The 1,102,585-nt window shown below is 38.3% G+C and overlaps 9 protein-coding genes across 29 annotated transcripts; 5 read left to right on the plus strand and 4 right to left on the minus strand.

The window, feature by feature from the left end:
* The first annotated feature begins 45,653 nt into the window (after positions 1-45,653).
* On the plus strand, positions 45,654-76,972 carry CD99 (CD99 molecule (Xg blood group)). The gene is made up of 12 exons (XM_071568211.1): positions 45,654-45,667; positions 46,939-47,432; positions 67,550-67,585; positions 67,944-68,003; positions 68,471-68,503; positions 69,420-69,461; positions 69,609-69,641; positions 71,015-71,089; positions 72,592-72,633; positions 73,163-73,273; positions 74,105-74,158; positions 75,111-76,972. The coding sequence occupies exons 1-12, from the start codon at positions 45,654-45,656 to the stop codon at positions 75,134-75,136; spliced, it is 1,020 nt and encodes a 339-aa protein (XP_071424312.1). The 3' UTR covers positions 75,137-76,972.
* A 4,295-nt stretch (positions 76,973-81,267) lies between these two features.
* Positions 81,268-101,247, plus strand: XG (Xg glycoprotein (Xg blood group)). 2 transcript variants are annotated; one of them, XM_071548401.1, is made up of 9 exons: positions 81,273-81,632; positions 91,634-91,675; positions 92,003-92,059; positions 93,678-93,713; positions 96,255-96,320; positions 97,180-97,236; positions 97,885-97,923; positions 98,205-98,324; positions 99,494-101,247. In XM_071548401.1, exons 1-9 carry the CDS (start codon positions 81,572-81,574, stop codon positions 99,508-99,510), a joined length of 495 nt encoding a protein of 164 aa, XP_071404502.1. In that variant the 5' UTR covers positions 81,273-81,571; the 3' UTR covers positions 99,511-101,247. The 2 variants fall into 2 exon arrangements, with proteins under 2 accessions (XP_071404512.1, XP_071404502.1); XM_071548411.1 differs by lacking the exon at positions 93,678-93,713 and having other exon boundaries at positions 81,268-81,632.
* A 1,812-nt stretch (positions 101,248-103,059) lies between these two features.
* On the plus strand, positions 103,060-123,959 carry GYG2 (glycogenin 2). 5 transcript variants are annotated; one of them, XM_071548424.1, is made up of 9 exons: positions 103,060-103,433; positions 109,048-109,189; positions 111,622-111,796; positions 112,950-113,112; positions 113,641-113,767; positions 114,656-114,878; positions 117,127-117,267; positions 118,951-119,061; positions 120,929-123,959. In XM_071548424.1, the coding sequence occupies exons 1-9, from the start codon at positions 103,427-103,429 to the stop codon at positions 121,088-121,090; spliced, it is 1,251 nt and encodes a 416-aa protein (XP_071404525.1). In that variant the 5' UTR covers positions 103,060-103,426; the 3' UTR covers positions 121,091-123,959. The 5 variants fall into 5 exon arrangements, with proteins under 5 accessions (XP_071404525.1, XP_071404552.1, XP_071404561.1 ...); XM_071548451.1 differs by having other exon boundaries at positions 118,937-119,061; positions 120,929-121,016; XM_071548432.1 differs by lacking the exon at positions 103,060-103,433 and adding an exon at positions 111,030-111,291 and having other exon boundaries at positions 109,121-109,189; positions 120,929-123,958.
* A 61,825-nt stretch (positions 123,960-185,784) lies between these two features.
* Positions 185,785-214,442, minus strand: LOC139668688 (arylsulfatase D-like). 6 transcript variants are annotated; one of them, XR_011697113.1, is made up of 13 exons: positions 214,279-214,442; positions 211,405-211,474; positions 210,327-210,467; positions 209,716-209,757; positions 209,417-209,538; positions 208,292-208,414; positions 205,706-206,129; positions 205,170-205,306; positions 202,430-202,564; positions 199,274-199,436; positions 198,098-198,219; positions 188,391-190,287; positions 185,785-185,820 (listed from the first exon to the last, which is right to left on the minus strand). XR_011697113.1 is itself a non-coding variant. In XM_071548496.1 (12 exons), exons 2-12 carry the CDS (start codon positions 211,455-211,457, stop codon positions 189,917-189,919), a joined length of 1,815 nt encoding a protein of 604 aa, XP_071404597.1. In that variant the 5' UTR covers positions 211,458-211,474; positions 214,279-214,442; the 3' UTR covers positions 185,970-189,916. The 6 variants fall into 6 exon arrangements, 5 of the variants coding, with proteins under 5 accessions (XP_071404614.1, XP_071404597.1, XP_071404575.1 ...); XM_071548496.1 differs by lacking the exon at positions 185,785-185,820 and having other exon boundaries at positions 185,970-190,287; positions 199,292-199,436; XM_071548474.1 differs by lacking the exon at positions 185,785-185,820 and having other exon boundaries at positions 185,971-190,287.
* A 7,446-nt stretch (positions 214,443-221,888) lies between these two features.
* Positions 221,889-238,678, minus strand: LOC139678951 (arylsulfatase D-like). 3 transcript variants are annotated; one of them, XM_071570246.1, is made up of 11 exons: positions 238,590-238,678; positions 235,965-236,062; positions 235,268-235,417; positions 233,260-233,381; positions 231,736-231,858; positions 228,243-228,666; positions 227,376-227,512; positions 225,962-226,096; positions 225,252-225,414; positions 224,836-224,957; positions 221,889-224,220 (listed from the first exon to the last, which is right to left on the minus strand). In XM_071570246.1, exons 2-11 carry the CDS (start codon positions 235,988-235,990, stop codon positions 223,850-223,852), a joined length of 1,773 nt encoding a protein of 590 aa, XP_071426347.1. In that variant the 5' UTR covers positions 235,991-236,062; positions 238,590-238,678; the 3' UTR covers positions 221,889-223,849. The 3 variants fall into 3 exon arrangements, with proteins under 3 accessions (XP_071426347.1, XP_071426355.1, XP_071426364.1); XM_071570254.1 differs by having other exon boundaries at positions 235,965-236,014; positions 238,590-238,670; XM_071570263.1 differs by lacking the exon at positions 238,590-238,678 and adding an exon at positions 238,122-238,275 and having other exon boundaries at positions 235,965-236,014.
* Positions 238,679-248,296: 9,618 nt separating this feature from the next.
* TNFSF13B (TNF superfamily member 13b) lies at positions 248,297-267,243 on the minus strand. Of its 6 annotated transcripts, none has more exons than XM_071570274.1 (7): positions 267,213-267,243; positions 259,884-261,064; positions 259,709-259,799; positions 251,777-251,833; positions 251,331-251,443; positions 251,083-251,233; positions 248,297-249,423 (listed from the first exon to the last, which is right to left on the minus strand). In XM_071570274.1, exons 2-7 carry the CDS (start codon positions 260,208-260,210, stop codon positions 249,311-249,313), a joined length of 852 nt encoding a protein of 283 aa, XP_071426375.1. In that variant the 5' UTR covers positions 260,211-261,064; positions 267,213-267,243; the 3' UTR covers positions 248,297-249,310. The 6 variants fall into 6 exon arrangements, with proteins under 6 accessions (XP_071426375.1, XP_071426403.1, XP_071426413.1 ...); XM_071570302.1 differs by having other exon boundaries at positions 259,884-260,296; positions 267,213-267,229; XM_071570312.1 differs by lacking the exon at positions 267,213-267,243 and adding an exon at positions 261,548-261,650.
* Positions 267,244-274,321: 7,078 nt separating this feature from the next.
* ABHD13 (abhydrolase domain containing 13) lies at positions 274,322-282,297 on the minus strand. 4 transcript variants are annotated; one of them, XM_071548574.1, is made up of 3 exons: positions 282,140-282,297; positions 280,420-280,455; positions 274,322-275,675 (listed from the first exon to the last, which is right to left on the minus strand). In XM_071548574.1, exon 3 carries the CDS (start codon positions 275,638-275,640, stop codon positions 274,627-274,629), a length of 1,014 nt encoding a protein of 337 aa, XP_071404675.1. In that variant the 5' UTR covers positions 275,641-275,675; positions 280,420-280,455; positions 282,140-282,297; the 3' UTR covers positions 274,322-274,626. The 4 variants fall into 4 exon arrangements, with proteins under 4 accessions (XP_071404675.1, XP_071404642.1, XP_071404664.1 ...); XM_071548541.1 differs by lacking the exon at positions 282,140-282,297 and adding an exon at positions 281,726-282,007; XM_071548563.1 differs by lacking the exon at positions 282,140-282,297 and adding an exon at positions 279,541-279,743 and having other exon boundaries at positions 280,420-280,448.
* Positions 282,298-282,316: 19 nt separating this feature from the next.
* LIG4 (DNA ligase 4) lies at positions 282,317-286,957 on the plus strand. Its single transcript, XM_071548528.1, has 2 exons — positions 282,317-282,427; positions 283,319-286,957. The coding sequence occupies exon 2, from the start codon at positions 283,333-283,335 to the stop codon at positions 286,069-286,071; it is 2,739 nt and encodes a 912-aa protein (XP_071404629.1). The 5' UTR covers positions 282,317-282,427; positions 283,319-283,332; the 3' UTR covers positions 286,072-286,957.
* Positions 286,958-451,086: 164,129 nt separating this feature from the next.
* On the plus strand, positions 451,087-943,814 carry NALF1 (NALCN channel auxiliary factor 1). The gene is made up of 3 exons (XM_071548590.1): positions 451,087-452,826; positions 923,563-923,734; positions 940,008-943,814. Exons 1-3 carry the CDS (start codon positions 452,008-452,010, stop codon positions 940,301-940,303), a joined length of 1,287 nt encoding a protein of 428 aa, XP_071404691.1. The 5' UTR covers positions 451,087-452,007; the 3' UTR covers positions 940,304-943,814.
* The last annotated feature ends 158,771 nt before the right edge of the window (positions 943,815-1,102,585 follow it).

Genomic DNA, 1,102,585 nt, shown 5'->3' on the forward strand with positions numbered 1-1,102,585 from the left:
AACTGCCTGGCAGCTGCCTTTACAGATTTAGTGATTTTTCTGAGTGGATGTGTGTCTATATCATAAGAACATTGATGCAAGTGGCAGTAATTAGATTGGACAAATCCATAGATTACATGTCAGGCTTCAAGTACTGCTTTTTAGGCCAAAAAGTGCTGTTGTTGAGACAGTATCTGTTCTGTGAATTAGAAGAGAGTTATCCATCATCTCATGTTTCATAATGATAGACACAACATAAAAGCCTGGGTAGACATGAACAAGCAGCATGAAGAGCAATCAAACAAACAGAACAAATAACCATCTCAAAAGAGGGAGCCAGAAAGCAAGATCTGAGTTATCAGTAATATTAATTAATGGACTATACTTTGGTCAGCCATTTGGATGAATCAAAGGCCTAAGAAAAATCATAGGCGTTCATAATCCATATGCATTATTCAGAAGATGCAGCTTAACATAAGGGGGTGTAAGACTTTACAGTTTGGACAAATTCACATCAAGGAGAGGTATCAATTAATGGTCATTTATGGGGAGCAAAAAAGGCACTTACTGGCCACAGCAAAGAACATATTAGCTAAGTCCTTAGAACAGCACAGCTTTGAAAAAAAAAAAAAGAAGTTCTTTATAGAATACTTGAGAGTAGAAATGCAGGAAGGAGACAGGAGTTACATATTGTCAGGCTGCATCATGTCAGTAATACCCTCCTGGGGTACTGGAGTTCCACTTTCCAGGTTAGACTGTTTGGGAAAAGAAAGGCAAGAAACAGCAACTGAAATGACTTAAGGCTGTAGGAATGGATCTTTATCAAATCAAAGCCTCAAATTGGGACAGAATATCAGGTAGCTCTACTTTCCCAGACTCTCTTGGAGCTGCTGACACAAGCCTTCCTATCTTTTCGGGGGATATAACAGTAGAGGATGGACAATTCTTTTTGCCTTTGCGTTTACTTAGAGGCCCCCCTGGCCTCTTTCAGGGCATCAGGCAGATACATTTGGGGAAGTTTTGTGCTATTCCCTCACACACTTAGTGTTGGGGCTATCCTTGTGCTGCTCCTGATCCAAACCTGACACCTTGTCCCAGAAAAAGAGGGAAAATGGTTTGTGTGATGACGCAGGAAATCAGGTGACCTGGCCATAGGGACAATGTTGCTGTATTTCCCAGGCTGAATTTTATTCTGTACCTAGCTAAGGCTGCGGTTGATGCCACCTGGATTTCTTCTTGATGTCATTGTCTGCCAGAGTGGCCTGGGGTTTCTGAGAGACCATGAGAGCAAGTTATGTGGCCCTGTGGTTTCACAGTGGGGTTGAGACTTGGGAAAGCTCAGCCCTACTCCTGCCTGTGGTACTGCTTGACTATCCAGGTTTGGGTGATTTATTTTATTCTTCTGTCTGGGAGGTGTAGAAAGTGGATTGCATCGTTGTAATGCTGTGAATGTAACTTTGCTAAATACTGCATGTTCTGGAATATCATCCTTTTTTCATATACCAGCCCCCTGTTAGTGTATCTTAGGGAGAGTAGCATGTGATTTGACAGATACGCTTCCCTGACGAGAAAAGTCAAGCTGTTTAGAGAATGAAGGTACTCTTAAAATTGTCACTTTCACAAGCCTCAGCTGCACTTTTGTTCTTCAATTTTATCAACAGGAATTTGAAAACCTGGAATAAACTCAGCAAGCAAGGAAAAGGAGGGGCAAAGGAGGTATCTCTGACCTAATTGTCAGTGAACACTTTTTGATACATGTCTTTCAGATCAGAGGATGGAATAGAGGCACATGTTAGGCACATATCTATCCTAAGAGGTAACTAATATGGCTCAGCTATGTTTCCATTAGATTTCAAAAGTGAAATCTGATGAAATTCTAATGTATTCTTCTTCCTACATGGTACAATGGTGGAGAAGTCTATAAATAAGTATTTTTCTGTTTGACTCTTTTCAAATATGCTTACCAGTCTTTTTACATTTAGTGCAGCGAGAGAGCGCTAAATAAATTAATTAGACCTTCCCTTTCCCTTCCCTTCCCTTCCCTTCCCTTCCCTTCCCTTCCCTTCCCTTCCCTTCCCTTCCCTTCCCTTCCCTTCTCCTTCCCCTTCCCCTTCCCCCTCCCCTTTCCCTTTCCCTTTCCCTTCTCCTTCCCCTTCCCCCTCCCCTTTCCCTTTCCCTTTCCCTTTCCCTTTCCCTTTCCCTTTCCCTTTCCCTTTCCCTTTCCCTTTCCCTTTCCCTTTCCCTTTCCCTTTCCCTTTCCCTTTCCCTTTCCCTCTCCCTTTCCCTTTCCCTTTCCCTCTCCCTTTCCCCTTTCCCTTCCTTTCCCTAACCTTCCCTTCCCTAACCTTCACTTCCCAAACCTTCCCTTCTTGCCTTCCTTTCACAACACAAGCATTCTGACAGTACCTTGGGTTATGGATTTTTTATTTGTACTGAAATATAAACTGTCCTGTTATACCATGCATTTGGAATGAAAAATCTCCACTGAAAACCAAATCCAAGGTCAACTATTTGGAAAACATCTAGGAATTGCCCAACATCATACTGAAGAGTACCGTGAAACAGCTGGAGGAGAAACTTTCTGGTTTTGCATGCACCTTTAGAGAACCCCCTTTGAGTTAAAGATTCGGTTACTGGACACTGAAACAGAATCTATTCAACCTGAAATTATTTTCTCTAGCCTGTGACCACACAACTGGACTTTCAGGACTAATAGCTCCACTCCCTTGACCACTGGATAAACAATTTTGCTGTGATGGAGATTGACTCCAACAATCAAGCTGTCATTTAAAGAGCAGAAAGATGACCCGAAAAAAAAGTGATAGCTCATGTGCAATGTGAAAAACATCGATATGTTTAACAGAAGGCTCTATTGTGGATCTATTTAAAAGATGAAGAACAATGTATTCTGCAGGGAGTAAACTAGTTTTGTCTTCCACCTGGCTCTTGCTAATAGTAAAGAGAGGTTAGACATGGTCACTGTTAAATGCTGCTACCCTTTAATTGCATATTTATTTTCTATAGATTTCTTCTTTTTTGCAGGAGTTGTAAAAGTGTTTGTGTTTGTCTTGCTCCTTTGTTTCCATGCCATAAAATGTCAAACTGACCAGGTAAGAGAAATGGTTCCCAAGCTTGCTTGAGGAGCAGGTTAACACCCCTGGTTTCATGGTTGTGGGCAATACATTGTACTTTCTGCTCTATGTAGCAGAGTGGTGTTGGTGCCCCCTCATCAGGGCCCCCGGTGTTTTGACCATTTTGTTAAGAGATGGCGTAAGGCAGTCTGTGTTTGGATGAAAGTCAGAGGAAAGCTGAAATGTGCCTACAACAAATAAGGCATTGGGGTAAGTAGGTCAGGGCTGGTCATGACAGAACCACTCGTTTAAACAAATGTGCAGGATTACCAGGGTTTGAACAGATCAGTCCTGAGTGAAACATGTAACTCGACTGGGAAGCTTTGTTTATCACGGTATCTCAGGATCCTCGCAAAGTACCTGTGTTTACTAGCAGGTGCACAGCCATTGACAAAATGAGGTCTTAATAAGCTTAGAGGAGGAGACTTACTAAATAGGAGACTGAATTTATTCAAAGCAAGTAAAAGTTTGGTTTTAAGAAATATAAGAAATTCAGCTAATTGAATTTATTCCCATATAATCACTATCAGAAATTTATAACATCCAATGACCTATTGTGAGACTGATAAAATATTTTTAGGTCGTCTGTAGAAGCCTTTCAGATCCAAGTTTGAAGAAGTATAGCACTCAGAATGGCTGATCTGTCTTTAAGGATTTTGTTATCTTCATTGCTATAGGCTGCACTGTGCTGCAGTAGGGGTGTGTTTTCTGAAGCAGATACTCAAAAAGAAACCATATTGGGATATACAGTACCAGCATCGAGCACTTTTCCAAAAAGATAGATGAAGTCAAGAGAAGTGAATTTATGTTCTCTTCAAAGCATCATGCCCAAATAGCAGATGAAGAAAAGAAAGAGAGCAGTGCATCACTATCAGTAACACATCAGGATTTTGGCTGTGTGAATGCTATTTTCTTATCAAGATCACATTATTTTCCTTCTGAGCCCAGAGCATGTATGCTGACTGTCTTCCCAGGCCCTCCCTTTCAAAGGGGTGGCTCAGCTCTGGATGTGTGGGTCAGATGCAAGTGAAGATACATTCAGGAGGTTTGCATACCTGCAGCCTCCTGAGCAGTAGCATGCTGCCATTCCTCACCAGCATTTTGTGAAGGAAGCACAGTTTGCTGCACAGCAGAGCTTATCATCCAGATTTTGACAAAGCTAGTCACAATAGCTTGACACTTTCAATTGAACTTTATTGAAATCTCAGTAGTTAAGATTGCCTTTTTGTATTTTAACTATGCTGTATTTGGGGGAAATACTGAATCATGAATAAGAGAACATATTTGCCCATTCAAGGGCATGGACACTGGAAAGCTGGAAGGGAATAGAGTGGATAGTTAAGAATTTGCTGCTGGGAAAAATTTTCACAGAAAAAACACTGATCTGCTAAAAATAAGCTCTTGATGGCAAAAATTCAGATTTGGAAAGAGCTTTTTGCTTTACACTGGGAAAATGGGCATGTTGGTTCTGTCATGCCTAGCCAGATGAATCTTACCAGCTGTGTTCTCTGCCTACATGACTTTGTCAGAGACTCGATGTGTGGCACCAAGTGCTTCAGCTCTCCACCATCTTGACCCTTCTCCTGCTTGCTTCTCTGTGATATCTAGGCAAACAGGGTAGGACTGCCTTAGCCTACATTCCCTCTCTTGAAGTTTGAATCAGACCTACGCTCATCTCTTTCTGTAATGTCCCCTTACCTTGAAGTATAGTTCAATGGGCAGAGCTGGGATGCATCACAATTGGGTTCAGTTTCCTCCTCTGCCTTTGGCTCACTGGGTAATGCTAAAGAAGTCACATAGCCAGGAGACATAAAATAGGGATAATAATAGCTCCCTCCATTAGAGTTAAGTGTCTCAGGATAGGTACAGTAGAAGCTATGAGTAGCCTTCTATGACTGGGGATGGAGCATATCAAACCTCAGATTTGTATTATCAGGAGGAACAGGTTCATAGAGAAGAGCTTGATAACTACCTGTAGTTATTAAGGCCATGCTGAAGGCAGGTGACGGAAGGTTAAAAATAAGATGTGCTCTTGATGCTTTGACTCTTTATGCTTTCTGCATCTGAAACGGGTTGTGGAAGATACAGCTGCAGCCACCAAAACCAGTGCTCTTTCCCCAATCTGACCAGAACAATCCTGTTTGTGGTGTCAGAGTCAAGAAAGAAAGGCCAGATCTGACCTGTGACACCTTTCTAATGTCAGCAGCAGGTGCCTGTGGGAAAAATTAAAAGCTTAAAAGATAATCCTGGTCACAAAAATTCCTCTGAGTAACTGCAGAGCAGAATATGGAAGTTAGGGAGAAAGCTTCAGTGTTGGGGAAAGACACCTTTTTTACATTGCAGAAGTCTGTGCTAGTAGGAGAAGATTTCCTTTCATATTGGTGAAGCAAATCCAGAGTAGTGTGTAAAATTAAAGCCTGCCAAATAATGAGGCCAACTGATTTCAACAAAGAAACCAACTTGTTAGTTCTCATGTCTCACAGGCAGTGAATATCATTTATTTCAGTGCAATGTGCTAAATGGTGTTTACTTCAGTATGAGAGAGTACAGGTTTTAAAAAGTCTGAATATGGAACAGAATTTCAGACTGTTCAAGTGTCTACAGAAGATTTTGCAGATAATTTTTGCACAGTAATCTGGAACTAGACATGATATTCAAATGCAAAGTACAAACCACCTTCCACCATCATACCTCACTGGTCATTAAATGATCATATTTCTGTATCAAGGATAAAATTAGGAGATAGGATAAGCTTTACTGAAACGGCCAGTTACAGAGTGTCATGTTTGCCTTCATAAAAGATTAAACTAGCAATATTTAATCAGAATTTAATAGATTAAATTAAATCAATCACTCCTCTTAACTAAGCTGTAAAGTCTAACAGGAAACAGTTCCGAGTCTTTCCTTCCATATATCTCTGGACAATCTCTGTTAATTTCTGTTAATTATGATAATAATCTATATAACACTGTTTTCCTTTTTCCCATTTTGCCAAACACAAGATTTATTTGGCAAAAATACTGACATTTCTAAGTTACTGCAGATAACAAAAAATCAGCATAAGAGACAATAGCCTTAGAAATATATACTCAGCATTCTGTCCTTTGTCATACAGCACTTTACACAGTTATCTTTGTCCTTTCCCTTGTTTAGGAATGGGGAGAGCTACACCAAAACTTTGTAAGAATGTATACATTAAGTACAAAATCAAAACAAGAATAGAAACTAGAATGGGAAAGCAGCAGAAAATCAGGTTGCAAACATTTTGCCATTTGATTTATGCCGTTGTGTCTGCATGGCCAATTTTTCAGCTGAATCCTGTACCATTAATATCAGTGAATTTTCATCAATAATGATCGCATTCCTGCTGGGATTTTCTGATTTTTATGTCTTGCTCTTAATTTCCTTGTCTGCTCTGCTTCTCTGTTTCATAACTATTTCTCTGTCGGTCTGATTATTTATGTTGAAATCAGTGATGCAGCATTCAGCTACCTCCAAAGTTTGCAGTTTGATCTTGGTAATGTGTTAAGCTAATGAAAACCTAGTTGTAGAGGCCAGTTGCTGAGTAATAGTAGTTTTGAAAGCATTTAATAAGCTTTCTAGTTGGATACAAATGAATTCTATCAAGAAGAGAGAGCTCTCGGCGGGGAAAAATACCTGCACAGTACAGTACTAATAATTCCTAAGGATGCCTACTGGGTTGGTTTTTTCATTCATTTCTTCTTGTCTGAGAGCTCCACCTAATGGAACCGAAAAGAAGGTACCTTTCAGAATTTCCATTAAAATCCCTCATTTTATTTCCATGCTGGTGTTTGTGTGTTGCCAGAACAGGGAATGCGGGAAGAAGTGCATCCTTTCACTTTTTCAGTAAAGGACACTTAAAGAACAGGAATTTTGTATTACGTTATCTTCTTTTTTTAGAAATGCAGGGTTTGAACATACTGTGATTTCTATAAGGCAACTTTAATATAGATAAACTAAATGTTTCCCAATTTTTGCACTCAGTTTGCCTATCTGCAAGATCCATTATCTTGCACAGTCAGGGCTTCTTATGCTGTGTGTACCACTACTGCATATCACTGCAGCACTTTTCATGGGTACAAAATAAATAGCTTGCAAGATCAAGGTCCAAATCTGCAAAGAGGATAAATGAAACCATAGGACTACTCATATTCACACAAACTGAGGAGACAATGATATTGTTACGTTAGTGGCAAATCATTCCCTAAGATGAAATTTACACCATCAGTATTGCCCCTGCAACATTCAGAAATAATGAAGTCACATGAAATGATAAATAAAACCTGCGTTTTGTATAACATTGATTCCAGACTTTCAGTTTTGTATTTTTGCTGAAATAATGTTTTCAACCTCTTCTTTGCAATAAAGAGTGGTATAGATTCCCCCTTTTTACAGTGAAAGTTGAGATCCTCACAGTAACCAAGATCCTTTAGCATTCAAGACCTGAGGGACATGATGTAGAACACCATTAAACTTGCAACCTATGAAAATCAAGACAACTGTGTGTAATGTTTTTAATATCATAATTCTGTTATTGACAAAATATTATTTTGCCTAAGCATAAAGAGTTAAATCAAATGGAAGATGTAACAGCCAGCAAGAAAAGCAAAGCAACATGAATCTTTCAAAATGCAGCAAGGTTGATGTTTGTTGTGGAATATGCCTTCCTGATACCTGTTAGACTAGGAACATTTTACTTTCCAAAGTCTAAATATAAGCCAGAGGATGCTATGCTAGAAAGAGGGCTGTGGGTGCTGACAGGTGTCCAAGGAAATAGAGAAAAAAGGCCATCAGCAAACAGGCAGCTTCTCCTGGTGTTGAGAGAGAGCAGCTGAGTCAGATGCTCTGCATTATAGGTTGTAATGAATGGTTGGAGATCAGGTAATGGGGAATATATGTAAACACTTCTGGTGTTTTAAATACCATCAATATACCAGGACTCGCACAGTAGTAGTATAATTATATTGATATTATTGCAACTATTGTATTATAAGCCATGGCAAACTGCCTCAATTCAGCAAGAAAAGAAGCACTGCAATAAAATCCCTACATAGCTTGCTAGAAAAGGTAAGGAGGTCATACTAGTGTAAATTTCAACTCATGAATGAAACTACTTGATTCTGCAGGTGTATGAGAGGGAATGGACTGTGGCTAAAATCAGAGAAAACTGGGAAGTTGTATTCAAATTCTAACAAAATTTATAACAGTACAGAAATTATAAGGTGAAATGCAATTGTTACTTCCTGGATGCAATGCTGTGATTTCAGAGCAAAGCAAGAGAATGTTTACACCCCTCAGTAACAAAAGTATGTATGAGTCACTCAAGCTCCACTCAAAATGTAAAGAAATAGTAAAAAAGTTAAGAATGCAGAGAAATTAGGGAAGACTCCATCATAACCTCTGGGATCAGTCGATGGGTTGAACCTGTCTTCTCCCCCATGGAGAAGCCTATTGGGTAAGAACTTACTTTACATATGGTGAATATTATGTCAAGCTAGGTTTCATGGGCAATTAGAGCTTGTCTGTATATTGCTTTAAATTCAGTTTTGCAGTCATTTACTCTCTTCGAACCTTAACCTGTCACAATTTTCTATTATCAGATATTATCTATTATTATATTAATAAGATGTGTTATTCTGTAAACTGTTCAGCATGTGTCTGTCCTTCAAGGGTGCTAGCAGTCATACTCAATAAAAGTGGAGAGATCCAGGAGGGAGTCCCTCTTTCTAAATTGTAATAAAGGATTCAGCGATGATATATTGTCTGCATGTGTCCCTGAACAAGTTAGTCAAACTGCCCTCCAATACAGCAGACTGATCAGTGGAGTCCCTGTAATGGGATGCTGACAGACTGGTCAGGCAGAAGGGTCCTGGCTTTCCTGAGGTGTTGACAGATAAAACAAACACAAAACAAACCCCCCTTTCATGTGACACTCACATACTTGCCCTAAAGATTTTATCCTGTTGCCACTGCTGGAGTCAGAATACTGGTTGGAGGGATCATTGGGGTGATCCAAGAGGATATTTCTTACATCCCTGTTAAATCTTGTGTTTTTGTACATGTGGATAAGTGCAGAAATAAAGCTTTGTTCTGAAGGCCTTTATTATGTGTCTCTGTAACTCTGTACTTTCTGGAAGACTCAGAAATGGCACATACGGCTATGGCTTACACTTCTAATGTGGTGAAGAAAAAACACGAGGGTGTGAGTCTCCCAGAACACCACTGCTCGTGATTGCTTCTTCCCTTGGGCTGGGGCTAGGAGAGGCTGCTCCTGAAAAGCTGTGAGGAAGCAAAAGGCTACAGGGACTACAGACTTTATTCTTGGCAAGGAGACATAGTCAATTCCTAGAAATGAGTAAGCTGACACCTACATCTAGCAATAGACAAATTTTAAACAATTCTACACATAAAATCTATATAACATCTCATGTCCTGGTTGTGGTACATTCTGATTTGTCAAGTGGACACTCAAGATCAATACTAGAAATAATAATACTTCATTCAACAGTGTTTTCAAGATTAAATGAAAACTGAAACATGCTGTGGGAAATGGAATTCTTTTTAAAGTAAGACTTTGTATTAATTCAACTACAACACATCTTCGATTGCGATGTTCTTATTTCTGGATTATTTTATTCATTATGTAAGGAAACAATGACTGAGCCTCACTTCCTTAACTTTATATATGTCTGCAGTATTGTGACCATGTCTGAAGTATATCTGAACTCCCTTTGCAGTTAATGGAGGGAAATAGGCACTTTCTGGCATACCATTCATTTCAGAAAGTAACTTTAGCATGAGATCACAGAATCACAGATTATTCCAAGCTGGAGAGGACCCACAAGGATCACTGAGTCCCCATGGAACCACCCCCAAGAGTCACACCATGTGGCTGAGAGTATTGTCCAAACACTTCTTGAACTCTGTCAGGCTTGATGCTGTAACCACTTCCCTGGGAAGCCTGTTCCAGCATCCAACCATCCTCTGGATGAAGAACCTCTTTCTAATATCCAACTTAAACCTTCTCTGACACAAATTCAGGCCATTCCCTTGGGTTCTGTCCCTGGTCACCACAGAGAAGAGATCAGTGCCTGTCCCTCCTCTTCCCCTCAAAGAGAAGTTGTGGACTGTGATGAGGTCTCCCCTCAGTCTCCTCTTCTCCAGGCTGGACACACCAAGTGACTTCAGGTGCTCCTCATATGGATTCCCTCCAAGGTCTTTCACCATCTTTGTTGCCCTCCTTTATATGCTCTCCAATAGCTTAATGTCTTTCTTATATTGTGGTCCCGAAAACTGCACACAATATTCAATGTCATGAATCACTTTGCAGAAGCATCTATTTCAGTAAATGATAAAGGGAGTCTAGACAGCTAGTTCGGATCTTTATGTCCACCTTGTTCTGATGAACCATGCTCCTGATACCTACATTAGACTGCCATATACTCTGGGAAGAACATTAGTTTTAATGCAGGACAGCAATTACCTAAGCAATTCCAACTTCCTGGACACACCAGGAGTGTTCTTAATTCAGCTTAATCTTTAAAATAAAGGAAACAAGTCTGTCTAGTTTTGTAGCAATATAATTTCAATAGCTAGATGATTATTAGATATTATGCATACCATTATTTGAATCATTCTTAGCTTGGGGATATAACCATGGGTTCATATTCCACAGTTGTGCTTCACAGTTACTTGTTAATATTTTATAATTACTGGTAGACCAATAAGAGATGCTGCGCTATGCAATAGCTGTATGATGTTCTTAGAAGAGGTTTCTGAATACACACGATGCAAACACTTCTTGTTACTGCCTGAACACTAAAGAGAATGGCAGAGTTTGGGGAAAAAGATAAGCACTGAGCATGGATCAACCCTGCATGGTGTATGGTCCTCTACTACAGAAGCCTGCAAGGAGAGAATTTCATAGGGAAACTAATGAGATTTTCCTGTTGGCTGTAGTAGATTCAGAGAAAAGGCAGCTTTGTCTGAGTCTGCCATCATGACTGTCCCTGCTCCAAGCTCCTGCTGGAGGTGAAACTTTTGAACTACTTGTCAGTTATACACAGAATCTCAAGTCACAGAGAGAAGGGAGAGTTCTGGAGTGCAGCTTCCCGCTTTGAGCCCTTACCTGGGTGGCACATTCACTGGCAGCAACAGAGCCTTTCCCTCACAGGAGGACACTTTGGGGCAGAGCAGCTACTTCTTGGAAGGGAGAGTCCCTCTGGCTGCAGCAGCTTCACTGCATAGAGCAGCTGTTGCACATGTTGATGGTGTTTCAGTTCCGCAGAAGACTTTTGCCTTAACCAAACTATTTTTGCAATCTATGCACTAGGTTGAAACGAGATGGCTGTGGCTTTGCTGCAGTAGATGGTAACTGCCAACATGGAGAAGGGTTTGTGTTTCTGGGTGTTTCAGGGTCACAGGTTTTCAGCTTCAGCCCAGCTGGGCATTGTAGTTTTAATGCAAAAGCACTTAGATTCAATTAGGCCAAACTATAGGAAATCATTATGAGCTCAAAGATTTCTAAATTAGATCTAGCTGAAGGGTGAAATGTACATTTTCAGATAGCAGGCACAGCATCTACCAGGAGAGTTCTGGCAGGGCCATTCCAGCTCCCTGCCTGTAACTCCCTTCTGACAGAAGGAAAAGTTTAGCTGGCTTGAGGCATTATATAAGATCAAAAATAGGGTTAGAATGAAATTACAATTACAGAGTGCTAATTGAATCATGGGCATTGTGATTGCTGGAGCTAATTAGAAAGGGACAGGGATGCCTGTATACCAGTCCCTCACTCAGGATGGGATTTGCCCCAGTTCAGGGGGCATCACTTGATTTCCTCTCAAAGTGGCTACTGGCAAATGGAGAGGTGTTTGGCTAACATAGTTTCCCATCTTGGCATTTTAACATAGAATACTTCAAGGAGACAAGGGTTTCTCAACATGCAGTATTCTTCCATGATAGATTATTCAGTTTAAAACACTGATATACTGCAATTTAGTGCCAGGTGAATAAGAATTGTTCTGCAATTGTACATAGGCATGTCAAACTTTCAATGCTTCAAAGACAGAAGAAACACAAAGCAAAAAGCTTGTTGATCAAGTTAAAGAATAATAACAACAAAATTAAATAATGTTTTCAGCTGTATCCAGTATGGAGAATTAAGCTTCCCTTCTTTATCTTATAATTTGAATAGATATTAATTCTGTTTCATACAGTGCAATATACTTTGAACAACAAAATAAAAAGCACTGCAAAACTCATGGTTACCTTTCTAAAGCATTTTCTGCTTTTATTCTTCTTCTAATGTAGATTCTGTAAAAGACAATCATATGCTGTTATGGACAATTTATTCATATTTGTTTTTTTAAAAAGGTAGGAAATGGCTGTGATATCACTGCAATTTTTGGCTATTTTACATTTGTCATTTTTAGTGTGGAGTAGAGCAGACAAAGCCACTTGCTAAAATAGCAACATCTCTCTCTCCTAAAAGCAGGAAATGGGATGAGGGAAAAGTTGCGTTAAAGGGCTATAAACTGAGGAAAAAATCTCAGCATAACTCCAACCCTGTTAATCAGTTTGAAATAAAAGTGAAATCCTTTACAATTTCTGGGCTTCAGTAATATGTATACTTACTCCAGTATTATGTGTGCTTAGGTATGCACAAAACTGAAGCATGCGTTACATACCACTGTCTTAGAATGACACCTACAGAAATATATAGATATTGACACTGACTGAGAAGGGGGTGAAAGTGGAAGAATTTCATCCACTGTCACCATTAACTCTTAGAGTTTTCCAGTTCAGTAATATGAAAAATGTTGGAGCAGGAACATGCTACACACTTATTAACAATTACCCAGTTTCTACCCATTAATTTGCTTCCAAGGTATCACAGCTCTCTTTTGTTCAGTGTGCTAACCATAACAATAATTGATTTTCATCTCCCCTTTTATAAATCATGCTTGCCAAAGTAAGGAACTTACTGTTATCCTCTTGTTGAAATTATGTGAGTGGAGATTGCCTGTAAAAAGGGTGCTAGGAAGTCAAGAGAGGGACAGTGAAATGACAGAATGACATTGATATACTTGCCAACTTAGTTTTTATTTGCATTGATATTTGTAAATATCAAATATTTATAAACTGTTAAATCAATATTGTGAAGAAAAAACACTCTGTAACTCAAGGAAAAATGAGAACAACTTCTATCATTGGCTGCTTTAACATAGAACCAGGTTATTGCAGCTCTTCCCAGGGAAAGAACTGAATATAATGATGAAACGATGATATCAGAGACATAAGCAGGATGAAATTTTCTAAAAGTTTCTTTAACAGCCCCTAGGAGCCAAGCCATAGACTCAACTATGACTAGGTTAGAAGCTGCATAGGGTTTGAAGACTGTCCCTAAACCAAAGAAATTAGGAAATGTATGTGCTAGAGAGGATACAGCAAGGCTATTAGACTCAAATAGACCTTTTTTTATGGAGTGCCTCTTAAGACAAGCATGTGTAAGATACAGCTTTTTGACCACATTAGGACAAAAAGAGATGACAAAGGAACAGAGAAGATAGAGAAGACAGGGATAGCGTAAGGAACAAATGCTGCTTCCTGTAGGAGAAAGGAACCTCGTCTGCATATGGCTTCATGCCTGAAGACTGAAGAGCTGGTCCTAAATGCACAGGCCTTTGTTAGTGTTTCTTACAAGATTTTTAGGAGTCTTTCTATTTTCGTTAGCAACTTAGAAAATTAAATAAAAGTAGAAATTCAAGCATCATCAAAGTATCTTAGCATAATTATCTGCCTTGAGACCTTCAGAATTTATTTGCTTGCCTATCACAATTTCCAGAAAGATAAGAGAAAAACCAGACTTCTCTAGGTGGACTCAAACAATGCTAAGTAAAGGAAATGTTAGGCAGAAGTGTAATTATGAACTTGATCACATTACTCCAAATATACATTGACTGAAAATACATAAAGTTAAAGCAGGTGATCAGAACAGGCCAATAAAATAAAACAAAAACCATAGGTAAATACAGTTGCTAATTTCCTTACATGTTTGTAAGAGTTAAATATTTCCTGTTTTGTCCTATCAGAGTCAAACAAAAATAATTGTCTTAATCAATTTAATCACCACATTTACAAGTTGGGATTTTAAAACTCATAAGTTTTTTCACAAGCAGTACAAGGGATCGTTGATTTTGCAAGCCTAGTTCCTTTGTATCCTGTCATAATCCCCAGTTTCTTTTCCTATAGTTTTACGGCCCCCCAATGTACTCCAGGCAGTTTGCTTAGTAGCCGTTGCATGATCCTGGCACATCACCCTACAGGTGATTTTCCGGTTTGATTTGTAAGGAGAAATGAAGCTTTCAGCCTTTGATGAGGTTTTACTGAGTTCCTCTAGATGGCACTCTGTAAGGATACAACTAAAACCCCCACAGTAAATCTTCCATCTCGACTTTATGCATTTTGCTAACCAATAAGTCCAACCTTGCTTTAATATGAAGATTATAATACAATATCCTTCTTCAGCAGTGATGAGAGATTAACACAAGGGGGAAGAAAAATAGTATTCACAGTGCTTTGCACATCAAATGGAGTTGGAAAGTTCTTCTGAAGTCATCATCTCATGATCCCTGATCTCTCCTTTCTCTTTTTGATCTTTGTCTATTTACAGATGATCTCTTCTGAATAGTGTCTTGCCGATGGCATAACCACAGCATGTATTGCTGAGCTGTGTTTTTGTTGCAGCAATCTCACAAGCTGGAAGGAAAGCTACTCACTAACAGAGGTTTCCTGCCACTATTTTATGTCTTCTCTTCTTTGGAAAAATAATATTAACAGAGAGGAACACTTTATTTCTTGTTTCTGACACTCCACCAGCCCCAGGAGGGTTTTCCCCTCAGAGATGAGGGTGCTAGATTTCTACGAATCCCCTCTTCTTCATTTTTGCTAATCAACCTCTGAATGCCTAGCTTGCAAGTGTCATACCAAACCAGCATAATTCTAGCCTCAAGGACTAAGAGATGTGTATTTTTCTGTTCAGCCTGAATTCTAAGCATAACCTAGAGGACTATGTGTGGGACTGCAAATGAATCTTCATGCCCGCTTGGCTGCACCTGCTGGTACCCAAGGACATACCACCTTGGGGGACAGGTGGATTTGCAGGGGTGAGGTGCTAGCACAGCACACCCAAAACCTTACTGCCCCCAAAACTCTTGCTCAGAAAAGTGTATTCTGCAAAATCTCTTCATAGCTCAAAAAATGCAGATTGCTTATAATTAAAGGTATGTAGCCAGATGTTAAATTTATTTTCATTAGCATACTCTGTAAAAATAAATCTGAATGATTATGTCCAGTGGCTGCTCTTTTTATACAACATGGGACACAGCAACTGAGAAGAAAATGAAGGAAACAGAGCCTGCCATTTCTAGGAAAAATCTAACCCCTAATTTGCAAACAACTTTCAACCAGTGGCATGCTATGAACTAGAATGAAACACAACAGAACTGAAAGCAACAACATAGAATCATAGAATCATCAGGGTTGGAAGAGACCTTTAAGATCATCAAGTCCAGTCATTAACTCAGCACTATCACTGGAACCCCTAAACCACATCACCCAGCGCCAGATCCAGATGCCTCTTAAACACCTCCAGGAATGGTGACTCCACCATCTCCCTGGACAGCCTGTTCCAATGCTTGACCACTCTAACAGGGAAAAAAATTCTAATATCTAATTTGAATTTCACATGTGTCAGCTTAAGGGTATTTCCTCTGGTCTTCTCACTGCAGGCATAGTAGAAGAGACAAGTTCCCACCTCACTACAACCTCCATTCAGGTACTCACAAAGAGTGATGAGGTCCCTCCTGAGCCTCCTCTTCTCAAGACTAAACAAACCCAGCTGTTCTTCATGAGACATGTCCTCTAGTCCTATCACAAGCCTTGCTGCTCTTGCTGGACATGCTCCAGCACCTCAGTGTCCTTTTTCCAAAGGAGGGGCCCAAAACTGAATGCAGTGCTTAAGGTGCAGCCTCACCGATGCAGAGTACACGGAAGTGATCTCCTCCTTAGTCCTGCTGTCTACAGTATTCTTGATACAAATGATAATTTGTATCAGTGACAACTATTTGCCACAATCTTGAAAATAAAGGTGTTAGAAGGAGAATCACATTATGAAAGAGTGAAAGGTGTAAGAAAGATTCATTTTTTGAAGGTACTGACAACACAGTTTTACCAAAACCAGGGGGAAAAGAATTCTGTCTTGAGGCCCCGGTGGACTCGCTAGGAGTCCAGAAAGCTGAACCATGTGTTAAAGACTGGGTTCATGATGGCAAAGTGCCTTGCTTCTTTCATGTGCAGCTCCTGACACTGGGAACCACTAGGAATCATCAAAGGCTTTTGTCAAAATGGGGAAGAAAGACAACAAAAGACGATAGGGTTAAAGGTACACATAGTTATAGAAGCAAGGCCCACGAAGTCAAAGAAATGGAAAAAAAAACCCACACGAACAATACTGTAATCCTACAATCCCCAGATGATAGAAAGATTTGCCCTCAGCTGTTTGAGTCAGTAAACAGGCTCTCAACATGGAGCAACTGAAAGCAAAGGCTTGTGCAGTGATATGTTTGAAGAATTGAAATATGCTTAAATAATGGATGTTTTGTGTATTACACTTGATCAGCATATTTTTCTTTTTTATCACTTCCAGAAAACCTGACTGCTGTCTCTTGAGAGGCAAATAATTTAGACTGTATCTAGGAGAGCTGCTATCTAAGATAAATTGCTGTCATCAGAGTGATAGAGCCTGAGACAGCATGACCCATAAGAGTCAGGTAGCTTCATGATCGTAGTCTGATTGTTAGTTTGGAGACTCATTCTCTGTGCTAGCATAAGAATAAATTTCTATAAATATGTGGTAGAAAGGGTGCAATTTGTTCTTCACCTAATACCTGTTTTATGCTAAAGTGGAACCAGGTGAGTCACTGAAGTATCAATGCACTGTCACTGCTTTTTTTTAATCAAGTATTTCCATGGACTCTGAAATTGTGTGTGCTTGTAATTATTTTATTATCAAAAATTTTAAGTGAATATTAACACCTAACTTCATGCCAACTGCAGCTGAAAACAAAGAGCTCATGCTAGGTGCTCTCAAAAAAATCAGGCTGCATAGGATTCAGGCTGGACTTTCTAAAACAGTGGAAAGATTTTCGCTGAGTTCTGCATCTCAGTTGCCTCTTGGTCAAATGGGAAGGATACTCATTCCCTCTCCCACAGGAACAATGTGATGGTGAATTCATTCAGTCTGTTGAAGCACCTGTGGCATTGAATACAGAAGGAATCACGGAGAACAGGCATATCATAGAAGTTGGGCTGGGATAATGACCACTGAACAAGCCAAGAGGCCTCCCACGGCCAAAGAAGGTAACAGCTGCTCAGGAAATAATTTCCACCCCACCCGGGCACAGAGTGATATTCCAAGACCATTGGGGAAAAAAAACTATCTTTTTAAGATTTGTATCACGCTACAGATTCCCAAATGGTACAAGGCACCATTTAACAGCTACAAAAAATGTGCACCTCCAGTATATCTTTACTTTTGAGACATTGATTTTGTAACCTTGACAAAGTACCACTAACAAATTGATAACATTAATGAAAACCTCTGTTCACACAGCTATGACAAAGCAAAAACTGGAGTCTTCTTAAACTACAGAGATTAGCCTGTTTAAAACTAACTTTTCAGCTGTGTTTGTCCTGCAAATCCAAAGATGTGTATTTTCCCCTGTTAGAAAGACGCTTACAGCTTTGCACTGAAAAAGCTGTGCAGTCTTGTGCTGCTCTGTCACTATTAATATAAGTTTATGAAGATGTTGCCTACTTCTAAAGGAAAATGTGATAAAACACATTGAAAATTTGTTTAGCCAGTTCCTAGCCCTTATAATGTGCTGCCCCACAGTGAGTGATTGAGGGTCCCTTTTCTGTCTTGCATCAAGGACCAGTGGAAATTACTTTTTACAAGGAAGAGCAGAACCAAAACTGTGAGTGGCACTAGAACAGGAGACATCTGTTATACATAGCTCTGTCCTGTTTTTTGTGATGTTACAGATCCTGAGACACCTTCATCTTGTTTTCATTGACAAGGGATACAATACTAAAAGCACAAACCCCATACCATTTCTTTTATTGCTTTTGCTGAGTAATGGTATGCAAAGTATCCTGATTAGGTATTCTTAAAAATGGCTCTATTGAAATGTAGGGAGGGAAATATTCATGCAGAGAGCTTGGCATAATGCTCAGTGCTGCCTGTGCAGCTCTCCCAACGAGTTCCAATGAGCTTCAGACAGAATAAGGCATTTTGAGATACCACAGATTCCAATGTTCAAAGTACAAACATAAAATAAGCTTTGTCTACAGGGAGATGCAGGCAAGTTCCTAATTCTATGTAGAATCTTCAGATTTATTTTCTTCAGCTAGAAAGGTTTTAGATGCCTTCCAAGGAAGTGTGAGTATAAGGTAACAGCCTTTGTTCATGGAGTCACTTGCTTGATCTACAGAGAGTGCAAGTTCAAATGCTTCCTCAGAGCACTCGTATCCCAGGAGTGCATCGTGGCCAGTGAGTTATGCTCCTCTGAGGTTCCCTCAAACTCTTTTGCTAAAGATTGTTTATATTTTCACTAAATAAGATGAAGAAACAGAGCCAGAGTGATGTAGAAGCCTGCACATTGCATCTGGAGGAGGCATGCTCTCTTTTCTGAAGGCAAGGAGCTTTACTTATTTCATATAAAGTAAAAAAAAACACCAAACTTCAAAATATGGCAGTGAGAGTATCACTATGAAATGATAGCCTCCGGTATATTGATGAAAGTTTTGCAATGCAGGTTATAAATGCTGGTTCAGCTTCCTTTGGTCTTCAGACTGCATTGCATGGAAAGTTACAGAAGGGATCAATAATCTGTGTTCTTTTCTTCTCAATTTCCAGCATATGACACTTGCTCCATTTTGGGTAGAAAGCCTTTTTTTCTTTTCTGTTTTCCTTTGGCCCACACTTCTTTTTCTTTCCCGACATATGCTGAAAGGCCAGGACTACTCTTCTACTTCAGTTCCTGGATCTTTCTCTGACTTCATTAAACATCTGCAGATTTTCCACACCTTAGTTTCTCCATGTTGAGATATCAGAAGCTGCAAAGTAAGAAGAACAGAGTGAGGATACAGGAAGTTTGGAGCTAGCAGAGTTGTATTTCTGGAAATTTTATTTCAAAGCATTATTAAAAAAGCTTGCCAGTCATCCATCTCATTGGTAGCCCAAAGGAATACTGTGCAAAAAGGAGGTATTTTACATATGTAATATAAACTGCACAGCCGGGGAGGGAGGTATCTTAGTGTATTCCTAACAAAGACAATGAAGGAAAGGAGAAAGAAAACACTGCTGATAGGACACACTTAATACTTATAGTATTAAGTGACATTGTTTGCACTGGCCTAGATATGTTTTCTTCTTTCTGCTCTAACTCATACCATTTTTTAAGATTCACCATTACTCTAGTCGGAAGCAGGTGGGGTTTGTAAAACTGGAAAAGCTAATTTTGGAAGAACAGTGAGTGTTTGGCATGAAGCCAGTTATGGTTTGGAAAGGAGAGGCTGAATTATGGAGGAAGTGGTTTTCCTTCTGGTTTTTTGCTTGATGTTGTTGTTGTTGTTGTTTGTTTTTTTTAAATTTAGTCTCCAATGAATAGAGCTGGAGCATGGCAGTTACCACTCAAAAATATCCCTGAAAATATATACAGGACTGTATACAATTCTTTGCATGCTGATGTCAGCTTCCCCTGCTAAGTTTCTACTTTGCAACTTCATCATAAAATTTCACACTTGGTTAAATTTTGGCATGATTCAGGAAAAGATGAGCCAGAAATTAGTGAAAGGGAAGATTCAACAACATGATAACAGGAAACTAATGCTGCTGCTGCTTGAAAAACTGGTATGGAGGAAAAAGGAGAAAGGGAAATACTGTCAACAAAAGACTTTTGCTGTTCTTCCTTTCTTCAGAGATCTATGCCATGTAACTGCAGTTCTCCAAAGAGATCTTTTTATGCCTCTTTATTGTTACCAATAAGACCAGTTGCTTCTGTCATTTCCTTACAGTCTAGTTATCAAAAAACTTCTGAAGTTGTTGAATATCAACTGCTAACTGGAACAAAGTTTTGCTTATAAGCAAGTTAAATGATAATGCCAAATGCAAAGGATGAATAGAGAAGAATTTTTATATTTGTAAAGTTGAGCCCATCCATTACAAATGTCAGTAGAGCAGATCTTTTGTTTCCCCAACCAACAGAGGCATTCACCTCTTTTAAGATTAGTCTCTCTACATCTCTACTACAGCTGGATAATAGAAAAAAGAAGATCTTATAAAAGAAATCCAACAATGCTTTCCTTGGGAATATAAATTCATTACACTGATTGCACAGCACTCTGACTGTGTGTCCTTTTGCTCTTTACTTGTTCTCCAAGGAGTTAGGATTAGTGTTAACATGACATCTCAGCTAGCCTGGCATCTAGTCCCTTATTACAGGTTCTACTCTGCATCTGAGATGAGACTGCATTAAGCACTGGCCTTGTGATGTATGCTAGGAAAGCCCTAATTTTTGTATTTATGAAACAAAGAACAAATCATCTTGTACTGGAGTTCTCTCATAACAAGATTTTGCTGTACAAAATTCTAACTTGTTTCCTCCCTCCATCACTCTTCCAAAGCCTTATCTAACAGCCCACTAAAGTGATTTGTTAAATGCTTGTTAACAGCTTTTCCCTTCCTGTGACCTTCTCCTCATGGGGAAAAGTTAAGTAAAATAATTTTCTGTAAGAGAAAAGCAAATGAGTCATGATTCTTTTTCAATGCATCCTCACTCCTCATACAAGCCATCAGTTTTTATTGTTTGGGCCCTACAATTACCAGTGATGACAAATGCAAAGACAATGAAATTGGCACCTAATTTTGAGGCCTGTTTACCTCTTTAGTACAAAGAAAAATTACCTGCCTGTAAGGACAAGTGTTTTCCATTGTACACATAAACCAGGAAATTGTTGCTGATATAAGCATATATTTTTTGTTCCTCTTAATGATATTCTAACATTTATGTGTATAGTAATAAAAGGTAGCAAGTGAACATTTCTGCATATCCAGTGCTGAAGAGTGTGTGCAGAGCTAGTGGTTTTCATCAGAGTCCTAAATACTCAGACTCTCTCTGTTCAGGTTGTTACAAATTAGTCTGTACATGCTCAGGTTAGGTGACTCCCTACAATGGCTGGTTACTTTTCTTTCCCCGGCAGAATCTCTGTTATGTCAACATTACTAAGTGTTTCCCGGTTAGAAATCTAACATTAATGTTTATAATGCTTTTGGCATCACCTTTTATTAATATACATTTAATTACAGCAATGCTAATAGCAATCTGCGCAAGTTAGAGTGAAGGGGCAGCCATAAGTACATAGTGTGACCACAAATGTAGAGGCCCTTCAAGATCTCTCTTGAAAAGATGTAGGAGAGAATGGGAAAGCGCAAGCCTCCTAGTCTGCCTCTCCCCTGCCTGCTCTCTGTAAAAAGGTGCATCAGAGAAGAAACTGAAGCCACATCTGATGTCACTGATTTGCCATGTCCCACCATTCTGTCAGAAGTCACCATCCGCATCTTCACCTCTAACTTAGCCACATCATGTGGCTCCACAAATGCCAGCCTCTACAGTATGACCAGAGTCGCTTTCCTTCTCCACCAGAAATCCAGCAGTCTTGTATTCAGTTAACAGGGAAATCAGTGACAGACTTGTATGCTGATGGCTCTCATGTGAGGGTGACTTTGCTTGGGACAGGGTGTTGTGCCATAGCCAACTCTCCTTCCATTGCTACAGCAGACATCTGGAGTACTGTTGGGTCAGCTCCTGAATAACTGCAATTTGCAGCATGTATCTTTCTGGTTTATAACCAAGATCTGTCACAATTTTTATGTCTGTAAAAGACAGGTTCAATCACCCACTACATCCAACTGCAAGAAAAATGAAGAGAGGAAAGGATGCAAGTGGCTCACTAATCTTTCTCTCAGACTCCTGCTTCCAATTTGATTGTTTCTTCCAGTCATATGGAAAGATGATGAAACTTTGGAAGACTCAAGTGGTATTGAATAGAGAAGCAGGGCAGAAGTACTGTCCAGAGGAGACATGATGGGAGGAGTCTAAAACAGGAAGATGAAGAGAAACTTTGCTTTTCTTCCTTTTTCCTTGCTGTGAGACTTCAAGAACCTGCCTTGAGATTTACATCTATTGGGCTAGTTATCCTGTACAGGAAAAGCCTGCTCCAGGAATGTCACACATTCCAGCTTCCTAGCAGTAAGTAATGGAAACTGATCTGAGTGAAGGTGTCAGCACATAGGTGTGTTTTATTCCTTTAAGCAAGGAAGTGCAGTCTATTTTTTCTGCTGCCCTGCTGTCATGGTTTAGCCCCAGCCACTAACAAAGTACCACACAGCCACTTGCTCAGTCTCTCTGCCCTGGTGGGATGGGGAAGAGAATCGGAAAAAGCTGAAACCTCTAAGTTTAAATATGAACAGTTTAATAAATGAAGTAATGTAAAATATAATTAATAATCATCATCATTACCATAGTAGTAAAGAAAAGGAGAGAGAGAAAGAAGGGGGGGGGGGGGGGGAATAACCCAAGAAAGACAACTGATGCACAATAGAGTTGCTCAGCACCCGCTGATCGATGCCCAGCCCATCCCTAAGCAGTGATCAGCTTTTCTTGGCCAACTGCCACAGTTTATATGTTCTATAGTATGCAATATCCCTTTAGCCCTTTTGGGTCATCTGTCCTGGCCATGCTTCCTCCTTGCTTCTTCTGCACCTGCACACTGGCAAAATATGGGACACTGAAAAGTCGTTGACTTAGGGTAAGCACTACTGAACAACAATTAAAACATAAAAATCCAAAACAGAGCACTGTAACAGCTACCAGGAAGAAAATTAATTTTATTACTGTCAAAACCTGCTCTTGTGATTTGAAGTATCTTGGCACCTTCAGAAACACTGGGAGGTTGTCTTTTAATTCCACTTGGTAAATAAATTTTATTGGAAAATTCACCTATTAAAATTGACATTTTCTTTTTTTTAGTGAGTGTTTATTGATTACAATTTCTGATTTCCCTCTCCTCATTCAACTCTGACAGCTGGGTCTTTTGGTCAATATCCACTTTCTAGTAGATAATCAACTTTTACTTGCTAAGTTCAGATTTTATTAATTCTTTTAATAAGGTTATTTTCAAGAAAAAAGGAATATAAACATTTCAGCAAATAACACAAAATGAAGCACTTCAAAACCAAATTCACATTAATCTCAGCAATCTTGATCACCATGAAATATTTATTAGTTGGTGGCAATTAGTCTCATTTTCATCAGGACTATGCACCTCTGCCCCATGTGCTTTTACTCAGCCTAGAAGCCTCTGGAGGTTACGTAGCTCCATAGTACAGTTATGGGTGGGAGGACTGCAAGTACCAGTGCAAAGAGAACACTCAGTAGTGCAGTAGTCCTGTCACAGAGCTACAGAGAAAATAAGAATATTTGCAAATCCCTCACTCATACCTCTCTCTTGTCACTGTTGTGGAGTTATGCATTAGAGCAGTGTGAATCTGCGGGGATTCTGTTTGAAAGAAACTGAAGTCGGAAGAAAATACACAGAAAATCAGGATTTAAGAGAGGAAGCTTTTAGAAGAGAATATATTCCTCTAAATTAAGTCCAAAATAACATGCCCTGTATCTGCAAATAAATAGGAGGAGGAAATAACCTATCAGAAGTAAACACATTCTTGGTGAAAAACCTCTTCGAGGTCATCTTGTAAAGTCAGATCAGGTTTACTTTAATAATGCATAAAAAGCCATTTTCAAAGTCAGTAGCATCTTCCTGAATAGGATCTACTAGGAGATTGATAATTCCAGGCAGTCAGCAATATGATGTGAGATGAAAGAATTCATAGTACCCATGGAAATTTTTAAAACCATGTCAGCTTCCTTGGAAATGACATAACATGCTGGTAGAATAGCCAGAGGAGCAAACCTCTAAATGAATTATCCCTACTGACTCCTGCAGTCAAAACTAAGCCCTATAGAGGATCTTTGAAAAAAAAAACAAACACACAACCCAACCAACCAATGAATCTTTAGGCTCTACCGATTCCTTTAACGCTAAGAAACCAACTCCTTTGGATCCTTTGTAAATCCCAGATGCATCGTGCCTTTGATGCTACTCACGTGAGTAGGAAAAGGTCTCCTGTCTCAAGGATCTTTATGGAATACTTATAGCAGTAAGAACAGCTGTTATTAAAAAAAAAACACAACCAACTTCAGGGTGTGGTACATGTAAATAAGGAGGCGGAAAAATGACAGCTATGACAAGCAGAGATGGGGATGAATCACTGAAAGTTATGTGATGGAAATGCAGATGGTATAAGAAAGAATTCCAGAAGAAGCTTCCAGAAGAAGAAAGCACAGAATGCTTATCAACATTTTAAGATTTGATAATTTATCAACATTTCTTCCTCATCTACTGTTTTTGAAGAAATTAAACCATGCCAAGAACCAGTGGAGTGGCCCACTCCTTAAAAAGTCATGATTGTAGCTGAGATTGGCTGTGGCTTCTTCCTAAAACAGTTGCTGACTTTCCTTCCTGAACTGAGCAAAGCCTGAGGAAATTATTGGTCACAGGGTACATTATCTTCACAGTGCAGGTAGTTAATTCATAGCCATTGCTCTGCTAAAGGGCTGGCTGTTAGTTCTACTCTATACAACTTTGTGTGGAGTCTAGAACAGATGTGATATGCTGTGTGCATAATTCAAAAATCTCTGTGTATTTTTTGTCCTAAATTTCATATCTTGGAATCATGTGATTAAAAGAGGACCTCCAGGTTTTTTTCTCAGTTACAATTCTTCATTGTCATGGTTTCAGAGAAACAACTGAAAATAGGAATCATGAATGCTAACTACAGAATCTGGTAAGACTAAAGACATGATTCTAAGTCACTACCATAGGTTGGCTGGTTTTTTGTTGGTTTTTTTTTGTAATCCAACACTTATTCGATGATCAGTATGAAGCTTGTCCTGAGCAGCCTGCTCTGGCTGGTCTTGCTTTAGCATGGGGTTGGACTAGATGATTTCAAGAGATGTTTTCCAGCCTCAGTGATTCTATGATTTTATGTTTGCAATGTCAGACATTTCATTATAATTGTAAAGGAGTTCATCTTATAAACAGTAAAGAGACCTATTGTTTTCTGCTGTGATGTGACGATCCTTTCCCAAATGTTTCCCCCTGTGTATGAGTGCAAACACACACATACTCACCCTCAGTTACAAACACACAAACAGATGGTCCTTGCTCTTATCTAGTCTATATAATGACTTGGGCATGATTGAAAGCACAACTGGAATCTCTTTTAAATATATGTGTCAGAACAATAATGCAAGCCAATATGAAGATGGCATTTCATCAATTGTCTTAAGCCAGTGATAAAGGTGAAAAGTATGAAGGTGCCAGTCTTATAATTCTGTCAAAAGCAGTTCATTATGCACCTCTGACATGTCCTGTGTCCACCAAGGAGATAGTGGGATCTGAAAAATAAGCCTTCATATGCAGCTGACTATCTCGCACTTCCACAGTGATCACGCCTGGCTGTAGATTTGAGAGTCATGGTATTTCAGAAGCCTCTTAGGACACTGGAATACACTTTAACTCAACACTTTCCAAACCAGACATGTCTCAACATATCTTGAGTGCATCAGCTAGAGAGCTTGAGCATTCAGAACCTGAAACACAGTAAGAGATCAGTTGAATCAATTGCATTTTGTGCTGTTTGAGAAAGATAAATCATAGAGTACAACTTGCATCAAAGGTAAGCAACCATACCTTGCCATTTTTCAAAATGTCTTTCATGGTATCTATTAAGTTGCTGAAGCCACTGTCTTCAGAGCTCTAATGAAAATATAATAAGTGGTCTAACATGTACTACTAGTTTTAGGGCATCTCTTTCCAGCATTTTCTTTCTGCTCTGAGCACTATAAAACTAGGGAGTGTATCTCAATTGCCTTTTAATGGTCAAATTTCAGATTTTTTGTTTTAAAATAAAAGCATGGAGAATTGTTTTGAATGCAAATACCTCTTTGAAGCACACTTGAGATTGTGATATACTTATGAATGACAGTAGAAATCTTATTCATAGATAATTTTTTTTAAATTCTTTCATTAAAAGCTGTTACAATATGTTCAATATACTGACTGCTCAGCAAAGAAATCTTGCAGGAGAGAGAACACTAGGTCTAATTATCAAAAATTTGGAGTTCAGAATCCATAGGTATCATACCAAACGCCAAGTGCCAACACAATATTTTTAGAGAATATAATACATTAATTGAAATATTTTTCATACTCTTTTTATGAAAATCCTAGGCTATTATAAAACTTTGCTAGTAAGTAGGTGCTTCGTATTCACAAAACAGCTGAGTACTGAGGGACTATAATGAATCATTGCTCTGCCAGAACCACAGGCCTTAGGAATGAATGGCTTGCAGGGAGTGGGGGAGCAGTAGTCACGTAGTTGTGCAGAACATTTTGCACTTGCTGATCATCTTTCATGAATGTATTTTACCCCTTCTTCCATTCAAAACCAAAGACATTATTTCAAATTCTCAAGTTTCACTAAATAACACACGGAAGGAAAAGGTCACAATCAGAAAAATTGTTAGCATCTGTAAGCATTTTCACTCTTTATCTGAAAAGCTACTGAAACTGTTTCACAAAGATGCTTGCATTATAATTACTTATTTGCTTCCTATGTAAACTTAAATGCTTATTGAAGTTGGCCATAAAAAAATTTATGTCTATGGCTAAAGGAAATATTCCTTAGTTTATGGGCTGTTTGCAAATGAATGTGTATCTGAGACATCAAGACTAACATTTCCCTGATGTATTACACCATGCATTGCAGTGCTTCAACACTGAAAGTATAGAGAATCCACTTAGCTGGTACCTCAGTAAGTCTGTGGCTGGAAATGCTACTTCTATAAGCCTTCTAGTAAACTTTTCATATTTAACATCTGGAACAGCATCAACTTCATCTGACTCTTCCAACAGAAATCCAGCAATGTGAATGCAGCGATCTCTTTGAAAAGCATCATCTATCAAATGGTAGGTTGTTTTACTTGACACATTCAATACATCTATATGGAAAGTTTTACACAGAGGCATCTTCCTGATTTGCCACTCATCTAGCAGAAGTCTTCATATGTTATCATTTTACTGAAAAACAGAACAGTCATTGTAGCTGCAAGGATAACTTTTTTGCTCTAAACTGCTTAAATACTTCTTGTGTGTCCTTTTTTCTTGGGAAAACAAAGTAGCATAAATAAACAAGGACCACAATATTAAGCAGAACAACAATAACTTTTGTCTCTTGTCTATCATATTAATCAAGTGTTAAAGCATTTGTAGTAAATATTTGTGGAATGCTTTCTCTTGTATCCTGGGAACTCAATTGCTGGTACAAGCCAGGATGCCATTGCCCTTCTTGATCACCAGGGCACACTGCTGGCTCATATCCGGACAGCTGTCAATGTGGACCCCCGGGTCATTTTCCACCAGGTTGCTTTCCAGCCACTCTTTCCCAAGCCCATAGCACTGCATAGGACTGTAGTGACCCAAGGGCAGGACTCGTCGCTTTTCTCTGTTGAACCTCATACTATTGGCCTTGACACATTGATCAAGCCTGTCCAGTTCCAACTGCAGAATCTTTAGACCCTTCAGCAGATCAACACTCCCACCCAGCTTGGTGCCATCTGCAAATTGACTGAGAATGCATTCAATCACCTTGTCCAGATTGTCAATAAAGATATTAAACAGGATTGGCCCCAGTACTGAGCCCTGGGGAACACAACTGGTGACCAGCTGCTGACTGGATGTAACTCCATCCACCACCACTCTGTGCTCAGCCATCCAGCCACTTTTTTTACCCAGGGAACAGTGCACTAGCCCAAGCCATGAGCAGCCAGTTTCTCCAGGAGAGTGTTGTGGGAAATGGTGTCAAAGGGTTTACTAAAGTCCAGGAAGACAACATTCCCTCATCCACTTATAGCAAGAGATCAGTTTGGTCAAGCAGGATCTATCTTTCCTAAACCCATGCTGGCTCAGCCTGATCCCAGTTGTACTGCATGTGCCCATCACAGCACTTGAGATGTGTTCCATGACCTTCCCAAGTACCGAGGTCAGGCTGACAGGCTTGTAGCTTCCTGGATCCTCCTTCTGATCCTTCTTGTAGATAGATGTCACATTTGCTAAGGCCAGTCAACTGGAATCTCCCTGGTGAGTCAGGACTGCTGGTAATAGATAGAAAGTGTCTCAATGAGCACTTCCACCAGCTGCCTCATCCAGGTGGTGATGACACAGGCAATGAGGAATAGCAGATATATGGTATCTTACTACTCCTGAATGATTCCGAAAGCATCACAGAAGCAATATACAGAAAAAAGGTAAAAGATAAGAAAATAAGTGTACTTTTTAAAATCTGCTTTCTTCCTTAACTAGTTAGCAACTGGCATCCATGTTATTTTCTCTGAAATGAATTTTCTGCAAGAAAATAAAAATTAAGGCTAAAAGAAGTGGCTACATTTTAACTTTATAAACCTCTTTTTCATGGCAGGAAGGAAACAGGATGATCTCCAAACATCTGTGTGAGTCATAGCATGCTAACAAAAGACAGATGGGCATACTTATTCAGCACAACTTTTTCATAATTCTGTGTAACTATTCTCTTAGCTTTTCCCTTAATTACATTGATAGGAGGTGAAAAGAGCAACGAGTTCCAGGATGTTTGACTTACATTTGCCCTGATTTGTACAACTGTAACAGACAAATATTTCAGGATTTCAAAGGTTAGGACCAGATAAAGCCAGAGATTTAGATAAGCCCATGTTTAGGACTCCATTTCCTTGAATCCCATTTATAAAATACTATATTGAAAAGGGGACTAGAAAAGCTTGGACTCAGTGCTGTTAGTATTGAAAATCTTCTGAAAGCCTGTCATTATCACTTTATAATGTATTTTTAGCACTGTGTTTCACTACTCTCAGTAATGTCAAGCCACCACAAAGCTATGCACACATAGAAGAGCTGGAGGCCCAGCAATAATGTTTAGATATTACAATTTTCCATGAGCTGAAAGGATCTGACCAGTTCAACTACAGTGGAAATGTGTTGTTTGCTATTGCCTCACCCTGCCTCAAGCACCAAAGTTTTGGCTTGCAAATTCTACCAAGAACCTAGGCTTACTTAATATCTTACTTAATATCCTATTATCTAAGAGCAGCACTTTTGTATTCTGCTCACTGCACTGCATGCTCCTCCCAGAAACACAAATCTAGCTTAGCTCCAGTTTAAGAGAAGAAAGGCTGTATCATACAACCAAGGGTCCTCTGGGCAACAGATCTTCCTTTGTTTGCAAGTCTACACTGGGACACAAGTTTAAGGTTTTCTTCTAAACCCATTATCCAAGATGAAAGAAAACCCAAACAACAAACTCAAACCCACCCATGATTTGTCCATGCTTTCAGGGTTTGATTAACTCATTTTGTTATCCAGAAGATGTCTGGGAACAATGAAAATAGAAAGTTGTGCTGGTTTTCAGTCCTCTTCAGATCAGGGCTAGAGACTTAAATAGTCAAGATGCTTTAAAAACTATAGGTACTGTAGAAGCTAAAGCTTTGCCATACATAAATATTACAGAAATAGTACCTGTACTTTTGCAAGACCTTCTGGGCTAGGCTTATTTATTTGGACTTCACTGAGTGTGCAGTTTTAAATGGTGGCCCATAAATTCCAGTTATTGGGTCTTTTTTTTAGATTCTTTAAATAAATAAACGATAACCCATTAAAAGATTAAGAGGTTTTTTCATTGCTAAGTCAGAATCCAGTCAATCAGTGTAGTACTCCAGGTTTCTGCTAGTCAAAAGGCTCTGAAAGACAATTCATAAGTTCATAATGGAGATAATCTCCTTCCAAGGGGATAATAAAATAAACTGTAGTGCTTGGTATAGTGCCATTCAGCATACATTTAGTCAGTACCAGCTAGGACTCAGAATAGTCACTGAGGTTTTGGGGTTTTGCTCTGAAGTCTTCTACCAAATCTGCTGCAAGCAGAAATCCTCTGAGAAGTTGGGTCCTCCACACTGTTGGGAAAACATATACTCCAAAGCTGCTCTACTGCTGAGTGAAGGTTTCTGGTGGAAGAAAGTTCAATCCTTGCTCAGCCAGAAAGTTCAGACCCCTTCACAGATGCAGCTGGGGGCTGTACACTACTCCATGCAGCTGCATCTGGACTAAGCAGGCAGCTGGGATCTGCCTGGGTGTGCAGCAGGAGTGCAGAAAATACCGATGACTAATGCTTGCCACTCACACCCTTGCATTACTTGCAGTTTGACTTAGGCAAGACAACCCTTTTCTGATATTTCATCTTGTCATACCCTCACTCACTTCCAGAAGGTAATTTTTCTGACATGTTGACTTTTGTTATTTAACATTTGATCTTTTCACAAAAGTCAGCATTTGGTCTCCAGGAAGCAGTTTTAGGACTGCTGAAAAGCAGTCTTAGCAATCACAGATGAGATGGTTATATCACACAAAAGCCTTTTTGTGTCATGACTAATTTCAGTTCCTCCCTGTTTCTTATGCAGATTCCAGCCTTGTTCCCTCATACATGGAGATTTAAATTCTATTCCTGCTTTTCCTTCTGGCTTTTTCTCTGGGACACAAGCTTTTTCAGAACAATCAGATGAGTCCAGGATGCATCAGAAAGACATCACCAACAGCACTTGCTACCTACCCTGCAGGACCTCTTTGCATTGCACTGCATGACTGTCCCTGGCACAGAAGTATTACAGGAGACAATCTTCTTCCTATAAGTGCACACTCGGTCAAGGGTCCTCTTTTTTTTCCTCCCTGTTTGCCAAAAAAAGTGTCCTGCTAGGGCAAACTCTAGACTGCACTCTCCTGCCAATGGTGAAATTTTAGCTATCTGTGTTCTGGCTTTGGTAGGAGTTTTACCTACATCAGGTGAGTGAGGATCTCTATAAATCTGCTATATGCAAGTGGTCTTAACTAATATCTGCTGAAGGATATTCCTCTTCCCAAGTGTAGCAGGTGTTGTTAGGGAATTTTATCTGCCCTTTGCACTGCTGTAGCCTCATACCTGCAAATGACTGATAATGGTAAGACAAATCTCAGAGGATGTAAAGAGTACGATTGCCGCCCTATTTATAGTTTGTTATTCTCTAGATAAAACTAGTGTACACACAGGTGTCCTGTTCCCAGGAAGCCATACTCATTATGAAACACAATTCAAACATGAATAATTAATCTATTTTATTTTATCCAATTTGGGGCAAAACAAGACTCCAGAGAGAAAATAAAAGCCAAACAAATACATAGATCCTACTTAAACATTAATTCTGATGGGGCAGCTTTCTTGCAGCTTCTGCTACACTGACTAAATCAGGCATGTGTCTCCCTTCACTGACAGAGTACTGCTTTCAGAAGCAAAACTTGCTTTGATTTCAGCTCACTACTCACATGCCTCTTTCAATATTTTATGAAAGCAACATCTGGTGTGTCAAAAGGCACTCCTTATGGCTGCTTTTGCAATTACAAAGCAAGTATCCTAAATATTATTTTCTCTTTACTTGAGTAGATGAACTCCTTACATAATAAACACATCTTCCGTTTTTGAGCATCCGTGACTATATTTACCTCAAAGGAAAGATATACTTCGCAGCAGGACCATAACATGTTTTGATTCCCAGTCACCCTGATTATGGCATCTCCTGAAAAATTCTGAAACTATCTCCCATGCTTAACTTAAGAGGAGAGATGTTTATCTGGGTTTTCACCTGACTAAATACTGGGATGGTGCAAAGTGGTACATCCAAAGCCTAGGAGTTGGAATCACTCCCAGGCTCCCTTGGTAGAAACACAGCTTGGGAGACTGTTGATGGAATTTTTTCTTCTATTTGAGAAGAAACTTCTACAAATAAAATAGTTTTAAGGATTTGCTCCCATTACTCATCAAGAAGTGCGGATTTTCCTTACAATTCAGCTATCTTTCTGTTGTGCATGCCTATCTCCCTGCTTTCATAAAGACAGACAGTAAGAGTAACAACATACAGTCTTATAATTTGAACATGAGAAAATCAATACTGCTTTTTCCAGGAACACTGGAAGAAAATCTCTTGCATCCAATCTATTACATATTAAACATTAAGGGGGAAAAGTGCTAAAGAAGCTTATGGGTGATCCCCCTTGCCAGTGCCTTCCCTGGACTTTGTTTCAGTCTTGTTGTCATTGCTCTAAGTTTCACCAGATTGTAGGTCCATAACATAGCACCACTGCCAATGATCTCTTCTGGTTCCCCATTTCTAAAGAAAAAAACAAAGCTTGCCTTTGCTTTACAGGTGAGACATCAGCATTGCTTGCCAATCCTAAAGAAGGGCTGGCCTCATTCCCTTAGCCCTCAAGGACCAAGTGCCATTCCCAAATCTCTTTCAGAGCCTTCTTCTAGTATGCTCTTTAATTCAAATCAAAGCTGGCATTGAATTTTTCTTCCTTATCTTGCTCTTGACAGCAGAGGCTAACTTCACTCAGACAACAACAGGAGCCCTCCCTCAGCCCTGTTCTCAGCTGCTTTGAACAACTGCACATTAAACAAAGAAAAAAATTTAAATTCTATGCTAAGCCTGTAGAAATTATTAGAGAAGTATAATAAACCTAAAAAATCACACCCAAATATTACTATTTGAGTATATACACTAAAGAAAGCAAAATCAAAATTACACATATTTTAGGACAGAATTTATAAGAGAGATACAGAAAAACACAGCCAAGCACTATGGGATTTGCCTTACAGCTAAAGATCTGAAAATGTTTGGTCTTTAAACCAAACATTTTGCAACCAACTGTTATTTGGGACTAGCTTTGTTAGTAAGATTCACAACAAATTAAGAAGAAAGGTGCAATAGCCTGAGGCTGGAATTGAGTAATTTTTTCCTACAGTTCCTTTTTCATACTGCATTTAGTCAGAAGATTGCAAGTTCAGTGCAGAAAAAAGAAACAAACCCCACAAAAAATTTTCAGCTTCAGTTGCTCACAGCACAAACTATGCTGACCTTTTCCAGACAATTACATAAACCAGCAATGATAAGCAGTAGGGATCCCTATTAAAATACAGCCCACAGCTTTTGTATGTGTGCATGCCTTTTTTTTGACCCACAGTTACTGGCTACACTGAAAAAGATTTTATGAAGAAAAACAACAGATATGACAAATTCCAACAGCAATCAGCTTCCAAATATGAATGGCAAGCATAACCACAGCTGAATCCAGCATTTGCTTAATTCACCAGGGATGGTCTGAGACATCTTTTATCCTTTATATTCAACTCAAACTAGGCAAGCTAGGGAAACCTCATTAATCTGTTCCATGAGTCATAGGCATCTTTGTTCTATGCACTTTGCTGACAGTTTCCTTTATCTGAGGGTGGAGAATGTGCTTTGTATAAAGTTTCAATTTGTGTGTAAGTTCTCTTTGGCAGAGCGCATGTGCCCTACCAAGAGACCGTTTTCCTGTACCAGATATTGCTACAGCTGGAATCAAGTAAAAATCTCAAGCACGGATCCCTTAATAAGCACTACAGATCCTATTGCTCATTTATTGTTTCTGCTGTAACTTCTGTTTTTTCTCAGTCTTTGAAATGAAATGGAAATAGCTGAGCAGGCCTTTGGTTTCTTGGTTTTTAACCTAGAGGCCAGGTAGTTGTATTTAACAAAGAAAATAAGTAAATCTAGCATCACTGTTTGCTTGTTGGATCACCAATGTAGTGATTGTGGTTGGGAAATGTTATGGTGGCTTTTTTGCACCTTTCTATAGAAAACGAATGCCAACTTATCCAACAGTTTGGAGGGGATCAGATTTCAGTTCACTGGCACTTTGGTTAACTTTTCCAGAAGAGCAGGCATTTCTGAGACATTCCCCAAATAGTGTTTGAGGATGGCAATATAAATGAATTATTCTTTTTCTTGAAAATAGACTCAAATTCACAATCAGTAAAGCACACATAGTCACATAAAAATATATCCACCTCTCAGTGCAAAAAAGACAGTTCTACTTAAGCTTCTGAAGGAACACACTTCTGAGGATGTGTAATTAATTATTTTCTTCCATTCTTCCATTCTCTGCTAAGGAATGTTTCTGAGCTCTAAAATAGCTCCACACAAAATTAATGCTGTTGAATTAATTAAGGGTTTGCAAGTCAGATGCCTGAGAATTTGATCAAGTGATCAAGTGTTGATTTTTTCCTTCCCACATGATAAACTAGAACACCTAAAAAAGAATGCAAGCTTAAATGGTGTAAACTGAAGTAAATGTAAGTGGTATTAGATTACATATATATATACACATCAATATATATAGACACACACACACATATATACACACATATATATATATGTATAATTAGTTGCATATATCAATCTCACCTTTTAGACTGGTAAAATTCTTTTCATCATTATATAAATGCCTCATTGAAGAAATGCTGATAGTAGAGAAGACAATTTATAATATACAGTGAATTACACTGATAATTAAACATATCTGAAAACTCAGAAAACCTCAAGCATTGTAGAAAAAAGTTATATAAATTACTATTTGTAAATAAAGGCAAAGCAGCATGTGCAAAAACAGCATGAACTTGACATTCAGCTGTTGCCAAAACTGGTGTGCTGAGCTGATGTTTTCCTTAAATCCCATTGTGTCGAGTTTAAAAAGTTCACTGCAAAAACACTGACTGAGAACATAACTTGTCAGGTCAGATACATATTTGTCCATTGCTTAACACTCTTCATGCATCCTCTCCTGCCGAGCTCTACTTCTGGAGCAGGAAATTCATTACCACAGGGCAAATTAATAAACAAAGCTTGACTTTCCTTCTCATTAGCTAGCTTTAAGATGTGAACACTAAGGCTGGTGAGTAACGTTATTGCAGAAGAGAAAAATGCTGTGAATCTGGAAGGGTTCCAAAACATTTTCAGCTGCACATAAGACAGTAATACAGAGAGTCTCCTACCTGCCTCTTCATGGTTCTGTCTTCAGAAGAGAAAGTGGCCTAGGAAGCTATTGTAGAGAATGGCTGGCAGAGCACGGAGGACACTTTTGTACAAAGTTAAGCCTTTGGCAATCGGGTTGTTGTTGTTTCTATGTCAGAGAAACAACATATTGTAAAAATTTGGTTTTATTTCTGGAGGTGTCCATTTTGTGATGCCAGATCCCTTCAGCACCAGAATGTAATACAGATGAGACTCACAGTGCTGCATACTCCTGCTATCACAACCTTAGCAAAGATGTTGCAGTAAAGCTTTGGTCAGTTTTTCAGCTGTGCTAATTTCAGCTGGGAAGTCTGAAACCTAGCCTTCATGGTTCTGTACCCAGGAAGACAGAAATTATGTTTATGCCACCTGTGGTTTACTCAAGTCATCCACTCATCTCCATTGGCTGTAGCCAAGGATTGCACCAGGAATTTTTTAGCTTGTTAAAGTAATCAGAGCTAAATTTTAGAAGTTTCAAGGGTGTTATTGTGCTGGTTTAAAGGTGAACCAGCAGGGAAAATGAACTCACCATGAGAGAGATTATAATTCAGAGGCTAAAATTTAATAATAATATTACAATAAATACAGTGACACAAAGAGAAATTGCTTTCAACTCACAAACCTAGCAGTATAACCCAGTGCCCTGGGGCAGAAACCCAAAGGGGTTTGTTAGCCCTGGTGCTGAGACCCGCCTGGTTCCCCCCAAGTCCAAAGCAAAAAGAAGTGAGAAACCTGTTGGTGCAGGTGATGGCTGTAGTCTGGTCGAGAGCGGTGATCTTCTCCTGTTGAGGTCCTGCTGCTCCTCCGTAATCTGACGAGAAGTTCCTGAAGTCTTCTTACCTACCACTTATGTACGTACCCTCAGGGAGCACCCAGTCCCTCCCCCTGGGCGGGGACTCACACAATGGGTGATTAACTCTGAGAGCCAGGGGGTATTGTTGAACCATTGATGGCCCATTAGCAGCTCCGCCCCCTCGGGCTAGGTGTGAAGGTGATAATGTCTCCCTGGGAAGCTGCTGTTAATGGTCCATTGTCCTTGGGGAATGAATAGAGGGGGTAGAATACACAGCTTTGATCACTCTCACACAGTGTTAACTGGTCCTTCCTGCTGAACTAGGACAGTCATTCCACTTGTAGAGTTATGGAAAGCAACTAGAGGAAGAGAGGCTGGTGTTTCAAGATCACAGACCAGGACGAGAAACAGAAATCTCAATTCCTAACCTTCATATTTTCATCACTAAACAATCACCATCTTTGCTTTACACAAACCAAAAATATTTTTGTACTCTAATAAAAAGGCAGTGGAGGTCTGTAGAAATTGGGTACTGTAATTATAAAGGACAGCTCATTCCATTTAATCACACTCCTTCATGGGATATTCACAGAGAGAGGCTAGGCACATCTTTATCTACCTTTCTGTAACGTTCATCTAAACCACAGGACACAGCTGTCCCCAGTGTCCCATTACATGGCAGTGTCCTATAGGAATCCATGCTAGAGGATACATCTGGAGGGAATGGACTGAGGTCACGCAAAACACAGATGTATACATACCATTAGCTCTTACTAATGATCAGGAAAAAAGTAATAATAGACTTCTATATTATTTTGTACCATTAAAAGATTCTCTATGGCATATATATTAGCAGATGTCAACTGGAACCCTAGACCATCTATAATAAAATACATAATCATGGAAGAAATACACTGGACTGATCCATAAACTTTACTTCGCTTCTGTGATATATGATATGACAAACTGATATGTTCTATTTTTTTAGCTAGTTTTAAAGTACTGAAGTCTGTCACCGCACTCGACAGAGTGTAAACTGAAGCATAACAAAACATCCTAGGCATGAAGGTTTGCCCCAGTTTTTCACAAGAAATGCAGTGCAACACAGTCAGTAGCAATGCAAGACCTCATTAATATACATTTGTGCTTTTGATGCCTCCTCCACATCTGATATCAATATGTAGTTTTAGCTTCTTTTAAATTTTGGCAAGCATAAAAGTTCAGATTTTACACTACAAGGCAGCAGGGGAACACTGTCCAGTAAGTCTTAATCTCAGTGTGGTTTTCTCTCTGACTCCACAGTACTAGACATAGCTGAGGGTGCTTCAAACCAAGGCCATGGTGGATTCCTTTGCTGGCTCCTGTCTAGTGCTCTCAGCAGGTAGCAAGGGCAAACTTAAATGATTTTTCCAATTACCCCGATGCAGAAGTAGAAAACAAGGAAACAAAATGGAACAGTATATGGGCAAAAGAAAGTGAAACAATGATAAGAAAGGCCAACAGTTATAACTTTGAGATTTTTGAAAATGGCAATAACAAGCCCCATATGCAAAAATCTGTCTCTATCAGGACCAGTAAGACCCCACTGCAATTCCTCACTCCACCTCCCTGCAAAAAAAGGCAGAAGGATTTTAGGCCATTTGTTCAAGCTTTCCGATAGCACTCTGGGCACTTAGGAAAACAGCAATGTAAAAATAAATGAGTCAGAAAAATGGATGTGGGAATGACAAATGCATGAGCTATTTTTCTCAAGTGACGCTTGCTTTCCACATTTCTTAAATTCTATGGAGAAGTTATTCACAGCTAGTGTTCCCAAGGCAGGAACAGTTATGCTAGCTTGTTTTATTAACTCAGATTTTATGTGTTCAAATGGAAATTGCTGTATTGTCTGACTTAACAACGTTTCCTAAATTACACAGACAGGAAAAAGGGATTTTCCAGCTGTGTGGTTTGTATTTCACAGACTTACCATTTTCCCTTGTATTTCTCTTCCTTTCCCCCCCCTCCCCCTTACTTTTGCAATGCAGTAAAAAATTAGACAATTAAGAGCATTATAATTTTGCTTTAGCAAGTTGCACTTTATTTCTTTCCTCTTAGATAATAAGAGAAAAATATTTGAAAAATACAGTTGTGAATGTTCTTGCTCAGGTTTACAGTATAGAACTGCATCCCCATATCCCAGCATTAATAACAAATCCACATATAAATATGCAAATTTTTATTTCTAAGATATCCTTTAAGGAAATAAAGAGAAATTGAATTACTTAGGCTTACTAAGTGCCTTTCTGTTATATACGCTCTTTTTTTCTGCAAAGGCAGAAAGGCAAAAATGGAAAGGAAGCAAATAATTAGTAGACAGTTGGAGGAAAACACTATTTCCTTCTGCAGCATGGAAAAAAATTACCTACCATGTCCTGACCCTCAACTGACTTTAAATCACTAGTTAAAAAAAAAATCCAAAGATTAATCAAGTTATTAATTTTTGAAACACAGGATCACTCGCTGCAAATTGAAGCATGGAATAATTTAAACTGCTTTTGATTTCTTCTCAGCTGGACCACAATATCAACAACTCCCCAACTTTCTGCCTTTCCACACAAAAAAACATGTAGACTTCCCTATCATTACACCCTTTGTCCACCACTGTTGTAGAGATGGCTGCACAAGAAAGGATACTAAGTCATCTTTTGGGAACTAAACTCAGCAAATCAGCTTTTTTCACCAACAAAATGCATGAGGACAGCCATGTATTTCTGAGTCAAGATCCAAAGAAAGCTCTATGGGCTGAGGAGGAAACCTTGTCAGGTGGCTAATGGGTATCATCGAGCACAAAGACACAGACTGCTACACAGATGACAAAATAAACCACAAGAATGATCCTAAAGCTGGAAATCCACTCCTGAAAATGATTCTTTAAAGAAAAATTTTCAAGTTTTGAAAGGGAAATAAGAATAATGACTTCCTACCCACTTTTGCAGGTACTCACCCCTTAGGAGAGCATTTGACTACTTGGATTCATTTGTTCCTCAGATCATGCATGACTAGCAATGTGTTTAGCCCTCCTGTGTGGGGAAGAAGATTGATTCTGGGCATTCCCATATTTAAAGCATTGCAAGTTTTTCACTGCCATGATTTTGCACTTATTTATACAGCTTTATCTTTTCTAGATCTAGAATACACAGTGCCTACCTGTCTTAGCACACAGGCACCAAATTGAGCATCTTTCCATACACATGCATGACTTAGTGACTTGAGCATCTTTCAGCCACTCAGTCCACAGCCAGGCTATGCAAAGACAGAGGCCACTGTCTTGGGCATTCACTTGGGCTTGAAGTATGAATTTAAAAGCTTTAACCATAGAATGATTTAGGTTGAAAGGGATCTTAAGGATCATCCAGTTCCAACCCCTTGCCATAGGCAGGGACACCTTCTACTAGATCAGATTCCTCTATACTATCCCTTTTCTTCTCATTACAGTCCCTGATAAAGAGTTCTTCCCCGTCTTTCCTGTAGGCCCCTTTAATGCTAAGAGCAACAACAGTACACTTTGTAACATACTGGAGCAGCTGCAACACATGACTAAAATAGTTTATGTCTGTCTTAGACTGTAGATGGCTGAAGTTTCCAGCAGCATTTGCCACAGCATTTTAATGAAGGATTCTTATATGGAGATCTAAGCAAAAAATACAGAGATGTTTTTGTTTTATTGGTGAAGCTCAAAAGGTTTTGCCCTGTTGCAATGCATCTTGTGTTCATATACAAAAATCATTATGAACAAAACACCTTCACAACTGGCTGCTAAATTCTTGCTGTGTTTGTCAGAGCTCCTGCCCTCTTTCAAGAATCCAGCTACACCCTCACCATGTTTACGAAACTGAGCAGTCACCTAACCCATGCTACATAACAGAGGTGGAGATACAGAAGACAATAAACCATAGAAAAATAATTAGATCACATCAAATCTTAGCTTTCTTCCCTGTTCAAAATCAGTTGCTTCTAAGCCAAACAATTAGCATGACACATAACCTGGGGTTATCTCTTTGGATAGCCACTGAAATTCCTAAATCCTGGTCATCTTACGAGTTCTTGTAGTTCAGTAACAACCCTTCAAAAGTAACTGGTCCAGCCCCTGTCCCTGGTGCAGGTGGCCTTTTGGCCCACACTGCAGGAGGCTTCAGCTGCATGGATCAGAAGACATGCAGGAAAGTAAGGAAAAAAAGCCCTAGCAAGCCACAGTTACACAGTGCTGCATTCTCAAGGAAAGGAAAAGAAAGGGAACACACAGTGACATGTACGACTGCTTCCTTCTATTTTTATAGGAAAGATGTTTTAGTAAATGATTCTGAAACAATGATACGTGCAATCTTGAGCTCGAAAGGAAGATTTTCAAGAATAGAAGAACCTTCTGCTTTTTTTACTGTCTAGACAATGTCAGTATTGGGAGTACCACAAACTTCACCCTGTTGCTGAATATGAAGGCATTCCAACTTTTTTTATTTCTTGTGAATATAACACATTATGAAAGTGAGCTATTGTTCCTTTGAGGAGAAAATACAAATAGGAACCAAAGTATTGAATAGCCTATGTTTAGATAATATGGCAAATGACAACAGTATCTGAAGAACTAAATCTTATACTACATGTACCTGTTCTATATAATAAAGCATCTCTAAAATATGTCAGGAGTGCCAAAAGCACACTCGTTCAGACATGGAAGGTTGCAGCTCAATCAAACAGTATAAACTGAACGTGGAACTTACCTGTTTAAGAGCTGTTTCAGTCAGTTTTCTCTTTCTTTTCTCTCTGAAGAGCAGAGACAAGCAAAATTTCACATCAGAGAAAATAACATACAAAACTGGAATTGTTATCATCTTAAAATTATTTTGTTCTTAGAATAAAAAGAAAGATAAAAATTTGGACATCACAGGTTTTTCAAAAGGGACAAACATTTAATTACTAAAAAGGTCACTTTTCCAAAACCAGAGGAAACGTATTGCAGATTTTCTTTTCAGTAATTCAAATGTTTACATTAAAATAAAAGTGACTTAAAATATTCAAAACAAAGTTTTATGGTGAAATACAGAGAGGAGAAACAGGTTTCAAAAGATATGTAGTGAACTGTGAAACCTGAAACTCAGCACTTAAATTACAAAGACAAGTTTATATAGTTAACATAAAAATGAAATATTACTAGAGGAATCAACAGCTCCTATCTGCACAAGATGTACTTTATTGTTCTTGGAAAAAATTACACCACAGCATAATGTACAAGGCTTTATCTAAAAAACAAAAAAAGTGATTTTCACTATAATTAATAGGCCTATTCTACTGGTTTAAAGGTAAACCAGCAGGAGAAACAAACCCAACACAAAAGAAATTATAAATCAGAGTCACAATTTAATAAAAATATTATGATAAATGCAATGACAAAAAGAGAAATTGGTTTTAACCCACAAAACCCAGAAGTATAACCCAGCCACCCGGGGCACAAACAGAATGGTGTTTGTTAGCCCCTGTACTGAGCCCCATGTGATTCCCCTGAGTCCAAAGCAGAAAGAAGGGAAAGAAAATCCTGTTGGTGCAGATGACAGTCGCAGCCTGGTCGAGAGTGGTTGTTGCAGCCTGGTCAAGAGTGGTGGTCACAGTCCCGTTGAGGTTCTCGTCCTCCTCTGGATACAACAAATGGTCCCAGAAGTCCCCAGACCCCAAGATTATATACCCTCTGGTTCAGGTGGAACACCCAGTACCTCTCCTAGGGTGGGGATTTCCACAATGGGTGATCTAACTCTGTGAGTCAAGGAGTATTTTTGGAATCATTGATAGCTCATTAGCAGGCACACCCCCTCAGGCTGGGTGTAGTAGTGCTAATGACTTCATGGAGGGGAGTTATCACAACTCTTATTTCACAGGCTTCTTTAACACCCAGCTTACAGACTGAGGGGGTCAGTGTGCCCTGGGCAGCTGCTGCAAATGGCCCATTGTTAACAGTTCATGAGAAATGACATAGAGGGTTTAGAATACACAGCTTTGGTCACACCCACACAGTGATAAACTGGTCCCGGCTTGGTGAACTAGGACACCTATGTAGATGTCTATACCATCTACTGCTATAGCCAGACTGCTTTCAGCATTTATACAACACTAGATATTTCTAGAGCATACTGTCATGAAGAGAAACTGTTATAAATGGCTCTCTAGACAGAAAAAAGTCAGTACAATTCAGTGAAGATACTATAGTCTAATGGAACAGGAATTAAGAAAAATAAACACGTTGAGGGTTGTTGCTGCAGGCTTTATTTCTTTGAAAAGGTGGTGCAAGAAATAATATATTCTTCTGTTTCTAATAAAATTCAATAAAGCTAAAAAATATTCTTATAAGAGATATAAGTTATTTCATTAATCAATAAGCTGCATTTTCTATTATGGAACTAAGCCTTGATGGCATCCATATAATTTAATATACAGCTAGTGTATAAACAACATTTCACCTAATGTCTCTTCAAATGCAGATCAGTATGTAGAAAAATGATCTATAAAATCACACTTCTTTTTATGAACTACTATAAAAAAAAAAGGACTAGTCTTTGGACATAGAAATGTATTTGCATAGTTACCAAAAGATAAAAATCAACAAAACAAAGTACAAAGCTATGTGGGGAGAATCTGAAAAGGAAACAATACCCAGCTGATAGTAATAGTAGGCCAAATCTCTACAGCAGTAAAAATAAGATGAACTTTAAAGGAGATGGGCTGTCAGTTGCCATAGACCTTGGTGCTGTGCTGTTCAAGCCAGTGGTAGAAGTCAAATACTGCAATAATTGCTGCTACTGGAGGGAGCAAGGGAGAGGACATTTACCACAGGAGAAACTGAGGGTGGCAAAGACCTTTTGCAGAAGTTGTTCAGAATCTCCTAGAGAAACTCCTTCTTTCTGAAACAATCTTTGTTTTCAAACAGGCTGGTTGTAAAGGAATATAGTTTGTTTCCTTGGGAAGAAATCCTTAAGCTGCAGTGTCTTAATGTCTTTTTTGCCCTGCAAAGCAGAGGGGATCAGAAAATAGCACCCAGCTGGGCAGTCAGCAGAGATTCTGGAGCCTCTTTACTCTGGCTTATTCTAAATATACCCTTAGAACTGAAAATTCTACTGATGCTTCTTTAAAAAAATAAACAAGTAAAAAAAACAAACAAACCAATCCCCCCAAGCCCCACAAAAACCCTAATGAAATAAAACCCCAACAAAAATTACGTAGTTTTTATAATTTTTGAGCAGAGATCAAATGGGGCTTAACTATGTTTTTAACATGGTCTTTATATTTAATCCTTTAAAAAAATCCTTATTGTATTGACTGCCTATATATGATATCAGTTTGTTTGTGGCCCGAAAACTACAGTTTGCTGCTAAAATATTATGCTTATTTACAGATTTGTTGTTGGAACAAGCCCCTTCTCACAGCTCAAGATGAAAACATTGTGAGAAAATAAGGTGTCACATGTTTGACTTTTATTTAAAAACATATACAAATATATATCTTCATCACAAAAAGAAACACAAAGATCAGAGCCCATGCTTCAGTAGGTTCCATGACAGAAACCAGAGCTGAAACTCTGCCCTTTGGTTGGATTTCCAATTGAGTGAAAAACATAAGATATGCTTACGGCAGATACTCTTCCAATACATGCTGTTAGATGAAGCCACAACATCAACACACCCAAATACACTGCTTAGATGGGAATGTGTTTTTAGCCTCAGAAACAGTGCACCCGAAATGTCATCATCGCAAAGTATTGCCAAAGTGTGGTGAATAGATAAAAGCAAAAAAGATAACATAATTTCCAGGGTTATTGTTGTATTCACACCAATTTTGTAACACTAACAAAATGCATGTACATCAAAGAATAACTTGCCAATACTGGCCATCTCCTTTCTTTTTTTGCTAGTGTTATCTTTGCCTGTCAGCTTCACCATTCACTGACAGTGGCTGTGGCCCTCTGCTTCCCAAAGGTATCCTAGGGGGACAGAGCAGTAAGGTTTTAACTGCTCCATGAAGACTTGTCTTTTCCCAAATAAAAACCAATTTGTCTTCCCTTTGCTTCTTTGAATGTTTGCAGAGCTATGATGTTACTGGCAAGGTTGAAAACTCATAGGTAAAAGAGGAAGAAAGTTATGGTGAGTCATGGAAAGAGAGCTACAAGGATCTTATTTCAGAAGAGGAATTAGAGGAAACTGAGAAGAACATTCACTTTATAGGTCTTCAGCTGTGCACATTACTGAGTTTGCTCAAGTTTGAACAGTTTCACTTGTATTCCAGCCTTCATTGTCACATTTTTCTTCAGGCGAAACCACAGACCCCGCACCTCTTTTAAAGTTCCTGTTTTTTACAAATAAGGTAATCATTTCTTCTTCCAAGGCATCTTCAGATCAGGCATGCACCCCAGCTGTCTCCAGAGGCTTCCTGGTAGCAGCTATGGACAGGACAGAGACAGAGTGAAAGACCTGCTAGGACAATCATTGCAGGTTGGGCAAGCCAAAGACAGGTGCTACTGGAAGAAGTCGGTCTCAGATTATGAGTGTTATTCATACCATCAGATAAACAGCCTCATTATTAAATTATTTTGATTTTTACAGATGAGTTGGCCTTAAATGTGAAATAAGAAAACCTGGATTTTTTTTCTAAAAATAGATAGTCATAAATCTGGGCAATTTATTAGCCCTAAAGTTGCCATTGACAGCTAACTGTACACTTGCGTCAAAGATCAAATCAAGTGGAAAACAAAAGCTCTAGTATAAAGTGCAGTTATCTCACATCCTTTCTAACAGGAGGTTGCTTTTACCTCATCTGAAGATGGCAGCTTTGATGAAGACTAATTTTGGCAACAGGAAGTTACAGGGCCCTGATCTGACATGGCAATGTCAGTGAGATAACTAGATTTTCTCTGTTCTGCAATTCATGGGTGGGGTTAGTGGTTTAGTATAATGTGATTAATGCAGTGTGCAGCACTCAGAGGAGTACCAATTCTTGTTCTTTTTGGCACGAGAGCAACATCTTCAGAGTTGTTTCACAACAACTATACAAAAACACTCTCTTAAAGGACATCCTTTGAGCAACATTAATAATTTCCTAACTTTAATTAATAACATTAATAATTTTCACATAATAATAACGGCAAGATCCATACTGCTGGATTCCACAATGCATGTGCACTTATTCAATTGTACCTTCTAGGCTTGGAGTCCATTAAAAAAAAGAAACTGCTAACAATATAATAATGTTCACTTCAATACTACTCTTGCAAACCCCAGATATTTTAATGGAAAACCTTATCCTTAATTTAAAACACAGCATAATTTTAAGATTAAGTGTTTTTATTGCTATAGTTAAACTCTTTATTGCCTTAGGGTAAATCTAAAAATGTCTTGACTAGGCACTCTGAAAGAAAAAAATAATACCATCAATTTATGAAGTTGTTACAGTGATTTGCCAACTCTGTGACATTCCATTTTTCCAGCTAGTAAGGTCCTACGAATGCTAAAGAACAGGTATAGACCTCGTTGAGGGAGTTGTAGGCCTATGACCACTGAATCTAAGTCAGCTGCTTATCACCAGTTACCTTCTGATCACACGCTGTCACTAAACTTCTTATTATCCAGTGCATATTTGACTAGTGAAAAATGAGGATTTGGGAGCAGTGTATTTGTCATATATGCCTCTCAGCACAAGTGTCAGTATGGTTCTGACCATGACATGCAGCAGCAGCGCTTCAGGCTGCTACCATAGCACGTGAGGACAGAGTGGCCCTCAACGGAACACATTAAATCACAGAATCATAGAATCGATTGGGGAAAAGACCTCCAAGATCATCAAGTCCAACCCTTGGTCCAACTCCAGTCCACTTACTAGATTATGGCACTCAGTGCCACGTCCAATCTCAGCTTTAAAACCTCCAGGGATGGTGAATCCACCACCTCTCTGGGCAGCCCATTCCAATGCCTGATTATCCAACTTAAATTTCCCCTGGCAGAGCTTGAGCCCATGCCCCCTTGTCCTACTGCTGACTGCCTGGGAGAAGAGACCAACCCCCACCTGGCTAGAACTTCCCTTCAGGTAGTTCTAGACAGTGATGAGATCACCTCTAAGCCTTCTCTTCTCCAGGCTAAACAACCCCAACTCCCAGACTCTCCCCATAGGGCTTATGCTCCAGTCCCTTCACAAGCCTTATTGCTCATCTCTGGACCCGCTCCAGCACCTCAGTATCTTTCCTGAACTGAGGGGCCCAGAACTGAACACAATACTCAAGGTGTGGCCTCACCAGTGCTGAGTACAGGGGAAGGATCACTTCCCTGGTCCTGCTGGCCACGCTATTTTTGTTAGACAGCATCCCACTGGCCTTCTTGGCCACCTGGGTACACTGTTGGCTCATGTTGAGCTTCCTGTCAATTAGTACCCCCAGGTCCCTTTTTGTCTGGCTGTTCTCCAGCCACTCTGTGCCCAGCCTGTAGCGCTGCATGGGGTTGTTGTGGCCTTATTGAACCTCATCCCATTGGAATCAGCCCATCTCTCACATACATGGCACAAAATGGCCATTGGAAAGGGATTTATACGAGAACAGGATCTTTATTGCATGTCTTCCCACAGTGCTGTAGTCCATACAGGTTTATATTTGTTTCTGTCAGCCATGGGGCAGGGCGGCATTGCTTGCCCATACAAAACTCGAAGCTATTGTACTCCACCTGACTACAGAAAAAGCAAGCCTGCCACGGGCAGGATTATTACATGTCCTAGCGCGCTTAACGTTGGGTATTTTCCCGAGGAAAAGCAATGAAAGAGAATGCCTGGGTGAAGAGAGGGCAGTGGTGCCTAAGTGCGCACCTGTGCTCTTAAAATCTGTGGCGAGAGTTTCAGGTCCGCTGCCTCCCTTGGGAGCCTCGCTGCGCGGCAGCGGTCAGGCCCGAGCAGCATCCCGAAGCCCTGCTCCCTCTCCATCCCGCCGGATCCGGGAGAGATCGGCCCAGCCCACACGTAAACTCCGATTCCTGGGCTCCAGCCGGCAGTGCCCGGGACTGTCCCACGGCCGCGGCTGGAGCAGTGTCCCGCGGGATGACCGCGCCCGGCCCGGCAGCGCGGCGGCCCCGGGGCGTGTTGCGGGCGGTGCCGCGGCCCCAGGGGCGGCGCAGGGCGGTGCCCGGCGGCTGTCCGGGCACGGGTGGAGTGTGTGTGTGTGTGTATTTGTGGGGCGGGCAGCCATGCGGCGTTGGAGGCTCCTTCTCTTCCCCGTGCTCCTCGCCGTCCTGGTCCCCGTCAGAGGTGAGCAGGGGCGGGCGGCGGTCCTGCTCGGGGAGGGAGCGCCCCGCTGCCCTCCGCCCGCGGCCGCTCCGCACGGAGCCGGGGCAGGGGCGGCGGCCGGAGCGGTCCCCTTGCTTAGAGGGGCCGGGGAGGGAGACGGGCGAGTCCCCGGCTGCCCAGTCTGTCCGGGGCAGGGAAGCGGCGCTTTCTCCCTCCAACTTTTTTTTTTCTTCCCCCCATTTAAGTAACTGGAAAAGTATTCCTGAGCTTTCTTCCCGCCTTCCGCACTGGAAACCCTGCCTGGTGTTTAATCTGCGGTGAATGCGGTGTTGCCCCGTACGGCCCTTGGGTGCAGCGGGGTCCTCGGAGGAGGCTGGGAGGGGGTTTCAGAGCTCCGGGAAGCTCGGCTGGAGCGCGGCTTCCATTTTAGGAAAGAAAGTGGAGTTACGACGGTCCCAGGGCATCGGATGGTTACTCACCAGAAAACCTACCGTCATACGATACCCTTTAAAAAATTACTATGGCAAAACTGCAGTATTTTCTGATAAGCATTTTGTTGCTTCAGTGTGCGTCAGGGATGATTTTCTTGAACCCTGATCAAAAAACTGTATATGTAATAATAGCACGTTGGTGTTTGGTAAAAGAAAACATGGAGAGGGGGCAAGGGAAGAAAAGTAGCGAGGTCCCCAATACCAAGTTTTTTCGGGAGGAAAACTGCTAAACTGGAATGTGCAGTGCCAACTGTCATTTCCCATTTATATGACTTGTTTCTGAGAAATACCTTTTTCTTTTACTTTGTAAATAAGCATACTTGGTGCTATGCCTAGGTATTTTCTTTCATGTACTTTGTAAAAACAACACTTCAAATCTTAGATATCTATCTCTTCACTGTAAAAGAGAAGGAAAAATTTCTGTTCCTGACTTGGCCTGGAAGCTGTAGATAGCCCATACAGACGCCAAGATAAGCAGTTTGGCATCAAGCCTGCTTGAATTCAGTTCTGTAGCTCTATTGTGGTCTTGACTCCTAGGTTAGCAAACTGAGCTCTTGGAATAATAGTACAATTTTACTGTAACCAGCTTTAAAACTGACAGATGATTCAGGCTGCTAACATTTATCATCTTGGTACTTATGTGGAAAATTTCCTCCACTACCTCTGCAAGCACTCCTCATGGTCATGGATAGCAAGATCTTTGCTGTGATGCTCTTAACAGGTGGAATTATTTGGGGTCACTCAGAAACAGTCTTTCTAAACTTTTCCAAGAAGTCTGAAGATGAAAAGAGATTGTGGTTTTTGCTTCACTAGAGGGAAGGTGCACAAAAACTGCCTTTCGGGGTTTTGTTTTGAATTCTGTGAAAAATTATACCACATTTTGAACAGATTGCTGTTACAAAGTTGGTTAATTTATAAGAGTACTTGTTAATGCCAATAATATGAACTAAGTAGATCACTTATAATTAGTTTGGACACTTTTTCCTTAGGCAAAATGTGTAAGAATTTGAGAAGTGCTGAGAATGTCAGCCTGGGGAGGGTGGGGCCCTCCAGAGGAATTTGAGATCTGTGGTGGTGCAATCTTAAATGACAAGAAAGGCAGAACCTGAATTACATACTCTTGAAAAACTTATTTTCACTGTCAGTACGCTGTCTGTAGTCTGAATGTGCAGAACTGCTGTAAAAAGTTGAGGATGTTACTTTATAAGCAGTTCAGCTGTCCTCTGGCTGTGTGGAGATGACTGGTTTCACTGTTACTGCCCACTTCCATGATTCAAGTAGATGAATCTACTCCAGACTGATAACTTCTTATGGGATCATCCATTTTAGGCACATGAAAACTGTTAGTGTTAAATCAATATTCAGCCTATCATGAGGATTTGAATGCATTCTTAAGCAAGAGTAAACTGTTGTTTGAGCTTGCTTAGAGGAAGAGTTTTAACCTCAAAACTGGTATTGTCTCATTAGTCCAGCATGACCTCTGCCAGTCTGTCTGGAATTTAGATACCCTTTGGGCTGTATCCAGGGGGAGGTCAAATGTGAGTTTTTATACACCAGTTTCTGTGGACAGTCTGACAGCTTGCCCCTGCTAAGGATTGGGATCTTTCTGTTTCTCTCCTCCTGTGGTTGGTCTGGTGCCCACTGGGGCCTGCACTGAGATGATTCAGCTTGATTAGTCAGCAAATGACTAATCTGGTGCGTTCGGTTTGCTCTGCGGAGTGTTTGATAGGTCTTGGTGCCAGCACAAAGGAGTGGCAGGGTAGAGCATTGGAGAGTGGAAATGAGGTGGTGACAGGGGAGGAGAGGACAGGCGGCTTCCTGCTATGAGTGACTGTGAGGTGTGAGACCAGTTCAGTCGTATTATACCTGCAAAACCAGCAGGTTAGCCGAGCATCTAATGGACCAGTAATCTTGGTTTTCAAATACAACAACAAAAAAGGTATTGGGCACCATGCCTTCTGTACAATGTATATGAAGAGCACAGCAGAAGAAGAATTAAACAAAAAAATCCATACATGATACTCCATACATGGACTCAGTGATCTTAGAGGTCTAAAGCAACCTAAATGGTTCTGTGCAATTCTGTGTATGATGAACAGCAAAAGACTGCTTTATGCAGACACAAGGCTCAAAAGCCTCCCTTATCTGCTGTAGAAAGATCAAGGCATGAAAACCTGTGTTCTTATTGAGGATCTAGAGTTTGGACTTGGGGATGTATGGTTTGTGTTGCAAGAAAGTAGAATTTGTTGATTAAAACACAGTTGCCAAAGAACAGTTATAATACTGAACACCTGGAAGTGAGCAAACTATATGCAGGAAACTGAGATATCTATGTTGTAAGATCAGTAGCCTAGGGTGAGTTGCAGGTGGAGATCCCTTCTTTGTAAGACTGCTTTAATTAGAAGGTTCTGAGCAAAGAGAAGGAAACACTTGTGCTCCTGACTTTTTGTTGAAGCAACTCAGTGTTGAGAGAAATGCCTGTCTGTAATCTAGTAGATGGAGTTTTCAGCTGGGGCAGGAAGGTGCTGCAGGGATTCCTGGAGACTGAGCTCTGCTTTTTGCACTGTGGAGTTGTTTGCCTTTTAAATCCAGTGTAAAAAACAAACCAACAAACTGCCACAGAACTTTCAGTTAGAAAAGTTCAGCAGCAGTGCGAGAGTGCATGCATGGCAGCATGAACTTTAAAAGTGTAGCATTTTTCACCATCTTTCTATTTTCTCTAATTTGAAAAGGTTCACAGGCTTTTTTGTTTAATGTGGTGTGTTTTGTATAAAATGGCCACTGCAGTGCTACATCAAAATGTTGTCACTGCAACAATCCTTAAGCTTTCCATAGTTACAGTGCTTTAACTTGGCAAGAGTTAAGGGTGACTCAGCCTACTGCCACCTAGCCAAGACCAATTTCAATATTTTCCTGATGTTACGCTGGTGCATGTGATGGGGTTGCCTGTGCTTGAGAAAGGACTCTGCTTTAACTCTTGATGTGTTGAACTTCTCACTGCAATTACTTTGTATTCCATCAGGTGACAGCTGTGTTAGTAAAATGTAGTAATAATAGTAGTCAGTTAAGATCATCTTGCCAAGGGCATTCGTCTTCTAGCCAAACTGCTTTTCCATGCTCCAGCACAGAAATCTACTCCTTGGAGTCTAATAGAAGTGTTTTGAGATAGTGTTATGAGCAAAACAGTCTCAAGTTGTGGAACTTTTACTTAAATTAGCTTGCTGTCAGTTAACACAAACTTCTACCTATGGATTTGGGACTTGTGAGAAAAAAAGTGATCTATCAAACCCCTAAGATCCTCCTCTTCCCTACTTTAATTTTAAGCCAAACACCCCTACCCCATTTTGGTTTCCTTGGTTATCACTGCAGGTTATACTCAGCGCATCCCCTGCTCGTTCTTTGAGGTGACATGTAAAGCAAGAAGGTTATATACCTAATGGCTTCTTTCTGGTGCTCCTCCATGCCTCCTGCTGGTTTTCCTCTTCTCCTCTTTGCTTCTTGGCGTCCGCTCCCTCTGTGAGGGTCCTTATGGTCCCTCAGGGCTGTCACTGCTCTGGTATGGGCGGCCCTGGTGTGAGTGGTCCACAGTTACAGTCCCTCAGGGGTGTCCTTACCACAGTGTCTCAGGGAGATATCCTGCACAGAGCACATCTCCAGCCACATCTTCTCCCTTCAGTCTCCTGAATTATCTCCTCCATGTGTCTCCTGTCCCTGCTGGCTGATACTCTATGTGTGCTCAAGCAGGAATACTTTGTGCTCCTCTGACCAGCGAAGGTTTGGTGTGGATTGTCAGTGTCAGTGCCAACATGGCATGACTGTAAGTGGCACAGAGCAGTTCATGGTCTCTTCCCAGGCATGGCACCCTGGAGCCCCCTGAAGCCCCTGCCCAGTTCATGCTCTGTACTTTTATAGAATCTTGGAATAGAATCACAGAATGGGTTGGAAGGAACCTTAAAGATCATCTAGTTCCAAACCCCTTCTGTGGGCAGGGACATCCGAGCTTCATAGAGGTGGGATTCCCTCTTCCTGGAGTGCAATTTCAAGTAAGCCATTCTACCTTTTTAGAACGTACATTGTTCCATTCTGTCTTTCCAGATGCCTGGGTATTAGAAGGGATACGATACACTCACTTGACTCCACAATCTTCCCCTCAGTCTTGGACAGCTGTGGTTTTCAAATGGCTACTGCTGTCTGAGACTAGCCAAGGCTGCGTTCCATCAAGCCAACATATGCATACATTTGTTTCACCTAGAATGGTGCCTACATTTTCCTTCCAAGTAGAAAAGCTTCTAGCAATCCCTTTCTGACCTTGCTGCTGTGAGGACACCACTCCTGCTGGTGTTGCTGAAGAGAAGGAGGCTGATCTACTTGCCAGGCTTCTTCAAACTTCCCTTTCCCCCATCAAAAGTATCAGTTCATCATTCATACTTTTCATGCATGTCTTATCATTCCACAGATCTCGCACTGCCTAGTTGCCTGCACTATGGCTTCCTGAGACAGGTCTAAGCTCTGTTCTCTGCCTTACCACACAAGAAGTTTCATGGACCTACCAGGCTAAAAATAGCTTTCCTTTGTGCCCACATCCTAAGCCTCTGCTGGCAGGTGGAGCTAACTGATCAGTCTGTGTTTCTCAAATTGCCTTTGGATTTCAGATATGCTTATTAACACTATGTGTTCAAGTAGATGTTTCTCTGAGTAGCCCTTGTATTACTTTCCATTCTTTTGACGTTGAAAGCAGTTTTCTTCACTGCTGTTGATTATGATTCCAGTCTTTGAGCTGTTTCTGCACTGCATTATGATCGCTTAGGAGTCTGTCTGTATGTATTCTCAGGGCCACTGGTGTTCCTGAACATGTTCCAAGGTGACTCCAAAGGCCATTATTTTTGCCAAACTCATGGCAGCCTCTTCAGCAAATAACTTGTCATATGCTGAGGCATTTTATAGCCAGAGTTCAGCCTTCTTCATGTTGTTCATTTGCTGGCCTCAGACTAATCAGTTCAAGTTGGTCAAAGATGGTGCCCATTACTTAGTACTCTTTTGAGTTTTTCCTATAATCAATAAATTATCAATACAGTAGAAAAATTCTCTAGAGATGTTGTCTTAGAGTTTTGTGGATGATACCATGGCAAATGGTAGGACTGTGTTCCCACCCTTTGTAATAGCCAGTTCCAGATGTATTGACACCATTCCAGGTGAAGGTAGCTGGGGTCTTGCTCCTTCACTGAGAAGGATTGAAAAGAATGCCTTTACAACACCAGTCATATTTTTTGGCTTCAGGGTCATGCAAGAGCTGCAGCACACCTGGAACTAGTTGCTAATGCAGCAGCTGCATCATTCAAAGCTCTGATGTCTGCTGTCAACTGCAGGGATGCTTCTTGACTGGCTGAACAGGACTGCTGTAAGATAAATGTGTTTTGAGTCTCCCTCCTCTTGTCTTTTCCAGGGAATCAGTTCCTAACTACTTTTTAAATCTCACCACTGTCCCCTTAATCAGCTCATTACCTCTTTCAGCAAATTATTCACATTGCTGGGGAAAGAACATCTGGATCTAAGTGCCTGCAACATTGCTGGGGTCAGTAAGAGTCCTTATTATGGTTTGAAATCTTGGCATGCCAAGTGTTCAACCCCACAACAAAGCTCCCTTCCCCTGCTGAGAAAAGGGAGAAAAAACCCCAACACTTAAAACAGAAACTGGTTTATATACTTACACAAAAGAGGGAAAATTAAAAGTAAAATGCAATATAACACATCCACACAGGAATAAAAGATTACAACAATAACTCCCCACTCTCACCGAACACAAATTCCACCACCCCGACCACACATCTTCCAAGAGAGCTCAACCTCCCGAGGGACAGACCCAAGCAAGAGAAACCCAAGAATAAATGTTTTACTTCCCTAAGATAACATAGCAGCAAGCAGCGGTGCCGGGGCCTAAATCAGCAGAACAGCAGCAGCGTCCTGTCTCTACCCCAGCCATGATCAAAAGGAAGGAAACTTCTTTTCCTCATTCCTTTTATACTTGCGATGATGTCAGAATATGGTGTGGAATACCATTGGCCAGTAGAGTCAGCTGTCAGCTGGCCTGACACAGCTTGAGTCAGCTGATAATCCAAGGCTTGCTCTAAAAGCTAAAGCCTGAACTTAGGCCTACCTAAAGCCAGGACAGTCTGTAGCTGGTTCCCTCCAGGACAAAGCACATTGCCTATACCAAAAGCCTATTGTCTTCCTGCTGCTTCTGTCCATCTGCAGTGTCAATCAAGTCAGGCCCAAGAAGGGCAGGGCAATAGGAGCAGTCACAACAGGTAGGGGCTGCTAATCTTGTCTATTCAAACTGAGGCTCCTTTCCAGTAGAGGTAGGATGTGTCCTCCCCATTTACTCTGAGTAACTACTCGTTTGTCACTGCTACACAAGTGCAGTAAGGTGCACTCAGCACCCATATCAATTAGGACACTAGAGATGGGGCAAAGTGCTGCCTGGCTGCCTTACCCAGATAGCCCAGTAAATTTGGTTATCTGCCCCTGCTGCTACTGCAGTGAATTCAGATGTATTGTCAGAACAATGTGCAGTGCAGAGGCTGGGGCAGGAGAAGGCAGTGGTTGAACTGAGCTCCAACTCTGTCCTGTGCTCACAACTCCTCAGCCAGCAATGCTGCATCTCTGAACGGCTATCCTCTCAACTTGATCATACCCTGTCTTTTTTCATTCAGAGGGATCTATAAGTCCCAGCATCTATGACAGGGGCATACAGAATTCCCATTCCTTTCAGGTGTTTTCCCCAAAGATTTATCATATGGATGGAATCTTGATATTAACCTTGGCCTTGCTGTTAATCCCATGGCATGCTCCCTCCTGTTGTACATAGGAGATCATTTCTTGGTCAACAGGGTTCCCACCATGTTATCAGCCTCTGCTACCTGCAAGTTATTCCCAACACAGCAATACAGTGTTCCAGCTTGTGTGTCTTGCCCTTTGCCTGTCTGTGTTTTATCAGCTGTTGCAGGTCTCTGTGCCACCATGCAAAAACACATAGTCGCAGCAACAGCCCTGTGACAGCTTTTCTGCAGACTTGGGACCAATACTGCAAAAGGTAGTGTTTGGAACGAAAACAAGCTAGTTTTAGTTCGCTTTTCATTAAAAAAAAAATTTGTTTGTCTATATGCTTGCAAGTTCTAGTCTGGGAAAGATTTCCCTGCAGGAAGTTTGTTGCCTGCTGCAACAGGTAGATTTCTTACCTGTTGAAAATAAAAATAAATACAGGAATACTCATCACAAAGTATTTTTTTAGCTGGTTTAGTCTCTGCATTTGATGTGACTGTGAAGCCCAGAATAATAGCATCCAGAAGATTTCCTACAAAGAATTCCAAAAAGTCGTAAGGCAAATTCCTGTGACAGTCCAAGAACTTAATTTCTTTGTGTTGTCAGGTCTGTTTACAATAGTTCTTTTAAATATTGAACAGTTTTTCTAAATAGAAACAGCTCCTTAAAATACTTAGTTCACATGTCAAATGTAGGAATCATTCAAACATGTTTTGGTAAAAGGATCATTTTGAAAGAAAATTACGTTTTAAGTTGTCTGATCACACAACATCACTGTCTGCATAACAAATGCATTTGACTTACTTTATACAGATTTCAGTCACTTGTGAAGCATCCATATACTATAAACATCCATGAAATGACATATTTAACAATACTTGTAAAAGGAAGCCCCTTGGCTGAAGCAACTGTTAGTTAATTGCAGGTGTTAATTTGCTCTACTTTTCTCATAGCTTGTCTCCAGTAAAACTCCCATTGGATCTCTTCTTGCTTCAGAATTTTTCACAGGAAATAGTATCCATTTCTTGATGTGTGTAAAGTATCCACAAAGCTCATTTCACTTTGACCTAAAGAGTTTTAATCAAGGTAAAATCAAACTTTGTTTTTAGGATAGCAGTCATTCTTTCATCAGTTAAATGCTATCGCTCAGTTAAAAAGTTAATCTTTTCATGAATTAGAAGGGTTGTTTTATTAATCAATCTAAATGGTAAAAATCTGATTGAAATTATAAAACTGTTTGTATGCTTTTTTGCTTAACCACAGAAAAATGTTGCTTGTATATTTTCTCTTTGTGAAGAAGGCCAATATTCTGAGGAAAATACAAAGTGAAAAATTGTTCAACTGATGTTTTCAGGAAAGCCAATCCTGCAAGTCTGGTTATTTCTTGCAGTATTGGTATTATTACTGGTTTTATATAACTGCCACAAAAATACTACACTCTAAAGCCTTCTCTCTGGAAAAATGGAGTTGGAGTGTTTGTTACCTGTGATTTGGAGGAAAATACTGATCTTATGCAAAGAGAGGAGGCGCTAGTGGTGATAGTAGTTGAAGTAGTAGTGAGATACGGTGAATTAAAAATGAGTGAGGCAAATGTGCTGGGTAGTATACAGTGTTTATTAGAGCTGATGCTATTGTTGGACAAAACAGACGGCTCTGGAGTCACACAAGTCCTTGTTAAATTTAGAAACAAGAAGTTTCAGGATAAGTTTACGGGGAAGGGTTTGGGGAAGCTTACATGGAAAGCTTTTAAATAAGGCCATCTTTTTCTATATTTTACATCTTTATCTTTAGTCTACTGATTCTTCTCTCACCTCTGGCTATCCATGCCTGTCCGTATTTTCCCTCTTTGATGCCAGAAATGTCTGCCTGCCTGCCTCTGTTTCTCAGTATGTCCTGGATGCCAGGCATCTTGCGACTGGATCTCAAATTCAGTAGTTACTTCACCCCCTACTCCCTGCTCTCTCCCTCTCCCACTGTTCAAATGGTTATGAGAGACATCCCTTCATCAGATCAGAGCTGTCGCTGCTTGTCTTAGCCAGCAACTTTGCAATCTGATTTACAATATCCTTTTTCTCCCCCATTCTCACAAAAACCTCCATCTTTCCTTTTTGCAGTTTTGGTCTTCTGTAAAGGTCATCCCTTTTCTGTGCATTCTAAGCAATGATGTGGACTTTCTCAGCAAAACTTCAGCCATGAGCTGTGATTCTGAAGCCCATGGCTGTAGGGAGCTGATAGATCCTCTGCATTTAAACTTACCTCTCTCTCTCCTTCTTCCTCTTCCATGCCCACTGCTGCTTCTGCTCCTTTCTGTTTTGTGTTGCCATTGCGTCTTTGTAGCTGGCTCCACTGCCAGTCCTATGTACAGGCACAGCTCCCTTCAAGTTGCAATTCTTACCTGTCCTACAGACAGTTTTTCCATCCATTCCTATTGCTTTCCCGTGGTACTCTGTGAAATAAGTAAATGTTTAATAAATGAGGAAATTTCTGCTGCAATCTGGATTTTAGAAGGTGATACAGAATCAAAGTGGAGATGATGAAATTATTTCTTAGAGTTGACATGGAGAATTCTTGATAAAGGTTTTGTCTAAATATGACAGAATAGAACTACTTTTACTAGATGCACTTGAACCAGAAATGTGTAATGTTTCACCGTGAGTGCATTCCAGATGTTTTGCTGAGCACATGAACACATTGAAACTCCTTAGAATGTAGCCTTGGTACCAAAGGGAAGATTTGCCTTTTTTCTCAAATAATGTAGGATGGGAAGTTAAAAACTCTTGCCAACTTCTTTTAAATGAGAAAAAAATCTGACAAAACCTATGCCATGTTTCTGGCTTGCCATCAGTCTGTGGCTGCCACTTAGTTGTATGCTAACTAATCAGTTTATTTTATCTGTCTGGTTTGGGTAGATAAAACTAGTCTCATTGACCTGGGTGCATGGTTGTCTTTCAGAAATATTTTTTTGGGAGTAATTTTACGTACATGATAGAAAGTTATTTGAAGTAGAAAACGTGAGCCTTCTGCTGCAGTATTCCACATCACCCAGAGATGCAGGGTGCTGTCACGTCACACGTCCTGTGACTGAAGCTGATCTGCCCATTTCCAAACCGGTGCTGGTGTGATGCAGTGGAGCACAAGCTGTGAAATCCTGGGCCACTGGATTGTTGTATAATGCAACCGTCTCAATAAATCCCTTAATAGTAAATACCTATAGGAAGGAAAGTGTCACTGTTGCTACTGAAACATGTCAATGTTTATTTTGAGTAGAACAATAGGTTTTGATATAAACTGAGCTAATACCAGAAATGGTTCAGTCTTAGAGCAATAGATGAAAATGTGATTTGAATAATTGCCAACACTATACTGAGTACTGAGCCTCGTTTCCTCTATGCTCTGCCTTCCCAAAAGGAAACTGCCAGCAAGACCCAAAGTCTTCCTTTTTTTTTCTTTTTTTTTTTTTTGCAAAAGATGTAGTAGCTCTTTTCAAGAATACAGGTTGAAAAGCCTTAGAAATCTTTAGCTGTAGCTGAACAAGCCCAGTGAAAAAAAGAAGTCACGAAAAGCAAGTCAATTTTACTGTTCATCTCATGCTTCTGGCTAGATTACAGAATTCGTTTGGACTTTACTATTAGTATACAAATTATATTGAACTGATAAGGCTTCTGGTGAGGAACGTAAAAGAAACAAGCTGTGAAATTAATTGTCAGCTTACAGATACTAGCAGACATAAAACAGTCCTGCTTACTAGGAGTCCTCATTTCAGTGCACTGCTGTAAAAATAACAGCATTCTTGATCTGGTTCTGTATACGTTGCAAGTGTATATTTCAAATAAATTTTGAAGAAGGAATTTATAAATGAAAATCTAAGTTTTGTTTACTTGTTCAACATAAATTATAATTTAACTTTTTTTCCTTTGTCAGAGTGAGGATTATTTACCAGTCTAATAGTTGAGGTTTTGGAGCCAATGCCACCTAGTGCAGACCTCCCTAACCTTTCAGCCCCTGAGCTTTGCTGCTTTACTTCCCTTTTCCTCTGAGCCCCCCTGGGAGGGCTCTTTCTTCCTTGCCTTCCTGCCTCAATCCAAGAGGCTACCAGAGATGCAGAGTGTGAGCAAATAAGAATACAGACAAAAGAAAATACTGTTGTTTCCTGACTGTTTGCTGGGGAGGAAAGCCTTCAGTCTGTCATCTTACATACTTTATTGCTCTGTAAAGTATTTTACTGAAGTGGGATAAGCATCAAAAACACACAGCTCTTGAAGTCGCAGCTCAAGACTTTATACAATTGACCTGAAAACATTCTGCCTTTCTCCACACAAGGCTGGGCAGGGCACTGAGTTGAAAAAATGTATATAGAGGTTTTCAGTGCAAAGAGAACGTTGTTATCTGAACAGAAGCTGTCTAGGTAAACTTCTGGTGATAAAATAACATTAGGTTGTTTGATGCCATTGTAGTTACTTTCAGGAGTACCAATGATTTTTGTAAATTGCACAGTATGGAAGAGTTTGCAAACTCCTTGAATGAAACAGTTTTCTTAAATTGAAGACTAATCTTATGACTAACGATTGTTGCAGTCTTTCCAGTGTATATGGCTGTTAATTTTTGATGCTACACTGCAATCTGAGTTGTTATCCCCGTGTGGCTTAATGTGCATGAATCTCTTAACGAAGGCCAGAACACTGGGTGTTTAAAGGACCTTGAATGTATGCACCTTCCCAGCCCCACCATCTCCTCTGGTGTCCATCTTAGTGCCATCAGTGTGTATGTTGCTGTGCATTTTTTGAAGTATAGTTTTGACTGCTTGTGGTGTGGCTGCTGTTTTGAAGTACACACTTCAGAGCAAGATGCTTCATGGCTGTCAGTCAACTGCAGAAAGGTTCCTGTCAGAAACTACTGAAGCTGTTCCTAGATGCAAGTGCAGAAGTCCTCAAGAAGCAACCAGATTCTTTGGCACTGGAGAAGGGAGAGACTTTGACTTCTGGAGTGTGTTATGAAAATTTGCAACAGGCCCTTGCCGAGTGAGGAGAGAGGCTACGATGCAAAATACAGAATTACAAGGGAAAATACTTATGTTTGCACACGAGGAATCCCAGCCAAATTGGGGCACTTCAGTGTGGTTTTACACAGGTTTCTTGTAGCTTTCAAATGCTCAAGTTAACAAAATTTGACTGAGACCCACAGTACTGAATACCAGTTATAGTAAAACTTCAAAAATCACCTATATCTCTTGCTGCTTTTTAACTGATCCAGACATTCTTGAAGTCAGATTCACTTTACTTACTTATCTATGATGACAACTAATTATGGGAGGGTTTCAAAGAGGTGTTAGAGGGGCTAGGATGCTCATATTATTTTGGTGATACAAGCATATATTTTATCCTTCATGGACAGATCTAAGCTTCCAAGAAATAAAATTATTTACAGGGCTGAGGTGTCCTTTGAACAATATCAACATCTTCAGTGAAATCCCACTACCTCACTGCATTACAATGTATAATGTGAACTAATATATGTTAATAAACTTAATATACTTTATTACTACGAAGACTGATATAATAGTTAGGGAAGAGAACTTATGTAACAAGAGTAAATGTGAGCCTTGTGGTAAGAATGCACCTAGTTATGGAAATCTTGGCAATATGATTAGTAGTTGCAAGACTTGTCACCTTTGTGAAAGCTTAACGTCCTGTCTGTCAAGCAGCTTAAACTTTGAAGCTGTAGACTGTGAGCAACATATACCTAAAGAATTTTGGTTTCTTAGGTTTATAAAAAATGAACTACTGACATTTCTTACACCAGGACAGAGTTTCAAATGCGGCTGAATGCAAAGTAGGTACACAGTGCCTTCCTGGTCTTGGTGAGATTTGAGAACATGTTTTCCTGAGACTGCTTCAGAGCTCCTGGTCCAACCCTGTCAGTTTTCTGAAGAGGCAGTGGTGGACGTCAGAGGTGTCTGGACCACTGTGAGCCTCCCTAGGGGAATAGTGATTGTGCTGACACCTGAGACCAGTGAAGAGAGGTAGGGGTACTCCTTGCCTGCTCCAGGGGCCGAAGGGCAGGGCTGGCTTCTGCAGATGCTGTTGGTGCAAGAGAAGGCAGTGGCAGCACTGGCCCCAGGACTGGCCTTGCTGACATAACTTCATGCTTAATGCATAGAGTGACCAGTGTAGTTTAGGGCTGCTATGAGGAAGGGTGCCAGGAACTCAAGACCAGTTACCTAGAAAGGTGAAAATTTCAACCTGCATGTGCAAAGGCTAAACATACAGGCTTTAAAGAACCTAAGGTGAGGCAATACTTAATCAAATACCTGTGGCCTTTGTCAAAGGTATGCTACACATGCATGTGGACAAGACTATACTTCTGTCTGCCAGCTGTATTTTGGCTTAGTCCCTGAATTGACACAGAAGGAAACTTAGTATTTACTTTCTAGAAAGTACTGTATTTAAATACTCACTAATTTTAGTAATTTAGTATTTATACTTGGTAAGGCCAAGCATAGATGACGTAGTAATAAGCATAGTATATTACACTTGCAGTCTTGAATTGTGGTCAAGCCCTCCTGAAGTTACAGGTAAGAAAAAATGAGCGAATATCAAATAAATATGTCCAATAACTTCTTATTTGTTGTCATCTGGATTCAGAACCTTTGCTGCATTTTGCAAAGTCCTCTTCCTCTCTTTCTGCTTCCTATCCCAGTGGTCCAAAAATTCATCTTTTCGTTTCTTGATGAAAGTACCACATTTCTGTCACCTAAATGTTCTTCTAACAGCTTTTGTTAGTGTAGCTTAGGTTTCTACTTAACAAGCTTCAGGAGACAAAGGAATGTGTTTCAGTTCTCATTTGTAAAAAGAATTGCAGATGGGCAGAGTGACTGATTTTATTTTTAGTTCTATGACTTTTGTAGCACAGGCAGTTTAGTCCAGTGGCTAGAATTGGCCCGTGTCACAGAACTGCAGGGTGCTAAGGCTGAAGTACACCTCTGGAGACCTTTCAGTCCCACTCCCTGCTCCAGCAGGATCAGCTACTGAGGCTTGCCCAGGACTGTGGTTAGCCATGTCTTGCTCATTTTGAACATGTGGGGGAGGCACTCTCTTCAAGTAACAATTTTCCCTAAAGCATGGAATATACTTTAGCTCTTTTAAGATGCTGTTAGTGCCTTGGAAGCTTTTTAAGCTTAAGGAGAAGATCTGGGACCTGTGGCTCTGCCATTTGATGTCGTTTTGCCACTGAGGGTTACCACTAAGCATCCCAGCTGTAGATTGAGGGAAAGTGGTCACATCCATTATGGACATAAAGAATTGGAAACTGTAACCAGACTGTAGTAGACTACCCATTAGTAAGTGGGTTGTGATTAAGATGTCAAATATTTGCTTTTATCCTCCCTACGTGAAGGGACTCGCAGGAGTTCTTACTTTTGCATAGCTCTCTTTTACCTCTTTTACCCCTTCTTGTTTCTGTATAAGCAGCTCAGCATTTGTCAGGACTGTTGCCATCACGTTAATTCTTTAGCTTTATGTCTGACTCAGTTCTTCTTTATGCTTTCTGCTGATTTAGAGCTTTTCATTCTGTCCTCTTATTCCTATGTCAAATCCTACCCGGAAAACTCAGCTTATGGTTAATAAGAGCTCTAAGACTCATTGCATTTTCCTACTTTCCATAGCTCAGAGGGGCAACAAAAGTTGCCCAGTATATGGGAAAATTTGAAGCAAGTAAAATTCCCCAAACCATCCTTCAAAATATGTTTTTTTCTTCTCCAGTAAATGGCTTATTTTACCATGTTTGGTAAAAAACCCTCACATGACTACAGTTAAAGTAAATAGTTTTGAGTCAATATGTAGCTGTGTAGGCTTTTAAAGAATATTAAGTTGCCAATTTTGAACAGGAGGAATAGTTACTAATCCAAATATTAAAATAGATCACAAATTAGTCTAACCACTTTTTTCTAACAGCCAGATCACAAAAAGATCAGGCCACATAATTGCCTAGCTTTTTGTGTACTGTGTTTTCAAGACAGGTGCAAATAAAGTCACTTTTCAGGGAAGCAGTTTTTGTATCACTGTATAAAAAATAAGATCATTGTTATGGTAGTCTTACACATCTCTTTGAAGAGGAAATAAATCTTTTTATTGGTTCCAGTGAAGATTTAGCTGACTTTACTCCTATCAGTTACGCTAGTGAATGCTCCAGTGTGCAGAAAGCATACACTCTTCAGATGTAAAAAAATCACCTTTGCTTTTTTGGCTGAGTTACAGTTGTTATTTATGTCTGGGGCTTATTTGTTTTAGGCAGGAAGGGGCTTCATTCCTATTAACAAAATTTTATACAACGTTTTTTGTTTTCTCTTGCTCTGCACAGAAACCAAACTTGAAAGCATCATTGATAGGTGGGTATTTGTAGAGGCACAGGGTTCAAAACCAACAGTGTGGGATTTAATTTCATGAGACTCTGGGCAGGGATAATTATAAACTGCTGCCTAGCAGTGGGAATAAACATCCTATCTGCATTACCTGATGCACAGATCTCACCTGCAAGCCTCTGCACTGGCTGAGGGGAAAGAGTGTTGTTTTAAGTACGTTCTTCCATTAGCTACTTAGCTGGAAGTACTTTTCATGTTCCACGTTCTCCATTTAAAACCTTAGAGATAGAGTTTTTAGGGTAAGATGTGGAGAACCAAGTCATCTTTCTACCAGGTTTTTTGAAATTAAATTGCTTCACTTGGTTTTGTCTTGGACATGCTGGAAAATAACTGTCAAATTGTAAGCTGAGCAATGGAAGTCTTTTATTGTAGATAACTAGTGCTGGTAAGGCAAAACCTGGATTAAAATTAAGTGCTGGTAAGCTTAAAAACAATTGAAAGGGATGTGGTATCTTTGTCCTCTTATTTAAAGCGCTTCTTGAACAAGTTCTGTTGTGTTGTCCTTTCTATATTTTCTATAGATTCTGTTATGGAACTTCTGAATATTTCTAGTTCTTATGTTTTCAGTCCACCAAGGAGAAGGAGTGCAAGGCACATTGTGTAAACTCTGCAGAGATCAGAGGCCTATTTGGGCTCAAGATTTTTTCATATTTTGTGAAAATAAGTGGCTGGGGAGCAGGACAGACATGAACTGGGCAGTCACAGATCATAGGAAATTTGACAAGAGCAAGTGCTGGATTCTGAACCTGAGATGGGATAATCCTGCTTCTGTGTACAGACTGGGGACAAGAGGCTGGAAAGCAACCTTCAGAAAGAGGTCTGGGCAGGTAGGTTCATGGAAAGTTGAAGATGAGTCAAGAGTCTGGTAGCCCGAAGAGCCAGTTGTGCCCTGGAGTGCATCAAGAACAGCAATGCTGGTCGAGAGAGGTGATTGTCCCCCTCTATTCTGCGCTGGTGTGGCCATACCTCAAGTCCTTGTGTACAGTTTTAGGTGCCTCAGTGCAGTAAAGAGATGAAGCTATTGGAGTATGTCCAGAGGATAGTGACCAAGATGGTGAAAAGCTTTGGGACCAAGACTTGCTAGAGTGGCTGCGGTCACCTGGTTTGTTCAGCTTGGAGAAGGGAAGGCTCAGGGGTGATCACATGGCAGTCTACAGCTTCGTCAAGGGTGGCAGCAGAGGCAGAGTTTCTGATCTGCTCTCTCTCTCTACCACAAACAGGATGCAAGGAAATGAAATGAAGCTGCATCAGGGGAAGTTCAGGTTGGGCCTTAGAGCAGGTTCTTCTCTGAGAGGGTGATCAGGCACTGGAACAGGCAGGAAGGAAGTGGTCATGGCACCAAGCCTGACAGAGTCCAGGGAGTGTCTGAATGAGGCTCTTATTCATCTGGTTTGTTTCTAGTTAGTCCTCTGAGTAGCAGGGATTTGGACTTGATGATCCTTATGAATCCCTTCCAACTGGAGATATTCCATGATTAGTCAGCCACTGATGGAGTAGCGGGTGATGTCAGATGGAGACAAGGTGTCCACTGTCACCTGGTCCACTGACATACAACTCGAAGACCAGTTGCAATGTGCAGGCTCTGGGGCACCCTGTGGTGTACAAGGCCCAAGGCAGGGAGGGAAGGAAGGAAGGAAGGGAGAACACTGACATTTTTCAGAAAACAGAATTCAAGCAGTCGATTGCTCAAGTCAGAAAGTTATGTTTGTGGTGATTCATCATAAGTCTCCTTTCTTGGTGTGTCATCATACATGTGACTAATGGAGGAACTTTCCAAAGCTCCTGTCGGCTTCTGCAGTGGAATGTAAATATGACTCATAGTACCAGAGAGGTGATAGGTCTTTGCAAAGGACTCACTTGTATTTGCATAGTTATTTGAATCTCTTGAATCTCCTCCAGCGCTTCAGCTATTCAGAAACCTAGGTTTGCTCTTTTGTTTTACCTACTGTTTTTCCCACAGCTAACACAAACTATGCCAGTTACTAGGGACAGCCTGGTAAAGATCGGACTCTGGACATCTTGGTATTTGAGCTACAGGCATGAAAGGAAAATAGTGGAGACATTTCTGAAATGTTCTTGAATCTGCTCATGCCCCTAGGAGCTGAAAATATCTGCTGTATTTTGCTTTATATGCAGTATATCTGCTTTATTTGTAATGGCTTTGTTTAGACTAAGAAAATGTTCATAAGCTTAGTTGCTCATAAGCTTAAGCCTGTAGGGAGTGCAGGATATTCTTGCTGATTATTTTTTACTTGGATCTTGATATACCTTTATTCTAGTTCTATAACTTTATCTCTTGTTTTCCTGTTATTTCTTTCCTAGGACCACCTGAATCCCTGGTAGCAAGCTTCTCCACTTTCAAGCTAAGCCACTGAATTCTAGTTTAGTTGGACCAACCTATACCAAAAGCTGAACAAGTAGAATTGTAAGAGCAGCTGCTTCAAAGACATAGGAAGGTTTGCCATAAACAGTGGAGAAACACATTTCTTTGTTGAGAAAGCAGACTGCCAGCACCTTAGAGTGCAGATTATTATAGCAAATTTCATAAGCTAGTATTTGACATTTTCTGCTACTTTATCTCAAAAAAGTAATGTGTGTGAGGGGCCTGACCTCTTGCTGCATGCTTGGAAAGCAGAAGTGTGGTTGAAGAATATTGAATAATTAGATTCAATAGAGCATGATCTTTTTCTTTTAGTAACTCTCATATCTTTTGACTGTTTTGACCCTTTTTGACCTGTTAATGTGGAAGTTTCTTGGTGTAGTCTAACCAAGGGGGTAAATTCTGAAGTAACTGGTATTTGGGTCTTAGCACCTGCCCATTTTGCAGAGGTTTTTAAGGTTGTATTGCAAAATGGTGTAGGATTCAGATAAGCAACCCTACTTGGCTGTGAGCAAGGTGGCTCTTGGGTCAAATGTTACATTATAGGAATCCCTGCTTAGGCTTCAGATTTCAGTTTCTGCTGTAGCAGTTCAGTTGGCCAGACTGAATACTTTTTTTATTCCATTCCAGTTATTGTTCCTAGCTCCTCTATTAAAAAAGGAAAAAAAAAGAAAAAGAAATGTATCTTAGTCTCCTTCTTGGAAAAAAATGGCATTATGAGTGCATTATCTGAGAAGTAAAAGGGATTTCAATTTTGACCTCAGTTAAGATGAAAGATGTCACCAACTATAGGAGCATCCATCATTCCTGGTATTAAAGTCATGACTTGTCCTTGTCTTAGTTTGGTCTGTCATGTAAGTGAAAGGAACGTTCTGCTTGTGGTTGTTTGTTTTTATTCGTCTCTTCAGACTCTGCAGTAGCCAGTTCTGATGCCTCTTTGGTAGCTACATTCTTAGGAGAAAAGCCAGACACATCAATGCTTTATGCAGTTACCTTTTGAATTAAAGTAGTTCTGTCTGGAAATAAATTTGACTGTCTTGATTCTGAGTAGGTAGAAAAAATCTGCAACTTCTATGAGGCAAAGCAGTGTATTTGGGTATCTTTTTCTTGAATAGCCGGTATCTACTTTCATGCCATTTTCTTATCCCATGTTTCAGTGAAAGTAGGGATAATGAACAATCAGAAGTATCAGTGGGTTTAGCTGTCCACTTATCTCACAGGCCTCTGCTGCTGAGATTACACTACTATATTTATGCTATGAAACCAGTTTGTATCATGTATATATTGAGTTAGTGTCTTTGCAGTTGGCTGGCTCAGCAGCAGTAGCTCTAGCAACTGACTTAATACAGCAAGAGAAAGTCTTCTCCTAAGGACTGAAAATAGAGTTTAGTCTACCTTGAGTGGAGAGAGCCTGTAGTGGCACCAAATGCATTTACCTGTGTTTTAGGTGCTCAAGGTCATATGTGCTAATATTGTAACCACCTTCATGCTGCTAACCTTTGTTAGGGGGAAAGATAAGTCTTACAAACCCATGAAAATTAATTTTTCATGCCAAGATTTTAAAACCATTACCCAATTACATGACTTCCATAATAGCTTTGTGCTCCAGGGTGCTTCTCCACACTTGAATCTTGTAAATTCTTGTGCATTGGAGCTGTCCCCTGGGTCATTTTGTGATTCAGTGGAAAGAAGACTGGGAAAGAATGGATGGCACTAAGAAAGCACGCAATAGCAGTGGCAAGAATAAAGTCCATTATATTGACTGTAGGAGTGTGTGTTCTGACCCTCTGGGTCCATTCTATAGAGCAAATTCTTAGAGCTGTCCCTTTTTTTTCTGAAGGGATCTGTGGATAGTGATCTGGAGAAACAGAGAAGAATGTCTGTCTTCAACGCTTACTCAAAATATTCTCTTCTGACTCAGGAAGCAGAAAACATAACTCAAGATAGATCAGAGACATGTTTATGACTTTAATGAGTATTGTTTTTGCATAAGAAAAAGTAGTGCCCTTACCGTTTCTTTTATCTTCTGCAGGCAATGTTGATGACTTCAGCTTGGAAGATGCACTTGGTAATTATTGCACTCACATATTTTGGGAGGTAGGCGGGGAAAATAGTGGCTGCTCCCCTGACTTGTTTGTGTCCAACTATCACTACATGACCAAGCATGACACCTTCCCCACATACGGTTTGTTTAAGCCTCAGCAAAATCATTCAGCTGTGGATATGTCAAGATGTTGACCCCATAGAACTCAAATTTGTCTTTGGAATACTTAAGGTTTTCTCTTAAACAGAAATTGTCTTACTGTATAGATTCAATCTTCTGCTTTTTGTTGTATTGACATATACTTACATTTGTTGTTCATGTAGCTTGTGAACAGTGTATTAAATAGTATTTAATTATTTTTTTCCCTAACCATCCCTGACAGAAAAGCCAAAGACGACAAAGAAGCCTTTTCTGTCTCAGAAGACACCACCACCAGATTTAGGTGAGACCTAATTGGCCTCTAACGTCTTTTAGTGTAAAGTCAAGCAGTGTACAGAGAGCCTGAACTTTTCAATTTCGTGGCACACAGGGTTGTGATATTTCTATTAAAAAAACCAGTTCCCTAACAGCAAAAGGATTTCTTCATTTTAGAGTCTTCTGCTAGAGCTTTCACAAATGTACTTTGTGATTTCACAAGCTTAAAGACCCTGTGAGAATCCATTCTGTTGACTTTCAGTATGCATGTTTGGAGGCTCTTGACCTGGCTCTTGACAGGTATTATGATCACCAAAAGCAGCATGTCATTGGCAGATAGTGCCTGGGAACTGTGGGGCTCTTCTGTGGGCCACTGTTGAATGAGCATACTGTGACAGTCTTGGTGAAAACATTGTGAGGTACGTTTTGCATAAAAGTAGTCTAAAGCTAGTTCAGTTTTTGTATTACATTTAAAACTTCCCTCTTTCTTCGTAGATGATTTTAACTTGGATGATGCTCTTCATCCTGGTAAGTATGATGTTTTTCTGCATACTGCTCAAAGGTAGTTTTGCAGTTTCTATCCATCCTTTATGACCTAAATGTAATAAGGGCACTGAGATGATTGGGATGAATAAACATAACCAGACTGCAGTTATTTTACCTTCATTTTTATGGTTCTGTGTCACAAAAACTATATGAATTTCAATAATTTCTTAGCCAAGTCCTACTTGTTTCATTCCTGTGTCTTCACTAGATGGCACTAATTCCATAAACTATTACTTAGGAAAGTAGTTTTTAAATCTCCTCTTTTATAGGAAGTAATTTTAGTAGCACAAGGAAACATCAATATGTTAGAAATAATTTGAGGGAAAGTACTCTTTCTGATGCAAAAATTGTGACCAAATGCAGAGAAAATTACTAAGATCTCTTATTTTCCTATTTTGTAGTAAGCTAAATGAAGTGTCATTGTGGGGACCATATTTTCTATTCTATTCTATGTACTTTGTCTATTCTTTTTGAGCTAGGTACCAACCTTTATTATTGGTTAAAAAATGGTAACTTAAAAAGACAAAATAGCCAAATAATCTGTGCCTGGTAGAGAAATTTAAACTGTTGCAGCCTTTGAAATATGAAATGCAAACTAAAATGCTTTGATATGACATGCAAACTAAAATGCTGTGTAATACTTGAGTTATTCTGTATATGTTCACTTATAGCAAGGGTCTGACATACAGGTTAATATAGCAGAAACACTGAGTTGCATTAAAATACAGTGTTTAGCTAAAATAACCAAACAAATACAGCAATAGTTAGTGAAAGGAAAATGACGTGGGGAAGTTTTTATACCATTTTTTTAGGTCAAGTAGTTTTTAAAGGTCACTGTATGCTCTGCTTTTGGTTTCTTCACGCTAGTAACTTTATTCTAACTCTTGTTTGTCTACAGAGGGTCCCAAGCCAGATCTTCCTGCAAATCCTAGAGACACTGGTAAGACTGACCTAACAGGAATTTCTGAACAGTAGAAGAGTATTTGTTAATCTCTCTTAGTTCCTTTCAGCATTACTGTATTGAAGTCCAGTTTTGATATCTTAACCTAATCTTTTTTTTTAATCTAAATCTCTCTTCTGTGTGTAGATAAACCCAAGAAAGATCAACCTAAAGACACTGGTAAGGCTTCTAACGCAAACACCTGAATCCTGACATGGTCTTCCTGTCTTAATTACACTTGTAATAATTGATCCATATTAATTGGCTGCTATGTATTTCAGAAATGGCACTTGGTAACCACTGAGGATTGAGGAAAAGTTGTCTTGCAAATAAGCTTTGCAGCAGTCTTGAAATTCCATAACAAACCTGTTGAGTCACTTAAAAGCAGGATGGTGTGGGGAGGAGATGGGATGGGGCAGTGTTTGTGTGCTTGGGACAATGCTGTGCTTGGCTGCCTATGGTGGAACACCCATGTACTGTATTGAGTTCTTTAATCTTTACAAACTGAATCCCTTCTAGTCATGCTAAAATCTAAGTAGGAACTGCCTATGATCTTTATTCTTAAAAGATCTAAATGAGAGCTAAACCTCCAAGTTAAAAGAGTTGTTTTGGGGGTTTTTTTGTTTTTTTAAAGGCCCTGTTAAGGAATACAATTATTAGTATTTGGAAGATAAGCCTTAAATACATGTCCTTCCCTGTCTGTTGTGCTTTAGAGGTCTTCTCTGTCTTTGCCTAACTCAGAACAAAACAGATTTAGATGGATGCAGCTGTTAGAATGCCATTATCCACAAACATGGTGGTAAAGAGTCCTTACCTGGAATTCAAGCCCTAGTTCTTATTCTTTGACCTGCCTGATTTGCAGCAGATACTTGAATTTGGGTCTTGCATGCCTCAGTACACTGCTTTTGCCACCCAACTAAAGCATCCTGTCATGCAATACTTTTAATTTTGTTACTTAAAACATACTTGCTTTGCATAAACTAAAGATTCATTTGGCAGCAGAGGGAAGAAGGAGAAGGTCCCATGAGGGAGAAGGGGAGCCCTCTTAAGGAAGGGGTCAGTGGAAATTGAGAGGGACTAGTTCAATGTCTTTCAATAAATCAGAGAAGGAAATTACATTTGGACTGTTTGTGACTTAGAAACTCAGCTGTGAAGAATCATTCACAGTTGCAGCCTTGAAAATAAATGGTCTTTTCCTGTCCATGCCCTTTCTTTGCTTTCACAGGGTAGTAAGACTTGGACTATTCCAGTTAAGTAGCTTATAGGACTTTTGCTTGCTTAGCCTGGTTTGTGCAGTACTACCTGCTCTTCTCTCAGTTGTTCAGGAAGCCCAGAGGCAGTAGTGCTACTGTCAAACTGTGTAGTGCTCACCTGAAGGGATTGACATCGAGAGGGCTTTTAAAATGTGAACGTGGTTGTGATTATGATGCTGAACCTAAAACCACCACAGATTCAGTTGAGCGATCTTGAGAAAATTTCCATGTTATTATGTGCCTTTTTGTGTCTTTTCACTGAGCTTGCAAAAAGTAAGGTAATGCTATTTGCATTTTTAGGGGGCACATTTGAAGATGCAGATCTATTTGATGGTGATTTACCAAAAGGAGGAAGTGATGGTAGTGGCAGTAATGGTAAGATAGCAGGCTGTGCTTCATATTATTCCTATGGCTGCCTGTGTTTTTCATAAAAGCTTTCTCCCAAGCTGGTTAGCATGCTCTAATTTTAACACTTTTGGTTCTGATCTGAAACTTGAGAAAATACCTTTGAGTTCAAAAGTAATTCTGTCCCTACAAAAAAAAAAACAACAAACCAACAAATAAATAATTAAGAGGTAAAACTGGTCCAGAGGTAACACTTTCATGATTTTTACTGTTATATGAAGAAGGATGGCTTTTAAAACTGAGATGTCAATGTGATACTTACTTCAAAATTCACCATGAATATAGTTCTTAAAGTCATCCAGGTGCTGTTTTTAGATCTTATGTGATATATTCTCAGTTTGTTTTAGTTCTTGTAGTTAGGAAGTCTAGGGATGGGCCACAAGAACGTCCACTTGCGTTCTCAAGGATTTTCTGTGTCCCAAAGGATGAACCGATCCTTACACTTGCAAGTAATTCTTAGTCTTCACTTGTTACTGTGAGGATGATGAGGCACTGGAACAGGTTGCCCAGGGAAGTTGTGGATGCCCCATCCCTGGAACTGTTTGAGTCCAGCTTAGATGGAACTCTGATCAACCTGGTCTAGTGGAAGTTGTTTCTGCCCATAGCAGCAGGGTTGGAACTAGATCATCTTTAAGGTCCCTTCCAACCATATGACTCTATGTAGGGTGTATCTACTCTGAGCAAAATAAAACCATAGTTTGCCAATCTTTTTTTAAGTAATTTGACATGTCTGATTGTTATGGCACAGCTCAGTACAGAGATGGTCATTGGAACCAGACTGCAGTAATGGTCATCTTTAGGATGAGGCTATTCATCCCTGTGTGTGTTACTGAAACTTTACTATTTCCAGATCAGAGCTTAAATCTTGATGGGGTTTGAGATGTGCCAGTGCTTACTGACTTCTTCAGAGAGTTGTCCTAGTCAGAGATTACTGGTGTCACTTTTTTGGGTGGCTTTCACTTTTCAAGGTTACTTTGGGGCAGTAGCTTGAAAATTGGTAGGGACAAGAAATATCTGTGGAGACTTGGTGGTGATTTCATCTGCACAGGTTCCTGCCTCAGTGATACAAGGCAGAACTTCTGTCTTGCTTGCAAAGAGAATTGCAAAAGTAGTAAATGAGGCTGGGATTTTAGTAAAAGGTAGTTATTTCCATGGAAATACAGCTGGATGTTATTCTGAAGTTCTATGCTGCTCCTTTCTACTGAGTGTTCTGTGGTGGTGCACAAATTGATAAATCAGATTTTACAAGTGTTCTGTGCTCATTTTGTAGAAGTGCTGAACACTCAAGGCTGGAGTTGGCACCACCATGAGCTGTGCTTTGAAAACAGAAAGTTTGAGTGCCAGAGTTTAGCACTGTATGCAGATAATAGATGGTTTGTAATTTTGCATAATTAATTGATAAAAGGGTTATGAATTATAATCTGACTCTTCTTCAGACATGTAAGATGTAAAATCTATCTTCATTTTTACAGATCGAAGGGGTCAAACTCCAAATAATGGCCAAGAAGATGAGGGTAAATGGATGAATTTGTGTGTATAATGGCATCTGGATGTATGAAGCTTGTTTTCTGGAGGTTTCTTTATTGATTATCTTCTGCTAGAATTGTCACTACTGGGACTGGGTTATAACTTAAAAACTCTTGTTGAATCTGGTATTCTTACCCTCAAGCTCTGCTTTCATCATCCTTTAAAATCTCTATGTTGCAAATAATTCAGAATTATCAAGGTCTCAGAGATGCTGGTGCAGTGATTGCATTCATACAAAGTAGATATGGCCATGAAATGGTACCTTTTTAAATTAGTGGAAATTAGAAGTGGCATGCTTGAGTTCCTTAACAGTAGGCATTGCTAAGAAATCAATGGTTATAAATTGAGAGGAATCACTTTTCATTATAAAAAAAGACAAAAAGAGTTGGTTATTACAGTTTATTATTTCAGTTTAATGGTTTTTGTAAGTGTTCACCGGGTTTACTTTGAGATCATACAAATTTAACATGGCTTTCAATTATGAAAAATATATACAAACCCCTTTGTTTTTTTCAGCTTCTCAGGGAGCTATAGCTGGAATTGTAAGTGCTGTGGCTGCTACTGTAATTGGAGCAGTATCTAGTTTCATTGCTTACCAGAAAAAGAAACTCTGCTTCAAACAAAGTGGTAAGAATTCTGAATTAGTTTTGTTTTCTACTGTCTAGAGAGATACGTTTTTGAATTTATATGGGGACTAGAAATGGATCGTATGCATAAGGTAGTTTTAATTGCCCAGTGAATTTATGTTCACAGTGAGTAACTTGTCTTACTAGTCGTGTAAGGTAAGGTGACTGAAGAATGCCTTGCCCAAAAATTCGACTTTCAGAAGCAGAAGAACTTGAGGTTTTACATTTCTTCAAATAAAAGTGCTTCTTCATAAAAAATAAGCAGGAGAGACGGCAAGAAAATACTTTTTAAGGAAAACCAGGTGGAGGTTGGGGATTAGAGACTATTTGCATCATGAAAAAATACATTGTCATTGCTAATTTTACAGATTTTGCCTTTGTGTCTACACAAGATGTCTGCCTACTTGTTATATGGCAACTACCCCACTGTTCATCCCCAAATGATTCTTCTGCAGTCATCTATTGCTTACTATCTGCTTGCTTTCCACCTAAATTAAGATATAACTTAGATCAGAAAACTTTGGGAATCCTGGGAGTGATAGGAGGGTCAGAAGCTTTAGTTCTGTCTCTTTCAGTCTTTCTGATTGTTTGGTGTGAGATACAGCTGGGATCCAGCCAGGCACTGTTGTTTTGAAATTTGGGAAATTTGGGAACTGAGTAACATCTCTACCATGCATGTTAAAATGAACATGCTGTGAAAACAAGGGCAACACAACTACTATCAGTAGCCCATTTTCTTCAGGACTGTTCCTTCTCTCAAATTATCTCTATTAATCAACAACTTCTAGTATAGGAGAATTTGAATGCTAAACATCTGTTTTTTTCCCAGCAGATGAAGAGAATGTGAATATGGATAGCCATAGGGGAGCACAATCTGAGCCACCTGGTAAGACAAGAATCTAGATGGCAGATCGACTTTATTGGCATCTAACATAGCGGCAAAAACTAAGTGCACTGTTTTGTTTTAAAAAAGTATTTTTAATTATCAGTTCTAAGAGAATATGAGCTGGCAGTGTGTGTCCTGATGACCAAGAAGGCCAATAACATCCTGGATTTTATCAGAAATAGTTTGGCCAGCAGGGCTAGGAAAGTGATTGTCCCTCTGTACTTGGCACTGGTGAAATGTGTAAGATGATGCATAACTAATTTTAATCAATAAAGTCAAACTTGGGATGTTATCATATATGATTACTTCTGCCTACATATTGATGTCATATTACATCCCATATTTCATACCTCTGTTACATTCTGCAGACAAACATGATCATGTTTTGAGGCAAGGAACTGGGCAGCCACAGGCAGCATGTTGTTACTCCTGATCTGAGTTCTGTGAGCCAACAGATGTTTTCTCTGCTTCTAGTAATAGAGTGTTGATGTATCTACATGGCTTCTAGTTAGCAGTGGTCTTTTATTAACCCAGATCACATGGCATGGCAGAATAGATTTGTGTTTCTAAAATCTTACATAGACTTCTCTTTGACTTCCTGAAAATATAGTTAACCTAGACACTTCATTTCAATAATCTACTTTCTATCATTTACACAGTCTATACTCATTTCATGTTGTCATCCACAAAAATGTAAGCCTGAAACTGAATATTGGGTCACAGTGCAAGTGTAGATAGCTTCCCAGTAGGATGTGGTTATTTGAATAAGAAATCTGGGATGTAATATATTTTGGTATGCAGAGTTTTGACTTCACTGAACCAAATTCTGCTTACCTGAAATTATCACAGTCTCAGATGCCTACTGAAACTTTGTTGTCTGCATAAACTATTACGTAACTTAGAACGTATGCTAACTTAGTGTACTAATCTTGATTTGTTTTTCACTTTTTAGTTCAGCGCACACTTCTGGAGAACTAAATGAAAGAAAACATGATGAACAGATCTTTGAAACTGGATAGAGCCTGTATTCTGCCGGAAAAAAAAAGGAAACAAAAAAAGCATAACATAAACAGCAAAGTCTGAAGTTGCATGAGAAAACAGTTCTTGTTTGAAACACCTCTGGGAGTATGACTTAGACCTGAGTACTTCTGTATGGTTAGCCCTGTGAAGCATTGTTGCACACCAATACATGGCCTTAATGACAGGAGTGTAGAAGTATGTTGTGCCTTTACATTCTTCCCTTTACTCCTCTGACAAATGGGTGTGTCTCAAGTGCATTCAGTATGTTTAACTTTTCCTTACCTCTTCAAAAACAATAAGCAATTAAGGTTTTCTTATGTCACTGCTTTCAGGCAGTACAGACTTTTTTTTAATATCCTGTGCGCAGTGAGTGTGCCAACCAACTAACCTGGTGTATGTTGTGGATACTCAAAAGCAAGTGGCTCACTGTATGGATGATGGATTTAGGTGTGGGTGCTACTGATCGAATCTGTGTAGCTGCCTGGGTCAGCCACCAGGGAAGAGATAGTGTTGTTCTTGAGCATTCAAGAACCAAAATTCAGTTTTGTTTTTGCTTTTTTTTTTTTCATTGCATCTGTCTGGTACAGATTGAGAAAACCCAAACTTAATGCATACAGACTCTTCATCCTTTCTGGCTCTTCCTGCTTAGCAAGTGCTGAGCTGGTCAGTTGTGGAAAAGCCTGCATTGCACATGAAAACCATAATTGGATTTTGTATATCTGGCGAAATTGATGTTTGGCATTGTCTAAACAGTTGTGGGTGAAGTATTTGGTGAGTGGGGATTTACATCTTCAGCCTTCGTAACCAAAACCTTAACAGAAAATAATATTGGATTCAGAATGTGTATCATACACATGGAAGGGACAGAAACAGTACTACAGTTCGAAAGTGCAAGATAGACTGACCAGAAGAACCCAGCCTCCACAGGCATACACTGAACAGTACAAGTAGCATACATATGAGAAGTGCTTTTGGACTTGTGAAGGATTGCCCTCAGGATGATGACCTATGATTGCATCCTTATCTGAAAGCACTTGCGAGCTGTGCTGTGGGTCTTAAAAGTGAAAGGAAGGTTTCAAGGATCTGTCGAAACATAGGAAACTGCAACTCATAACTAAAGGACTAAATCTGGAATAACAACTAGTTCTGTCTGGAAGGAATAGTTTGACCGGTTTTGTTGGCTTTCATTCTAATTGTTTCAGTTTTTCCTGCCATTCTGCAATATGTGTCTTACTAATGTGCTTTAGCCACTTGACAAAATTCTACAGGAAGGTGAGATCTCCTGGAACATCTTAGAAGTCATTAATGAATTTGGATATTAAACCTGTAAATATATCTGTACATTCAAATATGAATGTATGCCAGGGATAATTCATTTAAGAATTTCTTGTACATGTTACTTAGCTCGCACAAATTTTAGGATTTTGTTATGGAATTAATTTGTAAGCCTCTTGCCTCACCTCTGTTTTAGTACAAAAGTGCTAAAATCTTTAAGTGTGTTTGAGTGTGCAGAAGTGATTTTTATATAAACATTTGATGTATGTAAATACAAAGAAAAGAAATGTACTGCTTACCTGAATGAATAAACTGGTATCTCATATCAGTGCCAAGTGTGGAGAAAGCAGAAATACGTCAGTGTTTGTTAGGGTTAGAATGGCAGGGGAAGCTCAAAATAGCTTTTAGCTAACCAGACTTTTGAATGCTTTTTCAGCTTTTGCAAGCTTAAAAATTACTTATTAAAACCTCCTATCAACATTGTGATTTTTCTAAAAATAAATAAATAAATAAATAAGAGTTATGTGTTTTTCTCCTTAGTAGTTCTAAAAGTAAAAAACTTTTGGTGCTCAACTAGAGAAGTATCCTTCAAATAGTTTGTCTTCTGACTCCATCAGCAATTCAGATTCATTCCTTACAGATTCATTCCTTACAGATTCATTTCTTAGAGATTCATTTTTTTACAGACATTTTAATCATTTTAGAAGGAAGTTGGTCAGTAGCAATAATGTTTTGAGTTGCTTTCACAGAGTCCTTACCAGTGCAAAGTGCAGAGAAGACATATGTCTATATAAGGACAAGGCATAGCTTTTGAAGATTTGGTAACATAGAACCTGCTGAAAAAATGGACAGCAATAGAAGGCTTAGTATGGGCACACTTAACAGTGTTGAGTGTTTCTCATCCAGATACCATCACATCTTTTAGGAGCAGACGCTTCTGCAGGGCCATGTGTTGCCCCATCTGATGAGAGAGGACTATAACTGAATGAGATGGCAGTGCAGTGGTTGCCAAGTGCTGAAACAGTAACAAATTTACTAAGTTTTATTTTCAGTCTAAACTGCATAAATTTGGAAGCCAGCTGTATTCCACAAAGCAGGCAAACCTAAAGACGATGTTTGGAGGGAAAGCTATTGTAATGCTGATTTCAGCATCTCTCATCTCTGGTTTTGTCCAGTTACACTTCACAGATTGGAGTTGTGGAAGCAAGACTCGCTGCTGCCACCTAGGAAGAAAAGCTTAAAGAGAAGGCTTGAAATTTCAGGCTGTTCTCTAGCGAGAAGCTGCCAATTTATGGGTTCCTGTTATTTACATGTGGATAAAATGTAGCAGTTCACTTGCAGTTATTGGGGTATTAATTGCTACATTGCTATTTGCTTTACTACCTTGGGAGACTTTGATTTTGTTTCTTATGTTACATAGCTAAAAACATTCATAACTAATAAATTTATTGTTTCTCCCATTCCCATATGGGTCAGTAACCACAACAATTACTCATCACCCCAATGAAGCAGTTTTATGGTCATGTCCCACAGATCAACTGCTGCCCATCCTGGCCTCATGAGCAGTCGATGGCTTTCAGATCCAGATTTCTGTACAGGTGTCAGACTGTATAGTGGAATGTAAAAATGCTACCCTTTCTAGGCCCAAACTGCAAGTTCACCTTGGTGAGGTACCTTGACCACTAAACTGAGTTAAAATGGATGGCAACAAAGAGCACTGTCCCATTACTGTGGCACAACCACTTTAGTCTCGTTTTTTTCTCTGGTCTGCCTCCTTTGAAGACAAGGAGGAATTACCATCAGTAATAGGAGGAAAATAATCAAAGCAATATCTTCTTGTAGAAAGATACACCACTTTAGCTTCTACAAGGTTGATGTGGTGGCAGTTCATCCTATCAGTGGAAAAGACTGCTTCAAAACTATTTTGATGTCTTTCAAATGTGATGCTCATTTCAAGTGCTTACCTAAATGAATTCACTGGGCTGTGGAAATGAAAGCAGGCGATTCTTAAACAGGAAATGCAGCAGCTTCTTACTGTGGTTCTCATTTGTTCATCTCATTTCAATATTTGTGCCAAATTTTGAATGCTAAGAGAAACATTTTAGTGCACTTGGGTTTCACCGTCCCTTGGGCGGAATTACACTCTCAGTGCTGCATTTCTGTGCTTTTTTTCACTAATCACTTTAGGCCACCATCTAAACCATGCTGTTCTATGTGTGTTTTTCACTTGACAAGATTATGAAACAAACTTTAACCTTTTCACAAACTGAAAATATTATTTTCTTTTTGCTCTTTTCTGTTGCACAAATGTAAAGGACACATTTGAAAGGAAATATTATTAGAATAGAAAAAGGACTTGAATGGAGCAAAAATACAGTTTTTTCCAAATCTCCACATTTAGACTATTTTGAGAACCACAGAATAAAATACTAAAATTCATGTTCCTCCATCAGCTTGTGAAAAACATTGAAGTTTCAACTAGTGCATAATAATTGTGTTCTGTTGACAAGAAATTGTATCACCAATTCACTTGTGTGTTTGACTTACATTTAAATTAATATCTAATATTACAGGATGCTTCAATATTTTAATTAAAATACTTCTGGTTTTATGACAAAAGATGAGGAGTTAGGATATTAGTGGCTTTCCCAAGTAGTTCTAGTGTACAATTCAGTTCTTTCTTTTCCAGTAGACATATGCAGCAGGTTACCCATGCCAAAGAGAGCAGTGTCTGACCTCTGCCCACAGGAAGCATGGCGCTGCCAATGTGATGAGTTGTGACTGTCCTCTTTTTTTTTTTTTTCTTTTAGCCTCTCTCATCTAAGAGGCCTGATGGGCTAAAAATATGTGGCATAGAGAAAAGACAGATTCACTGACTCCTTTCCTACCTGCATTTGCCATTTGTAAAGTACTGGGGTTTTCCTTGAAAGAACAAATCAAAAACAAATAGGCAGTTCATCCACCTTTTCAGAACTTTTTTCTCCCTTTCAATTGAAGAAGATGGGTCAATGATTTCTCAAAGTGTTCCAACAGCAATTTATGGTCCAGTGTAAGGCCATATATTTCTTTTTAATATTTTTTTATTTGCTATCTTGGGCAAGCAGTTGCATGTTTTTGACAGAACTAAGATTAATAAGTTCCTGCAATGCCCTCAAGAACAGAAGTGGGATAAGTATTCAAGACATCCTGACTCCTACGCTAGATCCACTCCTTTTAGTGCTGCCTTTATGTTGCTATAAGAGCAGTAGCTGGCTTCAGAAGAATTAGACAAGATGTGCATCATCTTCAAACTTCATCTGAGAATGTTCAATGTCACAATGAAATTGTATCACTCAGGTGAGAGCATTTTGAGAAGACTTCACTTACAAGAACAACTGTTTTGAAGTAAAGCTACTGAACATACGTGAGCTGTTTGGACTTACCTGGGACTAGTACATAGCCTTGCTAACTTTCCTGTTCCTTTCAGGCAAATTCAGCACTGACAGGAAGATTAGCACATGCAGTCCTGCTTTTGGCATTCTTGAAAAAAAACCCACAAATACCCCGGATTTAGGGGATTGGGCATTTCACAGTATAGTTCTTGTTTTAACTGGCCAGCAACAACACCTCTTCAACCTAAATGTCCCTAACTCTTTGGAGACTGAGCAATTGGTGCAGACAGAGAGAATGATGATACACAAATTGAACCTTAAAGCTTCTATTAGAAGCTTAAAAATATTTAAGCCATGTGATAAAGTAAGCCAGATCTTTTTCAGTCATTCTGCTGGTTCAAATCTGGGTGGGGGGAGTTGACCTACTTTAACATCAAACTTTTAGAAAATCCAGTATCACCAGGTTCCATCAGTCCTTCTTATGTTGTTGCATCTGGTTTTTGTAGTTAGCTTAAAAGCATGAATTTAGTTGTATGTTCTAGGTAACTCAACAGAAATGCAACTGAGGACAGCCTGTGCTCCGCATCAGACTGAATCATGCAGCAACACCACAGGTATTCAGATGGGCCATTCATGGTAGCAGAGTCCTGAGCTATTTGCTGCCCTAGACAAAACAGCACTGACAAAACCCCATGCAGCTTACCCTCCAGCACAAGGAGAATGCACACCAGTCTCCTTGCTGGCGCCGGTCACCAGCATGATGGCTTCAATCCAGTTCAAAGGACAACAGTGTTGGCATAATGTGTTTGCTAGCGAGAAGCTGTAACAGGATTGGGTTTAATCAGTGATTTTAAGGTATATTTGTGTACAGACAGATGCATGAATTTTGTTCATTTTCCAAAGGTTTGTGTCACCACACTTGGAGCTATCTAACATCCCTCTCCCTACATGTAGGATATGCATGAATATTTATAATTTAAAAACCATTAAAACTAGATGAATGGAAAAAATCCTTATGGGCAATATTTACCTTGAGAAGATAAGCATCCATTGGGAGTTGAGCATGGTTCAGTCTGACATCACATTTTAAGTTTATAAAATTAGATTTTTTTGTCATCCCTCTGTAGCAGTTCCCAAGACTCTGCAAAGCAGATTCTTGGCCTCCACTTCCCTAACATGGCAGCCTGAGTTAGGGGTTAAGACTCTGGCAGAATTGCCTTTATCAGCAATCAGCCAAGAAACAAGCAGGGAAGCGATGCTTTGAGGATAGAGTACATCTGAGTGATTCTTTCAAGCATGCTTCAGAGAAAGATGGTCTCCTCTTACAAGCTACTTGAGCTCTCACAGAACCACACCCTGCTTTGAAGGCAAGTATGTCAAACAGGTTGGTTTTCCCTTCCGGGCAGCAGGTGTGTTCAGAGCGCTCTGGCTCTCCTCATTGGATGCTTCCTGAGCTCTCCATGCTTCCTGTCTGCGTAATAAATAGATTTCTTGGAGCATTGATTGCACTTAAGGTGCTGCTTACAGCTCAGCTCTAGCAGGGTTACTTGCTTTTGTTGCTTGTCTTGTATGCAAAGAGGTTTTCAGGGACTTCTCTTTCTTCTGCATTACATGGGTATGATGGTGACAGACCTCTTTGGAAAGAGCCACTGAGTTCAAGCGCGTCCCTCAAACCCTGACACTGCAGTTGCAACATCACCACTTGGAAAAAAACAGTCAGTGAATCAAGGCACTGCATAGAAGAGCCATGGAGAAATTCAGAAGTACTTTTCTTTTGTGCTTTGGCCTCCTTCTAGTCCACGTAAGAGGTAAGTGATCTTTGCCTTGGCTTATTTCTAGTGCATGATTATTAAAAATGAAACAAACAAACAAAAACAAAAACCCAACCCCCAAAACCTTAAACCCTACCCCTAAAATAAATGTGTTTGTTTATTTGGAAATGCTTGCTGGCATTATTTTTGTTGTTGTTGCTACTGATTCATGAAAAACATTCATGAGTGTTTACAATAAGTACTTCTGCAGTTTTTAAAGAGATATATATCTCCTGGATGATCACTTATAATAGCCATGCTGTTTGTTATAATTTCTTTCAGTGTTGCTCCCATAAAATTATTAACAAGTTTAGGCTTGAATATAAACTTTTTAAATGGAAACTGTAAAATGAGAGCTTCCAGGGGAACTTACAGTTTTCAAAGTGATCCTTAGTCAAATACTGACTTCATGCTTTAAGGCTTTTCTTGGTTATTGATATCTTGAAAACGTATTCATTTTTTTTTGTAAAAACAAATTCTTATTCACTTTAAAAATGTTCATGCTTTTATGTTGGTGGATATGCTTAAATAATTATAAATTAATAATTGATTAACCTTCCACACACAAGCATACTTTTTTCATGCACGATTAGTTAAGAATTGAATACATTTTGTATGTATTTTTTGATGAACAAATAGCAGTCAGAAAAATGTAGCCCTTTCATACTGAGTCATTTTACTATATTCAAACACAACTTCTTGTAGCAAAACATTCTGTTAAACTTTTCTTGATGTCAAACCAAATAGGATCATGCTCGTATGCATCTGCCATTGTAACGTACTTGTAACCTTTTCTTTTTTGTGCATTAGCATTACTTCAGAAACTTGTCGTGCAGTGTTTGGCTGTAGAAAGAAATGTATCATTAATCGCTAGTTCCAAAATAGCTGCTGCTGCTTATCCTCCTATGCCCCGATTTAAACAGAGTCCCTAGGAGATCTTGCAATGATAGGCAGTGAAAAAACCTTACCTTAACTTAGTGCAACATTTTGATTGTAACAAATGAGAAATTAGTTAGAGGTCTTCAGCAAGTAACATTGCATAGAAAGAGCAGAGCAGTAGGACTGTGCTGGCCTGCATGTAGCATGTTAGGAGCAGTGATGATTCATGCAGTCTCTCATCTCTGGCATGCAGATTTTCTTGTTCTGGAGTACTGTCTTATGTTGAGTATTTGAGCATGGGCAAGCCAATTTCCATATACTGTCCCATTTTAATTACAAGAGTAGTCAGCCTAATCATTCTTGATTTATACATGTGTTAATTTAGAGGCTTTTCAGGCCCTGCTTTAGGGAAAAAGTCATTGCTGAAAGTTGCTGTGGGCTTTGGGCACAGTCTTATGACTCTGGAAACTATTTAATCCCCTTTGATGCGCAAAATTAATTATGTTAACTCTACAGCAGCAGACACTGAATTTTACCATCAAAGTATTCACTGTGTTTAAGGGGACATTTACAGGAACCACTTCTCAGTCTCAATCAAGACACAGTATGAGAAAGGCTTGGCCATGCTGGTACAAAACTAGTCTAAGTCCTCATGGTAGGAATGTCTATGGCACAATTCACCTTTTTATATACACCTTTATTATTTTCTAAGCTGCAACCATCTTTGATAACTTCTAGAAACTACTGAGCCACCACAGCCAGACCAGAAGACATTATTCCTCTTGCCATCTAGCAATTCGTTTGTGTCTTGGCTATCTTCAGTTAGTTGGGTAGATTACCTTGATGAACGCATCTCAACAGAAGCATGGCATCAATAAGGACCACATTGTGCAAGGAAAGTGAGAACTGATACAGTTCGGAAACATATATTCACTGCAGTCTTCCATTTTTAGCTAACTTTGGTTTTGTAATTCCCAAGCTTAGGTAGGTTTCATGAAGGCTCCCATGTAAGCTGAGCTGCAACAACTAATTGTCTGAGTGGCTTTTAGCCCGATCCAAATGAAATAAACTTCACAGAAACTTCTGCCACTGAAGTCCATGCTAACATTCTGTGTCAGTTACTGCAGCTGGGCTGACCTGTGGTGATCCAGCTTTGGCTGTGTCTACATTGCCCATTTAGGCTAAATTAGGTTTCTAGCCTTCCAGTAACTGAGATCATTTGAACCACAAATCTGTGTGCACACCTGCAGTGGGGAAGCAGTGCAACCTGAGATATCTCTCCCATGTGGTCCTGGAAAGTGGCTGAGACTCTCACTCAGACTGACTGCTCAGAATGCTCCTCAGGTTCCCAATATAGACATAATCTACATATCCATGGTCTTTAAGGTCAGCTGATAGATCACATGTTTACTTAGTAACAAAGATGGTGAAAAGATTGATGATGTCTGAGATGCCTTAAGTTTGCTCCATCAGGTATTGAATGCTACGCAGGTAAAGTGAGCAACATTTATTGCTAGTCAGTAAGCCAGGTATCACTGCTCAGCTCAGGCTTGCAAACTTTTTGACTCAAGACTAATTTTATTCTTGTTAATTAGCTGGGTACTGTATGGGGAAAAAACTACAGACTTGTTTGGACTTAGGACACTGCATGACATAGTTCTGTGAGCAATGTAGTTTTCACTGGAGTTAAAAGACAGGAGAGATGAAAAAACAGTCCTGTTTTCTGTGTGAGATCCCTATGCACGTGCCGAAGCACTCATGGAATTGGCAGGGAAGTATCAGAAAACAAATTCTCTCCTGTTGATTGCCAAAGCTATTTCTTTCCCAATACCAGAACTGTGATTGTACATAGGCATGTCAGTGCTATCATCCAAGGGTGTGATTGCAGTTTGATAAATTGACATACCTGAACTGGTTGAAACACTTACTGAAATACTAACGGCAGAGATGTTGCAACACCAGAGCTTGGGAAGAGAAAAAAACTGGTGCAGTTACTCAGCTTCTCAAGTTCATTTTTCAAACTTTGCTGCTCATTGCAAGCCTGGCAGCAGTGCCCAACCTGCCCATTTTCAGTATGTATTTTTAAGTCATTTGCATCAACAATTGTCAATCCCTTTCCTTCCCATTGAGGATAATAAACAAATAAAGGTCAGAATTCTTTAAAGATTAGAAATCAATAAAACTAGGCCCTTCGGTGGCATTTTGTCTCATAGTTAGAAAGAGGGAAGTTCAGATTGTTTTGATTAGTCTTCCTTTATTTCCACAGGCTGACATCTATGAATGTTATGGGAAAATACTACCTAAAATCTGATCTGTAGTACAGCATCTCATGAAAGCAAATATTCCATCTGAGCTGAAAGAAAGGACTTAGGTGGGCTATGAAAATATAACAGTCACACTTCCACTGAATAAACTTTGCCTGTCATAAATAGATTTTTAATTGCTGAGGAACACGTGTAGAAGTAAAATCACAGCAATACATTTTCAAAGGACAACAGTGCTCCATGTTAAATGAAAACAAGGCCAGAGTAGGCACTAAGATTAAGAGACAAATTAAAGCAAAGTCCTTCCTTACATCCCAGGTCTTACAACACCAGTGGTGAAGGAACCAGCAGCATGAACTCCACACCAGGAACAGTCCTGAGTTAACAGAAACAGAGCCTCCAGGATCACAATCTATATTGCATTAAAACTGCAACTCCATCTTGCAGGTTACCATCTACAAGGAGCAGAAGTTGAGATATGAGCCAGGTGTTTCTATTCACGAAGGACATACAGACTGTTTTGTTTCTTGAGCATAATGGTAACAGAAAGAAGGCTTGCTCTTTGTTCAGAAATCCAATTCAGATATGCACAGCATTCTATATGACAAGGCTCTTAATTTCTGTTCTCTCCAAAAGTCTAAGCTGCCAGATCATTTTCCAAGTCTGCTTCTGAAATTCAGTGCAAACTGATGCTCCATCATCTTCTGTCCAGGGTCATTCCAAGAGGCTTCTCTGTACACTGTGGTGGCACATGCAGAGGCTTCTTTAGCTCTGAGAAGGAAGCCTAAATGTATTTCTCATTTACTCTACAGAGACTTTGTTGCTGAACAGACCTGCTTGCTTATGTCTAGCAAATCTTTCCAGCACTGTTTTTTTCTGGAAAACATGTTCTTAGTGGCATGAAAGAGAGAAGAGGCTGTCCTTGCGTCTTTGCTGTCTTGCATCTTAAACACACAAGCAAAGAATCTGTTTGAAAGGCCCTGATCATCCATTTCAATTTGGCAATATTATTAACCCCTTTGGAAGCAATATAGATAATTATGCTGATGGGCTACCTTGACTTTAAGGGGCACAGAATTCCTGAAACACATTCAATTTGATGTTAAGTTACAGGTTAGCACTATTGAGATCTATGCTACCTGTATTGAAAATCTAGAGGTATTTTGCATGTATTTTACCAATGTACTTGCTATGTCCAGAGCAAAGCAAAGATCATAGGACTAGGAGATTTTCTTTCATGTTTGATGAAACCATGCTGCACAGAGCTAAAGTAGTACTGCCCCACTTGCTTTATTAGCACATCTAACTTGCTGGTAATTATTTAAATGTGTTCTTGTTTGAGTGAGACAGTCCTTTTAATTTCCCTTGAATTCAAACTATAACCAGATGTGGCCTAGCAAAAAATATGAAGCCCATAATCAAGTCCATATGTTGTGGTCTATATACTGGACCTTGGATCTTAATTATAGATTTTAAAGCATACTCATTTTCCACCCCAGCATTAAGAGGTTGTAATGGCAATCACTGTTTATGAAACTAAAGGGTCATGAAGGAAAAACAAGCTACAGTAACCTCATCAAGAAATATGGATCATGAGGGTATTACATGAAAGAAATAGTATCTACTAATTGAGATTTTGTTCACAGCATCTACTCTGGGGCGTAAACTTTTATGTTCTCCCACAACTTTTCTTAAATGAGTAATTTCCTTTAAACAAAGATCACTGCTTCCTGAATAAAGCTGGATCAGTAAATGGGTATATTCTGAATCACATGCATGGGAAAATCCACCCCATTTTCTCATTACAGAGGAAATAGGTCTCATGATTATATTATAATCAGAAATGTCTGTGCAAAGAATAACTTCTCATTTCAGATAAAAAGAACATAAAATGGGTCTCATGAGTGATTTTGGTAACATATTGTTCCCTTCTAGAAAATTTTTGTTCTCATTTTTTAATCATCCACTTCTTCCTCAGTCTCTGCCAGCTTCATAATATTTTAAGCTCATTGTATTCACAAAACAATTGTTATTTAATTACATGGAAGAAAAAATACCTGTTCATGTATTTAAATATTGTAAAATCAACTTATTTTCCTTTTTATTTCTAGCTCAAAATTTGAAGTTAGTTGCTTCAAATTTATTTGTAAGACAGGTAATCTCATACCAATCATATGACTGCTAGAAATGTACTCAAAACCAATTAGTTTAATCATATTAATTTAATCATATTAAGAACTATTTATCTAATACACATATGCATATATGCATTTTAGGTGGACGTCCATAAACATGTATAAACACATACAGACACATTTTCTCATGGATCTTAGCTTCATCTTTAATACTAGACTTTACATATTGAAAGCCTGAGAAGTTAATTTCATGTGTTGCATAACCTGATTCTCACTTAGTGATATTCATTCTGTCTTATTTAAATATGCATCATTTCAAGGGCTACAAGCTATGTTTGTATGGATTCAGTGCAGGACTGAACCTACTTGAGGAGACTGAAAATTGCAGAGTGATGTCATGGTAGCCTTTTGTCAAAAAACTTTGGACCACAATTGTAATGAACTGTAACACTCACATGCAGAACGCAGCCTTGTTTCTCGTAAATGCTCCTCAAAACCTATTGGACCTCAGACCCTTGTGATCGAACAGCTACATAGTTAAAGGATGATGGATCCATCTAACATTTAGGTTACAAATTAAGCCATAGACAAAAGACACTGCTGTTTCCATTTTAGCAACTGGATATTTGTGTCACATTTTCAGAAAACTGATAAGGGCAAAAGTTTGTGAACATTAAATGCACATGTGCCTGAGCACATGACTATACAGGGGACTGACTGGCTTGCTGAGGTAAGATGACCTCAGTTCCATGATGCTTCAGCAAGGATGTGTCTTATATTCAAGGGAAATTACTTAACATGTCTCAGTATCTCTGTGGCAAACAGCAACCACAACAGTCTCTGTATCACCAGCCCTCCACACATAATATTACAAAGGTTAGGCTGGGTCTACACTTCATTTTTTTACTGGTACAACTACATGTCTCAGATGGGAATGAAGGTATTATATCCCATATAAGATTGGCAGTGCTAGCAAAAGTCCTGCAGTTAGTTTATTGTGTTTGAGAATCTAACATAAACATAATTAAAATAGGTCCTTTCTCAATACAATCCATATATCCATCTGGAAGGCTTGCCTTCTTAGCTTTGTGTTCCCTTGTTTGCAGATGAGGACTGTTTTGCAGAGTTAGGCAGAAGCTTATAAGCACTTTTTTCAAATTCTCTGTTATGAATCATTGAGGACCACCCAATAAAAACCAGTATTACAGTAATTTTCTTTCTTTATCAAAACATGGATACTCCCAAGAAGAAAGGTTAGAAGTTATGCCAAGAAATAGCACACTAGCCCAAAGCAGTAATAACAGAGATAACTCTGTTACCACCTGCATAGCTACATCTCTTCAAAACTATTCAGGTTTCATAACTTTATTCAACCAACAAACCAAACAGCAACAAGAACACACAAAACCCCCAATCAAATAACAACCCCAAGAGGAACAAAGCTGGTTTTGCTCCACAAAAATTTCATTCTCATTTTCATGAGTATATTTCCAGCTGTTTCTATTATGGAAGCTCATTAAAAAAAAAAAAAAAAGAGTCATTTTATATACAGAAAATTAATTTCCTTCAGTCTGTTTATTCTGTGGAGAAGCTTCACTAATTTATTTTCCTTGTCATTTCTTTTCAAAGTTCTTTGAAGTGACTGCAGTTCCTATTGAACTAAATATTCTGAGTTTCTAATGTGGTTTTGCTTTTAGACGCACTATTTTGTGGATGAAGTCTGGGCTGTTCAGATAACCATCTATTATCCTCCGATATTAGATTCTTAAAATGTCTAGGTACAGCCTCATAAATAGTAGTGAACATTTAAAATTCTGCTCCACAACATCCTACTCCTTGTGGCCATTTGATGTTATTATCAGAAGAAGTCCAAGCAATCTTTTGGTTTATTGCAGTATCACTTACCTTGCTGCACAGATGTTCACGTACAAACTGCCCCTCTGTCAAGGTTTATATTTACACAGCCAAAGAGATTTCAGTGTGGATTCCTGTCTTACTCCCAACAGTCCCGTTCTGTGTTGATGTCTGTTTCTTTTTATTGCTTGGTTTATTGCCAGAAATAATTGAAAAAAAAATCAATCAAAAAAATTTCTGCAGGAGATTTTCAGTCTTCTTTTTTTCTTTTCTTAAAGATATAATTTTCTTCTATTTCTCCCTTGCAGTCTCAAAACAATACCTTTTGCCTTTTCCCAGGTTTTTGATAACAGAACAGACGTACAATAGGAGAGGAAAACATCATTGTTGTCCAAGAGAAGGGCAGATGTTAGTAACTGTTTCAGTCTGTTGTTTTTCTTTAGTTATCATGCAATTGAAAGCATTTGCATCATCTTGCTTCAATTCCATCATCTGATTAGATTCTACCTCCTATTTTTATTTTTTTCCTAACTTCAAAGAAATATTTTACCTAAAGTTTTCCAGTCTTTCTTCACAAGAGGATTTTGTCATACTCTCTTTACAGCATTAGGACCTCTGTAGTTGCTTTCCATATTGTTAGCTCCTGCGTGTCAGGACCTGTAAGAAGAAAGCCGGTTTTGCCAATACATGCGGTGTTACAAAATTATTTCTAATGATTAGGGTTACAAAATTGCTTTTAGCCCTGATAGGAGAGTTCTGTGGCAGTGGGGCTCAGGTCAGACAGCCTCCTTCAGGATGTCAATCAAGCGAGCATTTAACCAGAGGACAAAATCAAAGCACAGTCCAGCTTAAGTTGCTTATACTCCTGGCACTGAAGAAATGCTTCAGAAAAAAATAATTTGACTGTATAAGTCAATGCAATGCCAGGATGTCAGCCTGCAGGTAGTGGTCTGCATCGAGATCAAATGTTTCCATGGCTGGGGAGCAGTGTGGTGTGACAGGCCATGGCAGGACTCAGGGCCAGTAAAGGCTCAGTGCTCTGGCAGGGAATATATTCTGATGAAGTAACTTGTCTATTTTATATATTTAAATAGTTAGTGGATTCGTATTTAAAAAGCAATCTGTCAGTGTCTTAGAATATAGCTTTAATAATGGCTTTAAACTGAAAGACCCGATCCAAAGGTTACTGGACTAGGCAAGGTCAGCTGAGTGGCCAAGGCACAGAAGGAGAGGTGTCCAGATGAGGTGACATACCGAGAACAGATCAAATTAGAAGAGATAAAGCACTGCTCTAATAGCAGTAGTGGGAAAGCCTTATGCTGTTATCTCTTTTTCCTTACCAAACAGGAGTTTCTCATAATATTTTATAGGGACAGATTTTCTTTAAAGCCATTTACTACATTGCATTCCAACCTTGTTTTATCTCTTCCATCAGACACCAGCTATAATTAAGTTCACAGATTTACATTAAAATTCTCACAGGAATCAAAACATTTCTACTTATGCTCCTGTGCTGATTGTTATTTGAGGTTCACACAGCATTTCACCAATGATAATTAATGATAATTAATCTTTCTGTGAGGTTTTTGACACAGGCGAGAGCTGTTATTCAAGGACAGTGACTAATGAAAATAATGTCAGGAAGATGTACAGCACCTGTCAAGATCAGGGAACTGAGCTGAAGCCAGAGTACAGTTTTCCTGAAGAACCTCTGACAGCCTCTCTCTGTTCCTCAGTTCCCCTGCTTGAACAACGATGCCTTTTTTGCTGTGAAGTTTTCAAGACTTATCAAGAAAAAAACTTCCCTGAAGGGTTGGGTATTAAAGCTTTATAGATAGGATAATAAACAGGTGCAGATCAAGAGCATCTTGAGGCTTACTTGATACAGCACAGTAATACTTTTCTGTTTAGGGAAGTCATGGCACATCAAGACTTTTTGTGAGTTTGTGACAGCTGATCTTGTATTTGGAATGCTAACACAAGGATGATGCAGTTTCAGCCTGGATGAAAACTAATGGATACATAGTCTGCAAAGAGGTGTTTAATGAAGGCTGTGTATTAAAAGGAAAGTGGCAGATTGTGGAGTTGAAAGTAAAACGCAAATGAATAACCGTGTGAGTTCAGGTCAAACTGAATTACTTCAGATCAGTTTGCTGCAGTATATACATTTTAAACATTTTTCTGTTTTATTTACCTGCTAAATTCAAAAGGCATTGCCCTGTTGTGACATTTACAGACATTATTGTCACCTAACACAGAATAGGCAGGATTATTTTTTCTCCCTTTTCAGATTTTTTAACATACACGGAAATTAAATTAGGCAACACATCCTAATATATTTTACTTCTGGCCTGTGTTACAGGAAGAATTAATAAAGAAAGTTGTTTTGTGTTACAAGTTATCACAGAGCAGGCTTGCCAGTAAAGCTGCTCTTCAAGGCTGAGCTAGTAAAATAATAATGAAGATATTAAGAATTGTCATCTAAGGATTTTGGTTTGCAAATACCATGCTGAATGCTGTTTTCAGCTGTCTCCTGGCAATAGCCCTGTGCCCTATAACAGGCAACCTGTGTTCGTCAAAGGCATGTTTGCACAGCAGGTGAATATAGAAAACATGAGAGAGCAGCTTCTTCTTGCACTATCCAAACAAATAGCTTCTTTGAATTAAATGAGCCTGTGTCTCAGTCGCTCAGGACTGCACGGCTCAGGGATGACAGCTGCCAGCTTGTTCTGTGCCTGCTCCAGTTTTTATGGGTTTTTCTTCTGCCTCTTGCTGGTGTTCTGGCTTTGTCCAGAGCACTCAGGTCAGAGTTCATGGAAACCTGCCCACTGACTTAGTGTCTTTTCTTCTGTCACATTTTTCATAGGTCAAGGAGATTTTGATTTAGCTGATGCCCTGGATCATCCAGGTATGTAAATCTCCCATCCTCATTTTACTATGGCATTTACACCCAATAATTAATCTTAAGTCTTTTTTCATGAGGAATGGAATATGAAGAGGCTACTATTTCAGTTAAAGATATACAGAACTGGAAAATGCTAATTTCAATGTTTCTGTCATAAAATGAAAATATTCTTTAAAACAAACAAAAAATGGCTTTGAAAACACATCCCTTCATTTTTCACTTCTGCTCATCATAAACAAAGATTTATTGAAAGCAGCTGTCTAGATTTGCCAGTATCTGCTTTTGTTAAGTTGAAGCTGTTGTTTATTGGCATGTCATTGTGTCCAACAGATGACATAATTACAAGGAAGCCTACAGTGATCAGAAGACCCACAAGGCCTGTGCTGAGTGAGTAATAACGGGACATAAAACTAATTTTGAGTATGTAAAAACTTGCACGTGAGATTCTTGATCATGTTTGCTACTGTACTTTAGCTGAGATAATTTGTGTGAATAATATCTCTCTTCTTTATGTGACATCAGTGTCTTTTTGACAGTTACCAATTACATGTCTTTACCACTTCAGTAAGTGTGACTGGCCAGTGATGGTATTTTATTTCCTGAAGATCTTCTTCACAATCACACTTTTCCAGACTGTACTGAACTTTCTGAAGAGTATAAAAAATGGGTTACTGTTGCTGAAAATGGCTAATTGATCTACATTTTTCCCACTATTTTTCCTTTTTGCATAATTATTCATGATGCTTGAACAGACTTGGAAAAGAATCAGAAGGAAATTGGATATTCTTTCTTCTCACCATGTATTTACTTCATATTATCTAGTATTGATTGCTACAACAGCCTGTGCCAGAAAGCAAAAAACTCTCTGAACATTTGAGAGAACAAAAGGTTTTAACTGTAGTCCTGAGAATGCCAAACAATGAATTCCAATGAAACCTTGTTAATGTTGAAAAAAACAAATTCCAAACAAGAATAAAACCTCATTTATGATGGAACAATTTGTAATAACATTGAGTTTTTTTCACCTAAAACACACTGAAATAAATTTCTGTCTATCAAACAAAATGCTTGAATTGCAAAATGCTTGGATTCTTGGACTTAGGGCATCCATCTAATGTATTTCTTTCAGGACTTGGCATCACTCTATATATACCTTAAAATATCACCCACATGCTCATAGCCACATCTGCATTTTGGAAACAGAGTCCCTGTTTATGCATCTGCAGCTCATAGACAAATTGTTTGTTGGATGGAAAATTCCATCCCAGGTACAGCGAGTCAGTTGTACAGTGCTGGGGCAAGTTGTAGGGCAAGTTGTAGCCTGTTGCTTTACTGTGTAACACGCGCATGCAGACATTTAACTCTATTTTAAAACATTTAAAGCTCAGGCAAAATAAAATAGACTGTCACCCAACCTCAGACAGGCACACTGGATTGCTTGAAGCAAAACTTTTTATATTACCGTGACCTTCACATAGATTAGTTGATTCAGTCTCTCACTCCAAGTGGGTTTATTTCTTTCTAGTATTTGTTCTTGAAATGGGTATTCAGTTTTTGCAGTTCAATAAATTACACTTAAGCCAAACATACATATACCAGTGTAAGCCACAGACATACATGTTAATAATTTAACATATTTAAAAAATAAGTACAATTCAATATTTTAACATAGCTAGTTGTATTTATGTACTTGCAAATATATTAAACAGGTATTGATCCTGATTCAACTATAAGATTTATTTTGACATTATTTAAAGCAGGAAAAATGTTTATATTTTGAGTAGAAAACATTGCATCATTTGTCAATTAGTGTATGGGGAAAATATTAGATTCTATTAGAGTTTTCAAGAAAAGTGTAATATCTTATTTGAATTTTTGGGACTAACCTGAAAAAACATGCTTGTTAAACATTCAGTTGTGCACATTTTATTAAAACTAACATTTCACTTTCCTCCAGAATTGTATGTAACTCCCTTTAGTACATCTTCTTTCTATTCATTTTTAGACAATGATCTACATTTAGGAGATGCTCTTGGTGGGGGTGAGTAGTCTCTTCTTTCCTCAAATATAATGTTGGGGGTTTTCATAGACTTTTTCTGAACTGTCTAATTTGTGAAAAGAGATTTCAATACTGCAGGAGTAGCTATGGTCATGAGAGTCATTACAACTCATGTACACGCAGCCCTTCTCCATAAGGCCATCATGCAGAGTGGGGTCCACATCTGGTTGCCAGCTACCTGAAAGTTTCCAGACTGCCCCACCTGCATGAACTGAAGTCAGCTGTGGCTTACATGACGGACCACCTCAGGAATGGCTGGGGACCACCTCAGGAATGGCTGGAAGGGAGAAGCGTGGTCCATCCAGTTGTGATGGTTCAGGATGGTGTCCTCTGACAGGTCTCTTCTGTAGTTTCTTCAGCTACCAAAAATTAGTCTGGCTAAGACTAAGAATGATAGGTGACAGTGGATGGAGGGGTTTGAGCTTCTTGTAGCTCTGCTAATGGCAAATTAGAAATTCAGGAAGGAATGTTTCAGAGATGAGCACTGGTCATAAAGCTTAAGCTTGAAGCAGTCAAACTGTTGTAACATGCTGTTAACTTCCAGGTAATTCTGTAATACCCAGACCTGACCTAGGAAGTGTTCACAGCACTGTACTCTAAGGCATATGAAATCCTCAGCTTTGGGATTTTTTACATCACATTTTTTAGTGCATTTAGAGATATACCAAGGATGTGAAATACTCTAGAAAGGTTCTTGTACACTGAAATTATCCAAAATGCAAGTAGTATTGAAACAAAGCCTAAAGTTACACTTGAATCACAGTCACACAAATGAAAAATTACTTCTTAGCCCGTTGCACAGAACCTGTGAATTATGACTCCAGCTGCAGTGATCTGGTTTACTCATGTTTCAATATTAGAGAATGAGACCTTTTATATGGTGTTTTCCAATTTCCAGGATCCCCCCGGCACTTCATGCCTGTTGTTTATTAGTCCATACATTATAAAGATGAATCTAATTTTGTTAATAATTCCCATTTATTCATTTATTTAGTAATTTATTTAGTCATTTATTCCTGCCTGTACTAATTGTTCCATTGCTGCAAGTTTTGAATGAGTATTGTTATGAGAGGATGGGTTAAGTATATTAAGTAAGTTATCAATTAATAGCTTAAGTATCTTCACTAAACCAAATGTTTCCATTTTGAGAATGGCTAATAATGTTTCCCTTTGTTTTTATTTCTTTGTTCCATTTTCTGCTCAGGTTATTAACTGACATTCATACATGGTATAATGAGGTTACGGTTATGTACCTCATTATCACTATTTCTGAAGCAGTTTTTTTCTTACTTATGCCATAGAATATGACTTTTTATGCTTAAAGAAGACTGAATAAGTGCAGCATCACAATAGAAATGAAAAATGGATTGATAGTTTTCTGCTTTTGTGCCATAGCGAGCCTTAGTTCATTACATAAAGAGCTGCAGCGGAACAAGCCTCTTCTATTGAATATAACCTACTGGTCAAAGTTTGATTCAGCAAAGTTTTAAGACTGTACCTAAAATACATTGACTGTAGGCTAAACTCACAGAAGTTAAGCACATATCTAAATAATTTGCTGGATCAGAACCTAAATCTTACTCAGAAACAGAAGCATGGTATTTAGCAGCTAGGCAAGATAAAATATGGTAAAAGGGTATCTGGCATGTTTGAAAGGTAAAAGAAAGATTTAAGGAGGGGTAAGGAAACTGCTATTTATTTTTGTGACCTAATTTTGATTTATTAAGAGTTAAAGTCTCTGTCCAGCTATGAGAACAGCTAAATAAGTGGCTGAACTGATTGAAGAAAGAATTGCAAGAGAGGATCTACTCTACATATGCAGAGCAACAGCTCTGGATGTTAAATTTGAGTGAGGTCTTGCTGCTCCAGCACCATCCGTGCAGTTTGGAAACTGCCATTAGTTGTCAGATCTCCTGCTCTAGCCATTGTCTCTTTCTAATACTTTGGCAACAAGTAAAGCTAAATGCTAGCACAAAGTCCTAAACAACACCAAAGCTGAAGTCCAAGTTCATTTTGCACAGTTCAACAGCAGAAAATTCATCATGCATTAGATAAATTCAGCATCTGTTAGACGAAACTAATCTGCAGATTTTATTAATACCTGCTGATGGCACAGAGATGACCTGTTGCCTCCAGCCCAGCCTGGAACACCAACTTCTCTGTCAGCTCTGCAAAACTGCACCACTGACACACAAGTAATACATTGTGCCTCCTAGCTGTCAGCATTAAAAAATGTTATCACCTGCCAGAGACATATCAAATATTTTCCTTCAAGATTTTTTTGAATTCTTCTCGTTTTAATTTTGAAAACATTTCCTGTTCATTTCCAACTCAATTTTAGTAACTAGCTATTTGTTGATATAGTGCTTAAGTCTTTTTAACTGGCGACAAGGTCCTTTTCTTAATTCACTGGATGACAAATTATAAATAGGAATAAAAAATAAAATCTCAAAATATCGTACTTTTTATTTACAGCTCCCAGTTTTGCCCATTCAACCATCTAACAATATTAATTATCAATAGGTGACATCTCAAGAAAACCTTTATATCCACCTCTTCCACCACGACCGGGAAGTTATAGTAATTCTGGTAAGAATATTTTCTCCTAAGAAAATCTAGCACCATGAGTTGCTCAGAGCAGATATTTTTAAGACTTTATTCTCTTATTTCTTTATTAATAGTTTTTATCATCCTTTCCCATCAGCTCCCTTTTTTAATCCAGTGTTTAGAAGGATTTTCTGAGTTTTAGTGTTGGCACCATAAAGGTTTTCTGTCTGCCCAAAATGTAGGACACTGGCTCCTCAGTGGGATGAGACTAACTTTGTTTGCATTTTCATTTTGTGTATGTATACACTGCACTATGAGAAGGGCCAAATTTGACATCTAGCCACAGGGTGTGGATAAGCCTGTGTTCAAATCCATACTGAGATGCGCAGCTGAGATGGCCCTGGGGCATAGACTATGTGGGATGGGGATGTAGATTTTTATTATTTTGAGTGTGGTCCCAGACACCTAAATAAAGTGGAAGTGGCATATCTATCCTGGCTACCACCATGTACCCTGTATTTAATTCTGGTAAGACTGTAGTGGTGAGCAATGAACAGGTCCTTCTGGAGTCTTTCCTGGAAAGGACCCACTGACTCTCAGCTTCAGGAACCACTGGGATGTCAATATTATATAAGGATTTGTGCTACTGAGAGCCCAAGCCCACATATCCCACAGGTGCAGAACAGGTAGACACCAACAGTGTTAGTGCTTCAGCTTTCAGATGAATTTGGGTAGGTGACCATTCAGGACAAGAAACATGACCCATCCACCCTGTCGAAGCTGGGATTTCAAAGGTCCCTCACCCGTTCCTAGAACATTACAAAAAGGAGTGGACAAATGAGTGGAGGTGTTATCATTTTTAGGTAATTTTCCAACTGGAATCTTAATGTTCATCTTGCAGGAGGTTTTGATGACTCAGATCTCCTTGATGGGAAGCCTTTACCACCAGTGATAACAGGTAACATTTCCCAATTCCCCTTGCAACTTCTTGCTAACACTCATAAATTGGAGCTGTTTGGTTTTTGTTTAGTGGCAATCTTTGAAGGTATAAGCTGTTTTTATTTAGATCAGTTGTTCTTCCAAAAAAAAAAAATTAGTTATGAGCTGGAAGCTAAAACTTGAAACATGTTCCTAAACATTTTGTAGCATTCTGGCACACGCCAGAACCCTGAAGGGTTTATTCCTTGGAATTCAGCTAGGACAGTCCCAAAGCAAGGGGCTTCTGGAGAGAACTGAAAGTAGATGCTCCGGGCCTATGATCCTGACAGAAATTACTGATAAATCATCTGATTGTGTGGCAGCACAGAATAGCCAGAGTATATTGGCCTCCCACTCACTGTGAAATCAGTTTGATGTAGACTTCTAGGTATGATACTTTTATTAGATGATAATATTCTTCAAGAAGAATATTATCAGGAGGATAAATGGTAATTCCTCTGGTCAGCACAGCTGTCAGTGAGGACTAGAAGGGGAGCTCCTCCCTTGTAGTCCTGTCAAGCTGCCCATTTTGCTCTCTGTACAAAAAGACACTTTGCTGAGCAAAAGGCTTAGTTCTCAAAAAAAGCTGACAAACATTTCTGTGATGAAACTTTACCCTCTATTCCAGGAGAAAAGGAGCATCATTTCAATCATGAAGGAAACATAGGTATGGTAAACAATTTATTCTACAGTGTGTTTTTGATCATCATTAAATAGTAAAACAATGTTAGCCTTATAAAAGTAGCACATATACTAAATTAGGCTTTAAGACACCATTTTCACACCAGCTGTAATGTAACATAATTTCTATTCATATGCTTAATTCTGTTGTTTCACCAAACAATACTCATAGTTTGGTAAAAGTAAATTTTAGTAGACAAAATGCTCAAGTCAAACTACTTCAGCGCCTTCAAAAAAACCCCAACCAACCTCTTTCTTTTTCCACAGATTCAGGATTAGTAGCTGGAGTTACATCTCCTGTAATTTCTGCTTTTGTAATACTGGTTGTTGGATCAATAGCAGCATACTCTGCTTACAAGAATAAGAGACTTTGTTTCAAACCACGTGGTAAGACCAAATCAGTCTCCCACTCATTTAGTGCTGAAGTAGATGGGAATTTAACAACCAATATGAGTGGGGGCAGAAACAGGGCAAGGATAAAGGCATTTAACATTTTTTTCCTAGACAACCTCTCTGGTCTGTGAGATACACAGGTAATTAATATTATTCAGCAGGGACAAGCATGGGAAGCCATAACATGCTCAGAGGATGGATGTGTATCACTTTGTGAAGGAATTTACAGGGTATGAGGTCTATGCCACCGCAGAAGTGCTAGGCTGTTGTGGCTGTGTGTGGAAAACAGCCTGGGTGCCCCAGATCAGCCTCACTGGGGGTACCCCACATACCCTCCAGCCGGGGCCCCCATTTCAGCTCAGGCATGGGTGGGCTTCCTGTGCTGGGCTGCACCACACCCCCATACAGGTGTCCCAACCCTGAGCCCGGGTGGCTGGCTGGGTGTCCTGGCCTGGCCTTTGGCCTGCCTAGTTTCCTTGTCTTCACCTGATGATGGCTGGCCTGTCCACGGGGCCCTTCTGCCATCCTCATCCCTTGGTGTGCACCCACCACTGGGGAGGCACCGGCCCGAGCCCCGCAGTGACTGCCCTCGGCTTGCAGCTCTCTGGGGACAGCCCATCCCTCTGCTGTCAGAGAGGGCAATTTAAACCTCTAATTCATGTTATTTATTCCATAAAGGAGCTAATAGCTAAGACACGAGTGAAATGCAGGAGGTGTGTGGAGAAGCTTCACAGGCATTTCTAAGAGATTTGTGTAATCCCCTGGTACTTCAGGAAGCCTGAGTCTAGGGGTGCCATGGCAGGCTCCAGGGCAGCCACTGCTGCTTGGGCACTGGGGGAAGGCTTAGGCAGGGTTAAACAGGGGAAATCCAGGTGGAGGATAGCCCGGGATGCCCTGGAGGAGGCTAGTCAGGCTGTGAAACCTGTTTCGTGTCCTGACAGTCACTCATTTTTCCTTTGTTTCTATGGCCAGAACGAAAGCATGAGGTCAGTGATCCCACAGCCTTCCAGGAGTGGGGAGAAAAATGGGGATGGTTGTCTATGTGTCTCTGGGGATATGATGTTCCACTTGTTGTCTCAAAAGGGCTGAAGCAAAAAAGGCTCAGAAAAGCTGGCAAAGAGTATCCACAGTGGAAATACTGAATGTTCACTCTTAATTTTCAGGTGGAGCTACAGTGTAAACCACTGAAAGAAGAGTTGCCCTTTGGTTGGTGATATTCTACACCATTCTGACAAAAAAAATCTTCTTCTAATGAAAGTTTTCTTGAGACTTTGCAATCATGTTCTCTGTAACCTGATGTCACTTTTGCGCCTTGAGTTTTATGTTATCAAAGATACGTTTAAAACAATCAGGGATTGTATTGCACTACCTAACCTGTCTTCATAAAGGTTAGATATGGATTTTGACTCAGAAGTCATTTTGAACAACAAAGAAATCAAGTTTAATGTAAGCAAATAGTGGAAAGATTTGGTTTGTCAGCATTTGAGTCACAGAACAAATTTCTTTTTCTCTTTTCAAAATTAGCCAAAACACATAATCCTTCTGATAGAATAGGAATAAGGAATTTTCTGTTTTCATTCATGCATGTCATGTTTCTTCAGTATATTTCTGTAATGTTTATAATGCTTAAGGAAAACTTGTACTTGTCTAAAGGATTAAAAATTTTAGTGCCCTTACATTATTTTGTATTTATGTCTATATTCTAGCAAAGTGAAAGGAACCATAGAAAGAAAATTCATTCTTAATTTTATAATATATTGAAAAGAATATAAATGTTGACAAACCAGTGTTTAAAAAATAAAAATAAAAGGAACTTATTTATTTATTTATTTTATTAATTACTGAAATGGTGTTTAGCTCTTCTCAGGAACTAGAATTTTACTTTTTTTTTTCCTCTTGAAAACTTAGGCCTTGCTCTAGGAACCTTTGATAGCATTAATCTGGCAATCTGCCTTTTTTTTTTAAAGGAAACATATTATTCATAACTTCTGAAAAGGGAATATGGGTACAAAGTTTTCTGGTTCATTAAGAATGAGTTTATTACACTTCATTCTCTAAACTCACAACTTTAAAAATTGATACATATGTGTAAGTGTGGTTCACATAGTTTTTCTAACAAGACTGTTTCATCTTTTCCCCTCATTCCTGATCAGCACTGCTGTGCTAACAAATGTCCTCATGTAGATAAATCTATTACAAAAACTAACACTCTTCCAGTCTCTCTGTCTTCATTAAGTTAACTGAACCAAAACACCAGCAAAGGAATGAAATACAGATAAGAGATGGCAAAATTAATAGTGTACTGACATAATTCTGCAATACTTCCATTTTAGCTGACTTTTTAAAGCATAAGGAAATTGGTGTGTTTTTAATCTTCATTTTGTATGCAAAGCATGGTTTTTTACCAAAATTCCATTTAGATGGAGGTAAACATGATTTTGTGTTTATTAAATTGTTGAGAGGAAGATATAAACTGTAAAAGTATTTTTTTCATAAAATATACTATTTATCTAAATTATATTTGAAATGGATATATATCAGTTTCGTAGATTACCACAATCTTTATTTTGATCCTAAAAGTAAGACTTTATAATGAACATCGCTTTAAATATGGCAACATGCTGACAACAAAAACCCCAAACACCTTTGTGGTTAAACACTTTCAGCTTATGAATGAGAAAATATTTTTAATATGGTTTTCAAAGACACTTGTTATTTCTTTTAAAATACCAGGTTTTCAAATTAATAGTTAAAACAAATTGATGTATATTTTTCCAGGTATGCATAAAGTTTTGATTAATGAAATGTTAAGTGCTTTGTTGTTACCACTTCAGTTGTTTGTTTAACCATGAAAATATATATTTTACTTCTTTCTCTTGAAAACTTTCAATAAACACTTACTGTATTTTATCTAAGATGATCAAAGTTTTGTTTGTTTTGTTTGCTACCTTCTGGGACAAATGAGGACTGGTTTCTATAGACAAGTTCAACTATGTTCCACTAGGGCAGAGAAAGAAATACTTCAAACTAAAGAAAAATTACATGGGGAGAAAAAAAAGTTTAACTTTCCATTATTTTCTTTCAGTGAGTGTCTAGAGAAGGATCTATGTGCGTTGTTAATATTTTTCCTTTTTATATACTATGACAATTTATTTAAAATTGTTCATAGTATTTTCAAAATAATTTATTACTTGTGTTAAGTCCAAAAGGAGATTTCTTATGGAGAATTTGAGCAGAACCCAGGTGTTTAACCCTCTGAAGCTCTTTGGTCTAATTACATCATCAGTTAACCAATATACAGTTTTCAGTGTTAATTTCCCTTTTAACTAGGATGATGATGATGATGATGATGATGATGATGATGATGATGATGATGATGATATTAATAACTTTACAATTATTGTAATAATTATTTCTACCATTATTTTTTCAGGTAATTTAGGAGTTATTTAAATCTGGAAGGGAGGGAAGGAAGGAAGGAATATAAACTGGCTGCTGAAACATCAGAACTCTAGCTTGTATTACTGGCTCTGCTATTTAAAATCTATTCTATAATGCATAAAAAGTTGCTGACACACAAGTAAAACAGAAAATCATCTAAAAGTAGACATCTTTTTTATTACCAAGAAAAAGCTTTTTTTGGTCATAAAATCCCCCTACTGAAACAGGACCTGATGGTGAAATTACCTACAATAGCAATCTTGCTACTGGTAAGCATGTTGTGCAACTGATTTGTCTATAGAAGCTGATGAGGAACACAGATCCCCAAGAATTTTGTTTCTGTGGGCTAAGTAAAGTTTGATTTCCTAAGTGTTTATGTTCTTCCTTCCTTAAACATCTCACCCCTACTAGAGCAATGACACCCTCCTTTCCAGTGGACCTTTGGGATTCTCCCAGTGTGTGAGAGAACAAATGCCTCAGCTTGGAGTGCTAATGGTGATCTCTTGCAAATTGTCAGAAATAAAGTTTTAAATGGTTGAGTGGTTCCATTGGGTACTTTCTTGAGTGGCACACTGGCTGAATGAAGTTGTTGCCCTTTGCTCAGTAGCTACTAATGTTCACAGCACATGTTGATGCAAAAAGGCCTCGCTGAATCACATCAGCCTAGAACCACCTTGCAGAGCCCTTCTATGGCTGAATTAAATGTCACAGTTACATTACTTCTAAGTTAGTGGCAGAAACATGTTGTATCAAAAGCTCTGCATTTATTTATGCATTCGTGAAAATATTTATAGCTCTCTGAATAGCACAAGCCCCTGAAAACATCTCCTTGCTTATCTGGCTCACAAGTTATCACACCATGTGTATCTGTAAGGGGGTACGATAGCCCCAGAGACTTTGGGATAGACGCTCTTAAATCACGGTAAACCCCATGCATCTGCGTGCCCGCACGCCACGCTGGAGTCATTGTACTCATGCTCTAAGACCTCGTTTCACACACTGCCACCTTCACCATCACAGGTTTCGCTGTTTCCCTCCGAGGGCTGCGCGGCAGAGTCTCCCTGAACCTACTTTCCTTCCTCTCGGTTCCTACACAGACGTGTGCATGGCTGGGGAGGCTTTGTGCTGCGGCTGAAACCCGCACAGGGCCGTCAGGGAAGCGCAGGCAGAGCAGGCGATGCCCTCCACCAACCGCGGGGTAGGCGCTGCCGCGGGACGGCCAATGGAGCGGGAGCGGGAGAGCCGCGCCCGCTGGAGGTGCCGCCGCGGGGCACGGGGGGGCCGCGGGCAAGTGCGGGGACTGTGTGCGGGGCCGGGCGAGCTCCAAGCTGTGCCCTGCCCAGGAGCGGGGCTGCGGGGACGCACGGCGGGGCCTGGCACCGGGAGAGAGGAGGATGCCTCCCTTGGAGTAAAGCCAGCACCGGGAACAGAGGCGGCGTGCGTGTTGTCAACACCTCCCCCGCGACGGTCTCTGCCGTTAATACCGCTGTTCTGCTGCTGCGCAGGAATCCCTGCGAGTGTAATTCACCTGCCACTGCCTTCAGCAGGAAAGAGCCTAATCCCATTTCGCGATTTAGCGGGCTCGCCGCCAGCAGGTGAGGCAGGGGCAGAGGTGGGCGCCGCGAACCGAGCCTTGCCCGGCTGGCCAGCCCAGGATGCCCGGTGAGTACCTCCGGCCCCGGGGGGTCCGCCCGGAATGCCCGGCGGGTACCTCTGGCCCTCGCAGCCCCTGCCCGGGATGCCCGGTGGGTACCTCCAGTCCCCGCAGCCCCGCCCGGCTTGCGCGGAGCAGACCCTGGGGCGGCGGGGCCGGTGGCAACGCAGGCTGGTGCCCCCTGGGGCTTTTGCCCGTCTCGCACCCACGTGCAGGCGAGGGTCTCTGCTGCTTACTTATCAGCAGAGTATTGGGGTGCAATTAACACCTTTGCACTAGAATTTCAGCTGTTTTGCGATGGGGTAAATTAAACTCGCTTATGTGTTCTGCTTGTACGTATAGGTTGCCCTGCTTGGGTGTCTTTTGTTCTTTCCTGGTGGATCCGTAGGGTTACAGTCTGGGGTTGGCTCCCTCCATCTAAGGAAGGTTCAGAGAAACCCTTCTCATGCCCCTTCTTACAGAACATCGGTATTGATCTTAGTCAGTTATCCTTAAAGGGGTGAGGTGCTGATTTTAGGGCTAACCACACGGGGTGGGTGCAGGTGCTGTTTTGTTTCTTGAACATGCTCTCAAAACCAAGGGAAAAGTTGAGCAGCAGCTCCCCCAAGGCTGGTTTATTGGACCGTTTGAAGGATGTCAGGCATTCGGCCTGATGGATCCCAAGTTTGAATTCATGTATATGGCACCTCAGCACCACTGGAAAGATGCAGAAAGGGAGCCTGCAAATTAAAGTATTGTGGGTTTGTTTGTTGTTTGGGATTTTGATTTTGTTTAAAGGAGGATGTGGAAAGACTGGAAACACATAACCTGATACGTATCAATTCCCCTGTTCTGTCTCTGGATTGCTTAAGCAATTATTACTAATTTTTTTCAAACTGGTATGTAACTATTTTGGGACTGGTTTTGGGTGCTGTGTGTTTGCTTATTTATATATTAGAATATTGTTGGATTTGAGTTTTCATGAAGAACATTTACTATGTTGAATAAAAAACTGCAGGGTTTTGAAGCAGGATGTAACTGTTCTTAACTGAAAAATACATCGTAAAATCTACATAGGCGTGGAATCAAGTCCTCTTCTAACACAACACTCATAATCCTGTCTACTAAAATTCAGTATTGTTTTAATAAAAGATAAGACTGAATCTGGTTTTGGATCAGACAGAATTTCATTAGGTCAAGAGAAATATTGCCTGCTATATAATGGCAATTTATATTTGGTTATGAAAAGGTCTGTGTAAAGTGCTGCTTCTTTGTCTTCATTAGTAATGTAAATGTTTCTACTATTGGACCTAACCTGAGAAAGCTGTCATTTGTTCTTACTAGGCAAGAACTGCCTCTTTACTGAAAACATGCATAACAGTTTCTGATGGTGGTCTGGCACAGGTTGTTGTCTGTCATCATCATTCATTTTTCTACTTTTAAAGACATACTTCTTCATTGCTTGTAAGGTTGTGGGTGTCAGCTGGAGCAGACCTTTCTGTTCCAAGACATGATTGTGCTAAGTCAGAGAAGTGAGAGCCTGAGCTAAAGTGAGCTTGCTTTGTCTTTGTGGTAGTCTAACACATTTTCTCCAAGACATGCTTCTGGGGGAGGATGCATAGAGACCTGTGTGTGGGAGGGGGAGTAACCAATCTGTTGTTAGGGAATGTGCTGTGAGTTGGTGCTGCGTTATATCGTTGTCACTTGGGATTTCAGAAAGGTGCTTTGGGCTCAGTTGGCACAGGTCCAGACTGCTTCTCCTGCAGGTTGTCTGAAGTAGAAGGGGGGAGGTGATGAAAGAGCAACAGAGGGTATTGGGGAGGAATTTAAGAAAGCAATTGTACAATGTTGGTTAGTATGAATGGCAGTACACACTGGGAACCTAACCAGCCTGTTGGATGCTTTTAGCTATTATCTGCTCTTATTTTTATGCATAAAATGACAATGTGTTATTTAGAATATGCTTTTAGAAAAAGCATAGGAGTGTCTGGTCCCCTGTTGCAATTTTGTTGTGGGCATCTTGGCAAATTTGAGTTATTACTCCAAGAGCCACAGCTAGAGCACATTTATCCCTTCTCTATCAGAAGAAGTATCAAAATACATTTAAAAAGCTATGCCTAGTGGATTATGGAGAAAACTCCCTATCCTGTTTAAACTTGTCTTGAAGCTGGCAGGTGCATATCAGTCTCTCAGGGCTTGTTATTATCACTCAGTCCTGATTTTCAAAGTGGGTACCTGGTGTTTGTTCATTTCCCTTTCCCTTTTACTCTTTGAACATCAAAGTGAGCACCACCCTGTCTGCTTGCTCTGTTCATATTCTAAGTCAGGCTTTTAGATGCTCTAGAATTGGTTTTCATGCCTGTTGAAGAATTTTGCTTTTGGCATTGTTTGAGGTACTACTGCTATGAGTGAGTAGCAGAAGAAATTGGTGATCTTGCCTAAAAAAGCTGTAACAAGTTCCACATAAGATCACCCTGACTGTAGTGATTCACATACTTTTGCAGTCTTTTCTGTGTGGCTATCTCTAGCTTCAGAGGGGATTCCAAAATAACTCAGCAAGTTACTTCCTTGAAAATCCTTGTTTTGCTCTAAGAAACTCTTGTTACATAATAAAGCTGAGGAACCACTACTGACGATAATGATTTCTTCATTTGCATCGTCATGTGCTGTGTGGCAGTCCAGATAAGACAAATTAGCAGATTTATAAATGACAGGGTCTTAATGGGATTCTAATCATACACTTACTTTTCTCATAATTTGCTAATAATGATATTAGCCATAAGGCTCCACAACTTGAATATAATTTGCTTGAAAATTTAATACTCTTCACAGTATTGTTGTCCATAAGAAATCCTACTGTCATTCAGCACAAAGAACTGGAAGTTATGCATAATTGTGTTCTTGACACTTAAAAACCAACCAAAACCAAACACCGAGTTACAATGAATTTTAAATACCTACACCTATGGTTTCAACCTTAAAAGATCAAATCTTCTTTTGTAGCATAAGGTCAGTGAGTGAAACCCTATCTACATTAGATTAATGCAGCATTGTCCTGACTTCAGTTAAATGGGGATTTTCAGGTAAACAGTTTACTTTCACAAGTTCATATGAAAACCTGATCCTTAGTTTTCAGTAATAAAAAGTTTACTTTTGGGGATAGTATTCCAAAGAACTTTACCAGCAAGGGAAGTCAAGTAACACTTCTTCCTTGAAAGCAAGGATTAGATGAAATAAAAAGTAATGATACAATATTTTGATTTTAAACCCCCTGTGGACCCTTAATGGATTAGCAATGCCTCTGTATGGTTTTAAAATAGCTAGGACATCCTCCTCTCTTTGCACCAGATGTTGAATAGTTTCAGTCAACACTTTGATTATCTGTTCAATTAATGATTAACTGTATTAAGGCGGCCAAAACATATATCCTACATCTGATTCTCAAACACTTTGTTTCTTTTCTTTGTGCCGTATCAGCTGGAATTTCTTAGAAGAATTGATTCAGCAGTTTGCTTCCCTGTGCTTATGACCACAGCTTTTGCCTCAGAGGTACAGGACATGAAAGCATATCTAGGATGTGGTAATTTGACATACTGGCCTGCTGAACTATTTGATGATTAGCTTGTGTATTTTCGTATGTATTACTTAAGTAGAGATTAGGCTTCTGTAGCTAAAAGTATTTGCAAAAGCAATGCAGAAATCATGTGTTCAGCTTTGTGGTTGTTTTTAAAAACACATTAATAAGATTTAAACTCCCACTCATTTCACAGTTTGCTTTTTGTATTAACATACCTCCCACATTCCTCTCAGTAGCTGTTTTATTAGCTTTCTTTGGCTGAAGATGCTTGTTGCCTAACACAAAAGTGTTTTTCTTTGCTGACTTTTTGTGTCTTTTCAGAGTAATTTTATGGCTAAAGTAGCCTTCAGTGTTTTTTTTTTATATTGGGTTTTATGGATGCTTATATTTATTTCTTTAACCTTTTGAAAAATTGCAGTAGGAACAGTTTCCTTGCACGACTGTCCTTTTAAAGCAACTCTTTATTCATTGTTTTCATGACCACCCATAAATTGTTTAAGCTGTTACAATAACAACAGTTTTGAAAGCTCATTTTTTCACTTGCTTCTTCTGGAAATTGTCATTAGAAATATTATTGGAGTTTGCTTAGCTGTGAGTTCTGCAAACTATTTTAAGTTTGAATGGATGATTTAGGCTTTTTGGCCAAGTTTGACACTACAAGGATTCTTCTGAGATGCAGAGATGTGTTGCAGTGTCAGAAAATGTAAGATATATATGCTTAATTTGAATTCAGATGTGGCCAGAGAGGAGTGAGATGTAGGGCAAAAAGTGGGGAAAGAAGGTAGCACACCTGTGGGTCTGTGCTTTGCTCTGGATTTGGAGGACATGAGAAATGGAAATACTTAGAACTTGTCACAAACACCAACCATACTTTATTGCATACCTTGTTGATAGGTTAGAGGTTTGAGTTTATTCATTTTGGCAGCCTCTGGCTGAGGCAGCCATGGCTGGCTCATTTGTTGGCTTCTCTGCAACTAGTTCTGTGAGATTCTTTCCTAGTGTCTCTCACAGACCCTGGAAACTGTATGACAGGATGTTTATGTTGTTATTGTTTGGTTGGTTTAATTTATTTAATGTAATTGCTTGTCCCTTAAGTTGACGGTGGTTTTAAACTAGTATTTCTGTGCAAGTATTTCAATGCAAGTATTTGTGAAACTCTGTAGAGCTCAGTGGAATTCCCCTCATCTGTGTGATCTGCTTGTCTTGTTCTGGTTAATTTTGAAGCACCGAATGCTGAGATCATCCTTCTGCTCCAGGAAGTCTGTTCACCTTGCTGAGTCACAGGTCCTGAGTCACCCCAGGAGAACTCTGGTAGTGGTGGTCCTGTCAGAGGGCAGAGCTAAAGAAGCACCCCCTGATGACACCAGGCCTGTGGCAATATGTCTACAAAATACATTATGCCTCCTGTTGTGCAGGAGTGTAGCTTTCTTTTTTTATTGTAACTTTTTTCCCATGTGTTTCTTGACAATGAGGGACACTCCTAATTTTCTTGGAGTTACTTGAGGTAAGAATCCTTAGCTTCTTGGAAGGTGTACTAAACTTGGTAACAATTTCTCTGGACTTGTTCAGCCAGTGCCAGTTACTCGAGTTCAAAGAGGACAAAGCAAAGAATTTCTGTTGGTTGATTCAGTGATGTTATGGAAAGAAGGATATTCCTGGCTAGTACTAATCATCTTGTTCTTTTCCTTAGCTTTTGGCACTGTATAAATAGGAACATTTTCCTTACTGGTTGCATTGTATTAGTTAAATCTCAATCCTAAGTATTTACAATTTGGCTTTTTTTGATGGTTATTATTTTTAGGCCATAAGACTTAAGGAATTATTTGTTTAAGGCTAGTCCAAAAACTTCATACCTATTATTATGGCAATCAACAAAATTCAGAAACATACATACTGCAGTCACATTCACTGGATTTTCTATTCAATTATGTCTTCTGGGGGACTTCAGGAGAGAAAAGAGTTTATCACAGAAACTGCGTGTTGTTATTTATCTAGAGGAGGAGGGAATCTGCCAAAGGAGCTTACATTAGAGCTCTAAAGTGAACCTTCTGAATATTTGCTTGCAGTAACAGATCAAGCCTTTGTGACCCTTGCTACTGATGACGTATACTGTCAAGGCGCTCTGGTTCTCGGACAGTCATTAAGGAACCATAGGACTTCTAGAAAATTGGCAGTTCTAATTACTCCAGAGGTTTCGAGTGGGATGAGGTAAGTATTCATGTGTTTTTTGAGATTTGATATTATAGAAGAATAACATGAAAGGTTTTAGTAGGCTTCGTATGGATTTCATAGCATTATATCTATCTTCCCCCTTGGCTAGTGTTTTGCCAGGGGATGAGGGTCAGCACAAAATACACAGACATCAACTTTAAAGAATATGTGTATAAATTCACTATAGTGCAAACCAGCAAAGAATTACAAAAGAAGCAAAGAATTATAAAAGGATAAGCTTAGCAATGCCCCTAATCATTACTACAAAGTGATTAGGAAAGATACATCACCAGTTACCCAGTTAATACATTCCCATCATCCAGACCTGCACATCAGCTGGGGAGTCCCAATCACAGCAAAGGGTCAGAGAACCACTCCCAGGAACTGGGAAATCCTGCATGGTATATCCACTAATAGGTGAGGTCTCTGCTGCAAAAGGGCCCAGCTTTTACACTGTTAAACAACCAAGCTCACATCACATATTTAGTGGGGAAAATATCTGGCTTTCTCTCCCTGGTTTTCACACAAAGCCTGGCCAGGGCTCAGAAGAAAATCAGAGAGTCAATTTGGACCGACTACTGCCAAAAGATGGATACATTCATATCTAATACTTCTATGGCCTTGACTACTCTTTAAATACAGAAAGATAGATACATTCATAATGCATACAAATCTTCACTAATTAAGTGGCATTTTAGCTAATAAGCAAATACATGGCTACATATAACATTAGGTTGGAAGGTTCATCTAGAGGTCAACTCTGGCTCAGGGCCTGTTGTTCAGGCCTCAGCACTTCAGCTAGTGATTTCTGAGAGGAGTTCCAAATAACATCCATGATAAGATCCTAAGCATAATAAGAATTCAGTTGCAGGAGTACAGCTTGTGGCTGGAAGATATCTTAAGCCCATACTTAAAAACATAAACTGAAAATTTTGGAGCTAAGGTATTAGTGTCTTTCTCTTGCACTGAAATAAATGCACTACTGGTTCCACCCTCCCACTGCCAAGTGTTTCTCTTTTTGAAAGAGGAAGATGTACGACCACCTTTAAAATCATAACTCTCCAAAAATCCAAGGGATTATATTTCAGATAAAATACTGGTGCACAGCTATCCTGGTGAGAAATTAATTTCTTCTTGCTTCTTTTTGTTTAAATCACTTTCCAGTTTGGATTGTGATTCTACAGGCACTTCAGAATTGCCTTTACAGCAATCTCATTATATCTGATGAATTCTGGCCCTGTTATTTGGAGGACTGTGTAACTTGTTAAAAGGAACATGCCATGCCGCGATTACTTAAACTCTTAGTGCTGCTATGGCTTAGGCAGCATGCACACTTCTGATTTCTGTATGACATGGGAATGTATTTGCAAGCCATCTGACTCAAGGAACGTTTTCACATTTTCTATGTGACTACATGCACAACAATCTGTTTTTACAGACTTTTTAAAGTATGGATTTTGTTATGTCAGAATACTGTAACCTTCCAGAGGGAATACTGTATCCATTTGACACATGGGGCAATACTAAATCCACAATTTTTTTTCATCCCCATTCAGTGGGATGAAAAACCTTTATAATACAAATTTTTAATCAATGATACCATTTTTAAAAAGTACATCCCTGAACTTCTAAAAATCTGTATCTGCTCTTAGATCTTTCTCAGTTCACTCCTGTCCCTTGAAGATAACTCATGTAAAAGCTAATGTCCCTGACATCTAGATTTCAAACAGCACAGGCTTTTATTTTTCTGTGTTTGTGTGATATTTAGGACTTTGTAGTTAATAGTGTAATGCAAATAAATAACCTGTGTTTAAAAGACTTTTCTTGTTTCTTGTAGGAAAAATACCTTCTTTGGTGTTACCTGTAAAATTCCAATGAGAGACATACATAGAGAAAAGACGTCTTCCTAAAAGTCTCATTTGAGATGATTTGTTGTAATGAGCAAAAGTATATATTGCCTGTTTGAAAAAATGCATCTTTGAAGCTGTGTTTACTTGGGCATAATAGGTGCAAATGACTATGTTGGCACTGCATGTCTCATCCTGTACAATGTAGAGGGAACAAAGTATGGTGCTGTTCTTTAGAATCAATTGTACAAGGTAAAAGCTGCTTTTATTTCTGTTGGTGTTTCTACAGGAGATAAAGGGACTAAAATAAGGATTGTTTTCTCCTTCATACAGCAGCTTTTGCTTTTGAGATGTTCTGGCCCCTGTAGTGGAAGGGGCAATGGTTTGTGGCCTGACTGATAGCTGTTGCTTCAGCAGACTGTTTGCGAGGACTTTTCACTTCTGACTTCTTATTCTAACCAATCAGTCTAGCCTTGATTATTGTCATAATTAATATGGTGCTGTGTGTCACTGTTTCCATGCCTGAAGTGAGCTCTGATGAACATGTCTAAGTTCCCTTCTATCTCTCTTCTACTCTGGTAGGTCAGTCCTCTGCAGTGTATTTGATGAAGTAATCAAGGTGGATGTGCTTGACAGTGCTGACTCAGTCCATTTGGCTCTGATGCAGAGGCCAGAACTGGGTGTAACCTTCACTAAGCTTCATTGTTGGACTCTTACTCATTATAGCAAATGTGTCTTCATGGATGCAGACACTTTGGTGAGTAGAATGGGAGCTGTAGAAGTATTTGTGTCTGTCTCTTGAGTGTGGGATATTCCTTGTCAGGCAGCGTGCTGGCCTGTGAAGTGACCAGATTTGCAGGCAGTCGCAAGGTCACAGGAGCTCCAGCTGGCACGTTTTAGCAATGCTCACAGTTTTGCTGGCTGCATAAAAATAAATTCATTCCTGGAGGAAAGTAGCCTCAGGGCTGTCCTCAAAAGAGATCACAAACTCTATGTATAGGGGCTTCTGGCAGATGTTTAAAATAGTTTTTAGATGTACAGAGATAAAAAATGCCTATAATTTTGGCAAGCACAATCATGTCAGCCTTCCCTTGCACTTTCATGGCTCACTTTGATACATTTTAATTTAATAGGGTTATATTTGAATAGAAACCAATTCAAGTTATTCTTCTTGAGGAGGGAGGCTTATGATTTCCTGATTTCCACTAAAGCTAAAGGAGGAAGGCAAATTTTTGTCTTTGTTTTAAATGCAATTAAATAATCTTTCTCCTAAAAAAATTTTCTTCTGGTTTTCACAGTGGCTCAGCTGTAGGTGGGGTCCTGACTCTCAGTGACTGCACAGCTATCTTTCCACCAACTTTAAAGTGGTCTGGGCCTTAACTTGAGTGATTTTGCCACTTTCATGTGAAGCTTAAAAACCAAAGAAGCACAAACTTTTGAACTTCACTTACATTAGAAAACTTGTAGCAAGAAACAGTTTTTCTACTACCCCTTAAGTCAGTCCGTTGCTATCTCAAATGATTTAGATTCCCAGTTTTCAGTCAGCTCTGTTGCAGTTACTGAGAATGATGAATTATGAAAGGTGAGCTAAGAAAGAAGGAAATTGTGTGTTTTTATGGTAGGTTATAATATTTAAAAGGACCTTTGGATGGTCTCCAAGGTTCACGAAATATCACAGGCTTTGCACTTTTATCAGAGAAATCATGGAGAACCACAATCAATTTTGCATTGTTATATTAAAAATGGAGTTTTTGATCCCTAGCATATTTTACACTGCCACTGCTTTTATGCCCTGCAAGCAATATACTATGCCAAGCTAGCAATTTACTCCATTGGTACTAATTTAGCAACTTGTGTTCTAGACAAACAGTTCCTCTAACATTTTTTCCTCTTTTCCTTCTCTCTCTAAGGTACTCTGCAATGTTGATGAATTGTTTGATCGAGAAGAGTTTTCAGCAGCTCCTGACTCTGGCTGGCCTGACTGCTTTAATAGTGGAGTGTTTGTGTTCCGTCCCTCTTTGAAAACTTACAACCTCCTGCTCCGGTTTGCTGCTGAACATGGCAGCTTTGATGGTAAGGGGCGAGGCATAAGCAATGAGGTGCAAGACATAATTTCCATGCTATCAGGTAGAGTAGAGGAAGGCAGGTATTCTCTGGGCTCTATGTAATTCTGCCCCACAAGAATTAAAGGTGCAGAATTTGCCTCTTATGCTGTATTTAAGAGCCATTGACTTACTGCGTACTGCGCTTCCCAGAAAAGAGCAGTGAAGGGACACTGGGTCTGAATCTTGCTCAGTAAGTTTTAATTTTGCTGTCTGGCTTAGGAGAGAGAAATACATCTGATCTTCAGTCTTCTGCCCTGAGGGAGACCAAACCCTACTCCTTTCTTCATATATTACAATAGGACTTCATTTACACTGAACTTGCATCGGAGTGAATCAGGTATTACTCACTTGTACCTGCTCACGTGGCCATATTTTCAAGTCCAAGTTGCAGTCCCATGAGCACACCAGTCTCACTCCCATCCTTGGATGTCAAATTCTGATATACATTTGAGTATACACATAATTACGGTAATACCATGTTTTATGTATTCTTTAGGAGGTGATCAAGGATTGTTGAATAGCTTCTTCAGCAGCTGGGCAACAGCAGATATTGGCAAACACTTACCTTTCCTCTATAACTTAAGCAGCAGTGCTGTATACTCCTATGTTCCTGCTTTCAATCAGTAAGTAGTAACAATTCTGACTGACTGTAAACCTCTGTAGTTTGTTAACAAACATCCTTTTGTAAAAGAGAATAATAATGGCATATTGTATTGATTATAAATTACACTACTCACAAATGATCTTACATAAAAGTCATACAATAGAAGCTTAAATGCGCTATGAATCTTTTGCATCTGGACACAGGGAGAGTCCCAGAGTTGTCTGCACTATCTCATGTTCTTTCAAAGAAGTTTCTCTCATGTCTGAAAAGATGTAATTTGGCCTTAGGTTTTGACAGCTTTACTTTTAAACTTGTTTCTTTTGTTTCAAGTCATTTCTATGAGAAACAGCTAGAGTTGTTTAATTTTTTTTTTTAACCATCTCTTAGGTTCTTCTTTGAAATGAAATTTGTGCTACTAATTATACGACTTCAGATAATGCAGTTGAGAAACTTCTCCGGTAAAAGGAAAGTTGGATTTAAGGTGTTAGGAATTTCTGTTCCAGTTGCACAATACACTCTTAATGGAAAGTGAACTTAGGTCAATGTATTTATGATTAAATTTTTAGTATAGGATCAGTAATAACCAATTATGTTGATGTAGTATTTGAAGTGGTATTTATTTATGAACAGAGCATGCAGGAGGACTGGAAATGGTACTGCATGAGTCTGTCAGTTTTCTTCATGAGCTTTTCTCCTAGAATGAGCAGCTGGAAGCAAATGGCAATGCAACACTTTCTTTCTGTATTTTAAATGAGGTGACTTAAACTAATAAGATAGAAAAAACTCCATTAAAATATATTCTTACCTTGAATGTGTTACTGTTGCAAAATGTGGAATTACCTCTTGTGAGAGTAAGCATGTTTCTTTGGGCTAAAAGAAATATTTAATGTATGTTTAATCTCTACAGTTTTGGTAGAGATGCCAAAGTTGTTCACTTCCTGGGAGCGACAAAGCCCTGGAACTACAAATACAACCTTCAGACAAAGAGAGTTATGCAGGATGGCACCACCTCTGGATCTTTTCATGAATTGTCATTTCTTGCTCTCTGGTGGAATATATACAGTGCCAGTGTTCTGCCTTTGTTAGAAAAACTTCAAAAGATTGAAGAGTCAGAATCTAAGGAATGCAAGGTAACTGATAAGGAGTTAATGGAATATGTTGGAATAAAACCAAAAATTCTGAAAATTCTATGTGTGCTAGAGTAAGAAATTATGTGATGTGGTGGGCTGATTCTGGCTGGACCCCAGGTGCCCACCAAAGCCACTCTTTCACTCCCCTCCTCAGCTGGACAGGGGAGAGGAAATATAACAAAAGGCTCATGTGGAGAAATCACTTGCCAGGTACTGTCACAGTTGAACCAGGCTACACTTGGGGAAATTAATCAAACTGATTACCACTCAAATCAGAGTAGGATAATGAGAAATAAACCCAAAGCTTAGAACACCTTCTCCTCATCCCTCCTTTCTTGCTGGGCTCAACTTAACTCCCTGTTTTCTCTACCTCCTCCCCTCAGTGGCATATAGGGATGGGGAATGGGGGCTGTGGTCAGTTCGTTGTGTTGTTTCTGCTGCTCCTTCTTCTTCATGGGGAGGACTCCTCACACTCCCTGCTCCAGTGTGGTGTCCCCTCCCACAGGAGACAGTCTTCCATAGACTTTTCCAACATGAATCCTTCCCATGGGCTGCAGTTTTTCATGAACTGCTCCAGCATGGGCTTCCCTTTCATAGGGTGCAGTCCTTCAGGAACAGACTGCTCCAGTGTGAGCCTCCATGGAATCACAAGTCCTGTGAGCAAACCTGAGTGCAGGCTTCTCTCTCCATGGGTCCACAGGTCCTGCCAGGAGTCTGCTCCAGTGTGGGCTTCCCATGAAGTGCAGCTTCCTTCAGGCATCCACAGGGTACTTCATGGACTGTAGATGAATCTCTGCTTCACTGTGGACCTCCATGGGTTGCAGGTGTACAGCTGCCTCACCATGGTCTGAACCACAGGCTGTGGGGGTAGCTCTGTTCTGGCACCTGGAGCACCTCTTCCCCTTCCTTCTTCAGTAACCTCGGTGCATACAAAGTTGTTGCTCTGGCGTATTCTCACTCATCCATCTCCAGCTGTCCAGTTGCGCACCAAATTTTTCTCCTTCTTAAATGTGTTACCCAGAGTTTCTACCATCATCGCTGACGGGCTTGGCCTTGGAAATAGCAGGTCCATCTTGGAGCCATCTAGCATTGGCCCATTGGACATGGAGGAAGCTTCTAGCAGCTTCTCACAGAAGCTACTCCTGTAGCCCCCCTGCTACCATAACCTTCTATATAATCCCAATACATATGAGCCTGTTGATTGGTAGCACTGATTGCTTATAAAACTGCCCAAAATCGCAGTTTGGAAAGCCAATAGTAACAAAAATCCCTCCTAAAGATTTCCTGCAACCCTCTTCTTAATTTATAAACAGTTTTTATGGAAGTGTATGTGCATAGATTCTGCAAATTAAAGACAAAGTATGATGCAAGTGAGCTGGAGAAGGTGATCATCTGGCTGTGAAACAAACAGACTTGATTTTCTTGAAGCTAAGTTGATATACACCATCAAACTAGTCCTGGAATTGTAATAAAATTCAACTTTTCAGAACTGAATGTAACTTGTTTTATGAGGATCATAACAAATAAATCAGGTTTGCGAAAGCAGTGCTAATAACATTTAAGATGTTATATCCAATACTTTTATGTCACCAAACATTTACTAATCTCTTTATGCCTTTTCTTTCCTTTGAAGGAAACCCAGCAATCTGTGTTTTTCATTAATAAAATAAAAATCTGTTGATAAATTAGCTGATTTCTTGGAGACCAACAGCATAAAGTAATGTGTAGAAGTAATTTTTTTAATTTTGTATCCAGACATGACAAATTAGATCCCATTTATGCATATGTAAATATTTCTTAATGTTTTGTTGTGTTAAATTATTGTCATCCTTGAACTAATTGCATAGTTCCATAGGATCAGCTGAACAGTTACCATCAAAGCATCAGAGAATAATTTGGTTTGCTAACCTCATGACAAACTGGAAGGCAGAGGAAGGATTAGGTAGCTTTTGATCTCATACTTTAACATGCTTTAATTTTTAAGACATTGTGCATTAAAGAAATATTTCAACTGTGGTAAAATGGAGGTGGAAATACCTGTGAGATTAACCTCCTGATGGTGCTAGCATGCTTGTCAGTGCAAAAATCTAAATTGCAATGTGCTCTGAATCTAGGACCTCACACTTCTTGTGCATTAACTTATTCCTTTCATGCTGAAATCCCTCTAAGGTAGTCCAACTGTTGTAAATAAGATATTAATTTCCCTCAAAATTGTATTTTAGTGATGAAATGTTCTTGTCTTCATTAGCACAATTACAATGGAGTTGAAATTACACTGAAGAAGGTCAGTCCTTATGTTGCAAATTCGCAGCAAATGCCTGAACTTCCAGAGCAGACAAATGAAATAAATCCCACAGTATGTTCACCTGAGGAACTCACTTTTGAAGCTGTAAGTCTGTTGCATATTACTATTTCCAGTAGCAAAGCAAAATCATGTACTAAAAGGAGATTCTTTCATTTTGTTTCTGATCTGGGAGATTTTATCTTCAGTTTAGCTGTAGCTTTTGAATTTTCTTGCTCGCATCAAAAATAGACTAAAGAGTATTTATTTTCTTTAATCTTTAGTCATATATGCATGAGGTGTCTGGAAGTTGAAAGAGTTTGTACTGTATTTTAGGAAGAGGTTGGTTACTTATTTGAAGTTAGGTACTTAATAAAATGTAATGTAAAAAATCTGTTACCAAAGTAATATTTTGAATATTATTACTCTTGAGAATTAGTATATTTAAAACTAGAATTCTTTCTATCACTCTTCTGTAGAATTTCTTTTCTCCTCAGGTGTTGACCCAGAAAACTTTTCCCCAGATTTCTGTGAACTGAGCAACAAGAAGTCTTGAAAGAATCCACTAATGAGCATTGCAGTCTTCCTACTTCTTTTGTCACTTTTCTTGTATTTGTGTTTCTATTGCAGTGGCTTCCCTTATTTTATGCAGGAATTATGTTTGAAATAATAGCACAATGTTTCTGCAGGTGTAAAGTTGTATGATAAACCATGTTACGCCAAGGTACAATTGGGTAGAAATAAAATTAGTGTTCAAATGTCATCTGCTATTGTAACTTGTGGATTGCTCTCTAGTAAGATGAAGACAACTTTTAATATGTTCAGTGCTTCACCTTTTTAAACTATAGTTACTCCATAAAGTAAAATTGTAGTCTGTCTTTCACTTTCCTTTTCAGGGCGGTTAAGGAAAATTGCGAGCCTTACAGTTCTATAACTTCCAAATAATTGCAAAAAATGTATTTTCTTGTATGCCTCATGCATCTGACTACATTGAAAAAGCTCAAACCAAATAGGGACTAATTATCAAGATGTTTGTTTAGGGTAAAAAATTAAGAATGTTCACTTAAAATAAATGCCACTAAAATTTAAATTTCTATTATTACTTTAATTACTAGGATTGGTTTACCAGAAGACCATGTTAATTGAAAAGAAATAGTCTGATTCTTTTCTTACTTAGGAATACATACCATCACTCCACTTTTTGTTGCTTTGCTTTTGTAGTCTTGTGGGATTGTTTTGGGGGAAAAGACTTCAGAATGGGGTCTGCCTCCTCATTTATATTTTGGTATCTGTCAAATGCAAATATTTGGGACAATATGTTTTGGCAAATCTATTTTGCCTCTGTTTTGGAATACATTGTTCGATTCTTATTTCGTGCATATAAAAAACTTAGGCATCAAAGAGCAAACTGTTATCCTAAAACAAGATTTTTCTTGTTGAGGTTTGACCTTGTGAATGGTAGGCATCAACTGTAAGATTGCTTCCCAGGCTGTATCTGTAGTCACTGAAGAATGACGGCCACTTTGACCCTATTTTAGGATGCAATGCATTGTCGTCTGGCAATACTTGTCCTAGATTGATTATAGTAAGAATTTTGATTCAATGACATATTGATAGCTAAGGCTGGGTGAGCTGAATTTTCGCCTTCGTCATTATGTGATTTCTTGCTTTTCCTCCCATCCACTGCTTTCCCTACCCCAAGACTGAAAGCAATTGTATGGTATGAATTATCATGATAAGGAAACTTTGAAAAAATATTCTCCTAATAAAACCTCAGTGGCTGTATTTTAGCAACCTGTATATGAAGTTGAACCCAGCGATTCTAATGTCCATCTCTCTGAGCCTGACAGACCTTCAGAACTACCTGTATCCCACCCTGCATTTCAGGAAACCTCAGAACTGGTACAAGTAGCTTTGTGCATTGTACATCTGTTGATAATTGCATGCATATCTTTGCTGCTGGTGTTATTTTGGGAAATCTCAACTAATTGTGATGCAATGTGCAAATAAATTCCTTAATCTTTTGGCTATATAATTTCTTAACTGCTTCTAGTACTGGGATATGATCCCTTTCTAGTTTTCTTTTCAAAACTTGGCAGTTTTTAAATGTGTATTTTTGTGTGCTAACCCCCATGTAATCAATGCATGGTGTTAATTTTAGTTCTCCAATTCTAATACATACAAAACTGTTTCGGGTTTTTTGTTTGTTTATTCTGTTTTGTTGTTTTTTTGTGTTTTTTTAATTTACCTGCTGAAGTGCTGTTTCCAAGCAAGTGGAAAGGGAATCTATAGGAGCCTAAGTGACTAGACTTCCTTTGTGATCATGCGCTGCATTTGTGAGCACTTGCACATGTGGGTGACACAGGGACAGACTTGGTTTTGATGTGGTTTAGAGGGTCAAGGATTTTTACGATACACAACACATCCATTTTCCTAATGAGGCCTTTTGTATGACTGCAAAGCACTGTTGTGAAATACTTTAAGACTAAGAAAAAAATCCCTGTAGCTCCCATGCAGCCAGGGCTGCTTGGGCCCTAGCTAAAATTCTTCATTTCTAAAAATATGATCATTCTTCTTGTTAATGGCATCCAGACCTGTTGATAAGACTTACCAATAATAAAGAAATCTTCGTACATGACTACTGCCCAAAAATTAAATACAAATGCATGTTACCTGTTTGTATATATAGGGAGGAAGCATGCTCTTCAGACCATATGCTTATGTTTTGAGTCATGAACAGAGTGGGATGCAGATGGGGATACATATGGAAGGATGCAGTTACCTAAGCCTATAGTGCCATGCTGGCTGTTGGAAATACCTTACCTTGTCTTGCACAAGTCCTGTGCCTTATTTGCACAAAACTGACAGATGGAATGGATTTTCAAGGGCATTTAGGCAGTTTAAGCCACTGCTTCCTGCCCATTAAGTTCTATTCTGAAACACTTGTATATTGAATTTGTGAGGGCTTCCCTAGAAGGGCATTCTAATTGAATGCAATTTTGTTTATGAGATGAGTTGTTTGCCTTTGAGCCTCTTTGAGTGGTACTGAAAGCAGGTTTTCAGTGGCTGCCTTGATTAGTCCTTTTTATATTTCATCTTTATTACAAATTATAATTGCTGGTATGTTCCCTTTTTACTGGCATTGGTCAAGCATGGACACAATTTTTCTTTTATGTGGTTGAAATTATCATTAATAATGTCTTGCATTTGTGCACCTATGATAACTTGACCTTGAACCAGCATTCATGATTTCAGACTGTCATTCAAAATGAACTAGCTATTGGTTTAATGAATAGTGTCAGTCTTTTGAATTAATTTATATGAGCCATGTCTCACATCTGATAAATAATACAGTTCTCACTGGAATTCAGATAAAACAAATGACCAAAATTTCTAGAAACGTATGTTCACATGAAAGCCTGTTGAAAACAAGATTTGCACAACTAAATGGTTACACTTTATTGTGTAAGCTATTCTATTCTAAACAGGCCATATTTGTAATATTTCTATTGTGTTGCTGAATATGCCAAGATCTGAGTTAAAAACAGTAAATAAGTGTTTGGCATGTTCAAAGATGCTATGGCAATTAGTAAAAGCATGGGAAAATGAGCTCACATTATCAAAAGAGAAATGGATGTTTGAATAGTTTGTTTCAGTGTTTTAACTGAGAGTGCACAATGCAGAAGTTTGACATTTAAGGTTTAACTTCACAACACTGAAATGAGGACAGCCAAATGACTATTTTCCCACTGTCTGCTTCTTCCCACAGAACGAGGTTGCAGATTCTGTTTCAGAGCTGTCTATTCACTTCAAACCAGCAAAACCAATTCCAGAAGATGAACGGAGAAAATGGGAGGAAGGGCGTATGGACTATATGGGGAAAGATGCGTTTGAACATATCAAAAAGAAATTGGATGCATTTTTACATTGATAGTGTGTACTGTAATTGGCCATCATGATATATGTTTCTTCTATAAATGCAATTCTTGAACACTTGGCTATCTCACCAGTTTATCTAACACCAGAGGTTATTGTGGATCCTCATACATTCTTGGAGGAGATTAACAGATACAGACTCTTGTTTTTTAACTCATAAGGGTGCCTCATCCTAGTTACTTGTGTCTCATATTCATTGTTCTCCCATAGTGCCTTCTGAAGAATAATGAATGGTATGTTCTGAGTATGAACTCTTCTGTATTTATCACTCTCTCTACTGGTCCCCATAGCATTCTGCAGAAACAATCATGAGTGGGAAACATGTTGGAAATTGAGATTATTTTGAAAGTCGATTTTATTTTCCAGACTGAGATTATTCCCAAAGTACTTATAAAAGATGCTATAAAGCTATTTAAATATAAAACTTTCTAGAAACCAAATTAATGCTTTCACGGGCAACCAGGATGTAGACTTCAATACGAGAAAAAACTGAGGAGATGAAATCCTAACCTCACAGGAGTCTGCAACAAAATATTTAATTTAAATATTTTTAGGATTAGAGGAACTTCAGACTTCGTCTGAGATCACTAGTGGATGTTCTATTTATAGGAAGATGCTCAGCTCCATAACTAGCATGGAAGAGGGGTTTAAAACTCTTAAGACAGACTGATAATGTATGTTAACCTTTTATATTGTTGCTGTAAGATACTGTTGCTTTTTAAAATATTGTTAGCTTTACTTGCATATTCTGAGTTGTGTAGTCAGAGTGAGAAATGCTGACAGTATGGTGTAAGCCTTCTGGTGCTTTTTATCACTTTGTTTACCATACTTCAAACTGCAGCTGATAAAGGCTTTCTTCCTGCTTACCATGGTTGTCCCATATTGCAGGCAATTTGAGTGCAACTGAAAACACAATTGGCACTTGTTTTAGTAAACAGGCCTTTTGAAGATATTTTAAACAAAAACTGTGTGTGGGAAGCAATAAATCTGTGAAGGTTGTTCCAGAAAAAAAATCTATTGATGGGACTCCATTATATTAAGGAGACATACAGGGGATTGTTTCGTGAATTTGGGTATTTAAATTTGACCCATCTCAGCAAGTTTGTTACAATAAACAAGAAAAACTACTTTCTTTCAAAAAACTTTGAAATAAAGAAGCTTGACAGTCATGCTTGTATGATAACAGATTTGACACAGTTATCTGTAACCTCAACATTAGAATAAAAATTCTGCAGTGATTATGCAGGACTTGATACGTTTTGGTGTTAATATGTCACCAATTTTGGTAGAGATATAGCTAATGAAATAACTTGGAATTTGGTTTAAAAACACTGATGTTACCTTATGCATAAAAGGGATTGCCATAGATGCTAGCAGAATAAAAGGCAGGATAGGAGGAAAGAAATTTTTATTTCTTTTTCCTCCATCAAAAAGGATGTGAGGGTGGAACAGAGAATAATTGCACAAATTAGGAAAGGAATGTGAGACTCAAAAAATCTTTTAAAAGAAGAAAAAATATCTTTTGAGTATCTCAGAATTACCTCTTACTATTCACAACAGTAGATTTGGTTTTACTTTTGTATGATTTTTCTGATTTTTATCTAGTTCTCATTTATTTTAAGCACTCTTAAAGTGTGAATCTTATTGGTGTGTCTTCTGCATACAAGTTAGATATTCAGGGTCAAGTTAGATATTCAGGGTCAACAGAGAAATTGAGGCGAATTGCCTGTGTCTTGGAGTAACCTGGGAACCCTTGATAGCCTATGTCTGTCTGGATAGGAAACCTTCCCACGTTAGCACAGGTAGGTGCGTTCTACCTCATGATGCTGTGACCCAGGGCAGCACTGTGGAGATGACAGCAGCTGCAGCGTGCTCTTACTCACGTGGTGTTTGATCTGCTGATTAGCCCTGTTTCTTAGTGATCCTTGTGCCTGTCTGAGAAAGTTCTCTGTTTTATGAGCATTGTTGCTAACATAATTAAAACAGGTTTTGAGGACTATATAAAACTAGTCAGCAACGTGAACTATGTTTCAGGCAGCTGTGCTTTTTACAATAACTACTAGATCTTACTGGGCACATTAATTAGATTATGGGAGAAAAATTACTGGTGTGAAATCAGTAAGTGAAAGGTTTTTAAAATAGGCATATGAATGTAGTAAAAGGAGCATGTGTTCAACATGTGTCAATTTGTTAGTATGTAAAAGGGTACTATGTGGCTTATAAAATGTTTTTCAAAGAATTGTAGTACATGAATGTAATGAAAATTTAAAAAATGGAAAAGACAATGAAGTCATGCTTATCAGATGATGCAGTTACAGGTTGTTTGCACTGTGCCAGGTGTTATTATTTGTGACTGACTAGTTACTTTAATTTTTTTTAATTTTATTTAATTGTTTTTGAGACATTAGCATTACTGGCCAAGCAGAATTAAAAGGTTATGATTATAATTATTTCTACAGACATACATAAGTTTAATGTTTAGGATCTCTTGAATTAACACAACAATATTTTGTTTATTTTTTTTCATGGAAAAGTATAGCTGTTAAAAGGCCTACCCAAGTTTTTGTGTTCTGTCTTCACACACAAAATAAAAGTTGAACTAATTACACATAATATAGTGTTGTAGTGGCTTTTAGCACACAAGTGTTGTCCCCAGAGTGTGAGAATGGAGAGTCTTGTATGTGAATCCAGAATTAGCAAGCGCTGTGCTTCAGGCAGAGTTCTGTGCTTTTATGGACATCATTCTGAAATCCTGGGATCACAGGCAGGTCTGAGGGGTGTTGGGGACTGCATGCTGCCATGAGCCACAGGACTGAGGTTTCCCAACTTGAAACATGATGTGGGAAAAAAAAAACTTAAAAAGCTTTACCTGAAATTTTTTTCCACATTAAACTGTGGTATAGCCCCAAGTATTTTTAGGATAAAGAAACTTAAGAAATGTAGGGGGTTTGGCAGCATTATTTCTCTTTAAATAAGGCCAGACTATGACCTCTTGCTGTGTGGCAGTATTTAAAGAGGACAGCTTGTGTTTAAAACAAAACATGCTGATTCTTCTTTGGTCATTTGCTTTGAGTTATTCATAGCCTGACTCAGAGGGTAATTTTATTTGCCATACAACAATTTTATTGGGTGTATAAACAGGAGATAGTGTGGGTGTGCCACAGGGAAAATTCTTGAAAATTTTAGACATGTGGGTTAATGCACTTTACTAGCCTACAGGAAAAGGAGATTGTTCTTGAAATACTATTTTTCTTATTGTCTGGTGTCTTGTGAGGACTCTTCCAACGGGGTTATTCTTTGTAAATAAGTTTTCTTTGTCTCTCTAGTTCATTCAGCTCACAACAATTGTTTTTCTCAAGCTGATATTTGAAAAAAATGCTTAGTTGTTTCATTTTGGGGTTTTTTTTCACCTTGATTTTTCTGTCTATGAATGGGAGGCTGAGTTAGTAGCAGTGGCAAGATATGTTTGTGTGCTTCGGTAATTATCTAGTTGTTCAACAGCAACAAGTCTGCAGAATGCCTATTTATTCCTTAATGGATGTGATTCTGTTGCTTTCCTAATCTAAACTGTTTTGGTTCCTATGGCTTGAAAAATAACATGAGATGGGCCTGTCTTCTTAATTCACATCTCATTAATTCACATCTCTCCAGTTTTCTTGTCATAATAATATTATTTTTACATATTACATATTTTGCATATTATTTCTGTATTTTATTTATTTTTAATGAGCCTTTTAAATTAGATTAAAGGTGTAGTAGTAAATTCTTAAATAGCCTACAAAAATACATGTTAGTTACTCGTCATTGAAGTAGTCTGCATTGTCAGTATGTTGGCCGCAAAATGTTTCAGTTGAAATTCTGTTCATCCTAAACTGGCTTGCTCATAAATAAGTTTCTTTGGTGCTGACAGTTAACAGGCTGACACTGAAGTTGTGCTTTGCATCCTGGTATAAATGTGCAAGTTTTAGTAACTTCATAATATAATTATATCAAAGGTAGTTAAAACATAGAGTGATATATAATTGACTTAAACATCATAAATAATAATTGTTGAAAATTATATACTATAAATAGGGAAGTGAAAATACAGTTGCAAGATTTTTTTCCCTGAATTTTACTTTGACTGCTGTCAGAACCCTTTCAAATTCAACAAACTGGAAGGATAAAAAAACTAAAGTTCCAAGACAGCCAGCTGCTGACTGATTTTAGTACTTTTCAGGATGGCATGATGTTAACTGCCTTGGAAAAAATGTTTCTTCTATTTTATGGCACTGTACAGTGTTCTAAACAATGATTAATACGTGAAACAATTTGTTTTATTTTAGAGCAGTAAGATTTTCAAAGCCTTCTCATAGTATGAAATATTTGGAACAGAATTGACTAAATGTGATGGCTGAATACCTGTTTTATGTTTTCAGACTTTTTTTTCATTTTTAAACCTCCATAAATTTATTCTGTTTCCAAAACTTTTACTTACACACATGGCAGAGCAGAAGCCAGGGTTTTTTGGGTCCTGTAATTACCTCATTTATTTCAACATGGGGAGTTAGGATTTTTTTTAAATATTTTTTCTTGCTTTCATAATAACCAGTAGCATGGTAATACAAAAAAAGAAGCTAGGTCTTGAATACTTTTTTTACAGACTTGATGAGATGTGACATTACAATCAAAACATTCTAAGAAAATCTTCCAGTATTTTATTGAGTTCAATACTATATATATGCTGCATGTGTGTATTTTAACCTACAACAATGAGCAAAAGGGGTTTTTATATTTACTCCTTTGTCATTTATATAAATGCTTCTAAAATATATGCAGAGTCCTCAGGAATTTCCAACTAGATAAACTCAGTTCAAATTACTTTTCTGACTTTATTTGTTAAAACAATCATTTTTCATCCTTAAATGCACGGGCAGTGCCCGGCCAAGGGGCACAGCCTGAGCCGACCCTTCCCCCCTGACCCGGCGCTCTCTGCAGATGGAAAAGGACGTGAGCAGACGGGCCAAGTACCTGCACCAGGCCCTGCCGTACCTGCAGAGCCCACAGGAGCCCCTGCGAAAGGCGGCCCTCAAGTTCATGGGTGAGCCCCCAGCCCGCGCTGCCTCCCCGCCCGCTGCAGCTCGGCCTCAGCCCCGCCCGCTGCAGCCGCAGCACCAGCCGGCCCAGGGGCTGTGCAGCCTGACAGGCTCGGTGTTCACAGGGCTCGCCAAGTGGCACATGAAAAACCAGCCCAAAGACCTGGGGCGCATCATCAAGGGTGAGTCTGGGCATTGGGCTGGCACTGGGGGCTGGCGGGGACGAGCAGAGGCCCCGGACACGGAGCTGCAGTCCCTGCTTGCTTGCACAAGGCTCTGTTCCCTGCACGGCATGGCCAGGACACGCACAGGATCCAAGGACACAGGGGGATTGGTGGACAGCACCTTCCCGCTCCTCCTCTCGGCTCCTGCTCCCTCCTGGCCATGGCAAGAGCTGCTTGGGATGGCCCCGCCAGGAGGGGCTCCTCGGGTCCTCCCACAACCGGGCTCTGACCGTGGCTCCCTTCCTCTCTCTGCCAGCCCTTGACGGCGCCATGAGTGAGGAAACCTGGCCCACATATACCAACATGCGATTTGCAGTCTGGGACACTTACAGACAGGCAGTAGAAAATTCTTCTGCTGCACCGAGACACCCGACGTCCCAGCGACAGGACCGCATCAAAGCCCCAACGCCACGTCTTTGCGGAGCTGGAGCTCCACCTTCTTCAAAGCTCCAGTGAGGCGGCCGAAGATTAGACACCTCGTGGCCTCTGCGTCACTTATCGATATCTCCCTCCCTTCCATTCCCTTCTCCTGACCCCACTTCATCCTTCCCTTTCCTCATCTCTCTGCACAGCTGCATCCCTCCAGCCTTCACACCCTGCCCCTTCTCTTCTCCTGGCCGCAGCTCATCCCTCCCATTCCCTTCTGCCCAATGCTCCTCAGTCCCCTTCCTTTCTGACCACAGCCTATCCCTCCCATTCCTTCTGCCACAAACTCATCCCTTGCCCCTTCCCTTCTCCTGCCCAGTGCTCATCCTTGCGCCTTCCCTTCTGCCCAAAGCTGATCCCTCCCCTTCCCTTCTTCTTCCCACAGTTCATCCCTGTCCCTTCCCTTCTCCTCCCCACAGTTCATCCCTGTACTTTCCCTTCTCCTGCCCCAAGCTCATCCCTGCCCCTTCCCTTCTCCTTCCCCACACTTCATTCCTCCCCTTCCCCTTATTTCAATAAAGATTATATTTCCCCCACTTCTATGCATCTTTATTACAATCAAAAGACATAAAACCTGAGCCCTGGAGCACACGGGTCTAGAGCTCCACCTCATTCTCGACTCAAGTGAGCCTGACAGTAACACCAGACACCACCAGTCCTCTACAGCGACATGGACAAATCACTCCATTCCACTCCCTTCTCCGCACTCCACTTCATCCCTCCCTTTCCTGGCCTCTCTCTCTGGACAGCTGTCTCCCCCAAGCCCTCAGACCCTGCCCCTTCCCTTCTCCTGCCCTAAGCTCACTCTGCCCCTTCCCTTCTCCTGCCCAGAGCCATTCCCACCCACACCCCGGCACTTGCTGACAGCTCCCCATGGCTGCTCTGGGATCAGCCCAAGCTCCCAAACAAGCAGGGAAAACCTCTCTGCCATGCTCTGAGAGACAGGATTTAGTGACAGCCAGGCACGCTCAGCCTCACAGGCTCCTTCTCCCACATTTGGTGATGCCTCAAAACGCCACAAAGAATCCTCCAACACTCCTTTTTGAGTCTGAGAAAGCAAAGCATTCTTTATTTGCAGCATGCTGGCTGCACAGGAATCCTTTCCACAGCACACCCCCAGGGTTACAGAGGTGCTGTAGTTTTATCCTGCAACACCTGACACTCCATCACCTGTGAACCCACACCCCAAACCAGCCCTCCCACAGCACTGCACTCGCCACGTCTCTGACACGCCCCCAAACCGGGTTGGGGGGCTCAAAAACACCTTTGTCCTTCTCCTCCCCATCTTGTCCCGTTCCTGACCTCGGGCCTTGGGCACAAAACCAGCCTTCTGGAACATCTTCAGGCTCTTTGGACTGCCTTGGTGGGATGTCATGTCTCTTTTTCATGATGTTTTCAGAGATACAGGAGCTTCCTTATCTCATTAGAAATTCCTCTCTGTTGAAACTCTTAACAAAGCATCTTAGAAAATGGGTACAAAGGCATTATTTCCATACCAGGATCTGTGTAATAGAGGTTTTAGGCTCCATTTGCCTCCCTCAGAGACTGAAAAGGATTCCATCCTGTTAAGTCTCTGCTAGTTACAGTTCATGTTGAACCATAAGGGTGAACAATAACTACAACGCTGGATCCCACTGCAGCCTCATCTGCCAACACAAACGAGGAGTACAATTGTCAGGAACAGCTGTTTTATCGGGGCCGATCCCATAACTAGGGATGAAAGTTTGTGGCACATATTTTCAAAACCCTAAAGAGGACTGGATGACTTTTATAGTATAAAGGGACTGACTGCCAGTCACACATCTAGAGGCCTGCTGGGAGCTCAGCCAGAGCACGGGGTGTGTGGAGTTTGGTTCAACACCAAACAGCACCCTGGCCCCATCAGGAGCTCCTAACAGAGAACTTGCATTCTCTGAACGGTTTTCAGGCCCTGTCGGGGCAGACCACCCTGCCACACTCTGCCCCTTGACTGCAGTCAATCGTCTTTACCCCATGGAATGGTAGTGCAGGTACCTCTTGCCTCCATGCCATAAAAGCCTCCTCTGGAGATGTGTGTGTTGTCACAACAACGAGTGACATTGATGTCAAGTGTACACACATAGATGTGCCTCCAATGAACCCCAACACAACAGCTGCATCACAGGAACAGGGAGTCTCATTGCAGCAAGCTGGGTATTTGCTGCAGCCAGGGACAATCTAAACAAATCACCTCATGGGCCATGTTTCCACTTTGTTTCAGACACTGCAAGCAAGATGTGAACATGGACCTCGGGGGGAGCTCCTAAAATCAGTCTCTGCTTGCAGGGACTGGGAGAGCTCCACAGGTTACTCAGACACTTCTTTCTCTTTCACTGGCACTGCTTAGTACAGGATTCTTCTCTGGGGAACTCAGCATTTCCCACATTCCTTGCTCAACACATCAGGCAATTTTACAAAACATCCTGGAGACAAATTTAAAGGGAGACACATTTCAGTTCATAATCACAGGAAACTCTGTGTGGATTCTCCAGCTGAATTCAGGGAGGAATGTCTTTCCCTGCTGCAGCAATCAGAGACAAGATACAAACATTCAAAGCAATGCTGGGGAGAGCCATAGACTGACTGAAAAACTACCAGGACCAAAAATTGACACATCTAAACACTGCAAGTTACCCACAGAGAGTGTATAGAAACGATAAATGCAGCAAAAACAAAGTGTGAGTTTTCCCTTCTGTTCCGTATCATCTTCTCATGCACCCCCTGTAAGAGGAGAAAACTCAGGCCCACTTAGACCTGTTGACAGAGAGCACTGCCCACCTGGCTGTGACTCAATAATCAAACTCACAGGAAAAGGAACCAAAAGACAACAAAGGACAATAATGACAGTCTATAACATAATGAAAATATTTCCAAGTCTCTGGGACTTTAACAACACTACACAAGTTAGAGTAGCTATCCATCCTTTTGGGACCCTTTCAGAATTAGAGAAAAACAGTTTGTGTCAGATTGGCACATGCTGTTAAAGCTTTCTAACCTTTCTATCCTAGTCGGGATTCTCAAAACCTGATCCATATACACACCACCTTTGGAAGCCACAAGCCCATCTACAGCAGCCCAGTTCTGTTTGGCTGCCTTAGGAAAGCTGCTCATTTCCATTTACAATACTTTTTAACCATGAGAGGAGCCTGCTCACAAACTTGCCCTTCGTCTTTCCATGCCCCTCAACTCTTTCAAGCCATGTTTGCTATTCTATGCAAGGTCCTGCTTAGGATGGTTGACTAATCCAGCTACAAATGGCCATGTTATAATACTACAAACCACACTCTGCAAAGGCAAAAGGGAAATCACTTAATGATACTCCTGTCTGGTTCCATTCTGGCTTTATCTGCGGTGAGCTCACTGCTCTCTTCTTCTTCCCTACATCTTGTTTAATTCTTCTCTGACCTGAGATCTCAACTCAGCCATTCTGCTCACAGTCCAAAAGCTTTCTGTGCTGATGCATCCCATGGTCAGGCCCTCGTCTGGATTACCTGAGCTGGAGCTCGTCTGGCAGATTCACTGTCTCGTACCAAACTGTGCCACTCTCAGTGCACATTCTGCACAAGCACCTCCTGCAGATCTGCTCTCCTGGAATAAGTTCAGGAACATCATCATGTTCCAGTAATGCAGCTCGGTGCTGTGTCCTGCTCGGGGACAGCCCATGGCCCTCTCTTTCTTGCAGTCCTGGATGAAGTCCATGCACAGGGATGGAGCAGTGGCTGCTACAGCCCCCACACACCCAGGCCACTCACAAATAACATTGTCCACTGGCTTGGAGAAGGCCCTCGGCTCAGATTTGGACAATTCCCACATCATCTCCTGGCCTAAACATTGTATCCCCACCATCAAGAATCAAAACCCCATTACAATTGTCAAGCCACTCCTCATTAGCCACTGGCCCACCCCAGGAATCTCCAGGAGTGGGGTGTGAAAAAGTTCTTTCCTTCTGTTCACTCATCAATATCTGACACTCCAAAACATTCATCAAATTCCAGGCACTGAGCAGCAGCAGCAAAACTTCACTGTCAACACACAGAAGGCACAGCACATCCCTGGCATGACCCTTACAACTCTCCTCGCATGTATTTAATAACGATGTGCATTGTCTGGCATCTTAAACTCATGTGAACAGTCCCAAAAATACATTTACTCCCAAGATGAAACTTCCAGCATATGAATAAACAAACAGATCCTCATCTTAACTTTGAGGTACTTTCTTACAATAGGTGTAGTTCCAATTCTATATTAGGAAGGAACGGAATAGAGGTTTTAGGCCACAGAAGTGAAACCAAACACAGCAGAGACATCCAGTACAAACTCTTTGCGTGGGCAGAATTTCCTTGTGCCACATCAGTTTTGCTTGGGAATGCCGCAGTGGAAACCATGGGCTGGGATCACTGCATCCCCTCTGGGATCCCACCTCCTTTCCCTGACACCTTGCCTCACACAGACCCAGCTGCCCATATATATTTCTGAAGAAGCTGAGGGTGATGTGGGGTGAGGTTTGAGACACACATGACAAGGAAGAACCTCTGTCCTCCTGGAATCATGGACTGCAAAGTCACCTGGGCACCACCTGCATCATCCAGAGGCTTCCCTGAGCTCAGGACAAACACCATCAGCCTTTATTGGCAGTGATATAAACTCTACACTTTATGTCTTGCCCAAATATTATCCCAGAACTACAGAACACTTTGGGGTGAAGGGATCTCAAAGACCATGCAGTTCCATCCCACGGCAGTGAGCTGCTCAGGGAGCATTGGTGTTTGTGCAAGACCCTCACTTGTTTGGGGTGCCTTTGTAACACTGAGTGAACTTTGGTTTCATGGACAGATTTTATCCCAGCCATCCTGGATGCTTTACAGGACGGATTCCTTTCAACCTGGGACAGGTTGGCCAGGCTGGAGGAGGCCCCAGAACCCTCTGTGACGCGGTGGCCAGCATGGATGGGTTGGGACAGGGCAGAGTGTCCCAGGGCCCTTTGTGACACGGTGGCCATCACCAATGCATTGGAAGGGCAGGGTGTCCAAGGGCCCTTTGTGACACACCCTTATATAGGTGTTGGCACCAACACGGCCACATCACAGTGCTCAGAGCAGGCGACGGGAGAGGACGGGACAGAGCGGTGCCATCAGGAGCTTCCTCACAGCACACGCCTTTCTCGCCCACCCGAAGCTTTTCCCAGAGTTCTCTTTCTAGCCAGTACCCTCGAGGCCACCCCACGGGATTTGGTGACCGGGGCTTTTCCCAGGCCTCACCACTCCCTGTGGAAGGGGCCCTCGAGGCCATCCTCCAGGACCAGGGGCTTTTGAGAGGTGTCCCCCTTGCAGGTACCATCCGGACCACACTGGGCCATGGAAGGGGGATGCTTCAGCCTGTTCCGCCTCTTCCGGAGGAAGAAGAAGAACAGGAAAGGCCCTGGGGCTGCCCCAGCACAGCAACCTGAGGAGGTGCAGCACTTCCAGCCCCAGCAGCAGGGTGAGTGCTGGAGCTGGGCCACAGGGATGGCATGGTGGCTGCAGCCAGCTGGGCCCCTTCCTGGCCCCTGTGCACATGCCCAGGCAAAGGGACGTGCACAGAGGGCCCAAGGCTGATCCCCGCAGCATCCGTGCTCCAGGCACTGCCTGTGCAGGGCTGGGCTGGGCTCTGTTCTGCGGCCTCTCCCGCAGCCCCTCAGCTCTGACTGCGCTCGCTCTTTGCCAGACCCAGCCCGGGACCGGACACAAGAGCAGCACCGTGCCCGTGGCCGCTTCCGCAGAGCTGTTCAGGTACCTGCAGCCATCCCCACCTGGCTGCACCTGCTGGCACTGCTCAGCCTGCCACCGCTGGCACACCACTCCATGGCATTTCCCTCTCTTCCCTGCCCTTTCTTCTCCTGCAGAGATTGCTGAAATTCATGGCAATTCGGCGTAGAACAGCCAGGACCACAGCAGCTGATGCTGTGGCCCAGTCTGACACCAGGCCAAGCGAGCTCGAGGCGAAGCCTGATGTCAGCCCTGCACCTGTTGATGGTGCAGAAAACTGTGACATGGCACCAGCTGATGGCAAGGAAACCTGTGACACGGCACCCATGGATGACACAGCCGACAGTGGCATGGAACCCATTCAGACCACTGCCAACTGTGACATGGCACCAGGTGATGACAAAACAACCCCTGACATGGCACCCACTGATAACACGGCACACAGTGGCATGGAACCAATTCAGGCCACCATCAACTGTGACTCAATACCAGTTGATGGCACAGAAACCTCTGATATGGCATCAAGTGAAGGCACGGCCAACCGTGAGTCAGGACCAACTGATGGTGCCGCAACATCTGCCATGTCACCAAGTGATGGCACAGACAGCTCTGACACCAGCCTGGGCGGTGCCATCACAAATGCTGATCCAGCACCAGAAGATGGAACAGCCATCACTGAAACGTCACCAAGTGATGGCACAGACAACTGTGACATGGAACCCATTGATGCCACAGACAAATGGAATTCCACAGTGATAGAAGGTACAGCCAATTGGGACTCAGCACCAACTGATGGTGCAGAAACATCTGAAATGCCACCAAGTCGTGTCACAGACATCTCTGAAACCAAGCTGAGCAGTGTCATCAAGAACACTGACCCAGAATCAAAAGATGGCAAAGCCACCACTGAAATGGTACGCTTTGATGCTATGGCCGACTGTGACACGACACTGATTGATGGCACAACCAACTGTGACTCAGCAGAGATAGATGGCACAGCCAGCCGTGACTCTGCACCAGTTGATGGCGCAGCACCATCTGACATAGAACCAAGTGCTGGCACAGATATCTCTGACACCAACCTGAGCGATGTCATCACAAACGCTGAAAATGCACCAGAAGATGGAACAGACACAACTGAAACATCACCCACTGATGGCACAGCCAACTGTGGAATGGCACTGATTGGTGTCACTGCCAACTCTGAGTCAGTACCAATTGATGCTACAGCCTATTCTGACTCAATACCAGTTGATGGAACGGAAATTTTTGACATGGCAGAAAGTGATGGCACAGCCAACTCAGTGCCACTTGATGGTGCAGCATCATCTGCCATGCCACCAAGTAGTGGCACAGACATCTCTGACACCAGCCTGAAAGATGTCATGACAAATGATGACCCAGCAGCAGAGGGCAGCACAGTAACCACTGAAATGGCACCTTTTGATGCTACAACCAACTGTGACCCAGTGCCAATTGATGATACAGAAACCTTTGACATGGCACTGAGCAATGGCACTGAAACCACAGAGACAACATCAATTGATGCCACAGCCAAGTGGGACATGGCACTGCTTGATGGTACAGCCAGCTGTGACTCAGCACCAACTGACTGCACAGCAATACTGGACATGGCACCGACAGATGGCACAGCAATCTCTGACAGGGCACCAATTGGTGACACAGCAATGTCTGACACAGCACTGAGTGATGTCATGACAAATGCTGACACCACGCCAAAAGATGACAAAACCAACTGCGACACGCATTGGATTGAGGACATAAGAACCTCTGACACGGCATTGAATGATGGCAAAGACAGCTGTGACTCAGCAGTGATTGATGGTGCAGAAACATCTGACATGTCACCAAGTCGTGGCACTGATATCTCTGACACCAGGCTGAGTGATTTCATGATAAACACTGACCCAGCACCAGAAGACAGAGAAACCACTGAAGTGCCACCCAATGGTGGCACAAACAATTGTGACCCAGCACCAATTGATGGCATAACCTCGGACACCGCTTGGAGTGATGACATGACAAACCCTGACTCTGTGTTGACCGATGACATGACAGACTCTGACACAGCAGCAACTGATGCCATGGCCAAGGATGATGCCATGGCCGAGGGCATAGGAAGCACTGCCTGCACACCCACACAGGCTGTCACTGAGGCACTCAATCCAGAAGATTTCCAGGAGAAAGATGTCCCCAGTGCAAAGCAGGTAAGCAGACACACTGTGGCCAGGGCTCCAGCCCTGCCAGGGCTCTTGTGGCCCCTCAAGTCAGAACCGCTGGGCAAACCCTTTAGCCTTTGAGGCCAGCACAGTGTGGTGGGAAGAGAAGCCCTTCCCAGGGGAAGCTGGGACACTGGCTGGCTCTGGCACCTCACCAACTGTCCCCCTATCCTCCTTCAGGTGCCAGCCATCATCAGGTACATCCACCAGTGGCTCACGTGCCAGGGGTCTCCAGATGTCACGCCGCCCAGGAACATTTGCAGCCTGGCCGACGCACACCCCCATGATGTCGTGACGACTCTCCTGCGCCGTGCCCCATCCTGTGACAGGTACAGGGCCCAGCTGCTTTGCTGGCTCAGGGCTCACCAGCCTTTAGAACCCATCACCTTGCAGAGCCTGTCTCCCATGCTCTGCCAGATACAAACACAGAGTTCCACGCCCCTCTGGCCCCTCCCTTTCCCACCCTGCCATGTCAGCCCCCAGTCCCGCTGCCATGCTCCCTCCTGGCCCCTCAAAGCACTCTGGCTCTGTCCCCTGGGTCCCCACGGCTGCCAAGGCCATGGCACTGTGGCCCAGAGCTCCCTGACACAGAGCTCTGACCCCACAGAGCTGCTGCAATCCTGTGGAGGACCATCGCCTCCTCGGGAACCACAGCGCAGAAGGTGCTGCCAACGCTGCTCGGTGTCATGGAGGACTGGCCCCTGCACAGCACAGCCACCTCCGACGGGGACGACACCCATGTCTGCGCCCTGGCTGTGAGTTTCTGAACTGGCCTTTGCTGCTCCCACATCGCCTCTCCACTGGCTCTCCATCCTCCCCCCCCCACCGCATCTCCCGCCTCGGGCATTGGGCTGCAGCTCTGCCTTAGGGGGCACGTTCAGGGGCACCAGACCTGCTGCTCCCCCTGGGTCTCCCCTGGCCTCTCCCTCCCACACTCGGGCCCTGCCACGTGGACGACCCGGCACTGAGCGTGTCTCCCTGTGGTTCTATTACAGGCAACCCTGGCACTGTGGCTGATGGTCCAGGAGCCCCAGTGCCAGGATGCCCTGAGGATTTATGCCCCCCACCTCCTCCTGGCTCTGCTCAGCCAAGTTCACATGAGCACAGAGCAGATGCCACAGGAGCTCAACACCTTCTGGAGGACATGCCAGGACCAACACGGCCTTCCCACTAACCCCAACAGGTGCTCCATCCCAGTCCTCTCTCCCTCCCACTCCCTCGGGGCTGGGGCCACCGCTCCCACCGTGACCTGGGCTTTGCTCTGCACACAGCTTTGCAGCGCACACCATCAAGGCCCTGCTCTGCTGCCTGCACTGGGACAACGAGGTGGTGTCAGTGGAGCACAAGCGTGGTTGGGACATGCTCCTTTGTGCTGACACCTACCACTATGCAGTGGGTCTGCTGGCCAGGTGAGACCCCCTTCTCCCCACTGCCCCCTCAGCTCTGCCCTGGGCAAGGGGCACCCCACACAGCCCTCCCATGGGTATAAGTCATAATGCCTTGGCACCAGGGGATGGCTGAGCAGAGGTGGGTGCACAGGAGCAGCCACATCCCAAAGCACTCGTGACCCGTCCAGGGCTGGTGGGGAAAGATCTGTGAGTGTGTCCTGGCATAGCTTTGCCCACCCTGCTCAGTGTCCATGGCTGCTTTTTTCCCCCTGACAGGGAGATGAGCCATGTCTTAGTCCCAAGCGATTCCTTGATCCCAACCCACCTGCTGGGGCTGCTCAGCAGGGAGGAGCCGTGCTGGGAGCTCCCTGCCCTGGCGTTCCTGGTGGAGGTGAGCCTGATGGCGAGCGCTGCCTGGCCCAGCTGCCTCCACCTCTCGGCCCTCCCGCAGCCGCAGCTGTCCGGGGACGGTGCCCGCACTCTGGGCGGGTCGGGGCTCCTGCCGGCCGGGCACCCCGTCACTGCTCTGTGCCTTTCAGCTCCTGGACGTCCTGGACATCAGCAAATGGCACCAGAGTGTCCTGCAGGTCCTGTCGAGGCACCTGCGCAGTGAGTGCCCGGAGAGGCGTCGCCTGGCTCTCAGGGGCCTCATGGTGCTCAGCGAGGATCCCTCCATGGTGAGCAGGGGGCTGAAGCCGTGCTGGCAGCCTGGGGCTGGGCAACACAGTCCCTTGGCCTTGGCCGGCCTCGGCGAGCTGTGCCAACTGCTCTCAGCTCTGCTGCTGCCTCCCTCTTCAACTGCCCGTGCCCAGCGGGACAGGCCTTTGGCCTCAGGGCCCTGTGGCAGCAGGGTGGGGGCTGCACTGCCACAGTGGGGCAGCTATTTGGGGCCTCACAGCACAGCATTTTGTTCCACACAGGTCAAAAGCCTCTGCAGCCACTCTGAAAGCCTCCTGGAGCTGCTGTGTGATGGAGACAGAGAGCTGGTCATGATGAGCCTCTCTGTGTTCCTGAATGTGCTCCGGGAGGAGGACAGTAGAGCACTCAGCTCCACTGCCCCCAGGCTGGCTGAGGCGCTCCTGCCTCTCTTTGACAACGTAAGGCTCTGTGTCCCCAGCCACAGGCACTGGGTGCTGCCAGGAAACCTGGTGCCCTGTGCATTTTCAGGCCTGGGCCTGCTCCTGGTGGGCCTGGAGCAGCCAGTGCTGAGGTCTTTCTCTCTTCTTTGGCCCCAGGACAACAGTCATGTGAGGCTGCTCTCCATCTGCCTCTTGCGAGAGCTCGTGGAGTTGCTGGTAGAAGAGGGAGCAAAGGCCTGGAAGACGCTGATGCACCAGAGCCTGGTGCCCCTGTTCTTCCACTGGCATGACAAGAACCAGCGCGTGGCAGAGGTGAGCACTTGTGGGCTCCGGTGTCCCCAGGGGAAGGGGCTGGGATGCCTCCTGCCCTGGGGCCTGGCGGGCTCCGGCCTGCGCCTGGCCTTGCTCCAGGGACGCAGCTCCTGTGCCCTGGGCTCTGGTGCCATGTCCCACTCTCTGCTGCTCTGCAGGCCTCTCGGGGAATGTTGCTTCGTGCTGCAACATTCCTCAAGAGGAGGGATCTGGAGCATCTCCTTAAGACAGAGAAGCCCTTCAAGTTCTGCGACCACCTGGTAGGGACGACCCCAAAGGCCCAGCCCCGGGCTGGACAAGCCCCCAGCCCCCGATGCCCAGTGTGTGGGCTGGCACTGTGCCCCTGCCCACTGCTGCACCCACCTGTGGGACACCAGCCTGGGCTCCACACGCTCCTCCCTTGCCTCGGGCTGTGCGGGCAGGGGAGGCCAGTGCTGGGCACGGGCAGTGCCCGGCCAAGGGGCACAGCCTGAGCCGACCCTTCCCCCCTGCCCTGGTGCTCTCTGCAGATGGAAAAGGACGTGAGCAGACGGGCCAAGTACCTGCACCAGGCCCTGCCGTACCTGCAGAGCCCACAGGAGCCCCTGCGAAAGGCGGCCCTCAAGTTCATGGGTGAGCCCCCAGCCCGCGCTGCCTCCCCGCCCGCTGCAGCTCGGCCTCAGCCCCGCCCGCTGCAGCCGCAGCACCAGCCGGCCCAGGGGCTGTGCAGCCTGACAGGCTCGGTGTTCACAGGGCTCGCCAAGTGGCACATGAAAGACCAGCCCAAAGACCTGGCGCGCATCATCAAGGGTGAGTCAGGGCATTGGGCTGGCACTGGGGGCTGGCGGGGACGAGAACAGGCCCCGGACACGGAGCTGCAGTCCCTGCCTGCTTGCACAAGGCTCTGTTCCCTGCACGGCATGGCCAGGACACACACACACACACAGCATTCAAGAACACAGGGGGATTGGTGGACAGCACCTTCCCGCTCCTCCTCTCGGCTCCTGCTCCCTCCTGGCCATGGCAAGAGCTGCTTGGGATGGCCCTGCCAGGAGGGGCTCCTCGGGTCCCCCCACAACCGGGCTCTGACCGTGGCTCCCGTCCTCTCTCTGCCAGCCCTGGACGACGCCCTGAGCCAGGATGACTGTCCGTCCTACTCAAACATGAGAACCGCAGTGTGGGAAACTTACAGACGGGCAGTAGAAAATTCATCTGTTCCACAAAGACCACTGATGCTCCCGCACCAAAGGAAGGACACCAGGCGTTAGCGGAGCTGGAGCTACACATTGTTCTGGGCTCAAGAGCATTTGAAAGCAAACCCAGACACCTCCTGTCCTCTACAGAGACATCGATAACTCCCTCCCTTGCACTCCCTTCTCCTGACCCCACTTCATCCCTCCCTTTCCTGGCCTCCCTGGACAGTTGCCTCCTTCAAGTCCTCACACCCTGTCCCTGCCCTTTCCTGCCCGCAGCTCATCCCTCCCCTTCCCTTCTGCCCAAAGCTGATCCCTCCCCTTCCCTTCTCCCCACAGTTAATGCCTGTCCCTTCCCTTGTCCTTCCGACAGCTCATCCCTGCACCTTCCCTTGTCTTGCCCAAAGCTTATCCCTGCCTCTTCCCTTCTCCTGCCCAGTGCTCATCCTTGCGTCTTCCCTGCTACCCAAAGTTGATCCCTCCCCTTCCCTTCTCCTTCCCACACTTCATCCCTGTCCCTTCCCTTTTCCTACCCCAACCTCATCCCTACCCCTTCCCTTCTCCTTCCCCACACTTCATCCCTCCCCTTCCCCTTATTTCAATAAAGATTATATTTCCCCCACTTCTATGCATCTCTGTTACACTCAAACGCCATAAAACCTGAGCCTTGGGGCACACATGTCCTCAACGTCCAGTTCCACAACACTGTGCACTTAAACATCCTGCTGGACACACTCAAGGCCCGTAGTCTGAGCCTGAAAAACACACTTGCACAAATAGGCCCTGGGGCTGCAGCGCCTCTTTGGAAAGGACCGCAAGGAAGTCAGACTTGACAGACTTTCTGAAGGGTGAGCTGCTGCTGCCCAAGAAAACTGCCCGTTTGGGTCATCCCTTGGGAGCCAAGGGCCTTGCTTCTCAAGGAAAGTGATTCCCAAAGACTCCTCGCTCAGGTACTTCCAAATGTCTCCCTCTGGCTCTCTGGGCTCCCTTCACTCCCTGTGTCCCACTGCACTTTGCAGAGGGCCAGGGAAAGGGGCACTAAGCAGCCTGTGGGGCAAAGCCCCGCTGGGGCAGCTCACCAGACTGCAAGCACATCTGGCACTCCATGTCCCATGGGAACAGAGCTCCTCTGCCAGACCCTGAGCTCCCAAATCCAAGATACCTGCTGGGAGCAGGGACAAGGGGGCCTAGAGGGCTGGCTCTGGGAGCATCTTGCAGCACAGGCATCCTTGTCTGGGGAACATCCAAGCACATCCCAGCCTGTTGCTGCATCTGCTTTGCCTCCCTGGCTTTTTACAGTGATGCTCCCACGCTGCCCCTTCTCCTGCCACTTCCCAGAGATTTTCATTCTCACTTCCCAGTGCCACTTCCCAGCACCCAGGAGCCCCATTGGCTTTTGTGAGCCAAGACTGCATGAGGGGCATGATGAAGCCTCTCCTGTGTCCATGGACTGCCATTCCCACCCACACCCTGGCACATGCTGCCAGCTCCCCATGGCTGCTCTGGGATCAGCCCAAGCTCCCAAACAAGCAGGGAAAACCTCTCTGCCATGCTCTGAGAGACAGGATTTAGTGACAGCCAGGCACACTCAGCCTCACAGGCTCCTTCTCCCACAGCTGGTGACGCCTCAAAAGGCCACAAAGAATCCTCCAACACTCCTTTTTGAGTCTGAGAAAGCAAAGCATTCTTTATTTGCAGCATGCTGGCTGCACAGGAAGCCTTTCCACAGCACACCCTCAGGGTTACAGATGTGCTGTAGTTTTATCCCGCAACACCTGACACTCCATCAGCTGCGAACCCACACCCCAAACCAGCCCTCCCACAGCACTGCACTCGCCACGTTTCTGACACGCCCCCAAACCGGGTTGGGGGGCTCAAAAACACCTTTGTCCTTCTCCTCCCCATCTTGTCCCGTTCCTGACCTCGGGCCTTGGGCACAAAACCAGCCTTCTGGAACATCTTCAGGCTCTTTGGACTGCCTTGGTGGGATGTCATGTCTCTTTTTCATGATGTTTTCAGAGATACAGGAGCCTTCTTATCTCATTAGAAATGCCTCTCTGTTGAAACTCTTAACAAAGCATCTTAGAAAATGGGTACAGAGGCATTATTTCCATACCAGGATCTGTGTAATAGAGGTTTTAGGCTCCATTTGCCTCCCTCAGAGACTGAAAAGGATTCCATCCTGTTAAGTCTCTGCTAGTTACAGTTCATGTTGAACCATAAGGGTGAACAATAACTACAACGCTGGATCCCACTGCAGCCTCATCTGCCAACACAAACGAGGAGTACAATTGTCAGGAACAGCTGTTTTATCGGGGCCCAATCCCGTAACTAGGGAGGAAGTTTGTGGCACATATTTTCAAAACCCTAAAGAGGACTGGATGACTTTTATAGTATAAAGGGACTGACTGCCAGTCACACATCTAGAGGCCTGCTGGGAGCTCAGCCAGAGCACGGGGTGTGTGGAGTTTGGTTCAACACCAAACAGCACCCTGGCCCCATCAGGAGCTCCTGACAGAGAACTTGCATTCTCTGAACGGTTTTCAGGCCCTGTCGGGGCAGACCACCCTGCCACACTCTGCCCCTTGACTGCAGTCAATCGTCTTTACCCCATGGAATGGTAGTGCAGGTACCTCTTGCCTCCATGCCATAAAAGCCTCCTCTGGAGATGTGTGTGTTGTCACAACAACGAGTGACATTGATGTCAAGTGTACACACATAGATGTGCCTCCAATGAACCCCAACACAACAGCTGCATCACAGGAACAGGGAGTCTCATTGCAGCAAGCTGGGTATTTGCTGCAGCCAGGGACAATCTAAACAAATCACCTCATGGGCCTTGTTTCCACTTTGTTTCAGACACTGCAAGCAAGATGTGAACATGGACCTCGGGGGGACCTCCTAAAATCAGTCTCTGCTTGCAGGGACTGGGAGAGCTCCACAGGTTACTCAGACACTTCTTTCCCTTTCACTGGCACTGCTTAGTACAGGATTCTTCTCTGGGGAACTCAGCATTTCCCACATTCCTTGCTCAACACATCAGGCAATTTTACAAAACATCCTGGAGACAAATTTAAAGGGAGACACATTTCAGTTCATAATCACAGGAAACTCTGTGTGGATTCTCCAGCTGAATTCAGGGAGGAATGTCTTTCCCTGCTGCAGCAATCAGAGACAAGATACAAACATTCAAAGCAATGCTGGGGAGAGCCATAGACTGACTGAAAAACTACCAGGACCAAAAATTGACACATCTAAACACTGCAAGTTACCCACAGAGAGTGTATAGAGACAATCGATGCAGCAAAAACACAGTGTGAGTTTTCTCTTCTGTTCCGTATCATCTTCTCATGCACCCCCTGTAAGAGGAGAAAACTCAGGCCCACTTAGACCTGTTGACAGAGAGCACTGCCCACCTGGCTGTGACTCAATAATCAAACTCACAGGAAAAGGAACCAAAAGACAACAAAGGATAATAATGACAGTCTATAACATAATGAAAATATTTCCAAGTCTCTGGGACTTCAACAACACTACACAAGTTAGAGTAGCTATCCATCCTTTTGGGACCCTTTCAGAATTAGAGAAAAACAGTTTGTGTCAGATTGGCACATGCTGTTAAAGCTTTCTAACCTTTCTATCCTAGTCGGGATTCTCAAAGCCTGATCCATATACACACCACCTTTGGAAGCCACAAGCCCATCTACAGCAGTCCAGTTCTGTTTGGCTGCCTTAGGAAAGCTGCTCGTTTCCATTTACAGTACTTTTTAACCATGAGAGGAGCCTGCTCACAAACTTGCCCTTCTTCTTTCCATGCCCCTCAACTCTTTGAAGCCATGTTTGCTATTCTATGCAAGGTCCTGCTTAGGATGGTTGACTAATCCAGCTACAAATGGCCATGTTATAATACTACAAACCATATTCTGCAAAGGCAAAAGGGAAATCACTTGATGATACTCCTGTCTGATTCCGTTCTGGCTTTTTCTGCAGTGAGCTCACTGCTCTCCTCTTCTTCCCTATGTCTTGTTTACTTCTTCTCTGACCTGAGATCTCAACTCAGCCATTCTGCTCACAGTCCAAAAGCTTTCTGTGCTGATGCATCCCATGATCAGGCCCTCATCTGGATTACCTGAGCTGGAGCTCGTCTGGCAGATTCACTGTCTCGTACCAAACTGTGCCACTCTCAGTGCACATTCTGCACAAGCGCCTCCTGCAGATCTGCTCTCCTGGAATAAGTTCAGGAACATCATCTTGTTCCAATAACGCAGCTCGGTGCTGTGTCCTGCTCGGGGACAGCCCATGGCCCCCTCTTTCTTGCAGTCCTGGATGAAGCCCATGCACAGGGATGGAGCAGTGGCTGCTATAGCCCCCACACACCCAGGCCACTCTCAAATAACATTGTCCACTGGCTTGGAGAAGGCCCTCGGCTCTGATTTGGACAATTCCCACATCATCTCCTGGCCTAAACATTGTATCCCCACCATCAAGAATCAAAACCCCATTACAATTGTCAAGCCACTCCTCATTAGCCACTGGCCCACCCCAGGAATCTCCAGGAGTGGGGTGTGAAAAAGTTCTTTCCTTCTGTTCACTCATCAATATCTGACACTCCAAAACATTCATCTAATTCCAGGCACTGAGCAGCAGCAGCAAAACTTCACTGTGTCAACACACAGAAGGCACAGCACATCCCTGACATGACCCTTACAACTCTCCTCGCATGTATTTAATAACGATGTGCATTGTCTGGCATCTTAAACTCATGTGAACAGTCCCAAAAATACATTTACTCCCAAGATGAAACTTCCAGCATATGAATAAACAAACAGATCCTCATCTTAACTTTGAGGTACTTTCTTACAATAGGTATAGTTCCAATTCTATATTAGGAAGCAATAGAATAGAGGTTTTAGGCCACAGAAGTGAAACCAAACACAGCAGAGACATCCAGTACAAACTCTTTGCGTGGGCAGAATTTCCTTGTGCCACATCAGTTTTGCTTGGGAATGCCGCAGTGGAAACCATGGGCTGGGGTCACTGCATCCCCTCTGGGATCCCACCTCCTTTCCCTGACACTTTGCCTCACACAGACCCAGCTGCCCATATATATTACTGAAGAAGCTGAGGGTGATGTGGGGTGAGGTTTGAGACACACATGACAAGGAAGAACCTCTGTCCTCCTGGAATCATGGACTGCAAAGTCACCTGGGCACCACCTGCATCATCCAGAGGCTTCCCTGAGCTCAGGACAAACACCATCAGCCTTTATTGGCGGTGATATAAACTCTACACTTTATGTCTTGCCCAAATATTATCCCAGAACTACAGAACACTTTGGGGTGAAGGGATCTCAAAGACCATGCAGTTCCATCCCACGGCAGTGTGCTGCTCAGGGAGCATTGGTGTTTGTGCAAGACCCTCACTTGTTTGGGGTGCCTTTGTAACACTGAGTGAACTTTGGTTTCATGGACAGATTTTATCCCAGCCATCCTGGATGCTTTACAGGACGGATTCCTTTCAACCTGGGACAGGTTGGCCAGGCTGGAGGAGGCCCCAGAACCCTTTGTGACGCGGTGGCCAGCATGGATGGGTTGGGACAGGGCAGAGTGTCCCAGGGCCCTTTGTGACACGGTGGCCATCACCAATGCATTGGAAGGGCAGGGTGTCCAAGGGCCCTTTGTGACACACCCTTATATAGGTGTTGGCACCAACACGGCCACATCACAGTGCTCAGAGCAGGCGACGGGAGAGGACGGGACAGAGCGGTGCCATCAGGAGCTTCCTCACAGCACACGCCTTTCTCGCCCACCCGAAGCTTTTCCCAGAGTTCTCTTTCTAGCCAGTACCCTCGAGGCCACCCCACGGGATTTGGTGACCGGGGCTTTTCCCAGGCCTCACCACTCCCTGTGGAAGGGGCCCTCGAGGCCATCCTCCAGGACCAGGGGCTTTTGAGAGGTGTCCCCCTTGCAGGTACCATCCGGACCACACTGGGCCATGGAAGGGGGATGCTTCAGCCTGTTCCGCCTCTTCCGGAGGAAGAAGAAGAACAGGAAAGGCCCTGGGGCTGCCCCAGCACAGCAACCTGAGGAGGTGCAGCACTTCCAGCCCCAGCAGCAGGGTGAGTGCTGGAGCTGGGCCACAGGGATGGCATGGTAGCTGCAGCCAGCTGGGCCCCTTCCTGGCCCCTGTGCACATGCCCAGGCAAAGGGACGTGCACAGAGGGCCCAAGGCTGATCCCCGCAGCATCCGTGCTCCAGGCACTGCCTGTGCAGGGCTGGGCTGGGCTCTGTTCTGCGGCCTCTCCCGCAGCCCCTCAGCTCTGACTGCGCTCGCTCTTTGCCAGACCCAGCCCGGGACCGGACACAAGAGCAGCACCGTGCCCGTGGCCGCTTCCGCAGAGCTGTTCAGGTACCTGCAGCCATCCCCACCTGGCTGCACCTGCTGGCACTGCTCAGCCTGCCACCGCTGGCACACCACTCCATGGCATTTCCCTCTCTTTCCTGCCCTTTCTTCTCCTGCAGAGATTGCTGAAATTCATGGCAATTCGGCGTAGAACAGCCAGGACCACAGCAGCTGATGCTGTGGCCCAGTCTGACACCAGGCCAAGCGAGCTCGAGGCGAAGCCTGATGTCAGCCCTGCACCTGTTGATGGTGCAGAAAACTGTGACATGGCACCAGCTGATGGCAAGGAAACCTGTGACACGGCACCCATGGATGACACAGCCGACAGTGGCATGGAACTCATTCAGACCACTGCCAACTGTGACATGGCACCAGGTGATGACAAAACAACCCCTGACATGGCACCCACTGATAACACGGCACACAGTGGCATGGAACCAATTCAGGCCACCATCAACTGTGACTCAATACCAGTTGATGGCACAGAAACCTCTGATATGGCATCAAGTGAAGGCACGGCCAACCGTGAGTCAGGACCAAGTGATGGTGCCGCAACATCTGCCATGTCACCAAGTGATGGCACAGACAGCTCTGACACCAGCCTGGGCGGTGCCATCACAAATGCTGATCCAGCACCAGAAGATGGAACAGCCATCACTGAAACGTCACCAAGTGATGGCACAGACAACTGTGACATGGAACCCATTGATGCCACAGACAAATGGAATTCCACAGTGATAGAAGGTACAGCCAATTGGGACTCAGCACCAACTGATGGTGCAGAAACATCTGAAATGCCACCAAGTCGTGTCACAGACATCTCTGAAACCAAGCTGAGCAGTGTCATCAAGAACACTGACCCAGAATCAAAAGATGGCAAAGCCACCACTGAAATGGTACGCTTTGATGCTATGGCCGACTGTGACACGACACTGATTGATGGCACAACCAACTGTGACTCAGCAGAGACAGATGGCACAGCCAGCCGTGACTCTGCACCAGTTGATGGCGCAGCACCATCTGACATAGAACCAAGTGCTGGCACAGATATCTCTGACACCAACCTGAGCGATGTCATCACAAACGCTGAAAATGCACCAGAAGATGGAACAGACACAACTGAAACATCACCCACTGATGGCACAGCCAACTGTGGAATGGCACTGATTGGTGTCACTGCCAACTCTGAGTCAGTACCAATTGATGCTACAGCCTATTCTGACTCAATACCAGTTGATGGAACGGAAATTTTTGACATGGCAGAAAGTGATGGCACAGCCAACTCAGTGCCACTTGATGGTGCAGCATCATCTGCCATGCCACCAAGTAGTGGCACAGACATCTCTGACACCAGCCTGAAAGATGTCATGACAAATGATGACCCAGCAGCAGAGGGCAGCACAGTAACCACTGAAATGGCACCTTTTGATGCTACAACCAACTGTGACCCAGTGCCAATTGATGATACAGAAACCTTTGACATGGCACTGAGCAATGGCACTGAAACCACAGAGACAACATCAATTGATGCCACAGCCAAGTGGGACATGGCACTGCTTGATGGTACAGCCAGCTGTGACTCAGCACCAACTGACTGCACAGCAATACTGGACATGGCACCGACAGATGGCACAGCAATCTCTGACAGGGCACCAATTGGTGACACAGCAATGTCTGACACAGCACTGAGTGATGTCATGACAAATGCTGACACCACGCCAAAAGATGACAAAACCAACTGCGACACGCATTGGATTGAGGACATAAGAACCTCTGACACGGCATTGAATGATGGCAAAGACAGCTGTGACTCAGCAGTGATTGATGGTGCAGAAACATCTGACATGTCACCAAGTCGTGGCACTGATATCTCTGACACCAGGCTGAGTGATTTCATGATAAACACTGACCCAGCACCAGAAGACAGAGAAACCACTGAAGTGCCACCCAATGGTGGCACAAACAATTGTGACCCAGCACCAATTGATGGCATAACCTCGGACACCGCTTGGAGTGATGACATGACAAACCCTGACTCTGTGTTGACCGATGACATGACAGACTCTGACACAGCAGCAACTGATGCCATGGCCAAGGATGATGCCATGGCCGAGGGCATAGGAAGCACTGCCTGCACACCCACACAGGCTGTCACTGAGGCACTCAATCCAGAAGATTTCCAGGAGAAAGATGTCCCCAGTGCAAAGCAGGTAAGCAGACACACTGTGGCCAGGGCTCCAGCCCTGCCAGGGCTCTTGTGGCCCCTCAAGTCAGAACCGCTGGGCAAACCCTTTAGCCTTTGAGGCCAGCACAGTGTGGTGGGAAGAGAAGCCCTTCCCAGGGGAAGCTGGGACACTGGCTGGCTCTGGCACCTCACCAACTGTCCCCCTATCCTCCTTCAGGTGCCAGCCATCATCAGGTACATCCACCAGTGGCTCACGTGCCAGGGGTCTCCAGATGTCACGCCGCCCAGGAACATTTGCAGCCTGGCCGACGCACACCCCCATGATGTCGTGACGACTCTCCTGCGCCGTGCCCCATCCTGTGACAGGTACAGGGCCCAGCTGCTTTGCTGGCTCAGGGCTCACCAGCCTTTAGAACCCATCACCTTGCAGAGCCTGTCTCCCATGCTCTGCCAGATACAAACACAGAGTTCCACGCCCCTCTGGCCCCTCCCTTTCCCACCCTGCCATGTCAGCCCCCAGTCCCGCTGCCATGCTCCCTCCTGGCCCCTCAAAGCACTCTGGCTCTGTCCCCTGGGTCCCCACGGCTGCCAAGGCCATGGCACTGTGGCCCAGAGCTCCCTGACACAGAGCTCTGACCCCACAGAGCTGCTGCAATCCTGTGGAGGACCATCGCCTCCTCGGGAACCACAGCGCAGAAGGTGCTGCCAACGCTGCTCGGTGTCATGGAGGACTGGCCCCTGCACAGCACAGCCACCTCCGACGGGGACGACACCCATGTCTGCGCCCTGGCTGTGAGTTTCTGAACTGGCCTTTGCTGCTCCCACATCGCCTCTCCACTGGCTCTCCATCCTCCCCCCCCCACCGCATCTCCCGCCTCGGGCATTGGGCTGCAGCTCTGCCTTAGGGGGCACGTTCAGGGGCACCAGACCTGCTGCTCCCCCTGGGTCTCCCCTGGCCTCTCCCTCCCACACTCGGGCCCTGCCACGTGGACGACCCGGCACTGAGCGTGTCTCCCTGTGGTTCTATTACAGGCAACCCTGGCACTGTGGCTGATGGTCCAGGAGCCCCAGTGCCAGGATGCCCTGAGGATTTATGCCCCCCACCTCCTCCTGGCTCTGCTCAGCCAAGTTCACATGAGCACAGAGCAGATGCCACAGGAGCTCAACACCTTCTGGAGGACATGCCAGGACCAACACGGCCTTCCCACTAACCCCAACAGGTGCTCCATCCCAGTCCTCTCTCCCTCCCACTCCCTCGGGGCTGGGGCCACCGCTCCCACCGTGACCTGGGCTTTGCTCTGCACACAGCTTTGCAGCGCACACCATCAAGGCCCTGCTCTGCTGCCTGCACTGGGACAACGAGGTGGTGTCAGTGGAGCACAAGCGTGGTTGGGACATGCTCCTTTGTGCTGACACCTACCACTATGCAGTGGGTCTGCTGGCCAGGTGAGACCCCCTTCTCCCCACTGCCCCCTCAGCTCTGCCCTGGGCAAGGGGCACCCCACACAGCCCTCCCATGGGTATAAGTCATAATGCCTTGGCACCAGGGGATGGCTGAGCAGAGGTGGGTGCACAGGAGCAGCCACATCCCAAAGCACTCGTGACCCGTCCAGGGCTGGTGGGGAAAGATCTGTGAGTGTGTCCTGGCATAGCTTTGCCCACCCTGCTCAGTGTCCATGGCTGCTTTTTTCCCCCTGACAGGGAGATGAGCCATGTCTTAGTCCCAAGCGATTCCTTGATCCCAACCCACCTGCTGGGGCTGCTCAGCAGGGAGGAGCCGTGCTGGGAGCTCCCTGCCCTGGCGTTCCTGGTGGAGGTGAGCCTGATGGCGAGCGCTGCCTGGCCCAGCTGCCTCCACCTCTCGGCCCTCCCGCAGCCGCAGCTGTCCGGGGACGGTGCCCGCACTCTGGGCGGGTCGGGGCTCCTGCCGGCCGGGCACCCCGTCACTGCTCTGTGCCTTTCAGCTCCTGGACGTCCTGGACATCAGCAAATGGCACCAGAGTGTCCTGCAGGTCCTGTCGAGGCACCTGCGCAGTGAGTGCCCGGAGAGGCGTCGCCTGGCTCTCAGGGGCCTCATGGTGCTCAGCGAGGATCCCTCCATGGTGAGCAGGGGGCTGAAGCCGTGCTGGCAGCCTGGGGCTGGGCAACACAGTCCCTTGGCCTTGGCCGGCCTCGGCGAGCTGTGCCAACTGCTCTCAGCTCTGCTGCTGCCTCCCTCTTCAACTGCCCGTGCCCAGCGGGACAGGCCTTTGGCCTCAGGGCCCTGTGGCAGCAGGGTGGGGGCTGCACTGCCACAGTGGGGCAGCTATTTGGGGCCTCACAGCACAGCATTTTGTTCCACACAGGTCAAAAGCCTCTGCAGCCACTCTGAAAGCCTCCTGGAGCTGCTGTGTGATGGAGACAGAGAGCTGGTCATGATGAGCCTCTCTGTGTTCCTGAATGTGCTCCGGGAGGAGGACAGTAGAGCACTCAGCTCCACTGCCCCCAGGCTGGCTGAGGCGCTCCTGCCTCTCTTTGACAACGTAAGGCTCTGTGTCCCCAGCCACAGGCACTGGGTGCTGCCAGGAAACCTGGTGCCCTGTGCATTTTCAGGCCTGGGCCTGCTCCTGGTGGGCCTGGAGCAGCCAGTGCTGAGGTCTTTCTCTCTTCTTTGGCCCCAGGACAACAGTCATGTGAGGCTGCTCTCCATCTGCCTCTTGCGAGAGCTCGTGGAGTTGCTGGTAGAAGAGGGAGCAAAGGCCTGGAAGACGCTGATGCACCAGAGCCTGGTGCCCCTGTTCTTCCACTGGCATGACAAGAACCAGCGCGTGGCAGAGGTGAGCACTTGTGGGCTCCGGTGTCCCCAGGGGAAGGGGCTGGGATGCCTCCTGCCCTGGGGCCTGGCGGGCTCCGGCCTGCGCCTGGCCTTGCTCCAGGGACGCAGCTCCTGTGCCCTGGGCTCTGGTGCCATGTCCCACTCTCTGCTGCTCTGCAGGCCTCTCGGGGAATGTTGCTTCGTGCTGCAACATTCCTCAAGAGGAGGGATCTGGAGCATCTCCTTAAGACAGAGAAGCCCTTCAAGTTCTGCGACCACCTGGTAGGGACGACCCCAAAGGCCCAGCCCCGGGCTGGACAAGCCCCCAGCCCCCGATGCCCAGTGTGTGGGCTGGCACTGTGCCCCTGCCCACTGCTGCACCCACCTGTGGGACACCAGCCTGGGCTCCACACGCTCCTCCCTTGCCTCGGGCTGTGCGGGCAGGGGAGGCCAGTGCTGGGCACGGGCAGTGCCCGGCCAAGGGGCACAGCCTGAGCCGACCCTTCCCCCCTGCCCTGGTGCTCTCTGCAGATGGAAAAGGACGTGAGCAGACGGGCCAAGTACCTGCACCAGGCCCTGCCGTACCTGCAGAGCCCACAGGAGCCCCTGCGAAAGGCGGCCCTCAAGTTCATGGGTGAGCCCCCAGCCCGCGCTGCCTCCCCGCCCGCTGCAGCTCGGCCTCAGCCCCGCCCGCTGCAGCCGCAGCACCAGCCGGCCCAGGGGCTGTGCAGCCTGACAGGCTCGGTGTTCACAGGGCTCGCCAAGTGGCACATGAAAGACCAGCCCAAAGACCTGGCGCGCATCATCAAGGGTGAGTCAGGGCATTGGGCTGGCACTGGGGGCTGGCGGGGACGAGAACAGGCCCCGGACACGGAGCTGCAGTCCCTGCCTGCTTGCACAAGGCTCTGTTCCCTGCACGGCATGGCCAGGACACACACACACACACAGCATTCAAGAACACAGGGGGATTGGTGGACAGCACCTTCCCGCTCCTCCTCTCGGCTCCTGCTCCCTCCTGGCCATGGCAAGAGCTGCTTGGGATGGCCCTGCCAGGAGGGGCTCCTCGGGTCCCCCCACAACCGGGCTCTGACCGTGGCTCCCGTCCTCTCTCTGCCAGCCCTGGACGACGCCCTGAGCCAGGATGACTGTCCGTCCTACTCAAACATGAGAACCGCAGTGTGGGAAACTTACAGACGGGCAGTAGAAAATTCATCTGTTCCACAAAGACCACTGATGCTTCCGCACCAAAGGAAGGACACCAGGCGTTAGCGGAGCTGGAGCTACACATTGTTCTGGGCTCAAGAGCATTTGAAAGCAAACCCAGACACCTCCTGTCCTCTACAGAGACATCGATAACTCCCTCCCTTGCACTCCCTTCTCCTGACCCCACTTCATCCCTCCCTTTCCTGGCCTCCCTGGACAGTTGCCTCCTTCAAGTCCTCACACCCTGTCCCTGCCCTTTCCTGCCCGCAGCTCATCCCTCCCCTTCCCTTCTGCCCAAAGCTGATCCCTCCCCTTCCCTTCTCCCCACAGTTAATGCCTGTCCCTTCCCTTGTCCTTCCGACAGCTCATCCCTGCACCTTCCCTTGTCTTGCCCAAAGCTTATCCCTGCCTCTTCCCTTCTCCTGCCCAGTGCTCATCCTTGCGTCTTCCCTGCTACCCAAAGTTGATCCCTCCCCTTCCCTTCTCCTTCCCACACTTCACCCTGTCCCTTCCCTTTTCCTGCCCCAACCTCATCCCTACCCCTTCCCTTCTCCTTCCCCACACTTCATCCCTCCCCTTCCCCTTATTTCAATAAAGATTATATTTCCCCCACTTCTATGCATCTCTGTTACACTCAAACGCCATAAAACCTGAGCCTTGGGGCACACATGTCCTCAACGTCCAGTTCCACAACACTGTGCACTTAAACATCCTGCTGGACACACTCAAGGCCCGTAGTCTGAGCCTGAAAAACACACTTGCACAAATAGGCCCTGGGGCTGCAGCGCCTCTTTGGAAAGGACTGCAAGGAAGTCAGACTTGACAGACTTTCTGAAGGGTGAGCTGCTGCTGCCCAAGAAAACTGCCCGTTTGGGTCATCCCTTGGGAGCCAAGGGCCTTGCTTCTCAAGGAAAGTGATTCCCAAAGACTCCTCGCTCAGGTACTTCCAAATGTCTCCCTCTGGCTCTCTGGGCTCCCTTCACTCCCTGTGTCCCACTGCACTTTGCAGAGGGCCAGGGAAAGGGGCACTAAGCAGCCTGTGGGGCAAAGCCCCGCTGGGGCAGCTCACCAGACTGCAAGCACATCTGGCACTCCATGTCCCATGGGAACAGAGCTCCTCTGCCAGACCCTGAGCTCCCAAATCCAAGATACCTGCTGGGAGCAGGGACAAGGGGGCCTAGAGGGCTGGCTCTGGGAGCATCTTGCAGCACAGGCATCCTTGTCTGGGGAACATCCAAGCACATCCCAGCCTGTTGCTGCATCTGCTTTGCCTCCCTGGCTTTTTACAGTGATGCTCCCACGCTGCCCCTTCTCCTGCCACTTCCCAGAGATTTTCATTCTCACTTCCCAGTGCCACTTCCCAGCACCCAGGAGCCCCATTGGCTTTTGTGAGCCAAGACTGCATGAGGGGCATGATGAAGCCTCTCCCTCTGCCCAGGACTGTTCCCATTCCCATCAACAGCAGACGGCCTGTAGCATGGAATCATGGAATCCTTAAGACTGGAAAACACCTCTGAGACCATCAAGTCCAACCATTCCCCCAGCACTGCCGAGCCCACCACTGAACTGTGCTTCCAGCTGGTGATTTTGCAGCTTTTACTTTCACGTTGAATCAGAGAATGTTAGCAGTGGGAAGGGACCTTAAAGATCATCAAGTCCCAAACCCTAATATGTGTATCAAGTGTGAATTTTCCTTAACAGAGTGATTTTGCTGGAAGGTGTGTTTGCCCATGGCAGGGCCATTGGAACAAGATGGTCTTTAAGGCCTCTCCCCACCCAAACCAATTTGGGATTATCTGATTCCAATGGTCGCTTCAGGCCACACCAAATGATGAGGAGGTGAAAGAGCCCACAGGATGAAACCCCACCTTCTTCCCACTGCATTCCCCTCTTTAACACCAGGTTCCTGCTCCTCATGTGTTGCCCTTTGCTGCTGCAGCGTGGCTGGTCCCTGCTCAGCAAAGGGACAGAGCGGGAACTGGAGCTGTGTTGCTTTGCACCACAACCTGCAGCTGCTTCCCTCGAGAAACACCCTGTGTCCATGGACTGCCATTCCCACCCACACCCTGGCACATGCTGCCAGCTCCCCATGGCTGCTCTGGGATCAGCCCAAGCTCCCAAACAAGCAGGGAAAACCTCTCTGCCATGCTCTGAGAGACAGGATTTAGTGACAGCCAGGCACACTCAGCCTCACAGGCTCCTTCTCCCACAGCTGGTGACGCCTCAAAAGGCCACAAAGAATCCTCCAACACTCCTTTTTGAGTCTGAGAAAGCAAAGCATTCTTTATTTGCAGCATGCTGGCTGCACAGGAAGCCTTTCCACAGCACACCCTCAGGGTTACAGATGTGCTGTAGTTTTATCCCGCAACACCTGACACTCCATCAGCTGCGAACCCACACCCCAAACCAGCCCTCCCACAGCACTGCACTCGCCACGTCTCTGACACGCCCCCAAACCGGGTTGGGGGGCTCAAAAACACCTTTGTCCTTCTCCTCCCCATCTTGTCCCGTTCCTGACCTCGGGCCTTGGGCACAAAACCAGCCTTCTGGAACATCTTCAGGCTCTTTGGACTGCCTTGGTGGGATGTCATGTCTCTTTTTCATGATGTTTTCAGAGATACAGGAGCCTTCTTATCTCATTAGAAATGCCTCTCTGTTGAAACTCTTAACAAAGCATCTTAGAAAATGGGTACAGAGGCATTATTTCCATACCAGGATCTGTGTAATAGAGGTTTTAGGCTCCATTTGCCTCCCTCAGAGACTGAAAAGGATTCCATCCTGTTAAGTCTCTGCTAGTTACAGTTCATGTTGAACCATAAGGGTGAACAATAACTACAACGCTGGATCCCACTGCAGCCTCATCTGCCAACACAAACGAGGAGTACAATTGTCAGGAACAGCTGTTTTATCGGGGCCCAATCCCGTAACTAGGGAGGAAGTTTGTGGCACATATTTTCAAAACCCTAAAGAGGACTGGATGACTTTTATAGTATAAAGGGACTGACTGCCAGTCACACATCTAGAGGCCTGCTGGGAGCTCAGCCAGAGCACGGGGTGTGTGGAGTTTGGTTCAACACCAAACAGCACCCTGGCCCCATCAGGAGCTCCTGACAGAGAACTTGCATTCTCTGAACGGTTTTCAGGCCCTGTCGGGGCAGACCACCCTGCCACACTCTGCCCCTTGACTGCAGTCAATCGTCTTTACCCCATGGAATGGTAGTGCAGGTACCTCTTGCCTCCATGCCATAAAAGCCTCCTCTGGAGATGTGTGTGTTGTCACAACAACGAGTGACATTGATGTCAAGTGTACACACATAGATGTGCCTCCAATGAACCCCAACACAACAGCTGCATCACAGGAACAGGGAGTCTCATTGCAGCAAGCTGGGTATTTGCTGCAGCCAGGGACAATCTAAACAAATCACCTCATGGGCCTTGTTTCCACTTTGTTTCAGACACTGCAAGCAAGATGTGAACATGGACCTCGGGGGGAGCTCCTAAAATCAGTCTCTGCTTGCAGGGACTGGGAGAGCTCCACAGGTTACTCAGACACTTCTTTCCCTTTCACTGGCACTGCTTAGTACAGGATTCTTCTCTGGGGAACTCAGCATTTCCCACATTCCTTGCTCAACACATCAGGCAATTTTACAAAACATCCTGGAGACAAATTTAAAGGGAGACACATTTCAGTTCATAATCACAGGAAACTCTGTGTGGATTCTCCAGCTGAATTCAGGGAGGAATGTCTTTCCCTGCTGCAGCAATCAGAGACAAGATACAAACATTCAAAGCAATGCTGGGGAGAGCCATAGACTGACTGAAAAACTACCAGGACCAAAAATTGACACATCTAAACACTGCAAGTTACCCACAGAGAGTGTATAGAGACAATCGATGCAGCAAAAACACAGTGTGAGTTTTCTCTTCTGTTCCGTATCATCTTCTCATGCACCCCCTGTAAGAGGAGAAAACTCAGGCCCACTTAGACCTGTTGACAGAGAGCACTGCCCACCTGGCTGTGACTCAATAATCAAACTCACAGGAAAAGGAACCAAAAGACAACAAAGGACAATAATGACAGTCTATAACATAATGAAAATATTTCCAAGTCTCTGGGACTTCAACAACACTACACAAGTTAGAGTAGCTATCCATCCTTTTGGGACCCTTTCAGAATTAGAGAAAAACAGTTTGTGTCAGATTGGCACATGCTGTTAAAGCTTTCTAACCTTTCTATCCTAGTCGGGATTCTCAAAGCCTGATCCATATACACACCACCTTTGGAAGCCACAAGCCCATCTACAGCAGTCCAGTTCTGTTTGGCTGCCTTAGGAAAGCTGCTCGTTTCCATTTACAGTACTTTTTAACCATGAGAGGAGCCTGCTCACAAACTTGCCCTTCTTCTTTCCATGCCCCTCAACTCTTTGAAGCCATGTTTGCTATTCTATGCAAGGTCCTGCTTAGGATGGTTGACTAATCCAGCTACAAATGGCCATGTTATAATACTACAAACCATATTCTGCAAAGGCAAAAGGGAAATCACTTGATGATACTTCTGTCTGATTCCGTTCTGGCTTTTTCTGCAGTGAGCTCACTGCTCTCCTCTTCTTCCCTATGTCTTGTTTACTTCTTCTCTGACCTGAGATCTCAACTCAGCCATTCTGCTCACAGTCCAAAACTTTCTGTGCTGATGCATCCCATGATCAGGCCCTCATCTGGATTACCTGAGCTGGAGCTCGTCTGGCAGATTCACTGTCTCGTACCAAACTGTGCCACTCTCAGTGCACATTCTGCACAAGCGCCTCCTGCAGATCTGCTCTCCTGGAATAAGTTCAGGAACATCATCTTGTTCCAATAACGCAGCTCGGTGCTGTGTCCTGCTCGGGGACAGCCCATGGCCCCCTCTTTCTTGCAGTCCTGGATGAAGTCCATGCACAGGGATGGAGCAGTGGCTGCTATAGCCCCCACACACCCAGGCCACTCTCAAATAACATTGTCCACTGGCTTGGAGAAGGCCCTCGGCTCTGATTTGGACAATTCCCACATCATCTCCTGGCCTAAACATTGTATCCCCACCATCAAGAATCAAAACCCCATTACAATTGTCAAGCCACTCCTCATTAGCCACTGGCCCACCCCAGGAATCTCCAGGAGTGGGGTGTGAAAAAGTTCTTTCCTTCTGTTCACTCATCAATATCTGACACTCCAAAACATTCATCTAATTCCAGGCACTGAGCAGCAGCAGCAAAACTTCACTGTGTCAACACACAGAAGGCACAGCACATCCCTGACATGACCCTTACAACTCTCCTCGCATGTATTTAATAACGATGTGCATTGTCTGGCATCTTAAACTCATGTGAACAGTCCCAAAAATACATTTACTCCCAAGATGAAACTTCCAGCATATGAATAAACAAACAGATCCTCATCTTAACTTTGAGGTACTTTCTTACAATAGGTATAGTTCCAATTCTATATTAGGAAGCAATAGAATAGAGGTTTTAGGCCACAGAAGTGAAACCAAACACAGCAGAGACATCCAGTACAAACTCTTTGCGTGGGCAGAATTTCCTTGTGCCACATCAGTTTTGCTTGGGAATGCCGCAGTGGAAACCATGGGCTGGGGTCACTGCATCCCCTCTGGGATCCCACCTCCTTTCCCTGACACTTTGCCTCACACAGACCCAGCTGCCCATATATATTACTGAAGAAGCTGAGGGTGATGTGGGGTGAGGTTTGAGACACACATGACAAGGAAGAACCTCTGTCCTCCTGGAATCATGGACTGCAAAGTCACCTGGGCACCACCTGCATCATCCAGAGGCTTCCCTGAGCTCAGGACAAACACCATCAGCCTTTATTGGCGGTGATATAAACTCTACACTTTATGTCTTGCCCAAATATTATCCCAGAACTACAGAACACTTTGGGGTGAAGGGATCTCAAAGACCATGCAGTTCCATCCCACGGCAGTGTGCTGCTCAGGGAGCATTGGTGTTTGTGCAAGACCCTCACTTGTTTGGGGTGCCTTTGTAACACTGAGTGAACTTTGGTTTCATGGACAGATTTTATCCCAGCCATCCTGGATGCTTTACAGGACGGATTCCTTTCAACCTGGGACAGGTTGGCCAGGCTGGAGGAGGCCCCAGAACCCTCTGTGACGCGGTGGCCAGCATGGATGGGTTGGGACAGGGCAGAGTGTCCCAGGGCCCTTTGTGACACGGTGGCCATCACCAATGCATTGGAAGGGCAGGGTGTCCAAGGGCCCTTTGTGACACACCCTTATATAGGTGTTGGCACCAACACGGCCACATCACAGTGCTCAGAGCAGGCGACGGGAGAGGACGGGACAGAGCGGTGCCATCAGGAGCTTCCTCACAGCACACGCCTTTCTCGCCCACCCGAAGCTTTTCCCAGAGTTCTCTTTCTAGCCAGTACCCTCGAGGCCACCCCACGGGATTTGGTGACCGGGGCTTTTCCCAGGCCTCACCACTCCCTGTGGAAGGGGCCCTCGAGGCCATCCTCCAGGACCAGGGGCTTTTGAGAGGTGTCCCCCTTGCAGGTACCATCCGGACCACACTGGGCCATGGAAGGGGGATGCTTCAGCCTGTTCCGCCTCTTCCGGAGGAAGAAGAAGAACAGGAAAGGCCCTGGGGCTGCCCCAGCACAGCAACCTGAGGAGGTGCAGCACTTCCAGCCCCAGCAGCAGGGTGAGTGCTGGAGCTGGGCCACAGGGATGGCATGGTGGCTGCAGCCAGCTGGGCCCCTTCCTGGCCCCTGTGCACATGCCCAGGCAAAGGGACGTGCACAGAGGGCCCAAGGCTGATCCCCGCAGCATCCGTGCTCCAGGCACTGCCTGTGCAGGGCTGGGCTGGGCTCTGTTCTGCGGCCTCTCCCGCAGCCCCTCAGCTCTGACTGCGCTCGCTCTTTGCCAGACCCAGCCCGGGACCGGACACAAGAGCAGCACCGTGCCCGTGGCCGCTTCCGCAGAGCTGTTCAGGTACCTGCAGCCATCCCCACCTGGCTGCACCTGCTGGCACTGCTCAGCCTGCCACCGCTGGCACACCACTCCATGGCATTTCCCTCTCTTCCCTGCCCTTTCTTCTCCTGCAGAGATTGCTGAAATTCATGGCAATTCGGCGTAGAACAGCCAGGACCACAGCAGCTGACGCTGTGGCCCAGTCTGACACCAGGCCAAGCGAGCTCGAGGCGAAGCCTGATGTCAGCCCTGCACCTGTTGATGGTGCAGAAAACTGTGACATGGCACCAGCTGATGGCAAGGAAACCTGTGACACGGCACCCATGGATGACACAGCCGACAGTGGCATGGAACCCATTCAGACCACTGCCAACTGTGACATGGCACCAGGTGATGACAAAACAACCCCTGACATGGCACCCACTGATAACACGGCACACAGTGGCATGGAACCAATTCAGGCCACCATCAACTGTGACTCAATACCAGTTGATGGCACAGAAACCTCTGATATGGCATCAAGTGAAGGCACGGCCAACCGTGAGTCAGGACCAAGTGATGGTGCCGCAACATCTGCCATGTCACCAAGTGATGGCACAGACAGCTCTGACACCAGCCTGGGCGGTGCCATCACAAATGCTGATCCAGCACCAGAAGATGGAACAGCCATCACTGAAACGTCACCAAGTGATGGCACAGACAACTGTGACATGGAACCCATTGATGCCACAGACAAATGGAATTCCACAGTGATAGAAGGTACAGCCAATTGGGACTCAGCACCAACTGATGGTGCAGAAACATCTGAAATGCCACCAAGTCGTGTCACAGACATCTCTGAAACCAAGCTGAGCAGTGTCATCAAGAACACTGACCCAGAATCAAAAGATGGCAAAGCCACCACTGAAATGGTACGCTTTGATGCTATGGCCGACTGTGACACGACACTGATTGATGGCACAACCAACTGTGACTCAGCAGAGATAGATGGCACAGCCAGCCGTGACTCTGCACCAGTTGATGGCGCAGCACCATCTGACATAGAACCAAGTGCTGGCACAGATATCTCTGACACCAACCTGAGCGATGTCATCACAAACGCTGAAAATGCACCAGAAGATGGAACAGACACAACTGAAACATCACCCACTGATGGCACAGCCAACTGTGGAATGGCACTGATTGGTGTCACTGCCAACTCTGAGTCAGTACCAATTGATGCTACAGCCTATTCTGACTCAATACCAGTTGATGGAACGGAAATTTTTGACATGGCAGAAAGTGATGGCACAGCCAACTCAGTGCCACTTGATGGTGCAGCATCATCTGCCATGCCACCAAGTAGTGGCACAGACATCTCTGACACCAGCCTGAAAGATGTCATGACAAATGATGACCCAGCAGCAGAGGGCAGCACAGTAACCACTGAAATGGCACCTTTTGATGCTACAACCAACTGTGACCCAGTGCCAATTGATGATACAGAAACCTTTGACATGGCACTGAGCAATGGCACTGAAACCACAGAGACAACATCAATTGATGCCACAGCCAAGTGGGACATGGCACTGCTTGATGGTACAGCCAGCTGTGACTCAGCACCAACTGACTGCACAGCAATACTGGACATGGCACCGACAGATGGCACAGCAATCTCTGACAGGGCACCAATTGGTGACACAGCAATGTCTGACACAGCACTGAGTGATGTCATGACAAATGCTGACACCACGCCAAAAGATGACAAAACCAACTGCGACACGCATTGGATTGAGGACATAAGAACCTCTGACACGGCATTGAATGATGGCAAAGACAGCTGTGACTCAGCAGTGATTGATGGTGCAGAAACATCTGACATGTCACCAAGTCGTGGCACTGATATCTCTGACACCAGGCTGAGTGATTTCATGATAAACACTGACCCAGCACCAGAAGACAGAGAAACCACTGAAGTGCCACCCAATGGTGGCACAAACAATTGTGACCCAGCACCAATTGATGGCATAACCTCGGACACCGCTTGGAGTGATGACATGACAAACCCTGACTCTGTGTTGACCGATGACATGACAGACTCTGACACAGCAGCAACTGATGCCATGGCCAAGGATGATGCCATGGCCGAGGGCATAGGAAGCACTGCCTGCACACCCACACAGGCTGTCACTGAGGCACTCAATCCAGAAGATTTCCAGGAGAAAGATGTCCCCAGTGCAAAGCAGGTAAGCAGACACACTGTGGCCAGGGCTCCAGCCCTGCCAGGGCTCTTGTGGCCCCTCAAGTCAGAACCGCTGGGCAAACCCTTTAGCCTTTGAGGCCAGCACAGTGTGGTGGGAAGAGAAGCCCTTCCCAGGGGAAGCTGGGACACTGGCTGGCTCTGGCACCTCACCAACTGTCCCCCTATCCTCCTTCAGGTGCCAGCCATCATCAGGTACATCCACCAGTGGCTCACGTGCCAGGGGTCTCCAGATGTCACGCCGCCCAGGAACATTTGCAGCCTGGCCGACGCACACCCCCATGATGTCGTGACGACTCTCCTGCGCTGTGCCCCATCCTGTGACAGGTACAGGGCCCAGCTGCTTTGCTGGCTCAGGGCTCACCAGCCTTTAGAACCCATCACCTTGCAGAGCCTGTCTCCCATGCTCTGCCAGATACAAACACAGAGTTCCACGCCCCTCTGGCCCCTCCCTTTCCCACCCTGCCATGTCAGCCCCCAGTCCCGCTGCCATGCTCCCTCCTGGCCCCTCAAAGCACTCTGGCTCTGTCCCCTGGGTCCCCACGGCTGCCAAGGCCATGGCACTGTGGCCCAGAGCTCCCTGACACAGAGCTCTGACCCCACAGAGCTGCTGCAATCCTGTGGAGGACCATCGCCTCCTCGGGAACCACAGCGCAGAAGGTGCTGCCAACGCTGCTCGGTGTCATGGAGGACTGGCCCCTGCACAGCACAGCCACCTCCGACGGGGACGACACCCATGTCTGCGCCCTGGCTGTGAGTTTCTGAACTGGCCTTTGCTGCTCCCACATCGCCTCTCCACTGGCTCTCCATCCTCCCCCCCCACCGCATCTCCCGCCTCGGGCATTGGGCTGCAGCTCTGCCTTAGGGGCACGTTCAGGGGCACCAGACCTGCTGCTCCCCCTGGGTCTCCCCTGGCCTCTCCCTCCCACACTCGGGCCCTGCCACGTGGACGACCCGGCACTGAGCGTGTCTCCCTGTGGTTCTATTACAGGCAACCCTGGCACTGTGGCTGATGGTCCAGGAGCCCCAGTGCCAGGATGCCCTGAGGATTTATGCCCCCCACCTCCTCCTGGCTCTGCTCAGCCAAGTTCACATGAGCACAGAGCAGATGCCACAGGAGCTCAACACCTTCTGGAGGACATGCCAGGACCAACACGGCCTTCCCACTAACCCCAACAGGTGCTCCATCCCAGTCCTCTCTCCCTCCCACTCCCTCGGGGCTGGGGCCACCGCTCCCACCGTGACCTGGGCTTTGCTCTGCACACAGCTTTGCAGCGCACACCATCAAGGCCCTGCTCTGCTGCCTGCACTGGGACAATGAGGTGGTGTCAGTGGAGCACAAGCGTGGTTGGGACATGCTCCTTTGTGCTGACACCTACCACTATGCAGTGGGTCTGCTGGCCAGGTGAGACCCCCTTCTCCCCACTGCCCCCTCAGCTCTGCCCTGGGCAAGGGGCACCCCACACAGCCCTCCCATGGGTATAAGTCATAATGCCTTGGCACCAGGGGATGGCTGAGCAGAGGTGGGTGCACAGGAGCAGCCACATCCCAAAGCACTCGTGACCCGTCCAGGGCTGGTGGGGAAAGATCTGTGAGTGTGTCCTGGCATAGCTTTGCCCACCCTGCTCAGTGTCCATGGCTGCTTTTTTCCCCCTGACAGGGAGATGAGCCATGTCTTAGTCCCAAGCGATTCCTTGATCCCAACCCACCTGCTGGGGCTGCTCAGCAGGGAGGAGCCGTGCTGGGAGCTCCCTGCCCTGGCGTTCCTGGTGGAGGTGAGCCTGATGGCGAGCGCTGCCTGGCCCAGCTGCCTCCACCTCTCGGCCCTCCCGCAGCCGCAGCTGTCCGGGGACGGTGCCCGCACTCTGGGCGGGTCGGGGCTCCTGCCGGCCGGGCACCCCGTCACTGCTCTGTGCCTTTCAGCTCCTGGACGTCCTGGACATCAGCAAATGGCACCAGAGTGTCCTGCAGGTCCTGTCGAGGCACCTGCGCAGTGAGTGCCCGGAGAGGCGTCGCCTGGCTCTCAGGGGCCTCATGGTGCTCAGCGAGGATCCCTCCATGGTGAGCAGGGGGCTGAAGCCGTGCTGGCAGCCTGGGGCTGGGCAACACAGTCCCTTGGCCTTGGCCGGCCTCGGCGAGCTGTGCCAACTGCTCTCAGCTCTGCTGCTGCCTCCCTCTTCAACTGCCCGTGCCCAGCGGGACAGGCCTTTGGCCTCAGGGCCCTGTGGCAGCAGGGTGGGGGCTGCACTGCCACAGTGGGGCAGCTATTTGGGGCCTCACAGCACAGCATTTTGTTCCACACAGGTCAAAAGCCTCTGCAGCCACTCTGAAAGCCTCCTGGAGCTGCTGTGTGATGGAGACAGAGAGCTGGTCATGATGAGCCTCTCTGTGTTCCTGAATGTGCTCCGGGAGGAGGACAGTAGAGCACTCAGCTCCACTGCCCCCAGGCTGGCTGAGGCGCTCCTGCCTCTCTTTGACAACGTAAGGCTCTGTGTCCCCAGCCACAGGCACTGGGTGCTGCCAGGAAACCTGGTGCCCTGTGCATTTTCAGGCCTGGGCCTGCTCCTGGTGGGCCTGGAGCAGCCAGTGCTGAGGTCTTTCTCTCTTCTTTGGCCCCAGGACAACAGTCATGTGAGGCTGCTCTCCATCTGCCTCTTGCGAGAGCTCGTGGAGTTGCTGGTAGAAGAGGGAGCAAAGGCCTGGAAGACGCTGATGCACCAGAGCCTGGTGCCCCTGTTCTTCCACTGGCATGACAAGAACCAGCGCGTGGCAGAGGTGAGCACTTGTGGGCTCCGGTGTCCCCAGGGGAAGGGGCTGGGATGCCTCCTGCCCTGGGGCCTGGCGGGCTCCGGCCTGCGCCTGGCCTTGCTCCAGGGACGCAGCTCCTGTGCCCTGGGCTCTGGTGCCATGTCCCACTCTCTGCTGCTCTGCAGGCCTCTCGGGGAATGTTGCTTCGTGCTGCAACATTCCTCAAGAGGAGGGATCTGGAGCATCTCCTTAAGACAGAGAAGCCCTTCAAGTTCTGCGACCACCTGGTAGGGACGACCCCAAAGGCCCAGCCCCGGGCTGGACAAGCCCCCAGCCCCCGATGCCCAGTGTGTGGGCTGGCACTGTGCCCCTGCCCACTGCTGCACCCACCTGTGGGACACCAGCCTGGGCTCCACACGCTCCTCCCTTGCCTCGGGCTGTGCGGGCAGGGGAGGCCAGTGCTGGGCACGGGCAGTGCCCGGCCAAGGGGCACAGCCTGAGCCGACCCTTCCCCCCTGCCCTGGTGCTCTCTGCAGATGGAAAAGGACGTGAGCAGACGGGCCAAGTACCTGCACCAGGCCCTGCCGTACCTGCAGAGCCCACAGGAGCCCCTGCGAAAGGCGGCCCTCAAGTTCATGGGTGAGCCCCCAGCCCGCGCTGCCTCCCCGCCCGCTGCAGCTCGGCCTCAGCCCCGCCCGCTGCAGCCGCAGCACCAGCCGGCCCAGGGGCTGTGCAGCCTGACAGGCTCGGTGTTCACAGGGCTCGCCAAGTGGCACATGAAAGACCAGCCCAAAGACCTGGCGCGCATCATCAAGGGTGAGTCAGGGCATTGGGCTGGCACTGGGGGCTGGCGGGGACGAGAACAGGCCCCGGACACGGAGCTGCAGTCCCTGCCTGCTTGCACAAGGCTCTGTTCCCTGCACGGCATGGCCAGGACACACACACACACAGCATTCAAGAAAGAACACAGGGGGATTGGTGGACAGCACCTTCCCGCTCCTCCTCTCGGCTCCTGCTCCCTCCTGGCCATGGCAAGAGCTGCTTGGGATGGCCCTGCCAGGAGGGGCTCCTCGGGTCCCCCCACAACCGGGCTCTGACCGTGGCTCCCGTCCTCTCTCTGCCAGCCCTGGACGACGCCCTGAGCCAGGATGACTGTCCGTCCTACTCAAACATGAGAACCGCAGTGTGGGAAACTTACAGACGGGCAGTAGAAAATTCATCTGTTCCACAAAGACCACTGATGCTCCCGCACCAAAGGAAGGACACCAGGCGTTAGCGGAGCTGGAGCTACACATTGTTCTGGGCTCAAGAGCATTTGAAAGCAAACCCAGACACCTCCTGTCCTCTACAGAGACATCGATAACTCCCTCCCTTGCACTCCCTTCTCCTGACCCCACTTCATCCCTCCCTTTCCTGGCCTCCCTGGACAGTTGCCTCCTTCAAGTCCTCACACCCTGTCCCTGCCCTTTCCTGCCCGCAGCTCATCCCTCCCCTTCCCTTCTGCCCAAAGCTGATCCCTCCTCTTCCCTTCTCCCCACAGTTAATGCCTGTCCCTTCCCTTGTCCTTCCGACAGCTCATCCCTGCACCTTCCCTTGTCTTGCCCAAAGCTTATCCCTGCCTCTTCCCTTCTCCTGCCCAGTGCTCATCCTTGCGTCTTCCCTGCTACCCAAAGTTGATCCCTCCCCTTCCCTTCTCCTTCCCACACTTCATCCCTGTCCCTTCCCTTTTCCTGCCCCAACCTCATCCCTACCCCTTCCCTTCTCCTTCCCCACACTTCATCCCTCCCCTTCCCCTTATTTCAATAAAGATTATATTTCCCCCACTTCTATGCATCTCTGTTACACTCAAACGCCATAAAACCTGAGCCTTGGGGCACACATGTCCTCAATGTCCAGTTCCACAACACTGTGCACTTAAACATCCTGCTGGACACACTCAAGGCCCGTAGTCTGAGCCTGAAAAACACACTTGCACAAATAGGCCCTGGGGCTGCAGCGCCTCTTTGGAAAGGACCGCAAGGAAGTCAGACTTGACAGACTTTCTGAAGGGTGAGCTGCTGCTGCCCAAGAAAACTGCCCGTTTGGGTCATCCCTTGGGAGCCAAGGGCCTTGCTTCTCAAGGAAAGTGATTCCCAAAGACTCCTCGCTCAGGTACTTCCAAATGTCTCCCTCTGGCTCTCTGGGCTCCCTTCACTCCCTGTGTCCCACTGCACTTTGCAGAGGGCCAGGGAAAGGGGCACTAAGCAGCCTGTGGGGCAAAGCCCCGCTGGGGCAGCTCACCAGACTGCAAGCACATCTGGCACTCCATGTCCCATGGGAACAGAGCTCCTCTGCCAGACCCTGAGCTCCCAAATCCAAGATACCTGCTGGGAGCAGGGACAAGGGGGCCTAGAGGGCTGGCTCTGGGAGCATCTTGCAGCACAGGCATCCTTGTCTGGGGAACATCCAAGCACATCCCAGCCTGTTGCTGCATCTGCTTTGCCTCCCTGGCTTTTTACAGTGATGCTCCCACGCTGCCCCTTCTCCTGCCACTTCCCAGAGATTTTCATTCTCACTTCCCAGTGCCACTTCCCAGCACCCAGGAGCCCCATTGGCTTTTGTGAGCCAAGACTGCATGAGGGGCATGATGAAGCCTCTCCCTCTGCCCAGGACTGTTCCCATTCCCATCAACAGCAGACGGCCTGTAGCATGGAATCATGGAATCCTTAAGACTGGAAAACACCTCTGAGACCATCAAGTCCAACCATTCCCCCAGCACTGCCGAGCCCACCACTGAACTGTGCTTCCAGCTGGTGATTTTGCAGCTTTTACTTTCACGTTGAATCAGAGAATGTTAGCAGTGGGAAGGGACCTTAAAGATCATCAAGTCCCAAACCCTAATATGTGTATCAAGTGTGAATTTTCCTCAACAGAGTGATTTTGCTGGAAGGTGTGTTTGCCCATGGCAGGGCCATTGGAACAAGATGGTCTTTAAGGCCTCTCCCCACCCAAACCAATTTGGGATTATCTGATTCCAATGGTCGCTTCAGGCCACACCAAATGATGAGGAGGTGAAAGAGCCCACAGGATGAAACCCCACCTTCTTCCCACTGCATTCCCCTCTTTAACACCAGGTTCCTGCTCCTCATGTGTTGCCCTTTGCTGCTGCAGCGTGGCTGGTCCCTGCTCAGAAAAGGGACAGAGCGGGAACTGGAGCTGTGTTGCTTTGCACCACGACCTGCAGCTGCTTCCCTCGAGAAACACCCTGTGTCCATGGACTGCCATTCCCACCCACACCCTGGCACATGCTGCCAGCTCCCCATGGCTGCTCTGGGATCAGCCCAAGCTCCCAAACAAGCAGGGAAAACCTCTCTGCCATGCTCTGAGAGACAGGATTTAGTGACAGCCAGGCACACTCAGCCTCACAGGCTCCTTCTCCCACAGCTGGTGACGCCTCAAAAGGCCACAAAGAATCCTCCAACACTCCTTTTTGAGTCTGAGAAAGCAAAGCATTCTTTATTTGCAGCATGCTGGCTGCACAGGAATCCTTTCCACAGCACACCCTCAGGGTTACAGATGTGCTGTAGTTTTATCCCGCAACACCTGACACTCCATCAGCTGCGAACCCACACCCCAAACCAGCCCTCCCACAGCACTGCACTCGCCACGTCTCTGACACGCCCCCAAACCGGGTTGGGGGGCTCAAAAACACCTTTGTCCTTCTCCTCCCCATCTTGTCCCGTTCCTGACCTCGGGCCTTGGGCACAAAACCAGCCTTCTGGAACATCTTCAGGCTCTTTGGACTGCCTTGGTGGGATGTCATGTCTCTTTTTCATGATGTTTTCAGAGATACAGGAGCCTTCTTATCTCATTAGAAATGCCTCTCTGTTGAAACTCTTAACAAAGCATCTTAGAAAATGGGTACAAAGGCATTATTTCCATACCAGGATCTGTGTAATAGAGGTTTTAGGCTCCATTTGCCTCCCTCAGAGACTGAAAAGGATTCCATCCTGTTAAGTCTCTGCTAGTTACAGTTCATGTTGAACCATAAGGGTGAACAATAACTACAACGCTGGATCCCACTGCAGCCTCATCTGCCAACACAAACGAGGAGTACAATTGTCAGGAACAGCTGTTTTATCGGGGCCCAATCCCGTAACTAGGGAGGAAGTTTGTGGCACATATTTTCAAAACCCTAAAGAGGACTGGATGACTTTTATAGTATAAAGGGACTGACTGCCAGTCACACATCTAGAGGCCTGCTGGGAGCTCAGCCAGAGCACGGGGTGTGTGGAGTTTGGTTCAACACCAAACAGCACCCTGGCCCCATCAGGAGCTCCTGACAGAGAACTTGCATTCTCTGAACGGTTTTCAGGCCCTGTCGGGGCAGACCACCCTGCCACACTCTGCCCCTTGACTGCAGTCAATCGTCTTTACCCCATGGAATGGTAGTGCAGGTACCTCTTGCCTCCATGCCATAAAAGCCTCCTCTGGAGATGTGTGTGTTGTCACAACAACGAGTGACATTGATGTCAAGTGTACACACATAGATGTGCCTCCAATGAACCCCAACACAACAGCTGCATCACAGGAACAGGGAGTCTCATTGCAGCAAGCTGGGTATTTGCTGCAGCCAGGGACAATCTAAACAAATCACCTCATGGGCCTTGTTTCCACTTTGTTTCAGACATTGCAAGCAAGATGTGAACATGGACCTCGGGGGGAGCTCCTAAAATCAGTCTCTGCTTGCAGGGACTGGGAGAGCTCCACAGGTTACTCAGACACTTCTTTCCCTTTCACTGGCACTGCTTAGTACAGGATTCTTCTCTGGGGAACTCAGCATTTCCCACATTCCTTGCTCAACACATCAGGCAATTTTACAAAACATCCTGGAGACAAATTTAAAGGGAGACACATTTCAGTTCATAATCACAGGAAACTCTGTGTGGATTCTCCAGCTGAATTCAGGGAGGAATGTCTTTCCCTGCTGCAGCAATCAGAGACAAGATACAAACATTCAAAGCAATGCTGGGGAGAGCCACAGACTGACTGAAAAACTACCAGGACCAAAAATTGACACATCTAAACACTGCAAGTTACCCACAGAGAGTGTATAGAGACAATCGATGCAGCAAAAACACAGTGTGAGTTTTCTCTTCTGTTCCGTATCATCTTCTCATGCACCCCCTGTAAGAGGAGAAAACTCAGGCCCACTTAGACCTGTTGACAGAGAGCACTGCCCACCTGGCTGTGACTCAATAATCAAACTCACAGGAAAAGGAACCAAAAGACAACAAAGGACAATAATGACAGTCTATAACATAATGAAAATATTTCCAAGTCTCTGGGACTTTAACAACACTACACAAGTTAGAGTAGCTATCCATCCTTTTGGGACCCTTTCAGAATTAGAGAAAAACAGTTTGTGTCAGATTGGCACATGCTGTTAAAGCTTTCTAACCTTTCTATCCTAGTCTGGATTCTCAAAGCCTGATCCATATACACACCACCTTTGGAAGCCACAAGCCCATCTACAGCAGTCCAGTTCTGTTTGGCTGCCTTAGGAAAGCTGCTCGTTTCCATTTACAGTACTTTTTAACCATGAGAGGAGCCTGCTCACAAACTTGCCCTTCTTCTTTCCATGCCCCTCAACTCTTTGAAGCCATGTTTGCTATTCTATGCAAGGTCCTGCTTAGGATGGTTGACTAATCCAGCTACAAATGGCCATGTTATAATACTACAAACCATATTCTGCAAAGGCAAAAGGGAAATCACTTGATGATACTCCTGTCTGATTCCGTTCTGGCTTTTTCTGCAGTGAGCTCACTGCTCTCCTCTTCTTCCCTATGTCTTGTTTACTTCTTCTCTGACCTGAGATCTCAACTCAGCCATTCTGCTCACAGTCCAAAACTTTCTGTGCTGATGCATCCCATGATCAGGCCCTCATCTGGATTACCTGAGCTGGAGCTCGTCTGGCAGATTCACTGTCTCGTACCAAACTGTGCCACTCTCAGTGCACATTCTGCACAAGCGCCTCCTGCAGATCTGCTCTCCTGGAATAAGTTCAGGAACATCATCTTGTTCCAATAACGCAGCTCGGTGCTGTGTCCTGCTCGGGGACAGCCCATGGCCCCCTCTTTCTTGCAGTCCTGGATGAAGTCCATGCACAGGGATGGAGCAGTGGCTGCTATAGCCCCCACACACCCAGGCCACTCTCAAATAACATTGTCCACTGGCTTGGAGAAGGCCCTCGGCTCTGATTTGGACAATTCCCACATCATCTCCTGGCCTAAACATTGTATCCCCACCATCAAGAATCAAAACCCCATTACAATTGTCAAGCCACTCCTCATTAGCCACTGGCCCACCCCAGGAATCTCCAGGAGTGGGGTGTGAAAAAGTTCTTTCCTTCTGTTCACTCATCAATATCTGACACTCCAAAACATTCATCTAATTCCAGGCACTGAGCAGCAGCAGCAAAACTTCACTGTGTCAACACACAGAAGGCACAGCACATCCCTGACATGACCCTTACAACTCTCCTCGCATGTATTTAATAACAATGTGCATTGTCTGGCATCTTAAACTCATGTGAACAGTCCCAAAAATACATTTACTCCCAAGATGAAACTTCCAGCACATGAATAAACAAACAGATCCGTGTCTTAACTTTGAGGTACTTTTTTACAATAGGTGTAGTTCCAATTCTATATTAGGAAGCAATAGAATAGAGGTTTTAGGCCACAGAAGTGAAACCAAACACAGCAGAGACATCCAGTACAAACTCTTTGCGTGGGCAGAATTTCCTTGTGCCACATCAGTTTTGCTTGGGAATGCCGCAGTGGAAACCATGGGCTGGGATCACTGCATCCCCTCTGGGATCCCACCTCCTTTCCCTGACACCTTGCCTCACACAGACCCAGCTGCCCATATATATTTCTGAAGAAGCTGAGGGTGATGTGGGGTGTGGTTTGAGACACACATGACAAGGAAGAACCTCTGTCCTCCTGGAATCATGGACTGCAAAGTCACCTGGGCACCACCTGCATCATCCAGAGGCTTCCCTGAGCTCAGGACAAACACCATCAGCCTTTATTGGCAGTGATATAAACTCTACACTTTATGTCTTGCCCAAATATTATCCCAGAACTACAGAACACTTTGGGGTGAAGGGATCTCAAAGACCATGCAGTTCCATCCCACGGCAGTGAGCTGCTCAGGGAGCATTGGTGTTTGTGCAAGACCCTCACTTGTTTGGGGTGCCTTTGTAACACTGAGTGAACTTTGGTTTCATGGACAGATTTTATCCCAGCCATCCTGGATGCTTTACAGGACGGATTCCTTTCAACCTGGGACAGGTTGGCCAGGCTGGAGGAGGCCCCAGAACCCTCTGTGATGCGGTGGCCAGCATGGATGGGTTGGGACAGGGCAGGGTGTCCCAGGGCCCTTTGTGACACGGTGGCCATCACCAATGCATTGGAAGGGCAGGGTGTCCAAGGGCCCTTTGTGACACACCCTTATATAGGTGTTGGCACCAACACGGCCACATCACAGTGCTCAGAGCAGGCGACGGGAGAGGACGGGACAGAGCGGTGCCATCAGGAGCTTCCTCACAGCACACGCCTTTCTCGCCCACCCGAAGCTTTTCCCAGAGTTCTCTTTCTAGCCAGTACCCTCGAGGCCACCCCACGGGATTTGGTGACCGGGGCTTTTCCCAGGCCTCACCACTCCCTGTGGAAGGGGCCCTCGAGGCCATCCTCCAGGACCAGGGGCTTTTGAGAGGTGTCCCCCTTGCAGGTACCATCCGGACCACACTGGGCCATGGAAGGGGGATGCTTCAGCCTGTTCCGCCTCTTCCGGAGGAAGAAGAAGAACAGGAAAGGCCCTGGGGCTGCCCCAGCACAGCAACCTGAGGAGGTGCAGCACTTCCAGCCCCAGCAGCAGGGTGAGTGCTGGAGCTGGGCCACAGGGATGGCATGGTGGCTGCAGCCAGCTGGGCCCCTTCCTGGCCCCTGTGCACATGCCCAGGCAAAGGGACGTGCACAGAGGGCCCAAGGCTGATCCCCGCAGCATCCGTGCTCCAGGCACTGCCTGTGCAGGGCTGGGCTGGGCTCTGTTCTGCGGCCTCTCCCGCAGCCCCTCAGCTCTGACTGCGCTCGCTCTTTGCCAGACCCAGCCCGGGACCGGACACAAGAGCAGCACCGTGCCCGTGGCCGCTTCCGCAGAGCTGTTCAGGTACCTGCAGCCATCCCCACCTGGCTGCACCTGCTGGCACTGCTCAGCCTGCCACCGCTGGCACACCACTCCATGGCATTTCCCTCTCTTCCCTGCCCTTTCTTCTCCTGCAGAGATTGCTGAAATTCATGGCAATTCGGCGTAGAACAGCCAGGACCACAGCAGCTGACGCTGTGGCCCAGTCTGACACCAGGCCAAGCGAGCTCGAGGCGAAGCCTGATGTCAGCCCTGCACCTGTTGATGGTGCAGAAAACTGTGACATGGCACCAGCTGATGGCAAGGAAACCTGTGACACGGCACCCATGGATGACACAGCCGACAGTGGCATGGAACCCATTCAGACCACTGCCAACTGTGACATGGCACCAGGTGATGACAAAACAACCCCTGACATGGCACCCACTGATAACACGGCACACAGTGGCATGGAACCAATTCAGGCCACCATCAACTGTGACTCAATACCAGTTGATGGCACAGAAACCTCTGATATGGCATCAAGTGAAGGCACGGCCAACCGTGAGTCAGGACCAACTGATGGTGCCGCAACATCTGCCATGTCACCAAGTGATGGCACAGACAGCTCTGACACCAGCCTGGGCGGTGCCATCACAAATGCTGATCCAGCACCAGAAGATGGAACAGCCATCACTGAAACGTCACCAAGTGATGGCACAGACAACTGTGACATGGAACCCATTGATGCCACAGAGAAATGGAATTCCACAGTGATAGAAGGTACAGCCAATTGGGACTCAGCACCAACTGATGGTGCAGAAACATCTGAAATGCCACCAAGTCGTGTCACAGACATCTCTGAAACCAAGCTGAGCAGTGTCATCAAGAACACTGACCCAGAATCAAAAGATGGCAAAGCCACCACTGAAATGGTACGCTTTGATGCTATGGCCGACTGTGACACGACACTGATTGATGGCACAACCAACTGTGACTCAGCAGAGATAGATGGCACAGCCAGCCGTGACTCTGCACCAGTTGATGGCGCAGCACCATCTGACATAGAACCAAGTGCTGGCACAGATATCTCTGACACCAACCTGAGCGATGTCATCACAAACGCTGAAAATGCACCAGAAGATGGAACAGACACAACTGAAACATCACCCACTGATGGCACAGCCAACTGTGGAATGGCACTGATTGGTGTCACTGCCAACTCTGAGTCAGTACCAATTGATGCTACAGCCTATTCTGACTCAATACCAGTTGATGGAACGGAAATTTTTGACATGGCAGAAAGTGATGGCACAGCCAACTCAGTGCCACTTGATGGTGCAGCATCATCTGCCATGCCACCAAGTAGTGGCACAGACATCTCTGACACCAGCCTGAAAGATGTCATGACAAATGATGACCCAGCAGCAGAGGACAGCACAGTAACCACTGAAATGGCACCTTTTGATGCTACAACCAACTGTGACCCAGTGCCAATTGATGATACAGAAACCTTTGACATGGCACTGAGCAATGGCACTGAAACCACAGAGACAACATCAATTGATGCCACAGCCAAGTGGGACATGGCACTGCTTGATGGTACAGCCAGCTGTGACTCAGCACCAACTGACTGCACAGCAATACTGGACATGGCACCGACAGATGGCACAGCAATCTCTGACAGGGCACCAATTGGTGACACAGCAATGTCTGACACAGCACTGAGTGATGTCATGACAAATGCTGACACCACGCCAAAAGATGACAAAACCAACTGCGACACGCATTGGATTGAGGACATAAGAACCTCTGACACGGCATTGAATGATGGCAAAGACAGCTGTGACTCAGCAGTGATTGATGGTGCAGAAACATCTGACATGTCACCAAGTCGTGGCACTGATATCTCTGACACCAGGCTGAGTGATTTCATGATAAACACTGACCCAGCACCAGAAGACAGAGAAACCACTGAAGTGCCACCCAATGGTGGCACAAACAATTGTGACCCAGCACCAATTGATGGCATAACCTCGGACACCGCTTGGAGTGATGACATGACAAACCCTGACTCTGTGTTGACCGATGACATGACAGACTCTGACACAGCAGCAACTGATGCCATGGCCAAGGATGATGCCATGGCCGAGGGCATAGGAAGCACTGCCTGCACACCCACACAGGCTGTCACTGAGGCACTCAATCCAGAAGATTTCCAGGAGAAAGATGTCCCCAGTGCAAAGCAGGTAAGCAGACACACTGTGGCCAGGGCTCCAGCCCTGCCAGGGCTCTTGTGGCCCCTCAAGTCAGAACCGCTGGGCAAACCCTTTAGCCTTTGTGGCCAGCACAGTGTGGTGGGAAGAGAAGCCCTTCCCAGGGGAAGCTGGGACACTGGCTGGCTCTGGCACCTCACCAACTGTCCCCCTATCCTCCTTCAGGTGCCAGCCATCATCAGGTACATCCACCAGTGGCTCACGTGCCAGGGGTCTCCAGATGTCACGCCGCCCAGGAACATTTGCAGCCTGGCCGACGCACACCCCCATGATGTCGTGACGACTCTCCTGCGCCGTGCCCCATCCTGTGACAGGTACAGGGCCCAGCTGCTTTGCTGGCTCAGGGCTCACCAGCCTTTAGAACCCATCACCTTGCAGAGCCTGTCTCCCATGCTCTGCCAGATACAAACACAGAGTTCCACGCCCCTCTGGCCCCTCCCTTTCCCACCCTGCCATGTCAGCCCCCAGTCCCGCTGCCATGCTCCCTCCTGGCCCCTCAAAGCACTCTGGCTCTGTCCCCTGGGTCCCCACGGCTGCCAAGGCCATGGCACTGTGGCCCAGAGCTCCCTGACACAGAGCTCTGACCCCACAGAGCTGCTGCAATCCTGTGGAGGACCATCGCCTCCTCGGGAACCACAGCGCAGAAGGTGCTGCCAACGCTGCTCGGTGTCATGGAGGACTGGCCCCTGCACAGCACAGCCACCTCCGACGGGGACGACACCCATGTCTGCGCCCTGGCTGTGAGTTTCTGAACTGGCCTTTGCTGCTCCCACATCGCCTCTCCACTGGCTCTCCATCCTCCCCCCCCCACCGCATCTCCCGCCTCGGGCATTGGGCTGCAGCTCTGCCTTAGGGGCACGTTCAGGGGCACCAGACCTGCTGCTCCCCCTGGGTCTCCCCTGGCCTCTCCCTCCCACACTCGGGCCCTGCCACGTGGACGACCCGGCACTGAGCGTGTCTCCCTGTGGTTCTATTACAGGCAACCCTGGCACTGTGGCTGATGGTCCAGGAGCCCCAGTGCCAGGATGCCCTGAGGATTTATGCCCCCCACCTCCTCCTGGCTCTGCTCAGCCAAGTTCACATGAGCACAGAGCAGATGCCACAGGAGCTCAACACCTTCTGGAGGACATGCCAGGACCAACACGGCCTTCCCACTAACCCCAACAGGTGCTCCATCCCAGTCCTCTCTCCCTCCCACTCCCTCGGGGCTGGGGCCACCGCTCCCACCGTGACCTGGGCTTTGCTCTGCACACAGCTTTGCAGCGCACACCATCAAGGCCCTGCTCTGCTGCCTGCACTGGGACAACGAGGTGGTGTCAGTGGAGCACAAGCGTGGTTGGGACATGCTCCTTTGTGCTGACACCTACCACTATGCAGTGGGTCTGCTGGCCAGGTGAGACCCCCTTCTCCCCACTGCCCCCTCAGCTCTGCCCTGGGCAAGGGGCACCCCACACAGCCCTCCCATGGGTATAAGTCATAATGCCTTGGCACCAGGGGATGGCTGAGCAGAGGTGGGTGCACAGGAGCAGCCACATCCCAAAGCACTCGTGACCCGTCCAGGGCTGGTGGGGAAAGATCTGTGAGTGTGTCCTGGCATAGCTTTGCCCACCCTGCTCAGTGTCCATGGCTGCTTTTTTCCCCCTGACAGGGAGATGAGCCATGTCTTAGTCCCAAGCGATTCCTTGATCCCAACCCACCTGCTGGGGCTGCTCAGCAGGGAGGAGCCGTGCTGGGAGCTCCCTGCCCTGGCGTTCCTGGTGGAGGTGAGCCTGATGGCGAGCGCTGCCTGGCCCAGCTGCCTCCACCTCTCGGCCCTCCCGCAGCCGCAGCTGTCCGGGGACGGTGCCCGCACTCTGGGCGGGTCGGGGCTCCTGCCGGCCGGGCACCCCGTCACTGCTCTGTGCCTTTCAGCTCCTGGACGTCCTGGACATCAGCAAATGGCACCAGAGTGTCCTGCAGGTCCTGTCGAGGCACCTGCGCAGTGAGTGCCCGGAGAGGCGTCGCCTGGCTCTCAGGGGCCTCATGGTGCTCAGCGAGGATCCCTCCATGGTGAGCAGGGGGCTGAAGCCGTGCTGGCAGCCTGGGGCTGGGCAACACAGTCCCTTGGCCTTGGCCGGCCTCGGCGAGCTGTGCCAACTGCTCTCAGCTCTGCTGCTGCCTCCCTCTTCAACTGCCCGTGCCCAGCGGGACAGGCCTTTGGCCTCAGGGCCCTGTGGCAGCAGGGTGGGGGCTGCACTGCCACAGTGGGGCAGCTATTTGGGGCCTCACAGCACAGCATTTTGTTCCACACAGGTCAAAAGCCTCTGCAGCCACTCTGAAAGCCTCCTGGAGCTGCTGTGTGATGGAGACAGAGAGCTGGTCATGATGAGCCTCTCTGTGTTCCTGAATGTGCTCCGGGAGGAGGACAGTAGAGCACTCAGCTCCACTGCCCCCAGGCTGGCTGAGGCGCTCCTGCCTCTCTTTGACAACGTAAGGCTCTGTGTCCCCAGCCACAGGCACTGGGTGCTGCCAGGAAACCTGGTGCCCTGTGCATTTTCAGGCCTGGGCCTGCTCCTGGTGGGTCTGGAGCAGCCAGTGCTGAGGTCTTTCTCTCTTCTTTGGCCCCAGGACAACAGTCATGTGAGGCTGCTCTCCATCTGCCTCTTGCGAGAGCTCGTGGAGTTGCTGGTAGAAGAGGGAGCAAAGGCCTGGAAGACGCTGATGCACCAGAGCCTGGTGCCCCTGTTCTTCCACTGGCATGACAAGAACCAGCGCGTGGCAGAGGTGAGCACTTGTGGGCTCCGGTGTCCCCAGGGGAAGGGGCTGGGATGCCTCCTGCCCTGGGGCCTGGCGGGCTCCGGCCTGCGCCTGGCCTTGCTCCAGGGACGCAGCTCCTGTGCCCTGGGCTCTGGTGCCATGTCCCACTCTCTGCTGCTCTGCAGGCCTCTCGGGGAATGTTGCTTCGTGCTGCAACATTCCTCAAGAGGAGGGATCTGGAGCATCTCCTTAAGACAGAGAAGCCCTTCAAGTTCTGCGACCACCTGGTAGGGACGACCCCAAAGGCCCAGCCCCGGGCTGGACAAGCCCCCAGCCCCCGATGCCCAGTGTGTGGGCTGGCACTGTGCCCCTGCCCACTGCTGCACCCACCTGTGGGACACCAGCCTGGGCTCCACACGCTCCTCCCTTGCCTCGGGCTGTGCGGGCAGGGGAGGCCAGTGCTGGGCACGGGCAGTGCCCGGCCAAGGGGCACAGCCTGAGCCGACCCTTCCCCCCTGCCCTGGTGCTCTCTGCAGATGGAAAAGGACGTGAGCAGACGGGCCAAGTACCTGCACCAGGCCCTGCCGTACCTGCAGAGCCCACAGGAGCCCCTGCGAAAGGCGGCCCTCAAGTTCATGGGTGAGCCCCCAGCCCGCGCTGCCTCCCCGCCCGCTGCAGCTCGGCCTCAGCCCCGCCCGCTGCAGCCGCAGCACCAGCCGGCCCAGGGGCTGTGCAGCCTGACAGGCTCGGTGTTCACAGGGCTCGCCAAGTGGCACATGAAAGACCAGCCCAAAGACCTGGCGCGCATCATCAAGGGTGAGTCAGGGCATTGGGCTGGCACTGGGGGCTGGCGGGGACGAGAACAGGCCCCGGACACGGAGCTGCAGTCCCTGCCTGCTTGCACAAGGCTCTGTTCCCTGCACGGCATGGCCAGGACACACACACACACAGCATTCAAGAAAGAACACAGGGGGATTGGTGGACAGCACCTTCCCGCTCCTCCTCTCGGCTCCTGCTCCCTCCTGGCCATGGCAAGAGCTGCTTGGGATGGCCCTGCCAGGAGGGGCTCCTCGGGTCCCCCCACAACCGGGCTCTGACCGTGGCTCCCGTCCTCTCTCTGCCAGCCCTGGACGACGCCCTGAGCCAGGATGACTGTCCGTCCTACTCAAACATGAGAACCGCAGTGTGGGAAACTTACAGACGGGCAGTAGAAAATTCATCTGTTCCACAAAGACCACTGATGCTCCCGCACCAAAGGAAGGACACCAGGCGTTAGCGGAGCTGGAGCTACACATTGTTCTGGGCTCAAGAGCATTTGAAAGCAAACCCAGACACCTCCTGTCCTCTACAGAGACATCGATAACTCCCTCCCTTGCACTCCCTTCTCCTGACCCCACTTCATCCCTCCCTTTCCTGGCCTCCCTGGACAGTTGCCTCCTTCAAGTCCTCACACCCTGTCCCTGCCCTTTCCTGCCCGCAGCTCATCCCTCCCCTTCCCTTCTGCCCAAAGCTGATCCCTCCTCTTCCCTTCTCCCCACAGTTAATGCCTGTCCCTTCCCTTGTCCTTCCGACAGCTCATCCCTGCACCTTCCCTTGTCTTGCCCAAAGCTTATCCCTGCCTCTTCCCTTCTCCTGCCCAGTGCTCATCCTTGCGTCTTCCCTGCTACCCAAAGTTGATCCCTCCCCTTCCCTTCTCCTTCCCACACTTCATCCCTGTCCCTTCCCTTTTCCTGCCCCAACCTCATCCCTACCCCTTCCCTTCTCCTTCCCCACACTTCATCCCTCCCCTTCCCCTTATTTCAATAAAGATTATATTTCCCCCACTTCTATGCATCTCTGTTACACTCAAACGCCATAAAACCTGAGCCTTGGGGCACACATGTCCTCAATGTCCAGTTCCACAACACTGTGCACTTAAACATCCTGCTGGACACACTCAAGGCCCGTAGTCTGAGCCTGAAAAACACACTTGCACAAATAGGCCCTGGGGCTGCAGCGCCTCTTTGGAAAGGACCGCAAGGAAGTCAGACTTGACAGACTTTCTGAAGGGTGAGCTGCTGCTGCCCAAGAAAACTGCCCGTTTGGGTCATCCCTTGGGAGCCAAGGGCCTTGCTTCTCAAGGAAAGTGATTCCCAAAGACTCCTCGCTCAGGTACTTCCAAATGTCTCCCTCTGGCTCTCTGGGCTCCCTTCACTCCCTGTGTCCCACTGCACTTTGCAGAGGGCCAGGGAAAGGGGCACTAAGCAGCCTGTGGGGCAAAGCCCCGCTGGGGCAGCTCACCAGACTGCAAGCACATCTGGCACTCCATGTCCCATGGGAACAGAGCTCCTCTGCCAGACCCTGAGCTCCCAAATCCAAGATACCTGCTGGGAGCAGGGACAAGGGGGCCTAGAGGGCTGGCTCTGGGAGCATCTTGCAGCACAGGCATCCTTGTCTGGGGAACATCCAAGCACATCCCAGCCTGTTGCTGCATCTGCTTTGCCTCCCTGGCTTTTTACAGTGATGCTCCCACGCTGCCCCTTCTCCTGCCACTTCCCAGAGATTTTCATTCTCACTTCCCAGTGCCACTTCCCAGCACCCAGGAGTCCCATTGGCTTTTGTGAGCCAAGACTGCATGAGGGGCATGATGAAGCCTCTCCCTCTGCCCAGGACTGTTCCCATTCCCATCAACAGCAGACGGCCTGTAGCATGGAATCATGGAATCCTTAAGACTGGAAAACACCTCTGAGACCATCAAGTCCAACCATTCCCCCAGCACTGCCGAGCCCACCACTGAACTGTGCTTCCAGCTGGTGATTTTGCAGCTTTTACTTTCACGTTGAATCAGAGAATGTTAGCAGTGGGAAGGGACCTTAAAGATCATCAAGTCCCAAACCCTAATATGTGTATCAAGTGTGAATTTTCCTCAACAGAGTGATTTTGCTGGAAGGTGTGTTTGCCCATGGCAGGGCCATTGGAACAAGATGGTCTTTAAGGCCTCTCCCCACCCAAACCAATTTGGGATTATCTGATTCCAATGGTCGCTTCAGGCCACACCAAATGATGAGGAGGTGAAAGAGCCCACAGGATGAAACCCCACCTTCTTCCCACTGCATTCCCCTCTTTAACACCAGGTTCCTGCTCCTCATGTGTTGCCCTTTGCTGCTGCAGCGTGGCTGGTCCCTGCTCAGCAAAGGGACAGAGCGGGAACTGGAGCTGTGTTGCTTTGCACCACGACCTGCAGCTGCTTCCCTCGAGAAACACCCTGTGTCCATGGACTGCCATTCCCACCCACACCCTGGCACATGCTGCCAGCTCCCCATGGCTGCTCTGGGATCAGCCCAAGCTCCCAAACAAGCAGGGAAAACCTCTCTGCCATGCTCTGAGAGACAGGATTTAGTGACAGCCAGGCACACTCAGCCTCACAGGCTCCTTCTCCCACAGCTGGTGACGCCTCAAAAGGCCACAAAGAATCCTCCAACACTCCTTTTTGAGTCTGAGAAAGCAAAGCATTCTTTATTTGCAGCATGCTGGCTGCACAGGAATCCTTTCCACAGCACACCCTCAGGGTTACAGATGTGCTGTAGTTTTATCCCGCAACACCTGACACTCCATCAGCTGCGAACCCACACCCCAAACCAGCCCTCCCACAGCACTGCACTCGCCACGTCTCTGACACGCCCCCAAACCGGGTTGGGGGGCTCAAAAACACCTTTGTCCTTCTCCTCCCCATCTTGTCCCGTTCCTGACCTCGGGCCTTGGGCACAAAACCAGCCTTCTGGAACATCTTCAGGCTCTTTGGACTGCCTTGGTGGGATGTCATGTCTCTTTTTCATGATGTTTTCAGAGATACAGGAGCCTTCTTATCTCATTAGAAATGCCTCTCTGTTGAAACTCTTAATAAAGCATCTTAGAAAATGGGTACAGAGGCATTATTTCCATACCAGGATCTGTGTAATAGAGGTTTTAGGCTCCATTTGCCTCCCTCAGAGACTGAAAAGGATTCCATCCTGTTAAGTCTCTGCTAGTTACAGTTCATGTTGAACCATAAGGGTGAACAATAACTACAACGCTGGATCCCACTGCAGCCTCATCTGCCAACACAAACGAGGAGTACAATTGTCAGGAACAGCTGTTTTATCGGGGCCCAATCCCGTAACTAGGGAGGAAGTTTGTGGCACATATTTTCAAAACCCTAAAGAGGACTGGATGACTTTTATAGTATAAAGGGACTGACTGCCAGTCACACATCTAGAGGCCTGCTGGGAGCTCAGCCAGAGCACGGGGTGTGTGGAGTTTGGTTCAACACCAAACAGCACCCTGGCCCCATCAGGAGCTCCTGACAGAGAACTTGCATTCTCTGAACGGTTTTCAGGCCCTGTCGGGGCAGACCACCCTGCCACACTCTGCCCCTTGACTGCAGTCAATCGTCTTTACCCCATGGAATGGTAGTGCAGGTACCTCTTGCCTCCATGCCATAAAAGCCTCCTCTGGAGATGTGTGTGTTGTCACAACAACGAGTGACATTGATGTCAAGTGTACACACATAGATGTGCCTCCAATGAACCCCAACACAACAGCTGCATCACAGGAACAGGGAGTCTCATTGCAGCAAGCTGGGTATTTGCTGCAGCCAGGGACAATCTAAACAAATCACCTCATGGGCCTTGTTTCCACTTTGTTTCAGACATTGCAAGCAAGATGTGAACATGGACCTCGGGGGGAGCTCCTAAAATCAGTCTCTGCTTGCAGGGACTGGGAGAGCTCCACAGGTTACTCAGACACTTCTTTCCCTTTCACTGGCACTGCTTAGTACAGGATTCTTCTCTGGGGAACTCAGCATTTCCCACATTCCTTGCTCAACACATCAGGCAATTTTACAAAACATCCTGGAGACAAATTTAAAGGGAGACACATTTCAGTTCATAATCACAGGAAACTCTGTGTGGATTCTCCAGCTGAATTCAGGGAGGAATGTCTTTCCCTGCTGCAGCAATCAGAGACAAGATACAAACATTCAAAGCAATGCTGGGGAGAGCCACAGACTGACTGAAAAACTACCAGGACCAAAAATTGACACATCTAAACACTGCAAGTTACCCACAGAGAGTGTATAGAGACAATCGATGCAGCAAAAACACAGTGTGAGTTTTCTCTTCTGTTCCGTATCATCTTCTCATGCACCCCCTGTAAGAGGAGAAAACTCAGGCCCACTTAGACCTGTTGACAGAGAGCACTGCCCACCTGGCTGTGACTCAATAATCAAACTCACAGGAAAAGGAACCAAAAGACAACAAAGGACAATAATGACAGTCTATAACATAATGAAAATATTTCCAAGTCTCTGGGACTTTAACAACACTACACAAGTTAGAGTAGCTATCCATCCTTTTGGGACCCTTTCAGAATTAGAGAAAAACAGTTTGTGTCAGATTGGCACATGCTGTTAAAGCTTTCTAACCTTTCTATCCTAGTCTGGATTCTCAAAGCCTGATCCATATACACACCACCTTTGGAAGCCACAAGCCCATCTACAGCAGTCCAGTTCTGTTTGGCTGCCTTAGGAAAGCTGCTCGTTTCCATTTACAGTACTTTTTAACCATGAGAGGAGCCTGCTCACAAACTTGCCCTTCTTCTTTCCATGCCCCTCAACTCTTTGAAGCCATGTTTGCTATTCTATGCAAGGTCCTGCTTAGGATGGTTGACTAATCCAGCTACAAATGGCCATGTTATAATACTACAAACCATATTCTGCAAAGGCAAAAGGGAAATCACTTGATGATACTCCTGTCTGATTCCGTTCTGGCTTTTTCTGCAGTGAGCTCACTGCTCTCCTCTTCTTCCCTATGTCTTGTTTACTTCTTCTCTGACCTGAGATCTCAACTCAGCCATTCTGCTCACAGTCCAAAACTTTCTGTGCTGATGCATCCCATGATCAGGCCCTCATCTGGATTACCTGAGCTGGAGCTCGTCTGGCAGATTCACTGTCTCGTACCAAACTGTGCCACTCTCAGTGCACATTCTGCACAAGCGCCTCCTGCAGATCTGCTCTCCTGGAATAAGTTCAGGAACATCATCTTGTTCCAATAACGCAGCTCGGTGCTGTGTCCTGCTCGGGGACAGCCCATGGCCCCCTCTTTCTTGCAGTCCTGGATGAAGTCCATGCACAGGGATGGAGCAGTGGCTGCTATAGCCCCCACACACCCAGGCCACTCTCAAATAACATTGTCCACTGGCTTGGAGAAGGCCCTCGGCTCTGATTTGGACAATTCCCACATCATCTCCTGGCCTAAACATTGTATCCCCACCATCAAGAATCAAAACCCCATTACAATTGTCAAGCCACTCCTCATTAGCCACTGGCCCACCCCAGGAATCTCCAGGAGTGGGGTGTGAAAAAGTTCTTTCCTTCTGTTCACTCATCAAAATCTGACACTCCAAAACATTCATCTACTTCCAGGCACTGAGCAGCAGCAGCAAAACTTCACTGTGTCAACACACAGAAGGCACAGCACATCCCTGACATGACCCTTACAACTCTCCTCGCATGTATTTAATAACGATGTGCATTGTCTGGCATCTTAATCTCATGTGAACAGTCCCAAAAATACATTTACTCCCAAGATGAAACTTCCAGCATATGAATAAACAAACAGATCCTCATCTTAACTTTGAGGTACTTTCTTACAATAGGTATAGTTCCAATTCTATATTAGGAAGCAATAGAATAGAGGTTTTAGGCCACAGAAGTGAAACCAAACACAGCAGAGACATCCAGTACAAACTCTTTGCGTGGGCAGAATTTCCTTGTGCCACATCAGTTTTGCTTGGGAATGCCGCAGTGGAAACCATGGGCTGGGATCACTGCATCCCCTCTGGGATCCCACCTCCTTTCCCTGACACTTTGCCTCACACAGACCCAGCTGCCCATATATATTACTGAAGAAGCTGAGGGTGATGTGGGGTGAGGTTTGAGACACACATGACAAGGAAGAACCTCTGTCCTCCTGGAATCATGGACTGTAAAGTCACCTGGGCACCACCTGCATCATCCAGAGGCTTCCCTGAGCTCAGGACAAACACCATCAGCCTTTATTGGCAGTGATATAAACTCTACACTTTATGTCTTGCCCAAATATTATCCCAGAACTACAGAACACTTTGGGGTGAAGGGATCTCAAAGACCATGCAGTTCCATCCCACGGCAGTGAGCTGCTCAGGGAGCATTGGTGTTTGTGCAAGACCCTCACTTGTTTGGGGTGCCTTTGTAACACTGAGTGAACTTTGGTTTCATGGACAGATTTTATCCCAGCCATCCTGGATGCTTTACAGGACGGATTCCTTTCAACCTGGGACAGGTTGGCCAGGCTGGAGGAGGCCCCAGAACCCTCTGTGACGCGGTGGCCATCGCGGATGGGATGGGACAGGGCAGGGTGTCCCAGGGCCCTTTGTGACACGGTGGCCATCACCAATGGCATTGGAAGGGCAGAGTGTCCAAGGGCCCTTTGTGACACGGTGGCCATCACCAATGGCATTGGAAGGGCAGGGTGTCCAAGGGCCCTTTGTGACACACCCTTATATAGGTGTTGGCACCAACACGGCCACATCACAGTGCTCAGAGCAGGCGACGGGAGAGGACGGGACAGAGCGGTGCCATCAGGAGCTTCCTCACAGCACACGCCTTTCTCGCCCACCCGAAGCTTTTCCCAGAGTTCTCTTTGTAGCCAGTACCCTCGAGGCCACCCCACGGGATTTGGTGACCGGGGCTTTTCCCAGGCCTCACCACTCCCTGTGGAAGGGGCCCTCGAGGCCATTCTCCAGGACCAGGGGCTTTTGAGAGGTGTCCACCTTGCAGGTACCATCCGGACCACACTGGGTCATGGCAGGGGGATGCTTCAGCCTGTTCCGCCTCTTCCGGAGGAAGAAGAAGAACAGGAAAGGCCCTGGGGCTGCCCCAGCACAGCAACCTGAGGAGGTGCAGCACTTCCAGCCCCAGCAGCAGGGTGAGTGCTGGAGCTGGGACACAGGGATGGCATGGTGGCTGCAGCCAGCTGGGCCCCTTCCCGGCCCCTGTGCACATGCCCAGGCAAAGGGACGTGCACAGAGGGCCCAAGGCTGATCCCCGCAGCATTCGTGCTCCAGGCACTGCCTGTGCAGGGCTGGGCTGGGCTCTGTTCTGCGGCCTCTCCCGCAGCCCCTCAGCTCTGACTGCGCTCGCTCTTTGCCAGACCCAGCCCGGGACCGGACACAAGAGCAGCACCGTGCCCGTGGCCGCTTCCGCAGAGCTGTTCAGGTACCTGCAGCCATCCCCACCTGGCTGCACCTGCTGGCACTGCTCAGCCTGCCACCGCTGGCACACCACTCCATGGCATTTCCCTCTCTTCCCTGCCCTTTCTTCTCCTGCAGCGTTTGCTGAAATTCATGGCACAGTCTGACACCTGACGCTGTGGCCCAGTCTGACACCAGGCCAAGCGAGCTCGAGGTGAAGCCTGATGTCAGCCCTGCACCTGTTGCTGGTGCAGAAAACTGTGACATGGCACCAGCTGATGGCAAGGAAACCTGTGACACGGCACCCATGGATGATACAGCCGACAGTGGCATGGAACAAATTCAGGCCACTGCCAAGTGTGACATGGCACCAGGTGATGACAAAACAACCCCTGACATGGCACCCACTGATAACATGGCACAAAGTGACATGTAACCAATTCAGGCCACCATCAACTGTGACTCAATACCAGTTGATGGCACAGAAACCTCTGATATGGCATCAAGTGAAGGCACGGCCAACCGTGAGTCAAGATCAACTGATGGTGCCGCAACATCTGCCATGTCACCAAGTGATGGCACAGACAGCTCTGACACCAGCCTGAGCGATGCCATCACAAATGCTGATCCAGCACCAGAAGATGGAATCTTGTGATCCATATACTGGCATTCCCTTGAGTCCCAGCAGGGAGCAAAGCTATGTGTCTAATATTTAAATATGGTGAAGTGAGGCTTCTTAGAAGCTTATTGTCTCACTCCTGTGAGACTTGACAGAGTCTCTGTTGAGTCAGTCTAATGCAACAATTCCAAATGTCGTTTAATAATGTTCAAACAATTTAAATGCAAGTCAGCTTCATACAACATCAATGTCAAACATTTACGCAGTACAACCGCAGCTCTTTCAGTAAAACAAACTTAATTTGTTACATAGTAATATTCCCTTCTCTATGGTGTCTATATTGAACCATGTGTAGGCACATTCTCGGACGGTTAACACTGGCCTGGAGATTGGCCAGTTGTCTCAGGTTTTCCCAATGGGCCATTTTTATATAATCCTTGCTCCTTTCTACAAAGGGAGAAATTATGAGAAAACAAGGGAGAAAGCATCTAATTTAGATTTTTTCTTATATTAATATATTTTGCAAAAGATCATTATAGATGATTTTTCAAGCAAACCTTGGAAACTGACTTAAGAGTTTCTTTCCTCCAGTGTTATTCAAACAGTTTTTATAACAGCTCTTTTACCTATTAATGCCTGTTATGTGAAAATGTGCATGAGGATAACTCTTGGGTGATGTTGGGTTCACATGCTTTATGGGGAATATACAATTGCTGGGAGATAAGAATAACAGCTTGTGCAAATCTTATATGAGCTGATTAGAGTATATACAGACAAAGAGATCTTCAACCACTCCTCCTAGGATCTTGTCTTGGTTTGAGACAAGCAACTGCCAACCCCCCCAAGCACAGAGAGAAAAGCCTCCCTCCTAACACCAGGGAAAGGGAGGAAAAGAGAGGGGAAAGAAAAAAACCACGTCAAACTGCATTTATACTAAAACTACATATATTTTTCACAGAAAGAAAGAGACAATTAGAAGAGAGTACAAATATACACTCACACAAGTCTGCAACAACAAGTTCCCCACCTCAACTTCTTAACGAACACACAAATTCTACTGTCTTAACTACACATTACTTAAGGAAATACTTATTCCCCAGGGAGACAAACTCAAGCAGAAAGGAGAGACCCAGAACAACACATTTTACTTTCCTGAGATACCCTGTGAGCCAGTGGTGGCCCTGGTCCTCTCCATCCCCCCTGGGGCAGCATCGTGCGTCCTCCCAAGAGGAGGGCTGAGAAGTGACTGCCTTAACCACTCCCACACTGGTTCCTACTTCCCTGGAGATGGTGTCATAATGTGGTATGGAATACAAAATTACTGGCTAGAAGAGGTCAGCTGTTAGCTCAGCCCAGCTCAAGTCAGCTGACAGCTTCAGCCTAGTCCAAACTTCCGAGCCAATATCTAGGCCCACCTAGGTGAACCCATAACAGATCTGCACAAAACAAGTAAAATAATTAACCTCCTTTCCCTGCTTACCACTGTCTCTTCAAAATTTGTATCTTTTAATATACATTTAGCTTGAGACAGCAAAAGGAATTTAGGACTGAAAATAGTCTTCTCTCCTGTCCCCCATATTTTTTTAAGGGATATGCATCCTATTCACCAATTTTCCATTACTTGGTTCTCCTTGTTGCCTGCAGATCACCTCTGTGTGCACTATCTGCCCTCTCCCTCTCTGTATGGGAAAAGCACATTTCCCATTGCTTGTTTGAGGTTTCTTAACAGTTAGTTGACAAAACCTGGTTACTCTGTGCTGCCAGCCCTAATTTCTGCCTGAAAGCCCCTCGGACTTTCCACGGGTGCCAGCCAAGATAAAATTATCTGTGTTTGGATGTCAGGAAGGCAACATGGGTATCTATGTGACTCCTTAGCATCTGACTCTATATGGCAGTGTAGCAAATTTAACTTTCAGAGGAAGTTATACAAATGTGTAATGTTTACATTTATACGGGGTGGTTTTTTTCATACTGCTTTGAAATGGAGTTCAGGGTTTTGCTGATGTATTGGCTTTCCTAATCTGACTTTCTAGAGTTTGGACCTATGCTTACCATGCTGAGTGGTGCTTGAAGACCGACCCATCCCTTCGTAAATGCTCTCATCATGGCCTAGTATGGGACTGGGCATATTTTTGTGTAAGAATATGCTGAGATGGAAGAACCCGTCAGAATCATCAATGCCAACACCTGGCCCTATGCAGGACACCCCAAGAAGCACACCATGTCCCTGAGAGTGTTGTCCAAAGAGTTCTTGAACTCTCAGGCTGGTGGTTGTGATCACTTCCCTGCGAAGCCTGTTCCAGCATTCAACTATCCTCTGGGTGAAAAACTTTCTCCTGCTATTTAATCTAATGGAGTGGGTGAGTGGGGAAAGGCAGTGAAGTGAATTGAGAAAAAGCTTATCCTCATTTTTAACTGACAATGTAGATGCTACTGAACGGACTGGCTTGACTCTAGAGAACAGCTTTTGGTTTTGTTCCCCACTGAGCAGTGAGATTTGTCTTCCATCTCTGAATTGGCCAAACTGGCTTTAAAAATGCTTGGTCTTTTATGCTTTTTTCTCCCTGCATGTATCCAGTGAAATGCAGCTGCTCTGAGTTTGGTCCCTGTCAGCCACAGAAAAAAGTCAAATTTTCTGAGAAGTTCCTAGCAATGCTGATGTGGATTTAAATGCTATCAACAATGAGAACAAATGTATTTTTAGATATCTCTCTCAAGTGTGGCATTGATGTATCCAATCAGTTCATTGCCATATGTGTCCTTTGATTTATGTGGAGTGTTTTCCACATAATTTTGTTGGTGACCTTTCAGAGGAAAGATGAAATGGGAAATAACCTGAAGAAATGCCCAGTCAGCTTTTTGGAGACTTGCATTTAGTGTTGCATCATAGTCACAGCCATGTTTAGAGCTATAAATAGCAATGATTTACCACACTGCTGACCTACTACATCAGAGGTCTAAGTCAGGAGATGCTCTGAAAACACTGCAAGAAGTACATAGTCCAGGCATATACTCACTTCTGTCCTGAGGCTTGTGAAAGAGCTGGGACTTGCTGTGGCAGCTCAAGAGCTGAGAGGGACCTGAGTGGGTCTTTTTATCTCTTCTTGTTTCTAAAAGGGAAAAAATGACAAACAGGCAAACTTGATACTGAATAGAGCTGCACTGATGTGGCTCAGCAAGATGGCTAGCTTTAAGGAAACAAGTCACCTGAAGTACCTGCTCTGCAGCTCTTACCAACCCTTGTTACTTTTAAAACCTGGGTGACCTTTAGCTGTGTGGTACGAATGAATACACATTGTTCAGGAAGGCTTAGAAGCTTGAATCTGAGTGTCTTGCCTACAATCTACTTTTTTTTTTAAAGGAAAAATACAGGAACCTCCATTTAAAAATCAGATTTGACACAAAACCCTGCAAGAGCATGGTTGAGGATTATATACTGAGAGATGAATTTATTTGACTTGAGAGCAGCATGGGAGGATTAAATGTTGTAATCCCCTCCCTTTCCCTAATGACAGCACAGAGTGCTGACACTTGTTTGGCTTGGAGAAGATGACTTGGACACAGAAGTGATTAATGTGTGAGCTGAATTTTTTTAACACCTCCTACTGAGAAGAAAGTGCTTTCTCACAAAACAAAGCATATTTGTCATGGGCCATAATGGCACTCATATGAAATCAGAGTCTTTTCACTCAAGTGGAACATGAAGCTTACGAAATGGTCTCAGGTTGTGAAATTTGGGACCTATCTCCTCAAGGCAAATGGGTGATGATTTTCAATGCTCTTGCAAGTGACATGACATAACTACATAGCAAATGCATGTTGGTAAGAATTGTTGTGGTTTAACATTTCAGAATATCTGTGCTTTGCTGCCAATCTTGAGATGCTAACTTTAGCGATCTAATTTTTAAAACATAATTGTCTGTTCAGTTTTCCCTGGGAATTCTTATGTGATAGAAAAATGAATGTACAGATGAGGCAAAAAAAATTCTGTAAATTAGTAGGTGTTTATTTCTGAGAAGCAAATGCATTTTGGTATGTTTCCAAATTAAATGTGGATTTTTTTTCATTATTTAATTTTTTTTTCATTGTCATCATCATTTCATTTTTATGCAAGAGGGTTTTTTTCATTAAAAAGATAAGGCCTGAATAGGGATACCCTTTGGGACTCGGTCCTGTTGTCTTAATATGCATATTTCCTGTACAAGCATCTACAACTTAAAGTTTACTTTCTTATCAGTTATCATTTGCTTAAATTGAAAATCAGTAAGAGAAAAATATTGTTTCATTTATTTGGGTATTTAATCCAGAATTATGCACTTGAGGGGTAGATTATGTGGGTGACCCCTAATTTTTTTCTTTTTTTTTTAACTATGGGCTTACTGAATTTTTGTGGGTAAGAGGAAAGGTTGAACAAAACCCATCAATAATGTCCCTTTTAGTTATTCCAGTGTAATTTAACCCATATCTCTAATCTCTCTATGATTGTAGTCATGTGAATATGAAAAGTATCAACTTTAAATCTAACTGTACTTTGATTTTGGTATTAAACTATGCTATCTTCTTTGTTATTTTCTTCATGACACCAGCAGAATGGGAACATCCCACAGCATGGCTGCAGCCATGGCTTCCATATATTATTGTAAGGAGACAGCTGTTGTGGGACTGGACTCAGTGTCTTGTGATGCTCTTCCACAGCTTTTCCTATTCTCCTCATCACAGTGCCAAACAAGGGCTCAGCGTCAGCTGATAGAGGATTTCCCTCAGACGGATCTTGTGAGAGATTGAACAGCAGTGGAGGGTCATGATGGGTTACATCATCCCCAAAACATGGGCAAATTCCTCTTCTGAAACAGGCTCCAGAGGTTTCTGGTTGGAATACTGGAGTAGCATAATGAGCTTTCCAGATGTTGCCACCTGTCACAGAAAAAGCATATTTGAACAGCTTAATGACAATGTCTAGGAGATGGGGGTGGGGGTGGGGAGGCTCTGTGTGTGTCCTGAAAGTTTTTAGTTCATGTTTAAGTGATCCACTTTGTCATTCCTAGGGCAAGCTTATGTTACAGTTGTCATACATGGGGAAGGGATGTTGTGGAAGCTGGCAGGAATTCAGATGTTTTTGTGGCTTACGGGTAAACTTTGGCTCTGGGTATATGCAGGGCCCTATACAGTATGTGGATGGTTCACCTAATATTTTGGATAAAGAGGGAATCTTCCACTTTCTTGTGTCCCTTTAGAACTCTACATCCCTCTTGGGAAGGGAAAATGGAGCATGAAGTTCCCAGTTTCTGGGTGCAAGTACTGGTAGGTGGTTCTTCTGCTGCCTGTGTGTATCTGAGTGAAGAAGTACATCTGGGCAGAAACTCATCACAGTTTACTTCCATGTTAACATTCCAGCACACTTTAAAATAGAGTGGTAAGTGCAGGCCACGAAATTTGGAGTTCAGTTTTTAAGTTAACATACTGAAGGCAACTACTTTGCATCTTCAGAGCTTGCACATCATCAAGCTCTTGTACTGACCACAGAAAAAGCACAGGTCTGTAACTTGTAATAAAAAAACAGCAAATGGCTAAACTAAATCTGAATGCCATTCATCAGGACACTACTTCCTCCTCCCTCCTCCTTTTCTCCCTATACCTCACCCTGTATTTAGAATACAGTACAGTGAACTCAGAGGCAAGGATGTACCCAGCAGGAAGACACCAATTAGGTACTATGTCTGAAGAAAGGAAATAAGAAGAAAGGGGACATTCACCACTTGATGACGTTTCTCTAATCCACTGAGCACAAATACTTGACAACTGCATTGTCCAGAATTTTCTTTTTGGTTCAATGGAATCAGCTGAACTTTCCTTCCTTTCTTCTATTTTCCCCAGCGTTGTGCTTTATGGCTGGAGCCTGCAGCTTTATTTCTTTGTCTCTGTCTTGTCACTACTACTAGAACACTATTTTGTTAATAAATAAAATTTTAAAACTTCTGAAAAGGTGAGGGTAAACAACAGATATTAAAGCTCAGGTAATATTTTAGCTTAAAATATCTGGTTGCTGGCTGGCTGACTGTGTATCTTTATTTTCACCCATGGTTTCCATGTCCAGTTAAGCTATGCTTCTGTACTTCGGTGGAGGGATGATGTCTCAATGATTCTGAAATGTTTGGGCATAATAAATCTGTAACATTTCTAAATGTTAGATATCTCAATTTCTGAAATTGTGAGAAAAAGTTTGAAGAAGGTAGATTTCTTGAAGGAAATGGGCTCACTTTACTAAGCACAGATAGATACTCCTTAGGTCTCTTTGATTGTATGCTTTGCAACTGGCTGGATGTGCTCTCTGGGCCTTGCACTTTTTTCTCCCAAACCCATCTGGTAATAATCAATCAGTTTAATGAGCAGAAAGAAATGGACTGTCACTAATGAGACTTATGGTAGGATAAAGGAAAGAACTCTTTAACATATAAACAGGGGTTCTTTTGGCTTCAGTCAGGGTCCTGCCTGGTTGACATCAAGATACAATGACTTCATAACTAGGCTGACCAATAGACAGATGTAAACAGACAATAAATATGTAATAAAGTGTGATTTACTTGTAAACGAACTAAAACAGATTCTAAAACTTCTGTCAGCTCAGTCAGAAGAAATGGTAGTTGGAACAAAGTATCAAAATTTCTGCCTTGGTTGAAAGTTGAGGCACATAATTGATTAGCTACTCTTTCATATGCAGAACATTGTGTTGTTTTCAGGCCTCTTGCTATGAGCAGTTGAGGTTCAATGGGGAAAATTATAGAAAGGCATGCACAGGAAAACTAACTGTGCGCGTGGCTTCATAGGAACATGAAATGCCACAAAATACATCTTGCACCTGCATATTGTATGCAGAGCTACTTATGTAGAACTTCTGTAGCTTAGAAGAACAAGTGATGAATGCTAGGTTAGGAGAACAGGAGTCCTTCAACCTGAAAAGCACTTCTTCAAGTGCACTGCTTGATTGGAGTGTGTATTTAGCCTTTCAGTAGGGAAGTGTGGCATGACTCTGCTAGCAGGAGTTTTCTCCAGGAGTCTGGCAGTCAGACACAGCTTTCTCTGCCCCAGAAACGTTCTGTTTCCAGAAAAAATTGTGCCTTAAAAGGAAACAAAGCAAGATCTCTAAGAATAGTGACTGATTCAGACATAGAAGAATTGTGTTTCTGACTGCTGTTGTGCTCCAGGTAATGTGAACAGATGACTGTGCTTAGGGTTAGAGTGTAGGCCCATGGAATTGTTCCAATTAGGTTGGAAAAGACCCTTAAGATCGTTATGTCCAGCACTGCCAAGTCCAACACTAACCCATGTCCTCAAATGCCACACCTACAATGTCTTAAACACCACCAGGGATGGTGACACAACCACTTCCTTGGTCAGCCTGTTCCAATGCTTGACAATTTCATGAAGAAATTTTTATTAAAATCCAATATAAACCTCTCTTGGAGCAACCTGAGGCCCTTACTTTTGTCCAGTAGCATTACTTTGGGAGAAGACACCAAAGTGCCGAAGCCAACATGCCACCAGCCTGTGACCTGCCCCCTCTCATCCCTGGTGGCAGCTCCCCTCGCTCTGCAGCTCCCTGGCCTGCAGCGTGCAAGGGCAGGAAGGCTCCAAGGGGGAACCCTGAGGTTTCTACCAGGCTGCAGGGGCATGGGCCATGCTCACCCCCTGCCCAGGCTCACAGGGTGCTTCAGGAGGGCACGGGCACCTGGAGTGCTTCGGGAAAGGAGCCGCTGCACGGCGAGTGTGTTGCCCACGCTCCCGCTGCTCTCTCGCTGCTGCGGGTGCCTCTTCATATGCGATGTGAAAATGGAACACGGAGCGGCTGACTGCGCTGCAGGGCCGGGGCGGTTCAGTTTTGATTTGTTTTACTGGGTTTTGTTTCAGCGTTTTTAACCCCCTGGCCCAGGCGCTTGATCCACCTGGCAGGCTATGCTGTCCCCTCGGCGGCGCTTCGGCTCACCTGCCCGGCCCGCCGTGCCCGGCCGCGACCGAGGCTGATTTCGTTTAAACTGCCAGATTATGGGCTTGGCCCTGCTAATGATAGAACCACGAAACTTCTGGGTTGGAATGGACACTAAAGATCACCTAGTTCCTATCCCCCTGCCCTGGGCAGGGACACCTTCCCCTGGCCCGGGTTGCTCATAGCCCCATCCAACCTGGCCTTGAACACCTCCAGGGATGGGGCAGCCACAGATTCTTTAGATAAGCTGTTACAGTGCCCCACCACCTCCACAGCAAAGAACTTCCTCCTAATACTTAATCAGAAGGAAATTTTGAATGCACAGCAACAGGCTGTCCCAGTGTGCCGAAAGGCCAGCCGGAGGGGAAGACGACCAGCTTGGTTAAATAGGGAGATTCTGCAAGAAATCAGGGATAAAAAGAAAGGTTACAGACTATGGAAAAAAGGGCTGGCTACTTATGAAGAATTTACAGATAGTGCTAGGTCATGCAGGAAAAAAATTAGGGAAAGAAAGGTGGAATTTGAAGTAAATTTGGCTATTTCAGTTAGGGATAACAAAATGTCCTTTTATAAATACATTAATAACAAAAGGAGGGGCAAGGAAAACCTCCATTCTCTGTTGGACTTGGAGGGAAATATAGTTAAGGAAGATGAGGAGAAGGCTGAGGTACTTAACACCTACTTTGCCTCAGTTTTCACCAGTAAGACAGGTGGCCCTCAAGACAACTGGCCTCTGGAGCTGGTAGACAGGGAGAGGGAGCTGAATAGCCTTCCTGTATTCCAGGAGGATATAGTTAGTGACTTACTGAGCCAGCTGGATCCTAACAAGTCTATGGGACCAGACGGGATCCATCCCAGGGTGATGAAGGAGCTGGCAGAAGAGCTTGCCAAACCGCTCTCCATCATCTTCCAACAGTCCTGGCTCTCTGGGGAGGTCCCAGATGATTGGAGGTTGGCCAGTGTCACCCCAATCCACAAAAAGGGCTGCAAGCAGGACCCTGGCAACTCCAGGCCTGTCAGCCTGACCTCCGTGCCTGGCAGGGTTATGGATCAGTTCATCCTGAGTGCAATCACACAGCACCTTCAGGGTGGACAAGGGATTAGACCCAGCCAGCATGGGTTTAGGAGGGGCAGGTCCTGTCTGACCAACCTGATCTATTTTACAATCAGGTGACCCACCTGGTGGATGAGGGGAAGGCTGTGGATGTGGTCTATCTGGACTTCAGCAAGGCCTTTGACACTGTCTCCCATAATATACTCCTGGAGAAGCTGGTAGCCCATGGCCTGGACAAGTGTACCCTCTCCTGGATTAAGAGCTGGCTGGAGGGTTGGGCCCAGAGAGTGCTGGTGAACGGAGCTGCATCCAGCTGGCGGCCGGTCACCAGTGGTGTTCCCCAGGGGTCTGTGTTGGGTCTAGTCCTGTTTAACATCTTTATTGATGATTTAGATGAGGGAATTGAGTCCATCATCAGCAAATTTGCTGATGACACCAAGCTGGGAGGGAGTGTTGATCTGCTGGAAGGCAGGAGGGCTCTGCAGAAGGATCTGAATAGACTTGAGAGATGGGCTGATTCCAATGGCATGAAGTTCAATAAGGCCAAGTGCCGGGTCCTGCACTTTGGCCACAACAACCCCCTGCAGCACTACAGGCTGGGCACAGAGTGGCTGGAGAGCAGCCAGGCAGAAAGGGACCTTGGAGCACTAATTGACAGGAAGCTCAACATGAGCCAACAGTGTGCCCAGGTGGCCAAGAAGGCCAATGGGATCCTGGCCTGTATCAAAAATAGCGTGGCCAGCAGGACCAGGGCAGTGATCCTTCCCCTGTACTCTGTGTTGGTGAGGCCACACCTTGAGTACTGTGTTCAGTTCTGGGCCCCTCAGTTCAGAAAGGATATTGAGGTGCTGGAGTGAGTCCAGAGAAGAGCAACAAGGCTGGTGAAGGGACTGGAGCACAAGCCCTATGGGGAGAGGCTGAGGGAGCTGGGGTTGTTTAGCCTGGAGAAGAGGAGGCTCAGAGGTGACCTCATCACTGTCTAGAACTACCTGAAGGGAAGTTATAGCCAGGTGGGGGGGGCTGGTCTCTTCTCCCAGGCACTCAGCAATAGGACAAGGGGGCACGGGCTTAAGCTCTGCCAGGGGAAATTTAAGTTGGATATCAGAAAAAATTTCTTTCCAGAGAGAGTAATCAGGCATTGGAATGGGCTGCCCAGAGAGGTGGTGGATTCACCATCCCTAGAGATTTTTAAACACAGATTGGACGTGGCGCTGAGTGCCATGATCTAGTAAATGGACTAGAGTTGGACCAAGGGTTGGACTCGATGATCTTGGAGGTCTTTTCCATCCCAGTCGATTCTATGATTCTAAAACCTACTTTCTTTTAGTTTGATATAGGGTTGATTTATAATTGCTGCAGAGGCCTGCTCACCACAGGAACAGCAAAGATGCAGAGTGATGATTTACATCCACCATCAGAGATGATGTATTTTTATTGTGGCCAAACTGGGCTCCTCAAGTAAATAATTACTTGATACAGACAAAATGTTGGCCTTCAGCACTTTTCAGTAGATTCCCTCTCTGAGGTCCCCTTGTTTCCCAGTTGTGGTATCAGGCCATTCAAACACCCAGCTCGAGGCATGTAGCAAGAGTGAGCTCTGAGACCAGACCCACGAGCCTGTGGCTGCACCAAGCACCAGCCCTGCAGCAGTTCTGCCCGACTGCAGCAGCCCCAGTAGGACTGTGGAGGCCTTTCCACCCAGCTACAGGCTACAAAGCAGAAGACAAGCACTCCTTTCTTTCACTTTTCTTCCCTTCCTTTCTTCTTTCCTTAATTCTTTCCTTCTTAAGATCCCTTTCCTAATTCTTAGACAAAAATATTGTCAGCATGCTCTGTCTAGGGAAAACAGAGAATGAGGAATCCAAAGAAAAAAAACAAGCAAAACCCTAAAACCAACAAACTTTCTTTGGATTCTCCATTCCGTGGAAGAACTGGATTTATGAAACACCCTTGTACTTAACATTTTCTACTGTATAACTCCTTAATCAGTGTGCATCCTGAATACATTAGCTCTTCAAGCACTATGTGGCTTGCACAGCTTACACATTTTTTATTGAATGAAGTATCCAGATTTATCTTTAGGGATTAAGTACCTAAAAATAAAATTTCACTGCAGCACCTGGCATCATATCCTCACATTTAGTCCTTAGTCCCTTTCCTGTCCGCTAAGCACAGTGACTTCCTGCCCTGGGACCATGCTTCTGTCAAATGTGGTGTGATAATGAGGGCACCAACCTCCAGGTTAAACAGGAAGAATGACTAAAAGTTTGGTATTACAATTCTGGTATGTATGTATTCCTGCCAATAAGAAAGGCAGCCAAGTTCACAGCCATTATCCTTATACTCTCATATGTTTTCTCTCTGTATTTAGGGGAACAGAGAAGTTAATTTTGAAATATTTGCAAGAACAAGTAAGTTTTGCAGTGTTCGTTTGCTGAGGAAATAGATTCCTAGCTTAATACTACCTATACTTTATATTGTCATTGTATCAGAAAGTATCAAAAAGGAAATGTGAATGGGCATGAGAAAGATCAGGCAGTTAACATTGTGACATAAGAAGGATTTCCTGCTGGGCTGCCTGATGTTGTCTCACTCCAAGGCCAGCACACAAAGTAAAGTGCCCTTTGAACAGCCAGCTCCTTTATCAGCATATCAGCTAAATCTGATGGGCTGCTGACAGTGGAATGCCCAACCCTTTGTAACTGTTATCCAGCTACAGTTTCACAAGAACTCCGGAAGTCTTCTTTCACTTCACAAGTAGGGAAAGCAAACACAAAGATTAAAAGGGCTCATTCAAGTCTTTAAAGGATGGGCTGATGAGTAGGCATAGCCTTCTTCATCAGCATCTGCATTTCTCCACCTGTGCAGAATGGAAAAACCTGAATATAGTATTCCTATGAATTTGTTATCTTATTGTCACATCATCCAGTCAAAGAAGGTGCAATTCTTACCAACTAACTTTTATTTATTTTTTATCTGATGTGGTCAGTCTCAGCTCCCTTTTAAATCAGCTGAGAGAATCAAACGTGACTGATCTATCACAGACGTGCTACACAGATGGAAGTGAATCACACCCTATAAATATCTGCATCTCTTCAGTGACTGGAAAACAAGCAGCTCAGATCCAGACACCTGTGTTTGGTCACACAGATTCCATCCTCCATTCTGAGTGGGAATACGGACACAGCTGCCAGTCACTGGCCTGCTCTCTTTTGTAATGGAGGGTGACATCAGCAAAGACCGAGTGCTTGTTTTGGGCTCAGGAAAGCATTAGAGCTGCGGTCACCTTGTCTAATGCCACAGTTGGAAAAAAAAATGAAATAAATAATATAGGACTATTGAAAACAAACAACTACTGCTTAAGATAAAGACTTTACATGCACAGCTCTTTTTTTTCTTCAGTCCTACACTAAAGCTGATCCCGCATGCTTTTGCGGCAAAAGTGATACAAACACTGCAACAAAATGGGGATTCTTGAAGCTATGCTTCCCAGGAAGCAAACCCCTTCATCTCAGACGAGGCAAGACAGCTAACAATGAGGTCATTCTGCACCTTGCAGAAGAACTGAGAGTTTGAGACAATAAACTTACTCCAGATATATGTATGTATATTTTTACATGGTACTCTATTGGAAAGTAGAGGTCATTACATTGTCTCTGATCTGCAGGAGGGGGGTTGTTTATACTCACTCTCCTTCTGGTGCCACCGCACTGCATGCAGAAACACACCGCAGTAGTGAAACATGAACTCATGCCCAGAGTGCTGAACTGCCCCACTCAGCAGAGGCAGCAGAGTGTGCCCATCGATTACCCTAATGGAGACAACCAGAGTCACCAGATAGGTTGAGGATTTCAGTCTGCAGCTGGAGCATGAGCAGTATCCACTCTCTATGTATGCAGCATTAGAATTTCAGATGTCATCTCTAAACCAAGGCACATTTTAGTTAATGAGCCCTGATTTTTAATTGTGTGTATGGGTGGAGATCAGTGATTAGCAGTTACTAGCAGTTTTGGCAAATACAGCTAGTTCACATCCTGCCTTGGGAGATAAGTCACCACTACTGTAATTTTCCTGGAAGTAAGTGATAAGCATAGGTTCACAAGTTTGAATTTTGCTACCTGAAATGGAAGTCACTGAGGTCACTGATAACTGTGAGCTCCAGGCTTTGTGGAAAAAATACCAAAACAAAACAAAAACCAAACCAACCAACAAAACAAACCAAACCCAAGTGACAGTTGGTTTAGTTACACACCATCAGTACATTTATGCTTTTTGCTGAAATGATTTAGCCACCATGCTTTCTCATGTCCTTTAGAGGAGACTAACATAAATAGTACAAATTGTTTACTATTGAGGAAGCTACTTCTTCGGTACTGGCAGAAAAATGCAGGTCATGTTCCATTTGCTCCTCCTTCCCTACCTGTGAATAACCAGGCCTCCTAGGCTTCCTGTTGTAGTACTCAAACAGGACTAACCAACCTTGTGAAAATCTATGGATTTTTCATTTAAAAAAGGGTAAAATTTAAAGGGGAAGCTTTGGTTGTGGGTTTTGGTTTTGTTTGTTGTTTGGTTGTTTGGGGGTTTTTTGGTGTTTTTGTTGGGTTTTTTTACAGTCATCCTAGTGTCTCCAATCAACCTTTTAGTGATTACGGAACTGAGTTAGCTAAATTACACTTGATATAACATACTGGTTTTATCTTTGCCTTTTCCATAGAAGATGGGGAAGACTATGCAAAAAGAAAGTTAGAGAATTGCCTGATTTAGAAACAAACAGAATTTAACATGCGGTGGTTAGAATCCATGATTTAGTTTCAATCTAAATCAAGAAAGGGAAGCAAATATGCTTTATGAAGCCACCTCTGTACCTGTCCTGAGGCACTGACCCTCCAGCCAGATGAACTACTGTAGGATAAATGTCCATAAGGCTTGTAGGTTCATCAATAACTGTCCCTGCAGGCAACACTCCTGGCCATCTAACTATTCCTGGAACACGTATTCCTCCTTCCCAGCCTCCCATTCCTTTTCCACCTGTTAAAGAAGGGAGGAAAAGTGTCAAAAAAAGATAAAAGAAAGTAGATGTTTATTGTGCATGTGTAATAAAAGATTTAAAAACTTTTAGAATATTCATGTAACTTTAATGAAAACACACTAAATCCTGGAGAACAGTAGAGTGACTATAGTGCAAATTCCGTTCTTCAAAAGTAAGTGTTATTAACCTCTTTATTTTGCACTACTTTCTTGGTGGCACATATAACAACCCACTACTAAGCACCATTTTTGGCAAAAGAGGAAGAATTCCAGCCTCCGATGTCTGAGAAATCATTCTGATCCAGAGCTTAAATTGAAGGTCACATCTGAGAATACTCTGCACACTCACTAATAACATGCCCAAGAAAAGAATCTGTTAATAAATAAAGTCTGTTAATTAATAAAAAGCAAACTCTGATTTTCAATGGAATAGAGGTTGCAGTCCCACTTGGTGCCTGAGGAAGAGAAATTAACACAGGGCAACTTTGGTTGTCAGCTCATAATCAGAGACCGTGGGAACATTATTAAAATGAATTGCAGCTCTGGAGGGCAGTGAGGGGAACTGGGATAATGTTTGGTTGCCCTCCAGGAGATTACAGTCCGAAGGATGCTCTAAGGTGGTCCCAAATGGAAGAGTGTAGAACTCACACATTAAATAAGAGAGTGCACTGAATATGATGCAGTAACAAAGACTTTCCACCTGCATTTCTATTGAAATTGTCTTGAGGTAATACAAAAAGACTTTCTTAACTTGGCTTCTCTTGCATTCCTCTGGTCTTCTAAATTCCCTCCTCCATGTAGCCTCTCTTACAAATCAAAATATTCATTGTTTGAATAGTATTTCAAAGTAAGAACCATTAACTAATTACAGGTATAAGTTACAAATGTCAAGGATCAGACTATTAACAAAACAATGTGGTTCAAAGGCAGAACTCCAAGCTTTTGTCACTGTGTTGCAAGGCAGTCATAGGAAGTCTAGAAGAAACATCTAAATGATGCGTGAAAAACTGGAAAACTATATAAAGAAAATAGATGTCAAGATATCTGCCAGTGTTGGCATAGATAATCAGTAGATTGGAACTTTTTGAAATTCAACAAAACTCAATGCAGGGTTCTGGGGATAATAACCTCTTGCACCAGTACAGGCTATGGGCTGACCTGCTGGAAAGCAGCTCTGCAGAGAAGGACTTGAGAGTTCTGGTGGACAACAAGCTGTCCATAAGCCAAGAAGGCCAATGGCATCTTGGAGTCCATTAGGAAGAGCATTGCCAATAGGTTGAGGGAGGTGATCCTGCCCCTCTACTCAGCACTAGTGAGACCACATCTGGAGTGCTGTGTCCAGTTCTGGGCTCCTCAGTACAAAAGAGACATGGAGCTCCTGGAGTGGGTCCAGCAGAGGGCAATAGATATGATCAGGGGTCTAGAGCACCTCACTGATGAGGAAAGGCTGAGGTAGTTGGGCCTGGTCAGCCTTGAGAAGACATGACTGAGAAGGGACCCCATCAATGTCTATAAATATATGAAGAGAGGGTGCCAAGAGGATGCAGCCACACTCTCTTTGGTAGTGCCAAGCAATAGGACAAGAGGCAACAGGCAGAAACGGATTCACAGAAAGTTTCATCTGAACATAAGGAAGGACTTCTTTACAGTGTGGGTGACTGAGCACTGGATTGCCAGAGAAGTGGAGTTTCCCTTACTGAAGATATTCAAGAACTGTCTGGATGCAATCCTGTGCCATGTGCTCTAGGGTGACCCTGCTTGAGCAAGGAGATTGGACCAGATGACCTTACCCATTCTGTGATTCTGTCTTCTGTGAAGGACTGAAGGATTTTTCAAGTGAGACTCCAAACAGTGTGTTCTGGATCTGCATCAGGGCAAGTTCAGACTGGATATTAGGAATAGGTTCTTTGCTGAGAGGGTGGTTGGTCACTAGAATAGGATCCTGAGGGAAGTGGTCACAGTACCAAGGCTGTCAGGGCAGTTAAATGCCTCCCTGACATCCAATCCCGTCAGATCTCAGAAGCTAAGCAGGGTCAGCCCCAGATTAGTACTTGGATGGGAGACCTCCTGGGAAATGCTGAGTGCTGTAGGTTCTAGTCCTGAGGACTTCACTGGCACTGTCCAAGCTCACTCGGCCATGGCAGATGAACCTCAGGACTTAAACGGTGAGGCCAGTTCTGCGCATGCTGTGCCTCACCTAAAAAATCCACTGCGCAGGCTGGAAGGGCACACCCACATGGGGACAGCCCTTCCCAAATCTTTGTTCGCGAAGCTGAGCCACACACACACACACACACACACACACACACCCCCAAGCCTGTCAGAGGTCAAGGAGTATTTGGTCAATGATCGTAGTCATATGGTTAAGTTTTAGCGAGTCTTGTGAGGAGCAGGTAGTTGGACTTGATTATCCATATGGGTTCCTTACACCTTGTGATACTCTGTGATTCTATGATACTACAAGATAAGTAGTGCTTTGGGTGATGGATAAGAAAGCATGCTTACAATATTTAAATATAACACAGAACTACAAGGGGGATTCAAGTATACTGAAGTCTAAAGAAAGGAGGAACAAGGGGGAACAAAACAGCACTGAAATGCATGATGAGCAAGAAAGGAATAATCTCTTCTCTGTAGGTTGGTGAAAAGAGCATGACCTGTTGCTTAAACTGCAGCAAGGACATTTGAGGTAGGTACCTAGAAAAAAACCTCCAGCAGCATAGACTATGAAAACTGGATTTTCTGGGGAATCATGAAAGGTGTTTAACAACTGGGTTAGACAACATAGCTGTCAGGAGTAGCTTTGGTGAAAATGCTGCTGACTGGAGGCCGAAAGATGAAAAGATGACACGCTTAATTTGTTTCAGATCTACAATCCAAGATTATAAACCTAACATATGGTTAATTAAATTTAGTCTGTCTGAATGTATTTTATTCTATAATTTTCTTTTTAAGGGGAAGACTTACGCATGTACACACTTCCAAAATTTTACCTTTATAGATCCCATTCCATCCACCTAACTGAGAATTTCCTCTGTGAGCCTCTAAGGATCCTCCATGATCAGATGCAAAATAAATGAATGTGGTATTCTTCAAGCTTTCTTTGTCAATAACCTCCAGAAGCCTTCCTATAAACAAAGCAAAACATCATAATTACATCAGGAGATGCAGTCAGATTTTTTAAGTCTCGACTCAAAATTCAGTGAAGATGGAGTCTTTCCATTTATCTGAATGAGTTCTGTAATGAACTGTATTCAATGAAAAGAGACCTCGACAGCTAAGTGAGATGGGCAATCACCAACCATGTGAAGTTTAACAAGGGAAATTTCCAGATTCTGCACCGGGGATGGGACAACCCTGGATGTTTGTACAGACTGGGGAATGAGATGCTAGAAAGCAGTGCCACCTAGAGGCAGTTGAGGGTCCTGGCCAAAGGCAAGTTGAAAACGAGTCAGCAGTGTCCTGGCAGCCAGGAGGCCCAACCAACCATGCCCTAGGTGGCATCAGACAAAGCATTTACAGCCGGTTGAGGGAGGGGATTGTCCCACTCTGCTCTGCACTGGTGCAGCCTCACCTTGAATATCGTGTGCAGTTTCGGGCACTGCAATATAAAAAAAGACATTAAGCTATTAGAGAGCATCCAAAAGAGGGCCACAAGGATAATGAAAGGTTTGAAAGGCATGCTGTATGAGGAGCAGCTGAGGTCACTTGGTCTGTTCAGCCTGAAGAAGAGGCGATCTCCTTGTAGTCTTCAACACACTCATGAGGGGAAACAGAGGGGCAAGTACCAACCTCTTCACTCTCGTGACCACTGACAGGACTCGAGGAAACTGCATGAAGCTGTGTCAGGGGAAGTTTAGGTTAGATACCAGGAAAAAGTTTTTCACCCAGAGGGTGGTCAGGCACTGGAACAGACTGCCCAAGAAAGTGGTCACAGTACCAAGCCTGTCTGAGTTCAAGAACTGTTTAGACAATGCTGTCAGGTATGCAGTGTGATTCTTGGGGTGTTCTGTGCAGGGCCAGGAGTTGAATTTAGTCATCCTGTTCGGTCCCTTCCAAGACAGGATATTGTATTATTCTATGATTCTATGAAATAATAAGAGCCCCCAAAAAACTGATGAACATTTATAAAATTTGTTTGTTGTGTATAGAAAAACAGAAAATAAAAAAAATACGATCAGTTGCAAAATAATTAAAACAAACTACTCAGAGTATTCAGTCAACTTTATACTGTAAATTCTCTGAGATAAGGATTGCCCTGACTAGGTAGCCTCAAACATCTTGAATAGCTTAAATAATAGTGATGCCTTGATTACTAACTATAGAAAACTTCAGTGTCTCATGAGGAACTGAACAGGGACTTTGAGAACAGGCTGCATGCTATCAACCAAAATTCTCTCCTGCTGTCAGTGGTAAAAACTTCACAGACTATAATTCAAGCCTAATTTTATAAGGAATGTTTTTGGTACTGATAGCATCAAATCTTTATACAGAATGTTATTTATCTTTGATTGATTGTCTTCATCACCTTCTGCGCCAAATGTATTTGCCTAGAACAGCTTCTGCAGCTATAGAAGCAGCAGCAAAAACTAAATTGCCCAAGGAAAAAGCATAAGCCAGTGATCAGCTCTTTTTTCAATCTCTTCTCCTTTACAGACTTCCTGGGTTTCCTTGGTCAAAGTAGTTATAGATCTTACCTAAAAAACCTTCCCCCCAAAAGAGTTTAGATCAAGTCTAGGCTGGTTCTGAATTAGACCCCAATTCTCTTCATCGTCCAACCCTGGAGACTTCTGCCCTCACTGGCTGCCATCCTTTTTCAACTATCAGGGCATGTTCCTTACATTATTCAATTCTGCTATACAGCTGTGATTACATAGCCTGTGCCTGAAGGTGACTGGAGCCAAAAGTTTGAAAAAGGAGCATGGCAGAGTTCTCTGATTCAACTGGACCTTGCAGGAGCTTTCAGGCTGATCATGAGAAGGAATTGGGCTCCTCTGAAAATAAAATGTTGTAGATGTCATTACTGGGGGAAGAAAAGGTTCAGGGATTGAATCTTCGCCTTGACAGGGGATGGCTGATTACTTTGTCAACGCTTTTTACTTAATATGAACAGTCACTGAAGCAGAAAGCAGAAAGGAACAACTAAGTAAAATTTAGGCTTAGGTTTTTAAACTTAATTAAACCAATTAGGAATTTAACCTGATTGGCACTTAGAGCCTAGATTTAGACTTAAGTGAGTCTTCACTGACTTCACATAATTTATTAAGTGAAACTCCATAGCTTTGTAACTTAGATTTTTGAGTGGAAGAGAGTTCTGGTTTATTATTTTTTGATTAAAATGAATAAGTACACAACCACTGTATAATGCAATATTTAGCAGCAGCACCACTTACATCTTCTAAGACCAGACAGAGCTGAAGCAATGTCATAATTTTGATTAACAGCATGATCAAGGGCACATTTGATTATATGACTGCATTTAACACTTCAGCATAGAAGTGTGTCAATTTAAAAAGATAAAGAACAAATCCTTACAAAGAAATTTTAATCTTTCATCTTAAGAAAGAAAGAAAAAAAGATGTGGTTATGGTATGGCAATCTCTGAAACCAACTGTGTATCCAAGGCAAGATCACTGATTTTTATATATGCAAAAAGGAAATTTGGTGATCACCCCTTTAAGTTCTTTTCCACATTCAAATGAATGAAGAATTTTCTTCAAGACCAACACTTACCCACCATCCAATCCATCTCCTCTACATTATCTCCATACAGGCCATGCCTGCTTCTTCCCTGAAATTTCACTGTGGTAATGAGAGGGGTGTGAACATGTAAAAGGGAAACAAAGAGAAGAAATGGTCTATGCTTGTTCCTGAAATAAAAGAAAACAAGGGTCATTTCTCTTCAAACTGTCACTCAATCCAAAATATAGCAGTGATATTCTAGTTACTATCTCAATATATATTATTATTGTGACCTAAACAATTTTTTACATATTTTTAAATTTTGACATTTTTTTACTTTTGAGGTTTTGGGAGACTGAGGGAATTAAAACATCCCTCAAAGATGTTGGGTTTGTATTGAGATCAAAACCATAATGGGCTCTTTCTTTTTCACATTCCAAGTTAGACACATGGAGAACATTAAATAAACAACGAGGAGAGGTCATAGACAAAAGACTGACACATTATCACAGGCAAGGAGAATAGGACTCATTTGCTTAAACTTCATGATATTATTATTAAAAATCCTTAAAATGTGAGACAATTACCTTTCAATGAACATAATTGCCTCCTTCAGCATCTTAGGTGTAGTTTTGTCTAGGTTCATAGGTTGTTCAGTGATATCATGGTTTCTCATCAGGATACAGTTCCAGTACTTGGTGAAACCATAGCTGGAGAACCAGGAGAGGAAGTGAAGAAGACCACAGATGGCCAGACAGATAATTATTTTCCACTTTACTGGAAAAAGATTGGCAAGTTTTCCAAACACAAGAGTAAATACTGCAAGGATGATCATCTGTGTGTGAAGCCAATAGGTGTCTTGCAAAGATTTGGCCAGTTCAGGGTCATCTGTGCCTTGACACTCATTCACAAGGGTAAAAGGCATGCCATAAAAGTAGTCAAAACCATGATTTAAAGGATGGTGGCAATGATCACGGCGGGTTTTGCAGTTCACACCCATATGCCACTTCCCTGAAAATATAAAACAATGATCTTAAATCTGACATCAGGACTGTTGGGTGCATCTGCCTGTATTTCTAGGAGGTTGGCTGCATCCCTCAGTTAAGGTGCAGCCAAGGGTGGAGCTGGTGTGGAATGGGGACAGACTCAAGGAGCAATAATGCATTTTATCTGTCTAGAACAGCTGCTTCTCCTTGCCTATCTGTTTAAATTTCATGCAGAAAATTGCCCAGCTCAGACACCTCCCTGAATCAGAACAAATAAGATTGCAATAGTTGGTGCTTATTATTTTTTACGTGATGAAGTAGCCATGCATTAACGGGTAACCTGGTGGGGAGAAACTGAAGAAACCCTTGTAAAAGAAAAACCCTTGTGAAAGAAACAGCTAAATGCAAAAGTATTAACTATTTTACACTCAACTTCTATCTGACTTTCACAGTCCAGGAACAAATTTCAGAAAGAAGGTGTACATATTGGCTCTGTGTGGTCATAGTCATCCTAAAATGAGTAGCACAAATTATTCAGTACAATTGGACATATCAGAATATGCCATATACTGATAATGAAGCTTAATGAAGTCATACTACAGGGCAGTGTAATTCTCCTGACATTGAAGGAAAGACAGTCTATAACCATGGGCTTAGGGGCTGCTACCTAGACAAATAACTTCTGAGAACTGCTGACCAGCCCTGCACTTGTGTGTATGAATGTAGTTTACAGTATAAACTATATCAGACTGCACTAAGCAGTGTATGAAGTCAGTACATCACTGAGACTTGCTTCAGTTTAGGAACTAAATGACACCTCAGTGTGCAGAGCTGAGCAGAGATGTGAAAAGCACATTAATTACAACTAAGCACATTACTACTTTGATTACATCAAAAAGAATTTTAAAATGAGAGGTGCTTGAAACACACAGCCTTTAATTGCTGTTCAGGCAAAATTAGCCAAGAGTTAACAGGATTTTCTTTTTTTGGACATGCATTTTGATCCAAGACCCACTGAAGTCAATGGGATTCTTTCAGCTTTTTTGGAAAGAATTTACTTTTGCAGAAGTTAAGGGACTTCTAGCATCATAACTGTGATAATAAGCAGGATGCTTAAATAATATAAAATCTAGCCACAAGATATCACAGAATGGGTAAGGTTGAAAAGGACTACAGTGGGTCATCTGGTCCAACATCCCTACTCAAGCAGGGTTGCGCTGGTATACTGCATAGGATTATATCGACACAGTTCTTGAATGTCTCCAGTGACAGCAGCTCCACAACAGCTCTGGGCAATCTATTCCAATGCACTGTAACCCTCACAGTAAATAAGTTTTTGCTTATGTTCAGATGGAACTTCCTACACATCTGTTTCTGCCCATTGCCTCTTATCCTGTTGCTTGGCACCACTGAGAAGAACATGGCTCCATCCTCTTGGCACTGTCTTTTCAGATACTTATACACATTGATGAAGTCCCCTCTCAGTCATCTCTTCCCAAGGCTGAACAGGCTCAACTGCCTCAGTCTTTCCTCATAAGACAAATGCTTCAGTCCCCTAAGTATCTTCATTAGTGATGAGTAAGTCAAAAAATGCTGGGCCCAGTATTGACCCTTGAAGACACCATTAGTGCCAGGCCTCCAACTAGACCCTCTGATTACAATCCTGCAGGATCTGCCATTCAGCCAGTTCTCAATCTGTCTCAATGTCCACTCATCCAGTCCACACGCCCTGAGTTTTCCTATGAGGATGTTGTGAGAGTCAGTGTCAAAAACCGTGCTGAAGTTGATACAATAAAGACCACTGATGTCTTGGTACCAATCAGCAGACAATGTTTTTCTGCTCTAACAGATCAGTGAATATCTCTGTTGGTTCATCCTGTAATAACCTGTACTGGGCAAACAAGATTTTTTTCCTTTGAGTTTACTTCCATTTTCATTGTATATCTATGTATTCCATATATCCTCATTTTGGATTTTTCAGATATGCTGTGCTGACACTGGGACTTGTGGATAGCATTCTTAAAACTGCTGATTTTGAAAGTGATGCATACAAGAAAATCTAGTTTAACTGATCCTAGACATTTTGACAAAAAACTCCCAAACATTTACAGAAGCAGCCTAATTTGAGTAAGAAGCAATGAAAAGTCTTGTTATACAAGCCAAAGGACAAGTTGCTCTGTCTCATACCTACAAGTGCTGTAGAATAACCTTGCTGGTGCAGTATTCTGGCAAAAGTAGTCTCATTTGGTGGGAGTCCCCCAGAACACCCATTCCAAAAGAGAATCTGCCGTTGAGTGCTGGATGCCATGCCTAGAGAGGAATAAAAGTCTTTAAATAAAACCAGACAGATTTCAGATTGTCAGTCTGATCAGACTGTGCTTTCTAATGAAGGGGACTCAGTTGTCTGAGCCTAGTGCCTTTTTATACACCATTCAGCATGCCCCGGGAATATGCTGATTGACTTCCAGAACGATGTCTCTTCCAAGTCCCATTATATGCTAATCCAATGCAGATGCCTCAGTTATGCTGGGTTATCTACAAATGGCAGGAAGATGCCTATGTTTGGACATTAGGCAGCCTCTTACAATCAGAGTTCTGTCAAAATATAGTGTTATAAAAAAAGTTTTATATTGAACCAGTTATATTGTACAGTTCATGATTACATTTCTCCTTAAGCAAGTCAGAATCACATCAGAGGTGCTACACTGATTACTACTGCCATATGCAGTTATTGAAGTTTTCTGTCAAGAATTTGCATGACTGAAGTAAATTGGGTTTAACACAAAATTACTGAGAACTATTCCACAGTCTGATGAATTTCACTGTGAAAAAGTTTGCCAAAATATTAAAAATATTAAATTTAATATAATCTTAATACCAAAGATAGCATTGACACAATTCTTTTCTTCATTGTTCTACCTCTGGGTGCTTTATGCTGTTTAGATTTTCATCCATTTCCAAGTTGTCATTTAGCCACATTAGATGTGCTTTATGTGGCGATTTTCCCATAGAAATCAATCATTAGTCATCTCTACTTCTTCCCATCTCACTGAGACTCCAAATCCCAAGATTAACTAGTCTTTAAAATAGTTTATTTAAGGGGATTTTTAATATCAATACTAACTAGACTAACTGCAGCAAACCATGACCCTGAGATTAGCTCAGTTTGTTAAAACTTGGTTGTAATAATGCCAAGGTCATGGGTTCAATCCCCTGTGTGGGTCATTGAATTAAGTGTTGGACTCGATGATCCTTGTGGATCCCTTCCAACGCAGAATGGTCTGTGATTCTGTGATTAGAGAGAGGCCCAACCTGATCTGATAGGGTATCTGCCAGTCAGGAAAGAGGCTCTGCTTGGGGTACAGACAGCAGCTGCAGCAATGTGCTGAGTAAGTCTCACTCCTTCCTTTGCCAGGCCATCGATGTTAGGGGTCCTAAAAAGATAAATCCCATTTCTGATAAAAACTTATTACACAGAACTTCATCGTATCCTGCTCCTCCTAGTTTTGTCAAGAGTATCACTATGAAATTTACAAAAATCTGTCTATCTATAACTCAACTAGAAAAGCTCTGTGTCATATATATTATATATATATATATATTTGAGATACCTTGACTCCTTAGAAATGAATTTTCCATGGATACGTACGTTTCTATTAATAACGAAAAAAAAGGGGGTAAAAAAAGAGAAGGTATATCAGGTTTATCCCATATCAAAAGCTCATGTAGCATAGGGAAAAAGAGTCTGTTAATAGATACAGTAGAACACAATATCCAAGACTATAATAGGCTAGAGCAAAGGCAGGATATCTCTACAATCATTCTTCAATCAATCTATATACAGATTGATAACTGCACTAGGGATAAATATATCACATAGTCTAAGCTGTCATTTCATAAAAAGCCTCCTAGAGTTGATAACTGATATTAAATTCTAATCTCAGTCCTTCATATTTCAACTCTAAAGTTGTGGATATTTACATCTTATATGCATGCCTAACAAGTACAGGGCACAGACAAAATGGAAAAATTCTAAGTGCAAGAAAGTTTCTCAAGCATGCCTGTATAATTTTGACTCCAGTAGGAATTACTGTAGGACTATTTTGCACATATGAAAAGAAGTGCATGTAGATAAATTATACAATTAATAATGGAATTTCTAGTACTGTTATCAGTGCTTTTTTTACAGAACTTCACCAGGAAAGGATAATTTATTTCATACCTTATTGTATCATTGCCATAGCAACCCAAATCTCCAATACCAAGATCATCAGCCAGTATCAATAAGAAATTAGGTTTTGAAGGATTTGATACACAGGTTCTTGGAAACAAGCATAAAATTAGCCAAATGTTTAAGCAGCTCCTAAAAGTAAAGAGGTAATATTACAAAAAGCTGTTTCAAGTTTTAGAATAGACTTTATTATTCTTAGTTTTATAGGGACTCAAAACATGCAAACATCAACCAAATAGTGCCAGCAGATGGAGCTCCTGGTTATTTACACAAGACCTTGAGCTTTCTAGTATCAGTAATTTTTAAAAACTATTTTTATTTTTATATTATTGATTTATTTATTATCATTATTTATTCACACAGGATTTTTGTGTCTGCATTTCTTTATTGACATTTACACTGATCTGAGCAGATGTTCTCAGTAGAATGAGTGGTTGGATACTTGCAGGTGTCCTAAGGTACTCCTTGTACAGGGGTGTAGGATGGTTCTGTTAAGGCTCCTGGAATGAGTGGGATAAGAGCACGAAGGTGATGGGTGTGGAGTCACACCAGTCATTATGACAATGCCTTAACTATTACATCTATTGCACCCACTCCTACATACAGTGTCTGAAAAGTGCACCTTTAGCCATAAGGCCATCAGCAAAATTAAGGTGCAGCAACAACTTTAAACTTGATCGCTTTCCTGGAAGACCATAAGAATATCTCCATACATGTTTTACTTGCTCAAGGTAATTGCAATTGGAAGCTTACAGATGCTCACCTCAAGTAAAATACATATACTAGAATATATCTTCTGAGTGCTAGTTCAGTAGTAAATACTACAATGTGATAAATGCATAGTAAGTACTAGTACTAATACACAGTAAGTACTATACTACATATTATATATACTCCTAAACCTCCATGTCTTAGAAAAGTAGGGTAAAAGGTCATGAATAAATCCAAATCTGTATTAGCTGCACTTAGATTGTCAATGACTTTTGGCAGTGGTGACAGGGAGGAAACAAGTGATCTTAAGCACAACATCTAAAAGCCAGGAAAGACCCTCAGTGAATATTTTTCTTACCATTGTTTTCCATGGTAAACTTTATAGTTTTCCCTTGTATGAAACAGGTACATAGTTGGTCATATGAATTCTGGAGAAAAATAAAAAAAACAAACAAACAGATCCCTGCAGTTACAGCGATCTCACATGCAGTTTTGCAAGATCTGGCCTGTTCCCACCTGCTGATGACTCCAGGTGGACTTGTGAGAATTTGGAAAGAAGGCTAAATGTTAATTGCTTTAAAAAGGTGCCAAAGGTTCCTATTACTCAATACATGCACAGAACTATTGGTTTTCACTGAAAGGAAGGTTTTCACCATTTTACAAATGAGGCAATGGTAAGCAAAACTAGTATCTCACTTCATACTTAACCTCAGATCAACTTTAAGGAAAAGAATCTAATCTTTATTTTGAGCTTAGAAACTACAAAAAAACCCTCAAATAAAAGCCATCCGGGAAGTTAATATTTGCAATGTAATTCTTAGGGAAGGGACTGCAATGTTTTAGGTTTAGATGCCATCTAGTACATCCAAAGAGGCGTTTGTCTCTGAATGTTACTAAATCCTATCCTGAAACATACATATATTTATGATTATTTCCTTAAAGGACTCCAAAGCTTAATGCTATTTATAAATTTAATTTACCAGTTTTTCTACCTGCCAACTCTATGAATTAAACTTTTAAAAATCTAAAAATAATATTTCAGTTTCTAAATATTTAATTTTGTCTAGCAAAGCAAATTTTATAAGTGGAAGCAATTTTCTATGCTTGCTGAAATAGAGAGCACACCTAGTCACTTAGGAAAAAAAATGGCTTGGGAAATGCACTCCTTTTCCTTGCGAATGGCCTCAGGAACCTTCAGAAAATGTTGCACTGGAATTGTACAGTCACACAGAGAAGTACATGATAAACTGGCTCCACTGGGGACTGGCACATGCTCACCTTCATGGTGTACACTGAGATAAATTAGATATGCCATTCATTCCTTCATAGTGAAAAGAGATTAAAACACCTAAAATATACTATCCATGCAAAATCCCTGTTTTTTCCACACTTCTTTCCATTTCAAAACAGCACAAGAACAAAAGTGTTGTCAGTTGTATTAAGGAACAGACTGAAAGTAATTATAATATTTACTTTCTATAACAAGTCAAAACACATTTGTGAACCAAAAGTCGCCTCTAAACACAGAGAACTGAAAAGTCTCATCTTGGCTAATGAAAGTCTTGTCAGTTTTTTTCTCCAAAAATGAGCAGGAAAATACAGTATTTTCTGACAATGTTTTTTTCTGCCTTTTTAGTACATAATGATGTTACCTTGAATGTCTGAGGAATACTAAACTGGACAGAATAGAGTATAATCCTGCCCTATACATTTCAAAGGATGAGCCATAAGATAAAAAAATTGTAGATACTGTTATTTGACAGGGACACAGTATTAGAAGAGTCAGAACCTGGGGTCCATTGATGATTTTTCCAAGTAACATCTAGATGCTTGTTTGACTATGGCTAAGACAATATGGGAAATAGAAAACAAAACAAAACCATGATCACCAAAGAAAAAAACCCCAAAACCCCAACAAACAACCCCAAACAAAACCACAAATCCACCAAGAAAAAAACCCACCAAACAAACAACTGTAATTTATGAAATTTTTTGTAGGTTTCATGATGTTTCCATTTGCTGTTGGTGAGATCCTGAAAGGCAGTACTGACAGCTCACCCTCCCTTCCCAGTGTCTGAGTCAAAAATTAATGGGGAAGCAGCAAGACCTCTCTGATCCAATACAGCAGCTGTTTAAAGCAAGACCTTACCATGAATGCAGATGCCAGAGGCACAATATCATGCTTTGAAAAGCAGGATGCATTAACATGAAGAAAAGGACTTTCTAGTAGGATGTCAAATCATTTTGAGATGGCAGTGTAGTGATGTTTCACTATCACAGCCTGGCTGCAGTTCCCCTGAAACCCCAATGAACTATGGTCCCATAGGACAGAGCTGGGGTGGTGATAAGTGAAGTGCATGAAGGGAATAAAGAATGAGTGATTGTTCTGGTCATCATCTATAATGGTGATATGTTTAAGATGCTTTAATCTGCCTTCCCAGCAACTGTTAGGGAGCATTGCATTTAATGAGATTGTGGTACAGTATTAAGCCAAAATTATTGCACTGAAAATGTTCTCATTCTACATAAAGCAACTGAGGATCAAGCAGCCCTTGTGCACTGTAGTGGAGCAAAAAAACCAGACAGATCTGAACATCTAAGAAGTCCCTTGACTTCCCAGGGAATTGATAAGCTTTTCAAGCTGCTACAATAGTTCCGCTGCTGTCCGCTTTCTCCCCACAGGATCTTGCACCACAGCCATCTGGTCACAGCAGGCATGTCAGAATTTAGACTTTGTACAGCCCCTCAAGAAAACAGTGAACTTTGAACCAGGGAGGTGCACAAGTGGTATTAAAAAGACACTTGGGTCTTAATACCATTGGCTGTGGCACCATGTGATTTACTACAGGCCATTTTAGGAACATTGCTCTTAGTGAAGGACTGGAAGAAGTACCACCCTTATTAAAAAATCCCCACAATTTAAATCTGTGTATTCACAGTTCTCTGTTAGGGTCTGATTCCTACTGAAAGCAGAGCTCTCACTGACAGTGCTAGGATGTGATGAATCCAGTACTGGGCCCTAGGGGGGCTTGTCCAGTTTTCTTAACTGTTAAATGAAAAATACCAACCTGATTCATAAAATCTAAGAGCAGCCTCTAGAAATCAGCAGTTTCATACAGAAATACCAAAATAAATCAGACAGTAATTCCTTCTGTAAGTCAGTAAGCCACAGTAAATGATCACCAAGACTAATTAAAAAAGCCAACCTCTATTTAAAATGAGGAAAACAAACCCTTGTCTCAATTATTCTTTTTGTTCCAAAATCCCTCTTGCTCCTTGGTGTGCCGAGAAGTCTTGATCCTCTCTGAAGTGCCTGGGCAAAAGTGGGCTGGGACTTGCTCCTTTTCCTCTTGCTCTCCCTTCTCCAGCACGGACACCACCTGGGATCACTGCCAGCTACAGCCAGCAAACTGGAACTGCTATGCAGGTTTAACATGAATTCCAGGCAGAGTATAAAGTCCTTATTCTTGAACTACTGGCACAACATGGCTATTGCCTTTTCTAGACTCCCTATCCAGTTAATTCAGTGCAAATTTGTATCATATCCATCACTGCTCTATTTCAGTGCTTCAAAGGAGATGCTATAAATAATAACAGATGCTATAAAGGGTTTTGTTTTGCCCACACAGCTTTTCTAGCTTTCCAGATGGGATAAAAGGACTAGCTTGTCCTCCTTCTTTTCTTCTATCATCTTGTCTTTTTGTTTTCATTGCATTTTCTAGAAAGTAGGCATACCTAAATTGCACTTTCTTCCCCCATACCCACACACTGAACATTTAGTGTGCATCTCCCTTCCTTCAGATCTTAACTCTGTTGTAATACATTTTACAGTTCAAAAGGTCTTGAGCAATTACTTGGAGGAGCTCTTTCTGCTTGCTGACATTTTGGTTCTCCAAGTTACTTGAATACAACAACTGCTGAATTTAAGACTGCATTCTAGTGAAGTCAGTAGGACTCAGTGAGTGGGAAAGGCGAAGCAGCATAAACCATTGGATTCATATAATCCAGTTGCAGGAATAACCAGGGTTGGAGGTTTTTTATTTGTTGACCTCCTTGCACATGGAACTACTTTTACTCATATCTATTTAACTATAATACTTTGTATTACTGCTTGACAGCTTGTGATGCTTTGGGTGTAAAGATTTTTCTAGAAAAATTGTATTTCTCAAAAATTACATCATGCTTTGGGGAAAATGGATCTTTGAATGCTGCCAATAACATAAGCATTAATTTTCACCTGGCTTTGGTCCAAATTATGACTAAACTTTCAGTCTTTCTACACTATTTTCATCTTTCTCAGCATGTGCTCACTACTGAAGATGTGTCCATGCTGCTGCTGGCATGACTTAAAAATGCAAACTGATACCCCACCACCCCTCCCCTTGCCCTAAAATCCCACACCTGCAAAGTTTCCCCTGCTAACAAAACTATCTGGAAGCAAAGACCTTATATTCTGTTCCTCATCACTACATTAGTGACTCAGTACAGAGATAACAACTGTGATTACTTGTTGTCTTAACAGAGCTAAATTTTAAACAAAGATTTTACAAACAAAAACAAAAAAGTAACATGTAAGCAGAAAGGAGATGATTTTTATCTCTACAGTTTCAGCCTGCAGTATCTCCTTCTCATCAGCTAACCAGATTTTCACTGTGCCTCAGCACAGGAAGCTGCTGTTTACTCTGTATTCACACAGGCAAATTCTCTGCCAGCAAAAACTTATTTTGGGTCACTGTGTGCTCTATACTGTGGCTTTCTTTCTGGCTTTTTGCACATGTCTGAGTACTAAAAGCAATCACTGGCACAATCATTTAGCCACTTTTCCCTTTGGTGAGCTTTCTGGGTGAACTTAGAGTAATGAAGAACATAAATATTGAAATGATATAGAAAATTTTGTAAAATCACTTCTATGTCACACTTCAGAAAAAATCACTAAGAGCTAAGAAAAGTGTTAACAAACTGAACTAGCTGAGCGAGTAAACTATTTGCAGGCATATTTGATGGGGGAGGCAAAACAACAGACAAACTACAATAACCTTTTTCCATTTACTAAATTCAACCATCAGTTTCTCTAGAGTTCTAGCAGGATGCTTATAATGAACTCTGACTTCATCTACTTCTGCAAAAGTACAGCCGTCAATACAGTTCAAAGCCCTAAACTCTGAGTAGTTTCATTGCAAAATGCAGTGCAAAGTCATGTCTCCTTAGAAAGTCAGGTTAGGGTCACAGCGCTGCAGGTTTTTTGTTTTGTTAGTTTGGGGATTTTTTTGTTTCTTCTTTTTTTTAAACTAGTATTGGCATGATCCCTTTATGCAAGTTGTAGCTGGTAAAAATATTTATACTGCTACTGAACACATTTTACTCTAATAGGACTCAATGAACCTTGTTTTTCTAGAACTGACATTGAAGCAGTGCAAACTATTAATCCAAAAACATTTTTATTAGCATCTTCTATGCAATAAATTTGCTTTTGCTAAATTAGTATGCAGCAGGACCTCTTTCTGAAGAGCAAAATGCTTCTATATCTTTTGTAACTGTTGCAGAGGTATACTGAATATCAACATTGTTTTACCCCACTAAATCTTCAGATCATAAGATCACAACTTGAGGACACTAATAAATCAGATTCACTCAATCTCAGATGTTTTTTCAATATCTCAATAATATTTCTGCAGAGACAACAGAGCAGTATAGGAAGCAGTAATGACTGAAACTACTATGTTTGGATAGAATACAAATTTTTGTGAACTACAGAGACACAGCTGCAATCATCTAGAGTTTAATATGAACCTAGCATTTCTTACTGCTGCCTGCTCAGCACTGTACACTGCCTCTCTGCAGCATTCTCCAACTATATTCCTTGCACAGGCATAAATTAGTCAGAGATTAGGTGTATACCTCTACAGTTTTCTCTTACATGCAAGTCTACAAACCCAGGATTTCCTTAAACCTTTTGCTAGTGTTGAAGAATGGAGGGGAAAACTTTTGATTGACATTTCCTTTCTTTACTTTCATCTACTTTGTTTCCAAGAGAAAAAAAAGACACAATTATTATCTGAGAGCTTCTTCAGCAGAGGACTCAGTGCCACAGGACATGTCATTAGACATGCATCTCATGAAATTTGTGTGCTGTCACCTTCCTTATCACACCAACAGAATAGGAACGTCCCACAGCATGGCTGCAGCCATGGCTTCCACACCACATTGTACACAGAGAGCTGCTCTGGGAGTGGAGTCAGCGCCCTGCAATGCGCTTCCAATCTTCCTTGTTACAGTGTCAAAGAGGGGCTCAGTATCAGCCAAGAGAGGTTTAGCTTCAGAAGGGTCTTGCAAGAGATCAAAGAGCAATGGAGGGTCACACCTTCCCCAAAACATGGGCAAATTCTTTTTCCCTAACAAACTCCAGCTTGGTCTAGCAGAAAAAAAGTAATTCATTCATGAAATCAATAGTGATCTCATTACTGTTAACATTTTCTGACTTTCAAAGATGCATAAATAAATCTGTAGAGTAAGGATGGATTTAACAAACTTAGGAGGTACTTGTAAGAGTCCATAAGTCTAGTCAGTTGGTACCAAAACAACCTCAGCCATCAATTCTTCCCTGAACATGACTGAACCTGAGTTTGAAACTGGCATCTAGTCTTCAGAAGGAAGAACTGCTCACACCGCATGCATGTCTGTGGGCATATATGTGAGAGCTTACTTACTAGTGTAAAATCTCAGGCTAGGCTTGAGGCAAATGAGCATTTGTGGGATCTCCAAGGATTATAACAGTCAATTTTTTAGTCATTAGCTCTCAAGTAGTAAACATCTCCATACCTGTTGTTTGGCAACATTCCTCCAGCCAGATGAACAATTGTGGGGTAAATATCCATGACTCATAGGCTCATCAATAACTGTGCCTGCAGGTAGTACTTCTGACCACCTAAATACTCCTGTCACATGAATTCCTCCTTCCCAGCCTCTCATGACTTTTTCACCTGCAGTAAAATGAATCAACACATGGAACTCAGAGGCAAACACAAACCTCTTCATTGCCCTGTTTCATTTGAAGGTACAGAAGGAGATGCAGTAATGCAGATTCAACTCTTTGCTTGCATTGGACTTCACATGCTTCATATTTCATGTAATTCACAGAAGAAGGGGTAAAGAGTAAGATCCTCTTAGACCAGAAAGACTGTTTTGACTTTATGTCAATCACTGATTTCAGGTAGAAAATAAAAGGATACTAAGAATAAATTGTTGCTGCCCAGGGAAGTTGTGGATTCACTATCCCTGCAGGTATTTAGAAGATGTGTAAATGTGGCACTTAATGACATGGTTAAGTGGTGGACTTGGCAGTGTCAGGGTAACAGCCGGACTTGATCTCTGAGGTCTTTTCTAACCTAAATGATTCTTTGATTTTACCTGAAAGATGTGAGTACCGATGCATTCAAACTGTGTAGTGAACAAAAATGTACTATTTTAAAACTGAAGTGTAAGAACTGGAGAAGAAGGTAGAGAACCACATAAAAATGATTCAAGAGGAAAAATTTATTTTATTTTGAGATAACAAAAGCTCAGTGAAAAACAGTACAGTAAATGACTAATAGTGCGTAAATCTCGGAAAGTTCATCAATTTTGTTGAGAAAAAGCCAGTATTTGGAAGACAAAGTCAAACAAAAAGAGCTATATTTCCTGCTAGCAAGGCTATTTATTGTTCAGTCAGGTTTCCAAGCAGAGTACAACAATATAATCATGACTCTGTACCTTAAGTGAAAGAAAAGTTTTGTAAAGAAATGTAAGTTGTGAGACATATGACTACTCGTGACTGCTCTACCACTTCTTTCTCCAAATCTGTCAATCATTAATGAAGACTTAATGAACTTGCAATATAATTCATTCCACTTGCCAGGAATGCCACAAAGTCTGCAGCTGCCTCAACAGTCACTTGAAGAGATTTAGCAAAAGAAGCTTTTTCTTGGTTTATTAAGTGGCTGAAGTAGGTGGATAAAACTCAAAATGTCTTGGTAAAAACTCCAAATGATGGTATGTAACTTTTTTTAGCCAGCTGCCTTGTTCAGACTTTGGTTTTGGTGTTTTTTTTTCAGCTTTTCTATCGAGTAAGCAAGCTGCAAGCCTGAAACTAGTTCCTTCTTCCCCAAGAACTTGGCTTCAGTAGTTTTGCTATCCTCCAAACATATCACTTATTGAATATATTCCTAGATTAGAGTTAATCTTTACTGATGTCTTACAGTGAAGAATAAAAAAAAGACAAACCTCCACTTCAAAAATATCTCATTGACCAAAATGCTTATTGAGACCAGGCATATCCCATTCTCATCCCCAGAAGATTGGCAATGTCACCATTCCCTGAGCATCCACCAGAGTTGAAAGACTTCTCATTCTTATAAATATTAAGAGAGGTTCAGCTCCAACAGAAGAATTTGGAATAAACTCTTATCAATTAAGCCAAAAGCCTGTAATTGCATGCAGCAAAAGATTTTGTCCTCTTGTTTTCTTTGTCTAACTTCAGATACTGAAAGAAATTATTTGCACACTGTTGCAAAACCAGAACAAAACCCCAGACTCTTTAGCAATTATTTAAATATAACAAAAGTGAATTACAATTATTATATATATATTTATTTATATATATACACACATTAACAGGTGATGTATCCAAGTCTCTTACTGCTTAGCTGTTGATGAAAATAAACAGTTGCTTTCCACATTCTATAAAAACCTGCTACATAATAGCTTCCCCTCATTAAACAATATATTAAAATGTGATTAAAAATGCTAATGTCAGCTTGCATTATGGCTCTGGAAGAAGCACATGCACCATGCCACATGCTGTTCCACCTTGTTGACACGTTCCTCCCTCTCTTCCATAGTTCCTAGTTATCCAAATGTTTAGAAGAGGAGAGACAAGTGGGGAATGAGAGAAATAAGAAATTAAAAATTCTCAGCTGGTGTGAGCACAGTCAGTCACTTTCTCAGTGCTTGCATGAGGTAAGCCAGAAACAGGCACTGTTCATCAACCATAATACAAGGGATGGCCTTGCAAGAAAGATAGATACCCAAATCAGGAGATGATGGATAGTCTGTTGTCTATTTTCCTTTCCATTCTCTACTCTCAGAGTGTCACCTGCAAGAGTGCACCCTGGGGGGGGATATAATTCTAACTGACCTTGATAATATCAATACATATTATCTGGTACCATGGTTACATCATGGCATTACTACTTTGTGTTGTGTATTGTCAATAAGCAATATGCCTATAGCAAGTACCCACATTTTTTAATTTATTATGGCCACCCTGTTCTGGCCTTGCTGCTGCAAGCAACACCCTGCCTTCAAAGCAACAGCAGAAGGGGAGGGTCTGGCCCTAGGCAGTAAATTAGCTGGTATGTTTTCACATTATGATTAACAGCGCCTAGTCTAAATGATGTAATTATGCCTTCTCACTTTAAACTAGTTTTGAACTACTCATCTAGGAATACACACCTTTCCTTCCAGCTCAGGCAAGAGCAGTGCACATGACTTGAAAATCAGAGACAGAAAGAGAGCAGATGGATGAGACAAAAAGAGCAGCAAGCAAGAGCATGGCTGCTAGGGGAATAGTGAAGAACACAGGGAAGCAAACCGGGAGCAAATCATGCTTTGTGTTCATCCCTATAAAGTCACAGCAAAATAGTAATATCCTCCAAAAACTGGAGTTTGTTTTGAAGCACTAAAAAGGGAAGGAAAGCTCAGCTTGTTAATTATTGTGCTCTGCTGATTTCGCTATCAGGGAGAGCACAGCTCTGCGAAGCAGATTTCACTGTTTCAGTGCAACTTCCCAGTACCACCTCATGGGAAGTGGGCCGGAATCTGCCTAGGAAAGCACTGACGTAAGTGGCCACTCCCACCCCAAGCACCACAGTCCCAAGGACAACAGATTGGTGGTAGGTGAGGGCAGTTTCACTCCCCCCCCAAAAGATGGGTCAGCTTTATATAAAGAAAGGAAAAACACAAGGTTTTTTTTTTTTTTTTTGGTGGGGATTTTTTTTGTTTTTGTCTTTGTTTTGTTCTTAGGGTTTTTTAACAACCCACCCAACCAACAACAACAAACAAAAAACATGCAAACTACCAAAACCCCAGACAAACTCCTAATCTTTTACTTACTCCATGGTTACTTACTGTGGGACATTTGTTCTCACTTCACTCTTCACCTCAGGATTTCTGATCTTTGATTCCAAGGAGAGGTTATCAAAAACATGGCTCATATAGTCATATTGGAGTAATTGGCAGGTGTTGGGCTCCTTTAAAATCTCGTCAGAGGCACTTATTTCATCCCACCTGCTACAAGGGAGAGCTTCCCTACTTGCTCCTGATAACAAATGCTGAGTAAGGAAGAGCTGTTTTAAAGCAGAAGCTGGAAGTAGGCTGCTATAACTGTCAAGGCAAATAGAAGAGCTCTAGCAGTAACTGAGGGAACGTACATAAATCCCTGGCAGTGAGACTGTCAGCTACACCACACCATGTGGAAAACCACCCTATGGATGGAAGTAGGAGAGCCATGGCTAATGCAGAGGGTGAGCCAACCAGCCTCCTTGAAATCAAAAATCAATTGTTATACTGTCACGTTGGTGTGTGCATGTCAATTCTGGCAGCCTGGTTAATTCCCTGGTATGTTATTATAGGTCCTCTGTTTCTAAGTTCTCTCCTGTGGCACTACTAATGCACATGTGGTTGCACAGTGTGGCTTGCCATGCAACATTACAGTCCCATGGGGGCACTGAACCCCTCTTTTACTGCTATGTTTGCTTGTGGTAGTCCAAAAAGAGGGTATAAAAATTTCATGCTGTAATCCACTGAAAAAGGGCTTCATTCAATAAAAGGCAGAAAACAGGTTAGAGGTTCTTGCTGTAGATATATATTCTTGTTTGGAGGCCAAAATACAAATACAAAATAGCATAGCAAGGAGGAGAAAACAGAATTTATTAAGCAGATCTTGATAATTATAATGGTAATTTCACAGCATTATTGGTGGGTGCAGTACATGAGTCTTCAAGGGAACATTAGGCTCTTAAATGTTTATCTGCATACACCAGTAGTAACTGCAACATTTTCCTCAAGAACTTCTTCCCAAAGAAGTAATTGGCAGGAGTAATTGAACCTGGGAGAAGCCCATGGAGTGGGGCAAAGAAATGAGAGTGCGAGGAAGAAGCTTTCAGCTCAAATAAGGGCTGAAGGCACTCCTGAGGAAAGGAAAATGCTTGCATGCATGAAGGAGCATTCTTTCTAATGATGGAGGAAGTTAAGCAGCAACTGAAAATAGTGAAGTCATGGATTTACTGAATCTCTTGAAGTTTTCGCAGTAAGACTGAGCACCTTTCCCATCAATAGCACTGATGCAGCATCTGGGTAAATGATGACTGTCTGTGAAATGCATGAAGTCACAGCATAAAAGAAAACTTTGCTTTTAAACTGTGGAATTTTGTTTACCTGCAGATTTCCTGATGGCTGAATTGTGGGAAATGAGGGAGGAAATAAAACCAAAATAAACCAAACATTTATCAAAGAAGATGAACAAGAGAAACAGGCCCTAGCACAGTAGTTAGAAGCACAGTTAAAGACATGTGAACTAAAGCAAATGGGGAAATTCTGTTCTCAGGTGCCTACATATTCAGATATAACAGTGTAAACATGTCTAAGTGAACAGATGAATTTTATGTCCTACAATGAAAAACATTACTTGCAAGGCTACTTAATTAGAAACAACTATTTTAACACAGAGAAGGAAAGAACTACAACAAAAGAAAGAACAAAAGCAGAGATAGACCTAATCAACTCCAACTCTGGTGGAGTCAAAATGCAACTTGTGAAGCAAGAAGTGCCTTTATTCTACATTTCTTTTTTTTTCCCCTAGGTAAATTATTGGTTTTTTTCATCATTAGTCATTGGCATCTTTCAGAGTCTTTTCTGAACCTGCTACTTGTCAGCAAGAACCAGTTATAACTGAGATATGGACAGCAGAGTAACTTGTGCCAATCTTGTGCCCAAATAACTGATTAGCAGTGTGGCCATCAATGCCAAAATGCCCTTGCCTGTGCTGCTTAGGGAGCTGTGTACAACAGGGGCTTTGGAAAGGGAAAATCACTTTCCCTTTTGTGTACTCCATCAAAAGAGGCTGACTCCCATCCATCTCAGAGAGTGCAGACAGCTGCTACCCAGCTTGTCATGTTTCCAAGCTTTATGTCTTGCCCAGGCAAATCAGCTGCCATCATCACTGCTGCTGGAGTGACTAGCTACAAAGAAAGAAGAAAGCCTCTTCTAAGGAAGATTCTGTGAGGATCTATGAGCAAAATTATTTTTAAATTATTTTGGAATCAATAGTCTGCAAAATTTATTATAGGGGAGCCTTATGCATTGCCAGTAAAGATAACAAAATTAAGGGAGACTTCAGTCCAGGAATCACTTAGAAATTCAGCACGAAAGTACCAAAACAAAGCTTTTAAATGTACATTCGTAATCATCAAAACGTAAGTTTTAGCATTACTTGTACAGCTCCAATCTTGACCTGCTTCAGTGCATTTGAACTATTCATTCAGTTGTCAGCAGATGCAAGTTAAAACATGATCTTCAGAGCATTCTGTCTTGATCCCTCCCTGAGAATGTCCAGCCTAAAGTCACCTTTACTAAATACTGTGCCATTCACTGGAACAATTTTTATATAAATGCTCCATTTAGAGAAACAAATAACCCAACAATCAACACCCCCAAAGGAAACACTCTTAATCTAAATAGATCTCTGAGGAATTATCTGCTTCTATCATTTATAGGTCAGCAAGTTTATTACCACCTTCCTTATCACACCAACAGAATGGGAATGTCCCACAGCACGGCTGCAGCCATGGCTTCCAGACCACATTGTACACAGAGAGCTGCTCTGGGACTGGAGTCAGTGTCCTACGATGCTCTTCTATGGCTCTTCCAATCTTCCTTATTACAGTGTCAAAGAGGGGCTCAGTGTCAGCTGAAAGAGGTTTGGCTTCAGAAGGGTCTTGTGAGAGATCAAAGAGCAATGGAGGGTCATGATGGGTCACACCTTCCCCAAAACATGGGCAAACCCCTCTATCATAACAAGCTCCAGCTCCAGGGGGACTGAAGATAGGGGTCACATAATGGGCTTTCCAGATAGCTCCACCTGGCAAGAAAGAAAAAATTACAGAAGGCTTATAATGTTACTGGCAGTATCCACAAGGAAGAGTGAATATTTTTCTAGAGTTCATTTCTGTTTGCACTTCAGCTCTACACTTACTAGTTGATACAGTATTTTAATTTCATTTAAAATTAGGTGCCACAGATTTAAACCAATAATGTAAAATGATTTCTGAATTTTGAAATCTCTCCTGTTTTCAGCAAGACCACCTATCACTCATTTTGCTTTTTATAAAGACTTGAAAAAAAGTTTTGGGGATTCTGTGGCTTGCTTCCTTGTTAAGGTAGCAGGACTGCAGACAAAGGGCTGAGACAAGGACTTCTTTATGAGACAAGGAGGGTATGGACTCCCCAGGCATTATTGCAGGTAGAGATGTGGGTGAGACCCATCCTGAGCTCCATTGGCCTGCCTAGCATGCCACATGCCTTGAAGCCATGAATGAACTCTTTGTTCCATACAATACAGGCAACACTAGCCAGTCCTTTAACACTTTACACTGGGAACAGCTTAGAAAACTGCAATCCCAGAAAAAAACTTGTTAGACTAATGTGTGCTCCTGTAGAGTGGACCTAACTCTTTTGAAAGAATCTCTGTACTCACTGTCTTTCTGGTGCCATCTCACAGCATGTAAGTGAATGCCACAGTAATGAAACAGGAACTCATGCTCTGAGTGTGCGACCTTTCCTTGCAGTAAAGGCATCAGATCCCGGCCATCAATTATCCTAGAAGAAAAATCAGACACCATAAGACTGAGGTGAGCTGTACAGGATTGCATTCCTTCTGCAAATCTCTTGCTGAGACTGGCAACTCTGAAAGAGAAACAGGCTTGTGGAAGATAGCAGGTAGAGACTGAATCTCAAGTGTAGAGAAGAGATGACGGAGCTGTGACAACCTTGATGTGTCTAGAAAAGGAGCAGGACTGAAAAAGAAAACATCTAACTCTTAGAATGTGATTTCAAACTTTATTTTTCATTGTTTTGGGAAAGAAGGAGAAATAAAGATACTCATGTTTGTACCTGTCCTGAGGCACTGCCCCTCCAGCCAGATGAACTACTGTAGGATAAATGTCCATAAGGCTTGTAGGTTCATCAATAACTGTCCCTGCAGGCAACACTCCTGGCCATCTAAATATCCCTGGAACACGTATTCCTCCTTCCCAGCCTCCCATTCCTTTTCCACCTTACGTAAGAGGAAAAAAATATAGAGAAATTTTAAACCTTGATGAGCCTTCTTTATCCTTTTATATTTACTGCCAAGCTTCCTCTCCTCAGCATCAGTGAAAGTGTGTTCACCAGATCAGTCCTCCGAATGACATTTTTTTGCTTCTTTCTTACTCCCTTCTATTGTTTTACAAACACATTACCCCCTCAGCACTCAGTGTGGATAAAATTTTCAGGCATGTAAAGTGACTTCCCAGTCTAGGTCTCATCTTTCTTTTTAGAATCCTAAAACATACCTCTTGTCATGAAAGAAATTAATATTGAGATAATTTACACAATCTTAATAAAAATTAACTTGTGACCAGTTGCCTTATGTGGAAATTACAGTTTCAGAATTCATAAATGCCCCAGGTTAGCATTATTTAATTTTTAAATACCTAATTAGTATGAGACAAATTTGCTTCTCAGTGTCACTCCTTAACCATACGGTCTTATCTAAGCCTTAGGGGTGTCCGAAGTACTTTACTAGTTGATACTGGGTCATCACTGTCCCTGACAGCTCTTACCTCTGTATACTCCATTCCAGCCACCCAGCTGCCTTTTGTCTTCTTGTCTTTCAAGCCATCCACCATGATCAGAGGCAAAGTAAACCAGTGTAGTATCTTTCAAGCCTTCCTTGTCAATAGCATCTAGAACCTGGCCTGTGAAAACAAGAATATGTGTGTATTACTAAGCAAAAATATAGCTTACAGTACATAAATTTTAGCCTCTGACTTGTAAATATTCATCAATTTCTTATCTACATTGTTTAAAAGAAGAGTGTTTTAAGATCAAGATTTGTACTTATTTCACGTTTTTAAAAGCACAGAAGATTTGTGATGTGCTGTAACCCCTTTATTATTAATATTTTAACAAAGGAGTACAGGAACCACAGTCACAGACCAGAAGCCTGTATTGTGAAGGACAAAAGTGCCACATACTGCAAAAATATGGAAACAAATCATGATCCAAGACCTCAAAAAGTTAGATTCTGAATCAGGGATGGCTATCATGAGAAACAGGCAAGAACGTCATGTACCCTTATCATACATTGCCTAGAACACAGACAGGATGTGCATTGCATTACTGGATGGATATAATATGCATTAATGTTAAAATTCCTTTTTATTTAAAAGTCATTCTTGAGTTGTTTCTGATGTTCTAAATTTCTTAGTTATATTTGTGGCGTGTAAGTTTTAGATAGGTAAGTTTTAAACAAAATTCTTTCTGTATATATACCAGACTCCTATCCCATTTGCAAATGTGGGTCCTTTTCATCCATCATGACTGAATTGTTAATAATTCACCTTTCCCTCAAAAAAAACCAGGCTGAAAAATAACACGAATCCAATTTGGGGGACATACCAATTAAAAGTTATGAACATTTCTGGATTTATGAATGGGGCTGAAAAGTATTCAGTACTCTTCTTAATGCAGCAGAGATAAATAGGCTGCTGGTTTACCTCTGGAATTAATTTGACTATCACTTTTATTGTCTTCTGATATGTCCTACTTAGAAATGACCATCAGAGGCTGAAATTACCCAGTCTCTAATGATCATTGAAAATCAAAGAATTCTCACATATGTAGTAAGAAGGTTGAAAGAGCTCCTTGATAGGAGCTAAGGGAACATGGTTAAAACTGGTAAACATTTGACAAAACAAAAACAAAAACAAAAACCACAAAACAAACAAAAAAACAAAAAAACCCTCAACCAAACAAAAAAACTTATTTGGTCCAAGACTAGAGAAAGCACAAAGTCAACGGTATAAGCAAACAGTGCTTGCACAAGATTGACAGATGTTCATAAAAAGCTTAGGACTTTTTCCTACATATTTTTAATTTCTTCCTTGTTCTTTTAATAACAACTGTCTAATTTTTACATATTTAGACTCAGGTATTAGATAGCTGGAGACATTTTTATTTGCTCTGGTGACTTACCCACCATCCAGTCCATCTCCTCTACATTGTCTCCATATAAACCATGTCTGCTCCTCCCAAGAAACTTCTCTGTGGTGAGGAGAGGAGTGTGGGAATGTAAAAAGGAAAGAAAGAGGAGGAATGGCTTGTGCTTATTTCTAAGGAACAAAAATCAACATTTTTTTATTAGGGAGGAAGGTTCTCAATGCATACAGAGGTTAGTCATAATGAAAAATGGTCTTATTTGTGTGTAGATACTTCCAACAGTCTCTTCAAAGACATTTTAGATTGCAAGATACTATAACCCAGTGATTAGGATTTGTCTGATAAAATAATGTTTGGCCTATATAAAATGAGCCTCTTTTCCCCCTTAATCATAGGTAGATAACTTCCAGACTGAAGTTCCATTTTCTGCTATTGGAAACCACCACTGTGCTACTGAATGAGGGCAGCAGGTTCATCTCCTGCCAGTTGTTGCCCACATATCAGTCTGTGCGATAAGGCTACACCACAGCTCTGCTTTTCCTTCTCCCGCCCACACATGCATTTCTGACATTACCTGCTATTCCTTAAAGTTACAGTGTTGGTCTCATTGTCTATCTTTCCCCAATATAGCCCAGAAATATCCAATCTGACACATGGAAACTTGGAAATTTTATCAGCATTAGTGAAGCTAGGAATAAGGGAAATCCTTAAGCAGCAGTTAATTATTTGGTTTAATGACATGATACAATTATTGATATTATTTAAAATTAATAGGCATAATAATACTTATAATCCTATATAGTATTATAAAAATTAGAAAACCCTCACATGGCAAAGTACTGTTTAAAAGTTGCAAGATGTGCAAGACCCAGAAAATTTGTGATCAAAGGAAACCCATTTTACCTTTCAATAAATGAAATAGACTCTCTCAAGATAAGGGATGTAGTTCTGTCTGTCACCATTGGCTGCTCAGTGATTTCATGGTTTCTCATCATAATGCAGTTCCAGTATCGAACAAACCCATAACTTGAGAACCAGGACACGAAGAACAGGAGATTAAACACAGCAAGGTAGGTCAGTGTTTTCCAGCAGACTGGAATCAAGCCAGTCAGTCTTCCCAGGGCAGCAGTGAGTATAAAGAGGCCAAACACTTGAGTGGAAAGCCAGAGTTTCCTTCTAAAGGCTCTGTCCATCTCTGGTGTTTCTGTTGGTTGACAGTCACTTATTAGTGTAAAAGGCATCCCATAAAAATAGTCAAACCCATGTTTTAAAGGGTGATGGCAATGGTCGTTGCGGGATTCACAGTTAACACCTTGATGCCACTTCCCTGAAAATACAATTATTACAATGTAAAGAGAAAATATTTTTTAAAATTGGATACTTTTTCTCATGCAAAATATTTCTCAAAAAATGGTTGATTTTATTCTGTTTGTGATAACCTCTTCATCCTACACAAAACTATACTGAGTATGTAGTGGTATTATGGGTTTGATGAAAGTAAATCTCTACAAATTATATGTCCAACAAAGTTTTTGGTACTCCGTACACATATTCATGCCATGTAATGTTTTCCAAATATAATAAAAACAGATTACAAAGAGAACTAGAAACTGAGAAAAATTCAGAACTGAGCAAAAATATATGGCCTTTCTGGAGACCTGTCATGTACGAAGTAGGAGAAAGCTGTCCTTTTGTAAGCATATGGCAAAAGAATATTGTTCTGTTGTCTTTTTACCTTCAAGATGCTATGCAGACTTGTTTCTGAAAAGTTTTGAGGAGCTTGATGTCAGGACTGTGGCAACACTCAGTGTTGGTGCCAGACTGATAAGGGAGGCTATGAATGGAATAGTCAAATAACTGGCAGCTCAATGGTCTGTCAGATAAACTTGAGCATAGGAGATTAGGATTTCTCATGAAGCTGTACCATGTGTAAGTAACTTTGCAGATCATTATATCTCCGTATCCTAAATAAGAATAAAATAGTTTTATACATTTTTTGCCATTTATTTGTATTTAATCAGATTTTAAAAACAAAAATTCCTTTCAAACACTGAAGTCTTCATATATCAGAAGAAATATCTCTTGATCTTTTGCAATACAATTTGTTCTTTGTTATGAACATACAAGCTATTATGATGAATGGTACATCAAAACCATGATTTTGCTTCCCTTCCAGCCTATTCCAACAGGCTGGTTAGGCAGTCACATTGCCAGCTGTCTCATTTGGCTCAAACACTGAGGTATGTGAATATCTGAATCAAGTAAACAAAATCTACTTCTCAGCACAGAGATGTAGTTTAATTGCATTTTATGATCTCTGATGTAATGCAGATCTTGGATACAAGACACATAGATCAAAGTGAACATTCAGACTTTTACTTGAAAACTAATTTGCAACTATTTCATATTGTAGAGTGAGGAACTGTGCACCTTCAAGAGGACGTGATCCTAAACACATGATTCACTGTATTACCAATACATATACTAACATCCAAGCCTGAGCAGGTTTCAGTAGAATTGCTGTGCATTACAATAGGTGTAGAAAAAACTGCTTTAAAAGAGAAAAAATTACTGCTTTTTAGATATAAAGAATGAATGGAAGTTGTATTCTAGGTGGATGAATGGTTTTCAGCTGAAATCTCTACTCAGTTTACCTTTTGATGTATTTAGAGCCAGCTATAGAATAAAACAGGTTTGTAATCAATACATAGATACACTGGTCATAAATACAGATGCAGCTAAAGTATCCTTGGAATTCAGATGCACTCCAACACCTAAATCTCCAGCTGAGGTCGATAAAGACTTCTGACATGCTAAAAAAGATTCAACTCTCCAGAAGATAAACTAAATGTATAATTAAGATAAATTAATCTCTGAGGGCATATGTTATACAACATTGGCTTTCTGACTACAAGGTATCTTCAAAGGACTTCCCAGCAAAAATCTCATTATCACCTCAAGCTACAGGTTATTAATAGGATTTAACTTTGCAATCAAACTGATGCTCAGAGCAAAAGAATCACAAACCATTCAAGTGAGACTACTTAGTGCTTATTCAGCTGAGGTGAAAAGCATAGATTTTTGTTAAGATTTTTTGCTAAGATTTTTTGCTTCATGACTTGAAGCAAAGTTCTTGTGGGGTTTTGTGTGTCACTCGTAGCTGATGCTTTCCATCATCCCCTATGGTGCAATTAATCAGGATCTGTCAATCCAGTTAAACTAAGTGATTCTTTTAGTGTCCATAGTGTGATTTTAGCTGAGATGCCCACAGGGAAAACACCAGCCGATTTTGCTTCTAGGAAATATGCAGTACAGTCTCCCTGCAGGGCAATTCCCTTGGGATAGTGGAGAGAAATCTGATTGTTTTGTTAGTGATTACATGCTGAAATCAAGCTTAAGCATGCATGGGCTGTTTTATGAGCTGATTAAAACAGCGAAATAATATTGCAGCAAAACTAACAGGAGATGGAGCTTCAGTAATGTAGAATTTAAAATGCTTGGAAGGCTTCATTTAGTTTTGCCTTGTGTGGTTTGGATTTATTCTGTTGCATGAATACAAATCTATTTCTGCAGGAACTTTTATTAATGCATTCAGTTGGTTTGTGCAGCCAATATTTTTAAGTGTCAGATGTGGATTTTGGATTTTGACATTTTAGATGCTCAGATGAGTTAGGGCAAATAGCTGAAAATTCAGCTGAGGAATGTTTTTGCTTTATTGGCCTGTGGAATTATGTGACATATCTAAGATAAATAATTATTTGAAACTAGATCATGACCAAAAGCTGCAACTGTATTAAAAAATAGCGCTATAAAATATAAATTAAATTCATGTTAATGCTGAAGAAGACAATATTTTGTGGGCTGTACTGAAATCTTGGTGAACTTAGTGTCATGCTGTAATTGAAAAAAAAGCCTTCTTTGTTTCTCTTTTTGAAAGGCCAAAACCTGTGATACTATAAACTATTTTTACTGTTTTGTGTAGTAGCTGTTCCCTTTTGTTGTGCATCTGCTCTCTTTGAACAGGGTAAAACATCACCATGCATATTTAAATAGCACTTTTTTTTCTTTTTTTCTTTTTTTAGCAAATAGCATTGGAATAAAAATCTTCTACCTGGTACAATAATATTCAGGAATTATTAACATATTTTCCATTATATTTTGACAACCTGAGCTGTACTTGAAAGGAGGTCAACAGTAAAGATTGCCCTTTTTATCAGATGCTTGTTCTTTTAAGAAAGGTACTATTCAGTAGGAATTTCTTCTTACATAATATTCTAAAGTTGAGAAATAAAAATATTATAACTAAAATATGAGCAGGTGCTAACTAAAACAACTGGTTTGAGTGAGATGTAGAAGTGAAACACATTCTTGAACATCTTTAGGAATCTCTCCATACCTATCAGTCCTGTGCTGTAGCCTTGCTGCTGCAGTATTTTGGCAAAAGTGGTTTCATTTGGAGGAAGCCCTCCTGAACCGGCATTCCAAAAAATAACAGGGTAATTGTTTATAGCATCCATCCCTAAAAATAAAACAATCAGATTAAGTACAATGGGTAGAGTACTTTTAGCCAACATACTTTGTTGTTTCCTGATTTCATTGAAATGATAGTGTTTAACATTTATCTTCATGCTGTTTGTTTGGGAAAATGAATCTAGGATGCTGAGCAAGGTTAAGAAAGTGTTAAGACCGTCCATGATACCTGTTCTTTTGTGTCTCTTACTGAGACAAATTGTTTGATTTCATGCCATTTTATTTCACTTGGAATGACACAGTTGTATAGGAGCTTTTATATGTCAGAGTGGCATCCAGGCTGTATGAAATGCACTTGCTCTGTGACTGTGAGAGCAGGGAGGAGCATAAGGAGACTTAAGTCCTCTGTCACTCTCAAACTCTAGCTGTCTGGAAACTCAAGATTTCCCTGCATAGAGGCATGGATGGCATCCCATCTCTGAGACCCACAGAGCAGCTATCTAGCACTAGCAGGTGAAGAGAATTTTATACTGGCATAACCCCATCATACAGTGTTCTGTGAAGTTCAGTCTCTTCTGGCAGCATTGAACATCTCTGGTCCTGTTGTTATAGTGGGAGAGTGTTTGTACTAGCCCATGTGTGTTTTCAAGCTCCCAAGTCTCAGTGGGATCTGTCATGATAAAAGTAGAATGACATATCAGCTTCAAAATGCCTCAGGAATGAAGACTCTGAAGTTGATTTGCAATAGAACAAGCATTTGAGAGTTACTGTTAGAAACATGTAGAACTGTTTGTTTTTCAAATCTCTTCATCTCAGGGATGCAGCTTGACAGGATAGTATTTTTTCTTCAAAAACACAACTGGGAAAAATAATACAGGCGTCAAACTGTTACAGGATGAATTAATTCTGACATACATAAAGCAGCTTTCCCATAAACAGCTCATTCTGCACCTCCAGTGGAGGGAATGGATACACATCTGCACAGATATACTCTGGTCCCTGCAGGGCTGAGCTGCTTCTGTCATATGATGAGGAGTAACCCATGATGGAAATTAATATAATTAATGCTTTAGAAATGTATTCTAATTATTATTCATGTTTTGTGTAATGACTTATTGAATGTAACAATTTGCTCTAATTTCATTCTGGCTGCAATCTGTACAACAGAGCATCAAAAGACAACCAAAAGTGTGAGCTGGGGGGACCAAGATGCTCTTCAGAGCTGTTTTTCTCTGCTCTCCTTTCCCCCAGATCACTTTGTCGTACCCCATAAAAACTGAGGCCACCTCAGTGATAGTAGGCCTAGCTGGTGTCTTGTGTGTCTCAGTGACGGATGACGTCCGTCTACTACTACTTTGTACACCCTCATTTCTTTTGTACCCATTGTATGACATTGTTCTCTACAGTAATAAAGCAATGTTTAAAGGCTGCTTGGCTTTGCAAGGCAAACCTGATCGGAGGGGATATCTGCCAGTGAGGAAAGCTGCTCTGCTGGGGGTGCAAATCGGAGCCGCTGCAATGTGTTGGGTGAGTTTCACTCCTTCTTTAGCCAGGCGATCAATGTTGGGGGTCCTAAAAATGCAACCAGCACCATCAGGTATCATTCAGACAGTCTTTCAAGGGAATAAGGAATTACATACCTATCTTTATTTTTTTAAGTTTCTTCTGTTTGAAGATGGCCACAAAATATTTTTTTAAATTTATTTTTCTCAAGTGATGGGGAAATACTTCCTCTTACATTAACAATTAGTATGTGACTTAATTTCAAGCCAAATATTCCTTCTTATTTCCCATGTCCTGTGAAGAGTGTTGCAGAAATCATGGAATTGTAGAATGGTTTGTGTTGGAATGGACCTTAAAGATCACCAAGTTCCAAGCTCTCTGCCAACTAGATCACGTTACTCAGGGCCTCATCCAACCTAGCTTTGAACACTTTCAGGGATGTGGCATCAACAGCTTCTCTGGGCAACCTGTTCCAGTACCTCACCACTCTCAGAGTAAAGAATTTCTTCCTAATGTCTAATCTAAACCTGCCCTCTTTCAATTTAAAGCCACTCAACCTTGTCGTATCACTGCATTTCTGTGTAAAAAATTCCTCTCCAGCCTTCTTGCAGGCCTGCTTTAGGTACTGGATGGCTGTTGTAAGGTCTCCCTGGAGCCTTTTCTTTTCAAAAATAATTTTAAATTATATTTTTCTTACCTAAGGCTGAGGCTGAAATACCAGGTAATCAATCCCACATGGATGAGGAGAGCTGTCTCTGTGCTGGACCAACAATTTTTCTTTCTGCCTCAAAGAGCTGTATAAGTCACATGAAACATCCATAGACCTTTTATCCCTCCAGAACTGCATTTTCTGCACCACCTTTTCAAAGAGCAGCATATCAGCCTACAGTGTAATGGTATTTTAAGGTGTGCCTATTTCTAATTTAAATTAGATTCAGCTTCAGTTTTACAATTTTTTTTTTTTGCAATTAGAAGTTCAGTGGCATTCACATGTAGACAAAATCCTCAGCAGGGTTCCAAAACACCCTTGATGTTTTGTTGCTTTGTTCTGGTACTGTTAGGAATGCCACCCTTAAAGACACATGGCCTGGAAACAAAAACTGGAACAAGGTTCTTTTTCTCTACAACCTTTCACCAGGGGTGCCATTCCAGTGTAACTTGACAGAGCACTTTATATAGCTCCACCATTTAGCACCACTGCCATCTCAGTTATATAAACATTGCTTTGGAAAGGAGCACTAGGTCCACTTCCCAAACTGCTGCTTCCAACTCCTGCCATTCTCAGCACTGCAGAGAACTGATTGCTAATAGACTCTAGGTACTTAGTCACTCCATTATTACATCCAAAATGTACCCCCCTGCTCTTGAACAAAAAATCCATGCCTTGGGGATGATGCTATGGAGGCTCAGCAGCTACCTGTGATGACCAGCTGCCTGTCAGAAACTTGCCAACTGAAGCAGATCAGAGTAAGATTCCAAGAAATTTGCTAGATGAGGATAGTGATCAGAGCAAATTTGGTTTTGTTTGAAGAAGTGACAAGCTGGTAGAAAGTCAGCAGGCAATAGTGTGGCCCAATTTTCAAAGAGAAGGCAAATTCTATGTTTTTGAGACTGAAAAGAGAGGTATTTCCTAATAACATAGTACATTGCAGTGATTTAACTGTACTTTGATGCGAGACTGGGAAATTATGGCAACATAAAGTCAAAATGAGGTAATGAGGCCTGGTATGCTGAAAGAGGGGACAACATTTCTATCTTCAGCTATAGCTGTTTTTCAGTTCAGGAAATTAAGGAATACAAAAGAATAAATGACATATTCCCCCAGTAAAGCAGTTCCACATAGCAGAGCTGCTCTGGGAATGCCCTCAGGCTATGAGATAACCCTGGGCAGAAGGTTTCAGGTTTACATTAAATACCACAACATCTCTATTCACCCTTACGATCAGTTTCCTTACCTTATAGTATCATTCCCATAGCAACCTACATCCCCTATGCCAAGATCATCAGCCATCAATAGGACAATATTTGGCTGTGTGATGATGGAAAACTGTGTGAGTGGTGGCTGCAGAAGCAGACCAAAAATCAGGGGTGTAACCAGGGGTAACCTGAAACACAGAAGAAAAGAAGCCAATGACCTGTCTGCTCATCACTCCCCGACCTCCCCTCCCCCCTTCCCCCCACATATGGCCAAAGACCCTCTGGGTTAAGCGTCGCTGAAGACCCGACCACTCTGTACAGACAGAGAGAGCATGCTGTGTTTATCATTGGCCCAAACAGATGTAATGGAAAGGAAAATGTCAGGTGCCTAACTTTAAAAGTCTCCATTTCTGATTGTTTGCAAGTTTCCTGTGAGCAGTCTCACATGGGAATTCACACGTAACATGTGACATACAAGGGATTGTTCTTCAGTGGCTTGGGATGTTTATTAGAAGAAGGAAAGCTGAGAATGGGATCAACTTCCTCTGAAATCTTTCTTGACCAGTCTGGGACCTTTGGTTTGTCAAAAAGTTAATAACAAGAAAAACAAACCCTGCATTGTGAGGACACTTTATGGATAAACAATGCTACTCATTTATAGCACAGTATTATGATGTTATTAAGCTTCACTCAGATCTAAATATGATGTAGCAAAAACTTATGATTTTTTCTTACCAATAAGATGTTAGTTGCCAAGTCATTCCTGCATTTGGAGTGTTCAGATCCTGCAAAACCAAGAGTACCTTGTCATATTTATATCTTTCCAGTAGTCACTGCAATAAAAATAAATTAGAAACTTAATAAAAACCTGTTAACATTCTGTTTTATTTACTGCAGTGCACCTCAGATCAGACCCTAAATGAAGAAGGGTAAAGGCATTAATGTTAATTTTATTGCTAGCACTTCTTCATTTCTTAGGGGAATTTTTCTTTTTATGTAGAGAAATTTATCTTCAAACAACAAAATAATTCTCTTTTCTTACTTGACTCAGCTGTATGAAAAATACTTACTGTTAGAGAGGAAAAGCAGAGATTTTTAAAATCCAGTCTTCAATATACTTTATGTGATCAAAGAGACAGTAACAGCTTCCTGCTTCTTCGCATAATATGCCAAATTTCCTTTCAGGCTTGTAAGAGGTATTTTTAGTTGTAGAAATTCTAGTCATCTTTATCCAACAATGATATTTTCTTAGAATTTTTGACCACTGGTGATTTTACTCTGAGAATGCACAGGGTTCTCTGGGGCTTTTCCTTTCACTGCCAGGACAAGACACACTATTTAAGGGTTTTGAGGAAATGGCCAAATAAGCTTGGTTCAGAAGCTTTAAAATAGACTCCTTTTCAAATTTGTCCCATGTAGAGTTGAACTGTCCCAAGCATCTCAATTTTATAAATTATGTTGGTATCATATTTTGTCTTCCAGAAATGATATATTAAGCAGCTTAGTTAATACCAATAGTTCTTACATTTCATCCATCAACACTACAAACTTCAAAGGGAAAATTTAAATTTCTATGCCTAGAAAATTTGCTTCCAAACATTTACTCACCAGTGCTGATGCAGCATTGCTAGCTACACATTTGAGTTTGTGCCTTTGCTGCATCCTGAGTAGACAGAGCAAAAAGTTCTGGAAAATACCTCAGCCGTTTTTCACTATTACATACTATGTGCCTCCAAAACATAGTTGAAATGAAAGGGAGTTGGAAATAATCAGATTTAATTGGGCAACTGGTTGTCACTAACTGCCCATGCTTTACACTAGAGAGACATTGATTTAAAACACAGCCTGGAGCTCGAGGGTGAGCTTCCTCAGAAGCTGCCTGTAAAACACCAGGTAATATACAGAAAACAGTTACTGCACTGACTGATACTATCCCTGTCAAGCCATTTCCTTGGTCGAAGGTGATGGGAGTCGAGGTAGAGACGCTTTAGCTGCTCTGGTGGGAGCAAGAGAGGCCGTGAAATCAGCTTGCCACATTCTGAACAAAGGGAGCCCAGGTCCCTGCACACACAGCTGTGCAGCTCCTTGCTTGGCCCCTGAAGCTGGGGCAGCAGCAAACAGTTCAGATGATGTCTTTTTGGGGTCCTCTCTGGAACCACTCTTGCCAAAGTGCCACTGAAACCATGCTTCAAGCAAACAGTCCTCTCTGTTCTCTGAACTGAATTTGGCTTAAAGCAAAACTCTTTTCTCCCTTTCCTATTATTAATCCCTCCCCCAAAGTAATTTAGATTTTATCCCTTTCTTCATCCATTTTAGTAATCCCAGGATGGGAGGGGGAGAGAAGGGGAGAGGGGGAAGAGCTTGCATATCTTTCATATTTTAATGATTATTTTCCTGTATTGATTCAAATAAAAAAATAAAGTTAAAAAAACCAAACCAAACCAAAACCAGTCTTTACATTTCCATCAAAATACTTACAAGGATACTGGAATCCCAATTCAAGCCAATTTGTGTAAGAGGAAATATTCATATTTTTAGATGTACTTGGATAAACAGTACCCATTTATGGCATCAGTTTTGCAATATTCAGTGAAAAGTCAGTTAATACAGTTAATACCACTCCATTCAGTACTGCTCAGTCTGTGAAAATTTCTTTTAAAAATTCCTATTTTGTAGACTAGATATAGATAAAAGAAAAGCCAGACTCATGATAACAAATTAACTGCAGCACTCACTTTGTACATACACTTATATAAGAATAATGTTGCTTTAAAGGGAAAAAGTCTTTTAAAAACTTCCTTGAGATATTTTTATCTGCAGGAGCAAAGAAATTCTTCAAACACCCATTAGAATTCCCCTGTGCATTTTCCTAGTAAGGGAGGAATACGGTACCTCATCAAATTATCTTCCAAGCAGGCAGTTGATAGACTGACACATAAGATTTTTTCCAGTTGACTTAAAATGATTCCAAACTTTTTCAGCACAAGGACTGCTGCTATGGCAGCGTGTCTAACATCCGTTTCAGAAGGCAGTCCTGAAATCTGCCTCAGATACACGTCCCACAGCTCACTACAGGAAAAACATGTTTACCAGAGCTTGCAAGCAGCTGGATGTTCTAGCTTATCCTGCAGTCCCTTAAAGCTGCACGTCCCACTGCTGTTTGCACAAGACTGACATTCGTACAGTGCCTGAGGGTTGGGCTGGGGAACACCACAGATGTAGCTAAAATGCTTTCAGCCCAACCACCAGTTTCCCAGGGGATGGAATGATCTCCTACAAGTCTGAGACACTCCTATGAAAGGCACCATACATAACCTCTTCTTACTTCTGCCAGGGAAAAGAGAAAATCTCTGTACTTACGGAGCAGCAATTCTTTGTCTGTAGAAATAGAAATTGAGCTAATTTCTTCACTTTTTGGCAGTCCTGAGTGCTTGCAGCAGTGAAAATGTTATCTCTGCAGAAGCAGTAAGAAATAGGTCTAGGGTGGGGAGGAAATGCCAAAAGGAGACTTCAATTTGCTTTTTCAGAAAATGAGTCATTCAGCTTCACTTCGCTGAGGGCTGCCTGTTTTCTAGTCATTACTCCAAGGGACAAATTAGTGTTACATGCTGGCTAAAGCTTGCTTTCTTGATTTTTTCTTGTTTGCATGTTGTTGAACTGAGAGTTTTGGAACAGTATGAGACACTACCAAACAGCAATCTTGCTTTACAGACAGAGAATTTCCCATGTTTTCCTATCTTAAAAGAGAAGGGAGATGTAGTTACAAGTCAGTGTTTCATTACCAATGGCAATGCTAAGGTTGGTTTGCTAGATCACCTCTGAGGCAAGTTACAGCACCACAGGTGATCCCTTCCCTGCTCCCTCCCACCCTAACTGAAGGGGTTACAGAAAATATACCCAGAAGAAGTTATGTGTTTGATTTTTCTTCTCTCAGGGCCTCCTTTCTTGTCCCCACCTCTATCCCAACCTGTACCTCTTTAGTTCCCATACCTCTCAAGTGTGCCTTTAATGCTTCAAAGATTCATTAAGGTCTATAGAATTTCTTGTTGTCTGATGCCCTCTACTGCTGTGTACTTTTCACAAAGAAACACTTTCTGAGGTGCTTCTGTTTTTTATTGTCCAAGTTGGAGTAAATTCCAGCTGGGCTCTGCTAACTGAGAGAAGCCCTCTCCACAGCTCTCATATTCTTGTTGTGTGTTTTCCAGGGCTTCTTGCAAATTCCATAGAACTTTTGACAGAGAACCACAAACTATAACTGCTACATTATTTACTAAATTTAGAGTACAGCAGAAAATTGAAAGCTTGTCTGCTGTTACATTGCAGTTACACTGCAGGAACATGTCTTTGTTATTTTGTACATAGTCTTCTTCAAACACAGAGAGCTGGAACGATTGCTGCTCTAACAAGCTCTTGCTGAAGTCTGGCTAGAAATCTGGGAATTACCACCCGGGAACACCTATAGTGTAATGAAGGTAAAGGAGAGAGGACAGTACTTGTAGTCTAAGGACTTTCCTCTCAGAGTGATAACTTGAGCCCATTTTGGTGTGTGATCTTTGAAGAAGGGGAAAGGTGGGTGGTCTCCTACTGGTGCCACTTAAAGATGGCACTTTCAAAAGGTCTTGGCAAAGCTAATTTTATTCCCATTCACTGAACTGACTTTGCTGATTTTCTGTGGGGAAATATTTAGAGTCTGTATTTGTTCAGCAAGTGCAATGAATGTCGAATTTTGCAGAAGCCTTGCATTGTCCTGGCTTTTTACGTTTGTTTCCTTTACACTGAGTGCTGGAGGCAGAAACACTCCCTGACCCTATTAAAGTGCTTCAACATCTAAGAGCTGAAGGCCCACGTTAGTGCGGTTTGATGTGATGGTGATTAAGAGGCTCCCTCTAGCGACTACTACCTGATATTTATTGTGTCAGAGAACAGTTGATCCGTGCTCCAACTTTCTAAAAGTTGTCACACAATGGTATGTTATGCTGTTATTTCCTAGAACTTTGATTTACGTTAGGTCTTCAAGGCCCAGATGCCCAGGAGCAGTTGCAGTCGTCCTGGAGCTTTTAATACAGGTTTGAAACACCAGGAAGGAACCTGATTCCTGGGAAGGAAGCTGGTCTGTGTGTTCCAGAGCTGCTCTGCAACATTAGCCAAACTGCAAGAACTGGGAGTGAGTGGGACAGGCACTTCAAAAGTGCACTCCTGGTCTGGGGTAAAGCAGTAATTCAGATGCCCCAGTTCCTTCCTGAGGCTCAACTTGTCTAATAGCTGGTAAGTAATAGAATTAATATACTTAAAAGGCTGTAATGCAACTAGCTGTCCACACAATTTCCAAGAGGAGACATAATCCAGTGCTGCTTCTTCCTGCATCACAGAATGGGTTCATATCACCTGGCTTTCACTACCAAAAAAATTAACCGTTCACATCTGAACCTGTCAGCCAGATTCTTTATGATCATTGGTAAAAGACAGTCACAGTGAGGGCAGTCCTACATGGCCATTCTAGGATGAGATGAAACATCCTTTGAAGGTTCCAATCTATCTTTAGTGCCTGTACAGAAAGAATTTGTATTGCTCTATTCAAACTAGGTTGAAATTGTTTAGTGACACAAAACCGTACTGTCGGTCATTCTACTAACAGATCAAACAAATGAATATTAGCATGCAAGAGCATTTATGAAAGTTGTTTTTATGACAACATTTTCAATAATGTTCTGAAAGGTGAGTTTTTATTATATAATTTTAAGGAAAACCATCTGATATGAATCCTTTGGGTTTTTTTGAGAAACTGCTTTTTGTTCTGCAGCACTGGTGAGGCCTTGCCTTGAATCCGGTGTTTAGTTTTGGGCCCTTCATGGAAAGAAAGATATTGAGGTGCTGGAGTGTGGCCAGAGAAGGGCAACAAAGCTGGTTAAGGGAATGGAGTACAAGTCTGATGAGGAGTGGCTAAGGGAGCTGGGTTGTTTAACCTGGAGAAGAGAAGGCTCAGGGGTGACCTTATTGCTCTCTACAAGTACATAGCAGGAGGCTGTAGCAAGGTGGTGGTTGGTCTCTTCTCCCAAGTATCAAGTGATATGATGAGAGGAAATGGCCTCAAGTTGTGCCAGTGGAGGTTTAGATTAGATATTGGGAAAAATTCTTTCCTGAAAAGGTTGTCAAGCACCGGAGCAGACAGTCAATCCAGAGGGCTCCTAACTGCCTTTACAAGAGGCATTGCTCTGAGGCTGCTCCCAGGGAAACCTTTGCTGCTGGGTGAGTGAGTAGTTGAAGTTAGATCCAAGTCTGTGGGTTGAATAAATGCATGACAGCTCAGCTGACTGGAATGCAGCTGGAGTCTTAATTTGGCAGTGAAAGGATTTTGCAACAGGATTGAGGGAGAAGGTTCTTCCTTCTACAGCAGTTGCAAGTAGACAGGCACAGAGGCAGAATTTACCACTGCCACTACTCACCACTGAGGATACCTGCAAGCTGTACTTGAGAACTGAACTTTTTTCTGTTGTAGTTTTGAATGATAATGTAAATTCTCTCCCTCCCACTGCAGAACAAAGGAATAGCCCAGCTAGTTTGAATTCCGAGTTGATGACCTGAGTTAACGCTTGGGGATGGGAAGTTTTTCTTTTGTTGTTCTGTGTGTGCTGTTGGTTGTTTTTTGTTTTTGTTTTTTTTTTTTTTTTTAGGGGGGGGGAGGGGGTGGAGTGGTGGGGACAGCTGCAGGAAAGGAGCCACTGCTTGCTGGTGAGCTCTCTTTTTAGCTGGCTCTGCTCTTTGCTTTTCCCCCTCCATCTCTGGGCACGCTGAGCTTCAGAGAGAGAGAAGAGAGGAGAGACACAGCTGCTTCAGGACACTGTAGACCTTTTTTCCCTCTTTCTGGGAACCGATTTGGACTGCAAGGAGATTCCTGTGAATTATCACCATTTCTTCCACTCCCAGCATTTTTCCTTCTTCGTTTTGAACAGAGGACAAGGAGAGAGAGAGAAGAGGAGCTTTCCCATCTGCAGGGAGAGCGGTTCTGCATCACTGGCTGCTTCTTCTTCGGATTTCATCTCTCCCCACGTGAGTCATTTCGGCGATGTCCTCGGCTACCGACTGTTTTGCTCCGGAGGGGCTGCATTGTCAGCTCAGGCGCGGCAGCGCCCCCTACTGTCTACAAATATAGTTGCACCAGTGAAAAAGCAGAGACAAACTCAATTTCATCTAAAAGTTTTGTCGTGTCTTGTTTTGTTCTGATTTGTTTTCTCATTGTGGGTACGGTGTAGTTGTTTTATTCTTGTACTAGTTTTTGGTTTTACATATACGTATAAGAACAGTTATTCTTCTTATATCCATTTTCTAATTAAAGTTCCCTTTCTTAAATTTAATAAAGAGTGATGTGATTATTGTGGAGGAATCATCTCCTCTGCTTTTTTTTTGTAAACATTTTGGTTTTCCCCTCAAACTAAGACACTTGCTAAGCAGAAGAAAAGGCCCTGTCTGTCTGCAAAGTCAAGGTATAGCAATACTATAACCATTCTTTCATGTCTGACATGACAGAAGTTTGTGATTGTGTTCAGAGGAGAAAAAATATATTAATCAAATTAAATAAAAACAAAAATGGAGAAACAAAAAGGGAGAAGCTATTGCACCTGTGAAGCTGGTCCAGTATTTAAAAGGAATTGAGAGAGTCAAATAAGTTAATTTTTGTATGTCAGTTACTGTAGAAGTAGTTGAGAGTGTTCACATGCTTTCCAGAACAGTCTGGGTAACACCAGCTGGTACAGCCTGTCCCCATAGGAGAGGTGCTCCACCCTTCTGATCATCTTGTTATCCCTCCTCTGGACTCGCTACAACACATCAATATCCTTCCTGTGCTGAGAACCCCAGGGCTGGAAGCAACATTTCAGGTGGGGTCTCATGAGAGTGGAGCAGAGGGACAGAATCACCTCCCTCAGCCTGCTGGCCATGCTGGTTTTGATGCAACCCAGGACATGATTGGCTTTCTGAGCTGCAAATGTACATTGCTGGGTCATGTCCAGCCTCAACCACCAGCACCCTCAGGTCCTTTTTGGCCAGGCTGCTCTCAATCTGTTCATGCCCTTAATGCCAAGTTACAAATCATGCCAAAAAGACTATCCTTTTACATTTGTTTTTTGTAGGCCATTATCTGCTTATTCTAAATTTGGACAACTATATTGTATGATGAGCTAAATTGAGGGTTTTACAGTCACAGAACAAAAAAAATACATGTATTTTTTAGTATGATTCACCTCACCCATGAATCATTTACATTAGTAAGAGTCAAACTGACACAGAAAATCTTGTTTCTTCCCATGGGCTACAGTGGGGTACTAGATGGTTACCTCAAAATAAGGAGGCGTCCTCATCACAGATGCAGATGTCTTCATTAAGTCTCTTGTCCTGATTGTTTAAAGAAAGCCACCTGAACTCCAACATTCATAAACAGCATGGTAAGAAAAAGGAAAAATAAGGCAGTGTTTAGCCACGATGCTGCATAATGTTGCCATTCTGCCTGGCTCTTCAACATCTTCAATAAATGACTTGGACACAGGGCTCAAAGGGATAATTAGCAAGTCTGCAGATGATACAAAACTTGGAGCAGTTGTTGACTCACTCAAAGGCAAGGAGGCCCTGAAGAGAGACCTTGACAAACTAGAGTACTGGGCAATCCCCAACCATGTGAAGTTCAACAAAGGGAAGTGCTGTATTCTGAACATGGGATGGGGCAACCCCTGGTGTACGTACAGACTCAGGAATTGGCTGCTCAGAGTTTGCAGAAGGATCCATTCATGCTAGGAATGTAAGGATGAAGAAATTATAAATCAGAATTTCTCATAGCAGGATGAGCTTACCTTGAGAGTGTGTAGACTCAGATACGTAAACAGATGGAAACGAGAGCTAATAACAAGGTGGGCCTGATCCATACTAGAATAGTGACCGAAATTCTTCAAATGTTAAACCCCACAGTTTTTCTGACATTGAGCCTAGAATGTAAAACACAGTTATGTGCTATTCAAAATTAGTAGACCTGTCCAGGTTTGCATCCGTTGTGCTCACTTTCAAATTCATCCTCTCAACTAAATACTGCCTGTTGAGAAATAAATCAAAAATATTGCTCTTTCCTTTGACAAACCAAAGGAAGTTCAAGAAAGTAGTTTTGTTGTGGTTGCTTTGGGGTGGTTTTCTTGTTTGCTTTGTTATTGTTTGAGGGTTTTTTCTCTCAGAAGCAAATGCAATACATTAGAGACAGCATTGGGTCTCTGTTAATTAGCGGCCTGGCCAATCACAAACTGTATGAAGTTTAATAAGGGCAAGTGCCAAATTCTGTACCTGGGACAGGGAAGAACCTGGCACAACCCTGGTTGTGTGTATAGGCTAGAGAATGAGAGGCTGGAAAGTAGTGCCACGGAAAGGGAGCTGGGGGTCCTGGTCAGTGGCAAGTTGAATGTGAGTCAGCAGAGCCCTGGCAGCCAGGGGGGCCAATCGTGTCCTGGGGGGCATCAGACAAAGCATCACCAGCGGTCAAGGGAAGGGATTGTTCCACTCTGTTCTGCACTGGGGCAGCCTCACCTTGTGCAGTTTAAGAAAGACATCAAGCTCTTTGAGAGAGTCCAAAGGAGGGCAATAAAGATGGGAAAGGGCCTTGAGGGGAAGCCTTATGAGGAGCAGCTGAGGTCACTTGGTCTATTCAGCCTGAAGAAGAGAAGACTGAGAGGAGACCTCATCATCATCTACAGCTTCCTCATGAGGGGAAATAGAGGGGCAGACGTTGATCTCTTCCCTCTGGTGACCAGTGACATGACCCAGAGGATGGCCACAAGCCGTTTCAGGAGAGGTTTATGTTTAGATATCAGGAGAAGCTTTTTTTACAAAAAGGGTGGTTGGGCACTGAACAGGCTACCCAGAGAAGAAGTCACATCACCAAGCCTGCCAGAGTACAAGAAGCATTTGGACAACACTCTCTGGCACATGGTGTGATTCTTGGGGCTGTCCTGAACAGGGCCTGGAGTTGGACTCTGATGATCTTCTAGCTCAAGATAGTCTATGATTCTATGACTATTCATAGAATTAATTCATAATTAATCATAGAAGCAGGCAGAAAAGATTGTTCCATTGGCATCGGTGCTCCAGAAGTTTTTCTTTCTTTTTCTCTTTTCCTTTCTATTTTTCTCATTTTGTTTTTCTCATTTCCACTGGAAGGGTCCGAAGTGACACATTCACTTCAAAGGGAGAAGATGGAAAGCAAAGGGTGGTGGGTTCAGTGTGTGCGCTGATGCCCTCTGGTGGGGACAGTCCAGCTGTACGAACAGTGTGTACAAGACCGGCTCCCTAAAAATGGTGATGATGATGAGGATGATTGTGTGAGGTTATAAAAAAAACCCTGATGATGAAGTCGATAAAATTAACTTTTGGGTTTTTTTGCATGTTCTGAGTATAGTTGTGATGAATGAGAGAGAGTACAAGTCAAAGAAAGCTAGAAAAAAGTATTCTGGGCAGAATAATTAAAGAAAGAGAGGAAATAAGTGATGGAAAAAGTAGCAGACTATGTGCTTCTCCTACTTCTACTGCTCACTGCTTCCACTGATGGTGCAAGATACGTTTAGGTCAGCCTAAGAGGTAGGAAATTGTACCATCATCATTTTACAGACAAAGAATGTCAGACTCAACCTCATTTCTCATCAGACTGCTTGGCTTGTTTGCATCAGCCCTGACTCACTTCCAGTGTAGCATCTCAACAGAGCATCATCAGTATTATTCTATAGGTTGAGCACTGATAATTTTGGCTGGTATTTGCAACTGATAATCAAATATAGAAATAAGGAAGATCCATCATGAACTTCCTCTCAAAAAAATTACCAGTTGTGATGAAATGCCAGACTAGCACAGGACTGAAGGGTTCCATGGAGCAATGGAGACAGCATAGGTCTTACTGCTGTTCCCTCAACTTCACACACCCCTCCCACACAACCACATCTCAGTCATCTTTCCTGACTGCCGCAGTATCAAATGCGCACTTCACCCCATCCACTCACTTTGCTCTTAGTGTCCCCTTCTTAGGCTGAGGGGAGGTGTCAAACCTACTCTTTGAAGGAAAAAATCAACAAAGTGATTATTGAAAGCCAGACTTGTATAGCTTTTCAAATATTTGTCATTCTTGTGACCTTCCAATTCTGAGGATAAACAAAACTAGGTAAGAAACCCTGAGACAGCAGTTTGCCACCAGACACTGCTTATCTGCCATCATCTTACAAAAGTTTCCCCCTTACTCTTCCTGCTTTAAAAGTGCTAGGTTTGCTCTCCAGTGGTGTCAGGAACTACAAAGTGGTTGTTTTCAAGTTCCCTAATGTCAAGACAAATACTTTCTAAGCATAGGTAGAACTGTTAATACCCCTTCCAAAGCTACTTGGAGTAGTTTCTATTAGGTGTGTGGGGAGTGGAGCTTCCCTTTTAGGATAGGAACTAAGAACAGGCCCCTGGCGTCCTCTGTCTCCAGCCCCTACCAAATCTTCCAAAGCAAAGCTAAATGCTCACAGTGAAGGTGGCCAAAATTGTTTTTGTAATCTCAGTCCTACTACTTGTAACAGAAGTTACTTTATATACTCTCACATACCCCTTCCAATTAAGATGCCTATCACACTCAATGCACTCAATGTCCAGCACCAAAGCAATGATTTAAGAACTTTTCTTCACACTTTTTCCAAAACATGTCTTGGCTGATTGCCAATTAAGTTTTCCTCCAGATTAGAATTTATTTCCCCCATGGCTTCTTCAGAATATTTGTTGATGTACTATTTGTAAGCAGAATTACACAGCCCTCCACATATTCAAAACACACTCCTGGTAATTTCATTTGCAGCTGTGAGTTTCAACACTTCTGCAAATGAGACCACAAGGACATCAGTCAGTCAGCTAGAGAATGAGGAACATTCGCTCAGTGACCACCTGTGAAAAATCTGATTTAAGGAACTCTATAGTAAAAACTAGGGCAATTTGGAAATTCTCAGACAAAACAGAGCTTTGTCAAAACCACAGTTTGTGTAGCCCAGCATGTTCTGTTTAAACTATTTCAGACTGAACAAACTGTTACAACACTTAAAATGATGTCTTGGTTGAACTCAGCTTAGACTTCCAAAAGAACTGTTGGCTACTAAACCAGGGAAACTGAAAGTGGCAATCTCCAGACTCAAAGGAGCTTGAAAAGATTCTTCCCTAGGACAAGAAGCTCTGGAAGGCCAAGTACCCTGAGCTCAGTAGGGAAGGAGAACTCACATACACCTTGTGAGACAGGACTTCCTGCAGCCATTGGAATAACTAACATTCATCAGGATTAGAGATAGGATCTGTAGATTTGCCAAAAGAATTTTAGTAGAAATGTTTTTAAGTCAAAACTGAAACAACTTCAGATTTAAAGAAAGAAAAAAAATCAACATCTGCAGAAAGTAAACATGACTTTTCAGACAGCTCTCACAGACAGAAAGGAAATACAATTCTGATTGAAACAGGACATCATAATTTCTCTTCTTGCGTGTTCAGCCTCATTTACTACTTCCTTCCAATATTTCTGAAATTTAGTCTGGGCTTCATCTTAAAACATTTTCCACAGGATGACATATCTTCTATATACTGAGTGAAGTGGGAGGAGCAGGAAAAAAAGGGTTAAAGGAAACTTGCAAGTGAGTGCATGAAGATTATTATTTGGCCACATGGTTTTATTCAATTTACACCCTTAGGTTTGAAGTTCCGCAGTACCTGATGACTACTAGCGGCTTGCTGTGCTGAAATGGAACCTGCCCTGCACAGTACATAAATGTTTGCTGATCCTGTTGAGGCACATACTGAGAAACCCATATTTCATTTGCACTCAGGAAATGAACACCCTTCCTTTCCCAGCAGGACCTTTTCTGACCCACCAGTTTCAGTCCTGTTCCTATGGTGTGACTCTTCACTCAAGTCCTGCTCATATTTTGGCTAAGACACAATTCATGTTGTATGTCATCCCCTGAGGTATGCTGGGATCAGTGCTGTTAGGTCAAAGCAAATGCAACACATAGGCAGGACACAGTGGCCAGTCTCAGGGTTCCAGTTCCAGGTTTATTGGATTTTTCTTTTTACTGTATTGCATAGAAGGGATCATAGCAAGAGGCAAGAGAAATATAAGAAATATGTATGAAGTAATATTTCCATTGCATAAACTGTTCAAAAGAAGGTAAAATTCTATGCCTAAACTTCCAAGACATATGTGGTGTACATACGTTCATACATATACATACACATCTAGATACTGTATATATACCCATCTATAGATGCCTGCAGAAATTATGAAGAAGGAAATCCAATTCCACCCACTGTGTCTAATCTCACTGTATTTCCTTCTGTCCCTGTCTTTTTTACATGGAATTGCACACATACACCTTGATGAGTAGCTGTGCTTTGAAGATTGAGCTGTTGAAGCATCTTACATGTCCTTTTTTCCACTAAAATTACTTCTAATAAGTAAATATTAATAGATTCTAGTAAGCTTTGTGTTCACAGGAAAGAAGCAAGAATGTGGCTACTATTCTGTGTTTTTGTTTCCCCAAAATCTTTGTATCAAAGAAAAATAAAAACAAACCCCAGAACCCACCTAACACCTCCATTTTGTGATGAGAAATCTACTGTTTGATGTTTCTTCCTCAAGCCTCAAATATTTTATTGATGAAATAATGAAAATCTAATATGTACTTGTATTTTAGTTTTTTTCAATTATGGATAATAACTTGATAGTCTGTGGTCCTGCTCATGCTGTTATTTATGTCAACTCCATCTTTGATTTACCTTTCGGACAACTCATAACTTTACAGTTGCTATCTGGAGTCTCTCATTGTCTAAAATAAATTAGCTTTCTGGTAATCACATGGGGGTTATATCACAAGTATGTCTGGTGTGTTTCCTGTTTTAGTTTTGCTTATTAAAGTGAACAAAAGTTCTCAGAAGCTGGTGGTGGATGGGTAGAGATTGAATTGGAAGCTTTATTAAAACTCAATATTTTTTTCTGACAAAGGCATAGGAAAAGAATACATTTGCATTAAGCATAATAATAGAAATGAAGTCCTTCAGAGGAGTCTTACTGCACCAAAAAAAGTACCATCTCCATCCAAGGATATTTTGGCCCTTCTCCGTGGTATTGTAAGTTGAAGTTCGTCCCCTTCTTCTAACTTTGCAATGCCTGGCAAAAGATTTGGAATATTTTTAGGTTAATATTTCAAATACATTATTTTCATAAGTGGTATTCAAAATGTCATTATGTATCATCTTGCAAAATTAAGCCTGGTTTGTTACACATGATGAGTGTTTTTTTATCTTTAGACACAAACTTAAGAGTTTACAGCCTATTCAAACCTTACACTTAATGTCCTCTGTGAAGCTGGACTTTATTTCCACTCTACACTCAGCATAGCACAGTTCACTTAAGCAAATGCTGCAGAAATTTATATCAGTGGTGTACCCAGATTCTTCCTGTTATATTGTTGTGACAGTCAAGGTCAGCATTGAGTATTACCAGCCCTAGACCACTCCCATTCCCATACTTCTGGCAGATGTCTCATTAGCTTTACCAATCTAGTGAAGTTACCAGACATCAGCTGATGCATTGTAACTGCGAGCACAAAAAGTCTGCTTCCTGCCAGCCACGCATCAGCTGATTATGACCAAAAGCGTCTTGCCTTCAAGCTGCAGCCACTGAGCTGAGAACATATCTAACATCTGTTGCAACAAATGCTCAACAGCATGAGAGACAGCAGTGAGAACGGTTTTTCCAGGTGAAATAGGAACAGGGGGAAATCAGGAAGCAAGAACTGTGAAGTGGCAGGATAGAACAGAGATCCTAGTTAAGAAAGGGGAGCAGTAATACAAGGAGAGAATAAGGGAATAGATGAAATTGAAGGTAGTTGTGATGCCAGAATGTATGGGTGAAGGAGCAGAAAACTGAAGAAAATGTTTGGACAGCCTCAATTGCCAGGACAAAGTATTTATTTGAAATTTGTTTTTATTTGGAAAATATTAGCATTGTGCTGCATACCATTTAATGCCATTACTTGCCAACAGTCAACTCAGTGTCACCCACTTTTTCATAAAGCATTGAAAAAAAGATCTTGGTGGAAAATAATGAAAGACAAGACCCTCAAATCCACCCTTAAAGTGAAAAGACAGATAGATAAGAGCTGACAAATGAGGTTTTATAGGCTTCAACACTAATTCCTTAAATGCTACTGTGGGAATATACATGTATATTGATCATTGAGCCTGCTGGACTTGCATTAAATATTTTAACTGGTCTTTCTTCTGGTGTTTCTAATTTGTGCAGTCATAAAGAGCACATTCCAGGAATTAACTATTTTTCATCAAGATTAAAAATGCAGTGGCTATTATAAGGAGTGGAAATACCACAGTAAGGTATGCAGAGATTGGATGGCTAAAATTTATATATGACATTTTAAAGCAGAACATAGATCCTAAATATTTTATTGGGATAACTAAATGTGGAATTTAACTCCTATGTTAAACCAAGTTCTTTAATAAGGACAGTATGTACTCATTTTATCTGCTTCAGGCATCTAACTGAAAGTCCTAAAGTATCTAACCAAATTACAGAGACAATGGAGAATAGAATTGTTCAAATCACCAAGTCAGATATATACCCTCTGATTGCTGATACTTTATATAAAACTGTATTTTTTGAAAGTATTCTGTAATTCTGCAGTTAACCAGATCCATGAATACAGTTCCTGTTCTTTACAACTGTCACAATACTTAATCACCCAACACTACAGATTCTATTCTATATATTTTATTTTCAAGCAAAGAAAAGAAAAATGTAGGTGTTTACCAGCAGTATAGCAAGAATTATTTGGATAAGACTGTGGCATATTTTGGATGCAACGGAAGAGTGTCACCAAGCTGAGATCATCACCAAACACGTGAGCCTTCTTCCTCTGTATTAGGTGTCCCATAGCAAATGTTGTATCTGTATATAAAACCTACACAAAGAAGAGGTGCAGACTTAAAACGTACTGTATGGAGGCATTAAAAAACACTTGCAAAAGTCAGATGCTGAAGTGAGTTGAGCTTTCTCACCTGGCCATATATGAAAAAATAACCTGTTTCCTTGATGACTATTTTATTTCCTTGTTCTTCCAGAGCTGTTCCACGTTTAAAGCTCAGAAGCCAAGGGACAATGCTTGAATCATCTAAAAGAAACAATAATTTTGGGTAATTAGAAAGAAAATTTATTTTCTTCTTTTTTGCCTGCCAAAAAATTAAAGAAGTTTATTTCTAGTCAAGAATTTCAGTCTCATGAGCTGGATTTCCCCACTTAAAAGATGATATTTGCAGAGCTGTCTAGATGCAGGGACCTTCCAGGTGGAGGGACCTCTTTGTTGCAATTTTTTTTTTAATTTGTTTTGTTGTTTTTTATTTTTTAAATATACTGCAAAACTCAGTTACTGTTTTGAATTTAGATAAAATTTCTTGAAACAGTTAATCCATGGAATAGTTACCTATAAATCATGGAACATTCTTACCTTTCTGTTGGATATCACTTTTGCTGTCAGCTATCAGTTGTAAGCAGGCCTGCAGCACTGCAAAGTGAAAGCATTTAGAAGTCAAAGAAACCTATATCAGTAATAGAATAGATTAAGCTTATGAAACTTCTAAAAAATAAAAGGATATGAAACAAATCACTCAGCCTCACCACTTATTTTGAAACAAAATCTATTGATTTTAACACAGATCTTACTCAAATGTGCAAAACCAGAATTCCTATCACAACACATACTAGATAACTTTCAGTGATTGTACAGCTCAGTGGGAGGCCTCAAACAGCACCCAAGTAACATTTCCTTGTTTTAATATCTGGCCCTAATATAATTAAAAGATGTAGCAGTAAGTCAAATGAGCTAGAAACCACCAGATCGACTAGCCTCATTAATTTTCTAAGCAAAAGCTCAAAAAAAGTCCCAACCCTTCCAGCTATGACAGATAAAAGATTTTCTAATGATGTTTACTGTATTATGTAAAGAAATTACTTTCCAGTTATAGTTGCTGTAAAATATTAGTCATGTATACTGTTTACATGGTACTTTCATAATAAATTCTCAGAATCTACATGTACGTACTTTGAATATATTTTCAGATACCTATACTCAATCAGCCCGTACTGAGACTGAGAGGGAAGATGGAGAGATGACTGTTGGCAAATTAAAGCACACATAACCAAGTAGCTTAGTATCTGTCAAAATGTGTTGCTCAAAACTGAAGAGACTGGTGACACTAATGAGAAATTAGGAGTTTGATCAGAGAAAAGTACTGCAGAAAGTTAAAATATAGACTTGCAAGTGAAACAAAGAACTTGTAAAAAACCTGCTAAGCATAAATGGCAGGGAACAGGATAAAAGGTAAAGAGTTGCAATTGCTTAAATTTTAATCAAAACATTTGGTTCTTGTGCTACTTTGAAGTTTGAAAAATTGAGTAGTAATATTTACTTCACTTGAAAGAGACCAAATGAATTTCCTAAGAGTGAAGAGAAGAAATATTGCCCTAATTTCCTGAATCTCTATTTTGTTCATCTCTTTTCACATAAGAAGGGTCTACGTCATGATTTGGCCACGCTTGCTATAATGGGAAATTCCATGGATAACTGGGATACTGAGTCTACCAAGTGTCCAGCAGAACAAACTTCTTGCTGCACAGCAGGTAGTGAGAGGATTTGGGTAGAAAGCAGCCTCTCTCTGTAACTAAGTCTCCTTTTTAAGAGACCCTGCTTGAAAACAGCAGAAGAGAGCTGGATGATCACCAGCACTCAGCAGTGCCAACTGGCAGCACACAAAGATTCAAGAGCACATCTGGGAATGCTTCAATGTCATAATAATCATACAACCTGCAAGCCCTCCTTCTGTTAGCAGGAATGCTATCCTCCAAGCTTCTGTCTGCTATACTGAAATGTGTCTTTGAGTTCTATGAATACTCACAATAATAATGTGCTAAAATCTACAGATTTTCAAACCAAGAATTTGAAGGCATCTCAATTAAGGAATAAAAAACCTAAGCCAACACAAAATCGAAAAAGTTATTATACTTCAGTCATTTTTCTATCAAATTTGCAAGCAAAAGAACTTTCTGGAAAAGAAGCTTTGAAATAAAATCAAAATGTGATTTTCTGGAGATGCACAACACAGCAGGAATTATTTTCACAAAGTATTGATTCACTCTTTTTTGGAACAAAATTACTTCCCAGAGAATGAAATGTACTGATTTCCTAGTATTTCAGAAAGCTAAAGGAAAATTTTAATTTCTGCTTTTAAAAGAACTCACTGGTGTGGCCACTGGATTTTCCAACTAAAAAGAGAGAGGATTTGTGATGATTCACTACTATACAGCTGGATACCACTGAGTAGTGTCCACAAGCAGAAAAAGTTATAGCTACTTTAGCAACTCTTGTTAAACCTGTTCTGCAAACTTGATGAGTTTTTTTGAAACTATCTTAATTCACAGTTTGCAAGTCCGAATTTATGTTTCTGTTGTTTCCAGCACTTCTTTGCGTGGCTGAGAACTTCTAGACAGTAATTAAAACTGACAAGATCAGTACAGTTTGAGATCATAATTTTAAAACACATGCAAACTGCTTTATTCTACAGACATCAGATCTAGACATATTCCCTAAACAAAAAATCTCTAATATATGGAGATAAGAATAAAGCTCTACAGAATATAATAATCTTGTTTTTCATGTAGCAAAATGGATGCAACAGTGTCATTTGTGACAAGGAAACAGAAACTAGCACAGTGGTCATTTTACCTAAAGCTACAAAGGACAAATAATATCTAAAATGTACTTGAGGGATTGCTTCAACAATATGCTTCAAAAATATGTTCAGAAGCCAAGATTGACACATAACTATTTTCAGTATGTACAAGTACTTTGTTTTGACTTCAGTGGAACTACATACATGATGAGAATGAAGTAATTAATTAAAGCTAATTCAGAGTAAGCAACACTACTATTAAGGAGAAAATATGGATACACAGAGTATAATTTCTGGGTAAACTCATGGAGATTTTCAGTAAAAAGTAATAAATTTTTAAGAAATGCTAGCAATTCTATTCCAAGAAAGACCCTAGTCTTACCTTAAGGGCAATATGAAGAATATATGTATTACAAAATACATATATTGAATACTTTGAATATGTATACATACATTGTGTGTGTATATATGTGTGTGTGTGTGTGTGTGTGTGTGTGTATATACATTTGAATAGTTACTGTTGGTACTGAGCAGAATAAAACAAAAGCTCTGCCTAAATATCTTTCAGACCAGTGTATAACAAACCTGAGCACCACCTTTGCAGTTTAAAGGAATTTTGAATAATTAATAAAGCAAGCAGATTACAGGATTTGTAAAATACATATTGAAAGTGTGTAAAAATATCTACACTGAGTGTCCCCATGAAGACTAACTGTAATCAAAGTGTATCTAGGGTGATAAAGTGTGCCCATTCCCTTGTGACTTTATATAATAGCTTTGCTTCAATGAATGTTCTTTTTTTTTTCCTGATTTTAATTGCTCTGCAGGCTGTGGGTCGGCAGAAGTACATTTCAGAGTTTGTCTGATTCCATGAACAGAATAACCAATTCTGAAGAAGTTAGGGGGTCCAGAGGCCTTTATAAACAACAGTGAGCACATGAAAAGATGTGTTCTCCATTGGTTGAGCAATGTAGTCACAATTTAAAAAAAACCAAAACACCAGCTTTTGCAGCAGAACAGCAACACAGCTTTCTGCATATCTGCATGATTGAAAACCTTATATTGGTAAAATCAAATTTGCCTTTACATGCAAATTTTCATATTAATTAACTTGCATAATCATTTTAATATTTTACAATCTTCAGGTAATGATCCACCAAAAAAAATCAAGTTTACTATTTGTGAGCTCATGCATAAAATTTAAAGTTTTGATATCTGGGGTCTGAGACATCTGTTTCAATTTTTGCTGAAATAAAATCTAGGAAAACCCCTGCCCTTGGAAAAAAAAACCAAACACAAACCCAAAAAAACCAACAAAAACCAGACCTACTTATTTAGATTCCCTATTTGGTATAGATCTGTCGCCTGTAGACTTCTTGAAACATACTTAAACACTAGATAATTTAATATATAAATGATAAACATGTTCTTGAACCATTTACAGTTCTTCTCTTAATTTCCTTATTTCCCATCACAAGAGATCTTATTTTAGTTTGTGCTTGTGCATTTTTATAAACTGATATTCATGAACTCTATCCTAGCAGCAATCAAGACTATTGGGTAATTTTTTGCTTTTTAACTGACAAGTCTTTATATGGCATTAATCGCGGATTTAATCAGTCCCTACATTAAAATGGCTTGATCATGGCTGTGGGTAGGACTCAGATCTAACAAATATCTTCGAAGCATTGGTAGCATTATTTTCATCTTAACAGAATTGCCAATAACATTTCACAATCAGAAAACCAAGGAAATAATTTACTAGGAATTAGGAATACTTGATGTAGACTTCTATTATACAGTATAAGGCAGAATATTGTTTTTAAAAAATTAAAGTCTGTCTTGTGTATTTTTGATTGCACAGTATTCTGCATAATACACAGCAATTATTCATTCACTCATTCATTCAGTGAAATTTTTGATGTAAAATTGCAGGCATTGCATCAAGTAATTTTATTTCCTTTTGCATAGGAGGGTCTACTTCCTTTTGAATTAGACTGTTGTCAGCAGAAACAAATAAGAATAACATAAATTTTCAAGAAGTAGGCCTTTCTTTTCCTTTTTTTTTCAAGAGAACTTTTATATTTCCTCTCTTCAATAAAAAAAGAAGTACCGTGAATATTTGGTAAGGGAAATTTATATGTGGCATTTTTAGGCTAGTAAGAAAAGGTTATACCTCAATTCAAAGATCACTAGAGTCAGGCATCACTTGTAAAAGTTTTTGCCATCCTTCTGTCACAGATATCTAAAGCATCAACATACAGAGTCAAAACACCTCTAACCCACAAATGTACCAATTTTCCAGTGCAGCAATAATATCAAGAACAAGAGCAAAGTTCTCACACCTTATAAACCATACTTGCAATCAATAGTTATTTCTCATGGACACAACTGGTATTGGAGAAAAATCTGGGAATTGGTACTAAATAAAAAGAGCCCAGTCACACTCCAGATCAACCTGCCTCACTATGGAATTACATAGAATTGCTCCTCAGTTCCTTACCCACATGCAATCAGACTGTTTGAGATGGCCAACCTCAATACATCAAAGTAAATGCAGTCTATGGGGGTTCCAATTTGATCACCTGTATCTGAGTTTACAGGAGACCTGATTCACACCTCCCTAGACAGCAAGAATCAGAATGGCACAATAATGATCAGAATGAGGCACTAAGGGAGCATATAAATGAAACTTGACATTTGTACAGTGAGGTGGCTTAGGCAATGGAATTTATGTCTTGTTCTTGGGCTCAAGTGTACATGCAGCTTAGAGAGAAACACACAGGCAAGGCAATCAATAATTGTGAATAGGGTATAAAATTCAGGTATGGTTTTTGTTGTGCAATGATTTTCCTCTACAAGCAGAATTTACAAAGAGAAAGATGAAAAAGAAAAATTAGTTCTGTTCTTATGTGTCCTGATATGACACTTGCCAGAACTGGTTAAAAGATTGATCTGTCTGCATATTAATAATATGAACCTTTCAAAATCACCCATTAACTCCTACTCATTGTATCAAGAACTCTGGTTCTGACTGCTAACTGTGCAGCTTTATTTGGAATTGATGCTTGAAACTCTTCTCAACCTACTTGAGCTGGAAATTTTCTCAAGACACAAAATGTATAACTACTGATGACTAATAGTTTAATGCATAAGCACAGACAAATGCGCATCCCATAGAAACATGAAAGGACAACATTGTGTTAGATTCATTTTCATTCAAATGGCATTTTAATAAAAATGCTTATTTGTGATGACTTATTCACACATTAAAAAGTAGAAAAAAATTAAACGGAAATTCTATATGTTCAAGAAAGACTGTGCTGGGCCTAAAAAAAAATAATGGGGCATCCATTCCTGGAATTTAATAATTAAAGTATAAAAAGAAAACAGAATTGATCCACAACTTTTTTAAATAAACAAAAAAATAGTTTCTGTATTTTACTTTTGCTCTCCCTTGAAGCAGAAGAGAAGCAACTGTATATCAGTGATATTTTCAAATATTATCCTTCTAAGGAATTGATCTGTGTAAAAATGAAATGATGGGGCAACAATTAATTATGAGACCACATCTACTTTGAGACCTTGTTGAAGCAAACAGAAATGGGAGAAGAACAGGCACCTCACTCAATACCCTAATTTACTTGCCACTATAACAGAACTGAGTGCAGCACATCTGCAGGACAGTTTGGAGGCTGCTGGGACTCTGGTACTCGGGACATGGATGCAAAAGATCAAAATGCAGGGCCAGTAATTCTGTGTACAGGACCAACTAATAGTCTGGATTCAGCACCATGAACAACACCACGTTCTCTTATTTAACTCGCTCTGCTAAGACAAAATTTAACATTGACCAATACGTTCATGGTTATCAGTGAAATCTGATCTGAGAAAATGTAACATCTTACTGAACTTTGATAAGCTAAATTTGTTGTAGTTAGAGCAAGCAGAAAGATAGCCCTGACAGATGACCTTTGATATAAATGCAAGATTTGCAATTTACTTTTTTTCTTTTTGATATACAAACAGATAAGGTTTGTTAGAAAGCAGTTTTGTAGTAGGTCAACTTATGTAGCTTTCCCTTTATGACCAGTTCATATTCTGTGCTTTCGGTCATCCACCCTAAAAAATTTCAAAGCTAGATGTATCTAAAAACTCACCAGTTTACAAAAATAAGTAGCTTAATAATAATTTCATGTTAATAGAGATAAATAGATATAATTAAAGGTAGCTACATAATGAGAAGAATCTTAAGTCTACCTAGAAGCACAGCTGGGGAGCCCCAAACCCTCCTCACCCATATAGATGCTTAAATAGAAGAAATAAGAGTAAAGGTGAAAGCTATTGTGAAGGAAACTGGATCACTTACGGAGTACTAATGCTATAGCATTCATTAAAAACAAGATATCTTTTTTTTAAATGATAATTGTAATTTAGATCACTAGTTTTTATTTTGGAGTTGCTAGGGTAGGAAGAGCAGGGAAACTGTGGTTCCCATGAAAGGAAGCGGTTTACAAGAAACACAATTTAAGCAATCATGTCCTCAGTCCAGTTTGCGAAATATGTCTTAGTCAAGGCCCTGAACTAAAGGTCACAAATGAAATAGAATAAATACCATAAAAATCTGTGGGTTTTGGGCGATGTCCTAAATGAACGTTCTCTTTTGAGAATACTGAAAGTAGAGTGATTATACGCTAGAACTTAAACTTCATTCAGCTTACTGAAGCTCAAGTAAAATACATTTCACATTAGCTGGCCACTGAGAAACACATTTAAAGCAGTTTATTTTAGTCTTTGCTTACAAATTACTCCATTTCAACTTCATCTCTTAAAAACTTAAGATATCAGCTTTCATCAGTAAAAATGATATAAAAGTGTACAAAAGAGGAGAGAACAGATTTAGCAACTCAACTATATTTTCAGTTATTGCAATTGGAGTAGGTGTGCAAACTGTTATAATAAAATTCTGCATTTAATTCTATAAGGCATCTTTGGAAAAAGAAAAAAGAAATATAGGCATTTTATACCCAAAGGAAACAAATATATCCAATTACTATGTCAACATAATAATACACATCAGAGGTATTTAATGGAGCACAGTCTTCAGTGTTCTCTGCAGAACCTTTTAAAAAATTTGAGAGAAAAAATTCTTCCTGGGGAGGCATTCTTTTATCAGTTTTTAAAATTATATTAATAAGTTCTTTTAATGTCGAAATTATGCTAAACTTCTGAATTCCTTGTAGTCTGCCTCTTTTGTCAGGTACAAGCCAGTCTTTCTTTTTGAGAGCTCCTACTTCCCTAAATTTCCCATTACTTCTCTCTTTTAGGATTATCGTTTCCTAGAAAAGTGAATTAGCATTTTTAATAATAGATTTCCCTCCCTACTATTGGTCTGAGAGAATTGAACAACTGAAATCCAGATAGCATGAATACTGGTACCTTAAACAGTATATCCCAACTCAATGCAGGGGGGTTGGACTAAACGGCCCTTAAAGGTCCTTTCAACAAAACATTCTGTGATTCCATATGGTAACCATTAAGAAAATATGCCTATAGTCAACATCATTCATTCAGCAATAATTTTGAAAGCCAGAAAGGTCTCTGGGAGCACAGATCAACTTAGAGGAGAAGATAGGAATCAAGCAGTGCTGCTTTTCTCAAGACAGTATCCAACCCCAGCATCCCAACCCACTCCACCACATGCTATTTACCTTTTTCTTCTGTGTGGACAACAGATCGTCTGCCCCTGTTTCTACTCCCATTCCAGATTTCCTTTTGGAAGCTCTCAGGAAGCCTGTTCTCCTAATAAAGAGAAGCAACAGCCAGTGAAAGCAGCCCCATATTTGTTCTTCCCCTGCAAGCTGAAAAGCACCCTCCCAAGCTTACCTGCCTGGCGCCAGCTGCAGACACTTGCAGAAAGGAAGAAACAGGGGTACCTGCTTTATATTCATCAGGGGACACGGGTGGCTGGTCTAGTGGAGACCTTGCCTGAATCCTGTAGATCAGCTCGCTGCGCAGAGCTTCTAGTTCTGTTTTCAGTATGATAACATGGTAAAGAGACACTGCTGCAAGGCAAGAGGACAGGAGCATTGCAAGCCAGAGGAATGTGACAGAAAAAAGTCCCGTGGTGCCTGAAACAGCACCAGGGGGGGCAGAAGGAGAGGAGGCGGTATCCTTCTGTTGGATGACGTGCACACAGTCCACGGATTTCATCGCTGCTCTTTCCTTACTAAAGCCAGAGGGAGAGTTCAGCTGTCCCCTTCCGAGGTGCAATCCATGTTACCAGTTGCTCTCTGAAACTAAGGGCATCCAGAATAAGTGAACAAAACGCCCAGATCATTTCCTGTCATATGAAGCTGTTGATAGCACCATTAAACTTAATGTAGAGAGTGAACATCTAAGATTCAGTCTTCACTTTGCTTTCATATCTCTGTGCGGCATTTTGGAACTGAATACTTTCTCCTGAGCTGCTTGTTCAATTTACCTTCCTCGTTTCACTTTCAGCTATTTATTTATTTATGTGGCAGCTTGCTAGAACCATTTCCCATAATCTTTAAATTTAGGCACAGCCAGTACCACTGGTAATTTAGAGCCTTATCTAGAAATGCAGAAACCATGTGAAGTTTCCTGGCAGCATATAATCCAGTGCTACTTAAAAGACATACACGTATGACAGACTTGTGCCTCTGTGTGCATGAAGGCATATAGATGTACTGTGCATACACATTATATCCTATATATTAACATATATATATATATTCATATCTAAAGTGCCAATATGCCTACAGAGAAGAAAAAGCATTCAAAAAAATTTTTTGTGGTGTCCTAAACACAATAGTGAAAAATATTCCCAGGTATGAGTCATAAATTACTGGTCTCTCAACTGTATGAAGTTGCAGATTCTGCAGTTCAGTTCATCAAATTAACTTGAAAAGGGGTGACATTTTATTAAATTTATTTAATAAATACAGTTTCTCTACAGAATTCCAGGACTTGGATTAATGCAAAAGAGGACATAGAGATGCAGGCAGAGGACAGGTGGCAGGGGGAAGTAGAAGAGGTGAAAACTAGAAGATGGAAAAGAATAAGAGATGGGAAACAAAAATGGAGGAAAAGAGTAGAGAGGTACAGAAAAAAATACTTAGAGAATTTAAAAACTAAGCACAAACTTAAACTTTAAACATACATGCTAACATTTTCCATGTGAATCCTGAGTGTCTGGTTTAAGTTCATCTTTTTAAGATTTTACAAGTCCTTTCATCTTAAAACCCTGCATTAGGAATTCCTTTCTCTTTTGCAGCAGCAAGGCTACCTAAATATCCCAAACACATTTGCATGCTTTTTGTATTTTCAAAATTCAAATTTTACCCCTTTGTGAAAAGTTCCAGTGGTCCGAGACAGAAAAAAAAAGATCAAACAGCATCATAATTAGGACTAAAATCAACAGGTCAATCCCCCTTACCATGTAAGTAAACTTTATCTTTGCAAAAGAGAGAACTTTTACAGGTCAGTCCAAACACCGTGTAGTGAATCCCAATGACAACACCTACCAGAGTAGCTCAGATAAGTTGATTCTGTTAGGAAGGAGAAGGAAGAAGGAACAACAATAGAGTAACAACTTCTGTAGCCTCTCTCACTTCTGCTTCTTAAGGCTGTGAGAAATTTAGGGTAATTATAAGCTTTATAATCCTCCGTTGTGATGCAAGGCACTCTTCCTTATTTTGCTACCTCTAGCAACCACACTTATCGTGCACAGATGAGTAAATCTGTTCCTAAATGCAGAGGAAAAAATATACAATGTATCTTAGTATGCCCTAGAAGCCATATATATCCTACGAGAAATTATACAGAAATCACTGTGGGGTGAAATAAACAGAATACCATATCATTCTGTAGCTATTTTCAAGGCTAAGTTAAGGTGTAAATGGGGCTGCATTTTGAAGGGAATTTAAGATGAACTAACATAGGGGTTTTTTAACAGAACAAGCAATTATTAGAACTAAGCAGACATCGCTTGAAGTATCCACAGATATCAGAACATTACCACCGTAGCCCTGACAGTTCAAAAAATGAAAAAAAAAAGGCAGTTGGAAAAGAAGTGCTATTTTAGAAAATGAAACCAAGTGAGAGAATGAAAGTAATAACTAGGTATCCAGGAATACTGAGAAACAACTGGCCAGTGAGGTCTCTGCGGGCTTTACTGTATCAGAAAATAACAGATATATAAATAGAAGTACTCTAGTCACTTCTAGAGAAAGTAGGCTGTTCTCAGCCTCCACACCTTCTTTAAATGGGATCATTATTTGGGCTGACAAAATAATTGAGGTGACACAGAGGACTTCTGTAAGACATCTGGCTTTGTCTTGCTTATCATTCTAATCAGTGAGAGTTTCAAAGGGCACATGAGGAAAATGAGAACAGCCCACACATGGCAAATTGTTAAATTCAGTAGATATTTGTAGTTGAGCATCAAAGGAATCTTGTATTGTCCTGTAAATTCACAAGCAGTTATATCATTTGAAAGAAAACTTTGGACAACTTCTGTGATGACAAAATAAGAATGACTTACAAAAACCCCAAGCAAATAAAAAACCAATCCCCAAACCAAAAAAAAACCCCATGGTAGTTACAGAGCCTAGAAAAATTGGTGCTAAATGCTTGCCTTACTATGTTTTGTTGTAACATATTCTCCTTTTGATTCCTCTTGTTGGCAGAGCTGCAAAGCAATCCTTAGCCTGCTTAAAGTGAAGTCAGTGAGATTTTCACATGTGCCATTTCTTCTGTGTTTTAAACTAAGGTATGTCTAAAGAGGACTAAGGAGTGCTCAATTTAGCCTCCTACAGGAGACATGGGAGGGTGTTGCTTTCAGCTAAACACAAGCTCTCAGTGGAATATTCTTGTTGAAACAAAAGTGTACTATTTGAATATATATTCTGGGGCAAAATGATAAGCACAAATGAGAGGCAGCATCATGCTTTTATTTTGACAAAACTATTTGCATTTAGCTAAGACTGACAAAACTGAACAGTGAAAACTGTTTACAACAAAAATCCAAAACAAAAGAGGCCTAAAGAACTCACCACAGAAATGGCGTTGAATTTGTGGTTAGCAGTCTGCTTCTACTGGCCAGCTTCCCTGAAAATCTTTTTGCAGGAATTTGTACCATGTTAACAATTTTTGACTCAAGACACACATGCATGCAGAAAAAGCCTAGGGCCTACCTCAAGATCAGTTCGAAGCAGCATTTCCCAAATTATTTTTAGAAAAGAAAATGTCACTGCATTAAACTGCAGAAACCTAGTCCTGCTCATCTAATTCCAGAAGCAAATAAGAATCATAGAATCATAGAATCATAGAATCGATTGGGTTGGAAAAGACCTCCAAGATCATCGAGTCCAACCCTTGGTCCAACTCTAGCTCATTTACTAGATCATGGCACCCAGCGCCACGTCCAATCTGCATTTAAAGATCTCTAGGGATGGTGAATCCACCACCTCTCCGGGCAGCCCATTCCAATGCCTGATTACTCTCTCTGTAAAAAATTTTTTTCTGATATCCAACTTAAATTTCCCCTGGCAGAGCTTAAGCCCATGCCCCCTTGTTCTATTGCTGAGTGCCTGGGAGAAGAGACCAGCCCCCACCTGGCTATAACTTCCCTTCAGGTAGTTATAGACAGTGATGAGGTCACCTCTGAGCCTCCTCTTCTCCAGGCTAAACAACCCCAGCTCCCTCAGCCTCTCCCCATAGGACTTGTGCTCCAGTCCCTTCACCAGCCTTGTTGCTCTTCTCTGGACCCGCTCCAGCATCTCAATATCCTTTCTGAACTGAGGGGCCCAGAACTGAACACAGTACTCAAGGTGTGGCCTCACCAATGCAGAGTACAGGGGAAGGATCACTTCCCTGGTCCTGCTGGTCACGCTATTTTTGATACAGGACAGGATCCCATTGGCCTTCTTGGCCACCTGGGCACACTGTTGACTCATGTTGAGCTTCCTGTCAATTAGTACTCCAAGGTCCTTTTCTGCCTGGCTGCTCTCCAGCCACTCTGTGCCCAGCCTGTAGCGCTGCAGGGGGTTGTTGTGGCCAAAGTGCAGGACCCGGCACTTGGCCTTGTTGAACTTCATCCCATTGGAATCAGCCCATCTCTCAAGTCTATCCAGATCCCTCTGCAGAGCCCTCCTGCCTTCCAGCAGGTCGACACTCCCTCCCAACTTGGTGTCATCAGCAAATTTGCTGATGATGGACTCAATCCCCTCATCTAAATCATCAATAAAGATGTTAAACAGGACTGGACCCAATACAGACCCCTGGGGAACACCACTGGTGACCGGCCGCCAGCTGGATGCAGCTCCGTTCACCAGCACTCTCTGGGCCCGACCCTCCAGCCAGCTCTTAATCCAGGAGAGGCTACACTTGTCTAAGCCATGGGCTACCAGCTTTTTCAGGAGTATATTATGGGAGACAGTATCAAAGGCCTTGCTGAAGTCCAGATAGACCACATCCACAGCCTTCCCCTCATCCACCAGGTGGGTCACCTGATCGTAGAAAGAGATCAGGTTGGTCAGACAGGACCTGCCCCTCCTAAACCCATGCTGGCTGGGTCTAATCCCTTGTCCACCCTGAAGGTGCTGTGTGATTGCACTCAGGATGAACTGCTCCATAACCCTGCCAGGCACAGAGGTCAGGCTGACAGGCCTGTAGTTGCCAGGGTCCTGCTTGCAGCCCTTTTTGTGGATTGGGGTGACATTCGCCAACCTCCAATCATCTGGGACCTCCCCAGAGAGCCAGGACTGTTGGAAGATGATGGAGAGCGGTTTGGCAAGCTCTTCTGCCAGCTCCTTCATCACCCTGGGATGGATCCCATCTGGTCCCATAGACTTGTTAGGATCCAGCTGGCTCAGTAAGTCGGTCACTATTTCCTCCTGGAATACAGGAGGGGTATTCAGCTCCCTCTCCCTGTCTACCAGCTCCAGAGGCCAGTTGTCTTGAGGGCCACCTGTCTTACTGGTGAAAACTGAGGCAAAGTAGGTGTTAAGTACCTCAGCCTTCTCCTCATCTTCCTTAACTATATTTCCCTCCAAGTCCAACAGAGAATGGAGGTTTTCCTTGCCCCTCTTTTTGTTATTAATGTATTTATAAAAGGACTTTTTGTTATCCCTAACTGAAATAGCCAAATTTACTTCAAATTCCACTTTTCTTTCCCTAATTTTTTTCCTGCATGACCTAGCTCTATCTGTAAATTCTTCATAAGTAGCCAGCCCTTTTTTCCATAGTCTGTAAACTTTCTTTTTATCCCTGATTTCTTGCAGAATCTCCCTATTTAACCAAGCTCTTACAATAAAGGCACTCTGAAAATATGGTCCTATTTTGCACACGCAGTATAAATTCCATGCACTTACAGTGGATACAACCATAGTAACTCCTTAACCCAAAGGATGAGCTATGCTGAACACTGAGGCTGACTGACTAAGAGACCTCATTAATTTTAGCCAAGAAAAACTATTAAGAAATGTCTTGGCTAGTGTAAGAATTCTACTTAACCAAGACTTTCACTTTAGGGAAAAAGAGCAAACTTTTAGTTAAAACTCAAAATAATAAATAAATAAATATACAAAAAAGAACACCCAACACGTTACCACTGAAAACTATTACATGTGAGAATATTTCACTACAATCCAGGGAAATTAAGGCTGGTTAAACCTTCCAAAATGTTACGGCAGAAACAAACCCTGTAATTTTATGCAAGCAATTAAATTTTTTCTCTTCTGTTATGCAGAGTATCAGATTAAATGATCAAGATGGGTCCTGCTAACCTTCAAATTTATGAAAGATCAGCACTATATCCGTGGGGAACCAAGGCAGAGATAGTCACCAATCACAAAAGAAATCTGTGGTTGAACCAGAAACTGAATTCTTGATTTCCTGAAATTCACTCCAGTACTTTGATCACAAAAGCATCTTCTTTGTGGCAGAGGAAAATCCCATAATGAATTTTAACGTACAAAAGAGAATCAGATGATATGAATATGAAGGCTTGAGTAAAAATCCAATTTACTGAACAAACATGAAAGTTTACTTACAAACAAATGTTCTTATTTTAAAAAGGAGGTTGTGCAGATGCTGCAACCCAAAGATCCAGGAAAATGTCAAAGGCCACACTAAAAGTATGTGTCCAGTGGCAAGGGTCTGGCCTCACATACTTCTAAAATAGCCACAAAATGGTCCCTGTGATTATTACAAGAAAGAGACCACGACAGCTTGCCTTGCTACACAAGTCAGTGCAGAACAGATAGAGGAGCAAAGAATAAGCAAAGGTTCCATCTGAAACACATTTAACTTCAAGTCCTTTCTGAAGATGGACGAAATAGGAGAACTGTTTTGGAGGAGATCAGAATAAATCCTGTATTACAGTTTTCTGCTGTTACAGAGATCAGTATTAAGAATATTCATAGACATATCCCACTGAAACAGTACACATTCCCTTCAAGGACATTTAATTAGTTCTTTCATTCTTTCATTAACTGCAATTTACACAGTAGCAAATCAAGGCAAGTTCTGCCTTACATATGGATCCAGAAAGCACTCCATTTCTGGATGTTCCATTCATGATGCTGTGTATCTCACATCCTATTATTTTAACTTCTAGGAAGCTGTTGAATACCTTGCAAAAAAGGATGTTTTATATAAACAGTTAAAGCCTTATTTGATATGTAATCTTGTTAATAAAAAAATACTATGGGATTTTTCTGAAGCAAAAAGGGTATTATTTTTGCCTCACAATTTCAAAATTGCTTAAGATAACACAATTGTCTCTGCACATTTTAGATATGCCATCCTTGATTTATTCTTTGCAAGATTTTATTTCTCTAGACATCTAGACAATTTGGGTCCAAATCTAGCATGCATACTACACAAAGTAAACCTACAGCTGACTTGCAGCCATTGCCACTTTTTACATGGTTATTACAGTGCTTTCAAAGAGAATTGGAAATGACACAGGGAGGAAAAGCAATTATTATAGGTGTCTTTGAGAGCATGCAGAAGAACCAACAAGAAATAGAAAATAATTTTTAAAGCATATAGAATATAAAAGGAAAACACATGATTTATATACTGCAGCAGCTTAATCACAGCCTATTCCCATTCCCCCCCCTCCCCGCCTTTCCCCCCATCCCGCCCCTGTGATGTTATAGCAATTTAGCAATTCCTTCTTACTGCCCAGGGGAAAAGGAGTTCTGTCATGCAGCTGTAGCTCACTTCTCTTACAGTCTCACTGGCTTTGCTATCCAGCAACGTGGAGTCCTGCATTTCTCCACCTCTTTGACACTTATGCAACTTAAAAGACTTTGCACAGATGGGCTATAATTGCATTTGTATGGTAATGAAATAAACACAAGCCCTTCATGTGGGAGTGGCCACTCTGCTGCTGCTACAGTCTGAAGACCTTCCATAGAGGGCACAGGACCAGGATCCAAATATTTTCAAATCATAATTTTATTTCTTCAAAGCTATATCTGATTGCAACGCTGTCCCTGAGTCCTAAATGATGGAAAGGAAAGGGTTTTCTGCTTGACCTTTCCATTTGAATTTTTGTAAATAATTAGTCTACACAAGACATTAAGTGTAACAAAAAACAGCTGTAGAACTTCCTTTCTGTCTTCAAGGAGCAAAATTCATTCCTTAGTTGCTTGTCAAAACTAGTGGCAACATCTCTGAACCTGGTATGTGAAATACTTACCTTTCTGCCAGCCACCTTGCAGTTTGCATTATTCAGTTCATTGCTTCAGATTATTACATACATATCTCCGATTTGGAATTGGAACCACATTCTGTAATACAATAAAACCAAGTCTGCCCTTAAGCTGTATTGCCTTTCAGAGAAAGAAAAATTGCTGTTTTTCCAAGACATATGGGAGTTATTCTGACCCCATCCAAGCAGAAGCATAACAAATTAATCACATCAAAGTTTTAAAAACAGTTCCAGAAAATAATCAGTGTATCTTCCTTATCGACTTACAGAGACAGAATTCTGTACAAAGTCTAAAACGAAGAACCTGAATAGGGTCCAACAAAATATTTAAAGCTCAGTCACGTTTGATATCTTTGGAGCAAATAATTTTTATTTAGCCAATGGTTCAGTATTTTCTCAAAGCCTTATCTACCTATACTTGATCTTTTTAACAGACAGCAAGTTCCCTGCCTTTGGTTTAGGTTTCATTTCATATAATCATAGAATGGCCTGAGTTGGAAGGCACCTTAAAGACCAACTAGTTCCAACCCCCTTGTCATGGGCAGGGACACCATTCACTAGATCAGGTTGCTCAGAGCTTCATCCACTCTGCCCTTGAACGCTTCTAGAAATGGGGCATTCCTAACTTCTCTGGGCAACCTATTCCAGTGACTCGCCACCCTCACAGCAAAGAACTTTCTCCTAATATCTAATCTAAACCTACTCTCTTTCAATTTTAAGCCATTCCCACTACTCCTGTCACTACATGCCCCTGTAAAAAGGATCCCTCCCTCTTTCTTGTAGACTCCCTTCAGGTATTGGAAGGCCACAATTATGTCACCCCTAAGCCTTACCTTTTCCAGACTAGACGAACCCAATTCTCTCAGCCTTTCCCCATAGGAGAGGTGCTCCATCCCTCTAATCATCTTGGTGGCCCTCCTCTAAACTCCCTCCAACAGCTGTGTCCTTCTTATGCTGAGAAATCAAGAGCTGGACATAGTCCTGCAGGTGGGGTCTCACCAGAGCAAAGGAGAGGGGCAGAACCACCTCCCTTGACCTGCTGGCCACGCTGCTTTTGATGTAGCCCAGGACACGACTGTGCTGTGAGTGCACCTTGCCAGGTCATGTCCAGCCTCTCATCCACCAGCACCTCTAAGTCCTTCTCAGTAGGGTTGCAGTTTAGTTTAGATATTCATATGCTCTTGTGAATAGTTACTATGATTTAACCAGTACCTCCAAATTCTGAGAAAAATTCAAATATGTTTTACCTTTGTCCATGATATGAAGGCCTATGCCTATCTACTAAGGAAAAGAATATAACATCATCAGAGAATCCATGACACAGCTTATGTTGCACTTTGGAGCCCAGCTGCTTATCAATTTTCAAGCAAGAAAAAGCAAATGCAAGACTTGTGTTCTTCAGAGTAGCACTGAGAAGGTAAGTTTTAGTGAGACAGTTCACAAGACAGCAACCTGCTTCTCATTCAAGAAAGGCAATATTCACATGAAGTACCTAAATCTGAGTTGCTCCTGTACTTTCATTTTTTCCTTTACAAAAATTAGAGGGTTTTTTCATTCAAAATTCATAGGTATCTTGAACAGAATTTCCAAATATATCATACCTACACCTCACACGTGTTAACTTGCAGTAATCCAGAAGGCACACATTTTGCAGCTTTAGGAAAGGCAGAAGTTTTTTGGGTTTTTTTTGCATATTTCATATTAACTATTCAGAATGGGAGCAGAGGTGACAGAAGCTTAGATATCCACTTCTCTGTAAGAAAGTAGAAATTGCTTCTGTATCCAACTGCAGCTACATGAATTAACTATAAACCTGCTACAGTGGCATTATAAGATTTAAAATTGACATTTGAAATATTGCCAGCATCAGGTAGCAAAACTAGTCAGGAACACTTCAAAATTCTTCCTAATGGGTGTCATATTTAGACTATCTCTCAGTCCCCGAGACAACAGAGCAATTTGGAAATGCACACTGTGTTAGAAAGTGATGGAGAGCTACAGCATACCAGTTCTACTTATTAAACACTTCCTGAAAGTGAGGATACATGACAAAGCTTAGAAACATATATTTGTAATGTACTTTTCCCTCTGCTGTAATAGCTCTCCACAATGCAGATGTCTAGTCCGTGTGGTCTGGCTTTAGAAACTGAAAACAATACTTTGGGGTTGATCTGTTACCACAAATACAAAATTATCCCTTTACACACACTGAAGACAGGTCACAAACTAGAACAAGACATTAACAGCACTTTAAATGTATCAATTTATTGCATATGTCAGTACATAAAAATAGAAAAGTGTTTTTTGTAAAATTAACTTTATTGTAAAAACCAGATTAGAATGAGAATGTAAAACTTTGCCACAATTAGCACATATACAGTAACATTTATGCTTTGTCTACAAAACTTAATATTTGAGACAATTTTGCCTTAACGATATATTAAAGAAAAAATCAAATAAAAAGCTTGCATCTTATTTCCAGTGACTGTTTCTGAATTCAAAACACAAGTGTTATTTACAACTTCAATATGCTATCTCTATTTACACTTTTGCAGAGTTCTACTCTAAATTATACAAGCAGAATGGCATTGCAAATTATACCTAATGGGATACATCAGGCTGATCCCACTACATGCAAGAGGCACTGATTTTATATTTGGCAGAAGTGCCCCTAGCAAAATAACCTGTCATTAACAAAAATAAAAATGTACTTTTCAAGAATTGAATTATGAAATACAAATGGAGGTACATCTGCATCTTTTTGCTGAGAGCAGAGACCAAACCTTGGACTCTCAATTCAGCCTTGCATTCTTCATCGTGAACATCCAACGTGACTCAAATGATTAGAGATGCTGATATGCATATTTTGCATAAATAGTTAATCCTTCTGCCCTTCAGCTGAGAGATTGTCCATAGCCTACCAAATGCATTTGTGCTCTATTTCTAATTTTACCTGAGAAATGGACATGAGGGCAGCTAAACCAGTTAACATTTCTTCAGAAGAAAGCACAGCTTATCTCTCTGCATTTCACAGTTCAGAAACAAATACTGGGAATGTAAACTTGGGTTCACAGGAAGTCTCAAGTATTTACACTAATTAAAACCACACAAATGTGTGCACACACAAGGCCTTATGCTTCCTTACAAGGACTCTACTTAGATACAGCTGTTCAACTCCTGCCCCCACCCCCAACTTTGTTTTTCCTTTTTTTTTGACTTAAAACAGACAATTCCTTTAATGAGCATGTTTAAACCAGGAGACTTTTGTACAAACCTATAAAAATAACTCCACTTCTTCCCAAACTAGAAATAACTTTCATGAGAAAACAATTAATAGTATTAAATAAAAGCAACAATATCATAGCACAGCTTTTGGCAATTTAAAGTTATTACTACTATGTTGCTTACAGTTCAAATTTTAGCAGCAGATAGCTGTGGGTTTCCATCACACAGTCCATGAATAAAAACAAGCCTGGACTTGTCAGAACAACTTTCTTCCCCCTCCTCCCTCCCTTAAAGGGCTGTATGCACAGCAGTGGAATATTTGCATAAAAACATTATATCCCTCCTATTTTCTTTCAGTGGATTTCATAGCGAATGCAAAAAAAATACCAAACATTCATTCACAAGTATATGTGGCCAACCCATTAAGAGAGAAGTAAAACTGCAAATGTGGAATGTGGAAGAAACCACATTAAGTGTAAAGGATGCATAAACGAGAATTGTGACTTCTCATACTCAATACTTGAAAAATCAAAGTTTCATATTTATGTCCTGCAGCCAGTACAGTGGAAATATATGGCCTGCTGATCAGAAGTAATGTTTAGACACAGCCCACTTTGAACAGTTTTAGATTGCCATAATCTAATATCACGCATTTCACTTTCAGTTAGCAACTGAATGTCCAAATGAGAATACTTCATTAGTACATACATGCTGCATAATATTAGGTGTAATTTAGGTTGAGGTTTTTGTTTTGATAGGTGGGAAGTGGGGCAAAAACCCATGTGACTTTGGAAACTGATATTTTATGAAAAAAACCCCAATCTATTTAATGGCAAGTTATGACAACTTCTGAAACAATTACTTTCTCTTCATTCTGTCTCCAACAATCTATTTTTTGGCTTTATCAACTGATTTTTTTTGAAAAGCAGTATTTGACTGCTAATTTTCCTTCTCTCCTTCCACCTCTATTTTAAAGCAATGTGAAGTAGATGAAACAATCTATGCAAGCAGCTCCCATTGTCACTGTAGAATACATCAGGGAAAGGCAATGCTATGTCTGTTAACTCCTTTCTGCTATACAAACACTGCCTCACCTCACAGCCTGCCAGCCACACTTCCCCAATATACCTTCCCCATATGCCCACCCCAAGCTCCTGTCTCCCCCCCGCCCCCCTTCCCCAACACCACTGTAAGGCTGAAAAGATAGTTTTGGTTTCTGTGATTTTAGGTCTATAGATCCTGAAAGATCTTTAGTTTTTTCAATCAACTCTAAGAAAATTTTAACAATAGTATTACAAATATCACAAAATATACTTACCAGAGAAAGCAGCAACTTCTAGTATTAATATATTTAACAATTAAAAAAAAAGATGTATACATACATAAAGATGCATCACCCAGTCTACAACCTGCTGACAACTGTTATCCATGTGTACATAAGAACTATAATTCCATTAGGAGGTGTAACCATTAAGGCATCAGTTCAGGAAAGCAGTTTTATTCAACCAAAGAACTTAAGCACAAGCTTAAAATACCCCTGTTCTTCGGGAAACAGATATTCGGTGCTTGATGAGATGCTTTTCTGAATCAGGACAACATGGTAGAAAAGTTGATTTAAAATTTTCAATTTGAAGGGCAATCACACAGATTGTGTAGATTTTCAATTTGGTTTTATCATAAAAAAAAATATTTTGAAAAGGCAAACTCAGCTGTAGGGGACGAGAAATTAAACCTGTAGAAGAGATATAAACAGCTCCCACATTCCAATACAGACTGAGCTAACAGCATATGTATTTGATCACAGAATTATCAAGGTTGGAAGAGATCTTCAAGATCATCTAGTCCAACCATCAACCTACCACCACCATAATCACCATAAACCGTATCCCCAAGTGTCACATCCAGGTGATTCTTGAACAATTCCAGAGATGGTGACTCTACCACCTCCCTGGGTAACTTAGTCCAATGCCTAAAACCTCTTTCAGGGAAAACTTTTTTTCTACTACCTAATCTGAACCTTCCATGACACAATTTAAGGCCATTTCCTCTTGTCCTTCAACTTGAGACATGGCAGAAGAGATTGAACCCCACCTCGCTAAAACCTCCTTTCAGGTAGATGTAGAGAGTGGTACGATCCCTCCTGAGCCTTCTTTTCTTCAGGCTGAACAACCCCAGGTCCTTAGCCACTTCTCATAGAACCTACCCTCTTAACCTTTCACCAGCTCCATTGCCCTTCTCTGGACTCACTCCAGCACCTCAATGTCTTTCATGTAGTGAGGGGTCCAAAACTGAGCACAGGACTCGAGGTGTGGCCTCAACAGTGCCAAGTACAGATGGACAATCACTGCTCTACTCCTGTTAGCCACAATATCTTTGATACAGGCCAAGATACCATTGGCCTTCTTGGCCACCTGGACACACTGGTGGCTTACATCCAGCTGGCTGTTGACCAGCATCTCGAAGTTCCTTCCTGCTAATCAACTCTCAAGCCACTCTTCCCCCTGCCTGTAGTACTGTATGGGGTTGTTGTGACCCAAGTGCAGGACCCAGCCCTGGGCCTTGCTGAACCTCATACCACTGGCCTTGGCCCATGATCCACTCAGGATTCGCAGAGTGCTCCTACTCCCAGCAACATGACTGCCTAGCAGCACCTGCCCATGTTTACTATTCTCACTGTAACAACTGTATAATCTCTAATAAAGTGATTAATGATAATTTGAATGTTTCTTTTGGAGGTATAAAAAATACATACATTTAACTACACCAGCCTAAGAAACTAACACTAATACACCTACTTTTACCTTGAATGACCACCCATCTTGCCTTGAGAAATGCTCAAGCAGGCTAATACTAACAAATAGTTTGCCTGTACATTAGTGAGGACAGTTTGAGGCAGAAAGGAGCTTAGATTGCACTTCTGTCTTTCTGAAGGTTACTTCTATTTTAAATGGCAAAATTGCCTGGGTAAAATTCTGAAGTCATGATGTTTAGGCACATACAACTTTCTGTGCACTATTACAATAGAAATAGTAAAATAAAAACAGGGAAAGTGTCTTTTTGTTTTCAGTTGCAGTTTGAAATATGTGTTTGCATAACCATAAAAAACCAGGATAGTATACCTGCATGTATACTCTACTATTAATGTTAATTTATATTATTTAGTACATTGAAGACTTTCCACTTTGCATAATATAAAATTTCAAGGAATAAAACACTAATCTCATGCATGGCACACTTTAAATAAACTCTAAGAGAAGCAACAAATCATTGTGCTAACCATGGTTGTCCAAAAAGCTCACACATACAGCAGTGAATACTGAAGAGCCTCCCATTGATCTAAACTAATACATTCTGTAATACTTTTGTAGCAAGTTCCTTTAATAGCGTCTGTTGTACATATCAAACAAATGGAATTTATGGACAGAGATACCAAAAAATATGAGAAAGACATAAAATGGTTCATTTACAATGCTGCAAATGTAAAAGTTATCTGGAACACCTTAATAAAATATCAGACCTTTCCAAGTTTAATGACACTCTTTAGGCAAGTACAGACATGACATACATTTAAAAATGGACACTCTTTCACCACTTATCACAAATCAAGGTACAGTGCAGGTACTTCCCTCACCCAACCCCAAAGTAGAATATCAATTATATTATTGTCACATTAGATGATGTTTTCGCCATTTCTTCAGGGGAGTGACTCTTTATTACTTCTTTGATGAACTGTTCAAGTGCAGCGAAATAACCCTGGCACTGCCAAGTGTCATTATGAGTTCCATCAGGAAATATCGCCAATCTCTTAGTCCGAGCTGGGGATAATTCATAAAGTTGCTTCATCATAACTGGTGGAATTAACTGGTCAGACAACCCAGAGATGAAGAGAGAAGGCATTCTGCACTGAGAGATTTTTCTGTAGGACAGAAATTTATTTTTGTAGCACCATAACGGAAGATACCTCATTGGAAAGAAAGAGAACAAAGTGCTGGCCATATATGGGATGCTAAGAAAGGTGTTCTCCACCACAATGGCAGAAATCCTATGGGAATTTTCAGAAGCTAAGTGAATAGCTACTGCTCCCCCCAAGGAACGGCCAAAAAGAAAAATTTTTGTTTTATCAAGATCAGACCGAGTCATCACATAGTCTAACACAGCCTCAGAATCTAAGTACAAGCCTTCTTCACTTGCTTCTCCTTCACTTTTTCCATACCCTCTATAATCAACCAGAATTAAGTTTACTTTCAGGTTTACCAGCATTAACAAAGCATTTGGCAGCCTGTGGCCAATGTTGCCTGCGTTGCCGTGAAAGTAAATGATGGTTGGAGAATACGCTGCATTGTCCCCTGTGTATCTCAGCAGGATAAGATTGAGAAGAACTCCATCTTTGGTTCTGATGAAGATATTTTCATGTGGTATCCCAGTAGGCATAGGAACATAAAGACGTGATGAAGATGGCTGTTCAGGAAAGTAAAGCAGAACATCCTGGAATTTATATAATATACCTGCTATTGATACAAATATTAATATAAGTAGTATAATGCCACCATACAAGTGAAAAGTCACTATCAAGGGTAAAAGACAAATACGGCAGAGACTCCAAGACCAGGAAGCCAAAGCTAGCAGCCATCTTTTAAGAAAGGTCCAAAGCATCCATGATTTTTCCATTGTAGAAGTCAGTGATCTTTTACTCCAAGTAAATCCTGCAAAAAATTCCAAAAGTATACGTGTAAATACAGGGAAAAGAAAAAAGGAAGTGATTTAAGAATTCATACTTGCAGAAGTTTAATGGCAAGACAATATATTGGAGCATTAACATCAAATTTAGTGGCAAATTCCCTTTTTGGAAACCATTTGACTCTGTAAAACAAGCAGAAAAGCACTCATAAGGACAGGCTTTAGAACTCTCAAAAATCCCATTTACAGCATTTCAGCAGAGTCCATTAATAGCACTAGAAAACTGGTTGATTGAGATGATTGTAACTTACTCTTTCCCTCAGTCTTCCTATTAACCAAGAGAACCATACAAATGGTATCACCAGTTTGTCAAAGTTTCTTCTAGAATCCAGAACACAAAGAAAAATAATCTTTATTTCTAAGTTGCTAAGTAGCATTCAAGAAGCCTGTGCCCATCACTCTGCAGCCAATGGAGGCTCACCATGCATCCTGGCTCAGCTGTCGGTGGCTGTCTTTCAGCATCTCAGTAAACTGTGATTGCAGAGCAACACATGTAGTGATCAGAAGAGAGAGACTCTTCTAAAATAAGATATCACACTGTAGTTACATTTGTGACAGTTGGTTTTTTTTTTGCTGTATTTTGTTTGCTTCTGAGTTACAATGACAGGTTTCCACTACCAGATCAGTAATCCATATCAAGTCTTTAGCTGAATGGAAGACTGTATAATCACATGAGACTACTGAAAACAGCCATCTAACTACACTGTTCTCTGATCAATGAAAAGCCCAACTGCTGAAACATGAAAACAGACGCATGACAAAAGCATGCACAGAGTAAAAAAAGAGGAGAGTGATGTTAATGGCAATAGATTAAATCTTCTTTCCAATGATAAAAGGTGAGTTATGTCTCCCAGCATACATACAATCTCTCACAGTGTTCACTGCTGGGTTCAACTGGAATATGGAAACAGTCAAAAACTGCAAAATCTACACAAGAACTACAGTAAATCACTCAGTCACCACTGATTTGAATAATCACACTGCCTGGAAGGGACAACACAAGCTCACTTTTTTGACAGCACTAAGTTATACAGCAGATAACAATTGCAGTTTAGACACAAAGTTAAAACCTCCTAAAATGATGTAGTGTAGTAAGAATCCGAATTAACTCCAAAGGAGTTTGGCATGCAGAGATGCATCCAAGCATTCTACTCCTGCCATCTTGGTAGGATCAAGTGATAAAAGGTGACCTCCACAACCACAGCCTTTGAATTCCACAGATAATGATAACCACCCAGTCTTACCAGGGAAAACTGCCATCTGTAACTATTTTATGCAACAATTAGAAATAAATCAGAAATTATCTGTTATATCTGAAGATTCATATATTAACCAAAAACAACGTCAAATTAAGATTTATACAGTGTATCTACTCCAAATGCATAACACTGGTGAAATATAAAGTAGTCTAAAAGAGCAGTTATCCCAAATTTGTTCTCCTGTTTATAAGTTCATGCTTAATATCCACATCCAACTATGCACAAATATTATCTTTACGAAAATTTAATTCTTGAGATCCATTTCTCTAGTAAAGAACTCACAGTGATTACGACATATATAAGGTAGCTACTTCAGTTTCTAAGAGAACTTCCTAATGAAGTTAACAAACATTTCCTGCATTACATTTGAAGACTATAAGAACATTGATAATGGGACTGTAAAACCATTCTCCTTATCTATTATGCTATTAAAAATTTTGTTTTCTTACAAGTAAAAGAGACTCCAAAAATATTTTCCTGTCAAGACATTCACAAGAGTATGAGAGCCACCATTAAACAACCAAAACACAAAGAAGTAATAAAAATCTCACTTAAACTGATTAAGTTTTGCAAAATTTCCACATACATTAAGAAGACTGATAGAGTTGATTTTAGTTTCATTTGTGCACTGCTTCTATTTTTATTTCTGTAGGCTAATATTATCAAAATCCTATACTAGTGAGATACTGCAGCTGTGCAATTACTTCTGAGATGGATATATAATATGTATATATAAAATATTGCTACTGAAGTTGCAAAACCAATGCATGCTACAACTACAACTGAACAGTAGTTAGCAGAAGGTTGAACCACACAGCCACAAATGTTTCATACTCACTACATATTTAAATAAAGCAGACTACTCTGCACTAATGAACAACTACGTTACTATTAAAATTTTCTTCCCAGCTATGTGTAACTTCACTAGTTTCATTCAATTCCAAGCCTGAATCAGCCCGTATGTCATACTTCACATTTTACTACAAGATTTATTAGTTACAGAACTCAGATACAAGTTTCTCCAAGGTTCTTCCCCACTTTCTTCCAATACCAATTGAAAGATCACTAGAGTGTAAAAGGATGGTTTCTCAGAAAAGCACAGGGGCCTAGAAGAGACTCTAAACTAAGCTAATACAAACTTATCCTCAATTAAACTACAATCCATGCTATCTATGGAGCCCAATGCAACAAACCTTCCAAACATTATCTTGTTTGAGCTGTACAGCAGAAGAGGATACGAACAGAACAAAATTTCCACTTGAAGGACAGAAAAAAAAGGGCAAGCTAATATTTTTCAGTGAGCAATAAGGTCATCACTTTTTGAAGTGTATGAGATTTGACACTGTTCAACATACTGCAAGACAATACACAGACACAAAATTCATTTCCCACTACTTTTGTTCTGGATGGGAAGTTATACACCTTTCAAACATTTTACTATGGAGCATCTTATGAAAAAACTCTTGTGTCTAATTATGAAGAGCATGTGTTACAATTCTCCTGCATTTCTAATTTTTGTGACTAACAGGGGCAGAATAATCAGGTAAAGTTGTGAGGATAGGATAAGGATAGGATAGGACAGAATAAGGTGTGAGGATAGCGATACGAAAGGAAAGGAAATACAATGTATTTAGACTTTGATTTCTCACCTAGTTAAACTGAGAAATAGAGCAGACCCACCACCTGGACAAAGCCTCCCCTCCTTCTTGACAAGACTGCTTCTCTTCCTAGACTACAAGAACCACTCATAGACTTGCTCCATAACTCCCTCATGTCCCAGTTATGACAAGAAGTATGCACAATTTTATGTTTTCTGAAAGAGAACTTTCTAATCAATTTCTCTCATCTGCAAGTATGATTAGTTTTTTTTTCATGGCTGTTTAACAGGATTATCTGTTATATGGCCTTCTACTGTTAAAAGTAACATAGCACTACAGAGAGGTAACATGAAACATCACCCATATATTTCAGATGGAGACATTGGAGCCAAGGGAAGTCAGCTAGTTGGCCAGTGGAAGTTTTGTATTAAACAGGAAAATAAGGTTGCTCTACATGTTTCCTTTTCATATCTCCTAGATAAAACATTAACTCCTTGGAAATAATTCTTGCTTCACTAAAAAAATGAAAAAAAATTTTTTTTTGAAGGAGCATTTTATTGCAGCACCGCATTTCAAGTAATTGTTGTAATTTTGCAAACAACAAGGTTTTCCTTGGGAAAGGAAGCCACATCCCATTTTACAGCATTCACAGTATTTTATAACCACTGATTATTTAAACAAAGGTAGAGGCTATGTAAAAAAGCATAAGGGCATTTTTTTTAAACTTGTCATGAAAGTCAGTATCTGTGATAAATACGCAGTAAAGAAGAGCAGAACCATAACAGTTCTGTATGACAGATGTTTTCCTACCTAACTCTTACATTAATGTAAATTCCTACTTATGCTGCACTTGTTCTTAGCTACTCTTACTACTAGAAAATGTTTCCTAATACACTTAAAAGGAAGCGACACTTAGTAACTTAAATTCTTCACTTTTAGTTCAATGTTTATTAACCTTCAAATATGTAACCTACCTTCAGTTTCTCCAGACTACATAAACTCAGTTCCTCTGCATTCTTCTCATAATGTTTTCTCATTCACAAATGATCAGAGGTCTTTCCTCTAGTATCCACATGCTTCACGCTTCCTCCTGTCCCTCTGATAATGTGCATTAGAAAGGCTAGCCTTTGGGAATCCTGATGCTTCCTACAAGTATTTCTTTGATGATGCTTGTAAACTTAAAAGACAAGCAGAAGACAGTATGGACATACAAGGGTCTACTGCAGAAGCCATTAACACAAAGCAACAGCTCAGTGGTCCAATTCAACACTAAGACCTAACGAAAGTAAGACTTCACCAGACTGTTGCTGTACCTTCGGCTTAACAACCAACTCAGCTTACACTGCCACATAACTGTATTACTCCTCAAAACACAAAGGAAATTTGCAAGTGATAAGTTTCAATGTTACGTCAGAGGGCTATACGCATATTTGATATACATGCACATTTGTATCTGTACATCTCCACTGCTGAATCCACAGTCCAGGAGCTATTGTTGACCTTTACGTTCTATCAAATGAGCTACAAATCCCATAATTACGCAACTATTGAAAACAGAAATCACTCACAACAACAACAACAAAAAAAACTAGATAAAAATTAGTCTTTATGATCAAGGCATTTTAACAATATTCTGCTTTGCCCTAATGCTATTCTTAAATGGTTAATGCAATTATCGAGTGAAAAATCACAAAAACTCAAGTGCATACTTAGAGTACTTGCAAACAACTTTTTCATTTATAAATGACAGGTGAAACTACTCTTGCATCTGTCACAAATTGTGATGCCTTTGTCTATATTTTTAATAATAAAAGTGTCATTTTCATACACCAATCATGTTATAAAACATTTACCTGTAGATGTGATGATTTCCCAGGCTTCATCTCTGCCTGAAAGACAATTTCATTTATGAATTTTGAGTAAAATTGCTTTTGAATTACACACATAATTTACTGTTTGTCTTCAACTACTTGAAAGAAAATTAAGAAGTGCTAACAGCCAAACCCCCTAGAAGTTACAAGTGTTTCACTGATGAAATGATGCATTTCACGTTCATGCTCCTATCAAGATGAACACTTGTTTGAAATATCTGATGCACTTGGAAATACCTTAAAATGAGGTTTAAGAATCACATCAAAATATTCTGGACTATACATACAATACACAGTATATAATATATAGAATGCATAAAAATGAAGTTATGTTAGATTTACACTTTCTCTTTAATCTAATTTCTAGTGTATGAGCAGCTGTAGTGCTAAGAAGCACAATCACAGGTTTCATGGCTGCTTACTCATTTAAGAGCTTAAAGAAAAAAAGCAAAACCTAAGTCATGTCACTCATTGCAATCATTTGCATTTCAAACAAACCAAACAAAATCAGATATTTCTGTGTTCTTAAGAAATACCTAAATACATTTGTTGGTTTCTACTGCACTTGCTTCTCCTACACTCTACCTGCCCCAGACACAGATAAAAGTTCCACAATCTTTACATTTCCTCACATATATTCAGACGACTCTTGTAAGCAGGACTATTAAGTCCTCAACTGTAAAAAATAAGTTTCAAAGGGGAACGGTTCCAGAGGAAAACTTACAAACTACAACCTACAAAGGTACAAGACAGCAAAAATACACTTTCTTAGTACTAAAATCCTACAGAGACACTGGAAAAAAAAGGAGAAAAAAAGAAAAACAACAGCAAAGCAGTGACTCCTAACAAAGCATAAGCACAGTAAGAATAAGTAAGTGTCACATGTTTAAGGGTTGTGGCTTTTAAAATCAACAAGCCACTTGTTCTACTTATTTCAAACAGAGAATTTTCACAACTCTGCATCAAGTTGTACATGTTCATAATTGAAAGTGTTTTCCTCTTAACTCCTCTTATACCTCCCCTCACCACTGACAAGTCTTAATGAACCTTAGCTGTATGTCTCGAATTATTATATTGTGCAAAAAGAAACTCCAAACCCCAGACAACAACTAAACACGGCTGGCTATATTAGAACCTCAGATTTCTAGTGTGCATAGGCTCCTAAAACATACTGCTTCCAAAAGATGTTAAATTATTTGTTTTTACCTAAGAAAAACGCCAAATTCAACCTTTTCAATGGAGTCATTTATCACATGAAGAACATTAAAGTTATGATCATCACCCCCACCTTCTAAAAGCATCCCCAGCTGCAGGAATTGTTCCATAAGGTAGCGGAGACAAACGAAACACAAGACCTAGACCTTGCCGCCAAGAAGCTAAAGATCTCCCGGGGTTTCGCTGGAAGGCACCTGCAGGAACTTTTGACGGCGCAGCAGCTCCTCGGGCCACACGTCCGGATCGGCCGGCAGGGAGCGGCACCGCCCCCGGGACGGGCACTCCCAGGGCAGTGGCACTCCCAGGGCAGGGGCGCTCTCAGCCACGGACAGACCCGGAAAAAACCCCAAAGCAAACCCCAGCCCTGCCATCGCCCCCGCTCCCGCCCGCCCCGGCGCGGCCTGACGGGGCCGGGCCCTGCCGCCACCCCACCCTACCCAGCGCCCTCCACGCGGGGCGGGACCGGCCCCAGCGCAGCGAGACCCACCCGCCGCATCCTCCCTGGCGGCGGTCGCCGGTGTCTCGGGCCAGCGCCGACCCCGACGCGCAACTTCAACTACGGCTCTTTCCTCCCGAGGCAGGAAGTCACAGCAGCCGCAGTTCCGCTTCCAGGTCACTGCCCGGCCGGTTTTCCCGGCCTTCCTGGGGCTCCGCCGGCGGTTCCCCGCCCCGGCCGGGGGAGGAGCGCGGGCCGCGGCACTGCCGGGCCGCTCCTCCTGTTCCGGGGCGGGCGCTGCCGGTGTCTCCGCGGATCCGTAGGCTCCGCCGGCTTCGCGTAAGTCTCCGCCGGGGCGGCCGCGCCTCCATGGCCCCGCCGGTCTCCTCCCGCCCGGAGGGGAAGCTGCCCCCCCAGCCCGTCACCGTGGCAGCGCCGGGGCGGGGGATGCGCCGTGGCCGCGGGTGGTGCCGCCCCGCGGCAGGAGCTCCGGGAGCGGCATCTGGGCCCGCAGGACACCGCTCCGCACACGGCGGGGAGCGACTGGGAGAGAGCGAGTGTGGTCGGGGGCAGGCTGCGTTCTCGGGCAGGGTAGAGGAGGACATCGGGCTCTGAACAGTGAAGGCTTCTGCCTGGGCAGCAATGGGTGGGCAGCGCGGTGCCTTCGGCCTTGCAGCCCCCTCTCCGGGGAATGCCAGCGGCTCAGTGTCCAGCCTGACCCTTAGCTAAGGACAGTGGTACTCACTGGTGACTTGTAAGTAAAGATAACAGTTAACGCTTAGTTTAAGAAAGGAGAAAAAAAGGTAAATCCTAATTAGAAACGTGGGGGGTTTTAGGCAGAATAACAAGCTATAACATCACTGTCTATAACTACCTGAAGGGAAGTTATAGCCAGGTGGGGGTTGGTCTCTTCTCCTAGGCACTCAGCAGTAGGACAAGGGGGCACGGGCTTAAGCTCTGCCAGGGGAAATTTAATTTGGATATCAGAAAAAAATTCTTTCCGGAGAGAGTAATCAGGCATTGGAATGGGCTGCCCAGAGAGGTGGTGGATTCACCATCCCTGGAGGTTTTTAAACTGGACATGGCACTGAGTGCCATGATCTGGTAAATGGACTGGACTTGGACCACGGATTGGACTTGATGATCTCGGAGGTATTTTCCAACCCAATTGATGTTATGATTCTATGCTGGCGTTTTCTCTATAAACATGTACTTTTTTTTTGTTTGTAGTGAAAAGCAGACTGATGGCTTCCGCGCCTGTTTCACAGCCTCCTCCTAAAAAAACAGTGGCCTCTCACGTGCCTTTTGCAGATCTGTGTTCTACTCTGGAGCGAATACAAAAGTGTAAGTCTCGTCCGAAGAAAGCCAAGTATTTCAAGGATTTTCTGGATTCCTGGAGGAAATTCCATGATGCAATTCATCAAAAAGAGAAAGACGTCACAGATTCCTTTTACCCAGCTATGCGGCTTATTCTGCCCCAGTTGGAAAGAGAAAGGATGGCATATGGAATTAAAGAAACTATGCTTGCAAAGCTGTATATTGAACTACTTCATTTACCAAAAGATGGAAAAGACGCTGCAAAGCTTTTAAATTACAGAACACCTACGGGCTCACGTGGAGATGCTGGAGATTTTGCAATGATTGCATACTTTGTGCTGAAACCTAGGAGCCCAAAGCAAGGCAGACTGACAATAGAACAAGTCAATGAACACTTAGATGCAATAGCTAACAATAATGCTGCTAAAGACAAGGGTCAGTTAAAGAAAAGTCTTCTTCAGTTAATTACGCAGAGCACAGCACTGGAACAAAAATGGCTCATCCGAATGATTATAAAGGATCTAAAGCTTGGTGTTAGTCAACAAACTGTATTTTCCATTTTCCATCCTGATGCTGCTGAGTTACACAACGTCACAACAGATTTAGAAAAAGTTTGCAGACAACTACATGATCCCTCTGTCTCACTTAGTGATGTTTCTATCATGTTGTTTTCTGCCTTTAAGCCAATGCTTGCTGCTATTGCAGATATCCAGCAAATTGAGAAACAAATGAATAACCAGATATTCTACATAGAAACTAAGCTGGATGGTGAGCGTATGCAGATGCACAAAGATGGGGATGTGTATAAATATTTTTCGCGAAATGGGTTTGACTATACTCAGCAGTTTGGTGCTTCACCCCTTGAAGGTTCATTAACGCCATTTATTCATAATGTGTTTAAAAGCAATGTGCAAAATTGCATTCTCGATGGTGAAATGATGGCTTACAATCCTGAGACCCAAACCTTTATGCAAAAAGGAAACAAATTCGACATAAAAAGAATGGTGGAGGACTCTGATCTGCAGACCTGCTTCTGTGTGTTCGATGTATTGATGGTTAATGATCAGAAGTTGGGGCATGAAATACTGAGTAAAAGATACGAAATCTTAAGTAGTGTATTTACCCCTGTACAGGGCAGGATACATGTTGTACATAAGAAAAGTGCCAGAACAAGAAAAGAAGTAATTGATGCATTAAATGAAGCAATAGATAACAGAGAGGAAGGGATTATGGTGAAAGATCCCATGTCCACCTACAAGCCTGACAAACGTGGGGAAGGCTGGTTAAAAATCAAGCCAGAATATGTCAGTGGACTAATGGATGAACTAGACCTTTTAATTGTTGGTGGTTACTGGGGGAAGGGGTCACGTGGTGGAATGATGTCTCATTTTCTGTGCGCTATTGCAGAGACACCCCCTCCAAATGAAAAGCCAAGCATTTTCCACTCAATTTGTCGTGTTGGCTCTGGCTATACAATGAAGGAGTTGTATGATCTAGGCTTGAAACTGGCTAAACACTGGAAGCCCTACCATAGGAAGGACCCTCCCTGTAACATTTTGTGTGGGACTGAAAAACCTGAAATGTACATTGAACCTTGCAACTCTGTTATAGTTCAGATCAAGGCAGCTGAGATTGTTGACAGTGATATGTACAAAACTGACTGCACTTTAAGATTCCCCCGCATTGAGAAGATAAGAGAGGACAAAGAATGGTATGAGTGCATGACTTCTGACATGTTAGAAGATCTCAGAAGCAAAGCAGAAGGGAAGCTGGCATCTAAGCACCTTAATATAGATGAGTATGATGAGCCACATGAGAAAAAAAGGAAAACTATTTCAAAGGTGAGGAAGGTAATTGGAATAGCTGAGCAATTTAGAGCTCCTGATCTTTCTAGTGTAGACAAGGTTTCAAATGTATTTGAAGATGTTGAGTTTTGTGTTATGACAGGAACAGAAAAATACACAAAGTCTGAGCTGGAAAGCAGAATAGCTGAATGTGGTGGCAGTGTGGTACAGAACCCAGGTCCAGAGACTTACTGTGTCATTGTAGGAGCTGAGAATGTCAGAGTGAAAAACATCATTGCTTCCAACAAATACGATGTGGTGAGGGCAGAGTGGCTCCTTCAGTGTTTTCAAACCAAAATGCTGGTACCTTGGCAACCAGCCTTTATGATTCACATGTCACCTGACACAAAAGAACATTTTGCTCGTGAGTATGATTGTTATGGAGACAGCTACACAGCAAACACAGATGTTGCACAGCTCAAGGAAGTGTTCTCAAGAGTGAAAGACAGTAGGGCAATCCCTTTGGACGCAATTGCAGAATTAGAAGAACGTTATTCGTGGAACAGTTGTCAGCTCAGTATATTCAGAGGAAACACTATTTATGTGGACTATTACACTGTTGTTAATGAGCCTGAAAGCAAAATGCCTGGAACAACACTATCAATTAGAGCTTTGGAGCTCCGTTTTTATGGTGCAAAAGTAGTCTCTAACCTTGAAGAGGGTGTCTCCCATGTTGTTATAGGAGAAGATCATTCCCGGTTAAAAAAGATAAAAGCCCTCAGGAGAACGTTCGGGAAGAAATTTAAAATTGTATCTGAGCTGTGGGTGACACAGTCAGTGGAGGAAGGAGTTGCAAAGAATGAAAATCAATACCTAGTTTAAAGTAGTTTTTAAAATTTGAGCATAGGCATTCCTATTGGAATGATTGGACTTGGATTTTATGAGCTTGTCTTAAATTTTTTATTTGTTTTCATGTCTGCTTAAAGCTGGCTCTGGCTAAAAAATAACACTGTATTGCTGAAATTGGAGGAAGGCTTAATTATACTGTTGTGGAAGCAAGAGGATGCAAAGCTATGTTGGAGCAGTAAAAACCACCACAAGATAAACAATGTAAGCCTTTTAATTCACAAACAGATCTCACGAGAGATCTAATATTTTACGGAAATAAAATACGTTTGAACCTCTCTAGTTTGTCCTAGATGTTAATAATGTTTGCCTCCATTTCTCAGAATGGAGGCAATAATTTGCTATTTTATGGAGATTCTACTATTCATCTGTTGTTTATTTATCAGTTTGCAGTGACATTCATGTGTTTGTGGACATGTTTTGTGTGTATTCCATGTGCTAGAGAATTCAGTAATATATAAACTTTGTCTACTGTTTTAATTTATTTACATTGGTTTTAGCATTGAGCATCACACAGCCTCAGTAGCACTTTGATTTTAGGATATTGCATAGATCCCATGTTTCTTTGTGTAAATAACCTTTGTAAAACAGAACCTAAACCTTTGAGGTTAATGAATTAAAAATGACCTATATATGTATGAAATACAAATCAATTACTTAAAAACTGTAATAACCTATTGTGGTCATTCCAGCTGAACTGTGAAGTGCCACAGGGGCAGGGTGTTACTATTAACGATCAGTTTATCTTTCAAAAAATGCTTCTTAGGCTATTTTAATAATGTTGGAATAATTTCCAAATATCTAGTTCAATGTATATTTTTTCCATTACTAAATAAAATCTATTTTTAAAGTTTGCCTGGTATTTATTTGTAGTAAGCAATAAGTCTTTTGAAAAACGCAAGATTTAGTTTCTGATCATACTGTTAGATTATTCGTGCATTGACTTTGAGTGGAAAAAAGTTGAGGCCTCAGTTCTTGTTATGTCAGTACTGGTATCAAACAGAACTGCCATTGTGCAGATCATACAGAACTCATTTTGAGCTGACCTGTTTCTTCAGTGCTTTTTGTGGTCATGTTCATAAAAAAGTTACTGTAAAAAGAGTTGGGCAGTGTTACAAGAAAGGCTAATTGGAAGGAAGTTTATTGTTATCTCTTATAGTTAGTGTATTAGGAGCTCCCTTATTATTTGACATACACTAAACAGGTAAAATGTAATAACCAGTGACCACAGATTTACTGTCACCAGGCCTGCTTTGCTCATCTTGGGTGAGGCTTGTATGGTGGGGCTGCACCCGCCGTTTGTTGGTGAGGATACTGCCTTGTGCCAGTCTTGCTGTTCTCCATCATGCTTTCCCTCCCAGAGCAGCCTGCTTGCATCCTTAACACGACAGGGAATTGAATGAATGAAGGAAAGTCGGCTCCCTTGCTTCTTTCTGTTATGGAAATTTCCATCCCTCACAAAACTGATTTTCTTTGTCCCCCTGATACTCATTCGCTATTTGGTTTGGATGTGAACTTCTTTCCAGGACTGAATGAAAAGATTGTGGAAAGCTTACAATTTTTAACCATAGTACCTCTGTTTGGTGAAACACTTAAAAACTGTGGTCCCTGTTGCTCAACTTCCAGTTAGTCTTTCTGGAAGAGGGGAGGGTACATCTGTGTGTTTTGAATATGTCTGTATTAAGAAGGTCCATTTATTCAGGTGAAATCAGTCAAACTCTGTCAGCTATAGTAAATAACTGATGAATTGTATTATTGTGTTTATGGCACCTCAATTTAATGATCTGGTGAGAGACTTTAAAAAGCCCTGTAGTTTGCTAGGGGGCTTTTTATAACACTCAGTTTTATTCTTTCTGTTAAAAAAGTCAAACAAACAACGGTCATTTAATTTTTCCAATCCATGCGTAATTGCAGTTTGAATTCTTTCAAAAGAAGGACTTGGAGTTATAAAATGTCATGAAAAGGATTAAGAAATGTTCCTTTGAAGGTGACTAGGGAAATGCCTTTTAGCATAGTTCAACTGAGTATGTAGCATCTCCAGCTGGTAACAGTTGTTGTACCACAAAACAGTAGATGGGCCTGTAAAACTTTATGGTACTATTTGCTACGAGGGAATAGGAATGAGAGAACACTGTAAGTTTGACATTTTGTACAAACCTAACAGTGAAGGTGGAGTTTATAGGTATAATTAAAATGTTTTTCCGTGTTGCTTTCTGGAAGTAAGGAAATTAAAAGGCATCCACCTCAAAATTATTCTCTTTTTAAAAATATATATTTATTATATTTAGGTGTTTTTAACAGATGTAGATATTCTTTCCTTTTATTTCTGGGGAAGAGTATGTTGAGTGGACATAGATAATTTAAGTTCAAACTGTAAGCATTAATTTTCTTCATTTTTTCTCACAAAGGATGCAGAAAGCCTAAGCATGTAATTGTGTTTGAAAACTGACGTAACAAAAAGGTTTCAACATGTATACTTGTCACTAGGTTAGTGACAAAATATATTTGAATTCATTCTTCTGTGTCCAATATCTTATATAAAAAATTACAGTGTTCAGGTCTGAATTTGCCAGAACTAAGATACTGGGGAAAAAAAAAGATTAGTACACACAAAATGAGTGTGTATGGTGTGAGGGATTGTGTATTTCACTCTCTCATCCTCCAACTTTCCCAGAATACAATGAATTTACATAGTCTAGTTCTGTGTAGAACTAGTTAGAAAAGGTTAGCTATGACATTACTATGATATAACTATTACAGTTACTTTTTATGTTATTACAGTTGCTTTTTATGAGGTTCTAATTAGCCCTTTGAAATAGATTCAGGTAGAAGGTTTTTTTGTTTCTTTATAGAAGTTCTGATTTAAATTTTTATAATTTGTCTAGCATTATGTGTTTTTTTATAGGACTAGCTTGGTGGACAAGGGTAGAGCACTAGATGCCGTTTTTCTCCTGTAATATTTTCATAGAAAGCTGATGAATTATGGGCTAGGTGCATGGACAGAAAAGTGGGCTGTGGAAACTGGTTGAAATTAATGACTCATAGAGTTGTCAGCAGCAGCTGAGGTACAAAACAAGAGGCAATGGGCACAAAATGAAACAGGATCTTCTGCTTAAAACTAGAAAAATATTTTCTTACAGTGGAGGTGGTGAAACACACAAACAAGTTGCTCAGAGTTGACAAGTCTTTGTCCTTGGTGACATTCAAAACAACCAAATGCAATCCTGAACAACCTGCTCTAGCTGACCCTTTGAGTGGATAAGGTTTGGACTAGATGATCTCGAGAGGTGCCATTCAGCCTTAATTGTTCTGTGAATCAGGTCTGAACTGAAGTTCCCAGTCTGTTTTCAGGGATCTTGTACATAAGCAGTGTCAAATGGTGACATTATAAATTGCAAATTTAATGTTTTGTGTTTTTTTCATTTGCAATGCAACAGGTATTAGTATAGCTAGTTCTGTTTATCAGTGTGATTTTGACAGCTACACAATAAACTGGAGGGAAATCATAGAATTTGCATAATTCTGTAGTGTAAAACAATAATTAAGTCCATCAGCAAAAGGACCCTCAAATCAAAAAACAACCCCTCCCTCGCAAAAACCCAAACAACCCAGAAAAGCCCAAAACTCAAAAGCCAAACCAAAAAAACCCTAAATAAACCAAATTGAGTTATAAGGAACATGACCATCTATAGCAGTGGAAAGAGCTCTCTTAAGTGCTGTGTATAAAGGTTTAAAGGTTAGCCATATCTGGGAGAACAGAAGAGCTTGTTTTTAGTTTGAGATGATACATAGCTGTATCAATTTTAAAAGTGAAAACAGGTTCCAATAACTTAACTACTTCCATCTGATTGCCCAGTTTTGATCCAGGGGTGCTAAAGTAACAGCTTCTTTCTCATGAGGGTGGATTTTAGAAACATAAACTCTACAGATCCAAGGATGAGGTAGGATTTCTCCATGTTGTTGTCCATGGAAGCTTCCTTCTGCAGCTAATATGCTACAGCCTGCCCATCCTCAGTAGGCCTTGCTATGGCAGCAACCAGAGGCAACCTGTTCTTTGAACTTCATGTTTTCAGCCTCCTCATCTCACACCTGCAGTTAATGAACTAACGGTCTGGTCAAAGGCAGGTGGATATATGTGTGTGTCTCTGCATAAATATGTGCATAAATGCACAAATTCAAATAAAAGACGGCAATAGATATGCCTAGTCTCAGTTTAGTCTTTGTGGTTGCTTTTCTCCTCCCTGGTCTCCCACAGCTTCTGCCTAGACTTGGCCTCTTTTGACTGTTCTATTATAGATCTTAAGTACTGGATCTGTATTTATCTGTGTGCTGCCAAAGTGGAATGATTTTATTCATCAAGTTTAAAGCTAGTTTGTGTACCTCTGTGTTAGGCTTCAGTCTGTCCTATAAACATGTTCACATATGATTATACATAGTTACATACATCTTGAATTTGTTTTGTTTTTTTTTTTTTGTTTGGGTTTTTTAATCTGATTTTTCATAAAATTTCTGAGTGCTATTGGAATAATAAGAAATTAAAGATTATTCAAGACAAAAATAATTATGAAGATGACAGGTATCGCATTGTTAAGCCTCTGAACATGGTTGTATGAACAAAAGAGACATAAACAGGATAGTCAGTTTTGTTGATTACATCTAGCTGTAACTGTAACACAGCAGGTGCTGTGACTGAACTGCCTGATTCAGTGCTGTAACAGGAACCAAAGGCAGAACAGTGAGATCACATGCATTAACAACATTAACAAGGTTATTAAATAAAAGACAGGAGAAAGAAAAACATAATTTTACTCCTTTTTTTCCCCCCTCTGAATTATGTGGCAACTCTAGACTAATTTTTTTTATATTGATATGTCTAAATTCTTACACTTGTTGAAGAGCTGTATAAATACACCAACTGCTGTATACAGATCTCAACAGATTCCTGGCAGATACTCAGTAAATGGCATCTGAGATGAATTGGAGGTAATATTTAAATTTTAAATTTTTAAGACTGAAATATTTAACTTTTTTAGTGACTGGGTGATATAAAGGAGGTTTTACAACTAGGAGAGACCTGGGTCTTAATAAGAATTGGAACTGGAAAATATTCTGCTGTATATGTGTTGGATAACCTGCCTTCCTGACCTTATTTTTGGCAGAAAACCTTTCAAAAGTCATGCTTATCTTTTGTCTCATACTGTATTATCTTTTAGTGTAAAATACTTTGAGAATTTCATGGTAGTTGTCTCTACATGCTTTGTGCTGGGTCATCTTTGTTTATGAATTCTGGTCTGGCTTACACAATTCTGTGGTTATTTCATGGTGCTGAACTCTTGACCCGTGTTTTGGCTGCTGCCTGGGGATGAACTGTGACTTGGTCATGACTCTGCTCTGGACTTCTGGAGCTGCATGACTGTCTGTCCAGCATGTGAGTGAGCTCCAGAAAAATATATATGAAGAGCAAGAGAGAGACATATTTATGTGGTACTTATGGTGGCTCTCCTCAACCTTCACCTCTTTATTCCTTCATCTTTACCAATGCTGAGGAATACTTTTAGGGGTCCCAGAACCAGATGGGAATGCTAGGCAACAAGAATTTATGACAACGTTGCAGGATTAGTACCTACAACTGCCCCAGACTAACCAAACTTGCCCCTAAGCATGACCGTGCCTTACACATGGATGGATATCTTTCCCCCATGTAGAAAAGAGACTGTGGAAGTTTTACTTGGTCAGCAGACAAGAGAAGTTACCAGGACTAGGCACAGACTGCATGCCAATTTCTTGCATATTACTGCTTACACTAAACTGAAAAAGTGGTTCCCAGTCACACCTCTTTAAACCTTACTGTCAACCATCAGCTATATCTCATGCATATAGCGAAAGTTCTCATTTCTTAAAACAGGCTGTTCATGTAAAAGCTGCACCCTTAGCCCTGGCCAGGCCCTTCTAGCTGGTGCTTTGTCACTGTTTTGGAAAATGCTATTTGGTTCAGACCAAACAACAACATGGTAGCGGCAGGTCTGTGCCATGGAGCTGTCTAGTCAGAATGAAGAATTGGTCCTGATATCTGATATGAAGAGGAGCCTTGTGACCATGGAAAATCCATGCTATACCCCAGGTTATGCTCAGGAGTGGAGAGGAAACATAGGGTGGTGGCTGGGTTTTGTGGTCCCTGAGCATGGGCAGAACTCCACTGTGGGAATTTGAATTCATTGGAAGACTTGTACTCTTCATACTTGGCCATGTGGTCACAGGTAATAAAACATAATGGATGCTCAGAGGCCAAGAAAAAAACCCATAACTTCCTCTTACACAGACTTAGAAGAGAGGAAGAATATAACCAAAGTGTTTTTTGTGGATGTCCAGCAGTGTCCAGCAGTGGCAGGACTTTGCTGCTGTTCAGTTTAGCCTTCACCCACAATTATCTGCCCTTAGGCTAAATTCTAGAATTCCTGTAGGGAATTTTAATATTCATTTATTATCTCTCAAAGGTTTTAGGAATCAGACAACACGCAAATCACAAATTATCTTTTACAATTATATTAAAAAGCTAACAGGAATTAAAGATTAAAGTATTTTAGCAGCATTCATATAACAACAGTTCCCCAAAGATCAACACAAGCAATGGAACACGGACAGGAAATAGACAGGTGGCCATGATGCCGTGAGAGACCCCCAAGCAGGACTCTGAGCCAAGTTTAGTATGGGATAAGATAAAAAGTAAAAGTCTCATACTTCATTAGGCATCAGAGTATCTAATCACTAATCTGCAAAATTCTTTGAAACCACTCTCATCTGGTTCTATTGCGTGGAGAATTCTGTGTGTTCAGCATTTGTGCAGTGTGTATATCGTGATGTGTACCACTCTTGCAAATGTGATCATTTTTCTTTGCTTTGTTTATTCAGACTCTCAGAACCTAGCACATTCCTGCTATGTTACAGTCTGCTGTAATCTGGTGTTCATCATTTTTATTTAGCAAGAAAGATACTAAAAAGGCAATGTTATCACATCCTTTTTATGAATAATAAATAAGGAGAGTTCTTTTGAGAAAACAAATTCTACCTGGACAGAAAGACCCAAAGGTGAGGAAAAGAGACTGATAGACCAAAAACTGTTCCACAGATTGTTCCTTTTGGTTCCATAAATCACATAATTGCCAAACCCAGAGCACAGGAAGAGTGATTTGACCACCAACAGACATGCCCATCGAAACCACGTGATTTGATGATGGTTTGGTTTAGTTGGTATTCCAGAACTTCACCAGAGTTACTGGATATTGTGTGGGATGAAGGGTTGCTGCACTGCCCAACCCTACGGGAAAACTATTAATTTTTTATTTTTTCTCAAGACAATGCAGTTTCTTCCTTAGAAACTTTAGGGTTTTGGTTCAGCTGCAGTCTTTGGCAGTGTGGTGCTCTTCCTGAAATGGTCACAATAATATGTCACTGAAAAGTGATGTTTTAAAAAAATACTTTTGTTCTTTGGGAACCAAAAGTAATATAAGAACAAGTACGATGATAGAATTTCTCCTTGACCTTGTTTCAACATGACTGGTTAACATTGTAGAGTCATATTGTAAGTTTTAATAGTCCTGTGCTCAAGCCATATATCTGCTTTCTCTGTGGTTCACCATGTAATGTTATTTACAGTAGTAGTAGTATCAGCTTTCATTTAGGGAATGGTTAAAAGAGCTATAAAGTCACAGATTTAAGAATTAAAAAAAAAAGTAAAAATAAAAATGGAGAGTTTCTAAAAATTCATCTCCTGATTAAAAAATTCCACCTTCACTGTGCAGAACTTAGTGTTGCCATCCAAAGGATGAACTAAAATGCATAAATGGTATTGGAAACAGATGTAGTAGCTACTATAAAAATTAATTGTCCCAGGAAAACCAAACTCAAGAGGGAAAGAAACACCCTTGTGCTGTGAATGATTTTGACATTAATGAGCCCGTGTTCATTAACAGTGATGATTGTTAGCACTTAAGACAGCATAAAACATCAATGTCTCCTTTAAAAGACACTCATAAAGGAAACAAATTCTACAGCAATCAGAGTTGAATGAAAGTACTTAGAAGTGAATAACAATCAAATCAAGCAATGACTTTGAGGTTCCCTTTTTTTTTTTTTTGGCTGACTGGCTGTTCTTGTGCTCTGTAACCCAATATCACTGACAGCAGCTAGCTCTTAATGCAGGCAAAATATTCCTTATGAATACTGAGTTGACATTTAAAGTCTTCTGATCACTAAGCTAAGGGAATATGTTTTAACATGAAAATTCAGCTGAAAAATAACTGAACAAAATCTGCTAGAACAACATCCTGAGCAGAAAAATAAAGATATTACTCCATGTTTTTGAAATTACATAGGATCTGTAAAAGTTAAATAAGTATTTAATACACAGTTCTTGAGTCATTGGTCAGCATTCCCAAGTGCAGAAGTAGAAAAGACCAGTGAATGAACTACAGCTCCTCTGGAGTGAAATATTTTATCAGAAAATCCCTTTGTGAAAGACACCAATGAGCTTGTATAGGTCAATCTTTGACCTCCTAATTTGTAGTAGTTCCAATGATGTGAGAATTTTTGCCTTGTATCATCGATGTTTTTTAAGTTCTTTGTCCTAAAAGCACATTGCTATCCTCATTTTTTTAAAGTTGCAAAGTATTATTTAGATGTTACAAGCTCACCTTAGCAGAGTTTAGTACTCCAATCCCATAAAACCTCTTTAATTGCTACCAACAGCTACTAAAGGTTTGTATGTTATCCCTGGTAACATTCAAGGTCAGGTTGGAATGGGCTCTGCGCAACTTGATCTAGTTGAAGGTGTCCCGGCTAATTGCAGGGGAGTGTGACTAGATGACTTTTAAAGGTCCCTTCCAACCAAAACTGTTCTGTGATTCTATAATCCATGGTACCTTATCTTAAAAAAGTATTTTGCCTTCTGCTACTGAATATGGACAGCAGCATGTCAGTTTTCACAGCACTGAGCACTGTTGCTGATAATAATCCACAACTATTCCACCCATGTCTCCACAAGGACTCAATTCAGTTATCACTTCACTGCAAACCTACTGCTGTGGTTCAGCGTGACATGCAATAAAGTTCACTGTTTCTTTAAAGCAACAATGGTTTTTATAACAGACGTTATCAGGCAGGATATGGGTGACCCGTGATAAATATCCTGTGGTTGGGAGACTACAGGCTCTCTTATGCCAACTTTGCAGAGGAAACCTAGGTGAGCAGGCTAGAGGCCACAATATACTGTGCATTCCTAGCTTTGCCTGTGAAAGCTGTGCAGGAGCACTGCATTGCCAGCTCTGCTTCAAGAATGGTTATACATTTCATCCTGTAACAGCTTAATGCAGAATGTATTAAAAATAATTCACAAATAGATTCAATTTTGAGCTTCTGCATACTAAGCCAACACAAAAGCTAATGGATTAATTTGTCACTGTACTTACAATATACATATATAACTTTGTATATACGTTAGCTTTATATGTACGTGTATATACACACATAAATAAAACTTGTGTCCTCCTACAGAAGAGGTCCCAGCTGTAGATTTTAACTAGACGGAAATGCCTCCGGATAGCCTAGGGCTCTGAGTCTAAACCCTGGGGGTAGGTGAGCTCTCAGGCACACCCATATCCTTGCTTACTGTGTCATACCTCCTTAGTAGTCAAAATAGAAAAAGAATCCTTTTTCTATATGCACCTGTGTATAATTTTGTTTTCTTTTCCTGTAGAAATACTAAGAGAAGGATTACAGATGCTAATGTACAGATTACAGAACTATCAAGAGATATCAGAGACAAGCCATATCTATTACTAATGTGTAGAAAGAGTTGCAGAATATTTGAAATGTAAATCAAAAATTAAAATATAAGTTTACCTTAGAGAAGCAAATGACTGTGTTTAGTGAGATTACATTTTAAGAAAAGAAAAATCAAAAGTAAAAGAAACATATCTAGATAATCATCCTCTTTATGGTTTTGTACATCTGTATAAATATGTCTTTGAAATTAGAAGGTCATTCATTTGTATCAAAGTGCTGACATTTGAGAAAAGTGTCAGTTTTATCCTGATGGTATCATCACTAAAGAAGCAGTGAATCTGCAGTAATAATTGATTCTGTTTTCCACTTTTTAAAAAACCTGAAGATATAGTACTCTTTCATTGCTGAAAATGCATTTGCTCTTTATGCTAAGTTAATCAAGAGAGGCAAAACCACCTGTGTTGGTTAAGTGCATCAAAAGCAAACAGTTTCATTCATGTGTCATCCTCATAGGAGATGAAAGATCAAAGGCCATCAAAAAGAGCAAAGGAATTCAGTCCTTTGGCTTGCAGCATTTTTGTTGCTCTCGTCCTGCCAACTGCTTAAGAATGTGGTCAATTTTAAGTGTGGAAGTGGTTCTATGGATTAATGTATTTTTAAATTAATTTTTTAAAAGCCATGTATTTAAGCATTTATAGGATTGAATTAAAATTTAAAATTTAGTTTTCATATCTGTTAGGTACAGATTATTATTGGCATCTATATACAAAAGTGACTTTTTGAGCCAAGCCTTTAACTTACAAATCAGCCTGGCACAGCTTTGACTTTGATTGAATGGTACTGTTTTACGCTAGCTGTGATCAAACTATTTTGTTTAGTTTAGAACAGAGTCAATTTTTGGTGGATTTGGTTGACAGATTCTGTGGGTGAAAGCACAAAACACTGTGGAAACAATTTCCTTGTCAGACAGTATTTTTGGAGACAACCTGCAGAGTTCAGCAGAACAGAGATAGCAGCAATAAAACTAAAATGCAGTCTATTCTCCATTCTATTTTGACTAAACCAAAGCAAAATAAAAGGTAAAATACAAATATTTTGATGGAAAAAATGTCAGTAAGAGAGATTTTCTTGACTAATCTTATATATGTATTTATCAGACAATGAAAGAAGGGATACTTTCTTGAAAAGAATATATACTTTGGCTAAGGTGTTATCAAATGCATGTACCCATAAGTATTAAAATACTAAATTTATGAGGCACCTACATAAACATGCCTCAAAAATTGTAAGATAGTAGAAAGAGAAGGAAAAGGCTTCATGATGAGATATATCATCACAAATTATACTTAGTAAGGGTTAAGAAGATGACAAGAAATGGCCTAAATAGTTAAAGAGGTATGGCATCTCTCCAGAGGGACAGGGTTTCTTTAGAGTAAGACAGAGGTGACCACTAAAGAAGAAAGAAGTGAGGTTTGGCTTCCATCTCCTAAGGGACATGATGGGATTTCTGGGGCATTGTTTTACAGTAACTATTTTTTTAATTTTTAGCTGAAAAGGGTCTTATACCTAAACAGGTCGATCTTTCTTTTTCATACACAAAAAAATGAATAATTAAGTGTTGTACTTGTTACTAGTGAAGTCAATGCCAGTTTCTAGCATTGTGCATCCTGGAACAACACGTGGTCTATTCCCAAATTAAGGTAGTCAAAATATCGGACAAGTTTTAAGGGAAGAGGTAGTTTTCGAGTTCATGTTTATGTTAAGAAGAATCATTAGAGAAAAAACATATTTTAAAGATGGATATGGAAGACAGAGTGGAAAAAAGGAAGGAAATTAATTTAGGGACAGAATCACACAGAATCAAAGAATCAATTAAGTTGGAAAAGACCTCAGATCATGAAGTCCAACCTATGACAGAACACCACCATGTCAACTAGACCATGGCACTAAGTGCCACATTCACTCTTTCCTTATCACCCTCAGGGATGGTGACTCTACCACCTCCCTGGGCAGTACATTCCAATTTATAATCACCTCTTCTGTGAAGAATTTCTACCTAATGTCCAATCTAAACCTCCTGTGGTGCAGCTTGAGACTATGTCCTCTTGTCCTGTCACTAGTTGCCTGGGAGAAAAGACTGACACCTGACTTAGCTACAACCACCTTGCAAATGGTTATAGAGAGCAATAAGGTTTTCTCTTCTCCGGGCTAAACAATTCCAGCTGTCTCACCTACTTCTCACAGGATGTGCACTCTAGACCCTTCACCAGCTTCACTGCCCTTCCAATGCCCTTCCTGAATTGAGGGGCCCAGAGCTGGACTTAGGACTCAAGGTGTGGCCTCACCAGTGCCGAGTACAGGGGAAGAATCACTTCCTTAGTCCTGCTGAACACAATATTCCTCACATAGGCAGTATGCCATTGGCCTTCTCAGTCACCTGGGCACACTGCTGGCTCATGTTCAGCCAGCTGTTGACCAGCACCCCCAGGTCCTTTTCTCCTGGACCACTTTCCAAACACTATGGCTCTTGCTGTATTGCTACATGGGGTTGTTTAGGCCCAAGTGTACAACCCAGCATTTGGTCATACTAAACCTTATGCCAGGGGTTTCAGACAATCTATCCAGCCTGTCCGGACCCTTCTGCAGGGGGAATTGGTATAACCAACGTATTGGGAGGAGACAGCTCAGAAATGAAATGGGAAAAGACTACACCAAAAGAAGTTGAGAAAGTAAGAATTATTGTTAATGGCTAGGAAAGGAAGGCATGGCCAGCAGCTTCATTACATCTTATCCTATGAAGAATTTTCCTTAGCTTAATTTGGTAGCCTAAAATTTTCAGCCATAATTTCTACTCTCGCAGAAAAGTCTTATTGACAAAAGAATCTCAGAGGGTGACAAGGAGCAAAAGTCATTCAGACCCCCTCAGCAGACTTTTTTCTTGTAGTCTTTCTTGAATCTTTCCTCACTTCAGTTTAAGCTAATTCTGACTCAAGGGTGACTCACAGTGTGATGCTGAAGGAATCCTGACTAATGAGGGTATGCAAGTAAAGCAAACTGAAATAACCTTGCCTTTCCCCATTCCCCAACAGGTGGAAGAAGAGACCTTCGCATTTCCGGGTGCAATGGATCCCAGGCAGCAGTACAGTTTTATGCAATGTTCAGGATAGACAAGTCCCAGGTGAGGTGTGTTCCAGTGCCTTTCCAGGGATGACCTATCCTGGCACTGCTGCTGCTGAAGGTAGTATTCTTACAAAAACACTTGGGAAGCTCTGCTTTAAGAAGGAAGGCAATGGGGCTTTTGAAAGTGGTGCATGAACATACAGCAAAATGTTTTGACATTGTAACAGCTAGGAAAAGAGAGTTTTGAGAGTTACTAAACCATGAGGAAATCAATCAAGTCTAGCAAGATTATGGTTATGACTGAAAGATTTGGAGTCTATAAATATAGCGGGGGTTAAAAAGAAGAAAAACAGAACAGTCATATTTAGGGGGGGAAAAGAGAAGGTATTCTGTTTCGGAGAGGCTATGCCTGAAATTACACCTGAAATCACCAATAAAATCTGTCTAAGGGCTGCCTTAAATATCAACCTGGACAAAAGAAGAAAAGAGCAAAAGGAGTCATTTTTGGTGGGGTTAAGGGATAAAAGGTGGGAGCAAATGGAGTTGGTAAGGGAAACAAAAGGTAAAGTGACAAGACTAGTGATCATAAAACCGAAAACTGAGAAAAAGAAATAATTAGTTACTTTCATTGCTGTTGTCATTGATAATACACTTAGAATGAAACAAATTGTTCCTGTCATTAGCATGGATAGGCAGCAAAAAAGCACACAATGGCCTGAGCAGTAGGTTGCACTGGAGTGGGAAAGCCTTTTCACCTTTTTGGCCAGTTTCTAGTTGTGCCTCAGTTACACTCTAACCAATATAAAATCTCAGAGGATACTTGCATGGGCTAGCGACTGAACTGGTGTCCTAGTCCTGAAGTATGGGGTTGCCTAGGTGATGAGATGAGGAGGCAGGAAAGTACTCAGCTCTAGCACTACTATTAATACCAAATTCCCCCCTGTGCGTGTGGGCTTATGCTACCCTTGGAGCAGGAGAACTATTAACCCCACTGCCTGGTCTACATCACCCTCCAGCAGCACAGGAAAAAGTAGCTGGGTCTACATTGCACAGACTCCTCTGTTGCTCCCAGTCTTCAGCTGTGGTTATGTCACAGCTGAAGGAAAGAGTCTTTCTTGTTGAACTTTACTCTTGGAGAGCAGCTGCTGCTGTGGGCAGGAGAAGAAGGGAGCCTAGAGGGTGCTGAACTGCCTAGAATTGCCTCCTGCTGTCCTTAAGGATCTGGTGTCTCCTGCTGCATCCCTGGCAACATTGTGGAAACACCAGAACAGTGTTCCTCAGCTCCTGACAGCAATGTAGGACGAGTGTCCAGCTGAGTACATCTCAGCATGGGGCTGACTCTGCTCTGCATCACCAGTTGACAGCCCGCAGCTGATGTGGAGCTGGGCCCTCTGTGAACTGAGAAGAGAGAAAATTCCACAGACTGCAAGACAGCTACGTGCTGGAATGACTGACAGCAGGGACAAGATGATTGGAATTGCTTTTTAATGAAAAGCAACCTGTAGAAGCTAGAATAAAAACTGAATTTGCTGCAGGACAATGTGTTTGTCTTTTCATATTAGCTCCTCCTGTACTTGTACTTTTAATATAGCATAAGTAGTACATTTACACATGCATACTCATTGATAGAATACAAACCTCTTTATGCCTTCTTTCCCTTCTCCCCTAAACAATCTCTTTTTAGTCCTTCTCCAAAATCTTGAGTGGACATAACAAACCAGATAATGACAAACAACCTAAACCAATGCCTTGATAGTACTTACATGGATTTATATCTGCTGAGGATTTGGCAAATGAGTTGTTTACACATAATTCAGCTTCTTAATTGGAGGACAAATGTACTGGAAAAAAAAACAGAGAAGCACGCATTAAAATAGCCATATAGAATGTATCCCTTGCCCCTATTCTTATCCTAATAAGTCATAAAGAGAAATTTTGATTTCCTGAACACTTCTTAGCTTTTCTTTGAGTCAAACTGGCAACTGGGTAAAACAATAAATATTTTAATAATTTATGTTCAGAAATTTTCCTTCATGGCTGGATTTATTAAAAATATTATGTTCATGTTGAAGCAGTTGTTAATTTCTTAACTTCATTTTTTGTATTTAGAAATGGTTAATATTCATAATTATTATTGACATAATAAATTATCAAATTCATATCTACAACAAAACTGTTTCCTAAATTTCTATGCATCTTAGAGACTGCCAAACTCCAGCTATTACAAATCATATATAGTTAAGAAACATTTAGGGTCAGAAAATAATTGGATGAATAGATAATTAAATTAGCATCAGGGAGAAATGCCAACAATCTATCTGTATTTTAAATCTAAGACTGGCTACCTCATGCAGCTTTAAAAGCTCTGAAATTGCAAAGGCAATTTCAGTTGCTTACAGCAGGTGGTAGTATGTGCTATTAAAATAAAATATTTACTTCCAAGAAGGACTGCAGCTTAGTTAATAAGAATATGAGTAGAATGCGCAAGAAAATTACTGTTGTAAATGTGTTAAAAGCTTGTAGATTAGAAAATAGTATATTTGTTACTTCTTTAATATCAGTTTCCTAATTCTCTGCCATAAGACTACAGCACTAACTTGCAGGACATTTATGGACAAGACATGGGCATGTTACCAAAAATAGCTCCAAGAACCTCTTACAGAGTAGTCTTCATCCATAAATCACACAGTCTTTTGTTCCCACAGCCTTTTATACAAAGACAAATATGAAGTACTTTAGAACAAGATGTAAATGCAATTTAAGTAGGTAAAACCAGACTGGTAATTCTGACAATCCTCTTTTAGTTCCTACCTGAGACTGGGGTGAACAGAATTTCCAAAGTCTCTACTGCAGAGCCCACTAGAGGCCTGAGACACCTGTTTCTGTATATGTGGAGCTGTGCCTCAACCTTGCCCTAAACTCAGTTGAGTCTAATCCCAAAATCACTGGAACTATAGACTAGATGTTCCTAAAGCAATATCCCTGAACCAGTACATGATGCAAACAGCCAACAAGATGAGATGACGTACAAAGGAAACAGCACAGGCCACAAGTAGAAAAGATACCTTCTTATGGTGTTTCAGGATGGACTTATTGCATATTTCCACTTTCACTTTACATCCAGAATATACTAACTTCAGACAGATTTGGATTATTATGCCCCTGTGCCCTTGGGAAAGAACCTCCACAAGGCCAAGAATTCCTGTCATGGGGACAACATGAGAAAAACAGGGGTTAAGGCATCCACCTCTATTGTCAAGAGTAGTTTTTATGAGCATGAACATGGATTTTCCTGATTGGGTATGAGATGCTCTGATCAGGAGTAGTGTTCCCTGCACAGCTACTTTATGTTATTCCTTTGGGTAAGTGAATTTTGACTGCATCTTCCAGTCTGGATTCTAGAGGTAAGATGAGGGTCGGTATGATTAATGAGTAATTAGAATCAGCAAGATGTCTACCAGCTTCTGGGCTGTAGTTGATTCTGAGTGAAGCTAGCAGCAGATATTTAGGGCAAGTTTATCCATGAAATTATAGTTACCATGGCATTTCAGATGCCTGCAAGAGTGATAAAGCAGTAAACATATTTGTTGAGCTGTGAACCTGAGTTCTTTTGTGCATTTTTATAGGTTATTTTTCAGACTCTAAAGGTCTTTTGCCCTCATTTACTACATTAATACAATATGTCTAAGGGTTGTTCCTTTTGTGATATTAGTTTAGCACAGCATGGTCCTTAACTGAGCCATCTTCTTGAGACTGTATAGTTATTTGCAAGTACATAAAACCAGCAGTTAATCTAGGAAAGTATTTTTTCTTCTCACAGAAACTTCTAATTAAGATTTTGGTATTTCTCCAGATAATTTTTTGGCTACCATTTCTGCTCAGACATAGCAAAGGTAGAACCCATAGGATCTTCGCAGGGCATGAAATAATAAAGAGCTGCAAGGGCACCTAGGAGCACAGGTTCTTTATAATCCATTTCCATCCTTATGTGCCATTGGGTTTGCACAACTGAAACATTTTTCCTCAGACAATGTGTTTCCATTGCAAAGTGGAAAATCCTTTTTTGTCTTCTTTCACCTTGGAGGCCCATTTTTAAAACCAAACAAGTTGAAACCTCTGCATCTTGGAATCCCTGAAAGAGTAAGATTTCCCTTCATTGAACAGCATTTTAAAAATTTCAGTGTCAGCTTTGGATGAAGCTGGGCTGTTACTCTGACATCTTTCATTTTATGCTGACCTACAATAACCCCATCATTCCCAAACTCCCTTGAGCAAAAGTTAACATTTGTACCAAGCTGTGTTATGGTATCTTGATTGCAAATATCCACTAGGAATTTAGATGAAACACCCCTGTTTTGTGCATTACATAAAATTTCAATCCAGGAGCACAGTCAGATAAAAGAAACTATAATCAACTGTGAATTATCTGTGGGTCGTTTATCCAGTTCCTGATTAGCCACTCCATTAATCCTTGCAAAGACAGTGAGTTGACTCACTGCAGAGCCAATTTCTGTGAGCTGGGCTTCTAAACTCAAGTGTGGTGCCATATGAATCTGGTTGTATGTATCCAGAACTAGTCACTTTGCAGAGTTTGGATCTCAAGTCCGTAAATGTGCTATTCAGAAGCTTCCAAACTGCTGCATGCAAACCAGATTTCCCTATAGTCATTCCAATTAATAAGAGTTCTGGGAAGAGTGACACAAAGCCACTAGAGGGATGCTGCATAAAGTCAGTGCAGATCCAGCATGGCTGGGGCAGAGATCATGTGTATCTGAGGGAAATTCTGCAGAAACACTTTGCAACAGTCTTGCTAAAGGAATTTTCAATTTCTGGTACAGAGTGAGAAAAATGGAGCCAACACAGATGCAGTGCTGCATCTGAAGTAGTAGACCTGTGTGAAACCAGAAGCTTGATGCAAGGAAGCCACTGTGAGAGTAATTTCAGGTCCAGCCAGGGATTCAGTGATTATTGTGAACTAGAGTCTATGCAGAGGTATTTAGAAGCCTATGTACAGGGTTGTCCAGCATCCTTATGACCTAGAGTGGTTCACCTGCTTGTGTACTCATCTATCCTAATCCACTCCATTCCCCTGATGGAAGATACAGTAGTGTGATAATAAGTCTGCTGAAGAGCTGCAAAGACTGCAACTGAAACTAGGAAAACTGATGCAAAAGTATTTCAAAAAGCAAACAGCAAAGCTTATACTTCAGTTACACTCCAGTTTTCTAAGGCATTAACATCAAGATCAATGACTGAAAGATGTGTCCAGGTTTGACTGAAACTGCAGGCCTGAAGAAAATAGTGAAAGTCTAAGGCTAAACTAGATGACTATATTTGTTGTTTTCAGTTTAAAAAGTCAACATGGTGATGCCAGCAATAGAGATAAAGCATGAGGTAAGTTCTGCAAGTCAAATCTATTGATTTACAGGACTGATGAGTCTCAGGTTTCAGTTTTGATTTTCGTGTCCAGCTTCCACAAAGCTATTTATTACGAAGAAATAGTTGTAAGGAAGGTGAAAGGCTTTCCAAGCACTCCCTTCCCAATTGAAACACTAGTATGACAGAAGCAGGTAGGTGGCAGTATCAAGTGACTAATATGCTGCTGGATAATTACATCTGCCACAGTCTTATCTCTTAGCACCAAATGCCTTAAAATTAAAAGCAGGGAGTATAAGACAAATGTTAGAGATACTGAACTAAGCAGGAGAGAAAAAATAGCCTGCAGAGAGTCAAAGAAATTGTTGGAGTTCAGATGGGCAATAAAGACTGTAACTTGATAGAGAGAGAAGCTGTGTTGTGGAAGCTTATAAGGGGAAAACAGTCAGTAACAGAATCTGCAGATGTATTTTGAGCCACTGATGTGGCAATGTACTGAATGTAAGGCTCTTTACCATAATATGCTAAGTCAAGGTGAGGTGCCTAGGCTTTCAAAGCAGGGGAAGAAAGATAAGTACTTTCAGATGTCTGAGCAAGGTGCTTGTTCTTCATTGTGTAAAAAGCCAAGTACTTCTGTAAAAGGGTTCAGTATTTCTTACATAAAAGACTGTCCCTGATTCAGAATTTCACAGTAGGTATCCCCATTTCATAAAGCTGAGCTTTTGTTTAAACAGAGACACAAAAGGAGAGGAAATCTTTTTAGCACAAATTGTGTAGATGCAGCATATGAATATTCAAGTGAGTAATTTGAGTAACAGGATCTCATTAGCTTGACACCTTTTGAAGTACCTACTGTCATGTTTTTAAAGTGTTTGAACCACAAGACTTTGTGGTGTTGCAGGAGGAAGGTCACTGCACATCTCTTGAAGGAACAGGATTTTGCTGTACTGAATGCAAAATTTAAGGCCTTATTTGTAACCATGGCTATTCCCTCAAAATAGATACCCACTTTCAAAAGGGCATTCCTCACAGTAGATATCAAGTGGGTGAAGATATAGCACTATAGCCCAAGAAAAACATGCTGGGGGTGGGCCCGATCTCCAAAAGTTTTAGCACATTTTTCGATCTTTAGTCCTGTAAGCATGAATAAAAAATGTATCTTATAAAAAATGTAATATCAGCTTCTCCTCATCTTGCACAAAAAAGAATGGAAGGGTACACCAAATTCCATGCCAAACTCCCAAACGCCTGTTCTTATCAGTTCTCTCTACTACAGTAATAAGTGCAAAGTACAGCCTGTTCTGGAGACCATTGATTTAAACAGGTTTCTAAATAAAAATATCCTGGAAAGTTCTAAAACTGAAGGCAAGTAAGTTGTTGAAGTCTGAATATCTTACTTTTTAATCAGAATACTCTAACTTACATGTCTTTCCTGACCATAATCCCAGTAATAAGGTACATAGAAAAGCATTGTTTTGGATCAGGTATTCCCTATACATTTGTGTATCACAAAATCAAACCCTAATCTTAAACTGAGTTTGGGAAGTGATAAGCAACAAATCTTGTAAAATTGGTTTCAGTTGCTCCCATGAGATTCAGTACTCAATGTTCCACATCAGCATTACCAGGTTTGATTTAAGAAGCCAGTTTTCCATCTCAGCTGAACCTGTTCGGCATTTTAAGAAGGCTTCCTTTGCTGGTGAGGTCTTAAACACATACAGCTGGTAAGGACCAGGAGAGACATCTGGGATTTCCAGGACACACACATTTGGATTTCCTGGTGAAATATTTTCTTCTGTGTTAAAGCCCATCTTGTAAAAACAAAAAAAGCTCAAGTTAACAAAAAAACCCAAATGACTGATGATTTTAAAAATGTTAAGGTTGGCTTTATTTGAAGCCTAATCATGTTAGAGCAGCTGATGAACTGTGGCTGGGTGCTGTCTGGCATCTAGTGCAGAACACACTTGAACTGTAGCAAGTAGCTTTGCAGACAATAAGCCATAGAAATACCACAATTTTGAGAGGAATTTCAGCTATCAACTTGAACCGAGGAGCCATTCAGATTCAGAAGCTGATGGAGAATGAGGCTTACACAGATGTCTTGCAAAGTTCTCTCCTCTTCCAGAGAGACATACACATGGGAACTCTGAGGAAATTATGTTTGCGCATGCTTACCTCCAACCTCTGGCCAAACCTTTTAAGATTCAGTACTGGAATAGCATTGGCCATTCATGTAATTCCCACACAGAAAAGAGCAATGCTGATGTTCATCTGCCTTTGAAAGGTCGTGGACAGTTTACAAATATGTGTTGGGTTTTTGTGGCCAGGTTCTGGTAGTGGGGGGACTACAGAGATGGCTTCTGTGAGAAGCTGATACAACCTTCCCCCATGTCCAGCACAGCCAATACCAGCCAGTTCCAGGACAGACCTACTGTTGACCAAAGCTGAGCCAATCAAGAACAATAGTAACACCTCTGTGATAACATATTTAAGAAGGAAAAAAGTTATTGGGCAGATGAAAATTGCAGCCAGGAAGAGCAGAGTGAGAACTTGGGAACAGCTCTGCAGCCACCAAGGTCAATGCAGGCAGGACAGGAGGTGCTCCAGAGCTGAGGTTCCCCTGCAGCCCCTGGTGCAGACCATGGTGGAGCAGCTGTGCCCCTGCAGCCCACGGAGGATCACAGGGGTGCAGAGATCCACCTGCAGCCCATGGAGGAGACCCACGCCAGAGCAGGTGGATGCCCAAAGGAGGCTGTGGCCCTGTCAGAGGCCCATGCTGGAGCAGGATCCTGGCAGGGATCTGCTGACCTATAGGGAGAGGTGGCCAGGTTGGAGCAGGTCTTCCTGGTAGGACTTATGGCCCTGTAGGGGACCCTCGCTGGAGCAGCCTGTACTTAAGTACTGCACCTTGTGAAAGAGTGACCCACACAACAGCAGTTTGCAAAGAACTGTTGTCTGTGAGAAGGACTTACTTTGAAGAAGTCTGTGGAGTACTGTAGTCTGAGGGACGGACCCCACAGGGGGTAGGGTAAGGACTTCTTTCCCTGGGTGTGCTGGTTTAAAGGTAAACTGGCAGGAGAAATAAACCCAGCTCAAGAGAGATTACAAATCAGAGTTACAATTTAATAAAAAATATTACAATAAATGCGATGACACAAAGAGAAATTGATTTTTAACCCACAAAACCCAGAAGTATAACCCAGCGCCCTGGGGCACAAACACAAAGGGGTTTCTTAGCCCCTGTGCTGAGACCCACGTGGTTCCTCTGAGCCCAAAGTAAAAGGAAAGGAAAAACCTGTTGGTACAGATGATGGTCGCAGTCTGGTTGAGAGTGGTGGTTACAGTCCTGTTGAGGTTTTGGTCCTCCTCTGGATCCCATGAGTGGCATCAGAGGTCTCCAAACCTCAAGATTATATACACTCAGGTTCGGGTGGGAACACCCAGTACCTTCCCCAGGGCAGGGAGTTCCACAATGGGTGATCTGACTCTGTGAGTCATGGGGTATTTTTGGAATCATTGATAGCTCATTAGCAGGCATGACCCCTCAGGCTGGGTGTGAAGGTGCAAATGACTTCCTAGAGGGGAGTTATCACAGCTCCTACCTCAGGCTTCTTTAATGCCCAGCTTACATCCCAAGTGGTTGGGTGTGCCCTGGGCAGGTGCTGCAAATGGTTCATTGTTAACAGTTCATGGGAAATGGATAGAGGGTGTAAAATACCTAGCTTTGGTCACACCCACACAGTGATAAACTGGTCCCACCTGCTGAACTAGGACACTGGGCAACATCAGAAACAACCTATGATGAACTGACCATAACCCCCATTCCCCTTTTCCCTGTGCTGCTGGGTGGTGAGGAGGTACAACTTGGGAAGAAGAGAGGGGTGGGGTAAAAGTGTTTTTAAGATTTATTTTATTTCTCCTTCTCCTGGTCTGATTCTTTTAGTAATAATTAATATCACCACTTTGAGTCTGTTTTGCTTGTTATGATAATTTGTGAGTGACCTCCTGGTCCTTGTCTTAACTCGTGAACCCTAGGTTGTATTTTCTCTCCTCTGTCCAGTTGCAGAGGGCAGTGAGAGTGGCTTTAGTGGATACCTGGCATCCAGCCAGCGTCAACCTACTACAAAAGGTCAAAAGGCATGAAATAAATAGAAATGAAAAAAAATATAGGGAATGACTAGGGCTGTTCTAAAGAAAAGTGAATTTATCTCAACATAAGGGGGATAGAGAGTGGGTTTTTTTTCAGTGTCAGTCAGTGGATCAACCAGTTGTGTAAAATTGCCTTGCCTGCGTTAATCAACAGCGTGAATTTCTTCCAGAATCATGCAGACCAGTAGTGCCTAAACGGCAATCAAACTCATAAGGAAACAGTGTAAAGAAACATAGTTTCCTCAAGGGTATTTTGTTCACACTTGCATTCAAGACATTTCTTTCAGGTTCACATTGAAATTCTCAAAAGTTTTAATTTAATGCTCAGCTATCAATCTACTTTTTTTCCCTTCTTCCCAGCTTACTATCAAATTCTTTATATGTATACTATAGTGTGGGAGGTAGATTAGGCACTAATCATATCTAGTAGAACTATGTTCTTGCCAAGAAATAAACAAGATATTTTGATCACAACTTAACTGTTCATAGTTATACAATTATTGAAATGTCTGTTGTTGTTATTCTGTCAACATTGTCCTACTGCAGTCACAGGACTGTCCATCACATAAAATTCAACACAAGAAGTCACTTTGAATCAGCCAATCTCTCAATCATTCCCAATCAAGTGAAGAATGTTCATAACATCATTTCAAAAAATCTTGCTACCATTCCTGTCCTGGAAGAAATAATAATTTATCTTTCACCTCTGGGTTCAATGACAATTATGAAGAAGAATTGTTTATGGGTTATGAAGGATTCTTGAAAGACTGATCTGGTTATGAACCAGTATGACAGTGAAGGAGGATGAGCTGTTGTCCTTGCACTGTGTCTTAATATTTATGCAATATTAGCTAGTAGTATTCAAGGCAAGTAAAAATGTCAATTTTAGTTTAACTTGGGCCGATATATGCTGGTTTACTAGCTTAGTTTCAGAGATAGTTAATCAAGTATATCAGTTTAGCATGATTTAAAGGACTATCTCGGTGGCTATCTCATTTACAAGAGTAATAATTTTCAACACAATTTGAAAAATATGAACCAGGAGGACACACACATTGCTTTTTTACAAGTTTATGACCTTGTTTCCTTTTCTTTAAAGCAGTTGTTTGTGAACCTAATGTAATAAACTGCTTTCAAGATTAACATGCTCTTCAGGTGAGCACTGAAGATAAAAGAAATGTCTCTTTCTGTTGCAAACTAGATGTGATATATATGACAAACTTGCCTACACAGCTAGCTATTACAATATTTTAGTATTATAGCTATTATAATGTTTTAGTATTAGTGGTATCTGTGTAAGAAATAATATGAACATATTATTAAATCAAATCCAACTTTAGCTTAGGTTAGTATTATGTGACTATTAATCATCATTAGAATTTGCCCTAATTGTGAGAAAAATTAATAAGCTGTATTAAAGCAAATAAACATGCAATTTCAAAATACTAAATTAAAATTTAAACACATACTTAATTTTGTAATATTATAACCTTTATGATACTGATACAGTTGTACCATGTAGGTTCTGCCCTGTAAATTTCTTTCCTAGCCCTTTATTCCTTTATAACAGCAATTTTTTTATAGTCTCATGGAGAAATACTTAAAAGTGTGAAATCTGCTACAGAGGAATAAATATGGCTTATACATTTATTTCGTTATGTAAATGTTTATGTTCCTGCATTCTTTATAGCACAGCATGTTCAGGGCATGTTTAAAGGGATGTTCATAGATATAATTAAACTGCTCTTCCATGACAACCTGCTGATCTCTGTGCTAGTTATGAGTGTTTTCCTTCTCAAGTACCCACAAACTTTCCTGAGAGACTTGCTGTCCCAGTACCTTCTTCAGCTATTTGGTACCTTTTATAAAGGGTTGACTATCTAATATGGGAACAAATGGTCAGAACACAATGCTGATATTTCATTCCACTTCAGTAAACAGAACTTTTACTCTCACGGCCAGGTAGAAAAAGAATATGTCCTAAAGCGGTCGAACCTGAATGTAGTAGACTCACAGCAGCTAGACAGAATTCACAAAAACCAGTATGTTGATAAAAAATGCCTATCAAATAGGAAAAGCATGCACCTTTTCAAAAATTATTATTGACTGTAAGACACTTTTCAAACAAAATCCCCACAATAATAAAATTCTTTTAATTAGCTCTAAAGAACAGTTGCAGTGATTCATTTGCTACTTTCTCTTCCCTTTCAACATTCTCCAAACCAATTTTTATAGTTTGTTGTTTAATTTCTATCCTGAGAGGGTTAATTTGTGCATTATGGGTTTTTGTTGGTTTGTGTTTTTGTTTGTTTCTTTGTTTGTTTATTTTCTTTTTTTTTTTTTTTTTTGATGCTGTGTCTTTAGTTCTGTAGAACATGGTAATTCAGGACACAATTTTCCCAATTCCATTAGTTCAAGGTAATTGATTTGAATCCTACTTCATATTTGTTGTGTTATTCTACCTAAAACAGGTATGAATGCCTTAAGCATGCTATATTTGGTAGGTTTCTTATATGTTCAGTTCAAGATAGTTTAGTCCCTGCAAATGGGTGAGTTAATAAGTTTAAGCTTATATTTAATGATATTGCTTCTAACATTTGTGAGAGTGTGTGGAGTGATCACCCTGATAAGGTCTTGTTGAATTGAGGGAAATACCTCGGCCCCCTGGAGGGATGCTGACAGGACAAAGACTCCAGTGTCTCCCTGAAAGTGCTTATTGATGGGGTTATCGAAGAATGGAGTGTTATGTAAATGACATGGTCTTTCTTCATACACTCTGTGACACCCTGCAGACACCCAGGGAGCCACCCCTCAGGCATCTGTCTATCAGCCCCAAAGTATTGACTATGGTCACACCACCTACCTAAAGCTAAAAAAAAAGTATAAAAAGAGATTGGACGGGGGCAAAAAGTGGGGAAAAACTTCCACCACCTCTGGGAGAGCAACCTACGAGCTATCCTGTCTCCCTCCCCCACCCCATCAGACATTGCAGGGGTAAGCAACCAAGTTCTTACTATATTTCCCTATGCCTTACTAATTATAATTTGTTATAACTCACCGGGTGTATACGTGTTAGTGGGAAGCAGCTATATTCTTCCTGTTGCTTTTCCTTTGGGTTGCTGAGTGTGTTTAAATGTGGTGTTGAGCTGTTGTGTTTCTGCTTAGTAATCCTCTGTTAAGTTTATCATGGGAGGTGTACACCGCTGGAGTTGCCAGTGGAATGTGTTTTGTGCCGGTTTCTTTTGGGTTATTTTGTCATCAATTAAATACAATCCTGCAGCTGAATGTCATCATTGACTAAGCAACCTATATAGTCATTGTCACATACTTGTATTATTAAAAGTTATTTTGGGAGCTGTTGTTGCTATTGTGTGGTCCGTAAACTGAGTATCAAAGACCTTTCCAGGCAGTGTGCTGTCCTGTGTTGTCTCTTCAGGTTAGACGCAGACAGGCTGATCTGGATTATATAAAGCTTTGATGTTCTGGAATGCTTATAGTTAATAATTTCTCCCTGGCTAAAGTGTGGTCTTCACAGGAAGGTCAAAAATCTTTCCAGCCTGTGTTCTGTCCTGTGTTCGACAGGTAGCACTAGGTTCATAAAGTTTTGATTGTTCCAAAGATCCTTATAGTCAATAACTTTATATTAATATAGGTGGGACGAGAAATATTTGCATTTCTGTCTCTCCTCCCCCCCCCTCCCTTCCCCCCCTCCCCTTTCACGTGACAGAGTGAATTCAATTTCCTCTTAATTTTGGGTTTCAAAATGGCCTTAAAGTCCTCACAATATTTTACTCTCTCACATACTTGTCTGCAGTCGCTGAGTTTCATTGCTGCAGGAGGTAGCAAGGTACCTCTTTCCTTTTAGACTTTTGCCTTAGTAAAAAGTGGAAAGTGAACTCTCCTCTCTGAGCTTAGAGTTTTTCTGGAAACATTTGAAAACTTGCTAATTATCCCCACTGAATTACCACTGCAACATTTGTGTTGCTCTCTAGTGTTTTTAGAGGTCCTTGGAGTTTTTCTGAAATCTTACTATTGAAGGGGTTCGTCCTTCATTAGGAGTCCACTACCATGAATAAACACCTTGGCAAGGAGAAGTGAAAAGGGAGAGATGCCACCTCAGCAATACAATTGGAAGTGTCAACCATCATATTTTGAAGTGAGATCTCTGACTTCCTTTTGTATCTCCTTCTCATAGTCAAACATCTGAATGCTCTGTCACTTTTTCAATACAACAGCTAAACCAAGGTAATAATCTCAAATTCTAGGTGGTAATTAGATGAAAACACATATTTTTCACACATTGAATAGGAAATACAGGTGACAAATAACATTTGCCTATATGGTTATGTTCTGATTTTCCAAAATATGGTGACGGTGCACAATTTTTATTGTGGTTGAAAGTCCTGGTGACCTGTAATTTGTTTTCTATTTTGATTTTGGTCTGAAGATCTCCATTTCAGTGATCTTGTCAGAAGATTAACTTCAAAAGGATTTTTACATCAGAAAATTAATATTCCTCAAACACAGAATGTGTTTTCCTGGAATATTTTATTTTTTACAAGAAAAAAATCAAGTTCAGAGGCAGAAAGGTAGTTACTAACCAAAAAGGTAATGATTTCATGGTTGTGGAACACTTAGGCACTAGATATACAGTCCCAAGTCTATTTTATTCCAGACTATTAGGCCACTGAGTATTTTGAGGTCAGAGTCACATTTTTTCTTGTCTACTTTATACTGTAGGAATATCTTGAAATCTAGGATTTTTGTCATTGTAGAATAGGGGAGATATTGTGTAAGTTGTGTCAAAATATACCACAGGCTAGGAAAGCCGCTTTGTTCTTTATTCCCTGATGATTCAAACAGCAAATAATTTATAAGCCTTGGTTCTAGGACAAGTAACACTGGTATAAATCAAAAATGTTTTGCTGACAAGTTTTCATTGCAATTCATTGGCTTTTAAAGAGGTGCAACAGTGTTTGTGATGGCCCTCCTCTGATGATCCAAAGATCATGTCTCTGTTCACAAACACAGAGGAGGCTGAAGATTTGTTGGCTCAACTTAACTGTGTGACAGATTGTCAAAAGATTTGGATGAGACACTTCTCATAGAAAAGTTATAAAGTCATTTATTTAATTCCTTTAGGAAGTCAGTTCCTTACTTCTGAGAAAAGAATATTCTTGATATAGAGCGCAGCACAGAAGGCAGAAGTTTTGGTCACTTTTTGTTATATCAAATCTTATGAAGGGCTGTGAGCAGAAAATTTAAATACATTAATAGATACAGCTCTTGAAGGTGCCCTTCAACCTTCCACCAGGAAGAGGAAATGAGCTGTTATTTACATGTCACTGTTTGGTAGAGGAACAAGCTTTGACCAACCGGCAAAACCTCTGAGGATCTGTGTTTGCAAGAGATTACTTAGGAATCACACTAAATCAGTTCATTTTCCATATGCCATATGCCCTTATGCTTTCATAAATTTTCTTCTGACAAGTAACAGTTTCCTCTTCTGGGGAATGTACTTTGGACTCTGTGTCTGAATGAAGAAAGCAGTAATGGAGTGGCACAGTACAGATGCTGGTCTTTGCCTGACATTTGCTGGCATAATACAGCTGAAGAGTGGGGCACAGGTGACACAGCTCCACACAAGCCTGGCAGCTCTGCTCAGGGGTGAGAGGCATGAACCTTTGTGAGGAGCCTAGTCCTAGGTACTGCTTTGCTTTTCTGTTAAGGTTTGATGTGAATGCGTTCCACATACCGTCTTTCACCTATTATTTCTCTGAGACTGAGTGCTACTGCTAACAATAAATTTTCACAGGCTTACTTTAGCAGAATATTAATGAAAATTTTCTAAATCTTTGCACACACACATGCAAGGCAGCAGCTGCCTTTGGTAGTCAGAGAGATTTCAAACATTTACTTACTGTTGAGCTTTATGCATAAATGTGCATGTGAAAGGTCAGGGATAGTCGTTCTATCATTTGGGATGAACTCCCCTGAATTGAAATGTCACAGCAGTCGTACCTAGCAATTTAAAAGCTTTGGAGTGTTGCAAGCCTGTGGATTCTCCTGCCAAGCAAATAAAAATCTACTCTCCGACTGTACAAATTTACATGATTACAGATAATATATTTTACATCATGCTCATGGAGTTTCTGAGCACTGGTAGGCACAGACAGCTTTTGGAGTTGATTGGAGTTGAGAAGCTTGCTGTGCAGCCCTGGAGCAGGGAAGCAGGCTGTTCACAGCAGATCAAGGAAGGCATCAGGCAGCCTGATATGTGGCTGATAGATGTTAGCCTTTTTAGACCTCTCAGACATTACAACAGAACTGCATACAAGAAGTCAGAGGATGTCACAGTGTAATAAAAGAGTATGAAGAAAATTAATTTTAAATAATTAATTGAAGAAAAGACAGTATATCTGTAAGAAGGGCTGTACTAAAAAGAGATCATAATCTCTTTATCAAATGTTTATATCTGACTGTTTCAGGAATTTCCCTGTTAAGAATGAATACTGTGCAGGAACTTGCTGACTCGGGGATGGAGGTCTGCTAGAGCATTTATAGGTGCTCCTTCCCCCAGAAAGCACTTTGCTGAAAAATGGTTCAAAGGGATGGGGAGAGTGGAAATGGAAACCTTATCAATAGAAATAGAAAGTGCCTATTAGAGAAAATCCAAATGTATGAATACTCCACAAGATGTGTGTTTTAATTTTGTAATTGTATAAGGAAAATTAATTCCAAAGGGTAAGAACAAGCAACTTAGATTCCATCTTTTCATCTGAGATTCATCCAGAGAAGAAAAGAAATTGAGATTAATTTATTTAGCATATGGAGTGAGTACAAACCATAATAAAACTCATCTCCACATGGAATTGCAAACTGTACTCCTGACTGCTTCTATAGTCATTAGGCATTTTTCTCAAACAATCTTCCAGAAGAGATGATAGCAATAAGGGTCTGTGTAAGTTCTGTAGAAACTTTTTTGAAAAATACTGAATTTAATATTAAGTGGGATAATGCCTATAAGATTTTGAACAAAGCTATGTTATTTATATATTTTAAATAAGATAGTTTATGATTGTCTAATTAAATTCTATAAATAATTTTTAAAAATTTGTATATTTTGCTTCTCTAGTGAAGGTAGATATTATTTGTTTAGGGAAAAACAATTATTATAAAGTAAGCTTTTTTCAACCCACCCACTCTTAGAATACCTTCTGCTTAGCAAATATAAAATTAGTTTGTATCTTGTACACCATCCACTAAGTGGGTGCTTCATGGCATCAGTGAATCTCAACATATGTTGTTTAATGACCTGTAGCTGTCCTGATTTCCAGGATGTCTTTTATATTTATATTTGAAAACAGTATCTGGTTGACAACAGACACAGAATACCATAAAGACTTAAAAAAGGGATAATCAGACTCTCAGGGATCTAATAACCCTTTTCTCAGCCATTCCTCTGTTTTATTTGTTTGTGTAACTATTTAGGACAAGAGTCAGTTCTTTTTCTTGCCTTGCACAGTGAGGCTCTGACTTTAGCTGACAATACTGTAGTGAGAATTTGTTGTGTTTTTTTTTCCTAGTAAATAGCTAAGGCTTTTTCAAGACAGTTTTATTCCCTGTGACTGCTTTCAGAGACAGAAGACATAACCTTCCACCGCCTAGATTAAAAGTCCTGCAAGAAATAAGATGTCAAGCAATTTCCCAACTCCAAGCAACCCTCTCAGGCAAGGAAAGGCCATTTAAGTGCCCTCAGCTGTTGCCAAAATCCCAGCAACGTGGATGCTCTGCTCTTATCATTAACAGTCATCAAAACTTCAGAGAAGAGGAACAGGATTTTGAACTTGCTAATTTCATGGGGAAATGAAGGCAATAAATTCACAGATCATTTGAAAGATGGAATAAAGACAGTTGGCTGAGGAAAGCTGGGGGTAAGACACAGAGTTTCATACGTTGTTTGTCCTTTACTAAAAGTCACTACATAACAGTAAAAAAGCCTTGGTGATACAGTCCACTTAAAAACCTGAAACATCCTGGGGAAAGGATTTGGAAAATCTAAGAAAAGCTCCTCTTGCTGAAGAACGGGCTGCAGTGTTTGAATTACTGTGGCTGTGGATAGTGCCACAGCAGATAGGGAAAAAACAGAAGAAAAATTTCTGTGTGGTAGCCCATTAAATGCAGTCTGGTTTACAGAAAGGGAGGGATGGAGTGAGACATGGTCCATCTCTACTAACCAGTCTGCTCTTGGAGTGTTTGGTACTGGTGATGGCAGAAGAAGCCAGATTACAGCAAGAAGCACCTCTACAGATGAGGGAATGGAAGTAAAGCAAAGCATGTCAGTATTTAATTCATTATTGTTATAAATATGCACCACCTTCCCCTATTAAAAAAAACAACGAAAAACAAAAGAAAACAAAAAACCCTAAAGTCACTCTTAGAGGACCTAAAATTATCATGTAGAGAGAAAACCACAAACCATTTTTTTTTTGAGCACTTGTGGGGTGAAAACACAGAAGCAAATAGGCAAATGGTGTTCTGGGGCAGACCTCACTCCTACAGGGAATTGAGAAGTTGAGATGTTTTTGGGTTGAAAGGAGCTGTGTACATACAAACTGTAAGGCATATATATGTTTGTGCTCAATTGTAAAGAAAGGAGTGAGAAGAGAATTACCTTCTAGATCTGGTAAAGAAAACACAGAGAATTTTGCTGCTCTGACTCCTCCTTTGAGAAGAGAAAATGTAACCTTGGCTTTGGATGTAATTTTTAAAAATTCTGCAGTAGACTTTTACCAGGAGCAATCAGGACAAGTGTTTGCCTATTAAGCTTCAGCAAGCAGGAAGACACGGGATTGCTGACAGGCAGTCAGGCACCTGCCGGGTAGTGTGGGGGAACAGAACCAGTGGGTGCTTTCTTCTCTCCTCCACTTTGAGTGTACTGTGACAGATGGCATTTAGAATTGATTGGCATATCATAGAGGGTTTGTGCCAATTTAAATTATCTTTCATATTTATCGTACAAAACATTGAAGTGAACTGTGTGACCTGGTGAATCAACTCACTGAGAAAGAAGAAAATCCACTTTGAAAATTTCCCCAAATCTGACTCCTCTAAAGGAGGGAAAAAGAGAGTCACTTGAAGATGCTTGCACTACAGCTTGGGACAAGTTGTGTAGCATTGTCAGTTTGCAGCCTTACAAGGTGACTGCATCAGAAGTCCTTCAGATGGTTATCAAAGACAAATGATCTGTCTAAGCAGAACTATTCTCATTCAAAAAGAAGAGGGTAGTATAGAGTATATAAAGCTGTTTCTTTGTGCTCAAAATTTGTCGTATGCTTAAAATTATTGACATAAATAAACCACATATGAGGAAGAGGATTGGGTAGCATTCCCATCATCTCTTTGTATTGTCTTAATTTTTCTGGGATGAATATTTTGCGTAACATTCTACACTTGTATTTTACTATAAGTCAGTTTTGTTCTTGTTCAAACAGGTGCTAAAGATTTGATCTTTCTGCTGGCTTATCAGAAAGGAAAGCCCATTTATCCAAGAGGTCACAACAGCATTTTAAAAGTCAGGAAGAAGGAATCAGGACGGAGCCTTATTCGAGTTGGTAATTAGAAACAGTGACAGTAGCAGAAAGCTGTTTTGTTGGCTCCTAAACTCCATCAAGGACTACACTTGAGAGAATAAAATCTAAGCGCTTGTCAGGGATATCAGTGAAGTTGCCCCACTGCTGCAGAGGTCTCGCAATTCTGAGCCAACACTGTCCCAGCAAGGCTTCTGGCACCATCCCAGCCCTGCCACTGGCATCCCTCCGCTGCTGTCAGCATTGCAAGGCAGGTCACCGCCTCCTCTCCTCCTGCTCTTGGCTGCCAGCAGCAAAGACAATATTGCTCGGCCCACTGCCAGTTGCCTGGTGTGACGGTGTTGGATCAGCTCCTCACCTGACATAAGCCGGGCAGAAGGAAAGTAGACAATGTTCTGAAAGGTGAGAAGAAGCAAGAAGAAGGTGACAGCAGCCTGGGGAAGTGTCCAAACAGGGGGGAAAGAGAGAGGGGTAAATCTAGGAGGGTCACCTTGAAGCAAAGCACCCACTTCTCACAGCACAGTGAGAGGTAGTTATTTGTCTATTGTGAGGACTGTCTTGGCCCAGATATAGGAAGAGACAGGTTGGTTTTTGAAACATGTAACTTTCTGGTGATTAAACATTGCATAAAGTAATATTACCACTTTAAAGTAAATTTCATGTTCACAGGAAAGCAAGGTATATCATTTTATCAGCATTCTGCTACAATATCTATGTTGTAAAGAAGCTCCTAAAGCCATGGAGAAGATCCTGAACTGAACCTTCTACTCAATGCTTTCATCTTTTAGGATCTTCTTGACAGACAGACTACCAGTTGTTAGAGTGTCTGTCAACTGTGAAAGCTAGCAGCATATGCTGAGACAAGCTGGTAAGGGCAGGGTAAGAGAGATGACTTCTCTGTTTATAAAACAGGAGCTCAGTAAAGTGACTACAGCAACTCTGGGAAGGAGCAGATGCAGCTGAAGGTATGAAAACCAGGCAGTCTGAAGTACTGTGGGGAAATTCATTTAATGCACAAACAAATTGTCCTAATTCATCTTTAGAACTAAGTAGTGCTCTATTTTCTTTATGATGATTCACTGTTATTATGCACATTATTGTTTACTGCTAATGATTACTTAGCCTTTCACTTTGTCAGGTCTCTAAGGGGCAGATCATATTATCAATCCTTAATGGGTATTACTGCTCAGAAGAGGGATTTACCCTTTCAGTGTTTGCAGCTTGCTATGTTGAAAACAAGACAAAGCTGCCTCAATTTTACTGAAGAGACTTGTACATCTAATGAACCACTTAATGCTCTTTGGAACAGGAAATTTCAAGATTTGAAATGTTCTATGGGAATCCTTTGAGTCTTTCTCTGTGGTCATTCCTGTGAACCCTTTTTCACCCAAGGAGATCTTCAACAGATGGTTTTACCTAATTTATCTTTTTAAAATTGGGGAAGATCAAAATAATTAAGACCCATGGCATGTTTTCTTCATTGACCACCTCTGGCAAACAGGTTATTTTTTTTTGTTTTGTTTTTGCAATATTTGGAAGCTACCTTGTGTTTCAGGATAGTTTTGGCCACATCCAGACTGACCCATGGCCTTGTGCCATTCAAAACACAGGGTCCTGATACCCCCTCCTTGAAGTCACTCACCAGTTCTTTTTGCCCTTGGACTGACACATTCAGGTCTGCCTCTAAAGACTAGAAAACTGTAGAAATGTAGGAGTGACCACAGCAGTGATATAAAATCACAGAAGAGTTTGGGTTGGGAAGGACCTTAAATGACATATAGTTCCAAGTCATCAGCTATGGTCAGGAACACAGTCAACTAGCTCACCCATGCTAAGAGCCCCATCCCAACCTGGCCTTGAATACTTCCAGGGATGGGGCAGCCACAACTTCTCTGGGCAACTTGTTCCAGTGCCTCACCACCCCTAGAGCAAAGAATTTCTTCCTTATATCTAATCTAAATCAACCCTCTTTCAGTTTAAAGCCATTTCACCTTGTCCTATCTCTACCTGCCCTTGGAAAAAGTCCCTCTCCAGCTCTTTTGTAGCCCCTTTAGGTACTGGAAGGCTGCTATAAGATCTCCCTGGATCCTTCTGTTCTCCAGGCTGAAAAATCCCAACTCTTTTAGCTTATCTTCAGAGAAGCAGTGCTCCAGTCCTCTGGAGCACCTCTCATACAAATGCAAAGGTTACGTGGAGTCAACATCTGCGTTCCATGTAGGTCATCACAAGTTGCTGTTGCTAAGGACCTTTATATCTTGACCTAATGAGTAAATGTGTCTCCGTGTGTCTCCATTTGTGCATTCAGGTTAGAAAAATAAGTTTATCATGCAACACTAGAAATACAGTACCAAACTGGTCTATGAGACAGTGTGCACACCTTGGTGACCAAGTTATCAAAGACAATTAATGGCTTTGACATGAAGCAATACCTTCTTATACTATGAAAATTCCCCCAAGAAAAAGGACATCTTATCTTCTTTCCTGAACTAGAAGTTCAGCACTCATTGTAACTTGCTTTTAGCTAGAAGCATATAGCCAGGGAAGGGTTGCACATCAAAAGACAGTTCACAACTCTATACTTGAGGAGGATTATCAAAGACATGCTTAATAGAAAGTTTTCAAATCCATTGCATTTGGGAATTTATCATTAGACAGCAGTGTCAGATTTTAATAAGTGAAATTAGTTAATGCACGTACAGTTCTTTGAAGATATGAAATGCTATTTAAATTATGGGAAGTCAAATCAAGGTAAGGAATTCAGGCTAAGAAATGGAGAAAGAAATATTTTTATTTAATGACACATTGGTTTCAAAGCCAATGAAATTCTGTGTACTGCTTGGTGAACAGAGAGTCCTCTCTCACCTTTTGGGTGGGAATATACTCATATTGCTGTTGTTACCTTGGACTGAAAACCAAAGTATCAGCCTTTTTTGTTTCTTTGTTTTTTGGGTTTTTTAGTAGATTGCATAATTTCTGGTCCATTTTATCAAAAGAAAAACATCTTATTCTGCTTTTTCTTTTGTAATGCATATTTCACTAAGGGAACTTTGGCACAATGATGTGACATTATGAAAAAGTCAGCTAGGATTTGAGGTGATTATTATCTCAGTTATAACACTGATTTCTGCAGCCTTTTTTTTTTTAATTAGTCTGTTGAGGAATAAAACATTGAGTGTACTATTTAAGACAACTGATAAATTTCAAGAACAAAGTGGAGAAAAAGTATGAGTATTTAAAATAAAAAAAAATGTGGCAAATGTTTGCATTTTTGGTTGAATTTTCATTTTTTAATAAGTTCGACAACAAAATAAGCTGATGAAAACCCTGGAAAATATCTTACAATTTTATGCACTGACCTTGGTGTCTACAAAGCTGTTCGCATTTTCTGACTCTGCTCTTCTCTGGCTGCAATTTTCATTTGCCCAATAACTTTTTTCCCCCTTCTTAAATATGTAATCTCAAAGGTGTTACTATCATTCATGATTGTCTCAGCTTTGGTCAACGATGAGCCCATCCTGGAGTTCTGCTGGACATGGAGGAATGTTGTAGCAGCTCCTCACACAAGCCACTCCTGTAGCGCCTGCTACCAAAACGTGGCCACAGAAACCAAATACAGCCAGATATCATGTAAGGCATTTGCACAGAGAGTCCCAGAATGTTCCTTAGTGCTACAGTTAAGGTGTTTTAGCTATTGGTCTTGCTGAAAGTAGCAATGCATTAATACTGCCATCAAAGATAGTGACAGATTTGTGCTCTGCCTCATGGAAGAAACACATGGGTATATTTTAGTGGCTATCTTGACCTTTTTTTAAAATATATTTTTGAGCTCTCAAACACTTTCCTATGGAGAAAAATGTGAGCTTCACTAAAGAAAACAAAGGCTTTCTGGCAATAAGTTGCTTATTCCTCAGTTATCTTCCTTTGACCCTTTAGTGTTTCTAGATTTTGAAGCTAAAGGAGATTACAGGTACTTTGTGCTGTTATTATTAGCTAAGGGAAAGAGAATGCATTGTGCACAAGCCATAAGTCCATAAATCTTTCAGCAGCATGCTTCTATTGTGCTAATGGAAGTTTCTATGTCTAAATTAAAGGTGAAAACATCCCCTTTATTTTTGTTTAAGTAAGACTAGAACTAGAAGCAATTGTTATTTTTAGCAATTCCAGCAATTACTTGTGGTGGGATGACCCTGGCGGAGTGCCAGGTGCCCACCAAAGCCTCTCTATCTCTCACCTCCTCAGCTGGGCAGTGGAAAGAAAATATAACAAAAAGCTTGTCCATTGAGATAAGGATATGGAGAGATCACTCACCAGTTATTGTCTTGGGCAAAACAGACTGGACTTGGAGAAATTAATTGAATTTAATAGCAAACAAATCAGAGTAGATCAATGAGAAATAAAACCAAATCTTAAAACCATCTTCACTTCACTCCTGCCTTCTTCCAGGCCTCCCAATTTTCTTTATTTCCTACTCCCCAGCAGTGCAGGAGGATGCTGTGGTCATTTCATCTCACGTTGTCTCTGCCACTGCTTCCCTCTCAGGAAAAGGACTCCTCACACTGTTATCCTACTTTATCATGGAATCCTTTCCGTGGTAGACAGTCCTCCCAGATTTTAGGAGGACATTAGTCCTTCCCATGGGTTGCATCTGTTCATGATCTGCTCCAGGATGGGTCCCTGCCATATGGTGCAGTCCTTCCAGTCTGGACCACTCCAGTGTGGGTCCTCCTTGGAGTCACAAGTCCTGTCAGCACACCTGCTCCAGTGTGGGTTTCTCTCTTTGTGGGTCAACATGTCCTTCAAGGAGCCTGCTTCAGTGTGGACTTCCCATGGCATCACTGCCTCCTTTGGGCTTCTACCTGCTCCAGTGTAGGTTTCTCCAGGGGCTACAGTCTATCCCTACTTCACTGTGGACTTTCATAAACTGCAGGAAGACAGCCTGCCTCACCATCGTCTTCACTACAGGCTACAGAGGAATTTCTGCTCTGACACCTGGAGTGCTTCCTCCTCCTTCACTGACCCTAGTGTCTGCAGAATTGTTTTTCTCACATATTTCTACTCCTTCCTCTGGCTGCAGTTGTTGCTAGTTTTTTCCCCTTCACAAATACATTATCCCAGAGGTGCTAAAACCATCACTCTTGTGCTCAGCCTTGGCCAGCAGTGGGTTCATCTTAGAGCCAGCTGGCATTGGCTCCGTTGGGCATGGGGGAAGCTTCTAGCAGATTCTCATGGAAGTCACCACTGCAACATCTGGCTACCAAAACCCTGCCATAGATCCAACATATTGCTCTCTAAATAGAGGAAAAAATACAAACACAAAAAAATTATGCTGTGGCTACATGGGCCAAAACTATCCTGGTGAATGTATTGAGAGAGTACACAATTCAACACAAAAAAAATATGCCCAAAGAGACTAGTAGGTGCTGCTGTGGCTTACACTATGTGATTTACAGAAGTGCAGATCCTGAAAGGCAGATTTGAGTTCTGCACAGGGCATCTGCAAAGAAATTCTACAGAGAAGGAGAGAGTGTGGTAGCAGAAAACTCTCACTTCTTGATGCCATTCAGAGTTTTGATGCCATGCAGAGATTGAATGCCCACTCAAGGTTGAAGGGCTCTGACTCTTTTCTCTTTGACTTCACTCTTTAGATCATACACTAATAACAGAGTAGAAATCAGATCTTTCATTTTAAGGGATTAGTGCTGAAAAACTTGTGTGTGTGACTTATTTTACTGTAGCCTAACAGGTAAATCACTGATCCTGCAGCCTGCTCATTTGTTGCCTTTGAAATCCTTTTTTCCCTATGGCTTTACACACTGCTAGGCTAGAAGGGAAGAGATAGAAAATACTTCCTACACATTTAGTTGAAGCTATTCCCCTCAACAGTAACACTGGGCCACAGAAAAGCAGTCACTACAAGTCCATGGGCTTAAACCAACACAGCCATCTCCCACCCATAGGGAGAGAAGTCTTGGAAGTTCTTGTCATCAAGGTTTATAATGTACTTTGCATTGAAACACATATTAAATACAATGCATAAATAGTTCTTCAGTCACACTGAAGATTCTTGTTACATGATTTGAAAGATATTGGCAAAGTTGTCAAGGAAAGCCAGTGTACCGTCCCTCTGCAGTACATCTGCTTCCACTGTGCACAAAAGCCACTAACATTAGGGATTTTTTATGTGAGCACCAAAACCATTCTTTTCAATATAGCGATATTGATTCTACCTCTGAGAGTGGCTGGGCAAGCTGCATTAAGGGAGCTGTACTGCTTGGAACAACTGATAACTTGTCTCTTAAGCTCATGCTGTTTAATGAGGTGAAGTAAAGCCTACTGTAGGATGCTAAAGAAGAGCTTACCAGCAAAACATTGACAGCAGCAGCACTGTTTCCTTCTGATTTTCATGTTAAAAAGAAGAGAAAGCTGAAGTCTAACAGACTGAGACAGGTGTGGGTGTAGTGTACAGTGCAACATTTGAACAGCATTAAAATCCACTGAACGCTAAAAAAAAATCAAACTGAACTTTCAGCAAGTGACAGTGGCTGATCTTTTCTAAATTGCTTCAGTTATTGCATATGTTGTCCACTCGTTGTGTTTTGGTTTAGTGGAGGATAGAGAAGAAAACTAGTGTGTTGCTAAATCCTCTGTTCAGCTCCTTTCTTACGGAGGCAATGTCAGGAAGTAGGTTTGGTTATTGATTCAATTCCATCTTCTGGATGAAAAAAAACCACAAACAAAACCAGTAACAAGACATTGAGTTGGCAGATGCAAGTGAAATCCATTATGACATGTATCAGACAGGTTACCAATGCGTGGAGCAGAGCATCAGAGCTAGAGCTCAGCTAAGAATCATCTTCTAGTACGAGTATGTCTTTAGCATTGTGTGCTAGCAACTCCACCACTGAAATGCAGAAGACCTAAATTCTCATATGTGCTGACCTTAAGGAGCCCTTTTGAGAAAATGATGAGCAGGAAAGCTCTGAGTGAGGTGGCAGAAGAGAAAGTTTGTTATCACCCAGCACTACAAATAACTTGGTCCTCATGAAGCAAACCTGTTTAACTAAGAACAAAAGTAGATGAGTAGGACATAAGTAGAAAGGCTCAAATTAATCAAGCTTGACTCTCAATGAAATTACTTTTTATGATTCTCTTTACAACTGGGTATTCATGCAGCCCCTTCCCAGACGAAACATTAAGATTAAATATTATAGTATAAATGTGACAGAGAAGAAAAAAAATAGATGGTTGTAGTAGGCTAGAGCTTATGAAATCCCCCAAAACTAAGTGAGATAAAGATCTGCACACTGCTTTTGTAAGAAAAAACCCAAACACAAACCCTTACACCCTCAGACACTGATTCATAATATAGGCATAGAAAGCTCTTCTCTATTACATCTGGAAAACCAACTTGAAATGTGTTCAATCCAGAGTAGGTAGCTTTAATCCTGCATTTTATTAGCAGTGGTGAAAACAACTCTCTTCACCCTCTAGGGCAGTTGACCTGGGGAGCTACTATCTAAAGTAAACAATATTTCATGGAGGATCAAGGACACCACATGACAATCAGTATGATTTAGGTAGAATGCCCAAGCCCTTTACTGATACACTTCAAACTGTTTATATAGGGTCAAAGCTACATGCTAATTGGCTAAAGTGATCTCACACCATTAAGCTACACATTCTAATTGGTTATAGTCCATATCTCACAAGTCCAGTGTTTTGATGAAAACATCCTGACTGTTCACAGGTGCATCTCCGGAGTTCTGTGAGAAGCTTGAAGAGTGTTCATGAGAAACTCCTGGGGAGTTGCTGTGAACCCCAGAGAGTGTTTCCTCCCTACCACTCAGCAGCAGCAGCTGTGTCAATCTCACAGATTCCTTTTAGATCTGAATTGCTCACATTTTATTTCACTGTACCAACAACTATCAATAGCTGCTACATAGGGCTGGATTGTGCCAGGTGGTATTCTGTAAATTTAATTTGGAGCCCTGGTTTCTGACAAAGATCTGGTTCAAATGCATTCTGACTGTCCAACCCTTCCATGAATTACAATCCATTAGAAAAATATACAAAATGAAATTGCTGTAGCTCTAAAATTCAGAGGTCTTCTTTTTAAAAACCGGTTTTGCATTAGTCAGTAATGCTGGTAAGTTAAGTGTCCTCATTAAAGAATTAATAAAATGATTCATGCAATTAACAGCATATTGAAATATACATACTAGCTTCTAGAGAGTGAAAGAAGAGAGAGAAAATGGGTATATACCAATATTAATTAATTAGCTAAGCAATGTTAATTAGGCAACTACATAATTAGGTTTGGGAAAATGAGATTTCATTTGTGCTATTTGTTAATATTTAGTCCTTCGGACCCAAGTCCGTTTTAAATAGATGAGCTCAACTTGCTTGCTGTGTTTTTCAGATAAGAAACTGTCAGATTTTCCAGTGTGACAGAAAAGCATATTCTCTGAGAAACTTATGTAAATACCCTAATAAGATTTTTGTTACTTATTGACTTTTTCTACAAAAAAATTTTTTCTAGGGAAAAAATTTCCCTAGAGAACTTCAGAGTATCTGAAAGAACATAAGAGTGCCTGAATAATTAATTATGTGTTTGATATTAAAACATGAGGATGATTGCTTTCAATTTTGAATATATAGCCATACGCTGTAAGGCTTTGTCAATTGTATTCTGAAGCTACAAAGACTTTCTAAAACATGAACAATAATAATAAATAAAGCTGTTGTTTACTCCTTAACTGTCATACTATGCCCCCATTCACATGAAAATAGTTTTATTAGATAACTGCATAAAGATGTTCAGAAATGTCAACAAGCTAGCGATTCTTATTGTTGAAGAATCTTATTGTTGAATAACCTTTTACTGACTTGTCATTCTATCTTTATCTTCATACTTCATCACTTCTTTTTATCTTCTCATTTGTGTTCAGCATCTTTCTTTAATGCTTAGATCTAACTGGAGAGAGTAATAGATGGTTACATCCAAAGCTGATAGTAGTATTGTTGTAACGATCTTTAAAAGACAAACAGTAAGGAATATAACAATTAGTTCAGTTAGCTTCTCATAAAGATAGCATCTCTCTCCTGTTGTCACTTTGTTACCTATTTATCTCTACCTATAATAAGCTTTTACATGTTGTTGTCATTTTCTAGACAGCTGGCAGCAACTACTTTCCTGGCATGCCTATTTTCTCAGTTGGGTTTTACTCCAGAATCAATGCATTTCTACTCTTTGCAGAGCTTTATTTCCTCTGAAACTTGCTCTTGTCTAGGAGCCAGGAAACCTATTACTATTTCATGACTCAGGGAGCAAATTACTCTATTTCAGCATTCTTTTCAAAAGTAATTTTACTTTTCAAACTATCCCTTCTTTCTGGTACTTGGAAAAGTAAAAACGTCTGATCATGTTTGATGAGCATTTAAGTGAAGTCTGCCCAACCAGCCCAGAGTGCATGTTGATGTAACCAGGAGCATGGATGAAGGAGAGCAGGGAGGAGTCACTTGCAGTTAGAATCATAGAATATCCTGAGTGAGAAGATACTCAAAAAAAGATCATCAAAATCCTGTTCCTGATTCTGCACAGAACAGCCCCATGTATGTACCTGAGAATGTTGTTCAAATGCTTCATGAATTCTGGCAGACTTGGTGCTGCAACCACTTCCCTAAGGAGCCTATTCCAGTGCCTGACCACCTTGTGGAAAACTTTTTCCTAATATGTAACCTTAAACTTCCCTGACACAGCTTCAAATCATTCTCTTTGGACCTGTCACTGGTTACCAGAGGGAAGAGATCAGTGCCTGCCCCTCCTCCTCCCCTCCCGAGGAAGTTTTAGAGTGCAATGCAATGAGGTCTCCCCTAAGTTTTCTCTTCTCCAGGCTGAACAAGCCAAGTGATCTCAGCTGCTCCTCATGTGGCTTCCCCTGTAGACCCTTCATCATCTTCATAGCTCTCCTTTGGACACTCTGTCATAGCTCTATATCTTTCTTATGTTGTGGTGCCCAAAACTGCACACAGTACTGGCAGCAAGACCACATGAGTACAGAGAATAATGGGACAATCACCTCCCTTGGCTGGCTGGCAATGCTGTGCCAGATGTCCCCCCCAGGATATGGTTGGCCCTCCTGGCTGACAGGACATGCTGCTGACACATATTCATCTTGCCATTGCCCAAGACCCCCAGGTCCCTTTCTACAGCATTCGTTCCCTAGTCTGTAAGTACATTCAGAGTGGCCCTGTCCCAGGAGTAGAATCTGGCACTTGTCTTTTTTAAGCTTCACACAGTTGGTAAATTCCCAGTCCTCTAATTTGTCAAGTTCTCTCTTCAGGGTCTCTTTGCCTTTGAGGAAGGCAATAGCTCCTCCCAGTCTAGTGTCATTGGCAATCTTACTTAGTATGTCTTTGAGTACTGCATCCAAGTAATTTATGAAGATATCGAAGAGAACTAGGCATAAGATGGAGCCCTGAAGAACCCCACTAATGTCTATCCTTCAGCCTGATGTAACCCCATTTAATAAACCTTTGCACCTGACCTGTGATCCAGTTGCTCACCCATTGTATGATGTGTTACCCAGCTGTACACTGGATATCTTGCCCAGTAGGATACTGTGAGAGACAGCATCAAAAACTTTACTGAAAGCCAAAAATATTACATCAGCTGTCTTCTTTTGCATAGAGTCACTTCTTTTATGTGTGCTTCCTCCAAAGGATGCCTGGAAAAAAGAGAAAAGCTGGATGTGTTGCCAGTATTTTGAGTGCATGCTCTGGAGGTTTGATGACCTGGTAAGAAGGGTCAAGGATTCTGGTCTTCTACCATTCAGTGAAGTGTTTTACTTAACTATACATGTGGTTCTTAAATGTCTTACTATATGGAAACCAAGGCAGGCTGTTTCTTATGGGGTTTTTGTTTGTTTGTTTGGTTTTTTTTAAAGGAAACAGAACAACATTTAAAAAAATTAAAAAGTAAATTAAGGATCCATAATATGAGAAGATCATCAATTTTGAAAGTAAGTTGTTTCTCAGTTTGTAATTTGGCTGATGACAAAAACTGATGAAAAACAGGAGAGGTTGAAGCTGTATAACTCAGTTAGAAGAGCTGCACCAGTTAGCATTTTCTATTAGTGGATGACCCCTTCTGTCTCACTGGAACAGCCTGGGTTGACCTTGTCTTCTGTCCACATACATATATATATATATATACTAACTCTCACTTTAGATCTATTACAAGGAAGGACAACTTAAGAACAGATATGAAGTAGGGCAAACTCTGGCTCTTGTTGTAGTACCTCCTGATCATAGCTACAGAATATCAGCAAGCCACCTAGCTTTCTAGCTCTTGTCTTTCAGGAATATCCAGAACATCCCTTTGCCTTACAGATGGTCAGTACAAAAAAAAAGCCCCTTCTACTGAGCTCCAAAGCAGCTGTCTCGTTTATGTGCATAACTGTACAAAATTGTACACTTGCAGAGGGAAATGACTTGTTTGTCCAGAAAAGAATGGGACCCTTGTCAATACATGCTGGGACCATTCTTTCAGAGACAGCTTCACAGCTGGAGAATTGGCTGGCAGCAGTACAATGAAAAAGACTGATGCTGGCTCAGTCAATTAAACCAGCAAACAGCACTTAATCTTAAACCAGCATGCATTCAAATAAGCTGAGCTTCTGTATGCTGCTCAACATAGTTAGCTTCTCTTTTGCAGGACTGCACAAGACACTCAGTTAAGTGGCTGTCAGGATCCTGAGAGCTCTAAAGCGCATTTCAGTTCCTGCTCAGTTTTCCCTGAGGCTATCCCTTTCCTCCTCCCGATGGTTCAGAAGCCCCATTTCAGCTCAGACTTAATTCCATCCCTGAGCTGTGCTGTAGGTGTTCCCATCTCTGGTCCTACCTCCCAGGTGGACCTCTGACCTCTCCTGTAGGTATTTTGCCTTCTGGATGGGATGAGCCTGTTGGTTCATACAGTTCTATTTTCCTGACAGATTTTGGCCTTACACTGCTTTCTTCTCTCCAGTCCTGTTTCTGGTCTGATCTCCTTTAGCTCCTGACAGGAGGACCCTGGATCTGGTTCATTGCTTGATGTATCAGGGGCTACCAAAGCACTCTGTGACCAGCAGCTGGTCCTGCCTTCGGTGAAAGAACAACATGCTTTGGGACTTGCTTAGTTTTTGCAAGGAAAAGATTCTGCTCCTTTGATGCAGTGTCTGAAGGAAAAAGTGAACTCTTTGATCAGCCTTTTTAAAGGATGACTCAGTTGTTTGCTCAGCAGACATGGTCCCCTGTGGGTATGTAATATGAGAAAACTCACAGAGCAGTACTGAACTTGCTACCAGCTGTCCAAGGTGGAGTTGACAATGCAACAACTCTACATACTGTGCTGATGAGCTATCCCTTTGTTGGTGTGTTGGCCATACGTGATTGGGTGGTGGTTAAAGGATGCAAAAGAACAGTCCCTCCTTGACTTCAGAATCTAGAGAGCTAAAATTCCAAGCTCAACCTTTCTGAGTTTGAATCACCTTTCTGGTGTGTTAGCCAAAGTAGTCAGACAGTCTACTCTCTGTGGTTTAAGTGTCATCAGTCTCCCTGTCAAAAGTTTGTGTAGTCATTTGATGGAAAAAGGCTATCTTTGGAGAAAGATATTTTATTAAATGCTTGATTTTACATAGGTATAAAAAATACAAAACTCTTAAGTTACAGGCCATTCACTGTTTGCAGGTATAGCAGCTAATTACCAAGTTACTCAGCTAAAATTATACATGTAATCTGAAAGGAAAGTTATCTGAGCCTTTGACAATTCTGTGTCTTGATTTGTACTTCACACATAAAGCAGACATATTCACCAAATTTAATGTTGTAAATTATTTGTTTTAAAAGGATGTATTTAATTTCTAATGAAGACTTAAAAAATTCCTCTGTGGAAATAATCCATGAATGTAACCAAACACCCTGGCAGATTTTATTCTCTAAATGCTTGAATGTTGTATAATACATACTATGATACCATGGGTCTTAGGGCAATTTCCCAGTACAACTTTTGTATGTTCTGTTTAGGGAATATACACTGTTTGGCTGGTCAGAACACATGTGCTGGTGAAGCAGTCAACCTTCGTCTGGATTCAAACTGCCATGGACATTTTGCTCTGTGGGTGTTAGGGACCTGTGCTTAACTGTGGCAGGAAAGGCAGCAGAATGAAAGTCATAAATCAGTAAGAAATTGTCATTAGTGTCTGTGAAAATTCTTTTTACTATTAGCATTTGACATTATATTCAGAAAAAAAAAGGAATTGCCATGCAAATTCTCCAAACTATGTTCCTTGTAACTGTTCTAGTTTGCTGTAATAAACCCCTGGAAAGTTTTTGGCTTGTGATAAATAGAAACTGTGACAGAGCCTCTATCCTATTATAAGTCAGTTGGCATTTGCTGTCAAGACATTTAACATCACCCATACAGCTCACATTTTTCTCACATAAAATTGCAGAACCTTCAAGGTAGATTTTGTATGGTTTAAACCCTGCCTGCCAAATACTCACTACTGTGCAACAGAGGGTAAAAGATGCTTGAAAGCAGGGAGAACAAACAACAGAGAGCATGACTTGCTTAAGAAACTACAATATTTTGAGGAATCTAGCCTTTTAATTTTATCCACTTTTTTTTTTTCTCTCAGATTTGAGGGAAATAAGTACATAAAGCCGAAAATGGGATATTTATGTTTGCTAAGGAGAAAACTGATTGGGGAATTTTTCTTCTGATAGACAAAAATGATACTGGGAATGATAATGAAAAAAGTCTATGGCTTTATCATAAGAGGTATCAGAAACAGTGTCAAAAATTATCTGTACAGTTAGAGGTAAGATCAGATATTGTGGCTTAATTTTATATTCTTGTTTTCAATTACTTTTTTTTTTAATGGACAACCAAATTCAGAGTAGAGTGGATAACAGAGGTGCACTAAGTAGCAAAAGCCTTTTCTAACCATTAAAAAGTAGGAGATTAGGGGTGGTTATATTTTTGCAATCATTTTTATAGTTAACTTCTATTAAAAAATGAAATAGACTCGTGTCTTCTGTAACTGATTACATTAGGAAACAAGCTGGCTTCTAATATTTAAATTTCAAATTAGATAAACAGAAGCTAGCACTAAAACCCATTAATCTTAATACTATCCCACACTGACTGAGTTTAGAAGTGAAAAATTGCTTAGCTTATTGTATTCCCCTAGCAATTATTAGGTTTGATAAAAATCATTTTATGTGTAAAATCATAAAATGGTTTGAATTGGAAGAGACCTTAAAGGTCATCTAGTCACTAATAGAAGATAAAAAATCCACACCACATAATCTTTGACATCCTTGCAACAGAATTTCCTAATTCTTCAATATCATGACAAAAAACAAATAGCACAATCAACTAAAAACCAGAATAGTTTAAAAATATACATGATCTTTAAAACATACGGTGATCAGACTCTGATATTGTTATTCAGTAGAATGTCATTCATGTTTCACAATGCCCCAAGATTTCAGAGCACTTATTTTGGAAGATGAAATATACCAAATCTTGATTATTAAACAAGCTTCAGGGTGAATACTAAAGTAACATTTTAATTTAGTTACCAATACTCTATACTGATCCCAAATTTAAATAGATAAATATATGCTTGATAATCAGTACAGATGTTGCAACTTATTAATGAGTAGTGTTGTTGGATGTCAGCATAATTACCATTTCCTTTTGAAATTAAATTCTTATGCCATTATCCAGTGACTGTTTACTGTAAAATTCTTGCTTACTCTGTTCAAAAAGCATGAAGTAAAACCACAAGCTGAGGTGGTTTCACTTTAAAAAACTTCTTTATTTAGCCCTTCTTGTACTTATCTTGCTTTTTTACTATATTATGGGATGCTTCCATTTTTAGCAATCCAGTTGGTCTTTCACCAGTAGAAGTCAGAAATATTTTCTCCTCATTCTGGATTTAAGTCTGAGGATTATGAGATTCTCCTGGAAGTTTAGAAATATGGAATTGGATCCTTCTCAGCTGAGATAGTGTTTCAAAGTTGTTTCCCATTTTTTTTTCTTTTCCAAGTGTTTAAGTGTTAGGCTGCTAGGCAAAACCCAAATGATCATCTGTGTGGTTTTCTGGAAAGATTACTACTACTTTACCGAAACTCTCCTTACAAGACCCACCACATCCTCATTCACAATGCGGCTATTGAACCTAAATTGTGGAAGGAAGAGATTCAATTGAAATATGTGTATGTGTGTGTTTACTGTTGGGTCCTTACTCTAAATTTTGTCAGAGGTGTTTTATTGTCTCTTTTGGCAGTGCAAGTGTCTGGTGCTTGGAATCATCATGATGGAGTCAGACGTATCCAAGTGTTCATCTCTCAAATTTGGGGACATGTGATAGTGATAAATTGCAGCTCTGTATTGCTATTCATAGAGATTTCAAGAGGCTTGGAAATGGGTTGACAGAACTCATGAGGTTGCGAAAAGACAAATGCAAAGTCCTGCACCTGGGGAGGTATAAGCCTATGCATGAGTATAACCTGGGAGCTGACTGCCTGGAAATCACCTTAGTAGAAAAGGCCTTGAGTGTAATGTTGGATAACCAAGATGAACATGAGTGGACAGTGTGTTCTTGCACCAAAGAAAACCAGCTGCATACTGTGTTGTGTGAGCAGGACTGTAGAGTAAATTGGTACAAGTGATTACTCCCCTCTATTCAACTCTTGTTAACCTCATCTGGTGTGCTGTGCCCACTTTTGGGTTCCCCAGTGGAGGACCACTGAGATGACTAGGATGTTTGTACGTGATGTGCAAGAGGTTGAGAGAAATGAACGTACTCTTCTTAGGAAGAGAAGGCAAAGAGGAGACACTGCTGCCTTCAGGTACTTAATAGAAGGGAGGACAGATGTTGCAACATAGGAAATTTTGAATATTAGGAATATATATATATACACACACACATATATATGAGATGGTCAAAAATGGACTTTATTTAGAGAGAGGAATAAAGACACTTATTGTACAGCTTCTTGCTTAATATATGGTTCTACAATCCAGGGGAAGGCAACATGCAAAATAGTTTTAACTAAGGAATTTACAGTTTGTATATCTGTCCACAGCAGAGGCATAAACCGAATCCATTATTCATGAAACAAGGGGGAGAAGAACAAAGAGTAATTCGACATAGGTTTTACACTCTCAATACCGAGCAAGGTTTACATATGCAATCTATATTTCTTTTAAATGCAAGGGACAGCAATATCTGCAGACGTTTATTCCAGCACTGTTACTGGTGTCATTTTCAAGTTCTGCTGGTTTTCCAAGGGGCTGCAGACTTCCCAACCAATCTTCTCACAATCGGTGTGGTTTGTGATCCCACACATATATATATATAATATATATATATGTGTATGTATATATATACACACATATATATATTTGACTTAAAAAAAAATCACAACATGGTAGTGAAACACTAAAAGAAGCTATGGATTTTTTATCCTTGGGGATATTCAAAACTTCACAAGGCCTTGAGAACCCTGATCTAAGTTAAACAGTGGGTTGGACCAGACAGGTGATCTCCAGATGTCTCTGACACCCTAAATTACTTTGTGTCTCTATGACTCAGTAAATTCCCAATTTGTAGATTTTGGGTCTCCATAGTTCACATGATAAAATATCCCTCATTTATATGACTCATGACATAAGAATTTACACGCCTTGGCTCTTTTTAAAGACTGTGACTATGTGCATATTTAGGCTTCCAAGTAGCTTTAAGGCATATTTCCAGCCCATTTCCCCATCAGACTAATGTGTCATATTTCTGTTATCCTTCCTTTTTTGAAACAGTTTCCAGTAGAAATCCTAATCCTCTCTATATAAATGAAGAGTAGCCAAAACTAAGGGAGACCTATCTATGGGAGTCCAGAGAAGAAAACAATGGGTTTTGACTTCGCAGGGTCTAGTGTTACACATCATTCAGACAAAGATAACATTTCCTAGACCTGCACACTTGTTTGCTCGTCTAGCACATGGAGAATCCTGACTGTGATATTGAGATTAAATTGCTGAAGTACAGTTTTAGTTTTGATAGCATTTCCTTCCAAGTCACTCTTCATAAAGCCTGTTTACTAAATGAAATTAAGCTCCACAGAGAGTGTTTTAAAAGGGGGATGAGTGGGTTTAAAAATGATCCCTCTTTCATACATAAATTTACTTGCTTTCCCTATTGTTGTGTAGGAGACCTAGAAGATAAGAATCTAATACCTTGACAAAATCTCAGTCTGGTCATGTTTCAAAGAGATAGCTCTCTGAATATAAAGGGTATGAATATACAATTATTTTCATGTCTGTTGAATATTTCTAAGCCACTCCACAGAGAGAAGACGTTCAATACAACTGACTAACTGTAACAGTATGGAGTATCTTTCCTATGTATACCTTGCTTAGTTGCCCTTAGGTCCTCTTTACAATCAGTGCAAAGAAACAAGCACTTTGAAGTCACTGTTCTTGTCTTAGAGCCAACATGTAAAGTGGGAGAGATGTCCGTGTTGTTACCATTGAAATTATGAGACACAAAAAATTACTGAAGATGACAACTCCCAGTTTTAAAAATCTTGTTTGATCATATCCCCTCGAAGCAGACAAATTTGAGGGCTCCCCAGGATTAAGCTTTCCTTTTGTACTCAGAATGTATTAATGGGAATAAAAAAGCATTCATGACATCTAATTTGCTCTGCAAAAGCTTCTTATTTTAGATCATAGAAAAAGACAAAATGTTTTTGTCAAGTCATTCTCATCTGACCCAAATACACCCAACTGGTGCCACTGAGCAATATTTTTCTGTTCAGAGTTATTGATAATTTATGCACTTGTCTAGAACAGAAGGTAGGTCCTAGTTCAGAGGCAAATATACTTGTCTGTAATGGAGCATGTGTACCACTTGATGGTGCCATGAGAAGCAAGGTAGCCAGCCTACCTCTTGTTACGGCTCTGTGATTGTTCCATTAAAACGAGAGTTTGTGTAGCAGTACCTAAAACATACATATAAAACATAGCAAAGACCTTAGAGAGAGGTAAATAATAGCCCTCCTGTTACCTCTTCTACAGTTTCAGTTCCAGCATCTATGAGGCCCACTTGACCTTTCTACTGTGACTGGCCATGCCTGGTTGTCAAACACACAGGTGTTTTCCAAACCTCCCCCAAAACCCAAAGCCACTCAAGTTCACCAATGATAAGTAATGATGACTGGACTTTGTTGGATGAAACATCGTCTTATTGATATGCATCATATTGCATATATACTGTTTCTAACATGTTTGACATAATCTTGACAGAATATGCAGCTGATGTACTTGAAGGCATTTTTTTAATTCAGTGAAGTGGATATGGACTAAATCAAAACATGAAAAATAAGAGATATGCCTTATAAAAAGGAGGTCTCTTAAATAATTGTAAATTGTACTCAAACATGCACTCAAAATAATTTTAAAACAACAGAACCACTGTGAGCAATATTTACTGCAATATTCTTCTCCGTTTGAAAATATTCAATTGGAGGTAGAGCATGTATAATCTAATCCCTCTTTGATTTCCTTATTTGGATTTGGGTTTAATTTGGATTTAAGTAGGCATACTAAACTGAGACACAGCAGTGAATTACATGAGCTGATTCATGGTCTGACTTCTGTGTTACTAAAGAATGTAACCAAATTAAAAGTGCTATTTCTCTATGACTACAATGTAATATTTTAGGGACTGTCATTTTTACTTTAGAGTGAAGATGTTTATATTGAACAGCAAATGCTGATCCCTAGTTTTGGCTCATTCTGTAAAAATTATCACCTAGAAGTACTCTGTATTTTTTAATCATCATAAAGTCTTTATATTCATCATCAACTGAGCATACTAGTACATTCAATGCAATTGTTCCATAGTTTATGGAACATTTAATGATTCATTATGAAATAAAAGATTCAATTATTGAGTAAAAGTAGGCAAAATCTAAGGAAAAACATTGGAACAATATTGCCTAAAATACCATATTCCATACTGAGAAAGTAAACCTCCCTTTTTCTGAAAGTTTTTCTTCACCATCAAGAGAAACATAACAAAATTAAGTATATATGTGTCTAAAAGAATATATTAGGGGAAAGAACTTTGTGCAAATACAGAAATCTCAGTGAAATTAATTAAAGGGACAAGTGCTATTGTTGTCATGTTTTATCTTCTTTTCCAACACTTCATCTGGTTGTTGCTGTTTTTTTCATCACAATTCATAATCCTGCCCACAAGCATAGTATTACTGGAGTTTATTAGACAAATGAAATATCTACTGAGTTCTTTGCAAAACGTATTGCCTTTACCTGATTTATAAGTGCCTATTTTCTTGAGAGGCAGCTATATATTCTTAATAAGAAATGTTCTGTGACATTTCACACATCCAAGGTAAGGGTTTACAGCTGTGACTGATACTATATCTAAAAAGCATGTAACCAAATCCCATAAGTTTTATCATTATGTGGATTCATGGCTACAAAATCAAAATGATGCATGGCCAAAATGAGCAGTTACAGCAATTAAGTAAACATGTGCTAGAAATATTTAATATCAGTTTAATATCTAACATTAGCAACATAAGGAGGCAATTTAATTTTTAACCTCACAAAAATTCTCAACCCTACACCTGAGTCAAGAACGTATAAGAAGTAACAGAGCAGTAGCCATGGAAGTTGTTTAAAAATATTCTATGCTGTCAATACAGCATTCATATCTGTGTTTCTGATATTTTTAACAAAACTTGTTGGAATAGTTTTCTTTTCCTTTCCTGGTTTTAGGATCCATTTCCGAAGAATAAAAAAAGATTTAGTTGTCTAAGTTTCTTTTTCATTTGAAAAAATATTTACTCTTTTCTTTATGTGAAGGAATAAAAATTAGAAAACTGTTTTAGCTTGCTGTCTTTAAATTCATTCCACGTGCAAACCAGTCATCTGAGAAATCCTGATGTGAGATATATTTTAACTCTAGAGAAATCTGTACAGAAGGTGCCTTCAATTCCATGTACTATGAGCAAAAGACACTGATAGCAAAAAAGATTTTCAGTATTCTGAACACAGAAAAGAAATTTATTTGGGCTAAATAAACAGATGTAGAATATTGTTTACATTACAATGAAAGTTTTATTTGTATCAGATGACTCACAAGATATGGTGCGCTTGTTTGCATAGTAAAACCAAAATGAACTTCCAGCACAAAAGCTCTTCAAAGCTCTTTCACAGAAGTATTGGGGTCTATCTGTAAGCTCATCAGAGCTCCAGTAGTGTCCCTAACAAATTCATGCAGTGAAACCTGTTTTGAATAAAGAAAAATAAATATTTTTAATAACAAAAGTTTCCTTCCTTATGTGATTTCATAAAAACTTGTTAAATGCTTTGATAGCAGGGGGTATTGTTCTGCTAAAAAAATCCTTTTTTCACCTTATCACTAGTAAGTTTTATGGGACATAAACCAATTTTTTTCCACAGCTATTGCTGACACTAGATTAGGAAATTATCCCTCTCACAGATATCAGGAACAAACAGATTTTCTGAGAACTTATAAACAAATCTAGAATGTCTCATAATGGGAATGCTGGTCAGTTGTAAATGATCAGTTTTTAAAAGCCAGTTTGTCCTTCAAAGAATTTAACTTTTCACCTCAAATTGTTGAAGCTGCTTTTGCTGAGCATCCTCTGTTTGACTGTTTGACTCTTCACCATCCACCATCCTGTTAATGTCTACTATTTTTACTGTTGCTTCTACCTACTCTGAAGCCACATTTTCAGATGCAAAAAGGCAAAAACTTTATCCTAATGGTTCTATTCACTGTCTCTTCTCCCACAGTTCAGTTCTGATTGTCATTCTAGAAAGGATTGGTTGTTCCAATCTGAATGGTTTATCCTTTCTTTGATGACTTACTGACCCCTACACTGTATGAAGCAACAATTTCTTTAACACAGTGATTGGTGCAAAAGGAGATATCTAATTTCTCTAACTCTTCATTGTAATTTCCGTGTAGGATAACAGGAGCTATTTTCTTTTCCCTGCTTTACTAATTCTAAAATCAAATACCTGAAGAATACTAGAAAAGGGATTTTAAAGATTATAGTGATTTTCCTCTACGTAAAAATCCTGGTAACTGTTAGATTGCATAAAACACGTGCTTTTTTTGAGACATAGCAAGGTAAGTGAAAGAACCAATAAAACAGTACATAGTAAAACTGTCTACCTGTACTGGAGGAAAACATGGACATGTTATTGTGGATTGCTGAAGGACCTCTTAGATGCAAAGTTGTTGACTAAAATGTACAATGTCTCAGTTTTCTTGACTCAGATTAGCTTTTCTCCTGACAAAACAACAGACTAGTATAGTTTAGTGCTTTATTCCCTATTCAGGGAAAATATTCAACACACCAAATGGTCAATAGTCAGTTTTTGAGACAATGAATAGTTGTCTCTTTTCATTTGTATGTGTTTCATCACTATTCAATAAGGTTTCAGAGTAAATAAATGGCAACTCTTAATGCCTGGTGGGAATTAAGGGAACTTATAAAGGAACTGGAATCTGGAACTGGGAGAGGGCTGGGTTTCAAACTAAATAAATACAGCAGTGAGCGACTCAGGTGAGAAAAAGTGTATTTGTTGCTTTTTATTAGACTGACTTTCATTAATATATACAACTTCATGACACTGTAGGATGATGGATATGTTAGCATTCTTGTCTGGTACCTTTTCAAAAGGTAATGAGTTCTCAATGTTTTTCAGTTCATGTTTCAGATCACAGAAATAGTGGTTTATGGCAGCTTGGCAAACACATAAATGATCTGGTTATTTTCCTGGCCATATGGCACAATGGATTTAGGATGATGTTCCATCTCGGTGAGAGGTTAGGGCAAATAAACTTGCACTGTGCAGTATCGATTGCGTTTTTATTAGTGTTTTGCAACAGCATAATTGAACTAAAATATAATACTTGGGAGATGTACAGAAAGGTCTATTTCTTCCTAGATTTTTAGGATGCTTTCTCTTGCCTTGCCAGCTAGATTGAACCTTCTAGCATATGCTCCTAGCCATAGGTGCTCAGAACTTTTATGTAAGTAGTTAGAATTATCAATCAGTGCTTTTACTTATTTCTCCCAAAGTAGTGTATGCCTAAAATAAGTATTTAGTGATCGTTCTAAGCAAAGCAATCAAATGTTCTTTCTTTATCCCATCACTTTCTTTCATTTCCTTTGCAGGAAAATTGGTATCCTTATTGTATTAAAATTCAAAAGACAAAACTGGCATGACTGTAATGAGACAATTTAACAGGAAAAAATAGTCTAAAATATAATTTAAAATACAAGTATATTATAAAAGTAATTATAAAGAGCTAGATCTTTAATAGAAAGTAATTTTAAAAATGCATTAGGAGAGTTACTCTTAAAGGAGGTGTAAGTAAGCTGAGTACTGTTCTGTGAACACAACTTTCTCTTTAATGTTCAGTTGACACTCTCAAAAGATGTTCATTTACTGTAATTAATTAAATTTTCAGATAATTTTCTGCAAACTACTGGCACAAGGTAGTGTAGTTTGCAACTGTAAATATATCCATGATTTTACAGAGATAATTTGTACAGCTAACTTTAACAATACACACTTGCAATTTGATTTTTATTAGAATTGAACTGTTGAATTAAAGAACCAATACCTAACACACTGATATCATGGAAATGAAATGTCATGCTTTGGTATAATTAACCTGTAGGTTTCAGAACACAGGACAAGTGATCCCTGAAACACAGTGTAATTGGATGCTGTGGCAACTCTTCTTTCAAGCTATTAATATATGCTTCAGGACGTGAAGGATTTTCCTTCTATTAATGTCTCCATAGGCAGTAGTTTGGAACGAAAATTGGCACACACTTATTAGTTTTGAACTCTCCCCAATTTTTTATTTACTTTCTGGGAAATTTCTCTGTTCTCCTTCTGGTCACTATTATAAAACTGTAATAATGAAAATTTTCAGATTGCTGAACTGCTGTTTAGAGATTCAGGGTGGCTGACTAGGACTGAACCCTGCATATATCAGCCTAGAGTCAATAGTTAATAAATGGATTCTGCTGATTGCCTATTCACACAGTAGAGTTAGGGATTAAAATGACAGAATAAATATAAAACCTTATTTGAAGTTAGTAGGTAGAAATGAAAAGAATGGATGCTTAATAACAATGAAACAAAAATGTGTGTGATAAATAAAGAACAAGAGAAGAACTAAAAAATTATATATATTTTAACATGAGAGGAACAGGTAGTGTTTTTTTAACATTTAAGATTAGAAATGTACCTTGGAGATGGCAAAAAGAAAAAATAAATCACTGTAAAGAAAATAAAATATCTTCAGAATGTTTATTTTAAATGCTCTGTCTACCTCAGTATGCTTAAAAATGCTGGGAAGCAGCTACCCTCATGCCTTTGGCAAGACTTAGTGAGGCAATGCTTAAAAACTTGAAAGGTTTTGAAGGTGTAGTTGGTAGGGAGATATGATATTCCAGTAAAGAGGTAGAAACTGAGGAGTTCTGTTTCCGGGGATTGATAGCCGAAATAATGACTTCAGTTTTAAGGTAGGGCATAGGAAGGAGATGCATTCACATTTCAGATGCATTTACATACTCTAAAGCAACGTCAGAATATGGATCTGGTCAGTCAACAAAAGCTCAAAATGTTTGGGAATTCAGCAGGTGCAGTTCCTTATAGCAATCTGTGCAGTGGACATGAAGGAGCAAAGAACAAATATCATCACGTTGGGAAAAAAACATGAGGATGTATTATAGGAGGAAGTAAAAATGTTAAGCGTATTCATTGAGAACACAGTGAAAGATGCAAAAATGTGTTATGAAATCCAGAAAATGTGCAGTTGGCAACATTAAACAATGTAGAGATGCAAAAAACTTAAATGTGGAGAGAGTTTGAAACAGGACAAAGGAGCAAATTAGAACAATTATAGAGTTAGGATATATACCATATATTCTGAACAAGGAAGTGTGAAAAACAGTGTTAAAAATGGCAGGATAGCTTTAGAGCTTTTGACAGATTCCCAAGGGGAAAAATAAAATAAAATAAAAAAAAAAAAAGAGGAAAGTTGTGTTCTGAAGAACAGAAACAATTGTTTTTCTTCTGTTTCAGATATTTTGTTATAATGTCTACAGGCATTTTAGGGAACCATGGAAAAAGGTGCTTCAGATTGTGTTACAGGAAATGTAAAATGCCCAGCTCAGTTTGTGCTGTGTGAAATGTTTATGTGCTTCTCTGAATTATGTCAGGCTGCTGCTAGCACTGGGGTGTCAGTCCTACACAAAGTTCAGTGACAGGCCTTTACAGTCTCTGGCTGCCTGGTAGCTTGGACATCAAAATAGGCTGTTTTCTTTAGTATCATGCTCATGTCTGTATAGCACATGTGTATATACCTGCTTTGTAACAAGATAAGCCTTATTGAAATAATTTGTAAAAACCTTTTTTTAAGAAATTGATTTTCTTATTTGTGACTGAAAAAGTTTATACACTTTGAGTAAAAAAACATCAATCACAGATATTCAAGAGAGTTAGAAAATAGCAGAAACCAAGCAAATAACTCTCAGTACTGTCACTACTACAAGACATTACTGATAAGTCTCTGAATTGATCAGTTTGGTATTTTTGCTGACATTTTACATATGTCTCAAGAAAAAGAAATACCTGTAGTCATTGTTTAGATACACTAAGGTAAAATTAAAAGGGGCGGTCAAAGACATGACACTCTAAGTCTAAATAATTACACTAATTATATGTACTCATACACATTTTTAAAGATAATAAGGATAGGAATTTTTTTAAAGATAATGAGGTGAATTGTTACTTAATGAATCCTGTGAATACTGAGTAGACATTTGTGTTATGTTCCTGCAACAGCTGAAGAAAGTCAATGCTGTGACATCTGAAATTTTGAAATTCATGTAGAGTGTACTGAGTGAAAATATTTGCAGAATTTTACTGGTGAGAATCACCAGTATCTGGGAAGTTTTGTCATGACAGCAAAATTGAGAAAAGGAGGAAAACTTCCTTTTTCAAACTTCACATCAAGAAATAAATAGGTACATGCATACCTAACTTTATAATTAGATTATTATTATTAGATTAAAAAATAAATTTATTTTCCATTTCTCAAGATAAAAAGTATTTTAAGTGTAGCCACTTGGAGAAAGAATGTTAATACTGGACTACTATAGAGTATAATCAGTGGACAGGGTATAGTGATGAACCAGAGAAAGAAACCAAAAAAGTGAAAAGATGAACTCCCAGACCATCCCTCAAACTTTGTGAAATGTTTCCTATTGTGCTGTGACAGTACTGATGCTTTGTATCTTAGGAAGGATCATACGCATGTATAGGGATCATCCACAAATTTCAGATTCATCAGTCACTGAATTTCCTTGAGTGATGGAGTGAAGAAAATCTGTAAGAAAAAAAAAAGAGAAGAAAACAGAGCAGAGCAGAGGGCAGGAATGGAAAAAAAAGGGGGGGGAGAAAGGAAGGAAAGGGGAGGAAGGGGGGGGAGGGGGGGGGGGGGAAGGGGGGGGAGGGGGGGGAGGGGGGGGAGGGGGGGGAGGGGGGGGAGGGGGGGGAGGGGGGGGAGGGGGGGAAGGGGGGGAAGGGGGGGAAGGGGGGGAAGGGGGGGAAGGGGGGGAAGGGGGGGAAGGGGGGGAAGGGGGGGAAGGGGGGGAAGGGGGGGAAGGGGGGGAAGGGGGGGAAGGGGGGGAAGGGGGGGAAGGGGGGGAAGGGGGGGAAGGGGGGGAAGGGGGGGAAGGGGGGGAAGGGGGGGAAGGGAAGGAGTTCACACAACAGTTATGCTTTTACAAATTGACTACTACCTGTAAATAGAGTGCTAGCTGCATAGTAATTTTTTTTTCTCCTGCAAAGAAATGTCAGTACAGAAAAAAGTGCAATAAATCCTCAAGAGAAGAGGGTAATTCAAAGGATCTAACCCAAAAACTATAAAGGACTGGAAGTATTACAAAATGAATTTAAGCCACTGTGAAATAAAAGAGAGGATAGCAAAGGCAGAGAATGACAGGAAGACTGTACCAGAGGTTAAGATAAATTATAAGAAATGTTTCAAGTAAATAGAGAACAAAAGGTCAGCAAAAGAGATGACAGGAACTCTAACAGATAAGGAACAGATAAGGATGGTTTATTGACATAAAGGCTGGCAATACTGGGAAGAAATAGATGAATCTTCTTTGTGGTGTTCACTGAGAAGGCCAGGGAGCAGAAGCTGGCAGGGATAATAGATGTGCTTCCACCTGTCTCCTGCTGGGAAAGTAGAAATGTGGACTAGTATCAGGATCCCTTTCAGAACAGGTCACCAAATTACAGCTGCCACCTCCCTGGCCACTATCTCTCCAGCATTTGTGCAAGGGTTTTCTTTGTATCTCCTGCCATATGATAGACTCTCCCAGTGTTTTTCTTATCTCTTTGTTGGCACAAGCCAGCTCTATCACACACTACAAAATTGCCACAAATGCTCAAATCCCTGAAGTTTGTAGCTGTACTGATCTGCCTGCATCTTACTTGTGTGGTACAAAATAGTGACTACTTTCGCTAATTACAATTTATCTTCATAGTACCCATATTCTGCTTTGGCAGACCACATTTAAAATAGTGAAGAAAGACAGCACACATTAAAAATGGTATGAACTGAACAGGATTACAGATTAGATGTGCTATTATTTAGAGGGAAGAATGAAAAATAACCCCTGAAACTAATGGAAATTATATATATCATACATCAGTACATATGTAAGGAGTTCTTTCTGATGGATTTCAATTTAGAAAGATGTAAAGAAAATGTCTGCATTTATTTTTTCTAGTATCAGGAGAGATCAGAATTTTGAATATTTGTAAAGCTGTCATGGCAGCCTTGCTCAAGCCATTGAAATAGGGCCAATGTAGTTATATTAATTGAAATATCTTTCTCCCTAAGGATTCCTGGGCATACTGTACTCTATTGTAAAAAAAAAAAAAAAAAAAAAAAAAAAGGTAAACTACTGTCTTATACCTTCTGGAAAATTCATTAACAATTCAATAAAACTCTGAGCAGAATCTCAATATTTTGAGATAACCTACTGTGGTAGGCCTATTACAAGATAAATACAGTGTATTCAGTGTGACAAGAAGTCACTTGCCTTTTTTCTAGTAAACACAAGATAACATTTTTCCCCTGTGCTTTCAATAAGGGATCTTTAACATTTGAGCTAAATAAATTTTTAAAAGTGATCATAATCAATAACATATTGTAGTTTTGGGATGTTAAAGAAAAAATTCTCTCCCTGCCACTACAGAATTCAAAGACTGAATGCCTAATTCCTCATGCCATTAGTTTACAAAAGAAGTGGTCTACTGCTACAAATTCGTGCTTGATGGTTATGGGTGGAGGGTGGACTGGGGGAAGGTGTGGCAGGGAATGGGCTTGTATGGTCTCTTTTGTTTTTTTGGGGACATCCATAGCTCTGGCTGAACGCTGCAGTTGTGCGTGCTGCTGTCCGAGAGAGGCCATTCCTCCTGCTCATTGCCGTTGCTGTTTAGTGAGCTGTTTTTTCTTGCCGTTGCTGTCCTCCTGGTTCGGCCTAGTGGGCCTGGTCACCACTCCAGCTTCACCGTCGCCCACAGCATCATGGCTCGCCTGCCCCGCCACGGCAGCGACCTGAGAGAGAGAGAGAGAGGGAGGGAGGAAGGGAGGGAGGAAGGGAGGAAGGGAGAGGGAGGGAGGGAGGGAGAGGGAGGGAGAGGGAGGGAGGGAGGGAGGGAGGGAGAGGGAGGGAGGGAGGGAGGGAGAGGGAGGGAGGGAGGGAGGAAGGGAGAGGGAGGAAGGGAGAGGGAGGAAGGGAGAGGGAGGAAGGGAGAGGGAGGAAGGGAGAGGGAGGAAGGGAGGAAGGGAGAGGGAGGAAGGGAGGAAGGGAGAGGGAGGAAGGGAGGAAGGGAGAGGGAGGAAGGGAGGAAGGGAGAGGGAGGAAGGGAGAGGGAGGAAGGGAGAGGGAGGAAGGGAGAGGGAGGAAGGGAGAGGGAGGAAGGGAGAGGGAGGAAGGGAGAGGGAGGAAGGGAGAGGGAGGAAGGGAGAGGGAGGAAGGGAGAGGGAGGAAGGGAGAGGGAGGAAGGGAGAGGGAGGAAGGGAGAGGGAGGAAGGGAGAGGGAGGAAGGGAGAGGGAGGAAGGGAGGAAGGGAGAGGGAGGAAGGGAGGAAGGGAGAGGGAGGAAGGGAGGAAGGGAGAGGGAGGAAGGGAGGAAGGGAGAGGGAGGGAGGGAGGGAGGGGGAGGGAGGGAGGGAGGGGGAGGGAGGGAGGGAGGGAGGGAGGGAGAGGGAGGGAGGGAGAGGGAGGGAGAGGGAGGGAGAGGGAGGGAGGGAGGGAGGGGGAGGGAGAGAGAAGTCACGGCTGATTTCAGGACATGCTGCAGACCTTTCCTTCCTGGGAACTATCACCACCCCTCCACTCTCAGCTTTTTCTTTTTCATTTGGGACAAAGAACAAGGAGAAAGAGAGAGAGTCCATGTGAGTGTTCACTCTTGTCTCTGCCTTACTGGGAAAAGACTGAGAATTCACCTCGCAGCCAGCTGAGGTGTGACATGGACACTGTCCATAAATATAATTGCTCCAAGAGGAACCTACTGTTTGGGGGTTGTTCTCTTTTGTTTTTACTTTTGGTGCTAGGGGAGTAGTTTGCTCTGATCTGCTTACAGTTATATCTACATATATATGTATATATATAGTAGTTAAGAACAGTTATCCTTCTTATATCCATTTTCAAATTAAAGTTCCTTTTTCTTATATTTAATAAAGAGTGACGTGATTATTGTGGAGGAATCCTCTCCTCAGCTTTTGAGTAAACATTTTGTTTTTTCCCTCAAACTAAGACATATATATATAAATTCATATATTTAAAAATTCATATTTAAATAAAATATGTTTTTCTGTTTAGTTTAATGATTATGATAAGTCAAATAATTTTTTTAACTGAAAAACTCTAAATTTTTGTACAGGTCAACACTAGGAATTTATTTTTCAATAAATATGAAAAGTAGCTCTAGTGAAAAAAAGAGGATACATAAGTTATTCAACTATTTCAACGCTATTAGCATGCTCAGTTTTTCAGCAGATATGTGCTGTACTGGTTCAAAGGTAAACTGGCAGGAGAAATGATCCCAGCTCAAGAGAGGCTATAAGTCAGTGTTACAATTTAATAAAAAAATATTACGATAAATGCGATGACACAAAGACAAATTGATTTTAACCCACAAAACCCAGAAGTATAACCCAGAAAGAACCCTAGGACACAAACACAAAGAGGTTTCTTAGCCTCTGTGCTGAGACCCACGTGGTTCTCCTGAGCCCAAAGTAAAAGGAAAGGAAAAACCTGTTGGTGCAGATGACGGTCGCAGTCTGGTTGAGAGTGGTGGTTACAGTCCTGTCGAGGCTCTGGTCTTCCTCTGGATCCCATGAGTGGTATCAGAGGTCTCCAAACCTCAAGACTATATACTCTCAGGTTTGGGTGGGAACACCCAGTACCTCCCCCAGGGCAGGGAGTTCCACAATGGGTGATCTGACTCTGTGAGTCATGGGGTATTTTGGAATCATTGATAGCTCATTAGCAGACATGACCCCTCAGGCTTGGTGTGAAGGTGCTAACAACTTCCTGGAGGGGAGTTATCACAGTTCCTATCTCGCAGGTTTCTTTAATGCCCCGCTTACAACCTGAGGGGTTGGGTGTGCCCTGGGCAGCTGCTGCAAATGGTCCATTGTTAAGAGATAATGGGAAATTACATACTGTAGAATACGCAGCTGTGTTCATACCCACACAGTGATAAACTGGTCCCAGCTTGCTGAACTAGGACATGTGCATATTTGTGTTCCATACTTTTTCTTCATTTCTTATCTCACATCTCCCAACTATCCTTAATTTCTTTCTTAATTATTATGTCACCAGTGTGCATTATACCATATAGGTTGTCTATTAGATTCTAGAATTATTATTATTTCATTTGACTCATAAGTAAATTTTATCTTTGTTGTGAGGTGACTCTTGGTTTTTATGTTTTCTTCTGAACTTTTGTCTATTGTACAGGCTTATTGAAAATCTGTTATAATAACATGAAGACTGAAATATAATATGGATATGACAAACAAAATCTAAGCTATATTTAAAAAAACAGTGCCACTAAACTTTAATTATAAAAACATTTGTCCTGGGTTGAGCTGACAAAATGCCAACTGTCCAGGACAGAGTGAAAGGGTTCCTCCTCTCCCCAACCAGCCAAGGGAAAAAGAAGAGAGAGAGAAAAGAAAAACCCTCAAACCCACGTTTATGCTGGAACTAACTACATGTATTTATACAGAGAAGGAGAAAATTAAGAGGAAACTACAATATAACACACACTTACACAAGTTACATGTATATATAACAAGGCATAACTTCCCACTCCCCAATTAATACAAAGCCCATTACTCTAAATTCATAAGCACTCCAAAAGACAGTTATCAAGAAAGAGAAAGTATAACAGCAAAATGTTTCTACTTCCCTGAATGCAAACAAAATGCAAGCACAGGAACAGGAGCAGGGCCTAGCATAGTAGAGGAGCTGCTGGATGTCCTCCTCTTAGTGCAGCCATGATGGAACTGACTAAGCCACTCCCACACACTGGATTTTACACCCTTTGAGATGATGTAGTATGGTATGGAATACAATATTATTGGCTGGAAGAAGTCAGCTGTTAGCTAGCTCAGCCCAGCTCAAATCAGCTGACAATCCTAGGCCTAGCTGAACTTTAAAACCTAAATTTAGGCCCACCTGGCTAAACAAATAACAACATTTGTCAACACTTTTAAAAATTATTATATTTCCTATTTAGGTACCTTCATTAACAGTGAATCTTGCAGTTTTCTGCAGTATAATTACTAATTCTGGAAGCTCTACCTATAGCTTGGAATTTGAATGGTACCTTATAAATGGGAAATTATATAGGTATAAGTATCAGTGGTCATGGATTTATCCTTCCAAAGATAGTCCTTTGTGTCTTCAAAGTGATTATATTTCTTGATTTAGGACACTTCAAAATTTGTTTATATGTTAAATTGAGTCAGTGCTCAGTGTTTCAGAGGGCAGAAATTCTTGAAGGGGTTGCTTTCAAAAGTTAAAAAACTACACAGAGTCAAGAAAAAATGTTTGTATATACGTGTAAATATTTTCTAATTTATACATAACACATCACTAGTGGGCATCATGAAAAAGGTGGCCTGCTGTACATGACTTCATAGTAAAAGCCTATATTTCATTGGGTTTGTGTTTGACTTGTGTACTGTTGTTAATCATGCTGCCCTTATGCTTTAGAGAATGACAGGAGACATTGAATCCCAGTAGAAGGAGGGGTTTAGTGGATTCTATACTAAACACCAGCCAAAACCAGTCACTCTGTCTCAAAAATGCATGCTTTGACCTGGAATGTACCACCATCTCCCTTCTCTTTAAGATGCATGAAACAATATTTTTTTCATCTTCTGTACGAGATCTTAGCTGAAGTGCCTGCTCTGGTTTTAAGCTCCCCATTGCAGGAAAGTTATGGACTAATAAAAACAGTACAGAGAAGTAGGATTACTGTGATTTTAATACAGAGTTAAAATATGCACTGGAGCATTTCAGTCTTGAGATGGGAGTCACAGTGATAGGAAGCAGAGGACTAGTTATTTTAAACACGTTTTAAGTCACAGAAGATCTCTAGCACCTCTATACAACTATTAAGGAGCCAAGGATTAAGCATTCAGCATACCTGTAAATTGGTGGAGTTAGATACAGAGTCAATAGAGGTGGGAGCATGAGCTTCACTGTGAAAACCAGTGAATCACAGGCAAAATCTCTCATATTGCAACATTCTGGAAAGTCTGTAGAAATATTTTAGAAGTTAAAAGAAAATAAGCTGTTCTCCAAATCCACTAGGGATAAGATATAAAAAAAATAGTTCTAATTGTCAAAAAGGTGTGTTCTGACTGAACATATAGTATTATTTATGTGTAGACTTAGCAGATGACCAGCTAGACAGGAACAATTGTTTTCTAAGCAATAGAATGTACTGCTTAGTGGGAATCATGAAATTTTCTTTCTAGAACATTTTTTAAAGAGTAAGTCAGATAAAATTCTGTTTTGAATAATATAGAAATAGAAATGGATGTTGCTTTGGGAGAAGGAGATAGATTTAATGGCTTATTTTGATTAGAGTAGATATTCAATTGTATAAACCCTGGAAATCACTCTGTCACTGCCAGGTAAATGGCAAGAATTGATCTACCACTCTTTCACTGTTTTTCATTAAACATATCACTGTATGTTCATGAAATGTCAAGCATGTCAGGCACAGCACGAATCAAGCATGAGAACAAGGAAGAAGAAAAACTGCAGGCCTAGGAATCGTCTAACTAATTGTGTGTTGTTTGGTCTAAAGCTTTGATTTACTGACTAAGGATGGAGCCAGTCTCTTTGGGGCAGCAGCTTAAGAGAATGGAATGTGTGGGTGAGATAGGCACCTTGGAACACCAGGGCCTATGTATGTGTGGCCAAGTGTTTACATGGTTGTTTTTTGCTCTGATTGCGTAGCTCCTCCTAGAAGTGAGCTATCCTATATAACCCTGGACAATTAGCAACAAAGTGATTCATGTCACTCACATCAGGAGTCCATGGCTCATTGTACCACATGAGCATAGCTTTTTAGGAAATATTTAGACGTACTTTTTGTGTTTTAATTACTTTCACAGTGTTCAGATTTTTAGATTGGGACTTAAATGTCCTATGTATAGCAAACTAACTAAGGTAAGAGTTTTCAAAAACTTTTATATTCATCCCAATGGTAGACTCGTCAACCCTTGTTGTTATGTAGTATCAATCCATAATCATAGAATCATCCAGAAAAACACTGTTTGATTATTCATTCTCCACATATTAGAGAAGGGAATTTGTATGTATATGCCAACACAAGAATTATCATCCCTATATTTTAATAGTATTTCTTTAATGAAGTACTTACATTTACACTTACCTTTTGGGCCAAACTGTAACATGGCTTGCATGCAATTTCATAGCCCATTCTTTCATTAGCATGCTTAGTTTGAAAGCACAACCAAGAGAGTTATGCACACAAATCAACTATATGATCAGATAAAACATTATTGTTGCAGTTGTTCATTAGGTATGCAGTTTATGTACTTGTGATGTAAATATGAGGTACTATTGCACAAATTGCACACCAGCCTCTGTAAATAGGCTAACCATATTTGAACCACAGAAAATTCATATTTGTGCTTAAGTAAAAGGAAGACAGGCCTGGATGCTACAGCGCTGTTTTGGCTAAACTAACTGTCAGGAGGAGATCAGAAGGCAGCTGTGGTTAAAGGATTTGCTGTTATCCAATTTCTCCCATCCACTTATTATGGGTAGACACTCCATCTGTCAGGATACAGGTAATGACCTTGATGCACTTGGATGGCTGAATCTTCTTCTACCTGTACCTTTGTACATCAGGGAGCTGTCTACTCTGAGTTCTGTGTTCATAATTTAGGCCTCCTAATAAAAAAAATCTTAGAAAGGAAAGGGAAGGAAAGGAAAGGAAAGGGAAGTAAAGGGAAGGCAAGACAAGGCAAGGGAAAAGGGAAAAGGGAAAAGGGAAAAGGGAAAAGGGAAAAGGGAAAAGGGGAAAGGGAAAAGGGAAAAGCAAAGCAAAGAAAAAGAAAAGAAAAGAAAAAAAAAGAAAAGAAAAAAGAAAAGAAAAGAAAAAAGAAAAGAAAAGAAAAGAAAAGAAAAGAAAAGAAAAAAGAAAAGAAAAAGAAAAAGAAAAAAGAGAAGAAAAGAAAGAAAGTGAAATAGAAGTCTAACAGATTAGAAACTAATAGGAGACATAGTAAATCAGGGTTTTGACTTGGATGTGGCTATTCAGGCATGGGTTTTCTAATGAAGCAAACCTTGAAGTATTATGCTTCACACATCAGTTGGCAATTTTCCTGCTATTATGCAATAATTATAACTCTTAGTCTGTTTTTTTTTTCAAGCAGTGCCTATACATGAGCAAAGAAATGTTCAGCCATGCTGAATGTCTATGAAAAAAATATTCATATTTCATAGGGGAGAAATGGGTAAAATAAAATACTTCTTAGGATTTTGCATAAAATTTGTGGCAGAATTGCAAAGGAATCTGACATTTTCAGTCTTTAGCTTTGTACAATATTTTCCGGCAATTTTTTTGACACAGTGAGTGGGAAATATTGTCATCATATCAATTGATGGAAATTTCCAAGGAACAAGTTGTTTATGTCACTATTACATAGGGGTAAATAATTGCAGAAAAAACACAACTCTACACAATTTTAGCAACACTTTTCTTCATTTTTTAATTTATCTCATTATTACTTTTGAAGCATATTACTAGACCTAAAGGACCAATTCTAATATATATATTACTCTATAGAGTTAAATAGTGAATTGAAGTGATGAAAACTCTTATTTTCTGTGTTGTTGTGCTCTGACAGATATTTAACCTGAGGGGAAAAAAATAAATTACAAACTAATAAATTTTTTCCAAGTTTGAGTAAGTCACAGAGAGGAAATGTTTCTCGGAGACATAATCTTGGATGCCAATATTCATAAATGGGGAAATCCCAGGCTAGAATTTCTTGTCAATATTTCCAGGCATGGAGGCCTTACTGCTTCTGGATGTTCCTCTTCAGAAAATGAAAACATTCATCTCTTTGTGGGCCTTCTGCATTATCCAAACAAATTCCATGAATTTTGGTTGGGACTTCATTGGTGGTGTCATCATGCTCTAACACTGAAACTTTCAAAAGTGTCTCTCCTGAAGATAAGATGACTCTGGGCCTGTCAAGTGTTTGTCCATTTCTTTACTGTAAAAAACTATGTCCTACAGGCAAATCCATCTGTAGCTATCAATGTAATCATTGTCACTCCTATTAACTCTACATATTTAGAAGGCATTAACTATTGTAGCAGTTATTTCTTTATTACTGCCAATAATAACTTACTTAAATGGAAATTTGACTTCTAGCATCTCAAAATACATCTAGCACTGCAAAAAAACTCCAAATATTCTGACTGAACTATGATTTCATGTACAGTCACCTTCCTTTACCCAAATGCTTATGAAAGCTCTGCCCCAAAATTATGAATGTACTCATCCCACATAAATGCCAAAACCCAGCAAGGAAGCAGTGATACAGACACTGCTAGAAGTGTCTGAAGCCTGCTTTGGCAGCATGTGTAAGGCACTACTTTAACACACTGCATGTGAGACATAGTAGAATCCCTATTCCACTATCAAAATAAATAGAAAGCAAACACCAATTTGATTTTTCAGAGGAGTAATGTAGAAGTAACATTAAGAAACCTATTTTTGAAGTAAAACCATTGAGGTCAATTACACTTTTGCTTGCAAAATTATATTCAAATATGAAGCTTGCATTGGAGTATGTTTGAATGGTCCTTTAGGAAAAAACATTAATAAACTCTTCTACCTTCTTCCTCATGTCCCAAAACACAGAGCCTCCTACCTCTGAGATCACTGTTTTGGTGTCAATTACCATGGAAATCAGTCAGCAGATGGACATGTCCACAGGCAGGATGACCACAAATATCTTATTTCTATAACTATACTGGTCTGAAAATTGCTTATATTTCAAAGCAAACTAGTATTAAATTCTTCATATTTGTTGTAGAGATGTTTTTGGGAGGAATGTTGATTTTTTTTCTTTACTGCACACTCCTACCAAGACATATATATATTATTGACAGCAATGTAGAAACAGAGCTTAGGATATACTAAATTAGATGTTAAATCAATATGGGATACAACCATTAGAAATAGATATTTGCTCCAACATAATCCTCAAAATTACATAGGGTTTCAAATCCCTAGGAAATTGATGGGAAATGTCAAAGATTGTACCTACTTCTTGAATTAGGACCCGAATCCCTGTGATTTTCATCCCACTTATACATATATCCTATGCTAAATTCAGAATAGTTTACTAATAGTAATGTAAAATTTGAGGTTTTGCATACATAGATCTTATTCTCAATGTTTTTTGCTAAAGTGACCATCAGCACTTCTTTGGAATAATCTTTTGCCAGCTCTCATGAGTCATCATCATTCAGATCTCTACCACACAGAGATGGCTGAAGCTGGTTGGTCTCCATTACTTGGAAATTCATGGGCTGAATGTAACAGAAAAGGATAGCTTTCTTAAGCATTTCTGCAAGATTTCTCTCCTCTGTATCACACTACCTGAAATAGTTAATTCTCATTGTAAGAATTTTAACAGGCTAAAGGCACATAAACAATTTATTTCTCCAGCTGACCTTCTCATGTTACATAAGTAAATAAATTGCTCAATATTTATATTAACACACTACACATTTTTTTTGGAGTCATGGTCAATATGCTTACATAGAACAGCATTAATTGTGTCTACATTATGACAGGCATTGTTGTCTATCTTTAGATGCATATACTTGTCAGATGTACAATATGTGATAAAATAAGCCTCTGAATTATGCAACCTTGAGAATCACAAAGTATCCCATATCTAGGATCAGATGCTTATGAATGACCCTTGTGCAATGCCTAAAGAGAGTTACATGCCTAAGAAGACATTTGTGAGCTGCTGAGGGAAGACACTCCTAGTAAAAAAGGCAAAGGCAAAATATTATGAAGGCGGTATTTCTGAAACTCCATCTTCTCTGGAAATCAGATAAAGAAGACAAGGCTTCAGGTAGATTTCCCACTTCCCTCAGGCTTAAAACCTGAAGGTACGTAGAGCTATTAATGTAGACCTAAAACTGGAGTTGATTCTTTCTTTTAAAATGCAATTATTGATGTTTACAGCTTTGAACAGCAAATGGAAGACCTAGATTTAATATATCCTAAGCCTTATAAGTATTCCAAGTTGTATGTTCTGGCACTAAATGCTCTGCACAGCTTGGGCTGTTGCCAATGTCCTTAAAGTATTTTAACCAGACAGCACAGAATAAGAAATTCAGGAATCTAAGAAAGAAGACTAGAAGAGAAGAAGTGAATGGAACCTGAGTATCAAGCTTTGTAATGAGTGAACTTGGTGACCTGACAGTGGAATAGAAGTCTTGGGGATCAGTGCCCAGGATTCCACAGATTCAGCTCAGGATTAGAGGGATATCAGCTTCTCCTAACAGGGTAGAAAGTGCCACTCCACTTAGCACAACAACCAAGGAACTCTCCTGTGAGTAGGAGTTTGATTTGAATACTTAATTCAAATTGTGGCAAACCTAGCCATAAAGAGAGTCAGATGTTTAAAGAAAATTGTAGGTGATTCACGTTAATTTATATAATTCTAGAATGTTAGACTTTCATACTTGATCTCTCTAGATGTCTTGGTGCTTTTCTTTTTTGTATTGCTCTTCATTCTGTTCAAGTATCTGGTTTTCAAGTATTTTAAAGTAGGGTCAAAATATAACCTTGTTTTGGAACCTTGTTCTTTGTCCTAATTTTCAACATTCAAAACTAAAATTGGCTAAAATCATTGGATTCCTCAGCAAAACTGTCAAAACAGATGTGATTGATTTTTGCTTTGTATTTCACATCTTTTTTTCTTAAACATATTTACATGTCAGTGTTTTCATTTACGAAAAAAGGTGTTCTACAATTTGAAGAATATATGATTGTGGTACTATTGCTTCATGATTCTAGGATATTGATTAACTTTTCAGTTGACGTTCATATCATTCTCTTTGGTATCCTGAAGTTGCATGTTCTTTTTCTTTTTTCCTTCAGCATGGAACAAAAAAACAGCACAGTGAAGCCCTCCAAATAGTTTGACAGTTATTACTCTCGATTTTTCTCTTTATCTCTGCTATTTTCAGTATATATTCTGTAATTTTATTAAATGGATTAATGGACTTTTTATTTTTTTAACTTGCTCATGCTCCTTGAGAATATTTTTTTAAGTGAACACTTAAATGAACAATGAACCTGTATGCCATTTTTGAAAAGCAGGGGGAAATCCTGTAATTGCTTGGGCTCATGTTAATCAGAGCAAGAAGAATTTGAAACTTAGAATACTTTATTCTCCAATTTGCGTAGGTGTCAAGGCATAGAGGGGCACCATATTGGCAACTAAGATCTCAGTGTGATTTAGAAAATTAAATTGGTTAGATAATTATTGTATACTTGCTTTTATTCACAGGTGCATAAACAGCCTTCAACTTTTCCCATTATATGGACATATGAGAATGTCATGTTGAAGTAAGCCTGAGTATGGGTAGCATTGTCTGTTGCACAGGTCCTGTGCGCACATGTGTGATTTTGCCCTGTGATGTGGGAAACATCCAAAGACCTTTAGTTTTGCTGAATATTTTAAGCAAATCTTCAACCCAGATTAGTTTTGATGGTGGACTTTGTCACTCCAGAGCTTGTGTAAGTGGTCTCTTTCAGTGCAATACAGGAAACTGGTTGCTAAGAGGTCTGAGACCAATTCAGCTAGATAGTTGAAACCATCCATTAGTGGCATTTGAGACACAGTTTGATCTTCTCTTATCATCTTCACTTCTCTTCAGGACTTGTTACCACATAGTACATTGAAAGAGAGGACTTAGCTAAGATCAGATGAACCTAGCCTATTGAAATGTAACATGCTGAGAGGAAATCATGAAATCTGTATTCCTCATGCAGCATCAAACAATACAGTTGGATATCTAATGTGATGTGATGTGACAGCAAATATGGAGGAAGAGTGTAGGAAAATCACTAAAACCACATTGTTTAATCACTAAAGCCATATTGTTTAATATACTTGTTTCTGGAAATATATGGAAGATCTCAGGTAATGCTTTCTTGAAAAAGTTAAAAATTAGAACAGGAAGAAAAGAAAGAGCAACATTCCTGGAGCAATGATGTATGACATTGAAGCACAGTAGCAGTAGACTCCATTATCCAAACTAACAACAGAATAGTGAATAGAAGTGAAAGCAGGGTGGCAAAACAATACGCTCAGTGTTAGGTCATACATATGAATAAGTCAGTATTTGTGATGCTTTTTCTTTGTGCAGCATTAGTAAATTTTATTACTCTTCAATGAAAGCCAAAATAGGTATCATCTTAAACAAAGCTATAGTATAATTAAATTAGAATAAAGGGGTTATTTTATCAACATGATGCTTTGTCATGAAAGAAAGCAGTCTTGAATCTCAGGTGGCATGCTCCCAAATATATTGAACCAAGAGATCTTGACAGCAGAGCAATGCTGTTTATAAAAACACAAAATCAAGGGAGGTGTGATTAATTATGCCTGTTCTTGGAAGATGTCAGAATTGATTAGCAGAGAAATGGCTGAATGATTCACCTCCTGCAGGTCAAAGTGATTGCACAAAGCTGAAATTAACATACTTAATACAGGGGTTGCCTCAGCAGTTATCCCACGGCAAAAGAAAGCACAGGAGGGTGATATCAACTACTAGCAACTCCTTTAGGTTGGTTTGTGCTAGCTCTTGATTTCACAGATCAGAGTTCAAGGAACATTATACTAATCATTCTTCATGCAAGAAGATACAGATATTTTTTGAATTTCAAGAATAAATGTGTTTTGGTAACTCCTTTTATGTGTTTGTTACTCTTTCTAACATGAGTTCAGGAAGTTAAAAAGGAAATGCCATATAAATTTAAGATAAAAGGTGAAAAAACCCTGTGGAAATTAAAGAAGCTATGGGATATTTGGAAAGTTAAACTGCATACAAGTCAGTATATCTGAAGACTACTCATTCTAGTGTATAATAAATAGTATATAGTGTGTGTGTATAGGAAATAACACATGACTGTATTGAATACTAAGCGTTTTGGAAAAACCTTGGAGGTATGAGTAGGTCTACAAAGCTTACAGAAAAATTAAATATTGTACCAATCTCCCTGTAAATGTTATTTCAGTCAATTTCTTTAAGTATTATTAATATACATCAAAATGTCTAACCTATTACATTAACCATGACATAAAAATATAATTGGAAAAATACTGAATTTATTTCTAGTTACTTTTACTAATTTTCTTTTTTCACCTATACCTATAGAAATGCGTTTGAGAATTAATCTATTTTGATGATATTCCCTGTCCTACTCACAACTAATGTTCTTCAACCCTCCACCCTGTACATGACTTCTAGACTCCTGAAGAAGCTGTAAAAAATATATCTTGGTAAAGTTCTGAAATACTTTGGTGTTGAACATCTTAAGAAAATGCAGAATGACAGGTAATAATTCCATGTTGAGTTCAGTGTTTTATATAAAAAGTATAAACCCACACATTTTGCCATGAAGATTTAGAGACACCACAAGCAGGTTCTCACTGAGATTAGATTAGCCTGTTGCTCTTGCTGGAAAGCACCTTAGAGCTGCAGGCCTGCTTTGGGGACCAGCTGGAACTGTGTTTGAATGAAGAACAGCAGAAAAAAAAAGGGAATATTTTAATAATGTACAGAAAACAGAACTCTGATATTTCTGAATTTTGAATTAGTTGCATTAGCAGTTTAGCAGTGCTCTTAGATTGACAAAGAAAGCATCTGCATGACCACTAGAAAACTGGCTGAAAACAACAAAAGTATAGCACTGCCATTAACCTGTGCATTAAATTTAGGAGCTTTGACCTCAGAACAATTTAGTACTGTGCTTTTGAAATAGGGCAGAAATAAAAGGAATTGAAAATAAAACATTTAAAATAAAATAACTACAAATGAGACAAAATATATTTAAAAATTGTTTCTGAATCATAGAATCATAAAATTGATTGGGTTGGAAAAGACCTGATTGTTGTCCACAGGAAATCTTCTTTATAGACTACAGGTAACTTCATTATGAACTGCAGTGGTAGAAGTTATTTTTCTCATAGACAAACAAGCATTCTTCCACTGCATTAAAATAATCCCAAGGCACAACATTCCAGTGCCCTGACATTCTCTAGAGTACAGCATTATATTTTGCCATTTATCACTGAAGCAGAAACCAGACTATCTAACTGCTTTAATTTACTGTGAAGAAGAAGATTTAATGCTACTAAAAATACATGTGGGAGGATTTTTTTTCTCTTGACTGTGCTTTAGGATTCTTGTACATTGTAGTTCTGTGACTTTCTGAAAAGAGTGTAAAATATCAGCTGGGACATGTTTGGTGAGCCTGTAACCTTCTTCATTAAAAAACCATGCTGTGAACTGTTCTGCCTGATTTTTCTTCCTATCAAGATAGTGAGCTAGATGTTTGCACAGCATTACTGTGCTAAAGTCCAACACATTCACAGTTGTCAGACACAGAGGCAAAAGAAATGTCACCTGGTAGCTAAACATCAAGCCTATCCTTTTCAATTCTCTTAAAAGACTTACAGAGATTTCAGGGGAAGAGAGAACATTTAGGAACATCACAGTAAAGACACAACTCAGCCAGCTGAAGAAGCAGCTCAGTAGTAGCATTTCAGGAGTCTTTTTTTTTTTAATGTTTGTGCTTTGCAAAATTGTTTGTTTGTTTTTTCCCTGTTTTTCCTATTTATTGGGCACATACAGCTCTCTTCCCTAGTCCTTACAGCTTTTAAAGAAGGTGTTTCCAGATTAAGGAGCTCTTATTAGTAAGGGACATGGGAACTTAAACTCCAAATAACATCTTCTCTTTACTAGTGAGATAACAGGTAGCTAAACAGAAACTCAAGCACAAAGATGAGCAGGGCAAAAATTATTTGAGAGGTGGGGTTTTTTAGTAGTGGTCATTTTTTTTGTTTGCATGAGGTTGCTGGAGTTTTTACCTTTCAGTTTTGTTAACTGTGCTTCCTGTAAATTGCTTTTTAGCATGAACATTTGCAAATTTTTGGTTAAGATAGCTGTAGACTCTAAAACTATACATTCACTGCAGAGTACAGACCTGTTGGCTGCAGTTATACCTTGCTCAGGTTTTAAATAACAGTTGAGAAAGTAAAGTGCCTGCTTGGGAAATTATCTGAAACATTGGGGCTTTGCTTTGTCAGTCTCCTGCCGTGAACACTGCAGAACAGCAGCAGTTTGCAGAATGCAGGTAATGCAAAAAGCAAATGCACTTTGTACTATTCTGCCCTAATCCTATTAAGAGCAAATAGCAGAGCAAAAGAATAATGTAGGTGGCATTATAGCAGACGCTTTTGTCACCTGCTGGAAGACTGTAACTTTATAATGTATCTTGTAGCAGTTTAATAAAAGAAATATTTTTTTCTGTCCAGATATAAAAGAGTTTTAGTGTTCCAAACTAATATTTAAATTTTCTTAGTAATACCACCATTCTCCAGAGTATGAATAAAATGAAAATCTAATTTTTTCATCATCAATTTGATGCCTTTCAGAATCATTAATGAGCTTAATGTCATTCCATCAAGTCAACAGAGATCCTCTAAGTCCAGGTGTTAAAGCTCAAATCAGTGCTCAGACTAGCAAGCATTGTACACAAACCCCTCCTTCTCTGAGCAGTTCAGCTACAATGTTGCTAATACTGGCTTTGTCCAGGAGGTTACGAGTGACTGGGGGGTTAAACCTGCTCTAAGCTCAATGGCTGTTTCTGCAGACAAATCACACCATAACACTACTTGCAACTTCATGTCAAAAGAGGTAAGTTCAAGATTAAAGATGGACAAATTAATTAGTGCATCAGACAGTAGCAGGTGAAGAATGGGAGTCAACAGAAAAAGATTTGAAAGACAATCAGGGGCAAGAAACTGGCTGGAAATTCCAGCTTCTAAAAGCTGTCCTTAGATCCACACATATCTGAGTGTGTTTCACTATTACATTAACACTGAGAAGAATATATAACTCTACTGTAATAGGGACTTTTGTCCCTTCTGAGTTCCAGAGGCAGAAACCTGCAGTCAATAAGGTGACAGGCCATCTGCTTTGGGGATCCAGCTGGAAGAGGAAAGGAGACAGTGTCCTTGCACCTGCTCTCTCATGGCTTCCTGTGTAGACAATGAACAGAGAAAGGCAATTTAGTGTGCTGTTAAGAAATGGCTCCAAACCATTGAAACCATTTGGATCTGTCAAGAGCTTGACATATCTTTGCTGCATCTTGTGTCTGAATTTCAACTGATAGCACTGTACTCTAAAGTATTTACACAGCTGTAGCCAGTCTGTCATTTGGAAATTGGCTTGTAATTTAAAACTTAAAGGGCAGAGAGGCATCATACAAGACTTCAGGTGAGCAGAGAGAGTGAGCACAATGCACCCGCTGGCGTAAGGCAATTACCAAAATTTCAGTGACATTTGAAATAGTGGTTTTGGGCACCATCTTCTCACATTTAAGGTCTTTCACAGTATATGTACCCAAAGAAGCAAGAAAAGTCATTGCAAAACCTCATTACATTAAAAACAAACAAACAAAAAGAAAGTGAAACCTCTTTCAGCAGGGTTATGTTGCTTCACTACTGGAAATGAACAATAATTAGAGCAACAGAAAAATGACAGATTAATGTGACAGTACACTGGAAAGGAAGGAGGCAATTCAGTTGGATCACTGACTCAATGTTTAGTACCTCAAATCCATTATCATTTAAAGCAGTGTGTAAACTTCTGCTGTGTTTTGCATCAGAAAGAAATTTCACAGCAATATCTTTAGTAGCAACAAAAATCTGGACCATCACTGGCCCTTAACAGCAACTCACACAGAAACCACAGTGCAAGTTTATTCAATGGTAATGCCAAGAACTTGCTCCTAGCACAACAGCAGAATAATTCAAAAGCTATCCAGATTTGGCTCTCAAGTTTGACTTCTCCTTGAGAATGCTGTTTAAGCTTGACCACCACATTACAGAGTTCTTTTATTAATATAACTGTTATTTGTCCTTGCGTTTCTAAATTACTTTATTAAAATGGCAGGCTGTGACAAATACAAAGGTTGTCTATAACATTTGAAAATGCATCCTTTGTTGCCTATATCTCCTTCATAGAGAAAAAAATATGACTCATTCCATTTTACTTCTCATTTTTTCAAAGGAGAAGGCCATGTCCCTGCTGTTCTCATCCAAAAAGCTTTTCCAGGAATAACTTAGCTGAATTTGTATCAGGCAGCAAATCCTGTCTGAAAAACTCCAGTCCCCTCAGCTTACACAGGTTTGTGAGAGTGGAGGACCTTGAGATTAGCTCAGTTGGTTAAAACTTGGTTGGAATAATGTCAAGGTCATGGGCTCAATCCCCTGTATGGACCATTGACTTCAGCTGGACTCGATGATCCTTGTGGGTTCCTTCCAATTCAGAATAGTCTGTGACAGTCTAAGTTGCAGTTAGATGCGTATTGCTGCCATTGGAAAGACTGAGGCTTGGTGTGAAAGAAAAGGCCCTGATTCTAACAGACAGGTGCTTTTCACCTACATTTTTTAACATTAGAAAAGCCAAGAAATGGCAACAATAAAGCTTTCATAATCTCACTGATGCCCATAGCCATTCTTACGTAATTTTTTAAAACCCAGGTACCTTAGATAACAGTTTACACAGTTGTATTCATCAACAAATATTTAACTGGCATGTGTTTACCTAAACAGTGATCAAAAAAGTGAAAACTTCATTGATAAATTACCTGCCAAACAGTTGGGTTTGCCAGTCTCCAGATTTTATTTTGGGTATCAGAATGTTTATTGGTTTCTTTTAAATATGTAGTGGTACAACACCTGTGAGCACAACAGCAACCTATTTTCCCTTAAATTAGGTAATAACAAGTAATTTGATTCATTTGCAGAGAGTTTTATCAGCTAGTTGAAGAAAATGGATCATCACCAAAGTGTGCACACTATGGAGATACAGAAAACAAGGAAAGCACTTTCATAACGCTTTGTTATTTCAAAGGAACCTTTCAAAGGAAACACTGACTTGACTATTGAAAGTTTTCAGAGGCAACAATGCACTACTTTATTTCCCTTTTATGTGTGCACACTCTGAGACTCCTAAGGATGTATCTATATTGGGTGATAGGATTTCCTTCAGACCTCTGAGTTAAATAAAACCTGCTGGAAAGCCTGAATGTACTAGCTAGAGTCTGGAGACACTCTGGGCCAATTTGGGATCAAAACTTATTCTGAATGTTGAGATTGGGATTTTAACTCAATCTCACAGAAATTGATGCTCCTGATTTCTGAACCCTAAAGTGGAACTGGCTGCACCATACACTCCATAGGTTCCTATGTTGAGTCCAAATCTGTGCAGCCATAGCAAAGGATAAAGTTGTGTTTGCAATGAGTCCCAGGTAAAGATAGAGTTTAACCTGGGTGGTTTGGAAGAATTCTTCACTGGTCCATCATATCTGGGGCATCTGAACAAGGGTTTGGGCCTCTATTTTCCCTGCTACTTTACACCAGTTCTTTTTTGGAAGGCATAGATAGGTGTTCTTATATCTAAAGCTTCTATTGCACAAATAAAATTGATGTAAAGCAAATTCTCGATGACACTTGGAAAAAGTATCTATTATTGCTTAGCTTTTGATTCATTGTGACAGCAAGAAACAAAATGCCACCTTTGTATGCCATTACCAAAACATCTGGTTTGCATGAATGGACTAATTCAGCAATGTCAATGACTGCACAACTAAACACTACCGAATATATTCTATGCTGTTCCTCCCATACCTATGAAAGGATTCATGGTCTTTGTTCATTTTCTTCTGCAGTGCTTTACTGGTTCAGGTACAGAACATGAGTTTGCACTAATTAAAAGCAGTATTAGTTAAAACTGTACAGATTACATGTATAGACAGGCTTATTTTTGTATAAAATTGCATTATTTAAATTTGATTCCTAGGTAACTTTAGCTGAACTGAAAAAAGTCCAATTTAAAATGATGAGTTTTCAAGCTTCACTGACTTACTGACATTGTTTGAAATCATACGTCAAATTGATCACTACTGTTTTTTGCACAAATAAACACTCGAGCTAGATTTTCTTGTGCCCTACATCTAGCATGGATAATTTAGCTTGATACTTGTAGCATTGGTATTAGATGCTACCAGTACAAGAGCATGCTCACTTTGTGTGGATGTAAATGCCTACTTAAACTGGAGATCCATCCCTTTTGTTGCCATCTGTGATCAGATTTATAAGTCAAGACTCTCCTTGCTTACACTGTAGGGACTTCTTCTAAATCTGGTAGATAGAGGTACCAAAGCACAATAAAAATGATCACAAAAATAATAGTCAGAGCTATTCTGTCCATTAGAATGAAAGATATACATATATGAGCTAGTTTTGTCATTTTGGCAGAACAAAGCAAGGTAATTTGTTCTCACTCTTGGCAGCCTCCAAGGATAGAGGGCAATGAAGCTGGGGAAGGGTGTGGAGAGTAAGTCATATGAGTGGCTGAGACAGTTGGGCTTCCTTAATCTGGAAAAAAGGAGGCTCAGGCGTGACCTTATCACTCTCTACAGCTACCTGGAAAGAGGTTGCAGCAAAGTGGGGGGTGGCCTCTTCTCCCAGGCAACTGGTAACAGAACAAGAAGAAAAGGGCTAAAGCTGTGCCAGGGGAGGTTCAGGTTGGAAATTGTGGAATTTCTTCACCGAACGGAAGGTTAAACATTGTAGTGGGCTGTCCAGAGCAGTGCCAGAGTCATCGCCCCTGGAACTGTTTAAAATGTTGCTAGTGACTGGATGTGACACTTGGTGCTATGGTTTGTTTTACATGTTGGTATTCGGTTCAAGGTTGGACTCAATGATCTTGGAGGTCTTTTCCAACCTTAATGATTCCATGATTCTCTGATTTTAAAACCCCTTTACTGTGTGTATTTGAAACCACCGCAGGATCAAATCTTGTATAAATTTATTGAATTATTTGTGTGCATTACAAATGTTTTCTCAGTTCCACATGTAGCACTAAGAGAAAATAATAATATTTTCACATATTTATAGAAATGTTTAAGATATATGGGACCTTCTGAGATCCTGTAGTCCAACCACCCAGCTCAAGAAAGATCAGATAGATCCAAAAGTCCTGGAGCTTGTTCAACCAGATTCTGTATATCTTCAGGGCTGATGACTCCACAACACACCTGGACTGACTACTCCAGTGTTTGACTGTCTTCACAAGAATAATTAAATTTATTGCGTGCAGATGGAGTTTCTTGTGTTGGTTTTCTCTTGTCTTGTCAGTGGGCAACACCAAGAAATGTTCGGCTTCCTCATCTTTATGCCCTCACATCAGGTATTTGTACACCTTGAGAAGATCTCTCCTGAGCTTTCTCTTGTCCAGATTGAAAACTCCCACCTCTCCAGTTTGTTTAAATGATTCCTCACCTGGTCCTCCTCCACTGAGTGTAAGTCTTGGTACAAAACTTCCCTCTGGCCTCAGGGGTGTTGCCAGGATTGCTAAAGGCCAGTTTTAGTGGTGAAGTCCTTTTTAAACTTGGAGGAAATTTTTCTTAAGTTAGGTTGATCAAGGCAGAAGTATGTCTGGGATCTTCCCTCAATCATTGCCAGAAACCACTTACATGGTTCAGAAACTAAGTTTAGTCTGCTACAGTTTAACAGGGCCTTGCTATAGGCTTAGTTCATCAAAGAGTAGAAATAGGAAGGTTCCCACTGGAGCTTTCACTGTTCAGTATGAACTATACTGGAAAACGTTTATTCACCTCTTCAGATTTCAGGCAAAAAGCTGATAAATGCATCCAGAACAGCCTGGGGACCTGATCTGTAGATGGTGATAGCTACACGTAGAAACGATTAAGGAAGGACTAATGATCAATGCAGCCTGAATTATTACTGGACAGCTTCCAAATAAAGCAAGTTAATAAAATAGGGACTAATTGAGTCATGCTCCTGGTGTCTTATCTCTGCCTGCATGCCTGTTGCAATGGCTTTCATTAAGATAACCTGTCTGGAAAGCATAAAAGAGTAGTTTCTTACCTCTACCGAAAGAGGAAACTAAGTAGGAAAATGTGTTAGAGGAAACTCTCTTGGGAATGTGGGGGGTTTTATGACTTCTGTGGAAAAAATGAACTCTGACATACTTTGTATGACAACCTTTTAGGTCTAGAACTGCTATATGTGAGAAGATATGTGAGACTTTGAGTTGCAGAATATATGAGGTTACAGTTCCTGAACTCCCATATGTTCCAGCCAATTTAAAATATAATCACCATCTCAATAAATGTTTTCAGTAACTTATTCCTGAGGGAGAGCTCATTGAAGAAATATTCTCCTGAAGATGGCATGAGAAGCCTCTGGAGCTCTTTCACAAACACTACCATTCAAAAGTAAAAAAAAAAAAAATCAAGCACTGGGTACTGCTTTTAGATGGAAGATGGAAATGCTGAAATAAATAAAGACTTTGGTAGGTACAGCCTAGTCCCCCATGTAATTACTGTGAATTTTATGTATTACCTAATAGTAGGAATGGTTTAATTTATGTATGGCTGTGGGATAAGTTTTGAGATTTTTGACAGTAGTAATATAATTTATCTTTGGTGTTTAAATATTTCTGCTAGGAAAAAAAATTAAGCCTATTTTTCTCAGAACTTTTCTTTGTCAATCATCTAGAAAAATAAAATCTGTCCTTAAACTCTTCTCTTGCATTTATTCTCTTTACTTGGGTATTTCTTGCAAAAATTTTTGAGTGGAGTACAGACATAGATTTACCAAGGAGGAAGAGGGAAGCTAGAAAAATGGAGGTCTGTCCATTGCCAAAATGCATGTTCTCCTCTCCAATCCTGTCTTCAAAACATACCCACTGGAGAAGTATTAAAGAAACTTTGCTATAATTTTTCCAAAGTACTACAGTTTTTTTTCTTCTGATCCTTTGCTTCAATTTGTTATACTGCATCCATAGTTGAGTTACTGTTGAAAATCCCAGAAGTGGAGGGATACCTTTTCTCTTGAGAAGGTATATGTTCTGTGAATAAGGTGTCTGAGATTTTTTTTTCAACCTTTCATTATCAAAAAGATGTGGAGAATATGAGATCTTGGAGAATATTAAAATATTTTATATGTGTTAATGTTAGCTCTACATACCTGTCTTTTAATCAGAAGGGATTATATTTGTCTTATGCTGAGATGAGATGGTGAATGTCAGCACTCAATATTAATGTAGTTTCAGGGCTTCCAAGTAATAACCCTATGTATAGTTCCAGGACTTTATAGGAAATAGTTAAATCCTTTCACTTTTTTTTTTTTAACTGTTTTGCATGACTTTGGTAATGTGCCACAAAGCTGTAGGAAAATATCTGTGCAACTTCCACAACAATAAATTTACATTTTAAAGATCTTACCTGATCACAAATTTTGACTTATGTTCCTTAGGATGTGATTATAGGAAACTCTACCACACACTTATCCCAAGTGTTTGCAAATCTCTGTTTTCACCTTATTACCTTACAACAGACTTTCTCTATTGTATCATCATTGAATATCAGGTTTGGAGGCTCTGCTGTTCTATTTTTTTCCCACTAATTAAAAAAACCTACTTACTAGTAGTCTCTCGTTTTACTTTTTTTCTTATGAGTGAAGTGTGTCATTTGATCCATGATACCTACGCAGTTTGAGTTCATTTAACTTGAAATAGTCAAGTGGCTTTTGCACAACTGTATTAGTACCCCACTGATGCACATAAAAGGATTGAGAATTATACTTTCAGTTGATTTCTTTCTTGACAAGCATTTCTAAATTACCACTTGGCCTGTTTTTAATCAGATCTGAATTTCTGTCAGGCTGAGATGCATTCTGTGTTTAATGAAGGAAATTGTTGATTAAGGCATTTGATATCATTAAAATTATTTGGCCCTTATTTTCCATTCTTTTTACCTCTGTTATTAGAGAATTATGCTGATTTGGAATGATGAGACCAACAGGGATATTGGTAGCAGACTTCCTCTTTATTGCACTGTTTGTACAGCCTTTATTACAATACAATATACTCTTTATTACACTAGTGAAATTCTTTCCTCTAGGGCATAACAAGAAGTGGTCCATATATTCCCTTCAATGTCATGATGCCGAGAAAAGGCCAGAATGAACACTGCTAAGAGAAAAGTTTCATCTGTTAGCAGAAAAGTATTTATTTGCTGCGCAGGGGAAGTAAAGCAGTTAATACTGCTGAAGGTTCACTTTCAATTTTTGATAGGAGTTTGGGGGACTTTATACAGTGTTAGTATGGGGTGACAACATTTTGCATGCATATTCATAACAGGTGGAGTTTAGGCAGAGTTAGAGGTGGAGTTTTGCCAGAATCTTCTTTTAGGGGGCATATCTAGGGGTCATTCTGGTCTTCAGCCTCGCCTGGTAGTCTTCTTACTCATCTTCCTCATTCTGAACTTTTCAACTTTCTTTGTTCACTTGACTCATGATGCTTGACATTAGGGAGTCCTTCTGATTCATGTTCTCCTAAGTGAACATCTTATCAATCTATGACTATAAGGATGTTTAAATACATTCTTGACATCAATCTTTAGGACAGAACAAGTTATCTGGTATTTACATAGTGCTGGTGGTACTTGGTAGGGTAAGGTACACTTCTTGACATGGAATGTTCACTTTGCAGCATCTCAGTTAAATCTTTGAAGTCAAATGCCTGTTTCAGTCAAACCTTCCAAACTCAAAATAAATAAAAAGAAAAAGAATGTGCGTTTGTTGCAATTAGTGTCCACAAAATTGATCATCCTTTATCATTGTTGTGCTAAAGACAAAATGGCTAGTTTGATACATTTTATCTCAACTAAGTGCAGGCTAGCTGCTTGTTAATGAGTGCCATATCATTTATGCTTTTGATAAAGATTATTTTCACCTATTCTAACTTTGCCTACCATTATATGGTATGGTATAATGTCTACCATTATATTGGGACTTTAAATGTAATTGAATGTCATCCTAAATTTAACTGGAAGTGATTTTCTGGTGTCCAGTCCAATTCCTACTGCAGGAAACTGTAAAGTAGAATCCATTTTCTAAATTTATATAAAAAAAATCCTGACATAAAAAGATCAAAAATTGAAAAAAACCCAACCCCCCAAACTCTGTAGCCTATTGCTGTTTTTGCTATTCCACTTCCAATTGATGTTTGCTAACTTTTTCTTTCAGTAGTTTTAAATATTCACTGGATACATGGCAAAGTTGCACTCCTTCACTTTTTATTTCATATTCTTCTTTAGTTAGACAGTTCTTTTTTTGCAGCAGTGATTACCTCCTGCTGTATGCACAGACAGCAGCACTGTCCTACACTTACTTAGACTATTATAAGGACCTGTTATTTGCACGTCTTGTGATAGCAGCTCAGCATCTCTGCTCTGCTTTCCTTGTGTTTGCTCTAGTATGATCTCATGTTTTCTGAGTACAGGTGATAAGGAATTTATTCACCCTTCCACACAGGCTTTTGAGGATGACATTAACAGTTCTCCATCTTTGAAGTACCCTATAACTGATACACTCTTGACTTATTTTTTATCGTTATACTATGTTGTTGAATCATAGTTATCCCATGATTACCTAATGCCACTTACTGTTCTCTTTTCTCACTTACAACTAATAAATTCCATTTCAGAACAGAAATTCTCAGTCTTAAGTGCATGACCTTGCATCTTATTCTCTTTAGCATTTTTAGAATATACAGCATTAAAGCCTGTGCAGGTTTAAAGGTAAACTGGCAGGAGAAATGAACCTGACTCAAGAGAGATTACAAGTCAGAGTGATGCTGAAGGGGTTTCTGAGTTTTCATTTTTATAGATTTTAGAAGTACTTGTAGCTGTAGCAAAGTAGATTTTTAGTGTGCTAGTATTCTGGCAGCCTAAGTTAATTGTTTACACATCCTAACCCCCACCACAGATTAGTAGCTCAAATTCTTTTAGATATTTAGGCTCTCTTCAAGGTGCAAGAGCTGAAGACTATCAGAAAGGCCTGCAAAACAAGACCAAACATAAACCAACAACCTTGAGTCTAAGAACACTGGAAAAACTCTAAAGCCCAAGGAAGAAGAGAATGAAGAACAGAGGGTCCCAGTGACCCCAGCCCCAAAATCCTGGGGGATGGCATAGGGGTAGAACTGGGGCTGGACTGAGAGATGTGTAAACTAGGGATTGGGTGGGCAATATTATAAAAAACATGGAAATCACTGTTTGGGGGGCAGCAGCACGAAGATGTCATCATGTATTCCTAAAAACCCTAAGCCTGGACATTAAAGAATGTACCTTTTTATCTTATCCCACATTAACTTGGCTCCGAGTCTTGTTTTTGGGGGCACTCACGGCATCAAGTTATAATTTACTAAAAAGATTACAATAAATACAGTGATGCAAAGAAAAATTGGTTTTAACCCACAAAAACCAGAGGTATAACCCAGCACCCTGGGGTATGAACAGAATGGTGTTTTTTGGTCCCTGTGCTGAGTGCAATGTGGTCCCCCTGAGTACAAGGTAAAAGGAAAGGAAAACCTGTTGGTGAGGATGATGGTCACAGTCTGGTTGAGAGTGGCAGTCACAGTCCTGTCGAGGTTCTAGTCCCTCCCTGGATCCAACGAGTGATACCAGAAGTCCCCATACCCCCAGATTATATGTGCTCAGGTTCAAGTGGGAACACCCAGTACCTCTCCCAGGGAGAGGAGTTTCACAGTGGGTGATTTACTCTGTGAGTCATGGGGTAATTTTTGGAATCCTTGATCGACCATAAGTAGTCATGGCCCCTCAGGCTGGGTGTGAAGGTGCTAGTGCCTCCCTGGAGGGGAGTTATCATGACTGAGTCATTGGTGTGAAGACAGGAACACTTCCCTATCACACAGTTCTTAAACACCCATCTTGTAGCCTGAGATGTCAGCTGTGCCCTGGGCAGCTGCTGCAAACAATCCATTATTAACAGTTCATCAGAAACTATAGAGGGTGTAGGGCACACAGTTTTGGTTACACCCATACAGTGAAAAACTTGTCCTGGCCACTGTAACTAGGAAAAAGACAGACAGCATTTTCCTTATTTTGAATCTTCTAATTTCTGCAGTATGAAGGTTATCACTCAACTTTCCCGCATTGCCAGCTGTCAGAAGGAGGCTTCCATTCCTTGTCCTAGAGTTCCACATTCTAGTGGAATTTGTACATGGCCTTAAGCTCTCCTCCAGAACTCTGCTGATCAATTCTACATACTCACATTGTATATTTTAACCTACTTATTTTTGTCTCCTCCCATAAGTCAATCTCTTCTCTATTTTACAGGATTTTATTAATCCCCACCCTCTTCAACTGTACTAAAAAAAATTCTTACATGACATCCCATCAGATGATTTCTAGCAATCCAGAGATTAGATAAATTGCTTCTCATCTGTCTGACAATTTATATAGCTCTTCATGTGAACCATAATAAAAATTAGATTTGTTTAAACAAATGTCCAAATAATAACAAAGAATTGCATAATAATGCAAACTCCCCCCCCCCCCCAACTAAAACACACAACTATTCATTTCTTTCTAAGTCTTTGATGAATAAAAAAGGTTCTGCTGCCAAAATCCTTCATTCTTTAATTTGTTGAATACATTGGAGTAGAGCTGAAAGGGAAAAAAACAAAAAGTTTGGAAAAATGCTCTCACTCTGTCTTGGATCAAAATCCAGAAATTTTCACTTTTGCTTGGAAATAGCATGGGGTTTAGGCATTAGTAACATCCACCTGTCTGTCTGTCCTGTGGCTTCTGGAAGACCTGGAGCTAGGGGACATGGCAACCAGCAGGTGCTTTATTAAGGAACCACAGAGATGAGCTGGCAGAACACCAAAAAAAGTTTCAAAGCTTGTCTGGTGACAGATTTCCAATGGGATTTCAACACAATTGGGCTGTTATAGAAAAAAATGTGCATTCTGAGGAAGTAAAACATCCCCAAAGAAAAATATTTTCACTGAATTTTCTAACCAACTTTAATGTTAAATATTTTTGCTGTGGGAGAAAGCAGATAATTGCTGTGTGGAACACAGGGACTAGCGCTAAACACACTTCTGTTATGTCCTGTTGGGGTCTTGAGGGCACTATGGACCTACTTGTTCATGCCCAGCTTCCCCAGAGTTTCACCTCACTTGCCCAGAACCCAGGATCCCATGAAAGACTCCCAGGGCCATCAGTTCCTGTCTCACTTGATGCTGAAGCAGGGCTGGTCTGCTCCCCACAGTCCTGTCCTGCCCAGCCATGGGGACACGTGCAAAAGACCTCCACTACTTCCAGGATAAGTTGATGCTAATTTGCCTAATTGGTGCTTTGAGGAGACATGCTTTCACCCAGCCTGGTTTTCTGGCTGGGTTGTGGGCCCTTCTGTTATTGTGGACATACTAAGATATCAGAGCTAGCAGCAAGTCTTAGATTGTTAGTAAGGTCCATATAGATCACAACTCTCACTGTAGACAAGAAAGAAGCAGGTTTGGAGAAGCAAAGTTCCTTGACAGGGTCACAAGAAGAAGCCACTAGGTTCTCATAAAAATTAAACTTTTCTCACAAATAGCAATTGTACAAACATATTTTAGACTACAGCATGCTCTGGATTTATATGGTTTGACGTAAGTGAATTAATTTGGTTCAGAAGTCTGGTCATAAGGCAAAATTGAGGGCATAAAGTACTTTAACTCCTTTAATATTTTATATTTTGATAAAACCTAAAAATTGGCCTAGGATTTAAAATGAAATTATTCCTTATTATTATCTGCTTTAAAGCCACAGTTGGCGATTAACTTCATGTAAATGTCTGGAATAAAGTCTACTTGCAAATTTGAGAACTCTAAAATATAACAGTCAGTGTTTAGAAAAAATTCTTGCTATGGAGTTGATCCAACTATTTTACTAAAAAAAAATTGTTTTCTACAGTTCACATCACTTTCCCAGTTCAATTTAATATGGGATCAAATTTATGAGCTGGAGCACTGGAATGAGGAGGAAGACAGAAATTGCAGAGTGTTGAAAAAGAGCCAGGATATAATGAGACAAGAATGAGTATTTAAGCTGGCATTGCCTGCAGAAAAGACAAAAACTGATGAATAACTAGACAAGTAAAGGGTAGCTTTCTTTATTCTGCTTATGTTTACAAAACTTTTTAAATGTGCTACCTATTTCTGTTTGCCTTTAAATTAAGAAGGTGGTGACTCTAAAGTACATCTCTTACACAGAAGGCAATCTGCTCCCCTTTTATGGTAGTTACTTTAGCTGGAGCTATAGAATATTCATACCCAGCTTGGATCTCCAATGCATTTCTTGGTAGTAACCCAAAAGTTGTGCTTTCAAGCCTGCAGGAATCACTTTGAGAATCTGAGAGATCAAGATGAAGAAGTACCATTTCTCATATGTTCCGGAAAATGTTACAGTTATTTAGGAAATCCACAATAACAAAAATTATAGCCCAGGTTGTAAAGGTTCTAAACTGAAAGTTGCAAGCAAAACTGTATTCAGAGGCTTCGTTTCAGCTTCAAACCAAACTCCCATTCAGAATATTGACATTTCCTTGTGTGTAAATAATTTCAAATCCACAGTTACAAAATTTTTTTTTATCCTACCTAACATACATGATATTTAAAGTTTACACACCAAGGCACAAACCAGTTATTAATCCACAACAGGAATGAAGAAATGTGTCCTATCAGCAATTTATCTTTTATTTGTCAATTCTGGAACTTCTTGGTCCTTTCTAAATCATCTGGTTCTAACCACAGCAAGATAGGGTACTGAGTAAAACAGGCTAATGTTCATATCCAACCTGGCAGTGTTTGTGAAGCTAAGTCACAAACAGAGGTGAGTAGATCCAATAGATAACAGTGGCAATTACCTGCTTATTAGTACAGCTTGACCTAGTTTTCTTTTGATTTATTCAGAAGGTGACAACTAAAGCTAATCTATGACAACTATTGTTACAGCACAACTATTGCAGACTTCTAGAACCATATAAATATCTAAAGATATTTCTGAATATCTTTATAAGCCTCTATACACATGTAAATTTGCTTTCGTCAAAAGTACGCCAAAGTATGGCAATGCCAACCACATTTGGGTTCTGTATATTGTCACACAATATAAGCTGTATATTGCCCTGCCTGCCTCTCTAATGTATTTATGAACTCAAATAACTGCTCCACCAGGAATTACACTGCATCTTGGAAACTCTGACTTGGAATGGACTAAAGCATGCTATTCTTTTTTTCTGCTATTTTTTTCCTAATATCTTGGGGTTTTTTGGTTTTGTCATTTTGGTTTTTTCCTTCATTCTAAAAAACATTACTTTCATCTGCAGCTGGTTTTCTTATCTGAGAAAAAAAGTGAATGAAGACTTCAGGAGTTGTCTTCCCAGTATTACTTCCTAGCAGGACTCTGAGGTCTGAAATATTTCTTCAACCAACCTTACTGTGGTTTCATTTAATCTCTTTGATCAGTTGGGGTGACCTGCAGAGATGCTATGTGATTCGCTCTCTTTGCACTCCTGAAAAGTACAGAAGTCAATAATATTAAATAAACTTCTAGTGTTCACCTCCTGCAGACTTTGAGTGCTTTCTGTCTTCATGAAATATGTTCTTCTTAAAATGCAAGATCTCCAGGCTATAAACTGTGATGTTTATTTGTCTTTGAAGAAAAACAGCTTGGCAATGTGTTAGGTGGCTAACTCTGCAGTGCATGGGGACAGGCAGGCACTGTCAACTGGGGTGCACCAGTCCAGAGCACTGAGTACAGAGCTGCCCAAGCAGGCTGATGACTGCAGAGGAGGCAACTTGCATTTTGCTCCTCTGTTGACTTCAGAACCCAGCTGGGATTGGACATAAAGATTTACATTATCCTGCAGTCCTTAGCCTGGTCACTAAAGTTCCTCTGAAAAACAAGGAGGGCATGTCTTTGTTTCATAAAATCTACCAGTGAATATTAAACTTGAGTGCCATGAGTTTACTTGTTTCTGGAGGTAAGAGGCCTGGTTTCAATGCCTTATTTTGCTTAGGGAGGTATACTTCACACTTAACTGAAGTTTCTTTAACCACCAGCTGTTCTGGGTTGACCTTCTTTTGAACTTTCTTCATTTCACAAAAAACCCAATAAGAAATTCATTGACTCTGGGACATGGATAGAGGAGGAATGCTAGATCACAGAGCAGCACCCAAGGAACCCAGTGAGAAGCACAGCAGAACTGCCAAGCCAAAGTAATGAAAATCGGAACATTAAGGTTCTGTCAACATTAGCATTTTGGTTTCGGGTGACAGTGCAACACTGAGAAAAATCCCTTGATTGTCTCTAGCAGTGGCTGGGTTCACAGAGAAGTTTAGGTGCACATAAATGAGACTTCCTTCAAGGATAATGACATTAAAAACTCTGCTTCAGGTGCTCACCAAAGGTAGTCATCTCTAATGGGAAAATAACGGTCCCAAACAGAGACTGCTTCTTCCAGCAGACTGAAATCACATGTGGTGGGGTGCCAGATGCAAGAAACTAACTAGCTTGAATTAAACCCCTAAATTACATTTATTATAGATGTAGAATTCTCAGCAATTCATTTGATCTCCTCTGCTCCTCTTGTGCTGAAGTTTGGATGAGCAGAGAAATAAGTTTAGATGATACTGGACCAAGAATGAAAAGTTAGATTTTTGAAATAGGAAAAAAGAATTCAGCCAGGAAAACAGAGGCTGCCTAGACACCCCTAACATTAGACTAATTTTAAAGCAATATGCAGAAAACATTTGTTGACATAGGAGCTATTGAATGAGGAGGCAATGGGAAAAAAGAAAAGTTTTAAGTACTATTAACTACTTTTGATGTAATTTTCTTTGGTTCAGTTGGTTCTTGAACTAACAGCCCTGAATACAAAAAACCCATAGCTTTTCACTGAAGATATATAGGCTACATGTAAACGCTTAAGTTCCAGCTATTGAAAGTATGGCTAATAGAATTTCTGAATGCCTCCTGATCATTCATTTTGATATGTATACTGTCATTTGGGGAAATTACACTAATGCATTTTTAAAATGCCTGAATGACCATTTGTAAATTATTTCTGTTGTTAAATGTAGTTTTGTATTCAAATGCAAATAAATTATTTAATAGGATATATTTCAGTAAAATCACTATTTTTCTTTTGCAATTAAGGTTTTACCACTTTAGATTCTCTGAAGAAAAAAAAAGAGTAATATAAAATAACAGAAAAGTAGATTGTGGACAAAACCATATCAGTTGTTAAACAGAACAGGCTTTCAGTTACATTGAAATGAAAGTCTAACTGCTGATAAAAACAGTAGCATTAAAAGTATTGTACTGCATTTTAGAACACTCTAAATCAGATAGTATAATCTAAAATTGCATCTTTAATCATCTGCTTTATCTCCTACTTCTGGCATGATTTCAGCAAAATATATAAAGTAGAAACAATGCCTAGAAACTCATCGTTTCTTGGAAATTTGGATTAATTATAATGGCATTAATACAAATCAAATCTTATCTCAGGGAATAGTTGGCACATTTAGTTGATAAAGGCTTTGGAAAAGAGGGTGTGTTCAGAAACACATATTTCCATGACGACTTGTCTTGACAGAGGTTTGCAGAGGCTGGGGTTAACAATATTTTCAGACAAAAATAAGGAGTTTAGAACAAAGAGGAGAAGTGCAGGAGAACTCCCTATTTGCTAGCAGTGCTCGACTCAGAAATACCTTGCTCTCAGAATTACGTCCAAAATCTAAAGTTAGATGCATGGGAGGAAGAAATATTAGAATAGGAGATCAGAAATGCAACTACCAAGCTGGGCAACCCCTAAACCTGACTGAGAGAAAATGCTGGGAACATCCTGAAATTTTGCCACATAAGCACTTGGCTCTGAGCATCAGGCTGACATCTCTCTCTAAGCACAAGGTACATAAAGTTATTTTTCCCAACATCTGTCTAACTTGTCCTTTTGTCTCCACGTGGTTGAATATGCAGACATCTGAGGGCAGTTGCTCAGGCAGCATTAAATCTGAAGGTTAGTGGAGTGTGGCTGGAAAAGCACAGGCTCCTTTTGGCTATGCTAACAATCTGAGTGCCGTGTACAGAAATGACTCCATAGGTTGAAGCATTTCAGTTCACAATATATGTGCAAAAATCACAAGCTGAAATTTTTCCTGAAAATGTGCATATCTACAATTTCAAGCAGGCTTTCATAATTAGAAAATGTATCTTGCAATCCACATTGCCATTTGGTGTTCAGCTACTAGAAAGTGCAAACTGCCAAACTCTGGACCAATTGCTTTTAGTAAGGAACAACAAATAGTATTAGCTCTTAGAGGAATGTAAATTAAATCTTAGGAGAGGAATTCCTATTAGCCAACCATGACACTAAGTAGTAAATGTAATGAACACTTAAATGCTATTTTAGAAATCTTTCATGTGTGGTCAAATCAGGCCACAGTTGCTAGTAAGTCACACAGCATCCAGAAATGAAGTGACAGATACTTCAGATATGAAACAATATTCCAAAAAGTTCAGATGCATATCATATTACCCAATTTCAATCTAATCTTCCACGAACTTAAAGACTATTGAAATAAATAGGAAAGTTTTGCTTCTGCCACATCAGCAGAAGAGGAAAACATATTTTTTCCTGTTAGTAACAAATTACATTTTGCATCATGGTGACATTTGAAAGCTACATCTTTCTGTGTCAGATAAGAGTAGCAGCATTCAAAGAAGTCACTTCTGTTCTGAAGATCTTACAGAGTAAGTGTACAAGCACAGCTGATAGATAAAACAAAAGAGAGGGGGAAGGACAAGAAAAGGGACATGGGAAACTAACATGACACCATTCAACATCACTGTTATAAAGAAATACATTCATATCTCTTGTATCTCTGGTTGGGCTAGGACATAATTGGTAAAGAAATAAATTTTTAGGCTGCAAGGCTACTGTTCATATTGCAAGATCCTGGCCCAGTTTCAGAATTCAAGAATCATCATACTGTGTGTAGTTTTCTTCCTATAGAACTTTCCTTCAATAAATTTATGGTTGTCTGGAAAATAAAATGTTGTAAAAACTGGTTAGTTATCTGATTTAGGTTAGTGTTCAGCAGCTTTCCTTTTAGAGGAATATGTGGTTTGAATAAGTCACATATAGACCTAGCAGAGGAATCTGGGGTATTGTTAGTCAGGAATTTGAATTACAAGTGGGCTATTGATGAATGATGGGAGACAGAAGGTGTCCTTTTTAAAGGTAATGTAATGATTAGTATGCATTGTGAAAATCTGTGAGTTCAGTTTTGGAAGCAAAAAGGTCTGGACACTTTTTCTGCATGAATAACTAAAATCAATCTTAGTATACAAAACTTTAGAAGGTGCATTATAAAATTCAATGCATTTTAGGTTGTGGTTACATCATCACCATGGCTCAGCTTCACAAACAAAGATATAGGAAGGGCTCTACCCACATGGGTGTGTCCTTTGAGCCTGCATAGAGGATTTTATTTTTGGGTTAGGCACAGAATGTGTGGAACTGGCCCCACCCTTTAACTCCTAAGGTTCTTCTGCCATGGCTGAGCGACCTTGGACGGTGACAGTGAAGTCCTCAGGACTGGAAACGACAGCCCCAGCTATTCCCAGGAGGTGTCCCATCCAAGTACTAACCGGGGCTGACCCTGCTTAGCTTCTGAAATCTGACAGGATCAGGTGTCAGGGTAGTATTTAACTACATATGTGCATATACATGTACATATATACACACACATATATATATATATATAAAAACACGTCTAAAGAAAATTAGTATATATATTCCTTCAGACAAACTGTTTCTTGAAAATGTCTCACGGTTGTTTATACTTCTTAATCTGAAATAAACAAGGATAGTTTGACTGTCTAAGAATACTACTGCTCAGCTCCTTTGTTAATTACCTTGACTGCACAAGTGATAGTCATGCTGGTAATTTCAAACTTATTTTATTTCTGACCTTTTTGCCTTAGAAATGTTCTTCTAATATAGATTTTGTATGTGTAATATATTTTCTTTTCTTCCTCTTTTCCCTAATATTTATTCAGCTGCAGTCTGCAAACTGGCTTTGTATGCTTTTGTGTCTTTAAATATTTGCTCTTATAGGAAGACTCCTACATGTACATTTCTGGTGATGATTCTGATGAGGTACCCCAGCCTTCAGGGCACAGTTCTGTCAGCAGGTGCTCCATACAAAGCAATGTTCAAGCTTGCAGGTTACCTTCACAATAGTGTAATTTTCTGGAATGATTCAGCATGCAGTGGGGGAAATACTGGCATAGAGCCCAGAGAACTTAAGCATTTCTTTCTCTTCCAAACTATTATATACATGTTAAATACTGCATGCTGTATAAGTAAAAAGTTAACATTACTAATACTGATGGCATTGTACTTGCAGTGTTATTATGGGGGTCAATTTTCCTCATTAAAAGAGAAAACAACAAAAGCCCACTTCTCACCTCCAAAAGTTAAAGTTGTTATTAGTCTTGTAATTACAAAAGCAAAGATGTTTATCATCAATTTTAAGGTTGCTAGATTTGCTTGCAGGTCTCTCTTTTTACTTTCTGTTTTAGTTACAAAACAAGAAATAAACTTGACATTGTTCACCTTTCTGACTTATGCAACACATCTCTTTATTTGCTTGGGGCAACAAGTACACTATATAAAAACCCCATATATTTCATATACATAATAAATCTTTTTTTTTTTTACTCACCACGAAAAGTTATCAAAATATTGAAGAAAGAAACACATTGTTAATTCATTTGGTATTTAAAAACCTTAATAGTTGCAACATTGTTTGCAAATTAGAGTATAAATTAAAATCTATAATTAGAGGCCTTGAATTTCAAACAGAATTTTAAAGAGAATGCTATATATCCTGTTTTCAAGCTTCCTTATTACAAGTTCATGTTTATACTAGAAGAGATTGTACAATTTTAGTAGAAAGAAAAATCAAAGAAAAATCGTCTGCTTTAAAAAGTGAATATGCCAAACAAAATTTTAGTCAAAATGAAGCAGCCTTTCTTTAATCAATATTTTTAAAAATGTTTACAAATTTTCTCATGGAACAGGTATGACCTTCTAAAGTTTACAGCAGAGATCACAAATCGTTGTCATCTCTGTATGCTGGTCCTTAGAATAATTGTAATCCTGAGTCCAAAAGTGTATTCTGTATATGATCTTTGCTGTGATGCCGAAAGGGTTTTTTTAACTTTTCAATTTTCATATTTTGTAGATTTTAGAGACACAGTAGATGTAATGCTGTAGATTTTAGTGAATTACTATTTAGCAGCTTGTAGCACAAAGCCCTTCTATCTCTACGATTGCTCCAGAACAGGCAGCTGAGATCTGCCAGCTATTTAGTCTCTCTCTCAAGGTACCAGATTAAAGAATATCAGAGAGAACCTAAACATGGAGCAGTGTGACCCGAAGCCCTGGAGAGCGTCCAAGAGACCTTTGTGTGCTGAAGAAGAGGAGGTGGATGAAGACAGAGGGTCCCAACGACCCCAGCCCCAATTCAACAGGGGTGGGAACTGGGAGGGGACAGAGGTGGAACTGGACATGTGGACAGTAGTGATTGGATAGGTTATATTATAAAAGCTATAGAACTTAGAGCTTGCAAGCATGCGCGTCTATGTATTCCTGGATGAGCGGGGTTGCTCATTAAAGTGCCTGCCCATTATCTTATCTCCTACAAAACTTGGCTCGGAGTCTTTTTTACAGACTTCTACGGCAACAGCTGGAAGGCATTTTTAAGTGATCATCCAGCTGTGGCAGTGTTCTTCCTGGCAAAATCAATGTTAAATCATACAGGTAGTACACAATTTGAGAGATTTCCATTTCATACCATCTCTCCGGAGTTATTTCCAGGAAACAGCTGGGTGCTTTCCTGTGCAGACAGGGGAGCTGGGACACAGGAGCTGGAAGTGAAGGTGGGGAGGGCAGGCCAAGCCAGTGAAATCATCAATTATGGAACAATTTGTATTGGAAGGGACCTCTAAAGGCCATCTAGTCTAACCCCTCTTCAATAAGGAGGGACATCTTCAATTAGACCAGTATTCTCAGAGCCCCGTCCAACCTGACCTTGAATGTTTTCAGGGATAGAGCATCTACCACCTCTCTGGGTAAACTGTTCCAGTGTTTTACCATCCTCATTATAAAGAACCTTACCCTTAAATCTAGTATAAGTTGACTCTCTTTTGGTTTGAAACCCTTACCCCTTGTCCTATTGCAACAGGCCTTGCCTAACATTGTAGAAACATGTAGAAACTGGTTGTACCTACATGATACAACCTACCTCACTTCTGTTTCAACACCAGCCACGCGCAAGTCGCTTCAGTGAGGATCTGAATTCAGCCTTACATACCCATGGTGGTATTGAAGAGAAAGTAATGTCCTGCTGGGGTGTCAGCATGTGCAGGATCCATCTACCAAATATCATGCTTCAGGAGTCATGGGCAAGGAAAGACCAGAACTGAGAATGTCCGTCAAACTTAAGTGCGAGGATATTCACCCTGTCAGAGGGTTAGTAACACCTATCATGTAGCTTTAGGAAGCTCATGGTTGAAGAAATAATTACACATACTTCCCTTTTACCATAAAATTCCCTTATACTTAAAAGATCCATATACTTAAAAGACAATAAAAGACCAGCACAGAATGGATAAAAAAATCAACAGATAATCACTGGATTAAAAATTTGGAGCAATGGGACTAAATGTTTGAAACCACTTGATAAAAATGTCCATTGACAAAGTAATTTACTATAAAAGACACTGATGATAAATGTTATCGAAATGTTTAAAACAATTCTAAATAGGATATTCCCAATAGAGTAAATACAAATTATTTCTCACAAGTCTTCATTTAGTAGACAAGATCTTTCACTGGCTCATCTGAAAAGGGTCATTTAAAGACAGCAGATGTATGCTTGGAAAGGCCAGATAAGAACCTGATCCACTGTCTTTTTTCCCCCCCATTTTATGTGTTCAGGAGACTGATCCAGATAAAGATATCCAGACAACACAGTAATAGATACATTTGCTCTTTATGGCTAGTAGCTTATCATTACAGAGTGTCTGTATTGAAGATTCTTGGATTAATCATGTTTTTACAGGTGTCTTTCATGAGATACTTTAAATTTTTTAAAAAATGTTATGTGTTTGCAAAGACTATATGAACATTTATTTATGAAATACATTTATAGCAGCTTCTTTAAAAAGCTTTTTTCAAGCTCAAAATTTTCACTGAAAACATATTTTGCATGAAGAGGAAATTATGATTAAAAATTCTCTTTGAAGTTGAACACTTGTGGAGAAACAAATGAAACATTTTATACACTTTGTGCTTTCAGCTATTCAAAAGTAAAGAATTTGCAGATGGTTTTGAAGAAAGTGGGAAGGAAGATATCAGATATTTATCTCGTTTAGAAATAAAATTGTGCCATAATGGTGAGATTTTAGTGATGGATTTTGTTTTGAAATATAACAGAAAGAAATATTACTCAGTGCATGAGAAATCCTAGGTTTCAGGAAATTTGATGTGAGATGGTTTGAAATAAAGAGTCAAGATAAATAGCTGCTGCCTGAGAATGAACTAAGTGTTTATCACAATGCTTGTCCTGAGGAAGGTTAGGGTGCCATAACGACAAGAACAGAAGCATATCACTAAGTGGCGTGACATATAATTTATTCATATAGAATATGGGATAATGGCTTCTGTGCTCAGATCCCAGTTCCAAGATGTCTGTTCCTTGACACAGTCATGTCAATGCAAGACCCGGGTTTCTCCTAGACTTTGATGCATCTCAGACACCATGGAGAACCTGAGGAGAGGATCGACACCAACTGAGTCCTGCCCAGGAGCCCCAACCTCTTCCTGTAGAAGCACTTCAAGCCCAGACTGATACAAGGTGCCAGAGCGATGCAAGGTTCCTGTGCGGATTTGGAGGGGCAGGTCCTGACTGACCCACCTGATCTCCTTTTATGATCAGATAACATACCTAGTGGATGAGGGGAAGACTGAGCTCCAGCAAAACTTTTGACAACATCTCCCAGAGCACACTTGTGGAAAAGCTAGCAGCCCATGGCTTGGACAGGAACACTCTCTGCTGAGTTAACTGACTGCATGGCAGTGCCCAGAGAGTCCTGGTGAATGGGATTGCATCCAGTCAACAGACAGTCACTAGTGTTGTTCCCCAGGGGTCAGTGCTGGGCCTAGTTCTCTTCAATATCTTTATTGATGATCTGGAGGAGGAGTTTGAGTATACCTTGAGCAATTTTGCAGATAACACGAAGTTGGGGTAGAGTGTCAATCTGCTGGTAGGTAGGAGGGCTCTGCAGAGGGACCTGGACAGGCTGGATAGGTGGGCTGAATCCAAGGGGATGAGGTTCAACAAGCTCAAGTGCTGGGTCTGGCACTTTGGCCACAACAACCCCATGCAGCGCTACATGCTGGGGACAGAGTGGCTGGAGAGCAGCCAGGTGAAAAAAGACCTGGGAGTTTGGATTGACAGGAGGCTGAACATGAGCCAGCAGTGTGCCCATGTGGCCAAGAAGGCCTGTGGCATCCTGGCCTGTATGAGGAACAGTGTGGCCAGCAGGTCCAGGGAAGTGATTCTTCCCCTTTACTCAGCACTGGTGAGGCTGCACCTTGAGTTCTGTGTCCAGTTCCAGACTCTTCAGTTTAGGAAAGACATTGAGGTGCTGGAGCTGGTCCAGAGAAGGCCAATGAGGCTGGTGAAGGGACTGGTGCACAGGTCCTATCAGGACCAGCTGAAGGAGCTGGGGATGTTTAGTCTGAAGAAGAGGAGGCTTGGGGCTGACCTCATCACTCTCTACAACTACCTGAAAGGAGGTTGTAGCAAGGTGGGCTCAGTCTCTTCTCCCAGGCAACCAGCAATAGGATAGGTGGACACGGTCTTAAGCTGCACCAGGGAGGTTTAGGTTAGACATTAGGAAAAAGTTCTTTACACAGAGTGATTGGGCTGCCCAGCGAGGTGATACAGTCACCATTTCTGGAGGTATTTATAAAGAGACTGGATGTGGCACTTAATGATGTGGTCAGGTAGACAAGGTGGTGTTAAGTCAAAGTTTGGACTTGATGATCTCAAAGGTCTTTTCTAACATAGTTGATTCTGATTCTGACACCCAGATACCAAGTGACTTCTGAGTGGCTGCTGTTTTCTCTTTTTATTGCTGTTTAAAAACAGATTGTCAGAATAAGCTACCAAAGGTTTTGCTGCTTATATAGCTCCAGGCTGATGTCTGTGATCTTCCCTATATCCATCACCAATCACAATTCAGTACTTGTGCTACCATCACCTTCCACCCTCCTGCCCCAAACCAGGTACAGAGATATCAAGCTGCTAATAATTCTTCTGTTTTCTTATTTCTTTTGGGCATGTACCTGAAACACTACAGCAGGACAGATCAGACTGTGTCTCATTTAGCAGTGCTCTTGGCTGAACATCCCCATGACATTTATCTGTGCACTTCTGTTCTCTGAGCAGACACCAGCACCACCTAACCACTGAGGTGTTGGCAGCTGTGCTCAAGGTCCCACCTACCTGAGCTATGGTTTCAGATAGGCTTTATCCTCGGTTATATAGTCATATTCCCAAGTTAAATACATCTGTTACCAGCACGCATTATTTCTAGAAGACAGAATGCTCTATAAGTTATATGCATAATTTAAAAAGTTATTTAAAGAAAAGGCAAGCCCTTGTCCTTTATAAAAAGCATCACAGTCTGGCAGGTGGTCTAAAGCTGCCTAGCAATTTTCCTGGTGCTATTTTTGCATTTCCTTTGAGACGGTTTCAGATAAATAGAATCATATTTAGGTGCTTTGGGAATTTTAGTTTGGGGTAATATATTATGAGAAGTGAATAAATGGAATTAAAGCTTCAGACACAGGAAGAAACATTCTGATTTGTAGCATAGGTAGTCATTTAATTTGCTAGGTTTTCTGAGGATTTCTGTGAAAATAGCTTCAACTGCAGCCTGCCTGATACTTCATAATAAAACAAGAAGATTGATTGTAGTGATCTGAAAACAAAGGGGTAATTATATCCTCATTTTCATGTTCATGATGTGCACAATTTTCCTATCAAACTTTAATGGGTGTTGCAAATGCACAAACATATGCAAGGACATAGGGAAAACACCACAAAGCTGTTAGCTTAGAAATTCATTGGCAGATAGAAAGTATTATCTTTATACATCTTAGCTTTCACAGCCAATGAGAGCTTCAGGCTAGACTAGACAAAAAGACAGGCATGGAACTCTAGTTGTGCATTGAAAGTAACACACTGTACATTGCTAAAATATGTATTGTGGCTACGTTAATATTGAACAGTGAATTTATATAACCTTTTCTGATTTTCTTTTCCTCAGGCAAATATCAACAGTTTTCTAACTGCAGTGTCCTTCACAATTCATTTTCTGTAGTGTCAAAAGAGGTGTATTAAACACTCTGGGAGAAAACACACTCTCTGATATGGTGGCAGCAGGGTGCCTATGGTTTCATAACAACATTAAAAGCTCATCTTTCCTTCTCTCTCTTTCCAGGAGTTGCTGTGGGAAGGGTGACACAGAAGTGAGAGTGTACTCCCTGCAGTTGGTTTTGAGAGAGCTGTGAAAAAAGACGGCATGGAGGAGTGCAGGGTGTACTAGGTAACATCTGTTCCTAAATGGATGCAATAACATCCAACCTGCTTAGCACAAACAGAAATATGTCAAGTTAAATACGGTAGCAGTGGGACTCGTACAGCAAGTGGAAGTAATGAAAATAAGCAAGTGGATCACTAAACAGCTTAAATAAGCTGATGTAATCTCAGTGACATGTCCATTTATTTAAAACACAGGGAAAATGCGAAATACCAGCCATTTGACAAAGTGCAAAAAAGAAGTATAAGGAATTGTGATTTACTATATGTATTTATATGAAGGCTGGAGGACAGAAAAAATTTTCTCTTGGTTTTTGACCAGTCAAAATTTTGAGGGTGAAACTAGGCAGTTAAAAACCATGAAAATAAAAGGAGGGTAAACTTGACAACCAAACAGAGAGCAGGACTGGAATTTGAAAGGGATAAACAGAGAGAAACCCTTTTCTGTGTCTTCCTAGGATTTTTTTTCAGGAACTGGGTTGTTTGTTTTTCTGATATCTGTGGCTTTCTTAAGCCTGTAGTGATTTTTTCCCCCCAAATTCTTCTGGCACCTTGATTCGAGTTCAGCAAATGCTGTGTATACATTTTTATTATATATAAAAACCCCCTGAGAATAATGATGCACAGATGTTCATTCCTTTCTCAGAGGAATAACTGCACCATTTCAAAAAATCCCCACCAAATCTTAAAGCTATCTAATGAAGTCTCAGTGAAGGAGGAAATTGAAAAAAATCAGAAAAAGTAAAAATGGATGTTTCAAGATAAAAATTAAAGATAGCAAGTGACACAACTAAAAAGAAATACTGGGAGGCTAATTGAAATCAGATATAACAGAAAGTTAGATTTAGAGGTAACTTAATGAATTGCTTGAGATGACATTCGCAGCTGTGATGATTTTAGCCCTTAGCTTTTCCCTGTGACATGGCACCAGCAGCATGCCCTCACCCATGAGTGCTCCATGCTCAATCCTCCCTGCAGGAAACATCTCAAACACATCTTCTGCTTCAGTCTTTAATTGCAAGCTTTCGTTTCCCCAAACCAAGATTTTCTAGAAGAAAAAGAAAACATGATTTTTGTGTCTTCTTGGAAACACTACAGAGACTGTAACATGTTGGATAATTAATTTTTTTTACATCTGAAGAAAAACAGAGAGGAAGGGCACAAAAAAGAAACATGCGTTCTTTTAAGAAAGGGTAAGGCTGCCTCTATTAGAAATTAGATGAGGTTTTGGGAGGTAGTTTTATACTTGCCTGCAAGGAAAAATAGTTTTATACTGCTTTTGCACTAAGTATATTAAAAGTAAGTCTAGCAGTTTTATCTAGCTTTTTAGTCATTCTTCACTCAGTACTACACACAGCAAAATTTGGCTCACTCTATGTTGGTAGTGCTTTTAGTGAGTTGCGATGAAAAACAGCATGGCATTTTAACCCAACAGCATGAAAGAATACATTCAGGCATCCACACTGGAAACAATACAAAAGAGGAAGTAGATAATATTACCAATGCTATATGCATGATACTGTGCCACTAACCAAGTGCTTGTAAACATTACAAAACACAGACACTAACCCACAGATTCTGCATTTTTAAAGTTTGGTTTTGTGGAGTTCCTGTGCCTGACAGCAAGCTCTGCAGCCTCTAAACTACCAGATGCCAGCTTGTTTTGATTTGCTCTTTGGTTTATAGCATGATATTGTTAAGTGGGTGCAGACTATCAGGTTTATTACTTTGTCTCCTTATTATTTGCTTTCACACACAGGGAATAAACAATTCTCTGTTTAGCTGCCAGTAAATCTATGGGTGGGAGTATATGGTATGACAGGCCTTAGTCTGAATTAATTAAGAGAAAAAAATCAGACCTAAGAGTGGCTGTGGAAGAAGAGGATTTCATTTTCTCTTAAGAGACAGTCTATGAGAATAGATCTGTTAATGGAGCAAACTTGACAAAGCATGCTTTTCAAAGTTCTTTGATAAAAATACTCCATGCTTTATTGTGGGGAGGGAAATTGGGAGAAGTATCCTTAAGCATTTCTGTTAAAGAAAAGTGTCTGATGTAATTTTGAAATAATATGTTATGGTTTTAATTTTTTATTAAGATCATTTTTGAAATGGAAGCCATCTTACACCAACTATTTTCATTCTGAAAAAAAATACATGAATTCTTTTGGTTAAATGCAGAAATTAGCTTTCTTTGATTTTGAGGAGAAAAATAACAGAGAGAGAAAAAATGGGAAAAAACATGTGGCAATGGAATATCTTTTAATTATTCCAGAAGGGTCACAATAAAAAATAACCTATATTTGCAAAGTTCTTTTAAGAGGTATCACACCATCTTGCTAATTCCATCTGTCTAGAAAGACTGGATTATAAACCAAATTACTCTGTCACTGCTAATGGTATATATAGTTTTAAACCCTGTTCTGAAAAAATGATAGAAAGTGGTTCCCAGTTGGTGGAAGGTCCTCTCAAATACAGAGTCTGAACTCTGTTGGTAGAGGTTTTCTCAAAACAAGCAGAGTAGGCTTCATCTGGCATTGCTTTCAACTTCTGCAGCATAGATAGTTAGATATGAATGAAACAGGTTCACCTCCCTTTATAGACAGTGCAGAAAGAGAATTTCAAGTCATCTCACCTTGTGATTAAAACATGAAATTATTAAGTGATCTGTTAAGTAAATGGATTCTTCCTCCTCAGCTCCTTACAGAATTAATGCTCAGTTGTAGACATTGCCATTATAGACATATGCATTTGGTTTAACAAACTTTTCTGTAACATTTCTGGGATTTCTCAAAGCTGTATCAATCTTCTCTGTGTTCTGGGCAACTTCAGGAGTAGCCACAGTCCATTGCTACTCTGGTGCAAGGCTACTTAGTGTTATAAAAATGACCCAGCTGACCTTGGTAGACCCAGAATAGACTCAAATTTGTAGGACAGAACAGAATCTCTTTAAATATTTTGTAAATCTGCTACTGATAATTGTCAGATCTCATGTTTAAGGAGACTCCAAGCTCCAACTGGTTTAGAGGTGATTAAGCCTTGTGCTTTGCATATTTTCAAGAAGTATTGTCATTCTGAACACAGCATGAGCCTCATATTAAGTTTGCTTAAGGAGCAAAAAAAATGACACCTATGATGTTCGAACTACCCCTTGCCTCCATCTTCAAGTGAAGTGACAGCAGTACATCTTTCAAGTTTAGTCATTGGCCTGGAAACAACACTGTGGCATGGCTGAAAAGTTTTCTGTATAACAGGAATTACTTTTTCATCAATTAAGTCTTTTAGATTCAATGGAAGAACACATTTTGTTGATGCTGTTTGTAACTGTATATGGTTTGGAAGTGGAAGCTGGTGGAACCCAGCCTCTGGAATTCCTCTAGCTTTGCCTCCAGAAGTTTTATACTATTGTACTTGTTAGCTTTCTTTCCAGCTCTTAAATTATTTCCATTCTGTACTGCACTATATTAAAAAATGTTGACAGAAAATTTCACAGGCTAGGACAAATAAAAGCATTCTTTGGAAGGTATAGGGAGGGCAAGGATTCTTCAAACTTGCCTGAAGAATTGAGAGTTGGGAGACAGTTTGTTCAGCAAAACTCGCAGCAACATGATCAGATGTACTAGCTGATGGGAAGAGAGCAAAAGAAACTGTTGCTGTAGGAAAGAATAGGCTGAATGGAGGATCAGCAAGAGAATTTGCTTGCCAATAATGTTGCAGATAATGTGTTACAATAATGAAGAATGAAGGACACAGGAGAACTCATGAATAGTCTCTTTATCAGGTACCACTAAGGTGAAAGCAGAGATCCTGGACTTGGGCTTTCAGAAGCAGTTTAGAAAGAGTTTTCAAGGCATTATCATTGCCAGAAAGGCAAGTGATGGTTTAATTTGTTGCCTTCAATGTTAGGTTGCCTCTAAATGCAAAATGTCTTTTTGCTACTCGAAAATGAAACATCTGATTTTTGAGATACATATCTTCATTTTACAAATTACTTTGTGAAATTAATGATTGAATTACAAAAAGTCATGGGAATTTTACATACAATTGCTACTGTACAGAATTTATTTTAATTTACTAGTTAACCTTTGATTTTTATGATAATGCATACTATAGTAAACGTAATTGTGATTAACTTATGATGATAATATTGAATATTTCTAAAGTATTTTAACAGACATGATCATTAATCAGGTTTCATAATTGCACTAACTGGTCCTCTGGCTTACAATCCTTATAAATAGGTACTTTGTAGAATTTTGTAAACTGAATCTCCCTTGCTGAAAATTAGACAGATTACATAACTGAGATACATTAATTATCTACTTCTTTTTCAGTAATACAATATTCTATAACAAAATTTAAAACCAAATTAAACTTGTTGTTTTACATTTCAGAATTTGGAAACTTGAATGAGCAGTGGTTAATTTTGAGATCTCGTTGAAAAATGAAGTTAAAACACAACCTGGATGCTGTTTTATTTTCTTGTTTATTTTTTAAAGGCAAAGTGGCTATATTTGTCATTGTAAGGATTGTCACATAAACAAACACAGGAGTGCACGGTGTTATGTGACATGCAGGAATGAAAAACAGGCATGTTACTTTTTCAATAAAAAGCAAGTTTTGCTAGTTGATGTCAGAGACTCATCTTCTGAATCATGTTACTGATTCAGCCACAAAATACTTAATTATAAAACATTTTAGTAAAAAATTACAGAATTAGCCCACTAAAATTGGTCTTGACACGGCCCATCCAATATTATTCACAAATCAGAAAAAGGATTGACTTTTAACTAACAAACACTATTGCATGAAAATAATATAGGAGAGCAGAGAGAGTAAGAACATTGATGAACAGGTATGGTTACAACTCTGCTGAGGAATGCTGATCTAATTTTTTTTAGAGAACTATTAGATCATTTTATGAATAGACCTAATCATTGATCAGGTCTCATATCCCCAGTAGCTATTACTTTGCCTTACTATCCTTATAAATAGATACTGTATACAATTTTATAAATTAAATCTCCTTTGTTGCAAATTAGGCAATTACTGAAAATATTAATGTTCCAAAGCTTTTTACAATAATTTAATAAGTACTTTAAGATATTTATTACATTTCCTTAAATTCTTCTCTAAGCAAATCCAATTCACTTTTAAATCCTTTCTTCTGGGTTACGCTTTCAAAACTTTATATTTTGGTTGTTCTTTCAATTTGTTCCAATTTGTTGGCATCTTTCTTAGTGTGGTGTCTAAAGCTGGACACAGTGTTCCAGTTTAGGCTTACCTTGCATGGAACAATACAAAGTAATAGTCTTCCATAAGAAAACAATGACAGTCAATTATGTCATTTCTTTTTGACTTAGAAAAGTGGCCATAGAATTTCTTTGAGTCATCTTTGTTTGCTTCCTGCCTGGTAGGAGAATCTCTGCTTTCCTTGTTTGTCTGTTGTGTTTATAAAAGCTTTCCCACTTTATGTCCTTTACTAAGTATTATTTCTTTCAGTCTTCTGTTTTTCTGTTTTATATCTCTATTAATGGGTACATATTTTCTGTGGGACTGGGTCTTAGAGACAGAGACAGCTTACATACCAATCTTCTTAGTTTCAAGATTCTGTAGCAGTAATGGCATGTAATTTCCCATCTTTTATCTGTATTGAAACAGTGTGTTCTTTTTACTTAATAGTGACATTTTTCAAAACTAAACTAAAGCTTTTTTTATTTTTTCTTTCCCTGCCTGGGGTCTATTCTAGCAATTCTCTATGCTGAAATTTACATTTGTTTGAACATTTTTACTGTTCCACTGCTCTCACTTGTTCCCCACCTTAAAGACAGAAACTATTGCTTTGTGATCGGTTTTATCCATGGTTGTTTTCTACAGTGTGAGTTAACACTTTCTTTTTCAAAATGTACTGTTCCTAATTACTGCTTTCATCTTTTTGAAACATAGGGTTGTTTCAAACCCATACCGAGGTATATTTCTTCAAAAAATATGGTGGTAAAGACTATGTTTGTAAAGACCATCCATTACCATTTTTTTGTTTCACCCCATAATTCACAAACAGGCTTGTTTCAGCCCACATATTTTAATTATTTTTATTGAATATCTATAATGAAATCAATCTTATTTTATTCTGTTTTATTTTCAACCACATGCTTTCTGCAGATATTTCTCAATTCTTTATAAACATCAAAAAACCTGAGAGGATACAGGTTGTTCAACAAATGCTGAAACGAGAAAAAGCAGGTAATACCCATATGTGTGCAACCCTCTTCATTTTTTTTAAAGTAAAACTTTATTTCTACACTGATTTTGGACAGTTTATCCTTTTTTTTTTTTTGTTTCCACTGTAGTTCTGATCAAGCCATGGTATGATGTTTATAATTATACTCATTTTTCCTGTTTGATCCCTGTACTCAGCACATAGACACAAAATGCTATCTTGCCCAAGACTCCATTTAAATATACTGACACTTTTAGGAATATACCCCATTCTATAAAAAAATGACTCTCACTGTCTTTTTCTTTTTGTAACCTACTTTGTGGGCATTTTACTAAGTTGGCCATTATGCATTTAATATCAGATCTGTGTCAGCAAGGAATGCTGCTTTCACTTAATTTCTTCCAAGTATCATAGAATAATAGAATAGTTTGTGTTAGAAAGGACTTTAAAGGTCATCTCCATACAGTGAGCAGAGATATCTTCAACTAGATCAGGTTGCTCAGAACCCTGTCCAATGTGACCTTGAGTGTTTTCAGGGATAGGACAACTGCCACCTCTCCGGGAAACCTATTCTTGTGTTTCACGATCCTCATTTTAGCAAGTTTCTTTCTTGCATCTAATACAAGTATACCTTCTTTTACTTTAAAACCATTACCTTTTGTCCTATTGTGCCTGCTCAAAAGTTATTCTGTATATTTGTTGTAGGCCCCCTTCAGGTACTGGAAGGCTGAAGGCTACTATAAGGTCTCTGGAGAGGCTTCTCTTCTCCGGGCTGAAAAACCACAACTCTCTAAGCCTTTCTTCATAGGAAATTTTTATGTCCCTCGTCTGAGTCTGTCCAAGAGGTTCATGTTTTTCCTGTGCTGAGGACCCCAGAGCTGGATCCAGCACTCCAGGTGGCATCTCACTAGAGCAGACTAGAGGGGCAGAAGGCTCTCTCTCAAACTGCTGGCCACATTGCTTTTGATGCAGCCCAGGACACATGTAGCTTTCTGGGCTACAAGAGCCCATTGCTGGCTCATGTCCAACCTTTCATCCACCAGAATCCCTCACTCCTTCTTGGCAGAACTGCTCTCAGTCTCTTCATCTCCCAGCCTGTACTGATACCAGCTGATTTATATGTGCACTGGGGCATATTACAACCAAAAGTTAGAATGTTAGTGCTGGTCTTAACTGAGATTAGGGTCTCTTCTTTGTACTCTGCTGTGTGAACTTCTGTATACACTATTGCTTCTGTGAGCTGCACTTTAGACTTATCTTTTTTATAAGCTTCTCTCTAATACCACTTAAACCAGTGTTTGAATATCTGAAATCAAGGGACAGCTTTGAAAAGGGCTTCAGGCACCTTTGGGTCAAGGACAGCTGACTGAGCTCTTAGAAGATGACAGAGCTCTCCTTATCCTTACATGGCTGCCAGATATCCTTAAGTTTCTCAGACTTGAAATCCAGGCATTTGCTAGTCCTGGACCTTGTCCCCAGAGGATTCAGAAGCTCCCAAAGCAGAACTCAGATGGCTGTGCAAATTGCCATCTCTCTTAGTTACACTTGTCAGTGAAGGGTATGTACCATGTGTATAAAACACTCCAAAGCAAGAAATGTTGTCATTCTTACTGAAAAGGTTGTAGAACAGATCACCAGGTGAAACAATGCAAACATTTAGGGGTTGTCTCTTTTCACTAACCATTGCCTGTTGCAACTCATGAAAAATGGTCTTTGGCAAAGGTAAGACAGAATTCAAAAGTCTCAGCTCCAGACTATTCTTCTGCATTAACAAAGCATCTCAGGGAAGCCAATAACATAATTCTCAAACCAGCTTTTCTTTGTGAATATGTGAAGGACCAAAGTTGCTGGGCTGCCACACTCATCCTTCATAAAGCCATTTGTTCTGGGAGAGGAGAAGAAAGTGCACTGTAAAAACAGTCTTCCAAAATCTGAGAGTTTTTTGTTTGTTTTGCGTTTTTGTTTGTTTGTTGGTTGGTTGGTTTGGTTTGATTTGGTTTGGATTTTTTTTGAGAAATCTTATGTTCATTTCCAATCCTCTTGCACCACTTTTGGTTGAATAGCACATCCCATTCGTACTCTCACTGTAGCATAATATCACCTCCAGTAAAGTTTGATGTTGGTGGCATTCATGACACCTAGTTTCTTGCTTTAATATTATTAAAGTATACAGTCTCTTCTCTTCATAGAAACAGCCATGCTTTATCAGCCCAAGTGGTCATCTGACCTAATAGTGTCAAGTAGCATATGCTTGAACAAAACATATAAATAAAAGGAATCTTTAAATATCCTTCCTTTAAATGCCCTACTGACCTTTGGCAATCAAGTGTTTGGAGACTCCTGATGACTTATTCCTAATTGCATTAGATGGTATGTATACCTATCCTGCCACTCCATGAATTCCAATAATTGCATGAAATAGTGTGAAAATGGGAGGATCATTCACTGAGATGTTTTATTTCACATAGTGTGATATCCCTTAGGAATTGAGTGTGACCATGTAGGTGGCTCTTTTCTTGGTTGCTGTATAATAAAAGAAACAAAAGCATAGGCAAGAAAACATCATAATTACAGTTATAAACAGAAAATAGTAACCAGTGAGAATGGCAAATAAATCAAGAGTATTAAAGATAAAAAAAAATCTGTTTTTAGTTTTAGCTGTATATATACATACACAGACACACACACATATATATAAACATAGGTTAAATGCTTTATAATTTATGTACATTTTATGATTTTAGCCAGAAATTACTGTAAAGCCAAGAAGTTATAGGATGCATTGTCCTAGTTCAGCAGGTGAGACCAGTTATCACTGTGTGGGGGTGATCAAAGCTGTGTATTCTACCCCCTCTATTCATTTCCCAAGGACAATGGACCATTAGCAGCAGCTGCCCAGGGAGTCATTAGCACTTTCACACCCCACTGGGGGTGGGGTGGGGGGGCGTGACTGCTAATGGGCCATCAACAGTTCAGGGATATCCCATGACTCCAGAGTTAATCACCCATTGTGTGAGTCCCTGCCCTGCGTGAGGGATTGGGTGCTCCCTGAGGGTACATAAGTGGTGGGTAAGAAGACCTTAGGAACCACTTGTCAGATCCGGAGGAGCAGCAGGACCTTGACAGGAGGAGACCACTGCTGTTGACTAGACTACGACTGTCACTTTCGACCAGATTACAGACATCACCTGCACAAATGGGTTTCTCAATTCCTTTCACTTTGGATTTGGGGGGAACCACACGGGTCTCAGCACAAGGGCTAACAAACCCCTTTGGGTTTGTGCCCCAGAACACTGGGTTATACTGCTGGCTTTTGTGAGTTGAAAGCAATTTCTCTTTGTGTCAGTGTGTTTATGGTAATATCTTTCATTAAATTGTAACTCTGACTTATAATCTCTCTTGTGGTGGGTCCATTTCTCCGGCCGTTTTATCTTTAAACCAACACAGATGCATGCAACTTGAGAATCTTAGCGAAAGATTATTTTAAGTGCTGAGCACAGCCTGTGAAAATAAATATTTTAAAAATCATGAAGCATCCTAATATTATAGAGATGGGAGAATGCAAACACTTCAGTTTATGATGTACCTTCTCTGCCAAACTGATGTAGGTTTGCTGGTTTAGATTGTAAACTGCAAGGTCCTCTGCAAAAAGTAAAAAAAACAAAAAAAAAACAAAAAAAAAACACAAAAAAACCCAGCTAGGCCAGATTCTGTGTATTTTTTAACTTGTGCTGAGCATTCTTGACTCCCATTACAGTCATTGAGTTCCTAATGAGCTTACACCCTATTTTTAATACTTTGCAATGGTGTTCATCACTAAATAATCTCATTCTCATAATGGCTGCCAGTAGAGCCATTATGCTAATGAGACAGCTAGAAATGAAAGGAGACAAAAGGAAAAAAAAAATAACTAAAATCCAAGGCAGTTTTAACGCTTCTAGGTTTAGTTTAATTATGTTCTTCCAAAGAATTATGAATGGATTAAGAAGAAATGAGGGTAAATATTGCAGATTAAAGAATAAGATGCTTTAGTACTCAGATAGAGTCTGGGGCCATTCAATATTCTCATTTACATTTTAGTATTGAACTTCAGTAGGACCCTATCTTGAAAGACCTCCCTGAGAGATGTTTTGACTTCAGAGTACTTTGGTAAACTAGATGTGCCTATGATAATTGATAGGGAAAATAAAATACTGTGGCTAAGGGAAACCTTAAGAGTTGAACTGGTAGAACAGCAAAAGAACTAGAAAAAAGCAAAGTGAAATGGAGCTAAAAATATTTGCTTGATAAGATTAAATTATGAACTGGATTAAAAGAGTAAACTATGATTCAACACAGATAAAATTGAAAATATTAGGATTGTTCTAAGATGTGTACATGGCCGGTTTCTATGGTTAAATACTTTAGTGAAGATCTTAATGAACCCTTTGGACAGTAATAGGGCACAGAATCCATCAAACCTTGAAACTAGCTTGGGAAAACAAGTAGTGATTTTTGCTTTATGCCCTAAATAAAAGATTATACTGACGTAAGAATGATCTCACATTAATTAGAGTTGCTTTGTTATCACGAATGTTGCTCTGAGCATAATTTGGAATATTAGATGCTTCCTGCAATAGATTTCACCACATTAAGAAATTGAAGCTATGCAGAGAGATTTTGAAGTCCACATTGACCTCATTCTGTCAATTGGTTTTAGATGTCAGGTGTGATTGGGAAGGTATCTTTCTTTAAGAAAAGATTTTTCCCTGAAGAAAGATCACTGACGCAAACCTCCAGAACCCAATTCTTGTTCAGTGACTTATCTTCCAGCAATTTTGCAAGACTCTATGTTGACTTCCAACAGGATTTTTTATTTTTTTTATGACAGCTTTCCAGGTGATAATGACTACTCCTTAGTCATATGCCCATGATGTTTTTCATTCCATGACTTAAAACATTTCCAGCATCCTAGACTGTCACATTCAGAAAAATTGGAAAGTTTTTGAATACCTCTCAAGAGTAATTCTTTGTCATGAGGACTGCACAAAGCCATACAAGTAAAATACTGGCAATAAATAGAAATTGCAAACAGCATGAAAAATGCTAAAATAAAAATAGGCTGAAAGAAGGAAGGACTTAAACAGTGCACCATGAAATTAGTCTATGTGTACTTAAATGGAAAGTTAGAGGCAGTTGCCACATTACAGAACTTCACAGTGAATCAGTTTTTGTTTCTCTCTTATGTTACTATTCTGCATGAGGCAAAGGTGGCACCACAGGAAAAAAAGAATAAAAGCTTGAAAATTTGCAAACAATAGAAAATTGTATGTTAAAGACATCCAAAACAAAATAAAATTTCAACTAATATTAGAAGATGAATTCTATGTTGTCATTGTGCATTTCATCAGATGTAATTGTTTTTCATGAACAGGTCTAAGTTATTGATGATATACAGAACATATGCCAATAGTAATATGGAAGTTGCAAAGCAGAAAACCTAGATCTTATGACTGTCACCAGTATGAGAATTGGGGCTGCTCATAAGAGCAAAGGGACAGTCTTCTGTAGTATAAAATCTTCTTAGCAAATAAATCTGATTTTTTTGTCTCTGTGAGATAGAACAGGAAATAATGAGCTTAAATTGCAACAAGAAATTGTTGTAGATTAAAAAGAGATAAGGGAGAAGAAGAACCAGAAATTTTGTTGCAATAAATACATTGAACTGTTGTCCTTAGGGGTACTGCAGAAGGTCTGCTACTGGAGGTCTTCAAAATCTGGTTACATAATCATCAAAACATTATGTAGTCATTGACCATAACTGTAGCAAAAGTGTAATTCATAGATAATGATGCAGACTTTTTATTCCTTAGATTAGTTTTGGATATATTTTTAACCAGTGATCTGAGGTGGGAAAAATAGACAAAAAACATGTATTGTTAATTGAATTATATGTTTCAGGTAACAAAATACAGTTTCTGTAATAGGAAATCGAAAACTTATAACTCAAACAAGAAAAATAACTCATTCGACAACAGCTGTTGAAACTTAGAAAAGTTCTAACTTTTTATATTACTACGTTTTTTCCCCCTCCTGTAGAAAAAAAACAGAACTAAAGAAGACCTGATCAGGATATGTAAAAATTTTAATCCAAATTTAAACATTTACAGTGGAGAAGATGGCAAGGACCAGTGGAGGACAAAGATGTAAATGAGGATGTGTAACAGAGGAAATAAATCAGTCTTAATGATAGAAAATGTCTGTGAAAGCAAAAGAAAATGCAATAATGTTAGCAAACTGAAACAGCAAACAGAAATAAAATAAAATTGCTCTGATTTGGGCATCAAGCAGAGAGAAGTATAAGTCTATCTTTTCATGCCAAAGAAATTAAATTAATACAAGTCACAGAACAGTTTTTAACCTTTTTTACAGAAACAAGTTCTTCATCATGGAAATGCCAGCAAAGGCTGAACAAATGTGTCTCCTGATGTTACAGAGTCTTCAGCCCCCTCTACTCCACCCCCACAATCCTTTATTTGGGAGAAATTTGATACAACCCCTCCTACTGTGCTTTCTCTTGCAATCAGCAAGAAAAAGATTCCAGATAGGTATTAAGCAGTCTTGAGAAACCAAGTTGATTTTGTTTGTTTGTTTGTTGCTGTGAGCAGTTTTTTGGTTTTGGTTTTTTTTTCTACAGTGAGAATGCATTTATTTTCAGTAAAGAAATTCCCTTTCACCACCTCCAGTTTTCTTTATGTGAGTCCATTTGTTTTCAGTAATACTGAGTTTTCTTCCCTCATGCAAACACGTTCACTTTTTGCAGCTAGAGTACAAACAGCAAATGCTCACCAGAATTGCTCATCTCTACCTTTTCCCTCCTTCCCCCATACCCTCAGCCCAACTCTGTTAACAAGCCCAGCAGTGGCATGCATATGTTATACATTCAAGGCAGTCTGAGAAGTTAATATTTATCTGTATGCTGCCTGCATTGACAGAAATTGCATATTAAAAAAAAATTATGTTTATTTTCCTTAGTCTGAAATTTTCTGAATTTCTCAACAGATGATAACACTTGGATAAGTTGCATAGTTGAATTCATTAATAATTTTTTATCATGCCTTCCAACAATTATTGCTATGTGTGACTATGGGACTGTATCTACCTTTTCTTCCAAAAAGAAGCAATATTTTCTATCTCTTCTATGCATAGGCTCCCACGTGTAATTTATGTTTCTTATTTAATGAAAATTGACATATCTAACCAGTTGTGAACAAGAAGCACCCTCCTTCTAGCTGCAGATAATAAGCAGTGCACCTATTGTCTACTCAACTTCCCAGGTGCCTTGAACTCCTGACAGAAATATGTAACCTTTATTTTGTGTATGAGCATTATATTCCTGTGGTACTGCATAACCTTTGGCTTACAAAAGGACTGTGTCTGTGCTCTTTATGCAAAAGCTTTTCTTTGTATTTTTAAAATTGGCAGCAGTGGGAGTTCTGCTTTTGCAGGATCTGGTTTAAGAAATACAATACCTAGGTTCTTAGGATGGAGCAAGATAGGAGAAACAATATGAATACATACGGAAATTCAAAAGTCATCTGGATTGTCCATATTCTTCTTCTATAGAAGTGCAATGGGGGTTTTATTGCTTTCTTTAATGGAACCAATGGCATTCATTTGCAGCGCTGCTTCTGACTATTTGACGTCTGAAAACATCCATCCACAGCTGAGGGAATATTGAGCAGAAAAAACAATGAGAATGAGATGCATGCCTACTCCGTAGCACAGACTACATCTGAACAGCTCTTTGTGCTCAGACTATTCAATATTGCTTTTCTTAAACAACAATGGACAATTGTTGCTTCTTTGCGTATCTTTCATACTTGGTTTCGAATGAGCCAGAAGACATCCAGTTGTGCAAATATGAAATATCACTGTTAAGTATCACTTGTCTCCAAGATCAGCTCAGTAATCTGATTTATTACTGTCTATTGTGGCTGCTACCACATGTCTTGAGTAAATAATAGCAAAACCAGAAGGCCAGAGGTCAATCTATTCTGAAAATTCTGTTTATATTTAATGGCAAATTTTCTATGTAGATGGTAAAAATTGCTGTGAACTCACTAAGTCCAAGTTAGTGGATTGGTTGTGCTGAATTTAAACTTTTTTTCCCCCCTGAAATATGTTGATTTTACTTCCAGTATGTTTCCACCTTTCTTTCTCAAGATGCTAAGCCAAGTGAGAGCCTGATTATCTGATCTGGTTTTGTTTTTATGTAATAACTTATGTTTCTCTACTTTGAAACTAAGATCCATCTTCTAGAAAACCTTCTGCTTGCAGCATTACTATACTACAATTTTCCATATGATTTTTCAGGATATTACTCTGTTATTTCCCACTCCCATACCCCAAATCTCTTCATTCAACTAGTCTGGGTTTTTATCCAGTCTGCTATATGCTGAACTGAACATCCCAGGCTGTGGAGGTTGTGGATCACAGGTGAGGAGAGGTACTCATTTATACTGGAGAAAGCTTAGCTTAAATTTCTTAAATTCTTTCCAAGATCTGAGCATCAAATCAAACTCAACATGGAAAACTATGTCAACATTTAGTACATGTACTTTTAAAGTACTTTTGAAAGTTAAATCCTAACTTTACCAAGTAGATTTTATTAGAAGTTCAGGACAGAACCAATGATTTGGGGATGGAGGCAGTACAGTCCAGGTACTGGTTCCCGCTATTACTTTAAAAATAGTTCTTCCTAAGTCTTTGCAACCATTCTCTGATTCTCTCTTACTGTAACCTAAACTGTTCTGCTATGAAAGAAATTTAACCTAAAAGAAATTTCTAGTCTCAGCAATCTGCCTCCCACTATCCTCTCACGTAAAGCCTTCAGTAGCTGTCCGAAGCTCCTAATGACGTCTCTGGTTTATAGTACCTTATAGAAATAGCCCCTTGTGGAAAAAAAACAAAACCACCAAACACCAACCCCCCCCAAAACAACCAAACAACAACAATAAAACAACAAAAAGCCTCCCAGGTAAATTAAATTGCAGGTCACACGAACTTATAAGGGCTTTTATCTGAGAGGATAACCTGTGCTAACCAACTCTGAAGAAACTAATCTATTCTACTAACTACTGTCAATGTTCCATTATTATATGCTTTGATTTATATGCTGACTTAAAAATCGAGGTTGAGAGTAAAGTAGTGTCAAGACGGTAAAAGTTTATATGAGCAAAACTGGAAATTTCTACTGTGTTTTTCAAGCATTTCATGACCCCAAGTTCAGCAATCTTGTCAAATCCTTTAGAAGGGACAATTTCTCCACTGTTATAATGATGTGAATTATTAAAAATTAATTTCCTAATTAACCTTGAAATCCACTGTTCAGTCCTGTACTGTACCATGTGAATGTAAGACATGCAACATACTTTAGCATTTATTTTTCTTTGGTTTATATCAGATGTATGTTTAGCTAATCAGGAAAACCATTCACTATAAATGAGGACTGGATCCTCCTTGATGTTTGTGTGCATGTATTTGTGTATGTTTATGTTCCAGCATTGACTATAATCTTGCATGTGGTGATGAAATCATAAAATGATACTGTCAAAAATGTTCAAGAAACCCTAGAGTAGTCATCTGAAGTATGGGCAAGTAACTTCTCAGAAGTATGTGATGGTGAGGACTGAAAGTAATGTTTTTCAGGAAGAAGTGGTTGACATTTCTAAGACAATTTACTGGATCTTTTTGTAGTCATTCTACCAGTTCTCCTTTGCTTGAAGGTACTGGCAGCCTGGAAACTGGGGTATTTGAGTGAGACTGATGTTATTTTTCAAGTCTGCTTATATGTGCTCTGAGCTCCTGCAGCTCCTAGGATCTAGACAAAGCAGCAGCTTACTTTCCATAGCACTTCAATTTCTGTATGTAGTCAGGTAATACTGGACCTCCCAGAAAATGTGGTTGTGATTATTCTGTTATTAAAAGGTTGTGGTGCCTCCACCAGTCTTTTGTACAATTTTTTTCCCTCACTGCCAGTGTATTTGCATATCCTAAAGAGAGAGAAAATACAATCTTTATTCCTCAAATTTCAGATTGATGTCTCTCTCTAGGTATCTGCCAAGTGCCAGTCTCAGTATAGTGGGTGTCTTTACATTTTTCTGGCTGAAGCTGGTCTTTGGTGCATCCCTTAATGTGAGATTTCTGGCACTGGGAATGGGGAGGCCAAAAGGTATCCTAACTTTATGGCAGGGAGAAAATAATGTCTGCCCCTAGAACTATTTTGTATTCATCAGATGGCTGGTAGAAAAACGGCTATCAACACAGAAGAGGTGTTCAGATCTCCCTGAATTGTTCATCCATAAAGTTCTTGCATGAAGAGTTATGAAAAGTTAATAGTCACCATCAGGGAAGGTAAACAAACCTTATTTAGCTCTTTTCAAAAACAGTTTGTAGTCATCTACCATCACTGTTTCTATCTCCAGATGTTGATCAGACATAGAGGCATGTTTGCAGCCTTTAATGAGCTGCTCAAACTTCAAATGTGAGAGGGATTATAGACACGGTAGCATTAGCTTTTGGATCAGTACCTCCCCACTCTACCTGAAACAACTTTAAATGCTTGACTATCTCTGTATATCATGTAGAGATTACAGGTATCTAACTTTGGCCTTTGAGAGTGGGGTCTTGGAAAGCAGTTTTCACAGCAACTTTGTTCTTGTATAGCTTTGATACTTAGTCACTTGCTCTCTCATCAGCCCCTTCTGGCAGAGCAGCGAGTGACATACAGGTTTCACTTTTTCTAATGATTGAAGCATTTGAACTATTTCATTTGCAGTATCTATCAAGAGATGACTTCCTTGCTGCATGTAGGGCAGATTTACTTTGAAGATCAGCTATTTATTTCCTGTCTGTTATCTGATTCCATGCTATGCAAAGACTCTGTCTCTTGCTGAGAGAGTCTTTAATAAAAGTTGGTAACTGATGCCTAGAATTACATTAATGCTGATATAGCAGCAGCATTTCCTGCTCCTTCAAGAGAATCTTCAAAAAAAGCAGGGGAATGGAGGAGACTGCCATGATCTTTCATTGTTTTACTTTCTGTAGCAGCTACTTTCAAATAACTAAAAATTGCACAGGTTCCCCAAAACCAAGAAACAACTTCTCTCCCATTAAATATCCTTGTGAAAGTAAGCTGGTGTCATTGGTGTGGCAATGCAGAAACCCAGAATAATATTTCCTGTGAATAGGGTCCATAGTGATAGGCCCCTTGGAGTTACACACAGTAGGAAAACAAAAAAAAGTTTGGCAACTGTGAAAGCACATTTCTGGAATTTGGCACAATCTAGTTAACTATAGTTATCTCTTTCTTAAATAAGGGCTGGTGCAATTCATTTGATGTTGAGATGAATCAGGAACCCTGCTGAGAACTTTAATAAGATACCTAACAAGGGAAATTCTCCACATTAGGTCGTCTGGCTAGCTGACAGTCACTGCTGTGCTATTTCAAGATGCTTTAATATGCCTGAAGTTAATATAATGGACCTCTAGGATGCTTCAATTAATTGCAGTTTTGTTTAATCATTATTGAGATATTATATACATAGATGCACATAAACACACATATATGTCTGCACTCCACAAAATGCAGTAGTACAGCTGGATGAAGTTATATCACCACGTGAAACTGCTGGCCATGGTACTAATCCTTCCATTTCAACCTTTAAAAACAAGCGTCTGCTTCAGAGACAGAAGCCCCACACTTAAATGCATATGTTCTATGCTAAGAATTTAATTGAAAATATAATTTGAAGTGAATTTCTTTAGGACTCAAACTCAATCAACTTGAAAATTAACACAGAAAAAGGGAATGAGTTCACAATGTTTTTTAAGTTTGAATTTTTTATACATTTTAGCACTTTTTAAATGTAAATTAATAGTTTTAAAATTAGCCAACTTTGGAAAAAATATACTCTTATAGTTTAAAACTATTTTTTCAGGTTATTTTCAATGAAATTTAGTTGAAGCTATAAGTATGGAGAAGCAGTTTCTATTGAATGACTAAAAATTATTAACTTTTTTTTTAACTGATGCATTTCCAACAAAGCCTATTTACAAAAAAAAGTAGGTCTCTTTTTGTGAACCTATATTTGTTACAAAGTTCTATGGAGATTGATGTAGTAATTCTTTGCATTCAGCTTGGGAAATAAATCAGAGAGAGGACAGAAGCATTATGATATATACAGCATTTCTGCTTGAAGGGACTTTAATAGAAAAGATTGTTAAATGTAAAAAGGAAAGGAGAATAAAATAAATTTTTTCTCAATATCCAGCTTAAACATATATAAAATGTTAGAATACTTTGATTAATAAGGGGGAGGTGTTGAATCAGTTTGATGAGGTCAGCTGTTCAAATAAAAGTCTCACCTGATTTTTCCATACTGCTCACTTTCTCAGAAGAAGTGCATCTGTTCTATTTCTTGCTGCATGATTCATATTTCTTCCTGCCCAACTAGACTTGACCCAGAGACCTTTTTTGCAGGCTCCTCAATAGCCAAGTCCTCTCATAGGTTTTGTTCATGTTAGTTTGATAGCAAATCCCTGCATAGTGTTGTTTACTAGATGTTTGTAAAAACATCTTAGAAATGCTTGACTTTGCCTTGGGTGTCATGTAGTACTTTCTGGATGTACCCTCCTATAATGTCATTATTTACTTGAAGTAGGCTGTGACAATTTTCCTCTTACAAGTAGGATATTGTTTTAAAAACTAATTTATGTATTTATTTGCTTGGATTCTTGTATTTTTACCTATTAGACTAGCTCTTGGTTTTTAAAACAATACACTTCTGGACATGATTACATTTTTTTCTATCTTTAATATAAATAAAGGAAGCAGTTATAAATAGTTGATGAGAATCTGTGCATGCACAGTGATTTTTAATTGCTGAGAAATTTCTGCCCCATTCAGCTTGCAGCTGGCTGTATTGTTATTGTGTTGGTCACATTATAGTTGGTTAACTTATTTTTTGCCTTCCCAGCTATATTTTGGGCTTTGGACTACGATTTAATAAACCCAGATGGATTTCAGGCTAAGTAATACATTTAAATATAAAATTTAGATTAAAATCATTAAAAATATTGCTTCAGCCCCAATGTTGATGGTTACATTTATTGTGCGATATTCCTGCAAATAGTTAAAATTGTGTATACTCATTTTGGACAAATTGTGTTTACCTACAAAATATGATTTTGTATACAAAGTGTTCGTCTCAGCAGAGGTTCTGGGTTTATGCTAACACACCCTTATTTGGCAAAATGCTGAGCTATGTGCTGAATTTTAACAACTGCTTAACTTAAAATGCTATTATATTGCAGGAAATATTCAAAGCAGATTTGTATACTTTAGTGTTTTCCTATGGGACATTTATTCTAGTTTGAGCATATCTTTGAGAATTGATCACAGCCTGTATCAAAGCTGCTCTGAAAGTACAGGTAACATGGCAGAACCTATGCCTACTGGAATCAACAGCAGATCAGTACATTTACTTCCTTCCTACTTAAAGTAAGAGACAGTACAAGTATGGTTACACATATAAATGAAGCATACTACTCAATTATTTGATACTGTCTTATTGCAATTTAATGGCTTGCTAATGACTCTATGTCCTATTACATGCCACACATTGTTCTTACGTGTCCCAGTTGGTGCATTGCTTGCTGTTACAGTGTGTGTTATTTATGTGGCTTCATGAGACTCCAGCTGGGCTGCAGTTTCATTCTCTACTTTGATCAACGCAAGATCTATCTTGACATTCACAGTGAGGATGCTTGTGGTACTGGGAACTTCTGTGAAAATTTTGCAGTTGAAAGGGAACTACAGTGATTAGTTAAAGCCCCCAAGACAATTTTTTTCTTGAACAAGAAAAATAATTTTACACAATTTTTTTTCTCCAAAACACAGGGTAGAAAAAGGAGTAGCGCTTCAGAGTCCTGATAACTGTGGGTGTTTCTCAACAGAAACTGCCACTTTATTGCTATTGTTGGCAAGTGGCCCAATAGCAAAGATTTTTAATAACTGCTTTTTATTGAATAGTACTATACAGCTGAAAAGTAGTAAATGTGGTAGATATGTTTGAAAAGTCACAGAACATTTAAAACAAACACTAATAGTCTAACTCCAATTATGTATAAAAGTTTTGAAAACATATTTTCTTTAAAAAGTAAAAGTAAGTGAGAGTAAGTAGGAAACTAGAAAACGTAAATAATACATGTTCACCAAGTCCATCTTGCCGTATTCATCTGATATTTCCTTTGATAAGGTATGTCAGCTTCTGGATGAAGGACTCACATTACTGGTTAAATAAAAAAGATGATAATAGTCTAAGAAATGTAGGCTGCACAAAAAGCTAGTATAGTATATTTTTAAGATTAACATTAGTTTGAAAAGAATTTAATTATGATATTACTTAAAAACTTTCACTTCAACACTTTCATGCTGTTCAATATTTTAATTTCTGACCATAGCACAGAGACTAGCAGTCTTCTGCTATATTTTTTTTCCATGAAAAAGTTGGGATAAACTGTCAAAATGTGGATAATGCAAATGTCTCAAAAAAAAAATAAACGTGATGAAGTAATCTTGTTAACAACCACAGTACCACTCAGCTATGGATCATGTTAATGTCTACTGCTGTAAACAGGAATTTGGGCAGAATAACAGAGGGGCAGGAAAACCAGAGAGTATTATTTAGCCATGAAAGACAGTCAGGCATCAGCATAACGGTGCTGTGAAACTCGCAGAGACAATCTTAAGATTTACTAGCTGTAATGCCTCTCAAAAACCAAAAAAGTAATGTCATTGCAATATTCAAGTGAAAACAAAGGAGTGCTGTCCACCCAGCTCTAAAAAACTCACCAAATTCCATCTGATATAGACTTGGAAAATTCTAATCAGATGACCAGTAAAAGGAGACCCTGTATTCTATGAATCTAAAATACATGGCTTCTTTGGTCAAGTAAAACAGAGATTAATGTCTGTGGTTAAATTCATTAAAGAATGAAGCACCAGAAGGGGAAAGCATGATGACACTGATATGACAAAAATTATTATGATTTGGTACGGAACAGATTTAGGCCACAATTTTTAAATTTCTAACCCTATTTGGAAGAAGTTTATTGAGAAAAATTCCAGTAGGAATAGCAAAGCACAAAATTAAACTGGTTTTGAATGGTCCTCCATTAGTTTAGGAAATGATTCATATGATTATGCATCGGATACTTTGCTCTGACAAGAGGTATGGTGGTAATTTTATGGCTGATCAAGGAAATCAGAGTTGTGAAACATTTTTCTTGTTTTGCTATGAAGAATTTTAAGTATTGCAGCTAAGTTATAAGTCATGGATGGTTCACAGTACAAAGAAACAACAATATTTTAACATTATCAAAAGCATTGATTCTACTTTCCATTCAGGTGTTGATTGGCTTTTCCTACAGATTTCAATGAATCCACATCAGTTTTCAGTACCTCAAGGCTGTATACGTATACACATTTTTTCAGAAGTCACTTCCAAGAACTGAAATTTCTCCAAAGTTTCTCTATCAAAATATCAGATATGGTAAAATAAGTACTTTCAAGTGACATAAATCGATTATGTACATTTTATACGTAGAAGTAAATTTATCCTCAACATTACTGAACAGACTTAAGAATAATTAGTTTCATAAAAATTCAAATTATTAAAGGTGCTTATTAATTTTTCTTTATCTGAGACAAATTATTTAGCCATCTGTGTCTGCTTGTTTCTTTCTTTTTCTGTACAAATTTTCATTCCTTCATTTAGACACCTGAAGTTTTCATCTCCCCTTTACCCCACTTCTCAGTTTTGAGAACTGGTCTTTAGCTTCTTTCTGCTATTTCCATTCCATATCAAAGTATTTTTCTCTTTTCCTCATGTTTAAAACAAGACAAATAACCCAATAATAAAATTAGTCCTTCTCAAGTATTTTTCCTGAGAAGGACAATGCATTTTCAAACACAGAAAATGAGAGAAATATTCCTAGCACTATATCAATACAAATTCATCATCACTATGTTGGAATGAAAGAGAAATTTTTACTCGGAAGGTCAATATTTCCTCAAATAAAAATTATTTTAACTTTGAAAAGACAATAACCTTCTCTCTTTTTTGTATACTGCAATACTTCCTTAAAACTATTATGATGCTCATTGCTAAGCATTACATAATTTGGTCAGAAAGTCAAATAAAAGGAACCATAAGTACAACAATGTATTAGGTTAGTGGAAAGATTTTCATTGCAATCAAGAGGTATTAACAATCATGCAGGCTTGCCTACTTTGATTCAATTTATGTGAACACTTAGCCATAGATTGATTTTTAACCACTAGAAAGTGAGATGAATTATAAAGCACCCAAATCTCCCCTCCTGAGCGTTAGAAAAGGATGTTATGCAGCTCAGTGCCCAAAATGCATAACACAGTAAATGAACCAGGTGTGACAGTTGATATTCCCTCCCTGAGACCTAACCAACACATCTGCAACACTTGAAATGTACACTTGAAAATAAACAAAATGTGAAGTTGATGAGAGTTTAATGAAAACAATATCAAATTTCAATTAGTTACAGTGGAAGCTCACTAATTTTCACTTGGCTAACTCCCAAACTCAGTAATTTTAAAGGAAATGTTCCCTCTCTTCTTCTCAATAAAGATTTAAAAACAGATGGCCATAGAAATACTGTATCAGAAAGAAATTATTACCTTTATAAATACATATCATTATATTACAGAGTTTGTACATGGATCTTATTGCATCATCACAAAAGTTAACCAGTAATACCTTGGTCATCCTCTTTGAGGCTCGTTTGACAGTGCTGAACATTGAATCCAACCCTTTAGTGCTATATTGTGCTTGCAGGATTGAGATGTTTAGTTTGTGTTTCCTATGTCTTCATTGTTAGCCTTGTGTGCAAAGACCTTGAGATCAATGGACTGAAAGCAGCTCATAGTTGATTTTTACTTTTGGTGCACTAGAACTGGGTTAATCTGGGTGCACATATAAAGAGAAAAACACTTTATACAAATAAGAAGCAGTGTCCAGGTCTAAAATAACTCTTGGCTATTCCTTCTTTTCATAGAAATGATCAAAAAAAGAAAATGTGGGATTTAAATTAAACTGTGGTCTAGTCCACACAGCGGGACTAAACAGGTACTAAGTAGGTAGTTTGTTCTGAGGAAAAGCTGCCTCAAGTGACTTTTTACTGAGACAGTCGTCCCTATGTATAATATTGATGTAATTTCAAGCATGCAGAGTTTAATTTAAAACAAATAAACACAAACAACCCAAACCCCAGCAATGGTGGTATCTTTATAATACACCTAATGGAACATACTTCTACGTTAACAAGTCTACTTTTATTACTCACTGCCCCTTCAAAAAAAATAAAACCAGAAATATCTTCTAGTGGAGTAAAAAATCTTTAAAAAAATTAAAAGTTTCACTAAAAATGACAGAGAAAATCCAAAACACAAGATTTGCTTAATCATTGATCTTCTTTTCAAAATGAAATCAATGGCTCTGCATGAATCACTTAGCTTAATTGTCACAAAGGATTTCACTTTTTCTCTATTTTTATACAGGATACTGTTTTCAGTTTTATGAAATTAGTGTTCGCTTAGGGTAACATGCTCGACTAATCTATGGATTTTTTATCTTTTTTGCAAGACTAGGTCTTCAATGTGCAGGAGGTTGATAGCTGCTGTAATTTATGCAGCACTTAAATTTTCTTTCTATTCCTCCTTCACATAGATTCAGGACTACTTCCATTGTGCTATCTGCATAGCTGAAGACAGCCACATTTACTTGGAGGTTGCAAACCATATTCAGTGCTTAATCATATTCTTTTTGGGTGTTGCACAATGGTATTTCTTCAAGATTAGAACAGACACTTGGAGTCCCACATCCATCTTAGAATACAACACTTTGTAATTAAAGGTAGAGTCTTTACATTTATTTAATAGTGGTTAATCCTAAAAATCCCCCCTAATGCAGAAAGTCTTTACTAAAAGTAAGTCTCCCATTAACTTCAAATACCTGGAATGGTGAAGTGTACTATTGAGTACATATAGATATCTGCCTATCAAGATATCTTTCTCCCCTTGTTTTTAGTGTTTTTCCTTAGCTTTGTGATGTGTGGTTACTGTTCCTGACAGTTTACAGAGTTGCAAGGGTTAACAGTCTAAAAAATTTCTGCACCAGGATGTTTTTTATGGCATTCCACAACGAAAGAGACAACAGTCTTCTACACGGACTCCTTCTGAGAATGTCATCTTTACTCCTTCTAGTGGAGTCCTCATATTGTGATTACTTTCTCATTCATTGTTACTAGATAATACAGGGTAGATAACGATTTCCAGTTTTGGTTGTTTTCTCTTATTTCTAATGTGGCAAAGGAAGCCAATGACAAAGCACAAACCTTTTCTGTTTCGTTTTGAAGACAAATGTAACACCTTACTTAGTGGAATCTCAGCTGACTAACAGCCTTTGACAAATATTTTTAGAAGGTTGTAGCTATAGCTACAATTGCCCTGGAATTGCCCTGATGTTCACTATATTTCAAATCTGCATTTTCTGTAAGGCAATCTTCTATTTTACTGTAGGCAATCAGACATCTCAACTAAGGAGAGAACAATACTGTTAGTATTGAGAGAATAGTTTTCTAAGAGGAAAAATGGTTTTAATTTAGCAGAGTATACTGTAAAAGAGTAAAACGCTTCTATGTTTCTGCCTTCTAGGATAGACCTGGTTTTGCTGCTGAATAAATATATAGAAAAAAGTCCTTCTAGAGTAGCAGCTCCTTTCAACAAAGAGTGAAATCCATTGTTCAGAGGTGAAGTGTGAGTACACTCCAAGGTGCTCAGTAGTTTTTTCAGTTTGCATGGCTTCCTAATTAGAGATGTCTGAATACCTTAATAGTACTCAATGCATTCATCATTAGGTCATAAATTAAAGGAAGCTAAGCAGAAGGTTTTAAAAGCCGATGCAATGACATTAAAATCATTTGTGTTTTTCAATTAATGGAAGATAAAGAAAAGGTTCTCTGGTTTGTTGTCGCAGTTTCACTAGTATGAACAACCTGATGATGTTTCCAAGACATATGTGAATCAGTTTTCTGTAAACAGTTGTCTCAATTTACACTAACTTACAATTTGATTTAGTGTTTTCCTTAAATATTTCGGGTATACCTTAAGGCTTTGGTATACCTTAGGCTTACCTTAAATAATTTGTATTGCATTAATTACGAGGTATTGTTAATGTTCATTGACTTTTTTGTGTTTACTTATTCTGTGCTGTGTCCCCACTTGTTAGTGTCTCCTTGCCTTTTTAGTTTGGTATCACTGTTTATTTTTTTACCCTCTCTTCCTTTCAACCTATCTTATCATCTAGCATCTTCTACTGTCAGCTCGAAAGTAAATGTCATGGTATATTCAGAACATGGGCTCAAACTGGGCTTTGTCCTACTGATATTTTTTACTCAAAACATGAACTTTACAATGTGCATTTTTTTTAAAGATGAGTTTAAACACTAAATCCAAACTTTCTGCACTTCAGGGATTTGCTTATAAATTCAGATCTGATTTCAGGAACAAATATTGTTAATCCAGCATTGTTTGAGGTTAGTATAAATGTTTCTCATGGGTTGACTACTTGACAGATTTTTTTCTATGAACAATGTCATTTTCTTTCAAACTAGAGGTTCATTTACACTATTTAGAATTTTCTCAATTTATTATAACAAAGTGTTCATAAAAAAGTACACTTTCCAGAACTGTTAATTAAAAGGGCTGGCTGGGATAAATAAACCCATATGCTGTTGATTAACCACCTTTTAGGGGTCAACAGTTGGAATCTCCTGCTGAGCTCATTTTAATTGTTGTCCAAAATTTTACCAGAAACTGTTTTGTCCGTATGGCACTTGCTGAAGATGTAAGGCCTATAGAGAGAATGAACAAAACCCAAAGATAAAAGGTATCTCAGGCTGTGCTGTATATGTGACAACTTCATGGTGGTACTTAACCTGCTCTGTATCTTATCATATGTAAAATACAGAAAAATTTAAAAAGCAATAGAGAGTTTATGTAGGTGTATGTGTCTTCATCATTATAATATCTATGAATATCTCCCGCTATTTATAGAGAGAATATCTACCTGCATATATGGAAATATAAATGTGGATTTTCCAAATAATGTAAGATATAAAGACATGGCAATATATTTTAAAGCCCAAAACTATAAGCAAAGTGCTGATTTTGTTGTCTCTGGACATGTTTTTCAGCTGAAGAGAAAGCACTTTTTCTTGACACCTAATATACACTGACATTTCTTTTTGTTAGTTAATTATCCTCCAAAGATATCTGTCCTCATGGAAGGTGAATCACAAAAGTGTCTGTAAGAGTGGAAGATTTGCTCTTTGATGTTCTTTTTTGAAGTATAAAAACACACTCACCATTATTGAAAACTCTTTTTTTGTTGTTGTTTTTATTCTTTTTATATTTTAGGTATCACTTCTAACATTGAAAATGTAAAGGCTTATGAAATTATTTGCAGATGAGTTTTTAAAAAAGTCAAACAAGCCCCAGACCTCAATATGTTATGCAGAGATTTAAATGAGACTAAAAGTTTTGCCTAAGACTGTTAAAATTCAGTACTTATTTCACCACATTTCTACTGAAATTATGAAACACTGCTGGTCAAGTTTGAGCTTCAAACAGTAAAATGATCAACTGGGTCAGAAAGAACTCCAATAAAAGAAATTTTTATTGAGAATTTCTTTTACTTACTATGTTTTTGTAAAAGCGAGAGAATCAATCGCTATTGAGAAAACATCAAATTTTAAAGAAACCCCCAACTTTAGAAGCAGGGAATAATTGAGGTCTGGATTAATATAGTTTATTTTGACAGTTCAGAGGAAGATTGTGAGTGACCTGACTAAATACCTGGATCACAGTACTTCCAAATACAGGTGAGAAAAACCACTATTCTCAGTGTGATATTTGGGGCCCAAAAGTTTCTTAAGTGGTGAGCATCTGGAAAATGGTTCCTATTGAAAATCTGGCTCTGCATAGAGTCCTGTCCATCAAAGAATGAGAAAATCCTGTAACAAATCTCCTTTAGTCAAAGAGAACAAATTAGCAAGGCTCTTGTTTCACAGACTAGCAAATGATGCTAACTATATGACTGCCTCCACTCACACTGAAACGACTGTGACTTCCACTCAAGAAAAGCTGGAGAAAGTGATGGGCTGGTTGGCAACAACACGAAGTGCTTGACTAGATTGAATGCCCTGTGATACCACAATCTCACAAAAGAAATCCAACTGCTTCTGGTCCAGTCCATGTTCATATTTCACACTGTCTGGCAAAACATCTTTGTCTGGAGAGAAAAAGTAATGAGGTGGGGGATTTTTTAGGAAAAAAAAAATTATGAACTATTTAAAACACAATATTGCATGGATGTACATTTGCTTTACACAGAGGCAGAATTATTTCTCATTCTCCTCAGGCTCTTCAGATTTTGCTGTGCTTTGAAGTAATATTGTATAAATATTGTTCAGCACACAACCTGCTTTGGTTCTTTACTGGTCAGAAAAAGCAGTCCAGAAACCCCAAATCTCAGTTTGCTTCTGCAAACTTTTCTCCTTTTCCACTAGGTTAGTTCTCATCTTTATTGTGTATGCCTGTGGTCTTCCTTAATGAGCATTTTTAGCTTGAAAAATAGTTATTTGATTCAACTCTCCTCTATGAAGAGCAACTATAAACCACAGAGAAGTCCTTCTGGATGAAATGCCTCTTAAGACATGCAAGCTTGAATCGGTATCAGCAATGATACAGTAAAACTATGTAAATAAAGATGAAAATGGATTTCTTTGTCACTTGCTTGCTTTCTCTGTCCTTTCACACTTGTATCTTTTGCCTAGCTCCTGGTTTCCTGGCTGTACAACTAGTTTATTGCCTTCTAATGGTGTTCCTCACATATATTTCGTGGGTATTGTCAGGAAGGGTCCAGTGTGGAGTTTGTTTTTCTACTCGGCACAGGTCCAGGCATTCGGTAATAAGAGGTTACTTGAATAGAGAAGGTAAAAATTAAAAGTCAAGTCCAGTGAGAAGTCCAGTGAGCACTTCAGGGAGAGAGGAGGGCCAGAGTTGGAGATGAGCACTCCTACAGCATCAATGGGGCAGGGAATGATAGCTCTGGGATGGGCTGAATTGGAGTCCTGGGATGTAAACACTGTGGAGGAAGGGACTAGGAGAGGCTGGGCAACAACAGGTAGGCCCTCTCAGGGCCATGAGAAGTTATAGCCATAACTTATGAGTTCCCTCTTTCACTAGATATAATTCTAATGATCTCCTATTTCATATTTCATCCAGCATAAGCAATCACTCAGGGCTCCCTCTGCTGCCAAATTAATTTCAAATATTTCAGTTGATAGTGTTTTCCTATCAATACAGAGCTCCACTTCTTCTCTGCTTATTATAACTAATAGGAGGATTACTAAAAAAGTCATTCTGCTAGAAGAACTGCCAGTTTCAGGATGATAAGAAAACAATTTAGGTGAAAGGAAAAAAAATTGGAAATCAGTCATGTTCAGAGAACAATAGAGAAATTATTGTTTAATTCATATTTCCACTGAATTTATTTTGTTTTTCTAACAATCAGTATTCTAAAATAGCCATGAGATTTTTCTGGAAGAAACTTTATGAGATGTTGCCCATATGTCAGTACCATCTAAAGCTTCTTGAAGAACTCCAGGCCAAATTTATTACAGGATGGCCACTAAATTTCTTCAACAGTTCCAAAGGTCAGGCAAAATCCTATTCTCAGCAATGGCTAAAAATTGCAGAGGATATGCTTTTCTGTCATTTCTGGTATACTTTCAGAGACTTGCTGGACTTTTCCAGCTAAACCAGGTTTATTATATCCTTGGCTTCTTGGCAAACAACAGCTTCATAGACAGATTTGTAGCAATAAAATTAAATTAATTCTCTTACAATAACAACTCCACATTTAAGTAAAATATCCTCTGCTAATCCACCATTGAATGCTAAGAAATTCAGTTTACAAGAACAAATCAAAAAAGCTTCAAAAGAAAATTGGCACTTTTTTAATACCATAATTTTTGGGCAATGGCTATGAATATGAATAATATGTATAAGATTTGACAAAAAATATCCCCTCAGAAAACATCAAAACAGTAAAAATAAAACAATCAGCAGTCCAAACTTTCCAATTCCTTTCCAAAAACTTAGAACATTCTTCTTAAAATTCCAGCATTCTATGCACAGATTTTGGCCAAACTCATGTTTTGTTTATTAAAATATGAGCAGGTTTGATGGTTTAGAAACTAGAACTGATACTCTATCTCTGTATGAAAGGTACTATGATGAAATAATCTGTCTTAATGAAACGTGATTTCACTATGGTAAAAGGAATAGCAGTACCAAAGGGTTGGATTTACGAGGTTTAGATACTGGATTTTGGATGAAAATTTTGGGATATTGCATTGTTATGAATGAAAACATTGATGTTTTTGAGTAGATTCTCAGCTGGTGCTAAGTTACTCAGTGTAGTTGCTCTGATTCATGTCAGGCAAGGATTGACTCGCACCCTTTGTTCATTTGTACTAAAGCTGTTTTCCTCTGTTTCATTCATTAAAAAGCAATTTAAAACGTGGAGGAAAAGACTATCTGTAAATAAGAAAACTTGAAGATAGTACCTTGCTTAATTTAGTATATATGCACACTCATATGCTGAAGCTGATGATGATAATACATGCACTGTCTAACGCTCAGAAATCTGTTTTTAAATTTCAAAGCAATCTTGCCTTGGGTTAGATAGTTCTGGAGGAGAGAATATAACAAGCCAGAGTGACTGTGATGAGTATCCTCCACAGCTTAATACACTGCTGATCCCTTATAAATATTCTACCAAAATATGTTATTAGATTTTAATTTCTTCATCACTTTTTCTTCCTTTAGTTTCTATTAGCAATACCTGCCTGAGGCATTTACAGATGCCATTTTGCATAATGAAAGAAGGCTAACATGAATGCAAATTTCCGGCAAATATTTTTCTTTCTTTTAGAGGCAAATTCTCATGAAATTTTCCCAAATAAAGTTCTACTCCTTTGGTAGTTTTGCTGTATGCTTTTATATACTTTCCTCTGCCTCATTTTGAATGTCAAATGCAAAGGTGAAATAAAATAGTAATTTGAAGCAGTTTAAAGTATCTTCAGATGAACGGAAATAAAGACCATAGAATTTTTCTATTTATCAATACTCATCCTAAAATGTCAAACTGGAGTTTATCAAAAGTACTTACTGCTACACTGCTGACAAGGGTGTGGTTATAAAAAAATTGAATTGTTTCTTTTTGACATGGTACAAATAGGGTGCAATTGAATATAAGAACTACACTTTTTTGGTAACTAATAGGGGAAACCAGAACATAAAATCCAGTTCTTCCTAGGCAGGTATGCATGTTTCAAACCTTAGTGACACCAGCTCATTATTCAGCAGTACCTTCAGAAACTAGAAAACGGCTTTCATTTAAGTGCTTCTTTAGTGTTTAATAAACTAACTTGTGAAAATGTCAAGATTAGTCATCCTCCAATGACTAAGTTATCATTAAAAGAAACTGAAAATAAAAAAGAAAAGATATGTCAGACATACATAGGAGTAAATAATCTAGTTCAAATCCCTGCTAAATCAGGAGAGGAGTCTGTGTAGACATTTCAGAGATTTCAGTATCATTGATGCTGGTTCAAACCTCAAGTCCACATCCTTGCTTCTTGAACATAGATATAAATGATTTCTTTAGTTTTGGTACTGTACATTGATTAATGTCAAGAAGATGAGGATAACTGCAGAGGGGGATCTATGTATATATTATTCTTCTTCTATTTACATAAATAAAATAACTTTCATCATTCTACTTTTGTCATGTCTGTCTTCATTCTTGCAGGTTTTTGATGAGTCCTTTTACCGCTTCCCCCTTGTCTCTTGGCAGACTCATTATGTCTGTCCTCAGCTGATCTTCATGCACTGTCTCTGGAGCATTTTTCCCATTGCTTTAATTGCAAACTCCAGCTAGTTTAATGCTTTTAACTTGGTATTCTAAACTGGTTCTACATCTGAGGACTAGCAAGTACCTTTGTCTCTCAGGACTTCTAATTACAGCAAAATTTGCATGGAGGTATAGAGCATTATTCTAAAACTGACAGAAGTTTAATTCTTTGTCAGTCATTCCCCAAGTGGTTTTAATCTAAGTACTCCATTAAAGAAAACAAAAAATCTTTGTTTCTTAAGCAATGTTTTCTGTAATTAATTTACAACACTACCTCAGCATTTTTACTATTATCTTTCCTTGTCAATACATACTTTTCCACTTCTCTATTTCAGTCATATTTTTCTTTGTCTTCCACTCTGGCTCCATTTCTTGTAGCACTAGATCCGCTTTCTGCATTTCCTTGATCCTGTCTTTCATTCTCCTACAACTTACATTCACTGAAAGGGAATAACTCAGCTAATTAGAGAAAATATAGCAACAGAAAGCTAATTTGTGAAATTGAAGTGCAGTGAGCTGAGTGTTGACAAAAACATACACAAATTTATCCAATTGTTTCTGAACACAGGCACATTGCTATGCTGCTTGCCAAACCTGATAACCTCCTATTCCAATTTATGTGCATGAGAAAACCATGACTGTCAGGTTTCTGACAACAACTGCAATCTGCACTGCAGACACAGGTGTGCAGTTCAGCTCCAGGATTCAACTGCATCCTCTATCTGTGACTCTTCTGTACTGGTCTAGAGCTGGGCAACCACTTTCCTTCCTCACGAGGTATGTATGAAGGTTGTGTCTGGAGTGAAACACACAGTATTCCAGTGGGTATAATAAGGACACAAGGACTTTGTGAGATCTGGCCTCCACATAGAAGTGTTTATCTTAAAAGCTATGTTTTTATTATATGGGATACTTTTCTTGTGGTGGAAAATTATATTTGTTCCTTTTTTTTAAATTTAATTGCAAGTCATTTGAACTGATCATAAACAAAGAAAGTTATTTTACCTAATGTCCTTTAATCAAGAAATATAGACTCTTTGACCAGTCTTATGGAAGAAAACTCTTAATAACCTTGTCTACTGTGAGTACTTTAATGTGTGTCAGATTGTTTTCCTTACTTATATGAATGAAATAGTTTTCCCATAGAAATGAAGAAATATTTCATTGACTTTTTTTTTACTAGTTTTAATATGGACTACTTTCTCTTTAATATGGTAAGATATTATGGTGTTGCTTTTTCCTTTCTCATTTATGATATATGTGTTTTCCTGCTTAGAAACACAACAACATATTTTAGTACTATTTTAGTTATTATTAATTTTATATTTATGTCCAGGTAATTTTTGAAATGCCTTTTTTAGCAATCTGTGTGGAGTTTTTCCTATAAACTCATATTGTTTATTGTTTTCACTAGCTATAACCTCTAAGGCTGATATTTTTGTATAGCATTTGACCATGCTGTTAGCAACCACATCAGTTCCTCTTCTCATCCCAACAGTAGTTGAAAGCCTTCGGTTTGCTCTTTTCCATGTGTTTAGACATAATGATAAACATTGTCAACAGTTATGTGTATTGCACCAACTCAGGGACAGAAGGAAAACTTTTCAAACAAAACTGCTGTGATTTCTATCCAGTACATATGAATGTCTTCTCTTCCATAGAAACATCCACTAACAAATCATTGTCAATGTCTCATCCTCCCTGATCAGTCAAAATATACTAGGAAAATAAATGCTACCTACCCTTAATATACTCCAATGTAACATGCAAACATACACACATGTTTTTGTACTCCTCCCATGCTGGGTGAATCCATCTGGAAAAATAGGTGGATAGCTCTCTTTTTCTTTCAGTTGCATAGTGTGTTGCTGTGAAAACAAAGTCAATTTTAGTATCAGGGGATATTTTCGAGTTGTTGGGGTTTGTGGTTTTTTTTCCCTTATGTTTTTCCTATCCTGAGTCTGCTGCTAGATTCTTCAGTTGCCATGGTGAGCAGGGGTGTAGGCTGTTCTTCCAGTCAGGGAAAAAAATAAAAAATCATGAAATGAATGCTAATGTGAGGGGAAACTGGCAATACTCAGTTTTATAACCCAATCTGGTTCATAAATAAAGAGCTTTCCACCTCAGACTTCCATGGGGCAACACAAGAAAAGGTCATAAAATTAGGTACTAATTTTGAAACAAATTTCTCGGGTACTTTTTTCAGTCAAAAAAGACCATATAGAAGAGCATAGTCCAGTGATTCAAGAAAGACATTAGGAAATTAAAAGTCCTGGATCCTGCTCTGGCTCCATTGTTGCCAGTTGTAACTGAACAAGGTAGGTTAAAGACAGGCACTGCAATGATGGGCAGGGGTCTCTTTGGCAATAGAGCATCTGGTGTCCGTTGAGAAGTTCACGCCACAGTCTTTGTCTTAGGAAAACATTAATTTGATGCAGAAGTGTGTACTAAAACATTGTAAATAGAGTCCACTAGTAAAGTTATACACACACTTATACATTTCAATTTTAAAATTTCTGTTTATTATAGAATCATAGATTCATAGAATGACCTGAGTCAGAAGTGACCATAAGGGTCATCTATTTTCAATGCCTCTGACATAAGCAGGGACACCTTTCGCTAGATCTGGTGGCTCAGAGACTTATCCAATCTGCCCTTAAACAATTCCAGGTATGGGGCATCCACAACTTCTCTGAGTAATCTACTCCAGTGCATCATCACCCTCACAGTAAAGAATTTTTCCTAATACCTAATCTAAACTTTTTCTATTTCAGTTTGAAGCAACTCCCCTTGTTCTGTCACTACATGCTCTTGTAAATAGTCTCTCTCCAACTTTCCTGTAGATGCTCAGAAGGTACTTGAAAGCTCCAATCAGGTCAACCCAAAGACTTCTCCAGGATGAACAATCCTAATATTCTTAGCCTTTCCTCACAGGAGAGGTGTTCCATCCCTCTATAGGGTCTTGGTGCCCCTCCTCTGGACTGAATCCAACAAGCTGATATCCTCCTGTGAGGGGCATCTCAGGGCTGGATGTAGTACTTATACTCTTCAAAATATAACAATTTTCCATGAATGACATAAATTTTCTCATATCCATGTGAAATACTGTTCTTCATTCTATGCTCTTCTTTCTATTCCGCCTTTCTCTCATCTACCTTTTCTTAATTTTGTTTTTCTTTTCGTATTAAAAAAAAATAAAAAGAAGTGTGAAAATAAAAAAAAAACACCTTAAAGAAAATACCAATTTCTTTGAAGAAAACACAATTTGGGAAGCTTGGAAGCTTAAAACCTTTTCACAAAAACACTTTTTTCCCCCTCTGGCAACCATGTCTAGGAATACAGTTTATTAACCTATCCATGAAAGTAGTCAGCACTTCTTTATATAGAAAAAGAAAAATATTGGCTAATATTTGTTGTACTTTTAGGCTGGTTAGCATCTCCTGTCTTTCATCTTTGAGACACTCAGCAGTACTTGGGTTTATGACTGGAAGTGGTGGCACTGGAACTGGGGCAGTTGATGATCTGACTCCTTGCAGCTGCCTGTCCTGCCTGGACAGTGGAACAAGTCCTGACTCCTTGCTAAATTGCTGCAGAGTGCAGACTTGTTTGATAAGCTGTTTTCCCTTTTTGCTTCTCTTGAGGCATTGCATTGTACTGTCTGATAATTTAGTAACCTCTGAGCTTTCTGGTTATGCCCAGCTGTGACCTCTGGGCAGCATCGAGCCAGAGCAGCGCTTGTCCTGCTGGGACAGGAGAAGCACCTAGCCCTAGATAAACTTTCTAGTTTAATTCAAGTGCTATTAAAACGGGTACTACCAGGGCTACTATATTTGTGCTTAAAAGACAGAGCTACTACCAGATGCACAATTAGTTTTATATCATAATCACTTGTATGCAACCTATCATGTCAATGTGAATAGAAGGTACAAGTTATTTTATGATGCACTGAGTACCTGAGAAAAAGTAGATGTTTCCTTTTAAATAGTGAATATGCTATAGTTTATTACTAGATAAATGGGTTATCATAAGGCATAATTAATACCTATAAGGTATCTCAAAATCTTGTCCTGTACAAATGTCTAGCATTACTGTTATTGACTTGGAGTCCCTTAAGAGCTGTAAGAAATTCATCACTCTCTTAGGTTTAATTTAGAGATGGTGATCCTGTAGATTACTGATACTGAATCACGATCTCATTGGAGGAACAGCAGTATGTTCCTTCCCAACATATTACTTACGTGCTTCATAGCGGAAATATAGTCTCTTACTTTAGAGCTGGATGAAATTTTGCTATTATGGAAGCTTGTGAAAAGAGATTTTTAAGTTCTGCTTCAAAAAATTCTTATTACTACTTTTGGTATTGTGTTTGTTGGTTTGTTTTTTTTTCAGTAGGAAAGCTTGAGTTTTCGATTAAGACTTGATGATAAATTGTCTGTAGCAGTCAAAAAATTGGCTTACAGTAACGTTTGCAATGGAAATTGCTTTATATGTAGGGTAAAATTTGGGGTAATTAATTTTAAAATTTTCTATAGATGGAAAAATTTTGCTAGAAATAGCTACTTTTACTTGCTCAGCTTAAAGTTTCTTGATAGCTAAAAGTTTGAAGATAATTCTTCAAGGAAATAAAATAAATTGGTTTGCCTTCTGTGTGTTTATGTGTGAGATTAATGGATGGCAAAGCACAACAGTTCTTAGCCAAGTCTAACCAAGGATTTACACAGTCTTAAACAGACAAGGAAAGTTTCAGATCTTCTTGCCAGGGGCAGGGAAACGAGCCAGAGAAAGGCATGAAGGCACCTTCTGCATGCAAAACTTTCTTTAAATATGAGGTCAAGACAAAGCAATTCCTCATTGCACTTATCCCAATAAATCCCTTTATAACTGAATATTGTAGGAACAATGCTCTAGGCAAAGTCTAGATGGTCTGAAAATAAAGATTTTACTCTTTTCAAAGTTTTAGAATACATTTTCTATCAGTTTCTTTCATAGAGACAATTTCACTTGACAGATATATGTTGTCACAGCTAAACTGAACCATTTGGCTGCTAAGCACTAAGAATATTCCAGCTTATTTGTTAATAATGTTTACATCCTGGAGGCTTTAAAAATAAAAAAACTTTTTCAAAATCAAGCCAAAGAAATTCTCATTAATTGGAAAAATATCTACAATTAAAGATGTAGAGGGCTGGAGCTCCTCTCCTCTGAGGACAGGCTGAGAGAGTTGGGGCTGTTCAACCTGGAGAAGAGAAGGCTCTGGTAATACCCATAAGCAGACTTCCAGTACCCAGTGGGGGTGAAGAGAGCTGTAGAGGGACTTTGTAGATGGGCCTGTAGATACAGGACAAGGCGGAATGGCTTTAAGCTGAAAGAAGGTAGGTTTAATTCAATATGAGGAAGAAATTCTTTACAGTGAGGGTAATGTGGCACTGGAATGTGTTGCCCAGAAAGTTGAGGATTCCCCATTCCTGGAGGTGTTCAGGGCCAGGCTGGATGTGGCTTTGAACAATCTGATCTAGAGGAAAGTGTCCCTGCCCATGGCAGGGAAATTGGAACTAGATGATGTTTAAGGTCCCTTCGAACACAAACTATTCTATATTTCTATGAGAAACAAATTGTGGTTTCTTTCACCCGTAAGCAATAAACTATACAACCAAGATAAGTTTGTTTCATACATGTTTTGTTATTACAGTCTTAATAATATTAATCTCTTTCTTCTTGAAAAAAAAAGTCTAAGGAATCATAATCTTGCAGTAAAGCTCATGGAATGTTGCCTGAAGAAATTAACAGTCTTACACTATTCATTTAAACAGCCACTTTTTGGGATGGTATAGAAGGCATTCATGTTTGCTTCAGCAAGCAATAGGTTAAAGTTAATCCAGGAGTTTCAGATAACTCTCTTGTATTCTTCTCAGCAGAGTAATTAGTATTAACATTGCATAGAAAGATGACTAATGATAGTATATTCACTGTAGAGTACAGCAAATGTTGAAGTCAAATTATGTGGCTCTAGGCACTTTTAAAGAGAGAATAAACACTGATTCACTGTGTCACAGTCCTCATGACCCCCCCTTTATTTCCCTTATGAAGCGGCCCATGACCTATGAGTGCCTAAAAAAGAAAAAAAAGTACACAAATATAAGGACTAATTAAAAAGTAAACCAAAAATGTGGCAGTTAAGGAATATATCAAATAATCATGGTATTGTGACTAGGGCTGGATGCAGTTCAGGTATAGATATGAAGACCCTGTAGCAGTTTACTTTTCTCTCCTTGTCCCAGAATATCTAATATTTTGGTCTGTGCTAATATGAGGGTGGATAGCACAGTGAGCACATCTGTAAATCCCTTTCTTTATCATAAAAAACTCAGTGATTGAAGGGCAGAAAACACTGTTACATAAGCTTTAGTGACAAATAGGCTTTATGGATCTAGAGACAGATATTAGATGAAGAAAAAGAGAAGCTTCAACTATATTAATGGAAGGTAGAGTTAAGGATCTCTTAAGCTGCTTGAATACACAAAAGTCCATGGGGACAGGCAGGATTTGGGTACAGCCAGCTTTCTATCATATTTTGAAGATTACACCAGCTGGGGGAGCTTCTTGATTGCTGGAGAGGACAAACATCACATCACAGTCTGGCCACGGGTTATGGACTAAGTCCTCCACAAAGCCATTTGCAAAACAAAGAAGAACAAGGTATTTGGGAACAACCAGCAAAAACTAGTCAAAGGGCGAATTATGCTTGACCAACTTGGTAGCTTTCTATAATGAGATGACTAAGCAGATGAGAATAGTGAGTTTTTGACATTGCCAAGACTTCCAATATTGTTTCTGATAGTATATCTTGAAAGAAAAATAGTGACTGTAAAATGGAAAAAATGACTGGCTGGACAGCTGAACTCAAAGGGAGGATATCAGGAGTATGAGATCCAACTGGCAGATGATTATAAGTGGTGTCTCTCAAGGACAATATAGGAGCTAATACTGTTTAATATTTCTGTTAATGGTGTGGACAATGAGGCAGAAGGTACTGCCAGCAAATTTGCAAATGATAACAAACTGCAAAGGAATGGTTGATATACTATAAAATAGAGCTGCTACTCAGAGAGACTTTAGTAGGAAATATAAATGGACAGAAAAGACATTTCTGAAATCCAGAAAATGCAAGATCCTGCTTCTGGGACTTAATAAGCAGATGGAAAAGTGGAGGCTGACAGTTGACTGGCTAGGAAGCAGCTTTGCAGAAAAGAACCTGAACTTTCACATAGACAAGAAGTAGGTGAACCAGCAGTGTGCTCTTGCAGCAAAGAAAAGTAACTGCCTATGGAACTGTATTAGCAAACATACAATCAGCAGGTAGTACAGTACATAGTAATTTTTTTTCTCTTTTGACACCTATCAGACTGCATCTGTTATCTGTTTTGGACTACTCAACACAAGACAGCTATTGACATGCCCTTCTCCATCCTTGGATACAGTCCAAAGCTGCCTGGATATGGTCCTGGGCAACTGTTTCTAGATGGCCCTGGTTGAGGACAGACAATTCACCTGATGGTCTTCAGATACCTCTTTCAACTTTAACCATTTAGTGATTCTGTGATATATGGGAGAGTGTCCAAAGAAGGGATGCTAAGGTGATTTAGAGACTGAAGTACCTAATCTGAGGAGAAGCTGAAAACTGCTTTTGCTCAGTGTAGAGGAGAGAAAACTAAGGTGAGACTGCATCGAGTTCTTCAAATACTTATCTATAGAGTACAGAAAGAGAAACAGACTCTTTTGGTACTGCAAAGTGATAAGATGAAAAGTAATAGACACAAACTAAAACACACTAAGCTCCTCTTAAATGCAAAATAAAAATAAAAAAAATTACCACTGAGTTGTTAAAATAATATTTGGAATCTCCAGCCTTGAAGGTATTCTAAAGTTGAAGGAAGAGAGCCTCCAGGTCTCCCTATCTAACTTATTCTGTGATATTCTGAAACTGTGGTTCAGTAAATAAGTGATTAAGAATGAAAGGATTGCCATTCTTACTCATCAAAACATACTATTTATAATCAAACTTAGTTACTTGTTAAATTTTAGTGGCTGAGTTAATGAGAAAGAAATAATCTTGCCCAGGACACACTCTTAAATTCAATTGTGGTGTACTATAATCAAAGTCCATACTACAGGTAAAATATACATTTTAGATGCATGTACATTTCTTATATCTCTGCTTAGGCAGGGATATCTGAATGATATGGCAGTATATTTGAGTTTGCATTGTAAGTACTTATTTGATTTCCAGTACCATTAGGGCTGTATTGGCACAGTGCTCTTAATGGTCTAGTTACCACTGCTAATTATACAAATACATATATATACATATATGTGTGTGTGTGTGTGTGTATATATCACCAAATGAAGCATTAACTTCACAATCATATGCTTCTTGTAGTATCTGAGATGGCTTGAATACCTTTGCTTGCTTTCTTTCATGTGCTTGGACCCTTGGCAGCCCTGAACTATTTTACACTCAATTGATTTTAAAGTTCCATTGAAAATCACCTGATCTCACCTAGAAATATTGAATCCATTGGCATAGTCAGAAGACGACAGTAGGATAGACCTTACATGAAATCTAAGAGGGAAGATTCCATACTCTTCAGTTTCTCCCTTGTCTAGGATATAGTAGCCCGAATAATCTGAAGTAAGGTATTTACATTTTTGGTTGGGTTCTTTTTGTTTTTGTTTTTTGGGGGGATTTTTTTGTTTGTTTGTTTTTTTAAGAGCTATTTATAAATAAATAATTAAAAAGGCACTGCATTAGCATTCTGTGGTAACTGAGATACCAATCTGGTATATCAAGGAGTGAAGTTGGAAACTATTTTCTTGACAGTGTGTTGCATAACAGTGGGTTCATATAACTCTAGAAGAGGATTCATGAGGTTAGGAATTGCAAATACTGCATTAAGAAGGATTAAAATGTGGGACTTTAGAGGGAGAGGGAACATCTAAGAGCCTCTAGCAAACAAACTTAGGCAGTTTGCAGCTCTGAATGTCACTCTTCAACAATTAATTCTTAAGATGGGGGACACAGCTACATGAATTGGATTTTAAGTTACACCAGATAGGTTATCATTTATTGACATAAATAATCTCCTTTGAACTCAGTTCAAGCAAGCTGGTTGTTGTTATGACCCATTCCCCTTTAATGGGTATGAGTTTGCCCATTGAATCCATATTTCAACACAGTGCATACTGCTTTCCTTAAAAATAAACCCACAAAACAAATGAAACCTTCATAGCAGTATACAGGATGTGTAAATGGTACTCTGAAAAAGAATCTTTTTTTAGGGTTTGTAGTAGTTTTGGCCTTAGTTTTAGCTAGGGCTCAGTTTAGCAGGCCCAGATAATCTTACATAGATTAGAGGGAACAAACATCACCTGACTTAAGCAACCAGAGATATATCATCTGACATTACAGCAACTATAAAAACAGGTGTAGGAGGGGCTTAGCTCAGTCTGCTACATGCCTGATGCTGAGTGAACATGTTATCACTGGTCCAGGATTCTTAGGCCTTGCCACCACTTTACAGCTGTGTAGTTTGGGAAGTAAACATTTTATGGCATTGGTTTTTTCTCCTCTCTTATCAGGTGTCCTTTGGAGGGAGTCTTCTGGGGTATTTTTTGGGCTGAGGTGATGAAGGTCTGTGTTATTAGGTGAGCAACTTGTGTGGAGTTTACATCGTATGTATGTGTTGTATTGTAGTTTGTTTTTATTTTTTGCTCTTCTATGTAAATATAAAAACCTTGCCATTTTAAGTTTTACTTCTAGGGTTTTTTCCCTCCTTTTCTCTTGGGGCCAAGGGGGGCTCTGGCTCTGTATTGGGCAGTTGGCATTTTGCCAGCTTAAACTAAGACAAAGGGTTATTAGCATGACTCCTTTTTAAGCATCTATGATGGGAAAAGTCTTGCATGACAGAGAATCTTAGAATATGTCAATCATTTTTATTTCTTCTCAGCTCACACTGAAACTGTACTAAAATCCTTAACTTGGGCTAGTCTCTGTGTTCACAGCTTAAGTAGGGATAATTCATATGTCAAATCAGTTTATGGTTGCTGTGAGCAAGATCGACACTAATCAGTAAAAAAACAGAAGAGTTAATTTCTGTCTGAGCTTAAGATTAATTCAGTAATTTTGATTTTATCACCAAAGCAAATCCTAGAGCACTCAATTCTCAGTTACTACTTTGTCATTGGAGAAGAGGGTTTTGTATTGGATGGCAAGGTTTTGGTAGCAGGAGGGGGACTACATGGGTGGCTTCTGGAGCAGCTTCTAGATATTTCCCCTATGTCTGATAAAGCCAATGCCAGCTGACTCCAAGATGGACCTGCTGCTGGCTGAGGTCGAGCCCACCAGTGCCAGTGGTAGCACCTCTGGAGTAACAGATTTACGAAAGGGAAAATAAAAGCAACTGTGTAAGTGCAGCAGGAGACATGAGTGAGAATATATGAGAGAATCAGTCCTGCAGACACCAAGGTCAGTGCAGAAGAAAGGGAAACAGGTGTTTCAGGCCTCAGAGCAGAAATTCCCCTGCAGTCCTCCCACTGAGGAGGAAGGAGGGGCAGAGATGACATGTGATGAACTGACTACAGCTCACATTCCCTGTCCTCCTGCACCACTGGAGCGAGAAGGTAGAGAAAATAGGGAGTGAAGTTGAGCCTGGCAAGAAAGGAGTGGTGAGGGGAACATGTTCTAAGATTTCATTTCTGTTTCTCATTATCTACTTGTATTTGGTTGGTAAAAATTTAAATTCGTTTTTCCCTAAGTCTTTTTGCCTGTGACAGTACCTAATGAGGCACCTGCCTTTATGCCAGCCCATGAGCCTTTTGTTATATTTTCTCTCCCCTGGCCACCTGAGGAGGGGAGCAATAGAGCAGCTCGGTGGGCTTGTGGGGTCCAGCCAGCGCCATTCCACCACAAATTTTAAATAGATGGTGGGCAGAAGTTTTAAAAAGAAAAGGTATCCTGGGAGTCTTAACTTTCTCAAATTTAGTCTGGGACAATTAAAGTGCCTGAGTGTTGCAAAACTAGAAATACTGTATTTTGACAGGCAAAGTTTTAAATATGTTAAGATTCTAAGTGAACTACCCAAAGGTAAAGCATGAAAAATTAATCCAATATCAAGTCATCAGTTTTTAATGTGTATGAAAGATCACACTTGTAGCAGTACATTGTCCTCTAGTACTGTGCTGCATATTATATATATGCAACTTAGATTTTCTTAGAGGTCTAGATATTCCTAGGAGGTGTCTGTTCCAAGTATTAATCCATTCTGACCTGACCTAGCTTAGAAGATCTGATGGGATCCTAGTATAAGATAGTTTGTCTAAGGGCAGGGGTGTGCTGGTTTAAAGGTGAACCAGCAGGGGAAATGAACTCACCACGAGAGAGATTATAAGTCAGACCTAAAATTTAATAATAATATTACAATAACAACACTGACACACAAGGGAGATTGCTTTCAACTCACAAAACCCCAGCAGTATAACCCAGTGTCCTGGGGCACAAACCCAAGGGGGTTTGTTTGCCCTTGTGCTGAGACCCCTGTGGTTCCCCCAAGTCCACAGCAAAAGGAAAAGAAAAACCTGTTGGTGCAGGCGAGGGCTGTGGTCTGGGCGAGAGCGGTGATCTCCTCCTGTCAAGGTCCTGCTGCTGCTCTGGATCTGACAAGAAGTTCCCAAGGTCTTCTTACCCACCACTTATGTACCCTTAGGGAGCACTCAGTCCCTCCCCCTGGGCGGGGACTCACACAATGGGTGATTAACTCTGGGAGCCAGGGGGTGTTGAGCTGTTGATGGCCCATTAGCAGCTCCGCCCCCCTCAGGCTGGGTGTGAAGTGATAATGGCTCCCTGGGCAGCTGCTGCTAATGGCCCATTGTCCTTGGGGAATGAATAGAGGGGGTAGAATACACAGCTTTGATCACCCCCACACAGGGTTAGCTGGTCCCTCCTGCTGAACTAGGACAAGGGGTTTTATAAAATATTAAAATAAAAAAAAATAGTCAGTGTGGTTCTGCAATGTAGAGAAAACTATAGACAGATTAAAGAAAATACAAAATGAAAATGAAGATCAAATAACCAAAGATCATAATAAATTAGAGGTTTTTTTAAGATAAAACAAAAAAGAATCTTACAGTCATTTGAAATGTAGTAAATTATCTAGACTTCCAAAGAGGGTGATTGTAAAACCCCAGGTCTCAAGCTACAAGCTCACCATGGGAGCTTTACTTTAAAAATATATAAAGTTTCAACTATATTCACCCTCCAGACATATTAGACGAGCCTTCAGTTCTTTTAGCACCTTAGGAGAGTGCAAAGGAGAAACACAGCACACATTTCTTCAGGATGTACTTTAGTGGTAAACTTTAGACAATAAGAGATCTTGACAAAACAGCTGTTCTCCCATTGGTTGCATGGTTTCCCTAGTTACATACTCCCCTCATACCTTCATCCAATCTCACTCCAGTTCTAGAACCTTCCCTCCCAAACCCTATATAACTCCATGGTCCCCCAATAATTTTGCCTTTTGTGCCCTCACTACTGTTGTGTGTGTTGTGTGTTCAAGGTCTTGTGGTCAACAGCTGTCACTTCCTTATAAAACAGTCTCCATAATTCATGGCAGGAAGACCCATTTTGTGTGTCTTCTCTGAACCTGTATGGAAATTCAACTTTATTAGGAGCATTTATGCAATAGAAAATGTCAATAAATTAAAATACAATATTTGTATTTATACATGCCAGGATTTATGGAAGTGATCTAAGCAGACAAGTTATTTATTCATTTAATATCTATTGCTAGACAAGGAGAATTAAGTTCTTATTAATTCAGTTATTCGTAAAGGTCACTAGGCAGCTCTCCTAAGTTTAGGTAACTGAAGATTTCTTTATGCTCTCTGGTGTTGTGAATGTGTATTATAGGACATTGTTATTAATGACCTCTATTAAATTATTTGAACTGCAGCTAGACTGACTCTCAAAAATTGTCTTATTATTTCTAATGGGGCAAAGAAGTGCTGAAAGAACTTTCCTAAAGAATCATCTACTAGAAAAGGAAAGGAAAAGAAAAGGAAAAGAAAGAGAGGAGAGAAGAGAAGAAAAGAGAAAATATTATCTTCTTCATGTTTTACATTAAGCTAGTAAGACTATCTGGTTTACTTTGAAATTACCATACAAAGTCTCCCCTGGCAAGAGATAATACATGCAAAACTCAAGCATAACAAATCAGGTTGAGATAACAAAGCCAGCTGTGATCTTATTAAAAAAAATTTAAAAAATAAAAATCAGTTCATGAAATGTTTTGTGTTGCTGAGGGATGTTATGTATGTATGGCCAGAATTCACGAATGAAGATTTGGAAAGGGCTCTCCCCGGTGTGGGTGTGCCCTTCCAGCCTGCGCAGTGGATTTTTTAGGTGAGGCACAGTGTGCGCAGAATTGGCCCCACCATTAAAGTCCTAAGGTCCATCTGTCACAGCTGACAGTGACAGTGAAGTCCTCGGGACTGTCTACAACACCTGGTACTAACCGGGGACTGACCCTGCTGAGCATCCAAGATCTGATGGGATGGGATGGCAGGGAGGCTTTAACTGCCAGGAGACGGTCCTCACTGAGACTTGAACTCAGGACCTTGGGATTTAGAGTCCAGAGTGCTCTCCTTTACACCATGGGACTGCCCTTGGGGGGTGATATGGTGTGTTAAAAAATCACATATCTTATTAGCTGTAGAAATTCTTCCAAGAAACTGATTTCATCAGACCAAACAAATATGATGGCTGGGGTTTTTTTCTTTTTTCCTCTTCTTTATTGTCCATCAAAGCAGGAACATCTTGAGGAATTAATTCATTTATTGTTACTAAATGCTTCTAAAACTGAATCTTGAATTACATAAGAGAGGCTTAAAGCAGGACATCAACTCTTTGCACTTGACAAAGCACACATCATATCTTCTCTGGAGAGAAAACTTTTGTTTCTTAGCCTTATCTTTTAGAATATAAATGATGTAGAACTATAGATTTCCTAGAATTACAGTGAAGAAGCAGATGAAATCTTGACACATCTGGCTGTAAAATATGCTGCCATTCCTAGTTGGCAACTGCACGATGCATGACAATGTGCAACAGATGTTAGAGTATTAATCAGAATGTTTTACTTTCTATGCTGAAGTATTTAGGAGTTATTCAGTGATAAGCGTTGACAGCTCATGTAAGTTGTTTTCATTTTTCTAAAGCTGGTGAAATAATGTGGCCAAACTGCTCCAAAGAGAAGAATGAATTGTCACAGTTTGTGTGAGGTCTGCTGTTAAAAAAAAAAAACCAAAAACAAAACCACAACAACAAAATGTCTAGCACTACTTATAGGCTATTATTTAAGGGCTGCTGGATAATAACCAGGACTAAAATGGCTAAGACTGTGTCCATCAGAGATGGGCTTTCCTCTGAGGGAAGCATTAAGATTATCACAACTCTTGACTGGCAGCTAGTGACTTTTGAATTAAGAGAGACTTTCTTGGTGAAGATTAAAATGGAAGTCTCAAGCCTGCAGAGAAGAGGAGTCTTGTTGAAAATGTCAAGCCTAAAAGATTTTCAGGGTTCAGGAAATTAGTTATTTCTCCTGAGGTTTGAAACTACATTTTGGATTGTTACATAGAGATAGGAAATAACTCTTTCTACAGAGTCAAATTCATACATTGTAATATTAGAAAGAACAATTATTCTTAAATTCTTATTGAAATTATTCATTGCACTGTTTTGATTAGTATTATTATTCTTTTACTGGGTTTCTATGACTTATATTAAGAATAATCTTTTCTGCATAGGTGCAAAATGAAGCCATGAGAGATTTTCAAAACTGCTAACTCCAGTTCAGTGTATGGTATGATATCACAGACAAGTTACAAGGCTTTGAAAATCCGCCCTGTGACCTATCATCCCAGCAAACAAAGCCACTGGTTCCTTTCAAAAGCAACTTATATTTAAGAGAATTCATTTATGAGTGTTCGGTTATCTTACCAGAGAGTCAGTGTTGAAACATTGCAAATACCTTCTGAATTTTCGTTTCCCAAGGGAATATTTTAAGACTTGGAATATGAAATTGAACTTTTTCAGAATATGAAATTGAACATTTTCTCTTGCTTCATCTACTCTTCTGGGCTTTTTTGGTTTTTGTTTTTGGTTTGGTTTGGGGGTTTTTGTTTGGTTTTTTGTTTTGTTTTAGTTTTTTTTTTGTTTGGTTTTGTTTTGGGTTTTTTTGTTGTTTTGTTTTTGGTTTTTTTTCCCCTTGAATTCCAATCTGATTGGCACTTCCCAAAAAACTTTCAAACTAGCCACTAGTGGCTGTCAAACTAGCCACTCTGAAATACAGAGAGGGTCATATTATACAGGCATTAGAGCCTGAGAAGTCATATGATGACAGAACAGAGGAAGTTCTGTGCCTTCCCATAAAAAACCCCCACTGATACTAAGGAGACAGGTGTCTGTTCAGTATGCAGTCATTATTTCCCTGCCCCTGGGTTGAATGATGGATAGCACATTGCTGGCAAGTGGGCTTCCAACCTTCCAGACACTTCAAATCATGCTTCTTTATACTCTAAGATGAAAAGTGAAGGTCTATCAGTAAGATAGGTATTTACATGAGTCCTTTCAGGTCTCCAAACTTTAATTTTCCTGCAAATCCATCTGTATTACTCAGATTCCAGACTTAGAACTGATTGATACCAGACACCATTCAATTTTAGGCAGCTGCATTGTTGCTTCTCTCACATCATCCAATTCTTCTAATTGATTTTAATTTAAATCAACTTTTGAAAGAACCAGATTACTTAAAACAAACTGGATTTTAACATCTGATACAGGGTTTTTCAAGAACTTTTAAAACTTGTATCTTATCAATACTTTTGAAATATTTTGAAATACTTTTGAATTATTTTGCTTGCATTTTATTTGATGTTGATTCACTAGGAATAAGATTGAAAATTTCAGCTGAATTTTGAGAGGGAAAAAAGCACAATGCAATATTTTCACTAAATATAATTTTACTCTGTATCTGTCACATCCTGTCAGCCTGTCTTATTCTCCCTCTATTTTGCATGCCTAGTATCTACATATGCTTAGCAGAATAATGTATACTACCTAAAGGGACAGTACCAGAAATCTTCCAGAATTTACTGGAGACAAGTAACTCTGAAGAAGCAAAATTGTCTTGGATTTGAAAACATCCAGGTTTTGCCACACCACCTAAAGACAGGATTTTTGTTATTTATAGAATAAAAATTCCATAGCTATCTAAATACTAATTCTGAAATTAAATTAGAAAATAAAACTAAGGCTCATAGTTTACAGAGACATTGTGGAAATTTTACTCCAAACAAAATAATTTGTTGGACTTGGCATGACAACTTATGTGGGATTTGAAGGAGCAATCAGTTTGCTCACAGAAATCTTTGCTTCGCCACCTCTAAAGATTAGGGTAAAAATATGTCAGGATATCCATAATCTTGATATTTTTAAGATATTGAAACCTGTATGTTAAATCTAGTGCAGTCAATCAGAATGACTACAAGTCAGACATCATACATATTGAGAAAATAAACTTATAGGAATGAAGAATTTGTGTTGTGTAAAATAAGACCATTTCAAACAAATGAAAATACACAAATTAATTTCATTTTAAAATTTAATTTTGAAGTGTATTACCCTTCACATATCTTTTAGTAAAGATGTTCCTATTGACCATATTGATTTTTATATAGATTTTCATATCCGAAAATGTTTCAACTTAATAGAAAAAACCCACTAATAAAACAATGCACATCATTTAAAAAACAGTATCTTATTGTGCAGCGGAGTTAAGATCTTGCTTCTACTTTTTATTTCTGTCTTTGGACACAAGTTTCCTTTAAAAGTGCACCTAAATCCTACCGATAGCACAATGCAGACAGAGCACATATTTTTGGTTGGCATTTTGTTCTTTAAAGACATCATTCTTCTCTCTTGGTTCACTGTGACTGACACCACTATAGACTTACCTAGATCCTTCTGTACTACAATGATTCTAAGGAGTGAGGTTAACTCTTCCTTAGTTAAAATTTATTTGGACTTTACCTGAACTTCTTTTGTATTGAAAAATACAGCAATAAACTTTCAAAAATTACTCTCTGCTTTCAGGGCTATTTATTACTAAAATGGGCTATATTGGTGGTGCAAGGTAACCCACTACACTAAGCACACTAAAATTCAGTTTAATTTTATTTATTTTTAATGTCTTTGTTGAACATCCGCATCCATATGCATCACTGAAAACTATCTTACAGTCAACAGGGAGAAATAAACTCTGTCACATGCAATTTGTCTCCGTTGATGTATATATCTACTTCAAGTAAAGATATATTGGACCATCAAAGTGCCTATTTCTCTGCAGTGACTATGGGGAGACCCAAAGGTGACCAGCTCAGATATAAATATGTGCAAGGTCTGCATTGGACCAAATGAATCATTATTCAGGAATCAGCCTGATCAAAATCAGAAAATTAGAAATCATAATGTCTTTTTAATAATAAAAAATATCAGCATGGCTCTTGTATTTGGCATCATCTGGTTTTCATGGTGTTACTTTTGCTTTGATTTCTATTCACATGACATGGTGGGGGGGAAAAAAGGAAGATGTGGTAATATATCTTTTACAGAATTCAAGAGTGAAGGAAGAGCTTAGGCATGTCTTTTTCTGTAATAATGGCTGTGTTTAATTGCCACTCCAAAACATGAACATTTGCAAGAATAATTTTACTTAAGCATGGTAAGTATCAACTCAAAATTTTAAAACACCCTTGGAAATTTCAATAAAAATTATGTCAAACATGATTCTTAACAATAGCTAGAAAACCATCTAGTCCTTTTCAACAAAAGTGTATCTTCTATCCAATTCATAAAGGGATGTCACAATAGTTAAGCTTAACTAACAAAAGCAAATATAGCCATGTCCTTCATGAAATGATTCTTATTCCAACTCATTTTTGCCCTGTCATACTATATATATTGCTAGAACTCTTTTTTTGTTAAGCTGTTTGTAAAATCTGAATTTATTATGAAAAGCATTTCGCTGGTTTCTTAGTTTGCTTCTTTTTTTTTTGTATTTTTCAAAATGTGTTTCCATTTTTGCTTCATAAAACCCATGTACTATTCTCTGCTTGGGATTTTAGCTCTCATAATTCTGAACTGTTAATTTCCTTTACTATGGTTTCCCCTTGACAAATTGTTCATCTGTAAAAATCATAGAGATTTTTCACCTATGTAAAATTTTAATGTCAGAGAAAGAATGAACAAAAATAGGAAGTTTTTGAACATGATTGAAGACATTTGAAGGTATTCTTAGAGGAGTTTCAGAAGTTAAATGAAATCAAAATGAGAGCTAATACTTGACAAGTAGAGATGCTGCACATTCTTAAAATAATTAGGTGTGTGGAAAAAGAGATAAATCAATCCGGCTGACTAGTTAGATAAAATTCAAGGAAGTTAGACTGTTTGGGGCAATTGTGTTATGAAAGGTTATGAAATTCGGTGGCTCGCTTTCAAAACATTTTCTGTGATACAGTTCCGTATGACTGGAAAAAAATTTCATTTTGAAAAAAGATATATTATAAATCCTAAAAATATATTTGCAGAGCTTTAACAATGAGGAAAGAAAAGAATTTTAAAAATTAAAAATAAATAAATAGGAAAAGCAGGTGACTGATTCCATAGAAAAGGTAGAAACTCATCCCTTGTATGTTTGGGGTTAATAGTCACTGAAAGGAAATTAAATAGGTTTTGTAAAATAAACTCAGCTGAGTCAAACACATGTTCTTTAATAGGGATTTTACATGGCTTCATACATATATTTTTAACATTATGAGTGTTAGCTAATTTTCTCCTCCCAGAATGTGCAGGATCTGGTGATGGGTACAAGAAAAATGTCCAGTCTAGTTAGGAGCCTGTAGACTAATTGAAAACAGTTGAGTATCAGTTTCCTGTCCCCTGCTGAGATGTTGATAAATGTAACAACTATTATATTATTGTGCCTTCAGTCCTGGATTCCGGGTGGTCATAAGTACTTGTTCATCTACTCTAACTTGCATGATGTGATCAATTCTCTTTTTGTGGAAGTACAGCCATATCAAGTGTTAGAATATCCTTGTCTTTATTTCCACTAACACACCTTTTACAATAAGAATCACATCTTCTTTTCATTTTTGGTGCTTAGCCTTCAAGATTTCACTATGTATGCCAAAAGGGATAAAGCTGAATAGGGTAGTCAAAGAAAAACACAGTAAATACTGATGACATAATTATCTACTTGAACACAGTAAAAAATATCTATTTTCTAATTAAAAATATTAAATTACTATTTAATGTAACTCAAACACAAAATGATGCAACTTGTATGTGGAAAAAAAATTCCCTCAAATAATTCACATGACTGAAAACTTAACTGCATTAAAATGAGAAATGCATCAGGTTATCATTGTAGACAACTCAATGTGCATCTGTGGTCAAAAATGTACAAGATGTTATGCTGCATATGCAAAGAAGCAATAAATAAGTTAGAGAATGTTCTTCCCCAATACAAGTCAATGCTGTAATTTCATCTAGAATAAATGGTCTTGCGCTAGTCTCAGTTTTGAAAGAAAAGCAACAAGAAAACTCCTAGATATGGGTGAGAAGAGTAGCAAGAACCTTCCATCGATTCATATGGAGATAAGCTGTAAAACATGCAACAAACAACCCAGACGAGCACTCTACCTGGTTGAGGACATCACTATCATTCAAAATTACACTGTGCATCACAGCTGTACAGCAGCACATTTCTTCCACAGGCTCCTAGAAGAAGTGCACTTAGAAAAAAATCATTCCTGAGTTCATCTCCGCCTGGAGATCATTGTTGCTGTCGCAATGTCCACCCTCTTCTCTCACACATGTTGTGCTACCCTATCTCTTGGCCTTAGCACAGCCACAGCATTACTCTAGAGGCTGCCCTGGAAGGGTCAGAAATGGCTCCAGGAAAACAGTTCACAGTAAAAGCTGCAGCCCACATGAAATGACCCACTGAACACTACAGACTGGTTTAGAATCATTAAGGTTGGAAAAGACCTCCAGGGCCACTGAGTCCAACCATTAACCCAGCACTGCTATGTTCACCGCTAAACCCTGTCCCCAAGTGCCACATCTACTTGTTATTTTAACACTTCTAGGGATGGTGACTCCACCACTTCACTGACCAGGCTGTTACCATGCCTGATTACCCTTTCCATGAAGCAAGTTTTTCTAGTATCTAATTCAAACCTCCCCTGATGCAACTTGACACCATTTCCTCTTGTCCTGCCACTTGTTACTTGGAATAAGAATCTGACACAGACCTTGCTACAGCCTCCTTTCAGGTTTCTCAGGACATGCTCCTACACCTCATTGTGTTTCTTGTCATGAGGGCCCAAAACTGGACAGAAAATTTGAGGTCCAGCCTCTTAGTGTCAGGCACAGGGGTAAAACTACTTCTTCTTTAAGAAGATGAGCATGGAAGGGAGTGGAGTGGCTAAAGGCATCGACTGAAGGTCAGAGTAAGAAAGGCAGCACCTGCATGGGATATAAGATTCTGTTCCTAACTGAGAAATTTACACCACAAAAAGAGCCTCACCTCATTGGGAAGCGTACCAGAGTCACATACTCAGTGATTTCTCCCAAACAGGCGTCTACCGTAGTGCTGGTGTTATGCCCAGATCATTTGCCTTCACTGAGATGAAAGACACCATACATTGCCCCTTACATTACTTTTTATAGATTTTCCAAAGTCTGTGTAGTTTTCTTGCACATTTTTTCCTCTTCCCAAACACTGATTTTTTTTTAAAGCAAAATTTATACATAGTTCAGATTTGTCCTAAAGCCTTTCTTAAAATAGTAGTTGCTGTATACTGTGAAGTGTAGATGTTTTGGCAGAGGTGGTCTAAGTACAGAGATCACAAACATGGGATTATTGAAGGATCTTGTCTAGCTTTGATGACTCCTGTCATACTAGCTTGTAAGAATTTTTGAGCATAAAGTAGAACAAGTAATGACAATCCAGTATCACTAAGGACTATGTTGTTGAAGTCTCTCCTGATTAACTGTCGTTCAGACAGATGGCTGACTACACACTTCTCCAAGACCTACCAGAACTGAAGTAAGCAGAGACTGTGATTGTCCTGAAGTCATTTCAGAACTGACAACTGTAATCAGTAGGTTTCATCTGCCATGATGAATGGAATAAAGACCACACACAGGTCGACACCTTTAACTAAGATTAGCCCTTTCGCCACACAAGTGGAGTGAGAGTACATTGAGATATCAGTGTAATGGTATTCACTAACACATTGGACCATACTGGCAATAATGACTTCCAGGGAAGACTGGAAAGTCAGAGGCAGCAAAGGTTCACAAGGTAATGACAGCTCCTTTCTTCACTGGGAGGGACTTAGAGGATGGTGAAAGCTTCCTGCAAAGAATGACTATGCACCAGGGATGTTCTGCACCCACCACTGATCATCCTATGTGCTGCCCCACATATCATCCCACTACTGGGACACTGTCCTCAGTATGGCAAATCTGCATTCCAGACAACAGGTGTTGTGTGCAAGGTGATATCTGCACCCTGCTGATTTGGGCATGTGGTGCATGTGGGCAAAACTTGCCTGCCATGCATGGGCCAAAGGACAGCATGTAAGTCTTGTGGAATACATTTTGTGAAATCACAAGGCTTGTGTGTCAGCTGACAAGCAGATAGAAAAGGTGACTGCTTTGGGAAACTATGAATATAATAGGAAGGATGGGTAGAGAACAAGCTTTCATATTCTTAGCACAGAATTGTCAGTGAAATGTACATTGTGTAGTTAGTACTTACAGTCCAAGCAGAGACAGTTACAGTAATAGGACCAGTGAATTCTTGGAAGGAATAAGTGGAATGCATGAGTCATTTCAAAGATGTTTTCCAAAACAGGTAATCATCTCTTAACAATGATTCTTGGATAAGAGAAGAAAGGAGCTGTTAACACAGTGACTGCAACTCCAGACTAATATGGACTTTACTCAGTAATTTATACACCTTAAATTAAAGTACTACAAGGTGTTCCCTTCAGAATCCTTACAGAGCATTTCAGTGCTTCTGCTCACACACAGAGTCAGGCAAACCATCCTTATGAGAACATAATGGAAGTGCCCTGTTATTCAAAAGAGCATTGCTTTTGTGATGTGTCTTTAGAAAGAGAAAAAAATTTGGGGCAGAGGGAGGGTGGTATGGGAGAAAAACAACATCCAACATCTATTTGCATCAGCAGGGAAGAAAAGGATTTACACAGAAGTAGTGGAAACAGACAGCATAGACAGAAAATTCCTAAAATCCCTAACGAAGTGCTAATGTGTAATTAGGTCTTCATGAATAATACTATTTACCTGATGTTTTTTCATGTCTGAGATTTTTTAATTGATCATGGGCTCCTGAAGTGTTCACTGCTAATATTTATTTTATAAATATTTTCTATTTTTGATAGCTTATTAGGAAATTTTATATTGTCAAAATGCGTTTAGTCAGAATAGACACAAGATGTGGCTTTCCTTTCTTGATTAGAAAGCTCTTCCAACTAAGGTTTCTCTGTATTTTCTATGTCATCGTTAATTTCCTGTGAATATTTGAGCTGGAAACTAACTGAATGGATGCATGAACTCATAGAAAACAGTCTACTTAATAATTGGCTTTGTTTTGCCATGTGTGTTTGCTCAGATACCGTGGAATATTGGCAAAAACAGTAAAAATGGGTTGCTAATAATAAAGAATGAAAGCCAGTAGGGTCCAGTGCAGTGAGATACCAGGCTAGTTACTAAAACTACAAGCCAAAGTATTATTTATATAAAAGAAACAAATCACTTTAAAAAGATACTTGGAAGTACCACAGATAAACCAAAATCTTGTTCCAAATTAATAAGGAAACTAAAAATAAACCCCCAGAATTTAATTTTCCATCTCATGCCCTTATAAGTTCTCCCACTTAAAGTACCTTTTCACTTTTCCTGCACTAATTGTATTCTCAGATTTTAATTTAAAACTTACATAGTGGTTTTATTACTTGTTACTATGTTTGAAAGTTGAGGGCCCTTTATGCATATTTCGTACATGATGTTTGAAACAAACTCATGTTTGTGTTTTCCACAGGGAAACTCTCTTCAGGTAAGTTTAAAAGTACAATTCCTCAGCAAGCAACCTTTCTGATAAAAGTCCATCAATAGTTTAAGCCTTGAGCCTGATACTTGGAGGATATATATCTGCAGATAAAATGACAATGGATATATGGCACAGTGATTGCATGGAGATGCAAGTCATTGTAATATGATAGGGAATTCAAAACTCTGCTTCTGATTAATCTTTCTAAATACATATATTTTCTAGGAGAATAATAGAATAAAGAGAGAGAGGCAGGGATGCAGTTAGCTTATTTAAGGAATGCAAAACATAACAAGAAATACAAGCATTACACAGGCAGAGGAATTATATTTTTGTAAATTAATGCAGAGGGCTTTCATTAATATCAAACCTCATACTCTGCCCACCTTGCCAGCTTAGATTTAAGGGAAAGCTTTGAGAAATATTTATCTGGGCAGATGTCTCACTAAGATATTTATACAGAAATACATCCAAGAATTATGCAGTCCTTTCAAAATTAATATTGTTTGTTTTGTAATTAAGAACATAATTGAAAATACAAATGTTTGAATTATTAATAAGGCTGAAACTGCTTGTGTATTATCCACTCTGAATAATTCCTCCATGTTTAGAAGGAGAACAGAGATACCACTTGGAAAACCCCTATACCTCAAGTGAGAGAAAAAACCTAGTAGTAGAGTCCCTAAGATTATATCAACAGAACTTTATTCCTCCTTTAATTTTTTTATGCTTACATACCAAAGTTCTACTGTAAGTTTGCTTGTTGTAACATTAGAATAATGAAAGAACCACTTTTTCCTGCATACAGAATGCTTCTGCCCTTCCTAGGGGCACAAGCATTGATTAATTTAGGAACCAAAGAGTTACTATATTAGAACAACTGAGGATGATAAACTCCATATGAGAACATCTCCTGCTAAGCCAAGGATAGTTTTGCATTCCCTTGCTTCTCCTGCCTAAAATGAAATATGCTTGGACAATATATGCTTAACATCTATGGGAATATTTTCTCAAGATGTAATTTGTTCATCAAACCCTCAAAGCAGAAGATGGACAAATCTAAATCCTCTGCTGTGAAGGTTGCCTGGAATGGTTACATGTGTAGAAGGGAAGGAAATTCCTAAATTCACCTTTATTTTGTTTTTTTAGCCTAGTGTCTCAAATGTTACATAATTCATAGTATGTAGTGGCCTAAATTTTGATATTGGATCACACTGAAGAGCAGATTACCTTTCCCATCTCTTACCAGGAATATCTGTATGGGCTTACAGTGAGCACATATTTTTTATTCTTCATAATGCAAAATCACTAATAAACACAGTTAACACCTAAAAAATAACTTTTCATTAGGCTCTTGTTTGCATTGCTCCTTGAAATAAAAAGGTTTGGTATGTAAAATTTCATACAATACATTAGAAGTAGCATTCTCAAATGCATCTGTGAAACTAAAAACTGTACTTTTCATATAAAAAATAATTTTTGCAATGAAAAGCTAAACTTTCGTGTTCTAAAGTACCCTGAAAGAGCCTTTCTCCTTTCCCTTGGCAAGCAGAAGAAGGATCTTCATTGGGATACAATTAGCTACCAAAAAATTGTTCCTGTTTTCCTCAAGAATTTCCAGTGTATATGGTTCTACTATTACAGCACCTAAAGACAAAAAAAGATGCCAGGGAAATATGAGAAAGCCTCTAAAATGAAGTTATGTAAAGTACATAGACTGACTGTGTCTATGTAGCAGACCATAAATATTTCGGCTATTGACATACTGTCTAATCATCTGGTTAACTTTTAACATCTTATGAAGTTTTTTGAAATGCCTAATATAGAAATGTCATCATTTATTCATCTGTATCTTCCAATATGGGTAGATAAATTGCAATTAAGAAATCAAATTTCTGAAGAAAAGCTATCAAAAATGAAATTTTCAAGTCCTAACTCCACATTTCTGGATGGAATTTCTCCATATGACATGGAGCTTCTCTTGTCACTGTATCTATAAAGCAAAATAAATTCTCCACTTTTCTTGTCCATTCTTTGTGCCACTTCTTATCCTAGCTATTCTGGCTTTGCTTTTGAAATACTGTAAGACAGGACTGTTTTCACTCTAGTGGTAAACTTAAAACCTGTAGGTCAAAACACCATTTAATTTGGTCTGCCCTGACAACTTTTATGAGCAACACAAGTTTCACTGTTTTTAACACCCAAATCTGTCTTTTTAGTCAGGCTAGTCACTGCAGAAAGTTCAAGCTGAGAAGAAAGAGGGTGGCTTTTACAGTTCTTGATAAATAGGGCAGACAGAAACATTAAAAAAAGAATGGAAAAAAAAAAGCAGTAGTTTTCCATTTCAAAAGAGTTTCTTCAAGTTTCAGTAATGTCAATATGAATTGCGATCGCCGCACTAGTTATTCATTAACTACGTATTTACTGCCACAACACTCTCACTTTTCCTGGCCCCATTTGTCTATCAACCACTTACGACACCTTCTCATGGTTTTAATTTACGTGCCCTGCACATTGGATACTCTGGAGATCAGTCTTAAGCCTCACTTTAAGTGCCAAAGTAAACCAGCTCCCTTCTGAGGACTGGTGGACAGAGACAGACAGAGGTTCTCCTGAAGACTGAGGGTCTAATTAGACCATAAAGGATCTAATTAAAATTATTCCCTGCAAAGGAGCCTAGCTCTCTACACTGACTAAAGGAGGGACTTCAGAGATTATATATCTTTAATGAATTCCCACTCTGTCTGTGTTAAAAGGTATCTAATATATAGTGGTGACTCCCTGCTACGTTTTTGCATCTCTGTTTTCTAAAAGGGGTCTGTAATTCAGGATTTCAAGGAGTTGTTTACCATGAAAAATTATAAGAAATGTTTCTTAAAATAAGTAATGACAGTGAAACAGAACTGAATACCAGAAAGGAGCTGAATGCCCTTCTGAAGTGTTTTCTCTGAAGCCCTTATGCAGCAAAGGTAGCCAACACTTTATGAAATGATGGTCTGTGAACTCTGAGAACATGCAGTCACCTCAACAACACAGAGTGCAATTCCAGCCCTGTTTGTGGATTCAAGCAAATTATAGCTATAACGGTGGTACAAAGATGCCCAGTCTGTCTGCCTATGCCTAGCAAGGCTGAGTTTGCAAGGTAACAGGCTGGAAGCACTATTTGCTTTGGTGCTATGGGAGAAGTGAGTGTTACACAGCCACAGCCAGCAATCACATGCTATTGCCAGAAGCAAAAATAATTAAAAAAAGAAAAAAGAAAAAAAAAAGAAAAAAGAGAGAACAAATAAGAGGAAAGAGAAGAAAAATGAATTCAACAGAATATAAGAGTTAAAACTAAGACCCAGTGAAACTAAGTAGGAGACAAAAGTATCCTTTCTCTGTCTTCCCCCCACAACAAAAAGCATGCAAATAAAGTCTCTCTTTTCCAGCAGTTTAATGTAATGAAAATGTAATATATCACCAAATATCAAGTAATATATTTTACCAGAAAATTAGAAGAACAATACAGTTCATTTTCTCTTAGACTGAGAATTACTTGAATGATCCCCTTTGAAGAAATACACAGATACGTATGCCACTCAGAAAGGGAGAGCAACCTCTTTGAAACCACAACAAATATTCAGTCCTTAGCTAAATAAGAAATAGCACAATATGCTGACTTATATAGCAACACATCAAGAGGAACATTCTTTACTTTTATTATTTAAAACAGCACTTGGCTGGCATTACCTAATTCTCCCAGACTCCCCTGTTTATAAATAGAGATGCTGGAGAAGAGGGGATGTATACTTAGCCAGAATCATGCCCCATCTAAAGAGTGGAAATAGAATAAAATCTCAGGAGCTCTTTGCTTTCAGCCTGCACTCAGTTCTCTGAATATCTTACAAGGCATATGAAACAGAAGCCAAAGTTTAGAAAATTGCTGGTAATATCGCAGACAAAAGGAGACATTTGCCTTTGGGTCAGACACATTAAATTGATTGTGGGATGACTCCAAGAAGACCATGAGAGCTTGAGTCATCCTACAACTTGAGTCACATGCCTTCTTCACAGGAATAACCCTGGAAGGCACAGAGAAAAAAACCCACCCTCTCTCTCCCTTGCTGGCAGATGGTATTGCAGCCACTTGGCAGAAGACAGGATATTGCAATTTGATGAAAAAGGATCTGACCTAGCTCAACAAATAATGACCGTCAATATATGGTTCATTCATGTCTGCTTTACTAGTAAACAAGAGAATACGGTATGAAAGGAAAGATAAAAAAGTTTCCAATATATAGTTCAACACTTATATGCAGCTTTTTCTTAAGGAAGAATCTTTTGTAGGACAAAGACAAAGTCAGGAGCCTGGCTGATCAACTTTAAATGATTGCCTACCTTTTAGATATTATAAGCTGAGTGCAATAGTATCATATTTAAACCCCAGCCAGCAACTCCACCCCACACCGCTGCTCATTCACTTCCATCCCACTGGATACCATGGAAAATTAGGTGGGTAAAAATGAGAAAACCCATGGGTTTAGATAAAGATTGCTTAATAGCTAAAGCAAAAGCCACACATGCAAGCAAAGCAAAACAAAGAATTCAATCATTGTTTCACTTGGTGAGGCAGGTGTTCAACCAACCCCAGGAAAGCTGGTCTTCATCAGATGTAATGGTGACTTTGGAAGACAAATGTCATCACTCTGAACATTCCCTCCTTTCCTTCTTCCCCCAGTGAGCATGACACCATATGGTTTGGCATATACCTGTGGTCACCTGGGGTCAGCTGTCCCAGCTGTGTTCCCTCCCAACTTCTTGTGCACCCCCAGCCTGCTCACTGATGGAGTGGGGTGAGACACCTTGGCACTGTGCAAGCACATTGCAACAATAACAAAAACATCCCTTGGTTACCACCACTATTTCCTGCACAAATCCAAAACATAGCTCTGTACCAGCTACTCTGAAGAACTCTCTCTCAGACAAAACCAGAGGAGGAAGGCAAGAATCTAAAGTTAAACATGGAGATTTCTTCCCTAGTAATTGTAGAGAGTTGACAGAAGATGACTTGCCATACAAGAGTGCTTGTCTTAAAAACCTAGTTAAGGATGGAATAAGCTGTGCTCTGGAGGTAGCTGTGTCTTTCTATTAGTTGAGATGATGAAAGTATAAACTTTGACTGGATGCTTGAGTCTACATAGCCAGGGCTTAATGAGATGAAAAGTGCTAAAAATTGCTTACATTTTTAAGATACCTATATATTAAAATGATAATTATTCAAATTTTTGTCAAGCTCTATCTCAAATCTATACATAATTATGTATGCTTCAGTAGTAGAATATCTTTTCTGGTCAAAAGAAGAAACCCCCATATGTGGGCATGTCACCTGCATTCCCACACTATCATACATTTAAAATTTACCCTGCAGGCACAAGTGCTTGAAACATATTACCAAAGATATTATCAAACTTTCATATGGTCTGTCTGAAAACAATTTTTCAGGGTGACATATTTCCCAGAATGTAGAAAAAAGAGTAGTAGGCTGAAAAGCAGTGAGAAGTTTACATGATAGCTTGCATTATTTCTAAATTAATTCTTTCTCTTTTCCACATTCTTCAAACCACAGATATTGGTGAACACAGGGGTACAAACAAGTTAGTGTGAATTCTGGAATAACAACACCATATCAGTATACCACGAAGAAAACTTACCTCATGTAGGCATTGTAACTCAAGCTGATAAAAACATTCTACAGTAGCATGCTTCAACAGGAAACCAGACTATGAATGAACCAGACTATAGTGAGGTTATCTCTAGAAGTACTATTTTTTTCCCTTTCAGTGAGAGTGAGAGCAAATGAAGACTATTTATCAACCAAAACATAAGACCTTTTACATAATGCACATTTATTTTTAAAAATATTATAAAAGAATATTCTTGAGAAAAATCAAGTATTTTCTTTTTCCTATAAGGTGAATTTTGACACAAGAAAGGCTAGAATACCTATAAGGCAACCAAACAGAAAAGATGAAAAATATGTCTTTGATGTTTGTAAAAATATAACCACATAATTAGGCTATAACCTTTATTAGAAATAAGCAAATGTACACAATTAGAGAGGAAAACAAGGAAAAAATATTTTTAAAGCTGTCATCTACCTTTTGGTGGTCCTTTCAATGCTTTTTCTTCTATCCCCATATGGGGGGAATCTTTATTCTTCTATTTCCTTTCCACAAGCCTGGTTTAAAAACCCATTGCAATTTTTCCCCTGATCTCAGCATGCCTTGGATCAGACCTTACTCTAACAGACATAGGCTAATTTGTGAGAGACATTTATATTATCTTTTTCCTGCTGCAGTCGTGTGCAAAATTATATTTCACTTGTTCGATGGCTTCAGTTAATGAAGAACAGTCTCAGTTCATTTCAGCTCATGCCCAAATATACCAGTTGGATGTAATATTATGACTGAGGTCTCATTATAAAGATGTCATGATAAAGATGACCTACAATTTTTGGAGAAAAATTATCAGGCTCTCTATGTTATCCATTCATTGTTCCATGGCTGACAATGTTGACAAACAAAAATATGTTCACATTCTCTAACTAGAAGTCTCATAGGATATTGAGCAAACCTCTGCAAGATAATTCAATCAACAACATCAGTCTCTTCAAAGTTTGTACTGCACAGCCTTTCAAAATTCAGTCTGAAAAACTTTTATAACTTACTGAGCGATTGTTAATCCTCTAACTTGGTAAGAAAAGCTTAAAAAATCAGGCCAAAGGGGCAAAATTGAGGGTAATATGGAAAGTGGGAACAGAGAAGCATGCAAGAATCTTAAAATCTGAATTAGTGCTGTTCAAACAAGGATTAGAAGCTTCTGAGCGTGATAACATTAATATAAATTTCCCATGGCTTTGGAGCAATCAGGCCCAGATGCCTGAAGTTTTCCCACAATAATACAGCTTTTGGAAAAATACTGAGTAGGAAACTAAAGCATTAGGAATGTGATGAGAAATAAAATTAATTCTTCAGTGTTCTTAACTTCTCTGTGCCTTACAACCATCATGCATATTATTCTTATAAAATAGGTTCAGATAATTAAATCTCCGACTCCCTTCCTAGGCAATGGGTAATATAGTACCCAAAATTTGTTGTAGGAAGTGAAAATAAAGCTATTATGCAACTCTGAGAATGCTAAACCACATATTTGACATATCATTTTGCCAATGAAGAATGTATAGATATTCCTATAGAGTACAAATTGCTTAACCTGCTAAAAAATTATTAAGAGGAAATAGTAAAGGGCCTGATAATGCTAGCTTGGTACTAAAAGCGCTGGATGAGCCTTCAGTGCAAGTGTTTAACTGAATATTTCTGTTAATAATTGTTGCAACTGGTGTTCCTAACAGTAGAACCAGTCAACCCCCCCAAAAAATGAAATCTATTCTTTTAAAAATCGCTTGCTTTTTTAAAAAAAAAATGCTACTTTGCAATAATGAATATTTTTTCATTATATAAAGAATATTACAAAGATGAGACATAGCTCTCAAAGCTGTTAAAATCATTTGGAAGAACTATGTAGAGCTCTTTAGAAGTCAGAATTTTGTAATCAGCAATCAAATTAAAGAGAGAATAATGCAAGAAATTTCTGGATGCATGGTATCAGGCAAAATTTTAAGAAAATTTACATTGGAATAGCAAGACCTTCTATTCTGACAAGTTTATTACCATTAAAATATTTTGTCAATAAATGTTTCTGCTTGTTAAGCTAACGTATTTTCACAAAGAAAACACGTGTTATGTAGGTAAAACAACAGCTTCAAGTATCTTGAATTTGTGCATGTGCACTTCTGTTAGACTTTGTCCTCAGTGCTTGATAAATCAGCTATCTTACCTATTATGAGTCAAAGAATTACAGAACATCAGCTCTGATTGTATTGATTAAAGCACAACACGACAGAGCTGACACTATGCTACATAACTTTAAGGAGATCTGTCTGTGAAACATCTGGTGACTCCACCAGTTAGAGAGACAGACTTCCATGAGTTCCTCACACTTACCAAGCTTTGGAACAAAAGTAATAAGTATTCTCAGTAAAAAGTGTCATTTCAAAGTGAAGCAAGTATTTTGCACCACAAGAGTTATTTAAGAAGAATGATGAATATAAGGACACACTTTTGTAATGTCATTTTTGAGGAAAGTTTTCCCTTTTTTTTATGTTCATGTAAGTCATTAAGCAATTTTAAAAAAAGAGACTTTAAATCAGATTTAGGGTAACAAAATTTTGAAGGAACTTTGAGAGAAAATAGCTATAGAATATACTTCAGAATGTTTCCTCCACTGCATGCAGCTTCTTGATTTTCAGATATTATTTTATAGCCTTATTTTCTCCCTTGAGCTCCAAGACCTAACACTAAGGGGCACCAGAGAACTGAACTGCATCTGTTCATATCCACCAGGAACCAGCTACTGCAACTATCGTTGCAAGTTACTCACCATGCTAGGTGTGGAGGGAATGGGGCTTTGGGGAAAACATAACAGGCAAAACAACAGTTCTGTGTGACACGTTCTTTGTTACAGAAACTGTCACTGGAAAAGCAAGGACATGCACACTTCGAAAATACTGAATGTCTTATTATCGTTTATTGCTAGGTGTTGAAAAAGAACTTTCACTACATTTTTCCAGACAAAAGTTGGGAACTCTGTGAAAACACTGCATGACATGAAAATAGATTTTTTTTTTGAGAACCCAAATATATCTAAACAATCCTAGCAGACTGACTTTGTGTGTATGTGTCTTGATCTTAGACAAGTGTAAACAGAGGAGCACAGACTCAGAAATTAATTTTTATATTAAGTTTCAGATGAGGTCTGAATACCAGGATGTTTTCATTTCCAATTCTTAAAGTTCCCTTATGGAGATAAAGAACTTTTCTCATCCTTTTGTGGATTGTGAAATTACCTCTTATCCTCTCATTTTCCCAACAGGACAAAAAAGAAACAATATTAAAAAAAATAAAAGTAAGTATATAAATTAAGCCTGTTTGCCAGGTGTGTACTCCAAAACCAACTTTCTTCACCCCAGGTTTGGCTGTCAAACACAGAATAATTATGCAGCCAGTGCCAGATATGTTAATAGAGCACATTTCGAAAATCTCAAACCTGATGTCAGGAACTTATTGCTTATCCCATTTGTTTTCTGTTTGGTTTGGGGTTTTTTTTTGTCCTGTATTTCTGTTTCAGTTCATTTATTCTACCACAAAATACATAGTCAAACTAACAAAAGGTAATTAAATAAATGACATTACATTTTAGAGAAGGAAAGTTGTTCTAATTCTTTTTTAAAAGCTTGATCACAGTATTGTCCTGGAACAGAAAGCATTACAAAAATGCAGGGCCGAGTATGTCAAATAATTGCAATCAGAGCTCCAAGACCAAAATTAATAATGTACTATTAGCAGACGTTGTGACTGAGAATTGCTAAGATGCATTCTTATTTGAATATTGTAGACCTGTCCTTATAATATTAGCACCTATTTCTGTGTCTTTAAATAGCCTATCAAAATAAAATCCACACATAACTCCTGCTCAGTGTAGTATTTGACTCCTAGATCTTTTGAGGCCAGATGAGACCATTATGATAATGCGCTTTGACCCCCAGCATAACACAGGGCATAGAACTTTGCTTAGCAATTCCTCCCTTGGGTCTGCATCTTCTTTTAGAGGTATACCATTTCCTTCTGAAAGACATCCAGCCTTGATTTATTGCTCAAAGTAACAGAAATTCCAGCACATTCCTTGGTCAGCTCATCCCTCAGTTAATGACAGCTGCAGTCAGAAACGATACAAGTTTTGTTCTCCTCTGGTATGGTTTAGTTTCAGATTTCTTTGCACTGCATCTTTCAAAGCTGAACTCAAGAACCGTCAGCAATCTATAACAGCTTCTAGACCATGGCCATGTTTGTCAAGAAAAAAACCCAAAACTTTCTTTAAAAGAAAAATGGGGCAAAGCCACCTTTTGGGATACATATTACACTTTTTTCAAGGGCCATTAACAGTTCCTCAGGACAGAGAAAAGATAGAGAAGGTGGTTGATTTCTGATGTGGGTCCAAGTGGAGATCATCAGTGATTCACCACCCTAGCAGAAGACCTCTTTCTCTCCAGTCAGTGACATCTAAACTGGGACACACACAAACTGGTAGTTTTTACCCAGCTCATGTGCCGGACCAGGTTTCTGTAAATCTTCTCTTAGGGGAAGAGATTAGGGTTTATGGTCATTTTGCTTTTCAGCTTGCTGACTGAAAGACAAGTGTCTGTGTTCAGGCATTTTACTGTGTGGCTAAAACCGGCCAGGATGCAGAACCCAAAGTTGCATATGCCATTTGTGATTTGCTACGACAAGGACAGACACGGCAATAGACCTCTCCAGCCACCATCCTGTGTGGACGTGGTGTTCCATGGCCACAAAGGGAAGGAGATCCTGAAGGAGAGAGGGCAGGAGAGTGGTACCAAGCAGTCCCTTCGGTAAGATGAGTAGAAAGAGTTGCACCTATGAAGCCCTTTGGAGGGGCCATGTGGTCCCCAGTGCCTCTCCCACCTTCTCCTCCTCCTCCTCCTCCTCCTCAGGCGGGAGGAGGCAGAGTTGCTGCTGCTGCCAATGCGCCAGGATAGAGAGATCTCGGCGCGGGAGGAGATGACGCAAAAGGCAGAGCTCCCCCCAAAAAAGTGTTTCTCCAGGACGAAGATGGCGGCAACTTAGCCCAGGGGCCCAAGATGCCTGTGCCCATCGGGGGCCCCCAGCCAGGCAGTTCCGCCCCGTGCGCCCGGGGACACCGCGCCCGGCGGCAGCAGCGGCGGCAGCCGCAGCCCATTGTCACCAGCAGCGGCGGCGGCCCCGGCAGCCTCCTCCTCCTCTTCCTCTTCCTCCTCCTCCTCTTCAGCATCCTCAGCAGCGCTCCGGGAGCCCTGCAGCAGCGTCTCTCCAGTTAGATCGGAGGGGGGAGAGAAGAAAGAGGAGACTGAGACAGCGGTGCAGGCATCTGTGCCGCGGCTCGGGGCTGAGGAAGAGGAGCAGCGGCGGCGGCAGGGAGGAAGAGGAGGCGAGGAGCCCTCCCGGAGCCGTCCGTCGGCAGCAGGGGACGCGGCATGCGGTTGTCCGGGGCCAGTGGGTTTTTCTCAGGAGGGAGATGGGGAGCTGCGATCTGACCATGCCTGGGTGAGAGGGGGAAAGGACCAGTCGCGCAGCCCCACCACCACCAACTATCACCACTTCCACCACCACCACCACCACCACCATCTCCTCTCCCTCCTCCTCTCTCTGCGTTACTGCTCTTATCTTCTCCACGGCACTCCGCGTTGGATGGACTGGGGCTGCTTCATGTGGTGAGACCAAGGCAGAGCCACCGGCGAAAACCAACAATATCTCAGAGGAAGAAAAAGAAGGAAGAAAGAAGAGGTAGAAAGAGAGAGGGGGGAGAGTGGAAGAGGGAGAGAACGAAAAAAGAGCGAGAGAAGGGAAGGCAGGCAAGAAAATCCCCCCAATCTTTTAAGTCAATGCATATTGTGGTGACACTGGCAAAGGAGCCCTCACGGTGGAGTCGGCCAGGGCTGTGCGTTCCCAAAATATGACCAGGGGTGCTTGGATGTGTAGTCGGCAGTATGATGACGGCTTAAAAATCTGGTTCGCACCCCGGGAGAACGAGAAACCCTTCACGGATTCAGAGAGGGCTCAGAAATGGCGACTGTCCCTGGCATCGCTCTTGTTTTTCACGGTCCTGCTCTCTGATCACTTGTGGTTCTGCGCCGAGGCCAAATTCACGGGGACCGGAGAGAAGGAGCAGCCTCCGCCCGACAAGCCGGAGCCTGCGGAGCCGGAGCTGCTGGCGGGCATGGGGGAGCCGGCGCCCCCCGCGCCACGGCTCCTCGCCCCCCCCTCGCCCTCCCTCCCGCCCTCCCCCGGCAGCAGCGGCGGTGGCAGCCGCGGCAGCCGCACCAACAGCACCGAGCCCCGGCACGGCAAGGCTGCTTTCCTGGGGAACTCCACCTCCAGGCCCCTGGAGACGTGTCCCCCCCCGGGCACCTCGTCCGGGAAGTGCTTCAGCGCGGGGGACGCGGAGGCGGTGTGCCGGCAGCGGGGGTGGTCGGGGCGGCCGCAGGGCGCGGGGCAGAGCCCGGCGCCCGGCTGGGACCTGACGGATTTTTACCTTTCCTTTTGTAATTCCTACACACTTTGGGAGTTGTTCGCCGGGTTGTCCAATCCGGACACTTTGAACTGCAGTCTGGATGTGGTGCTGAGGGGGGGAGGCTCCTGCAGCCAGTGCGTCCAGGCTTACCAGCGCTACGACCAGCACGCTCAGGAGAAATATGAAGAGTTTGAGGTTATGCTCCAGAAATATTTACAGTCGGATGAGTACTCGGTGAAATCGTGTCCTGAGGATTGTAAGGTAGGAGTCCCTGCTGTGTTTCCTGTCCCTGGCTGGCGGGCTGGCGTGCCTTCCTCGGCTGTTGTGGCTGCCGTGGTCCCTGTTGTGCCTGCTTCGGTCTCTGTCCTTGGCCGCGGTTCTTACGGTGCGGGCGGAGCTGCGGGGTATATCGGCCGGAATGCCCCCGTTAGCGCATTGTTAAAAGGGAGGAAGAGAGAGCTGTAAGCTTGGGAAAAGGTAAAAAGAAGCGATCCTCGGTCTTCTGAGTGCGTAGCGCTGGATTTCCCGCTCCTCATGAATATGCGATTGGCTCCGGCTCGGCTGCCGGCTTCCAGCGGGCTGGGATGCGGCGTGGCGGGCAGGCAGCGACAGGGTCTGCATGACAATGAGCGTGGCTTGGAGTGGTGGTCGGGGCTGGGACTGCCCGACGGTTCTGCTCTGGCCGCCGGCCGTCGGGAAAGTAGGCGGCTGTGGTTCCCCCAGGACTGGCGTTCTGTCCCTCCGCGGCGGCCAGGGGCGCACACCGGAGGCTCCGTGTGGGTTCCGTGGGGCTCTTGGCCCCGGGGTCGGCGGTGCTGTAACAGCGCCGGAGCGGTGCAGCGCCGGGCCGCCTCGGGAGCGGGAAGCGGGACCGTGTCTCCAGGCGCTCTGCCAAAATCTGTGGATCTGGGAAAACTGGAGGACAAGGTGTCAGTCAACCGGCAGCGCGGTAGCCCTTGGTTGGAAAGTGATGGTGACAGCGTTTTGATAACCCGCAGCTGATTTCTTTGGTGCCACTGGTGACAGCTCAGAGAGATCCAGAGGTCTATTCCTTTGCTAGAAGACAGGGGGTCCTACTTTAACTCTTGTAGTTGTTGCCTTCTCTCTACTTTTGCACAAGATTAGTTGGCCTTTCTCTCAAGACAGAGCAGAAAAATGTGTTGTCTTGAGCATGTAAAATAGCTAACTGCATGCTTTTCCCCCCTGTTTAAGTACCTGTTGAGAGGTGAATGGTGTCTGCCCTGAACTGGATTCTCTCAACTACCATAGCTCTACACTAACCAGTTTGAAACAAATTCTGCTTTAGCAGTGAAACACCACCAGTGTCTATGAATCACTGCTCTGAACAGGAGGCCTAGCAGTATCTCTGTGCTTTGTAACTTCAGCAGGGCCTTTGAAATAATTTCATGGTAACAGCACATGCCTAAAGAATCTAATTCACCAATGTTAGTGTAATTTGCGCATGTCTTTGCCACAAAAATCAATCCACAGTCCCTCCAGAAGCTGAAATAACCTGTTATCTAATTGGATAAAGTGGGAAAATTGCTATATTTATTTTTTCTTGTTAAACTTGCCAAGAATAAAGTCGATTCATCTGTAGTTTTGACTTTTCAGTTTTTAAGTTGCAAACTATGTGTGTACACACTCCTTGTGTATATGCTATGTACTCAGTTACTGATAATGTAAACATATTTCCAGAGTGATTTGGATAAATAAAAAAGGGTGTCAAATTTAAAAAGATGTCTCTTACTATAAGGACATCTTTCCTATTTCACTAGCTTTTTAGCTAGAAATTGACCTACTATTCTGTGCTGCCAAATGACCAACATCCGCTTGCTTAAAGGGACTTTTTTTTTTTTTGTAACACGGTTTAATTTGGCTGAACTTTACCACGAAGTGCACAGTTGCCCTACAGAATATTGTGGTGGAGAAGGTGTTGAAAATGAACGGAACAGCAAATGTATGCTGTGTAATGATTTCATCTTCAGACACCCAATGAGGAGAAACACTTGTCTAATGATGGGGAAAAGTTGTTGATGTTAAAATGATTGCATGAAACTTAAATGAACTAGACAAACACAGTGCCAACGACCTACATTTCTTCAGTTCTGAGTGCAAGATGATATTGCTCCATGTTTTGAGAATTTGGCCGACCAGTCTGTGTTAAAAATGGAAGATATTCCAGCAGGCTAAAGGAAGAAAACCCAAACCAAGGGTGCGACTTAGTGGGTTTTCCCTCTTTCCAGGGAATCTGTGGTCAGTGCAAATGCCCATCCAGTGTGGGTGTGGAGCGTAGAGGGTGAGCCTCCCGGCACGGAGCTGCGCTAGATTGAGCTGGGCTGGACTGGGCTGGGCTGGGCTAAATGTACTGGGCTGAGCTGGGGTATCTGAACTGAGCGGGGGCGCCGGGAGACCGCTGTCCAAGGTGCTGCAAGGAAGCGCACACAGCCCGTGGTCAGGCAGGAGAGAAGCCGCTCTCTACCCCTGCGCCGTGACTTGATGCTTCTGGGTCCGTCCCTGTGGAGCCTTTTGATCCGTGCGGGTGGCTGAGAGAGCCAAGTGGATGGCATGTCCAGCGGTCTGATAGCCATGTGTGTTGATGTGCTTTTGTGTGGGCTAACTTGAAGTGTAGAGGTGAAACTTGACACTTAAATACTTTGTGACTTTTGCAATATTTTTCTGGGCTTTCTGGTGTTTTATATGTATTTCATTTACAAAATTCAATCAGCAATTTTTTGTGTGTGTGTAAGTAAACTTTTTTTGAGTGTTGCGTATTTGGAAAATTCTTAGCTTTAGAATCAGAACAGAAAGTAACTTGTCATTAATCTATATGGCTTAGATACACACTATTTGGTTCATGTCATGGTTTATGTGGTGAGCTGTCTTTTATTTTCTTTTAAACAAAATTCTAAAAGTACTGCCTTTACTCAAGAACCATGTATGTAAGCCGTGGTTTAATACAATGAAAGGCTTGTTAAGTAGTCTATTTCTATTTAAGATGTCTTTAACATTCTGGGAGAGTGGCTTCATTCACAGAAAAAGAGAGCTTTTATCCAGTTGACCAATTATAGCTGATAATAAAAATCAATAAAATTTACACTGAATAACACTCAACGTAAAACTTGTTGCTTCTCCCTTCCTTAACTCTCCCCAACACCATCCCCCATCCTCAATACAGTCAGTTCTCACAGCAAAGTGTGAAAATCATGGGAGGGTTCTCAGTCCAGCAAGTTATGCCTTTCCACAAAGTACTGATGGTGATAACAAATAGTACATGCCAAAAATGCCTTTGATGCACGATGTTAAACCTCAAACTTTGTATTTTTGGTCTTTGCTCTGAAACTGGAAGAAAATGAACTTAATTTTCAGAATATTCTGTGTTCCACCATGTCTCCTGGTCTCTGAAGAATATTTTAAATGGATTGCTTTGTATTGCAGAAGGTTGCAGGCAGGAGGTGTTTGGCTTATTAGTTCACATTTAGCTATTGTTCATGGTGAGTTTGGGTTATAGTATATGTGTGTATTTTTGGTTTTGTTTTTTTTTAAGATGTCTTGTAATTAAGGTCTTACTATTAAACTTGCTATTGAATTGAATTGGGATTTTTGAAAATTTGTAGAAAATGCTGAGAATTTTGCACATTTAGAACAATTGGAAACCCACTATTTTTGATAGTACTCATGAATACGCATATGCATTTTGTATTTTTAGGATGTCAGTAGACTTTATGTGTTGTTTAGAAGTTTGAGATATCAGTGTTGTCTCACTATATATGCATCTTCAACTTATTTCTTAGACACAATCCTTAAAGTCAGATGTCTACATTGTTTTCTTATCTTGATAGTCGCACATCGGTAATGATTATACAGTGAATATAAGAATAATATTTCAATGTATAACATATTCAACTAGATGACATAATGAATTGCTGTAGCTTTATTGATTCACTGAAGTAACAGGGTAACTGAAAGTCTAGATATACATTTCTGTTTTTCTGTCTTTAGATTTTTTAAAAAAAGTATTTTCAAAATTTTGCTTTTACATATTATAAATTTGTGGTTATGTTTGCAGAGATTGATCTTGGCAATATCTCTAATTTCTTGGTTTCCAGAATATAATTTTTATATGCACTGTGACACAGTACTGTATTCAGACAATTAACAGAAACTCTATTGGGTTGATGTTGGAAGGCACAGTTCCTCATTAAGACCTGTCAGCCTTCTATCAAGGGAAATACTCAAGTTCTTATTCTTAAGGCAGCAGGCAGCAGGCTCTGAGGAATAAAAGAAAATTCTGGCTACTTCTGATTAAGAACTGGGTCAAATAACTAAGTAGGATATAAAAATGTAAAGGTTTTCAATTTTTTTTTTTTTTTGTGATAAGTATTAGAGGCCAGAGCTTTCTTGGCAAATGTATTTACAAATGTTTGAACAAGAAACCAATCATCATTTTTTCACACAGGTTTCTTTAACCTAGTGAAAGTTGAGTGTTTAAAATGTGGCCTTTCTTTGTCCTAATTAAAATATTGAAATGTATAAATCAGGTAAGTATATTATAATTAAAATAGCATTAAAATAATTCAGTTTCCCTACTAGAATATCAAGGGAGAAAAATAAAAAGATACTAGCTCTTTTTATATCAACATTGCTGAAAAGCAAACTTTGGCTGATGTCCTAGGTGCTCAACATGTACACACAGATTTTTGGTTTTGAGGAATTAAATATCATTTGATAACTTCTGATTTGGGGTTTATGATACTAGTATCAAAAATATGTAATAAAGTAACTGAGTTATAATACTACTTAGTTGAAAAATGTGTATCTATAAAGGGTTTCATCATTAAACATAGATGGTGTAGTTGACAGGAATATAGAGTTGGTATTTCTGTTACTGAAGAATTTATTTTTTTGATCAAAGAACTATGTTCACTTTTATTTGAGTAAGAGGATGATTGAAAATTATTTAAAACAATCAAAATCACATTTTGTTTTAGATGTTATCTGGAAATATCAAAGCTTATATGAATCATTACTTTTCCAAGAACTTTTTCCTAAACAGCATATGTAGTCTAATTAGCTTTTGATTTAAACTCTCAGTTAAGCTGGCAGAAAAGAGCAGATGAGAAATATGAAACCAAAAGCTTAAATGATAAAAGAACCCTTCTGTTACAAAAGGTCACATAGACCAGCATCTGCCACAAAGTTAGATATTTCAGTTGCACATCTAAGTCACATATTTATGTCATATGCAAGAGTGGTACCTAAGCTAAGCAGAATAAATTCTTACAAATTAAACCTTGAAGATCATCACTGATGGTCTAGTATAAACAAGTAAAAGCCCCATTAATTACTGAACTAATATCTTTTCAGAATCCTTTGAAATTTAAATCTTTATTTTAAAGCTCTTTTTAAAATTAATACTATGCTGTATTTACAAAAGCTTAGATGTGTAAACAAATATTACTTAAATGATAAAATATTAAAATTTATAAATTATGTAAATTATAAAAGCATAAAAAATTCATACTTAAATGTTTACACTTAAAAACTTTTGTTTAAAATGTAGTGAAACTAATGTGACTGTATAAATTGATGTTGGCACAATTTGATGTTTTTTATTTTATATTTTCAACTGATTTTTTAAAAAAGTAGAAGTTGAATTGTTTTTCAAAACTAATTGAAGATGAATATGTGGATGAATTTAGTATAATTGTTCTTGTAATACTGCACTGGCATAATAGAAGAAGCAACAGTGACTATGTGCTAATGGATTTGTATTTTGGCCTAACATCCTGATTCAGCAGTCTGTTTCAGTTTCCTGTTTTGAGCTAGATAAATGGTACTGCACTGGTACTGGGAACACTGTGCACATGCTTGTGGTTATTCAATTGCTTAACTGCTTTACTGGATCAGGATTAGACCTCTTCACTCCTAAAAGAGCAAATTGCCCGAGTGTTCTTTCCAGGAGTACCTTAATCCCACCAAACTTTTTCAAAGTTTGCATCTAGTTTGTTGTCTATGTTCTCATCCCATTCACAGTGTTAATGAATATGTCATTCCTGATTTAGGGGGAAAAAGGACTGCATATGACTGACACAGAGTAGTTGAAGTGTATTCAGCCTTAGTTCAGCAGCCACCATGTAATGTTTCGTGGTATTAATGTCACAAAGCTAGGGATCATGGCTCTGTCCTCAGTTTTACTTTGTTCACTTGTTCTCCTTATATCAAGTGGTATGCTTCACATGCACATTGCAGAGACTATGACAATCATGCTTCATTATTTCATGTTCTTCTAGGAAAAGTAATCAAAATGCAAATTATAGTTCTATCAGTTATCCTGCCTAAAAATCATTTGGTCTATACTTAGTAATTTATCACTTCAGTCTTGCACTAACATCCATAACATATTTAGATCTGTAAATTGCCTAAAAGGGAAAAAGTAACTTAGAAGCTGAATTCTTAAATGTTACTTTCTGGTAAGTATCAGTCATAACATCCAGGAACATAGAAAAATAAAGTAATCCATCTGATGAAAAGAAAACAAAAAAGGTAGATATCCATTATGGACATCCATACAAAATATAAAAGCTCAGACTCTCTTTGTAGTCAATGGAGATACATAAGCAATTCTGGAGTCTGAGTCAGTTCACAATAAAATGGACATCTAAAATAGGTCAGATGGATTATGCCCTAAAAGTATCTATTTTCTATCCATTTTCTCTAAAGAGGACACACTGCCTTTTTATCTCAGATACAAACACCTCATCGTTGACCTCAAAAGTCAAATTAGATGAATCCTAAAGAAGTAGTTTTGGTATAAAAATTAAGTTTGGAAGAAATTATGTTCATATGCAAAATTTAACTGTGAGAAAGTTTTAAAAATCCCACTAATGCTGTCCCATACCAGTCTAGTGAAATCATAAGTCTCTTTCACTTCTCTCATAAATATATTCTGTTACTGAAGAATGTGTGAGCTATGCAATCTACTTCTTAGGGGCAAGAATGGGAAAGGGCATTGTATGACATAAGTGTATTTTTATCACTTTTTTTTTTGAGAGAGAGTGGAGACCAAGAGCTTCTACATATAACTTCTCCAGTTTTTATTTCTGTTAAGAAATCAGACAATAACAATTGTAGGTCATCTTCTTAAGTAGACATTTTTGCAGATCTGTTAGAGATTACTTCTCTTATTCTCCCTTCTGTCTTTACGAGGGTACTGGATTTTTTTTTTCCTGTGGCGGGGGACGGGGGGGGGGGGGGATATGTCAGTTTATGTGAGAATTCCTGTACATTTCATTTTCTTCCCTTAGTCCAAATCCGAGAGAACTCCTAAGGCTACCCAAAATCTCTCGCTCAAGAAGCACATGTTCTTAGATATTTATGCCACTTTACTACAATAACCATACTGTACTTTTCTATGTACTTTTCACTGTACTTTTCTCTTGTCAGAACTGTAGAGTAAACATCTCTAAGTGAGAAAGTGTGTGAGCTTGATTCACTTTACGGCATCAATCAGTTAGATGAATACAAATGTAGTGAGGCACTGGAGATATATTCTGGCTTGCAGAGAGATTTTATTACTTTGAAGATCTGTTAAAAGAATAAAGACCAGATTTATTTTTGTATTTGTGGTCTGACCTTGTTTACAAGCAGGGTAGATATATGAAACATGTAAGTTGCTCCTTCAGAACATGCACATTGAAGAGCTATATCCAACTGGCTCCCAGTCCATAATGACAATAAGAACAGGGCATGATGTAAGTGGCTCTGAAGGGAAGTTAATCAACATTTTATGTTATCCCACCCTTCATCTCATCTCTTTCATCCAAACTGATGGATGTGTTGAAACCTCTGTTTGAAATAACACTGTCCTAAAGCCTTCACAGAAGAACCTGGTATGACCCTTTGAAGCACTGTTTGAATACAACCAAATTGTTGGGATGAATGGTGGTGATAAATGCTGAAGTGAAAAACTTCAGCAGTTATACATGGAAATTCTGGTCCTTTGAGGTGTCTTGGAGAAGCCGATGGGAATGCTCACCTTTCATATGTGTTGATCTTGAGAGTTCATTCAGAGGTTTCATCTTTAGAAGAAAATTTCATGATCAAAAACAGTAGTGAAGATGATCTGAACTGAAGTTACCAACAAATAATTTTTTTGGGTCCAGGATTTTAGAAATTCTGCTGCAGTTTGGAAGTCATTGTGGATGTTTTAAATTGCTACAGTGAAATGAGAGGAGGAATGGTATGTGAGAAATTACAAAAAGGAAAACAAAACAGTTTTCAATTTGGGATATGACATTGACGTTTTTATGGGGTTCTTTGGGTTTTTTGGTTGGTTTTTGTTTTCTTTAAGAAGGAAAAAAGAGTAATTGTATAATATTTGCATTTTAAAACATGGAATATATTGCAGTATTTAGGAGATATTTTCAATGGAGCAAGTATGATATCTAGAGTGCTTTTTAAATACATGTTTAATTCTTGTTCATCCTCTGCATGTTAGATTAGATGTTGCCTTCAATTTGCTTGAACACTTATATAAATGGTATCTTGGGCCTGTCAACAGACTTCATCTCTGTAAAACATCTTAATGAAGTATCTTTATTACATTTTGAAGATATTAGCAATCCAGAACCAGAGGGCATTCATTATTAAAGGGGTGGGAAAAAGATGGGATATTTAGAAAAAGCATTATTTTTCTCATTTTATTCATTCTTTCAGGAGAATAAGAGACTTTCCAGTGTTTGCTGATTGATAATTTGCTGATCATTATTCTATATTGACTAGCTTGCTCTCTGTACTTGAGGGGTTGCACTCACAAGTTTTTCTAAGAAAAATTAATTTTGTATGAGATGTATTCATTTAGATAAATACTTGGACTTTGAGGAAGAACTCAAGCAACTCTCAAATACTTTAAAATCTATATTAAGGTAATTACAGATGTTAGAGATTTCTGTGTGTAGCAATAGACAACTAAATGTAAGATGATAAATATACAAATTTGTTCATGTATACTTATTTTTCATGAGGAAGAGTATACAGACAGAAGAGCTTTTACTAGTGTGAAACGTATTTTTTAACTAATATTAATTGATTTATTGTGCTCACGTGTCAAGAAAATACAATTTTTTCATCATTTAGAGGAGTATCCTTATCACTGTTAAAGTTATATTTTCAAAGGCACTCAAATGATCTCTGCTGAGACAAATGTTTGTGTTTGTATATGTGCATGCTGTATTAAAACCCCCAGATATTCTTTAAAGCAAAACACAGCTTGTAGAAGAGCAATAAAAAATAGCAAACAAAAAATCCAATTTGTTTTTACACTGTTTTTATTGGGAATAAGTAATACAAGTATATATACTTAAAAATACACCTACAAAAATTACATGAATATTTCGCATGAATACTCTTAACGTTCCCTTCACATATATTTGTTGAAACTGCATTTCTGGATAGAATGGCTTTAGAATAATGAAGTCATACTTCACAGTTGGAAGTAAAAAATCTTTTGTATTGAAAGACTTGCATATGACTTTTTTTAAAAAAAGGTCACTTTGTGGTGAAATCTGGTATAGCACATCTCACTTGAAAAATAAATTATTTTTAAAATATGAGAGAACTATAAATTCCAGTGTAATTATAAAAAATGTTAAAAATAAAATTACATATGTCAGTTGTAATATTTTTAATAAAAACCTCTACAAATTAGCCCAAATCCATGCTTTGGAAAAGATTAAAATCTCTGAAAGTTTTGAAGAGAAGTAATACTATTAACATCAGTTTAGAATATGTATTGCTAGTAAACTCCATAAGCAACTTTCTGGTGATTTTCAGTGGGATTTGTCTTACTAATTTCAGCCATGTTAAAGTCAGGCAAACAGTCTAATCAGTGGAGAAAGATCCATGTTGTCAGAGCCTCATGTACTGGTCTTTTTATTATTTAACAAAGTATCCCAAATGCATCTATTTTGGGATATTGCAAATTTCATACCCCTAAAGGTATAAACCCATCCTTTCATGTTTTTCCTTTCACACTGTGTTCAAGCTGTTAATATTATGGTACAGTGCTTTAATGAGAGACTGGGCAGTTTTTAGTAGAAGAATTTTTTTTTTTCAGAAAGGAATAAGTCTGGGAAACTCCCAGCACCCTGTGTGTGGGGATGCCCTGGCACATGCTGCCTGCCAGGAACACAGAGGCTCTGCCCTGGAGCAGGGCCAGGGCTGAGGATATATGGGGATTAGTTTCTACTGGCTTGAGGTTCTGTATGTAGGAAAAAAAAAAGAAGGAAGCAAGTCAAAAACATGGTCAAGGTCCTGTGGGATGGCTTTTAAAATTCTTCATGCATTCAGAGATATGTTCATTTCTAGTCCTGTTCTTCTGCGGAGTAAAAGTCTTGCTGTAATATTTCTACAGAGAACCTGACAGAACTTGGACCAGTATTATGAAGAAGTAGGAGTTTCTGAACAAGGTACATTTGAAATATTACCCGAATTATACTGAAAGCAGAATTAATTTTTGTATTTTTCCTTTTTCTTATTCATGCTTTCTGATATAACAGTCCTTGGGGAAACGACCCTTTTATAAGCTGAGTTTAGCTAACAAGATATAGTGTAGCACTGGAGTTCAGGAAATGAGGCTTGCTGTTTTATATCCCAGTTCAGTTAGAAGTGCTTTATGGTTTATTTTGTCTCTGCTATGGGTTAGCAAAGCAGGCCTAAATTTAGGCTTTAAAGTTCAGACCAGGCCTGGGATTGTCAGCTGATTTAAGCTGGGCTGAGCTAGCTAACAGCTGACTTCTTCTAGCCAATAATATTGTATTCCATACCATACTACATCATCTCAAAACGGGGTAAAATCCAGGGTGTGGGAGTGGCTTGGTCAGTTCCATCATGGCTGAACTAAGAGGAGAACGTCTTGCAGCTCCTCTACTCTGCTAGGTCCTGCTCCAGCTGCTGCTGCTTGCATTTTGTTTGAGTTCAGGGAAGTAGAAATATTTTGCTGTTATACCTTCTCTTTCTTGTAGGGTATCTTTTAGAGTACTTATAGAGCTAGAGTGATACACTTTGTGTTAACTGGGGAGTGGGAAGTTATTTCTTGTTTTATATATAAATATAACTTGTGTAAGTGTGTGTTATATTGTAGTTTTCTCTTAATTTTTTCTTTTCTGTATAAATACATAAAGTTAGTTTCAGCATAAAACTAGTTTGGAGGTTTTTTCCCCCTCTCCCTCTTCTTCCCTTTTCACTCTGTCTTGGACAGTTGGTGTTTTGCCAGCTTAAACCAAGACAGATAAGTGGTGGAGACGCCGGGGAAAACCAAGGACGCTGGCAAGTGTCCCAGAAGGTTGGCAGGGTTCCCAGGAGCATTGTTATAGAAACATTACTTGATATATGCATTGTTTTGGTGCATCCAGAAGAAATAAAATAAACAATGTTCTCTTGCTACTGGATGCTCATTTTATTCCATTTACTGACTGTTTTTGTGAGTTCAGACAGCTCCAACTGTGGTTTTAGCAGGGACAGTAGAGATAGCAATTTCCAGATTTGCAGCTTGAGTTTGGGTTTCTACAGAGTGAACAGAAGCTGCATCAGCTTCGACTTGAGTCTGAGTTTCAACTGTGGTTTTAGCAGGGACAGTATTGACTTCCTGATCTGTGGCTTGAACCTCAGTTTCAGGGACAGCATTATCTTTTTGCTGCATTTGGACTCCGCTTTCGGTAGACTGAACAAGAACTTCATGGATCTTGGACGGCATATTTTCATTTCCTGTCCTGGCCTCAACCCTTTGAAAGTGGTCCATGGCAAATCGATGAGCACTAGCCAGGCCCCAATACAAAGCAGAGAATTGCATATACGGATCCTCGTAGGAAAAACACCCTTCTGATAAACAGCGGGCCAGCTTACCAGAATCACACACTTGTTCTGATGTGAACTCCCAGTTAATGGGAAGTGCCAAACGCCCCAGCACTTCACTGAGATCCGACCAGGCCCCATCCTATCCAGGGACTGGTCTGTCCAAAGCCCCTTCCAAAGTTCCAGTGAGTTCCCTCAAGGCCTGACCCTTCTTAGATCTAAAACAGGGGAAGCAACAAAGCACCAGCATTCTTCCAATCTAAACAACAGTTCCGTTACCCTTATAAACACTAGTGCTGTCACAACACAATTTAGGTAATAACTGGGACCAATTGTAACGATAGGAATCTCTTTTAACAGGCCGTTAATGTCACATCTTAACAGGCCTTTAATGTCACACTGTAACAGGCTTTTAATGTCACCATTTAAGGCAGACTCACATGGGTTACATTCGTCTTCCAGACCTGGACTCTTCACTATGGGACTTCCCAAAACGTACATACATCAGTATGTAAAAGAATAGAATGACTCTTAACAAGAGGCCTGTCACTATAAGAGGCCGTGGTGCCAAGCCAACTTTGGCGTCGGTTAGAGCGACCTCCTCTGGTACCCCTCATGTAGTTGCTAAAAACGGTGACAACCATTCTTTCCACTGTTTACCTTATCCTGAGCTCTCTGTTCCCAAACAAAACCCCTTGTTTGTATCAACAAAGTACTGTTGGCTACCTTCCTGATGATTGTTTTGTAAATAAAACTTCAGTTGGTAGTTCTCCCGGACTCTGTTCTGTAAACAATAGATTGTTTACAAAACTAAGCAAAACATCTGAAGGTCGTTCCCCATAGGGCCACCAAAAATAAATGTCTCAGGTAGGCCTAGTTTTTTTCACTAACCCTGGACTGCCTCCTCCCTCCTCCTCTAGTCTTCCCAGCAAAGAAAAAAAAAAGAAAAAAAAAGAACTCAAAGGAAACTGAACTGAGTTAAAAAGAAATTATATTTTCTAACATTTGCAACCACATATGCACTTTGTACACACTATGTGGGGCCCCACCCCAGGGGGGACAAAGGGAAAAGGGGAGAGGGAATGGTTAACAAGAAATAAGGGGAAACAAACCCAAACCAAAACAAACGAAACAGGCAAACACGATTAAAACTTCAAGAAAGGAGAACAGGCAATGATACAATCTCACCACGACCCGGGCTAGGAAAATCAACAGACCGTTAAGCTTCCTCCTGCTTCCCCCCCCCCCCCCCCCCCCCAGCCTTGCCGGAAGAAGGAAGATTAAACTCCCCTCTATCTTCTCTCCTCCTCTGTTACATGGAAAACACGTGTGGAATACTTTGTAATGTCCACTTCCTTAGTTACACCTAGTTACTGAGGAAGCCATGGATCAAACCCATCACATTCTCTATTCAAATCTTACAAATTTTTAGTTTTTTTCCCCACTGTATTGATAAAATTAAGTCTTTACTGTACAAATTTTTTTTAAATCTAGGTACTGAGATTGATTGCTGGGATGTGACCCAGATAAACATACTGCAAGCCAGTCTCTGTAATGACAGATATGGATTTAAAATATTGTTTTATTTTCTTTTGTAAATATAGACCAATTTTCTTTAGTCAGTAATCTACAGTGATGAAACCCAGGACTAACTCCATTGAAATCAATGGCTTTATTTAAATGTAATACTGTTTTGAGAGATGGAGGCCCATGATCTGCTTTAAAACTCAAATATATGTATTCAGAGGCACAGATTTGACTCAGATAAAATTTGTTTTACAAACCTTGCTACAAAAAGCGATATGCAGAGTGGTTTAAAAGCTCGTTTCTTTGTCTTTGACTGATATTACTAATTTGTTCTTGTTGATAGATTAATGATTTTTTCCCTTTTCTTTGTTGTTGTCCTTGGTCTTGATTGTATTCTCTTATTCTATTGATTTTTCAGGCAGTACTGTAGAAAAATATTGTGAGCTTAACTTGTTCAGCTATCCAGGAAGGGAAAATCCTTGAAGAAAACAAAGCAGAATTAATTTGCCTTTTCCAGCCAAGAGTGTACGTCATCTGCCAGGGTTAAAAGGGGAGATGCTGATCAGTAGTATTGCTAGTTTGACTCCAGGGAAGTTGCTTTGATTGTTGCAAAAATGGTCTGTATTTATGCTGGCATAAATACAGTTAAAATTTAATCATAATTTGAACACTTGATCAAGTAGTGGAAGGTTTTCCCTGTGGCACATTTCAACACTCACAAAAAAGGTGGTAATTCTAACAATGATGCATCTTAATAAAACTTACAGGTATTATACACACATATCTGTGTGTCTGTCTGTCTATCTATCTATCTATCTATCTATCTATCTATCTATCTATCATCTATCTATCTATCTCTTACAGGAGATGGGACAAGGAAATTTTTGAAGTAGGACCAAGCATCCTGGAGGTGCTAGGACAGTCCTGAAGTAGAGTCTTGTGGAAATCTGAAATGTCATGGGTTATGGAAAATTAAGAAACAGTTTAGGAAGCATAGAAAAATTTAACAATTGTTTCTAAATGGTCTTTTAATTTTTTCACTTTTCACTCACTGCTTTTGTTTTTCGTTGTTTGTTGCGGTTTTTTGTTGTTGTTGTTGTTTTTTCCCTGACTGATCTGGAAATGTAAATTAGTGTATTTTCTTTCTTTCATCAGTACTTCAGAAAAGTTCCACAATGAATGCAGAATACACAAGCATCAATTGCCAGGATGTCATAGCCAGGATGCACACTAACCCTGTCTTACATCAGCCTCTGTAACTCATTTGTAAGGATCCTCTGTAAGTTTGGACTGAAATTTGGATCACTGGTTGGCACAAAGTTAGGTATTATTATATCTCTGTTACCTAGTATTAATAGGTTATGGAAGGTTATGGAAGAAGTTACCTTGATATTCTATTTTCTTAAGTGGAATATTTAGAATATTTTTAATTCTGCTTCTTTAATTGCAAATCAAATGAAGTTTTATTGTTTGTTTATTGATTTTTTAAGACTAGGATATTTTAATTGCTGTAATTATCTGGGGAATCAGATTCTTGTTACTGTTGTATAATGCAATTTTTATTTTTTTTTCTGCAATATTTTAACAGGCAAAATTATGTTAGCTTGTGGAATATAAGCATGAATTACAGTGACTTCCCAAATATTTTTTACCTTATTTGTATTATTATATATATGTAGAATTTATATAGATTATTTATATATTTTTGGTAGTTTCCTTTATAATCGTGGTTGTTTCTAATTGCTGAAAAAAACAGTAAAGTTTTTAACATAGGGCTGATTTGAAAAGAGGCAATATTTGGAATGGAAGAGACCTGTTTCTCCTTTTATAGCTGTTTATATCAGCATGAGGAGAGTATGATATGTTTTGCAGCCTGCAGGAAATATTTAAACCTCATATTTTTACCAAAATCAGGACTGGCAGGGAAGATCAGTAGCTTCAATAGCTCACAGGAAGGAATATGATATCTGTGATTATCAATAAGCCTTTTTTTTTTGTTCCTCTAAAATTATGATCCTGTGTACAGGATAAAATATATATGAATAGAAAGATGTTTGAAATGATTTTATGATATGTTTGAAAGAGAAGCAAAAAACTTGAAATATTGCAGTGGGTTTTTTTCCCCTGCAAGTAATGGCACTACCAGGGAACTCAAATATTAGAGTAATTCAGCAGCATAGGAGTCCAGAACATGTGTGTGAACAATCGGGTGCACCTGTTATGTGGCTCAAAGGGTTGGTCCTGCTTCAAACTCTGTCCTGTACTTCATGTCTTAATAGAGTTAAAAGGCAACTATTTATTTCTTACAGAGTCTGTACACACTGGGGCAGCTCACAAATCTCAAGTGCATGAGCTGTGTACAAGACAGCTGCCCTCAGGCTGTATCTCCATTAGCACTGCAGTTCAGGCCAGGGGTGTGCTTTTGAAACAAACTTCCCACTCAATCCCACTGCCACTCTTACTGCATCTTGATTCACCACACAAACTGGATTTCTTTCTGCTGAAAGCAAAGGCAAACAGCTACCCCAGAAGTGCATCTAAAATGCATTGCAGGCAGTAAGGGGCATGCAGTCTAACAGGACTAGGGATAGCCCAAAGTAAAACTCATGAAACACATGTAATGTGAATGCCAGGTTCTCAGTACCGTTCCAGTTTATAGAGTATTTCTACAGAGCCATGCTCCTTCTTAATATTCACATAGCTATAGTTAAAGAGACTGAAATTCAGCCTGGAGATAATTCCCAAAGTACCTCAGCAATTTCTTCAGGACTGCAGTTCAAGGCCCTGTGCCAAATGTCTGAAATGATTTGCTGCACCTGGCTCTATAGAAACATGACATTAGTGATCATCTATTATCCTTTTATATTTTATTTTCTTTTTACTTTTTACTTCTGCTGGCAAACCTATGGAGGTGATGCAGAATTTTGCTCTATGCCTTTCCTGCAGTTGCCAAGCCTCTGTGCAGCAGAACCACTGCAGCTCTGCTGCATTTTGGACTCTCAGGGCTGCTTCTGTCTTCACCATGGAATTCACAGCACCTTTCCAACATAAAGCTGAACAGAACTGCCTGTGAGTGCCTCTTTATGGCAACTCTTGAGTTATTGTATTCAGAACAGTGCAAAAATATCTAAACAATCATGATAATGAAAAATTTGAGTGAGGGAAGTTGGCAGCAGTGAAACAAGTCTGACCTGTCTTCAAAAAATACTGCCCTCACTAACTTCTAACTTAATTGTCTTGTTTCCAACTAGAAGAAAAAAACCAGTTCAGTGTAGATTTTTAAGTAGCCACTGAACTGACAAACAGATATGTAGGAAAGCCTAGGTAACTGATTTTCTTTTTTAATTATTTCAATTTCTATATATCTGTGAAGAGTTCATTTTCTTTGGATTTCTTCAGCCTAGAGAAAAACCTTGTGTCTATACTATGGATTGGTATTATTTTTCTTCTCAGAGTAAATCTTTTTTCCTTGAATGATTAGAAACTACTGCATAGTTCTTTAGAAAATATGATGGTGGAAGAATATTGACTTGCTGTTAGAATATTTGCTGTTACTATGGAGAACTACTACCTTTCCAATTTTTGTTTTTAGGTATTTTTAATGCAATACGCCCAGCAATTACAGGTGGTCATTGCTTTTGAACCCTAAGAATTCATGACATGTATTGAGTTGGTTTAAAGCAAATTTACTGCACTTCTAGAAAGAAAATTAGTTCTTCTAGATTTCATATATCAATAATAACAACAATATTCCTGAAGATCTATGACGTTTAATGTTTTTAGCCTTTGGTGCATCAGAAGCTTTCTTACCTTTTCCCCAGTTTGAAGTCTGAGTAGGGATAAAATAAAAGTGATACATTTGCTTAGCAAAAATGAATAAAGAAACAATTTGCTGAATTAGTATCAGTGTGTGTGATTGATTGAAACAAAGTGAATGACCTGCCAGGTGATCAGCACTTTCTGCACCACCAGGTGCTACTGAGCTGACCACAAACTGCAAGAGAGACCAAGCAGCAGAGACAGGACATTGCCCTGACAGCAGGAAAAACAGAGTGGCAGACATCTGAAACTGCAGATGTTTACCTTAGGTCATCATAAGAGTAGATGGACAATGTTTTCATATAAGGCTTCAACTGGATGTATCTCAGATTATACTCATGTTGCTTTATTTTGAAGCATGAGGGAGCTGATACTGAAGAATCAGAAAACTGAAAAGATCATGTTTTTTGTAAGCAGGGTATAGGAACTGACAGTGATCTGCTCAGTCATCTACTTAGTGTCATGTCCTACCTCTGGGATTAGGGTTGGGAGGTAAAATGAATGCTGCACTAGACCAGAAATCTCTTTGTTATTTTGCAAAATTTCTTAACTTCTATTAGGCAGTATTCAATTTATCATGTTCATAGCTCAATAAAATACTTTTCTACGTTCTTTTCTATTGGTAAAATTTCATGCATGAAGAGGTATTTTACTGTTAGAAATAAATTAGTTTTCAAAGGCACTTAGAATGGAGTTCAAAATCTTATTTTTCTCTAAATGTGTAGCCAACACACAAAAATTTAATCAGAAACTGGTTCTTGCTATGTTTCATGCATTAGTTCTTTTGGTTCTCACTAATAATCAAGTTAGGATTTTTGTTCCTCTAGTTCTTACTGGGCTTGGCTGTTGTTTTTTGTTTGTTTGTTTGTTTGGGTTTTGTTTTGTTTTGTTTTGTTTTTTTTAATAGCTCCTGTAGGATTTTTTTTTTTCTGATATCTAATGGGGAATTTTTAGATTGAAGTGGAGATTAGGGTAGAAGGATATGATTATATTTATGTGAATTATATTAAAAAGGTACAGTCAAACCAGTAATTAAATCCAGGAAAATATAATTTTGAATACATTGAAATACCAGTAGAGGGATATATGGCTTATATGCTCCTTGCACATACAGGTTTTCGGCCATATTAATGACTACTGACTGATGAAGTTTAACATCAGTTTCTTGCACAATACAGAAGGATTTTGTTTGTGTATTGTCCATATAAATGAAAACGTCTCTATATCTACTGTAATACAAGAGTTTCCTATAGCCCTGACACATCACAATGTAGACATTACCTATAATTCTTGGCAAAAAGCATGCATGTATCAAGTCCTCATGCATTAAACTTTTGCTGTTAACAGTTTCTCATAGGCACAGTTTCACATGTTACTGTTAATTGAACGCTCTAAAGGACATTGTCACACAGCACACTTTGGTTTGGTGCAGCCAGGGTTGTGCTAAATACATTTCCAATTTGTGCCCACTAGTGGTGAAGATGACAATTTAAAATTTCCTTTAGGATATAACTGTTCTTTTCTCTTTATTGTTTACCACTACCTAGCCTTTTCTCTTTTCCCCTCCTCAAGCTCTCTACCAAACCAACCTCTTCTGATACCTTTGACTGTGGGTCTTTGATGCAGTAATTTTCTGAGAGGGGAAATGAAATATGAGTATCCATAAAAGACGACCTAAAACAGAAAAGAGTGGCTTATGATGTGTAGAAGTTGAGATAAGAATAAGCTGTGTGCCTGTGAAACAAGAGGAAAACTGCATAGGTAACTTGACTTTTTATTTACTGTTTGTATTGGTTTGATTCTGACTTGTAAACAATAGAGTACTGTGAGGAGCTTTTATGTATAAAGACATAGAAAAATCAGATCCTTCACTAAAATGGTGTTACCCTTGGACTTGGCAACATCAAATATGGAATTCTGTATCCTGTTTAAATAATAATAAAAATTTGTCTGTGTTAAATATGCAATTTTCAATTTTGCTTAATTCCTCATTTGTCTTATGAAAAGAGTTAAGTAATTATATCATTTACTTTATTAGTGATTTACAGTTACTTATTCATTATGTCTTTTTAACCTCTTCCTTTAGAGGTGGTCAGACTTCCCCCCTAAATAAATAAATCTCAGCCTTTTTAGCCTTTATACCAGTACTCTTTCCATTTTCTTCTCTTTCTCAACAATGTCTTTATTTTAGATTGTGGCTGGCCTGAAAGACTTATTTTCATTGATCTTTGTATACAAAGAGGTTTTCCCCACCCTTCAGTGGTTATACTGAGTGTTTTGTATAGTTCTTTCCCCTGTGCTTGGCAGTGCTGCCTTCCATCTGACATTGTTTCTCCTTTCACTGAGTTCTTCTAAGGAATCCAGAGCTTCTTGGCCTGCTTTGGCCTTGATTAATCTAAGACTCGTTATGTCCCTTGTAAACATTTCCATCTTATTGTTAGTCCCATTTCCAGATGATTAAGAAATAGATTTAACACTCACATCCATTGTAAAGAACCTGAGGGCACCCTGCTGTTAACCTTTAGCCACATGGAGCAGTGACCACTTTTTGTAGTTGGTTTCTAATCAATGACAATGCTTTACTTCTCACCCTGTGATTACTTAGTGTCTCTAATAGCCTTTTATGAGAAGCATTCTGAAAGTCTCTTTGTAAGTCCAGAAATCTTGTATCAGCCAATTCTTTCTTATCTGCTATTATTAACATGTCAAAAGAATACTAATAGGTTAAGGAGAGTAGAAGGCACTAAGACTTCTAACTTTAATCCATGTATTAACACTTTTTTTTATTTAGTTCTTCAATTATTAGTACAGCAATATGTGTGTGAAGCTTAACTTTTTCTTAGTTTCTCTCAGTAGTTACTTGAAGATGACTGCTGTCCTGAGTGGTTCAGTATACAAACTGATTTCAACGTGAAACTGCATAACTGGATTTCTTTTGATTAATCTCAAATTGCTTTGGGACTCTTGAATAAACAGTATCCTGTTCTTGAGATACATTCATCTTTTATATATTGATTTGTTCCAGCCATTGCTCTTATGATATCTGAATCATCAAAAGCTACTTGTCTTAACTTGGAAACACTGGTATCTCCTAGGTGCTCTGAGAAAAAAAAATGATGGAAAAATAGTTGCTTTCTCTTTATTGTTATCTTTCTCATTTTTGCCTTTAACTTACTGGGAGGGGATTCATGATCTGTCTGGGTCATGTTTCTTGTACCTATTTATTCCATATATTCTCCCTTATCCATCCCAGTTCCCTATTCAGATATACCTGTCATTGTTTATGCATTTGGAAGACCATAAGTGGTTTGTGCCAGGTACACTGGAAAATCCACAAATAGCTTACATTTTGTAGTCCCAAAAGTAACCTGAATATTCCATGTTCAAAGATCTGACTGGGTTGAAGTGTAATTTATTTATTTCTATTCTTATTTTTAACTCTGTACCACTTGAAAAGGAGAATAACATGTTTTCCTCAAAGAAAGGGTGCCGAAGTGGAGCCATGTGTGCTGGGTCTTGAAATAGGGTCACAGCTTGAAAGGGAGTAACAGGGTAAAATTACATTTTGGCCAGAAATCTAGGACAAAAGAGAATCCTGGAAATCTTTACTTATATACAATTTTTAAGTAGCTTGTTTTCCAAGTCTTTATGCCTGCATGTATTGCAGGATCTATGCCCACATATGCCTCTTTTCTCAGGTCCTGCTTTATGAACCCACTGTAATGTACATGGTTTCTCTACCTGTTCCTTCAGAGAAACTAACAGTTTAGATTTTTAAAAAAAATCTCACTCTCTCAAAGGCTTTGAGATGCCATTCTCCACTATTTGCATAATTTCCTGGTAGCTGGAAAACTCAGTTAGGATATAGGGAATTTGCTGGTGTTATGCTCAGTACCCTCCACAGTCTGAAGATGTTCAAAGGCTCTTGAACATAGTGAAGCAATAGGAACAGCATCAAGTGGTAGTTGATGGGATTTAGGTGAGAAATATGTAGCGATAACTTGCTCTGTCTTCAAAATTATTTGCTCTTTTTCTCTGTATTTTAAAATTTCCAGTTAGATTTTGCTGAGAACTATTTTTAATATGACTAGTACTAGTAGTAATTCTAAAAGCATTTTGATAGAAAATTTCTAGTCACATCTGTTAATTATTTTTGATCACATATGTCTTTGATATTTCTTTTGCCTCATACAAAACTGACGCTGCATGAAACCCCAGAGCAAAAGCAAGTAGCTTTTATGCTACAAAAAGCATGAAGAAACTGCTCAAACTCTCCTATTCCATTAATGATTTTGGGCTTTGGACAGAACAACAGCAGAACAGCTAGCTTGTTTGAAGCCATTCCCACCTGAGCATACCATCAATATATGCCCTCCAGGGAACGTTTCGAACCATTAAAGGTTACAAGGTTTGAAACTTTACCAGAGCTATATATATGCAGCAAAAGACCCAGAGGAACTTTTGCCTCAGTAATAGCTTCTTCTGGGTCTTCCAGCATACACCAGGGCATATTACAAACATCAAAATATGCTCAGTGGGTACGGGCTACATTTCATTTCCTCTAGGGACATTTTACAGTGATGGAAATAGAATCCCTTCTGTATTCTACTCTTGTAAGCATTCAAGTAGGAAGTACATAGAAGAATAGTCTCAGGAAATGTCCAAAGGAAATTAAGAGCAATGACCTGGCTTTCAGAGATGCTAAGTACTTATATCCTAAGCTGAACACAAAATTAGGATCTAATATCTATCACACTAAAAAAGTGATGCTTCTTGAATGCTTTTTAGTAAACCCAAGACAGTTTAATGTACTTGGTAAGAAATAATGCAGTCTTTTTTGAATCTGAAATATTTTTTCAGATTTTTTGATGTTTGTCACTGAACATTCTGGATACTTCTGGAAGATCTTCTTACTGCCATTATAAAGAATGAAGTATTCCATAGTATCGTTAAAGTGTATTTTGTTGGAGGAGTTTGTTTTTTTCCTAATGTACAACAGAAATAGATAGTGAAGGCAGCCTACAAGAAAGTAATTGTCTTCACTACAAGTGATTCATCTGAAGATGTTGCTGATGCACTAGACTTAACATTCACAGCCAGGTGCAATGCCTACTCCTCTTTACATGAGAAAGAACCTGCTGTCTACTGACTGGCAGGAGAAGAGGTCTCTAGATTGAAGAGAAATTCAGACAGTTTGGTGTACAGATCCCTTTAACATAAACCTGAGCTGCTTAGCTGACATAGTACTGGGGATTTTGTGCTTATAAATAACTCACTTAAAGCTGACATCATGTCAAGTTTTGCATTTTTTTTGAATGTGATCAGTTGTACATGCAAGGGTGAGGGATTTTGTGATAAAGTATTTCTGCTTTCTGTTTAGCTAGAAAAAGATGATTGATGGGCAGGTGCAAGGGCATTATAGTATAAAAAATATTTCATATGATTTGCTTTCCTGGTTAAGCAGCATTTTGAAAGAAATTCTTACATTCACTGTGTAAAATAGTGAGAATAGAAACTGTTTGGAGAAACCCTTCCTGACACATTACTTTTCAAAGATTTACTGAAGGTCAAAACCTTTATCACGCAATTTTTCTTCTCATGAACAAGTTTTATGTTGTTTTCTTCCTTTCTGTAATAAGAATACCTACTTACCGTCTACCTAGTTATGCCATATTAATAAAACTTTCTTAACCAAGTGTCTTCCAAAAGACTCTCACAGATAAGGTGAGCCCAAATATTTTACATGATATTTCAATCAAGAGAAGTCTTTCACAAAGGCTATTTTTATTTCTTGTAATGGTCACCTCCATTAGAAGAATGATTGCTTGCCAGAACTACACTCCTCTTGCAGAAGGTCACCATTCAAAGACTGAAACAGCATATACACCATCTGTACAGAGTGGGGGCAATGTCCATACTCCTGCCTTTTGAAACAGGTGTAGCACTAACTGCATCCTTGTAGATGACGCTCTGTGGCCGTAGCACTTCAGGTGAGATCTTCTGGAGCATACTATGGAGCATGTACTTTTAGTCCTTCATGCATCATTCCTCAGGAAAGCAATTGACTGGCTTGAAATAACACCTCATGGTTTCCCACCATAAAACCAGATATATATTTTGCTCTACCTGACCTGGCTGTAAGATATTTCCCTGTACAAGATGTTCCCATATGCTGGCAGTCACTAGCAATTGAAGTAGTTCCTTGAGATCACCAGCAAAAATAAGTAGCAGCAACACATAGCTTTGCTAGTGGCTGGCTATTAACATCAAGCTGAAATAAACACTTTGACTTAGTGTTGGAGAAAAAAGTTCACTATCTTTTTGTGCAGTATAACTGTTTTCTGTACATAGCACCTATCTTTTAAAGCTTTTTTGTTTGGAATTTTTTCCTGCCAAATCAACAAAATTAACATTGAAAACATAATTAATGAGCTCTCTGTGTCCAAAAGAGAACTAGGGAGTGGCGGTTATGGGGAAATGCTTTTTTCTTTGGTCCTTTTTTTATTGTTGTTTTTTGTTTGTTTGTTTGTTTATTTGTTTTTAGTTTAATAGACACAAGAAGATATGCTTTCATGCATCTTTTAAAATGAAGAAAATGCACTGCAGTTGAATATATTAAAATTGCATCTGGATTTAGAATTCGCATAAAAGGTCAGAATTCAAGGTACATTGAAATAGCAAAGTTATGAATGTCTCAAATATTTCTAAACTAGAAACTTGACTGGCCATTCCAGGAAGTTTAAACTGACTGCAATTTTATGCTTACTCTCTGTAATACCTGTAATATTCTATTTGTGTAAAGAAAATTGCAAGGAAATCTTAAATTAAAAACTGGATGTATGACTTTACTAATTAAAAAATGTTATGCAAATGAAGCCTGTTTCTGTTTTGTTAATTCAGGGATCCCAGAATTTCTTGGATCAAGGGGATCAAGTGTGTTTATTTCATCCTTTATGAGGGTTAGTGAGTGTCTATTAATTTTGTAGGTTTCCATTATCTCCCCAGGGATTTATTTCTTAAATCAGTTTTCTGCTAAAAGGCAAAATAGTTTGCTTACAGAGAAATATCATCTTTATTTTTGAGAAACTAACTACACACTGACAGAAAAAGTTAAAAGCACCTTCTCAAAGATTAACTTTTCTGTATTACAACAAATGATGTTTTGTGTCTTGAATTTGTATTTAAGGTTACTACATGTTTTAGGCTGGTAATTGGCCATTATTGAGTTGATAAAAATATAAAATATTCTATTAATGTAAAAGAGCAATAGGACTGTCCCTTTGAAAAGTCTGAGTGCTGTAAAATCTAAGAATACAAGTAGGGTCAATTAAATGACTTTTGAATTCCACTTATGAACAGAAATTGCAAGCAAATTATGTGTTCTTTCAGTACTTAGCACTTCAACCTAAAAGATGCGGATCACTCAAAAAACATGAAAGTACACAGAAGTAGTAGCCTTGTGTAAGAAATTTGCAAGTTACCTTTTTTACATGCTGAATTTTTTTATGAAGAGGAACTTTTCCAAGCTGACCTTTGTAGTTGCATTCCAGCTTTGCATTGATTGAGGAGTGTAAGATAGCCTGCTAAATAAGAAATTATATTTAGTTTGAAGGTGTTTTTCCTGGTCGGGAGAAAAAAAAAAAGAATAAGAATAAGAATAAAAGCATTACCAGGCATCTCTGATTTATATTTGTGAGAGAACTAAATCATGACTCTTCTGTAAAGTCTGAATAAAGAAGCTTTTATAAGGGTTTTTGCTATGATTTGAATGGATTGAAAGATCCTCTTATGGGTTGCAGAACATGTGGGATATAATTCATCTTAGGAACTTTTACTGCCCGAGAGCTCAGTGTTCAGTTAAGCAAGTTAACTTGGCTCCCTACATAGTAATGGGGAGAAAATGGTTTCCTCTCTTCTCTAAATAGGCATTTAAAATAGATGGGTTGAATTACCCTCTGGAGTTTCTGCATTCTCTCCATTAATTAGGGAAAGAGTCATCAGTTCCAACTTTATTGTCTAAAAGTTAGACTTCAAAGTCCTAGTTAAACTCTGTGTATCAAAGGGGCAAAAATAGCATTTCCAAAAAATCATCCATCTTCCTCTAACATGGGCATTTGTGACAGGGCAAATGATTCTATGAAGGAAGCCTAAGGTGAGATATCTTAAAAAGAGGGAAGGTTTGGCTAGATAGCTAAAATTACAGAAGGTTAGTTTCTCTCTGGTTACTTGGACACCAAGTTAGCCATGATAACTCCTGATCAGGGGTTTCTGTACTGTGCGGGAAGTAGGGCTATGAATTCATCATGTTATGGATGTCCTGTGCTGCTGATCTCCCATTACCTTTTCTCCTGATTTTGTGTTATGAAAAAAGCTATATGGTACTTCAAAATATTTTTGAGAAGTGAAGTGTCTCTGCAGGATGTCTCTGAATCAGAGCCTTCTGCACAGTGGAGGCTCTTGAGTGCTGTGCCTTTGGATGCTTCCACAGACATTCTGCAGGTTTAGATGTATAAGGGAGGTGGAACTGTTGTTTGCGACATGACTATATGAGTGAAAATACTATATTTCCTATGTGCCAAGGGGTGTAGCTTCAAATTTTTTTTCCATGCAAAAGCAAGGATTAGAGAGTCTAATGAACTGAATTGCTCTAGATGTACATGGTACCCCTTCTTAGCAAATGGTGTTATTCTGCATAATATTCTTTGTACTTCTCTACCATTCAGAGATTTCTTTTTAAACCACACTTAAAAACAAGCTTATCTTCAGTAGCAATCTGGATTTCAGTACTATGTTGGGGGTTTTTTTTGAGAAAATTTTCAACTATTTACTATCAATGAGTCCTTGCTGTCTAGTTTGATTGCAAACCTATTTCTCTAGGCTTTGGTTTACTGAGTAAATTACTCCAGTGTCAAGTAGAATGCAGATGTGCAGGGTGCCAGCTACTATCCTCTAATTGCCTGTGTGCATATGCAGTTCAACACTACTTATTCTACCCACATTGTCAGTATTACTAAGAAAACATATGGAGATACTGAAAGATATATTAAGATGCAATTTTATCCCCTCTCATTCCACTCTTTCACCACCCCCTCCCTTTCATCCAAGTCACCCACAGAAAAGTGTGGGGAACAAAAAAGACAGAACAAGTACTTCTGTAATTGTCTCAGGTCAGTTGTTCATAGAGGAGGGACAGTTAAAAGTTTAATAGTAACAATGAAATGGGAAAAGCCAAATAGCAGTTAGGGGTTCCATTTGTTTTACCCTTTCTTACCAAGGCAACTGTAATAAGGTCATCCTGAAATTCCTTAAGGTATCCTTAAGGTTATCCTTAAAAGTAATCCTTAAAAATAAATAGCCATATTTTACCGGCTCTACTCTGGCCTTTTTCAGTCCTAGACTTGATCTTTTTATTTTCAGTCTCCATATGTCTCTTTCCATGACAGTATCATCATTCCTCTTGGAAATATTCTAATTGAAACCCAAAACAAGAAAGGAATGGAGACTAGCAGTTTATCTAGCCCTCTGAATTATAAATTAATATGCCTCTCAAAAGCACAAGGTGAGCCAAAATATTTAAAGATTGTGAAAATTTGCTAAAATTTCATTATTTTTATTTACTTGGTTGTTTTTTCCTTTAGAAAGGTTATATTTTCTTCAGTTCCTCAGAAACAATGAGGATAAGTACTTGCCTGTTACTACTGTAGAATTATCTCCAAATTGCCTCTAAAAAAGCCCTTCAGGACATGACACTTTCAGAAAGAAAAATGCAGTGCCAAGAGTTAGCCTTAATTCAATGTGGTTGATACTACATTAATTTTTTTGGGGAAATCTTCAGTGAATATGTTCACATTCCTTTGCTTGCACACTGATTGCTAAGGAGTGGGAATGATAAACATAAGATACATACCTGATTACCGCGATAAATGTGAATATCAGGGAGAGCCTCAGGGAGGCTGAGAAATGTGTAGAGCTCTCTGGGAGGCAAGAGAATTTCTTCTGCGTTATACTGAAGTGATGAGAGAATTCAAGTTCGAAACATCACAGAAGAGGTATTTATAAATAAGATTTCTGTGTTATTTTTATTTATTAGACAAAAAATATGTCTGCTTTTTGTCCCTTTCCTATCCTATTGATCCAATGTTCTACCTATCTCCATATTTGTGGCTTACCATTTAGACTATTTGACTTCTGCATAAACAACCATCTGCCTCTGACTGAGATTTACATCATCTTTTGTCCCATCAAATGGATGTTCAGCATATGGTAGAGGAAAGCATAAGACTTAATTAGGTATAATTGTGGCATAATGGGGGATTACAGTAGAGACCACTAGAGAAGTGGTAGCCTTTTCTACATACTTTAGGTGAAAAGAAATAAGGAATTAAAAGGTTTGACACACTAGAAGAGGAAACACAGGAGTAATGGTCAGAAAAACCAAACATTAAACTGGGTTGTAGCACACAGTGTTGGTTTAAAGGAGTGGTATTACAGGGCTTAGGAAACAGGTAATGAACCAAGGGAAAGGTCCATGTCCACGTTGACACATTGGTATGTGCTTATTCCACTGGTTTTCCTATTGCACTTCTGAGTCCCTCTTTGGCACAGTCAGGTGTGATGAAGGAGGATAGAGAGAAGGGAAAAGGAAGAAGGAAATCTGGGAGAAATATTAGAAGTATTTGCCAGGATGAAAGAAACTGAAGGAAGCCTTCACATCTCCCAGATGCATTTTTACCATATGTTGTTGTAGTAGTTTTGGCTTTAGTCAGCATAGGTCCCCATTTAGGCCTCAGTTTTTAGCAGGCCTCAAAGGATGTGACACAGATTAGAGGGGACAGGCATCATCTGACTTAAGCAGCCATAGAGGTATTTCATATCATCTGACATCATCAGGAAGTGTCGAGGAGTATAACAAGCAAGGTGGGAGGAGTCTCTGGGCTCTTCGGTCCATGCTTCTGACCAGGACGGTTCCCGCTCCCTGACTGCTGATATCAGGCCCTCCTGCCGGTCGGCACGTCTGCTTAGCCGGGGACGTGAGCACATTCCTGTTAATTCCTCTTTCCCTCTTGCTGGGAGGTTTCCTCTGGGGAGGGGGTTTGGTTGGTTTGGAGTTTCACCTGTTAGCTGGGGTGACCTCGGTGAGCCTGTTGTTGTTTCCTGTCACTATGTGCTATTTCATATTCTGTGTTAAGCTCTCCTCTTCTCTGTATAAATATAAAAACCTCACTGTGTTTAAAGCCTCGTTTCTGCTGTTTTCCCTCACTCTCCTGCTCTGGGAGTGGACTTTTTGACTGGGTACCAGGCAGTTGGCATTTTGCCAGCTCAAACTATAACAGTTTTATACTAGCTATAGTAATTTTATCAAGATCAAGCAAATTTCACACTCAACTTTGTGAACTTCTGTCTACGTAGCACAATTGAAACACTTTAAACACCTTGTGGTTATAGGACTTTTAGAAAGGGAAGAAGCAACATAAATAAAAAAATTAGCTGAAAAATAGTAGTTTTCATTATAGAACTTTCAAAGCAATGCTATACAATTAATTGAAATAATTAGTAGCAGCAGCACTGAGTATTGTAATTATCTACAGAGTGCAAAGAATGGACTTCCCATTTTAAAGAGAAGATAAAGTGTCTTGAATAGAAAAATTGAGTGATATCAGAACTGAAGAAAATCTTCAGCTTTCATTATATGCTTAAATCTCAAAGTTTTCTTGTTACTCTTTTATTTATACACTCAGCTCTGAGCAGAAACAGGACCTCTGGTCTTCGGTTCAGAAGCCTTTAGCCATGGTGGGGTTTTTTTTGTTGTTTTTCTTTGTTTGTTTGGTTTTTTTTCCCTGATTATGGGAAAATATTGCAAAATGCAAACTCTTCTGAAATATTGTGTTCCAAATAACTTTTCTATACAAGAATTAAATAAATAAAGAGAACTCTATGGTCTGGTTTTGAAGATAAGCTTGAATCTGAACCAACCATAAACAAGTATTGCTATTTGAAGTCTGTGAACACAACATGTGAAATGATTAATTTGTGTTACAAGAATGTTTATGGCTTCTTGTTCACTAACTCTGAAATCTAACAATGCACATTCCAATAGTTTAACACTGATAATTTGTAACAATAGCAGTTTAATATCTTGGTCTATGGTGGTTTTAAAAATCCCTTAAGCTGATCTCTCAGATGCAAACAGGCAGCTGAACTTGCGTTGCCTTATCTCCAGTTTGCTGTCTTCTCAAAAGTAGACTGTCAGCTACTTTTGGGTAAACATAATAGGGAAATATGGCAGATATGCTATGATATTGCTCCATTTTTTTAACTCCTTTGGTCCATTTGTTATCTCTAGAGGTACCTCACCAAACAGATGGATTGATGTAGGACAGACTTACAGTCTGCAGGTTTCAGTTGTACTTCTGAGATGTTACTTCCTGATTTTAGCTTTGACTGGTCTAGTGCCAAGAAGAGAAATTGCATCTATTTTGTGAATGGAAGAGAAAAGGACATGCCAGCCCACTACATCAGTCAGAAAGAACCCCAACAACAATAATAACAAAAAAAAATCAATACACTCTAGAAAGCCTATCCTTACTTTAAATGCAGATAATATATGATTGCAGTTTGAAAAGTCAAAAGGAGTGACAGAATGTATACTTCAATATCAGGCAAACTTCAGGTGTACTTCAAAACATATTTGAAGATATAGCAGAAACCACAGTTATGGCACAGAATCACCATAAGAGTGCTACATAAGCTCATGGGATTTGTCAAGGAATTTAGCTACTTATCTATAGAAAGAACCTTTTTATGTGTTAGCCATGGCCTTCAAAATTACTTAAACATGTTGTGAGAGTCTTGGAAACGTGTGTGGACAACTGGATGTATTAGAATCATAGAATCATTAAGGTTGGAAAAGACCTCCTATAATCATCAAGTCCAGCCATCGACCCAGCACCATCACCATGTTCACCACTAAACCATGTCCTCAGGTGCATTTTTAAACACTTTTTGAACACTTCTAGGGATGGTGATTCCATCACTTCCTTGGGCAGCCTGTTCTGATGCTTGACGACTCTTTCCATGGAGTAATTGTTTCTAATGTCTAATCTAAACCTCCCTCACCTGGTGCAACTTGGGGCCATTTTCTTTTTCCTATCACTTGTTACCTGCAAGAGGAGTCTGACACTAACCTCACTGTAACCGCCTTCCATGTAACTAGAGAGAGCAATGAGATCCACCCCTGAGTCTCCTTTTCTCCAGGCTAAATAATCCCAGCTTCCTCAGCCACTCTTCATAAGACTTGTGCTTCAGATCCTTCCCTGTGAAGGTCAAATAAAACTACCGATACCAGTTATGGAGATGAGAACTGGAATAGTTTATTCAACACTGGACACACAATTTGAGGTTTCAGGGAGACAGATGCTAATAGGGAGGAAGGGTTACGGTAATCCAGAGAAGGCTTATTTTAATTTGGGAATTACACAATTTTTGCAAAATTATGGAAACAGTCACTGATCATAATCTCAGGGATTTATGGAGGGAAGAGAGCAAGGAAGGGGTTACAACATTGTCCGATAACATACATTTCTGAATTCTTTCTTATCTCAAGGCGGGAGACAGCTTGTATACACAAGCAGAGCAAAAACAGACTTCTGTCTTTGGTGACGGAATTTTCTTCAGACTTTTGCTGACCAAGGTTTATTGTTTTAAGGTTAACAGTTTCTTGCTGTTGGAAGCTATATTTTCTATACCCCGACACTTCACCAGCTCCATTGCACTTCTCTGGACATGCTCCAGCAACTCAATGTCTTTTCTTGTAGTGAGGGAATAACTGAATGTCCTGAGTATATGTATGTAACAGTCACTGTCTGCTATCACGTGGTGGTATCTTATCAGAATGGTAATAGAGAAGGTTTAAAACCTAGATCGATCCCATTGACATAATAGCATATAAGGCTACTGGAATGGCAGCAAGCTACATGAAGTAAGTTTTTCCTTCCCATCTATTAGCAATATAGTCTGAGGCATAGAAAACCAAGATAGAGGGTGCATGGTCCTAAAGAAAACTTCCTCCTTTCCACTCCCTGAGATAGGAGTAATAGGGAAAAAGTGTGAAGAGTAACTTTGAGAAGAGAAATTCAAAGTTATCTTCAAAAGTGCAAGGAGGGAGTATGCAAGAGTGTCATTTTATAGCAGAGAGACTAGGTCAAATTAAGGACTTTTTTGCTAAATGTGAAAAAAGAGAGTCTCCACAATTCAGAAGGAAAGTCAGATCTAGAAAAAAGACATCAAAAACTGCTCAGATATCTATGAATTACAATAAAGTAAAAGTAGAAAGGAAGTGATGTTTAGACATTTAGAATTTATTTGTGTAGACTGTATTAGTTTAAATGGAGAGATCTCATGACTTTGTGACTATTTGCTTCCTTTGTTGCCTATTATTGAAGAAGGAAATGGTTTCCCCCAGGTTTGAACTCTGGGAAAGGACAAATTAAACCTAAAGTAAAATTGGCAATAGATGATGCTGGAAAGGAAAATTGAGTGGTTTTGTTACTGGGAAAGATTTGTCTTGTTTTCAAGAAATCTGGGGAAGTTATGTTAACCAAGGGAAGCATAAGAGTAAAACTATATTATACGAGAGTAAAATATATCAATCTGATAAGTGTTCAGCTGAAGAGATCTACTAGAGCTGTGATATGTGTTTAATTTTATGCACAGCAAGTACTTCCTGGAAAGACAGACCAAGACACTGCATATGTCCTTGTGAGACAGAATCCTGAATTTAAATTATCAGTGTTAGAACTTCAAAAGCATCACCGCCCATCAGATGTCAGTAAAATACTCAAGTCTGTCAGCATCTTCTTGATTTACAGCTTCACATGTGTTCACTGCTCTAGACAGAGGGTAATGGTGGCGATGGGATGCTCTGTTAGTAGAAATAAATAAATCTGACAGAGAAATCTGATCATGGAAATGGCCTATCAAAATGGAGATCATGATAGTCACTTCCATCTGAGATTGTGGTCAGTTAATAGATCTGTCTGTATATATGACCGTAATTGTTCTACATTCTTGAGAAAACATCTGAAAAAATGCTTGAAAAAATAGCTGGCACACAGATGTAGCATTAGAGAGCAGCGAAGGACAAGGGAGTTTCATATCTGAATAGTTTAGGTTATTGCTAGAAGGGGAAAATTTGGTTCATACAAGCCAGTGAGGCTTTGTCAGTGTGGCCTTACAACTAGCTGTTCACAGGTGGTGTGCTATTGTAATTGAACTCAAAATAGCATTGGCTTTTTCTAAGCTATAATGGTAATTGAAACTTTGGCAGTCAAATACTTCACATCATTCAACTTTCAGCTTGCTTAGTGGAGTTGTTAAAGGAAGTACAATGCCCTGAATCTCTGGCAATTGCATGGGAGCAGCTTTTTTGGCTGAGGATAGGCTTTAAAAAGGAAAACTATACATAGCATAAGCCTGTATCATTTAGAATATCACTTTTCACCACATCTACAACAATTGCAGCTGAGATTAGCTGAAGTGCCTGTGCTAGCAGAATATCACTAGTAACATTTCTTAGCAAGGGTCTATGGTGTTGTGGAGATAATACAACACATACTGTTGACTAAGAATCTGTCTGTCTTCTTTGGACATTGTCTCATTAAACTAGGTAAGAGGAATCACATCAGGTTGCTCATGTGAAGCTGAAATATTGAAGTTTGCATGGTTTTAAAATGCTGCTTGTCATACAGTTTGAATAATGTCAGAATTTGTGTCTTTTATCAACCACTTACATTGTCCTTGAAAATTGTTTTCATATTTTATTGGATGAACTTTTCATTTAAATAGAAATACATTAGAAAGATAGAATTTAATGTAGAATTGGATTTTTCTCATTTGCAATGAATAGGAATAATAGGGTTTATATCTTTGGGAGCAAAGCAGGACCACAGACTTTTTTTTTTTTTCCAGAACGTGCAAGACACCAGTTTTTTGGCAACTGTAGCCTAGCCATTCATCTTAGAAAGATTTTTCCAAAATAACTAAACCCACTTTTTTAAGAAAGAGACTTCCAAGTCTGACTCTCCACACAGATGAACATTGTCTAATAATTTGTTTCAGTTTATAGGTGGATAGGTATTGTTACCAAATTTAGATTGTGTTAGCTTTGTGAACTGACTTTGAATTAGTGCAAATGAGCACATAATAATCAGGGCAGTGAGAATTCATGCTGTTGAAAAATGGGTTAGCTAGTGCTACAAATCTGTTTCCCAGGAAAATGGCCAAGTGGAACCTGCAGAAGCTCTTGTTTTTACTTCCCTTCAGTCAGGAGATGGAATAAACTTAAAATGAGAATGAGATCATTTTTATGTTAGTGAAAAATTCAAACAAATCTGTAGCTAGGAGCCAAAGTTAGGGGCTGAAACCTGAAAGACCATTTGAAATGATACCATTTTGCCTTCATTTTGAGTTTTGTCTCTTGAGTCTATTTCCCAGAGACATTTCTCCCCCCCCCCCCCCCCCCCCAACCTTGCTACAAAATATTTCCCTGGGCAGAAGGAGAGGACCACGCAGCTTTTCATAAAGATTGTTTAAATGAAACTGGAATTGGGAAATGTTTGGCTCATTGTACTGGGTGAGGCAAAAGCATAACTTGAGACTGAAGTAAGTGGTAAACCTGGTGTGACTTCTGTTAAAAGCTGTTGGATTCTCCTATCCTGTATATATGTGTAGTTCAGGTCTAATAGAGTTGAAATCACTGATTTTATGCTAGGCTAAAAGTTAAGGAAAAAGTATGAAACTTGAGAATAAGGCTGAAAATAAAACAAGAACAATTTGATTCTAAATTTAGAGGAAGCTGTAAAATAAGAAAATTCCATATCCCATGTTTTTATCAGGGACATGTAAGCATCAGAACAGAGAGGACAGAAAATTAACATTTAAATAACTTACCCTTAAAAATCCTAAAAAAGGCTTTTCTTCAAATATGGATCTCTGCCACAATATGCTGCATAAGTTTAAATTTCCAAAGCAGTAAGTGTGGCTCTGAGAACCTTAGTGTTTTTCCCCCTACTCTGTTGTATTCTTAAGAAGACTACTTTTGAAAGGTTGTGTTCTTCTTTGATAACCAATATGAAGTACTTTCTAAGCATGTGATTTTGCTCAAATAGAGAAAATTTCATGCTTTCTTGAAAAATACTTTAGCCTCATTGTAGCTACTCCTGACAAACCTATCAATTTTATGGTACTTTTATAAATTTCTGCTCTTGTAGAAATTGATGAGAAAGATCCCAAGGCAGAATTTAGGTTGAACTTGGTCTTTTCTATTGTATGTCTAGGGGGAAAAAAAGGTTTAAAAAAATCTCGCCATCATTATCAGTCCTTTTCTGTGAGTATTCATACTAGTTGATTCTCTTGACTACTTAGATTAATTGTGAAAAAAAATCAAGATGTCTTTTTTGAATATTTAGTGATTTCTGTATTGCTCAATTTAGCTCTCTAGTAGTCCAAAGGAATGGAAATTGAATTTCAGAATTCAGCCTCAGGCTTTTCCGGATGTATCAGCTTTTTCCTATGTGCTCATTCCAGCACCCATGAGTCAGGACACCAAATGTTCCCAGCGAGGCTGCTTCCAGTGCCTAGCTGAAGTTGCAAGCAGTTAGTCACAGATGAAAGTGGCACGGATGAGTATCCATGTGGCATCAGAAAAAATACCAGGGAGATATTTTTTTCCGCTGAATAACACCTGACTGAGATATTTACAGGCATAAGAAGCCTCATTGTGTGTGAAAACTGGAAGGAACTTCCCCACCATGAGGCTGTGGGGGAGAGGGCAATGTCAAGATGGTAAGGGTTATTTGTACACAGAAATGAGACTGAATTAAATGAACAGTGGAGACAAATATTAAACTGCCTCTATCCTTTGAAAATATATTTATTCCACTCTCAAATTAAGAGAAGGTGTTAGATTTCCTTAAGTCAAAGTGTGATTTATATAAATATTGTATTATGATTATCTTTATTAAAGCACTATTTTTAATTTTTTTTTTAAGGAAACTGCTTCATTCAATGTTTAAATGAATCCAATCATTGTTTGGCATTCTCTGTCTAAAGATTATTCCTGAATGGAAGATTATGTGTTCTGACTTTTTCAATTTCATTGAAACTTCTTGTAAACGCAATCTGTAATACAGAATCTATCAAGACCCAAGATGGAAGGACTCAGAGACAGAAAAAAAAAAAACAAATCCAATCAAATCCAAATTATTCAGTTAATTAAAATATGCTTGCAGTGATTTTATTTGTTTAGTTGATTGGTTTTCTTCAATTTTTTTCATGAAAACATGGAAAATATTTGGTTTTGCCAGCCTTAAAAAAACCCACTTGCTACATTTATCTTGTTATCTAGACAAAGTTATTTAACATTTAAAACCATATGTCATAAACATTTGTTAAATCTGTATATGCATGTTGCTCAAGCCAACAAAAGAAATGAAGCAAAGAAAGATAGAAGAGCAATCATTTTTTAGATCAGTCAATAGTAGAGCTTGTATCATTATGTATGCATTACTTCTGCACAGGTAATCCATGTTACACTTATAATAAAATGACTTTTATTTTCATCTATAAGAAGATTTTTTTTTTATGCATACAGTAATTTAATAAATTATTTAGCTGTCTTAATTCTGAATTTATAGTTGTTTACTACTTTGCTTCTTTAATTTATTATAGTATGTTTATAGGTGTTACTTAAATTAACATTTTATGAAAGCTAATAAGTAAAATCCTTTTCAGCAAGTAAAATTAAAGAATCTTTCAGGATTTCAATAGGTGTAAAACTGAGATGATTTAATGGCCAGACCAAATGCCTCTTATGATTAGAGAGGGGAGAGCTGTGCGATATCTGAAACAAATTTGTATTTTCACTGGACAGGAAGTTAGGAGCAAAGGTGGTCTCAAGTTACCACTCATATTCATCAGACTTTAGGACACATCTTAATGTGAGGGTGAAAACAAATCTAAGTTCCCTCTAAGCTTAATAATTATTTAACATAGGAAACTTCTTTTAGGGTGAGTACCAATATTTTTTTTTAGCTGTTAAAATGGACAACGAAAAAACTCAATGAGGTCCTCTGGCCAGTGTAAGCATCTCTTATGCGAATGCTTAATCTGAACTTTAAAGTCAATTGAGGTGAAAGAAGAACAGAAAGGTGGCATTTATCAGATTTTTGCTAGATGATTAAATGGGATTTTTCTGTAGGCCTTTGTTTCTTAAATTGATTGTAAAGATTTCTAAGTGTTTTGCTTAAATGTGGACATCAGACATCAACTGTTGATACTCAAAAATAAATTAATCCTTCCCTACAGGGCACTTTTTTGATAATTTTTCATTTTAGTACAATGGACTTGGCTTTCACAAATACTTTAGTATTTTGATTCTGAGCCAGATTACTCTTTTGAAGTGAGTCTCTTGATTGCTCATTTTGAGGCCTGCTTACCTTACTGGAGAATCTCAGAGCGTGTGAACTGGATTTCTCGGGGCTGAAATTCAACTTGAAGCTGTCCTTCAACTGCTTATAGGCATTCAGTCCATGTAACCAGGCTAGACCTGCTCTGAAATCCCAGTCCCTCAGAACATGAATACAGCATGCATCAGAACATCAATACCAAATATTTCAGTCCATAAATTCACCACTATTGAATTGCACTGTTATTAGTAGAGAAAACCTCAAACATCACTTCTTGTGGATAGTGGAGACCGTACAGATAGTGCAGTAACTGATGAAGGCAAAGAGAGGTGAAGGTAATATGCTGGTGAAAAAAACTAAATTCAGCAATTTTTGCTTTGTCCCTGCAAAACTGAGTGCCTAAAAGGGAGTCAGGGCAAGAAGACACCCTGAGTTGGCAAAACAAATATATAAACAAAAGATAAACCACTTTTAATATTTTTATTTAAAAACCGAAACAAACAAAAAACCTAAACCAACAACATGTCTAATATTAACTTTTGGTATTTTTAATGGAAATTTTATGCAAAATTAGACTGATTTTAAAATTCAATCTGATACCTAAAAAACTCAATCCAAAAATAGTCACTCAAGTAGTGTTCATTGTGTTAGTAATTAGGTTTTTTTCCCCAATGTGTGAAAAGTATCAGTTGAATCTACTTCACTGGAAATTCATGAAGAAGCTGATCCTCTTGTTAGAAGTAGAGAGACAACAGTATGAATATAACAGAATTTCAGAGATTGATTTCCACCAATTATATTTATGAGTAACGTATAACATAGGTGTAATTTAAAGCTGGCAGCACCACATTTTGAACTACAGTTTTGCCAGTCCTTTTACATAGAAGAAAGTTGGTTACTGATTAGGAGATAAAGGAAATTAAATGCTGAAAGGAGAAACATTTAAATTAGCAAAATTGCTCAAAGCTCACTTAGATTTTTAACGTGTTAAGCAGTCCTGTACTAAAAACTGGCTGTCAAGATTAGGACTGTGGATAGGGCTATGATAACTGTGCTTTTGGTGAGAAGAACCCAGTTGAGAGCATTCCTCACCATTTGGGACTTGCATCTGTTTTGATTAGAACCTGAATCTCTGCCTGGTGTCTGGGTTTAGCCTTCTACAGATATTCTCCTTAACCAGACAGACCCAACAGCTTTTGTTACCTGTAAACTCATTTCCTCTGTGGTGACTCAGGTATGCTTTCAATTGCAATCCATTATTTACTTTTTCTTCCACCCACAACCTGCAAAAATGTGGAGCAGACAAGATAAAATTTATCAAGAGACCAAGTTATAAATTTCAGTAATTGAACTGAATTTCTATAAGATTTTCTTCTGTTTTAATTTGGAACAGACAGTCTGCTTCATGTAGTCCACGTGACTATGTCTGGCTTGCATTTTAGTTCAGGTCTATGCCTGAACAAAAATAAGAGAGAAAGGACAGCAAAATATAAACCCAACTCACTCTAGGGAGTGTATTATTTTTGAACTAGAGAAAGACTGAAAAGCCACAACTCCTTAGCAGCACATTTACACAGTTTCTGCCATAAAGAAGTCAATAACGGACAAAACATTTGCTGCACATCAATGGGATACTGATGTACGAAACCTCTAGTTACTTTTCCATCCAGAGATGCTGATGGAGTTTTAGAGATGACTTCCATTTTCATTCCTGATATGTTCTTCCCAGCACTGGTCAGCTGTTGGAAATGGCCCATCAGGTGAATCTCAGCACCAAGACAGTGCTAGCTTTTGAAAACACATTGATTTGACCAGAATCCCAGGTTTAAGCATACTTCTTTGAGTTCTTTGTATAAGGATCCAGTTCACAATGACTGAAGAGTTTTTATATGTTGAGGAGAATATTAATGAAGAAATGAGAAAAGGGTCTTTGAAGGAAAACAGGTACAGTAAAACCTGTCAAAATTAAGGCAGTAGGGTTTCCTGTATTATGTGACCTTTTTTTAATATTCTTATATAACTACAAAAGTAAATCCCTTGAAAGTTGTATTCCCACTGACAGCTTCCCTGCTATTTTATGGTGTCATCCTCCATAGTTAATGGTCTATCACAGGCTCCATTGTAAGTTCCAATTTGTCAAGGCTTTATTGTAGCAACAAAGTTGTTAGAAAGGGATTTCATTGTGTGACAGGCTGAAAAATGAATTTTACTTTAAAAAGGTCTAGCCATCTCTAAATTAGAGGCAGAGATATTTTTTTTCATTTTTCAGATTTTATCTATATTTTTCTTTAATAGGCTAATTTCTTTTCTGATACAAACTGCCATAGTTCCTCTAAAGCTGGAAAAAAGAGTTAGAACTTTGGCTTCTGGCTGGAATATGTGTCTCAAGAATCAAACAAGTAACTGTTTAACTGCTTTCAATGCACTGCAGATCTGAGTGTGCAGACAGGCACTTGGGCAATTTTTCAACAAATATCCAACAGTGGGAGAAATTTAAAATGTGAGAGGGAGATGTGCAGATGATCAGCAAGGCAAAGCCCTTGACCAGTTCCTGACTTACTGATTTAGTGTGATATTTGCATTACTCTTTGCTGTTCAATTTACATCTTCAGCGCCTAAGTGCTACTGAAAATTCTTTACTACTTTTTCAAATCTAAGTAACTGTCATTTAAGAAATTTACTCTTTTCCTTCCTGCACTATGAAAAGATCAAGTGTTGTATTGAATCCCTCATGCCTGTGTCACTGAAAACAGAGTAAGCATAGAGTCCCGTCCTGGGCAACCTGCTGCAATGTCAGGCTCTAACTTGATAAAACTGCAAGTAGTGATGTGGAAAAAATTACAGCACATCCTTTGCTGAAAAGCCACCCATTAGAAAATAACTTTCTGCATAAACTATGAAAAAACCAGAAGTGTGACAATATAACACCTACATAAAGTCAATGTTCATCTGTTCTTCTGGACAGAGAAACAGCAGCATTTGATAATTCTGTAGCAAGACAGTTTCGTTTTTTTCAAAAAGGACACTAGAATAGACCTGCACTCCTTCTTTTAACTTATTCTTGCATATATAAATTCATAATGTTGAAACAACCTTTGAATGTCTGTCACATATAAATTATTTCTACCCTTCAAAACAATACAAATTCTGAATTTTTTTTTCAAGGTTGAATAATTGATTTTAACATGTACAGGATTTGACCTATAATGTTAAAGAACATCAAATTGATAGGCAAATTCAATGTTCATATTTAATTTTAGATTTTCAAATAACAGTTTAGGTAAATTGTTCACCAGTGTGAAGATATAAGTCTATGACATTCATAACTTCCTCATTTGTTACTTTACTAACATGGGAGTCTCAGAAATCCATTTTCATTCAAAGTCTGGCTTCAAACTGTGTGACACTCTTATAAATATGGTTTTACAGAATGCAATGACCAATAGCAACTCATTTTTGGAAGTGATACTACCTCTGAGCCTGTTGAGATACAGTGGACTTCTGAATGGTGGAGGGAGAGGAACACTTTTCAAAGAAGTGAAACTTTTTTTGGGTTCTTATATGTTCATTTTCTTATTCGTTTTTAACATCAGCATATAAGCTTTGGAAGAGCCTTATAAAAGTGTCCTACAGTGAAATATTACAGGAATCCTCTGCGTCCGAGGATGTAGAGTAACACATTAAAAAAAAAAAGGCGAAGACTGAAGTTTATATAAATATGTTTTTTATAGTACATAGACATTTTTCTCAAATTTATGAATGTGTGTGCATGGAGTAATTTGATAATTTCTGATTGCATTCTTTCATTTCCAAGTGTAATTATTGATCTTTATGGTACATTATAATCTACAGTGTTGGTTATGGTCTAACACTGCTGGAATTTTATTTGGAAAGTTTACTTTTTTTTGCAGAAGACGTGTAGTCACAAATTGTTTCAGTAAAACAAAGCTACCTTAAGTGTTTTCTGACGGGATCCTCTGGAAGCAGTCTATTGCACTACCATTAGGTTTTTGTCTGTCTTTCCCCTCCTTTTAGGACAACAGTCTGAGGAGAGCAATTATCTGGCTGTGAAACATATTTCTTGAACAGCAGGATCTGGCTCTGTGGCTTGCTCCTTATATCTACAGAACTGTACAACAAATGATGACAAGAGGGAAAATAGGTGACCCTTTAGCAACTGCCTTTGCTGTTAAACTGTGGATGGTTTTTGCCTAAAGTTTTGTTTTTTTTTTTTTGTTTGTTTGTTTGTTTGTTTTTTGTTTTTAGGGAGGAAGCATGATATTCTGCTTATGATTTACATTAATTTCTCTTCTTCTATGACCATATGATGCTAACCCAGTATCTATATATTAACTAAATGTCTGTATGTATATATACTGGCAAAAAGGAGGGGAAAAAATAAACCTCACTTTTAAAGAATAAAGTACTTTTAAATAAGGATATGTATTCTACTTTAAGTTCAGACATAAATCTTGAGAGTTTGATTTGCTGACAAGCAAGCGGGTAATTAATTTGCTTCTTCAGCAGGATCCAAAAAGACATTTATTCTGCTGATATGTTTTCTCTGTTGTTAAGTTCAGAGAGGAAAATGCATGGTCTTTGTTTTATTTTCATTTAAGGTTGTTTTTTTCTTTCTGGAATAAAAGTACAGAAGCTGCCTTCTCACTAGAAGTTTTCACCTCTGACAGAAAAATTTATTCCTCTTCCTGTTGTTAAGGTGCAGAGATTGGTAAAGGATTAATTCTCTGCAAAGTTCAGTTAAAGGGTACATGTTCTGCCTGTTAATAAGGGCATATTTAACCATGACACAGGTAGTTGCACAAAAAGCATTTAGGGTTTTACTACCTGAATAGAGGAATTCCTGGATAAAGATCTGCTGAGTGTAAGTAAATATATACTGATATTTTTGTTTGGAAAATAATCTTACATCCAAATCAGTTCCAGGATAGTAGGTTGCTAGTCAAACACACCACTGGATAGGGAAGTTTAAAAACTATCCATGTGATCAGTAAATGAATATTTGCAGGAGGTGTAGTGAAGCAACCTTATTATTTTGTTCCATTTGCATTCATGGTACCTTAGAGCTTTTAAATGATATATTTTGTTCAATATTTTGCAATTATCTCCTTATAATAGAGTAATCCAAAGGACATGTATGTGAAGATGCAAATGACATATTACATTCTGATGGCTTATAGTATGATAAAGGTATCCAATCAGTGGTAAATAAAATAATGTATATAATTTACCATGAGAAAAGAGCTCTCTAATATGGTAAATCAAAGATTTTTGTACTATTAATAATGATATAAAGAGTGATTTTGACACATCATAGTAGTTGAAAGCTGTCCAGATGAGCCAGTCAGATATGAAATAGAAAATTGGAATGAGTTCTCTGACAGGAACTTGAAATGCAACTAGCTACTTAGTATCCCAGCCAAAAAAAAGACTAAAGTAATATAAAAAGCTGTATATTTTTATTAATCATGAGGCAGTCTATGGAAAGAAACCCAAATACTGTATCCTGGATAAACAGAGAACTTAAAACTTGATATTTGGTTATCTGGATCCCATCAATAGGGAGTTAGACTCTGAAATATCTTTGGAAAAATGTAAATCTAGAATACATAATGCGACATGCTATAACACTTATGTAATTATAAACTAGGTTATAGCTACAGGACCACAGAGATCTTCCCAGAAAGATCAGTAAGGCTTACTCCAAGGTTATTTTATTTGGAAGTACAGTATACATCATCCCTCCACATTGGTTTCAACTGAAGAAGTCAGGGTCTGTGGGTGGAAAGTGAATAGTTTTTCACCTCCCATGACCTTTCATCTGGCCCCTAATCTGAACGTAACCAGTGATGCCTGAGGGAATGCTTGCATCGCCTCGAAGTGTGATTTTTCCCAACAATGTGAGATGATCTAATGGAAGGTATTGATTTTGCATGGAAAACTCACATTTATGTCGTCACAAACATTTGCATGAGATGTTCTCTTATTCAGTTGTAAGAGATGCTCAGTCCGTAGCAGCACAGAGCCTCTTTATTATTCACAGTTACCACCTGCCAGAGTAGAGCTGTGTACAGTCACCTGCTTTGCTCACAGTTCCCAGCAAGCATGACTGCATTTGTCCCTTCTCCCTGCCTTTATCTAAGGGAAAAAAAACCCTCATGTGTCTAGCCTGTTTATAATTTTTTTAAAGATTTTGCACCTGCACCCTAAACAGCAGGACACCTTCAATCCTGTTCAGTGCCCAGCACTGCTTGAAACACACCCCGCTCTCTGGTCCCTTGCACATCAAAAGACCAGTTTAGCTCTGCTGTGGATGAAAGCAAGGAGCAGCCTCTGCAAAGGAATATTTAATTAAAGACATTCAATGCTGAGTTAGAAGCACTCAAGCACCCTTGAAGTTTGAAAATACTTTAAAATCCAGACATGCCCAGTCCCCTTTATTCTTCTGGGAGGTGGATTGTAGCAGCATTCAGGCTGCTTTGCACAAGAAGAAAAGATTCTTGTCTACTTTACTTCCATGCAGTTTCTGTCTCCCTTGGCCGTATCTTTAGCTGACCATAGTCAAACCACGAAAGCACCGATCATTACTGTGGTGGTGAGATTCCTCCCACTTCATTCATTTTGTCCATTTTGAAAGTGTTTGCCATTAAAATAATCTACATTTTCCTTTCCTTACCTTCCTTCAGTTGCATTTGAATTTTGGCCAGTAATTTGTATCCCTGTTCAAATGCATGCTCCTGTGATAGATACCTCTTTTTTCTCAACCTAGTAAGATATCTCAAGTCAGAAGCAGAGAATTCTCTAACATTGCCAGTTTTTAAACCTAGATTTATCTTTATTCACACTTACAGTATTTTCCCTTGAAAATTTTCTTCCAACTCTCCTGGTGTGATCTTCATTGTCATACAAAACCTGATATTAGTTTGGTGTGCTTGCCTGGTTTCCTTAGAAACCTTTTTGAGTGATTTCCTGTAAGGGAAATTATCATCCCACATTTAGGAAGGTACAGTTACAACTGAAAAATGTTTTGACAGAATTATCAAAATTAAATTGCACACCTTACTTGAGCATCACATCTGAATTAGCCTAATTTATATTTTCAAATCCTAAATGCCTTCTTTCTAATACTGAGCTGCAGATCAATGTCCATCATGTTTAAAAAGACATCAGATGAAGAAAGGTCATGGCTAATCTAGACGCTGAAACATTATATTCAGTAATTTCATTTTGTAAATCTGATTGTTTTAGGGCCTTTTTAGGTGCCAAACCAGACATTTGCATCAGACTCAAGAAATGTTATTACAGCATCAGTAAATTTTTCTACCAGCCTTTACTTCAGGACTGCACAATGAGCTGAAAATCAGGGTGTTTGAATTTGATCTCCAGCACAGTGTGAGGAATTATGTGGAGATGTTAAGGCTTTTATTCTGATTTGTAATCAACAGATTCACTTGCACTGACCGATGGTAGTTTGAGACTTCAGATACCATGGGTCATTCAAGGAATTCAGACATGAAGCAGAACCACTTGTTTTGTCCTGCTTGCTTGTGAGCATCTGTAGCAGATTATTTTAGCTTTTGCATCCCTCTGTGTGTGTGCCTTTTGCCACTGTTTTACTGGGACCATGATGTTACAGGGCAGGCAGCAGCTGATTGATCTTAGTTTGCTTGCTAAAATGTAAACAGCATTCTAAAAATCCTTAGACACATGTTTATTATTAAAGAAAATGATACAAGCTATGTATTAAGAAAAATAATATTGTATTATCTATATTATATAATGGTATTGTATATGATAAACTGAATGCCATTTGCAATTGCCCATAGCCATGAACTCTTCACTCATAATAACCCAATACATTGTGAATCTTTAAATGAATAATAATCTCAAAGACACTATTTTCCACAAGACTATTGTAGATATTTTCATCCGCTATTATTAAATGTATATAATGAAAAGTAATGTTCTTGAATTTTCTATTTCAAATTAAATAAGCTAAGCATTTCTGGTTTGAGATAAAATCTGAAACTATTGGTTATATTAATTTATGATTGCTCCTTCCCCCCCTCCACCCCCCCCTCCCCTTCCATATTTCATTTGTAAGGAAAACACACTAATGATGCAGATTTGTGTATAGAGAAGCACTGGAGGCTGACACATGATTTGGTAGTGTGTGCCCCTTGTGGTAAAAATGTATGAGATGAAAACATTGATGTTCAAGGCTGTCTCCTTCCTAATATACACCATTATTCCTTGCCTGTGATGCCAGTTGATTTTTTCCTTTAATTGTAAAATTGTGACATTTTGTGAGTATTCTACTGCAACTCGATTCCCATTTTTGTTTAACTTTCATTAGTGGATGTAATTACACCTATGAATGCAAAAGATATATAGGTGGCTTTGTAACAAACTGTGTTTCAGAACAATCCAGCTTTCCCAAGTATAATAGTACATCAGGAATTCTTTCAGATTTGAGAGAAAGTTGCATGGCATTTTTGAAGAAAGTCAAATGGATTTTGAATTGATTATTGATGCATTGAAGATGAATAACATGTATGCATACATACTGTTATATATAAAATCATGTATAAGTAAAAGCTTAGAAGTTACATACTTCATGATTAGTAGTAGACTGATGTAGTGAAGTGGTTAATTGATTCTGGGCATTCATATGATGCAGTATAAGATAAAAGCTAGAGCTGCTGGACAATAAAACTTACATGGATGCAACATTTTCTTCATCACTAATCACTTTGCTGCTGCTAATTTTTCAAATCTACTTTAATGCCTTAGACTTATAGTCTTCTGACTGACATGGAATCATGTCATAGAATCACACAATCATTAAATGGTTTGGGTTGAAAGGAATCTTCAACCACTAGACTAGGTTGCTCAAAGCCCCATCCAGCCTGGCCTTTGAACATTTCCAGGGATGAGATATTCCCAGCTTCTCTGGGCAACCTGTTTCAGTGTCTCACCACCCTTATAGTGAATAATTTCTTCCTTATATCTATACTTAAGCCATTGCCCCTTTTCCTATAACTATGTGCCCTTGTAAAATGTTGCTCTCCATATTTCTTGTCAGTCTCTTTTTCATACTGGGAGACTGCTATAAGGTCTCCTTGGAGCCTTCTCTACTCCAGTCTGAACAACTCCAACTCTTCATCCTGTCCCTGTAGGAGTGGTGCTTCAGACCTCTGATGATCTTTATGGCCTCCTCTGGACTTGCTCCAACACATCTATGTCCTTCTTGTGCTGAGGATTCCAGAGCTGAGTGTAGTACTCCATGTGGGGTCTTACAAGAATGGAGTAGAGGAGGAGAATCCCCTCCCTCGACCTGCAGGCCACACTGCTTTTGATGCAGCTCTGGATACAATTTGCTTTCTGGGCTGTAGGTGCACATTGCTGGGTCATGTTGAGCTTCTCATCAACCAGCACTCCAAGTCACAGGGCTATTATAAAATGAATTAATGTTCTGCCATATCACTCTGATTTGATTTAATAAGAATAAGGTGCATTATATGGTCAAATACTAAGCAGTATCCCTTAGAATTCTGATATTTCAAACAGGAGTGGGATTTAAACATGGTTTTTAACAGAAGGTGTTTTGATTTTGCACACAAAATTGAAGAGCTAATATGCAAACTGTATCTGTTTTTTTTTCAGATGAGATTATAATTCAGTCCATTAGCAGCTCTGCCTTCATAAAGATAACTGATCTGGTGACAAATGGGATTATTTAACCAAAAATGGGAAATTTGGAGAGTTCTTGGTGTTCCAATAGGAGATACTATCTTGACAGATGATCCAAGTTGAGGAGATATCATGCATAACACCATTTTGATCCATCCCTCTGCTAGTATACACATTCATAAATGCCTTTGCACCTACCTCTGTGATAATACATAATATCCTATAAAACCTGCAAACATAAAGAGATACATAGAAAAGTTTATGATGATTTAATAAAGCATATTTTTAAAAATATGAAAATATCTGCTAATGATTTTTTTTCCTTTCAGCAATTGAGAAGCTTCGCAGACATGTACTTATAAGAGATCCTGTTTTAAGGGCAGAGATATAGCACCAATAAAATTCTATGTCTCTAAAGTACTGAATAGTTTTATGCTATTTGCAAGAGAAAATAGGAAAGGAATTATTTCAATTTACAGATGCAAAGTTTTTATTAACATTTTCTAGGTACTGTCCAAAGGATTAATCTATAGCTTGGCATTTCACTATGAGTAATGTGTAGATTGTTGAGTCCTTAATATAACATTTCTGCTTTATAGTTCACTAAAAGTCATAGTGAAGTGCTTTTTCACAATAAAATTGGGAAATGCAGTGCCATTAATTAGTCATGTTTGCTATATTTTGCTGTACTGTTGATAACTGTGTGCTGGTCAGAACTGTAAAAGGCAAAACAATTCTGACTAATTATTAGGAGCATCAAATATATGAGACCCATCCATAAAGAAGATTCCATTGTGTTAATCATTTTCACATCGCAATTGTTATAACTGTTACTCCAGCTGTCCTCTTTTAGAGGATGTTTCATGCAGTTAATGAACCTTGACCATTAGTTCTTTTACTGAAAACATACAAGAACTGACTCATTTGAAATACACTCCATCTTAAGTGTTACTTTTTAAACTGAGAGGGATGGCATTAATGAAAGAAACCAGGAAAAGTGTTAGGGAGAAAGTGTGGGAGACACAAATGCACTGTTAATCCAAACAAGTCATTAAACAGGGTATATATCAACATGACTGTCTATTCTTGGGTTGTATGTGAGTCTGTAACTCCCTTATGCACAGTAATATGAATCAGAATGCATCATGCCTTTTAGTGCCTCTCAAAATGTTATTTTAAAAGTTTTAGAAGAAAGAATCTGAACTATATATCTAGAAACATTTGATTTTCATATTTTTCAGTTAAATCATGAAGGTTATAAAAAAGTTTGATTCATGCCTACAGTGATATTTTCAATTTTAAAACAAACAAAAAGTGTCATAAGTTTATTCAAAATGTTTAATTTAATTTGCAAATTGGTTTTTAACATTTTCTGATTTAAACTGAATTGTTTGCAGCAAGTTGTAGCAAAATTGTGTTTAATTTAAAATCCATAAAAAACACGACCAGACAGGTTTTTTTTCGCATGTTTCTCAATTGCTTTCAGTGTAGAAATTTGAGAAGTTTCTTAAATGTTTTAGTAAATCTAGAGCTGAACTTTAGTGAGAAAAAAGGTCTGGTGCTTCCAAAACTTACATATATTAAGTAGTATAGTGCATGTGCAGTAGTTGAACAGACATATGCAGAACTCTAGTGAAGGGTCTGCATATTTTTGTGTCCCTACAGGAGCATTTTCAGTTTTTTACTGCAGTTGTCTGCCTCAGGTCCTGTGGAACACCAGGGTAAAAATCTAAATAATTAATTGGAACAGTAGGTCTGTTAATTTTACCACTGATAACCATTGATAGCAAACAGTAACCACTTGTATGCTTGCTCTTTGATTTACTTCACCTCAGCGTACTCCAGGTTCTGAACTAAAATGGTCTGTGAAAAGCAAATGTGGAAAAATTGCTGTATAGCATCTATTTTAGAATTGTTTTCATTTGGTGTGTTTGAACAGTGAAGCCAAAGTCCTTTTTTGCCTGACATGGTGCTGGGGAGGGAGACCTTGATGTCAGGTTAGTTAGCTAGTCACCCCTCACTGCTCATGTCCCTGTTTATCTGGCCTGAGAGCTGATGTCTTCCCAGAAAAAGATCACGGCTCACCATGGCAGGCTCCTGTTTTGTTGCTGTCTATCAGCCTGCTGCTACTCATATTGTGTCATTAACAATTGCTCTTACAAAGATGTTTGAGTAGCAGCGCATAAGTTCTTGACATATGTCAATCTATTCATCCTTGTTATATTTGGATTTTTTTTCCCTAGCCTACAGGACTGATGTTTATAAAGATTATATGGGAAAGAAAAGAAGTTAATCTCTGTGAGCAAGAAAGATCAGCTGTTAGCTGAAGTATACATAACTTTCTTAGAAAGACAGAGTCATGGAATTTTTTGGTTGAAAGGGACCTTAAAGACCGTGTAGTGCTCCTCCCCTGATGTAGGCAGGGAATCTTCCACTATAGTAGGTTGCTCAAAGCTCCTATCCAGCTGGGCCTCAAACACTTCCAGGGCTGGAGCACCCACAGCTTTACTGGGCAACTTGTTCTGAGTTGTCTTTCAGATCCCTTTTTACGGGGTCTATCATAGTTACATATTTTTTGTCTGTATTTTTTGTGTGCTTTTCACTGCAGCCTCTTTAAGAAGGAATATTTCAGCTACATGGGAAATCATGTAGATGTACTCATGAAGATGACTGCTCCTACCAAGGCCTATAGACAGAGAAGAGATGACATGAAATGGCAATTCAAATACCCTTTTTGTTTACTAAGATGTTTTAAGATCTTTACCACCTCCTGAGTGCCTGGAAGTATGAATAAACATTGGAGTGACAGAGTTCACGCTGCTATGTCGTAGATTTGCACAATGGGACTGAGTGGTTTCCAACACTATTGCCTGACATGTTCTTCAAATAAAAGTGTATGTTTCAAATTTTGAGAAAAATAGTTCTTTATATCTTTGTAGTTCATAGAAGAAATTGATTTTTTACCTAATCCTTCCTGAAAATTATAAAGTTCTTTCAAATACTGAACATTAAATGAGCATTATACTAGTCAATACTCTGAAGAAGGGAATATAATTTAGGGTCTTAAACCCACAAGAAGAATATATGCATTTATATTTGTGAAAAATACCAGAAAGCATTATTCTTTGTAAATTGTCTCCTTTAAAACTAATTTTTTTTTTTTTTTGTAAAACCAATACAGATACCAGTTGGTGGAAAAAAAGGCAAAAGGCCCAAAATAAATCACTCTGTAATTCAATTACACTGGCCCAAGGTAGGGTTCCCAGAGTGGCAGTCTGATGCAATAAGTTTTGAGACATTGGAATAATTCCTTTGATCATGGCAAAGTTGAACTTACAGCTTTTTACTTAGGCAGTTAGTGCTCAGCCTTGGTAAACAGCAAGGCTTGCATGCCTTTCTTTACAGTGACTTGTCTGTGGGTTGCAAAAAAATAAAATTTATTATTATTCAAATGTTCAATTACTGTTTGGCAAGCCTATAAAGAAGTCTGTATAAAAGAAATAAAATAAATACACATTTAAATTGTTGATTAATTTCCAACAACAATCTCACAGTCATTGTTAAAAAACAAATAAAAAACAGAAAGAAAATATTTTTAATTTGTAGACCACACTTAATTTTAGGAACTCAGAACTATTTTTAAATAATGATTAAGACTGAGCAGTCTGTGGATATAGATGCAGCTACAGTAATTGTTTTTGTAGATAAAATTATTAAGATATGAATTGATGTAAGTTTTTGATCACAGACAGTCCATATTGAAAGTCATCAGCAGAATTTAGGAGTTTTTTCTTTCATACTTTTATATATAAGGACAGTTGTTGAATTAAAAAACCCCAGCAAATATTAAGAGTGTATGTTCACCTGCCAAGATAGCTTAGCAACCAATATACTCTCAGTAAAAGAATGAAATAAAAAGCTGTGGTAGTGATGTGTAGAAGAAGATAAAGAGTTGATGAGGGTATAAAGGGGTATATCTGTGTCTCAGATTTAAAGCTGTCCTTGCTGTCCTCTTCACAATAGGAGAAATAAAAGCCCATCAGGATGCATGCAAAAAGGATTTAATTTGAAAAAAAATATTTTGTGTGGGAAGAATAAGTTGCTTCTTGAAATTACTGAAACAATTAAAAAAAAAGCAGTTGTCATGGAACACAGAAGACATGGATTTGATTTCTTATTTGAACTTTTTCAAAGGATCTTGAAGTCAAGTGTAGCCCAGTTCCACTGAGTATCTACTGGGTACTTTCTGGACTGAGTGTGAATTATTCTGTATTTATGTTGTTGATGCTCTTCCAGATTATGTAAATAAACAGCTGATGGTGTGAGAAATTGAATCTGAGTCTCTTCTTCTGAAGCGAGCAAACTTACAACTAAATAGAATCAATATCTCTTATGTAGCTTCTCAGCCTCTTTGGAAAATAGCTTTTTTTTTTTTTTTTTTGTAGCAGCTGCCACCTACTAAAGCCTATGCTGGCTTTTCTTTACTACTATTGCAAAAGAATATAGTATAAGCTACAATTACACCTTCATTTTGGTAGCCAACATAGTATATTGCCTTCATCACTGTAGTAACTTGGTGCCTCCTACTCATAATGTATTTATCTTCACAGTACTCCTATGATGTTGAGCAGATGGTAAAGTGAGTCACTAGGTACAGAACTTGACTCTTGAAGATCAGACAAGAAGACTGTGATGAAACCAGTCCTGGGTTTCCTTCATCTTTCTGCTAGACCCCTCATGTTTCACTGGGAAGGATTAGAGTCTCTCCTCAAGGGACAGTGGGCATAGATTATAGATAGTGGACAGATTCTACTCCTTTACCTACACCCTTCTAGAGAAAAGAGGATGTCCTTCGGTGGGGCCTTGTATTATGTAAACATCCAAAAGTGATGGTTCAGGCTTGGCATAGCTGACAAATATTATAGAGTTCTCAAATTATTTTGATTATGAGACTAAAAGACAATTTTCAGACACACAAAAAGTGTAGCTCTCTTGTATTTTCTCTGACTCCAACACAAGTGGGCTTCTACTGACTTCAGTCAGCAGATGATTAATTTCAGTCTATTGATTCTACTGGCAACTACTACAAATGTCTCTTCTTGGATAAGGACATGGGAACAGTAAGTGATGTATTACATTGTTCCCCTGTAGTCCTCTGCACAAGGTAACTGTCTGGCAGCACTTCTGTGAGATGTGGTGGATATGACTGAGTGAGGCAGACTCTTCTCTAATAATCTTCTCATCCTCCTAGAGTGAGACACTGTTGTTTCCTAGTCAACTCATTTAGAAAGTATGTTGTCTCTGATACGCCACTGGCAGCCCTTTTAGGAGCAGAGGTGATGGTACCTCATTTAACACTCTGAAGTGATTTGGAACTTTCACATTATTAAACATATATTCCATTAGCCATGTAGTCAAGTAGTCACATACTATGTTTTGTAAAATGTAAATGCATCAGCATGACATGGGAAAGGTTCCCAGAAAGTACAAAAAAAGACCTTTGGTATTAGTGCTAACCTGACACAATCAGAGCATAATACAGTTTATTAAAGTGTTTCAGGTGCTGCTTTTCCTAACAGTCCCTAGATTCTGATTTCTTTTTCTTTTCTCACTGTCTTCAGTTGTCCCTTCTCTCATTTGGTGTTTGATGTTCTGTGGGAAATAATTTAATTATGGATTTTTTTTTATATATAGATGGCAAGAAATTTTTTTATGAAATAAATTTCTTTTGAGTTTTCTTTTGTTCTTACATTTAAAGCATAAGAAATGGAAAGTTCAGAGAATATGCTAGTTTTGATAATTATGGTATGTATGGTTGATATGATTTAGCATGATCAGGAGATATTAAATTGAAATATTGACACTGCATGCTAAGAGTTTCAAAGTTTAAAAATGAGAACATATTTCATGTCAGAAGTCTAAATAGAAAAAAATTTAGAATTTCTAAGTTAGGATAAAGAACTAAAGGATTTTTCCTAAATTGGCTGGTTTTTATTTTATTTGGATTTATGAAAATCTCCAATTTTGATTTATCATAACATTGATAGTAGAAAAAATAATAAAAATCTTGACAGTTTTAGGAGGAAAATAAGCCCAGTTTCTTCTCTAATTTATTTTACATTCCATCCAGAAATTTCTTCATGCATATTTGGCACTGATGCATATCAACCAACAGAGCTTTAAAGAAGATCCCATCTGAAAAAGTAATGTAGTTGATAATGTGATAGTGTTTACTACTTCTGCCTGAAAAGCCTGGGAAAGAAACATATAAGAGGAAATAAGACAGGGAAGATAAGCCGTGACCTCATAGCTAAGCTTTGCAGGAAAATATGAGATATACAATCTATAATTATGAGATTTTGAAAAGAAAATGGTTTTGTTTGTTTAATTCAGTTTTCCATTTCTGAAGTTTCTTGTGAAATCAGCAACTTTAAACAATAGTTGATGTGGAATCCTAGAGATTTCTCAGAACACTTTTTTTTTCTTTTTATTGTTTTAAATGATGTGTTATTTTAGTTTGTGTTTACTTTTGAAATTACCGAGAATTAGATTCTAATTTTATTTGTTAATATACTAATAAGTAGGATAAGAATTTGTTAGAAATAGTGAAAGCTTGCATGACCAAGTTTAGCAGTAAACCTCCTGCCATCCTTGAAATTCAGCAGTAGTTTAGGGGGTTATATTGAAGAAATAAGAGGAAGCTTTATCAAAATCCCTTCTGTTTATAGCATCTTTACTTGTGCTACTCTATAACATTTCCTTTTCCTTTTCATTTGCAGAATTTACTCTCCACCCTGATATGTGTCAGACTTTCCCCTGTCCTTTAATGCTAACATAGTCATCTAAGGGCATGGAAGACATGAAAAGCTGCTAGCTTTCAATGAATTCATTTTCATGTGCTGATATGTTTTGAGGATTGCAAAATAACTTTGTGTGAATTAATGTGTGTTAAAATGTTTTTACTACACATGTTGAGTTTGTCAGTCTCCTTTGAAGATTGCAATCTTCTATTTCTCTTTATTTTTAAAGTCTTGGGGAAGCTTTATGAATATGTAAAAGTCTGCTTGGGAAGAAGTCATCTGCCACATTATTGAAGAGGAGTAGATTTTGGATACCACACTCCAGCTTTGGGGACGGGAACTGAGAGTTCTGCTTCCTGAGGAAGACCCTTTGGAAAGAGTGCAGCTCTTTGCACTCCAGGAGGTCCAAATAAGCAGGAACTCGTCTCCACTGGCAAATGTCATTAAGATTAGATCAATATGGTGACTGACAATAAACAAAATTCTGGTCTGAGAAATAAACCTGCAGTTCACAAACTATTCTAGTGGGGTTGCTGTCATTTGCCCCAGGGAGTCTGCACTGAAGTATCATCAAACATATGATACAATGGTGCAGAACATATTATATTTAGAACAAGTAAAGGAAAGGACATAAAAATGCCCAGAAATGTCAAGCTTGGTAGCAAAATAATCACAGGAGATGAGTTAACACTGGTAAGCTAACAAGCATGGTATGTGAAAGGTTGTAACTGAAAGGTTGCTACACAAGTGAAAGGTTGCTACACGAAAAAAAGAAATGTACAGTTCTCCACGGCCTCTGAAGATTAGGCAAGAGTTGGTGTAGGTATAGATACTTCTGCGTTTGGACAGGTCTATTGGTCAGATGATTCTCATAACCCTTTCCACCATATATTTTGTGAGGATGAATCCAGAAAAAATCATCAAAATGAAAGAGAATTGGCAAGGTGAGGAGTTTGATGTTGTAAAGCTTTTGCTGAGAGACATGTCACATTAAACTGAAAAAGAACAGAAACCAAACAGTTGAGGGCTGATATTAAGGCAGGTCACTCTCAGGGAATGTGAGCTAGGTAACAGGTGGCAAGCAGCTACTCAGTATCTCACCAAGGAAAAGCTGATGATGGAGGTTGAAGAGTGCATTTTAGGGAAAAAACCTTTGAAATTGTTTGTTTCAGCTTGTCTCCTTAAGATCTGCAATCTCAAAATCAAGGAAATACTGCATAACATAGAGGGTCCAAAGATAAAAAAAAAAATCAAGGATGTCTTGAGAGTATTAGATTCTGGGAGCCTAACCATGTCATCTCTTGCTAAAGGAAGATAACAATGAAAATAATTTTACATTGATTTCATTATTTTGTATGTAAAGAAGAATGTGCTGGAGGCTCTGTCCAGGAGTTTCAGTGAGATATAGCTTTGTTCCAAGAGATTGTACCATCTAAATTTTAACTATGACATGATGAATGAGATGTTGGAGTAAAGGGGGACAAAGAGCACAGTGATGAAATGTTACAGGGCTCAGGTTAGGCATAAAAATAAATTGTGTAAGATAATAGAGAAAAATAGAATGGTGAGTGTGTTGTTTTGCCTACTCTGGTCAATAAATAATTTCAGTAATGTTGTGAATATCATCCATCTATATATACCACATCAAGTAAGACCAGAGATGTAGATCTATTGCTCCCTGGCTTCCTTCAGAGTTTGTCCTCACCCATGTGCATGGTGGCATTTGTACTTCCTTTGTCCAGTGTTCTCCTCTCTTTATCAAACTATTGTGTCCTTCCCCATCATCATTGCAGTGCCAGAAGCTCAGCTCTGTTGAAAAGGATGGGCAACATGCCACAGGTTTCAGCATAGCCAAGATTATGCTTGAGCTAAGAGTAGAGTTTTCCCACTTTTGGCAGGCAAGCCCTGCTCACTCCTGCCAGAGTGGCAGCGAAGGAAGCATCTGGAAGTAGAGTTGGTGCTTTTGCATTCCCCGTGCTGGGTGACACTCATTCTGCCACCTGTGGGGTTGTAGTGGGCACAGATATAGTACAGAGATGGGTCCAGAATGAAAACCTAGGTAGATAAGCAGACAGCTTTTGGACAGAATAATAATAATAATAATAATAATAATAATAATAATTGCTGGTAATAGAAATTGTCACAATACTGCCTTTCAGGGGATGTGAAGAGTTATCAGGCACCAAAATTGCTAAAGGGAAAGAGATAAGGCAGGAAGATAAAAGAAAAATTGAAATGTTTTCTGTGAATATGATGGGGTATCTCATAGTAAACCAGAAGAATTCAGTTTGCTTTTCCCACATAATGTGGCAGACTCTGCATTGTCATTCTTGACTGTGATGCTCATGATTTCAGTGAACATGAAGTTAAAAAATAATATAATTTATTTTCTTGAGCCACTTGCAATCTTCCATCTACTTATTATTAGGAATACAAATGTTTCCTTCATGTTTTAAATTAAAAATGGCAAGCTTATTAATGATAAAGGAACTCTACAAAATTATTCATTTTGAAATATTAACATTGCAAACCATTTCCCAGCAGTATATAAAACAAACACTTCACAATGACATTTGGTTGCCAGATTTTTGAGTTTTGATTAAGGCAGGCTTATGAAGCAGATTTTTTTTACCAAACCAGTAATTCTCTTTTGCAAACTGCTAATCTTTAAACTTTTAATTACAAAATAAATAAAAACTAACAGAGGTTTAAGTTGTTCTAACAGAATATCAAAATCATATGTATTTCTTTTTACTAAAAATGTACTATTTGACAACTTAAAAAAATTGCTTGTGTCAAATTTGAGTAGACTAATTTGGTTCACAACAGTTAGAAATGAGCATTGACTCTTAAAAAAGCTGAGCTTTATGCCTTTGTAGTATTGAAGACAAAGAAATATTAGGTGCATTAAATATTTTGTAATTGTTAACTATCTCACCCATCTGATTGTGAAATGACCGTTTGTTTAGAAATCTTTTTCCTATGAATCTCTACTTGTAACTACAAATGTTGCATGTGACTAATGAAAATCAGAAGTCATGAAATATAAGTATATTGCACAATCTAAAATTACCTTTATTTCCCATTTCAGACATATATGCACAGCGCTGCTAGAGACAGTTTGAGTACTGAAAGCCCATTTGTTTTGTAGGGCAGGCACAGTTGATACTTTGGTTGCACAGTATAAAACATGAGTGATATTAATCTTCTGCACACTGCAAGTGATATTTTTAAGAAAAACTGTAGATTGGAAGTTCATACAGGAGGGAGAATATGGTATATTAATGCCAGCCCAAAATGTTTTAATGTTTACAGAACAGAAATGGCAATACGTATATTATAAAGGCCTCAAGCTTAGCTCTGATCCCTTATCATTTTTACAAAGGTATATTTACATAATTAACCCTTTGCTTATTTCAAAGAATATAACACTGTGTTCATGATGAAATAACTTTCTGATGAATTTCTCAGAAAGAAACTATCTGACTTAAACATTTTTAATATAGCCTGTTAATATTTGGAATGGCACTTTTAAAACCAGTGTAATCAGTCAGTTAAGTAGAAATTGGTTTTTAACTCAACAGAAAATTTATTCTATGCCAGAAGATAAAATTCTCTGATTTATGACAGGATGTTTCAATTCCTCTTCCAACTTTCAAAGTTGAACTCAGACTTTCCTCTAAAGCTGTGTTCATCACTTCTAGGAAGCCACAGAAAAGCTTATTTTCTGTTAGAGATACTATTTTATAAGTTAGAAATTCAGTGCTTTCATCTATTTGAAAAATTATTCTAATCAAGTTCTGATATATGTATTTTCTCATCAGCTGAAGCTGTGTATTAAATAGGCTCAAATGCATTTGAACAGCCTTTGCCTGGAACTGGGAAATACCTATGGAGATATATGTGTCAGCTTTGGAAGATACAGGGATAAAATCCATTCAAAATAGAAAGGACAAAGGTAAATCATCTCAGGAAGAACAAGTATACAAAATTATATTTGAAAACCCCAGTTGTAAAATCACTATTTTTTACCGCCTAACACAGGAAAAAAAACAATAAATGTGAGACACCTGTGCCAACAGAGTGATTCTCTTGATCAGCAGCCCAACGTTTCCCTCCTTTTTTGTTCTACCTGCTGTTTAGCTAAAGATGGGATGGGGAGAAAACATTGTAGTAAATGAGACAGAAGGTGAATGTTATTTGGAAAATATTTAAAAACACATATGTTATATTTCTTTTTCCCTCTGTCTGCATCATATATGTATATACACACACAAATATATCTATCTATCATCGTCTAGAAAAGCCTTCTTGTTGATTTCTGTGAGAGCAGAAGTTGATAGTGCAGTATCCTCTTAAGGACAGCAAAGGACTTAGTTTTTTACACTGGGATCTGCAGGGGATCAGGAAAGAACTGTGCTTCTGGGGAGGTTGCTCCCTCTTTGTAATTTCAGGATCTGTGGTGGACTGAGTTGAATTCTCTGCTTGTCACCCTGGATTTTGATTGAAAGTCAGTTTTGTCATATCGCAGTCCAGTGCCCATGGGGCCCCCTGGGGAGTCAGCAACTTCCCAAGCATGACAACACTTGGAACTGCTATTTTAATTTTACTTTGGCTTTAGTTCTCAGGTACAGAAACAGCTCATCCCCTGATAATTTAGGAAGGAATAGAGACATGCAGTCCTTTCAGATTAGTCTATTTGAAGTCAAGCCAGGGTGGAGCTTCCAAATGGGCTGATGAAGACCTGTTCAGATTTTTTCACCTCACATAACCAAATTACATGCCACGGTGCTAAGAGCACACCTTTTCCTACACATCTTAAACGTTTAACATAAACTGCTTCAACATATTGCCTTCTTTTTCTGATCCTGCTTTGTACTTTCCAGAAAATTTTATGTTGCTGGATATATATGTGAATTAAAAAGGTCAAGGGCACTGAAGCCTGATGGTCCACAATTTTTGCAGTGTTTATGATTAGGACAGTTCTTAGTTCTGTTTAGAACAACTGCATCTGGCTTTTTCCTGCACATTTCCTCTAGAGAAGGGTCTAGCTTTAGGCAAATTCCATGTGAGCAGCAAGAATCAGTCCCAGATTCTTTTCCATTTACTATGGAATACTGGCTTATTGCGCCATTAAGTGGCCATTTCTCAATTTCCTTAAGTCAGCATCCAAGAATTCTTATTTTGCACCAATACTGTCTGTTTTTTCCAACTTGTCTGACTCTCCAAAGTGACTAACAGAGCCACTTGCATCTTCATTTCATCTCTCAAGGCACCTCCACATTCACATGCTAATAATATCTGCCAGCCTCCTGCATCTACCTCTAAAAGTGTCATTTGCTCTACTCAACAACTTCCTTTTTTCCACTCTCCAGTCTAGGGACCACTAGAAAGTTCTATTTCTCTACTATTTCTTTCTTAGGTGTGGGTTTTTTTCTTTTTTTTCCTTTTTTTTTTTCATGTACAATGGTTTTACTAACAAAATATTTTGCAGGTATTGAGACAGTTTGTTATATCTGGGGCTGGAAAGAGAGATGAAATGGTACCAATGGTTTAGTAGAGATGATTCTTTGGCTGAGAAATCCTAGCAGGCAAAGCTTTTCTGTGTTGGTTAAATTTGTTTGTTGCATTCTTTTCTTTCTTTTTTTTTTTTTTTTTTTTTTTAATCCAAGCCTTTACTTGAGATGCATCAGGAATCTGAAGTAATTTTCTTCTGATGCAGCTGAAGTTTTCAAGCAGAGTCCATCAGGGTCAATTTTTAGGGGGTTCAATTTTTAGGTTGTTTTCTTTGACCAAAGATTCCTGTTAAAAGTGAGAACAGTAAGTTTTAGACTTGGTCTTGAGTGTAAGATCTTTGATAGTCCTTTCATTCTGAGGAAAGGCAAGCAAATAATAATTGAAGATTAAGAAGATTTGAGAGAATACTTAAATGAGGAAGACTAGTAGTTGAATAACTGCAATTTTTTATTGATGCTTCTCTTTAGAAGCCCATTCTACTTGTTGCAGCTTGGCATCTCTATCTCATATATTTGGTCTGTGCCTGTTTAGACTGTTTTTCTCTTTGGGTGTCTTTAAATATTGGTGAGTTTGTTCAGCTCACTCATCAGACACAGACAGGCACACAGATTATATATGAGAATTAGTTGCTTGTCTGGAGGTAAACAAATGATGAATGAGGTTGAGAGTATAATTCTGATTTATTAGATTAAAATTGGGTTTAGCTCCTTGCCTTCTACTTCTATGGCTGAAGTAGTGCAGACAAAAAATACATTAAAAGTAGGAAGAAAAAGTTTAAAGACAAAAGTAATCGCAGTGGCACTGTGAGTTTGGGAACTATCAAAAATAACTTGGAGGCTTGCATTTCTCTGTTTTCTCTCAGGAAAAAAAATCAAATTTTCTGAATCTGGATGGGGAAAGACACTGAAGTGGATTTAGAGTGTGACCCAGTGATCCACCAGAGAGAGTTCTTTTCACAGATAACATCAGAAATATGATAACTGGGAAAATTACCATGCTGTATATGAATTGCTGGTACCTAAGCTATGCTTGGAATAAAATGTGTTAAGGAAAATGGTAGGTAGCATGACACACTGGATGGGAAAAGTTACAGATGGAGAGTAGAACTATCGTGAAATGATAAAGAAAAAATTGCAATTGTATTTATTCCTCTGAGTTCTGTCTGGGGGTACATTGCAATTTGCCTAGACTGTAACTTGCAGTTGTCAGTTCCACAGAAAATACTTCTGTCCCCAGGGTTGCAAAAAGGGGATTCTGATTATCTTATTGCTTCCATGCAAGTCAAAATCATCCATCTGTCTGTAGGTTGCAATATGGTCTCTTCTTGAAAAGGCTTTTAAATGATGAACAGTAACTAGTGACATACTTTTCCCAAGTTTAATACTTCACAATACCTAGTGAGGTATTTTGACATACTGTTAGCCAGTGAGTCCAGTACTTTTGTTAAACACAAGCTATTAAAGCAGAACTCACATTTATCCTAAAGAGTAAAAAAAAGGCAATGCAATTTCGAAATTGGTTCATTAAATTATGTTCACTTTTATAGAGATAGGGTTGTGGATGTAAATTTGTCTTAGAGTTTGCGATCTTTTGTTGATATGATTTATTCCAAATGGTTCACTTTATTTGAAATATATTTATTTTTTTTCATTTTACTTGGTACCATCATTAACTTTTGACAAATATTCAGTGAAAACATATACATCCATCACTTGATTAATTGTTACTTGTAAATGCAGAAACCAGCTGGAGCTGAGTTTCTCTTTGTTACCTTGGAAACAAATGGAGGCTTGATTTCAAGTAGTTCTACTCTTGAAATGGGGGGTGGAGCTATGATGTTGCAGTTCTTATTTCGATGAAGAAAGGAAAGGCTGTTCTTGAAGAGATTCTGTCTTCTTGCACTTAATATGGAGTCTAGCTAACATGACAGCAACCAGGTAGTTTCATGTAAAAGGATGAAAGGGAAATGGGAAAATGGCAGTTGAATAAAGCCATTAGCCTTCAGCTTCTGATGCTGAGTTAAGTAGCTCATCCTCCTGCAAAGATGCCCAGAGAAAACAGGGTAATGTTGCTGTCAATTTATTTATTCTCCAGATATGGAAAGAAACTCTGCATTTTTCCTTGACAGTAATTTCCAGCATCAACTATATAAATGTACACCATTTCTCTTGCAGTAATAATTTATTCACAATTTTCCATTCATTTCATGGAATGAGTTAAGTAAAGTTTCAGATATTTCAGGGAGTGCCTAGTAGACAATTTTTTGTTCCTGCTGAAGCAGGCTTTAAAATTTGACCAAGAATCTCTTTCTAATAAGTCATTTGGGCAAAAAGATATTTTGAATTGTAGTTCAGGTAACAACTATATTGAAATCAGGTATATTATTTAGGATTTTGTCATTTAATTTCTACTGTTATCTTTTGCTTATGTAGCGTGAACAATATTGATATATATTGTCAAGGCAATTTCAAAATAGAAAAAAAAATACATTGTGGAATATTAGTACTTTGTTGAATTTTCCACAATAGAACAAGATAAAGGGCCCCTGGGATTTACAGGGATTTGAATTAATCCTCTCTGTACTCTGGCTGTGGCAAGAACTATTAATATACCCATTTTACATTAAATGTAATTAGGCTTTCATTCCAAAACTGTTAATACCTGATCTGTGTGTTATTGGGTGACCTGGGAGTGCTAATTCCATCTGGATGAGGAATGGACACACAACTGCATTTCTGACAAATTAACCAAAACAAATATAGAGATCTTTTCCTGGCATCACACTTTTATGCTGGTTTTATATGGGCAGCAGTGGACAGACAGTATTTGAGCAGTTCTCAAGATTGCTAGTGTAAATCTAATTTGTCAAAATAGCCTACGTTGAACTCAGTTGAACCAGCAGCTGGCATTTCTATGTGATCAGTGGTTTTCATCATGAATCTGTGATGCTTTGCATCTGACAAGGTATTTCAAAGCTGGATTCACTTTAGTATGGAATTCCATACTTAGGCATAGCTTTTGGGAACTAGTTAATCTTCTGAAGGAATTCTACAGCAGTAGAAATAGGAATAGAAAAGACTAATACCCTGATTGAGTTTTCTGTCTGTAAGCATTGGTTCATCAAAGCATGAGTTCAACACTGAGCATGTGGATAGGGTTTAAGGAAATATTACTCAGAGGTAAATAGTACAAATTTGCTCCCAGTTATGTGATTGTTGAATAGTAATTGATTGAATCATTTTGAATGGATTTTTCTCTTACCCCCATTCCTATATTTTCTTATGACCTTTCACTAAGAGCAATTAAATAAAATTTAGTGCTTTTTTGGCATACTGCACATTAAAATCATAAATTGTTTCCTTTTTCCCTGAAATTTGTATTCAGTGTAAAAAATCTGTATTACGAGGAAAATCACTTAAAAAGGGAAAAACCCACAATAAGCTAAACAGCAGTATTATTTTAATAAACCTCACGAAGTTTGCAGTAATTAGATACACTGTAAAAATCTTTGCTACTAAAAGCACCTTAAATTTCTCTTTTTTACTAACATCATGTGAAATCTGCTGCTTCTGCAAATGTTTGTTTGGGAAAGTATTTTGTATGTGATTTCTGTTTATATATGAAGACTAGCAGGCTGTTCACAGGGATTTATAAAATGAGTTCCTAATTTACTTTTCTCTTTTTATTTTTGCTTCTCAGTATTCTAGCTTCACTTATGGTGGGTAATGAAAGCAGCCTGCTGTCTGTTTCAGTTAGTTTGAGGTGTAGTCCCCAGCCAGTGTTATGGTTTACACTTATTAGCACAGCATCAGCATGCCCAGGTTTCCATTTCAGCAGGAAAAAGAAAACTAAATAAGTAAGATGTTTCAATTGATTTCATCTGTAAAAAAACAAAACATCATGACAACTTACAACTGAGATAAATCTGTACATTAAATACAAACCTAGCACACGCTCGCTCCAGCCAAACCAAACCACCACCAAAGAACAGCAGGACTCAGTTATGTGAAATGTTTTTCTTTTGGCTTGATGTTTTTGTGGGATTTTTGGGGGAGGGATGCAGCTTTATTTGGAGCTTTCCTGTCTGACTCTATTACTAATAAATAAGTGCCTGCTAATTTAGGAAAGATTTTGTTCAAGAAAGTTACTGCCTGTGGAAAGGTCATTTTAGGACAGAGTGCTCCTCAATCTCATGCATGGCAGGAACTCAGGGGTGACTCCTGTCTCCCACATCTTCCAGACTAAGGCTCCATGTATTTTGGTGGCAGTAGCTCTCTCCCACCTCTGCCCAAGCGGCATGTTGAGCAGCCCATGCAGCCAGGCAGCGTGAAGCACCACAGAGTCCTCACAGCATTCCTCCCTCTGACTAGCTGGAGCAGTCCCAGGAAGAAGAAGATCATATTTTGGGGATGCAGAGAACTGGAGACTTGGTCTCACTTCAGCTGGTGGTTGTGTTTCTGTGGTACTTTGAAGTACCACTGGCTGAGGATTGCTGTTGCATCCATGCTGCCAAATGTGATATGCTTGCAATTAATCAGAATTAACAGATCAGGCATTTGCTTCTTGGAATTTCTGACTCTAGGTTGGAACTGCATAACAGTGACCTTATCTTGTGGTTTTTATAAAACTGCTTTTTTCCCTGCACATTATGGCCAGATTCATGAGATGCTATAGGTCAGATGTGAGTCTTCCCTGCTGCAGGGAAGCTGGCAGGGTAATGAGACACATACAGTAGATATATATACTGCCATACAGTCATTTTAAAAGAGGGGTTTTTTCCTTCTTGATTAGATACAAACTTTGACCTTCTAACTACTACTGATTTACTTATACAGTATGTTCTATTGATCTACTTACATCTGAGCTCATTAAACACATAAAATTAACTACAAGCAGAGTAAAATATGGCATTATTGAAACTAACAGAGAGATCACATTATTATATACTTATATACCAAATACTGCTGTTTATCTAGTTTCCTGGCAGGAGAAGCACTTTGGTAGCAGACATCTTGTAGCACCACTGCACTGGTTCATCTGTCCCACACATAACTTTGGTAAATGAAAACACAGTTTCATCCTCTAAACTAATGGACAAGTTCACGGAAATGCTCAAGTGTTTTACAAGCATAAAATGGCAAAAACATTTGTGAAAGTTTGAAGAATGTGTGGTCTTATATGAAAAAAATGCCAGTAGTCTAGTGGTCAAAAATTAATGAAAAAAGTGCTTTGCAGTACTAATACATGCTTTCTTGCTGTATTAGGATAAAACACAATGGCTTTGTTAATGATCATAGTCATTAAACGAATTTAAGGGGTTCTCACCCACAATATCATTCCAAAATAGGGGTTATTTAGTTCAGATAAATTCTTTACAAAGATCAGTTCTTCCCCTCCTCTCCCCTCCCCCCCGTCCGCCCCCCCCCCCCGCCCCCCCGCCGCCTTATTTTCCCTCATATTTTCACTTATTGGTTTAGCTAGTCCTGGCAAACTGTAGGGTGATTCCTCTGAGTTAGATGACGCCGTATTATCTACAGCTGTTATGAGCACACTAAGGATTTAGCATAGAAAGGAATGAATTAAGTAATCTCTTTCCTTTCTTTCCTTTCCTTTCCTTTCCTTTCCTTTCCTTTCCTTTCCTTTCCTTTCCTTTCCTTTCCTTTCCTTTCCTTTCCTTTCCTTTCCTTTCCTTTCCTTTCCTTTCCTTTCCTTTCCTTTCCTTTCCTTTCCTTTCCTTTCCTTTCCTTTCCTTTCCTTTCCTTTCCTTTCCTTTCCTTTCCTTCCCTTCCCTTCCCTTCCCTTCCCTTCCCTTCCCTTCCCTTCCCTTCCCTTCCCTTCCCTTCCCTTCCCTTCCCTTCCCTTCCCTTCCCTTCCCTTCCCTTCCCTTCCCTTCCCTTCCCTTCCCTTCCCTTCCCTTCCCTTCCCTTCCCTTCCCTTCCCTTCCCTTCCCTTCCCTTCCCTTCCCTTCCCTTCCCTTCCCTTCCCTTCCCTTCCCTTCCCTTCCCTTCCCTTCCCTTCCCTTCCCTTCCCTTCCCTTCCCTTCCCTTCCCTTCCCTTCCCTTCCCTTCCCTTCCCTTCCCTTCTTTCCTCCCTAACCAAATGCCTGGGCAAACATTACAGAATTTGACCATTAGCCCTGTCTGCCTTGCTTTTCCTATCTCTTCTTGTTGTGTACTCAATTCCCTTGAGTAGTGAAAATTTTGATGAATTAGGTCATATTTACAAAGCACTTTGAAGTTGGAAAGCAGTGAACAATTATTCAGCATTATAACTATTTTTCGTTAGAGTGAGATACTTGCTGTAAAGCAATGAGTGCAATTTAAAGTTACCATGAAAGACTACAAAGGACATGTGCTCCTTTTTGCTTTGAAAATGTAATTATCATGTGTTAATATAGTCTAGGAAATAGGCTATCTTCTCATGTACAGACTCTTCTGAAAAATAGTGGAGAAAGCCAGAAGACCTAATTTCCTGTTTGGATTGCTCTCTGATGTTTGTAGTATAACAATAGGGAAATGTAAGTGTTTGCTGATGAGATATGAAAAAAATGCCTTTGTGCTGTTATTCTGTCTCTAGATTTCCTCAATGGTTATGCACACTTTAAGAATATATTTCTTATTCTACAAAGTGAAAAGCAGGTATGAATTACAGAATTGCAGAATCATAGAATATTCTGCGTTGGAAGGGACCCACAAGGATTATCGAGTCTCACTCCTAGCCCTGCAAAGGACCATCCCCAAGAGTCACACCATGTGCCCAAGAGCATCGTACAAAAAATTATTGAATTCTGTCAGGCTTTGAGCTGTGACCATGTCCCTGGGGAGCCTGTTCCTGTGCCCAACCACCCTCTGGGGGAAGAACCTCTTTGTAATATCCAGCCTGAACCTCCCCTGGCACAACTTCAGGCCATTCCTTCAGGTCCTGTCACTCACCACAGAGAAGAGATGAGTGCCTGCCTCTTCTCTTCCCTTCACAAGGAAGATGTAACTGCAACGAGGTCTCCCCTCAGTCTCCTTTTCTCCACGCTGAATAGAACAAGTAGCCTCAACTGCTCCTCATATCGATCCCTCTAGACTCTTCACCATTTTCAACAGCAAAACACATAAAGAAAGACTTTTTAAAGATTTTAAGGGGAGACACCCTATTTTAGTCTGACAGTTCTAGAGTTTGTAGCACAATTGAGTCATGTTCTCTCTCTCTTGTGCTCCTAGATATTCTATTATTATTTATAGTATTAATAAATATAGATTTACTGGTAATATTTCTTGGTCATGGAGGTAGTATAAGTAGCAATACCAACTACTAATAAGGAGTTCAGAAACATGTATGTGAAAAAGTCAAAAGGCATATTTCTAGGTGGTAATAAAAAGGGCAATTTCCACTATATACATATATGCTAATAGTACTTTGCACCTGATGCTGTAACTTCTACCCAAACAAACCATAACTTTGATGCTGATTGTATGGATGGCAAATGTCTAGCAGACTTTGCTTCCAAGATAAACAGCTGAATGCTGTGTTGGATCTCTGAAACCTGATGACTGGAATTTATTGTAGCTGAGTGGACCAAGATTACCACTTTTATGAACAGTGAAACTGATCAAGAATTCCAGTTCAATTATCTGTACCTTAAGGGGAAAAACCTCATAAATAAAAGTGTACTACATTTTTAGTGGATTTATTTTATATTTATAAAGTTGAAATTGTAAATCTTTGTAAGCCTTTTAAAAAAATCCCCACAAACATACAAGAAACCCACTCAAATCTAAAGTATACTATCAGATTGGTTATGCTGGTGCCTTCCTTCTCCTGAGTGAGTTATTTAGACAGGAATATTCCACAGAGAATTTATTATTTAGTAAGTATAGAAGTAGTGCACTGAAGAAACAGCTTGTGTTGTGGCATGTCTCTTGCTCATACCTCTTTTATTTCCAAAGTTTTGTACCAAGTAGGTGAATATTTCAGGGAATCACAAAATCACAGAATGGTGGAGTTTGGAAGGGAAGTCTGGTCTGCAGGTCACCTGATCCAACCGCTCCCTTTTCAAGCAGGCCTATCTAGACCCAGTCACCCAGGACCATGTCCAGATGGCTTTTGAACATATCCACGAATGGAAAACACCACAACCTTCTTGGGCAACTTGTGCTTGGTCAGTCTCACAGCAAGAGAAAATCTCTCTTAGTGTTTAGAAGGAAACTCCAGTGTTTCTGTTTCAGCTCATTTTCTCTGATTGTGCACCACTGAAAAGAGCCTGACTGTCCTCTTTGCACCCTTTCTTCAGGTATTTATATACACTAACATGGTCACCCCTGAGCCTTCACTTTTGACTAAACAGTCCCAGTTGCCTCAGTCATTCCTCATAGGAGAGATACACCAGTTCTTCAATCATCTTAGTGTACCTTTGTTGTGTTCTTGTACTATTCATGTATTGTGAAGACCAGAACTGGTCATAGCACAGTTTGACCTCAGGGTTTTGTTTCTTGTAGCATTTACTTATTTAAGAACAAAATTGTTCAAAATGTGAACTTTGGCGGTAGTCTAGTTAAAGCTTCTCTATGTTTAGAGGGTTTGTTGCACTTATTTATCTTTAATAAAAAAAATTGCCATATTTGTAGCATTTGAATACCATAAAGGACAATTATATTGATTCTACTAGCAAAACATGGAAGCACATTGTATCATTGATGTTGTATTATAATAAAGTTACAATGGATAATTGAAATGTGAGGTTAACCCATTGCTTCTGAAACTTAATTTTCTTTGTCCCAAAATTTCCTAGTCAGACAGAAATAGTGTTAAGCCACCTTAATGTGACAAATGGGAAAAAGCACTTTGTAAACAATTTTATTCAGAAACAAAAGAGTGAATTTTTGAGTGAGCTTGTGGGGAGGAGAGGTCACGAGTAGAATTTTATTTCATCTCCAAAGAGCGAACAAAAACCAAATTGGAGAACTGGGATAAGAAGAGAAGATAAAATGCAAATATCGTTTAGTTAAAACTGCCAAAATTACTGTCTTTTTAGTGTTATTTAGTTTAAAACAATTAGTTGGTGGTAGCTTTCAGCTACACTCTGACAAGATGCTTTTTCCTCATCCTTTAGGAGATCTCTTGAAGAACGGACTCCACTGAACTAATGCACTTACTTTCTTAGTGACAGCTGCCAAGGTGCTGTCAAAACCAGCTGTCTCATTATTCCTCTTTCATTAGATTTTCTTGTTATTCCTTGTACATAGGAGAAGAACCATATTAAAGCATTCCCTGTGACTCGGTTGTAATTGCACCCTCTGTTAGTAATTGCTCATCCATTCAAAAGCTTTGCTGCAATATTTTGAAACAAATTGACATCATTCTAGTTCTGCAGTTAATCTGCTATTCAGAAAGGCATAGCAGGGGGATGTCTTATTGCTGTACTTTCTACACATGGGTACTTTGGAAAGAAAATTAACTTAGGAGACACTGTTTGAACATTTAATGAAACCATTATACCTAAGAGACTCTAATTTCTAGATTTCAATCTGATACCAACTACCCCTGTTTATAGAATATTGTCATGCTCTCGTGCATGTCTTGATTTTGCATTACATATTGCACATTTTTTGCTTCACTGTACATAGGAAGTTTGACATTTTACTATGTGAAGTGATAGAGAAGAGATTTAACTGTCATACTGTCAGCTTATATGGAAACACCAATGGAGATGCATTACACAGACCAAATTCTCTGAAATGTGATGGTCAGGCTTTTGTAGAGCGGTTTCTTCTGATGTTGTAGCATGTCAGAAAAAATAATGTATAACACTAAATTGAAAGATCAAAAGACATATACTGTCTCCTTTGTAACAGAAGGTCATATTCCCCTCCCAAGCATAACTCTTCACATGGAAATTATAAGGGGTTAGCCTGAAATGTGCAAGCAGCAATAAAAAAATCAGGAATGGTTTGTCTATATATTAGTATTTAGGAGCATTAAATATCATTGACAAAAAACCAACTCTGACTTGAATTATAACATTGCCTGACTGTGAAGAGTGAGACAAGTACTGACAAATGAATATGAATGATAATTTTTCCAGACAGCACGTAAGCAGCATTTTGACAGTTAAGGATAACATTTTGACAGTTAAGGATAACCACTATTTAAAAAAGCATTTTCTGCCAAATCTTGATTTGAAAGTGAATGCAGTTTGAAATTCGATATTTCCCTGCTCCACTTCATACCCTGACAATAAAAGCATAGTATGGCTTGCTTGTAGTTTTGTCTTCTGAGCTAATGGGATATTGTCAAGGCTGTAAAAATTAAAATTATTCTTCACAGTGAGTTGTTGGTTGCTCTTGGTTTTTTGTGGTTTTTGGTTTTTGTTTTTTTTTTTTTTCCCTTGTGAAGATTTCGATTTCATTTATAACCACTGCTTTCTCTTATGTGAGAAACTTCCTTCATTCGGGGACAAAGAAAATAGTGAAGGAAACGTGCTGTATGTCAGGATTAGGGTCATTTTCTCCCCTCAGCTCTATCTCATGAAGGCCAAATATCAATAAACTCAATTAAATTTTGAAGGGTTTTCAAAAGCAAAGTGGTGCATCACATAATACAATCATATCTCTTCTTTCTTTCCTTACACATCAAAAGATACACCTCTCAGAATATGTCTTTGCCATTCTGTAAGATGATTCAGTAGAAATTTTATAAAATGGTATTTAATTTCTGAAAATGAGAGTTATCCTGTATTTAGACTTGGATCTCCAGAAAAATGAGTATACTGATGGTGGGACCAAGGTGAATAATTCATTATGCTCAAAACTGAAATGAGAGTTTTGTACCCCATGCTTTATTCTTCTTCCTAACTCTTCCTCTTTGTCGGTATAGTTTTGACAGCCACTGGTTACTGTTTATTACTATCATTTTCAACAGCGTTATGTAACTTTTTTGCTGTAAATATTAACTACTCTTTCCTGAAGAATTTTTTAGAATAAGGAATGCATCCTTAGCTAGTTGAGTGGTGATAATTCTAAAAATGTTGCAAAACGTGTGAAGAAGCAGTAGATTTTTAGATCTTTAGATTAAATTCAGAATTTGATTTTTCTTTTTAAAGGCATTTCTTCTAAGACTGTTTTTGGGGTTTGGGGTTTTTTGTTTGTTCATTTGTTTGTTTTTAATTGTTGTGTTTGTTCTACAGAAAGTTGTATTTTTTTCTGGAAGTGAGTTATATATTTCATACTTCAGAAGTTGCTCATAACTATTCAAAGACATATTTTCTTGACAAAAAGAAAGGTATTATAAAATCACCTTCAGACTATTTTATCATTCAGGAAAAACTTTACCTAGATTTGAGACTGATCTTCTATAGGACCAAGAGGATACAGAACTAATAATTTGCATGAACTGTGTGATGATTTCCATTCTAAAAAATGAGGCCAATTTTCATTAATAACAGGGAATAATGCAAATTATTTTTAGTGACTTTACTATCACTATAATGTACACTGTCTACTAAAAGGCTTGTAATTTTATTTTATCTTTATATATATGTATTTGCATTTATTTTCTGGACCATTCCTCTAGAAAATCTCTTGCTAATGAAGTTTATGCATCTCTGGAAGGGTCTGTCTTTTGCACTAGTCAGAATTACTGGGCTTCATTCAATTGTTTGTAAATGTAACATGAATTTATAATATTTCTGTAATTTCTCAGTGGGAAACAGAACTCAGATCAGGAAAACATCAAATTTTGAAAATCATATCTATAAATCCTATAATTTGTGCTTTTTTAACATAAATTTGCTTGTCTATCTGTCTTTTAAAAGAATAACTGCATTTAGATATTTCCCTAACTTTTATTCCTCTGAAAATTTATAATGAGTGCAAATCTTTCTGCAGCGAAAAAAGCATATGCTATAACTGAAAGGTACATTCAGAAGGTTCTTCAGGTTTTCTTACTTATATCTGGATATCTGGATTTATAATACATTTTTTAGGCATGATTGATTTGACCTATAGCTCCACTAGAAATTGATTCAGGCTACCTATATGTGTCTTAGATATCTTGCTACTAGGAAAAAACTATTTGACAAGAAAAAACACTGAAGGAGTAGAGGAATAAAGGAGAAACCTACAGCATAGCACTGAAATTCTAATGTTTTCTGTTAATGAAGACACAATAATTAAGACATAGAATCCAGACTACTCCTCAAATATTGACTACAGAGTCAACTAATTTAACCTTATTGCAGACATATAATTAGTATTGATAGAAACAGCTTAGAACTCTACTTATTTCACTTTTTGTAGTTTCTGACAAACTGTTCAGTTTTGGATGTTAACTTAGTCAAGGCAGTATGACTTGAAATTATCGTGCTTAAAACCCTCCACACTGGTCTTCAGGATGACTGTGATTTTCTCTGCATTTAAAATGGATCTGTTAAAAATTGCTTACCATATTTTCCCGATACTAAACATGACTTTATATTTACTAAGTATGTCTGAAGCAAATGACTTTGAATATAGTGTTGTTCATTAGATAGGAATTTTATGTGTTTTTTATCTTGAAGAATTTGGTCTTCATTGTTTGTGTATATTCCTACTTGTTAAAAATAGAGAATACGAATTTTGTTTTTTTACTTATTACTAGAATATTATTATGAATTCTTGAGGAAAAAAAGGCATAGGCTGCTGAGATTCTTACAATATCTTTTTCAGCATTTTAACAAGAGTTTTTCCTTAATATAGTCAATAAAATCTTAAAACATTTCTATACAAAAATATCCTGTATAGTGACTAGGGCAGCTGTATTGGGAATCACTGACATTTTTTGGTCTGTGTTTTGGCCGACCACCTGGAAAAAGTTTATTCTTTTCCTACCGAACTACTGGCAAAAAGCATGGATAAGAAGACAGCTTCGCCCTTGAAGATGGAGCTCTCTATAAACTAAAGATAAATGTCTTTTTCTGATTCGCTGATGGCATGTAGGGGATATTTGGAGGAGAAAGTGAAGAGGAGGGAGAGGAAGGCTACTCCCAGACCCATTTTCTGGGGACCCCCAAGTGCTCAGTGGGAATTCCAATGCCTGCACACATACGCAGATGGGGACCCTCACGTAGCAAGAAGGTGGAGCCAGAGACCTCTGACTGGGCGGTGCTGGACACACCTGCCCAGTCAGACATCACTTGTAGACTGTATTTAAGAGCAGATGACTGGTGCTCTGGTAGTTGGCTTGCTTCACAAAAAGACCTTATTTCTTAATAGCAGGGATGCATGTTATTGCTATGAGCCAGCCAGTGCCGAGAGACTGCAATCCCTGCTTCTTTCTCCAGTGAATCTAAGTGTTCTGGGTCAGTAAGACAACCTATGTAACTCCTTGGTGAGTGGGGTGCTTACATGTTTGGGCTTATTGCCTTGGTCTTCCTCCTTCTCTCTCTCCTTTGTTCTTTATCTCAAAACTCCCGTTACTTAGATGCTTCTGGTAATAAAGATACTAATTTGCTAACCTCTCACTGGCACTTTTGTCTCACATCCCAGCATCTCTTAGAACCCACCCTATTACAGCAGCTAAATGCAGGGGTTTAAATAATATTGGAATACAGTTCCAAACATGCTTCTACCTACCTCCATTGTGGAGATAGAGGAGATGTTTTTGAAAGTGCAGTACATTTATAATTCCTCTTAGTTCTGGGGCTACACAGGAACTCTGAAAGTGAATCCAACATTTCTTACCACTGTCTTGAAGCAGTTGTATATATTGATTTTTTCCATGCAGTCCATCTTGTATATCATAATGCTTCCTGCAAATATGTATACCTTCCCTTTTAACATTCCTCTGAACAGAGGTTAGTATGCATATGTACATATATATATACACACTGTAAAATAAAACTTCATAACATAATATACTCTTGATACATTCATAATATACTCTCGATTCCAGAAAAGGTAAGTACTTGTTTGTGAAAAGGAAGAGCAGACAAGGAAACTGTTTTCTATGTCCTCTGTAACTAGACAGAGAAAATGAGTTTAATTAGTCTAATGATCAGTATGGGCTCTTTGCTGACAACAGAATTCTGTCTGTATTGTCTTTGCTTATCCTCTGTGAAAGTGGTAACTCTGTGCTGTTCTTTAGCAGGCTAAACTTAGGTGGTCTATAAATCCCATAAATTCTATTTATCATTACCTTCTGGCAGGTAATGTCATAGTATTACATAGAAAGGCTTTCAGATTATGTAATTTCAATCCAGAAACAGATGGGAACCACGGGACTGGGTCTAACTGAGTAAAAAATCAAGTCTATCTCAAAGAGTGTTTGTGCTGGGGGCTGTGGTATGTGACAGTATATAATCAAATTTTCTAATCTGTTCTTCCTTGATAATTGTCTCAAACCAAAGCTTTTACACATACAAGAAGTTTTTCAGGAAAACATAAATTTTATATGGGTACATTCTTTACTTTTATAAACAACATATTCATAGCTATCCATGCATTTATTACAGTGGGTAATGCTGCTTTTCTGCTATACAATCAGATGTACAAAATCCTTGCTGATTGCATCTAAGACCCCTTAGAATATTTTGAAAGCTTCTCAGATCTACAGACACAAAGAATACATAATACTATGAATCAAATGAATCATTGTTTTTAGTATGCCTATGAGTATCCTAAACAAGGAGGAACACAATTATTTTTCTTTCTTTAAGAAGGATTAATTTATTTATGATAATTCTACCTGCTCCTGGACTATTTTAGGCCAGTGTGAGGGTTATATATGGCACAATATTTTATGCTGTGCAGAATTTTCTTAATAATACAACAAGGTTCTCATATTATTTCTTTAGGATATTCTATTTTTTTTCTTCACTAAATGAAGTCTTTACATTTTTAAATATTTGGCAGTTAGTAGTGGTGCTGTTCGAGCAACTAAAATTCAACAACTAATTACTGCACTTGGACTTGTCAGTAAGGTGATTAAACATAAATGACATAAGCATATTAACTTTTCTATTAGGAAAAGGCAGGAATGTGGGCAGATTTACTAGAAAATTAGGTAACTAAGATATGACATTGTGGGCAGAACAGGAGAAATGTTATGTGTACCAAGTCATTATAAAAAAACAATTTTGAGAGCCTTCACACAGAGGGTGTGTAGTAATGAATAGTGAAAGGTAGCTGACATCACCAAACAGACACCATCTAAGGGTGCAACAGGACAATAAGGTTTTCTGCTATAATGCCTCCAGTGAGAGCTCTTCAGTATTGAGTCGTGCATTGATTAGTCTTCTGGAGCAAGCTGCCCGGAATTCATGCATTGCTGAAATTAAGGCAAGGTTTCTTCTCTTCATTGATTAGATTAGGGGGAAAGCAGTTTGGAAGAATAATTAGAATTAATGCTACACCTGAGCATCGGTAACATCATAAATGCAATCAATAAATCACTGTGTCAGATGAAGACCACTTGAGACACCAGAACTTCAGATGATAATTCGATAGTTGGAAGGCATGGAGGAACACCCACAAAGGCAATAAGAATAGCAAGATAGATCCAGATCTGTCTACAATTACAGAAGGAGTACAAGATATACCAGAGTTGAGCTCAAATTGAACAGGATACCCTCACGGATATCAGATGCACGATATATATATATATATATATATATATATATATATATATATATATATATATATATTTTATACATATATATATATACACATACACACACACACATATATATATATATATATATATACATAGAGAGAAATATATATATATGTGTCAGATACAGAGTCTCAGAGGAATTTATATATAATAGCAGGAGAACCTCTGATATGGAAAACTCTTAACCTTATACTATTAGATATGCACAGTATCTAACAACAGTGATGGTAGCTAGGGTTCTGTCTGCAATTTATAAGAACAGTAGCATTTCTCGGAACACTGATATCAATAGGAGATCTGCCATTGATTAACACGAAGTTAACACTTGCAGCCTGGGTCTGTATTAAATCAGTTACTGTAGATATACATTCAGCAGTCAGGTTGTTTATATAAGCAGAACTGGCAATCTGAGCAAATGCAAAGTGATAGTTCATTAGAAAGCACAGAATCACAGAATGGTTTGCCTTGCAGGGACCTTAAAAAACTCACTAGTTCCATAACCCCTGCCATGGACAGGGACACTTTTCACTAGACCAGGTTGCTCAAAGTCCTGTCCAACCTGCTCTTGGACACTTCCAGGGCTGGGACATCCACAACTTGTCTAGGCAAACTGTTCCAGTGTCTCACAGTATATAAATTCTTCTTAATGTCTACTCTAAACATACCTACCCTCTTTCAGTTTGAATCCATTTTCCCCTTGCCCTGTCACTACATGCCCTTGGAAAAAATCCCTCTCCATCTGTCTTGTAGGCCCTCTTTTGGTACTGGAAGGCTGATATAAGGTCTCCCCAAAGCCTTCTCTTCTTCTGGATGTACAATCTCAACTCTCACTGTCTTTGGAGAAAAGGTACGCCAGCCAAAAAAACAAAATCAGAGGTAAAAGAACCTTCTTGCCTCCTCCAAAATGAGCAAGCACACAAGGAAAAGCATTGTGTTTTACTTGCAATATGGATTTGACTTTGTTAGTGATAAGAGAATGTGGAGTTAGAACACAAGGAAGTGCAGGTGCCTAACCTTTACACAGTTAAGAACAAGTGATTTTACAGATCTGAGACAAGTAAGTGTTTAATGAGACACTTTACATCATTCTGTTGTGATTTTCTAAACCAATAATGTAAGCAAAGTACAGATTTTGTCATCACGGCTCAGTGAAAGTAAGACAAGCAAAAAGAGATAGGATAAAACTTTCCTTGTTTTCATATACAATGAACAGGCTCAGAGATGATGTGATATGTGACAACTGTGTCCTGCATTGCTAATTCTGTATTATCTAAACAAAAGCCTTGAAATTCCCTACAATTCAGGAGTGTTTCAGTCCTCTACATTGCTGCAGGAGGGTAAGACTGAAGTTTTTTGGTGGAAATCTTATGCAGTGTTCTTTAAAAAAATATATATCTAGCTTTTAAAAAATTATTGTTATTAAAAAATATGAATTATTAATGTTTTGGAATGGGCAGACTCTGAAGTGATTCATAATATGTATAAAATGATTGACAGAGAAATGTAGAAAACCATGGGAAAGAAATAGAAGAATAAATGTCAAGAATAATAATGTGATTGTAGAATGTTAATACAAATGCAAAGGGGGAAAGATTAACAGAAAAATGAAACATTATGTTCTGAAATACTTAACTGAATGATATTCTTAATGAAAGGAAGAACAGATTTTGTAAAAATCTCCCAACTTTACAATTTGGTTATTAATCAAATTAATCATCAACTGCTATGCAACAAATATAAGGGCACAGCTAGGGACAGATATTTTCTTTCTGCTATAGATTCTTTCATATTGCAGATGTGGCTCATGTGATCTGTGCAATCTCTGCACACTCTTGAAGTCAGGGAGTGGAGACGGCCAGTGTGTGGATTCAGCCCATGTTTGTGTAGGAGGGAGAGAAAATGAAAGAAGATGGCTGCAGCAAACAGCTTTACTGCCATTAGAGTGCATGGGGACGAGGTTGGTAGGCAGGGTATCCCTTCTTCTGTGCTGGTAAAGTAGTGTGTAGCCCCATGGATAAATTTCAGTTTTGTCATGTAGGTTATAGATAAACACACAATGTCTAAGCCTCATTTTCAAAGCAAAGGAATTTTGAGAGAAAAGGGTTTTTCCAACAATCACATTTTCTACATCATTCACTTTAAAGAGTTGCTACTGGACAAGATTATTGAGAAGCAACTGGAAGGAAGTGTGATTTTTGGAAAATTTTAGTTCTCCATAGGGAAAAACAGAAGTATTTTGCAAAATTCCTCTCCTATTGTGTTAGGTGTGATTTGTTACTATTCAGGATATACATTTCTTTATTCTTGGCTGATATCCTTGGCTGGAGTGCACCTCCTAGGATCACTCTCACTTTTTTCTGATACATCCTGTGAAAGCTGCCTGCAGGGGACATGTCAGAACTGTTAAAAGAACAGACCTCAAGCTTCAGCTAATATGAAATAATATGGTAGGTAGACAGGTATGATACAATATTAAAATGAATGTAAAGGAAGTATTCTGCTGAAGGATATTAAAACAAAATAAAACAAAACCAAACCATTTCTTTGGGTAAAAGACAGTAAACATGCCACAAAGAGATGCCATTGTTTTCAGGAGCTTTCTTTATTTTCATTTATTTTTTGTTTCCTGGTGTAGTAGGACAATAACCTACACTATCTAGTGAATTCTGTGACATATTCTGAAGAATGCAATTTTAGGATTAGTTTGTTACCTTGCTTAGATATGAAACCAGACATAGGCACAAACACACCCTTTTATGCCTCTTAATGCTGTAGCTCTGGGAAAACTATGTTATTCAGAACAGACTCTTGCATGATAGGGAAGAAAATGAGTATATACTACTGTAATCGAAAGTTTATTACCCTAAATTGTGGAGTGAGGGAAGAAAAGATTATTTTTCCAACTAGCGTCTCAAAGCTATTTCTTCCCTCTAAAGCTTACACTAATTTTTGGCAGAGATTTTCATGAGGTCTTTTTGAAAATTGTTGTGGCATACAATTTTAGCCTCCAATTTGATTTGCTTTGATTTTCTCTTTGATTTTCCTCTGCCAGGGTTTACCTATGAATTACAGGGTTCGCAAGAGTCTTCTCATGTCCTGACATTTTTTGTTTGTTTGTTGGTTTAGTTGCTTTTTTTTTATTTGTTTGGTTTTGTGTCTTTTACTTTCAGGGTTAAATCCTAAAGAAAGTGCAAAGGTTCATCTAGGGGTACACCCATATGAATGGTGTTAAAAACTCACATATAATGGCACCCTGATGCCCGATCCAGTCAGATCTCGGAAGCTAAGCAGGGGCAGCCCTGGTTAGTACTTGGATTGGAGACCTCCTGGGAATACTGAGGGCTGTAGGTTCTAGTCCTGAGAACTTCACTGTCACTGTCCAAGCTTGCTCGGCCATGGCAGGTGAACCTTAGGAGTTAAAGGGTGGGGCCAGTTCTGCGCACGCTGTGCCTCACCTAAAAAATCCACTGTGCAGGCTCGAAGGACACACCCACGTGGGGAGAGCCCTTCCCACATCTTTGTTCACGAAGCCAAGCCATATATATCCACAGACACAGAGTAAAAATTGGTAGTGTGCACTGGGCCAATATACTTAAAATTAGAGAAATTATTTGTGTACTAGAGTATATGTGAAATGGGGTATACATTGACATGCAAATGGGGATCTAAGGCAGATGATAGACTGGAAGCTAAGGAAAATAATGTTATTCACAGTGCTTTGCCGTTATATTTTTGTAGGTTTAATTTTGAGCATTTTCCAAATATTTCAATCTTTTACAAATATGTCTTTGCAGGTTTTTACTGAGATAGAATTAATTTTGTTCACACTAGCTTCTAGAGTGCTGTGTTTTGGTTTTGTGAGCAAAACAGTGTTGGTAACACAACAATGATTTTACATTTTTACTTTACGTGTTAAACTGTCTCTATCTCAACCCAGGAGATTCCACACTTTTACCCTACTGATTCTCTCATCCATCCTACTACAAGCAAGTGGCTGCATAGGGCCTGGTGGCCTACCAGGGTTAAACCATGTCAACTTTGTAAATATTTTGTAGTATTTAGGTAGAACTAAATAAACTAAACCGGTATTCCGGAATAAGTTCAGTATTACTTTGACTTGTAAACAATGCAGTCAAGACATTGGCCACAGCTTCTAAGAGGTAAACAGAAAAGTTATCATTTCTTATTATATATTATTAACAGATAAGCTAAATAATGTAGACTTCTTGCTCACATCTATTTCCTCTCTAAAATGCACATATTTTAAAATATACATGCGAAAAACTAAATTAGCAGAACCAACTTTTCTTTGACACTTTAAATTCCACTGTCTTGTTGGAATGACTTGGTGATTTAAGTTCATTGCAGCATTTGTTCATACAAGTTTTTTTGTCTTTCTGCCTGAACAATTCTTTTAACTATAGTGGCACAAGTGTCTTGACCAACTGGAAATATTAAAAATATGCAGGAGAATACTACAAGCTTGAAAATACCTTAGCTGTCTTTTTTTTTGTTTTTTTCTTTTTTTTTTTTTTTTTAAGTGTGTTTTCTCAGCGGTATTTTTGGAGTGTCTAAGTTTTGCGGTATGGTGAAAAAATTGTAAATTCCAATTAACACAAAGGGAATAAAAGGTGAAAGATTTGAGAACAGAACTCTGTTTAATTCTGTTTTCTGAGCTAGTAAGTTTCTGTAAGCTAATGGTTGGCATATTGAGTTGATCTTAAAATGGACTGCAGACTATTTTTATTTCCTGCCGGCAGTATTGCCAGTAGAGGTCTAGTATGCCTGCTGCAATATTATTCAGTGTTAAAGTGTGAGCAAATACTTGCATAACTGTGATATGAAGTTGGGGGGTTAGGTTTCTATCCATGCAGCAAATGCTATTGTGGTAAAAATGACAGCTTTTCCATGTTTGCAGATTTTTGTGATTGCTCTGTTCTTCTTATCCGTATGTAAATGTTATGAATGTCAAGCAGGATTAACTGAAAAGGGATTTAGAAATGGATGGAAGCCAAATTACCTGATGGTCCCATGAAGTTAAGATAACAAAATCAAACCAGGGAAAAGTTTTCTACCTAGAGGGTGGTTGAGCACTGGAACAGGCTCCCTAGGAAAGTGGTCTGAGCACCAAGTCTGTCTCGAGTTCAAGCAGCTTTGGACAATGCTCTCAGAAATGTGGGGTAATTCTTGGGGTATCTTGTGAAGGGCTAAGGGTTGGACTCGATGATCCTTATGGATCCCTTCCCACTCAGCATGTTCCATGATTCTATGAAACCCAATCAACAAGTAAAATGCTCAACACAGTGTTTCACATTGATTTCATTGGTTAGGCTCTTTCTTTTATATTACTTTTTGGATATAGAGGTAGCGATTTTTGATGAACAGCTACACCACACAAACTCAAGAGATTATTGATCAGATCTGCCTGAAAACTAATACACATAAGTGACAGTGAAAACCTTGCTTATGGCAGCATGCTGGAACAAAAGAAGAGCACTTCAGTTGAGGTGCTCCTCAGTAGACTCTTAGGTAAGCTTTAGTTCATTAGGAAAGCATTTAAATAAGTGCCTTGATTACAGGCAGTCCTAGTAATTTCATAGTTTCTACTGAATCACTTGATGCCTTTAACATTTGGGAATATGTCTCCTAATTACATGCCAAACTAGAAAAGTTATTAACACATTTTTAAAGGAGATTGGAGTTGACATTCTCACCTTCTAAAAAGATCTAGAGCCTATATTTTCTTATTACTTTAAAATTACATTGATGTCAAGACAGCTAGTTTAAGCTTTTTGATAACGTATAGTATTTGATGTTGTGGCTATTAGAACTCCTAATGTAAATCTTTTCCCTTTCCACAATTTGGTACCCGTATAATTCTCACTTTTGTATTAGATGGCTACCAGTTCATTTTCAACTCCAAGACACAGTCTGGGCAGACATCCACATGCAGCAAATGCTGTGCAAACTCTTCAAGCAGGTAGTTGCTAAATAAGAAAGGGTTGTTCAGCTGGAAACTGCAGGAGTCTGATGAAGCTTTTGGTATCCCTCTTATCCCCTGCATTTCTTTCTGTTGTCTCTAATGCACTAATCTATTTCTCAGAATTACCCCTCATGCACCTACAGCAAGGTGGATTGATTTTCAATGAGCTCATATACCATCCTCACACCCATTAGGACTAAGGGCATCATTCTCCGAATCAGACTGACAGATGTAATCTGCACAAACTGCTGGTCCCTGTCTTTTCTAGGAAACAGCTATGCTAAGGCACATGGAAAATGAGGTGAAGCCAGCAAGCATGACTTAATTAAGGGCAAATCATGTTCGACAAATTTGGTGGCCATTTATGACAGGACTGCAGTGTTGGTAGATGAAAGACCAATAGATGTTATCTACCTTGACTTGTGCAAAGCATTTGGTGTGGTCCTGCACAAACTTTGTCTCTAAACTGGGAGAACATGGGTTTGACATATGGATCAGTTGGTATATAAGGAATTAGTTGAATGCTTGCATTCAAAGAGTTGCAGTAAATGCCTCAATGTCCAAATGAGAGTAGTGATGAGTGGTGTTCCTCAGGGATCAGTATGGAAACCTGTGATGTTTAGCACTATTGTCAGTGACATGTACAGTGGGTATGAGTGCACCTTCAGCCAGCGTGCTGACACCAAGCTGGGTGGTGTGGTTGACATGCTGGAGGGAAGGGATACCATCCAGAGGGATCTTGACAGACTGGAGAGATGGGCCTGTGTGATCCTCATAAAGTTCAACAAGGCCAAGTGCAAGGTCCCGCACATGTGTTGGGGCAATTCCAAGCAGAAATACAGGCTGGGTGGAGAATGAATTGAGAGCAGCCCTGAGGAGAGGAACTTGGGGGTGTCGAGCAAGAAGTTCAACATGAGACGGCAATGTGCACTTGCAGCTCAGAAAAGCAACTTTGTCCTAGTTTGTGTCAAAAGAAGCATGACCAGCAGGTCAAGGGGTAGTTCCACCCACTTTCATGAGACCCCACCTGGAGTACTGCATCCAGCTCTGGAACCTCCACCATAAGAAAGACAAGGAACTGTTGGACAGAATCCAGAGGAGGTCATGAAGATGATCAGAGGACTGGAGCACTTCTCCCCTGAAGACAGGCTGAGACAGTTGTGTTTGTTCAGTCTGGAGAAGAGAAGGTTCCTGGGAGACCTTTCAATAGTCTTCCAGTACCTAAAGAGGCCTACAAGAGAGTTAGAGTGAGACTTTTGACAAGGGCATGCAGAGATAGGACAAGGGGTGATGGCTTTAAAATGAGAGAGGGTAAATTAAGATTATTAGATACTAGGAAGATATTTTTTACAGTGAGGGTGGTGAGGCACTAGAAGTTGTTGTCCAGAGAAACTGTGGATGTCCCATGCCTGGATGTGTTCAAGGTCAGGCTGGATGGGGCTCTGAGCAACCTGGTCTATAACAAAATATTCCTGTCTATGACCAAGGGGGTGGAACTCGATAAGTCTCCGACTTGGAAAAGTTGATATAAAGTGTTTCAAGTCTTACCTATTTATCCTTTACATTCTCGTGGCTGCCTTTACAGCCTAAAAGCCATCATCATTGATAAAGGACCTGCCTAGCTAAAATGCAAGTTAGGAGAAATACATGGACTACTACGTAGAGGAAATGTGTGATGGGATGTCTATTAAAACAGTATTCCATTTAGAGGTGGAATTGGGATGTTTTTAGACAAAAGTTAAATATATAAGTGAATACTTTTGACTATGTTTGCATATTTTCATCCTCTGGACAAGCTCATGCTTAATGGGTTAGTTCACTGCCTGAAGGGGCAATTGCTCAGCTGGCAGCCTTCTACACAGACTAAAGTTCAGATCAGAGCTGCTAATAGGTCAGATCCAGGGAGAGATTTTAGTTAGTAGACTTTCTTGAGAGCAGAAAGACCTTCAGCAGTACTTATCCTTTAGGGAAAGCACCCATCAATTCTTCCTGTTTGGGTAGGATGTATCCAGTCTGTCATTCATGTTGGTTCTTCTCACACTGAACTAACTGCTGTTTGGTCTTGTCCTTCTCTTCATGAATATCCACTCTTTCTTTTCATTTAAAGGGAAAGCCTTTCTTTTTTCTTTTTTTCTCTTTTTCCTCAGTGAGTTTTAGCTCTTCCATACTGTTACAACTTCCGACCCTGAGCCCTTAGAAGCATAGCTGCAGCTGCTCTGGGGTGTTTGCTCTATTCCTCTGCATCCATGGCAGGGACATAAATGGAGGAGACCGTTGTTACTGAGCTAACACAGTCCCTATATCCTCATCTTGCTGACAAAATAAAACCAAACAAAAACACCCAAAACAAACAAACAAAAAAATGAAAGCAGCACCCTTTCACCTAACTTGTGGAGATTTGAGTTAACAACACACCAGATGAAATGCAGTTATTCAGGAATGTTCCTAGCATCCAGAAAGATTGTGGGAACACATCTTGGAAGAGCAACCACTTTAGCTCCTATAACTGGATGCAACCAAGTTTATGAGTCAGAGGTCACAGTCAGCCTCATTTTCTAAGACTTGCCTGTAATTGCTCTACATGACCCAACAGTGGAATTACATCACATAATATTTTTTCTTGCATTTCTTTCCCTTCCTCTTCTTTTGTCTGTTACCTGCAGTTTCCATGTTTATCTACTTCTGAACGTAACACTTCAAGACAGTCACCAAACCTTTTCATTCCCAGGGAATGCTGTGCAAACTTCCAGCGTTATATAAACATTGATTTATCCTCTTCTTAACTTAATGTGTCTACTCATTCATGGGGATATTTCAATGCCAATGATACAGGGTATTTCAGTTAGAGTATTCCAGTTTGTACTATTACAAGCACCTATGATATTTATGGCATCCTTGAATGTTTAAGAACCCCATAAAACTTAGCATAGTTATTATCGTAAAACTAATTTGAGGTAGGGAAATGTTTTTTTCTCCTGTCAGAACAGAGTGGAGCACCAATTAAACCCCACTTAGCATGCATATCCAATTAAGTGTCTTATGGACTGTATTTGGATGTTCTCAGACATCTTGGCAACAGCGAGCACTCAGAGTTAGTTGTAAGTTAAGGTGGATCTGGACTGTAATAACTGAGTTTTGCCAAACTCTGTAACAACTCTGAGGACTAAACTTTTGTTGATTGTAGGCTAGATTGCTGAGCAATAGTTGAGGGATCTTCTTAAAGTTTGAACTTTTAAAATGTAGTATCTTTATCATAGAAACTACTACTGTTGTATAAGGAATATTGTAAGACTTGGGGGAAGATGTAGGTTTCTCACCTCAAGATCATTAATATACATATACGACATCACTTTGCATCCATTTGTTTGGCATTCATAAGTGTCAGCACATTAAAAAGCCATTTTTATGTATTTCCAAGAAGTGTGTAGCTATTAAGAGACCACTTTGCATCAGTGTGCATGGGTAGCCAGAATTTCCTCCTGAGCATATTGAAGTGCTTGAAAAATCCCAATTTGTTAAATCAATAGAGGCACTGTCCATGAAAAGATGCATTAAAGGCACTGCACTATTTGCACACTATGCGCGTCATTGAGAGATGCAAAGGCACATCTGACCTTGAAACTCTTTTGTTTAACATTCTTGTTTTAACACTCTAACATCAGATTGTCCCTGTTATGCAGATCTCCTCTTAAATAACCCTAAAGCATGTTTCTGGAGATAATCTTAGATAAGTCACATTACATGTGAATTTTGAAAAATTAACTGATTTTTTAAAACAATTTTAGAGTTTAACCTCTCACACATATCGCTGAATTCTTGATGCTTTTCCAGTTCCAGGGAGGTCTGACATCCTCACTTGATATGTTTCTTAATATGTTTCTTACTAGCCATAGGCTTTCATCAAAGAAAGCAAAATTTTGATACAAGTATTAAATTATAATGATAACTAATAATACATTACCACTTAAGCTTTCTCCATACCAGAGTTTTAGATTTATCATCAAGAAATATCTTATTTTTGCCTTATTTTTCTTGCATTCCTTAATGGCCCTCTTCATAGATTAGGAAATTACAGGGCTAAGGGCTCATGTGTACTATTGCTTCTCTTTCTAGTATTGTCACTCTAAATCAAAATCAGAGTAATGTTCAAACTACCTGTTTTACCTGGAACACTACAACAATTACAATCCTGCAGGAGGTAAATTATTGTAACACTATCAACTTATCAATTATTAAATTACTATCAATTGTTTTAGAATATCAACCTCCTACTTTGTAGTTGTATATAATATCTAACAAACTTTTAAAAATACAAATAGATAGCATAAACATTTATAGTACAGTATTGGAATATTTTAAAATTAATTTGGATATTATAAATTATTTCACACTTATGATACATTCCAAGATTTGCAAGCCTCTGCATCAGAGTCTCAAAATAAAAGGTGATAAATTAGACTACAGAACTGCTATAAAGTAGGTTATCAGTAATGCAAGACAAAGAATACAGAAAGTGAGTGTATTTTCATAAGTAGAAGGTCCTTAGGTGTGGTAAAAAGAAAGATAGAAAGAAAAGAGAAGCTATAGAAGAAACATGATATTGAAGAACCTTCATGATTCACCTGAATTTTATGGCAGATATTTGAATTTTAACAGGTTGGTTATGGTTGCCCAGAATCGAATTTGTGTCTTTTATGAGAACCAGCAACACCATTCCCTTTTCACTAAACACATATCAGCAGAACTAAACAATTCCCACCTTCAGATTTAGATGGGTACATATGCTAATTCATAACCATTTAAGTACACAGCAGTAATGAGTTTCCTGCTAGGTTAATTTGTGTCATATTCAGTGTAAACACTTGATATCTGCTGGTAATCATTGTATAAAAGCCTGAACAACAGCATGATATTTCTCAGGAAAGTTCTTTAATTATCTGGGGGAAAGATGATCATTAACACCTTATTTGGTGTTTTCTTGAAGCAAGAGGAACCCACACTTAAAAAAATAAAAGAAAATAAAAACAGTTCAGGAACATGTCTGTTGTAGTATCATTTAATAACACGGTGTGAGCTGTCTGAGAGAGCTGGCTGAGCATCTAGATTGCACTGGCATTGTTTATTACCTTGAATGCATCATATGGTAAGAGATAAGGCAAAGTATATTTGAGTCACATTTTTAGACTTAAAATTTATTTTCAATAGATTTAAAACCTATCACCTAAATCTGGATGAAAGCACTCTGTGAAAATGTTTTTGCAGTTTAAATTTTTGCATATGTTTTCAGGATTTGTAGATTGATGATACTCTCTTCAGATTTGCCTTTTCCCCCTTGAATGTGGTGAACACTTTCCTATTGATTTTAACTGGAAAATACCAGACTTTCTAGCACAACTGGCCCTGTGGAGCACTTGACTGAAAACAATTAAATGCTGGAAATTCAGTTAGAAGGCTATGTTGAGAATATTGGGGTTTTCTACATTAAGAGTCACACACAGTGCTTTAAACTGGAGAACACATAAAACACATTTGAGAGACTATTGTAATAATGTTGTTATTGATATTTTATTGTAAAATACTATTGTTCACAATACATTCTTATTGTCTGTGATGCAAGGAGGCAGTGACAGATCACATTCTGTCATTCCCCATTTGCTTTAAGGTAGAAAACCTGAACATGACTGTATTAAATCCCTTGTAGAGGAAAACCCTTTTGTAATGCTTAAATAATTTTAAATGCCTGTAGTTGAAGCATTTAGTTCTAAATTTCCTTTCAAAGAATGGGAATGTTGTTCCTTGATAGAAGGGCTTTCCCAAAATTTCGCAGAGCGCCATTTATATTTAGTCATGCAGAAGTGATAAAACTGTCATCCAGCTTCAGAGCAGAGATTGAACATTTGCAAAGGAAATGAGAGAAAGGAAATTATTTGTTAAGAAGAAAAGAAACAGGAGTCCACTGCGGTAGAAAAGAGGGTGCTTAGACAAAGGGAGAACTGGAAAAGGAAAATTGTTAAACTATATTAACTATATAGTTAAGGAACAGTGATTTATATCTGTGACCTTCCCAGCACTTAATCAGAAGTTGTAAATGATGCTATAAAGGTGCATTGATATACACAGGTCCATCTCAAAAGTTGCTAAACCTATCATAATGACCCCTTGTGGTATCCAGGGGAGATATACTCTTTTTGATGATTATTTTCTCCATATAGAAAGCAAAGAAATATTAGAGGATGTCAAAAAGTCATTATCCTCACCATCTGAGAGAAGAAAAGAAAAAATCAGACTGCAGAAACTACAGTGTAATGTTTTTGTTGACAGTTTCCTGAGAAAATCTTGGCCAGATTTCTTATTGATTGCTTTGCACGCCATGTCATCTGTTGTGTTCTGCCTGACGTACATGCTGTGACTTCAGAGTCAGTGATGTGCATATCAACTATTATTTGGTGTCTTGTCAGCAGCTAAAAAATGTAGGCAACATGTTGACAAAAACACCCAACACTGTGTGTAGACTTAGCTAAGAGCACGAATGTGCTCAAGGGACCTTACTGATGTCTTGAACTTGTTCCTTGAAATTGTGATGCTTTGCTGGGGGTTATGAATCAAAGTTGAAAACACTTGAAACCTAGTATAGCTTGTTTTATGAAAGAATGAGCATATTGTTTAGGAGACTAGATGCACAGACACCTGTGAAATTGCTATCAGCAGCTAGAAGACTGATAGTAGTGTAAAGCGCTTGGAATACAAGTAGCTAAATTTCAGAAAGAAGGTGAAGCTGTTATTCAGCAAAGTCAAAAATATCAAGTGAAGTTGGCAGTAATTCCAGTCTCCTTCTACTATCTACATAACCAATTGAGAGACTTCTCTCTTTAAACTCTTTCGGCTTGAAGGATGAAATCATTGGCATGATTTTTTCTTGGATTATCAAAGACAACAAGTCTGACAAAAAAAATCATGCATGTCATTTAGAGAATGGCTGACTGATGTTCAGGATATATGGTAAGTGCCTAGTATGAAAAGCAAAGGAAATAGTAGTTTGAGTCCTGCAAAACATCTGTTGGTCTATGTAAGCAACTTTTTTCTGATTTAGGACTTCAGTGGAGAAACCTGTGGTAACAAGGTATGAGGAATATTTCCAGAGAAAAAATGCAAGTTCAGAGAGTAGAAAGGTAGATAAAAGAATACATGTTATGGCACCACAGAATCAGATGTATAGTTGAAAGTAATGAGAAAATCCCCAATATATTTAGAGACTATTCTTTTCAGAAGGACAAAGAAAACACACATGTATGTCTGTCTGGTATGTGGCAGTTGTACTTCTCAGCTGAAGATGTGTGTTGCCTAACAAATTTGTTTGTTTGAGAATAGCCTGTTGATGATGGAACCTTTGGAAATGCTCAATAATGACATTGCAGGAGGTGTAGTTACAGCCTATAGGCAGTACCCCATCAGTATTCCAGTCATGAGTACTCTTGTGAAGGACCAGCAACTTTGCATCTGGTAGTCTAGTTGAACTAGCATAGAACACCTTTGGGGCAGCCTGCTAAAAATTAGGAGCAATTGCTACCTGACCTTACGTGCCTATGATGTAAAAAGCAATATCTTATTAATAAAACAGAGAATGAAACAGAGAACAAAGCGTATAAAAATATAGTTGTGAAACTGAAGCCTCCTCCATCATGGTTTTAGGGGAAAGTGTTCCGCTTCACTATTGATTGTGCAGTATTCTTGTCTTGATTACGGAACATTCTTTCAAGATTAAACTCAGGAATAGTGAGAACATCAATTTGCATTGTACTTAACTCACATCAGGTTGGTGTGAGATATTACTCCAGAAATGACTGTTTAAATACAGTTTCAAAAATTTCTAAAGAAGTAGGCCTTCAGCTCCACCTCACAGCATATTTAAAGCTCTTTATCTTAGCTAAATATATTTCTCACTATTTGGACAGTGTAATTAAATTAGGGTTAGATATAGGGTATCATTTTACCATAATGAAGACTATCCTATATTATAACCACACAATAATTTTTACTAAGAAGATGAAATTACACAAGCCAATATGAAAACAAGTGTCTAAAAACAGAATTAAAAAAAAATTGAGATTATATGTTTTCTATTGAAACTACAAAAGTTGTCTGATTTTAAGTTACAATACAGCATTTTTCTGGGCTTGTTTGAACAAACATACAAGCAAAGAATTGTTGGAAGTATATGGATATTTCAAACAGCACTTGCAAACAAGTTTTACCTCAAAATCAAGATTAAATTTGCTTGGAGAGTCAAGCTGGTCTTTTCAAATGTCATTTGAGGCAGCTTGTCTATCTTTAACAGCATAATCATATATAGCAGCCAGAGTAGATGGTATTCGAATATTCATTTTGATTTCAAATTTCAGGCTAGATATTTGTACTGAGGTACATATATGGTATTCCACAGAAGTATCTATAATCTAAAGGAGGACCTTCTGCTGTGAAGTTCTCATTCTGTACCATCTGTCATTGCCTACTTTCCTGTTGCAGAAGACACAGTAAACCTTTTTGTTGCCCTACATGGATTTCCTAGAGATCTCTTACAGCCCTCCAAAACCTCTTCATCTTAATAGTGCCTGCCAGTAGTTTTCACTGAAATCACAACTAGATATCAGTCAATTCTAAGATTTTTCCTTCTAACCTTCTGGCACTGGTTTTGACAAGAGATCAACCTCTTAATTTGTATCACCTTGTACAACAAAGTAAGTATAAAACCCAGACATTTTTATTGATCTTGATAGGGTAGAATAAGATGCATGATTTTAAATGCTATTGCTATTGCTGTTTTATACCTAGTTCTGAATTATTGCAACAGCCATAAAAATATCCATTCTTGTTCCTGGGACATTCAGGTGGTTTCTAATCTGTAAACAAGCTCTACTGAAAAACAAACAAGCCAACCAACCAACAAATCGTGCTTGGGTCATCGGTTCTGTTCTCTCATTACTCTCTTTTCCAAAAGGCCCTGTACTCATACAGAGTTCTGTGTAGGATCAGGCCTTACACCCACAACAGGACAAAGCAGCAAATTGACACATTGCCCCCAGAAATGCCAAGGCTTCCTCCTTCCTCCATCACAAAGGGAGATGAAAGCCTGCAGAGGCAACAAAGCCAGGTAACCTGCCATCTGTGGAACACGCTGAGCCTGTGGATGGGCTTGTGACATGCAAGGGCACTGTACATAATTACATGGTGTTTTATGTAACTCTCTTAATAATTCTGCTTAGTTTCTTTATCTGGGGAAAATTTCCGATTCTGGATACTTTTGCAATGTTTGCATGGTGAGTAACCTGCAGCACAGAACTAGACCTTGCACTGCACTGCTGGCTTCACGATTTGGGAAGGACAACAACTCCTGGGCGTTTCTTACTGTGTTAATGGATGTCTAAATCTCACACATCAGTGCAGCATAATAATTTGATAGTTCTGACATATATGGAAAATTCTGACCTTTCAAAGCTCAGAGTGCATCCTCCTGCAGCAAAGTGTCTGGGAATTCAACATTTTTAGGATCCCACTGAAGGGAAAATTTCTAATCCGTTCTGATGAAAAGTGTTGTTTACAGGTATGTCCTTGCCATGTCCCAGATTGGTTTTCTCACTGTGTAACTACAGAATTAAGGAGAAGTGAGAGAAAAGCCTAACCAGCTTTTTCCAATGATCCACAGTCAGAATGTAATTTGAGTACTGCCAGGTGCAATAGCAATAAAGCAATGTCTCTCCCACTATCTTTCATGGTACCATTTGAAAGTTAAGCTATCAAAGATAAAATGATAAAAAGAGAAATCCTTAGTTGTTTAATTACAAGATACCTTTTTCGGATTATTTTTGATTGTCTGAATTAATTTTTTTTCATAGATAATTATTCCAAGTTAGAAAATTGCAATAAAAATAGGCTTCCAGAATGACTGTTTTTTTTTCTAGTAAAAGAAATTACATCTCTAAAAAGTCCAGTTGTCGTGTATATATCCCTAACATGTTCAGAGAATAAGTAACTTCCAGTTAAATAGAAAAGAAGTTACGTGCTTGAAACTACTGTTTGAAGATATTTTTTGTATCAGTAGTGGTACTTGTCTTGCAGAGAAACAAAAAAGAAAAGAAGCATTATTTTATAATGGCACACCATGAACTGGAATGCTTGTAACCTTGTCTATTACCCAGCAGCACCTGAAAACCCTGCCAATATGTGCTAAACAAGAGTAACACCAGTATTAGAGTCGCTGGTTATTTCAGCATCTTAGACAAAAATTAAAGGCAATTTCTACATATAATATAGTTTTCATATTTTACTTCTCAAATCTGGTTATTCATATTTGCTAAAATATGTTTAATCTAGAGTGCAAGCCTGTCTGTCTTTCCTTTCAAAAACATCCATAAATTCTTGCCTTCACAGTAAGGCTGCATACTACCAGGCTGTCAGTATCTGAAATTACTACAATAAAGTGTTGAGAGTAATAATCTTTCTTTTTCAAGGAAAAAAAAAGACAGGTGAGTGTTAATTAAGTGTCAGGGAAGAATAACATTGGCCACACTTGAGCATTCTTCAGTCTACAATATCTATAACTTCTGTACTTCCATCAGTGCACTCTGCCTTATCAATCATCTTTGCTGCAGCTTTCTCTGTGGGATTAGTCAGGTGCCGTGCCAGCTGCTGAACACACACATCATGGGAAAACAGTCTTGAGCTATGGGAATGCTAAAAGTTATGGAAGCACGTGAATAACTTTCTGAATTAGGAGTATATGCTGAACATTTGTAGATACGTGTACATAGAGTAGTAGTGAAGCATTTGTGTGTTTTCTGAGAATTTATAGATATGTACATAAAATGGTCTTAGAGAATTCTTTTCTTTTTTTTTTTAAACACCAGGGAGATCTTCAACAATAGAATCATCTCTGTGAAAGTAAGGTTTTCAGCAATAACTTTTGTCATCCATTATGGGAAGAAACAAAATAATCTGCAAACTGATTTAAGACTATATTACAATAATTTTTTTCAGATTACTCAAAATATTATTGAAAGTTGATCCTTAAAATTACATTATATTGAACAGTCATTTTTACAGAGATCTAGCATTCATTTCCAAAGAACAGTGTGAAAATTGCCAGTTTAGCCTAAGGATTAAAAGTTCTTTCTATTCATGTGTTGTTGTTTTCCTGTTTCTCTTTCAGACATTAACTGACCCATATGGTATTTGTGAAATTAACATTCATAGTACACAACTAGCAGGAATTAATTAGAACAGTGAAACTTCTCCAGACATACTGAGTATTTTTGAGGTGAGAATGCTCACAGTACAGAGAATTATCTATTTAAAAATTCAAAACAGACCAAAGCATTCAGCTGAGTGCTTAACTTGCAGGTAAGACAAATAAGCCAATATATAAACATATAATAGCTCTACATGCACATCTTGTATCATTCAAGAGTTATCAATATTTTAAAATTATTTTTTCATCAAATATTCTAGAAGTGTTGCATCGATACAAAATATGCCAATCCCACCCCCAGTTTAAGTCATCTCCAAACTATTTATGAATCTGTGATGAATTTGTTGGAAGGCATCAAATGGAAATAATGGAAATAGGTGAGAAAAGTGGGACAGGGGAGGTGTGAGATAGCTATGAGATTTAAAACTGTGTCTTCTCTAGGAGAGATCGTTGTGCATATCTTGCAGAGTATACTAGCTACTAAAATAGTTTGGAAAAGGGGATCTCCTCTTCCAGGTATTTTCTGAATGTGATGCTCCTTTTCTTTTCTTTTCTTTTCTTTTCTTTTCTTTTCTTTTCTTTTCTTTTCTTTTCTTTTCTTTTCTTTTCTTTTCTTTTCTTTTCTTTTCTTTTCTTTTCTTTTCTTTTTTTTCTTTTCTTTTCTTTTCTTTTCTTTTCTTTTCTTTTTTTTTTTCTTTTCTTTTCTTTCTTTCTTTCTTTCTTTCTTTCTTTCTTTCTTTCTTTCTTTCTTTCTTTCTTTCTTTTTCTTTCTTTTTTCCTTCTTTCATTGTTTCTTGTCTGTTTTTAGCATTCCTCAAAATATATTTCCTAAGAAACAATTTTGTAGAAGCTTGTTTTAGTGGAGGAATAAGAATTCTAAGTGATTCTTTTTCTTGTTTTTTGATTGGCAGACAAATAAAAATTATATGTTTGTGTAGCAAATCCAAATTTTTATGTAGCTGGGTTCCTTCAGAGGCATACAAGGGATGGAAATAGACTGTGATTGATTTCATCAGTACCAACTCCTCAAGAATAAAGCTTGTAACACTGGCTCTTTTGTAGGTGTACAGAACATGGAAAAACCCTTACTACATTGCCCCATTTTTGTCAGACTGGAGATTGCTATGGCCACAGCATATGAGTGCTTCACAATTACTAATTAATTTCATATCACAGGACTCTTGAGATAGCATAATTTCCTTGTCCTCATTTTCTAGAAATGGAAATGAAATACAGAGGAATTAGGTGCTTTGTTCAAGGTCACAGAGGAAGTTGGGACAGAATTTGGAATAGAGCCTAGCTCAAAAATTATGTCTTAACTAATATATCACTTCCCTCCCCCTGAGGTATTTATTCAAAGGTAGTCACAACACAGTTCTTGGAGAATCAAACTCCTCCACAAATAGTGAACAAACCTTGAAAAGTTTAGTTCCAGTAGGAGTATCACTACCTCTTATGTAAAGAAGATATTCTATAAATGAAACCATACAAATAGAATTACAGATTTTTTTTAATTTTTTTTTTTTTAGGATTTTAGGTACACTGCTCTATTTTTAGTATCATTTTTATCAGTAATGATTTGCTTTGGTCAAAAATTTGGCCTCAATTCTGCTTTTTCTGAAACAGGTCTACTATGTTGATTCACAGTTTAAATATGCAATCCAAAAGCATTATTATCCCATTGAAAATTTACAGCCAGAATTGTAGTTGGTCATTTCAAGGCCAAAAGGATTCAAAGTAGATTACTGTAGGGAAATAAAACATTGTCATTTTCTTTTATGTAGAACTGGTTGTGTTTTGTACAGCAACTAGATCCCAAAGATCCCACTTTCCCCACTGAAGTAACAGAGAATATTGAAATGGTATCAGATTGCTTTTCAATAACATTCAATTCCTGAAGCAATTTGATTATCAGTGAATAACTGGACTGAAGGCATGCATTCAAACTGAAGCTGAAGGTCCATTTGTAGTGGATAGGGATTTGATATGTTATGTTATAACAATAATCTGGTTCCTAAACATACAGTATGAAATTTGAGATTGAAATGCCTTGCTTTCATGTAAAAATCAAGTAAGATTAAATGAATGGAAATATTTTAATGTGTAAAATGTACTCATAGATGCACTTTAAAGGGGGCAGCCTAGTCAGGATAACTTCTTGTGGGTACCTACAAACCAGTATGGAAAGTGACTCCTTTGCCTTGTTCATTCCATATTTTGTACCTCCAGAAACTACTGCATTGGTTGATGTAGACCCTTGTTACCATCCAGTTATTAAGCAATGGTCAAAAGTTGCATACACTGTTACCAGTCATTTGAACCTGTAAATTCCTGAGTCTGCATGATAATTTCTATTCTAATAACTCTGTTACTGTATGTTTATCTACTATGTCTCAAAAAAATTACTTGCTGGTTTGTAGCATTACAGATACCCGTGTCTTGCCCAAGGTCTTGTGAAAAGTGAAACAACTTTTTATAAACACATTTTTACTGGAACTTTGTTTGGAAAAAGATTAGGAAGTAGTAAAAAATTTGTGATTTTAACTAGTGAGTACTCATAGCTATATTTTTTTTAGCAACTAATGCCTCTAACCTTATTAGAGCCAATCTTTTATATTATATAACATATTTGGCCTGAAATCCCTTCATAGCCTATTACTTTTCTTATTGATCAAAAGCTTCTCTGCAGTGTTTTGTACAGAATAAGCCGTGTGCTGGACTCATCTTTGTATTTTGGAGCAGATTGAAAGAGACAGGGCAGCCGCTGCAGGTCAGATCTGATGGTAGATCTGTGTTGTCATAATAAGCCAGTTTCTCAGTAACTTGCAGCAATGAAGTTCAGAGGCAGCCAGCTCAAGCAGCTGCTGAACAAACTAAATATTGATTGTAAGAGAAAAATGAAGGAGATGGGTGACCTTCTATTCAGAGCCTGAAAAAAACTGTGGTTTGAATGATGCCCTTGCTAATGCAGCACCTTCCGAGTTACCCTGCACACCAGGAGGAGGCAGCCACCCTTCCTTCCTGCCTCAGATCCTCCACGCCTGACTTCTGACATCAAGTCATTAACTTTGCTAACCTTGCTCCTCCCTTGGTGGTTCCTAAAAGGAAAGAAAGAGGAATTCTTCTCAACTCAAGCCTCATCAAAGTCATGAGAGTAATTTTCAAGTACAGTACATTTTTTATCTGTAAGTGTCCTAGTTCAGCAGGAGGGACCAGCTAACCCTGTGTGGTGGTGATCAAAGCTGTGTATTCTACCCCCTCTATTCATTCCCCAAGGTCAATGGGCCATTAGCAGCAGCTGCCCAGGGAGCCATTATCACTTCACACCCAGCCTGAGGGAGGCGGAGCTGCTAATGGGCCATCAACAGCTCAACACCCCCTGGCTCCCAGAGTTAATCACCCATTGTGTGAGTCCCCGCCCAGGGGGAGGGACTGAGAGCTCCCTGAGGGTACATAAGGGGTGGGTAAGAAGACCTTGGGAACTTCTCGTCGGATCCAGAGCAGCAGCAGGACCTCGACAGCAGGAGATCACCGCTCTCGCCCAGACCACAGCCCTTGCCTGCACCAACAGGTTTTCCTTTCCCTTTTGCTCTGGACTTGGGGGAACCACAGGGGTCTCAGCACAAGGGCAAACAAACCCCCTTGGGTTTGTGCCCCAGGACACTGGGTTATACTGCTGGGGTATTGTGAGTTGAAAGCAATTTCCCTTGTGTGTCAGTGTTGTTATTGTAATATTATTATTAAATTTTAGCTCTGACTTATAATCTCTCTCGTGGTGAGTTCATTTCCCCTGCTGGTTTACCTTCAAACCAGCACAAAGTTACCTAAAAAAAAAAAAAAAAAGTACAGTTGAACTGAAACTCCCTCAAGCCTACCTTTATTTTCAGCAATTAATGGGCAAAGTATTTACCATTCAAAAGGCTTTTGCTGTTTGGATTTCCTCCAGTTCAGAATCAGCTCTATCAAATTGGCCAGTGCAATTTATTATCTCCTCAGGGACATTCAGCTGTCCCAGCTAACCTTTCTCAGAATAGATCCAGCTGTGTCCTTCTGGAAGAAATCTTTCCACTCCCCTAAAAATGCAGTCATTGTAAGAATGTCCTCAACAGAACTATTAAAGATACCCTTAGGCCCAGCTCTGCATTAATGACCTATAAACTCATGACTTCCATTTCAGCTGTATATATTTTGATGTGAGGGTTAAGAAGGATAGCACAGGTTAAAGCACAGCAGCAGGATCCCCAGGGAAACAAAAGTGCAATTATTCTGTAAATGGCAATTCAGAATTAATGGTCCAGGAAAATGACTTTGCAGAGAAGTTCAGCTCCCATGATTTTATTTGGAATTGACAGCACTCGGAAGACAGTCCATTACATGACAACAGTGCCTTGCATTTTTCTTAGTACATTTAATCTATAGATCCTAAAACATTTCCATGTCTTGTCTCAATTTTGTAAGTACTGGAGATGAGAAATCTGGAAATGAGACAATGAATTGAATCTACTTGTTTGGAGTAATGTGTTCAGCTGTTGCTACTAGATGGAATGGGAACAGTTGTACCAGAAATCCTTGGTATAGTATCATTTTCTTCTGTCAGGTACTCCAATGTTTAAGGCATTGTGCTTTGACAATCAGTGGTGAAAATTATTTTTTTCATTTGTCAGTGTTTTCAAGCAGTGCATTTTGCCTTAAATTGCATAGAAATTTTGTATGGAAATATATAGAAGAGAGGAAATAACTTAATTGAAAGAATATATTAGAAAAAAGACAAGGGGAAAAACTGATTTACCCAGGGCATAAAAATGGCCTTACTTAATAGAAATATTAGTATAATATTTAATACAATTTTGCTCACTGTATGTAGATATACATATTTATATCAAGAACTTCAAGAAATACAAGGAGGAAAAGCCTTAAATTGTTACTTCCCTATTTACAAAGTAAATTAAATTCTTAGGTCCAACAGATTATTGTGTAATTAAGAAAACCCAAAACAAAACAAGAGTAAGAAAAAAAAACATTCCTGACTGGGCTGCTGGAGTGGAGGGTGAATTTTCCAATAACAGAAAAGGAATTTAGCACTTTGGACTGTTTAAAAACACAATCAGCTGAGCAGTGTGGCTCACAACAGTTAATCTATTTTAGGTGTGTTTTATCAGTCAGGCTATGACCTAAATTAGGCTTGCTACTTACCAGACTTTTACTCATGATTTTAATCCTGCCTTGATGACTGTAGTCATTGAATAAAGATTTAGGCTTTCTGTTTGTTTGTTTTTAAAGAATTGAAAAGTGAACAATGGTATGCTCAAAATCTGTTGCTGCTGTGTCTCTATTCTTTCTTTCGAAGAGAGTATTTTTTCTTGGATGTTTATTTTTCAGGATGTTCATTTTCAGTGGTCTCTTCATAAATTAATACTCAATGTAATGTATAAAGTCTTTGTTACTAGAGAAGATGAAAAGGCTCCTGCTAGAGCAATTTATCCCCTTTACTATTCAATTCTGGGGTAGACAATTGGACGTTGACCTATTCTGACTACAATTTTACCAAAACACCACCAATAAATGGTTGGAAATAGATTTGGAGCGGGGGTGATGGGGTAGTGTAGATGTCTTTCTGAATGGTGAATTGCTTTGCTAAATCTTTGGATTAATTTTGGTAGCTACATAGATCCTTGTGTATATTTTTTTCTTTAAAGTTTGTAAGTTTGGTTTGGATTTAAAAATCAATCTCAGCTTAGAGAGAGGGAAAAAGGGTATCAAAGGAATAAAATGGTAACTTCTTACAGGTCTCCATGGTGGTCTGTGGTCATCATTCATCATTTTAATCATTTTATCTCAAAAATGTTTGCTTTAGTTTTACTGGAATGGAAAGGTCTCAGTGGAACAAGCTTTTAGAAGATGAGGTCTCTAAAGCTGGTCCAGGCTTTCTGTTCTGCTTATTTAACAGTTGGCATAATAGTTAACCTTAATGATTATGAAGTTGGTATCTTGCTCCCAACTAGGATTTCTGAGTGCTTCACCACTAAATCATTAATGTTATGTCTCCTAACATCACAGACCACATTTATGTAAATGTAAATGTTATGGGTTTAGCCAAGTAGGCCAGGAAGTTGGGCTTTAAAGTTCAGATTAGGCCTAGGATTGTCAGCTGATTTAAGCTGGGCTGAGCTAGCTAACAGCTGACTTCTTCCAGCCAATAATATTGTATTTCATACCATAGTACATCATCTCAAAGGGTGTAAAATCCAGGGTGTGGGAGTGGCTTGGTTAGTTCCATCATGGCTGCACTAAGAGGAGGACATCCAGCAGCTCCTCTACTATGCTAGGCCCTGCTTCTGTTGCCTCTGCTTGCATTTTGTTTGCATTCAGGGAAGTAGAAATATTTTGTTGTTATACTTCCTCTTTCTTACTGAGTGTCTTTTGGAGTGCTTATGAATTTAGAGTAATGGGCTTTGTATTAATTGGGGAGTGGGGAGTTATTCCTTGTTATATATATGTAACTTGTGTAAGTGTGTGTTATATTGTAGTTTCCTCTTAATATTCCTTAATATTCTCTTCTCTGTATAAATACATGTAGTTAGTTTCAGCATAAACCTGGTTTTGAGGGTTTTTCTTTTCTCTCTCTTCTTTTTCCCTTGGCTGGTTGGGGGGAGGAGAAACCCTTTCACTCTGTCCTGGACAGTTGGCGTTTTGCCAGCTCAACCCAGGACAGTAAACAAACTGCATACGCATTTACATCTATTGTTTGTTCAGTAGTCTAGCTGGGCATTACTCATAACTATCTGGGTATACAGCAGACACAGAGGCATGATTGGGTGAAGAAAAAGAGAACACTTAAAGCACATGTGGTGCGATAAAATACTTGGAAATCTCATTCTGGTATTGTTTTATAAAGGAATTAATAAGATTTTTTTTTAAAAAACCTTGTAAAACAAAAATTTGCAAAAACCCTTCTTTTACCCTGGTGCCTTAAATGATGATTTTAGTAATTCCATTGTGGCTAAATTTGGGCAAAGGCTTACCTAATTGTGTTTTAGACTATGAAGCATCTTATAATATGCAGGTTAAAGAGAAAGCAGTTTCATTTCTGGAGTTCCCAACACACATATACATGCCCAGATTCACAGACACACATATACAGAAACAGTAAGGCATGAAAATGGACTGATATTGGAAGAGTTTTTTTGCAGAGACATAATAAGGAGGTCATGTTTAACTTAACTCTGTTTGCATTTTCCAGTCCAGAGTTTAAATTTCTTTATCACTTCATCTTTGCTTTGAATTTCCTGGATTTTCTGTGGTTTTCTGCATCTTTTTGTGTGGTTTTTGTTGTTGTTGGGTTTGGTTTAGTTTATTTTTGGTTTGGTTTGGGGTTTTTTCCCTAACGCTTTATTAAATGATTAAGTGTTTTTCAAAAATATGATAACTTGAGAACATTTTGGGCCTGATGTTAAGTGATGTTGAGTGCTCACAATTCAACCTGTTGTTTTTAAGGACTCCAAGGCCTCAGCAGCCCTTTTATTAGTAGTTCACAGCATCTGACTAACTTTTAAGAGCTCATAAGCTTCTAGGTATAGGTAGCTGAGTAACTACTTGAGTATATGAAGAAAAGCTTAGACTTGATGCAGTTGCAATGCACATAACAGTTAAAGATGCATGAAAGAATTCTAAGAGCTCAAAATGTAATGGAAGAAAAATCCCTTTACCAATGAGGTATGAAGGTACAAGAGCTGCTTTCTAAGAAATTCCTTAATGTGTTAGGTGTGTATGTTACAGAGAAGGAGGATCTGCAGCACTGGAGATACTCTTTAACACTGCTGCCAACTATTTGGTAAGGTTATGAGATGGCTTTATCTAGACAGCAGTTCAAGTGTCCTTTAGTTATAAGTATAGGAACCTCTGTTACCCTAAAGCAGATCAGACTGGGAAGACAAAAACCAGTGGAATCATCTCACCTAATCTTAAAATCAAAAAAAATCTGTGGTAAGATGCCTATGAATTAGCATCTGTGCCCCATGCTGCCAGGAGATGCTTCCGCTATAGACCCTGATAAATCCCCCGCAAAGTGCAGTTACCGTTATTTCTCCTCTCCAGAAGCTGAAATTTATGTGTCATTTATCTTGTAAAGTGTAGAAACTCTTATATGCAAGTTTATATTTCAAAAATAAACTGTGTGATAGAATAAAGGGTAAAGAGTATAGATCCCATTCTTTGTTTAATAATGAAGAAATGCTCTACAAAATAGAGGGGGACAAAAAAAAAAAGCCAAAATTCAGTGGTGATGACTACAAGTTGAAATAAAATTTAATGCTAGAATAGATAAAAAGTTTAATTAGCCGAACATTAGACATTTTGAAGCTCTTATTTGAATATAGTACTACTTTTACAGTATTGAAGAAAAAGTAAACTGTGTGTTCACTTGCTCATTGTTTCTTTAATTATAACACTCTTTCAAAAGTAACTGTTAAGGATGGAATTTTTAGTGAATAATAACTCATGAGAATGTCACTTCTCACTTATAAAATAATTACATGCAAAATATATTTTTATAATAACAATATTTTAAGAGATAATAAAAATTCTAACTTTCACAATATTAAACCACAAACTCATTAATAAAATAAGACCTAAGGAAAATAATATACTTTTAAGATCTAAAGTACTTTTGATCTTAAATGCTTTGTGCTGGAAATTATTGTTTAGGAAAATTATGGTGAGGCTAAATATGTAGTTTTATACATGTGAAAATAACTTTTCCTAGGAGCTATCATAAAAAAACCTCCTTGTCTTGTTGAAATCTAGAACAATATTTATTTTTCCAACAACATTTGTTTTAACTTTGCTTTCAGATGCATCTTCACTGCCTAGCTAACCTACTTCTTTTTTTTAAATGGAATGCAATTCCCATAACGATTTTAAAGTTTGACTTTAGACATTCAAGGCAATCTCTGCATGTATGTTCCCGTATTCTCTAATTCTTTTAGTTTTGCTCAGTCACCTTGTTCTTTTAATTTCCCTTTAGAAATCAAACATATTGATTACTAATTAATTTAATTTATTATTTGATTTAAATAATTTCACATGGAAATCATGATAAGTTGAACCAGATTTATTTTTTGTCACAAATTCTTTATCAAAGTCCTTGGTACTTGGGAAAACTAAGGACTGTAACGGATGGGTGAAGCTATTACTACCTTTCATTATTTGCCTTTCCTGGACAGAATAATTTATAATATTTTTGAACTACCTCCTGGTTCAATATGACTTTCAGTATGCATTAGAAATCCCTCTGTGTGGGAACTCAGTCAGTCATCAGTTTCTAATATATCTTAAAAGTCTGCCAGAGCCTTTGCTTTCAAATGGTGTAACTTTGTGAAATCCTCTGTGTGTGTCATCCAGGTTTAACTGAACTGGACGGAGCATTCAACTGGAAGTGTTTACACGTATGGTTCCATTATGTGTGTGTTTCAGTCAACTTGTGGGTAGGACACTCTCGGATAGTATTGAATTGATACATCATTTAATAGCACTGTAACTAGAAAATGAACTAATGTAGTAGGTGGGGGCGGGTGAGGTTGTTTCTTCTAGGTTATATTTTTTGGACATAAGTGGCTGCAGCTGCTGCATGTCATGTGGATATCAATGGGAGCTGGTGGAAAGAAATCCCTTTTAATATTCCTCTGGTCATGGTACTGCACACACAGAAATGTTATGGAGGGTGAAACCTGAGGAAGACCTCATGACATGAAGGGAGATGTTAAGTGACTATAGGTACCTCTAATATACATTGACCTCCAGAACTCAAAGCCAATGCATTCAGTTGGAGTTTTTTGAATTTACTTTCTAGATTCTGTTTAAATGTCATTTTAGCTGCCAAAAAGCCTTGAAGAATCAACTCACTCGTTGGATATGTATTTATTTCCAGCCCTGGATGGGTTTAAACATGAAGACCCAGATACTTTTATTGTAACTGATACAATTGATTGCTGCTGCTCTAATTGGTGAAATCAAATTGGCTGAGACATCTTATATGATTTCCTTTTCTGAGAGCATCAATGTGAGCCAATTTATGTAGAAATTAAAAGAGGGCACAACCAAGCTTATGTAGGCATGATAACAGTGATTTTACACTACTGTGGAATAATAATGTTATATATTTTTTCTGGGAAGTGGTGTATAAACAGAGATTAATGAACTCCAGAGAACTAAAGGTGCTGTAATATACACTGCAGTCCTGTGGGCTATTTCCATAGAAGAGAATGCTGCACACAGGTAGCAACCCCTAAACAGCACAGTATGGGGAATGGGACTGAGAGAGTATTCTTTGTGGTTTGTAAAACAGTAGTCAGAGCAGAAGCAGCCCAGAAGCAATCTGAGGAGATTTGTTATACCTTGTTAAAGCAGAAACTGTCCTGCTAACATGTCATGTGAGGAAGAATATTAAAGAATATGAGCATGGTAGCTAATGTATGCAATGCTCTCAGCTATCCACCTGTGGTTGACTGCATTTCACTTTCTCTCACTGTCCACCTGCCTTTTCTATTTTCCTTTTATTTTGTGATGTACGTCATTGCTCTTTTCTGTGATGTCAATGGACTTTGTTGGTGGTGTAAACAACAGTGGACTCCTACAAGGCTGTCCTTGTGAGTCATAAGTACTTAGGGCATTCAGGGTTTTATTGGCATCCTTCATTGTGTATGTGGGTATCAAACACTCCTTTAGGCATCAGTATTATTATAGAGATAGATTTATCAATTTTTTTAGGCCAGGAAGAGGATCCTCAAGAGCAAAGAGCAATCTGAGCTGGCGATGCAAATATCCAGCTATCTACCTGGAGGAAAGGTACTATTGCTTTTAATAAAAAAAAGATTCCAAGCCAACAGGGGAAAAAAATCCATCATAAGTATTCAGATATAAGGCTATCATAATAGGTGCTTCTCTTAGTGACCACTAAAGCCTGTGAATTCTTTTTATTCCAGCCGTGTCTCAAGAAGTGGCTATGAACACGTTCAGGGGTTCCAACTGGTAGGGCACACAGATTTATGACAGCTTTTTATGTACCAAACAAATTTTTATTTCAGACTATGAAGCCATTTTGAACTGATAGATTCCTATGCTGTAAAAAAATAGTCAGATCATAGTGCAAGTATCCCAGAGACTGCAATGCTATTACTTGAGGGTTTTTTTGTTGTAACTTTTGTGAGAACAATTCAAGGTAGCAAACACAGTATACAACCAATTATTCTAAACCAATAAACATTAAAAGTCTAAAATCAGCCAAAAATTTATTTGAGTTCAACACTTGTAAGAAATGGAGAACTTTATCTTGGAAGTAAATGTATATAACAAATTACTTGTAAAATAAATTTCATCATACTCACCTGAGAACTAGACATATTTCAATGTGCACTACAAAATTACAGCCAAATAATAATTGTGGGTTGTATTAAATGCACTAAAAATACATTGTTACTTAAATTTAAGAACCTAGATCTTTAAGAGTTATTATATGGATTTTGAAACTTGTGATATATGCAATACCTATCAATGCTTATTTCACAGATAGAAAAGCCGACGCAATGAATCTTGGCTCCCAGCATCATTTATGCTATCACTTTGAGAATTAGGTATTATAATTTCAGACTAGAGAACTGCCTCTTCAAAGAATTACATGTTTTCATATAAGTTCAAGCAAGCAGCCGAGAATGTGTGCTTTTTTCCCAGTGTTAATATTTAAACTGTAATGATCCTATGTTAGTTTTATAGTTTTCCATGTGAAAGGAACATTATGAAATTTATTTTCTCTCTGTAACTGCAGCAGATATGCATAGAAAAAAATGAAATTAATTTCCATGTTACATCCAATACCTAATAGAATTCAGTACATTTTAGTAGTTTTGCTGCCAATTCTTCTGATTTTTTGTTTCACAGTAGATAATTTTCTTGAAAGTTCCAGATGCAAATTTTTCAGTACTTTAGGTCTTATTAGAAACACCCAACAGTTTGCTGAATACCACATGACCCTTTCAGTATCAACACTAAGTTTCAATATCACAGAACCATTTTCTTTTTGAACCAGATTTTTTTCACTGATAAGGGAAAGATATCCTTTTTCATGTTTATAAAATACTCAAATTGCAAATTAATACTTTTTTTTTCTCATGAGTGATGTCAAATCTTTGCCACATTACTAACAAGAGCCTGCTCTTTGCCATATCTCAGTTTAGCTCATTATAGATTAATATTTAAATGCTTCAGTTAGGAGAACTCAAAATTTCATTCTTCATAACTTTATCATTATTTTTCTTCTTTGTAAGTGCATCTCGGTATACCTTTGGTTGTTTTGCATGACTTCTCTATCAGAAAAATTATTAGGTGTTCTGATTCCTTATATTTGGTGAAAATTTCCCTTCTTGTATATTAATATTCCAAGCATGAATTGCATTTTATGAAGCAAACACAATCTAAGAACTCTGCTGTTGATTGTACACAGAAAAACAAATAATCCATAATTAAATGCCATGTTAAGTTTCCTTGAAATGTCAGTGGGGAATCACAAATGCACTTTAAAATACTTTGAAAACAAAACCTGCCTTATATTCCCAGGCTTAAATTATGTTATCAGTAGTCAGATCTTTATCTTCATTTTAGCATGCTTCCTAAGTAATGCATAGAACTTACTGTGAATGATGCTGCTAATTGAAAAACAGACTGCATATTTTGATCCAAGATGTAGCAACTCGCATTCTTTCCTGGAAGCTTGTTTTTAGTATAATTCTTTGTTTTGACCTTCTGTAATAATGTTGGTTTTTCACACTCTATACTGCATTTAAAAGATGCATTCCCAGGACTAACTATGTCTATGCTACAGAGGTGAGGGAGGACTGTATGCTTCAAGAACCGTGGTGGAGGCCCAGGGAGTACTGAGGTTCCTCACTGGCCACTGCAGGAAAGGCTGACTATTATGAAATATGAAGTTTGCATCAGGCACATATTTTGAACTTACTTCTCCTCAATAATATATAAGTGCTATGGACAGTCTTCCTGTTCCTTTCCTCAAATTGCAAAGAGAAATCTTACAGCATTTCCTTAAACTGAACTCTGTTATGCTGTTTGGGTGTGACCAAAGGGAAAAAATATCCCCTTGAACATCTCACTTGCTTGTCATACATCAAAAGGAGGAAAAAGGGCTGACCTCTGTGTCTTAAAATAGATATTTTTATTGGGTTCTTTTTGACAGTCTATGTACTTTCACTCGACAAGCAGTAACAAAAGTATATTTTAACTGTTTATACATGGCAAATAATGGTTTCAATGCATGAATTACAATTTCCTTTATTCTAAGGTAAAGGAGAATAATTAGATTGTCAAATTGGTTTTCATGCCTAATAAGCAATATAACGAGTGAAAAGGGTAAGATTTGGTTTGGTTTGAATTTTTAATCTTGGGCAAAAGCTACAAAGCTCAGACAAGAATTACTTCTGTTTATTTGTTTATGTCTTTAATTTTTTTCCTCTGGATTTCTAGCACACTTAACTGTCTGCATTATTCATGTTCCTATCCACACAGCTTATGGTGATAATGATAATGGCAATGGAGGGCATCCTTAGGGAGAGCACTGTGAAATTAATGATATGTGTAAGCAAGTGCTGAAATGAAGTGGTTGGAAAGAATTTGGGGCTATGATAGTAATTTGAATTGTTAAGATTGATTTTTTTTTTGTTTAGGAATCTCTATGTAGAGCATATGTCTTTGCAATCTATGCAGAAGGAGCCAGTGTCAAACTATATTATTTGGCTTTAATTCACAGACAAGGCAGATGTTTCACTGATTGCAATGTGAAATATTTTTTGCTACTTATCACACTTGTATTTTGTTCACTTTTAAATAACAAAACATAGATAAATCTTGGGAGATGTGTGAATGGTTGAACTAAAGCATTGCAACCAGACAGCCTAGGAGCTAGTTTTCATTCAGCAAACCTGGACTCTTCTCCAGTCACATTTAAGAGAAAACTTAGTCTAACTTGCTTGAGTTTGATTTTTTTTTTTTTAAGGGTGAACAAACTAAATCTGGAAATAGCAAGTTCACTGGTTTGTAGGACACAAAAACTGTGTTTTGGAAGGAAATTCTTAATTACAATTATGCATCCACACTCCACACCCACTGACGTTTTGCATGTCCTCAACAGTGTGTGTGACAGGAATCTAATCTTGAGCACTTTTCAAACAAGTAATTGGTGATATTTAAGCATATGAAAGCCTTCTGTCCCTGTTAAAATATGTTCCCATTGGCCTTCAGAACTGTTCTTATGGTTTGCATTTTTACAGATCCTGTGTCCACAAGTTGCAGCTGTTGTACTATGCTGATGGAGCTTCAGTGAAAAGGTACAATTCAACCATATGAACATAATTTCTAGTAATTTTTTCCAGTACTTTTAAAAACAGACTTGCACAAAAATGGTGCAAAAGAGGTGAGAAGAAAGATGGCCAGAAGAAGTCTTTCTAATTTATATATGTTGTTCTGCACTTGAAGAGCTGCCCTCTAACTGTACTGAATTAAAGGAGAAAATCCTTCCTTTTCTCTTGGTCTGGCTCAATTCCTAGGTGTTGGCCAGCTCCAAGGGACCTGAAAGAGCAAGATTTTGGGACAGACTGACGAACCTGCAATGTAATCTCTGCTCTGCTGCATTCTGCTAGTGACATTACAAATCATATTCCTGCCATGCAACATAAATCAGAGGATTTTACAAAATCTAGATTAAAAACATTGATTGTACATTGTCTTAATACATAGTAATACCTTTAGAAGTGTCTCTTTGCTTTCACAATTCTTCTCTTAAGTATTAGCAATGCACATATCTCCAAGGCTCTTGCAGAAAGATGATTGGAGTTAAACCAGAGAAAACTGGGAAGTTACACTGACTTTGTAACAAAAGTTATAAGGGTATGGAAGTTATAGGGTGAAATGCAGTTGCTACTACCTGAATGGAATGCAATCAGCTTGCCTTCCATGATGACTCCCCCCACACACAATCTGCAACCTTAAGCACCTGCCAAGAGGGGGATGAAACTGAGGGTGAAGCGGAGTGGAGGCACTGTGGCCAGAATCCTTGTGTGGATAGGAACTTATGGTACCTTGCAGCAGATAAACCACAAAGCAGCTGTTAATCAAGTTGAACAGCCTTCTGATTCAGCAGGACTGTTCAGTGAAGGGTGCCTATAACAGGACACCAGCAGACTGGTTGGGCACAAGGGTGTTGGCTTTTCTGGGGCACTGGCAAGCAAATCATACACAAAGGGCTTGAGGAAATCTCCCCTTCTCGTGTGACAGCTCTGAGAGAAGGTGTTATTTGTAATTCTGAGCCCATTAACTAAGTGAGTAGGATCTTCCTCCAATATTTTCAAAAGTAGCTCTGTCTAGCCACTTACTAACTAGGATATGTAGAGAATCACTTTGGGAGGAATACTGCATCAGGGATATGAAATTTAGGAATGAGTGAGATGCTTCTTTCAGGCAGACTACCAGCTGATGTAGAAATGCATATATTCACAACTAACATGTTGGGCCAGTACTTACATTGCATTGTATTATATTGCATTGTTGAGTGTTTTGATATTTGTTTCATGCTGTGTGTACAATTTTGCATTGACACCCTGCCTGCATTGCAAACATCAGCAGCACAAAGGCTGTAGTGTTTTCAGCTTCTGTCAGAAAGGAAGGAGTGGAGCTTTTTCATGCATTTTTATGCCTGCTGTTAAGAAGCACCTTGTTTTACACTGTGTATTACATGCCTTCTGTGTTTCCACTAAAAATAATGAAAAATGTATTTGGTATCAAATAGTGAAATACAAAAATGCAACCATTAGAAACACCTGACAAAATGAATAAAAGCCCTTCAGAACTGATGTTGTGAAACGGGCCTTGGGGAAGAAGTCACTGCTCTGTTAAGAGCAAGTATAAAACATTATTACTGTAGAATCTATTAAGTTAAAGTAAAAAACAAACAACCCACTGTTAAAAGATATATTCATGTAAACACAGTTTCCTTATGTTTTCAAGTGAAATGGGCAAGCAAATGTGCCCCCTTATCTCCTGTAAAGCAATGAGATGCAATGTAATGATAATTTTTGCCACCAGAGAGCTCTTATTGTATTGTACTAACAACTCTATTCAAATATTTATTCATGGACCCCATAATTAATTCTCATGAAGTGAAAATAACTTCATATTTATATTCTCTCCTTTACTTTGTTCCCTGCTCTACTAGCAATTCCCACAGGGTTATTCCCTGTCATCAAACTGCACTAAGGAAAAAAAAACAGGTGTGCATAACTTAGTGCTAGGCCAGAAATAGCTTTTCTACAAAAATCGCAAAAATTAATTGCTTACAGAAACTAGTTTAATTTCATTTTTTTTTCCACAATACAGTTTAAGACCATGTTTCTTACCGTAATACATTGTCAAAAAGCTCAAAACCATGAAAATTGCAACATATTTAAAATACTTGTTTTCTGGGAACAAAGGGCAGCTAATCTTGAAAGAACTGATGACGAAAGAGGTTGCTGAAAAAAGCAGGAAAAGTATTTTTTCAGGATTTGGAGTCTGACTCCATTCAAGTAATGCAGAGTTAAACTGTTCATGGACAAAATCCTGTTTCATCTAGGGCCTCACATATGACTTTAGTAGATCACAAAACTGAACAACTAATTTTTCTTTTTTTTAGTAGCTTATACCTTTAAAAAAATAAACCATACTACATATGTATTTGATTTAAGTGTCAAGAGATTCAAATTCCTGCTTTAAGTTTCTGGAAGCATAATATAAGGTTTCCTGTCTGTTATGGATGATAAAGTTATTTTTTGGTGTTTGAAGTTCAGTGGACTTTATAGGCAACCCTCTGATAGATCAGCATTAACTTTTTCCTCTGCTGTTAACATTCAGACTTGCACTTACCCAGTATTTCACTATCAGCCTGCATCATTTCTATACTTGATTCTGCTTCACTTTTCACATCGTCCATATATATACAGACTGGGTGTTTAAAACTACAAAATGGGAAAAGCTGTAGCTTACATCTGGTTTTGCACAGGTGCATACATATTTTTAGTCAATGTAAAAGGGTACTAGATCAAGTGTCTTAGTAAAGGCTTTTTAATCTTTACAAATAACAATTGTCAAGACATTTTCACCCATGTAACCTAAAATATTGTTAAATTTTTATTTAATTGACTAAAAACACTAGATTAAAATTCGGTATTATTTTCCCTTGTTAACCTATTCCTCTGTCCTGATTCATTGGTGCATTCCCATATCCTATGTAATACTGGAGGGATTTGTCACAGTTTCAAATGGCTCCAGACCCCTAGTGATTAATCTGAATTTTGTGGACCAAATTTTTTAGGTTTCAAATGCAGTTACTGCTAAAACCAAATTAATCAGCCACAGATCCACATTTCTGTGTTAACGTGGCTTGCACAGTTGCTGGCAATTATGCTATAAAGTTATTGTATCTATTTTATCAGTTAGACAGCTGATTTGAGGAAAAACTAATCATATACATCTAGCCCAAGTTTTCTTTTTACAGTAAATCTGTGATGACTAAACTTTTCTGAAAACTTGAGTATTTCTATCAATAAATAAGACAAGCAATTAATAAGACAAATTTTGACATTTGGAGGAGTATCCTACACAATATGAAATATTTGCTATCAAATCTTTAACTAAAGGATTGAGATTTTTCAGCTTCTTTCTTCCTCATGGGAGCCTCCTCCCCAGAGCTTCCCTAATTTTGAAACCCTCCATTCCAGTCACTACATCAAATATTAGCCTTACATCTTTTAAAGTGACCCATGTTCTGGCACCTGAACTCTGTTCCTTATGTTGCCTAACCAAGATCTTGAAACTAGTAGTGGCATTTGTCTGGTTGTAGTAAATGCTGAGACATGAGGTGAACTCCAGTGAACCAATGAAGAGACAGAGAGAGCTATATGGAGAGTAAATGATTAATTCAGGCCTCCACATATACCTTTTGGAGAACAAGATATAAACGTAATCCTGTCCTGTCTCCCACTCTTGTGGACCCTCCTCTCACACTTCCCTCCCACGGTTTTCGTCCCTTCCCATATCGTATGTGCACAGGAAGGGGTGATGTGGAGAATAAATACACCCCACGTGGTTGGAAGGAGCTTTCCCACATCCCAGCCCCCTGTCTCTGTGTGGGTTGTGACATCCCTCAGAGCTGACAGTGTGTTTTCCAGACTGAAGAAACTAGTACAGCAATATTGATTGCCATTTCTTTGAAGTCTGCATTAATTGCAGAAAAAGCTAGCTAAACTCTCAGGGAGGCTGTATTTGCTTTTTTATTCCTGAGCAATCTCCATGAATCATGTAGATATCTGCTGTAGTTATTTAAGAAACAGGTAGTATCTACTTTCCCTCTCTTTTCCTTAATACCAATATCTAGCAGAATTTTGCACATGGGACTTGCAGTAACCCACTCACAGATTACTTGGCTCTTAAGGTGATTTGTCAGTTGGATTTATCCTCTTTGAATTGAGATGAGCTGCTTTACTTCCACATTTTCACTTCTGCTACTAGAAAGAGTTTGGTAGAAGATGTTACAGAATTACATTCCATATCTCCAAAACACTCGGTGGTGGTGTTGTAAAAGGTGATGTTTAGTCTTAGGGGTTGTGGCTAGAAGTCATCCTCAAAGTGACAGCATTTTTGGTACTCTGTAAATGACATTTCTTAGTAGCAAATAAAAATATTTTATATGAGACATTTCTTCTTTATCTCTTCCTATCATGCCCATCAACACCAAGTATAATGTGTGAGAGAGAACTTTAGTCTAATATTGCCATCACATGTGCTTGATTTTGCATTTCTTGGCTCCACGGAACAATCAGGGTCAAGCAAGGTCTGCCGAGCCATCAGTTATTTCATTGTCTTGGTGAGGGCTTAACTGCTTTGCTATCCAAGGAAATTACATGCTGTCTAGTAGGTCTAGCACTGACAGATTCAAGGCTGTCATCTTTCATCAGATCTGCTTATGTGGTTTATATTCTCCAGAAAATCCTCCAGCTCCCTCCAACCAGGATCTGAAATCGTGGTATTTCAACCTATGCCTAAATCAAGATCACACCTTCAGCCAAACCTTTGATTTCAATTGCAGTTCAGTTCTTCACTTTCGGTTGGAGATGTGACTGGAGAAACAGCTCAGCACCAGCTGCAGTTGCAGAAATAATGGGCTGCTTCGGGCTACATGGAGGTCTGTGGCACAGACGATAGTGCAGCAGCTGTGCCACAAGCAATTCTTACACCGATTTAAATCTGTGAGTGAGCTACAGTCACATTTAAGGCTGCAGCTGATATTAGTCTTACAACCAGTATTTATATATCATCAATGCAGAAAAAGTAATCTGGGGATGGGTTGCAAATAAAAAAATTAACATCAGTTGAAAGTTTGGTATTTAATTGCAATGAATCAAGCAAATTCCTCTCTAGTTCAAAAGAGTATGCAAGATGAAAAAAAAATTGCGATAGATGAGATGAATTCTGAGTAGGACTTCATAGTCTAAATAAAAATGATAACTTTCCATTCAGGTAATTTTTTAATTTATAATGTGGTTTCTGTTCATGGCTAACTTTTCATGGTAAGTAAACTGACAATTTACATATTCAAGTGATAGTGTATTTCTGCAAATAACAGATGAACATCCAATTGATTTTAAAATAATTAAATGAAATTATTCCTCTAGTAAGGACCTAAATTAGGTGAGACTCTCTAATTGTATGTAATGCATTATACATGGAAGTATTTAATATTTCTTAATTTTCAAAGTATTACTTCAAGTGGAAGAAAAACTTAAATTACACAAAGCATTTTTGCTGGCAATCTCATTCTTGGATCCATTTTCATCTATTCAGTCACAGCTTGGACTTGGTAATCTCAGAGATCTTTTCCAGCCTAATTGATTCTATGATTCTGTATCAAAGAGGAATTAGAGAAATAATTTTGACAGATTGTGTAGATGTAGAGGTTTGGTTAGGTTTTGGAGTTTTTTCAGACCAATGCTTCATTAATTCTTAGAAATCCTGGGTAAAAAAATCCTGTTGTGCAATTTAATTCATATCAGTGACATGTATTTAATAAATTCACTTCTGCTCAACAAAAGAGCAGTTACAAAGGATCTTGAAAGACAAGAAAATATTTTAAAAGGTATGCTAGTTTTACTTTAGATAGTTCCTTGTCTGATGCCAATGTAGCAACCTGGGAACACTGTTATATACATATATATATATATGTGCTATTTTCACATACAAATTGAAATACAGTAGAATCAAAGGAGTTGCTTTTTCATAAGGAGTCTTACAGACTTTATAGAAATTGTGTTTCCAAAACAGCCTTTGATGGTTAATTTCATCCTGATTTGGACAGCACTGCCCAGAGTTGCAGGGTTATGTCAGCTCCACGTTGCTGCTCCTGTGAGGTAGCTAGGATGGTCTACAGCTTACTGTCATGTTAGTCAAGCAGATCAGGATTAGCCTTGTGCCCTCAGTGACTAAAATGCCCTCAACAGGCCCTCTGCTATGGGCAGGCAGGAGGGAGCCTGCTGGAGGGAAGGAAGTTCTGTTACAGAGAAGTATATTTTCAGAGGAAACTTGGCAATCTGATTTGCTTCTTCCCTCTCATTCTTTGTTTCTGTCTGGTTGACATTTTGATGTGATAAATCTGTCACCATTCCTAAATCCCCAGTTCATTTTAATGTAGTATTTTATTAATGTCTTGAATAGTTAATCAGGTGTAGACCTCTTTTTTGGCTTCAAAATGAGTTCCAAGCAACAGCTAAAATAGACAGATGTCAGTTTCTTATTGTGTATAATGGCATATAGCTATAAAAACAATTCACAAATACATGCAAGGGAAGTATATTTTCAAAGTAACTGATGAACAAATGAAGGCAGTTAAATGCCTCCCTAACACCAAATCCCATCAGATCTCAGAAGCTCAGCAGGGTCAGCCCTGATTAGTACTTGGATGGGAGACCTCCTGGGAAATGCTGGGTGCTGTAGGTTCTAGTCCTGAGGACTTCGCTGTCACCATCCAAGCTCACTCAGCCGTGGCAGATGAACCTTAGGAGTTAAAGGGTGGGGCCAGTTCTGTGCACGCTGTGCCTCACCTAAAATCCACTGTGCAGGCTCAAAGAACACACTCATGTGGGTAGAGCCCTTCCGAAATCTTCCTTCACGAAGCCTTGTCATGATGATAATGATGAACAAATGAGTGTGAAGACCACAAAAATTGCAAAACAGCAGTATTTTTAGGTATATTTATTAACTTAAACATGATTTTGAGCATGGAATAAAACAGAAAGAGAAGGAACTTCAGATTGTCATATTTGTTATAATCTATATTGTCATTCAAAAAAGTGAATAAAGTTGCTTAAAACAGTTATTGTGAAATGCCACTATGTCACTTTTCAGGTCAGTCTGTTGACAAAAGATTAATTCCAAACCTGCAAAATCCCAGACTGTAAATACAGTCTCTGAAGGTTTTCCAAGTAGAGGAGTACATGTAAACTGGTTTACTGCAGAATTAATTTTACCTTTTAGAAGTCACATTTTTAATTCCAAGATTATATTATTATATATATTATTCCATTCTTATATTTCAAGATAATAATCTTCAACATAGAAACTGCATAGAACCAAAATTATTTCAAATATAAATTACATGAAAAAAATTCAAAATTAAGTATACTCAGGGTGTGGAGAAAACCTGTAATGTCAACAAATATGACTATAAGGGAAAAGCAAAATGAAACCCGCTAAAAAGTTTCCCAAATCTTAACATAGTTGTTAGCTAAGATAGGAGAAGAAAGATATTAAATGTTCTTTCCAAGTCCTTTTATAATGGTGAGTACGTCTACCCAATGCAAACTTGTTCCTTAGTCAGAAATATTTAACTATCTGTATTTAAGCATACAGACTGCTTTAACTGAAGTTGTTTTAGCTTTAAATTGCAAAACTTAAGCTTTGACTTCTCTGAAGTATTCCCTCATGTGTTGGGGTTTTTTTGTTTTTGGTTTTTTTTTTAATTTGCTGCACTACTTATGCAGTGTTGCATTCTTGCCCAGTCTCACCAAACAGAAGAGCAATTAGTTAAGTGAAAAATTTCATGGTGTTAAAATCAGGTACCATAAAGTTTTTAAGGACTAGGGAAGCTACACAACTCTATTAGATTCTCTATTAATTTTTATTTTATCAGCAAGTAACTTTTTATTTGGGTATGAATCACTATTACTAATAGCAAAAATGAAAGCTGGGTGCCCTTGATTAACTCTAATGGATTTTGTTGTTTTTGTTTGGTATAATCTAATCTGAATCAGATTAGAATTTATATGGAGTGATTTATCTGGCTATCAGAAGCAAAAATGTGCAATTAATTGCATGTGACTTGTACCAGTTGAAGAACCACAATATAAAACTGGCAGCCAGATCAAAATGCGTCTGAAAAAAAGAAAAAAAATAACTGTGCCCTACATAAATGCATACTGCATATATATAAATGTGTGTGTGTGTGTGTGTGTATACATATATACACACACACTTCTGATTTCTAAGTCCCAAATGACATTTATAATTTTTATTCGTTTTTGCTTTATAATTAGTCTTCAGTGTCATTATATCTCCTGGATTAAAAAAAAAGTAATCAATGCATATAATCAGTTATTTTATAAATGCAGACAACTTCTGTTTGCCAAATTAAAAAAAAATTCTAAACCAAGCTAATGTTAAATAATTTTGATCGCTGTTGTTTGTTTTCATTAATAAGCACAAAACAATAAAACAACCATTCATAAAGTTTTCATGAATTAAAGCATTTAAGGCCAAATAATCTGTTCTCATTCTAAATTCCTTGTGTGTGAGAAACACTTAAAAAAAAAATCCCTTTTGACAGAGCTAGAGAATCCTGTCCAGAATACTTTATTTCTCTCTCTTAAAATCTATAAAATAACAACTTTATAGACAGCTTGTTAGTAGATAAATTCAGGCTTCCCGTCCTTCTCTTTGTTTTTCAAATGAATATCAGCAAACACTAGTATAATCAGCAGCATACAAGTTAAACAAGAAGTAGCATATGGGTGAATTTTAGTCTTTTCAAAATTAATATGGATGGTGTAGAGGGAAAGAGGGGAGCACGAGGAATGATAGTGTTTTGTGGTATAAAGTGATGAAGTTGAAAAATATTAGCTGTTTCACAGGAATAGAAAATGTAGAAAATAGAAGAAGATTAAGTCCTAAATTAAATTATCTGAATAGTGGCATTTACCTACTTTGGCAAACAGGAGAGAGAAATTTTCTGTGCTGTCACTATTTTTTACTTTTATCTGTATTAGGAATAAAATAATGAAAAACTTAAATTCAAGATCTCCTTCCATTGCCATGTAAGAAAGAAAATTGTTGGGTTTCAAATATTTTTCACAACTACTGATAGAATGAAAATTAACCTTATTTGGTTACCATGTATCTTGCAAGATCTTTTGCTATGTGAAAAACAAATGATAATTTACTGTTGATAACCTGTCATCCAACTAGTTTGGACAGTATAACACACATATCAGAAGACAGAATTTTGCCTTATTATCATCTTTAAATACTTTATAGCTAAGAACCTGAGTTAAACATAACTAGCTCAATCATCATGCAAATGCATAAAATAGACATTATACAATATACTGAATACTCCAAATGTTGGTATTTTGCATTTCTGTAAATGGAGCTTATCATCAACTTTAATTAGAATTTAAATGCTGCAAAAAGCATATGCCAGAAATATGAAGTGGAATTCATGCCTTGATGTGTCTGGAAATAAAAGCAGAAAGAAAAACTAGAAATCCAGGGAAACAAAATCCCAGTAAAGAGAGTTAACAACTGAAGTTGTCTGCAGAGGTGTAAAACATGTAAAAGTCCTGTGCAAAAACCAATACCTTGGAGACTAAAATTAGGTTTCACAGTGTCTGGTTATTATGCAGATTCCTTAACCAAATGTATACTCTACAAATTTTTCTTTGTGCATTTGACTGGATAAATCTGTGCAGGAAGTGATTGACAGGATCAGACTGACAATATATTTATTCTGTTGCAATGATGTGAGGAATCAGAGTATGGGTTATTCATTCTGTTTGGTATTGGGGAATTGATACACCTATCTGTCAGAAACAGAATTTTGTTCTGAATTTAAGGTTTGGCCTCTTCACTTCTGAATTGCATATCTATATTTTGCTGAAAAGTCAATAGGAAGTGACATGAAAAAGTATTGCACCTGTCACAGGCCTCATAATGGAACATCATTAAATACAGTTTTTCATTCAGTCAGAGATCTTATGAATAAACGTACGACTATCGTACACAGCAAACTGGATTTTTGCATTTAAACAACACTATTGTTATTAATGAGGAATTATATAGACCTGACAGGAGTCAGGTCCTTTTGAAAGAATGTGCACCTTAGTTGTAGAGGGTGCCTTCCTCCTCATACTAGAGAGAATCAGAAGGAAATAAAAACAGTAAAAAAAAAAAAGAAGAAATTGTAAATATGAGTAAAAAATTAGGAGAAGCACAAATATTTTGGGAAACCACATATATTTTTGAGATATAGCTTCAATACTATAGATGACAATGTTCTAGGACCTTGAAATGATAAAGATTTCTAAGGGCATTTAGACATTATTTAGTCCTATTTCCTCATAACAACTGAGGTAGGAGTCACAGCACTCTTGTCACACTTCATGTCTATTTGCTTCAGTTGTCACATGCCGCTATAGAGGTGAGCTGTAAATCCAGGATTCCTCTCAAGGCTGAAACTGTGGACAAGATAATGTGCTTACACTCTTCATTGCAAGATGCCAAGTATCAGCACTGCTTCACAGAGCTTGGTAATTTATTTTGTAAAGAATTGGACAGAGGACCTCTGTTCAGGACACATGGCAGAAGAAAGAATAGAAGTCTTCCAATCTGCCAGCATCAAGGGATATTTCAAATCTTTCCATGCAGTAAGCTCCAACAGAAACTTCAAGACATCCAGAACAAATGATGGCTCAGCCTAGCAGAAAAGATGCAACTATGCGCAGATTTGGGTGACCAAAGAGGATTCCATAAGGCCCTGAAAGCAGTGTACAGACCCACACACCAGGTCCAAAGCCCCCTACTCCATGCAGATGGTCAAATGCTTCTAACAGGTAAAACCTCCATCCTTAACTGATGGTCTGAGCACTTTCAGACTCTCTTCAGTGCCAACCGTGTAGTCCAAGGCTCAGCAATTCAGCACATTACACAACAACCGGTGAAACATGACTTGGATGCAGCCCCTACTATGGGAGAGATACTCAAGGCCTTACAACAGGTGAAAACTGGCAAGGCAGCTGGGGTTGATGGAACTCCACCTGAAATCTGGAAGCTTGGAAGTCAAGCACTCCATGCCAAATTTCATGAGCTTGTTGGGCATTGCTGAGAACAAGGGGAACTACCACCAGATCTCCATGATGCAGTCATCATCACCCTGTACAAGAAGAAAGGAGAAAAATCAGACTGCTCAAGTTACCGAGGCATCACTTTGCTCTCCATTGCTGGTAAAATCCTTGCAAGAATACTTCTGAACAGATTAGTACCCACTATTGCAGAAGAACTTCTACCTGAAAGCCAGTGTGGTTTCAGAGCCAATAGGAGCACCACAGACATGGTATTTGCTCTCAGGCAACTGCAAGAGAAGTGTAGGGAACAGAACAAAGGTTTCTATGTAACCTTCGTTGACTTCACCAAAGCTTTTGACACTGTGAGCAGAAAGGGCCTGTGGCAGATCTTGAAACATTTAGGATGTCCCCCCAAGTTCCTCAAAATGATCATCCTGCTACACGAGGATCAGCGTGGACAAGTCAGATATGGCGATGCACTCTCTGAACCCTTTTCAATAACCAACGGTGTGAAACAAGGTTGTGTTCTTGCACCAACTCTATTCACAATCTTCTTCAGCATGATGCTCCAAAGAGCCACGGCAGACCTTGATGAAGAAAATGGCATCTACATCCGATATCGTACCAATGGAAGCCTATTCAACCTAAGGCGACTGAAGGCCCACACCAAGACCCTGAATCACCTTGTCCGCGAGCTGCTTTTTGCTGATGATGCCGCCCTCGTTGCTCACACAGAAGCAGCTCTGCAGCGCTTAACATCCTGCTTTGCAGAGGCTGCTGAACTTTTTGGGCTGGAAGTCAGCTTGAAGAAGACATAAGTTCTCTACTAACCTGCACCTCAGGAAGTCTTCCTTCATCCCCACATCACCATAGGCAATTCAGAGCTTAAGCAAGTCCAGCAGTTCACCTATCTGAGAAGTACCTTTTCCTCAGACAGAGATAGATAACAGGCTGGCAAAGGCATACAGAGCCTTTGGAAAACTCCATAAAAGAGTCTGGTCCAATAAACACCTGAAGAAAAGCACAAAGATCAGTGTTTACAGAGCCATTGTACTGTCTTTTATATGGGTCTGAATCCTGGGTCATCTATCACCACTACCTGCAGCTTCTTGAACACTTCCATCAGCGCTGCCTCTGTTCAATCCTAAACATCCACTGGTCTGATTACGTGACCAATGTGTCTGTTCTTGAACAGGCAGGGGTCAGCAGTATTGAGGCCATGCTGATGAGAACGCAGCTGCGCTGGGCAGGGCACGTCTCCAGGATGGAGGATCACTGCCTCCTGAAGATTGTACTCTATGGTGAACTGGCCAATGGCTGTCTCAAGTGAGGAGCCCTGAAGAAGAGATACAAGGACTCCCTGAAACAACACCTCAGCCTTGGCCATATTGACTGCCACCAGTGGTCCACTCTGGCCTCCAATCGGGATTCATGGAGACACACAATTCACGACATTGCTGCTTCCTTTGAGAATGCACGGAGAGTCAGTCTTGAGGAGAAAAGACAACGCAGAAAGAACCGTTCCTTGCCAATGTCACCTAGGGAGACGTTCCGCTGTGCCTTTTGTGACTGGACCTGCCTATCCTGTATTGGCCTTTTAGCCACCAGGATGCTTGCAGCAAGCATGGGCAGTGCCCTTCCCAACTCTTCGTTCGCGAAGCCGAGCCATGATGATTAGCTAAAGGATGTAAGACCTCCATGGATTTCTGGGACCAAGCTTGGACAGCTTTGCTACAATTACACAGTCATTCTGTTAATTCACTTCACTGCTTTAATCTTGGTGAGAAAAGCTGCATTTGTTTTCCTATTGCATTGCAAAGTTATTTTACCTTTTTACCTTAGGGATTCTGCTTAATAAAAGGAGGTATTGCTTACTGCCTTATATAGTGAGATGGGAACACTAAATGTGCCTAGAAGAAGATAGCAACTTGCTCTTTAAATAAAAGCCTGACTGGCCATGTTTAAAATAGATTTATATTTTAAATGTGTAAATATATATAGATATATTTATATATATATATGTACTCAGATATACAGACACTTAAAAATTATCATTTACAGAATGCCCCCTGAAACTGCTTTCAGTTTAAATTACCAGACAATGGGAGTCATTTAACAGTGCAGATGATTCAGGCCACTCTGAGTGCCACAAAAAAGACACTTCTATATGTCTAAATGTTTTCTGTATTTGAAGCAGGTTTTGTACTGTCTGTACCTGTGCATTGTGTGTAATGAAATTCTGGGGAAGCAGCGGTGATATCAAAGTTCAAGAAACCTTGAAACTTATTTATCTTAAGATTTGAAAAGACATTTGTAGTGGCATAAGAAACAATGAAAGAATAAGAAGTTCTCAGGAAGAATTTAATGTAGTATGGAAGTAAGAAAAGACCAAACAATCAAAAACCAGAATGGGAAACTATGAGTAAGGGTTAAAAGTCTATTAAACAGTACTAACATAATCATATTTTTTGTATTATGGCATCTGTTTCCCTTACTGAAATTAGTTTTTTTTAACAAATTATTCTTGCAGACAAGAATTGCATACGTTTTCCACCAGGTTTTAAATTAGGATTTTCACCATTGTGTCATCCTTTCAGACTAAAGTTGTCTTGTGGGAGGAGCTAACTGATAAACTAGGAAAAAAAAATGATAATTTTTTGGATCTCAGAAGAAATTTTACTTCCCTTAGATACCAGTGAAAAAAGCAGAAACATGTATCTAATTTCTGCTTGTTATAAATAGCCAGCGCTAATAAATAGAAGAAACTGCTTATAGTAATCTTATTAATTTGGCATTAGATGGCTTCCTTCATAAAAAAAATAACTTTTAAAAGTCACTAACATAAATATTTCATTGAATCAGACACAGAATAGTTCCTGACCCTTCAGACACCTGCACTTATTCAGAGGAACAATCCAACATTGAAACAATTTGCAATATTTCTGTACTTCTAAAAAATTTATTTGATTAGAAATAAAAGAATTGATTTTAAAGGCATATAGTTTGTGGCTCAGCATTGTAGGTGAAAATCTATGAAATGCAGACATTTTCCTGTGTTGTTACAAATAAGTGCAAGTCATTCAGACTCTGAAAGCATGGACATGGGATACTAGTGTAATTAAACTCTCATTGTAAATCCTCATGCAACATCAAATAATACGAGCATTGACAGAAACTCTGTGAAGAATCAGGTCAAGCACAGAGACACAGACAGGAAAAGTAATTTTATACAGGCTTTTTATAAATTTTGAGAGGCTAATAACTGCATAATACTGACTAAAGGCCATAGATTATAGACTTATTGTGTGTAGATCTGCACATCCCTAAAAATTTGGGATACCAGAATACACAGTTTACAAACTGGAGTTCTGATTTTTCAGCAGCCTCCTTAGTAATGGCCTCTGGAGGGAACTAGGTTTGCCCTTTTCCATGCTATATTTTTTGTCTAGTGCCGTTCCTCTTCTGTTTCTTTTTTTCCCAGACGCTCTAGCTTAAATAATTTTTTAACTTTAAATATATTTTACATACGATCCCACCATAGGTCCAATAATAAAACAGTAAGCAATGATATTTTCAGGGAGAAGGCTTCTCCTGTCTCGTAAAGATATGTTGGAGATCCAATAGGCTCAGTGGTTTTCTTTCCCTAATTTCACCCTTTCTGTCATAAATAGAGTATTCAAGGAAATTTTGACAAAAGTTTTCAGATTTAAAGACTTTCTTGAAATAAAATATTTAGTGTTCATAAATACAGAGATTGTAAACACTGAAAAAATGAAAAGTAACTCCTTTTTAATAGGTCAAACTTTCACTTTTATGACATCCAATATGCAACTTTGTATAATATAAAATGGGGGGGGGGGGGTTTGTCAATATTTAATATATTTTTTTAAAAAATTCTATTACATTTCAGGAACAATGCTGTATATCATATGTGTTAAATTTAATATTTATTTTATGAAAATTGAACAGAACTATGGTAAGACTGTGATATTGACACAAACACTGTTGCCATTTGTACAACATTACCAAAATAAAATATTTACACATTATTGAAAGAAATATTGACACATATGATGAAACAAACAAATATTGAAACAAATGAATCCACAATATTGAAATATTTTATGCATTGGCATTTATAAATTGGCATTGACCAGATTATGTCTGTCCAAGTTTATTTTTGCACACCTTGAACTTCATTGACAGTGTTGTCCACTGACTCTCAGATCAGGAGGCAGCAACTTGAGTAGACCTCGTGTTATGCCCTGTTGGAGACACTTTCAGCTGTGGTTTTACTCTCAGATGTTAAATTGCAAAACCCTGAATAGTGTTTTTTAAAAGGCACCTCCCACCTGCAGTCACACTAAAGAGCTGTATTCTCAGCTGGTGTAATGTAATGGAGCTTCACTCAAGGGATAACTTCTGTGAAGTCCCTTCATGTCTACTACTTGAGAATCCACTCCTTAAACATATAAACAATGAAAATGCAGTATCATAGAATCTTATATGTTGTAAGGGACCTTTAAAGATCATCTAGTCAAACTCCTGCAACAAGTACGGGCATCATCATATAGATTGCTCAGAGCCTGGTCCACCTTGACCTTGAATGTTTCCAGGGAAAGAGCACCCACATGGGCCAACTGTTTCTGTGTTTCACCTCCCTCATTGTAAAAAACTTCTTCCTTAAATGTATTTGGTATGTTCCAAATGACATTAGATATATTTACGGATAGAAGGTGAAATGAAAACATGTTTTCTGCCTTTTGTTAAGAGACAGAGATGCCAAATGCATCTTAATTACAACAGAAATTCTTGAATATTTGTTTTGAACATTTGGAGATAATTTTCTACTTTTGAAATAATTTTTCTAGGGGGGCAAAAATGTTTAAAAGGAGAAAAGGGAGAAAGGCCAAGCAGTATTTCCAAGTCATTAGAGTTGAGCTGAGGATGCTGAAATAGCAATAAAAATGCGAATGCTCAGATTTGAAAGCTGAGTTTTGCTCCTTGATTTCTTTCATTCATACAATTACATCAGCCCACATTCTAATGAAATGTTAACACAGAAATTGCATATGTGCAAGGACCTGCTGTGCTTTCCATAAGGCCAGCTCTCGCTGTCAAATCTTTTGTGTGGGAGGATAAAATTTAATGTGATGGTCTGATTTAACATGAATTGTTCTTAACTGGCTAGATGCCACAAACCTCAAATGGAGTGCTTGTCAAGAGGTGGCTAGCAAAGTCAAACTAGGCAAAGCTGAACTGCCCAGGAGCTCTGTGTGCTCACATCAGATCAGGCTTAGTGAACCGATGGAAAACGAGCCCAGACAAGCCTCCAGGGTCATCTGTTTTGTATTCTGTCTACTTTGGGGAAAAAAAAAGTGCAAACTTGCTAGGAGTTTTTTGAGTTCTCTGTTTTTCTTCTGCCTATTTGAGAAGGTGGTTTTTTCCCAGGCAGGGTATAAGTAGCATGCATTTTCGCTGCTGTGGAAGACTACTTTTTAAAATCACCAAGCAATTTCAATTCACAGTTCCCTGAGCAGCAGGAGTGTAGTCCTTCTAATCAGGACATAACCAGGATTGAAAGGCATTTTCTTTGAGTACAGTCTCTCATAGGTTAAATTGCACTGTTAAGCTCAGAGAACTTCTTCATTATATTAGGAGAGTATACTAGCACTTAGAGCTTCTATTACTGTTAGTGTTGCAAACAGCTGCAGTATCTATTGACTGAATCGGTAACTAGCCAGTTCTCCCTCTGCTGCAATCCTCTACTCAAATATAGCCATTTGTTGACAGAAAATAAATTCCTTGTCAAGTTTTCAGCAACAGTTTCTGAATTTAATTGGTATTCAGGATTGTACTGTTGAAATTTGCTGCTAAATGAAGCCAACAGCTAGGCCCTTCAGTTTGGTTCAGTACAGGATATATTCCTAAAAACATGATCCTGAGTGCTGATCCTGCTTATACCTCCTTTAATCCTCCAAATTTCCTTATGGTGTAGTGTTGTGGTGTTTGCTCACAATGTTTTCTTTCTTGTTTTTTTTTTCCTGCTTATTTGTGACAGCTTCAAATTTTGGAGGAAAATAAAGAATTTCCTTTTATGAATGTATCAATCCTTAATTATGGTCTAGTTCTTTTCAGGGTGAAACAGCACCAGAGAAAGCAAACATAGCAAGGTCCACAAAGGTTGAATAGTGCAGTGCCTTTTGTATGGATTATATTCACATAGGTTTTGATTTAAACAGCTTGTGCAGTCCTTTGTTAAGGTGCATTAGCTGGACACCCATTAAAGACGATATAAACTGGGCTATAAGAACCTTACCTGTTATAGTGAAATGTGTTCTTTAGATTGTGTATGTGTTAGTAGCATATTAGATATTTCTGTTGCTTTTGGTGAAATGTTTAGAAGTCTAAAAATAAGGTGTTTTAAAAGTGAAGATCATACTTCATGGTTCTCTATATCCCAATCCACAGTTCTCTGTAATTTCCCATCACAATTATCAGCATTTTAAAATAAAACATTTCTGTGCTCATTCAGTTCCTCTGCAGTGAAACCTCTCAAATCTGAAAAGCTTAAGAATGACACTGTTCTCATGAACATCAAAGGCAACAAAACCTTTATATGTAAAGGTAAAATATTGTGCTTTAGCAACATTTGTCCTTCAAGGGAAAGTGAAGCAGGAAAGAAAATAATGCAACAGGCTTTCCTTGACTTGTGGGTATATAGCCATATAGCCTTTTACTGTCAGTGATTTTCTCAGGAACCACTCCAATACTTTTCAGTGTAGCACAACATTAGGTAGATCAGACCTTCTCTGTCCTCCCTTCTAACTGCATTAACCAGTTGTCCTTGAATTTCTTCTTCAAATTGGGAACAAAGAGCTCTTCAGCTTGGGTGGAAGTGGGAAATGTGGTTATTGATCTAGCCATGAATAAATGAATGTGTGCTTGAATGTATGAACCAATAAATGGACAGATGCTGTTAGACTTGTATATTGTAGAAAAGCTTCTTCAATTTAAGGCAATATGCACACGAATGCCAAGAGTTAGGCACACACATACATTGTTTCTGAGTCCTTGCAATCTTTTGAGACCGTCTGTATTTATGTGCTGGAGTGTGTTACAATGCGTTTCAGAGCCAGATACCTCTAAAAGCACACTGCAGTCCTTTCTGGAGGAACACACACGTGGGAAGAGCCACACTTGTGAGGATGTTTCTCTCTGAGAAAATCAGGATGTACCTCAGAGTGTATCCCAGGAAAATCTGCAGGCTATGTGAGGTAGATACAGACTCAGAGGCCCCTTCTATACAAAGACTGTAAACAAATTTTTTTTAAATGGTCTATTACAGTTTTAGGTGAAAAAAACACTATAGTTATTCTGTTACACAAAAAAGTCATATTACCTATACTTTGCTTTTACTTATACTAGCACATTTTCATTTCACTGAAATCTTTGCTTTCTAGAAGTTTCTTTGCATAGTACTTCTAATTATCCTACTAGCTATATTTATATTTTTAATGTCTTGTAGAGTGTAAAAAATCCATACTATTATATTATTATGCAACATAAAGAAATATGTGCTTATATTAGGGCAGCTTATTTTTGATACTAGATGGAAGTACATTTTGTGTAGTAAGAAACAATCCAACACCAGCTTGCTAAAATCAAAATTGAAGGTTTATTTGCTTAATTAATTTGGTAAAAGCAACTTCTTCATAGGGAAATTAAACTGGTGCAAAAGTTATGTGTAGATCAGCCTCAAGGGGAAAAAATGAATTACACTGTTGTACAGGCATGATTTTCTGATATTAGCTGAGTATTAACCAAACCAAATGCCCAGTAGCTGAAAGTGAGGAATTATGTGCCAAAGGAAAAATGCTATTGGGAAGGCTACTACAGATTTATTTTCCAAAGAACCTAACAACTAAAATTAAAATAATTGCTGATTTAACAGCTGGATATTTCCTTTGCTTTTGATGGCAAATTTTGAGTCTAAAGAAAAAGAGAAAGGAGTGTATTTCCTAAGCATGATTGAGTGAAACAGTGCTGCTGAACAGCAGCAGTTTGTGTTTGCTGTGGCAAAGCAGATTGTTGCTGAGCCCTGACCACTCTGGTATTAATATTACTGAGTCAAGGAGATAAAGAAAACCATAAAGATAAAAGCTGATTATAGGGGGTTTTTTGGTTGGTTGGTTGGTTGGTTTGGTTAGGGGTTTGTTTGTTTGGTTTCTTTGTTTTTGGTTTTTGTTACACCTGAAATACACAAAGATGTGCAATAGATACACTTCACTGTCAGGCAATAGTTACCAAGGCAAACATATTGTAATTTACTCTGCGCTTCTTCCATCCCGATGCTTCACCTATTACAGAGGAAAAATGCAGTTGCCATCATAGCTGGGGAGGAGAAGTGGAGTGGATTTGGTAACCCTGAGGAGTTAGGGAGTGCAAATGTATTGTTGTTGCTTTGTCCATTATTTGTCAGGAAAGTAAATTAAGCATCACTTCCCTGAATAAATTTCCAGCAAATGAAGGAAAGATTTAAGGGAATATGATAAAATCTGAAAATGTTGTAATCCTTTGGGAAATTGCAGTATTGCAAATTGCAACAATCCAAAACCTTGATTGTGATCCTTCTGTTCAATTAAAGGAAAAAATACAAATAATGGGCTGGGTTTGTTTGCCACTTGATTCTTTTGACTTTTGTGGAGATATTTACTCTGAAATGTGTGAGAGAATTATAAAACGTTTTTCAAGGTTTTTCTTGTTCAGAAGTGATGACAGTCCTTCTCAATGTTTATGTTATAATGACAGAAGAAGAACATAATTCTTTAAGAAGTATGTATGTGTATCTATTTCAAAGGAGTCTTTCTAAAGACTAATATTTTAAAAGCAATTAATTTATTAAGCCAACCAAAGAAAGATGTTGTTGCCTTTGAACTGAATTTATGAGTCTTCATATTTTGCTTACCTAGGATAATAGACATAGATGAAGGACAAAAAGGATGATAGTATTTATGCATCATTATTTATAAATAGATCAGTAATGATACAAGCAAATAAATTAGTGCCTCTGACATTTTTGTCTTTCCCTTTTGATGTTTAATATACTGATTTCTTTAATTTGTTTTCCTTTTCTCCTTAAAGGTATTGCATGTTTATTGGAAGTCTCTTACTTATCTTGTAGGAGAAGGTAGAAGTAACTGAAAGCATCCGTCATCTCAGTACTGTGTTATTTTGCAGGTCAGATCGACTTCCTCTGATACTGTTAAAACTTGTAAAAGTGGTCTTTCTGTATGTCTTTCACCCTTTTCTTCTTCAGAGACGTATCTTTCTTCTCTAAAGGGTGCCCACTGCAAATTCTGTTCTTAAAAGATTTTAGATTATTTGTTATTAAAGATTTTAGATTAAGATTTTTGTTTTGTAGTTATTAAAGATTTGATCATTTGCCACCTAGCACCAGCTGATACACTGTCAGTTACAAAGCATCCCCTATTTATGCTGTATTAGAAAAGTTTGATAGTTTGACACATCCACTTATAAGCAAAATTATTTTTTTGCTATCTGATGCCATTCTGGGACTAGATTTCAAAGCAAAATCTATTTCATTGGTAATATATGGCATCTTTGCCTGTGCTGAAGTAAGGTGGTTTTGATCCCCCCACTGGATTTCTGCCTCTCAACACACACGGCCTTCTTTTAACCTTCGCTCAATGTCTTAGACTAAAATGAAATACTTAAGGATAGTTATAAAATGCCTCGTTTGTAATTTACCTTAAACTATTAATATATACTCTCAGTAGCAACTCCATTTCAATTTAGGTTTTGCCAGGGAATCATTATGCCTACAGATAATTAACTAATATTTTTCCCAGGCTGTGTAACAGATACAGTCATCACAGCATCTCAGCTTTGTTCAGCATCAGGTGAATTTCTCTCCTAAGCAGTTACCATTATAGACCTTGAAATGAAGCTTTCATTATTTGCTAACTGCTTTCACTGTAACAAAACAAAACTCCAAACATTTTATTTGTCCTTTGTTGCCCACTTGTTCATAAACAGAAAATTAATTAGATGTTAGAATATCATGTTATTTTGCAAGAGGACATCTGCCAAATGACCTTCTTTGTGTATTCCTCCCTGCCAACCCTTTAAGCCCAAGTGTACCACTGCTATTAGAAGGCTGCATATTTTACAAATGTGAGTAATAGCAAATCAAGCCCTTGCCTGTGACACGTCTCCAGTTGTAGTCAGGTGGCGCCTCCTACTCAGAACTTCAAGATTGGGGTACTCTTGGATGTTTGCATAGCCATGAAGATGCCTTTCACCATAAATTTGACCTTACCTCTTGTATCTGCCCAACTACATAAACTGTGTTTTGTAGCTGGATCACATAGCGGCACATGGTGGTTTTATTCACTAGTGAAAGGGAAATAAGGTACATTAGTGTTCTTATCCTGAGTCCATGCTCACTTTCCTGTGGGCTAAAGGTCATTCCATGCAGCTTACCAAGAATATTAAGAGATCTTTGTACTGTAAATCCTTTTACCTGCCTCACTAATATGACTTTAGATATGGACTTAGTCGCTACAGCTGTCTCCTGAGCAACATCAGTTAAAAACCTACTTCTTCTAAGGGGGCCCCTGGGAACTGGTTTCCTGTCAGAGCCTGTTGATTTCAGAGCTCAGCCCTTTTCTTGTCAGCTAATGGGTACAAATTGAGGAAATAGGCAGCATGTTAGAGCAGTGTGAATAAAGGAAGCTTTGCTAAATGAGGTGGGTGGTGGAACCATCTGGACATTTGAAAACTTGCCTATTTCTCAGCTAGATAATTATCTAATTTCACTATTATTAGGCATGTGAAGTCCAAATGGCAATAACTTTGCCTGTGACTTATAATATAAAATGCCTGGGTTTAGTTGGGGTTTTTTGTTTCATTTTTTTTGTTGGTTTTGGTTTTGGATTTTTTTTTTACGTGTTATGCTGGTTATTTTTCTCTGTTGCATTATTTTTTAGCTATACTTTTTATTGATGCTTCTTGTGCTTTTACTTAGTAATAGCTCTACACAAGTTATGATCTTTTCCCTTAACTGTATTAATGTTGTAAAAAGCCTTTTGCATCACTTACAAATTAACAACAGTATTGAAGGCTTTCTCGAAAATATGCAATAATGCTTGTTCACATTTAAAATTTTCAGTAGTATGGAAACAATTGTAGAATTCAGTCTCTAAACCTCAGCACATAATCAGGGGCATCTGCAGGATGTAGCGGAACATAGAGGTGAAAAAACCGTCTTTTAGCCCCATTGGTCCAGCTCACAGAACATTTTCCTGGAAACAGCCCAAAAGATTCTTTGTTGCTATTTCCATGTGAATTCATAGGGAGACAAGTTTTCAAACTGAATAGTAAGTTGTAGGGCTTGGCAGCAGTTGTTTTTCATCAGAGAAACTTGATAATATTCAGAGAGAAGGCCAAATATAAAAAGACAGTGTAGATCCACCTTGCATCTTTAAAGTTCTTGCATAATTTCTGGGAAACATGGTATTTAGATACTGCCCATTGTTTATTTATTGGCTAAACTTTACTAGAAAGTCTTTGCAGTGAAAAATAGATTTTGCCTCAAAATACATGTATGTAACTTTTATTTTTCAATTATTAATGGAGAACATAAAATGGAACATTTTAGACATCTTTTGAAGAGAAAAGAAAGAAGGCAAAGAAGGACAGAGCAAGAAGATTAACACCAAAACACAGCAAAACCAATATCAGTCTGACTAAAAATTAAAAAAAAAATCTTTGATTTTTTTTAAACAATTTTCACTTTCAAATTACAAATTCCTTCTCATTGTATCTTATTGTCACATGAAAGGGAGGAGGGAGACAGAAATGCAAAGATTTCTAGTCTTAACTGTATTAATAAAAGTTATTAACTATAAGCGCTTCTAGACAGTCAGAGCCTTGTGTTTCCAACACTGTCTGTCAACTAACGGACAGCACACGGGTTGGAAGGGTTTCTGACTCCTAATATGAAGCCACACTTAAGCCAGAAGAGAACTTTTCTCACAACCGCTTCCAAAATAACATTTATTAATACAAATATGTGACAGTTATTGTGGGTTCTGCTTTGCCGGTGATAATGTTCAGCTGCAAGATTGTATTTAATTGATAATAAAAGACCCCAAAAGAAACCAGAACAAAACACATTCTACAGAGACAAACACACTAACCTCAAGTTACAATACAGCAATGTATCCCATTTTCACAACAGACAGAAACTAGCAACAAAGAACTACTAACTAAAAACACAGCCACCTAAAACACTTATCTAGACACTCAGGAACATAGGACAATAAAATATTTTGCACACCACTCTCTCTGTAACAAGAAACAAAAAGAAAGGACAGAGATTCTTTTTATCAACACACATGTTGAAAAAGAAACTGCACATTGAAAGTAAAGCAAGTTACTGTAGTTGCCAAACAGAGCTGGTCTTATAAAGTAAGAATAGCAAAAAGCAATAGCCAATATAAAATAGCAAATTGTGAAGCAAGTTACTGTTATTAGTATTAAGGTGGCAAAACACATTTAATGAAAGTAGCTGTTAGCATAAGATGTAAGATAGAATGTGTAAAGGAAGAAAGTAAAGTTAAGAAAGTAAAGTTAGAAAAAATAGAAAGCACATGGTCTTCTCACCCCTACATTGTTCCAGGAGGAGGAGGAGACAGGACAAGCTGCAGCAGTTACCCTCACAGACAGTGACATTTTTCCCTCTCTTCTGGAGTTTAAACTCCACACACTTTTTATACCTTTTTTTCCTTTCATGTGGTTTTGTGTGGCTAAAAGTCAGTCTGTTGGGTGGTGATGGTGATGCAGATGCCTGAAGTGAGGTGGACCCTAGAGTGGTTATAGAAGATATCGCAAAGGAAGGCTGTGCTGTTTCATAACACTCCATTCTTTGTTAACCTTATCAGTTTGAAAGTCTTTGTCCTCGGCCAGGAGCATCTGTGCAGGGGGCTGAGGCGTCTCCCTAACCCATCAGGCCTTATCAGGGGCCATCACCCCACACTTATATCATACAATTCTCAGAAAAAATAAAATTAGAAGTAATTATTCCAAATTTGATTAATAATTATCATTATTAACTAGATGGTTATTAAAAACAAGTATGCTCCTTTTGGATTAAGTTTTCTGTCTGAGTGTTAAAACATGGTAATACTTGTGTTCCATTGATTTATGGCATTTGATTAATCAGACACTGAGAAAAGACATTCTCTTTTCTACTACAGAATGTTTTTCCTTTCATTGCATGTAAAAGTATGTATGCGGATTCACAAAACACATGACCAGTATGGTGCGGTGTTCTCTGAAAATGCAGTTTTTGTGTTTAAGAAAAAAGAAAAATAAAGCTTTAGAGTTGTGTCTTTAGTAAAATATTTCTACCATGCTGGGAAATTTAATGCCCTTTTGGAAACTTTCCTCTTCCAGAATGCCTGATATCTGATTTGTCATTTCCAGATTTGACGTGCATTGTTTAATGAAAACCACTGAAAAAATGAATGAAGATATAAGAAGATTATGTTAGCTGGGACTCTGTGGGGTCTTTGCCTTGTCTTGGTGTCCCCGTGTATATATGCCAGTCTTGTGCAAAGGCATAATAGCTACTGGAAGCTTACTGCTGGCTACCAAGGCAGCACGGTAGAGCTGTCTGGTTTATATTGAATTTGAAATATGAGGAATTTACTGGTTTCAGAGGGAAGGAAGACAGTTGTTTTTATGTAAGAAATGAAAGTAAACTATGCTCTTTTTCTTTCTAAGAATAAATAAATATGAATTTCTGTCTCCTTTTCCCTTTTTTATGGGGCTGGAGAAGTCAGCATTTTCAGTGGTGCTTTACTCAGAATTTTGCCAAGTTGGTTCCTTAGGAACTTCTATTATATCTCAGGGCAGTCCATCAAAAGAGATACTTTACAGCTAACTTGTGGATAATTAGTTTACATTATGCTTCACACTGTTGATAGTAAGCCACCTGTGGCATAGTGTGACAGTCCAGCTCTTGAGAATCTAAAAATGAAACTATCCAAATACTTTGGTTTGTTATTGTTGTTATTAATGGTATCATGGCCAGCAACTAAACCCCACAGCCACTCACCCACTGTGGTGGGATGGAGGAGAAAACTGGGAGGGTAAAAGTGAGAAAATTCCTGGGTCCAATAAAGACAATTTAACAGGTAAAACAAAAGCCATGCACACAAGCAAAGCAAACCAAGGAATTCATACACCACTTCCCATGGACAGTCAAGTGTTTGACCATCTCCAAGAGAGCCGAGCTCCATCACATGTAGGGGGGATATGGGAAAATGAGCACCATATGTGTTATCCCTGTGGCCAGCTGTGGTCAGCTGTGCTGGCTGGGTCTCCTTTTGTACCCCCAGCCTTTTCGCTGATGGGGTGTGGTGAAAGGCAGGAGAGGCGTTGGCTCTGTGTAAGCATTTCTCAATGACAGTAAAAACATCCCTATGCCATCAACACTGTTTCCAGCACAAACACAAAACATAGCTGCTCACCAGCTATTCTGAGGAAAATTGATTCTATCCCCGCCAAAACCAGCACAAATGGGAAAAATAAAGAAGGAAAAGACCTATTCCCACCCAAGACAGAAAAAGCTGTGCACATTCTAAAGGATGAAAAAACATTAAAGAAAATACATGGTTATTTATATGCATTCTTTCCGATGAATAACAGAAGAAAACAAGAGGGACTTGTGTTCCTTCATCAGAAGAGCTCCCAGAGGTGATAAATCATACAGGATTAGGCAGGAATTTCTGGCTTTTTATGTCCTCTGTAGTTCAACTTAATCAACAGTTATTTGTGAATGAATTTGCCCCAGGAAGAGGACAAGGCAGGTTTTAGCTATCTGTGCTGATAGTTACTAATATCACCAAGCTGAACTTGTGCAGTGGCCAGCTGCCCAGAGCAGTTTGAACATTTTCCAAGAAGGGCAGAGCCCAGCTCTGCTAAGTGCCCAAATCTTATCTCCCTCACATGTTTCCTGGTGTATTGATGTGCTTCCACTGCAAAATGTTCTTTCTACACACACTCCATAGGGAACTGCAGCAACAAATTCAAGTCAATTAGTTTTTTAGAGGACTATCTACAGTGGCATAGGATCAGCCCATGTTTTACCTGTGAATCTGTGTCTTATGGGTGGCATAGCCCTTCCAGTCTTGACGGCACCTTCAGTCTCATGTCAGGAAGATGTCCTACAACCTTTGTACATAACTGGACACAAATGTCAACAAAGAGATGTACAATATTTCTAGGTTTCTGAGACTGATTAACAAACCTTAATTTCAGTGTATTCTGAAAATGGAATACACTGCTGCAGTAAAAACAGCTGTTAATACACAAACCCAGCACAGAGCACCAGCCGCGTGCATTGTCCTAAATGTGTCTGTGGGGTGATAGTCCTGATAAACTCTAGACGAGTTTAGGGAAACAACTCAGCCCCCTGGAGGGATGATTCCAGAACCACTCTCAGAGGACAAAGACATCCAAGTGGCTTTCCAAAAGTGCTAAAGCTAGACTGATAGGATTAGCAAAGGATGGAGTGTTGTGTAGATGACATGGCCCTCCTTTGCAATATCTTCTAGGAGTACAAGGAGCCCTTCAGGCCTATGCTGTCTTTCACCCCCAAACCAATTATTGACTGAAGCCACCCAGACTACCTAAGTGAAAAAAAAAAAAAAGGTATAAAAGCAATTGGGCATGAGCAAAAACGGGGGAAAAATGCCATCGTCTCTGCGGAAGTAGCTGAGAGGAGATGCCCAGTCTCCTCCAACCTCTTCAGAAAATATAGGGGTGAGAAAACCATGTACTCTCTATAGTTTATATCTTATATCTTATACTTTACTCTCTTAGAACACATATTACTTTATACATTCTGTCTTATACTATGCCTGTTATATCTTACACATACATTATATTCTTATAATATGCTTTCACTTTACCTCACAGCTACTTTGATACTAATTTCACTGGGCTAAATCTTTACTCTAAGGGCACTTTATTTACTAACTGTGTTTTGCTACTTTAGTACTAATAACTTGCCTTACACCTCGTAACTTACTAAGTATATATCTTACTTTATATTGGTTGATGTGTTCCTTTAAGGTGTGTAGTTCCCTTTTTTTAACATGTGTGTTAATGGGAAACAGCTATATTCTTTCCTTTTGCTTTGTGTTACAGAGAAGGTGGTGTGCAAATCATTTTGTTGCTCTGTGTTACTGAGGGAGTTCTAGATTTGTGTTTTAAGTTGTGTTTCCAGTTAGTAGTGTTCTGTCCTTAGTTAAGTCTGTCATAGAGGATCTTCATTGAAACTTAAATTTGGTGTGCTTGTCTGTAGAATGTGTTCTTTTGGGGTTTTTGGTCATCAATTAAATACAATTATGCAGCTAAACCTTATCACTGGCAATGCAAACCCCACAATTGTCACATACTTGTATTAATAAAAGTTATTTTGAGAGCTTCTATAAAGAAAGTTCTTTTCTTTCTATTAAGTGTGGTCTCACAGCATTGGTCAAAAATTCTCCCAGCCTGTGTGCTGCCCAGTGTAAGGCAGGCAGTGTCGAGTTCATAAGACTTCGATTTTCTAGAGACACTTATAGGTAATAAATTCTCCTTGGCTAAAGTGTGGTCCTCACAGGAACGTTGAAAATCTTTCCAACCTGTCTTCTGTCCGTTGTTAGACAATCAGTGCTGGGTTCATAAAGCTTTGATTGTTCTGAGGGAGCTTATAGCTAATAACTTTATATTAATACAGGTGGGACAAGAAATCTTTGCATTTCTGCCCCTCCTTTTCATGTGACAGTGTCTCTTAACCAAACATGAAGTACAAGACATTAGAGGTATTCAAAGGAGTGTTATGAAGTCAACAGTAATTTGAATGCTTATATAGGTAGTGCTAGCAGATTTGGAAAATTATTTTTTATGACTATGACTAAGTGGATCTCTCCTTCTGTGTGCTTGTGTGTTCTGGTAAATCCAAGTTTTCCTCAAAGCATCACTATATCCATTGCCATCATATCACTAGGCTTAGTAAATAATATAGAATTGGCAACATAGCCAAAGTTACTTTTTTTCTTTAGAGTTGCTTTTGCTTGACTATCTTATTCTAGAGTCAAAAAGGGAAAACCTGATACTGTTTTTTCTTTTCATTTTTGAGTTGGTTTCATACACATGACTTAGGGAATTCTGTTTTGTACTGTGCTGGTTCAGAATCACACTATTAAAGACACAGTTGTATACAAGATTATTTTTGTAACAAAGTTTCCAATGAACCCGAGTGAATCTAGTAGATGGAGGAGAAATCAAGAGGTAAATAGCAATCTGTAAAAGGATAATGGTGTCAGGGATATTGATAGCCCAGTGGACTGAGACAGGTGTAGTTATGCTCAGTTTCTGTGGGAAATCTATGGATACAGCTGGATGCTCTGGAAGAAAAGCTGAAGGAACTAACTGTACAGTGAGATTTGCAGAATTTCAAGATAAAGCTTGTTGATTTTCCTCAAACTGCAATTGCTGGGCAAGTTAGGACAGGTTAAACATGGAAGATAGGTTAAGATGTAGCAGCTGTAAATCCATTTCTTGTTTGTTAGGAGCACTGAATTTGATTTTGGTTTTGGGCTGAGCTTTTGGGAATTTTAGACAGAAGGCTCCCTTAAGCTGTGTCTGTGAAATATGTCAATATAAGTAAACTCTTATTTACCTGTGTACAACAGTGAGCAATTGCATATCTATGAATATTCTAATTCTCTAATCTCAGTTTTGAACTGACTTTAGCTCAGTATAAATATTACCAGAAAGAGTTATGACAAATTATCATATTCTGAGCCCCACAACTTCTTCCTTCATCCACTTTTTTTGCCCCTGACCCTCTCTGCCAACGTCCCGAAGCAGAGCCAGTTCTCATGTTTAAAGAGAACTATATTACTTGTCCAGTGAAACAAGATAAGCCTGCAGAGTCACAAAGATGCCTGTGATTCTTTTGGATGCTGTCCCTTTGCCTCTGCTTCCAGACAAATTTTCTTCATCCAGAATTTCCCAGGTTTTCTTGTGCTGAAAGGTACTTTTATATGGAGACAGTGCTGGAAAGTTGCTACGTATTATTTGCTACATGCAGTGACCATAGATCATGACAGCAAGAGAAAGTTAGGTTTTAAATAACCAGTTTTGAAGGTTGAAAGCATTATTAATTTATTATTAACATATACAGATAGCATATAGTATTTGCAAATCAGCATCTGGGAACATTTAAGGTTTGTTTAATTTAAAAATCCATGTTGACTCTTGGCAAAAATTTGTTTAATCCAAAAAGATTATGTGAGGACAAGACTACAGGGAAACACTTTTAGGGATACCTGCTAATAAGCTCAAAATTTCATTTGTTTAATTTAGTGCAATTGAGCAATTATTTTTGTTCAACAGGAAACATTTTAAAAAGACTTGGCTCCCTAAGCTTAACTAACAGGAGAACAAATTCCACTACTCACCCATGTAAAAACAATTCCATGGCCTAAACATTAATGTTTCATGTCTAGTGCTGTTCTAATTTCTCCAGAGTGTTTGAGATAACTGCAACGTAGCTTGCAGGTATTGACCAGGATTTGCAGGAGAGCTGTCTCTCCATGTAGCAACAACTGGAAACGTGCCAGCATCAACCCCTTTGACTTGATAGTTACACCCTAGTTTCCTTCTCCTTTCTTCCTGAATTCAGGCAGAGATCAGTCTTTGAAGAAGTAGAAATACTGCTGGTGTCTTCCCCTTCTTGTCAAGATTTTTGTGATTAAGATGCTCACTAATGGTTTCGGAGACACAAGGTCTCTGATTAGGTTTCTGAGACACATCTTCAAGAGTCTCTTAATCACCCAGCAGTCCTGGAGAGAAGAGGCAGAATTTGGTATGTCAAGCTGTTTCTTCTTTTCTTTTTTTTTTTTCCCAGAAAATAATTCAGGATTCTCCAAGAAAGAAGGAAAAGGAAACACATTTCTGTGTACAACTGGCTAGAACACTCTGCTGGGGTTACAGAGACTTGGCTGCTGGTTTCCACATATCTTTTTTTTTTGGCCAATGACTATTTACAGAGTGAAGGAAGAACAAATAAAAAGGAAGTGTTATACTAAGTGCTAAAAGCAGTGTGAAATGCATTCAAAGACTACTTCTGTAGATAAATGGTAGCACTTGAGTTTTATCTCATTAAAAGATCAGTAGAAAATTTTTAACGGGATAATTCTTAATTTGGGCTATGCAATTACTTATCAGAACTAGACTAAATTTGGCTAAAATAGTTGAAGCTTAATTGAAAATTCACATGTCGTTCTTTCAGCTGGGATTAAGACTGAACAAGAAGTGTTTACAATTAAAGAGGAAGAACTCTCCCAGCATCCATTAAAGCCAGCATGTAAATATAGTAGGAAACTACATGCCTGCTGTAATTCAACCTCTTCTTTGAAGTTATATGAAGAAACAAGTTGTGCAAATTGCTGATACGAAACATCCTTAATTTACATTAATGGTAAAACAAGCTGCTAGTAAAAATAATACTTGTTTTACTGAGAAATACTTTGAATACTTAGTGCTAATTCCAGTATCATTTCAGTATAATTCCAGCTCATGATGGCTTTTGGTTTTGACATAATATTTTTCCTAGAATTTCCATTAACAGACACAATTCAATTATTGTGTAATTGAGAATTTAAATGAACACTAAGTGCAGCCAACTCATTTTAAAAGCTTTGAAGGAGCAGTATTTTTCAAAGCTGTTACCTGAGCGTTGATTCAGGGCTAGATACTTCCCTGGCAAAGCCAGCTGCAGGAAACAAAATGCTAAGTTTCCTTTCATGGATAGCACAGAAACTGGTTTAGAGGTGACATGGGGGGAAGATCAGAATCAAGAGGTACCTGAGGAAGATTTAGCTCCTACTGCATCAGTTGGTAATGTCTTTGTCTTGGTAGTAATGTGTCACTTGGATGTAGTGGTGCTATCCAAGTACTCTGCTGAAGAATTGGGGAAAGAAATAGCATGAGTAAAATTTTGTCTCCTTTAGTGTTGGAAAAGAGTATCTGCACTTACATACAACAAGAGATATTAATCAAATAGCTTGCATTCTTAATACATCCAGAAAGAAAATTTGAGAAGGAAGAGGAGATAGTTCCTTTAGTTATGACAGCGTAAGTAAATTCAGTAGAGCCAGAACTCTGTCTTGAGCATGTTTCGCATTCATCTTTAACAATTCTTCTCAGGGTTTCATAACACACTTTCTAATATAACTCTTGGCTGTACCGACATATTTCCAGATAGTGTCCATGCTCACTTCAAAGATACTGTGCTTAGGACATGTTCCTACCATGTGGCATAGACGACACCAGGGCTGTGAAAAGGTTAGGTATAGGAACACCAGTTCTGCTTACCACTTACTTCTAGTATTAGAGATCTTGTCCTTTATATTTAGTAGAAATGTTGCAGTTTCTTGGCCCAGGAACAGATGAACCTGCTTACTGTGATTTCACATACCTGCGTTCTAGCAGTGACCAGAATAACTAACACAGTAGTTTTTTCCTGGAATACGGAGATTTTATCTTATTTTGCTACCTCCAGTTTCATAAATTTGGGGTATTGTTTAATATCACAGAGAGATGTTTTGGTGCATATAGCAGTGCATATCAAAAGAATCCACCACTCCATCCTCATCACCAAACTAGTGGTAATAATATTTTGATGGTTCTTTCTGATAACTGTATTATTGTTTGTAAAATCATTCATCTAATTTCAAGGAACATTATTTCCCAAAGTTCACTCAGTCATTTCAAAACTGGGCCAAACTGTTTATTAAAGATTTTAAATTGTGGGATATGAGTACAAGATTCAAATGCATTTTATTAAGTTTGCCATTAAGTTAAGAAATACTATATTGTGCACTTTAAACCTCTCATCTTTTTCCTCTTTGTAGTTATTTTTCCATTTACTGTGACCTGCATATTTACGCTTCTGGAAATTGGAAAATCAAGTTGTTCTTTTGGTAGCTTTCAGCAGTCACTTTTGCAGGTTGTATTCCTCTCTCTGCTGTGCCATTTCTCACCCTGGTCTTCACTCTTTCTGTTCTGTGTAGCTTTTGGCTTGTTCTTCTCTCTTTACTGGGTGATGCACCTCTTACAGGTAGATTTAGGCAGTTTTATCAGTGAGTGACACTGATAAACCTGCTGCTGCTCTGCTTCCTAGAGTTTTATACGTGTCACAGACCTACCAAGACTGCCACAATAGGATCACTGAATAGTTAAAAGTAATGCCCAGCAAATAGGAACTGTTATACCACTTCTTATACCCGGAAATCAAAGAGAATAGAAAAGATCACTTTTGTATTTATTTGGGAAATCTTTTGTGAGGATGTATATGATATTTTATCTATATCATAGGCTACAGCATGGGTAGTAAAATAGAGATCACAGATGTAGCTCCTGTGTAGTTCTGTCTGAAGAACTGGAAACATGACCTATTTGATAACATTCATGGTAGTTATTAGCATTTCCAACAGTATGCATTGTATGGGTAGCAGAATAAGTGGGCAGTTAGTTTTCCAGGCAAGTAAGTGAAAAAGAATCCAAGAAAGACAGTAATTTAAATAGGGATAATACATCAGGTAGCCAAGAGTGGCAAGGGTCACTGGAAGGACAGGTAGAATAACAAAGGACTAAAAGAATAAGGAACATAATTTGAGGAAATGAAATTGAAGCAGAAACTATAAGCATAAATTAATGTTAGCAGGCTGACAGAAGAAAGGAGTTTGTAAGGACAGGAGCTAAAGGATGAGAATTATAGTGGGTTGTGTGATATACAGAGGATCAGTAACCAAACAGTAGCTTTTCAACATCAAATCATGTGTGGGAGAAAGAGGCAAATCTCACTGTACAGCTAGGAGTTTAGGTCATAATATTGCAGAAGAGCAGATGTAAGCACTGAAAGAGCTTAAAAAATTGTAATAACATAAGCAGAGATCAAAATATAGCAGCAACTATGATAGTCCATGTTACCTATGCTAACTTTTACTGGCCAATAGAAAATTTTGAGGAAAGAGAATAAGAAACAGAAAGTACAGAAAAATCCTTCCTGTTGAAAGTCTAAAATTCAGTGGTTTAGGGACCTCCAGATTTCAGACTGCATTGAATCAGAAATGCCAGACCAAATGTCTCATTTATTTCCAGAATTCTAAAATTTTGGAAATACTTTTTGATGAATGAACACTTCTTGATACTGTTTACACATTAAACTCTCTCACATCCTGTGGCAATGAGTTTCATAATTGGATTACTTGTCAAAAGAAAATGCACCCCTTAATGTTTGCTTTTTAATCTTAAGTTTAGTAATTTTTTGGGTTTCCAGTAGGCCTTGCATAAGAAAAAACAAAACAAAACAAAACAAAAAAAACCCTCTTCCCTAATTCTCTTTTCCACATATAGTTTAACTTGACAATTGATTCCTACATCTGATTTCAAAGCAAACTTATCCTGGTGCATTTCTGCATTCTCCCTTAACAGTTATTATTCTGTTTGTCTCTGGGATCACTAATGAGAACCATGATATCTTCAGAGGACCATCAACAACATTTGCAGCATCTTTTTCTTGTATGGCAATACATAATTTAATAGATCATGTAAATACGGTTAGAATTGTTATTCTCTATGTGTGTTGCTTCAAATGCTTTATTAGTCACTAAAATGAAAGGTTAAATTCAGTCTATTAATAACAATGTTTCCTTCATTAACTCCTTAGTGTCAGCCTTATTCTTGACTACTGTGAATAGTTTTGACATTATGAATACAAATCATATTTTATGCCTCTGAAACATCTTTTGACTTTGAAAGGGGTTTCCAAGAACTCTTTGGAGTTCCACTTCTCTGTTTCATCCATTTCACTCGTATCCCATGGTTACAGAATTTATCAAAACGCTCAATAGTAATTTGGTGAATTCTTATTTAAAAAAAAATATTGTTCATCATAATTACTATGTGTCTACTAACTTTATTCTTTGTTACACTATCAATGTGTTGCCTAGAAATCAGGTATTCTGGAATACTTCAGAAATTGGCATTATTTTTATTAGCTGTTGTCCTCCATTTTGGGGCTGATTTGAATGATAGCTCAGTGCTTCCTAATTCAGTTCCTTAAGAAACTCAGTGATCTATTAAGTTTGTGATTTTTTTACTGTTCTTTTTATGCGTCCTTCCCAAATCTCTTTGTTAGATGTTTGAATTGAGCAAGATGTTTCAACTGAGCAAGTTCTTCTCAGGTCTTCCCCTTTAGATTAAAATTCAAGATTTAGAAGCTTTCTGAACTGTTAACACTGATGCAAAAAGGCATTTTAGTTTTTCTCTTTGACCTTATTATCAGTGAGTGTACTTCTTGCACTTTGCTTATCTATCAGCCCTACTCTATATTTGTCAGATTTCCTGCGGTTGTTGAGGCCACAATGAACATTTAGTACTTGATATGGAAAAAGATCAGAAGCTTGAATAAGGTTGTAGACAAACAAGAGACCCAGCTGTAATAAATACAAAGGAGAAAAAATATTTCGGCATGTCTTCGATAAGTGCCATGTAGGAATTGCTAAAGAAAGAAAAAATAAGGTTTTGGTAAAAAAGAAAAGAGCTGCCAATGTCCTAGAAACAAATGACGTAAGACTGATTTAGAGACTTACAGAGAAAGGATGGAGGGAATTATTCTGAAAACATATATATTTCATTATTATATAAAAAAGATTGCTTCCAAAGTGTTCACTTTCCTAACTCTGAACACTGGACCAAGCCAATTGGAGAGATGACTCTTGCTATTGCACCACCTCATCTAATTGTGAGGTTCATGACACACAGAATGAACAAGTGATATCTTCTGAGGGCCATTTGAGTTGAAAGTGATGTCAGACCCATGCACAGCTGTTTGACCTTTTTGGTAGGTATGAAATCAAGGATATGAGTTGGAATTTCATGTCCCTGGTAATCAAACCATGTGTGTAGTATTTAAGGAGAGATTTTAAGAGAGAAAATATCTAGGTATTTTAGTTTAAATGCTCTTCTTAGTCTTCTGAATATCTGTTTCTTTATGTGCAGATTATTAATGATAATATTTACTTAATCTCAAGGAACTGTCATTTCTACTCAGTTGTTTCTAGTTGTTGGGTCCAAATTATTCTCTGCAGGAATGTTACAATTCATAAAGCTCAAAATGGAAAGGCCTTTAAAAATGCTGAATACTTTCAGAATATGTAGTTTGGAAGTGTCAAAAAATATAATAAATATATAATAGATATAATATAATAAATATAATATAATATAATATAATATAATATGATATAATAATATAATAATATAATGTAATGTAATATAATATAATATAATATAATTAATATAATTGCCTGGCTTTTCCTACCCTTCGAATTTCACTTCAAGTATGAATATTAGCAAAGGTTGTAAAGAGCCTATGAAAGTACAAAATTGTGGATTTCAATGTCAAACAGTGGAAGGTGAGTACTTGCTGAACATGGAAAAAGAATGATGGTGTGTGTGGGGAGAAGATTAAAGTCTAGTTGGTAGTTTTATCTAGTCATAATCCAGAGAGGTATATAGACAGCTGAAGCATGATGTAAATGTACTCTTTTTGCCTTAGTTTTCTGCTGAATTTCTTGTGCTTCTGAGCTGTTCTTAATGTAGCCTGTCTTCTTTTGCCATCCAGCCTTGCTACATAACATAAATGTTGTTCACTCATGGAAGATTTTGTGCTGGAGAATTATGTTGGCAAAAAGGCGTGATATTTTTTTTTGCTTTAGCACTGAGTGTAAAGTTGTTCTACATGTTCACTGAAGGAGATGGCCTTATTTTGGCAGAGTAAATAGCATTCTAGGCTCAAATCTCCAAGATGTTTCAGGACAAAAGACAAATGCATGTTGTACTGGTAAATTATTAAATATTGTGATGCCTGTGACCTTTGTTTTGATGATCTTTTTCATCTCCCTGCTAGCTCCACTGTTTTCCTTAAGCAGGATTATGGAACAAGTACCAACTTTTGGAGCTGTTAACTTATACTCAGGTAAACTTATAAAGGATCTATAGAGATCAAAGATACCTTTTTCCCCCCTAAATATGAAAATAAAACAAAATGTATAGATAATTTTTTCTGCCTTTTTTTTTAATTGTTGGACATAATTCACATAGAGGAAGCACAGATTTCATTATTTTGTAGTCTAGTCTGACACTTTAGGCTAGTTTTAGGCCAGGAACCTCTTCTTTTCTTCTGCATTTCTGAAGTCTGACTTGGGTAAAAGTTAAACTTCATAAGAGCAACTTTTTTCCCCCTGTATTGTCATTTTATCATTAAATATTAGGGGTTGTAGAAATCTTCTGATCCCAAAACAATACCAATATGTGCAAGTTATGAAGCACATAGCAGGATAAATACATCATGAGGTGAGTGAGCAATTGGCTTGTGAGTCAAGCACAGAGGGTGACTGTGGTAGTAGACTGGTGACTTGTCACTAGTGGAGTTTTACAGTGCTCCACCTTGGCCCTGTGCTCTTCAATATCTTTATAAATGACTTGGACACAGGACTGGAAGGGATGACAAGTAAGTTTGTAGATGACACAAAACTCAGAGGAGCTGTTGACTCCCTCGAAGGCAGGGAGGCCCTGCAGAGAGACCTCAATAAATCAGAGGGCTGGGCAATCACCAACCATATGAAGTTCAACCAGGAAAGTGCTGAATTCTGCACCTGGAATGGGACAATCCTGGATACACATACAGTCTGAGGAATGAGATACTGGAAAGCAGAGCCATGGAAAGGTTTCTGTGAGTTCTGGCCAAAGGTAAGTTGAATATGAGTCATCAGTGCCCTGGCAGCCAGGAGGGCCAACCATGTCCTGGGGGCATCAGGCACAGCATCACCAGCCAGTTGAGGGAGGGGATTGTCCCACTCTGCTCTGCACGGGGACAGCCTCACCTTGAATATTGTGTGCAGTTTTGGGCACTGCAACTTAAGAAAGATATTAAGATATTAGAAAGCATTCAAAAGAGAGTGAAAAGGATGGTGAAGGGCCTTGAGGGGAAGCTCTTTGAGGAGCGGCTGAGGTCACTTGGTCTGTTCAGCCTGGAGACGAAAACACTGAGGGGAGACTTCATTTCAGTCTACAACTTCTGTTTAGGGGGAAGACGAGGGGCAGGCACTGAACTCTTTTTTTATGGTGACCAGTGACAGGACTCAAAGGAATGGCCTGAAGTTGTGTCAGGGGAGGTTTAGATTGGATATTAGAAAGAAATTTTTCACCCAGAGGGTGATTAGGCACTGAAACAGACTCCCGAGGGAAGTGGTCATAGAACCAAGCTTGACAGAGTTCAAAAAGCATTTTGATTATACCCTTGGGTACATGATGTTACTCTTGGGGTATGGTCCTGTGCAGGGCTAAGGGTTGGACTTCATGATCCTTGTGGGTCCCTTCCAATTCAGCATATTCTAAGATTCTGTGAATTAATTCTTTTTTAGTAAAATATTATTGTAACTATGTATCTATGCCTTCTGAGGTCCTGTTTTTGTCAATAACTTTATTTGAGTGTTCACTCTATATCCATAGATCTGGTTACATCAAGTACTATATTCTGTTCTTTACCGTTAAAGAAGTGAGTTGATGTTGGCAAATTGAGCGTGCATAGGTAGTGACTTGTTTTTCTCTTGCTACTTCTTTTGGTTAATATAATAGTCTGCTTCTGGAGAGTATTTATTGTTATGCTAAAAAATGAAAGCCAGGCTTGTTGCATTTCAGTCCTCTGATATTATTTTGGTGGAATTGTCTGTTTCCATAGAAGTCCATTAGTACCTATGATGCCAAGTGAAGATTTTCAATTATTTTCTAGATATTTGTATTAATTGTCACAACATACATCTTTACTTTCCACATCCCATTCTGTTCTTAGCAGTGTTGTTCTTCAAAATATTTCTTGTCATCAGATGTCTTGTCTTGAGAATGTGGGCCTGAAGATGTGGTCCTGCACATGGAAAACCTGCTAGTCATCTGTGACTTTAACTGAGAACATACAGTCATGTCAATTTGAGAATGTAGTCCCAGCTTTCATGCTGTCATTTGAATAGATACAGAAAGCTACTGAAGTGGTGTTTGTTAGTGGAACTGAGACAGTACTTGTAGAGGCAAAGCACACGAATTGTACCTCAGACTTCTCCCCTTGCTTACTCTACAACTTGGACTAACTCTTATGGTGTTTTCATGCCCATGTTACTCCCAAATGCTCAATATCACTCCAAGTCTGTTATTCATAATGTACAAATTTAAAAGCTAGCAACCATTGCGGCTTTTGGAGCAAAGCCAGGTGATGTGCTGTCATTTTCTTTACCCTAAAGCAGATGAAGATGACACCCCCAGAATTAAATTCAGCCTCCTTCACTTCAGCTCCCAATAAATTTGAGTGGCAGAAACTTGTGCAACTTAATTTCAAAAGAGTATTTCATCTAAGAACAGGTCGTTGATTTCAAAGATGCATGAGTGTCTTAAGTACTTGGGGAAATCAGAACATCAAAAGAGTAAGAGAATTAGGACTGAAGGTTCATTATGCTGCTACTGGTAGCCTGATACATTCTTCTCCTTTCTGGTAATAGGAGGTCTTCATCCAGTTCATAGAATCATCATAAAATCATTAAGGTTGGAAAGGCTGTCTAAGATCATCAAGTCCAACTATTAAATTAACACTTCCAAATTCACCACTTAACTATATCCCTAAGTTATTTCTTTCAACTTAGCATGTAGACTGGTGTCAGTGAAAGATCTGAAGATTGTCAGTATCTCTGAGAATCATGTGTTACTGTTTATCAACTGATGCAGCTTCTGCATTTTAAGTCTGGGCTTTGTCTTCTCAGTAGTTTTCATCTGATTATGAAAAACATGGTTTTTTAAGGAAGTCTATGAGGCTGTGAAAAATTAAAGCAAACTAATAAATCTCTAGCTTGAGGTGGCAATGGAGAGAGCTCAGAGGACCAAAAGGAGTTATGTAGGCCTCAGGATTTATCCAAGAGAAACTTGCAAACTGATTTTCGTCCCAGAGAGGTCTGTCCAAATGGCTCCTTTACAGTAAAATAGCCTTGTTTTTTACCCTGTTAAGTCAACTGACCCTTGACCATAATCACATTTTTGAGTTATCAAAATACTTGAGATAATTTGCAAAATTATCCTGCACTATGTGAAATTAAGAAATTCTTTGAGGGTTTTGGTTGGTTGGTGGGTTTGTTGTTTCGTTTTGTTTTGTTTCGTTTTGTTTCGTTTCGTTTTGTTTCGTTTTGTTTCGTTTTGTTTTGTTCAGTCAGCCCAGCAGTATGGTGTAGCCGCTGCAAAAAAGTAGAATTGATGGAAATATTACAGAAATTTAGCCTTTACTTTTCTTTAACTTTCCTGGTTTTCAGTCACCTGTAGAATTGACGTTTTTTAACTGAAATTTTGATGGGGAGTTATAAGAATCAAAGACCTCTTTGATCCTTTCAAATTTATGTTAACCAATATGATAGAAAAACAGATGTGATTTCCAACCCAGTTGTTCCTAGGCAAATTAATTGTATTTACAAAAGCCTTTTTAAAAGCTAGTGTGATTTAGAAGCTTGTTCTGGAAATGTTTCCTTTTTATTTAGTGTAGAGGATTCTTAGTGGCTTTAAAAAAAAAAGTTGTTAATCTATTATATTATTAATGAGACGTAGAGAAAAAAAAACACTTCAGGAAGACAGTATACTTATTAAATTTACTAAAGTTTAATTCTTTCACAGTATACAACACGATATTGCAGTCTCCAGACTGTCACAGATAGTTCTGATTATATTTCATTTGCAGATTTAAGATTTATGGTGCTTTTCAGTGAAGTTCAGTCATGCTTAGTGTTTGTCTTCATTGCATGGTTGTGTTGTCTGGTGCAATAAGGACCTGATATTGTCTGAAGCCTTCTGAGTCATATTGCATTGTCAAAAATTAAATGAGAAGTCTGCAATCATAGTTAAATATTTCATTTAGCCATAATTATTATGTTGCAAGCAATTATTCAGCATCTCATCTATGTAAAACATTGTTCAATTGTAAAATGTTTTGGTAAGATTTTTATATGCAATAATAATTTAATTTTTAAATGCAATAAACTAGGAATAAATAATGGTCTTCATGGTATTTTGACAAGATGTTTCTCCCAGGACTCAACTAAATAACAGAACTTCACTCTTAGAGATTAAGAAAACATATCTGTTTTACTACCTGCTCAATATTATAAGTCATAAACAGAGATTGTATCCACAGATACAATGCTATAATTGTGATTTTGCATGCCTCATTAGTGTCATTGATTAGTCTGCATTACTCTGTTTTTCACTCCTTCAGAAGTTATATCTTATGATAATTTTACTCTTGTTGCATTTTAATATAAATGCAGTTCTCTGCTTGTTTTGTGTGAGTTTGTTTTTTTTTGTTTGTTTCTTTAGGGTTTGTTTTTGTTTTGGTTTTGGTTTGGTTTGGTTTTTTTTCCCTGAGAACTAATTCTTTGAAATATGTTTAGGCTCAGATTTGCCATGATAAGATGCCTTTTTAAATAGTATTAAAGCAAGTAAAAGGGTAATAATTTACTAGTGTGAAACCTGAGGCAACATATAAAAAGGATCTGCTATAAGTGGCAGTGAAGTGGAGCAAGCCTGAAAATGTACAGGTCACTTAAGTAGTGTGAAGCACACAAGCAGTTTTTTTGCGAGACTGGAAGGTTGCCACAGCCACATATAGATGCACACTGTTTTTCAGCTGGAGAAGGTCAGAGACAAAGAAACCTTGAGCCTTGGCTTTATGCATATGCAGATGACAGTTGTCTCCTGACGGAGATACTGCAAAAGAGGGGACAAAGTCAAACTGATAAGAGCTTGACAATACAATCCAGGCAGGTAACTTTTTTTTTTGGGGGGTAGATTTGTCTGAATGTCACAGCAAACAGGCAAAATGTAGTCCTGTCATACTGAATGGTGAAATAAGAGGGTGGGCTCAGCAGTACAGTGAGAAGTATTCAGGACGCACATGCAGCTGCGGGTTGCACTTGTCTGGTGTGAGAAATTAAGAGCATTGCTCCCTTGCCCCCTCCTCTGCCCTCCAGCTAGTGCCATATCCAAGGATAGAATAAGCTTGTGATGTAATTTTATTTCAGCTCTTTAAAAATTAGGCATCTAGTCTGAACTAGATGCACAGTTCTCTCTCTAATCAGTGAAAAATGATGCAATTTCTCTCTCACACTTGGTCTTAGTGAAAGAAACCAAATTGCTGAAGAGAATAGAACAAAAAACAGCCCTCACAACCTGCTGAAGCTGGAAAACAAAAGCTTACAAGAGAACTATATGTACCTGCTGCATGAAACCCATGAGAAAAAAAGGAGAATGCAATAAGTTTGAGGAACAGCTAATTTTTTTTCTACTGCTTTTACAGCCAACCTAAATTAAGACTATATTTCACCCCCCCCATTTTTCAGCTCTACATTGGGCAAAATGTGGTGTGGTCAAGAGTGTTTTCTTTAACATGTATAAAAGAAACATCTGAAGTAATTGCTGGTATTAACTTTACAGGTCTTGAAGAAAGGATCTTGGAGGCTGAAAAACAAACACCCTGATACCAAATTTGTGCTTGCAAAAATTCCTTATTGAAAAGCCATCATGCATTAGTTGCCTCCAATTTCACAGTCCGGGGTGCTTTTGTGTACATACATTCAACACAGACCCTCTAACAAAGTGTGTTTGCCTCTCTGCATCGGTTGCATTAATTCACTCTGTTGTCAAGATGCTATTTGGTAACTCTGTGAAACACCTGTGAAGGATCTTCAGGTCTGGCCACAGCAGGTCATAAGTGGATGTGCCAGTGTGGTGGTTTCCAGCAGTTATCCTGACATCTCCTAATTGACTCCTGCTGACCTGCTAGGACTTGCTGTGAATTTTATGAAGATGGTTGGGACATGCAAAGGGATCATTTGTGAAGAATTTCTAGACAATATGTTATCTGAAAGTCTGATAGATTAGCTCCCAAATTGCCCTGTAAAGGGGAAAACTTTAGTGACAGATAAAATGCAATTCCTGAGAATCAGATCTCTCAGTATGAGTCACATTTTCCCTTTCCAAGTCAAATGAAACCTCAAAGTATTTGTCATCCTATTTCTAAAACATTTAATGTTTTAAATTGCTTTTTGCTCTATGATATACTCATTGTATAATTACAAGTCATTCCATAATGGAACATAATTTCTGTCATAATTATTGGCGTGATATATATACAAAACTTTATATAAGGATGGACCATAATAGTTATATCTCTAGAACTGACTGTTGTTTAATATCAATTTGCTTTCTTTTGTTTTTCAGTCAAATAGACCAAGTGTGAGAGGCAGTGTTAGAATATGCCATCTGCAGGGAGTTTAAGTTTCCCATGTGGTCAATGCAGTCTGGAAAGTAATTCAGCCTATCTATCTGAAGACACCCAGTGGTTAGGTATTGAATTGTTTTCTACATTTCATTAACTGCAATAGGTTAGCCTCCACACTCTATTATAGATATCTAGGGTAGGTGTTTAAACCCTGAAGTAAGTCCCACCCACAGTCTTTCTGCTTGCAACAATAACTTTAGTGCAAGGAGGAAAATTGGAGTTTGGTATTCTAGCATTTTGTATTACAATAAATGTACGCAAATAAGAAGCAGTAGCAGCAATAATTTGAGCCATTACTTTTATAGCTCTCTTGTTTCATGCGTCTTCTGGGGATTTTCAAATGTTCAGGTTTTTAAACAGCTTCTCTACAGATGTATTCTGTCATTTGAGATGCAATTTGAAAGGATGGGAATACAACCTCAAAACATCAGTAAATGCATTAAAAGATATGAGCTATCTCCTGACCTACTACATAGCATTCTTAGTCTTTCTGAAGATTCATGAAGTTCAAGGATTGTTCTTAAAATATGAGAAGAAATTGGTGTGTAAAAGAAATTTACTCCTCAACAGTTCTTATTATAGAATTAAACATATTTAACAAATATGAACTGGCCTGTGGCATCTATGTTTTTTTTCACAATAATTAGAAATGACAGGATGTTATCTCCAACTGTGAGATGGAAGGTAATTCAGTTTTCACAAAACTTTTATGTAATGCTGATTGAATTATTATTTAAGTTATGTGTCATGTCTTGTTTAGGGCATTACATGCTCACTGCTTTTATTTATGACTGAGATGCTTTACTACCTTCTAGGTGTTCACAGATGTGATAGGTCAAGAAAGGAATTTCCAATGAATAGTGGACAGTAGACTTTGCTGTTTTGAGATTTTAGTATTATGTTCTGCTTTTCCTTTCTTTGTTTTTGGTGTTTTGTGGAGAGCACTGTCTTTAATCCATGGACACAAATGTTAGAAATGTTTTGCCTTCATAAAAAACAGCAATTCTCTAGGTCAATTTGGAAATACAGACTTTATGAGACAGTGTTTGTACATGGAGGAGAATGAGGATTCAAACCCAGCATTTTGCAGAGAAATGCAGTGGGTAAATTACTGTTCCATTGCCACATGAAATTTTTAATAGTTCTGAAATATGCCATAGCATGTATAGGGAGGGAATAACTGCTAACATAATAATTTCATTTTAGAAAATGTAAACCTCAGTTTAAGTCTCCCCTCTGCTAAGTTTGTTCCTCAGCAAGTTCATTAAGAACAATGAAGGAGAATAAATCTTGTTTCATGCCCAGGGTGATTTTAGTGAAGTAAAGGTTTGTGGAAGTAGTATTTCTCCATAATTCAAACAGCAGTATGTGTAGACAGAATCTGTCTACTATTTCTGCATTCTAAACTTTAATTTTGTGCCATTTTATATTTTTCATGCTTTTAGATGTTTATTTATTAAACCACTAGGCATTATTTATTTATTGGTAGTGTAACCTACAAACCTTATTAAGACCCAATTAGTCCTTCTGGCACTTCAAAACATTTACACACCACTAACATGATTGCACCAGCCCTGTGAAACAGGAGGTATTTTAGTATGTACCCCAGGGGAGTTCTACTGAAAACTTATCATACCACAGAGAAGTCTTCCTTGCACTGTCATAGCCTTGGAAGCATTTTATATTTTTCAAGACACTCTTCAAAGCAGTCTTGCCTTTCTCTTGTTATGAAATCCCCATCCGTTTTCTACATAGAATAAGTTTAAATGTAATTGCCTTTATTCTGTGTCAAAAACAGTTAAACCACTGTCTTTACAGAAAACCTAAATGCCTGCATCTGATAGGACATGTGGGATTTGTCTGTTGTAAAGCAGGGAACATGTGCATGTCTGGGTTTCCCATTCTTAAAGAGCCCCCATGAACTCTGTGACAGAAGCAAATAGGGGCTCAGCAAGGCTGTTGCAGTTCGTTTTCACTGATAATTCAAGAAGCTGAACTGTATTGATGAAATTTCAAGAGGGTCACCACAGAGAATGAAAATCATGCAGTAAGTCAGTGTACAAGGTGAGTCCACTGGTGAGTCTGGCAGAGATCAAAACAAGTTTCTTACTTCTTTCATAACAGTAGTCAATAGGAAGATGTGCTAGGAGGGTGAATTGCTTGATTTTGTAAAACTTAAAACAACAGGTGCAAGTCCTGGCAGACAGAGCCTGGTGCAACTGGATGACAAATAGAGCATCTTCACATATAAAAGATGTGCTGATAGGTTGGTGGACTTTGAAGACGGAGATATAGTCAACATATGGAAATACGAGGATCCAGACTGGTATTTTTGTGGTTTGGAATAAATATGGACAATACCTTCTCAAAATTAGCAACTCTATTTCTAGCCCTGTGTTCTAGCACCTCATTACTTCCTTTAGCATCTAAGTACTGACTGCACACTTATGCAGCACAGTTGAGAAGTTTGAGAAGGTCTTCTTTATGAAAGCAGGGCACCTTACTTTAGATTTAGTTGTATTTCCAAAAATTTTGAAGTGTTCCTGCCCTCTTGGTAGGGAAATGGAGACCACCATTTTAAGGTGTCTCAAGTTACTTGTGCAAAAAAAAATATGACTCACTCGATACCAAATTTTTAAAAGTGAGTCATGGTTTTATTTATAAGGAGTAGGTGGGAGGATATGAGAACTCCTCAAGTCCCCTTAGGCTTTAGGAAACCCACAGTGAAAACAACTTTCCATTATCTGATCTGGGCAAATACTGTCTCTGTCAATTTTATCACAGTACCTCAATAAACTTCCATTCTTACTTCATGGTGTGTTAATTTGGATAAAAAAGAGGGAAAGATGGGAAACTATCATGTAGTAAAAGTGGGAAAAGAAAAATTTTGCAATCACTCAGCACCTCTTTTTCAAACTGTCTTGGAACCAGATTCAGCTCTGATGGGGAGCTAAATTCCAAGCCATCTGTGAATCCTCAAACTTGCACACCCACAGTGGAAAATGGGCATAATATGTTTCTATAGCTGCTTATGGGATTTGTCAAACTTTTTTTCCTCCTTGGTTGCTTCTCTTCTTCATCTACATCCATCTTCATCCTTATTTTCTCTGAATCTCTGACCAGGAAGAAGAGGAAAGAAACACCATCTGTTCTTGAAAGGCTGTAAGTTTGGCTTCTTCTGCTGTTAATCAGCAGCAAATCAGACTAAAGCACAGCAATTGGTATTCCTCAGCTATAATGTATGCTACAACAAATGTGAGTGAACCTTAACTGATCAGTGTTGGTTACTACACTCAGTATGACATGGATACTGTGAGATCATGGTTTTAATTACTTCACAAATACATTGACCAATCCAGATTTCTCCCCCTGAGGACCTTGTTAACTGTAATCCAACTATATCTGAATATCTTTCATTCTTCATTTATCCATTTGCAGCATTTACATAGGTAAAATTTATATAACTATCGATAATCTGAATAAATTCTTCCTCCAGCAATAGCAATAAATATTGTTTTGAAGCAAGTAGAAACCACTTTAAAAGCTGTGAAGATTCTTTTCTTTGTGTCTATTGGATGGACTGGTCTAAGGTAACTTCACACTGTCTAACTGTAAAAATTATTTTTCACCATAAGACAATATTATTATTAAAACTGCACCTGACAATTACAGCAATAAACATGTTAGTGAGTATTTCCTTCTAAGCATTGAGTGTCATAAGTCATTAGTGACCGTGGGTTCTTAGATGCAAATAAGTCAAAATAATTTAGTATTGTGCATGGAAATGTAATAAAAACTGCTGTTTGAGTAGTGTGCTGACTTTTGTGCTATGACATTTGAAGATGAAGAATTCATGTATATGGAATACATATTCCTCCTCTTTGAAAATGGAGGAGTAAATCCTAGCAGTATTTTGTCATGACTCAATCTTAATTTCTATCCTCTGCTTTTATCACTACAGCATATCGTCTTTTTTTCAATCCAATACAAATAAAAGCAGCATAGTCAATTCCTGGTTTCTGATGTTATGACAAACTGCAAAGAAGGCCCATTATTCTGTCTCCTTTTGGTGAGCAGTAGATGAAGGAGGAATTTCACCCTAAGTGTTTTTTTTCACTGGAATCTCCAGATGGTCTGGTGTTACAGTGCTGCATCCAACACACTGACAAATAGGCTGTCAGGGAAGAATTTTCCTGTAATGTACACTGTGAAACGAAACCATCTATTTGTTGATACACATTGTTTGAAGTGTGTGCAGTTTGCCATGAGACATCATGAGAAGGTGACACATCTTTGCCTCTATATGGATGCAGTACTTGATTGAAGTAAAACTGATGTGGTTGTCCATATAGTGAGTTGTCAAATGAAGCAATATACCAGTAACAACAGCTATGCAGAACAAATTAAAAAATATTTCTCTTCCTTACGGGGTGTTACTTGCTTTGTGTAGGCCCTCTATATTTTCTTATGTGAGACGTCTGACTAGATGCAATTAGCTGAACTTACCAAATTTTGATCACCTACCATTAACTAAAAAAATAGGCAAAGTGATCCTCATAAATGTTTAATAGTAAAAGAGGAAAAACCCAGACAACAATTTCTTAGGTGGCTCATAGAAATGATACTCAATTCCTCATTGGATTGAAGACTACTGCAAAACTAGTGAGTTTGAAGCCTAAGTAGAGGAACCTGTTACCTGTTTCCACCACTTGGCTGTATTTCTTGGTAGAACTTCATTTGAAGTAGCTTAATTTCCCTCAAATTACTATTACTGCAGATTTTGACCACAGAAGTTTTCATGTTGCTGACTAAACTAGTTTCAACAAATAACATACTTGTTTCTTGGCTTTGCTGTTTTAAAATGAGTCCTAGTTCAGCATGATCAGTATGGAGTTGCCTTTAATCTCACGGTTTGTTTCCAGTTGTTGGCAGATAATTTGGCTCTCAAACTACTTCTTTCGCAGTCAATGAATCTTATTCCATCAGTCTTTGGTTCACTGCCGAAGAATATAATCTACCAGGAATAGGTGTACGTTGGTCTCTGTACAATCTTCCACAACAACCTTCTCTCTAAGATGGAAAGAGACAACTTTGATGGCCGGAGTGTTAAATGAATAAGAATGTGGTTGGACAGTCACATCCAGATAGTAGTGGTCAACAACTCAGAGTCCTGATGGACCAGTGGTGTCCCTCAGGGGTCTATATGGGGACCAGTGTTATGTAATATCTTCATTAATTACATAGATGAAGGGATCAAGTGCACCCTCAACAGATTTGCAGGTGACTCCAAGCTGAGTGGTGTCGCTGGCACACCTCAAGGATGGGATGCTATCCAGAGGAACCTGGACAAGCTTAGAAGTGGATCCATGGGACTCTCATGCAGTTTAAAAAGACCAAGTACAAGGTGCTCCACCTAGGTCATGGCAACCTCTTGTGTCAATAAAGGCTGGGGAATGAACTGATCAAGAGCAGCCCTGCCGACAAGGACTTTGGAAGGTGCTGGTGAGAGGCTGGGTAGAAGCTAGCAATGTTTGCCTGCAGCCCAGAAAGCCAATTGTATCCTGGCTTCATCAAAAGCAGTGTGGCCAGCAGGTTGAGTGAAATGAGTCTACCTCTCTACTCCACTCTTGTGAGACTCCAGCTGGGACCCAGCTCTGGGATCCCCAGCATGGGAAAGACATTGAGCTGTTGGAGCAAGTCTAGAGGAAGGCCACCAAAATGATTAGAGGGCTGGAACACTTCTCCCATGAGGAAATGCTAAGAGAATTGGGTTTGTTCAGCCTGGAAAGAGGAATCTGAGTTGACCTAATTGTGGCCCTCCAGTACCTACAATGAGTCTACAAGACAAAGAGAGACTTTTTACAGGAACATGTTGTGATAGGTTTAGTTAGGCCAAATTTTAGTTTCTCATAGTAGACCCTGTGTTTCTGTATTGGTAAATATAGGAAAGTACTCAAGCTGCCACCTGACTTTAGACATGAGCAGTCAGCTGACTTTCACTAACCAAAGAATGTTTCATACCATATAACACCAAATCAGATATAAAAGAAAGGAAGGGGGAGTTGCTTGCTCTCTTACTATGGTGGTGGTAGTCCTTGAGAACAGATATTGCTGCCTTGAGCCAGAAGATTTGGAGATCCCTCACTGTTGCTTTTGTGGGGAAGTAGATAAGTTTCTATTAGCCTTACTCTTGTATGTGTGTGTATATTGCTTTACTTTTTTATTTCTTACTTTTCTGTGTAAATTTAATCTGCCTTATTGAAAATTGTAGATTTCTAGGTTGTTTTTGGGTTTTTTTCTTTCCTTCTCTGCTGGGAAAGGGGAGAGCTGCTGTTGACAAGGTGTACACTTGGCATTTTGCCAAGCTCAAAACTACCAAACATGTATTGACAGCACAAAGAGGGAATGATTTCAAACTGCAAGAGAATAGGTTTGGATTAGATATTAGGAAGAAATTCTTTGCTCTAAGAGTGGTGAGACACTGTAACAGGTTGCCCAGAGAAGTTACGGACTCACCAGCTTGGAGTGAGTTCTGAGCAACCGGATCTAGTTAAAGGTGTACCTACCCATTGGAGGGAGATTGGAACTAGGTGATCTTTAATGTTCCTTCCAACTCAAAACCTTCTATGGTTCTATGATTTGATGATTTAACTTATGTATGTGATATTCTTCCAGAAACATGTGTTGCTTGAAAAGACAGCATAAAAAATTACCACTCAGAGCAGTCTTTCACTAGATACAGCCAAACCCAAGCGAAATACTGTCACTACAAAACAAAAGCTTTCCATCAAGCAATTCTATTGCTTCATTTCCCTCATTATACAAGTAAAAGAAATGCATGCTGCAATTTCTTGAGACCCTTTTAATTACGCTTGAAGTGATTAAGTAGTTCCATAAGTTTGGAGTTGGTTGTCCTAAATAGTTTTGACTGAACTTCTGTAGTTTCTCTGTTCAATTTATAAATATGAGAACTATGTATTTATCTTTTTTATATTTATTTCCAGATCCTTCATTTTAGTTGGAAATTAAGATCTATAAATAAGTTATATGGCTCTATATGCATAAGCTGAACTGTTACATGTTCATTGCAGCTTTTAATAAGACTTCAGAGTATCAGTGCTTTTGACATCACTCTTTGCCTTTGTTTTTCCCTTTTGACCCAGCTGCTTAATTAATAATCAATTACTGCGGACAGATTCTGCTACAATTTGGTATTCAATGGTTTGGATGCCAGCCATTGTGAATGCAACATTTAGGCTGACATTAAATAAGGCTTATTGAGCTCTACCCTATAGAAATGGCCAAATCAGCAAGTAGTCTGAGTACCTAAATCAGCCAATTTGTCTTCTGAAAAATGGACAAGTACATGAGTAGGAGGTTGGCACATCTTTTTTGCATCTCAATAGTGTTACATTTCTTGTGTTAGTATAGAATTACCTTAGAAAAGTAGAAAGTTGCCGTCAGGGTTGTCAGGAGGTGACTTTCGGAACCACATGTCACTTGTTAACTGAGCAATCTGAATTATTGCAAACTGGTAGTTTATTTAGACTGACTGAATTTATACCGGTTCCTTATGTTTAATTTCAGGAAAAAGGTTAGGATCATAAATATTTTTAAAACCTCACACAGACTTGAAACAGAAGAATAGACATTATGGGATGTTGAGAGGTGTCTGTGCTAGAGGGGACTATTTTTCTGCCTTTGTAAATTTCATACAGATTTGGCCAAATGGCAAAAATCCTAGTTTGCATATTCTCAGTGGCAATTTCTGGACTGCAGCTAGCTGATATCTCCCAGGGGACCAACCTAATGATCTAAAATACACATGCTTAGTCTGTCCTGTGGTACTTTGCTCAGAAAAAGCATCATTGAAGACATCTCTAAAGTACTTTGAAAAGTTAGGTGTTAGGTAACTTGAGTTGGTTATTCAGTCTTGAAAGAAGTCTTTTGCTTCAATACATCATTTTTGCCTAGGTGGATGTTCCTTAAATTCTAACCTCATTGAACATGTGAAATGGAAAAGAAAACAGTCTTTTCAAACACTGTGCTGCACAGATAATAATTCTAAATTCCCTCAAGGAAAGGCTACTTGTACCTTCAAAGTAGGTATGAAATGCATGCAATATATAAGTCCCTATATTAAGCAGCCTCAGAGAAAGAAAGTACCGTATAGTCACTTAATGCCCATAGTATGCATTGAATATAGCAGAATGTGTATGAGAGAAAAAAAAATACAAAGTCATAATATGTATGTATAGGAGAACATATTTCATCACTTTTTAACCTTAATAAAACTTAATGTAATTTCAGGTCAGCAATATATTGTAAAGTGCAACCTTTAAGATCGTATTGTATCCCCTCAAAGTTAATAAAATTCATGGTATTACATTAAAAATGTATTCCAATTTGTATAGACAAATTGTGTGAACATACACAATAACAGTTTTAAAACATATTTGGAAATATTTTGGTAATATTTTATTTTTTAAAATATTTTAAAAGCATTATCAATTTTCTGCTTCAATTCTCCTTTGATTTGGTATCTAAGATAAGTTAATGCAGAAGAATAGATTATTCCATGCTTACTTATGCTGTATTTTTAAATGAGTCATATCTGAATTTGGACAAGACTGAAAGACAGGATCAAAGCTACTAATTCATGATGGTAATTTCTGTATTACAAGAAAATGTATGTCAAAGACAGCTGAAAATCACCTTTCTTTGAAAACGATCTGTTTGTGTATTATTTTCCTTCAGACTTAATGAAGAAAAGTCTTGTGAAAATTGCAGCTTTTTCCAAGGAAAAAGATTCCTCAAGGACTTCCACAGTTTTCCTTAAAAATGTTTGGTTCAGGTACTTCTGAAAAGATCAAATATCATTACAGAGAATAAAAATACACCTAAGAGCATTGGCCCAGTTTTGTCTAACATTTTATCATCTGATTATGCAGTATGTACTGCATCTTTAATGCTTCCCTTTTAATCCACTTATAGCTATTCTATACAGGAAATGGAATATTGGAACAGTTATGATTACCTGTATCATGTGTAGGAGTATTATGAATAATGATTTGTATGACATGTGTAGGGACTGGATATGTACAGATATATCTATATCAATTTCAACTCATAATCTATTGTGCAGTAAGTACTTGTCTTTCTGGATTCCTATAGTTGAAAAATGGTATAAAACATTCTCTCTGACAAATTAGCATCAGAAGGAGTTAATTGCACTGCAATGTTATAGTCTAAAAAAAAAAAAAAGCCTAAATTTGAAAAAAACCCTCTAACATTTGCTTCAGTGAATTTAAGATAGGTTAGATGTCTTCAAATCCACTAGGGGTAAATTTTAAATAGTTATGTATTTTTCATGCTAGCAAAATGGAGAGCTATGATGTGAAGTCATCAATAATTTCAGACTGTTTTGAAACTTCCTGAAATAAAATCTCAGCTTTGCTTATTGATTTTGCTCATTGTTTCTTGTTGAATTCTTTGAGCAGAGTTATTTGTGCAGAGAACACTTCAGGCAGTGCAGATGCCCTGAACTACCAGGTGCAGTCACTGAAAAGAGGTGACTCTCTTCAGGACAGGAGTTCACAGCATCACACTTGTGCTACAATTATACTCCTGCTTTGAAGGCATCTGCTGCCTTCGATTGACTGTATAGGGAGCTTGGTACTCAGCTAAAGCTCCCTTGCTACATGCTTACATTTATATGGGGTGGGACGTATCTAGGTTTGGCCCTTATAAAATTCTCCCTCTTCTCTAAACCTTTTGCATTTCAGAGTTCTTTTCTCCCCCTTTATGTCTTCCTTTTTTTTTTTTGTCCTGTGCTACCATTTTTTTTTTCTCTTCCTGCCCTCCTAGCACCAGCATTTTCTCCTTTGTCAAGACTTAGAACTAGAGGATAAGGTTACAAGCCAGGCTAAGTAATCCAATCGATTCTGCAATTTTTTCTTTGCCTATAACCAAGTTTTTAAATAGCAATAGCTGACAGTACTCTGACAGTACTAAGATCTTACTCTCTTAAGTTTATTTCTCCACCATTTGTGTTTAGCTCGCTTCCTACGCAGTAGTATCAGTCTTAGTGTTCCCATGATTTTGAGCTAAACAGCCTTGAAAAGAAAAAGTAAAGGGGGTTTTCACTCCTTCCTGTCTGTTTAGAGATTTAAATTTTAGTAGGTGGCAAGAAGCTCTAGGGAAAAAACTTATTGCTTGCTTTAGCTTCACTAGTAATCAAACTAAAGTTCCTTTCATTGTAGGTTCTTGGAATATACTAAGCAAGTATAAAGGCGATATTTTTAACTTGAAATTTTCACAGTGTACTTTTTGAGGAGACCAGGTCTTTGGATTTAGCAGAGGCTGTTCTTCAAAGTGTGTGTTTGCTAGCTGCTGTCTATCTTTCCCTGCATTCTTACTTCCAATGTACTGGTGCTTCTACGCCAATGCCTTTATTCTGAACAGATCACTGGCAGTCAGGAGACATCCGTTGAGACCAAATGAAATCTCATTCTCTGAATTTATAGTGCATACTTCAAATAAGAAGATCAACATTCATATAATTAATGCCCACTGCCCCGTTCTTGAGAAGTACCACTTTAGTGTATTTTAGGTCCATCCAATGGTGTTTTGTGAATTGGTGGGTAAGAGAATGCATATTAAATTGATCAAGAATGAATGGATTTAGGGCTGAGGGTGGAAAGGCTGATGAACTTGGCAAAGAATTTACTTAGTAAAGTCAGGTGCGTTGGCAATAAACAGAAACATATTTTATTTTTTGGCAGGAAAGTGCTTATGCTCAGGGAATATCATATGTCTTGTTGACTGAGGTGGAAAATTTTGGAGAGATCCTCTTGTAAAATTTTTGGAATTATATCACAGCCTTTGTCAAGATGTAAATAATTCAGGATTGCAAAGTCATCTGGAGAACAGTCAGGAAAAGAAAGCAGGGATTTGTTGACATTGATGCTTTTCCTACATTCAGAATAAAATAGTTCCTTGATCTGTTTTTGTAAGCATTGGGATTGTGCCAGTCAATGAAATGCTGGTTTTAAACCATAAAACAAAATGCTATGCAACTAAGAATGAAGCCTGAATCATAAATCCCTGTTAAAAAACCCAAACAAACAAAAAACCAACCAACCAAACAAATGGACAACAAAAAAACAAACAAAAAAAACAAAGAAAAAATGGGGCGGGGGAGGGTAGGGTTAGGGTTAGGGTAAGGGTTAGGGTTAGGGGGGAGGAAAGAATAGTATTTGACTTACTGAAATGACCTCTGCTTTCTCATAGTCTTCACATTTCATTTATTTCTTTATTAATAATTGGTGTCACTAAATCACATCTCTTATTTCCTCATTCTTGTTTAGAAACAATGAATTTTATCAATTTAACAGAACACATAACTGTGAACACTTACATAATTCAGTTTTAGACATTTTTGTTCTAACTTTATAGTAGGTGCACAGTTAGGCATCAAGACTAACTTTTGTGAGTGAATTATTGCACAATAAATGTATGTTTAAATTAGATTTGATTTGAGATTTCATTTGACACCTCTAACAGAGATATATAAAATACTGCTAGCTCTAGTGATTATAACTTTTAAAAAAATATATTCTTATTTCTTTCTTTGTTTGTTTATTTTTACTATGGAAGAATGAATTTTTCTGGAATGCTTACTAGTTATTTGGCATTTGATTAATCTTAGCCAGTTTGACTAACCTACTGTTAGGACATTTGTCGTTCAACACAATCATGTTTAATTTCAACATGCAATTTGGGTCGATAGGGATGGGGGAAATTAAAAAGCTTCTGTAGGCTGCAGACTTGATTGCCTCTTTCCTACCCTCCCGGATTGCAATGAGTGGACCTGATAGGTCTTTTATACCAGCAGTGGACAATTTAGCCTATCCCCACAAAATGATCATAGAATCAGAACTATTTGGGTTGGATAGGACCTTTAAAGGTCATTTACTTCCAGCCCACCCTGCAATAAGCCAGGGGCATTTTTACTAGATCAGGTTGCCCAGAGTCCTGCCCAACCTGACCTTGAATGTTTCCAGGAGCACCACTTCTCTGGGCAACCTGTTTCAGTGTTCACCCCCTTCAACATTAAAATTTCTTCTTCAGATTCTAGTCTTATCTACCTTCTTTTAGTTTAAAACAATTACTCCTTGGTGACAAAACTATTAGTACTTGGTCACTAAATGACAGTATTGGAGGTTTAACTGTGGCAACATGGCTCATCAACACCCAGAGATCTTTCTATATATGTATATAAGTGCTTACATCTGTGTACATGCATGTGCTTTTATACAGACAAGATTAGGTATATATAAGTAAAGTAATATATATATATATGTGTGATGAGTATTTTCTATGCCCAAAATCAGCTGAGATCCTCTGATAATAATAGTCTAAATACGCTCTCACCATGAATACGTAATTATATATGTGCGTATGTTGTATATCTTTATAAGTAGCTGTGGTGACCTGTTCACTGTTGATGTGTGTATGTTTCTGGCTGTACTAAAGCTGGTCAGAAATACCCAAATAGACTACTTTCTCTATAACAAATAGTATTTTCTATGCAAACTTGAAACCTTTGGAATCTTTTGATATAATCGTCCCTCCCCTGTTTTCTGTTTTTTTTAAAAGAGTAATAGATTTTCATTTTCTATTCATATCTGACACAGTAAAAAAAAAAAAAAGAAATATAAATTGTCTCTGTGTGTTATGCCACAGTTGTGTTTCTTCCTGATTACAACTCTTTCAGTCTTGTGATGCACCATAGTGCTGTCTAGTCAACTTTATTTTCTTCAAAGAGAATACAAGGTTGTGAAATCATTAGGCACATAAACTTCAGAAAATTAGTCGGGAATTCAGCTTTGTTCAGAGACTGCTAAGCAGAGAAAAGTTTGTGCATGGTGATATTGTTTGAATTACAATAAAAAAGTATACAGGCTTCTTAAAGAGGTCAAATTTAAATTACAAGCAAGCAAGCAATTTGTTATTATGTGAAATGCACAAACATGTCTTGTAAATGATAAATGCTGAACTATATTTTCTTCTTAATAGGCCAACATCAGTAGATTTTGTTTAAAAAAGAAACTGCTTCAGTTGCAAAAACCAAATATATTTATTTTAGTACAAATTAAATAGCTTTTATGAACATTTTCTCTCTTTGATAATTGCCATGGAAGTTCTGTGACATATTCTTGAAAATGAAAAAAAAAAAGGATAAACTCAATAGTAAGTCAAAATGAAAGACTATGATTTGAGGATTTAATCTGATTTTTTCCCCTTTTTTCAGTTCTCATTCAAGGAAATAGAACTTTTATGGATTTCTCAGATTGCAGAATCTCACATCTACAATGCTTATTTAAATTTAGGGTTATATTTTTTTCTCTTGTGAGAAAAAAAGCCCCAAAGATATAAACATGTTGTTAGCTCTTGTATATCTCTCATACAAAAGGCTTTACCAAAAAAAAATTCTGTGATTCAGAAAATAAATAAACATCAATATTAATAGAATGTTACAATGTTTAAATAGGTGTAGTTTTGCTGGATGAAAACTGAGATATGTAGCACTAATTTTTCAAAATAAAATATTTTAAAGCTATGACTGAATGTCTTATAATTTTACTTCTGTTCTTTACAAGTAATACAGTAACACATGGCTCACTGAGGAGATGCTAAGCTGGACTGGCAGCTCCTATCCAACACACCTTTATATCCATCTGGTTTTATTCTTTTATAAACAGCTATTAAAAGGAGATTTAGAGCTGCCCCTTTTTCTGTATTCATGTGTTGAGTGGAAAGCTGGGGAAAACACATCAGGTGCAGCTGAGAGAGATAAATATTAGTTTAAGTTATATACTGAAGAAAGTTAAAATATGACTTAAATCAAGAATGGCCCTGCTAGGATGTGCTACTTCGTGACACATTTCTTCTATATCATCTTTTATTGCCTGGATCTGTTTGTGCAAAACCTTGCCCACATGAGTGCTCTCACTAAACGTGACAGGATGGCTGGAAGACTTGGCAGACCCGGAGCCAATACATGTCACAAATCCTCAGCACTGCAGTGAAACCAGCTGGGTGTCAAAGGACATGAGTAGTTCAGACCTCATAGCCTCTCTCCATGTTACTTTGATACTGTTTTATATGTTTTGAATTATTTCTTGTCACCCTTGAACCCATGAACATTGTTTGCCTCTCTACCCACTTCAGCTTTCTTGCTCTGTCTCTTTTCTTTGTTTAGGGGAATAAAAAATAGAAGAAAAACTACCTTGAGTGCCATCTCTGATACCAAATATACAGCAAATACAGCAGGAAAGGAAACAGTAGTTTCTGTGTATTTAATTGACTACAGTGTGCTGAGAAGTCTGAAGGGCTTTATCTCAAGCCTTCCAAGCATGGCTATAACATAATTGTTTATCAGTGCATGCTCAGTGAACATAATCATTGTAATACACAATGCTGGGACTTGTTTGGGTGTAGGTAGTAAAAATTAAAGATAATACCACAGTGCAACTATCACAGAACTTTAAAGCTATTTTAAGTAGAAGAAATCAATATTGATATTGTTCCATCCAATATTAATATGGACAGGAATAGCTCCTTCCAGAAAGTGGATGTGTGAGATTAGGGCTCTGGCTCAAGAGTCTCAGTGAAAAGCCTCAAGAATTTTAATATCAAACAAATGGAAAGTAAAAAAAAGTTCCAAAAAACCCATTAAGAAAGCAGGTCATTCTTTGAGGGACAGGATGAATTCAGAAGACTTGAGTTTTACCAGATAGAAAATATTGAATTTTTCTCTGATTTTTGTATCAGTTTGGCATTTGATTAATTTCATGCTCAGTTGCATTTTACATAAGAATGTCAAGGAGAGAAAGATATTATGTGTAATAATACACAATAATATCTGGGGAGAAGAGAGACATAATTTTCCAAATTGCCCAGTGCAATGGAATGAGAAAAAAAAATTCTAATAAGAAATTGGAAACAATTTCTTTTTTTTTCATATTTTCCATTTTTTTATCAGCTTTAGAAGAGATAGTCTGGTGTCATGTTAACTCCAGTATTGAGTTTGTTTCTTCTAGATGAATCAGAACATCTGTTTGTCTTTCTGTACTCTGTAGGTGATAAAGATTTTGCAGTACCATCAATGCAGGAGGAAATGAACTTGCCCATTCATATGTCCAGACTGTGATTTTGTTTCTTTTATTTTTCACATGTCATGCTGTTGCAGCATCAGCAATTTTACAGCAATTAACTTAGAATATGTCTAAGATTCCATTTACCCGATCATGAACTGTACCTTGTTGTGTCAGGATCAAGCTTTTAGCTAACAACGCATTTAAGAGCTGGGAAAAGACAGCAAATATTGTCAGAGATAATTTTGGTTTAAGCAGTTTGGTACTTTGAGAATGCCTGGTTGCTGTGTGAAAAAGCTTGTTCTGAATGATACTAACTTTCAGAGACATTTCACTTTCTTCTCTCCCTGTATGAGGAGTAATCTTCAACTTCTTTTTTTCTTTTCTTCATGGAATGTTCTACAAATGTCTCCAGAGTGGGTTTCTTAAGGAACTCACATTGGGTGATAATGACAGAAAAGCATATGTACAAATATAAAAGTACAAGAGGCAGAGTGTGAAATTAATTCAAACCCTTTCTGAGAGCCAATTAATTATTAAATTTGTACACTGCACAGAAGTTTCTTCAGCTACACTTACTGAGAAGCATTTTATATTGTGATTTTGTATGGTTATACATGATCCCATCATTTGCACATCCTTCTGGAAAATATGTTGGTAGACTTTTTGGAGTCTAAGTATCTCCTGTGTTCAGATGAGAGCCATGCCTCAATGAGTTGTGGGGGTTTTAGTGCTTTTATGGGTATTTAAAAAAAATGTTGACATTAATATCGTTAATGCCTTTGCTTTATTCCGCACACATTTTTCCATCTTGTTCATGATTAGCAATCCAAAAGACACATCTTTGTCTGAAAAAAAAATAAATGGTCTTATATAAACTAATGTAAAAGTGAAATCTCAATCATATTAAGTGAATTATTGTTTTCATATTCATTCAGTGCTAAAAAGGAAGGTTATAGGACAGTTAAAATTACTGTCATGTTATTACCTCAATTCTACTCCCAAAGACAAGGCTTTAGGTTATGCTGTCTCTGTTACTGCTGTTCCTTTGGAATAGTCTGAACACTGGTGACTGGAAATGGTGAATCTGGGGCAGCAGCCGACGAAAATTAATGAAGCAACTCAAAAGTAAAAAAAAATAGAGCTGTTGAATAATTCATGTGTTCACTGTTCATTGTATGAAAATTCTGACTTTTAATAGTGAAGGGAGTAATATAGTACTTGATTTGGTTAAGTCAGTTTGAGGTAGGAGAGCTGTAACACTTTTTCTCACTTCACTGACTTCCACCCATAATGTGATCAGAAAGTCACTACCATTACTGTAGGCTGTCAGTTTTATGGACAACAGAGGAACTATTTTGTCGGTGCTCCGAAGACTTAACCTTTCTTCACAAATGTCTTGAAATGCCTGTCTTCTAGTACCATCCTTCTTTTTTTTTTCTTTTTTCTTTTTTTTTTGGGTAGGAATTTCTTTTTGGACATACTTTTTTCTTTCTGTGCACCTTAATTGTCACAGCACTTATGGTGAGGAAAAAAGTTGGTAAATAAAACTTCCAAGCCAATGGGAAAAATAAATCTATCAGCAAAGCATGAATGTTATCCTTCATTTCCTACATCACTGTTCATGAGATTTTAGAGTAACAGCATCACTCCAGTGGTAGCTTTGTAAATTTTGTAGTACTTTGTTTTGTCCATGGTGAATTCTGATGTTACAGGAACTTTTTACTATGCAACTGTGCATGAATGCAGGGAGTACAGAAGTGAAGAATTTAGATCATCTTGCTACTTCACAAAGTCCCTTTGAACTAATTTGGAGTTTTGCTAGAAAAAGATGAGAGCAGCATGCAGAATTGCTTTCATTTTCTTCACACATTGGCCATAAACTTTAAAGCAATGGAGCAAAAATAGCAGTTTGATATAAGTATGATAATCTTTGCTCCATTTATATATGCACTACATAAACAGCTCTTAAATATGCTATTATAATATACGAAAGTCTATTTCTGTCTCCAGTATTCCTGTGAGAATATTACAGGTATTCCTGTGAGAGGGAAAGATAATCAGCTAAAAGGTGCAGTTGAGTGGGAGAAATGCAAGTTACTGTGGGTAATGGGGAGGTGAGAACCCCATGTTCTTGTTGGTTAAGAATGACTTCTAACACACACTCTTAGCTTTCCAGAGGTCTGGCAGGAATTATGGATGTCTATGCCTATAGTGAGCTCCTCTCAGTCTGTTGCCCATGTTGTTACACATAGGTTAGACCCAAGTCAGCATTCAATAGCATATTGCATGAAATTATACGGTGTTAGTATCCAAGCCAGACCAGTTTTTATGCCATGTGACTGCTTTTCTAACTGATATTTTTTGTTGAAATTTTACTTGTAACCCAACTGAAATTAACTTTGGACAACTTCTTGTTGAATTGCTGCCATCCTAATGAAGTGGTGAACAGTCCTCAACTGTTCATTATCCTGCCTATGTTTTTAATATTGGAGGCTGGTTCTCCAAGTTTAGCTGCTATGACCATAACTCAAAAAGAGTATCAGGGGTTTCTCCAAACTCTCACTTTGGGCCACATTATTTTTTACGAAGGGCCACTTAGTCCAGGCTTGTTCATGATATTCCAGGAAGAGGAGGCCACCTAGCAGGAAGTCTGTGTCATTTCCCATTTCATCATTCTTTCAATCATTTCTGGCATAAATAATCAATCAGTTCCTTGCAACCAGTTTCTGTATACATGTAAAAGGCTGAATATACATTATATGTAATGAGTACATTACTAGAGAATGTTCAGTCTGAGAAGACACTTTGTCAGGATTTAGTCTGTGCAGGTTGCAGATTTAAGTTATGATACCACCAATATAGTCCAGCAACAAACTTACATAAACACTGGTGCTGATTTTAACTCTAAATACATACTAGTTACACAGCATTGTTTTGAGATAATTATAATAATGACATATATGTTATATCATGTAAGACTAGCCATATTGCAATATTGCTCAGTTTTTGCTGTTCCTATATCTGTTCTAACTCATGAACCCTTTCCAATGCTGCAGGCTTGCCATATTGCATCTTATTATATCAAGTGCCAAGAGCAATAATATAAAACCTTTGTTTTTCCTACATGCTCCATTTAATCTCTGAGACCAGGACTCAGTTCAATGGAGTATGTACATATACCAGCGTTACACCAGTCCTGTTCTGGAACCGCAACAGCCTTTGGTCATAAATTTCTAGACCACAGCAATGCACAAGTGAAGCATAGAGGTGAAAACTATGAGATGTTTAGTATCTAGTAAATTTGACAGTCACTTTCTGTAGCATCTGCAGTAAACTTCTTCTAGATGATTGTATATTAAAGTTACATGCTCTAAAGACATTTAGTCTTGTCTTGGCATCAGTTGAAAGAATGGGATATAAAGTATGCAGAAATGTATATAGCATTTCAGTAAGCTGATTCATTTCTTATTAGTTCTGGGCAAGTGTATATGGGGGAGGAGGGAAAAGGGAGGATGCTCTTAGTTCTAAAAATATAAATTAAAAAGTCGTCAAACTGTAAACACGGCATTTGAGTATAAATATAGACTGTCATATTTTCAATGACACTCTTACAGCAATTAGCACTTTTTGAAAATATATTATTTGCCTTCAGAAGGAGAAATATGGATTTACTGGAGCGGCATATAAGCAGCTTCAAGTGCAAGTTGACACCATTTTTCCAAATTAAAAAAAAAAAATCTAGAATAGACCAAGACCCAACAGTGCTTGACACAGAAAAGTTACTGTAGATGCATAAATAATGCAATTTCTGGAAAGCTGAGAAAACCAGTGAAGAGCAAACTAATATAGGACCTATGTTGCCTAACTTAGGAAAATTACAGTGTAGTGGGCAAGGCTCTCCTGAAATGGTCATTTCAAAGGAGCAGACGCTTAGAGAGGGTAACACATCGCTTTCCAATATATAGGCCCAATTAGCAGGTAACTTGGGTTCAGTGAAATGTACATCACTCCAAATGACCATCGTATCTATTTTCCACCCACTGCTAGTGTCTTCTGGTAACTCCAATATCATTTTCTCCTTATATAAACTCAGATTTTCAGCACTTAGTATACCAAACTTATAAAACTAATCTCTCAACCGTCTTTCCTCCCATGTCCTAAATTCAGGCTACCAGTGGAAGTTTAATATAGTGATCTGCATGTGCTACATTGCAAAGGAAGGAGCTTGCAAAATGGGATACTGGAGAATTGACACAAATGGAGTAGAATTTAAGGAAATTGTCATGCTTCATGGTACCTGTGGCTGGAGTAATGTGTGGCTGTCAGGTAGAAGAACTAAATGTTAAATTATTTATTTTTAAATTTTGTTAACCCTGTGTCAGATCTGTAGTTTTAAATTATTTTATTTGTTTATTTTCTTTCACTTTTACAAAGGTAAACACTAGTTGCCATGGCATATAAAATTCTGCATGCTTTTCACTTGTGGTTTATTACGCATTGAAGAGTGCTTTCAGTGATGTATGTTGGATAAACTTACTGTTCCAATCACACCAGTATTCTGTCTTCTGTGGGCACTTACATATTGTTCAGTCTTCTTCTGAGTGGGTTTAGTAAGTCATTTACCAACTTTACTTGACAAAGAAAATCCACTTTTAGTATCCATCTTCAGTTTTACCCACTGTTGGTTGACATTGTAGGCATGAGGAGGGCTGAAAGAATCAGAAATAGAAGCAGTAAAAATACTGGAGTAATAAGAACAAGCTTCATTTTTTCAAATATCATCACATTTGTGATAAAAATTAAACCCAGGCAAAATCTAATTGGTGCCTGTCAGTTCAGCCTTATAAAGGCAGTTTCTAATTTCCTAGCTGCATGTGCTCGCTGTAATTCAAGCATTATTCAACATTTACATCCACTAATAAATGTGATCTTAGCAACCTCATAAAGAAAAACTCCCTGCCCTTTCCTAAGTCCTGTATTATAAGAGTCAGTATTTCTTTAGCTCATTGGAATGCTGTAAAGGAGAGAAACTGTAAAACTTGCCTTTAAAAAAAACCAAAAACCAAAAAACAAAACAACCGAAAAACCAACCAAAACCAAAGAGCAAACCTCTCTTAGAGATTTGCATAAGTTTGCCCTCAAAGATAAACTTCTGGGGTGGGTTTTCTCTAAATCAGTTATCTCCCTTGTAGCCCTACTAGTTAAAAAAAATGAGTTGACGATGAAGAAGTTGCGAAGAATAAAGCAATTGAGGTCTAAAATCAGAAAATAGTTAGGTTTTTGGTGGGTGATAATTGATCACTAAAACTATTCAAGAAACAAAGATGAGAGGAGGGGAAAATTTACTCAATAATCCCATTGCAATGAAAGTGGAAGGGAAAGATAAAATTTCTTCAGAGGAAGAAAAAAATATTTCTCCAAGAAAGCAGGCCATGTGAAGCCTGCTTCTCTCCAAAAGCTTTCACATATACTTTTGTACATTATGAAACCTTTTTCCTCTTGAGGACTATGTTTACATTTTTCAGTATTGCTAAAATGGCAGGGCAGTATACACATATTTTTTCCCATAATATTTTATCAATTTTTTTATAAATGTAAAATTGTGAACATTGTCAAGAGGGATAAAAACAATAAAATTTTAGCATATCATTAAGTGAAAAATGAGATATACAAGCTTAAAGTAACTTCAGTATTTTATATATTGCATCCTGTGCATCAGTTTACATATATTTTTTCATCTCTAACAAATGTAACAAATCTTGCCTATCCAGACTTGACAATTCATTGCTGCAATTGATGTTGACCACAAGGGTAAAAAATTCAGTGCTTATTGTTAAACCAGACACTTGTTGTGTGAGAAAGATAGCAGGGGAGTTGAAGAAAGAAGTTGGAAAGTGAGCAAAACCAGAAATATGTTAAAAATACTTGAGATGAAACCTCCCTGTTCTTGAAGATGATGTACTGTACTTTCTGTTACATAATACAAAGGAAAGTGATTATAGCAAATTGGCTGTAAAAACACAGACCAGTAACATTTTGTTCTTGTTTTGTTGTGGGATAAAATGTATTGTGGGCTCTGGGGACTTGAAAGGGAGTACACTGGGAGAGGTCTGCAGGGTTGAGGTGGTTGAGAGATGAGTTTCCAGCCTGCTAAAGAAAATATAAAATGAGCAAACCTAGAAAAGAAATGTGACAAAACGAGCAAGATGCACAATAGGAGACCAAAGATGATGCTCAACCAGTTAAGCTTCTTTCAGAATAAAAGAACAGGAAACAGTGTCAGATTGGGATGATTATTCAAATCCACCTCTTTTCTCACATTTTGATTCTTCACGTTACTAAGTGCGTTTCTTCTTATTATTCTGTAGAAATTGTAGGAAATCAAGTCTATGCTCCATTTTTAGGGTCTCTCTATATCTCAGGAAACATGAAGTGTGAATAGACTCACTTGTTTTGCTGAATTTGATGAAAGAAATATATTTTGAGAGTAACTGATGAGATGGGAAAATAGTTATCATTTGCCCTTTAACTGATAGGAAAAAGGAGAGGGATATTGGCTCTCATTTTAGCAGAGAGAAACGTTAACTGAACAATTATATTAGAGCTTTAAAGAATAATAGTGCTATTAAAGCTACCAAGTGCACAACTTCACATAGAGTCATGTGGAGTCCCTTAAAATGCTAGTCTATCTTCATGAAGATACGTGACAACCTTGAAAACAAGTCCTTCACAATTTGCTGAAAAACAAAATAAAAAATGGCTGGGAAACAGTAACTAAACTTTATATGGTCCTTTGATTTAAAGTCTTCAGTTTCGCAAAAAAGGACTTAGGGGTCCCCTGGGACACCAAGTTGAACATGAGCTGGAAAAACACCCTTTCTGCAAAGAAGGCTAATGGTGTCCTAGGCTGCTTTAGACAAAGTATTGCCAGCAGGTCAAGGAAGGTGATCTTTCCTCTCTGCTCACCTGTGGTGAGGCCACACCTGCAGTGTTGTGTTCAATTCTGGGCACCCTCTACAAGAAAGGGATAGACTCCAATAAAAAATCACTAAGGTGATTAAGGACTAGAGCAGATCTTCCATGAGGAAAGGCTGAAAGAGACAGCAGTGTTCAGTCTGGGAAGAGAAGGCTCGGGAGGATGTTAATAGGTATTAATACTCGCAAGGAGGGTTCAAAGAACATGGAACCAGGCTTTTTTCAGTGGTGCCCAGTGGCAGGACTGAAGGCAATGGGCACAAATCGAAACACAGGACGTTCTCTCTGAACATCAGAAAACCTTTTTTCACTGTGGGTGTGACTGAGCACTGGCATAGACTGCCCAGGGAGGTCGTGCAGTTTATCCTTGGAGGTATTCAAAAGCCAGCTGGACATGATTCTGGGCAACTCTCTCTAGGTGGCTGATCTTGAGAAGGAGAGTTGGACCAGACGACCTCCAAAGCTCCCTTTTGACCTCCGCCATTTTGTGGTTCTGTGATTCTTCAGTTTGGTTCAGCTGCAAGTATCTTTTCAAGGTGCTTGATAAAATGGCTTTTTTTTCTCTTCCCTATACAGGAATTCCTTTCTTTTTCCTTGCGTGTCAGAATAATACCTTCTTCCTTTCAATTGTCACAACTCCATTTGTATTCTCCCTGGTGCTCTCTATATTGTATGACATCAAACTGCTACACTTAAAAATTCTAAATCAATTTCTAAATTAAAAAAAAAGAGTTTAATTGCTACAGTGGCAAAATTAAAAAATTGATTAATAAAGACAATAAAATGTTTCATATTCACCCACGTTTCACATCAATTTGTAGCTTGAACCAAGTTAATGCCCTGTAGCACAATTAATCAATGTTTGCTGCTCCCTTATAACCCTTTAAGTGAAAAGAGAATGAGGTGAAATATTGCACAAATTCAAAGCTACAGAAACACATATCAATTAAATATACATGACTGAAATAATATGCATGTTTTGTCAAAGTTGCAAGAACATTTTTCTTCATTAATTTTCTTACCATTTTTTTTCAGAAATACAGCCTTTTTATCTGCTAAAAAATTCAGGCTCAAGTCCATGTGTTGGGTTTTTTTCTTGAAAAACAAAGTGCTGACTTTTCAGACAACGAAATTGATGTTTATCATTCAATCTAATAATTCAAAACTTATACCTAAGGCCCTATTTAGTTCAAGCAGACAAAGAGGAAACAGAAGCAAAATTATTGCAATATGGAAGTAAAGGAAAAATATAAATGTATGAATACCTTTTGCAAATATCTGTCTATTTTAGGAGGAAGTTTACTCAGCAAGGGGCATAGGCCTCTTGTCTTAATAGATCCAAAATATTTAACAAGGAGAAACTTCAAAAAAACAATTAGTTTCTTAGGTATTAAGAGATAAAAAATAGATTAAAAAAACTCTTGAGATTGACGAAATATTTATCATAATGAAATCAGATTATTTGTATCAAATTTTATTTCAAATATACAAGATTTCTTTTTCCTTTTGAATACATTCTGCCATCAGTCCTCTACAGTAAGGATCTGAAGTTTCTTTGGCTGGCTAGTATTAAAAAAGGATAGTGAATAGAGATTTAAACAGCTGACACTTTAATAAATTATACAGAGTTAGGAAAAAATGTCCATATTCCTATTGTTTCAGGTTTGTGAATCTGTAAGCATTTTCACATTTTGCCTTAACCTTAATAGTTTGTGTTATTGTCTGAACTGAACATTAAAAAACCCCCTGCAGCGCTACAGGCTGGGCACAGAGTGGCTGGAGAGCAGCCAGGCAGAAAGGGACCTTGGAGTACTAATTGACAGGAAGCTCAACATGAGTCAACAGTGTGCCCAAGTGGCCAAGAGGGCCAATGGGACCCTGGCCTGTATCAAAAATAGCGTGGCCAGCAGGACCAGGGAACTGATCCTTCCCCTATACTCTGTGTTGGTGAGGCCACACCTTGAGTACTGTTTTCAGTTCTGGGTCCCTCAGTTCAGAAAGGATATTGAGGTGCTGGAGTGAGTCCAGAGAAGAGCAACAAGGCTGGTGAAGGGACTGGAGCACAAGCCCTATGGGGAGAGGCTGAGGGAGCTGGGGTTGTTTAGCCTGGAGAAGAGGAGGCTCAGAGGTGACCTCATCACTGTCTAGAACTACCTGAAGGGAAGTTATAGCCAGGTGGGGGCTGGTCTCTTCTCCCAGGCACTCAGCAATAGGACAAGGGGGCACGGGCTTAAGCTCTGCCAGGGGAAATTTAAGTTGGGTATCAGAAAAAAATTCTTTCCAGAGAGAGTAATCAGGCATTGAATGGGCTGCCCAGAGAGGTGGTGGATTCACCATCCCTAGAGATTTTTAAACGCAGATTGGACGTGGCGCTGGGTGCCATGATCTAGTAAATGGACTAGAGTTGGACCAAGGGTTGGACTTGATGATCTCGGAGGTCTATTCCAACCCAATCGATTCTATGATTCTATGATTCTAAATATTTATTTCCTGGTTTTTTATAGGTTTAGACATATGCAATGGAGGTCCAATAATAAACAAATTGAATGAGCTTACCTCATATAGCCATACAAATGTTGGTTGGGTGACACCATTATTAGTCCTTTAGTCTCCCTCCTCCTGTCAAAGCAACACTTTCAAACACTGCACCACGCATGTCCTTGTGTTTTTTCTCCACTTGAGTCATGGAAAGCTTGAGATTTCACAATGTTTCTTGCTTAGTTGCTCCAGTCGTACACTACTAAGTGAGAAAGGTCTTCCTAAAGCGTGATTTGAAAGTGCAAATGGCTGTTGTGCTTCCTAATATCACTTGCTTGTGAGCGTACGCAGTAAATTGTGGCAGCCAGAGACAAGAGGCACAGCTCGCAGGTGTCACACATAAAAGATAGTTTATTAAATCACTCCATGAAGAAAGGAAAAAAAATAGGTAAAGATAAAAGCTCCCTCTAACTTCTAATTACACAATATATATACTTAAATGCCACCCATAGCCCTGTCCTATAGGTTGCATCACAGCTTTTAATGAAAGACACTTTCTGGACAAATGTTCACTTTTGCCGTGAGAAAACTTATCTCTTAACATTTCTCTCATGGGCAGGCTGACCCAAAACCTTCTTATCTTCCTTTGTTTTTGCTAGCTTGTTGGTCTTTCTCACAGAACTAATTTAGTACCTGCCAGTAGGCCTCAGAATCTGCCTGCAGTTCCAAAACCTCTCTCTCAACTCAAAAACCCTTCTTTTCCTCCACACTTCCTATATACTTGAGGCAAGTGTCTCATTTATGTAACTGCTGCTGAAATAGGCTGTTGTGACTATCTCCTGAACTCTCTGTCAGAATAAACGAGCTCTCAGTTTCTGATCTTAGGTCTTCTTACTATTTTGCTAACACTTCACTGAACTCTGATCTTTGGACAGCCTACTTGAACTTGAATGGCCCAGAACTCAACATAGTATGTATTGCTCAACTAAGTTGCAATCTTGACTTTTAACATTAAGCCTGACTTGAAGGAGAATATTTTATTTACAGACAGCTCATACAGTTTTAACAAAGTATATTACAGATGTGAAAGTCTTTGATGAAACTAACATTTGCCGATTCCTTTGTACCATAACATTTAAAAGAAGCCAGATACTTTTTATGTGATTGAGCCAGGTAGATAAATTAAAAAATTATGGGGCCTGTGATGTGTTGTGCCTATGTACTGATAAGTGACTCAATTTAAAAGTGCATTTTCATACATATTTTAGCTAAAGTAGCTCTGAATTTTCATACAGGATGATTAAACATTGCATGTCAGAATCTTAGAAGTGTTATTATTACTCTTTTTAGGACTATTTCGCAGTGGTTTTTAACCACCTACTTTTAAATTCTAGGTAAATATTGGCCTTCTTTTCATTGTTGTTTTTATCTTGTGTGACTGTGAGAGTAAGCGCTTCCTTTGATTTCGTATGAGGCTGATTTCAAGCCATGTTACTATAATTTATTGCTCTAAGTTCACTCATAGACTGCTGAGTTAATATTGCTTTATCATGAATGTATGCCATCCACATTATATTTAAAAATAAGATGGAGGGAGAAGGAGAACAGAACACAGTTTGGATTTTTATTTTCAAGATCCATGCATGAAATCCCTGCTACTCTACCATATTCTTATGTCAACATTTTTCTACTGACCTTAAAGTAAGAATTCAACATGTGCTAAAGAGGATCAAGAAGTAGTGGTTTTGCTGAAGTTAACTAGTTAATTCAGAACCTGAAGCAGTGGTATAAGGACTTTGCATGAGAGAACATGTCAACATTCTTACTTGCCCTAGGTACATTTCCCTGATGTAAGTGATAACCTGCATCACTGATAGGGCTGTATTTTTGATACCATGCCCACTTTTATTCACATTAGCAAATCAGAATCTGTATGCTGAGTTTTAAGTAGCGAGCCACTGCTACCTTGAACTTAGCAGCCTTGTAGGTCCTGAAGGCTACTCTGAAGGCTACAGCAGGACATCTAAATTTGCCTACTCAAATCAAACATAACCTCTCTTGATTTGAAGTACTTCGATAGGGGCATTCAGTGATAATAAGTTCAATTGGCATCAACAACTTGACTAGTACAAAAGGACTTGGGAATATAAACATATTTAGGAAACTTTGCTATCCAAAGAAATGTTTAGGGGAACTTGTAGCATATTGTTTCATCAAAAAAAGTAGTATATAATTTTGTTCCTAGAAGACCTGAGGGTCTTTTGAACAAGAAAATAATTGTTATATCTTGAAAACTGAGCCTAGACAGGCCTGGGGCAAAGGCAAAAAGTACTATTTTTGTGACAATCCATCCAGCAGTATGACTTTGCTGTTGCTACTGGTTCTATTACCTATTCCTAATGGCTGGTGTTACTTTTCTGTCCTAAAAATGCTACTGGAGTTATTATTCAGGTATTAGGCCAAGGCTTCTCATTCACTTTCCCTAGAAGACACAAAGAGAGAGGTAAATTGTATTTTATTCAAGAAAGCATTAAAAAGAAATTTTTTCAGTGACCATCTGCTATATGCATTATAAATGGTAAATATGAATAAACTATATATAAAATTCAGAGTATAGGGTAAAGGTCTATTCCAAGTGGTCGGCTATAAGTCAATCATTTTGGGTTTATATCTTCTGGAAGAATAGGGTAATGAGCCTTTACTACACATCTCTGGTGCTGCTTGAAAGCTCTTTAAATAGTAGTTATTAGTCACCAGCTTTAAGTCCATCTTCAGCATCTACCTTGGAGATGCTCTTTGTCCTTCTGTGTTCTCTGAAGTAGGCAGGCAGAGCGCACGATCCTGCTCCTTTCTGGTGAAGACTTCTCCTGGCTTCAGAAGTAAGTTCCGTCTGTATCCAGCAAGCAGCATCTTTTATATAACTTTGTAAATATTAAATAAAAAATAAAAAAAATAGTGAAGCTATGGGATTTTATTGTCTAAAAAAATTGTTATTTGTTTTAATTTACAGGACTCTTCATCTGCCGATTCTGTATCTCTCAGCAAACATTCTCCTGTAAGCTACAGTCGCATGCTGTCACTAGAGTTGCTGGATATTAAGCCTGCTTGAGCAGTTCAAAAGAAAACACGAAGCAACAACAGTTCTTTCTAAAGTTTGGTAAAACAGAGACAGCCTTGAAGCAGAAGCTTCTGTTTCTCACGTTATTATCCCTGGTCAGGATCCACCAAGTTTATCTCAAGCAGAGGTGTCTGTTACTTCAATTTTTTGAGACAAGAAGGTATTACACATAGATATTTAGAGGATGTACACAAAGGAGAACACGCCCTGCCTGCCACAGTGGACTTGAACTGATGAGAAAAGGACATAAAAATTCAACTTGCAGAGAAGAAGAAAAGCCAGTTCTGGACTCTGGAGCAAGCATGTGATGTTCTTACAATTTACAATCACATCTTCTTGTCAAAATTTATCTCTGCAAGGAAATACTGAAAGAATATCGGTGAGAATGAAGCTTTCAGAGGAACATCTCAGGTCAGTGAAGAAACAGTCAAACCCAATGAATTATCTTTCAAGTTAATTTCACGTTTTTACCTATGAATTTTGGGGGTCAATGGTTTTAGCTAGTTTGGAAAAAAAGATGAAACCCAAGGCAATTTTTATATCAGAGGATCTTGCATGTTCCAAGGGAAGTTATATTTGTTGGGCAATCCTATAAGGACTGCTGCAAGTATGTCTTATAGCTGACTCCTTTTTTTAAAAAAAAAGGAAATAGCATGGAACTGATGATCATGATACATGTAATTTTGCACATTTTATTCTGATAATGTAATGTTATTTCAAAAAGCACAATAAAAATTTTCTTTTAATTACAACTTCTACGAGTTTTTTTTTCTATTGAACCCAGCATAATTAGACAAAATACAATTTCCCTTTATTTCAGTAACTCAAAGTTTTCACTTAACTGATCTTTTTTTGTGTTCCTCTTCCCACCTGTCCTAAGGTATCCCAACAGGAAAATATCTGTGTCTAAAGCACAGTAAATATCAAATAGTAGAAAGAAATTCGCAATCACAGGCTAAACCATAATGAATCTGTTGGGAAGACATATCTATCGTGGAGGTAATTAATTTTATAAGCAATAAATATGTAGATATATATTTATATATTCAGAAAGAGAGAGAGAAGCTTTGCATGCTGATCTGTTGAAAGGAAAAGGGAAGAAAGAACTAAGGTTCAGGAGGATCTTTCAGTATCAAAGTTAAAAAACTCCAGCCTAGTGATTAGCCTCAGATGCAAAAATATTACAAGGGAGAAATTTACTTTGAATCTGCTAATAGAATCCAAACAATCACAATGGTTCTATTAGACGTATTCAATATCATGTATTTCATACACAGGGTGATTCGTAGAGAAAACAGATAACATTTTCCAGTGTTGAGGTGGGATTTTCATGTATGTTTGTTCTGTCTGTACTAGTCTTAGGGAATCTAAGAAATGTACTTTTCATGACACTAAAAAGAAGAGGTAAGCAATATAACCTTAGTCCTTTTACAAGTAACAAATACCTCTATTTTGCCATTCTTCCCATATAGTAATGTAAGGTACCAGTGGTGAGGAAAAACTCTTACAGTACACTAATATCCATAAAATTCAAGATATTTGATGAAATGCAGTCCCTCTAATAACAAATTTGCCATGAACTGCTTTTTCTACAAACCCCCTTGATTATCTCTTGTCTTTGGCTGAAATCTGTGAAAGTTAAACATCAGCAGGGTCCTGACTTGTTCTGAGGGAATTTAAATCTGGAAAAACATGTTGAAATCTCAGACTAAAACCCAAACTAATATTTTAGATATAAAAATGCTAAAAGAATATTTAAAATGCTTAGTAGGTGAGGAATGTCCTCTTAACAGAGCTTATTTTAGAGATAAATACCTACTTACCAAGTGGTAAGTATTTACTTACCACACTTAAAATTATTGCCACTTGGAAGACTGTAAATGTGCTTCAAAATTAATGAATAAATAAAGGAATTCCCAACTTGACAGGTTGCTAAGGCTCCGAGCATGAAAGGACCCAGCAGTGTAAAACAGTAGTTTACTTTTCTACTGATGAGAAATGCAAAAAGCAAAAGACAGGATAGGATAGCATATCACACTAGTATTGTGGAAGAAATAAAGTAGAGATGAAAAAAGAGGAGGAGCGTGTAGCAAAATGGCCAGAGCAAAGATGTGAGCTTTTGAAAGACTTGGTGAAAACTAATCAATAGCAAGATAGGCTCAAATGTGTCAGAAAAATGAAATGCCAGTAATGTCTAGGATCGGTGTTCTCTCATACCTATTGCTAAATCATAAATTGTATCTCTATTTACTCAATCAATGTTTAGAATTAAAGAAAAAATGATAAACTTTTTAATTGAGCTTATATTTAATTGACAGCTTAAACTTTCGGTGACATTTTTAACCCAGTTCGTCTTTTTCTGTTCCCCACATGTGGGACCTGACTGAAGTCTCTGAAGGGTAGAAAATTTTATCTGAATTAACCAGCTAGATTATCCTAGAAAACTCTTGCCACATTTCTTTATGTGGGTCTTGTCAGCACAGCTTAAAGCCAGCATTTCCTTTACTTCAACTGTTTAGTCTAATAAACATCCCTTGTCTCTTCCTGATCCATTTGGGAATTAAAGCTGACTGAGCATACTCTCAGCCAAAGAGAGAGAAAGCCTTCATTCAAAACAAACATTTGCTTCATGTTTTATTTGTCATCCTTAAGTCATTACTACATTATTTAGTGGAATGAAAGCACTGACATTAAATATGTGGAAAGTGATCTTAGTTTTGAGGAAACAGTTGGGTGGTTGGGTTTTTTGTTTGTTTGTTTTTTGTTGTTTGTGTGTGGGTTTTTTGTTTAGTGGCAGAAATTTTATCTTAGCTGCAAGTTCAAGCCAAATGTACCTTGACTTTTATGAAGTGATTGGAATTGTCCAGCACAACTTCCTTGTCACTGAATGGGAGAGATATTGATGGATGGACTATTACATTGATAAGTTATTGTCTGGATGGCCAGATCCAACAAATCACGGTCAATGGCTCCAAGTCCAAATGGAGATTAGTAATGAGCAGGGTCTCTTAGGGGTGCATGCTGGGACCAGAACTGTTCAGTGCCTTTATTAATGACACTGACAATGGGATTGAGTGCAGCCTCAGCAGGTTTGGGGACAATACCAAGTGGTGCAGCTGATATGCTTGAGAGAAGGGATGCAACCAGAGGGACCTTGATGGGCTTCCGGTGTGGGGCCATGTGAACCTCATGAAGTTCAACAAGGCTAAGTTCAAGACCTGACACCTGGGTCAGGACAATATCCCCAGTATCAGTACAGAAAGCATGAATAAATGGATTCAGAGCAGTCCTGCAGAAGACTTGGTGGATGAAAATTGGATTATGAGCTGCCAATGTGTGTTTGCAGCCCAAGAAGTCAATTGTATTGTGGTCTGCATCAAAAGCTGTGTGGCCAATAGGTCAAGGGAGGTGATTCTGCCCCTCTGCTCTCTTCTTGTAAGGCACCACCTGGAGTACTCATTTGAAGTCAGTGGATTTACATAAAAGCTGGGAGCTGGTGCTGCAGATCTGTTTTCGTGTATCTCATGGAAAAGAAAAAAATAGATCCAAAACTTTACACAGTGGAATGCACAGTGGTGTGATGGAGAGGTAGTTCCTCAGCCTCTTTCAAAGTAGCAGGTCAGTTCAATAAATCTTACTGAATTCCCTCATGATTTTTTTTATATTCCAATAAGGGTTCATTTTTGTTTGCACAACAATGGTCTTACTTCTGTGAATGTTATCTCCAGAGGTAGTGTGTTACACTAGAAAGAAAAAGAATATTGCAAGGAAATATTGCAGTGAATGTTACATGCAGGGAAGTTGTGATATTTTTGGGGTTTTTATTAGGGAAAATAGATTCACCTGAACTAACAAATGCATGAAATCTCCACCTTTTCAACACACCATGAATTTTTATTTGGTTTCTGAATTTGTCAAGAATGTTGAATTTATGGGAAATGCTCTATAAATAGAGCTGTTAGTTGATAATAAAAATAGTAAATATGAATACAGAAAAATTCTTAAGTGAAATAGGATGCTAGAGAGGAAATTTGCAATAATGTATGAACCATGGGAAACTATGCATTTAGTCACTCTATCTCTGTTTCCCCCCACGTTCTATGGGTTTGCAATTATTCAAATTTCAGAGCAGAAAGAAATTGAGAATTTATGGCTGAACACATATCATTTTTATAAAATAAGTAATCCATTTTAAGTTAATGGAACTGCTCTTTAAGAGGTGAATAGAAACTGTCCTAAAAAAGTGTGTATTTGTGAAAGATCATATGAAGACATCGGTGCTTTTTACATACCAATGACTCTTATAGGATCATGAGTCTTGAAGGAAATGCTAAAGGGAAAACAAATGCTTGCTTCAAAGCTGTTTGTTCCTGTCAGTAATATTCCCTTATTTTCTCTTAAAATATTCTGCTAGGCTAAATGAAGTTTTTGGTTTTATGAAACCTTAAAGGTTAAAGTGTATGATATGTTTGCTTATTCGTAATGATAACTTGGAGATGGAAAAAATGAAAAAACCTTCACCTGATATGACCTACATACTTGTGAAATGGAATTATCTTAATTAATTTAATTTATCTTAATCAGTTTAATTTTTTTTCTGAATTCTAGAAGTATGTTGTTTTGTTTTGTTTTGTTTTGTTTTTTTTTTACTGGAGTATTTTCTTTACCTTGATTAACACATTGCAGAATTGGAAATTCCATCTTAGTTTGAGTATGTATCAGAAGGAACTTTGGTGAGTTAAGCATACAACTAACACTCATAGATATAGATTTTAATAGGTGTAGATTTTAATGTCTGGGTGTCTTTCTTTCAGCAATGATATCTCTGTCTTTATGAATGGGGACCTGAACTAAAATCATAAAAAGAAGAAGAATATGCTTCTTTCTACTACTTGCACATTACTTTTTTAATACCTCCATCCCCGCTCTCCCTACTATGTAATTATGCATAGACTTAGTGCTTGATTTTAAAAATAATTTTAAAGAGCATATTAAGTATTACACAGCTTTATTTTGATTTTTAGTCTTTATTTTTTCCCCTGTAAATTTTCACTTAAAAACTCCCCAACAAATTAAAGGTGAGTCTTTCAGAACAAAAACATTTTAGCTTTGAAGAAATGAAAAATTGAAGAAGTCTAATTTTTAACAATCACAGAATTTTAATATAGCATAGAAAGAATATATGACTGTGCTTAAAAGTATATGTTTAAATGATCAGCTAAAATCTAATAGAAAGAACTAATTTGGTTGCAATGTTACTGCAGAAAATTGACTTTTTGCATGTAGTCTATGAATGTAAAATCAATTTACTAGTTGTACAACTCCAAAATTAACTTTTCTGTAAGTATCTTTTTATATATAGCTAGCTAAATAGTAATTGAAGGTGGGATTTTTTTTAACAGCTTTTTGGTGTTTCCTTCATAGCTTCTGAGAAGCAGAGTTAGGAAAAAAAAAATCAGAAATTCAGAAAAGAGACTGTTGCAGGCCTTGGCCAGCAACTGTGTGTATTTGCATTTCATTTTCTGCATGTGGGGAGCTCTGTTACACTGCAAATTGGGTTTTTATGTGTGGAAAACTAATCACAGTCCTGTATGTGTGAAAGAATTAGACCTTGTTTTCCCATTGAGGTTAAATTCTACTTTTTTGTCTGCTAACTCAGGTTTCACTAGCTTTGAAACATTTTTGATTAAGCTTTGCCTCAGGCATGTGGTAAGCAAGGTGATTTACCTTCTTATTTGTCATTGAAGCAGTGGAGGGACATAAGGTATGATCTAGAAGCTATCTTGCTGTTTAATGGCTTGGCAACATTATGCAATATGTAAACTAGCCAAAAGCAGACAAGTTTTTCTGATCGGATGAAATATATATATATTTTTTTTTCTTAGCTCCATTCAGGAATTCAAACATCTAAAACATCTTTATCCTATGCCTGTTTCCAAGGTCCACCGTGATGAGTTTCATGTAAAATTATTTCCCTGGGCCAGCTGCAGCATCTCTCTTCCCAGTGCCAGTGCTCAGCTCTCCTCAGAACTTCTGCGGTCTTGAGAAAGCTATTGGCTACCTTTCTTTTTGACTCCTTCATCCAGGGTTTGGCTTTTAAAATAAAAATTAAATACCCTAAATCCAGTGATTATTTCTCAGTCTCTTACTGATTTCCCTTAAAGATAAATTCTGCCTATAAGAAACAAAACTTCTGTCTCCTGATATCTTATAAAAGCAGATTTCATCTTCCTTTGCTTCTATGCAGTCTGAGTTTTAATGTGATAACAAGACAGGATGTCTGATGGGGTTTTATTTATCCGGGTAAGCTAGATTTTGTTAGGTGAAATTCATTCTCATGTAGTTTCACCTTGAGACATTGGGAAGGTTTCAGAGTCCTCCGATATTTTCCAGGTAAATAAAGAAACTTATGGCATCTCAATCGTATGAGATCTATTGTAGACAGTCTTGCTGTACGACTATGGGTGTCATGGGAGATGTTGGATTGTTTCCATGACTTTCCTACACAACCGCCTCTGCTGTTATTTCCTTATGACATCTCAGACAAAGCATACTTAAAGTGCCAGCAAAATTGATTCTCTAGTAATTTGGAAATAAACTCTATTCATATTTGAGAATCTTCCTTCGAGTTATTCTATCATGAAATGCTTTATCTCTTTTGTTGAAAAAGCTGTCTGTGACTCAGGGTTGTCTAAGGGATGAAGGGAGGCTATGTTGCACAGGATGTGCAGGAGCCTCTAGATACAATTGTGTGGTGAAACATTTTCAGCGAAGGGGTGCCATACATCTGTGCTACTGTTTAGGAACTCGTGGGGAAATGTTCCAGCAAATAAAGGCATTTTCTCAGTGGTCATTAAAGTCCCATAACCTTGAATTGATTAAATGTGCCATTAATTTCTGCAGTGTCAAAATGCAGGAAAATGAAGCAAGATTAGCAACCCTGGGAAAAGTAACAATTTGAGAAAGATGTGAATACTAGTTTTCTTCAGCAGTCGCTGAAACAGTGCTGGGTGGATGACAAAGAGGAAAACAGATTTTGCACAGTGTGTTTGCTGCAAAGAGAGCAAATAGTCTTCAAGAGGAACAGTGCAATTTTTGAACATTGTAAACAATGTGAGGAGAAACTGAACTGGGAGGAGAATAACTGCCTCCAAGCCATCCTTCTATTCTTCACAATTGTTTTGTTTTTAACTTCATATTTCCCATAGATCTTTCCACTCTCTTATCCATGTAAGCATCAAATCAAGTACTCACATTACATCAAATTAGACTCATCATGGAATCAACATTGTCAATTTTAGTTTTTTATGCTTATGATTTTGACTCATGAATAATATTAAGTGATTAAATTATAATTTACTGAATGTTTCACATGTCAGCATATCCTCTGAGTCTGTTCTGGTGATATTTTAATTAAGAAGTTATCATAACTCATTAGCAGAATAGCCAAGAAGTTGCTAGCAGACCTTTAGAATCTTAAAAATTTCTTGTCACTTTGTGGGAGCCAGATGTCAGATATGCTTTCTTTTACAAAAACCCGAAAGATTAATTACTAAATCTGGTCAGAATATTTTCTCTAGAAAATTATATTTTACTGAAATATCACTTTTTTTATTAGGATCATTCAGTAAGAAAAGTATGTCAGGAGGTCCCTCATGCACACCTGCTCTGGGAAGGACCAGTTGAGAGGTCAGAGCAGGTTGCTTGGGACTTTGCCCAGATGGGTCTTGAAACACCTCTGACTTGAGGATTGGAATCTGCTCAACCTCGGCAACCTGTACCTCTGCCTGTCCTCATGGGGAAAGGTTTCAGTACCCAGCCTGAACCCTGACTTTCAAAAGCCCATCTGCCCCCTCTTCCTCCCCTCCCAGTAAGCACTGAGATGTCTGTGTGGTCCCCTTGAAGTCATGCCTGCCCCAGGCTGCACAAGTTCTACTGTCCCAGGCACTGCTCATAGGACACCCTTGAGCACTCAGGTTATCAGTGTCTTTCCTGCATTGGAGGGCATTAAACCATGCAGGGCGTCCAGATGTGGTCTAACAATGAATGCTGAGCAGAGGCAGCAACCCCTGCCCTGAGCTCCTGGCAGAGCTCCTGCTGACATAGCCCTGGATGATTCTGGTTGCCTCTGCTGTCTGGGTTCACTGCTGGATCCTGCCCAGCTTCCAGGACACCAGTCTCAAAAGCCAGGCTGAAATATAGATAAAAGATATCCATGATCCTCTCTTTCATCACAGAAGTAGTCATTTTAGTGTATAAGGCTATGAGGTAATTTGTGCATGATTTATACTTGGCAAATCCATCTGAACTGTTCCCAGTTATCTTGTCCTCCTTGTGTCCAGTCAGTGGCTCTGTCAAACCTGAAGAGGTATGAGAACAGAGAAAACAAAATCTAGCTTTGCTTAGGTACTTCTCTGACTTAGAGAGGTTAGATGTAGTTGAAAGTTTTGTTCTACTGGTGTGAATTGGAAAATTCTGCTGCAGATCAGGCCCATGGCCTATAATGGTCAACAATGGTTTTACAAAGCCGCTCCAAATGCTGAGGAAGACATTTTTTTTCCCCCACAATGCTCTGTTTTATGGAAAACAGTACCCTGCCAAATGCTGTTTTAACTAAAATGCTCAAAATGCACCTGTTCCACTAAGAAACAAAGATAATTTTGAAAAACTCAGAAGCTGCCAAGGAACAATTGCTGTTATCGGTTCAGTTCCTGTGAATGCTAAAGGGCTTTGGTATCATGGCATCTAGTAGAGGAAATTATAATACAAGGCAACAGTCACATAACATTAACTTAAAAGGAGCCCGCAGTAGCATTGATTATTAGAAGTAGTTATTATTCTGTACACATACTTCAAATAGATTCCTGCTGAAGAGACTATAGACTCTTTAATGTCTGCCTTAGTTGGGTGAACAGCATGCTTCTTGTTGGTTTTATATACTTTTTCTGCCTGTTTAAGCTGCAAATTTCTCTGAAGAACTGAGGAGCAGAAAGGTATTATGCCGACCTATACTGAGGCTGCAGTAAGGAAAAGGAAGGGAAAGAAATGTGAAAGGATATAGTCTTGTCAATGGTATGTTTTCAAGAGAGTAGCCATCAAAGTGTGATTTCAATTTAAAAAAAATAAACACCCCTCACCAAAACCCTCAAACTAGACCCCTACATAATAGATCCAAGAAAATTATGAAGTGGCTTTTTCTGCCTGAGTTAAATAGTGAGATTTAGAAAATAATAATTGTACAGCAGTGGTTGACTCAGGAAAAAAGACAATGCTTGTCAACACAAATTACCATCATTAAAGGAATACAAGTTTTACTGTCATTCAAATTGTGTGCATCAGTGAAGCTCTTTGAAGACCTACTTCATATTTTCTGGAAAAGGGTCAGTGCTTTTCATGTGCCATTTTTAAAACTGAAAGATACTAAGGAAATAATGCCAAGATTTTTAGATGAAACAATTATATGCATACCTATGTAGATGCACACAAAAGCTCTGTGGGCTTTAGTCGCTGCTTGGACTACCTGTTTTAGAAAATCTTGCAAACTGACAATAAAATTTTGTGTATTGGTCATTTCCTGAATACATTACCTTGATGGGATAACGAGCATATTAATATATTAATATATTAATATTTTAAAAAGCCCTTTAAAAGTAATTTTGGGGATGTCTTTCTATAAAGGATTTAAAACACTGCATAAAAATCTCACATTCATAAAGAGCAAACAAAATTACCTGAACTGCACAGTCTTAATACTTTTTTTGATATGTAAAATACTTCTGCAAATTTATTTTAGCTCATTATCTCTTCAATTTGTCATATTCATGCAAGCACATTTTTATTAGTACATATTTAATATTGCAAAACATTTCATGGAATGTTATAAGGTTTTCACATTTTTTTTAACACAAATGAAGTTAGATAAAGGGCCATTCTACCAAGAATAAAATTGCTTGACAAATCTTTAGTGGCCCAAGGTTCAAAATTATCTGCTACACATCAGTTACTCTGTCAATTTGACATGGTTCTGGTGAAAAAGAGCTAAATCATTCAGACCAACCCGTCTACCCTGCCCTATACACACACATGCCTCAGTGAGAACAGTAGATGATGTTCTGTTAAATACCGTTTAGTCTTCAGATTGCCTGCAAATTGAGCTATAGAAGTGCAAATGAAGTGATTTAAAACATCAAATGATTTATTAAGAAATTGACCTGTACATGAAGCCTGGTCTTTTATCTTTTCTACTCTTTTTTGAAATAAGACCTTGTGCTAGATAAAAGCATCAGGATTCTATTAGACTCTTAATAGGCTTCCATCAATATGATCTGAAATAGAGCCAGTCTGTGCTAACAAAGCAGATGACACAGGTAATTTTTTACTTAAAAATTAATGCAAAACAAAAAACAAACAAACAAAATCCCTAAATATCTTTTGCATATTTCTGGAACACAGCTTTTTCCTATAGAATTGTTTTTAAAGTGTGTAAGAAATCTACATGGACTATCTGCCAAGAAGATGTGGTCTCTTGGTTTTCAAGTCCAGCTTTTCCCACAAAGAAGTATGCTAACAGTCTGACTGTCTCCAGGTATACAGGGGTTCTATTACATTCTTATCTATAAATACACCCTGTGCTCAGCTGCCTTGCAAGATGGGAGACTCCATAATGCTTCATGTCGTGGGCTAGAGCTGAGAACTTAAGCATTGCTATTTGAGAAGAGCAGGTGAGTCGGAATTAGTTATATATGTGCACAGCCAATTATCACTTTTTCTTTCCCTGTACTTATACAATTCTGTCAGCTTTGGACTATCTGGTCAATGTAGACTTATGAAGTATGACTGTGGAGGAGACCATGAAGAAAATATTTTGTTATTGTTCTGCTTGTTATACTAATATTGGAGCTATAATTAATCTCTTCATTTAGGAAGAGATTAAGCATCTTGATTACTTTCATCAGTCCTCAGAACACATTACTGCCTCAGTTTTCTTTATAACATACGTGCATGCATGCATAAAATTTGCTACAGCACAAATAAATATTTTATCTCATCTGCTGGTAGGAAATTATGTTGTTTGGTGGAAGGAAGAAGAACAAGAGACAAAGGGAAATGTGAAGATGTTTTGGCTTGCCTGCAGAGTCAATGGAAACATTAGGAATGTTTAGGACCAGCAGTTCTCAGGAAACAGTATAGTTAGAATCATAGAATCATTAAAGTTGGAAAAGACCTCCAAGATTATCGAGACCAACCTTTGGCCAAACAACATCACGTTAAGTAAATCATAGCACTAAGTGCCATGTCCAGTTGTTTCTTGAACACATCCATGGATGGTGACTCCACCACCTCCCTGGACTGCTGATACTTGGTGGATGAGCACCACTGAATAACTAAAAGTTACCATGCACCCCTGTACACTTTATAGGAATAAAAATACATACCTCATATTCCTTTCTTCCCTTACAATGTCTGAACAAGGTTTTTCTTCTACTCTGAAGTTCCACGATCTTAAGTTCTCACATAAAGTTTTAAAAAAAAGCTTTGCTTTCTACACACAATTGCTTCAACTTTGTGCAACGAAAAATACGGTTTCTGCTGGCTTACCGGGTTTGACTGGATTTAGGCTAGACTCTTAAAAAATAAAAATTAAAAAAAAAACAATAATAGTAAATAACTTGAAAACTACTAAGTCATCTCACCTTCATTATAAGATTTTCTAATAAGTTTCCTAGTAAGTATTATAATAAAAAAGAAAGGAGACTGAATATTCACTTTTCTATTAATCAGACAGCAGCTCACAAATTATTGTAATGGAATCAAGCTGGTATCATACTTGATCTCTCAAGGTCCTCATTTCCTTTCATATCTTCTCAAACTCACTCCTTGAATCCCATATGCCAGAGGAAATATTCATATATTCACTATGTAATTAGAAAATTTCAGACCTCATTTGGTTGTATAAAGCATAGTAATTAGCTCAGTAAAGAATATTTCTTTTCTGCTGTTTTGGTTGTTTTCTTCATATGCTGCCTGAGTTTTACTGAAAAGCCCCAATATGCTTTGAAAATTTACAGACCCTTTGATTTCAGAGTGTTTAGAAATGGAAAACAAGACATGCACACACGTGTACAAAAGAAAGAACTACTATGAAACTCTAAAGGATTGCTAGATTTTATTGATATCGTTGAACTTATTCTGTCCTGTCCTATTCTTGTTATTTTCTTTATAGATCACCTATCTTTCTGAAAGCAATATAATTAAAAAATGCTTAAATGTGAGAATATGTGGAGTGTTCACTTCTGTATATTTTCTTTGAAAGTTAGGGCCAAATGCTCAAGTTCAGACAAGTTGCTGTAGCCAACCTTCACCATTTTACAGATGAGTGGGTTCAGTGCCATTCAATAGTTACTCCTTCACAAAAAAAAAAAAAAAAAAAAAGGTAGATTACCTTATTAAGAGTTTATGCAACTTAGCAATACCAGGAGATCATGGGCATTACAAAGATCAGGGACTTTAGAGCTGGGATGTCACTTTTCACATTTATCACATGTACACATGTGCACAGTGCTCATCAGTCTTAAGATATCTTTATACAAATATATGCAAATACACTTCCTAGTTGTATTTGCATTTGTAATGTGGAACAAAAATAGGATTTTTTTAATTGAATGAAGGCACCTTTTTTGAGTTATATTGCGGTTAAGCCTACAAGATGAATCACTAGAAATCTAGAAATCACTGACTTGAAAAGAAACTGGAATAAGTAACTACTAATGTATGTCTAGTGTGTGACTCATAATTCAGTGTTTTCAGTATCTGTCTTAACTAGCTTCTTCATTTCTAGATAAATGATTCTATTAGTGTCAGGTACTAAAACACAGTATTTCGTATTTGAATATTGAAACCAAGGGAGTTTTTCAGGTTAGCTGAGCATAATGTCCATAAGGGAGAAAAAAATCCAGGTGTTTATATGGAAGACAAATATAATAACACCTGTTAAGAGCTATGGGAGGAGAATGAAATAGATGGCATTTACGTTGGACATATGTAATGACAATTGTAGCTGTCTTGGATTGAGGGGAAAAACCAAAATGTTTACCCGCAAGCGAAGGAGGGGGGCCTCCTCCACAATAATCACGCCACTCTTTATCAAATTTAAGAAAAGGAACTTAAATCAAAAAATGGATATAAGAAGGATAACTGTTCTTAACTGTGATTTATATATATATATATATATAACTGTAAACAGACCAGAACAAACTGCTTCCCCAACACAGGAAGAAAACCGAAACACAATAACCCCAAGAACCTCCTGAAGAAAAAAGTTATACTTAAGGACAGTGTCTGTCACAGCCTGGTTGGCTGCAAGGTGAGCTTCCAGTCCCTCTCCAGCGAGACAGATGAGTGGTGAGCTCTCAGATGAACTCTATCTCTCCCCCTTTGTTCCTTGTCCCAAACGAAGGAAAGCTGGAAAACGGAGAACCGCAGCATGTCCCAGAAAGCAGACGCGATCTCTCTCTCCCGGATCGCTGCTGCAGCCAGGGCGGGCCGGTCATGACACTGCAGGTGGCGGTGAGACTGGAACGGAGACCGGGACCCCAATGCTAAAACCACGAGAAACAGCAGTGGCAGGGGAAAACTGGCTTACTCCACAGTCGCAGCAAGGAGCAGCAGCAACGGCCTCTCTCCCCCCGCAGCACACACACACCCCGACCCAAGCCGTGTGTAGTCCCCAAGAACAACAGAGACAACCTGCCCCCACCCAAGAGATCAAGAACAAGACTGTAGCAGTTAACTACTTCCTCTGTTAACTCCTGGCATGGGTAGTTAGTGGCAGGGGAGAGAATTTGCATAATAATTCCAAACTACAACAGTAGCTTAAAGTTAACTCTAGTCTAACTCTACTTTTCCTTTCTTTCACAGTTGATGCTAGCAAACCTTCCTGCACAGAGAACATATGTAATCAAGCTTGTGATCAGTAGCTTGAAAGAGGAAAAAAAAAAGGAAAAAATGAAAAGAAGATTTAATTTATATAATGAAGATATATGTATTTATATTCAATAACTCTTGCTAGTGATCCAGGCAAAGCTGAACTCTTTAAGTATAAAATGTAGTTCACTGTTGGTGCTGTGGCTTGGCAGCCATAGATTTTTCTGAAACTGATAATGTGTTTTTCTTGAGAAAGTGCATTGAAGCTGTGCTGAGGCAAAAGTGGTCAGTAAGTTAGAAAAATAACCCAAACAAAAAGATGTAACTTTAATTTTCATTCTTCCCACCATTTCAAGTCCTCACATAAACCATTTTTATGTCTTTTTAAAATGTGAGCAGCGTTCTTTTTAAAGGTTTTGTATCTCTTGATAAACCTCTGCCCAACCACTCTTCTATAGAGGGTAAATTCCTTATGGTTAAAAGATTTTCTCTTTAGTCTGGTAAGCACATTCTCAGAATTAATACAACTGTATTGCTGCTTCTGCTAGCAGCTGTATTATTGTTTTATAATTTAGAGGCACTCCATCATAAGCTTTCAAATTTCATTATTTTGGCAATATGTAAGGTGTCTGGGTATTTTTGATTCAGAATAAGGTGGTTGCATTGCCATCTTTTGTTTAAGAACTTAGTTCCTCAGCCAGATTAAAACACACTTAGATGTCTTGATGATAAGGTTGGAATAACTGCCTACTGACTACAAGTCAGCTTCCATCTCATGGCAAAGCCTCTGGAATGGGAAACGTGGACCGGTCATCTTGATTAATTTCTTTAGTTTCGTAGGCAACATGTTTCAATTCTGTGCTATGTTCGTGATGTGTATAAAACTGTGACTGAACAATTCTTTAAATTCCTCTAAACTCCTCTTTGTTTACTAACATTATTATAGGCAGAGTGACATCTCTTCCTTCTTAGCATGTACTTAACTGAGTATAAATAAACCATGAATGGCCTCACTTCATATCTGTAAATGCATACTGAAGACCAAATGCAAGAGATATATTTTGTTATTGCTGGAAGCATAAATTCTGTGGAATTAATTTTAGCAGCTAAGTATTCATTTTCAATAACCTCTGTTTCATAAATCTATAATAATTATCTAAATAACATCCCTGGTTTTTCAATGATTAACACATTTTAATGATGAAAAGAGTCATTCATTAAAAATAAATGTGTGTTTTTCCTTATGGGATGGTTGGTTCTTTTTCCTTCCTTGGTTAGAATGGATAGAAAGAGTAATAAAATTTAGACAAGTATAACACTGTTCAGCTGAACAGGCAAATGTTCATGGTCTCCCATTAACTGCTTCTCTCCCTTCACATCTCTTTTACAACTGAAGGGAAAAAAACCCTCTGCTTCAGTTCTGTCTCAGCATGATAAAATATTGTGTGGCTTAGCTGTGCTCCCAGTCTGCATGTCTGTGTTTGGAGCAAATGCAGAGCCTTCCCATCTCAGTGGGTTTAGGGAAAGTTTCATAACAAATAGAGAGTGGAGTATGGAATCTGTGATGCTCACTCCATCACAGTTCACTGTGATACAGAGAGAGCTTGAACAGCAGATTGCAGCTTTATGAACCAGGTCACAGGTACCACTGTGTAAGTTTTGTCCACCAGAGTAATGTGGCTACAGGATCCCAAACTTCCTTGGATTAGTTCTGAAAAGGGCATTTGAATGTGTCTCCCTGTTAGCTTGAATTTCTAAAAGCTGAGAGTTTTCCAGTTTCTCTCCTGAGTCTTATTTTGCACTACTGAATCATAATCATTCGCTAGTACCAGGAACATGCTTCAACAAGCTTCTGCTAAATGCCATCTTTTAATTCAGATGCTAAAGCTAATTGGACCTTGTGCCCTGGGGCTTAAGCATGATGGTACAGTAGAGAAGACGCTTACCTTTAAAGAGTTAAACACAAATTTATTTGTATTCAAAATTAAAGGGTTTCGGAAGACAAGGAAGTGGCATGAATAAATCTAAAACTGAAAAACTAAACCCTTTTGATTTGAAATTAGAATGTTGTAAGCAACTGTCCACCAAAATAAATAAACTGAATTATTGAAGTTGTATTTATTAACAGAAATATCAATATTCATCATAATACCAGTCTTAAATCACTATTTCAATATAACTCCCAAGAGTGTTAATACTTCATTGATGTTAGCATACTAATTTTTACCTGATCTTCAAAATAATCCCCCCATTCTTCTTTTACATATCAAAAATAAAGATGAGGTCATGTTTTCCTTAAGCTGCAGCAAAGATTACCCAGTTTGTAATAGCAAAAATTCTCTGTCTTATTATTTAAAAAGTGTCCTATTTTTTATACACTCCATATTTTCAAACTGAGAAATATTTTTTATGAAGAGATCTTGTTTAAAAATGTATATGTGTTTCTGCCTGAATTTTTAGGTAAGGTCAGAATTAATGCTAAATAAATAATCAATTTTTAATTCAGTAGCTAAAATAAAATTAAGGAAAAAAAAGAAATTTTTGGAACTGGAATTTTTTTCCTAAGATTTAGTCATAAAAACACTACTGCAGTTTAAAAAAATTACATGGGTTAAATGTAGAGAAAATTATTCATTTCTTTTTATTGTATCTTGAAATATTTGTGCAAGATAAAAAGGTCTGATTCAAAATTTAAAAAGCTTTGTTCTTACTAATTTTAAAGGAAAATTTTGTAGAAATGGAAATAAATATTTCATTTTGAACAAAGCTTAAATGAAATGGTTTTAATATTTTCAGAAATTCTTCTAATTCCTCCTTTTTATGGATGAACAACCTCCAGTTACTTTGAATTAATGCTAAAAATGTTTTAATCATCTGACATTAGATAACTTGTCTCTAAAGTACAGAGCTTGTACTTAAGACACCTGTTCTATTCTTTTGCACAGCAGCTTCAGGTCCAGAGAAGTCTTTCTATGCCTCAGTTGTTTGTTGTGTTTCTGCTGTACAAAAAATACCCTACTTTAGAATCACAAAATCATAGAATAATAGAATCAATTGGGTTGGAAAAGACCTCTCAGATCATCAAGTCCAACCCTTGGTCCAACTCCAGTCCATTTACCAGATCATGGCACTCAGCGCCACGTCCAATTTCAGTTTAAAAACCTCCAGGGATGGTGAATCCATCACCTCTCTGGGCAGGCCATTCCAATGCCTGATTACTCTCTCTGGAAAGAATTTTTTTCTGATCTCCAACTTAAATTTCCCCTGGCAGAGCATGAGCCCATGCCCCCTTGTCCTATTGCTGACTGTCTCGGAGAAGAGACCAACCCCCCTCTGGCTAGAACTTCCGTTCAGGCAGCTCTAGACAGTGATGAGGTGACCTCTGAGCCTCCTCTTCTCCAGCCTAAACAACCCCAGCTCCCTCAGCCTCTCCCCATAGGACGTGTGCTCCAGTCCCTTCACCAGCCTTGTTGCTCTTCTCTGGACCCACTCCAGCACCTCAATATCTTTCCTGAACTGAGGGGCCCAAAACTGAATACTCAAGGTGTGGCCTCACCAACACAGAGTATAGGGGAAGGATCACTTCCCTGGTCCTGCTGGCCATGCTATTTTTGATACAGGACAGGATCCCATTGGCCTTCTTGGCCACCTGGGCACACTGTTGGCTCATGTTGAGCTTCCTGTCAATTAGTACCCTCAGGTCCCTTTCTGCCTGGCTGCTCTCCAGCCACTCTGTGCCCAGCCTGTAGCGCTGCAGGGGGTTGTTGTGGTCAAAGTGCAGGACCCAGCAATTGGCCTTATTGAACTTCATCCCATTGGAATCAGCCCATCTCTCAAGTCTATCCAGATCCCTCTGCAGAGCCTCCTGCCTTCCAGCAGGTCAACATTCCCTCCCAACTTGGTGTCATCAGCAAATTTGCTGATGATGGACTCAATCCCTGTGACATTCAGATCTGCTTAATTTTTTATGCAGATTGAACTACAAGTTCGAATCATTCTCTTGAGCAAAATTAAAACTCAAACAAGTTATCTGTAAATACCAAAAACTGATTTTTATTAATTGATTGCGAGAGAGAGATGTGAAAGGAAAAGAGGAAAAATAAGAAAAGTTAGGAAAAATGCTTAAGATTATTTATAGAAGCAGAGAAAAGATACCACCATGAAAAAAAAACTACTTGAGTGCCTCATCGATGTAACTGAGAGGAAGGGGGGGGATGCAGATGCTCTCTCTGTTTCTGCCAGGATGTTATCTCTTGGCTGCAAGAGGATTGTGAGTCTTTGAAATGCAAAATGCAGTTATTTCCCCTCATGACCCGACCGGCTTCTGGTGTAGCTGCAAAAGAGGGTGCTTTATTTTAGCCTGTAAGAGAAAAATTCAGAGAAAGGATATACCTCCACAGACAGTCACAGACTATTCAAGCTGGCAAGCAGTCTCTCCTTCGAGGCAGGTGACGGCTGGTGGTGTTGGAAGAAAGGTAAGACAAGCTGAGAGGAGAGATCAGAAGAAGACTAGGCGAGGCTTCCTAGTTTCTCCTTATCTCTTGTTCCTCCAACTTCTGAATTCATCTTCAGGTTTTTATAATGCTTTCTCAACTTCTACACATGTTTTTTGGCACGTAGTCAGGTCCAGATGTGGGAAACTGATCACAAAAGCAGGATTTTTTGGCAGGAAGTATTTCCTTGAGAAAGCTTTTCCACTAAAGCTGACATAGCAATGTTAGCAGAATGTATTGAGAGGCAGAAAACAATGGAGAAACATATTTTTTACTTGTTTACACGCTACAATCCCCTCATCTAAATCATCAATAAAGATGTTAAACAGGACTGGACCCAACACTGACCCCTGGGGAACACCACTGGTGACCAGCTGCCAGATGGATGCAGTTCCATTCACCAGCACTCTCTGGGCCCGGCCCTCCAGCCAGCTTTGAACTCAGCAGAGGGTGCTGATGCCGTGAGTGCCCCCAAAAACAGGACTTCAAGCCACATTAGTGTAGGGTAAGATAAAAAGTAAAGGTCCTTTAATAACACAGGCCTATGGCCCACAGGAATACATGATGACATGCATGTGTACCTCAGTTCTACTTTCCATGGCTTTTATAATAAGATGCCTCCAATCATTGCTTTACACATTTCTCAGTCCAGCCCTGGTCCAATCCCTGGTCCAACCCCTGGAATTGGGTCTGGGGTCATCAAGACACTCTGTCTTCATCAGCTCCTCTTCCTCGGGCACACAAAGGTCCCTTGGAGTTCATCCAGTTCTGACTTCTGGGTCACTCTGACCTATGTTTATGTTTCATTCTGTAGGCCTTCTGATATCCTTCAGCTCTTTACCTTGGAAAGGAGTCTAAACAAGATTAATTAACTAAAGGAATTTGAGCTCCCTGTTTTGGGGCAGGGGCAGTGATAGAAACACATTAAACTTAAACTGTTAGAAATATTAACCCTCTAAAAATCTACAACTACTGTGTTCCTAAAATCTACAAAATGTGAAAATCAGAACAAAAACCCCTTCGGCATCAGTACACTTGTCCAAGCCACGGGCTACCAGCTTTCCAAGAGTATGTTATGGGAGACAGTGTCAAAGGCCTTGCTGAAGTCTAGATAGACCACATCCACAGCCTTCCCCTCATCCACCAGGTGGGTCACCTGATCATAAAACGATATCAGGTTGGTCAGATAGGTCCTGCCCCTCCTAAACCCACACTGGCTGGATCTGATCCCTTGTCCATCCTGAAGGTGCTGTGTGATTGCACTCAGGATGATCTGCTCCATAACCCTGCCAGGCACAGAGGTCAGGCTGACAGGCCTGTAGTTGCCAGGGTCAGCCTTGCACCCCTTTTTGTGGATTGGGGTGGCATTCACCAGCATTCATTGACTTGTTTGCCTAAAGTCTTAGGGAAAAATGTTATGTAGGCAACAAAGTTGTTGAGTTCAGCTCTGCTGTTAGGTGAGCCATGGCATAGATAATTCTACCAGGAAATCAGATTTAACCTGACACTTAATAGTGCTATGTATTTTTTACAAAAATCCAGCACCTCTTCAATATGTATGTGAAAGTGTTATTTCAGACTTAGAGGTTTCTGAAAGTATATTTGGGATAAATAAATATATTTATTATTCTTAAGACACAGTGACTACTGCCTTCTCATACACTAACAGACACATCTTAATTCTTTCTACTGTGAGAAATGAGAGAAGGCTAAGATATGTCCAAGTCAATTGACTGCATTCACTAGAAATAATTGTGACAATGTATGAAGTGGAAAAAAATGTGGATGGCAAGAGGTCAGCATAGTTCATATAAATACAACTTGGTGAATTAAAAACCTATTTTCTTGTCTTTCTCATTGCTTTTTGAAATCTAACTACCTTCCTGCATATTACTGATGCATCCAACTGGATTTTGAACTGGGTTACATGTTCATTTCATGAAGGGAATATAGAAGAAGAGTTGGTGCAATTACTGGTGCAACTGCCTCTGTTTGTCTGTCTCCTGTCTCTAAAGGGCATAAGCTGTCTGGAGTAGGCATATGCTGCTTGTTATCTGAGTTCAGCAGCAGGTCAGTTCTTTTCTCAATAGGTTTCACTACAGTCAGAATCAGCTGCCACAGGGTTTTTTTCCATTTCTTTTCCCAAGAAGAGAAAGCAAAGAGACCTAAAAGCACAATTAGGGTTTAACAAGGGGAGTAATTCTCCAAAATGGCATGTTGGCCGATGTTTGTACCATACTGTGGAAATACTCTCCACAGTTCAGATATTTGAAAACAGTACTGATGTATGCATCTTCTGAAGGAAGAAAAGATCATACTTCTCCTATGTCTTCTGACATAAAGTTAAACATAACATTCATTTCATATTAATCAAAAATAAGACACTAGTGACTAAAACAATTCACTTGTTCCCTTCCTGTTATCCCTTCTGCGAACCTTTGTGTTGCCTTGTTTCTATTTGCAAACACTTATCATTCCTTTAGATATTTGGTGGGAATTTTTTGGCAGTGTTTTGCTTTTAATAGCTGCCTGTCTTTAAAATCTAGGGTGGGAATGACCTCACTGCAGTTTATGGGACCCTATTAATGCTGTCTTACTGACTAGGATCAGCATTTTATCTCCTTAAACTTTGTCTTTTTCCTCTCATGTTCAGAAGTGCCTGAGAAGGACCTCCAGCTTTTCACTGTCCTTCTAGAAGTTTATAATGCCATAGATTTCACTGTAAAGAAAAATGGGAGCAAGACCAAGAGTTATGTACTAACTACCACCAGGAGGTTCCATAACCAGTGCAAGTTGTAAACTTGCAAGTAGCAATGTCATCTCATTCCAGTGTCAGTCTTGGGAAAACTGGAATTTCTATTTTAAGAAAGTAAATGGTATAATGTGGGCTTCTTTCACTGAATTTTAATAATTCAAAATAAGAAAGTTTTCTGCATTTCCTATATATTTCTAATATGGATATATTTTAATTATTGAAGATGACTTTGGGGTGGTGGTTTTTCATTTATTTTCTTAATAACAAGCCCAGAAAATAGCATAATATAAAAGACAAATAGCTTGTTAAATGAGGGATATGTACATGTGGTCGTTATTTTTCTTCACAGTAGTTTCCATGGTGCTATGTTTTGGATTTGTGCTGAAAACAGTGTTGATAATAAAGGACGTTTTAGATACTGCATGGAGTCAAGCTCCTTTCTGCTATTCATTCCACCCTACCAGCAAATAGGGTGGAAATGCACAAGAAGTTGGGAGGGTACAGTAAATAACTTGGATAAAAAAGGATACCTCACTAATGTCACACACCTCATGATAAGATTAAGTTGTTTTGGTTTTTTTTATTTCTGGTATTGAAATAGAACTGAACTGAATTAGAAATATTTTCTAAAGTTTATGTGCCCATAATTTATAAATTTATGGCTTGGATACATTTTTATGGCCATTAGTTACAGTTAGCTCATAACCTTTGTTCCTATTGATGGGATATTTGCCTGTGTGGCAACTACTGGACTATTGAGGAAGAAATTCACATCAGTACGGATATCACCATTTGAGCTTAAGTGTAGTTTCAGTTATACTTAGTACAGTAAAGGTCAGAACAGTTCCATTGCTTTCTTTTCTGGACATCACAAATACTTTTCCCTATCCCAAAGAAACTGTGCAAATAGAATTGATCACTTGAGACTGAACCGTTCTAAGCCAAAAAAAAAAAACTTCAACTTTTACAACCTTACTTTCCTTTTCAGAGCATGTTGGCTAAATTATTGCTGTTGTTGTTTAATTTTACTTAAAGGATTCAGTCCCCAGAAATTAAGGAAGTTGTCTGGAGTTGAAACAGATAGACACAACAAGTCATTGCTTGCCACCTCTAACCAACATTATTACAGGCCTAATGAGGGTGTAATATTAGAGGATGATGAAGAGAAGTAGTTCAAGCTTGTGTAAAAAATCAGGTATAATGGAAAGCCAGACAACTCGTACACTATATAAGGAAATCCCTGCCCAGTACTTTCTCAGTTGTAGGAAGAAAACTAATCTGAACAACACAAGCATGAGTTCAGTTTGCCATGTATTTGCCTAGTAGCAAATACTACCATTAACAAGTTGCCCATTCAGAACTGCAGCACCCCACCAGTATGGCTACATTAATTTAGAAAAACAAATACAAAACAGAACTTAAGTGTCTGAGGAAATGCCATGATAATGAAATACTAGATCATTGAAAGTTAAGGCAGAATAACCTGAGCAGATCTCAGCAGATGGTAAGGAAAGAAAGTATGGCCATGCAAGAGCAAAATGGAAAATCCAAGATATTACAGGTTGAAAAAGATATCCATGATGGCAAAAGTCAAGCAACATTCACATAACATATATATAGGCACTTCAGGGATCAAGACAACACAGAAATAGAATGGGCTCCATTCCAAATAGCTCTCTTAGCACATTACATCAATATACAAAGGAATTTATCAGTTTGGGACCCAGGTGCTTATCCATGCTGCTACATTCTGCCCTTCTGCAAGACCAGTTTGTTTGGCCTCCCTGCTATGCGGCATGGATAGACATTTTCCATTGCAAAAGAGGGAAAACCCATTCCCTATTCCAAAAGACTTCAATAATGGAAGAATACTTTTTTCTTTTCTAAAAGCAGTGTTTTCTAGCATAAATAACCTAAGCTTAAAACATGGCAATGACCCTCTGTTGACATACATGTAAGGATTTTTCTGTCAACTAGGGGTAAAGTGCATTTTGCCTATGCCTTTACAACAGCTTGAAGAGTAGAAAGTTTTCATCGGGTCTCTTGCCTAAAGTTTGCATTCTGCCACAGCCTCAGACAAATAAAAGATTCACCCTTATCCTCAAGTCACTCTGACCCATCTTGCTGGATGTTGACTTTGCAGACTGTATCACCATCAGTAACGAATGTAGTGCAATAGCAATGAATCCATAGTGCAGGACTGTTGGTGCAGAGGACCTGATCACCACATGGCATGTGACTCAGGGGAAGTTTACTTTCAAATAGCTCTGATGGGGTCTTGTAAACAGAGCATTCATTAGCAGTTAGAGAGGGGTAGAAGAGCTTCTGGAGTGTATCATGCTGTCTAGTTTTACTTGAATGGAGTCCAGTGTGAGACCACAAAACCGGCCAGCAAGTAGTGGGAGACTCTCAAAAGTGCAGGTCTGATCTGAGTGAAAATACTAGGGTTGGCAGACCTCAGAGTATCACAACAAGAACAGGCTATGAACAGAGTAGGAGTGCAGAGGCTGACAAGACAAAAACAAATGTGAAAGACCAAGAAATGAACAAGAACCTTTTTTTTTTTTCAGTTGAAGCATTATACTAGAAGGATCAGAGACAGTGTCATAGAATGGCCAGGGTTGGAAGATACTTTAGAGATCATCTAGTTCTAACCACTCTTCCATGGTCAGGGGCACTTTTCATTAGACCAGGTTGCTCTATTTATCAGTGATGTTGAAATATAAATGAATAACCCATTGGTCTGTAGATTGTAAAACAGAGCCGTAATTGCTGCACTCTGTAAAAAACCACATTAAATCAGCAACTACTATCACCAAATACAGCATCAATTAGTCACCAGCAGCTCTAGCAAAAGAATAGCTAGCTTTGTTCAGCTACAGTCTGTTGTTCCTCTTGAGTCCAATCCTCAGTTACTGAAAGATACAGAGACACTGTTAAAGAACAACAGGGGGAAAAACCAAAACACCTTTCAGCCCATTTTTTTTCCTGTAATTCCCACTACTTTTCAGGTTAAGATCTGAGAAAAAAAAATTGCTTTGCCCTCCTACCTAGGGCTTTTTACTTGCCTGGTTATGTCAAACAGGACTATATTATTTTCTGCATGTTTCTAGATTAGGACTCTACCATTTATGATCAGAAAAAAAAAAGGTTAGAAATCTTTTAGAAAGATACTTTTTCATAGTTTAATTTTATACTTTCTAGTTAAACTTGGTGCATATTGATTATAATTACAGTTTACAGTTCATCAAAATAGCAGTGTTCCCATACATAATAGAAGACAAGATATTTTCAATCATGGATAGCTACTAAATTCACAAACACTCACTTTACATAGTTTTTACTGAACTTTAAAATTTTCAATGTGGTCTAAAAGTTTTGTCCACCTTAGCTCAAACAGTGAATTAGCAATTCTTTTATCACTATTCATGCAAGATTTAGGCCTGTTCATTTATATTTACAGGTGATTGCTCAAATTTTGTTGCATTTTCTGAAGAAATCCATAGTATTTGATTACATTTAAAAAGTACATAACTGAAAGCTACGAAGCTCCCAGGCTTTCCATGGTTTTAGAAACAAGACAGTTTTTAGAAGAGTGGAAAAAAACCCCAAACCCTAAAACCAAAAAAGTGAAACATCAGTACTGTTTTCCACCGTAATTATCCCGAAACTTAGCTGCATAGAGCAGGTAAAGCTCCACTGGATTCAGCAGAGCTACATGCCTTTGCACTGCTTTGGAATGCAGTCAGGATTTTACAACACACCCCATCACTCCCCTCCTTGATTCTGCATTTTGCCCTTGCTACTTGAAAACAGACTGTTAAAAATTATTTGCATTCAAATGTCTATTTAATGACAGTTGATCTATTTTAACAAACTTTTCAAATACTGTTTCCGGATCTCTATTTTTATTTTTAATAAGGCTATGTAAAAAGCAAGTATAAATAAAGCTCTAATACAATAGTACAACATAAACACATGTGTTTTATGGAGAACAAGAACTCTGGAGCGATAATTAACTCAAATTGCAGGGGTTTTGTCCAAATACTCTGCAGTTACTGACAATTTTCCTACTTTTAACTACCTTATAATTATAAATGCTCTATATGCCAGATCAATTTGTCATTTTTCTATTGGCTATCAAGAAATAAAAGCTCAAGCTGTAGTCTGCCTTCTTTATTGTGCCTTCTTTATTCCATATGCTGCCATCTCCATGGTTGCTATTGCAAATTAGAGAAAAGGATAACTCTAACCTTAAATTCCCTCTAGCCTAGATGTTGGTAATTTGTAAGTGCTGTTGATGGTCGCTAGCAGCAATGAAAGTTTACCTGCACTTGCACACCTTAATAAAACATACAAATTCAATTACAATTTACAATACAATTAAACAACAGCTATTATGTTACATCTGAATACCCATTCATAAAGACAGTGAGCATTTTTCATATTATTTACTTATTAATTTTTAAATAGTTTCATTGTTATATAAGAGTTTATATCATGTTGAGGATATAATAATATTTTCTTTCCCATGTACCTAACCACCATCATGGCAACACTGTCCCTAGAATATGGTCTGAAGTGTCTGCTCATAGAGTTTGATGATCTGGCAAAATAAGCAGAGTTTTCGGTGGGGTTTTGGGGCTCTTTTTAGTAAGAAATTTCATTTGTTCAAGTTAAGGTTGTAAAATAGCTCTCAGCCTGAAAGCCAACAGTATTATTCATCTTGTCAGCAAGCTGCACTTGTTTAAAGGTTTTGGATTTGTTGTAGGAAGTGTTTCTATTGGGTTGAATGTAGCTTTTTAGAAGATACACTAGGAGTTTAATTCATCTGAGTAGATACTAAGACTCAGATTGCTTTTACATGTTTTTTAGATAAGCAGATCTGTGTGAATGGTCAGAATTTTATTTTTGAGGAAGTCATTAAGTTTTCATAATGGCAACATGAGCATTACGTAACCATCTCTGACCATCAAAAGAAAGAAAAGGCAAAAACATCTGATATGAACATCAGTGTCCCTTTTCTCCTATATTTTATATGACAGTTGCTATGTAAAAGCTCTAGTGATGAAAACACTCTATCTTACCTTCTCTCTGCTTCTAAAGGAGCAAAGACATTCATTCTGGGGAAGATACTGATCTGTGAATATAGGTTGATTTTAATGAACTGATGAACTGCCACTATTCTATTACACTGTGTAAGCCACATATTCCAGGGCAAAAAGGTCTTTGCAGACCAATTTTCTGTTGCCCTTGTGGGGTTCACTCTTTTTAATGACAACAGAGGGCCAAGGGAATCACTTTTTCAACACTATTCACACTCTTAAGTGTCATGTTCAAATCCTGACTAGCCAGACTAATATCACAATTGTTTCATAAAGTCTTAAAATTAAACTTTTAAAAAGTAATAATACAGCAATAGAAAGTTGCTTTTGTCTGTTGAAGAATTACACAAATCAATGTCCTACTGTCCCAGTTACAGGGGCCTGGGCTAGTTTATCACTATGTGGGTATAACCAAAACTCTGTATTCTATACCCTCTGTGTCATTTCTGATGGACTGTTAATAATGGATCATTTGCAGCGGGTGCCCAGGGCACGCCTGGCACCTCAGGCTACAAGTTCAGTGTTAAAGAACCCTTTTTGTTTGTCTTCATACCAATGACTCAGCTGTGATAACTCCCCTCCAGGGAGACATTAGCAACTTCACACCCAGAGTGAGTGGACTTGTCTGCTGTTGGGAACTGGCACAATAGGCAGCTGCAATGACCTAGGCCATCAAAGATTCTGAAAATGTCCCATGACTCACGGAGTTAAATCATCTATTGTGAAAGTCCCCACCCTGGAGGAGGTACAGGGCTTTCCCACCTGAACCTGAGCATATATAATCCTCAAATTTTGGGACTTCTGGTACCACTCATTGAATCCAGAGGAGGACCAGAACCTCAACAGGACTGCAACTGCCATTCTCAACAAGACTGTGGTCATTACTTTGACAGGACTGTGACCATCATCCTTACCAGCAGGTTTTCCTCTCCTTTTACTTTGCACTCAGGGGCCAATGAACACCATTCTGTTTGTGCCACAGGGTGCTGGGTTATACATCTATTTTTTGTGGGCTGAAACCATTTTTTCTCTGTGTCATTGCATTTATTGTAATCTTTTTAGTAAATTGCAACTCTAACTTGTAATTTCTTTTAAGTTGGGTTCATTTCTCCTGCTGGTTTACTTTTAAACCAGCACAATTACATTAAGAGAAAGAAATAGGACACATGAACGCACATTTGAAGGATTATTTTTTTATTTGTTTTTCTATTGGCACAAGGATTAGCCATGAAATTACTTTTTCTTATGTGTTGTGGAATTGATTATATTGCAGCCAATGCCCAAATTTATGCATCAGGACACATTCCTAAACAAGCCTTATGTTTTGTGCAATATAAATATAATACATACCAATGCAATGTAGTTATTATGGCAAACAAACAAAAAACCTCACAACCACCCCACTTCTGTTTAGCATCCATGCAGACCTAAAGCCTGACTTAGTAGTCTGGCACGTTCCTTTGATATGAATGACAAAACTCCTGCTAATGTTAGTAGAGCTAGAAGCCCGCTCTAAGCAACCTCATTTCCTTTAAATAGATTTTGGTTTTGTTCTCCTTAATTTTAGAAGTGGCTTGACTATTTTCAATTTTAAATTATACTATTTGTATTTAATCACCTCTCAGTTGAGTAGTTGCTAGGACTATTAGAACCCATGAGTCTATCTTGGGCTGTATAGCTGGGTAAATCAGTGTTCTTTAAAGCTGAACAAAACAAGGCTTTTGAGCTACAAGGGATGTGCAGAAGAAATGCAGTGCATCAGACAATATATTTTGCTTGGATAGCTCTTTGTTTGTGTGTTCCATTTGTAAATCTTGATACCACTCTCTTTCATGACAACTAAATAACCTACAAAACCAAGTCATGACCTGTTTGAATATTTATAACAAAATTAAGAATTGTCTAAGTTTTGCCAGTTCTTACACGTTTTAATATATTCCTAAAAGGTTCAAATACAGCACAAATGTCAGCTACCAGTGGGAATACATGCAATTAGTTTGGAAATAATTTTAGGCAATTACTTAAAGTAAACAAGAAATAAATGGTGGAGAAACTGGACTTCACACAAATCTATGAGATTCATAGTGAAGACATTTTATTACACATAGCACACAGTTTATATAGGGTTAGAACTACAGCTTATTGGCTAAAAAGAGTTACACAACACCACATTAGAAACTTCAATTGGTTAGAACCCCATATCTCGCAAGTCCCATGTTTATAGTAACTCATCCTAGACATTTTCAAGAACCTCTCCGGTGTGCTGTGAGAAACCTGAGGAGCTCCCATGAGAAACCTCTTGGGAGTAGCTACTCCTCCAAGCAGCTGTGACTTGTTTATTCTTAGCTGCCTTCAGTCTCACAGGGCCTTCTATAGCTCTGAATTGCTCACTTTTGATTTTACTGTAACTACAACTACTTATCGTAAGATAAGGTTTGAAAAGCATCTCAGAGCATTTGAATAATCAGCACTGAATGCTGTTTAGCATTGTGGAGGAACAAGGCTTAAATGCTCAGGGTGTTGTGTCACAAAGATGTGGCTCTAATATTTTTAAACCTTTTTCCTGCATGGAGTAGACGCGGTGTTTCAATTAGAGAAAAGGGGAATTTCTTCAATATCTTTCCCTGCATTGAGTAGAAGGGTTTTCCCTGGCAGATGAAAGTGGCAGTCTCTCACCAGCAGAAACTGATTTACAGAAGTTTACTAGGGGGGAAAAAAAAAATTTAGACAAGCACACATTTTAGACTGCCTATGAACTGCTACATGGATGTTTATGCCAAGCTAATATGGTCCTGGTGTGCTTTTACATTAAATTCTTCAATAACATCATTTTATGATGATGGACTGAAGAGAGTTTTGTTCATTATCCAATTTAAGACCTTCCATAAGAAGAAAAAGAGAAGCTTTAAAGCATTTTTTTATTTTAATCTGAAAGAAATACATTATTTTGCTTTCCAATAAGACTTCTGTCTACAAAGATGACAAATCAAAAGATTTTTTTCCTTTTTGTAAAGAAATGCCTGTTAAAGATTTTTTTCCACATTACTTGAAATATATATATATTTTTACCTTCCTAATTCCTTTTTTTTTTCTGTTACCCTTACTCTAGTGATTGGTTAGTGAAATGAATAATTAATTATTTGCACAGCCATAGGGGTAAGTGACTAGGAGAGCTCTGGGTTCTCCTTCATCTGGATTCTGTTAAATAGGAGTGAAAAGAAGAAGCCTTTTAATTCTCTTTAAATTTCATTTGTTTAATGTAATCCCTTAGCAAATCTATTCAGGTATGATATGCCAAAGTGTTCGCAAACTCTTCAGTCTTTTTAGTGGTTTAAATACTCTGAATGTCAAAGGTGGACTGTTCAAAAATTTTAAAAATAATCTTCTTAAGTTACAACTAGATATTCACTCCAGTTTTTTTTTTTCCAATGGTTTCAAAAATTAAATTTTAACTTTTTAATATAGTGGACCTCAATATTTTTCCCTATTGCAACTTGCTTAATTTTATTTAATTATGATGGATATTTCCTCAGTTCCAGAACTTTCATTGTTGTCTTCAATTTTTCAAACTTTTAAATAAAAAGATCATTTGCATTTACCACGTCTACAGTTAAAAACTTGTTAAAATCTTTTTTATTAAATTCCTTTCCAGTTTCTTTACTGCAAAAAGTATATTTAAGAGTTGGTATGAATATTTGTTATTATTTCCTGGAAACCTGTATATGTTGACTGTGACATGTTAATAACATCTGTCTCAAACTTTCTTTTTAATAAGATGATTTATTTTTTCTCCTCAGCATTCACAGTTTTGTCTACTGAGCCCCTAAAAGTATTGGTAAAGTGTTTCACGTGGATATTTACAATTATCAGAACCATGAAGATTTGGTTATTTTCAAATTCTTGGCTCTTTGTGTCTTTTTTTTTTTCTCTTTGGAAGGATTTTTTATTTTTACAACATTTTGAGACAACACCAAGATTATACTTCTAGAATTTTTGAGTCTTAGGAGCCAAATTAAAAATATGTTTTTCATATTGTCCTATTCCTTATTTTCCTTCTTAGCACTTAGAAAAAAGCCTTTCATTCTGTTAATGCATAGCACTATATTCCCTCCAAAATGTACACAGTCATGTAGCTCTATATTTAAGTATTATTTAGGTGTAAACCACCTTTACTTCAGCTTTGAATAAATATAACATTGTGGATTAAGTTCAAATATTTGACTTTCAAAAAATGTCTATATGTCCCTACCTTCCATCACATTCCTATTAAAAAAACCCATTGTTTATTTAGGAAAATATTCCAAACTTGTTTGAAAGGCTTTGTTTTCTAGTTTTCCTTGATATGTCATCTGCTGTTTTGTAAAGCTTTTTAAAATTAATTCTTTCTTTGGATTCACATAGCATACTTAATTAATTTTCTTCACACATTTGTTTTTCATTTTTAATCCTTTAAATAAAATACTGGAAACAATTATTTTGGCTACCTTTCTGGGGCAAGTTTCTTCAGTGATTGGTATTTTCCACATTAAAATTTGCCTTGATTATAGAAGTGGAAGGAAGAATACATTAAAAGCCTCTGGGGTGTGCATGTGTATGTGTGGGGTTTTCACAGAATCACAGATTCTGCTGAGTTGGAAGTGACCCACAAAGATCATTGAGACCAACTGCACAGGACCATCCCCAAGAGTCATTCAATGTGCCTACGAGTATCGTCTAAATGCTTCTTGAACTCTACAGGCTTGGTGCTGTGACAACTTCCCTGGGGAGTCTATTTCAGTGCCCAACCACCCTCTAAGTGAAGAAACTATTTCTAATATCCAATCTAAACATCTCCTGACAGGCCATTTGCTTAGGTCCTGTCACTCGACACCACAGAGAAGAGATCAGTGCCTGACCCTCCTCCCCTCACAAAGATGTCATAGACTGCAATGAGGCCTCCCTTCAGTTTTGGATAGGTGTTTGTTATATGTTATGTAGTATAGTGCTTGACTAGGTGGTAGCATTCCAGATAGGATCCAGCAGTAAATTCCTTTGACTACTGCTTCAGTTTTCTTAGAAATACCTATTATCTGTTTTTAACTTTTCATATGTTCTGGCATGGCAGCACATTCTTGAATGTTTTACATATTTTGCAAAAACCATTGCAAGCCTTTATGGGACAGGATATCATGTGACTGATGTCTGTGGATCCCTCCCTGGGCCACAGGTACAGTTTGTCATCTCTTGGGTGTATTTGCTGTCCTTTCAGACGCTCATTTTCCTTTAGATATGACAAAATCTAAATTTTTACATACAAGTCAAGTGCTCCTATATTCACCTATTTTTCTAAAATCTTTATTTAGTGCGCTTTAAGTTTCGAAGTCTAACTTGAGTCACATTTATAGGGATCTTATTTTCTGAGCTGAAGAGCAATTATGTCACAGAAATATGTGCCTTGCTAATTTTTGCCTAATTTGCTTCAACTTGTATAGTATTGTATTCTTGCTGCCAGGATTCAGTTCTTGTAAATCTATTCTGTCTGGTTCTGATCAGGTTGTCATTTCTTATTCCATCTGTTTCTGACATTCGTGGCTCTTGTTAGTTGCTTTGTTTTGTTGGGTTTTTTATTTTTTTCTATTTTTATTATTCATAATCCAATTACTGATTGTAATTATTAATTATAAGTAGCTGTTAGTTTGGCTACTGATCACCTGGAATCTAATTTGCAATCAAAAAATGTGTTAAATTTATAGATATTTTCTAGAAATTCGTGGTGCCACCTATCGGGTCGATTGTGGAAATGCAGCTACAATTCTAGCGTCGAAGGAAAGCTGGCTGTGGAAATAACTTTTGAAGCTATGTATTAATTACTTGATTATCCAAGTTCTTATGTGTATGCTAGTCTGTGTCTCAATATTTAGAGACATATGCTAATTTGAAATACGTTTCAGCAAAATGTACATTACTGAAGAGAACATATTGCTAAGTTCTGGTAACTTTATAAAGTTTTGAAGCATTTTTCTCTATTGAAAAGATTCAAATAAAAATCAATACTCCTTCTCAGGTGAAAACTTCACCAAGCAGACGTTTTGAAAGCTGGATATGGCAGCTACTGATTCTTTCTGTTAATTTCTTCTCTGTTTATCTTGCATTTTTGTTAAGGAGTGTATATGAATTTTAAACACTTTTCCTATAACAGAAGTTGACTAGACTAATTTCATTATAAAACATAAGCTATATCTTAATCAGTGATTTCAACTTTTTTATTTTACATGAATATAAACATACATATAGCCTTTTTTCTGTAAGATGTTGTTTTACTGAAGAGATAAAATATTGTGCAGAAAGCTTTTAAACACTTATTTGTGTGGAGAATGCAACTTCATGTATGTTACCAACCAAGTCAAGGCAGATAGTAACAAGGAAGTCCAGTTCAGTGGATTACTGAGCACAGAGGATTTTACTTTAGACAGTGCAGGAATAATGAATTTACAGACCTGCAAATATGGAGTCGGAAATGGAGTCGATGCATTCACTCTTGACACAAGATGCCAGTCTCATACAAAGAGGAAATGAGTCAGTCTGAAGTAACTAAGGAGCAGATCTTGTTGGTGTTTCTGGAACCATAAAGATGCCTGGAAAATTCATGCATCCCAAAGAAGCGTTAGCCCCTTAAGCAACTGCCCATGGTAAGAAGGGTTTAGGGATAACACAATGTTGCTTCCATTCTATTAGATGATTCTTTGCCCAAAAATTTCATGTTATCACACTGATTCAAGGCTCAGCTATTGACACTAGAGGTATAGCATCAAATCTTTCAATAAAGATACTGAATATTTCATGGGAATGAACAGCTGAAGGTTTGGTTGGGTTTTTTCTTCCACATTGTTTTTATATCATTGGAGAATATTTTACTTTGATTGTTTACTTCTGAGAAACTTCTATTGGATTACACTGTCTGGTGACCCTGCTATACTTACAAGTGAAGTTAGATTTGTATGATTGAATCTGTGTTAATATGAGGAATTTATGCATAATTGTGGTTGACTATTGAAGTCCTGGCAAAGATGATAGATGATTAATTCCTATTAAGTATCTCTCTTGATATACCTACACTGCAAATAAATTTTGTTTCACAAATATGTAATACTTAATTAGGTGAATTGCCTAATTGTTTCATCTAAAGTGAAATCTGACTTGATTTCAGAACATGTTTTGATTTGTAGATAGATCTTCAAGTAGATATTACCTCTGTCAGATAGTGTGTCTCTCTCTAAGAGATAACAATTAAAAGCTTAGCTGAACAAGAAGTGTTATTGCAAACCTGAGGTAGAGCACAGCACAGGTTGTTGCTTCTTCAGAAAAATCCATAAGCAAAGTTCAGAAAAGCCTTACCCTTTTGTCCCTTGTGGTTACTTTTGATATTCTCATTGTTTTCTAAGAACAGAAAATTGCAGTGCACTTAATTTTGAAATTCATTTGAACAACAATAACAACAAAGTATCTAATTGTTGGCCCTTCTGTGCTTTACAGTAAGAAAAATATAGCCACTGCAGGTGTGTTTGTTGTTTCAAAGCCATATCAGCACAGGTTTAGAAAACAGGGATCCTTTTCTGCATTTTTGAACTTGTATGTTTTTGAAGGCAGTATTCAACCCAATGGTCTGTCCTGCAAAATGGGTAGGGGAAGTGCATAACCTTTACATGAGCAGTACTCCATAATTATAACAAATTGGATTACAGATTAACAGTAGAGAAATGAAAGGTCTAGCAGAAATTTTATGTAGTCCTGCCTTCTCTAGACATTTATATATTTTAATTTGAGACTATTTCCTATAATTGTCAAGCTGTCCTATCAACACCTGGACTGCTTGATTTGCATTTCATATTTTACCTCTGCATGAAATTTTCACAGAATTAGTCTGGGAGGTAACAGTGTGTTACATAAATTCTGGACCTTATTTTACACATACATAAGGCAGACTTTAGTTTTGAAGTCACACAGTAACTGCTCTCACTGAAACAAACTGAGGCTTTTCCCCCAAATGACAGGAACATGTCCTCTTCTTACACAGCAGGCTGGGGTGTGATGGTGCAGGCCGGCCCAGTCAGGCTGCATTCTCCCTTCTGCCAGAATAATAACCCATCTCACAGACTTGGGTCTTGAAGAGCAATCTCAGTGAAAAACTGCAAACATAAACTGCTATAGTACCAACGCAGGGTTTATATTTCCCAACAGGAATAATGATTTAACCACTCTCCTTGGGTTAAATGTGGGTCAGGAAAACAACTTCCTTTTCTCACAGAGGTGTTGTGAGAATTAATTAGTTAACATTTTTATGGCACTTTCAAGATACAAGTGCTATACACGTGCTAATTAATTCAATTATTATTACCTGTATGTCATTTGCACTGTCAGGAAATCTATACGTGACTAATCCAGCCCAACAGTTCAGTTTTATACACTGTATCCTGGTCCACATGTTAGAAATGTCTCTTATAAAAAAAAAAGAGTAGAAGAATAAAGATGTGTATTGTATAATGAAAGATTTGCCACCCAAGAGTGTCATTTTCATCTTGTAAAGACTACAATAGCGGGTTTTAATTCTCAAAGCAATCATGAAAACCATTTTGCCACATAAGGTTTTCTGGACTGTGGATCTTCAATTACAGAGAAAATTTAAAGGTACATACAAAGATGGCCTTTGGATAGGAGGCAGTGTCTCACCAGCTATGCAAGTCCCTACAGTCAGGCTTCTGGATTTGGGTATAATTAAGCATTTGACAGAGAATACCTCTGGTTAGTACATACTTCCAGTGATATCATTCACAAGGCTTGAGGCTAAAGCCACTTTATTTAATGACCTCTTCTTCCTAAGAAAAGCAAGAGTTCTCTGAATGTATGTCCCAGGCTAGCAGTTTTGTGCTGCAGGAAAAATAATGTATCAAAAGGAAAAGAATGATCTTTTATACGAACTATGACAGATGAACATTTACTTCCTACTGATGTGTGGTTTTATCTCAAAGTCAGTCATGGTACTTTTTAACAAGCAAAGACCAAAGCACTATTATGGATATGCTGAATGGGGAAAAAGGAGAAATACCTAATATAAAACAGTCCTAAAATCAAGTCTGCTAAATGAAATTCTCATAATAGGTGATGGTCCCTACACTATCCTCTTGCATGAAATTTTCATAATCAGTAGTAAATGCAACTTATTCCTCTCTCCATCCTCTCTGGATTTCCCAGCATCTTATTCACTCCCCTTGCCTAGTCTCATCATCTCTATGCAACCCTTCAATTTTTTGTATTTTATCCTCATCCTGTCTTGATTCATCCTGTTTCTTGGTGTTACTATGCTTTTCCTTTTATTCTCTATAATGCCTTTTTGTGTACAATTTTCTTCTATTCATGCTTTCTTGACACTTCACTGCAGATTTTCCCCCTTTTTTTATATTCCTTTCCCTGGCATGGATTGGAATATTCTTTTCCTCTTCCCTCATGTCCCCTCCCCTTCCTTCACTTTCTCTCCCTTCTCCTCCTCTTCCCTTACCTTGTCTTCCCTCATAAATAAGATTACTCTCCTTCTGTCATAATACTGTATTTCATGGAATATTAATATAATTTTGAGTTATGTTTTTATGTGTTGAAGGCACTTAAAGTTGTGGGAGGAGATCATTTTTATAGTCATAAATCCCCTGGAGCTGGGCATATAATTTCTCTCCCAACTTTGTGCCTAAGACGTCTTTGACTCCAATCAGGATAACCACATGCTTAAAGGTGATGTATGTACCTGCTACACCATTGGTTGATAAGCCCACCTCTGTCCAACACTTTTAAATCTCTGGTATGTTTGGATAATTTGGGTACAATGAAAGATAACTAGAGTAGTAAGAAAGCTGTTTTGGTTGTGAAGATTTCTTCCCAAGTAGTTCTGATGAACCTGTTATTATACAAACTGCTCCCTCTCAAAGATAAGATCTTCATTTCATAAATTGTGCTAGCAGCCACACTATTACTCAAACCCAGTTCATGAATTGCCCTTTTGAAAAGGAGGAGGAAAGATTGAAACAGAACTGGTGACTTCTGTGGGCACTGTTAATAAAGCTGATTTACTACCAGTCATTCAATGCTAAGATACTTCATCATCTGGAATGTGATACAGTGTGATGATCATGGTGGAAATCCATCACCTAGAGCTGGCTGCTGGCATCTGTACTGTAGGCAGCAAATAGTTGTGGAAGCTGGGAACTGGCTGTGTTGACTCTTCTAGCTCTGCAAGAGGTGTGTGGCTGCAATCTGACTTTTCAGGTTTTTCTTACAAACGTGTAAAATATTTCCTGATATACTCATCAAAACTCCTTTCTTCCTTCTCTGCCTTTTTGTGTTCTTGCACTTCCACAGAGCTGGAAAGAGAAATAAAAGTGCATCCTTGTTCATCTGATCATGAAGGTGTGCACGAGTGTCTGTGTGTGTGTGAATAAGATTTATATATATGTATAGTATTTATATACATATATGTATAATATTTAAATATATATTATATATATTTAAAAATGCACATATATCCCTCTATATACACAAGTTTAAATTCAGCTGTCAGATTGCAAAATTGGGGTCTCCTTTAATATTCAGGTATTATTCACAGAGTACAATGGAATAACTCTTTATTGTGGTTACTATTAGAAATATCCAGTCATTATTCTCTTTCACCTTTCTGCTTAGCTGAGGACTTTGTAATAAATCCTTTTGACTTTTATCAAAATAGGAGAAGAATATGATGAAGTAGATACTTTAAAAATACAAAAAAAAAAAGTGACCTCAGACTAGCTGCAAGTCAGTGAAAATGAAACAAATTATTTTTCCAGTGGCTGAGTCCCCAGGAAGGTTTCTAATGAAATCTTTGTTTATGTAAGAATAATTTTCAGAAAACATGTTTTACAATGCCACACCCCCAGTTACTGAGATTTCTGCAACTGCTCTTTGGTTTTAGTTTTTCAACTGGTGAGTCACAGACTTTGGAGTATTTATTTTTCAGTCCCAACCCAGATTGTTTATACTAAAAAGATGGAATTTTGTTTGTATGAATTCATAGTTCTTTCTCATGCATAGAACCATCTTTGTTGCATATATCAGTAATTTAAGTCACATTTAAGCACCTATACATGTTAAATACCCACTCTTTGCATTCAGGTTTATGTGTTTTTGTGTATGGTTCTATGTCTAATTAGGAAAATAACCATCATGTTTCCTATTTTGTGAAATAAATCTGAAATACCCTTATAATAAAATGGAGCCTAAGAGGAAAATTAGGTGTGAATACATTGTTAAAACAAAAAAATAGTAGTGATACAAAAGTTGATTAACAACAGTCATCTCCCTAAAAGTCCTGCTCTCTACAAAACACTTTCAATATATGTGGAAGGAAATTCTACATTTACCAAGCGAAGGGCTACCTGAGTAAAAGTATAGCTGTGCAAGACACACATTTCATAGAATCAGGGAAAGTTGTTGAGTTGGAAGCAACCTTAAAGATCATCTACCTCCAACCCCTCTGTCATGGGCAGGGATGCCACTCACTAGATCAGGTTTCTTAGGGCCCCATTCATCTGGCCTTGAACATTTCCAGGATGGGGCATCCATAACATTTCCAGGCGACCTGTTCCAAAAAAAAAAAATCTGGGCAACCTGTTTTCAAAGGCACATTCTTTTGCAAAAGTGTGGATCTAAAGAAAATGCTTTAAAATGCTAAAGTCAGGCCTTTCATACAAACTATAACCATGAACAAAACTGCTCTTCACCAAAATGAGTTTGTACTTGTTTATAGAACAAATGATACAAAACCAAGAACTATGATGGAAAGCCTTCTAGAACTGATGAGTATTATCTTCCTTTCCATAACAACCTTTTCAAAAATCTAACTCCAACTATGACTCTTTCCATAAGGTAAGAATAAAATACCAGCTATTTTACAGAATAATAATCATTAAACATAGTCAGAATAGAATAGGAATTTTAGTAAAACATACAGTAAAAAATTACTAAGTAATCTTGATTGATGCAGCATTTATCCTGATTTTTGTATTTTGTAGGAGTTGTGCCTGAATTAAAAGGTGGGTAAGGAAGTCAGGGTTTACTGTAGAATGAATGCATATAAAAGAGTGATTTTTTTCAAGTGAATGCAGGCAATTAGAATCTGGGGCTATTCTAATCTCAGTTGTGGGAAAAGCCATAATCGTAATTTTAAGGTATTATGCATCACACTCCTTTTATGAGTGATCAAGTATATTTTCTTGATCATTGCCTTTAAAACCTTTCTTTGAACAAAGCTTGCTAGATTGGTGAGATATGTATTGTTTCTTCCCCACTGCACAATTTCAAAGTGAATATATTGTTGAAAAACAGAAAAGTACACATTTTAACCTGTGATATTTTGTTCTGTTTTACATTTTGTGGCAAAACTATATTTCACCATTTTCTTAGTGGAAATTATGAAATATTTAGGAAATTTATTCCAAATGTTCCCTAGTCTTGAAAAAGAGTTAGGTATGTTAGAAAAATACTGCAGTTATTTCATAGAGACATATCAGCGGATTGTAAATAGCCCACCGATACGGTGGAGAGGTTTCCACTTCCAGGAGCCAGGCTAGGAAAGCGACAAGCAGGGCTCCCTAGGATCAGGCTCCTTAGAAGGGAGGGTCGGCTCCTCCCGCCCCCGGCCCGGCGACCGTCCGGAACGGAACAAGCCCGCACTAGCCAGGAGTCCACGAGGAAAAGCCAAGTTTATTGCCGCGCGCTGGCTTTTGAGGAGAGCATGAGAATTCCCCGGATGTAGGCGGGGAAGAGGGGCGGAGACGGGGCAGAGTAACACAGTTCATTGGGTGCATGCAAACGAAGGGAAGGAGGGAGGGGAGGAGCGGCAAAAGGACCAATGGGAGAATGAGATGGGCGGGGAAAGTCTACCGTAGGGCTTCAGGCACTTCGAGGCAGGGACAGCCCCCGCCCGGGCTCCAGCGGCGCCACGTGGGCGGCCCCGCCGGCAACCGCCCCCATGGCCGGGTCGGGCCAGGACAGGGGGGATGCGACCCGGAGGGTTTTGTGGGAAGAGGGAACCCGGACAAGGAACTACCAAGGGAAAAACAACCAGGGTAGACACATTGGGGTGTATAACATTCAAACTGGGGAAACATCAATATAGGGTGTGAACATTAGAGTCCTTATAAATCTCTCGCAGAGCTTCCATATTCGGGGAGCCGGGTTCCTGGACTTCCGTGTCCTCGTCTATCCATCTCTTGTAGTATTTTTGCCAGTGTATAAACCCTGGGTCTCCTCCGACAGAGACAGTTTTTCACATTTTGAGAAGTCAATTCTTCAGACTATGTGTCAATGGGTTATTATGTATTCGTCTTAGAGCACATTTAGATTTTATTCATATTGTCAGAAAACCTGCTGCTATTATTGGTTTCCAATAAGCTTAAATCTGGACTTTCTTCAGAGTTAAAGACAATTGAAAAGTAACATTTAAATGCTTTTAAGCTAGAGCTGTCTTCTTCTTCTAGCTGTTGTTTGCTTTAGGAAGGACTTTTGCACATGTTAAATGAGTTATGACTCTCCAATATGGCATGCAAATGTACCATGTGGCAGTCAAGACAGCCGAAGGTGTTTACACATGCCGATCTATATACAGGCTTAGAGAACCTCGAGTCAAATGCAAGTATGTTCCACTGAGCAAATATAAGTTGAATCTTGGACTCATGGACATTGGTAGCAATTTTTTTTTAATTAACTTCAGTAGAAATGAGTGCTACAGCATTATTATTTCAGTTGTGGTAGATTACTGATACATTATTACAGACATATAACTCTAAAATGTGCTATGCCCAGTGGGATGCTGCTGCTCCCTATTCCCACACATTTCTGCCACTTTTTCTGTTTAATACTCAGACATGTTTTGAGCTGGACTGAGCATTAAGATTTTTAAAATACAGTTAATTTTTTTAGTTGTATCAAGCATTCCCTAGGAGAGACATGATCCTCCCCAGGGATATAGGAGCATGTTGTTGGGAACTATTTTTGCACCATCATGGCTGAGAGTGACTTTAAGTGCCTCACAAAACTCAAAAGAGCTATAGTGAATGTGTTGGATGCTTTTACGTGTGTAACTGTTAAATGAGTTGCTGTGTTTCCTTAAACTTAGTGTTTGAATATTCAAATTCCACAACTCCTTGCAAGATATTATTCAAACACACTGTGCACGGATAGACATTGGCATGTGCTGCAGTGAAAACAAGTCACAGTTTTCATTTCACCTCCTTTAAAAATCAGCAAAAAGTTGCCCTATCATGTTCCTTCTCTTCCATACTAAACTGAGGAATTTTGAGGAATATTTAGGTTTGCACTTAAAAAGGAATGACGTTTCAGCTTGACAGCAGAGCATGTCTCTAGCCATTCACACACCCTCCAAGCTAAATTATTTATTCAGTTAAGTGACATATTTTAGCTGGAATATGGTTCAAAAATATTTATTGATGACACATTGAATTTTAGCTTAACTATTACAAACCATATCGCATACATGTACAAAAATTTGATCAAATAAATTTATTTTTAACATTCTGCCTTTCTTCCTAAATAGCTAATTAAGTACTAAATTCATTGTGAAATCCAGATAGCAAAATCGTATAGCATTTAGAGTTGATGGGTTTTGTAATGGTTATTTGAACTCCAGTCACATGGTTAATAAAAAATAAATATTTTTGGTTTTCATTTTTAAAGTTTTCCCAAAGAAATTTTTCAAATTATCTTGCTTCTTGTAGCTGTTTTAGTCAAAATGCTCCCAATTTCTTGTACCTTTTAAAAATCTCCTATAATTTTTGAAGCTTTAGGAAGAAATTCTTGTTCCAATGACTGAGTAGATGTTTCTCCTTAAGGAAGTTTCTTTATTTAATTGTTTTCCTTATGTCACACTTCAGCAAATTAATAAGTGACTTTAACATGTATCCTGTGTACCCTCCTCACCAAAGTCACATTCTTAAATTTAATTACTTTTATTGCATACAAGATCATGGTCTGCTTCTTGTTCCACTGTCAATTCTCTCATTTATCTTCCCTGAACCATCTGAATTAGCCTGGGCAAAAATCAGTGAAAAAAATATGAAACCATATAGGAGGTTTAAGTTAAAGTAGTGTGCATGCAGTGTGATAGCAGCTGTTTTGAAGGACATGATATGTGTTTACATGCTTTACTATCTCATATATTTACATTCTTTAGTCATAACACCTGTGGGATTCAATGACTCCAAGCGAGAAGTATAGTAATGGAAAAAGTATAGAAAGTAATGAAATAATAATTGGAGGTGCTGGACACAGGAGAAATACCTAGTGTGAAGTGATAGGGCAGCAAGGAGTGTACACAGTAAACTCAGTACCATGGACTTCAGGAGAGCAGACTTGTGGGCTTTCAGTCCAGAAAGCCAACCATATACTGGGCTGCATAAAAAGCAGTTTAACCAGCAGGTTGAGTGAGATGATTCTGTCTCTCTCCTCTGGTCTTGTGAGACCCCACCTGGAGTACTGCATCCAGTTCAGGGGTGCCAAGGAAAGGAGAATGTGAACCTGTTGAAGTGGATCTGGAGGAGGATATGACAATGATCAGAAGGCTGCAGCACCTCTCTTATGAAGACAGGCTGAGGAGTTAGGGTTGTTCAGCCTGAAGAAGAGAAGGCTTCAGTGACACCTTCCAGTAGCCTTCTAGTACTTAAAGGGAGGCTAAAGGAAGGCTGGAGAGGGACTCTTTACGAGGGACTGCAGTGACAGGGGAATGGCTTTAAACTAAAAGAGGGTAGATTTAGATGAACTACAAGGAAGAAATTCTTCACTGTGAGGATGGTGGGGCACTGGAGCCATCCCTGGAAATGTTCAAGGCCAGGCTGGATGGAGTTCTCATCAAACTTGTTCAGTGAAAGTTGTCTCTGCTAATGGCAGAGGGCTTGAAACTAGATGGTCCTTAAGGTCTCTTCCAACCCAAGTAATTCTATGGTTCTGTGATCTTCTATTAAGTTGAAAGATTGTTTTATTTATTTTGTTCTCAGTAATAAGTGATATATGGAAGGAACTTTGCTATCCTGAACTTTGATATCCTGTTCAAGATATATTTGCAAAGTTCTGTGATAACTCGCAGTACTTCAGACTTCATCCCGGTGACAGGAATGTAAGAAATAAACCCCTGGCTGTGTTTAGTTTCTTTGGCTAATGTGGGGTTCATCTGTAGCTGAGAGTTTGGCATAATTTCTTATTTGTGCCTCAGTAGCCTTCAAAGGTATTCAAAACCTTCACAGGGAGAGTAGTTACCATTTGTTCTCCCAAAAAAAGAGGATCTGAAGAAATTTCAGTGGTATATTTCTACAACTGGTACACCTTAGTTTAAAAATTATTAATATTTTCCATAGTTTCACTATGTTCTTTTACTAATTCTGCTAGAATTTATTTTGATTTCTATTTAACAAATCTGATGTCTTCATGTATGCAAATTTTATTTTATTATTCATAGAGTGAAGCCTCTCATTCTCTCATATTACTGCAGGTTTCTGAATTTTAATATTAATAATATTAATATTATAAATGTCTAGCATCTTACCTCTCAGTTTTTAAATCCTTTAAAAATTTAAAAATACATTATTTTAAAATAGGAAAAGCATTGTCTTTTGAATCATTTAATCTTTGTTGTCTCCAGGAGCTGCCTTAACCCACTGTATTTTCTTTCAATGAAAGATTACTTAAAGTAATTCCTTTTATTTCTACTACTTTTAAATAATATTACTAATTAAAGTAATTTAAAATGTAAATTGTTAGTTAAAAAAAGAGTTAAAATAAAAAAAAAACACCACCACCCCTCCCAAATAATACTATGGGGGAAAAAATAAATATTTGGAGGTGTTTCTATAAAACAAGAGCACCTGAATCATGCTCTGTTCTCTTTTGAGCAGACTTTGAGAAAAGGCAAGATGTAAAACCAAATACACAATAATGTTTTCTCATTCTCAAAAGTCCTTGTACATCTGTATTGTCTTTCCCCAAGGACCGGCGGGGACAGTTCCTTTCACAGTGCATAAAGGGACCCAGACAAAATTGGCGTAAAGGTTGTTTGTATCTCCCACTGAAAACACACAAGAACCAGGACACTAGATGTGTTCTTGCACTGCCGATGAGACAGTATGGCAGGAGCAGCTGTGTTTGCCCCAGGACATCCTGCACAATGCTGGACAATTTCTACTGCAGATCCCAAACAGTGAATAAAACAGGCAAATATTTGGTCTACTACTACTGCTTGCCATAACCTTTTGCCTTGTGGGTAGGTTTGCTGCCGCCCCCCCCAAAAAAAAAAAAAAGCCAGTGTCTTATCACATTTTTAATTCCATTTAATTCTTATTATTTCAAAAAAGAAATTGTGTTTAGACATGAATTCCTCCCTGGAAGTCACATAGATCATTTCTCCTTATAGTCCAAGGCATCATGCCTTAGGCTTTGCCAGCATTTGCAAATTTAGTACGTGTAATTTCAACCATGCCAGCCGTATGTGGAACTGACTTTATGAGAGATGAGGTTCCTCATAGCTTTAGCACAACCAAGAAACCTGAGACACAGGGCCCTAGCTTTGCTGTTTGCATATTGGCATATTGTTGCTATGCTGCTGTTGCTGTTCTAAAATGGATTATAGTTCTTTATAGTGAACTGGTATAAGTGACTTTCCCCGCATCTTCTCCTTTCCATCTCCAACAGATGGAATAACAGTCTTCCTGTACTTGGTACGAGATGTGGGAATTAGTAGAAGTCATCTAGCTGTGCCATCAGGGAATATGTTGCTGAACCTTGAACCAGAGTATCAGTATTTTTGCTGTACTGACTTTGCAAGTAGCACTTTTTTTGCCAGCGGCTGTTTTTGTGTTTGTTGATGAAATTTTAAATTCCTTTTATTGGCTCAGTTTCCTTGAGCAGTGGTAAAAACTTTCATGGATTCCTGAGAAGCCTGACAGATTCTTGCCGATCTGATAAACTTTTCATTAGTGTCTTGGAGATTTCACCTTTATTGCTGTATGGACATGTTCTAGAAGATGAAATACTGCACAATCTCATGAATAGAAATTTTAAAATCTACATGGTGTTGGCAGTTACTAATATCTAAATAGAATTTAGAAAGAAAAGACAGTACTTGCAGTTGGCACCTTCAGGTAATCTAATGCTTTGAACCTGTAAACATGTTAGAATAGGCGTTGTCCAGTTGGATTTCTGTGCAGGTTGAATTCATGCTACTTGTGACAGGCATGTTTTCGTTTGTGCACATTATAGAGGCATGACAAAAAGCAAGGAATTTTGAAAGGTTTATTTTTTGGTATGTTTGGGGTTTTTTGGGGTTTTTTGGGTTTTTTGGTTGGTTGGTTGGTTGGGGTTTTTTTGTTATTTTGGGGGTTTTTTCTGCTTTAAGTTTGTGACTTCCAGGCAATTCTGAACATGATTTATTGTCATGCCCATTTCAGTGGAAGTTAAAAGAATTTAATGTCCTCATTTGTTCTCACAGAAGTCAGACTTTATGTGATGTGAGATCTGTAATGGTGCTGTGCATTAAAATGAAAGTGCAAGGATATTCCTTGGGATGCAATTCCTTTACAGCTCACTGCCTCTCATTGATTTGAAAGGCTGCTTCACACATTACAAATGGATTTTGACTATAGCAACATTGCATTCCCTGGTACTAAAAGCTGGATTGCCTGTGCAGGGGAAGCTTTGTGGCTTGTCAGAATAACTGACCATGGGTGTGAATCCCTATGTCACCTTATTACAAGAGCATAAGATGCACAGTGAAATAGTAGAAGCTGTTTCTTGTCAAGAAGTCCTTCGACTAATGAAGAGCAGAGAGATCAACTCAGCTGTTCTTAACAGTCCCCAGAGGAATGGTAAAAGACAGAGCGAGATGGAAACCAGGGATATTTTAGGTGGTTACCTCTGTAGCTATTATTCATTCATAATAAATCCATGCAGCCCATTCATAAAGACCCCAGTAGGACTCCTCTTATGAAATGCTGTGAAAACTTACATTCCACCAAATGTGCTCATTTTGGACAGAGATCTCACTTTCCTGTATTGGTAATAGCATAAACATTGCATGGGCACAGGTAAAGAACACAGAACCCAACAATTTCATATTGTAAAAAGAGATCCAAAATATCTTGGCAGTGACCACCTTATCATTTACTGCTTCTGTTTTCCTTGCCAGTATTTAAATTAAACTGGACTAGAATCAAGTCAGTTCTATCAGTACCATATTCTAACCTTTGGTTAAGCTGATAATTTTCAGCTTGTTAAAATGTTTAATCTATATAAAAAAATGCAGCACAGTATCACTTCTTGGCACATTTTTTGTGACTGGTGAATAGGACCACATTGTCTTGCATGGTTACAGAATATTAATTCCATGGTCTCTTTATGAGCCACTTTGTGCTGTCAGTTACGTAATGCAGAGGTGGAAAACATTTTTTCTCCTCCTGAGAAATGTGATTTATCAGATATTTATCCAAACAGAATGCCTTTTTAATAGTGCCAAATATGCACCATTCAAGAGAAACAAATGTTCACAGAGAAAAGATCACCACTACAGTCCAGCTGTAGGATTCTATGCTCTGTGAAGTCATATTTAATTCAATTCCAACACCTCCTTCTAGATAGTTCAAGAAATGTCTGCATGTGTTTAGTCCTTTTGCCTAGTGTTGTCACTGGATATATTTGTCAGTACCTGATGGCCACACTGACTCACAGAATAATGACCAAAGGCCAGAAAAAAAAGTTTCCAGAAGACTTTTCTAAAGTACCATTTCCTACAGGTGACATACTATAGTTTCATTCGTGTCTTTAGAAATTTTAATATGCATTTAATTTTTATATTGTCATTATTTTTAGACTTCAGGTGAAAATAGAGAATTTTTCACTAATTTTTTTTGCAAAGTAAAGTGAGATTTCAGACATATCCTAATCCTATAAAGTAAAGAATCTGTTGCATTATTTTATTAGAGTCAGACAGCTCAGACAATCACGAAAGATAAATCACAAATATAAAAACCCTCAAATATATTTGGGACACAATATTGCATCCTATCAATAGATAGCAGAATGTTAAATAAGTTGCATTTTCTATTTGTTTCAGTATTTTTATTTGTGAAATGAAGTTGTAGAGTAATATGTGATAATTTGTTTGTTGTGATTTTTTTTTTGTTGTTGTTGTTTTTTTTAAGGGTATGTCAGAACTGTAAGCTCATTCCTAACAGAGAACTGACTAGAGAGGAGATCTGTTTTGGCTGTTGTGTGGTATTCAGTATTACCTGACCTCAAAACACCTATTGGAGAGGAAAGAAAAAAAAGGAAAGCATGTTTCTCAGCTCTCAAGAATTTCAAAATGTGATAATATAAGAGATAATCTCAGGGCAGGAGTGAAATGGCTGAGAGAGGGATCATACTTCAGACTAGGCAGGCTTTGAAAAAAGGATTAAATCACATTACTCAGCCCAAGCAAAGAGTGAAGAAATTGAAAAAATTATCAAAGAGTTACAAAACATAAAATGTCAAAAGTGCCTGTCTGTTCCTGTTACTATAACTCCAGCTCTTTCTTTTTTTGCTATTTCAGCTTCTCTGCAGTATGCTTCTCAACAGATCGATTGGAAGCATATTCCAGAATCAATTCCTCTTCTCACTTCCCAGTTTGGGTGTCCGTGTGCTGCTACTTTCGCAGCTGATGCTGGATTTGATGTATATTTGCTAGGGGCACCAAGGAACTTCTTGAAGGCATCTACTGACATTTTGCTGGGGAAAATTACTTCATTAGACTGTGGGCATGTTTTGAGGATAAGTAGAAACCCTTTCATAAGGTTCTGTCAGTGGACTTTATAAGAAAAGACCCTCCTAAGACGTGTAACCATGATAAAAAAGGAAGCAGTGAGGAAGATTCTACTTCTGGTGTGTAGATTGTACTTTTGCTGCCTGTAGTGTCTCTACCCAGCAGAATTACAAAGATTTTATCAAACACCATGTGTTTTTTATTGCAGATGTTGCAATGGCTATTTATGGAAGAGACAATAAATCAAAGGGAAACATATCCAATTCATTATAGTACCACGCCTTCAATTTTACCATTGAGAAGGTGGATTTGGATTCTTTTTAAATATGTCTTCAACTGCGCATCTAGAACTTTTTTTTTAATTTATATGCCCTGATGAACTCTAAAATCCTTGTCACCTTGAACAGAGCTGTTACTGAATTTCAATTACTGGACTAGGTAGGAGAGAGGAAAAGTGATGAGAGAGCCATTTGTGGTCCCAGATTTTTTTTTTGTCTTTTTGTGTGTGTGTGGCTTTTTTGTTTTGTTTTGTTTTGTTTTTTGTCTTAAAAATACATAATATTTTCAGGTGACCAATGATAGATTAAAGACTGTGGCTTCAAATATTCTGCCAGCTAGAACTCCTTTTGGATAGGGATACTTTAAAGAAAGCTGTTTCAACCCTTTTTAATAGAAAATTGAGGGGTTTCCTTCAAAATACTTCATCTTAAACTGGGGGTTTATATATACTTTTTTTTTTGTCCTGTGCAGATCCTTGTCTGTTTTCCTCAATATTTTATGAGAGGAAATGGGAAAAGGTCATGGAAAATACTTTTGTCAACACCTTCACAGCTTGACAAGAAATGTTTATTAGAGAAAGTAGCAAACAACTTGTTAGGCATGAAACAAGAAGACATGCACTTCTCTGCTCCAGTCCTTTCAGTCTTGTCCAAGGATATTAACAGAACTTTCTTGCATGTATTATACATTACTTAGGCTTAAGAAACAAGGGATTCTATTGGAAACTGTCTTTTCATCTTTCCCTGTGATTCTCTCACCTTAGCATCTCATCCCATTTTGAAGGTATTAGATGCCTTCTAATGGGCAGTTAAATGCCTCCCTGACATCTGATCCCATCAGATGTCGGAAGCTAAGCAGGGTCAGCCCCGGATTAATACTTGGATGGGAGACCTCCTGGGAAATGCCGGGTGCTGTAGGTTCTAGTCCTGAGGACTTCACTGGCACCGTCCAAGCTCACTCGGCCGTGGCAGATGAACCTCAGGACTTAAACGGTGAGGCCAGTTCTGCGCACGCTGATCCTCACCTAAAATCCACTGCGCAGGCTGGAAGGGCACACCCACGTGGGGACAGCCCTTCCCAAATCTTCGTTCTCGAAGTTTGGCCATACAGATGCCTTTATTCATATTGGTTTTGCATGAAAATTACTTTTACAGTTAAATTTTAGCAGTATTTCTATTCTAGTTATATTCTTATTAACTTAGTTTTACTTAAAATGGTAATATTTGAGCTAAAATTTTCCAAAGGCACTTTCTTATTCATTTGTTTGCTCTGGAAACTATGAACAAAAGTATAGGTCTGTTACTCAAAACAGGAATATTATTTTGTTCTATGTACCTGTTTCTGACATATCCTGTTAGTAAGTGAAACAGCAAAGTAGCTGGGGGGTAGAATGTAAAAATTGGGCCAGGAAATAGTCTTCTGTGGGAAGGATTTTTATCTGTTCTGCTGATAATTAAATTTTCTTTTGCTTAATCAAAAATCCCTCCATGCATTTTATTTGTGGATTGTTTGGTTGTATTGTACTTTTATAACTGCATGTGTCATAAACTGAATAGGAAGGTAAACACACACTTGAATGAACCACATGATAGAGGGTCATGTGAGAAATGTTTTTGCTCTCGGATCTTCTTCTTTTTAAGGCATTTGATCATGGACATCAATGTCATGCTGGAGTCACACTTAGGAAATAGTCCCTGTGGCATCTTTGGATGCAGGTTGCCCTTCTTCCTGGGTGTCCCCAGCCAGCTACAGCACATGGGAAATGAGGGGGATTCACAGTGTGAGAAGTTCTGAGAAGCCAGCCGTATGCACTGCCGTGGTGATGGTTTGAGATCACCAGGAAGCCCTGACCAGATTAACAGATAAATGCACTCAGGTGTATGGTGGAAAATACTGAGGAACAATTCTGTGAGCAGAGTCCAGAGAAAATTCTGAAACTTCAGTTATTTTTTAATCTAAATAAGTACTTGTTGCTGTGCCTTGGGTGGGAAGATTTAAGAGAATAGGATGTATTGAGATATACATTGAACTGGTTAGAATGTCTCCCAGAAGGGATTTTTACATTTTTCTGAACAGGATAGGTCCCTACAGTGTAAATTTCAGCTTTGAATTTTCCTTTTCCCCCTTAAAATACTCCCTTCAGATTTTTAATTACACCTACAACATATTGAAGAGGCAAGAAACAAATTTCAGGTTGTCAGTTTCCTAATACCTGATAAGTTTTCAAAGAATGTGATTGAATTACCCATGGGTGTGAAACAGTTGTCCAGCTTTGCTGGTTTTGTTAAGGAAAGCCTGGGAGAAAGGAGACTAACAAAGGTGATGTTCTTTTGTACTATTTTGATGGCAGGAAAGTGTCCTTCACGGTTACCCAAGAAGAGATGGCAGGGCCTGACAGTGAGGTTAATAGGACCCTGAAAGCAAGGAGCAGGCTATGATAACTGATGGTTTCTTTCCCACAGTGGAAGGGCAGCCCAGAAGGCATTGGGAAAGTCAATAGAGACTGGAAGAGAATAAAATATCATTTGAACAATCTTCTGAATTTTGGGGATGGTTTGTTACGTTTTGTCTTGTTTTTCTTCAAAGCATTGAATGTTAGGGGTTTTTCCTTCTAACCATATCTTGATTAGACAAATAATCTTTGCTTCTCGTAGTTGAATTAACTGCATAAGAATAGTCAAAGTTTTTTTCAGAAAAAATAACCCATGATTATGTTTCAAATAATTTATATTTCTGATTTTTAGAGAAGGAAGGAGAAACTTCAGTTTGAATTAAAAATCAAAACCTCACACAATCTAGATGTAAATATATACTAGATCAAGAATGAGGAAGTAATTAGATATTTCCATATTTAATTTTATTTTAATTACTTTTCTTATAAGAATTAATGGAAAGTGGTTTTCACAGTTACCAGTTTTTAATGTGTTTTGACTTAGTTTATTTTAGTTCATTAAATTGGCACTCTTTACCATTTTAAATAGTAAAACTGGAATATAGGTATGAGCTGTATTGTTTATTTTATTAAATGAAGTTTATTTAATACTAAGGTCTGGTAATACTTGAGGACTCCCAGGAAAGGCATACCTAGAAATACAAATTTTAACATATATAAGCTTCTTGAGCAAAGTCATGACAATCATAAACAAACTGGAGAAGTTTAAGTAATAAGGTCCTCACAAACATAAATATTTTGAATTATTTTCACAGACCTGGATGACAATGGCCCTGTAGGAAATTAAATAAAATCTCAGTTGTTCTAATTTCACGTAACTGAGTATCGGGGTAAACAATAAAATAAAATATTTGATGTAAATAAAAATAATATAGGACTACCACAACTAAAACGAAATGTAATTGGGATTTGTTATTTGTCAGTGGTTTTTTATACTTTGACTAGTAGCATTTTTCCAGTATAGAGGTTTGCCTTTTCTCTTCCGCCTGTTCATTCCATTAGTTGTCTCCAAAAGTTCAGAATAATATGCCTCTGTCAGTGTATATGGTTGTTCTCAAAAGTTTAAGGTTTGTCCTTGTTAGCCAGCAAATATCCCATTGCACAAAAGATTAAACTTAAAACTTGCTTCTGAAAGTTCAATACTACTGCTGTAACAAGAAAATTCAAGAAACAGATTTATGTCACTATAGCAATGACACCATTACTCTGTTACTGCTTGTAGGATTTCTTTTGTTATTTCACCTCTAAAGAAACAGATCCATTCCAATTGTTGCAATTGGTACCCAGTTTATAAAGCTGATTTCTTAGTGTCAGAGATAGCAGCATCTGTAACTATTTGTCAGAACAAGTTTTCATATTTACAAGACAATATTTTTTACCCTGGAAGGTATGTTTTCTGTCACATAATGCTAAAGAGTTACCTTAACCTTTCAAGCCTGGTCAACAGTGTTAGAGAAGAGCTTCACAAAAGGAATCTGCTGCCTGGGTAGCTGGGTAGTAGTTATGAGATGTTTACTTTGCCATTTCTCTTCTTTCCGCAGTGCAGGGAAAGAAAAATGCTAATATATATACATATATATATATATATTTAAGCAATAAGGCCAGCATAAGACTTTTATCATTTAGGTAAGAACAGAAAGGTTAGTCAAGGTTCTCTGGTACTTTGGGCAGTTTAATTCTTACCTTACATTGGAAAAAGAATCCCAAATCAGCCATAGAGCATTTCTTACTAAGTCAAGATATCATTTTAAAGAGAAAATGGCTGAGTTTTCTAGTTTTATTTTTCTGGGTGTGTGTGTGTGTGTGTGTGGGGGGGTGTTGCTTTTTGTTGGTTTTTTTTTTTTTGTTTTGTTTTTTTTTTAAGCTTGCACCTAAAACAAGCTAGCAGTCACTACACCCAGAGTAACTTAGAACTGAGGCAATCAGCATTGTAATTACCTGTTCCTAGAACAAGTGGAGGGCAGGCTGGGGCTGTCATCTTTACACAAAAATATATGAAGAAATGAGGAATAAAATGAATGAACAGAATAACTGATTTTATTTGTCTTAGTTTTATCAAGGAGGCATGAATTTGAATAATGACATTCCAGTCACTTCTGCTCCCTTGTTTATATACTGCTATGCATCAACCTTCTCCTGAAATAAATGAGGCTTTAATTTTTCTTCCTAGCTACATTAATTATGCTGCTTTTATGTTTTTAGCTAATGTGACTGTTCCTGTATCAGATAAACATGTCTGTGTTAGAAGCCAGCATTCACAAATACCTTCATTAGGTGAGGACTTCACAATCATTAATAATGAGAACCACCATGATCACTTATTAGAAAGGATCATGCCACAAGGTGTAATCAGTAATTTTAAAAGCTGAAGTGTTGGTTTCCTAGCAAACAAAAGGAAATTGTGGCATAATCAGTGGAAGATGTAGTATGTAGACATAGATTTTTGCCCATGTATGCAGTCACCAAATCCTTCCAGAAGTCTCTGGGAATATGTTGCAGATGTGTTCACCCATCTTTTAAGTTCTAAAGATTTTACCTTTTTTGTCATCCCTCAAGACAAAACTCTTCATCTTTATCTTCTCTGTTGCAAGCAGATTGGGATGAAAATTATTATTACAGTTTTTCTGCTTACAACTGTCAATTATGTTATTAAATTTGTATTTCAAAAGAAATAACTTTCATTTGCTCTGAGAATAAATCAGGAGTAGAACTTTCCAGAATGAAGTTAGAAAATGCTAGGAAATTTTAAATTTTATTTTGGTCTGAAGGTGGTAGAATAGAAGTCTGTAGATCCAGGACTCTCATTTCTTGGCTAGAGAAAAAGGTCACCCTCCAAACAAGGATGGGGAATTACAGGATTTGAGTACTGCAACCAGATGTACTGGATGAACACCTTGGAATAAGGAAAGCCAAGAGCATCAGTTCACCAGGCTTAGACAGTTCTCCAAAACACATGGCAGATTTTGGTTGAAATAGTTTGGATTTTGTAAAATGAATTTTGCAAACATAACTTCACATAATTTCTCATAGAACCTAGTCCACAGTGTCTTTTTCTCCCCAAAACATTTCAGTTTCACACCTGACTATAGCCATTTATGCTCACAGATAGATGATTGCACCATAAATCTGATTGTGGATGCATTACTATAAGCGTATCTAGTGTTCACATGTACTATTAAACAATATTACATGATTATGAGACAGGAAAAAAAGTCTCTCGCAGTCAACAGATTTATTATTAACTCAAATTATATATTTAAGACATACATGCTGATTAAAGGAAGCATCTTAATGGCTTTGCCTTTAAAATTCCTGATGACACAGTCCACCCTAAAAGCTATGTGGATTTAGAAATGATTTCTCTATGGGTTAAAAGGGTAGTTGTGAAAATGTGCAGACATGGCTCTGGATGTTATTTATTTGTGGATGTCAAAGAAGATCATCATCAGTAGAGTGGAGTGGTCCCTCAGGTGTTTTGTGCTGCATGCACGAGGACATTGAAGAATAACTTGTTTGTTTCTTATACATTCAGTAAAGTATACCAGTTATAACTTTTAAATTTGGTTATGCCTGTTTATGTGTATTTTTAAAGAAAAGTGGTGGGAGTGTGCAGTAGCTAGCTTTTGCAGCTCAGACTCAACACTGCTCTCAGCATAAGTTCTAATGTACTTCTTGCAGATGTCTTCTGTCTATCTGCTGCCACTGATCTCATCCCTTAGGTACAAGAGAAATTTACCTTCTGAAGAATATGGATAGTCTAAGGAAAGAAGAGTCCTTGCTAAATCCCTTCTCCAAGGGCTTTTACTAAACGTGATCAGAAGTGTAGCATTTTGGGTAAAAAGTTATAATCCTGTCAGTCTGATTCTTTCAAGTAATGGACCTATGACATAAAGCATAATTTTAAACTAACATATTTTCACTTTCTTTATTCCTCCTATGTTATTCCTATGTTTTCTCTGGTTACTTATAAGAGACTAGTTGTCAACCACATTGGAAACCTCCCTATACTCAACATTCCTTTATTGGGGACGTTATGATCCATTATGTCTCCTGAAAGAATATTTCCTAAATTAATGTGGTTTAGAAAGAAAGGGAGGAAAATACTTATGAGATGAAGTAAAAGGTCAGAATTATTTTGAACTTATTTTAATAGCACATTATTTTATAGGAGGTTTTGTTTAGTTCTCTCCTTATTTATAGAATATCTCCAGTACCACAAAATCTGATTAATGCTACCACACTGTCTTGCCATAAGTGCATATCCATCCCCAACATTTTTTTAGCAATAGATTGGGTACCCATGTTCATTTAGTTGATGATGTATTCCCTGACTGCAAAATTAATATAGGGATTCTTAGAGTGAAAATGGTCTTTGATCACAGAAAAAACATGTCCTGGGGAAAGAAATATTCTTTCTGATTTGATCATCAGGTTCTGTCACCCTTTTTTCCTAATGTTTCTTTTAATCACATCATGGATGCTAAAGGATAATAATCTAGATATATGTCTTTGAATGAAAAATATGATTTTACATGCCAATATTTAAACAATCTTCCAGAAACACATTCGTAGAAATTACCAATTAAGGGTGTTTTTCCCACAGGTGGGAAGTTGACTATAAATATACATGCTTGAATTTTTAAAAGATCTGTTCTTGTAGTTGTCAGTGGAGTGTTGTGCTAACAATTCAACAGTAAAGGATTCCAATACCATTTGTGATTCCTTTCCCCCCCCCCCCCCCCTCCTTGACCTGAGTTTATTGGTCTTCATATTACAGTTATTTTATATTTTTAAATCTAAATATCTATTTAATATGTACAATACACATAAGCAATAAATCCCACTCCCAGAAAGAAATTGGCTTACTCTATCAGTGATTACACCAAATCCCAAGCTCTCAGTGCTCAGAACTAAGGATGAATATAATTGTTCAGCTTCTCCATACAAGGACCTGTTTTCCAAATTTCTAAGTTGTTGGTCAGTGCTATTTGCTCCTGTATTTACAAGCCAACTTAATATAATTATCAGATATTTCATGTCAGGAAATAGGAAACAATTTTCCTCTGGGCCAGATGGGAGGAGATCATTAGGGAAGTGACTGCATTCACTTCTGGAAAACGAATTCTCTGCACTTCAGTAATTCAGTGCATTAATGGCAACCTTTTTATCTTCTGCTCTTTTGCTGATGTTTGAGGCATGTGGTCCTTTGTACAGTAGTCTTAAAGGTGTTATATTTTACAGGTGTCTCACATATTTATTGTACAAAACATAACAGTGCAGATGTTCTGAAGAACGTTTTTGAGCTCATCCTCTACTGCATTCTTTCCCACAGCTGCAGGAGACTCATCTGGTGGCTGATGCTTTCACTTCAAGCCCTGAGTTTAAGGTCTTGAGGCACTGAGGAATTTGGGCATAGAAAATATAAATAGCTGGGTACAGGTTCTGTCTATGCAACATGCAAAGTTACTAAAAGGTGATTTTAATGGACCTTTACGTCTTATTGAATATGAACTTTGATAATATTTAAAACTGCAAGGTTTTGATCTTGCATCCCTTGAATGTCTTGCTGCCTTTTCATGTTGAGATTTCAAAATATGTTTCAAAGGAAAACAACCTAATTTTGTAGGTGTTGGTTATTCTGCTAGCATTTTAGCAAGTGGAACACAATAGGAGCATTTTTAGCCTGCAGAAATCTAAGCATTTTAGACATAGATGGCAAGATATGAAGTATGTATGTGATTATGCTGGACATTTTTGTTTTATATAACAAAATCAGTAAAAGCTAATGTAAAAAGAGAGCCTTAGGGCACTGGATAGTAATGTTTAGAGAGCAAGAGATATTAGAAAGCAGAAAATATCAGAATTCTGTACCTGTGCTTCCTAGCATGACATCCCAGGGAAAACACTGTGCAGTAATGCTTCAGGAATTGTCTGACAATATATAACTATGAATGTGAATATTTAACAATTGAGTGAAACCTGTAAAAAATCCTTTCAAAAAAGTCAATATTGCATCTGAATGAGTTTTCTATTTGTTTAACAATGAGGTTCACAAGAATTAAATAAAAACAAAAATTGGACAGCTTTGAAGAAATTGCTTGTAGGCCTAAGACTTATTGAAATTTGTTGGGAGAAAAATCTAACCAGCTGTCTGTTTTGGCAAATGTTAAAATCCAATTAGTGAGAGATGCCTCTGCCCAAATTAGGCTGCAAAAGAGACCACATGCAAAAGTCAACAATATGGATTTTATTTAATAATGTTTATGAGGTAGAGAGAGAGAAAGAAAAAAGGGGAAGAAGAAGGAAAGAGAGAGGCACAGGGAGTGAGAGATCAAGCAGAAGAAAGTCAACACCTGTGGATCCTTCTTCACTGTGAGCTTCTTGGTGGTGGGAGTGCAGAGGTTGTTCAAAACTTTTTACTATTCATACATGTTATCAAAGCAATTAATGTTCATTGGCTACACAGTTGTAATGCTACTTAGTCTAAAAGCTCATTCTTTCTCTTCTTTTGAGCTGGGGGGGGGTTCTTGTGTTGATGGGCCATGTTGGTGGTTGCAACCTTAGCAGTGTTCTGCAGCCTTAACAGTGTTTGAGACAGGCAACTGTGCTTTTTAAGCCCATACAGCCAATGCAAACTGAGCTGTTTCACTTAAGACTACAGCACAGCTTTTCAAATTTTCTTAAAAGAAATGTAGTAAAGGATTTTTTTTTCATTTGAAATTAAAAGCTTTTTCTCAACAAAGTCTGAAATGGCATAATTCCAACAGAATTCTACTCAAGGAGACTTTTTTTTTTTTGGTTCATAAATGATTTTGAGGAACACGAGACATCTAATACTATTATGCTACACAGATGAAAATCTGCAGGTACTGTAAGCAGGACACAGACTGTGTTAATGTTATCCTAGCTAGGGCAATACTGATCTACAAGAGGCATTTCTGAGTCTGTGCCTCTGTGCTAGAGACCTTCATAATTACAGTAGTGCTGGCTAAATACATGCAGTGGGAGAAAAGTTTGGCAAGCAGTGAAGTTTACTCTTTTTGTTCCTTGATTTTGTGGAAATGAGCAAATTCAATCTGATTTAATCTATGAATGATTGGTGTTTCTTACATGACTTACTGAGATATCTTTATTTAAACAAGGTGTGAAGATACTTTTATTTTTGGAAAAAGGACCTCTCAAATTTTAAAGTATTTGAAAAAATCATCAACTAATGGTTTAACAATGCAGTTTGTATCAGTGGAAATCCACATGAAAATCAAACCTGAATAGTAAATTATGTGTATTTCAAGTGTTTCTTATTTCCAGCTATTTTAAGCAGCAATGAATTACAATCTTAATAATGCAAATCACTTAATAAGTCAAAAATATACACTTAATATTTTATGCTGTATTGAGTTATTCTGAACCATATTTCAAATCTATAGCAACCATCAGTGAAAAATGCAAAGTATAAAATATTGTTACTGTAACAAAATAATGCCACTCATTGACTTGAAACTAAAAGGAAATATCTGTTGTATCACAGGAAATATTTAGCACAAATGTTCTACTTTTAGAAGTTTGTTTAAGATTGCAGATGAAATTTCATATCTAATGACTTGCAGAATACTGCTCAAGACTAGAGTTCTAAAATAGAATATAGACTATAATGAATGGGAATGAAGAGAAAGTACAACATATTGCAAAATGCTGATATTTGCAACATAAGATATATTACATTCTACTCCTTTACTCTCTGTTTCTTTGGTTGTACCTCTAGAGTTTTCCCTTCATTGTTTTAGTTTTATTCTTGTCCTATTTTGTCTACCCTCCTTTTGTCCAGTTACTGATGCACAGAAAAAAAGTATTCAAAAATCCTTTTCTCACCAATTAATTATTTTACTTTGATTGCATGATTGTTTTCTTTTTTATTACCCTTAATTTTTCTAAGCCATTTTATTATTATTGTTATTCCATAGGTTTTTTTCTTCTTGAATTTTTCTCATTTATGTCAAAAAACATTTTCTGCCACTACCTTTCTCTCAAATGCCCTCTTCCCTTTTTATTCTATTTTCTCTTGTCTTTTCCTAATTCTCTTCCTCCCTCAATCTACTATCTTTCCCTGTGCTTTTCCTCTACTTCCCATCATAAATTATTTGTCTGCTATCAACAAATCAGGCTCTAAAAGGAGGATTTTAGAAGACTGTTCTAAACTTAGATTACTAGCAAAATAGCAAAAGTTGTAGCAACATTGTGTTTATGTGAAATTCATATTGTTTGTAGGTTATAATGAAACACTCCAGAACGCTTTAACTTTCTAATAATTATATTATAGTGGAGCCCAGACACTTCATTCTTGGATAAGAAGCCTAGGACAAGTACTTAGACTACTAGGTATGAGACAAGAACAGAATGAGAAAAATTAAGAAATGAGAGGCAATAATATGATTTTTCTTCAGGAACCCTTTCTTTTATTTTCTGTCTTCTAAGGTCGATCATCCTACAGAGTGAATAAAATAAATATTCAGGGAGATGGATGAAGTATGTTCAGATGCAGCCACAGATTAAAGTGTGATTCAAATTTCCATTTTCTATTGTTTTGATTCAAGATGGTACTTACTGTGAACAATGCATTGGGATGAAAATGAAGCTCTATATTCAACATCAGAGACAAGAGCTCTTTGAGCCTTAGTGTATAATTGTATTTGAATAGCAGCCTTTTTTTCCCTATTTATTGCTCTGATTTACTAATACTACAGATAAACAAATGAAGAATGTGAATGTGTGAATCAAGGGCTTTGTGGAAAGCAAAAGAAGGACCTGGAGATCACCAGAGAATTGAGGAGACTTCTCATTCACTACTTCTCTTTGCAGAGTCCAGGTTCATTGACCTCTTTTAAAAATTAATTGAATACATAAAATTAACCCCATTCCACAGGTGACATGGGTTTTCAGGAACTCTTTAGAACACATAGATCCATCACTTTAAAAAGTAAAAAGTTTTTCTACAGGAAAATTACAGACAGACAATAAGGAAATATGTGAGTATGGATGAACATCTGGCAAGGTCCTTCCTTCCAATTGTTGCACAGACAAATAAAGAGCAAGGAGGAATGACCCGTTAGGTAATGCTGTCCTACTTTTGTAAGCAGGTGGAGAGCGAGCCTGCCCTGATGCTGTTCTGCAGTTCTGTAGTTCTCATGGAAGCTGAATCTGGGGATGAGCAGGATCTGTGGATATCCTTTCCCAGGTCCAGCCCACTGCAAGGCTGAGCACATACTCCCATCAGAGACACATGCACAGTGTTAAGATAGATGGGTGCAGAGACTCACAAAACTGTCTCTTTCTCAGCACGGCTCTCATCCCAATATGACCAGCACTGACCATTCTGCTGCTTCAGTTTATCAGGGTGAAGTTCATTAGTGGAGTACATACGCGCAATACATGAGACTCTTAGCTGAACATCCTCAATCAAGCAGGTCCCTAACCCACCGCTTCTCTGAGCTGTTAGCACTGGGCACTCATGACGCTCCAGCTTGTGGTGTCTCATTCTTGTTTCCCTTGGCCAGCCAGTGTTGTAACCTCTTCATACTTGTTCTCTCACATCCACCTTTTTCCTTTCCTTTCCCTACCTTTGAGTCTTCTTAACATCACCTGACAAGTTTCTTAGATCCTGCAATTCCCTGAAAACATCTTTTGATAAGTCATGCGCTTCCCCAGTCCTCTTCTGCCAGTAAGTCCCATGATCATTGAGACAACAAGGCCCTTCAATTGCATGCCATTAGGAACAGAAAGCTCCTTTCCGTCACTCCTTCTAACTAGGGACAATGGTCTCATTGTGCGATCTGAGAGATTAACCATTAGATAATTAAACAAAAATTACTCCCACATTTCAGGTAGAATTCATCATTGCTTAAAAACAGACATAGTTTAAGATACTCGTATCTGAGGAGAAAAATGATTAAAACAGCACACCTGTCTTGAGACGTCTCATGTTGGATTTGATTTCTGACCTGTAGGGACTGTATTTGTTCATTCACCATAGAGATAATTTGAATGGTATTATATGCATATATCAATCTTTCATGTGTTCGATAAGATACTATGGCCCATATATGTATTCATATATATAGATACTAAAAAGGTAAATAAATAAAAAGTGAACAATGTACTGATTGATAGAAGCTCATTGGGTGGAGGTTTAGTCTTATGAGGACAACAAACTGATATTTGAAATTAGTATAACTTTGGTTGTTTGAGATATGATTCTATCACCACTTATTTTGAAATAAGTAAAATATCAGTAAAAATATTTAATTCATTTTTTTCTAAAGATGTTATGTCCAGGAAATATTCAATATGGTTTAATTTATGCTTTTTTCTTTTAGTCCAGGAAAAACAAAATAAATGGAATGACAACTATACAAGTACTTTTTTTTTTTAACACTAGCTTCATAACAGCTGCTAACACTATTGATCAGCATGATGATGTTTTCTCTCATTTATCAGTAAGAGTTATTTCACGGCATTGTCTTCAACAGGTTGTGCAGTGAGGGGAGGAAAAAAGGTAGATTCAGGGAACACATGCAAATATGGAAGTGGTAAAACAGTCTATGTTCTGTCATTTCGATCTGGAAATGTCTTCTATCTTTGTACAGTAAGTAAGTTGTTGCCTATTATGTTTTGTTTCATTTTGTTTTATTTTGGATCACTAGAATGGAAAGTGATTGTTCAGGCCCTAATGAAGTAAGCACTTCGTTTATATTGCATCAAAGCTTGTGAAAGACTGAAAATTCTTCTTGCAAACCAGAACTAAGATGATTTTGGCAAGAGTTACATTTTTTATGTGGATTGTATGGTAGCTGTGTAGTTAAACCAGCTGAGTTATGTAGTTAGAACTGCTGGAAAGTGAAGGTCATTGTTTGGGGTTTTTTGAGTCAGCCAGATTATGAACAAAACTGAAAATAAATATTGGCTGAAGAAAAAACAATATTATATTTTCCAAAGAAACAAAGAACATTGTAAGTATTAAGCAACACTGCAAATAAGATGTGATAGATACAGTGAGGAGAATGTTAATGTGTATATTTAGAGACCTATCTGCTTGCAAACGTTGATGGAATACAGAGGGAAAGAAAAAGATTTTGTCAAAAAATGTCTGTATACAGTAAATTCTATAAATAAAGTTGCTAAAGGAAATAAAAAAGCACTTATAAGCTCAAAATTAGTTGAATTAATCTTCTCCCAAGTAGTGGTTTCTTAGTCATGGACAGCTCTGACTTTTGTTGGAGAAAGTCTTTATTTTGTAATTCCTGTATTGCTCCTTTAAACATGCTGTTGTCAATAACATGTACATAGACTTCGTGATTTTCAAGCAAGTCATGCCACGGGCAATTTTGGAAGACCTTAGCTCAGTTACCTTGAATCCATCCTAGCTGTGGCTATCAGAAGAATTTTCTGTTTCTAGACACCCCCCTTATAGGTGGGAGAAATATGCAATACCATTTTGGCAAAACTAACCTACATGCTTTTCCTTTAAAATATATTAAAAGTCAATTAATTGTACATGTCAACTTCTAGTGCAAATCAGAAATCTGCTTTCATTTTCATTATTTTGTTTGGTGCTTACTTAGTGTTTCCCACAAAATTCCTGAGTAGCATGTTACTTTTGAACAATAATATTTGTGCACATCTACAGTCTGATTTCTCATTGGAGATGGGAGCAGAAGTAGAGTCTACATATATTCTAAGACCAAGCAACTTGTTTCCCATTTATGTATATTTTAAGTCTAGAATAAACACAATTGAAGAGAAAGGAAGGAAATTATATTTCATCTACACTATCAAGACCTAGGTAGACTACCTAAGAGTTCAAGGGCTGATTTAAGCTACAGATCAAGACAAGAGATAAATTCTCCTCTACTAGATCCTTTTTGTCCTCAAGTCTTGCAAAAAAAAAAAACAAACCAACCAAAAACCTAAAAAAAACCCCAAAACCAAAAAAACCCACCAAAACAACCCACCCTAATAACATTACAAAAAAAGAATTTTTAATTGTTTGCAATTCAGCCATATTTAAGTATTACATTTATTTATTTATTTAGGGACCTCCTCTCTTGTTGTTGTTTTTTTTTTTTTTAATTGAATGACTGTTGAGATAAAATAAAGAGTTAGAGATGGCAGCTGTCAAAAGAAAGCATATAGCAAAAAGTCTATGGAAATAATAAGCCCAAAGAGTCCTACAGTCCCCTAAGGAATAGAGGTGGTCAAAGACATTGCTTCTGACTGTCTCAATTAAAAATATTCTAAGGAAAGATATCCAGGTTGAGAAAGCAGCCTGAAATTCTGTAAAGAGTTCTAGTTACAGAGTACAGAAAATAATGCATTTTAAAATGAAATTAAATATACAAGCAAATTAGGAACTTATTCACCTTTAAAATAGTAATCTTATTCGTTTTCTCAGAAAAAAAAAATCCTTCAAAATATAAATTCCAGTCCTGACATGCAGTCCTGGGTAAAATTTCACAGACTCCAACTCTGAAACATGTTAGGATATCACAGAATCACAAGATAATTCAGGTTTGTCGGAGAACTCTGGTGTTCATCAAGCCCAGTCACCTGCTCAAAGCAGATCTAACTTCAAAGTAGATCAGGTTGCTCAAGACTTCTAGTTCAGTTTTGAAAATCTCCAGGAGCCTCTCTGGCTAGTTCATCCTGGTGTTTAAACACTTACACTTGGATTATAATATTTCCTTTTTTTTCTGTGGGCAGAACTTTCAGCATCTTTTTGTTTCCTTGTGCATCTCAGAGAATAGCCTGATTCTGTCTTTTGTATTATCCCACTTTCTGTGATGGATGAATATAAAATACTTTATGAAGTCACAGGTTGAGCACGCATGTAAGCAGGTTTTATAGACCATAACCTGAAGAGCTGTATGAAAGTTACACTTTTTTGCCAGCCACACTACAATCAGGATAGGATTTGTGTAGGATATTTTCCAATCAACTTATATTAATTTTCCAAGAAGAAAATCTTATACTCCCCCCACCACCCCAATATGCCCTGGCATCCTCCATTTACCCTTTCCCAATGATACCATTTCACTCACCGCTGAAGAAGTTACTATTTTTATTCCACTTTCCTTCTACAACACAGACATAGCAAATAAAAAGCTATCTTTTTTTTTCCCTTTCTCAAGAATTAAAAAAACTGCTATTTTCTGAGTCTCGTATGACCATGATTATTTGTAGCTGAAGTAATTTCAGTCCTGCCCTGGAGCAAAGATGCAGTTGCCATAAATTTTTTCTCACAGCACACTGCAAGATAGCATTGGCTCTGGTGTTTCTGGTTTCCCAGCCTGTTTGTCTGACTAATTAGATGTTGGACTGTGTAGATGGTTTTGAAGTTGTTTATTCCCTGTCTAATGACATTACATGTGTCACAGGAACTGGTAATGTGAGGTGCTCAGCTTAGGAAATACACAGGATACAGCTGAGGTTATCCACTGCCAGTCTGCAGAGGGTCTTTTTTCCTGTTTACCCACAAAAAAAAACAAACAAAAAAACTCTGAGAAAGGGAGGAAGAGAAAGAGATAAATGGAAATATATTAACACTGAAGTGTCCATTACATTGCTAATACATGTTCAATATCTCAAAGAGATGAAACAAAGTCACTAGTTCTTCTGTGCATCTTCACCTATTCTGCAGTTTTGACTTGCAGAATATTGTTTAACTTTGGGCATTACCTACTTTTAAGTTTCTAGGAGATAGTCTAGTAGACTGCAGCTGAATGTAAATGCATATTTGTAACAAAGAAACTATAGCTTTGGGCTTTCCAGTGGATTCTAGATTTATTTAATACTTTTCTCCTAAAGTAGTTTTGTATTCCAAATGATCACATCTGGCAGCTACCCAAGTAAAAGAGCCCTGCCAGCTCAAACATGCATTGCCAGGATATTAATATGCATGCTGCATTTTGCTCTTCTCATTTAAGTACTTAGCTCTCTGAGACACAGGGAGATCCATGGGGAACACTGATGTGGGAGCTCCAGTAAGTTGTGCATTAAGACTTCATTAAAAAATGAGAGAAGAATACAAATTTTAGAAGCATAAGCCCACTCCTGCCCTTAGAGGTTTATTAAATAATAGCGGGCAAACATCAGGTGGGACTATAAACCTGGCAGTTGCTGAAGTTATTGGCTTTCCTTGTGTTAACCAGAAGAAAGCAGTAGGTTTATGCTACAGTTTTGGAACATACTTGAGAAAATGTGATCTAGTGCTTAAAGAGATCTATAAAGAGGAAAGTGAAAAATGTTGCATTTTGCAATTAAAAGAAATCCATTGGCAAATTTTTTTTAGTCATCTTTTATATTAGATGAACTTAGGATGTATCAGTTTATGAAAAGATATTCCAATATACATATTCTAAATTATATTTATTAGAAATTATTATATTGATTTTATCAGAATTTTTTTAAAATACATTCATTATCATGAGAAATAAAAAATTATGTGTGATGCTATTAGCTTTCCCAGAATTGATTCCAGCCTCCTCCATATCTTCAGAAATCCCTTTTGTTATGTTGCATGTAAAAAGCAATCCACTATATAATAGCTGGGAGGTGTTCAGAGAAAGTTTTTAGGTCTGTTTTATGAGGAACGGTGGTCAAAATGCTCAGTGTGTTCCTAGAACTCCAGCTAAAACTAAAGGCAATTGCAAATTATCAGTACCACAGAAATTCCTATGGTTACATAGGTATGGAGAAAGCATTTAATTTTCCTCTTCTTCATTCTAAATGGATTGTTTTTCAATATACACATAAATTTCTTTTCTAGGCAAAGTGGATTACTATGTGATTTTCATGTCAAGAACAGTATGGTTTGACACAGCCACACAGGAGGAGGAAAGGCAGGTACACTGAGGGCCCAGCTCTTTGCTTACTGATTACATTCAGCACAGTCCTGGTCTTATCTTCAGCAAGGTGTGGGTTATCAGTCAAAAAATGTTTTCTCTCCCTCAGGTAAAAGCACTTGTCTTCCAAATTAAGGAAGAATTCAATACATTTTAGAATAAAGTCATAAAATCAACCAAATAATCCCTGATTGTTGTTCCTGTGGTCTATTACATTAACTCCTTACTGTTTGTCCCTCTATCCTCCTTACTGTTTACCTCCTTTGTATAGAGAAAAAATATTTAGCTAAGTGTTTTTTTTTATGAATTTATAAACAAAATAAGTTAAAATTACAAAAATTAGCTTGTTGTATAGAGGGAAGTTTGGAAAAAGGCTATAATTCCAATCCAGATTCACTTTAACTAAAGTGTGCATGGTAAACAAAAATTATGGGAATGGGACATGTCATGTTATCAAAAAGAAAAATTTGCAAAGATCTTAAATATATTTTGTAAAAATAAAAACAGTGAGGTGTAAATAAAATGGTATTTTATGAGATTAACATTTTCTGACTTAAAAATTTTGGACACATTTAGTTACCATTGACAAAGGGAATTACAGAGTCCACTGTACCTTTATTTTGGCAGAGGGCAGAAGGACAGGTCAGGGCTATGGGCAGCTCGTAGGAGAAGGTAACACAGTCCCTCTAAGCCTGAACATCTTTTCTGCCTTCTAGTACAGAGCAGGGATTTTTATGACAGTTTAACCTCTTGTCAACCTTATTGAAGAATGCACAGCAAGTAGCTATGAACTTTTGGACCTTATGCATCACAGCAAATCAACTACTCTTTAGGCAGAATAAGCCTCTTCTAATGTTTTATTTTTTTCCATCTAAAAATTCATTGGATGAGCAACTAATAAGACTTCTTGCAAAGAAGTCCTAATCCCAGATGAGAAAAAAAGAAATAAATCAAGGAATTGTATTGTGTACTTTCATAACTGCATGACATAACTTTTGACATCAACTTGTAGAACAGAGACAGAAAAATCTAAGAAATGCAATGCTAAACAGTCTTGTCCATATACACACGTACCCATATGCTGTGGAAATAGCCACAGAAACATATGGATGACTTGACTCATCTCAGACACATAAACCTGTGTGATTACATATGTATTTTCAGATACTCATGGCATTCTCTAGACCAAGATACCACTTGCTTATCTTGAAATTTTTTTCCAGAAAAAAATCCAATCTCATTTTCCTATACAAGTTGTGTTAATATGTAGGCTTTATCTCTTTGGCAACATAAAACTGAACACTCACTCTACAGAACTGGTATCTTGCTGCTATAGCACTGTATGGGGTACTTAGCAGGGTGAATCATTAAATAATTATGTAATCAACAAAATGACTGATTGATTGATTGATTTGTCTAGTTGGTGCCAAATGAGATAATTATAGCATAGCAACCATATTTTAAAATGAAGAGATTTTTTCCATCCATTTCCAAGCTCTATGTACCTGTATCATTGTTATGGGTTCACCTAGGTGGGCCTAGATTTGGGCTCTGAAGTGTGGACTAGGCCGAAGCTGTCAGCTGACTTGAGCTGGGCTGGGCTAACAGCTGACCTCTTCTAGCCAGTAATTTTGTATTCCACACCACATTATGACATCATCTCCAGGGAAGTAGGAACCAGTGTGGGAGTGGTTAAGGCGGTCGCTTCTCAGCCCTCCTCTTGAGAGGATGCACGATGCTGTCCCAGGGGCGATGGAGAGGACCAGGCCCACCACTGGCTCACAGGGTATCTCAGGAAAGTAAAATGTGTTATTCTGGGTCTCTCCTTTCTGCTTGAGTTTGTCTCCCTGAGGAATAAGCTTCTTCTTAAGTAATGTGTAGTTAAGACAGTAAAGTTTGTGTGTTTGTTAAGAAGTGAGGAATTTGTTGTGTGTTGTAGACTTGTGTGAGTGTATATTTGTACTCTCTTCTAATTGTCTCTTCCTTTCTGTAAAAATATATGTAGTTTTAGTATAAACGCGGTTTGAAGTGTTTTTTTTTTCTTTCCCCTCTCTTTTCCTCCCTTTCCCTGGTGTTAGGAGGGAGGCTTTTCTCTCTGTGCTTGGGGGGGGTTGGCAGTTGCTTATCTCAAACCAAGACAATCATTAAAATAAATCCCTGTTGAATAACAATATTTATATATAATGATTTGATGTCTCCCATGCTTAAAGGCTGATAGTTACCATTTCTTTTTGTGTTAATACTATAGCTGCATTACTGCTCAGGTTTTCTACACAAAGCTTTATGGGTAAATTGAAATTCTGGCCAGCAGCTGCCTGACTTTCAACTGGGAAGGAACAAGGACCTTTATTTCACCTACAAATAGTAATATTTTTCATTTCCTTAAAATGGCATACAATCAGAAGAAGAGGACCACAGTGGTGGACAACAACTATGATGTAACTAACAAAGATGATGCTACATCACAACTCCATTTCAAAACTGGTACAGATATCAGGTGTGCTAAAGTTGGAAGAAGATTATATTTACAAAATCTTAATTAACTAAAGTGTACCTTTTCCAAAACATGCCATCGACTTCACAAACTTGTGATACAACATGATATAGAAGACTACCTACCACCCACTCCATCGCCAAAATTTCTGAGTTTTTCAAAATTATGCAGAAGAAAATTCATTCAACCATTTCTTTTTACAATGACTAACCTTTCCTAGAAGACTTTTACTCACTGTCACTGCTCTATTTTGGACAGTATATTATGTGTCTTTTGGACTACATAAATTACAGTCCTCGTAATACACATTGCACAAAACAATGTGGTTGTACAGTAAAAGTCAGAGATAAATACAATATTCAGCTGAACTAAAGGTAAAAATTCTCCTGTAAAATTAAAGCCTTTATGGAATTAAAATTGTATAAATTTTTGGAGTAAGTGTGACATTCCGTTGTTATTAAACAAATGCTTTCCAAAAAAATTTTTTTTGTGTGGATTTGTCCATTTTCTCCATTCCTTCATCAGAAAAACTAAAACTAAAACTTCAATTCTTAAAATGAACCTTATCTTTTAATATCAAACATAAAAATTCTTCCTTTCAACTCCTCTTGAAAGTATTTGTATGACAAATGGAAAGAAGTGTCTTTTTTTGTTTTTAGAGGTCTTTCCAGGTTTCTTGGGAAATGGCAGTTTCAGCTAGGCTTGCTATTTCTCCAGCTCAAATGCTTACAATTTAAATATTTGTAAAGAGTGAGAAAAATAACTCCATTTTCTATAGCTGATTTGAAACCTTTGTTCTCTTTCTTTGAATAGGCACAGGCAAACATGTAATTTGTCCTGGCTTTTGTCTAACTGCAAACAATAGATTAAGTTCAGCTGAACATGCAAGACAAAAGACAAAAGCAAGCAATTGTCAAGCACTTTCCATTAGCTGACTTTTTTTTTTTTTTTTGAAAATGCCAGAGTGCAGTGAAGCTTTTCTTCTCTTTGTTTTATTAATCATATCCAGTGGTTATGGTTAGCTGGTTTACTCACACAAGAAAATTAAAAGGTCAAGACACATACACAGTTATGGCTGAGGTGATAGCATAGGCTTGTACATCTTCTTTTGGATCACAGCAGCAAAAAGATGCAAAATATTTAACTATTTTAAGGGTAATGATGGTGGTTTTGAGATATTATTTCTTCCTAGTATCTACTCTAAATCTATCTACCCTCTTTCAGTTTAAAGCCATTTCCCCTTGTCCCATCGCTACATGTCCTTGTAAAAAGTCCCTTCCCAGCTTTCCTGTGTCTGGAGCTTTGTCTTCTCCAAGCTGACAAGTAGATCAGGCAGGGAACAGCTGCAGCCCACAATACTTCTGTGTTAGTTAGTGTGGATAAAACCCTTGCACTCTAATGTTTAAGTGTGAAGTAAATTGCAGAAATATGTGCTGGAGGGCAAATTTTATACAATACAATCATACTCAGCATCATCTCTTGTTGTGTAACTTCTGCTTGTAAAGTATAGTAGCTTTTCTGTACTCACCCCCAAAGATATAAATTACATTTGATATACTTAAAATACACTTCTCTGACCAATTTCCTTATATCTTGATCACATTTTGCAATAGAGATCAGATGTGGTCCGTAGCAGTCTGACCTTTTGATCACATCAGAAGTTCTCAGACCTACTACTAAAATCCATGTGGGGGAAACAAGCAGTCAAATATAAAAATTCAATCCACTGAACACTGAAACTTCATAGAATGTGCTGTCTAGTTTTACCAAAAATCATAAATACACATCCTACTTTGATACTCATACCTTAAGGTTAACTTCTTTGTTGCAATTTTGCTACATGGCAAATTTTCTGATTCTTTTAAAACTGTAGGAAAATTCCAATTTTTTCATTTAAAATAAGGCATACTAATTTCAATTCTTTTTTCTGAACTTCTGGATAAAAGTGTGCTCATGAATTGGGTAAGTGATAATCACATAGTTCATCAACAACACAGGAAAGGACATTTCATTTTTCTCCTCTGTTCTTTGGATATAGGAATTCAGCACTTAACAGATTCAATGATCAATCTTGTTGGAATTGATATAATTTTTATAAAATAGTTTTGTAATAAAACAATACTTTCATAAACAAAATATATGATTTTCTACCCTGTAACCAGTCTCTGCACCACAAGCTTTTAATTTTGCTAAATATTATCAACAGACAAATATATTTTTGCCCATTCCATTGTATAGGGAGATAATATAAAAATAAATCAGCCTTTTTACTAATGGCATCATTTGAAAGAAAAGAACTGAGCTAAATCTAATTTTACTTGTTCTCATTTTAATTGCAGAATTCATTGGTATGAAAATAAGAATCAAAAATCTTCTCTTAGGAATACTTTTTTTTGAAGGTTTACACTGGGACATTGTCTAGCAAGACAGCAAAAATAAAAATCACTTTTCACAGTGATGGTGAATGGCTCTAATCCCTGACTTGCCAAGTGAAGGGGTCACTTCTCCTCTCTCAGCTTCTCTGTCTCTGAGAATTTGTTTTCTCAAAATGAAATTCTATGATAATTTCAGTCAAGTGGATATACAACTTTGTGATGTCCATGCCATGGTTTGAAAAAGGTATACTTTGGTTAATCAGGTGCTTGTAAACATAAACTTATTTCAACTTTAGCATAACAGCACACCAGTTAAACAGTCAAAAATTCTGTCCAATATCTGTAAAGGAGTATTTTAAAACTGTTTCAATGTGTTAAACACTATAGATGAGTAACAATTTAGTAATTTGGGAGAAAATTATTAAATCTATTTAGTTGGTTTTCATGGTGGAATATGTTGATATGAAAGGATAGACATGTTAAAATATTACTAAAACAGAACAGACAGTGTGAAAAGTGATCATGAGATTAAATGATGTATTAAAAGCAGATGAGCTTTGGCACACAAAGTGGCTTTCCTGTGTTCCTGGCATCACTTTCATTCCTATGCTCAGCAGAGCATGAATGAAGGACAGAAATGTTGTTTTTCTTGTTGCAGTGAGCTAAATAACAGTTTAGATTTTCCTTAGTTGAATCTACATTTGAATTAGAAACTACACCTTGTACAGGGAAATATGGATTCTGCTAATTAATGTACAGTTTGATATAATTGAATTAGAAATGCTTTTAGAAGTGGGAGGGTGCTTGTCTGATAAAATTGAAGAGCGGAAAATCAGAAAATATGCAGAGTTCAAATTCATGTTTTTGTGGCAAATTTATGTCTGAAGTTTGTCACAATCAGGTCCTGCTCATTTGTGAACACTAAAATAAGGGAGATTTCCTGAAAATCTCTGAGCAACAATGCAGGTTTTTTTCTATGCCACAAAATCCATTGTGAGTCTCATTTTGGAAGATAGGTAACTTGGAGACTGAAGCATGGAACAAATTGTACAGTGCATGAATGAGACTTTTCTGGATTCTGCCTTAGCAACCACCAAACAGCAATCAGATGATCTGCTATCAAGGATAGCTGGCAACATGGAACAACTTGCTATCACTGAGATCTGATGGTTTGTAATATGTAGGATGTGATTACTAATTTTGATTAAGAAACATTAGCATGTGCTTAAGATAGGAAAGACATAATGGTAGCGCTAGAAGCCATTACATTTCCCAGACTTGCACAACAGCCTCACCAAGTAGACTCATTGGGTCACCTGTTGCCACTACAAGAAAATTAAATCCTACAGCAAATGACAGTGTGAGTTTTATAGTCAGTAAGCATTTCTGTGTCTGAGTAGATATGGTGAAAGCACTATTGTGATTTTTTTTTCTGTTTTCCTGAACTTCAAAGGGAAGAAGTTCCTAAACTGTTTTCCTGCAGAACTCTGTAAGAGCCTGTCCGGTGCTTTTAGTGCCAGGCTCTGTCTCGTATAAACCTGTCACAATGCCCAAATGCTTTGACTGCTGCCACTCCTGAAAGGTAAGTGCTGGAAAAGAAAATGACCCATGAAAATCTCTCCTCATGACTGCACTTGCCTGTGCTGCTTCTGGTAAAGGAGACCAACACCTCACAGCTGTTTCCTCCATACTGACTTTCATGTCCTGTTTTTTATCCTGGATGTCATCCTTTATATTTGAGATCTGCTGTATAAATAAGATTATCTGTTTTCAGTCTGGACCATGTTGGGATTAGGGAAGGAAGAAGCAGGAAGGGAAGGAAGAAGCAGGAAGGGAAGGAAGCAGCAGAACCACAGAATATTCTGAGTTGGAAGGGACCCATAAGGTTCATTGAGTCCAGCTCTTAAGTGAATGGCCCATACAGGGATCAAACCCATCACCTTGGTGTTATTAGCACCATGTTTTAATTAACTGAACTCATCTCAATCTGGCAGAAAGGTATCCCAAGCAGAGATGGAAAATAAAACCCCATCAGAAGTTCTGAAATCTGTGACTTTCTCTTCCATTCTTTCATGTGTTTCTTCCTTGATGAAAATGTTTCTCTCTTTTGCAGCAAAGTTAACAGGCACAGGCTGACAAGAGATGTGCAGGGATAGCTGGTTACAGCACAGTCTGGCATATTCTTCTTATATATAGTAGTAGCTGATTCACTGGGACATGGATTTAAAGAACACCTCAATCAATCTGAAGTATGAGAATCACTTATTTAGAAATGCTAGAGCTAAATTGGTATGAACTTTCTAGCAGTGACAGTGTAGCCTCAGTTGCAAGCTACTATTCATCAGCCAACTTTCTGCTTTTTGTTGCTTACTTGAAATAATCCTGAAAATCACATATTCTTCTCTGGTTATACAAAATAAATGTTTTACTTGTACAGGAATGTCCAGTTAAGCCATTCTGAGTTTGAGTTACCAAATAACGAACTGATCAGAACAGATCAATAGTTTACAGAACTGAACATCAAACATCCCTACTAATCCATGTCTGCATGTTCACAAGCCATTCTGAGTTTGAGTTACCAAATAACGAACTGATCAGAACAGATCAATAGTTTACAGAACTGAACATCAAACATCCCTACTAATCCATGTCTGCATGTTCACAAGCCATTCTGAGTTTGAGTTACCAAATAACGAACTGATCAGAACAGATCAATAGTTTACAGAACTGAACATCAAACATCCCTACTAATCCATGTCTGCATGTTCACAAGCGTGCTGTTTATTTTATTCCCTTTAAAAATTATGGAAAAAAAATCTCCATTCAAAATAAGTAATTTTCCCAATGGACGTGATGTCAAATTTTCTAGCTTTAATTCAGTCAATTAATTATATTATCCAAAATTTTTATACTAAAAATGGGAGAAACAATATTTGAAAGTGTATTTAAGTATCTTAATTTTGTTTATTATTTAGTTTTAAAGATATTTTTACCATGAGCTTGATTCTTTACGAGGCAAATGAGTTGCTTGTACTTCCCTTTCAGACATTTTCTGTGGACCATTATTGACTGTGATTTTGACCATAACTGGCAGTGTAATGACAGCATCAATAAACAGACTAGCACTTTTTAAAATCCACTGTGTTTAAAATCAAGCAAAAAAACTCTCAAACCAAAATGCAACAAAAATATGCAAAAAAATGTTCAGCAGTATGGTATTCACTACAGACTAGTATTCTCAGTCTCTGGCAGGTTTTCATACACCCATCTTGCCACACTTTTATGTCATTTGTTTCTTAAACTAGAAAGATTAATTTTAATACTTCCCTAAGTGCAGCAAATACTCCCTCAATTGCATCTATACATATGGTCAGCAACAAGACGCTAAACTTTTTGAACCTTCTGTTCTGATCCAATGAGATACTAATTTTTCTGTTGTAATCTGCTTTGAGGAATGAGTGCTAGGTCTCTGCAGTGGATTGATCCTGGGTGGCTGCCAAGTACCCACTAAAGTCATTCTCTCTCTCTTTCTTCCGCAACTGGACAGATGAGACAAAACACAACAAAGGATTCATGAGTTGAGGTAAGAGCTAGTAGAGGTCAGTTACTGGTAGCTATCACAGGCAAAACAGATTCAAAATGGGATACTAATTAAATTTATTACCGACAGGATCAGAGCAAAAGAATGAGAAGTAAAATAATCTTAAAAATACCTTCCCCTCACCCCTCCTTCCTTCCAAGTTCTGCCTCCTACCCACCAGCAGTTCAGGGAAACAGAGAATGGGGGTTAAAGTCACTTGTTTCTGCCACTGTGAGGGAGAGGAGTCCTTCCCCTGTTTTCCATGGGGTCCCTCCCATGGGAGACAGTCCTGTGCAAACCTCTCTGCTGTCAGTCCATCTCACAGGCAACAGTTCTTCACAAACTGCTGTCACATGGGTCACTTCTCCATGGGGTGCAGTCCTTCAGGCACAGGCTGCACCAATGTGGGTAACCCCCAGGGCCACAAGTCCTATCAGGAAAACCTGCTCCAGCGTGAGCTCCTCTTTCCACAGGCTGCACTCCCTGCCAGGATCCTGTTCCATCATGGGTCTCCCACAGGGTCACAGCCTTCTTCGGGGATCCATCTGCTCCAGCATGGGCTCCTGCAAGGGCTACAGGTGGATCTCTGCACCCTGATGGTTCTCCATGGGCTGCAGGGGCACAGCTGCTCTACCACGGTCTGCACCACGGACTGCAGGGAAACCTCAGCTCCACCACCAGGAATACCTTCTTCCTCTCCTTCTGTACTGACCTTGGTGTCTACATTGTTGTTTGTGTATTCTCACTCTGCTCTTCCCTCGCTGCAATTGTCATCTGCGCAACAGCATTCTTTCCCTTCTTAAATATGCTATCACAGAGGTGTTACATCATTTGTAATTGGCTTGGCCTTGACCAGTGGTGGGAAGTACATGCTGGACCTGGCTGACAGCCACAGGGGAAGCTTCTGGAAGCTTCTAATGAAAGCCACCCCTGTACTACCAAAACGTGGCCACAGAAACACAATACAGTCTCTCAGCAGGTTGGTCAGTGTAAAATTACTGCTCTGAGTAATTTAGACATTACTGTAGAAAGGAAAGTTAATTTTGAATCTCTGTTTGTTTTAGTAAATTTTCCTCTGTTAAAATAAAGTTAAAACTCTTCCAGAATTTTGGGAATTGCAAATTGGCAATTGCCTCGCTATTAAAAGTAGGAGTTGCAACCAATGTCCCTTCATCTTGACTGATATCCTTGGTGAAGTCTTCCCAGTTCATTACTGGAACAGTTGGATAGCCCCTTGTCCCCTGTTGCTACATGCCCAAGACCACTGTCCTTTCCCAGAAGATGCTTTGCTGAACTGAGGAATTACTGAGAGATTCACTCAGGCTTCTTACCTCTTGCTATAGAAGGTTCCAAATGCAGCAGAAAGAGATAAATCAATGAAGCAGCAGAGCTGATATACCACTGTAAGAAGGATGCAATAAGAGCACGAAACTCAGGGAAGGCTGAAGGGTTAGAATGGTGAGGACACACTGTGGCTTTATGTCCGATACTGCAGACCAGTACAGCAAGTCTGGTGATGTTCAGCCATACAGAGGCCTTGGTTGCACAGCAGCAGTCTCACATTTTTGGGGCCACAGATCAAATGGAGTATTCATTTATCTAACATTTCCTGTTCAGGTCCAAGTATATTTGCTATGTAAGAATGGAGATGTATGAATATAAAGCAGAAAATATGTGCAAAAAATAACATTTGTGAGTTTGATATTTAAAGACCAGTTGATCTAATTTAAATCCAATTTAAAATATTTTGTGTTTATCCAATTCCAATTTATCTTCTAACTTTTTTTTTAATGAAATGGATTCTTTTTTAGTTGTGTAATTATAACATGAGCTTTTTAGCAATATTTTATTTTATAGAAAACATTTATATCCAGGGGTGGCTGGATGTTTTAATTGATTTTTCACACTTCAGTGCAGTCACTTCTTGCAAATACTTTTTATTCGTTCTCAGTAGTGTCCCAAACCCGGATTTAATTTTGATGTGCTAAGGGAGTTACTGTGCCTAGAATTCCAATATATTATTTAAAACATTTTTCAAGTTTAATGTCAAATAAATCTGTTTATTTGTATTGTGGATGTTAAGTTTTAGCTTTTATGTGCCAAGTATCTCTGAGTTTTAAGCTGTCTACACAGCATGAATGGTGGAACAGAATCTGCATTTTTTCCCTGAGTAGTATCTTACTTTTCAAATCATCTCCATAAACCAGAAAGACTTCTTAAAGGATAGGGGTTTGATCCTGAATCATCTAACTCCATTTGGTTTGAAGCAGAAAAATTGTCACTGAAATTACTTTTGATTTTTTAGCCATACAACCAATATGTGTTTGAGGATTTAGAGGATTTAGTTTACTCAATGCCTCAGAAGGAAAGCCTGATACAGTGTCTGGCTAATGGTTTGTATTTAGTAGATAATTTAAAAGGTAGTTAAAATAGTCAACTGTCATTATAATAGCTAACCGTATATGGGACTCGAATTTCCTAATTTTACCCATTACAGTTTATGAAAAATAGGATACATGAAAATAAAAGTTCATAATAATCTGTGTTAGCAGATTTTCCAATTGATAGTGTAAATTAATAGTGTAATTGCTGCACAATTAATATTTAAGTATAGCTTTACCCTCTCCTTCTATTGTTTTATGGGTCTCCTTACGATCAATATTGCTTGCTTGCTCAAAAAGAAAATCTCTGCATATTTATGAAATGAACTCTGATATTATGCATTGGCTAAGTTAAAGGGTACAAATTAATGTGCATCACCAAGCAATAAGCAGAAGGATTTGGTGAGGGGAGGGTTAAGGGAAGATATGTCTTTTCTCTTGGGCCGGTAATGACACTGAGGAGAAAAAATTGCTCTTTAGACTGCGGCAAATATGTTTTTCTTTACCCCTGACCATCCCACTCCAGCAGCAAATTCAAGTAGAAGATCTAATCTTGATTGGTTTTATGTCTGCTGGAGTAAGGCTTTAAAACTGAGGACAAACTCAGAGAAAATGTAAGCTGTAGCACAGTAACAGTGACTGGGAAAACAGCGTAAGTGCTATTCCTTTACAGGTTACACACATGGGAGTCAGTAGCCTTTTGTACACACAGGATTCAGCAGTTTATCATCACAACCAGAGAGGCATGGGGGAGCCTAGATTTTGCTGCCTGAGGACATCTTCCTGCAGAAGAGGTTTAATTAAATGTGTCCTCCACTGTATTTTATCTTGTGAGAAGCTGCCCAATGCTTCAGTTAATACCCCTGTAAATTCCTTTGCCAAGTGTCTTTAATTTGACAACAGCCTTGTGAAGCAAGGGGTCCTAAGGTCAAATATATTTTGCTTCTCTGGGAGTCTGAGTGCCCTCAGCAGCAGCAGCTGGAAGGAAAGGAGAGCAAATGGGACTCATACAGATGATCTCTAGCAACAAATATTGAAAAGTTGTGGGGTTTTATAGGATCATTTTCAAGACATATTTTAATCTCCATAAAGAAAATACATTACACACTCTAAAAGGTCTTTTATGTCACCTAGTTTCTGTTTGGAAAACAAAACGCTGGTTTTATCTGATATATACTTATTTACAGCAAAGTTGCATTTTATGTTAAAACAAATTATATGTCCACAGAGTTTCATGTTGTTTTTATTTAAGTTAAAATGTATGTCAAATGCAAAATTACTGTGTTAGCATTCCAAAGCTAAGGAGCTTCTCATGCTCTTGCATTCAGTGCCAGGTCAGCTTATATTCATTGAAGTGAATGAAACTTTAAAATTATTTAACAGCTGAAAAGCTGAGGTTATATATTTTCCTTTTACACTTGGACAGCTCTCATTTAGATTACAAAAGGAGTGAGACAGTGAGGAAAATGATGAAAAACAGTTGAATAATGTCCTAAACATGAAACTCCTGTAATTGGGAATAAAATAACTGGAGCTAATTAGCTGTAGCACTTAAAAAAAATACACAAAAAAACCAACAAAACCAAAACACAACTCCCCCCACTCCCAAAAAAAAAAAAACAATAACAAAAAAAAAAAAAAACAACCAACCAAAACTCAGAAGAAACAAACAAAAAAACCCCATAAAACCTCCACAAAACTAAATTTGCCAATCAGGAAAACAGCTCTTAGAAGGCAAAAGAACTCAGCCTGTTAACACGGATCTGAGCCGTTCCTAGGGAAAGAAAGCCTACTTTAACACAGGCATGATTTATCTACTCTGGGTTTCTGCCCCATATTTGTGCTTCTTCTTCTGACAGCATTCTTTAGGCCTTAGGAAATCTGGAGAACAAAGGCTTAATTAAGTATTTCCATTACGCTAAAACTTAGCGAGCATGATGTACTTTAATTACTGCAGAATTATTTATTTCACTGCCTTTTACTATTTCGCTTAATATCCAAAATTTCATGTCGTCTAGAAGACTGTCAGAGCAGTTAAATTTATTTAAGTAACTCATGAAATAACCTTAAAATAATCTAGTTTCAGAGTTTAAACTTACAGAAGAAAATAATTCTCTTTTAAACTTGTTGTCTATCTGTTAGATTTGAAGAGTATTCTCAAATTTAGCATACAAAATTCAAGATGAGAATAAGGAACCAAAAATTTTCTCTGGAAATAATAATTTATCAAAAATAAGCAAGGAAACAAAATCAATATGGAATTCCTGGAATGGAGTGAATAATTTTTGAAAGATGATACTGAAAAAAAAACCAAAAAACCCAACTTCTTAAAATATAAAAATACTCATATTTTTTCAAACTCTTGAGTCATATAATTTGATTTAAATTAAAATTTTCCAAGTATTTAGAGTTGTCTAAAAATCTTACATCAATGAATTCTCACCACAAAGGTTCAAGGAATTCATAATTAGACCTAGGTAGTGGCAACCATAAAGTCAAACTGACTAATATCTTATTTATTAGTTTGATAAGTAAAAAGTACACAGTTTAACACATGAATTAGCTAATACAGTAATATTTGGATACTTAAATTATTTAAATTGACTATAGTTTGCATGGCTTTATTTCAATGCATCACTTACACTGCAATGGTAAGATGATTAATCACCTTCCAAATCTTCCCTCCTTGGGAGAAGTTCCATTGTTTAGAAAGAACCACAGCAAAGCCAGCTGGCACCTACCCTTAGAAATAATTGACCCCAAATGGACCAATGGATCTCTCAGGTGACCCCTTTTCAGCAAACCACTTAGACATATTATTTAAATTCCTGCTAAATACATACCCCTTGAAAGAAACAGAAAAATATTCTGTAATAAAATGTTTCTTCTGACCTGAATATAAAAGTGTAGTGAAATTTGTTCCTTAGAACATACTGAATGAAATGTGTATCCTAAGTCACGAGTGAAGGCTGTCTTTTCAGTTAGCATCTTAAAGTTTTCATGTTATTTTTAAAGTCAGAAACCTGAAGAGTATGGGTTACATAAGTAAAGAGGATATTTCACAGAAAAAAAATGTGTGTGTGTACTTGCCTAGATTAGAGCAAATTCTCTAAACTAACTTACTACAAGTATAAATCCACATGCAAATAGAACTGTAAGGAATTTCCCCCACATTGCCCAACTAGACATTGTGTTTTGATATTATTGTACTAGTTCTATTGTGATTTCTAAAAACTATTTTAAAAACACCAGTACTAGACTGCTACGAGATTAAACAGTTGGCAACACTGTGCCATGGTCATTGCAAGGACACACGGCAGAAGATGAGTATCACAATGAAATATATTCCCTTTAAAGACACTTATGACATGTGTGAAGGACTGTATCACTGCTCTCTGTGATTGTATGTGGTCAAATTAATGTAAAGCTATTAATGTAGGTAATATATATTTTGACTTCTGCACCAAGAACAGGGGAAGACCATCATGCCATGTCAATATTCTCACTGGCTGCTCATTTCAACACTTTAGCTAATTCATTATCCTGCTTCTGTCTCCTTGGCACTCAAATTGAGATATAATGACTGTGATTCTAAAAAGAATAAGACAGGGGATATTAGAACAAGCATTCTCAACACAGTTGTTATACTGTCCTGCTGGACTTAAACCAAATATTTTTCTTGCAAATTCAGGCACTATAAGTCAATTTTCTTTGAGCACAATGTGCAGAATTATGAATAGTTTCTCACAGAAAATCGAGTTATTACTAGACAATAAAATTCAGATTATTTCAAAATATTTATATCACAGGTAGGACAAAGGTACTACAAATTTGATAGAGATTCCCCCTTTAGCCATTTCACCTGTCATCCAAATAATAGGTTCAGAGTCTCAAGGAATGGCTTGGTTTGGAAAGGACCTTAAAGACTATCTAGCTCCAACTCCACTACCATGGGCAAGAACACCTTCCACTAGACCAGGTTGCTCAGTGCCCCATCTAGACTTACTTTGAACACTTCCAGAGACAGAACATCTGCTGATTATGGAATCAACCTGCTCCAATGCCTCACCACACTCACAATAATTTCTTCCTTATATCTAATCTAAATCTAGCCTCTTTCAGTTTGAAGCTGATTGTGGCTATCCTCTGACTCACTCCAACAGGTTCATGTCCTTCTTATATTTGAGGTCCCAGAACTAAACATAGTACTCCAGGTGGGGTCCATCCATCAAATCCATGTCTTTCCAATTTAGAGACAAGAATGTTGTGTGGAATGCTGTCAAATATTTTGCACAAGTCCAGGGAGATATGTCAGTTGTTTTCTTATCCACCAGTGCTGTAACCCTGTCACAGAAGGCCACCAAATTTTTCAGGCATAATTTACCATTAGTGATGCCATACTGGCTACCACCAACCTCTTTATTTTTCATGTGCCTTAACATAGTTTTTAGGAGGATCTTGTCTATGATCCTGCTAGGCACAGAGCTGAGAATGACTGACTTGCAATTCCTCTCCAAATGTGGAGCATGATTTCCATTTTTCATCAGTGTGAGCTGCCCTTGACTGCTATGACTTCTTAAACAGGATGCCTAGTGCCTTAGCCCCTTCATCTGCATATCAGCAGGTCCCATGAACTTTTCCACCTTCAAGTTCCTTTGATGGTCTCAATCCTGATCTTATCCTACAGTGAGCAGTAGTTCATTCTCCCAGACCATGGTTTGCCTTCTACCACTTGTGTGGTATGGATGGAGCTCTTGCTGGTGGAGGCTGAGGCAAAAAAGTCATTGTGTACCCGAAACTTCTCCATGTTCTGGGTAACCAGGTCTCTGGTTCAAGGAGAAAAGTGTGATAAAAACTTAAGGCCTTTGAAAATTGGTTTCATACATATCAAGATGTTGAAATAGGCCAACATATTCAAGATTCATTTTGTTATGGCATTCAAAGCTGTACAGTTGTGGTTCAGCAAGTGGAGTATTGCTTAGTGTGAAGTTTCATGAGCACTTAATGATTTCATTTGAATTAAATGTAAATAAATAGCATATTTAATCATGCTGTTACAGACTCAGAGTAAGGTATTAGATCTGTGCTTCAGCCTTCTTAAAAAATTACTGTTAGTCATCCTAATTTTGAGTTGGGTAGCTGGACAGGAAATCAAATTCCTTTCCTGAATACCTTCAGCTACAAAGAATAATCTTTCCAGTTTTCGGTTGGGTTTGGAATTGAGGCTGGCTTGGAGTTTTAAAGGCAGAATGAACAGTGGATTTCTAAGAGGATAAATATTTCTCATGATTTTGTCTCAGGTGATGTGGACAATCAGAAAAAAAAGAGGTGCTGGAAAATAACTTACAGAGTTATCTCCACTATGTCAGCACCCTGCCTTCTTCAGTTTGACATAAAAAGTATAGCGGTCCTGATGGATTTCTGAGACATGTCAGGACAGAACCAATTAGTTTTTACAGAATGCTGAAAAGGGCTTGCTTACAAAAAAATACTCTGCCTTGTAGCAGGCAGGATCCCAGTTCTTCCATGAAAGGTTATAGTTAGCAAGTTTTATTCATGTGACATCACCATTAGACAGAAGGGACACTTTCAGGTTGTCATCTACAACCAGCACTATCACTGCTCCAAGCACGAAGCATACACCAGTGTTCTACTGAACCTTTTTTCCTGAGAGTATGCATCTTGTTCTCCAAGAAGTAAACCTTGTGTGCAGCCCTGGGAATAATCACTATGAATGACCTATAAATTTCCCCTGGAGCCTGTCTTCAAGACTGTTCTTGATCAAGAAGCAGTCTTAATCAAAACCTTATGTCTCAGGGATTAGGTCAAGTACATGTCCAAATGCTGCACAGGACCAGGCTGCAAAGCTGGGCTCTTTGGAAAATTTAATTGCTTCACAGAGCAGGATCACAGACGCGGGAGGGAACATGTAAAATCCTACAAAGAGACCAAAATTTACTACAATTGAAAATGTACTACAGTCAAATAGGGGTTGTGGGAGTCTTCCTTTTGTTGTATGAAAACACAGTTAATGACAGAATCTAACATCAGAAGAAAATTTTGTAGTTTTGTTTCAATTTCATTCTTTTCCTTTAAATATTGGCTTTCAATGTCTGCTAGAGAAATGTGAACAAAGTAGTTAGACATCTAACAATCAGTGGAATGGCCTTGTTTGGACAAATGGCCTAATTTAATGCCACATTGCCATTGTTTTATTCTTTATATTAATCATTTCCAATAGATTGCAAAGCAAATTGAACTCTAAAATCTAGGGATTCACTTTTATTATATTCTATTATCTGTGCTTTGAATATTGCTCTTTCAAATACAAAAGAAAAAACAGACACAGGAAGAAGGAAGTACTTATTACTGTGAGATTCTGTTCTAAAATACTGTTTAAGTAACATTCTAGCAATGATTCCAACTGCTGAATGCCAGAATGATGAGCTTTTATCATATGGAAAAGCTTCTTAATTATGTATTCCGTAATGCTCTAAAATTAGTTTGAAGGCCTCTTTTTTGATTATGTATCATTTTTCAAAACATGTTCTCTAGTATAATTCTTGGTGTCCTAATGATTGTGACCACCTGTTTACACAGAATTAGTGGAATAACACAGTCACCCTCACAATATATAGCATTTTCCCACAGCAGCAACCGAAGGCTAGGAGGTTCAGAGTAATGTTGATTGTTGATAGCAGTTTTGTGCAATGACTTTATGCTCTATAATGTGCAAAATTCTTTCTTTAGCATAGCTAAAGGATAGGGATACAGGAAAGGATATGGAAAGGATACAGGTTATAGTCCTTCCCCCATTCTTGTTAAATATATTGTTTTAAGCTATCTACCCTGTCTACTTCAACATAAACATGCTATGTTAAAAGATTATTTTCAGAGGGAGGGAACTATCTGTGACCAGTAGGGATAGAACAAGGAGTGGTGACTTAACACTGCATTTCATTTGAAATATCAGTAAAGTCCTGTCAGAGACTAGAAAGGTTGTGACACCACCACAGACAGACAGTTTGAAGAAGGATGTCTTAAGATGTTTCTGATCCTGTTCTTCTGAGGTTCTGAGTCTTTGACTACAGATTTACATGCAAGTCATCTCAAACTCGCTTTGTTGTGATCAAGTTCTGCTCTTTATGATCAAGATTCTGAACTGTCATGTGTATGAAGCACAATCTTTTTTCCTATTTTTCCTACATGCACAGCAAAGTAGTTCTCTGAAAATATTATTTCTTGCAACAGCTGGAGTTCTCTGCCACTACCTGGTCACTCTGGGAATATTTACTGTGGTTTTGGCATGTCAGACTGTTATGTTTTAGCTTGGCAAAATGCCAACTGCCCAATACAGCGTCAGAGCCTGCCCAGGAATTGAAGGGAGGGAGGAAAAAAAAAACACCTAGAAATGGAACTTTTAAATGGCAAGGGTTTTATATTTACACAGAAGAAAATAAAATTTAAAACAGAATATGATATAACACATATATATACAAATGTGGAAAGAAATAATAACACCTTCACTGAGATGCCCAACCTAATAATACAGATGCCAACCACCCAACCCCCCAGAAAACCTCCCAAAAACTCTCCCAGAGAAAGCTCCCAGCAAGAGAAAAGAGAAATTAACAAGAAAATGTTCACCTCCCTAGATAAACAGCATGGATGATGGCAAGGCCCAACCTCGAGAGAGGCAGAGCAGAGCGTCCTCATGGGGGCTGAGGCGAAGGCCAAAAGAGACAGAAGCTCCACCTCTCTCTCTTTTTATACCCCTTGACACTTCTTGATGATGTCAGATGATATGAAATACCTCTTTGGTTGCTTAAGTCAGATGATGCCTGTCCCTTCTAATCTATGTTACATCCTTTGAGGCCTGCTAAAAGCTGAGGCCTAGATAAGGCCTAATTGAAACTAAAGCCAAAACTACCACACAGATGTTGCCTTTTTAGCCAGAGGCTGTCAAGGGTGTGTGGTTGTTTGTCTGCATATTGTGCTGCATAGTTTGCTTCTCCTGCATATATAAAATTTTTTACCCAAAAAATAAGGATCATGTAAGTTAGTAACAGGTGCTATAACATCTATTCATGGAATCCATAGCAAGGGGTTTGCTTGTGGCTTTACCATTGCAAGCACAAGGCAAGTGCTTTACCTCTTTTCTACAATCACCAGGGATTCCCTGGCTGCCTGATTACTCCAGAGTCTTTGATTTTATCAGAGCTGTGCCTTTCCTCCCTGAAAGCATCCTTAATGAGAAGAATATTTTTGGAGGTATGAAGGAACTCTTCAAGAAAAGGGACAACCCAGCGAGGGAGGAAAGACTGAGGAAAAGTCTTGCCAAGATACTAAGCAGCGAAAGAGCAGTGTTAGGAGAGGGGAGAAATAAGATTATGCAGACCAGAAACTGCAGTGGCCTCAGCAGAACAGAGAATAACAGAAACAACACAAGAAGATAGAATTTTCCCTTTGAAGTCAGAGATGGGTGACTCCCTGAACAGGCATGCAGATCTTTGTTTTATCTCTCACAGGTGAATTATTAATTCCATGCATTTGGGAAAGCTTTTGAGAGAAGGGGCATGAATCCTGTTTTTCATTTCATTTATGGAAAGAGAATGACCAGCCAATTAATCAGTATGATTTTCTAGTTAAAAAACAATTAAACAATTAAAAATAATTAATAAATCTCTTACAAGTCTGCAATGCTACTTTAAGTGGGTAAATCTTGCAATTGTTTAGTAAAACTGAATACTACAGATTTTTATGCATTTCATTGTAAGCCTGTGTCTCTATCTACAATATTATTATTTTTATAGTAGCTCTGTGTCTCAAGTATGAGTTCCTTGGCTGATCTATATTCTGCTAAATCTGGAAAGCAATCCATTTTTTAAAATCATCCAATCATCATTAAAACTAAGATGATGGTTTGTGATAGCCCCTTTTACAACAATACAGGTCCCCCATATTTATTCAATAATTAATTCTGAAAATAGAGAACTTGTACTAGATGTTTTCCCAAAATTCTTGAAACAAAAAGAATTTCAGTTATAATTCGGAAATAAAATCAATATTAAAGAAAATAGCTATTATAGCACATTGCAATGAAGGTATTATTGTAGACACATGCATGTGCACAATTAATTAGTATTACAGGCTTGATATCTTGAATTCTTTTATATTTTTCCAAAAATTGTAAAAATAAATATATTTAGACAGAATATCTAAACCTATAGTTGGAAATAAATAACTCAATTGTATTTCAATATCCTGGCTAACTGGTATAAGCTCCAGGACAGATGGTGGTTTGTTATCTTAATCTGGCATAAGGACTGGCATAAATCTGACATGGCCAGTACTCTGGCAGGAGTATTTTGCACCATGGGGATGCAAAAATTGTGTTTTAACACAGAAGCTGCACATCCTATCACTGCCTCACTGGAGATGCTCTTTCTTTTGCAATGTGGCCATATATTTGACTCTGGAGACTTTCCATCACCTCACATTTTTCCTACTGGTTCTTAGACACAGTAATACTAACCCAATTCAGAAAGTCATAATCTTAAATTTCTCTACCATTCTTTGAGAGCTGAGAGAAACATGTAAGAGTGCAGTAACAGGATTTTTGTCCACATGTCTCTACACAAGCGATTCTTTCTACCTCTCTTACTAAAGCTAGGTTATATCTGTAGCTCTGAAAAGTGGATGATTTTGACTGGAGTTTTTCTTCATAGTTTATGTACATACCAAATCACTTTTCATTTCATATATGAAGAAAGAAAATTCTGAGTTTCAAAATATAGGTCACAACTTGGTTTTGTAGTAGCAGTATGTATTCTTACTCTTCTTGGAATCTGAAAACAATTGAGACAATTTGTTTAAGCATGATTTTAAAGAATTTCTGTAAATGTCTTAACATGAAAATTTTAAGAACCTGTTCTCATCTCAAAACATGTTTCTCTTTGTTTCTACTTTTTTCTTTTTTTTTTAAACAGTGTGAGAATTTAATCAACTCTGAAAGTATCTTTATGATATTCTAGTATTTCAGACATTCAGTTCATGAATGTCTGAAACTTGAGGACATGTGGCTATGCTAAAAATAAGAAGACCGAGAATCCCAACATTTTTGTGCTTACCTCCTGTGATGAACAAGATTGACTAGTATTTTGAACTTCCCATGTATTTCTTTACTCAAACTAAAAGGAAAAAATTCCTATCTTGCTATTTCTCTGTCACTTCTTATATTAGACATTATTTGCAAAGACTGCTATCTAGTGTCTTTTACAGAAATATTTGATTTTCACTGTAATTGTTTTCTCTGTTACTGAATTTTCTACTTCCATTCTGAGTTTTCTCATGATATTGAGAAAAAAAGAAATCCTTGTCTAGCTTCCTCAACACCTGCAGTGTTACAGGCAAAATTACTACATTTACCTGTCTGAAGCTGAGATTTTAGCTTTCATTCAAAATGATGAAATGTGAATCCAGATAGAGAAGTGTTACAACTATCAATGACTGTCACCATTACAGAATATTTTAGTGATTTTGTTTTCCTAAATGGTCAAAACATATACAATTAAATTGTATTCCAAATTAATACTGTCTTATTTTAGTATGTGAAGCTCAATGAATATGCTTGTTTATGTATTTGTGTGTTTATTTACATAGAATTACAAGGACAGATTCTTTAATCTTCCCTTTACTATATACCTACATCAAAGCACAATGTCTTCCTGGGGTTTTTTCCTAGTCACACAGATGTCTCTCACAAACCTACAAATTCACCTATTATAATTTCTCCTAAGAAGAACGAAAACGTTTATTCAAGTATTTATTTATTTATTTATTTAAGTTATATTTGAGGAACTTAATTTGCTTGATACTAGACAAAATCCAAATTTTCTTCTCCTTTTTAGCTGTCAAAAATAACTTGAAATGTCCTTGTGGTATAATTTAATGTTTCTTCAAAGACTACATTATGAAACTCTGTATCTAAATGTGGAAAAAGTCCTACACAGATTGCAGTGAAGATATAGGAGGAAGAAATGTTCTCATGGGGATCACACATGTTCATCACTGGTGTTCAGGAAAACCACAGCCAAGAACGGCTGCAGAACATCCATTTTTGTTATCTATGACTGGTAGCTTATCTGAAGTTTACTCTTATCACTATTATTATACATATATATATTCAATGCCTAGAAAAAGCCTTGGCTTTGCACAAAACCTACTGTTAAAAGGTGGAGGTTTAGCTTGAACTTGGATGCCTAACTTTGAATGCCTAACTTAGGATGGGTGAAATCTACTAGCATTTCTCCTTCTTCATCCTTTGTGATTCCGATGATCTGGGTTAGACAACACAAGAAAAATATAAGAGAAACAATAATTCAATGAAAAATACTGAAAGTAGGTTAAAAGTCAAGTAGTCCAAATGGTGTTTTAATATACTCATCCATTTCCCAAGCTGCTAGATGCTGCTACAGTAACACTGTATGATTGGCTCGCTATCTTTCTGTTTGCTTCCTCACAAATGGACTCACAAAACCATTTAGCGGGTGTAATTTAATTTTTCAAGATTTTTTTCCCATATTTATTGGAATTTAAGGATGATATAGGGATATCAGAAAACAAAGATATCTGACACTACAGAAATCCATTTCCAAGTTGAATCTTCAATATCAAGTCTTAAGAAGAAAATGATTTTCACATCTGAGCTTTAATCCTTGAAAAACTGGATTTACAGTGGAAATTATGAAATACCCTTAAGTACCCTAGTACTAGTGGGTACATATAATTATTGTAAAAAGGATAAGAATACTAGATTTATAGCTCTGAGCAGTTTCATTAAAATGCCTGATATTTCCAGATTTTTCCCATTTCACTACTTCAAAATTCTCTGTCTTCTCTAACACTTATTTAGGAAAAATAAGACAATAATGTTAACAAAATTTAATCTTTATATTGATATTTTTATTATTGTTCTTGTTGCTGAAAGTTAAATTTGCAATGCAATATGAGCTAACAGGAAAATTTCAGAGAAATAAACAGATAAGTTTCTGTCCTATTTCAGGGCTCTTTTCAATCTCTGAGGATCTGAAACTTGGGATAAGTTTTAGTCTTAAAGAAGGTTAGTCAACACTCATTCTCATTTTTCCTTAAGAAATATTTTCTGACACATAGAAGTCTTTATTTATCAAATAAGTAAGATATTTATCAAATATTTTCTAGAGTTTTCTTAAGAAAGTCCCAGCATATTTATATCTCAAAAATACTTATTTTCCAATCTGGAAAACTAAAATTCTAGTGAAGAATTATGCAGCAAGGTTAGTATGAATTGTGAGGATCTGATTCTCTAAAGTAATTTACTCAAGCTATGAGCAACAGAAAAGCATCTGGATCCTTCAGTTCAAATTAAATGAAGTAGCTGCTGCATACGTTAGACCAAAGCTGTAGGGGAATACAGTTCACATCAGTCATGCCATACTTAGGAGAAATGTTCACAGTCAGTCTTGCTTTTCTCTGTTTCTTGCTTAACTAGCCAACCAGCATCTTTGATTCACATGCAAGGAACGAAAAAGTACATTTTGTGTATTGGTTTTGGCTTTGTTTGTTAATTTTAGGATGGTTTAAGCTAGGTTTGACTTAGTTAGTCTCTATGTGCATTATGATACTGTAATTGTCTAATTGTCTCATTGTCCGAAGCTAAAATTCTTTAGATTTTAAGGTAACACCAGAAATATACTGAGGAAAAGGTAGGAACATAGGGAAGAGAGAGACAGAGGGAATGAGAAAGGGAGGATGGGAAGCCTTGAGGGATCTAGTAAATCTTATATTAGTTCTACATTTGTCTTAGAAACCATTACGTACTTACTGCACACGTATTATCCAAGAGTTCCCCTATTCTCATCTTGACCTACCTTTGGTCAAGTCACACCATTCAACAGTGAATAAACTCTTCCCTTAATTTTTTTGAACTTCAATGATTTCAGTCTTTCTAGAGATTTGCTATTTCAGTTGCATGTTGGCTGTGATTATTCCTTCCACTGCCTTACCATTCGCCTTTTAGCCAAGTATTTGCTTGCTAGCTGGATCCTCTCACCTCAGTACAGGCATCACTTTGGCTCCTGTTCTGAAATGCCTTAATGTCAGAGTTGTGCTGTGGTCTGTGTTAGTAATATTCTCTTGTTCAAGACTGATTCTCACCCTGGCCCTTAGGAGCAAGCTCCTGGTCACCTCTTTAGGAGCTTGAGATCACTTTAGGTGGTAGACAGCCAAAATGTAATCATTACAGCACTTTATTCTGTCATTGCTATCCTTTATAGCTTCTCCATTTTTTCTTGACTTCATTGTAGCATAACAAGGACTTGTAAATAAGTTGTATGCCTTTTTGTTAAGATCCTTTTTCTACCCTAAGAAGTGCTTTTAGATTCCCTGTGAGGTGTCAATATAGAGATGCAAACAGCATGCAGTTGAGATTTTTATTGAATGACTGTTAGGACTCTTGTATTTGATCCACTGCTATTCTCCCAGCTGTAGGTGGAAATGCTCTGTCTCTTAGACTTTGATTCAAATATTGTGAGAATGATGACATTGCTGGTCCTTGACAAAAAGACTTTTTTAACCATAGATGAGAAAAGGGAGAAGTGGGAATAAGGTCTATGTGTTTGTCTATGAGTGGTGGGGAGCACTCAAAATTGTTTAAAAGAATTTTTGCCCCACACTGATCACACTAAAGTGGAAGACAACCTTCAGCAAAAGTAAACAGCAAGCAATGGATTACAAAGATATTTCTGACACATCAGAAGACAGGTTGCAAGAGGGGTAACAAGCCAGTCATCCCCCTGGGGCACAGTGCTTTATCCCTGGAACATGAGTCAGTGGGTGCAGGGTACAACACAGGGCAACAAAAAATCAGGGCACCTACTTGTCCCACATAAGAGGGGATGTGCACAAAGGGAAACCACTCATGGGGTGAAGGTGAACTTCTGACCCCTACAGCTGGGGAAAACCTCACTGTGGGAATTGTGGAACCTCTTAGGATGAGATATAAATGGTATTTAGAAATCTGAAGGTATGTATGCTGATTTTTGCATGTGTCAAATACTGTGTGTTTTGTTGCATTGATGCTGATCCTGAGCATAGTGTTTGCTGATTAATTACATTTCATTAGTAAATCAATAAATTACTTTGATCCTGATTTGATTTAAAGTGTGTGAATAGATCAGTTTTCCCCAAGGTCAACATCTAACCCCTTAAAAATCTATTAGCACTGCTTCAGGCTGATGTCCAAGCTAGGTTAGTGAGAGGATTTACTGAATCATCTATGGGAAAAGGAAAGAGAAAATAAATTTTTATTCTGATGAGGAAACAGGTTATATTAAAAATAGATTAAAATTCTAATTCAATAACAGAAATTAAATATTTTCATAATTATATTTCACGAAAGAGAGTTCATGCAGCAAGAGTTCTTTCTTTCAAGAAATTTTATATATTTCTTGTAAGCAAATTGCAGAAAAAACTCTAGACTTATAAAAGTTTTATGTATAAATTCTAGGACAAAGTGCTTTCCCAGCTTCTTTAGGTAGGGGGTATAAATCTCAGTTTTTAAAAATGCAAGATTGATATGAATCTGCTATTTCATTCTCTATGGATCATTTCAATGATTAATCATTAGGAAAAAGACTGTATTCACTTCAGAAAAAATATTCCCCGTTTATAAGAGATCTGGAGTACCCTGGGGTTGTCTTAATAAAATGTTATAGCTCAAATAGTATAATAATATATCATGATGATGAAGTACAGATAACTATCCCTAGTATTCTCCATAGTAGCATCTTTATGTTGTTTTTCAGTTTTTAATAAAGCTTCTGAAGAGCTTTGCTTTGACATGTTATTTGATGCAACGTCCTGAAAAAGCCAACCTAATAGAGATATCTCAGAATTTGTGGCGGAAAAAAACATTGTATAGTTAAATAAATATGGAGATATGTAAGGTGAGAGAATTTGTGGAAAAACGTGAAAATTTATTGTGGTCATGTCCAGTTTTGTGGAACCAGAGTCTTTAAGAAAATGTTTACCTGTGTCCTCTTGGTGTCTGTTACAGGCATTTGTCTTAAAAGTGAATATTGCTTTTTGTATACCACACCTGCATCAGAGCAACATTTATCTCAAGATACTTTTTGTCTCTACATACTTAGCTCAATAAAGTGTTAAAATTTGGTTCAGACAATTGTAGTGTCTTTTTTTACGGGAATTTACTAGACTATAGTTTACCATTTCTGTCTATTAACTGTGTAATATAGTCTATAATACATTATATTTATACATCTTTAATAGTTAAAATATACACACAGAGAAACAGAGATACAGAAAGAAAAAATTCACAGGCTATCAGTATATATGTATTTCAAGAAAAGTACTAGATGATTGATCATCTCTTCTCTAGGGAAATGCTAGGTTAGTTGTTTCTCATTTTCTAAAGGTATGTGGCTTCATTTATGTTTCCATGTCACAAAAAATAAAGTCAAATACAGACGTATCTTACTTCAGGTAATACAGTGCAGCACACTGAATTAATGTCACTTGCTTCAGGGTAGTATGAGTCCATAAAATCAAGTCAGGCTATAGATTCTCTATGATGTAACACTTATTTTTCTTTGCCATGGGCAGTAGATTTTCAACTACTGAATGTGAACTAATGAATTAGCAGGCCAAATCTAAGTTATCAACACCTATTGAAAGTGTTTCCATGATGTAACAGATAAGACAGCTCAGCAGATAGTATGCCACCTGCCTCTGACATCGAGTTGGGTTTCGGCTATGAGGATGCTCTCCGTGTTTGTGCTTGCTCACTGCTGCTGCTCTTCTTTTGAAACAAACTGTAAACATGCCCATGGTACGAATCTCAGCCCACACAAGAATGTGACAGCTACTTAACAGACCGAGTGGCATTACACAGCAATGCAGGAAATAAATCTTCAAGCAATCTTCTTAGATATCTTTATAGACTGCCTTTCCACAAGTAGAAAGCTGGTCTGACCACCAAGGCCAAAGGTCTGTGGGTGTCCTACCACTCTGAACCTTATACAGGAGTTCGTACCAAGATAAAATGAGTCAAAAAGGACATAAAATCCCACCGTTCAGATGAGGCAGCATCTGCTACTCATTCCTTACAGATGTTGTAGGTCTCAGGTAAGGGTTTCTACAAACTGTGAAACTAAAGAACATGAATTAGTAAGGCAGGGGTTTTAGTTTGTTTCCTCTCTCTCTGAAACATATGCCTTAATGGGTTTCTGGAAATTCATATATGGTTTGGAATGGTCTCCTGTCTGGTTTTAACCAAGAAATTTCATCTTGGACTTGGATCATCAAGAAAGTGCTGAATATATTGCCACATGAAATATCTGAGAATATAACATCAATGTAAACAATCCCAGACAGCAAAGTTAATATTTCTGATCAGAAGGAACAGTGATTTGTGACTAGTAAAAGCAATTTTTTTTACATTATGTCTATAAGAAGTCATATTAAATGGACAGAGAGAATTGTTCAGAAAATTACCTTACTTACAGATCTTTGAGTGCAAGCAAACATACTTGAGGGCATACCTATAAATGCATGCCTTAAATCATAGTCAGAGGAAAAATTAAGTTACTCAGTATGCACTAAAAGCCTGCAATGGTCCTAGAAGGTGTTTTGCATGCGTTTTCATCCACTAGGCTTTTAATGAACTTTATTACAATAAGATTAGACATTTTCACAATACTTTACTAAATTTATAGCATGCCTACATTTCTTAAAGCACTTTATGAAGATTTTCGTGTGTTTAAATCAATCAAATCTTGCTATGGTTCTTTAGGACATGAAGTCTGTGCCAACTTGCTTTCATTATCTCTGACTTATACAGGTACCATGTTACACAAGTATTGGGCAAATTGGATGGGTGAGAGGGGAGCACTCCCACTGAATACCTTGGATGGAAAGATGGAAAGTGAGCTCAGCAGTTCCCTGACCTCCAACTAGTCAACAGGTGCTCCCACAGCCTTTGGAGACACTGCTGCTAGTCTAGTTCTAGTTAGGGGTAAAAAAATGGAGGTGTGTACCCTGGTATACATTTTACGGGACATGGAGAAAGCTGAAGCAGAGGCATATGAAGGCACTACCAGCTTTGGGGAGCAAGAGGTAGTGGGATGGAAACAAGCATAGAGCTATTATGGTGATGTGACTTAAAGATTATTGGATATAAATCCAAAAGCAAACAAGCTTCATTAGTTCATGGAAAACAAATTGTTCTTTATATATCCAGTGTAATAAATTGCTATGAGTTCCAGTGATATATCATAGTTAGAAAGAGCCCCCATTTTGCTTGAATTACATTTGATTAATGCTTTTTTTGGCTCCTGAATGTATAGTCTAACAATGTCAGAAGATGAAATGCCCCAGCAATATAATTGCATTTATTAAAAAATATTATTAGGTAAAATTCAGCTAGTAGCAAGCATCATATTATTCTACTTTAATATCTAATGAAATAAACAAATAAAAAATTGAAATAGATTTACCTCATTCAGTCCTGCTTGCGATCTCACATAATAACCATTACAGGTGGAGGGCACTGCATGCCAAGTTAAGATTGTTGATCTGCATTAGCCTTTAAATATGAGAAGGAAATTTGGTAGTTTCTGTATTGTAATAATTTGGAATAGAACTCAAAACCCTAATGGGTCCTCAGTTGCTATATTGGGCTTTATTGACCAAGAGCCTGTCACCAGTTAGTGCTCTACATCCTGAAACTATTTTCAGTGTCCTCCATGACACATCATCTCTATCTATTATGTATAAGCCAAGCCAAAAAAAGGAATCCACATTGTTCCAAATGCTGCATACGAGCTGGTTAATTTATATGGCAGATTACATTCAGCTACATGAAATGTAGAAACTGTGGCCCTTACAGGTCTCCTCTTTAGCCAGCATCATAGCTTGACTTGCAGAGAATAGTAGGGGAAAGCCCAGTAGGAGAACACAATAAAATTTTTTTTCTTCAAGTATCAATACAGGCTCCTATAATACTAACTCAGAGTCAGTTAATTCACTTAATTCCAGTGATGGTCTTCCATGAGTTAATTTACAATTGCACAATACAAATTAAAAGCTATGTGTAATTTTTAATCTAAACCACATTACTCAGATGAAGATGCTGGAGTCTGATGTACTGTGGTGCAGTGGGCTACCCTAACTGTTAACCATGATCTTGGACACTTCTAATTTGTGAACAGCAGTGTATGCATCTTCTTTGCCTCTTTCAGTATTTTGGGGGTATATGGAATGTTTCTCCAGCAGTTTAGCTAGACTGGAATTAACTTTCAAGTGTTATGCAAGAGGAATGTAGAAATCTAGAGTGTTATAATCTATCTTTATAGCTCTCTTTATTTTTTAGTCCTTGGGAATATGTAAGTTTTGAACACATAAATATATGCCATCATCTGCTCAGATGGGTATTCTCTTTCATGGATGTGCAATTGTTTGCTGTTTAATTTCACTATCACAATTTGTATGTACCAACTTTCTCCTTTTAGGTGGTAAGTAGGATGATGTTTCATAATTTTGTTTTACCTCTAGGCTTATTTTTCTAGTTCTGCTCCAGAGAAATTAAAGATGACAATCCTGACCTGCATATCTATTTCAGTATGGGTTTGATTGCAGTTTTATTTTGAATTCAGTGGATAATGTTAATGAAAAACACTGGGGAAAAAGTGCAGGGTGTTTTGGTTGGTTTCTTCTCAGTTTAGAAAGGTGATTCTTGGCTAGATTTTTTTTTTTCCCCCCAGCCAAAATGCAGTCAGATGCTCCTTTGAACTCTCATACAGAGGTCAAATGTAGTCAGGAAACACTAACATATACCTGACTCCTGGAAATCAGGAAGCATCAGTTCTTTGAAAGAGAGCCACTGCATTTTCACCCTCTGCTACAGACAGCATACATAACCTAACACTGACAATAAAGCCTTGAATAAGGATATTCCTGTTTCATTTGGAAGTGGTTTTTTTTCTTTATGAAATAAAAAGCAGTTAACTTAGAGTAAAAACACAGTAAATAGGACTTTAAAAATTCATTAATGGTATTCTATATGCCAAGTACATTTTCTTTTAAAAATTAGAAGAGAAAGGTCTGGACAAAAAATCCTTACCAAAATCCATACCTATTACAGGTACAAAAAAAATAAAAGAGCCTTTCATTCAAAAGCAGCCAGTTAAGATGTCCTTAGTTATATGAAAGACTATCAGATATTTTGTATTACTTATTATGCTCTATGCCACAAAGAATATTGAGTTGTATTATTCTTTTTCTAAAGGCTAAAACAAAGCACTTAAGAAATAAGTTCTCCTTCTCTGTCCTCTTTCACAGAAGAAAAGCTCTTCATTTCATTGTTGGGGGAAAAAAAAAGCTCTTAGTTCTCTGAAATGGAAAATACACACTTATGAAGACAGCTTCATTGTAGACTTAAAACCTATTCAGTTATTTGAATAAATGTCTCATTTGTGACTAAGACCATAAATTAGAGTTACTTACAGATGTTCTACCAAATATGACCCAATAGCTCTTTAGGGATAATTTGTCCTGCAGTGTGTTCTATGGCAAAACTCTGAATGCACCTATCCCATTTAAAGTAGATTAATCACCTTTAAAACATCCCACAAAAAAGATGTATTATGAATTTTTTGCCAGGTTTCAGATGCATGATTAAAGCAGTTCCAATTTGATTCTGAATATGATTTAGTTGGTGAATTAGAAGGGAATAATGAAATGCGACTATATAAGTGAGACAAAGGAAAAGAGAGATCAATCAAAATAGCACCTTTAAGAACTGTGAAATAGATTTAGCTCTCAAATTACTGAGAGAAAATGGCTGATTTTTGTAATATCTTCATTTCAGATTTCCCAACATATATATTTGATAAACTTACTAAATTTGAAAATATCTAACAGTATCTTGAGGGATCTGCTAGACCAACAAACACCAACTTCAAATTAGGAAAATTAAAGTATTCATGAGCTTGAAGGCAAATTTAAAATTCATTTGATAAGCACTGCATGAAAATATTGAATCTACAAATCAAATGGATGTAGAACCACTATGCATTTATTTAGATGCATTTAAAAATTATGAAGAAATCAAAGCTCTATACATAATAAATTTTAGTGCTATCACAGAAATAATATCTTCATTTTTCTGAAGCATTTAGCTAGGTCAAAACACTGATGTATATTTTTAAAAAGAAAAACAAAAGCAAGCACATGTCTCTTAAATTCAGGGTTCACATTTGGTCAAGCCACTTTTGAAATAATATGTTAAATCTGGTTGCAAACACCTTAATTAAATAATTTATTTACAAATATAGTGGTGTTTCAGTTGTGCCTCAGTTCAACTATGAGTTAGCTTTGTGTATGGAAGAGACACTTCATGGCCAAAAGTACTTGCAGGCTGCAATGAAAAACTAGTGATAGGTAATATGATTTGTTTTAAAAGATTCAATCATTGCATAGCAATTACTCACTAACTAGCAAATATTTTGCAAGCATCTCTTCCTCATGGAGGTGACTACAATGTGGTCATGTGAAGAAGTGACTTCATTTTCATAATGTTTTAATGATTCTTCATATTTCAATAACTTCTCAACAAAAATTTTGTGTTTGTGAGAACGACACACCTTTTTTTTTTCAGTTGACATACATATAAATTCAGACAGTGGATCAAAAAGTTTCCTTGGCTCTTGTGTTTTTCTACATGAAACCATTGATAATTTTTATTCCAGCTTCATTCATTTATACCAGAGCAGTTGATTTTTATGTGGATTGTACAGATGAAATTAAGTTCTTATCTAGAGTAATCTACTTCCCCTATCATTCTTCATTGCTGCTGCAATAACTGAAATGGTGAAAATACTTCTATACTAATGAAGCTGACATTTAATCATGATGTTGCAAACCAAGTTCAAAAAAAGCCATCATTTTTAATTTGCAGATGTTTCCTGACTAATATTGCTAGAATGAGCAGGGTAATAGTAAGAAATTTCAGTCGAGAAATATAGACAAGAACTAAATCAGTTATAAATTCTACTAACAGGTGGCACAAGCAAAGTTCTTTATAAATGCTACATTGTTACTGAGAGTATTAAAAAGCAAGCATCAATAAAAATTACAGTTCTTGCCACTGCTGTCAGAGAAAGATACAATCCTGAGGATAAATAAATATTTGATTTACTTGACTAAAAAGAATCAATTTTGCAGTCACTTCTTTCCAAGATTAGGTGTGGATTCCTTAAAAAATATAGTTTAACATTGTCACATGAAAGGGAAGGGAGGGACTGGAGTGTTTGCCTGACCCTTAGAGAGGGGAGATTTTCTAGGCCCTCAGTGATTTATTTGTCTCTCAGTGCCTCAGGGAAGCCAAAACCCTTAGATCTAACCAGTTTATTGGCATCTTGTAAAGAGGACCCTTCACCGAACAGATTCACAACATTGGAGGGCGATTCAACTGTCTTTTTTGGAGGGCCTAAGCCAACAGCATGGGGACCCCTCAGTGGAACTTCTCAATGCTTTATCTGCCAGTGACAACTGCTACTACCTGTAAAGGACTCACTCTAACAGTTTATGGAATAGCTCACTTTATTAATGCAAATTGTGACAGGTTCATGGTCATTGGTGATAGTGTCTGACTGCAAATACATGTTTAAAACAATTTACTATTGCTACAAAGTAAGCAAAGCACAAGCTCAAACCCTAAAATCAGCATTTAGCACACATACAATATGTTTCTTATCCAATAGGTGCCCCTATAGTGAGGGTACAGAGGTTTAGCCTATTGACTGATCCCAGCAGTTTTGGTGGAGTCTTCCTCAAGTTTTCCCCTATTTCCAACTTATTTTTATACTATTTCTTTAGGCTTAGGTGGAGTGACAGTGGTCATAACTACTTAATAGGGTATTCATCCTTGACACCTATCTTCCTTGACAGACAGATACTGTATGGTCTTTGAAGTACAAAGTGTCATCATACTGCCCTCCCTGCAGCATGTTTATGGAGCTCATGGAGCCTCCAGTCCTTTGTTCCGTCCCCCATAGGAGGTGCTTATCATTGTTAGGGAACCTTTGTGGGGCATGTGGCCCATGTTCTATCCAAGGAGAAGCAGCTGTATTTTACCCTGTAATTCTTAGTCTCCTCTAATTTTTAACTCTACACACAATTCTATAGTCATACAAAAAAGTCTAGCTATATAACTACCAAATTAAGAAGCTGAGATTCACTGGGGCTTGTCTGAAAGTAAAAAAAAAATATAGCAAAGAAGGAAATAACACTAATAACACTGTTAGTAGAATATATCAAAATACTTAGAGTGTTTCTTCTATGAGGATGATTATATACAGAATACTTGTAAGGTTATTATTTTTTGCTGTTATTAAAAGTCCCAATAAAAACCCCAGACTTTTTGGTTGGTTTGCTGGTTGTTTTGTTTTTGTTTTGTTTTGTTGGGGAGGAGGAGGGGTTACATAAAGAAATACATGTAAATTGGGGTAAGATATGTCTAAGGGACAAAAGAATATTTACTGTGCTGCGAAAGAAGTGGATATTATACATTGGGATGAATTTGCATCCCATGATTATCCTTTCCAGATCTGAACATCATTGATGTAAAAGGAAATTGGGGAATATGAGCAGGAGGGAAGATGAAGAATGAAGCAAAAGGCTGATTAAAGCTAAATTTTTAAGCTCAGTCTGACTAGAAAGATAAATCAAGCAGAACTGTTGAACTTCATTCAGAATCATACTGTTCTCTTCTCCCCATTACTTCTCCATGTAATCCAGCAAGCTATCCATAATTCATAACAGCAGACCATCAGTTACTACAATGCTGTTCTCCAAAAACACAAATATGATTGCTTTTATGTCAGAAGTTTCAGCCCACTTCAGGGATAAAATAATGCAGATCATGCTCTTTTTTATTTTTTTTTCTTTTCCCCTGGAATAACACCATGTCTTGACTGTGCCAAACAATTAGAAGTAAAATGAAAAGGAAACATTAAATTTAGCTCAGAACTTAATTTCTGTCCTTAATTCCTCCTACACCCAAATCCCATGGACACTGCACTGAGGAATTATTTAGGTTAGTTAAGAAATGGTTTTCTGTCTGTGTTTCCTATTTGGTAGCTATCTATGCACATTTCAACGCATCCAGAGGAATATTATGAGAATTCTCGAGTAGGAACAAATGCCTACAACATATATGTCTGCATCTGAGCTAATTTTGTAAATTCTCTTCATAGTCAACATGGAGAAGCACATACTGGTGTTAACCTCACCTGTCTTGCAAGATCAGATGTGATGTTATTCTTTAATGTCTAACAAAATAGTCTAAAGAATTAACACAGATTTATACATCTATTTTGCAGATGTGATATTTATTCCATCTGTCTTTTTTAGAATGCCAAATTTTCAAAGTTTTGTTAATACCAGGAGGTTTGGGGTTTGTTGTTTTTTGGTTTTGGTTCATTGTTGGTTTTGGTGTTTTTTTTTAACTTGGATTAGGAGAGAAGAATATGCAGAGCAAAAGGCTTGCTCGAATTAAACCTTGGATAGAATACTGCTGTTAAAAGGGATGTTAACTTCTGATAATTTTTGCTCTGAGCAATTGTCTTTTTTTTCACTAGGGTAACATTATGCATGTATCCAACAGGTTGCATAGAGTGCTGCTTGAGTAATTTAAGTGATAAAATATAGTCTTAGAAAGACAGAGGGCACAAGGAAAATCAGATCAAATTACTTGTTTTGCTAGGATTTCCAGGTCTGGAAAACTGAAAACAGTAACTGCTCTCATGACTCTGGTTCTCAATGCAGGAAACAAGCTGCACTGTGGACTGATGCTAAACAGGCTGTTAAATTGCATACATGAGGTGAAGCATAGATGTGTCACCTCAGGTTTGTCTGCATGAAGCTATATTAATTTTGCTGAAATTTTACTTGTAACTAAGGTTCACCTTGTGCTGTCATAGCCTAAGGCGCAGTCTAGAAAGTGGGAGGAATTGTTTTTATCATTGGACCCTGTGGGTGGTATTGCTTTACACCTCCCACCCAGCAGCCTGCCAGATGCCTCTGTCTCAGCCAAGGGTGTGCTTCTTCTTGCTCCCTCTAATGTTCTTGAGCAGAGGCCAGAAGCTACTTTTAACTTCCAAGTTAGTATAGAAACACTTCATTTCTTTAGTGGATTTCAGAATTATTTACAACATATTACTTATCAGCTATTTGAAATGTTTCTTTCTTTATTTTTCTTACTTAACTGATGTAAACACAGCCAGAAATATTGCTGTTAAATGCAAGCTGTGACTCTATGCTGACTTTTGTCTCCCAGCATTCAAAAATACTTACTCTTGGTTCAGTGTGTACTATGCTTCTAGTTGAGGAAGCAGACTGAGGAGTATCAAGAAAGATTACAGACCTCTTGGAGTGGCAGTAAGGAGCACTGGTTGTTTTTCATCAGTCTTCCCAGTCAAAGAGGCTTGAAAGGGACAGTCAAATCTGTAGAACCAACAAATGGTTACAGGACTGGTGCCACAGCCAAAGTTTCAGCTACTTAAACCATGGAACTCTGAGAAACCAGTTCTGCTGGGGGCTGATGGGATCCATCTGCCAGAGTAGAGGAGCATCTTTTGTCATAGGTTGCCAGGGTGGTGAAAAAGGCTTTAAACCAAAGTTGCCAGGGAAAGGGAATCTCAGATTATCCCACTCCTAACAGTTTGATGCCAGATGCCTGGAGGTTGAAGAGAGAGGCCACAGATCAGCAGAAAAACACCTGAAAAGCAGCACAAAGTAAGTCAATTTCATCAAGGGCCCATCTGAAATTCTGTGTAAAGCATGTACCATGAGGAATAAACAAGAGGCAGACGCATGCACAGGCCTGCAGACCTATGACCTTGTTAGCATGATGGAGATATGAGAAGACTGTTCCTATGCCTAAAGTGTTGGAATGGAAGGATACAGGCTCTTTAGGAAGGACAAACAGTGGAGATGAAGGTAGCATTTCGCGCTGTCAGTTACCAGCTGGATGGCATGGAGCTCCATCTGGGGATGGATGAGAAGTTGAACAATAAAGTAAACAATAAATACATGGAAGAATAAGGACACCACGCACCAGACCAATGTGATCAAGTGAATGCCATTTATTACATACTGCACACGGTTTATATAGGGTTAAAGCTACATTCTATTGTCTAAATTGAACCTCACACCATCTAACTGCAAATCCTAATTGGTTATAGTCCATATCTCACAAGTCCAGTGTTTTGGTGAACTCATCTTGACTGTTTTCAAGTTTGTCTCCAGTATCCTGTGGGAAACCTGAGGAGTTCTCATGAGAAACTTCTGGGGAGTTGCTAAGAACTCCCAGGGAGTGATTTCTCCTTTACCAGTCCACAGCCGCTGTGGCCTTGATTATTCTTAGCTGCCTTCAGTCTCACAGGGTCTATGTAGATCTGAATTGCTCACCTTTGATTTTTCTGTACCAACAGAACAAGAGCTTATGGGTGAGGATTAAATAGAGAACAGGGACCAGTGACATTATAATGGGGATCTGCTACAGGCCTCCTGACCAGGAAGACTGAGTGGATAAGGCCCTCTACAGACAGATAGCAGCTGCCTCACATTCACAATCCCTGGTCCTCATGGGGGACTTCAACCACTCCAATATCTCTTGGAGGGACCATAGAGTAGGGCCCAGGCAATACAGGAGATTCCTGGAATGTGTTAATAATAACTTCCTTCTCTGAGTGATAGACAAGCCAGCAGAGAGACGTGCCAGACTAGACCTCATTCTCACTAACCAGGAGGAGATGATGGGCAATGGGAAGCATCAAGGGCAACCTTGGCTGCAGAGACTATATAATAGTGGAGTTCAAAATCCTTAGGGCAACCAGGAAGGTGGACAGCAAGCTTACTACTCTGCACTTCAGGAGAGCAGATTTTGGCCTCTTCATGGATCTGCTTGGTAGAGTATCATGGGATAAAGCACTAGATGGAAAAGAGGTCCAAGAAAGCTGGTTAAATATCCAAGAATCACCTCCTTCGAGCTCTGGAGCAATGCATCCCAATGAGAAGTTAGGCAAAAATGACAGGAAGTCTTCATAGATGAATGAGGAATTCTTGGACAAACTCAAAAACAAAAAGGAGGCCCACAGAGATGAGAAGCAAGGACAGGTAACCTGGATGGAATACAGAGAAATTTTCCAAGTAGCCAGAAATCAGATTAGGAAAGCTTATTATTCTGATAGAATTACATCTAGCCAGGGATGTCAAGGGCAAAAAGAAAAGCTTCTATATATATGACATTAATCAAAGGAAGATAATGCAAAATGTGAGCCCCCTTCAGAAGGAAAAAAGTTATCCATCATATGGAGAAGGCTCTCCATATCAAGATTCAATTACTTTTTTGTATCCATCTACCAGCAAGTTCTCCAGAGACACCACCCAAGTCAAAGAATGCAAAGACAAGGCCTGGGAAAACGAAGGACTTCCCCCTGCAGGAGAGTCATAGAATGATAGAATCAGCTGGGTTAGAAAAGACCTCTGAATCATCAAGTCCAACTCTTGATGTACCACCACCACAGTTACTAAACCATAACACTAAGTGCCACATCTAGTCTTGTCTTAAAAACATCCTGGGATGGGAAATCTACCACTTCCCTGGACAGCCCATTCCAATGCCTGATCACCGTATCTGTAAAGAATTTTCTCCTAACATCCAGCCTAAACCTCCCCTGACAGAGGTTAAGCCCATGCCCTCTTATAATGATAACTGTCTGGGAGAAGAGATCAACCCCCACCTTGCTACAACCTCCTTTCAGGTAGTTGTAGAGAACAATGAGGTCACCCCTGAGCCTTCTCTTTTCCAGGCTGAACAATCCTGGTTCCCTCAGCCTCTCCTCATAGAGTTTGTGTTCAAGTCCCTTCATCAGCCTTGTGGCTCTTCTCTGGACTTGCTCCAGCACCTCAATGTCCTTCCTGAACTGAGGGGCCCAGAACTGGACACAATACTCAAGGTGTGGCTTCACCAGCACTGAGTACAGGGGAAGGATCACTTCCCCGGACCTGTTTGCCACACTGTTCTTGATACAGGACAGGATGCCATTGGCCTTCTTAGCCACCTGGGCACACTGCTGGCTCATGTTCAGCTTCCTGTCAATGCAGTCTCCCAGCTCCTTTTCTGCCTGCTTGCTTTCCAGCCACTCTGTCCCCAGCCTGTATCACTGCACGGGGCTGTTGTGGCCAAAGTGCAGGACCTGGCACTTGGCCTTGCTAAACCTGATTCCACTGAACCCAGCAGAGTGCCCTCGTCCAAGCCTTGGGCTGCCAGCTTTTCCAGGATCATGTTATGGGAGACAGTGTCCAAGACCTTGCTGAAGTCCAGATAGACACATCCAGAGCCTTCCCATCATCCACCAGGCAGGTTACCTGATCATAAAAGGAGATCATGTTGGTCAGACAGGATGTGCCCCTCCTAAAGATCAGGTTCAAGATCATCTAAGGAACCAAGATTCACAAGTCCATGGAACCTGATAAGATGCATCCACAGGTCCTGAGGGAACTGGCAGGTAAAGTGAATACGCCACTATCCATCATACTGAGAAGTGGTGGCAGTCAATTATGTTCCTGCTGATTGGATAAAAGGGAAATGCAACTCACATTTTTAAAAAGAATGAAAGGAAGACCCAGGGAATTACAAGCTGCTCATTCTCATCTCTGTGCCTGGCAAGATCATGGAGCATATCCTCCTCGAATCTATGCTAAGGCACATAGTAATTAATGAGGTGATTGGTGATAGCCAACCACAAGTTCCCTAAGCGTAAATAGTTCCTGACAAATTTGGTGACCTACAATGGACTACAGCACTGGTGAATGAGACACGAACAGCTAGCATCACCTCTCTGGACTTGTGCAAAGCATTTGACACTGTCCTGTGTGACATCCTTGCCTCTTAACTGTGGACTCTACATGGAATAGTTTGTTCAGTTCTAGGGCCCCAAACATAAGAAGGACATGAACCTGCTGAAGGATTCCAGAAGTGGGCCATGAAGATGATCAGAAAGCTGGAGCACCTCTCCTGTGAAGAAAAACAGAGTTGAAGTGTTCAGCCTGAAGCAGAGAAGGCTCCAGGGTGACCTTATTTCAGCCTTCCAGTTCCTAGAGAGGGCTTACAAGAAAGCTGGAGAAGGACTTTCAACAAGAGCATGTAGTGATAAGCAAAGGGAAATAGCTTTCAATTGAAAGAGGGTAGATTTAGATTAGATATTAGGAAGAAAATCTTCTCTGTGAGTGTGATGAGGCACTGAAACAGGCTGCCCATAGAAGCTGTGGATGCCCCATCCCTGGAAATTGGATGGGGCCGATCTAATGGAAGATGTCCCTTTATATGGCAGGGTGGTTGGAACTAGTTGATCTTTAAGGTCCCAATGCTTCTATGATTCTTTAAAGAGAATTGTGAAAGGTAAAAAAATCCCCTAAACCCAAACTCATCATTTTTTAAACGAAGGCTTACTGTCATGCTTTAGGCATGATATTCTCCGATTTGGGGCTACTACCAAAACTCTCCAAACCATGAGATGCTCACTCAGTCCTCCCTACCCCTCCCCTGGGGCAGGCTGAAGAGAATAGGAAGCACAAAAGATAAAGATGATGGGTTGAGATAAGAACAATTTACTGGAAACAGGATTGAGATAAGAAAGCAAATATTAATAGCAACAATATTAATTAACAGAAGGGTACGAAAGAGATGCAAGCAATTCACACACAAATGCTAACTGCAGGAACCTACTCTGACCACTGCCACAATACTGGCACCCAGAAGAGAGGTCTTCCCCCACCCTGGAAAATAATGTGTGGTGCTGTAGAATAACCTCTGGGTCCTGGCCATACTCCCTCCTGGCTACTGCAAAAATTAACCTTGTCCTGGCCAGAACCAGGACACTTAGCTCTGAAAGACCCATGGCTTCCTCAGTAACCATTGTATCTAAGGAAGTTACAAGTATTCCACACGTGTCTTCACGTAACAGGGGGGAGTGGTTTAGGTTTTTTCTTTTCTCGGCCTGGGAGCTCGTGGGTGTTGGAGCCTGATCCCTCCGGTTGTCGGTGGTTCTCCTGTCCTGGGTGAGATTGTTTCATGCTTGTTCCCCTTCCTTGAGGTTTTTCATTGTGTTTGTGTGATTCATTTGGTTTTTCTTTTAGTTTGGGTTTGCTTTTTCTCAATTTTCTGGTTGATCAGTTCCCTTTTTCCCCCTTTCCCTTTCCCCTGGGAGTGGGATCCTATGTACTGTGTATACAGTGTGGTTGTAAATGTTAGAAAATATAATTTATTCTTTTTATTCAGTTCAGTTTCTTTTGAGTGCATTTCTTTTCAGGTTTTTTGGTGTTTTTTTTTCCCTTTGCTGGGAAAGTTCTGGGAGGGGGAAGGGGGGCCAGTCCAGGGTTGGTAACTGCTAGGCCAAACCTGCGACACTAGGCTTTGATTAGATCAAGTGATTGATTAGATCTTTGAATATTGAAATATTCCAAAGCCAGGGAGTGCTAATGAAGCCTGTGTGCTTGTTTATATAATGTACTTTTCGCCTTGGCATGTAGAAGATTTTCTGTGCATGTGAACAGGGCTCACTTCATTCACAGTATAAGATATGAAGAGACAGGACCTCTTTTTACAGTTTCTGAAAACATAACAAAAGACTGGAGGAGCCCACTGCAAGTTGTGCAGCGGGAAATCCAGGTCTGATCTGCTTTTCAGAGCTCTAGGGCTCTGAAATGCAAGGGCAGGGAGGTTCTAGATGATGGCTTCCAAGAACACCTTGTACTGAGTCGTCTCCTACTACTCAGCAAACTCTGAAATAGATGATCATGCTTGTTTTCTGCAGCATTTTGGTGTCTTGAAGTGATGAATTCTTCCATTCTAATGTTGTACCTTTTATCTGCCATTCCTCCAAACCCAACACACATGCATGAATGCTTACACAGCAGCAGAATCTCTAAAAAAACCCCCAAACCAAAACAAAAAAAGTTAGCATGTTCGCTTCATCTCTTGTTTATAGATGGCAAATGAGTTCAAAAGATAATTACTTCCCTAAATATTACAGCACATAATATGACTGCTAATTTTGATAACAACAGGTGTCTATGTGTATTCATTTATAAGACCAATAAGCAAGAGAGAAAATACAGTAAATAAAAAGGAGATCTTTTACACATAAAATTGAGGGTGGGGTTTTTTTGTTTGTTCATTTGTTTGTTTTATGTAAGACCTCATTTTACCTTTTCTGGCAATAAAACAAAAAATGCAAGTTTAATCTAGAAACCCTTTAATACAGTAGTCTAACAAGAATTGAGAAGATACAGGAAAATAGTAGTTTCACATAACTTATCTTTATGATTCCAGAATAAGAACAAAGTTTCAAAACCTCTGGGGTTACTTTTGATCAGTAATGTCATCACGCCCAAGCTTTCCAATTCTTTCTGCCACTTTCAGCATGCTACAGTTCTCAGTTTGAAAGATCAATTTCTGATTGTGTTTGGCAGTTCTTTTTATCCTCGCAAAAAACTCTGACTGGGAAATGCTTTCATTCAGTACTAAATCGGATACAAGGTTCCCAATCCCTCTTACGTCTGCAGCTTTGTGTTTGATGAAAATCACCTTTCTTATTCTGTAATGCTTCATTTTGCTAAAAAAAAAAATGTCTTTCCACTTGGTATTTCAGAGCTAGGCCTCTAAATCTCTTGAGTTGATGTTTTTGCATTACTAAAACTACTTAATATATGGATGATTCTTTTTCCTTATATCACAAACACTTAACCTTCTCTGCAAACATATTTTATGTTCTTCTCTCCTTCCAATAACAGGTAATCATGGATTTTAACTTCAGGATTATTATACAAAGAGACTGTAATTGCCTTTATTAAAATATTATACAAAAACATAAAAAACCCCAGCTATCATTCAATTAAATGGCACTGAATGCATTTTAAAATTATTTTTATACATATTTTTTGTTTGTTATAAGAAAAAGGGTACAAGAGGATACCAAGGTTCTACCAGAAAATGTTTAAATTAACAGTAAAAGTAGTGTAACAAGGATATTTAATAATATGAGGCCAGATTCACTCTTTCTGACAAGGGAAAAAAGTGGTAGGCACATATAAAAGTACATTGAGCAATCCAAACTAGGCACATATTCAAGCAGAGTGCACTTACAGACCAAGGGGAACACAAAACTAAATCATTAATTTTCTGTGGTCATTCCTTATCAGCAGAGTCGTAAAGTTACATCTCTCAGGGAAATAACTAATTTCACAGTCTTTCTGTAGAGTCACAAACTAGAAGTCCAGAGGACTAGTATGGTCATGTATGCAAACAGAGCTCTCATAGGAGTACTATCAGACCTAATGAAGCTGTATTTGGAAATAAAACTGAAGTAAAAAAGTTCCCAAGAATTCAAAAATCTCAATGACCATTTTTAACAGAAAGGTTAGAGAACAGCTAAAAACTTACTAGAAATTTACCCTTGCTCAAAAATAATATTTTCAATTCTTCTTAAGGATCTACCCCAACTTTCACTAGCAGGCACTGGTTCTGGTTGTTTGAGTTATCAGTCCGTTGTGATTAATTGACTACCTAATTACAATGTAATAAGATACATAGATTTGGGGGTGAATATTGTTCAATAGACATAAATGCATGTTTTACAGTCCATTCATCATTCTGGATCCTTATTTCTGAACTGCCTCCAATTGTTTTTCATTACTCTTTTTAAACCACTTGCAAAATGTCCTTAGTGCCCCTAAAAATAAGTGGAAAATGTAAATGATCCACGACTAATAAATATTCTCCTTGTTCAGGTATCCAAGGATTGCAGCAGTCTTTTTGGTAAAGCTATCACACTGAACATATATTCCATTAATCATGCTGTACATCACATGTAACTACAGTGAGTACCTGAAAAGCAAACTTATGCAAATATGAGTCAGAAAAAAAGCCATATACATTTATATTCTGGTTTGCCTTATAGCTCTACCCCTAATTTGAAAATACCTATGAATATGATGTTGACCTAATCAGTCAGTTTTGTAATCTCATTAAAAAGAATAAGTAATATCAAAGAAGCGGAGCAAGATATGTTGTCTGGCATAAATTATATTAACCTCTTTTGGAATCATAAACTAACAGCATAATCAACCTGGATTAGAAGGGGTTACCTCTGGTTTACTGTTTATATCAAGTTATTCATGGTTTTCCACTAAAAGTAATGTTTCCATGGCTTTGTGCTCTCAGAAACTATCAAAATCAATCAGTAAATTTGGTCTAGAGGCCTCTTCCATTTTAAATTACATTTGATAAACTATCCTTAGGCTAACATATTTCAAAACTATGTATGCCAGAATTAAAACTGGCATTAAATAAACATTTAGGCAACCCTGGATGTATGTACAGTCTGGGGAATAAAATTCTGGAAAGCAGTGCCACAGAAAGGGACCTGGGTGTCCTGGTCAATGGCAAGTTGAATATGAATCAGCAGTGTCCTGGCAGCCAGGAGGGCCAACCATGTCCTGGGGGCATCAGGCAAAACATCACCAGCTGGTCAAGGAAGGGGATTTTCCTGTTCTGCTCTGCGCTGGTGTGGCCTCCCCTGGAATATTGTGTGCAGTTTTGGGCACCACAATACAACAAAGACATTAAGTTATTAGAGAGTGTCCAAAGAAGGGCAATGAAGATGGTGAAGAGCCGTGAGGGAAAGCTGTATGAGGAATGGGTGAGGTCACTTGGTCTGTTCAGCCTTGAGAAGAGGAAACTGAAGGCAGACATTATTGTAGTCTACAATTTCCTCAAGAGGGCAAGAGGAGAGGTAGGCACTGACCTCTTTTCTGTGATGACCAATGACAGGGATGGAGGGAACAGCCTAAAGCTGTGTCATAGGAGATTTAGGTTGGATAATAGAATCAGATTCTTCACCCAGAGGGTGGTTGAAACAGGCTCCCCAGGGAAGTGGTCATAACACCAAGCCTGCCAAAGTTCAAGAAGCATTTGGATGATATTCTCAGGTACATGATGTGACTCTTGGGGATGATCTTGTGCAGGGCTACGAGTTTGACTCAATGATCTTGGGTCCCTTCCAACTCAACTATTCTGTGATTTTGTGATTCTGTGAACATTTGCACCAGGAAGTTAGAAGAAAAGACTGGGAAAGACTTCTATGAATGTAACTCTTAATTTCATCTGAAAGAGTTAGCAGTATTTAGCAAGCATCTCAGAAGGACATTCAGGAGTGAACAATGAATGGAGAAAAGAGAAATTCAATAACAGAATCATATACCTAGGGAAGAAATAATTTGGAGAAAAAATCCAAACATAGTCCGAAAATCCATTGGTTTTCCTTATAGCATAGCATATAATCAGAATGCAACTTGTTATATGGCAATTAGTAATAGTATCTTGTTTAATAGACATTTTTTCACAATGATGTTCAAGAAGTTTATGTTTTCAGTATGCTGTTGCTTTTGTTACTCGTATTCGTATTTTGGACTTTTAGTATTCTATTTCTTGTATTGAAGACTGTGGACTACAAAGACAAATGAAATTCTGTGAAGAAGAATCCCATGGCACTTAAAAGCTCAGACTTTCCTGATGAAAAAGACATTTATGCAACATTAAGATGACACAGAAAAGTAAGGGAAAAGAGAAAAAAACAACAAACAAAAAACAAAGAGCATTCTTTCTTCCTCATCATTATTATTTTTATTCAGGTACTTAACACTGAGACATTTTTTCGATTAATTGGAATGATGACAGTGACTTCAGTTAGCCTTCAGAGTCGCTATCTGGAGGAAGGAAGGAATGTTTTGGCATTCCTACACAGTTGTTTATAACATTAACTTCATTCCATTCCTGTTCATCATCAAATATGATGAATTCTGGTAGCAACTGTCATTGGAACAGGCTTTAGAAATCACTCCTTCTTTTGTACATAGACTTCAGGTAGAGGAAAATATAAAGCACCCTCTGCAACCTTGTTCCTGTGTTGATTTGCCTCCTCTTCATTGATTTTAAGATTCATTGATTTAAAAATCCTTTAATACTCTACTTCAGTGATATTGGATATTGCACAAAATCATAAACATTTTGATGCTTAAATCTGTAACTAAGCCTGACTAAACAACTGAGATTTTACAAATATTATCAAGATTTTAGAATTTGTTTTCATTCAGATATAGAAATGATTGGATTGCCAAATTATAAATCCACTAAAATGATTTTTTTTAGGAATGTTCACGTCACCCATTTTAGTTACTCAACTATTTTGCAGAGTCTATGCCATCAGGAGAAAATGAATGATAGACATAGAAGAATATCTGTTATGATCTGGTTATTATGATTATTAGAGAGAGGCCTCTGCCCAAACTAAGTTGCAAATGAGACCATATGTCGAAGTCAATAGTACCAATTTTATTTAATTGTAAATGTGAGGTAGAGAGAGAGACAGAAAGAAAAGAGGTGGGATGGGAGAGAGTGACAGAGACAGATTAAGTAGAAAAATATCACCACTCATGGATCCAGATGGCATCCAATTAGTCCTCTTCTTCTGGTCTTCTCAGTGGTGTGGTTACTGTGAAACAGAGTTCAGTGGGTTAATGTTCACTCAGGTATACATCGGAATGCTCAGGTACCTCCCCTGTGGGGTAGGGTGGGAGTTTTACACTGTCTTTTGCAACATGGTGAATCTTGTGCAACATTCTGGATCATGTGCAGTCCTACAGTGCAAGACCTCAGGAATGAGTCTGGAGGTGCATCAGAGGTCTTTGATGGTTTATGACACCTTCATAGATGTGACAGCTGCCTCTCAGGCCAGCACAGTTGCGCCAGTTAAGCCCCATAAGAAGGGTTGAATACCCTCAGACCAATGTATGAATGTGAATGTCCTGTGTGAATCTCACTTTCCCTGGGGTAGCAGGGGAAGGTGGGGTAGTAGATGGGGGACATGGGGAGTTTTACGACTGAGCCAGTTTGTATAAGGGAGGACAACTGGCATGATAAAAAAAGCATCATCCCATCTTTAGTTGGTGGGCTATGGCCTCCTCTCCACAGAGCCAGCCAGAGTTGATTTTCAGCACACCGGCTGAGGTGCCTTTCCTTGTGGATACATTGTTCTCTCCCATCCTCTTTTACTTCTCCTTACACCTGAGCTAATTGGACAATTTTCTTATCTATCACAATTATCTCAAGTTCCTGTCAGGTGGCTTAAACTAAAGGAATCCATGAGGCATATTCAGGAGGCTGGGCTTTGATGGTTGCAGATGAAGAATTGCTTCTTTGCACAGTTTGCCACAGTGGGCAAAGTCTTTTGGTGTTTCTAACAATGTTTGAGCCATTAACCACTAACACCTCAGTCTCTGACAGTATCCAAAGGACAGTTTGCAATACACCACTCTTACCATTTTTTAAACTCCAATAGATTGCAAAAGGGGCTGAGTAGTTTTTGCATGTTACAATGCGTTCTCATATATATGTGATACAAATGTCTCTCTACTTTTATTTCAGTAATTATGGAATAGAGTTCTCATAGGCAGAAAAAAATTCTGAAGGTCTTAATTGACACTGAGACCAATGGATCATGTATATGGCTTTCTGAAAGCCTTGGCCATATGGCACCCTCCACTGTAGATTTTAAGGGGTTGTAGCAAGGGTTGCAGCATATTTACTTCTTGATCCTTAGCTGACCTAGCTTTTATGAAAAACAGGATTCTGAAAGACCACAGTTCCCTGGAAGCTGTACCATTTCAGAATTTATAGGCTCAAGAAAAAATATCTAGGATTCTGAATGGGCTCCTGGGAAATGAATGACCTGACAGAGGTGTTAAGAAGGTGAGATTCAAGAAATACTTTATGAAAAGACATCTCTGATTATAGTGTCTTCAGTCTACTGATCCCTCAAATTTTTAGGCAAGTTTTTTTGAGAATACCGTGAAGTTTCTTCGCATAATCACTTGGATAACACAAACAGAACATTTTTCTGAAGAAAAAAAACTTTCCAGAAAATGTGCTGTTGAAAGTGGTTTTATGTCTTAACAGAAAGATGCGCATCTGACTAATGAAAAGTATTTCCATGAAATCAATATTCTTGTACTGGTTTTGAGTAAACAAGGTGTTTGATAAGTTGTAATTTCAAAATAGAACTCCTCAGCCATTTTCAAACACTGTGTTGCTATAAAACTTATTCTGCATTGTAGGGATCCTTACCTTCAGAAATGTGAAGGAGGGAAAGGATATGCTGTCAAATTAGCATTCTGTTCATAAAAAAATAGTGGTAAGACTGTGAAATGCTGTGTACTGCAGAAGGTTCTAAGAAAGATTCAACATGAAATCAATTTATGTCAATAATTTATGTCTTCTCTCTGCTGCTAAAATTACCTTATTGAAAGTGGATACCAGTGCATGTGAACTTTACACGGATTTGAACTTGGAGATTGGCACTAGAAAAATGTAACCTTTTTATTGTCTTTTGCCTGGTTTATTTTATGGCGTCATTGCTGTCTCAGCAGCGTAGGTCTTGGCAGCTATCTTCATGAAGAGATGAGATGGTGTATAGTAGTCATGACATGAGTATTTAGACAAAGTGAGAGACAGAGAAAGAACTGGCAGATTTACATTGTTGGTATTACAGAGTGTTTTGGAGGGTGGGTGTGTGGTTTTTTGCAGGTTTTTTTTGTTGGGTTGTTTTGCAATTTTTTTTTGAGTCTTTCAGTAGACCATGAGTAGGAGGGAAGAACTGTGCAACCACTTCTATTTAGGAAAGTGTAGACTGGAATTTAGATATGATTTTCCTGACATCCAAATATACTATTCTGGTAGGATAAATAGCAAAGAAATCTGGTGAATCACTCAGTTCGTAAGTTTTTGGAGGAGGAATAGTGAGGAACTTCCTTCTTTGTCTGCCTTTTCATTTTGCACTTCACACACTGAAATTAGAATAATCATGCCCTATGTGCCTTCCAGGAGGAAACCCAAAGATATATCCATCAAAATGTCAATCAGAAATAGAACAAAACTGTGAAAATCTGCAAAGGTGCCTTTATTTCTGCATTTTTTCAGTTGGCCATGTTTTCATTACATGATACAGTTTATCCATTTTTTAAAGATAGTACATTAAAAAGAAACATAACCACACTGCATTTTTTACTGTTCCCAGCTCTGTAGAACTTAGGGAAATTTTATGGACATAGTTCAGAGAATGTACAGAAGGTTGGTTGGGTGATAAAATAACTAGGCTGTTTTTTTTCTTTAATAATGTGTGTCATGAGAAATGGCATAATCATTGTTGTCAAAGAGACCAATGGAGTAATGAATCTATAAGGTAAACCAGAATAGTCAACACCTCTGTCATAGCATCCTATTGAACCAGTTTAATAAAGCTATTAGAAACATAGCAGATACTACTTAATTGGAGGTGGTTGCTGCCTTTTTTTTTTTTCCCCACCCCCAAGTCTTGAGAAAGTCTCCAGTTGCTTTGAATAGTTTATGATACTATAGTGGCAGAAATGTTTCAAATAGTAGGATGAAAACTGTGAGTCTGAATCAACTGAAATACTTGTACTAAAATAATTTGAAATGTCTTTTTCTGTTAATTTTATTCAAACTAGTGAAAATCAGAGACTGAGTACTGACTGTATTGCTCTAAATCCCAAGAGTGCATATGTGAATTTCCAAAGCAGAACTTATTCTGATAAATGCAGCTAGATTTAGTAACCTTTGATCTATAAATCTTGACTCTTTTTTTTCTAAAATGTTACAGTGTTTGCATATATATTTGTTATCCTTAGACAACATCCAGTCTCATAACACCCCATCATATAAAGTCTACAACTGACGGGCTAAAACTCAGAGTACCAGTCAGACTTTACTATAGATGGAAGGACATGATGAATCAGTCACAGGTATCAAACTGTTGAAAAGAGCACATTCTATTATTTCAGCAATCTAGTTATATTGCATTGACCCTTAATATGCTAGTTGTAATGAACAATTGCTTTTATGAATTATTATTATTATGTAGATTGTTTATGACATTACTTTCAATTGTGACAGCCTTGAGGAAACAATGAAATGTTGCTGCATAATCTTCTTTCTGCCTCACAGGTATTTCCTGGTAGAAATGTTCATGAGAAATGTCAAGGTTTTGAAATTATGTTATATGCAGGAAGCAGGAAGGCCCTTTAATTATGCCCTTAAGTACAGAATATTTGCTTAATTGCTTAGTAGCCCTTGTATCCTGAAAATTTAATTAAGTGATGATTAACTATTCATTATAATATTTTCCTTTTATTATTCAGTACAAGCTGCACATTAACTTTTAAAGTCTTTCTCATGTTTGGAATTAAGCAACGCCAATTCTCATCAACTGCACAGACCGACTGTGATACTACAATAACTTATCCACTTCCCTAACTTCCCTTGCTCAATTAATAATACCTGATTCATCAGGCAAATCAAAACGGTCCATGGTAAAAGTCAGGCGCTTAAGCAGTGGCAGCGAATCATGTTTCCTGCATCAAGCCTCAGTTAGGCAATACGCTTGGTTGCCCTTGCTCAGCTGGTTCAGTCTGGAAAGCTGTGATACAATACCAGCTGCTCTAGAAGAGAAGAGCTGCTCAGAAGGTATACCTGGAGTTTAGACCCCATTAACTTCCATCTGAATGTGAATGTCTAAGTACAGAAACCAGAGGAAAAGTGGCAGGCACTCTTTTTATACAATGAGTGTTGGAGTCCCACTACATGGGACATTGAAAACCAAGCTAGCTGTTCACCTCTATCCTGAAGTAACCCCAAATAATTGCTCATTTCTCTGGAGAACATCTTGTTCCTAAAGAATGTACTATTGTGGGGGAAGCCCTTCACATCTCCCTTTGAATCTGTGCTGTTCCCTACTGTATACTTCAGGAAGACCTCCAGTGATCAGCAGACCTTTGCCTGGCATGAAGAGATGAGCTGGCTGGATCTCAGTTACAAACATGCGCCAAAAGATTGTGACGTTATTTCATCACTGGAGCAGAGGTTAGCATATTGGACTCCTTGCTTTTCTTGTTGCCACTAGATAAAATTGGAATTTTGTTCCAGGTGCCGCTCTTTCTATCCCAATAAGTTATATTTGCCATTTGGTATTCCTCTACTGGAATAATTTAAAAATGTAGCAGAGGTGAAGTGACTTTGGCCCTATTCACTTCCTAAGCACCATGTCAAGGATTAGTTTCATTAGTTTACTTGCAGGAATCAAAGGAAGCAGAAAATACTTCTGCGGTAGCCAATAGCTGTGCTCAACTACTCGGCAGCTGCATTTCTTTTAGTGAAGATACTATGTGACAGATTTTTTACAACTAATTGACTAAATTTCTGGCACTCAATATTGGAAAACTGAGGTGCTTATAGGGATAGATGGCAATAAAACACAAGTTTTCAGTTGTTATTTAAATCCTTTTTTTTCAACTATATCTAGACTGTACCTTTCTCTACCCACCTTTTCAGGTAGTGGGGCACTCCTGAAATTTTCTGGAATTAAATAACTTCTGAGGACACAACTTTGCAATTTAGTGCTTTGGCAATATCATCTTCTGTATGCAGTAATTTGCATAAACTTTGAACCTAGAAATCTCTTAGTCATAGTGCTAAACTTGTATTTGTAATAAGCAAGTGAAATTAGAAGTGAGAAGAAAGTGGGGCAAAACTCTTGAAAGGGGAAGCAGTGGAAAACAGGTAATTCAGAAGCTTTACTGTGAATTGATGAAAAAAGGTATTTGACAGAAATATGGTTTTGAAAATCTTACTAAAGTTCTGATTTGTCATTCTTATTTTGCTGAGCATATTATTAACAGTACCACACGAACCAATACGGTGTCTGATTCAAAACTACTGGAAGGCTTCTTTGGAGATATTTCATCTCATTCTCTTAAATTATTTTAAATGACAACTTTATTAGACAGAATTAACACATTAGAAAATTGTCTTAAGACATATATCATTTTATGATTGATGATATCCATCATGGAGTTTAACACATACTAGACTACACATATTTCTAAAACTGATAAATTAAGTATGTTTGGGTAATTTTTATTTAATCTTTTAATCTTAATATTTATATATTTATAGTTTAAAGCATGTATCATTAAAATTTAATAGTATATTAATATTTAATAACAATATCATATTAATAACATTAATATCATATTATTAGGTCAGAGAGAAACCTAGATATGTCTCACACTTTTGAAACTGTCTGCAGTCAGGACTGCCTAAGGGAAAATCTAAATTAATTCTTGTTTCTGGATTTTACTGTAATATTCACTTATAAAGAAAGACATAATTAAAGAGTTTGGTTTTGATAAACACTATTAAAAAGGTCATAATGTTTGTAGCTCAGCAATAGGTTTTAATCTGAGCACTTAAAAGATATGAAACTTACATAAGAAAAAATTTACAACTTATATTTCTACCAGTGGTTTGGGGTTTTTTTTTCGGAGGTGACCTGACAAGTATTCTGTTAGATTTATTTCTTTTCTTTTTCAATGTGTGTGGGTTTTTTTATTTCTACAGCCTACAACTTTTCTATATGAATGTTTTAGATGTCTCCTTTGTCTGTTAGTGATTGGAACACAATTCTCAATTGGGATGCTTCCTAGTCAAATGAAATGCACATTTGATGACATTAATCTCTGTGCAGGCAATTAAAACACCAATTATTTAAATCACAAGATGAGGCAAATGTGGTGTGCAGACTTTTCCAGAACAGAAAATCCCTCTGTCCAAAGTGCTATCTCTATTAAAAAATTACAGTGCTAAGCTCACTGAAACATAGTTCACCATAGCTCACATGTATTTTCAAGCAATATCTGAAGTATGAAAATATTTCTAAAAAACTTCACAGTGGAAAAATTTATTAAAGTGTTAAGCAAATTATGGTCTGATAATGGTTAAACCTATCATGAGCTCTTTCTTAATGATTGCTTATTTATTCTAAAATTCAAATGAAACCTCTGCACTGAGATAGGTTTTGCTTTGTGTGGGTGTATGTTTGTGTGGCTATGTATCATACCGCAAAACACAAACTGATATGAACCAATTATTGGATTTGCTGATGATCTAGTCAAAGTGATATTAAAGTGTCTAATTACTTTTTACTAGTTTACAGTCTCTAGGAGTGTTGAAATGCACTATTTTCAATGCTCCTAGGAAGGCAATGAGGCATAACACAATTGATGAAGTTTTAATTTCATATGGATGGCAAATATCCATGAGGCCCTACTTAAAAAAGCTAATAACATTATAATTGAACATTTAGATAACTCTTGCAGAAACCGTTTTTACTGTATCATACTTAGGTTGTTACTTAAAGAAGCAATATCCTGATATGAACAGAAGAATAATCTGCAGTTTTTTACTCAATAATCTTGTAAGAAATTCATTAAAGCTGAAAACACTTTGTATTTCCCTTATTCCTTCTAACGTTCATGCCAGCTCAGTGAAAATGCATCTTATTTCTCTTTTAAATATCCCAGGCAGGAATAAGTTACAAGTTGCATGCTGATTTACTTCTCTTATGTACTTTCATGGTTTGCCCATGGAAAGCCCGAGGTTGCTTGCAATTGCACTTTCTAAGATAGTTTAGCTGAGATTGATCCCAGAGTTTCATTCCCAGATCACTGATTTTTATCTCTGGATGACAGCAGTGTGTGTTTCCAATTGTCAGGAGTCCCAAGCTGGAACAGCTTGAAACTGAATTTATGTCTCATAGGGAAAAAAGCTCTTCCCTGGTGGTTCCAGCCTTGTTAGTGAAAAAAAAAAAGTAATGACTCTGTCTTTTTTATAAATCTGAAGTAATAACACAATAACACAGTAAATGTTATATCCTAGGAATGGATTGCTTTGGAATGGATTTGCTCACATTTTGAAAGATCCATCCTCTATTGATTTTGCTATTTAAAGATTTTCTTCTCAGAGCTTTTTGTTGCCTTCTGGGCTTTGAAAGAGATCAGAGCGTCCTGAACTCAAAGTTGTTGTCTCCTTTCAGTCAGAAAATTGAGCATGCTTTGGACTTTTTTTATTTATTAATCATTTTATTGGAAAACATTTATTCTGAAGGTTAATGATCCTCTATATGCTTATGAGAGATTCCGAAATTTGTATTTGTATCTGTGTTGGAAAGGAGGTTAATCTAAATGTCATGAGAGAAAAGTCACTTGAAATTGTTTTAATTAATCTACATTTTTGTCTAAGAGAAACTAAAAGCCAGGATAAACCTGGCCTAAGCATTTCTAGGTCTATACTCTCATGTTTGTATCATTTTGATTCAGGTTTTCAGGCATATTCTGTGTATCTCAAAGCCAAATTTAGTACTAAAAGTGTTTTCTTAAATTACCTGCTATGCCAATCAACTACCGAGTTGTAACAGGGGCACATTTTAAAGTTTTCTCTATTAGCAGAGTTAAGTGTGTTGATTATGTAAACTTCGATTTGGAAGAGGATAATTTTACTTGAATTAATTAATTAATTAACTAAATTTTATGCCACTAACAATTTGAACATTTAACAAAATGTTTCTGTTTCTGCAGGAAACTCCTGACATATCAGAAGCAAAAAATCCCACCTTAAAACCACAACGAAATCCAGAGCTGTAGTACCAGTCCTACTCCTTTTTATGGCTCTGCCTATGAAAAAAAATCCAGAAATTTATCCAAAGCAAGCTTTCATATGCTTGCTGCACTTTATTTTGTTATGATTCTAATGCACATATTTTCAATAATAGATTATTTTCATTTTATGTCCTACATTTTTTATGTCCTAAAGATCATTTACTTACATAATCAGTATAAAAGTGTTCTGCAAAACAAAACTCTAAACAAAAAGAGTGATATGATGTTTTCCGAGATCTGAGGGAATAGGGATTTAATTTTTCATTTTGTGTCATTACCAAAACCAATTTATTTAATGGGTAGAAAGGATACATATCACATATTTTGTTTTTCATGGTCTGTGATTGTTTATTATTATTAGTATGGCAAAACCAGTTTGCACTACTATATTATTTAAAGAGAGACAGCTGATAAAAGAATTACTACTGAGAAACCACTTCAAGTTAAAATTTTTTTCAGTAGGAATTCTAGGCTTGAATATTTTATTCTCATAAAAGGAGCTAAATAGTGAAATTCATTCATTTATGTATTGAAAGGACAAGTTTTGCTTTCATTGTCCTCTTGATCACAAAGATATTAAAATGCAGTTGTAGAGAGCAAAAATCTTAACGTACTAATAATGCTTATCAGAATTTTAGGAGGCAATCAGATGGAAATGGGTGTGCCAGACTGGTTTCGAAGTAACTAATAAAACATAGCAGCTTTCCAAATCCTGCTTTAGAACAGCATAGGGAAAGATTGTTAGACCTTGATTGCGGTTAGTATTGGCAAGGTGCTACTTTGGAGTACGCTCACTGAAGGCACGCAGATTAGAAATTATAAACAGATGCCAAGACAGCCACATAAATGAAAGCATTACTGAGACAGTGAGTTTGGTTTTGGAAAGTGATTTTTTATGTGGAAAGTTTAGGTAGGTTACTATATTGTGATTTTCTAATAGTAGTAACTCATTTCATGTAGTTAGGAAATCTATCTAAGCAAAATTTATGATTATGGATTTCCTCCTTTAACGTTAACTCAGTTTCCCTGGAGAAAGTTTCTGCCATTCTCAGGTGCCCAGCTCAACATAACATCACTGCATCTTAATAATACACACAGATTTACAAGCAGATCAATGAACACGAGTTTACAGTGTGGTGCTTACAACAAAGAAAAGCATTTTCATGAATCAATAATGCATTGTGTAATAGTTACTTTTGAGCTGGATGAGGATATAGTCTGCAGAACAATTTTAGGTTTAAGCAAAGGAGTATACCTTGCTCAAGGCATATTATTATAAAGGCTCAAAGAGGAAAAAAATACATGAACTTCACAAGCTTGGTGTGAGTCCATGAAAAACATTTTGCCTCAGTGATAAGTTGTTATTATTATTATCATTGTTACTTAATAGTTGCATATTTTGTGTTTGGCTCATTACTAATGACTTAATCTCAGTGTGCACTAAATTGCCATCTGAAGGCTGATTTGTTAGCTGGGAAAAGTTGCCCCTTGCAGCAACTTTCCAGCTTTCAAAACCCCTCTCAATTTTCTCTCTGCATTGATGCTATCACGGTTCAGATGCTAGTGTGACAACTCCTAAATAGTTGCAAATTACATTCGAGTAAATTAAGGAAAACTGAAATTGAGGGTTTGTTTACTTTAGAAAATGGCTATAAATTGGTTGTGAGCCACTGAGCAATGCCAGTGTGAAAGATATGACTTTCAGTAAGCACCTAGAACTAAGTATGCTGAAAGTGGGAGACTGTGCAATTACCACAGCTGAACTTTATTCATCAATGAGATATCTTTAATATTTTCCCTACAGGGCTACATGAATATAATTATGTGCACTCAACATTACTGGAATTTTGTAATTCAGTTGTTAAAAAGGCTATAAAAACTAGTTACGCATACTTTCTAATGGCCAAAATCTCTATGAGACCATCATAGATACTGTTTTCCTTTTTATTTTGGGTTGTGCAAAACAAAAAAACAAAACAAAACAAAAAAACCCAAAAAACCAAAAAACCACAAAAACAAAAAAATCTCTGATAAAACTAAGTAATAAGAACAACTTCAGGCTTTTGGACATCATTGCTTTAATAAAAAACTACTCCCTCTCCTAGCTGTAGAGATGTTATATAAAAACCAAACAAAACCAAAAAAAACAAGATTAATATTTAGCTTCTTGTTACACCAGCTGTAAGAAAAAATTTTAAAAATGCTAAAGAATTTGTCATTCAAGCACCTTACAGATAATTTACTGCATTAAAATGACATTCAATCTAAACTATTTGGTTTTTACTTTTAGAATTTTCTAAATGTCTTTCTTTTTAATTAGTTCAGTCTTTATTTCCAAATGAAATATTTGTTTGGATGAAAGAATTGATTTTTTTTGCAGCCAAATTTGTTTGCAAATTTGGCACAAACCTAGGATTCATTTTAAATGTCCTGAGGTATCATCTTTCACACTATTCTTCAATAAGATATTTATTAACCTGTAATGATAAATCCTGAAGTTCTGTACTGAAAATTAAATATACTTATTTCAGAATTAAATTAGATGTCTTTACAGTTTCTCTAGTTAATATAGCTAGTAATGTAGTTCTGCATCAAGGTCACAGGAAGATTATGTGTCCTAGTGCTTTCATTGTGCAACGATTTAATGGCCTGAAGAATTTAGTCTTGGAGACTGCTTTTATTTATATGTAAATTGAAGATCACTTAAGTGAAGAGCCAGCAGTAAATAAAATCTTTATAGCTGGAAAAAATTTTAAAGTATGCTGTAGAAATACCTCTTATTTAATTGGCTATGAGATATCTAAGTTTGTAATAGGAAAACATTCTCTCTTTTCTTTCACATAAAAAAAAGGCGTAAACTATTTGAACGCTTTTTTTTTTTTTGAGAGGTCTTGATATACTTTCTTAAACATAAGAGGCTGTTGGATTTTTAATATCAGATAATGCAGGTGGAATACTGTGTTGAAAAAATGACAATGAAGACAATTTCATTTCTCTTCATAATCTCATGCTTCCAGGAATAAAGAGATCACTTCTTGAATCAAGAAATAACGTTTGTATCTTCATCTGGCATTACACAGTTGACCATTTATATTCTCAACCTTTTCTTCTCTTTTTTTATCTTAAGGTAGAACACAGTATAAAACCTTCAGTACTTTTGGGCACTTCAGTAGCAAAAATCTGTAAGTTTTTCACATCCTCAGTCAATGTCCTTACCACACAGCACAGAGCCAAGTGGCTTCCTTTAAACATACATCTTATTTGTAATTAAGCATTAGGCATATGGACAATTTTTGTGTGAATAATCAGAAGGACAGATATTTGAACCAATCTACTTCATGTGTTAAAGGGCTTGATTTTCAATCTTCAAATGCATATTTAAATATTGCCTTGCAGCAGGCAATATTTGACTATTGACTATTTGACTTAGATCTGAAAACTTGGAAACAGCTATGAGATGGAATTATTAATAATAATTGCCACCCAAAAACATAAAGCTGTAACTGATGTATTACAGCTACTTCTGTAATAAGAACTTGGCTTTGTGGTTGGCCTGGCATTGGAATATTTGGACTTGATGATCTTAAAAGTCTTTTCCAAACTTACTGATTCTGTGATTGACCGTCTGTTTTGTCATATGGACAATCAACGTAGAAAATGTAGAATTATTTTTACATGTGATTTTAATAATGAAATAACCATCTGCAATGTTTATTTGTTTGTTTCAACTCCACAGGGAAAATTTTATTTTAGAAATTAATAATTTATTTTGAATGGAAAATAAATCAGCATAATAAAATCCTGAGCTTGACAGAGTTCCACACTGACATAAATTTTTAATACTAATAATTATTCCTAGTATGATAATTACGTAGTGTAAATATTTTAAACCATTAGCTTTAAAAAACCCTAAACCCATATTTTTCATATTGTCTGAAAATTCCCCTTGCACACATCTGCATTGTGCAATAAAATGAAATAGCCCCAGATAGATAGACACAAGGTAGTCCATTCAGTCCATGTGATACTAATAATTATTGAACTTGGCCATAAGTCTTCTCCTCTGCAGTACTTCAGATATCTGGAATAACTAAAATTCTCTGTGACTGAAAGCTGTCATCAAACAGGGCAGTTTGCTTCTGTTCTCTTCAATCTGCAAGTTTTTGATGAGATCAGTTGTCTGATCTCTCTCACCACAAAATTATACCGCAGCTAGTGCCAGCACAAAAGAGATGACTTGAAGGTGAAGACCTCTTCCACCAGCAAACTACTCCGTTGCTTTTGAATGTTAATAGAACTGAATCTTAAGCTCTGCCTAAGAGAAAGGATACTTTTTTACAGGGATAACACGGTGGTCATATGATCCAAGGGCTGTCCATTACATACTGTGATAGGACCATACCTACTATTCATGCTAGATCTGTCTTTTCCTAATTATGCATTTAAATATGCCCCTTTCCAAAAACAGTTTTCTTTTTCTGTAATGAGAGGGAAAATCCTTTTCCCAAATTACACCTTTTTTTTTTTGCCTGACATTGTCTTGCAATCAATATTTGATCAAAATGGAACAAAACAAAAAATATTCTTTAATCATCCGCACTGGAGGATTTCACCCTGTGTATTTACTCAGAAACTAATAAGAAAAAGTTTTGTTTTGCATTGTAAGTATTGTTTTGCAAGCGCTTGGGAAACATAACCAAGAAACAATGAAGTGTTCGTAGACATCATGATTCTGCAGTTTAATGAACAGTATATTTAATGTTCTCATGACCTTCTAAGGGAAAAAAAGGACAATCTGAAAAAATCCTACACAGAAGTACTGTTGCTACTAGTTAAGAAGGATGGTTGACTGTAACATAGAGAAAAAAAGTCTGTAATCCTCTGTCCTACTGTGTGTATGTGATTCGGATGGCTCCCACAGATAGTTCAGAGGTGAGATAAGCTTATTGTTAGGTTCATGCTCAAAACGAACTCCCTGGTACATCGTGTGAAATGGCTATACTACTGACTGTGTACCCATACTTTTTTACTGTAGATTTTAGAGACTGCTCATGTTTTTGACTTGAAACATATCTGACAGTAAGATCAGGGAGCGTTTTCTCCGTAATTATTGGCTGCTTTGTAGAGAGCATCAGCAGAGCTCTGACATAGGAATATGGAATTCAAGTGAATTCCAATAGTGTCAGCAGTCCTAAACTCCTGGAAAGCAGCTGCTGGAGTTTTACAGCCTTTGTAATCATCATCAGTCTAATACACAGTAATGTATTTGGATCAGGGAATAGAATGCCTTGAAAAGCTATGGATTCTTTTTCAAATATCTCTCAAAAGGATGATGTCTATGAGTATTCTGTAGAAGCTGTCAATATTGCTGCACATAGTACAGCATCTCTGGAGGCTGCTAGAAGGAGTTCAAAATGTCCCCTGTTACACACAGTCATTTCAAAAGCTTGATCAAACTCTAAAAGCACACAAAAATCAATCGAAGTTGTTCTTTATTCAACTGTCCTAGAAATCAAAGTATACTGATAAAATGGAACTGTTAAACAGAAATACTTTATTTATTTGGGTAAATGACTCAGGTGGATAATGTTATGTCAAGGTCAGCAACAGTAAGATCAGAAGAATATCTATATCATTCAGTATGAAATGCTTCTTCAAAGTTTACTGTGTATTTATGCATCCTCTATTTGTAAGGTCCTGCAATGAACACATAAACTCTGTAAGTTATTGTTGGGATGCGATTGCTGAGTGGAAAGCAACCTGAGCAGGTGCAAAATAGCTATCATACCACTCTTGTAAGTTAGTACTATCTTTCCCCTATCCAAGAAACTGCAGTGATCATGCAGATTGTTGTGAATCCATGTTAACTATCAATGAATTGACAAAGCTTCCTTTCTGCGTCAGTAGCTGCAAAAAGTGAAGAGAAAGAGATGCAGCTTTATGGAAATATCCAGGTTTTATTATGTTCTGTTTTCATTAAAATTTCAGATGAGGTCTGCAAATGGTTCTCGGGCTCAGCACAGTCCTGTAAATGAAGGAGAAATGCCCATTGGAGAATGAAAAGCAAAAGAAAGAGTAATTGCTTCCTAAGGTCTCTGAAATGAGGGTGACAGGCATTAGCTCTGTATGTTAGAAAGCATGGCTTTCATGTTCACTATCATTTTCCTGGTTTTTGAATGCCTGGATAAGTGATCTGTACTAATGGAATCAGTCATTCTTCATCCTTTCCACTCCCAAGGACCCTGAGTAGCAGACTTAGATGGAGTAAACTCCTGACCTACAAGCAAAGCAAGACACTCAACTAAGTGAAAAGAGTAACAGTGAATTTCAGAATGATAACAGTCAAAAATGGATTGCCCATCAGCTATAACTTTTAAAGCTCTGGTGCACACAACTTCCAAAAAAATTGATAATGATGTAAAAGAAAAAAAAAAAGGGTATTTTTTGTTGGTTTTAGTCCTAATTGTGACAACCTCTATCTTGAAAAGTGATGCTTTGCGTGATTGGTTCCATTATGTCTAGTACTGAGAGGCTGAATGCTTTCATTTGCATAATACTGTGATGGAGTATAATTAGAAAAATGTTATTTTGAGTTTGAAGAAGCTTTCTGTTGCCCGACCCATCTCAAAACTATTGTCTCATTAAGGAGCTGAAAATTATATCATGTCTTCTGTCAGCAGTTCAACTTCTGTTATATTTGACTAAGTGAGCTAAAACACAGTGAAATAAAATAACATATTGAAATACTCTCCTAAACATTCTTTTATAGCCATTCCAGAGAGTGTAGCCCCTTAAATAGCTTAGATAGAGCATTTGCAGTTATAAAATTGCTGTGGCTCACTGAAACACTGCTCAAGTCCTTGTTGCATATGTGCATCCTCAAGGACCTTACAAGAATAATTTGATTGATGACATTAGCTACTCTCTAGCTCTTATTAGCCATTATTTAACTGCTTCATGAGTCCAATGCTGGTTATATGAACTTGCTGTCAGGCAGACCTGACTTTCATGAATGAGTTCCCAGTTCATTCATAACATGAGCTGCTATGTTCTTTATCCTGCCCTAAGGGCTAGGCAACGCTGAGGATGTCACTTCCTAAGCCCCTATGCTTTAAAGGATATGTGTGGTATAGTCTGTATGGTGAATATAGATACAATGCAGCTGCTAAGAGTTGAAGAATTTGAATGAGAGTATCACACTTGAAATATTGCAAAGATATAATTACAATTTTTTTCTAAAACTAGCACTTTCGATAACCTTATTGGGAAAATAAGGATCAGATGTCCTTATCTGATTACAGTAAATAACCTACAAGGCATCCCAGTTAAGCAAATTACCATCCCAATTAAGCTGCAGTTCTTGTTGGTAAGTATCATTAAGTTTAATTCCATTTCTTGGGAAATGCTCTGATTAAGGCTATTTCTCAATTTAGTGGTATATAATCTAATAGTTAAAAAAAAAGTGACATTTGATGCAGAAATGCAAAAGAAAGGTTGAATAAATTGACAATATGAACATGGACTTGAATGAAATGCATCCCAGCAAGCTCTGAATAAATGAGAAGAAATATTGTCACAATTGCTTCAATTAGTTTTGGTATCTCACATAGAATAAAGAGTGAGTCCTGTGAAATGTGCTTATTTTCTTTCCTTTAAGATAGTTTGTTGTAAGAAAATCAAATACCTATCATAAAGAAAAATTGAGAAGATGGGGAGCAAGAAAAATATAATCTACATGAAAAAGAAACATTTCATAGAGGCACATCATAGGAGAGATTTTTTGTAGCTGAGAAAGGACTTCTTGTTGAAATAAGATAGCTATCAATAGGCCATGCAGACAGAATGTTTGACCTGGTGAAAATGTGGAAATAGAAGAGCAAGTTCAATCAAATATATTGAGCTACAGCAAAACTGGATCTCCCATATTTAATTCAGTGGTACCTATTTGTTATGTTATCAGAGTTACTGTGTTACTGTTTAAAACCCAGAAAATTTTATTTTCTGAAAAGAGGAAAAGGAAATAGAAGTGCACGTAGGATGATGGAGCATGGTAGGTAAGGAGAAACATAGGAGCAGAAGGAGAAATTCCAGTTTAGAAGTGGCATCTTTGCCATGAGGAGGGCACAAGGCAGCGACATGCACAGAGTCTCCTTTAGAGCATAGGGCTGTTAGGGGCAGTGGTGCTATTAGGGGAAGTGACTCTTTCTCATAGCCTTTTTCAAGAACTGCAGTGATTTCATGGGTGATTTCCTGGAAAAGTAGAGTCCCTAGAAAATATACTGTACCAGATAAAATGTATGGGCAAAAGAATGTGCTTCTATATAATAATGGTGCATATGTCTAATGTGCAATACTGGACTGTATTGCATTACATTATAATACATCACATTTTAATGAAATATATTTTGTTATAATATATTAATGTTACAATACATTAGAAATGCCAATAGTTATACAAGCAGCAAAATACTTGACACTTCCAGAAACCTACAGTGCAGCACATGAGGTATAAAATCCAATGTATTGCTGATAATTAAAAATAAAACCCAAAAAGATTGCTTGTATATGGGAACCCAATTTTCCCAACAATCTAACCAATTGCAAAAAAAGAACTCCTGTAGAGAGTGGCACAGTCAGAGAGTTAAGTATAATTTAATATATCACTGCAGCTAACTTTCTGCAGGATGTGACACACTATAAAGGTCATTACGCACATCACCACAGACTAACATTTTGTAGCAGTGTGATCTTCCTTGTTTGTGAAGCACATGCTAAACAGAAAGGGAGCAGGAAGCTGGTTGTTGTTTAAAGCTGACAGCCGAAATAACCCTCAGTGCTTTGCCTTCAACTTCAAGTGACCAAATGTCCAAAGGTATGCTTGAGGGACCTATAATGGTATGGTGCGTGAATAGAAATCAAAATTGATAATCCCAGGTGACATCCATCCTTGCTGTTTTTCATTCATTATCTTCTCACTTACAGCTACATTTTTTTAGTAGTGAGGTTAAACAAACATACTTAAAATCCACTCCTTTTACAAATATAAAACATTTTATACAGAAAAAAGAATTTTCTAGAATTTTAGTCTACCTTGAAAGACGATGGGTCTCCCTTAAAATGCATGCCTTATACATTGTCTACATGTATGTACTTTACATAACAGAAAACCAAGTGGTTTTCTACCCTTCATAAAATTCTGAATGTTGGTATCACCTCTTTGCTACAATAAAGAAACATTTATCTAAACAAAGCTGAACTTAATTGCTATTAACTTCTGACTGTTAAATTTATTTATTTATTTAGACATGAAAGTGTTTTGGTTTTAACACTGATTCAAGGTGATAAACAATTTTTAAGTTTAAAATAAAACCATCCTTAAGCAGTATTGAAATATTGCTAATGATTTAAATAATCAAATGTTCAGAATCTCTCAGAGGATACTGGAACTACATAAGTAGCACAGGAACATGTATTACAAATTTAAAGTAGCATAGTACCCTATAGATTAGGGAAGTATACTGAGAAAATGCCTAAGATTTTTGGTGCAAGCAATAAAAAAAAATAACTATTTGAACAACAAACCTAAAACATTGTTTTCTAAAACATGGAACCCACAGCATGTAGACCTCAAATATAATGGGTGAATCAGGCTATGGTTTCAAATACACTTGAGTATCATAAACTAGATAATTGTTTGTCTCTGCCTTTCATGATGAAAGAATATCAATACAATGGTCCATGAGTACTCCAAGTGAATACCTTAGGGAAAAGATGGCTAATAATCCTTAACTCAAATCATTAGATAAATACTTACAAGGAATGGGTTGTTGTTTAGAATTAGGATTGAATAATGTCTTATTTAAATAAGCTGTGCCAAGGGAATAACGTACACAATTATTGCATGTAAAAATCTTGGTTTTAATGTTAAGCAAGTTCTTCTGCTGATACAAAACTGGTAGGAAAAAAAAAGAAAAAGAAAAAATATTTGGCTTGGTGAAATTAAATTTTGCAAATTAATACTTGAAAAGTATAAAAAAGCAGTGTAGAGTTATCTGTACCATTCTAAAAGTACCCCTTATAAATATAGATTCATAATGACCAGTAGGAACTATTGCAGAGCAGCAGGGATATAAGATAAAATGGATGCAAATAAGCAGTCTTATGGAAGATCAGTAGTAATGGTGTATTAAAATATGTAATGCCTTAGGGATGAAGAATCTATTCCAACATGATCATCACCTTCCTTAATTAAAGTTGCCAGATGAGGTTAGGGGAGGTTGAGGATGCGCTGCTAAATAGTTCCTTGCTGCCAAAAACTTTTGCTTTTTACAGAGTGTCTTTTTTTGGAAATCATAGCCAGAGAGTGCCCTGGAAGAAATGTGGTAAGGAATAGATGAAGGAGTTGTTGTGAGGTTATCTGTTCAGGTACATGAACAGCTGTTTTTTTTAAATATTTCTTTGTAATAAAAAGTGGACTGTATGAGAGGATGCAGGATCTTCTTCAGAGGAAAATGGATTTCAAGTCTCACAGTTTTTAACAAAAAGGAGTATGAATGTGAGAAGGCTGTTTAATTTTTGTGAAGGTGAAGTGGTGACTTTTGTGTTACATGATCAGAGGAGTGCATAACAGAGCAGCTCTCACCCTGGAGGTTCTTCGGGATGTACAGTGTGACTAATCATTACCATCAGGCTGATAGTACTAATAATTGTATTCATGTTTAATGAACATAAATAAATTACGGCCAGTGATCACAGGTGGCAGAAATCTGGACACATAGGTACAAAACCTACCTAAGATGTTCATTGCATCCCAGACCTGTATTTAGCTTGGCACACAAGGATAACATTAGATAGTGATGAGGAACTGCTTTCAGTCTTTCATTCACTTTTTGGTGTATTTCTTGTGAGACCTGGTTAGGATAGGATACAGAGCTTCCTCAAATGTGTCTGAAATATTGTGCTGCAGTTGTCATCATATTTCTATTTTTGTCTTGGTCTGGTGAATTTCAAATTATTTCAAAGAATTTAGTTTGTTATCACAGCACAGAAGAGACAAATCTGTCACTTGTTCCCATCCATGATATACCTTGAACAGTTTATGGCACTTGACAGAAGTGAATGAAGCAGAGCATGGAAGAAACATGAGTTTAAACCCAGCAGGTCTTCTCACATGTCCTGTCTGAGTTTTCCAACCACTACTTAAGGCCTCCTCATTAAAAAAAAAAAAATATTTTTTTTTAAAAGTAAAATCGAAATTGCAGCTCAAACTTGATGTGTCAGAGTTTAGTAACCACATTGAATCTGGAGAAGCAGGGTGAATGAAGACATATTTAATGAATCAACAAATCAAAAAAAAAAACCCCAAACTGATACAAAAGAAAAAAACCAGCCTTTTCTGGTTAGACTAAGATGAAAATGGTAGCAATCAATCCAGTCATTCAAGAACTAAAGCAATTCTCTGAGCATCTTGAAGTAGAAGTTTCAGATTGAAAAACACATTTAAAAATCTGAAATGTCAGTATCAATGGAATTATTTTTGACATATCTATATATAATACAGTGTGTTATACATATGTTCATCCCTCTCCAGTGCAGACTGAGAAGGTTACCAGAAGGTAGTGGTCAACAGGTCAGAGTCCCAGTGGACATCAGTGACAAGTAGTGTCCCTCAGGGGCCTGAATGAGCACCAGTGTTATTTAATATTTTCATTAATTACATAGGTAAAGGAACTGAGTGCACCCTCAGCAAATTTGCAGATGACACCAAGCTGAGTGGTGAGGTCAACACATCTAAAGGATGTGATACCATCCAGAGAGGACCTAGACAACCTCAAAACGTAGGCCATGGGAATCTTATGTGGTTTAAAAAAAACAAGCACAAGGTTCTGAATGTCTGTTGGGGCAACCCTCAGTATTGACACAGGCTGGGGGATGAATAGATTGAGAGCAACTCTGCAGAGAAGGACTTAGGGTGCTGGTGTTGAAAGGCTGGACATGAGCCACTAATATGCACCAATGGCCCAGAAAGCAAATCATGTCCTGGGCTGCACCAAAAGCAGCATGGCCATCAGGTTGAGTGAGGTGATGCTGACCTTCTACTTCACTTTGATGAGACCCCACCTGGAGTGCTGCATTCAGCTCTGGGATCCCCAGCACAGGAAGGATATTGAGCTATTGGAGCCACCAAGACAATTAGAGGGATGGAACACCACTCCTACGAGGAAAGGCTGAGAGAATTGTGTTTGTTCACCCTGGAAAAGAGATGGTTTAGGGCCAACCTAATTGTGGACTTCCAGAACCTGAGGGAACTTTCTACGAGAGCTCATAGTGACAGGACAAGGGAAAATGGATTCAAACGAAAGACAGTAGGTTTAGATTAAGTATTAAAAAAAAATTGCTTTATTGTGACAGTAGTGAGGCACTGGAACAGGTTGCCCAGAGAAGCTGTGGATGCCCTACCCCTGGGAGTGTTCAAGGTCAGGCTGGGTGGAGCTCTGAGCTCTAAGGTCCCTCCCAACCTAAACTTTCCTATGATTCTATGACTGGCTTAATCTTTTAGAACTCCTGTAATGATCAGAGATTTTCATGAAGTTAGTCAACTGAAAATATTAAGAAGAGGGATGCCACTGAACTCATCTCCTGTTCATGCTTGTAGCTATCTGAACTAATGTTTTTTAAAGGAAATAATCCTGGGATTCTTTTGTGAAGGTTAGTGCCCATGATTATGTTTAAAAGAGAGGGATAAGATTTAATCTTTGAATATAAAATAGTAATGAGGGGTGAAACCTTGAAGTTCTGTTAAAACTCTTGAGACATTTTTCTAAGAACTGGGGGATCTGGATTCTGTCTTTTTCTCAACTTGGAGATTTCATATTCGTATTTCATCAGAGAATTCTAATAAATGAACCTAATGATCACTTCTCTGAGCATGCTATTGTGAAATCAAAAATGCAAGTCCACAGATTGCATCCCAGAAGGCAGGGCACATAGAAATGATGGAATAGAGTTTGGTTTCCAGTCCCAGCTTGTCTTTAATCCAGTGTTTACTAAAAAATGCTCTTAGGTGTTTTAATTGCACAAAATGAGCAACTTTGAAGTCAAAGGTCCAAGGGAAAGTAATTTATTGATTTTTTGCCTTTTCTTATTTAATGAACTTGGAAGATAATGATTTTGTTAAAATGTGCCAAATAATAGCTTTTGTTGCTCTGCATTGTGCCGAATTAATTCCCTTTTCTCATAAGGAAGCAAATAATTATATTCTACTGCCAGAGAACATTGTAGAGTGGAGGATCCTTTTCTACTGTATCATTTGGCATGCAGAAATTTTCTGGTGCAGGATTGCCTTCTAGTTCTTCTAGAGCAATTAAAACTAAATTCTTTTGTCACTATCGTCAAATTTTGTGGGATTTATGTCAATGTTGAAGATAGGAGCAAAATCGCTTTTTCCTCTCTCCTCAGCTTCTGATCTGAGCTTAGTTGCCACTTCCCTCCCCTCCCTAGTCACTGATGACATTGTACAAAGAGCCTTTCCATGTTCCACTTGGCCGCCCTAGCAATTCACTTGTGCCTCCCCTTTTACCTTATCTCACTCACAAAACTCTTTCCTTAGACAATAGATGAGTCCTTTTTTGTTGTTGTTGTTGGGGGTGTGTGTTTAAGACATTCTCAAAAATTATTAATCTCTGATTGAACTGTTTTGCAATTAACCATATACTAATGTACTCATGAATAGTTTATGGGCTGCTAGTATACCTGTTGCTACCATTAACAATTGATCAGTTTTAACCCTTGCTTTTGTATGCACTCACATCTCCTACTGCCATGCACATGCTAACTTGGATTTAGTCCCATTGATGTAGAAGGTTTCACCCTTCCTTGGGACAATTGTGGAGCCTTGATCCAGATTTCCTTAGGAAGGAGGCACAGACAGAAACTCACAGCTGTCACATTTGCCTCCTTTTTGGTTTTCCCTTGGGAACAGACACATTGAAAGTGATGTCTTCTCCACTTGGAAAAAATTATCTGGATTGTCAGTGGAGTTTGTTTAGCTTTGCATTTGTTAAACACAGTTTTGGTTTTACCATGTAGAAACACAGCCTTCAGAACACAGCAGAACACTGCACTCCCTGAAAGTGTAGTTTTTTTAAAAAATGATATGGATAATACTATGCTAAAGAAATGTATTTAAGAGCATGGCTTTTAAGCAAAAACTAAAATTCAGGGGTTTTTTTAGCAGAGTTGTGATACTGTCATCAAATAATGTCAGTAAAAATATGAAAGGACTAAATATATCTGTCTAGTTTTATTTTGTGAAGATTTCTATGGTACTACCAATGAAAGTACAATATTCTTTTCTTATTTAAGTATGAGATTCTTTACACTTGTCCTGCTCCTTTAAGGAAAGGAAATTATGAAGTTTTGTGAAGATTAAATAAATATGTGGAGTTTTCATTTACCTAATACCAAGAAACACTGAGGAATTAAGTCACAGAAATCCTAGCAAACAATCCTGCAGTAGATTGATCAAAAATAAAACTAGAGAACTAATATATAATGTTGTTATGGCAACTGAATATTTAGATTTAATGTTATGTAAGCAGAACTTCAAGAACTACCATGGGCAAATACGGTAAACATATTTGCAAACAAATCAAATATTCCCATCCAGGTATTTATCTCTAGTAATCATTAGTTATGTTTACTGTAGAATTATCTAATATTTTTGATTCCCAGTGACTTCATGATTCTGCACAATTTTATTGTATGTTTCTGGCAGCTGACTACTCATCCTTCTTGCTGTCCAATTTGATTTCATCTATTGCTGGTTTTAGATTTTATTTTTCTCTACTGCAGCTGTATGTTCTTTTTCCCCTTCTTCAGCTGTTGCTTCAAACAACAGTTATTTCCCTGTCATCTATAGACTTTTGTTTTTGTTCCCTATGATCAGTGAATAATTCCTTTATTTCTCCACATTTTTCTTACACCAGTAGCAATCTCTGTTGTCACTGAACAATTTATGGCGGTGTATGTGAACTGAGGACCCAACTTAATGTGGTTAAGATTGTTCTGTGCTGATGGAATGTATAAGAAGCCTGTCTTTACAAGGAGACCCATGATTTTCACTTAGTTTCTGCTGAGGTGCTCAAAGCAGGTTTTTTCTCCAATGACATAATATAGGTGAACAAATGCTGAATATAAAGATGCAGATAAAGAGCACTGTACCACTATTCTTTTAAATGAAAGTAATCAGATAAAATATTATTTTTATATGTAGTTTTCAATACGGACTTATAAAATATTATTTTTAAGTTTTTAATTTTCAGTATCACATTTAATAAGAAAGTGCACTTCAAATGTAAACAATAACTTGATTATAAGAAAATTTGAATTTGCATTAATTAACTGCTTTCTAATATATGCTGTTTTGTAATTAATAACTTCATGTACTAATGGAACTGCCTTTTCTAAACAGTGATTGGCTCCTATATTAGTGTCTGGATCAAAGGGAGCAAACTTTAACCACTTTTTAGGTTCTTCACTGCTGTATGCAGGATCTCATTCTTTCATTCAGTTTTATCTTCTTAGCTTCCGTAGTACTTCTATTTCTCACTTAAGAACAGTTTTTCCACTTGCAGAAATAAAAAAACAACAACAACAAAAAAGAAAAAAACAACAAAGGAAAAGAAGCTTGGAAGAGAAATCACATTTTTTTTTCCATGTGCATTAGGAGAAGTGATAAACAGAATCATTAAATATATTTGCAAATTTTCCTCTAAGGCAAAGTATACTTGAGCAGAATATTTTTTTCATTTTTTTTCTCCCCAGTAAGAAGGCAAAACTATTACACAGTCTGCTTTAGAGAGCTAGAGAAGTGTGGGTCTGTCAATTGATACATAGGAAAAAGGAACAACTCACCCAAACCAAACAAGCAAAGAAGTCGTTGCTGAATAACTAACTAGGACTACATCATGATGCCTTGTTTCAATATACTAAAAGAAATAGGTGCAATTCCTATATATTACTTGTTTATCTTATAAAACAACATTCAATAGTCTTGTAACAGATTGCTATTAAGTGTAACACCTGTATATCATAAACGTGAACCATCAGGGGGTAGCTGCAATAATGTTAGCTTTGCTATAGTAGTTTCAGCTATGCTAAAATAAATAGAGCTAAAGCAGTCTCAAACTGACTTCTATCTAATAGTCATGAGATTTTGACATAAGATACAAGTTATTTTCATATTGCATCATAGAGTCTTTCAATAATATATTGATGTTTGGCTGTTGCAGCTTCCATGGCACACATTAAATAAAGCACATTGCTTAAAATATTTGGGCACTTTATGCTACTGAAATGTCTGTGTTTTAACGTGTGATTGCTTAATATACATAGTAGATAGTAAAAGGCTAGATACATTTTCATAAGTTAAGAGATCAGAATTTTGTGATCAAATATATATTTTATGGAAAAACAGAGTGGCACTACATTATCAGAGGGCTAATGAAACACTAAGTAGAATCACATTTTACATGTTGTGTTTATAGATGTTTATTATTTAATTTTGAAATATCATAGGCGTATTTCAACTTTTCTGGGTTTATAATTTATTAGTGTAACTGCATTCGGTGGAATCAATGAACCATACAACCTACTGTCAATGGGATTCAATGCTTGACATTCGTATTAACTAGAAGGAAAGTTACAGTGGAGAATTAGGAAATAGCTACTGTACCTACAAAGATTCATTGTATTCTCAACACTTAGTAAGTACACTAAAAAATGTGAATTTTTGCTCCTTAAAATTTAGCTCATTTGCCCTATCAAATTACTATATACACATTAGAATCTTTTAGAAGGCACCTTCTGAAATTATAACAAATATCAATATTCTGTGTCTTCAATTTAGTCCAACAGTATCTGAAACTCAGGACTTAAGTATAATTTTAGCTTATTTCTAAACTGAAATCATGAATAATGAAAACTGTCAGTGGGAAACTCACTGGACTGCCGTGATTTCTCATATATGATAGATAGTGGCTTGGCTCCCTCATCAACCAGTCCCATGGACTTGTGCACATACACATTCCTTAGATGGTCTTGAACCTCATCTTCTACAGCATGCAATTTTTCCTTCTCCCAGTCCCTGCCCTTGGTTTTTGTGACTTGCCAGTGGAGGCTGAGACAATAAAGTCATTGAGTACATTAGTCTTCTCCATGCTTTGGATAAGCAGGTCTCCTGTTTCCTTCCAGAGGGGGCACACATTTTCCCTAGTCTTTCTTTTATCCCTGACATACCTATAGTAGCTCTTCTTGTTGTTTCTTTTTGTTCTTTTGATCATTATTTATTATAATTTATTCTCATTGATATGACAAAATGGCTTGTAACAGAATAATTTGAATCCATATGTTAATTTCTTTGTGATTTGAAAACCATAGTTTAAGTGTAGTTTAAGGACATTTAAATGCAGACTATAATGGAAAGCAATACTACTTTGCACAGAAACATTCATTTTAATGAACACTGAGTATTTCTTAACAATAGCCTCTGTCTCCCTACACACTTCAAGCAGATATCAAGGATGTTCTTACAAATCATCCAAAGATTTTTGTGGTTAGTACTGTATTTTTTCAAAAGAAGTTACATTTGAAATGGCATTAGGCTGTAAATTCTCAAAGCTTGCTTTGAGTGGCCAAACCAATAGTGAGTCCTTGGTCCAATAATCTATTCTTTTGAACACTATAAAGTAAACTCTTTGTAAACACAGACACACAAATGACATAGTAATTTTACTAAAATATCTCCTGGCAAAATCCCCTATTAATTCCAACAGAATGTATGTGCTCTCTGAATATACTCCAGCAATTGGTTGCATTCATTAAACTAGATTTCTTGATAGAGTAATAGTTGAACAAAAAAATAGTCTGGTCAAGAATTGAAGGAAGTTTCATCATTTATGAAAAACATAAAACTTATTTTAAAACATATTGAGAAACAATTTTCCAATACTTTCTTGTGTAGATCCATAATTAACTCTAATTTTAAGTATCCCCAAATTAAGCTATTCAAATACATTTTCTTAACAGGCTTCATTATCTCAGGCCTAACTTATCAGCATGCCCTCCCTTTGCAGAGAGAAACTCTGCTTATTACCATCTTCTCTTTCACTTATTTAAAAATTTCCCTAGAGAATGAAGAAACAATTAACAAATGTTAAAGTTCCTGTGTACGTGTGTACCCAGTGTTTGTTTTGGAAGAGAATAGAAGGTCTATCACTCCTAATGTTCAAAGATAAATTCTCTTGAACCTTCAGGTACAAGTGTTACTCAGGACTGCTAAGGACACAGAATTCTAATTCAGTGTCTCGTATTTACTAGCAGCAATACTCACTTCCCACACAAATCTCCAACTCCTGCTTTGTCAATTTTGTGGAGTTTATAATAAATTTTTCTTTCTCTCCTCCCCTGCATGCTCTTATACAAGAAACAGTCCCACACTACAATGAGAAAGGCTGAAAAAACATATCAATATTTTGACTTTCCCATAAGATGACAAAATCTAGTAGTTTAGTAGATCAAGTAGCTTTGACTTTGATCTTTCTTCATTATCTCCAATAGTAAGTGTTGGTAGAATCAAGTCTGTTCCTTTTAATTCTTGAACATTAATTTGCTCTAAATATTTAGAAGATACAATCTTTCTGGTGTTTTAATAATATTTATGTAGTATTGAACTTATTAATATGTAATAATTATTGGTTAATTACACAGCATTTTCCATTTCTGCTTGCTCAGAGAGGCTGTAAAGAGCTGTGTTCTCTATGGAAGAGAGAGAAATCTGTGTACCATAGCAGAGCCTTATCCCATCATATCTTGAATGAATAAATTTTATTGATTTTAGTACTATTTTTTTCCTGCCATTACTACTAAATTCACATAATTAGGGATGTGCACAGGCTGTTGCTTAGCTCAGAGCTGATCCCCAATTCCAATTGTTGCTGGAGCCACAGTAGAACATCTGAGACCAATATCATATTCTTCTGTAATTATTAGTTTTCAGTTTGTAACTACATTATTTGTTCTTTTTTTTTAATATGGAGTCAAATATTAGAGGAAAAAAATTATGAGGGTTGTCTGATTCTGGCACATGTTAGCAGTAACTCACTGTAATAACCAGTCCAAGTCAGAATTTCGTAATCAGGAGATAAGAAATATTCATTGACTGAGCATAAAACACTGAGTGGGTTGCATTCACACCCTAGGCTTCTGGCCAAAACCAGATGTAACAGCTGCCATTGTTCAGTCCATCTGGGAATTGGCTTTAATGTGCTAACTTCATTGCCCCAAATGGCCTGAATTGTCACAGCCTACAAGACTACAATGTCTTTGGAAAGAAAAGCAAGACAAAAGAACTTAAAGATTTGATTCAAAATTATATGGTCTCTGATAATGACCACAGTATTTAAGTCCTTCAGTAGTGTATTATGTAAGCAATATTACTAACACGTTCCCAGAAAAAGAATTGGATGTGGTATCATAGAATCACAGAATCACAGAATCTGCTAAGTTGGAATGGACCACATCGATTAACCAAGTCCTACTCTCAGCCCTGCACAGGACCCTCTCCAAGAATGTGGCAAATAGTATTGTCCAAACACTTCTTGAACTCTGTGAGGCTTGGTGCTGCAACAACTTCCCTGGGGAGCCTGTTCAAGAGCCCAACTACCCTCTGGGTGAAAAACATTTTTTAATAACCAACCCAAACATCCCCTGACACTACTTCAGGCCATTCCCTTGGGTCCTGTCACTGGTCACCACATAGAAGATATCAGTGACTACCTCTCCTCTTCCCTCCATGACGAAGTTGTAGACAGCACTGAGGTCTCCCCTCATGATTTTAGTTTTCTGTGATAAAGTACACTTGAAAGGAAGAACAAACATCTTCACTAAGTCTTTGTTATCTGGTGGTGCATCTGCTTTTTAAATCAGCTTTTGGAAAGCTAAGCATATCAATGAGAAGGTGTGTTGTTTAGATATTTGTAGTTCAATTATATATCTTTAGGTTTTCTATCACTAGTTTGCTGTTATGCATAATTTTTTGGCTTGAATTATAAACAGACAAAAAAAAGGCAGAGGAAAGGAAATATATGCTATCTTCATTTTACCAAAAGGAAGAAGTGTTACAGAGGTTTGAGTAATTTCTGTTACTTGCCTCCAGTCACATAGCTGTAAGATTTTTGAAAGGCTTTTCTGTCTTCCAGGGATGGATATACTCCTGTCTCCATCTCACAACCCTATGATCAGGTTAGATCCGAGCAGATATCCAGCAGCGCAACTCATGAAACAAAGGTTTTGTTCCTACAGAGAAAAGCCAATTTAACACACTGGAAGCTCTCGTGTGATACTCCGGACAGAATCCATGATGCATGTTGCTAAACCTAGTTCCCATGAATGATGTTTAGTCTTGAGTTAAGAAAATAGCTTTCCTGTATGATACCAGGATCTGAAGTAGAAGCAATAACCTTATGCGCAGGGCTGAAAATCAAGCCCCACCATCTTTTAATGGTTCCTTTTACTACTGTGTTTCAAACATGCTACTTCCTTAGCATCCTACATTCCTTATAGTTTTTCACTCCTGTTGCTGTATTCCTTCACCAAGTGCTTAAGAGGATGGAGAGATTGTTTACAGCCTCTCGTTGGCCCTGAACTGTATACAGAGTCTGGGTTTCAGTATCCACTTTGGAGTCTTACCACCTGTAGGCTCTATTTATATAGAAACCAACTTGTTGGTGTTTGCAGCATCCATAGGATCATTTTAAACCTTTGACCCTTCTTTAAATGGAAAACTACCTTCCTTTAAAAAGTCCAGTACTATGTTAAGAAGGATATAAGCTTGAAAAGCTGTTTTATTAGCAGCTTGATTTTCAAGCACTACTGTCAATTTAACTTTTTTGTTATCATTATTCTCCTTTTTGAAAGAATGCATCAGGTTTGTTCTTTTCACAGAATGCAGTGATTTCCTCATTCCTTCATTTACGTGAGAAGAATGGATTTTATTTAGAGTACAGAATCCAGTGCAGTGTATTTTTTCCAATTCCCAATAGTGTTTGTCTACAATGATCAGGAGCTGCTGAAGAGCGGAACTGAATAAAGTTTGCTATCAGCCTTGGATGTTGCATATTCTGGAATTTCTTAGTGCTTGATAGCAAGCTTTTGTACAGCACAGCAGACGGGCAGTAAAATCTTCCTTTAATTAATTGAAAAAGAAGCATGAAGTGAATATGATGTTATATGTGCATCTTAGAAATGAAAGTGTATCTTAAAAACGAAAGTCTATATTATTATTATTATTACTATTAATATATGGTTAATTGCAAAACAGTTCAATCAGAAGAGGTCTTAACTTTCCACTGATGCATCAAGTATCTATCTACTGAAGGATCCGTAAATAAGGTAAATTGTTTGCATAGTCATATGTTTACATCCAAAGACTATATTCTGTCTGTTGCATAGTCTAAAGTTCTCTCTCATTCTCTTGTCATCCATAACACTATTTTCAGTTCATCTTGATACATTATTTAAGAGGACTGTAAGAAGTTGCAAGGTTCAGGATTAGATTGTGCTATTATTAAGGAAAAGAGAGAAAAAAACCCTTACATTACAGAAAGTTAAGAATGAGAAGGTTTTTGGAGCGTATTACAAAATAAGCTAAAAAATGCACAATTTTTCAGATTTAAAAATAATTCCTGTCATAAGGATAGGGAACAAATCACCTCAGGTTGCTTTGTTTGTTTGTTTCAATAAGAAATTGTTAGTTTTAAGAAACTGAAATAGAAAATTCGATATAAAAGAAAGTTTGCTGTGAAACTCTCATATTCCTATGAAGCCTGTCTAGCTTTCTAGATTGCTTTCACTAACCCTGGAACTTAGCTCTTGGTAAGTCCTACATTTTTAGGCTCAACTGCTTTTACTATTACTCAAGAGTTATTTCATAAATTGACTTTTATTTTTGACTCATAGGAGGCTGAAAAATCATATCTAATGAAGCTAAAACAAACTATGAAATGCTGCTAGTATGGTGATAGCTATTCTCATTGCATAAGCAGTTGCTGGATAAGATCTCCATAAAATATTTTATTAAGACTGAAAGAAGAAAACAGTTTAGAGGTAATTTGAATACACTATACCTCATCTGTGTGACAATTCTGACATATCTCAGTTTTAGAATTTGGAATTAGAAAGAAAAATATGAATTTCTAATCTCACTGTTGACTAAGTGGCATGTTATGGGTAAAGTCATTTAGTAGAAATAAATGCATTTGTTTTCAATGTATTCAATCAACTAATGCAGTATGACTGAATATAAAGTTGTATTTATATATTTGAAGCAATTTTATTCAAATTTTAATTGGTCATTATTATGTTGTAATTTATATTTCTACAGGTACTCTTAGGTAGCTGGAAATATGTAGAAATGGAGGCAGTACTGGAAAATTAAAAATAATATGCATAGAAACCAGATAGTATTAACACAAAGAAAATAAAAGCAGGTTGTAGGACTTCTGGCAGGCTTTTTCCCATTTGTTCACCTCTTTATGTAAGGAGGCGACCTTCTGGATTGCAGTACCTCTCAAGAAATGACCCATACAGGAGCTGAAGTTTGTTCTTACATATTCAGTCACCTGTTGCCTGGCAGGGGGAAGACCTCCAAGCCGTTCAGGCAGATGCTTGACAAAGCTGTCTGAGATGTCTCTAACTGGGAAGATGGAGAGGAGACATGGTCAGTCAGAAGGCAGGGTGGCCAGCAGAGGACCTGGCCTGGCAGAGTGGCCAAGGAAGGGATGGGACAGACATCCTCTGGATGCTCAGCCCACAGACCCCTATCTGCATTACATGGAAAGTTTGATGTGACACTTTACAGACATATATAGCTGGATATTTAACCTTCATTCTGTCAAGGTTTTTCTGCTGTAAAATGAAGATGAAATTCTCTTATACAGAATTTTATTTCAGTTTAAGATTTTATGATTCACTACAGCAGCTTCTTAGCATTTTCAACCTTTAACCCCTGGAGAGGCTGGTATGGGTTCATAGCTTGCATGGGCTCCTTTCTAGGTGCTTTGAGGTTCTAAATTATTATACAGTATCTAATCTAAGTAATCTTAACACAATGATTGCTTGAGTTTCCTAATAGAAGCCATTTCCTCCCTGAAAACTACTTCTAAGAACCTTGTATCATTCTAGGTGCCACATGGTCATGATGTTGAGAGGATTATTGTGAGTCTGCCATAACTATCTAAACCATTACTGCGGTCATTCCTCTTCACTTTATAGTCTGAAAATTTATCTTTTACTTTTTTGAATACTTGATCCTTGAACACATTTACTTTACACAGAATTCCCAGGTATTGTTTCTTAGTGCTCCATTCCATAGAAAACTTTTCTTTTTCCCCAGCTGGAACTAGTTAACATGAGTTCCTCTTAACCTGCTTTTCAGCTAATAAATAAGTTGCCTATATCTACTTATTGTAAACATTAATGATGCATTAAAAATAAACAACAAACCAAAATCCACAATCTTTTGATCTGAATAACAGATTTTTTTTTCTGTTTCTTCTTAGGCCAGGAACCTTTTCTAGCAAATTTGAACATTTTCTAAGCTATTTAATGAATGCCTAAAATCTAAGGGGTTCTTTTAGTTTATACTTTTTCTTCATGGAAATGGAAATGGAAACTCCATGAAAAAATCTCTGAAATATTGTGAGAGCCTGACTGTAAATTAGAGACTTCTAAAATAAAAATATATATATATATATTGCTTAATAAAAAATAGAATAGTGCTGGGAATAAGAAGCAAAAATTCCTTGTTCCAAGGGAAACTCAACCCATCTCAGAAATTTTTTAGTAAAAATTTGTTTGCAAAATTTGGAAAATTACTATGTATATCCACATAAAACTGTGGATCAGATATGGTGATGAGGACTTTTAAGATCATAACACAAGGTAAAATTTTAACCTAAGGGTAAAGTTTGCAGATAGCATTTCAGTTGTGAAATTTTCTTTTTTCTAAGGTTTCCTCAGAATTCTGGGTTCAGAATTTCTGTGGGTGACCATATGAAAACACCTGCAACATCAAGAGGTACATTTTCACTGAGTGCTTCCCTTTATTTTTAGTCCATAAGACATAACAGACAGGTCTGAGATGTTTATTTCATGTTACTCCAGACATCTGCACTTGTCAAGGTAGATTATTGACTGAAAACCCTAATTTATCTTAAATAGTTGTGAAGTCAAGGAAAATTGTGGTGTTTCAGATGGCACTGAAGTAAGATCAGTCTCATTCCTGTCTTTTGTATGACCTCAAATGTATAGGCAGAAGTCAAATCATTAGAAAAAAAGATTCCTTCTTCACCTAAGCATCCTTTCCCTCAGGGTGCTTTTGGCAACAGGCTAGGCAATAACAGGAAGTAGACTTTTACAAGGTAAATTTTATTAAAAATACAGAATTAACATGGTGAAAGACAAATATACAGTGTGCCAGTTACTGTGATAAGTAACACTATGAATTAATTGTGACAGTTATGAAACTTAATCAGATAATGCAAAGGATCATGTTAGTCTGTGTGCAAAATGCAATTCTTATAATCAGAAAAAAAATCAGGCAAAATTGTGCAAAATTTTTCAAAATCCCTAGCTTTCCTGATCACAAAACATGCACAAAAAGTGTTTCAAAAACCCCGGTTTTATCATTAAGGTGTTTCCTTTCTGTTAGCCAGGAAATTCTGGGCATTATGATGGACATTTGTGGTGATTATCCATGTCCTCCCTTAGGTTTCAGAGAAGAAAAAGGTTTTAACGGCAACCAAGAAATGCTGATGAGGATAAACTTACCAAGTTTTTGAGATCATTCATCAGTATGGTGCAAGGGTAATTCTAAAACTGTTCTAAAAAATTCTCATTAATTAAGGTCTCAAGAAGCTGACACACTGAATGAGCTTCAGGAAAGCCTTGGCCTTGCCTTCAGAGCCAACATGTGCAACTCAAATATAATAACATATTATTTACTTAAACAGCTGTATTGAATAGTGCATCTCATTAATGGTGCTGCTGAAGCTACAATGGTTTTAGTAGATCAGGAGAAACAGTGAAGTAAAGGAAAATCACTGAATTGATAGAGATACTGGCTTTTAATACGCATAAAAAGCAACTTTCCTCCAACAACTCCTGTATGTGTCTCGCTCTTTTTCCCATAACATAACTTCACGACACTGCTTTTCCTCATTTTTTTGCTCCCTCTCACTGTAACATCTTGTTCTTTATACCAGTACCAATTACTTTTTCTTTCAAAGGACATAATTTGTTAAACTCTGGCAAATTCTGTTCTAGAATTGTAGCTGCTCTCTCTGTTTCAGAATTGAGGAAAGGCCTATTGTCCAAAAGCTTGCCTAGTTTGGTGGGGTTTTTATGGCTATAGTACTTTGGCCTAATAAAAGAAGACTTGTCCTTTATTACAAGCCTTGCTTGCTTGCACTGTGCATGGGCCCTGGCACATGTAATAGTGAAGCTATACATATTGTGGTATAACAAGGGCAGTCCAGGTTATTACTTTTCCTAAGGTTGTTCCTGTAATTTTTCTCTAAAAATCACCCTGTGGTGAATGCATTATATTTTATTTACATCTGTTAAACTTTAGAAAAGCTGAGATTTTGAATTATCTAAGACCGAAGCTGCAGTGGGTAGCAGATTCTGTTAAAATTGCAACTTTTCTATCTGAAACATTTAGAACAATATTTAGCTTTCTTTCACTTGTGTTCTCTCCAACTCTTAGAAACCACAAGTGTTTTTTGTGTTCACCCGTCCCTCTGTGAGTCCCTCCCTGCTCCCCTCTCCATAGATCATTCTCTCTTTTTTTCTCCCTCTCTGGTTTAAGGGGAGCTATACATTCCTGAAAGAAAATGAGAAAGAAACTGCTATAATTACCAGCACAAGTACTTATCACAGGTAGCAACTAGCTACCTTTGATTGCTAATAGCAGTGTGGCTGCTTTAAAGTGGAGGAGGAACAACTTTCTATACCTACTAGTTGGAAGCATAAGCTCTCATTCTACAGACTCAATGAGCTGAGCTGATGCCAAGGATAAGGGGAGCTAGGCAGTCCTTGTTCTGTGCAAGCAGTTTGTGGCTTCTTTAACATTCAGGCAAGAGTGATTAGAAATACTAATTTCCACAGTAATTTGCAATGTTACATCTAGTTTGTGAAATTCTCTCTTTTTCCTGGTGGTTTTAGAAACCAGTTTAGCCCTAAAAAGTTTATAATTTTCTGTAAATATCTTCAACCTCTTGTTCTTCTTTCTTTGCACTGCTGTATGCAGTTTTGGTTAGTTGCTTTTGAGCAAATTATATCTGAAAAATAGGTTTTTATCATGGCCATGAGAAAATAAGGGGCTATGAATGGCAGCCACCCATGAACATAGAAAGATGACAAAGAAAACCAATGAACTGTACTGTTGCTGTAAAGTGCTTCAACTTAAGAGCTTTTATATTATTCAAAACAGGACCTTTCAGCAAATTTAATTGCCCTATCTCTTGTCAAAGAAAAGGAAACACAGAAAAATACCAAATAAATGAAAGTATTTTCTGAAGGGGAACCCAGAAGCCCCTGACTATGGTTTTTGATTTTTTCCTGTGTCTCTCTCTCTTTCTTTTCTCCTATTTCCTTTTTTTTTTTAATTCAGTCCATGAACAGGAAAATTGAAGAAAATATTTTTACGTATTTTCAGCTCAGTTGGGTCTTCCTTTATCTTTCCCTTGGAGTGTTCATAAATAGTTTTAGTCAAAATAACTAAATCCTTTCCTTTGCCATTTTATTCCTTGAGAATGAATTATTCCAATACATGAATAACAAAAAAAGCCCAACAAATAAAACAAACCAAACCAGAACAAATGAAAAGAAAAAAATAAAACACCAAAACAAAAGGCCACAAAACAAAACAAAAAAAAACCCCCAAAACTCCCAAAGGCTGTTTTGACTGTGGTTTTTGATAATACAACCTAGCATTAAAAACACATAGAATATGAATGCTGGATAAAACCTACATTTCCTGCTACACTTTTGGTCTTTGCTTTTCAGGAATTTATGTAGAGAATATATGGATTATCCTTTATCCATATTGCACATCTTGTGCTACTCCTCCTATTCTACTGTATGAAAGACAGTCTCTTTCTAAAAGATACTCAAAATGAAGATGTATCTCACAGATTGAACCTGCCTGCTGGTGTGCCTGCTGTCATTGCTCCTGTCACCAACATAAATGCTAGCAATCAGAACAACAGTGAGGGAGACAGAGGTGGTGACAAAAGCAATAGAGTCATGAAAAGAGAAAGCAGTAATGCTACAGAGCCAGCTGCCATAATTTACCTGTATGGGGAGAGCTCAGCTTATGCACTGCTGTATTTTAAAACCAGGAAAATAAGGTATTTTTCATCTTTTTAGATTGTTTTTCATTCGACCTTATGAAGGCTTCTGTGCATTTTCAGCTTCCTACACTTCAAGTAGCACTAACTTCAGAAAGACTGTTCACAGAGCATTGTTAAAAATTGACATGTGTGCACAGACTGCCTTCTTTATGCACAAGAAAATCCCTTCTTAAACACAAACTCAATCTGATCAGTTATACTGCACATTAAGTGAACATACTGCATTTTTAGTGAAATGTTGACAACTTATTTTTCAAATTTTATGGGAAGATGAAGAAAGAAAAAGCACCAAGCTATGTCACAATGCTGTATTAGCCTTTAAAATATAGAAATCAAATAAAAAGTGCCAACTGGTGCTTAGAGGTTCACAGGAACTTTATGAATACAGTTATCTCTGTTTCTCATATTTTTACTTTAAACTGTTAAATTATGGCTTTTAGTAAGATTTTTGAGATAAATTTAAAGGGAAATGGAATTAAGTTGGTTTTTTGTTTGTTTGTTTCATTTTTTGATGCAGTATCAACTAAGTTAGGTAAACTAATTTTATACAAAAATTCTATACTGTTCTAAGAGCTGATGAAGAATGTAAAATTAGAAACCTGGACAGAAGACTGATGTAAAAAACAAAGTATGTTAAAGATAATATCCAACTACCTCAACATCATTTTATAAGAGCTTTTATAACAGTTAATTTGAATATTGCTCATCAGCTGACTGAAAAATTTTTGAAGTTCACTCAGTCATATAGTCCATACCCTGAAATGTCCTGTATTTCTGTCTAATGATAATGAGGACTTGATTCTTAAATTTTGTTGGATTCGAAATGTCCAAGTTCAGTTCCCAGCTCTCCTGTGAAGGTCCTTATTGCTTTCAGCTAGTCTGAACCTCAATTTTTCATCATTAAAATGGATCATAATGCTTTTCCCAGTCTTTCAAAATAAGAGAAAAGACAATTTTTGTAATGTGCTGCATGTTACATAACACTAAGGATTTCCAGTCTCCTTGGATAACTCTTGGCTCTATTACAAAATGGAGAAATAACCCAAACTATGTTTGGGTTTACTGAATCATTCCAGGAGCCACCCTGGAAGATACTGATTCCCTTCCTGCTTAGCTAACTTTTCTACCTTCCACAAGTCCCATATGGATCAACAGCCCACAGGAGCAGCTCTTTCGCAGAATCTGCCTATTTCTGCTCACTGCATATGGGTGAAAATAGTTGGTGTAAGAGTGTAAGGGAAATGAAATGCTCTTTACACTCAAAAAAGCAAGATCTCACTTAGTAAAGATGTAACTGACTACACTGTGTAAGAAGTTATCTATATTTAAAGTAATGATGTGACTTATTTTCATAGTTATAGTCCATATACAACCTACTTCCTGCTAACTCAGCCCAGGTCATGTTAATTGAAAACCACTTTTCTCCTTAATGTAACTGCTCATGGCAATCTACAATAATGTTTCTCTATTACTTTAGAAAATTAAAGATAACTCCAGTCATCCAGTCTCAAGAGAGGAAGATTGAACTCCAGCACTGCCAATGTGTAATCATGGAGTATGTTTTGCATTAACCCCACAATGGGTGAACTAGGTAGGGAAAACAATAGTGCTTGTGCGAATAGTTGGTGAGTCATCTCAGGACAGATTTAAGGGTGTACTCCAGCTCACTTAGTCACCTGCAATAACATAGATTCAAGTAGGTGACATTTAGGAAGACTTCTGAAAGTCGCAATTTATGTTCATCACATGGTCAGCCCAAAACTGAGACAAGTGAAAGATTCTGTTCAACCACAACTCTTGACAGAGTAGGAATGGGGGACTGAGCATAGCAACATTGCCAGACATTAAAAAGCTTAGTGTGTGCATACCTCCAGATAAATGTGTTTCCTTTCACATACAAGTATTCTCGAAAATAACCCAAGAAAAACAGGTTAAAAAAGGAAATTCCTAAAGCCCATAAAACATGCACTTTCCAAAAGACTTTTTTTGGCCTACAGTCACAATAAAAAACATTTCCACCTTCTTTTGTCTAGCAGGAACAGTAAAACAAAAACTCAGTAAATCAGACACCCATATTACTGGTACTCTCTTTAGTTTTATTCCATAAGTGATCCATAATACCAGCAAACCAAATGGTATTTAATGCTGTAGATCTCCTGGCTGAATCTAGATGCTCCAAAGAAAATTGATTTGGCTGCTTTCCACTTCTTCCTCACTTTGAATGTGTTTATGGGACTATTTACCCAACCAGCAAAATATTTTGATTAAGGCCTTTTCTGTTTTCTTCATTTAGAAAGAACTCCTGCTCTAGGCAGAACATTACCAGCAGGTCAGATAAGGTGATCTTCCCCTCTGCTCAGTACTAGTAAGGCAGGTGAAGAGTTCTGGGTACCATCATGGAATCTCTACAGGAGAGATAAGTCCATCACATGGCCACAAAGATAATGAAGGCACTGCAGCATATGTCATGCAAGAAGAGGTTGAGAAAGTTGGGACTGCTCAGCCGGGAGAAGTGAAAACAAGACCAGATCTCATCAGTGTGTGTAAATCTCTGCTGGGAAGTATGCAGCATTGGGGGGAAGGGAAAATGGTTCCCACCTGCCTCCAGAGCTGAGGGAGCGCTGAGAGATGTTTGCAATCCAGAGGACTAGAGACGAAAAACCTTGATTGCGAAATATACAAGGCTTCTATGAAATCCTGGGGGAAGAAAGGGGGGGGGGGGGAGGGCTAAGAAAGAGGAGGGGAGGTGCAGGGGGGAAGGTGCTGGAACTGGGACTGAACTGGGTAAGAACTCCAGACGGGAAAGTGCCTTAGGTGCTCAGCTAGCAAACAGGAAAACAAAGGGACTAACACCCAATAGAAATCCATGGTTTGGGACAGATGGGGGTGGTAGCCAATAGGATTAGTAAATTGGCAAATGTCACCCCAATCCAGAAAAAGTGCTGCAAGGCTGACCCTGGCAACTACAGGCCTGTCAGCCTGACCTCCGTGCCTGGCAGAGTTATGGAGCAGTTCATCCTGAGTGCAATCACACAGCACCTTCAGGATGGACAGGGGATTAGACCCAGCCAGCATGGGTTAAGGAGGGGCAGATCCTGTCTGACCAACCCGATATCCTTTTATGATCAGGTGACCCACCTGGTGGACGAGGGTAAGACTGTGGATGTGGTCTATCTAGACTTCAGCAAGGCCTTTGACACTGTCTCCCATAATATACTCCTGGAAAAGCTGGTAGCTCATGGCTTGGACAAGTGTACCCTCTCCTGGATTAGGAGCTGGCTGGAGGGTCAGGCCCAGATAGTGCTGGTGAATGGAGCTGCATCCAGCTGGCAGCCGGTCACTAGTGGTGTTCCCCACGGGTCCAGTCCTGTTTAACATCTTTATTGATGATTTAGATGAGGGGATTGAGTTCATCATCAGCAAATTTGATGATGACACCAAGTTGGGAGGGAGTGTTGACCTACTGGAAGGCAGGAGGGCTCTGCAGAAGGATCTGGATAGACTTGAGAGATGGGCTGATTCCAATGGGATGAAGTTCAACAAGGCCAAGTGCCGGGTCCTGCACTTTGGCCACAACAACCCCATGCAGTGCTACAGACTGGGGACAGAGTGGCTGGAAAGCAGCCAGGCAGAAAGGGACCTTGGGGTACTAATTGACAGGAAGCTCAACATGAGGCAAGAGTGTGCCCAGGTGGCCAAGAAGGCCAGTGGGATCCTGGCCTGTATCAAGAATAGCGTGGCCAGCAGGACCAGGGAAGTGATCCTTCCCCTGTACTCTGTGTTGGTGAGGCCACACCTTGAATGCTGTGTTCAGTTCTGGGCCCCTCAGTTCAGAAAGGATATTGAGGTGCTGGAGCAGGTCCAGAGCAGAGCAACAAGGCTGGTGAAGGGACTGGAGCACAAGTCCTATGGGGAGAGGCTGAGGGAGCCGGGGTTATTTAGCCTGGAGAAGAAGAGGCTTAGAGGTGACCTCATCACTGTCTAGAACTACCCGAAGGAAAGTTCTAGCCAGGTGGGGGCTGGTCTCTTCTCCAAGGCAATCAGCAATAGGACAAGGGGGCACAGGCTCAAGCTCTGCCAGGGGAAATTTAAGTTGGAGATCAGAAAAAAGTCTTTCCAGAGAGAGTAATCAGGCATTGGAATGGCCTGCCCAGAGAGGTGGTAGATTCCCCATCCCTGGAGGTTTTTAAACTGAGATTGGACATGGCACTTAGTGCCATGATCTAGTAAATGTACTGGAGTTGGACCACGGGTTGGACTTGATGATCTGAGAGGTCTTTTCCAACCCAATGGATTCTATGATGCTATGACAGGGGCGGAAGCCGGTAGCAGCCGCAGCCATGCTGCCCAGGCTCCACGAGGCAGAGGCATTCCGGCTCAGAGCCTCCCCTGCTTGGACCAGCAGGAGCTGCCCCAGTTCATCCCGGAGCTGCGGGGGCGCCTCCGTGCAAGTTCTAATTGCTGTCGTCGCTCCGACAGTGCTGGGGTGGGCCGGGGGCTCCCCACCGGCAGGGCCGGGGCAGCCCACGGAGAAACTATTGCTGCCCCAGACCAGCGGAGGCTGCCCAGGCGTGTTCGTGGGGATTCTGCCGCGGCAGTGCAGGGCGGGGCTCTGGGACCATCCCAGTCCTGGGGGTCCCCTGAGAAGGGGCTCGCCTGGCTCGGGAAGAAACAATGCTCTGCTTAACGAGCTCCTGATGATGACTCATTGGAGAACAAAAAGCCTCCGGGGCACACAGGGGAAGACAGGGCGGGGGGTGGTGGTAACCCAGCAGGAATGTGATAATGAGCAGGCAGGTGATACAAAACTTTTTCACTAAAAACGCGGTAGAGGTAAAAAGCATAATTTTAAAACTTCAACAACAAATCTCTCATATGTATGCAACTTCTGAGGTTCAGGGTGCTTTCCAGCGCTGTCCTCCTCGAGGTCCACAATCAAAGCTTGTTTTTTTCGCACTTCTTAGTGTGGTGTGTTTCCCACAGGATGAATAATGAAGGTTGAACTTTCCTCTCAGTGATGCCAAAGAAATGAACAAGAGGAAACAGGCACAACGTGACATGTAAGAAATTGTGTTTAAACATAAGAGAACACTTTTTACTTATGAAGGTGGTTGAAAATGAATTGTCCAGAGGTGTGGATTCTCCATGCTTGGAGATATTCAAACCTTTGGTGGTTACAACCCTGAGCAACCTGCTGTATGTAGCTGACCTTTCCTCTGAGTGGTTTCATACTCAATTAGATAGTTTTAATAAAGTTAAACATTTTCTACCTATTAACCAACAGGGCATTTACTTGAAACAGAAGAGAACAAGGTTTAATTTATTAGTGTGCATTGTTAGGAATTTGAAATCTGAAAACTGAAATTTGAAAGCCGTAGACTGATTGTCTGATTTATTGACTGTCTAGGAGAGATTTTTCTTCTATGTCTTTCTTGCTGGCAATCTTATGCCTGTCAAAAGTCTCACATATGTCCTTTCAGTCAACCTAGATTTTCTGGAAAAAAATATTAGAAAAACTACAAGCAGCTTTCCTCTGAAGTGTTACATAGAGAGGTCCTTACCACCATGAACTGCTGTTTCTTCTTTTTCCCGTCTGACCACTTATTTCTCTTTTAGTCTGCTGTGTCCTCTTCCTGCTTTTCATTAAGAATGGACCTATGAGCCTGACAAAAACTGTCAAAATGTTCAGTTCATATCTCCCTGAAAATACTTTTAACAGCTTCCTGACCCTTATTGTGAAAAACCAACAAACAAACAAGCAAATTTACAGTTAGGATATTAAAGAAATTTCATGAGATTATTCTCCTTATCCCACTCATTGGCATTTCCCAATTTCCTCTTGATGCCATCTTACACTGAAATATGTATGTATATGTGTTGACATTCTATTTTGTTATTGCAGGGAAATCTCTGAAAAGTAATCTCCTGTTATATGATAACTTGAAGGTCTCCCCAGGCTTCCAGTATTATTTTGCTTGACAGTTAGTTAAAGATCTGACAGTTGTTAGGAACAGTCTTTGTAAGTCCTTTGGGTGATAACTGACAAAGCTTTTATAGTGTGCTTTAAAATTTATATCCTTTAACATCAGGCAATAAAATACAAGCTTGTGAAAGCCTATAATTTACTAGGAGATAACAAGTATTCATGTCTTTTATTCTTGTATTAACTTTGAATGTCATAAATCAAACCTAGCATAAAATGAAGAAGCAGCTTATTTTAAGGTGCATGTAGAAAGAGAATTAACACTGAAGACTGTAAGTGTTAAATATATTTATGTCTTGTATTTATTTGTGTCTTTTTTATTTTTTTGATTTCTTGACAAGGACTGATTCAAGTTCAGTAACCCAGGAACGACATGAATGACAAATACACATCCAGATTTGTGGTTCTAACATTAATGTTCAATATTTCTTAATATATAATATATGACAAATCTATAAACAAAATTCCTTTAGAGAGATACCCTTGTGAAAATTCTATCATCATTACATGCAACATCTCTGATGTAATTTTTTTGCTGTCACAGAATATATTGCTCAATCCAGTTTAACCTTCTGAGATACTCTTAGAAACTGAACTCTATGACTTGTAGAGTGGAACCAAGTTCTTTAGTGCAATATGTTCAAATGTGAGTTATTCAAACATGCCTCTAAAGTTTATGTATGTAGACAAAATCTAATTTTAAGAAATTCTACAGAATCATTGGTCTCCATTCAAATTAATGGATACTCTCACTCTGGAAAACTCAAGCACTCTTTACTAAAATTGTTTTATGTTAATCTAGATAAAACCTTGAACAATATGTTTAATGTGACTGACATGGGTTTTGTGATGATAAAATTGCAAGAGAGCTTTATTGCAAGATAGGCAGGTTCATTTTTTGTGTCTGGGTTGACTGCAGCTTATACAGCAATGACAACATGTGCAGATGGTGTTTTACCACATTTTCAGATTTTTTTCAAATTACTTCATGCTATCATTCATAGTTAATTGGCAGGTGTGTCACTTGGTGACATGAATTTACCAACACACTGTTAGATCAAATAGGGTTTTTTTTTAACTTTCTTGTTGCCAGGCTGGTGTCTATTTCTGCATTGGGACAGTTTCTCTGCTGCAAGTTTTTTATTTAGGCACACAAAGCAAAATTCTGCTAGTCTATAACACTTCTTGGCAATAGCAGGTGAAGGTGTACTATCCACCAAAATCTAAGTAAGTCTTAAAAACATCTACTAGGAAACAATTTATCATCACATATATACCTATGGTTGTTTTGTAAAATAGAATTTGAAAAATAGAACTGAAAAACCCCAGGAATAATATGTATATCTTAAACTGCATATCTTTTGCAAACATTTCTGCAATAGTGCTACAGAGAAAATAGTCTACTGAGAACACATAAACATTGAAAGCAAGATGGGAAAGAAAAAGTAAAGGCAAAAGAGGAAGAGAGCTACTTCTGTAAAAATGTTTATAAACTTTATAATTCAGCAGATTCTGAATTTGTATCTGTAAAAAGTAACATATTCAAGTTAAACAATGGTCTGCTGGTTTTGTTGAATGTAAATATAGATCAAAAATGTACAAATAACTGATTAAAGGTTGACAATACTGCTCTTTTTTATCTAAAGCAGATGGAGACATGATGTGGGGAATATGAGAAGTTTGAATCCTTGTTGATTATTACCAGGTAACTCAGTGAAAAGAGGCTGATGAATATTCTATATAGAATATGTAAATACTCCAATTAATTCTCTTAGGTGCTTCTTTCTATTTCTGTTTCTCAGCCCCAAATAGTTGCAGTATCTACTAACAACCTTAGTTATCTGGATCAATCCAATGTTATCACCTTTCTGCTCCTCTCTGCCAAATCTGTTGTCATCTGTTTATCTAAAATATTACTAAAAATTTAGCTTGCCTCAAGCAATTTTCATAGATTCCTATTTTACTCTCCTGATAGGATAAATCTGAAAGTGGTGAAGTTCATACTGGTACCTACAGCGTTGGTTGGACATTCAGATGTTTGTTCACTCCTTTCAGATGAATGCTGTTCATTTAGGCTACCATAACAAGTATTCATCTACTGTCACTATATATTTCCTGTGAATTTGGAGGCTTGAAAAAACACTCCATATAAAGCAATTTTCAGGGCTTTCATTTTAGTTTGATACTTTCAAGCTCACCGCACTGAAGAAACCATTTCCCCTTCCTGGTCACTATGTACTCTTGTGAGAAGTCCCTCTCTGTCTTTCTTGTAGGCTTGCTTCAGGTACTGGAAGGCCACAATTAGGTCACCCTGAAGCCGTCTCTTTCCCAGGCTAAACAAAACGTTTCCTCACATAAGAGTTGCTCCATCCCTCTAATTGTCTTGGTGACCCTTCTCTGGACTCACTCCAACAGCTCAGTGTCCTCCTGTCTTGGGGACCCCAGAGCTGGATGCAGCACTTCAGGTGGGGTCTCATCAGAGTGAAGTAGAGGGTGAGCATCACCTCCCTTGACCTGCTGGCCATGCTGCTTTTGATTCAGCCCAGGACATGATTTCCTTTCTGGGCCACAAGCACACATTGGTGGCTCATGTCCAACCTTTCACCCACCTGTGCTCTCAAGTCCTTCTCAGCAGGGCTGCTCTCGATCTGTTCATCCCTCAGTCTGTGTTGATACTGGGGGTTCCCCTGACCCAAGTGCAGCACCTTGTACTTGGTCTTTTTAAACCTTGAGAGATTCCCATGGACCACTCTTAAGCTTGTCCAGGTCCCTCTGGATGGCATCCCATCCTTCAGATGTGTCAATCTCACCTCTCAGCTTGGTGTCATCTGCAAGTTTTCTGAGGGTGCACTCAATCCCTTCATCTATGTGATTAATGAAGAAACAGTCTAAAAATTTTCTAGTAGCATCATAAAGTTCATTGGATTCACAAATAAGCCTAAAAGTAGATGACAGGTAAAAAGAAAAAGAAACACTCACAAGAATATAGCAATAAATGGTGATAACAACAACAATGAGGTATTTATAGACTTAAACATCATGTGAAGTTGTCTGATGATAGAAGTACATCTCTATCACTCAGGTACAAAATTCAAGCACTCCACGTGATTCTCTGAGACAAAACTTTCCAGAGCTTTTCCCTGAATCTCTGGTTCTTCCTTCCAGAAGAATGTCAGGAATGATGACTTCTTCCTTTAAGAGTTTCATCATTTACCTACTTTTCCCTATCCTAAAACCCTTGTCCTTTGTAAACTGCGATTTCTTTCTGTTATTTAAGGGATGACTTTCATTTTCATAATAAGTGTATTAGAAGAAAGTTACATCCAGAATTCAACAATTTGCTGTCTATTCAAGTGTTCCTTCTGTCTATGACCTTCATGCAGCAGCTACTCTCCCACATATCAATGAGTTCACAGTGGGAGTAGATGAAAAGGGTGTAGATGATAAGGCTGGAAAAAGATTCAAAGCTAGAAGATTCTGAAACTACATTAAATGCTCATTACTATGGTATATAGGAGTTTGTGTGCATATGAAGACTGTTCCCAGAAGACAGTATATTGAGAAGGAATGTGTTTTTTGTATAGGAAAAGAATCTACACTTCTACACTAGTTATTGGTGTTTGAAGAGATACTTACAGAGCTTACTCTTCACGGGAGACATGCAGTATAAGCTTTCATCAGTTGTCTAACCTCCTTGTTAGTATAGAAGTTCTATGTTTTAAATTTACAAGTAAGACAAGGCTAGAGTGAAAATGACCACTTCAGGGAAGATTTTGTTCCTTTGTTTTGCTTTGCTTTGTTTTGTTTTATCCAAAGATGAATACATAATTTTGAATCCAGAATGAGGGGGAAAAAGCAGAATCAACAAATATATATTTTTGGGTGATGTTTCCTTTTTCTGGTCTATACTAAGTATATTGTGTTAGCATAGTACTGGTGCACAATTTTTCAAATTGGCATTTTTAGTTTAGAAAATAGCCTTTTGCTGAGAGCAGACCTTTTTAAGGAAATATAATTATTTCCATTGTCTTGAATGAAATTATTGGGGTCACCTTTTATTGGGGTAAAATAGATTAGCATAGTGGCGGTCGAGGATGCAGAGAACTCAGGCTGCAGTGTGATCAGAAGGCTCACCGAAGAGAAAGGACTTTATTTTTAGTAACAGCTTCACTTTTATCTACTCCTACATATAACATGCCAGTACACTATTAGTCAGTAGTTCACCTCACATACATGGAAAGATTCTACTGGTTACAAGGCATCTCACATTCTATAGGTGCCTCTCTGGTCCTTAAAGATGCATTCATCAGTCATCTCAGACCTTAAGAGATACACACACACACTGTCATCCCCACATGAAATTTCTGGTCGTAACAAAGAAAACTTCTTCTTTACTTCTATCTCTTAAACAGTCAGGAAAGCCAGCAAGACTAACAGTCAGGAAATGACAGTCTCAGATTCTTCTTGTTTTTTCCTATATGCAAAGAAAAAAAGAAATTTCTTATGCCCCATTTCCAATACTCTAAAAATCCGTACTGGACATGTTACCTTCTGAAATGGTCTCAGTGTCACCATAATATGGAATGGAAATGATTTTTAAAAAAAATTATTCTTTTCATAAAATGATAAGAAATATATATCCAGCCAACCCTATTTTGTATTTTCAAGTCAAGGCAAAGGAATAGGCTAGTTAAGAAAATTTTGTAAAGCTCCTTGACACCCTTTTTGATGCCATGGATTTTATTAGAAGTGTATTTCCTCTTCAGAAGTCCTGCTTTAGCAATTGCCTTAGTGAAAAGGTGAAGGACATCAGAAGGACAATCATCCCAAATTAACTGAAAATTTAAAGGCCAGACTTTTCATATTCCTAGCTTAACAGACTCATATGTAGAATGTTGTATATAGATAATGAATGCATATGGAGGAATAGATATAAGAGTGCAAACTGCTTTCCTAGTCTGCTCTCTCATGGCCAAGTACACTCAGGAATAACATCTAATGTATTGTGTCTAAGGAAAATGATGGATATATGAGATGCAGTTAAGCAAGAAAAAACAGGAACAGCTTTACAGGACAGTAGAAGAGTGGCAGTTAAAACCATTTCTAAAATGATTACATACACAGAGACTCGAATTTCAATAATTGAACTCAGATAAACATCATATGCGTGGAGTTCGAATTTACACTTGAAAAGAATGAGGAAAGAAAATGATCTTTTAACATAATTCAACGAAGAGTTCTTTTAGCTCATGTAAATTAGAAAGTTAGGGAAGGTGTTTTCTTCAGAAGGAATGTTAGGGTTTAATTTTTTTCCACTTTGCCTACATCACACAATAATGTAAAAAGAGTGTCTTTCAATGATATGTGCATATAATCTTTAACATAGCAATAACTATAATATTTTATGCTGGAAAACTTAAAATTGCAGAATAACAATTTATTCACTAAGAGAGAAAAATCAGGACATGTCTAACCTGCTTTCATAGATTCTCTTAGAATTTTAAATATGTGGCTTTCTGCTGTACTTAATGGTACTGTATAGTGCTTGAAAATCATCATGGTACCAGTTATTACAGCCCTGTTTCACTCACAAGGCTTGTATGAGGAAAAAATTACATCCATTGGTATAACTCCCACATAAAGTTCTGAATGAATTTTAAGTTTTAACTTGTAGCAGGCCTGAATGGATTGTCCAAGCATCTTCTTTGAGGTACTTCAAGCTCTTGACTCTCATTTAATGTAATAGCACTTGAGGGTATGCAACACCTTTCAGGATCAGAATTTGTATTTGCATGTAAATTTTTAATGCTTAAACAGTTGTTAATGATAAAATATCACCTACAGTATAGCTGAGAACATTTTATTGCCTATACTTAAAACAGCATTGTGTCAGAAATCCAGAGAAATCTAAAGTCTCCTTTGAAATGCTTCTTTTCTTAGTAACAATATGTAATAATGTGTAGTGTACAAAGTACTACGTCCTGAAGAGCTTAGTTACCAATTCTGACAAGACCTGTGAATCGTTCAAGTCAGTGGAAGTGTTTCCTAAGGTTAGAGTTCTAAGAAAAGAATATACAAACACACTGAAAACATACCAACGTATCATTTATGTTGTGGAAACTTTTTAATCCCCATATTTAAAGCAAATTCATGGAATAAGAGAAGATGCTTTTTTTTTTCAGTCTCAACTATGCCATAGCAGATGATTCAGTAGCTTGAATTGCTGATATTTTGTCTGAGCTTTTGTGTGTAAAAGCTTGGAGGTGTTTCAGCTGTTCAAACCCATTACAATTGCCACTGCTAAATTGAATTTGAATACAGCTTGTTTTACAGTCAGTTGCTTCCTTTTGGTTGGGCTTTTTTTTTCTTTTAGTTTAGAGTGTGTAACATTTCTGCAGTTCTACTAAGGTGAATAAAGAAGACCACAGATGAATGCACAGATAAACTTCTTGCACAGAACTCTGAAACATTCATCATAAAGAAAAGGAAAATAGGAAACCAGTGAGGTGAAAGGAAAAGGAGAAAAGAAAAAATAATAATAAAAAAATCACCGTTGATAGTTCACAGTGATGGCAAGAATATCACAACAATTGCCCTTCAAAATATTAGCGATGGATGAATCAAATGACAAATTATCAACATCATGCCAGTAATTATGTCAAATAATTGTTTTTCTTTCATGCAAATAAAAATGGAAATCAACATACTTAACAGAGGATTGTATGCAGTTTAAGAGAGGGATAAATCACTTTGAAAGAGCTCAGTGTATTTACTCCTAAATGGAAGTAATTAAACAATAAATATTTGGATACTTCTGTTGATCCAATCCTTGGGAATAAATGTTGTGCATACTAAAAAAAAAAAAAAGATCTCTGATACTGATTGGCTCCCCATTCAATTTATTTTTTCCACTGCCTGGCAAACAGAGATTAAGTTACTAGCTTGGAAATTATAACCATTTTGTGTCTTGATATTCACAAATGAAGAATAAATTATTTGTCTTAACAATAGTTTCAAGGACAGTGCTGTATTCCTTTATGATTAGGGAAATTCATGTCAATGAGCCTACTCAAATAAAGAAATATGATTGTATGCAGGTTTAGAGAAGTCTGATTATCCTGATCTCAGATTTCAATTCACTCAGCCATGCAACTTCAGAGGAAGAAAATACTAATTTTAAAGAGGATATATCAGTGGTAAAAGGGAGAAAATCTACCCTACATAATTCCCCCCGCCCCCCTTCCAGTCTTTGAGGAGTCTTTCTATAGAAGTTATGTCCTGTTTATAACCTGTTACATGGATTTATAACTAAGTGATTAAAATGTCCATCAATATACATTCCAATCTCATATGAAAAATACTATAAGCACATGCTGTAGACAAATGCAGCATTAGCTTAAAGATGAATTATGAGAATTTGTCAATAGCTGCTATATTCTGACTTGATTTTCATCCACTCCTTATAAATAAAAATAAGTAGTGAATTCTTTTTTTTCCTCTAGTACTGATTTTTAAAGAATTTTTCCTTCATTGGGATAAAAAGAAAGTCAATTCTATATTAGATCTAATTGAAGAACATATTTTGTATTTAATTCATGTAGTTGTATTTGTTTCTGAAAAAAAAAACCCAACAAATAAAAAAAAAAAACCCAAACAAACAAAAACAAAAGAACAAAAAACAACAAAAAAAACCCCAAACAAAACCCAAACAAAACAGCAAACTGGTATGAAACAGATATGTAGACAACACCACACCACCACCACCACCCTGTCCCCTGAAAACTATGTAAGGGCTCTTAGATCGACATTACAAACTCCTTTCAGCAAAAATTCAGAATGATATTATGTAAATCCATGTTTGAGTTTCTTAGAAAGAGATACATTCCTAGCAATCAAAAATGAATAGCAAACAGCTTTCCCCTAGCTTATTCTGTTGTTGTTTTATTATATTTGGTAACAGGGAGTTCTTTTATAATCAAGAAAGTATTGATATTACATATTTCATTTCCTTTTCCACAGTTTACTTCAGTAAAAAGAAGGTAGGAAAACATTCTACATCCCACAGAAAAATAAAGATGAAAACAAGTACTCTGCTTCTGTTGGAAGTCCACCAAAGTATATAATTCAAATTACTTATGCCTTCAACAACATCATTAGGAATGAGAAGAAGGGAAGGAAAGAAGGAAGGGAGAGAGGGAAGAAAGCGAGGAAGGGAAGAAGAAAGTAATTCAGAAGGAAGGAAGGAATTTGGAAGGAATTCGGGAAGGAAGGAGAAGGAGGGAAGGAGGGAAGGAGGGAGGGAAGGAAGGAGGGAGGGAGGGAGGGAGGGAGGGAGGGAGGGAGGGAGGGAAGGAGGGAAGGAAGGAAGGAAGGAAGGAAGGAAGGAAGGAAGGAAGGAAGGAAGGAAGGAAGGAAGGAAGGAAGGAAGGAAGGAAGGAAGGAAGGAAGGAAGGAAGGAAGGAAGGAAGGAAGGAAGGAAGGAAGGAAGGAAGGAAGGAAGGAAGGAAGGAAGGAAGGAAGGAAGGAAGGAAGGAGAGAGGGAGGAAAGTAGGGAGGGAAGGAGATTAGACTTGTGTAAATGTGTGGTCTAGTTATACCGTTTTGTACCACAAAAATATTGAGCTGCTAGTGAATGTATATTTCTTTTTATTCCTAATGTAGCTATATTATTCTTAAAGAAGCCCTCTACACATCATATCTCATTAAGATAAAAGAAAAAAATTAGACTATTTTATTTCCTGATCAGTTATACTAGATGTTCTTGTTCTTCTATATCACAACAGATTATAACTATGGTATCAAGATTGAAAACGTGCTGGAGCAGACTGCCTTTCAATTCTAGCAAATCTCAGTACTCAGTTTATTTGGAAGTGAAAAGGAATCATTTACACACCAGGGAAATTTCCATATGTCAAAAAATTTTCTTGTTCTGCATGATGGTGATAAAGTTCCCAAGTCTGAAAGAAAAATGCAGAATCCTTAACTGTGACACAGAATATGTTTTTCAAGTCCCTCTTCAGAGAGACTGAAAAGAAAGACGGGTCTGTATGGTTTTTTTTTATCTTGTTATTAGCTGAGTGTTTAAAGGAATGTCTTAATGTATAAGAAAGGTTTATTATGGAGCTATGGAACATATGTCAAAGATTATTTCTTTCTTAAAACTGTTGAGTTTTTGTAGAATTATTTGATTTGCATGAACAGGCATCTTCCAAAAAGGAATGGAAGTAGAAAATTCTCATACGGTTTAGATAGCTGGTGTAAATGGCATTATTGCCACATAGCTCTGTTTGATACAGTTATACCTGTATAGGCTTAGGTGTTAATTATATCATATCAAGTTTAAACTCTTTTGGTTTATGCAGTGAAGAGCTGTTTTAATCACAGTATTGATACAGCAAAGGATATTCCGTAAGTTAAAACAAAAATTAATCATTTCATGCATGAATAATCAAACTTCAAGTCCTAATGTAATCATGCTGGAGAGAATCAGAGAGCTCTAATACATTCAGGTTCACAAGAGAGACAAGGAAGTAGAACAATGATAAATTATTGGTTCTCTTCCATTTATTCAAGGGAGCTGGCTAAAACACTGTCAGCTAAATGGGTCATCTGACTTCTCACTGTAGAATAATTTTTTGCTAAGGTTTCCCATCAGTGCTTATTGTACCTCATCTTTTCACAGCCCTGCAGCTGAGAGATTGCTAATGGGATCTCTTAGCTAGCTCAAAAAGGTGTTTTCACATGCTGCAAGCTCTGCCAGTTCACCTGCATAAGCATTATGTCACTTTCCCCACCTTGTGGCCTTTGATTCAGAGTACTCAGATTCTGCACAGGCTTTCCACTTAGTTGTGCATCATGCTGTTGGCTCATGCTGTTCACCACTAAATCTTTTTTTTCTCCCATGCTCTTTTGGCCTTTTCCTAACCTCTCTAAATAGCAATGATAAAATAACTAGAGTATTTCATTTTAAGTGTCATTTTTACAGTAAATGGTAGCAAATTAGTGTCCAAATTTGAAAAATATAGTGTCAAATCTTGCATCATCAAATATCTTGACTGAATTTGTAAAATAATATCTATTTATTAGATTGCAAATCATGAGCTATATTATTAAAAATAAATGTTAAAATCCTTCAGTGAAAATGAATTAGCATAATATGAATCCTAATCAGGTCCTGCTTTTTCTCATTCTTGCATAGCACAGCAAATAAAGAAACAAAACCATTAAATATAATTATAAAAACATTTTACTCTGCCAGTTTACTCAGGGCAGTATCTATTCGGGCCTTGAACACTGCCAAGGATGGGACATCCACAGCTTCCCTGGACAACCTGTTCTAGTGCATCATCACCCTTACTGTGAAGAATTTCTTCCAAGTATCTAATTTAAACCAACTCTTACTCTGAATCCATTTCCCCCTTGTCCTGTCACTATGTGCTTTTGTAAAAAGTCCCTCTCCATCTTTCCTGTAGGCTCCCTTCAGGTATTGAAAGGCTGCAATTAGATCACTGTTAGATACCAGTTCAGTTATTATGCGGTCAGAATCACCTTGTGCACATGTGTGTGTCTGTGGAAGGGGAAGGGATGAGTCGAATCTCACAGAGGTGAAGTGGCATTGTGTCCCTCATGCTAGCCCCTGGAGCCCACATGGGGAAGTCCTGGAGCAGCTGCCAGTCACAAGCAGCCTGGGAAAACTATAACCACCCACACCTCCTGGAGCCCCTGGCCCAGCTTGAACTGGCAGGGACAGTAAGAACACTGCCATTACTCTGGCCTGGAACCCTGGAGTAGATAAAATAGGCACACACAAGTTCTCCCTCTTACCTCAGCCTGCTCTTCTGAAGCTTGCCAATATGTGACTTCTTAGTGATAACTGTATTTGTCTCTATTCTTTCTTCTCTTATTTTCCTTTACTCTTTTCTTCCTTTTGTGGGTAACTTACACAGCTATTTTCTGTATTTCACATAAGTTTTGGGTTGGTGTTCACCTAGTTACTTGGTATTAAGTGCAGTGCTTCTGTAGAATATTTTCCTTGGTTGTATAGTGCTCCTGTAAACCCTTTGTGCCAAAACACCTATTTTCTTACCAAATTAAATGAAATCTCCTAGAGAAAACTGTGTAGATTTTTCTCCAGACGTGAACTCAAGGTATCAAAGGATCAAAGGCTTTGCAAGAGTTTGTGTGGGACAAAATCTCTTCAAGTCTAAAACTGAAGCATACACCTGGTAAAACTTGGAGTTTCTGGAGACCAGGGTGCAACAGTCACCCTTATGCCTTCGTTTCTCCAGCCTGAACAAACCCAGTTCTCTCAGCCATTCCCATACGAGAACTGGTTCATTCCTCTAATCATCTTGCTGGCCCTCCTCTGAACTTGCTCCAACAGTTCCATGTCTTTCTTGTGCTAAGGACCCCAGGTCAGGATGCAGCACTCCAGGTGGGGTCACACCAGAGTGGAATAGAAGGTCACCATCATGCCCATCAACCTGCTGGCCACATTAGTTTTGCTGCAGCTCAGAACAAGATTAACTTTCTGGGCTGCAAATACACATTGCACAGAAACTTCTTGCTTCTCTGTGCTTAAAGGAAAACCTGTTTGAAAAGTGGCTAAATAATTTTGGGACCAGTAATAGCTTTCTACAGCTGCCAGCCTGTCCTTTGACCAAAGTCTCTTGAGGCAGGAACTAAATCTCTCTCTCTCCAAAGGCAATCCCTTTCACAACCAGTCTCCAATCCTAAAGCAGGGACTGCAGGTGCTTTTGTAACAGAACTATTAAGTAATTATAGCTTTTCAACTAAGAGAATAAAATTGTAGTTCTCCTGTCATGAAATAGCCACCATGTGCATTAAGAGGAATTCTGGCTTTATCATAACATTTCACACTTTGAAGTGGTTTCGCCATCTCTTTGAGATGGATTGAAGCAGGCAAGCTTCAGCCTTTCTGACACATCCATGAGATGAAATGATACTTTATTAATGGAGGATGGAAGAGTCTGTTCCTTTTCTGGTTTTGCTGTTGACTCCAAAATATTCTCAGGTCTTTCCCCAGTCAGAAAACTCAGTTCCCAGTACCTGAGAACAGTAGTTGGACCCTGGGTCTTCACTGTTTCCCCAGTTGCTGGCATCTGGACATGACAACCACTTAAGTCACAGCCCCTCTGCTGTTGCTAGAATCCCAGAAGTACACACCCACACAGGGGTGCACATACACATACTCTCACACACTATAGATCGCTACAGTTATCCAATCTGTACTGAAATCATCTAGTCTTCTCACACACAGGGATTCACATTTACAGAGAAATCTTGCCAGTAGTTGAAGCAGACCCATATACTTACTTGTATATGACCTCTATCTCTATGGTCTCTCAATTAGCTGTCCCAGGCTTCCTGCCCTCTCCAGGAGACAGCTTGCTGATCCTTTTGTTTCTCCAGTGTAGACCCAGATTTATTGTCTGTCCATTATCTGTCTCCCAACCCTTTTATCTTATTTGCCAAATAGAACAACTTGATTTTCACCTGCAGTCATATGCTGGTGCACACACCCCAACTCAACATGTAGGTTCATTGGAGTCTGTAGATGCTGGTCCGAGAAACAGACAAAAAAACAGACAGAGAGACCTTCTGATCTGATTCCTGTTGCTGGCATGCAGCATAAAGACTTCCACACAGACATGCACACTGAAGAGTCCTCTCAGGCAGAAAAGGAATTGGAAATTAGTTCAACAAGGAGAGGACAAACAAACTGCGCTGACTGGGTGCAGGGAATGGGCTGACCAGTCACTTGACTGCATGGATGGAGGTAGCTAGAGTAATAGAGAGCAATTTTGAGTTAGCTTCAACAAAAAGGATATACACGCTTCATATAAAAGATTAAGCAGATTTAAAAAAATAAAAATAAAAAATTAAAATAGGTGAAAAACTTCTCTGCTTTGCCTAGGAGTTACCTATATCTGTTGCTATGATAGTACTATGCTGTTCATCTGCATTCTGCCCTTTTACAAGTAAAAACAAGATTATGATATTTTGCCCTGAATAAATATTCAGATTTGTATCCTGTCTAATCAATGCTGTATATTCATTGAAATAATTCCAACTAATCTTTTTGTTTTGTTTTGTTTTTCTGACACAGACATGCTAATGCGACTCTATGTTTTGAGCTCAATGTCTCAGTTTAAAAGAAACCAAGATGTCTAGCTAGAAGGGGGCTTCTTCCTAAAACCACCACGACCTTTGAAATTAAGTGTCTTTAATCAGAAAGTGTACAGAAAAGGATAACAGTTCTTTACTACAAATATATATACAAATATATATAACCAAAACCAGAATAGAACAAACAGCAACACCATAACCAAAACTTTTAAACAAACCAAGTCCTACCTGTGCCCCTTTAGTGCAGTTACATTTACAGACAGCAGGAGCCGATGTCACACCTCATGAAACAGCACCAGTGATGAGTCACTCACAGGCTGCAGCAAGGCAAGAAGGTGATCAGGGGGAGGTGCTGGCTCTGAAACTCATGTGGGAATGGTAGCCACAGGGACGGAATGAAACCTTTCCCATGGGCAGTGCAAGGACCCTCTCCTATAGTCCTTTGTCCGAAAGAAAAACGTTTTGGGAGGGAAGGGGCAGCAACTCCTCTGCAGATGGTGTCAGCCTCTCAAAGGGTCTGTATCAAATCCAGGCAGTGGCGACTGTTTCCTTGGAAGAACAGCACAGGGTGTGTGGAGATGGGAGGCAAGCCAGAAAAAAGATCCCCTCCCAGTGTTTCCACCAGCCCAGTCAAATTGGCCGGCACCCACGCAGACCAAGGAGAGAAATGTGGCCAGCACCAGGAAAAACTTCTCTCTCCCTTGCTCCCACTTCCCCAGTCCTCCCCCAGCCATCAAGTTGGAATGCAAAGCTATCAGCCATCCCTCTGTTTAGGCTTTTAGACAGCTGATTCTGGGAGCAGTTGGGGGGGGCTGGGCTTCAGCAAGCCATCTTGTCCTGGCGCTCCAGCTCCCAAACCACTGTGTTGGTAAGAGAGAGGAAAAAAAATTCCATGAAAGATTTTGAAACTATAACACTCAAGTAATTGAAATAAAGAGAGTATAAAACAGTATAGTCAAACTTCCAAGAAACCTGAGTGATTGTAGGGGGATGTTGTTCTTGCAGGGGTTTCTTTTTGTTTTTCTCATGACTTTTAAAACCAGATAAATTGTTAGTATTCTCTGACAGTCACCTTGAAAACTGCCTGCTTTTTTGTATTCCCTAAAATTACTTTTTCCTTCCAGAATCCAACATTTAGGAACTTAATATCTTGTACTATTCAGTGAGGAAGGATCTTAAAGCAAATCATCAAATCATCTTTTTCCTTTCTGTCTTGACAGTATATTATCAGCAGTTGCAGTGCTTCTAACATGTCTTGATGAAAGTGTCTATTTTAGGAAATGGGAAGATATTTTTTTTCAGAAGAAATTTTATTATCTCTTTAATCAGTTCACCCCAAAATATATGGAACTGACATCCAGCGGTGAAAGTTGGGACATAAGACCAATGGAAATAGTAATGATGTGTTGTTGTTGTTGTTGTTGATGATGATAATAACAATAAATAATATTAAAAAGTGATGTTCATAATAACTCACAATGCATAATTCATCTGATAAATTTGGAAACTCTTTGTTCTCTTGGAATATCTACAAGCAGAATAAGATTTCCCTGGAAAAGGTATTTTCATCAGTATATCTTTTTGCACCCAGAGAGTTTTCAGTTAGGCAATGGGAACAAGTAGTCCTCAGGAGACAAGTGGTATGATATTGTTTTTCACTTATTACAGAGATATTAATGGTTAAGACACAGCAACAAGAACAGGATTAAGTATTTTTTGTTTACAGGAGCAGAATTATCTTTCCATTCACACATGTGAATGCAAAATTTCAAAATTCATGTTCCAAAAGTATACATTCCGCAAATACCTGTAAGTTGAAATAAAAAAAAGTACGTATTTTTCTTTTGGGAAAAAAAAATTGCATGTATTTTATTTACATTTACTATTCCCTTAACGTTCATTTTGATTCCAATAGCATTTTCATTATCATATCCTACATAGTGTGCAATAGTATATATTACCTGAGAAGGAATAGCAGTGAGCCTCATTTCATAAGGTTAGGAAAAGGCTGACAAGACAAGTTAGAGGTAGAGCTGGTGTCGTGTGACCATTCAGGCTGTAAGGGACCTCAGGAGGTCTCTAGTGCATACCTACATAGAGAAGCACCAGCTGTGAGATCAAACCAGACTGGTCAGGTCTGTTCAGAAGAACCCAGTCTTGCAATCCATCCCTAGTGCATATCTCAAACTGCTTGAAAACTAGTAATTTTTTTCTTAATACTATACCCCATACTGTCTTCATCACTAAGAAACATTTGTCATTTTTCAAGAATATGTTCAAAACATTTTTCAAGAATATGTTTTTTGCTTCTTGGTTTATATTTCATCTTGAGCAAACATACTTAACATATGCCACAATGAGCACGTGCAGAATTTTCTACATTCCTATTGTTGAACCTCCTCAATTGATCTGAGTGTAGTGAGAGAAAAGGGTACATAATGTATGTTTGTGTACAACCATCTTTGAGTTATTATACATCCTGAGCTGCTCATTCCACAGTAATATTGGCTGAATTATTATGTATCTCAAATTCATTGTTTCACTTTTACATATGATTGCTTCACTATTACATCCTCTATGCTGAAAAGAGAGCAGTTATATAATGTCATTAAAAGACCTGAAAAGGCTGTGAATTTTCATCTGCTCTGGAAGATCACACAGCACAAATTTTACCATGTAGGCAGATTTCTCTGCCAGCCCCATTTTAATCTGCTATTTCTAAAAAAAAAAAAAAAGCTTATCTTTAATTTACCAGTCACTAGGAAAGTTCTTGTTCATGGATGCTGATTCCAAAGCAATGGCTGCTCATGATAGGACTAAACTGTATGGGTTACAGTCTGTGACTGATGATTTCAAAGTCAAATGGTATTATTAGGATGGCTATAGTTTATCACAGAGGTTTTGGGTGCTCATGTAGTCAGCACACTCCATAAAGTGTGAAGTGTCTTTCTGACTTTTCCTCTTGCTAATGTTGGTGCTGGACACCACAATAAACCTGTATAGTAAGTGAGGAAATTATGTCCTTCCTCGTTTCTTTTAACTTTCAATGGTTAAAAAACTACTGTACCTAGCAGTACTCAAGTCCTGCCTAGTGTTACTCTCTGTGGCATGTAGCTTCTCAGTTCAAGGGTAAATACAAAACTAAGTATATCTGTTGAGTTGTGTAAACTGCGTATAGGACATGACTTTGTAGAGCAGTAATAAAAGTAACATTACTTGGTACTTTATTTGAAGTTATCAAATTTCTCATCATTAATCCATAGGAGGGCCAAAGTCTGATTTCCAACTCCCTGACTGATAAAAGTTGGAGTTTCTTAGTGTAATAAATGGAACTTTCTACTTCTTGTTTTTCCACATGTACTTAATCACAGAAAGAAAAGATGCATGTGTTAAGGCCTATTCAATCCAGCTTTAGATAATTAACTGAGTGTATAAACTAGGAATCTAGCATGCTCCAATGAAAAAGGGATAACCTACCTGAAATTACTCTCCAAAACAGTATACCTCCTTTCAATAACTATGATGAGAGTTCCCAGTCTCAAGCACAGGCACTTAAAGAAATATCTCCATTTAAAACTTGAATTCAAATATCAGTGCTTGACAACATACTTGATAATCCATGCGGGAAAAAAAAAAAAAAAGATATGCTGGAATCAGAATTTCAGTAAAATAAGATAATGATACTTGCCTGATTATCTAAACACAAAAGTAATTTTCCAGCTCAAGATACTAAAGTGTCAGACAATAAAAGTCAAAGTGGTATCTGCTTGTCTAAGTTCACTGCTGAGGTCAAAGGAAGGACCTGAAAAACTTATATTTCAAGAATTATTTGAGTAGGGTTTGGTCAGGGTTTGTCAAGTTTTTCTTTGTTCTCCAGCTTGGGCTAAAATAATAAACTCTCCTCTATTTCAAATAATATATGAAAAATAGTGAGAAAAATAAACTTCTCCTTTTTTAACATCCATTCGCTTCTCTCCCATATACTTTTCTTGCTGGTGGAGAACCATTTCTCTTTAGCTTGAGAAATAATATTTTGACAGGTCAACCTTTAAAAAGTGTTAAGAAGTTATGATTATATTGTGACTATTTTTTCATACATTTTTGAAAGAGTCAAGTATTCAGGAAAGGCTGGATTCTAAGGTGGCTACAGTGCTGGAAATTCAAGTTGAAGAACACAGCAACACTTTGTCAGTTTTTAATTTTTTGTTAAGTACTGGAAGAAATTCTCTCTTTGCAATCTGTACATCAGAAGTTGTTCTTGAGTGTTTAACAAAGCTAAAAGCCAAGCTAGGTCTTCTTCATTTCTATTTCATGTATTAAAGGGAGATCTGAAGAACACAAATGAAGTATGGTATATTTTATATCTTTCCACAAAGTTTGTGGTATTCCATGTTCTTGATCTCCTTACTCAGAGCCCAGTGACAATCTTTTAGCAATTTCAGTTATGGGGTTTTTTTTCATCAGTCTTGTTTCCCTAATTCACCATCAGTTTACCAAATATCACAGTGTAAACAGTCGTGCTGACTAGGGATGCTCATGGGCTACAAGGAATTAAATTCTGTATGACAGCTGTTTCTTGTATACAAGATTTATATTCCCTACCTCGGCATATTGAAAGGTTTAATTGCAGTTATAGATTCACATCTTAACAGAAATGGTCTCTGAAGATCATCAAAACATTTTAGGAATTCAGAAGGAAATTTGCAAACCGTTGTGGATCTGTTTGTTCATTGATTTCATTCTTTTGTACACAAAAAGGTTCAGTATTCCTATGCCAACTTAAAAGAGATTTTTTGAGGAGTACACAGAAATGTGGCACAGTTTAAAAAGTGCAAGATACTTAGCAACTCACATAATAATATATGACAGAATTCCCACCTTCTTACAAGGTTTTATAAGTTTAGAAGCAAGAAAATTTAATTACATTAATTATTTTCAAATATACCCAGTATTTATGGTGGAGCCGCAACTTTTCTGTTGTTTAGTTCCATTGTTAAGGAAGTTTAGATTCTTGTCAGCTATAGACATTTCTGGTGAAAACTCTTACCTGATATGGTAATGCTTGGATTTACTGGTTTTAATATGTACAATTGCATACTGGAATACAAAACTTCTGTATAGTATTTCATCTTTATGTGTTATACCAAAATTATCAAGTACAGGTGTATCACTGCTTTACTGCTTGAAGTATAATTCTACCCTTTAAGAAAAAGTCTGGTTAGCTTGAAAGTTTATTACTAACATCTCTTCCAATGTTTTCAGACACAGTCGTAGTGAACCATAGGTTTTCAGTTTGAAGCATTTTCTCAACTCCCTTCCCACATCTGCAAGCTTTAGACATTGATCAGTATTGTTCTGCTTCTGCTCTCATCATTTGTTCCTTAGACATTTTCTTCCATTTTGTCATGGATGTATTGTAGTGCTGGGAAGAAGGAATAAATAAGGCTTACTATTATATGCAATAAATAGTTTATTTTCTTTATCTTAATTTATTTTTGCTTATGAGCTTTTGTTAACCATTCATAATCTCTGGTTTCTTTTGAAAGGGAGGGAGAAAGTTGGGCTGAGCGGGTGTGAGAGAATGGACTATATTGACCATGTAGCCAGCGATATTTTTTTTTCTTGTGATGAAAGCAATTGATTGTCTTCTTCTTTAAGACAGTATTGTAATCTACGGTTCTCATGGCTTATGAAATTTCTCAATCAAAAGAAGGAAACGAAACATTGGAGTGGAAAATATAGGGGGCTTTTGCCATTTATCTAGAAAAACAGGTTAGAAATTTGCACTTTTCATTGATATAAAGCATAATCCTTCATTAATCAGAACAAAACCTCATGCTGGTATAAGAACACATTTTTCTTTGCCTTTTTTTAACACAAAACACATAAAGACTACTCTTTTTGCTCAGTTCTCTCCTTAGAATCTTTTTTTTCCCTTAAAATCTTAGAGAAAATAGCTAGCTAATGCTTTTATTTCTAACAGAAGACAGAACACAATGCTTTTCCTGCATCACACCTTGCTCTAATCCCGTTGTATAACCATGTATTTTCATTGGAGTTGGTTTCATCTGTCATTTTGTGTTATAATATCTTGTTACTCCCCTAACTGTAATGAATTTGTCTCTTTATAAGTTGCTCAAGAAGTCTTTTTTGCCTCTACAGAGCAACATCATCTTTCCCAACATGTGTGAATTAACTCCTGATATTTAGCTTAATTGGAAAAAAGAAAGGTACTGCTTTTGTGGGGTTTTTTGGGGGGGTTGGTTTGTTTGTTTGGTCTGTTTTTGTTTTGTGGAGATTGGGAGGGAGAGAAAATATTTACACCAAATAGATGGGTTTGTGCTTCTTTTTTTTCCCCTCCTGTCTGCGTAAACATGAATTGGATATACAATATAACGAAACATTAGTGAAATGGGATTTTCCCACTGAAATAATAAAAAAGCCCACAACATTTTAGGGTGTTTTATATGGCTGATTCATCTGGGGAGAATTGGGCAGTTTTGACAGAACTTTTTCCCCACTGAAGCTCTGTATTTTCTTCAAGTATTACCCAGCACTCCAAGAATGTATTGCTATAATCATATGACATCTAAATATATATTATAACATACTTTGAAAAAACATTGAAGTCATAACTTTTTCTTTAGGCATGTGCAAACACATGAATACCAAGTACAAATGTATATCTTAGATGCAGCTATAAATATGAATTTCTTCTCCATTCCTACTGTTAATGTTGATAATCTATGATAGCTAATCCCAGCTGTAATCTTAATATTCTCTCTTGCTCATCATACTGTAACTACTTCTATCAATAAGTGGAAAAATGAGTCAGATTTCCCCTTTATCTTTCCATATACTATGTTGGATTTGATTGCTTAATCCACCGGAATGCAAGAAATTGAGTAATTTAAGATGCGCTAAGCAGCACAGTTATACACTGTTTCACCTCTGCTTGCTTGTATTGTTAAATCACAACTGAATCATAATTAAACAATTGTCTTACCTATTTTTTTGCTATACTTTAATATACAGTTCTCTGTGCCTTTATGATATTTAAGAGCTTAATGGTTTTCCTTTTTTCTTGTTCTGCCTATTTTTGAAGTACAATGAACACTTTGGGTGGCCATAACTGTTGGTTTGAATGTGTGAAGGCATCAAAAGTCACATCATCTTACAGATTTTCATGGTGATTGTAATACATCTGATAAAGGATACAATGAAAGTTCAGGGATTTCAAAAGTTACTGATACCAAAAAAAAATGCCCTGTTAACAACTTCAGCTTTCTTATTTTTCCTCATTACAAAGACTTTATACAAATAGTTCATTGTAAAACCTTAAAACATTATAGAGGGAGGTAGATAGGTAAGACAAAGCATTATAAGAGAAGAAAATGTTGTTAACATGTTCAAAAGTCCCATAAAGCCAATGTATGTAGTAAAATCACAAAATGAAAAATCATATACTAAGGACACATAGGAAATGATTGCAGAATTTTAGGAGATAAATTTTCACAGTCTTTGAAGAGGACAAAGTTAGTTCTCCAGAAGTTCAGGATTCTAGTCCTATGAACTACTTTGCTTTTTCCTTGCAGGATCCTAATTCCACCATCTCATGGGCCAAGGCAGCCCCCAACCTTCACATCTTCAACCAGTCCCTCATGGTTTGTTAGTACAAGGTCTAGCAGCACTTCTCTCCTCGTGGGCTTATCCACCACTTTTATCAAAAAGTTATCATCAATGATCTACAGGAACTTCCTGGACTGTGTGTACCAAGAAGTGTTGTCTCTCCAACAAATATCACGGTGGTTGAACCAGGGTCTATGACCATGAGGCTGCTTCCAGCTGTCCATAGAAAGCATCATCAACTTCCTCCTCCTGATCCGGTGTCCTATAGTAAAGAGCCACAACAGTGTCATCCATATTAGCCTGTCCCGTAATTCCTACCAATAAACCCCAAAATTGTTCATTTTTCTCTGGATAGAGCTTAATACATTCCAGTTGTCCTGTTTCATAAAGAGCAACTCCATCACTCCAGCTCACTTTTTAAAAAGTACAGTCATCCATGGCAACATTTCAGTCATGTGAGCTACCCCACCATGTCTCTGTAATTGCAATGACATCACGGACCTGTGACCGCATAATAGATTTCTAGTTCTTATTTATTCCCCATCGTGTGTGTTTGCATATGGGCACTTCAGAGAGGTATCAAGCATGCAGCTTCCCTAGAAGAGGTGTAAGAGGTTCCACCACAGCCATAAACACCCTTGATATGTTTACTGCTTTGATTTTTGTCTTGAGAGGCACCCAAGAAACATCTGTCTTTGCACCAGTCAGAATGACTTACTCCCCAAGAGGAAGCAATGTCATGTGCATTCCCACTTTAGACACAACCTGTCCCCCACCCCCTGACCAGAGTTCTTGAGTTTAAAGCATGTCTCACCAAATTGGCCACCCTGCTGCCAAAGATTCCCTTGCCCTTTTTGGACAGGTGGATTTCATCCCTCACTAACAAGCTACAAACATTAAAGTACAACCCATTGTCATAAAAGCAAAAACCTTTTAGACAACACCAACTATGAAGCCAGATGTTGATCTGCACTATGCATCTGCTTCTGGCTGTTCCCATTTCTCTAACTGGTAGAATAAAGGAGATGATAATTTGGGTCCCGATATTTTTCACCTGCCCTGCTATGACTTTATAGTCTTCCTTGATCCTGCCCAGTTTTTGGCTTATGGTGCCATTTCTACCCACATGAAAAAGTAACAGTAGGTAGTTGTCCATGCTCTTCACAAGCTGGGTTAATCTCTTGGCAGCATCACATATCTTAGCCCCCACTAGGCAGCATACATCTCACGACTCTGTATCAGGCTGGTAGATGGGTGCCTGAGTGTTTCTTGATAGAAACCCACTATGAGCACTTGACATTTCTTTTTACAGTAACCACTGTGAGCTGCTCATGCAGGTTCTCCTTGTTGGCCTTGCTTGTGGACATCTAAAGCCTTTAAAGCTTCATATCTGTGTTTGGTCTGGATTTTGAAGGTTTAATTGGAGCCCTGGTTTTATGGGTCACCAGGCTCCAAGGTGTCTCATGTTCAATGGTATTCACTGTATACATTTTGTATACATATTAGCCTTTTCTCTAGCAGAAGTATCTGGGAATCCATTGCAAGGTACCACCTGTACTGATGTATCCTTCCTTACCTGTACTTACATATCCTTTTGTCTTGGTGGAAGCATCAGAATTCTCAGGCACTGTCTCAGTAAACACACTCATTTGGGCTCTAAGGTGAGGGTCCACCATTATGGCAGACCTGGAGCAGATAGCACTCTGGACCTGCTTGCACACTGCAGCACCTTCCCTGCATGGCTTGCCAATGCAAACAGCCGTGCCACATCCTTCTGACACACCATGTTCTGTTTGTCTCCCCTGTTCACTGCACTCTGGGTTGCTTACATTCCCTAGAGCCATTTAAATCTCTTGCAATGCTCCTGGCTATACCCCCTCATCTGATTCTCTCACAAGAGCTTGTGGGTACTTATGGGGGTCTGGGCTGTTGATTGTGTGTCACTAGAAAATATTTACAGGAAAAATGAACAGAGGCATCATAAGGGATGCTTATGCTAAAATGCTGTCATGTAAGAGTGTCTTAGTTTAATGACAACATGTTCAGGAAGTGGGATGTCTAATGAGGTAAAACCCTCCTTCTCTTTCATGGATCTCCCTGCCCCAAATATTGACAAATTCTGAAGTTAAAGATGTCTGAATAAAGGAGGATAAAGCAAAAAGAGGAACCATAAGGATGCAGGGTCAAAATGGTCTGCCCCACCACACCCCTTCTCAAAGAGACAGGGCAAGCTTTTCACAAAGTGTGGCTGTGATACCCTCAGGTGGCTGGCAACAAGAAATTGCAAAAGTGCCTGAAAGCTGTCAATGCTATCCTGGACCAGGGTAACTCTCTGAAATGCCTGACATGGGGCACTGCAGTGGTCCTTTTTCTCAGCAGCTACACCCAGGCCGAAGAGAGAAGTTTTCAGAACTACTAGAGACTTAATCTTCTGAGCTCTAGTAATGTTTCACTTCAGGGACCCCTCTCCCTCTGGCAGGGTCCCAGTGCTAGAGGACAGTCCCTTGCCAGTGCAGCCCTGGCAGGGTGGGGTTGGGGCTTCAAACTATGTGATAAGAAAAATTCAACAAAAAAATCTTTTCATTTTAACTAAAACTACAACAAAGAGAGAATAAACCATAACTTTCTAAGTATAGTCACGGGGGGGGGGGGCATAGGGAAAGAAGCAAGGAAAAGTCTTTCCAAAAATAAAGTATATATTTGAAAATACAGAATATTAAGTTGTCTCAGACATAAACACAGAATGGCTCTTGAACACAAATGTATGTATATACATAAAATGAAGCTATGTAATAGGAACTGGAATGATTCTAGCACTAGCACTAACCACCATCATAGGATTCAGGAGCAGGCCTCAAGATAATTCCACAGGACAGATTTAAACCTGTGTGAAAACTGTTAACTTCTTTTTAGCTTTATTTTTTGTTGTTTGTCTACGGGAACAAACTCTTGTGTACAATTTCATTGTTCATGTATCTGCATTTCTCCAGAAGCAATACTTTTGAGGATTTAGGTGCCTCCCTCTGATTTTTGTATTTATCTCACAACTCAACTAGCTTAAGGATCTACATAACACTAGTAGACAAACAAACAAAAACTATTTAAAAATATTTTCCATCTTGATGATATCTATAATAACACAGTATTTGAAGTTCTGATTCTTCCAAAGTCCTGTATCTGTCAGAATATTTTTTATTTTTTGTGTGTTCACTTTGAATTGACAGAAATTATTACACAATAGGGAAGTCCTCAAAAGCCTAAAATTAAACCCTCTGTGGTTTTCTTGTGTATTGCTTTGGCCCTGACTGACAGCCAAACACCCACCCAGTTCCTCACTCCTACTTCCCACAAGATAGGGAGGAAAATATGAAGACTGGTAGTGAAAAAGACTCATGGATCAAAATAAAGACAGGGAAATAACCCACTTCATGGGCAAAACAGACTCTGCTTTGTGAATTTATTGCTGATTAACATTTAAATACAGATTAATATATTCAGGAAAAAAGGCAAACATTTAAGGAATTACAGAAACACCTCTCCTCCCCACTTCCTAATCTCTACCTACCTTGTTATTACTGCAGGTTGCACTCAGTCTCTTCAGTGAAGACCTGGAGACTGTTGTCAGTGTGTGACAGTTTCTTTCTGACACTTGTGTTTCTTATTCTTTCCTCCCACTGCTCCTTTCTTCTTACTCACTTCTACTGCTCTATTGTGGGTCCTCCAAAGGCCACACTCCCCTCAGGCAAGTACCTTTTCCAGCATGTCCCCTCCACAACCTGTGGCCCCTTCAGGAGTCTTGCCAACTTTGCCATGGAGCACCCGTGCTCCTCTAGACTTGGTATTTCTCTCTTTTCTCCCCCACCCCATTTTCCCTTTTCTTAAATATGTTGCCCAGAGGCAGAGGCACCACAGACTTGGTGGAAGAGCTCAATGTGCCCTGTGATGGATCCATTGGAGCCGGCTGTATCTAGCATGGGGCAGTCCCTTGCCTCTCTCACAGAGATCATCCCTGCAGTTCCCATTCAGAAACACCCAAACCTGATAAAAACCTTCATTCAATTCCACCTAACTCTTCTGCAAGACAGAGTTATTAAAGATGAAGAGGGATTTGGGGTTTTTTGCTGGTTTGTTTGATGGTGGTGGTTTGGGGTTGTTTTTTCATTTGTTTGTTTTGAAATGGCTAATGCATAGGAAGAGGCAGACTCATTTAGGGACCAAAGAAAAAAGAAAACAGCAACTAGAGGATTGGAAACAGAATAAGAATTGAATGATTATGAAAAATGTTTTTGTTTAGTTAAACAAAATGCAGCCAACAAGCTTTAGATATTTTTTAATTGGATACAGTGTGCTTTTTTCAATCAGATAATGTATGCTCTAAAATACTAGGGATAGCTTTATTTCATTTACTCAAGAAAAATCAACTAATTCTAACTCCACCAAGTACAGTATAAGTTTCTGAATTGTCTTATCTGTCTTTGCTGAATAGTAGTGCTTCCATGTTGTTTCATATGGTGCCTTATAAAATAATTTTCCTACCACTGGATCACCTCAACAGGGTGCACACAAGTGACAAAAAGCGTTTGACATTCTTTATTCCCTTGTTTTTTAACTCACTATTTTTGCCCCCCCAACTTCTTCTTGTAATTTGTGATATAATTAAGGAGTATGACATAAATTTAATATTCATCCTTATCTATATCTATCTTGCTTTGCCTTCTTTTCAGACATTGTGTTTGTTCACTAAATCCTGAGTACCAATAAAATAAAACCAGTCATTGTCTTCTTAGCTATAATTATGCTTTACTTAGAAATTAGGACCTGCTACTATGGAATTATTATATGAATCCAGATGCTTATTTCATATTCAGCTCTAGATTCCCATCTACGTATTTTCAGGGTTATTTTTTATTTGCAAACCAAAATTATGCTGCTTACACTGCAGCTGACAAAAAATGGCAATTTTCACTTTTTAGTAATCTCATACTTGTTTTTCAGATAGATTGCATGTAGTTATACACAATAAAATGCTCTTCAATTAAAAAATATTTTTATATGCTCACAGGTCACTGGATGTTCAAGTTCTTTATTGAAAATCAAGGATTACTTTTTTAATTGCTTTTGAAATGTTTACCCAGTGCAGTTCCAAAACTGCTTATCTGCAAGAAGTGGATATTAAGCTCTCTCCTATAAGCTGGAAGATAAGCTTATTTTATATTTGCTTATGAGGGATTTATGCAGTTAGTGTTTACAGAACTTTATGAAAACAAAATCTCTCTATAAAAATATTGTCTCTTCAATTTTGAACATGGGAATCTGTCATGATGCATAAAATGAAATGTGAGTAGGAATTTTTTTCTACTTAATAATGTTTTGCAAAAAGTGAAAAATATCACGAGTGTCTTGGGACAACCTGTGACTGGATCTTCCTATCACTGTACTTTAGAAAAACAATAGTTGAGTTTTCAGTAAGAAGATTGCATGGCAATTGCAAGAGAACTGTAGCTTTAAGTGCACTATCAAAACATACCCTAGTTCTAACAGAAGACGTACTTGTCCTTCGTATTGAAGGGTGACAGTGGCATCGATAGCAAGGGGAAACAGAGCTAATATGTGAAGGGCTATTAATCTCAGTGCCCAGATCAAGTTTAAAGTTTTTCTGAGAGGCAGTTGCTGACTTAGACAACAACAGATTGACATCTTGCTGCAGAATCAAAATGTCTCACTTATTCTCTGGCTTGAAAGCTAAGGAAAAACAGGGTAGGAAATAATGGAGGATGTTTACAAGATATAGCCATTTTGGTGTGGCCATGTTTTATAGATACTTTGAATGTAAATTGCATTGTATGGCACAAAAATCTAAGTGTATAAAGGTTTACCTAGCTGAGGGTGACTACTGCATTCACACCTGATTTGAAAAAGTCCTTTCCTTGTAAAGTTTCTGTAAGTTTTTGTCTTCTAAAAGAGCATATTATGTCATTCATGATCTCATATAAAAAGAACAAAGAGAGTCCAATCTATTATTGTTTGATTCTTTCCAAGTTTGTAAAAAGAGAGGTTTCCAGTGGTTTCATAAATTAATATATACTTGGTTTGAATTTAGCCACTGGAAGCCAGAATGAATAGCAAAGGGTAAGATGCACAAATGGATTTAGGTAACTGTGCTGGTTTAAAGGTAAACCGATAGGAGAAACGAACCCAACATGAAAGAGATTATAAGTCAGAGTTACAATTTAATAACAATATTACAATAAATGTAACTGCACAAAGAGAATTGGTTTTAACCCACAAAACCCAGAAGTATAACCCAGGACCCTGGGACACAAACACATTGGTGTTTGTTAGCCCCTGTGCTGAGACCCACATAATTCCCCCAATCCAAGGCAAAAGGAAGTGAAAAAACCTGTTGGTGCAGATGACAGTTGCAGTCTGGTTGAGAGTGGTGATCTCCTCCTGTCAAGGTTCTGATCCTCCTCTGGATCCGATGAGTGGTTTCCAGAGGTCTTCAAACCCCAAGATTATATACCCTCAGGTCCAGGTGGCAATGCCCACTACCTCCCCCAGAGTGGGGAGTTCCATAATGGGTGATCTGACTCTGTGAGTCATGGGGTATTTTTGGAATTTTTGCTGGTCCATTAGCAGACATGACCCCTCAGGCTGGGTGTTAAGGTGCTATCGACTCCCCTGAGGGGAGTTATCACAGCTCCTGTCTCATAGGCTTCTTTAACACCCAGCTTACAACCTGAGGGGTTGGTGTGCCCTGGGCAGCTGCTGCAAATGGTCCATTGTTAACAGTTCATGGGAAATGAATAGAGGGTGTAGAATACACAGCTTGGGTCACACCCACACAGTGATAAACTGGTCCCACCTGCTGAACTAGGACAGTATCTCCATTCTGCTTTAAAAATCAAAGTAGTTCTCAGTGCTCTCAAAGTGATCATCTTCTTTAAGGTACTTAAAGTTTTATTGTTAAGCTTGTGAACAGCCACAGCCTGATGAAGTTAAGCAATTAAACACCCCTCTCCCTCTGCATTTCCTTAATCAGGGTCCCTTTGGTTATCTGCTGAAAGTTGCCTGAACTTGTTTAGAGGAACACATGGCTTAATCTGGTTTCTTCTTTGGGAAATGAGAAAAAGATTACATATTTAGCTAGAAAATGATTAATTTAATTAACTTACATAAAAAAGGCACTGGTACCAGTTCCAATGAATGATGTTCAAATAAATTGTATTAAAATGAAGATTATGAAAGAGATCCAGTCCTTAAACCTTGAATATGCCTACTGAGAGATTTGGGTGGAAATACCTAGATGTAGCTACTTACTGCAAATATCAGAGGAACGCAACATTCAAGCAGGTTTTTCCCACATAAATGATGAGTTCTCTTAGTGCTGAATTGCTGCATAGAAAAAAATTTTAGGATGAGTTTATCAATTTGCATGCCTGAACTCAAAGAATATAGTCTATAGTTCAGAATTTTGAATTGAGGTAGACACTTTCTTCCAGACAATAATTAAATTCTCCCTGAAAAGATAATGTTAATCATACTCCTTTCCAGTACACATTGTTGAGTTCATTCCCAGCTTGCTGGCTTCTGTAAATATTGTTTTTAGTGTTTGACCTTTCTAAAAGTATCATTAGGATTGAATGGATTCGTGATCTTGAAACAGTAGAATTAGGTTAGTCTTATAAAGTTGAGTCCAATATCTTCTGGAGACAGAGTAGTTTGAAGGTTAAATGAAAGACACCAGATTCAGAGTTTCTCAAGATGATGACCATAAGAGAAATTAACCATCATGGTATGAATTCCAGCACTGACTCAATGCCTCTTAAATTCAGTAACATTATAGAGTAGACATGTAGTTATAGAAGACATGAGCAGATATATCTCATCTACACTAGAGAGGGATTTCTCAAAGCTCAAAAAACTGAGCCCTGTTAAAGCTTATTATTTCACTTACAGGGTGTGCTGGGGACTGGGGCTGTTCCATGTGAGGCTTCCAGTACAACATGTCATTCACCTGCAATATTCTGCTGGCTGCAAAAGTCCAAATCAAATCTTAGTATTTTCAATTTAAGTTTTCCCATTACAGACAAACAACACAATAACAGAAAAATAAACATACCTTTTCATTTTCTACAGTGCTTTCTTCCCACAAGTCTTTATTTCCTGTTGTTTGGACTTCCTTATGGAGATTACTGAAACATCTCTTAATTTTAGACTTCAGTGATAAACATTATGAAGAAATTGTTTTAAAAATGTACTGTCTATTTTTTATCTGAAAACAATGACATATTTTTTTATTTCCAGGAAGACAAGTAGTTTCATAAAGAAAACAGCTGACTACTTCAAGGCAATTGTTTTCTATATAGAATGATGATTTTTAAAAATATATATGGGAGCAATTAATGCTGATAATAATACTTTATCAAATCATTTCCACTTGGATGCTATTACAAATTATAAATTCACATGTTGTATGTTTGAAAATGTTCTGAATTATCTCTACCCTCTGTTTTCTCTTTCTGCTGCTATTTTATTCCCCAAAGCCAACAGAAAAGACTTGAACTATCCAATTTATATCAAGAATGAGAGAACTTCTAACTCATACAGTGCAGCAAGAAGTGTCATTCATCATTAATGTGACGAAGATAAATGCTCCTGGCCACAAAAAGGAATCTTATGAAGATGACTGTGGCTTGCAGGAAAAAGGAATATTCATTCATCTTGACTGAACATAATAGTCTGAGAATTCAGAAAGAAGTAGGACATTGAGTACATTCCTTTAAAAATATCTTTAAGTCAGTTTTCACTGTTACTGTTAGGATCCTTTAGATCTAAGAAAGCATTTGAAGAAAAGAAAATCTGTACTCGGTGCCTTTTTTTAATTGCTGCATTGGGGATTTTCCCTGCAGAGCTTTAAAAGTTAGAAAATTGTAAACAGGCACTAGTTCTTTAAAGAGGAAAATAAAAACTTTAGTTGGGTGCATGGAGGTATAGTTTGAAAAGCATGTAATAAAGAGACCAGAGACCATCCCTATATACAGATGATATCTACACTTAGTCTGCGATACAGAACATTATCAGTTCACAGATTTTTGGGCATTTGTATTGACCAAGTCACTGGCTAGTTCAGGAGAATGAAAGTAATACATTGTATGTTCTGAATCTCTAAAATCCATAACAAAGGAGGTCTAAAAGAGGGTTTAGATTTCCAAGTGTATTTTAACCCTTTTTTTAGTTACCCAAATACCTTTAAGTTTCAACCACATGTGACTGATGTGATAGTTAATCTCAGCTGAAAGGTATTTGCCCACTTGAAATAATGGCTCTCCATTGTAAAGGGATACAAGATGCATCAGCGGTTTCTCTCTGATGTGGTCTGGTCTTTGATTACCACCAAATTGGAAAAAAAAATTAGTTGAGTTTAATTCACATTAAGTAATGGTCTGTCAACATGAATTTGAATGTTCAAATCGGCATCTAAGAAGTTCTGGACAGCATGTTTTCCTCCTGATCCAGAGGGCTCAAACAAACATAATGTTGCTATATAGACTAATGGTAGGAAATTGAGAGTCAACTTGAATAAAAAACTCTAGTGAAGACAAACTTTAGCTCTGCCCTTCTTTGAAAATCAGTATTTTGATATCTGCTTTTCATTTTCTTTGGCACTGAAGAAATGTATGTGTTCTTAAAGCGACTCTTTCACTGAGCTAGTGGTAGTTTGGTGTGGGCTGAGCTGGACTGGGTTAGTTAAATGTACTTTCTGTCACTACTATTGAATTGCCATACCAATGACTAAATAGTTAAATCCATCACAAAGAAATTTTTGAGATATTGATCATTTATTTTCTCTACACTAAAATCATGGGCAGCTATATTTATGGACAGTGTCAGTGTCACACCTTGGCTAGCTGCAGGGTGAGTTCTCAATCTTTTCCCAGCAAGGCAGAGATGAGCAGTGAGCACTCAGATGAATTCTTTCTCTCTCCTTGTCCTTTGTTCCAAACGAAGAAAGAAAGCTGGGAGTGGAAAGCTGCAGCGTGTCCTGAAAGGCAGCTGTGACTCTTCTTTCTCAGGTCTCTGCCGTGGTGAGGTGGGCAACCATAACACTGCCGGCGATTGGTGACACCAGAGCGGCTACCGGGGCCCCAATGCCGAAACCAGGAGAAACAGCAGTGGCAAGAAAAAATACTAGCTTGCTCCGCAGGAGCAGTGAGGAGCAGGAGAAAAGGTTTCTCTCCAACAGCCAGCACATGCAGCTCCAACCTTCCCCAGAGCTGTGTGATGTCCCACCCAAAATGATCAAATTGGTAGTAGTTAACTACTTCTTTTGTTAACTAATGGTATGGGGAATTAGTGGCAGGGAGAGAATTTATGTCAAAACTACAACACATGGTCTCCCTCAAGAGACAGAAAATAAGCGCAGGCACATTTTTTTTCTCAAATCTATTATGAAATTGTACATTAAGTACATTAAGTAGTTAAAGACTTACACAGTATTAACAAAAAGTAAAGTTACTTTTAAAAACTTGATTTTCCCTAGAATTTTTTATTATTTAGTGAGAGAGGAGGAAGATTCCCCCTTGTCTATGTTGTATGAAAAAAATTAGCTAAGAAAAAAAATTCCATTTGTCTTTTGAACAATTCCCAAATCCATTTATTTCCTCCTGTGCTGCTTGTACCAGAACTATCATGTGCCAAATACCCAGAAAGAAACAAATGGGAATGTACAGATGTGCTGGACTTCTTAATTTCTCAAGCCTTCCTGATAGAGAATGATAATTTATGCAGTGATAGTCTGCAAAAGCCTCTGAACCCTCTCTGATCTGTTAAAGGGGCTCTTTACCAGGGCTGGCTTAGCCCACTGCTGGGAGTGCGGGATAATGAACAGCAGCCAGAACAGGCTCCTCACTCGCAGGATGTCACCCATCCTCCAAATCCACAAGGATCTCATCAGAAAGCTAGTCTGAATTTTGCTGTGGAACAAATACTCAGAGATTCTTTGTGTGAGAATGCAGAAGAACACTCAGTGGGGATTTCATAAACAAAAAAAATGTTTACTTCTGTGTTCATGACAAATATTGTGTGTCCAGTATCTGCTCATAAGTATTTTTAAGAAGGCAGGTATGAATGGGCTGGTATTCTTATACATCCAATAGATTTTAAAATCTTGACTACAGCAGTGCATTCCGGTCTGTGTTCATAAATTGTCATTTACAGAACACTGTTACAATGCTGGAATAATTTAAACATCTTATACAATCTATATCCACCCTTTGCAGACATGGTTTGATAACTGTTGCTATACTGACCATGTCAGCAGCTGGACCATCATTTCCAGTCTTTCATTAAAAATGCAGCAATGTGATTTACATTGCAAAATACTGTCTACACTGGTGACTTGTTACTCCTTTAGACCCCTTTTTTCAGACTACTTGTGAAAACAGGGGAAATGGGCCATTTCACACCTTCTGGAATCAAACATTTTTACTGAATGCATTTCCTTTTCTTTATGGAATTAATTATTAAAATACTAGTTACAACTTCAAGTAGACCCATAGAGGTTGGGAAAGGGATTGCAAGACTGACAAAAGTTAGCTTACGTGGCTATTTTTGCTAATTTGGGGAATAAGATTAAAAAGGTTAAAAAGCTGCAGAAGGCAAATATTCGGTAGTCCCAAGGCCAGTTTTGATCAGTAATCACCTGTGTAAACAGGGGGAGGAAGCCTCCACACTCCAGGTGAAAATGGTCAGTGACCTGCTACGCCCAGTTAGACACACACGTCTATGGGGCAGGATGCGATCCAACCAAGGATACTGAGGGAGCTGATAGAAATGCTCACCAAGCCTCTTTTCATCATTTATAATCAGTCCTGGCTAACCAGGGTGAACCCTGTTTATTTGAACTCAGCAAGTGTTTTGCCCCTGGACAGGAAGGGCCACTGTCAGGATCCAGGGAACTACAGGCCTACCAGCCTGACCTCAGTGCCAGGAAAAGAAGATATCTAATCTTTAATTTTAAAATATTTTTATCTGTTCGTTTACATTTAGAATTTTTTTTCTACTGACAGTAAGATAGAACATGTTTTATATTTTTAAAATGAATTTGTTTACTCTGTTTTCTAGTATCTCTTAACATTTCTACCAGGGATACTTCCATGCACAATCTGTAAGGTCATCTTTATAGATGAAATTTTTTTTCCAGGAAATTATTTTTTTAAAAAATCAACAGATATGTTCACAAATATAGAACTACATTTGGATGATACAGCTGCTGAATACTGTGACTCAGAGGAACATAAAACAAGTTTAACAGTCTCCATAATTACAAGAGGCACAAATTGATTGCTAATTAATAATTTTTAACAATTAGGTAAACTGAGAACACCTACTAGCCTGGTTATGATCTTCTATTGGTTTCCTCCCTGTGAGCTATCACAAACTGTGTGGCCACTGAATATTTTTTATCCCATGAATTAAATTTTCATTTTAGCATCAAACAAAATTACAAAAAAATAAAACTCAGGTTCAAAACACCTGTCCAGGTCCACCAATGTCAGTTCGTGCCAAGGATTTATCTTTACACAAATTAGCTTCAGCAGCCTCTGCAGAACAGCATTGCTCTTAATTAGTACTGTGTTTTAATGAAATGTGAAAGTTTAAAATAAAATTTTTATGGAAGTGAAGCCTTTATCTATGCTTGAGTCTTCTGAGGCTTATCTTGCATTCCTACAATTTCTAAACTTTTAAACTTCCTTGAAAGACATGGTGACTTTGTGTTCACAGAAAATGAACAGACAAAGCCATAATCAAAGGACGAGAGTTACTGCCCATGACTTAGTTAATGGCATTCCCATACAGAATTATTACATTGAGAGGGGAATGAATGTTAACATAGGTACCTAGAATGAAATGTGTATGAATATGTTTATATATAGACATATGTGTGGGTATAAAAACATAATATTTGGACCCAGATTCTGCCAGGGAATTTTCTTATTCATACTCTGAAAGACATTATTCTTTTCAACTAGTGAAATGTTTGTCCAACATAACTAATTTCATCTTCATAAAAGGAGTTAGGTTAAAAAAAAATGAAATTACCATTTGGTATAACCAGAGTTGCAGGAAGACAATATCCTCATTTGTGTGTTTTCTAATGTGAGGAGTATGACTGGTAAATAAACTTCCAAATCTTTCATTTTTTATTCTAGTTTGATATGAACAAAGCTAGTATAAAACTGTATAGTTTTTACTGATGAACTCTATCTGACATTAAAAAACTGGGAGTAAACATCTCCAATTTCCATTTCACTTTATTGTTACCTAGAAAAAATTGAAACAACTATGTCATTTTCCTGACTGGGTAATGACATATGACATATAAAGAAAAAAAGGAATCTTTATTATGGACTTTTTATGTAAAAATAATACAATAAAATATAAATACAGGTATAAACATAAAGATATTGCAACCAAGACCCAAATCACAGAATCACAGAATGCATAAGATTAGAAGGGACCACTCAAGCTAACTGTGCTGGTTTAAAGGTGAACCAGCAGGGGAAATGAACTCACCATGAGAGAGATTATAAGTCAGAGCTAAAATTTAATAATAATATTACAATAACAACACTGACACACAAGGGAAATTGCTTTCAACTCACAAAAACCCAGCAGTATAACCCAGTATCCTGGGGCACAAACCCAAGGGGGTTTGTTTGCCCTTGTGCTGAGACCCCTGTGGTTCCCCCAAGTCCAGAGCAAAAGGAAAAGAAAAACCTGTTGGTGCAGGCGAGGGCTGTGGTCTGGGCAAGAGCGGGGATCTCCTCCTGTCAAGGTCCTGCTGCTGCTCTGGATCCGACGAGAAGTTCCCGAGGTCTTCTTACCCACCACTTATGTACCCTCAGGGAGCACTCAGTCCCTCCCCCTGGGCGGGGACTCACACAATGAGTGATTAACTCTGGGAGCCAGGGGGTGTTGAACTGTTGATGGCCCATTAGCAGCTCCGCCCCCCTCAGGCTGGGTGTGAAGTGATAATGGCTCCCTGGGCAGCTGCTGCTAATGGCCCATTGACCTTGGGGAATGAATAGAGGGGGTAGAATACACAGCTTTGATCACCCCCACACAGGGTTAGCTGGTCCCTCCTGCTGAACTAGGACACTAACCTAGTCCAAGCTTCCTGCTCAATTAAGGCATGTTACTCAGGATTGTGTCTTTTGAATATCTCCATAGAGGGGGAATCCATGTCCTGTCTGGGCAATCTGTTCCAGTGTGTGGTCACCCATACAGTAAAGAAGTTCATCTCCATGTTCAGGTGAAACTTCCTGTGCATCCATTTCTGCCTATTGCCTCTTGTCCTATTGCTCAGCACCACCAAGAAGAGCCTGGCTCTATCCCTTTGACACCTCCCTTCAGATACTATTGGTATGATCCTCTCTCATTCTTCTCTGGGCAAAACAGGCCCAGCACCCTCAGCCTTTCCTCATAAGTGAGACGCTCCCGTCCCTTAATCATCGCTGGACCCACTCCAGGAGCTTCACATCTCTCTTGTTGTGGAGAGGTGAGAACTGGACACAGCACTTGCAGATGAGTCTCATGAGGGCTGAGTAGAAGGGGCCATAATTAGTACAGTAGAAATACCATTCCCAGTTAGGAAAGGTTTTAGTTCTTAAGGCAAATAGTCCATGAAACTACTCTTGTCCTAATATGAAATGATTAAGAGATCCTGCTTACACAGCAAGAATGAAGTTGTAATGTTACCCAAACAGCCTCAGGTCAGAAAGGACTGCACATATATCAAAATTAAGTGTTAATATATTTGTCAGCTGTTCCATTTCAAAGGCCTATGATTTGTCTAAAACTCTGTTTCTCATTTTTAAAAAATCATTGGACTATAAAAAATGTATATTGGCAAGATACCATGACTACTAATTTAATTTTCATGCACCTCTTTTTATGTTTCTCGGCGTATGCTTGGTGGTTTTACTATGTAGTATTTCTGAAGCAAGAATTCTGTCAATTTTTGTGCTAATTGTTATAATGATAGTTACTTCCTATTAGAAACAAACAGTAATTAAAATTGGTAAGCTTCATAGTGGGAGCCATTTAGCCTATATACAGACCTTTCCAAACCAACTTCCAAACATCACAAAGTCATGTTCAGTATATGCCACTGGATGCACAGAAAAGAATATTAGAGTGTTATTAAAGTGTATGGTAATTTAATTTATATTTGCATTCTTTCACCTGAAAAAAAATCTGTAAACACCATGATATATCCAGCTCATTACCTCAAAGTCTCTCTATTTGTATAATTTTTAGTAGCCCAATACTGATGCCACTCTTCACACTTTTTTTTTCACAACCTCTACAGGACCATTAGAAAATGACATCCTTGTGGGAAAGTGTGTAAGTCTGTGTATATACTTCAGCTGTGCTACTTCATTACAGATATCTTGAAAGGAACTAAGTGAACAGTGAAATTGTAAGGTTTTGCGTGTTGGGTTTAAGAAAGAAAACCTGAAACCAATCCAGATCTGAGAATTCTAGATCTATGTTTGTATTTTCAATAGTTTTCAAAGAATTTTATTTGCTCAAAGAAACTGCATCCTTATTTCCTCTTGCACTTAGCAATGTGAATCCATTCCTCAGGGACTGCAGCCTGGGAAACCAAACTTGTGAATTGGCAAAGATGTTTGGAGGTACTCTGAAATAAAGCATTGATGTGAATAATAGTTGATGCACATGTTTAGCTTTCTTGATGATGCTGGTTGCCTGGTAACCAGAAAAAGGCATATGTCAGAGAGGAGTTCAAATGAAACAGATGACATCCATCTCAGCAGGGTAAGGAAAGGGAAAACCACTGATTAGCTTACCCAGATGGGCATATATAGGAATCCTGTCATGTTTTAATATTACTGAATATCTAGCTGATTCCAAAACTTAATTTACCACAACATTTGTGGTAGTTCTTAATTAGGGATGGCATTTGTGTCTTTTAAAAGATGATTTTTAAAGTTTATATGCAGAATCTGATAGTGGCCCTGTTCAGCTGCATGTATCAGAAAAATGTTTGCTTTGTTCTGCCACTGGCTGGACAGCGGCTTTTTATTTTATCACTAAGTCACATTGTATTTTGCATGTGGAATCACTGGGCCTTCAAAGAAAGTCACTAGACCTGCATGGAGAATTCATAGAGCCAGAGACAAATTTTCAAATATAAAATTTCAGCAGTTGCCTTTTTTCTTTTTCTTTTTTCTTTTTTCTTTTTTTTTTTGACATATTCCTCCAATTGAACCTTTTATTCCACACTTAAAAGTACACAAGAATCCCAGTAACGTTTTTAACCTTGTTTCTTCAAATATTCAGAAAACTATATTTATCTGTACCTAAACATTTCAAAAAACTATCTAATTACAGTTGCATACTCATTTTTCCTACAAGCATTTGGATTCACATTTTCTGTCATTACTGTTTTCATTTATTCCAAGAATTCATGGACAAACACCAAATTTCCATTGGGATTTTTTTTTTCAGGAGGTGATAATAATTCTAGCCCAGTATCTTACTTATTTAAAAACTCCAAAGTATTTAACTTTTCCAGGTCTTTGTTAGAGTAAATGAATATTTTTATACAGAAAATCAGACATCACTATTACAAAAAAATGTATTTAGACTAGTCGTTTTATTCTAATGCTTTTCTAAACTTATGAATTGCTGCTGAATTACTCGTCTCATAATATCTACCTAACAATTACGTATTTAGCCTAAGCTTGTCATTTCACTGCCCTCTGTTGTCAATGGAGAGGTGCAGTGCACCCTTCTTAGTTTGTGTTGAATTGCCATCTAAGTGTGTTAATTGTTTCCATTAGCAATGAATGAAATAGATAGCTATCACTGGTTTAAAAGCTATTCTTTAAACATCAAATATCAGAAGGAGCAAACCCAACAATTATGATGAATTTTTTTTCTAAGTATTCATAGTGTGATAGGAATAATCATTTCACATTTCAGTTGGCAATGCTCATTCCTAAAACCAAAGTTTTATGCTAATCCAGAAAACAAAACATTAGTAAGCATTTCTAAAATCTTTCATTTAGGTAACTTGCTCATCACAAGGGCAATGTGATGAAAAGATGAAAAGATCCAGCCACGGTGTTCATCTGTCTCATACATGAAATCAGCTACACAGAAAATAATTTTCTTTTTTTTTCCCCTGAAATCATTGTGCCATATGCAATCCTTTCTCCAAGGTCTGCAATAAATAGGGCTGCAAAAAGCGGGTACATTTCTAGAGTGGAGCCAGTATCCTTCTTCTTTTGCATTTATGACATTTCCTTTTCTTTTTATGTTCCCTTCCTCTTCACAGTGAAAACAGCCCCAAGACTGTCAGTGAGATCATGAGAGGAGGATCTCATACCTCATATCAGGGAGATTAACTCCCAGATGGTTACAGAGAAGCTAGAATGAGCAATTTTAAGGAAAGTCCAAAAAGCTCTCACATTCTGCTCTTAAGTATCTGTTGGTGGTAATAAAGGTGCCACTTCTTGGGTTGCTGAAGGCATGTTTATTTAAGACTGACTCATTCAAAAATTTAATTAATCTAACTCTCTGTAATCTAAGATTGTTTTCAAGATTAATTGTTTCAACAAATTTGGATATATTTCAAGGCAAGATGAGACATACTGATAATACAAAAGGCATCATTTTGTCATTGCTCAGTCAGAAGGGCTTGAAAAGCTACTGTCCACCATTTGCCAGCAGCCCTGACTAACCAGGCAGGTGTAAAGGGACTGCAAGTTAGGCGGTGTGATGTCCCTCTACAAGAAGTGCAAAGGAGGATTCAGCCAACTACTGTCAATCTACAGGCCAGGCAGCTTGACTTCAATGCCATTATGAATCCAATCATCTGGAGTGTCATCATGCAGCAGATGCAGGACAATCAGGGGACCATGCCCAGCCAGCGTGGATTTAGGAAAGGCAGATCCTGCTTGACCAACCTGATCTCTTTTTGTAGCAGGGTGACCCACTGAGAGAATGAGGGAAAGGCTGTGGATGTTGTCTGCCTGGACTTTAGTAAAGCCTTTGATACTGTCTCCTACATCATTCTCCTGGAGAAACTGGGAGCCCATGGCTTGGACAGGTGCACTCCTCCCTGGGTTAAGAACTGGCTGAATGGACAGGCCAAGAGAAAGGTGGTGAATAGTTAGTGGGCAGTCACTAATGGTGTTCCCTAGGGCTCAGTATTTGGGCCAGCCCTGTTTAATTCCTTCATGGACAATCAGGACAAGGGAATTGATTGCACCCACAGTCAATTGCAGATGACACTAAATTGTATAGGAGTGTTGATCTGCTGGAGGGCAGGAAGACTCTACAAAGGGATCTGGAAAGGCTGGAGGGATGGGCTAAGACCAGTGGTACGGGGTTCAACAAGGTCAAGTGCGAAGTCCCGCACGTGGGTTTACAAGAACCCCACTCAATGCTACAGGCTGGAAAGACTGGCTAGAAAGTTTTCTGTTAAAAAATTACCTGGGGCTATTGGTTGACAGCCACTGAACCTGAGCCAGCACTGTGCCCAGGTGATCAAGAAGGCCAGTGGCATCCTGGTCTGTATCAAAAATACTCACCAGCAGGAAGTGATAATTCCCCTGTACTTGGCGCTGGTGAGGCCACACTTTGTATCCTGTGTCCAGTTTTGGACCCCTCACTTCAAGGAAGACATTGAAATATTGGAGCAAGTCCAGAGAAAGGCAACAAAGCTGATGAAGGATCTAGAGAGTAAGTCCTGTGAGTAGTGGCTGAGGGAGGTGGTGTCCTGAGCTTGGAGGAAAGGAAGCTCAGGAGAGAGCTTATTCTCTCCAGCTATCCAAAAGGAGTTCGTAGCAAGATGGTGGTAGGTCTCTTCTCTCAGGCAACTAGTGACTGGACAAGTGGAAATGGCCTCAAGTTGCACATGGGGAGGTTCAGGTTGGACATCAGGAAGAATTTTTCACCAAAAGAGTGGTTAATCATTGAAAATGCAGGAAGTTGTGGAGTCATCACCCCTGGAAATGTTCAAGAAACACTTGGACATAGGATCTAGTTGACATGATTAGTTGAATGTTGGTGTTCAGGCAAAGTTTGGAGTCAATGATCTTGAAGGTCTTTTCCATCTCTAATGATTCTATGGTTCTACTCTGTGATTGTAGTAGGGCAGGTCCCTGCTCAGAAGCAATGAAATCTTAGATGTCCTCAGTGAACATAACAATCCACGAGGTCATTCTGAAAAATTAATGAAGAATTTCACTAGAGTCAAAACAAACATTTCTCTTCAGTTAAAGCTTAGAAAGAGTAGCCTGACCAATGAAATTTATTATTGTTAGAAGCATGGGGGCAGAGGATGTTGGGTGTGCAGTGGTCTGAGCAGAAAATAATACTTTTTCAAGGAACTTTAAATAGCATCTGGAAGAACAGAGAGGACAGGAAGAACCTGGGTGACTAAGCCTACGCCCCAGAAAATATAGTCATCTATCAAATGGATGCGTTGCTGAAAAAAATCAATAAGAAGCTTTTTCCACATATGGTGTAAACCATAAAATGCATCTTTTGGCACTTAAATACTGAACCTTAATCAGAACAGTTAGAAAAATTAATAATAGTACTGGCTTCTTATCCTTGTTTAAATAATAGCACAGCATAAAAGATATTTTGAATAGATAGTGATATCTTATTTATCAGTGTATTTCAGACACATTCTTCATCACATTTACACTTCTCTCAGTGTGAGAAATTAAAATTAAAAAGGTTAGCTTGATTTTTCCTTCAAATCACTATGCGGTGCTTTTCGAGTCTATGGTTGAAATGCGCAATACTTTCAAAATTTGACTGCAAGCACACATGGGGAAAACTTGCTTTCTTTCTGTTTGGATTTTAGTTTTTGTTTTGGTTTGGTTTGTTTGATTTTTTTTAATCATGAAAGTAAACAATATCAACAAGAGCTGTTTATTTGCCTTAGATATGCATTAGTTGGTTATCTTCTGCCTAATCCCATAGAGACATGGCCACACTTGCGTAAGAGAATTCAGAATCAATCTCCTAAATTTTAATAGCCTGATAAAACAAAAGTCTTAATCCTATTACATCAAAATTAGTGGAGAAAATCCCAGTTAAGGTTTCAGCTAAGGTAGGAACAAATAAGTGAACTTTTTTCCTAAAATGTGGCAAAAATGTTCTCGACTATAATAATTTTTCTCATATTCTTAATATCACAAGGAGGTACTGTTACCAAGAAAAAATAGCTTTTTTTCCTGAGGAATGTTGACAAAAATATTATTATTTCTTTATGGAGAAAATGTGGTGGGAGCACCCTGGAACTTCCATTTTTATTTAATTTCAGAAATCCTCTTTAAATATACCTTTTAAAAATTACCTCGTTACTTCTTTTTATTCAGTTAATTCATTTAGGCATTATTGTTGATGCCATCTTCCTATGAAATCTCTCAGAGAGCTCTTGGAAAGTGCTTTCGATATCCAGACAGTCATTGTATCACATATGTTCTCTTTTGTATTTAATACAAAGGGCACCTTGAACAGAAATACACAAATAAAAAAAACAAGTTTTAACAGACATAGCTGCTTTGGAGTTTAGTATTAAACATTGCTATTAAAACATGTCATCCTACTTCTTTTCTGCAAGTTAGATTTCTTCACTAAGAACATAGCTATTTATCTAGGGTTTGGTATTTTTCATGTGTTACCTTAAAGACTGATAAATCTAAGTTTACATGTACTATTACTGAAATAAGACATTCATTACACTGCTCAAATTTACCGAAGTGCTCCTAACATTTTTCTGATTCTTCTTTTCAGTTACAGAACAGATTAGCAGAGGGCAATAACCTGTGATGCAAACTGCCCCTATTATCACAACTTTTACCACTTGAGTTGTAAAGCTATTATTTGGAGATTTTCAGTGTAAGAAGGTGGATGCCCACTTTATAGAAAACTGTAAAATTAGAAAAGGTAGAAATGTTAAAACTCTGCTTAATTGACTAACACATCTCTCTGATAAAATGTTTCCATTCTATCACTGCTCTTTTTAAAACTCACTTAGACTGGAAAAGCTAGCAACTTACTTTGTCATTTTCATGTTGTAAAAAAAGTTCTGGCAATAGGATAGAAGATAAATGTTTTCGACACTGGTTTTAAGCTAAAAAGAGCCTGGGTTTTTGTTTGTTTTTGTTTTATGTTTTTTTCCTCATATATTTCCCTCAATATTAATTTATTTCTATAGTATTCCAAAGTGGTTACGAGTGAATTGTCATTATGAGCAATTACCAACTTGGTAAGACTGATAGTTTATTAGAGGTAGCTATGCACTATATAGTATCAAAATCTGGGACTGCAAATCTTATTTTCTTCACAGGAGCCAATTTAGTCAAAGGATAGATATGATCAATAATAACATTACTTTCTATACAAATAGTCTGCAGAGAGAATATGTTAACTTGCCCTTAAATTCACTGCACTAATTCGTTGTAGATTAGTAATACTTTGAGACCACAAGTTTCATTCAGTGTTTGAGAGCAATTAAGTCTTTTCCAACTAAAGATTTGGTGTTTTCAAATTAAAGTAGTCCTAAACTTTGTGGCAAACAGCTATAATAAGCTTTCATACCAACCCTCTTTGTTAGTGATACCACTAATTAATTTTTCAATTTCAAAATATTCTATTAGGTCCATCTAAATTCCTTGTTTATTTACTATCTAAAGAATCCCTCAGATACCAAACATTCACATTCTCTGTTTTTTCCTCTCCGTTTCCCTACTTCACATCCTCAGTTCACATTTATGCATGACTTTTCCCTGGGTCTGGAGAATCTTGGGGCTTCTGGAGGGAGAAAATAAATTAGAGATTTTGTTCTGGTTCCTGTACTATGCGATAATTTCATATCCATGATATATTAATGAAGTTAACAGTCTCAGACTTAAAAAGATGCTGTTGTACTCTCTCTGCTCTCTCTTCATCTGAACTAGGAATGATTGTATAGGATAGGAGTTGTCCATGCTGCCTAATTAAAAAGAAATTATAAGAAATTCTAGTGTCCTAGTTAGGATACTAATATTGCTATTCCTTGTTCATACCTGATGGAAAGAGGCTCTTTTAAAAATGATTCTGAGAAGAATCCTGTATCTTAGTTCACTGCATTAAGTCCTTGATGGAAGAGTCTCTTCTGAAGAGTTCTGTTGTAAGTATCAACAAACAAGGTTTTTAACTTGCACAAACTAAGTTCTTAAAATTGGGAAATGGGAAACTCTCCTTTGAGCATGGATATGTTTCATCAGGCTTTGGTGTCCTGTGCTCCTATGACACACTGGGTTTCTGGGAGTTAGGAGGCAGATGTTGCAAATGAAAAAGCATATACCATTAAACCAAGGTAGAATTTAATGACTGTATTATGTCTGTTTTGAAAAATTATTACCAAAAATTATTATTGAATTTATTGTATGTTCGGCTTCTATAAATATTCTAGTCAATATTTTAGTTCCACAATCTATCAGTACCATATGAGAGAGGTCTATAGGAAAACAAAACTAATGTTTCAAAATATAGATATTTCCTCTGTTGTGTGGGTGAATTTTCTTATTATGTCAAGTGAGAACAATTCACTTCAGTGTCTGTTTGAATCTCCTACCTCAATTACTTTAAGAAACTTTTTTGTAAAACATTTTAATAAATATTTGAAAAAATAGTAAAGCATTTGCAAATAGTTCTGGTGAAATTAGACTTTCATTTAAATTCATTTCATTGCATTTCATCATAATGGAAGTAAATATTACTGAATTTTATAAATATCCTTCTTAATTTTACTATGCCTGCTTAGGTATGTAAAGCTTCCTGCTTTCCTGCAAATTTTATAACATAATTTTTTCTTTAATCTCTTTTGGATGCATTCATGTAAGAATCCCCTGAATGCAATATTAAATCACATTACAAAATGAAGAATGGGAAACATTGAAACACAGTCTTAAATTAAGGTGAAAAAGCCACGAAAGACGCCTTTTTAAAAGGAAAATTTTGGAATTACAAATCAGGGTGACATACAGGCAACCATGGGAGTAAATTTTATGTGTTTGCACACATACATTGCATAATTGCATACAGAAATTCATAGAAACAATGAATGTATGAGCTAGTAGTTTTTCAGATGCATACATGTTTTCTTGGCTTAAAGGCTGATTTCTAGGCGTTAAATCTCAGTAATTAGAAGCTTGATGCTTGTAGCATTGTGCTCTTCAGCTTGCACAACAGTAAGTTTTACTGTACCATCCAATTTTAAGATTGAATTTTTGAGACTCCATGGACCTTTGGGCTGCTTTTCATCTTGAAGCATTTATATCAAATGAAGAAAGCAGCAGCAAACAGTCAGGCAGCAATATACGATCAGATGAAGTGACAAGGATTTGTTGAAGTATTAAATTATGTGTCATTCTTAAGATTTTGACACTGTTGAGTAATGAAAAACATCGGTACTCATCTTTGCTTGAAGGAGGTGCATACATACACAAAATCTTCCCTTCGATCCCTCAGCTTGCCAATGATGAAGCAACCTGGTACCTCCCATGTGTGTATATTTTTGAAAAGCAAAATGAAACCTGCATTTATTACTTATTTCTTTCAGTGATGTAAGAGTATAAAATTTTTGTATACTCCTCATAACATAACATTTTTGTGTCACTTTTCTTAAAATAAAGAGAGCTTTGAACACCTACAGCCCCCAATAGGTACTCTTTTGCATTGTATTTGTGAAATAGATGCAAGTGGAAACTGACAGTTTATTGCAGGATAGGTTCTCAAAACCTATTTCTCAGATCTTTTTCAGTATCCGGATACTAGGATTTGACAGGAGAGATCTAAGACCTAGGGCAATTCCTTTTAAATTAATAGAAAAAATTCCATTTCTTAGAGATTTTGACAGGTTTTGCATCTAGTCTATGATGGCTTTGTACTGTTCATGTTGCAACAGACAATTAAAAAACTTAGCAATAAATACGTAGCTAAAACTTTATGATCACTATTATTGTTCTGTTATTTAGGAAGGAAAACCACAATTCCTGGCTTCAGATTAAGCTTCATGTTCTTTTCAGCATGCATTCTATTATGAAAAAAATAAAAAAAACCAAACCAAAACAAAACAAAAAAACAAAAGAAAAAGAAAACACAAACCAGAAAAGGTTCAGATAATGAAAGTTGAAAATATATTCATTCAGGAAGACGTTATTGAGTACTAGAAGATTCTTCAACTGTATAGACAAAAATCAAGCCAACAGAATAAGTAAGATATATATATATATTTATATATGTATATATATAGCTATATATAAGGCTAAATTAACTTGTGACAAAATTTCTACTGTTTGACCTCTTCAAAACCAGATTTAAGTTCTTTTCCTGTACAGCCATAAACCATTAGCTAGACGCAGTAATTCCTATGTAAGTATTATGCCTTTACCACCTAGGACATTGTTCTGATGGATTGCTCTGTTCTCGACATAAATTAGCAGCTGGTTTTAATAAGTTAGAGAATTAAAAAGCCAGCTATCATTTTGGAGTCATATTGAAATTGAGACTATTTGGAGACATGCAAGGTTCAGCTGCAAGCCATAAAGGTATCACAAATATCTTCTTAAAAAGTTGAAAGCACAGATTAGCCTTTTAGCCTATTTTCTTTTATTTTCCAGGGTGACAACTGTTTTATGTATGACAAGAGTTCTTTGTATACAGTTAGGTATACAGACATATGCATATATAATATATGCATAGGTATTTACACAATATAACATCTCTAAAATTATTGCCTCTTTAAAAGACCAATTTACTTTTTTTCCCCACTGTTATCAAAAAAAGGTGAAATTTGTAGTACCATTTTGGCACAATAAACACCGTAAAGGATACGTTACATCAATATCCAAGTATTAGCTTTTGTGGGACCTCATAGATATGACTTATAATCTCTCTTATTACACTCCATGCCTCCATGCTTTGATGGTATGTTATAGTCAAAGAGTTCTGAGTTTGAAGATGCTTTAGATACTTTGAAGTACTTCAAAGTTTAATGGAATGGGCAAATAGAAATTGCTTACGAGCAAACAAGGAATACGATGATACAGTTGACCCTTTTTCTTCCTTTTGTAAAATATAGGTTTACAATTTTTTGCAGTGATCAAAGTGAGAAGCAAGCGGAAATATGCTTCAGCTACTCATAATCCCAGCATCTCTGGGTATACTAGACAAACCTTTAATGTCTTTATTGATAGATTTCTTATTTGATTTGGAAAATATAAACCACTTTTACATTACATTTTGAAAAAGAGAAACTACCTGTGATGTCAAACCTATATCTGCAAGTTCTACTAATATCAAATTGCAGAATGCCTATTCAACCCAGCTCCTTCATTCTCAAATTGTTTAAGTCTCTCTTCTTTGTGATGTGCCTTCATTACCCACACCACTACTTGTGTTTCTGATGCTACTTAAGAAAAGAATGATTGAAAATTGATGCAGACTTCTTTTTTTTTTGAACTCACTCTTTCCTTAATAATCTGCAGACAAAACTTTCTACTATGTAATGGAGTACAACTTCTCTGAGGACCAATCAAGTAGAGGCCCTTTATATCAGCAGAGTTCATTGTAAGAGGGTGTCCCGTGGAAGTCAGTACACTTAAGCCACATTATTAATGCTGGCAAATCCTGATCAAGTAGGAAGAGGGATCTTTCTGTTTGGAAGTCTTATCACTCAGGAGGTGTTTTGGTTTAGTTTGGCAAAATGCCAACTGTCTGATAGTCTGTCAGAGTCCCCCCCCACCCCAAGGAAAGGGAGGGAGGAGGGAGAGGAAAAAAAACTAGAAGTGGAACTTTCAAATGGCAAAGTGTTTTATATTGACACAGATGAAAAGAAAATTAAAAACGGAATATGGTATAACACATATATATACAAGTGTGAAAAGAAATAATAACACCACCTTTACCGAGTCGTCAAACCAAATAATACAGATTCCAACCACCCAAACCCCACAAAACCTCCCAAAAACTCTTCCAGAGAAAACTCCCAGCTAGAGAGGAGAAGAATTAACAAGAAAAAGTTCACCTCAAACACAGCAGGGAAGGAAGGCAAGGCCTGATCTCGGTAAAGGCAGAGCACTGCATCCTCATGGCTCTAAGGCAAAGAGCAAAAAGAGCAGAAGCTCCACCTCCCTCTCTTTTCTATACTTGTGGTGATGTCAGATGATACGAAATATCTCTTTGGTTGCTTAAGTGAGGTGATGCTTGTCCTTTCTAATCTGTCACATTCTCTGGGCCTACTAAATTGAGGCGTAGCTAAAACTAAAGCCAAAACTACCACAGGAGGGAAGGGGAAGCAAATAGTTCCATGGTAACAGAACATCCTTCTGTTGTTTAGCAGTGTTAGAAAACACTTTTATTGCAAGGCTTTTGCACAGATCCAGGCACATTTTCCTAGCTATTGTTATATTTTATTTTTTAAAAAGGTAGCTTATTTACATATTTTTAAAAAGTAATTAAATATTTCGACTAGTCCTAATGCTTTAACTTCTCTGTCAGGTTATCCTATACTAATAAAATGGAAATGATGCTTTCTTTATCTCACATGTAAAGTCTGTCATTGATGGAAATGTTGTAGAAGCAGAGATTATATGGTTCTACTTTCAGGAAAACTATAAATAATCCATTCTGAAAAACATTATTAGTGGCACTTGAGGATAATTTAGAGGCCCATATAGCAGATACTTATAAATTTATTACCAGTCTACAGTAGTGTGAAGGGTGGTTTGCACAAATTGCAAAAGTCAGCTTAAATGGAGACTTTTTTCATGGTGCTATAATTTAGGAGGAAATATATGACTTTTACTAGAGCTGCTTATAATATGAAAGACCTCTGTGATAGTCTTATTTCTTATATTTTTTGGTCTGATAGTACAGTTCTGTCAATGACACAAGTTTTGTCATAAAAGCAGTTATTCAGAGTTTTCTTTAGGACAAAATCTTCAAGGAAAAAAAAAAGAGCTATGGTTTACATCAAAAAACAACAAGGTAACTGTGAAAATATACAGCAGCACATGCAGATCTTGTTTTTGGAGATGAAACCTGCATCAAATCGTGCAGTGAACCAATGCCACACTGGAGGGCTGACATGTAAAGTAAATGGGTTTGTCACCAGGGGGAATCAGAGAGAAATCAGTGTTAATGGAAATGCTGCTGCATTGCTGCAGATGCTGATTTATAAAGGCACTTAAACTGATGCTTTGCCAAATTTATAGGTCTAAGGCTAACACTATGGTCTTAAAAACACATACCTAGATTCTAGCTCCATAGGATTCTACTGCTAAATTCACTCTATGATTAAGGATCATCAGTCCTTGTATAGGAATACCCATCCTGAAATCCCTGAGCAGCTCAATACCTCTAGTGTTTTAAGATCCTCCAATTAGATTTGCATTCTCATTTCTTATATATCCAGAGATATATAACATATTTGGTACACTCAGATTTTCCTTAATGAAAATTGACATGACTAAATGCTGTACCAGATGCACTAGGAATGGTCATACTCATTGACTTAGGCTTTTAGACAAAACACTACTATTGAAGTTTTGCCAATTACTCTGTAATTACTGCACTAATCCTGTATTTGGGAGAATGGAGTTCTCTGTCATCCTACCTGTGACTTGATTCTCCTACACTTTTCTTAGAGCAGTGTCTTGACCTTTTGTCTTTAGCTGAGCTAGTGTATACCCATGTGTTCTGAATGCTCATTACTCTTTGTGCCAATTTGAGTAATAAATGCTATCAATAGCAACAGAAATTCAGACAAAATAGAAATGTTTCTGTAATTTGGTAGTAAGTATAATAGGAAGAAGAAGATGGATCTAAGTAAAGGACTTCATTGCAAGGTTTGCTTACATGTTTTATGGCGCCTAAACAAACCTCAGAGGATGGGTTTGAAACTGCATAGATTAAAAACAAATTCTCTGTCAGAAGAGAACTTGCAAACTGCTCTGTGTTTCCCTCTACTTCACTGTGCTTGAATTAATTCATTGAATTATGGTGGTTGAAAAATAGAAATAGAGTCAATTATATATTTTTTGTGTGCATGTTTTTTGGTTTAGTTAATTTCTTTTTTTTTTAAATTTTGAGTGTTATGGAAGGTTTTCCCTCAGTTTCTGTGTATCTCAAAAAGAAGCTGAAAAAGTACATGAATGGGCACATTTAGAAAGAACTATGCCTCTTTTATTTTCTGATAGTGTGGCAGTTAGAATATGAAGGTTGGTATTGAGAAATGTTAATCACATCACAGGTTCTTTTTTCTGTTCATTTTTTCTCAGCAGTTTTATGTAGACCCTGAAATGGGGATTAAAAAAATTCTCTAATTCATTCATATTGCCTCAACATTAATTCTTACTGGGCTTCCTCAGACAAAATTTCTTCATTTAATCCTTCCTTTATACTTTCTTAATGTCTTCTCTTCTTCAGAAATATTTTCTCAAAGGATATCAAAGGATCTGTGTTCTTTGTGCTTACGTTCACTCATTTGGTTCCCACTTGGCAGAATGTTTGCTATACATTGGGTGTCAGTGCTCCAGAGACCGTCAAAACGATCCCCCAGAGATGCAGTAACAGATGTTCCCTGGTCTGAAAAGCTTAGATTCTAAGTAGACAAGAGAGACAAGGAAAATGTAAAGAAGGCATTGCTAGCTACCTTTTACAGACAGGGAGTTGAGACTCAGGTAGTCTTAGAAACTTGCCCAAGCAATACAGAATGTTATTTAGAACAGAGACTGCAGAGTCATCTCTTATATTCCCCATCTACCCAGTTCATAAAATGCAAAAATCTCACTTCTGCTTTTTCAGTTAGCTTTATGTGACAAAAATTTGAAAGATGCTCAGTATCTTCTCACAAAACTAATTCCAACAATTCCTGACTTTTTCCTAGCTTTCTAAAAGCTGACAGCAAAACATGTAATAGTATGTAAATGCTGTGACATAACAGAGATTTCAATTTCTAGCATCTGTAAGGTTGTTGAGACTCCTGTGTAAGTACACATAGACTTGCTTTTTATGAACAAGCAAATCCCAAGAAAACTGAGCTTCTCCATGATATTTTTTTTAAAGTTTGAAGACTAATTTGCCCTCATTCTCCCATATCTCCAGAAGTTCCTATTTCTTTTCCTGAAATTTCTGTTAGCCTTCTCAGATACAGTGTTTTCCCTGACTCTGCAGAGGAGATACAATAAAAGGCCAAACTCAGAATGAGGGACACAGTAAGAGTGAACACCCTGCAGCTTTACTTATACAACTAGTAGTTACCCTGTGACTTCTAGTTTAATGGAAAAGAACTATAAGATGAGGCATAAAAATACTTTTTTTCCTTTTCTGTTTTTCATTGCATTCTACTTAGAAACTTCAGGTAAATTTGAGGAAACAATCACTACTGAATTGTAGAAATTATCTTAGGATATTTTAATGTGTTATTTGGTTATTCAGTTTAAAAGATGCTGCTATTCCAGGGAGAATATTGACATGGAAACTTTCTGGCTATCACTCAGTAGGTTTACTTTATGGCATTCAGTGGGCTGTCATGGCTTTTAAACAACTTGTATATATCTGTTCACTCATGTACACATCAAAACAAAATTAGCCAAAGCATATAACACAGAGGGCATTGGACTACTGTATGCTGTCCTAATCCCACTGGGCCAGTACTTTCAGTCATAAGTGGCCCTGTTGAGTTTTTTCGGTTTATTTTCATAAAGTTATGAGGAATTAATTTCTAGGCCTGAGATCTAAAAGAGTAAAAAAGATCTTGCTTTTGCTGCCAGCTGTGTAAGTCTCGCAGCCAGCTGTGTAAATGTCGCAGCCAGCTGTGCAATTGTCACAGCCAGCTGTTGGGAATATTTACTGCATGCATGGATAGCTGGTCTCTTTTTCAAATTCCATTGCTGAAAATATGAACCATATTTTCAGTCTTGGCCCACTGTGATTACTATACCAGCACTGGAAACTGGTTTTGTGCTCTGTAAACAGAAAAGTATCAGGATTCAAATTGTGACCACAACAGTGTATTCATTTATTCTGATCACAACAGAGTATTCCTTTAAAATAATAAACCAAAACCAAAACCAAACCAAACAAAAAACAAAAACCCAAACCAAACCAAATAAAACCAAAACTTTGGAAGATGTGGTTTAAAAATACGTTAGCAATTGTCTATTCTTTTGCACTTACTTCACCTGGATTCCCAAGATCTTTTGTTTCTTCAGATCTGTTGATTTCATGTTGCTCTATAGACGTGAACAAATATTTCCTCATCTGATCTTCAAAGCAGAGTAATGCAAAGGTTAACTTTACTCACTCTAGACAGATCCATAAGTTCCTTGTCAACAAATAAATAGGTTGTCATTTATTTTTATTTCTGAGCTCGTGTAAACTCTAGGGTAATGGGGAAGAAAGAGCTTTCTGCTCACAAGTGTTTTTAGAGCAGCAGACAGAGACATGATGCTTTCAAACTGTGTTATATTAATAGAAACCTTTGCTCACTTAATGTAAAATTATGTAAGATAATAAAGAACAGGAAATATTTAATAAATCAGAAAACCTGTTTGATTGAAATTCATGAAATTGAAATTAATTGAAATTGATTACCTGCCCCCCACCCCCCTTTTCTGCCTCTCTGCAGAGAAAGTATTTATTTAGCATGAGTGCAATACTGCTCCTGTCGGTAAGGTAAAATAGCTGTGATGTTTAATGCACAGTGAGCTATCTAGAATATATACACTTTGGGGGCACTTGAAAATGTCAAGGGTGCAGATTGCTCATAGAGATAAGGAGTTCAGAGATGCCTAAGAGATGTCATTGTTTGTATGGAAATAATAAAACCTGCGTACATTTCATATTCATTTATGTTATTGAGTAAATATTCAGGTGTTTCTTTATCTGCAAGATTTTTAATTTAGTTTTTTAATATTTTCAAATTAAATCAATCATATATGGAAAGGCCTATCACTAATCTATTTTTATTTCTAGTGATTCTACTTTGTTGTAATTTTCCCATGTTATCTATCACATTTTTGAAAGCCCTATAGCATTAATTTTGATCTGTAACTGAATTTCTGTATAGTCTTAATGCTACTGGCATTAAATGATAATGATCATACGTATTCCAGCTACTGACTCAACTTTTTTAATAGAATCTTTGTTATAAATTTGACATAAAATAACACTATATAAAGACCTGCTACACACACACACACAAAAAAAAAAGAAAAAGTAGGTAGTTTTATTTATGTCAAAAGTATGTTCAAATTAATATTAAATTTACCAGAACATCTTATTTGGGAAACAGAATAAAGTTGAAAGAATACAGGGTTTTTTGCACTCCTACTCTCTTTTACTAATTAGTAATGCAAAACACTTTCACTATAATGGTAGAGAAAGCCTAACACTCCTCCTTCCAGGTCTAAAATTTAAAAGTAGCCTGCAAGTTAGGAGACATTTTTGGGATGTCAGAGTGATTTCTGTATCAACTATCTAATTCAGGCCAGACATTTGAACAAATCACTACAGTCGTCATCTGAAAGTTATCATTTGCAGTTATGAAGTAGTCTGGTGTGGGCCATCTTGTTTTCTTGCTGCTGGAGCTGCATCACTTCTAATAAACTCTTAAGTGTTTATGCAGTTAGAAATCAGAAGAGGGTAGCTCAATTAGCACAGATTGGTTTTGAAAGACAGCCAAGGATGAATGCATTCCTCTCTTAAAAATAATTTGAACTAAAATATTCTTGTAGAAGATGGTAGGTAGGTCTCAGGCAGAAGGAACTGAACGTGAGGGTTTCCATATCCCATAGCTTATGGGGTTCGTTAAAATGAAATAGTATGAAATTTTTAGATGAGTATTTCTTCTGTTAAAAAAATCTAAATGTTTCTTTGTTGCCGCCCACTTACTCCGGTGTGTTCAGAGGAACCACGTGACACCTCCCTCAGAGGGCAAACAACAACAAGCCCAACAATCTCACCTGGAAGAAGCTTTGGACTTTACCATATAAGTACATGATTCTAACCTTAGCCAATGGAGTCAGATGTGCTATGCCCGGGGCGGGGTTATCCCAGGTTATAAATGATGTCTAATTTGAATAAAGTTGGGATTTGCCTGAACACCACATTGGTGTGTTGCGATCTCCTTTGGACCCGTCCGCAATATTTCTTTCCAGCTCAAATAGATTGTCATGTTTGATACAAAGGAAGCCTTTTCAAATTTTTTGTCTTAGGAAAACATAACAAAATACCCCCCCAAAAAACCCCATTTTAGTGGTCAACCTGAAACAGTTATTATATGTTACATTTTTTCTATTTATTACCTGACAAAAGAAAAATCAATTTGACCAACTCTAGATCAGACTGTAGATGTGCTTGTGTTCTAATGATTTTCAGCATCCAGAAATCACTTGCCTTTGACAATCCATCTGTTCTTATAAAAAGAAACATCTCCTAGAAATTTTTCTAATACTAATATATTTATATTACATAAAAGCTACTAAATGGATGCAAATTTTGAAAACCTACAAAACAAACAACAAGTTATCAGTTTGCCTTCTGGTATTACTTAAACGTTAAAACAATGTTGCGAGGGCAAAAAAAAATCAAATACTTCCATAGCAAGCAAGCCTTTTAGATTTGCTTTCTTCTATGTCATCTGCAGTAAAATCTACATACTCCAGAGGTGACAAATGAAACTTAAAAATTTTAAATGCTATGATCCACTAGTAGTATGTTTTGTAATTCCTCAGAAAACTTCCTATTGCCTAGAGAGGAAAGTTATTATATTATTATTATTATATATTAAAATAAAAAGCAGGGGTGTATTTTTTCTTCTGGCTTATCTATGTGTAGTAGTTTTGGCTTTAGTCAGCATAGGTCCCCATGTAGGCCTCAGTTTTTAGCAGGCCTCAAAGGTTGTGACACAGATTAGAGGGGACAGGTATCATCTGACTTAAGCAGCCATAGAGGTATTTCATATCATCTGACATCATCAGGAAGTGTCAGGGAGTATAACAAGCAAGGTGGGAGGAGTCTCTGCTCTCTTTGGTCCCTGCTTCTGACCAGGACGGTTCCCGCTCCCTGACTGCTGATATCAGGCCCTCCTGCCGGTCGGCACGTCTGTTTAGCCGGGGACGTGAGCATATTCCTGTTAATTCCTCTTTCCCTCTTGCTGGGAGGTTTCCTCTGGGGAGGGGGTTTGGTTGGTTTGGAGTTTCACCTGTTAGCTGGGGCGACCTCGGTGAGCCTGTTGTTGTTTCCTGTCACCATGTGCTATTTCATATTCTGTGTTAAGCTCTCCTCTTCTCTGTATAAATATAAAAACCTCACCGTGTTTAAAGCCTTGTTTCTGCTGTTTTCCCTCACTCTCCTGCTCTGGGAGTGGACTTTTTGACTGGGTACCAGGCAGTTGGCATTTTGCCAGCCCAAACTATAACACTATGTTATGGAACAATGACCTGGTTTTGACCAGGACAGAATTAAGTTTTTATCAGTAGTCATGAGGAGGCAGAGCCTGAAGCCATGTGGACCTGTTTAAGTAGTTATTCTATACCATTTCACATCAAGGGATTCTCACTTCCGAGAAGATGGGCATTATTTCCATATTGGAGGAAAAGCATGGTGGGTGGAGGGTCCGTACACCATTTTTTTCATTGTCCTGGGCTTAAGTGAGCATTTTGCAAATCATCCTCTCTCTGTGTACATTTTTGTTATTAGTATCATTGCTGGTACTGGTCCTGTTTCCAGTAAATTGTTCTTATCTCAACCCATGATCTTTGCCTTTTATGCTTCCAGCTGGGTGATGAGATAACATAATTTAGGTAAAACCCAACCCTAAAGGAAAAATTTTTCAGCCCCTTTCAAGAGAAGTTGAAAAAATGTTTTGAAAATAAATCGTGCATGGAATATTATCTTCCCTGGCACAGTATCTTCTACGAGAATAAAGAGGTAAAGTTTTATTTAATGATTAATAAAAGTCCAAATGGATTAGTCCCTGCTTTATAGACGGCAGCAAATTGAATGCAGTGACATGGGGCTGAAAGTGTGGTATGAAGAAGTGACATCCTGAAAAGCAAAGGTTTCTGAAAAAATGAGTTTGTCTTGCAGAGTCTGGTTCTGTCTGTGATTAGGACCCTAGCAGGAGGGAGTGAGTAGAAGAGGACCCACAGGAAAGAACCTTCGGAGACAGAGGGGTATGGGAAGGTTTTGCCAGACTTCCTTGGATACTTGTCTGGATGCTGGAAGGACATCAGGAGGTAATGGTGGTGAGTGCCCTCAGGAAGGGAAGATAAATTTTTGGGAAAGCATGTAGGTCAAGATTTTGTGAGGTTCCAGCTCTGGAAAAATATATGGCCCTACAGTCAACTAAGGCTTATGCAGGAGGGAGAAAGATGTTTAGTGAATACAGTTTCTATTATTTGTCTTTTTATCATTTGCATAGAAATTAAATTGGAAAGAAAAAAATCAAACCATGTCTTTTTTGGCTTCTATTGTATTATTTATCTGAATTTAGGTACACACCTTAAGGTTGTTGTTGAGTTACCAAGTGATAACTCTGTAGCTTACTTAAAGTAACTCTCTTATTTTAAGTGGAATTTCACATTCAAGATCTTTCAGTAATGGCAGGGAAGGGGGTAAAGCAAGTATAATAGTTGAGGGTTTAAATGATTTGAAGTTGTTAGCCAGTCCAGAATGATGAAAATAAATAGGACTAAGAGCATTTCAGTCCTCTTTTCATCTGCTAAAGACATGTCACAAATTATATTACCTCATCAAATTTATCCTCTGCCAGGCTTGGGAACCGAAGGAAGGCCGGCTATTGCAACCGAACACCAGTTTCTTATTACTCCCTTTATAGATTCTTGCAAAAGTGGTAGTCTGAAGCAAGCATGTGGAGTCATTTCTAGAACAAGTTGCATAAATGCAAGCTATACTTTGCATTCCCAAATATCTTTTATTAGAGTTATTGAAGAGGTAATAAAGTAAACCAAATCCATATACTCTCTACATGCTTTTTGTGTTCCTTTCTGATTGTCATTGTTCTGCCTCCTCACTATTCGTTGTATTAATGCTTTTAGACCTCTGTTGCCACTTTGTATCCACCTTCCAAAGCACAGGGCTGTATTGGTGCTGAAATACTGAAGTGGAAAGAAAATCACACAGAAATGTTCCAATCAGGTGAGAACAAGTCCCTGCAGCCCCAATGAAGGACTGTGGCTAAACCCAGAATTTTGTCCAGGTGTCTCAAATACCTTACTAGTATAAATAATTAATTCAAATGATCATTCATAGTTCAAATGATCAATCATTTATTCCTTGCCACTTCTCTAACATACGTTGGGTACAGTTAAAGAAGTACAGACAATAAAAGAAAAAACTATCTTGTGCCTCAGACACAGACGCTGTATCCTTCAATTTGTTTCATATCATCTTTCATATTTAAATTTCAAAAGAAGACAACCACTTTACATGTTTTTCTGCTTGGAATTTCGAAGATCAGCCAAGTTGGCAGATATGCAAACCAATTTAATTCTGCCTGGCACCACAGCTCATCTTTTCCTGGCCCTCAAAGATGATTCTTTCAAGGAACTGAACCACAAAAGCAAAGATTGTTCACTACTGAACAACACATGTCTTGTCTGGAAATAAAAGTGGATGTGTTTGCCAGTTGTTAATCAACATACACAGAAAAATAAATTATTAAATAATTGAGACTTAAATATAAGTAGTAACCTTCTGATCTTATTAAAATATACAGCCCTCTTCCCAAATATGGCTCAATGCCCATGACATTATTTCTAATCTTATTTTCATATTTCAAGTATGCATTTTTACAAATACATTCTTTAATCATATTCATTATAAATGTGAAAGCTCTGCTTGATGTTTCCACTCAGCTAAACCAGTGCAGACAAATTGAAAACCTTATTACACCCTTCTTGTCTCAAGAGGGCCACTGCAGCAGCAATTGACATGTTTTGAATCACTGAAATGTTACTAGTCCTGGAAATGGAATTTAAGTAAAGAATGTTTGATGCATGATGTGGAACTACCACTGCCAGAATTCTAAATCTTTGTGGGTTCTCTCTGTTATCATGAATTGACACTGTGTTTGATAATTTGTATTTAAAACTGAGCAAGTCAACATTTCATGAATTTAAAATTTGAATAATTAGTTTAAAAAATGCTTCGGAATACAGAATTCAGATTCCAAGAAAAGTTGACAAACTGCAGAGTTATTCTATGGGAATTGCTGTTAGTTACTATATCTTAGATTTCCAGCAATCACTCTGAATTTAAATAAAAGCACAAATTTAATAACAAAAAATGGCAGTTATACATAAGTATTGTACATACATTCCGATTCTGACACTGTACTGCACATAAGGAAAATAAACAAAGCAAAGTACTATAGTTTTAGATCAAACATTTTTATTAACTTTAATGAAAGTCAAGCTAGAAAAGAAACAATACAATAAGATTATATTGGTATGACTAGAGTTTAGCACAAACATTTTACTGGGATACTATTAAACTTGTGAGGTGAAGTTCAGAAAAACTATGTTTGGAAATTTACCGTTATCATCAACAGGATGTTAGAAAAGTCTGTTCATAGGATAAAGCTAAGTAAGAAGCTTGATTTGTTTGAGTCCTTATGAAAAATGGTGTGGTTTGGGCTACTTACAGTCCCAGTTTGATAAAGGAGCTTTCAAAAATTTTATTTCAGCATCAATCAAGTTTTCCTGACTGTGAATGAAGTATCTGTATGTAAGCACCTTCCACCTTCTTACTTTCCAAGCATCCCAAATTTTAGGTGAGGCAAGTTCCAGTTTTCTGGGATCCATGTCGGAACTATGAGTTATACTACTTCATGGGAATGTTTTAAAAAATAAATTCATTTTATTTGGAAAGCACTGAGGGCTGCATTGGTGCAAGAACATAGACTTCCAGTTTTTGTCCTACCTCTTGCTTGGCTCTGGCAGTGGAGCTCTTTCGTCTACATACTGGTCATGAGAAGCTGCAAATATAATGATAGAGGTTAAGTCGGTGATGAAAAAGATTGGATACAAAAGGATACCATGTTATACTGCCATAAAAGAAGCCAGCAAATCTGTTCATCTGCATTTTTCCATTCAACTTCTTTCCAATGTAGGTACTTCTACAGAGAGATGTTGAGGATATTTCCCATGCCATTGAGAGAGCTGTTTCATTCAGTGAGCACAATGAATTTATGAAGGTAAAGCTAGAGATCTTTACAAGTTTTAGTCCTTCATAATGAGGGAAAAAAATGTGAGCACTTTGCAAAAAACTTGAGATGTGTAGGAAGTCAGGTACCTCCTTCCTCATAATCTGAAGTTAATATTCCATTTTTTCAACTGTTTTTACTATCTTCAATTGTCAAAAGAAAAAGGAAATCAGCAGGTGTTCTATGAAGGGGAAGAAGTGAAATTTAATATACTTTTTCTATTTTTAATGAAGACTTGAAAAACTAGACCTTGAAGATTCCCAAGGATGGGGACAAACAATATGTAATCTCTTTATTTATAGGCATTGAAAAATCTCAGTGGAGAAAGTGATACCTATATAATGAAAATGCCTGAGGACCATTTAGTAAAATATCTCAGGCTTGCTGGAATTAACTGATCTCATATTGAAATACACTTTTTATGTTGTGTACATATGTAAAAAACAAAAGTGGCTTTTTCTTCTAAAAAAAAAGAGTAGCAGCAAGGCAAATCACAAGAAACAAAATCACTGCTATAGCACAGGAAAGTGAAACATGGGTGGCACAGCCTATTCATTCTATCCATTTTAGCTCTCAGCACAGCACAATTATTACATTGCTGTAGACATACCTCCAAAACCACTTTTCCTTTTGCATGTTGCTACAAACAATTTGTAAAGTCTCAAAGCAAATATTTGTAGTTGTCATCTCAAAATCAATTTTTCCCTTGTACCCATAGTGAAACTGATTACAGGTTATATAAATGCGAACTTTATGGTGACAGCAGAACAGAACTGATACAGCATAATAATTTATTCATTAAAGTGTAAATGAACAAATTACAAGAAGAGGTAGTTACATAGTTTGCTCCTGCTACCCTTGCTAAATCTAAATGCGTATATTCAAAACTAATGGTTGTCTAAGAAGATTTGCAAATCTTTTTACTTTAATCTACTCTGCCTTCCTTACAACACTAGTTACAATATTTTATTAATGAGATATCAATCCCCTGCAGTCATCAGATGGTGAGAGCTCATTAAAAGCTATTTGAGTGGGAAAGGGGGTAGGGAGAAAGGAGGGAGAAGAAAAAACTGTAGATCTGCTGGATTACTTGTGCTGAAATTCACATCAGAGTTAGTCATCAGGATATACTTAATTATCCTTATTATTTATTAGTAGCCAGTTCAAAACACTATTAAAAATTCAAACTTTTAAAAATTAATTATGAAAACAATGTAAAAATAAAAAGTAGCATTTACATCAGCATTTTCTTTGGTTTGGGCTTAATATATTTCTCCTTGTGGAGCTATAACATTCATAACTAGTTTCTATTTTGCTTTGTCCCTATTAAATAAACATCTAAAACGTATGCCATAGATGCTAGCTTTAAAATTATTAAGTCAAGTTCTAGAGGCCAAGTTAACATAATTTAAACCTAATTATTAATGAGATATTTCAGTAATAAAATAGAAAAACAGTTGACAAAGGCAGGCATTTTTCTGTTTGCAAAAGATTTTACAGAGATCCTTCTTTGATGTTTCATTAATGCCTCTGTCCATGTCTGGCAAGTGAAAGTAACAGACTGAACAAGTGGAGTTATTTGAACCCTGGTACTTATACTGTCCTCTGAAATTCCCATGGGTTACCTGGTGCTGATATAAGAAGTTACCTTCAGGAGAAGCTCGGCAAACCTGTATGGAGTTATAGTATGATCACACACTGAGAAATCCAACATTTTATCACTGCACTCAAGAGAAACCCTCTTTATTTTCCTGAAGGATGAGGCAATTTCATAATGCTTTTTATGTTTCAACAGCAGATTAAAAAAACCAAAACCAAACCAAACCAAAACAAAAAACCAAACAAAACAACAAACAAACCCCAGCAACAAAATAATCTCCAAACAAAAATAACCCCCAAACTCCTACCTCAATTAATTTTTCAAAATACTTCAAGAGCCATTTGGAACCATTTGAAACACAGGATGTTCCATCAGGAAAAACTTTTTCACTGTGATGGTGATCAAGAACTGGCACAGGCTGCCTAAAGAGGTTATGGAGTCTCCATCCTTTAAGTTAGTCAAAAGCCACCTGGACGTGGTCCCAGACAATCAGCTTCAAGTGGCCCTGCTTGAGCAAGGGGGTTGAACCAGATAACCTCCAGAGGTCCCTTGCAACATCAGTTATTCTCTGACTCTCGATTCTGTGATAATGGGAGAAAAAACAAAACCAATTTTTTTGTGTTTGTAAAAACTAGATAAGAGCATTGTTCATATTCGTATGAGAAAGGATATTGTAAGAACAGGAAAAACATCCAGCAGAGAAACACCATGTGTTTATAATAGTAAACACAAAGGCAAAATCTCCTGCAATCTATATTCAAGTAGGAATTCAAGCTGCTCTTTGGAATGTTCTTTGGACCAGTAAACAAACATTTTCCTTTTTGATTTGATGATCATATAGACAAGGACATAATGGAAGTCCATTAGCATTCCAGTTTATGCATTTGGTTAATGCAAAACCAGAGTTGATTGTGCCTCAGTGATTGGGTTTTTTTCTGCAGCATATTAATAAATTTCATGTGTAACAGGATATCACTTGCATAACAACTTGGTCAATATTTAAGTGCACTTTACATTTGTGTTTTGAAGGGAGGGACAATTTCTCTAATCTTATATCAAGAGAACAGTGGCAAAAATGCTTTTGCTTGACTAATGCAGATAAATCTTTAACACCCCATCACTGTATTAAAACAGAGCAGCTACAAGCTTGACTCTGGCTGTCTTCAGATAGCAACAAGTTGTGCATGTTTGAGATAGTCTGAAGGCATGGAACAAGCAGGAGAGCCAGGGTGACATTTTCAGATAGAGGAATCACTCTAAATTTGGAGTCAGTCTGCTGGGGAAAAAGGTGCAGATAAACCAGCCAAGCAGAAAAAGCAGGTCAAATAAAAAGAACATTTAAATGCATTAGTAATGAAATTAAACCAAAGACAAATCATGTCAGACTAAGCTTGTTTTTTTCTTTGATGACTGATTTTCAAAAATAGTTTAATCTACAGACACTTTGGAAAAGCATTGATATAGTACCACATGGGAAGCCACTAACTGGGCTGGGAAATAGAGCAGTAGCACAATAATTACAAAGCAATGATGAGTGCATGACCAAAGAAGGTGTCACCTATGCAGCTCTGTATTTTCCTGTTTTCCAAATCTTGCTCCAAATCACAACTGCCCATCTTGGAGTAAACACCAATGAATTCTGTGTAGAGCTGAACTGCAAGACTGGAGAGATGCTACTAGTGGAATTAAAGGCCAGAGTTGAGAGGTACAGGAATTTTGTTGATGATATCAAGCTGTGGAAATGTTAGGCTACAGGATGTGTCTAGCCAGAAATAGTATGTAGGAGGAACTGAGTGTCCTCAAGCAACATGGGTGTATTAGGATGAAATTTTATAGGTACAGGTATGTAACTAAAGGGTAGTAGCAATAATTTTGCCATAGATCATTTACTGGCAATGACTATGAGTAGGGTAGTTAAATGCCTCCCTGACATCCAATCCCGTCAGATCTCGGAAGCTAAGCAGGGTCAGCCTCAGTTAGTACTTGGATGGGAGACCTCCTGGAAATAGGTGCTGTAGGTTTTAGTCCTGAGGACTTCACTGTCACCATCCAAACTCTCTCAGCTGTGGCAGATGAACCCTAGAAGTCAAGGGGTGGGGCCAGTTCTGCGCACACTGTGTCTCACCTAAAAAGAAAAATCCACTGTGCAGGCTCAAAGGACACACCCACATGGGTAGAGCCTTGCCAAAACTGCATTCACAAAGCCTAGCCATGATGAAGACTATGAGTATTTGATTACACAAGCTACACACAGTACCTCGAGTATAAGTCAGCCTATAAAATAGGCAAATTTAACATGACAAAGTTAGCCTAAAGACTTGGGAAAATATGAATAGTTTTCTAGACAGCACTGAGAGTTGCTCTCTTTGGTGCAGAGCTGTCAATGTCCAAGAAAGGTAAAGAAAGAAAAGCAGAATTGCTTCAGTTCAGCCTTTCCAAATACTTTAGATACATTCAGCCTCCCCAAGTACTTTAGACACTGAACTCCTACTGAGCAGCCAAATGCCCACTAAAGAATTTTTCAGTGGCAATATGAGGGCAAAATAAGAGTTAGCCAGACAAATACCTCAGAGGATTCGATCCTAATTTTGTATGTTAGCAAAAGAATAACTAGGAATGGATATGACTGCTTTTTCTAAATTCTTCAGGGATATAACTCTTGTGAGGGACAAGAAACACAAGAGAAAATAAGTACACACAGATCATATATGAATCTGATTGCCCAGTCCTCTAATTTGTCAAGGTCTCTCTGCAGGCCTTCCTTGCCTTTAAGGTAGTTGACAGCTCCTCCGAGTTTTGTGTCACCTGCAGACCTGCTCAGTATCCCTTCCAGTCTTGTGTCTAAGTCATTTCTGAAGATTCTGAAGAGCACAGGGCCTAAGAAGGAGCCCTGTGGAACCCCACTAGAGACAGGTTGCCAGTCTGCTGTTACCCCATTCACAAGTATAAATAATTATTTGAACTCCGACTTATCCTTTAAAAAAAAAAATAGTGTTGAACTTAGTGAAGGAATTCCTAAACAGATCTTACGTCTTCTGTAGGGTCTACAGAAGTGCTAGCAGTTCACTCCTGAAACAGGTCTTGCAGAACATCTTAACATTTTGCCTTTAAAATGAAATAGTGAAATGTTCCCATAATGCAAATCAGTAGCAAAGACACCTCGGCTGCTCTGAGTCAGGTAAGACAAGAGTCCATCTGGTTTACATCTTCCTTTTCCTTCTCTATGAAGAAAGTGACTGAACACCTCTTGTCCTATACTGACTTTGTATGTAGGTATGAGTCAGTGCAGATGTAAGGTATAAGAAGAAGTGTGCAGATCAGAATCTTTTTTACATGCTTTTGCTTTCTTTGGGAAAGCATAGAGATGAGAGAGAGAGTGAAGAGTTAGAAAAAGAGAGAGAGAGAGAGACTCTGGCCACTGTGACGTATTTCTGATTTGGTTAGTTGTTGGACCTTTTTTCCCTCAAGGGCAAGCCTATGAAAGCATGCCATTACAAAAGCAATTCCAAACACTTTTGCTGCTTTGCAGTAAAGTGCCACTGTGGGAATCGTGCAAGGTTTTTGGATCCTTAGAAAACAACTAAATAAAAATGAGTCTGAGGCATTTAGAAACATGTAGGAGAGGCTTGGCCCCAGCCCCTGCACATGCACGACCTCATGTTAGAACCTAGCAAGCTAGCAAGGTCAGCCTGACTTTGGGGCAGCCAGATGGAAGAGGTAAACAACCCAAGACAGTGACAGCCTGTCGCCAGAGGTTGGGCTGCCCAGCGCGTGGCCAGGTCGTGGTATCTGGCTTTCAGCCAATGAAAAGAGACCCTTGCCTCGTGCGCAGACCTCTTGACCTATCCCCAAGCTCTCCAAGTTCACGTGTACCCCAGAAAATATTATATAAGCTGTTCACCCCCCCCAATAAAGTTATGCTGAACGTTCTTTTAACCCACTTTGTAGCCTGGACCTTTATCTCTGTGAGAATTCATCCAGGTATCTGGATGCTGAAACCCGGGGTGTTGTTGGGGACGGGCAGGCTGGGATAAGGAAAAACCTCTTGCTACGACAAATAGCTCAGCTTTTTCCCTGCAGAAACACATTGATGTAAACGAAGATTGTGATTTATCTTACACTGTCATGAAAAGTCCTTGGCTAAATGGAAGTCCTGTCTCTCAGTTCAATTGTTGCAATGGTACCATTGTTTTAGGTGTATACTCTTCTCTATGGGCCATATAGTGTCATTTCAAGCAAAAGTTGGAGTCTTCTTGCTCTGAATGAGTGTGTCAGTTATAGCTCATTAGCATTTTGCAAAAATATATCAGAACTATGATAATAAGAAGAGTAAACAGCTTACTTTGAACAAGTTTAATTTACATAATTTTTACTTTACAAAAACAGATAAAAATACAGTTTTTAATCAAAGTGCACTGCTGTCTTCAATATAAACCACATGCACATCTTTTTGTCACCAAGATAAAGCTAGTAGGCCCTTCAAAACTAATGTGATTACAACAAGGTGTTGTAGCTGTCTCTAACTCTTGGCTACTGAGATATTTTAGCTGAGATATTTGAATAAGACTATGCTATTTAAGCATAGAGAACTACACAATATACTTAAAACAGTATCTTTTTACTGCTGTCTCACAATAAATGTAATTTTCAGTGCTATGCATTTTATAGGTTTGACTTAGTGATTCATGAAACAAAAATTATAGGGTCAATTACGAAAAACTCCAAATTATTTTAAGGTTCTTATACGATTCCACTTACATGTGCCCTTCATTTTGGCCTTTAACTTTTGTCATTGGAGCAATATTTTGATTAGTCAAACCAAAGCTTTAGTTTTAAATTAACACAGCATCTAACAGCATTTAAACTAAATAATGGAACCTGAAGCATTTGCAGAAGAATTCTTTCATGAAAAAAAACAAGAATGAAATTAGTATAAATTTCCACCATCATTCGACTGCTGCACTTAATGCATATTTACTCAGACAAATGGACAACATTTTATCCAAGTGATTAGAATGATTTGAAAAACTTCCCCACAGACTGAATATATTCTGGAAAACAAAACATTGTTGCTTAAAAAACAAAACAACAACAAAAACCCAACAACAACAAAAACAAAAACAACAAAACCCCAAACAACTTAGCTACAGATACTCTCTCCATATGCAACAGAAAAACATTTCAGCTGCCCTACAGTTAAACATGATCCCGATTTAGAGGAGTTTATGTTTCAATCAGAAAGTCGATTTGGAGCATGTGTTCTCAGTTAGAGCAGATTATTTTTCTAAGAGTAGGTTTTGCTTTATCCACAGTAATGCACAATCCTCTACATTACAGGAGCCGCTGAAGTCTACAAAATATAGTTTAAATGTGATCATGGACTTTTTAGAAACTTTTTTTTAAAAAGAAATGAAACAGCAACTAAATATACATCTAATAAATTCAGATTGAATTTTAGATTATTGTGTGGTTAAGAAACAGTCTGATAATGATAACATAAAGATTATTGTACCTATTTGTATGGCAATGGGAGGATCTGTACTTCTGTGAAGAGTGTTTATTGTCTTTAGAGACTTTCTGGACAGAAAGCATATCTCCCCCATTTCAGAAGCATGTAGTGAAGTTCACAAGGAATAAGCATATTGCCTACAGCAGTATCATATTTCCTGATAAATTTCCTTTAATAAATGTGCTTTTCAAAAGATTTCAACCCAGATTTCTGAGGCTGTCCCAGGGATGTGGCATCTGAGCCAAGAGCTGATGACTCCACAGAAAATCAAGACCTTTGTGAGTCTGCACTTGAGATGTACTTGAAAACCAGCAAAAACAACCTCAACACAGTGATGAGGTATCCTTTTCCAGAGACTGGATTTTTTTTTCCCTGTAAACCCTTGCAGTAGTGAAAAATCCTTTTAAAGATTGGGTGTCCTAGGACTTTGGATTGGCATGAAAGTGCCCATCATCAACATTATATGTAAAAGTGATATAGGTACTGTTGAATGTAGTCATATTGCACTTGCCAGAATGAAATATAGGGTGGGGCAGCCAGGACCATTGTTAAACATAAATCGAGCAGAACTAATTTCTGGAGGTGCAGTAGGGGCTCTGAACCACTTCAAACCCTGTCAAAGAATGTTTTTCCTATAAAAGTCCAATTCATCCACAAAATTACTCCAGGTCATTTCCAATCCAGCTTTCATTATGAAACCAGCTGAAGTCCCGACCCATAGCCAACTTTTTTTTACATAGTTTTTTAAGTAAAGCCAGATGTAGTCTAAGCATGCTGGGGAGAGGGTGTGGAGGAGCAAGACATGCTGCAGCCTGCCCTGATCACAGCTAAGCTAATATAGCTTTAAGGGAATACACCAAGCTTCCAGGATGTTGTATATCATACACAGGATGCTTCCAACAAGGAAAACATAAATATACTGGAACCCTAGTTGCCTTTTGAAAACCCTTCAAATACAAAGGTGACCAATCTTCCCCACCCAAGTGTCATGTATCAAAACCCTTTGTGAAGACACAAACCTCAGCTGAGAAGGCTCTGAGGTGTGTGAGTTTTCTATTATCGGGACATAGACAGTCAAATATTTAAATTACCCAAAAGTCTGTGTACCAGCTCAGCTCTGTTGCTGTCTGTGTGTCACAACCTCATCAGAGGAGCTACCCCAGAGACCTGTAAGCAAGCTATTGGGAGCTGCTTAAAAACTCGCCAGTTGATGTCTTCTGCTGTAAAGAATCTGACATCCACTGATCTGATGGAGAATGACATGATTTGAAAGAAATACTCCCTAAGGGCTTGTTTGTATCTTCATGTCCTTAAATGCTCTTAAAAATCTGGTAGCTAGCTTTTTCATGAGGGTTTCAGTAAAACCACTCATTCTTTCTTTAAGTTAGCATATTTAGGTGATTTATCTGCTATACCAGTGAATTCCAGAGGAAGGTGAAGCCTCTGCTGTTATAACTTTTGGTGGGGGTTATATTCATATTTCTTATTACTATCTAACAGAAACTCTCCTTGAACTTTATTAGCAATTATGCTGTAGTGGTGGGTGAGTTGCTGAGCGAGAAGAAAGTGCTTTATATATCCTTGGAGAGATGACTGCTAGGATTTAAGGATAATCTAAACTTTTTAATACAATAAATGGAAAGAAAATAGCCTCAAAAATATGCTGCATAATTTTATGTGTGAACAAATCTATGTGTATAAGAGCTGAATATTATATTCTACAAAGGCAACTACATAGTCCTTTGGCCAATATTTTTTTCCTTAGTATTATGCATACTTTTTAATGACATAAGCTCCCAGCAGAGATTTAATGTAGCATCACTCTCCAACAGGCCCTGCAGCAACAAGACAGGCAGGGGCCATGTCTGACAGCTGTAATCTATGCTGCTGTCAGTCTGCTTCTTTAATGCAAAGCATTAGTAAAACTATCTGGAGGTTGGCAGGCACAGAATGATATTACAAAAAAAAAAAACAAACACCTGTGCTGCCACTGTAGCATCTGCCTATTTCTACCCAGCTCTTCTCCAAATCCCATTCCTTGTGTCTTCCCAGAACCAACATGTATTTTCTCCCATTTGGGCTGCAAAGGACTGTGAGAAGAGGAAAGGCTGTTCTATGCTGTGAAGACTTTCCTGCATGGTCTTATCAATCACAATACCTCTTCTACCTTTTTTGGGGTTCTGGAAAATCTCTGACTCTTGCTAAATCTCATTAATTCCTCCCTATGTTCACTAGATCTTTTCCCTAGATTTTGTAAGCAGTCAATCTGTTTAAAAGACAGTAACTTAAGAAAAGTTAATGCTTTGCCTGCAAGACTTTCTCTTCTAACATCTTACTTGCATAGATTTTAAGCACATTTGAATTATTTCTCTGATTTGAGAATCTAAACAATTTTTCAAAAAGTGTCCTGGCTAAAACACTCTTTAAGACAATAGCAGCTCAAAAATAAAGTTTTCAAATATAGCAGAATATACCACATGTTTTGGTAAATGGTCCGAGTGATATATTGTTCCCTCAATTAAAATATTACACGCATTACAACTGCCTTTTTCTATTATTATTTTGGACTGTTGCAAGCTGATATTAAGTGTATTGTGAGCTTTTATGCACATAATTCTTTGATCTGTCTTTTTGTCCATAGTTAGTATTTTAATTTGCAACCTCTTACTGTCATCTATCCAGAAACTGAAATTAAATAACCAAACTATGTCTTTTTATGTCTCTTTACATCTCTAGATGAGTCAGCTATTGTAGGAAATGTATTTTTGATGGGGATCTGGAGGTGCAAATGTGGCAGAGCAGAAAAATAAAACTAATGTGAAAATAATAAAGTATAAAAGAAAGTATAATGGCAGATAAAAACCCGCAGATGTTTCTATGGGAACATTTGATGACTGGTTAATGGAAGAATACAAGAGGCAAATAATGCCCAAAGAAGGTCTCAAATAAATGAGATGAGATGCAGCAACTAAGCAGGAAAAAAAGTTTCATTAATGAAAGTCTAAATGAAGGTCTACTGCTGTTAAAACAAGCATGCCTGGATTTTTATTCTATTTCATACACCTTACTATTTACATGGTACAATTTAAAATAAAAAAGGGTTGCAATTTTGGAAACTTCTTGCTGAGAAGATAATTATTACTAGCATATAGGGTTTGTAAAAATTACTGTCAGTGACTTTTTGCTTCATACTTTTAATATAGATTAACTTGAATTTGCTGCTCTTTCCTGTTGTATCTAGTTCCTGGTGCATTCTCCTGGAATAGTGTACTAACAAGAAAGAAGAGCTGGATTCTTATTTCAGCAGGTTTTGTTTCATAGCATCTTCATATAAATATTGATTATGATTTTAAGTTGTACAACTTGAAAGCAAATAGGTGTTTATAGATGTTTGTATACATCTAGCCAGGCTATGTATTGCCTATTTTCGACTGTGAATTAATATTGCAATTGCCAAGCAATATTTGTACTGTCTCCACATGATGTTTGTCTCTTGTTCTTTGGAGTGGTAAAGAAGATACTATGCTGCTCATCTTGCACAGGTAACAGAAAGCAATAATAATGCATTTTTTGTTATATAAAAACGGAAGGATGAAAATATATTTCTGTGTAGATAATTCTGAATACTCTAGTTTCTTGAAGAAAGGAGCCAATTTTATAGAAGGCATTATTTAATTAATCTGATTTTGTTTTACTTTTAAATAAAATGTGCTTCTCCCACACTTTCTTGTTGTCATGTGTATCATAGACATTGTGGGAAGAATGTATAGAATCATGACCTTCTATAAAGTAGGCATGAAAATGCCTGAGACAAAAGTGTTTAGAAAGCCTGAAGTCTTTTTTCTGTAGCTTGATTAATTTAGTAGGAAACTAAAGAGGTTGATGTTACGCAGGTCTTTTATTCACTGAGATGCAAGCTTAGAAGCATGTTGGCCTGGGCCAGGCAGTTTCCTGTAAAGTTTTCTGATTTTTACTCGGGCATGCTTATCACTTTAAATGAGGTCATTCCTCCAGAAGCAGCTTCAAGCTCTACCCAAGCCCTGTGTGCTAACACGATACCTAATTAATCCTAGGATTAGGAGATGATATTCAACTAGAACTGCATGGCACCTCTTTATGGGTCTGACCAAAATTTATGCAAGGCTTTGACATGGATTTGGTCCTTCATTTGGTTAGGCTGAGATGTATGAATTGAAAATTATCTGCTCTGGCTTGTGGCAGTATTTGACATTCACAGTGAGCATCTGAATGACATAAAATCATCAGAACAAAAATGGTTTAGACTCAAGAATCTGAACAGAATGTTCAGAGCAAACTTGCCTGCCTTCTCTTTCCCACCCCCTCCCCCCTTCCTGCAGATATAGCTTTAATTGCATGGTTACAATCCAAAACAAAGAATTATAAATTTGTTAAATAATCAGGGTTTATGACAGTTAAATTAAAGCAAAAACTACTCAGCTTTAGTGATGTTTCCTGTTTTTGCTTTGTTTTTCCATGGCAATATTTTTGCAACCTAGGACTCGGGCTCTGTTGTGTTCTGAGCTCCAGAACCACATCTGCTTATGGAGTTGTATTTAAGAGGATAATTCTGTTGTCCTTGTAATCAAGGGCCAAATGACTGTTAACAAACAGGAATAATCTGAAATCAGTCAGAAATTATTTGTCCAATCATACTGACTGATTTAAATAGGCACATTTCTTTAGAACGCTTTTAATTTGCTGAAGAAAATTGGTAGAAAGAGAGCAAGCCTTCCAAAGTTTTCCTCACAATATTCAGCACTGAAAATCTGCAAGTGAAGCTTTGTTAGTAGTTCATGGGGAACAACTGCAATTTTTTTTTGAAAAGTTCAAATAAAGGTGGTATCTGCATTGAATTTTGAGGCTGATTTTAGTGCTCCCAAGCTTATATTAAGCTTTGGTAGGTGTAAAGGGGTCTTCAGCTGCTCTGAGTTCAGCAGATGCTCATAATGCAACCAAATAAGGAGGCAGGGTCCTAGGCAGTCTTACATGTCTTCTGCAGAAGCCATCACACTTCAGTTTTGTTCCTATAAACAGATGCAATAGCTAGATTAAATATAATTCAAGTACGCTGTATAAGTGATTACATTTCATAATTACAGAATGCACAAGTCTAAGTGATGCTTTAGTCTCATAGTACCTGGCTTGTTTGTGGAAATAGTTGCTATTCAAGTGCTGGTGGCTTTAGATAGTAACACAGTAGTGATGCAGCATGCTAGATTGTAGTGGTGGAAAATCCTGGCTTTGATTTAATGGCTAACTTCAGTGTAATCTGAACACTAGATAACCCCAGGCAGCACATTATTCTAGCAGATCATACTGTGGCTGCCTTACCATCCACAACTATTTGTTCTTTATATTTGGTGACAATCACTATCCGCTGCAGCTGGTCTATGAGGCAAGTTCTCCATTTCCACTCCACGGGGTGAGGCTCTACAATGTGAATGAGCCAATCAACTGTTTGCACGAAAGGGAGCAGTCCTCTTTTGGTCACTTACAGGCACAGTTTTCTTTCCTCCTTTGAGCCAGCAACACATGGGGTCCTTTCCTGTTTTAATGCTGTCAGCCTTCCGTTGGCTAAGCACATTGAACTGTCTCATTTTGCAGCCAGATGAGTACCAAAGTCAGCATCTAAAAGGAGAGAATGTGGGAGAAAGGGGCAGCCAATTTAGCTGGAGGTGAGCCATTAGATTGGTTCAGCTTTATCAAAGACTCTCACCCTCAGAGAAGTAAATGTAAGGGTGGAAGTCTCAGTTTAGGCTGCCAGCAAAGGACTTTGTGCTGAGGCAGCTGACAAGCTGGCCCACATTATCTCTGCTGACTCTGGTATTGACCTCTGTCAGAAGGGCAGAGTCGCCAGCTGGGGGCTGTCGCAAGATTTGCTATCGCTTGCCAATCAGTGTCCTCGCTCTGTGATCCCTCCTGCTGAGTTAGGGACTAAGTATGGTGCATTCATTTGGCCTTTTTCATTGCACTGAAGCAAAGGTATTGGCAGAAATCTACAGGATCCCAAAGTTCCTTCCATATGAGGGAAAGTTTAACAGAGTGGCTGTTGCCATTATCACCTTGTTTACTTTTTAGAAAGCAAGATCAAGGTATTATTTGTTTTCTATTCCCAGGAAAAAAAGATTCACAGAGAAAAAGGGAAAAATACTATTTTTTTTCATTCAACCTCAGTTCAAAATGGAGTTAGAGGTCTAGTTCTAGTTCACTGACCTGTTATTTTCCAACTAGAATTCGTTCTGCGGTCCATATGACACTTGTCACTTTCAAGGGTAAATAGTATGTAACTTGAACTCTTAATGATTCGATGAAAGTTTGATCCCAGAGTAGCATGGTTATATTAACTCCAGTTAATGGCTGCTGTGAAAGCTAACCTTCAGTGAGTTATAACTTGTTTTATTAAAACTAGGCTGAAAACTTGGCTGTACTTCATCCTTTTTTACATGGATGATTTTATATGTTCTGGTTTGCATTAACATATATAAGGGTTTAGATAAATATATGTATATAGCGTCCATCCAAATTCTGGCCAGTAAATCTCTTGTAGTGATGATGAGAAATGCTAACAAAATGCAGGTCTACAAACTGCTAAATCTCACTAATATTGTAGATTCCAAATAATGACTATGGCCCTTTCTATAATGACAGAAAATGCACCGCATTATTTTCATTCTCCCTTTCGCTATCTGGAACAGAAGATAAGTGGAGGATAAAAATCCATGAGTATTTTGTTAGCACGGTGTTCCACAGTCATTTTAGCTCATTGTATAGAAGTAACTTAGTGAGATGAAAGTGCCATGAGGGTTTTGCTAAGACACTATCTGTATCTCATATTATATTCTGTCCCAGGAGGACTCCTCCTGCTAGTGAACTCAATAGTTCCAGTGGGAGAAAAGAAATGTATCAAGTCCAAATAAGTTAATTGGCCATGATGATTTGAATAATTGAATTTACACAATTTACAGACTCGGTTTCATGAGGTAGAAGTATTTAAAAAATCCTCTGGTTTTTTGTTGTGGTTTGGGTTTTTTTAATTATTTCATATTAAAGTCCACACAAGCATTGCTGGAAAGGTCTATTCTATGTCACTTCAGACCAGAGACCGTAGTTAAAAGAAAGTTGGGATGATGGGTTAGCAGAAGCCCAAGAGAGCCAATGTTCTCTTCTCTGCCTATGGGGAAGAGTTTATTTTGAAACAATGGAAAGTTACCCAAAGCAGAACAGAGAATTCTGTAATCTGCTGGGTGTTGTATGTCAGTGGAAGCCTTATCAAAAAAGGGTAAGTAGGGAGAAAAAACAAATTAGAATCTTTAAGAAGTAAACACTGTTCAGAACATAGGGAGCTTAGGCCAAGGTCAGAAATAGCCTGACCTAACTAGACAGTTGAAGTCAGGAAAAAATTAGACATGATGGAAAGGTTCCACAAATCAGGAAAGAAAACATAAATTTTAAAGGACATTTCGAAAACTTGAGATTACTCCTGCTGCAGGCTGGTGACTGCTCAGAAGGGTAGGAAATTGACACAGAAAGATAAACACAGAAATAATAATATTCCTATTTTTTCTACTGCAAAGTTTTTCTTACTAAACAATGAGCAATGGTGATAGGAAACTCTGTACTGTTGTGTATGTTTGATTATATTTATTCTGTTCATGTACTTTAGTATAGAATGCCCCTATAGTGCAGTTTTGGTCACTTTGTTTTTTCTAAAGGACTTCTAAGACTTCAAGAGGTCAGGGCCTTCTGCACACATTTAGCTGAAATATTTTCGCATCCTGTCTTTAATCAGGGGAGGGACATGCACTGTTGTAGGAAACCAGAGGCTAGCAACATGTAGTAAACTGAGACTCCATGTAATGCTATGGAAACAACAAGTTCTAAATTACACCTATGAATCTGCTCTTGCTGTTGGAAAAATTGACTTCAGCTTCATAAGAGATGACACAAAGGAGACAGGCAGTGGTTCTCACAAAAACTGCATTGTCTTTTGTTCTTAGTTTCTCTTGGCATAAAGGCAGCAATGCAAAAATTAAGGCTATTTAATTATCTCAAAGAAATCTGACATACAATAAAATTACAACTATAGAGTGATGCAGATACTTTCCATATTTTAATAAAAACTAATGTGGTAGAATTAAAGTTTTAATATTTCGGTACTATTTGAATTATGATGTACCAACTAATGATAACCTAATATTAAGAGTAAAAAAAAGTCCTGCTGAATAAAATTAGGTCTGTATGAAGTCCGCATACTGCTGTTCACGAGATTTTTTTTTTCCTGTCATCCTCTACCAAGAATGCAATTTAATTTCTATCATTTTTTCTTAAGTATTTGTGAAAAACAATGTTGGGAATATCAGAATTGACCTAAACATGAATTTAAATAAGTTTAAATAAGCAAACTAAGATTACAGAATTATTACGTTTCCCCTTCCTTTCTAATAAAAATCTCTCATCCTTCAATTTAAGCCCAAAATAACACCATCTAGATCCTCTACAGCCATTTTAAGTTGCCTTTTATTCATGCGTACTTTATTTCTTTGGGGTTAAATGGAGAGTCCCTTTCCTTCAATGTTTTATACTTCTAAAAAGTCTTCCTGTCTCTAAAAAGCACTCAGGGGTGCAGGAAAAAAGCAAATTAATTAATTTTTGGAGAAAACCTGTGATAACTGCAGATGCTAAAGGCAGGTGCAAACTGGCCACCAGTAATATGAAAATAACCTAAGTTTGCCCTTGTGAAAAGACTTGAATGTCCCTAATTCTTCTGATGTGGTTTTCCAGCAGTAAATCAGTGTTTCTTGAGATACTGCTCACTGCAGTGCTCAATTTTTTAAAACCACCTCACAATAGTAAACAAAATAAAGTGCTCCATTAGGGGTATTTTTAACTTATACTTCACTTGCACAATTTCTGGAGACATTATCATTCATCCTTTAGTCTTGTCACTGGTGTGATTACCATGAATGACATCATCAACATTAGTATTCAAAAGAAATGGACCAAATACCCTCCAGCAGTGGAAAAGTCTTTTTTTTTAATCATAACTCTGGAGCTGTAAGAGATACAATCTGCCAAAGCAGGTGAAAGAAAAGTGGTAGATGGTGATGGGTGCAGGAAGGAGGGGATTGTCAGCTATAGTTTTTTCATCATGTTGTTCCTCTTCTGTTGATTTTGTAACTGAACAATTTAAACTTCTTTCTCTTTAATATTTGCATAGTTTTTAAGCACTGCTAAGAATAATTTTCTTTGTGGATGGTAGTGTGGTCTTTCAGGTCAGATGAATTGAGGACCATGATAATTTTTATTTACAGGTCCTTTTATGTCATCTTAACTTCATAAGGATCCTATTAGTCTAAAATCAGCCAGCCAGTCTTCTCGGGGAGGTCTTTAAAGTCCTACATGAACAAGCATCTTAGAGTCAAGTACAAATGTTCACAAAAAATACCTTGAGGAGAAGTTTTGTGGTTTTATTTTTGAGAGCTTTTCAACATACTCTCATCAAGGATTTAAGGGAGGTGTTCATTATACAGCTCTGCAAAGGGAGTCATACAAATAAAGTCAATGCATTCATAGGTTTGGAGGAAAAGGTCCTTTCTTGCATGCATAGGAATTCATGGCTTAATATTTGGATTTGGGGTGCAGGGGTGGGTGTGCAAGTTTAGGTGTAATTTTGCACATCACAATTGATGTAATGGAGAGAGGTTTGTGGAATACTTTCTTTTTTTCGGTATAACCTCTAAGAAAATGTTATTGAGGTCTATAAAACTCTGTTGAAACTGAATTCCACTATCTTAAGGAGACAATCGTGCCTGATTATATACATTGGCAATATCTGTTCTTCTCTGACATACAGGCTTGATTAGAAAAGACTTAACCTACTGAGTTCTGAGTAAAGGATTCAATAGGATGTATGATTGAAGAAAATAGCCAGAAAGCTGGGAATAGTTTTAGAGGTTGAAAAATTATTTTTAAACTCGGGTTTTGAGCAGTTATTATTGCTCAAGGAGAGCTGGGAAAAGGTCATAAAACTATTATGACATACAGAGTAGTGTTTTAGGGTTTTTTAACTTTCCTAAATTGAAACAAAGAAAAGAAATAACTCAAATATTTTTATTCTTGATCTTAATGAAATACAACTCCATTTTGTCCATTAAAATTGCACAGCTCTCCTTTCTGTACATCATCTATTCCACTACTTTCCATTTTCATTTTGCTCTCAGCTACCGAAAGATGGCTGCTGAAGCATGTTGAAACCATCTGTGCTTTCAGAAAATGAACTCTTTGATAATAAAAGTAATTTTTATTTTGGAGACAATTGATGTACCATTTTCCATTCTCCAAATAACCTTCTCTTAGAACTCCCCTCACAGACACCTCAAAAATACTTGGATAAGAGGCTTCCCACCTCAGGCTCATCATGGTTAAGTGTCTTGTTTACCAGTTTTAGAACTGCCACTGACTTGATATATGGAATCAATACAGTTTTGGTTTGTAATTTATTTTGCTTTTAGTAATTTTTTCCAAAGTTGAATTAGTAGAACCTTAAGATGCAGCACTGCACTATTTAGTCTTTGCAATAAAGTAGTGTTGTAGCTCTACAGAACTATTAGTCCAGAAATTACAATACCCTAAGCCCAGCAATATGATAGAAGCAGTGAGTGTGAAATTATTGTTTTGTGTGAATCCTCTTGCAGAACAAACTCTTAAAAAAGCTCGCTTAACTTTAGATATGTTATATATAGGGACATTCAGTTATCTATATCTGTAACCTAGGAAAGATTACAGTGCTTTAGTAAATATCTCTGTAGTAGTTTGAAAGATTGTGCTACACAGAATTAAACAAACAGTTCTGTGAGTTTTCTGTTATCTTCTAGCAAACTTAAACTCCATTAGTTTTCCCAGGTATTAGCCAAATTTTTGGAAAGAATTATTTGATCTTATAAGCTGGTTGCTCAGTTCTGTCACTTTGATTCATTTTAGAGTTTCTAGCAAAAGTTACAGTTGATAAACTGTATTCACAATATCATTACTCAATAGATTAAATAATTGTGATATAGATATTTTATTAAGCATCATCTTTCTTCCTCTCTTATCAAAGTGCTTCTTATACATAAGTTTTTCTCTCTTCATAATCAGTATAACATTGTGGTTTTTTCTATGAATCAGGAGATCTGTTGAAAAGAAAAGCAGACGTGTAACCTCTTTCAATGCAGAGTCAGGATAATGAACAGATAGAACGAAAGACCAGCTTTTGGTAGAAATTTCCTTGTGTATTGGAGAGATTTAAGATAATTATTTTCTCTTATTCTAAGCATTATATTTTTTTAAATTTTCATTGCTTTAAATTCAGAACAGTGTCATATTCAGTTTGAAAGGTGGGAATCAGCAGTTTGTATACAAATATACAGAAATTATTCACAAAGCTAGTGCATTTTCAAATGGTAGTGTTACTATAGTTACTGATACTCCCTATACTGAAATGAAAATATGAAGAGTCATCCAGACAGTAAGGAGAATTTCCCTCAGGTATTTATGATTAGACCATAGCTTGTTAGATAATTTTGAGTAGATGATGAAGTATTAATAGATTTTATAAACATCAATATTTATTTTACATTTTTTAAATTGAATTTGTTTTCTTTTCAGATTTCTGATGGTCACCAGTTTACTCAGAAATTTTTTGCCTAGACTTCAGTTGTAACACTTCTCCAGTATAAAACTCCTTTTCAATACAGTTCAGATGAACAGAAAAATAATGGTTCTCAATTCTATTTTTCTAAAATTCTCACTATTTTATACTCTAAAACATGAATATAGCCTCTAACCTGTCTCAGTGTTAAGAAATACTGTGTAGTTATTTTTTAACTGTAATATCACTGCAACACTAAGTCCTGTTATCTACTACAAATCTTTCTGCTTTAATATAAAAGTCTTGTTCACACATGTGTAATGAAAGTAAAACGTAAGGTGGTAGAAACACTGGAATCACAACTTAGGCAAACTATAAAAGTCAAATTGCAGGGTAAAATTTTAATTTTGGACATTTCTAAATGTCTTTCCTTTTCTGGCTTCCAGTACTAAAGACCAGAACAGAAAAATATTCTACTTTAACCCTTAGGTAATTAAATCAGCTTTGAATATCATATTGAAGTACAATTGTTCAGTTAAAGAAATATTTTTGAGTGTAATACATGTAAACTCTTTCTATATTTTTTTAAGAAAACACCATGTTTTTCTGAAACACATGACATTTTCTTCTGAAAGATTTACAGAACATGAACACTTGTCTCTTTTACCAAAATCTTAATTTCTCCAGATTTATTTCATTTTTATACACTGAATATATACTACCTGTGTTTTAATGGGGACATAATATTCAGAACTGAGTCTTCTTGAGGCAAAGGAAGGTGTTGCAATATGAATTCTAAGTTTCATGTCTATTTTCCACTTCAGTAATACTGCACAGTTGGATGAAAGTAGCTTTTTATTACTTTAGAGAAATTTATACATTTCTGTAGTGTGTTTCTTTACCTCATATGCACTGAGAGATATAATTCTGCACAGATTCTAATGTGGAAGTCCATCTATATTCAACTATGCAGTTTGTTAGGTTATTAAGTCATAAACCAATGCCTTTCTGCTATAAATAATGACAAAATTATCTGCTGAACATACAACTTTGAAGAAATTATCAAGGTAGAGCTTCTTGGGAATCTCTTCTTTCTAAATTTACCATCTAAAAATTTCATAGTGTTTAATATTTATTCAACTTTCAGTCTCCAGATTCATTGCTGGAAAAAAAAAACTACTTTGATTTTCACGTATTTCCTGAGTTCACGCAACAGATGAACAGATGAAAGTATTTTAGCTTATCACCTTTTCATGTAAGTGATAAAACAGAATGAAAATTTCTTACTTTAAGTGGCACACAGCTGTGGCACAACTTGAAATCCTTGTTTATTAACGGAATCCCACAAGTAACAGTGAATGTTTTTCAAGAAGCCTAAACCCATCATCCTTTTGTATTCAACCTTCGGCTTCCTGCTCTGCAAACTATTTTCTTGGCAGTGAAGGTGTCTACTTGAACAGGTATCATAGCAATATTCAGTTATGAGAATATTAATATTGTATTTCATCATGTTTTCTTTGCTGTTTTTGAAGACAGTAGTACAGTGAACACAACTCAGAAAAAGAGAAAGAAAAGTATTCTCTTAGCTTTTCTGTGCTTCCTTTAATCAATGCTGCTTTTTGTGTCCATGAAACAGTGAAAGCAAATAAACAATATTTTTCACATGTTCAATTATATTTAAATTTATACTAGATCAGTTGAACAGTTCTTCTTCTGAGAAATTTTCTGCTGCTGTTATCAGTGATGCAAATCCTGCAGATATTACTCTTAGGACTCTCATTTTTACTTGGGCAATCTCACATTAAATTCAAAAGATGAGTAATTGAGAAAAATTGACTATAAATAGGGTAAAATGCCAGGATTTGGTCCAGCAGGACCATGTGACATAGGTGTTAATGGACTCCATATAATAACTATTATATTGTGATTTATGAACTTTTTCAGCCCAAGGCACTTAGGCAAAAATTGATCCAATCCAGCCTCAAATCCATCTATATCTTAAGTGGGCTGAGCCAATTTCTCTCTCAATTTCTTTATCTTCACCTAAGGAATGTCACTTTAATGTCTCATTTAAAGTCCTCATTCAAATGAATGTAGATTGTAGGATTTTGAGAATCCAGCCATGAAGTCCTTTTTGTACTATTTCTGTTCTCACAATTACAGTAGTGGCCACTCAGATCATGTAATGCTTCAGGCAATGAGCACTCTGTCATAGAATCATAAAATCATTGACTGGTTTGGGTTGGCAGGCACCTTAAAGATCATCCTGCTCCACCCCACACTCCCACTCCCCACTGTGAGCATCCTGCTCCACCCCACCTGGACCTTTCACTAGTCCAGGTTGCTCAGAGCCCCATCCAAGCTGGCCTTGAGTACTTTCAGGGATGGGGCATCCACAATTTTTCTGAGCAACCTCTTTCAGAGCCTCACCACATTCGTAGTAAAAATTTCTTCCTAATATTTAATCTAAACCTACCCTCTTTAAGTTTGAAACAATTGCCCCTTGTCCTGTCACTACATGGTCTTGCCACAGAAAACCAACCAACCAACCAACTAAACAAACAAAAATATGACAGTTAAATGATCTGTAAGATCCATCTGGGAGACTTTGTTTTTTACACTCCATGGATATAGTGTTCTCCTGGAAGGTAGGAAAAAAGCAAATACAAATTTTGAGATTCACAGGATAAAATACAGTCAAATGGTTGCTCAATATGTTATAATGCTCTACATGAGGGAAATACTTCATTCAGAAACATTTAATTACAATATTTTGAAAATGCTTGAACTGTCTTTCTGTTTGAATAAGCTCAAAAGCAGGTCATACTCTGCAAATTGATTGTGACTAGTAATTTGACTGTGCTTTGTCTGTGCCTGCTGCCCTTTTGGATTGTCTACCCATCAACATTCATCTGACAATTTTATTGGTACAAATTTTCATAAACAATAATATCCAAAGTTTAAACCAGAAAAATGTGGGATGTAATTACTGATTTATTCCCTCCAGGAAGAGAAATAGCAACTTGTCTGATCAAAACCACAGAATTGGCAAACTATTTTTTCATTTTTACTTTTATTTTTTTCTATTCTGTTTATAGCAAGTATTTACTTCAATATAATACTTAAAAATATTTATTTGATGATTGGTATTCCAAATAGAACTATATATCAAAAAATATTTTAAAGTTTCATCCTGATTCTTCCAAGGAAAGTGAGAGTCTTCAATGTCCTACAGTTCTGTTGTGTGTTGATGCATTCCACATTATAGAGTCTTAACAAGTTTTCAGTGGATTTCATGAGGAGTTGTGAAGAGGAAACTGAAGAGCCTTGTTTACTAACATAAGTTGTTTGATATTGATTTGATATAGCACAATTGTGTCATGACATTACTTGCCATCCAGTTTAGGTTTTATCTTTTTTTTTTTTCTTTCTTTTCTTTTTCCCCAAAGGAAGAGTCAAATGAAAGTTAATAGGACAGTAATTTGATATTTCACTTTCTTCTTGTCTTCCAGCATAGGGCTATTTGGCATAAATGGTTATGTGGTTCCATTACTGTTCTTTACTGCAGCTTGGGATATTACAGTAATAACAGTTAAAAGTAGATATGTAATTATAAGGGCCACTTTCATGTAGCACTTCTATGATGTTTGCTTTTCAAAGACAGCTAAAACTTCACAAGAAACATTTGTAACCCGTACATGAACAGCAAGGATAGAGGTAGATTTATCAAATACTCCCTTTATGTTAACTCTATTTGTTTGTTTTCTATGGTATCTGTAGGGAAGTTTAGTATACTGTGACAAAAAAATTAAATTTATAAGGTTCACCCATTTTTTGTATCTCACAGCTACTTTTTCTGCTACTTATTGGTATAATTTGAATCAGTAAAATTAGGTGGCTACCCTCTCCCAGATTACATATGTATATTTTTTTCTTTACTTTCTGCACTGTGTTCTTCTTTCAAGTGCTTCCAGGACTTTTGTCACCCTTTCTTATGTTTTCTAATGATTTCCTTTAGTTTAAAGATAAAATGGATGGTACAATTATATGCATATCAGTGCTATGTTTTCCTGTTTTTACCTGTGGGAGGTTTATTCACTAATTTCAAGCAGTTAGTTTATTTGAGCGTTACATTTGTTGACCTACAGAAAGTTTAGAACTTGTTTCTATATTTTAAAAATGCAACTAACCATTGAGTTTTATACTTATATCTTCTTTTTTTTCTTAATTCTTTCTCATCCTTCTTTCAAAATTACAAGTATAAAACGCAGATTAACAAGTGGTGTATATACTTCTTTATTCACCTAATAATTATATTATTCTAATCTTAACAAATTACTTTTGAAATATATGTAGAACTACAGATGTACAGAAATAGTGGATTTTCATGAACCTGAATAGCACATGCTCAAAAGCATTTTTAAATTGATCTTGTTTGTATATTTTCTTCATCTTTGATAATATCAGAAGTAGGTCTTTTCTGCGTATGCATAGAATAGAAGGAGTACATACCCCAAATAACAAAATGGAGCTGTTTCCTTAAACTTCTTTAAGAAAATTATTATAAACTCATGTTTTCAGGGTTTTTTTTCTTAGGAACAATTCATAATATGTATTAGTTCCTCTTTCAAACTCTGTTTTTCTATAACTAGTTTGGAACGATTTACACTGATTTATGTAGCAAAAGATTAAATAAATTACTGAGCTTTTAGATTACTACCTTCATAATTCAAGGGGATTTATTAATAAGAACATTTATGTGAGCAAAATAACTCAGCCAATAAAGAAAAAAATGATTGCTAAAATTTTCAAAGGACATAAATATCAATGTATCTGTATTGATTAGTTCATGATATAACAGAGTTTGAACTGGGAAGCTCATGGATTCAGTGGAGAGCTAAACTTATTGCTTACATTGTAAAAAAATTATCTAGAGAAATATCAGGGTCCCAGTCATAAATAGATTCAGAGATTAGAAGCCACTCTTGGTCATCTGAATGAAGAAGCAGCTTAATGTAGCCATAGTTTAATGCTGAGTTGTCCTCTGAATCTTTGGAAAGCCAGATGCAAAAGTACTTTTGAAATTCCATTAACACAAAGATAGACACTGGATAACCCTGAGAAAACTTAGTAATGAAAGGCACATGCCAATCTGATTTTCAACACCAGTTCGTGGGTGCAGACGTTCCTGACACTACAGGCCACTGTAGAAGACACTTGGGTTCGCAAAATTAATAATAATTTGTTCAAGGTAAATTCTTTCCTGACAAAAACCCCCAAACTACAAAAAAACCCCCAAACAAACAAAAATCACAAATCCCCCCATGCCCCCCCACAAAAACTCCAGAAAAAAAAATAACTCCCACCCCCAAAAAACCCAAAACAAACAAAAAAACCTCAACCAACCCAAAGTATAGAAGGATAAGCTTACTTTTTGAAGAATATGCATAAAAAAAAGGAGATTGCTAATTCTCAAAGCTGGTGAAGAATTTCAATAAAAAAATACAAAAAATTGTTGTCCTGCCAGCTGTTAAGATACCAAGTCGGTGCAAGGACTCCTTGCAACGGCAAATTTTGCCTATAGAGAGCAGAAATATTGGAAATATTATTAAAGTAGTGACAATAGGTCTTTCATAACATTATTTTTAAAATTTCATACTGTTGATTTTGTTTCAACATAAAAGTTTTGGAATTCAAGCAAATTAGTGAACCCAGAAACTATATGTAATAGTCCTTACAAACAATGCTGTGTTTTGTAGGACTTGCATTTTCCTCTGTGTAATGCTATTGATTGACTTCATCAGATCAGGGAGTAAACTGTCCATAAATACTGGTCTTTTATTTCAGACTACCAGGGGCTAAACATTGGACTCAAGCTTTGAAAAATCTTATGATTAGAAACAAATGGGTGTAAGCTAAATTTTCTTAAGTGAGAGCTGCTTCTCTGTTAGAAGAAATAGAAGGAATGCATGGTTATTGTTCTGAGCAATAGGACACAAGGGAAATGCAAAGTCAGGTTTTAAAGTTTAAAAAGTGTAAGTCATGCATGTATTTCTAAATTTAAGCACATCACCAATCAAAAAAAAGCTGCAGTGAAATAGTGGGGTTTTTTTCTACCCAATACACAGTGAGAAATGATTTTGTCTTTTGGCTCTTGTTCTGTAAGCTTACTTCCAAAGAAGACGTGGATGTTCCAAAGTACGTAATTGCCTGAAAAAAAATACTATGGAATTTCAGACAGCCAATTCAATGATTAAATATTATAGTTCTCAGACCCTAGCTAATATTTTTAGATGCACACTAAAAGCTTTGTAGCATTTTCTAATGAGTAACATTTCTCACAACCTTCCATTTAATAAATGTATCTAATATTTACCTGAATAATTTCAATATCTTACTGATGATGTAGCATGTCTTTTAGCATCTTGAATCTCTGTGAATCTTCTCTATATGAAGTCCAGCAAACTGAATTAGGAGTGTGCCATTGGGCAACTTCATTGCTGAGCAACTTGTGAAGTACTTATAAGATTTTTCTGGGTGTGAGCTGGTTTAATAACTAATCTGAAGTTGAACTAATTTCTAGTAAACTATAATAAAGTCCAGGCATTAAATTTAATTCTATGGGCCTTCTCCAATGGTCCTTCAATGCATTGCATTTTCCAACAGGTTTTATACCTGAGTAAGTCTTTTTACACAGATTCATAATACTGTGAATAGCATCTAGATAGTGACAAGTTTCCTCCATTTTATATATCTTTCCCTAAAAGCTATATATAATTATGCTTATTACAGAATAGAAGAAGGTGCAAAACAGAAAAGTTAATGAACTGGTTGAACCCTACAAAGGGAATTATGGACTCTCAGAATGCAATAAAAATTGGGATTTATTTTTACTCTGGTCACATGCTCAGACTTGCATACTGCGGTTTCGAGTGGCAGAATAATATTAGTACTATGTGGAAGAGAATGCTGCCAATGTGAATAAAAGTAGTAGTGCTTTATGGTTATATTTGCACAGACAATTAATATTTATATTTTATCTTCATTCAGTTATTTAAAGGGTTGTGATTGTCATTATTCTGTCTCTGAAGTGATAATGGTTACATGAACCATTAACAGTGAGAAGTTCAAAGCAATTTTTGCCAGTGCTCAGGGAAAGGCTGACCTTCAAGAAGTTGCTGTAGCTTTGAACAAATTAAAAACAGGGAGCTCAATATCCTCTTTCCAACAGTCAAAAGCAAATGACCACAGAGGAGCCTAAGAACAGGCTAAAAATATAGGACTGCTTCTCCAGAACATACTTATAGCTTGAGCAATTCACATCTGTGGGTTTCTGGAGTCAGAGAACATATATTTGTATTTAGCAACCTTTGGTATATTTTCTGCATAAACTTGCCTTTAGAAAACTTCACTCATTGCCTTTCCATATAAGAATACTAATTATGCAAATGTGACTTTTTCACAATAATAACTTTTAAATTACCTGTTGGTCAGCTAGGAATAAATTCTGCATAGCAACACATTCTTAACTATTCCTTCTTTATTGTATAAGGCAGGAATTAAAATACACAACTTACATAGGCTATGCACAAACATATTTTTGCCAAGCTGGTCAGAGTGATATAAAGCATTACCGTCCCCATCTGTTCAATTCCTACTTCTGCATTCTGAGCACTATGTTATTAAGAAATCTCTTCCTGTTCATAAAACAAATTAACTTAAATCACCTTCCTGTAGTGATTAGACTGAACTTTTTTTTTTATGTTATGAGATTATATATTGTGCTCACACTGTCATTTATGGCATATCAACTGTATCATCCAAAATCTCCAGCACAGGAGAGGTTGTAAAGAATTTGACTAAAACTGCAAAAGTACCCATCTGCAAATACAGTCTTTCTTGCTTTTGGAGGTATGTTGCATGTGGCCAAGATCTGAAATACAGAGTATTAAGCTAGGAAACAGGACTATTCTCTCTGAACATTTTATGTTTGTTCTATCTGATAAATAAAGTAGTATATGTGTCTTTTTATCAGTTATTCAAGTATACCAGTAGATCAAGAAAAAGGTAAGATAGCTCACAAATTTTATTATATCATCCTGACTTTTCCTATGCCTGCAGAGTGACTTCAAAATATTTTATTTAATTTAGGGGTTTAGAATAGAACCATTATAGTTGGTTTTCACTAGGAAAGAAAAAGATAGTTTTTATGATGTTCCTAATGGATTTATGAAGTTCTGAGTTTCAGAGTTAGTATTAGTGATAGCTCTGAGGGGAGAATGTTTGCTGTTGAGATGGATTAAATGGAAGCAAAAGGTCTTGACTGGTAAATTTAACTTCATGTTTGACATCAATACTTGGTACAGGTAAAGACGAGACTATTGCACCTTCTGTTATTTTAGAATTTGTTTTCAGTTCTGAAGTCAATTAGCATTAATCATCCCTTAAAAATCAGAGGAATGACATATATCTTCTCTGACCAATACAGTTCCTCAATCCTTGACTGCATGAGCTGTTGGATTTTTAAAATTATTTGCTGGAAAATTTATATTAATTTTTGTATAAAACAAAATGTATACACATACACTCTCACACATACACACACAGAGTTACCTACTGCCTGAGTGACCTAAAGTTATGTCAGGGGAGGTTTAGGCTGGGTATTAGAAAGTGGTTCTTCATCCAGAGTGTGGTTGGGTGGTGAAACAGACACCCCAGGGAAGTGGTCACAGCACCACGCCTGACAGAGTTCAAGAAGAGTTTTAACAATGATCTCAGCTACATGGTGTAATTCTTGGGGATGGTCCTGTGCAGGGCTAAGGGTTGGACTTGATGATCCTTGTAGATCACTTCCAACTCAGCATATTCTGTGATTGCAAATTCATTGACATTTTTGTGTACTTTTAAAGCACCTTTTGTGTTTTTGCTTGGCCATTTTTCCTAGATGTAAATCCCAAAAAGTAGATTAAAAAACAAATAAATAAATACTTCCCTAGTAATGTATCTATCGATCTTAAATATATGTTAAATAATTTAAATTCTTTTGTTACTGTTTCTTTAGACTATTACTCATATCTGTCCCTGACTAATCTTGTTGTCACTGATCTCTACAGTTAAGCAATATTTCAGTTAATTCATTTTTATTCCTCATTCCTTCTTGGTTGACTCTTTTTTCTTCCTCTGTACAAATTATTAAATTACTTTTCACTCAATAATAGCTTTATTATGTAGAAGCCTGAAAATTTCTAAAATACATTTCATTAAAAAAATAAAATTTATCAATTCCTAAAGTTTTCATTTTCTTTTAATTTGGATGTATTAAAGATAATTTTTTTTTCAATTACAATAGAAATTTGGCTTTTAAATATGGTCTCTAAATGAAATGTTGGAGGGAATTTAGAATGGTCTTTCTTACTGTAACATTTCTCTTGTCCTTTTTATTTTTCTTTTTTCTTTTTTTTCTTTTTTTGTACAATTGAAAAATGTTTAAGGAAAATTTTTCCATTTAAGAACATGCTGAATAAACAGCACCATAAAAGATTAACTTCACTTATCTCTATAACTTTTCCATATAATGAATGTAATTTTAAAATTTGTTTATTTTCTAATGCTGATTGACTTAAATGAGCTCTGACCTAAGTAAAAGAGGGTGGAAGAATGCTCACATGTATTGAAGATTGCGTGAACCTGTGTTGGTCTGTCATTTTCTCTATCTAGGAGTGTGCAGTTATCTCGAATAAAATAGAAAACTGATGAGTTTGGTGAACACGTATAAACATTCCTCCCACATCAAGCCTCCAGCTAAGTTATAAACAGGCAGCTCACACAACCAAATTAAAAAATATCATTCTTTACTATTTCATGGTGAAAGAATATTTTCCTGTATTTTCCTCATTAGTAGTAATAATTAAGTAATATTTTTAAGGATGTTTTAAAGAAAAATGCAAACATGTTAGTAACAATGTGGGTATACATGGTGGCAAAAAAAAGAAAAGAGAAAAGAAAAGAAAAAAAAAAGAAAAGAAAAGAAAAGAAAAGAAAAGAAAAGAAAAGAAAAGAAAAGAAAAGAAAAGAAAAGAAAAGAAAAGAAAAGAAAAGAAAAGAAAAGAAAAGAAAAAGAAAAGAAAGAAAAGAAAAAAAAGAAAAGAGAAAAGAAAAGAGAAAAGAAAAGAAATTGTGTTAGACAAGAGTTCAAAAGCTCAAAGGAAAGAGGGTGCCATAGAGATGTTTTAAATTTTCTGATTGTATCACATATTTGATCCTCCCCACCCCCCCACTCCCCCCTCTGCCCCAGAGTCAGAATTTTAAATTGTCTCTGCAGATTACATTGATTACATTTCAGTACAGCCTTCCAGTATCTCCTGCTTCGAACTGGAATCTCAAGAATTTGTTCAGGATCATCTCTTACATTAAAAAAAAAACAACCAAACAACAAAAAACAAACAAAATGTAATAGAAATTGAGATTAATATCTTTTACTGAGAGACCGTTAATTGAAGACAGATTACACATTGAAGTCCATGAAGTAAATTATCATCACTATGTTCTGAACAGTGTGCCAGGGAACATCACACCCTGTCAGTGTTGCTGTTGCTTCCCCAGGTAGTTTTAGAGATGCAGACATTTGTCTCTTTGTTCCTACATAATCTAACACTATATGGAGAAAGAGATTTTTGAACTGTGAAAGAGCTGTGTCACTCAGCTAAGTTAGTTCCCAAATCAAATGCAATGCAAAGAAGAAACATCTAGGGCTTGTTTGCTCAACACATAATTAAAAGCATTGGAAGCATAGTGGGACACACAAAAGGTGGCTAAACTCAACCAAGGGTTGAGTTAGCCTTTAAAGCCAAGTAATTCTGTAAATATGTGGAGTGAATCCAGGTGTCCACTGTCAAAGCATAGCCTTCATTTTGGATCCACATACTTTTATCTGGAAAATGTTAGGTATGGTGATTTGAAATCCATCTAAATCACAAGCTTATCAGTAGCAAAACACCTTCAGAGAGGACATTTAGAAATTAAGCATTTATTTACCTGTTTATCTTACCTAAACTTTTACAGCCATTGACTATGGTCCTAGTAGCTACATCCAAACCAGTAACTGCAATAGTTCAAACATCATTTTCTTGTTCTGAGAACAAATAGCACAGCTTAGATTATGCTCATACAGCTGAATTCCAACCCGGTACCATGTGTACTATATCCTGGGAACGGTCCACCACTCAACACCTCAAATCATTCCTAGGCATCGTCTGAAAGAGTTCAGGTTGGCATAAATCAGATTCATACTATTGACTATTTTGGCAACTTGCAGGCAAAAATTATCTTACTTCTGGCATTGTTTTATTCAGCCCACCAGTACAGATGCAGTCATAGCATAGCTTCTCTGAGCAAAGTTCATGGGTTCTGTTTTATCCTATAAATACTTCCTATAGTGACAGAACCAAGAAAGCCTCACCCAGGATTTTTGATGTCTCCTACTATGAGAGGTGTATTTCTTTGGTTACTTTCTGACAAATTAATATGCACCTCTAAGGAAGGAGGCTCTTTATTGTATGTGCTGCACTGTAACTTCTGTGTAAGCAAGTTGCTTATAAGATCTGACAGTGTGACTTTCAACAGGCACTATAGCCACAGTTTATTTTGACATGGAGGTCAGTATTCTGTTCAGCTTCAATAGCTCATGAACCAATAATCTTTGCTCTAGATGAAGGTAGATGTTTTGAGTAGCATCTGATAGAAGGCTATAGTCCTAAGGTTAGAGAAACAAAAATAATGTAAAATAGAATCCACCATTATGTCATTAACCATTCCATCCATTGAGCTTAAAAAACAGTGACCATCATCAGCAAACCAATAAGGAGGAACATTCCTGCTCTCCCATTCATTTTCCTATCAATGCCTTTACACCAGAAGAATGAAGGGGACAACATAGGTCTCTTGTAAAAGAAGAGAATGAAATTATATGAATTTTCTCATTTTATTTAAAGGTTCAAGTAAACCTTGAAAGTTGAAGATTTCTATTATATGTTCATTTGGCTTCTCTGAAACTGACAGTTTTCACACTGCCCAAATTGCCACTCCTTCCTTTGAGAGCAGCTGTTACTGATTTCAGCCTGACAAAGCTTTCTATCTCCACCTGTCTTTCACAGAGAGAAAAAAGATGCTGAGACCATGTCTCAGTCAGAGACATATTAATTACAATTATAACATGTTGAGGGAATGAAAGCTGCTTGCTAAATTCATAATCTGCTTCAGATGTACATGTATTAAGATTCATCCAAGAATAATTTTTTTGCCCTTCTCTGATGGAACATTGAGTTCCATCACTTACTCAAATGTGAGCTGCCTCATTTTAACACAGAATGATAAACCACAGTATGGATATGTGCTTTCTATTTATATCCTTGATGTCATTCATCTGTTGATCAGAATAAAAATCATCCACCATAAAGTCTGTCTGTTCATTTTATCAGATACTCTTGAATTTGAAAATAAGATGGATTATATCTTAATTTGTCAACCAAAGAAAAAGAAACAAGTAACTAGATTTTTCTATTAGTCAAATTCTAGTTTCATGGAAGCTCATTTTGATTACAATGTGAACAGAATGATATTGCCATCCAAGCAATATTCTACAATCAAACAACCACAAAACAGCTTGAAAGACAGTGGTAGGAATCCCTTTTGCAAGTAGTAGTCATGTCCACAATAAATATCTAGTAACAAATTGAAAATGTATCCCAACTCCAGTGACTGCACATGTTCAGTAATACCAGTTGTTTAGCGGTACTCTGAGCAGGACTTGTAGAGACTGTGTGTCACTGAAGTCTAATAACGGCATACAAACAGCAGCGGTTTAGAAAGACTCTCTTCAGAGACTCACACACTTACAGTCTCATTTACATACCAAATATAAATCACCTGTTTTACAGAGCATGGTCTTGATGCATTGTTCTCATTAATTCATTTCTATGCATTCTAGTTGGAGGCCTGCCACTGATGGTGTCCCCCAAGGTTCACTACCGGGCCCAGTATTGTTTAACTTACTCATCAATGCCTTGGATGGGCCTGTTCACCTGCAAGAACCAGGAGTGGACCTCATCAGTGTGCATAAATATCTGAAGGGATGATGTCCAGAGGATGGACCCAGGGTCTTTGTGGTGGTACCAAGCAATAGGAAGAGAGCTAACAGAGAGAAACTGATGCACAGGAAGTTTTACTTGAATTGGAGGAAGAATTTCTTTACTGTGTGTGTGATCCCATACTGGAACAAATTACTCAGAGAGGTTGTAGAGTTTCCCTCAATGGAGTTACTCAAGAACCCTCTGGACACAATCCTGTGCTCTGGGATGACCCTGCTTAAAGAGGGAAGTTGGACCAGATTACCCACTGTGGTCCCTTCCAGCCTCACCCATTCTGTGATTCTGTGATTTTCATAAGTCTTTTATACAATATTTACTGCGTTCAATTCACTTCAGATGTAATTATTAACTATTTCTGGTAGTAAAGCAACAGAACTATAATTTGCATGTGCTACTGTGGAAATTTTTCTTAATGTCTATCTTCATCCTCAGGTGTTTAAATATCTTGATTTGGGCAGGTGTGAAATGCTCATTTAAGCCCTAATTTACTTCTAGCCCAGCAATAATGCTTCATTGAAGTATAAACCTTTGTCTTAACTGCAAACAAATTATTGCCCCCTCTTAAGAGCTTGTAGTAATATATGTGAGATTTAGGTATCTGTTTTAAAAGAGTGAATGGTAAAGAGCATACCAGCTCTTTATAAGCACACAGTATCAGGCACATCTATATATTTCATGTCAACTTCCCAGAGCTTCCACTCTGACATTATAGTGAAATTCAAGGGACTTACTGTTACATCTGGTAGACAACTTCCTGACAAAATATCCTTTTGCTGAACTTAGTGTATCAGGACCTGTACTTCTCATGGAAGCATGTCAGTTCTAGTAAAACTTTCAGTAGGTCAAGTAAATTTCTATTAAGGCAGACATAAATTACAGAAACTATTCTTTTTGGAGAAAATTAACAGAACACTAGAAAATTCAACAATTTTAGTATTTGTGAGTTTGGATACAAATTGTCTTTGCTTTTGCTCCACAGATATTTTGTACTTGTCAGTACTATTTTTTTCAGTTTCTGTTCTGAAAAAAAAATAACCAAGCAAACACCACACCAGGATCACAAAGAGCCCAGTCTAAACCTTTTATCTGTATCTTTTGAGAGAAAAAAAAAAAAAAAAGGAACACAAAACAACAGGATTACAAGGCCCACAATATGACTTTGGATGAACATAACCAGAATTCTGGAAAGTATCACTGGATGTCTGGCTGCTTCGTAGAATGTGAAACGGAGACTACGCTCCAAGGGGCGAGTGATATAATTAACAGTGATAAGCTCTTTTAGTTCTCCTGCCCCTTAAAACAGGGAGTGGCTCCCTTCGCTCCCGCCACAGTGACGATCCACGAAGAGAAGACATGATGCAGGCAGGAGACCACAAAGAAAGCCGTTTATTGAGGGGAGCATGGGACTTATATAGGGTCAGGTTAGAGGGTTCTGGAAAAATGGGAGGGGGGACACCTCCCATTGGTCAACTGGCATGCAAATGAAGGATCATAACAAGGACCAATGGGAGATGGGAGAAGAACATAACTGTCTAAGGGGAAACTACTGCAATGCAGCAAAACTCAACCAATAGGGAGAGCCATGATGGGAAAAATGGCCTAAGGGGTTATGGGAAAAAGTACTTGGATAAGGAAATAACTAAGGGGAAAATATATAGGGTAGACTTGATGACATTTCCAACATAGCAACAGTGCTACATTTAAACATCAAACTGGGGACATATCAATGTAAGAAGTAAAATAATTGGAATTCTTATAGAGCCTCTATAATTTAGCTGGATCTTCTGGCTCAGGCTCCCCGATGTCGGCATCCTCATTGACCCATCTCTTGTAAAATCTTTGCCACTTTAGGAACTCTGGGTCTGCCCCAACAGGAAAGCAATTTGAAACTAAGATTTCAAAAGAAGCAATCCAGGCATTATTTGATCATTTGTCGTTTACTTCTTTGTTAAGCAGAAGTCAAGAAGGGTGTGAAAGAACTTTCTAATTACATTTTCCACTCCCACTTTATTTCCTGTAATATGCTACATAGGAACATGAAAGGAATCCATATCTTTAAAACTGAACTTGCTCTTTTTTGAGGAAACTATTTCAAGAAATGCCACTATTGCTGCCGCTTCCTCAAACATATGTTCAAAGACTACGGGAAGACTTCTTCAGAGTCAGGCTAACAATCATAAAATGATGCTGCAAAGTACCCACTTATGTTTCAACATGCAAACAGTCATTATATATACTTTCTGACTGTGCTTCATAATATCTGTTGGTTTCTGAGCAAAATTGTAGCCAGCTAATAACATATTCATTCTTCATAATATGAAAACCCAGATGGGAGAAGGTTTTTCTCACTGATGATTGCCATTGTGTGCTTATTAAGTATAGCAGAAAAAAGATCATTAATCAAAACATAATTTTACAAATTCTTGATTATACCAATATGACTAATGGGAAAATAACAGTCATTGAGGAAAAAGGTACAAATTTAGAATATGACTTTGCATATTTGATTGTAGTTAATAACAAGCTCAATATAAAATCAAAATACAGGCTTTGGAAAGCTACATAATTTGTGTTAGACTGAAAAGAAAAGGTATGTTATGGTAAACAGTGATAATCTATTAGTCAACACTGAATAATGAGAATTTTCTGTCTGCTGAGATTTTCATCATACCTTCAAGTAGTCAAGCAAAGGACTTTGCAAGTGTTGTGGGCTGCCCCTGCCTAGGTCCCAGGTGCCTACCAAAGATGCTCTATCACTCCCCTTCGCAGCTGGTTAGGGTAATGAAAATATATTGAAAGGCTTATGGGTCAGGAGAAGGGCAGGGAGAAGTCACTCAGCAGTTACTGCCACAGACAAAACAGACTCAACTTGAAGAAATTAATGTTATCAACAATTAAATCAGATTAGGATAATAAGAAATAAAACCAAATCTCATCATAAGTTCTGCCCACATCACCTTCTTCCCAGGTTCGCTCACTATTTTCCCTAATTCCTCCCCCCAGCAGTGCAGGGGAATGTGAAATGAATACTCTGGTCAGTTCATCACACATTGTCTCTGTCACTCCTTCCTCCTCAGGGGGAGAACTCCTCACACTTATCCTCTGCTCCAGCATAGGGTCAGGCAGACCTCCATGGACTTCTCCAATATGAATCCTTCCCACGAGATGCAGTTCTTCACAAACTGCTCCGGTGTCAGTCCTCTACCGTCATGTGCTGACTGGCATTGGCCTTATTATTCCCCCTTACACGGGGGAAGCTTCTAGCAGCTTCTCACAAAAGGCACCCCTATAGCACCCCCACTACCATATCCTTGCCAGACAAAAACAATACAGCAAGATACTGCTTCTTATGTTGTTTTCCAAGTGTTCTTCACAATGACATTACTTCTGCATGTCCCTACTGATACAAATTGTTAAAGTAATTTTACTTTTTCATTAAATTTGTAGAGAAAAAATTGTCTATTTTCAAATTAAATGCTTTCATTATTATCTGCAGATTTGAAAAATTGTTGTTTGGTCTACTTTAAAGTAATAGGCAAGGGATCCGGTAACATGCATTACTACTTTTGCCTCTGATGATAAACAGTTTATTTAAAGGCTATGGGAAAGGACTGATTTAAAACACTCTAAATAGTAAAAGTATTAATTGAATGGTCCAAGAAAATGATTAGCAGAATTGTCTCAATTTTATTGAAAGAATAATTGTACCTTCTGCTATTTGAACTGGTGTTTTCATAGAATCACAGAATAGAAGATTGGGACCAACAAAGATCATTGAGTCAAACCCCTGGCACTTTACATGAGAGCACCAAAAATCACATCATGTGCCTTAGAGCATTGTCCAAACCCTTGAACTCTGTCAGGCTTGGTGCTGTGACAAATTCCCTGGAGAGTCTGTTCTCCAGTACCCAACCACCCTCTGAGTAAAGAATATTTCTCTAATATTGAACCTAAACCTCTCCCGACACAGCTTCATGTCATTCATTAGTGTGCTATCACTGGTCTCTACAACGAAGAGATTGGTACTTTCCCCTCCACTTCCCCTTGTGAGGAAGTTGAAGACTGCAATGAGTTCTCCTCCCAGTCTCCTCTTCATCAGGCTGAACAAGCCAGGTGACCTCAGCCTCTTCTCATATGGCTTTCCCTCTAAGCTCTTCACCATCTTCCTTTGGACACTTTCTAATAGCTTTCTAATATAAAGAATCACTTTCTAGGTTCTAGAGAAAAGAAAACAGATACAGAAGCATTCTCAGAGCTGTAACGCTGCACTTAAGTCTCTTGTGTAGTGTGGTAATAAAACATTTCAGGGAAAATAAATTAAGCAGAAAGCCACAGGAAAAAAGCTGAAAATATTCTGCTTCCTTTCACTTTTTTATCATTGAACATGCTTTCACAAATATGATATTTTTAATACTTTATTTTAACATTTTGTCAAGAAAAATACTGATTATTTCCAATCATAGATTATGAAAGTCATTAATTAATATATGTTCAACTGTTATGCTTTTAGTCATTGCATTTCATAAGTACATTTCATTCTACGGTGTTTTTTAGAATCAATTAGAAAAATGGTAACAATTTCATTACATCTTCCTGTGCTTTACAAAGCATTTCCAATGTGGAAAAATTGGAAAACTGTTGAAAGTATTAAAGTTCGGTGTCAAACATACATAGTTAAAATTTTCTAGTTTACATTCTTTCATATTTTATGAATATTTTATGGGATTATGGAGGTCTGTTGGCCTGGCTTTTTACCTAAAACTCCCCACAGTAGCCTAAAATAAAGAACCAGACTTGTGGCAATAAGGCCCAATCAATGCTATCAGGGTTTTGTTGATTCACTGAAAAACTAGAATAATTTCCCTAAATTTTTTCTGTGTCTTTACCTTCTTCACCTTTTTATCTTCTTTCTTTTCTCTTTCTATTTCTTTAATAGATTTCCAAGACATACAGAAGCCAAAATAGTTGTTAGTTAAGTTTGTCAACTGTCTTAATATGCTGCACTCTCTGTGGTAGTTGCCTATTCTTAAAATTACCTGTTTCAAAAATTGTCAAAAAACATAAAGTTTGAATTGGTAAGTTCTTCAGCAGCTGAAAAATTATTAAACTATCTCACGTAGCAACATGAAAAGAGTTAGAGCTGTATTTCATACGGCTCTACAATTGTCCTCACTTCACCTCAGGGGTTTTTTTAAGTATGGGATACACAGATGCTCTTCAGAAATCCAGTTTATTTTAAATCATCCTTGTGAACTTGATTTTAAACAAAATGCAACCTAACAAAAATTTGTTACAACAAAAGGTCAACCTGAAGGATGTGCACAAAAATTCCCTGTTCTATGAGAAGTCTGTTATTTGCATTATTAGACTGAGTTAACGTGAACATGTAAGGCCTGTATAATTGTTTGTTCATGTAATGCGTATGCATTTTCTAAGAAATAGGCACAATGAATCTGACATGCCAGGGGTGTCAGAATCGGAGAGCACATGTAGAAATACATACATGTAGAGCTACATATATTTGAAGAGACAATTGTCTGTACAAGAGCCCAGTTTCGGAGCTTTGGAGTTTTTATTCTTTTAATTTTACTTGTTAATTCACAGATGTATTTAATTATGAACAGGCTTCATTCTGGGCATGAAGAAATCATTTTGTACTGTTGGACAGAACTTTTATATCCAAATATATGTTAGTCTTGTGTGATTGCTTTTATAATGAAAGTCCCCAGGAGAAGCTTATAAAGAAAAGCTTTCCAGTTGAACATCCAGAGTCACAAAATCACAGTATTTGTGCATATAAAATTAATTTGGTCATGATGTTTTCCCTACATCATGTTCAGATTCTGTACTTTTTCCCTTGATTGCCACAGACCTTTGAGACACAGGCTGTCCCTTCTTATGTATCAAATTAATTGCTTGGATGACTAGACAAAAAAAATATTAAAAAGTGTGTCATTAATTATAAAGATTAAGTTTCAGAGGAATTGAGTTCATTACTGTGGATTATCAAAGACTTTCTTTTACTTCGATAGGGTTTTCTTGCGCCACTGGAAAATAGAACTTGTAATACTTTCCCAGTTTAAATAGTAATTTTTTAAACAGCAACAAAAAGATTGTAGGTTACATGAGGTTCAGATAATTTGTTTTGAACATTTCGGAGGTACATAAAATTGGCAAAATTAAAAAAGTATATTTAGTTTGAAAACTTAACATATATTTTTGCATGCATTTTGTAAATAACTTTAAAATTCTAATATTATTAATTCTTTGATAAATTCATGCTAATGGAATGAAAACATTTTGAAGCACACTATAAGATCTCTAGACTCAAACTGACCAGTTATTGCAGCAATAATATTATTATAGAATTTTAATATTAACGCAAACAGTACTGCCAGCAAGAGTTTGCTTTTTGTTTGTTTATTTATTTTGACTGAAACCAGAGAACATAAATTATGTTACCAAAAACATTTTGTGAATTGTTAGAGGTTTTCTTTAATTCATTTCAAAACCACCCACTTTTCAGTAGATGAAAGTTTTATTTTTTTAAAGTACTTAAAATTTCATATGTATTTTAATAGAGTCCTGAAAACAAATACTTTAGTTCAGATATTTTTGAGAGAATCTTTTGCTTCAGATTTTCCCTTTTTTCCCTAAGAATTTTTTTGTCAAAAGAACTGTAATATGGAACCTTCAATTACCATCAGAACACTGAAAACTAAAGCCCACTTTTCCAGAAGATGGAGTAAATTAAGTTGGCAGTGACTGTGGAGCACAATGGTCTCGCTCTGGAGAATCGACTGAAGGCACACAGAGAGACTGATCAAATATTTTTGCTATTCATTTCATAGTTAAAGGAGAGGAAAAAATTATTTGTTTTTGTCTCTTTGTTTGTAGGTGGGGGAAGAGTTTGGTTGTCACCTCTTCATTTCTGAAGATCTACAGATCCAAAAAAAAAAAAAGCCTAATGATGATTGACTTATATTCTTAGTGTTAAGCCATTTACTTACTAAAATTATGAACTTTTAATTATTCACAGGAATAATCTGATTTACAGAATGGGATTTTTTTCTGAGTCAACCTTTTGTGACTCTTATTTCTTAAGGAAATCATGTTTGGATTATGCTGTACAGAATGATATGATTTTAAAAAATTCTTAGAAGAAAAATATGAGAAAAATCAATATAAATCAAACAAATTTAAGTCAGATGGGAAAGTGAAACAAAATTTTTTCAGTGAGGGAGCAGAACACAGAAAAACAACTAGCTGGGGCCAAATAATAACACATAATCTTCTTGAAAAAATATTTTAATTCTATTCTGTTCTCTCCTGAGGAAAGGGAATGTCTTTCCACATTTACATAAAAAAGTAGGTAAGAATTTTTTGCCCTAAAATATAGTACACTCTTCATTGTAAAACATATATTGTATAGAGTCATAGATGGGCCTGACACTTTTCCTTTATTCTGGTACTCCATTACATAGCTGGTTAGTATGAAGGAGCAATGAAGCTAACAAAATTAGGGCCTGAATTCTGTCCTCTGGGTTTTGTCTATATGTAATCATTGGACCAATATGACAGAATAAGACACCAATTAAATTATCTTACAAGTCTGATCTTGAATTTTAAAAGTAATTAAAATTTGCTTAATGAGTTTGTTACCAACTTCCATAACTTTTCCTGACCCTTCTTTTCCAGTGGCAGTCCTTGTCTTGGAGTGCTAACATGTTTTGCACAGGAGGGAATTATCCTTTAGAATCTCAGTAAGAAAGACATGGACACTGAAGGTTGGCTAACTGACTTACTGAGTAAAGAAGGGAAATTACAAAAAAGCTGTTACCAATCTTACATTCCTTCTGTTGCTGGGAATCCCAGCTGTTTTAACATCAGATAAGTCCCTTCTTGTAGCATGCTGATCAGATTCCATATGTGGTGAGATTCTCCAGCCCCCAATGTTCTTTACATCTTTACAGTAATCTGTCAAGTGAGCAGAACTATCAGTCTTTTACCTGCACAATGTTGAACTTTCTAGATGGTACACTATTCAAACAGTGTTATGCTCTTACTGTTCTGTACTAATAGATCTTACAAGGGGATGTACAGGTAGTATTGTTAAAGGCAGCACATGTCACAGTATGAGCTCAGGTTATCTAGTAGTCACTCACACTCACATATGGGTGTCTGCAACCAAGGCCTATGGTTAGCTCTGCCTAGTGCTGCTTGAAATCACCATCACCTACTGCAGTATCTTCTCTGGTGGTCCAGGATACATTTTCTTAGAATAAACCCTTTTCCAGTGACACATCTTAGAACTTTTTTCCTGGTTTAGCTTTGCTCTAATTCATGCCCTTTCTTGATAATTGTTAATAAATGTTTTTTACTAGTGTCTTTGAAATTTCCAAACTGTTGTATGGAATACCCTGCTGTCTGAGAGATTAGATGAAATGGTCTTAGTCTGTCCTGCAGACAAAATAAGAGTTTAAGTTCATCATTTGCTCCTGCATGTAACCATAAATGACAGGTGCCGACATGGCAGTGTATTATCTATACTGCAATTGTCATATCTCCCAAAACTTTTCTCGAATTTCCAGATGTTTTCCTCCCCTTTTCCCCCCTCTGTTCTCTTTTACAAAGTACCCATAATTTCTTCTGTCAAAATGCATATCCACTGAAAGGCTTTTAATGATAAGTTTATTCATTCAGCCATACCATCAGTTCATTTTCTCTGGAAGACTTTCAGTGACGTAGATCTAGTCACAGCTAGTCATCCTACTTTTATGGAATTAGGAAAGAGTGAGCTAGAGTCCAGATATTTCTGGAAGCAGGTATGGATTACATCTACTGCTGCAACTTCACATTCTTTTATATATGTTTGGTTTCTTCTATGACTAAAACTGTTGTATGAGAAGTAGAGGTGCTCCTCCAAAGCCATCATCTAAATTGGAAAAATCATAATTGCTTTCTGCTGAATTCCAAGTGACCTTTGGAGAAATAATTAATTTGAGTTTAGGGAGGCATTCCTTTGACATTTTATGACAGATATTTAAAGCAGTCCTGAACAGGTAGTTGTCTTTATCCATGTCCTTTCTATGGTAGGATCACAGCACACATTTGCTTTTGTGCCTATTATCTGTTATCCCCAAACACTAGCTGAAGTGTTAGCCTTTTTTACCCACTCAGCTCTGCACAGAAGAACACTGGTTTTGTGATCACTTCAAGTCAAAATAGATTCAGTTACAGAAAGAACTTAATTCATATTAATTGGCAAATCTGACTAACGTTGACTAAAATAGAGTAGAAACAGAATATACAAGTAGCATAGCCAGGAGTTCAAAGGAATCTGGTTGCTATATGTCAGCTTCTTGAGCATAGATATGTCTCTCTCTGCATGATACTTCATGGAGGTTAATAACATTTTCTATTTCCATTTCTAAAATCCAGATTGTTTCTCATTTTCCGTGCATCAAAACTGTACAAGCAGTGAAAGGGCCTCTGTTAGCCCTGGAGTGAATCAATTCTACTGATGCTAACTGGGGTACCTGTTTTACTGTTAGGTGTCTGACTTCTGAAGGCATTATCAATGGAATTCTGATTGGAACAGAGAAGTAGAAATCCAGGTTTAGATGACAACAATAGCTCCTGAAGATCCTGAAAGCAGTAAAAATAACAAGTCCTGTGCTCTGCCATAAAGCAGGCAGCTCATTTAGTCATATCATTTTCAAAAGATGTTTTATGGAGCAGCTTCAAAGGTATATTTTGCTGCTATTCCAGACCAAAGAGGCAGGAAGTAACGGAAAGAAGAGTTGCTGCCTAGTAACCTGTATTATTAGCTACAATCTTCTTTAGCTGAAAATTAAATAACTAATACTCTGCTATGTACCAGCTTGCTCTTATATTGTGCCACTAGGCTGAAATGTGTTGAATACTTGATTTGATTTTCACATTTTTATGATAGAAGAAGCAAATTAATCTAATCTGACTTAATTGGAAATTCATACACTTTCCCAGACAAGCTCTCAGACAGGTAGCGTAGATGAAGCAGTTTAAGGATTTTCTGACTGTAAAATGGAAGAGGGAAAAAAGACAGTAATTTTAGTAAGTTACATAATGTTATGAAATAATAAAAAATGAACTGTTGTCACCTCAGTCCTGTTATATTTTAATTCACAGTTGAAATGAGCACAGACTGTCTCATTTATACCAATCAACCTCCTCCACTTCTTTCCTGAGTGAGTTGTTTGGGAAAACAAGACCCAAGTGTCACCAGAGAAAAGCAAGTATGCAATAAAAAGTTAGAAAGCTGATCGGTTAAGTTACCCTCCAGGTATGCAGAGGAAATATTGTCAACTCAGAGAGTTGTTGAACATTCAGGACAGAAAGCTTGCAGATGCTTTAAAAAAATGTATCTCCATCCAACATGATGCAGAACACCACATTAAGAGAAGCTTGTTCTAAGTTTTCTTGAGCCTCTGCTGGCCAAAAGGATGTGCTTCGAGGATTTTAAATCTGATTAATTCATTATTGACCTCTTCCATATTGCACAGGGCCATCCTGATTCTCTTTTTTGACATAAATATATCATTTACTGTTGGCAATGAAAGGCAATGGGCTTGCCATACAAATGTTTACGAAAGTAAAGGATGGTCAGGTAGGACCAAATATCCATTTGGGTTACTATTCAGAAGTGGTCATTTACACATGCCCGTGAAAAGGTCAGAAAAGGGAAAGAATAACAATTCATGCTAATAATAGAAGTCAACTTTCCTACTATTTTTAGTTCAGAAACTTCCTGAACAGGAATGGCAAACTGGGTAGAGGGTCAGTGATGGCAGTTCTTGGGGCTTTAGTAGATTTCATCCTAGATTATAGAGGAAAGGTATTTGATGACAGCAGTGGGAGGTGATAAAAACATCAGTGTCATTTAACACTCAAAAAATAAGGGGTTTTTTCATATCTAGAGACTGCCCATTTTGTGAAATAAATGAGATGAAAGACAGTGAGATAATAAAACAAAACAAAATATGAATTTACTATGAAACAAGATATGAACAAAACCCCCTGATTTTATTACATGGGAAATGTTTTCATTTGGAGTCCACCTTGAAACTGTCTTAAAAGACAATGAAAAAACATGACAACTGAAACATTAAACTTTCATCAGTTTCCTAAATTTCACACTATCAAAAGTGCTGTATGAATAATGTGACCAAAGGGATTGCAAAATTAAGCAGTAAAAGTATTTTGATTTGTCAGATTCAGACGTTTAAGTAACATTAAAAAGAAAAAGTAAATTTACAATATTTTCTCTTAAATGTGAATTTTTTTTTCTTGCAAACAATCCTTTCAGTAACTCAAGTAATTATTTGTTATTGTCTAAATCCAGTTGCCTTTATAGCAGTATTGGCAAGGGATAATCAATGACTATGTATAACTTTAATCTGAATATGATTTTTAACTGGCAAGAAAAAACAAGCTGCTAAAAAATAAATTGTTCTTTCTCTTGTGTTCAGAATGATTTGAAATTACTAATTCTTGCTACTGTAACATAGCAACCTTGTGAAAACAATTTTATAAAAGTCTAAGGGAGAAGAGTAAAAAACGAAGAGCAATTCAAAGGGACAGGGACCCAAAATTTCTGTACCTAATAAAATTATACTTCTACCACACATTCACTTCAACAGAAGGTGCCATAAAAAGTAGGCAAAAGTATATTTAATGTGTGTATATAATCTTTAAAATATATCTAAAATAAAATAAAAATAGACCAGAATTTTCTTAAAACATTGCTCAAACTTATGTCACACAATAAGAAAAATAACCAGGAATTAAGCAAATTTAATTTTATGTGTTCTTCATTAATTGTACTTGTTAACCATAATTTTATTTTACTTGAAGTCACTTGAAATAGGCATTTTAAAGGAGAAATTTGAAGGCTTATTAAAAAAGTATTGTTTCCTTTACCGTTTTTTTTACTACTTTGTAAGTTCCTTTACTTTCAGTGAGGCAACAAGTTCCTTTTCTTTCTAAGGGTTTTTCTAATTTGCACAGAAAACATAAGGGAAAATCCCCTGGGGTAGTCAGAGACAAAGCAGAATAAAGAAGTTATAAGACAATCACATTTCAATTCAGGTAGAAGCATTAATAATTTTAAGTTACTTTGTACATTTTATAAAGAGTCTAAGCACTTTCCTTTCTCAGATATATTCCTCTCTGCTATATGAGTGTCTGTAGCTGCTAAACAAAACTATTTAATTCCTTCTAATCTTTTTAATGCTGGAAGCACTAAACTGGTCAAGTATTTCAAGGTCCAGTTACTCTGTTTTATATTAGAAACCTGCATCAATACTTTCAATATCAGCTAAAAAAAATAAATGTAGTATCAGCTTATTGCAGACCAATGAACTTTTCCTCTAGAAAAATGTTGATGCCTGGGGTTTTTCTATAGCTCAGTGAGAGGGCAGGGAAGGTCAACTAGGATGCCATCCCATATAACTAGTAGTCATCGGAAACAATTTTTCTTGAAAGATATCTTTCTGCCTTTGTTGACTATGTTATTTTAGAAGTCTCAGCCAATCACTATTTTAATAGTTTTGATAATCTAAATATTAATTGTAATTATGTACATCAAAAGAAAATGACAACAGAGACCATTTTCATTTAGTTATGCAAATCAAATGAAAGAGCCTTCAAAGGCAACAAGAAATCTTCTAGTCCACCTGCACCTGCCTGTTCCAACTCCTGTGCAATAACATGTCTTGGTGTAATGTGTCGCGTATGCCCACACAGTTACTGACTGTGTATATTCACTTGTGCTGTAAGTGTGGTGAGTCTGGTGTCAGCTGGGGCTCTGTCTGCACTTTATAATAACCTCTGTGCCTGGGCTTTGGCCAAGAATCTGTAAAACATTTCAACAGGTCTCTCTCCCCATCTGGTGTGTTAATTAACCTTTGTTCTACCATGGTCTGCTTCTACTGCTTAGCATTATCATAAGTCCATGGAGAATATAAATGCTAGCAGTGAAGGGAGGCCAGGGACTGACAAAGATACATTTAAGTTTCATAAAAACATGATGAAGGACATTCGCAATAAAAGCTCTGCCAGTGTAGCTTTATCACCACAATCTATCATTGCTCCTGGTATATGATAGTGTTGAGATTTTACAAAAACAAAACAAACAAACCAACCAACCGAAAAACAACAGAACAAAAAAATCAATAAGAAAAAGCAGTTTAATTTGCATCTGAAATGTTTGTATTTTTCCTAAAACAAATAGATACAAGATGAATGAGGACACATTATATCATAGGCTTTTCTGTGTTATCCCTTATAATTATCTCTAATATAATGCTGTACCGTATAACATGAGCATATGAATAAATAATAAAATATAATAACTATAGCATTTCTTTATATGACTAGTATATTTAATTACATATGGAAAATAAATAATGATGAGTTGCAATATGGCCCAGTAAAAGTGTATATTATAAAAGAGAGATTTTATGTATATAAGAGATTGCAACAGGAAACAGACTAATGGGTTTGTATGAAAAAAGAAATTCTAGTGCTAGCTGTAAATATAATGTCATAACTTTTTTTTGAATAAAAAAAACCTTTATGAAACACTGTTCTATACCTAGAAACAGTGACATAGCAAGGCTGAAAAGAGATGAAAATAGACATTTACAGTAGTATTCAGGAGATCTAACTTTAGGTGATTAACTAACTTCTACATTAAGAAACTAGTCACACATGCTGAATATAACAAAGTAAAGAGGCACGGTACAGCAGGGGAAAATCCTAACTTGCTTCTGTATTGCCATATGTCACATTCGCTCACTCTTTCTCTTTTTCTATTGAGTACAATGGGAACATAAAGATGACACTGTTAATTTCATCATTTCAATAATTAAAATTATATGGAAGAGAGTAAATCCCTGAGGTTCAAATTTGCCTCCAAAACAGCATTGAAAAACTCGTTTTCATTCTTCTGCAAATCAGAAGATTGTTCCTTGTAAGATTTATTTTCATTAATAGATATAATAAAGTCTTTTACAATTGACTCTATTCAAAAAGGAAAATATAGAATAAAACAAGTAAAAATTTTTAATACCAGTCTAGACATTTGTGATTGTAATACAGAAGCAAACTATTCTCAGAACAGAAAAAATATTCTTATGAATGACATGAGTCTACAGTGGAAGTTAAACATTGAGTAAAGCAAATTAATACTGAAGTCTCAAAGACATATATGTCATTGCTGAGTCCCAAGAAAGAAGGACCAGAGATATATCTAATATAAAGAAAAAGAAAATTGTAAATATAAGCTCTTTAAGATTTGGAGTAAGAGGAAATAAATACTACAATGTATTTAAGTGCCAGAAACAATGTCTAAGTTGTATGATGTGTTCAATTAATACATATTATGACATTAGAGTCCCTTGCTATGCAGATATGAAGTCAGGAATTTCAACATTGTATATATTAGTGGATATGCAATTGCACGGATGGTGCTATGGTGCTGAGGAAAGGAGGTAGAATGGAGAGTGGGCAATAAGGATCTTATATTTCTAATGAAGATTTTTCCTATTCTTTTCTGTTTGTTTCTTATCTGTGAAATGTCTTTTTTTTCCCCCTGCAATCATCAGCATAGGTAAGAACTAGTATATGTCAGTACTGTTCTTAAATCTAATTTCCTCTTAACTTTGAAGTGATTGGTACTTAAAATAGGAAAAAATAATTCAGACATGGACTTGTCAAATTTTATATTTAATGTAAGTGTTTAGTACTACTGAGGTACAAGGAGCTGATCTCACTTCCTTGACTTTTTAAAATTTTGTTTAACTGGCTGGACAAAGACAGAAGTTTAACTGCTACTGAAGCTGGCAACCACCCTCTCTGGTTTTGGGTCAAAATGTTCATATCTCTGTGTTGAAGTCTCACAGACCTTTTAAGACCCTTGAGTTGTTTTCTTTCCTGAACAGCATGCATTTCCCTCAGCACACTGAAAATATTCATAAATAAAAATAGACCAATGGAGTGAGAACTAGGTGTTTTCCCAGTACATTTTTTGTCTTATGGAAGAAATCATCCTCTTTTCAGTCTGAACTATTCATTTGCTCTCAGAAAATGACATTCCAGATTTATTTGATTTTCCACAGTTTGTATTAATGATCAAAAAAGCAAATCAGAATATATCATTAGCAGAGCAATAGAATTACCTATTTATTTATTGAATAAAGTTTTCCTTCAGAGAAATCTGCAGATCATCTGTGGATTAATGACATAACAGAAATGGAATGAAGGTAAACATCCAAATTTATAAAATGCATACAGAGAAGTAGCATATTTGGTAAGATGGGGAAGGCAAGATTGGAGCTCTGCTTGCTGCTGTGAGTTACTTATTTTACCACCGCTGCTTTAGTATTTACTAAGATATTAGTAAATATTAGTTTTAACTTTCTTGCTTGTCTAACTGGGTGCCAGGGGGAGGGGAGGCTTGTCTTTTAGTTAGCAAGCTACTTGGGGCAGGGCTTTGCCCTCTCTGTTTGTATCTTTCTGCAGTGCTTAATAGAACAAGTCTCCAAGCCATTAATGTTATTATAAATAAGCGTTCAACTGGAACTTCTCAGCAGAATACACAGAAGTGATTTACAAACAACACATCTTCCCCTTTCCCCTTTTCCTGGAGTGAGGAGAGACAACTAAAAGCTGATACTGAATAAAGAAACTGGAGGACTGATTGATTTGGGACTACTGTTTTCCTTCAGGGAAATGAAAAGTTGAAGGTTATGTTTATAGTTTCCTGGGTAAGTCCTGCTACTAAACAGTGGTTGCCCTCCCTGTGCAGCAGTTTTTCCCCTGACAGCTGAGTAGTAAATGTGTTTCCACATCTTTGTTTTGGCCAAGTAGACAATGGGATGTGACTGTCTTACATAAGCCTGTGCATTATTTAGCAGCTCTGTAAACGGTAAATAAAATGATGTGACATATCGCATTATTTGAAACTGGGGCATCAGGCTTGCAATAAGTATTTATTTCAAATTTCCTTTAGAAAATTATTAGTACTCAAAGATGTTTGACACTTTCCAGTCACTGGAATGCAATATAAAAATTTCATGACTTTGTTACTTTTAAATAGTTAAAAACTCTTGTGTGATCTCAGGAAGGAAAAGGTAGACAGCCCTTTCTGTGTTTTATATCTCCCTTCTTGTGAGATATAAAAGCGTAAAAATTTTGGGGGGAGCTCCATTTGTGATTTTTGAAATAATTGTGAAAAAGAGAAAAACTAGGAAGCAGTGTTGAGCCAGTGTACTAATTATCCTTTAGCAAATTACATTTTAAAAAGTGTCAGGCACCAGGAAATTTACAGAAAGGATTTTCTTCTTAGACTGATTTTCCCAGTTGCCCTGCTGCTGTGTTCCCTTCTGTAATGATGACTACTTTATTTGTAAAGGAAGTATACAATATTTCCAAAGTCAAAAAAACCCCCTCTTTTTTATTTAACAGGCAATTGTAAAAATAATTAACAATACATGGAATAATGTCTGCTGCACAACAAGAACAGTATATCCTTACTATAATTCAAGATAATGCATTTTTATGATGATAACAGGTGCTTTTATTTATTATGCAGATTTTATCTTCTGTGGTTACCTAATCTGTTTCATATAAGAAATTAACTTGACCTATACTCTAAGCTCTGTTTCACCATATTAATTTGCAGATAGCGGTATTGAGAAGCTATTTCTTAATTTTTTTTTCCTAGATAATATAGATATAGGTTGATGGAGGATAACGTACAAAGACAAAAAATAACACAAAATAAAACAAAATAAAACAAAACAAAATAAAATAGTAAAATAAAATAAAATACTAAAATAAATAAAGCTTAATGATATTCTTCTTATCATCACCTTGAATGCATAAAGTTTGCTGAACAATTGTTTTCAACAAATGTATCTAACTCATCTGTATTATTTTCTCTTTTTTAGAGATCATCAGAGTTTATATTTTCATCCATAGGTCAAGAAGTAATTAGCTAAATATGAAATAAAACATTCATTTGAATTCCTATTGGTATTGTAGAAAAAGAAAGAAAGAAGTAACCTTTGAATTAACACTTCTATAGGTAACTTAAAGGTTTTTTCATTTATAGATAATTTATCTATATATTAGGTATCAATATTAGCCTGAACTACTGATTAGATTTAACATGTTCTTAACATTTGAAATTGTGAACCTTAAATTTTCGAAAAATAGCTTGAAGGCCTTACAAATTAAAAGAGGCATTGGACCTTTATGTGGACACAGACCTATGCAAAGCTAGAGTAAGTAAAAATAAAACAAACACTGTTAAAGTACATAATTTCTATTTGTAGATCTAGAACATTTAGTATATATTTCAAGCATATTTCTCATATCAGAGCTATTTAGAATAAAAACTTGTTTACTTCGTTTTATCATCAATGGAAAATCATTTGTTATATGCATGCGCATATATCTTTTATTCAAAAGTAACAGACATCACTATGACTAAATAATGACAGGATTTTTTGTATGCATACACATAAATGCACATGCCATACCTATATGTGCCTACTGAAATTACACTGAAGATCAACATAAACATATCTATAAAATTCAGGACTTCCTTGTATTTGTGTCCTTATTCACAGTACTTCAGCTTTCTTCTGAATGGCAGCTTGACTTAAGAAAATGCTAAGTGTCATTGAAATGTTAACCTACTCAGAGAATTTAATTATGTACCTCTTCAAACATGCTGCTACTTATGTCCTAAATTAACATTTTTGTGCACATGGTTAATCAGAAAGGTGAAGGTTTTGGTATGTTACATTTTTTTTTTTAGGAATTCAGATTTCTTGCTGGTAAATTTTACCACGTATTTTTGATCAATATTGTAAGAAATGTCAGTCCCATGCTCAAACTTTACCTGGGTGAACATATGAATCAACCATGAACTATGTCATACAAGAGGTAAGCTGTAAACTGCCACAGAAATTATTGAAATTGAAATCCAGTGTTAGAAGTAATATCTTGACATTCAGTAGAAGAGTTTTAAAAAAAACTTTTTTATTTTGCTGATTAAAAATGAACTAAATTATGTTTCATTTTCACATCACAGAAAAAGACTGCAATTTTTAATTTTCCACTTCCTTACACCAACTAGAAATAGAATCCTTCTAAAACTTAACCTCATGTCAGGTGCTTAACTTATTAAATACTAAAGAGATTTAAATAAATCTACATTATAGCTAAACTTAGTTCATATTTCTGAGATAATATCTTCCTATATCCTTTTCCATGTTGAACAAATTGAATAGATCTTCAATTAGAAGTGCTCCTTACACTAAATGCTATGTGATAGTGTGTCAATTTTAGATTTAATTTTCACCAAGGCATCAAGTATAATTAATGAATGCTGCATTCTCGCTAATATATAATACACATCTTTGCAAACAGACTTCTGTCTATTAGGGTCTCGGTTGGTTTCTTTTTTAACTTCATTCAGGGAAATGGCATGAGAATTTATGACATTTAACCATCAGTAGGAGATATTTTTCTTACATTTTCATTTTTTTTTAAAGAGTATAGTTAATCCATGTTTTTAACAATGCTGTTAACAGGATATTGAGTATAGTACTGCAATTTGATTAAGAATATGAGTGGAAATTTTCCCCTGTTGGGTGTTTTCCTGAATTGCTCTGGTAGGAAAAATACCCCCACCCTTAGCATGCAATTTGGTGGTACAGGTATGCAACCTAAAGTCTAGCTTCCGCAGAAAGGGGCACTGTCCACTCTTCATGCTGACCACACATTTCCTCCTCTCCCATATATTTTGTGTCAGAACAAAATCTATCATAAATGGTTCATGAACCATTCAGGGAGTTAAATAGCATCGACGGGTTTCTTACCTTTTTTTTTGGCAGAGTAATTTTTGTATGGCTTAAGTCCCTAAATGGATTCATTGAAGGCTCATACCAGAGAAGAATTAGGGATTAAGGGAGGTGAGGGCAGAAAAAATCTTTTTTGATAGTAGAAACAGGAAAAAAATGGTTGGAAGATATAGACTGTCATCTATCTTAGCCCCTCACTCACAGCAAGTTTGGAAGTAGCTCATCAATAGATTGGCTTAGCTGTAACACCAGCCAACACTTCTTGTTAAAAGAGCATAAAGAGGTTGTATCTGTTTTTGAGAAACTTGCCTGAGCGGCAGACAGTCCATCGTTAAATCACAAGGCTGCAAGTCTTGCTTATGCAGCAGTTCTGTCATGCATAGCCTTGCTGCAACTCTTTGGCTATAACTATACATTACACTCTTCTGCGCATCAATGCATCTAGACAATAATTGCAAATTCATCTATAAAGAGAGATTTGTCAAGGATATTGAAGAGATAGAGAACATTTTGAAGAAAGAGCCAATCAACCTAAAATGGAGTCCTAACCAAGAGTTACGTCCCATCCATTCTCACTGTTCAGACCTGATGTTTTTTCCCATATCAAGGCAGCTTTTGCGGGAGTGGGCAGGGAATGCCTCTGGTTAGCTTATCTTCTTGCTTCAGGGCATTTGTATGAAAGCTACGTAATGGAAACACAGTCATTATACTTTACTGCTGGAAGTGGTTATCACGTATCAAAGATTATTTTCTGGCAAAAGTTTCTTTTTTCATCACTTAAGCTGTGAAAGTTGAGCTCCTTCAGGAGTCTTCTTTGTAATTTATATCTGAGATAATTTTGGTGTTAATCACTGTATCTGACCCTCCTTCTGTGTTTAGACAAGCAACCTATACACTGGTGATTATTCTATCTTCCTGTCTGACAAAACACACACATATATATAGAAATAAATTGTATTGAAATATTTTGTAGCAGATGGAATACATGAAAAGAGTTTCTAGTGACAATTAATCTTTGTGCTATAGTGCTGATATACTATATGGCCTCTGTGATTATATGTAATGTATCTTTCAGGCATAGATCGTTGTTTCATTTTATTTGTGTTCCTCTCAGACTGGCTGCATATGACAAGCACCTTTTTTGCCAATTAACTCCAGTGAGCCCCTTAAGTCCCGATTAAGTTCTATTATTAAATTATTAAGGCCCTTCCCTGGTGTTCTAGTACTCTAGTAGTCTTTTCCCCTCTAATTTTAAATTACTTCTTAAAGCAATAAATAATCTTAGGAAAAATTTTTCTCTTTTTTCCCTATGTACATATTTCAAGACTGTGAAGATGGCAAAGTATTAGAGTTACATCTTACAAAACAAGGGATTTCACATGGAATAACCATGAATGATGGTTATAGCAACATTTTCAGACTTTAGGTTATCATTAAACAATGGATTGTAGCAGTTTTAATTCCTAGACAGAGAAGCAAAAAACTAAACCCATGAAAAACTCACAAAGAAACTTTCTTTCAAGTGCATGGAACACTGCAAGCTGTAGAAGCATTTGCTGCAAAAGAGATAAGATTTTGAAAAAGAGGTGCATATTACACTATGGGCTTTTTTTTTTTTTATTTTGTCATGCTTTGATTATCCAATGTTTTTATAGAAAGCAAAGATTTGCGCACATATAAGGCAGGAATAAAAGAAAAAATCACATCTTGAAAGGACTCTCTCTCTCACACACACAAGTATATGCACACATGCACACACACTCATTGCCACTTGTATATACTATATCCTACATATTCCTGTGATTTCTCTGTCAACATAAAAGGATAATATTATTAGGTAATGAATAGGTCATCCAAACTGTAAGATTATTTACAGCTGAGGAAGGAAATTAAAGACTTTTACAATAAAGATTTAAAATTCAAAACAATTGTATCATCATCATGGTGAGGCTTCACAAATGATGATTTAGGAAGGGCTCTACCCACATGGGTGTGTCCTTCGAGCCTGCGCAGTGGATTTTTTTGGTTAGGCACAGCGTGCACAGAACTGGCCCCACCCTTTAACTCCCAAGGTTCATTTGCCATGGCCAAGCGAGCTTGGACGGTGAAAGTGAAGTCCTCGGGACTAGAACCTACAGCCCCTGGTGTTCCCAAGAGGTCTCCCAACCAAGTACTAACTGGGGCTGACCCTGCTTAGCTTCCGAGATCTGACAGGATCGGGCATCAGGGTGGCATTTAACTGCCTAGAGCAATTGTATAATTTAGTGCAAAGTGGATATGTTATATTTTATTGGGTCTGGCTGATATGGAGTTTATTTACCCTCACAATGCTGTTCTTTGCATTGGTAGTTAGAAAGGTGTTGATAACACACCAGTGTTTTGGTTACCGCTGAGCAGAGGTGACATGGCATCAATACTGTCTCTCAACACTTCTCCCCCTCCCTTCCCCCCAGTCGAGAGCATATTTACAAATAAATTGGCATGTTAGTTTTTATGTCCATATCAATAAGACTAAGCAAATGTCTTTAAGAATAACTGCTTGTCTGATTCTTCTCCCATAAAATTTTTGTTTCGGCTGCATTAAATGACCTGTTGTAAACTTTTGAAGTCCAAGTTTGCCTTTGTGAAGTAAGCATAACTGAAATGCTATGTACACATTTAAAACAGTAATAGGATGTGACAGTACAACATGATTCAATCATGTCAGAAGATGAGAGTTGTATATAGAGATTGGTCTTGCATTTTTTTCATCTTTCTGGACAGCTGTTGCTTTTAGCAGTTTTCATTGAAGCAGATGACCTCTTTAGCCTCCTACAAAAGCAGCAAAAACAAATTCTGGTCTATTGGAGTAACTAGGATTTAGAGAAGGCTAAATATTTGTAGTCTTAAAAAGTATAAGTCCTATTGTAAGGAATAACTTTCTAATTATAGGAATGATAAAATCTGGCACTTTACAACACCTAAATATTTATTTATCTATCTCTATCTCTTATTTCTTTCTGGTTCTTTGACACTTTTGATTTTATTTCTCATTATTATCTTTCACTTTGGCCTAACAGCCCTGCAACACATTTAATCAGGCCTAAGAGCCATGCATTATATTTTATAATTCACACTAAATGTTCAAGCTACTAAGGCCATGAAAAGTGAAATACACTTGAAATAACCACAGGAAACTATTCATTCCCTCTGTACTAACTCCCAAGTTTACACTATGGTGGTATTTTCCTGCTGGTCCACACTGTCAGGTGAAAACAGCCCTTTTCATTTAGCAGTAAATTGTGAATATGGGAACCAAAGTTTCATTTGGGCAACACTTATCTGCTTCAAAAAGGAGTGATTAAGCAGGTAATGGTTTATTCATTATCTTGTCATTATTAGCCCACTCAGCCCAGGAAAATTCATGAACTGATTTGTGGCACAGACATTTTTTCATGGTACAGTCATGAATTGAAATTGATTGTGTTTTCCTGAGGATTGAAGCAAAAGCTGATGAAGGATGAGTAAAGATGTATTGAGAAAAGTTGTGCATCTCAATGCATCAGCTCAAGCAATCACAAACTAAACATCAAAAGGACATAACATGCTTAATTTAAATAAGATGTCATGTATTCTCATGGAATCAAAGAATCATGGAATCATAGAATGCTTTGGGTGGGAAGAGACCTTAAAGATGATCTAATTCCAAATCCTCTGCCGTGGGCAGGGACACCTCCCAATAGACCAAGTTGCTCAAAGCCTAGACACTTTCCCAGATACTAATAAAAAGGACTGGTTTCCTGTAAATAAGTTGAGCTGATACAAAACCTGTTAGAAAGCAGTTTATAATTCCAGAAACAGGAAGTTTTACATGAACATATTGCAAAGTGCTTTACAGTGATTGAATAAATTTTACTCTTAAAAATCCTGATGTTGGTTACTATAAAATAGCAACAAAAAGGTAAGTAAATGACAGGAAATTAAATTGAAGAATTGAAAAAAGTATATTTTGAGGTGATTTTGGAAAAGAATTGGAAATATAAACAATAAAAATGTGCAAGGTGTGATTTATTAACTGGTAAAAAATCTATTCAACTTATTTGACTGCTTTATATACGTAAAATGTGACTTCTGGGAAGCAATTTTGCTGTACTATCTTTTTTAACTTTTAACACATAAAACCAATGAATTGAACTATTCCATATAGATTGTATTGATTTCAGCATGGTTCTACTGGGACTAGATTGTCGTGTAATATTGTGGAATGAATGAACCTCCTTGGATCTAGAATTGCTAACATCCTTCCCTGCAAATCCCTCTTCTGGTCTTTAGGGTTTAATTTAACCTTAAAATTGTTGTATCTTTTTTAAAAAGTTAACACTATGGTGAACTTTCTTCTAGACCTTGAAGAACATGGATATTTGTTGCATTTTTCCTTTTCAGATTATCTGTTTAAAATGTACCTTTTTGAAATATTTTCTTTTGTTAAAAATTATTTGTATTTCTAGACATCACAGAAATAGTTCATTTCTAACTTTTCAAAAGATTGACATAGTTAAATTTGCTTTAAAAGAGAAATTAACTGTATTTGAAACTATCAGTTAATAAAGATGGTAACAGCTTTCATTTAGGATGGTCTGCTATACTTAAGTCTCTATAGAACTTCTGTTAGGAGCAGCAGAAACTATGTGTTATCCCTTGAAGAATTTATTTTCAGCAGGTTTTGGTTGAGAGAAATATGGGAGACCACAGGTGTGAGGACATACTGCACTCTATTGGCAGATTGTACACTACAGGTGTCATCTAGACCATTTTTAAGCTCCTATACTTACTTCAGTAAGAGTCAAAATTCCAGTTCTGGACCTGGATTGAAGAATTCTGAAGAGGAAACTTATTTCTACAGATAAGCCTTCTTAACAGAACTTTTGAAATTATCTCTTTGGCTAAAGTATTTTGTTGCGAGAGATGTAAAAGTTCATTTTATGCTTCAATTTTTTTTTATTAAATCATATCATATCCCTATATTTGAAATATACTTCAGTTTAGGCCTGGAATTATGCAGGAGAATGATTTAAAAATTGTGTTTTCCAGATTTGTTTTACCAAACTGAAGAGCTTAAAATATCTCCAGCAGGAATTTTAGCCTGTGAACTAACTGAACTGTCCTGAGTGGTACACTTGTCTCTGCTGATCCTAAAATGGTCCTAAGACAGATAACTGTACTGGGAAACTAAATTTTGGAGTTTTCTGTGTAATTGAAGTTTTGGCAAATGCAATAATAAACTATGAGTGCAAAATTTGGGGGAGATTTTAGAGATGACTTGAGAAGTTTGATAATGATTATATTAATGTACTCACCCTATGGCACTGACCTTATCTGTTACAAACACTTCTAACAATATTATTATATATCATGCTGATAAGGAAAATCTTTTATGTTCTAGCATGTTTTATTCTAGCTCTAGGACAAGCTATAAAAAAGCACAATTATTCTAGCTTGCCCAAACTGTGAACAAGATGCCCTGTATTACATAAAATGTACCTCCAAGGCAGCATATAAATTTATTTCAAAGCATAAAATGCATCAGTTTTGCTGAATTTAGAATTAATAGAGAACATCTGTTTTTTCCACAGTTGAATGGTAGCACATGCTGCCTCAACATAATCATGGAATAAAACCCTGTTAAGATATCTACAGGAAAAACTGCAGAGGTTTTTAAAATTATGCATACAAGTAGTCCCATAGGCTGGACATGGCTAACTGCTTTATTACATCTTTCCTTTAATTCATGAAATCCAGTACCTTATCTTAACTTTTGCTTGTGGAAATCATGAAATTGCCTGTTTGACTTTGAGAAATGCAGAATCTAATGAGGAACTCTATAAAATCACATCATTCATAAGGACAACAGCGTTGGGGATGCTCAATAATCTCTTTTTGTTCCTAGTTCATTAACACTGACCTTAGCAGCAGAGATATTCTGGCGTAATATATTCCAAATTTTCTAACTTTTTGCAACTACAAGAAGTTGTGGCTATTCTGAAAGTTTCTCTTCCAGGAAATATAGCATATTTTTAGTGCACCTCAGGAAAAAAAAGACAACAAAAAAACCTAGAAGTATTTGTAAGTACTTCTTGATATTTGAAAGAGGTTTTGTATAAGGTGAAATTTATTCTTGTTGCTTAATAAGCTAGAATAATAAATGTTTATAGGTCTCCATAGTTCTAAGGGTACTGCTAAGGAAAGAGATGGAGAGAAAAGTTTTCCACTGACAGAATAGTTTACTTGAAACCTCTTCATGAGAAAAACCCTTCAGCTTTCCTTCAAAGATGTCCTCCATTACATGTTCAAATTCTGAAAAAATTCAGAACTGCAAATGAAAGTTTCTTTCTGGGTTTATCTCCTAAGGAATACAACTTTTGCACTAAAGTTAAGGACCAGGATTAGCACACTCTGACATGACCAATGTGCACAGATGTGTTTAGAAGGGGAAAAAAGAATGTCATAGAAGAGAAAATGGAGATTTCTCCTTCAGTATGTCCACATCCTACTAAAACATAGAGTCAGGACATAATTTCAGTTTGTGTGTGTAATATTGAATCTAGAAAATTTTTTTACATATCGTTTTCAACTGATTGAATGTCATTTGAAATATTTCTCATCTGGACAAGAAGTGAGATTACTATACTGGAAACCTCTTCACCAAAAAATCCTGCAGACAGCTAAAGAGCTCTGTGCATGGATGTAAAATAATATGTACAATATTAATAGCCGCAGAATTATAGAACAATGTAGATCACCAAGTCAAACCTTTGATGAACCACTACTTTGCCAACCAGACCATAGCACTAAGTGCCATATAAGATCAAAATAACATAGGTTTTACCGTCAACATAATGGAAGGTCTTTTCATTGTATGTAGCTCCAGCTGTTGTAGCTCATGTTGTATCTTATCCATCAAATGCAAAAGGCACCATAAGTCCTGTTTCACCAATCTGAAGGTCAACTGTTATATATCTAAACTTCAAGTTTGTACTCATTCAGCTGAATGTGCACATTGGCTGATACAATCATTGTGAATTCGAGGGACTCATCAAGAAAAGATTCTGGGTCCAGGACACGTACATTTTACATCTTCTGTATGTCTTACATAACAGCAGATGGATCATATTTCACAAACATATATTGAATTTATTTTCATGTAACTAGAAGCCTAGAATGACCTGCTTATATCTTTGTGTTTAGACTGACAGAGGAGTTTTAATTCAGTATGTATTCTGGCAGCAGAAGTCATTAGACTTTTGCTGGTGTTCACTTGAGCTAGTTTTCTCCCCATTAAATAAGAATATAATTTGTTTTCCTTTTCCTAGAATTTTGATCAATATCAATTTGCTGAGATTTCCTGGTTGAATTTAATTTCTGTCTTCTTAGTTTTGTTATAGCATCATATCAGTATCTTCTGTTGTTTTTTTTTAAAGAGCAAATTGTTTAGGGTTTTTTCTTCAGTTATATGATGTTACATACTGAGTAGAACTGTTGCTATATTTTTCAAGCTTCAAAGCATATAAAATGTTTTGCTTTCATTTCTATTGGATTACTTTCCTTGCATTTGACTTCTTTAGGATAACACTTCTTTGGGATAATGTTTCAATAATTACATGAGTCAGAAATTCTAGAGATGCTTTTTCCTTCAGTGGCATTTTTGTATAAGTCAGTTTGAAGACTCAAATGTGAAATTCTTCGGTTTCTTTGATCTTTTTTTCTGGATATCCAATGTCTGTTGGATTTTATAATCCATGCAAGCATGATATTCTTTCATAGCTGCTTTCGCTTTTTCTTCCCTTACACATCATATATGAAATTAAGTAAACTGATTTTCACCTGATTCTAAGTATTGATTAATGAAAGATTGGCATCATACCCCTTTTGCAGCCTATATTAAATTAAATTAAATTAAATGAAATTAAATTAAATTAAGGCACTGTGTATTGGGAAGTTCACTATTGTTTTTTACTATTTCAATTAACTACGTCTCACACACTAAGATGAGGGAGGAATCTCAATATTTAAATTTCAAAAGACAATAATTACTTAAGAAAAGAAAATATAATATCAAGGTTTGATGGAATAATTTAAGTTCTTTCACTGGATAAAGTTCTTGTGGAAATATATATTTTAAATATTTTAAAACCAATATCCAAATCTTCTGGTTGTTGAAAGTTACATTAAGTAACCTGCTGATTATGTCAGTGCTAAGACACTGGAAACAAGCAAACAAACAAAAATTTCAAGTCAAGAAATATGTGAACAGGTCATTTTCATGTGGATCTGGGTCAGCTTGTGTAGCACCTTTTGGAAACATCAGTGCTTTTGGAAACATTAGTATTCCAATTCTGTAATGTCTTTTTGGTCTGAATTCTAGTTTCATTTATATCCCAAAGTCATAGAAAACAAGTAAGACTTTTCTTCTTAAGATGCGTAGGTAAATTATAATACCAGAACTGTAGCAGATACATAGTTCTACTACTTTAAATGATGAGCAAATCCATATTTTCTGATGTTTTACATTAATGAAAGTCAGTGGGTGTCCCAGGGTACACAGAAACAGTTAAAATAATTAGAAAGCAATTTCAACATGGTTCTTGTCATCTCCATGGAGCATTCAACACAATTTCCTTAAAGTATATATTTGGAAAAGAGAACATTGCTCTGCTAGGATTATAAAAAATGCTAGCTTTCACAAAACGCTAGAAATCATAATATTTTCCATTTACAGTTGATTTGGATAATGTATTAGTCAGTGAGAGAGTGGTTGTGTTTTCCATCTTTTTTTCCCCCTGCCCATATAATTTCCACAAAACTGTAACACACTCAAATGCTTTCTTTCAGAATAGATAATATTAGTTCAAGAACTATTATGATTTTCCTGTATTTTTATCTTTATCAAAGCTGAAGATTATTTCAGAAGGAAAATATCATCAATTTCCATCACTAAACTTTTTTAAAGCTTCTTTTGGACAAGAGACTAGGCAATTGTCCCAGTTTCCCCTTCAGTTTGCTTCAAGGCTGTAAGACGTCACCAAATGACCAAGCATGGAGAAGGGAAGGTCTCCTGTCTTCCCTCCTTCTTAAATCTCCACAAGTCTATTGTACACTCTGGTCATTGCATACCATTCAATTAAAATTGATATGAAAAAATAAATGCTTTTGTAAAAATAGAAAAATGGCAGAAGTTAAAGTATAGAAAGAAACCACTATTTTACTGTCAGAAAAACAGATTCAGTAAAAGAACTGTGTGTCCCATTGTCATTGTCCTTGCCCTTGTAGAACTTGAGTATTTGTTTTTTAGTTCATGATCTTGAATGGCTTTTCCTTCACATTATACAAAACAATGATGTGGTAAAAAGTACTTGTACAAATTCTTTGCTGACATGGTAATAGGCTTTGATTACATTCATAACCTCAAGAAGTGACTGTCCCATAAATGTCCCTGAATTTGTAATTTGTAACAGCTTTTATTTTTTGTTTTCCTACTGTAACATTTTTAATGGCTGTTTATTAAAGGACTTTTCTGAAAACATATGCATCTTTAGAGTGCTTGCTTTCACTGCTTTCAAGTGCTCTGCTGCTTGTATTGTCCCAACAGTTTGCAGCACTTTAAGGAAGATAACCTTGATTTTTTTGTTATTTCCCCAAGTGTCTCATATTTTAACTCACTGAGTGCTGCAGCAGCCAAGGACTAGTGTGTTTTATTCTGGAGCTGGACCTAGAGTGCAATTGTATTTCAGAAATTTGTATGAAGTGTCTTACATACTGAGTATATGCATCCTACCATGTTATGCCCACATATGACACCTGAAAATCACAAGGGACACAGCTGTTTCCTAAAGGTCATAACAAATGTGCAGAATAACTGATATTTATAAAAGAAAACCAGGGAAGAAAAAGGGCAAGAGAGAAAGCTCTGAATCCTCATTATCCACACTGTTTAATGGTTAGTTGTCTCCTCAGCTCTGCCTTTGAACTGCTACAAATACTTAAATCTACCAAAATGGTACACCATGTGTGTGAGACAATTGGTGTCTTTTGGTCTTCATCTTTTATTTAGCAGAGCAGAGACTATCTTTTGTAATATTGATATTGTTCATATTGTCATCAGGCTTTCTCTCTTGCTTAACAGTTTTTTTAAACAATGAATGAATGAAGAAAAAAGATGAACGTAAAAAAATACAGGTAATAAGACTATATACAAATCATAAGGAAGGTTTTGGGACACACTTTTCCATTCACAGCATGTGCTTCAGCCTTGATTCAGAAAGGCTCTCAGGTACACGCTTAAGTCAAATCCCTCTGAAGTAAATATATTTACACATGCATAATATCTGTGGCTGTTATTTCACAAAGGGCTTTTTTAGTGCATCTGTTAGGGAAAAACAGAGGAGCATCTACAGAAACACTCCCAGTCATTTCTGTCTCAGCCTGACAGCCACAACACAGCACAGAAAGCATTTGCTGATGGCATGTGTTTTCTCCAAGGGATTATTGCTTAGAGATCCAGTGGCCCTGTTCTTTTCCAGAGACTGTGGTGTGCGTATGAGCAGTATCTCCCAGGAGCATTTCATGTCATGGCAAAATCTCATCTGCAGTTGTATGCTCCAGAGCTTAGTGCCATGTAAGGAGATGGATGCAACACCACTGTTCCTTTTTCACTTCAAGGAGCTCATGCTTTGTCAGGCATGACATAGAGCAGCCTTTGTGCCCCCCTTGGTAAATCACTATCTCAAAAACTAATTTTTTTCCCAAAGTGTTTTACTTTAGAGGTTCTCTAGTCAAATCACTCCATTTTTACATCCAATCTTTAAATCACAACCTATTAAATTTCAAGTTTGATACCTGAATTTTACTACATATTTCCACCTGCCTGGTGCTTGTCTAAGGCATGTTTCTGTGAGTACACAGTAAAGGCAACAGAGCTTCCTGCGGCTTTATATTCCTTCATGAGATGTAAACTAGTCTGATTAATAACAGGAGGAAATTACATCTAGTGAATCTCTGTTAATGAAATTAGTGAGGGGTTAATTTGGCATGGTAGTTTTCACTGGGGACCTGTTGAAATCCACACAGAAGTGAGTTCTGTTGTTTAGCATTGCTCTGAATGTCTGCTGAAGAATTAAGGCAAAGCCTTTCCTTCCCACTCTGATTTGGTTTTGCTTTGTGACAGTAGGGACATTTATTGTGATCCATGGAGGTTACTGCTCAGAAAACTAAGAAAGAGCATTTCATCAGAGAAAACAAATATAGTTGTAGAAGCAACAGTGAAATTTGATAACCTTTTAATCTATTTATCAAAGAGCCTGCAGTTCCATTTCAAGGCAAGTGAAGGAATACTTACTGAACCTAGAAAATGAATCTACCTCCACAGAACTGAGATAACCAAAAAACTAGAAAGAAACAAGCACAAAACCGTTAGCACCTGCCAACTCTTATTAAGAGATTAGAGTGCTTAAAAGACAGAGAGCAGCTCAGTATTTCCTTTTAAGTTTATCTTGGCTGATTTCTCATGCGTGCTGCTGTGCACTGCAGTGAAACAAAAAGGTCACATTTCAGCTCCTCATAGCTGCAAAAGCATTTTATGGCATAAAAAGCAAGCAGCTTCTCTTCTGACTTTATAAGATTCCTTTAAGCAATGTATCTATGCCCAAGCGATTGACTCTTAGGAAACTAAGTGTTAGCAAGAAACTTAGTTCCCAAAGTGACAGAAGAGTTATTTTACACATGAATGCTCGGTGATTTAGGAATTGTTCTGGGTTACACTGAAATATCCTACAATTTCAAAAAGTTTCCTCTTTCATCAGTGAAAAACATGGTTTACAAATAAGCTTCTAGTGAAAGAGTGATGAAAGCAGCACTGCTAGTCATGCAGATCAGAAAGCACAAATCCCAGTGAAGCTGACAGGAATACAGACACATGCTTTAAAATGGAAAGAGCTATTTCTGGCAGAAATGGGTGGCCCACTCCACCCATGACATGTTAAAGCTTGCAGAGGAAAAGGTCTGCAGCTGCCAGAGTGTGGGCCACACACCTCCTGAGAAGGGACAGTCAGGTGCCCCTTTGCATTTGTTGCTTCATCACCCTTCAGTTTAACCAGAAGCCAGACCAAACAAGGTCTCAGGGAATATAGACTCAGGGAAAATTGCTCAATTAGCAAAAGAAGGGAGTTAGCACTCTGAGTTGCCTGGACACACAGACTTTGTTCCTAGTGGGAAGTAGGGAAAGGTTGGGATTAAGGGGAGCAGTGCCATCAAATAACAGAGAAGTGCAGTCTGCACCATTCTGATAGCACCCATGGCTGGGGCAGAACCAAGCAAGGCTGTCATCCTCGGGTGGACAGGGAGGTATGAACCTTTTCTTTGTCTAATGTCTTCCCATAGACAGAAGCCAGGTACCCAGGAAGACCTCCAGGCTCCTGCTGGCTGGGCTGACATGATCAGTTCTAATGTTTATTGCAGTTGGCCCATAAAAAAAAAAAAAAGAAAAAAAAGAAAAAAAAAGATGGCTGCTAAACTCTGACTTCCTAAAACCCCACCTGGAGTACTGTATCCAAGTCAGGGGTCTGCAACACTAGATGTGGACTTGTTAGAGTGGGTCCAGAGGAGAGCCACAAAGATGATCAGAGGGATAGAGCACCTCTCTTACAAAGACAGACTGAGTGTGCCTTGAGAAGAACAGGTTTTAGGTAGACCTCATTGTGACATTTCAGTACCTGAAGGGGACTTATGAAAAGGGAGAGAGAGAGTTTCTATAGGGGTAGATAGTGAGAGGACAAGAGGCAATGGTTTTAAATGGAAAGAGGGCAGGTTTAGATTAGATGACCTGAAAAAAAATCTTTAGTGAGAGGGTGATCAGATGCTGGAACAAATTGCCCAGAAAGGTAGTGGATGTCCCATCTCTGGAAATGTTCAAGGCCAGATTTAATGGAGCTCTGAGGAACCTGATCTAGTGAGTGGCATTCATGTCTGTGAGAGAGGGATTGGAATTAGATGATCTTTAAGGTGCCTTCCAGCCCAAACCATTCTGTGGTTCTATGAACCTAGTAAATAGTGATGTTCCTGAATAACTCCTCCCTTCCTGATATTGTAGTGTTTTTATTTTTTTCTAACTCTGAGACTACATGACTTGATCAGTTTTACATGAAAGTGCAAATAGATACAGAATGTGTAAGACACTAATGACCAAAGATCACGTCATACACTTGCACAGGAAATGTTGAAAGTCAAAAAAAAAAAGACTTGTGGAAATGGAAGAACTCTGAAGAGAAATAATGATATTTAAAAAGTAAAAGTTATGAAGCAACCTAACAATACTGGGAGTTAAAAGCAGTCCATTGTGGTTAAATTAAGAAACCGGTGTGAAAACAGTTTTGGTATCCATGGTGTATTAACTTCAGTTTTTTTCCCCAGTTCCTGTTTCATAGTTAGAAGTTGTATTACAAAAGAAGTTTTAACACTAACCCTAATATACTACATAATGATACTGCATATTCATTATAGGTATTGAAAATCTTCTCTATAGCCCCTTTAGTTCAGGCCTATTCAATGACAAAGCATCAATCAGCATCTCGATATGTGTTGCTATCCCATGATTACATAATGGCCTTAACACAATGTGGTCCTCAATGCCACTCAGTAATACATTATCTCCTGGGATGCCTCATTCTTTATTTAAAGCAAACCCACATTTTACCACAAGAATAATTTACATTTAAATGTTAATTTAACAGACATTATTGATCTGAGCTCCAAATTTTTTTTTCTAAATTTGCTTTCAATCACCTTGTGCTCATTTTAATTGTGTGCTCTTTTTAATTACATTGCTTGCCCTTAGCACTTTTGTGTTTAATTAGAATACGGCAGCTTTTGCTTTAAAATCTTGTATTATCTCATTATGTGTGTATGCTTATTTATGGAGAATCTTTAGTGATTGGTTGTGGAGCAGTTCAGTCACTGTGAATGGAGTATATATAGGACCCTTCTTTATGTGTATATATATTACTTTAATGAATTAATATTGGGCTCTCATATTCATATTTGTTGACATTTTACTCCCTGCTACTGTTTACATATTTTTCAAACATTTTTCATGTCTTCCTGTGGGTGGTGAGAGTTACCCAGTGTTGACAGTTCCTTTGAAAACTGTGAATTCAGAAGCATAAAGTATCTATAGTGAGTACTGTGAATTAACACAAACCAGTTATAATTAATTTCCATGATGGAATTATGTTTTAAAGTAACAGAAGGATATAACTTAAGATTGTTAGCAACAAACTCTTTATCCTGGCTTATCTTTTGCCAGTGCTAGTTTCTCTGCTCTTTAGAAGTTTTTCAAACTTGCAAATTTTTTTTTTTTTTTTTTTTTTTTTTACAGAAACATAGAAGGAACAACTTTTGGAAAAAAGACTGCATAAGCCCAGCAAATCTCACAACAGCTGCCATACTTTGCAATTTCTATCAAAATCCATTAAATATAGTTCTCTCTTTAAAATTTGAAATTATACTGTTGTAAGGTTAATCAAGTCCTTTGACTAGAAAAGAAACTCCTATTTTGTTAAAAAGGAGTCTATTTGTAAGTTGTAGAAGAGTTTCCTAAAAAAAATTTTAAAAAAGAAAACTGATGGATCAGACTAAAAGTTTAGTAAGTCTCAGACACTTTCTCTGAGTATGACTGCTAACTACATGTAATAAAGAATAAATATCAAGTGATAGCATCTCTGAAGTTAAGGCATTCTAATGGCTATCTAACAGTATCTATAGGAAAGTCATTAAGAAGACAAATACAGGCTCTTTATAGCAAAAAGATAACAGCCATGATTTAAAACAAAAGAGATTTGAAAACGTTATCAGAAAATACTTTCTCTCCCATGAGGATCATCAGAAGTGAGAGAGGGAGACTGTTCAGGCTCCATCTTGGTCGGAAGGTTCAAGAAAAAGCCCTGAGCAAGCAGCTCTCATCTCACAGGTGCCTCTGCTTTGAGTAGAGGGGTTATCTAGAGAACTCCTGAGGCCCTTTTCCTTCTGGATTTTCCAGTGATTCTATTCCATGATTCTCCAGACGTGCTTCAACACCATCATATCATATAGCCTTAATGACAACTTCTGGAATGAAAGCATCTTTTAATTCAGTACTGGCCTTATACTTAATACTCACAAAAACAGTTGAAATCAGATTCTCAGTTTGAGTCTACATTTTGTGAAGAAGAATACTGAATATACTGTTTCATAAAAGCACATTATAATTAACCTTGCTTCATGATTTTCTTAGTCGTGGTCTTGGGCCTTCAAAGGTTTGGAATAGGTAATGTTAAAACATGACTTTGCATATGCTTAAAAATACACCACTCTGTCTTTTGTTAGTCAAAGGAAATACAAATCAGTCAGTCAGTCAATCAATCAGTCAGTCAAGTCAGGGATTTTATCTGTGCTTCAGCAAACAAAAAAATAAAATAATAACATCTGTAGAACTTTTGAGAAGTGTAAAACAATTTCAAACACAAAGCTGATGAAAACAGGTAAAGCAGTAATCATAAAATAAATTAATTAATCATAGGTATAAGAGCATATAAAAATAAAACATTGCTTTTGACTTTTCTCTACCATTTCCTGGTATTTTTTTTAAGTGATGTGTTCCAATTTCTTCTCCCTTGTGTCTATGCTTATAAACGTTTTCAACATAAATAAAACCAGGATGAATGGATCTCTTTGCCAATGAAATAATAAAGATACATGTTCATTATTGCATTGATATGCGTCCTTGTCTTTCCCTGTCCTTCGGGGGAAATAAATAATCAACTGTCTTCATTATTTGTCAGCATGATAGAGCTAACATAAATGCATTTCAAATTGAAAATAAATAGCAGGTTTGACATTTATATACAATGTTAGAATGTAACAGGATACTGTATGCTGTGATATGTGTCATTGGCTGATACAGACTGAACGCATTATCCCCACCATTCTTTTTTGTGTATAAATCAGTGTAATTATTTAATCTTTAATTTTAAACAACTACCACTTTGGTCTAGTTCCAGCATTTTATTGTACAGGAGTAAGATGGACAGTGAAATTATTTCTGCATCTCACAAGGAGGACTTCCTGATGGGGGAAATTATATAGCAAATTTTGACAAGAAATTACTTTGCACAGTTTGTCGCAAAGTCCTTGGCATGTCTTTTAACTGGTCATGTTCAATTCAAAAGCAGAGTTGTCTGCCAAAAGAGTTGTTCCTGATTTTGTGGCTACAGCACTTTTTGGAATTAAAGTTTACCAGTAATATTGTTACAGGCCAAATTCTAACATGCTTTCAAGCTATTTATCAGAAGGTTAAATTTACAGTATCTATCTTCTACTCTCCCCTGTGTCCAGACCTAAATCTGCAGAACACAAAGTCTACTTTTTTGCACAGATGCATGCCCTTTAAAAGAACAATCATACTTTAAAAATCAAAAACAAACCCAAATTTCCTGTTAATTTCATGGCTATATTTCCCTATAATAAGGTTCTTTTTTTGTAGGGAGAATGCCACATTTCCCAAATATAGATACATCATTACATTCTGTGATTCATTGATGCCATGATCTGTGGATATAAGGCAAGATTTCCCAGTCAAATCAATTTTAATAAACTTCATTTAGTTATTTGTATCTATTTCATAGCTTTAGAATTAGTAGCAGCTTATCAACAGAATGTGAATTGCATATATTTCCTAATATACGAGTTTATAGTAGAGGAGGATAATCTCTCAAAATCTCTGCATCCTTAGAGTAGATAATGAGTCATAGAAGGAGCCAATGTGTTTCTCTTGATTACACAGAAACTGAAATTCCCAGTTAGTAATGCTTCATTAACACTTCAACAGATATAATTTTCACCCTCCAATGCAAGTACAGCCTTGCATGAGCCAAGACTAAACCTTGCTTATAGAAACTGGAGGTATGAATTCCACCTGCAGTTCCCTTTCCAACAGCTAAACCATAGCCTAAGATACTTGGTGTTGCTAGGTGTTTGAGACAGCTACATTTCACAAAGTGTACCAAGAGAGGTTCACAAAAATACTAATTTAAACATATTGACAAAACAGATTCAAATGAGAGAGTAAAGTTGTGTAGAGACTTAAATGACTAAACTTTAAATTATCATACCAAAAAGAACAACATCTGTTTTGTTGTTGTTTATTTCTGGCAGAAGTATCTTAGACAACAGGAAGTGAGGTGACATCAAACTGGGAGAATGGAGATAGCAAAATATATCTCCATATTTTGAAGTTATACACACAAGGAATTGAACTGATTGAAAGGGAGAGAAGCAGTCACAAATGGTACTGTATTTCTTAGGACTCCTTAACCTTTTCCTTATCCCTCTCTTGCACCTCTCTATCTCATTCTGTTAAAAGAACATACTGTTTAAAAAGATATTAAAATTAATTCCTGGACTTGACAATTACAGGTTTGAATTAAGGTCTTGAAAGATCCTTCATAAACCAAACCCTACAGGAATGGGAAATCCTACTTATTATTCAGTTTGCAATTGAACATACCAACTGTGGCACCAGAGATTGTTTTGCTGATGCAGAAAACAGTGGTCAAAACAGTAGAGTTAGCAAGTTTTCTTTCCAAAGTGTATCTTGGGATCCTTTACATACACCTAGACAGCTGATCTGCCATATTGGTAATAGGCTTCAGAACTTTCCATCTCTATTTCCTACCACACTGAATGGCAAAGTTATAATGTTTCAGTATTCACACCAGACAGAAAGACACATGGAAGGACATAGAGCGACCCTTGGTTCTATGACCCACCTCTCTATTGCAGACTTGGAGTCTCCCACAGACACACATGCCAGGGAAGGTTTAGATTGGATATTAGAAAAAATCTTCAATGAAAAGCTATTCAGGCATTGGAACAGAGTTCCCTGAAAACATTCAAAAAATTTGTAGTTGTGGTGCTTAGGGACATGGTTTAGTGGTGGACCTGACATTGTTAGGGTAACGGTTGGACTTGATGACCTTAGCGGTCTCTTCCCACCTTAATGATTCTATGATTCAGCTCTTCAAGGTGATTTGAACTATTATTCTTTCCTTCCATTCTGCTCATGTTCTGAGTTTTTTCCTCTCCTTCAAAACCAGATGCATGGCATCCTTTGACATTCTAACACAAAAGTTCCCACAAACAGGATTTTCATGAAGGTTGACTAATGCAGAGACTCCTTCCTTAAATATTGTTCCTGTTATCAGTCATCCAAAGAGCACAGAGATACACCATAAGACCAAACAGCTCCTAATAATGCCTAAAAGTCTTTAATACAGCAAACACAGGAGTGGCAGGGAAGAGTGTAGTTCCTATTCTGGTAACCTTCAAGATAATCGTTTACTGAGAAATCTTCTCAAAATAGATTATTATGATTTTCTAAAATGAGGCTGTCCACAACTCTTCACAATCAACTCTGATTACAACACAGTGTAATACCTCAAATCACCACTTGTTTATTTGAGAGTAACAACTGTGGAAACAGTGGAAAGAATTTTTTTTTGTTATAATTTTTAAACCACAGCAATAGAAACCTAACATTCATCTACTTTGACAAACTTGTTAGAATTCAATGTGTCTGGAGTTTCTGCCTTTGTGACCAGTTTTCTTGCATCAGCTATGGAAGGGCTTCTTTCTATTTAAGAAAGCAGGAATCAGCAATTCAGTTGCAGTCGATGAGACTTGTTGTTTTAACACTCATGGAGACTACATGACTGAAAACAGAAAAACAGGTTTTATTTATAAAACTTTAGCTCTAGACTTGTCGGTAGTCTGCTTCACTGTTGGATTTAGTCTACTGTAGCAAGTGTAACTGGGTCCTGGTTCTGACCAGGAATTGTGGTCCCTAAACAAGGATGTGAGCAAGCAGTAATTAAGTGTGAGTGCGTTTAGTGCTAGTGAACAAGGAAAAGAAATGAAAGCAAAATATCAAGTGAAAAAACCCATCAGCTAGCACAGCAGAGCTGAGAACTAATTTAGTATAAATAAGTCACTAAGAAGGAAACAAGTAGACAGGAGAGATTTGCTAAGTTTCCAAGCAGCTTTTTAGAATTCATGAGAGTGGATCTTTAGGAATTATCATGGCACACAGCTAGTTCATAACCTAGATGAAGGATTCTGTGTGTCAATCAGTGGAACTGTAATCACAAAAAAAAAAAAAAAAGAAAAGAAAAGATATGTCTGAGGTTGGTTTCTGAGATTAACCAGCTTTGAAGGAATTTAAATCTTTTGAATTTTCAGAACTTTAAAGGCAAAGGAGCACAGGAGCTTAATGTATTATTTTCTCCTTCTGCTAAATAGGACAACTTTTTGCCACTCTACTCAGTGATTGTCAGGCCACACCTGAAATACTGGGTTTGATTTTGTTTCCTGTTATACAAAAAGGTGTGGACAGACTGGAGAGGGTTCAAAGAAGGCCCAGAAAGATGATCAAAGGACTGAGAAACCAGCCATATGAGGAAAGGCTGAAAGTCAGCCTTGAGAAAAGAAGGCTTAGGGGAGACCTCATCACCATGTTCTAGTATTTAGTGCTACAAAGAAGAGGGAGACTTCCTGTCATGGTTTAAACCCAGGTGGAAATTAAGCACCATGCAGACTCTCACTCAACCCCTCTTTTTCTCCCCCTAACCCTACCCCAATAGAATGGGGAAGAGAATCAAAGTAAAACTTGTAGATTGAGATAAGAACAGTTTAATAATTGAAAATAATGTAAAATACAGTAAAAATGTTGAATGACAATAATTATAATAAAAAGGGAAAAACAAGTGTTGCACAATACAGTTGCTCACCACCCTCTGACTGATGCCAGAACATCTTTCCCGAACCCGGATCAGCCTCCTTTCTGGGTAATATCCCCCAGTTTATACACTGGGCTTGATGTCCTTTGGTCAGTTTGGGTAACCTGCCCCAGATTTACTACCTCCCAGTTTCTTTTGGGAACCTCCTCACTGGCAGAGTATGAGACAAAAAAAAGTCCTTGATTTAAGATTAACACAACTTAGCAAAAGCCCAAAAATAATGACTTGTTATCAACATCATTCTCATTCTGAATCCAAAATACAGCACTGCAACAGCTCCCAGGAAGAAATTAACTCTACCCTAGCTGAAACTAGGATACTTCCATTTTACAAGGAGCCACATGGAAAAGACAAGGGGTAATGGATACAAGTTACTCCTGGGAGATTCCAGTTAAACACAGGAGGAAAATTTTTCACAATGAGATCAATTGTTTGAATAATCTCCCCAGGGAAGTGATAGATTCCTCAAAACTGAATACTTAAGATTCATCTGGACAGGGTGCTGAGCCGTGTTGTCTAGACTGTGAGTTTACCAAGAAAGTCTGGACCAGTTGATCCTTAAACTGGTAACTTTTTAGGATAATATTCAGCCTTTCCTTTGTAAAAATCATTATTATCAAGGGCGGCATGAAGAAAAAGCAGCTGATTGCAGAAAAAAAGTTATTTGCTTCTGTGTTTTTCCCCATATATTCCACAAAAGACCATTCTATAAAGCGCAAGATGACGGACTACACTGTCAGTGCTGACTTTCCAAGATGTCTTTGATAATCATAAAGACAGCATCTGAATTTAAAGGAAAAAGAAAATAAAACCTGTCAATACGAGAAGAAATACAGCTTCATAAAAAGGATAATTATGTAGGTCATAGGATAGCAAAGAAAGATCTGTAATTATTTTATTTAGTGTATTAGGAAAGAGGCATTTTGGAAGAGTTATAGCAAAGCTTCCAGACATAACAGGGTTTGATTAAGGAAGAAAAATCATCACAAAATGACAGGGAATACTTAAAAATAACTATATATGCAAACATCTTAAAATACCTGAATTCCAAACAAATTTAAAGATCAAAAATAACCTGTGGCCTAATTTTAAATAAAGAGATGCTAATGTTTAAATAAATAGATAAATAAATATTGAGTTTTGCTGTTAAGACATTTTGATTGTGTTTTCTGTGGTTTTCTGCATTTTGTTCTTCTCAGTCATTGCTGCAGGAATGTCACACAGCAAACACAGTGGGTACTTGTGATGTTCCAGGTGGTCACAAGCCATTTCAAGGTGCAGGTTTCAACTATAGTCAATAAATTAACAGTACTGCACAAAAAGATACAGGGCTTCCTTACTCCTTGTTCCTAATTAGTCTTTTTTCCCATGATTTTAATTCACAGGGCTGGATCACAGGTCTAATTCAGCTGAGAATTAAGTCAGTAAAAAAGAACTAGTCTTGCAAGGACCTGCATTATAAAAACAGATAATCTGTTTTCCTTTGTAATTCCTCCTTCAGGATTTTTTTCTTTTACTAAGTATTTAAGTTCTCCTTTTAGTATAGTAAACACATATCTTTTTAGCATATATCATTTAATTAAACAATGTGGGCAAATCAGACTGTGCATTTCCATTGGCTTCTTTTATACTGTTCCCATTGGCTTTGGCAACAAAGATGAGTGTTCAGTGCTTAGTCAACAAAGAGTAGAAGCTCATGAAGTCTTCGGAACCAGTAGTGTGTTTTGGACACACATCAATGAAACCAGCACATGATTTATTCACAGCTGCCTCCCACTAAAGTTAGGAGAAATTCCTTATAAGACGGTGGTCCACAGGATAACTATCACTTGCTGGACTTTATTATTAAGCCTTCCCATCCACAATCTTTTTTTCTGCAATAGTCAGCAATAGACTTTGCATTGAAAGTAGCCAGATATTTCTGAATAAGCAATAGTATAGGTATTTCCTAATCATTAAATCTGAAAGAGATTTTCTTAAAGACTTTGTATTTATAGTAGTACTCTTTCAGTTGGCAGTAAAAGCTATCCAACCCACCTTATGTAAACCTGAATTCTAGGTATGTAAGGCAGTAGCTCTCCTAAAGTATAAATGCCTTTATATATACAGAGTAAAACCTAGCAGTTTTTCAAAGAGAGACCAAGTACACCTCTACAAGATATCTAAGATGAACAGAGTTTTGCACTCCACAGGTCTTCAAAAATCTATTCCTCTATTAACTGTACATATGGCCTTACCTTGGAAAGATCATTTTCGGAATATTAGTTTCTTGTTCTCAAGAAAACATTACTATATGACTGGCAATCCTAAGCAGCACATGGAAAAATATTTCCATCTATTATTTCAAAAGTTAGATTTCTTACTTCTATTAGTTCTTTGCTGCATGGTTCTGAAACACAAAACAACATCAGAAAATTGTCCTCTTCTCTACAACATTCATAATTTTATAGATCCTTCCCTGTCAGCATCTCCTTCCTGAATTTCGTAACTCTGTCTTTCAGCCTATCTTCAGAAGACCTAGTGACAGAAGTGCTGTTGTCTCTTCTCTAATTCTGTGCCTTCCTTTTGATGTGGGGTTATCTCTTTCTGGGTGGAGTATTCCAAGTAAGCACGTAGCACTGGCTGTGCAGGAGACGTTTTCACTCTCATTTCTCAGTGTGTGTAAGCCCACTTCTTTTTTCTACCTGCAACTGCATAGAGTTCACTGAACAGCAAGACCCAGATTATTTTCCTGGGCTCATATGCTAAACATAAAATCCTTTATGGTATACAAGTATTTAAAATTTTCTTCACAGAGTTTCATTACTTTAAATTCTTCAGCAATGAACTTCAGTAAGTTTTCAGTTCAGCTCAACTTTAACTTCTCTTTTTTTGGACTTTTTTCCCTGAGGACACTTGTTTTCTTCTTATTTAGCTTTCTTTCTAATGCATTAATACATAAATAAGCAAAGCATTTCATATATTAAAGTCTAAGACATCCTGCTTTTAACCTTTTGTACTGATGAAATCTTACTGTTATTCTTTCATTTCTCCCCTATCCATTTTGTACATGTGACTGTATACTACTCTCAAGCAATAATAATTTCATTTGTTTATTATCTTTTTTAGAGATCTGGTTATTGGATTTTTGAAAAGCTAAATAAATGGTCATCAGGTTCACATTTTCATTTTTATAATTTGGAATAATTTTAATTCATTAGAGAGAATTTACCTTTGCAGAGATGAGGCGGCTTAGTCTTTCTCATATCAAAATCTATATTTTGTTTTATTTGAAATATTATTTTAACTGAGTTATTAACTTCCAATTATGTCTGTGGCTTACATGTCAGAGAGTCTCTGGATGACAGGGAATCACCCTGAAATACAAAATAGGATGTTCTTTACTCTCAATCCATCTAATCTATTAACTTTTCTTGATGGTAGACTGTGCAATTTTTGGTAGCAGGTCCAGAGTTTTACTCTCAGGCTCTTTGGTGGACTTCCAGCATTGTTTTCTATTTGCTGAACAGGCTGTAGCAACAACAAATGAATTTCCCTGATGCTACTGAACTATGCAAGTTGTTACTTGTGTCAGCAGATAGTTACTTTCAGACTTGACCCAGTGTATCACATGAAATAATTTAAGAAAAACTGCAATTAAATAAATATTTGAAAATCTGAGAGCAAACACTTTTGATCAGAGAGAAAAATGTTTCCTTTGCAACAAGATAAATACCAGTTTTGCATAGCTCAGTCAATCCTTTATGAAAAGAGATGACAAACTTGCTACTGTAATGGCAAAGTCAAATACGTATAATGCCATAAAAATAACATGGGAGTGATGTAGTGTATTCATTACAAGTTCATCCTGTTTAACTCGTGTGCAACTCTTCTACAGCTCTGTGGAAGACAGAGCATCTCTTTGGATGTTGTTATTACATACCCATCAGGGAAAGAATGCAAATGAATTGTGAAAAACACTGAGCCCCAAATCCCCTTATTCTCTCAAGTTGGCACCACAGTTAACAGAGTACCTCTAAAGGCACATTTTAGGTGTATGCAAATTGATATTGATGGGTAATGCATAATAAAAATATAGATGTTTGACCAAAAGGGCTGAAATTGAGATAGCATCATATAATCCAACAGGATCAAATAGAGAGAATTTATAGCAACCACTGTACATTATGGTATATTCAGTTTCCTATAAAGATACTTCATCAAGTGAGGAAAGGATTTTGATATTTCAGATAAAAACATACTTTAGATTCGATACTATTAAAGATGATGGAAATCTGGCAGAGGGATAGCAAGGGATATTTCTCTTTATGGAGAAAACTGGTAGTACAGCCATTCACAGAGCAGTATCATGCTCATCATGCAATTAGACAAAGTGCTTTTTTTGCATTAGCTAAAGAGTACCTAATATGAACCATCTTGAAATTTCCACCTCAGTCTAGCATAAAACAAGTTTTTTCTCTGGAATGGGCATGCAGAACTGATCCCAGTCTCAGGCACATTGAAGATGAGAAGTGTCATATACATTGTATATATTATTAAAATCAACTATTACTTCTGCAGAAGTGCATAGTAGTGCTGAAAGCTGGACATCTTGGGCTGGAATCACTGAGACATTCCTGGGTCTTTTCTGTAAACTCTGGAAGCATAATGAGGTTTGAAGGAATCAGACCTACCTTTTTCGTCCAAGAACTGCCAGGCATCCAGACATGAGAACAGGTTAGACTGATAAAACAGAAACGGATTGAGAAAAATAAACAAGCTTTTGCATTGTGGAAATGCAGGTTTAGAAAGGAGGAAAAAAAGGATGAAAATAGAGGAAGTGAAAAGAATTTTCATTCACATCTTCTTGACAATTGAGTGAAGCAAACACATTCTACCTAAACAAAAGGAAAGTTTTATCTATCAGAACTTCCACTTGAATCTCTGAATATCAGCAAGAATATCTAGTAATAATCTCTGTTTTCAATATTGCTCCTAATGGTGAAGAATTTACCTGACAGAGATTTAATGGTATGTTTAACTGCATCAGCCATCTCTGTCTACAGGTATGCCACAGTATATGACTGTAGTGCTTGAATAATTGGATAGAGTCTTAAATATCTTACTTTTTTTTTACTTACTTTTATATATGAGTAAATATAGAAGAAAGAATAAAAAATGCACTTCAAATTCTCTCCAAGGTAAATCTCCAGGGTAGATCCAGTAAAAAAAAAAAAAAAGTTAAAAAACAACCAATTATCTATAAGATTGTTATTGAAGCAGAAACTTCAGAGGCATATGGATTTTGTACACTGATAAACAACAGATATCCTAGCTTTCAAGGGATTTTCAAACTATATTATGGTTAGATCATACAGAGAAAGCAGAAGAATTGTATAAAGTAACATGGACATCCTAACATGGTTAAAAGTTTGGAGTCTCATAAATACTATGTTAAATGGCATAAGAACTTTGAATGCTGAATTTAGAGATAGGAGTTGTCACTGTGGGCAAAGCTGCAGACAGTTTGCACAAATCCTTGCAAATACTTGTGGTGCTTCCAGCTTTCTTGGGAAATCGGAGGTGAGAAGAATTTGTTGCAGATCTCTCTGTGATCACTAGATTGGCAAGTGAAAGAGCAAAAGGTATTTATCCTGTTGTTCTATTATCCCCTGTAATAACAAGTGTTGTTCTGCTGGGCCAAATATCTAGTCTCTGCAGAGCCACCCCAGGCTGGGGAAACTCCTCACTTGGGACACCTGTTCTTGGGTGAACTTATTGTTGAACTTATTCATGAACTCTTTGGAGAGCTTATTATGCAGCACAACCCGAGGACACTGAGTAGATGCAATGTAGAATGGTGTAGTAGAGTCTCTGCCCCTGTTCCTGCATTCAGAAATGTCTAGAGAAAAGAGTAAAGTCACACCATGTGCCTGAGAGCACTGTCCAAACACTTCTTGAACTCTGTCAGGCTTGCTGCTCTGACCACTTCCCTGGGGAGTGTGTTCCAGTCCTCAGTCACCGTCTGGGTGATAAACCTTTTCCTGACATTGAACCTAAACCTCCCTAAACCTCAGCTTCCTGCATTTCCTCAACTCTTGTCACTGGTCACAAGAGTGAAGAGATGGGTACCTCCCCCTCCACTTCCTGCATGGCCAAGATGAAAATTCAACATCGAAGTTGAATAAGTCTTATACTTAAAGAAGTTGTAATTCCAAATGGAAAGAGAAATTTAAGGCACATGACACTTTCCGTGTTTTTAGATCAGCCTATGGCAAGTCCCCTCATCTTCCAGGAATCTGCAGCAGCTGTTACAATTCGATTGGAAGCCCTGAGGGCTCATAAGGGATTCTCCCTTCTGAGCAACACTGTAGTTTTGCAGGCTGAAAAAAATCATGTCCTTAATTTGAGGAAGCAGGGGATATAAAGAGAGAGTTGCTCCTCATCTCCTGCATACACTGGTAATCAGCAGTATCAATCTCTTTAATGACATGTTGAGCTGATTTACACAGACTACCATCACTGAAGAAATGATGGAGAGCAGAGTTGAACACAAATACTTTCCAGACTTGACAGATCATGTCGTTCATGAATTCACATGTAATTTTAGAAGACTGTAAAACTTTAAAACAGGCCTCTGACCATTGTGAGCTGACTTCAAGTCAGTGGACCTAAGATTTTCCAGGGACATTGATCAGACCCTTTAAAGATTATTCACTTGTTCTATTTTATAATCTGAACATTCTAAAGTAGTATCTAATTAGATGGAATAATATTTAGCTCACAAAATTAAAGGCTAGTGCCTACTTTTTTACTTTTTTAACAGCCTACAGGCTGGGGACAGAGTGGCTGGAGAGCAGCCAGGTGGAAAGGGACCTTGGGGTACTAATTGACAGGAAGCTCAACATGAGCCAATAGTGTGCCCAGGTGGCCAAGAAGGCCAATGGGATCCTGGCCTGGATCAAAAATGGCATGGCCAGCAGGACCAGGGAAGTGATCCTTCCCCTGTACTCTGCGTTGGTGAGGCCACACCTTGAGTACTGTGTTCAGTTCTGGGCCCCTCAGTTCAGGACGGATACTGAGGTGCTGAAGTGGGGCCAGAGAAGAGCAACAAGACTGGTGAAGGGACTTGAGCACAAGCCCTATGGGGAGAGGCTGAGGGAGCTGGGGTTGTTTAGCCTGGAGAAGAGGAGGCTTAGAGGTGACCTCATCACTGTCTAGAACTACCTGAAGGAAAGTACTAGCCAGGTGGGGGTTGATCTCTTCTCCTAGGCAATCAGCAATAGGACAAGGGGGCACAGGCTCAAGCTCCGCTAGGGGAAATATAACTTGGAGATCAGAAAAAAATTCTTTTTAGAGGGAGTAATCAGGCATTGGAGCGACCTGCCCAGAGAGGTGGTATATTCCCCATCCCTGGAGGTTTTTAAACTGAGATTGGACATGGCACTGAGTGCCATGATCTAGTAAATGTACTGGAGTTGGACCAAGGGTTGTACTTGATGATCTCTGAGATCTTTTCCAACCCAATCGATTCTTTGATGCTATGATGGGGCAGAAGCCGGTAGCAGCCGCAGTCGTAAAATAGGTAAAATAGGGAGAGAAACAAGTGTATCAATAAAATTTAGGAAACACTAAATTTTTTTGTTTTCTAATAAAATAGTTTGCATTCAGTAGCATCAAGATCTCCTAGATAAATCTTAAAATATTTATCTTAGGATATTCCATCCATGCAGAAAGTATTCACTATAATAAAATAGAAATAAAATCAAATATTGAAATAACCACAAAACAGATGTGTTAGTTCCCAAATCACTGTAAATTTCAGACATTAGTTTCCATAATATCAAATAGATTCTTCCATTTTCAGCTACAGTCTTATAACAAAAGGAATTTTTAAAAATATACATAGAGTGGAATAACTGGAAGATATCATGTCTGCTGTACAGGAACCTCAGATTCATAATTTGTGTGCATTCTGGATTAGATTTAAACAAAAAGCAAAAGTAAAATTCAAGTTCCCTGGACAAAAAAATGATTTGTTGGTGTGAATGCACGTATAGAACAACTTCTCCAAAAGGCAGAACAGCTATGAGTCAATATTAATGTAATAAAATGCAATAATATGATGTGTATTTAAATGAATGTTTTATGACCAATATTTAGCTGTATAAACAGAATGGCAATAGGTTTTTTGAAAGAAAAATCTCCATTTAAAGACTGTTCTTATGAAATATATTCTGCAACCCACATATTTGAAACCCACTTGTTATATATTTTCTATTGCATGTAATGAAGAACGTTTAACCACTGATGGTACCACTGATATTCATTTCAAAATACCTTATAGAGGGTATGGTTCCCTCTTATCTGGTCACTGTTGCTGCACTATTTGTTTGCTTCACTAGCCATATCATGAGGCTGCCCAAAGTCTCAGAATGGGACTGGGAACAAAGGCCAGCAAAAGAGAACCGCCAACAGGAGTCCCACAACTCTCATGAGCAGAAGGCTCTCTGTAAAAGCTGAGTTTTATTCCATAGTACACAGGCAAAATGAAGTTTTCCTGAAATCAAAGTGCCCCTAGTGCTCAAAACTGACAAAGTTCCTGGGGGAGTTGACATTTCTAACACTACCCTTGTCAGACTTAATCAGGTCTTGTACCAGTTAGCTATCTATATTTTGGTTGTGTAGTCGATATAAAATACACTTGTAAGTTAACAGACATCTCTGCTTGTACAACGTGATATCTCGGGTCCTGATGCACAAAACAGCCACTAAGATTGACCCAAGTGTTTCTTAAAGGTGATGTATTTTCACTCAAACCAATACATAACATCCTGGCGATCCGAATATAAAAAGCCTTTTAGGGACTGCACTTCACAGACATAGCATCACTTCACTGCTCTCTAGCATCAGTAAGATTTAAAGTGACTTTTACAGCAAACTTTTACTACAGGAAGAAATAGGAGTGCTCTTCAGAGATTCTTCGTTGCTGCATAAAACCTGTAATTCCATTCAGATCTTGTCCCCTTATTTCCCATATAGAATGTTTGATATATTCACCTTTTTCCTGGTCAGTGTTCAGGTAGAGTTCTGAATGAATGAGTTAATATCTTTATTTGTGTGAGCAAGAGCTTAGAAGGTTTTCTAGCTTTACAAGTAGCTTTTCTCTAGCTCTGTTATTGACAACATTATTGGCAACATCTCAGCTCATAAAAAATTGCTAGTTTTTAACTTCTACACTTTAAGGTTGAGAAATACTAAAAAACAAACAAACAAAAAACACAAACTCACAAAAAAACTAACAAAGGAAGTTAGGCTGAAATAGATACTTTAAAAATATTTAATAGAAAAGTCAAAATGGGAACCCTACAAGGAACGACAGCAATGGTTATGGAAATGTCACAGAATACCAAACAGAGGCAACAATTCACCAGACTCAAAATAAAAACTTTAAAAAATAAAAATAAAATTTAATTTAATTAAAAAAGGAAAAAAAGCCAAACCAAACCAAAACACCATGGCATTTAAACATGTGGTCTAACTTTAAATGCACATGTAATGCAGTATCTTGTATACTAGAATCCTTAGGGTTATTTTGGTTGCAGAAAATCACATGCTAAAACTGAGGCTGACAGGGAATGGATTTCACTCTTGGTACATAGTTTATTCTCTACCCTAGGGTAGAACACAGCAAAACTTGAAGGCCACACCACTCTTCATTTTTAAATGAATGCTGTTTCTCCATCGAGTTCTGTTGAAAAAGCTCCGCTTACATCATAAGTTATTACATGAATATTGTTGAAAAAAATCAATTCAATAGTTAGTCACAGCCTGAGGTACTTCTCAGTATACATGATGACTGCAGAATTTATCACTAAATACTCATAAACTTTGGGAGAAGTTGAGCTGGAATCATCTAACACTCTCTCAAGGCCATATTTTAGTTCCTTTATTCCAATAAGGTACAATTTCCTGATGTCATTGAAAGTCTCAGTGATCAGAAGGCCTTTCAAGTTAATGAAGGGCCTCTTCCTTTCCATCTAATAGATTAAATTATTAAGTTGTTCCCTATTTGAAGACTTCTTTTTCAGCCATGAATATTGTTGCAAAGCATCAGCACAAAGCATTTGAAATCTATTTTGATTTAGAAAATTTACCATTTTGAGAGAGAGTGATTCAGTTGTGACTTCTTTCTTCTTACTTTCTTTCCCTACCACCATCTTCCATGTCTATACTGTAAGACCTATTTGATTATTATTTCTAGGTTCCATTTGTATAATTGACAGCCCAGTCAGTAACATCAAATTTTTCATTCAGTGAGAAAAAGAAGTTATTTTCATGGGAAATGTTTAAAGTACTTCCTAGATATTTCGCATTGTTCATTAAGAACTGTGATGACAATGGCTCTCAGGAACAACAGGGGAAGGGGCAGAAGCAAGCTGAATTCATCTCTTGAAAACTATGAAGAATTGACAGCCATCGAGAATGAAACTGATTGGGCATTTCCATTTTGCTCTACTGATACCTCTCATTCAGCGTGACTCAGATGATTAAGGCTACCTACTCAATCTGTTTTGAGAGAAATTACGTTATCCAAAATCACATATATTGTGCGTGTATGAGTGAGTGAGAATGACAGGAGGAGGGAGGGAGACTGTGGGCATATATGCGCAGGAAATACAATTTTCTCTTCCCATTGTTTTTGCAGTCCTAGTAAATAGAATCATGGAATGGCCTAGGTTGGAAGGGACCTTAACAATCATCTAGTTAGAATTAGTTTTGTGCAGTTGCACAGGCAATTAGAAGTCTGCTAGTGTAATGACCAGGGTCGTGATCAGCCAATGCACTGTTCTACCTGTCCATATTGTACACACTGGAGCAGCAGCTCTTGGCCCCTCTCTAGGCAATTAATGTAACTGTATTAACTCTGCCGGGTCGCCTTTCAAGACCAGCAAGAATAACTCAGACACTGTCTAACCTCATGCGTGATGTGATGCACAGAATATCCTAAAAAGAGACAATGCCCTGGATGGCTAGTACCCACAAAGAGACAAAAATAATTGTTCTTCATAATATCCTGAGATAAAAAGCACACAAAGTACCCTTTTAGTTTCTCAAAATTCTCCACACACCCCCTCATTTTCTTCCTTTTAACTCTCAATCCATTTATAATCTGTAATGATTTGACAAGGAAATGCAATTTAACATCAGGTTTGTTTGTGAGGCTTTCACTCCTTGAATTGCTGAAACTGGTTATTTGTTTTGGGTGATTGGTCCCTGAACTCATAAAATATTTTTTTCTGCTTTCAGACATGGGCTTAAAACTTGTACAGTAGAAATTAAATGGATGCCACTACAGTATAAAAATAATTAATCTGTCCAATTAATACTATGTTTTTATCATTATATTATTAATAATTTACAACTACCAAGAATATTTTGATGATGATGGGTCTCAGTAGGCACTTGTGCACGTGGATACAGGCATATAAAGCCAGCTTTGATTGGTGCACTTTTTCAAAAGTGTAATTTTAACTTTTTTTTTTCCTACAGGAACAAGGTAAGGTACATCTAATTTATTCAGATGAGCAAAAGTGCCAATAAATCCTTTTCAGATTTTGTAGCTATGCTTCTGTACATGAAAGATTATTTTATTCTATGTGATATAATCTTGCCATCATAGTGTCTTGTCTAATTGCAGGACTGTATCTCTTTCAAACGTAGAGCATCTACTTCCTTTTTTTTTTTTAATTTTTCTCCAAAAAAAGGCAAAACTGCTCACTGGGTGTGGTTCTTCGCATACACCTTTCCCCAGACAATGGCTGACCACTGTCTGGAAATGTAGAATTAGCATAGGCCAAAGCTGTGCAGGCAGTGGACTGACAGCTAGGTGCCATGGGTGAGCCTTCTCTAGTGCTCCATGTAGCCTTGCTGGACAAAATAGAGCAAAATGAGAATATTAGAAATATCAGCATAGACTACAAACAAGATTGAAATCATCTGCAGGGAAGAAAATACAGAGAGGGAGGCATTTATCTGAGGAAAACGATCTCAGGAACAGGTATATTCATGCATTCTTTAAAAATCTGGACAAAAATTCAAATGTAATTTTGAGACAAAGCTGCGGACTTGTGAATCAGAGCAGGAAGATGATATATATGAACTGACACTGGATATATAAAAACCTTCACAGAAACCTACAACTGCATTATTTACTTCTGTTCTTGAATAAACATTTCCTATCTTGCTTAAGTAGGCACATGGATTTGCTCATTTTCTTGTTACTGTGTATGATGCACTCCCTAAAAACTGATGTACATTTTCATATATAATTCATAAACCATGTTCCTGCTATGAGATCTATTTCATGAAGAGAACATGTGGGTTCTCTACAGTGTTACTGACAGAGAAGGAACATCTGTGAATATTTATCTATCAGACCCAGTGTTCCTGTTTCCAACCAACAGGCTATGCTCACTGACTAATTAAAAGTAGAAAAACTATTGCTTTGTTTTATTTCTTGCTGAAAGTGTCAATATAGCAACTGAAGCATCAAAAATTGGGTGCGTGATATAGTCAACACTGGGAAAAACACTTTCTAGTTAGAAGTTTATTTAAGAACAAAAAATACACACATCTCCTAGTCTTCCTTGATATTAATCATTAACTGTGATTAAGAAACCTTTGTAAACAATGAAAATTGAATTTCTAATGAAAAAATTAATGTTCTACAGAATACACTAGGCAAAAGCTGCTATAAAGAGATAATCACAAACCATAGATTACTGATAAAGGCTTCACTTTATCACCTAGCAACCTTATCTATGCCTGCCACCGTTGCAAACAAAATGTTATGATTTTAGGACTACTACATTGAAATTAGTTATATAATTTAAGATACTATTATTTGCATTCATAAATTTATAACCAATTAATAAATTCTCATAAAATTATAACGAATGAATACTGAAACCAAACCAAACTCTCATCTGGATTGCTCATTTCAGGAGTCAGGGGGTTTTAATTTTCATTCTTTCAAAATTTAATCTTTCTTTTTTATTAGAAACTTAGAAAGAAGACAAATGATCAGTTGACTATATTGCTTTTCAGCCTGTTATAAAGGAAATGTAGTGACTAAGATTATCAGATATTTTGAGTGAATGCAAAAAGGAAATTTTGTTATGTAACAACCTACGTAGCAAGTATCTAGACAGCAAATAATGTACTTCAAAACAGATAAGTGGAAAACAAAATAAGAAACAAGCAAACGTCTATGTACTCTGACACACAGGTTTCTTATCACATTTTTAGCCTGGTGTCCAATCTATTTTTGTAGGAAACGTTTCTGTGCCCAAAAGGTTAGTTTAATTCTAATGGCAAATGCTAGTGCTCAGAAGACAAAAGACAGTAAAAATTAAAATCACCATGTTTATTTTACTTTTCCATTTGTATGATTATAATAATTGCAATAATCACAGGTCCTGCAGCCATGAGAATGCAGCATCAGATGAGAGCATCCTTAAAAGTATTCCTTTTAGCTCCCAAATGTAGACATTGGCTCTCACTGTGGCAGATTTATCCCCTAGTCTACAGCTGCTGGTGTTCAAGAACCCTAATGTTCAGGAAACGAATGCTGTAGATGGGATAAGGTTTTATTTGAAGAGAAGCAGCACCATCTATTGCAACGTGGTAGCTTAGCTCTAGATGATAGAATGAACAGGGATGGCCTGAGCCCAATTTTCAACTCTTTCTTGCATGCATCTTCATAAATTTGTCCTTGACTAGCTTCAAATGAGGTTATGTTCTCAGTTTGTGTATGATAAGGTGCAGGGACAGAGCTGTGTTCCATGCATCCATGCGTCTGATAAAAAGTCTCATCTAAGAGATGTATCTGTTTACAAACTAAGACAATATAATAGGATAAGCCCAGTCCTGACTAACTGTTGTTTTTAAATGATTTGGCTGGAGTTTTCTTATCTGAAATGGGAGGACAGTAAAAAGTTAAAAGTTTATTTTACCCAGATGATATTCTCTCAATTTTTTTTTTAGAAGCAGCCTTAATGTAGGTGTGCAATACAGTATGTTCTTCTAATACTGACAGTGCTATTGTCATCCATCTATACTTCTGGTTCTTGTCTTTTTTTTTCCAGACTGTCTACAAAGCCTGGCTCTGTTCCCAGTATTTTGAAGTCACACAGTTTCACTGCAGCAACAGAATTCCTTGCAAGCAATACTGTTTGGAGGTTCAAACGAGGTGTCCCTTTATATTACCAGACAATGATGATGTCATCTATGGAGGACTATCAAGTTTCATCTGTACAGGTATAGTATAGAAAACCAATTTCACCTGTTTTCATAAGTCTAAATTTGATTGACTTAGCTATAACTATGAGAGTCTGAAGGTATTCCTCATCAGACAGATTCCTTAGAGGTGCTAGGACTTGAGGCCAGGTTTAGAAATGCACATTTACAGTACAGCTTGCCAATTATCAGGTTTACAAAACAAAATTCCTAGAAGACATTTGCTCTGGTTATTGTTTACACTTAATGATTTGGTAGAGGATTTCTGTTACTCCATGTCATGCAGTACTCTAAAGAGGCTGCAAGTCATGCAGTGCTCAGAAAACAAAAAGAAAGGCAGGTTCCAGTATTTAGTATATTCATCTTGGTTCACCTGCATTCTTATGTCAGACAAATGGAGACTCTGAAGCATAGCATGCAAAACTGTGCAGCAACTCTCAGAACATAAATGTCTAAGAAAAGATCTTTCATTAGTGAAGAAATATAGGAATCAGTTTTTCACCTGTGAGGAACAGCTCTTTTTTGTCTCCTGTGGGAGTATTTTAATTTTTAAAGGTTTTGCTAATATATGTCTCAGATATCAAAGATACTATTTTTAGGACTGTCTGGGAGTCATTCAAACAAAATTTTGGCTTATATCAATGTTATCTTCAGATTTCTGGTGCCTAGAGTATCATCTGAGAATCTTGAAGATATTCAGGCAACTTATTCCCACTAAATAAGTAAAAAGGCATTTCAACATTTAGATCATTTGACACCCTAGTCCAAATATAGGAAATTAGACAGTCTTCACCTCTAAATTAAGGCTGCACTGGAAATCTTGATACTAAATGAGTTGCCCAAGGTAAGCTACTTAAAAACTGAGTTAATTATAAAACCATCTCAGATGCAAGCATAATGATTGTAGCAACTGACTTCAACTTATACCCTTTGTTTGGATTTAGGGTGATTATTTATTGTATTTCTTTTTGGTGATTAAGCCTATTGCACACAGTTGAACAATATCCATCCATAAGCAAAAGACAATATAATGAAATGTGAGCTCAGTTACAATTTCGAGTCATCAATAAAGTAATGGTGCTTAGCACTTCAGTGCATTTTCTAAATATTAATAGCCTTCCAATATGCATATGAAGTAAACTAATTAGCATTATTTTCCAATTTAAGATAGTATAGGAAAAGGTGAAGTGAGAGGCTTAGAATATTTTATTTACCACAAGTATACAATATATGTGTGTGTGTGTGTTAATGTATATATTTGTGTCCCCACTTACACACATACACAATGGCAAAAAAGCCCCAAACAATAAACAAAACCATCTTGGTATGTATTTCAGAAAATCTCTTACAAAACATGTATCCATCTCTTCATTTTCCTACTACAATTCAAAATTCCTTCGTAAAATACACAAAATAGATGATTTTGAAAAGATTACTGACATCTCTGAGTCTGAGTTGAAAAAGCAGTTCTAGGGGAGGATTAAACTCATTTTTTAGCAGGTATTAATAATGTGGGTATCTACACACAAACTCTGTGGTAAGCTCTCACTAGAGTCACTAGAGAGCTATTTAAATCAGCCTAAGCTGGCACCTGTATCTGATGAGAGGACTCGTTCACAATTCAGGCTGTACTCCACTTGCTGTATTTGCTGTTACTTACCAGGGTCTTACACCAGACATTTAAAATCAAGGTGACCTGAAGCTCATCTTAGCAGTCCGTTAATTTATATTTGGTTGAACGTTTTGTCCTCTCAAATCCAGACCCAGCAGCAGCAGAGAACAGCTTGTATTCACAGGCCCATGGAAGTCAGCATGCTGACCCTAGGCAGTTGTGTATAAGTGACGATTCTGAGGACAAGTCCAAGGCTGCAATTCAGACTTTGTCTGGAACAAAGGCCCATTTTCACTCTCTAAGTAAGCAGTAACTCACTTGTAAGAGTACTTTCTGCAAATAAACAATGAAGAGTGAAACTTATATCTGCTGTGGGATGTGCTGGTTTAAAGGTAAACTGGCAGAAGTGAATGCAACACAAAAGAGATAAGTCAGAGTTACAATTTAATAAAAATATTACAATGCATGCAATGATACAAAGAGAAATTGATTTTAACCCACAAACCCCAGAGTGTAACCCAGCACCCTGGGGCAAAAACACAATGGTGTTCATCGGCCCCTGTGCTGAGATGTCCCGTGGCTCCGCTGAGCCCAAAGTAGAAAGAAGGGAAAAACCTGTTGGGGCAGATGATGGTCACAGTTTGGTTGAGAGTGGTGGTCACAGTCCTGTCGAGGTTCTGGATCTGATAATTGGTACCAGAAGACCACGAACCCCAAGATTATATACCCTCAGGATCAGATGGGAACACTCAGTACCTTCCCCAGGGTAGGGAGTTCCACAATGGGTGATCTAATTCTGTGAGTCATGGGGTATTTTTTGAATCATTGATGGCCCATTAGCAGACATGACCCCTCAGGTGGGTGTGAAGGTGCTAATGACTCCCCAGAGGGGAGTTATCACAGCTCCTGTCTCACAGGCTTCTTTAACACCCAGCTTACATCCTGAGGAGTTGTGTGCCTTGGGCAGTTGCTGCAAAGGGTCCATTGTTAACAGTTCATGAGAAATGGTATAGAGGGTTTAGAATATAGAGCTTTGGTCACACCCACACAGTGATATACTGGTCCCAGCTTGATGAACTAGGACAGGGAGTAAGGAATTACACTTCTCTGCAGCTTAGCGAAAACAGATTCATTTCATGCAAAATACGGTGAGTTCAACAGCAGATAAAATAGTCTGCCTCAGCATAGCTTGTGGCTTGACAGATAACTTGAAATCCTTTAGCCAAAGAGCAGCTGAAAGTGGGTCACCCATGTCCTGAGGGACCTCTTCTCCTCCTGCACATTCTGTGAGCTCCTGTCTGGCAGACATGTTTTGGGATTTCTAGTTACTGATCCAGCTCTTCAGTAGTACAACCCAAAAGAGGAAGGTCAAAAGGTATTTCCATTTAATATTTAGGTGTCAAGTAACAGGAAAAGGTATACAAGGGATAGCTGTTTTTATGTGAAGTTGACTACTGCCATTTTCCATTTGCAGTTAGATAGAGGCTGGTGTGGCTTCATGTCACCAGCAGTGTTGGGAGATGCCGTTGCAGTACTGAGGTGCCACCTCTCTTTGCTGTGCCTGTCCCGCCACAGCAGTGAGCCAGAGCACAGAGTTCTTCTGGAGATGAGGATATGGCAGCACTGTTAGAATAGGAACCCACATACTTTTTTTTTTTTTCCCTTCCAGGGCAGGATTTTTGTGAAGTTGGAGTCTGGGGAAGGGGTGGGGGGAAGTACAGGAGGCTGGAAAAAGAAATAATAACAAAAGTTTTATCTTTCCTTGGAAGGTCCATATGGTGAGAAAACAGCATAAGACTGTCTATTTTTCTACAAGAACTTTTGCAGTCATTTTTACCTTTGTCACCATTAAATTAAAAAGAAGATTTATTTATAATATGGATTTAAAATTACTTGGAAATTCCTGAAGAACTCATGTTTTACTTGATCATCTCCAGTGAAATCAGACAGTGGGAGGGGAAGAAAGCATGCTACCCTAGTTCTGTGTCACCAGAACTTGTCTTTTGTAGAAATGCATGTGAGGGTGTGGAACAACTGCAGTGCAAAAGAAAGCACTTGGGATACTAATCAAAACAATTAGAATCACAAGGTGGTTCTGATTATGGAAATATGCAGTTCACTAGTAAGAATTTTTTGCCCCCTTGCTTTCAGGAAATAGAAGGAAAGAAGTTGATCCTTCCATCAAGCATTGTTTTGGAACATACTAGTTTTCAAATTCATTAGAATAGAGTGATTGCTTTCAATTTAGACCTTTGTAGGTCTACAGTTCAACTGTCTAGAATTGCCCTACAAACCAGTGTTATTTAAGGGAGATAACAACACTGTTTAGGTGTGCATATACACCAACAAAACAATGTGCATATCAGTGGTGTTTGTTTTCATTGTAGATGTAGTCTTCTCTTCCTTTTTTCCCCCAGTGTGAATGGACTATGTGGCAGATTTTTTACATACATGGTCTTTCAGTGTGAAAAGAGAACTGAAAGATTGTGGTGGGTTGATTCTGGCTGGATTCCACAAGTCCACTGTTAAGGAAACTTCCCAGTCTGACCATTCACGAGACTCTCTGGCAGTCACACAATGAAACCCCTTTACAGCAGGAAGCTCCAGTGAGCCAACCGGTGCCTCCCTTGACTCCCCACACACCCACTCACACACAATCAGACTAGGTTTCCTTACTGGTTTGACCCCAGGTTTCCCATAGAAGAGTCTCAGATGTCTTGTTCCATAAAGCCGTATATTCATGGTGCAGTAACACAGAAACAGCCCAAGCTGGTGTCTCTGAGGAGGGACTCTCAGTAAACGAACCCTTCTGCTTTTATACTTGCAAAGTCTACCTGCGCGCAAGTCTCATTCTTCATCCGAAGTCTTACACTCTTTCTGTGTCTCTCAGTGTCCACCCTGGCTGGCACCACTAGTCTTATGCCCTTTGTTAACCAAAGCATTGGCAGTTCATGGTCTCTTGTCTCTCTGCTCCCACTCAGATTTCAATTTGTATCTTGAACTGCAGACTTCAAACCAAGTTACCTGCACCAACTGTATTCCTCAACGCATACCAAAGTCACTCTTTCACTTCCCTCTACAACTGGACAGGGGACAGAAAAAAAAAGAAAGGCTTATGGGTCAATGTAAGGAAAAGGAGAGATCACTCACCAGTTACAATCATGGGCAAAACAAACTTGACAGTGAAATCAGTTGAATTTATTACTAAACAAAATCAGAGTAGGATAAAGAGAAGTAAAACATATCTTAAAAATGCCTTTCTCCCATCCCTCCCTCCTTTGAAGGCTTAACTGTATTGCTGATTTTCTACTTCCTCCCCATCCGAGGTGCAGGGAGGCAGGGAATGGGGGTTATGGTCAGTTAATCACATGTTGTTTCTGCCCTTCCTTTCTCCTCAGGGAGAGGAGTCCTTCTGTTGCTCCAGCACGGGAACCCTCGCATGGGAGAAAGTCCTCCACAAACTTCTCCAATGTGAGTCCTTCCCATGGGCTACAGTTTTTCATTAACTGCTTCAGCATGGGTGCCTTTTCCAAGGGGTGCAGTCCTTAAAAAACAGCCTGCTTCAGTGTGGGTCATAAGTCCTATCAGTAAAACCACCCTAGCTTGGGGTCCTTTCTCCAAGTGTCTGCAGGTCCCTGCTATGAAACTGCTCCAGAAAGGGCTTCCCATAGAGGCACAGCCCCTTTCAGGTATCCACCTGGTCCAAAATGGGACTGCCCCACAGGCTGCAAGCAGGTCTCTGCTCCCTTGTAGGCCTCTGTGGGCTGCAGAGGCACAGCCTGCCTCACCATGGTCTTCGCCACAGGGGAATATATGCTCTGGTTCCTGGAGCACCTCCTCCTCTTCCTTCTTCATTGACCTGGTGTCTGCAGAGCTATTTCTCTCTTTCTCCTCTTTCCTCTGGCTGCAATTACATCTGCACAATAACTTTTTTTTCTTCTTAAACATGTTATCCCAGAGGTGTTACTACCATCATTCATTGGCTCAGCCTTGGCCAGTGGTAGGTCAGTCTTGGAGCTGGCTGGCATTGGTTCTGTAGAATCAGCATAGAATCAGAGAATGTCCTGAGTTGGAAGGGATCATAAAAATCATCTAGTTCCAATCCCCCTCCCCTTAGGGAAGCTTCTAGCAGCTTCTCACAGAAGCCACCTTTCCACCTGTCCGTCCCAACCCCCCATTAACACCTGACCATTAAAACCCAATAGAGATTTTATTTACAAAACATTCACAAGAGACTAATAATAATTTACAACTTCTGCTTTTCCTATGTATTCCAAAATATTGTGGCCTGGGGACTGGTCCAGACCATGAACTGATTCTGTTTGACTTGCTACTATCTCTCAGTGGAGATCAAAAGTAGAGGCAGAAGTTACAGGGTTTTTTTTTTCCACTGCCAAAACTATCCGTTCAGGCCTGCAGTTTGGTTGACACAGAAAACATGAGAACCTAATTTTCAGCAAATGAGCATCAGACATGCTCAAAGAGAGGGTAGAGAAGATTACTTCTGTTCACACATGGCCCTTCCCCAAGCAGACAGGATATGCCACCAACACTGTGGGTCCAATTGTATCTGCCTTAGCAATCTAGTTCAGGAGCATAAATTTAAAGCAAAACCCTTGTTCATACTCCTCACTGTTTCACTTACACTGGGGAAAGGTCTTGGAGGATATGAACTGAGCTCCTTTGGATTAAACTAAATAAGGAGATGGGCTGTAGCACCATGCCTACCATGCCCCCTACCACTAATGCACATTTGGTCAACAGAATTGAACTAGAGCTAGAGTGAGGTAAAATCCATAGAGAGGCATTTAGGGCTGACAAGAGATAAATACTCAGTACCAACTGTTTCATTGCACAGATCTCCTCCTCTCCCCAAAATTAACACAGGTATAGCCTATTCTGGCTGCTGGAAGAACAATCCCCAAACAGCTGACTATGTGCCAAGTCTGGACTACTTTATAGTGCAGATTCAGGGCTAATTGTGTTGCTAATGGTTTTCTTTGTACTGACCCGACTTACAGTCTCTTTGTGGCATGGCAGGGTCATTACCCAGCAACAAGCATCAGGCAGGAAATCCCAATCACATGCTCAGAGTCTTTTACTGGTACAATAGATGTCATGGAATTTAATTGAGGAGGAAAGTTCCTCTTTGAAGGAAAGGAAGACATTGTACTGAGCAGAAAAAAGGCAGAGATGTGTTGCATTAACTTCTTCCAAAACTGGCATGGCACTCTCTGGTACTTCCTAAGAGCAGTATAACCCTGAGATTAGCTCAGTCAGTTTGAGCATGGTGCTAATAACACCAAGGTTGTGGGTTCAATTGCTGTATGGGCCATACACTTCAGAGTTGAATTTGATGATCCTTGTGCACCCTTTTCAACTTAGAATATTCTGTGATTAAGTTTGTTATCAGAATGAGTCTTCTGCCATCTGGAGGAGAATAAAATTTGTCTACTCCCCTGTGCTGAACAAGCTTATGATACTTTCCAATGAGAAAGTAAAAGGAGAGAAGAGGTGAGTGAACAGGTGATTGAGACGCTTTAAATCACTAAAATCTTTCCTTTCAGTCCAGATTAATTTAGGCTCCTAATTTCATGTGTTCTGCCTAACATCTCAGTTGCTTTGAACACATAGTGTGAATTAATTTTTGGCTAATAATAGTACTAAATACTTATGTGATCAATGCAGACACTTCCTCAGAAACCCCTCCTTTAGAATAAAATTTAACTGGAAATGCTGCATACTAATGTTTCTAAGTAATAATGAGAATTATTACTGAGAATTCTCATCAATCTGTAGGAGTTTGATCACTAACAAAGCTCAGCAAAGGTATTAGGAGAAATTCTTTAAACTACAGCTTCCTCTGAAGAGGCAGATCTATGTCTGGGTTTTACCAGAGGATTTGTCTATAGTGTGGCTGTTTCAAAACAGGTGCCTTGATTTCATTTTGAAAAAATGTGATATGTAGAATGCATCACAATCTATCTTTTCTTTTTAGAACAATTCAAGAAAAAAATCTCTGAATTCAAGCTGCTTTATGTTGTTCTTGGGAAACAAAAAACCCCATATATTTGATCCAAATTCTTCCTCTAAAATAGCTCATAATAATGTGCCATTTGCCTCCTGTCTGAACCTCTTAGTCTACACCTCCAAAAATATCAAAATATTAAGCTGATACAGACAGCAGAACAAATCCTTTTTATGTTTGACAAGCATGGTTTAAATTATTACTAACTATGGATCTGCTTACAAGGAAAATTTGACATGCTTTTGCAACAAAATCTGTAGCTAAATAGCTCATCTTTTTGAGGCTAACCTTCTAGTCTTGAATGTTGGGGCTTTTCCATGAAGTCCTTTATCATAAAGGTTTATTAGCTACAATTGCTCTTCTCCTATAAAAATGACCCAGGCAATCAACTATTGATATTCCTGAACTTTCTATGGTGATACAGTATTTCGGTATGACCCTTTCCTACCATATCACAATACTAAATCCTTTTGATCAAGGATTGTACACATAGAAGGAAAACTGGAGGGGGGGTGTGAAAAGACAAATGTTTTCTAGAAGTAAGTTATCCCGTATCTCAAAACAGCAGAGATAAAAAACTCAGTTTAAAAAGAAACCAAGATGTCTATCAAGGAAAGTGAGGAATACTTATAGAAAAGGAAGGGGCTCTCTCTTTCCTTGAAACCACTACAACCTTTGAAATTAAGAGACTTTAATCAGAAAATATAGAGGATAACAGTTATTTACTACAAATATATATATGTATAACCAAAACCAGAACAGAACAAACAGCAACACCATAACAAAAATTTACAAGGAAATCAAGTGCTCTCTGCCCCTTTGGTGCAGCTATATTTACATACAGCAGGAGGCAATGCTGTGCCTCCGGAGGCAGCGGCTGCGGTGACTGATAGGCTCCAGCGAGGCAAAGACATGGGCAGGGACGTGCCAAACCTGAAGCTCAGGTGGGAATGGCGGCCACAGAGACAAACTGAAACCTTTCCTATAGGCAGTGCAAGCACCCTCTCACCATCTGTTGTCCAAAAGTGTGGAGGATGGGTCACTAACTCCTCTGCAGATGGCACCAGCCCCTTGGTGACTCAGTAGCGATTGCAGGCAATGGTGATTTTGCTCTCAGAAAAATGGCAGAGAGTGTGCAGAGTTATGGGGGCGAGTCAGGACCTCCTCCTAGTGCTTCTACTAGCCCAACAAATAGCGATTGGGCATTCAACCAGATGGAGGACAAAAGTGTAGTGAGCACCATGACACCTCTCTCTCTCTCACTACCTCCCAAGCCATGGAAAAAGTGAGATCCTCCCCTGTCCCCTGCAAAATAAGAAGAAATATGCCTCCCCCAATCCTCTTCCAGCCATCATACTAGAATGCAAAGCTATTAGCTATCCCTTTGTTTAGGCTTTAGAAACTTAGCTGGCTCTGAGAGCAGGTAGTGTGAGAGCTGGGCTTCAAGCCATCTAATTATGGCTTTCAACTCCTAAACCAATGTATTGGTAAGAGATTAAAAAAAACACATTAAAATTTTAAAACTATAATGATGGCCTGTCTTTAGGAGTTGGATATTTACTTAATTTTCTGACTTGCAGCAGCTCAGTCAGTTTTACAAGTGTAATGCTGCAGCAGGAGGATATTGGCTCTATGCATATTTTAAAGAAAAAAATCCAAGCGTTGTGAAGAAATACAACAAATTTTTCTTCAATGTGGACACATACACACAGAAAATATTCTGATAGAGTCAACTATCTGAAGTAGTAATCATCATATAGTGATAAAAAACCTTAAAGCACAGCAGCACAGCAACTCAGATCTTCAACAACTGGAATGGAATCTGTAATAGAAATTAACCTTTTCAAAATAACTAAACATTCTTATTCATCATTAAAAAAAACCCAACCAAACCAAACCAAAACCAAACACAAAATGCCCGCCTTGTTTGACAAAAGAATAATTTATTTATCTTCAAAATTGTTCAACATTTCATTTTATTACTTTTGATAGAATGAAAGGTATAAAATACATGCCTAAGCATCATAATGTGTAACAGAGACAGCAATTTAGAAGTTGAGAAGACCATCTGGATAAGTTCAAAGGGTGCTGGCTTCCAGGTCAGATGTAAGCAAACAGTGAAATCTAGTTGTATAATGTCTAATATGTTCTCTTGACTTTTGTAGTTGGAAAATATTAATATTGAAATTTCAGAAATGTTTCCTCAGAAACAGAAATGTCATGCAGAGTGCTGGCATTAACTGATTAACAATCATGTCACTGCTGCATGGATCATTCATGGAATATTAAAAACTTCTGGTATGCAACATCCACTTATCTGTTTTCTTCTAGTTCATGGTGTTTTCTTCAAGCACAAGAAGCATCACCTAGCTCTCAAAAGTAATCAGAAATCTATGTTTAAAGTGAACACAGTTTAGAGTTCTACAGAATGAAAATCAAGAAAACAATAGGACATATAATAAGATCTGTTTTAAGTGACTTCTCAAAATTCTTATCCAGCAATGACAACATATATATCAACCAGACCAGTTTCCTATGATGCAGGCTACTATGGCTCCATAACTCTTTCTGCAGCAGAGAAATAAAGAAGTGGGCCAGGTCAGACCAGCTGCTGCAGATACAAATCCAGTCACAAGTGTGACACATCCTTACAGTGCTGAGGAGAGATGTGGAAATACAACCACCACTTTTGCAGGCTGGTTCCTGCAAGTGCTCAGGCAGAAACTGCAGCATTATCTGAGTTACCTGGTGAACCACCTGATCAGCAGACCATGCATGTAGAGAGCATCTTTGTGATTTCAAATCTTGTGTAAGAATTAACATGCAGTTTGCTGCTTTTTCCCAAAGTCGTTTCTGCACAAAGTGAATATGATATTAATGCTGTCACTCCTTTTTCTTTCAGTATGATTCAGCTGAGCAGGACACAGGATTTATCTATTCATGTCTCCATTAACATAATCTCAGTCAAATGAGTAGCCTTAATTCTTGCATCAGCACTAGTAATACACAGTCCCTACAGATATAACTTCTGTGCTGATAATCAAAAAGTTATCTGCATGTAGAAAAAACTATCTGGTTACAAAAGAAAGAGTTAGCTTTTATATGATCTTTGTGAGTGATAGCACTTTCTGAAGAATGGTTTGAAACAAAAGTCTCCTGGCAAATTCTAGATCCTCAATTATGATAAAGGTCCAAGAACCTCCTTATGGAGTAAGACTTCAGCTGATGAAATATAGCTGAGTAAACCTGGGAAATAAAGACACAGAACTGAGAATTTTAAGTGAAAACTGAAAATTAAATTAGATTTTGAGCCAGTAACAGCTTGTACATCAGTCTCAGAAATATAATCACCTAATATCCAAGTAATACAAAGTAATGTCTACATATTGAACTATAAAGACAGAAGAATAGGGAAACCTTGGTGGCTTGGTGGGTACAGACATACTTTTTATTTCTTATCCCAAACTTTGTATCCATATATATAATATTCAAACAAAATAAAAGTCTAACTAAAGAGAAAGAATGAAATGCACAGGCAGTGGAAACAAGAACAGGTAACCGTGAAAAAGCATAGAGAGGAAATCGAGTAGTGGAGGTATGGGGTGAGGAAGGCCAAGACAAAGCTGGAACTGAACTTCGCAAGGCATACAAAAAATAACAATAAGGGCTTCTACGAGTATGTTAATCAGAAAAGGAAGGCCAAAGAATACATTATTTGTATCTCCAACAAATAATGCTGGAAAGCAGGGAACAATGGATGAGGAGAAGGCTAAGGTACTCAACAACTCTTTTGCCTCTGTCGTCAATGGCAAACTCTCTTCCCATACCTCTCAAGTGCGTGGACAACAGGATGGGGACTGGGGGAGAAAAGTTCCTCCCACTGTAAGTAAAGATCAGGTTCATGACCTCTTGAAAAACCTGAATGTGCATGTCTGTGAGACCCAACAAGATGCATCCCAGAGTCCTCCAGGAACTGGTTGATGTAGTTGCTAAGCCACTCTCCGTGATATTTGAAAAGTCATGGCAGTCTGGTCAAGTCCCAGGTGGCTGGACAAAGGGCAGCATTTAACCCATATTTTAAAAAGGTAAAAGGAGGATGCTGGGAAGTACCAAGCTGTCAACAGATCCTTCTAGAAGTTATGCTAAGGCATGTGGAGAACAAGGAGCTGATTTGATACAACCAACATGGCTTCACCAAGGGCAAGTCCTGCCTAACCAACCTAGTTGCCTTCTACAGTGGAATGCTATTTAATATCTTCATTAAAGACATAGACAAAGGGATTGAGTGCCCCCTTTAGCAAATCTGCAGATGACACCAACCTCAGAAGTGTGGCTGACACATCTGAAGGACAGGATGCTATCCAGAGGAACCCAGGCAAGCTCAAGAAGTGAGCCCATGGGAATGTCATGTAGATTAACAAAATCGAGTACAAGGTCTTGCACCTGGGTCAGGGCAACCCCTGGTATCAATACAGGTTGGGAAATGAATAAATTGAGAGCAACCCTGCCAAGAAGGACTTGGGGGAGCTGGTGAATGAGAGGCATGAGCCATAGATGTGCACTTGCAACCCAAAAAGCTAATTGTATCCTGGGCTGCATCTAAAGAAGCTTGGCTAGTGTTATGTCCTGGTCCACTTAGCAGATTTAGAGCAAGGTTGTTTGAGTACTCTGGATGCTGTGAGTGAGAAACAACAAAATTCTCAGGAGATTCAATAGTAAACTTTTACTTACAAAAGGTAGAATAAGAAACTTGGCAAATTTTAAAATAATATCCAAAGTAAAGCTCTTTACAAACTTAACTTAGCAAACTTTAAGAAGTTAGGAGAAGAAAGTGAGAGAGAAAGAGAAAAAGGAGAGAGAAAGATTCATGGTCACCACCCTCAGATCCCACAATGAGGCTTGGTCATTGCAATTTAGATGTCCTTTGCTCAAATGTCCTTTGCAGTCTTGATCCATCAGGGTGGGGGAAATCCATGAATCATAAAGTTCCACAGGACAACATACACTCAGGTGCAGGTGGGAACATGCAGGTACCTCCCCTGGAGTGGGGAATTTTACACAGGGATCTGATGTAATGCTTTGTATCATGGGACGCTTCAGGAGTCTTTGCTGGTTTAGGACACCTTCAAAGATGTAACAGCTGCCTCTCACTTAGCATAGTTGAGAGGCCAATTACAGCCCATCAGCAGGGATGAATACTTTCAGGCTACTGTGAATGTCTCAGTATTTTCTCAGAGAGTTTTCTCTGCTGAGGCATTGTATGTATGGCCAGACTTTGTGAACAAAGATTTGGGAAGAGCTCTCCCCACGTAGGTGTGCCTTTCCAGCCTGCACAGTGGATTTTTTAGGTGAGGCCCCACCATTTAAGTCCTAAGGTCCATTTGCCATGGCTGAGTGAGCTTGGACAGTGACAGTGAAGTCCTTAGGACTGTCTACAGCACCCAGTACTAACCAGGGCTGACCCTGCTTAGCATTTGAGATCTGATGGGACTGGATGGCAGGGAGGCATTTAACTGCCAGGAGACGGTCCCCACTGAGACTCAAACTCAGGTCCTTGGGATTCAGAATCCAGTGTTCTCCTTTACACCACGGGACTACCCCTGCTGAGCCATTATGCATGATAAAATGCACCATCCCACATTGCAGGATCTACTTCTTATCAACCTCTTCCTTTATCTTGTTTAGCACCCAACTTGCAGCTACCCAGGATGGGTGTGCATGCCATCTTCATCTGGGTGGTTATTTGCATATCATTAACAGAGCACCCTGATTGTTTGTCCACTCTCTCACAGCAGCAGGTTCAGGGATGAGATGCTGCCCCTCTACTCCATTATGATGAGGCCTCACATGGAGTACTTCATCCAGTTCTGGGGTCCCCAGAATAGGAAGGACATAGACCTGTTTGAGCAAATCCAGAGGAGGGGCACTAAGGTGATAAGAGGTATTGAGCACTTCTGTGAGGAAATGCTGACAGAATTGGAAAACAGAAGGCTTTGGGCTGACCTAATTGTGGGGTTCCAGTACCTGAAGAAAGCTAAAAGGAAGATGGAGAGAAACATTTTACAAAAGTGTGTGATGATAGAACAAGAGAAAATGGTTTCAAAATTAAGGAGAGCAGACTTAGATTAGGTATTAGGAAAAACGTCTTTACCATGAGGGTGGTGACATACTGGAACAGGTTGATCAGAAAAGCTGGGGACTCCTCATCCTTGGAAGTGCTCAAGGACAGGTTGGGTGGGGCTTTGAGCAACTTGCTCCCGTGGATGGTGTCCCTGCCCTCAACAGGTATTTGGAATTAGATGATCTTTAAGGTCCCTTCCAACACAAGCCATTCTATGATTCTATGAATATTTTGATAGAAGAACAAACTAGATTTTTTCTCCTTAGTTTTCCAAAGCTGCTGCAGCCAGCTTCCCTAGGTTTCTGGTAAATCACAGGTTTGTAACCCTTTGATGGAATAAACTGACTAATCAGATCTAAGGGGCAAAAACTTATCTTTATGGCTACAAACAAGTATGTGGTGAAGAAGGTAAGTTGTGAACTTTTATTATTTCAGTGTAAAAGGTCTAACTGAATTTATCTAAATGTCTCACACTGTCATTGAATAATGGTTCTGTACTTAATTGTTTATTAAATATGCAACTACAAGTTCAGAATCTAAATTCAATTATTGAATTGAAATAAAGAGGAACTGTAATTTTGCATTAAAGATAAGTTCAATTCAGCTTTGAATGTGGAGTTGCAGTAAATTTATTTATAATTCAGTAAGTTCATATGAACTATTTAAATAGATTTCGATTGCCAACTTCTACACACAACCTTGATTTCAAAGGAAGTCTGGGTTTTCCTGTAATAAAAAAAGGCAGAAAATATAGTTTGAATTGGAAACAAGCCTCAGTGGGATTAAAGCATTAACCACTCTCTGTCTCTTCAATTACTACTAATCATTTGAGCTACTGCAGTCACAGAACAAATAGTATGATTCCCTGCTTTAAGAGGCACTGCCTGTATGTTACAATGTTTTAAAACAGTCTTATGCACATAAACATCAAAAGATTGGTCTTAGAAAATATGACATTAGCAATAAGACTGCGTTATTATTCTTACAAAAAACAGTTGTCCACAAGTTCCAAAATGCAACTGAATTTCTTAAAAAAACATGCAGTTATTTCAGCAATGATCAGAGAGAGAATAATTTTCAAACACTGAAATGCAGTTTCTGACTGTAATGGTGCAAAAATTTTCAGGTTTGTTATAGAGTAAATGCTGAATTTACAGAACATTAAACAAGTTGCTCTCATTCTTTTATCTTTAAAAATTTGGTTGAATAGAAAAATAAATCCAACTTTACTTGGACTCACGTATAGTATAGGAGGCTGTTGTGTCAGCTATGCAAAAACATGTTAGTCTAGGTTTAATCTGCATTTAACATGCTCAGCATACCTAACACACTTTTTAGTTTCAGATCAGTATTATGGAAGTAGGAACCAAAGCATTCAGTTCTATCCTATTTTAAGATGTACTGCTTTCCTGTACAGATTATTCACAGAATGCAAGCAGTCTGGTCCTTGGACTTAAGAATGTTACACTTAAATTGTTTTTTGAAAGTAAATAACATTGTTGTAATACTATAGAGAAAATGAATGCTTGTTCCAAGTAAAGCTGCTTTCAAAATTTCTATCCTAATATTTCAGAACAGATAGATATTTTTCATAGTAAAAACCAGTTCTACATAGAGTATATTATTTACTGCAGAATTTAATGCAAGATCAATTTAAATAGAGAAAAGGTGTTTGTCCAATATGTTAGACATTCTTGCATTTGAACGCTAATTAAGTATCCTAATTAGATTATTTTAATTTATCAGAAAAAAAGGTACGTGAGAAGCAAACAGAACACTCTGGTTATGTTAATCTCCTGTGTAATAACACAGATAGCCTTGACATTTTCCAAAAAGATAGAATTTCTCTTGGTGTTCAGAAAGTCATAATCATATCAGGCTGAGTAACTCAGGAAAATTCCAAAAGCAAAAATCGTCTAGATGTATCATCAGAAATATCAGGAGATCCAATTACTGTACGCCAAGGAAAGACTGTTCTCACCTCTGGGATATGCTGAAGAGAACAACCAGCTGGAGGAACTCAGATAAGGCAGGGTAAACAAGTAGACTCTGAACACCTGTTTGGAAGCTTCTCCTGTGATGCAGTTTGATTTACACTGGTTTAAGAACCAATATTATCAATGTCATCAGTACATCAATTATTTTCTATTTAATACCTGTCTTTTCAGGAATGGTAAAATTTACTGGTATATTGATTAGTTCTTACTTCATCATTCATTGTTACTTTCCAAAAAGGAAGAATTCAAATTCCTTTATCATTCAAATGCCAATAATTCCTTTTAATATCATTTCTTTTCACAACTGTGCTCACCATCATATTTTTGCTGAATGATCTTTTGATGCTGCTTCATGTTACATGACACATATTCCTTCAACATCTCTAATTATACAAAATTTCAGGTCTTCTGAGGGCCTCCATCTCACCCAAAGATGTGGATTCAACAGCTCAGACTAAACTATCAACTATTCCTTCAAGATACCACTTCTCCCAGTCTTTGTGCCAAGTGTTTATTTTTCTTTTTTGTTTACCCAGGGCTCTATGAAAACTATCCAACCAATGCAGAACCAGAATGCTGTGATGTCAGATGGGGACTATTACCAGATCATCAATCCAAAGGGACTACAAAAACAAGTGGCTCAACAATGTGTCACAAGACATCGCTCACAGTTTCATCAGCATCAAGACTGTGTAACAGCAGACTTAAACTGTGTGTTCTTGTATTAATTCTCTTACATACAGTACTTACAGTCTCGTCAGCACAGAACTCCACAGGACTGGGCTTTGGAGGCATAACAACTTTGGAAGATAATTCAACCAATGAGGAATAAAAGAAAGGATTCATCTTACATGATAGAAACACAACAGGCCCAAATGACTACAGTCAAAAATAGCAAGGACTGAGTGCTTTACCCTCAGATCTCTTCTTGAATGACCTTTTGGGTAAAACGAAAAGGATGGGCCACTACCCAAACAATGAGGACACATGAACACAGCTTTTTATTGACTAAAAGGCTGTTTGGTGACTTAAATTTCTCACACCATTTTATACACTGTGTTTTAATGTTTGGAGTTTCTTTTTGTTTGTTTGTTTTTTGCACTTGTTAATACAGGATTTTATTTTTGGGATGGTTTCTCAAAGCTAAATTAAGTCTTTTCTCTGTCGATATATTTCTAGTCATTGTGTGTGTCCATCTGATAGTTCTGTCTTTTATGTCCTGTCAGTTTCTATTAGAGGAATGACTGCTATGATTCCATGACCTAGGGAAAAAAAAAAAAAAAGAAAAAAGGAAAAAAAGAAAAAAAAAAGAAAAAAGTGGGAAAAAAGGAAAAAAAAAAAACCAAGAAAAAAGCCCACCAAAAAACCCACCTCAACAAAAACCCACAAAAAGAACAACAAAACAAAATTTAACCAAAAAAAAGTAAGGGGAAAAAAAAGCTGAAAAAGTCAACAAAAAACCCCAAACAAACCTTACTGTCCTCTTACCCATGGGAACCATTCATCTCCTTTCCCCTTCCCATCTCCTGTCACAGACAACTCATATTTGCTTCTGTCTGTGTAATCACAATGAATGGGTACACAATTCTAGTGTGCCTCTGCTAGTGTTGCACAAAACTGTTGCCTGAGCAAACCGAAAAGGAGCATGAAAAGGCTTTCTTTTAGCTGAACAAACAAGTGCTCTCCTTGCAAGGTGGGATCGGACAGTTAAAAAATGTAAAGAAATATATAACAAACTGTTGCTCCAATACCCATTTGAAGAAGTCCAGTCCTTTCTCACTGGTCAGTTGAACAGGAGCAGCCTTTTCTAGGTATGCTACTTAAAACCAGTTATGCTCAGCAAGTTGAGTAGTTGGGAAACCTTCATATTGGAGGTGAAGGATTGACATTCATTGTGAATCATCCTTTAAGTTCTTCTGCTGTCTAATAACCGGCAGCTTTCCATACAGAATGGGAGCAAAGAACTTCCAAAATCCAACTCTTTTTGTCTCAACAAAATTACACTAGAAATCTTTGAACAGCTACAATACAAAGTTTCTCTTTAGTTTTGATTCCATTGTTTTTCAAACATCTACATGTTGTTGAAAGTTCCTCTAGTTTATTAAGGATGCACAAGAATGTGTTAGCACAGATAAAGAAACTATTTTTTTTAAATATATAGGACAACAGTTTTCATAAATGTGCAATAAAACCAGTAAAGATATACTAGGATACGAGTAGTCAAGAGAAAAGATTGTAATATGATTGCTTATTTTTCATTGTTTGGGGTGGGTTTTACTTTGTTTACTTTTATTTTCGTGGGAATATTTCACATGCTGAGTGTATGAGAATTTGCTTTTTAAAAAGGCTTTTTAGAGTTTACAGTAGAATCAATGGAAGGAAAAGTTAATAAGGGCTGTTTTTAAAAACTTTACATTCCTTCCTATTCTCTAACTACACTTGGGAAGTGCACTTTTGAGATGTTTGCTGTGTAGCTGGGAAATGAAGGAAAACTATAGAAAATGTTCTCTTAGGAAATAAAATATAGTTACCTACTTTCTAGCTATGAAATACCCCTTGATAAATATTAATGTTGTAAGAACATTTAATCACTGGTGCATAATGCGTTTTTGTATACACTTTACGGTCTGTTAAATTCTGGAGAAAAACAAAAAGAAGACAACCATGCTGCTTAAGTGATTCAAGATGCACATGTTAAGCTGCAAAAGCTCAAACATTTTGCAAGAGCATTTGTTTTGATAGTGTTTTGCTACAACCCGGACTGAAGAGCCTAAAATGATCTGTGCAAATATGACAACAACAAAAAGCACCAGCTAATGCAAAATTCTTCAGCAGTGGTTTGTTTCTATAATTCCTCCCTTCCCTTCCTTGCACATGCTATATTTTGTTCAATAAAACATGGTGCTTTTTATTTACTTTCTTTTCTGTTAGAGGCACATGTATTAATTACAGTGAATTGATGCAAAATTAGGGGAAAATGTAGAAATGCAAAAGAAAAAGCCTTAACTAATGGTAGAATGTAGACTTTTGAAAGGGCAGAGATAATACTGAAAAGTGATGGAGCAATAACTGGGCAGTGTTTTGGTACTGTACAACAGCTGATGAGTCACACTACTGAGAAAGCTCTTACTAGGTGAGCTCTTGTTCAACTGACCTCTTAATTCTAGTAAGTGTACATGGTCAGTAAACAGTTTGTTATAACCTTTATCTACCTCTGCTGTGCAAAGGCCATCCAACATTCATTTCTGTGATGTTCCTTATGGTTTTTTTTTGTTCACACCATTACTCACTGTCATCTATTTTTACACTGTACCAATACAGTAGCAAGTCTGGTTCATCCCGATTGAATTGGCACATGAAGAAAAGTTATTATTTCTCTTTTGCCTCATGGTGAATTAATGTAGAGATCTGTCTATAAGATATTTTATTTCTTCTCTCCTGCTCTTCTTCATCCTTCATCCCTTATTTTTCTATGAAATGGTTTTCAAGTGGTGTCAGTGAAAAATATGACTCCTCCACTCCTTGGCTGCACTCAGTCATGTGTCATACATACAATATGAGAGAGACAGGAGGAAAAACCGTGACAACAGAATCACAAGCATAAAGTAGCCTAATTAAACTTGGGGAAAATGAAGCAGGAAACAATTACAGACTTTCAATTATTACTCAAGTACAAAATGTAATAAATTTGTTCCCCTCTCCCCACCTGGAGTTAGTGCCTGCAGTTCAATGGTCTGTGAATTTTCTCTGTCATCTTTTGAGGTCTATTTCTTTAATTTCTGAAACAAAGAGTCATGTTGCAGAGGTGACTACTGCTGGGGTATCTGTCGTCATTTTCACTCTAGCAGTGTGGTAAGCAGCTTATCTTGGTGGGACCTGGGACATTAGGAGCAGACAAAGACTCTTCTATGAAGTTAAGCAACACGTAATCATGTATGATGCAAAACTCCATTCCATCCATTCTTCATTCGTAATAGTTTTCCTGGCACAAATTTAAGCATGCTTGATATTGTGCACATATTACTTTTTTCCAGAATAAATTTGCATCTTGCCACTGCTATAACTGCCATCTTGTTCCATTTCTCCTTGTATTGTATGCCTAATACATACATGATAAAGAGCTGGCTTAACAAAGAAGTAATACTAAAATATTTCTGCAAATGACTGATGAGAAGAAAAAGAAAAAAGAGTAATATTTATTTTATGATCATATGGAAGAAAGCAATTTCCCATGTCTTTTATCATCTTATTTTCTGCAATAGGGAAAATCCAGATTTTGTGCAATATGTTAATACTGCTAAGCCAAATGTCATATAACATAACCAGAGCTATATGTTATTCCTTACTGCATTTAGTAATACAGTATATTGATGCTTTTCTTTCATTAAAGAGACAGTATCTTTTGCTTTTTTTTCTTTTTTCCTTTTTTTTTTTAATATAGCAGGTGAAGGTTGTCCTTCTGCACATCATAATTTAAAGACAAAAACAAACAAAATTTTAGAATGAAGTTTTAGTTCTATAAATGATGAAATCAAGTAATCAGCTGCCAAAGAATCTGTGGAACAATGGTTACAAATCAAACAAGGACATTTTTTCTTCAGGGTTAAAAATAATATTATTCTACATAATTAAAGAAGAAAGAATGAAAGCTGTATTTCAAACAGCAGAGATGGCAGGTTTCATGTTGTGGCTCTCAGCTTATACAGTTATATTCTTCTATTAAAAATGAGGGACAAGGACATTGTCTTCTGCTCTCTCTGTATTTGTTATGATAATGAATGTCCTTTTTGTAAGAGTTGCTGCTCTACACAAGAGATACCTGTTTATCATGAGAGCTGAAGACAGCTTATGTACATGCACACAAATTTACACAGTGAAATCTGTCTTAAGTGACTATCCAAAGCACAAGCAAAACTCAGTTGCAGAGTAGAGCTGGCTTCTAGGAAAGTGAAACAAACGTGATAGGAATTGAAAGACATATGTGAAGAATCACCTAAGCAAGGGATCTGTGAAGGTGCCTGTCCTTTATTGCAGCTTTCACTGTTATCTCCCATCAGTGTCACAGCCCCATGATAAGTCCTGTGCAGACCAGACTTCAATCTGGGCTCAGAGTTGTGCTGGATTCAATGGGCCTTGACACCTACAAAAAATTCATGGTAGTACATAGGTCTCAATTTTTAGTCCCATAATGTTTATTCAGGAATTGCTCATGGACATAGTGCATAAACAGAAGATCACTGGGTTCAGCCCTAGCCAACAGAGTCTTAAAAAGAGAATGACAAAAAGCATATTAATGGTGAATGGTTCTGGTTTTTTATTATTGTCTACTCAGATTAGTTTGGTTAAGGAGTAGTTTCAAAATTTAATTAGGACCATAGAGGACTAACTATCAGAAACTTTGTCATTGTGAAGACGAAATTAAATACCTTTCTGAGGTAAAAAGAGGCTTTGCCATCTGTCAACAGTTCTCAGGAAACAGCAGTATTTTAGAAAATCTTGGAAAAATAGTATGTCCAGTTCTGAATATGATAGTTCACATTAAAGCTAGATTTATGGATGGGAATTAGGACTGGAGCACACAGCATCTCAACTGAGGAATTTAATTTGCCAACATCTTCTACAGCAACTCCAAGCAATTATGTTTACTGAACACCTCTAGGTGTACAGTATTTTCCAGCATTTTTCAAATGGTAGCAATCTAGATCTCTCCCTGAAGGGAGAAGAAGGGAGAGAGATTTACTGTGAGTGATTCTGGGAAAAAAAAAATTACTGTACCACTTTGGAAAATTCGTCTGAGAAACAAACAATCATTCTGCAAAATGCAACAGGGATAAAAAAAAAGAGCATATGTAGAAATACTCGTATTTTAAAAAAGAGAGGGATATAGGTTCTCTACAACTATAACAACACAGCATACTGTAGAGAAAAAATGCCAAAGGATAAAATTAAAAGGGTAAAATTATTGTATTTATATTCCTTACTGTGGAGTGTAAACTTCCAGGTAGAATTTCAGCAGTAGAAATAGATTTAATTATAAAAAGTAAACAATTTGGGAGAAAGGGGCATACTTGGTTATTCTTTTTACCATACTGTCTCCTGTGAGCTTAGTTATTATTCTTCTGAACCTTTCCTTGAAATTGTTGTCTTATGTAGGAAGATCCCAGCATAGATCTCATCTCAGCAGTTCCAGCAGCTGTCAGTGGCACAGGAGATCTCAGTCATGGGTCCTAAGGGAGAGCCTTCTTTCAAAGTGCTGACTCTGCTTCAGCACTTCAGTCCAATCACTAGGCTCTCTCATCCTCCTAACACTGTTTGTCTCTTGGACACACACGAAGTGACTCACTTCCCCCTTCAGAGAGGCATGTGCTTGCCCTGTTTACACCTTCAGACTCAGTCAAGCTTCATTACACAGGAAACACAAGCATGCTTTAAAGGCAGTATGTGCTCTGGACACCCCAAACAGCTGAAAGAGGATTAACGTGCTTTGGAACCACTCCTCTAAGTAAGGGTGAGGATTTTGCCAGCAGTGTCTATCTCTAAACCCTTTTGCTCATTTTACTATTCTCACACTGAGAACTATCACAGAAGAAGGGACAATAGGTTTATCAATGAGTCTTTGTGAAATCTCTCTGAAGCCGTTTAGACATTACACCTTCAATCTGCCCCCCTGGCACCCCCCTATGATTTTGCCAGAATTTATTTTCCAGGGTAGGATAAGCAGAAAAGATCTGGTGCCCCACTCCAGTGGAAAATGAAGAACGTCTGGGTGAAGACTAGATTGCCAGCTGGGACGTCTGTAACACAAACATACTAATCTTTCCATTGAGTCTTTAGCACTGGGGGAAATCGAAAAAAGAAGGATACTTCCTGTCAAAGGGATAAATCAGGCAGCAGAGGGATATTTTTTTATAGACCACTAGAAGATTTATTTGAGTGTATCTTTAGTAAGGACAACACTGATCATTGCAGCACCAAATGCTTCTGTCTCTTATAAGTGGTGAATATACACCTCTGAATTGCGCTGGATGAAGCATAATACACAATGGGAGTTGGCGATACAAACCAAGAGTCTACTGAGGAAAGTACCCCCTAAGTCAGTGTTCTACACTAAATGGGATATTTTAGTCCTGGTCTCTGACCATCCAGTCAATTCCTGTGTCTACCTGGGATTCACATTTCTGAAGTTTTTTTACTAGACTTAGGCTCCTCCACCAGCTTTTTTTTGCATGAAACACAGATGTAGGATGAAGTGGTAACTTGATACCAGCTAGACTAGTGACTGAGTTTCCTTTGAATGCACATCAGTCCTCTCTCTACATAGCAGTCTACTCTTATTGAATGTGAAAGAAAAACCATTTTTATTACTTTGTTTTATGGTGTTGCTTCAGCATACACAAATAAATGAACTAATAATTGGTCTAGTAAAAAAATACAAGGTCTGGTTACTACATGCATAAGAGACAGATGTTCTTTTCCTCCTCTGAGGAATGTCAATAGATTATATATTAAGCAGTCAATAACCTGGTAGCATTGCCTAATTTTGACAGCCTTTACTGTAATTTCCACAGGGAATACAGGATTTCAGCCAAGTGTGCTCTGTTTTAATTATTTCATTTGATGATGAAGAGCATCTAGCACTTTACCAAGTTTCTGTGTGGTAGTAGTACTTGACTATTGTCAGCTACTAATGAATTTTCCAGGAAAAATCTGAAAAGAAAGCAGAGCAGTTAGATCAGCTGAAAGATATTGGGCTTGTAACCAATGAGAAAAGTATTCATTATTTTTTGTTGGTTTTGGAGAAGATGACTAAAAACAAAGGCAGAAGAAAAAAATTGTCTTTCTCCCATTCCTTCTCTCTCTCCACCTTTTCCTTTCTCTAACAGAACCACCAGTCTGAACTTGGACATCCTTTTGTCTTTAGTAGCCCTCTGAAAATTAATTTATTTGATAAGAACTAAAGTTCTATTTCCTACACATGCAGAATAAAAAACAGAACAAAACAAAATAATTAAAAATAATAAAATAACCAACTAATGAAACAGAACTATATATTTTTTTCATCCACAGAGAGATGTTGGCACATAATTTCCTGTTTAGCATTAGCCCAGAGGTCCACTGAATTCAATGGGATTCATGCTTTTCATTTAGATGGAACTAGGATTAATTCCATGAATCAAAACCTGCCCATTTTAGAACAAGTCCTTCCACTGACTTTAGGAAGGATTTGGAAAGCCAGTGGTCCCTTTGAGCACAGACAAACTCATGTGGACAAGAAAACAAACATGTAATCAGCTGAAAAGACTGAAATGCTCCTAGAGTGTGTCCAAAGGTTTGGTCAAATAATTAGCTGCAGCTCTATGCAAAAGTCATGTTGAGCCAAAGCTTTGAGCTTTGATATAATAGACCTTTCTTTTTCTGAACTCTAACAAGTTTCATTCAGGGTTTGAATATGCAAAAACCTTCACAGGATTATAAATAAATGAAGAAAGACTGAAAAAAAAATACGTTTTCACTCCCACAAGTGAAAATTAATTATAAAAAAATCTGATAATTGTATTTTTATTATTAACCCTTAATGACAATTTATTTATGTAGTTCTTCAGAAGCTGCTTGGTTTCATTTGTTTGTTTTCTTTTGGTTTGTTCAACACTAGATTTTTGGCCTTTCAAAGATTCAGATCAAACTATGCAGCTATAAATAACATGTTTATGTTAACAGATTTGCAATTGCTCATGTTGCAAAAGCTCATGTTAAAATCAGATTTATTTGTGTTTAATCTTCTTTCCTTTTTCCTCCTTTTTCTTTTCCTTTGTAGTTTGTTTGTTTTTTTTTTCTTTCTTCAGAATTAAGGACTGGATTTTATTTGAAATGGGCTAAACTGGCATCCGTGCTTTTTTAACTATATGGAATATCCTACAATTCTTAGTATTGAAAAGAGGGCTACATGGTCCTGTCAGAAAAAAAAAAAAGCTGTAAATTGTAAAAATATATTAAATATTGTATTATTATAGCAACTTTAGTTAAGGAACTAATACTATCTTTAATTTTTTTACAGAGAACTTTGATGAAATAATTTATTACAATGACTCACAGAAAAACTTGTTTTCAAAATGACAGGAGAAACTGTTGAAGATTGTGAAAAACTACTAAAAATAATGCTCTATTAAGAATAAATTTAAAGATGCAAACAGTGAGTCTGACTTTTTGGGTCAGGGATTTGTGAATGAAATTCAATCCAAGGTGTTGGGGGGAATAATGATTTCAAATAATGCTTAAATTTTAAAAGATTTCATCTCAAAAAGAAAATGGAAGGATAAAAGCCAAAACAGTTGTATTCTAGCCTGGGCTGCAATTACCTATTTCATAAAATGCCATCGACAAAAATATAAAGATTGAGATAATTTCCTCATATTCAACTGTTTTTCCAGACTGTGCTTTATCAGTAGTTTACAGCTGCTCAACTCAGATCTCTTATGGAAGGGAACATAATTTTTAAAAAATGAAAAATAATGCCCACAAAAGAAAAGCATTTAACTTTCAGAATATGTGTATGTCAAATTTCAATGATGCAACATCTGCAAAAATACACATTCATTTATTACCTATGGGATATGCAGTAGTTTGCGCTAAGGATCTGAATTTATAAGCAGTATTTGATTCTTGTCTGTCTACTCGCACAAGGATTGGTTCTTCTCCAAAGGCATTCACAACAAAACAACAGTTCAAAGAGGTGAGTGCAGAGACATTGACAAGTCAGATATCAAATGTTTTAGGAATTATTTTGGGGAACAGTGAATGATAGCAAAATGTCTGCGGAAATCAGTGCTGACCTTCCTGATAACATGAATCAAAATACAATGAAGTACATAAGGTACTGCAGCAAATAACAGACAAAAATAAAACTTCATTTGTAAAAATCTGAGATGTTAATACAGTGAGAGAATAAAACAGAAGTCTCACAGTTTTTTCACAGATGTGTAACCTGGATTGCTACCCATATCTGCACATCCACCTGCCTTTTTGACCTACCCACCGGCTCACACAGGTAGGTACATGCCATGGGTGAATGAAGTCTACCACAACTGCTCTATTTCAATATATTCCTGTATGTTATAATGTCTGCTTTGAAGGCAACATATTTTCCTTGCCATGAATAGCACCTGATACTCTGAATGAGACCAGTTTCACTGACTCAGTAGATTAAAATCCATTGACCAGCAAAGCCATTTTTCCGTTAGGCCACTGGCTTCTTAGGAGGAGACATGAGGTCTCCACTTTGTTTCAAACCTATGGTCAAAGTCTCCCCTGCTGCAACGAGATCAAGGTTTCATGTTATATGTGTAACTTCAGCAGATGTAAAGACAACAACAGCTAAATGTGATTCCCATTCTAAGAAAACCATTTGAAGCAGAGAATGAAGTTTTTTTCCGGCTGGCTGTTTTCAAATGTGGATAAGAGAAAGGAAACAGAACACATGTAAACCAAAGTAAAACTCACTAAGGTTTTGATATATATTTAATGTTATTTCAAGAACGCTTACAACTTATTTTCCATCTTTTTAGCTTAAGGTTGGATTGTTCCACTTTTCTTAATAAAACTTCACAATGTTCTTCAAAAGTAAATCTATTTACCAGACCAAGGAAACAAAGATTTTTTCCAAGCATGCGCTCCTCAGTTCTACTGACTTAACTTACCCAGTCACCATCCATGCCCACTTGCTTACTATAGCCTCCTGTTTAACATCATGTAAAATGGTAAAGTTTGAAAGAAACCTTCTAAGACCATCTACCTTCAATGCCCCTGCCATGGACAGAGACACCTTTCACTAGACCAAGTTACTCAGAGCTCCATCCAGCCTTGAGTATTTCCAAGGATCCACAACTTCCTCAGTCAACACGCTTCTAGTGTCTTACCATTCTCAGCGTGAAAAAAAAATCTTTCTTTTTTCCAATCTATACCTACATTCCGTCAGTTTAAAAACATTCACCTTGTAGTGTCACTACAAGCCTTGATACACAGTCTCTCTGTCTTGCTAAGCCCGTTTTCTACTTTGTAAGGCTATAATAAGGCCTCCATGGAGTCTTCTCTTCTTCAAGCTGAACAACCCCAACTGACTTAAATTATCTTGCTGGAAGAGGTGTTCCAGTCCTCTGATCATTTCCGTGGTCCTCCTTTGGATGGATACACTCCATTTTGTACTGGGAATCCCAGAGCTGGGTGCAGTATTCCATGTGGCATCTCACAAGAGTGGAGTAGAGCTTTGATCTGGTCCTCATGCTTCTTTTGGTGCAGCCCAGAAAAGGATTGGCTTTTTGGGCTGCAACAGCACATTGCTGGCTCAGGTACAATTTTGCATCTGCTGATGTCCCTAAGCATTTCTCTGTATAGCTGCCCTCAATTTGTGCACTTGCCAGTCTGTATCGATGCTGGGCATTGCCCTAACCCAGGGGCAGGATCTTGCACTTGGCCCTGTTTGACTGAATGAGGTTCACAGGGGCCCACCACTCAAGGCCATCAGGCCCCTCTTGATTGAATCCCTTCTCTCAAGCAAATTTCACCCCTCAGCTTGGTGTCAGCCACAAACGTGCTGAGGTTGCACTCAATTCCACTGTGTCTAAATAGATTAGGTCCCTGTACAGACCCAAGAGGGACACCATTTGTTACTCCTTTCTGCTTGGACATTTCCTTAATGACTGTAAGGCTTTGGACATGGTCATCCAGCTAATTCCTTATCCATTTAACAGTTCATTCATCAAACACGTATCTCTCTAATGGAGCAGCAAGAATGTTGTGTGGGACCATTTCAAAGGCCTCCAGGTAAAAATGTTAGTTGTAGCTCTTTCTTTATCCACTGATGCAGTCACTCCATCATAGAAGGCCACTAGACTAATCAGGCATGATTTGTCCTTAGTGCAGCTATGTTGGCTGTCTCAAGTCATCTCCCTGTCTTCCACATGTTTTGACATAACCCCCAAGAGGATCTGTTCCATAATTTTACCAGGCACAGAGAGCGAAGCTGACTAGTTAGTGGTTCCCAGGGTCTTTTTTTACCCTTCTTAAAAATGGGTGACATTTCCCTTTATCAAAACACTGGGACTTTTCTTGATTGTCAGGACTTTTCAAATAGCATGGAGAGTGGCAACTACATCAGTCAATTCCTCAAGACCCTGGGATGTATCTGGTTGGGTCCCACAGACATATGTATGTTCAGGTTCCTCAAGTGGTTTTTAATCTGACCTTCATTTTTGATGGGTGGTACTTCACTCCCCTAATCCCTGCCTTGAAGTTCAGTAGTTTGAGAGATTTGTGCTCCTGGAAATTTTTATCTTTCCAGAACAGGATACAGCTCCTTGTCAATTGCATAGACTTCTTCACCTTAACATTATTTTCTTTTAACATTGACTTAATAAACATTATAAGAGGTTTTTTGTTTGTTTGTTTGTGGTTTTTTTCCACAAGGACAATTAAAATCGAGTAATAAGGGGAATTAGGCATTTTACTTTACTAATGCTACTCCTCAGGTACTTCAGAGAAGCCAGAGCTTCCATGGAATATTTTACAAAGCTCCCAGGAGAAAAGCTTAAATTAAAGAAAGCTTAAATTCAGAAGAACATGTAAGTTTCAGAAACAGCTAAAACTGGAGGCACAGCTGAAAGTAGTACAGAGATATGTAGTCAGAAACTAAGAGAAGGACTACTAGGCAAAGAAACAAAATCCTATATGAAATTTAATACGGAGTATGTAGCAATAAAAAGATAAGTGGAAGCCTATGTCTAGAACGTTAACAAGTGAGAATCTAGAATGTAAGAACAAAATTTAAAATGACAGTCAAATTTCTCAAACAAACCACAAGTTAGTTCAAGAATTTAGTGGGTTTTGTAATTACAAAAATATTTGTAATTTTGAGGAGTTTGGTTTTCAGATTTGTGTTGAAGGGAGTTTTCATTATTTTAAAGGCATCCTCTGCTACTACCAAAACCAATTTTTCAGACTGCTCTAGAAAATCACTTCTCTTTATGAGGCAACCAATCCTCTTGTCCTTGATAAGAATACCGCCCTGAGATTATGCACCCAATTAAAAAAAAAAACAAAACAAAAAACAAACAAACTAAATCAAAAAGCTGCTTTTTATATTTAAAAATATAATTCACAAATGTGTATACTAACCCTTTTTTCTGAGGCAACAAGAATTTCATATTTGGAAAAAAACCCCAATATTTAAATAAATAGATTGAAGGATTCAGCAAAGCTACTGTAGTGCTACAGTAAAAACTGCGTGTATTCAATTGCAAAGAATCATAATGAACTTACTTTAAATGATCCAAATTATATAGTATAAGAAATACACTTCTTTTGTCAATATTGACTTCATTATGCATACCATTATACACATATAGGGAAAAATCACTGTCAGCTTCAAATAAAATATACCTTTTTTCTATCAGTTGGTGAACATATGATAGTTATATTATGTATTACTACTTTGTCGAAGTAATATATAATCATATATTTACTTCACTGTGTCTTGCGGTTATGACAGCATCATAAAAATTCAGGGTTTTCACACAGAGCTGTAAAAATCAGCCTTGCAAAAAGACTAGAATGCATATTAGGAATTGAAACCAAAACCCAAATGTTTTCAAATATCAAAGGTAGCTGGAAACTATGTTAAAGGTAGTTTACTCATGTGACTTAAAAAACCTGGAGGTTTTAGGGGAATAGAAGGAAACTGGCTTGATGGCTTGGTTTGATGTTGAGTTATCCATTCAGCTCAAATCCTCTGAGTCCTAAATCCAATCACACACTTATTCTCACCCCATTTGATGGAATAGAATAGGATGTAAGTGACTGATTTGTCTGCAATAGTGATACTTCTTGTCCTCGTAATACTAGTATGCAGTTCTTGGCTTCATTATTATTGTGAATTTGTACTTGCAGGTGTAGGCAATTTTTGGTTATTCAAGGGGTTGATTTAGTGAGTAGAAGGAACAGTCAAGAAGTACTTCCAGACCTGTTCTATGGAGGCTTTCTAGATAGCACTAGTTTCATGGAGTTTGGGATGCGGGGTTTTTTGTATCATTACTACATGGGTTGTCATGGGTGTTAATATTTTCCAGAAGCACAGAGTTTGGGGGAAAATTACCCATAGGAAAGCAGTTAAGAATTGATTTCTTTATCTTCAGCCAGAGCACTAAGTTCAGCATAACATCAATCTATAATCTATCCTGCCTTTGAGCTTACACAATATTTTATTAAAAATTGATATGAAATCAATGTTCCATACCATAGGAACAGTTTCTTTCTTGGTAATGCTCAGCATTTAGAAACTTGGAATTGAGTTTCTCTACCAGGTCCTTTAGTATATGTAATTGAGAATCAAAGATGTAGAGCAGAACACCATCTTCTTTTATCTTCTAGAAATCAAAGTTCCCACTTAGGTGTTGATGCTCTGTCTTGTTTACAATTCAGATCTCATTTCACTTCTAAAGACATGTCCCAGAAGTGTCATATTTTAAAACACAATAAATAAATTTCTACTCTAAGTAAAAATGCATTAATCTATCCATTATATGCATAATGAATTAAATAAACAAATGCATATAAATCAAATGTAGGTTTGCAGTGCCTATCTGACGTCTATGACTGACAAACGTTGACTGGTGAAATAATGATCCACTCCAAACCCAGTGCAACAAAGCCAAAACCCTGAACATTTATTGAGGAACTTGCAGATACTTAAAAGGTTCTGAGGGGAAATTTCTGGAACTTGCACACGATTGGGTGAAGGTAGGGATTGAGTGGGTAACTGGCAACCAGAAAGCCAACGGGGAACAACTCGTCAAATGACAGGAGAATAACCAATAGCGAACCAGGGACTGAGGCAGAGGCAGAAACGCATATAGGAGGGTCAGGCTCAGTCCCGTCAGCTGCATGAGCAGTTCGAGGCAGAGGCGATCCGAAATGGGGACGCCCTGGTGCGAACCCACCAGGCGTAGGCCCAGCGGGTTCTGGATGCTGCTGCGTGGCAGCAGCAGCAGCAGCTGCAGTGGCGGCTGCATTGGCAGTGCAGGGCAGGGACGCCTCCCGGGCAGCACAGTCCCTGAGCCTCAGCAGCGTGATGACTCATCGGGGACAATGCCTCAGGGGAAAGGCACGGGAGGGGTGGCAACCATACCGGGGGGGAGGGGGAAGGTACAGAAAATTTTCTGAACCGAAAACCATACAGTAAAATGCATAACTTAAACTCCAACAACAGGAGTCTCTCATAGCTGCTCAAGTCCGGGCTGCTTCCCAGCACTGTCCTACTTGGAGGTCCATTTTAGCATGCTGCCACATACTACCAGCTCTACAGCAAATCTACAGCTCTGAGTTAAGAGAAACGGGATCTATAAAATATGAAGGAAAATAAAGTTCTTCATTTAATACAAACATACTCAGAAAACTGTTTAAGCTAATCAGAGGAAACACAAACCTCCCTTATTCTCCATATGACTAAAAATTCTATATTTTTGCAATAATTTAATCTCTAGGATTTGAACACTATATTCAATACTGAAAGGTAAATATATGCAAAAATATCAAACGTAATTTCTCTCTTTATGTGAGATATCCCTTATCCAAATGCACAAGTATTTAATTGAAATGAGGGGGAGGAGATTTAGCAGTCTTCCTGATAACAAGGGTGGTGGTGAGTGTATTCTTTTCTCTCTCTCATCTTCTTTCTTCTTGCCCTCTTTGTATACGGCACACTTTCATACTTTTTTTCAATAAAGTTGTTTAACAGTATGCAGCACATAGGTAATGGTGGTTTATTTTTTTCCTGTGGCTGAGATTTTCATCCTTTATGCAAATGCACTCACTTTTCAGGATAGTGAACACAGTGCCCCTGCCCTTTTTCTTCTTTTGGCATTGTGTGTGATATGTTTACAGTTCCAAATTAATGGGAATAGAAAAGAAGAGCCTTGAAACAATAATGAAATAGTCAAGAGGGCAAACAAGTTTGCTTTCTTTATACCCTTTTTCTTCTCCAAGTCTCAGGATCTTTCTGTAATATCTTTCACGTCATCCATCACATCCAGGGAGTTCATGACTCATTACCTCCTTTTTTCAAAAGGCAATCCTCCAGGGATGTGCCTGCTCAGGAAGAAGAGGAAGGCAGTCAGATGTTGCATCCACCATGAAGCACAGGATTTCCAAATCTCAACTTTTCTTTAAACTTGAATGCTTTTTTTTTTAATCTCTGGAGAAAAAAATCTAACCAGTTCTATCTATTTTCAAGTGGTTTAGTGGTTTCAGAGTCATGAATTTACTTTAAGTACCATTAGCCTATTATTTGAAAGAGCTGGGTATCTGCGCTGACTTAATAAAATGCAATTTCCTTTACTTTTTCATTACAGTAAGCCTGAATCGTCAATGACACAGAGTTCATCAAAAACCAGAAGGGAGATTTGCAATCCAGCATTTTAAAACTTGGCAACATATGCTCTTTTCTTGCTCTGATTGTTATTTCCATAACAGAAATTCCTCTAGAATAAAATTGAAAATGTAAGACAAACAATAAATGCAGTAAAAGACTTTGCAAAGGCTTTTTGTTGGTTATGATTGTTTTTAAACAGTGCTACTGTTTATAGATAAGTTTCACTCCAAACAAATTCTAGTTTAAAAAAATCCATCTATGTGTATTGATGGAAAGTAGTTCAGGGAACCCCTCATGAATAACATACTTATTGAATCTCTGTTCCTGTGTTCAATGTATTGGTTTCTCTTTTAACAACTAAATATTCCTTAAAAGGATAAAACATGAGGCAAAGAATGAATGAAAACTTTGATTAAATTTCTCTGCACAATTTAACCTGCCTTTTTCTCAGGTTATTACCTGAAGCAAGCAGATTCAATACTCTTTCTTAATAATCCTGAACCTTCCAAAAACTAATTGATTTTCTCTACTAGCCACCAGGTGGCAATCAAACTTTCATAAACTTAGTCTGTTCCATCAACTCTTCTGAAGCAGTTACTGCAGACAGAGAATATGCTGTAAGCAGAAAGCAGAAAATGCTATCTCCATGGTGACTATTATCCTATGTTGTTTGTCGTGGGTGAAACTAGATGAAACCATGTTCATGCTTCTAAATTACATACTTCATCTCATTAAGTCCTGAGCAGCTAACCTTGAAAAAAATGCGTTCTGCAGAAATATCTTTGTCTCTGAAAGAGCCTGTAGATTGTCCATGTGGTATTTTCAGCCTTCTGGACAGTAACCATAGTGAAAATTCCTGCAAAAAATCTCTATGAATTTTTAAATTGCCTTTTCTACCCAAGAGAAATATCTAATTTAACAAAAATTCAGCCTAAAGTTCTTGTTTTTCTCCATTTTCTATCAGAGCTTTGAGAAACACATTACAAAGCTATGACAGGCAGAGAAAGAGATTCTGCCCTTTCCATCTCATGTCATTCTGCTTTTTAAAGAGCTGAGAGCCCTGTAACAGCAGCTTGACTTTCAACTTCATCATCACACTGCAAAATAAAGATGGAAAGCTCTGGTCGGCATATTTGTTTCATTTTTAATATTTCTGTTTAGATATCACTAGACATCAGCACATTTTTTTCCCAAAAGTTGTTTAAGATCTTAAAACCCACTGACTTTTAGAAGGAGAAGCTATTTGAATCAAAAGAAAAACCTCTCTCTTTTTTTTTTAAATTTTCTTTCTCTTCCAGGTCTATTGCATCTTGATCTTTACCTGTATATCTTTCTTTCTTAGTTCTCATCCCTTTGCATTCCCATGACACTGTCTTATACTTAGTTGTGTTATAGCTAGCTGGAAAACAAGACAACAAAACAGAGATCAAAAAAATACATTGATTTTACCTAATCTGATGGGAATAATGTATTTTGATTATGCTATGCTTTTTTATCTCAAAAAAAGAAAATGAAATAAAGCAAAAAAAAAAAAACCACACAAAAAATCCCCCACAAAATACATGCTATAAAAATAACTAAAAACATAATATGAATGTCTGAAAAAGTAAAGTTAAATAATTAGAAATAATAAGAGAAGTCACAGGGGAAAAAAAAAAGGAGAGAGCAGATTAAGAACTATTGGAAGCCCTGATATCAGTTACATAGAAAAAAAAAATCTACCCTCCAGTAGGATTGAAGGACATCAGATTCAGAGCAGGGAAATAAGACACTTTTGTACTCAGTGTCCTGTTTGCTGGTGAAAGTCACTTTCAGAAACAGCAGTGTTAACAGGATGTGAAAAAACAGTAATAATGAGGTCATCTCAATCAACACGAGGTAGCATAAAGATAAGACAGAACCTTATAGAAAGGCACTGTGAGTTAGATATTTACCATTTTCTATATTAAGTGTTCTTCAACATCTTTCTGGATCATTTATTAAGTACAAGGTAGGAAACTTGTAGTCCAGTTATGTGATTTGATGTGGAAATTCCTGTCATTGTGAGGTTTGTGGTTTTCTTGGGCTTTTTACTGCCCCTCAACACACACACTCTTTTGTATCTCGTCCCTGGACAAAGCCAAAATTCCAAAGTCAAGTAAATTTCCATTACAGTTTTAAATACCCTTCTGTCATTCAAAGACAAACTAAATTTCACTTCTTACAGTCAAATTTAGAAGTACAAAAGTTTACTATTTCAAAAAGCAAAATCATGTAATTCGTGATTTTAAAAAGAGAGTGAAATAGAGCGAGAGACTTATCTTCATGCAGTCATCATAAAAAATACAAGGACAATTTAGATTTCTGAATTTGAGATATTTTTCACTGTTGAAAACTTGTATTTCTCTGAAGGAGCAGTTAGATGGCAGTGTTGTTACACGATTCGAGGAAACCACACATTTCTGGATTTGTCAGAAACCATCACTTCAATCCAACAATACAAAGTCAAAGCATAATTACCACTAATGCTCCCCTTCTCTTGAGCAATGCCATCAGGGTATATCTTGCAAATGAGTGGAAACTGTTAATTATAATTATATTAGACACCCATATTGTATGTTTCAGCAGTGCTGGTATTGTCTTTGGATCTTTGTTTATCATTACACATGAGATATTAAAGTAAAAAGACGAAGACCACAGTGACAACATTTCTTTATAGTATGAAAATTATGCATCCTTTTTCACTAACAGCTCAGCCCAATAATTTGAAAGTGCTTGTAATTGGATTATTCTGTGCCCATATTTTACACATGTCACAAAAAAGGAGAATGTTTAATTAATCTTTTTTTGTAGGTTGTTTGCAATCTAATTAAGATGTTTGCTTTCATTTACAGAGCAATAATATTTCGTATTCATTTTGCCTTGAAACATATATCTTCATTTTCAACCCATCCTCCAGGGAACTATTTCAAATAGAGTTATAATACATGTACAGTCCAAAATCCCATCTCAGAAGAAACTGGGGAATAGCATGTACTTTCTTAGCTCTTCATCCTCTCCTCTTCACACCAATTTTCCTAGCTCTGTTTTCCTCTTCACAAAACCCCTCATTTATTCTTAGCTTCCTGACCTTTCCAGAAAAAAGTCATCTTTTGCTTAGCATTCTATTTAGTCAGTCTTTCACAATCTGTCTGATGCACCTCGCTGAAATTCTTGTTATGCTCAATCCTGACTGCTGCACTGACTCTGCAAGTGTGATACTTTATTCAAATTTCTGAGTCCTCCCAGAATGTGCCCAAAATTAGTATCAGGAAAATATCACTTTAAGCACCCACAAACACATTCATTTGTACCACTTTGACTATGCCAGTTTGACTAAATGACTGCAGTGCCACTCTTTGCAGTGGTGATGCAATTGTACTGCTGTAGAAGACCTCCTGCTGGTTGTAAACACACATGTTTTTTCCAGCTGCAGCAGGGCTGAGTAAGCTGGTACAGCCTGCAGTAGATCCTTACTCAGGTCCTAGTAAACATCTCTATCTGTGTTTTCTCCATCTGAAAGTCATCTTCTCCAATTCTAAAATGTTCCCTTCAAAATGAGCCAAATCTGCAATGAATTGCTCATCAGTTGGTACTGAATAAACCATTAAGCATGCAACTTTTCCCTAATCAGACCAGGATCATAAACTGGAAAAGAGCTATTTCACAAAAATGTAAAGCACAGAAATACAGGTACTAGGACACAGCTTTTCCTCACTGTAACCAACAGAAGGTTGTTCAAGAAGCCTTTTACAGTCCTGAATCATACTGCTAAATAGTGGGCTGCTCCTACCCATTGCAGAAGGTCATCTGGGCACCATATAGATATTTCTCCTTGAAAGGCAATGCCTGGATATCTTTTTTTTTTTGAGGATAGAGTTTTATTCTTCTTTTTTTTTCTTTTTCCCCAAGTACAATGTTCCAATCTTCCTCAAATCTAAGCTGGACTGCTGCCAGGATTTCTGCCACGTGGCCAATAATCTGGAAGCTCTAGGAGCTACAAGGCCAGCTGCCCTACTCAGGCATGGCAGGGATCAGGAACACAGCAGGGAATCTCAAAGGCTTCACTGGAAACTGTTTTCCTTGGCCTTCCCAGGTTACCAGACCTGCACGAGCTTGCCATAGGGAGTGCCAAGGAAACAGAAAGCCAGCTGCTAATGAAACAGATTTTTCCTAAGAAACCCTTCTGGATCCAGTTGGGAAATTAGAAGAATTTGACATGTTTTGGTGGAACATTTGAAATGTTGTTACATGTGCATTTCCCAGTGGAAGGTTCCCAGACAGCTGTCATAAATCAGACCAAAAGAGATAAACAAACAAACTGAAGACACCATAACTATTCTCTTCTCTTCTTTGCATTAATGCCTCAGAAACTCATTTGCAATGAAATTCTTTGAGTGCATTCACTTTATCTGAACTCAGAGACAATTCTGTTGACATTTTGCCAGTCTTCAGATAGAAAACATCTTCCAGAAGTGATAGAGATTCTGCATCTTCATTCATCTGCAACACCCAAACAATATCTATTCTCCACACTAGCAATTATTCATAAGCAATTATTAGATCAATGTTGACATTGCTATATAATTTAGTCAGCTCACATGTCCTTTCAATGTTTCAGAAGGATAGACTTGTGTACATTCATGCATATAACTATGAAGAAAGCAAATTATGTAACAGAAGTGACAATTGCATGTTTATGCCTGATCACTATGGAGGATCTTACTCCAGCATCTTTAAGGTTGGTATTGTGACCTGACATAGCCATCCAAAGTTTCTTATGGAAAGAAATAAAAACTTCTTGAGTGAGTCATGTCACTCTAATATTCTCAAGGTAGGAATATCTAGGATAGGTAAGACAAACTACAGCCTAAGAATGCATCTTACCCTTTGCTGAATATAAAAAAATCTTGAGCAAATAGGTCAAACCTGGACTTATAACTTTGGGAGATTTAAAGTTAGTTGAAGTGTTGCCCAGTCTGTAATCTCCACAGAGAAAATCAAGGTCCCTCTCTGATACAGAAATATTTAATCCAAGTTACTGGGAGGCCATTCTGGCTATGTATGAACTCATCAAATATGATGTTGGTATTGACCTCTTTGATCTCAATGGAACCTCTTTATCAAAGTCTGGTTGTATAGTGCCCCTTGAACATATTATCTCACAAATCCATTTCACACTTTTTCTCGCTTAAAGTCAAGTTTCAGTTAAAAGATTCTTGTTCTCTTATTCAAAGCTCTGCAGGAAAGAGTGACCTAATACATTTACATTTATTTAGGGCAACCATTTTTTACTTGAACATGAAAACCTGTCAGTAGGGAGACAATTGAAAGTAAGAAATAATTTCATACTGAACTCTCCATAGGAGAGGTATCACATATGTACAGTACCTTAGTGGCCAGTTCAGGTTGTTGGAGCTTCCCAGTCAATCATACAGGTTTTTATAGATAGTTTTGCTACAACATTATGTCTGATTCTCTGTGTTATGTATGGATATACCACAAATCTGTATTTGAAAGTCAGGGAAAGCAGATATAGCTAGATGTAATTCACTTCAGTACATACTCTAATCTCACATTTTCATTATTCTCAGTAAGCTCATACATTGAAAAATAGATATTCAAATTTTTAATTTATTTCCCACAGAAAGAAATTTAAAATAAGCTATATGTCTCTTCAGTTGTATAGGGACCACAGAGACTATAATTAATGATAAATGCTAAGATCTTGTGAGATTTTCTGCCTGTGTAGTTTACAATGTTGGATGGAGAGAGAAAAATAAACAAAGAAAGGAAGATGGAAAGAGTGAGCATGCAATATTATAATTCTGTTTTCAGGAATATAACAGTAGGGAAAATGTAATATAATGGACATTCATCACTCCGAGGACTCAAAGCACAAAAAGCCACATACAAGCACACTGCAAATAAAAAAATCGATAGACATCTGTTTAGATCAGGTCTGTATTTAGGTCAAATTATTTTCCTGACATAATCCAACCAAAAAAAGGATTCCATGCAAATAAGTGTGGCAAGTGAGCGCAAGGCCATCAAAGATCTTGAAACTGAAGAGCTGAATTCAGAGTGATTAGAAGTTATTTTTCATTTGTGCTTCTCCTTACAAAATTCTTTTGTTTCATGCAATTCATCCAACATTTTTATATGGGAAAATATAGCTTTTAATGATTTTTTTTTCAGTTAGCAATTCACATTTGAAAGGCAGAATAAAAAAGCAGAAAAATGCACTTTATATTTTCTTTATTCAAAATCTTAGTATTTCCTCACTTTACTTTGTAAGGCTACTGCAAATCTATTACACTCTGTCAAAATAGGAGCATAAATTCAGAGAGCATAGGATTTTAAGGTATGTCAGAGTTCTCATCTAGGAGGCTTATACTGGGCCCTACTAAAAGGAGTCATAGGTGAATCCCATTGTGGTGCATATAAGGATGCGGATCTTCTAGAGGTGGTCCAATATGCCTTGGTCCTCCTGCTTTATTGCTCATCCAGACTAAAGAACCCAATATTGCAAGGAAGATCCAATGGAAAATACACTGAAAATACCCTTCTTTCTTCTACAGGTGATACATTTTGTGTTCATCAGCTCCTTCAGTCAGGTCAATGTGACCTAGCTCTATTATTGAACTAGTTATTTGGATACCAAACATGAATGACAAAATTCTGCTAGTCAGGCAATTTTACCAGTCAGGCAAGTAAAAGTGAGGTGTTCCAATTTAGGATAATGCAGCTACTAAGTTTTCCTAGTAGATCTAGTCTTACATATCAAAGATGAATGAAACAAGTCTTACAGATCACCTTACCAAGAGAGACAAACAGAAATTTGCTCAAGAAAAACTTCACATATCTTTGGAGATTTGCTGTTATTTGGCAATTCAAGAGTTCATGAGTATGTATGGGTTTAATTAGCAGGTTACACCACAGTTTAAAACTCGTCTACAAATAGATCCTGTCATGAAGAACAAGAGCAAGGATGAATATGCTAAACACTTTTAATAAATCTGCTGTCTCTCCTCATTTCAAAGTTTCTCTTTTAGCTCAGGAGTCTCCCATTCCTCTCAATTTCTAATTTGTCTGTGACCGCTACAGTTGATCAGCCTCTTTGAGCCAGATTACCTCTACTGCTGCAAGACCTCTCAAGAAACCCTCTTTTCTACTGCCTAGTGCATTTGTATTAAACAATGTAATGAGCCGTATTGTAGTAAACAATATAACCAGAATAACACAGTAATTGGGGATGGAGTTAGGAGAAAAGCTTGCTTTAGTGCTCTTACATTTTAAACAGACAGAGTTTTTATCTTTTATCTTTTTTTTTTTTAATCAATTCCTTAAGTCTCCAGAGCCTTCCTCCCTTCATCTGATCAGCTGGGTAATTTAATGTAACAGTGAAGAAAAAAATCCAATTGGGTGCTGCTTTGTTGACTTGATAGTATTTTTCAATGCAAAATGAAACTAACCCACTGAAGAGCTGTGGGAGAGAGTGTAGGGCAGGCAGAATTCAGAAGTTTAAAAGCTGCCTTTATTTTTTTCATTCTTCCACTTCAGACATTAAGTAGCTCTCAGTTGTATTTGTCAAGATAAAATAAAACTGACAAGATGGCAGGATGAGAAAAATAAGGCTTTATATACAGGGAGAAGACAGAGTAATCAGAAAGAGAATTCAAAATGGACAAAAAAGTGATCATGAAATAAGAAGGGACTTCTCTTACAATATAAATTATAAAGAAAACAAAAAAACACCTTACGAATGTATTGGACTTTGCAAGTTAGTGTTTGAGAAAACTCTTTCAAGGCTAAAAATCAGAGTAAAAGATTCTTCAAAATCTTTTTTTATTGCCAGTAACAACTGATTTAAGTGTTTGAACTTCAGGGTTAATGGACTCTACAATAATGAAAAATATTGGTAGGGTCTAAGTTCAAAGGTCAAATACAACTCTCAAAGTATCCATTTTCTTTACTAGCAGAAAAAGAAAATGGACAACCTAGTATAAAAAGGATAAGGCCATGCCCATTCAAGCACCAAGGTATAGGCAGAGACAGCAGATCAATGTGCAGGCCACATTCAGTACTTACTTTATGTAGATTATTTTCATGCCTGATTCAGAGACAGGACTTCATGACCAACTCAAGTAAATCAGATGATGCCAGAGCAAGAAGAGTAGTGAAGACTAGCTGCCTGACCATCCAACTTAACCTCTCCTTTAAACAGTAAAATCAGCCAACCTATTCTACCAAGCTCTGAGATGAGGCTTTCAAGAAGGATTGAAGCCCCTGCGTGTATACGGAGCCTGACAGTTTAAAACTAGGACAGGTTAACTCCTTATGAAAGTGTAATTCCTAATAGAAATGTCATTGGTCACATAACACAGGTATGAAGCAAGCAAAGGCTGCTTAAACCAAACCCTAGAGAACAAAGCTTTCTTGGATGAATAGGATGGCAAGGAGGAAATGATGTGAAAAATGACTGGAACAACAAATGTGTAGGAAGGGATGTTTTTCTTTTACTTCCTTGACATGCATCTAATATTTTCACTGCTGTTACACAAGGAAAATTCTCATTATATCCTAGCTTCCTCTAGTGCTGTGTCTACTCTTCTGAGACTTTGCCCCATCTTACAGAATGTACTCAAAAAGCAAGGCAGTGACATTGATTTCTGGAAGGACTGTCAGCCCAAATTCTCCACCTGTCTTGAGAATTCCTTTAGCAACAAATTGCTAGAAATGGACAAGACATAGGAAGGGAACATCACCACATAATTACCTTGTTCTTTTCTGCTTTTGGCAACAGCCAGAGACTGAATTCTGACCATGATGAAATTTTGGCCTGATTCAAAATGTCCATCCTTGCATACTTATATGACAGCTAAAGTCTCAAGATAATATGACACTTTAGGCCTAGGAATATTTCCAGTGACTTCAGGGATGTCTGTACTAAATCCTTACTATTATGCTTCTTAGTTGCTCTGGTTGAGTTAGGCAGTCAAGCATTCCAGCTCTAGAGATATTGTGTATGGGAATATGGAATTTAAAAACAGTATTCCTTGAAACTAGAAAGTTAAATCCTGGGAGGAGTACAGGGAAATTGTCCAAACAGTCAGGGATTTGCTTAGGAAAGTTAAATCACTGACAGAAATAAATCTGGCCAAGGACATCAGGGGTAAATAAAATGCTTCTTTAGGTACATCAACAATAAAACAATAGGGAAAATACATGTCCTCTCTGGAAGGACATGGAAGACCTGTGTTCCCAGAACATGGAGAAGGCTGAGGTACTCCATGATTTTTGCCTCAGTCTTCCCCAGCAAGTAGTCAAGTTGCATCACCCAAGTTGTAGAAGATGAAAGCAGGGACTGAGCAAATGAAGAACCAACCACTGTAGGAGACCAGATTCAAGAACATCTAAGGAATCTGAAGATGCACAAGTCCATGGAACCTGACGAGATATATGAATGTGTCCTGAGGGAACTAGTCGAGAAAGTGGTTAAGGCATTATCTAATGTATTTGAGAAGTCATGACAATCCAGTGGTGTTTCCCTTGTCAGGAAAATGACAAACATAACTCCCATATTTAAACAGGGAAATAAGGAAGACCCAGGGAACTACAGGCCGGCAGTCTTACTTTAGTGTCTGGAAAGATCATGGAACAAATCCTCCTAGAAACACATGGAAAATAATCAGATGGATTGGTGACAACCAACAAGGCTTCACTACAGGAAAATCATGCCTGAAAAAATTAGTGGCCTCCTACCATGGATTTACAGCAATGAGTTTACAGCAATGGTGCATAAGGGAAGGGGCATCTACCTGGACTTGTGCAAAGTGTTGGACATTGTAGTAGTTTTAGCTAGGCCTCAAATTAGCAGGCTCAGGGAGTCTGCCTGGATTGGGAGAAACAGGTATTGCCTGACTAAGTAACTAAAGAGATATTTTATACTTGATAATGCAAACACAAGATACGAGTGCGGAAGTGCAGTTGCTTTACAGCTGTGGTCCTAGGAGGATGTGCCGTGCTGTCCCAGGAGGGATGGGGAAGACCAGGCCCAGCACCAGCTCACCACCATATTATCTTAGGGAAGTAAAATGTTTGTTCTTAGTTTTTCTCTCTGCTTAAGTCTGTCTCTAGAGAATTAATTTCTCTAGAATAATTTGTAGTTGAATAGTGAAATTTTTGTGTTTATTGGGGAGTGAGATGTTATTTCTTGTTATTTCTAACTTGTGTGTATGTTATATTGTAATTTTATCTTAATTTTCTCTTTTCTGTATAAATATATGTAGTTAGTTTCAGCAGAAACCTAGTTTGAAGTTTTTTTCCCTTTCCTCCCTTTTCTTGAGGCGGGGGAAAAGGGGGGAGGAAAAGAAACTCTAACTTTGTACTTGGGCAGTTGGCAGTTTGCCAGCTCAACCCAAAACAGACATACAACAACCTTGTCTCTAAACTGGAGAGAAATAGATGTGATGGATGGACCAGTTGGTGTCCAAGTGAAAAGCAGAGATGAATGTGTTTGGCATTGACACCAGTATTTTTTAACAACTTTGTTGGTGACATGAACAGCGGGTATGAGTGCACCCCCAGCCAGCTTGCTGACAAACACCAAGCTGTTTGGTGTGGTTGACAAGCTGGAGGGAAGGGATGCTATTCCAAGGGGCCTTGACAGGTTTGAGAGGTGGGCCTGAGCAAACGCCATGAAGTTCAACAAGGCCAAGTACAAGGTCCTACACCTGGGTCAGGGCAATTCCAAACAAACACCATACAGGCTAGGAGGAGAATGATCAAGACAAACCCTAGGGAGAAAGACTTGGCAATGCGCACTTGCAGCCCAGAAAGCTAACTGCATCCTGGGCCACATTAAAAATGATATGACCAATGGAGGTGATTCTTCCACTCTATTCTGTCCTTGCAAAACCCCGGATGCAGTACTTCATCCAGCTCTGGGATCTCCAGCACAAAAAAGACCTGGACTTGTTGGAACAAATCCAGAGAAATGCCACTAAGTTCATCAGAGGGCTGAAGCACCTCATATAAAGACATGCTAAGGAGTTGGGACTGTTGAGTGTAAAGAGAAGGCTTTGTGGAGACCTTACAGTTCCTTCCAGTACCTAAAGGAGGGTTAAAAGAATGTGGAGAGTAACATTTTATAAAGACAAGTAGTGATAGGACAAAATGGGAATGGCCTTAAGCTGAAGGAGGGTGGGTTTAGATTAGATATAAGGAAGAATTTCTTTACTGCCAGACTGGTGAGGCACTGGATTAGGTTGTCCAGAGAAGCTGTGGAATCCCCATCCCTGGAGATGTTCAAGACCAGGCTGGATGGAGCTTTGAGCAATCTGGTCTAGTGGAAGGTTGTCAGGGTAGACCAGGAATTCCTCAAATGGCAGCGGTATTGTAAAAGATGGATAGGTGAAGATATCGAGGTTGAGGAGCCTGAACTATTTGATCCAACTGTGTTACAGAAGAGTTATGGGAATTCGACTGTGTTTACTGCATATATTGATATGACTCCTGTGTGATGTTTATTGTAATCATGTCTACCCATTACATTTTCCCTATAGCTATCCCTATCCAAGTTCTTCCCACAAACCCTTAGGATTTTTCCTGTCAACCCTTCTCCCATTGGTTGATATTTAGTGCATTGCACTACGGTTCCTTATATGACTATTCTTATACCCTGATCTCCCACTGGTCCATTTCTCAATTCCTTACTTGCACACCCCTGGACCAATGGGATGCTTGACCCCTCCCAACTTTCTGGAAAATTCTACCCACACCCTATAAAAGTCCCTGCTCTCCAATAAATTTGGCTTCTTCTGTGGACTCCTGCCTGTATGTGGTTGTCTCTTTGGGAAATCAGCGCTGGGGCGGGAGTGGAAGGAGCTATCCCAGCTTCAAGGGGCCCAGAGCTAAAAGAGCTGTTTCACTTTGCGAGCTGTATCACTGGTCCCTTGGAGCACTGCACCCTGCTTCAGGTTCTCGAAGCAGAGCACCATCCACCGATAGGTGTCCCTGTCCATGGCAGGGAGATTTGAGCTAGGTGATCTATAAAGTCCCATTCTAGCCAAACCATTTTATGATTCTATGAATATGATTCTATGGCTCTGTGATTCTATGATTCTCTAATTCTATAGTATCAAGTATGAGTATTTACAAAAAATGTCCCTTGGAACCTTAAATAGTTGTTCTTGTTTGTTTGTTTGTCTGTCTGTTTGGGGTTTTGTTTGTTTTTTCATAGCAGAGAAGTATCTCTGCTTACCAGCCAAGTTCTGTTATCTTGAAAAATGCAGGTATCACTGATCCACATTGAAAATGGGGATTCAATCACTGTCACTGTTTGCCTGAAGAGGCATATTTTATTCCTCTGCTATTTATCCAGAAGAGAACTCTTCCAGAAAAAGAAAGCAATAACATAAATACAAGTTTTACCGTATTATATTTTGTAGAAGAAAACTTCCAGAGAGAACCTTCAGAATTTCCTTTCTGGAAAGTATAAAGATAATGGGTAAGTATTAGAGCAGAACAGAGATAAGTATTTCTTATGAACAGATACAGACATTGACGAACACATGCTACCTGTTACATCCTTGAGTAATGTAAAATATCTAATTGAGCATTGTTTCTCATTTCACATGGATACTGCAATGTCCTTAGTTACATTCATCAGGTTGTGAGAATTAAACACTTGTAAATAAATGCAGTAGGCTCCAATACTCATTTCTTAACCTCTCATAAAACTCATTTAGATTCCAGATGAAGAATTCTCCATTATTCGTGAGAAGTAATAGGCTTATAAATTCATTAATTTTGGATAGGCTTTTTTTTTTCCCTAGCAAGTTAATAAACACAGTTTTCAGTTAGCTTCCTGTCTTTCTTTAAGCAGATAGGAAAGAGCTGGTTCCATTACATTTTGTCTCAATTTAATCCCTCGCTGCTACAAGGAGTGGAAAATGCAATTAAATGCACTTCTGAAACCGTTCCCTAGAGTGCTGTTTACAATATTGCCTGAATTAAGCAGTCTGTGTGAGATGATATTTCTGCTCTTACATACTCATGATAGCCTTAAGAAAGTTTAAAAAAATAAGTATTTTTTTTGTCAAGGAATATTCACCCCCCCAAATAAACAAACAAACAAAACCTCAGTTAAAACAGCTCGCCCCCACCTTTTAGTATAAAAAGATGTTTATGAAGAAAAAGTAATGTCATATATGGATTCCTGACAGGTTTACAAGCAGACCATTGCCAAATGTGCCTGTTTTTATTCTCCCCATTTTCTCCCTCCCACAAAACTAAGAGGTCTCTAAACTTCCACATTACTTTAGTTGACCCCATACAAATTCCATATGCTTGTATTTTTTCCTATCTGTTTATTTATTATAAGCAAGGAAAAGAGACCTAATATCTTTGACATTAAATATGCCCTAAACATATTGTCTCCTTATGCAAACTTTGTCTAGACAAGCAGGGAGGGGATTTATCTGTATCCTCCTCTGTCTGTAGATTTTGCATCTGAGGTCAACATCTGAGATGTTTAGTTAATGGGGGTCAAAACCCAGGGATTTTTAATAATTGACTCCTATGAGTTGTTCAAGACTTGAACTTTAGGATGGGATAAGTTGCAACTCTTTGTTGACCAGTTACTTTCCTCAGTTGTCCTACCTGCACCATCAGGCAGTTAAACCTCAAAAGTCGTTAGCTTGGGGTTTTTTTAAATCTTGGCCATCTAATTGAAAACTGTCAGAAAACACTGGTGTGAAGTTCTAGTGAGTTGCCCAAATAAATTTCTAGCACAGAGGAAGTGAGAATGGTCAAAATAATAAAGGATTACACACAACTGACAAATTTGAAAAAGAAAAAAAACACTTAACAGGCAAGCATCACAAATAATCTAGTATGCTGTTGTCAATTTTCTAGAAGAATCTTCACCACAGACTCTTAGAAAAATTCTATTTTTTTCTTCTTCTATGATAAGAAGTGTCTTTACAGATAGGCAATGAACTATAAATATTATACAAAGGACAGGAATGCACATTCAATATCCAGAACATCCAGAACAATGGTATGCATGAGCAGCTTTATTCCAAACCTGGTCTAGCATTTCTTCAACATGAACTTATCTTAAATATACTGGGAAAAAATAATTGGGTGTAAATGATGCAAGTGACAAAGACTAATTTCAAAACTTGGGTATAAAATTTAAAGTGATAAGTATGAGATTTCATAATATATAGTGGAGCAGGTAGAAAAATAATACCTGGAACTCAGCATCACTGAGCAGAAAGTGCCTCATGTGGAAAAGTACAGCTATAAAAACATCTGTGTAATGGCAAGCTCTAAATTTGATATTACTTACTCAGAAAAGCATAACAGTGTCACAGTATATCACTCCCAAAAACATCAACCCAGTAGTCAGGAGAAGTGAGGCAAAATGACAGAACATAAAGAATTATGAAGGAAGGAATTAGAAACAAAGTAGAAGTTTTACTGTCATTATGCCACTATATAAATCTATTACAAGTCTCCATCCATGAACACTATATGAAATTTTTATTACTCTCTTAGAAACTTAGGGACAAATTAGAAAATACACAGATAATGGTAGAGGTTAGGAAGAGTAGGTGTCTTCTGCTTAGAAAAAACTAATACACTGTTAGTCTAGATACCAGTTAAATCATGAATGGCAAGGAAAAACTATCAAAGAATGACTATTCTCGCCACACAAAACTGAAGGGCACATACTGGTATCATCATGCAGATATCACAAAAGAGAAGTAACATTTCAGTGAGACGACAATTAAACTGGACAGAGTGGTGGAAGTTGAGCAAGAGCTTATCAAATAGGATTGAGTACACTGGGGAAGGAGCCAAAACAGTGGCCAAAACTGAATTTCTGACTTAGTCTCTGGTTTTATCTGGAATGTATAAAATATACAAAATATTTGCTATTTTCTTGCACATTTTCCCCAAATATCTACTAGTGGCCATCACCCGAGACAAGGTGCTAAGCTTCCCAAACTCAGGTACCAGTTAGTATAATCATCCATATGTCCTTAAAATTAAATCTAAAATATTTAGAACTTCACAGATGTCTAACAATAGTTAAGAACAACAGTTAAGAACTGGTGTATTACTTAACAATTATACTCTTAATCGCCTTGTCAAATAAAATTTCTGCCTCATTCTGATTGGCTGGCTAAAATTTACTCCCGGGGAAAAAAAAATTAAAGAGTTAATTGTCAGAACTTATCAATCAAAAATTTAATTCTGTACTGGAAAAGGATGTGCTTTCTTGAAAAACACATATTTACTCTGAAAAATTAGAATTAAATTTTCAACAGGATTCCTTTACTCCAATCTTTAAGTTGCTACAGGCAGTATATTTCTTTGACTGCAGATTGTTTGGTAACTAAAAATGGAATTAATGAAAAGCAGAAACTTTTAAATTGTGCGTATTTTGTGCAAAAGGATTCTAGTTTTGGTGACAAAATCTGAAAGCTGAAAGTTTTGTCCCTATAGGGACAGCTTACTTTTCTGAAGGTGTAATTGTAAGACACAACCAAAGGGTGTAAAACAGTGTCTCTGCTGTTTTGCACTTCCTCCAACAGAAATTCTAATTAAATAACATGCATTTTTCAGTTTAAATTAGTTCAAGTTTTAGTCATGTGAGATCTCATACTGACTTCCAGGAAAAGAGCTAGTGGTCATTCCTTTTTTATTAGTAGTACAGTATAGGAATACACATTGCTGGTCTCCCAGATATTTATCTGCTCTTATTTAGCCTTGATCCTTGTTTAGGTTAGGTTGCCAAGCAACTTGTATAGTCTACTTGATAGACTTAGAGATTCAGGGTCATAGAGAGATCTTTAATCTCTGACCCTTACAAGAACTTGATAAAAGCTATTAAAATTATTTCGGAGGTGTTCAATAGGGTTTTGGAGGAATATGGAGGATTTTTGAAACAGTCTGAGAGACTGAAGCTTCTGATCTGGTAGTAGGCAAATATGGAATAAAGGAAAAATCATGCTGTACATATTTCTTCCCTGAAGGGACCCATATGCACAAAGTTTCTGCCTTGGAATAGCTGTGCAAAGTGCATTTTTGCTTCTTTTTTGGCATATCATGTCCTTTGATCCATGAAATGTAACAGAGAATTAGGAAGACTGTTCAGAAGGGTTTCTGTGAATGCTTAACTGTGTTCTCAGAGACTTCCTATATTTTGAGTCTATTATGGTGACAAGAGAGAAGAAAAAATTACCTCACATGACAATAAGTTTAATTTTGTCTTGTCCTAAATTTCAAATATCTTCCCATGTTATAAATTGTTGCAATATTTTGAGAAAGGTTGGAACACCAGCCTTCACACCAGCAACTTAGTTCTGTATCATAAATTGGATGGGACATGGTACCTCAAAAGACACCCCCACAAGGAAAGGAAGGTGTACAATTTTAAGCTATTGCACACATAACATTGGTAGGAGGTTTTCAGGAAAAATAATTTTGGGTGGATAGAAAATGAAAACACAGCAGGGTCATCTATCCTTCTGGCACTTGAGAAATACCTTGCAATATACAGTTCAATTCCTTTCCAATTGTTCAGCTGTCTATATCATTAACCCCGCAGCCGAGAAAGTAAACAGAGCAGGAGTTCTAAGACTACCATTCAACATCACAAGGAATTCAGACTCATGTCCCTACCATTATCTCCACTGCTAATGATTTGGAAGAGGAATTTTTTTACAAGTTTGCGTTGCTAAGACTTGAAGGCAGCAGGATTGCCAGTCTTTAGATTGCTAAATTGGACCAGACTCAGTTGTCCTCTGTCACTAGCAATTTTTGAATCTACATTTGATGGGTTGGATTTTAGTTTCGTGTTTTAGCAGCCTAAAAGCAGGGAGTTTGTTTTACTTCTCTTTCTATTTATCTTTGTGCAGAGTACTTTTTGTAGTTCTTTGGTTTCTCTGCTTTTATCACAAAGTAAAACAGTGTGTGTTGACTGCTGCAGAGAAAGAGGAAGCATATAACAGACTTTTCTACAGGAAACATTGTTTGAATAAGAATTAATTGACTCAATCTGTCAACATTTTGGCAAGTGGGAGAAAAGGCTAAAGAATGCCTCATCATTCCTATATAACAAGAGATCAGAGAGACTTGTTTGTTTGGGATCAAGAGATCCTGGACACAGATATTTACTCTGCAGTTTGCAATTGTCTATTGAACAAGAAATTGTACACCAATTGTCTCACATCCTATTTTGGAATTATTCCCAAAAATAAGATTAATATGTCCTAAGGATGTTTTTCAGATCACTTTGTCACTACATACAAATTATTCTAGCTGCTGTTAATGAAGGAGTTCTTTGTATGGTTAATGGGGAATCAGGAAAGATTAGGGAGGAGGTAAGAAAAAAAGCAAAAAAGCAAATAGCACCTTCGTTTAGACACAGCTTTCTTAGTGTGTAAATGTTTCCTCCTCCCTCTGCCTGCATTAGCCTGCAGCCTGACTGCTGAGGCAGTTTCCTGAAGCATGAAAGTGTCAGACTTGAGACCATCTCTTTCCCCATTCCCACGGGACTACTGTAACCTCTTGGTACTTAAACTGAGGATAAATCAACCTGTTCTAGTGATGTTTTAAAAAGCTGTGGCAACTACAAACAGATTCTGTGCAGAACTCGATCTCATAGGCCATACGGCAGTCTTTCCCAGAAATGCCTCACAGGGAGCTCGGGCAAAACAGGATCTTGTTTCTTAATTCCTGTTTTAGGCAGGATTTACAAATGCAGACACATAGATAGTGTCATGTAGCAGCCTCAAGTATTTAAATGTAAAAAGTAAGGCACCTCCATAGTTAGGGGCTGAGAAAGATTTTGCAGGATCTCCAGTCCGGATTTTGGTGTGTTAGTTCTTTGAGTCAGAGTTTAAATTCTGCAACTATGTATTCTGCAACTACTGCTGGCTAAATTATTGACATTTTTAGTTTCAACAGTCAGCTGTGAAAGGTAGGGAAGTCACTTCAGGAAAGCAATTAATTTGATTCTGAATTAATCAGGATTAATTGTTTTCTGGAATTTCCCTACACCAGCTAGAGAGAAAGCCAATACATCTTAGCTTGCAAGCCTTGTTTTTAGAATACTGAAATCCAGAGAGATAAGACATGCATCAAAAAATGAAATTCCTTGGATTGGACTTAAACCAGTAAAATATATATTTGAATAGTATATTTTATTAAGTACATAAAATTTATAAGAGCAAGAAAATAGTCACCATCTCAACATTTTGTGGTTTTGAGGACTTCTTGCAGGCTGAGCTCGTTCTAGTCTGTGAACATCTAATTTAAAGCAAAAGTTTAAATCCAGAAATACAGGCACAATGAAAATTTACATTAAATTTTCAGTATGACTACAACAAAAAGCATTTTCACAATCTATTTAAAATTCAGTTCTTGTGATATTTGTATTTCTGTTTTAGAGGTGTGTCAGGTCCTAAGCTTTTCACATGAGCACTTTGCATAGTTATTGAGTATAATTTCTGAATGTGAAGAGGTCAGTGTGAAGCTTTTTTAAAAGTGGTCTTTTCCACTGAGGAAATGGGGAAAGGAGAGTTGTGGGTTTGAGTGATGTGCATTGTGGTACACCTGGAAGTCTTACTTCAGTGTGTGCTAAAGCTTCTTTCCTATCAAATAACTCTGGATTTCTGCTTTGCCACAGACAGTTCACGTGGATGTTGTTGGAGAGAAGAATGCTCAGAAAATATTTCATCTCAAAAGGCAAATACATTGCACAAAGGGCTTTACAAGCACATGTGTGAATATGGGAGTTGAGTTATAGCTATTATAGGTCATGAGGGATATTCCCATCTCATCTTCCAATTTTAAGTATCACTTAAAGTATCACTTCCACTTTTCATGTCTTTTTCTTATTCCTTTGAATTCCTTAAAGCAATGTCCTTCCAATTTCACCACCTTCCTTTCTTTGTTCATTGTATAGATCATCCTTTATACTTCTTTTTCCTATGCTTTCAGTTTTCATCTGACTCAAGCATTTTTACAAACTGCTGCCCTTTGTAGAGGCTGCTAAATGGACAGTATTATTGCCAGGTAGCAGAAAATTGAGAAATTATGTGAAATGCACAGAATCCATTTTATGCTGTTCGTGAGTTTCCAGTAATCTTGAATACAGCTTCAACTAAGAGAAGTGCAGTTATTACCCTTGCTGCTTTTTAAGAAAGGAAGATCTTGGGGCTCTGTGACATGCCCTCTAGAATAAACTATCACACACTTAAAAATGTAAACAATTCGCTGTCTGCTTACCTGTGTGCATTATGAAGATACAATTTTAGCATGGGTCAGTTAATTTTCACTGATATTTTGAATTGCCCAGTATAGGCTGCAAGACATGAAATTGACTTCCTATCTGATGTCAATCTGAGGTAAGTAGTTATTGCAAGTAAGTATTCCATATTTATATTCTTGACAGTGAAAAGAGCTTTTCTCCAAAAAAAATAAATCCCCAAAATCTGTATGAATGAGGATGAAAATATAAATATTCCACATTGGGAAGTAGTACCTGGGTTTTAGGTGAGTTTATGAAATCTAATTTCATCTCTCACACTGAACTTCATTCAGCCAGTGCAGGTCTATAGCGGGAATGCAATTTCACAGTTGATTTAAGTCAGCTTAAAAGCAAGCAGTCTCACCATCCTGCCCTTGGTTATGTCTTCCCACCTCATTCTTATAATACCGCTAGCACTCTTGAGACTACACTGTTAGCTGAACAAGGGATCTGATCTAGCAGCAAATTTCACACCACACACATATGTGGACAGATATATTTTGTAAGATGATTTTCAGCTGGATCAATTGACTTATCTAGCTGACCACACAAATACTAGAGCTCACTTAAGGAAAAGATCAAGAATGACGAAATAGAAGAAAATACCTTGTGATTGTTACAGGAAAGAAGTGAACATTGCACACTTGACTATTACAGAAATATACCACAATAATAATTATGAGTGCTAGCTACTTTAATGATAAGTTCTGCATGATCTTCTAGTACTGAATCCTATAGAGTCTGTCATTTACATAGTTAAACTGGCAAACTATGACTTAGTGCGAACCTTCTTATTTGCCAGGTTCAGTAAAGCTCTTTGATAGTATTATTATCATGATTTTGAGTAACAATGAAAAGTTTGCAGTCAAAGATGTCACAAAAAAAAAAGTGATGACAAGGTAGACTTTACCCTAAACATGCCTCAGTTCCATGAAAAGACTATTATTCCTCTAGTGTGTTTTTAAGAAAATAAATCCATTTTAATAAGTTCAATTAATTATTTCTGTGAATGAGTTTTATACTACATTTTAATATTAAAACATAATTCAACACATCGTCAGTAATAGAAGCTCTTTTGTTAACATGGGATTACAGGATTATTTAGGTTGGAAAAGACCTCTAAGATTATCTGAGTTCAACCATTAACCCAGCACTGACAAGTCAACCAGTAAACTATGTCCCTAAGCACCACATCCATACATCTTTTAAATAATTCCAGGAATGGTGACTCAACCACTTCTCTGGGCAGCCTGTTCCAAAGCAACCCTTTCAGGGAAGAACTTTTTACTAATATCTAAACCTCTCCTGACACAACTTGAGACCATTTCCTGTCATCCTATTGCCTGTTATTTTGGAGAAGAGATCACCACCACCTTGCTATAGCCTCCTTTCAGGTAGTTGTAGAGACCAATAAGCCTCCTTTTCTCCAGGTTAAACAACTCCAGCTCCCTCAGCCACTCCTCATCAGAATTGTGCTCCAGACCCTTCACCAGCTTTGTTGTCCTTCTCTGGACAAGCTCCAGCACCTGGGTGACTTTCTTGTAGTGGGTGGCTCAAAACCAAACCCAAGATTTGAGTTATGGCCTCACCAGTGCTGAGTGCAGAGGGACAATCACTGCCCATATCATGCTGGCCACATTATTTTTGATACAGACCAGGATGCTATTGGCCTTCTTGGACACCTGGGCACACTGCTGGCTCTTGTTCAGTGGCTGTCAACCAGCACTCCAGGTCCCTTCCTCCAGGCAGGTTTCCAGCCATTCCTCCTCCAGCCTGTAACATTGCATGGTGTTATTTTAAACCAAGTGCAGGACCTAGCACTTCACCTTGTTGAACCTCCTACCCTTGGGTTCAGCCCATCTATCCAGCCCATCCAGATCCCTCTGTAGAGCCTTCCTGCCATCCAGCAGATCAACACTCCTGCCTAATTTGGTGCCGTTTGAAAACTGACTGAAAGTGTGCTAGATCTCATCATCCAGAGCATTGATAAAGATGTTAAGCAAGACTGGCCCCAATACTGAGCACTGAAGAACACCTCTAGTGGCCACCTCTAGATCCAGCCATCCAACCAGTTTTTCACCCAGTGGACATTGCAAGTCATAGGCAGCAAGTTTCTCCAGGAGAATGCTGTGGGAAATGGTGTCAAAGCTTTAATAAAGTTCAGGCAGACAACATCCACAGCCTTTCCACTCAGCGAGTCACCTTGTCATAGAAGATCAGGACGGTCAAGCAGGATGGGCCTGCTCACCTGGTTGTTTTCCTGTAGAGGCCACGTGATGGCACTCAAAATTATCTGCTCCATGACCTTCCCCAGCACTGAGATCAGGCTGGCAGGCCTGTAGTCTGTGCTGGCCCTTCTTGTAGATGGGCATCATATTGGCAAACTTGTAACCAAACTATTAGCTTTTTTGGAATGAACTTTTAGACTTAGGAACAAATCCTAGCAGAAGTGCAAATGTACATGTTGATTACAGCTGATTCCATACATACAGATGTGTGCATCTATATATATGCATACACACATATGCACATATATACGTAAAAACACACACATGTATATGAGCTTTCGGTTCAGTCAACTTATCTATGAGAAAACATCCATCAGCCTTTGGGTCAAGTATAGGGGTTTTCCTAGACTGGGTCAGCTTCAAAACAAGGTAAGAGGCAGGATGTTTCTATTTCACTATATTTCTTCATCTTCTGGTCAATATTCCAATAGTTGCTTATCTATAACCTTTACCTTTTTTTACAGAACATGCTTTAAGGTCTTTAATTTATTACGGCATTATTTTCTAGACACAGTAAGTTATATTAGTCATCTCATTCACCTGTGAAAGATCACTCAGAAGGTGAAAGACCTTAGAGATATGGCAAGCATTATTCTAACAAATGGAGATGAACAGCACAGTATAAATCATGTTTGTGGGCTGGATGAAATGTTCAGTGGTGAGCATAAACATCATATATCAGTAGGGAATTTTTTTGAAACACCAAACTTCACTCCATAGGCAAAGTCTTTTCAGACAACCTTTTGTAGCCAGTCTTATAACTGTCCAATCTATTCTTGGCCAAAATGTCTTGGCATTAACTGAATTTACACATTAAATTACTTGCATATTTCTGTTTATGTACTTCCAGTTTTATGTGCCAATGCCTAATACTTCTAGCAGTTCTCCTGTTCAGTGATTATTGACATAAAAATAATAAAAGAATATGTTGTATTAGTATGACAAATGGAGGACTTGTTTGCCAGTGGCTTCATGCCTTCTGGTCAGTTTCAAGAAAGAGTGTTATTTTATAACAAAACTTACACACATAGTATGGATATTCTATATTCCTTTCCACATAATAGGAATATCCTATATTCATAGCATAATATGTATAATATAGGAGGTTTTGAATGTGAATGTGCACTCTGGTGGAAATGCAACTCCACCAAAACAAACAAGCAGTTCAAATATGCATTTAGGAATATTTCTTTTAACAACAACTCAATAGTCAGAGCAAAATTCTAAATGTCAGGGGAAGTTTTTTTTTTTTAGCAGTTATGTCAGTCCAGATTCTGTTGTCCCTGTCCTGGATATAAGTTTGTGGGTGTTTCTGATGTGATTTAACTCTATGTCATTTTAGTTATCCTGTGGAGAATTCCCAATTTCACTCTAACATGTTAAAAAAAAAAGGAAATATGAATCTATAGACTTTAGGATACTTTAGGATGAAGTCAGAAGTGAAAAAAAATGTCAAAGTGTTTTCTTGACTTAATATGTTTTCTTCGGTGACAGGACTAGCTCAGATGTTCTTATTTCATCATATTCTGTGTAGAAAAAAATATAGATATTTAACTTCTTGGTTTTATCTAAATTCTGTGGTATCTGAAAAGTCTTGATTGTTATGTGCACTGTAAAATAATTTCACTTTTCTATGGAGATGTCTAATTCTTTGATAGGAATTTTAAATAAAATATTTCTCTACAAACCAAACTCTTTTAAATGTCATCTTGCAGGTTTACAGTACTGGTGTCTTGGAGTTGCATGCTTTTCTTCCTGGGAAGAGATCACTTTCCATATGATGAAAAAGGGACATCTCTGTTTATGTTGTGTGTAGAATGAATTGGTTGCCAAACATGAACTGGAGTCTTGTGAGGTATAGGTATGATTCTCAATTAGTTATAAAGTGATGTCAAAAAACCCTACCAGTTTTACAGATGTGGGTTTTTCATGTCTTCTAGGAATAGGTCAGTTCTCCACGGACACCCGCTTGTCATGGGGGAGAAGCTTGAGTGACCTCATGAGATTGGGTGCTATGCTGGAGGTGGTTTGTGCCTCCAGTAGGGTCTCCCATGCCAGGCAGGTCTCAGCTGAAGGCTCAGACAAAGTGTGTCCACAGGCAGGATGGGCTCACTAGCCCTCTGGCAACTATTCTAGGAGAAGGACAACTCTAACTCCAAACCTGGGCAGATGATGCTCTCTTAGCCCTGTAAGGCTATCCATCTAAGTGAAGGATACTCTAACTAATCCTATGTCCTAAGGACTTTGCTGTCATCATCCAAGCTTGCTAGGCCCTGGCAGATGACTTTTAGGAGTAAAAGGTGGGGCCAGTTCTGTGCACACTGTGCCTCACCTAAAAAATCTATTGCACAGGCTCGAAGGGTTCACCCACATTGGAAAGCCCTGTAGCGACAGGTAAGGGTCAAAACAGCAGGTGATAGGAAGCAGCTGGAAGCTGCAGACCCAACCCTGCATGCAGGTGGTTCAGGACATTGGTCACTCAAGATTGACCCCGGAGATGACAGTCTGATTTGGCAGCATCCTGAACGGTCAAGCAGCCTTTTTCAAGGACAGCACTGCTTGCTCCACACAGAAAGGGGCCTAGAAAAGGTACCCTAACCAAAGCTCATCTCCACCCTTCACCCGGCTGGCTAACCATGGCCAGCAGGCATCTTCTAATGCAGTCTGCTGTGCCTTTTGCAACCAGACTTGCCTATCCCGCATTGGCGTTTTTAGCCAGCAGCACGCTTGCAGCAAGCAGGAGTAGTGCCCTTCCCAAATCTTTATTTGCGAAATCTAGCCGTGATGAGGAATAGGTCAATATTTTTCTCTCAAACTACATTCTTTATGAGTAACACAATTTTACCTAAACTATAATTTGTCACCCTTTTTAAGTGGCAATGAAGAAACCTTATCTCTTAACTTCAGTGGGATCTCGAGATGAAAAGTAGAATTTAAAGGGGAGTAGGAAGGACACCAAGATATACTATTCTGAAGAAAATTTTGTTTCCTCACAAATCTCCTTCAGAAGAGTATAAGCACTAGAATTAAAGGAGTCTGTTTTCCTACAGTTTCCTAGCTTGTGATTGGTTACATTTGATGCACAAAAAGGTGCTGTTTGTTGGGACATTTAGAGGAACTGCCTTCCATCTCCTCATGTGATCTAGAGTCTCAAGGGTCTAATATGTGTGCTTATGGCACTGTTTTTCCCTCAACTGAGGTGCCTTCATTGCTACTAGCATTCCTATTTGCAGAAAAGTTGACCTAAAGAACTTGCTTGAGATGTCTATCCCTTTGTTAAATTTCACTGAAAACAGCAGATTTTAAAAGCTTCTAGGCCAGGGAGGAAAAGCTGTCACGCCCACACTTAAACATGGACATAAACCTCATTTCCACAGCAAACCAGGAAAGGAATAATATTAATAAAATGTGAGTTTATAAATAAGATCCATTGCAAAATCCTGTGACCAAAACACATATTGAGTGCAAGACAAATCCTTAAGAATTCCTTATATTTACTGAAAACTTAAAAATTCTATTATACTTTAGTTACTAATGAAGCTGTACTTCACCAGTTTTCTTTTCCTGGAATCACATACCTCAGAGGATGAGGAGGCAATTCATATCCACAATGTCTGTATCTGTTGTTGAAATTTACTCATGTTTGTTGTTAGCTGTCCTCCAGTGCTGACAAGATCAAAGGACTTTATTAGCTGGATTACCTTTCTGGTGAACTTTTCAAGCTTATTATTTGCAAAGAATGTGTATTTTTTCTGTTTTTGCTTTTTCTACTTGCAGAAAGCTTGGCATTATTTTGAAAACCCTAGTATTAATACTTTGTTAAAGTAAAAGATTTCTGCATAGGGATTTGTTCTTAGAGGTTATTATACTGTCATTCAATCATATCCCCATTTCATTTCATTTCATTTCATTTCATTTCATTTTAGTAAAAAATATAATAGAAGCAAATGTAGAATATATTCTTCATGTTCATAGGATAAGGTTGATACTTTTAAAACCTGAAGGCCTATTTCATGATCTATGATATATAAATTATTAACTTGATTCATATGTTTTCAAAGCAATACTCCCTCACGTAGGAGAGCTTGCACTCTCCAGTTTGGTAATACTAGAGTAAATTATTTCCTTGTTGTTCTGTTGTGCTTCAAGCATCCTGAAGTCTGCTTCCATACAGAATCTGAATTCAATGAATGCCTTCAGTTTGAATGAGCTGAATCTTTTGTTCTTTTTTTTTTTTTTATCATTCTCATACAGGCACAGAGGGGTCTCTCCTGATGAAGTAGGCTCTTCAGTGCAGAGGTTTAGTTGAGATAACCTACACATTCAAGGCTGTGCCCTTTGGAGAAGTCCTTCAGACTGTTTAATGAAGCAAATAACTCGGAAGTACTTTGTTCTTGCAGCCTCTTATTCATTCTTCAAAACCACAATGTTTAACGACATGATAATGACTTCAGTTTATTGCGTGGAAATACAGTACTCTTCATTACAGATGTTTTAACAAATAGTCTCAATTACAACAGGTTGGGAGTGTGAGAAAAAGATTTCCAGTTACAAAATTACACCTATGCAATTGTCTATTGGATGTTGATAGGTGTTTTGAGATGACCTTTAAAGGGAAATTTTACACTGGAAAAGTTTATGTGTTAAAATGGCAGCTGTTAAGTGAACAATTTATTCTGCTGTGATGAAATGCAAACAACACAATACAAACTAATGCAGATCGTTTTTGAGTTCCCAGACTGAATTTTGCAAGAGTGATATGCAGAAAGTATTTCTTTTCACTTCACACTTGTAGACATGCAAGCATACATTCATATATGAGGGAATTACCAAGTCACAATAATTTCATACTCCTTACATTTAATTTTTACGCTTCTTTAAAACTTCACTTTAAAATTAAACTAGCTAGAGACAATAATGGGCTTACCTGAAAGGTTAAATACTGGAGATTGCTAATCGTAAAGTGATATAGTTGAAACATTTTTGAAGGAAAGCAGCTGTGGCATCTGTAACACAGAAGAGAAATATTCTGAAACCATTTGAAAATTCTAGTGTAAGCATAAGGTTCTTTTCTCAATGCCTGAAAAAGGTTGTGAAGTAAAACACTAGTCAAGAGAGAATACAGCAGTTAGAGTCTATCCTATACACAGAATTTTAAGTTATCCTATATACAGCACATTAAATAGATAGTATTAGTAGTTACTAAACACAATTTGACCAGAATTTTATTTCAACACTTGCTAATGCTTCTTTTCAAGGATAATTATAGGCATTTATGTGCCTATGCATCTGTTCATAACTATGTATGCACATCAGGTTTTCTCAGCAGACTGCAGCAGCTTCTTTATTGTCTTTGACTGTTGGTCAGTGTGGCTATTATCCTCTTTTGGTCTTGTTCTTTCACTTCTTATCTACCACTGATATGCACGGAGATGGCTTTGAGGTGTTAATCAATAACTGTGAAATGACCAAATATATCTTGTGTGCCCTTTTATTCTTTCCCAAATGGAAATGCCATACCTAAGTTACCAGGAAGGAAACTTGCAGATTGTGATAGTCTGTCTAAAATAGTATCTTTTCTCTGATCATTGGAAATCTGTGAAAAGTTTACAACACAATTTATTTGAAGGGACACTACTTTTCTAAAATGGCCATTAGTTAGATATCTGTCAAGACTTACATAGAATTATTGGCTGTAATGCATACCCAAATGAAGGATAATAGTTTCATTTGTGAATATTAACAGGTGTTTGGATTAAAGTATATCATATAGCAGTGAGTGAGTTCTGAATCTTGCTTATTAAAATTCAGACAGTAAAAGTGTTATTTTTTAAAATATTCAGTATTTCATTATAAAAATGTGCAAATATGTATTTAAGAAATGCTAAAATTATATTTCAATATTAAAAAACAAGAATGCTGACTCCAAATTGAAAGAACAGTGTCTAAAGAAGAAAAAAATGCAACACAATCCACTTATTGGGTATCTTCTGTTGAGGTAACTTCTTTATGGACTAGTTATACAAGCTTGCTCTAAAGAGTGGATAGTATACTAACTGCCTAAATAATCTCTGTAAAGAGCTCAAATGTTATCTTTCCCAAAATCATTTCTACAACTTTCTTTATAAATGTTATATGAAGGCAGTGAAGCTATGACACCCTTCTGAAATTTTTCAGTCTGCCTTGTAAGCCATCCTAAGGTTTGTCCATACCTAAGCAGTTTGTCACTTTAAGAAATGTATGAAGCAGACATAATCCTCTGTTCTTGAATATAGATATCTGGCTTTAAAACTTTCTGGATTAGAGAAGAGTCATTTTATTTTTACAAGGTAGGAATCATTTCAGTTCAAAAAGCAAAATAACTTATATTTTTAAAAGACAACTTTGTGTCAGTAGAATTCTGTGTATTTTTCCTGAGGTAACTGTGTTGTCCCCACATGTATAAGTTCTTTCTATTGGTGCATTTAGGCCAGACAGATAGGAAGTGTTCAACACTCCTGTGCAATTTGGTTACATGCTTGACATATATATTTTAGAGGACCATTAAAATTCTTTTGCAGTACTGTTTCAGAGCTCCTGATATGTTAACCTTCACCTTGTTAAATAATAATAATTAATTCCTCTGCTTTGTTTTCCACTTCTTATCTACCTTCTGATCTGTGACACTTTTTTACTTCTCATCAAATGAACATTTGCTTCCTCAAAAAGATCTCAGGGGAAACTCATCATCTTTAGAAAGTCTGTATCAGTTATAAGTGCTGTATTTTACTTCAGTGTGCCTGAATAATTAGTGTGCACAAACTTTTTTAAAAACATAAAAATCTGGTATTATACTTCCACTGGCATGACAAACAAAATAAAAATAAAACAAACCAAAATCCATCAGCCATTGCCTTAGCACCAGTACAGTGTCAAGCAGAGTTACACTTTCTGCTCATTCTCAAGTATAAATACACTACTGTAAGTTGAAAGCATGGAGTAGTTAAGGAGATGTATTCTCATTTTCTTCTTCATTGTTTATGAAAAACTCTTGTCTTTGTACCAGAGTTCTTGTCTCTATTTAGATTTATGACTGACTTTAAGTGGCTTTGTAAATATTCTTTAAAATGCAAATGAAGAATGAATCCTCCCTGAGGAATATTATTTCCTTCTTTATGCTCTGTATGGAAGTTACCGTAGTCTTGGTGAACTGCATAAAGTTCAACAAAATGTCATGGCAGAAATGCTGGCCCGTGAATCTCAACAGGTTTATTTTCTATTTTTAAGATCACTGAAGATCTGATTCATCTCTCTAAAGCTCACATATCTAAAACATACAGAGATACTTCTGAAATAGCCATCCAGATTATTTTTACAACGGATGAACAAAAAGGGGAAAAAACCCCTATTTTGAGAGAATTATTAATGTCATTTAAAAATAAATATTTAAAACATGTTACATAAATCATACCCTAACAGATCCTTCATTTTCTCTTCATTTTCTTTGACTACAGTAGAGTCTCAGAAAACTAGCTTTGGTGTAGTTATTTAAACAGCAGATCCCTAGAAATATAGGAAATGAAATCCACGCTAGAGGTCTTGAAAATCAGGAGTAGGCAAACCATTTCATCTCTCCATGGGGCAATTCTGAGAAAACAGACATCTATGTGTAAGAAAATCAAATTTATTTTTGTTAAAGTAGACTCTGATTCTAAAAATGACCACCAAAAAAGTATTTAATGAGGGCATATGACATAGGCATGCACTCAGTTTTCTATGTAAAATATAAAGGAAAATAAGAAAAAAAAGTAAATTTCAAATACTCTGTTATTATTGCTCTTTGCCCTAAATTTTTCAGCTCTCATACTAAAAAATGCTACTCTCAGTGAAAGTAAGCTTTATTTAGTTCCCAGTATATACATATATTTAATTCTTGGTCTGAGACATTCATTCATTGCCATATATTTTATGAAGATATTTTCAGAGAAAAACGCTGTGCACACAGAACTGATGACATACACTGTCTGCACAGAAAGAAGGGCCAAGAGGAAGTTCGTACATCTTTACAACCAATAACTCAGATATTTCATATAGCCACCTGCTGTAACTCAGATTGGTGTTTTTCAAAACTTTTTCCCTGATAATTACCAAATTTATGCTTTAATTTTGTCCTAATATTTTTCTTATATGATATTTTATGATCATCAAGTTCTAGTGCACCTTTAAACACTATCAAATAGACAGTGAGATGTACAAAATGTCAGAGTATCAGAAATGTTCTTCTGCCCTGTTGATGCTTCTTTGATTGATTTAGAGCACAAACTTCACTATAAGTCTGTAATCATGTCACTGAGTCATAGCTTTCTTCTTTTATCACTCTTGGTAGCATCAATAACTAAAATCATCTCAATGTGGGTTTTTGTTAATTGTTTTATTTTCTGTGGCTTTAAAAAGTTGCAAAATGTTTCTGCTGAGGCAAATATGTTGATATACAGTTCAGGCTGTCAGTTATGCAACTTTTGACTGCCAAATAGAAGTCACCTGGTTCGAGCTGGCAATCAAAGCTCCTTCTTCTGCCAGGAGAGTGAGAAATTACTTCCCAACCTAGATTCATCCCGATATCTTAGGACCTTGTGGTTGGAAGAGGTAAATCTTTCACTTGGAAGTGACTCTCTCTGTCGATGACAGAGTCTAGATGACTGTCTCCGACTTAAAAACAGCAGCACTGATGAATCCCACCCCATGAAATAACTTAAACTGTACTTTAAACAAAAGATATCTTGTTTGTTGCTTTCTCCTATCTTTGTTCCTCCAGTTACTCTTCATTATTCCAAACTGACAAATTCTTTGCCATCAGATCTAAGCCCATCTTCCTGATAACTATGCAATTCACCTCTATTTAATTAAGATATATTAATCTATATAAGCATTCCAGAAATTACAACACATGTATTTCAAAGAGTATATGTTTAGATCAGACTATATATTCTAGTACCAATGAGATTTTAAACACCTTTTCATTCTATTTTACTTCTTTTTTTAGTCCACCTAATTTTCATCGTCATTTTCATCATCTTTTCCCTCAGTTGAAGATAAATGTTTAATAAACCAGAGCAAAATTAAATTGTAAAAGAAACAGTTAACATAAATTTTCAGTGACCACCTTAGAAGTATGGGACTCAAAAAGGTAAGTGTTATATCATTTAAGAAAAAGTATTTGAGTTTTCAATTTCTTGTGACATTTCACAGTACTGGTGTTAAGTGATTGCTCCTGAAATACATGTTTTGACAAAAGTAATTAAAGTGTGGACATTTTGAGTTATTCTGATATTTGAAACTAAAAATTGTCTGAATTATTACTTCTAATCCATCAATTGTTTTAGTCATGGTGACCTTAAAGTTGCTCTGGCATAGTCACCTTGAAGGTGAATTCTAAAACTTTGATTAGCAGCCTGTACTTTTTTTTATTATTATTATTTTTCCCCTCTGTTACTCTTGGCAAGCGAACTAATACAGAGATGTACTCTTTCATATGTTGTTATAAGAATCTGGCAGAGATTTAATTCTTTAATGTAAGGTAACAGCTCTGAGGGGTAGAAAGGAAACAAACCAGGAAAAATAGATACTAGAGTTCTTTAGAAAAAACCATCCAGATGCATTCCTAAGTAAAAAGAATATTTTGGATTAACAAGGTCTGAGTACAATGTTTAACTTTTAACCTTCTTCGGTTCATACTGCATGTTAATAGCCTTTTTTTGTCAGTTTCTGATTTGTCTATCAAAATATTCAGATGCAAACCGTTTAATTCTAATTTGGCATCATAAATATATAGATGTCTTCTTTTCTGTTCTGATTCTTATCCTTTTTGTTCTTGTGCTCTGTTAACTTCGTTTTGTTGTGCAAAAGTCTCCTAAAAATAAATAAATTTTGGTATTTTATTCAAGCATGTTAATAATGTGGGCTAATCCAATCCTGTTGAAATTAATTCAGTAGTTGAGACCTTGCTGTAGAAAACTATCTGGCACTCATTTTCATCTGAATTCTCTAACTGATCTCTGCCAGCTTTAGGTTACTCTTTACAACATAGCCTTAATGGGTTCTTGGTGAAACCTAATTCAGAAACGATTTTGAAGTTCTGAAACATCAGCAGGAACTGTTAATGTTCTTATATGGTTGGAAAGGCCTTGAAAAGTGCAAAATGCTTGTTAACAAATGCGTTAACGCTTTTTGTTCAATATGCTACAGCTTACACAGGTGGTATAAATCAAATCAACTCAACTTAAAGGAGCTGGAAAATGTTTCAGGGTCTTTTCAGGGCTGCTGAGCAATAGCATAAGAGACAACAGGCAAAAATTGATACACAGAAAATTCCACCGGAACATGAGGAAGATATTTTTTACTGTGTGGGTGACCATGCAGTGGAGCAGATTCCTCAGAGAGGTTGTGGAATCTCTCTCACTAGGCATATTCGAGAACTGTCCAGACACAAACCTGTGCAATGTGGTCTAGGATGACTCTGCTTGAGCAGATGCCAACAGTGGTCCCTTCGACACTTAACCATTCTGTGATTAGATGAATTTATTCTTCAGTTTTGTATTCCCTCCACCTTATTTCTACTAGTCTCTTCACAGATGCATGTATATAATTTCTTCTGCCTTGGATGTCTTGGAGGTCAAGTTATGCAGACATGGTCATTTTTTAAAAACCAGTGGACATCTTGTATGTTGTGGTATGAGCCATTATTTTAAATGGAAATTCTTGTAGAGATACTCTGTTATGAGGAAAGTACATTTAGCTCACTGTTGATAAGAAAATAATTACATTGAAATTTATGTCTTTTTTTTTTTACACAAAAGGTTTTGTGAACTTTTTATACTAATTATAATGTCAGTATATGCCATTTCGGATAAAATAGATTCCTTTAATATTATGTATGTGTATTATAACGAAAGGCAAGGTGCAATGAAAACCATACATTTTCACAATACTACTAATTAAAGATGAAACTCTATGCAAACATGTACAAAAGGAGTTTGAAAAAGATTTTTTTTCTGTCTTTGGAAAATCATACATTAACAAGGTGAAAAATGGATTGTAGTCAATGCATTAAAATTGAGTTTATTTAAACAGGGTATAGTGCAAAATGATTGAAAAGACAGAAATGATGCATTTATTCTGAAAAGAGTTTTCCTAAGATTTGAGTTACATAACACAGATTCTGAGAACAAGCTGCAGTATTTATATTTTAAAAACTCCTTCTTATAGAGATTGTTTTTGAATTTGTTGACTTTGACTGTCTATGACCTTGACAGTTGCTTGTATTATCTTCCATCATGCTATTTCTGTTCCACAAGTCCTCTTCTAAAATGATATGTTCTTTCTGAATGAAAAGTAATTCTAAGCACTTCATATCTTCAACAGAGATGTGGTATTTTGTCATTTCAGCATGTCACATTTTTAAGCTACCTAATGCAATGGATCAAAATGATTCAACACTGGCTTCTGGGCTTACATTTATTGTGATGTAGAACGCACTAAAGATAAATGACAATTAAAATAAAGCTCTGAGCCAATAGCCACACTTCTTGCTAATGATTAAATATGAATGCGTCTGAGTTATCTAGGGATGGATTATCTGTGTATTGTAAGCAGAACATTGGATGTAAACAGAGCAAATTGGTTCACGTCTGACAAGAATTATTAGTACAGAACCACTCAGACCAAGTTATGTTTCTTACAAGTCTGTTTGCATCTTAATGCAGTATAGCTGCTCTTTGCAAAGCAAGCTTGAGCTTTTCTGGGAGTGAGGAACTGGGAGAATTAGGAACAGCGCAATTAACAGATAAGAGGGAAGGTGTTGGAGACAGACTGTTCTTAATAGTATTTTGTGACAGGATAACAGGCCAAAGATACAAATTAAAGCATGTGAATTTCAATTTGAGCATAAGAAAACAAAAATTTATTTATGGCTAGCCTAAAACATTCGATGACTGCTTTCTGTAGGAGGTCCTAAGGGAGCCAACACAGAAAGAAAACCTTGATCTGCTGCTTGTCAGCAGAGTGGATGTCATGAGCAAAGTGGAGATTGGTGGTCATCTTAGCCACAGAGACCATGAAGTGATCAAGTTCAAAATCTCTGACAGGAGGAAAAGTGCCAGCAAAACCTCAACTCTGGACATTGAGGAGAGTAGATTTCAGGCTGCTCAGGGAACTAGTAAGTAAGATCCCCTGGGAAAATGTGTTTGCAGGTGCTGGGATCCATCATTGCTGGTCACTTTTCAGACATTATCCCTTAAGGGAACAGGAGAAGGCAATTCCCAAATCTGGAAGTCAAGCAAGTGAGGCAGAAGGCTGGTTTGATAAAGCAGGGATCTTCTCTTGGAAATAAGGCAAAAAAGGAAGGTGTATGCCCAGTGGAAGCAAGGTCAAGTGACATGGGAGTAATTAAGAGATGCTGCTTGCCGCTCTAGGGAGAAAATCCACACAGCCAAAGCTCAACTGGAGTTGAGGCGGGCCAGAAATATGGAAGACCATAAAAACAGGTTTTTTCAAATACATTAATGGCAATAAGCAGTATGAAAATATCATTGGCCTGTTACAGGATGGGGATGGCCACCTTACAAACTGAGACAGAGACAGAGACAAGGCAGAGACATTTAACACATTCTTTTCTTCTGTGTTCAACACAGATGATGGTCCAAGGCACCTTAGTACCCTGAGCTGGAGGAGCATGAATGTGAGTACGATCAACTCCCACCCAAACCTGAAATTGTGCGGGATCTGCTGCTCCAGCTGAATCCATACAAATCTATGGGGCATGATGGGATTCTTCAGAGAATGCCCAAAACCTAGCTGATGTTATCACAATACCTCTCTGAATGTTTTTTGTGCTGTCTAGGGAATCTGGAGAGGTTCCAGCTCACTGAAAGCTGATGAATGTTGTCCCAATTTTGAAGAAGGGCAAGAAGGAGACCTGTCAGTTTTAATTCAGTGTCTGGTAAAGTTATGGAAAAAAATATTCTGGGAAGTATTGAACAACACCTGAAAGACAATACAGTCATTAGGGTCACAGTGAGCACAGCTTCATGAGTGGAAAGTCCTACTTATCCAACCTAATTTTCTTCTATGACAAGGTAACCTACCTAGTCAGTCTAGGGAAGCCAGTAGATCTAATCTTTTGGGATTTCACTAAAGATTTCAATACTATCTCTCACAGGATCCTTCTGGACAAAATGCCCATCCCACAGCTGAATAAACACATCATGAGGTGAGTGGGCAATTTGCTCATTGGTCAAGCACAGAGAGTAATGGGATGACATCAGACTGGTGACCTGTCACTAGTGGGGTTCCACAGGGCTCCATCTTAGGCCTGTGCTCTTCAACATCTTTATAGATGACTTGGATGCAGGACTGGAAGAGATACTATGCAGGTTGCAGATGACACAAAACTGGGAGGAGCTGTTGACTCCCTCAAAGGCAGGAAGGGCCTGCAGAAAGACCTCAACAAATTAAAGGACTGGGCGGGCAATCACCAACCATATGAAGCTCAATAAAAGAAAGTGACAGATTCTGCACCTGGGATGGGACAACCCTGGATGTTCATACAGATTTGGGAATGAGATGCTGAAAAGCAGTGCCATGGAAAAAGACCTAGTGATCCTGGTCGATGGCAGGTTGAATATGAGTCAGCAGGGCCAACCATGTCCTGGGGGGCATCAGGCACAACATCGCCAGCCAGTTGAGGGAGGGGATTGTCCAGCTCACCTCTGCACTGGTGCAGCCTCACCTGGAATATTGTGTGCAGTTTAGGCCACCACAATATAAAAAAAAGATATTAAGCTCTTAGAGAGTATCCAAAGGACAGCAATGAAGATGGTGAAGGGCCTTGAGGGGAAGCCATATGAGGAGAAGCTGAAGTCACTTGGTCTGTTCAGCATGGAGAAGAGACTGAGAGGAGACCTCATTGCAGTCTACAACTTCCCCGTGAGGGGAAGAGGAGGGACAGGCACTGATCTCTTATGTATGACTCAAGGAAATGGCCTGAAGTTGTGTAAGGGGAGTTTTAGGTTGGATATTAAAAAAGGTTCTTCACCCAGAGGATGGTTGGGCACTGGAACAGGTCCCCCAGTGAAGTGGTCACATCACCAAGCCTGACAGTTAAGAAGCCTTTGCATGATCCTCTCAGGCACATGGTGTGACTCTTGGGAATGTCCTCTGCAGGGCCAGGATTTGGACTCAATGATCCTTATGGGTCCCTTCCAACTCAGCATATTCTGTGATTCTGTGAAAAACAGCAACAGCTTGCCAGAGTATTGGCAATGTAGTAATGCCTTGGAGATACTCAAAGACTGACTGGACATGGTCCTGGTCAACCTACTGTTTGAGGGGGTGGGGATAAAGTCAATGATTTCAGGAGGTTCCTTCTAACATAAGTAATCCTGTGATTCTGTGTAAAAGTCCAAAAGGTGACAATTCAACAGAAGACGACATGTACACTGATCAATAATCTGAAAGCTGACAAACCAGCTCAACTGAGCTGGCTTGAGTTAACAGTCTTGTTCTTCACCTCTACCACCAGTACAAATTCCAGAATTCATAGAATTGCTATGCAGAGCTCAGCAGACTTCAGTTTCTAAGGACAAGTACCTGTTCATAAGACTTTTCATTTTTTGCTAGAAATCTTATTGTCAATACTGAGAATCTCACAGCTTTTCTATTACATCAGTAAATTGAGTCATTTGTGAACACATATTGGCTTTCATCAATGTCTAAGGACCTGTCAGCTTGCAGGAAGATCTTTCTCTTCAGGTCACTTTTTCATACCTGTACTATTTCTTTCTATGAGGTATTTTTTGTCAGGTTTTCCCTTGAATTATGCCTGCAGACATTTTCCCACCATAAACTGATGCCACACAGCTGGACTTGGGGGTGTCATGGTGAACTAATCAACTAATTAAATAGTCCTAAAAATTCCATGGATTTTTACACCTCCATTCTCAAAGTGGTTCATATCAACTCTATGCTTTTGTGTAAACTAGAACAAACTGACCAATGATCATAGAGCGCATTTGTAAACTCTGAGAGGTTCATTTATAGTTTTGAATTCACACAAGTGAGAGGATTGCTGGCAATACCTCTTTTAGCTGAATACACTTGAAGGCGTGGCAGGGGAGGTACAGGGAGAGGCTGCTGTTCCATTGTCATCTTGCAGACTGCTTTGGAAAAACAGTGATACATAAAGCAGATACAATGGTAGGAAAGGACTGGATGAAGCAGATATAATTTCTGTGTTGATTCATTGCAAGTGGCACTGCAGCTATGCCTCGCCTGTTGGGTGCAGGATCATTCCCTCTTTATCTTCCCACCCCTGAGAGAAGGAAACAACACATTTAACAGGTCTTCTGGTCTGGAGATGCAAAAGCTTTAATAGAAAGTATATTTCATAATGTAGATGTAGCTTGCTAACAAATAGCTGGTTAGAAGCAGACTCCATAGATACCCAAACTCTAATGTCAGTGGGATTCTGGCTTTTCATCAGTGCTTCTTCCAGTCTTTATTTAGAAGCATTGCACTGCTTCTTCCATTGAGTCAAAGAGATCTGAGAATTCAGGCAATGTTTATTTAGGTGTTCAATTTTATGCCACTCATAAACAAGGCAGAATGAAATTTTAGTGTATTATTAGCCTTTTGCTTTTATTGGGATATTTTTAAAGTTCAAAACTATTTTTATTTATTGATCATACTTTCTGTGTGTAACTACATCATCACTACATAATTTTTTCAGAACTGCTAGCAAATGTGAGATGTAATTAAAGACAAACCAAAGAATTCAAAAGGACTTTTAGAACACATTCTTGCCATCCTTAAAACAGTTCAGACTGTGAAATTATAAGCACTTCAAGAAAAAATGTTCAGTGTGTTTTTTGTTTGTTTTCTTTCAGAATCTGCTGTTTAATCATTAAAAGGTAATGCAGTTTTAATCTCATAGCTTATGATCATAATATTTGCCTAAGAATATATTTTTAAAGCTTATAGTAACATTGAACTATAACATTTCTTTATTTAGAAGCTTGTAACACCACAGAAATTGTTCCTGTACATTGATGTTTCACTAGTGACAATATTTATAAGCACTTACCTAAAAAAAAGTTGTATTCCAGAAATTATTCTTCATTCTGCTCATTTATGGCCTGATATAATACACATTTAAGTAGATGGGACTTCTTCCAAGATATACTGCCAAAAAGCTCAAAAAATTCCACAAAATGCAAAATAATGCAAATAAAGCAAACTATGGTGACAAGATAAAAATCTTAAGCAGCTGCTCAAGGAGCTTCTCTTGAGGAGAAGACTCTAGGTTGACCTTTTGCAGCCCTTCAGTACCTGAAACAGGCCTACAAGAGAGCTGGAGCAGGACTTTTAATGAGGGAATATAGTGATAAGACAAAGGGGAATGGCTTAAAAATGAAAGTAGGGAGATTTAGATTAGATATGAAGAAGAAATTCTTTACCTTAAGGGTGCTGAGACACTGGAACAGGTTGCCCAGAGAAGCTGCGGATGTTCCCAGCCATGGAAATGTTCAGGGCCAGGCTAGATGGGCATTTGAGCAATCTCATCTAGTGTAAGTTGTCTGTGCCCGTGGCAGGAGTGGGGTTGAAACTGTCGTTAAGGTCCCTTCCAACTCAAACCATTTTGTGATTCTATGATTCCATGACTTGGAGTCTACAGTTACTAAAATCATTTTTCAGTGAAAAAATTTCCATAGAAGCTCTCTAACTCTAAACTAAATAATTTGACCTGGGCCTGAAACCACTAGTTATGGACCAGATCTGCTATTCATAACACATTTGTCATTATGCCCAAATGACAGCACAAATTGGCCATTGAGCCTCCAGCAGCAAGCCCAGAACACTGACAGGCTCTCTCGAGTACCCTGAACTCTACCATTTGCTGTTGGTTGGAGAGGAGGGACAAAGGCCCTGAAGATAAGCTACCCAAAGCTGATACAAAGAAGCCCACTTTCATATTATGTCCCACCACTGAGATCTACCGCTATCAATTATATGGTTGTAATATCTGGGTAAAGTCACTCTACATACACCACTTCTCAGTGTTTCTACTTATAGTTTGTGCTTTGCTATTCAGACTTGTTTGGATACTATATATCATATTTAAATCTTATTCTAGCAGTAATACCTGACTAATTAGACACTGGAAAGGGTCCACTAAAAGGGTTTTGCATTGACATCATCGACCAAATTTCTGAAACATGGAATCATGGGATCATAGATGCATTAATGTTGGAATATACCTCTAAGATTCTCAAGTCCAGCCATTAACCCAGCACCAACACCATGTTCACCATTAAACCACATTCTCAGATGCCATATCCGCACATATTTTGAACAATTCCAGGGGTGGTGATGCCTTCACTTCTCTGGACAGCCTATTCCAATGCTTGACAACCCTTTCTATGAAGATTTTTTTCCCTGATATTGATCTAAACTCCCCTGGCATAACTCAAGGCCATTTCCTCTTGACTTGTCATTTGTTACTGGGGAGAAGAGATCCCTTTCTCACTCCAACCTTCTTTCAGGTAGTTGTAGAGAGCAATAAAGTCCCCCCCAAGTCTCCTTTTTTCCAGGCTAAATAATCTCTGTTCCCTCAGCTGCTCCCCATAAGATTTGTGCCCCAGACCCTTCACCAGCATCATTGCCCCACTTTGGCCATACTCCAGAACCTCAGTGTGTTTCTTGTTTCTTGAGCATCAACAGAATCAAAGAGGCGCAAGTTTGAAGAAACTGAATTACAACAGTATGAGGACAGTGGTCGCAAAGAAATTGATATATGCTTTCAACCAGTAAGTAAGGCTGCTCAGTTTAAAATACTAACCTAACAGTTTGTTGATAACAGTTTAGGACAGTTTGATATCAATCATCTGTCTGTGACCTATGGAAATATTTCTGCCTCCACTGACTGCCAGGAAAGAATCCTAACTTCTTCCCATTCTTCTTCTCCACTTCCTCATTTTGCAACACTGCTAATTAGCTGTGGCAGGAGTAGGGATTGTTATCTGGTTTTTACAAGGACTTCATTAGCAAGGTGACCTTTTTCAGGCCAGAGAGAGTTATACCTGTGAATCTACAAATTTCATATTCCAGCCCAGCTGATGAGCAATGCCATCTGTAGCAAAGGAAAATCAAATGCTTAATGCATAACCATGTGCAATTCTTTCCATTTATTAAATATCTTTGAAGGGATGATCAAAGATAAGACACATATAGACACGTATGCCTCTATTCTAGATTAACTACAGTTTTCTGAGCCAAGCAGTTTACACTTCAGCCTACATGGTTTTTATTTGTCAAATAAAAGCTTTAAAATAATAATTACAGGAGTCAGAATACAGGCCAACACAAATACATTGTGAAAAGCTATCTCAATCAAGCCCTTGATGTTTCCTAATGACTTTGGAAAACAAACTTGCTCTATATTCTCATTCAAGTAAACCAAAGAAAGTTTCTGGGACATTTCTAAATCCATTCTCTGTGCATTCATTGCCTCTGAACATCTGAAAAATAGTTGTCAAGGTACGCAACAATTTTCTTTGTGGTATAGAAAAGCAAGTGGTAACAAATGTTTTAATTAACACTGTCCCTTCTGCCAGCTACCTGGCTCATCCATTCCACCTTTAACCACTAAAATGAGAAAACATGAGATAGTTCTTGAAAAAAACAATAGTTTGTTCTTGAAAGAGTTTACTGGGATACTCTTGAACCATATTCAACATGTCAGCAGTTTCTTTCTATGTTCTCTCCATATGCTGAGCCACTCATAATCCCAACTGTATGTATTTTCATGTATTTTCAATTTCTTAATACATTAAAGTAAGGTCTTCTACAATCTATAGTCTTCACAAATACAGTTGACTCCAGCCTTCTCCTACAACCACTATCCTCAGGATGAATATGACCATGAATTCCACAATTTATCAGATGTAGATCTCTCTAACAACCAGAATCTTAGGATGTGGTAACAGATACTTATTTGTGCCCTGCAAAAGAACACAGAAAAAAGGCTAGCATGTTTTACTTTGTCAGCTCTCATTTTGTCCATGTGCTTTGGCAACACTCATGAACTCTTTCATATTCTGAAAATGTCCTTGACCTTCCTAGCAATCTTAAAGGGAAAAAAATTCAAACTATGCTAGCCCAAAATTCCATCTCCTATAACTCAAATTTCCTTCACTGAAACAATTGTTGACAAGGTCTGTAGGTTAACAGCACATAACAACACATGGTCAAATGTGTGATTCACCCAAAAAATGTGGATGAACTTCACTGTGAGATTACAATGCCTCAGAAAATCACTCCCTTTCTTTTTTTCCTAAATAAATGTCATCATGTAAATATTGGGTAGATGTTGATCTGTTAGTAACAACAGCTAAATAACTAAATCCTTATTAAAAAAAAGTAAACACCCAAACCGATTATTGACAAACTATTGGTAAAAAGAGAACAATTTGCTCTTTCACATGTGCAAAATAGATGATAATAAAAGACTCTGTTTAACATTTGTTGCAATCCAATCCACAGCACATCCCATTTCCTGTGCTTACCTTTACCCTGACCTACTAGAAAGTACGTTGCCTGTCTCCTTGCCTACATATCCAAGCACAGATGCCTTCTTTACCAGGTCCCACAGCTTACAGAGGTATGCAGTTTTGCTTCATATATCAATAACCTGATGCCTCAAAAAGAAATATTATCTTTGTTAATAGCAGTCATAAAAATGTAAGTAGATTTAAAGATAGGATTAGGAAAGGTTACGGACATTAGGCCCATCAGTAGCTATTAAACACAATGAGCAAAATGCAATCTGCCTCAGCAAGTTTCAGGAAACTCAGAGGTTTTCAGGGGAAAAGAATCACTCTGCACTTGTTCTTACATTTTTTCCTTCTGCACAAGAAATTGGAAAGTATTTGAGACAGGATGTTGGCTCAAAAGAACTTTTGAATTGATGCATAAGAGAAATTTATATGTGTCATATATAAATCAGTTTTCAAAGCCTCATAATTAATACCAGATTACAGAAACCAAAATAAAAGATCCCTTGAACACACAAAAGAATTCTATATTTTCTCCTGATTCCTCTGCATCTTAATTCTTGCCCACCAGAAAATGAAACACTATCTATAGAAACCTACATCAGGATAGGAAAGAACTTCACTTGTCCCATGTCATCCAAAGTCCTACCAGTTACCTTCCATTGTTATTACCACAGAGTCCAGAGATGTGTTCCATTTTTTCAGGTTATCCTGCACATGGGATGCAGCTTTCCAACTGAAGAGTCCTTCATGCTGCTGACTGCTCATCCGCATTAACTAAAGCTTTCAATATTTCTTTCTTTTCATTTCTTCTCCAATTTTCCTTTCATTTTTAATGCAGTAGATTCTTGACTATTCATGGACAGGAATCCACCAGAAAAGGTGATGCTCCAATTTTGAGCATCGAACTTTCCATTTCCCTCTTCTCCTAACTAACACACTTCCAAACCTGTCTTACTAATTTATAGTCAGTCCTCCTTCTAAAGATAGTCTGTTCCACTCGTAAATGGGGCCATCGTTGGTCTAACTAAAATTGTTGAGAAACTTCTCACTCTGTTTTTGATGATGGCAGTAAAGATCTTGTGTCAAATCCTTTCTTCTTCCTCCACTTCTCAAATTTATTTCCTGACTCAGAGTAGACATCCTCCACTACCCCCACCTCAAATTCAAGGCACCACAGGAACAAGATTCATAGCCTCAACTCCATATAAAGATTTATTTATTTATGCATATCGAGGGTGCTCAATGAAATCTCTTTTTCTGACTTAGCTCTTGAAACAGTAGCTATGTGAGAAGCAGGAGGTACCAAGAAGGTATCTTGACCTTCTTGTTACCTTAAACTAGAATCCAGAACGTTAGACTTTAAATATCAAGTTTTGCAAGTAACATTACATATCATCTTTGTTTCTTCAAGGCATTCAGTAATTCAGATCCTCACACAGCATGTCTGTGTGATTTCATCAGAGAAGGAATGTGCTTGCTTTCTCAGAGACTACATTTGCTTTTCTTCCGCATTTGCCTATATGCATGAAGTGAAAATATTTAGGTATATATGCAAAGGAAACAAAATCTGTATTCTGTCTCCAGTATCACTTATCCATCATTGTCTCACAGGAATTGAAACAAAATTTCAAAGCAAAAGGAAAATATAGAGCAAAAATTTAATACTTAAATTAATACACAGTCCATTACTCATTTACTTTTCCATATGTAGGATGAATCTACATTTTGAGAGTCAGCCAAGGTGAATTTGCAGATCTAAGTTTCTGCTTGAATAGCATTTCAGTTAATAAACAAATACTTAGTGGTGGGAATTTGAGGAAACCTGAAGGTTTTAAGCAACTATTTGGTAATTTTACTATGCTTAATAACTAATAAAGGAGACCTATACATGCACAGTTATCTTGAAAAAAAGGCTTTTTCGGTCCAAAATATTATTAACCTACATTTATGGATTTTTGTAAGTACACATTATTATGTTAAACTTTTAAAAAAGTGATATGAAGAGAATTTATTTTGTTTAAAATGAATTTAATTTGCAAACCACCTGTTCACACACTGAAAAAAAAATATTATACAGCAATTGCCATCAGAAATTCAGGTCATACGGTCAGCACCTGAATTAATTATCTGATCAAGACTGATTGGGGTGAAACCAAATAATTACTCATTAGCATTCAACACCATCGTCAGGCAGCATTTTGCATGCTACAGTGTATGCTGCCCTTTTTCATTTCATTTGGTCTCCTTTTGGGGTTACACCACATTGTTCTACATGACTGGGAAATGAAATTGGAAACAGGAAAAGTTTGGAGAATAAAGCAGACATGACTTTATATAAAAAAATGTGCCTTACACAGTTTTGCTTATTGAACAGTCAAACTGTCTACTAACTATATCTATAAATCTACCACATACTGGTCTCTGTGGGAAGTCAATCGGAATTCTAGGCACAGATAGTTTGCAACATTATACATTAATTTGTTCAAATTCTTCAAATCTAGTGTTCTATGTTTAAGTGATCCAATTTGTAACTGGGTGAACTCTAAAGTAATATTTCCTCTTCCCCTGTAGGCTTGTAACATTTTTTGTCTGAGCAGCTCAGTATTGTATTTGAGTAGCCATGCCATTCAGCACTGCATGGTGCAGCATTCATATTCTTGGAGATGTGAAAGAGGAATAGACAGCTCTAGCTGCCCCCAGATCTGGTTTGGACACTGTACTTCATAACGCAACACTATAATAAGCACCATGGCATGCTACAAAAATGATACGCAGAATCAGCTTCAAGGTCTTATATGTTATGTAGAAAATACATTAGATTTAAGCTGCAGTGTTCTCCAAACCTCTGTCCATATGGCTATGCCTAAACCAGTAAATTGAGTGTACTCGGGGCTCCAGTCTCATAATAAGGCCAAGTGGAACAGAACAGCTGTATCCATGCTATTAGATTGCTTGCTGTCCAAAACAGGGTGTCCACACTGGGAATGTGCCTAATGGTACATTAGACCTCTGTCCTGTGATAATTCAAAACCTTTGTTGGGGATTTTTTTTTTTTGAGAATAGTTATTGGCATGAGCCACAACAAGGCCAAGACTCATTCAGAAAACTTAAGTACATAGACATTAAAATTCCAAAGCCTGCAAATGTCAACTGGCTCAATAATACAGACATAATTGTGTTTTCCTGTAATAAGATATCAGAAAATAACAAGCGTATCAACTAAGTTCAATGGAATAATGGTAAAATTTGGCCCTACCTGACTTTGAAAAAAAATCTTCTTAACCCTCAAAATAGCTCCATAGCAATGTTCTGCATTCTATAACTTATCATAAATGTCAAAAAAAAAATCAGAACTTCATTATTTATTTCAACTCTGATTGCAAAACATTGTTTATTCCCCTATAGGTTTCAAAATAATGTTTGGAAGGACTTTACACACATGTTTGTCCTTTTAAAATCAATTTAGAAAATTCTTTAGACCCTTAAGTTCTTAAATATCCCTTGCTTGATCTGAAAGGTTCCACGTATAGAAATCTCTATATATAAGTGTAGCTTGTAGAGCAGAATGCAAATCATCAAGACTCACTGACATTATTTCACAAGTCAAATGACAGAATAGGTTTTACTTTAGACAATATTTCTTAGGAAGTCTGGATGACTTTCTTCTCTTGGTAGCCATCACTAGTCAGGGGAATCTACTGCAAAATTCACCATCTATTTCAAGCCACTGAACCTGCAAAACACTTCAGCATTCCCTACTTAAAGGATTCTAGATGTTTTGGATATGTTTTGATGTGAAACAGGTTTCTAAAGAAAATTTTCCAGTCATCCTCACATCTCTTGCCTGAGTTTGCACTTTGGGACAATATTAGGGCATGTGAATCTGTAATTGTACCAGATAAAACTGAACCAGAAATGATGCTCCAGGAGCTCACTTGATCTGCTGAGACTGTGGACACAACTGGGCTAGTCCAAAGAAACCAAACTTCTTAAATATGTGCCACAAGAACACAGGAACCTCAGCATCAATTATTTCAGCTCTGAGTTTGCTTTTACTTGTTCACCTCTACTTGCTAGTAACCATAGTCTTTCTTACACTTTCATTATTTTCTCTTTTTAAGTATGGAAACCCATATTCTAGTTACTTAGAATTTGGCAGACAGGATAAACAAGTCAGATTTCTCTGGTAGCTGAAATACTCTTCACAGGTTACCATCAATAGTAGAAAACTTTAAATTTACAGTGTATTTTTTTTTCAGGAAGTACCTGAACAATATAATCAAGGAGACCTGCACTTATTAGAGTACATTTAACTTGAAGCTTCTCAGTAAAATACTCCTTTTCTTTACAAGGATGTTTTATGTAAACAATAATAAACAAAATCAAAATGGTAAAATCTGCTTTCACTCCCCTGTCTCTTTTCTCCCATGAATCTGAAGCACAGTGTGGCTGGGAAGTTCTGCCTTCTGGAACAAATCAGGAAGCCTCTACTCTGCTTTCCTTCACAGTCTTTCTGCATCAGCATGTCTTCTCTGATCTTGCATACGAATGACTCTTTCCTACTTTTGCTACAAAATGCCACTGTATCTTATGTGTATTCATGAGCTTCTCACTGTTTATATCACTCTCATAGATTTTTATGAGTCCTGTGATTTCTGGTAGCTTTCTGCTTTTTTTGAGCTTTGCAGACAAACTTTGTTTTCTCATCTGAGAAGCACATACAGGATCCTGTATTGCTCTTTATAGACTGCCCAGCACCTTAGCTGATGTTGAATCTGAATGGGGGTAGGCAAGGTAGACTCCTACAGAGTCCGCCTTAGAGTCAGACAATCAGAATTGTGATGCCTGTGGCTGTCCAGAGGGTTTGTAAACCCATTGCAAAACTTCCAGGCTCTGAGCCCTAGTTTCGCAGCAGAAAGTCTCAAAGAACTGGAACTTCTCACCTAAATCAGGTTTCACTAGGGCTTCCAGAAACTTGCTGGTTTATAGGGCGTCATTTTTAATAATAGGCTCAGGAAATTCCAAAGGAGTAGAAGAATCCTAATGTAGCATCAATCTCTTTGAAACTGCCTGACCAGCTAGAGCTTAGTCACTTTGGCAGCATACTAGATCAAGTAGCAGGGGAAAAAATGCATTTAAAATTAACTTATACAAATTAAGACAAGATGTATTAATAATAACTGTCAATATCATTTTAAGAAAAATAGACTGTGAGCCCTAGTATCAGTTTCTAGTGAGATTAAAAGTCTGAGACATGAAGTTAAATAATGATTACACTATCCTTAGTCTTGTAAAATATTTTATACAGTCTGAGATATTGTACTTCATAAAATAACCTGACTAAAAATAATGATATGCAAGTCAGCTACCTAATATTTACCATAAGGTTTTATATTGCACATGCACCTGGTTGCAGACATCATACTTTTCCACATTTTCTTCAATATTACTGGCAATATACATCATTTACTTTTCTTCTTGTGAACTATGAGTCTGATTCAGAAATATATGCTGAGTTAGAGCATGAGAATTCTCATCAAACCCAATTGAATTCCTGATAGGATAGAGAACATCAAATTTAAATTTCTCGAATGCCAAGAAGTAAATGCGTGATTAAGAGTTTTGCAGAACTGGGGACCTAAATCCTTTTATCTTAGAGCATTTGTATATGCATGCCATGAGTAAAGTATTCTGACTAATCGTGTTATTCTCTGATAATTTATTACAGCCTTAATGTTAGCTGAATATTTCTTTCCCCTTGACAAGTCTCCTGGGAAACAGAGATGGAGTTAGTCTTTTATCATTATCTCAAGTTTGTCTTTCCAAATACTTTTATTATAATGATTTTGGGAGCAAGCATATTAAGGCGAAGATATTACAGAACTGTTGTACAAAATAGTATTGTCAAATACCATGTAAGTGAATTTAGGTCTTATCACAAGTATCATAGAAATAATTTAGGACTAAATAAAAAGAAGTAAATCAGTTATTGAGCCCTAAGGCACCTTTCAATAGTAATAGTAATAAATCAGAATGATAGCCTGAAACAGCCACTGATTTTTCCTCTTAATCAAATAAGATCAGAACCAAGCTATCATTCCAGCAGAAAAAGCAAAATTTAATTAGCTTATCTAACAGTGTCATTTAGTGAATCAAAAGCTTTGAAAGGTCAATGAATTTTGCCCTTATCATCTCATTATCTTCCATCACTAACAAGATATCATTAAGCAACTTCATGAGAGCAGTTAATGTCGAAACAGCCAGCAGCACTGCCATAATTTAAAGGGAAATTCCAGGATGTTTTTATGTATTTATTTTTATTAGATTTTTCATTCACAGAAATCTCCTAAAGGTTGCTTGAAGAAGGAAAACAGTTTTTTAACATTATTTTCATCATTTTTTATTTCTGAAAAAATCAGTAAACCATTTTTAATCATCCCTGTTTTCAGACATACACTACAAAATATGTCTGCAAGAATATAGAGAACAGTCCAGCTGAAATGCTTTACTCTAGTACCACTAATACAAATATAATCTCCATATAATATCCAACATTATGAGCTGTCTCTTCAAAACCAGTGGAGACCAGTAATGAGTGTCATTCATCGGGGGTCAGTACTCAGAGTGACACTGTTTAACATCTTTGTTGGTGACATGGACAATGGGATTAAGTGCACCCTCAGCAAATTTTCAGATTACACCAGTCCATGGGGTACAGTTGACACTCTGGAGGGAAGGGATGCCATCCACAGAGACCTTGAGAGGTGGGCTCATATAAACCTCATGAAGTTCAACAAGGACAAATGCAAGGTCAGTTCCAAGTAGAAATATAGGCTGGGTGGAGAGTAGATGGGGAGCAGCCCTGAGGAGAGGGACTTGGGAGTGTTGATTGATAAAAAGCTCAACATGGCTTGTCAATGTGTGCTTCCAGTCAAGAAAACCAACCATATCCTGGGCTGCACAAAAAGGAATATGATCTTCATGTTGGGAGAAGTGGTTCTACCTGTCTATTCTGCTCTTGTGAGATCGCACCTGGAGCACTACATCCATCTCTGTGGTCCCAAACATAAGAATGATATGGAGCTGGTGGAGCAAGGCCAGAGGGGGCCATGAAGATCAGCATGCTGGAGCACCTGTCCTCTAAATACAGGCTGAGAGAGCTGGAGTTGTTCAGCCTGGAGAAGAGAAGGCTTCACGTAGATCTTAGAGTAGCCTTCCAGTACCTAAAAGGGGCCTACAAGAGAGGACTTTTTGCAAGGGCATGTAGGGATAGGACAAGGACTAAGGACTTCAAATTGAAAAAGAGTAGATTTGGATTGGCTATAAGGAAGAAAGTCTTCACTACAAGTGTGGTGAGATACTTAAAAATACCTGGAGAAGCTGTGAATATCTCATCTTTGGGAAATGTTAAAGGCCAGGTTGAATGAGGCTAGTGGAAGATGTCCCTTGCCTATGGCACAGCAGTTGGAACTAGAGAATCTTCAAAGTACCTTCCAACCCAAATATCCTACAGTTCTATGATTTTATGAAAACCCTTTTAGAGTCCTTGTCTCATCCTTGCATAGACCAGCTCACGTCGAATTAACTAACTACACAGTACCTTTCTATACATGGTCTATTCTGTAGATGTGACCAGTGAAAACAGCAGGGTTCAAAAAACACCTGCTGTGTACACTGAAGGTCATTTCACTGCTCTGCTTTAGAGCATAGGTACACAAACGCTTGAACAAGTACATCTGAGAGGGCAGCAACCTACACTGAGGCAAAAGTCTGTGGTGGGAACCTCTCATTACAGATTTGCCTTCAGAGTAATTCTAAATAGGAAGTGCACTCTGGAAAGAAATTTTGTGGAGTTACATTGAGCCCTGCTACAAGGCAAAATAGTAGCATACTAGTTAAAATAATTTGCTTACACTCCCCAAAATCAATGGAATTTTAAGATTTTCTTTTATAAAAGCACAGAGGGAAGGTAAATAAAATAACTTGCTGAGGTTATCTCCATCAGATTGTGATCATTTTAACATAAGTCAGGCCTGGAGCCTAAACTACCCACTAATGTCCCACTGAGAGGCTGTCATGATTACTAGAAATACAGGCTTGTAGCTGAAAAGCCAGATATGTGCTCAGCTGAGATTCTTTCCACTTCAACCCCCCCACACATACCCTTTATTTATTATACCTATCTGTTTTAAATTGATTTTGCTATCTTTTTGTTCATAGAAGGCTAAAAAAAGGACTAAGGGAATTCACATATCTTCCACTATGCTTCTACACAGTTTATGTGGCAATCCTTCATTGTGAAGGGATGCAGGCTTTACAAAATCAAAAGTCTTAGCTACAATGGAAGTTACCTCTTAAAAAAACCAAGATCAGCAGTTTTAGACAAGATAAGAACTTCTCAGATAGTAAACAGCAGAAAATATCTCAGTTACTGAGATAGCTGATTAGGCAGGGAAGGGTGAGTAAACTTTCCTTCTGATCTTATTCACTGCTGTTATTGCCACAACCACCTCTGCTCCCTTTCCACATCTGTTTCTCAGGCAGATTTCTCATCTGAACTGGCCTTTTAAACACCTACCAGCCTCCAAAAAATTAGAAACATTCCTGTTTCTGCAGATGTGGAGCAAGTGGCTTTCTTGCTGGCTTTTTGCTCTAGCAACCGCTGCTGTTTCACCATCTGCTGCTCCTCTTTTGTGTCTCCAAGCAGCTGTAAGTAAAGCTGCTGCATTCAGTTCACATTCCAAGGTTTTCTTAGCAACCACCAAGGCTGAAAAAGAAAATCTTTTAATGAGACCTGAGATTCTGCAGTCACTGCAGCAATACTAGACATATGCCTTATTGACATGAGTTGAACACATCCAGGAGTCTATCCAAGCCATGGTCAAAGGGAGCTGAGCAAGAGAGAAACAGGCAATTTGAAATTTTCTAGCAATGTTGATGGGGTTTTTTTACTGAGAAATGTTGATTTGCTGAGAAACGCAATTTTCGCAGGGAGGTAAGCAGACAGGTTGCTGCAGCAGTGACATAGGAGATTTGGATTCAATCCTTTTTCTACTCAGCAGCCTGGGAAGTGTGGTACTCCAAGCCACTCTTTAGTCCACCAGTTTCCCACCTCCACCACCTTTCACTGCAATACTGCCAAAAATAGGCAAGAATGTATGCTATGGGGTTTTATGGGGCAAGATTCAGCCATTTTATTACTTGCAGGCCAGAAATAGCTGAATGCCTCTGGACAACAATAAGAACTTTTTTAATAGATAAAATTAAAAGGTTAATCTTGAGACTACAAATCCATAGGGTCTGGGTTGATAACTGCAGAAATTTTAATAGTGGAATTGTATGAGAAAATAAGTTCAAAAAAATTCATTACTGATATGCATAGAAGTACAATGTTTTTTTAATGAATGTTTTTACCATCTCGCCACTTAAAATATAAGAGTATCTCTGTTCACAGAGCACAAGAGCCTCAGGATCATACTTTCAAGCCAGAGCAAATATTTTTGCCTATACCACTTTGTGTCAGATCTCAGAAATAGCAGAAGTGAAAACTGAAATCTCATTTCTAGGATGTATACAAAATGACATGTGAATTTGTTTGTTTACATAAGCATTTGATAATGCAGCAAAATAAAGAAATGAAAATACAAGTCATTGAATCAAAGAATCAAAGAGTCTAGGAGAACCTAAACAAGAGGGATCCCTCAACCCTGTGAGCTCTTTTGACGAAACAGAGGAAAATACTTTTATCAATAATCCACCAACTAGTGCTCACATTAATACATTAATGGGATAGACCATAGCAGCCCCAAAGGAGGTGTAAAGATCAATTGTGGCAATGATCCACAAATTAAAGATCTGTAATAGTATTCATTTCACTTGATAGACTGTAAGGCCTTTGAATGAGTGTTGCATTTTATCATGCCAATGATCCATGGATTAAGGGCTTGCATTTATATAGCATATTGTAATGGCTTTGAGGAAGCTATTAGGGTCTATCACATCAATGATCCATGAATAATGAGAGTTGTTGCAGAAGTATCTTTCAGTCCATGATGCAGTGCTTCAAGGATGTTTTAACATAGTTTAATGTTTAGCAAGTGTAATATAGTTTATGTAGCACTTCTTGCACTTGTATTTACAGAATAAATAAACACATTATAGAAAGCATATGAAGGCAGAAGGAAGAAGTACTGCTTCAAGGGGAAAATAACGGTTTACTTTTTCCTTCAGTGCCTGAGATTAGTTTCTGGCAGCAATAACCTCCTACTCCCTGCTTGGTGCTAATTCATATGGTGCTCATAATATCACTACACTCAAAATCAGGTAGGTTACAGACAGCCTTTGCAGCATAACAGTAATCAAGGGCATCATCAAGTTGGAATCAACAGAGTTATGAGGGGCTAGGTAACCTCCTAATAGTGTTCGAAACAGGAACTGTTCAGTGTTATGCAAATCTCCTTCTATTTTAGTTTGAAATATTCTGATAGCTTTTGGTGGTCACAGGGTTATGCATAACTGTAGCTTTCTGATGAAGTCTTCCCCAGAGCATCATGTCTGCACAAAGATTTAAAAGCCATAATTAGCTTTAAAATAAATCTTGATCAAATACTAGCACTTCTTATAGGTGTCTAAATCTTGGAAAACTTCAAATTTTGTAATTTTGAGCATGGATGAAGGAATATGGGACAAAAAATACTTTATATATTAGCAATATTTTCTGAAAATGTCTATACTGATGTGGCACAGTTTATGAAGATGCTCTTCTTAAGGTTCTTCCATCCATCCCAAGTTACCTCTTCCTTAGTAATTACCTCCTCCTTCTCAGGATCTTCTCAAAGACAAAATGAACTCTTGGCCCTAAGAACATGTGAAGGGAGAGGAGAGAGGTGTGCCCTGCCTGTTCTCAGCTTGGCAACATCATCCTCTGTCATATTCCACAGTGGCTGCCTGTCCCAGTGCCTATGGATGCCCTTGGAAAAGAAGAGACACCTTTTCTGCAGTATATAGATTGGGGGAGGAGGAAAGAGAACAGCAGAATGAGCTGTAAAAAGCATTCCCATACTAGTTTTTGTCACATGCAGCCCTTCTGGCAGGAGGAAGCAGAGAAAGCATTTCCTACTGTGGCTATTGCCTTTATGGGTTACTGCAGTCTGGCTACGGTCATGTACAGACAACTGCAGCCCACTGGATTACAACACTGGAAACCAGCCACTGCAGCTGCTAACTTTGGAACACATTTGAGGGTAACTTCTTCAGACACTGTATAAGGAAATTTGAGTTGAGCTCAAACAATAATGCAAAGTGTTGGCAAATTCACCAGCACAGCATGTAGTGACTCCTACAGTCAGCAAGTCTCAGTTCAAGATCTGTTCGGAGCAGTGTAAATACTCCCATTTCCATCAGAGGGGTTTTTTTCCAGATGGAAAATTATTGTTATAGTTCCAGAGGTACTTACCCTCTCTTTTAAAGTCAACAGTCAGAAACAGAGGACAACTTCATCCAGTCTTTGGTGGACATTCCATGTGCTCTCTGTCAATAGTTGCAAAATGCAAACTCTTACCTCTCAGTAGCCAGCTACTTCACTTTTCTCCCCCATCTTTGTAGCTTGATTTTCTTCTAGGTCAGGTGAACCAGATGTAGTGGTATCACTATATGCCGTGAAGATAGTGAACTGCACATGATTTGGCCCGGTGACAGAGCCTCATGCAAGGAGTTGCATTCCCACTACCTCACAACACACCTTTTTTCCTCTTCTTCCAAATTAAATGGAAAGGTATCACAGCAAATGCCTTGAAATGCTGCTATAGCAAGCCCTGGTTTAGTACTATCCAAAGTAATTTAAAAAGACAAATAATCTCCCAGGCTTATTACTATGATTTCATGTATTTATTTCTCTTTTGCAAATTATTTCTGCTGAAATAGCAACTTTTCTCTTCAGTCCTTGTCTGCTTTACCAGTAAAGCCACAACACAGAGTTTATGCTACTATAAGTTGTTTCTGTGGTTGGGACTGAGAAGTCATAAATAGAGGATTGTGCATTCATTGCACTACCAAGCTGAGATGTGGGGTAATGAGGGAGAACAATCCTATTCAGACACCAATATCTTCAGCAATAACTAGTGCAACATAGAATAATACAAGAAGAGAAAATTACTTTTTGTGCAGGTATTCTTTTTTTTTTTTTCAAAGGAACCTAATTGATATCTATAACAACAGAGCATATGAAAAACCTTGAAAAATATACTGATCGTTTACTGCTGCCATCAACATGAAGTTACACCCAAAAACAAGGGAACATGTGCATGAAGGGCAATGAAACTCAATTTCAAATGTGAGAAAGATGAAGGAAGGGGTTCAGAGAAACCTCAGCCTGCGTTACCATCTGTCACCTGGCCTACTGGCTCAAGGGTAGAAGCAAGAATCAGCAACAGAGCTGGACTTTTTGAAAAGCATGGGATGGAATTCATTCTAGGTTCCAAGGTCAATAGATAGGAAGTTTGAATTTTTTGCCACGTGTACAGGCTTCCTGATGCCTTCTGAAGAAGACATAAAGTGTCTGGTTCATGTGAGCATCTGAAATGAAAGTACAAGTGGATGGCATTTAGAAGCAGCCCACAGAGGAGAATATGCCATTAGGTCCTCGATACTTCTATTGAAGGGTCCTTAGAACTAGGTTGGAATTAGACTTCATATATTTTCTATAGACATGTAGATGTAACATCGATTCAAAGTTTTTTGGTGGTGTTGTTGTGGGGGGTTTGTTTGTTTGTTTGTTTGTTTTACTGAGAGTTCGTGGGATTTTGATGACAGAGAGAATGCTTGGTCAAAACTCTTTGACACTGAAAAGGAGCTGGAGCTAAGTCATCTACCAGTTGGGTCACTGCACTCTTGCTGTGGAAAAGTTAAAAGGGGCATGAAATCTATCCTGTGAATAACCTGCTCCTGTGGTCATGCTTAGAGCATGACAAATGAATCAGGGGATTTAGGGAGCGAAACAGTTTCCGGATCTTGATTAAGCTAAGTCAACAGGATATTTGAACTGAAGTTTTTGTCTGTATGCCTGAATACAAGATTGCATGTGTCTGGAAGATTTAAGGTCCATAGATGCTTATCTTGTGTGACTAGAGAGCAAGAGAACTGAATTATAGACTCTTTCACTGGAATTCAGATGTGTTGGCACTTCATAAGTGACCAAACCAAATCAGTTCCTGGATCCTCTTTAACATTTATTCATTCCAGGTTTTGGTGGTTTAGATAATAGCGATGCAAACACAATGTTGTAAAATCAAGTAGAAAATCTTGAATCAGAGAATAAAAAATAAGCTTAACTACTCACCATCTGGTAACCCAAGATTCTAGTCCAGAAAAAGAAACAAAACAAAGAAATGTGGAAGATATATTAAAGGGTAAAAAATACAGCACAGGTTGTTCATTATTATTCTTAATGAATGGCAAAATGTTGATGAAAACAGAAATATGTCTTGTATAGTGATATAGATCTGACAGTCTACCAATCTACTCAGGATTATTATGGTTATTCAACCTATTTTAAAGGGTTTAATTTTACATAACTGCAATTCCACATTAACAGCCACTATATTTCCGCTATATTTCACTATAGCTTATGAAAATGTGGCAACAACTTGTCCATTTAGACGATTTTTTTTGCTTTTCAGAATTAATGCAAATTACCTTTACAAATCATTGTGAAAGAAAAATTGGGGTTACCAGAACCAGTGAGCAGGAAGTCACAATAGTGTGCTTGTGGTGGTCAAAACATGGATGAAGTAAATCACTTCAGCTTTCTCTCACTTCCCCTGCCCTGTAATTCCCTGTCATGCAGTACTGAGATCTGAGGTCATGACAACAGAATCTTACAAAGGATGTGCACATGTGTCTGTATGGGTGGGGGAGAGTAGGTGTGCTTGGTGGGAGCACTCTATCCAGTGGTTACCTCTGAAGTTTTAGTGTCATCTATAGATACCATGGAATGCTAAAAGTAACAGAAACTGAAAGTTTGAGATGAGTTGTCTGCAGGTGAGCAATATAAAGAGTTTTTGGTCACCTCAAGATTACAAACTTAAGATTTTGTTTATATTAACAGGGAAAAGTAAGGCTACCTAACTTCACAAAAAGTGAGGGGGGCAAGAGCAGTCACCTGTGCCCAGCTTTGTTGCAGAGGAGCGAGAGGCAAACAGTCATTTTCTTATTGTACAAAAATAAAGAGTTGTAAAGGCATAGTTGAGAAAGAGGATGAATTTTCTTTCTTTGTAGATTCATCTCCAGAAGGTGACTCCAGGGCAGCAGCTATACGTAATCAGTTTCACTTGATATAGTTTGTTATTCTTGCCTCTTGTCTTTTCTATACAGGCCTCTGAAAAGACCCTGGCTTCTTTATAATCCTCCTTTACTGAGTGGAAGACTCATTTTGATATCACCTTTTGCTTCTGTACTCTAGGCTAAGCAAATCCTGTTCCTTCAGTCTCTCTTGTATGTTGTGTGCTTTGGTATCCTAAGTGTCCCTTCATCAGACTCTGTCCAAATTGTTGATACTTTTTCTGTCCCAGAACTGGACAAAATATGGCAGATATGCCAAATGGAGATTAATTAGTTCTTCCCTTAGCCTACTGGCTCTTCCTAATGCAGACTGTATGTAGACAGATTTTACAACATCCTATTAAATACACAGAACTTTAAAATTATTATTTGATAGGATATTTTACCAGGCTTGGCTAAGAAAAGACAAAATGCAATATCAGGCAGTTGAAAAAACTGTTCATCTCTTCCAGACAGTTTCATAAAATTGCTCAACTAAAAATTTTGAGCTGGAATAGAAGCGAACCTTGTTTTTTTAGTTGAAATACGGGCAATTGATGTGATGGTTTTGTTCCCAAAGAGTTTTCTTTTTCATTATCCTTCCTATAACCATTTTCCAGCTGGTTTTGAATTTTCTTTGGCTAATTTCTTACTCGCATGGGGTTTTATTGGATATTTACCAGAAAAATGCATGTGTTGGAAATGTAACAGTTATCACATGGATATACAAGCAATGTATAACATCATAGCCATTTGTAATTACTAGCAGAGACTATTCTTATAATTAATCTAAATATTTAGAATATGTTTGGTTTGCTGTGATATAGAAACCCTCCCAAACTGGAAAGTTTAATAAGTACTTGCAATTAAAAACTCTTAAAATACTACATGTGAAGATTCTGTCTTTGAAATTCCTTTAAATTCATATTCAGATGAGGTACCATAAAAATTAAAGGTTACCCAACAACAAAATAATTATGGCTCATTGCATAGAAAAATGAGCAGGGAGTACAATTTCTTGATTAGTTAATAATAGCAAAACATTAACTTTCCCAAGGTCTTTGTTGGCTCTGACAACACTTCCTATTGTATAAGATTCATTAATAAAAATGTACTTTCAATATGTACTCTGAAAGAAAGAATATACAACATGGATTTCCTGTGTCAACAAGGCTACCAAAAGTTCAGTTGTACTGACACAGTGTGGTATGCCTCCCTTACATTAAGCTCAACAAGTGCAAAATAAACACTGAATCAAACTTGGCAACTGTTACTCAGATGTGAAATCTCTCTCCCTGGAGGAAAGTTCAATGTCACATAACTCCAAAGGATAACTTCTCTGAAAAATTAAATATTGCCCTGAGTAAATGCTGTAGAGGAGGCCATCTAGCCCTGAACATTCCCAACTGCAAAATAATCTCAGTAGTAAGTAAATATATAAATACCCAATGTAAACTGTCTGAATTTGGAATTTTGGAGAACAAAGGATTTTTTTAATAAGAGATTACCATAATAAATCTCTTCCCCTTTGTTTCATTTAGGTGTCAGATAACTATGAAGTTACTTACATTCTAAATAGTTTTCTTGCTTAAAAGATACTTGTGGTTTCACTTCAATTACTAACTGAATGGGATCATACCATATTGAGTACCTGATTGACAAAATGGAAGAAACGGTAGTGGAGGGAAGACAACCCTTCAACACAAGACGCCCTATTGCCTTAAATGGACTACATGTGACAGATTCATGGAAGACACAAATGTGTGTGGCTTGGAAGACACAAATAGCTAAAAGACATATTGATAATGATGGTCTTTCTAAAAAAATTGCTTACATATGAAGATAGTGAGTAAAAAGAGCATATCTCACTTTCACATATCTTTATGCTATTCAATAACTTCATTTTTTCCATGGGTTGATCATTATGCTATTTGCATGTTCTTCCTGGTCAGCTGATGAAGCAGTAGTCATCTCTCCTCAATTTGAGGAAAAAAATTACGAAAATGAAATGCAACACTTACAGTGTATCAGGGAACAAGAAAGTAGATGAGAAAAAAGGAAGAAAAACTAGTCAGGAAGAAGGTTTTGATTCCATGCTTTATTTTTTTTTATTAATTTGTATGCTTTCATAATCAAACGTTTTCAGTTTTCCATAATTCTGAATGTATCTTTCCTGCAATGAGCTGTCTTCTTAGCCAAGCTTATCACCATGATAGACTACTTCAGATGGATTAAAGGTGACCAGGTGCAAAGAAGTGATAAACTGTCATATATCTAGCATAAATTCCTCTCAGCTAAGTCTCAGACTGTCACACTGTAAGGGCTTTGAAAAAAGGAGGCATCATTTTAAAAAGACTAGAACAGCCACCCCTCCACTGCAATTTTTTTTTACTCCAGCTGATGGGGAACTCTGCCACCACTCGTGATAATGTTCTTTTCTTAATTCTGAACAGACATATCTGAATGTGGGTCTCATGATAAAGAATTTGTGTTAGATGAAGGTTTAAGTATTCTGGATATCTAAACATTCTGGATATGTTAATACTCTGCACTCTAAACTGTGGCTGCTACTTTGGTTGAAGAGGTTATAGCACAGTGATGTTCAGGGACAGGCTAGCTCCCAGGCTCAGACTTCCTTTACCTCAGTAATCTGGAACAGTTTTCAAAAAATGAACATAAAACTTAAATAGATAACAGTTTTGATATGAATATTCTGCAGTAGAAATGTATGCCTGTAACTGAAAAGAAAGATGTCTTGCTTATTTCTAAATGTATAAGGAACTGTAAGGAAAAGTTTTGTTGCAAGACTCTATTTGGGTAAAAATTAATTTGGTGTTGCTATGCATAGTAAGTGTGAGCAACAAGCAAATACATTAATTTCTGCTTGCACCAAAAGGGAAAAACATCAGAGCAGACCAGTAAATATAAAGCCCAGAGGTGAGAAAGAAGCATATCAACCATGAAATTGTATTAATTCAATAATTAAAATGAGTCTCAGTTCCAACACAGGCTCCAGTTCTGTAGCAAAGATGTGACAAAACAATTGGGAATGGGAGCCCGTTGCACTCGTATTAATCATCAGGAGCAAAAGAGTTCCAGGAAATCACAATTTTTATGAGAACTACAGTGTATTTAGCCCTGGACCTGTTATCATCTCATTAATCAAAGCAATACACAGAGAGCAAAATTTTGACCTGACTTTAGTTTTGAGAAAGAGGCAGTCAGAAGTGGGAGCGTCTTGTCTTTGTTCCCAGATGCTACAGCAGAGCCAGGCTTTGTAGTGCTCTTCCCAGCAAGGGAATGAAAACAGTGCTGTAGGGGGAAATTAATTATTATCAGAGACATTCCAGCTGGAAATCTGTTTCCCTTGTGCTTTAAAGGCTTCAAAACTTCCATGGAAAAGCAAGTTCATGTTAGAGCTAGTAATGAATTTTGTACTTGATTTTGCATTTTTAATTTTTTAATTATTTTTCCATGTGCATTTCCAGAGACATGCAAGAAAGAGGGATACTCCTAGACAAATTCGATGGCTCCATTACTGGGGTCTTCATTTAAAATCTGGAATTACCTAATGTCCCTGCTTCCAGTGTAAACCACCTGCTTGGACAGGTGGGTTTTGTCTGGGTTACTATCATTTATAAAAAATGCTAATGGATGTTTTTCAGAGAGATTACAGTAGCCCACAGAGCTACGGTTGCTGCTCCCCAATAAAATGTGTTACAGAGGCAAAGTAGGGAGTGAACCTCCCAAGCGAGCATCTGGGTCAATTGGCTGCACTGTAATTAGTGTTTCTTGTCAACATAAATTCTCCCCTTCGCCTGAGAAGGCATCCAAATGGAAGGCTTTTAGTCTTCAAAACTCATAGATATTCTGATTAAGGAAATATCTCATTAGGAAGTTTCCAAACAGTTCCTGTTTCTAGTGTTCTTGGGCAAACCCCTTCAATAGGTAATCAGCAACAAGATTAGATCTGTGACTGCCTTAGTACAAGAATATTAAAGACTGTCCACCTATGCCACTTTTTCTCTGTGTCTCAACAACTATTTTCATCAGCAGCCAAGAAATTTAACTTCTGGGTATCCATGTATGAGTTGAAGACTGTTTTACATTCATTATTTGCATTCATCATAAAACAAAATCAAAATAGCTGTAGTATTTAAAACAATGAAACAAATTTGCAATCTTATAGTTACATAGAGTTTGAAATACTTGTGGTTTGCCTTAAAACCTACTTCACTGTGTTTATACAACACTGGACTCACAGTTTAGACAGTATCATTCAATATCAAAGTGGAACTGACTTAGTTTCACAATAAAGAAATCAAAGCTATATTACAGAAGGTGTAAGTAAGGCATGGATACACAGAAATATGACATAGAAATCAATGAAATTCAGTTTTAGGCTCAGAATAACAGTCCTTCATTTCCTGAAACCTTACTTCCATAAATAATTATAACCACCTTATAATTATTCCATTTTAAAATATATGTTGATAAACACCTGCATTATTTATATATATTCACATTCCTGAATTTGTTTGAAAACAGAAAATCTTTTTGGAAGTTTTGGGGTGATAATGAGTCAGTTTTTTTTACCAATCTAAAAACTATTCAATTAGTTATTCATAATAGCACTTTACCAAATCTTGTGACTATGAAATAATTTTCCATTAAGAGTTAAATCGAACTTCAATTAGCTAGATAAATACACTTTTCAGACCACAACTTTTTCTGCTTTCCCACAATATATGCAAATTTTCTTATTGATTTTGGAATAAACTTTCTCTTAGAAGCTGATAACTAGTAGCTCCAGTAGATCATCAAATACACACTTTGAGTTGCAAATTTAGAGTAAGCAGCTATGCTGAAAATGCAATGGCATATTTAAAAACCTGGTCATTTTCTCAAGTCAGGTTCTAACACTTCAGGTTTGCAGAAATTTTTCTGGGGAAAAATTGGTGGGACATACGTATGTACCCTCATAAAAACAATTCTACAGACTTAATGATGTCAGTAGGAATCTATTCTTCTTTAAACATCATTCATTATTAGCTTGATATTCCTTTTCTTTCTGGGTTTTCCCAGGACCTAGCAAAGAGCACATAAGTTGCTATTTTGTTTTGATACATGCAATATCAGATAATTTTATGCCACAGAATTAAAAACAGAATAATAATGTAAAGAGTTTTAGTCTGTGATATTGGGCCCTTAAAATGCCTGCAAAGTATTTCCTGAAGGTCTAGATGGTAAGTACCGTATCTTAGATTCTGTCATTTTCTCCTCACTCTCCACTGAGAATAATAGATTTGAAAAGAGTAGAGAAGGTTAAACAAAGGGCTAGTTAAAGAGGGTTCTTGCAGCTTTTGAAAAACAAAATGTTCCCGTGTAATCAGGAAATTGTCCCTTGCAACTACTGATAAAACTTGATTTTAATCAAAATTACATTTTTTCAAAAAATTATTTTTCCTGTCAAAATGTCTTTATAGCAAGTCAACAAAATAATTTTATTATTAAACTGATTATACAAAGTACTTCTTAATAATTTTTTCATATAATTATAAAAGCTTTTTTTTCCTCATAATGTTATTCTACTATGAAGAATAGGAATTCACAGATATAGAAAGTTCACTGGGGAAATTTGGACTTTTAAAAAAAAAAATTAAAATATTCAGTAACAAAATTATATTATTGAAATAATTTTACTAAGCAAATATGAAATAGCAAGATCTACCCTACATATAGAAAGTGGATAGAACCTAATCGACTTTGCAATTTAAACTTCTTGTTGCAGAGCAGATGGAGAACAAGAGTACTAGAAAAGCACAGATTATTAGCAACAGCTTCAACAATATTGTTCAGAACTTCAAAAATATGCATTTCAATGGAGCATCAGACTTCTTTAGTTTGTTGACTTGGACAATAAGAGAAGTGTTCTGTTGTGTCTCTGATGATCTTCATAATAATATGTTTCAGAGAAAAACTGAAACTTGTGTCAAAACTTCACACCATTCAAATTCTTGAGTCGCTATCAGGGACATTTTACTTACAGAGGCTTTTTTTACAAAAAAGCTCGATGACAAGTGCAAGTATACAATTATGTATCTGTATGCATATACATACACACATATATTTCTACATATGTTTCTCAGCCATTTCTGCTTATAGCTGAAACCAAAAGCAATAAAACTATGAAAGTAAATGCAAAAGGAATTATTTCTGAAGCTCTCCCAGCTTTTAGAAAGAAAATTAATTTCAACATGTTTCATTTCAAATGTTGGTTGATGGTTCAATGCAGCTTCTAAATTTCAACCTACATAAATAATGGAACCCTAAAGCAATCCTCTGATTTTGTTACTCTCACTCATTCCATTACAAAGTCCTTGTAGGTATTCTATGATATATTCCTTAAACTTATTCATTAAGAAATAACCTAATATTCTTCTTGAGAATTATGCGGACTAATTGATATCAAGTGATATCAATAAAGCAAGAATTAACTATCAGTTTTGGGAATCAATTATGACAAGACTGTATGCCCACATATATGTAAATTAAAGCCTTACGACAAGAAAAATACTTGGGTATTATTTTTAATGTAGCTGAGGGCAATTATGTCATAGTTCCCATTAGAGACACAGGTATGACACTGCCATGAGGCTGAAGGAACTTTTGGCATTTGAGTGATATTCTGGGAACAGTGGTATTCTCCACATCTTACAACATATCCACAGGATGTGCCTTTAAACCTCAACACAGGAATTCATGAAATTTGAAGCATGTGGTTCTTCCTCAAACATACATATTTGTCACTAAGTAACATTACAGCAGTTTTATTTTCAATATTTCCATTATACTTTTTTTTTTAAATTTATCTGTTGCAGGGTTTGGAAAGCAAGTTTCTCATTTGAAAGCATAAGATGAGGTCAGATGAGATGAAATGAGAGGAGACGGGGCGACTTGAGACAACATGAAATATCTTGAGGGATGCAGGCATTGAGGAAGCATTTGAAAATCACTTCTGTACACAAATCCTGTATGGAAGCAAAATCCATAGGGCAACTAGAAAAAAACAGAGTTCTGTACCTTTCAGTCAGACACCTCGCATGTGCAGAGGCTGCCCATAAACTCTGAGCCATTTTTACATTTGATAGACACTCAGGCTTTCAGAATGGCTCAAACTGGGGCTGCTGTGATCTACTGCCCTCGCTAACTGCTGCAACTATTATACAGCAAATTGCACTGAACTGCAATCACATGCTGTACAAACTGCTCAAATCTCCTTGCAACTCAGAAATGCTAGTATTTCTGCTTAAAGTTAGAGACAAAAGCAAGCAAAAGCATCTTACCTAGTTCTGCTTAGTGTTAGTATATAACTTACTACTTAATTAATAAACCTTATTCTAATAAGACTAGGGCACAGAGAAAAATCTTAACTCTCAGGTGTTGTCAGTATGCCTAGATGTTTCTTGGCTAACAAAGCTGTGTGATTATCATCTGGGTCCTTCCCCAGAAAAATGTGTTCATAAAGGTTTTTGAAAACTGCATGGCCCTCAACAGTCTCAATGAAAAATTGTAGAAACATTCCAACTTATAAGGCAATGCATACTTGACTTATGTTTGGAATTTCCTATTTCTTTTTACATGTGGGCTGAAAGTTATGCAACACTACTTTCTCAAGCAACAATAACTAAAAATCAAAAAAAGTATTTTTAACTAAAAATGTAGCAAACATTGAAGGGAAGCCATATGAGAAGCAACTGAGGTCACTTGGTCTGTTCAGCCTGGAGAAGTGAAGACTGAGGGGAAGTTCAAGAAGTGCTTGGCTGATATTCTTGGACACATGTGTGACTCCTGTGAATTGTCCAGTGCAAGGCCAGAAGCTGGCCTCAATGATCCAAATGGGTCCCTCCCAACTCAGCATATTCTGTGATTCTGTGTTTTTAATAAGGATAACTTAACCTACCTTCACTGCTCAGTTTCAGTCATATGAGAAATACTATTAAACCAGTAAAATCATCCAAATGTTTAAAAGTTACACCCTCCGCTGACTGTTTTGCAAGGTGTGTTTAAATTACTTTCATTTCTTAATTTCACCACATGAAGGTAAGTAATTCCTTCAGTTGCAGTGTAAATCTTGTCCTCACCACACTTTTATGGATACACAAGTTGCAACAATCTTAGAGGAAAGCAAATTTTTCCATAAACCCAAAACATTTTAGTTTCTCTTCCTCATAAGTTATGATTAATGGTACCTGAAAATGCATCCTTTTTAAAAAAATGGTTCAGTTAATCTGGTACATTATCCTTACATATGTTAACATACACATTATGCCAGTTGTATATGCTTCCTGACTAAAAAGACCTTTCTTGTCTAGAAAAAATGTCACCAAAATTGTCTTTTTCCCCAAACAGCAAAATCATAATCCTTACTGAAAATTTTACATTGAATTATCTGTATTTGACATATTTTCACAAAAGTAAATGGCTTTTAGTAGCAGTACACATTAGTAACAACTTCTGTTCTCACATCATAATGCAAGAGTTCAACATTAAGTATGACAGAAATTAGTATGATCAGTCATATTAAAACATACTTTTATAAACATCCCATCATGTGAAGCAATACTATCTCATTTCAAGAATCAATTCATACTGTATTGTCAACCATTATAACTGATGATGGGGAACCAAGCCTGGGCAGGGCAAAGCCAGAGGAAACTCACAAGTCTATGGGATCAGATAGGATCCATCCTAGGGTGATAAGGGAGATGGTGTAAGAGCTTGCCAAGCCACTCTCCATCATTTATCAACAGTCCCAGCTCACCAGGGAGGTCCTGGACAACTGGAAGTTGGCCAGTGTGACACCCATCCACAAGGGCCAGAAGGAAGATCCAGGAAACTACAACCCAGTCAGCCTGACCTCAGTGCCTGCCAAGGTTATGAAGCAGAACATCCCAAGTGCCATTACACTGCACCTACAGGAGAGACGGGATCAGACCCAGCCATCATGGATTTAGGAGGGCTAGGTCCTGATCTCCTTTTATGACTGGGTAACCCGCCTGGTGGATGAAGGGAAGACTGTGGATGTGTCTATCTGGACTTCAGCAAACCCTTTGACACTGTCACCCATAGCACACTCCTGGAAAAGCTAGCAGACTACGGCTTAGGCAAGGGCACTCTGTGCTGGGTTAAGCCCTGGCTGGACAGCAGGGCCCAGAGAGTGCTGGTGAACGAAGCTGCATTCAGCCAGCAGCTGGTCGCCGGTGGTGACCTCCAGGGATCAGTGTTGGGACCAGTCCTGTTCAATATCTTTATTGATGATCTGGAGGAAAGGGACAAGTCCACCATTAGCAAATTTGCAGGTAACATCAAGTTGTGTGTGAGTGTCAGGCTGCTTCTTGGCCACATGGGTACACTGGTGGCTCACATTCAGGTTCCTGAAAATACAAACCCCCAGATCCCCTTCCACCTGGCTACTCTCCAGCCACTCTGTTCCCAGCCTGTAGCGCTGCATGGGGTTGTTGTGGCCAAAGTGTAGGACCCACCACTTGGCCTTGTTGAACCTCATCCTATTAGATTTGGCCCATCTCTCCAGCCTATCCAGGTTCCTCTGCAGAACCCTCCTCTCCAGTCGGTCGACACTCCCTCTCAGTTTCATCTGCAAATTTGCTAATGATGGACTCAATCCCCTCATCTAAATCATCAATGAAGATGTTAAACAAAACTAGGCTCAACATGGACCATTGGTGAACACTACTGTTGACCGGGCGCCAGATGGATGAAACCCCATTCACCAGCACTCTCTGGGCCCAGCCATGCAGCCAACTCTTAACCCAGCAGAGAGTGTCCTAGCTGTGGGCTGCCAGCTTTTCCAGCAGCATGTTATGGGAGACAGTGTCAAAGTCTTTGCTGAAGTCCAGAGAGACATATCCACAGGCTCCCGCTTATCACCTGATCATAAAAGGTGATCAGGTTGGTCAAATAGGACCTGCTTCTCCTAAATCTATGCTGGCTGGGTCTGATCCCCTGTATGTCCTGTAGGTGCTGTGTGATTGCCCTCAGGATGAACTGCTCCATAACCTTGCCGGGCACTGAGGCCAGGCTGACAGCCCTGTAGTTGCCTGGGTCCTCCTTGCAGCCCTTTTTGTGGATTGGTGTGACAATATGTGAAAATTCCTGAATTTTTAAGGGGTGCTTTCAACTAGTAACTTAGAAGAAATTAGGCCTCTCTAGATTTTTCAATATTTGGACTTTCATAAATCCTATCCAAATTTGTGCTTGAACTTTGTTTTTGTGGGATTCTTTTAGACTAGAAACCCCAAATAAGAACCAGAGATTCATGACGTTATCTCTTATTGTATATTATTTCATTTTGATTTACACCAGCAAGACTGATATCAGATCAGGAAAGAAGAAATCTGCCAAACAAAACAAAGAAAACCAAGAGAAAAAAATTGCATGCATTTCTTCATCAACCATCCTCCTTCTTTGAAAAGTAAAACAAAAATAAAGAGTGGGGGCAGGGTGGAGGAGAGGACAAAAACAAAAGGGAGCTGGAGAGGGAGAGGTAAAGGGGAAGAGGAGGGAGGAGGAAGAGAAGAAGGGGAAGGAAAAGGAAAAAGAAAGTGAGGAAAGAGGAAGAGGAAGGGAAGAGAGGAATGGAGGAATGGGAAGAAGGCATAGAAGGGGGAAATAAAGTTCACAGCAAACCTTATGAAGCACTAGGTATCACAGAATCACAGATTATGCCAAGTTGTAAGAGACCCACAAGGATCATGAAGTCTAACTTTTGGCCCTACACAGGACCATTGCCAAGAGTCACATCATGTGACCAAGAGTACTGTCCAAACATTTCTTGAATTCTGTCAGGCTTGTCTGAAGTATATAGCAATGATGTTACATTTTTGAAATATAATTTGAATATTAAATTGCAGTGGGAGTTTATACTTGAGACACCAGGCAAATGTTACACAATCTCTTTTCCTAGCAATATCTTGTGTCAGCTGAGATAAAGATTGCCATAATATCCAACTTAAAGCTCAATTCAGAACAATTTAAAATTATTTCTAAATATTTCACATCTCATTCGAGCAATTTCTAGTTGACCTTCATAGGTCATGAGACAGCACTAACGACTGAAAAATATGGATGTCTTTTTATGAAGAATTACTTTTTATTGAATAACTGGCTATATCAGAACATTTTAATTAATAAAACTAAATAATTGGCCTCTAAATAGTCATGCTCATTCATGCTAGCAGTGACTTTCACTATATAATTTTGGACACACTTGAGCCCATCCTCTGGTGGATATGGTTTCTTCTCAGGTAGGAGAATGCACTTGGCTCACTGCACCTTCTGTCTGGCAATGCACCTGTGGCCTGCTGAGCCTGACAGTCCATGGTCTGTCACGTTCCCTGGCTTAAGCAAAGCTGTACTAAAATGTTGTAGGCTCTGTATTTGTTGACCATCAGAGTCCAGCTGGGAGAGAATTTATCTTCTTTAAATACTTGTTATCTTTGTTAGCTAACTCATCATCATTTAGGCAGCTTAAGTCCATACACATGAAGGGCACAACAGCTAATACTGTCAATGTGGACTTTGAAATGATCCATGAAGGAGAATATATGGCCATTGCTTCATAATCTGATACTAGAAGTGATTTACCTTTCAACACTTTTCACATTCATAAATCTCAAATGCTGTCAGTTCAATATACAGCAGTTGTTTCCCCAGGGAGTCTTAGTTTAGGTCCTGTACCTCCTCTGCAGAGTGGAACTCCTTTACCTGCCTTTGCAGCTGTTTGACTGAGGTCAAGTGAGTCATCTAAGGTCACAGAGTAAAAGAACAACCCAGAAACCCTGAAACCAGGCCATGACCTTTTCAAGTTCCCTGCTGCAACTACTGAAGCAAAGTGTCTCCTTTGGATAATTCTGCCTGTTGATCCTCACTGAACATACACATTTCCTAGTGCCACAGGAAATGAAAGCTTTCATCCAAGTTGCTGTAAGAGCTAACATGCAGTGGGAAAAAAACCTCTTCTTTTAATGTTAAATCAAAAAATATTACTTCCATTCCTATACTTCAGGATATCCTTACATCCTGAGAAAAACTGGGAAAGAAAACAAATCCCTGTCCAAAGAGATACAGTTTTGTACCAAGATCCAGACTTTGTGATTCTCAGATGTTTGTCTTTTCTTTGACTAGATTAAATTTGACAGTTTTGCTTTAGGTTTTTCCATCACAAGAGAGTTTGAGACACTTTTATTTTCTTTCAAACAGAAAATCTCACTGTGTTTGCAAAAATCAGAGGAATCCTACATAAATTTCACATGTAAAAATCCAGCCAGGAGTCAAGTGCAATGTCCTGAATTTATTACACACCTTTCACACAGAAAGTTTGGGGCAAATAACATGCAGTTACAGCCAAGTGGCTAAGCTGCATATGGCCTTCTACATTGAAGACACACACAAAAAAAGTGAATGATGCTCCTACCTGAATAAAATGTTAGGATCTGTTTTTTACATTTCTGTATGGAGTCATTTTATGTGTACTTAAAATGAAACCAATAATTTTATATATGGAATAAGGAAGGAGAGAATGAAATTAAAAATGGAATTAAAAGCAAAATTTCAAACATTTACATCTTCTCTTTTCAAAGACCCAGCTCCCAGCCTCACATTTAAGTTTTCTTTGCTTCCTCCACAGTGATTCCAGATGTTGAACTGGCATATAAGTAGGACCAGTAGTGTTTTCCATCTACCTGTGGGGAGCCAATATGGCTCACATTCCATCACTTAAATGCAGAACTAGTCCATTAGTTAAAATAATAGCAATGCCAAAACGACCGATGTCCTGCAGGCACAACAAGGGTGAGAGTTTAGAAAAGGTCTATGTACCAATCATACCTTAAGGCTTGCACTCAGCTTGGGGCAGGTGACTTTCCCACCTCTCATCTCAGTCTGTGTTTTTGTTCTGCTTTTTCTTTGTAGATTGTGTCCTGCTTGACTCGATGTTCTGTGAATCTTGAGTGCTGGTAGCAAGTACTCTGGACATCTGCTCTGAATTTACTTTTCAGATAATATCTATATGTGGGGAGGCTTGTGATGTTGGAGTTAGGCTGAAACTGACAGTCTGCAGGAGGGAAGGAAAGATCAGTACCATTTATAATAATAACAGCTTTTTACAAGCCCAGGGACCTCAGCAGGTATCTCTTTTCTTCCCAGTTACATGCAGTTATCTAAGGTCAGAATACCACAGCCATTTTGCACCAGTAACACTGCACAACAGTTTTAAATAAAGGAAATGAAATATATATTTATTCATTAATAAAATAGAGGGCAATTCCAGGGATGCAGAATGGAATTCATCTGGAAACAAGCCAGAACACAGAGCCCAGCTTTTCACCCTGTGAAAGCACTGATGTGAATATTTCTGTGATCAGAGGTCATCAAGGCTTCAGCTTTGCATCTAGCCATAGGGGCCTACAAACAGGGCATAGTTCAAATTTGGCACTGAAGAAAACAGTAGGAAAAAGTGATCCAGCTCTCCCTAAAATAAATAGGAACATTTCTGTAGGAGTTAGAGCATGGTGAATCACCACTTGTTTCTTAAACACCCTATTTTATCCCTGGGGCTCAAGTCACCTTCTTTTTAGTTATGATATCTGATTGGATTTCAGCCTAAGCTGTATGGTATGATCTTACGTCCTATAATTCAACCTGCTCCAGAAATTCTCTATTTATTGAGTGATGAATAATAGAATTACTTAGTGGCTTCTTTTAGCTTTCAGAAAAGAAAACACAGTATTGTATGCACTGTTTCAAATGTTTTCCTTTATTTTCCCATGGGGATTTATTCTTTAAAAAAAAGACAAAGAAAAGAAAAAAAAAGACCTCACTGAGAAGTACAGTAGTTAATTCAGATGGTTTCAAGTTGCCTAGAGCTATTGACTGATGTATGCAAAACCTTGCCATTATGTTTTCAAAGCAGCGACAAATAGAATTAGGAGTGCAATTCCTTTGATGATAGTTGGAATTTTTTTAAATTACCTTCCATTATTGTCCGGGCTTGATCCTTCTGCCTCAGAAACTAGTGGGATTTCTGCCACTGACTTCAGGGGAAGGAGAATTGGGTTGTTTTCAGCACAGATTTTAAAACAAAGGCTTGAAACTGGCAGGAGCAAAACACCCTACCATGAATCAAGACAGCAGTTTGCCAGATGGCAACTTTTCAGATTTATGCTAACAAATTTAGTTTATTCAATATAAATATTTGAAGGGGGGGAGGGGGGTGGTGAGTTGGGGTGGAAAGAAGACTATAATTCTCATTTACCAAGGTGTCAGATGTGAGCCCTTTTAATTTTAGCTTGGTTCAGAGAAAAATAGAATCTCTACCAATATTTTATTGCTTTAGAAAGCTCCTGAGTCTGGCTTTCCCTTGCAGTTTGCACGACTATAGATAGAGTTTTGAGTAAGTGAATTAAAATAGGAGTATTGGAGAAGGAAGAGGTTCCTACCATTATTTGGGGAAGGCAGTTTAGGAGCAGTTGGTAGACTTTCAGCAGAGGAGCACTTGTTTTCTGTGTAACCAAAAGAGAGAACAAGATACTCCATGAAGGCATATTGAGCTTGTAAGTTAGAAACTAGCACTATGAGTAGTTCTGTAATTTACAAGTGAAATCCTCAACATATGACTAACCATTCTGATTCACTCAGCAGATAACAACCAAGAGAAGAGGCAGGTCAACATTTCCAGAAGAGCACTGTTGTTGAACTTTTTGATCTGTTTTGTTTTGCTTTTATTCAAGCAACACTCAGAAAAAATAGAAAGTGAATGTAGAACAAACAAAAGAAAGATTCTATTTATCTTGAAAATTAAGTTTGGATCTACTTAGAAGAATGACCTATGAGCAATAAAAATTTAATATTGCTGAACTCAGAAGCCTGAGCCTTTTTCCTATTGAGTAAAAAGGCTAAACAAGAAGTAGTATGTACACAGGTCAGAGCAAGAGAGGTCAAAGACTTACTCCACTCCAGAATTCTTTTTTCAACTACATTTAGCATTAAAAAAAGAAAAAAACAACAACAAAAAAACCAAAAAAAACCCAAAAAATCAAAATCAAACCCAACCAAAACCAATAAAGCACATCTGCCCTGAATTCTCTCTGCATACTGTTTCCTTCCGCCTGTGGTGAGGGGTGTGCTTTTGGAATGGCAGAAAGCTTCATCTTTTAACATATAATGAAATCCACATTCCAGTCAAATGTGATCAGCCCTGCCAGTGCAGAAGGATATTTTTATTGTTCATGTTTGCCTTCAGAGTGCCTCTGCACATTACTAAGCATGTTGGTTTCTTGCCACCTCTATTTTAAGCTGTTCAGAAATCTGGGAAGTGAAGAAATATCTGCCTTTGCTTTTTAAGGGGAAAATCATTACTTAAGTAAGCAAATGTTTTAAATAACTTAGGCTAGAAAATGCATGTGTTCTTAGATGGACATGCTTATTTTACTGACAGAGCTGACCATTTCTTTCAATTAACCTCTTGTCCCTCATAACCCACTTGTATGCACTGCGCTGACCTCCTGGGAAAGAAAATCAAATCAACTGTAAATTGCCTGAACAGATTTGTCTGAACCCATAGAGTAATAAGACCTATATTTACATTACTTACTCAAGACAAGTGGTACTTGCCGCACCTACTACTCAAAAGGTCACACAGAATTTTTTAGACTCACTGAAAAAGTATAACAATCGGCCACAAGCTTGACTTGCACAGGATTCCTAGAGCACAGAGGAAGGGATCAGAGAATAAATGACTTGTAGAAAAGATCGGAGGAGCACGGAAAATGAGAAGTAATACTTTCAGGTTCTGATGAAAGTTTCATTTCAGATGTATCCTCTCCTTAGCTTCCTCAGCTTTCTTCAGGGACTGGCATATGGCATATGCTACAGATGGATAGGCAGCGATACTCATACAGCTGTAAGGTTCTGGCACTCCTGGTCCTGGGCCATGCTGCCAGCTGGCCAGCAGAAAGCAGGTTTGCAGGACGATTTGATTTTCCACAGCTGTTGCAGAAAGCATGAGGTCAAGGGAGGTGAGGAGGAGGAGACACTGAAGAGAAGGAGGGGGTTGTAGCTGACTGATGCTTGTTTGCAGTACAGAGACTGAGTTCAACCATGACAACTGCAATATCCCAGGCAGCAGCTTTCTCAATGTGCAAGCCCTTCATTTAAATGATGTGCTAATGTAAGGTTTAGGTCTTGACAAAACTGGACACCCTGAAATCTCTTATTGACATATGCTGACACTGGTACAAAATACATTAATACCATGCAAGATGAGTGATTCTTGTCTAAGTCAAGTCAATTGGAGTACTTTTTTTGTGAACAAAGGATATCTCCTTTTGGTATTTATATTTGAGAAAACTCACTCTGATGCAACTGTGTGTGTTGACAACAGTTTTTTAAAGGAAAGAAAAAAATAAAACCTCTTTGTTGCTGGAACCAAAGTCAAAAGCAAGGTTTTCTGCACACTTCCAAAAGCCTCACATTTTTGCTAGTGGAGTTTGAATAATAATTTACTGTTATTTCCCCAGAAACCAAAAATCACTATACTCCCTTTAACAGAATGACTTACTGGAACTACATCATTTTGTAGATATAAATTTTAATGAAATTTAGCTTATAATTATTTGCAAATTTTTGAAATCAGACAGTTTTATTATTATATTAATGTCAAGCCATTTAAACAAAAAGTTTCCTATGAAATGACTTGATAACACTACTTTATTCAAGATAGTGAGAACAAGGACAAAATATGAGGAATTTCAGATTAATATGACTGAGTAAATGGATGATAAAAGGTCAGAAGAATACAAACAGGGAAAAATTTCTTCTATGGAGAAAGGCTGAGAATGTTAGCTTTGGGCAGCATGGAGATAAAAAGTCTCTGGGTAGACCTTACTGTGACCTTTCAATATGTAAATGGGACTTATAAGCAAGGTGGAGAGACATTTTTTACCAAGTCCTGTAGTGATAGCACAAACAGTAATAGTTTTAAACTGAAAAATAGTAGGTATAGAGTAGATATGAGGAAGTATCTTTTTACTGTGAGGGTAAAAACTGGAACAGGTTGCCCAGAGATGCTGTGGATGTCCCATCCCTGAAAGTGTTAATTCAAGGCCATATTGGATGAAGCTTTGAGCAACTCACTCTAGTGAAGGATGTCCCTCTCAGTGGCAGGGGTTGGAACTCGATGGCCATTAAAGGTCCCTTCAAACCTGAAAAGGGGGAAAAAACCTCTGCCTTCAGATGTTCAGGGTGAGCTCTGATCTATTCATCACTCTGCAGAAACAAGACCTTTAGGACACGTTAAGTAGTTACACAAAAAGATCAATTTAGTATTCAGAGGCAGTCAAAAAGGAAATTCAAATACTATGAATTACTAGGCAACAAATAGAGAATAAACCAGAAAATATTATTCTAGAACATAGATCTATTATTCACTCTAACATTTAATTTTGTACTCTAGTCATCTAACCTCAGAAAATGTACCTATCAACAAGGGTCATAGACTGCTAGGATGGTTGTATGGTTGATTTAATAGGCTCAAAACTTCAGCTCAGAAAATAGATATTTTCAGATCTTAAGACAAACGTCTACAGAATGAGTGTTGGCCAGAAACTCATTACTCACTGCTCTTCTAGTGCTACAGGTGGTTGGTGGCAAAAAAAAAAATAAAAATTTTAAAAAACTAAAAAATTTAAAAAGGAGTAGATTTAAACTCAAAGAAGAAAGAAAAAGGTAGTTTTTCATGTAAAATGCTGTTAACCTTTGTAGCAACTTGCCAAGGGACCTAGTCAATACAAGAGATATATGTGGTCAGGGAAATCAACCAACTAGTCAAAAGAAAGGTGCATGGAAGGTTGTTAAATAGAAAAACCACAGATGTTGAGGGAAATACCTGAGCTGAACATAACTGAAGACTAGGAAAGCATTAGAAAGAACTATTGTTAAGTTATTGTTCCTTTTCTCATTCTCCCTGAGTGTGCCCTTGAAGGCTGTAACTGCTCTTTCATTCCTATTATGAACGTCTATGTTAGGAATTGTATGCATCATTGTATGAGCAATTGTGCAGCAAGGAAACAAAAATTTATATTCGTAAGTATTAATAAAGGTAATTATATTTTAACAGATTATTACAAAAGGTGCACAAGGAACGTTTTGATGACAGAAAAGGCCATTTTGGAACTCAGTCTAATGCTTACTCCTCTGTGATGGAAGACTAGAAGCCTAAAACATTACTTCAGAGAGATGAGCAAGCTAAGTAGACAGAGACCAGTGGTTGTAGCAGTAGGCAATGGGATTGTACTGCATACTGCTCCACAAAGGTTCATTACCTTAGAAGTTAACCATCTTCAGTATGGGGTTCATGGGCACAAATGTTTTTCATGAGCCAAATGTGTTTTTTTTCCCTTTGACAAAAAAAAAGAAGAAAAAAAAACCTAACAAAAAAAAAAAAGCTCTCCCTTTCCCCCTACGTGGCCTACATTTAACAAACGCACACTCCTACTTGGTCTGCAATACAGAGTTCTCAAGCAAATAGGTCTTTCACAGTCACTACAAAAGGCTTTGTGTCCCTCTTACATTAAGCATTCAGAAAGCCACAAATACAGAGTATACAGTGGACTCTGAAATCTGGAAATTCAGAGATTTGCACCAAGCTGTTAAATCATTTCTCTATTAATTCAGTGAATAAACATGTAACCAGACTCAGTAGGCAAGGCTGAAAGTGTCTCCTTTGTAAAGGACCCTACTGAAGAGGAAGTGACCAGATTTATTTTTTTCTTTCCAAAAAAAGAGAAAGAATATTTTAGAAGCTGTTAGCCTTTACCTTGGGATAAATTCTATTTTTGTTTTTCCTTAATAAAAGGGCATAGACTTTGCATAAGAGCAACATCTTGCTTCCTTTTCTGGTCCTATTTTAAGAGAACTTAGGCTTCTGAGCTTTTTATCAGGTCTTCGTGTCTTGTAATATGTAGGTAATTTGTCCCTCAAGTATCTTTCTGGTACAATGATGCCTACAGGAAAAGCTACACTCAGTCTGTGTTATTTATAAAGTTTTGGGTTTGACCACTATTCACGTCTACTGTTTGGTTATAATATGTTCCTGATACCATTTTGACCCACATCAAGTAACATTTCTCAAAATGATGCAGGTACAAATTAAGCATGCAACATATCTCAGAGGGTTTCCTACAGATAGCATGAGGTAAAACCATTCTAATTTGAGGAAAGAAAGAACGTGGTCATAAATATATAAGCTTACATCGGTTTGCTTCTGGACTACATAAGATTCTCTGGCCCCCTTTTTTTTTTACTAATGCAGATGAATCTTGGGAAACTAGCCTGCAAAGACAGCTAAGTCCCCCTGGGAGCTCCTCACACATACAAGGTGCAGAGCAGGCTCCAGCAACCCTGGCCAATGAGGAACACAAAGGATGTGCAGCTGCAGCATGTGCATAACGTGGAAAGCTTCATTAGTCAACAATGCAAGCCACCCGTTTGCTTTTTGTTTTCGTGTTTGTTTTGGCTTTTTCTTGTTTGGGGTATTTTTGGTATAGACATTACTGATGGTGACTGCTTTTTATTTGCCTAAGGATAATCCATTATGATGTGTATCTATTCGGTTTTACTTGTGCTGTTTTCTTCTTATTCCCTTTTATTAATGAAGAGAACACTTTGGTCCTCTGAGAATAACATCAATGAATCCCAGAAACTATTTATTTTTCTATGTACATAATGCACTTCTGCATAATTCTTTTGGAGTAAAAGAACAATAAATGATATCTCTGTCTTTAGACAGAAGACAAAACTTGATAAACATCATTAACAGCAGTTAAAACTTGACAGTCTACAAAATAAAACATTTAAAAAAGACACACCTGGTTCAAATGTCTTCTCAGATGCAAGTGGAATCTGTTGAGATGCTATTTCTCCAAAAAATTGTGAAGAGATAGAATTTTCCCTTTTAGAATGAATCTGCAATGGCTTGTGCCATCAGAAAAAATGATGATGCATTAACATGGTCCTGACCCAGCTGGTTGACATGCTCTGTCACTCCAAAATTTCATTAATAGTGTGCCTGAGGACATGAACTCAGTTTGACTTGAAAGCTTCATGTGTTTCAATTAAAAATGCATTTATTTAATTAATGTACACATTAGAGTGAACACTAGTTTTAAAAGGAAGACTGAATCTGATAGACTATCTTCATCTCTTTTTTTCTAAGATGTCTGGGAAATGTTGCTTTCTTGCAAGTGTAAGATATAGGAAAGGGAAGAACTGAAATGTTGCAAATTAATAGATAGGAGGCACTGAGGAAGATGTCAGGCCTGCTGGACTCAAAGTAGTTATATTTGGAGGTGGATTGTTCTCTTTTTTGTTTGTTTATTTTTTTTTCTGGGTTGGGGAAGCAGGTATTTGTTTGTTTGGTTTTTTGTTCTGGTTCATTTTTTGTTTGTTTGTTTGTGTGTTGGGAGGGGCGGTGTTTGTTTGGTTTGGGTTTTTGTTTTGTTTTGTTTGTAGCAGGGTGGGGGGGCAATGGTTTTGTGGCTGACAAGCCAGTGCTAATTTCACTTGCAGGTGCTAGAAACAAGAGGGGTTTGGCCACAATGGAAGAAACGTTTTCTGGCATCACTTCAAGTGTAAAATCAATGGTTGTTTGTAACACAATAAATGGGACAAAATTCCAGCCTTGCTGACACTTGAACAATTTCACTGAAAGAGAAATGTGAAGAAATGAAGGAAAAATGCAGCTAAGAGAAACATGGGATGTTCCTACAGTACCCAGTTGCCATGGACCTTATTTTCTATATTAATAAAATGTTCTGCTACTCTGACCAACTTATTTCACTTTAAAGATCATTAACACTCCACAGCAGAGTTTAGGGCTTTAGTAAGATTCAAACTCCAAGTACAATTGCTTTTTTGTAAGTCTTGGAGCATCTCATGCAGAAGATGCCACTTCAGTCCTGCTTTTATAGATGTAGTTTTCTGATGTAGTAATAGCGGAGTTCATTTTAAATAATTAGCTGTCATGTGGATTGCAGTCACATATGGATACATCTTTCCTAAGACACTCTGTACGGTATCCATTCTTATCAACCTAATGTAAACAGAGTTTTAGTTACCCACAGACATACCACATAGATCTTATCTAGCATAGGAATACCAAATTAGCACTGACTGATTCTTAGGTAGCTATCAGCTAGCTGGCAGCTGTGATTTTTCATATCCAGTACATCTGCTTGGTAATATATGCCAAGGCTAGATCCAGGGATTTTGGCACCTTGCTCTACTTGGACAAATCCTTTGACATGTTTTCTCCTTGATGTGAGACCAAACAAGGGATAGCTTCAATTTGCACTTAGTATTGTCTCAATTATTAATTTACTTTAAGCAGTTGTACAAATTGGACTATTCTACAATCTGATAAAAAAGAGGGGAGCTTTGATATATATCAGAGAATAATGATGTGTCAGAGAGTGGACACACAAGTATTGCTTTTTGAGCTGCTGTCACAAAGCTTAACCTCACTTACTACAAAGGAAAACGGGTAGTCTATGATGAAGGTTTTGTGGCCTGTTGGAAAAGATTCAAAATCCTAGCATAACAACCATATAGAATCTTTAAGATATGATGCAAATGGAGTCATACAACCTCATGGTTATCCTAACTTAGCACAGTAAAGCAACAATACAGACCAGTTATTTCAATTTTGGTTATATTTTACACAAATCCATCCCAGCAGCAAGAACATGATTCTTTCTTCCCTCTTCTGAGCTGTTTTTCCCCTGCAACATTTGCCAGCTCCAGAGTTTCTGGAAATGCATGGTAGCTCATAGAAGGAAACGATCCAGCTAAACTACCCGTGATGAGTTGTGGGGAGAGAAGGAAGCTTGTTCTCACAAAAGCACAGAATCAATTAGGTTAGAAAAGACCTCTGAGATCATTGAGTCCAACCTATGACCAAACACAACCTTGTCAACTAGACCATGACACTCAGTGCCACATCCAGTTTTTCCTTAAATATCTCCAGGGATAGTTACTCTACCACCTCCCTGGGCAATGATTCCAATGCCCAATCACTCTTTCTGTGAAGAACTTCTTCCTAATATCCAACCTTAACCCCTGCTTGCACATCTTAAGGCTGTGTCCTCTTGTCCTGTTCTGGTTGCCTGGGAGAAGAGACTGCCAGCCACTTGACTATAGGCTACAACCTCCTTTTAGGTAGTTGTAGCAAGTGATAAGGTCTTCCCTGAGCCTCCTCCTCTAAACAACCCTTAGCTCCCTTAGCTCCTCACAGGACATGTGCTCCAGTCTCTCTACCAGCCTCATTGCCCTTCTCTGGACATGCCTCAGCACCTCAATGTCCTTTCTAAACTGAGAGGCCCTGATCTGGGCATAGTACTCAAGGTGTGACCTCACCAGTGCTGAGTACAGGGAAGAATTATTTTTCTGGTCCTGCTGGCCACACTGTTCCTGATATAGGCCAGAATCCCATTTGCCTTCTTGACCACCTGGGCACACTGCTGGCTCATGTTCAGCCTGCTGTTAGTCAGAACCCCCATGTCCCTTTCTGCCCAGTCGCTCTTCAGCCACTCTGTCCCCAGCCTGTAGCACTGCATGGGGTTGTTGTGGCCAAAGCACAGGACCCAGCACTTGCTTGTTGAACCTCATGCTGTTGGATTCAGCCCATCTATTCAATCTGTCCAAGTCCCTCTGCAGAGCCCTTCTAGTCTCCAGCATATCAACATTCTCCCCCAACCTGGTGTCATCTGCAAATTTGCTAATGGTAGACTGTTCCAAACAGGTTTCATTATAAGATGGCTCACAAGCTAAGTATGCCACTAGAGAGGAGATAGGGGCAAGTGTTAATGACTAGCCATGGAGAAGGACAGAGGTGAGTCCATGGAGGTGAGTGTAAGTGCATCCCTTAAGGAAAGCTGCTTTGGGGTTCTACCTTAAAGAGAACAGAGCTACCTGAAGTATGTGTGGTGACTTGTGACCAATGAGAGGCTGTCGTGTATGCAAGGTGAGTTGGTTAACCAATTATGTGTTGGCATGCTGGGTGTGAGAGTGCATAAAAGGTGTGGACATTACTGGTGAGAGATTTACTAGCATGTGGGAGTGAGTCAGATCTAGATCTACTGATGTAATAGGAACTAACTTCTACTATGAGCTGTGAAGAGCTGTCTGTTAACCTATCTGAATAAACTCCCTAAGTTGTGAGCCTTCTGATCAAGCCTTCTGATGTCTGCTGTGCCAGAGCTCTTCTGAAAATCAGTCCACACCCAGCTCGGTGTAGGGGGCTCCCCCTATAACAGAGCAATCCCTTTCTGTAGCATTCTGCTTTTTTCTGCATTAAAAATGCTGGGCAACCATAACCAAAATGGTTTTAAGCAATAGTCTCCATAGTATCTCTTTCTGAAGGACAGAAATTAATTTTTAAAAAGCAATGCAGTTCTATTTATACTATTTTTTCATATGAGAGTCCACTGAAAATGTCAAATGCAAATCCCAATTTTAATAAATTCAAAGCTGCTGATTTCTGGTGGATGGTCTCAGCTGTGGCTGAGTGAACCTACAAGACCTTAGATCTTGTATGTCAGACTAGCCAACCTGACAGTGCCTGTGTGGCTACAGGAGAGGTCACAAACCTTTCTTCCATGGGCTGAACCATGAAAGCCCCGTACCCTGACCTACTGTTGTGGCCACTAAGGATACCTGACGATGAGCTGACTATGAGCAGCCTACAGACACGGGATACTGCTGTTGCTCCAGGTCTGACTGACTTTGCAAATGCTGCAGTCTGGTTTGGAGACTTTAAGGAACAGCAAAGCCACATAAAGTATCTGAACATGACAGGGAGAGGGAGGGCAGGGGAGAGGAGACAGGAGGGAACAAGGGTGTTTCCAATTTTTTCTCCACCTGTGGAATCACTATCAAAAATTCATCAAATCCCAATGAGTTGCCTCATCTTTTTTGCATAATCCATTGCTGTGAGAAGCATAAAATAACAAAGCAAGTATGAGCAGAGCCCCTGGCCCTCGTTGCATCACAATTTCTTTCCTTCAAGAATACACACCTCAAGAAAGCTACATGATAAAGGTTATAGATATTACAGCACACATTTCTTTCTCTTCCATATTTCAAGGGGATGAAATGTCACATGGCTTTTATCTTTTTTAAATTATAGCTCTTTTTATTTATAAAGACTTCAGCTTGAAAAGCTGTTAAAAATAATAAACCACATCTTTCTGAGAATACAATTCCATTATTTAATCATGCCCAGAGGCAGCAAAGACACTGGAAAATAATCGTCTTTTTGTCGCTCAAGCATGAAACACCCAACATTGTTTGAAACCTAACTCTAACAAACCTTTAATATTCTAATTCAGAAATCGCTTGACCATGGGCAAGTACAATCTCATTTCTCAGTCCTTTAAAACAGTTTGATGAAGTATCCCAGCAGGCATAAGTTGTGTTTTCTTCTCCAAATTCTTTTTTTTTTTGGTCTGCAGTGTTTCACTTTTTACATCCATCTACCAGATCATAACTCCATTAATATGGTAGCATCTCCATAAGATATTAATTTGTGTAGTTTCTTCAATCTAAAAACCATGCTTTTAATTTTGTTGAAATCACATGTGAAGAAAACTGAACATGAAAAACAATGGATCCAGAGCTACTGTAGTCAAACAAACATGGGAAGACTGTATTTACTGCAATGGCAATTTTTTGGCACAAATTGCCTTCCTCAGACAAATGCCAGTTTTTCTACTAATTAGTAAGTATTCGTAAAGCCTTTTAGTATATTTTTCCACATCATGATTAAGGATTTGTCATATATCAGAAAATGACAAGAGTCTGGCAATTAGAAATAAACTAGCTAGTTAATGATAATGTTGTAACTTACAATTAATAGGTCCAGTAAGGAAAGCATATTCTAAGGTGATGCTGTTATAGGACTGGTGTCTCGTGCTGATTCCATAAGCACAGGAGAATAGAATATAAACACTAGATATGGGTGTTTGATATTTAGTACAGGTGGCCCATAACTAGTAGAATTCAGAGCTAAAGTACAGTTTCACTTCTAGAATAATAAAAAAAAAATCTTTTTTTTTTTTTTTAAAACTGAGAATCTGGGCACAAACCTGTCAGGGTACAGACAACAGAAGACTAGGAAGAAAAAGGTGGTATTGGGTGAAAAAAATGGGAAAGATAGATAAAGAATTTTTCAACATATAGTAGAACCTATGTACATCTAGCGAATCTATCTTCCAATCATCTAATATGAAAACAAAAAAATTCTAATCCTTTGCTTCACAGTATTTTTCATATTGTTTTTGTAAAAAGATTATAAGCACTACAGGTTTACCTTCAGCTTGAAAACTGAAGACATTGATATTGTGCTTTTCTAATGATATCTGCACATCCCACAGAAAACTGACAAATATGTACTATGGTTTCAGCAGACTTTCTCCATAGGTAGGCATATCTGTAAAGTGTTTCAAATGCATCAATAAAAACACTATTATATTACAAAGAGTTAAAAAATAAAACCTTTCTTATATTGGATACATCCAGTGCTTTTTATAGGCTCTCTGACTAAAGTGAAAGAATTTGAGCATGGACAGAAACAGCAATGCACTTCAAGTTGCAATTTTTGAGTTAGTCCTCCTTTGCAGAGCTCCAGTGAAGTAACTGGGCCATTTCATGTTGCAATTGAAAAGATCAGGGCCTAAAATAGTGCAGGTGGAACCAGGGATCTAAAATGACTTCTAATTCCTGCAGATACATGCACACTACCTAAATCAATCAAGAAAACAGGTTTCTACTGTAAAAAAAAAATTTTAAAAATTTTAAAAATTAAAGACATGCCAGAGAACAGAGAATAGCCACTTATAACAGTGAAGCAGTTAGTCAAGAATAATGCAGTTAAAAATCAGGAGACAAAAATTTGCATCCTACATTTTTATGGTAAGGGGAAAAGTTTATTTCAAGCAAGTGCCACAAAAAAATACATTTTTTCTGAGCCTTGGTCTAAAAGATGGTGTAGTGCAGCATCTGAGCATAGGGCCACATTCCTCATCATAGATAGGTCTTTCTAAAAGGAACAGGTGAGAGCATCAAACAGCTTGTTAAAACAATTGCTACATATTTTATAAACCAAACAGAGTGAATGCAAAAGAGACAACAATTGCTACCAAACAGAGCAAATGCAAAAGAGACATTTACCATTTTTTTATGTTTGGGCACATTACTTTTCATTATATTTATTAAAAAGTCAACCTATCTGTCTTTCCCTAAGAGTACTGATTGGAACCTGAGGAATGCATCTCACTTTGAATGCTGAATTCTAAGCTTATATTTTGCATTGTCTGAACAATTTCTTTGATTATTTCTTTAGACATATATGCATCTCAATAATGTCATGGGGTTTAGCAGGAAAAAAAAAGATACTACTATAAATATCCATTTTTCACTAAGATTATGCTGAATAACATTAAAGACTATCAAAGTAGTGCATAGCACAGAGAACAGCTAAACCCTCTATGCTCTGTCTTGTTGGTATGTTATTTGCCTTGCCAAATATGTAATGAAACTGTAATAAAGAGGCTCAGTGAGTGGATTTTTAAATTCACTGACAATTTGAACTTTGAATGATCACTGTTTTGTGACTATTTGGGGATCATGACTGCTGGAATTAAAGATGGATATAGACAAAAAACTGTACTCTGACGAACCATTCTTCTAAAGAAATTGAATTGTGGTGGGTTTTTTTCCTGATACTTAATCCATTGAGATGTAAAAACTCTATAAAAGAGACTCTTTGCAGGAGCACTTAGGTCACTAGGTTAAAGAAAGTGAATGGTATTCCTAATGGAAGATAAACGATTACCCTGCAGGGTTTTATCTGTCATACTAATCTCAAAAAGCATCTTCCTTAAAAGTAGAGTTAAAAAGACTGTTAAAGCAAGCTTCTCCACTGCAGTAAACTAATACCTGTGGCTTACCTCCTCTGCCCTACATATGTGAAATGTTTAAAATGTTTGTCAGGAAGCTTTTTCCCACATTTGGCTAGGCATACTCAGTGAACCCAATGTGAGATAATCCAAAACAATTCAGGTTCAACAAAGGTTGGGAAAATATTATAGCAGACATAAAGCTTTGAAGGAAAGCTTCTTTGATCTTGAGATTATAAAATACACAATTTCTAATCTGACAAATTTTTAGCTGCAAAGGAGAATATCTAAACATTCCTCTTTTGTCATAACAGTTTAATCCCTTAAGAATGTGATTTAAGCCATGGGGGAGCAAAGGTTACCACAAGATTTGTATGAAAGAGGAAATCTGCCTCAGACACCTAGATAGAAAAATGTGAAGGCCATTAAATTATATAACTAAATACTATCTGCAGATTGGCACAGCCAGGTCACCTTCAGTTCAAGCTGTGTCAAATATCTGTTGTTCCAAACGCACTTGTTCACTGAATGACTACTGGAATACTTACGATTATTTTAAACTTTGGATTTGAGTTTAAAATAACCCACTTTGCTGTGCATGAAAAATAGCATGAATACAATAAGAGTTTAGGTATCAAGATCTCTTGAGTGGGAGGTTTTGTTCTGGGATTGTTTCTGAGGAGGGAGGATGCTGAGCATTTCCAAAGTATTTATTAATCTGTAAAAGATATTGCTTCTTCCTACTCATCTTTCTTAGACCCATAGACTAAGACAGTTTTACTAATAATATTAAAATAATGATTTTAAAACTTAAATCATCCTTATAAAGCATTGTCTGCCTGTTAGAACAGCAATTTCTGTGAGGAAATGAGCAACAAAAGCAAATACAAACTTGTTTTATTAATTATTCACACAAAACGATGCAACATTACAAGTCAGATATAAATCCACGCATTGGAGTTCATAAAATATGTTTTTCAGTGCAAGAAATTACAAACCATTAAACATTAATTTGAATACAAAATCTTAAAGATCACTATAAAGCTTCTAATGGCTTTTAAAGCCAGTTGGACCAGACCTCAACTTTTTTATTTAGCTAAAAACCCCAACAAACAAACAGCAAAACTCCTATTTCTTTCCTCCTTGAAACTGAAATCAAAGTTCATGGTTTTTATTTGAAAAGCCAAGAAGTAGAAATGTAATTCCATGATGATTTGATTTCCATGGATTTGCGTATTAGTGTTTGTCACTGTTTGTAGCTAAATATCTTTACCCAACCTCCATTCAGTTTGCAGATTTTTGAACAAATTGTTCCCTACCCTATAATCATGCCTGATAAAAAGAACAAGTCTGGGTGCAGAAGACAGGGTTTGAAATAATGACTACAATAGGGTTTTTACAGCCATTATAAAAATGAATATAAATCATGATGATTAACACATAATTGTCAATTTAGAAAGCATAACCCAGTACAATGTCGGTCTACAAAATGAGGAATACATGGATCTTTGCAGTAGGGTTTTCTAAAAACCTGAACTTTTACCTATACTTGGGCAGAAAACTTCCCATTCAGTTGGGGGAAAAATGATAAGGCTGAATCTCCATAATCTCAAATTGAGAAGACATCACATCAGAAACAGTGAATATATCAGTACCTGACATTGTGTTAATTCTTATGTTTCTTGGCACTACATCCGTGGTAAGTCTTTGTTCCTTCCTTGTCAGAATGTGCAACTATCTGTCTCAATTGTTCCAAAATCTTCACAAAAATTAATTTTACATAAAAGACCAAAACAAGACAAAAAACAATAAAACAACACGCAAAACCAAGAAAACCCACAAAAAGTTTGGTCTGCCATTATGTAAAATGCAGTGAAAACCACCTATCTGGTGCTACATTTCCTAAGAACTCCCCTAAATTGGGAAGACAGACAATCTAATTGCACAAACCTCATTCCTTTTGGAAATAAATATATTTTATTAGAAATAACATTTAAAAAAATAGCTGGAAACTTCCTAATCCCTGGAGTCATAGCTGATCTTCCCCACGTGCCCTCAAACACTCTAACCACAAAAAGAGGCCTCTGATCTCTGTAGGGAGCTAGGGCCGTTGCTCTTAATGCATAAGGGATGAAATAAAGACATGGTATTCCTTGTGCTCCCTAGAATTTGTAGGATGGGGCTCTGCCTCACTCTTTACTTACACAGACTTCTGTATAAATTACGGCTATTTTTATAACAGACATTATTCAATTTAGAGAGCAACACATTGACCGTTAAACCCTCCCTTTTAACATCCTCTATGTTACTGAAATACTATCCATATTTCAAAATTACATGATGCTCTTGGGCAGAAAAATTTTGGATGTGTAGTTATGTACTAATATAGCACATTAAGAAAGTCACATAACACTAAAAATTTCTTTTAGTGCATTTCCTTAACTAAACATCGTCTATAGCTGAATGGAATTGGCAGAACAAGTGATTTCTTCTAAAAATGAGAAAGAAAGAATTTTTGCACAGTATATCCATTATAAGTTACTCATTTCAGCCACAAAAATTATTTATAGAGGTTTCATAAAGTATTTACATAGTGCTTTCTTTAAATATGCTATTATTAATATCCAACAGGATGAAAGAATAAACACTGGGGAAAACCTGTGAGAGAGAAACAGAGAACTGAGAGAACACTCATGCTGAAACAAGCTACATACACCCATGTGACTGACCCAGAAACAATTCAGTTGTTGCCAGTACAGCTGTCTTTGAAGTCAGCCAAATAACCATATCCTCCTGCCAAAAACCCCCACAACCCCATAGTTTGGCGTCAGGGTTTTACAATCAGTTTGTTACAGTTTCAGAGCAGTTATTTTAATTTTTAAAATGATTCTACTGTAATTTTCGCTTCTTATCTGTTTAACACAGTGACTGACAGACTGACAGAAACCTCTTCTCTATGAATTTTTCTTCAAACTTGTCTTTGCCATCTGCTGGTTTTATTGTCCTTCCACTGATGTGGGTGTATTTCATTGTCCAACTATTTTCTTTTCTCCCAGGGCAAAGCAGTAATAAAAAATCAACCCCCCCTTTATGTCAAATTCTGTCCTATATGCAGTCTCACAGTCTTTGGAAAGATCCCTCAACATTCCATCATTTTGCTTGATATTGTTTTCTTGATAATGTCAGATCAGCTTTGACTGAATTTCTGCTGAATATTCCAGTACAAGGTCATAAAATCTTCTTTCTTGCAGAATATGCCTTTTTACTACCAAAGGCAGACTATTTTTCCCCTCATTTGAGAACCTGACATAGTCCTAAATCACATAATAACTTTTAATGACCACCTCGCCTCATCCCAAATCTTTCCTGTCTGCTGATCTGCTGTATAGCTATAAATCATCACTAGGATTTGCATTTACTTTTACTTAATTACTCTTGAAAGGTTTCATTTTGACTCAGTTTTCTTCCAGTTTTCCTGTTCCTTTATTCATAATTTTCCCAGTTTGTTGTCTCACATGGGTATTGAATTTTGAACCTAGACTAGTTCATACTACCAAGTGAAAATAATATGCCTTATTGTCTTTTTGATCAATATCTATGCAGTACTACAAATAGTCTTCTTAGATGATAAGTAGTCTAGGAAGTTTCTGCCTTTCCTGCCTTATTACAATTCAGTTTGTTCATCCACCCTCATCCACTACACCAGTTTTTATATCCTTACTGTAGGGACAACCTCAGAAATTTTAACCACCTTATTTAGGCAGCATTTTTTACCCTAAAACATTTTTTGCTCCTTATAAGGATCCAAAACATCTTGCACAGACAGAACTGATACACTGTCTCTGAAAGATCTATGCCAGAGGATATTTCTTTGAGTATCAAAACTGGCACCACACATATTTACATTTAGGCACCTGAATGACTCCCTATGTGTACAGTCTGTTTGTCATCTAGGTTCCTTCTGTAGCCCAGAATAAGTGTTTAAAATCAGTACTGCTCTCCAGCAATGCATAAGTGATATTCATTGACCAGGGAGGAACCTACTCATTTCACTTCCAGAGAGGTCAGGCTAGTGCAGTGCACCCTGTCCTCAGTGACACATCTGTCTTTCTAATACATGGAAACAGTGGGTATTACTTTCTTCTTTGTGTTTCCTCTTTGCTTGAAGCGGGCCCTACTTTATTGTTGTATTCCTTTCATTTCAACTTTAAAATGAAAACAGTAACCTTCTGTCAAGCTCATGCCTACCTTTATTAGTGTGGCAAATCTCAAAGAGAAGAGATGTGGTTTCAGGAGCAATGATAGAATATATCTTCCTGGATTTTCTCACTTCGAGTCTGTATCAGAAATAGGAGTGAACTCTAATACTTGCAATATAGCAGACTGAACAAAGATTAGAGTCTCCTAGAGAAAGGTCACCAAAAGAAAGTTGTTTGCAGTAGCTTAAATGAAGCAAAACATATTCACTTTGGTTATGCTGCCAGGAAGCTTTAAGAAGACAACATTGAATTATTCCTTTTTTTTATCTCTCATCAACAACATTAGCCAGAGGTCAAGAAAGTCTGAAGTTCAATTTGATGAAGTTGACATTCAATCATCTGAAAGACCAATATTGCAAACCTTTGACTGTTCTCTTACAGGGAGAATCGGTAACACAAAATACTGAGCTTTGTCCTTTCCCATTGATTTTGAATGGAAACAGAGGTTACTGCAACACAAGTACTGAGCACATTTCAGGTCCAGAACTTCATTTAAGAGAGGAGAAAATGAAACCAAAGTAATAAGAGCAGCAGGCTGGAGATATAATTAAGCAAAATGATCCAAGAAATAGAATTCTAGAAAATGGACAATTTCAACTAGATAGTAGCTCTGTGGAGACCAGGACTTTCAGGAATCCCCTGAATACAATTTTGTTTCTCTTAATTACATCATTAGCTAAATGTAATGGTTTCATTGGAGAATAAGATTCCTGGAATATGGGAGTACTGTTTATTATTTGATCTGCTGTAAGGACTTCATATTATTTCATGATGATTTGAGCAGAATGAAGCTTATTTAGAGAATGTTAGGAAGTGGCCAACTCTTTGTTGGGATATTTAAAAAATAAAGAACAATAACAGTTATTGGAAAGATGAGTGAGGGAGAGAACTCTAGACTGTCTAGCTGCAATTTTTAAATTCTCTGGCAACCTAGTTTTTAACACATATAAATACTTCGGCTGGAATGCTCATGAGATTAGACCCAGAGCAAAATATTTTTTGGACATAAACACCCTTCACACTTGCTTTCCTTCTTTGCAGATGATGGCCTCCATTAAAGTTGCCAGAGAAATTTGTAACAATAATACTGAATCCAAATCTGAGACAAAATGCCCCACTTGGAAGCCCTGCTAGGCTGAAAGAGGTTGGTTTCAGAGCTAGGCAGGAGGAATATGAACAGAAGAAAGCACCTGAGTAGAACAGAAGCTTCATATTCTAGGGTAGGAACAAAGGAATTATTTTGGAATTAGAAAAAAATGGCCAGGAAACAGACTACACAGAATCTTAGAACTTTAAATGTCTTGTGTTAGAAAAAAATAGATTTGATTAAGTGCAGTCAAGCATTATTCATGGAGAGAAATAAAATACAGTCAATACTATTGCAGACAAAACTACAAAATGGGAGAGACATGAAAATGAAGAATGAGAAACAAATAACATGGTCAGAACAAAATATGACTTGAGAAGTACAAAAAGATGTGCTAATTACCTGCATTATTCTTTGGAAAAGATAAGGCCATCCTACCCATGCTTGGTATGCCAAGAAGCCTAAGAAAAGTTCATTCTTGTGAATTCAAGTTCTTGTTAAAAGGCTGTCATTGACTTTTTGATAATTTTCACAAAATCCTAAATTCTTTGTAAATTTAATTTCAATTATACTGCTATTTTTGGAGTAGTATTTCCTTGCTAGTGTTTTCCAGCAAGTGTTTTCTAGTGTTTAGTGTTTCTTGCTAGAAGTGAGCTGTGTCTTGTAGCTCCTCATACAAGAGATTCTGTTAGTTGGCAGTAAGCCTAGGGCTCAGAAATTGTAGTTCTGCATGCAAGATTGTTCCAAGAATCCAATCTTTTGCTCTTTATCCTCTTTTTGTGCTACTGATCCAGTGACTTTAAATTGCTTTTTAAAAGTAGTTTAATGAATTAATAATGTTTTATTTCAGCTTGATATGCATTTGGTTGGTTTACTCAGGACACAGTTACCAAACACAACTCACCCTGGGATGATTATGTTTCTGTTTCAGCCAGGTGCAGCTAGAACTTGGCAACCATCATCCTGAAGCTGGTGTCTGTGCTAATTCTGCACTTAGTGACCTTCACGATGTGGGGTTTGGAATGATTCTGCTGGCACAAATACAAAGTCTGTCATACAACCATCTGTTCCTTGTGGAGAGGAATTTTCAACAGGTATCTGGGATGTTTCATCTACAGCATTCAGTTTTCAGCACACTTCCCATATTTTTGGTGGGAAAATAATGTTTTCACTGCCTTGGAGAAAACAGGGCCACTAGTGATAATTAGAGATGGAACCCTTTATCGGTCTTAATTGTAAAGGGAATTTGCTGAGCACCTCTTCATGACTCTTCAAAACAACCTCAGAGCTGAAGATTCAAAGGCTGGTCTTTCAATCCCATGGTCCTTGTCCCACTCTCCTATCATATAATTCCACTTACACAAACCCCATGCTTACCTACCCTGGTTGTTTCTGAAGTTTTACTAGAACATAGCCAGTTGATGGCAAAGAGTGTTGCATAACCTAGCTGCAGCATGGTGTGCCCAGTGATAGCTCTGATTGACTGACTTTGATGCTCTGACTTAAGGAACTACAAATGTCATTCAGAGAAATAAGTATATTTCTTTTTCTTAACTTCACCTATGTCAAGCATCCAGAGATTGAAGGTTTTCAGTTTTCCCAATTAACTACTAAGCCTAACAACTACTTCTTAACATAAATCTTAAAAAACTCCTGTTCCACTGAAACAAACACCAGCATCTGTGTGGCATCTGTTTCAAGACAGATATAGCAGTATAAAATGACATTTTTGCTTACTATATGCAGGTTAGTTTCCTTGAGGTCATTACTGATTTTGATTTTGCATGCTTTTTGGAGACTTCCTGGTTTATAGAAATTCCAGCACAGTTTATCTACCACTTAACTGCACTAAAAGAGCCAAGCAACATTTTGTACATAGGACAAAAGTTTTGCAATCTTCAAGTTACGAGGAAAAAAAAAAGGTAAAAAAAATCACTCTCATTTGAATATTGAAAATATGTCTCCAATAAGACATATACTACTTATATGAAGCACATATTTAGACAGAAAATAAACAGAGATCCTGTGTGGATGTCCAGAATCACAGGTTACATGACAATGATTTTGAAACACATATTGTCATTTTGTGGTACACAGGGGTCTTTGAAGATTTAGTGATTACAGCAATTTATCTTTTGGTACTTCTGAGACATCTTGTATTTTAGGAAGTTATCTTTTGGGGATAGATAGGTGTTTCTTTTTAATCTTTTCTGAGATTCTATTGCTAAACCAGACTTTATTGGTGGGGAGGGAGAGAAATTGTGTTGTCATATAGACACAAGATATTTTGCAAATAAATTCAGTGTTGTGCTTGGAAATACTTTGAACATTTAGTTCAGAGTACATCATCTCATTTTAGTTTGTGTTTCAGGGATTCTACCTTCCAGTTTAGTTTGATACACTCTAACAATGACATAAAATTTTAGGGTTCAACTTCTGCTGCTGTTAGACCACTTGTAGGTGCTCAGTGCTCTACAGAAACACAGTATCACAGCCACTTGTACAGAATCTCTTCATCCTTCTGCTTTTTCAACTTAGATTTGATAGAATCATTGAATTTCAGACTCATTTATCTTGAAGGAGTAGGATCAGGAGTTCAGTCATTAATTCAGCTCTGACAAGTCCACCACTAAACCATGTACCTGAGCACCACATCTACACATCTTTTAAGTACCTCTAGGGATGGTAACTTAACCACTTCCCTGAACAGACAGTTCCAATGTTTGACAACCCTTTGTTGAAGAAATTTTTCCCAATATCCAAACTAAACCTCCTCTGGCACAATTTGAGGCCATTTTCTCTTGTTGTAAATTTCTTTCTTAATTATATGCTATTATAGAGCAGTCCCATGGTGTAATGGATAGCACTCTGGACTCTGAATCCCAAGGTCATGAGTTCGAGTCTCAGTAGGGACCATCCCCAGGCAGTTCAATGCCTCCCTGCTGTCCAATCCCATCAGATCTCGGATGCTCAGCAGGGTCAGCTCTGGTTAGTACCAGGCGCTGTAGACAGTCCTGAAGACTTCACTGTCACTGTCCCAGCTCACTCGGCCATGGCAAATGGACCTCAGGACTTAAATGGTGGGCCCAGTCCTGTGCACGCTGTGCTTCATGTTAAAAAAAAAAAAAATCCACTGCGCAGGCTCAAAAGGCACACCCACATGGGGAGAGCCCTCCCCAAATCTTCGTTCATGAAGTTTGGCCATACATACATACATATATTACTACAAAAATCCTCTTGCTTATGTGCAGTTTTTTCATGTGTTCATTTATCACCTTACCTTTTGTAGTGAGTTCACCTGGCAAAATGCAAAGTATTCACCTCAGCAACACCGAGTTCCCCGTGCCAAGGGAAAGAGAGAAAAAAACCCATGAAACTGAAAACTTAAAGTGGAAAGGTTTACACAGAGAAGGGGAAATTAAAAACAAAATGCAATATAGCTCACACCCACAAAAGTGAGAGAGAACAACCATTCACCATCTCCTCACCCAACAGCAAAACTGAATCCCTCTGAACACTTCAATGAGGTCAACCTCTCTGAGAGATATCCAAACAGGAGAAAAGGAAGAAGCCAACAATAAAATATTTGCTTCCTCAAGATAACATAGCAGTGGGACAACGCTAGGCCTCCCAGGACAGCACAGTAGGTCCACTCAGTACCACAGCCATGAGCAGAAGAACCAAGACTCCTCTTACTCATCACTTTTATGCTTGAGTTTAGGTCAGATGATATGAAATATCTCTTTTGTTGCTTAAGTCAGGTGACACCTGTCCCTTCTCATCTACATAGCATCTACCAAGGCCTGCTAAAATTAAGGGCTAGTCTAGGCCTAACTAAAACTAAGGCCTAACTAGGCCAAACTACCACACTTTGTAGCAGTTAAATCCTTTAATGCATTATTTTTGGAAACAGCTGGCGTATGGAATGATGAGCAACATAAGAGTCCAAATCAGGGAAGTATCTCCTAGTGATTCATGGTTTTTATATAGATAAATTAGTAGTTCTTTCTGCTTCTTCTCTTAACTAGCTGGATACAGGCCAGTTTCAAATAAAAAGAGTGCAGTTATGTCATCTATAATATTATGGTCAAACTAATAAAGCTTTCCAAAGTGAATGCCCCATTCAGAATTTCTCATTTGCTTTATGTTATTTAACTGGCTAGGAGGTTTTAGAGCCGGAAAGGTGCAGAATCAAAAGCAGTATGAGCTACAAACTTGAGTAACCAATGATGCACATGCTACTTATGTCCATAGCACTTCATTCCAAGTGCAATAATTGGGATAAACAACATGCTGACAATGTCTTGTGCAAACTGGTGCTTCATCAAAATTCCACAAACACTTGAATATATTCTGCAAGGGATACTCTACCAGCATAGAAAGCTGAAAGATCACAGATATGCTCTTCCTGAAAACTTTGGACTTTAGAAAGCATCAGATTAAACTGTTCTTCTGTCAGGTACTAAAAGAAGTTATAAGTCTTGACTGTTTACTTTTGAGCTTCTTTCTTTTAGTGTTTAACAGTGCATTCTAATGGCATCAGGTTTGTTGCAGAGACGGAAGAGGATCTTTGTCTTTTATTATATTGGTCTGGAGAGAAAAAGATACTGCAGAGAACTGAATAAGACATGACAGTACTGTTCTATATTTCCTCTGTCTGTCCTAGGATGATATAGAAAGAGACCCCTAGTCCAAGTACTACCAAGTCAGAAGAGTAATGGTACATCCCTCATATTGCACAAATCTGCTCATACTTTTGCTTAAGATTTTCCTGTATATTTACTTTTTAGCCATACTTTGCTGTACTGCTGTTTCTACAGCAACTGCTGCTTTTGAGTTTTTCTATTCCATCCTTTAAGTGTATTTCTTCTCCATTAAAGGGTTCAAGATGAGTGTAAGAGATGAAATAACACAAATCATCAATATATAAAACAGAGACCAAGAGGCTAACCTCTTTCACAAGGTACACTACTGTTCTTACAGTCAAAAACCCTATTCTGAGCCCTTGTACTTCTTCATCCTATAGCTGTAGCCACAAGAGTGGATGATGAATTCATGATAAGGTGGAAAAGAGAAAGAGGAGACTATGACAAATTATCTATGAAGAAAGCAAACAAATAGATAAAGAAAAAAAAATAAAAATCCAAGACCAAAGGATTACTAGAAAATAGTTCTCAAAACACAGAACATAAAGGAAGGCTAAACGTACTTAGGTCTAGAAATAGGTAAAAGAGGAGTTCTACTGGTCATAATTTCCTTTCATATAGTACTGCTGGTTTTGAAGTCTAAACTGTTTAACAGAAGTCCCCATAAAGGGCCAAATTAGATGGAAAGCTTCCCATACCAAAATCAGAGAGATCAGGTGGGCAAGGGGATGCCACTGGGGAGATTTCCAGTGTCAATCACATTTTATCTCACCTAAACTGTAAGCCTGCAGATATAAACTCTGTAAGCTAACAAACTATCAGTGTGATCCTGGTCTGCACAGGACAAACACTTAGACAAAATAAAATTAATTCTGATAAATTGGCAACAGCTGGTTGTAAATAGACTGCATATTCTGAATTTGCATAACAAAAAGATGAACTTGTAACATAAAGACAGTAAAGTACACTAGAAAGAAAAAACAAGATGCAGTTTACAGTACTGATAATGTTGAAAACTGCACTAAAGACACTGTAATTTAGACACCTAACTCCTGTATGCATTACTGTCATTGCTGGTATATACAGCTTACCTACATGGGTATCCAAATGTGTCTGCACACAGAACCACAGACAGCAGAGATGTCACTGCATAGCCATTTGTCAAGATACAGCAAGGCAGAAATCTGGGTCATTTGGATAATTATCATTTGAATAATCATTATCATTCCAGACAACTCAGTCTGTTGCCTCAGGCATCTGAGCAATTTTATCCAGTCACCTCAGCCTTGTAAAGTACAGAAAAGTATTTTGTGAACTTAACAAAACTTACAGGGAGAAGAAAAAAAAAATAAAAAATGTTCTTTGGATTCCATATATTCTACATTTTCAGGACATATAGAAATTTTATATGGATGTTCCAAATATGAAAATTTTGAACCAAGACAAAAGACAAGGAAGAGTCAGAGAAAACAAGTCACTTAGGATTGCATAAATTCCCTAAGACAAGAGATATTATAAGTCAAAAGAGAGAGTAGGAGAAAAGAAAAGAAAAGAAACAAAGTGACAAAGATGAGCAAAAGAACAAACAGGAAGACAGTCAGCAAAAGAAGCACGTTTCTTATAGATGATTAGCTGCACCTCTGAGCAGAAGGTAATTGTCACTGAATAAAAAGAGCAAACAGGATGCCAAGACCAAGCACTTTGGTCAATATATTTGGAAATCTGCAGAAGGTCCCAGGAGGAAAAAACCACTCATCCAGCTTTCTATTTCCTGAGATGGTAATCTTCTCATGATATACATTTTCACTAAATTTCCTGACAGAAAAGAAATGTAACCACTCCAAAGGGTTGCTAGACAAACAGAATTAACTGAGTTTGTTTTGTTTTTAAACACACATACAAATATATGCCAATAAAGATGAATATTAAAAAGAGCATTGAAAAATTAAATTTATGTCTCTGGTACAGTTAAAATTAATTCCAGTACATGAGGCAGCCTGAAGCCAGTCCTTGTTGTGCTTTGAAGTGAGAATTTAGAAAACAATTTCTTCTTCAGACTGACCAGGAGCTAACTAAATACCTGGGGTTTTATTGAGGGAGACATATGTATAGTGGTGTTTTTATAATGGGAGTCATATATATATTAGACAAAACAATAGTCTGACTTCTATAGGAGCAGGAATGGGAAAATGGAAAGCTGTGCCCTGTTGGTTTTTGGCAAGAAAATTACTAACAAAGAAAAAAAATCTGTTCACTTTCATTTAGAAAGAATTTGTATTGAGCAGTCATGAGTCTGGCATGAACACTACAATTTAACCACTTAATTTATAGCATTTGACCATAAACTTTGCCAAAGTTTCTGCTGCCCACATAAGCATTTAAGGTCTCAAAATATTTCCAGTTATATTCCTCTGGCAATCACTTTTAAAAGGAACCCACTGCTGAAATTTTAAATTTATTTGATTCATGTGAAATAGTATTTGTTAATCTGGAATTGATTTGCAGGTATCTTGGCTGACAACTGAAAACACCATACTTTTTATAGAATCACAGCATGGTAGGGATGGGAAGCAACTTCTAGACAGTGTGTAGTCCAACCCACCTGCTCAGAGTTGCTCAGGGTCATTTCCAGTCAGACTTTCCATATCTCCATGGATGGAGACTCTACAATCTCTCTGGGCAATCTGTTCCTGTGTTTGAACAACCTCATGGTAAAAAAGTGTTTTCCTGTGTTTAAGTACAATTTCTTACATGCCAGCTTGTGCAATGTTTTCAGTGCTCCTTGCCAAAATGTCAGGAAACCAATGAAAGCACCAGGACTACTGTGGTGTGTTCAGCAGAACTGATGTTGCTCCAGACAGGGAGCTTTCCTAGCATCTCACTCTTTGTAAATGGCAAACACAGTGCGACCTTGTCAAGAACTGAAACTAGCCAAAATCTGACTTAGTCAACTTTGACTTAAAAAAAAACAAACAAACAGCTAACCACAAAAAACATGAGCACTGTGTGCTGAGGTAGAGTGGTGACTAACCATCGGGACCAAGGGAGGAGAGCAGGATCATTACCATAGTGCAGCACATCTGGGAGGGTGAGGATGTGGGGTGGAGGGGATGATGCAGGAGAAAGGAGTGAAGAGGAAAGGCAGCAAGAAAGGGTGATGACATAGTTTAGTAGAATTGATTTATGAATCACTGACTTTGTAATGTTAATTCCATATTGAACTTTCCCTCTGCTGCTCCCCACTCCCTATAAAGTTGTCTCTATTCTAAACCCTTGAACTCATTGTTTGTTAATAGGGAAGTATTGCTCATGAGGGAGACACAGACAATGCTCATTTAATTTCCCAGCTTTCCCAGGAGACTTCTGAGGGTATTATTTAAGGAATGTTTTCAATTGAACATATGTATACTGGTCCTCTTTACTACCCACAGCACCTCCACATAGACAACTTGATACATCAGTCAACATTTACAAATCATCAGTTAATCAACAATGAGGAAAGGTAAATTGAAATAAAATAACCTAAATGAATAATTTCATTAGCTTTGCTCAAATACAAATAGACAACCTTGGAAATGCACATTTGCACTGGAGACTGGTAACAAATGTGTTCAGTGCTTGAAAAGAAAGGGATACAATTGTGAAAGCACTTACACAGATAAAACTTTCCCAAAGGTTGTGTGGGAGAGCATGTGGTGGGAGCAGATGTAATTTGGCTACCACGTGTGCTACCGTAGGTATAAGGAAGGAAGTCTCCAAATGGTGGATTTAACATAACTCTCTGCAGCCACATCACAAAGCACCTGGGAGTGGCTTGTCCCTCCCAGCCCCTGTGGGAATCAATCTGAGGAAGCCTGATGCTATAGAGATGTTTCCTGTATATTGTGTGGGAAACTCAGCTAAGTGCAAACTACCAGTAACAATGAGACAATAAATTATAATAAACAGGAAAAATAGCATTGGCTCCTGAAATCAATGGCTGGAGGAAATGAAACTTTCACAGCATTGATAAATGAATAAATATAACAAAAAAGTTCTGGCTTTTGAAAGAATGGGCATTTTTATCTGCCCTGAAAGGCTCCTTTTCTGTTAATTAAAAAGACGTAAAAAATAAACACTACTAAAGAATTTTGGCTGGGATTTTCAGTGCTAGAGAGGTGATAGAAAACTGCACAGTACTCCAGAGTCTGATTTCTTTGCTTGGCTCTGAACAGAGTCAAGCACAGTCTGAACAGTCACCTACTAGCGACCCCATTCCATTATCTATCCATGTCTGCTACTCACACTTCAGAAAATTATTACATTTCAAACATGAACTGGCCCCCTCCTTATGGAAAATTATAAAAAGCAGCAACAAAATAATGAGCTAAAAACTTCTAGAAGCAACTGCTCTCCAGTGAAGAAGACTTGGAATATTCTGAGGGTTAAATATTGCTCATCTTGTGCACAAAGTCTATATTAGTGAATACAGAGAAGTGAGCAGTGGGGGCTGAAAAAGTGGGAGTGAAGAGTGTGCAGTACTTCAGAGGAGACACTGAAACACCTTGCAAGCCCAAGGGAACTGCAGTATTAAGTACTTTTCATTTACTGCTCTTGTGATATCCAGGCTCTGTAAAAAGGTTTAAGAAAATGCTCAGCTTCAGTTCAGGAGACCAGTCCCACCTGAGCCAAAGTTAAGTCCCTCTCCAGACAGTTGCCAGAAGGCTAAGGATCTTCTGGACCAAGCTCTGAGGGATAGCACATTACTGGGATAAAGCAATAAGGTTTAGCCTGCATTAGGGGTTTCTGCTCTTCTCCAACAAAAGACCTGAGAGAATCATGAAGATCTTTGAGGAGGCACAAGTAAACAGTGGAGACTGAAAAGTTACTCCTTTCAATACTTTTGGGGTGGGAAAAAAGAAGAAAAAAACAGTGCAGTAGCAGAAGCATCTAAAAACACATTCCAACTGTTCCTGAGTGAATTTATTTCACTTAGTTTTAGCTGAATCATACAACAGTGGAAGATCACGACACAGAAGCAATACAGTGCGCAGGTTTAGATGCAGTAATGGAATATGCATTTTGCTAAATAGAGTGGATGGCTTGTTTTCTAGTATCCCAAAATGAATTGTTGAAGAGAAAGCAGAAAAGTACATACAGGTAGTTGAGAAAACTTAGCAACAAGGAAAATAATGAGATTAACTGGAAGATATAGAAAATTGTTCTTTCAAAAAGATCCATTAAAGTCTAAGCTGCAAATGATAGAAAGCCTGTCAGCTAGCACATTCAAAGGTAGATTGGACAAAATGCTAGCAAAAGTATAACAAAGAGTTGTTCTGTGCCAACAGCTTCATCAGCTTGATGCCTTAGTGTTTTCCATCTCTTTCAAAGCAGCTGAACATCAGAATTAATAAAATACATCACCTACCTTTTACCTTATGAATATTAAAGTTATTAATTTAATAAAATATTCTGAGAAATTTTCCTTTCAGCATAAAACCCCCTTCATTTGTTCATATCTATTCATAAACTGCTATAATAGAAGTCATATTAGTAGTCCAATAACTACACTGACAAGCTGTTGAGCTGCATGCCAGCTTCATGTTAACAATTAATAGTTCAGACATCTCTAAATGTTTCCTATGTCAATCTATATGAAATAAACACAGTACTATATAAACATCTGACTGCAAATGCAAAGGTACCCTCTGCGTCTGTGAGTCTGAGCAGGAGAGGGCAGCATAGACTAGGAGTAACTACAGATCTACAAGGTCCAGAAAATACCGTGAATTTGTGGGTGTAGAGGGGGATCTTTAAATGCTAATCTCTCTTACGTGTGATGCCCAGAATATTTGAAACCATAGGAAGTTGCTACCAGCCCTTCATCAAAGAGTCTCCCTAGCCTCTGTCATGGCTAATCTATGTGTATTTCTTTTCCAAGGTGACCTCATGGGGCATTGCAGATGATGTTTGCGCTGCAAGGGTTGCTGCACGTACTTCATAGCTTCTCAGGGCACCTTCCTTTCCAGCCCCAGCCTTCCCTACTACCCTCTGCCCGATCTTAATCTTGAAGCAAAAACATCTCAGGCAGGTTGTATTAGGGTAAAATCTGAAAATCCATTTTCTTGTGTAAAAGGTCGGAAGAATGTGGATTGAATGGAAAAAGGCAGGTTTATTTGGTGACAGTCTAGTGCAATTGCACTTGTTTATGTGATCCTTCTGTTCCGTTAACTTTTTTCAGTAAGAGTAAATACACAGAATCTGGATAATGCCCCTCTAGAACTGCATTTAAAATATTACCTCAGTGCCTTCATCCTCCTGTCATCTCCTCTCTGATAATTTTCCTTTGATTATCTGGGACTGATTTTTTCTACCATTTGTTTTATCCTTGGTGATACTTTTGGCTCAGAACACAGATTATGTCCTACAGCCTTCAACTCTTTTCTTCCTACTCCATCTGGCTAGTTCTCAGTCATTTACAGCTTTCTCTTTTAAATGCTTTTCTTTCCCTTCCAAAATTGAGGGAAACACAGGTTTTAAGATAGCATTATTTCTAAAAAGTACTTCCGCAGCCCTGTAGCCTAAACCTCATTCTTCTGCTATGATGTTATTGTCTATATACAACATGCAGGAGCCTTCACAAATACAATGAAAGTGCTTAACATAAACATTTCCTAGCATTACAGGATTGAGGTGACCTCAGGCTGACCACTCACTTTTCTGTGAGTTTCGTTATGTTCTGAAACCATAGATACAAAGAGAAAAAAAGATGATGATGATGATGATGATGATGATGATGATGATGATGATGATGATGATGATGATGATATTATTAATGCTAATATAGCAACTAGAAGTCTTTGTCATGAGTCAGAACCATATAGCAATTAGACCTTTAAAAGCATGGGCAAAGATGACTATCTCCCTCTTAAAAAAATATTACCATGAGAGTGTAACTGAAAGCAGTAAGGGAATTATTTATTTGCATTTTTGTAAGGCGTGGATAACTACACACAGTAAAACTGAACAGATCTCCACTGTGAACTTCATACATTCTAAATAAACAGAGAAAACAAGAAAACCCACAGGCATAAAGAAATAACATCAAAGAAGTCAGGAACACAGGAAAAGAAGGAAGTTCTCTCTACTCCAAGACCAGTGTTCACTAAGACTGGCTATTTCTTTGCATATTGCACAATTTCATTTTTTAAAGATAATTAAAAATAATGACCTTTAGTAGACACCTTTATTGGCTTTAGTATATAGGATAGAAAATTTTAATTTTATGAGTCTAAGCTATCTAACAATATTGTTTCAGACACTTGAACTATTATCCAGTAATAATTGAATCTGCAAAATCTGGACTTATCAGCATTAATTCATTTAGAAGTCCTAATACAAATGTATAAAACTGTACTTTTAAGAAAGAAAACCAAAAGCACAAGCCCAAAATTTTCTGAAAGCAGAGGTCTCAGACATTCTGTCTTTGATTTTTCCTTTAAAAAATATTTAAAGTCCTTTAAAAAGAAAAACAAAACAAAAAGTCTTTTATTCTGCTTCCTTAAGAGGTAGAAATTCAGTATCAAGGCAACAAAAGTGCCCACTGCCACATTTAAAATAAAGATTTATTACTTATTCTTAGTTTCATGATGAAAGGAGAAAAGCTTGTGTGAGAATGGAATGTTAGCCCAGCTGCCCATTTCAGCCACCACCTGTGAAGCATAGCTTACCTACCAGTCACCACCTGAGGAACAACACCCTCCTTTTATTCCAAAGATGTCTGAGCAGATGTGGAAAAATTCTTAATGCCCTCAAAGTTTTCTCTCTGTGCTAGCAGTTAGCTAAGGGAAGCATTCTGAGGAAGCATTGAACATACTTCCTTTCCTTTCTCCCCCAAACTATGCTTCGTTCTGAGTTTTAATGGGTATTGATGTTTCTCATAGCAAAGCTGAGGACACTACCTAGAAGTGGCAGATCTTGGGATTTTGGACTATTTCACTAAGGGAAGAGTCTGGGGGTGCAGAAATTAATAACCCCAGTGAAAAAATTACCATTTTCTGTCACTGCATGGAAAGTATATTCCACTGGAAATTTAAGTCAGGTGTCCATTTCTCCCAGACTACATTGTCTGTTCAAAATAGCCTAGAATATCAGCCAAAGTTGAGACATTCTTATGAGACTTCAAACCTAGAAAGACCAAATGCTAAAACACAAGATAAAAGATGCCTGAGAGGCTCTACTTCCAGCTGCAATTAGTTCACTTACATACCCTCCTTTCAGCATTACACTTAAGAAAATTAGCACCATGTAAACCTTGATAATAGAAGGACAATCAGGCAGCACGGTAGATGCTATAACAAAGTCTTCAAGGAGTGATAAACACAGCCAAGAGCTATTTGTCTCACCATTTGGACTGTGAACACGAGTAATTCCAACCACAATACATACAACAGAGAGATGCCATAGATCCCAGAATATATCCCTGTGGAATACTAGATGACACTAAAGACACTATAGATCAAAGCAATAAATGTTACAAAATAAGAAAAAGAGTACAATTATGGCTGATAGTCAAAAGAGTCAAATGTCATATGGAAGTTCAAAAGCAGCAGGCAAATGTAGTAATAACCCTGCTGTGTACAAGTCCACAACATAGTATCCAAGTAGCCTTCAGAGAAAGAGAAAAAAATAAAACTCAATACATCTGTAGCTTATCTGCAGAGTGGTTTGCACTAGCCTTTGACTGCAATGACAGCATAAAGGAAAAGGTCTTAATTTTCAATGAATATTACTTTTGCTACCATAATTCCCTCCTACAGCAGCCACCTTTCTTAAAAGATAAAAAATCTTTCTTGTCTTCATTTGAGTTAGAATGTAGATGTGATGATCAGACAGACAATTAGAAGGAAAAAAAACCCCAAAACCAAAAAACAACAAAATCATGGAACAGACAAAATAAAACAAGCTTTTTAGTGTAACGAAATCACAGTTATTTCGATGGTTACTCCTGCACTTTTCCCATCCTTCATCTGTGCACTGTCTTATTAGCTTATAAAATCTTTACCAAGTACAATTTGTTTTACTACTTGTCAAAAATGTCAATATATATTCTGTACTGGGTGTAATAGATGAACACTGGTCTTAAGATGAACCAAAACATTTGAAATTTTGAAACAAGTATCTGGCAACTATAAAGACATTTTTCATAGATCAAAATTGTAAAATTCAAGTTTAAATGAATTATAATAGTGACATTCTATTAAGAGATCAAAACCTAATGAGAAGTAGTTAAAACAGTTGTTCTGAGGCATAATTGCATGAACCTTCTGCACTCAGTTAATCCCTCCTTACAGGAATTATAAAAACCGGTACGATGTCATTAAACTCTCTTGGGATTTTGACTGTTGCCCAACAGCAGAATAAACTAAGACCTTTCCAAGCATTTTGGGCAATGGCACATGAGTCAGAGAAATAAATCTGCATGATAGCTGATCACCCAATAAACAGACTTATCACACATGTTGGGAGAGCCAGAGCCTGAGTCTGAATCCCAGCACCTTCAAGGTGTGAGAGGCTGACGTTTAAGATTCTGTTCCAAATTGTATAGAACAAAATGACAACTCTGATTCTCTCACATCTCAGTGTGATGGCAGCATCTGTCTGCCAGACAATCTGCCCAGAGCTTGAGAAATCCCTGCCATTGAAATATCTGGGGAGTTGTGGGTGGGGAACAAGGTGTTTTTAGGGAAAGTTTTATTTTTGGCAATTTAGTATTTATATGAGAAAATGACCAGATAAAAATTAAAACCCAAAATGCAGAATAAAACTACTCCATCTGTATCCTCTAATCAATACATGGCAAAAAATTGATTAGATACTAATAACAATGTTAGCACTGAATACAGAATATTGAAACTTAGGACAAAAAGAAATAAGAGATGGAACAGAGATGTATGCAGAGCTCTTATATTCATATATCCATCTACTTATGCATATATTAACATCTGACTCAGAAATAAAGTATATTGAAATAGTCACAGCAGCATTATTTACCAAAATAAACTCAATTGTGAAATTTTTAGTGTGCTACTATTTATAAATATAAGATCATTTAAAGACTGAATTTTAGAAATTTTTTTATACTTTCTGTGCAATTAGGAAGAAGAAAATAATTTTCTGGTTAGCAAACTCAGTCCTGCACCACTGTCATCAATAGTACTCTTGCCATCAACTCCAATGGGAAAAGAATTACACCCTGTGTTAGCTCTCAGCAATTACACTGACATTATCAGTGATTTACTGAGTGGTATTTTAAACATGATACCCTATATCAGCTGATATCAAGAAAGTTTGAGTGTCAAAATTCTGATCATAACCACTTGGCTAATAAATATCACAGCTATTATGGGTCTAGAGCATTTAAACTCTGTCTGCTAGGTCACAGTGAAAACAAACAAACAAACAAAACAAAAAAACAAACCACCTAGAAAAACCCCAGAAGACTTAGTTCTAAGTTCAAATCACTTCCTCTTAAGTCTTTCACTTCTCAAGTAGATTAAGATTCAGTACTTAGCTCTGGTTTGAAATTGAGCAGTTCAGCTGGGGTAGAGGCTGGAAATTTCCTCCTGCTAATAGGTAGACGCAGGAATTAGTATTGCTAACACTTTGTGATGATTTTCAACCCTTTGCTGTGCCAAAATCCTTAAGAATTTAATCTGCTGAAATATGTTTGCTTTTCTGAGCTGCATTTCAGAGGCTATTTAAAACTACCTTACAAATCCAAGAGAGTTTTGGAAGCCACCAGTTGCAAACCACTGGTGTTTAAAAAGTAATCAAAGAAATATACGGAAATATTTTTGTTCTTCATAATTAAACTGTATCTTTTAAAATAGCTGTGTCATTTTTATTCTGTATTGGTCCAAGGGATCTTCAGGGAATCATTTTAGTCTTGCTTTTACATCAGTTAAATGACATTGATACAAAGTAATTTATTTCTAATTTGAAGACATTTGAGAGTTGTGCTTTAAAGAACGTATACTTTCTTTAATTTTCTTTATTTATTTTAGTTTCAAATTATAAACATCTAACTTTAATTTTATGGATTTAATTTACAAAGAGATCTTATAATTTGGTCAGCATTGTAAGAGAGAACTGGGTTTTCCTCCATCTTTACATTAATTTCCCATAAATTTTAATTCTATATTTATTCCCAAGTCTTCTCTTGGATCTTGAGAATTTTTCCAATATCCAAAGACCTATTAACTCTTAACAAGTCAGGAAAACAAGTTAAAAATGCCAATATTCATGTCTCTTTTTTTTTTTTCCCAAATGCCTGAGAAACCAAAACAAAGATGAAAACAGATTAATAATCTATCTATCTATCTATCTATCTATCTATCTATCTATCTATCTATCTATCTATCTATCTACCGTGTCATATTACTGGTATGTACAAATAATACTGGCTATTAACTTTCATTTCTATGCAGCTTTTCTGAGTTAAAGACTTTTCAAAAGATAAAATTTCATGCATATGCTGTTAGAAAGGGCTATTTAGATAACAACAACAACAACAAAATGAACAAGCTACTCAACCTACAGCAGTAGTTTAAATTGCTAGGTTGTCTGTTTTGAATGATGTTCACTGAGAAGGACATCATTAAGAAAAGGGCAAGGTAAATAATGAATCACTGACTATTGGCTGTGGAGAAATAAAAAAATAAAAATGGGATTCTACAGGCCAGGGACCCTGCTGCTGCATCATTCAGTTAATGGGCTAAGAGAGTCTGAAGTAACATTAGAGCTCTGTACTGAGAGATCGGAAATGCAGGAAAGAAAGAAACTAGAACATGCAGGGTGAAATCAGCTGCTGTGTATACAGGCCAGAGGATGTTATTTGGCTGCAGGGAAACTGGTGTGGATCATCAGTTTGTACATCAGCCCATTAGCCTCATGCTGGTTAACTGTATTTTTTCAGCTGGGAAGTATTTAAGGCCACATGTTGGAGCTATTTTTCCCCTCCCTACCAGACTTACAAGGAGGAACAGGAAGAAATTTAAAGTAAATGCAGAGTAATAGTGAGGTATTGACTTGCTAAACTAACTTATTGAAGTCTTTTATATCGTATGAGGCTCGAAATCAGAGGAGCAGGGAGAGGAAAATGACAGGCAATGTACTGAAAATGAAAGACGAACTTAGAACATGAAAAGTTTACATGGGTTTTGAAGTCAGCAGTGAAACCTGTTAAAAGGAGCAGGTGTTGGTTGCTGATTTAGCTGTGGGTGATACCTGGAGTCAAGTCATGAAATCCTTAAAGACTAACTTCTGTGATCAGAAGAGGGATGCAGTGCATGATGGAGAAACTGAGGGTGGAGATGCGCAGTACATCTGTGTTAGCCCTTGCCAGCTGTTGCTGAAGAGAGGGGTGGCATCCTCCTACTGCCCTCTCCTCTCTCTTGCACAAGCTCTGGCATTCGTCTGAGCTGGCAGTGAGATGGATTGAAAAACTTAGACTGGCAGAATATTAACCCCCCCTACCCCTGCAGTGCGAGCTGTACCAAAGAGCTGGGACACCATCCTGGAGGAATTTTGAAAGCTGTGTGCGGGCAGTAGTGCCATTTTTGAAATATGCCTGCCACCACCATTCAGAGCAAGCAGATGACCAGACTTCCTTACGAAACAGCTTGCCATCCCACATTTTCAGCCCAAACCCTCTGCACTGCTGCAGTATGAAACTGGAATGTGCAGAGAGTGCATGGAGAGTTGCAAAGCAGTGTGTGTGGATGGTGATGTGGCTTGATGTCCTTCTGCTGGTCAGCCACAGTTTCAAACCTCGCCTCCAGTAGTTTAACCATGTGGCAATCTGGGTAGCATCTAGAAGTATGCTTTCCACTATGCTTCCCTTTTCTTTTCTCATTTATGTCTGAAAAAAAAATAAAACATTAAAAAAATTTCCTTGTCTCTGAAAAACTGAACTGGTGCAGCCACAATCTGTTTGGAGGGATTCCAGCATCTTCTATAAACAGCTCAATTTTACCATATTTAACACAAGTACCTCTAAATAATAGAAATATTTTGCTTTCAAATATTATTTTGGCCTTTGACCAATGTTCCATTTTATGTCTACTCTCTGCTACAATGTTTTTGACCTGTTACGTCCTGATCTTTCTTTCAGAAGAGATAAACTTCTAAAAATAGTTCTTTATCTTCCCAAGACTCATTTATAACTTTACAGCAGATTAAAGTTTCACTGATGAATGGGGAACTACTGATGGAGACGAGCCAATACTAAAATACCCAATCTCAGTTCAGTATCTTTGAAACATTTTCTTCTTCAGCACAATACTCTGATATTATTTCTGCTCAATGACCTCCATGTCATGATTCTCTAGTTAAAAGACAATGAAATATCCAATAGTTGCATGTAATGGGGTCAAAGAGAGGACTGATATAACTTTTGGAATCAGAAGGCTAGAAGAGATCGGAAAAAAGGAAAGAAGAAAAAAATAAAAAGAAAAAGGAATGAAGGAAAAAAAATAAAAAGAAAAAAAGAAAAAAAGCCTCCAAAACACATCTTAAAATTTCTGTCTTGTGGGCAAAGAGTCTGTCAATTCTCTGTCAATTCAGACAGAATTGAACCAGTCACTGAATTATATTTAAAAGGTGTGACAGAGAAATCATACTTTTCCTTAGGAAGTTCCTAGTAAATTTTTAGTAAAACCTCTAGTTTGTAAGTATGTTTATATGACTGTTTATTTGGAGCAAACACTATTATTTTGAGTACAGAGACTTCCTTGCCACACAAGCGTCTTCACTGGCACTGCGTGTTCATGTCTACTTACAGGCACTTGTCTGCCACAAGATATCTTGCCTAATGAGAGGTTAATTTATTTCTACTTAATAACAATTGCCTAGAAAATTATTAGTATCAGAGGAATAATTTGCCACAGGGTAAGCAAGGGTGTGAAAATAAATTCTATTGGCTCTTTTATGTAAGCCCATCTAAAGGGGGTTTAAAAGAAGACTCAAGAGGGACTTTTCACAAGGGCGTATAGCAATTGGACAAGGGGGAATGGCTAATGGTGGTACGTTTAGATTAGATATTACAAAGAAATTCTTTACTCTGAGGGTAGTGAAGCACTGGGACAGATTGCCCAGATAGATTGTGGACTTCCCACCCCTGGATGTGTTCAAGCCTGGGTGGGACTCTGAGTAACTGGATATAGTGGAAGGTGTCCCTCCCTATGGCAGGGAGTTGGAACTAAATGATTTTTAACGTCCTTTCCAGCCCAAAGCATTGTGATTCTATGATTCTATGATTTGATTTGGTACCTATCTGTCTGGCTCTCTTTCTGCAACTTACCTGCAGTGAAAGGGCATGAGAAAAACCTAAATACAGAGACATGTAGCAGAATGATGCAGTGCAGGAAGCAGTATAGGAGCAGTGCTAGTTCATACCCTGATGACACGGCTACTCGTGTAATTACTACAGTACAACTCACTTCTCTTACTTATTCCATAAAAGTAATCTAGATTCTCTCTTCATTTGAAATACAGAGGGATCTTTCTAACTCGGCTTATCTTGTTTGCAATGAGGCAGGAGCCAGTAATATGAGCATCACAATCATCTGAGCTGGCTAGGAAGCTGCACATGGTGAGGAAATGGCAAGATGCAGTGGAGTGTAGGCTGATGCCTTCAGCCAGCGCAGCTGCAGAAAAAAAAAAAAAGGGAACTAAACCATAAACTCACATAAAAGTTTCAGGACAAATTTATCTTGATGTAGGAGAAAATTACATTCACTTTGCTTAGTACAGTCTGGTTTTGAAATTTACAGCCTTGTGATTAATGTGCTACACTAGATAAGGCTCCTCCTACTTTTGTCCCCTTCTGCTTATATCCATATGGCTTCCAAACAATGCTCTACATCATGACCCCAGTACTTAGTGATCTGGCATCACATTTTTGCCTGAGCCTGACAATCTCTCCCTAAGTGAGCACTTCATATTTCCATCATGACTTCAAAGCTCCTATCAAATGTTTGCTTGAGACAGAATTCAAAACTGAATGCCTGTTTTATAAAGAAACTGAAAACCTCCATTACCAGCAAGCAGAGTTTATCAAACTCCTGCTGCATGTAACCTGACCAGCCCCCACCTAAGATCAGGAGCTGAGGTGAAATGTTGCCATATTTCTGCACTGAAAGAATGATCTGTCTTCTAGAAACTGCAGACATGTAAAATATCCATAGCCTATATGTACTGGTTAGATAATCATAGAATCACAGAAGCAGGTTGGAAAAGACCTCTGAGATCATCAAGTCCAACCCCTGATCCACTACCATCACAGTTACTAGACCATGGCACTAAGTGCCACATCCAGTCTCATCTTAAAAACCTCCAGGGATGGAGAATCCACTACTTCCCTCGGTAGCCCATTCCAATGCCTGATCTCTGTAAAGAAATTCCTCCTAACATCCAGCCTAAACCTCCCCTGGCAGAGCTTAAGACCTTGCCCTCTTGTCATACAAATAGGTGCCTCAGAGAAGAGACCAACCCTCACCTGGCTACAACCTCCTCTCTGGCAGTTGCAGAGAACAATGAGGTCACCCCTGAGCCTTCTCTTTTCCAGACTGAACAACCCCGATTCCCTCAGCCTCTCCTCACAGTACTTGTGTTCAAGTCCCTTCACCAGCCTTGTTGCTCTTCTCTGGATCTGCTCCAGCATCTCAATGTCCTTACTGAACTGTGGGGCCCAGAACTAGACACAGGACTCAAGGTGTGACCTCACCAGTGCTGAGTACAGGGGAAGGATCACTTCCCTGGACCTGTTGACCACACTGTTCCTGGTACAGGCCAGGATGCCATTGGCCTTCTTGGCCACCTGGGCACACTGTTGACTTATGTTGAGCTTCCTGTCAATGCAGACTCCCAGGTTCCTTTCTCCCTGGCTGCTCTCCAATCACTCTGTCCCCAGCCTGCAGCACAGCATGGGGTTGTTGTGGCCAAAGTGCAGGACCCAGCACTTGGCCTTGTTGAACTTCATCCCATTGGAATCAGCCCATCTCTCCAGTCTCTCCAGGTCTCTCTGCAGAACCCTCCTGCCTTCCAGAGAGAAAATATTGTGAACCATATTCACATCTGACACAAGCAGGCAAACATCTATTGACTCCAGTAGAACTAAATCAATTTACTTCAAAATATTTTTTATTGTATTTTATACATTATCAGAGAATCACAGAATATGCTGAGTTGGATGGGACCCACAAGGATCATTAAGTCCAACCCTTAGCCCTGCACAGGACAATCCTCAGGAGTCTTGTGCCTGAGAGTATTGCCAATGCTTCTTGATCTCTGTTATTGGAGTTAAGGTCCTGTGTCTGTCACCTGCATCATTTTGGAACAACCATTTCCTCTTCATCCACTTAAATAAATAGCAACCATTTTTCCCCCCTACCTGGATATTTCTGCTCTGTTATTGCCTGAAAAACTTCCAATATCATCTGCCTCTCTTGAACTGCAACATTTTGATTGGAATTTATTGCACCCTTTCCTCCCTAGAAAAGTATATACTCCTCCCTTGCACTATAAAAAAAAAAAAAGGTACATTTTATACATAGTCATTTAAAGCATAGATTTTCAAGAAATAAAAAAAATAAAAAAAAGACAAATCATTCAAATGTTTATTTTGGAGAATCTTTCACGAATTAGGAGATCCATGTCCAAGAACATTGCCATGTTCCCTTTCCCCTGCCTGAACTAATGGAAATGCCTGAAGATAATTGGTTTCTAAAAGGTAAGTACCTGAAAATCTATCTACTGCCAACAGAGGTAGGTCCTTCAGGTAGCTGGAGAGGCTTTGTTAATGAGATACTAGTTCAATCCTTTACATTTCTTTAGGGGTTATCTTCTTATGCAAATGAACAGACTTTTCACCACATAGAAAGGGGAAAAAACTGACTGTTAAGTGAATTGCCTCTGCCTAATGAAAACATCCAGCTTCTTTCTTGTGAGTTTATTTGTTTGGATTATTATAATCCATATTACTTTGATGTTCACACCACACTGGGGTTTAGAGAACAACACTATTGTCTGTAATTGCAACTGCAAAGTTCCTCCCTTCAGAGAAATACTACTACATTTTAATCAAAGGATGCAAAGACAAGTATGTTATATACAACAAAATGAAGGCAGCCCAGGATATCCAACAGCTTTTTTCTTTTTTTCTTTTTTTTTTTTAATAAGGAAGCAAACCATCTTGAATTTCTTTAGAGATATTTAAAGAAAGGAGGTAAGAAGTGTCTAATAAAATTAAGAGGAACCCTTTGCATGTTTTCAGTCATTCAATTAACATTTTAACAGGGTATAACCCTCAAAGTAGTTAAGTGAAAGGGACAAGGTAACAGTATTTTAAGCTCTCTATTTTTATTTCTTTAAGAGGAAGCAGGCCTTCAGCCTTGGGAGGTGGTGAGGGAGTAAACCAAAGCACTTAAATCAGTAGGGAGCTTTCATCATCTCTCCTGGATTAAACATAGGAAAGAAAATAATATTCCTAATTCCTTTCTATATTTTACAAGAATGACAGAGACAGTGAAGGCCTATGAGGTAATTACAATGTGGCAAAAGTAAATGGTTAACTGCATACCAATGTTGTCTTAAGCTTTAATTTGCTTCTTTATTTCTGTTCTCACAGCATCTGAAAGCTGCTGCTGCTGCTACCAGGTGGCAGGAACATGGTCCTATTTTGTTTGTTGTCACAAAAGATCAATCTGAACTTTCCTTAGCCTCTAGCTATGCTGAATTCTGTAATGAAGGTTTAATCTATACACAACTTGAAGGTTGAAATTATTTTTTCTTCTATTCTCAGTAAAGGTGTAAATCCTTACAGATATTCTAAACTCCCCTTGGAGATCCTTCCCCACAACATATCATGGTCTGCTGAGGATTACTTTTAGATAATTTTTTTAAAGCAAAGCTCCTCAGACCTCTGCAAATATTTACCAGTTAAAGCTCAAAGACAACATCAGATGTTTGAGGAGGGTAATAATTTCCCCTCAATTGTAAGGCACTCACATGTCTATAAAAATCATTTGACTTATTTTCTTTAAGTTTATTTATCATTTACCAATAACCATTTCTTGTAGTGCTTGTAATGTCATCAAGCAGGACCTATTCCCACTGAATTATGCCTTGCATATTAGAATTTAGCCTCCAGTCTCAAAACCATTTCAAACACTGTACTGTAGTGCCTCATGCATTTTCATCGGACACTGTACTTTCATAGCTCAAGCATAATTTTAAATGTCTCTTCCACTTTGTCATCTCTCAACTTTTATTACAAAGTGCTAAATATGCTTATAACACTGCTAAGCACACATTTTCATCAGCTGAAGAAACTAGTGAGTAACTAGTCACCATACTCTACTAACAGGATGGATATTGTGCAATATGTTAAACTTGATTCCATTTTCAGCTATATATTTCATGCATAATTAAGATTAAAAACTTCAATGTATTACAAACATTCTCTTCTGGAATGAATCATTCTTTTTTTCTTTAACTCTGAGAGGACATATGAAGACATCTGAAAACAAAACCCTACTTCCAGTAGCCTAGGAAAAAATATGAAAAAGCAGTATCTAAGAAATAATATTTGAGAATAATTAGAGGTTATCGCCATCCAGCTCAAGTCATTAACTTTCCATGAAGAGAAATAAAAACAATTCAGGAAAATTGCCACCTCAGTTTGTCTATGTTACTAAGGGAAGACTTTTCCCTGGAGGGAGTCCTTTTTTGGTTCTCATTGTTAACAATAGAGCATGAATAACTGGAAAACAGATCTTCTGCAGCTATGTCTGTCCTGGTAAAAGCTGTGTGTTTATATCCAAATCATTAGTTTGAGCTAGTCCGTGAAGGATATTAAGTCCTATGTGAAAAGTATAGCATTAACCTTAGCTAACAATGAGCACAAACTTATAGCTACTAAGATTTTCAAAAAGGGAAGTCAAATTACTTAGTAGCATTTTAAAAGTTAAATGTTGTGAAAACATTGGAATAATGCACTGCAATAATGGGAAAATATTGGAGAATTAGTGGATAAGGTTGGATTTGTACATTGATTAGCACAAAGGACTTCAAAACCACTGGGTTTCATTCAAATGCTATCATTAAGTATGAATAATAATGAAAAGATTCTTTCAGTAAGACACATATCCATCTTTATCTGAACTTCTTGAACTCCTTAAACTGTAATCAAAATAACAGAGTTGACTTCATTTATTTCTTGCTTCTGATTGAAGTAAGGTTTTCCATTATGAAAACTAACATTCCACAAGAATTTAGACAGATATTTTTTCAGTACTACTCATCCCTTGTAAGTGAAAAAAATCTCCCTAAAATAAATAAATTACAAATTAAAAGGTTAAATTTAGGTGCAGACAACTATCCATCAGATGACTTTCTTTTTTTTTTGTTAGAACACCTAAAATATGAAAATACACCTTCTCGAGTTGTTTCAAGTTAGTGTGTTTTTAAATAAAGTGCACTTATAAAATAAATTTCACAGAATTCAGATTCGAAGTACCATTTTACTGCTGATGTTAATAGAAACACATTACCCAGGAAAAGGTTCAACTTTAATTGGTTTTCAGATCATATATTTATAGTGCAACACTTCTGTACAGATAGATATACATTGTATATTATTATATTCATAAAACAGTATTTATGAAACACCTCTTAAAATGCATGAGGCAAATTTCAACAAAAATTAGAGGTTTTCTGTTCTGCCATCAGGGCTACTTAGCTGACTATCCATAGCATAAGTGTCATTGCTCCATTGCCTCTGGACAACTATTGAAGTAAATACTAATACTACTCATAAAATAAGAAATTACTGAATATTGTAGAGTTACATTTCTGGTTCTGTATGCATTTTCTTGTTCAGGAAAGCTACTCAAATATCTTTCCTCACACTGCTTATAGGGGAGTTATAGTCCAATTTAGAACTCCATCTCCTGCTTTTCCCTGGTATGCTCAAACCCTCAAATGCTGGTGCATCAGTGCTACTGATGGCCCTGTATACATTCAGGCACTTTGATTCCCTGCCAAAGAAGGAGGAGGCAGTCGACTTTCATGTAACGAGCCATAGGAATGCTCAGTGTGCTTTGAGTCTTCTGAGGATTATCTTTTCCAGCCCAGGTGTGGGTCATGGACCTCTAACTGTCAGGGTCTGATATGAGCTTAAGACAAGGGAATTCAAACACAGCTGGAGAATGTGGGTGTCTGCATGTTGGTGCAAAGAATGTGAATTTCCAAGAAATAATGAAGCTGGGAGGAAAATACCAGGGATATTGACTGCTGACAGAAGCCACATTGGTGCCAAAACTAAGAAAGAAATAGTCAAGAGAAGGCATTCTTCTGAAGCTCTTGCCCCTACAAGACTGCCAGGTGAAAGGGAATGGATGATATCTGGGACACTGTAAAGCAGTGTCTCTGTGGCACAGAGCTTTCAGCAAATTAGCCATCTTTAGTCTATCTGCATGTTATGTATTGACAATACATGTTTTTCCTCTGGTCTCCACTCTCTTTCAGAATTTGTATATTTTATCCTCCTCCCTCTCCACAATTTAATAGCTTCATGTTGTGTGTTGATATATGTGACAGACAGAAACAAAGATTAACAAGAATGCTCTGGTTTTTTGCCCAGGGGAAAAAAATACAAAAAACAAAAACCCCACACTTAATTCACTTATAATGATTCATCATGTTAACAAAATAGCAGAGGCAGATTTTCAGACTGTGTCTGGATTCAGCCATGAAAGAACATAATGTGTTGATAAAGAAACCAAAATTGCAAGATTTACATTTGCACAGACTCATTTCTTCTTTTATATCTCACCAGTTCTGATATTTTGTTAAATTTTACTTTTTTAATCTGATATTACTGCTAAATAAAAAATATATAGTGCTCTTATCCATGAACCAGGCAAAATCACAGGGATTTAGAAATGCAGATGAATGCTAAAAAAAACCAAACTGGAAGGGAGGAAGACGAGAGAAGGAAGGAATAGTTATCCAAACTAGCATATGCAAATGAAACATATGGTTGAAAGCCTACTTATTCCACAAGCAATTTACTCATTGAGGCTGACTCACAAACACATGAAACATAGTACTTAGTACAGTCTAAAATAACAGAAAACAACACATAAAACTAGTTTAAATCTAAGATGGTATATCAGAAGCCTGAGGTTCTTTGTATTTGTCTTAAGTATGTGCTATATACAAATATGCAAGATCTTTTTTCATCTTTTTTCCTTCTCGTGTTTGGAAAAGAAGCAGTAGTTGTAATCACATTATGATACACGATCTCATCTCTAGTCTGCAGAAATTCTGAACTACGCTTTTGAATAAATGCTAAATTTTAAAAAGCAACAATATATGAGTTATTACACAAGTTCTCAAATTAGAAAGAGTTTTATGTTGATAAAAACAGCATGAGAAGATCTATGCTGGGATTTTTAGTCTGTCCAAAAATCAAAACATCATGAAATTATTTAGTGAAACTATAAAGTTTACAAAATCTTTTCCCTCTACAAAAAAACTCAAGCTGTCAGCTGAGTCTGAAATCTCTGGTCTGAAACTGCCTATATAAAGTCAACAAGTGTATGGGTATTTACTGCTGGATTTTAGCCAATAACTGTCATCCTAACACAATGTCAGAACATGGTCAGGTACTGAAAACAAAACTTGACATCATCATATTTTTCTAGGCCTGACAGTGTTGATATATGTTTACACTTAAGTCATCAGAAACCTCCCCAAACACAGTGCAGAGAAAAAGGCTTCCTACACTACAACAAAAGGCACCAGTTTCCTGGAAAGGGCAGGATGTTGCCCCCATAGTTTCCAAATGATATCTATGACTTTGGCCAAGTCTTCCTCTCTGTGGATCAGGAAAACAAGCATTCTTTTTAGTACGGACAGACTCTGGATAACATCTGCCTCTCAGTCTTGATCTGTTCATCTCCCCATGACCAGGATGGAGGGGGCTGGGACAGCATCAGCCCTTCTCCCACCCCCTGGCTGGCACAGGGGGTGTTCAGCTATTTGTGCCGTGTTTGCTGATAAAGCAGCCATTCCCCATTTCCTCCAAGTGGAAATGTCCCCTGGGTCACATCTGGCCTATCAACTGTAATTGGACTATCTGCTGGTTTGCATAATCTAATTAGCCACTCTCTTCACCTTCCCTGCTAAAGAGAGAAAAGACCTTTGCTTAACCTTTCACTTTGACAATTTAACTTATTATTAAAATACAGCCACACAGTGATTCCTCTACCCTTTCCCAGTCTATTTTCTCTTTCCCCAAATGTTCATTTTATTCCATAATTGTTGCTATCTATCCTTATCCTGAAATGCAATCTCATTGACCATTTGTCTTGCTACCAGGAAATGCACAGACCCAAAGGGAAAGAATAGCAGAATTAACCTACTGGAGACAAACATATACTACCCTGCCAGAGAAGGGATTTAAAGCACTTAGGTGGATGAAGTTCAACACGCAGTGTCTTTAGAACTGAAGTGAAATGCAAGGCATTCAAAATTCTTGGAAATATATATTTGAGTATGGTTGTATTCAAACCAAATACAATTAATAGTAAAATGCAAAAATGCCTATATTGAAAAACAATTCTCAGGAAATTTCAAATGTTTAACACATGACAGTGAAGATCTTTTTCATGCTCCCTTCAAATAACAGAGTTAGAGTTCTGGAGCCAGAGAGTAGTCTTTCAAAGAGAAAAGGACTCAAAATTGCTATCTTGTTCTAACTGAGAAGCAATCTTAGACCAAATTTTCACCAAAAGACTGTAACAAAGGAAATAGGGGTGCAGCACAGGTGTGTTGAAACTATAATGACAAAACCATGCAGTTCTGTCGGAACACAGACCATGAAGAGGTTAGGGCTGGAACACTGTTAATGCCCCATTCATGAAGCAAACTGTAGTGTAGATACAACTGTGCAGTGGCCTAAGAGAGATCGAACCACATTACATATTATCATGCATTCTTATAGAGATTAATGCAAGTTTTTTTGTTCAATGCTTTATGAAACTATGTGGTATATGAATAATACTGCCATTATTAAATTCATATAGAAAAGTACTCAAGACTTCAACAGGAAGAACTATTTTTACCATTAGAAGTGGGATTCAAAACATATTCCATAGAAAGGCCATTGAAATGTCTTACGCTACTGGTAAACAAGGAAAGGCTATAGAGGCAAATTCTCCATTCATTTGCAGCAACTGTAGGTCATTATTTTCTTCAAAATTAAGAGCTGACCTCTCTGAAGTTTGATGACTTTTTTTAATCTCATGTCTACCTGGTCCTTGGTGTCCAGAGCAGATATAATTAGTTTTTTAATTTTAAGTTGGTTGGCTGGCATACACAAAAAAAAAGTGCTTTTAATTTAAAGTCTTCTCCTAATCAATTCTTTCCATTGGAGGAATGCAGATGAGTAGAAGAAATAAATTTAACCAGGTTCCCTTAGGTTTATCTACTGTTTATTTTAATCTACTTTATCTTCCATAAGTTGCTGACCACTATCTTACTTTTTCTAAGATATGGAAAGGTTAATTTAAATACAGTTATATGCATACTCCTTTGTGTAAAAAAAAAATTAAAAATCACTCTTTTCCTTTCCCTATGTGCTGTTTGTCTTACTATGAAGTAGAAAATGGAACTAGTTTATCTCAGCATATCTCAGAAACAGTGGTTCCCTTAAGTACTCAGGAAAAAGTGAAGACTGTTCCATAACTTCCATAACAGAGGTGTTGATAAGTCTTTTGAAGCAATCTAGATTTATGGGACTTAATTCTTCTGTATTGGTACTTAAAAATACTTAAAACAGTTTAGCAGTTGCTTGATTTGGCCAATAACCAAACTCCTGTAATCCGCAACATCAGAATAAAGCAATGTTTGCAGTTCCTGTTTAAGTCACTGAAGCACCACAGGATTCCTAGAAAGTACCACCCTCCATGAATACCTACCTTACTCTTAAACTTCACTAAGTGTAGGACTGCTCACCTGCTTACTAGATGTGCTAAGAAAGAGCAGAGGAGAGTGCACAGTGAGATGTCAAGAAAAACCTGCTGTTCTTAACATATCTGCTTGCCATTAATGGGCCTTTAATTTGTTAAAAATGTGTCTATCTCTGACTCCTTCTTGGTTATATTACTGTGTCCAAGGAACAAACAAGACAGAAAAACAATTCCCTCATGCTTTGGTCCATTTATTCTCCATCATTTGTAGAACTTGGTCCTAAATTCATCTTGAGCTAGACCAGCAGTAGTGGGAAGGAGAATCAATGACAGCAGTACCCCTTCAGCTGGCCAGAAGCAGAGAAAAGTACACATGCTGCCCTTGACACTGAAGATCTCATGGATACCTGCTGCATTGAGAAATACAATGCATATTCAGCTCCTTACAATCAGGAGACAGTACTACATGCCCTAGAGTTTTTGTTCCAAGGCCCAGTCTTCTGCTATTTTTAACTTCTTGACATTTTCTCAAGGAACATTGAACAGTAACTGTGAATTACAGGCAGATCCAGAATGATGCCAAAAAATAAGAGAACCCCTAGCCTATTTCCTCTGACTCACAAACCTGGACATATAATGACATCTCTGTTGCTGAAAGGCACTTGCTTATCTCTATCTACTGTATCCCCTGTCAACCAACTATTTCCTAAATATTCTAAAATAAAAATTAGTCAATCTTTCACTTTCTCCCTTCTTCTTCCTCATGAAGCAAGCAATAAAATAAATGGCTTAATTAGCAGCAATTTCTTATTGGATTGGTGTATGTGTAAGTCAATATATACAGCCATAAAATGTGTTTTATAGGTATAAATACATACATAAATTATACATATATATATATATATATGTAAAACCAAAGATCCAATAGATAGATATACACATGTATGCAGGTGTCTGAAGAAAGGTAATTAAAAAAAAAAAGTTACTGTAAATGTATATGCATCAGTTTGCAGAAAATTGAAGTAGTTCTGCATTTTAAGTGGGTGTGCATGGGACAAAGTATCACTATGTACATGCACCTCAGCAAGGCTGGTACACAGCACAGCGCCAGTAGTGAAACTGTGCAGAGGTGCTAGCCTGGGTTTGAGAAACAGGGCAGTGACTTCCTTACAGATATTTTCCTAGGTTGAGTTCACTATGAGTCACTGGAACTCCTACTCCAGAGGCAGGTCTCATGAGCCAGCTAGAGTTTTCTAACCTTGAACTGGTTTTGCATGGGCATACACCATTACCTATGGAAGTATTAGAGTCCACAGTCCTTTTTGTGTGGGTTAAAAGCAAAATCAGCAACCTAGCTCTCATAACACTTCTGGATTTAGTGGTTAAATCAGCACTGCTGATGTTTCAGCATCTCTGTAGTGATGCAAGTGGGGGAAAGTTGTAATGTTGCAAAGAGTGCTTTTTGTGTGGGGCAAATTTGCAGGCAATTTAGGACCTATGCCATATCTCTCCAGCTCAGTGTTTTATCTGAGTAAGTTTGAAAGACACTAACTTGGTGTTTTGTCTTCATTCTTAAGACAGGAGCTTCATAGTCATTCTAGATGAATGGAGTTGTAGGTGCATGTAGCAATTATAAACACAACCTGAATACAAATAGATCTTTAAATAAGACTGTAAATAAGAGCAAAGTATGGACAAAACACATGGAAAACTCTGCTTTTGAAAAAACGAATACATAAGTGTTTTTTTAGAAGTCTTTCTTACTTAAAACTATACAAAAACTATTTCTGCATTTCAAGTGAGGCAGTAGGCTAGGTTGAATGGTAGTTTCTTATTTGGATTAATTTATATCACTTTATCTATTTGTAGCATTGAACATAAATGTATTTTGTCTCATTTTTCTTGCCTCTGGTAAGGATTCAGTCAGCCTGTATTCTCAGTCCAAGCATTAATAGCACACTGGCATTCCTATTACTGCCAAGTGAACTCAAATTTTTCTGGCTCATCTGAATTGACATTAGGAGGAGGAGTGTTAGCACTAAGGGAAAAAAAAGTAAAAGGATAGAAAACAAATTACCTGCCCTTTTGTGGCCTAGACACTCTTTGGTGCACATTTCTGAGTAAATTTATGTGGTTATGAGAAGATCTAAACAGCCATCTTCCATCATATTCACTAGGTAAATCAGATTTTATCTGATCCTGAAGCACAGTTGTTCTGATTGTGCATTGTGCGGTGTTCCTGACGCATGATTGAATGCTTGCTTTGTTCATCTTTTCCCTGTTAGCAGCCTGTTCTCTTGTTAACTCTTCCTCAACAAGATATGTGTCAAGTCCTATCCTGGAGGAAAAGATGAAGTCAACCAGATAGTTATTGCAGTTACAATTATTCACATTTAGGTGTTCAGCACCTTGTTGACTCAGTTGCAGGAGTACAGATTTTCCCACACTGTTTACTTGACACTTTTGAGTCCAGCCTGTACCAACTTCCATTGTATTAAGCAAACACTCCTCCTGCACTAAAATTCCACTCATTGTTAGTGCTAAAGCAACAGGATTTTCTCCAGTTCACAGACAGCAGAACCTATTGTTATAAGAAAACTCTCTCAAGATGGAATCTGAAAAGAACCATATGACCCAGAAAAGGATTAGCCATCAGGAAGTCTTTGGGCTTTACCATTTTGTGAAGGCATCCCCAGAGAGAGCAGAAAATAATAAAGTAAAACATATTTCTGGACAGAAGCCTGTTCCAAAATAGATTATAGACAATTTCAGTTGTGTGAATAAAGAACATGTAATGGTTACTAAATGAGACTATGATTTAGACAAGGGAGATTGTGGTGATTTAACACAAGTGAGGTCAATAAACTTGAATAAAAGAACTTTTTTACTAAAGGGAGGAAACAAAATATTATTTGTGGAAGTAACTGCAATTTTTAAAATACAAGGCAATTACATCACATACTCTCACAGATGCAACCCCTACTGCTTAAATAGTCATTGCCGATTCCTTCTCAGAAAAGATTTCTGTTCTTTTAAATTAATTTCCACTTTATTCTGCACACAAAATGGATGTGTTGTCATTCAAATTTTTGGAGTCATGTTTATGAGTTTAAAGTCTGCTCAGAGTATTTAGACATAGTCAGATTTTGTTAACAAGACAAAGCTAAGATTCCTTTTTACTGTAAAGAGGCATGACTGCTTTTTTTTTTTTACTGATAGAGATTGATACTGTAAGTTAAACAGTTTTATTGAGTACTATGTTTTAAAATACAAATTAAAAATAGAAACAAACTAAGCTGTGTCAGTAATTATGAAGCAAGAAAGCTGGAAACTAGCCCCCTTCATTGTCACTCCTGCAGGCAGCACTACCCACCTTACAGATGTGTGCTGGGAAGGGGCAGCACCAAGTGTATGTAGTAAAAATCTCCTCATATAAAGGTCTATCATGGCTTTTCCTTCTCACTCAGCATCTGTGGACAGTTCTTCACCTGGCTTTGTGCCAGGCTCCTGTGCTGGCCAACCCTCCTGGAACAAGTGGCATGGTGACAGGTCCATGGCCACTGTTCTACTGAGACAGAAGAAAGAACTATGCAGGGCTCCTCAGCATCAAGAAGTTGGATGTTACTAGCCCAATGAGGCTGTCAAAAAAAAAAGCTCAAAGAAACCAAGCCAAGCTAAATGGGAGCTTGGGGAGCTGAGAAACTCAGCCCTCTCCCTGCCACTTGTTCAGCCTTCAACTTGCACAGCATTTTCTAAGGGAGGTACTATGCCACAAACCACTCCCCGAGATGCTCTACAAGCTGAGCAGAAGTATTGTTATGGCTCTTCTTCATGCTTTAACTAAGTAAATACCACCAGAGGTAAAATTATTTAAGGGAGGAGACAAAGATCAGATTACATTCTCTTTGTTCGCTCACTTCCCCTAGTTTTAATGCTGACCTCCATCACAGTAATTTTTTATTTTTTTTTTTTATCCTCTGAGAATCTCCTTACTGACACAACCAATACAGGCCACACAGAAAGTTGCTGTACGTGTAAATGTGCTCCCACTTACGTTGTGGATGATGGCCCAGCACACTCCCAGCTTTTGCTCACCCTTCAGGCAGAGGAGTGGTGCAGTGTGCAGCCCCTTGGCCCCATCTCACCCAGAAGTGTAACTTCCCTTTCTTTCCACTGGCCAAGGAAGATGACACACTTTGTACATACCAGTTAGAACAGCTTTGGTTGGTACTTAAACTTCTATACTTTTGGGTTTTTTTCTTTGAAATTCCTACCCAAAGCCTAAAGCCTCTCTTAGGGCAACTGTGTTCATTTTTATACCTATAAATCATTTTATATTACTCACCAAAAGGTAGGCATTCAATTTTCTTATACCACTGGTTTGAAGGTATTCAAAATGATTCACATCATAAATCTTATTGAAGGATCCATGCCCGGGGTGTGGTGAGGATATACAGGAACCAGCAGGGTGAGAGGAAATGTAGCTAAAATAAGCAGATGGGTGGACAGATGGGCATGAGAGGAAGAAATAATATTAATCTGAAAAATAGATAATAAAATTCTCAGGAAAAAAAAAGTGAAAATAAAAAATGATGGTCAAAATATAATGAATGAGATAGTTTACTCAGTAGGCTAGCAGGGATTCAAGGTTCCTACTGCAGAATTTTCACTTCTTTTTAACTGTTGCTCAAATTTGTTAATGTAAAAAGAACATATTTCCAGGCTACAATACTAAGTTGTGAATGGATCCATTTTTGCTAATTAAGGATAAGAGAAATCTTTCTGAAATTAATGGAATGCTTTGACTTCTCTAGGCTTAGGTTGGGCTCTTGAAGGGTTTGAAACATTGAACTCAGCGGACGAGAAACGAGGGGGGAGTGTGTGTTCATATATTCAACAGCTGTAAAAGTCACATGATTTATTACAGTGCCCTAATGTGAAAAATAGGTCCCCTAACTGTATGGCAGAAGGGCTATATCCAGTTAGGATTTGCAACTCTCCATAGGTACAGACTTGCCTCTTTCTGTGGAAGCTCACATACCAGATTTGATGTCCCTGAGGATCAGTTAAGTTTAGCTAAAAATTTGAGAGGAGCTATGATCCTTTTATAAGAATATATACTAAGGATATATAATCTAAGTAAGTTTTTATGGACAAAAGAGGTCAATTTTTCATCCTTTTCAATACAGCACTGGTTAAAAAAGAAATCTCCACAGAAGCACTGGGCTTAATGAAAAAAATGGTTGGATGTCTTATGCATTATATATATGGAGATAATGTTAAATGAAAAATATATTCATAACTCTTCTTAATCTAATTTTTACTTTTGCTGCCCAAAGGAACTCAAGGACTTTTCAAAATCAGTAGATAAAATATATTTCCAAATAGAATAGACTCATCTATGACAAATGAAAATAAATGAGAAAAGCCCTTGGGAGCTCTGAAAGAATGTATTAATTGTGTCTATCTGATTCCATTGTTCAAGTTTTATGGCATGGTTTTGCAAGACAACTAGTAATCTCAATACACCAACACTAATGAATGGTATAGTTAAATGAAGCCATCCAAAACCCTTGCTCCACCCAAACCCATCTAAGAAATTTGAGCATTGCAGAATATTGCCTGTACAATCTTCTGTTTAAATCACAGCGGAAATGGATGTTACAGCTAAGGTAGTATTTAGCAAGCTTGCATGTGTTATTAGTGGTCTGCTGACCCATGGCTTAATAAGTACCCACTTTAGGATTACTGGCCCTTTACCCTCCAATTAACTCCTCTAACATTGAATATAAAGAGAAGCAGCTCTTTTCTTGACACTACTAGCCCTGTTGCTGCATTTTCTCTCATTTAGCTAATATTTTGGTGAATAAAAGTTACCAAAATCAACCTTATTTTTCTTCCTTCAGGCAGGACAAACTATATGAGTGAGTCAAGTTAAATGTACATTTTGTTAATATAATGCACTAAATGTATGCACTAATACATTTGGAATATGGTGAATAAAATCCTATACTTAACTATGTAATCTTTTTAAAGTTGTTTAAAACTGCAAGAAGGCTTTTGTCTGAAACTTCTGATGCAAATATATTCATAGAATCAAAGAATTGATTGGGTTGGAAAAGACCTCCAAGATCATCGAGTCCAACCCTTGGTCCAACTCTAGTCCATTTACTAGATCATGGCACTCAGCGCCACGTCCAATCTGCGTTTAAAAATCTCTAGGGATGGTGAATCCATTATCATTATCCATTATACATTAATTGGAATGTATATTTCCATTGAAAATGTTTCATACCAAGGACTATGGAACTGATTTCATGTGACAGAAGTCTCTACTCATCTACCTGCCATGAGAAACTCCCAATGAGATACAGGGTAATACTGTGCCCAGATGGAACCTTCCTAAGTTCCATCTCATAGAGTCAATGAAATACTTACATCCAAATGCACTCCTGAAATCCTCAGATCCAACTAAAATTTATTTTTGAATTTTAGATCTCAAAGCTCCTCGTGTTCCTAAATAAGATCAGAAACAAAGTAGCCTTGTGAAAGAGATGCTTTGTAAAAGAGATGCCTAAGCTCTGCTGGAATCAGAGTTGTAAAGACTCCTAAGAATGGAACTTACAAGGTAGGTATGGGCTTATACTCATTAAGTTCAGGTGGTCATGGCATCATTGGTATATTATCTTTATGATAACAGAATTTATCCAGAGGAAATAAAAACAGTTAAAAAAGAGGTTTAGCATAGACCCCAGCCACCAGCAGTGAAGTATGCAGTGTGAAAACTAATTCACCTTCACAACCATTATGGGATCAACCTGTAGAATTACCTTTATAAGTGGAAAAAATGTATCAGTTCTTTTGAATTACACTAATTCTTTGATGAATATACACTGTACAGTGTGGAATGCACTGTATTCTAAATGAGTATTGTGCTGAACAAAAGTAATTAGTGTTAGGATTCATAAAACTATAAAAGCATTGAAGCTGAATTATTTGTAACATATCTCATAACTAGGTGTTCTACTGAAATGAGAATATAATCCAAACCAGTTTATGATTTTGCAATATTGATCTCTGCTCTGTTTACAACATAAAACCATGATCCTGCAAAGAAGGGGTCTGCATGCTTACTCTTAGTTCCATATATGTCAAAGGGTTTACTCAAGGTGTGAATAGATATGCAAATACCCAATCCTTTTCAGACTTAGGGACTACACTGAAAGCATTCAGGGTTGTCACTGTGTTTATTTTCACATTTTATTCACATTTAATTTTTTTTCTTTATTTTTTTTAATTAATAATTCTGCATCAGATAATTCCATATGTCTTCGCAGATACACAAATCTGTCAGATTTTACCCAGAGACTTAAGGGAGATTTGTACAGAGCTGGAATGAGATCAGGCAGAGATAGGCTGACTTTTTTCTGTTCTCCCATTTGTTCTTCCATTTTAAATTCTCCATTCCCTACATTTTCTTCTTTTGCATTTTCTGAATGGCTTCCTTTCCCTTTCAACTCTTTCAGCCTCTGCCTGTGGAACTTGATTTCTCCACTTTCCCAGTCACCTCTGCCCTTCTAAGCAATCATCAACACCACTGTCTCTGTAGCATATCTTCAGAGACAGATACATACAGCCGTAAGTTGTTCTCAAGGAAACAGTCATAAAATAAAGCGGGGGAAAGAATAATTTATTGCTAGTCTTCCAACCAGGTCAAATTGCTTCAAATGCAAAAGGAATGGACCAGTAGAAAATGACATAATAATGTAATCTGTTGAGTTATGAAAATAATGCTGGGTTGGGGGAAATGAAGAGAGGTAGACGCATGTAAGACCTGTGTTAGCACTCCCTTTGAGAAGGCACATAGATAGGCTTTGTGCCTTGGACAAAGGAAAAAATAAGAAAGTTCAAACACAGGATTTGTACCCCAGGTAAGTGATTTGATAATACAAAATTCTTCTTGAGAAATATTTCTCTTTACAAGTGTTTTTCTCCTTCTACTTTCAAAAATCTATACTAGTATAGAAATCTTAAGTCTGATAACTACAGTCTGTGCTATCCTCCACCTTGTCCCACAGGTTTGACTTCCTCAAGGCTAAATTTCTCTTATATCTTGACTTAGCTCTGAACCATTCACAGGGAAGTACAAGATACAACACGTCTGGATTCCAAAAAAAATCCTCACTGAAATGTTGAGTGGGCAGCATTATAGATAAGTATACACAGACACATTATACACATGCTATGGATTTTAAAATTTTAGCTACAAGTATAAAGCCATGTCTTTGCAGTTATAATAGTGGCATAAAACTTGTGCATGCCATGCATGCCATGCTATTTTCTTCTCAAAAATGGCATTAAAATCAAAGCTTAGTTTGCTTTTATTATCAGAGATCAACTTTTATCACTTCATAGTACTATTTACAATCATACAACTTTATTAATGCATAGTGCTTATCAACATACTATCTACATAAAGATGGATATTTCCTTTTTCCTCTTTCAGAACCATCTATCTATACATACATACAGGTATATCTCATATGTACATGACCCATTTGACTCTAATATGGGATAATGGTGATGTTATTGATGTTCATGTGACATTACTTCTGTACTGACTTAAGACAAGGAACATTTTGCTATATAACTGTCACAATCAAGAGTAATCTCCTCTGTGTGAATCATTTGTGCTACTCAAAATAATGAGTTTTTTCTCGTTTATTGTAAAACTTTTTTCAACATAAATGAGCTTTACGTATTTCAAAATAACAATCCTGAGGTTAGCGTGGGCATCAATTCTTTTTGTAGAACTAAAATAATTCAAATTTCTTAGTCTCTCAGTGACCATGACATTTCTCTTCTGTTTCCAAAAGGATGTGAGACATCAAATTCTTGTCCCTTTAATGTCCATCATTGGATTGAATAAGATACCTGTCCTGTTTATTTAGGGTTTGCTATGTATATTTACCACAAATCTACAAAGAGTAACTATTAAAAAGACCAGAAGTTCATGCTACAGATAAATGTCCACTGCCTGGATATAATGCATCCAGCAAGGCAGATGTGTGCAAAGAACAACTCCCCGTTAATATCTGTAAAATTACTAAATAATGAGATCAAAAATAAATCTGCTCTTTAGTCTTTCATAGGTCATAAGACTGATTTGTTTCTTGGCTGGAAGTATCTACATTTCTTCCTGAAAGATAGTATTTTGCATCTGATTGTGAGTGTAGCTAACAATGGTATAAATACAACAGTAGCTCTCATTCTGGAGTCACTTTTCGAAGTGAACGAGGAAGGTGAAAGGCAGGATGAATGTCAGATTAGATCAAGTATATTGTTTCTATTACTTTTCACATGTAACTAATTAGGAAATTTACAAAGGGCTAAGAAAGCTACACAAAGGTTCGAATACAGCTGAGAAAAAAAAGCAATCAGCCTGGGGACAAACTTCAACTTTATAGACAAATCCTGAACAGCTTAGAGGAGTATTGACTGGAAATTGTTGTGTGCTAAATGTCATTAAAAAAAGCATCATTCTGTCATAAAAGGACCTTCACTGGAAATTACATTGATATGAGCAATATGTTTTATATTTTAATGGGATTAACAAGAAAAATGATTGGTACTTCTACATAATGTTTTACTTTAGCAACAATTACAGTTGCTTTTCACACTTTTCCAAAGGATTTTCAAGGGCATCCACCAGTTTATGTTTAAAATAGGATTTCATTCAATCTTTTGTTAACATTGTTCCTCCTTCAGGATGTGTTTCAGTGGGAACAGAGTAATCTCAGTGTTTCAGAAAAAACTTCCAGAAACACTTGGAAGGATGAACATACATTTCCTGCACTTTTTCATATATTTTCTTCAAGTTGCATGTGTTTTACTTCAGTTTTTAGGTGACTGACTCTTTAGCTCTGTGTGACATTTTTGAATGTTGTTCCAGATGCATATTTCAGAACACTGAATTTCAGAATTATATCAATATTTGGTGAAGTGTAGGAATAATTATATGTTTCAGATATCTGCTTTTGAAAGCTCATTTCCCACACATATGAAGCCAACTGGAAGACTGATCCAGTAAACTGGGTGCATTCTGTTCCCTAATCCAACAAAATGCTTAATCAAGGCAACTTAATTTGACTTGCAAACAAAGATCACCTTGGCTGCTGGTCTGGCAAAACAAGTCTCTGCAGAACCTTCAGATCCTGAAAAGCCTTTTTATGGAAAAGTAATGTAACTTGTCCATTTTCCAGGTTACATGCAAATCAAAGTAAATCAGGTCAAGAGTGATAGACATATTGGAAAATGAATTTATTAATTGACTAGTAAATTTATCAGTGCTAATTTTACAGTTACATGATCATTTTACAAACAGAGCAATCAATAACAGGAGCAAGAGACTGTAGAACACACCTTTACCACAAAATAAATTAAATCAATATATACTTCCTTAGTTGACAAAACCATTGTATGAATCATATGTTGTATTAATCACAACATACATAATCCACATTTTTGAGTAGCCAAATAGGGGCAGTGAAACTGGATCATATTGATAGATTAGTTAACAGAGTTAGGCTGTCTCCCCTAGTGACCATTAGTAGATAATATTGTGTCTAGGATAATACAATCCTTACCATTACATTTCATATCAACTTTTAGTAATCCAATTGTAAGGAATTTCTTCTATAGAGTTGAGTCTGGCAGCCTTTGGTGTTTAGGTGGGTAGTTTTTTTCATAAATGTGTTTTTGTTCATTTTTAAAATATAACTTTTGACAGCTGCATTGATATTGAGATCAAGAGAATTCAGGAATCCCCTATTATCAAGCTTATTAACACAACCCTTAGTAAAAGTGAATACAGCAGTACTGTAATTTCAGTATGGTGGTACAAGCTGCAATATAGAGACATTCCTTTGAGGCAATTTCATAAAATTGCATGGTTATTTAATTTCTTTTCAGCTAACATGAAAGAGATGGGAGACCTTGTTGCCAAACAAAACATTTCTTTCAAGGAAAGAGAATTTTCACACATTTTGTTATGAGAATGTCACACCTGAAAGGATTGCAGGTGGCCTCCAAACCAGCTACCCATCCTTTTTCTCAGCAACTCTATAACACTTTCTTCCACTGTGATATTTGCAGTTGAAGCTACCATGGTGTCACACTCTGATGTCTGCAGCACTATGGTCTCCTTAGGGTAGGAATTTCTTGATTGAATCCAAGCAAACTGAGATCCACTTATCAGGCAGGCAGAGTATCCATCTCCTTGAAAATGTTACATGGCTTTCTTCTCACCACACCAGACTAGCACTTTTACAATGAACTTGTAAAAAAAGCTTGTACAGTCTTACCTCTCCCTGCTGATCCAACTTTCTCTTATGCTTCTCCACTACTCTGTCAGTGGTAACAACCTCATCTTGTCACTACCTTGTTTTCTGGATGTGTAAAGTCTGCCTTTCTTGCTATTCAGGAAAGATGACTTTTCCAGAGCTCAGGCAGAAATATGTTTCACAGCTAGACTTCTCCATATTTAAACTCCTATTGACAACACTGACATCTTCTGACGTCTCTGAACAGAATTGGTTGAGAAAGTGCACTACGGTGAAGGAGCAATCAACACAGAAGTCACAAGTCTGGCAGAAAATATGTGTTTTGTTTCCCTGTTATCATGTGTTTTGTATGTAAGTTGTGTTCACACATCTATACCATCTACTTATTGAGTTTCCAAGGTTTTGTAAGTGCTTTAAAAGTAGTAGAAAAGAGAAATTACAATATATAGAATTTGAAACAAAAAGGAGACACTACAGTCTTGCTTTTTGGGCATCAGAATATGCTAAATCTCTAGAGATATTCTTTCTGAGGTCTATTAATATAGTCACTCTAAAAACTACCAGTAGTTAAAAGAATTTTGACAAAACAATTTTGGTTGAATACAGATATTTGAAAGACTGGAAAATATAGCCTCCCCATGCTTCCAAACAATTTTTCTATTTCTAAAAACAAAACAAAGACAAAAATAAAAAACACACCAAAACAGACAAAACCCCCTACAAAAACACACAGACACACAACCTCCCAAAAACTGAAAGCAACAGTAACATAGCTTCTAATTTTTCCTTTTATAAAAGGATAATATGAAAAAAGTTAATGTAAAACAATGCTAAACAAAGCCCTTTTGAAATAATCAGAAGAAAAAAACCTTTCTTACAAGAGATTGTCCAATGTTATGGAGGTAAGAAGTGTCAGAAAGACTGGAAATACAACCTCTCTGTGCCTAGCATATAATAGTGCCATCCAAAGGCTGCAGGAAACATTTGCAGGAATAGACCTAATACCAGTCCATTTAGAAATTTCTAATATATGCCTCTTAAAAGCTATGTCTCATGTCTCAATACTATGTCTGGTTGCCTTGGAGGTGAAAGGCCAGGGGATAATCTGCGGTACTGTGCCCTGGTTTGAGTTTCTGAAAACATCTTAAAGTCTTGACCGGATTATCTCTGTTTAGCCCTAACCCTACCCCATGGAGAACACTGCTTTGTGGAGACCTCAACAAAAGTCATGTGATGAGATCAGTAAAGCTTCCTTGGATCTTAGCTTGTTTTTTAAATAGTTCTGGTTTTGATTAATATATCACCATATAATAATAGCAATATTGGAGTAAGTTCTTTATTATATAAATCATTGCCAATCAAACAGAGCTGTATTATCCAGATCAAAATGGTTAGCCATGTTACATTATTTCTATATCTGCTTTTCATAGCAAGCAGGTAGTTAAGTAGGGATACAGGTAATGAGTGCCATTTCCTTCCTTACTCTGGCATCCACTTGCAAAACTGGTTGCAAAATCCACTTGCAGGGCTCCTGTCTAGTTCCTCCTGTCAGTTCTATCAGAAACACAGCGATTTTTTAAGAGCAAGTTTAAAATGATTTTAAAAATGAGATATTTTTACCTTCAGAAAACTTCACAACAGTCACACTTTTCCTGAAAAACACAACCTAGTATAAGGTATATCACAAGAACTGTATGCCTTGTACATGGATATGTTTTCACTTTGCCCACAACAGTGCCAACAATAAGGGACAACAGATTTAGCATGGACATCTTTGTCCTTGCAAAAAGTATGCTTCTCCTGCTAACTATCTTCTCTTGTTTCAGGGTAGCAAATTCTATTGACAAGGTTTTCTATTTGGATGGGCTGTTTGCATTAAAAGGGGAAACAACTGTCAAAGAAGTCTTAACAAACACGCAAAACTGGGGGGGGGGGAAGCTTATCATGGATTAAACTTTGTATCACTTTGTCTGATGTAAAAAGGAGATAATAGGAGACATGGGGCTGTATGCAACGAAGAGAAACAATACAGAGTTTCTTAGGGGTTAATCCAGGTCTGCAGCTGAATACAACAGAGTTAATCTGACCAGAAGAGGCTTTCGGCTAAATTCTAGAGGAAAACTTGTCACTTTATGATCCAATTGTACTAAATGAAAAGCTCTGTTTACAAAGAAGATTTTTAGATCTGGGATCCACTGGGGCAGAAGTTACCTTCATGATTTCTTTCTTGTTCAACACACCAGGGGAGTTGTAGTCTGATAAATGATTTTTCAAAGATCTTCATTGTTACCTTCTTTTTTCTTTCTGAAAAAGAACAAGTGTTACAAAAAACATACTTAAGAAAGCACACAACTTTGACCTAAGGACAAGAAGTCTTTGATGATAAAGACTTTGCAGTTTGTTTGGCAAATCTTGCACTAAACAATCATAATTGTCTTTTTTTTTTCTGCAACAGAAAACAGAGTCAAATGATAAATTTTCATAACTTTTTTATTATTTAATTGATTCTTCAAAACAAAAATGTCATATCAATTACATTAGATAACAGCACATGTTAGCTACTGAGGAGACAAAATCCAAAATAAATGTTAAAGGTTAAAAACATATATAGTAAAATTTCCCCTAATCTTGTCATTAGACACTTCAGTACTTTAAACTCAGTCGCATATGAAGAATCATCAGAATTAACAAATGTTCTCACTGATTAGGAACAAACTAAGAAATACAGTGACATGGCATTTTAATCATGTTAAAAATTAAATTTTTAATAAGTTGTAAACTTTTAATGTGACTTTACACAGATGGAAATATAAAACTACTGTTGTGACACTTCAATTCAGAAAAAAAACTTAAAAAGATAATAGTCTAAAATCAATAGACTTTTGTGTATAGCATATTTTTGTGCTTTTGCAATGAAACGATAATCAGAATACTATTTTCCATAACTAAATTTTAGCCTGCACGTAGCAAAGAAAAATAAAGAACTAAGATTTCATTGACTCTTAAAACATGAGTTCTAAACATTGAAATCTCTGACTTTGTAAGAAAGCTTGAAAAGTGTAAAGGACTTGAAAAGAGCAAATGGTTGATTATTCTTGAACTAATTACACATATTTGAGTAACACATCCTTTCCAATTTGGGTAGTAACTGTCACATATGCAAATGCTTCTATCTTTTGGCTTCTCTTTTGAATACACAAGTGTTAAATATCCTTGGTAGTTGCAAGGCATGATCTTGTCTTCTGCAACAGAAAACCGACTTTTACAGGAACTGAAAAACTGAGAGAAATGTTGTGTAATGATTAGGACAGGACCAGCATTCCAGTATGTGCTGAGAAGTAATGAAAAAAATATTAAGCTTGGTCTTGCTTCTGTGCAAGTGTATGTGGTATTTTCTCTCCTTGGAAATGAGAAACCATTTTTCTTAACAAAGAAACATAGTTTATACCATTCTTCATTGTCGTGCTCACTGGTGAGAGTGTTCCCTAACACAGCAAGAGGAAGAGTCCTTCTTGTGACACACCTATACCAATGCAGCAGGCAGTTTTCATCCCTTCGGCTCATGATTCCACTTCTTTGGGACAAGGACAGACAATAAAGGGTGAGGACTACAGCCGCACTATGTCTGTGTTGCTTCTTGTAATTAATGACATTTCTTTTCTCTACAACAGCTAAATAAATTGACTGAATTGTGCTTGCGATCCATCAGTAAATGAGACATGAGGCATGGACATTTACATTGATATAATCTCTGAACACAAAGGTGCTATATCAGAACTTTAAATAACTCACCAGAGTAAAAAGATATGGTCTAAGGCACAGAAAAGAGAAATAAATGTCTGGCATGTCTTGGGTACCCAGATCTAGCAGTAAGTTCATAGTTCAAGAGCCTAGTGGAATGAGGGAAGGGGGAGTGTGGGGCAGTTATGGGTTATAGCCAGTTGATGGGATCAGTTTTTTAAAGCCAGACCAAAAAAAAAAATTCCTTGCTTTTTAACTTGTATATCTATGCAAACTTCCACCAAAAGGCAAGTTATACTGCATCTGCAATTGCAGCATATTTCAGTCTTGAACATGACTGAAGAAACACTATGTACAAAATTACTTTGTGAATAAAAAAGTGGTCATAACAATTGCTTCAGTGTGTTAACTATGTTCTCAATTTAGCTTTGTGCTCAGATATTTAATCCTGACCCCTTCTTATCATTGCTTATTTCCATTTACTTGGTAGACACCTCTGTCACCGACTCAGCCAGATAAGTGAAGTCCAATAATTCCCTACCAAGTTAATGACGTTAATTTTTTTTCTGTCATTAGACCAACATCTAAATAATTTTGGAAATCCTTAACTATTTCTCAGCTGTAAGACAAAGAGAACAATAAGAAAAATCTGGGAGGGTAAGGATGTAAAAATCATTAAGGTATTCAGAGTCCACAGTATTCAAAACTGCAGCTTTATAATAGATTCACTGCTACTACACAACTTTAACATTTTACCACTTCTCTATACTTCTGGCTCCTGTGCTATTGGCCTAGATACAGTAATATAATGAAATGAAAGGAAAATAAACAGCAAAGCTACCCCACCACCACCACCAAAATATTGCTGGTTTTTTAATACGCAAGAGATATAAGAGTTTTCTATAACAACCATGGGCAAAATACAGTTTGTTGTAAATCTGTTGTCTCATTTGTCTCTCTCTTTTCCCCTTTTATTCCCCAAATCTCCTGCATGATATTGCCATCTCTTCAGTATCCCTTGCAACCATTATTCCTAATGAAACATGGACTCTGAATTGGAAGATTGGCCATGGTATGGCCAGAGGTGGGGTGGATTGTCTTCCAGGATAGAGTTAGTGGTGTCTGGTGGAGATATGATGTGAAAGAGCCTTAGGTAGATGGCAGAAGGGACAGTAAAACTGTATGCACCAGTCTCAGGTCTATGTTACATGTTAACACTACGATTAAGGGAGTTAAGATGTTCACCATGCCTGGCCTTCCACTCAGAGAACACACACTGGCAGTTTGAAGTATCTGGCACATCAAATCACTAGTACAGCTGAGGAAAAGGAGAGCCAGCTACAGACAACAGAGAAAGTTCAAAAGGTGTACTTGTGCATGCATTGGATATGTTCCAATTTGACAGTAAAAGATATATTTTGTGTCTCTGGAGATCTTCTAGCCTAAGATTGCCTACCTTTTCTTGTATCCCATGCAGGTACCAACTCTGAAACTTCTACTACTCTTGGAAGACCCATGCTGGTGCCCAGAGAAAGACAAGAAGCTGGGACAGCAGTGGAGGATTGGGCTAAGTGATGGTGAAGGTCATGAACTACCTGAAAGTTTGCTGGGGAAAGAAAAGTGTATAGGACTGAGAATACACTTGCTGATGTTAAGGAAATGTCTTATACTATCATTTTATGATGGCAGCCAGGTGATTCTTAGAAAGATCACTCAGTTACTTGGAGACTCAGGAAGCTTTGTCCCAGCCATCTGAAATCATGCCTAGGAAATTAAACTGGACATGAAAATGACATTTGCTAAAGTAAGCTTAAGTTTCTGGGGTGACACAACCAATGCCAGGACAGATAAAGCATGTTCATTTCATAGATGAACTCACAACCTTACCAGACTAACTTGGAGTTCAAGCTACTTGGAGTCACTCTGCTCCCCATCATGTCCACACAAGGTAAGGGCAGAACTTGAATAAGATCTGAGAGTGAGCATGAGTCTGAGACAACATAAACAAACTCATCTCTCATATCTCTATAAATCCTAAAAGTCTACAATATCAGTAGTGGATCAAGGGGCTGCCATGTCTGGTCAAATCCTTTGCCACCAAACAGTAACTTCTCCAGGAAGAGAGTCAGCAAGGCATGACTTATCAGAAAGGATACTGATTGAGCATACCATGTTATTTAAAGGGGTAAAGAGGCTTGGTATTTTATGAATGGCCTTTGGCTTGATTGGTTCATGCTTTCCATTTTGGTAAAGGCATTTACAGATATGCCTAAAAGGAGAAGTAGATGGCAAACTCAGAGAAAATGGCAAAGTATTGCATTCATTTCACTGACATGTAAACAATCTTATGGAATTTGAGGCAGAGAAGACTCATGTCCTGGAGATCTCAAAGATACCAAGGTAGGCTCTGAAAATACTAACTGTAAGAATTATATTTTGCTTAGAGCTTCTGGGAGGTCATTGATAGGAACTAAACAAAAAAAGAATAATGCCATCCTTCTGCCATACGGGGAGGGTTTTATCCGTCACATTCTAACAGGCTCCAGTATCTGTAAAAAGACTTCATTAGAAAGGGTTTTTCTGGTTGAGATGTAATACTGTTACACAAAAGACACAAAAGGCTTGATTCTCTTTTCCCTGCTAACTTTACTGAATGGCAGACAAAGAATTCTGATCCAACCAGGAATCGATCAGCAGGAAAACAACCATACAGAAAGAAAACACCCAAACAAGAGTGCTGGTATAACCAAAGTGTTGCATATCTCAAAACACATATAATTTCCATTTGGAGGTTTTCTTGTGTTTTGGGGTTTTCTTTTAGCAATAGTTGAATGAGCAAACCGAAAGCCTTGATGGGCAGATTAGAGTTGAAATGGAAAAGAACAGTAATGTTAAGATGAGTTAAAAGCTCTTTTTGACCCTATCCTTAACACCATCTCCCCAAATGCTTCCCCTGTGAACTTTTTGTGTTGTACTCAGTTTGCTGAAATAGGGGATAGAGAGGCCAAGCCAAGGATCTATCCTGCTTCATTGACTAAAGCTAGCCTAGCAGAGAAGGTGATGGGTTATAAGTTAATACAAATGACAGTTCTAAGACAAAGTTAGCCAACGCCTTCCTGTGGAGCCCAGTGACAAGAAGGGGACCCCCTGTGGATCCCACTTCTTTAAATTTCCTTTTGCTCTCCTTCCCCTTATCTGCAGGTTCTGCCCTGCCAAGCCAGGGGAGCCTTATTAAAATACAATGCACTGTCACTAATAGAAGTGAGCAAAGCCTCATTAGCACAAGGGTTAGAAGAGGACTATCTCTAATTACAGCTCACTTAGAAGAGACAATCAAATTAATAGATAAACCCTTGAAGAGATAAGTCAATTTTTTTCTTGCATTTGGCAAAGAGTGGTTTTCTTTGATGCGCTCCTTTAAAAGGAATTAAATGCACCTAATGACAGCTTTTTTTCCAATAGAAATTCTTTCAATATATAATTTCCACCAGAGGACATTTAAACTGGTTGGGTGGGTAGCTAAGGGGCTCCATGTTTTATTTGTTCCTCTGTTGGCCAGCAGACGCATACTCTACAGCATGTACTAGCTCCCATCAAAGATACAGCTGGGGAAGGGTGGGCTGTTCATTCAGATCCATCACACAGGAACTCTGTTTTCCCTAAGCACACAATTGGTGACCAGATTTCTATTGCAATGTTTGGAGTGCAGCTGTCACAATGCAGGCAGATTACTGCTTCTCCTTTGGACAGATATACCATGAAAAAAATGCAGAAATATATGAACTGTGTTAGTTAAAAATTTCCCCTGAACACAGGAATTGTAATTTTCACCTCTAGCCTCCCTGAAAGGCTGGAGTGAGGAGCACAGGCATAAATTTTTTAGGAGTTAAAAAATTTTAAGACTTTTTTTCATAATTTTATGGGAAGTTCCTCAGATTTTGTAAAGTTTTACAAAATTTTCCTATTTTGTTATACATTATTGTAGTCCAATTATTTTAAATTATTTTTTAGCAGTAAAGTGCCCCCCCCCAGTAGATCCCAATGGTTCTGTCTGATTTCCTGACAGACATCTAGACTCACAAGTTCTGTCTTTTAGGATTTTGCTCTGTGCTTGCGTGCTGTCTTATCCCCACAGAAACACTAATCAGACATCTGTACAACAGTTATCATATGTACTTCGCAAGTGTTTTCTAAACTCGTAATTTTTTTTACTTTGTTATGACTCATGATAATTATGAACCTTATGCAAAGGTTTTATAACAGAAGTAATTTGCCAGGATATGCAAGTTTTATGACCTGCCATCAATAGGTGAATTTACTAGAGCAGATGTTACAAAATTACTACATCACAGTGGTACTGCAGGTATTTTAGAAATTTCTGGATCAAACCAGTGGTCCATCTGATCCATCTCTTTTTCTTTGACAGTACACTTTACTGACTGTAAATGCAAAAGGCAATATTTTTTGTAAGTCTTATCCGTTATTTGGCTGTTGTTTTATGCTGTGCTATCACATCCTCAGTGCATGGAATCAGACTACCTTCTTTCATCTAATTTAGGAAGCCTACAGGTGGGGTTTTCCAAGTGCAGCTAAGAAAAAACACTGCAGCAAAGAGGGTGAAAATACAATAGCCACAACATCCTTTCACTGACTTATAAACTGCTGGCTATATGAAAGGAGGAGAATTGTTTTCCTTTTGCAGCCCTGCTTTGACATATAAAGAGAGGAATCTCCTCTGTGGTCCCAGCTTTCTTCCACTTCACCACTGTGCCACTACTAGGCATGGATTTTTCTGGTAAAATGCAGTCTAGTCTTTAACAAGAATTATGGGAGGTTTTGGATTTTTTATTCCAGTATGAAAAGATATAAGACTTTCTTCTCAAGAGGATCAAACCTCTGCAGTAGACTCAAATCTTCTCAGTGCCCATCTAAGATAAATGATGTCTAAAACCTTGCCTCATTACAGGTGTTTCTTAGAATAGAATTTTTGGGGTTTTTTTTAAGGAAAATGCTACAAACAATAATTAGTCATAGAATATATTGTGGATAACAGCTGTGTTTTCCTTACAAAAGTTGTCTTTTGGACTAATCTCATCTTTAAAGGTGTTCATTATTTCTCAAAATCCTTGGGCATAACACATATAAATGTTTGAGAGGATCTGAGGTGAATACTTACCAAGCAATAACTTATCAATAAAAAGGGTTGTCTATATGAAGATATGATTGCACTAGGGCTTTAATCAACTGTTTAACACTTCTTCTAGAGAAAACAGATGACAGTCATGAAAGCAGTTTTTAACCATTGCAGACACTGTGTCATATATCCTTGAATGAAGTGAAGTCACCAGTACATTCAGGATCTAGATCCATCTGCATCTAATGCGGAAAAACACCTTGTAGTGTCATGTCCAACACTCCTTGCAATCTAGCTATTTATTATTTATGAAAAAGATCTCAGAGCACACAAGAAACTATGGCCCTTTTTTTTCAGTAGGCAAATTTTGATATTTTTTTAATAATACAGACATGATTTATAGGACTTTTCCTCTTTTTAATTTGTTTGTTCATAGTGAGTTGTTTCTTTGTGCCAATGCTTAATGAAAAAAACCTCAAACCCAAATCCATGGAAATTTAAGCTTAATGTAAAAAATAATCAATACTGTGTGAACACAAAACCATGGATAACTACATCAGCTGGAACCTTTAGATGACAAAATATGCATCATGAAAGAGCTCAACATGAAATTGGTTTTCTTAATTATAGTTATATTAAATTCTTCTGTACTGTATACCAACTAAATCAAATTAATTGTGTCTGAAAAACAAGGTCTGAACACAACTGGTCTTGACAAAGGGGAGAGATAGTTTGAAAAAGGATTCATTCCTGTTCAAGTAATGAGATATTTCTTTTAAGTGTTTATCAATATGAAAGTTAATTTTCAGAGCATATTATCTAACAAAAGTCACAATATGAATCAAATAAAGGGTTGGGTCTTTAAACAATAGGCTATTAAGCATTGTTCTGTGGAAAAGTTAATTTTGCAGTGTTGGGGTGTTTTTTTTTTCAGGGGAGATTCTCAGCTGCTGTATATTAGACTCATACTGTTGTTATGAGAGAATCTAAGATGACTTTGACAGCCTTGAAGATTAGATCAGTACATCTAGCTGAGAAAGATGACATTTTTCATTTTAACGTTCACATAAAAGACATGCCCTACTTCATGTATTATTTTAAAATCTTTATTTTCTATGTAATTTCCCTAGGTCTCCCTATTTGTTTTGCTGCCATCAAGAATAAAGAACTGAAACAGAATGTTAGAATCTCTGAATCAGTATCAGTCTACAGTGATCCTTAAAGATATAAAGGGTGGAGATTTAAGTGCCTTAAATTCCATTAGAAGTCAATTAGAATTTGGAAGCTCTCAATGCATTGCTAGAAACTCAGCACTGCAGAATCCGATCTGAAAAGCAGAAACTTTGTCTCTGGGTTGTTTTATCATCATCATCATCATCATCTTTCAGAGATGCCAGAACTACCTCCAGTCTTTCCAAACTGGGGTGACATATCACATTTGGATTTATGGTTCAAAAATATTATAAAGTGGAAAAAAACTACCCCTTTTCATGTTTATAAGTATCCTTCAAAATCTCAGCTAGGTTATAATGCTCCCATACCTTAATGCTGTTCTCTAGGTTAGAATCAAAATTGATAACTGCAGGAATAAGTTGGCCTCAACTTGCAAATAAACCTCTAAGAGTGGCAGTGAAAAAAAATCTGTCACATAGTCTGAAACATCAGGTCTGAGCAGCAGGAATCATGACACAGGAAGAAAGCCAGCAGTTCAGAGCCTAAAAATATCTTTTGTCTTCCACTTTGCTATGGTCCTATTATAACTTAAGCAACAGTCCCTGTATTTTTTCCTCTGTAACCTTTAGCTTAATAACTGTCTGTAAAGACTTCCTTTAAATGCAAATGTACTGTTTACAGTGAAAGTCATGACCCTATACTATATTTCACACTGCAAATCCAGAGGAAAGCTGTCAAAATCTACAAAGCCTATGTCCCTTAAAAGGCACAGTAAATAAATGAAAAATCAGGCCCAGATTATTAGTAAGTTGTGTAGTGTTTTCATGGCTTACATTTTGCACTATTAATGAAGTGGTACAAAAAGAAGAAAAAAAAAACCAAAAAACAAAGGGGGTATTATTTTTCATTGAAGTCTTGGAAATGGTATCAAATTATTGCAATTTCTCTGTTATATGAAATGTATTCCTTTCTGGTTTTATTGGTGACTAGAAATATGTCAGAGACTGCAAACTTTATGCAACACCTCACGTTTGTCAGGGGACCTTGTACAACTTATAAAATTAGTATCTCCTTTGCTTATCAGATTTAAGGATCTGCTTTACTGTGCAAATCTGTAACATGCTTGCAAATTGCTTTGCATGTTGAGGTAATTTACACCATAAAGTAAGCAAGCAGGGAAGTATCCACAGAGGTATCCACAGCTATCTAGGGGCTGCCTTTGAAGGGGACACAGGAGCAGGATGCAGGAGCATCCTAGCTTTCCCCAGCTGTCAGCAGACTGTAGCTTTTGCTAGCATGCAGGAAAAATGTAAATCCCTCTTTATGCCAGATACAGAGGTGGAACAGTGCAAAGGTTACAATTTCTTGTGCTACACATGTCGTTCTCCAGTTACATTAAATCCTGCTCAGCTGTCATTAACTGTTTGTCCAGAGCTGACTCACGCTGTGAAAAAAGGGAGAAGAAAGGAAAGCAGAAGAGTAATTACAATTTAAACTAGGTGTAAGAAAGATGAGTTGAACTACTGTATTTCAGCAGTACTAGTGTGAAATACATTCTCCTTATTATAATGGTTTTCTGACAATCACAAATAAATGGAGCTCCTAATTTGGATTTTTCAAGTCTTCTGTGCAGAGAAAGGGATTAGGCCATAAATATTCCATTCCATTTCTTTCAAAATGAGTGGAAAAATCATGATACAGGCATACAGAGATCTGGAAAAGACAATTTTTCAGGCTTAGTAGCTAAACCAGGCTCACTGAAAGCACAGTAGACCCAAACTGAAGAATTGCTGTGGTCTCTCAGATCCCATAAACATTCTGTAAGTCTTTTCTCAACCCCTCCCCATGGATTTCACACTGTATTTGGATGCCGACAAGGTCACGCACCGGAGACCCCCAGGAACTGAGTATTTGCTTGCAGAGACAAATATAATCGCTGTCTTGAGGGTTTTCAGCCGCATATACGGGACGCCTCATAAAACCCCACCTTCTTCCCACCCAGTGCTACATTTGCTTTCCATGGTAAGTACTGTTGTACAAGGACTTATGACAGCTATAGAGAAAGGGAATCTAAAAGAGAGAGGGTGAATTTTTTCACGGATTTTTATCTGTTTTTCTTTTTTTTTTTTTTTGTAATCCTAAGTAAATATTTGTCTTTACTGGATGACAGAAAGAAAAGACTATATCAAAATAAACTAGACTCAGAGTTCTACCTGGCCTCTAAAGCAATTCAGTCATTATCTTTAACCTTATCAATATCCTGAATGTCAGCTGACTGAGGCAGATAGAAAATTTCAGTAAACACAACAAGGAACAACCGGGAGGATGTGGTAATCTAAATCAGAAATCAATCATCCAAGAAGCTTTTTCAAATGGAAAAACTAAAACAAAAAGAGGCAATCAACTGCCAGCCATTCTCCCCTCACCAAAAAGAGTTTTTTTCCTCTGTGCCTCTTTCATGTGCACCACAGTGCTTCTGCAAACAAAAATAATAAGGGCTCTCAGGTCCTTCAAACAAAGTGAAACATAATCCCTTCACGGAGAGTGCATCAACAAATGAATGGAGTTCCTCGCTCTCTTTGGAAGAGCAGTATCAGCTATGCTTGGGGATCTTAATAACACTCTTATTAAGAACTGGAGCAGATGAGTTGATTTGTTTTTCCTGTAACACCTGAAGCAACAAAAGTCCAGTGAGAGCACAAGAAATGGTTTTACTTAGATCAGACTTTGAAAGTCATTTTCCCTCCTTGGCAGCAGCCTGTCAGTCAAACTCCACAGGAGATGAAAGGGTCATCTTGTAAATGTAATATCTGAGAGGAAAGAAGTAGAGGTGCATGTTACAGAGAAATTAATACGCCATTGAGAACAGCCTCCAACAACAACAAATAAACCCACAAACAAACAAACAAACTCACCACCACCACTGATTTATTAGCCCCCAAAATGACCATTTTATAATGTGAATTACATTTTCTTAACATACCCACAGCCTGTATTCTAGTGGGTGCAAAATCCAGATGTCTGGTTTTTGTGTTTTCTAAAACTTTCATGCTTATCTAGATATACAGACTCCTAAGGCAGGAACATTGTATAACCAATTGTTTCAAGTTGTTTTCACACAACTGGCACTTGCTTGAGCTGCCAGACATTACTGCAATACAAAAACACCACAGACCAGACCTCTAGCTGGTTAACAAAACATAACTTCATTAAAAAAAAAAATCAGTCCTCTCTTATATTGACCAGCTAAACAACAGGATCCTGATTTTCAAAACACTGATAATTATGGTTTTACAGATAATTTCTACTTCTTTATTTAATTATGGGTAAATTACAATACAAGTTAGTATCTACTTCCATCCTCCTGTCCTTCACAAGTAGTTATTTAAACTTAGAGTCCAAGTACAGTCTTTCACTACAAAATACAGTAAAGTTACATATCAAACCAAATAAATTAGGGACAGCTTGCTGCTTGGCATCAGCTCCTGAAAAATGCAAAATTTTGGAAACTGGGAGTAACTTACAGGTGAAAAATATTTGGCAATTTAACTCCCAGAAACTAAAAAGAATACTTTACCACCAAGCCATTAATACCTCAGATAATCTTCCCTCACTCTTCACATATTCTTTCAGTGACTCTACTATAACAAATATTAATACAGTAAATTTAATGGTGATTTAATGCTGATTATAGATACATCTCTTAGTAAACAATAAAACCAGAGCAGTAGATAGAATCCATTGTTGCTGAGACCCCTCTATTTACTTTTTATTTCATAATAGCTTATTCCCCTGGACTCAATATCTGTAGGACAAATATAATTCAAAGTTGTCCAAAAGACCAATTATTGGTCTAAAATCTTATGCCCTATTTGGAATTTTGGACACTGGGGTAAAGCACAGACTGGTGTCTCTGGTTCAGTCTCTTTACATCTATGCAATATGTGGACTCTTAACAAATTATTTGTCTTTTCCCTCACTTCAGAATCAACTATTGTATTTCTACATGTGGAAACTGTTGTTTCTTTCTAAAGATACCTTGATTCAGTCACAAGTGAATGTTATACCTCTGCATGGAAAGCTATACCCCACAAGATTCTTTCCCTCCAAAAGCTTTGCAACCTCTGAATCTTCACGGCTTGCTCTCAGTAACTTTTTACACCACTGTTTCAACAGACTGGGGTGATCTGAAGATTTCAATTAAAGGAGCAGCAGTTCTGAAGGAGTAAAATTATTTCCAATTTGAGTAGTATATATACAAAGATTCAGTATATAACTGTGGAGATGCCAGTAGTTCTCAGCAAATTTTTTGAGAAGTTCATTGCCAAAACTACTATTTCCTAAAAGGAAAAGATGGTTTTCTCTTTATAGATGGACCTTTTCCACAGTCATAGGTCACTCAAGATAATCCCATGCCTGTGGTCAGTTTGAATACCTGCAAGGCAACGTGTTTCCAAACATAACCATTTGCCACTATTGTTTTAACACTGAGACATAGGTCATCACATATCTAGTTGCCCTTTACTGATTGCCTCTACAGCATATGTCACTTTATTTGAGATTGCAGATGAGGGTAGATAAGGAAAACAATAAAATTGGGATGATGATCAGTTCTTTGGAGTAGATATTTTATGAGCTGCAGTTTGTAAGATCAGTCACAGAATAAAAGAGACAGTACAGTTTGGGTCTTGTTTTTTTTTTGTTTCTGGAAATACCTAGGAATAAAAAAGAGATTTGGGATTTGATTAGTAACACACCACTCACATTGTTAAAGCAGGTAAATCTTGCATAGCACTCCAAGACAAAACATTTGTCTTCTACATTAAAATGCTGTAAAACACTGCCAAACTTTTCTATTAAAATAAAAAATATATCATGGTTCCTATCAATTAGGATTGACGGAGCTAATTATAGTACAGCACACACAGCCTTTTATATACCTGAAAAATCTCACTTAAATTAATGTAATTACATGGATCTTAATTACCACCAAATTTACTCTGAATTTAATATCAGGAGTCCTGAATCCTTTAGTCCCTAGTTGCTTATTGCCACCTGAAAAACTAACAGTCACAATGTTTGAATCTGAGAAGCCAGGGGTCATGAACATGGCAATTTTTTTATCTATGAAGTCTTTCAAAAGAAATCGTCACTTAAGATGAGTGTGCTGTACCTTCAGCAAATACTTGACAATCCAAAAGCCTGTAATAGCTATATTGCTAAAGGGAAAAGCTTGTACACTTGTTAATACCTGTCCTGCTTTTCTAACCCTATCATTTTGAGCTCTAACAATTGTATATACAAATTTAACACGTGAAAAAATCTGCACCACCCTTAGTGAAATTCTTTGGGAACATTTTATACTTTGGTAACTATACATTATTTCCCAAGCCATCTGTGTCAGCAATTCTGTAGACCTTCTATAATTGCCCTGCTAACAATTTTGAGTCCAGAGATGTAGTATTTGATTGAGGCACTCCTTCAATTTGTCTATCATTTATGGATTAATCACATTGCCTTCTTGTTTTGTGGTATGCACACAATGGACTAAAATGTAAAATAAAAAGGCAAGACAAGAACTATTATTGAGTGGCAAAATTTTTTCTTTCATGGTGATTTGAGCTTGGCTGGACACCAGGTGCCTACCAAGCCCGTCTAACAGTCCCCTCCCAAGCAGGATGGCAGGGGGAGACAATAAGATGGGGGAAAAAGGGCATTTAAATAAAATAAAAGACAGCACATAGAAGAAAAAAACCCACAAACAAACAACAAAATGAAAAACAATTTATTCTCTACTTCTCATAAGCAGGTGATATCAAGCCACTTCCTGGGAAGTAGAGGTTCAATATGCATAGCAGTTGCTCCAGAATACAGACATCTATAACAAATGCCCCACCCAGGGAGACGAAAAAAGATTGTGCTAGATTGAACCAGTCTGGACACCAGGTGTTTACAAAAGTCACTCAGTCACTTTCCCTCCTCAGCTGGACAGGGAAGAGAAAATATAATGAAAGAATAAGGATGGGGAGAGAGCACTAACCAGGTACTGTCACAGGCAAAACAGACTCAACTCAGGCTAATTAATTTAATTTATCACTAATCAAATCAGAGTACAATAATGAGATATAAAAACAAATATTAGAAAAATCTTCACCCCACCTCTACCTTTTCCCAGGCTTAACTTCACTCCTGATTTTTCCTACTTCCTGCCCCCAGCAGCACAGGGGAACAGGGAATGGGCACTGCAGTAATTTCATCCCATGTTGTCTCTGTCACTGTTTCCTCCTCAGGGGTAGGACTCTTCACCCTCTTCCTGTGCTCCAAAGTGAAGTCCCTCCTATGGAAGACAGTTCTTCACAAACTTCTTCAGCATGACTCCTTTCCATGGGCTACAGTTCTTCATGAACACCTCCAGTGTGTGTGCCTACCACAAGGTATAGTCTATCAGGAGCAGACTGCGCCAGCATGGGCACCCTGAAGGGTCACAAGTCCTGCCAGCAAATCTACTCCAGTGCGGGCTTCTCTCTCCACTGGTCCATAGGTCCTGCCAAGAGTCCACTCCATCACAGGCTTCCCACAAGGCCACAGCTTCCTCTGGACTTCCACCTCCTCTGGCAAACTCCACAGGCTGAATATACCCTCCACTGTAAACCTCCATGGGTTACAGAGGGACAGCCTGCCTCACCATGGTTTCACCACAGGCTGCAGGGGACCCTTTGTTCCAGTACCTGGAGCACCTCTTCCCTCTCCTTCTTCACGGGTCTTGGTATCCACAGAGTTGCCTCTCTCACGTTTCCTCATGCCTCTCTTTGGCTGCAGTTGCCATTGCGCAGGATTTTTCCTTTGTTAAATCTGTTATTCCAGAGGCACTACCACCATCGCTGATGGGCTTGAGCATGGCCAGTGGTAGGTCTGTCTTGGAATTGGCTGGCATTGGTTCCATCAGACATGAGGGAAGCTTCTAGCAGCTACACACAGTAGCCACCCCTGCAGCCCCCCTTCTACCAAAAACCTTGCCGTGCAAACCTAATACATTCCCCACACATGGCCATATGGACTCACAAAAGCCTGAAGCAAAAATGATCAACTGCTATTGAAGATCTAACACTGATTGCTAGCAATAAAAGTGCTCCCTGGACAGACAGCAATAATAAAAACAGACCACCATTCAGGGTCCATCTAGCTATTGCTTTTAAGGGTAATTGCTGCATCTGCTTCTTGAAGTAGTTTAAAACCCATGTAAAGATTTTGCTTCTGTCCCACTGAATGGCAAGCAGCACTGAGTAAGGAGTGAAAGGGTGTTAAACACAGCTATAACTAGAGTGCACTACCAGGTCAGAAGTGAAGGCAGAAACAGCTGCTTTTTCAATACACTCATCAGAGCCCCTTCATGCTTGCAATACTTGCCCACAAGACTCCAGCACAGACTATTGTGTTGTGGTTTGGGGGTTTTGTTTTTTTGGTTTTTTGTTGGTTTTTTTTTGTTTGTTTTTCCCTGTGGGAACTTCATTCCTAAGAAACAAATGAACTGGCTTAACTATTAAATGTCAATCAAATTGACTATAAGAGTGGGGGTGGGGAGAATAATTTTTAAAATTTAATTAGCTTTTATCCTGTGATTGTTCTATGTGTTTACATAGTTTGTCTTGCCTCATTTATGTTAATATTCTGATGATAGGAGGAGATTAACTTTTTCAGCTTAGCACCTTATTTATATGTTGTAGTAGCACTAACAATCTCTAGTTGTGCATAAAAATTTATAGTCTTCTGATAATCTCTCCTATACAGAAAGTGATAACAGTTACAGTCTCCTGTACTATATCCACATCCACTGATTTTACATCCAATTACTTGTTCAGGGTCTTGATGAAACAAAGTTATTATTTTATTTGTTTGGTTTTTTTGTTTGGCAGTACAGCTGTCCAGTAACATTTTGTGGATGTAAATAAGAATATAGACCACTGGGTAGTCCTTCATTTTCCCTCTATTATTCAGACAGTAACATTGGTCTTAATAAATACTTTTCCCTTTCTGTTTATCTCCTTACCCTAATGCCCTGGGAATAAGATTGCCTTACTCAGAGATAGAGGGAACATCCAGGATTCTCACCTAACCATGAACCTATTTCCACATTTCATTGGTTGTGTGAATGGGCTGTGAAAATTGCTTCCTGTTTCTCTAAAGTATCACAACAGCGGTTTGCATGGGAGAGGTTCCTTCTGGTTACATGAAATCCACTGATTTAATTTCAAAGTCTTAAAATTGCCATGCATCTTGTTAAGTTTGAACAAATCTATTCTGTCCTGTGAATACCTGCTCCCAAATCACAGTCACCTCTTGTTTACAGCAAGCTATTAAGAAAGAAAATTTTAAAACAAACAACAAACAAACAATACCCACAAAACCAACCAAACAAGAAAACACACAGTCTTACTCTTCTGCTAAGTGTAGTCTTGGCTTTCTCAAATTGAAAGGAAGCTACTTTTCAGTGTATCAGGGGACCCTTGAACAAGGACAGTCTATTTTTGTAAGAAGCCAATTTTGTCTAACATGAAATACACAGGAGAAAAAAAAAATAAAGCCTAAATAACAGTGATGGGAGCCTAATTTTGAAAGCTAAGATAATCTCTTTTTTCTACTAACATCCTTCCACCATTCTGATATTAATCAGGTTTTAAAGTATCTAGTAAACCTGAGAATACTTAAAGCTTCTGAAATGTAA

Source organism: Pithys albifrons, chromosome 1 (assembly GCF_047495875.1).
Source record: "Pithys albifrons albifrons isolate INPA30051 chromosome 1, PitAlb_v1, whole genome shotgun sequence".
Classification (NCBI taxonomy): domain Eukaryota; kingdom Metazoa; phylum Chordata; class Aves; order Passeriformes; family Thamnophilidae; genus Pithys; species Pithys albifrons.

Coding starts and splice junctions, on each gene's coding strand:
- LIG4 (XM_071548528.1), top strand. CDS start 283,333: ATGGCTTCCGCGCCTGTTTCACAGCCTCCTCCTAAAAAAACAGTGGCC.
- CD99 (XM_071568211.1), top strand. Junction 73,274..74,104: donor ACTCTGCTTCAAACAAAGTG/GTAAGAATTCTG, acceptor TTTTCCCAGCAG/ATGAAGAGAATGTGAATATG. Junction 74,159..75,110: donor AGCACAATCTGAGCCACCTG/GTAAGACAAGAA, acceptor TTCACTTTTTAG/TTCAGCGCACACTTCTGGAG.
- NALF1 (XM_071548590.1), top strand. CDS start 452,008: ATGACCAGGGGTGCTTGGATGTGTAGTCGGCAGTATGATGACGGCTTA. Junction 452,827..923,562: donor CGTGTCCTGAGGATTGTAAG/GTAGGAGTCCCT, acceptor TTTTTTTTCCAG/ACTGTCTACAAAGCCTGGCT. Junction 923,735..940,007: donor ATCAAGTTTCATCTGTACAG/GTATAGTATAGA, acceptor TTGTTTACCCAG/GGCTCTATGAAAACTATCCA.
- GYG2 (XM_071548424.1), top strand. Junction 111,797..112,949: donor TCATGGATGCAGACACTTTG/GTGAGTAGAATG, acceptor TCTCTCTCTAAG/GTACTCTGCAATGTTGATGA. Junction 113,768..114,655: donor TATGTTCCTGCTTTCAATCA/GTAAGTAGTAAC, acceptor TAATCTCTACAG/TTTTGGTAGAGATGCCAAAG.
- LOC139678951 (XM_071570246.1), bottom strand. CDS start 235,990: ATGACTTGGCAACTAACATCTTATTG. Junction 235,418..235,964: donor TGGCAACTAACATCTTATTG/GTAAGAAAAAAT, acceptor TCTGTGTTTCAG/GTTACCCCTGGTTACACCCC. Junction 224,958..225,251: donor GGGGCAGTGCCTCAGGACAG/GTACAAACATGA, acceptor TTTTTCTTCTAG/GATAATTGATGGCCGGGATC.
- ABHD13 (XM_071548541.1), bottom strand. CDS start 281,762: ATGGAACAATTCCTGCAGCTGGGGATGCTTTTAGAAG. Junction 280,456..281,725: donor GCTGGGGATGCTTTTAGAAG/GTGGGGGTGATG, acceptor ATTGTCTTTCAG/GCAGAGATGAAGCCTGGGAA. Junction 275,676..280,419: donor GGAAATCATCACATCTACAG/GTAAATGTTTTA, acceptor AATTTTTTGCAG/GATTTACTTGGAGTAAAAGA.
- XG (XM_071548401.1), top strand. CDS start 81,572: ATGGAGAAATTCAGAAGTACTTTTCTTTTGTGCTTTGGCCTCCTTCTA. Junction 81,633..91,633: donor CCTTCTAGTCCACGTAAGAG/GTAAGTGATCTT, acceptor CATTTTTCATAG/GTCAAGGAGATTTTGATTTA. Junction 96,321..97,179: donor GGGAAGTTATAGTAATTCTG/GTAAGAATATTT, acceptor TTCATCTTGCAG/GAGGTTTTGATGACTCAGAT.
- LOC139668688 (XM_071548474.1), bottom strand. CDS start 211,457: ATGTACCTGTTTCATACAAGGGAAAACTATAAAGTTTACCATGGAAAA. Junction 205,307..205,705: donor GCAATTATGTTCATTGAAAG/GTAATTGTCTCA, acceptor CTTTTATTTCAG/GAACAAGCATAGACCATTTC. Junction 190,288..198,097: donor GCGGTGGCACCAGAAGGAGA/GTGAGTATAAAC, acceptor TTTCTGTGACAG/GTGGCAACATCTGGAAAGCT.
- TNFSF13B (XM_071570274.1), bottom strand. CDS start 260,210: ATGAAATCCGTGGACTGTGTGCACGTCATCCAACAGAAGGATACCGCC. Junction 259,800..259,883: donor CTGCAGCTGGCGCCAGGCAG/GTAAGCTTGGGA, acceptor TCTCTTTATTAG/GAGAACAGGCTTCCTGAGAG. Junction 251,834..259,708: donor TGTCCACACAGAAGAAAAAG/GTAAATAGCATG, acceptor TTCACTTTGCAG/TGCTGCAGGCCTGCTTACAA.